At 41.7% G+C, this 1,042,971-nt stretch overlaps 3 protein-coding genes and 1 pseudogene across 4 annotated transcripts; all 4 read right to left on the bottom strand.

Moving 5' to 3' along the window:
• Positions 1-93,695: 93,695 nt before the first annotated feature.
• On the bottom strand, positions 93,696-187,136 carry LOC124802903 (beta-galactosidase-1-like protein 2). Its single transcript, XM_047263967.1, has 12 exons — positions 187,025-187,136; positions 160,954-161,155; positions 144,571-144,756; positions 140,762-140,903; positions 131,710-131,857; positions 114,125-114,277; positions 112,818-112,964; positions 109,983-110,170; positions 107,582-107,829; positions 106,588-106,800; positions 94,800-95,022; positions 93,696-93,832 (listed from the first exon to the last, which is right to left on the bottom strand). Exons 1-12 carry the CDS (start codon positions 187,083-187,085, stop codon positions 93,764-93,766), a joined length of 1,980 nt encoding a protein of 659 aa, XP_047119923.1. The 5' UTR covers positions 187,086-187,136; the 3' UTR covers positions 93,696-93,763.
• Positions 187,137-212,232: 25,096 nt separating this feature from the next.
• On the bottom strand, positions 212,233-212,350 carry LOC124803730 (annotated as a pseudogene).
• Positions 212,351-232,350: 20,000 nt separating this feature from the next.
• LOC124803280 (beta-galactosidase-1-like protein 2) lies at positions 232,351-490,252 on the bottom strand. Its single transcript, XM_047264463.1, has 13 exons — positions 490,085-490,252; positions 363,809-363,932; positions 344,403-344,604; positions 339,408-339,593; positions 325,709-325,850; positions 318,346-318,493; positions 303,994-304,146; positions 279,913-280,059; positions 263,585-263,772; positions 259,234-259,481; positions 254,141-254,353; positions 235,598-235,820; positions 232,351-232,470 (listed from the first exon to the last, which is right to left on the bottom strand). The coding sequence occupies exons 1-13, from the start codon at positions 490,250-490,252 to the stop codon at positions 232,402-232,404; spliced, it is 2,211 nt and encodes a 736-aa protein (XP_047120419.1). The 3' UTR covers positions 232,351-232,401.
• A 6,289-nt stretch (positions 490,253-496,541) lies between these two features.
• On the bottom strand, positions 496,542-1,042,556 carry LOC124802505 (protein phosphatase 1 regulatory subunit 14C). 2 transcript variants are annotated; one of them, XM_047263329.1, is made up of 7 exons: positions 1,042,372-1,042,556; positions 1,022,611-1,022,886; positions 930,278-930,316; positions 696,374-696,415; positions 537,805-537,891; positions 506,835-506,876; positions 496,542-501,578 (listed from the first exon to the last, which is right to left on the bottom strand). In XM_047263329.1, the coding sequence occupies exons 2-7, from the start codon at positions 1,022,866-1,022,868 to the stop codon at positions 501,537-501,539; spliced, it is 510 nt and encodes a 169-aa protein (XP_047119285.1). In that variant the 5' UTR covers positions 1,022,869-1,022,886; positions 1,042,372-1,042,556; the 3' UTR covers positions 496,542-501,536. The 2 variants fall into 2 exon arrangements, with proteins under 2 accessions (XP_047119285.1, XP_047119286.1); XM_047263330.1 differs by lacking the exons at positions 696,374-696,415; positions 930,278-930,316.
• Between the last annotated feature and the right edge of the window lie 415 nt (positions 1,042,557-1,042,971).

Genomic DNA, 1,042,971 nt, shown 5'->3' with positions numbered 1-1,042,971 from the left:
TCATGATAAAACGATTATTAAAATAAAATGTTCCAATAATCATACTGAGTCTTCGTATTATCTCTTAAAATGTTCAATTTGGCTTTCTTCCCTCTTTATTTTCTTTCTTTAGACATAACGAGAGGCCTACAGAGCATTTTGAATTTCACACACTGTTATATACTATGGCTTGTTTTGCTGATCAGCTTGTGACCTCCGACAATAGTACGTACGTTTTTTTATATGTGCCATTTCCTAATGACGTGATCTTTTATTTCTTCGCGAACTAATTTATCTTATTATCATTGTTACAATAATGGAATCTGTTCTGTTTCTCGTGTTTAAAGTGCCTCCCTGTTTATTCAACCAATAAAACTTATTCATCTGAAACTGTAATAACTTAACAGTTTGTCCAGCAGGTTACGGGTCCAATAAACGGTGTTGATTAACTTGCGTAACGTTATTTTCTTCGCGTCAATCAAGTCTCTGAAGAGAATTCAGTTATACAGAGTGTTTTCACTTGGAAAGTGAAAAGATAAAAGATGGATTTCATGAAGTTTTTCAGTATCTACAAAGAAGACGGAGGTTATTTTCAGTTGTGGAAACATCATATGGAAATTATCTTTCGTGCTGAGAAATTGATGTACGTTGTTAGTGGAAGTAAAGTAAGGCCAGTTGAAAGCAAGTAATTTATGGGATGAGCTTAATGTAAAAGTAATGCTTTATATTCGCCTGGTATGGAATTTGACCAGCTGCATAGTGTGTGGAATCATCTGAAGATAATTCATGAACAACGATCTTTAACAAATAAACTGACATTGAGACAACTGTTTTCAAGTACAAAATGTCATAATGTGATAATTTTGTGAACAACGATCTGCAACAAATAAACTAACATTGAAACAACAATTCTCAAGCATAAAATGCCACAATGTGATGCTATCGCGCAACGTATTACTGAAGTTGAATGATTAGTACAGTCTCTTGCAGATGTTCGTGAACCAGTGGGAGATACAGACAAGATTTCCGAAGTTTTAGGGGGACCTCCGGCATTTCAAAAGTGCCGTATATTTTGAGAGGTGGTAGTACCCACTAAAACAAGAAAACATGTACAATAAACACGGGCTCTAAAACGCATACTGGTACTGCAAGAGCTTTGAGCAGTTGTTCATCTTCGCTACTGTGAAGGACATCTCTTCTACTGAACAAGTGTTCATAGCTCTTAAGGTATGTGTTTTACAGCTTATGTTTACTGGACAGTTTTACTTAGTTTTGGTCTATATTACCTCCTCCCAAAATATGGAAATCAGAGAGCTTGTAGTAGAATAGGTATGTAGCACAGTAACTATGATGAAGAAGCGATCATAGCTCGTAGGGTAGGCGTTTAAGAGTCCATGTTTATCGCACTTTTTTCTTCCTTAGGAAGGTCTATCATCTCCCAAAATATTTGACATTGTTTTTAACACCCTGCATAGTTCGTTTGCTACTGCTTGGGACTCCTGTCTCGAAAGCAGGCAGTCTTTCGATCATTTAACAGCAAGATCATTGAAAGAAAAACAACTTTCGTCCCAGATTGTAGAAACTGCATTCGATGCTGTTAAAGTTAAGCAAAAAAGAATAAAAAACAATGTTCGCAAAGCAATTCCAGCAAAAAGTCTGTTAAAAGGAATAATTTTGGGTGCTAGTGTTGTAATAAGAAAGATTATTGTAAGGCCGAGTGCAAAAGAGAGAGTTTAAATCGTCAAGAGAAAGTCAAGAACCTGAATATCATGCTCCGAGTGCAGAAATTAGAAACATTTTGGCTGCTGATTGTGATAATGTTTAGCTTGCTGACACTGCAATATCAAAACACGTGGCTTCACACAAGGAATGGTGTTCAACATTGAAACACTAGAGAAGATCGACATTCCTGTCCATACAGGAGATAATTCTGTTGTTTACGCTGAAGATTAAGACTAGTCAATTTAAATGCTCTTGTAAATGGTGTATGGGGAACCCACATACTGAAATATTCATTATATGTAGTTAGTTTGAAGGAAAATCATTTTCCAGTGAGAGCAACAGCATGTAAAGGTTTAAAAATTGTGTTCAACAACAAGACCGAGGTTCGCATGGTGTTCCCATATTTAGCAGGGGCACCTTGAGATGGGGGTGTAGAAATGAAGTAAAACTTTTAATATAATTACTTTTTATTTAGAATACTTACATGGAACTTGTTGCTGCAGAGGTAGTTGGTACACCATGTTTTTCGGAAGATTTTGCCTTTTTCAGCAAATCTGTAAGATTGATTCCACAGTCCCTGGCAGCAGTCGATTTCTTTCATCAATCCACTGGACCGACATCAGAGAAAATACTCTTTCCACAGTGGCGTTGTGTGAGAGAATAGAAAATAAATACTCGCATAGTTTTAGCAGTTAACATTTGCTTTCAGGATTTTTGGTTTCCTTGTTCCACGGCGTGTTTAGACTTTCATTCTTCCGAGTCAAGCTTAGTTTCTAAAAAGCTGAAAACAATTGTCGCCTGAAATCTTCACGCTGGTTTTAGCCAGGTATATAACAGTGTTCTCAATCATCACTCAGTTCAGGGTTTCAGATAGCGTCATCCAGTCAAATACTTGATATTTATTAAAAGAAACAGCCGATTTCTCTAAGTAATCAATTGCTATGGTATAGTCTCTTCCTCAATTTATATGGTATAGTCTCTTCTTCAATTTCGAAATCAGATTAATTATTTCTTGGCTAGAGTTCTCATTCTGTAATTTGTTCAAAATCAACTTGCTTTGCATGCAAATGAAATTGGCAGTCTTCCTTTCTCTCAGACATCTTTGAGAGTCGATTAATACATTTCTTATTTCAGTTATCGAGACTTTATTCTTCTACACACTTTATTTCGTCATGAAAATGTTCTTTTTTATAAATGTAACTGAATATTTTAATGTCGGTTATGTCAATGTCGAGAGTTAAGGCTCCAGCAGCGCCGATATAGTATTGCAGAGAATACGGACAGGGCATCTAATTCCTTCTACATTTTTTCCTAGTTCTTTAATTTGGTGGAACGCATTCCGCTGACTGCGTCCATGAAGCCCTTCGAAGTTGGTATTGGTACTGTCTCCACAAAAAGCGATTAATTTATCTAATGGAATTTGCAGTTGTCTTAAAGTGTCAAGACAAAACTTTGCACTTGTCTCCGATGATCCGTCATCCAGCGAGTCAAATTTCAACAGCTTCTGTTGCATTCCGTTAGTTTCAGTGAAGTATTTGAAAAACTAAAGAAAACTTCTTTTCAGACTTGTGGTTCGATGCGTCGGTGCCTACGCCGTAAAATGGAAGTTCTTGCAATCGCATTTGGATACGGAGTATGATGCGAGAATATTTTTATCAATCGCTGTAGGTTTGGTCCTGGCTGTAGGCTGCGGCTTCGGAGTCAGGATACATTGCGGCATTCTGTTTTACGGTACAGTCAAGAGAACTGAAGGATTCGCCATGTATGACACCTTTATAAACTGTTGTTAGCTCTTTAATCATTTATGTAGAAATAGGTTTCGATGTCGATGATACCGCGAAACTATTTGTATGATTCTTCGTAGAAATGTGATTCCTCACATCTGCCGTACCTCCTTGAGTTACTGTAATAAAACAGCTACAAATCTCACACAGTGCTCCCGTATCCGTACGTCCTTTCTTGACAAAAGACCACGCTTTTGTGTAAAACAATGGAAATGATCGTATGGCATTGTTGGCCGGGAGGCCCCACCGGGGGAGTTCGGCGCTTTTGTGTAATCATTCGAGAAGTGACACTTTCTCTTTCCATCCGTAGGCATTTTCGTAAACTATGATAAGTTTATTAGAGGATGAAAAGTCAACAATAACACATTAGTCATAGAAGTACACGCCATTATACCACACCCTTTATATCCGCAGTGAACACTTCTAACACGACTAACTTTCATTCCTTTCTCGTCTTACGTTTCGACAGAATAGTCTCATCAGATCGCTATGAAAATGGGTACTTCCCGATTCTCTTGGGTGCCGCTGCTTAAATAGTTGCAGCCCTATACTACTGGATAAGTCTTGTATTTTCTCGAATGATGGCGCTAGATCTAGAAGATGCTTGCATCATCGATAAAAGACACGCATATGCAACGCCATCTGTGAGACGACATTGTCAACATAAACCTTTTGACATAAATAAAACTAACCGAGGCTCCATTTATATGTTGCGCTAGCAGATAGCATTACTTCAGTACCTGAGCCAAGTTCATAAGAGTATTTTGCAAAATCGGGACAAAACTGGGTCTTATCGGGATGTCGGGACAAGAAGGTCCAAAACTGTGACAGGCCAAATATATCGGGACAGATGGTAACCCTAGGTTCACAGGCCAGCTGAGAGGCTAGTGGCAATTGGTACAAACTCAGAAAATCAGTGTTGCAAAATGTTGTTTTCTATGGAGAGTATTGAACGAGGAATGTGTGCATCGTTTGACATAGCTCTGTTACGGCACGAGAACTTGGGTCATGAAAGCTTCGAGAATTTGAAGAAAATAGCTGAGTGTGGTTTAATTTCAAATTTAAAGCCAGAAAGTTCTTGTGACAAGAGTAAATTGTAGGACCAGCTTGGAGGTTCTTTAGTGTATTCGGTGCGACACTGACGCCGAACAGTTGTTGCAGAGTTCGTTTCATGAAACCAAAACACACAATGAGCGCTCTCCGCAGCATTGGAAGTAGCAGTTTTAATTGTGCACTACGCTGGCGCTGCTGGTGGGGTAATGGGGTACTGACGCACTATGTGAATCAAACTTGAGGTTGTTTGCTACAAAAATGACACACCTACTGACTCTGTAAGTTATCTCAACAAATTTCCATATCATTCCGAGTTTGTAAAGTCCTTATTGACTCAACCTGCATTCAATTTAGTTACGATTACTAGCTATGTTTGTAATTCAAAAGGCCATTGGTGGTGGTTAAAAAAGCGAGTATGTGACTAAATTTACTAAAAAATGTTTTCGTTAGATTACTTTCTGAAGAGGCGCATTTCCAGTAGATCTTTGAAGGAGAAAGTGGGATTTAAAGATTTAGGTAGATCACTCCAAACGTAAATCTAAGAACAAGAGGGCGTGGGATGACACTCATCAGTTTGGCTCAGACTATGTGAGTAGAAGCAGGCAGATGCTCCTTTCAAGTTACTAGAATAGTTCGCATGAATAGGCCTTAGGAAAAGGAAAAGCTCTCCCTAAAGATTTACAGGTAGATTATGAACGATTTTCGAGCAGCAGTTTATGTGTTGGGTCAGTAGCGTGGGCTTTAGGAAAAGGTAAGACACTCTCTGAAGATTTACAAATAGAGTATGAGGGATTTTCAAGCAGCAGTTTGTGTTGCCTCAGTAGCACCATGGTCAAATGCATCAACTTGCAATCTGTCGGCTTGGGTTTGATTTGCACTGCTACCATTTTTTTCAATTTCTTTTATTGCTCGCAACGTTTAACGATTGTTTATAATTTTTTAAAAACAGATCAATTCATATACATAAAATTAATATATTCAATTTAGTTATGATTACTACTCTTGTGAGTTAAAAGGCCGTAGGTCACCACTTTGTTGTGCAATGGTAAAATTTTGTATGAGCCATCGCAGCAGGCGTTTGTTTTCATGTGAGCAATCAGTTACAGCTGTAGAACTCATTAGACGCAGCTCCCGTCTAGGCAGCAGCACTTCAGATCAAAGTATTTCGCCTGTGAGTTGTAACGCGCTTCTAATAAAAAGAAGCGACTTATTTTTTATTTGTTAAGTGCATTATACGCAGAATTCTTAACTTTCTTGTGTATGTAACAGCTACAGTTCTGGGTTTTTATAGCTGTGTTGTGTATATTTCCGCAGTCTTTAGTATGTATACAGACTGTGATTGCTGCGTTCAGATGTGTGCCGAGTTGATCGTCCTTTGTTCACAGCTCCATGCGGTGCTGGTTTCGGTTACGCAGCTTGAGGTTATTGCCATTGGGCATTGCTGTGGCATTGGGTGGGGGGCTGAAAATAGTGTTGCAGGATGTGTCCAGCAGATCCCTCGTGTCCCCCGATCAGTCCACTACTGTGATCGCCCAAGTTACTGCCCGCATTGAGGAAAATCCCTCACCCATAGTCGAGTTGGAGCTCGTTTCAAGGAGTGGCAGGCAGCAAAGGACTTTCTAGGAGGTTGTTCGTAGGGCCTTCTCGTTTCGTCTAAAGAACGTGTTTTGAGCGCTATCTGTGGCTGACAAAGATCCAGAGCCAAACGAAGTCACGCAGCCTGTTCTATAGGAACCCTCTTGGCCCTTATGATGCAAGCATTCACTGAGGGTTGCATTATGGTACAGTAGAGTCTCGATTATCCGATCTTCGGTTATCCGACCTTCTGTGTTATGCGAGCCTTTCACCGCGCCGGCCGACGACAGCTCAGTGACTAACGTGTTGTTTGTTGATACTCAGTTGATCGGCGCCGTCTGCTACTCCTCAGTGCTAACTTAGATCTGTAGTAGAGTGGACGTGTCGCACTTTGTTTATTGTGAAAATTTGTGGTGATGGCTTCAAAAAGGAAAAAGGTGGTCGTTTCAACGGAAGAAAAACTTAAAGCTTTAAAAAAATAGACAATGGTGAAACTTTATTAAAAGTGGCGCAAGATTGTAACGTCGGAAAAACAACAGTTGGAGACTGGGAAAGGAACCGCAATGAAATTGAGAAGTGGTGTTTTCAGCGAGCAACCTCGGCTGTTTTGGAAGATCGGAAAACCATGAAAAAAATGTGATTATGAAAAGGTAAGTAAAGCTTTGTTCCTATGGTTTACTCAACATAGAGATAAAGGTGCACCCATGTCGGGACCTATTTTGCAGGAAAAAGCCTTAAAGTTTCGTAACGAACCAAACGAAGGTGAACCTGGTTTCACAGGTATTGTAGGCTGGCTCGATAGATGGAAGAAAAGATACGGAATTCGGCTACTTAATGTCTGTGGTGAAAAGCTTTCAGCAAATTTTGAAGCTGTTCAATCGTTTAGGAATAAACTTCACAAGGTATTGGACAAGGAAAACTTAACAGGCGATCACATTTTTAACTGCGACGAGACTGGTCTCAATTACAAACTGTTACCGGAAAAAACACTAGCGTCAAAGGCCGAAAAGGCAGCGCCAGGCTACAAACGTAGCAAGGAAAGAGTGACAATTTTTTCATGCAGTAATGCCATAGCAAATGTAAAAATGAAACTGTCTGTGATAGGTAAGCCAAAAAAACCGAAAGCATTTAAAAATGTATCTAAAAATGCTTTACCGGTGAAATATTACAACCAAAAAATTGCTTGGATAAGCTCAGACGTTTTTAAAGAATATTTTCTTAACGAGTTCGTGCCACAAACTGAAAATTGTTTGAAAGCCAACAACTTGCCCCGCAAAGTACTGTTGCTTCTAAACAATGCCACTTGTCATCCTAATGAAGATGAACTTCAAGATCAAGATATAAAGGCCATGTTTTTGCCTCCAAATGTCACATCCTTATGTCAGCCTATGGACCAAAGGACCTTAGAGACACTGAAGAGAAACTACCGCAGAAACTTGCTTTCCTCTTTAATTGATGCTGTGGACAAGGAAGAAGACATGTTAGAGCACTTGCGCCGTATTAATTTCAAAGACGGCGCTTATGACGTGGCCTAATCTTGGGAGAGTGTTGGAGCAAATATAATTGCAAAATCCTGGAAAATTTTGCTACAGGAAAATCAAGAAAATTCTCCAGATGATGAAAATCTACAGCAGCAGACAGAACCAGAAAATACTACCCTGCTTTCATTGTTACGAAAAGTTCCGGGATGTGCTGACGCCACAGCAGATGACATAAATGAATGGATTGTCCAATGCGAAGAATTTGAAGTTGTAAGTAGGCTGTTTAGGTTTTTTTATTGGTAACGCCACCTGTGTGCAGTCTGTGGCTAGTTTGCATTGTTGTCTGCCATTGTAGTGTTGGGCAGCGGCAGCTGGATGTGAACAGCGCGTAGCGTTGCGCAGTTGGAGGTGAGCCGCCAGCAGTGGTGGATGTGGGGAGAGAGATGGCGGAGTTTTGAAATTTGTCATGAACTGCTATATTTATATATGATGATATCAAGGTAAATACATTGTTTGTTCTCTATTAATATCTTTCATTTGCTAACTATCCCTATCAGTAGTTAGTGCCTTCCATAGTTTGAATCTTTTATTTAGCTGGGAGTAGTGGCGCTCGCTATATTGCAGTAGCTTGAGCAGCGAAGATTTTTGTGAGGTAAGTGATTTGTGAAAGGTATAGTTTACTGTTAGTCAGGGCCCATTCTTTTGTAGGGAATTTTGAAAGTCAGATTGCGTTGCGCTAACAAAATATTGTGTGTCAGTTTAAGCACAGTCATGTATAATTGTTCAAAGGGGACGTTTCATATGTCGACCCTTAGCCGAGGATACCCCACTGGTACTTCTGATTTTTTCTTGTAGTTTGTGTGATTAGTGTAGCTTTTGTTTATTGCTAGCGCGCAATTATAGAGAGAGTTTCCATTGTAGTTGTGGTTTTTCCTTGTTGTACAGTAAAACAGTTGTGGAATGCATGTAGATTTGCACCAAGTATTTCGCAGCTGCAATTAACTAGATATTATTTTCAGTGTTATGTTAATGTGTTCTCTTATTTTTGCTCTTCAAATTGTGCTTTTCTGTGTTGTCGTGTGAAATATTGTGACAATAATGGCGTGTGAAAAACGTAATACTAGGCTCCAAAGTAAACTGAGAAATGACAGTGAAAATGAAAGCAGTGTGTTAGCGCCACCGAGTAATGAATTAACAGACATTCAAAGTAGTAATTTGGTTACTGTGCATAGGGAAATGGAGCAGGCGGCAAACAATGGCGTGGACAGTGAAACAATTAGTGAAGAGGGACGCATTATCGATCGATCGGTCGGCAACAGCTTGCCTCAGGAATCGGGAATGACAGGACACAATTTTGCAAATACTGTAGACTCAGGTTTTGGGTTCTCACCGTTTTCTCAAATGAGTCAAGACACATTTTCTGCTTGTCAAAATGTGAATGTTGCCGGTGCAACTTCACTGCCGAAAAGCGCTGAGGAACATGTTTCAGACACCAGTGCATTCTTATTACAATTAATGCAACAAATGGGACAAAAGCTTGAAAAGTTAGACACAATGGAACAACACCAGAGACAAACACAGCAACAGTTAGACACAGTGGAACAAAATCTCGAAAAGTTAGACACAGTGGAACAAAATCTTCAAAAGTTAGACACCACACTTGAACAAACACGTGAAGATTTAACCACTGAGTTACATAACATCGAATCGAAATGTCAAAAGGTCTGTAATGACGTAAAAACACAAATTTGTGAGCATTTCCAACCTATTTTTTCGCGTCATGAAAATGTATTACAGAATCATGAAGCAGCCATAAAAGAACTGCAAACTATTGTTCATGAAAATCATGAGACCTTGCAAGCTAAAATTGACTCAGTTGCATCTACCAATTCGGTTACGCAACTTGCAAGAACTCAGGAAAACTTGAAGGACACAGTAGATACCCTGAAAATTGGTTCAGAAAGACACATGGAGGAAATAAGTACACTATCGGAGAAAGTAGCCGAACTTTCGGATCAGGTCACTAACTTATCTACAAAGGTAGATGATGATCTGAATGACACAAGACCCGTAGCCTTCACTGACACAGAAGAGTATGAACAAATAAGAAAATTCAAACAAAATCAAAATCAAATCAATACACAGTACAAAAGAGAAATCCGGGAAGTACAAGATCAGCTGACACAGGTAATACAAGAATTACGTATTTCAGAGGATACTCGCGCCCTAATACGGGAAGAGGGACACAGAAATACGGAACAGCCACAAAATAATAACACAGGGCATTTCGGAAGTTATGAAAGAAATTGGCAATGTGCACCGAATTTTGATATGGAACGGCCGACACGACCTAACAATGACCGATATGCGACTCGCCGACATGATGATTTTGACTATAAGCTGTTCATTACTACACGTAAATTCAAAACATTTAAGAATTCTGGCAACGACATTCATCCACAAGCATGGCTCCATCAATTCTCGCATTGTTTTCCTCCCAACTGGTCGTTAGAACACAGATTAGAATTTATGTGTGGCTACTTGGAGAATGAACCAGCTGTAAGAATGCGATCGGTAATTCACGATTGCCACAGTGAAGGAGAGTTTTACCATGCCTTCCTCTCAGCATATTGGTCTCAAGCCACACAAGACCGAGTAAAACATAGCATCATAATGATGAAATGTTTCAAACAATCTGAATTTTCCAGTCTTATGAAATATTTTGAAGACATGTTGCATAAGAATCAGTATCTTTCAAACCCATGCAGCCCCTCAGAACTCATCCGCATTTGCTTAATCAAACTGCCTGAACATTTACGACATATTATTTTGGCAGGACGTTGCAAAGACGACATTGAAGCATTTCAGGGACTCCTACAAGAATTAGAAATTGACACAGACAGTCGCCGGATGCGAAAACAGGAAAACAATCACTGCAGGTCACATACGTCACAATTCCGTGATGACAGAAACAATAACTGGACACGAAAAGGCTATTCTTACAACGCAAATCGTGACCAAAACAGACACCACCCATATGACAACCGTTGGCAGAGTTGTAATAACTACAGGGAAAGATCACCTCTCCGTGGTAATGACTATCACAGAGACAATAAGAGAAACAGACAATATGGGAACCAAAATAAATACTATCAAGGGAGGCAGAATAACTTCAGACGCAACAGTTCGACGCAGAGTTACGATTCAGGGAGAAATTCTCCACCACATGACCGACAAACAAGAAACTATGTAAAGTACCGACAAAACGACAGACGTGAATTTCATCAGAACTGGCGGGATTCTAACAGAGCTGGGCCCTCTCGGCAAGGTGAATTTGTAGAAGTTAGGTCTCCTAATCCCAATAACGACGCGCGCCAACAAAGGAACAGACAATGACTCGCACCGCAGGCATCCGCGTGCGCCGGCTGGCTCAGACAAAAATAACATAGACGCTAACTTTGAGAAAAATTCTAGTATTCTTTACCGACGTATACCACATGATAATTGCGTTGAAGTTGAAACTCTGCGTACTAGGAAGAGTAAAAGTTTACACCACATTTCACATGTAAAACCGTTTATTAAATGATAATCTGCTGTTTAACTTTGTCTTTGCCATATAACTTTTCACTTTACATTACTAGTATGCTTGTCAGACTTAGAATCTGTTAACATGCAACAATGTTTGAAGTTAAATATACAGTCAAGAACCAAGAGAAATATTGAAACAGAAATGACGAATGTATTGTTATAGTGAACAGACGTCACAGTGTTATTGTGTGTGTACATTCTTGCTTGTTAGTTGCACGATTATGGAACGACTATAAAGCTTACATACTTAGAACATTTACCACTACTGCTAATGAGATTTTAATGCAACATTTTGGTTTACTTGAAAATATATTCTGGATTTAAAGTACTTTCTGTGAGATACCAGACGACACAGTGGTTAGTTTATGTGACAACTACACGGTTATATTACGACACTACTAATGTGTGACATAATTTACATTGTTGTTTTTGCGGTGTATCTGTTTCATATCCGCACAGTTTTTCTGAATTCTTCTGGAAAGCAAAACATGTTTTAGTAGTAAGCTACAATGTGAGGGCCTTTTTCGTAGCACAACAATACTTTACAGTATAGTACTTTCTTGATCACAGTAATGTACGTAATAACTACGATATCTATACGCAAAGCATTTCACTTTTGTGTATTATGAGGTAAGTACATTGACTTCTGCAGAACTTAGCTTTCGGAGGACGATAACTACGACACTTCCACACAGATTATGTTGCAACAAGACGCACATTTAGCGCTACAGTACACGTATTTGAGTGATTAATTTTATACTTAAAACATTTATTTTTAAAGATTTTTGAATTACAAAGAAAGTTTTCCATGATATATTTCATTCCATTGGTGTAATCTGTAACACCTGAGAGTATAATTACATTAATCCTCAGGGGGGTACACGCTTACTTTGTGTACCATGTGTGTGGCAACCACAAGGAACCCTAGCTAATATGGTATTTGCTTATACAACTTTACACATCGGTACCATATTTCTCTGGAACATAAATTACACAGCTATCTGATCATTTAACTGAGAGATAAACTTTTTTTTACTACATCAGTGACACATGTTTACGCAATTACACAGTTGGATAACTTCACACTTATGAAACTGTATTTTGTCTGTACTGTGTGAACTGTTCATATTTTTTTGGACCCATTGTGATATTATGAGAGCTTTGAATGATGTATTTGGTATGAGATCATGATTTTTAAAGTACGTTTGAGGTAGGTGACACTATTTAAATGAGCAGAGAATTCTTTTTAGGCTTTGAAATTATTGGAGGAAGCTACGACGATTGTGAGAATTGACTGAGATGTTATGATATTATTACGACGACGATGTGTACTATGCTGTTGAGATATGTTTATGATCAATAAGATGAGGCTACCGTATATGAGGAATAAGAAGTATGTTGGAAACCAAGAATCGTGCTTTAAGAGTTATGAAATGTGCGTAAATGCGTGACTGTATCACAATGCTGACGAATATTTTATTTGGACACTTATATTTATAGAATTTTCTTTCTACAGATTTGCAACGCTAATTCTTGACCTGTGAAATATTTTTATGTGAGACTGTCACTGTAGCGGAAACTGCTGTCGTAAATATTTCCGTAAGAAAGTTAAGTGACTACCTGCACGTAATGCGTCGCGGGCACCCACCTGGGCGACAGCAGCCCGAAAAAAAGCCATTAGCCTTTCAGCTAACTTATGAAATGTCACATGACTATTGAATGATATTTTTATGCTTTGGTTTGCGTAATTGCTTATTTCATTTGATACCTGTTTTCCAGCTGTGTTACAGCATTAGTTTTATAAAATAAACTTAGATGCATTTGCTAATGTGAACACTTTCTGTCAACAGATCTATTAAATGATAATTTTGTAATCCACATTCTTTAAAAAAAAAGGAGCACTTGGAAAGGAAAGAACAATAAGAAGGGACTAGTAACAGTAACTGGACACATAATTTTCTTTTCAAGTACATGGTAATATTTTTTTACAATAAGTTGTTGTGGTGCACCACTTTAATTTACATAGACATTAAGATGTGAATATACACTTCCCTTATCTGCATTGTTGTTTTTACTGTAATATCTTTTCTGCTTGAGCTTTGTCATGTATAGATATAAGTTTTATATTTTTTATATTTGCTGCTGCTGTTTGCCAGGCATAGTGCTACTGAATTTTAAATTGTGTTACTCTGTTAAGCTAGTTTTATTACTGACTTATTTTTCTTGTTACTGTACATTGGCTCATATTAGTTGTAATGTTGCATTGCTTGGTAATTTATATTTACTGTAGCTTGCTTTGCAATTTTCCATTTTTTTTGCATTGCTGTTTGTGTTAATTTGTTATGTGCTGCTGCATTGCCTCGTCCCTTAGTTTAGTATCTGAGCTCAGTAGATTTAAGTTAGCTTAAGAGGAGACTATGTAAGAAACTAACTATTATAAATTTATAAGAAATGCATTGAGAAGCTATCAGAAAATGGTCTGGCAAAATAAAAAGGATACTGTACAGTGGAGAAAAACTATTATTGACAGAGGATGTGAACAGAATACAGAAAGCAGAGAGAAAAACTGTTTTTGACAGAGGATGTGAACAAAATACAGAAGGCAGGCTTAGATAGGACTTTTGGGAATAATGATGAATGAAGGGAGATCTCCAAGAAGCAAAGAAAGTTTTGTTCGCAAAATACTGCAATGAAACAAACCCTGTCCTTTCCTTTTGTGTTATCCCACTATGTGTTTGGGTACCCTTGTGTATATATGTTCTTCCTGTCTTTATATGTTTACCTCATCAGACTTATGTTGTAGAATTTTTCTCATACTCAGCTACATGAACTATGATGAGGAATACTGTTATCCTCAAATATAATTTGCATTAATAATATGTTATTTACTTTGTAAAGGTGTTAGACATTATTAATTCTGTTTTGTTTTAATGCTCATGTGTAAAGTTGATGTTTCAAAAGTTATTCTGATCTTTTATGTATTTGCTTATGTCATAATTCCTGTAACACTGATGTATATGTTTATTTCTATTCTTTTGTAAAGCCCCTATTACTACAAATGTTATCTGTATTATTATGTTTTTAATGATGTGTTTTGTACCTTTGTTATTGTATTCTTATGTTCTAAAATTGTATAGACACCAGTTCTTCAAATTAAGTTACATTTCACTGCACACGTTTCTGTTGGTCATAGTATATGGACAATATATGAGAAGTAGGGACTGATAGTGTTTGCACGTGTGTTAATGATTCAGCAAGGGACTGGATAACAGCATTGCTGGTTCTAAGGACATTTTCAAAAACTTTGTGAGTGCACAAGTGGTGGTTTATGGACTTGCTATATTATCCGCAAGACTCTTCAGTGGTGATTGTGCACCTGCACAGTCACAACAGATGGCTGCTGGCCATCTCTTCAAGGACTACAGTGGGTCTACATCTTTGATGATCCATCAATACCATTATTTCTACAAGGACTGCAGTGGGTCTGCACCTCTGGTGGCCCACCAATACCATACTCTCTACCAGGACTACAGTGGGTCTACTCTGTGATGACCTACCTACTAATATTCTTCAAAACGTCAAATGACTCTGCTGTGGGTTTGCTCTGTTGTGGCCCATTATCTGTCAGCATGTCAAGAGTCAGCACTGTCTTTCCGTTGGAAGGACAACGCTACTTCTTCAAGACTGCATGGAAATCCACTACTTCCGTGTGCATTTTCTTCTACTGCTCAGACTTTGAGAAAAACACTACTATTTTACCGTGATGAACGATCAGGACTGTCTTTCTGGACTGTGAGAAAATTTGAGCTTTTGACCAACACTGTATCAATAAGTGTGTCCATTTGATTTCTTTGTTATTGTAATTATGAAATATTTTTTCAAATCTGTATTCGCCACTGCCCAAACCAATTTGTAAAATTTTTTGTAGGGAGCATGAGGGCTATGTAAGTAGGCTGTTTAGGTTTTTTTATTGGTAACGCCACCTGTGTGCAGTCTGTGGCTAGTTTGCATTGTTGTCTGCCATTGTAGTGTTGGGCAGCGGCAGCTGGATGTGAACAGCGCGTAGCGTTGCGCAGTTGGAGGTGAGCCGCCAGCAGTGGTGGATGTGGGGAGAGAGATGGCGGAGTTTTGAAATTTGTCATGAACTGCTATATTTATATATGATGATATCAAGGTAAATACATTGTTTGTTCTCTATTAATATCTTTCATTTGCTAACTATCCCTATCAGTAGTTAGTGCCTTCCATAGTTTGAATCTTTTATTTAGCTGGGAGTAGTGGCGCTCGCTGTATTGCAGTAGCTTGAGCAGCGAAGATTTTTGTGAGGTAAGTGATTTGTGAAAGGTATAGTTTACTGTTAGTCAGGGCCCATTCTTTTGTAGGGAATTTTGAAAGTCAGATTGCGTTGCGCTAACAAAATATTGTGTGTCAGATTAAGCACAGTCATGTATAATTGTTCAAAGGGGACGTTTCAAAGTGACAGATGAAGAAATAATCAACATGGTGAACGAAAAAGAGGAAGACGAAGAAGCGGATGTAGTGGAGGTAAGTGCGCCCAAGAATTCTCACAACGAAGGACACAAGGCCTTATAAACTGGTTTAAAATATGTAGAGCAACTAAAGGAAACATCGTCTACCGAGGTTTTACTTCTTAAGAGACTACGCGATTTAGCGGCAAAAAGACGGTAAACAGCAGGCAAACAAAAGACAATTACAATCTTCTTCACACAGTAAATATCTATTCAGTTTAATTTGATTTCTATTGTATTAAATGTTTAACTCATTTGGCCTACTTTAGTTTAATTTTTGTGTTTTTTGTGTTATTTTCCGTGTTATCCGACCTTCCCGCTTATCCGACCTTGACGCGGCCGGTTTAGGTCGGATAATCGAGACTCTACTGTAGTTGGGAGCTCCAATGTCAGGAGTGAAAAGGGGCCTATTAGCGACATGGCTTCCAAGAAGGAAAGAAATCCATTGTGCACTCTGTGTTCTTACCAGTAGGAGCCATCCCAGATATGGGACGAGTGCTTCTAGATGACATGAAGAGCACAGGATGCAGCCAAGTGTATGTGGTGGGTCATGTCGGTACTAACAAATTGTGTGGCTTTGGATTGGAAGATATTTCTGTCTGGTTTCGGGTGGCTATCTGAAGTGTAAAGACCGCCATTCTTCCTTGCCGTCTGTAGTATTGTCGACAGGACCGACTGTAGATCTTTGGTGCGGAACCGAGTGGAAGGTCTGAATCAGGGGTTCAGTCAGTTCTGCGACTGTGTAGGTTGCGGATTTCTCGACATATGCCGTAGGATGGCGGTGTTTCGTTTTCAACATAAAAGGTCAGGGATCCACTATACACAGGGGGTGGCTAAATGGGTAGCAAGGGCTGCGTGGAATGGGCAAGGCAGTTTCTTAAGTTAGCGAATGTCAGGAAAGTACAGAGAGGGGTTCCGTCTCAAATCGGGAGGGACGAACACAGCAAGGCGGTAAACAGAGCAACGATCAGTATTTTGTTGTAATTTGTCATAGCTGTGTTGGTAAAGAATAAATGTTCCAAGCGCTAATGGAAAGCACTGATTCTCACATAGTTATGATACTGAATGGTATCTAAAGCCTGAGATAAGTTCAACCGACAGTTTTACAGAGGCTAGATTAAATACAGTTCATGGCTGTGTGTTTGTTGTTGTTAGAAGTAGTTTTTCTTGTAGCAAAATTGAACTAGATACTTCCTGTTAGATAGTATGGGTAGAGATTATATTCGACAACCGGAATAAATTAATAATTGGTTCCTTTTACCCACGCCCCGGCTCAAATGCTTCAGTTACTGAACAGTTCAAATAAAACTTGAGCATCAACTCAAATAGGTAGCTAACTCATGCAGTTGTAGTTGGTGGTGACTTAAATCTACCCTGGATATGTTGGGAAAAATACACATTCAAAGCCGGTGTTAGATATAAAACTAGGTCAAAAATTGTGCTAAATACTTTCTCCGAAAATGAAACTGCAGTTTGTTCAGGAGCCCACTCAAAATGTAAATCATTGCGATAACTTATTTGAGTTCTTAACAACAAATAAGCCTGAGCAAACAGGAGGCATTGAAACGTGACAAAATTAGTAAGGAAACGTGTGAATAAAACATATTTTAAGTTCCAACAGCCGGCGTAACTCGATCAAACGGAAGTGACGTCAGCCACCAGCCGGGAAACGTAAACATTCAACACCGTCACAGGGTCAGGAAGATATCCACCTCAATACTATTAAGAGAGACTGTGAGCAGCTCAGCGGAAAATGGTTAGAACAGAGCAAACCGAAAGGCTTTCTGTATTCCTGTAACATTAGATACGAAACACTAGGTAGGGCATAAGAGTGAACAGCTGGAATATGGCTAAGCAGTAAATACCCTATAACAAATTCGTTAAGCAGTAGCAGAACTGTACACCGCTGACGACTCGCGAAGAGTAGAATCAACTCAGTCATTACGAATTGCATCATAGCTTTTGGGACTCGATCAATAGGACCGATGACATTTGTATTGGACGCACTCGACTCTCTGGTAATGGTATGGTAACATCTTGTGTGTGAGAGTGTTCTAGTGTCAGTCTTGCACTTGCTGCCCTACGGGATGCTCAGTGAACCGAAAACATGGTTGATGGAGTCCTGCGTACGTGAGCACAGTAGCCAACGCTGATGAGTAGTCCGACATCGGTCCAGGGCAGATGCCGCTCTGAACTCCAGCGTCGCACGGATCTGAAGGCCTACCCTACCAGCGTGTCAGGTTCAGTATTCAGCACGACTACACGGCGACCGACATCGCGGTCCATCTGAGGCAACAACACGGACAGTGATCTGGGACGGACTGAATACTCTTGAAAATGGCATGTGAATCAAAACACATACGTCGTGGTGACCGCTATCTCCAAGCCGAGCTACCGACGGGCGCACCTACATCGACAGTGGGCGGCAAAACCGCCACATCAGGGTGTCATCGACTTCTGATCCGAGCTGTTGCAGTGACCTCAGCAGCTGTGGGTCCGCTACAGGAGTCACTGGATTCTTTTCCGGCTTACGTAGTCGCCAGTCGACGAAGAAGAAGCAGCAGCGACTTACATTTTCAGTAATAAAAGGAATAAGTTTGAATTTTTTTATTGCGTTTAAAAACGTTGACAGATCATCTCTCTGTATCCTCAAAAATTAGTAGGGGTTACCAGCCCGGCAGAGGGCGACCGCAACAAATTGGTGTACAGAAGTGCTCCTTCCCAGCGCCAGTTATATTTGTATGCCCTCCAACTATCCGGCACATCAGCATCAGCACAATCGCAGAGTGTAAGTCAAAGGGATGGCTTTGTTATTTGTTTGTAAAAAAAAAAAAAAAATGCCAGTAACATATACTACTTGTAGAAAATACGGTCACATGACAGACGATTGTTCAGAGTGTCGTTGGTTAGTGATTGGGTGTAGGAATTAAATGTTTAGGTTATATTAAATGGCTCTGAGCACTATGGGACTTAACTTCTGCGGTCATCAGTCCCTTAGAACTTAGAACTACTTAAACCTAAGTAGCCTGAAGACATCACACACAACCATGCCCGAGCCAGGATTCTGCCCGAGGCAGACTGTAGCGCCTAGAACCGCTCGGCCACCCCGGCTGGCTAGATTAGATTAGATTACACTATTTTTCGTTCCATAGATCCGTGCTGAGGAGATCCTCATGGATGTGGAACATGTCAATACTAATAGTATGAGTATATACAATACATCATTTTTTTAAAGCTGAAGTAACAATACTAATAGTATGAGTATATACAATCCATCATTTGCTTCTATTAAAAAAATCGTCAATGGAAGAGAAGGAGTTGGCCACTAGTAAGTCTTTCAGGCTCCTTTTAAACTGATCTTTATTTGTAACTAAATTTTTTTGTGTTTGCTGGCAAATTATTGAAGATGAGTGTTGCTGAGTAGTGGATCTCTTTTTGAAATAAAGTAAGTGCTTTAGAGTCCTTGTGCAGATCATTTTTGTTCCTGGTATTGTATGTATGAACTGAGCTGTTTGTTGGAAAAAGAGATATATTATTTAGGACAAATTTCATTAAGGAGTGAATATACTGAGAGGCAGTAGTTAGTATACACAGTTCTTTGAAGAGGTTTCTATACGACGTCCGTGAATTTACTCCACAAATAATACGTATTACACCCTTTTGGACTCTGAAAACTTTTGTTTGACTTGATGAGTTACCTCTAAATATTATACCATATGACATTATGGAATGAAAGTAGGCAAAGTATCCAAGCTTTTTCATTTTTATGTCGCCTATGTCTGCTAACACTCGAATTGCAAATACAGATTTGTTAAGGCGTTTCTGCAGTTCTGTGGTGTGCTCCTCCCAACTGAATTTATTATCAAGTCGTAATCCCAGGAATTTAAGACTGTCAGCCTCTTCTATCTGCTCTTCTTCGTACTTTATGCATATGCTGAGTGGAAGCCTCTTACAGGTTCTGAATTGCATATAGTGAGTCTTTTCGAAGTTTAATATCAGTGAGTTGACTTTAAACCATTTATTAATATCCATGAAAATATCATTAGCAGATCTTTTTAGAACTACACTTAACAAACTATTTATTGCAATACTTGTGTCATCTGCAAACAAAACGAACTCTGCTTCTGGCAGTGTAACTGATGAGAGATCATTAATGTACACACGAAAAAGCAATGGCCCTAAGATGGATCCTTGTGGGACACCACATATAATTTCTTCCTATTCTGATGATGACTGATGACTTAATTCACTAGTCCCTTGCACTGACACCCTTTGTTTCCTGTTAGCGATGTATGACTTGAACCATTTTGCAGCACTGCCTGTGACACCATAGAATTCTAATTTATTTAAACGGGTGTTGTGGTTCCCACAATCAAATGCCTTTGACAAATCACAGAAAATACGTGCTGCTTGTAATTTGTTATTTAATGAATTAAGTACATTTTCACTGTAGGTGTAAATAGCCTTCTCGATATCAGCACCCTTCAGAAATCCAGACTGTGTTCTTGATAATATGTTATTTGTGGTCAGATGGTAGAAAGCTGCCTGTACATTACTTTTTCTAAAATTTTTTGGGAATGCTGGCAAAAGTGAAATCGTTCTGTAGTTTGATGCTAATTCTTTTATTTTTGCAGCGGTGACTATTGAGTTATTGCTAGACGTAGTATCAGCTGATTCGTGTAAAAGAGGGAAAGGTAAACTGAACGGACATGGCACAAACACGGACAGCTTATACTAACAAGGCGACAGGCGCTCTTATAGAGTAAGCTAATGAATTTTTGGAAGATAATGAACAGCAGCAAACACTTAACGAACAGCTGACTCAAGAAGTACAGCATTATTGGCAAAGCAACAGCCTGAACCAGGTGTGTTTGTGACTAAAACAGTAGTAAGCGCTCCTCCATCATCCACTGATCCTTCAGCCGCAAATCCAATGACTCCCTTCACCTGGAAAACAACAAAGGACGTTACTGTGTTTATAGACGATGTATTAGCCACAGCCGCGTTAAGTAGCTTGTGGATGGCCAAGTTACCTATTACGGCGAACCACACAGAGTGAGTTACTGGAGGGAGTGTGTCAGAGTTAGAGAAAACAGAACAGTACATGGTTTTTTAGGGGGAAACTCAATAGTTTAGCACAGAAGGCGAATGAAAGAGTGGAATCATTTTCTCACAGAATACGCAAAATAAATACGTAGACCTTTGAGCTGACACACAAGCCAGACGCGGACATAATCATGCTCAAAGAAGAGGAAAACAAAGAGATGGATATGTTTCTCAGAGGGATCCGTCAAAATCTTTGACGACGGGTGCGAACGAAAATCCTGGATATCTAGCCACGGTGCTTCATGCTGCTATGCATTTACGAAAGTCGATAGCGCAACTAGGACGGAAAATGTTACGATCTAGTAAAGAGTGTTACCTCTGTGGTCAGCAGGGGCATTTAAAGACACAGTGTCGCCAACCACAATTTTAAAATTGCAAAAAGTACAGACATAAGGCTCTGGATTGTGAATCTAGGAAACAGGGCAAGTACAAAGCGGAAAAGAAATAGTTGAATACAAATGGGAGTGTTCCTTCCTTCGGGAAGTGTTCCTAGTAAATCGAAGTACTGTAAAAACTTAACGCAGAGACGGGATCTCGCTTGATATCTTGGGTAAATAAGATAGTATACACTGGGGCATACGTAACGGTTGTGAGTCTGGAACTCGTGGACAAGAAGAGACTGAAAACGCCAAGATAAAGATTGCGCACAACAGGAGATAACAAAACAGATTCAGTAGGGACAATTCAGCTCACGTTTGGAATAGGAAACATATGGTTTCAGGAGCAAATGTAACTGGAGCCAAATATGAGGCAGGGATTTTCGGCGATATTCGGATTAGACTTTCTGGCGAGGCATCATATTAAAATCGACCTTTCTCAACAAACAGTTGAACTCAACAGGGATTCATTTCCTATGGGTGCAACAGTGCAGATGCTTCTGTGTCAGAAGGTACACCCGTTGCTAAGGTGGTATCAATCAACTCGACGCAGAAAGGAATGCTTAATGTTTACCAATTTTTGTAAAATAAAGGATCACAATAAAATACTTCTTAAAGGTATAAAAACTCACCTTGTAGTATAACCTAACGTATCTTACTTAAAAATTGCTTCAATCTGTATGTTATCTATTTTTTACATTTTTTCAAAGAAATGTTTCATATTTCCCTTTCTGCCCTAGCACGGGACAAATTGGGATACGGCAATTTTTGTGCAATGATTGCATGAAAGGTGAAACTATTAGGAATATCAAATTTATATTTTTTTCAAAATGACATTGCAATATTTTCTTACTGCTAACGATTTTTTGAATACTCCATACTACTTACTCTAAATTTTTCATTAAACATATTTATGCCTTAGTTTTAACCTACTGAAAAATTTAGGCTAATAAATATAGAGTCTTCAAAAAATCGTTGGCAATATGAAAATATTGGAATGTCATTATGAAAAATATAAATTTATTTTAATGCTTAATACCAAGTTACTGTCAGTATTACTAAATTGAATTCCATTGTTTGTGCATCAAATGATTTTCTGGCTTGAGAATAGACAATGTAGGATGTCTAGTAATAAAACCTATAGCCCAATCTTGCCCAACCAGACAAGTTATTTGTCAAATCTCTGCTGTAGGCCATTTCCTGCTGCTAGGCAAATGATCTGACAAAGAGATGTTTCATCGTTGGACTTAGGGTCTGCTCTCAATTGACTTCAGATATACTACCAGCTCGTCTTCTTCTTGTGCGGTGAAAACTTTTTTTTTAATTTCCCGTTCGATTTGCCAACTCTGTAGCTGAGATTATTCTTAGCCTTACGAACGTATCTTTCCAATGTTGATTTGAGTACGTGAACCACCTTAGATCCTTTTGAAACGCCAACTCCAGGAGATAAAACAGCTGAAACTGATATTTCCGTTGATTCAATATCTAACTGAGTCTATAAGTTTTTCTAATGTAAGTTCATACCATCTGGAAAAGGAAGAGAAAGAAATAAATGTATAGTGTAAAATCTGCTTGCGTCAAAAAATGGTTGGGCGGAAGAGGACACTATCCCATTCTGCCCCGTCTCATTCCCTCCCAGGAGCACATTTCACGTTAACGACTTTTATGGGGAGTAATAACTGACGGATTCAGACGTACTACACCACTACCATATAGCGAATGGCATTCACTCTGAGTTTAGATACCATTTAAAAGTGAACAATTAACAATAATCGGCTTATTTTGCATTGAAATTCTTCAAAAGTTATAAAAACGCAACTGGAAACAAGAAAGACTACCTTCAAAGCGGCTCTCGCAGCTTTCCTTCCATTCATAGACATAGCTACAAGTCATTAACCTAGGCTGCAGTACTGTCCAGTCTAGAAAACAACACAATCCCGTTGTGCCCCGAATTCCCCTACAGTAAAAGTTGTTTCGCATGATAGGGTACCAGCAGGTTCAGGAAAGGTAATTTGGGTTCAACAGATATCGATGCTCCACGACAAGCTTTATGTTTAATAGAACCTCTGTCAAGTAATGACATCTTGCACGAACAGCATTGATTTATATGAAGAAGTTTGGCACATGCTAGGAAAATATGTGGCCAGGTTATGATGCCAGTAAGTCGGGATTGTTTCGGAATGAACTACTTAAATCTTCCGAAGGAACTGATTGTAGTTACACTACAGGTCCTCGATGAAGAAGACATGATGGGCCAGAAATAGAGTACAGTGTCAAACAAACCGTCGTCACATCAGCATTACCTAACTAGGTTAATCATTTAGAAGGTAATGATCTATCAGTCATGGAGTCATTGTTAATTCGGTACAGAGATTTGCTTAATCCAGGAACGCGTTTGCCAGTCACACCAATAACACAGCATCATACCCCAACAGGTATCCAGGCACCAGTGCACCGTTAGTAGTATGTTACAAAAACATCTCAAGCCGTTAATAGAACAGTTCATAGGGCAATGCTTAAAGGAGGCATGATAGAGCACGGCGATACTTTTTGTCAGCAACTATGTAATTATGCTGAAAAAGTCACATGACAGAACAAGAAAATATAGATACTGCTGTGATTATGATTTGCTAACTGAACATACAGTAAACATATTCGATTCCAAATGTAGCTGAAACTATGGATAACCTGGGAGAGTCTAAATTATTTTCTACGAAAGATATAATGAGTGGATATCACCAGATTGAAGCATGTAGAGAAGATAAACAAGAAACAGCCTTTACAACATTATCCATCGCAACACCTCCCCCATGAACCATGGACCTTGCCGTTGGTGGGGAGGCTTGCGTGCCTCAGCAATACAGATAGCCGTACCGTAGGTGCAAACACAACGGAGGGCTATCTGTTGAGAGGCCAGACAAACGTGTGGTTCCTGAAGAGGGGCAGCAGCCTTTTCAGTAGTTGCAAGGGCAACAGTCTGGATGATTGACTGATCTGGTCTTGTAACATTAACCAAAACGGTCTTGCTGTGCTGGTACTGCTAACGGCTGAAAGCAAGGGGAAACTACAGCCGTAATTTTTCCCGAGGGCATGCAGCTTTACTGTATGGTTAAATGATGATGGCGTCCTCTTGGGTAAAATATTCCGGAGGTAAAATAGTCCCCCATTCGGATCTCCAGGCGGGGACTACTCAAGAGAATGTCGTTATCAGGAGAAAGAAAACTGGCGTTCTACGGATCGGAGCGTGGAATGTCAGATCCCTTAATCGGGCAGGTAGGTTAGAAAATTTAAAACGGGAAATGGATAGGTTAAAGTTAGATATAGTGGGAATTAGTGAAGTTCGGTGGCAGGAGGAACAAGACTTCTGGTCAGTTGACTACAGGGTTATAAACAAAAAATCAAATAAGGGTAATGCAGGAGTAGGTTTAATAGTGAATAGGAAAATAGGAATGCGGGTTAGCTACTACAAACATCATAGTGAACGCATTATTGTGGCAAAGATAGATACGAAGCCCACGCCTACTACAGTAGTACAAGTTTATATGCCAACTAGCTCTGCAGATGACGAAGAAATTGAAGAAATGTATGATGAAATAAAAAAAATTATTCAGATAGTGAAGGGTGACGAAACTTTAATAGTCATGGGTGACTGGAATTCGGTAGTAGGAAAAGGGAGAGAAGGAAATGTAGTAGGTGAATATGGATTGGGGCTAAGAAATGAAAGAGGAAGCCGCCTGGTAGAATTTTGCACAGAGCATAACTTAATCATAGCTAACACTTGGTTCAAGAATCATAAAAGAAGCTTGTATTCATGGAAGAATCCTGGAGATACTAAAAGGTATCAGATAGATTATATAATGGTAAGACAGAGATTTAGGAACCAGGTTTTAAATTGTAAGACATTTCCAGGAGCAGATGTGGACTCTGACCACAATCTATTGGTTATGATCTGTAGATTAAAACTGAAGAAACTGCTAAAAGGTGAGAATTTAAGGAGATGGGACCTGGATAAACTGAAAGAACCAGAGGTTGTACAGAGTTTCAGGGAGAGCATAAGGGAAGAATTGACAGGAATGGAGGTAAGAAATACAGTAGAAGAAGAATGGGTAGCTCTGAGGCAGCAGAGGATCAAGTAGGTCAAAAGACGAGGGCTAGTAGAAATCCTTGGGTAACAGAAGAGATACTGAATTAACTGATGAAAGGAGAAAATATAAAAACGCAGTAAATGAAGCAGGCAAAAAGGAATACAAACGTCTCCAAAATGAGATCGACAGGAAGTGCAAAATTGCTAAGCAGGGATGGCTAGAGGACAAATGTAAGGATGTAAAAGCGAGTATCACTAGGTGTAAGATAGATACTGCCCACAGGAAAATTAAAGAGACCTTTGGAGATAAGAGAACCACTTGCATGAATATCAAGAGCTCAGATGGAAACCCAGTTCTAAACAAAGAAGGGAAAGCAGAAAGGTGGAAGGAGTATATAGAGGGTCTATACAAGGGCGATGTACTTGAGGACAATATTATGGAAATGGAAGAGGATGTAGATGAAGACGAAATGGGAGATACGATACTGCGGGAAGAGTTTGACAGAGCACTGAAAGACCTGAGTCGAAACAAAGCCCCCGGAGTAGACAACATTCCATTAGAACTACTGACGGCCTTGGGAGGGCCAGTTCTGACAAAACTCTACCATCTGGTGAGCAAGATGTATGAAACAGGCGAAATACCCTCAAACTTAAGGAAGAATATAATAATTCCAATCTCAAAGAAAGCAGGTGTTGACGGATGTGAAAATTACCGAACTATCAGTTTAATAAGTCACAGCTGCAAAATACTAACGCGAATTCTTTACAGACGAACTAGTAGAAGCCGACCTCGGGGAAAATCAGTTTGGATTTCGTAGAAATGTTGGAACACGTGAGGCAATACTGACCCTACGGCCTATCTTAGAAGCTAGATTAAGGAAGGGCAAACCTACGTTTCTAGCATTTGTAGGCTTAGAGAAAGCTTTTGACAATGTTGACTGGAATACTCTCTTTCAAATTCTGAAGGTGGCAGGGGTAAAATACAGGGAGCGAAAGGCTATTTACAATTTGTACAGAAACCAGATGGCAGTTATAAGAGTCAAGGGGCATGAAAGGGAAGCAGTGATGGGAAGGGAGTGAGACAGGGTTGTAGCCTCTCCCCGATGTTATTCAATCTGTATATTGAGCAAGCAGTGAAGAAAACAAAAGAAAAATTCGGAGTAGGTATTAAAATCCATGGAGAATAAATAAAAACTTTGAGGTTCGCCGATGACATTGTAATTCTGTCAGAGACAGCAAAGGACTTGGAAGAGCAGTTGAGCGGAATGGATAGCGTCTTGAAAGGAGGATATAAGATGAACATCAACAAAAGCAAAACGAGGATAATGGAATGTAGTCGAATTAAGTCGGGTGATGCTGAGGGAATTAGATTAGGAGACCAAGAGATGAATACACTAAGCAGATTCAGAAGGATGTAGGTTGCGGTAGGTACTGGGAGATGAAGAAGCTTGCATGTGATAGAGTAGCATGGAGAGCTACATCAAACCAGTCTCAGGACTGAAGACCACAACAACCAAACCATCGCAACAAGTATCGTAGAATACCCCCCCCTCCATTTTTCGTTTGAAGTTCTAGTAGTATTTTCATAGCTATTACAAATTCAGAAGCACAAATTTTCAGGACTATTTGTATGGGGTTATGTATCTGTTTGGGGATAGGAGAAATTATGTTTTGCTTTTTAGTCCGTTTTAAAAGTGTGTTACATATAAAAATTGTTAATTTAAATAATTATTTTTTACTTTGAGACTTGTGTGTGGCAAATTTTTCAATCGATTTAAAACATGTGGTAAATATCAGGGTTATTTCAGTTTCTCCTCACCTGAGTCAACAATAAAGTGCTTCCTCCTACAGTTATCTCACGAAAATACGTCGAAGATAAAAGCTAAAGAGAATCTGTCTCACTCGGAGAGTACAGCAACCATTCTTACAATGACAAATTCCCAAGTCAAACAGAAAAGGGTGGAAGTAGCAGTGGTACAGGAAGTACCCTCGATCGCACACCAGACACGAGGGCGGGTTACTACTGCACCAAGTTCTGAGCTATGTTGAAAGTTTAAAGTCACTATCTCATCTGGAGGACCCTCCGCCACACACCAGACATGAAAGCGATTTAATATTGCATTGTCGACCAGTTCTGGGCTATGCTGAAAGTCTCAAACCTGCAGCTCATCAGTTGCAAAGTATTTACCGAACAAACAGACAAGAAAGCAACCTAATAAAAACTTGTTAAAGGGATGTTGTTTTCTCTGTTGCAACATGTATCATAGCGATTCCACATTTTTCAGATGTAATTGTGAGCATGTTTGCGAATTTCTTTTTGAGGTTCGGGAACCTTTTTCATTAGCCAAGAGGCCAGTAGACTTCTTCCATGTAATCTTGAAATGTGATGATGCCACCGAGCCAAATATCTGGAATGGCAGTATGAACATACACGTGGCTGCTTATCTCTCTTTCCAAGCATTTATCCCGACTTGCGGGGTCTGCTGGTTAATCGGATGTGGCATGTTAATTTTTAAGGGGTGGCCGGATGCCCTTCCTGTTGTCACCCCGTACCTCGCGGGAAGCAATTAGTGTACCCCAACAGTCTGAGTCTAGTGTAATCCATGGAATAGTGCGAATGTGTTCAGATGTCTGCAAGCCGTGTAACTGAGGCGGAGCGTGAGGACCAGCCCAGTATTCGCCTAGCGGGATATGGAAAACCGCCTAAAAATCACACCCAGGCTGGTCGTCACACTGGGCCTCGTTAATCCGCCCGGCGGATTCGATCGGGGGCCGGCGCGCCTACCCGACTCCAGAAAGCAGTTCGTTTAGCGCTCTTGGATACACTGGCGTGTGTACATATGGCTGCTTATCTCATGGAAAAATAGCTCTTGCTGCTTTAGTTTGCCCTACACACTAGATTAGGTTACGTGAAACTACAGGAATTTTCAAGCCGTAGATGAGATGTCCACCGCAGCGCAAAAGCAGCACACGTTGCGTCTTGGACCGGACAGCAGTTCACGAACTGCGGCCGGCAGTGCAGTGGCTGGTAAATACCCATTTACATGACTCTACAGCGCGCTGAAGCCAACGAGGAATGTCGCCTATGGTTAGACACGGCACAAAGCGCACATCACTACACACGCACAGAGAACAAACCGTAATGGGGTCGAGTGCTTTCTTCAGCCATTACATTATATGTCGTTGGGTTTAACAATACAAAAGAAGAAACTGCTCAACAAGGGTGAAAAAATGATGCGCAGTCGGGAGGAGAGGGAAGCTTGACATTTCTTCGAATAGAACTACTGTTGAAGAACGAATTTCGTTTCGAAATCATTTGCAACCGTGAAAAAAAGAGGCCGAAAAATAAAGAAGACAACATGTATTATTACCGATTCCTACTGGACATTATGCAGTAGAAATTAATGAAGCAGGACACTGCGACGAAACAATTACAGCTTTCGAGAAGCTGCCGGTTACTCTAAGATATCTTGCCACTGGTGAATCCTACCAAATCTAATTGTGCAGGTCTATGCAGCTTTTTTCTTAGTAATGCTTTTTACTACGCTAAGTACAGAAATGCGAAGCGTTTTCCCTCTATCACATAAGGTTTTTTTTAAAAGAAGGAATGACGAAAAGCGAGAAAATTCATGGGAAAAGTCGCATGCCAAACGTGAGAGTCTCTTAGGACTGGGCGGCAGTGTTCGGGATGAAGGGAAATGGTCAGTTAGCCTAACTGAGAGAGTGTCTTGACCTGACTTTGTTGTTAAAATTCTCTCATTACATAAGTGAGGCTTGAAATGACAAACACTATGAGCTTTTTACAACTTCTGTCTTTATCCAGAAAACAGAATCACTTCTAATCTACTTGCTCCAAGCAATTGTACCCACGAAGAGACCAAGTCTTTAAACAGAGAGGGTGACTAAGTAGCACCGTTCCGTCGACTTAATGTTGTTTTGATGAAACCTTTCTCTCTATTCTTCACTCACAGTGCCCAGATTTTCTAGAAAATAGATGACACAGGAGAACTCTCTATTCTTCACTCACAATGCCCAGATTTTCTAGAAAATAGGTGACACAGGAGACTAGAAAGTTCACCTTCAAGCTCATTCAGGCATCCGACACTTCGAAGCTATCCAGCATGTTCCTTACTAATTCTCGTAATCATGGACTCTGCGGTTGTCAAGAAGCTTGTTCACAACTTATTTAAAGGATATCGAAGATGATCTTTAAATTTAGTTCATTTTGTCTCCAATTGTTTTGTATTTCAGTATTTTCCAAACGTCTGGGCCAACAAAACGCCTTCGCTCATCTTAGCTTCTGATGCTCATCATTGCCACATACTGTATTTGAAAATGTCACCGTCTTTCCGTAAGACTTTCATAAATTGTTTCATAATGCCATGTTTAAGATGAAGTGGAGGCAGAAGTTTGTTGTGGGCTCATCTATGAATTGAATGGTACGTTTTTCTCACTAATTTTTGGCGTTCTGATTGGCCAGAACTTTGAGACCAGTGTTTTTCCACAACTGTCCCAGGGGCCTATCCTCACAACTTGAAACACACTCATTGTGGTGCTCACGACTTGTTCGGATCTCCAACCTTTACGTCAAAAGATTGAGATTGACTGTTGCTACTTTTTCACCACAAATCTGCGACTGATGTACCAGAAGTGGCCGGGAGAGTCAGTATAACCTCCTGAGGTCGTGAAATTCGCTAAAGCATGCGCGAGATAATTTATCACGCGTTAGTGAAGTTTGCGTGAATAATGATGAGTAAAACTAATATATAGGCCTCAACATTACAAATTAAGCGAAATATATAAGTATTTTAGACTATAAAATTAAACAATTTTTGTACCAGTTTACATTTCAAACCTTCACAAAACAGTACTGGCCTTATGATAACGATCAAACAGGTATATGTTGATTGTTGATGTGGTCTTCACTCTGAAGACTGGTTTGATGCAGCTGTCCATACTACTCTATTCTGGGCAAGCCTCTTCATCTTCGAGTAACTACTGCAACCTACATCCTTCTGAATCTGCTTACTGTATCCATCTCTTGGTCTTCTTCTACGATTTTTATCCCTCCCCCCTCCTCATCCACGCACTTCTCTCCAAACTAAATTGGTGATCCCTTCATGTCTCGGAATTTGTCCTACCAATCGATCCCTTCTTCTAGTCAGATTGTGCCACGAATTTCTTTTCTCTCCAGTTCTATTCAGTACCTCCTCATTAGTTACGTGATCTACCCATCTAATCTTTGGCACTCTTCTGTAGCATCACATCTCATAAGCTTCTATTCTCTTCTTGTCTAAACCGTTTATCGTCCATGTTTCACTTTGATAGATGGCTACACTCCATACAAATATTTTCAGAAAAGACTTCCTGAAATTTAAATCTATACTCGATGTTAACAGATTTCTCTTGTTCAGAAGCGCTTTTCTTGCCATTGCCAGTCTACATTTTATATCCACTGTACTTCGACCATCAACAGTTATTTTGCTGCCCAAATAACAAAACTCATCTACTACTTATATCCTAATGTAATTCCCTCAGCGTCATCTGATTTAATTCGAGTACATTCCCTCGTTTTGGTTTTATTGATGTTCCTCTTATATCCTCCGTTCAAGACACTGTCCATTCCGTTCAACTGCTCTTCCAAGTCCTTTGCAGTCTCTGACAGAATTACAGTGTGATCGGCAAACCTCAATGTTTTTATTTCTTCTCACTGGACTGTAATTTCTGTTCCAAGTTTTTTTTCCTTTACTGCTTGCTCAGGACATATATTGAACAACACAACCCTGTCTCAATCCATTCTCAACCACTGCTTCTCTTTCATCCCCATCGACTCTTATAAATGCTATCTGGTCTCTGTACAAACTGGGAATAGTCTTTCGCTCCCTGTGTTTTACCTCTGCCACCTTTAGAATTTGAAAGAGTGTTCCAGTCAACATTTCCAAAGGCTCTCTCTAAGTCTACAAATGCTGTAAACGTATATGCTTTCCTTAATCTATGTTCTATGAGAAATCGCAGAGTTAGTATTGCCTTATGTATTCCCAAATTTCTTCAGAATCCAATCTGGTCCTCCCAGGGTTGGCTTGTACCAGTTTTTCCATTCTTCTGTAAACAATTCGTGTTAGTATTTTGTAACTGTGATTTATTAAACTGATTCTTCGGTAATTTTCATACCTATCAGGACCTGTTTTCTTTGGAATTGGAATTATTATATTCTTCTTGAAGTCTGAGGGTATTTCGCCTGTCTCATACATCTTGCTCACCACATGGAAGAGTTTTGTCATAGCTGGCTCTCCCAAGGCTAGCAGTAGTTCAGATGGAATGTTATCTGCTCCTGGAGCCTTGTGCCGACTTAGGTCTTCCAGTGCTCTGTCAAATACTCCACGCAGTACCATGTCTCCCATCTCATGTTCATCTAAGTCCTCTTCCATTTCCATAATATTGCCCTCAAGTACATTGCCCTTGTATAGACCCTCTATATACTGCTTCCACCATTCTGCTTTCCCTTCTTTGCTTAGGACTGGTTCTCCATCTGAGCTCTTGATACTCATACAGGTGGTTATCTTTTTTCCAAATGTCTCTTTACTTTTCCTGTAGGCGGAATCTATCTTTCCCCTAGTGATATGTACTTTTATATCCTTACATTTGTCCTCTAGCCATTGCTGCTTAGCCATTTTGCACTTTCTGTCAGTCTCATTTTTATATGTCTGTATTCCCTTTTGCCTGCTTCATTTACTGCCTTTTTATATTTTCTCCTTTTATCAATTAAATTCAATATTTCTTGTGTTACCCAAGGATTTCTACCAGCCATCGACTTTTTACCTACTTGATGCTCTGCTGCCTCCACTATTTTATCTCTCAAAGCTACGCATTCTTTTTCTACTGTATTATTTACCCATATTCTTGTCAATCGATCCCTAATCCTCCCTCTGTAACCCGCTACAACCTCTGTTTCATTCAGTTTATCCAGGTCCCATTTCCTTAAGTTCCTAACTTTTTGCAGTTTCTTTAGTTTTAATTTACAGTTCGTCACCAATAAATCGTGGTCGGTATCCACATCCGCCCCTGGAAATGTCTTACAATTTAAAATCTGGTCCTGAAATCTCTGTCTTATAATTATATAATCAATCTGAAACCTTCTGGAGTCTCCAGGTCTCTTCCATGTATACAACCTTCTTTCGTGATTCTTAAACCAAGTGTTAGCTATGATTAAATTATGCTCTGTGCAAAATTCTACCAGTCGGCTTTCTCTTTCATTCCGTACCCCCAGTCCATATTCACCTACTATTTTTCCTCTTCTTCCTTTTCCTACTATCGAATTTCAGTCCCCCGTTACTATTAAATTTTCGTCTCCCTTAACTACGTGTATAATTTCTTTTATCTGATCATACATTTCTTCATCATCTGTGGAGCTAGCTGACATATCAACTTGTACTACTGTGGTACTTGTGGGTTTCATGTTTCTCTTATGTATGATACGCATTCACTATGCTGTTCATTGTGACTTACCTGCATTCCTATTTTTATTCATTATTAAAGCTACACCTGCATTATTGCTATTTATTTTATATTTATAACTCTGGATTAACCTGATCAGAAGTCCTGTTCCTCCTACCACCCAACTTCATTAAGTCTCACTATATCTAACTTTAGCCTATCCGTTTCTGTTTTTAAATTTTCTAACCTACCTACCCCATAAAGGGATATGACATTTCAAGCTCCGATCCGTAGAACGCGAGTTTTGTTTCTCCTGATGACAAAATTCTTCTGAATAATCTCTGTCTGGAGATCCGGGTAGTGGACTATTTTGCCTCCAGAATATTTTACCCAAGAGGATGCCATTATCATTTGACCACACAGTAGAGCTGCATGGCCTCAGGAAAAATTATGGCTGTAGTTTCCCCTTGATTTCAGCTGCACATGTTTCATACCTCACAGAAATTCTAAATTTGTGCCAAAACTGCACGTGAACGAGCGCTCCAAGTACTTCACCGAAAACAGCACCCAAAAATACGCTGTGAAAACTCTTTACTTTGTATAATAGATTTCATTGTCAACCAGTGTTGTCAAAAGCAGCCTTATTCCATGTGATACCTGAAGTTTATGATACAATTACAGAAGTCCTTAGAACGCATTATTGGAATTTAAGTGAAATAAAACTACAGACATTTTAATAAAGTAATAATAATTTATGTTACATAACCGTTTCACCACAGAATTACAAAGTTTATTCCAATACATCGGAAAATGCCATGTATACAGTGTATTGTGATGATTCGGAGAAGTCAATTTCTTCTTTAGGTGTCATGGATACAGGCGAAACTTGAACTCTAGAAAGAGAATTGCCTGAGGAAAAAGTGGAGGGTGAAAGTTTGCTACTGGTTTGTGATGAGACTGTCCTGAAGCTCAGAGCTGACTGCTTCTTCATCCCCTCCATTATCACCATCATAATACTGGCCTTTGTTTCTCTACGTATTTCGCAGGACTTTGCTTCAATTTGGGCCCCACAAATTTGCCAAATATGTCTTCAGCAGTCTCACTGGCGCTATGTGCACTGCTCTTGGCATACTGTAATGCGTTTCGTGCTTCATCGAGCAGAGATTCGTAGTTCTGTTTCTCCTTTTTTTCGAGACTGTGGCTGTTAACAAAAGCGCAATACTTCTGAGCCTTAACTTCTATGCTTATTTTTACACTAATAAAATACCATTGTTTCACGTCCTAATGTCTAAGGACGAGTGAGTAAACATTTGCCGGCGGCTGTAACCGAGCGGTTCTAGGCACTTCAGTCCGGAACCGCGCTGCTGCTACAGTCGCAGGTTCGAATCCTGCCTCGGGTATGAATGTGTGTGATGTCCATAGGTTAGTTAGGTTTAAGAAGTTCTAATTGTAAGTCTAGGGGACTGATGACCTCATATTTTAAGTCCCATAGTGCTTAGAGCCATTTTTGATAAACATTTCAGAAAATTTTAATGCATTGCGGCAGTTTCCACTGTGTTTGGAGGCCGTGAATGGAAATCATGTTTCATTCAGAAGTTTATAGGTGGATGTATCAATTTATAATAACTACAAACGGACGAAAAGAATAGTTTTTTAGTCTTGGTTTATACAGGCTATAGAGTTCTGTATACTAACGTAGGCTGTTAGTTACGTGATCCATAGATCACATTCACGGTAATCGTTATGACATGGAGCGTGTCAATTGAAGAAACACAAGGGACAAACTTTTTAAAAATAAAAAAGGATAACTGTGTACACACACACAAGCGTTGTACAAAATATGGACATACCGCGAGAAATGCATACCTGTGCATAAATACAGATGCTGGCCAGGCCTACAGGCTGCACTGTTTTATTTGACCGCGAACAAGCACCTGTGCAAACTCCTCAATACGTTGGAAGTGTCAACCGTGGTCAGAACAGTATTCTGCGTAGTTGTGATTGAATGCATTATGTCGGAGCTAAGTGATTTCGAACGTGAACAAATCGTTGGCGTCCGTTTGATGGCTGCTTCCCTAACGAAGGTAGTCAAAGTGTTTTGTGTTTCAAGGTTTACACTGCACATGGAGAAAACGGAAAAAGTCAACCAGAAGTCACGACGCGGACGTAAGTGTACGTTCAGTGATCGTGTCAGACGGTCATTGATTAGGACTGTGACTAAAAATAAGAGGGCAACAGCTGCAGAAATCCTGCAGGATTGAATGGCGCACTTGTGAATCCTGTCAGCAACTAAACAACACAAAGAGAGCTCCATGATTTGGGAATTCCTGGGCGAGCTGCAATTCCGAAACTTGCTAATACCCGTAACAGGAAAACGTCATGCCGAAGCCATAAAACCTGGACTGTAGAGCAATGGAAGAAAGTCATTTGGTCGGATGAGTCTTGTTTCATATCGGTTACAATTTCTGGTGGAATTTACGTCCCAAGAGTAAAACATGATGATTTGGGCTGGACTATCATGGAATCCCATGGGCCGCATTACTGTCACTTTGGTAGATCAGGTGTGTGTGTGTGTGTGTGTGTGTGTGTAATCTTAAGAGACTTAACTGCTAAGGTCATCAGTCCCTAAGCTTACACACTACTTAACCTAAATTATCCTAAGGACAAACACACACACCCATGCCCGACGGAGGACTCGAACCTCCGCCGGGACCAGCAGCACAGTCCATGAGGCAGATCAGGTCAATCCCATGGTAAAATATTTGTTTCCACTTGGTGAGGATGTGTTTCAAGACGACAAGATCCCTCTTCACACAGCTCATATCGTCCAGGACTGGTTTTGTGAGTACGAGAATGAACTGTCGCATCTCCTCTGACCACCACAGTTACCAGATCTCAACATTATTGAGCCTTTGTGGTCTACTCTGTAAAGGAGAGTGCATGATCACTATCTAAATCCATCATAACAACCTGAACTTTTCATTATTATGAGGAATGATTGGCATAAGATTACTTTATAAACCATACATAATCTGTAATTGTGCATTCCGAGACGAGTAGAAGGTGTTCTGAATGCCAACAGTTTACCTACACCGTATTAGGCATTGTAATGTGTTGTGTTTTGGTGTTTCCTTCTGCTGTCTGTCAAATATTTTACTTCCATTGGTAAACTGACAAAGGAGTGTCCTTCTAGTGTTGTACCTGTACATATCTCTGTTACTCTCAAAACTCAGATAGACAGCTGATAACAAATTTTATAAGTGAAGCTAGTCTTAATATTCTCATGTAATGACAGGATTAGCGATACAGGTGTATTTAGGAGGAGCGATTGGACACGTATTGTGAATAATGCTAAACGGTACTTTCTGCCTTATAAAACGAATGGAACTGACAGAAAACTACCTCATGTCATAACTGGAGATGACGCCTTTCCAACGTGGTAAACTTGATTAAGCCATACCAATATCATTGCAAAGACATCAAGAAAGATATTTTAAATTACAGATTAAGCGTGGCGCGAAGATCTGTCTATCATGCATTTGGAATTTTGGCATTCAGATTTCGAGTTTTACTAACAACAATTTAAGAGTAAGAACTGTTGAAAGTTTAGTATTAGCAACGTGTGCACTACATTCACGTTTAAGTTTTCCTGTCAGCACTTCTGGAATGTGTTTATTTATTTATTTATTGTTCCGTGTGACCGAATTAAGGAGAAGTCTCCATGGTCATGGAACGAGTCAATACATGAGATTATAACACGATAGTAGAAACAGATGAAATGAAGTACAAGAAACGTATTCAGGCGACAATTCGTAAGTTTAAATAAAGAAAATCAACAATGTAACACTGGAATTTGCTTAATTTTTCAGCTCTTCCAGGAGCTTCCCATCCTGTAAAGACTGCCTCAAACAAGTGTTATAAAGCACAGGCATCTGGCACCATGTGATAATCCACAAGGCCCCCCCCCCCCCAGTCGAAAGGGTTGGAAAGATATCACCGATATGGGTTGATGTCCTGTAATCAACGTCATTGTCGATAATGCGACACGGAAAACGCGAGGATACGCTTAGGGGTGCTGATAAGGAGACGTTTTTTTACAGCCGTCTAGCCCGTACTGTTTGTACACTGCAGCAGGTCCACTTGAGCCCTTGCACTGCTATGTTGTGCAGCTGTAAATGAAATGAATCCATCACCTCTCATGTTCGGATATATTCCTCAATGCGTTGAAATCACAATTCACCACGTCAAATGTATCCTTACCTTATGAGTAGACATACGTAATTTTCTTTCTTACGTAAATACGTAAAACTGGTAGAAGCCGACCTCGGCGAAGATCAGTTTGGATTCCGTAGAAATGTTGGAACACGCGAGGCAATACTGACCCTACGACTTATCTTAGAAAATAGATTAAGGAAAGGCAAACCTATATTTCTAGCTTTTGACAATGATGACTGGAATACTCTCTTTCAAATTCTAAAGGTGACATGGGTAAAATACAGGGACCGAAAGGCTATTTACAATTTGCACAGAAACCAGATGGCAGTTATAAGAGTCAGGGGACATGAAAGGGAAGCAGTGGTTGGGAGGGGAGTGAGACAGGGTTGTAGCCTCTCCCCGATGTTATTCAATCTGTATATTGAGCAAGCAGTAAGGGAAACAAAAGAAAAATTCGGAGAGGGAATTAAAATCCATGGAGAAGAAATAAAAACTTTGAGGTTCGCCGATGACATTGTAATTCTGTCAGAGACAGCAAAGGACTTGGAAGAGCAGTTGAATGGAATGGACAGTGTCTTGAAAGGAGGATATAAGATGAACATCAACAAAAGCAAAACGAGGATAATGGAATGTAGTCGAATTAAGTCGGGTGATGCTGAGGAAATTAGTTTAGGAAATGAGACACTTAAAGTAGTAAAGGAGTTTTGCTATTTGGGGAGTAAAATAACTGATGATGCTCGAAGTAGAGAGGATATAAAATGTAGACTGGCAATGGCAAGGAAAGCATTTCTGAAGAAGAGAAATTTGTTAATATCGAGTATAGATTTAAGTGTCAGGAAGTCGTTTATGAAAGTATTTGTATGGAGTGTAGCCATGTATGGAAGTGAAACATGGACGATAAATAGTTTAGAGAAGAATAAAATAAAAGCTTTCGAAATGTGGTGCTACAGAAGAATGCTGAAGATTAGATGGGTAGATCACATAACTAATGAGGAGGTATTGAATAGAATTGGGGAGAAGAGGAGTTTGTGGCACAACTTGACAGCAAGAAGGGAGCGGTTGGTAGGACACTTTCTGAGGCATCAAGGGATCACAAATTTAGCATTGGAGGGCAGCGTGGAGGGTAAAAATCGTAGGGGGAGACCAAGAGATGATTACACTAAGTAGATTCAGAAGGATGTAGGTTGCAGTAAGTACTGGGAGATGAAGAAGCTTGCACAGGATAGAGTAGCATGGAGAGCTGCATCAAACCAGTCTCAGGACTGAAGACAACAACAACAACAACAACAACAACAACAACAACGTAAATAGTAGTTTGATTACGTCCGACAAACGTCCTGTCATATGTCAGAACGTAAGCCACAGTCCCTTTAAGTTCAAGCAGCAGCATAACGTTTCTGACTATCAGTTATAGGTGTATAAAAAATTATGATACATCCACACTTGCACCAGCTGGGTGTCGTTTTCGCATTGCAGAAAAGCCTCCCACCATCACATAGTTTTCAATGAATAAAGGCTGTAATTACAATTTTAAAAAGCCCTAGAGTCTTTTCGGTTTATCGAGTCCACCACTTCCACGAAACCTTTTGGTATTTTCGACTCTTGTAAATCCAGCCAACACGTAGTGGTGTCTTTTATATATTCAGACCATCAAGTCGGGATCTGTGTCAGTGCGTTCCATGAATAGCTTCCACCACCCAGATCACACATTTCCCCTGACTAAGGTATCATTGTGAGTGCAAAATATACTAGAGTACATTCATTCGGAGTTAATTTTGACAGGCGGAGCAGGTGGTTGGAGAAACTGCGAAACTGTTGTAGTGTAAGCGCATTTTTAAGTTCATGTTGTTAAGCACCGTACCTGTTTAACATTTGGGAGCAGGAGGAGGATAATCGCGAGACAGATCTGTTGTTTCAGCTGGCAAAACTGAGTTTGTTGGAAAAAACAAAAGATTTTGTTTGTTACATGTGCGAGAAATGGTAACTTGGTGCTACAGCCTTGTTTAGATCCTATAACGTGTGTACAGGAGCTGAATTTTCAAAAGGGAGTATCATATTGTTTAGAAACCTCGTATAGGTCTGAATGCAAGGAATGATTTATTACAAGTGTGCAATAGACTTTTGTTTGTCTCTGTCAGTGCACTAGCCTTATGTAACTGAATAATCACTATGAATCAATCATCATTTAGTTATTCAACTTCAAGTGTGTGCTGGGTGTCTGTGAATAAGGTAATGCCGTAGTTCTGAGGAGAAGTAGTGAGCGTAGTGTGCAAAGTATGTTCATGGTTTAGTTACCACTATTAAAGGGGGATAGTGACTGCGCAACTTTGCTTGTTCAACAACGGAGCTGTAGCCACACATTAGAAAAAAACATTCCATAGCTCTTACTTCCTCAATATGTTACGACAGTTAACCTTGAGGACTACGGATTCAAGGGAAAGGAGAATGTTACTGCTTACAGCATGTTTGAGAAGGTGAAACAAAGAAATGTGTGTACTGTGCTCTCGGATATTTATATGAACCTGATCAAGAGTCATCGCGACATGAACGCTTTTGATTACTACGTTTGCTACACAACTTGTACCATTACTATGAGATATATGTTTTATTTGCCTCCTGACGTTTTGAATCAAAAGTGTACTTGTAGCAGCGTTGGGGAGGGGTTTGGTTGGAGGTTTCCTGGGGGAGGGGAGTGGGGGGGGGGGGGGAACAATAGGTTAAGGACCTGTCAATCAAAAGGAAGGATTCTTTTAGCAGGACGATAGGTTAAGGACCTGTAAATCAAAGGAGAACAATAAGTTAATGACCTGTCAACCAAAGGAGAATAATAGGTTTGTCCCTGAGTGCATACCTGTCTCTGACTACGCAAACTGCACTAGCAAAATGCACCAAAACGAACTTTGGTCCACTACCAGTGGTTCCCAACCTTTGTGAGGTCATTACCCCTGAGTGCAATCAGTTATTAGCTACTATCCCGAACCTCCCACCACCAACATCGATATTAGTGAATAACTGAATTTTAGAATCAAAGAGAATTTCCTTTGAACACTCTCGTTTTTAAAATGACGAAACAGAAATTATGTTTCATTTTTGTAGGTCTTTTGTTGAACAAGGAATTAAAGAGTCAACGAAACAATTGTTACTGACTATTTATAATAACCTTTTTTATACAATGACGAAGCACTTCTCGGTGCATCGCAGTGCTACCTACGATTCTTTCTCAGGAAAGAAAGCTGACTATGCACATTGAGGGTTGACATCTTTTACAGTACGTGCTTCCTCTGCACCACTCCTTCCTAGCGCCTTGCTTCACCCTCCCCCTTCAACCCATTTAAGAACAACCAAATAAAAATGTGTGTACTATAATTAGGCCTACTGTATGTTACTAGACTCCTTACTTCTAAACTGAGATAGGCTGGAAAAATTCAGGCTGCATATGCTTATGCCTGAGCATTTTCATAATAATAACAATAATATTAAAAGAGTGTAGTTCCCACAGAAATGTGGTAGCCATTAATTAGTCACCGTTAGTGTTGTGCTGTCAGTTTAGCTCGTTTATTATTGCGAAGTGAATAATGAAGAAGTCTAGTCTACTGCGGGAACTACCTACAATTCGCAAAGGTGTTTTCACGAGATATTTAAGCAAACATGTCTCAATTTTGTGATCGTAGAAGCATGTTACAAAGAAAGCATTTGTGCTGTGGGTGGACTATATGAGGATGTAAGTAAGTTCTTCATACTCGTACATTTGTTTCGAAAGCTGTTACCTCGATCACTTCGTGTCATGAGTTAGTGCTAGTATCTTTTTAAAGTAATTATTTGCAATTTATGTAAGCATTATTACAGCCCTCCGAAATATTGCTAATAGTAATAGTCTTTTAAAAATAATTCAATTGAAACCTTTTATTTTTACCCCTCAGAAAATTACATTTTACCTCTGAGGGATTAATTACACGCGGGTTGGTACTCCATAATGGTTTTCTATATTTTTGTAATCTTCATCATGTGTGTTTCCATGTACATGGACAGCAACTACCGAACTGTCGTTTTTTTATTGCCGTACAGTCTTTGTATGCATTAATTTTCACGCCTCATAACGCTGATCATATATGTATTGCATTTGTGAAATTCATACTTAATGAGTTCCTTGAGACCTTCTGGCAAAGCGTTGTACACTTCTGTTACCATGAGACATATCGATGACAAATGCTCTTTAGCAGTAGGCCTACATCAAACTTCTGTACGAGGCCAGAGAACGAAGGGTGATCGCCAATCTAACTATAACGGTTACCAATTCTCGGACCAATTACTTTCACGATATATTCGAGATCGTGTTTCGAAGGTCTGCTGTAATAAAGTTTCAGAAGCAATTCTCTCATTAAAGTACATAAATAATAAAAAACTTTCGACAAAGCCTGGTTTCCTGTTCCCCCCCCCCCCCCCTCTAACGTTTTGCCTTGTGGTATGTACAGCCCGCACTAACTTCCATTAATTCGCTTTCGTCCATATTACCGCAAACATCTCCACGCAACTGTGTTGCCGAACACATGCCTGCAACCCGTGTGGCTCGCAATACTGCCGAGCTATGTCGTCGGAAATATGCAATTTGTATTGCTGCGTAAACGTACTATGACGATCTGTCCCTCCCGCAGGAAATGAAATTAATTCATGCATTTAGCGGACATGCTTATTCCTTATAAATAATGTAATCATTAAACTGCACAGAATCGCAGTTTGGGTGGGGGTGGGGAGAATGGTTCTTGGTACTCTGTTCCTATTTGAGCTAGGAACAAGGGGTAAAAAGTTTTTGATTTAGCCCAGACCATTGTATAAACATTCGAACGTATGTCTTACTGTAACTATGTTACATTATAGGAGGCAAGGTTTGGATGGAGAACCAGAACTAACGCCCAGGCGAATTGTGCCAATCGGTTACTTCCTGTTGCTAAAGATTTTAATTGAGTTGAAATTAATACTCAGCTATTGGTATCATTTGTATGTAAACCGTTCGGATTTTACGTGGAAAAATAGTAACCGTCGTTTGGGTTTTACGTGCAGGAACAGTCATTCTTAAACAATTCCGAACTGGAGCGAGACTAATGGTTCAAATTTGGTCCACCGTTGTATCGGACCTTGATATGTTTTAACCGTTCGAAAAATCTTGCTTCATTTGGATTTTACCAGCGAAAACACGTTTTTTGTGATGTTCTTGAAGCGTACCACTTCTATGCTTCAAATTAGTGCTATTCGATTCAGACATTGCACGAAGATAGACAAATGGATAAAGTCAAAACGAAACTTTTGTATCCAATAAACTACATCCGTTGTCGGCATACGACTGTTTAAAGCCGAGCTAAATGTAGTAGGTAAAATCTAACGTGAACTAAATACGTGGAAATGGTTTAAAGCGAATCAAATAAAAAATGACAATGCATTCTTACGATAAAATTGAAAACGCGCGCTCAAAAATCTACTTTCATTCGGATTTTACGCGCAAAAAACACGTTTGTTGTTCAGACTTGTGCGAAGATAGACAAATACGTGTAATTAATGGTCGTCCTGTTGTTTTATGAAAGCTTTGTCCTTTGTCACGGTATAAGCGGCATGGTTCGAAAGACAATAAAATAAACCTATAGCGGATCAGTCGTCGCCTGTGTCAACAAAAATCTGTATTGATGGTATAATGTCAAATTTATGGTAGAGTAAACGTGGGGAACCAGAGTTAAAAATGCTCCTACTATAGCACAAACAAGATGCTGGACAGAGCTAGGGATGTAAAAGTAAAGAACTAGTTTTTCGACTTATCTGGCAGTTTCAAAGATATTTAAATCAAAATATCTTGACATATTTGCGCTTTTTTACGAGTAACCCTACTTCCCCAACGCAGTGAGCTCTCCTAGACCCACCCCCTGTTACATGTATGGCAAGGGGTGTAACAACATTTAGGCACATGTGTTTCTAGCAAGTGGGATGCATCTACACACATAAAAAAAGTTTTGCATCATCCCGGCTCCCAGAACTCGTGAAGATAGACGTTGACTGCGTATATTGTATATATTGTATCACAGACAAAGTCCCTTTGACTGTTCAGAGATGTCACAAGCCCGCCCAAAGATGTAAACAACCATGTATGAACAGCGCCTTTTAGACAGAGGGGGTACGACAGCCGATCAGTTCGTCATTCCATCAGGAAGGAGGTACGCGGTTCGTGTTGTCTGTAGTTCAACCATGCCTAGACGGTCAATACCGGAGTTCGATCGCGTCCGCATTGTTACTTTGTGCCAGAAAGGGCTCTCAACAAGGGAAGTGTCCAGGCGTCTCGGAGTGAAGCAAAGCGTTGTTGTTCGGGCATGGAGGAGATACACAGAGACGGAACTGTTGATGACATGCCTCGCTCAGGTTGCCCAAGGGCTACTACTGCAGTGGATGGCGGCTACCTAGGGATTATGGCTCGGAGGAACCCTGACAGCAACGCCACCATGTTGAATAATGCTTTTGGTGCAGCCAGAGGACGTCGTGTTACGACTCAAACTGTGCGCAATAGGCTACATGATGTGCAACTCCACTCCCGACGTCCATGGCGAGGTCAATCTTTGCAACAACGACACCATGCAGCGCGGTACAGGGGGCCCAATAACATTCCGAATGGACCGCTCAGGATTGGCATCACGTTCTTTTCACCGATGAGCTTCACATATGTCTTCAACCGAACAATCGTCGGAAACGTGTTTGGAGGCAACCCGGTCAGACTGAACGCCTTAGACACACTGTCCAGCAAGTGTAGCAATGCTGTTTTGGGGTGGCATTATGTGGGGCCGACGTACGCCGCTGGTGGTCATGGAAGGCTCTGTAACGGCTGTACGACACGTGAATGCCATCCTCCGACCGATAGTGCAACCATATCGGCAGCATATTGGCGAGGCATTCGTCTTCCATGAACGACAATTTTCGCCCCCATAGTGCACATCTTGTGAATGACTTCCTTCAGGATAACGACATCGCTCGACTACAGTGGCCAGCAAGTTCTCCAGACATGAACCCTATCGAACATGCCTGGGATAGATTTAAAACGGCTCTTCATGGCCGACGTGACCCACCAACCACTCTGAGGGATCTACGCCAAATCGCCGTTGAGGAGTGGGGCAATCTGGACCAACAGTACCTAGATGAACATGTGGATAGCATGCTACGACGAATACAGGCATTCATCAATGCAAGAGGACATGCGATTGGGTATTAGAGGTACCGGAGCCGGACGCTGTGGCCGAGCGGTTCTAGGTGTTTCAGTCCGGAACCGCGCTGCTGCTACAGTCGCAGGTTCGAATCCTGCCTCGGGCATGGATGTGTGTGATGTCCTTAGGTTAGGTAGGCTTAAGTAGTTCTAAGTCTAGGGGACTGATGACCTCAGATGTTAAGTCCCATAATGGTTAGAGCCATTTGAACCATTTAGAGGTACCGGTGTGTACAGCATTCTGGGCCACCACCTCTGAAGGTCTCGCTGTATGGTAGTACAACATGCAATGAGTGGTTTTCATGAGCAGTAAAAAGGGCAAGAATGATGTTTATGTTGATCTCTATTCCAGTTTTCTGTACAGGTTCCGGAACTCTCGGAACTGAGATGCAAAACTTTTTTTGTGTGTATAATACAAAGTATCCCGGAGGGGAACTGCACGCATCCGAAACATGAGACACGAGATGACAAATGCCATGTTGAATAACATAATGGCTTGTGTCATGTTATACGACATGACAATATTATCACGTTACTTTGCTTGACACGATGTATTATATTACAGGACATGGGTGCTAATCCTAAAAAATAAAAAAGCGGGAAGTCCTCGTTTTATGTTGAAGTTACTAATGTGATTTTTGAATTTCAGTGGACCTCTGCGCACCTTATCATAATAATGATTGATTGGACCTTGATAAAACTACATTCTTAAGACTCTACACACATGAACAACACAAGAATCGCTGCTGCTACTTCATCTTCATCATTGTCGCCCAGACAACAGTTGCTTTTGTGTTCTTTAATCCAGATGTTGCTGCATCTTTTAGTCGTTCCTTTGTATACTTAACAGTTATGCAAGGAATTTTATATACTCCTGCCGTGGCAAGCCTTGGGTGTGGGTGCTTTGCAATATTCAAATGTTCACACACCTTCCTTGTTGGGTTAATTGTCAACTCTTCCGCAATGCAAGCTACTTAACACCTGACAGTGCTATTCCACAATCTGCGGAAATGGTCAGATGAAGTCACGAGCTGACCTTCGCGTGGTTACGTGTAGACAGTTCAGATTGCTGAGCTTGTTTGAGTTTGAAACTCAACTAATGATGTTTGTATAGTCTCTGAGAGTGACTCGATCATTAGAAGATGAAAGGTTAATCACAGAAACATAACCTTAGATCAGAACCAATTTTCCAGGCTATATGAGGCATCGAATGATTAATGCACAAAAAGGTGTCCCACAAAGACCAAGGGGGTAAAATTTAACACTTAGGAACAGTACGGACCAGAAACGTTACAAATAAACAACGAAGAATAGTTATTAAATTCATAAAAACAGAAAGATAGGCAAACGTGCATTTCTCTCTTCCCTGGCGTTTATGTCATCGTACAGAGTCATATGGCAAATTAATGTGTTGTGACTTTGTGGTCGACACAGTCGTCATGGAAGTCGTAACGCCATTTGTCTATGAATCGTGTAAACGGATTTTGATGTAGTGTGCTATCGTATTTTAACAGTTTGTGTATTGTATTTTCAGAATCGGAGATTGGATGGCCTGCCCAGCATTTGCTAAAACAAACGTGGAAAATCATATACATGCCAAAGTCTGACCTGTATACATCCAACGACATCAGGAACACGTAACAACCCAATAAAATAGTCTACCACATGAAGATCAGATTATCAGAGTGAACACATTGAAATTTGCAGTAGTTTGGATTCACTTAGGGACCCTGGAATCTCACAAGAGGGTAAGCGAGCGATGACTTCATCGAGGGGAGAAGAGTAGTCGAAACCACAGAAGTTTATGTAAATGCAGATTTTTTTCCTTCTCCCCTACGTATGTGAAAAATATCCACGAAATATGTTGCCAGCAGATTTTGTCGTTGGACAGCGTATTTTTAAAATATTTCATGAGAAGTAGCTGTTTTTAATATTTTAACTTTATCTTACATAAAATCACAAAATGTTAGTTTTTGACCCTTCTTCACATTTCCCCACACCTTCGGCAGGACACTCCTGTATAAAAATATTCGATCCCGACCTACCATAAAAGCTGAAGACTGGAAGTAAATTCTCTCCGTGAATCACATTCTAGTGCAATAAAATGGCGTTAACTGTGAACGATATGCTTCCGCTTGATTTTCCAAGATTAAGAATTTCAGCTCTCAGAGACAAAGCAGATATCATTGGCGTCCGCAAGATGGGGTTGAGGTGGGGATGGGGATTTGAGGCAAAGGGAGCCACTTGCTCCCTCCTGGAATCTACGATGCACTTTTTATTAATTCAAAATTCTCACTTATTTGTAGAATTGATTGTCTCAGATTTTACTGAATCGCATGCAAAGTATAACACAGTGGCCTCAGCACAAACAACAAACTATATCTTTGTCATGTCAAGGGTCGGTTTCGACATCAAAATAACATTTCTTCCACAACACCCGATGCGAAAATGAAACTCGAAAGCAGGTGACAAATTAAGAATTTGGTGACGCCATATTGGATTTTGTCCTATCACTGTATGCTGTCACAAACATGTCCGTCTTCATAAAATTTATTATAATTAATTGATGGTTAAGGACATACCGGTTTTAAAGCCTTTGGTAGTGGCTCTGAGCACTATGGGACTTAACATCTATGGTCATCAGTCCCCTAGAACTTAGAACTGCTTAAACCTAACTAACCTAAGGACAGCAAAAAACACCCAGTCATCACGAGCCGTTGGTAGTTCCTAAGATGAAAGCGTAAGATGAAAGCCTAAGGTAAAATCTCTGGTAATCTATCAAGGAAAGTGGGACCACAGCCGGACTTGAAGTACTTGAATAATGATAACAAAACCTACAGTGTATAGGAGTCCAGCGTCGTTTATTCTTTTCAACACTTGCTACTAGTTTCGACCCAACTGGTGCCAACCCAACTGGTGTCATCTTCAGGTCACTGCATATGGAAGTACACATAATATGACAGAAGAGTATGAGAACACAAACAACATAAATCATAGTTTATGATTAAAAAGGGGGATGAATCACATAAAATTACATGATAAAAATATATTATTCTTAAGCATACAACACAAAACTCAGCATCTAACTTCTATTCCCAATTTTGTTTTTCATCCAATGGAAACATACACCGATGACGTAATGGACCTGAGGGGAACCCACACGCACAATGAGTTATACATTCAAAATAATGGTTGTTCCCGGTTCATTAGTAACTGTGAGTGGCCTCAGTGTCGATTTTCTCTCCACGAAGCGTCCGTTGGGCACAAAGTTTGGTTTTACACTGGTGTACCGCTATCGTGGAGTAGTTCAGGCGTGCAGTTTTAAGAATATGAATTATGCGTTTCGTCTAGGACGTTTATGAATGCGCTCCACGTTTCCCAAGTATACGTGAGTTGTTACCTGGGTTCCCATTCTTACGGAATCGTCGGAGTTCATTGTCTTGTTATTGTGTGTCAATACGTTCGTGCTCTTGGTTTTATTTTGCTGGATTTCCATATGGACGTTTCGAAGCTCATTGTCCCGTATGTGTAGTTGCACATTTGTGGCCGCTGGTTTTACTGATTGGCTTTTACTAGGTGACTCTTTACAGCCTATTGTTACATGTAAATAGCGGACTTGTCACACGAGATGTTCTTCAGCAATAACTTGTCAACATGTATGCTACTTTTAAAATTGTGGAGACCTCTTGACGGTGGATGTTACTAATGTTTGCAACATTGTTTTACATCCAGTAGATTTATTGGAATTAGATGGAACTTTCGGTGGCATCCTTCCTTGCTTCTTCGAAGATATTGCATCCAGGGACTTTTGCATACGCAGGTTACACATTTGCTAAGCAAATGTCGTGGACCTGAGTGATATGACTGGGTTGCTGTAGAATAATATCAGTGGCGCTCGTTTGTATTTGTATACCAGGTTTCAGATCGTGTTTTACATTGTTTATTTCTGAGGTCATTAGAGTATATGTTATTATGTCGGAGGGGTACAATTTTTAAGTGAATGTTTGTTCATTAGGTTTATGTTACATTTGTCCACTCCAACCATTTGGTATTATGTTGTTAGTTTGTTTATTTTTTTACAGTTGTTATATCTCATATTTGGAGTGTTCCGGTGAGGGATATATGTGACTTTTACTGCTTTGCTGGTATAACTCATTGTACATGTGGGTTCCCCTCAAGTCTATTACGTCATTAGTGTATGTTTCCACTGGATTTAAAAAAATTGGCAATGTAAATTAGATGCTGAGTTTTGTTTTGTATGGTTAACAACAATATATTTCTATTACGTAATTTTATGACATGATTTATCCCCCTTTTTAGTCATAAACTATGATTTATGTTGTTTTTGCTCTCTTACTCCTCTGTCATATTACGTCTTTTTCAATAGGAGCAGGTTTGCGTCCTGGTACATTCAGATATTTATTTTATATATCTTAGAGTTTGTAACAGATTCTGTGACCTTCCTATTACTTTAATTGAATTATGTTCTGTAATATACGTTGTTATATGTAAGTGCTCTCTCTCTCAGGAGTGCGTTTGATGTGCTGGTATAAGTAGTTTCGTATATTCATTAGCAAATATATATAACGTACTAGAGTTGTATGACAACGATCGTTTTTTAAACTGATTGAAGCATATACTCGGCATCAAATTGCCTTTTTCTGCCTAAGCAGCTACACAAGTTTTCGGATTCTACATGCACAGTTTCTGTGGTAATTATACTAGCATTTCATTTGTCAGGTATGGCAGGCACTTAATATTTTGTAAGTATAGGATGTATTAAAAAGTACTTTACAGCTTTGAAAGTTCGTACAAACGTGTTCATGCAACTTACAGACTAAGTTTTGGTATCACCTTGAAGGAAAATAAACAAGTTTTTGATAAGACGTGCGAGGTTTCCTAAGTATCTGTTTCCCATGTAAGTGAAGGACCGAGGTGCGCCAGCCGGCCGGGTTGTCCGAGCGGTTCTAGGCACTACAGTCTGGAACCGCGCGACCGCTACGGTCGCAGGTTCGAATCCTGCCTCGGGTATGGCTGTGTGTGATGTCCTTAGGTTAGTTAGGTTTAAGTAGTTCTAAGTTCTAGGGGACTGATGACCTCAGAAGTTAAGTCCCATAGTGCTCAGAGCCATTTTGAGCTACGCCAATTGCATGGCCCCCAACTTCACCGGACATGACACTTTTTGACTGTTTCTTCTGGGGAATCATCAAGGGTACCTGGTTTGTTCCACCCTTACCAGCATCTCTCTCATAGCCCAGAGCTGAAATCTACTTCGCATCCGAAGAAGTCGCGCCTGAGGTACAGCAGCGAGTTGGGCAAGAAACGAACTTTAGGTAGGATGTGTGTCACATAACCAAAGAAAATCACTTTTAACCTGTTTAAGTGTATGGAAAAAAAACGTTACGTATTTTGCTAAAAAATTACATCAAAATTATGCCTGAAAGTTAAATGAATAAATCGGTATGACTTTTAAAAGGTGTAAAGCCCTTTTTGATAGACTGTAAACAACTGGAAGACATTTGTAGAATGAATTTTATACCAGGAATGAATCAACAGGCGCAGTAATGAATCAAGAGCCATAGATGTACGGAAGGTCTACCCAAGAATTTGACACTTGTTCTGGATGAATGCCGCAGTAGTCGTAGAATAATGAAATTTCGGGAATACATTGCTCTAGGTAATATATTTAATTGGTTAACATTGCAAGCGCAAAGGTTAATGTAACCATGAGGTAAGGCACTGCAAGTGTGAAATGCTGGTATATTAATAACCGGCGTAACTGTCATACTGTTGAATGCAAGCATGTGAACGAGCATGCACTGTTTTGTAGATGTGCCGGATGTCAGTTTATGGGATGGAGTTCCATGCATATTCCACTTGATCGATCAACACAGGGACGGTTAATGCTGTTTGTGGATGACGCTGGAGTTAAATTCCGATAATGTCCCCTTTGCGGTCGGCTGGAGACAGATGTGCTGATCTAGCAGGCCAAGGCGCCATGTCGACACTGTAGAGCATGTTGGGTTACGACAGCGGTGTGTGGGCGAGCGTTATCCTGTTGGAAAAGACACACAGAAATGATGTACAATTTTACGGCTAGGTTTCCGTGAGATAACCACAAGAGTGCTCCTGCTGTCAGAAGAAATCGCACCAGAGACCAAAACTCCAGGCGTATGTCCAGTGTGTCCAGCACGCCGACATGTTGTTTGCAGGCCCTCAACTGGCTTCCTTCTACCCAACACACGGCCATCACTGGCATCGAGGCAGAAACAGCTTTTGTCAGCAATAACAACAGACCTCCACCCTGCTTTCCAATGAGCTCTCGCTTGTCACCACTGAAGTCGCAAATAGCGCTGGTTTGGGGTCGGTGGAATGCACGCTACCTGGCGTCTGGCACGGAGCTGTCCTTGAAATAAACGATCTGTAACAGTTCGTTGTGTCACTGTGGTGCCAACGTCTGCTCAAACTGCTGCTGCAGTTCAGTATAAAATCGAAACCCCGAACACGATGGTCTACCCTCTCGGTAGTGTCACGTGACCATTTGGAGCTGATCTTCTTGCGACTGTACATTCTCGTGACCACCGCTGCCAGCAGTCACGTATAGTGGCTAGATTCCTGCGAAGTCCTTTCTACATCCAGCTTGTCGTAGCCCTGTTCCTGTTACACGACCTCGTTCAAACTCAATGAGATGCTGATAATGGTGTCTTTGTCGCCTTAAAGACATTCTTGACTAACATCAACTCACCACGTCCAATCTCAAAGCTAACTAACGCTCGCGACCGTTACAGTGTGTATTTAAAGAAACCTGATTTGCATCCTCAGAATGGCGCTACTAGCGCCACTCTTATGCGACTGATGCGAAATTTGAATAGACATAATCTTGTAGAAGTAGAAACACTTCTGCCAACTTTTGTTTAAGTCGCACAACTCCTGCATGGTGCTGCGATTGTTTTTCCGTCAGTGTGTATGGAGTAAATTTTATGATAACGATTTTTCATAGATACTGTATGTTGGAAAAATACTTTATAATTATTCGGACAGATAGGGATGCAGCTAATATTTTCCGCATTACGATGCAAAGTTTCTTGGAACATGCACGCAAGTCCGAAGGAACAGGCACTGCGGCGACTACAGCTGTTATAAAATACAAGAGATGTATTCACAATTGCAAATATCGACAAACATTGATGTACACATATACAATGACTACAATGAAAATCTGTGTCGGACCGGGACTCGAATTAGGATTTCCTGCTTATGACGAGCGGTTGCTCGAGCGTTTGGGATCCCTATCAGGTCGGATTGAGGGAGGTCATAGAAGCAATTCAAAAGCGGGCTGCTAGATTTGTTACTGGTAGGTTTGATCATCACGCGAGTGTTACAGAAATGCTTCAGGAACTCGTGTGGGAGTCTCTACAGAAAAGGAGGCGTTCTTTTCGTGAATCGCTACGCAGGAAATTTAGGGAACCAGCATTTGAGGCTGACTGCAGTACAATTTTACTGCCGCCAACTTACATTTCGCGGAAAGACCACAAAGATAAGACAAGAGAGATTAGGGCTCGTACAGAGGCATATAGGCAATCATTTTTCCCTCGTTCTGTTTGGGAGTGGAACAGGGAGAGAAGATGCTAGTTGTGGTACGAGGTACCCTCCGCCACGCACCGTATGGTGGATTGCGGAGTATGTATGTAGATGTAGATGTAGGCTATCTGAGCACAGTTCACGCCCAGACCCAAACCTCCATATGTCGTCAATAACCTATCATGTTTATCATGTATATTCTCGTTCAGGGAAGACATTTTGCTTGAAAGTCGCTTGCCTGGTGTTGGCGGATGAATACGATATTGCAGTACCTGTGTTGTTCATACATGTATGCATGTCCGAAGGAACATTCCATCGTAATTCGGAATAACACAGACACTCAAATATCGTACTTATCCGCAGACATGGGGCAAGCAACTGCGAATACATTTCTTGTATAAATGTGCTGACTCTCTTTGATATAGCAACTGCTGAACTGTAAAGTATCTCTGACATTGCAAATATATGAATTACTAAGGCTCTCTCTGCAGCATATGAGCTGTTAAGTCTCATAGTATGTGTGTATGAAGGAATAAAACAATTACTACTTGTAAAAGAAAAATATTATTTATTATTTTACATACTTTTTCTACATCTTCTATAAATTGTTAATATACATTTGGTACTTTGCAGACTTCGGTGTAGCACATATATACACTCCTATACACACATTTAACTGATCATCCTCATTGTGAACTTCATGTTCCATTAGATATTTGGCAGCATCACTGAAGAGTAATTTAATACATCTTCGCCAGAGACTGAGTCTTTTTGTGGCTATCCATACTGCATTGTACAGGCCACGCAGATTCCTGACACATAGATGCTTTAAATATACGCATTGCGTTGGGTATTGAGATGTTAACGTCATTGTATCATCCCCAAACATGTTGACAATGGGTGCGTTGTTGCTGCTACTGATTTTTGTAAGCCCCCGTCGCCAGTTATGTAAAGACGTCGTCGCTACTGCTATATAGGCCGAATTGCCACTGCTGTTACGGCAGGCTGAGTTTACGGGCTTGTCAAATGGCTTCTGGTGCAGTACACCGCTAAGAAAATTTCCCCCTGCCACTGTTACACAGCTATGCCCCACGGCCAGGTAACAGGATAGGAGAACAATGGTTCTACAACACTCCAACAAATTAGTAACAAAGTCACACAAATGAGTTCAAAATTGTTACTTATCTTCGTCACTTGTTGAATGATTAAGTCTGTGACACTGCATTGAATATAACACAAAAAAGCCCCTCAATGGCTAAGCGCAAATAATAGTAGGTAAACTTCACAGTTCATAGCAAACGAAATTACAAAACTGTCTCTTCAATTCTAAGAGTTTACTGAACGACATTCCCTGTTCAGCCAACCCTGGACGATGATTTATAACCAAGCGGGCGAGAGCTGCTCTCCTGTCTTCCGTGTGGGCTTCTCTCAGTTGTCGTCCGGTTATTGGCGGATTGTGCTTGGCCGCCAATTGGCCGAGACAACATCGACATCTTCATCCTCAGTGCCACCCATTGGGCTGGTGGGACTGGCGCAAGTGGCGAGTCTATGGCACTGACACCAGTTCGCATCTTGGTGCCTGTGGTGCTTTTGCCCTGGCTGCGTCTTGTTCGGACGACAGAGCACTGATGTCCTGACGGAATGGACTGTACACAGCTGTCATGCAATCCTCGATCTGTTTCAGCTTGCTGCACAGTTGATCCCACTCCATATCACTCAACTGCACCTTTGTTTTGTGCTGAACATTCTGTGTTTCCACTATACCTTCGGATTCTAAACCAACACTAACACACTCCGATCTAGAGGCAGGCAGTTGATAAGTAGTGTTGAACAACAGCACTGTAACAACTTAGCTGATGCTTGATGAGTGGTGCAGCTGTTGGACTCAGTCGGAGCTCAATGTGTGGAAACAATTTTGTGTCCTGCTCTGATATCTCAGGCACCGGATCAGAAGTCTTGTCTGCATGCTGACTTGGGGGTGGAATTGATGAATATAGTGCAAACTCGAAGTCTGTAAACAGTTCTCCATTCTGACTTGATTTCCAGTTCAGCGTGCCACGATCTGAATCAGGGAGCTTGTCTGGGTGCTGACTTGACTTTTACTTCTGCTGCTGCTCAAACGTTCTACATATAATACACATACACACATGACGAATAACAAACGAGAGGGAGGAATGGCTTAATATTTACAATCAAGTGTTATGCCTGGAGGTGGTAGGTCTCTGATGGTGCTTCACGATGACGATCAACCTTTCACTATACGCTTAATGGTGGGCTGCTTGATGGTAGTAAGCCTGAACGCTGAGGATGAGTGGCGTGGAGTGGACAACCTCAGCGTCATGGCGATTGGAACATCTGTGTGAACTCTGCTCATATCCTCCTGTCTGCCATTCTGGATTTTGCCATCATCAAAGACGTTGTAGATTCTAAACTTAGGACCATGCGGGTTAGTACCTGTAGGGAGATGACACGGGAATACTATTACTCTCCTCAGTGCTTTACTGTGTTGGAATGTCAAACATGAATAACGTACTAGAAATTCGTAGCAGAAATTTCTCTGAAGTGTTCTTTCCGATGGGTGAGCTCTATAAGATTTTTCCAGACAATTTCATAAAATCTGTACACATAAGGATATCACATGCTGATGGTTTTGCTGACATGCATCAGGTTTCTGAAAGTGGGTGCACTCTATGGTATTATCGTTGTTGATGTGTATCTTCGCTGTTCTTAAGTTGGTTTTGTCTACATCAATATCAAATTTCTACCACACCATTGCATACCTACAGCGAAAATTAGTGTTACTTAAATAATAATACTCTCACCCATCAAAAGAGCATGTGAGACGCTGCAGTACATCTGGCTCAGACTCCTTGGCAACTAGGTGGGAGCCTATTGCAATCTGAATTCGCCATAAGGTTTACTGTTTGAATCTATTGAATCAACCATTGCTTCTACTACTGCTACTACTACTACTACTTCTACAATTGGTAGCACTACACCAACCAATCCACAGTGACCCACAAACCTGTCCATACTTTAAGTCTTCTCTGTCGAGTATCTTTCAAGAGTTAAAATGTGGCGAACCTGTGCAACTTCTATGCTACAGTATGGATTGTTATGGAGAGAGTCAGTTATAGTGGACATTTATTAAAATGCGCTTCAGTTATGCTGACATAAAGCTGGCATTCCTGACTTCTGCTCAGTGTTAAATATAGTCCTGATATGTCACCACATGAGCAAAATTCAGAATATCAAGTCGGATCTATGATTGGATCAAAGACAACACCAGTATTTGTTAAAATTTGTGTGGATCTCCAACTTACTTTCTGTATCCGTCTCCCATACCCATCACCTCCGGGTGTCTCCTTTCCTCTCCACTCCCCCCTGCTACTGCGCCTTTACCGATGTGTCCCATTATCTCTCCAACTCCACATCCTCCATCTCCTCTCCAAAAGGAATTTCCAATGTCATCCCAGATGACATGTTTCATCTCAATATTTGTTCTTCCATCCAACTCTGACCGCCCTCTCCTCTCTTGGGCTCCCTCTCTTCCTTTCCACCATTGCTGTTTCCTCCATCCTACCCCCTTCCCCCCCGTACATCTCACTTCTCCTTTCCCAGTTCTTGTGCTCCCTCCAGGGCTGCTCCCTCTCCCTGTCTCCTGCCTCTTGGTGCACTACTGCTCCCCCCCCCCCCCCCTTCCGACCCATCCTGCTCCCTCTTCCAACTGACCGCCCTTAAATCTTCCCTCTCTCAATCTTCTCTGATCTCCCCTCCCTTGGCAGGTCCTTCCAATTTTAATCCCGTTACTTTCTCGCATTTTGGTGTTTGCCATGTATGCAACATAAGTGTAGCATGTGTTCAGTGTCGTCGTCTTGTGTGGCTCTCATTACTGTGAACGCCGTTTTTAATTGTGCTCTTCACACCACCAGCGTTTATGTGCCTTGTCTTCGTCGATTGTCATTTTAATTACATGTAGATTTTATGTAAACGTGCCTCATGAAACTACCCCCTTTTTTTAACTCTCGTTGTTTCCCCTTCTCATGTGTAAACTTCATCTTTTATTCCCCCGTATTTTCTGTGTGCACAGTTCACCTCTGTTGTTTTATGTAGTCTCTTGGCTGTAGAGTGGCGAACTGTGCCACTGCCAGCCCACTGGTGCCTACATGTGGCAGGGGTATGAAATAACAACAAAGGGAAACAAAAGATGGCTCTGTCGTGGTTAGTTACATTACTGCCAATGAAATAACCACTGTACACTCCACACACAAATTTTTGTGGCGGATTTTACACACATAGCAACAGCCTGGATATATCATTTTTAAGATAAAACCTCTTCTGCTGCAAGTACTTTACTTATAAGCATGACCTGTTTCACAGCATTATACTGCATCATCAGGTGCAATAAAATCAAGTCATGTTCTGATCTAAAAGGAGAATGGGATGACCCAGTGTTCAAAGTCAACAATTCTTTGCCATGCAGTGGGCGTCAATTATAAAACAGCTTAAAACAACACATATTGATCAGAACATGACTTGATTTTTTTGCACCTGATGATACAGCTATAATGCTGCGGAACTGGTTGTGCTTTATTTATAAAGTATGTACAATTGAAGTAGTTTAACCTGCCAACTTAATTTTTCTGTTTCCAAGTGGAATGTATGTGTGGTTGTAGATTATTTTACCGTGCCACTGCAGACTTCTCAAACGGTCTGGTGATCAAGAACTTTGCGACCACAGAAACGGAGCTAGCCCAGTGAGGCTGTGGCCCAGCCAGCATTGAGAAAGTGTCAGCGGACAAGTTCAACTATCGTTGGAAAAACAGGGGTGGCGGCGTGTCCAGAGAGATAAAAAAATGGTTCAAATGGCTCTGAGCACTATTGGACTTAACATCGGAGGTCATCAGTCCCCTAGAACTTAGAACTACTTAAACCTAACTAACCTAAGGATATCACACACATCCATGCCCGAGGCAGGATTCGAACCTGCGACCGTAGCGGTCGCGCGGTTCCAGACTGAAGCGCCTAGAACCGCTCGGCCACTTCGATATTACTCTTCCCTGGTGTGGTATTAAATAAAGAAATAATTGTTTCTACCACAGAGTGTACAGTTTAGACTTTAACTCATGATGGTGTATCATATTATGTGCTGACCAAACATAAACAACTGTTTAAGCAAGGGGAATTCGCTTAAATCGAATGGAATAACATAGTGACCTGTCTGCTATGTCTATAGGCAAGTTATTTCCTTTTGTCCCAGCATCTCAGTTTCTGACGTCACAGTAGAGCTGCACCTGTATTTCAACATTTGGATTCTGATGTCATACTAAGGCCGCACAATTATCACAGATCGATCACCTCGGTTTCTGATGTCATAGAGCTGTGCCAGTATGTTCAGGACGCAGTGTTGGATCGCCATATTGTATTCCAGGTTGGTCATCCTGGATTCTGACATCATACTAAGGCAATGCTAGTATCCCAGATCTCAGCTTCTGATGTCATAGATCTGTGCCGGATTTCCACGTCAGCCACCATGACAATGCGCAATCTTGGATTTTTGAATTTCTCGCCATTTTATGGTTAGGACAACAGCCCTACTTCCACAGGAACTGGTGTGGGGGAAACGCACTAACGAAATTTCCCATCATTTTTGAATTTGCTGCCATAATTTGAATTTACTGCCATAATTTGAATTTACTGCCATAATTTGAATTTACTGTCATAATTTGAATTTACCATTATTTTACACTTAGGGCAATTGGACTTTGTGAAGTGGGAAGTGGGAGAGGGGAGTATTCCCATGACTCATCGATGACGTCAGCACGCCAGAAAATCACTCCAGAGTGTCCATTGTCTACCTATTGCTTGTTGTTACCGTTGCAGTATTTCTTTCGGGGCAGTAAGTAATATGTGTACGAAGTTTGGTTGAAATCTATCCACGGGTTTAGGATAGGGTGTCCATTTCATTTTCATTGAAAAAGGGGACATTTAAAATAAACTAGAGAAAAACCTGGGACAATGAAGAAAAAAAACGGGACATAAATATTGCAGTGACTAAATTTAATACACACGCAAGTTTACCTTTACAGCGTGCACTCAGATGATCCCAAATCACTTTTTACAATTATTCTGCCACACTATCACCGTACTTTTCACTTTTACGTACTTTACCAAGAAGTGCATTTTCGTTTGAAATTGTCTCATAAAAGTCAGTACACGATACACCATTAAAGTGTGTTTTGACAATGAGCAAGGCCCTCACTGTTTCAACTTTCATTCTGTTCTTTTTTATCTGACCACAAAGAATGGCAGCTGCACTGACAAGAGTTATCAATGTCGGTCTGTGAGGCCTGGCACTTACAGTGGATCCTGATGCAATTTGGAATTCCTGTGTGGTGGTCTGTCTGCCTATTACACATTATGACCCTCTTCAACTGTCGGCGGTCTTTGTCCGTCAAGAGACGAGGTCGGCCTGTATGCTTTTGAGCTGTACGTGTCCCTTCACGCTTCCATTTCATTATCACAGCGGAAACAGTGGTCCTATGTTTAGGAGTGTGGAAATCCCGCGTATAGACGTATGACACAAGTGACACTGAATCACCTGACCAACTTCGAAGTTCGTGAGTTCCGCGGAGCGACCCATTCTGCTCCCTCACTATGTCTAATGACTACTGACGTCGCTGATATGGAGTACCTGGCAGTAGGTGGCAGCACAATGCAACTAATATGAAAAACGTATGTTTTGTGGGTGTCTGGATACTTTTGATCACATAGTGTATTTGTACACATAGTTGACCTGTATCTCTAGCGAATTTCGCCCTGCAGTTTCGTTTTCAAACAGCTCAACACCATGTCTCCTGTCTTAAAATGATATACTTTTGCAGGTACATTCAGTGGTATATGTGAATATCGTCTGCGAAATGAGTCGGGAATATAGTTAGTAGTAAAGAAGTAATAAGTTAAAACGTTATGTCTGATGCGGCAGTTCTTCTGCATTAAACGTGAAAATGTAATAAGCGATAAACTTTTTTTCCTTTAATCATTTTGTGGGAGTTGGCAGCGATAAAAAGTTTCATAAAGGTTTGAAATAATGTGTAATGCATGTTGCAAGACGCTAAGTACTCTCATTCTCAAATACTGGCTGAATAAAATCTAGGTAGGTTACATCGTGGGCTACAGTTCTTCCACCCCCACCCCTTTGATAGGTAGGTGGTTCTTACCCCCACATGAAGTCTTCCCAGGTACTAAGTGATATGTGTGCCAAGTTGGGTTTAAAATTGGCCCAGTGGTTTAGGAGGAAAGGCGGAGCGTACGTACATCCATTATTATAACATCTGTGGATTATTGTGGTGCTGGCCCCTTTTCAAATAGGTGTTTTGAAGAGCTGTGAACAAATTTTCCTTGCGCTATTTCAGTTATTTAGGAATGTTCTGATTATGCTTCATTCTCTTGAAAAATTAATCAGTTCTGTATGCAATACCGGCGCTCCATCAACAATGTGATGTGTTGGGGCATCGGTGTTAAACTGCATCATCAGTGTTGTTGTCTGTGTGTATTATGTCTTAAGTTACAGTTTAATTTATGAATGATTCCAGTACTGGATGAATTCAGTAATTGTCGATTCTAGCAGTCACACATATTTCGCATCCGTTCCTTTATTCGTTGTTTATCCAGATAACGGTATGATAGCTTTCCCTGTTACGTGCAGATAAATTATACAGTATTTTTCATAACTAATGGCTCAAACGCACACTAGAAGCAAAAAAAGTCTCAGTACACTAGACCCGCAAGCGATCCGTTTGCGAGATAACTGCGACTTTGTGGTTACCAGCCACTACCGAAGTCATTCTGAGCAAACACCACATGAGTCCGTGGTGTGGTTCTTGTTTACGTTTTCGAGACGTTGAGTTGCAAACAGAATGGATACGGCAGTACAGTACAGAATACATCTGTACTGTACAGAGTTAAGAGTGCCACTCTTGACAGTTATTTGTGGAGTGTCAGTCGTATTGTATGTGTGTTAGTGGTAACATGAAACATTACAGTAACGAGGAGTATGCAGATATGTATTTCGTGTGTGGTAGGGCTATTGGCAACGCACGGGAGGCGGCACGCTTGCACCAAGGAGCATAGCCTGCTTGAAGGCACCACGAGAGTCAAACGTTTACCCGGGTGCATCAACGCCTCCCAGAGACTGACAGCTTTGCACATCCTTTGTGCTGGGATAAGACTGCACAAATTACACCTGTGCTTGAAGATGTGGTACTGGAAACAGTCGAACACTCCCATGAATCTCGACATAGAGATTTATCACACAAGTTCCTGGAATGAGTCATAGTAGTGTTTGGAGAATAATTCATCGCAATGCAATGTGCCCATACCACCTTCAACGAGTTCTGCGGCTTGGTGAGGCGGACTTTGGTCCTAGACCAGGGATTCCCAAAGTTTTGCCCTGACAGAACATTCTAGAATACTGGTACTTTGGTGGAACACCTTGTTTATTTCGAAGGTAAATATATGTCTAAAAATGAGAAAACTTATTTTATTCGGTGATTACTTCAATTTCAAATCGTAACTAATAACGCAAGAATCATAATAAAATTTTCAAAACAATTAATATCGTCAAAATATCGAAAAGAACAGACGTCACATTGTTAGTAGTTTTTCGCAGAACATTTACTCACTTCCCGTGGAACACCAGTGTTTCGCAGAGCACAGTTAGGGAATCCCTGTCCTAGACTAACATTCTGTAAGCATACAAGTTATACGCATCCCTACGTTAGAGAAAAACATTTTATTTACAGGTGAAGCAGGGTTCATTCGTGACGGTGTGTTCCACTATCACGTTTGGAGTCATCTTCGCCCCAACCCACATGATGTACATGAGAGTCAACATCAGCGACATTTCTCATTGAACGTGTGGTTGGGTTACTAGATGATTGTCTCACTAGGCTGTACATTTTACCAAACAAACTCAGTGGACGGAATTGCCTTCGGTTTCTGTGGCATTATATTGCAGGATTGCTTGTAGATGTTCCCAGAGGATATTGTGCGTGGATGATGGAGCACCAGCATATTTTGCTGCTATGGTGAGACGGCATCTGACGAGCAAATATGGCCAGAAATGGATTGGGCGACAAAAACCTGTGCTGTAGCCTCCAAGATCACCTTACCTTAATCCCATGGATTTCTGCGTTTGGGGTCACCTTAAAGGTGTAGTGTACACCACTCGCATTAACGCGGTTGAAGTATTGGAGCAGAGACTTGTCAGTGATTGTCAATAATGTCGAAATGATCCAGTCCAGTCGTGTTTCAAAGGATTCATTATGGCGACGGGTACAGGCCTGCATCCGGGTACGAGAACAACACTTCGAACACCTTCTTTAGTTACGATTACAATCATGTAACTGTTGTCATGTACATCTAAAACACTTGCACTTTTACCAAAGTACGTCAAATAACGTTTCTTAATGTTGCACATTACTATTACCTTTTCCTACGGGGATGACGTTGACATAGAATCAAGTTTAGTGGTGGTTGGTAACCGCACAGTCGCAACTGCCTCGCAAACGGTTTGTTTGCAGACCTATGTTTACTGAGAAATTTATGCTTCCGGTATTGTGTACTTCTAACTGTATGCGTTTACACCATTACTTGTAATACACCCTATATACCTTATGTCTACTTAATTCAAACATCCTATATACCGTATGTCTACTTAATTGAATTAGGTCCTGATTTTTTCTCAGTGGTCCTTAGCTTTTTGTACAATATTTTCAAATTGGATTTGATTTTCGTTACAAATAATATGGAAACCTTCGACATGATGCACGGGCGCACTAACCGACCGACCGACAGACAAACTGGACATGAGTAGCAGACCGATGAGTTTTTCTCGTCAGGCGGTTGGTTGAGTATGAGCACTCGGCAGCCGATCCCTTCACCACATCACGCAAAAGTTGTGTCGTGTGTAGCGCTGTCGTGCCAACTTATCGACTGACGTTCGAGAGCTGTCTGTGCGCAGTGAGAAAGATGTAGCTAAAATTGTAAACATGATAGATTGCGAGACAGACAGAGTTTTGATGACGGAGTTTTCGGAGCAATTCAAAGATAGCAAATGCATATAGGACACGGTACTTGAAGAGAAGCAGAAATGAAGCATTGGCATTCTTTTGGAGCTATACAAAAAATTAACCCCAAAGCCACACTTTCTGATACACTCTTAAGACTCACCGCAAAGAAATTATCCATATGGGGCGGAAATCGGTGGATGTGATGTACATGTACAGACAAATAAATGATTACAATTTCAGAGAGAAAGAGCTTCACAAAATAAGCAAGTGAATAATACGTTGGTTCACATTTTGCCCTATCCGCCTCCGTAGCGTAGCGGTAGTGCTACCGCCTGCCATGCAAGGGGCTAGGGTTCGATTCCCGGCAGGGGACTGGGTGTTGTGTGTCCTTCATCGTCATTTCATCATCATTGACGCGCAAGTCGCCGAAGTGGCGTCAACTGAAAATGACTTGCAACACGGCGGCCGAACTTCCCCGAATGGGGCCTCCTGGCCAACAATGCCATACGATCATTTCATCACCTCTGGCCCTTATGCAAGCAGTTATTCGGCTTGTCATTGATTGACAGAGTTATTGGAAGTCGTTTTTTGTCAAGTTGGCGCGTCAGATCATCAAAATCCCGAGGGGGGGTGGAGGGCCTGCTCATGATGTTCCAGACGTTCTCAGTTGGGGAGAGGCCCGGCGACCTTGTTGGACAAGGTAGGATTTGCAAGCACGAAGAACAGCAGTAGAAACTCTCGCCATGTGCGAGCAGGGATTATATTGCTGAAATGTAGGTCCAAGATAGCGTGCCATTAATGGCAAGAAAACGACACGTACGGTACCATCGATTTGTCGCTGTGCTTTAAGTTTGCAGTGATTGAAAACCACGGGTGTCCTGCTATGAAAAGAATCGGCACCCCAGACCATCACTCCTGGTTGTCGGGCCTTATGGCAAGCGACAGACGTGTTGGTATCCCACCGCTATCTGCGGCGCCTTCAGACACGTATTCGTTGGTCATCGAGTTTCAGTTCGAAGTGAGAGTCATCATTGAAAACAATTCATTACAGTTAAATGGTTCAAATGGCTCTGAGCGCTATGGGACTTAACTTCTGAGGTCATCAGTCCCCTAGAACTTAGAACTACTTAAACTTAAATAACCTAAGGACATCACACACATCCATGCCCGAGGCAGGATTCGAACCTGCGACCGTAGCGGTCGCACGGTTCCAGAGTGTAGTGGCTAGAGCCGCTCGGCCACCCTGGCCGATCACTACAGTCAGTGAGAGTCCAGGCCGAAGACGTGTCTGAAGACACTCCGGACAGTGGTGGGGTACCAACTTGACTCGCCCGCCATATAGCTTAACAATCAGGAGCAATGATCTGGAGTGCCACTTCTTCTCATGGCAGGACCCCTTCGGTTGTCAGCCGCGGCATACTTAAAGCACAGCGGTAAGTCGACGATATTCTACGTCTCTTTTGTTGCCCTTCGTGAGGCCATCCTGAGCTTACGTTTCAGCAAGATGATGCCCGCTCGCACCCGGCGGGAGTTTCTACTGCTCGTCTTCGTGCTTGCCAAACCCTTCTTTCACCAGCAAGACCGCCGAATCTCTCCCCCGCTGAGAACGTTTGGGACATTATGAGCAGGGGCCTCGAATCATCTCGGGACTTTGACGATCTAACACGCCAACTGGACAAAATTTGGCACGATATCCCCCGGGAGGACGTCCAACAACTCTATCAATCACTGCAAATCCGAAATACTGCTTGCGTAAAAGCCAGGGCATTACTGATTTCTTCAATTTGTAAAGCTCTTTCCCTAGAATAAGTAATCTAATTTTTCTGAAATGGTAATCATTTATTTGCTTGTACATGTACACTAAATGTACCGATTTCCATCCCATTCGGATAATTTCCTTGTCATGTGTCTTTTTTTTTTTTGTCCTACAGAGTATGAGAAAAAAATAGAAAAATTATTAAGGCAAGTACTTACCTGCAGCTGAAACTTTATAAGGCAATCTGACTATAATGATTAGCAAAAAAAAAAAAAAAAAAAAAAATTGTAAACTGTTTGATACGGTTCATTATATGACTTCGTCCCGAGATTGTCCACTAATTTCACTACTGCATGGGAGTTTAGGTGAGGGAATCAATGTCTTCTGGAGCAGGAACAGAAAATATGTAAAATCCTAAGCTGCGGTGCTTTCCTTCCTAGATGAAGAAAAGACACACATGTGGGATGGTATAGATACAATACAAGGGAAGGAAGAAATTGGCAATAATATAAGAAAAATCATTTTTTTCATTTACAAGATCATTTACGTATTTATTTCACTCATTTATATCATTTCAAGATTTACTTCAGTTATTATTTTTTGACATTCATTAGCACTGCTTCTTGAAATTATAGGCCTACTTATCCCCCGTTGCTGTAATTCATAAAACTTCCCAGATTTTGCTCCCCTCTTCATTTTGTTCCTTTGTACTACTTTGTGCCAAACTTACAAGGGACTGTAACAAACACTAATCAGCTGGCAGAAATATGGAATCCGCAACATCCTCTCTTTCAAAAGTATAGCCTGCGAGGTGGGTGACAAAAGTAATGAGACTGATTTTTTATCTACGAAAAAGTTTTATTTTTTTCAACCAACAATATTGCGACTTCATAATAGTCCTCTTCGGCAGCTGTACATCGGTGGAATCGTTGTGGGGGCCTTTACCCTTGCGGTCATATTCTTTTGAATGTTCTCCAGAGTTCGAAAATGACTTCCTTCTATGACAGTTTTCAATTTCGGGAAAAGAAAAAAACTCACAAGGACTCAGATTAGGTGAGTACAGGGACTGTGGAACAAGAGGAATGCATTTTGAGATCAAATATTCCGTGATAGAATTGGCTGTGTTCATGGGGCGTTGTTATGATGCAACATCAAGTTTCCGCAATGTCTGGTCTCTCTCTATTCACCCTTTTCCTGGGCGTTTTAAGGACATCTTTGTGAAACACTTGGTTGGCAGTTTGTCCTGGAGGAACAAATTCGTTACGCACGATACACCTCCTGTCAAAAAAGCAAATCAGCATTGTTTTGATCTTTGATTTGCTCATTCGAGCTTTTTTCGGTCAAGGAGATGTCTCAGTGTGCCACTACTCATTTTGCCAGTTTATCTCAGGATCGTAGGCTACTCAAAATTCCATGATTCATCATCTGTGAACACACGGCTGAACCACTGGTGATCATTGGCAATCCTCTCAAGAGCACATTTCACAGGTGCATATCTTCAGTCAACATTTGATGTACGATGTGTTAAGGTTTAATAGGCCACCCGTCATCCTTATTGTTAAACATTGATCTGATCTCACAAAAACACACACACGTTTGACGTTTTCATTGGTTCTTGAACCTGAAGCGAAAAACTTGTTCTCTTGATAAGGAATGTTCCTCATAGGCCTGTTTCAACTTTTCAAAGGTCATACCCGCGGATTTCCAATGATTAATACAAAACTTGATTGCATAACGTTGCTCGAAATTTCGCTGTTTCATTTTCGTAACACACAACAAAACACAACTTGACTGGTGGCGCTCTCAAAAATCATGTGATGGCTGTGCGGAGCTGAAACTCGGACTGAGTAGCTGGAAGGGAGGAACCGGCCTACAAAAGTAGAAGAATACAGTGTTGCCAGATCGTTCACAGTGTTGTCAGTCTCATTCCTTTTCTCACACACAAGTCACATTAATGTGACAACATGTCAAAGATCAGAATAATCAACTTTTGCGGTGCAGACCACTGTGAGATTTGTATTAAGAGTCAGTGACGTTCTGGAAGGATGTGGAGCCATGCCAACGCTTCTACTGTGGCCAGTTGCACTAGATATCTCAGCTGAGGATCCATGGCATGAACAACCCGATCCAGATGGCCCCACAGACTGTCTATTGAGTTTATATCCAGAGAGTTTGGTAGTCAGGGGAGTACGGTAAACTCATCCTGGTGCTCTACGAACCACTCATATTCACTGTGAGCTGTGACAGGTTGTATTGTCCTGCTGCTAGATGCTACCTTGCTGTGGAAAAAAAAGCTGCATGTAGGGGTAGATATGGTCCCCAAGAACAGATGCATACTTGTGTTGACCTGTTGTGCCTTCCAGAATGATGAGGTAACCCATGAAAAAATTCCTCAGACCATGACGCTCCCTCCTCCAACCTTTACCATTCCAGCGATTGTTGTAAGGTGTTTGCTTTCAGACATTTACATTTTACACACCAATGGCCATGTGTCCAATGGAGTATAAAACGTGTTTCATCTGAAAAGGCCACCTGTCGCTGCTTAGTGGACGTCGAGTTCCCGTACTGAAGTGCAAATTCCAGTCTTTGTCGCCGATGAACAGCACTTAGTGTGGGTGCATGAACCATGTGCCTGCTGTTGAGGCCCATAGGCAGCAACGTTCACTAATTGGTCATTGAGGAGATACTGTTGGTAGTCTCTCATTTGATTTGGTCAGTCAGTTGCTCAACAGGTGCATGTCTATACGCCCATATAAATTTCCACAGCTGTCATTCACCATTGTCATCTATGGCCAGTGATATACCACAGTGGCCTAGGCGCTGGTTTAGGGCAGCACCATTTTGCCATCCACAGTGTACTTTAACCATGGCAGCATGTGAAGAGTTTAAAAACACACACACAGTGGTCACATTAATGTGACGGAACTGTGTATACGTTTTGGTTTTCCTTTAAATCATACTGCTTAAAATAGAACATGCAAGAAGAACGCCATGTACAGCTTCCAAATTCACAGTCATTGTTTGATCCAAGTGTGCTAAAAGCAACTCTAACAACTCTTTTCGCTCGAGATGGCCTGTAATTAAGAATTCGTTTGTCCTTTGTAATATTTTTCGGTGGAAATGGCTTCATGATACGTCTGTTTAGTGAAAATGCACTGTCCCCTAAAAACACATATAGAGCATTTTTATCTCTGTTTGGCAGTTGAGATGAAGTTGCTATGTTCAATGTTCCTAATACCGGTTTCTGATAGAAATTTGTCATGTGCAATTCAGAACCATGGGAAACACCACCATTTTTCCCAATATGTACATACACAAATTCATGATTAGCACTAAATATTACAAATAAAATACCACCGAAAAATTGTTTTTTTATTATAACATATGGATCAATTCCCAGGAAATCTTTTATAGCCATGTGCTTGCCATCCATGGCACCCACACAGTGGCTGAAATTTCATATTTCTTCAGAATTTGCTGCTATAACTTCCCAATTACTTACATTAAAATAATGCGTATAGTATATATTTCTTTATATTATTTATACCTTTTTAATATTTTCAGGAAAGTAATATGGAATCAAAGCAAATGAGGCATGTAAGTAAGTGGAAGAGAGGGGAGCAGAAAGAATGGCAAGAAGTTATTAGTTTGAGAACGAAACTAAAATGAAGAAAACGTGAACAAACTGTAGTAATAGCTATTGCATACAGTGAGCAGCTAAGGGACCTGCAGCCTCAACAACAGGTGATAGCTTAAAAACCGATATCAGAAATTATTTGTTATGGAAGATAGGCCTTCTTTCCTCACAGTCCACCATTAAATTTGCATCGGCAGTAAATTTGTTTCTTATTATAAACACGTAATGCATCAGTCCCTTATGCATTCCCTGTCACACACTCACACCTGTCCTTCCAATCCCAGAGGCGGCTCGTGCAAAATTGTACCAGTGTGCTACAATGTGGTGACCTACAGCCTTTCGACTTACAATCACAGTAATCGTATTTAAATTGAAAAATGTATATAAACTGAACTGTTGAAATATATTTAAATTTTATAGTTAATAGTTTAACATTGCAAGAAATAAAATAAAATGAAACAAATTTGTTTGGTTGCAGCAGGAATCGAAACCCATTTGACAACTTGCCAGTCAGTACACTTTACCACTTTTTTTCCCTGAACTTTTATGTAACAAAGTAACATTACACAAATACATCACTGTAACATATGAACAAAATAATCAATTTATGAGTTGTTGCACGCATTGGTACATATCTTGCTTGAGTCTTTAGTATGGATTGTTGTGGGAATACTCCTTTCCATTTATTTCATTGGTGTATGTGCATGTAAAATGTCATCAACTTTTAATGTGTATCTGTTAGTGATAAATTGTCAGATTTGTGGATATCCATTGAAACTTCCCAAATTAACTTTTATTTAGTTTTCTTTTTTCTAGTCGATTTCAGTGAGTTACTTTTTTTGTTGCTTGATCCCTTGGTTTAATCAATTTACGAACTTTTCATTATATATTTTGGTTTTGCTTAGGTTGTGACGCTGTGTAGTGAGGTGCAACCAGAAATCTTTCATGTCTTTATTTTCTGCTGTCAGAATGTAGTGTACTGTATGTCCTTTGATCCAGTTCATAGCAGTGCATTTTGTTATTGGGAACGGAACATTATCTGAGTTTAGAAAATCTGCTGGTGTAATATATTTGGGAGCCGTTCTTTAACACTCGCTAAGCTACTGCGTAATAGCCTGCCAAATTTTAGTAACTTTTTTATACACAGATATGGTTTCTTCGCTGTCAATTAAACTACAAAATGAACACGATGGTGAGTGTGGTAGGTAGACATCATAAAGTCTTGAGTTGGTCGCCACTTTTCTGTTATCTGATGGTAGATTCTGACATTTGATTTTTTTCCAGATCGCTTTCCAATCTTAGGTCGGAAATTTTAATTCGATAGCATTTTTACTTTTGTTTTCCATCATTAAGAGATATATTTTCCTTGCCTTCGTCATATTCTTCTCCAAAATATTCATTTGTATATACGTGAGTACGATTAAAAATTGTTCACATGTTGATATCCAGTTGGGACACGTTGCACCTTTTAGGCTGCTTCATGTTGACTTGACTGGAATAGTTTTGTTGAGCAAGTGCGATGTTAAGCTGTTGAATGCTCTTTCCCATAATTTATACATTGTACATACAAATAAGTCTCTAGACTTTATGCTAACATAGACGAGGTTTATTTCACTGCTTTCTGCAGGGAGAGGTAGAGTGTCAAATTTAACTTCGAATTGTTTCCACAGGCTACACACAAAACTGATTATACACATATACAAGACAATGCCATCTTATGATATATAAAAGTTAATTGTGGTTCTCTTCCTTAAATGGTGAATTCTATGCGCCTATTCTTGCTGGCGAATTGGTTAATTACATGATCAATAGGACAATCAATGTCAGGGTGAGTATTCAACAGAGCTCTTGACTAATCTTCACACTTGCATTTGCTACAACTAGGACTTTTTACCTATTCATTCTTCAGTCTTAATACTTCTGCTTCTGAATGTGAATTAGCTTCCTATTCGGCGATTCTCTGTACAAGAAAACAGTAGAATACTCACGACTTTTCTCGAACAAATCCCAGACAGAATAACGTATCGAGATCACTAGAAAGGCCGCGACTTTTCTCGCAGATACGTGTTAGGTGTCTATATGCCAAACAGAAACGTATAAAATACGACGACGTGGACGAGCGTGCTTCTACTCGATAATTCAATTCATTCGAGTCGAGTGACCAAAGAAAGAACGAATAGCGTGCGGGCTGACTGGCGGGGGCGGCATGGGTGGCAATGCCGGCTGCCCCGCAATGGAGGGGGGGGGGGCGGCGCAATGGTGGGGGGGGGGGCCGCGGCCCGCCCCCCCCCCCCCCCCTCCCTTATGTATCCGACACTGACCTAGGCCGATATAATTGTAGTAGCTGTGTCTCGAGAATTGAGTATCACTTGATTTTTGCAACAGATCAATACCACATTTTCTCATATGGGAGCGGACCTTCAACTGTCTTCAGCCACAACGCCATTACAATAACTTCTTGTCCAAAACCCATCATACTCAATGCTTGCGCAATACATTGCACATAATTTCAAAGAAAAATACTGACCTGGTGCTGTCAGCAACGTAGCACTCAGGGTGCCAGATGGACTGATGTCACATCTGAGCATACGCAGTCGAAGATGGCCGCGTCCCTTCTCTGAGCCGAGCGTTGTGCTGCTGACCGTCATCTCAGCACTCGATACTGGTTTCTAGTTATCACAGAGACAGTGCTACAAAACATGTTTTCTTCCCTTTTACTTGCACACCAGCAAAAATTCAAAGTAAAGCGGAGAAATTTTAGTGTGATTTCAGGCTCGCATGCAAAGAAAAAAGGCATAATTTTAGTGTGATATTTACAGTGTGTTGTAGCACGTTAGTATATTATAACTGGCCGTCACCGTGCCACTCCCATTCCTATCCCCTGTCACACACATCCTGTCCTCCTCCTCTTCCACCAATACACAGCCATTTCCTTCACCCTCCCCACTGCCTCCTCACTTGCTGAAGTCCATATGAAGATGGGAAAAGTAGTCTGGGAGAATTTGTATTTTTTTCATACGTGAGGGAGTGTTTGTTTAATTTCAGTAATAAAATATGTAAATTAAATGTAAAAATATGTGAGACAAAATGTTTTGTTCTATTTTAAGGCTACATACTTAACAAAGTTTTTTAAAATATAATTTGTTTTGCATTATATTGTAGTATTTCCTCAGGCCACTGTAGAAAGTAGTGAGGACGTGTTTAATGTCCCGTCGACAGTGAGATCATTAGAGACGGAGCAAGAGCTCGGATTAGAAAGAATGGGGAAGGAAATCGGCTGTATCCTTTCAAAGGAACCATCTTGGCATTTGCCTGAAGCGATTCTGGAAAATCACGGGAAACCTAAATCAGGATGGCTGGACGCAGGTCGGAATCGTCGTCCTCCCGAATGCGAGTCGACTGTGCTAATTACTGCACCACCTCGCTTGCAAGCAACTATGAAACTATAAAACACAGTGCAGGTTTCAGGAGTCATTTTTGATAATACTTGTGGAGATACAGCACTGAATCTGAAGTCGTTATAGCTTCTGCCAGTAGCTAGAAACCGTAATGTAACGAACAACTCTTCTCGCAGTTTACAGTGTCTCTCATGATAATCTTTCAGAATGGTTTAGTGATGCTCAGCAACTCCGGAAAGCATTTTATTTTTAAAAGTCCGTCTTCATCACACTGATTTCTTACACTTTATTACCGGTTTCGGCTACGGACATCTTCAGATCTGTTACAAAAATAAGTATTGTGTAAGCTTCTGTGTCATCAAGACGGACTTGTAAAAATAAAGTGCCAAAAAATGGTTGTGGACTCAATTACAGACTTTATGTCGTCAACGAAATCCGAAAAGCATGGTTCATCCAGTCGTAGATAATTACGAAAACATCGGCTCCTAGCCCCTTAAATAACAGACCGAGGGTGAATATCTTCCTTTGCATTAGCCAGTTCTTTACCAACAGCTTTCTCATGTCTTTTCTTGGCCTTGTTACCTCTAAAACAGCTAAGATAAATCCCACTTTTTGTTTCTGTGTAATATCACACGGCATCTCATCTCAGAACCTTCAATGAACTTACTATAAGCAATACACAACCAGCGATAGGAATAGTGTGGCGCTGTAATTGGTGAAGGAAGTCGGTTGGGACGTGTGTAGGCTGTACAGGAAGTTGGTTGGTCGGTTGGCTGATGAATTGGTACGGTGCGAGTGTACCGCCCTTTAATAACCTTGCATCTTGTGAGGAGGGTGGGCTCCGGCGTGGGGTGGAAAGAGATGTCAGGCGACTAACAGCACGCCTCCTGAGTGTGTTACAAACACGTTTGCGTATTTTGTTTGTTGCTAAAGAGAAAGGTGTACGAGATGAGCTTTGTGTGCTCGATATCTGTCATCGCGTATAATATCATCGTCAGCATAATGAGGTGCACGAGCATCGAAGATGCTATCTCTACACACCTGCGCACTCACATACGATAACACGTTCCAGGTTTTCACCGTATTGAAACTCTCGACTGTCAGTTTGCAATTTAAGAAGAGAACGTTTCTTCATTGTTCTGTAGTCAAGGGTAGGCCTACATGTGGCATCCCAACCTCTGTTGTTACGTTGCTTGTGATTTGGCAATTACAACATTTTTTGTCTAGTGTTGTAGCTGTGCACATGGCTATTTTTCTCAGGTTTCGTTGCTGGTGACCTGGCATTCATACCATTTGAGTTGTAGCTGTTTACATTGCCATTTTTCTCAAATTACGATAGATTTTTTATGACAAATATCTTACAATAGTATAATTGTGATAATAATTATATGTTCATTAGGCCATTACAGCAAGACAACGACACATACTGCAGGTGTTAAGGAGTGACAGCAACACTCTCTGGCGGGGAGCGATATACTATTTTAGACGAGTTTAATTGTTGACATCCCCTTTAAACGCATGCAAGCTCTCGATAGCACACGACAAAATTAAGACCTTTAGTGATTACCTTTTCAATTATATATTGTTTTCCCGTGGGCCCTGCAAGGAGCCGAGCGTTCACGAAGTGTGGCGGACACGCCGACTAGTGTGACATCACAAGTTCGTTGTGAGGGTTGTATTTTTCGCAGGCTCCGCACAGTACAACTGATACTTCATAAGTACAATATATGTGTGTGTGTGTGTGTGTGTGTGTGTGTGTGTGTGTGTGTGTGCGTGTGTGTGTGTGTGAATTCCTAAGGGACCAAACTGCTTAGGTCATTGGTTCATAAGTACAATAAATTAACTGTTAACAGTACCATTTATATCATAATTAATAATTTCCTTTAAATAACAGAGTGAGTGGGCAACTAGTCAATCATGCAGTGTTTGCAGGGGCAGAACTTTAGTCATGGGGGTCTCGAGGCGAATACCTAAAGTGAGACCACCCGTCTCTCCTGCATGCCTGCCGTCCCTTTCACCCCCTGCTTCCTCCTGCCACCAATGCATCCCGTTCCCAACTCAACAAAACGTCGCTCACCAAACGTTTCTCATGACTGCAGCGTGTTGAGAACAATAAAATTCATAGACATTCTCAACTGTTTCGAAATACAGCGATTCTTTTTAATTAGCCTTTTAAAACGAAATTCGAGTTGTGACTTTTTGATTACCATTGTGTACGCTACTCATGCAACATGTTTGGGCAAATCGCAGGTCGCAGCGGCCAATCGCTGATCGCTTGGAATTATGTTATTTGTTATTTATTGAGCATCCATTTTATCATATACAATGATATAGGAGTTGTCATATTACATTATATGAGTTTGTAATTGTACAGTAAATTAATCACATAGGCCTACGGTGGTGAAACATATGTAAATATATATCTCGTGCAGTGTATAGTAGAGAATAACAAAACAAACAATAATTAATTATTTATAGTGCATACTATTTTCATACTTTTGTTTTTCAGATAAGTCTTATCATTATCATTGACCACTATAATAAAGAATAACAGAACAAACAATAATTAATTAATTATAGTGTGTACAGGCAGACTATTTTCATACACTTGATCAAATATGAATTATCATTATCATTGACCACTATGAATAACAGAACAAACAATAATTAATTAATTATAGTGCTTACAGGCAGACTATTTTCATGCATTTGTTCAAATATAAATTATCATTATCATTGACCACTGTGTCACTATGCTCTGAAAATACTTGTACTCTGTAACACTGTAAAAACATTCTCTTAACAACATTTTTTTAAGCTCATTTTTAAATATGTAAAACTTTTCTTCTTTTTTTTGCTTAAGGGAAGAGCACTAAAAAGGTTTTGGGGTGATATATTGCACTTTGTGATATTGGGATGTTTTGTGTGTTTCTCTGTGGAAATCATTCCTGTGTCTTGATGGGTAGTCATGGCACTCACTATTTAAAGAATAAAATTGGGGGTGAGATTTGAAAAAGCAGATACTTTCGTAGATATATAAAGATGGAAGCGACATTATTTGAAATTCTTTGAAAATTTACCTGCAGGGCTCTCTTGGTGCAGCCCCTTTCGCTATTCGTAATGCTCGTTTTTTAATAATGAATGACCGGTTTCCCAGACTTGAATTACCCCAAAATAAGACACCATACCGCAATAGACTATGCATAAGAGCATAATAAGCACATATTACTGTTTTTTCACTGCAGCAGTTTTTCAGCATTCTCATGCAAGTTTATGAATCTTATGCGATGTGAGGTAACATAAGTGCTGCTTTCGTTTTCTTACTACTTTTCATGGTTTCCTAACACTTTATTGACTGGGGATAGAAACATACGTGTTACACGCCATACGATATATCTAGAACTTAGCTAGGCAACCGCGTGAGCCGATGCACGGACCCTGTACTGTAGAGAAATGCGTCACGTTTTCTGAAGGGCTCTCGTGACGTGATCCATTTCTCAATAGTAAAGGATTCCTGCGGTGGCTCACCTGGTTGCCTAGCATAAGTTCGAGATAAGTCGTATAGCGTGCAACACTACTGTTTCTATACCCAATTAGCGAAGTTTAAGGAAAACCATGAAATGCAGTAAGAGCACGATAGCAGTCAGTAGGTAAGCCATTGACAAGCTTTTCATTTGTGTGAATCCATACAACCAAAATACAGGTGTCAAATCGATTTCACCTTTCTGCAGAGGTATACCATAAAATTCTCACAAGCATGTATGGATAAAGATAATGGAGATCTTCGATACAGCAGTTATATTTAGGGAAAGTTGATTTTGGAAACCCGTCATCCAGACTGTTTATCACTGTTTGTCTTAGGTTCTTTGTGTTGGAGAAACATGAATTTTATAAATCCTGTAATTAAAAGTAAATCGGGATACTATAAATTATGTATACGCTTATAATTTGCCATGTCCCTTGCTTTCTTTATTCGCTTATATAGATAATGTTCGACAAATTGAGCAATATCGCCAGGGTGTCTTGAAACACACGCTTTCCATGTACATATCGTAAGAAGTAAATAATTTTTTACAAAAATTTAAAAAGCGTTATAGACATATTTCATGCATTAATCTACATTTCTGTCAGAAAATAATTTGCCTTTTATATCATAGGTGTCTTCTTAATGGAATGAACTGTGATTTGAAATTGTTATTCTGCTTACGTATAATTAAATAAGATGGGTCACTTTTATCGTCTTTATGAAAGTGTAGTTCACATCCTCAGTACCACTGCAATGTCCCCACATTTTCTTGTCTTCTCAACTCCCTAGTACTGAACCGGTAGAGGTCGCTGGAATTCGAGCTGCTAGCAGGTTGATTCATATTGCTGCCAATAAGGAGATTGTCACACTGTGCACGTAGGTCTACCACAATTAGGTTAATTCTGAATGTCATTTTAGTGCTAGCATCTGCATATTTTATGTTCAAGCACACATTTCTCGCGGTGGGTTAAACACTGTTAAATCCTGAATTTTACAACGAACGCTACCTTTGCAATATCCTCAACACATTGCTAGTGTAAGTCGTGTTGTGGACACTGTTTTGCATATTGTGTGTGCATTATGTCGGGCTAAGTTAATTCAAACGTGGGCGGGTTGTTGGTGCTCGTATGTTGGGAGTTTCCGTAACCAAGGTACCATCCGAAGTGTTTTGTGTTTCAAGAGACGCCGTATCTAATATTTATACTGCACACAGGGAGGAAATAGCATGTTCTAACATATACACTGCTCTGCAGGACTTAAGTATGAGATACATAAAGTAACGCAAAATATTAATCACTCGGCGGAAATGAATGAAAATGCTTCAGTACGTTGCTAGAGGCCTCCGAGTCACACACAGGAAGTTGGACATTATATGGCGTGAGGTCAGCTTGACTATAGTGCCAAATGAAATTGGCAAAACACGAGGCAGCTGAAGAAACGGGAAAAAGACACTGTTTGTCAACCAGCGAGAAGTTACTACTACATTTGCATGATTTCATCTACATCTACACCTATATCATACTCCGCAAGACACCTAATGGTGTGTGGTGGAGGGTGCTTTTTGTACCATTAAGTGAGCCTGCCAATCCTGTTCCACTCGCGAATAGCGCATGGCAAGAATGATTGTCGGTAAGCCTCTGTGTTGGCTCTAATTTCTCGAATTTTTCTCCTCGTGGTCATTACGCTAGACGTGCGTGTGTGTGTGTAGGGAGGGGGGGGGGGAGTAATATGTTGTCTGACTCTTCCCGGAAAGTGCTCTCTCGAAATTTCAATAGTAAAACTCTCCCTGATGCGCAACGGCTCTCTTGTAACGTCTGCCACTGGACTTTGTTAAGCATTTCCGCATCGCCTCGAGCCGACTAAACGATCCTGTGATGAAACGTGCCGCTCTTCGTTGGATCTACTCTCTCTCTTTTATCAGTCCTGTCAGGTAGGGATCTCAGATAGATGAAAAATGCTCAGGAATCGGTCGAATAAGTGCCTTATTAGTTACTTCTGTGTAAATTTATATTAAAAAAATATGTTGTTGTTGTTGTGGTCTTCAGTCCAGCTCTCCATGCTACTCTATCCTGTCCAAGCTTCTTCATCTCCCAATACCTACTGCAACCTATAGCCTTCTGAATCTGTTTAGTGTATTCATCTCATGGTCTCCCTCTACAATTTTTGCCCCCCACGCTGCCCTACAATACTAAATCGGTGACCCCTTGATGCCTCAGAATATGAGCTACCAAGCGATCCTTTCTCCTAGTCCAGTTGTGCTACAAATTTCTCTTCTCCCCAATTCTATTCAATACCTCCTCATTAGTTGTGGGATCAACCCATCTAATCTTCAGCATTCTTCTGTAGCACCGCATTTCGAATGCTTGTATTCTCTTTTTGTCTAAACTATTTATCGTCCACGTTTCACTTCCATACATGGCTACACTCCATACAAATACTTTCAGAAAAGACTTCCTGACACTTAAATCTACACTCGATGTTAACAAATTTCTCTTCTTCAGAAACGCTTTCCTTGCCATTGCCAGTCTACATTTTATATCATCTGTTATTTTGCTCCCCAAATATCAAAACTCATTTACTACTTTAAGCATCTCATTTCCTAATCTAATTCCCTCAGCATCACCCGATTTAATTCGACTACGTTCCATTATTCTCGTTTTGCTTTTGTTGATGTTCATCTTATATTCTCCTTTGAAGACACTGTCCATTCCGTTCAACTGCTCTTCCAGGTCCTTTGCTGTCTCTGACAGAGTTACAGTGTCATCGGCGAACCTCAAAGTTTTTATTTCTTCTCCATGGATTTTAATTCCTACTCCGAATATTTGCTTTGTTTCCTTTACTGCTTGCTCAATATACAGATTGAATAACATCGGAGATAGGCTACACCCTGTCTCACTCCTTTCCCAACCAGTGCTTCCCTTTCATGATCCTCGACTCTTACAACTGCCATCTGGTTTCTGTACAAATTGTAAATTTTTCGCACTTTTTATCGTTTTGATTCCTTATAGATATTTAAGCGAATACAATGTCCTTCACTTTCAACTTACATCGATTCCTGTATTCGATTTTCTGTTGAGATTTACACAAGTTGGTTAAATGGTTCTTCTTCCGCCATAATTAGTTCTCATTCTTGACCGTGTGGACAATATTGATTCTTAATCGGACTTCCTCTTCTGATACAGGCAGCTACAGTGACCTGACGTTGGGATAATGCGCGGAAGAAAAGAAAACTTCCGTGGTTTTGCACAAAAACGAATTCTCAGACTTCATATTTTCATAAAGTTATTATTCAGACAACATACTGTTACAAGAAATACGTCTTCTCGCCACGAGAACTAAAGACAGAGTCCCTCTAATAACTGCCAAAAGAAAAAAAAATGAAAAAGTTTCCATCATTTGTCTTTCGCCTTCCGGCGTAGCAAAATATCTCTTTGCCGACGCTTACAGTGGCCGCGCTAGTATGTATTGTCATTGGTAATAACTTTTATCGTAGCGTGTCGGGGCTTTTCCTTTATGTACCCTATACACTTCCTTTGAGAATGAGTTACATTTCCTTAAGATTCTTCTTATGAATCTGAGTCTGGCATCTGGTTTTCCCTCTATTTGTTTTATGTGGTCATTCCAATTGAGGTCGCTCTGGATAGTAACGCCTGGATATTTTACGGCAGGTACTGTTTCCAGCGGTTTGACGTCAATAGTGTAGCTATACAGTAGGGAATTTCTTTTCGTATGTATGCAATGTACATTATATTTACTTAAGTCCGAGTCAACTGCCAGACCCTGCACCATTCATCAATTCTCTGGAGGTCATTCTGCAAATCATTACTATCTTCGAGCATTGTTACTTTGTTATAGATAACGACATCATCAGCGAACAGCCTTAGAGAGCATCGACGGTTTCTATTAGATCATTTATATATATTGTAAACAGTAACGATCCTTTCACATTTCCTTGTGGTACTCCGATAATTACCTTTACAAGAGTCGATTTTGTACCGTTAGGAGCAACGTGTTTAGTTCTACCTGCAAGGAAATCTTGAATCTAGTTGCAAATCTGCTACGATTCCCGATAAGCCCGTATTTTGTTTCACTAAATGGCAGTGCGAGACGGTGTCAAATGCCTTCTTGAAGTCGAGGAACATGGCATCAAACTGAGCGCCATTGTCTACGGCACTGTGGATCTCATGGAGGAAAAGACCGAGCTGAGTTTCACAGGAGCTGTGCTTGCAGAATCCATGTTGAATATTGTAGATGAGATTTTCCTTCTTCAAGACATCATAAAACCTGTGCCATTATTCTACAACACATAATTCTTCACATGAGGAAGAATCATCATGTAACTGCAAGAAGGACAAAGTGTGATGAGAGTAGACCAAGAGTTTGGTATTGCTCACAGCATTGGTTCAGGTGAATGGGGAGCGTTCCAAACTATAGGCACTGCTGCCCAAAGGAAATGAGGTGGTTGACCATGGGTCAATTACAGCAGCAGATGACTGCTACATTGTGCGACAGGCAAGAAGCAATGCGTGTTATACAGCAGTTGCGATTGTAACCACATTTAACGGGACCACAATGCACGCAATTTCACTTCTCACAGTGGTATGGCAGCCGCATGTGGATGGTCTCTCTGCCTGAAGACCAGTACATTGTGTTCCAGTGACACCCTCACATCAGCAGCAGCATTTGCAATTGTGCCAAGACCATAGTGGTGGGGCAGGACCAATGAACAGTGGTGTCACGTGCTTTTCTTGGAGGAGAACAAATTCAGTCGGAGTAGTGATTCTGGGCATTTCCACATATGATAAGTGTGGGAACATCTAATGCACCCAGGAAAATTGTTGAACATCATTGTTTTTGTAATCCAGGTGTTACAGTGTGAGAAGACATGGTGTTTCATGGGTGTACCGATCTCCAGATCTTTGAATACAGTACTCTCATGGGTCAACATTATTGTGACACTGTACTTCTTCCCTACGTGTGTCTTTTCAGGGTTGGATTCAGCTCTGACTTCATATTGGTGAATGACAATGCACAACCACACTGAACAGTGCAAGTGGAGGAGGGGCTCATGAAATGAAAGTATATTCAGCAAATGGAGTGGCTGCCCTCTTCCCTAGCTTAAATCGTATTGAGCACATGTAGAATGTGATGGGGAGATGTACTGCCGCATGTCCACATGTATCAATGACCATTCAGCAGTTGTCAACCACTCTGGTGGAGGAATGGAACACCCTACCACAAGAACCCCTTACTAAACATGTGGGCAGCATGGGAGCATGTTGCAGAGAATGCATTGCCTTCTGTGGTGATCATACACGTTATTACATTGTAAATCATGGTGAATTGAATAAATTATTGTGTTTGAATAAAAGTGTCACTCCTGTTCATCTCATTCCTTATTCCTTTAAGTTGCCCTATATATTATAGTGTAGCAGTTCTTACTAGACATGGCCCAGGTTTAATTGAGATATGTTACTTGGCAGTGATACATCATTTGTAAGTTGTTTTCATTCTCAAGTTTTGCACACCAGTGTATTTCAGCTACACGGTCTACAAGTTACTTTAACAAATAAATTATCCTGTAGAGACAGACAAGTGTAAAATATTGCCTCTCATTTATTCTCTGAACAGTTTGAAATGTCAGAGAAAGAAAAATTAAGTTTCAATAGCTCATTGATGAGGTTTTAGGGATGAACAAGCAGTTATGGGTAAGCAGATCAGTTGTGGCCTTTTAAAGAAATTGTTCAGTTGATTGCTTCAAGTTATGTACAAAATTCATGGAAAACCTAAATCAGGATGGGCAAACAGGAATTTGAAATGCTGTCCCCTTGAGTGGAAGTCCAGTTTCTTATCACTGCACCACGTTGCTCAGTGGTTCTAGACATCAAAACTAGATTATTGACAAATGATGGTCCACAGGGGGCACATAATCTGTATTATTAGAGATTATGAAGTATTTTTTTAATTGGATTGCAAGACTTTTTCTGAGGGTATTCGAAAGCTCTTGAAAAGACGAATAAGTGGGCTAACACTTCTTAATGTTGGCATTGGAACTCTGTGCTAAAGTATCTGAGAAACATGCTACAACTGAAGCCAAGGTGGTCACTGATATGCCCATATCGATTTTGCTGCGTGTATATCATAGGTCAAAAGAATATACTCTTGGCTCAGGGGGGTACACAAGCAGCGAGCTTTTAAGCAGTGCGAATAGCTAAGTTGTGATCTCTCTCAGAGATCTTAGAGTGAAGGAGAGAGGGCAGTGCTTGAGAACAGTGTGAGTGGCCAACACCATGGCAGTTGTGAAGGAGACAACTGTACAGCATGAGGGGAGCAGAGTACACTCCAGTGATGGGGCCAACAGCTAAAAATGTTGCTCTCTGGCAGAGGTACAACATGAGCTGCTGTGACCAGGTTGGTGTCTGAATTTCCTTTTCGAGTGAGTGGATTTCAACTGTTAAACTGTGGACCATTTGATAGAATTATTTGGTACTCATGTGCATCTGGCAAGGAGGTGAAAGTTGTTCTTCAATATTTGTGGATTAAGTTAAGACAGTTGGGTTAATATGTGCTATGTCACTGGCTCGAGATTTCCAATTGACAAAAGATGTCAATATTTCACCCCTAAGTGATGTTGTGCAGGGTTTACTCACCTTAGAAAGTTTGCATGCCTAGAAGCTGGCCTACAGCGGTCAGAAGATCCTTACTTGGCATATTATTAACTGGATGTTTTTCTGTTGTAGAAGTTTATACATCAGGGTTGAAGTAACACTGGTCTTAATGGGAGACTGTGAAGGAGTGGTCTAGGTTTGGGTTCTGTGGTGGCGTGCAATGTACCAGCTGTGATGCAGTGGCTGTGAAGATTCAGCTCCAGGGCAGCTCGAGAACAGTTTTATGCTATTGGTAACGAGTATTCAGAATTGTCCTTCTATAGTTAAGCAATCAAATTAGATTACCATGAGAGTAAATGGTTGTGAAAACACACTTGACCTCTTAACAACAAATAATCCTGAGTTGATAACGAGCATCAGAACCGATTCAGGGATTAGTGAACACAGGGTTGTCGTAGCGAGACTGAATACTGTAATCCCCATATCCTCGAAAAAGAAGAGAAAAATATACCTATTCAACAAAGCAGATTAAAATTCACTTGACGCCTTCCTGAGAGACAATCTCCGCTCATTCCAAATTAATAATATAAATGTAGACCAGATGTGGCTTGCCCGCAGCTCGTGGTCGTGCGGTAGCGTTCTCGCTTCCCGCGCCCGGGTTCCCGGGTTCGATTCCCGGCGGGGTCAGGGATTTTCTCTGCCTCGTGATGGCTGGGTGTTGTGTGATGTCCTTAGGTTAGTTAGGTTTAAGTAGTTCTAAGTCCTAGGGGACTGATGACCATAGATGTTAAGTCCCATAGTGCTCAGAGCCATTTGAACCATTTTTGAACCAGATGTGGCTTAAACTCAAAGAAATAGTATCGGCAGCAATTGATAGATTTATACCAAATAAATTAACAAACGACGGAACGGATCCTCCTTGGTACAAAAAACGGGTTAGAACACTGTTGCAGAAACAACGAAACAAACATGCCAAATTTAAACAGACGCAAAATCCCCAAGATTGGCGATCTTTTACAAAAGCTCGAAATTTAGCGCGGACTATAACAGTTTCCACAACGAAACTTTGTCTCGAAACCTGGCACAAAATCCAAAGAGATTTTGGTCGCATATGAGGTATGTTAGCGGCAAGAAACAATCAATGCCTTCTCTGCGCGATAGCAATGGAGATACTGTCGAAGACAGTGCTGCCAAAGCAGAGTTACTAAACACAGCCTTCCGAAATGCCTTCACAAAAGAAGACGATTAAATATTCCAGAATTAGAATCAAGAACAGCTGCCAACATTGAGTAACGTAGAAGTAAATATCCTCACAGTAGTGAAACAACTTAAATCACTTAATAAAAGCAAGTCTTCTGGTCCAGACTGTATACCGATTAGGTTCCTTTCGGAGTGTGCCGATGCATTAGCTCCAGGCTTGCCAGTCATATACAAGCGTTCGCTCGACGAAAGATCCGTACCCAAAGACTGGAAAATTGCACAGGTCACACCAATGTTCAAGAAAGGTAGTAGGAGTCACAGTCTAACATAGGCTGTGGTAGGAGTAATCCACCAAATTACATGCCCATATCGTTGACGACGATACGCAGCAGGATTTTGGAACATATATTTTGTTCGAACATTATGAATTACCTCGAAGAAAACTATTGACACACAGTCAACATGGGTGTAGGAAACATCGTTCCTGTGAAACACAACTAGCTCTTTATTCGCGTGAAGTGTTGAGTGTTATTGACAAGGGATTTCAGATTGATTCCGTATTTAAGGATTTCCGGAAGGCTTTTGACACTGTGCCACACAAGCGGCTCGTAGTGAAATTGCGTGCTTATGGAATATCGTCTCAGTTATGTGACTGGATTTGTGATTTCCTGTCAGAGAGGTCACAGTTCGTAGTAATTGACCGAAAGTCATCCAATGAAGCAGAAGTGATTTCTGGCGTTCCCCATGGTAGTATTATAGGCCCATTGCTGTTCCCTATATATATAAACGATTTGGGAGACAATCTGAGCAGTCGTCTTCGGTTGTTTGTAGATGACGCTGTCGTTTATCGACTAATAAAGTAATCAGAAGATCAAAACAAACTACAAAACAATTTAGAAAAAATATCTGAATGGTGCGAAAATTGGCAGTTGACCCTAAATAACGAAAAGTGTGAGGTCATCCACATGAGTGCGAAAAGGAACTCGTTAATCTTCGGTTACACGATAAATCAGTCTAATCTAAAATTCGTAAATTCAGCTAAATACCTAGGTATTATAACTACGAACAACTTAAAGTGGAAGGAACACATAGAAAATGTTGTGGGGAAGGCTAACCAAAGACTGCGTTTTATTGGCAGGACACTAACAAAATGTAACAGACCTACTAAAGAGACTGCCTACATTACGCTTTTCCGTCCTCTTTCAGAATACTGCTGCGCAGAGTTGGATCCTTACCAGATAAGACTGACGGAGTACATCGGAAAAGTTCAAAGAAAGGCAGCACGTTTTGTATGATCGCGAAATACGGGAGAGAGCGTCACAGAAATAATACAGGATTTGGGCTGGAAATCGTTAAAAGAAAGGCATTTTTCGTTGCGTCGGAATCTTCTCACTAAATTCCAGCCACAAACTTTCTCCTCCGAATGCGAAAATATTTTGTTGACACCGACCTACATGGGGAGGAACGATCACCACGATAAAATCAGGGAAATCGCAGCTCGTACGGAAAGATATAGGTGTTCATTCTTTCCGCGTGCTGTACGAGATTGGAATAATAGAGAATTGCGAAGGTGGTTCGATGACCCTCTTCCAGGCACTTAAATGTGATTTGCAGAGTATCCATGTAGATGTAGATGTAGAGCTCATTTTTATTCCCCATTGAATTTGATTGGGAATTTGGTGACTAAAGATGGTATTGATTATTATAGTCTGTATCGTTAGCCCTTCTAGTTAAATTGATGTTTGGAACTTCTAGTTGCGGCGGAAATTACAGCGCTGTGTTTGTTTAATGTATTATTGAAATTTTTGAGCCTTATAATGCGAAATAAGTAAGGATATTTAAAATTTTAATTAATTTATCACTGATTTGCTGGATTGTAAAGCTTTATTTTGTGAAACAGGTGTGGGTTTGTTTTAAGTGTTCTTAAGATTTAAAGAAGATTCATGTTATTGATGAAAACTTTGAAAGATCAGTGTATGCCTGTGTAAGCATGTTGGTAAAGTAAGTGGTCTGTTACGTAATTAGCCGCTTTTCCACAGCAAAATCCTGCATTCAAGACGGATCTGCTCAAAGGGTCACCCTCCTATATCCCATTCTTGTCAAACTGGAGATTCAGTCAGATTCCTCTCTTGCATTTACTGCACATAATGATGAATAGTGACACTGAAAATCCATTTGGGAGTGTTTGCGTCTCAGTAACCAATACTGCATTGCGTCAATACCAACATTGTTAAGACGCATTACACAACTGCACTTTTTTTTTCACTGCACTGCTGTTAATGCCACATGAGTAAAAATGTACTTATTTCTTCTTCTTTCAAATAATCCATTTGAAGGGTACAATGAATCAATTTTGGCTACTCTTCATTGTATTAGACTTCCTTAGTTTCCAAATTTCCTTCATCCTTTTAGAGTGTTGTTCCCTTTCTTCTTCAGTCCACTTTCATCTAGTTGTTTTCTATATCTCCTAAAATTCTGCCTTTTGAACTGCATTTCTGGAATTTGTTCTGTTTTCTATTTTGTCTATTGTAATTCCAGCGTTTTCCATGTCCTTTCCAGTCTCTATGAACCATGCGAGCTTAGATTTGTAGCTATTGAGTAATGAGAATATCTGCTTGGTTAGTCTGTTATTATTCATTCTAAATATATGTAAAAAAAACTGTAGTCTTCTCTTCTTCATTACATCAGTTAGTTTTCCAGTTTTCAAGTATAGCTCTCTGTTTGGTCTTCACCTGTATTCAGCAGTATCGTTTCTTTTAGCTCCCAGTATTTTGCTTAAAATTCTTCTTTTGACCTTCTCTAAAGTCTGATTTAAAGTAGTTGTCACTTGACGTTTGCGCTGCGACGTTGCGGCGTTGTCACTTCAAGCTTTGGTTGGAGGCAACCGCCTCAGCGCATCGCTACCCCCGGCGATAGGAAATCGTTTTAAAGCCTGTATCTTCTACAAAAAGTAAGTAAAAAATTTCAAACCCACATATGATGTATATCTCTACAATGTCTCTCAATCTGTCAAACATCTATTCTTAATTTTAATTAGGACAAGAGTTACGTTAATTTGTTTGAAACCATTTAAATTCTCGATTTCGCAAACAGCTTCTAACGTCATTACTGAAAAACTATTGGTGTCACAGCAATATATTTTTTTCCATTCATTACCAAAATAATGCACTCGGCAAAGAATCCTTAAAAGTTTTCGTAGTGCAATACGTTTCCTGTATATAAATTTCTGAAAACAGCGTTTTTAAGCAACCCTATCAGTACTGGACTCGAAACAAGTATGACGTTTAAAATCTCTATCTCCTATAAATATTGTGTAAATATTTTGAAATTTACGTACAGTATCAGTCTCAGTGGTATCTATAAGCATATCAAATATCTTTCCTTAATTTTAATTAGGGCCGTTGTTACATTAACTACTGAAGTGTGAGAAATTTTCGCGTCCGGAAAAGTTTTCTTCTTTAGATTGCAAATCTCGAAAACTATTACACACATTGAATAACATCTTGTTGTATATACAAAATGAAATAGAATTGAAATTCAGTCTAACTTACCGTAAGGAGATGACGAGAGCTGGCCAAACAGTATTTCATAGTCTCACAACAAGAATAAGAATTAATTGAAATAAATTCACAAACACAATATTTAATGGCAGTAAGTACACTACACACTAATCAGACAATGCGAAAACACCGCTTAATTCAGAGTCAGAGTCGCTGCTCGTATTGACAGATTAAATCAAGTCTTCGACACTTTGTTTTAAGATATCTTCATTGTTCCATGCGTCCTGTATCACTCCTTTCACGTGATGCGCTACCTTCTGCCAGTCTTCCGATGTCACAATTTCAACGGCTTCTTTCAAAAGACGTTCCACTTCGGTTAATGTGAATTTCTTATTTTCTGCAGAAATATGGCGTTTAACCTGAGCCCAAATCAGCTCTATTGCGTTGAAATGGCAATGGTAAGGAGGCAATCTGAGCACATTAGGGCCGTATTTTTTTGTTACTCATCCACAATGTAAATCGGGTTCTTTGGCTTGTGTTGCGATACAAGTTCTAATAATTCTGCCGTTGTCAAATTACTGTCGAACTGTACCTTATCTTTCTGTAACCAGCTAACAATGTTGTTTTTCCTCGTTGCCTTTGTGGGTGCTTTATCTTGTATTACTGAATGATAAGGAGCGTTATCCATAAGAATGATAGAGTTTTTTGTTAAGTTCTGGAGCACACAGTCTTCAACCATTTCACAAAAGTATTGTGGTTCATCTCTTCGTGGTAGTCGGATGTCTTATTTGAACTGAATAGCAGCAGACAATTTGGAATGATACCTTTTGAATTTCCGGCATGTGCTACAATTATCCTTTTTCCTCTGCCATACCACCGCTGATGGTACCGTCTGTCCAGCCTTTTTTTTAAACTGTGTCCTGCATTCACCCACGTTTCATCAAGCCAAACGATATCATCAAAATTTGTCCCCACTAATTCTCTAAGAAAGCGGCATCGCCAGGCTGCGTTCCATTAGTAACTTTCTGCCAGAGATGATTTATAGCGGAATCCTAACATTTTCACGACTCGTAACAAAGACGATTTATTACCCTGAAACAGGTCAGCCGCTGTGAGGGTAGCATGTAGTTTTTTGTGTTGGATACTCCTTCCTCGAATAAAATGCGTATGTTTGACATCGAATGGCATCTTCCTGAAAAGAGTCAAGTTTTGTGACCCTGTTATCTAGTCGCCTCTTTTTCCCAGGTGTCTCCAATTTAGATGATTCACTTGAGCCTTCTTTCGTGAATTTCTCCTTGCCGATTCTTATTACTGATCGTTCACTAACTTGCAGAGCAGCTGCACTTCGCTCCACCACCTTTTCCAAAGGAACGAGAGGCCCTCCTGCATCCCTCTCTCTCTCAAAATACTCCGTTAAGGAACACACGTATTCACGCGCCTGACTGCGTATAACGACGCCATGTCCGCCACTTTTTGGAGGTTTCCGAGAGTGTGCAGTCTCGGCCTCTCTCTCTTGCGACTGCTTTCATCAGACATCGACGACAGCGCCGGTTGCCATTGGTTTATAGGTGGCGGGAGCCCTGCAGCCCGTTGCCTGTCAAGTGACAACTAGTTTAAATAATAGTATAGCTTCTCAAGATCTCCATTTCTTGTTAGTTTAAGTGTTTCTGCCGTATACAGAGCTTCAGGTCTGGCTACTGTTTGACAGTGTCTTCATTTCGTGTTCCAGGACAAGGATTTTTTGTTATAAACGTTTTTGGTCATATGAAACACCCTTTACGTTTTGTGCACTCTAGTTTCTATAGCTGTTTTTCTTCTGCATTGTATGTAATCCACTCCTCTAGGTATTTAAAGGAATCTGTTTGTGTAATGTTGTCAACTGCAGTATTTTGAGGAGCACCACAGATTTTTGTCATGAACTTTGTTTTTGCAAAGGATATTTGTAGTTCTACTTTGGCTGCTTGCTTGTGCAGTTCTCTTATTTGTTCTTGGGCATTAGCTAGAGAATCTGTAATTAATGTCATTTCATCTGCGAAGGCTAAACAGTCAACAGTGATCTTGTTTGGATTTCTTCCTAGTTGAATCCCTTAAGTATTGATGGCCTTCCTCTATTCTCGATCTCTTTCTCCATCACACAATTGAAAAGCAGAGGTGACAAGCAATCTCTCTGTCAAACACCTGACTTTATTTTAAACGATTTTGAGAGCTCTCCCCTAAATTTTACTTTCGATTTTGTATTTGTCAAAGTTGCTTTAATTATTTCAGTTGTTTTGGCATTGAGTCCCAATTCTTTTAAGAGATCAAGCAGCGTATTTCTGTCAATTTAATCATAGGCTTTTTTAAAATCCACAAAAGTAATTAAATATTATAAGTTCCTGATTTTCCTCATTTCTATTGTTATTTAAGTTGAATATTTGTTCTGCACATCACCTTCCCTTCCTAAATGCAGCCTAATACTCTCCTCATTGTTTGTCAAGTATTTCTTCTGCTCTTTTTAAAAGCACCTTGGACAAGATCTTATAGATCACTGGTAAGAGAGAGATTCCTCTATAATTGATAGGGCCTGTTTTCTTCCCTTTTTTATGCAGTGGATGTATTAGAGCAGATGTCCATTCTCGTGGTAAGCTGTGTATTGTCGAGATTTCTTTGAGTATTTCTGATAGACATTGTATCATGTTATCACTAGAGTACTTCCATAGTTAGGCACCTATATTATCCTCTACAGGTACTTTATTATTTTTAAGGTTTTCTATGATTTTTTTAATTTCTTCTGTGGTTGGTGGCTTTGAGTCCGGTGGTGTTGGATTTACAATATCGAAATTAAATTTTTCTTTCGGTGGATCACAGTTACGTAGTTCTTCAAAGTATTCGGGAAGTATTTTACAGTTCTCTGTGCTATTACATGCTGTTTTCTGCATTTTTGTGTCCATGAAAAATAGACTAGGTGAAGTGTATTAAGTGTATTTCTTTAAGCTACTTTTGAAAGTTTTGTAAAAGTCCCTAGCATTGTTCTGTTTGAAGTTGGAGTTTATTGTTGCTAGTTGGTCTTCTGTGTATTGCACTTTGATCTTTTTAAGGCCTTTTGATGCTTGCTTCTGGGCTTCTTTTAGGGAGTTCCTATTTTTATCATTTTTATTAACATCCCATATGTTCCAAGTTCACTGTCTTGTTAGGATTAGTTCGTCACACTCATCATTCCACCATGCATGTTTCCATTTTTTGGTAAGGAGAATGGTTTCTTCTTCTGTCTGTACTATGTCTTTTTGAAGTTGTTATCATGTTTTAGGTGTTCTCTTTTCCAAAAGTGTCCTGAAATTTTCTTACTTAGTTAATTTCTGAGTGTCAAACTTTTTAGGTTGATATTGGCTCTTTCTTTTATCTATTGGCCTAATTTTGAATTTAACAGTAGATAGATAGTTATCTGAATATAAACCTGCACGCTTAGCAACTTTTACATCGAGTATCTCTGATGTAGACTGCCTGCTTATAGCAACATGGTCAAGTTGTTTCTCCCCACGGACTGGATTCAGGGATGCCCACGTAGTTTGTTTCCTAGGGAGTTTTTTGAAAAATGTAGAGTTTAGGACTATGTCATGTTCTGTGCATAAATTAATAAGTCTTTCTCCGTTTGCATTGGTTCTTTTATGTGCAGGGAATTTGTCTACTATGGATTAGTGATGACATTCTTTGCCAATTTTAACATTAAAGTGTTCCAGTAATATTATTGTGTTTTTGAATGAAATCTAATCTAAGGTGTTTGACAGTTCCTGTTTTTTCATTTGTTGGTGCATGTGTATTTACAATGGTACACAGTTTGTTTAATGATTTGAAGGTTAATTTTGAAAGTATTTCATTCATAGATTTAAGTTCTACTATTGAGTTTAATATATTTTGGTTTACAATAAGTCCTGTTCCAAATTGGGGCACATTCTTCATAACTCTTTTTCCCAGCTTCCCTCTGAAGATTCTGAATCCCTCTGAATCAAATGAATGTTCATCAGTATACTTTGTTTCTTGGAGTGCTGTTATCATTGTTTCAATATATAAGTTGTTGCAAGTGTTAATAAGATGAATCCCTCACACAATTACATGCCACTCTGTGGAGTAACATGTGCATCAAATCAAACGTTGATATCTGGAACTGATTGGAGAGTAAAAGGGGTGACTTCCACTGCAGTTCTGCAGGTGCAGTCAGGATGTCTAAGACACTAACAAAACACCTGTATTTGCTCATTTTTGTATGACCAGGATTTTGATGAGTTACACAAGAAAAATATACCGTAAGTCATGAATGTGTCAAAACATGCAAAATATCTTAATACTATATACTGATTTGTTTGTTTCCCAAGCCAAGAGACAGATGTTTGACTTACCTGTTGGAGAAGCTGAAAAACATATGTCTTCCGGTTCAAATTTTTATCAACATGTGCATTCAAACCTTTAAATATCTACTCTATTCACTGATTGCTGTTTATGTGGGAGGCCTACATTGATCATTTGTTGGTGTATTTATTTCTTTATTCATTTTTTATGTTTTATTCGGAATACAAGCATACATATTTTTTTAATGAAGAAAGTGTAAAACCACAATGCTTTAATAGGTGCCATCCTACTGGAGATGGTGTGCTCTTCCCTTTACTAACCTTTGGACTGAATTATCCAGCCATTGATATCTGCTGTATAATGTGCACTCAAAATATTGAACAACTTAGAAGTTTTCACATTTAAAAAAATAAATAAATAAAAATTTGCAACATAGTGACAGAATGTTCTTTTATCATTCACACATATTATTGTGATGTATTCTGAATAATTTTATAAAAATGTTTCTTACTCCACTGTTAAATATGAAGTCATAGTGGCCATAAGGGACAAAGGGCACTGGCTTGTTTGTAGCATTACATTCTAAGTAGGTGTTTGGATCACAATTAGGAATAATAATGTACCATGTAACATTGTGCTTTTAAGCTGTGTGGTTGCACAGTGACCATGTCACTACATAGATCATGTGTAGTATATGTGCTGTAGAATATTGTGTTTCCGAGTCTGGGTGAATATGTACAGTTGTGGTTTTAGATTTTTCTTTTATTTCTTTTTTGCATAGGCCTACATATTATATTGAAAATTTGTCTAAAATTTGAGTTTGCAAGCGCGATATAATATCCAACTTGATCTAATATTAATTATAAGACTGTGCTTGTCATGTAATTTGATAGAATTTTTAAAATGTGAATGATCATGGTTGTACAAAGCAGTATTAATCAATTTATTACACAATCAATTTCAGTCATAAACAGAACAACTTCAAGTATTTTGTGACATTGTGAATAGATGTCCCAGTACACCTAAAGGTGCACTGTTGACTGTGTGAATACGTGTCCCAGTACACCTAAAGATGGAATGTTGACTAAAATTGTTTGTGTAATAAATTGATTAATACAGCTGTGTGCAACCATGATTTTTCAACAGTTTTTACAAACTGTAAACCATTGCCTGTTCAATGCAATGCGTATCAGTAAATGTTTGAACAAAGTATGACATTCAATTTTTCAATAGTTTCCTACATCATAGATACCAGTCACAAAAGGTTTACTTTAATGACAGTTGTAGATGTCTGTGTGCTCAAAACTTGCAGTCCAGTCTGGGAAGGAAGGCAAGATTCCAACAGTCGGCTATCAATAACAGGATAAAACTCTGAGAGAGTTCACAAGGTCATTGATACAAATATTAAAGACAGAAAATACCAGATTCTTAGCTTATGGAAGTGAATGGCTGAAGTTGCTACATTTGTCATGCTCTCACTGTAATTCAGAGAATAAAGTTCTCTTTTGTTTTGAAAGAATTTGTCAGCCTGTGATGATTTGCAATTGGGTACTGAATTCTGATGGTTTGTGATCAAATGCAACCAAACTGGTTGTAGCAGAAATGCGTATCTGGGATGCCTTGCCACATGCTGTTTAGAAGAGATCTCCACCCCATCATATTCTTACAGATTTATGGACAGCCCTGCAGGATTCATGGTGTCAGTTCCCTCCATCACTACTTCAGACATCAGTTGAGTCCATGCCATGTTGTGTTGCAGCACATCTGCATGTCCACAGGGGCTGTACGCAATATTAGGGAGGTGTACCAGTGTCCTTGGCTCTTCAGTGTAAAACTCCATTCGGAACCCTAGAGGAGGATTCATAGTCTACACGGAAATTATTTCTGCTTCTTGTGCTTTGACTGTGAATTACAGAGTTTGTAATGTAGCAAAATAGGACAACATTCTATGAAAACACAGAAGTTAAACTGAACAAAATGATGAACTGTGGGTATGGGAAATTGTCATCCCATATCTCTTCTGCCAGTCCTGTCAAAAGTATCTAAAAAGCTGCTGCCAGGCAGATTTAAAATTTTATTGAAAAAAAAGAGATAATTTTAAAAAATCAGTTTGGCTTCCAAGATGGAAAAAACACTATAGATGCAAATTAATATTTTTGTTTACAAAGTTGGAACATCATTAGACAATAACAATACAGCTGCAGCAATGTTTTGTCACCTCACAAAAGCCTTTGACTCAATAAATCATGCATTTTTTATCAATAAACATCATGCTTATGGGACTGAGCTAGCATTCTACATTGGCTTACTTCATACTTATGCAAATGAAAACAAAGAGTGATTAATTGTCTCTGCAAATGCAGCAGATTATTCTTGCGAATGGAGAACAGTAACACAAGGTGTCCTTCAAAATTCTATTTTAGGACTTACTTGTTTTTGTTTTGCCTTAAATGACTTATCCATTCATATAAATGCTCCATCAATTTCATTTGCAATAATACATCAGTATTTACTGAAGATCATGAGTCAGAAAATGTCCCTGTCTGTATCATCAGTACAATAAAACATCTAGAAATATGGTTTCAGCTGAACGGATTAACCTGAACATCCCAAAAATCCATTTGATTCAGTTCAGAACAAAAGAGTTTAAACCCCAGGAAATTAAATTATCATAAAATTAAGATTTGAAAGAAGTGGATAACGCTAAATATTTAGTATTAAACATAGATGGGAATTATATTGGAGCAAACATGTTGAGTATCTAGTAAACACATTATGTATCTTTGCATTTGCAATGCAAATACAATATTAGCTACTGCCGCTGACATGCTCACATGGAAAATCACATACCATCGCTACTTCCAATCAGTTATATGGTACATTATTATCTTTGGGGGTATTTGGACAAGACATTCTGCATACTGAAACTACAGATAATAATCTTTAGAAACAGGTGTCTTGTACATACAAGAAAATCATGTTACCCATTATTTAAAAGCCTGAAGTTGTTAACAGTACCCTCCCTATACATCTACGATATTATCATTTTTTTACAAAGCAATTTAGATTTATTCATGGAAAATTGTTTTGATCATTCATAAAGTATGAGAAATAAAGATCCTGCTTATTGTGTAAACTTACATTTCAGACTACCCCAGAAGCCCCTATATAAGAATGAAAATTTACACCAAATTAAAAGTCAAGTACATTTTGAGTATGAAACTAGATTCAGTGGAAAATGATACTCTACTTCAGCAAAGCTACTACTCAGCTGAAGATTTTGTAAAGGATGAACTGAATATTTGAGCAGAATTTAGCTTAACACTTGTCTTGTTGTGTAAATGTACCTGTTTTTCTGCAAAATCTTTCATTAACATTTAAATACTGCTCTGTCTTATTGACAATAAGTTTAAAAAAATGAAGTTGTATTAAATGTTGTAATACTGCTCTGTCTTATTAACTATAAGTTTATATCAATGGAGTTGTATTATTCATTTCTGGATGTGTCTCCTGTACTCTAATCAAATGTTATGGGACTAGTAAACCACAATTCATTCAATATATTTCCATTGATCTCTACTTCTGATATCTGTAAGACATGTTAATTTGTTTCATTGGTTTTTGTAACATACAGGACTAAGCTATTTGATGAGAACCAGTGGTAAGCTTGTTTCATCAGAAAACTTTCAAAGTTTTTGGACAGAACTGGATTTGTTAGTGCTCAGCATTTTAGACTCTTTAAAGGACATGCTCATTTTCCACTTTGGCTGTATTTTAGATAAATGCAAAGATGTAGTGCTCAAGTTCAGCTGTTATACATTAATCGCAGGAAAATCAATCCAGAGCTCATGTCAGACCTTAATTTAGAAACCATACTTACGTATGTTTATCTGATGAAAACACATCTTTTTCTTGCAGTAATAACTAAAAAAGCATTTACTGGCTATAAAGATTTATTTCATCAATTATATTTATAAATTATACAAATTGTAATTTATTCTATTTAGCCTAGAATTGGTGAGTCACTGAAGACCACTTTTGTAGCAGGTGTGTAGAGTTCAAATATGAGGATCTGCAAAGTAGAAAATTTACAGTGTAAGTATATTATTATGAGTAACAAACTCGTTTTTAAACTACTCTGCTGTAGAGTAAATAAAGCACTAAAAGATGACAAAGATGAATGACAATATTAAACAAAATTTTCTGTTGTATGTGTCAAAGTCTTCACTTCTGTCAAATTACTATTTGATAAAGGATATCATTTGAATCAGTAGGTAATGCTATCCTATTATTTTATGTAGATTATTGAGTAAATAAGAATTATTTTAATTTTAGTTCAGTTTTAGAAATTAGAGGAAGATTTATTCATCTAAAGCAATAATGTTACCCTAAGCTAAACTATATGATGAAAAGTACTTGGACACTTATTAGTGGACATTAATATGGGGTGTGTCCTCCCTTCACTTTTGCGATGGCTTGAACTCTGCTGGGGACACTTTAAATGAAGTCTCTGAATGTTTGTGGAGGAGTGGCAGCCCATTTTTCCTCAAGAGCTGAAACTGGAGGAGGTGGTGATGTTGAATGCTGGGATCTGGAGCAAAGTTGTTGTTCTAACTGATCCCAATGCTGTTCCATTTTGTTCAGGTTAGAACTCTGGGCATGCACGCCCATTTCAGGAATGTTACTGTCCACAAACCATTGTGTGTATGTATGTATGTATGTATGTATGTAGGCATGTATGTATTAAACCACGGACCTAGAAATGACGGAGAGACTTTGTCCTGCCATTGCCCTCAGTGGTTCACAACCCCACAACAGGCCACAGCAGTCAGCCCACTGCTGCCCCACATTGAACCCAGGGTTATTGTGTGGTTCGGGCCCCAGTGGTCTAGTCTGCATAGCCACTCAATGTTAGTGAACACTACAGTACCCATAAAGAATGTTCCAAATAAATTAAATCTCTTTGATAATAGAACATAATTTTAAGCATTACCAATTTACAATATTTTATTACATTTTACTGGTTCATTTGTACTTACCTCATTTGATCCTTGTACAAGCAATGGAGCAGGCACATATAATGTTCTCTGAGGGCCAAGATTGAAGTAGCGACCGAGGGGGAAACCATTAATGAAGACTGATCCTTTCCCCCAGTCACTCATATCAATGAAAGTGTCACGTGGTGCAGAATCCACATCAAAGGTAGCACGAATCAATACAGGACCATTGACTGAATCTCCAATTGGCTGCCACCCAGTCAAACTAGAACAAATTGTATGTGCTCCAATGTAGATGGAGTCCTTTCATATTTTGTGAATAACTGGTAGGTAATAACAAGAGTAATTCTATTTTATGGGATATTATCATGTATCTTTAGGGAGAAGATTTTCATAATAATATCTCCAACAGAAATTGAAATCATTCCAAGGGAAAAGAAAAGGCAAATTGTTTCATTAGCTATAATTTATTGTGAGTTCTGTGTTTGTTCTTAATACAGTAACACAGCATAATGAATAGAGACATTCATCCTCACACTACACACACCAGAAACAATTGTTGTATAATACTGAGTACTAAAAAGCTAGTGATCGCAGCCCACTTGCTGCTGGAAGACATTTCTTTAACAGTTTAATGAATGATAGGAAACAACATAAGAAAAAATTAAAACAGGTATTAATTAAAACATATCTGAGCTACAACATTTAATCTGTTTTTATATACAGTGTATTCCCTTATATCTGTGGTATGATTTTATTTATGTGAGTGTACAAAGAAATGACAACACCTAAGACGGTAAAGTCATTCTGGATAAATGAACATTATTAATTTATTATTGTTGTTGTTTACTGTTGTTCTCTAAGTCTGAAGATTTGTTTGATGCAGCTCAGCAAGAGATGCCTTTGAATCATTTAGCACTTGTCTATCTCCACATATAGTAATAATTACAGAACACCAGAAAACAGTGGACAACATTCCATATTGCAAATTAGAAGGCTACAACCTAGCTATGTTCTGCTGTAGAACACATAATAAAGGTGGTGGTGTTGCCTTTGATTTATTTATCACAGGTCTATCTCCACATACAGTAACAGTTACAGAACACCAGAAAACAGTGGACAACATTCAATATTGCAAATTAGAAGGCTACAACCTAGCTATATTCTACTGTAGAACACATAATAAATGTGGTGGTGTTGCCATCTACTCAATAAAATGTAAGTTCATAACTGGATTGACAAATATTTCAAAATTGCAGCTCTTAAACTCACATTTTGAAGTGTTCCTTTATATGTCATAGGTGTATATAGATCCCGCTTGGATATATTGATGCTTTCCTGAAATAACTTGCTGGAGTTTTAAGTAAATTAATGTCAGGTTGTAGAAGTGCAAATCTTGTCACACTGGGAGACGTGAACATCAACACTTTACATAATGGTCAGGAAAGCATATGTTTTACAGTCTGTATCCTGTCTTATGGGGCTAAAGAGCTTCTTGGACTAGTACCCACCAGAATAGCTAACCACATAGTAGTTCAATTGATCATGTAATCACAAATTATGACCACACCATCTCAACAGACATCATGAATGGCCACTTCTCAGCACTAGTGCTAAAATGTAATGTCAAATTCAAACCAAGAAAAGTATATGAGCACATGTGAATACTATCTGCAAACAACATTGCTACACTAAGACCTATTGATAGGTGGGACTACACTAGGCATGGCCTTCACCTCAATAGGAAAGGGAAGGGAAAACTGTCTGGGTTGATTGCAGAAAACTTAAGGGGGGGACACTGTCACAAGTGGTAAAATACCAGTGGTCCCAGGTGTCAGAGGGATGCCTTTTTTAGGATAGGGAAGGGGGATAGAAAACGAGTTTTAAGAGAGATTGGCAGACACACTCAGTTTGAGAAAACAGATGAACAGGAGTCAGATTTTAGCATACAGTCTCCATTTAAACAATGTTTAACAGAAAGTAATCAGAAACTGCCAGTTCATCTTCACCAAAGCAGTTATAATCCCATTAGTATGCAGTATCAGTTATCTTTATTACACCAGAACATTCCGGGACTCAGAAATAAAGTTGATGAACTACTCATTTGTATCGATGAAATGAATTCATCTAACCAAATTGACATAATCTGCCTCTCTGAACATCAAGTGACCACTGGTATAGATATGTTAGACATTTCAGGATTTAAGCTAGCTTCCGACTTTTGAAGAGTAGATATGGATGGAGGAGGAGTTGCCACATTTATTAAAAACTGCCAAAATTCAAGAACATTGACATTAAAAAATTCTGTTTAGAGCAGCATCTAGAAGCATGTGCAACAGAAGTAGAGTTCCATAACAGATCTTATATAATAGTAACTATTTACCGAGCACCTGCAGGAGATTATAATCTATTCATAAATCATCTAGAAGCTCTTTTGGGTTATTTAACAGGAAGAAACAAAGAAATTTTGATTGCTGGTGGCTTTAATACAGATTTTCTAATTCAGTCTTCCAGTAAACGTTTACTGCAGTTAGTAATGTTGTCTTTCAATCTAACTCACACTGTAAACTTTCCAACTAGGATCACTAAATCCTCAAGGACAGCTATTGATAACATTTTTATAGACAAATCAAAGGAACAAAATCATATCATAAAACCTGTAATAAATGGACTATCAGATCATGACATGCAGCTCCTTGTTTTAGATGTAAATTCTAAGCAGATTATCAAGACTGCCAAATCTGAGTACAGGACAGTATTCAATCAACAAAAAATTGAGTGTTTTAGAAAACTGCTCAAAATATGAACCGGAAAGATGTTTATAGTGCTCATGACATGAATGAAAAATATAATACATTCATGAACAATGTCAGTACCATGTTTGAAAACTGTTTTCCTCTAAACGTTACTCAAATTAAACAGAAGTATATAATAAAACCATGGATCACACAAGGAATAAAGATTTCCTGTAAGACAAAAAGGAAAATGTATCTGTCGACCAAGAATAGCTCCAATGCTGATGATTTAGCTAAATACAAGGAATACTGTAAAATATTAAAAAAGGTAATTCAGACATCTAAACAAATGCACTACGAGAAGAAGATAGCAATGTCAGGGAACAAGATAAAAACAATATGGGATATAGTGAAAGAGGAGACTGGTAGAACCAGAAAGGAACAGGAGCAAATAGCACTAAGGGTAGATGACACATTAGTAACCGATGGGCATAGTGTGGCAAATCTATTTAACAAGTACTTTATATCCATTACTGATAGAATGGGATTGTCAGGATCAGTAAATAATGCCCTTGAATATCTGAAACTAGCCTTTACAAATAGCTTCAGGTACATGAATATGTCACTCACTTCACCAAAAGAAATAACTTCCATAATAAAATCTTTAAAAACAAAGCATTCTAGTGGTTATAATGAAATCTTTAAAAACAAAGCATTCTAGTGGTTACGACGAAATACCAACAAAGTTAATTAAGGCATGTTCTTGTGAGTTTAGTACAATTCTAAGTTACTAAACCAGTCAATTATAACTGGGACATTTCCTGACTGGCTGAAATATGCAGATGTTAAGCCTCTATTCAAGAAAGGGGATAAAGAGATGCCATCAAACTACAGACCGATTTCACTTTTGCCAGCATTCTCAAAAATTTTAGAAAAAGTAATGTACAGACAGCTTCTCAACCATCTGACCACAAATAACATATCAAGAACACAGTTTGGATTTCTGAAGGGTTCTAACATCGAAAAGGCTATTTACACCTACAGTTAAAATGTACTTAATTCATTAAATAACAAGTTACAAGCAGCAGGTATTTTCTGTAGTTTGTCAAAGGCATTCAATTGTGTAAACCTCAACATCCTTTTAAATAAATTAGAATTCTATGGTGTCACGGGCAGTGCTGCAAAATGGTTCAAGTCATACCTCGCTAACAGGAAACAAAGGGTGTCAGTGTAAGGGACTAGTGAAGTAAGTCTTCAGTCATCATCAGAATGGGAAGAAATTACATGTGGTGTCCCACAAGGATCCACCTTAGGGCCATTGCTTTTTCTTGTGACATTATGAAATGAAAGTAGGCGAAGTATGCAAGCTTTTTCATTTTTATGTCGCCTATGTCTGCTAAAACTCGAATCGCAAATACAGATTTGTTAAGGCGTTTCTGCAGTTCTCACTGATATTAATCTTCGAAAAGACTCACTATATGCAATTCAGAACCTGTAAGAGGTTTCCACCCAGCATATGCATAAAGTATGAAGAAGAGCAGATAGAAGAGGCTGACGGTCTTAAATTCCTGGGATTACGACTTGATAATAAATTCAGTTGGGAGGAGCACACCACAGAACTGCAGAAACGCCTTAACAAATCTGTATTTGCAATTCGAGTGTTAGCAGACATAGGCGACATAAAAGTGAAAAAGCTTGCATACTTTGCCTACTTTCATTCCATAATGTCATATGGTATAATATTTTGGGGTAACTCTTCAAGTCAAACAAAAGTTTTCAGAATCCAAAAGGGTGTAATACGTATTATTTGTGGAGTAAATTCACGGACGTCTTGTAGAAACCTCTTCAAAGAACTGGGTATACTAACTACTGCCTCTCAGTATATTTACTCCTTAATCAAATTTGTCCTAAATAATATATCTCTTTTTCCAACAAACAGCTCAATTCATACATACAATACCAGGAACAAAAATGATCTGCACAAGGACTTAAAAGCACTTACATTAGTTCAAAAAGGGGTCCACTACTCAGGAGCACTCATCTTCAATAATTTGCCAGCAAACATAAAAAATTTAATTACAAATAAAGATCAGTTTAAAACGAGCCTGAAAGACTTACTCGTGGCCAACTCCTTCTACTCCATTGACGAATTTTTTTAATAGAAACAAATGATGTATTGTATATATTCATACTATTAGTATTGTTATATCAGTTTTTTTTTAATTTAAAAAGTGACATGTTCCACATCCATGAGGATCTCCTCAACACAGACCTATGGAACGAAAAACTAATCTAATCTGATCAAAGCCAGGAATCATGAGAATCAGTTATGACTGCCCATGGGGTCAACAATTAATGGAACATGTTCACAGAAATTATGACTGAGCACTTAAATAGAGCCATGTCATTAAAAAAAGTGAGTATCTAGAAAAATCTTCCTTCAAAATTAAAACATGTGCCATTAGATTTTAAAACAAAAGATCTGAAAGAAAAAATGGAAAACATATATAGCTTATGCAGACTGACTAACTCAAAGTTACATAAAGAACTCTACAAGCAGTACAAATATAAGTACCCCAAAAAGTCAGGAGGTTAAAATCAGAAAGAATCATCCAACAGATACAAGGTCCAGATAATTTTCAAATACTTGGTGGCCAATTGTAAATAAAATCAGAAACAATTAAACAGAAACTAAAATTAATAATTCACAATTAACTGTGAATAATGACGATATCTCTGAACTCCTTCTAGTCAGCATTACTTTTAATAATCACTTCATAGATACTGCCAAAAATGATGTCTCTACGAAACAGGATATTCAGCGTATATTTGAGTTCAATAACAAACAGAACCTGCAGTAAGCACATTTGACGTTCTGCAGCTTATTGATAGCCTCAGAATCAAAATATCAGCAGGATAAGATGAAATTTCTCCATAGCGATTGAAGAAATGCAACCACGAACTAATGAAACCACTAGTTGATCTAATAAACTGTATTCTCAAAGATGGTGTGTTCCCTGACAAGTTGAAACTGGCTGTAATTAAACCAATACACAAAACGGAGGAAATGAAAGCAGTGTTCAGAACTACAGACCCATTGTCCTAATCCCAACTTTCAACAGACTGATAGAGGAAATAATATTAAAAAAAATCCTGGAACATTACAACAATGCTAACATATTATGTGAATTCTATCATACTTTCAGAATCTGTCGAAGTACCATGTCAGCAACAGTACAATTCATCCATCATGTACTTGAAAAAAATGAATGAAAAATCCCAAGCAGCAAGAGTATTCCTAGGCCTCTTGGGGGCTTTTAATAGAGAACATGCATAAAATAAATAAATAAACATTATGATGTGTTCTTATCAAAAATTGCAAACAGTGGTGTCACTGGAAAACTCATGCAAGTGCTAGAAACATACTTAAAGGATAGACAGCAGTGCATGGAGATTGTATACTCTAATGGAGAGATACTGGAGAGGAGAAGGTCAAGTATAAGAAATATACATTTTGGTTTTCCTTTGGGCTCCATTTTAGGTCTAGTCCTATTCATATGCTATGTAAAAGATTTACCAAGTTCTCATGACAATATGCAATTTATCACAATGTATGCAGACAGTACATCTGGTGTCTGCTATGCAGACAGTGACCCCAGCCTAGTTGAAGAGATACATAACTTTATTGAAAAGACAAGAGCTCACTTTGAAAGAGATACCCAAAAAATAAATAGAAAATATAATATTATTCATTTTAAACCAAGTGAAACAGGCAAAATACTGTGATTGATGAAATTCTACCAAAAACATGTACAGATAGTAAATTCTTGGGTTTATGCATAGGTGATCAACTTTCATGGAAGCAGCAAGCTGATTATGTCTGTAAAAAAGCAACACCCATTCTATGTGTATTAAGAAGATTATCACCATATCTTAATTCCAAAACCCTAAGGATAATATATTATGGATTAGTGTACTCTTTCTTATCTCATGGAATAGTACTGTCGGGTGGGACATGCCAAACTAATATGAAAAGGGAAGTTGCTTCTCACAATGTAGTGTAGATGCTGAGTTACAGATAGGCACAACGAATTAATTGTGAAAGTCTTTTGTTGTGCCTACCTGCAATTCAGCATCTCCACTGTATGGTGAGTAAAGACTTTTATTCTCATAATATTGTAACATTCCATCCTGGATTTTCCATTGTTTGTTTTGTTAATGTGAAAAGGGTTTTCATACTGCAGAAGTGAGCCTTGAGGATCATAGCAAAAGTAAAACCAGGAACTTCTTGCAAACCCCTATTCATTTGGCACCATGTTCTCATAGTTTATGTCATGCATATACTAGAAACTATAATGCTAGTGAAAGAAGACACTAAGGCATAGAAAATACTTTAATATGGTTAACAGAAGATTAACTTTAACAGTGATAACCCCTTTGTCAAAGGAGTTGTTTTTAATAACTTGTTACCAAAAGAAGTTAAGGTATTGACAGGGGATTTTTTTTAAAAAGTGAGTGAAGCAGTAGCTTATCCAAAAAAGCCCTTATAACTTGAATTTTTCATGAATTATAATATAATAAGAAATAATGTAAACTAAAAAATTGTAATTGTAAAAACTTTATACTTGATTTAAATTGCACATGCATGTAAAATTATATGTTATTAGCATTAAATTGAAATTGAAATACAACATATATCCACTTGAACCTCCTCACTGCAATCAAGCTGTGATCTATATTCACAGTTTGTACCCCACACACTTCCCTTCATTACCCAATTGATGATTTCTTGATTTCTCAGGATGTGTCTTGTCAACTGATCCCTTCTTTTAGTCAAATTGTCTCTAAATTTATATCCTCCCTGGTTCAGTTCAGCACCTCTACAGTAATTATCTGATCTACGCATGTAATTGTCAGCATTTTGCTGTAGCAACACACATTTCATAAGTTGCTATTCTCTTCTTGTCTGAACTGTTTATTGCCGATGTTCCACCTCTGTATGACACTTCACTCCAGACAAATATCTTCAGAGAAGACTTGAAAACACTTAGATTTATTTTGATGTGACAAATTTGAATTTTTCGGAAACTCTTTTCTTGTTTTTATTGAACTGTATGTGATATCCTCTCTACTTTGATTGTCATCAGTGATATTGCTGCCCAAATAGTGAAACTCAACCACTACTTCTAATGTCTCATTTCCTAATCTAATTTTCTATGCATCACATTACTTAATTTGACTACATCCCATTACCATTGTTTTACATCTGGTGATGTTCATATTATGATCCCTCTTCAAGACACTATCCACTTTGTTCAGCTGTTCCTCCAAGGCTTTTTGCATTTATCACAGAATTACAATATCATTGAAAGAACTTGCTCCCATTTCCAAGTTCCCTCTAACCTTTCTTTACTTCTTGCTCTCTTGAAGAACACTGAGGATAGGCACTGTTCTTATTATTATTAATTTGCTGATTACAGAATGAAATAGGTTGTTTCTTGAAGGGACAGGTAAGATGATATAAGCCACAGTACAGGAATTAATGTTTCTTCTAATATTAAACCTACATGCTAGAATTTAGATTACAAAAAATTTGAGTGTTTGGTTTGGAAACTGTTGTTTAAAACAGGAAAAAATTAAAAAATTCTCATCACAGCAAAAACACTCATACTTTGTCACTGTTTTTTCCAAGACTTTACTGTCTTTTAAATTCAACTTTGACAACATGACAAAGTCAGAGAATATAATACATTACATTACATTAATACTTGTTCCATAGATCAAGAGTACAACATTTTGTAATGGTGCAGAATGTACTTTTTTATATTTATTTTTTATTTTATTTTATTTTTTGCAGTTACTAATTAATATCTAAAAATTCATCTATTGAGTAGAAGGAGTTGTCATTCAGAAATTCTTTTAATTTGTTTTTAAATATTGGTTCACTATCTGTCAGACTTTTAATGCTATTTTGCAAGTGACCAAAGGTTTTTGTGGGAACATAATTCATTTATGTATTACAAAGATACTGTGAATATCCTGAGTTCCTCAAATAAATGTCTGCAATGTGATCTTGGGTAGGCTCCAGTTATTATGCTGATTACACACTTTTGTGCAATGAATACTTTCTCTCTTAATGACGAATTGCCCTAAAATATGATGCCATGTGAAAGCGGTGAATGAAAATAGGCATAGTAAGCTACTTTACTGATATGTTTATCACCAAAAATTTGCAATAACCCCAACAGCATAAGTAGCTGAACCTAACCGTTTCAGCAGATCATCGATGCGTTTCTTCCAAATCAATTTCTCATCAGTGCACACACCCAGAAATTTTGAGTATTCTGCCTTAGCAACAGACTTCCATACATAGTCTATATTTATCAATGGTGTTTTGCCGTTTACTGTACAGAATTGTATAAACTGTATTTTCTCAAAATTTTGTGAGAGTCCATTTGCAGAGAACCACTTAATAATTTTCTGAAAGGCATTATTTGAAATTTTCTCCTCTGATTCCTGCTTCTTCAGTGTGATTACTGTACCTGTATCATCAGCAAAAAGAACTAGCTTTGCATCTTCATAAATACAGAGCAGTAAGTCATTAATATATTTTAAGAAGAATAAGACTGAATTGCAATAAGACTGAACCCTGTGGGACACCATTCTTGTTATCTGCCCAATTATGAAACTCTCCTGGTTTTTGCAGACTATCTGTACTGTTAATTTCAACCTTCTGCATTCTTCCAGTTAAGTATGAATTAAACCATTTGTGCACTGTCCCACTCATACCACAATACTTAAGATTATCTAGAAGAATTTCATGATTCACACAATCAAAAGCCTTTGACAGATCACAAAATATCCCAATGGGTGATGTTCAGTTATTCAATGCATTTAATATTTGATCAGTGAAAGCATATATAGCATTTTCTGTTGAAAAGCCTTTCTGAAAACCAAATTGACATTTTGTTAGTACTTCATTTTTACAAGTATGCGATGCTACTCTTGAACACATTACTTTTTCCAGAAGTGAGATTGGGTGGCAGTTGCTAGCATCAGACCTATTCCCTTTTTTATCCAATGGTTCAACAATATCATATTTCACTCTATCTGAAAAAATGCCCTGTTTTGGTGAGCTACTACATATGTGGCTGAGAATCCTACTTATCTGTTTGGAATGAGCTTTTAGTACTCTGTTCAAAATGCCAACAATTCCATGCAAGCTTTTACTTTTGAGTGAATTTATTATTTTCCTAATTTCAGTAGGAAAGGTGGGTTGAATTTCAGTTTTATCAAATTGCATAGGTATTGCCTCATCCATGTATAGCCTTGCATTTTCTAATGACTGGCTGGATGCTATTCTCTCTACAACACTTAAAAAATTATTATTAAAAATATTTTCTACTTCTGACTTTCTGTTAATAGACTTATCATTGAGTTTGAAAGAAATGCAGTCTTTCTGTCATCTCGGTTGCCCTGTTTCCCTTTTAACAATATCCCAACTTGTTTTAATTTTATTATCAGAGGTGCTAATCTCAGACATAATTTTATAATGTTTCACTGTTTCTCAGTCATACTCCTTCTAACTATAAGATACACTTCCATTTTCCGTTGACAAAATATTTTTATTCCTTTAGTAAGCCATGGCTTTTTAAATGGTTTCTTACAATTATATTTCACTGCTTTCTTAGGGAAACTGTTTTCAAATATACTCATACAGGTATCATGAAATAGGTTACATTTTAAATTACCATCAGGTTCCCTGTACACTTCATCCCAGTCTAACTGTTGTAAGATCTTCCTAAAATCTGCAATTGTTAAATCTTTAATTGAACACACTATATTTTGGTGGACTGTTTTGCATTACTGTAAGGAGCTATGTCATATACTGTAACTAGCTGTGCATCATGATCAGACAGACCATTCTTCACAGGAAAAGTTTTTACCTGATTAAATTTATTGTGGTCTATGAAAACATTTTCTATCAATTTGCTGCTTCCCTCTACCACCCTAGCAGAAAAATCAATAACTGATGGCAAATTGAAAGAACCAAGTAATGCTGCAAGGTAAAACTTTCTATCAGACGCTTTCAGAAAATCTACACTGGTATTCCCACAGACAATAATTTTCTCCCCTCTGTCTGACAGATAGCACAACAAAGAATCCAAGTTTTTCAAAAAAAGCTGAAATGTAATGCTATGCTGATGCTGATGCTAAAAGTAATGCTGCAAGGTAAAGCTTTCTATCAGACGCTTTCAGAAAATCTACACTGGTATCCCCACAGACAATAATTTTCTCCCCTCTGTCTGACAGATAGCACAACAAAGAATCCAAGTTTTTCAAAAAAAGCTGAAAATTTCCCAATGGGGACCTATACACATCTACAATTACAAAAGCATCATTATTTACTTTAAGCTCACAGGCACATGCTTCTATATGTTGCTCTACACAAAATTTTTTAATTACTAAATTTTTCTCACCATTATAGTATTAACATATATCACAACTTCTTCTCTCTCAATGATGTCTCTAGCTACATGTGCTGAAGGCTTATACCCACATACATTTACCTTTTGCATATCTGTGACTAAATGATGTTCAGGCAGGCATAGTACCTTACATTCATTCCACCCTCAGTTTCTAAATCTTCTAAACAAACAAGAAGCTCAAAAACATTTTTTTTAATCCTCTGGAATTCTGATGCAATATACTAATATTATTTTTCACTGTGCTTTTATGGGAATTTTGTGACATACTAACATTATTTTTCACTGGACTTTTACAAGAATCTTGTGGTATTTTAACATCTCTAGTATCTACCTGTCTGATATTCTCATTAAGCTTAATTTCATTCAGTGTTAATCACTGGACACAGATATTAGCCTAAAAAATATTTTATCTACTAAAAAGTTTATACAATTATTTAATTATTACTACTGAAAAGTTATAGAAACTCAATTTCACAATAATAACTTCACAACTTTTGGTTTTTTTTAAAACTCCATTTATATGGACATGTGATTATCTTCTGTGTCCAACAGCTGAGTTTTGTGATAGCATATATTCCATGAAAGTGCAGTCACTTTTAGACTCACCTCTGAAGCCATTTCTTCTTGAACTGAAGAGCAAATATTTGCCAGTCTGAGAGAGCTGTCCCATCAATCAGTACAGGTCCTGACACAATTCCTTTCTTCTGATCAAAAGCACCACTGTTAAGGCTTCCATAGTTATTGCGTCCCCAGTTCTCAACTAGGATGTCCAGTGTGTGTGATGCACTGGCATCTGCACTCAGCGTTGTGCTGGCGTTACTGTAAGGATTTCAGGTAGGAATATTATTTAAACAATGATGACAAAATCATGTGATTTTGTGATGATATTTTCATAATGAAAAAATAATTATTAGATAGATTAACCAGCCTTTGAAGAATGCCAGGCAGATTAACTTTCAGTACTTAAAAGACATGCAATGCTGATATGTATAGGAAACTCAGCGAAACTCTATTGAAATGTTAAAAAATGTGTGATCAAAGAAGAACTGAATGGATTTTACTTGGTCACAAAAGAATGACTGCACATAAAAATTAAGCCCTTATGTTAATAAATGTTGTCATATAGATGAAAATGTTTTCATTTTGAGAGTGACAAAGGTTTAAGTGTTAACTGTCCACTCTAAGAAGACTGATTGTGCATTGGCTTTGGGAGTCATTGCTTAGATAGAAGTCAGAAGATGGTGTATGACTTCAATCCAATATCTCTAGTTTCTGGTTGCTACCAACCTTAGCTGTCCATACTTTGTGCAGACAATATGTCCAACAAAGATATCAACAAAAGTTTACTATTTCAAACTGAATTCCATACATTGTGTCTGTGACATTTAACTCTGCACGTTATGTCTGCTCCTCTGGTATATGAGCATGTACATAGACAAAATGAACACAGCATCATATGGTAGCTAAGGGTGACAGACTGGCTACACTAAGAAAGCTTGCAGAACTGACCAAGACCACTTGAATTCTATTGAAAAAACTGCTCCCATTGGTCACTGGACTAGGAGTCTTCTTCTTAGAGTGAACAAATAGTATTCATTACCTTTGCTCCCAAAAACCAAAGTTGTTCAACTGATCAGTTGACGTCAGTGGTTCAGTTTTACTTTCTCCATCAACAAGAACTACTGCAAGATCTCGGACATTACCAATAATTTGTAACACTGAGCTCTCTCCAATTGTTACACCACTCTTTCGGTAAAGCACAAAACCATAACTTTGTCCACTGCCATTGTTGATGTCAAGAAGTTCCATAGGCATAACATCAGTTGCATCAACACGATCCCCAGAATCCTAAAAACATCAATATATCTGGTATCACTTGCAAAAGAATTCTGGTATATATTTGTAATAAAAAATCATAAATTATACAGTCATCCACTACCTCACACACAACCACACAGCCACCCAAGTGCAAACTTCCACAGTCATGTTCCTTCCAGAAATTTCCACTACAGTGTTTCCAGCTCACAATTGGAGGCAATGGGCTTCATTTCTGCACAAACTATATCAATGTATATTTATCTTGACATTATGATGAATAGTTTTACTATGTTCTTCCTGTTTTACTAAATAAATTGTATAATTTACCATTATTGTTGGCATATCTGCTACACAAAAGGAGAATCCACTTGAAAAAACCTTTAATGTGCTAATCAGCAGTACTAAATTTTTACTGCCTAAAGGTAAGAACAGGTCAATAGTTCTGTCACCACAAAAAAGCAGAAGTTATTGCTTTTATCAAGGAAAAAACATGGTTGATGGATTAAAAACTAGTTTCTTTCTTGTAAAATGAATTAATACAATGTGTAATCTTGATTTTCGGTTGTATTCCAGCGCTTAGTGCAAAAGCTTTCAGAAGACTGTGCTAAAGATATAACTATGCATGTACATGCTAAAGATCAAAATTAAAATTTCTATTCATTTGTTTTCCTGTACGTAGGTCTACTGAGTTGTATGGTTCACTTGGGGCATCAACAGACAGCTGGTGAGGATTATGTGTTTATTAACAGTGTTGTTTAGTTGTCACAGTTCATTACCTTTCCAGGTAAGTAATGCAGTCTCACAGAGATAAATTAATTTAATTTATATGCAGCATATCATTGTGCTTTTGCACATACATCTGTATCTGAAAAGAAACACTTGGGAAATAAACCTCTTGGCTTTGCATAAGGAAACCCATGGAACTTGCTTGGTGATTTAGGAAATTCATTTGTTCATTTACTCATTGTGTATTGTAAATCCTCTCACAAAGGAGATGCTTCAGAGATGTAGTACGAGTAAAATTATGCATTAACAGGTAGAAGCAGCCACTGTGAGAAACTTGTGTAAAGTATACCACCAACAAAATGAGAATACATCTAATCTACTCACATAGACAATATTATAAGAATTACTTCTAGATTATTTTATATATAATGTATACATATATTAGGAGAGATGCAACTGCTTTGAAAGACAGCATTCTTCAACTCCTACTTCCTACTAAGCCTTTATGTAACTTAAATGATTTCAGACATTATTATAGTTGTCTATATACTGGAAAAGTTAAAAAAAAGACCCATTGAATATAACATTAATGTCACCTGGAATTACACCCTTAAGTCTCTCAACACTGCATTCTTTCAAGTGTGTATTTTACAGAGACATTGAGAGGTGCTTATTGATGAACCTTCTTTGGCCTCAGTTCTTGCGATTGTTTTGATATGGGTCTAATGGCTCCTCCACCAGTAGTCTGACCACTGTTTTCTTCAAAATGTGCATTTACAGGGCAATTTGAGAGGTGCTTATTGATGAAACATCTCCCATATGAGCAACACAATCTTTGCAACTTCTATATGTATAAAATTCTTCCCCCACCCCCACTCAGTTTTGTAATTGTCACTTTCTTACTCTTTGTTTTACTGTGGTCCCCCAAATGTTCCTGTTTTCCTCTCAACTGCCTCCCATTGCCTCCAAATGTCCTCCTTACCCCTTCCCAGTTACCAGATGCCAATTGTAACTGATCAGTGTCATCATTGCCGTGGTGTGAGGTTATAAGTGGAAGACTGTGTATTTAAACTAGAGAAAAGTCCCTCTAAATTAGTTAAAGCAGTATAATAGTATATGTGTCTACACACCATGTAGCAGTGACTCATTGGCTACCTTTCATCATTTTTTCCTATCAAAGATATAATATTCTTAGTCCAAAAAGTTAGTTAATGATTGCATATTCTGCTGTACTATGAAAACTTAGGACTGAGTGGTAATGTGAGATATGATACATTTTATCTTTTTTTTCTTTCTTTTTATTTAATTTAACTATTGTGACAGTAATGCCTTAGCAAGATACTAAATCCAGCACACATATTTGATGGAGGGTTAATGATATTAAAATTGGTTGTTGTATTTCTTTCATCTGAGGCTACATTTAAGATAATGACAAAAGTAAAAGCAGATAAGATTACCACTTGTGCAGCTAATTCATCCAAACTCAACTGTCCAACAAGTGGAACATCAGCATATGCCAGTTTATCACTCTCTTTTGGAGCTTCTGCTTTGAGGAATTTCTGGGGTGCATATTGCTCCAAAAGCTCTTGCACTGCTGTGTATTTATCTGTGTAATCACCAGCCTCAGAAAGTGGTGCATCATAATCTGAAATCAAATAATAAATGCTGTAAAATTTCTTTGCACATGACTTCATAGGTAGTGCCATGTATTAGAAGCTACAATCACCAGGATGTATATTCAGATAACAGTTTCTAGTTTCTGACAGATTTATGACATTCGAACATTCTTGAATGAAACATTAACATGCTAGTAAAATCACCTGTTAGAAAATAAGCACACTACTTATACAGCTGAGAAGAAAATTCCATCTGATCACTAACACTGATCAACTGCTTAATATGTGCAGGTTCTTTTTCTACTTTCAGAAATCACTCAGCAAGGACTTTTGTAATGAGGTGTGCATAATAACTGTGTGCTATAGCCTACCACGTTGCATGAGATTGTTTTTTCTCTGCCTGTGGATGGTAACGTATTGAGCAATAAGATGTCCAAGTCTGTCAAGTGACTGATAGTATTCATACACAGTGGACACTCAAGGGAATGAAAGTCTGCATTGTGGTATTAACATTTCTCCAAAGGAGGTCAACAAATTTGAAATGTGTTTCATTATTGTAAAATGCCATCACCATTTGGTGAAAAATGAAATACTGTTGGATCTGCTTAGTCTGGAAATAGGTAGTGATACTCAAATTCAAAATTTTTCCCAAATTCTTTATGAGTGTCTAGCCATGTTACATATACTGGTTTGCTTTCACATGATATTTTGTCTGGCAGTATAAGCTCATCCACTATTTTACATAGAGAACCTGATGATGGCATAAAGGAATGTTAAAACTGGTTGCTTTGGGAATAAATCAGAGATGAAAAACAACTGTTCATTTATTACTGGCTGGTTATATCAAATTCATGATGTAATCCTCTATAGGGAACAGAGGCCTAAAGTCTTAGCATGGGAAGATACTATGCACTGGACAGTTAGTGCAATTGGCGTGCACTACGGACACTACTTCTTCTTTGGGAGTGGAGAGAGGTATGGGGGGAGGGGGAGGGAGGGAGCCCATATGCCTGAGTGTCAGTATGTTATTAGACTGACATAACTGTCCTCATGAGTATCAATCACAAGACCCACTAGTTGTTTTAACAGTCAAATTTTAATTGATCCTCGTGTTGATTTCAATTTTATGTCAATTCCTCTCTTGACACCAGTTCTGATACTAACCAGCTACAGTAGCACATAAAAAAACTACAAGTACAGCCATTACAGGATCAAGGTATTCTGAAGTCCATTATACTTAACATCAAGAAAATGGTTTACCCATAACTACCTCTGCTTACTGATTGAATGTGACTGAATGTTTCTTTCTTTGTAGGCTTTTGTGGATAGTGTTAACATCCTTGATGATTTTTGTTATATGGACATTAGCCGATGATCTAAGATATGTTTCTGTGTCTATTGTTTTGTCTTCTAATGCTGGAGATGTCATCATAGGTTATAGAGCTGCAGTTCTGTTATTATATACAAACTGTTCAGCATGCTCAGCTTGTTCAAGTTTGAATCTACTACCTGCATCTCTATAGCTTGTGAAGATATATCCTGCATCAGAAGACAAATTTTTTGACACAGAAACATGCACTATACCATAACCTAATGCTCTCATTACAAAAATCACATCTCATTATCAAACATCTCTAGATGACATTAATTTAGTTGTTTAATCCCCAAAATATGAAAAATGAAACTATAAAATTAATGAAAGTATGAAACATTTTTGTACTCTTTAGGAATTTCCACAGTCCTGATTTATTCAGAGAATTTGCACTACTACTGTTGTCACAGGAAACTGCTTACAAAATTTGGACACCAGTGGCTTATTTTCAGTTCAGCTCATATGACAAGGCAACTAACTAGCTAGATGGAAATAGAGTTAATGCAGATCAGATGCCAGAAAGTATCTGCAGTCAGAAGCTGCAAGGCAGAACAATGTTCATATAATTGCACTGTTATAATTAGGACTAACTAGTGTTAACTTTATATCTTTCAAAGCAATGAAATTGTAATTCACCTGTGTGTTTTGTGCGTTATGTTCTAATAAACAAACCAAAGAATGACTTATGTTTTCACAATGTAATTTCATAATGTCTACAGGGTTCCTTGGTGTAGATGTGAAGTGTAAACCATAACATCAGTTGATTCAACAGCTGTTTCAGAAACTCTGCAATTTGGATCCTCCTCTTAACACCAGTTCCTTCTGAACTAAATAGGTCAACACCACACATCTAACATATCCTCTGTTCTTGCAAGCCCACTCCCATAAGCTTCCATTAGTCCACTCTTCAGGAATGAGAACCGTTAGTCCACTTTTCAGGGATGAGAACCCCATCTGGTAAGTCTCTCCTGACCCAAGTTCCTGGGTGATTTCACCAAACTCTTCCCATTTTCTAAACCTCATCAGTCCTCTTCTTTCATCACTCTTCCTTCCCCTTCAACCCTTCTGCCAGAAGAGGAAGCACTGGCTCTGAAAGTTTGCACATTTTCTTAAACTTTATGTATGTTTTCTCCTGACACCACTTGGTAAGTAGATTTTTTATTTATCCAATTACATCATGTTTTCAGAAAATGATTATTTTTGTTAATATTAAATTTTGGATAATGAAAACATATTTATTTTCATTGTACTGTTATTTTATATAATAAAATATCTAAGTGTAAAAAAGAAAGATTCATACATACCATAGCTGCTAACATCTGGACTATAGGTAGGGAATGAAGAACCAATATTTGCTCCATTCATGAATCCAAAGCTTGTGCCTCCATGGAACATGTAGAGGTTGAAGGATGCAGGATATGTAATGATCCTCTCCAGGACATCACGGAAAGCTTTTTAATAAAAAAAAAACAATGTTTTAGATAGGTGCCACATAGAAAAGTAATTTTAATTATACTAGTTCATTGTACAGTGTGTTTGAAATATAATGGAATTAGTTGTTCTTCTAGGAATCAAAAAGTGATCCCTGGCACTGGCTACAACTCCAAACATGTGTTCTGGCATCCAAGCTGGTCAAGGCAATATGCACAGACATAAGACTTCCTATAAGTGTCTGATGGGGATGACTACATCAATTGTCAAAGTATTTTGCGTGAAAATGGGATTTCAATGCAGACTAAATTCCCAAAAGTAAGCTGTCTGCCAAAGATGCCAACCAAAACTCAGAAATAAAAAAGATATATTAATTTAATCATGTTCAAAACCTGCACTGACCAGTACTGCATGTATCAGGCAGTGTTCAAATGTATGACAACATTTGGCCATTGGCTTCAAAAGCATTATAGTGATTCCTGCTTATCCCAAGGATTATCCTTTGCAATTCTGCATGCTCTTTTTAGCTCTCTTCTCCACTGTTGCTTTGGTGCAAATTCAATGCTTTAGATTACAGCAACTACGTAACAACACTGACCATCAACCAGTGAATAACTGATACTATCACTACTGGCAATATTAGGGCCATCTATTTTCCATAATTTATTTTCAGTCAATCTCACATTTCCAACGCATTTAAATTAAATATGAATCATGAGCTTTCATGACCAATGGCTATATATTAATCTTATTTGTTATGCATTTTGTCACCTATTTATTATCACTGTTTTTATCACTCACTGAAGTCACTACTTTCATCTCTGACAATGTTGAATTGCACCATGGTTTGGAGTACATGTTAAAGTGAAACTGTAGGTGAACCCCCCCTCCCGCCGCCCTCCCCACCTCCACCATAACTGGCTGGGTCATGCCTACTAAAGCACTTTGGTGTTCAAACTAATCTTTGGATTGATAGTTTTACATTTCAATTATTCTACAGCTAAACTTGAAACTCTAAGAAATCGTTCAGCAAGTATGTTACAATTTTTCACCTGAGAATAGAAAATAATTTCATGTCACCTATTAACAAGTTGTTTAAGTGTTAGAACATGCAGCATTCTTATCAGAAACAAATGAGCAGTGAACTAACACATGTTATTGGTTTATTTTGAACACATACTTTCTACCGATGTAGTTGAGTGACTGCCTTGCATCCAGTGGTCATACCATCCTGACCAGTATTCCATGACCATTGATGGTTTATCTGGCTGTAACTCCTTCAGCCTGTCAAGCTGACCCTCTGGGTTGTCCTGGAAATTTGCTGTCTGCAACACTATTAGCACAAAGAATTAATAATCTGCTTTGCTTAAAAACACTGTATTTGCTTTTAGGGTTAATATGATGCTTGAAATCTGTGGGTGGAATACAAATAATGGAAGCAACAGAAGTAACCACTCACCATTTAGTGGAGGCTTGAGCAGTCAGCAGGCACATAAATGAGACTGAAAACATTACTGAACTTTCAGTCAATGTCCTTATGCTGAACTGATGAACAAAATCACATGTAAATGCATGACTGTGTTATCCGAGCCATATATGTTGCCTGGGCACCGCAGCCTAAAAGCTCAGCTACATTTTCAGTCTTGTTTATGTGTTTGTTGACAGATCGTCATATGATCACAGGATTAAAATGTCCGTGCTAGATGATGGAAAGTGCTAGTGATGAACGCAGTACATGGTGAATGTTCCTGTACCAGTATTACAAAAAATACAGCCATTTGAATTGTCAAACATTTATAGTTTTACTGAGTGGTATTGTTAAAACATATTAGTCTTGTTCATAAAACATTTATTCCAGTGATTCTTACACTACACTCTCCTTTTCAAGGACGCTTCTGTTGTCATCTCGTGAATAATCTTCACCCTTTACACTTTGTTTACAGTTGCCATGGACAGGATTGAAACACTTTCAGTTGATGAATTGTATATCAGTTTTCTGGCACTTGCACATATTGCCAGGTATTTATTCACAAATTATTCATGCTGTCATCCCCAGTTAATCTTCAAGTACTATTATGATTGTGTTTCAACTTCTTGACTGGAGGTGCTCTGCATACTAGGAATGCAGAACAGCTTTTATTTTATTTCACACCTCGGCAATGTTGCCATGTAGGCTGCTGTAAATAATTTTGGTACCAGAAGATAGTCTGAAGATTGAAACTAGTAGTAAATAAGGAATTATTTATCAGCAGATCTTGACAGCCGAAATATGAGATTTTTAAGATACTTTAACACCTCCAGTTTTCTACAAACTAATGTTCCTGAAGCATTTTGTGCTACTTGTTTTTTTTCCATCCATAGACAACAAATATTGTGTGGATGTTGCCCAGATGTACATGCAAATTCATAGGAAACTATAAATGTTTGACAATTTGTAGTAACACAGAATAATGCAAGATCATATGGTACATAGTAACACCAAATAATACAGATTCATAAAATACATAGTAAATCAACTTTATATACATCTATGCTTATGGTATTATAACTCCATAGTCTGTTTTCCATAGGGCTTTACTTTTGTCCTCCCTAGATAGCAATTCCTTCTATACATTACATTAATTAGGTGGAGATTTTTCATCACATAACAGCTGTCCCTTACTAATGCAAATAAAAAAAGGTTTAGGGGTGAGAGACAGTATTTTCAGTTTTGCCTTAATACAAACATTCCCAGAAATCTTTATTGGCCTAAATAGTCATTTACAAAGTAGAAACATTGTTTGAGTAGAAATTTTTAAAATTCTGCTGTAAATTTGTTTTCATCTTCTAGCTTTCTGATGTTGACTGGAAGTCTTGTGTAAATTTATGCCTTTGAGTGTTTATTCCTTTTGTTCGCCGAGTATATAGAGCTGTGCTTTTTCAGTTATTGTAGTTATGGAAGTCAGCATTTCCTTGAAGATCTACAAGGTGGGCTGTGACAAGTAAAACACATTTGTATATATATAGGCTGAAGAATATTTGAGCACCTGGACATCACAACACGATTCCTCACATACTAACAATACAAAAATGTTTGTCTAAAATTTCATCCTGTGCATATATCCAGCAGTAAATGGACATCAAAGCTTGGCAATCTGGCAACACTGTAAACACATGTATGGTAACCACCTCTGTCAGAAGGTATGAACATTGCTGTGCAGTTGATGCAGTGGGTAGTGTTTTGGGTTAGCATGCCAGAGATATAGGGTTTGATTCTGAATTGAGGCGAATTTGTTTTTATTTGCTAAATGTAGCCTGCATGGTATGGTATCTGGCATCTTAACTGTCATACAGCAATTACAGCAGATCTTTTATAAAACATTTGCACTTACATACTATGAACACAGCAATGGGATTACAATTGTTTTCATCATAGAAGCGAATATTTTCACACCACTGCAGCTAAAAGATTCCAAACATTTTTTTTATGCACCTTCCCCCAATAGCCCCATTGATGAGTACCAAATTTTAATTTTGCCATGTTCAGATCCACTAAATTTTGTTAGGGATGTACTATGTAAATGTTGGATGATGTTGCTTAAGAAAAGGTTTATGTGGCAGAATGAAACTGGCAAATAAAAGTAAATATGTCTCGACCCAGAAATGAACCCTTGATCTTTTGCGTGCTAACCCAAAACATTATCCACTGCACCACCTCACCACCTAGACAATGCTACCCCTGTCTGCTGGTAGGTAGTAGGGGTAGTGGGGGTATGGAGGAGGCTGGGGAGAGGAGGGTACAGGGAAAAGGTGGAGAGAGCGTAGTGCAGCTAGATGCAATCAGGAGGCTAGATGGGGAGGTGGGGGTATGGGGTGGGGAGCAGCAGGGTGGTAGCAGAAAAGGAGAGAAGTAAAAAGACTGAGTGTGTGTTAGTGGAATAGAGAGCTGTATAGTGATGGAACAGGAACAGAAGAGGGGTTAGATGAGTATGGACAATGATTAATGAAGGTTGAGGCCAGGAGGATTACGGCAACATAGGATATATTGCAGGGAGAGTTCCCATCTGCACAGTTCAGAAAAGCTGGTGTTTGTGGGAAGGATTCAGATACCACAGGCCGTAAAACAGTCATTGAAATGAAGAACATCATGTTGGGCAGCGTGCTGAGCAATAGGGTGGTCCAGCTATTTCTTGGCCACAGTGTTTCAGTGGCCAGTCATGCAAACAGACAACTTGTTAGTTGTCATGTCCCCGTAGAATGCAGCATGGTGGTTGCAGCTTAGCTTGTAGATTGTGTGACTGGTTTCACAGGTAGCCCTGTCTTTGAGGGATAGGTGATGTTTGTGACCAGACTGGAGTAATTAGTGGTGGAAGGATGTATGGGACAGGCCTTTTACAGGGATATGAGCCATCAGGCAACAGGTTGGGAGTAGGGGTTGTGTAGGGATGGACGAATATATTGTGTATGTTCAGTGGGCAGCAGTATATCTTGTGTGAGGGGTGGAATGATAGTGGGTAGGACATTTATCATTTCAGGGTACAGGAGAGGCAGTCGAAATCCTGGGTTGGGTTGTTTTGGGGGAGGAGACCAGACGACGAGGTCATCGGTCTCATCAGATTAGGAAAGGAGTCAGCCATGCCCTTTTGAAGGAACCATCCCGGCATTTGCCTGGAGCGATTTAGGGAAATCACGGAAAACCTAAATCAGGATGGCCGGACACGGGATTGAACCGTCGTCCTCCCGAATGCTCGAAATCCTGGCAAAGAATGTAATTCAGTTGTTACACTCATGGGTGGGAATGTTCCTCTGTGGCTGGATGGTGGGACTTTCGGAGCTGGTGGGTGACTGAAAACATAAGGCGCCACAGATCTGTTTTTGTACAAGGTTGGGAGTGTAATTATATTCTCTGAAGGCCTCAGTGAGAGCCTCAGTATAGTTCAAGAGGGACTGCTTGTCACTACAGATGAAATGGCCACTGGTGGCTAGGCTTTATGGAAGGGACTTATTGGTATGAATCGGTGGCAGCTGACAAAGTGGAGGTATTGCTGGTGGTTGGTAGGTTTTATATGGACAGATGTAGTGATCTACATCTTTGAGGTGGAGGTCAACTGCGAGAAGGTGGGCGGTTAGGATATAGCATATAATTGGTCACAGTGAGTGGGAAGGCAGTTGTTGGTCTGCAATCTGTCAGGTGCTGGGAAAGCTGTAAGGCCATGGGCATTAGTTATGTTAGTGTAAAGGGAGACATTAGCGGTAGTGATGAGCAGGGCACCATGTGGTAAAGGAACAGGAACTGTGGAGAGTCAGTAAAGGAAATGTTTGGTATCTTTTATAGAGGAGGGTAGGTTGTGTGTAATACAAGGTAGGTAGGTGTTGGTCTACAAGAGTAGAGATTCTCTCAGTGGGGCCACAGTAACCAGCCACAATGGGGCACCCTGGGTGGTTCGATAGAAGGCTGGAATGCAGTGAGTGAGGAGAGCAATGGATTCCAGGGAGGGGGGGGGGGGGGGGGAGGGAAATGGGTTCCGGGATGGGTCTAAAGATTTGAGGAGAGACTGGAGATCCTGCTGGACTTCTGGAATGGTGTCACTTAGATGGGTTTGTAGGTGGATGAATCTGACAGCTGACAGAGTCCTTCTGCCAGGTAATGCTTATGATAATCCTTCCTTTAGCTGGTGGATTGTTGTTTGTTCTGCGGAAATAATGTTAGTTTGCATGTTGAGGGATTTGGGGAAGGATGGTGTGGCAAGGTTTGAAGTTAAGAAATTCTGGAAAGTTAACAAGAGTGATTTTGGGGCATTATGGGTGGATCACAGTTGGAAAGAGGAGTGAACTGAGTCAGGCAGGGTTCATCATTGGTCTGGTTGAGTCTGATTGGTAGGGTTGGTGGCAAAAAAGTGTTTCCAGTGTAGGGGTCAGGAGAAGGAAAGAAGGTCTTGAACAAGTCTTGCATGATCTAATTTTAGAATGGGGCATAAGGTGAGATCTTTGTAAAGGACAAATTCTGTGGAGCTAAGGCTTTTGGAGGAAAGGTTCATGACTGTGTTTTAGCTCTGTTTAGGTTCTGGATTCTGTATGATGGTGGGAGTGAGTTTTTGGGGGTCAGGTAAATGTAGTAGGTCTGCGAGATATGGTTTGTCAGCTATGAGGGGACATGAGAGAAGTTGTTAGGTTGTGAGATGGTGAATAGTGGTAGTCCATGGCAGGAGTAGGAAGTGAAGAGGGTGGAGAGTTTTTTGAGGTGATATTGTGCATGTTGCTCTAGCTTCTGGAGGACAAGAGTTTCAATGTGTGTTATGGGATGCAGGAATTTGGGATACCATTGCAGGAGAATTTTGTGGATGGAGAGAAGTTATTGCAAGGAGGTTTGGGCTTGATTGATATGGTTTTGCAGGGCTATGTTGGTGAGGGTTAATGATTGAAAAAATCTGAACAGATGGTGGTAATTGTGGAACGAAGGGTGGCAACTGGAATTGGGTAATTTAATGGTTAGGCCATTTCTGTGGATTCCATGAGCCAAGAAACACTGCAGGAACAATATGTGGGACTGGGTTCTGGCTAGCAATAAGGAAACTTTTCTGTATTGATGCAGATGGAGGGAACAAGGATTCATGGTGGTGGATAAAAATGCATAAAAATATGTAATAATGTAGAGTTACATCCAAAAAATTCTCAAAAATACACTCAAACACATTGTAAAAATTATGAAAAGGATGAAACAGATGAATTAATGGAAAATACAATGAAAACTGATGGAGTAGACAAATAGGGAAAGACGAAAACCAACTGAAATTGGTGTGAAGACACAATGAGATGAAAGAAAACATAAATAAAAAGGACACAAAAATTCTGAGTGATGAAAACAGAAGACTCAAGCTTAAATTGGAAGAGAGTGGTCATCAGGTATGTCTTAATATCCCCAAACCTATGGAAGGATTGCCAGAAAGTGAAGCTATGACTAAAACGGCTCACAAAAGGCCTATCAGTAGATGGGTACCTGTAAAATCGAAGGGGAGCACTTACAAACATATTAACAATAAACATAGGCAGGACTTTGTGTTACCATTAAATAACAAATATAATTCGCTTCAAAACACAGATGACATGGAAACTGTATCAGCACACTCATCTGATAAGGTGGTACAGGACTCTCAAAACTTAATGAACAGCCAAGTAAGGTATAAGAAAAAACGTAAAATCAAGATTTATTCAGACAGTTACGCCAGAGGATTAGCAGCTATGTTAACGGAAAGCGGACCTCGTGTGATTAACAAGTTTGAAATAGAAGGTACCGTTAAATCAGGAGCTGGTTTACGAGATGTTTCAACAACAATCAAGAAAGAAAGCACAGTCCTCGCGGACAGAGACTTTGTAGTGGTAATGGCCGGAGCAAACGACGTCAGCAGAAACGAAAGGAAGATTGCTACTTCGACACTGAAGAAGACTCTCAGAATGTTAACCCACACCAACATGATTGTTGTTAATGTTCCACATCTACATGATTTGCCTCAGTGGTCATGTGTGAGTAAGGAAGTGGAGCAGACAAACAAGGAGTACAAAGCTATATGTAAGCACTTTAAGAATGTTTCCTTAATTAACACCAGTAGTTGTAGCAGAGAATGGCGTACCAAGCATGGTCAACATTTCAGTTATCTAGGTAAATGTGTTTTAAGTGATACAATTATTGGAACAGTATTGGATAAGCTAGAGAAGGAAAAAAGGCCAGTAATGTGTTTGGATTATGTTTCAACTGAGATGGCAAAAAACTTGTATGCATAGACCAGGTTGGGTGTTCTAGTAACATAAGGACACAACTTGGTCAACTTTCATGCAGTAACAGTAGGTCATGTCAACTAAGAGAATATGCAAAAAAAGAAATTCCTAAAGTAGAGTTTAAAATATGCTACCTCAATATTCAGGGCATGGCAGATAAAAACTTAATTGTCAACAAATTTTCAAATGAAAACATGATAGATATTCTATGTTTAAGTGAACATTGGTGTAAAGAGGATGAGCCTGGGTACAAAGTATTGGATGATTACACACTACTTAGTTGCTATTGCAGAAAACACCACTTACGTGGTGGGATGGCAATATATGCAAAAACACCTGTTGCACCAAACTGTGGCAGGATAGATCTCAATACCCTTTGTGATGAAATGCATTTTGAAATGTCAGGTCTAGTAATTGAGAGCCATAAGCTAATGGTAGTAGTAGTGTACAGGCCACCTAGTGGTGACCCCCATATCTTTCTGGAGAAACTTGAGGAACTCTTAATGTACATATGTATACCGAAATGGAAAAAATACAGTGTTGTCATTGGAGGGGATATCAATTCAAGTTTTTAAGTCCTGCAGGACAGAAAAACTGTGACAGAGCTCAAAAATGTGCTTCGACAATTTAACCTGTACTATGTTAACTGCAAACCTACCAGAGGCTCATCCTGTCTAGACAATATATTTACAAATATTAAGAGAACTTGTATGTCCACTGATGCAATTAGTTTCCCTTTCTCAGGCCATGATGCAGTATATCTTAGTCTTAATAATGCAACATCAGACTGCACCAAACCAGAATTTAAAACTGTGATTACTAGACCAGTGAGCAGAGAGAGGATGGATAGGTTTAGACATGCCCTCACTTATTTCAGTTGGGACACATGTTTTATTAGGCTTCAACACTGTTCAGCTGATATTGTATTCACAAAGTTTTTCTCCGTCTTTTTAAATGTATTTGAAAATAACATCCCTTTGAAAAAATGTACAGTAAATATTAGTAGTGATTACAAGAAAAGGAAAATGAAGGAATGGTATACTCCACAGTTAGGGCAACTGAAAAATACTGTTATGCTGTATTCTAGTCGGTACAAAACCAGTAAATCAGAACTGTATAAAGACCTGTATGCTAAAGCTAAATGCAAGTATAGGAAGGCAATAAATGAAGCAAAGAAACTGCATAACATAGTAAACATTGAAAAATCTAACAATAAATGCAAGAAGGGCTGGAGTGTAATAAACTCCATTGCACACACTAAACACAAAGAGGAAATTGCCATTACCCCAGAAGAATTTAATAAATATTGCATTCAGTCCATTGAAGAAATTAGTAGTTCAATAATCAAACCACCTGAAAATGCACTTAGTATTATGGACAGCTGCTTTGAAAAGCTTCCCCCAAGCACCTTCACTTTCACAGAAGTGAGCCCAAATAATATCCTAAAAATAGTGAAAAATTTCAAACCTTCAGTTAGTGTTGACTACTATGATATGTCATGTAATTTGTTGAAAGATGTTACTGATTGTGTGATTTATCCTTTAACCTTTTGTGTTAACAAATGCCTAGTTGAGTAAGTTCCCCGACATACTAAAAATTTCTAGAGTTGTGCCCATATACAAAAAAGGGGAGAAGAACTGTCCCGCTAGTTACAGACCTATATCCATAACCCCAATTTTTTCAAAAATTTTAGAAACGATTATGTATGAGCAAGTTAGTGCCTACATGGGTAAACTAAATATAATTAGTGATAAACAGTTTGGATTTAGGAAAGGTAAATCCACAACGGATGCAATGGACTCCCTTGTAAAATTAGTCCTAGATGTGTTCGAGGCTAGGGACTATGCCCAGGCTACATTTTGTGACCTGAACAGACAGAGCCTTTGACTGTGTAGAGCATGACACTGTGCTGAATAAGCTAGTTTACTATGGTTTTGATGACAACAGTATAAATATGTTCAGGTCTTTTCTAGAGAACCGTCAACAAGTTGTGTGCATTGGTAGGGAGAAATCAAATTTGGTTAATGTTAGGTACAGAGTACCTCAAGGGTCGGTGCTTGGACCTTTACTGTTTGTACTAATGATTAATGACCTGCCCTTATTCATAAATTCTCATACAATATTGTATGCTGATGACACAACTTTTCTACATAAAAGCTCTGATCTAGGTACACTGAAAACACTGACCAAAAATACCCTTGCTCAGTCCTCATTATGGTTCAAAGCTAATGGCTTCTTTCTAAATGAAAACAAAACCCAGACACTTTACTTTAGCCTCAAAGAGACTCCTAACTACCAGGAATTAGAAACTGTTAAATTTTTAGGTGTTAGTAATGACAATAAACTGATGTGGGAACCACACATTAAAAATATATTGGCTAGGCTTTCAAGAGTTATTTATCTAATTAGAAATTTAAAAAGACATGTTCCCAATGACTATGTGAGATCAGCTTATCTTGCCTTCTTCCAAAGCATCATCTCTTATGGAATTTTACTGTGGGGTAGTAGCTGTCATGTAAATGACATTTTACTTTTACAGAAGAAAGTAATAAGAATAATAACGGATTATGATAAAACAGAACATTGTAAACCTCTGTTTGTTAAATTGCAGTGTCTTACAGTAGTAAACTTATTCATCTACAATGTTTTAATGTACATTAGGAACAATGTGTCTAATTTTGTGTTGAGAAGTGATATTCATAGCCATAATACTAGAAACAGAACATCTGTAGATGTACCATATCATAGATTATCAAAATAGCATAACTCTTAGTGGTGGGGGATGGAAAAGTGCTTCTTGTGGGAGTGTGCTGGGATGAGATAGAGAGAGGGGAGGGCAGCTAGGTGCAGTTGGGAGGTTAGATGGAGGGGGGGGGGGGGGGAGAGGGTAGCAGAGGAGGAGAGAAGTAAAAAGACTGAGGATGCATTGGTGGAAGACAGGCTGTGTAGTGCTGGCATGGGAACACAAAGGGGGCAAGATGGGTAAGGACAATGATTAATGAAGGTTGAGGCCAGGAGGGTTACAGGAATGTAGGATATATTGCAGGGAGAATTCTCTCCTCTGCAATTCAGAAAAGGTGGTAAGGTGGTGTTGGTGGGAAGGGTCCAGATCACATAGGCTGTGAAGCAGTCATTGAAATGAAGAACCTCTTCTTGGTACATATAGAGGAATCCTTCCTAAACACTCACAATCCCAAACCCCTCACCTAGTTCACATTCATTGATGATATCTTCATGATCTAGATTGAGGGTGAGGACCCCTATGTGCATTTCTCCAGAACCTCAACACCTCTTCCTCTATTTGCCTCACCTGGTCCTACTCAACCCAACAAGCCACCTTCCTCGAAGTTGACCTCCACCTCAAAGATGGCTACATCAGTACATCTGTCCATATGAACCCTACCAACTATCAAAAATACCTCCACTTTGACAACTGCCATATCAAGAAGTCCCTTCCATACAGACTAGTCACCTATGGTCATCCGATCTGTAGTGATGCGCAGTCCCTCTTGAAATATACTGAGGGTCTCACTGAGGCCTTCACAGACCATAATTACCCTCCCAACCTTGTACAAAAACAGATCTCCCACACATTATTTCAAGTCACCCACCATCTTCCAAAGTCCCACAAAGTGGAGTATTCCCCTTGTGACTCAGCATCATCCAGGACTGGAACAACTGAATTATATTCTCTGCCAGGTTTTTAACTACATCTCATCATGCCATGAAATGATAAATGTCCCACCCATTATCATTCCCATCCCTCCCACTGTGGTATTCCACTGACCACTGAACCTACACAATATACTTGTCCATTCTTATACAACCCCTGCCCCCTACCCCTTGCCTCACAACTCATATCCCTATAATAGACCTAGATGCAAGACCTATCCTGTACATCCTCAAACCCCCGCCTACTCCAGACTGGTCACAAACATCACCTAACCCATCAAAGGCAGGGCTACCTGTGAAAACAGTCATGCAATCTACGAGGTAAGCTGCAACCACTGTACAGCATTCTATGTGGGCATCACAGTTAACTAGCTGTCTGTCCACATAAATGACCACCAAAAACTGTGACCAAGAAACAGCTGGACTACCCCATTGCTGAGCATGCTGCCCAACATGACATTCTTCATCTCAATGACTGTTTCACAGCCTGTGTCATCTGGATCCTTCCCACCAACACTAGCTTTTATGAACTGCATAGGTGGGATCTGTCCTTGCAATATATCCTACATTCTCCGAACACTCCTGGCCTCAACCTTTGGTAATCATTGTCCTTACAAATCTAACACCTTCCCTGTTCCTATTCCAGCACTACAAAGCCCTCTATACCACCAGTGCATCCTCGGTCTTTTTACTTCTCTCCTTTTCCACTACCCTGGCTCCTTCCCCTCCCCCTTCCATCTAACTTCAAGACTGCACCCTAACCTCTCTTCAACTCGTCCCCGTATGCTTCCACAAGCAGCACTTTACTGCTCCCCACCTGTACCCTGCTACCCCTCCCCCTCCTTGCCCCAGCCTCCTCCTTAGCCCCACCATCTGGTTGCCTTTCACATCATTTGCTGCTGTTCACAGTCCGGCTTCAGCTGCCAGAGACTGAGATCATGTGTTTGTGACTTGCATTTGTATGTGTGTGTGTTTTGTCTATTTTTGACACAACCTCAATGGCTGAAAGCTCACTTCCGACAGTCTTCTTGTTGTGACTATCTGTGATTCAGCATCTCTGGTATATGGTGAGTAGTAACTATTCTTTTCATAATATTGTTATATTCCAACCCGGATTTTGATATGAGATATAACAAAGGACTTTTTTTTGTTCATCATGAAGCGTTGGCAGGAAAAGGGAAGAACCACTGGCGTGGCTATAGACAGCTGGGATGGAGCAACTGCCATGTTGTCATCTGGCAATGGTGTTATCTGGATGCGTTATACTGCTCTCACTGCCACTACTTCTCAATCAATTATCTCCTCAGATTGCATCACAAGGCTGAGAGGACCCTTTCCCTCTAGCACCATGGAAGTTACTCCATGATGTCTTAACAGCTGTCCTATCATCCTGTCCTTTCTTCCTGTCAGTGTTTTTCATAGATTCCTTTCCTTGCCAATTCTGCGGAGAACCTCCTTATTCCTGATCAACTCTTTCCACCTAATTTTCTATATTCTTCTGTAGCACCACATCTCAACTGCTGTGATTCTCTTCTGTTCCAGTTTTGCCACTGTCCATGTTTCACTACCAAACAATGGTGTGTTCCAAACATAAATTCTCAGCATTTTTTCCCTCAAATTAAGGTCTATGTTTCACATTAGTAGACTTCTCTTGGCCAAGAATACCCTTTTTGTCAGTGCTAATCGACTTTAAATGTCCTCCTTGCTTCACCCACCATGGGTTACTTTGCTGCCTAAGTAGCAGAATTCCTTAACTTCATCTACTTCATGATCACAAATTCTGATGTTATGTTTTTCACTGTTCTCATTTCTGTTCTTTCTTCAATTAACTCTCAGTCCATATTCTATACTCATTAGACTGTTCATTCTTTCAACAGACCCTGTAATTCTTCTTCACTTTCAGTCTTGACAGCAATGTCATCCTCAAATCTAATCATTGGTATACTTTCACCGTGAATTTCAATCCCACTCTTTAACCTTTCTTTTAGTTCCATCATAGCTTCTTTGATGTATATATTGAACAATAGAGGCAAAAGGCTATATTCCAGCCTTACACCCTTTGTAATATGAGCACTTCATTGTTTGTCTTCTAGTCTTATTTGTTCCTCTTGGTTCTTGTACATATTGCATATTACCCATCTTTCCCCATAGCTTACTCCTATTTTCCTTAGAATTTCAAACACCTTGCACTGTTTTACATTCTTGAATGCTTTTTCCAGAATAACAGATCCTACAAACATGTCTTGATCTTTCTTCAGTGTTGCTCCCTTTATCAGGTGCAATCTTAGAACAGCCTCTCTGATGCCTTTACCTTCCCTAAAGCCAAAGTGATCATCTTCTAAAAGATCTTCAATTTTTTTCCATTCTTCTGTGCACTATTCTTGTCAGCAACTTGGATGGGAGAGCTGTTATGGTGATTGTGTGATATTTCTTGCACTTTTCAGCTCTTGCTGTCTTCTGAATTGTGTGGATGATGTTTTTTTTGGAAGTTGATGGTATATTGCCAGTCTCATACATTCTACACACCAACTGATTAATCATTTTGTGTCATTCCCCCAAATGATTTTAGAAATTTCAATGGAATATTATCCATCCCTCCTGCCTTACTTGATCTCAAGTCTTCCAAAGTTCTTATAAATTCTGATTGCAGTACTGGATCTCCTATCTCTTCCTTGTCAACTCTTGTTTCTTCTTCTATCACATCATCAGACAAATCTTGCCCCTCTTAGAGGCCTTTGACATACTCTTTCTGCCTGTCTGATCTATCCTCTGCATTTCACAGAGGAACTCCCATTGTACTCTTAATGTTACCATTCTTGCTTTTAATTTCATGGAAAGTTGTTTTGACTTTCCTGTACACTGAAAAAGTCTTTCCAATAATCATTTCTTTTTCAATTTCTGCACATTTTTCATGTATCCATAAATTACTAATCAGAAATAAAAGAGAAGGGCTATAATTAAGGGTTGAGAAATTATCTTTTTCCAGAAACTATATTTTTATTACAATTTTACTTTATATTTCCTTATTTTGAACAAAAAAACACAACGATTGTGTCATTGAAGACAAGATAGTGTAATTTTACAGACTGCTTTCATCCATACGTGACAGTGATTTTTTTTTTCCATCTTTAATTTGCTGAAACTTCATTCACTAGCTGGTGCAGTCACTGCATTGTCATCAGTGTCCTCATAGCTACTTCGAGCTTTGGATAAGCATCTTATAATGCATACTTTGGAAAGACCTTCAAAATATCCAAATGGCCAAATGGGAAGCCATGTTAATACCCTTCATGGGCTCTTCTACCTGGAACTTGAAAGCAGTTATTTTGTTGACTAGCCCTAGAGTATCAATGGCACTGCTACATTGATCACCAAAATTAGCTGCACATATTTCAATATAATGTACATAGTTTAAATTTAATGCATTATCTGACTTGAAATTTAAGTATGATGATGTAGTGTCATATTTGTAAAATTGGTTTGATACTGCAATTATTATTCTATCAAATACACTGCCTGACAAAAGAAGTGAAGCACCCAGCAGACCTGGTCAGATGGCAAGGTAACTTTGTACATGTACACACCACAGGCACATACGTAAATGAAGTACGAGTTCCAATAGTCTGTGACATACAGAACAGCCATCAAAGCAAATTAGTGTGCTTCATGTTTAGTATTGTTACCAGGTCTGGTAGGCTATATAATGGGTGTGAAGAGCTTCAGATGCTGAATGGTCACAGAGTTGTGGTGTACTGATGTGAGATAGTGTTATCAGCACATGACAGAGTTTTATAGGGGTCTCATCTCAGGGCTTTCTTTGTCCAACTGGTCAGATAGTGCAATATCCAGAGTTTGTGGGGTATTTGGATGTGACTGTGGCCTGATGTTGGACTGCATGGGAGCATGAGTCATGCCAAGCTCATCTTCAAGATTCCAGTCGATCATATCTGATCATCACAAGGGAGAATCGGCACTAAGAACATCTAAACTCCATATCTGCACCTGCCATACAAGAACAAGTAATAAACATCCTGAAGGATTCACCAGTGTTTGGTGTCTAGCAACAGCTGTGCTAGGTAATTTGAGTCCCATGTGCAGGCTGCTGTTAAAGCCACAACACAAACGGCTGGATTTGGAGTGGTGCCATGACTGGAAGCACGGACTGCTGCTTAGTAGCATCATTTTGTGTTCAGCAATGAACCACAGTTCTGCACTGCCCTGGATGACTATTGCTGATGAGTATGATGGTTTTGGAGAGGCACAGTGATGTTACTCCGGGCACAGTGATGTAAGGAGCCAGTAGGTATGGCTTTGTGTCATGCGTGGTAATAAATGAGGGAACTCTGATGGCTCAATGGAATGCCATGGACTGTCTGGGTTCATGTGTGTCAACTCTCATGTGACAGAATCATGGTGCCATTTTTCACCTGGACAGTTCTCATCCACACATGGCATGTCTCTCTATCAACTGTCTGCATGATGTTGAGATGTTCTGTTGGTGAGCAAGATCCCAAGATTTTTCTCTATAGAAAATGTATGGACCCACCTGGGATGTCATCTCTGTTCCATTGCCAGTACCTGGGATATCAATGACCAGTGACATCAGTTGTAGGCCAGCTTGCCTCAGGAGAGGGTACAACAGCTTTATGACACTCTTCCCAACTGAAGCAGTGCATGCATCCGGGCCAAAGAGGTGAAATAGCATATTGATAAGTGGGCTTATTCTATCAAATTCTTTGTAAATTTGATTCAGTTTTGTAATCACAGGAACAACATCACATACCTTCTCTGTCTGTGAAGTTCGTTTTCCTCCTCCACTTCTGTGTGCTTCACTTTTTTTGTCAATCAATGTCCTTTTAAGCACTATAGCTCAAATACTATTGCTTCAGTCCTCTGTCAGCAGACATTGAAAGCCTTTAGTCGAAGCACATATTTGTTTCAGCATCTGCTTGCCGACCTTTGAGATTCTACACTCATGCTCATAAGTTAAGGATGATGTTGATACATGGTGAAACAATGCTCTGTTGTGTGGTTTGCAGGTTTAAATCACCTCAGGGTATGACCATGTGGTTCATTTGACCTGCAGTCATTGCATGGTGGTGCTGGCAGCAGTCCACATACGCAGAGGTGTGTTGGTGCATGTCAGAGTACAGTGCAGCAAGTAAGTGTGCAGACGTTTTCAGATGTGATAATGGTGACTGTGTGTTGAAAATGGCTGAAAGAACACATATTGATGACGTTATGAGGGGTAGAATACTAGGGCAACTCGAGGCTGGTCAAACAAAACAGGTTATAGCATGTGCCCTCCATGTGCCACAAAGTGTGATCTCAAGATTATGGCAATGATTCCAGCAGACAGAAAACATGTCCAGGCACTACAGCACAGGACGTCCAAAGTGTACAACACCACAAGAAGATCGATATCTCACCATCAGTGCCCGCAGACGGCCATGGAGTACTGCAGGTAGCCTTGCTCGGGACCTTACTTCAGCCACTGGAACAGTTGTCTTAGACACACAGTCTACAGATGACTTAACAGGCATGGTTTATTAGCCCAGAGACTTGCAAGGTGCATTCCACTTTCCCCTGGTCACAGGAGAGCTCGTAAAGCCTGGTGTCAAGAACACAGTACATGGTCATTGGAACAGTGGTCCCAGGTTATGTTCACGAACGAGTCCAGGTATAGTCTGAACAGTGATTCTTGCTAGGTTTTCATCTGGCATGAACCAGGATCCAGATACCAACCTCGTAATGTCCTTGAAAGGGACCTGTATATAGGTCGCGATTTGATGGTGTGAGGTGGGATTATGATTGGTGAACATACATACCTGCATGTCTTTGACAGAGGAACTGTAACAGGTCAGGTGTATCAGGACATCATTTTGCACACCTTTTCAGGAGTGCAGTGGGTTCCACCTTCCTCCTGATGGATGATAACACAAGGTCCCACCAAGCTGCCAGGAGTACCTTGAAACAGGAGATATCAGGCAAATGCAGTGGCCTGCCTGTTCTCCAGACCTGAACCCCATTGAACACATCTGGGATGCTCTCGGTCGACATATTGCTGCATGTCTTCAAACCCCTAGGACACTTCAGGAGCTCCAATTGGCACTGGTGTAAGAATGGGAGGCTATACCCCAGCAGCTGCTCGACCACCTGATCCAGAGTATGCCAACCCATTGTGCAGCCTGTGTTCGTGTGCATGTTGATCACATCCCATATTGATGTCAGGGTACATGTGCAGGGAATAGTGGTGTTTTGTAGCACATGTGTTTCGGGATGGTTTTCTCAACTTATCACCAATGCCGTGGACTAACAGATCTGTGTCATGTGAATTTGCTATGTGCCTATGCTATTAGCACCAGTTTTGTGCAGTGCCACATTGTGTGGCATCACATTCTGCAATTATCCTTAATTTATGAGCATGAGTGTACAATACCTGTAGTGAAGTAACAACAAGAACTGCCATTGTTGAATAAGAGTGAGTTGTGAAGGCAGCAGCTGTGTGAACCAAGCACACAATTGCCATATAAACCATGTTAGTGACAAATGTCTATTGGGTAGTAGTCATTTCTTTATATGCCACTCAGACAAAATAAGACTGTAGAAATGATAGCGTGAAAGGAGCATGTGTTATCAGTCATGGATGGAGGGAAAGGGAGGGGAAGATAGTAACATGAGTAAAGGATAACTCACTTCTCTCTCCCAATTAATTTTTAAAGTGTCTTTCTTTATTGCTTTTTTTCTAGTTAGTTTCTACACCCCCATGTGGGCTCCATTGATGTGGGCCCATCTCACCGTGCCATTCACACAGCCCTGGGTTGTGATAGATCTGTGAGTTTTAATTTCTCCATTGGACATTAAGGGGCAGAATATGTCAATAGTAGAATGTCAACTGTCCCTCATAACAGAATTTGCAGAAACTTAAGCAACAGAACGTAGATAAGCTAACAGAGGAAAATGATCTCACTGACTGAATCCTGTAATTTTTTTGTGAGAGGATCCTTGAAGATAATTGTCCTAATACAAAGATACACAGTTAGTTTGAAATAAAAAGTGTATCAATTGGCAAATACATTCCTGATGGGATTAATCAATTTAAAAATTGCTTACACACCATATAGCACTTAATTGTGATGTGGGCATTTTAAATTTTTACTGTTTCAAGTGGGTTAAGTTAAATTAATGTCTTTATTAAATAGTATGGGCAAGAATTAATGTACTATATCAAATCTATATTCATTCATATTCTTTGGGTAAAAGTACCAACATAACACATATGACAAGGAGAACTTACAGTATCATTTACATTATTGTGAATGAGGAAAACTATATTGTTACCTCCTTCCAAGGCACCACTGTCACCACTACCAAGAGGGGAATCAGATGTGAAGAATAATCCCTCAATCCCATAACTGATGTACAGATCACGTAAGAATGCTAGGTATTCCTTATCATTGACACCTGTTGCGCCATATTCGTTTTCCAACTAAAAGAAAGAAACAAAAAAAGTCACTCATTAGAACATGTAATATGCTTCTTTCAGTGGGTTAAACATCCAGCCAACTTTCATTTCTCATTTCAATACAGTGAAAAAATGCCTTCCCTTTAGCTTCATAACGTCGTAAAAGCTCCCTGCAAATCTCCATGCCCCTTTATTTCATTTCTGATATCAAATTTTTGGAACCACCCTCACATACACTTTCTTGAACGTCAGTATATCATGAACTTAGCTGACAACCTTGAGAAGAGGCTGTCAGAAACCACATGGCAAGTATGGAGGGCCCACTCCCCCAGAAAATTTTAAAAATTTTAGAAGCCTGATTTAGGCCTTTAAACATTATATTTCAGACACTTTGCAACCCTAAACAAAGGAGGTATACAGGGTGTTACAAAAAGGTATGGCCAAACTTTCAGGAAACACTCCTCACACACGAATAAAGAAAAGATGTCATGTGGACATGTGTCCGGAAACGCTTAATTTCCATGTCAGAGCTCATTTTAGTTTCATCAGTATGTACTGTACTGCCTCCATTCACCACCAGTTGGCCCAATTGAAGGAAGGTAATGTTGACTTCCGTGCTTGTGTTGGCATGCGACTCATTGCTCTACAGTACTAGCATCAAGCACATCAGTACGCAGTATCAACAGGTTAGTGTTCATCACGAACATGGTTTTGCAGTCAATGCAATGTTTACAAATGCGGAGTTGGCAGATGCCTATGACTCGCGACTGGGGAAGACCTAGAATGACGAGGACACCTGCAATGGACGGGGCAATTCTTCCTGCAGTTGACGATAACCCTAATGTCAGCATCAGAGAAGTTGCTGCTGTACAAGGTAACGTTGACCACGTCACTGTATGGAGAGTGCTATGGGAGAACCAGTTGTTTCCATACAATGCACAGCGTGTGCAGGCACTATCAGCAGCTGATTGGCCTCCACGGGTACACTTCCACGAATGGTTCATCCAACAATGTGTCAATCCTCATTTCAGTGCAAATGTTCTCTTTACGGATGAGGCTTCATTCCAACATGATCAAATTGTAAATTTTCACAATCAGCATGTGTGGGTTGACGAGAATCCACACACAATTGTGCAATCACGTCATCAACACAGATTTTCTGTGAACGTTTGGGCAGGCATTGTTGGTGATGTCTTGATTGGGCCCCATGTTCTTCCACCTACGCTCAATGGAGCACATTATCATGATTTCATACAGGATGCTCTACCTGTGCTGCTAGAACATGTGCCTTTACAAGTACGACACATGTGGTTCATGCATGATGGAGCTCCTGCACATTTCAATCGAAGTGTTCATACGCTTCTCAACAGCAGATTCGGTGACCATGGATTGGTAGATGCGGACCAATTCCATGGCCTCCACGCTCTCCTGACCTCAACCCTCTTGACTTTCATTTATGGGGGCATTTGAAAGCTCTTGTCTACGCAACCCCGGTACCAAATGTAGAGACTCTTCGTGCTCGTATTGTGGATGGCTGTGATACAATATGCCATTCTCCAGGGCTGCATCAGCACATCAGGGATTCCATGTGACGGAGGGTGGATGCATGTATCCTTGTTAACGGAGGACATTTTGAACATTTCCTGTAACAAAGTGTTTGAAGTCACGCTGGTACGTTCTGTTGCTGTGTGTTTCCATTCCATAATTAATGTGATTTGAAGAGAAGTAATAAAATGAGCTCTAACATGGAAAGTAAGCATTTCCGGACACATGTCCACATAACATATTTTCTTTCTTTGTGTGTGAGGAATGTTTCCTGAAAGTTTGGCCGTACCTTTTTGTAACACCATGTATTTAATTGATCATACATTAATTTTTATTTTTCATATTAAAATTAATCCAAATCATTATCTTCAATAAAAAAGTTCTTCAGCATCACTGTTATTAACACTTTCAATGAATGTGACAGTGGACTCTGCAGTTGGTGATCCCTCTGCCACATCCACATTTACTGCTGACTGTTGCCTGCTGCATGTGTTCATTTCTGGCTCACAGAAGGTGTCATACTTTATTTTTGTTGTCACCACTCTTTCATATAACTTACTAACAACAATTTTTTCCTGAGTCAGATAACGTATCTGACTGTAGTTGTTTCTGGAGTATTGAGAAATGAGAGAAGTAATTTTGTTTTATCTACAACATTTTTCTGTAAGGAGTCATGCTTCTGGCTAATATTTTTATCACTATGATTTCAAATATTCCACAGGGACTCCTCTTTCTCATAGAATGTGATAAATTTGTAAATTTTGCATCTTGTTCACTTTTTTTCGTAAATGAACATGCTTAAAGATAATACACAAGACTACAGACAGAGCAAAAGCAAACACGAGTACTGTGTAGTGCAATTTAGTGATAGCAGGCCAGGAACAATGTTCCTTTATCTGTATTGACATGGCTGTGGAACACTGGGTTTTTTGTTGCCATGATACTGAAAACAAGTTGTGAACATTGGTAGCCCAGTAATAGCGATGATTGGTAAGCCAGGGCAACAAAATAATTTATGAGATGTGTACTGCATGTTTAGGAAGGAAATCATTACAACCTATAAAACATTTTAGGCATATCATTAGCGAAGGGCAAAAAGTGCCATTTTTTACTTTTTTTATATACATCAAATTGTAAAAGTCTATTTCCATAATTTTTAATAACTTCCCACTACTCTGTAATTAAGGTGATAAATGTGTAACAATTACAGAAACCCATAATAGTTGGCAGCCATGCATGAGCAATATAGTGGGCTGATGTTACACCAATGTTTCTCACTGCTGCATTATCATTCACAGTAATGTGACTGTTTTCCTGTATTAACTCATCAACTCTCGCAATGTGGTCTCCATGACTGCACAGACAGAGCATCCTGGGCATTACAAATCTTCAGCATGTGCTACATCTTGTTTGAAGTTATTTATCTACTCATACATTTGTGTTTGACATGTGGCGACTTTCGACCAGGTCACGTGTAACATCTTCGTTTGGCAAAACATGTGCACCAAGAATCAAGAAGGTGTATATCTGTATATGTGTGCTTCAAACCAATAAAATAGTGCTTATTACATTGATATAGTGTTCATCATTCAATCTGGCAATCCTACAACACTAAACCCATACTGGTGACCCCGAATTTATTCGCAAGTGCTACAATGAACTCTCGTACTGTCGATCAGTACACAATGGATTGCTTGCCACCCGATACACCACACATGTGCCAACCAGGATTTCTAACAGATGTTTTGCCATTATTTTCCAATTATCCACCTTGTGTTCACAACAGTTTGACGCAGTTTCTGAACACACTGGCTAGCTGTACTCAACAGGACAGTGCTTCTACATTCCCACAGCCATGTGTGCCAGCATCAGGTGCGAACAATAACTTTTCATTAACATGAGGTGGTTTTAACAATTTTAATGCATCTGTAGGGAAGGGGACTGGAAACTGTACTTTGTCATTTCCCACTCATCGGTCAACTACAGGTGACTATTCTGCACTGGTCCATTCTACACCTGTTGACATTACTCCATCAAATACCCAACTTATTGATTTCTTGACCATGGTCAAGCCAGCTGCACCTACCATGCCATGTGCCACTGACATTGTCAGGAACTGGTACACAGCTACTGCACCAGAGCAAGTTATGCTGCAGATCTATGGACAGGAAGTGACAGTTTCCTACAAACAGTTATGCCAAAACTCCCCTATCTATTGGCCTAAGCTACCATCCCTTCACAAGGACCATCCACACACATGGTTTGCCTTGGCCGACCATATCCTGCAGCTACATGGCATCTCTTTACCCATGCTTTTTCAACTAACCTACAATGAGGTACACTAATCTTTAACTCGGTAGATCATACTACTAGTTCCGATATTTCTTCCCTCTCATCCAAGAGTGCTACTCTATTGCGTGAGCTTGTAGAAGCTGCTGTTGCAGTGCTCTCTCTTAAATCACACAACGACAAACTTTCGGACAGCAATGAAGCCCTCTGCTTACGCATCGCCGGCATGCAAGCCAAGCTCATGGATGCTCATAAGCGGGTCTGCCAGATGTCACACACAGCCATGCCCCCATTCCCAGTCACTGCCCTGCCTCCTTGCACCTGCCGCCAATGCCACGTGGCTTTTCTTCTGCCGGACAGAAGTAGTGCCCATGACACTACCAAGTACCCCTCTGAGTTCCACAACAAGGATTACCTGTGGATCACCACCACTGCTGCTGATCTGCCGGCCTGGGACATACAAGTGTGTGCATTACAGGTTAGTCATACTGCATTGGGTGCTGGTCCATCATCCCCGTCAATGTTTGCGATCAACAACAGTGCTGTCCATAGAATCAACACAATGGGAGGTCCACCAGTATGTGCAAAGGCTAGATGTTTAGATGTGGAAAAACTTAAACATGCCAAAACTATTATTCAAGAACTTTTATATAGTAAGACTATTCATCCTTCTTCTAGTAGTTGGTCATCACTCATTCATTTGGTGCTTAAGAAAGATGACAGTTTCTGCCTCTGCAGTGACTATGGGGCGCTTAACACCAGAACAATTTTAGATAATTATCCCATCCCAAATATTCAAGATTTTGCTTCCCAACTGCACAGAGCACAAATTTTCAATGAAACTGACTGTCACAAGGCATACCACCAACTGCCAATGGCACCGGAGGATGTTGAGAAAACTGCCATCATCACCCTGTTTGAATTTTTCAAGTATCTGTTTATGCCGTTCGGCCCAAAAAGTGCTGCACATACATGGCAATGGTTCATTGACTCATTGGTTGGAAAACTGGACTTTGCGTATGCATACCTGGACGACTTGTTAATTTTTTCTTCCTCACTTGATGAACATGAACTCCACTTAAATGCAGTGTTACAATTATTAGAAGCAAGTGGTGTTGCAGTGAACAATGCTAAGTCACAACTCAGTCACACTAGTGTCACTTTTCTGGGCCACATGGTTTCTGCTGACGGCATCTGCCCCCTACTCAACTGGGTCAAGGCCATTAGTATGGTGCCTTTGCCCAAAAACATTCAGGGCCTCCGACACTTCCTAAGAACATTAAATTACTACCGCAAACACATCCTCGATGCCGTTGACATAGAAGCCCCACTGACAGATGCTTTTGCCGGAAAAACACTTCAGGGTCTTGGGTGGTCACGTGGACTCCAGATATGTGCCGTGCATGTGATAACCTCAAGTCAGCCTTTCAGATGACCGTTACACTTGCTCGTCCCATCCCTGATGCTCCCATCTCGCTTACTACAGACACGAGTGATACAGCAGTGGGGGCGGTACTTCAGCAATCCATGGCTCCTGTTGTACAGCTGCTCAGATTTTTCTTCCACAAATTGTCAGCTTCCCAACAAAAATGGTCAACTGTTGACTGGGAACTATTTGCTATTTACTTCACTATCAAATATTTCCAAGACAATATCGAAGGTCATCATCTCATAGCATTTACTGACCATGAACCACTGGTATACGCTTTCCGTAACCCAGGCAAGGACTCATCCCCAGACAATTTTGTCCTATGGACCTCATATGCCAGTTTATGTATGACATACGTTAAGTCAGAGGGGCAGACAATGTCGTTGTTGATTTTTTCATCTCATGTGTCAGTATTATTTTCACAACTGGATCTCAGTGAATTCCCTAAATTGCAAACAGATGATACTGACCTCATCGCATTGCACTCCGATGCTAAGACAGGACTCAAACTAGAGTTACGGGCACTTCTTGGATTCTTGTCACCGCATTTCAACAAGACGCATATGTCTGGTGATTCCTGCACCTCTCCGCCGGGACATTTTTAATAGTATTCATGATTTGGCACACCCTGGCATACGTGCCACTGGACATCTGGTATCTGAACCTTTTGTTTGGCCCAGGGTGATAAAACAATGTCACAATTCGGCGTGTGCATGTGTGGATTGTCAGCACACAAACGTAGGACATCATGCACAGCCCCCCCCCCCCCCTCCCCCTCCGCCATGGGTGCATTCAATTTGGCAAAATAAAGATTTTAGCACTTAGCACATACACATCGATATCTTCAAGCTCTTACCTCCCTACACCCCCCCCCCCCCCGCCCCTCCTTGGGCCCCTTTTGTTACATACTGTCCACCATTGACAGGTTTACCCACAGGGTAGAGATAATTCCCCTCACTACTATCACAGCCGACGCGGTGGCCTGAGCCCTTTAATTAATGTGGATCTCATGCTTTGGCTGCCCAGCTTCTATCACTACCGACCAGGGCCACCAGTTCGAGTTCACCCTCTTCTGGCAGCTTTGTGAACTGTGTGGGGTGAAACGGTTTGGGACAGCAGCATACCACACCCAGAGCAGTGGGCTAGTTGAATGCTGGCACCAAACGCTTAAAGCTTCACTAATGTGCCATGGAGGTGAGTGGGCCGATGCCTTACCACAGGTAATGTTAGGCATTTGGGACCTTGGTGCATCTCTGGCAGAAGTACTATACAGAGAACCCCTCACACTCCCAGCAGAGCTAGTCAAGCTTTCACTCCCTCCAGATCAAATCTGCAACTCAACATTCATCAGGCATGTTAAAAAGCTAATCACTAGCATTCGCTTGCCCTCTCCTCGACCGCACTCGCTCCCTCCCATATTCCTGCATAAGGATTTGGCATCATGCACTGACGTCATGGTGTACAATGACACCGTCTGACAGGCACTCAGCCCTACATAATCAGGCCCACACAGAGTCATATCATAGTATAACAACACTTTTGAAGTGCTTGTTAACGGCACGCTCAAACCATATCTGTCTGCCACCTCAAACCAGCGTGGTCTCTGGGAGAACTGCCCGATACCCCACCCAGTCAGCCCCCACCTACTGCTACACCCGCCTCACATGAGGCATCTACCAATGGTCCACTGGTGAGTGACAACCATTCCCGTACGTGTGATGTTACCTACTCCCAACTCGTGTGGCAGTGCTGCAGGTGCATGTAACATCCCCCTACAGAATAACGCATTTGATGACTCCCCTTCCTACAGGTAGCCCCCCACCTCTCCCCTGTCAGGATTTAGTGATGTATCAGTGGCCAGCCTCGGAATGTGTGACGTCGCCAACGATGACTCGTGTAGAGATTCGGTCAACCCCTATACGGAAGTGGTAGTTAGTGTGAAGACTGATTTCATTTGCAATTCTAAAGCATTTTTTGTTGTGCATCCGGATAATGTGTTTGTATTCTATGAATGGGCCAGCTTCCCCAATGACAACTTAACCCACATTCATCTTCTCTAATCTGTCCCCTTGCCTGTTGGTACTGACCCATCAACAGTAAAAGTCCTTTGTACCACAACAGGCATTCAGGTTCACTACCCCAGCTCCTCACAACCCACTTTCCCCTCCCCAGATCCTTCCACTGCATGAGGATTCGTCCAGTCGGGCAGGACCATCTACCCCCCTCGCTGGCTCGTGGACTTCATTTACAAATGTAATGTAATGTACTGTTTCTGTTTAAACACCCTCTCCCTCCCACCTGGGTGCTTCCTTTACATGTATGCCCTCATATTTGTGTTTGTGCTCCACACTCAAGTTGGGGGCGGGGGGGAGGGCAATGTGGCGACTATCGACTAAGTTGTGTGTAACATCTTTGCTTGGCAAATTCTTTGTGAGCAGCCTGTGGTTGCGGGCGATACAATAAACACATGTACCGAGAATCAAGAAGGTGTATATTTGAATATGTGTGCTTCTTACCAATAAAATAGTGCTTATTACATGTGGTATAGTGTACATCATTGCATCTGGCAGTCCTACAACACTAAACCCATAGGCTCAGACAGCTTTCACCATATTGCATTGCCATCCAATGGTGAATATATAATCACCTAACAGAAATCTGATGACACACTGCCACTCCACATTAGTGCAAACCTGCAAGGATACCACCATCTTGTTTCAGGTTCCCAGCATCCCATTTGTGAAGCAGACATGCCGGGCCCATCTGATTTTCGTTCTAGGACACTACCAAAACATAACAAAGAAGCATAAATATTACCAAAGTTTTTTATGCAGCTTTTCCAATTATTTATTGAATGAAACTTTTACTTCTAGCTACCATAGTACAAATGAGAAGACAGTGGAATTCTCTGAAAAGAATTCTTGGTACTATAAACTCACTTATTAGTAAGGAACTTCTTCAAAATGTTATCAAACAACTTTCTCCATGGTATAGAAAGTTTGATAACCATATAATAGCACCTGTCATAAACAGCCTAAGTGTTATTCCTTGCTTAACAATAGCATTCCTCATCATGTCATAACATGTACACATCTGTTTATATAACTGAGATGCTCCTATTTTAAGATTAATTGTACAATTTTATGATGATACAATGATTGAAAAATCAGTAATTTCTTGCTCTTAAAACACTTCTTTTTACAGAATCCTTACTGCTCTTTTTTGAAGGGCAAGTACTTGGCTATAGCACATCCCATACATCAACCCCATATGTAGAATATGAGCACCCTGGTGTGAAATATAGAATATACATTGATTGTAGTTCAAAATTTGGCACAGTCCTCATTACATAAATGGATTTATTTAACTTTCGGCATAAAATATCAATCTGATCTTCTCAAAAGCTAAAGCTGCAATATTTTCAAGCCAGACCAGTAGAATATAAAGCTCAAGAGTTAAGAGAACTACATAATTCATAAATTAATCAGGATTTAAACAAAAGTCATAGGAGAGAAAAATACGGAAGAAGTTACAGAATTATCACATGAATGATAAGACGCACAAGAGCACACACAAAAAAATGAGCTAATTATGGTGAAAGTCCCTGTTAAAATTCTTTTAAAGAGCTTCATTAACCATAAATTTAATTTCATTTCACCACCCACCTGAACTGCAATAATGGGTCCACCTTTTACAAATTGCCACTTTGCAATAATTGGTAGGAGCTTATCATAATAAGCTTTTACTTTTGAAGTATATTTCTCGTCAGATGTTCGGACTTTGATATCTGGTGTTCTCAACAACCAACTGCAATAGCAGAGGTGACATCAGGATCACATTTATATTACCTCATTAAAATAATAATTTGGTATGCTAAAAACTTGTGAAGAACAAACAGTGAATTGTATACTGCAATAATTTACAATATCACTTAACCTGCAAATAATATAAATACATAATTTTATACACTGTTGTTACAAAGGCTATTTACATGATGAGAATAATTTACTACAGTTGAAATTATAAAAAAATCCAACATAAAATAACAACAGTATGAACAGGACAGATTGCTGCTCACCCCACGGAGTAGGTGTTGAGTGGCAGACAGACACTGCTGCTCCCAATCCTGTGTCCCACAGCACATATCCCTGCGTTAGACCTAGATGCAAGACCTGCCTCATATGTCCTTCCACTACCATCTACTCCAGCCATGTTACCGGCATTTCTACCCTATAAAGGTCCCAACGGAGGTTCGAGTCCTCCATCAGGCATGGCTGTGTGTGTTTGTCCTTAGGATAATTTAGGTTAAATAGTGTGTAAGCTTAGGGACTGATGACCTCAGTAGTTAAGTCCCATAAGATTTCACACACATTTGAACATTGTTTTCTACCCTATAAAAGGCAGGGCCACCTATGAAAGCAGCTATGTGATCTAACAGTTTACTTGTAAAGACTGTGTGGCATTCTATGAGGGCATGTCTATTAACAAACTGTCTGTCTGCATTAATGGCCAGCACCAAAATGTGGCCAAGAGGCAGCTGGACCACACAGCTGCTGAGCATGTCACTCAACATAATGTGTTTAGCTTCAATGAACCTCACAGTCTGTGCCATCTGGATTCTTATCACCAACAGCAGTTTTTTTTATTTTCCCAGGTGAGAACTCTCCCTGCCACATTTACTTCATTCTTCTAACCCGTCTGACCTCTACCTTCTCTTGTCCTTGTCCTCCACCTGCCTATCCCCGCACCTGCTTCCATTTCAGTCATACATGCCTTCTATCCAGACAGTGCCTCTGCATAGTCCTTTCCTGTTCTTTACTTCTCCCCTCACACTCTCCATTGCAGCACAGCCTCCCCAGCCAACTGTCCTGTCCCCACCATGAGCCTGCATGCTCCCACAGGCAGTACTAGCATCTTTCCCCATCCTTGCTCTGCTAACCCTTCCCCTTCCCATCCCACCCCTCAGCCTCCTTCTGTACCTCATTACCCTCCCCAGTAACGATTTAGGGTTAACCCAGTCATAGCTGCATTAAGGCTTTAGCACCTTAAAAATAACAGTCGCCACATGTGTGTGAGTTATGCATGTTTGAATGTGTGTGTTCTGTCTACATCTGATCAAGGACAGTTTGATAGCTAATGATATCTAGCAGTCTTTTTCAATATGTCTGTCTCTCACTCAATTTCTCCTTTATGTTGTAGGTAGCAAACTGTCCTTTTCACATTTCCCACAGGTCATTATTTTTATATGTCACATCTATATCTATATTCTGCAAACCGATCTGAAGTTAATGGCAGAGGGTATATCCAATTGTACCAGTTATTAGTGTTATTTCTCATTCCATTCACATATGGAGCACAGGAAGAATGATTGTTAAAATGCCTCTGTGTATGCTGTAATTAAGCTAATCTTGTCCTCATGATCCCTATGTGGGTGGTACATAGGGAGTTGCAGTATATTCTAGAATCTAGAGCCATTAGTCAAACCGGTTCTTGATAGAGCCATTAGTCAAACCGGTTCTTGAAACTTCACAAGTATGCTTTCTCAGGACAATTTATATATAAAGCAGCGACACTTGCAAAGAAAAAAAAATGTGTATAATTTCACAGATAAAAGTAAGAGCAAAATTGAAAGGACAGATAAAAATAATTAATAAGAACAACTGATTTTGTGCAAAGATTAGCAGAATTATATGAAATACCTGCCTTAGTATAATATCTGTCAGTAGATCATCTTTAAAATAGAGAAACTGAATGGATGTGCTTCTGCTGTACTCAATTAGGTCTTAAGTAAATAAACTTTACATTTAAAATGGGATAGTTTACATAAACAGTAAATCTAGACATTAGAATATGTGGCATGTAACATCTTTCCACATACTGAGCATCAAAAGCAGAGACAAAAATACAATTGTTTATAGCCATAAAAATTTACAGATGAAAGGGGGTACAGTCTGCGAGACTGAAACTAACAGTTTGTGTCTGGACTTCCCAAATTAATTACAGAAGTTACAACAAATACTCTACCTAACTACAGTCTGTCAAATAAAAATCTCAAAACTTCTTAGGGAAAATTATTGTGTGTTTACCCAAAAGTAATCAACAAAGTAATCATCAATGACAACTATTTCAAAATATTTGCTGATTATTTAGATGTGAAAGCCACTAAAATAATGAAATGCTGTTCAGCTGAACTGTATAATATATTGAGTTACATATATTATAACATTTTTGTAGTGGTATTTTTCCAGACAGACTTAAACAAGCTGTTGTCAAGCCACTTCACAAAAAGAGAAGTAAAACATGGGGTCTTAGTTAAAGCTTTTAACTGTCACACAAGTTAAAATATTATGAACTAGTAGACGCTACAGGTTCTTATGTTTATTTTATCTGAATGTCAAAAATTAGAGTCACATGAGAATTGAAAATTTGTGCAAGCAGCAATTCAAACTTCATTCTTTTTTGTGACCTCTCACCAAAACCATTAGGTTACCTGAGCACACCTTCAGGCCTGACTCAGACTCTGATTGTCTCTGATGCGTCAATCTATGATTTCAGAACACCTCAACCATAGGTTCTCCTATGATGTCTGTGTGAATAGCATAACTAGGGGCATGGATATGATGGTAGACTGTGGCTTAGTCAGATACTAAATTCACTTAAGTGCCTTTAATCTCATTCATGTAAATATGTGTTACGCTGAAAATAAGTGATGTCCTTTATGTGTTTCTATTATATTTCTGTATATTGCATACAGAATCTGTATTTTTAATGGTAGTCATTAGTTCACAAATTTTACATTTTTGTAACTAACTGAGGAAATGTCATGCATGAAGGATGTTACTGAGGCATATTCTGCTTTACATAAGTTTAGCTCATGTACTCTGTACAGTTATACATGTTCTGTATTATGAATTAAATTCAGTTCTTTAGAAGATAGAGCACTACTCTGCTGACAGGAGATGCGCTAAACAGCAGAAAAGTACCCAAAGACAGGGAAGGAGGGGGAAATAAAAGGGAAAAATAAAGAGTGTTTGGCAAGTTATTTGGTGAGTTGTGATCTGTCCGCATGTAAGTAGTTATGTTGCTGTTGCACCCTGGATTTTTCATCAATAAAGATTTTTTTAAATTTATTTTCTGGTGATCCATTTGTTCAACTCAAAATTTAAGCTGGGTTAGTTCTGTGTCCAACCTCAATCTATGATGCCTATAAATGACATGCAGTTGTCTCTACTCCTCTTGCAACTAGTTGTTAATCTATAGGTCATGTCTGGCTGGTTGAGATGCAGATTCATACTCTTCAGGTCAATATTCAAATTAGAGTTGAGTTCTAGTCTTACTCAAAGTTTGACTTGACATGAGTCTTCACCATTAAGCTTTCACATTTTTACTTCAACAACATTATATAAATGTACCGTTTTCATTGTATACTGATAATCATAATTCAGTAACAATGTAATCATAAACTTTGTAGTACCTTGGTAATCCACCAAATTCCCACTCTGCACATATGTATGGTCCTGGTCGTATCAGCATCAGAAGATTGGCTTCATAAACTTTTTGAATAAATAAGTCCAGATCCAAAAATGGAGAGAATTCTCTGTCCCCATCTCCAAAGTCATAAACACCCTCTTCAGGTTCATGTAAGTTCCATGGTACATACCTAAAACATATTGGCATTTAGACCATCTATTTCTGATGTTACAGAAATTTGTGTTATAAACACAAATTAAATGAAGAATGAAAAGTTTGAAATGTAGGCGTAAAAATTTTTCAGTATTGCTGACATGTCACATGTAATGTTTTCCTTAAAAGGTATGCATTGATATGTGAGATCAGATAAAGCTGTGTTAGTTTTAGCAAGGGATTCATATAATATTTTATGTGTTTAATAAATGGTTCATTTTTTTAATTATAACCAGACTGAAGCTTCTTCTATTCCAGACAGCAAAGACAGATGGTACCATCACTTAAAGCATTATGCAGGAGACAACTATATCAGGCATGAAAATGTTACACAAATTAAATTTTGAACCTTTCTGGATACCTGTAAATATACTATTTATAAAGCACTCTATGTAAACCTCAGGATTCACATGTTCTTATCAGTCTTTCATAAATTCTTTGCATCAGTTGTGGTACAAGTGTTAAATACATTCCCTGACACAATAACATGAGAAAATTTTCTACTTAGCAAACAAGTACATTTATTCACAAAATTCAGTTTGTGGCTCTTGCATATGTTAGCTTATTTTGTGGGTTTCATTAATATCTCTAAACATTTGCAGGGGCAATCTATTTTACACAGCCCTTCTGTCTTTCTCTGATATCAATATTACAATTAAGACTATTAGAAGATGCAAAATGTGGCATTATCTGCATATCTACAATGTATAATGCACTGAGTTTTCTGATCTTATGTCTCTTTCATGATGTTTTTTCAGTAAACTCTGTCTTGTATACTACTCTGTCTTCCCACCTGAAAGGTCTCTAGCTTTCAAATATCATCTGGTGTAGACAACAACAACTGACCTTTCCTTCTTATCCAGTTCAATAAGCCTTCCCTAATCCACCATTCTGAGCAACTTTTCCATAACTCTTCCCATTCCTAAACCTCACCAGTTTTTTTTCTTCATCTGTCTTCTTTTCCCTTTAAACCTTCTGCCAGAAGTAGGAGGCACTGTTTCCATAAACTCATATGTTTGTGGATGTTATATGAATTTTTTCGCACCTCCATGAGTAGATTTTTATTTGTCCATATTATATTTTCTAACAATGACTATTTTAATTTATATGTGATATGTATGTGAGAAGTGCTACTTTAAAAAAGCTACAGATCCGCTTTCTCCTCCTGCACTACCGAGCTGCCAGTTTTATCTAATACTGCAAAGAAAGAATGCCTAATGAGGCATTCTTCTACTTTCTTTTTAAATTATTGTGATGTTTTATTTTCTGCCTAATGTCTGCTGGCAATCTCTTGTAGACTTTTACACCAAAATATAAAACTTCATTCTCTACCCCAGAGACTGATGTATAGTCGATATGGTAATTATTTCTATTTCTGGTACTGTGGTTGTGACTTGCAAGGTTCTTCCTAAATTTGCTCTTGTTTTTAACCACAAATACTTTTAGGATGTGTATGTATTGAAATGTATGTGCAAGATCCCCTAACTCCCTGAAGAGGCTTCTGCAAGATATTCAGTCATCATCTACACTCTATGCTTACTGCACCTTTCTGTTGAATAAATACTTCTTTCACCTTAGTTGCAACACCCCATTAAATTATTCCATAGGAGAGAATTTAGTGAAAGTGTACACAGCACTCAGGTGATCCTGTCTTCAGGTCAACACAATGAGAAATAAGACAGAACTGAGTTTTTGGTTAGCCTGTTCACGTCCTGGTTCCACCTCAGTTTATTTATCCATTTGGATACCCAAGAACTTCATACATGGAGCCTTCAGGTGGTCAAAGAGTAGTACCATCAATAGACACATATAAAACGCATGTATAATCACCTAGATAATGGTAATGTGAACTGCCCATAGAAGCAGTAATTTTCATTTTTTTTTGTTTTATTCCTTTTGGTACTTGTAAACAAGTAAGTAAGTAAGGGAGTTATCAAACTGAAGGTTGGTTTGCATGTCACAGTGCTTTACTAAGCATGGTGGTATTGAAGGTGGTATCCTGTTGCCTCCCTTTGACCTTCAAACTGACTTACCCAACCAGATATAAGAGGACGTACAATTTAAATTGACCTCTCAATCACAGTGCAACTAAGTATTTTTCACATTAATAAACATTGCCAGAGGTCAAAAAAGTGATAAGTGACAGCTAAAAAGTCTAGGACTGACTGCAGACTGAACCTGAGACCTTTGGATCTATTAGGTGGCACTTTAACATTGAGCCACTGACTGTATTTCAGGTATATGTAAATTATTTTTATTTCTTTAAAAATTACATAATATAATTTTTGTACTATAAAGTGTTAAAACTGTTGTCTGTGAACCATTTGTAAGCCTGTTCCACCATTCTCCTGGTTGTGTCTGGCACAGATGTGTTTGGGCCTTTTGTCAATTTGTTCATGTCATCATAAAACATTTCATTTTTGAAGAGTTCTTCAATGTCTCAAGTACATCATTTATGCAGACCAGTATCATGAGTGAGCCAAACACCAACACGTGCAGCATATCATGCTGAATGTTTTCCCTCTCTGAATTTAATCATTTACTAACTTGGCCTCTCATTCTCTATAGTTAAGATAACGTTTTATTCATTCAAGAAGAAGACATTTACTGCAACACCATTTTAGTTTCCTTAGCAGAATTTTATGATCTACACAACCAAAGGCCTTTGCATGATCATCGAAAATGTCAAAATGATATTTTTTCTTGTTTGGCATTCCTAGAATTGAGTTTGTGTGAGCACATGTTGTATTGTTGATAGAGAAGTTGGGGAACATATCAAATTTTCGAGAAAAGGTTTTTAAATATATTTTGTGGTACAGGAAAGCAGCACACTGTGAGATAATGTTTTCATAGACCAAGATAAATTTAATCAAATAAAAGCTTTTCCTGTTACGAATGGTCTGTCTGATCATGATGCACAGCTAGTTACAGTATATGATATAGCTCCATACAGTAATGCCAAAACAGTCCTCCAAAATAGTGCGTTCCATTAACGATTTAACAATTCAAAATTTTAGGGAAAGCTTGCAACAAACTGGGATGAGGTGTACAGGGAACATGATGCTAATTTAAAATTTAACCTATTTCATGATACCTTTGTGAGTATATTTGAAAACAGTTTCCCTAAGAAAACAGTGAAATATAATTGCAAGAAACCATGTAAAAAGCCTTGGCTTACTAAAGGGATAAAAATATCTTGTAAACACCTAGGAGGAGTAATGATCCCAAAACAGTGAAACATCATAAAAACTACTCCACTGCATTAAGAAAAGTTATTAAAAGTCCAGAAGTATGTGCATTATGTCTGAAATTAGCACATCTGATAATAAAATTAAAATTATTTGGAATATTTTGAAAAGGGAAACTGGGAAACCAAGAGCACAGGAAGACTGTATTTCTATCAAACAAAATGAAAAGTTTGTTAACAAGAAGTCAGAAATAGAAAACATTTTTAATAATCATTTTTTAAGTGTTGTAGAGAAAATAGGATCCAGTTATTCATTAGAAAATGCAAGGCACTATATGGAAGAGGCAATACCTATGCAATTTGATAAAACTGAAATTCAACCCACCTCTCCTACCGAAATTAGGAAAATAATAAATTCACTCAAAAGTAAAAGCTCGCATGGAATTGATGGCTTTTCTAACAGAATGCTAAAAACTTGTTCCCAACAAATAAGTAGGATTCTGAGCCACATATATAGTAGCTCACTGAAACAGGGCATTTTTCCAGATAGACTGAATTCCCTATTGTTAAACCATTGCATAAAAAAGGGGATAGATCTGATGGTAACAACTACAACCCAATCTCACTTTGACTGCTTTATCCAAAATTCTTGAAAAAGTTATGTATTCAAGAGTAGCATCACATATTTGTAAAAATGAAGTACTAACAAAATAGCAGTTTGGTTTTCAGAAAGGCTTTTCAACAGAAAATGCTGTATATGCTTTCACTCATCAAATATTAAATGCACTGAATAACTGAACATCACTTATTGGGATATTTTGTGAACTCTCAAAGGCTTTTGATTGTGTGAATCATGAAATTCTTCTGGATAAGCTAAGTATTGTGGTATGAGTGGAACAGGGCACAAATGGTTTAATTCATACTTAACTGGAAGGATGCAGAAGGTTGAAATTAACAGTACAGATAGTCTGCAAAAACCAGGAGAGTCCTCTAACTGGGGAAGTATCAAGAATGGTGTCCCACAGGGCTCAGTCTTTGCTCTCTTATTGTTCTTAATATATATTAACGACTTGCCACTCTATATTCATGAAGATGCAAAGCTAGTTCTTTTTGCTGATGATACAGGTATAGTAATCACACCCAAGAAGCAAGAATCAGCTTAGGAAATTGCAAATAATGACTTTCAGAAAATTATTAAGTGGTTCTCTGCAAATGGAGTCTCACTAAATTTTGAGAAAACATGGTTTATACAATTCTGTACAGTAAATGGCATAACACCATTGATACAAATACAGATGCTTTATTTCACTATTAAGCATATTTACATGCAATTGGTGTCATCAGAGTTTACATAATAATAATTGCAATAATAATAATAATGTAAATGTAAACACGACAAATGTTAACTACAATATAATAATCCACGATGGATACAATACGTATTTGTGCAAATGTCAATAACAATAAAAAGTTTCCTAACAGATCAAATACAAGATAAGTGAACTACATAGTTCAGTGAATGACAAATAGATAATCAAACAGATAATTATCAATAAGTACATGAAACAGTAATAAAATAGTTGCACAGTGTGGCAAATGTATAGTTTGCAGTTACTTTATAGTTCATTCTCATAAGGAAAGTGGGTCATTGTTACATACTCAAGGAACTCTTCAGCAGAGTAAATTACTTTACTTTCGATCCACCTTGAAAGACTAGTTTTAAATTTATTTACTGGTACTGTGTATGCATTTCCAGGTAATTTGTTGAAGTAGACAGGACCAAGATATTTGTAGCTGTTATATGTCTTTGCAAGCCTAGCATATGGCATATTACTTGTATGTCCACTTCTTATGTTATGGTCATGAACTCTTCTCCATAAGTTAAACTTACTCAGATTCTCTTTAACGAAGGCAGTTGTAAATATACAGGCCAGGCACTGTCATTATATTTAGTTTCTTGAAATAATCTCAATATTATTCATATGGGCTAAGCTCTGCTATGCACATTATGGCTTTCTTTTGTCATTTAAAGACTAATTTTGAGCCTACAGAATTGCATCATAACAGTATTCCATAACTCAGGTGCAAATGGAAGAATGCAAAGTATGCATACAACAGAAGCCCTTTACTGACACTGCAGATATATGGCCTGTACCTATTTGCCACGTATCTTTCCTGTGTGGGTATCCAAGCTGAGCTTTTGATCTATATGAGATTCTAATAATTTTACTGTTTTGGAGCGTTCAGATTGAATACAATAGCTTCAGTTTTACTATCATTCTTCTGCAGCACATTTGCCTCAAACCACGTAGTGCACATCTCCATTGCCACTGCCATGCTGTGTTGCACATTTTAAAGATTGGTACCACATGTGATGAGTGTTGTGTCATCAGCATATAGCACTGCATCACATGATGCAACTGCAGATAAATCTATGCATGCGGCATAGAGCATTCTCTCTCACTCCGTAGTGGTAGAGTTTTTTTTGTGAGAATATTGTGGGAGACCATATCAAAAGCTTTCCTGAGGTCTAATGGTGTTGCACAGATAATATCTTTATTTCCAAAACAATTACATATTTTTGCTACCATACTGCCTTGACTGTAGAAAGGCTAGATCTGAAACGATACTATGAGGAGGTGAGTATATCATTATGTTCAAAATATTGACTCATCTGTTTATGCATGCAGTATTCTATTATTTTTGATATTATGGGTATAAGTGATATTGGTCGATAGCTATCTGGTGATGCTATAGCTCCTTTCTTATGTACTGGTTTAACTGCAGATATTTTTAAACATTCTGGATAATTACCTTCAATTAAAATTTTGTTGATTATTTTAGTCAGTGGCATAACAGTTTGTTTTCTGGTGTATTTAATAACATAATTTGAGAGACCATAGTAATCCTCTGCTCTAGAATTACTGAGCTTAGCTATCGATTCATTGACAATCTTCTCAGTTACACAAGTCCAGTGAAAGCTGTCTGTCTGCTTACTGTTCATTTCTGGCAGCAGTGCCTCTGTCTTACTCACATTCTCCAGTACACTGTTATCTGATTGAGGACTGACAAAATGTGCATTTAGAATATCAGGTGGAATTGGTGTCTTGTATAATTTATCATCACAGTTAGTTTCTGTTTTAATAATTTCCCATACAACTTTGCATTTATTCACTGAGTTCAGTATATATATATATATATATGCAGATAACTGACGTTTGCTGTTTGGATCATTACTCTGCATGACATTAATAAAAAAAACTGCTTTGCCTGGATTGGTATTCCATGATTCTCACTTACAATGTCATCACTTACCTTATCTGTATTGTCAACATGATTCACAAATAACTGAAACTTCCTTAATCTCCACAAATACATGATACTCATCATCATACATACATACATAAATTAATCCTTGTTCTATAGGTTCAAATGGTTCGAATGGCTCTGAGCACTATGGGACTCAACTGCTGTGGTCATAAGTCCCCTAGAACTTAGAACTACTTAAACCTAACTAACCTAAGGACAGCACACAACACCCAGCCATCACGAGGCAGAGAAAATCCCTGACCCCGCCGGGAATCGAACCCGGGAACCCGGGCGTGGGAAGCGAGAATGCTACCGCACGACCACGAGATGCGGGCTGTTCTATAGGTCATTAATATGATATCTCATAATGGTGTGGAATGTGTCACTTTAGGATTAAGTTTCCTTTACACAAAATAATTAATTAATTAATTATTATTACTATTATTTACATTTAATACTTCATATCTAAGAATTGGATCTATTGAGTAGAAGGAGTTGTCATTCAGAAATTCTTTAAATTGCTTTTAAATGTTGGTTGGCTATCTGTCAGACTTTTAATGCTATTTGGCAAATGACCAAAGATTTTTCTGGCAGCATAATTCACACCTTTCATTGTCAAAGTGAGATTTGTTCCAGAATAGTGAATATCATACTTTCTTCTAGCATGGTAGCTATGCACTTCACTGTTATTTTTTAATTGGGATGGGTTATTAATGACAAATTTCATAAGTGAATATATGTATTGCAAAGGTACTGTGAATATCCTGAGTTCCTTAGATAAATGTCTGCAAGGTGATCTTGGGTGGGCTCCAGTTATTATTCTGATTACATGGTTTTGTGCAATGAATACGTTCTCTCTTAATAATGAATTGCCCAAAAATATGATGCCATATGAAAGCAGTGAATGAAAATAGGCATAGTAGGCTACTTTACTGATATGTTTATCACCAAAATTTGCAGTAACCCTAATAGCATAAGTAGCTGAACCTAACCGTTTCAGCAGATCATTGACGTGTTTCTTCCGATTCAATTTCTCATCAATGCAGATACCCAGAAATTTTGAGTATTGTGCCTTAGCAACAGACTTCCATCCATAGTCTATATTTATTGGCCACTCTTCCCCTTAACAAGACAAGAACTTCATCACCATTCCATCTGAAGAAGCAGTCAACATTGGAAAACTCATCAGATGGTCGTATACTGAGGAAGAGGAAAGCAGCAGTTCCATCCAATCTCAATGATTTTTTGCTGAAGGGCTACAGCAAAACCGCAGTATGATAAGTACAAGTGTAATGTTCTTACATATTTATGTGGAGTTTCATAAGAACAAACTTCATGAACTTCAGTATTGGCTGGAAAACTTAAACTGCACTGTTATTTCGATAAATAAACACTGGCTCAGCAATAAGGAACTAAAATGAAGTGCACCATTTGGATATGAATTGGCAGCCAGTTACTGTAGCACAAGTATTAAACATGGTGGTGTATCTGTATATGTTAAAAATAGACTGTACTAGACTAGTGTATTTTGCTTACTTTCAGTCCATCGTGTCTTATGGCATAGTGTTCTGGGGTAAAACTAAATCAAGCTTAACAGATATCTTCAAATTTCAGAAAAGAGCTGTATGAATCATAACACATAACTCTCCAAGAACTCATTGTAGGCCCCTTTTCAAAGAACTGCAAATACTCACAATACCATCACTGTATATTTTTAAAAGCATTCTGTGTACAAGAGTACATATGAAAAATCTACGTACAAATGAGGACTGCCATAATTATAATACTAGAACTCGTAAGAATTTGTATGTAGAAAGGGTAAGGACAACACAAACCCAAAAGCATGTAAGTTATTTTGGAATAAAACTCTACACTGCTCTGCCAGTGTACATGAAGGCAATAATAGATGAAGTAAAATTTAAGACTGAACTTAAAAATTACCTTTTAAGCAAAACTTTCTATGACGTAGATGAGTACTTTGATTGTGTGTAAATTTATTGCCAAAAATTTTAATTTGTATGTCTAAACTTGCACTTTTAAAAAATGTCTTGAAAGTGATATTCCATTATTGTGTCTGTAGTACTTGTACTAGTATGATACCTTTGTTGTGACAATTCCTACATCATGTAAATGATATACAGGAAGATAATAAAATGAAAAATGAAAAAATGAAATGAAAGTGTGAACCTAATCTATGAAGTTATAGATGTAAGTGGACTGTGCATAGAAGCAAAATTTGAAGCTGCAGTCATAATGTTACCAAACCAAGAAATTATAATAGCTTCAGTATACCGTCCCCCAAAACACAATGAAGACCTGTTTGTGGAGCTGCTGGAGAAACTGATACTCTTGCTACACAAATACAAAAACTACAGAGTACTAATATTTGGTGATATCAATATAGACATTAGGTTTAAGAATAGAAAGGTTGATCACTTGCTAAACACATTAAGATCTCTTAACTTCAGTTGTGTAAATGACAAACCCACAAGACAGGAAGCATGTCTAGATAACACAATTTGTAATTTTCGTCTAAACAAAACAGAATTCAACACAATCAAGCTAGGCATTTCAGATCATGAGTGACTATGGCTCAGACACTTCTTAACAGTAAATCAACTAAAACTTACACAGATTATAGAAAAAATATAAGACCAATTAACAAATCAAAGTTAAACAAGTTGATAAGTAAACTGAATTTAATAAAATGGGCCAAAATAATAACCACCATAGGTGCAAATGAATCTACTACCAAATTTCTAGAACAGTTAACTGAAAATTTTGAAGCATGTTGTCCTGAATGCTGCCAGAAAATATCAAAGCAAAATCGTTACACTGAACCACAAAATCTAGAATGCTGGTACACCCCACATCTAAGTAGAATAAGAATCAGAATGCTACTCTATCATGATAGGTCCAAGCACAATAATGCTGACAAGGAAATGTACATGAAAGTGAGAAAGATTTACAAGTCTGAAATCAAGGCAGCTAAGTGCAAAGTTTGTTTGGGGCCAGATTAATGACAACATAGATAAATGTGCATTCTGGAATAAGTTACCTGTGGTTAGTCAAAATTTGTATCCAAATTGGTGAAATGAAGTGAAAGAGGATCTATCCAGGAATTGTAATTTTGACAGTAATATAGTTTGTGTTCCTTCTGCAACAAGTGATGTTTGTTGTGTCATGGAATCCATTCATTACGTTCAATCTTTACCTGACAACATGACTACCCAAAGCAATGTTATGATACCAGTAATGTGTATAAATCCCTGTAAAGACAGTGTGGATGTAGTATTTGATGTCCAGACAACTTACAAGAGATCATAGGTGCTGAGTAATGTACTCAAGCATCTGTCAACTACATCAGTGTTGTTACTGAGATTTGTAAATCGGTAGCCAAGACTGCCAAAGACAATGTTATTCCACATAAATGTACATTTTTTTCAAGTAGAGGTATAAATTTCCCATTAGATTATCTAACTGTAAATCAGTATGTATTTTGGTTATCAATTGTAACCGATTCTTCTAAGCCCCTATGTACATAGGTTAGTTTGTATGAACAATTAACAAATAGTGTGGAAGACATTTACTAGTATAGACAGTATAACAAGATGTATACATGTCTGATTTCATATGCTGACTATGGTCCTCAAGTTACATGATTATGTCATAATTCAAAGCTAATTATGACTCTGTTTACCTGTATTTATCCTGAGTACTGCAATATTGCATCTCATTGGAACTTGAGTTGTGGGCAAACTCATGCTTAACTCTGGTTTGGGTACCCTGGTCATCGCTACTGTGTGTGTGTACTCAAGGAGAGTGTGCAACTATTGATTAAGGATAGGTGCTTATTATAACTACTCTTTACATATGATTGAACTTATTGATATGAATATGAACTTTATTGATTTTGTTATGTTGAATTTTTTTTTGCGGGTTTATACCTGGTGTGGTTTGGGTTTATGGGTTGTTACACATATTGTAAGCTTAGGTCCTAATATTTTCTTATTATTTTGTCCTTCCATGAGTCAACATACTCTTGCATATTCTGGTTTATGTGACTGATTGATTTTGTGCTATATTCCTACTCATGATTGAGTATTTTCTTCTGGTTTGTACCCATTGTTGTGAGTTTTTCAAGTTGGTGCACTCATCATACACTTAGGCTCTGAATTTTTTTTCTTCTCTTTTGAAGATTTTGAAGGTGTGACTTTATGGATTTAACCTTGCAATTTGTAATTCTAGTAATTTACCTTATCTCTGATTTCTTTCCATAGTTTATTATTATAATGTTGTAGTTTTGACTTTGTATCAATTGTCTTGTGACAGAATGTTCTACAGTTCTGAAAATCTGAGTGCCATGTTCTGATATATGTACACTCCTGGAAATTGAAATAAGAACACCGTGAATTCATTGTCCCAGGAAGGGGAAACTTTATTGACACATTCCTGGGGTCAGATACATCACATGATCACACTGACAGAACCACAGGTACATAGACACAGGCAACAGAGCATGCACAATGTCGGCACTAGTACAGTGTATATCCACCTTTCGCAGCAATGAAGGCTGCTATTCTCCCATTGAGACGATCGTAGAGATGCTGGATGTAGTCCTGTGGAACGGCTTGCCATGCCATTTCCACCTGGCGCCTCAGTTGGACCAGCGTTCGTGCTGGACGTGCAGACCGCGTGAGACGACGCTTCATCCAGTCCCAAACATGCTCAATGGGGGACAGATCCGGAGATCTTGCTGGCCAGGGTAGTTGACTTACACCTCCTAGAGCACGTTGGGTGGCACGGGATACATGCGGACGTGCATTGTCCTGTTGGAACAGCAAGTTCCCTTGCCGGTCTAGGAATGGTAGAACGATGGGTTCGATGATGGTTTGGATGTACCGTGCACTATTCAGTGTCCCCTCGACGATCACCAGTGGTGTACGGCCAGTGTAGGAGATCGCTCCCCACACCATGATGCCGGGTGTTGGCCCTGTGTGCCTCGGTCGTATGCAGTCCTGATTGTGGCGCTCACCTGCACGGCGCCAAACACGCATACGACCATCATTGGCACCAAGGCAGAAGCGACTCTCATCGCTGAAGACGACACATCTCCATTCGTCCCTCCATTCATGCCTGTCGCGACACCACTGGAGGCGGGCTGCACGATGTTGGGGCGTGAGCGGAAGACGGCCTAACGGTGTGCGGGACCGTAGCCCAGCTTCATGGAGACGGTTGCGAATGGTCCTCGCCGATACCCCAGGAGCAACAGTGTCCCTAATTTGCTGGGAAGTGGCGGTGCGGTCCCCTACAGCACTGTGTAGGATCCTACGGTCTTGGCGTGCATCCGTGCGTCGCTGCGGTCCGGTCCCAGGTCGACGGGCACATGCACCTTCCGCCGACCACTGGCGACAACATCGATGTACTGTGGAGACCTCACGCCCCACGTGTTGAGCAATTCGGCGGTACGTCCACCCGGCCTCCCGCATGCCCACTATACGCCCTCGCTCAAAGTCCGTCAACTGCACATACGGTTCACGTCCACGCTGTCGCGGCATGCTACCAGTGTTAAAGACTGCGATGGAGCTCCGTATGCCACGGCAAACTGGCTGACACTGACGGCGGTGGTGCACAAATGCTGCGCAGCTAGCGCCATTCGACAGCCAACACCCCGGTTCCTGGTGTGTCCGCTGTGCCGTGCGTGTGATCATTGCTTGTACAGCCTTCTCGCAGTGTCCGGAGCAAGTATGGTGGGTCTGACACATCGGTGTCAATGTGTTCTTTTTTCCATTTCCAGGAGTGTATAAATTATTACTTGTATGGTAGACACTTTTCTTACATTTTCTATAAATATGTATTAGGTACTTCTATTCATCTGTATTCCATCTTTTGGCATCATTTTATACACTGTTTGGCAAACCTGACAGCAAGTCACAAAATATTGTAAACACATTGTTTCCAAATTATATGAGGGGTGTATTGTAAAGGGACAGCTTCCTCTAGTGTTATCTTCCCTCAACACAAGTAATCAATACAAAAAATATTTTCTTGAATGTTGAATAGATTGATAATATCTCAGGTGCTTTTCTAAAAAGAATTTCATATGATTTTCTACCCGATGTATTATACCTCAGGCTAAAATCTGTAAAAAAGAAATTATTTTATTTTCTTTGTTACAATTGATATGTACTAGTTCTGAATGTACAGTTGATTTTTTTAAAAGAAACATTTGAAATTACGAAATATTTGGCACACTTGAAATTTCTATAATTGATTACGCAGTTTGGTGCTATTTGTTATGTTAATTTCTGGATTCACTTGTGGAATAATAATATGAATTAATAGAGGTTCATTTGTCAAGAGAATTTGTAAGCCCTTTGGAATATTGTTAGTACAGTGAGGTACAGTAGTGTAGTGAGGCAGTAATGGGCGTGCCTCTGATGTGATCAGACGTGTTTTATTTTTTGGAAGAAAAATGTAATTTTTGGCCTTGTTGACATGGAAATTGTAAAGACAGTGTGATATAGAAAAATGTATGAGAATAAAATTTTGAGTAAAACAAAAAATATAGTGCAGGCTCACTTCAAACTTAATACTTCAGTTGGAACCATGAGAACATATTTTGTCAAAAAATTTCAGTTTCAAAAATCAGCCACTAGACAAGAAGAACAGGAGTCAAAGTAAGATAAGATAAGTAAAAAGTTTATTGTAAATCTTATTCCTCTTGAAGCTTATTATAAGAGTCAACCATAAAGACAGGACATTCAACAAATGATGTGAGGGAGGGGCAGAGTACAGTAGTCATTAGTGTCCAGACATGTAAATTCAGCAAAAAAATTACATCATTAGCCTGCACCATGCATCTTGTTTTGCATACTAATATGACCTACACAGTTCTGTTTAAAATGCTTCATCATTGTATTTCACGAAAGTAATAATTAAAAAAAAATTAAGAATGTACTCTGTAAATTGCTGCAAAAATGCAGACAAACAGAAGTTCCACCTTTGATTCTGGAACATTGGAAAGAAGAAAGCCAAAGAAATATTTAGTACTTCTTATTTTCAGTCAAATTATACAAAGCAGAAACAATAAGTAAACAAAATATAGAAAATGACTGGTATGCGTTCTGCAGAAAATGTATCTCACTGTCAGTGCACGTGCAATTCATTTTTTTCTGAAGCATTTCTAAATCTTAGAGAAAAACCTCATCGTATTAAAAAGTCATATGAAAGATGGGAATTTCTTACAGCTCACATGAGAGGAAACATAGCATTATCAGAAGATAGTTATGACACAGCTCTGGCACATTTATCAACCAAAACTTCATACTACTCCAGCACAAACTAAAAGTGTTTCAAAAATCCATATCTTACAATGAAATAATTGTACACTTAATCCAGAAGTACAAAATGCACAGAATTCTGATGATGGAGTATTGTACTTATTACCCCAGATTCCGTAAGGAACTCAGCTCATATGCTATTACAAATACATGAAGTGATGTGTATGATTTTCATATTGAGTACCAAACTGACTTATGAAAAGATGACCAGTGTATGCAGATGTATAACTTACATTTGGAGAAATATAAAATATATAAACAACTGTAGGAATAGACATTGTCAGAATGTGGAGAAAATAGTTCAATGCTGGTATTATAGTATGACTGTGCTCAAAAAATGGCTTTATCCAACCTTTGTGCTACCATGCAGTTCTGCTAGAGACTGCTTCAGACATTTTTAGTGGTTACTCTCACAGTGACAGCCATATTTAGTCCTTAATATTCCATTTAGTGACTTGCAATTAATTTTGGCTGTGGCAGCTACTACAAACTGTCACTGATTTCAAATTACACAACAAGAATTTGTTGGTAAAATCATAACCAAAACATTTTGCTTCAGCTCAATATTAGTTTCCCTTTTTTATTGTGGAGGCTGGACTTCCAATTAATGTGCTTACATCAGCAAAGATCATTACAAATTTGTTATAAAGGAATCATTTAATACCCACATCAAAAACAGAAGTAGAATGTCCACTTACAAAGAACTTGCTGTGGATGGGAGGATAAACTCTGATCTTCATCCTTTTTTGATGGAGCAGAGCAGCACAATTTACCTTAAGATGGGATTGCCAACGTACTTTGCATACATTCACTTAGTACTTTGCTATCTTCAGGGTCACTGCAGCTATGCCCAGAAATGTATTTATTCTACAGATGCTTGCTGTAAGAATACTGTGCACAGCTGATAACTGACTCCCTTGCAGTAATGTCTTCCAATGACTAGGGCTTCCTTCACCTACATACCAACACATAGGCCCCATGAAAGTATTTGTAGTTAATAACACTGAATTCAGTGTGAACTGTACGATTCACAATACTAGTAGTAAAAATAATTCCATATAAGCTACGTGCCCTTACCAGTTTATGACAATATATGGACTCAGATATGTAAATTCCACTTGATACTAATGTTTTTGTTACACAGATCTTGAGTTTGCCAGTGTAGGTCCTGTATGTAGCTGATAGCAGCCTGTGTGTAATAAACACTTTGAGGTGTTAGATTAAAATGACAGCTGAGTAGTAGAAGTGGCCTATTTCAAAGTTTTCTGCTGTTACGTATAAACACATATAAAGTAATTTAGAAGCAATTGCTGTAATGTGAGTAGATAAGCACTAATTGGTTATTAATATCCTCCACAGAAGTAGTCTGCAAGAACTGCTTGCGTTTATTAATGTATAAATTGACTTAACCACATCACTGAAAAATCTCTTTCAAGATCAACAGAACTCAAAGTATGAATTAATTAATTAATTAATCACTCCATTCTGACTCTAGTTTTACTCCTGTGGTTCAAGCTATTGTAAACACAATCTCAGTGATGCAGAGGCATACCATTAGTGTCACAAAATATTAGTTTCTCAGTTTCGTTTCTATGGCCTACACAATCACAGGTATTCAGAAGGTAGCAAAAAGGAAAGGTGGAGTAGTGGGGGGGAATCAATATTCTACTTGTTCTACTTGTGAGCAACCTGCTGAAAAAAATTTTGAGAAGGGAAATTAGAGATTGTTTGTTTATTGCTGTGCTTGTACACAACTGTCATTACTTTATATTTAAGTTCGTCAAGAAATGTACCTTTAGTGAGTGATGGACTGCAAAAATACCCTGACAGAAATCTTGACAAGCAAGCTCAAAATTTTAATACTTTACGAGAAATATGGACATGGCATGAAGGATTATTGATTTTCAGAGGGTAATCATTTCTGTAATCTCATTATAAATTGGAATTTGGTTGTGATGTCTGATGGTGGCACAGTCATTGTCTAAATCTTACACAGTTGTATTTGATAGTTTGTTTCTGGCCCATATAATTGCTGTCATTATTAAGACTAGACTGCTGAACTAATTAGCCACCAAACTGTAGCTGTCACTATTTATATTACAGTCATTGCATCAAAACTAAACATAATTTGTTGTCATTTTTCTTCTTTAGTATTGATGTACAACAATTTTGCACTAGTTATTCACTTTTTCTTGTACCCAGTGTGCACTCTGTAATGAAACCAGTGCTACAAACACATTCCACAAAAAATTTAAATGTTGAAGCATCATACACAAACTTACATGTTCTCTGAGAGAGACAAGCTAGACACACAGAACATTAAATGTGAACTTACGTCTCAACAGCAACTAGTCCCATAGCACTAATTTTGGCTATGCGATCTTCCCAGTAGGAAGGATGAACTCTGAAATAATGGAGTGCACCACTGAATATAGTGAGACTCTTGTTGTTTAAGTGAAAACCATCAGCATCTGCTACAAGTCCAGATTCTATTGATGAGCCCTGGTAATATGTAAGAACTGGCTGTAGCTCTTCATCTGGAAGCAGCATAAATATTGATGGGTTAGTCCATCCATAAAATGTCAAATATAGGAAACTAATTAATGAAAGCATAAAAACATTATACATCCTAAAATTTGTATAATTAATTTATCCACTGTGTTAGGATTATCTTCAGTTTTCTGGATTGGAAAGTGAATTTTTTTTTGTATCCTTCTCACTATCTGAGTGTTCTACTGGTGCCCACAAAGCCACAGAAGTTTTTGATGAATTACTCTTAAAGAAGTTTGTTCTGAATCTTACATTACTTTACTCAAGTGCCTGGATGGCTGGCTCTTAGCTCCTTCTTACCCACATGAGCTGCTTCCCCCTCTTCAGTCTTTTTAAAATCTGATTCTTTGTTATTGTAGATGATCTTCTTAACATACATTCCAAGTCACATGGTTATGATCATATATTAGTATTTAAAGAGTAACTGCCATTTGTAGGAATGGAAAATTCAATCGAGCTAGTTCCTTCACATTCTCTACTGATAGCAATACCAGTTTCACCTCCTAAAGTATCACCGGTCAGCAGTTCTATCTCAATTTATTAAATGTATTTGAAAGCAATTCCTGACAGCTCTCAAGTGTTACTTTTACTACCAGTTTCAGTTTCACTACCAGTTAGTAACCATTGTTACATTGTTACATTCATATATTGTTTATTTATGATGTCATGTCATATCAATATGGCAGTATTATTAATATACCCACTTCAGAACTTCTGACCATCAAGAGAACAAACAGGTATCTGTACGTGAGGTTGTGTGTTGAGTGTGTGTTTGACATCTGACACATCACTTATTGATACAGATAACTGTTTGTTCTTTTCACATTCAGCAGATTTGAAGCAGGCAAATGTTGGGGAAGTTCCTTTAACATGACCACTGCTCATCAGCTGTTCTGTTCTCTCCTCAATAAACACATCTGCATATTCATAGATCTGTATATATGACTAATAAAAATAGTAATAACTTTGTGTGGCTATATGGCCTGGTGTACATCTTTCAATTGGATGCCACTTTGACAACTTGCATGTCCCTAACCTACCCCAGTTGTCCAAGCAGGTAAAGGGGTCATTCAGTTTATAGTTGATCTGAACAAGCAGGTAAAGGGGTCATTCAGTTTATAGTTGATCTGAACCATGTGTCATTGCTGGTGACTTCACAAGGCCTAACTTATATGACTAATCCCTTCCTTGTATTACGTTCACAAAACATGTATCATTGTAAAATGATGCTTGATATGATAATTTCTAATAATAATACAACAAGTGATTTTTGGCGGCAAGAACCAAATGTTTTTAAAATTGTGAAGAGAAATTTCATGGGCTAAACCACACACAATCTGTGCTACTTGTCAAGTTCCTCCACAAGCTGTTCTGAATGGCAGCATAACCAGAGAAATCTGAGAACAGGCCATGTGTACAGTATGTGTGAACTAGGCAGTTGCCTAGGATGCCAAAATGGGAGGCTGGAGTGGAGGTCCATAAAATTTCCACAAATTTGTTTATGTTTCGTTGTGATGTTGGCAGTTTGACCATATTGCCAGCACAAAATAAAAACATCAAGGCTGCTGCACATGTAATTCCAAGCATGACAGTTATACATGAACCAGTATTTTGTGCAAGAATATTTGAGTGTCCGTGTAGAAACATTGCACATGTTCTTGGACTCTATAAGGCTTGACTGATTTTGAATTAGCTACATACTCTTACACAAGGTTACCAGAACTCCAATATTTGAACATGTACCAACACTACTCAGGCTCGTGCAAGAAAATATCAGTTGTCAAACAACCTTCTTAATATTCATGTCAGATGATCTTAAGCATATCACTCATGAAATCCTGGAGTATTTTACTAATGCTTACAAAAGTCAGTCTTGTCACTGGAGCATCAAAAGGAAAGCCAGTCATGGTAAGGTGAAGAAGGATACTGCATTTGATATCTGACAAAACACAAAACAATTGACCCTGCCAAGAGACAAGTGTAAACACCCTGTAAAGGAACAGTCATAGAGTTCAACAGCATCCACTACAGATAAAATTCACTTAAGTTTAAACACATTTGTTTGTGAGTTGGGGTTGTATTAAGTCTGGTAGCTGGAATGTCAGTCTGCTGTTTATGGCAAGTGTTGTGTTGATGAACTGACTGTCAAAATTAGTAGTTCTGTTGGTTTTCCTTGTTGTGCGTTAAATGGTGCAGGACAGACAGGAACATAATGCTTGATGTTTTCAGGTTTCTGAAATGTGGCCTATAATGGTCTTTATGTTTGACTCCACAGATGCTTCTGATGGAATTGCCCTTTCTCCTCCTTTCTTTCCTCCAGAAGAATTGCCCCATAAAGAAGTCCACATGCAAGTGGTTTCAGAAGAAAAGGCACAGCAGGCTTTGAGCATAACTTGTCACTAACACAGGACCTAAATTTTCTTAATAAATAAGATTATGTAACAAGTGCAAACATTGTACAACGGTATTCAGTATGACTTTTACATGGTAATTTTGCGTCAAGATGAATCCCAAGAAGCACAATCCATGCCATCACATTTAACACATGAACTGAATAGAATATTTACAGTTTTCTCACAATTAAAATGCAACTCATTAATTCCAAACCAGACAGGCCTGCGGCCACTCTGAGATAATCATTACATTGATGCTTTAATGCTGCTAACTTTCTTTCAGCTGTAACAAACATAGTGTTATCTGCTTATAGTCTACACTTACACAATGTAATATTAGATGTATCATTGATGCAAATTATGAATAGTAAAGGCCAAACATAGAACCTTGTGCCACACCCTTTGTTACATCCAGGACATCTCCTATTGCTGACATGTAATATTTGTTTTCTACCAAGTAGGTATGATCTGCTAAGTTCTGAGCAGTCCATAGTTAGAGGTTTTCATTTTTATCAGAATTGTGCTGCTGATAAGAGTCAAATGCCTTGGTGAGATCCACATCCATGGCATTAATGGACAGCCATGATTCAAATGAAGACAGTACAACAGAAACAATATCTTTAACTGTTTGACCAGCAACAAACTGGATCTTAAATCACATTATGAGTCATATAGAATGTTCTTGGTAGATAAATGGTCACAGATTTAGAGTTGCACACAGTACTCTGTAACTTTTGCAAGGATGGGTACAAGAGAGATTGAACAGTCATTATCTGGATGTGACTTCTCACCTTTTTTCATAGAGCTGTAACAACTGTCATTTTTAAGAGTGAAGGGAGAAAACCATTACTAAATATCCAGTTAATCAGTGAACATAGTGGGTGTGCTACCATATCCACATTTTTTTACAACAGATGTTCTTCAAAAATATGAATGAAGGCTTCTTGTCTTGCTCAAGTTTGCCTTTGTTGTATCCATGCTGTTTTTATGTGAAGAACTGTCATTTTGTGTAACTCTGTCTTCATAATTTGTGGAATGAACCAGCCATAAACAACAAAATGCATGATAATACTCTTCAAATTCCATGTATTTCTCATTAGACCACATGACTAAGGTGCTAACTCTTAGGTAAATTTGAATGTGCATGAAAAACTCTGTCAACTTTCAGAAAAACAACAAACAGAGAGAACCATTCCATCTGGATAGATTCCTGTGCATGTGTACAGTGGCCCACATGCAGAAATCAGAGGCATGCACAATTTTGCACCAGTTCATGTTCTCCCTTGCCTCTTCAAGCAATGGTTGTTAACTTTGTAAGGTTCCTCTTGTTTTGGACACTATTTATTTTGCTCTCTTTAACATTGTCATATTTAGTGGAAAAACTACTAACATTTCTGTATTAAATATTAATTGTTAGAATCCAATTTTGACATAATAAACTACTGGGGCAGTCTAAGAGTAATTAAAGCCATTATTGACAAACACCATAAAATAATACACAACCACTCAGTTTGATACAATTAATTTCAAAAATTATGGAAAACTCAGAGCATGGACCCCACAGAGATCAGACATAGTGTACATCCTAGTGCCAGTTAGCTTGGAGAACTACAGGAATCACTAGCAAACTTCATACAACATCGGAAGGATTTGTATCTCATTACAGTCAGTTTAATGCATAATAGAATTGTGGAACTGATAACAAATTGGACTACAAGATCTGCTACCAGGAACTACATCAGCAAGAGATCTTTACAGAACAGGTAGGGGGAAGACATACGCATCAACTCACAAAGGTAATCCAAAAAATGCTTATCTTCAATTCTGCAGCCTCAAGTAAACAGTTTGACCAGTCTTACAGTATATGGCCTATGTCACCTCATACCTATGGACTTGTCACTATACTGAGAAAGGTTTCTGGAGAGCTAGTGCATGAGGGCACAAAAGGATCTTACAACTTCACTAATGTTGTTGTGTGTGCCCTCACAAAGATTACAATCAGCTGATGATTTTGTAAACAAATCTTCATGTCAGAATTGAACAGGAGCTTGCAGACATTTATTAATTTCATTCTTGTTCTGTATCATTCTTCTGCTGCACTTTGGTATAACTGAACCTCACATATTTTCATAGAAACTGTTTAAAGAACATAACATCACAATTTAATTTTTTTTATTTTGAAAGATGGGGCAAGAGTGAGTGACTGACAGTGGTAGTGGGAAGAAGGACAAATATATAACTTGCCTATAGCTATGCCTACATAAATACTTCACAAGCCTCATACAGTGAATGGTGGAAAGTACCTTGCTCCACTATTATATGTTTTCCTTCCTATTGCATACACATATTGAATGAGGGATTAATGACTGTCTTACTGCCATTGTGCATGCCCCAGTGTCTCTTTTTCTCATGATCCCTACACAAGATATAAAATGGTGGCATCATAATGGAAACATTCTTCTTTGAATACAGTTTCTCTAAATTTACTCAACAGGGTTTCATAAGAACTACACTGTCTTTCTTCCACAACTTTTCTATTTAGTTTCCCGAGCATCACTGTTACACTTTCCTACAGTTTATATGAATCAGTTACAATCCTAGTAGCACAATTCTGAATTTGTTCAATGTTTGTTGCCATGTCTGCTACAAGGTTATTATAATTTATTGAAATAATTGCATAAATTCATTGTAGCTACAATATCTGACATATTAACACAAAACTCAAGGCTCATATAGAAAAACTCAAACAGATTTGCAATTTTTGCATTTGCCACAAGAACAGAGCAGTGGGCAGTTAGGTACGGTGGTGACAGGTGCTGAGAAAGCTTATTCCTTGCTTGCAATGGAATCACAGCAGTCTGCTGTAATAGCACAGTGTTACTTCAGGACGAAGTTCAACAGAGATCCACCAAGTTCCAACTCCATTTGGTGATGGTATGCACAGTTTAAAGCTTCATGGTGACTCTGCCTGGGGAAATAAATGGGCCAGTCTGCTGTTACTGAAGAAACAGTTGACCACATGTGGGTGAATTTTGCACACAGACCACAGAAATTGAGAAACAAACAAGAAGAGAGCTGAATGCACCACAATCAACAATTTGGAAGATCTAAGGAAATGACTGAAGTAACAATCTTACCACTTACAATTACAACAAGTCAGACAGTTTGAATTTTCAGCACAGTTACAATAGATAATGAAAGAGGATGGTTTTTGTGAGAACATCATCTTCAATGATGAAGCAACATTTTTGTGAATGGCACAGTGAACAAGCACAGTGGGCAGTTCTGGGGCAAAAAATCCCCACGCTATTTTGAAGCATATTTGAGATTCACCAAGAGTTAATTTGTTTTTGGCAGCCTCATGGTTTAAAGTTTATGATCCCATTTTCCTTCTGCAAAAATACTGTTACAGGACATGTGTATCTGGATATGCTGCAAAACTGGCTCATGCTATAACTGGAGACTGACAGTGTGATTTCATCTACCAACAGAATGGTGCTCAATCCCATATCTGTTGTGATGTTCAAGAATTCTTAAAGAGGAAATTGAGAAACTGATGCATCAGTCATGATGGGGTTGGTGATTAGCAGTTCATGTCATTACCTCCACACTCTCCCGACCAAATCCCATCTAATTTTTTTGTGTGCAGTTCCTCTACCAAAACATATACCAGAACTGTGAGCTAATATCAGCAGTGCTTTTGAACAGATTTATAGGTACATGCTGTGCTGAACATGGAAAGAATTTGATTATTGACTTAATATCTTCAGAATTAGTACAGGCTCACATATCCAGCATGTGAAAAAAAATTTAAAAAAACCTTTTTGAGTTTTTCTATATGTGTGCAAAGCCCTGTGCCAATATGTAGAATAATATAGCTATAGCAAATCTGTGAAGTCACGTCAATCATTTATAATAACCCTTTGACTAAGAGGAACAATATTGTAGAATTCTTTAAAGTCTTCAATTAATTCTGTTTCCCATTTTCTCTCTCTAATACTGATTTTATTTGATCATCCCATTTCATATCGCTTTCTTAATATTACCCTAATATAGGCCCTAATTGATGAGACATGCTCAAGATGTTCACCACTAATCTTGTAAATGAAAACTATCTGGCTTTTTGTCTTTATCAAAGGTATTATCTTACCTTTACCAACATTTAAAGAGAGCTGACATTCATTACACCAAGTGAAAATTTCACACAAGTCTTTCTCCATTCCATTACAATAACCCAACAACAATACTTTCCTGTACACAACAACATCATGATTGAATCATCTTACAGACCTTCTGATCCTATGTGATAAATCTTTGATATAAAAGTGATTATAATTAAAGTTACAGTTTCAAAACACTGTTAAAAAAAGGACCACTGCTAAGAATGATGTCAAATTTGAATGTAATATTATGAAAGAAGGGGGGGAAAAAACAACAATTGAACAAAAATTTTACCACTAGATGGAGATTTAAGCAGTAGAATATGCAAAACAAAAGGATTGGAGTAAGGAGTTGTTCCTCAGTTTGCTTCTGATAAGTTTGGTATGACTTTCTCAAAGCAGGATCACAGGCTGCAGGTAAAGGCCTCTTACAAGAACTCTGACTGTGCAGCAGTAGCACTGCAGAAGTTCTGAACACTCAAGGCTATGAAAAAAGGTGTTGGTCCCACGTCTGTCTAGGGACTGGAGAAAAAGATTATGAAATTTGAAAAGACAAGTTCTTTTGAAGTGCAACGAGGCAGAGGGAGAGAAACAACCAATCTCACATCAGTAGACGATGTTGTCACAACATTGCAGGAGGGTTTACCAATGGTGTGCATATATGCAGTGCTCAGAGAATTTCCTGAACTTTGGACATGCCTGTGAGCATGGTACATGAACTTTTATGAAACATACTGCATTGCTATCAATACAAAATTACCCATGTTCAGGCACTGCCTCATTCTGAACTGCCAGTAAGACAAAAATTTGCTCCAGAATTTCTTTCTCATGATGAAGTGGAGAATGAATGTCCATGGAACATTTTGTGGACAGTCAAAGTACATTTCCATCTCAAAAGACATGCCAGAATAATGGCAATGGAAAACACTCTCGCACATCATCTTGTACCATTTCTTTCTGCAAAGGTAACTGTGTGGTGCAGGTTGATGGAATCGTTTAGCGAAGGGCACTATTTTCTCCAGCAGATGAATCCTGCATGCCCTGTTATCTGTACTATCACTGGTAAATGCAGCAGGAGTCTTTTGCACATCAAAGTTATTCCATCCCTTCAACACCATTGAGGTGGATCAGTTTGTGCAAGTGGTGCTCCTCCGCTAAATGAACACTCAGTGAAGCAGCTGCTGCAAAGGCATGTTGGAAATACTAGAATTATCAGCCCCCATTTCCCTACAGATCAACTGATCTTAATCAGTGTGACTTCTGGTTGAAAGATGCTGTGTTCACTGCTCTGATTACGTAGCTGTACTTAGGACATACACTGTGCAGTGCATCTGGAACATGACCCCTGAGACACTATGATCTGTTGTGGAACATGCTGTTTCTCAATTTCAACTTGCACTGGAAAATGGTAGACAACATACTGAGCAGGTCTTGCACCAGTCTCACTGTTTTTCATGCAGTTTTGTCCTCAGGACAACTAAAACCCAATTAAAAATCGACTTTTTGTGGTTTTATATGATCGGTTTGTTCTCAGCACAATTAAAAACTGATTTCATTGTTTGTTTTTATACAGTTTGTGGCCTCTGATGTATGACCTTGCTGTGGTAGATCGTGGATGGTCTTACCTAACTAACAGCGCCAAAACCGCTGAATGCCAATCTTGTGCAGTCATGCACTGTATGGAGTTTTGAAACTGGAACTTTAATTACAGTCATCTTGTATGTTGAGAATCTCAGAGCTCCTGTGATGCCTCCTTGATGCACACTCATTTCCATAAATTATTGTCCTCCCAGTATAACATACTATTAGTCAAATATTCCTCCAGCCAATCACATATTTGCAAAGACACTCTCCATGATGCTATGATTAACAGTCTATGTTTGGAACAGTGTGGAGCTGCCTGCCTAGGGCATGCTGAGAGCGGTTGCAGTACTGTATGACTCATTCATGCAAACATTGTGTTCCGTAAATCCTATCATCCTTCAGGGATATGGAATGTGGAACAGCATTGTTAGCTGCAACAGGCAGAAGACATGCTTTGTTGGTGTTGCACATTTTAGCAAATTTTCTGTGCGATAAACTGCAGTGTTCTTCTTCGGTAAGCCAGTGTGGAAGTGTGCACAGAATCAGCTAAGTGAAAAATCTGTTTATTTGTATATAAAAGCCGATTTCGAAATTTTCCTTTGCATGACCCAGCACGTACAAGAACTGTGTGCTGATTTAAAGCTCTACATTCACTTATTTTACTGATCACATCATTCTGCATATTCTTTCATTGATTGTATCAATACTTGTTTGTATTATGATATATTGTGAAATTTCGAACATTCTCATGTGTTGCAATAAACTCGTAATGGTATCATCAATTATAGGGTTAAACTTGTATTGTATTGTATTGTATTGTATGTTAACTGGGGACCTATAAATGATGGAGAGGCTCCACCCCCACCACAACCGCAGTGGTCCACAACCCCACGACGGCTGCTGCAGTCCACTTTACCCCTCCGCTGCCGAACACCGAACCCAGTGTTATGGTGCAGTTTGGCCCCCGGTGGACCCCTCCCAGGAAATGTCTCACACCAGAGGAGTGTAACACCTATGTTTGTGTGGTAGAGTAATGGTGTTGTACACATATGTGCAGAACTTGTTTGTGCAGAAATTGCCAACATAGTGTAGCTGAGGCGGAATTAGGGGAACCAGCCCGCATTTGCCTAAAAACCATTCACAGACTGGACAGCTCACCGGACCTCAACACAAGTCCACCAGGCAGATTCGTGTCGGGGACCAGGCCCTCCTTCCCACTCCAGAAAGCCATGTGTTGGACTGCTCGGGTAACTGGGTAGGCTAGGATTAAACTTAATTATGCTCTTTTAAAATTTTTGTGAGCCGTAAGCCTATCCTCGTTCAAAACAATCATTCTCTAATTTAACAGCACAGTTATGTGAGAAACAGGGTGTTTTTGAGGATTTTTGAACACATACCGTACATTTTTGTTAAGTTAGTGGTACAAGTGTTATGGGTATGTAATTTATATCGTAGTAAATCAGCATTTGTGGTTAGCAGTTCTGCCAAGAATACATCACCCGTAAATTTTGTTGTATACATCGCAAATAAACGTGCATTTTTGACAATTTTCAGAACTACCATTGTTCTTTGCATAATCTACGAGCAATTGGCTTTTTTGAAAAAGGAGTAGCCCTATTATATTAACTGCATCCATCGTAAATAACTCTGAATTATTGTTTGCAAACAACTATAATTAACCTCAAAACGTTTTAAGAATACTAATTTTTACCACAGGCTTTTCTGTTGCCTTAATAGAAACCTCATTTAGTGTATTTGCTTCAATTCTTATTGGGATCAGCAACTTCGCACCTCAACAAATTAAAAGATAATCAGCGAGCTTAATTAAAAATTTTTTTTCACTGCCTTATAATACATTGCACCAGCCAGAAAGGAGCCCCACTGTGAAAGCTGTTCTCGAACACTGTATGAATTGGTTAACATTTGTAAGCAGCTGAAATTGGCCATGACTACTGCCAAATGATTGGCAGCCACTGTGAATCGATGTGTTGGAAGGGCTCCTGAGAGTCATGTACCTATAACACCAGTACCAGAGGTACCTCAAATACTATCCTCTCCTGTGAATCCTACCTCCTCTGCAGAAAGTACAGGATCTGTCATTACTCATCCTCTTCACTGTGAGTGGCATGTCAATGGTTGATCTAGGCATCCTACATGGGGCAGATGAGGACCAGGGAGGACTCTGTGTTTTGTACTGATCCCTGTAACCAAAGTTTGAGATGCTATGTCTCACTGAAATTGAAACATAGCCAGTGGGAACAAGAGGAGGCAAATGCAAAAGAGTAGGGTCCTATTAATTGTAGGCAGGTCAAATGTATGGCGAATGATGGTACCCCTTAGGGAAATGGCAGCAGGGGACAGGAAAGGACACCAGGTGCACTCAGGGGGCTCATTCAACATATCGAAGACTTTATTCCAGCAGCCATTGAAGGAACAGGATGCAACCAACTACAGATTGTGGCATGCATTGCAACAAGTGATGCCTGTCAACTGAGATCTGAGATCATACTTGAGTCATTCCAGCAATTGGCAGTGAAGACTGACAAAAACCAGCCATGGTTAGGGAGTTTCAATGAAGCTCATAATTTTAGCATTGTCCCCAGAACTGATTGTGGCCCTTTGGTTCTGATTTGAGTGGAAGGACTGAACTAGAGACTTCAAAGGTTCTGTGACAAGCTAGGCTCTGACTTCCTGGACTTGAGCCATAAGGTTGAGGACTGTAGGGTCCCCCTAAACGGGTCAGGTGTGCTCAGCACATAAGAGGCTGCTATTCAGGCAGCTGACTGTGTGTAGGGTGCACACAAGGATTTTTTTAGATAAGGCATCTCTCCATCCAATTCCAATAATAATTGTTGTAGCAAACCCAGAAGTATCAGTGTAAGATCAAAAGAAATGCCTCCCACAGATGAGAGCATTAAAAGAGTAGTGGTAAAGTGCCGAAGCACTCGCAAAGTGCCAGAGTTTGAAGTGCTCATGAAAAGCAGTGAAGTTCACATAATACTAGGTATTGAAAGCTGATTGAAACTTGAAATTGATAGCAATGAGATTCTGGAGGAAAGTTTAAGTGTATATCTGAAGGACAGGCAAGTGGGAACTGGAAGTGGTATATTTGTCACAGTAGACAAGAAACTCAGATCCACTGAGATAGAAACTGAAGCTGCATGTCACACTGTTTGGGCAAGACTCAGTATCAAGGGCAGGCATAAAATGATAATTGGATCCTCCTCTCACCTGTCACACTTGTCTCCTGAGTAACCGAAAAATTTAAAGAAAACCTCAGTTCACTTGTATATAAGTTCCCCAATCATACTGTAGTCATTGGTGGAGGCTTTAGTCATCCAATAATTACTTGGGAAAATTACAGTTTTGTTAGTGGTGGGCGTGATGAGAAATCCTGTGGAACAGTACTAAATCCCTTCTCTGAAAACCACCTTGACATGGTAATTGGATGTCTCTATACGCCCCCTGGCTCAGCAGCTGTTGTGGCTGAGCACCTAAAGGATGATTTGGAAAATATTTCGATTAGATTTCCCCACCATATTATAGTTCTGGGTGGAGATTTTAATTTGCCGGATATAGACTGGGAGACTCAAACGTTCATAACGGGTGGCAGGGACAAAGAATCCAGTGAAATTTTTTTAAGTGCTGTGTCTGAAAACTACCTTTTGCAGTTAAACAGAGAACCGACTCGTGGTGATAACATATTAGACCTTCTGGTGACAAACAGAGCCAAACTATTTGAAACAGTTAACGCAGAACAGGGAATCAGAGATCATAAAGCGGTTACTGCATCGATGATTTCAGCCTTAAATAGAAGTATTAAAAAAGGTAGGAAGATTTTTCTGTTTAGCAAAAGTGACAAAAAGCAGATTTCGGTGTACCTGATGGCTCAACACAAAAGTTTTGTCTCAAGTACAGATAGTGTTGAGGATCAGTGGACAAAGTTCAAAACCATCATACAATATGTGTTAGATGAGTATGTGCCAAGCAAGATTGTAAGAGATGGAAAAGAGCCACTGTTGTACAACAACCGAGTTAGAAAACTGCTGTGGAAGCAAAGGGAACTTCACAGCAAACGTAAACATAGCCAAACCTTGCAGACAAACAAAAATTACGTGGAGCGAAATGTTGTGTGAGGAGGGCTATGCGACAGGTGTTCAATGAATTCGAAAGTAAAGTTCTATGTACTGACTTGGCAGAAAATCCTAAGAAATTTTGGTCTTATGTCAAAGTGGTAGGTGGATAAAAACAAAATGTTCAGACACTGTGTGACCAAAATGGTACTGAAACAGAGGATGACAGACTGAAGGCCGAAATACTAAATGTCTTTTTCCAAAGCTGTTTCACAGAGGAAGACTGCACTGTAGTTCCTTCTCTAGATTGTCGCACAGATGACAAAATGGTAGATATCGAAATAGACGACAGAGGGATAGAGAAAGAATTAAAATTGCTCAAAAGAGGAAAGGCCGCTGGACCTGATGGGATACCAGTTCGATTTTACACAGAGTACGCGAAGGAACTTCCCCCCTTCTTGCAGCGGTGAACCATAGGTCTCTACAAGAGTGTAGCGTTCCAAAGGATTGGAAAAGGGCACAGGTCAGCCCCGTTTTCAAGAAGGGATGTCGAAAAGATGTGCAGAACTATAGACCTATATCTCTAACATCTATTAGTTGTAGAATTTTGGAACACATATTATGTTCAAATATAATGACTTTTCTGGAGACTAGAAATCTACTCTGTAGGAATCAGCATGGGTTTCGAAAAAGACAATCGTGTGAAACCCAGCTCGCGCTATTCGTCCATGAGACTCAGAGGGCCATAGACACGGGTTCCCAGGTAGATGCCGTGTTTCTCGACTTCCGCAAGGCGTTCGATACAGTTCCCCACAGTCATTTAATGAACAAAGTAGGAGCATATGGACTATCAGACCAATTGTGTGATTGGATTGAAGAGTTCCTAGATAACAGAACTCAGCATGTGATTCTCAAAGGAGAGAAGTCTTCCCAAGTAAGAGTGATTTCAGGTGTGCCGCAGGGGGGTGTCGTAGGACTGTTGCTATTCACATTATACGTAAATGACTTTGTGGATGACATCAGAAGTTCACTGAGGCCATTTGCGGATGATGTTGTGGTATATCGAGAGGTTGTAACAATGGAAAATTGTACTGAAATGCAGGAAGATCTGCAGCGAATTGACGCATGGTGCAGGGAATGGCAATTGAATCTCAATGTTGACAAGTGTGATGTGCTGCAAATACATAGAAAGAAAGATCCCTTGTAATTTAGCTACAATATAGCAGGTCAGCAACTGGAAGCAGTTAATTCCATAAATTATCTGGGAGTACGCATTAGGAATGATTTAAAATGGAATGATCATATAAAGTTGATCGTCGGTAAAGCAGATGCCAGACTGAGATTCATTGGAAGAATCCTAAGGAAATGCAATCCAAAAATAAAGGAAGTAGGTTACAGTACGCTTGTTCACCCACTGCTTGAATACTGCTCAGCAGTGTGGGATCCATACCAGATAGGGTTGATAGAAGAGATAGAGAAGATCCAATGGAGAGCAGCGCGCTTCGTTACAGGATCATTTAGTAATCGCGAAAGCGTTATGGAGATGATAGATAAACTCCAGTGGAAGACTCTGCAGGAGAGATGCTCAGTAGCTTGGTACGGGCTTTTGTTGAAGTTTCGAGAACATACCTTCACCGAAGAGTCAAGCAGTATATTGCTCCCTCCTACATATATCTCGCGAAGAGACCATGAGGATAAAATCAGAGAGATTAGAGCCCACACAGAGGCATACCAACAATCCTTCTTTCCACGAACAATACGAGACTGGAATAGAAGGGAGAACCGATAAAGGTACTCAAGGTACCTGCCACACACCGTCAGGTGGCTTGCGGAGTATGGATGTAGATGTAGATGTAGAACAAGTGGTTAGGAACCCCACTCATGATGGAAATATATTGGATCTAATAGCAACACATAGATCTGACTCTTTGAGGATGTCCACATCGAAACTGGTATCAGTGACCACGACACAGTTGTGGTGACAATGATACCGAGGTACAAAGGACAACTGAAACAAGCAGAGATATATATATGTTCACTAAAGTAGATAAAAGTCAGTAGTGTCATATCTTAAAGAGGAACTTGAAACTTTCAACACAGGACAGGAGCATGTGGAGAAACTATGGTTCAAGTTTAAAAGAATAGTTGACCATGCACTGGTTAGATATATACGCAGCAGAACAGTCCACAACAGGAAGGAATCTCTATGGTATTCAGGCACTTTAAAGAAACGTCTAAAGAAATAGAGATTACTGCATAATAGGTGTAAATGAAGCGTCGGGCTATAGATAGAGAGATGTTGAATGAAACGCATTTGGCTGTCAAGGGGGCAATATGTGATGCCTTCAATGACTACTGTTGCACAATATTGTCAAATTACCATCAGATCACCCAAAGAAACTCTGGTCATATGTAAAGGCTGGTAGTGGCAACAACATTAGTGTCCAGTCCCTAGTAATGAGACAGAAACTGAAACTGAGGGTAGCAGAGCAAAAGCTGAAATTCTTAACTCTATTTTCAAATGTTCCTTCGGAAAGAAAAACCCAAAAGAACTGTGTAGCACCCATACCATATAGGACAAACCGAGGATATTGAACGCGTACAGAGAGGAGCAGTATGAATGGTCACACGTTTGTTTAATCTGGGGAATAGTGTCACAAAGACACTGAAGAAACTGAACTGAAAGACTATTGAAGACAGACGTAAACAATCCCGGGAAAGCCTGCTAACAAAGTTTCAAGAACCAACTTTAGATGGTGATGCAAGGAATATACTACAATCCCCTGCATATCACTCACATAGGTATTGTGAGATTAAGATTAGAATAATTACGGCACGGACAGAGGCATTCAAACCTTCTTCCCGTGCTTCGTATGTGAATGGAGGAGGAAGAAACCCTAATAACTGGTACAATGGGATGTACCCTCTGACGTGCACCTCTCGTGGTTTACAGAGCATGGATGTAGATGTAGAATGAGTAGACTTATATGTTGATTAGCAGAAGCAGCCATTAACTTTGCACTGACAACAGCCTTCAAAACTGAGTGTTCAGAAAGCAATTGAACAGTACTCGATTGTTTGAAAGGGTATCTTAAGGAGAATGAGCCTACATGACCTCAACTTCCTACAATTATGCTTTTCAGGGGCGTCCGTAGAAATTTTCCAAAAGGAGCAAGTTTCAAAACTTGCCAGTTTGTGTATAATTGATTCCGTGTGTTGGAAAACGTGACATTTGATGAGAAATACATAAACCTGTCGAACCATATGTCACTAGAGTGACAGTTATCTAATTCATTTTTTTGAAGGTATATTACTTTGGTACCTAAACAATATGCACTTTTCAATATCATACGCAAAGGACTTCCTTTTTATGTTATTAATATGCATGACAACTTTTCATTCAACGATCTGAAATTACGTCCTCATATGTTTAAATGCACGGTATCTAACGAGTTATGATATAAGGATAGAAAATATCCACAAAAATAATACACTCATATTTCCATAATTTTAAGTCAAATCTGAAAATTAAAAATCTGAAATAGAAATAAAGTCAGAATGACTGAGAAAATCTTGCAATATCAGCGAAAAGCCACATTAATACCCACTGAAGAGAGGAAACAGAGTGAAACTTTTAAACAATCTGATTCTACTTTGATACCATCCATAACACTTGGATTGCTCATAAAACGTCATATACGTGGCTTTATTGCAATGCCTCCGTGATTTCTGTTTTTAGTGTCGTCTGGTATAGCTGAAGTTGAGCAAAATGTGTTTCGAAAGCTACATTCATTTTGGCTGGTTATGTAAAATACAGCTCAGGGCCAGTATATGACGAGATGAATGTGGGAAACCTCTTAAAACCAACCTCATGTTCGTCTGTAGAATCAACTGTCAACAGCCTGGGACCTCACCAAGGCAACCCTTGCCTATTTTGAAAAGTTCCCAATACTGGAAATCATATTTTTGTATTTTCACAAGTTTTCCTTCCTCTTCTAGCACAGAAAAAGGTATTTTCTTCTTTGACTAATGTGTTGTGGGGTTAAATATAGATATATACACCTACAAGGTCCAGTCACGTTAATGTGACCACTGCCTGTGTTCGACGTCACAGGCGGCAGATGACAGCACTAGCAGAGGAGGGTATATAAAGCGACTCGGTGGAGGAGGGATGGTGGGCGAGGGGCCTGGAAAACAGTGCAGACACTGTCGTAATGTCGAAATGGAACCATTTATCTGATGTCCAAAAGGCCGTGATAATTAGCTTTCGGGCCAAAGGTGGTATCATTCCCGAAACAGCAAAGTGTGTAAACTGTTCGTGTGCTACTGTAGTTGAAGTACACTGTACATGGCAAAATTGTGGTATCCAAAACTGGTGCTGAGGCATCTGTGGTGCATCATAGACCATAGATGAGAGGGAAGAACAACACTGTAGTGATGGCGTGGATGAATAGATGTGCAACTTTTGAGCAACTGACTACCTAGATGAACCAAGGGGCTAACGACAATGTCTCCTCAACGAGCATTCAGCGAATGTTACTGCGTTTGGGCTCCACAGCAGGCGCCTGGTTCATGCACCCACACAACCCATCAGCGACGTAAGCTGGAGTTTGCACGCCAGTACCGCAACTGGACGTTCGCCAAGTGTTAACTGGTGAACTTTTCTGATGAATCACATTTTGTGCTCCATCAGATAGATGGCTGTTGGAGTGTACGGTTGAAACGTCTGAAAACAAACACCCTACTACAATCACCAAAAGGATCCAGGTCAGAGGAGGGGCATTATGGTCTGGGGAATGTTTTTGTGGAATTCCCTGATCTCATACTTCTGGAAGACACAATGAATCAATACAAGTATGTGTCTATCAGTAAGGAATCACGTCCATCACCACATGCAGTCTGTTTTTCCTCAGCTTGATGGCATTTACCATCAGGACAATGCAACATGTCACACAGCTCGCAATGTATGAGCATAGATCGAAGAACACCAAGATGAGAATATCGTAACCCCCTTGCCCCTAAATTCCCCGGATTCAAACGCAGTCAAGAATATGTGGGTCCACCTCAGTCGTACTGTATGCACCATGGACTGTCAACTGAGAAATCTAGAGCATCTGAGCACGGCATCTGAGTCAGTGTGGAGCCGCATCCCTGTCAGTACCTTCTATAACCTAACTGACTCTCTTCCTGCACATGTCACGGTGGTCCACACTGCAAAAACTGATTGTTCAAGCTTTTGACATATGGTAGTATTAATGTGACTGGACATTGTGCAATAGAGCATGACTGCGTTCTTCTGACTCTGCCGTGTAAAACTGAATGCAGAATCAGCAAGCTTTCATGGGTTTTCTTTTTCCCTAAACAAATGGTAGACTACTGTTGTGATACCATTGTGTATCAAGTAGGAGGGAACGTCCTTATGATAACTGGGGACAGGTGACTGGTGCATATACTGCTGCCATGCTAATGTGTTGGAGTGTCTGTAATGCGCTATGGTGTTAGACCACCACCTTTCTGCTTGGAAAGTTTTTAACAAAAAAACAATGAAGCAAAGATTGCCAGCATCGTTTCGGCATGGTTCTGAGAAGATTCATATCCATATTGACTGCTGATCAGCACCGAATCTGAAGCCACACCAAGGAATCTGTATCATTCCCTGTGAACAGAGTAACATTTAAGGAAACCAAAGATACGCTGATGGAAAAAATCCTAAAAGCAAGAAGGAGTTCTATGACATAAATGAAAGTTGGTAAACGTGTTTCTATACCTGAAAGATGGTGTCTGTTTAAATTTCGCACCAACCGCATAAGAGAGGTGCTAGTAGCACCACTATGAGGATGCAAATCAGATTTGTTGTAAATACTGGTTTTCAAGGTCGTGAGCGTTAGTTACCTATGAGACTGGATTGAGTGAGTTGATGTCAGTGAATAATGCCTTTAAGACAATGAAGGCGCCATTACCAACACCTCACCAAGTTCGAACGAGGTCGCGTAATAGGGCTATGAGAAGCTGGACATTCCTTCTGCGATATTGCAGAAAGACTTGACAGGAATGTAGGCACTGTACGTGATTGCTGGCTGCATTGGTCACAGCAAGATATGGTCACAAGAAGATCAGGCTCCAGACAGCCATGTGGCACTACCGAGAGGGAAGACCGTCATATCTCAGAGAGGAACTTGAAACATTTAGTAACGGACTTGAGAATGTTGAAGGACTGTGGCTGAAGTTAAAAAAAAAAAAAAATTGTTGATCATGCACTGGATAGATATATGTCGAGTGAAACAGTTCATGATGAGGTGTACCTTCCATGGTATACAGTCACTGTAAAGACTAAATGAAAAGTGTATGACTGTGAAGAGGACAATACACGAAACCTTGAAGAGCCACAGTAGCAGAATGTTGTCGAAAGATCTCTCATATAATCCAAAGAAATTTTGGTCATACGTGGGACTGTTAGTGGCAACGAAGTTCGTGTCTAGCCTCTGCTGGATAGCACAGGACCTGAAATTGAGGGTAGCGAAACAATAGCAGAAATGCTGATCTCCGTTATCAAATGTTCCTTTACAAAGGAAAATCCCAGAGTATTGGCCCAGTTTAATTTTAACACCATTGCAAAGGTAAGTTAAATACGTTCCCAGAAAAAAATTAGTACACCTGGAAAAACGACGACGATTTTGATCCGATGACGGCATATGCCATTTGGGGATAGTAGATGTACTGAAAATGGCTTTAACGTCGTTCGCCAACACACAGTGTAGTGGCTTAGCTATCAGAGCGCCATATTTGTCTACCCTTTGGTAAGGAATGTTCACACCAAGAAGGTTCAGTGTGGTACAAAGATGTGAAGCAAGCAGGCGACCATGCCGTGGAGACGCATTTCTGCATCCAACAGCCAACTGATCATGTTAGAAAGGGTTCAAATTGTGGCCTCCCGAGTGGCGGGATGGTCCTTTCATAGAATTGCCTCACACGGCAAACGTGTTACGTCAGTTGTGCAACGCTGCTGGCATCAGGGATCCTGTAAACACGCTCACACCCGTAGACGAGATTCTGGACGTTCACACCACATGGGTGCCCGCGAGGATCGTTTACTATAACGGCAGCAATGGCAGATCGTACAGCTACCACAGTATAGATAAGAGGGCTTTTGAGCCCATAAGTATCAACATGAACTAACGTGGACCAATTTTGGCAGTGGGACCACGGGCATGCAGATCTCTAGTCCGTTCTCTAGTCACGCCACAGCATTGACTGCACGGATCGACCGTTGCCGTCACCGGATCACTTGGAAGATGGAATGGCGCGCTGTGGCCTTCAGCGATGAAAGCAGATTCTGCCTGTATGGAAGTGATGGTCGTTTACACTTATGACATAGACTTAGTGAGCGCTGTCTTGTAGATTGAATTCGCCTGAGACACACTGGCCCCTCCTCAGGCCTTATGGTCTAGGGTGAGATAAGCTACTGCTCTCGTTCACCTTCGGTGTTCCGACAGGGACGCTAACGAGCCCTTGGTACATGCACAATGTTGTTAGAGCCGTTCTTTTGGCGTTCTTGCAGCAGAAAGGTGATGTTTTGTTTCAAGAGGATAACGCTCGCCTACACACTGTCCCGGAAACTCAACGTGCTCTGCAAGACGTGCTGTAAGTTCCCCGGCCAGCACGATTTTCCAATATTTTTTTTTTCCAGTAGAGCACCTGTGGGCTACGATGGTGGAGTTAGGTAGCCAGAGGAGTATGGTAAACTCATCTTAGTGCTCTTCTAACTACGCAAGTGCACTGCGAGCTGTGTGACATATTGCAATGTCCAGCTGGTAGATGCCATCATGCTGAGTAGAGACAAAGTGCATGTAATGGTGAACGTGATCCCCATGGATAAATACTTACTTGTCATGAAGCATGGTGCCTTCCATAATGACGAAACCATCCCGCAGACCATAACTCTCTCTCCATTGGCCTAGATACTTCTGACGATTACTGAATCGTGTGTAGCCGGCCGTTGTGGCCGAGCGGTTCTAGGCGCTACAGTCTGGAACCGCGCGACCGCTACGGTCGCAGGTTCGAATCCTGCCTCGAGCATTGATGTGTGTGATGTCCTTAGGTTAGTTAGGTTTAAGTAGTTCTAAGTTCTAGGGGACTGATGACCTCAGAAGTTAAGTCGCATAGTGCTCAGAGCCATTTGAACCATTTTTTTGAATAGTGTGTACTTTCAGACATTTGACGAAGTACATACCAATGGCCATTTGTCTGATGGAGCATAAAAAGTGTTTCATTTGTAAAGGACGTCTGTCGCTAAACAGTGTTGGTCCAGTTACAGTTCTGACGTGCAAATCCCAGCCATTTTCGCTGATGCCAGCATGGGTGTATGAACCAAGCACCTGCTGCGGTGGCCCACACGCAGCAGTGTTCACTGAACGGTAGTCAAGCAGACACTGTTCGTATCCCCTTAGTTCATCTGAGTGGTCGGCTGCTCAACAATTGCACGTCTATTCCCCTGTATACACCTCCACAGCCTCCTTTCACCCCTGTCATGTATGGCCCATAGTGTAGATCAGTTGCCTCAGCGCCGGATTTGGATAGCGCCATTTTTCCGTGCACGCAACATTTTAATCACGGCGGTATGGGAGCAGTTTACAAACTTTGCCGTTTCAGAAATGCTCATTTCAGGAATGCTCCCACGCTTGGCCTGAAAGCTTGTCGTCACTCCCCTCTTGACGTCAGATAAATCGCTCCGTTTCCGCATTACAACCTCGACTGCACTGTTGTTCACGTCCCACCGATATGCTTCACATACAATCCAATGCTAGTGGTGCCACTGACCGTCGGAGAGTGGTTATTGCACGTTGATGTCGGACATACCGTGTGATGACATTAATGTGTCTGGTGCATGTAGCGGGAGAACATGGACTGGGGGAAAAGGAATGAAGGCAAAGCTACTTCTTTCGCAGAGCGTAATTTAATCATGGCTAAGATTTGGTTTAAGAATAATAGAAACCCGTTATATACATGGAAGACACCTCGTTATACCAGAAAGTTTCGGATAGATTATGTGATGGCAAGATTTTAAACTGAAAGGTATATCCAGGGGTAGATTCTTACTCTGGCCATAATTTACACTCCTGGAAATTGAAATAAGAACACCGTGAATTCATTGTCCCAGGAAGGGGAAACTTTATTGACACATTCCTGGGGTCAGATACATCACATGATCACACTGACAGAACCACAGGCACATAGACACAGGCAACAGAGCATGCACAATGTCGGCACTAGTACAGTGTATATCCACCTTTCGCAGCAATGCAGGCTGCTATTCTCCCATGGAGACGATCGTAGAGATGCTGGATGTAGTCCTGTGGAACGGCTTGCCATGCCATTTCCACCTGGCGCCTCAGTTGGACCAGCGTTCGTGCTGGACGTGCAGACCGCGTGAGACGACGCTTCATCCAGTCCCAAACATGCTCAATGGGGGACAGATCCGGAGATCTTGCTGGCCAGGGTAGTTGACTTACACCTTCTAGAGCACGTTGGGTGGCACGGGATACATGCGGACGTGCATTGTCCTGTTGGAACAGCAAGTTCCTTTGCCGGTCTAGGAATGGTAGAACGATGGGTTCGATGACGGTTTGGATGTACCGTGCACTATTCAGTGTCCCCTCGACGATCACCAGTGGTGTACGGCCAGTGTAGGACATCGCTCCCCACACCATGATGCCGGGTGTTGGCCCTGTGTGCCTCGGTCGTATGCAGTCCTGATTGTGGCGCTCACCTGCACGGCGCCAAACACGCATACGACCATCATTGGCACCAAGGCAGAAGCGACTCTCATCGCTGAAGACGACACGTCTCCATTCGTCCCTCCATTCACGCCTGTCGCAACACCACTGGAGGCGGGCTGCACGATGTTGGGGCGTGAGCGGAAGACGGCCTAACGGTGTGCGGGACCGTAGCCCAGCTTCATGGAGACGGTTGCGAATGGTCCTCGCCGATACCCCAGGAGCAACAGTGTCCCTAATTTGCTGGGAAGTGGCGGTGCGGTCCCCTACGGCACTGCGTAGGATCCTACGGTCTTGGCGTGCATCCGTGCGTCGCTGCGGTCCAGTCCCAGGTCGACGGGCACGTGCACCTTCCGCCGACCACTGGCGACAACATCGATGTACTGTGGAGACCTCACGCCCCACGTGTTGAGCAATTCGGCGGTACGTCCACCCGGCCTATCGCATGCCCACTATACGCCATCGCGCGAAGTCCGTCAACTGCACATACGGTTCACGTCCACGCTGTCGCGGCATGCTACCAGTGTTAAAGACTGCGATGGAGCTCCGTATGCCACGGCAAACTGGCTGACACTGACGGCGGCGGTGCACAAATTCTGCGCAGCTAGCGCCATTCGACGGCCAACACCGCAGTTCCTGGTGTGTCCGCTGTGCCGTGCGTGTGATCATTGCTTGTACAGCCCTCTCGCAGTGTCCGGAGCAAGTATGGTGGGTCTGACACACCGGTGTCAATGTGTTCTTTTATCCATTTCCAGGAGTGTATTTTTTATGAACTGCAGATCAAAACTAATGAAACTGGAAAAGTAGGGAAGTAAGGAGACACTACCTGGATAAATTGAAATAATCAGTAACTGAGTTTCAAAGAGCATTAAGGCATCTGTTGACTGGAACAAGGGAAAGGCATACAACAGAAGACTAACGGGTAGCAGTGAAAGATTAAATAGTGAAGGCAGCAAAGGGCCAATTGAATTAAGTTGACGAAAGGGAATATAGACCTATAAAAATAAGATTCACAGAAAGTACAAAATGTCTAAGCAGGAATGGGTACAGAACAAGTACAAGCTGTAGAAGAGTGCATGCCTACGTGGAAGACAGATGTCACCTACAGAAAAAGTCCTTTGGGGAAAGGAAAAGCAGAGATATTCATATCAAGAGCTCAGATGGCAAGCCAGCACTAACGAACATGGGGAAGAAAGGTCTCTCTGTCCGAACACGCCTTGGAAGGCCCAACGGGACCGACCGGCCGCCGAGTCATCCTCAGCCCATAGGCGTCACTGGATGCGGATATGGAGGGGCATGTGGCCAGCACACCGCTCTCACGGCCGTACGTCAGTTTCCGAGACCGGAGCCACTACTTTTCAATCAAGTCGCTTCTGTTTGCCTCACAAGGTGTGAGTGCAGCCCACCTGCAACAGCGCTCGACAGACCGGATGATCACCCATCCGAGAAGTAGCCCAGCCCAACAGCGCTTAACTTTGGTGACCTGACGGGAACCGGTGTTAGCACTGCGGCAAGGCCGTTGGAAACAATGGGAAGGTAGAAGGAATATGTAGAAAGGCTCAACAGGGAAAATTATATTCAAGGCAACATTACAGAAAAGGAAAAGGATGTAGATGAAGACAAAAAGCTAGATGTGATGATACGAGAGCAATTTATCAGCGCACTGAAAGATCTACATCGCACGAAGTTCTTCGGAGTAGGTGACATTCCTTCAGAATTATGGAGATCCTTGGCAGAGCCAGCCGTGACAAAACTGTTCCACCTCGTGTTCATGGTACATGAGACTATCGAATACCTTCAGACATAAAGAAAAATACAATAATTCCAGTTCCAGAGAAAGAAGGTGCTGAAGATCTATTATGTGTCATGGATGCACAATACTGACGCGAATTATTTACAGAAGAATGGAAAAACTGGTACAAGCCGACCTACGGTAAGATAAGTTTGGGTAACAGAGAAATGTAGGAAGAAACTAAACAATTCTGGCTCTATGGTTTCTTTAAAAAGATAGTTTGAAGATAGACAAACCTACGATATACTGGGTTGATGCATAAATTCGTATGGTTTTTCTATAAGTTTAATAAGCACAACAGATACAAATAACAAAGACTTTATTCATCAATAATATATTCTTCTTCACTATTTCCAACAATCTGCCGACGCTGTGGTAACTTCTCGATTCCACGATAGTAGAAATCATATCCTTTTGAGGCGAAGAACTCGTCCAGCCATGGTTAGAGCGTTGCGGAATGACTTCCCAACCCAGCTCCTGTATGCTACTTTTTGCCAGTCTAGCAATATGCAGGCGGCTGTTAACGTGGAGTGGCATAACTACATGCAGTCTTCCTTTTGTTGCTCTTGGAACGTGTCTGCAAAGCGTCTCAGTTGTTGACAATGAATGTCAGCAGTGATGATTACGCTTGGGGTAAGCAATTCGTAGTACACAATAGTATCGCTGTTCCATCAGATGGATAACGTTACCTTTTGTGGATACTTTGTCTGGGCTCAACCATTCCTATCTTTTCCTTGAGGTAACATAAGGACACCATTTCTCGTCACCAGTAACGACACAAGATAAAAATGGTAGGCGTTGTTCACGAGATGACCATATGGGCACCCGGTGATTTTTGTGATTTTGGCTTAGAGCGTGCGGTATACATACAGCGCATTTTTGAACCTTCCCCATTGCATGCAAATGCCGCACGATAGTGGATCATCGCATTCGCCATTCTGCGGGTTCGCTGGCTTAGATTAATGCGTTTAAACGATCATCATCAAACCCCGAAAGTTTTGCTGAACGGGGAGTGTCATTAATGGCAAACCAGTCCTCCTCAAAACCATTTTATTGCCATGCTCTGTGGAATGATATTATCCCCAGACATGGTGCAAAAATTGCCGGCTGCCTCCGCTGCTGTCACCCTCTATTGAACTCAAACAAAAGGGTACGTTGGAAATGTTCCGATTTCTTCACTTGGCACTCCATTTTCTAACATCCACAGCTCCACTCACTATCTCCACATGACAAAAGGGCTATATTAATCTCAAACAACAATAGTGAACTACAAATAAGAAAATAAAATTCGATAAATATACCCATAGCAACTGGAATAACAACATGCAACAAAAAAACGCTACGAACTTATGAACCAACGTAATAGCACTTGTAGATTTTGAGAAATCTTTTGACAATGCTGACGGGAATACACTCTTTGAAATTCTGATGGTAGCAGTGATACAATACAGGAAGCAAAAGTTTAAAAATTATTTACAACTCATAGAGAAACCGCAGTGCAGTTCTAAGTATCTAAGGTCGTGAAAAGGATACAGTGATTGAGAAGGGTATGAGACAGGGTTGTAGCCAATCTCCAGTGTTATTCGACCTGTACTTTGAGGAACTGAATAACACACGATATTTTCCCGTTGGCATACTTTTATGTACCGGTATTCACTTTTATCTTGTCTACTTTGTTTCGACGGCGCTATCGAAACAAGTAAAGTACACAAGGTGAACGCAGATATATAAAAACAGGCAAACGAGAAAAAATTGTGTGTCAATGCGGTGTGTTACATACCGAGCGCCCGTGTACAGAAGAACGCAATGAAATAATATAGGAGCCAAATAAATAACCATTGTAGATCCTTTACATAAAGCGAAATGCGTTTGGTCCAAATAAGACATTATAAAGTCTTAAAAGATGGAATAGCTCCCATATTAAATGTGACCTGCGGCTGTGGAAGATAGGCCTCAGAAACAAGAATACATGTGAACTATAGTAGCTCCGTAGCGGAGGTCGCTACGCGCTAGTGGTACTTTGACATGAAGCAAGAGGTGAAAGTGGCCTTACGAACGCTTGCAAGTAAGCAATGCCTTACCTTGGCAGTGAACACTTCCTGTGGCCAGAAGGCCGAATATGCACGCTAGTAACCACAACATGTTGGCCCTGAACTGCACGTTTCTGTCTCGGAATCGCTTATATACCGATCGCTGCGCACCGACCTTAACAGATTAACGAATGTTACCTCACCTGCTATGTTATCGGCGCGTGCTGACTGTGGCAGACTAACACGGCGCCGAAGTTACCGTGACATAACCAGGAGCTCTCTGTTAGTGACATCCGAAACAAGTTCGGACGGGTAAGTCATTTGTCGGATGACCTGTCATTTACGATAACACATTTTTACTGGCCATAAAAATACTAAACAAAGAAACACCGATCTAAACATAAAACAGTTCAGATATATTTTGTATCACATGCCTTACAAATAACACGGATGACTACATGGCTTAATTTGAAGAGTTCAAAATAGCCATTAAAGTATGCCTACCATTTAGGAAAAGAAGTACAAATTATTATTATTATTTGAATCTCAGTCTTCTTCTTGTCCTAACCGATCCATAGTGGTCTCCACCTTTCCACCACGGCCATTGGCGCTAGGATCTTCCCCGTCGTCGTTAGGGGCTTGGTCGCCTATGAGACTGGTAAGTATTTCGACCTCAGTTAGCACTTGACATTCACTCTTGGTTTTTTTCGCATTCTTTCATCAGTCCAGCCGTTTCAGCTGTTTGGTGGTTCTTCCGGCGTAATGATAGACTCGCCTAAAGAAAGGAACTTATTCCAAGTTTTGAGCAGTGTCTAAATTCTTCTTTTCACTATTTCGCCGTTTTTATGTACAAATTTCCATCTTCAGTGACAAGTACACTCACAAATTTTGTAACTGCATCATTATTCTTTTTAATAATCAAACCGATATAGTTGCACTTGTAACTACACATTCCTGAGCATCTGTCTTCAGCTGGTCTATTACTTTAAGTTTACCAGTAACAACATTTAACTGAATCGTGCCTTGATGACATGCTTATGAGTCGAAAACGGTTACGATACCGTTTGTGTGAGCTGAGATTAAAAATAGAACTAAAAGATTCGTTTATTTATCGTCGGCTTACAACTAGTTTGGAGGGTTCACATCTTATTCTCAAATGTCACAAGGATCACTTAAAGTGAAGCCATTAAAAAAAAGAAACCATTGCCCTACAGATGCATCTAAGTAAGGAATACTTATTTATTTACATACAGCTAACGCACGTAATTGTCAACAGATCCAGCAGATATATATGGTGTTTCAGAATTCTTATTACACAGCTATAGGTGTTGTAGAGGGGACTCCGGACAGCAATATTTGGTAATAAACATACGTCCGAAAAAGCGCCGTTTGGAAGATATACGACTTTGAAAGAACGTCAAAAGATACGCTGCACGTGCATCAACCAACCCGTACCTTGAACTACAACATATGCTCGACCTCATTACCATGAGTTTCGTTGCACAAAGTGCACCTGAGAAAATTGTTCAGATACACACAGTGCAAAAGCCCTGGAGTCTCCTGATCCAGCTCTGCTGCAGCCATTTTACAAGGGCAAGGAGATCGTCTTGTGACTCCATTGGGTTATTACACTATTGGCCATTAAAATTGCTACACCAAGAAGAAATGCAGATGATAAACGGGTATTCATTGGACAAATATATTATACTACAACTGACATGTGATTACATTTTCACGCAATTTGGGTGCATAGATCCTGAGAAATTAGTACCCAGAACAACCGCCTCTGGCCGTAATAACGGCCTTGATACGCCTGAGCATTGAGTCAAACGGAGCTTGGATGGCGTGTACAGCTACAGCTGCACATGCAGCTTCAACACGATACCACAGTTCATCAAGAGTAGTAACTGGCGTATTGTGACGAACCAGTTGCTCGGCCCCCATTGACCAGACATTTTCAATTGGTGACAGACCTGGAGAATGTGCTGACCAGGGCAGAAGTCGAACATTTTCTGTATCGAGAAAGGCCCGTGCACGACCTGCAACATGCGGTCGTGCATCATCCTGCTGAAATGTAGGGTTTCACAAGGATCCAATGAAGGGTAGAGCCACGGGTCGTAACACATCTGAAATGTAACGTCCACTGTTCAATGTGCCGTCAATGCGAACAAGAGGTGACCAAGACGTGTAACCAATGGCACCCCATACCATCACGCCGGGTGATACGCCAGTATGTCGATGACCAATACACGCTTCCAATGTGCGTTCACCGCGATGTCGCCAAACACGGATGCGACCATCATGATGCTATAAACAGAACCTGGATTCATACGAAAAAATGACGTTTTGCAATTCGTGCACCCAGGTTCGTCGTTGAGTACACCAACACAGGCGCTCCTGTCTGTGATGCAGCGTCAAGGGTAACCGCAGCCATGGTCTCCGAGCTGATAGTCCATGCTGCTGCAAACGTCATCGAACTCTTCAAGCAGATGGTTGTTGTCTTGCAAACGTCCCCATCTGTGGACTCAGGAATCGAGACGTGGCTGCAAGATCCGTTACAGGCATGCAGATAAGATGCCTGTCATCTCGAGTGCTAGTGACAGCCCGGCGTTCCGTATTACGCTCCTGAACCCACCGATTCTATATTCTGCTAACAGTCATTGGATCTCGATCAACGCGAGCAGCAATGTCGTGATACGATAAACCACAATCGCGATAGGCTACAATCCGACCTTTATCAAAGTCGGAAACGTGATGGTACGCATTTATCCTCCTTACACGAGGCATCACAACAACGTTTCACCAGACAACGCCGGTCAACTGCTGTTTATGTATGAGAAATCGGTTGGAAACTTTCCTCATGTCAGCATTTTGTAGGTGTCGCCACCGGCGCCAACCTTGTGTGAATGCTCTGAAAAGCTAATCATTTGCATATCACAGCATCTTCTTCCTGTCGGTTAAATTTCGTGTCTGTAGCACGTCAGTTTCGTGGTGTAGCATTTTTAATGGCCAGTAGTGTAGATAATACTCTTTGTGTAGCCCTAGAGGAAAAAGATCCCAACGAATCAGTCAACAGTGACCTATCCATCTGTCCCCGAATGTTTGGTGAAGGTGCTGACAGACGTCAAATGAAAAGTGGGCTGCCGCGCCATTGTGCTGGAACTACATCATTGGGCGGATACGCAATGTCACATCCTACAAAAGCTGCACCAGTACGTCTTGCAGGAAAGTCAAATGGCTGGGACCCATAGACGGAGCGGTAGAATATATGGGCCAGTCATACGAGCACGGATAATACCAGCCCACACTTTAATATCGAAACGATGTTCAAATTCAAGGGGGTTTGTGGCATGAGGGTTTTGCCCAAACCAAATGTGGCCTGTTACGACGCTTGATCAGACCTTCGTTTATGAAATGCCCTTCATCGGTGAAAAGAGTGATCTGAGGAAAGGAAAGTCTGGAACGTCGACACAACAACATGGGAACCATGCAGAACAATCGACATGTGGCGCCAGCTGGACCCAATTCTTGCACCCTCTGGAGGTAGTATGGGTGAAGTTGCTGTTCATGGAGAAATCGCCAGAAGCTGCACTGGGATACATCGACAGAACCTGAGATGAATGAAATTTTCACTCTACAGCGGAGTGTGCGCTGGTATGAAAACTCCTGGCAGATTAAAACTGTGTGCCGAACCGAGACTCGAAATCGGGACCTTTGCTTTTCGCGGGCAAGAGCTCTACCAACTAAGGTGCCCAAGCACAACTCACGCCCCGTCCTCACAGCTTTAATTCCGCCAGCACCTCGTCTCCTACCTTCCAAACTTCACATAAGCTCTCCTGCGAAACCTGCAGAACTAGCACTCCTGGAAGAAGGCTGTGGCTAAGCCATGTCTCCGCATTATCCTTTCTTCCAGGAGTGCTGGTTCTGCAAGGTTCACAGGAGAGCTTCTGTAAAGCTTGGAAGGTAGGGGACGAGGTACTGGCGGAATTAAAGCTGTGAGGACGGGGCGTGAGTCGTGCTTGGGTAGTTCAGTTGGTAGAGCACTTTCCCGCAAAAGGCAAAGGTACTGAGTTCGAGTCTCGGTCCAGTACACAGTTTTAATCTGCCGGGAAGTTTCAGAACCTGAGATGTTTCAGGTACTCCCCAACGGGTTCAGGTCGACCAGTTGGAGGACTTCCTCTTCCACACACATCAACATAGCGCTGCGCCCAGCCACGACCACAGTCTTCTGCCCTATTAGCCTTGACGGCGACGGTTTCCTGAAGACATTGTTCCAATCTTGCAAAAATGGCAGGTGATAGACGGGCACGATTCGGAAGTCGTTTGTGAAACAGACGTTGTGCTAATCGACCATTTCGTCCGCTTTCACCATAGATGAGCAACGTGTTGGTGTACTCTGAAAACGAGTAGTCTGCCATTCTGTAATGCACCGTCTTTCTTGATTACTCCGTGGCAACATGCGCTTGAACTCATTGTGTTCTTCGCTGATGACGTGTGACATGACGTCACACAAGAAATCACGTGATACGAGAGACTGTCCTCTATCAATGAGTACTGTCTTCGATCGTTCACAGCCGTTTATGTTCCGAGCGGTGTATTGCTAGAGGTGGGTTTATTCCCGAATATCATTGTCCTGACTCTCTCTGCAACACATATAAAAACAACAGATCACGACGAAGCACCAAGCAGAAATTGGCATCCAAACAACATATGAACGATTTTTTATGGCCCATTCCACTGCAGAAGAAAACAACCAAGAAGTCCAGGACCCCCAGGAGGTGAAAATCAGGTCAGAAACGAAAAGACTAGAGCCTCCTCTTCAAAGAAGTAACCAAGCAAGAAACATACCTCTCATGGAACTGAATAATTCTGTAACTCTCCTATGTCATAATGTACAGGGCTTAACCAATAAGCTATATGAGCTAGAGGTCTGAAAATTTGGAAAATCTTCTGAACTATCTCAACAGTCAGTCAAAATACATAGTTGTCCATGGGGATTTCAATATTAATTTCAAGGACAACTGTAAAAAAGGGTAAAAACTTGTTAATCTACTAAAAACATACAATATGGACATGTGTGGAGAAGATGCCACCAGATACAGCAGCAAAAGTGAAAGTACTATAGACCAAATATTCATTGACAATCCAAAATGTGGCTTTAAATCTGAGGTATTGGATGCAGGTTTCTCTGATCATCAAGCAGTTTGATTGACTTTAGATAAATCTCATGAGAAAAGTGACAACAGCAGATATAGTGAGATAAGGTTAATTAATGATGACAGCATTAGGGTCTTTAATCTAACGTTAAAAACTGTAAACTGGGACATGGGAAGCAATAGTTCTGTATATATAAAATTCAACAAGTTTTTGTCAAATTATAAATACTGCTATGATATTTCATTCCCCCTGAAGAGAATGAAAATAAACAAAAAGTCAAATTCATGGACAACAAGTGAAATCAAAGAGTCATCAGAAAGCCTTGGAATGCTATATAAGTGTGCAAAGCACAATACTATCTTGAAACCATATGCCAAGTGTTATAGGAAAAAGCACAGGGAGGCTATAATTGCTGCATAAAAGGAAGCACAATGATTCATATATGTGAAAAGGTAGCAACAAAATGAAATCTTTGTGGAAAGTTATTAATAATCATACAGGCAAACTTCAAAGTGCAAGCAATAAAATCACCATAAAACACAATAATGAAATTATTGATGATCCACTTCTAATAGCCAATATATTTAATGATCATTATATTAATGTAGCAAAAAACCTGATCACCACTAAATATAATTCAAAGACAAAGGTAACAACTCCAATAAATGAAAGGACAATGTACCTGTATCCTGTAACACCCAAAGAAGTACAATTGGCTATCAGCAAACTAAAGAGTAAAATGAGCTGCGGATTTGATGGTATGCCTGACAAAATTTTAAATATAGTGCCGATAATGTTGTCTCTCAACTTGTGGACATAATCAATGACTCCTTTGAAACTGGTGTGTCTTCAAGTAAATTTAAGCAGTCAACAGTAATACCAGTCTTTAAAAGTGGTGACAAGTTTGACATTAAAAATTTCAGACCTCTATCATTATTATCTGTATTTTCGAAAATAATTGAAAGAATAATGTATGATATATTGCTAGACCTCCTAAACAAAAATAAAATTCTTGTAAATACACAGAATGGTTTCAGAAAAGGCAAATCTACACAAACAGCTCTCTTCAGTTTCCTAAAACATGTTCACAAAGCTATTGAGGCAAGGAAATGATCTGTGGGATGTTTTTGGACGTTTCCAAAGCGTTTGATCTTACAAATCATAATCTATTGCTGTTTAAACTGTATAATTATGGTGTTTGTGGTATTTCCTTTAAGGGGTACCCCAGGGCTTGGTATTGGGACCATTTCTATTCTTGATTTTTATTAATGACCTACATCAACAGTTTTCAACAGCTGATACCATATTATTTGCTGATGATACCAGCTTCATTATAAAAGGGAAGAATGATTATGAGATGCAGTAAAAAATCGACAAAACAGCAAAAGTGGCAGAAAAATGGTTTAAAGACAACTGTCTAGTTGTCAGTTACAAGAAAACTGTATGGATGAACTTCGACCATATAAGGAACAAAAATAGGACCAATATAAAATTCACATTATCGAATAGCCAAATTCAGCAAAAGAATCACAAAATTTTTTAGGGTTATGGGTGGATGAGCATCTAAGATGTGAAAAGCATGTAGAAATGCTTAACAAAAAATTAAGCAAGTACTGTTACTTATTAAGAGTGCTTAAAGATTGCTGCAATACCGAAACAGTGTTAAGTGCTGTTGCTAGAAGGAAATCTTCACCACTTTGATATTTTCGAATTCAGCAGTCGCTGACAATGTGATGAATAGTCCAGGGTGGAGCTCCACCGTCATAGTCTGCATTAGGCAGCTTGTTGCACATATGAAACAGGCACTATATATGTTTGCACCTACCATGGTCCGTTCGAATTAGATCCTGGGCAGTCCAAGTCTTTTTTTTGTTGTAGGCGAGATCCATTTGGGAGCTTAGAACGTGAGAAGATGTTATGTAGACACACATATGTTACCGCTGCAACGACATTTCCATTTTCCACGAGGTTTAAAGCCTCTGGCAACGATGTCAGAAGCATAATGCAGAGGAGGATATCGTGACTGAGGTGTATTACAATTGAAAAGTGGCAGGTCTCTATGCGTGGGAAGATTAGGGTTCCTGGAGATATACTTGAATACCATTATAAGTGCAGTAGACCTGCGCAAATCAGGTAACATAAATCCTGCTAACGGTAGAAGCCAATGAACTGGAGTAGATCTGATGGTGCCAAATATTATGCACGTAGTAATATTCAGTTGGCAATCAACTGGCTTTGTATAATGACTATTCGCAGAAAGGTGCACGATATTCAGCAGCTGAATACTCCAAACCCAAGGCTGAAGAATGCAGGGCGGATCCCCAGGTAGATATGCATAACTATGTTCAGGTTTTACTTAAAGGACAGTGTCCTGTCCAAGATGACGACTGCCGGCCGAAGTGGCCGTGCGGTTAAAGGCGCTGCAGTCTGGAACCGCAAGACCGCTACGGTCGCAGGTTCGAATCCTGCCTCGGGCATGGATATTTGTGATGTCCTTAGGTTAGTTAGGTTTAACTAGTTCTAAGTTCTAGGGGACTAATGACCTCAGCAGTTGAGTCCCATAGTGCTCAGAGCCATTTTTTTGAACCAAGATGACGACTATATATTTTGGGTTCCAATAATGATGAAGAACACAGTTTCTAAAATTTACGTTCAACGGACACCCACATGGCGGTACGTGAGAACCAACTCACTGTCAGTAATAATCGTGCACGTTGGTAACCAAGCAGTCGACAGAGTAAGTCCATCGAATTTTTGGCCACTGAAATGCACAAGTACCACTGCTAATGAGTTACCATCCAGATTTTTACATAAATTTGCATCAGGATGGGTCATTCTTATGCGATTCAGAACAGCAGTGACTTTTTAATAGTAAAGTAAAAATAAATAAATGAATACAGTCTCTTTTTAATTCATTAACCCATTAGTGCCAGCATGGTACACGTGACAGCACTAGACTTTATTGATTTTTAGGACACCAGTGAAGACCTAAAATCCTGTTAATCTTATTTAAGAATTGTTGGGCATCTTTCTTTCATTTCTTGTCTAGTATTTGCGAGAACAATTCGCTAGTGGGAACACTTAGCAATTGAATTTAAACATTTGTTCTGCGCACTGAATCTTTACAGGTCCACATGCTACATTTTCAGCGTTACATAAAAGTAACGCTAAGCTTACGAGCACAGACGGATGCAAGGGGGGTGGGGGCAAACGGTCGTTCCCCCGCATAGGAACACAGGGACAAGTACTGAAAAACGTCCGCGTTCTTACAATAAAGCCTAAAACTGACGTATCTTTTTTTCGATGTTTCCAACAGCCCTGAATGCCTTAAATGTGGTTAATGGCAACGAAAAGCACTACGAACAGTTTAATTGAGGGGTATAGTACACAAATTAAATATAATCTGTAAAATGAAAGAAATTATAGGGAAATTTCTTAATGAGGACATGGTCTGAACTGCGTTTTATTACACACATTAACATCTTACCACCCATTGAGGTGGCCCAGGGGTTAGCAAACTGGACTCGCATTCGGAAGAACGACAGTTCAAACCCGCGTCCAGCCATCCAGATTTAGGTTTTCCGTTATTTCCCTAAATCGCTCTCGACTATGATCTTTTTCTCTGCATCCTCTTCCAGAAGGTCAAAAGAAAAATATTTCTGCGACTCACTGGTAGAATTAACACGTTTAGTATCATACGCAATAACTGATCAACGCTTGTGTAAACTGACTTCTAGGTGCCATTATGGATAGTTCATATTTTGATAGGGTACGGCTGATTTTCTACCCACCCTTGACACAATGTGAGCTTGTGCTCCGCCTATAACGATCTCGATGTCGACGGCACGTTAAATAAACCTTCCTCCCTTTCAACGTCTTACATGCAGTTACTTGTGACTCCACAGTAAAAGGCAAAGTAGCTGATAACTGATTCTCTGAAGACATTTCAAAGAATTATTCGGGTGAGAATTGTGTGATGGGAGTACAGGGTAAGCCAGCTAACATAACGCTGACTTTCTCATATACATAGAGAACGACTAAATGTATCGCTGAGTCACAGCCGACAATAAGGCAAATTTTCTGACGTGCAGCACACAACTAAATTTTACCGTTAATAGCTGCCGAACTAAGGGAACGACCATGACTTTCTTCTGTGCGTCCTCTTCCAGAATGTCAAAGGAAAAATATTTCTACGACTCACTCGTGGAATTAACACGGTTAGTACCATGAGCAATTACTGATCAATGCTTGTGTAAAGCAACTTCAGATGTCTTTGTGGAAAGTCCGTATTTTAGTTTCCACCACTTTTTACACTAAAAGTGTACATGCAGAAACGAGAATTGAAGAAATCAAAATCTCACATCAAGCCGTGTTTGTGCTTCTGCGAATTTATTTGAAAAATTTCAATGATTGGAAGTGAGCTTTCTTTTACGTTGGACATTGAGTGTCGGTTTAAAGGAGGAATTGCTCTTTGACCCCCCATAATAATTTTCATGCTGGGAGATATCTCTCTTATGCAAACACACACTTGTAGAAGCGCTCTCAGCATCGTTTATCGAAGATTAATCTATCGTGTGGAGGTGATAGGAGAAGTAGATGACCGCTTGAACAACACTCTGAAATTATAGCCGTACAAAACACGATAATAAAGCTCTGTGGAGACACTTCAGGCTTATCTCATCTTATCTTCTATTAGGCAGACGATTACCAATCACATTATGACAGGTGAAAAACAGAATGAGAAATGTAATTCTATTGGTTGCAGGACTGCACGCCCATACCATACATCTTGTTTATTGCTTTGCGATCTATTATGGTGATGTTCAAACAGTATGACTTCTTTCAGTATGTGGATGAATGGAAAATGTCACTTCTAGGTTTTTTCTCTCGCTTAGTGCTTTTCTCATCTCTGACAATGGTAGGCCTGCGTAAAAGCACATTTTAAAAAAAATGCTGTATGATATCCCCGGATTGAATTATATGCTAAATTGTATCTCTCCCTGGAATTGCAGTTGTAAGTAAATTCCAGGCGGAGTTAAGATGAGGACAGCTATGAATTTGTGCTGCAGTTGGATTGGTGTAAGAGTACATACATACTTTGCAAGTTACTTTACTGCGCACATACATACAACATACATACCCACGAGAGGCGTTCAATCCTTCAAAATGGCGTCTGGAATGGAGGTGCATTCTGGGCAGAGAGCTGCCGTTGTGTTTCTTTTAGTGAAGACTGCCGATATTTATAGGAATTGCAGAATGTCAGCGGAGAGGTGGCAGTGAGAGAAAACACTGTTAATCGTGGGGCGAGGTGTTTGTCACCATTACAACACGGCCGCGCTGTGACACTCGTAGTGTGTTCGTCGCCACAAAAAATGCAAATCAACTTCTCCTTCTGCATGACAACGCAAAGCTTCACACAAGTCCGCGCACCGTAGAGGAGCTCACAAAGCTTCATCTACTCAGAACCTAGATCCCGCACCTTCCGACTTTTATATGTTTGGCCCAGTGATGGATGCACTCTGCAGGAAACAGTATGTGAACAGTTGGGAGGTTACTGCAGCAAGACGACGTTGGCTCCAACGTCGACCGGTAGAGTGGTACCATGAGGGCATTCCAACCAAACCAACCCCCCACCCCCGTCACCCGAGTAAGGTGGCGTCAGGCCGTCGCGTTGAATGGAGGTTATGTTGAAAAATTGGGTTTTGTAGCTTCGACCATAGATACTAATAGACTGGGCAAGCAGTGCAGCGGCTATACATCTGGCGTGGCTGCAACATAGAATCACGTGACTGTTGGCAGAACGTCGGCGGGAGTTCAAGGCAGTATTCTGATTCCTGATTTCACTTCCAGTATTTCTCAGTGGATTTCCTGCTAACTTCACCACATTAAATGTAGCTTCTGTAAACACAGCTAGAAGTGATAAATTATTGCGTAACCACTGTACAAATTTAGTTTTACAGCCATTACTTCAAAATGAACTTTGTGAACTGCTGAAACACTTTCGATGTTCGGCAATATATTCGCCGCGAATATTTCAGTGTTACCAATTATGAGATGCATTCTCTACTAACAATATGCGTTATGCACTGCATAAAATGTAAATATTGCGTGTGTGTGTGTTTTAGTGCCTTGGTTGTAGAAAGTGTTATAGACTTCATAAATCGGCATAATCAACGAAACCTGTAACGTAAACACACGTGTTCACATCGAATGTAACGAACTCAATTGTGTCGTTCACCCACAAAACGTAAAGCAGTTTCATTTGAAAGCTCTTTTTTGGTTTAAACAGTTTGTTTCGCAGATGTATCAAATAAGATATCTACAAAATCAGTACCTACTTGCATTAATACTTCTTGCACAGATCATGAATACGATACTTCGCAATGATGTGTCAGTTTAATGAAAGGTAGACCTATCATTACATGACAACTCTTCCAATCACTTATTTATACCTAAAAAATCGTCTACTGAGTAGGAGCTGTCATTCATAGATTCTTTTAGTTTGATTTTAAATGCTGGTTGGCTATCTGTCAGGCTTTTAATGCTTTTTGGTAAATGACCAAAGATTTTTGTAGCAGCATATTATTTATCTCATACATTACAGCTTATTATCTGGAAACTAACATAGGCCATACAACTACCTTTTTGCAAATGGTATTCAGTATTTGTTCCTGATATTCGTATGTTTTGTAACTGGGAAGTACAAAATAAAACTAAACCCTGAGAGAAATCAAACCCCTAACTTGTTTTTGCAAATTGTTCTTTAAAATAATACCAGCATAATTCACCCCTTTTTGTACCAAAGTTAGATTTAATCCAGAATAGTAAAAATCATCCTTTCTTCTTATGTAGTAGCAATGCACATTGCCATTGCTTTTGGAGTGGGAAGGGTTATTGGTAATAAATAAATAAATATATATATATATATATATATATATATATATATATCTCACACACACACACAATATATATATATATATATATATATATACGTGTGTCTGTGTATGTGCGGATGGATATGTGTGTGTGTGTGTGTGTGTGTGTGTGTGTGTGTGTGTGTGCGTGTGTGCGAGTGTATACCTGTCCTTTTTTCCCCCCTAAGGTAAGTCTTTCTGCTCCCGGGATTGGAATGACTCCTTACCCTCTCCCTTAAAACCCACATCCTTTCTTCTTTTCCTCTCTTTCCCTCTTTCGTGACGAAGCAACCGTTGGTTGCAAAAGCTTGAATTTTGTGTGTGTGTTTGTGTTTGTTTTTGTGTCTATCGACATGCCAGCACTTTCGTTTGGTAAGTCACATCATCTTTGTTTATATATATATATATATATATATATATATATATATATATATATATATATTCTTCAAAGTGCTTCTAACAGATGCGTGTGTGTGCAGTAGGCTTGAAATCTTTTCGTTTCACTGCCTGTATCCACATCTGCCTGCGCCCTTCATCCTTTGGAAACCTATACGAAAGAGAAAAAGCAGCTTTGTAGCTTACCATTTCAAGAAATATATACGATTGCAATGTGCGCCTGGAAACACACACAGCACTTCAAACCGCTAATTTACGTAACTGTTGCGTTCTGGGTAAGGATATGATTCACAAAATAGTTTATCAGTATTCAAGAAATGCCGCTAAATTATACTAACAATACTTACACGTGAAATTTAATGTTACTTCCGTTCACAAAACGCTCGGTACAACCATAAGCACAACAGGATACCACCATTGTTTTGCCAATAGTCACGTGGTATAGCAGTAGAGACGTTGGTGCCACGAAATATACGTCATGACCAGTCTACCAATATGTATGGTCGAAGTTTTGTAGCGAAAAGGGTGTGGATAATATGATGTGTTGGAATCCTGAATAAAGCCAACCTGCTTCCAGAAACAAAATGTGTTGCATTACTTACTGAACGTTGCTCGTAAATTCATAAACACAAACATAGCATAAAATTTATTTTTCGTCTGAGATAACGTGGTGCTTTGTTTCAGAAATAAATTAAAACACTTATAATCGCCCAGTCAGACCAAGGTTAAGGGCAGGTCTCCCTTTGTTATGAGGCGATCCTCTCTGGTCCACTTTCAGCCTGCTGCGACGTTTGACTGAAAACAGCAGATTTCTACAACAGCCTACCGTCCCCCCTCCCTCGGCCCCCTCACGAGTTGGGAATGAAGTATTCACTGGCTGACAAGGAAACTGAAGCTGTTAAATGACGTGGCTGTGTGTCAGAGTAACTTCGTACATGTAAACACCTTCAGCACTTATGTATATGATTAGAGTTGCAGTCCTTTGTGACAGACAGACTGGCTACTGGATCTGGTACCGTATACGAGGGGCGTTTGAAAAGTCCGTGCAAAGTCCGAGCGATGGCACCACTGGCGCGTATCGAGGTCATGTTTATTTAGTAGCATCTTTGGAAAGAACGCACATCACGTTTCAGCCATATTGGTCTATTTCTTTGTGTTTGGCATTCGTTTGAATCAAGGAAGTCGAGTGATTGTCAAAAAATGGACGAAAAAGAGTTTCGTGTGGTGATTAAACATTACTTTGTGAAAGGCAAAACGCCTCAGGAGACTAAAGAGAAGCTTGATGAACATTACAGTGACTCTGCACCTCCGATCAGAACAGATTATAAGTGGTTTCAAAATTTTCGGAGTGGCCATAATGGCACAAGTGATGCTGAACGTTCTGGACGCCCTGTGGGGGTTACGACTCCAGAAATCATAGATAAAATCCATGATATGGTGATGGATGACAGAAGAGTTAAGGTGCATGAGATTGGTAGTGGTGTGGGCATCTCGAATGAATGGGTACATAATATTTCGCACAAACATTTGGACATGAGAAAGCTGTCCGCAAGATGGGTTCCACCATTGTTCGCGCTTGACCAAAAACGGAATCGTGTGAAGTGTTGCAAGGATTGTTTGCAGCTGTTTAGGAAGAATCTGCAGGACTTTAAGCCTCTTTTCGTCACTGTGGATGAAACATGGATACATTACTATACTCCTGAGACTAAACAATAATGTAAACAATGGGTTACCAAGGGAGAATCAGCACCAAAAAAGGCGAAGACCATTCCTTCAGCCGGAAAGGTTATGGTGACTGTCTTTCGGGATTCGAAAGGGACAACCCTCATGGACAATCTGGAAAAGGGTAAAACTATTACAGGTGCATATTATTCATCGTTATTGGACCGTTTGACAACCGAGCGGCAAGAAAAACGCCTGCTATTGGACCGCAAAAAAGTTTTTTACACCACGACAATGCACCAGCACACTCCTCAGCATTTGTGGCCGCAGAATTAATGGAAATAAGATTCCACCTCGTTTCACATCCCCCCTATTATCCAGACTTGACTCCCTCGGACTACTATTTGTTCCCCAATTTGAAGAAATGGCCGGTGGGACAAAGATTTCATTCAAACGAGGAGGTGATTGCAGCAACTAATAGCTATTTTGCAGACTTGGACAATTCTTATTATTCAGAAGGGATCAACAAATTAGAACAGTGTTGGACGAGGTGTATAAGTATAAAAGGAGACTATGTCGAAAAATAAAAAAGGTGTACCCCAAACCCTTAAATAGTTTTTATTTTTGCACGGACTTTTCAAACACCCCTTGTATAAGGGCCGTGACACACCATCAGACGTCGAGTGATCACTGTGAATGGCACGGAGATGCCGTGTACTTGTGGGTGACAACGTTACTAACACCTAACAGAGTTTGAAAGGGTTTTCATTCTGCTTCCACAATTGGCCGGGTGGTTGATTAGTGCTTTATCCACATCTGTGGGTCATTCAGGTGTGACAGTGAACCGGTGTTGGACTGCATGGGAACGTGAGGACATCCATAGTCGTCGTCAAGTTCCGGTCGACCACCTCTGACCAACGTAAGGGACGATCACCATAGATCGTAACCCCTTCACATCCGCACCTGCCGTCAGAAAACAAGAAATGGATTCCCTGCAGCATTCTGTGTTATACTGTCAGAGACTAGCAGCACTGCAAGTGTCCCACGCATAGGCTGCCGTTAACACCAAACCACAAATGGCTGCGTTTAGAGTCATTCCGTGACGAGGGAGCATGGACTGCTGATGAATGGCGTCGCATGGTGTTCAGCGAAACGTTACAATTCTCTCCTGCCCCAGATGATCATCATCGGTGAATATGGCGGCGATCTGTGGAGAGATCTCATTCATCAGGTGTTTTGGAAACAATAAATACTGCCAGACCGCATTCGTCATCTTCATCTTGTTCCAGCACGTGGTGTGATGATATAGAATGTCATTGGGTACTCAAAAAGATGGTCTCTCGTGCACACAGCCGGTAATTTGGACAGAGGACGTCACACTATGACGCGTTAAGACTGACAGTAGTGCCCTAACTTCGACGTATCCGTAACATTAACTTACAACAAGATAACAAAAGACTGCATATTGCGTATACCGCGCAGCTCTGTATAGAGATGTTCAAATGATGCCCTATACTGAACACACACATTAAGGAAAATTTTGTTACTTCCTACCCTTCGTGGTGTAGCAATTATAAAAGCTAGCAATGTATTGCTCTTCTTCTCCACGGCAGGGACCTTATCATATCAACTCTTCCTAACGTAATAAGCTATTTGTCATAATATTTTTTTCAGTTTTTCTATTGTAAAAAATGCCTTTTTTGTGCAAAGACCAGACATCTATTAACATGCATTTTAAATGATGCATAACATAGCAAAAAAGTGGAATTTCTACCGCCATTTCAAGTAGTTTCTCTACCGACTGGATTGCTGCTTGTCTATAGTGGACAGGATTGCAACGTCATCAGTGATTGATAGGCAATGAAGATGAATTCTACACTATTGGCCATTAAAATTGGTACACCAAGAAGAAATGCAGATGATAAACAGGTATTCATTAGACAAATATATTATATTAGAACTGACATGTGATTACAATCTCACGCAATTTGGGTGCATAGATCTGAGAAATCAGTACCCAGAACCTCTGGCCGTAATAACGGCCTTGATACGCTTGGGCATTGAGTCAAACAGAGTTTGGATGGGGTGTACAGGTACAGCTGCCCATGCAGCTTCAACACGATACCACAGTTCATCAAGAGCAGTGACTGGCGTGTTGTGACGAACCAGTTGCTCGGCCACCATTGACGAGACGTTTTCAATTGGTGAGAGATCTGGAGATTGTGCTAGCCAGGGCAGCAGTCGAACATTTTCTGTATCCAGAAAGACCCGTACAGGACCTGCAACATGCGGTCGTGCATTATCCTGCTGAAATGTAGGGTTTCGCAGGGATCGAATGAAGGGTAGAGCCACAGGTCGTAACACATCTGAAATGTAACGTCCACTGTTCAAAGTGCCGTCAATGTGAACAAGAGGTGACCGAGACGTGTAACCGACGGCACCCCATACCATCACGCCGGGTGATACGCCAGTATGGCGATGACGAATACAGGCTTCCAATGTGCGTTCACCGCGATGTCGCCAAACACGGATGCGACCATCACGATGCTGTAAACAGAACCTGGATTCATCCGAAAAAATGACGTTTTGCTATTCGTGCACCCAGGTTCGTCGTTTAGTATGGCGATGACGAATACAGGCTTCCAATGTGCGTTCACCGCGATGTCGCCAAACACGGATGCGACCATCACGATGCTGTAAACAGAACCTGGATTCATCCGAAAAAATGACGTTTTGCTATTCGTGCACCCAGGTTCGTCGTTTAGTACACCATCACAGGCGCTCCTGTCTGTGATGCAGTGTCAAGGGTAACCACAGCAATAGTCTCCGAGCTGATAGTCCATGCTGCTGCAAACGTCGTCGAACAGTTCGTGCAGATGGTTGTTGTCTTGCAAACGTCCCCATCTGTAGACTCAGGGATCGAGACGTGGCTGCATGATCCGTTACAGCCATGCGGATAAGATGAATGTCATCTCGACTGCTAGTGATACGAGGCCGTTGGGATGCAGCACGGCGTTCCGAATTACACTCTGAACCCACCGATTCCATATTCAGCTAACAGTCATTGGATCTCGACCAATGTGAGCAGCAATGTCGCGAAACGATAAACTGGCAAACGTGGTGGTACTCAGTTCTCCTCCTTACACGAGGCGTCACAACAACGTTTCACCAGGCAACGCCGGTCAACTGCAGTTTGTGTATGAGAAATCGGTTTGGAAACTGTCCTCATGTCAGCACGTTGTAGGTGTCGCCATCGGCGCCAACCTTGTGTGAATGCTCTGAAAAGCTAATCATTTGCATATCACAGCATCTTCTTCCTGTCGGTTAAATTTCGCGTCTGTAGCACGACATCTTCGTGGTGTAGCAATTTTAATGGTCCGTAGTGTAGTTTCGAGACACCTGCTAATAATTATACACGGTGCAGTCACATTATTGTGACCATCGCCTATCTTCGACGGCAACGTCAATAACCACTCGCAGACGGCATGTGGCAGCACTAGCAGTCGAGGGTACATAAAGCGTGTCGAGAGGACGCGGAAAAGAGTGCAGTTATTGTCGTAATGCGGAAACGGAGCGACTTACCTGACGTTCAAAAGTGGATAGGTCATGGGTGGAACAATTTCCGAAACGGTTAAATTTCTAAATTGTTTGCATATACCGTGCATGGCAAAATGGCGGCGAGGCAACTGTGGTGTGGCCATAGATGACAGGGGTGAACGACAGTGGCGAAGATGTGTACAGACGGATAGATTTACAACTGTTGAGGAACTAGCAACCCAGATAAACCGAGGGACAACGAACAGTGTCTCCTCAACCACCGTTCAGTGAACTTTACTGCGAATGGGCATCTGCAGCAGGTGCATGGTTCATGTACCCATGCTGCCTGCTGTTCGTCGGCGACGAAGGCTGGAATTTGCAAGACAGTAACGCAACTGGACGTCCACTGAATGGCGACAGGTGGCCTTTTCCGATGAATCGTGATTTATGCTCCATCTCACAGATGGCTTTCGGCATCTACAGCGTAAAACTTCTGGAAAGCTGACACACTGCAACAATCCGCGGAAGGGTCCAGGTAGGTGGACGAAGCGTTTTGGTCTAGGAATTGTTTTCATGGCATTCCTCTGGTGATCTAGTCATTCTGTAAGGCACATTGACTCAACACAAGTATGCGTCTATCCTTGCGGACCATCTTCACCCCTATATGCAGTTAGTTTTTCCTAGACACGATGGCATCTACCAGGAAGATAATGCAACGCGCCACACAGTTCGAAGTGTGCGTGCGTGGTTCGAAGAGCACGAGGATGAGTTCGCTGCACTCGTCTGGCCACCATACCCCCCTGATTTAAACCCAGTCGAGAATCTGTGGGCCGCTACGATGGGGCTCTCAACCGAGAAATCTAGCGCTCCTGGCCGTGGCATGGAAACGGCGTGGTTCCACACCCCTGCCGGTACCTCCCAGAACCTCTTTGGCTTTCTTCCTGCACATGTGGCAGCTGTCTTCGCTGTAACAGGCGGTTATTCAGGCCTTTGTCACGTGGTCACACTAACGTGACTGGACAGTGTATCTCTGCTCGCATTTTACCTGTAATCACTATTTGCAGAAGTAAATTTTGAAGTAGGGGATATAAGCCATCCGTCTGTCAGAAGATTGTCTTCATTGAGAATCATTTATAAAGTTGTCCAAAAATTTAACTTTTGATGCTGTTTCATGGGTTTCGTTGTTTCTCTTTTTACCAACTCGGAATTCCTCTAGTGCTTTAAATAGTGTATGTTTGTCTAAGGGATCATATGGTTTTCATCTAATATGATTACTATTGGTTTTGTTTTGCGAGTTTGAAGGACGGTTTTAAAATTTAGGATATTTTTATAGCCGATATGCTTTTTCCTAACCTAGCCTGGTACTCTAATTAAGCTTTCTGATTATTTATCTAGCATATTGAGCAGGAATACAGATATGATGTTGTAGCGGGACGGGCCACTTGTGGCCTGAAGACGGAGAGTGAGATTAAGGAGATTCGTCTGTAGTTTACATCGTATTTGGCCGCTTTTTCGTAAATTGGGTAAATTGCATTCTTTCGGCATTCCGAAATTTTGTAATATTTCTTGAAGGATTTATGTCGGTTGGTCACGACCTATTTTCAACACTTATATAATTATTATGTCTCCTCCAGATAAAGTATTGTTTCACAAATACCGTGGATGACATTACGACCACCAGCTTAATAGCTATTTTGTCCCTCTTTGCAATGAAATACATCACAGATTCTGCGTATCAGGGATCCGACAGTTTGTTAGTAGGTTTGTGGAGGTATGTGGCATTAGACGCACAGGTCACATAATTAGTGTAAATAATGGGCCGCTGATATGCGGACGCGGTGATGCCGCCTGGTAGCGACCAATATGGGTTCCATAGGATTTACATCAGGCGAGTTTGGTCGCCGAGACGTCAACGAGAGTTCACTATGCTCATCAGATCACTGTAGCACGGTTCTGACCGAGCCGCAGACAGTTACACTGCCCAAAGAGCATACTGTCGCCGGGGAAGACATCAACCATGAACAGATTCAGGTGGTTCGCAGCTGTCAGCGTGCCTTCGATCACTACCACAGGTCCAGTGCAAGCGCAGGGAAATGTCTCCCATAGCAGCTTGCGTCCGTGGCGCGCTGCACGTTTCGAGCCGCTGTTCACCTCGATGACGGCGTTTTCGGAGGTAACCAGCGATCTAGTGTTGCAAAAATATGATTCACTCGAAGAGCTGGCACGTTTCCATTGATTGACGGTCGAATCCCAATGGTCTCGTACCCACTGCAATCGTAATCGACTACGTCGCTGGTCAACATGTGAACAGATAGTGATCGTCTACTGCGGAGTTCCATGTTCAACAATGTACAATGAACGTTGTGCTCCCAAACACTTGTAGGTGCACAAGCTTTGTGCTCTTTCGCAGGGATGCCACAGATCGCCTCCTACAGGGTGTTTCAAAAATGACCGGTATATTTGAAACAGCAATAAAAACTAAACGAGCAGCTATAGAAATACACCGTTTGTTGCAATATGCTTGGGACAACAGTACATTTTCAGGCGGACAAACTTTCGAAATTACAGTAGTTACAATTTTCAACAACAGATGGCGCTGCAAGTGATGTGAAAGATATAGAAGACAACACAGTCTGTGGGTGCGCCATTCTGTACGTCGTCTTTCTGCTGTAAGCGTGTGCTGTTCACAACGTGCAAGTGTGCTGTAGACAACATGGTTTATTCCTTAGAACAGAGGATTTTTCTGGTGTTGGAATTCCACCGCCTAGAACACAGTGTTGTTGCAACAAGACGAAGTTTTCAACGGAGGTTTAATGTAACCAAAGGACCGAAAAGCGATACAATAAAGGATCTGTTTGAAAAATTTCAACGGACTGGGAACGTGACGGATGAACGTGCTGGAAAGGTAGGGCGACCGCGTACGGCAACCACAGAGGGCAACGCGCAGCTAGTGCAGCAGGTGATCCAACAGCGGCCTCGGGTTTCCGTTCGCCGTGTTGCAGCTGCGGTCCAAATGACGCCAACGTCCACCTATCGTCTCATGCGCCAGAGTTTACACCTCTATCCATACAAAATTCAAACGCGGCAACCCCTCAGCGCCGCTACCATTGCTGCACGAGAGACATTCGCTAACGATATAGTGCACAGGATTGATGACGGCGATATGCATGTGGGCAGCATTTTGTTTACTGACGAAGCTTATTTTGACCTGGACGGCTTCGTCAATAAACAGAACTGGCGCATATGGGGAACCAAAAAGCCCCATGTTGCAGTCCCATCGTCCCTGCATCCTCAAAAAGTACTGGTCTGGGCCGCCATTTCTTCCAAAGGAATCATTGGCCCACCTTTCAGATGCGAAACGATTACTGCATCACACTATCTGGACATTCTTCGTGAATTTGTGGCGGTACAAACTGCCTTAGACGACACTGCGAACACCTCGTGGTTTATGCAAGATGGTGCCCGGCCACATCGCACGGCCGACGTCTTTAATTTCCTGAATGAATATTTCGATGATCGTGTGATTGCTTTGGGCTATCCGAAACATACAGGAGGCGGCGTGGATTGGCCTCCCTATTCGCCAGACATGAACCCCTGTGACTTCTTTCTGTGGGGACACTTGAAAGGCCAGGTGTACCGCCAGAATCCAGAAACAATTGAACAGCTGAAGCAGTACATCTCATCTGCATGTGAAGCCATTCCGCCAGACACGTTGTCAAAGGTTTCGGGTAATTTCATTCAGAGACTACGCCATATTATTGCTAAGCATGGTGGATATGTGGAAAATATCGTACTATAGTGTTTCCCAGACCGCAGCGCCATCTGTTGTTGAAAATTGTAACTACTGTAATTTCGAAAGTTTGTCTGCCTGAAAATGTATTGTTGTCCCAAGCATATTACAACAAACGGTGTATTTCTATCGCTGCTCGTTTAGTTTTTATTGCCGTTTCAAATATACCGGTCATTTTTGAAACACCCTGTACTTTGCAGAGCAGACAAGCCTCCGAACCCCACGTTCTGTGAAGTGTCGTGGACGTACAACCATTTAGCGCCTAGTTGCAGTTTGACTGTCCTTCTAGCTCTTTCCGTAGGTGCTCACATCAGCAACACGTGAACATTCGGTCAGGTTCACCGTTTTCAGATAGTCGTTCAGAGGCTGTGAGTAATAGTAATCTTCCCTTTGTCAGAGTCACTTATCTCAGTGGATTTCCCCATTTGTAGCCCATATCTTCGCTAAGGTGACCCTTCGTCCGTGTCTGCTCCGCTTACACACTTTTGTTACCGCGTCACGTGCCTTCAACGCCACCAGGTTGCACCCAATGTCGCGGTGGGCAGTAGTCATAATGTTTTGGCTGATCATGTAATTAATACGTTATAGAGATTACGTTTCTATGGTTTGCTTGTTTTTTTGTTAGTTTATACCTTGATTCATTCCACACCTTTTTTATGAATGAGTGAGTGAATAAACAACTAAAAGAAACATAAAGCAAGAATGAATGAATGAGATTAGCTTTAGCGGTGGATGTTTGAAATACGCCCAACTTGTAATGCTGCTCTAGCACTGGAACGACGTCTGGTTGAGAAGGTTATATACTTTAAGACAGTGTTTCGTTGTAGGAAACGATTTTGCTTACTTTGGTTTCGATGTGTAATTATTTGTAAGCAATCCGATAGGTGAAGTAGTGTATTTATCGTCTGGAGAGTGATAAGTTCTGTGATTATCTATTCCTTTATCAACAAAACACTTGACATTTCCCACGTAATCTAGGCACAGACCCACTTTGTTCCTTGTCTTTCTAGTTAGCACTGTCCAGTAAGAGTCATCTGATCTTCAGTTCAGTTGGTGTTCTATTCTGCGATCTTACTTTTATTGCTCCCAGACATTTGTTCCGTCTGTTCCAATTTGAAAAAAAAAATTAAAGAAGTTAGTATCTCCAAATCAAGAGATTTATTAGAATATTATATACCATAATTAGAACCTATAAAAAACAATGCAGGGAGTAATACAGTATCGGATTCTTACAAGACGCATTAACCGTAGGCAGTATGGTGAAAATATAACTGCAACTGTATTCCTAATTTCCTGTCAGAAAAATCACAGTTCGTAGTAACTGACGGAAAATCATCGAGTAAGACAGACGAAATCTCCAGCATCCCCCAAGGCAACGTTATAGCCTTATGCTGTTTCTTATCTATATAAACCATTTAGGAGACGGTCTGAGCAGCCCTCTTAAACTATTTGAAAGTAATGTTGTCATTTACTGTCTCGTAATACTGTCAGATGATAGAAACCAATTGGAAAATGATTTAGGCAAGATATCTGTATGGTGCGAAAAGTAGCAATTACCTCCAAATAATGAAAAGCATGAAATCAAACAAATGGGTATTAAAAGGAATCCGCTAAATATCTTTTACACGATAAATTACACAAATCTGAAGGCCGCACATTCTACTAAATTAGTAGGTATTACAGTTACGAATAACTTAAATTGGAACGACGACACAGATAATGCTGCGGAGTAAGCAAACAAAAGACAACGATTTCTTGGCAAAACACTTATAAAATGCAACTGGTCTATTAAAGGGACTGCTTACATGACACTCGTCCGTCCTCTTCTGGAGCATTCCTGTGCGATGTGGATTCGACGTCAGATGGTATTGCCAGAGGACATCGAAAAAGTCCAAAGGAGCTCGTTTTGTATAATCACGAAATAGGGGAGAGAGTGCCACAGATATAATATGCGAACTGGGGTGGCAATCATTAGAACAAAGATATTTTTTGTGGAGGCAGGGTCTTCTAATGAACTTTCAATCACCAAATTTCTCCTCAGAGAGTGAACATATTTTATTGGCGCCCACCTACATGAGGAGGAATGATCATCGCCAGATAAGAAGAGAAATCAGAGCTCGCACGGAAAGATTTAAGTGTTCGTTTTTCGCACGCGCTGTTCGAGAATGGAACGGTAGACAATTAGGTTCAGGGTGATCCTATGGACCCTCTGCCAGACACTTAATTGTGAAATGCAGAGCTGTCATATAGTTGTAGATGTACACGCATGTTTCAGAGTTAATGCTGCTGCCTCTTGACATCACGTCAACGAGTACAACACCCTCACAGACCCAAAACACAGTGATCATGACCTTACCGGCAGAAGCCGTTGCTTTGAAGCTTTTATTCACTGGAGAGCGAGGAAGAAGTCACTGCATCGACTGCCGTTTTGTTTCGGGCTCAATGTGGTGAACCCAGATTTCATCACCTTTCTCAGTCCGGGACAAGACCGCTTCTCCCTCAGCTTCAAAAGGTTGCAGGAGCTCAGAAGAAATGTTGTTTCTAAGAGATTTGTGTTCCAACGTAAGACGGTGCGGAACTCATCGTGCACGCAATTTTAAGTAATCAGGAGCACGGATGATGGCATCCACACGCCCTTCGCTGATCAACAGCTGCAGCAATAACTGCCGAGTCGTTAGGCATCGGGCTTCATGAATGAGCACATCAGCTCTCTGAAAATCACAGAACTCCCCCGAACCGCCTTCTGAGGGCCGCACCCTCTGGGTCCAGCGGCCAACCGAACTTCTGTTGACTGCAGATGCTCCATAAACTGCACACTAACGTTTGTGAACGTTCCCAAAAGTTTCTTTCTACGCAATAAGAAATTCCATGGCGACACACTGCTTGTAATGTACATCACTTACAGGCACCATTCTGTCGCGCGTACTCTGCAAACTTCAAATGTTGCATAAAGTTTCGCATTCGTACCATTGTTGCTGACTGAGAAAAAAAATGGTGCATCACTTTCCGGGCGACTAGATTCCTTACGTAACATTGTCTCTCCGAACTTTGTATGTAGGTTTTGAGGGGATTTTTGGTGTATTCAAACATCTTCAAGGATCTGCCAGTTCAGGTTTTTCAATATTCAAGTGAAGCCCTGCCGTAGGTCAAACAAACCTGTGACAATTTGTGTTGCCCATCTGTGTACACGTTCAGTATCCCCTGTTCTACCTGGTATGAGTCCTACACATTTGGGCAATATTTTAGAATGAATGACACGAATGTTTTGTAAGTAATCTCCTTGAATTCTCACGGTTGAGTCTATCATTTCATATTCCTACAAATTGCCTGGTTATTTTTATGAATTGACTGATTCCATTTGTGACTCATTGATGTTATCGTCATACGATACTACGTTTCGCACTGCATTAAGAATAAACATTTATATTTATAAACATTTAAAACAAGCTGCCTATAGTTGCGCCACTTTCAGATCAAATCGAGATCTGACTGAAAATTTGTTTAGCTTTATTCAGAAAGTGATTCCTTACAGATAACTGCATCATTAGCAAAAATGCCTAAGGTTACTATTGATATCAAAAACTTAACTCCTCCCGAACAGGCCATGAAGGCCCAATGGTACCGACCGGCCGCCGTGTCATCCTCAGACCATAGGCTTCACTGGATGCGGATATGGAGGGACATGTGGTCAGCACACCGCTCTCCCGACCGTATGTCAGTTTACGAGACCGGAGCCGCTACTTCTCAATCAATCAATCAAGTAGCTCCTCAGTTTGCCTCACAAGGGCTGAGTGCACCCCGCTTGCCAACAGCGCTCGGTAGACCGGATGGTCACCCACACAGATGCTAGCCCAGCCCGACAGCGCTTAACTTCGGTGATCTAATGGGAACCGGTGTTACCACTGCTGCAAGGCCGTTGTCTACTATTGATATTAATATAATACGAAATGAATGCATATACCAATTATTGAACATCAGAGTTACAGCCTAAATCATGGGCTACTGATGGATATGGACAGCTGTAAGAATGATGAGTGATGCAGCATTTGACAAAAAGAATGCACAAGTACAAGATATTCAAAAAGTAATGGAACCTTATGGGAAAATTACAAAAGTTAGTAAATGGGGGTGGGGGGGGGGGGGGAGGGGCGGCAGACCAATATCAGGATACGTGTTATTCCACATCTGGCTTTTGTAATGTAAGAAAGTGTATTGTGTTGAACTTCTTGTAGCAAGGTGTCACCTCATCTCATTATGGAATAATCTGCTGCCGGATACACGGCTAAAATGCACTCATGTTCAGAAAATACAGAACACCTTGAATGACTCGAAGTAGGCCGTTCATATTCACAGGAAATATACGTTAGTATTATCTGCAGAAATGATTAGCATTTAACCATGTGTGCCCGGGTGTTCAAGGACGACATCGATATCGCGGCGCAACGCCACCTACAGGTAAAATGTGCCTGCGGCTCTCGTCGCTATAAACCGAAGGTAATGGATCAGTGTGAGTTGAGCAGACGTGCAGGATGCCTCGCAGACATATGCGCCAATCGTATCGTCAAATCAGTGAGACTGAAAGAGGGCGCACTATTGGCATGAGAGAATGTAATGCATCCATCCGGGAAATTGCTACTGGTATGGGACCAAGTGTTTCGGCACTGCAACGGAAGTGTGCAGAATGGTCCACTGAGGGTCGTAGAACACGACGAGATGGGTCAGGTCGCACCACCCAGAGAACATCGACACCTGGTCTGGAAGGCATTGCAGGACAGATCTGCGTCCTCCTTGGCTCTGGCGCAACGGTGGAGTAATGTAATACATTGTACACTATCAGGGGTGACAGTTCATCGCCGTTTGTTACAGCATGGGTTACGTACGCGTCGTCCACTTTTCCACCTACGTTTGACGAATGCGCAGAAACATTCTAGACGGCAATGGTGCATGGAACGGCGTCACTGGGGACAGGAGTGTCATCAGATAGTGTTTTTGGACGAGTTCAGGTTCTATTTGTTCGAAAATGATGGCCGCGAGTTTGGGAAGCGGCATCACAGAGACTGAATTCACACAATACATACAGCGCCTACTCGAGGCCTTATGGCGTGGAGTGCTAATGGGTACAGTCACAAATTACATTTGGTGCCTGTGCAGGACACTGTGACCAGTATGAACTACGTGAATGATACCCTACGGCCCGTAGCCATAACCTTTCTGCACAAAATATGAGCGTATCGCATTGTTGGCCGGGAGGCCCCATTCGGGGAAGTTCGGCCGCCAAGTGCCAGTCTTATTTCATTCAATGCCACATTGGGCGACTTACGCGCCAATGATGAAGATGAACTGATGATGAGGACAACACAACACCCAGTCCACGTGCGGAGAAAATCTCCAACCTGGCTGGGAATCGAACCTGTGCCCGCTTGCACAGGCGATAAGACGTGACCACCCAATTAAGCAGGCAAACCTTTCTGCATAATAACCCAGACGTCATTTTTCATCAAGACAATGCACGACTACACGTGCCTTCTTGGTGTCACAGGACGTTAGCCTTTCGCACTGGCACGCCAGATCACGAGGCTTGTCACAAACCAAAAATGTGTGGGATCTGTTGAAACGATGGGTGCAGTGCAGTGACTCAATGCCGACCACCACAGTTGAAGTTTGAACCAGGTGAATGCAGAATGGATGGCTACACCATGGGACGCCATTTGCATCCTGTACGTATTGATGCCATCACACATGGAACAAGTTATCATGTCCGTGGCAGACCCTGTGAATGTGAATGTCCTGTCTCCAGTAGTTCAAGGTGTTCTGTTTTTTTTCTGAACAAAATGGCTCTGAGCACTATGGGACTTAACTTCTGAGGCCATCAGTCCCCTAGAACTTAGAACTACTTAAACCTAACTAACCTAAGGACGTCACACACATCCATGCCCAAGGCAGGATTCGAACCTGCGACAGTAGCAGTTGCGCGGTTCCACACTGCAGCGCCTAGAACCGCTCGGCCACCCTGGCCGACCTTTTTCTGAACATGTATTAAAAATGACTTTTCGTTAGTTATTTAATATGTTTTGTTAGTTGTCGTGTGTTAACTGTTGTAGAGAGAGGGGGGTGGGGGGGACAATGGTGTGGCAAGCATTTTCAGACAGTAGTCTACCGAGCGGCATAGCCGTATATCACGTCGCAGCTGGCCCCCAGACTGCATCCTGAGGGCCATGGAATACAATGGAACTATAATTGCAATGAATAAAGTAAGAGCATATGGACTATCAGACCAATTGTGTGATTGGATTGAAGAGTTCCTAGATAACAGAACGCAGCATGTCATTCTCAATGAAGAGAAGTCTTCCGAAGTAAGAGTGATTTCAGTTGCGCCGCAGGGGAGTGTCATAGGACCGTTGCTATTCACAATATACATAAATGACCTTGTGGATGACATCGGAAGTTCACTGACGCTTTTTGCAGATGATGCTGTGGTACATCGAGAGGTTGTAACAATGGAAAATTGTACTGAAATGCAGGAGGATCTGGAGCGAATTGACGCATGGTGCAGGGAATGGCAATTCAATCTCAATGTAGACAAGTGTAATGTGCTGCGAATACATAGAAAGATAGATCCCTTATCATTTAGCTACAAAATAGCAGGTCAGCAACTGGAAGCAGTTAACTCCATAAATTATCTGGGAGTACGCATTAGGAGTGATTTAAAATGGAATGATCATATAAACTTGATCGTCGGTAAAGCAGATGCCAGACTGAGATTCATTGGAAGAATCCTAAGGAAATGCAATCCGAAAACAAAGGAAGTAGGTTACAGTACGCTTGTTCGCCCACTGCTTGAATACTGCTCAGCAGTGTGGGATCCGTACCAGATAGGGTTGATAGAAGAGATAGAGAAGATCCAACAGAGAGCAGTGCGCTTCATTACAGGATCATTTAGTAATCGCTAAAGCGTTACGGAGATGATAGATAAACTCCAGTGGAAGACTCTGCAGGAGAGACGCTCAGTAGCTCGGTACAGGCTTTTGTTAAAGTTTCGAGAACATACCTTCACCGAAGAGTCAAACAGTATATTGCTCTCCCCTACGTATATCTCGTGAAGAGACCATGAGGATAAAATCAGAGATTAGAGCCCACACAGAAGCATACCAACAATCCTTCTTTCCACGAACAATACGAGACTGGAATAGAAGGGAGAACCGATACAGGTACTCAGGGTACCCTCCGCCACACACCGTCATGTGGCTTGCGGAGTATGGATGTAGATGTAGATGTAGATGTAATTGCAAGTGGTGGCATCGCAGTTCGTTTATTCACTCTAATGGTTCCGAAATATTTAAATATGGATTTTAGTAGAAGTACCATATCGGACAAAGCTGAGAACCTTTTTATGAGCTCGGATCTTTATCATTACAAACGCAGTCAGGCTTGATGGTAGGTGCATGGTTTTTACATGGGCATTAGGCAATCAATAACATTGACAGTATTGTCCAGAATCACAACAACATTGACTCTTTAGGAGTGAGATTGAAAGGTTGTGCAACATTGCACAATATTGTCCAGAAGCGCAATGCTGAAATCCTATTGCTTTTCAGTGCACCTAGAGTCAGTAACTACAATTCTTCTACATAGCTTAATTCTAGTTACCGATTACATTATTTGTTAGACAGCACATTTTGTGAATTTTCGTTACTCCTGTACTAGCTCCGTTAGATTTAATAATAATTATTAAAAATTAGCGCCATTTCACAATATTATGACTTCACCATGCGCTGTACTGTAATGGATTTAAAGGTTCTCTGTGCTTTTCTTACCCACATTAATTACGATAATAATTGATTTCAGACACTTCTCCTTTTCTGTTCTTATTTATTTTCGGTACCTTCAGTTCTCTTCGATATAATTTGTGTCTGGATAATTACTCACGTTAACTGTTATTGTAATTTTATCATATGCTACATTCGTTTGTTTACGAATATGATCAGTTACTTTCAAGATTGTCTCTGCCTTAGGTAGGACGTTACTGCTCAAAGCCGACGAGTGAAACCGAACACTAGAACCAACCCATTTCTGTATGCTATGTTTGTTAAAGTTGCAAATAAACATCTTCTTATAAGACCCAACATTTATTGGTGATCCTGGCGTGATCGCAAGATAGCCATGTCGGTTACAATGTGATAGTGAGAAACAACCGAACCGCGCGACGTGATCAAGACTCAACCAGCAACGAAGTGAGTGGCCGTCCCAGACGCGCCACGTATTTCCTACGTGATTTGTCGTTAATAACATACTAGACTACCAGTGGCAGCACTATACAAAAAAAGTTCAATTCTTTTATCTTGGCAGCTCGCGCATGCTCCCCCCCCCCCGCCCAGACGCGGGAGATTGCTACGTTGCCAGTTGCACGCACCGAGAGAAGCAGCGCCATAGTATAGTATAGTTCGCAAACTTACGTTCAGGGGGGAGCGCGCAGTTTATGAAGTAAAGCCACCATGGCCGCATTAACCCTTTCGCTGCTACAGAGACGTGCTCCCCACATTCCCTGCTGTGCGCGATTTTGTCATCACTGCACTGCTCGCCTGTGCAATTGTGTTCCGACTGCTTTGACATACTTATCATTCGATTTCACAAAAACTATTTGGCCCAAAAATTTGATTTTTACACGTCTTCTTGTCTGATACCTTCCCCCCCCCGTAAATGATTTAATTTTGTTTTGATGTTCAGCGCAGTTATTGTGCAGCATTAAATGTAGTAAACCATTGCACGAAATTTTGAAGAGTTTGTATAGGTAAAAGTCCATAGCGTATACTTTCCGTATGGTCGATTTTAGTTGCCACAAGAAATTTCAAAAAATTACATTCAAACGAATAAAATTCATGAAGTAAGACACTTTGATATTGTTTTTAAATAAAGAAAAATATTAAGCACCGAATAAGGTTTGAACTCGGAAATTTTCGTTTAGCAGCCAAACACTTTTTTTTTCCGTTGTTGATCTTTGTGTTTGGTCGTTGCGGACGCCACATGATATCCGTTCAAGTTCGTTTGTTGATCCTTCAACTCAGTTTTTTTTTTTTTTTTTTTTTTTTTTTTTTTTATTACAGAGGCCAACCAGCTCGCTGACTGAACACGCTGAGCTACCGTGCCAGCAAACACTTTAAGCATTACACTAAAGCAGCACGTCATTCAACAGAGTTCCTGGAGGGCTTTAAAACATCACGCAAAATACTGACAAACACTGTTCGTATGACAATGAATTACCCACGTTTCGTCGAAGTACAATAGGAAAGAAACAATTACCGCTGTTTCTTATTGCGAAAAAGCGATTAGTGAGAATGATACAAACACCTTTCATTGCTATCGCCTGAATTAGGAGGCTTATTGCTTGTTTGGTTTAATTAATTAATAGAATATTAAGTAACTGGTATAAAGAATGGTTTTTCCAAACTTTCTATGCAAGAAAGTCTGCTATCAAGACATTGCTTTTGTTCAATTACTTTATTTATGACTGAACGTTTCTGAAACTGAAGACACTCGTTCGTGCTCTGCACTGCAGTCGAGCTCTGGCAACGCTGTTCTCTGTTCATTGGCTGACTGTGTTTTGTGACGTCAGATGCGCAGAACGAACCTAAACTCGGCCGCCGTCGTAACTGACGCGCACTTTAACAACAACAGATGAAGGGGCAGCGAGCATGGTAGTTGGCTGCATTGCAGTGAAGCCACCTCCATTCTGGCAACGAAATCCAGTGCTTCGGTTCACGCAGTTGGAGTCATGTTTCTGCTGACGAGACCATATACAGTTACGTTGTCGCAGTGATAAACTAAGAGATGACCACCGAAGTGCAGGAAATTCTAGCCCACTGCAGAGCGGTATACAGCTCTTAAAAATGCATTGATGAGGGCATATCGCAATCTGAAACTAAGAGATTAAAGAAGTTGCTGTGATCAGGAGAAGTAGATGATCTCATGCCATCGTAGTTGCTACATACTCTGCGGACACTGGCAAACAGCGCAGTCAGCGATGATATTCTGAGAACATTTGGTTGTCGCGCCTACCACCAGATGCACAAAAAATACTAACAGTGCACGCGGGAGGATTGGATCCGCTTGCGCAGATGGCTGACCGAATTGTTGAAGTGTATCCATCTGCGAGTGTAGTGTCTGTCGACCCGCAACCACATAATACCACCACGGCGACGTTTGCATTGCTTGAAGCGCAACTGGTGGAACTTAACTACTCAAGTCGCAGTTCTGCAGGCGAGTTCCAGCTGACTATGAAACTATCACTCAACAAGAAGTTGCAGTCGCTCGCCATCAGCTACGAAATTTTGCTGGTACCATAGATGGTTTGGTACAGAAGCAAGGAAGACCAGCCTGCTGTGTCAAATAGGACTGGCAGCGGGAAGTCAGTAATGATGGCGACTGACTCTCCGGATAACAGCCATCCACTTTTTGTTACTGAACGATGCTCGAAACAACCATTCTTGGTGGACATAGGAGCGATCAAGTTGGCTTCGCAATAGTCATGACGATTACTGTCTGTTTGCTGCCAGTAGCTTGTAAAGGGACATCCTTCTCTAGCATTACCTTTCCTCAAGAGAAGCAATCGATACCAAAGATTTTTTTTTCTAAATTTTGAAAATGTTAATATTATCTCAGCTGTTTTTCTAAAAGAATTTCGTATGAATTACTACATGATGGATTAGATTTCAGTCTAAAATCTGTAAATAGAAATGACTTTTTTTCTTTGTTGTAATCGATATGTACTGAAATTATCTTTTTAGAAACATTTGAAATTACGAAATATTTGCCACGCTTAAAATTTCTATTATTATTTGCGCAATTTGGCACTATTTATTATGTTAATTTCTGGATTCATTTATAAAATGATAACATAAGTTAATAGCAATTCATTTGTCAAGAAAATCTGTAAAGCCTTTGGAATATTGTTAGTACCGCAGAGTGAAGTAGTAGTGGGCATGCCTCTGATGTAATCGGACGTGTTTTTATTTCTGTACTTTTCGGCTTTGTTGACGTGGAAATAGTAACGACAGTGTGGTACAGAAAAATGTGAGCTAATAACAAAAAATACACCGCAGGCTCACTTCAAATTTATTATGTCAATTGGAACCATGGGAACATATAATGCCAAAACCTTCAGCTTCAAGGATCAGCCCCTAGACGTGAAGAACTGGAGCCAACTACGAGAAAAGAAGATAAGTGAAAAGTTTATTGTGAATCTTACTCCTCTCGAAGCTTATTAAAAGTGTTAACCATAGGAACAGTGACAATCAATCCACAAATGATGTGAGGAACGAGTAGATTACAAGCGCCACAATTCAGTCATATAGATGGATAACATTAGCCCTCATTCCGGCCACCAGAATATATTCAAACAGTAGTTCATTGTCGCCGATGTGGCGCACCCGATATAAGGAGCGCACTTCTTGTCATTTTCCGGGATGCTCCCAGATCTTCGACACCGCCATCTTCTGGACTCGAGAACCAGCCTAAGCAGCCAGGGTTGATTTCGTCGGAGAGACTGTGCTGGAGTGTGAGCGGTAACAGCAGATTCTCCAGATAAGAAGGTGGTTTGATAAGACTGGTAAAAAAGCAGGAAAAAAAATTTGTTTCGTAAACAGCTCATCTAAATTCTCGACATAGTGTCTTTTGAGGAAGATACACTTGGTCCAGTGATCCTCCAGCGTTTTAATCCTATAGGATAAATAGCTTCTGTCAATTTCTGCAAAATACTCGTCGCTTGCAACTATCACTTCCTCATTTGATGACATTTTCTTTCCAGCAAACCAAAGTTTTAAGTTATGGAACATGAAGAATCACTTGAGGCTAAGTCTGATGAATAGGATAGATGATGAACCAATTCAAAGCCCAATTCACGCGCTTTCACAGTTGTTATCGTTAATGCGTGGGATGATGCATTATCCTGGTGAAAGAGCTCTTCTTTGCGTACTATCCTTTGTCATTTTCAGCCAGTGCAAGTATCAGACGATCCAGCAATGAAGTATAACATGGTCCAGTTATGGATCTACCTTTTTCCAAGTCTTCTGTGCTGGTGTAAGCTGTCGCCAGCACACCGGTCGGCAAATACACTCCTGGAAATGGAAAAAAGAACACATTGACACCGGTGTGTCAGACCCACCATACTTGCTCCGGACACTGCGAGAGGGCTGTACAAGCAATGATCACACGCACGGCACAGCGGACACACCAGGAACCGCGGTGTTGGCCGTCGAATGGCGCTAGCTGCGCAGCATTTGTGCACCGCCGCCGTCAGTGTTAGCCAGTTTGCCGTGGCATACGGAGCTCCATCGCAGTCTTTAACACTGGTAGCATGCCGCGACAGCGTGGACGTGAACCGTATGTGCAGATGACGGACTTTGAGCGAGGGCGTATAGTGGGCATGCGGGAGGCCGGGTGGACGTACCGCCGAATTGCTCAACACGTGGGGCGTGAGGTCTCCACAGTACATCGATGTTGTCGCCAGTGGTCGGCGGAAGGTGCACGTGCCCGTCGACCTGGGACCGGACCGCAGCGATGCACGGATGCACGCCAAGACCGTAGGATCCTACGCAGTGCCGTAGGGGACCGCACCGCCACTTCCCAGCAAATTAGGGACACTGTTGCTCCTGGGGTATCGGCGAGGACCATTCGCAACCGTCTCCATGAAGCTGGGCTACGGTCCCGCACACCATTAGGCCGTCTTCCGCTCACGCCCCAACAACGTGCAGCCCGCCTCCAGTGGTGTCGCGACAGGCGTGAATGGAGGGACGAATGGAGACGTGTCGTCTTCAGCGATGAGAGTCGCTTCTGCCTTGGTGCCAATGATGGTTGTATGCGTGTTTGGCGCCGTGCAGGTGAGCGCCACAATCAGGACTGCATACGACCGAGGCACACAGGGCCAACACCCGGCATCATGGTGTGGGGAGTGATCTCCTACACTGGCCGTACACCACTGGTGATCGTCGAGGGGACACTGAATAGTGCACGGTACATCCAAACCGTCATCGAACCCATCGTTCTACCATTCCTAGACCGGCAAGGGAACTTGGTGTTCCAACAGGACAATGCACGTCCGCATGTATCCCGTGCCACCCAACGTGCTCTAGAAGGTGTAAGTCAACTACCCTGGCCAGCAAGATCTCCGGATCTGTCCCCCATTGAGCATGTTTGGGACTGGATGAAGCGTCGTCTCACGCGGTCTGCACATCCAGCACGAACGCTGGTCCAACTGAGGCGCCAGGTGGAAATGGCATGGCAAGCCGTTCCACAGGACTACATCCAGCATCTCTACGATCGTCTCCATGGGAGAATAGCAGCCTGCATTGCTGCAAAAGGTGGATATACACTGTACTAGTGCCGACATTGTGCATGCTCTGTTGCCTGTGTCTATGTGCCTGTGGTTCTGTCAGTGTGATAATGTGATGTATCTGACCCCAGGAATGTGTCAATAAAGTTTCCCCTTCCTGGGACAATGAATTCACGGTATTCTTATTTCAATTTCCAGGAGTGTAGTAGGTGCTGGATCAAGTGCACCTACCACGAGAGAGGTCGCAGACACATTGACAAGCAACACGCCACCAACGCCCTCTCAACAGCAAGTATTTAATAAATTTCCTTTACTTTACGTCCATGGTCACAAACTTTTTGTCAACAGATTACTGGTCTCAGTCTATAATGACCATCTTCAGATCTGTATTATAAAAACAATATCCTAATGTTTTTATAAAAAAGATCTGAAGATGGTCATTATAGATCGATTACGGTAACCTGTCGACAAAATTTTGTGACCATAGACGTAAAGTAAAGGAAATTTTGTCTATATTTGGGTCACTGTTTTATTTGCGGCAATGTCGCAGCATGTGGAACAAGTACTTAGGCCACTGCCACTGACCAGAGGACCTTAGTCACTAACTCACTGACTCACTAACTTACACTCCAGTTCGGCGTCTGTCATTCATACACAGAGCAAGTCTCAGGATACGATAGTACTTAACGACCAGAATTGAGACAACAGCAAGATTACCGATATTGTCTGCAAGAGTACTTTTACTGATGAGCTTGTACCACAGAACATGGACTCTATCCACGTTAAGTATCCAGTACAAGCACATGTAGAACTGTATTAACACACAAGTGCATTTGTGTTGTAGGAACAGGATACCAACCACTCATAACAACATGCTCTTCCTCGCTTTCCTACGGTACGAGACACTACGTGATATATGAGAATTATTCTTGGAAATCCCTAAAAACAGGGGCCATTATGTTACCAGTTGACAAAATGGTCTTTGCATTCTTCAGCGCACTTTTTCCAGCTTTTACCCATTGGTTCGACTGCCGTTTTGACTCTAGTGTGTAATGATGGATCCAGGCTTCACGAACCGTCACATAACGGCACAAAAAGTCTTGCTGAATGTGATTAAACATCACCAGACATAGTGTTGAAATGTTGTGCAGGATGCGCTTTTAATCGACTATGATCAATTGCAGCATCCCTCTCGTACACAGCTTCTTCATAGCCAGTTCTCCATGCAGGATATTATGCACTCGCTCAGTTTGGATGCCTACAGTCTCAGCAGCCTTATGAATTTTTATCCGGTGACCTAAAAATAATATATCATAGAGTTCATAGTGGTTTCCTTTGTGCTGAACTCGATTGGACAGCAAGAGTGTGCTTAATCTTTGGTGCTTGTCTGATGAAGTTTAAATTCATTAATCCAAAAGTAAATGCTCTTCAGGTCTTCAATGATGGTGCATGATAGTGCAGAGCCCAAGTAAGCTCCATCCAATTCTTTTTTTCATTTGTGTGGCAGTCCAACCCTTCAAATTAAAATGTTTAATAACTGCACAAAACTCGATTTTCTCCATTTTCAATCACAGTCGACACACTGATTAGTTAAGATGGCTGTCAACAATGAACTGCATGAGGTACATTGTCGAAGTTCTTTATACGATCCTTGGAATAATCAAGCTTACCAACCATAAAGACGCAATAAAAATGATCCATTCTTTCACAGAACTTTACCAGACTTATCAAACCACTTCTTAGGCAGTTTCTGTTAATTACACGACAGGCACCCATACTTGTGAGCAGCTAGCCTTTGCCGCTCCACGTAGTGATGAAGAAAACTAATGTATGGCACCCCTGCTGCATCTATAATCAAGTTAACACTTGGACTATACCCGACCGATACTCGGTGCTGCACTTTGAGAACTCCTTCTCTGTGATCAATCTAGTTCGTGCATACTACCAAATACCAATTGCACCAAAAGACATCCCAAAAGCGGCCGTGTGTACAGAATTTGGTCTTTTCAAATTCACTGGGATGCCATTTGGTCTACGTAATGCTGCACAAACTTTTCAAAGATTTATGGAGGGAGTAAGTCACAATTTTGAATTCTGCTTTGTTTACATTGACGATGTGTTAATAATGTCCAGTTCAGTGGCAGAACATCTAGGACATTTACACTAGATTTTCAACCGGCTTCGTGTGCACGGTTTACTAATTAATCGGGCAAAGTGTGTCTTCAGAGCAACAGAGATCCAATTTCTGAACCACACCACTAATGCCTAAGGAATACAGCATCCACAGGAAAAGGTCGAGGCAATAGTCTGTTACTTTCAACCGGCAACAATGTGCGAGTTACCTCAGTTCCTGGGAGTCACGAATTATTATCGTCACTACGTTCAGAACCATGCCCTCTTAGCAGCGCCACTAAATGAGTTTCTATGACTGACACATAAATTCAGTGACAGTACAGAGTGGGCTGATGAAGCACTATTGCAGATGTCACCCTGTTAGCACATCCAGTTCTGCAAGCATCTCTTGCCCCCATAACTGATGCTTCCATGGTACAATGGGTGCAGTGCTACAACAACAGGCGAATCAATGTTGCCAGCCATTAGCATTCTTTAGCAAGAAGCATTCTCCAGCACAACAAAACTGGTCCATATACAATCTGGAACAATATACTATACGCTGCCATTAAAAACTTTCAGCACTTGCTGAAGGGGTTACTGTTCACGTTGGTTACCAACCACAAGACCCTCATGAATGTGTTTCAAAGACCTGAAAATGATTTAGCATTCTAGGTGCTTTAGTTAGATTACATTGGGCAATTCATGACCAACATCATACACACCGATGGAAAAAGGAATGTGCTGGTCAATACCCTATCTCACATCCAAGAGATCATGGTTGTCATGAATTATGAAGCAGTCACAATAGCACAATAGTTCTATCTCAAGTTACAGCAGATTTCAGCACAAGCTTTGTGTCTACAACTATAGTGTATCCAGCTACCAACAGCAAACACATGGATATACTACAATGTATCAATGCTAAGAGAATGCCGTTTTGTGACAACTGGTTACTGCCAAAAAGCCATCACTTTATTACATCAACTATCACATCCAGGGGTCTGTGGCCCTACCAAATTGGTCAAACGAGCTTTTGTGTGGCTGTATTTAGGCACAAGTTGCAAGACTTATGCGCACCAATTCACTGCCTGCCAGCACAACAAAATTTCTTGGCTTGTTCATGTGCCCCTTGGTGCATATTTGCCATTCATTCAAGGTTTTGACCATGTACATCTGAATATAATATAACCTCTACCATCTTCTGAGGGGTCTACCTATTGTATGACTACATTTGATCGACTTGCATGTTGGTTGAAGATTTTACCCATGGCAGGTATCCATGGATGGATCACCCGTTTCGGAGTCCCTTCATGTATCGCCACAGATTAGGGCAGACAATTTGACTTGCACCTGTTCAAGGCTTTCGCTGTACCATTGGGCACAAACAGGATTATAATCATAGTGTACCACCCAGTGGCAGATGGAATGGTAGATTGACTTCATCAGGAAGTGAAGGCATCACTACATTGTCACAGTTCACAGCACAGGACAGAAACTCATTAAAAATAGCATATGGTTTGATTGCTCTGCTGGTGCTAGACTGAAAGTTTCAACATTTTCTGGCTGTAATACATATTCTGTAATTTTCAGTTTTGTATGTAATATGGGCCTAGTTTAGATAATATAGTCACAAATTAAACAATTGCTTAGCAGTTTATTGTGTTCTTTTTTCACATTTCTTCTTGCTATGAATATTTTTTAGTGTTTTTTTATAAGTAATCACTAATAGGCTAAGTTAGGAAGGATACTTTACTAACAATTGTACAAAAGTCTTGTTATACTGCATTATTTCCTGATTTGTACCACAAACTTTTCTTAATTGTGCAATGCAAGATAATAAAAACAACCCCTAATGTCATAAGAATGATGTTCATGTTATTGGTTGGTGATTTTAGACAGACTATCCACAATAACTAAAGTCACTCAGGCAGACAAAGTAAATGCATGTTTGAAAGTGTCAACCTCATGACAGTATGTTATAAAATTAAGTTTAACAACTTTTATGTATATACAACAGCACAACACAATCATAACAATTTGTGTGTGCTCTTCTGAAAATCAGTGAAGATCATATTAATACAAATACCATGTTTTCCCACATATGAATTACTTATACACAAGCTATTGTTTCACACACCAAAGTTGGAAATACTGTTTACATGAATTTCAAGGTGGCAAAAAGTGAAGCATTTTGTAAGGAGAAACTAGTGTCCCCTGTAGCTTACCAGTAAGCTCAAGGTGGATGTATCTTCTCCCTGTATGGGAGTTAATACAGTTGTGCAACTTTTACTTCAAGAGCTTATTCTGACATTGATGGACCCATAAACGTTAGATACCAGGATAGGTAACTCACTGAAAGCATTTGGAGACATGCAATACATTAATAATAGAGCTATCTACTGAGGTCAAAAATCAGTTTCATCACTGCAGTACATGTAACACATTCAAAGCAGCACTATTTCTAAAATTTTATGTTAAGCACTTGGATGCTATCTACAGTACACCAGAGGTACGTGTGAAAGTATGAGTTTGTGTCAACAGTTTTGTTTATTTTTATTTTTAGAGTTAGTCAAGATTCTAATAGGGCACAGATGCTGTATATATGACGTTTCCTTTATCTGTATGGTATTTAAATTTGTAATTAAACTTTCTACTACTGTATGTACAGAACAGTCAATAATCACTGACTGCACTAATACAGATTATGTTGTTGTATTCACATAAGATTTTAATTAGTTTTTTTTTATTTGTGGCTATAATTTTCAGTAACTGCAATATTATTTTTTCAAGATAAATTTCAGTCATCAGCTGCAAATAAATTTTATTATGCTTTACTAGTTTTTCACAAATTAATTTGTCATCTTCAGAAGCCTACAAAATTAGGGATGTTATAAATCCTTAGATCTTGGCTAGACCAAGCAAGGTGGTGCAGTGGTTACACACTGGACTCACATTCGGGAGGACGATGGTTCAATCCCGTGTCCAGCGATCCTAATTTAGGTTTTCCGTGATTTCCCTAAATTGCTCCAGGTAAATGCCCAGATGGTTCCTTTGAAAGGGCATGGCCGACTGCTTTCCTCATCCTTCCCTAATCCGATGAGATCGATGACCTTGCTGTCTGTTCTCCTTCCCCAAACACCCCAACCCAACCTTGGCTAGACATTTATGTGAAGCATAAAAAGTATATTACAGAGACTGCCAAGCTCAGTACTCAGAAATTACTTTTTATACAACATGTAAATGTACAGCCAAGGTCTAAAAATTTATAATATCATTAATTTTGTAGGCTTCTGAAGATGACAAATTAATTTGTCAAAACCAGTGAAGCATAATTCCAACTGATGATTGAAAATTTTCCTGAAAAAAAAAAGAACAAAAAAGATTTTTATTAGGGTCAAGAGTAGCTTTAATGCATACCTTAAAAGCGAAAAACAGAGTTTATATTTCTGTTTCTCTGCAATATTTACACATAACAATTAAAGCAAAAAATTATCATTATACTGAAGTAAAAAGCACCTTTACAATATTGATTGTTCTGTAGTACTATGAACCTCAGAAAGCCGTCACTATCAATTACAATATTTTTTGCATCTGTAAGTCACTTCAAATAATGATTACAAGGAATCACTGAATGCTACTGTGAGACTCTTTATTCATAGTTTAAGGAAATTATACCACTTTAGAAAGTATTTATTTATTTGATTGAAGACTAAGCCTATTATTTTGTCATGACACTAAGTATATTAACAAGAGCAGAATGAGAGCAGGTTCACATAGAGCCAGTTGCTGCAGATCTTAAGCGATGGTGGGAGAAGTCACATCATGTAACAAAGGTAAACAGCCTTTCAGTTTCATAACTTATGCATAAGGTGGCACCGCAGTGTACAATTAGATTGTATCCAAATGGAAGTAGGCATACACGAATGGTGATGGGGATATGTGCATATAAGTAATTCATGACTACAGAAACTCATCTTAATGGCATGGTTATATTACATAATTAATTCTGTAGCATTTTTCGTAGTACAGAATAATTGATGAGCAAAATTTAACATGAACTGCATGTGAGTATGGGAAATTAAGATTGGTTTTGTGGAAAAGCAATTTTGACTCCCACTAATGAATTTGTGTTACCAACAATTAAAAACATGATGTCAGAACTAGAAAAAGATACTGTAGAATATCTATTTGTTGATAATACTATGGACACTGAACAAGTCATCTCATACCTTACAAAGTTTGTTACCTCTTTTGAATTGTCAGGAGTGATTTATCATAAACTGTGTTTGTAGGTTGGTGTTCTGGTTCTGGTCCTGTTAATTTGAAATTTTGATGTGACCAGATAGTGTAATGGAACATGTGTTCAAATTACACATCTGGGCTGAAATATTGTTTGGGCCATTACAATTTGTGGTAGAACTACAGGAGGAACTGCTTTGACTCCATGAATCCCAAGTATACCAACAGATTTGGCTTTTGAGTTTAAAATATTGCAAATGCCAATAAAATTTGCTTTTCTAATGGCATGAATAAAACCCTAGGACAAACATCCAAAGTTACTAGTCTGTATTTAGAAAAACTGTGTTTTTCTCATGGGTAGCTCTATATGGCATGCTCACGTGTATCCAACCCACAAAATCTTTACATTCTTGCAAAAGAAGGTAAAACATTGTTTACAGAACTATGTTAGGATCATACAATAAATAATTGATAAGAAAGAAAAAAATTATACAGTTTTTAATATTCTTTAACCAAGACTCAAAATAAGACAAAAAATAGAAACCAATTATATATCTATATACTGGCACCACACACATTTATGCACACATACACATATCTCCACCACTATATAGGCCTACCCAGATATTTATAAATTAATAGCTTACTAACCATCACTCACCATAACAAAACTACTCATATGTGAGTGCAGCTGCACGTAAGAGCCGTATTTCTTGTAAGCACCATGGCCATACTGTCTTGTGCTGCTTCCACCAATGGGTTCTCGACAGAAAAATTTTAACCCCATTTTATTCTAGGATATACAAGTGGTAGGCCTGTCAGTCTGTGGTGTCATTTTATAGGGGCTATCCAGAAATAAACAAATGTTTTGGTCTATTGCTGTGGTGGGTGGGGCTACGTGGGGAATCATTTTAGCAATAATACAACCTGCAAACAGGAAAATTCTACTGACATAAGTAACTAAGTGATGGAAAACACCTGGGATGTTGTTGAGCACCAGCTCCGTGCCTAAAAACCACCTCCCCATCATATACTTGATGTGTGCATATAATATACGAATCCACATACCTCCAGACACCTACCAAGAACTTGTTGGATATATGCTAAACAAATAGCTTCTGTATTGCATTTCAAAGGTGAACTAACATGCTGTTAATCAAGTGTTGTTATGTACAAGACCAAGGCACACCACAATGAATTCCTGATATTTTTGTTATGATACTATATGGTCCACACTTTGTTTTTCTCACAAATATGAAAGTTTATACTTCTGTCTTATTACATATGCTGATTACATGTAAGGGTATCACAACTGTTTGAAGTTCATGTAATGTTTCACCAAATACATCAAGGTGACAAGTCATAGGGTTGTGATATTCGCAGATACGAATGGCAGTAGTATTGCGTACAAAGGTACAAAAGAGCAGACCATTGGTGGACCTGTCATTTGCGCTCAGATGATTCATGTGGATAGGATTCTGATGAGATTATGGCTGCAAGACAGGACTTTTCAGACTTTGAACATGGAATGGTAATTGGAACAAGATACATCGGACATTTTGTTTCAGAATCATTAGGGAATACAATATTCTGAGATCCACACCATGAAGAGTGTGCCAAGAATACCAAATTTCAGGCATTACCTCTTACCACACACAACATAGTGGTGGGCAGCTTTCATTAAATGATCAAGCATTTGCATAGAGTTGTCTGTGCTAACAGAGAAGAAACACTGCATAAGCACCCACAGAAATCAATTTGGGACATACGTTGAACATATCCATTAGGATGGTGTGGAAAAATGTGCCATTAGTGGGCTGCAGCAGCTGATGACAGATGTGAGTGCCTTTGCTAACAGCACAACATTGCCTGCAGCACCTCTCCTGGGATTGTAACCATATCGGTTGGGCCCTAGATGACTGGAAAACCCTGATGTGCTCAGATAAGCCCCTATTTCAGTTGGTAAGTGCTGATGGTAGGGTATGAGTGTGACACAGATCCTACAAAGCCATGGACTCAACCTTACAACAAGCCATTGTGCAAGCTGGTGGTGGCTCCATAATGGTGTGGGCTGTATATATGTGGAATGGACCGTGTCCTCAGCTACAATTGAACCTATCATTGACTGGAAATTATTATGTTCTGCTATTTGGGGACCATTTTCAGCTACAACTGAACCTACCATTGACTGGATATTATTATGTTCTGCTATTTGGGGACCATTTTCAGCTCTCATTGGCTTCATGTTCACAAACAATGATATCATGTCACCAAACCACAACAGTTTGTGACCGATTTGAAGAACATTCTGGACAGTCCAGCAAATGATTTGGTCACCCACATCAGCCAAAATCCCATAGAACATTTATGGGATGTAAATGAGAGATGAAATCATGCACAACATCCTCCACCAGCACACTTCCTCAATTATGGATGGTGATAGAGGCAGCATGGCTCAGTATTTTCACAGTGAACTTCCAATGACTTGATGAGCCCACACCATATCAAGGCACCGCACTACACTGAGGAAAAGGAGGTGGACATAATATTAGGAGGTATCCTGTGACTTTTGTCACCCCAGTGCATATAAAAACTGAAGCTGAACTCAATGTAAACATACCAGTATTTTGTGTACAAAAATTATATATGATGATTACTTTTACATTAAACATAACTGCTTTATGACATAATGTAATATAAATATTAACAATATTAGTTAGCTTCTATTTGAACCAGTAATTAAGAAATAACATTTGAATGTTGTTACAGTCATGAATATTGTGATGTTTCAGGTGTAAACATCATGTACATTATTATTCTTTGCAATTAATTTATGTATTCTGATTTTTTTTTCATCAAAGTTTGCGAATATAACTCTTTAAAAATTGTAAATTCAGCAATAATTGAGAGAAACATATTGTTAACGTACATTAATAGCTGGGCACCTGAGCCCACATGTTTAGTCTTCCTCACAGTTTCAGTCAGTGTCAGTCAGTGTTACTTAGATTGTTTTTTTGGACAACTTTTGTAGACATTGTTTTTAAAATTTCCAAAAGCTCATTACCAATAGAAGTTATAACCCACAATTTGTGTTCAGCTTTCTATTTGAGTGTCAGATATCACTTCATACTATTGGATCCTAGGCTATTTTTTTATTAAAAGCAGTGTGCAATTTGTCCACATTATTGATAGACAAAAGAAAAATTTTAATACTATCATTTGTATATTTCTCTATTTAACCTTAATTCTCATGCTAAATATTTTATTCTGAATAAATAATTAAAGAGCAAGATGAAATCATAAATTTTCATTTTTAAAATTTACAGATTAGCTGGAATATTAAGTTGTCAATTGGTTTTGGCTCATTAGTAGCTGTATGAATGTGGTATTATGAAAACTACAGGCTGCAGCTCATCCCTTTATGTGCTTGTCTGTTGCTTGGCAGTTTTTATGTGTGTTGAGTGGTTGTCTTTCCTCATTGTATTGTTTGTATTCTGTCTAGCATCTTCTTGATGGAAGATTTCATTGAAATATTTCTGATAGGATGCTTCTTTTTAATAAATGAGTTTACCACATACAACTGGTTTTTGAAAATTTTAGACTTTCTCTTCATTTTCTACCTTGGCTTACTACTGGTTTAAGTTCCACTTGTAAATGGCTTAAAACTGGATATGGTCAGTCATGAATAAATAAATAATAAATTTTCAATAAATACAGTAAGGCAAAAAATAAGTTGCCTATGATCTTTATAAAATTTTGGCTGTTAGACCCAAAATCAAAGAGCTGCATTGCATGTTGTAAAATGAGAAAATTATACATTTCTCAGCTTTTCTCATGGTTATTCTTCCATTATTAACAAATAATTTGATGTATAAAGTCAAATGACCTGTCATGCTTCTTAATGTAAAATCAGTTTTTTACAAATGCTGTATTTCATAAATTTTTATGAGGAAAGGAGGGAGGCAGTAGGACTGCAAAAGGCCCTGGTGTGTTAGGAACTTAGAAACAACAAAAAGTATTTGATTAATAAAGCTTCAATTACAGATATACCCAGGTATGCAGGCAGAAGAATGGAAGATTAGGATTTAACATCTCATTGACAATGAGGTTATTAGAAGATATGAAAATAGACAAAAGATGGAAAATCAATCTGGCTCTGGTGCCAGAGATCAACTAAGAAACAATGTCTGTTTTACATCTCAGAACAAAATACATTTTTCTTGGCCAGTTACAGCTACAAAAACAGCAATGTAAAAATAGGTTAATGTATTTATAAATTGTAGTGTGCTATATTTTAGCCTAGAATTGGTGAGTCACTGAAGACAACTTTTGTGGAAGGTGTGTAGAGCTCGAATATGAGTACCTGAAAAACAAAAAAGAATGTCTTATTATGAGTAACAAAAATTATTTTCGACCTATTGCAAAGGCAAAAAAATTTCTACTATAAATGAAATTAAGCTTAAAAATGACATAGATCTATGACAGTATTTAAAAAAAATGCTCTTGGTTATGTCAGAGTCATCACTCCTATGGAATAACTACTTTGCAGTAGATTCTCATTCAAATAAGTGTGCAATACTATCATAGTTAGTGTAGATTATATGACAACTCTCTAGTCTACCTCTTCAGCAGGGGCTAAATGAAGCTGGTAACCATCCAGTGTGGCAATGCTTAGTACATGGGATCACAACACTCAGCAATGAGTGCAATCAGTTGTGTTGGTGATGATGATGATGTTGGTGATGATATGACAATTAATGAATTTAATTTCAAGTTCAGACATAGAAATGACAGGAAGTGTATTCTTTATGTCTACATCTATATTCTGTAAGACACTACACAGTACATGGTAGAGGGGACTTGGTAGCAACATTAACAATGTTCTGTCCTGTATCATTTGTGCACATAAGAAAGCACTCCGTCTTCAGGCCACAAGTGGCCCCTCGGGACCATCCGACTGCCGTGTCATCCTCAGGTGAGGGTGTGGATAGGAGGGGCATGTGGTCAGCAGACCGCTCTCCCAGTCGTTATGATGATTTTTTTTGACCGGAGCCACTACTGTTCGGTTGAGTAGCTCCTCAATTGGCATCATGAGGCTGAGTGCACCCCAAAAAATGGCAACAGCTCATGGTGACTGGATGGTCACCCATCCAAGTTCCGCCATGCCCGACAGCGCTTAATTTTGGTGATCTCATGGGAACTGGTGTTTCCACTGTAGTAAGGCAGTTGCCATTTGCGCACATAGTGAGAGGAAAATGACTGTGTATATTCCTTGGTACATTTCCTATTTTCTCTTACCATACATTATTCTCATAATCCTGATATGAGATATACAATGGAAGCAGTAGAACTGTTGAACATGCTTCCTTGAATGCCAGTTCTCTAAATTTACCCAAAGGTTTCTGGAGTACAATGCCACATTTCTTCCACATATTTCCATTTAAGTTCCCTGAGCATTTATAGTACACTTTCATATGGGCTTTACTGACCTGATATGATACCAACAGGATGTCTTCGAACTTAGATGCTTGCTGACATGCATATTTGACAAGGACTTCAACTGCTTGATCAGTACTCTCGAACTGGTAACTCCAATATCTTGTATGTTGCTTCCTGTACATATGCACTACATTTTCCTGGAACCCTTACAGTAAAAAATAATCCTTCTGTTTACCATCCGTACTAACAGTATTTCATATTTGTCTGATGATGCAAATGACCAAATGGTGCTGATGACCTGGTCTGATACACCATTTATGTATGTTGAGAACATCAGTGCTCCTTGGTGTATATCCAATTTTACTTTAATTTCTGTGGAACATTTGCCATCCAGTTGAGGAAAGTTTTGCCTTTATCTTTTAACTAATAGGGTATTACATTGCACTGGATTATTAATAACCCTTATGTTTATTGTTATTATTTTCTCTTTAACAAGTTATTTCTTTTATATTCAAAGGATAGAATACAAATTTTTCCAACTGCAACAATACTGTTGAAATCCCTTTGCCATCTCCATGAAAATCCAGGACACTATACACAAAATTCTATTTTGTTTCAGCTTTACCACATTCAGACATAGAATGATAGCTTGGATCCCACTTAATCAACCAAGTTTCAGCTTCTACCCATTCCACTTCATAAATGAGTTAATGAAGTTCCCCGTTAATGTGATCTCTTTTACTTTCTGACATGGGTGCAGCATTAGATTATTGTTCTTTTGTGCTCACATATGCCTCAGCATCATGTTATCAAGTAGACATTATACTTAAATTGTCCATATAGCTGACTTCTTTAGATGGGATGCTGTGCCATGTCTCACTAAACTGATGTCAAACTAGAAATGAATAACAGGTCTTATGGGCTGAAAAATGGCCACAGTATGCTGCTTCCTAACATCACACATACATTCAGTACTAGCGTGTGGTAAACACTGCCAAAATATGTAGGGCTATCAAAAACTGCGGCTAAAACCCTGTGCTGTGTGAAGCAGAGAGTGTCGTATCATTACATAACAAATTAGGCCACATTTCTTGCTTAAAGGAAAGGTCTTTTCTGTATAAAAAACATTATCTGCCAATCTAATTTCAATGGATTCTCTAACAAAGAGACATCCAATAATATAAGGTGGCAGCAATGAACTGTGTCTCACCATATTTCACTGTTTTCTGCAATTATGGATTTCACATATAGTTACAGCTGTGTGTGGTGGTAAGATCCCATGCACCACTTCTGGACTCTCTGAATTGGCTACCCGTATTATAAGCTCTTACTCAGTGACACAAAATTTATATACATTGAGCTTCAGATCATCTTTCACCGAACCAAGAGGAGATCTATTATGACAAGTAAAAGACACACTTAAAATGAAATCCTTTTAAAATCCTACCAACATTTAAAGACACTTTCCTAGCAAAATGGAATGAAACAACAATTTTCATTAGTCTTCATATGCATCAGAGCAATCCAATGATCATCTTCCTTAGGAGTTAATACAGATAACATCTTTCCTTTTAAAGGAGAGTCGTATTCTTGCTTAATTTAAGTAAGCGATTCGTATTCTTGTTTAATTTAAGTTACCGTTTATTGCACTGTTCATGTGGACCTTCAAGTGCTTTGTTTATCACACCATCTAACCATAAAAATATCTTTACCTGTGTAGCAAGATAATCCACACATCAATTTATTGGATCAGATTTGTTAAAATGACATGAAAGGGATAGATGATGCAGATAAAATCAGTGAAGGTACAATGACATTAATTAATATCAGCAAAAGCCTCACACATACCGAACTAGCAATGAAATATGCATAATCTATGTCATTGTATTCACCAGTCATGAGTCCTCTTCTGTCAGCTACTCAAATGATTGTGAAATCTGCCTATAATGACTGGTCCAAATGAATTAAATCCATTACATACTAGAATATATTTTCATGTATAACTAGTTTGCAATATTTGTATTGCATTTTCCTTGTTCACTTGCATTTACCTCATTGGATCCCTGTACAAGCAATGGTGCAGGCACATATAGTGTTCTCTGAGGGCCAAGATTGAAATAGCGACCAAGAGGGAAGCCATTAAGGAAGACTGATCCTTTCCCCCAGTCACTCATATCAATGAAAGTGTCATTTGGTGCAGAATCCACATCAAAGATGGCTCGAACCAATACAGGACCACGAACTGAATCATCAACTGGCTGCCACCCAGTCAAGCTAGAACAAATTTCAAGTGCACACTTGTAGATTTTTACAGTCCATATTTTGCCTAACTGACATCATGGCAAAAGTAATTCCATTTTATGGTCAATATTGATGCGCCTGTACACATAAAGAAATTGTAAAAACATACTTAAACATAAATTAAAATCTTGCTACAAATGTGAAAGAAAAAAAGTCAGACAATTTGCTTAATACAGGTTTTTTACTTCAAGTCTCTGTTTTATTTCCAAGGTAGTATTACAAACTTATCACATTAGGAATAAGCGAACATTTACTGTCAAGCTGTTACCGACACACAAAACACAGACTTCAGTGCTATTAATATCACTCTGTAGACTTTGTTGAGAATGAATGTAACATCAAGATGCTCTTAGAGATTTTGTTAGATAGCTGTCAAGCACAATACACATATGTTTTATTCTTCTGCTTGCAATATTCCTTATTTATAACCTACTAGTGAACCTAGCAATGTTTTGCAATAGGAAAATATGTATGGGAGTTAGAGATAAGGGAATGTCCTAATCTGGGATATCCCTGAAAATTGAGTCATGACACAAAAATCAGCTCCTCGTTGCAACTTCACATACTGTCAATGTATGGAGCTCAAAGTTATAATAAAGAATATAGACTATGGATAAAAAAGATTCCTTTGTTTTTGTTTGTGATCTTTATTGTTACATCAGGTTTTTTAAATTTTTTGAGCACACTACAACTACACCACCACAGCATATATGATATTTTTCATGTTTTTGATACTGTGAGGTAAGAGTACGAACTGGTTTTCTGAATTGATAGCTTGTAAGAGGGCAACATACAACTGCTGACGAGAAAATTTTTTCAAGTTTTTTAAATGCCCTTCTATTGTCATTAAAACTGACTGTGAGGAATTGTAATTTACTAAAATGTATAGCCTATGTTCTAAAAGTATAAAGTATAGTTTTTGTTTCTGGGATATTGTATGATAAGAATTAGTGAAGGGGCACATACAACTCACACAAGCAAGCAAACCTCACACACAAATGATCACTATCTCTGGCTGCTCAGGCCAGACTGAAACAAATATTTTGAATGGAAGCAAAAATATGTAGTGGAGTGGGGAAGTGGGAGGGATAGTGGGGTACAGGTGGGGAAAGAGAGTGCAAGGACTAGATGTGGCGGATAAGGCTACCTGTTGTGGCATTGGGAGACTGGGACGAATTGGGTTGGGGGGTTGGGGGAGTGGGGTGGGGGGGGGGGGGTTGGGGGCAGGGGAAAAGAGAGGAAGCAAAACGGAAAGGAGCAGAGAAGGGGGAAAGATTGGTGGGTTCAATGGTAGAGAGCAGTGCACAATGAGCCTCCCACGTACAGTGAAAAAAACTTACATCTGGGTTCTGGTTGAGTTAGTTGGTTTAGTTTAGTTTGGTATTGCATGGTGCTACTTCACTTGCATCCTTTACCAAGCATCACAATGTTCTGTTGAAGGACCCTTTTTTTATGAATCTGGCTTGTATGTAATTCTGGTCATCACATAGAATTTTGTGGACCAGCTATGCTACCATATGGACTTCTGTGAAGCACATTCTCTGCTGCAGGGAACTGCTAAAGTTTTCGGACTTACGACTTACACCAAATTAATGACGGCTGAAAATGTATTTTCACTTTCAACCATCCATTTCCAGATGTTTATTTCACAACTGCATTTACAATTCAGTCCATTAACATGACGCGAATACATCCTCTTTCTGTGAGAACTCAGACAAGAGTGTACCAAAAAGATCTAAACAGTAACACAGGAGCTTTCTTACATTATGTTAAAAACCATCATTTGTTTTTCTTTTAAGAGATTCCATAATAATATCATAATCCCATATAGTCTGTGCATGTCTTCTGCATCCACAGAGTGCAAACCAGACATCCCACAAGTGATCAGGATTCTGCTGGCTTTGGTGCACTGCGGCTACATCTTCCCTCGTATGCCCTCTATGTTGGAACAGATATGATACGTACAGTAGGCCAGTCAATATTTTACCCCCTACTTTACTTAAACATTGTGAACATCTTTAGCTGATGTGACAAGTCTTCATATAGTGGAACACCCACAGTGTCCTGTTACACTATACGCCGCTTCACCAGATAGCCTTGTCTCCACCTCTAGTCCCTGTATACTTGGTCAGGAAGCACAGTTTCCTCTTCCCCCACCCCTACCTTGCTAACCTTCCCCCTTCCCTGCTCCAGTATGGATTATTATTACTGTTCATTGTGTTCATTTCAGTCTGACCTGAGCAGGAAGACAACAGTCACGTGCATGTGAGGTGAGTTTGCTTGTGTGTTTTTCTTTTCTGAGGAAGACTTCAGTCAAAAGCTTAATGTAACATTTTTTTTGTGCCTCTCTGTAGCTCAGTGATTTATCATTATGGTGAGTACCAATCTATCCTTTTCATAATTATTGAAAGCTTTGGACAATTTAGACTGTGTTGTAGTATTCTAATCATAAGCCAACAAGCCACAAATAAAACTTTTCTAATACACAGATTTTCTGTTACAACTGACTGCCAGAAAGAATACAAAACAGCAAATTCCTGTGTATACAATTTTTGTTTAAAATTATATACACATAGAAACAGTATATATGAGAGAAATGATTTATCTGATGGTTTAAATGCCCTGCTATCATAGTTAAAAGTGGCTGCCAGAAAGCAAATGAAATTACACATTTTCAAAGCACAGCATTTTTCTTTACGGCTGAATACTTGTACATTGTTGTTAAAAAGACAGTGCTTACTCAGTGATGAAAAATGAAGTCCCTTTGTTGCTGTTTTCTTGTGGAGAATTTATCTATAACCCTCAGTGCTAGTTATTGACATCACAGTCTTCTCATTTCTTCTGTTTAATCACACCTTCAGAATTCACAACATATTCAGGTAAAACAGCCAAATATTTGTGACAAGGAAGAATTCAAATGTAACAGCTGTTCCTTGAATCTCTTATAAATGTGAAGAAGAAGAAAAAATAATTGCATACTATATGGTTGTTGTTGCAGTCTTCAGTGAAAAGACTGGTTTGATGCAGCTCTTCATACTACTCTATCCTATGCAAATCTCTTCATCTTTAAATAACTATTGCAGACTACATCCTTCTGAATCTGCTTACTGTATTCATCTCTTTGTCTCCCTCTTCAATTTTTACTCACCATGCTTCCCTCTGGTACTAAATTGGTGATCCCTTGATGTTTCAGGATGTGTCCCTTCTTGTAGTCAGGTTGTGTCAAAAATTTCTTTCCTCCCCAATTCTATTCAATACCACTCATTAGTTACATGATCTACCCATCTAATTTTCAGTATTCTTCTGTAGCACCACATTTCTAAAGCTTCTATTTTGTTATTGTCTGAAAAGTTTATCATTCATTTTTCACTTCCATATGTGGCTACACTCCATACAAATACCTCCAGGAAAGACTTCTTGACACTCTCTATATGCGATGTTATAAAATTTCTCTTCTTCACAAATGTTTCTCTTGCCATTGCCAGTCTACATTTATACATCGTCTCTAATTTGACCATCATCAATTATTTTGCTGTCCAAATAGCAAAACTCATCTACTACTTCAAGTGTCTAATTTCCTAATCTAATCCCCTCAGCATCACCTGATTTCATTTGGCTACATTCCATTATCCTTATTTTACTTTTGTTGACATTCATTTTATATCCTCTTTTCAAGACACTGTTAACAATGTTAAGTTGCTCTTCCAAGTGCTTTACTGTCTCTGAAAGAATTACAATGTCATCAGCTAACCTCAAAGTTTTATTTCTTCTCCCTGGACTTTAATTCCTACTCCAAATTTTCCTTTATTTCCTTTACTGTTTTCTCAATAAACAGGTTGAATAACATCAGGGACAGACTACAACCCTGTCTCATTCCTTTCTCAACCACTACTTCCCTTTCATGCCCCTCAACTCTTATGACTGCCGTCCGGTTTCTGTGCTAATTGTGAACAGCCTTTTGTTCCCTATGTTTTAACCCTTCCACCTTTGGAATTTGAAAGAGAATATTCCATTCAACATTGTTAAAAGCTTTCTCTAAGTCTACAAATGATAAAAACATAGGCTTGCCTTTCCTTAACTTATCTTCTATGAGAAGTCGTAGGGTCAGCATTGCTTCATGTGTTCGTGCATCTCTCTGGAATCCAACCTTATCTACCCTGATGTTGGCTTATACCAGTTTTTTCATTCATATTAATTCAAGTTAGTACTTTGCAACTGTGATTTATGAAACTGATCATTCAGTAATTTTCACACCAGTCAGCACCTGCTCTATCTGAAATTGGAATTATTATCTTCTTCTTGAAGTCGGAAGGTATTTCACTCTTGCTCACCAGATGGAAGAGTTTTGTCATGGCTGACTCTCCCAAGGCTATCAGTAGTTCTAATTGAATTTTGTCTACTCCTGGGCCTCGTTTTGACTTATGTCTTTCAGTGTTCCATCAAATTCTCTGTGCAATATCATGCCTCCTATCTCATCTTCATTTACGTTCTCTTCCATTCCCAAAATATTGCCCTCAAGTACATCTCTCTTGCATAGACCCTCTACACATTCCTTCCATCTTTCTGATTTACTCCTTTGCTTAGGACTGGTTTTCCATCTGAGCTTTTGATAATCATACAGGTGGTTCTCTTTTCTCCAAAGGTCTCTTTACTTTTCCTGTAGGAAGCATCTATCCTACCCCTCATGATAAATGCTTCTATACCCTTACATTTCTCCACCAGCCATTCCTGCTTAGCCATTCTGCACTTCCTATCAGTCTCATTTTTTTAGATGTTTGTGTTCCCTTTCACTTTCTTCATTTACTGCATTTTTCTATCTTCTGCTTTCATCAATTAAATTAAATATCTCCTGTGTTACTCAAGGATTTTTAATAGCCCTCATCTTTTTACCTACTTAATCCTCTGCTACCTTCACTATTTCATCTTAAAAAGCTAACCATTCTTCTTCTACTGTATTCCCTTCCCTTGCTCTTGTCAATCATTCCTTAATGCTGTTTCTGAAACTCTCTACAACCTCTGGTTATTTCAGTTTATCTGGGTCCATGCCCTTACATTCCTACCATTCTGCAGTTTCTTCAGTTTTAATCTACAGTTCATAACCAATAAATTGTAGTCAGAGACCATGTATGTCCCTGGAAATGCCTTACAATTTACAATCTGGTTCCAGAATCCCTGTCCTCCAATTATACAATCAACTGCAAAATTCTAAATTATACTCTGTGCAAAATTCTACCAGGCAGCTTCCTCTTTCATTCCTTCCCTCCAGTCCATATTCACCTACTATTTTTCTTCTCTTCCTTTTCCCATTATTGAATTCCAGTCTCTTATGACTATTAAATTTTTGTCTGCTGTAGCTATCTGAATGATGTCTTTTATTTCATCACATATTTCTTGAATCCCTTCATCATATACAAAGCTAGGTGATATATAAATTTGTACTACTATGGTGGGTGTAGGATTTGTGTCTATCTTGGCTACAGTAATGTATCCACGATGCTGTTTATCATAGCTTATCCATTTTCCTACTTTTTATTCATTATTAACCCTAGCATTACCAACGGGGGGGCCTCGTAGGCCCACTGACTCAGTTTTTCTATGTTGTATCCACACCCTTTGATATATGAACTTGAAAGCAAAGGTAATTGTTCGTTATTGAATGTACTATTGAGTCATTACAGAATTTCAGAATAAAAATGTAATTAAAATTCATTTACTTGATTTAATTCTCTGCGGGCCTTAGAAGCCCACCCGTTGGTAATAGCAAGGAAAGATTTACGAGGTTGAGTCTTTCGTTTCAAGTTCTTACCATGAAACGAATTTTGGCATTGTTGCCTTCAGACATATTATTATGAAGCGGACCATTGTTATTTTCAGTGTTTCTGCTGCTGTTGAACCAGCAACATGAGTAGACATCATTTACGTGATAGTTCCATTGAAAGAGTGCTAGAAGAAGTTTTGAACGAATCAGATTTAGAGGAAAGTGAAGTGGATGATGATGTGGAAGAAATTAGAACTGATTCATCGTCTGAGAATGAAGATGAGGTTGAAGCCAATCCACCAGATGATAATGATACGGAATGTGATAAATTCATTGCAAAAAGTGGACGAGAGTATATTATGAAGCCATCTCGACAATATCGGCGTTCTGTACAAAATATAGTGCGAGAAAGAATGGGGCTAGGACAACAAGGAAGAATTGCGTCTCCGAAAGAGGCTATAGAGCTCCTTTTTACACCTCAAATTATGAATCTAATAAAACTACACTCAAATGAAGAGGCTTCTCGACTAGGTATTCAGCACACAGATGAAGATGAGTTATTTTGTTATATAGGACTCTTGCTAATCATGGGTTCAAATCATGACAATAAGATACCTGTCCAAGATTTATGGTCTTTGCTTCAGTGCCGACAAGTGTACTATGGATCAATGAGTCGGACCCGATTTTTCGAATTGACTAAAATATTGAGGTTTGATGATAAGAACACAAGAGAAATTCGTCGCCAGACTGACAAGTTTGCTCCAATGAGGGAAATTTTTGAAAGCTTCAATTCTTCACTTCCATTGTATTTCATTCCTGGTCTACATACAACAGTGGATGAGATGTTGTCTTTGTTCCGTGGTCGCTGTCCATTCAAGGTGTTTCTAAAAGAAAAACCTGGAAAATACGGCATTCTAATTCGAATGCTGTCTGATTCTGAGACTAGATATGTGATCAGCATGGACATCTATACAGGCAAGTCAGGAAATACACAGCATTCAAATGGACCGATGGAAATTGTAAAGAGACTAATAAAACCTATTGAAAAATCAGGCCGTAATGTTACCACAGATCGGTACTATACTTCAGTGGAGCTTGCTGAGACTCTATGGAATGATTTTCACCTCACACTTGTTGGCACCCTACAGTCTAACAGACGACACATACCTGAAGAGCTGAAGACTACAACTGGCCGCAGTTTACACTCTTCCATCTTTGCTTATACTGACCCTCAGACACAGAGGCCACCAGTTACTCTTGCATCAACGCTAGTCTGCGAGAAGCCAAAACGACTGCTGTTGATGCTTTCAACTTATCACTCAGAAGGGGTGTTGAATGAGGACTCAAAAAAGACTAACATAAATCTTTTTTATAATTCTACAAAGGGAGGCGTGGACACCATAGACCAGATGGCAAGACACTACAGCACAAAGAGAGGAACAAGAAGATGGCCTTTGTCTCTCTTCTACACACTCATTGACATAGCAGCAATAAATGCATATTCACTCTTCCTCCTCAACTTTCCGAATTGGAAAAAGAATTTGCTAAACCGCAGAAGAGTTTTTATCACTAACTTAGGTCTCGAACTAATAAGATCTCAAGTAGATAAACGGGCACAAAATTTGTATGGACTTCAGAAGCCAGTAATAATGGCAATGGAAAGCATCACACAACGGAAGCTCAGCTGCTCTGTAGAACCATCATCCTCAACAGCAGAACCAGGAACACGTGGACGGTGCCACCTATGCTGCCAAGAAGCTGCATCTAAAAAGATCAAGTACAACAAGCTGGGAAAGTCAACTGTTACCTGCTCTCAGTGCCACAAACACGTCTGTGGGAAACACTGCAGGAAGACAGTGTTGTGTGAAAAATGCGTTGCAGAATGAGACAGTAAATTTTGTTTGCTTCATGTAGTGTATCGAATTAAAAAAGTCGTTTTTATAAGAAAACACTACTTTGAAACATTATTCCAAAAAATATATAAACTGAATCTCGTGATTTGTTCATTTTATTCCTATTATAATAACATCTTTTATTATCCAGTATACAAAAACAATGTCTAAGCATTTTGAATTGTTATTAGAGGTATCAGAAGTAAATAAACTTGATTTATGATAAAATAAATTGTGGTATTCTTTATGGGCCTTTGAGGCCCCCCCATTCGTATTACATGTAACAAAAAATACGTTGGTAATGCTAGGGTTAAACCTACATCTGCCTTATCTCTATTTGTTTTGTACTTATAACATTGTATTCACCGGACCAGGAGTCCTGTTCCTCTGCCCACTGGACTTCACTAACTTTCACTAGATCTAACTTTCACCTATCCTTTCCCTTTTTAAATTTTCTAACCTGCCTGCCCAATTAAGGGATCAGAAATTCTGTGCTTCGATTCACAGGATGTCAGTTTTGTTTCTCCTGATACCAACATCCTTCTGAGTACTCACTGCCAAAGATCCAAATGAGGGACTATTTTACCTCCAGAATATTTTACCCAAGAGGATGCCACATCACTTAATCATGTAGTAGAGATGCATGCCCTCAGGAAAGATTGGCTTTCCCTTGCTTTCAGCTGTTCACGGTACCAGAACAGCAAGGTCATTTTGGTTGATGTTACAAGGCCAGATCAGTCACTCATCCAGACTGTTGCCCTTGCAAATACTGAAAAGGCATCTGCCCCTCTTCAGAAACCACTTGTTTGTCTGGCCTCTCAACAGATACCCCTCCATTGTGGTTGCACCTATTGTATAGCTGTCTGTATCATTTGAGCAAGCTCAAGCCTCCCCACCAGTGGTAAGGTCCATAGCTGTCTGTATCATTTGAGCAAGCTCAAGCCTCCCCACCAGTGGTAAGGTCCATGGTTCATGAGGGTGCATACCATATGATGTGAACATGTTTTTGCTTCATTTCCATGACTTGATGTCTCTAATGACACAGCCATGCTGAAGATATGTAACATTTAACAATATTATTATTTATGTTAGAATCTTGTGAAGGCTTTTACTGCTGATGTATCATTAACTGACATTTAATTACAAGAAATCATAACAAAGGGTATATGTCCATGATAAATCTTCAGTGCATGAAACACAACATAAGTAATAGAAACCTGCATGCAGGTGAAACATAATGCTTTTCTATTGGCCTTCCAGTTCTGACATTTCATTGGTCACATGATTAGAGCTGAAATAGCGTGGTTGGGATACTGCTAGACCTCATGTTACTTTCATGGCACTGTGAGATTTGTAGCACATTTAGTTCTGGTGGGAATGATGGCATACCAGAGCACACACAGTCACATGAAGACAGCTGCATCTCTTCTCTGAGTGGATCATAGCATGACTGAAATTATTTCAGCATTAGGTACTTTGGTTTCTAGTTGGTATGTTTTTCTCCAGAGAAGAAAAATGGTGTAATTTTAGTGAGATTTCTGACTTGCATTAGAAGAGAAATGGGATAACTTTAGTGTGTTATTTACAGTGTGCTGTAGCACACTAGTACATAATCATTGGCCACCACTAGTGTTGTGTAAAAATCTTAAGTAAATCAGTCAAGTACTTTTCAAGATTTTTACTAACAACATTTTCCATTTTTAAATGAGTTCTGATTTTCATGTGAAACTATTTACTATTCTCAGAATCACAGATTCTAATATTACATGATCCGAAAAATAAAAGAATACAACCATCAAACTCATGTTCTATAAGATCATTAATATACAACATGAACAGCAAGGGTCCCAAAACACTTCCCTGGCACGCACCTGCAGTTACCTCTACATCTGGCAATATCTCTCCATCCAAGATAACATGCTGCATTTTATCTATCAAAAAGTCCTCAATCCAGTCAAAAAATTGCTCTTGATATCCCATATGCTAATACTTTTGACAGTAAGCATAGATGTGATACTGTGTCAAATGCTTTTCAGAAGTCAATAAATACTGCATCTACCTGGCTAACTTAATGCAAAACTGTCGGTATGTCATGTGAGAGAAGTGCAAATTGGTTTTCAAATGGCCAATGTTTGCAGAACCCATGCTGGTTGGCACTGAAGAGGTCATTCTGTTGAAGATACCTCACTGTGTTTGAGCTCAGAATATGTTATAAGATTCTACAACAAATCTATGTCAAAGATATTGGACCGTATTTTTGTGATTCATTTCTTTTATTCTTCTTGTAAACATGTGTGACTTGTGCTTTTTTCCAATAACTGGACAGTTTTTTGTTTGAGGGATCTACAATAGGTTATACTTAGAAGGGTGGCTAACTCAGCTGCAAATTCAGTATAGAACCTGACAGAGATTCCATTGGGCCCTGGAGCGTTGTTCACTTTTGATGGTTTTAACTATACTCAACACCACTTATACTAATACTTATTTCATTCATCTTTCCAGTAGTACAAGGATTACATTGGGGCAATTCTCCTTGGTTTTCATTTGAAAGGAACATTTGAAAATGGAATTAAGTATTTCAGCTTTTTCTGTGCTAACCTCAGTTTCAGTTCCTGTCTCGTTCACTATCGACTGCACACTAACTTTGGTACCATCAACAGCCTTTACATACAACCAGTATTTCTTTGGGTTTTGTGAAATAGCATTTGACAATATTCAGCTGCAGTAGTCATTGAAACCATCACACATTGCTCTCTTGAGAGCTAAATGCATTTCATTCACCATCTCTCTATCAATAGCCCTACACTTTGTTTTACACCTATTATGCAGTAATCTCTGTTTCTTTAGACTTTTCTTCAGAGCCATAGTTCCTCTAGATGCTTATGCCCTGTGCTGAAAATTTCAAGTTCCTCATTGAGATATGACAGAACTGGCTTTTTATTTAGTTTATTGAACATATATATCTTTCTCCTTGGTTTATTTGTCCTTTGTACTTAGGTAATCATTGTTACTACAACTATGTCATGGTCACTGATACCAGTTTCGATGTGAACATCCTCAAAGAAGTCAGGTCTATTTGTTGCCATTAGATCCAATATTTTCCTTCATGAGTGGGGTTCCTATCTATCTGTCCTAGATAGTTTTCAGAGAAGGCATTTAGTAATGTTTCACAGGATGTCTTACCATGCACACCATTAAAAAAACTGTAATTTTCATAATTAATTGTTGGATGATTTAAGTCTCCACCAATGGTTGTAGTATGATTGGGCAACTTACATACAAGTGAGCTAAGGTTTTCTCTGTAGTTTTCAGTTACATCAGGTGATAAGTGTGGTAGGTAATGTAAGGATCCAGTTATCATTTTATGCAACACTGCTGATACTGAATCTTGCCCAAACAATCTCACATGCAGGTTCAATTCCTGTCTCAGTACTCCTTGAATTCTTGAGAAGAAAAACAAGCCCCTCTATCAGTAATTATATGTAATGGTTTCCCAAACTTTATTTTTCTTTAATTCCATCTTACTGACTGCTTCAGCTGATTTTGTAGTTTTTACTGCACATAGCAAGGTGAACTTGGCAAATGAATCAATAAAACTTAGAGTGTGGTTGTACTCTTTGTGTATTGACTGAAGTGGTCCAATATGATCCCTGTGATTAGCACACAAGCGAATAAGGGACAAAGGAAACCTGCCTTCTTTGCTGATCTCCTATTCTCAGTTAAACAATTTACATAACTGGAGATCATTCTTTTCTCCTTGTTAATCAAATCTGGCACACGATACTCTTGTTTTACTTCCTCTTCAGTTCACTTAACTGCACAATGTCTGTTCTGATGCTCAAGCTTGAGGATTTCATGCTGTGTTGCATTTGAATTGACTTACCCAATTCCTTTGACCCCTATTGGGGCATAAGGTATCCAGGAGAACTCCCCAATCGCTTCTGTCTTCATCCATTTCCCTCAATTCTGCCCAGGTATTGCCAACTCTTCTTGCTTCCCCATCCACCATCCTCTTCCATGTACTTGTAGGCCTCCCTGTCTTCCTTGTTCCTTGGAGATCCCATTCCAGTGCCTTCTTTTTGATTGCTCCATTTGACTTTCTCAGTGTGTGCCCCAGCCATCTCCATTTTCTCTCGCATATCTGCTGTTCTTCTATAGGTGTCTGGTTTGTTTTTCTCCAGTGATCCTCATTACTTGTCTTTTATGGTCATCAGATATTCATTATGTGCCTGATACACCTATTTATGAATCTCTGTGAACTGTGATGTTTTACTATCTGCTTTCCAACTTTCACTGCCACACAGAAGGATAGCCTTGACATTTGTATCAAAAATACGAATTTCACTTTTGCATGTGATGTTTCTGTTTCTCCATACTGGATACAGTTGTAGGAAGGCAGCATTTGCCTTATTTATGTGGTTCTTCACATCTTCTCTGGCTCCACCATCTTCTGTCACCATACCATCCAGATACAGGAATGAATTGACAATCTCTGCTTGCCACTCCCCGACAAACAATTCCACTTCCATGTTCCCACAATTTATTATCATTTTCCTTGTTTTGCATATGTTTATCTTGAGCACAGCAATCTCTGCTTCTTTTTTCAGTGAGTTAAATTTAGCTTCCATATCTGTCAGCCTTTGACCTAATAAAACAATGTCTGTGAAAACCAAATCATCCAGATGTTCATGAAACCCCATTGGATTCCTTGTCTTCTACCCGCAGTAACTTCTCATAACTGAGTCAAGGACAAGTAGGAAGAGTGTTGGTGAGAAAATACAACCCTGCTGGATTGTAAATGTTACCTCTGTTGGATCTGTGAGATTTCCCTTGGAATCACACAGCATTTGTAACCACCATACAGATCTTTGATAATGTGAAGAGTCTTCTGTTATACACCACATTTCCATAACACATGCTGCAGCACTTGATGTTTCACAGAGTCAAAGGCCTTTTCAGAATCAGTGAATGTTAGTTACGTGGCTGCCTGGAAGTCTTTGCTTTGCTCTGATATGACCCCCAGAATATTTATAAGATCAACACAACTGGGTTGTGCCTGAAAACTGACCCGTTCTTTACGCTGTCAATTTTCAGTTGAATCTTTAATCCTTACAGGGGACTGACAGCAATGTAGTACCATGTCAGTAGTTGCAGCTGACAAATTTCTTTCTTTCTTTCTTTCTTTCTCTCTCTCTCTCTCTTTTTTTTTTTTTTTTTTTTAGCTTTACCACCAATCCACTTTTTGACTTTTTTGAGAATTTCTCTTCAAGCCAAATATGCATCAGCATGGGATAGAGCATTTGAATGATAGATTTGGTATTGTCTTTCAACAGCTCCAGTGCTATGCTGTCTAGCCCTGGAGCCTTTGATTTTTTAGGCTTCTTAAAAAATTCCTGATTTTACCCATGTGGGACATTGCAGAGTTATGTCTTGATTTGCTTTGACTTCCTATGGAACATCCCTCACCTGTTCCTCTCAGTTGTCTTTACAGTTTAACAACTCCTCGAAATGATCCTCCCGTATCTGAAGCTGTGCCTGTTGGTTTGTAATCATCACCCCATCCTGGCTCTTACCTAGTCCTTCATGTCCAAAGTTCTTCATTGAGAGTTGTTTGGTGGAATTGTACAGCTCTTTATTCTTGATGACAAGTCCTTCTTATCCAGAGTCTATTAGAATACAGCACAGTCTGTTACAATTTTAAAAGATATTCCTAGTAAACACACTCTAATTTCTTCAAGGCATTAACAATAACTATAGCTCCAAGCTCATAGCTACTGTATTTTTTCCTCTTGATATGTTGTTTTATTAATATACAAGACTGGATGGAACATGTCATTATCTGCTGATTTTTGTAATAACACAACTCCAAAACAATCTTTTCGTGTGTGTGTGTGGGTGGGTGGGTGTGGGTGTGGGTGGGTGGGCAGGTGGGTGGGGCTGGGTGGGTGCCATTTAGTTTCATATTTTGGCCTGTAATCAATTAAAGCTGGATTGCATGAAAGGATATCTTAGAGCATCTTGAATGTTTGTCTCTGGTCTTCTTCAAACCTGTATTCTCAATTATTCCTTAGTAAATCACTCAGAGCTCTGGCAATAATCAAACAGGAAAATCCAGAATGGAAAGTAACAATATTATGAAAAAGATAGTCGCTACTGACACACACATGACAGCAGTCTCTGGCAGTTGAAGCCATGTGAGTTGCATTTGCATGAGTGTGGGTGTGTGTGTCTGTCATCTATTTTTGACAAAGGCCTTGCTGCCCGAAAGCTTATTTTGTGACAGTCTTTTTATTGTGCCTGACTGCAACTCAGCCTCTCCACTATATGGTGAGTAGCAACTATCCTTTTCATAATATTTTAGAGATCTGGCAATTATAGAGTAGTCCGAGGAAACTGAAACAACTGCAGCTTGACAAGTGCACTGACAAATGCAGCTACTAGTGCAGACACTAGCAACCTCCATTTGTGTAGAAGGATTCATGTGAGACTACGCTCAGCGGATACACCATGACTTGGCAAGCACAAACTGTAAATTAATGTCGCTCCATGGTTCAATGGTGGTTGGAGTGAAATTGTCAGATCATTGCATGATACTATGGGGAACTGTATGTTGGCAATGTCAAGTGAACAGAAGAAGAAATTTGTTGATTTGTAACCCAATCAGATGATCTGGGTTTAGATGCTTCCCACACTTATCAATTTATCAAAATGTTCATTATCTGCTGGTGAGAGATCTGTCCTTGCCAAAGGCAGAAATTTTGTCATTATTCTGTGAGTTATGTCCATGGCACAAATTACAGTTATTGTGTTAGCAGGCATTCATGGTCTGGATGCAGTAATAGTTGAAGAAATATATATAGAAGTAGTAAGAGTATTAGCTGACATGAACGCTCCAAAAGGTAACGTGACTGTGGGTGAAATGAATGCTATAAAAAAATCAGATAGAGAACAATAATATTTTAATTCTCCCCACTGGCAATGGCTATGCAACAGTGGTTATGAATGTGACCAACTAAGATACTGTAATCTGACTAAGGACTCCACTGGCAAAGTTCTTAAAAGTTTACATGGTTAATAAATCAAGCCCTCAATTGAACATAGTGCTCAGAAACATCTATTCAGATCAGATACACTACCACCAAGATTTTATGGGTCGCTAAAACTTCAAAGGAAAACATCCCACTGAGACCTACAGTAAGTGCCAGTGGTTTGCTAATCGACTTGATTGCAAAGTTATTGACACTACTTTTACAACTGCATGTGGGTCAATCAGTCTCTTACATCAAGAATTTGGCATGTTATATGAAAAATTAAATGGCACAGTGATCCAGCTGGAGGATATTGTAGTCAGTTTTGATGTGGTATCACTTTTTACCATGGATCTGCTTAATGAAGTATTGGAACAGTTTAAATATTGTCTCATGACCATTTACTTCAAATGGAATGAAGAGTTTTATGAACAGATTGATAGTGTGACTATGGGGGAGCCCCTTACACCAGGTAATAGCAAATTTTTTATGGTAATTTGAAGAACAGGCATTAGAAACTGAAAAAACGATCTGCTATGTGGATGGTACATTTTTGTTGTGGAGACATGTCAGAAATAAAATAAGTCATTTTCTTGAATATCTCAATGAGATTATTTGAATATTCAGTTCACTATGGAGGAGAATGTAGGTGGCAGATTACATTTTCCTGATCTGCTAGTCATCAAGATAGAAGATGACAGCTTGGGCCACACTGAAAACCCATGCATACAGATCATTATCTATACCAGTATTCAAATCCTCAACCATAACAAAAGCCAATTTATACAATAATTTAGTGGATAGAGCAATGAACATCTGTGAATACATATCATTACCTACACCAGTATTCAAATCCCCAACCATAACAAAATCTGATTTATATAATAATTTAGTGGACAGATCAACAAACATCTGTGAACCAGATTTGCTCAATTCAGAATTGGAATATCTTACCAAGAGTGCACATTCATCCACTGAGATAAAAAGAGCTTCAAAATAGCCACAAAAAGATCATATCAATATAAAGGCATCTGCAAAATCCCATGTTTACCAGTCATTCATTAAAGATATTACTAAGCACATGGGAAAGATCTTGATGAAATGGAATATTTCTGTAATGTACAAACATAACCAGAAGATAAATTAAGAACTAAAGTTGGCCAATGATATGTGCATAGTGCTGGAAAAGCAGGAATTAACAGGATGCCATGTCACTGTTAATACATATAGGTGGGTAGTATGAAAAGAACAAACAAAAAACAACTAGAACAACCCAGAACCTTCCATTTTTAACCAGAGATTACCTCCAAAATTCAGTTATCTATTTTTGTAGCTCTTAGTTTTCTGATTACAAAAATTCCCACTTGTTCTAAGAAACGTGTTAGCTGGCTAATTATTCTACCCAGAAAATTATGTAAATTAGCCAAATTTGTTGCAAAATGGATATTCCTGCAACAGTCTACAAAGATTAACAAATTAGACCATATAACTTTGTCAGTTTCTAGTTATCTAACACACAGTTAAACTAGACTGATACTAAGCTCACCGTGATTCAACTGCCATTAATCTGGAACTTTTTCCTGGTACAAATTAAAAGTTAATAGTCAAATTCAGTGCTGTAATTATTCATATGCTTTTCTTTAAGTAGGAGAAGATGGCAGTGCATCTGGTAGTCTGTAAGTTTTCAACAATTATTCAGATGCCCTTCCATAATTTGGAGAAGAACACAATACTTCTGTCTACAGGTATACATTATTATGGTAACATAGTGTAATATTTGTATTGATAAAAGTGCAATCCACACTTAGTCACCAGCATGTAAATATTTGTGTGTCAAAGTTAGTCATGTAAACATCTTTATAAAATTCTTTCAGCAATCTTCACTTAGACACCAACTTGCAAACAACTCTGTGTAGAAAGATTTTTGTATCTCACTCTGCAAGTAATAAATTATCGACAAACATCATTTAAACTGTGGCTGATGGGCATCTAATATATGTAGAGATATGGGTGTTAAATTCATTACTGAAACTGTTCATGAAGTATGTTTCCACTGTTAAGAACTGTTAAGTGTAGCTGCTGGCCAGTGACATGTGAATTGCATACAAATTCAGGTGAAGAAGTGGATCATTGTAATATTTTTTGCTAGTAATGTTTCTCTACAGTGTTGAATCAATCATTTAACAATCATGGACAAAACATTGGGTTTCAGCAAAAAAATCATCTGAGATATTCATCTTTTGGATCTGCAGCTCTTGTCCTTTCTTTCTGCATTTGCAATTAAATTATAGGATTTAGGTTCTGCCTTTTTACAAACACACTGCTTTTTCTTTTAACCCAAACATGTTTCACCACCTCTGTGCCATCATCATTTCACTGAAAAAACTGTAAAAAGTGAAAATATTTTATGTTACAATTGATTAAACAAAGTGAGGCCTACAGAAAGTTTTTGTTAATTTTGCTTCTTACTGTGATTTTACATTATGTGGTTCTGCAGGACCAAAATAAAATATAAACAAGAATATATACACAAAACATTTTGACACACCACAAATCACATTTTTAAAAATCAAGGATTGTGTTAAATTGTCAATGAAATTTACATTTACATTATTTGGTTTGCAGATGACATGCTATCAGTGCTGGAAACTATAGAGTTGCCCTGAGAAACCACATAAAGTAAAATCACGGTAATAAGCAAAACGAACAAAAACTTAAAAAAAAAAAAAAAAAAAACAATGGGTGTTTGCAGAAAGATGGAACCCATACCCCATGTCTGTAATTCATGTCGTAATAGTCTGGAATATTTCTATAAGTGAAACACTTCCAGCCATGAAAGTTGCTAGTACTAGTCAATATTTTTAACAATCTTTGAGCTATAAGGCCTAATGGACTTTTTTGTATACGTTCCATAATATTTGTAGGATAATTTTATTAATGCACAATAAAATCATGGTGCCCAAGACTATAAAGACCTTATGTGCAAATAAATATTATTATCACTATTCACACCAATGAATAGGATACAAAAGTCTTTACTTGTATGGGCAGGAAAGAAGATACATACCACAAGACATGAATGGACACCAGAACAGTGTCCTAGCCAAGCTATCTCTAAAAGATTCAATCCTCTTTAAGGATGACATTTAATGATCTTTAATTATAAAACCTCCATGCCAGCAGTTAGATTAAAATTAATTTAAGTGATTATCTGCTAAAGAAACTTTTATTGAATGAAGGGGAAAACTGAACATTCCCCTATCTCAAAAACACTTGTACATTGAAAGCATTTTCCAGATTTTGAAGAGTTCAGGGTCAAATGTATTTTATAAAACATTTCAAGAAATAACACCTAAATACAGTTTTGACACCAGGACAAATCACAGAATATCAGCCAAGATTTTTATACAGTAACAATTATGCATCCAATTGAAACCACTATTGTCAAAATACAGAAATTAAAATTTGAGCATAATAACTATAATCACTTTTGGTCTGTTTTCTTTTTAACTCCATTCACATAGACATAGGATTATCTTATCCTCTGTATCAAACAGCTAAGCTTTACGGTAGCATAAGCTATATGAAAGTGCAATCACTGTCAGGTAGACTCACCTTTGAAGCCATTTCTTCTTGAACTGAAGAGCAAAGATTTGCCAGTCTGAGATAGCTGTCCCATCAATCAGGACAGGTCCTGACACAATTCCTTTCCTCTGATCAAAAACACCACTGTCGAGTCTTCCATAGTTAACACGTCCCCAGTTCTCAACTAGTATGTCTAGTGTGTGTGGAACACTGGCTTCTGCACTCAATGTTGTGCTGGCATTACTGTAAGCATTATTACATTATTTAAACAATGATGATGATTCCAGAACAAATTCTCACTCTGTAACAGAGTGTACACTGATTTGATTCTTTCTGAGAAATAAAAATGATGTGCTTGTCAAGGGTTCAAAATTGGAACCTCTGCATTTCACATGTAAGTGTACTATGAACTGAGCTATCCAAGCATGTCACATGGCACATTCTTACATCTTTTAAAATCACCATACACTCTCTGTAGAGTGAAAATACATTCTGGAAACAATCCCCTAGACTATATCTAAGCCATTTCTCTGTAGTATACTTGCTTCCATAAGTGCTAGTTCTGCAAGGAATGCAGGCAAATTTCTGTGAAGTATGGAAGATAGGAGAAGAGATACTGGAGGAAATGAAGCTGTGAGGGCTAATTGCTTGGATAGCTCAGTCAGTACAGAAATTGTCCATGAAATGCAATCATCCCAAGTTCCAGTTACAGCCCAGCACACAGCTGTAATCAGCCACAAAGTTGCAGTGATGATGGTATGATAGAAATTTGTGACAATATTCTAATAATGAAACAAATAACAAACAGATGATTAATAAGCTTTCTAAAGACAGAGGACTACTGTGTCACAGATCATCTGTCAATATTTAAGAGAAAAGGACGCCAAAAAGGATAGTGAACTCAATAGTAATTCTAGTGTAATGTTTAAAGCTTTTATTGGAACAAAAACTGAGCAAAGTCTGTTATGTAGATAGATGTAAAACAGCCTGACTGCACACTTCTATTAAACCTTCATGTTAATGAATGTTGTCAAAGAAATGAAAATTTTTAACCCTCACCCCTTAAAATAAGATGTTAACAAAGGTTTAATTAGAGTAAAACCCTCTTTATATATGCGTTCTCCCGCCACTGCTTGGTGAGTAGATTTTTTGTCTATCCGTATTGATATTAGCCTAAAAGGTCTGCCACTGCTGACAGATCATTGGAAAGCCTCTTTTGGTATGGTGTGCAGCTGCTCTATCAAATTATGCATAATGTCTTCCCTGTTCTGAAATATGGGTTCCTTTCAGAGTCCTTTTCACTTTAGGGAAAAGCCAGAAGTCACTCAGTGCTAGATCAGGGGAGTAGGGAGGCTGACAAATCACAGCCATGTTGTGTTTGGCCAAAAAACTCTGATTTATTCGGGAATGATGAATGGATGTGTTATTGTGCTGAAGCAACAAACTGTCTGATGTCCACAAGTCCAGCCATTTGCATCTCACTGCTTCAACAAAGTGATGCAGAACCACTTGGTAGTTACTCCTTGACATTAGTACCTTCTGAGATGTACTAATGATAACCATGTCCTTGGAGTCAAAAAGATGGTCAGCATGACTTTCACATTCCTGCACCTACCCCTATTTTTTGGGTCTTAGATATGGTGGATACTTCCACTGCAATGACTGGAACTTGTTACTGAGTCATACCCATAAACCCAGGACTCATCACCAGTGCTCATGGTGTTAAGGAAGTTGTGATTGCTGTTCACAGTATCTAGCACGTCCTGTGCAATGTGCAAACAAAATTTTTTCTGCTCTGTTGTTAGCACAAATTTTACTGAGTTCCACCTGAGGGCCAAATGTTCCATTAAAATGGAATTAACAGATCCAATACTAATTTTCACCTTGCCTACCAGTTTTATGAACATAGTTCATCTATTCTGGATCACAATGGCCCTTACGTGATCAATAACAATGTCATTTCCAGATGTTGAGGCCCTACAGGAACACACTTCACATTTCACTTCTTTCCCTGTGTAGTACCCATTGATTTGTCCTCAAACACTTGGATTCAGCTCCAGAATCACCAAGCTTAAAACAAAATTTGTTGCAGTAATAATGTTCCACCTTTTCTGTCATTTTGTCCACAACAAAAATTCACAGACTACCACACACATGTACACTTGCCAACAGCTAACTAGTGACTGGTAGTTTCCACAGGTGTGAAAAAGTCAGACACATGCACAGCACATGCCTACTACCATAGAGAGTGCAAGAGCCCGGATTCCGTTGTTGATTTCAACAATAAAAAGGAAGATTGGGTACTTTTTGAACAACATTCATATATACATGCTGTTTATCTGCTGCTATTAGTTTGCTCTGTTTTGATTAGAATGCAATTTTTCAAAGAAAATATTTTCTTACATCTATAAATACAGAGTTACATTTACAGCACATTATTAGTTGCCACATATATTTATAACAAACTAGCTGATTACCCAGTGTTGCATGGTACATATTTATTCCAATCTTCCATTAGTATAGTTCCCCCTTTCCCCTCTGACCATCTCCACCTCCACCCACATTCTGTCCACCTCCTCCTACCCTTCTCTCTGTCCATATGCACCTCCCCCCACTCTCTGTCTTTCTGCTCCTCCCCCCTCTCTCTGTCCATCTCATTCTCCCCATTTTCTCTCTCCATCATCAAGTTATCACCTCCTCATCAATAGCAGTATGGTGGTTCTTTGCCCCACAGTATTCCTTTCCAGGTAATAAATAATATGTGTACCATGTTTGGCTGAAATTGATCTAGGCATTAAAGAGGAACTTTCTTCCCATAGCTTTGCTGTAGTATTCACATGTCACATATATTTTATGTATATTTACCATTTTTCACACACATTTGTACACACATTTCACCTGTATCTGTAGCAAATTTACCCTGCCATTCCATTTTCATGACGCTCAATCCTTACATTTTCTGAAGAGTGTACTTATATATTTGAATACAGTCTCGGAAATGTGTTGTAAATAGGGTGAGTAGAATGGACATAATAAATCAAAATATTCTGCTTGATGCGGCAGTTATTCATGCAGCTCAGTATTTATAATGCCATATCTGCTAGACTATGTGTTGTACAACAATATAATTTTGCATGTACATTTGGTGTTGTACGTGAATACTGTATGCAAAATATGTCACAAATAAAGTTAGTAGTAAAGTAGTAATAAATTAAAACATCATGCTTCATGCCAAAATTTTACTGCACGAACAGCAAAAATGTAGTAAGTGCTAAACATTTTGTCCTTTCATCATTCTCTCAGGGTTGTCAGCAAGAAAAAGTTCCATAAAGGTTTGAAATTATCTGTAAAGTTTTCTGCAAGCCACTAAATGCTCTCATTCTAAAATACTACATGAAAAAAAGCCTAGGTATTAGCACGTTGTGGGCTATACTTCTTTTTCACCCCCACTACTATTCCTTTGATAAGTAGGTGGTACTTACCTACACACTGATTCTTTCCAGGCAATGAGTAATATGTGTACCAATTTTAATTCAAATAGGTCCAGTAGTTTAGGTAGAGATGTGGAATGTACATACACATATTTTTATAATACATACGGATGCTGTTATTTGCCCTGTAGCTGACAGAAGTTTTCAATCCCTGAATCTAGATACTTAGATAATTTGCAGATGGGTAACTAATCAGGCATGTTTTTATTCTCTTTTGAATTGCTATGGATCTCAGTTTCTTGCTTGATGTCAGATGGAAACTTATTGAATTTCATACCACCAGAGTACATAACTCTGTTCTGAATACTAGGCATGGAGGCAAAGTCTACATGAAAATAATTTTTGAGACTTGACTGAGTAAATTACAGTCAAGCTGAAATGGATTCTGTTATCAGCAACATCATCCATTACGGAGTAGATGTACTGGGAAGTGTGTGTAAGAGCTTCAAGATATTTAAATAGGCTTCTGCAAGATGTATAGTTATCTACTTCACACAATATTCTTGTTGCTCACTTGTCTACATCTACATCTGAATCTATATTTTGCAATCCACCATGAGTTGCATGATAGAGGGTATGTCCCATTGTACTAGTTACTAGGGTTTCTTCCTGTTCCATTCATGTATGGAGTGTAGGAAGAATGAACTAACACTTCAGCTACTTTAGGTGCATTGCACCGGAAGATAATTCCATAGCACATCAGGGACTGAAAACATGCAAAGTAAGTTAACACTCTTGTCTTTAGTTCAACACAATGAGAGATGTTTCTAAGGTGATAACATACTGAACTGTGTTCCTTGATTAGGTTATATGTGCAGTGGACTCCATTTTCACTTGATATAAAGCTGGACCCCAAAGAACATTACACATTGTGCTTTATTCAGTATGTGTCCATAGATATCTATTTCTGATGCTAAACAGTCGTCATTGCTTTTTTGAAACTATATGATATGATTCTGTGTGGGTTTGACTTAAAATACATGTAGACCAGTGTAGCTATCATTTGAGCTGTGTTTGGTAGAATTGAGTTTGTACCTTTCATTAGAATGTTTGTCTTGTCAGCAAATGTTACAGTTCCTGAACCACCCTATAAAAGTCATTGTAAGATCATTTGTATGTGCTAGAAACAGGAGTAGGCCCACTACTGAGCCTTGTGACACTCTGTGCATTTTTTTCTCATTCTAAGATTACTTTTATGCCTGAGATACAGTCCATTAATGAGAATCTCTGTTTTATATTGCAAAGGTAAGGTCCCACCTTGCAAGAGGGATGTCATGAATTGCATAACACTTTAGTTAGCTAAATAGAACTTTGAAATCCACACAATCAAAGTCTTTGGCAAGATCACAGAATATTCCAACAGGATACTTTTTCTTGTTTAGGTTTGCTAATACTTCACTTTAGATGTCTTGTATTCCCTTCTCTGTTGCAAATGCTTTGTGAATACCAAACTGAGACGCTATTAACAAGTTCTGCTCAGCTAAATGAGTCGATATTCTGTAATAGGCATTTTATCAAAACCTTTTTAAAAGAGAGAAAGGAGTGATATAGGTCTGTAATTAGGTGTGCTTTCCTTACCTGCAGTTTTGTAGATGGGTGTTAAGTATAACACATTTAAGTCCTACTCATTACCTTTGTTCCCAAAAACCAAAGTTTTTCAACTGTTCCTTTGAAGTTAGTGGTTCAGTTATGTTTTCTCCATCAATGAGAACTACTGCTAGATCTCGGACATGACCAATAATTTGTAATACTGAGTTTTCTCCAATTGTTGCAGCATTCTTTCGGTACAGCACAAAACCATAACTTTGCCCATTGCCATTGTTGATGTCAAGAAATTCCATTGTCAGAATATCAGTTGCATTAACACAATCTCCAGCATCCTAAAAAACATTAAATATGACAATGTAAATAGTATCATCTGCAGAAGAATTAAAGTATATCTTTGAAAAAACATAAAATAAAATAAAATAAAAATCAGGCATGAAATGTACGATCATACACTACAATATTTCCAGTTCATAGACTGAAAGCATGAGTCTCATTTATGCACCTAGTTTTTAACCCTTTGTGATCCACTGTCAGACTAAGTCTGACATTACAATTTTCTTCAAAAGCTCTGCTGCTGGATGATGTTGGATGCATTTCCATAATTGTGCTTTCCATCTGCTATGTTGTTGGAATTCACTAGGCACATGGTAGCACTTAGTATGGAGATCTGAAAATTCAAACCATGTTGCATTTGCACATTTCTAGTATGATGCTTGCTGGCAGGAAACTTGTAGGTGTTGATGACATTGCCAGGTGGCTTCTTGAAGACATTGAGGATGAAGAAGAATTTAGTGCCAAAAATGACTGGGAAGAAACATCCACGGTGTGTAGTAATGTAAGTTCTAGTGGATTAGAATCTACTGGTTGAGTGGAAAATGATGAAGACACAGCCTGTAGCAAATACCTGGAAAGTTTATCATAATGGTGGCAGTGATCTTCCTTTTCCTGTCACACAACAAGGTTTCACCATTCCTCACAGATCTTGAGCAAATTCCAAACTTGAAATATTTCCAGCTCTTTTTCACTGACAGTTATATTAGTGAAACTGTGAAGGCTACAAAAATGTATGCTAAAGGAAAGACACAGAAAGTCTCTCTACTTACAAAACACTCAATGCAGCACTTGTGGAGGGACATTTCATTAGAAGAATTTAAGGCTTTTCTTGATGTAACATTGAACACAGCCTTGAGTTTTTTTTATAGTGGCATGAACACACTAAATCTAAAATTTAGTATTATTATTCATTTGTTTTTCTATTATTTGACCTGCTGATGTGTGTAGTTTACTTCAAGCATCAACATAAATTTACCTTTGCATAAAGAAACATTCAGAAATTGTCTTGGGTGATTACATAAATATTAGGAAAGTTAAATGTTGATTTTCACTTCAAAATTTGAGCCCTGGATATCCTACACCTGTACTCAGTGTTCTAATATTGTGCTGTCTTGAATAGTGTCAAAATTAGAATTATGTTTAATGGAAATCCCATGCTTAATGTATTTCAAAATACATGCAATTGTAACAGAGATTAAATTAATGTAAAAATACGTAAACTTAAAAAAATATATCATTAATTTCCTGGGCTGAATAAACTTTTGGTAGCAGCCAACAGCCAGGCAGCAGAAGTAAAAATGATAAGGACAGGAACAATGTATTAATGAGATGGTGATGTGAAATGGAATGAAAACTGCAATACACAAATTCGAATGTCATCTCTAATGTCCAGATGTAGCCTAATCAGACACAAGAAAAAGTGTGGTTTGTTTGGTAATTGAAATTAGCTTTTGTTTGTTTATTATTGATTGTGTATTATTTACAAGGATTTACTAGGAGGGCGGGGAGTCTCAGTTCTCCATAATTGCAGCTTTGCTTCTTCATCAGTGATTATTAGTTTCTTTGATGTTCTAAGGAAACTTTTCCTTGATCTTAGTAATTATGGGTAGGGTTCTTTCCCATGCATAGGATGCACTTTTTCTGTTCCAATTTCATTCTTTCCCTGTCTGCTGCTGTTTCTCTTCAAACAGAAGGTGGTGCAATTTCTGCTAGGTGGTAGAGCTGTTCTACTGGAGTTGACTTCAAGCAGCCTATTATAATTCTGCAGTGTTTGTTTAGGGCAATATCCATCTGTTTGGCATGTGTTGACTTACACCAAACAGGACAGGTATACTCTGCAGCAGACTGGCATAATGCCATTGCAGAAGTTCAGATGGTTGCGGCTTGACTGCCCAACTGTAATCCAGACAGTTTTCTCAGTAGGTCATTCCTGGTGGAGAATTTTGATTTGAAATCCATGCAGTGTTTTTTGAACATTAGAAATCTATCAAATGTTTTGGAGTGTTACAGTGTTCCAGTTTCACCCACGAACATTCTATCATTAACTTGTGGTCTTTGATAGGTTTGGTTTAAGCTGGTTTGTTCTGTAGTATTTTTGTAGGGTGATTTCAATTCAATTTCTTTTGGATCAGTGTTTGTGCTTTTGGTTACCAGAGTGAGATTATCAGCATACAAGAAAATCCTGCAGTTGGGGCTGTGGGTTGGTCATAAGTCCAGACTTGGCGCCAATATGCTTCCCTGAGTAAGGCCATTTTACTGTAACCTCTATTGGCTATGCTCTTCTTGGAGGTCAACAAAGAATCTTCGGTACTGCAGAAGATTGGCAGTGAGCCTTGTGAGGGGAAATCCTTCATTAGTTTGTAGACCTTGTTTAATAGTAACTGGTGTTTGTCGATGTCATCTATGGAGGGCTAGGACGCCTCACCATTCTGGCTGGAAAAGATTTACAGAATCTTTGCCCCCTCTTTGTGATGAGAATTGGCCAATCTGCAAGTTCTTGAATAGGCTGAGGTCAGGAATGACAGATCCTGGGCTAACCTGACAAGATGGGGATACATTAAAAAAATAAAAAAATAAAAAAAATGTGACTGCGGGGAAGAACAGACTGTTCAGCATATGGTTCAGTGCCATCTGTGTTCAGCCACCTGCAGAGAAGATGACATTCAGCAGACAACAGAAAATGCACTGGAAGTGGCCAAATTTTAGTCAAATATTGTATAAACTGTGTTGATCCATCAATAATTTTTTTACTGTTTTTTATATATGTTTTCTGACATGAGAATAATAATAATTTATGAGTTTGCACTGAGAAGGGAAGGAGTTTGTCTTCTGGGTAGGTTTAAAATGTATGAGGCAATGAGGGATTTGGGAGTTGGGGAAGTGATGGAATGGCAGTAGAAGCGAAAACAGGTGGCACTCAGTAGCAGTAGTGAAAATTGGTCGAAAAGTGGAATGACAGTTACATGTTACATAATTGAAGGAGGGAGATGGGTGTGTGTGTGTGTGTGTGTGTGCGTGTGTGTGTGTTATTGAGAGAGATAGATATATACATACTCGTATATATCAAAAAATGTGGAAGGAGAGAATGGTTTGTTATGTATTGGCCTAAGAAACCACTTATGAGCAGTTGGTGTCACTATTGCCATGGATAGATTGCTGTGGACGTCTCTGTGTTTATGCGTATACTTAAACTAGAGGAAGAGTAGTACCTCTGAAGTTACAATGCCTGACAAAAACAAGGGAAGAACCCAGAAAACATGGTCAGATGCTGGGTGTGTACACTATCAGCGGGTATGTAAATGATTAAAGCTGCAATTCCATGTGGCAGGTAGAATGGCCACCAGAGTGTATTATTGTTGTTCATTTTTAGTATTGTTATCAATACGTATACGGTTGTGTACAGTGTAAAATGTTGAGTAATCACTGTGAAGAACAAGGAGATGTCACATGCTCATCCATGATACTGTTATCAGCACCTGACAGCATTTAAGGGAACCTCATTGTGGATTTTCATTTGGCCAACTAGTCAAATCATGCAATATCCAGATTTGTGAGACACTGAGCTGTGACAGTGACCCAGTGTCATTATCAAAGTCCAGTCTACCATGTTTCCCCAGCACAAGGAATTACCACTGTATTGTACACCACACACATCTGTGTCTCCCATATGAAAACAAGTAATGGACTCCCTCCAACATTCTGTGTCAGCCCACACAACTGGTCACAACACTTAAAACTGTATTTGGAGTGGTACCATGACCAGGAAGCATCGTCTGCTGATGAATGGTGTCACATTGCGTTCATCAATGAGTCATTTTTCTGTATTATACTGGATGGCCATCATCAGTGAGTATGACAGCAACCTGAGGATAGGTGCAGTATATGACTGCATACTTTGTGGTATTATGAAAACCTTGGACTGAACAGTCTCATGAGTTGTGCAATGTTTGCTGATATTTTTAATTTAAAGTTTACCATAGTACTACCTTAACCAAATAGTAAATCCAAAATTCTAAGTTCATGAAGTGTTAATGATATTAAAATTAGATTGTACATCTCTTTCAGCTAAGGCTGTAACAAAAGAGAATGTAGCTAAGGTTACCACTTGTGCAACTAAATCATCCAAATTCAGCTGTCCAAGAAGAGGGACATCAGGATAGGCCACTTTAGTAGTCTCTTTTGGAGCATCTGCTTTGAGGAATTTCTTGGGAGCATACTGATCCAAAAGCTCTTGCACTGCTGTGTACTTGTCTGTGTAGTCACCTGCCTCTGTCAGTGGTGCATCATAATCTGAAACCAAATAATAAAGGCTAAAATATTTCTGTAGTTGTTGCTAAAGAGGCAGAATGAGGAGGAGTCCATAGGAACCTGCACATTTATTCAGATAATAGTTTTTGATCTCCAAAACATTTTTGGCATGCAAAGACTTTAGAATGAAATCCTGAAAGTTTATAGCATCACCTGTAGGAAAAATATTCATTCCACTACTGAGTCATATGAATACTCAGGCTGAACATCTGCCTACTATGTGGAGGTCTGTCTTTTGCCTTGCTCACTGGCATCACCCAACATGACGAACTGTGTTAACCTAAAGACAAGAAACTTCCTGGCAGATTAAAACTGTGTGCCCGACCAAGACTCGAACTCGGGACCTTTGCCTTTCGCAGGCAAGTGCTCTACCATCTGAGCTACGGAAGCACGACTCATGCCCGGTCCTCACAGCTTTACTTCTGCCAGTATCTCATCTCCTACCTTCAAAGCTTCACAGAAGCTCTCCTGCGAACCTTGCAGAACTAGCTCTCCTGAAAGAAAGGATACTGTGGAGACATGGCTTAGCCACAGCCTGGGGGATGTTTCCAGAATGAGATTTTCACTCTGCAGCAGAGTGTGCGCTGATATGAAACTTCCTGGCAGATTGAAACTGTGTGCCCGACCGAGACTCGAACTCGGGACCTTTGCCTTTCGCGGGCAAGTGCTCTACATCTGAGCTACTGAAGCATGACTCACGCCTGGTCCTCACAGCTTTACTTCTGCCAGTATCTGCCAGGAAGTTTCATATCAGTGCACACTCCGCTGCAGAGTGAAAATCTCATTCTGTATGTAAAGACAAGAATGTTGGCTTACATTGAATACTCATATTTTCACTCCCTGTTGTCTTACACTATTATTTTCTGGGCCAGTGCACCAAAATTAAATAAATTATTTATTCAGCAGCAGTGAGCAGTAAGAATACTGTGTAAATTATGTAACCATAATTCTTCCAGAAGCCTTTTTAAGGGTCTTGGAACTCTTAGAGTTATTTTACTTTTTAATTGTTTTTGTTGCTGATAAGCAAGATCAATTTCAAATAAACTGTGGTATATACAGTCACAATAAAAGACACAAAAATAATTTTCATTCAGACTTTGATTCCTCTTCCAGAGTTCAGAGTGGAGTTATGTATGCTGATGGTAAGATATTCAATAAGCTCTTGTCTAACATAAAGCAAGAAACTGAATCCCTGCCAGTTCAAAGGCAAATTAAAAGTATCTCTCATTAACCACTCTTTCTACAACTTATGTGAATATCTAGAATCAGGAATTTAAGATTTCTGTTAGATACATGGCAAGTAATAGTTTTTGTTATAAAGCTGTGTAACAGTTTGCTAGATGAGGATTCAGCATGTATAGATGTAATACCATTGTAATCAAATAAATATTAAATTGTTAATAATAGATACACAGTTAATAAACAATAAAAGTAAGGTGGCAGCAGATTTTTTTTTTCCAAATAACAGCTATCTTACTAATTTACTACATTAAATTTGTATGATATAAACATGAATAGCACTAAGCATAATGGGGGTAGTTTCCTGTTACTACAGTATATGGCATAAGTCTCTTATGATGTCTTTGTCTCATGTTAATGTATATCTTGACTTGTTCCACATTCCTGATGATTCTCCTTCTTGGTGGTATTCCTGAAACCATAAGTGAGGAACAAGGAATTGGACATCCATATCACATCACAAAATGTGGAAGTCAGAGGCTCACCCACTCTGTAGAATAGGATAAGTGGCAATCTGTGACAGATTAATCATATACAGTTGATGTACCTGAGACATATTGAGTCTCATTTTTATCTGTGGTAATGAAGTAGTTTAATGCAATGAATTAAAACTTTTGCCAGCACCAGAAATCAAACCCAGGTCTCTTGCTTACTAATCAGGTGCACTAGTCATCACACCAAACTGACAAGCAGCAATGACAACTGCGTGATTATCTTTTATATGTCTCTATCTCCAATAAATATAGCAACCCATGCCTCAACCCCTTGCTATTCCCCATCTAAACTTGCATCAGTGTTGCCAAGGCTCTCCAATGTTGGAAGAGCACCGTAACAGTGAGCAAAATGGGGTTAATCCTACCTAAATCCCAGGTATAGGTGATACTTTAATCATACATAGTTTATGTTCCTGAGACATATTGAGTATCACTCCTTTATCTATGATAAAGTGCCAGTGTGATGTAATGACTAGCACATCTGCCTTAGCGAGCAGAAAACCTGGGTTCAATTTCCAGCACTGGTACAAATTTCAATTCACTGCTTGAGCCTACATCATTGTCATAATCTGTGGGAGTCTTATGAAACAGTACAATGTTCCGTTGATCACCCAGTGACTTTGTCAGTTATGATTGTAGTTGGAATATTCACCTGGGCTCCCATGGGACCTGTGATAGAAATCAGCGGCACCATGACAGCTGTGGACTATGTGAATGTTATTGTGGATCACCTGCATCCCTTCATGCTCAATGTCTTCTTCAAAGGTGATCACATCTTCTAGCAAGATAACTGTCCATGTCATAAGGCCAGAATTTTGCTACAGTAGTTTGAGGACCATTTCAGTGAACTTATGTTGTGTTTTCATCACCAAATTAGCCTGATCTAAATCTGATGGAACACATCTGGGATGCCATCTGGGACCACCTGCACACCCTCAACTACCAGCCTGCAGCTTACCTGACCTGTGCATAGATACCTATTGCCACATACAATCAGAAACTTACCAAGGACTTGCTAAATGCATGCCATCTAGGAACACTGCCATGATGTCTTCCAATGATGAACCAACATGGTACTGAACAGGTGGTAATGAATGTGTGTGCTTATCAGTGTATATCAAATGATTTAAGTGGTTTGGTTTCCATCCATTAATCATGCCAAGCATGCAGTTCCAGAGGCTACAGTTGAATAAATCTGTACTTCATCCCAGCAGATTTGTGGCGGAATAAATAAACTCTGTTAGTCAAAATGCCTGACTTTTTAAACAGATTTCTATCAGACGGTCATTAGTGTACACCAAATATTATTTCTACAGCACAGTTTTGAGAAATGAAGACTTTCTTTATGAAAGATGAGTTATCCCAGACCATTATTCCATATCACATTACTAAATGAAAATATGAATCATATTTCAACTTACTGATCTGTCTCTTCCAGAGATTTGCAATGATTCTAAATGCAAATGTTGCTGAGATAAGTTGTTTTAGGAGTTCAAAACCAGCTTTTCCCAGTTTAAACATTTATTGATATGATTTTGAAGTTTCTGCACTGTTTTATTATTTCTTTACCATGTGTTACACATATCACTGGTATAGTACCTCCAAATGTGCTGAACTGAATATGTTGTGTCTTTCTACTATTGAGAAGGGAGCATTCACAGAAAACCAGTCAATGATACTTCTGAGAACACTGTTTACTATTTCTACTTTTTCTGCATGTATGCTTGGATTGATTAAAATAAGCAAAAAGAACTAATTCTTCTTGTTGTATATTAGATGGAAGATTATTTATATACATGAGGAACTATAATGATCATAAGTTTGAGCCTTGTGTAACTACTTACATGATTTCTCCCCAGTCACAATAATGTCCCCTGATTACATTCGTTGAATAACTAAGTACAACTTTCTGCATTGTTTTGGTTGGAATGACATTATACATTGACTGGGTATACCATCAATCCTGTGAAACCTTGGTTTATCTTTCCATTAAGTTAAATGCCTTAGACAGGCATGGAAAAGACAACTGGCACTATTTTATTTTACACTTGTAAAATTTGGTGAGTGAGTGTGCAAACAGCATTCTCAGTAGAACAACAGTTTTGAAACCCAAACTGTGATTTACTGAGAATATTATTGTTGTTCAGGTGAGATACTATTCTAGAACACATCACCTTCTAAAATTTAGAAAATGACATCAGCACTGAAACCAGTTGATTATTATTGACATATCTCCTATCATCTTTTTTATAGAGGAGTTTAACAAAGACCTTATTTCAATCATTCTAGATGCCTTACATACTTTAAATAATACTGGTTAATTGGCTGATTTTTATTTGGTCCCATCTTATTGCATTATGTACAAAGGGTGTACCTGTAACAAGGGACAGGTCAACTTAACTTAGTATCTTCAAATATTTAGCCTACCTATTACAAAACATAACAACATACTACAAGTTATTTATGTACACCATACTGCATATTTTTGAGTGATTAAAGTGCATACATACAAATAATTTTAACATACAAATAATATTAACTTCCTCATTCTTTACACATATACCATACTCCTCTGCACTATAAAATTCTTTCTCAATTATGTAACACTTTAGAAGTTTTTGGTATGTCCCTTCAGATGCAAAGTCCTGTAGACACTTAAGAAGATGCTTCACCAGTTGTACACATAAGACTGAGGATCTTTTTCAGCAGCTCTCAGTCAGTGTGATATATTTCTCAACTGGCCTTTATTTCTTGTGTCATATGAATTTACAACAGACACTCTATCAATATGAAACTTCCTGGCAGATTAAAACTGTGTGCCCAACCGAGGCTCGAACTCGGGACCTTTGCCTTTCGCGGGCAAGTGATCTACCAACTGAGCTACCGAAGCACGACTCACCCCCGGTACTCACAGCTTTACTTCTGCCAGTAGCTCGTCTCCTACCTTCAAAGCTTCACAGAAGCTCTCCTGCGGAGTGGAAATCTCATTCTGGAAACACCCCCCAGGCTGTGGCTAAGCCATGTCTCCGCAGTATCCTTTCTTTCAGCTGCAGAGTGAAAATCTCATTCTGGAAACACCCCCCAGGCTGTGGCTAAGCCATGTCTCCGCAATATCCTTTCTTTCAGGAGTGCTAGTTCTGCAAGGTTTGCAGGAGAGCTTCTGTAAAGTTTGGAAGGTAGGAGACGAGATACTGGCAGAAGTAAAGCTGTGAGTACCGGGCGTGAGTCGTCCTTCGGTAGCTCAGTTGGTAGAGCACTTGCCCGCGAAAGGCAAAGGTCCCGAGTTCGATTCTCGGTCGGGCACACAGTTTTAATCTGCCAGAAAGTTTCATATCAGTGCACACTCCGCTTGCAGAGTGAAAATCTCATTCTGGAAACTATCAATATGTTCTCTCCATTGGAGCTTATTGTAAACTGTAATTCTCTAAAATTTTATACAGGTAATTTCTTTCAGTATTGTTTCACCTATGAATATATTTATGTGCTCTTCCTCCTCTCTATTTATGAACATCATGAACATTGTCTTTTTTAGATTTATAATTAACTCTTTCTGTATGAGCCACTGGTCTGTACTGTTTGTTGATATAAAGCATTTCCAGATTTTCTTCTCCATTGACTATTCCATATCATCAGCATACACTGTTTTATGAGCCTTTTCATTGAGTTCAATATTACTTATAAATAAGATGAACAGAAGTGGGCCAAGTACAGATCCTTGAGATATACTGTACTTAATATCACTGATTTCAGATATGCATCCAGCTTTCAATTGCTGACATATGATTTTATCCATTGCACGTGTGTTCACATAATGCCATAGCTTTAAAGTTTTTCTGTTAATGACGTATGGATAACTGTCAGAAGTATTAGACAGATGCAGAAACATAGCAGATACAGAATTTCTTTTGTCTAATGCATCTATAACAGATTATGTAAAGCTTGAGAGAGTGGTTTCTATAGATCTCCCATTTTGGAAACCGTATTGGCTGGAGTCAGAATACTATGTTTCCCTAGATATGCGGCCATTCTGCTATATATAAGCATCTCCAACATTTTTGGGAACCCAAGATTAATAATGCCCATCTGTAGTTATTTGGGTCACCTTTGTTACCTTTGTTACATATTGGTACTACTGTGCGTATTTGTAATTTTCATGGAAATACTCCTCTGAATGAGCAGCTTGCTATACCCAAAAGAGATTCAACTATTTCATCACTCACATGCTTTATTAGATAATTTGAGATTTCATTTTTTCCTGTAGACTTCTTGGATTTTAATTTCTGAATTATTTTTATGAATTCTGGTTTCATTACTGATTGCAGAGACATTGATTGGGATGGTTGCTGAAGTGTCTAGGACACATTGACACAACATGATTTCTTTTCCTCTTTAAATTTTGTACAAAATTTATAAAACTGTTGTTGAGTGTTCTAGCAATTTTTTGTTCCATCTGTAACTATACTGTTCTAAGGCCTCATTAAACTAATAAAATTTCTGTTGTTTACAGTCTTTTGACCACATCTTTCAGTGTTGCTTATAACCCATGCTGTTTTACCTTTATGATTTGAATTTTCAATGGCTCTGTTCATTAAACTGACTTTTACTTCTTTAATTTTTTTCCCTGTACTTCTTCTAATACTGTTTTGTGGTTCTACGTTCCTTGTTTGAGTTTTCATCATACTTCTCATTTGTGCTTTGTGCTTGGAATGTTTCAGTTCAGTCTTCTTTCTTCAGAGGTATTTTCAAAATGCTCATGTTTTGCAGGCTGATTTGTCTTATTTTGCTTTGCTGCTGTTTTTGAGCTCCTATTTGTGTGCATACAAAACTTTAATTTATGATGACCAGAAAGTGCTGTTTGCAGAACTTTTGCTTGACATTAATTATTTACAGTATTATTGGTATTGTTATATATGATGGTCTGAATCTGATCAGTCACTCTTGTAGGTACATTTATTATTATTTTCATATTACTCTGTAATAATGTTCCTTATTTCTGTTTGATTCTTTACCTATATGTATGTTGTACCTCTAAATACTGTAACATAATTTTAAATGTTTTTTCAGAAATGTTGCAATATTCACTCATGACACTAGTAATTTCAAAATCCTTTTCAAAGCAATCTGTAATATTTATACAATTACAGTATCCAGTGTCTTCTGTACCACTAATTTTCTTCTTGAATATAGTAACATCTCGAACTTTATGTTTTGATCTATGGAAATAATGAAACAGATAGTAGTGACCTATTTTTAGAGTGCAAAGTTTTCCTTCATTTAGTCCAAGCACACTAAGGCATAACACATCTGGCTGTGTTTCACTCAGGAGCATTGCTAGTTTTTTGTTCCTAAGTACTGAATATTTTGGTGCACAATTATAATGTTATTTTCCATTCAATGATGCCTGAGTTGTTGAAAATCTGTAGTAGTTGGAGACTCATGTCTTATCACATTCTATTCATTATTACCTATGTTCCTCTCCCTTTCTCTTATATTGGCTGTGGAATAAAAATTCTTTTGCTAAGTAGTGGGGAACTGTTCATGCTCTCTGTGAAGGCCATGTTAGTTTTGTTTTTATCTGTGCAACTTCTGAAGTTGGTTTCTCATATTTTGATGTATTCCATATTCTTTTGGTGGTGTTGTGTATGATTTTTCAATTACAATGTGATGGTTTCATTAATGCATTTAATGCTGCATCTTATGTTGTTGGATCAGCATGACCTTCTTCATTTTTGGAGTATGATGATCCAGTTCGCACATCTTCCTTTTTCTTTCTCTTGTCACTATCATTTTTTCTGTGTTATTTTTCATTACTGTCATCTGCATTTTGGTTGATATCACACACTTTAATTTTCTGAATAGTTTATTTCTTCCTCTTTTGTATACATCAAATTCTTGTCATACGAAATATGTCTTCTTAGGAATATGTTTACATCAACTACTTTGACATGATTGTATTTTTCACCTGCTTTTACAAAGTATTTGTTCAGCTGATTTATGTCATCATTTACCTGTACCCTCTCCTGCTGCTAAGGAACTGCACACAGTATCATCCTTGTGTGAACTATGTTTCTGATTACTTCATTTACAGCATTACTGAAAGTACAGTCTTCTCCCAGTTACAACTGCCATTTGCTCCAGCAAACACTATTAATGCATTTCTTTTCCCAGGTGTTTGATTTTGTTATGAATATTTCTGGTAACTTCATAAAATAGTGCACCTGGCTTAACAAAGGATATTACAAGAGTGGTGTCTTCACACACAGTTTCCATCATTTTTGTCAGTTAACATGAGAATCTTACATTATGGTGCAGCTGCATTACAGTAATCCCTGGTGTCATTCCTTGCTAATTCCATTTGTGTTTGTATTATACAAGATGGAGAAAAAATAAGTAATGAAATTTTAGCCCTGGATAGCTGATGCCAGTAGGAACCAAACTTACTAATGTTATGTAGGCTGACAATGCACCATTTTTAAACTCTGGAAACTTAGCACCACACACTCTGATTGGCCGTGGGATTGCCCTGTTGCCATTTGTTGGTTGACAGGCAGTGCTGTCGTTGTTGGTTCATGCACACAAATGTCCCTCACCCTGTCAATGCCCCAACATAATACGCAGATGTGTTGAATAGGTCTTGCTGTTTATCTCCACCTCACATCAGAGGCATTCACATTTAAGCTTCACTTCAGAGCACACACACATCACCTGTGATTTAGTCATACAGTAAGGATGGCGGCACAGTATTCATTTGAAGAACAATGAGATATGGTTTTTGTTTACGGATTAGCTGACAGTAATGCGCAGGTAGCTCAATGCTTGTATGAGGAACGGTACCCAGTAAGACACCACTCACACCCATAAATGTTTACAGTAGTTCACTGGTGACTTGGCAAAAAAGGCTCATTAGCAGGATATCATGGTGATGTTGGAAGATCTCCAACATGATGCGATGGGATGCTGCATTTGCAGAAACTGTTCTCAAGCTCTTCGGAGAAGCATCTATGACAAGTATTCAAGCAGCCGGACATGACATGGAGGTCACTCATAAGTTAGTCTGGGAGGTTTTGAGGGATGATGGCCAGCATCTATTTAGTTTCCACCCTGTCCAAGACCTAAAGCCTGTGGTGGACTATGAACACAGGATAGGGTTCTGCCGGTGGTTTCCATGATGTGTTGCACAAGATCCTGGCTTCCCCACTATTCTGTTGTTTACCAATGAGTGCACCTTCCATCAGGATGGCCTTTACAACACTCAGAACGTTCATTACTGGGCAAGGGGAAATCCTTACATCACGTACATCCGAGGACACAAGGAACAATTTTCGCTCAGCAATTGGGCAGGTGTTGTGGGTGACCATCTGATTGGGTCAGTCCATCTACCTCTTCAACTTACCGGGGCAAATTACCTCCACTTTTTGCAAGAAACTCTACTCGGCCTCCTGGAAGATGTTGCCCTGGACATATGGCTATACATGTGGTTGCAGCCTGTACATAACAGTTGTGCTGTGCATAGGTATTTAAATGAACTCTTCGACAGCCAGGTAATTGGTAGAGGTGCTTGTAGGACATGGCACCCGTGATTACCTAACCTCACACCCCAGACTTTTTCCTGTGGGGATTCTTCAAGGTTATAGTTCCTCCACCTGGATGCATACCACCTAGGAATGAAGAGGAATTAATTGATCACACTCAACATGCCACCAGGCACATCAAGGCAATGCCAGGAATCTTTGAAAGAGTTTGGCAAAACACCGTTCAACATTACCAAGCTTGTATCACATCAGAGAGTCACCAGTTTGAGCACCTGCCTTAAGCAAACAATCTTCTAGCTACAAAAAAGGCCCTTTTCAGGGCCGACACAATTTGTAAAAGACTTTCTGTATTCAAACTAACTGCTGTTGACAAGTTTGTTCCTGGTAAGTCTTATTATGAAATGTCAAATTTGTTTCACTTTTTTAGACTTGCATGAGAATTTTGACACTGTTCCTCGCAAGTGACTTCTAATTAAATAGTGTGCCTATGGAGTATCATATCAATTGTGTGACTGAATTTGTTATTTCCTGTCAGAAAGATCACTTTTCATAGTAACTGAAGGAAAGTATAAATGAAGGTAATATCTGGCGTTTCCCAAGGAAGTGTTATAGGTCCTCTGTTGTTCCTGATCTTCATAAACTATTTAGAAGACAATCTGAGCAGTCCTGTCAGACTGTTTGCAGATGATGCTGTCATTTAAAGTCATGTAATGTGTTCAGATGATCAAAACAAATAGCAAAATGATTTACACAAGATACCTGTATGGTGCAAAAAGTGGCAACTCCCTCTAAATCATGGAAAGTGTGAAGTCATCCACATGAGTACTAAAAATAATTCACTAAATTTCAGTTACATAATAAATCATACAAATCTAAAGGTTGTAAACTCAACTGAATACCAGCAGATTACAAGTACGAGTAACTTAAATTGGAACGATCACATAGATAATGTGGGAAGGCAAACCAAAGACTGCCAGACCACTTAGAAGCTGTAACAGCTTTACTATGGAGACTGCTTACACTATGCTTCTCTGGCCTCTTCTAGAGTACTGCTGTATTGTGTATGCCCATCAGATGGGATTGACGGAGGACATCAAAAAAGTTCAAAGAAGGGCAGCTCATTTTTTACTATCACAAAAGGTGTGAGAGAGTGCCATTGATATGATACACAAACTCGGGTAGCAGTCATTAAAGCAAATGCATTTTTTACTGTGGCAGGACCTTCTCATGAAATTTCTATCACCAACTTTCTCCTTGGAGTGTGCAAAGATTTTGTTGGTGCCCTCCTACATAGGGAGAAATGATCACCATAATAAAGTAATAGAAATCAGAGTTCACACAGAAATATGTAAGTGTTCATTTTTCCCGCAAGCTGTTTGAGAGTGGAAAAGTAGAGAGTAAGCTTAAAGGTGGTTCCTCTGGCAGGAACTTAATTGTGAACTGCAGAATAATCATATAGATGTAGATGCAGATGTTGATGTTTGTGCTTTGTGCTCTTGCAAATTTGGCATACTTTTTTGGATATAGGACAAATCAATGCAATGTTTGTTGCACTCGTATAATTTAACTGCTCTTTTAGAGCCTTCAAACTGTCATTATTATGTGCAATTAAAGCATGTACTCACAAAATTTCATCTTTTGACCAGGAAATGTTGTCCTCAGTAACTGCTTGCACAATTCTAATGTCCATTTGTTTAGTTGCAAGTCCAAGACTTTTGATTAATGCATGTGGTGCATGTAGGCAATTATAGTCTGAAACTGGCACTGACTGCTTACTACAGCAAGTATCCTGGTGATAATTATTTTATTTTTTGTGATGTACTTCACAGAAAGTTTGATTAGAATAGATGTATCCTGAATACCAGTACTTTTCTCTCTTCATTTCTATCGCATTTGTGTACTTCAGGATATTTCAGATTTGTAATGTGCACTTTTTGTTTGTTTGATTATTTGCAATATGCCCCATTACAATGTTTTGTAATAAATAGGATTTGAACCAGCTTCCTCTGGGTCAAGCACCACTTCACAAGCATGCTTTGGCAACCTTGGCCACAGAGGTGGGTTAATAAGCACTTATTTGAAAGTTTTCACTAGTACACAAACTCATTTAAATTTAGGATGCAACCATCTATTATATGGGCACAGATCTTTAGAACTCATGTGCATTTCTATAATAATTTTATTAGATAGATCCTCACTTAATGCATAGACAGTTGACAGCGAACTCTATAAAGCTACGTAAATGCTTTGTTTGAAGTATTAGATGGCAACAGAAACTGGGTAGTATAGGAGGAGAAGCAGTGGATTATTCCAAAGCAGTTATTTTTCCTAGCATATATTTATAGTGTAATATAGAAGTAAATACCACAAATATCAGTTTCAGTAGATTAGTGCTAGTCATAATTTGGTATTACATGAATGTGTGGTGTCTGTTCTTTCAGACACCATGTAGTATCCGCAACTGTGATACATATTACGTAAATAAAAGGGAGAAGAGGGAGAAAGGAAAGGAATTATTGATGTCAGCTGCATTGTGAATTTATTTGGAATCAGCAGTAACAACTGAAAATGTGTGCTGGGTCATGACTTGAACCCAGGATCTCCTGCTTACTAGACAGTTGTGTTAACCTCTCTACCATCTGGACACAGCGTATATTGCAGTTGTGCAGACTATCTCAGCATGCCTCCTGCATGATCCACACTCCCACTAAATGCCACCTATCTCCAGTCCCCGGCCACGTCCTTCATGCTTGCTGCTTTGCCATTTCCACAGTAGGCCAAAGGTAACTGCACATCTGCACTGAAGGTTGAGGATTTACTGCCCATGAAGGTGAATAAAATATATGAATGTGTGATGTCTCTTCATTCAGATGTGTCCAACTGAATGTCAAGGCAGTGAGTGTGGAAGACATGTACATTGACTGCATATAGATGGCACTCAGCGAGAGGGTGAGTCAACTGGGAGGCATGCTGAGATAGTCCATGCAGTTGTGATAAACACTGTGTCTGGATGGTGAACTGGTTAACACAACTGCCTAGTAAGCAGGAGAGCCTGGGTTCAATTCCTGGTCTGGCACACATTTTCACTCATCACTGCTGATTCCGCATAAAGTTCTGGATAGCTGATGTCATTAATTCCATCTCTTCTCCCCTTCAATTTATATAATTCAATGTTAGTATACACTTAGATGGCAAAAGTTATGGGATACTTCCTAATATCATATCAGACCTCATTTTTCCTGGGTTAGTGCCCCAACTGAACATGGCATGGACTCAAGTCATTGGAAGTTCCCTGCAGAAATACTGAGTCATGCTGCATCTATAGCTGTCCATAATTTTGAAAGTGTTGCTGGTGCAGGATTTTGTGCACAAACTGATCTCTCGATCATAGCTCACAAATGTTCAATGGGATTCATGTCAGGCAATCTGGATGGCCAGACCATTTGCTCAAATTGTCCAGAATCTTCTTCAAACCAATTGCAAACAATTGTTGCCTCATGACATGGCACACTGTTATCCATAAAAATTTCGTTGTTGTTTGGGAACATGAAGTCCATGAATGGTTGCAAATAGTCTCCAAGTAACTGAACATAACCATTTCCAGTCAATTATCATTTCAGTTCGACCAGAGGACCCAATTCCCATATATATGTAGCCAACACTATTATGGAGCCACCATCAGCTTGCACAGTGCCTTGTTGCCAACTTGGGCCCATGGCTTCTTGTGGCCTACACCACGCTCAAACTCTACCATCAGCTCTTACCAACTGAAATTAGGATTCATCTGACCAGACCACAGTTTTCCAGTCATTTAAGGTGCAACTGCTATGGCCAATATTGTCACAACCTAAGGAGAGGTGTTGCAGGTGACGTCATGTTGTTAACGAAGGCACTTGCATTGGTCGTCTGCTGCCGTAGTTCATTAACATCAAATTTCGCCACACTGTCATAATGGATACATTTTTAGTATGTCCCACATTGATTTTTGCTGTTATTTCACATAGTGTTGCTTGTCTGTTAGCACAGACAACTCTACACAAACACTGCTGCTCTCAGTCGTTAAGTGAATGTTGTCAGTCACTGCGTTGTTTGTGGTTAGAGGTAATGCCTAAAATATTGTGTTCTTGGCACTCTCTTGACACTGTGCCTCTTGGAGTATGGAATTCACTAATGATTTTCGAAATGGAATGTCCCATGCATCTAACTCTAACTACCATTCTGCATTCAAAGTCTGTTAATTCCTATTGTGCTGCCGTAATCACATCAGAAACCTTTTCACATGAAACACCTGAGTACTAATGACAGCTTTGCCAATGCAGTGTCCTTTTATACCTTGTGTATGCAATGCTACCACCATCTATATTTATGTGCATATTACTATCTCATGACTTTTGTCACCTCAGTGTATTTTACACAAGTGGCCAGCTGTGGTTTATTCTGTCTGTTAATGTATAACTTGACTCATTATGTATCACTGAAGTTTTTCCTTCATGATGAGAATTGCAGAACGTTATTTGTGATTGAATGAATGCTCATTCTACACCCTTTACCACTTTAAACATATGCTTCCAACCATTGGTTAGTTATCTTAAAGTACTCAGATAACAATTCCAAACCAATCACATAATTTGACATGACGAGTCTGGAACACACTGTATATGGGAACAAGTAGTTCTTGGAATTTCAGGAAGCTCATAATATTTTCAGTGTCACAATGACTTTCAGCAACTATACATAAAACACACTGAAGTCATCACAAGACTTCCACACATTTTATTAAATGAATTTTTATTTGCCAGACTCTGGCACTCCTTGTATAAATAACTAGGTAACAATGATTTTTATTTTTTACTGAGCAGCGTTCATGGTCATGGAAAACTTTTTGAGAGAACACTTTTTAATCTTTGACTTTCAGTCACTGAAATTGCAATTTTGAGCATGGGATCATGTTTAAGTGGAAAATTTTATTCCTATGCATAAATAAAATAAATAAATAAATAACTGGCATACATAAATGTTTCTTACCACAGACTGAAGCATTTCTAGCAGTGGAATGCAACGAAACTTTTGCATCATTTTTACAAATCAACAAATAACTACACTGCTGTGCATGCATTCACATGATAACACCAACTGTAAGAGTTGGCACAGACAGAGCATACATATGAGCTTGATGCATTCATAACAATTTTTCCCAGTATCTAGACAATATGATTACAATGTCAGAATATGTCAAGCATACGATGTTCATGCCTCCATTTTGAATTCTATTAAAGTTCTTGCTAAATGTTTTATCTTTCTGTATTTTGTAGTGTGGTGTTGAGCAACTGTGGCTAGGAATGATCTTTGTGTGCTTCATTAAACATTTTGAGTGTATCTTAAAACGAATTCTGTAAAGAGGAATCTTATGACAAGTAGTGTAGCCCCTTTGATACCATTCTTGAAAATATGGCACGATTGTTATTTTTCATCCTTCTGGAATTTCATCCACTCTCTTTACATTCTAGAAATAAGGGATGAATGTTAGGGCTTTAATGTCTCATCTGTGATGAACTAATTAGAGATGGGGAACATATGTGTTAGGAAAATGATGGATAACAAATTTGGGTGTCCAGATGTGGATTTGAACTACCATTCTCCTGAGTGTGTCCAGTGTCTCAATATATTTTCTTGATTAATAGATGAATGTATCCTGAAATTCATACTTGCCCTCTTGTATAGCTTTGGCCCAGATCTAATTCTCATGTGTGCTTTCATTTTTGTTCAGCTTTCTTGTGCCATTATGTTTTCAATTGTGGAGCTAGATTTACAGTGACTGTATATCAAAACTCAAACAGATTATAGGGTGTGAAAGAAGGTCATGAGTCATGCTTAGATAGCTCAGTTTGTAGAGCACTTGCACCCAGTAGGCAAAGGTCACAGGTTTGAGTCCTGGCACAGCACACAGTTTTAATCTGCCAGGAAGTCTAAGACTGCTGAGTTCTTCACAGATGAGAAGACTACTGTTTCCATCTGTAGTGATATTATTGTGCTTGGTCAGGATACTCCAAGTATAGCTGTTAACAAGTATTTACTTCTATAGATTGTGGAATACATTTTTGAAGAACTTAACCTTGTGGAACTCTTTGTAGTACTTTTACCTCTTAAAAATGCTTTTCTTGAGTAGTTCTTCATCTTTCCTCAAACTTTACTTTGCTTAGCCAAATCTATTCTTTGCTGACAGTTCTTCTTTATTTCTTTCCTCCTTGTCCACACCTCAATGCCGTCAGCAGAACAGATATATTTGTTCACATTCCATTTCTTGATGAAGGTATTGAGCTAAATGTATATCCTTATTGATCTCCAGTCATCCTCCTTTCCTGGCATCCACTGTCTAACTTCATCATTCTGAACACATTATAGGCAACAGTGCTGGAGGAAGCTCTATGGCTATCACACTGAAATTTATCACTGCAGCAGCCACTAGATATCTTCCTGTTTTTCTCTCTTTACCTATTCTCATGTGCTATGTATTGCTGTTTACTTCTAAATTTCCTCAGCAATATAAGTCCATGCATATATATTACAAAACAACAGTTATTGAGTATATATGACTATCATTATGGCGCAGTGTTAAATGTTTTCATCAGTTATCTACTCAATAACATGGCAAAGCAGCTCAAATTACATTACATCAAGACACTGGAATCTTATCTTTCACAACTGTTTACAAACCACAGTCACATGAACAAACATAGTTCAAAACAAATCACCTGCTTTATAATGAAAGCATAACAATATCAAGTGTGGTTATTCATGCTGCTGTTACTTTGTCTAATAAAACGTTTAAGTCTAAAAAAGAAAGACTTAAAACATACCATAGCTTGTAACTTGTGGTTTATAGGTTGGGAATGATGATGCAGCATTTGCTCCACTCATGAATCCAAAGCTTGTCCCTCCATGGAACATGTAGAGGTTGAAGGAGGCAGGATATGTTATGATTCTTTCCAATATGTTTCGGAAACCTTTAAATAAAAATTATTTAAATTTATTTATAGTATCACATGTCCATAAAAATACTAGTTCATTATATAGAGCATCTGAAAAAAAAGGTGTGGAAATTTCAATTCTGCTGAGAATCAAGGAATGATTTCCAGTATTGGTTGTGCTTCCCAAACAAGGACTCATCACAGATATAACAAATAACTATAAACAGAATTTTTTCCAGGTATCCAGGCCAGTCCAGGCTTGCAGCACATATCTAAGACTATGGCTCAAAGATTCCAATGAGAATAAGCAGGTCAGTTGTCAAAATATGCTCTCTTGAAACAAGACTGACCTCAATTACATAAAGTAACACTGATAAATGTGAAAGAAAAGTAAATTCAGTTACAACAAAAATCTGCATAAACCTTTAATGTGCTTGGAAAGCTAGGCTGTCACATTTGCCAAAATTCAGCCATTTGCAATGAAAGCATCTCAGTCATCTACTCATATCTGTGCTTCATTCCCTAGTTAAAGTCATGACAATTTCCTCATATCCAAAGCACTTCTTCCTGATCTTTTTAGCATTCTTCTACTCTATTATTCTGTTGCAGAGTCAGTGTATTACATCATGCTCCTATATAACATGAATCAATTAATGAGGGTGTCAAGCAAATAGTTCAGAAGCTGATGAATGATTGGAATTCTCTGTCATTAATAAGAATATTAAACATGTCCATTGTACATAACTTATTTCAGACAGACTGGATACTTGCAAAACTAGTTTTAACATCAGATAGAAAATACACACCCTCAAAGAAGTGACAATAATATCAATAGGTATATTAAGGGCATGGAATCATCAGATTAAGGAGAATGAAGTTATAGTTAACCTCTACACTGAAAATAAATATGAATCATGAGCTTCCAGGACCAATGACAACTCATAAAGAATATAAATGCAGACAGGAGAAATTGAAAATTTAGTTGGAAATCTGGGATGTAATTAGCATATTGGTTATTAGAAATGCTTTGGATATTGATCTATTCATTGGTAAAGGATAACAACATTGTGTAAACCAATATCTATTTTAAGAGCAATATACGAGGGCCGTTCAGAAAGTAACCTCCGGTTGATTTAAAAAAATACACCAAGTTAAATAAAAATATTTTAATATATACATCTTACAACTACATCTTTGCACTATTTTTCTACATAGTCTCCATAGCGATTGAGGCACTTATCGTATCTCTTCACAAGCTTTGAAATTCCTTCCGCATAAAAATCACCCGCTTGTGCCTGGAGCCAGCCTGTGACCGCATCTTTGAGCTCTTCGTCGTCATCAAACCGCTGTGACCCGAGCCATTTCTTCAAATGCATGAAGAGGTGATAATCACTTGGCGCCAGGTCTGGGCTGTAAGGTGGATGGTTGATAACGTCCCACTTGAAGGACTCAAGAAGGGCCGTTGTTCTGCGAGCAGAGTGAGGACGGGCGTTATCGAGCAAAAAACGATACCGGAAGTCAGCATACCACGGCGTTTGTTCTGTATAGCCCCTCGTAACTTTTTTATTGTTTCACAGTACACGTCTTGATTAATGGTCGTACCACGTTCCATGAATTCAACCAACAACACCCCTTTGGCATCCCAAAACACTGTTGCCATCAGTTTTCTGGCAGAAAAATCTTGCGAGGCTCTTCTTGGTTTGGTAGGCGAATTTGAATGTGCCCACATCTTTGATTGTTCTTTTGTCTCAGGGTTCACGTACTTAATCCAGTATTCATCACCGGTCACGATTCTGTTCAACAATGGTTCTCCTTCGTCCTCATAACGTGACAGAAAGTCTAATGCAGAGGCCATTCTTTGAGTTTTGTGGTGGTCGGTAAGAATTTTGGGCACCCATCGTGCACAGAACTTACGGTAACCCAATCTTGCTGTCACTATCTCGTACAAGAGAGTCTTAGAAATCTGTGGAAAACCAGTAGACAAATCCGACATTGAGAAACGTCGATTTTCACGAACTTTTGCATCAACTGTCTGAACGAGTTCGTCAGTCACCAATGATGGTCTACCACTCCTCTCTTCATCATGAACGTTTTCTCGTCCACTTTTAAATAAACGTACCCATTCACAGACAACTCCTTCACTCATAACTCTTGGTCCGTACACGGCACAAAGCTCATGATGAGTAGCTGCTGCAGAATATCCTTTGGCTGTAAAAAACCTTATGACAGCACGCACTTCACATTTGGCGGGGTTTTCTATTGCAGCACACATTTCAAACTGCCACAAAAACTAAACTAGCGCAGGTACGACGTTCACTCGACCGCGGCTTGATGCCGACTGACCTGTTGAGTGCGTGAACGCACAGATGGCGTCGCTACTCCCCCCACAACCCGCACTGTGACCAATCGGAGGTTACTTTCTGAACCGCCCTCGTACTTTGTAAACTACTGTTTTTCATGAACTAAATAATTTTATACTTGAAAATCTCATTCTGGAATTTTATACTTAATTAACAAAAAACATTTTCATTTTATATAATTATTTACAATAATGCTTTCACATTTTTTTATATTTATGCTAAAATTATGTAATGTGAATTTAAATACTTTCATTGGCAGCTAAGCAAATGCACTGTGCAGTTGCAGAGAGTTGTATTTCTCTGAAAGTTGATTTATCATTGTTTATTCTAAAGAATACAGAAGACAAAACGAGGGGAACTAACTTGATAATCCAAATTAAACTTTGTAGCTAATTTCTTCAAACTCATGAAGCCTGTGCCAATAGCAATATACTTAAGAAGACAACAAAGACAACTTAGAACCAGCAAGGTACCATATTTCATGATTTATCAATGAGGGCATAATTACTTTCACTTTTATGGAAAATGACAAATCTGTAAAGTTGATAACTTTTTGGAAACATAACCCCTACTTTAAAGATCATTTCAGATGTGGGTGTATCATCCTGGAATGTGAAACTGTACTAAGAAATTACTAATCACTGATGTGTATGTTGTGACTCGCCAATCTTTCAAAGTTTCAAAGTGCCACCATGCAGTTACGCGCGTCCTCTACATGCGGCGCTGTCTGGCAGCCATGCAGCAGCAGCGCCACCTAAGCGGCCAGCCAGCCAGCGGCCACTAGAGTCGGACTCAGTTATGATTTGACTGTTAAATTGTGCACATGTCTTACTCTGTTTACTTGATCTGTGACTTTCATGTATTGCATCTTCCTTGAAATATATTTGTTCAACTTGAAGTTATAACAATTGGCAATGAGGTAGTGCTTTTTCTTTTCCATCGTTGACCCACATGTTTCCATGGCTACTTTAGAGCAACTATTGCAAGGTCGCAAAGAACAGCAAATGCTTCTCACCGATGCAGTTCGTGATTTCGTCGCAGCATCAAATGTGGGGTGTCTCTCATTGTCTCTACCTCCTTTTCCTCCTTACGACAAGATGGCGGAAGACTGGTCTGATTACGAAAAACATCTTCGACAGCACTTCTTGGCATGTCATGTCACGGACAAACAAATGTGTAAGTCTCTGTTCCTTTCATGGATTTCACCTCAAATGTATCGGTTGTTGCTGCAGTTGGCTCTTTGAAAGATCCTGCATCTTTATCCTTTGCTGAAATGTTCTCACTTCTGTCCATCTATTTTCAAAAGCAAATGCATGTGGTAGCCTCTCGTGTTGACTTTTATTGTTGTCAAAAACAACGGAATCAATCCTATCATGCTTGGGCTGCTGAACTTCACGGCCTCAGTAGAAAGTGTCAATTTGTTACTGAAGTTCACAAAGAATCCTACGCTGATTCCACGGTACAGGATGCTATTATCCAATTGGCACCTGACGAAGAAGTTAGGCAACATGCCCTTCAGTTGGGAAATCTGACTCTAGATGAAGTCCTATCCATCGCTCAGTCTTTTGAAATTTCTCGCATCGCTGGAGCACAAATAGAGGCATGGGGCGACGTCAGGGAAATACAACCTCTGTGTGATGTTGACGAAGCGTGTGGCGTGTCCCCGCCAGCCGACGTGGCCGTAGTATGCTCCTAAGCACAGCCTAGGCCTAACCATAAACAAACCTCTAAGAAACTGCAGCAAATCCCACGGCAACTTCCTTCATGTCCGCGGTGTTTTACGAAACATTCATGATAAGATTGTCCACAACATTGGGCCGTGTGTCACAAATGCAAACAAAAAAAGGGTCATGTGTCATCTATTTGCAAATCCGAGCACATACATGATGTTCATGAACATGACACTGATTCTGATTCTGTGTTGTCTGTCAATTGTACTTCTTCCCTTTCAGGGAAGTTATTCCTCACTGTCCAAATGCTTGGTCGAGATGTTCGCAAGCAGGTGGATACTGGTTCTGCTGCCACTATCATCAATTCTCGGGCGTATCTTCAGTTGGGTTCTCCAATACTGTCACCTGTCACTACGCAATTACAGACGTACAATAAACAGAAGATTTCTCTCTTGGGACAATTTGATGCTGAAGCATCTTACAAATCTGTCATTCGCACTGTTCCCATGTTTGTGGTCGACCATAGTAACGCGGAGAATCTTTTTGGTTTCGATGCCTTTCGTGTTTTTGGGTTCTCCATATATGACTCTGTCAATATCGTTTCTGATGTTATTCCTTATGCTCAATTGGATTCCTTGTCGACGACATTTTCGTCCCTTTTTTCTCCTGGGTTAGGCTGTGCAAATGATGTTGAAGCTCATATCACCCTCAAACTCACTGCTCGGCCTAAGTTTTTCGGGCTCGGCCCATTCCTGTGGCCCTTTGTGATCAGGTCAAATGGGAGCTGGATCATCTCACTGCTTCAGGGCTCTTGCTTCCTGTCACTTCCAGTGAGTGGTCCTCTCCTGTCATTGTCGTTGCTAAACCAAATGGTGATATTCGTCTCTGTGGTGATTTCAAAGCCACTTTAAATGCTCAATGCCTTATTGACACTTACCCTACGCCTCAACCTGAAGAATTGTTCACTAAACTTGCTGGAGGCCAGTAGTTTTCTAAACTTGACCTGTCAGAAGCTTATCATCAACTTCCGCTCGACGCTGATTCCCGGCAGTTTCTGGCCCTTAACACGCCTTTTGGCCTCTATCAATACCAACAATTGCCATTCAGGGTTGCCAGCACCCCTGCTCTCTTTCAGAGATTCTTGGAACAATTATTGCTCACTGTCCCTGGGTGTATAAATTACCAGGACAACATTGTTGTCACTGGCTCCACCACTGACGAACATCTTCAAAATCTCCACACACGTTTTTATGTCTTATGGACCGACGGTCTTAAGTGTAATCTTCAGAAATCACAATTTTTTCAGGCATCTATCACGTACTTGGGGTTTCAACTGTCTCGGGATGGTATTCGTCTGCTTCAGCAAACTGTTGCTGCGATCGATGCCCTTCCTCGCCCTACATCTGTTAAGGAACTGCAGGCCTTCTTGGGGAAGATAGCATACTATCACAAGTTTTTACTGTCTGCTGCTTCAGTGGGTCAGCTGTTGCATCGCCTGATGCATAAAAACATGCCTTTTCACTGCTCTGTGTCATGCAATGCGGCTTTCCAGAAATTGAAGACTATGCTGAAACATGCCCCGTGCCTGGCTACTTATCGACCTAGCCAACATCTTGTTCTTGTCATGGACACCTCTCAATACGGGGTTGGTGCAGTTCTTGCACACTGTTTTTCTGATGGTTCTGAACAACCCATTGCTTATGCCTCCAAAACACTCACAGATGCCCAACAAAAGTATTCTCAAATAGAAAAAGAAGCTTTGGCCATTATTTATGTTCTTCATAAGTTTGGTGTTTTTCTTTATGAATCCAAACCACTTGTTTCCTTGTTTCATCCATCAACGTCACTTCCTGACAAGGCTGCACACTGCCTCCAGCGTTGGGCTCTTTACTTGTCTCATTTCAATTATGAGATTCATTTCTGGTCGACGGCTCAACATGCGAATGCTGATGCACTGTCTTGCCTTCCCATGGGTCCTGATCTGGCATTCGATAGGAATGAACGTTTGTGTTTCCACCTGGATGTTGCTGAGCAGCGGGTTGTGGATGGGTTCCCCATTACCGGGGACCGGCTGGCGGCTGCTACGGGTTCTGACCCTACCCTCTCCCGGGTTTTATGCTGTATTCAGAAGGGATGGCCAGATCGTCCATCCACTAAGACTTCTAATTTGTTACGGAACTACTACACTTTGCATTACCGCCTCACGGCTAGGGATGGTTTTATCCTCCTTTCCATCGAAAATGCTTCACTGCGTGTTGTGGTACCTGTGTCCTTGTGTGCTTCGGTCCTGCGCCTCCTTCACCAAGGGCACTGGGGTGTCTCTCGCACCAAATCTCTGGCACACCGTCATGTGTACTGGCCCAGCATCGACTCTGAAATCGCACATATGGTCGCTGCCTGCAGCCCTTGTGCGTCACAGGCCACCGACCCGAAGTCATCTTTGTCACTGTGGCCTTCGCCTGAGAAGCCCTGGGAGCATATTCATGCTGACTTCACGGGTCCTTTCTTAGGTACTTATTGGGTTCTCATTATTGACGCATACTCTAACTTTCCTTTCATTGTCCATTGCACGTCGCCTACCACCGCGGTAACCACCAATGCTCTAGCTCGCATTTTCTCTTTGGAAGGCCTTCCCTCTACTCTTGTTACTGATAATGGTCCGGAATTTGCCTCTTCCAATTTTGTGAATTTTTGTGCCCCTCATGGCATCATGCATGTCACGGCCCCTCTGTTCCATCCACAGTCAAACAGTAGGCTGAAAGACTGGTCTGCACATTTAAAGCTCAGATGAGGAAACTCCTGACTTCTTCTGCTGCTGCTGATGCGCTTCTCCAATTTCTCGCATTTTACCCTTTCACCCCCATGGGTGACCACAGCCTGGCTGAGCTCTTACATGGCCGACAGCCCAGCATGCTACTTCATCTTTTGTGGCCTTCCACCTCACGGCCGCGGGTGCCTTCACTTGGCCGGTTCACCGCCAACGACCTTGTATTGGTACGGATATATGGCAGGCAGCCAAAATGGAGTCCTGGCCACATCTTATGACACCGTGGCCAATGCCTGTATGAAATCCAGACAGACACGGGTGTTGCAGTGCATCAGTCGGACCAGCTTCGGCCTCGTGTGCTGGCAACGCCTGTTCCAGATGCCGTTACACCACCTTCGGCTCTACCTGATGCTCGGGATACTGGAATCTCTCATTACTTACAACACAGTCATCTCACCATCATATTGGTGCCAGCACAAGAATTGATGCCACCAGGAGACATGCCCACGCAGGCACCAGATGACCATCATCTGTCGGAGCAACTCTAGTCGCCTCCTTCTCCTACGGACGCGGACACATCGCCCATGTCTCCTGTTATAATAACCGGACTTGCAGCAATGGGCAGATTGGTGCATGGGGCCCCAACAGTTTCGACCCCAACGTCTCCTGTCATCTCGACCCGTTATCATCAGGGACACTTCCGTCTGTACGGGAAGCCTCCTCCTCGGGACTTTACGGCCAGTCAAACAACACATATGGACATTAGCAATCTACAGGCCACCTCTATCAAGACCTGTGCAAAAACTTCAAAGAGGGGAAAAGTGTTGTGACTCGGCAATCTTTCAAAGTGCCGCCACGCAGTTATGCGCATCCTCTACACGCAGCGCTGTCTGCCAGCCATGCAGCAGCAGCGCCACCTAAGCGACCAGCCAGCCATCGGCTGCTAGACTCGGACTCAGTTATGATTTGACTGTTAATGTGTGCACACGTCTTACTCTGTTTACTTGATCTGTGACTTTCATGTATTGTGTCTTCCTTGAAATATATTTGTTCTACTTGAAGTTATAACAGTGTATTTTTCAAATAGTCTAAAAAAAGAGAATTATAATAGATTTAAAATTTAACAAAGTGGGTATAGAATAGAAAACCAACTGAAATCTATGAATAACAGTACCTGACAGCAAAGTGGACATAGCTGGACCTGCAACAGTGTCTTATGTGAAAATTAAATATCAATTTTCACTTCCCTTCTTTAATTATTTCATCAGAGTAGAAAACAGTGACAAAATATTTTTATTGGTTGCGACTTTCCTTTTGCACATAAAACAATTTCCTGGTCTTCCTTTATTATTAAAACCTTGAAAATGCCTTTCAGGAAAGAGAAAAGTGGTTTGTAATTAATTAGAAAGATCCACTTAAATTGTACTAATCATTTGTTCAAACCATGGATGGTTTTGGGATTTTAAAATCTCACCTTGAGATGTATGAAACTGTAACATACAAAAGAGAGGAGAAAAGAAATATAGTGCAACATATGTGTAAAAACCAAAAGGAAAGACTGCTGAAACAAGGTGACTTACTTGTAGTATTTGGTAACACGTAACATGTAGTCGGGCCAGTCAGTGCAAGAGCTCAGTTACTGCATGTTGGCAGAAGTAGAAAAAAGGAAAAAGGCCTAATAATCAAACTGACCTAAAAATGTAACATCCAGCTTGGTGAGACAGCAAAAACCCAGAACAAACACTAGACTCACACTGTCCACCACCAACCAGCCACATAGTAGAAACATGGACTACGACTGAATGGAGGTCTGGATGCATGGTGCAATGTGGTCACCAGTGGTGTACAAGGAAGCAAGCTGACATGATGGGTGAAGGTATAGAAATTCTGGACCGACTGGTCCAAGCACTTGCAGTATTTCACTTAAGAATACAATATGAATGACCTGTGGTGTGTTGATAGGCTAAATAACTCTTGAGCATGTGACAATGTGAGTCATTTTTGGGCAACAAAGCAATGGTACATATGTAAAATGATGAAGTGATAAAAATAGTAACAACAATTTTAAAAATTAATGGTAATATAATCCATGCTCAGTAAGTTAAGGGCTGACCTATGTCATATATATATATATATATATATATATATATATATATATATATATATATATATATATATATTAAAAAACCTTAATCCTACTCCCAACATCACCACTGCTGAAGCCCAGGCTATCCGTGATCTGAAGGCTGACCGATTCATCATCATTCTTCCGGCGGACAAGGGTTCCACAACCGTGGTACTTGATCGTCGGGAGTATGTGGCTGAGAGACTGCGTCAGCTTTCAGACACCACCACACACAAAGTTTGCCAAGGTAACCCCATTCCCGATGTCCAGGCGGAGCTTCAAGGAATCCTCAGAACCTTAGGCCCCCTGCAAAACCTGTCACCTGACTCCATCAACCTCCTGACCCCACCGACACCCCACACGCCTACCTTCTACCTTCTTCCTAAAATCCACAAACCCAATCATCCCGGCCGCCCCATTGTAGCTGGTTACCAAGCCCCCACAGAATGCATCTCTGCCTACGTAGATCAACACCTTCAACCCATTACATGCAGTCTCCCATCCTTCATCAAAGACACCAACCACTTTCTTGAACGCCTGGAATCCTTACCCAATCTGTTACCCCCGGAAACCATCCTTGTAACCATTGATGCCACTTCCTTATACACAAATATTCCACACGTCCAGGGCCTCACTGCAATGGAGCACTTCCTTTCACACCGATCACCTGCCACCCTACCTAAAACCTCTTTCCTCATCACCTTAGCCAGCTTCATCCTGACCCACAACTTCTTCACTTTTGAAAGCCAGACATACCAACAATTAAAGGGAACAGCCATGGGTACCAGGATGGCCCCCTCGTACGCCAACCTATTCATGGGTCACTTAGAGGAAGCCTTCTTGGTTACCCAGGCCTGCCAACCCAAAGTTTGGTACAGATTTATTGATGACATCTTCATGATCTGGACTCACAGTGAAGAAGAACTTCAGAATTTCCTCTCCAACCTCAACTCCTTTGGTTCCATCAGATTCACCTGGTCCTACTCCAAATCCCATGCCACTTTCCTTGATGTTGACCTCCACCTGTCTAATGGCCAGCTTCACACGTCCGTCCACATCAAACCCACCAACAAGCAACAGTACCTCCATTATGACAGTTGCCACCCATTCCACATCAAACGGTCCCTTCCCTACAGCCTAGGTCTTCGTGGCAAACGAATCTGCTCCAGTCCGGAATCCCTGAACCATTACACCAACAACCTGACAACAGCTTTCGCATCTCGCAACTACCCTCCCGACCTAGTACAGAAGCAAATAACCAGAGCCACTTCCTCATCCCCTCGAACCCAGAATCCCCCACAGAAGAACCACAAAAGTGCCCCACTTGTGACAGGATACTTTCCGGGACTGGACCAGACTCTGAATGTGGTTCTCCAGCAGGGATACAACTTCCTCAAATCCTGCCCTGAAATGAGATCCATCCTTCATGAAATCCTCCCCACTCCACCAAGAGTGTCTTTCCGCCGTCCACCTAACCTTCGTAACCTGTTAGTTCATCCCTATGAAATCCTCAAACCACTCTCCCTACCCTCTGGCTCCTATCCTTGTAACCGCCCCCGGTGTAAAACCTGTCCCATGCACCCTCCCACCACCACCTACTCCAGTCCTGTAACCCGGAAGGTGTACACGATCAAAGGCAGAGCCACGTGTGAGAGCACCCACATGATCTACCAACTGACCTGCCTACACTGTGACACATTCTATGTGGGAATGACCAGTAACAAACTGTCCATTCGCATGAATGGACACAGGCAGACAGTGTTTGTTGGTAATGAGGATCACCCTGTGGCTAAACATGCCTTGATGCACGGCCAGCACATCTTGGTACAGTGTTACACCGTCCGGGTTATCTGGATACTTCCCACTAACACCAACCTATCCGAACTCTGGAGATGGGAACTTGCTCTTCAATATATCCTCTCTTCCCGTTATCCACCAGGCCTCAATCTCCGCTAATTTCAATTTGCTGCCACTCATACCTCACCTGTCATTCAACAACATCTTTGCCTCTGCACTTCTGCCTCGACTGACATCTCTGCCCAAACTCTTTGTCTTCAAATATGTCTGCTTGTGTCTGTATATGTGTGGATGGATTGTGTGTGTGTGCGAGTGTATACCCGTCCTTTTTTCCCCCTAAGGTAAGTCTTTCCGCTCCCGGGATTGGAATGACTCCTTACCCTCTCCCTTAAAACCCACATCCTTTCGTCTTTCCCTCTCCTTCCCTCTTTCCTGATGAGGCAACAGTTTGTTGCGAAAGCCTGAATTTTGTGTGTATGTTTGTGTTTGTTTGTGTGTCTGTCGACCTGCCAGCACTTTCATTTGGTAAGCCACATCATCTTTGTTTATATATATATATATATATATATATATAAAGTTATTACCTATGTCAGAGATAGACATACTGGATGGTATATATATCACTTGAGCACATAATGTATCCTACATAAATGATGACTCACTTGGTATAGTTTATCTTAACATTACTTTTTGTCACATCTTTTATTATATACTCCTCTCTTCACTCATTTGGCCTATCTACCATTGCCTTGTTGTCTATAATGGAATATAGTTTACTGTCTGTGAGGTTTATGCTTGTTTTTCTCTCATTTGTTTAGTTATCTTCCCTCTTAGTCATCTATCCATGACATTATTGCTTTGTATAATGTATGGTACCCAGTGGATCATTTCTGATTGTTATCTCTCAGCTAACATTACTACACCCACATTTTATGTTTGTGATGGTTTTTAAATATTTTATTTTTCATCACTTAAGCCCATAATGAATCATACATGTGGCAATTTACTTAGCTTGGTCTATATTACCATTAATTTTTATCGCTGTTGTTACTGTTTTTATCCACTGTTTATTCATTTTCACCTGTGTACCATTGTCTTGTTGCCTAAAATTATCACTTATTGTACACGCTTGAGAATTATTTAACCTATTGGCACACCACAGCTTGTGCATATTCTAACATGTTCTTAAATTAAGTATTGTAAGAACTCAGACCAGTTAGTCTTGATTTTCTATACCTTTACTCATAACATCAGGTCACTTGCTTGTACACTGTTGGTGCCTGCACTGCACCATGATCCCAGGCCTCCGACATTGCCCTCCATTCAGTTGTGGCTGGCATTCCTAACGTGCGGCTGCCTGGCAGTGGACAGTGGGAGTACAGTGTTTGGTATCAGTTTCTGTTTCCTTCATCCCACCCACCTGGATGTTACATTTTTAGATCAGTGTGATTCTGGACCCTTCCCTTTTTCTAGTTCTGCCAAAATGCAATAATTGGAACTCTTCCACTGAGTGGCCTCTACACACATTATGTGTTACCAATACTATAAGTCAGTCGCCTTGTTTCGGTAGTCTGTTCTTTTGGTTTTTACGCTGATGTTGCTTAATATTTCTTCCTTCCTCTCCTGTTTAAGTTACAGTTTCATACACACGACGATGGGATTTTAAAATCCTGAAACTGATTGTAGTTTGAATAAATAATTAGTACAATTGTAGTAGATCTCTCTAAATCAATTTTCATGGCTCTCAGTTGTGGATGACATACATAATAAATCTTGTGCAAAAGTCATTTAGTTCAGGACTTATTTGAAGGGGTTTGTGATGACTATCAATAGTCCACCAAGTCTCTATGATGACGAATGCCAGAATCTTTCGACTGTAGTCTGTGCTACGCTATTGTGATGTACACTTGTGATCTCATATATACATTTTATTTTGACAACAAAATTAATGTTGTTACTAATAGTTGGGTTACCTCTCTTACCTCCAATGAGTATAGGGAAAAATATCCACAGAATGATTCATGAATAGAACTAAATCAGAGTATTGAAATTTCGAGAGATTCAGTAAATATACTGTGATTAGAACAGTTTATCAGAGACATGTCAGAGTTGATAAAAAAAAACAGCAATACTGTAAGAAGTGGGTTAGGAAATCAAACTTGAAACAGTGATGTGATCAAAATTTAGATGAGGAAAACAAATTTCAAAAAACAGTAATGCTGAAAGAATTGACTTAGCAAATAAAATTTTCAAGAACAGAGATGTGATAAAAATGGGATAGGAAATCAAATTACTGAAACAAACAATCAAATTTACGAAACCTTCAATGCTGTTAAAATGAGTTACGAAATCAAACTTTTACATTCAATGAAGAATTGAGCACTCAAATTAATACTATAAAAAATGACTGGGAGATTGGGTTGCAAATGTAAATTTATAAATTGAACACTTAAATGAGAGTCACCAGCACAGAATCTACAGTTCAAATTATTGATCAAAGAGCAACTGATTCTAAGGTTGACTTTTGAGTTTCCAAATGTGGAATGTAATTTATATAGTAAAGTTGGTTATGTTAGCATTAGTTACAAGGCAAAATTCTTTAATTTAAATGAAACGGTGGTTGGAGTTAAAAAGCTAGTTTCTGAAAAGGCTAGTGAAAATGGGAAAAATGGGAAAATGGACTAGTGAAAATGGGAATGGATAATTTACTTAATGTTTAAAAACAATCAAATGATTAGCACAAAAGTGTTGTTGCAAAAACCTTTTGTTCCTGGAGATAGAATTTTGCATTCTTTCTATTTCAAACAAAACTAAGAAGTTAATTCCATTTCTGGTATGACTGATAATTCCAAAATTTAATTTTTGAAAAGATGTTTAGAAGGGGATGCATTATCTTAGGCAAATCAGATTTGTACACAAGATTTAGTATATTAAGATTCTGGTCAGAATCAGAGAGACTGCAATTAAAAGTGACTTCCTCAATGGTCCAAGTTGCAGGGGACACAGAGGGGCTATCAAAGAATTTTGTAAAAGCCAATTAAAGGAACTTGTCTATCTGAACTAACCATTTGATGAAATTACTCCAATTGATGGAATGCAGAGGTTACCTGAAAATGTTCAATGAGGATTAGCATATGAGCCAGATGAATTAGTTGAACAATTTCTAAAATATGTGGACAAATTGGATAAAATTTTAGAAAGAAACAATAGACAGATTTTGAACAAAGTCATTTCACACAGAAGAGCTGGCATTGAAATTGTGGTGACAACATCATTGTAGAAATGAGGCGAATAATTACAGAAATCAGGAGAGGGCACCACTAAGAGAATTTAGTAGTAATAGGAGAGACAGTGTAACAGGTAATGTGAAAGAGATAAGAGAATATGGAATCATACTCATCATCCACCTCAGAATTTCAGTCAGGCAACTACAGTTACTGAGCATGTAAAGCAAGGATAGCTCCATTGGAGTTCTAGAATGTGAGAGCAAGGATTAATAACTTTAACACATGGACCACTAATTCTGGGAAAATAATCACAATAAGAGCAGAAGGATAAGTACACTATAATATAAGGTTAATGAAATTGGAGTCAAACAAGAACTTTGGTGTAATTTCAGGCAAAATTGGGTTTAAGAGCAAAGTAACGTAGAAATTAAGAATCTTGATTATGAATTACAAGAAGGAGAACTAGAAAACTTTTACAGTATAGATTTGGAAGAAAATTTTAAAGAGACTATAGAGATGATAACTTAAATATTTTTCTTATTTTTAAGTGAGGAGTTAGTAGAGCATGAGCAAAGTGATAAAAACATAGTAAATGAAGAAGTAGTTTGTATTTGCAATGCAAGTGATGTTCTTGATGAAGGAGGGATTAATAGTAATGAAATAAATGGGAATGAAGATGTATATTATTTTTATAGTTTAAAGTGAAAGTTGTTGGACAAGTAAGAATGAGATTCTATGTATTTTGTGAAATTGTCAACTTTAAGGGAAAATGTGAATGAAGAAATGAATCAAATGGCTAAATGTATCACCTGTACAAGGTCAAAACATGCTCATAGCTTAGTTGATCAATGTCTACAGAACAAATCTATCACAAAGTTGTCTTATCAGTCTTTAATTCTAGTTTCTTCAGTTATTAATAAGAGATCTTTGTGCAAAGTTTGGATGAATATTGGGGTAGGGCTAGTTACTGACTCAATTTGGGTGAAAAAATTAGCAATTTTGTGCAAAGAACATTTTCCTGACTGGTGAATGGAAAACTGTAATGGAATTTATGAACTATGTAAGAGATAAATGGTGCTGGATTGAGATTTGACTGTGTTCTTTGGCAACTTGTGTAATGATAAAAACTTGGGGGGGGGGGGGGGGGGGGGGGGTGAGGTCATGAACACTATTGATGACATGTGTGGTGAGTAGAGGATCACAGCTGTGTAGCGCTTTTTCACATTTTCATTCTTGTGTGCTGCAACACTTTTCTGGCTTTTCTGGCAATATTTCAAGTTGTCTCCTATCAGTTTATTGTTTCTTCATTAAGTTGTAAGTATTTTGATATGTAATTAGCATTTAAAAGATGATGCAAACTTTTAAGTGTACTGTCAGATTACATGTAATATGGGAGGTTATTTTCATGTTTTACCTGAAAAGAGACAAGATTTTTTTTATGTTTTCTTTTCAAAATGAAATTTGTGTCTTATTGGTTTTATTTGCAAAACTACTATGCTGCTTTGAAATAGAACATGTAGTTTACACTTTTTGGTGGGAAATATTATTGAAGTGTTCTGTATCAAATATGGATTGTGATCTGCACTGTTTGGCTTGATATAAATAGACGAGAATGAATTAGGAATACAATTTGGAAAATATTGTGTTGTTTTGGAATGAAATTTTTATTTATTGACTTTTTTACTTGAAAATATTTTTGACAAATAATGAAATTCATAAGAGTCTATATTACAATAACTGAAGAAATCGGAAGATGTCTGACAGAACTGAAAGTGATACCAAGCATTGATCTCAACAGAGACCAAAGACTGTTGGTAGGGACACTGAGATAATTCAGAAAAGGTACATATTGGGGAAAAAGAGACAAATATAAACTGCTGGAAACTTGAAGATAGAGAAACCCAAGAGACGTACAGGGAGAAGATTAAGACATAACTTCCTAAAGATGAGAGGAAGCATATAGAGGAGGAATGGAGGAGTTTCAAATCAGCCCTAGTCAAGGTAGCAGAAGAACATCAACAAAAGTCAGACACAAAGAAATTCCATGGTGGAATGAGAGAATTGCAGAAGTTCTTAAGGATGATAAGGAGATACACCACATATTAGATAACAGAGGGAAGCAAAAAGAAAATACTTCAAAAGTCATCAACAGAGAAGGAAAACTCATGTGGGAGGAAGAAGAAGTTTTGAAAGTATGGAAAGATACTTCCAAAAACTATATGAAGGGCAAAATGAAACAAATACATGTGATGAGATACAGGGAGATGAGAGAAATACCACATTCACATAGAACACAGAAAGAGAAAATATGCTGATGTTGGTTGTAGAGAAAGCTGTATTAGAAAAGAAAAATGACAAAGCTCCTGGAGTAAATGACATCACATTGGAAATGAACAAAGCTGTAGGACCTATTGGAATTTAGTGGCTGTATAGAATGATGAGCATAGTATGGACATATGGAAAGATTCCTGATGATTGGACAAAGTTGATTATTGTACTTATCTTTAAGGAGGGTAACAAGACACACTGTGAGAATCACAGAGGAGCAGCACTACTGTGCCACTGCTTTGAGGTTTATGAAAAGGTAATTTTATAAAAAAATCAGGAATAAGGTAGAACAACATTTGAAGGATTTGCAGTGGCTACTCGAGGTACACTCCTGGAAATGGAAAAAAGAACACATTGACACCGGTGTGTCAACCCACCATACTTGCTCCGGACACTGCGAGAGGGCTGTACAAGCAATGATCACACGCACGGCACAGCGGACACACCAGGACCGCGGTGTTGGCCGTCGAATGGCGCTAGCTGCGCAGCGTTTCTGCACCGCCGCCGTCAGTGTCAGCCAGTTTGCCGTGGCATACGGAGCTCCATCGCAGTCTTTAACACTGGTAGCATGCCGCGACAGCATGGACGTGAACCGTATGTGCAGTTGACGGACTTTGAGCGAGGGCGTATAGTGGGCATGCGGGAGGCCGGGTGGATGTACCGCTGAATTGCTCAACACGTGGGGCGTGGGGTCTCCACAGTACATCGATGTTGTCGCCAGTGGTCGGCGGAAGGTGCACGTGCCCGTCAACCTGGGACCGGACCGCAGCGATGCATGGATGCAGGCCAAGACCGTAGGATCCTACACAGTGCCGTAGGGGACCGCACCGCCACTTCCCAGCAAATTAGGGACACTGTTGCTCATGGGGTATCGGCGAGGACCATTCGCAACCGTCTCCATGAAGCTGGGCTACGGTCCCGCACACCGTTAGGCCGTCTTCCGCTCACGCCCCAACATTGTGCAGCCCGCCTCCAGTGGTGTCGCGACAGGCGTGAATGGAGGGACGAATGGAGTCGTGTCGTCTTCAGTGATGAGAGTCGCTTCTGCCTTGGTGCCAATGATGGTCGTATGCGTGTTTGGCGCCGTGCAGGTGAGCGCCACAATCAGGACTGCATATGACCGAGGCACACAGGGCCAACACCCGGCATCATGGTGTGGGGAGCGATCTCCTACACTGGCCGTACACCATTGGTGATCGTCGAGGGGACACTGAATAGTGCACGGTACATCCAAACCGTCATCGAACCCATCGTTCTACCATTCCTAGACCGGCAAGGGAACTTGCTGTTCCAACAGGACAATGCACGTCCGCATGTATCCTGTGCCACTCAATGTGCTCTAGAAGGTGTAAGTCAACTGCCCTGGCCAGCAAGATCTCCGGATCTGTCCCCCATTGAGCATGTTTGGGAATGGATGAAGCGTCGTCTCACGCGGTCTGCACGTCCAGCACGAACGCTGGTCCAACTGAGGCGCCAGGTGGAAATGGCATGGCTAGCCGTTCCACAGGACTACATCCAGCACCTCTACGATCGTCTCCATGGGAGAATAGCAGCCTGCATTGCTGCGAAAGGTGGATATACACTGTACTAGTGCCGACATTGTGCATGCTCTGTTGCCTGTGTCTATGTGCCTGTGGTTCTGTCAGTGTGATCATGTGATGTATCTGACCCCAGGAATGTGTCAATAAAGTTTCCCCTTCCTGGGACAATGAATTCACGGTGTTCTTATTTCAATTTCCAGGAGTGTATGTTAAAAGCTGAGGAACCTAATGATCAGCAAGAATTTTTACATTTGCAAATAAAGCTAAAAGCATTTTAATCAGGTTTGTTAACAGAACAACAAAAAGAGGACTTATACCAAATACTGTTATGGTATGGAAAGGTGTTTTCAGAGAAACCAGGGGTACTTGGAGATTATATTTGTAGCTATAAAATCAAGGACAATATGACATTTTTTTGTAATCGCTATGAGTATGTGACGAGTGGTACAGGATGGGACAGACAGGATGCTTGAAAACAATATTATTGAATGCAGTCTTAGCATATGTAATAATCTCCTGCTAGTGGTATGTATGGTTACCAGAGGAGTCAAGTTACTCCTAGATATATATACATTGAATAAATTCATAGAAATGGAATGAGATAGACCAGCCTGTATTGACAAATTGCTATCAACATTCATATAAGCACAGTATTTTAGCTCCATGGATTTGATCTTGGGGTTTTGGCAGGTCAAGATTGATGAAAATTCGAGAAAATATACAGTTCTTTGTAGAAAGATAAGTCTTACCAATTTACGGTATTACTGTTTGGATTAAATATTTCAGTGTTCATATTAATTAGAGCTTTGGATGTGGCATTGGGTAAGGATCTACTAAAGGAGTTAATTATTCATGTAGATGATATATTACTGGTATTAAAGATTTGGAAAGAACATTGCAATCTATTATCAAGAAATTTGGCAAGATTTTACGTTAAACGTAACAATTAAGCTTTCTAAATCACATTTCAGCAGAGAAGAGTTAGAGTTTCTTGGACAGTTGGTAGGCATATATGGGATAAAACATTATGCAAAACAAATATGGTCTATCAAAGACTGTCCTGAACCAAGGGATGTGAAGCAATAATAGACTTAGCATGATTTTATAGGTGGTACATATGAGGGCAACATATTAATGATGCAAGGCTATTAATACCTCTCAAACAAAAGGCAAAATGGATTTGAAGTGAAGAGCAATCAAAAGCATTCAGTAATAACAAGTTAGCGTTGGTAGAGCCACCTATCTTAAGACATCCATATATGGAAAAGCCTTTTAAAGTTACTACTGATGTGTCGGAATATAGAATTGCTTGAAAATTGTACCAGGGAGAGTGGGATCTGACTTAAGGAGACCACAGTACATTTGTGTTTGAAGGCAGAGCTCTGAGCAAACATGAGTTAAATTATACTACAACAGAAAAAGAGATATTAGCCATAGTACAGATTATAAAGAAATTTCAGACTCTGATTTAGGGATCTAAAATTATAATTTATACCTGCCATCAAGCCCTGACCTTCTTAATGGAAAGTCATCCATTACATAGGAGGTACTTTTCTTACAAGAGAATAACATAGAGATAAAATACATAAAAGGTTCACAGAACATGGTTCCTGTTGCACTGTCATGCCTATCTCTAGGTATGAGTGACATCATGAGAACCAGTGTCTTGGAATAACATTCAATATAAATTTTTTGGCTGTAAGTTCTACCAATAATGATGTTTGGGACTTGGTGGTGAAAATAAGGCAGGATATAACTGAGGATTCAGATTTTAAAAATAAGCTGTTAATCATGAAACAAGGTGGGATTATTAAGGATAATGAAGGTGAATGGATAATATATGATGATGTTTTGTTTTGGAGAATAAGAACTATAAGACTTTTTGGGAGAGTATGTATATGAATGACCATGGGGACAGAACTTATTAAGTTTATCCACAAGGAATATGGACACTTTGGAGTGTGTAAGTGCATGAAGCACTTGATCAAATTCTATTACTTTAAGGTTTTAAGTAGAAAATTATTATAAGTCTTAAGGTTCTGTGAAGTATGACAGAAAATGAAAGACAATAACCAATCTGTAAGTTTTAAATTGTATGCTATAACACGAAAAGTATTACATGACCTTACTACAGCTGAATCTTTTGGCCAACTTCCAAGGACTAGAGGAGGAGTAACATATATTTTTGTATTGGTTGTGTGCTGGTTGAAATATGTAAAATTGTATCCCATAAAATATGCAAATACAGAAGCAGTGATTTGCTGTTTGAGAGAATATTTCAAAAGTGTAGGAAAACCCTGCAGATCACTAAAAGATAATGACCCACTGTTAGTCAGTCAGGTGATCAATGAGTTTTTGATGTGAGAAAGGAGTGCTAATCTTGCAAGTTTTGTAGGAGAGCATCTGTGAAGTTTGGAAAGTAGGAGAACAGGTAGTGGTGGAAGTAAAACTGTGAGGATGGGTCATGAGTCATGCTTTGATAGTTCAGTCAGTAGAGTATTTGCCCACAAAAGACAAAGGTACTGCATTCAAGTATTGGTCTCGCACACAGTTTTAATCCGCCAGGAATTTTCAATTTTTGTTATGACTAAAGACTATGTTCATGAATTTTGGATATATGTGGAGAAATGCAGTGCCATATTTGTGAGAATTTGTGTATATTGTGAAATATTTAATGAAAGGCATTTAATTGTTCAGTTGCTAATTAGACATTATATGAGCATAGTAAACCTGATTTTTGATTGATTCATATAGGTGCTTATGGACAGCGATTAACACTGATACTTGTATACTTACTGAACCGTAGTATACTACTGTTGTGAATCCTGTAGCGTGCTAAACAGTAAATTTATGTTTTCCATTAAATTTGTGGTTGTATCTATACTTCATATGGATGGTACTCAGGGTAGTTACTCTTTGACACACGAGAGAATGCCATAGACCTGGTAATGTCAAGATAACACAGATGACACAGGAATGATTAGATGGAATTTTAGTTGTGAACAGCATATCACATGAAATACTAATGTAATGAATCTCGTATGATATGCTGCACACAGTGAAATTATTGGTTGCATTAGATACAACTTAACAAAAGCATAGAACATTTTGATTGACCTATGCTTGTCCAGGACCATTTCTACCTTTGGGCGAGATTAGGCGGTAGCCTAGAACAGCAAAATTTTAGGGGCGTCAAAGGGCAAGAAACATTAATTTCAAATCAGACAGCAAAAAAGTTGAGCAAATAAAAAGAAAAAATGAAAAAGAGGAAAAATTAAAATGTTAACATACTTTCAAAAGTGTACAGAACAGTTACTTAATAAGTCTTTACTTACTTTGACAAAAATAAACACATTGTCTCTACCTACCTCAAAACTAAAGCAGCCACCACTGAGTACAAACTGGAAACAAACATGACCTTGATTCATCTATGTCAAACACTGGAGAAGGGCTCATGTATTGGCTTGCAGTCATGTTACAACTTGATACCATACATCTCTCAGTCCCTCTATTTGTTTTTGTCTCTGGAGATCAATGTCACGCATCGCTTGAATTGAGGTCTGCACCCAGAAAATGGGGATGTCTAGTCAGCTTAGTTTAATTATTAAAAGTATAATAGGAGCAGTGCGTTGTTGTGCTGTTGGGCGCTGGTGGTGGTGCATTTGGTGGTGGTGGTGGGGGGGGGGGGGGGGGGGGGCAGATAATGGGGAGACCAATGACCAATGACAGTAAAGAATAGGAGCTGTCATTTTTCAATTCTCGCCTAGGGCAGCAAAACCCCTAGCAATGGTCCTGTGCTCATTCTACTACTGAAAGGAGCTTTGATTTGATCAAATGACACATTTCAATTCTGTAAAGCCAGAATTAACAAGAGAATTAACTTGTAATGTATATAAACCTAACATTGCACTGTCAGGAAAGTTGATTATAATTCATACATGAAATTTGTTTTGTGTTATATTCATTGATTATGATGCTTATCTTTCTTTATATTAATTTCTTTATTGTTAAGAAATACCATCTCAAATTTTATGATTTTGTTTGACTGCCAATTTATTAAATTTAACACTTCCATTTCAGCTACTCATTTCATAATTTGGCTATTTTGTCATGTTATAGGGAAAACTGTTTCTATGTACTAATCCTAGGAATGTATTTTCTAGGACAATTTGATGGTGACTCAATAAGATGAAAGACTACCACTATTATCCTTGAACAGATGGGGAACATTAGGGAATTGTGATCAAGTAATGGACAGCTGAACACAGAATAAGAACCATGAATGTTGTAAAGGAGTAATAAGAAAGTAAAACTGTGTGTCAAGAAGGGAAAAATTACCTACTGTAAATATCTGCAATTTTTATTAATAGCAAAAGACTTATTTGCTTATTATTTTAAATTATTTTATTATTATTATTTTTGCAATACTTATATTTGAATGAATTTATTAAAATTTTATTGCAGTCTGCCTCATTGGAGCATATTGTTCATAGAGTCCCACCCATAAATATTTATGTCTGGAGTTGCTGACAGGTACTGTGATGCAATCAAGCCTAATGCACATTAGGAACCCTTAGTGGATACTGATCACTTCATTTATAAAATAATAATAATAATAATAGTAATAATAATAATTTGTGAAAATCAGTTCTGTGTAAACAATACAATTTGTGAACTACTGCTTTCATCTATTATGAATTGAACAATTTTATAGATACTGTAATTAAGAAAAAACATAAATATATTAAATGTATACAGTTACTTAAAACAATGTTCTCACTTATTTTTTATTATCTTTGTAAAAACTTATTTAAATTAAATGTTCCACTGCCAGCTTCTTAAATGCCTAAACTCTTTGGTTACAATCATATTATCCCTGTTTCGCTTCCTTGCACTTGACGGGTAGAGATGTAATGTTAGGGAGTCATTTGGAGTTGGTTGTAAGAGAGAGAGAGAGAGAGAGAGAGAGAGAGAGAGAGAGAGAGAGAGAGAGAGAGAGAGGCCCATTTGCGGAGTCACAGTGGGTCATATTTCTGTGAAATTTGGTTTACCCTTTGAAACAGTTTGCTCATTTACCATGAGAAATAAAGAAGACAAAACTTAGGGGAACACATTATTTATGATCAAGGGCTACATTGATAATTCAAATTTAACTGCAGATAGAATTTCTTCAAACAGATGAAGCCTGTGCCAACAATGATACATTGAAGGAGATAGTGATGCCAACATAAAAGAAGGTAAGTACTAGATGTTATAATTTAATGCTAAAAGACAAACATCTATAGAGTTGTTACATCACCGGAAATATAATCACTACCAAAAGATCATTTCAACTGGTTGAAAAAGGAAAAGGAAACTAATTTATTTTGAATATAAGTACAAAAGAATCATAGTAACTGTTCTGGAGTCTGGATAACTTTTCTCTCAGTTGTAACACTATCACAACTTTCTTGTTCTTTTTTACTTTAGAAACCTTGAAGCAATTCTCCCCTTCCCCCTCCACCTGGGATATTATAGTAGTAGCATTCCAACCCGAGATTCTGGAGCTGGTGGTCATTTGTTTGTGAAATGTGTGCTTGTTTTTTTTTTTTTTTTTTTTTTTTTTTTTTTTTTTTTTTTTTTTTTTTTTTTTTTTTTTTTCCATGTGTGTGTGTGTGTGTGTGTGTGTGTGTGTGTGTGTGTGTGTGTGTGTGTGTGTGTGTGTATGTGGATGGTGTGTGAGACTCTCTCTTTTACTTATAAAGGCTGTGGCCAAAAGCTTTATGTGAGTGTCTTTTAACTGCACCTGTCTGCAACCTGATGTGCTTTCTTTACAGTAAGTAGCAATCTGTCTTTTGTCCATTTTTAGTACTAGCTGAAAATTTCCATATATTTAGTGTCACTGGAATGACATTAAAGCTAAACTTGAATCCACATGAAATCTGTCAGTAACTATATTACCCATTTCACACCAGAAAACAGCAAAATAGTTTCATGCTGTTTGTTAATGAATTGTTTATATATTAGAACATATAGGATTTCCATGAAGGAAAATGTCCTTGCTAAATTCCTGTTAAATATTTCAGCACACATTCATCAGAATCCATTGTTTTCTCTATAATAACCTGAATTAAAATATTTTATTATATGTTACAGGTTGAAATTTGAATACATACGTGCTGCTGAAGTACTTGCATGTCTGCCGTTCATCCAGTGGTCATACCATCCTGCCCAGTATTCCATGACCATTGCTGGTTTATCTGGCTGTAATTCTCTCAGCACATTAAGCTGAACCTCTGGGAAGAACTTGAAGTTTGCTGTCTGTAACACTGCCAGCACAATGAATTAATACGCTACTTTGCTTAAATGTTTATTTACAGGATTCATATGACACTGGAAAGTACACAAATAAGCATACAAATAATGGAATAAGTAAAAGTAAACACTAATTATGTTGCTGGGACACTGGGCAGCCAATTGGCACTGAAACATTGCTGTGCTTTTGGACAGTTTACTTCTTCACAGATAACTTACATAATCATACACACATACACCGATGGCTATGTTGTCCTGACCATGCACATTGTTCTGAACACTATAGCTCAAGAGCTCAGTAAAGTTTTAAACCATGTTTATGGGCCTGTCTACTGCTCAACACCTCAGCTTACTCCTTTCATCATTTACAGTGTCATAACATCCCTATACAATGAACAATGCTGGTGACTAACACAAAACCTGTTTAGTGTTACTACAGAAAAAATGATATACTGTATCTGGAGATTAAGTGAATGACTCATAAAATTATTTAACTTTTTTTATATTTTTATGGTAGAATCAGATGAGCTTTTCATAATGCATTTTTGACTTGTTTTTATGAGCCAGTGATCATCTGTCAGTAGATAAAAAGAGGAAACGAAAAATCATTGTTGTATCTATAAAATCTACCAAGTAACTATCTATGTAATGATAAAAAAAAGAATAAAATCATAACTAAAAGCATATGCTGCAACAGTTCCCATTATGTTGTGTAACATGCATTGTGAAAGGCTCATATTGTTACCAGTATGTCATAAAATGTAAAAAGTAAGATAAATTATTGTTACTGTATCAGTATTGTCACCAGAAACAAGAATTTATTCATTTTATTTTGCCAGACTCCCACACAAATAAGAAATTTCTCAGAAAAAACATAATAGTTGTAATTTTCAAATATATTTAGCTTTATCAATCACAAGACTTCTGTCCATTGACTCCCAACCTCAACTCTTCTGTTGTCTCTCAGGCATTATGTAGTGCAGTTTTGTAGACTTCATTTTTTTAAGCCAAGTTAAGAACAGCCATGGACACGTTTGAGACACACTTTCTATGAAATGTTGGATACACTTTTTCTTGCATTTATGCACAGCCTTATATTTGTTCATAAATTAATATTCTCCCCTTTTTTGTACAAGATTAAAATAAATTTTAAGTAAATATGGATGTCCTTGCTTGCATTTGGCACTGAGATATTTGAGATAATGGAGAAAATTCCATTGAATAATCAGATTTCCTAACACTGTTCATGCTGCCTGATGAGACTTAATTGACAATATTATTGGTTTCCCATTCCTCCTTGGTGTACAGTGAACATTTCCTTTACCATTAATGAAAACTCAATATATAGCATTATGTACTAGATACTTAATGACAAGTACGTTTTGAACCAGTCAGATACTTGAGGAGACATTTTATATGAATGTTAATTTGATGCAAGCTGACAGTGTGATATGCCATCCCACCATTTTCAGAGATCAAAGAAGATAATAGTCCATCTGAATATTTTCTTCATGTAAAAATCTGAAGTAAACTGGTCAACAATTTCTCAAGAGTTTTGGTTATAACTTCAAATTACATCTTGCCTTATATGGTAGTATAGATATAGATTATTCAGTATGGACATCAGATTTCTTATAATCTTAGTTTTGCTGTTCTACCCTAGCAGTAGTGTTTTCTAAGAAAATGTTACATCATCACAGTTGCACAGGAAGAAATCTTAGATACAGTAGGAATGGCAGTGAGTCTGTCCAGAATCTTGCACTTCAGCAAATATAAGTACCACCAACTTCATTATAGTTGCTGTTAGTTCATCATAGTAAGAAAAATTTGAAAGAGATTATGTAATTCTTGATAACTTGGCATGAGGAGAAGATGAGTTTCATTCATTTATGTATGTATTTGATGATTTAACTCCATTATAGAAATTTTAACTAATTTCTAGCAGAAGACCTGTAAAAAAGTTGCAATGGATCATTTGTCCAAAGAAATTCTTTTAATCAATGCAGTTTCCAGCAAAATAATGTTTCAGTAGCTGTTACGATAGATTTTCAGAATGTTTCACTTCAGTGATAAATCTGCCAGTGTTGGAAGAATAAAGCTGTTAAAAATTAAGTGTCTTGTCAGAAAAGTTTTGTAAGTAATTGTACAGTGAGTTTTATCCATTTTCAAAGCTATTCACTGATGAAAACCTATTGTACTGACCCCAAAATTGTTCAATATTATAAAAACTATTGTTCGGTACTAAGAAAAGTTATTAAAAAGTCCAGAAGCATGAGTATCATGTCTGAGATCAGTAACTCTGATAATAAAATTAAAGCAATTTGGAATATTATTGAAAGGGAAACAGGGCAGCCAAGAGCACAGGAAGACTTTAGTGCCATAAAACTGAATGACAAGTGCACTAACAAACAATCAGAAATTGCAAATATTTTCAATAATCATTGTTTAAATGTTGTGGAGAAAATAGGATCTAGATCTTCACTAGAAGAGGCAAGGCTACTAATAGAAGAGGCCATACCTGTGCAGTTTGATACAACTGTAATTCCACCAACCTCTCCCTCTGAAATCAGTAAAATAATAAACTCACTGAAAAGTAAAAGCTCTTACAGAATTGATGGCATTTACAGCAAGGTACTTAAAGCTTGTTCCCCACAGATAAGTAGTATTCTCAGCCACGTATGTAATAGCTCTTTGGAGCAGGGTGTTTTCTCCGATAGACTGAAATATGCCATTGTAAAACCATTGCATAAAAAGGGGGATACATCAGATGTCAACAACTACCGCCCAATCTCTCTTCTGACAGCTCTATCAAAAATTTTTGAGAAAGTAATGTATTTGAATACATATTTGTAAAAATAAAGTACTAAAAAATTGTCAGTTTGGTTTTCAGAAAGGCTTTTCAACAGAAAATGCTATATACGCTTTCACTGATCAAATATTAAATGCTCTGAATAACCGGACATCACCCACTGGTATTTTTTGTGATCTCTCAAAGGCCTTTGATTGCATAAATCATGGAATTATTTTAGATAAGCTAAATCATTATGGTTTGAGTGGGGCAGTGCACAAATGGTTTAATTCATACTTAACTGGAAGAATGCAGAAAGTTGAAATAAGTGGTTCATGTAATGTTAAAACAACAGCTCATTCGTCAAACTGGGGGGGGGGGGGGGGCTATCAAGTGCGGGGTCCCACAGGGTTCGGTCTTAGGTCCTTTACTGTTCTTGATATACATTAATGACTTACCATTCCACATTGATGAAGATGTAAAGTTAGTTCCTTTTGCTGATGATACAAGTATAGTAATAACATCCAAAAACCAAGAACTAAGTGATGTAGTTGTAACTGATGTTTTTCACAAAATTATTAAGTGGTTCTCAGCAAACAGACTCTCTTTAAATTTTGATAAAACACAGTATATCCAGTTCCGTACAGTAAATGGCACAACTCCAGTAATAAATATAGACTTTGAACAGAAGTCTGTAGCTAAGGTATAATTTTCAAAATTTTTAGGTGTGTCCATTGATGAGAGGTTAAACTGGAAGCAACACATTGATGGTCTGCTGAAACGTCTGAGTTCAGCTACGTATGCTATTAGGGTTATTGCAAATTTTGGTGATAAGAATCTCAGTAAATTAGCTTACTACTTTCATTCACTGCTTTCGTATGGCATCATATTCTGTGGTAATTCATTGTTGAGTAGAAAAGTATTCATTGCTCAAAAACATGTAATCAGAATAATTGCTGGAGCCCACCCACGGTCATCCTGCAGACATCTATTTAAGGATCTATGGATCCTCACAGTAACCTCACAGTATATATATTCACTTATGAAATTTGTTGTTAATAATCCAACCCAGTTCAAAAGTAATAGCAGTGTGCATAGCTATAACACCAGGAAAAGGATTATCTTCACTATGCAGGGTTATATCTGACTTTGGCACAGAAAGGGGTAAATTATGCTGCCACAAAAGTCTTTGGTCACCTACCAAACAGCATCAAAAGCCTGACAGATAGCCAACTAACATTTAAAAATAAATTAAAAGAATTTCTAGATGAAAACTCCTTCTACTCATTGGCTGAATTTTTAGATATAAATTAAGGGGAAAAAAATTACTTGATCATTAGTGTCATGCAAGATTTTGTGTAATGTAATATCGTGTACAGACATCTTTTATTAACCTGACACATTCCACATCATTACGAAGTGTCATATTCATGATCTATGGAACAAGTGTTAATCTAATCTAATCTGTAGTGGAAAGGGCAATAACAAACAATTTTTTTAAATTGTTTGGCCTACTAAGGACCACATGAAAAAACTTGCAATTTTTTATTTTCTTAAATTTCTTTATTACTTCTTAATTTCCATTTCCCATTCTCATATTTTGGTCCCAAAATTTTCCTGATTATTATCCTTTCCTTCTTTCTTGTTTCACCTGATTATACTTAACAAAAGGCATTCTGGTTTAATGACGGTACTGTAGTGCCGAATTTTTGCACTTATGGAAATAGATTTCTTGTTGTACAGGTTTTTTGCTAGCTGAAAAACCATCTCCATTTTCCTTGGCCTTTATAATGAGTTGCCCTCCTCTAACATTACCTTTTTTATATAGAGATAACTGGTACCATATATCGATTCTTGCATAGGTTAAAATTATCTCTGCTGTTTCATTAAAAGAATTCATATGATTTTGTATATGATGTATTATATTTCAGGTTAAAATGTATAAAAAAGAAATTAATGTGTTACAACTGATATGTACTAAGAGTTAAAATTACTCTTGTTTCAAAAATATTTGAAATTATGAAATTTCTGGTATACTTAAAATTCATACTATTAATTCTACAATCTAACTCAAATTATTAAATTTATATCTGGATTTATTTATAAAATAATGATATAATTTGGCGAAGATTCTTTTTGGTAAAGAAAGTTTTTAAACTATTTTGCTTTGTAAACTCTTTGGAATAATGTGAGACAGGCAGAATGTAAGTAGTGGTGGGCATGCCTCAGATGGAAGTAGAGGTTTTCTAAGTTTGTCACCAACAATGTAATTATTGGTTTTTTTTTTAATGTGTAAAATGTAAAAATGGTGTGACATTGAAAGATATGACAAAGAATAAAATTCTAACATAATGCAGGAAAATCTTCATCAGTTATTTATTCATCAAGAACCTACAAAATAAAAATTTCAGCTGCAAGAATGTACCCCTAGACAAGACTTTGATCCATCAACAACAACAATAAGACAATGAAGATAAATAAAAAGTTATTCTTTTGTATATGTTACAGCTCTTTAAGCTTTCAAAATTTGTGCACGGAATAAGAATTTCAATGGTGATGTGTGGGAGGGTAAGATTACACCTTGCTAGGTTAGCTTCTTTGTGTAAAGCACTTGGTTGTATTACTTCACCTACATGTTTAAATTTTGTAGCCTTTTTTTATTCTATCATAACCATTTTCCATATATTTCGGTGCATCCTTCACATCTGTCATGTACTCTGTTTTTTCAAAAGATATATGTGGGCCTGCTTTTGAAGCTGTGTTTTGTAGGAGATTTATCTGCATTGTTGCATCTGCTACAGATTCATCAAAGATGGCAAGATCATCTGCAAAAGCCGGATAATCAAAATTCTGATTATCCCCTTTTGCCCCAACTGTGATTATTCAAATTCCTTCTTCTTCTGTTCTTTTCCTCCATCCCATGACTACGTTTTCTGACACACAATTAACCAGCAATGGTGACAGTCCATCTCCGTGCCTTAAGCCAGTTTTGATCTCAAAAGCCTTGGAGGTTTTGTCTAACAATTTGATTTTGCATTTTGTATTTGTTAGTCTATTTTCACAGTTGCCACTGATATGTTGTCAGCTTCAAACTCTCTTAAGGTGATGAATAATGTTTCCTGTCAGTTGAATCATATGATTTTTTGAAGTCTACAAATGTTATATAAAATATTGTAACAAATAAGCCCTCGGTCAGAAATATTAAGTCAAAATTGACCTGGTTTCGACGTTACTATGAGCGTCGTCTTCAGAATTAAACTAACTGTACTAAAACATTAGGTATATAGTATATTAATAAAATTAAAGTTTGTACTGACAAGTCTTGTTGCAACCCTTGTCCACAGTACAAGCAGCCCTTAGCGGCTCACCATCTGACAAGTGTTCATGACATCGCCTTTCCGGCTGAGATCTTTTTTAATATGTGACTTGTAAGTACTGCATTTTTTCAAGTCAGTACTAACTTTAATTTTATTAATCTACTATATACCTAATGTTTTAGTACAGTTAGTCTAATTCTGAAAACGACGCTCATAGTAGCGTCGAAACCAGGTCAATTTTGACTTTATATTTGTGACCAAGGGCTTATTTGTTACAATATAATTGTGACACGGTCACTGAACCTTAGCAGCTATGTTCAAAGTTTTATGTTATATAAAAGCTTTTAGGTCTCATTCTTCTGTACATTATTATGAATTTCAGATTTAATATTTGTTGCACACAGGTTTATCCTTTTTTAAAATCCTGCTTGGTACTCTCCTAACTGCTGATCTACCCCCTTTTGTAATGCTTTTGAAAGAATTTTATAAGTCACTGGAAGAAGTGATATCCCTCTATAGTTGTTGGGGTTAATTTTACCTCCTCTTTTGTGGACTGAGTGAATTAATTTTGTTTGCAAAAGTCCTATTTTAGTTTCTGTTTCCCAGACTTTTTGAAAGACTCTATGTAGCTGCTTGTCTGTTCCCACACCTGAACTTTCCACATATCAGCAGCAACTGAATCTTCCCCTGAGGCCTTGTCATTCTTCACATCTTTAATGATATTCTGGATTTCATCCATACTGGGTGGTTCTGAGTTTGTGTGAGTATATCTCAGATTTTGTTCTGAAAAGTTTTCCCTTGGTTTCTCACAATTTAACAACTTATTGAAATAGCTTGCTAATGGTTCACAGTTTTGTTTGTTGCTTAGGGCTAATTTTCTATCTTCATACTTGGAGCACAAGGTAGGCGGTTGGTATGTTTGGAGACCTTATTGGTAAGTTTTATGGAAGTTTGTAGTACTGTTCTTTTGAAAGTCTTCTTCAATTAGTTATAGCTGGTTTCTTTCTAACATCCTTTTGACTGCTCTTATCACTTTTCATATCTGAGACCTTTGTTGTTTAAAGCTGATAAAGACATCATTTCTATTACGGAGTACCATTTCTGCCAGTTTTATACACAGTTATGCTTTTTCAGACTGTCATTCCACCATCTGTGTCTTTTGAGTGGTGCTTCATTCAGGGCTGTTTTCACTAATTTTATTTTAATTTATCCTCAGTCTTCCAAGTCTACATTTAGCCCCTTCTGAAAGGCTTGTTTCTTCACTTTCAAAGTTTCTGTATATATTTTATGAATGCTGTGTCCTTGTCTGGGAATCCTTGTTGGGGGAATAAATTTAATTTTTATTGTAGCTACATAGTGATCTGTTTCAATGTTCACACCCTTTCTAACTTTTATTTCATGATTTCTTTTTATTGTTAAAAGATATAGCTGCATGGTCAAGGTAATATTCACCTAGGTTTGTATTAGGTGCTCTCTGAGTGTTCTGGGTTCCTTAAAATTTGTGGCCATTATCTTGAGGTTGATGCCTCTGCACAGATCTATTAATCTTTCCCCATATTATTATCATTATAATTATTATTATTATTATTATTAATTTTTTTCCGGTATAGCCTCCAACAGTTTTCCTGAACTTTCTTTCTTTTTCACCCTTCCTTACAAAATTTTAACATTCTTCAATGAAACCTTTGATAGTTTGTATCCCTGTAACTCCCAGAGGCTTTCAGCTTTATCTGATTCCTTTTATTGCCCACATTTATTGAAGCATGACAATTTATTAAGGTGTAAGCCTCATTTGTACATTGCAGAGTAAGAACTGAGAGCCTTTCACATGGGGAATAAAAATTACTATTGTTCTGTTCATGATAAACCTTGTTCCTAGATGTGGAATGCCTGTTACCATGAGATTCCTGCCTTTATTTCCTTTGAGAATCCTATATCCCTCTAATTCTATGACATTTTCATCAGTGTATCTAGTTTCCTGAAGAGCCAAGAATTGGTATTCATCTAATACTTCAATTTGGAGAAATTACCATCATTCATAATCAACTTGATATTCTTGTTGGGAAATTAGTGGGTGCCAGGTCACATAGTCACATACAAAACAGATTGTAGAGGTGGAGGTTTTTTGTTTTTACATCAGGTACAGATGCTGACTGAATGCCACCCATTCTCTCTTATTATGTTCAAAAAAATTAGTTTTTTGCTTTTGTCAGCTAACAGTCTAGGTCACAGAACAACTGCCTGTAAACCTGTCTGTAAGACTATTAATGCAATATTCACAAACCCTACATGGAATAGAAAGAGTGGAAGGACTAAATGTAACCTTTCAGCATATAGCTGAGACACTGAGTCATTGACAGGCTCAAAACCAAGACTGAACTTGTAGCTAAGCTTTTAGGTAATGTCCTTCCTCAGAGAAAAGGGCTACACACACACACACACACACACACACACACACACACACACACACACACACACACAGAGCCTCAATGAACTTCAAGCATGTCTCTTCATTCCTTAGTAATTCCATACTCCACTTCTTTGTACACTTCCTGACTCGTCTCTTAAACTTCAGTCTACATCTGCTCCTGGATATGCCTTAAAATCTAATACCTAATTTTAAAATCTTGGCCTGACCATGATGTAATCATATTGGAATCTTCACATAGCCTCAGCCTTTTCCGAGAATGTCTCCTCCTCTTGTGATTGTTGAACAGAGTATCCATTATCACTAAGTGAAATGTATTGCAGAACTCAATTAGTATTTCTCCTCTGTGCTGCAGCTCAGCTTAACCATGAGTTCATTTTTGTTTAACACTCTGATTGCCACAAGGCAGGCACAGTACATTCTTATAATTTATGCTGTGTTGTCAAAGATGGCCACAGCAGATCCTCACACCTAGTGCTTTGGCCTGGTGGTGAAACATCCTCATCACCCAGCATGCAACACAGTGAACATGTTAAGTGTCGGATGACCATTTGATAGCTCTACCAGACAGTGAATAGTTACTTTTATTTCTTCCACTGCTTGTTTGCAAGAGTATATGCAACACATCAAAATTACTTTTTTTTCTTTTTTGAGTCATTGGTCCCCTAACTAGTTTGATGTCACCCACTATGAATTCCTCTCCTCTTTCAACCTTTTCTGCAGTCTCTGTCCTCAATTATCTGCTGGATGTATTCCAGTCTCTGTCTACCTTATCAGTTCACCTACTTTTCAGCAGTCTTCCGTAGCACATCTCAAATGCTTCAGTTCTCTTCTGTTATGATTTTCCCACAGTCCTTACTTTGCTACGATGCAATGCTGTTCTCCAAACATACATTCTCAAGAATTTGTTCCTCAGATTAAGGCCTCTGTTTGATACTAGCAGACTTCCCTTAGCCGGTATGCCTTTTTTGCCAGTGCTAGTCTGCTTTGTATGTCCTCCTTGCTCCATTCATCATGAGTTATTTTGCTGCCTAGATAGCAGAATTCCTTAACCTCATTTACTTCATGTTCCCCATTTCTGGGGTTAAGTTTCTTGCTGTTCTCACTTCAGCTGCCATTATTATTTTTGTCTTTCTTCGATTTACTCTCAATCCTTATTCTGTACTCATTAGACTATTCATTCTATTCAACAATGTGATGAAGCAAGATGGGATATTTTTACTTCCCCATTTCATCCGCCCCCTTAAAACTCTTTTATTCAATTTTGAATTAAGTACCATTAACATACATGAGTATAATCTGCATCTTCATAAAAGAGAAGGTTTGGCCCTCAGTTTTAAAGAATATAACACCAGATCTAATTTTGTGGATAGTTTTATGTATGTAATTGGTTTTCTAATTTATTTTGGCTATTCCTAGTTCATATCTTTTGTTATAGGGTGAAATCAGTAATTGTTTCATAACTTAAATTCTATTGCTGACATATAAACAAATATAAATTCTGTACTAATTATAAACATTTGGAGGAAAAACTAACAGTATTCTTAAAGGACTTATTTGGCTATATTCAAAAACATGTTAGCAAAGTCAGCACTTAATAAATTCCAAATTAGGTAACAGTTTTGTCAAAAGTATTGTTTATGAAACTATATATGTTAATTTCATCATTTAAACAAATAATTCAGCTTAACCCTTGTAGTAGAAGTAACTGTTAAAAACACACAATTTTTTGATATATTCAGCTACTTTAATGAGTCATGTTTTAATTGTAATTTCTGTAAATTTAACTTTGAACAATGTGTAGTTTTGGCCCCTATTATTGTGAGGATATATAAGGGCCCAATGTTTGGTCATGAGGCAGTCAGTCCATGGCTGAGTTTCAGACATGAAACCTGTGTGCATTAGAACAACAACAATACTTCAACTTAACGATGGAATAAGTGTTAAACAATTAGGCCGTGTGTAAAAACAATGACAGTGTCTGCTCAATACATACCTTTCTGTTCTTCAAGAACTGTGAACTTTGTGGTTAGATTTTACTGCTCATAGATGTTCAACAGAAAACCATTGTAGCAGTATGTGGAGGTTTGCCTGCAAACTATTAATGAGGCTTATCGAAAGTTATGCAATAGAGCACAGGCCATATAACTGTGTATTATTAGGGGATTGTGAACAATGAAATTAAGTTACTGTGAAATACAACTGTGCACCTGTTGGCTATGTTATTTACAGTAGTCAGTGTTGGAATCCACAACTCATTTTTCAGCTAGTGTAGCAACAAAGTACGTCGACTCTTAGGACGACAAATGAAGAGATAAAGCAGCCAGAACCACTACAACAGATCCAGTAATTCTTCTTCACTTTCATTGAGGATAGCAATGTCATCAACAAATCTTGTCATTGATAAACTTTCACTTCAAATTTTAAACCTACTCTCCAACTTTTCTTTTATTTCTTTCATTGCTTCTTTGCTGTTTAGACTGAACAGAAGGGGCAGAAAACTGCGTCCCTGTGTTAAACTATTCTTAATCTGAGCACTTCATTTTTGGTCTTCCAGTCTTATTGTTCCCTCTTCATTCTTGTATGTATTGTGTTACCCATCTTTCCCTATAACTTACCTCTATTTTTCTCATAATTCTGAACATCTTGCACCATTTTATTATCATATGCCTTTTACCAGTCAACAGATCTCATGGATGTATTTTGATTTTTCTTCAGTCTTGCTTCCATTACCATGTGCAATGTCAGACCTGTCTCTCTAGTACCTTTACCTTTCCTAAGGCCAAGCTGATCAACATATAACAGATCTAAAGTTTCTTTTCCATTCTTCTGTACATTATTCTTGTCAGCAACTTTGGTGCATGAGGACTTGTTGGCTCTTGCAATCTTTGGAATTATGTGGCTGATATTTTGCCAAAAGTCTGATGGTATATTGCTAGTCTCATACCGTCTACACACCAACATGATCACGCAATGATTTTAGAAATTCTGGTGGAATGTTATCTATCCCTTCTGCCTTATTTAATCTTAATATGTCCAAAGCTCTTTTAAATTCTGATTCTAATATCAGATCCCCTATCATTTCCCTGTTAATTATTGTTTCTACTATGTCATCAGAAAGATCCTTCCCATCACAGAGGGATTAAATGTACTATTTCCACACATCCCCTCCCCCCTCTGCATTTAACAGGGGAATTCCCATTCTACTCTTAACACAACCACTTTTGCTTTTAATTCCACTGAAGGTTGTTTTGAGTTGTCTAAATACTCATTCACTCCTTCCAAACCATTTCAGCTTCCCTGAACATTTTTGTACTTCCTCCTCTTGTCAGTCAATTAAAGTATTTCTTCTGTCATTCAAGGTTTCTTCACAGCTACTTTCCTTGTATTTAAGTTTTTCTTTCCAGCTCCTGTGATTGCCCTTTTTAGACATTTCCACTTCTCTTCAACTGAATTGGCTACTGAGCTATTTGTTATCACAGTATCTATAGCTTCAGAGAACTTCAAGCATGTCTCTTCAATCCTTAGTACTTCAGTATCCAACTTCTTTGTGCACTGATTCTTCCTGACTAGTCTCTTAAACTTCAGCTTACTCTTCATCATTATTAAATCATGGGTGAGTTTACATCTCTTGTGATTCTTGAATGGAGTATTTGTTATTGTAACTGAAATTTATTGCAAAACTCAATTAGTATTTCTTCTCTCTCATTCCCTCTACAAAGGTGATATTCTCCTATAACTCTCCTTTTTCTCCTTCCCCTACAACTGCTTTCCAGTCCCCCATAACTTAGATTTTCATCTTCCTTTACATACTGAATTAACTGTTCAGTACTTACTCTGTCTCTTCATATTCTTCTCTTTTATTGGTATGTATACTTGAACTATTGTTGTTATTATTGATTTGTTGTTGATTCTGATGAGGACAAACCTATCATTGATCTGTTCACATCTATTCACTCTCTGCCCTACCTTCCTATTCATAACAAATGTTGTTGATGTTGTGGTCTTCAGTCTGAAGACTAGTTTGATACAGTTATCCATGCCTCTCAACCCTGTGCTAGCTTCTTCATCTCTGAATAACTACTGTAACCTACATCCTTCTGAATCTACTTACTGTATTCATCTCATGGTCTCCCTCTATGACTTTTACACCTTCCCCCCCCCCTCCCCCACATTTCCCTCCAGTACTAAATTGGTGATCCCTTGATGTCTCATAAAGTAACCTACCAACTACTGATCCCTTCTAGTCAGGTTGTGCCATAAATTTCTTTTCTCCCCAATTCTATTCAGTACCTCCCCATTAGTTTTGTGATCTACCCATCTAGTCATCAGCATTCTTTGCAACACCACACTTCCAAAGCTTCTATTCTATTCATAATGAATAATACTCTCATTATACCATTTTCTGTTGCTGTTGATATTAACCTATACTTGTCTGACCAGAAATCCTTGTCTTCTCTCCACTTTACTTCCCTGGCCTCCACTATATTCCGATTGAGGCCTTTTCAGACTTCTAGCTATCCTTCCATGTTCAAACTTCTGGGATTTCATGACACAACTCATAGAACATCACCCTTTTATTGGTTATTCTATATTTTCCTTAAGTTCACCTTCTCCTTGGCAGTTCCTTCTCGGAGATTCCAATGGAGAACTAATCTAGAATGTTTTGCCAATGGAGAGATCATCATGACACTTTTTCAATTAAAGGCTACATATCCTGTGGATACCCAGTATGTGTCCTTAATGCAGTGGTTTCCACTACCTTCTTCATCCTCATGTCACTGGTCATTGCTAATTCTTCCACATTTTAGGAGCACTTTCCCATCTCAAGGCTAGGAGAGTGCCCTGAACTGTCTGCTCCTTGCCCCCTTTTTATGACACCATTGACAGAATGAGTTTGGCTTCTTATGTCAAAAGTCTTCAGTCACCATTGCTAATGATTTTTATTCAAAATTTAAGGAAGAGTGAGGTTCAAACCCAGGACCCAGGACTTACTGATTAATGGTCAAATACATTATCCTTGTAAAACAGGGCATAAAATAAAATGGTACTGAGCACAAATGAATGTGTGTTAGACAGAGAAATGGTACAGACTACTCATTCTTCTGGATCTGTTTGTTTTCATTTCTCATTCTTTACAGAGGATACTAACAGGACAAAATATGCCAGTAGTAGAATTTCTGCTGCCTTTGGTAAGAGAATTTTTTGAAACTTAATAAGAAAAACACAAGCTATCATAGGAAGATGCTCTGATTAAGAGAATCTTCTGTTATAGCATGGTCTTCAGGGCTGATTGCATTCTTTTTTCCCTCCTATTAAAAACTGAGACCAGTCTTCCAATTCTTTGCCTAGGAACTCATAGGAGAAGTGTCTGCTAATACACAGATACTAAGTTCACTCAAAACAGGAAGTATAGCAAATGGCAAATACCATCCCAATGTGTTAAATCTGTTTAACTGCTGATTACATACCAGATGGGTCTTTATTGTGCAGAGATTAGTTAAAATTGTTACTGTTTCAAGTGAGTTAGGGAGTGTAATGCCTCTACCACTGTACTGTAGGCAGCAAATAATGTGCTACCACAAATACATGTTCATCCATATTCATGTGGATTTAAATATTAACTTACCACATATGACAAAGGAGAAGTTACGACTGAGGAAAATAATATTATAGTTACCTCCATCCAAGGCACCACGGTCACCACTACGACCTGGGGTATCAGATGTGAAGAATAATCCATGAATCCCATGACTGATGTACAGGTCACGTAAAAATTCTAGATATTCTTTATCATTGGCACCTGTTCCTCCATATTCGTTTTCCAGCTAAAATAGAAAAACAAAGTCATATCATCTGTTAGAATACATGAAATGTGGTTTGACCATACATGCTGCCATAGTTCTGCTATGCATCCCCACAGTCCCATGAGGAATATATGCTATGGTAGCCCTCCAATCCTCATCCATGAAGCAGGTTTCTATGTGGAAATGTAGGGGTTGGATTTGAAGAAGTGGGTGTCAAAAGAGGGCGTGCATTGTATTAATGGACATCTAATTGAAGTCAATGAAGCAGCTGGGAATCAAATGCCAAAGCAGCTGAGGCTGGCCAAATGCTCCTTCTAGGACATTGGAGAATATTCCACAATGTTATAGGATTTTCCTGAGAGTTCAAGAATTTTCCATAATTTTATAGAACTTTCCATAAGACTAGAATTTTCCAGAAACGTTCTTGAATGTTCTGTTATCCTGTTGTGATTTGAATACTTTCAAGCTCAGAATGGTATAGATATGTGATGATGAGACATATGCATCAGTATACTTTTTTAAATCAGTTAGAGCAGATCAAGAAATGTGAATGTTAAAAAAAGTTAAATAAAATTGAGAGTATTGTTTAAGGTAGCAAACAGTGAACTAATTCAATTGTTGTGTGTTAAATAATAGTAACATTTTACAGGATTCCAAAACATAAAAGAGGAGGAGATTTTGGCAGTGGTGAATTGGAAAGAAGTAAACAGAAAGAAACTAGAAGAAACGAAACAGATGAAAGGGGAGAAGCACTTTTAAATTCACAACAGAACAGAATGAATAGACTGAGAGGGATGACATTAGAGAAGAGGGTCATGGGAGACATTCAGCATGCAGACGCAGATAAACTGCTGAAGAAATGAGACTAAGTGATGAACTAAGTAGAGTTTGGAATAAAAATAACAGCAACCTCAACATTATAGAATTGAGAGAAGTTTGTGAAGAGCAAAACATTGGTATATGAAAAGTGTAAAGCAGAAGAAGTAGAGATTACAGTTTGGCATGTGAAGCATTCTGTTATGATCCCACTAAAAATTACAACAAACTCCAACACATTGTCATTGGCAAAACTGAACAAGTGTGTCAATTCTGCAATGCCAAAAAATTTATTAGAGGAACACGAGAAGTGTGTACTTGATGCTCTATAAGGAAATGAAGAATGACAGAGTACTTTATTTCAAGTTAGTGTATCACTGAATATCAAAGTGGAAATAAGAATACTTAGAGCATGTTTGGGCATCTAGAAGTATTTTTGGATATGAAAATTAACATTTTTATGGTTTTTTTACATGTTCATTTTTATGATCTTCTCAAGTGATCTTGAATGTTCTCATAAAATACAATGTCTGGTCAAAAATTCAGGAACATTCATAATTTCACACCAATGGTGTGCTGGAGTGAAATGTGGTGTGCATCCCTGCATATGCCTGTGTTTCATGTGTAACTACTGGGAGTTTCACTGTTGTATGTCTGTTAGTGATTGTTCAGTGCTGTATTGAGTAGAATGTTGTGTCACAAAGTTTGCAAACTCTGAGATGGCAGAGTTAGAGGAGCAATGTTTCTGCATTAAATTTTGCATGAAACTCAAGAAAACCTTCACAGAGACCTACCATGTCATCCAGGAACCCCACGGTGATGAGTGCTTAAGCTGTACTTGGTGTTACAAATTGTTCATGTGGTTTAAAAATGGCCAGATGGAAGTCAAAGACGGATGCCCTTCAATGTCTACTGATGAGGCTCATGTCAGAAATGTCAACAAAATTGTGTGTGTCAGTCAAAGAATGACTGTCCAAGAGATTGCAGAAGAATGTAATATTTCAATTGGATCATGTCATGAAATCCTGACTCTGCATCTTGGAATACATCATGTTGTCACCAAGTAATGGCTCTAGAGTCGAGACCAGAAAGGCCTTCACCTCACAATCTGTGAAGAGCTTTTGGATCAGGCAAATTAGAACAACATATTCCTTAAGATAATCATAACTGGTGATGAATCATGGGTCTATGGTTATGATATTGTGACCAAGGTTCAATCTTCGCAATGGGTGGGGAAAGGTTCTCCAAAACCAAAAAGATCATCAGATCAGGTCAAATGTCAGAGACATGTTGACACTTTTCTTTTATGTTGAAGGATTAGCTCATCATGAGTTCATGACACAGGAACAAACTGTTAATCAATGGTATTATCAGGATATGTTGTAATACCTGCTAGAAAATGTAAGAGGGGAACAGCCTGAAATGTGGTGAGACAATTCATGGCTCTTGAATCACAATAACACATCCACACATTCATCCCTGTTGGTGCATGACTGTTGTCCAAAAAACAAATAACTTTACTGCTTCATCCTCTGTACTCTCCATACCTGTCCTCTACCGACTTTTCTTTAGTTCCAAATGAAGATTTTCAACAATAGATGAGGTAAAAGAAAATTCGCAGATCTAGGAAGAGGTGTACTAAGATTACTTCCAGAAGTGAAAATGGCTTTGGGAGCAGTATGTCAATTGTGGATGAGAGTATTTCAAAGGAAATAATGCACAATAAGTAAAAAGTAAGTGTCAAAAAATTTTGTGCACAAAGTTCTGGCATTTTTTGAACAGATCTTGTAAATGAAAATAAAGACCAGGAGAATCAGGTCTTTTTCAGTTAGTGTGTCTACATCCATTCATTTATATTAGATGGGTAAACTGAATATTTAATGCGGATGTACCAAAGTGCATCGGGGGAGAAAATAAATTTTATGGTGCAATGTGACTAAAAGTGAAGAGGACATATTACGAGGCATCAACGAATTATCAATTTCCTGATGAAGGAGTGTATGAGGGGAAAAAATGTAGAGGGAGACTAAGGCGTGAGTTCAGTAAGCACACTGAAATTGATGTAAGTTGCAGTATTTATGCAAACATGAAGACAGACTAACAAGGAGAGCTGAACGAGACCTGCCTTTGGACTGAAGACAACAACATGATACAAATAAGAAGACAATTTATTACTTTAAAAAGAATTACTTGGTACTTTAAAAACACTTATTAGCAAGGAACTCACATTATTAGCCAATAGACAGATTGTAACAATACTTAAAAATGTATTTTTGTGCAAACATACACATTTTAATTGGAAGAATTCCTACTGACATTATCAAATTAAAAGTAGGATAAATCAGAATATCAATGGTATTTATGGTATTTGCTGCAAAATTATAGTGAAAGTCATTTATGAGGTGTCATATTTTGAAAAGTTTGTGCAGTGACACTCGTTTGTGCCATTCAATCTGAGCACTTGCTAGGTATGATGTTCTGTTTGCTTACAGTGTGCTTGTATGTTCCTTGAGCGCAATGCAGCTTGCTAGCCAGTTAGTGTCTGATAGTACAAGCAGTAGGTCATGAGTGGATGATGGGATTTACCAACCCAGAAAAAGCTGACATGCTCATTGTGTATGGAGAGTGTAGGAAGAATGGAATTCGTTGTTGTATGGTGTATGCAACAAGATATCCCAATAAATGCCAACCATCATGGCAATTACTTATGAATCTCTTCAACCAGTTACATGAAAGTGGTAATGTAACACCTAGACAATGTAACAGAAGAAAACAAGTGTTGGGAGAACTGGAGGAAATTAATGTTCTTGCTGCTGTAGCAGTTCTTTGCATTTTACCTCCCATGCATTCGCATGAGGAAAGGGCGCAAGTCAGGTAAGTGCCCTGCACATTGTCCATCAACTTAGGTTCCATCCCTATCACATTTCTGTCTATCAAGAACTGCATGGAAATGATTGTGAGAATCATGTTAATTTCTGTACATGGGCATTACGACAGGATATTCCAGATGTATCATGTGTCTTGTTTACTGATAAACCACATTTACCAATCATGACCAGGTACTATTGGTATGTTGACACTCCTCAATGGTTTTGTCAGGTGGAACATCAGCATCCATAGAGTGTAAAGATGTGGTGTGGGATAGTGAAGCATCAGCTCATAGGTCTGATTTTCATAGATGGAACAAAGAATGTGCACAAGTATCACTGCCTCATAACAGACCATCTTCCACAGATGCTAGAAGATGTTCCTCAGCAGACTAGGAAGAACCTGTGGTACCAACATGATGGCTGTCCAGCCCATAATGGAGGAAGTACTACAGCATGTCCTCATGAACTGGTACCTTGGTCAGGTCATTTCCAGAATTTGATGCCTGTAGACTTTTTCTGTAGAGAAAACTGAAAGACACTGTCTACAAGCACACACCAACTACACCCAATGTTATGCAACAGTGTATTACTGCAGCCTGCTTGGACATCTCCGTTGAAATGCTAGTGTGCTGCAGTTGTCCCATACCAGATGGGAAGCATATACCGGGGCTGCAGGTGTACATTTTGAACACAACCTGTGATGGTCAGTTATCTTGTTACTGATAATAATCCACATAACTATTGTATGCGCTTGTGTTGTTCTTCATTGTGTGCTATTACAGGTATTGTACAAGTGTTTGTGTGGGAATATTGCAAAATACAATATGTCATAAATGACACTCACTAGAATCGTGCAACAAACATCATTGATATTCTAATTTACCCTAATTTTAGTTTTTTGATGTCAATAGGAATTGTTACATTTAAAAAGGTGTATGTTTGCACAAAAAGTACACTTTCTAAGTATTATTACAATTTGTGTATTGGCTAAAAATACAAACCCCTGCATACCAATCAATTATGAGAAAACTGCACATCAACAGTATTTCTCATTTCCGCAATATCTGTGATTCAAGTTTCAGGTAATTCACACTGTACACACACACACACACACACACACACACACACACACACACTAATGAACCAAAACATTATGACCATCCACTTAATGGCTTGTTTGTCTGTCTTTGGAACAAAATACATAATTGATTCTGCATATTAGGGATCTGACAGTTTGTTGGTAGTTTTGTGGAGGTATGTGGCATTAGATATCTATCCACATGTCATGTAATTCACATAAATAATGGGCTGCTGATTTGCGTACATGGTGATGGCGCCCAATAGTGACTCAAATGGGTTCCGTAGGGTTTACATCAGGTGAATTTGGATGCCAAGACATCAACACACATTAAATATAATGCCCCTCAACCCACTGTACCCTGGTTCTGGACCTGAGGCATGGACAATTATACTGCTGAAAGGTGACATCCCCGTCGAGGAATATATCAAGCTTGAAGGAATGGTGGTTCATAGCTGTCAGTGTGTTTTCAATTACTACCACAGGTACAATGCAATCACAGGAGAATGTCTCACACAGCATAATACTGCTCCCTCCAGCCTGTGTCCATGGTGCCTTGCACGTCTCAAGCTGCCGTTCACCTCGATGATGGCATTTGTGGAGGTAAACATCAACCTAGTGTAGCAAAAATGTGATTCACCCTAAGAGCAAACATGTTTCCATTGATCAATAGTCAAATTCTGATAGTCCCATGTCCACTGCAATGGAAACTGATGACTTTGTTGGGTCAACAGTGAACACGTAGGGGTGGTCTACTGCAGAGCTCCATGTTTAACAATGTGTGATGAACCGTGTGCTCCAAAATACTTGTGCATGCACCAGCATTGTGCTCTTTTGGCAGAGATGCCACAGATCACTATCTATCCTACTATACAGAGCAGACAACTTTCTGAACCCCACATTCTATAAACAGTCATGGACGTTCCAATATGTAGCACCTAGTGGAAGTTTCATTGTCCATCTACCTCCTTTCGTAGATGCTCACAATAATAGCACATGGACATTTGACAAGATTAACTGTTTATGAGATATTTGTTTACAGTCTCTGCATAGTAATTATCTGCCCTTCATCAAAGCTGCTTATCTTGATGGATTTCACCACTTGCAGCCCCTATCTTTGCTAGCGTGACCCCCCCCCCCCCTTTCGTGTTTCCTCTGCCTACATATTTTTGTTAGCACATAATGTGCTCACAGTGTCACCAGGTGATAGCCAATGTTGTAGTGGTCAGTGATCATAATGTTTTGACTGAAAAAAAGAAAATCTCCTAAGAGTCATCAGGTGCATTTTCTCTGGTGTTTCAGCAGATACTGCAACTTCGTTTTTGCGACATGTAGCTGGAGTTGTCCCAGACAGATAATGCTTGTCACATATTTTATGTAATGCCCAATGTTGATAGAGAATGTAAATTTGCCTCCAGTTACAAACAAAATTATTTTTAAAGTGTCATTTTATGTGCTCATTTGACAGAGTGGTCCCAAATTAGTCTGGTGCAATATTTGTTTCATTGATGTGTATTAACAGGGAGAGTAAAACACAAAGAATAACTGGTACTTATCTGTGACAGCACTGCCATGACACTTGCTGACTGCTACTGCCATGCAGGAGCACTGTTTAGTCACTGGTGGACCACTGATTATTCTTCATGTTTTACTATTTTTGTTAATACATATCCATTAAACAAATAATGCACTAGATTAATCTGAGACCTTTTTATCAAATGGAAAAGGAAAATTATGATGTGGAAATCATTTTGTTTGGAATATGAAATATACCAGCACTTTTCATTGCTACTGGGTGTTGTATGAGAGCTATGATAGGCAGGTTTTGTTTGGGCTCTGACTCTAGCTACATGCTGCAAAAACAAAATTGTGCAAATATCTGCCAAAACACCAGATAAAATCCACCTGATGACCCATAGGAGAGACAGCCTGTATATATATTTTGACTGCATTCTAAGTAATTTTTTACTCTTAAACTCTCATTTGTATGACATACTATTTATGGGTTTGTACAGAATCCTTACTGCCATCTTTTGAAGGATGAGTATTTGGATGGAGCACATGACACACATCAGTTGTACATATGGGATATGGCTTCACCATGGTTAAACACAAGATATATATTTTTTCACAGTTCAGAATGTTGTAGCTCTCATTGCATAAAATGATTTCCTCAATTTTCAGCTTAATGATCAACTTAATGCTCCCGAAAAACTGAAGAAAAAATATGTCAAAGTCTGAGCAGTTCATATAGATACCAAGAGTTAAGAATAATGCTAGGAAATTAGAATATAGTTTAAAGTTATATCAGTTATAAAGATGGTAAAGTTACAGAAGTATCAAATGAATAAGATACAGAAGAGCCCAGGTGAAAAAAAAATTAAAAACAAAATGACAATGATGGCAAAGAGTACTGTTAACATCATTTCAAACAGCTTCATTAAACAGTTTTCATTTTGCTTCACTACTCACCTGGACTGCAATGATGGGTCCACCTTTTATGAATTGCCACTTTGCAATAATTGGTAGGAGTTTATCAAAGTATGCTTTTACTTTTGAAGTATATTTCTCATCAGATGTTCGGACTTTGATATCAGGTATTCTCAGGAGCCAACTGCAACAACAGAGGTGACGTCAGGGTCAGGTATATAGTATCTCATTATGTAAGAGGGCATGTTGGAAAGTAATGCCTTCAGACTTTTTATTCTGTTTTCAGTATCGGAATATATCCAGCGAAAGAGGTGGCTGTTGTTTGATTAAACAATGGTTTTACCCAGCAAGATCAAGCATTCCAAATAAATGCACTGTGAGCATTATCTTCTGTCAATTTCAGCTCACTAGGAGCACTTTAAGTGATACCAGTAACATGATGTCAAACAAAAAGTATGTGTCAGTAACATTTAATGAAAAGATTAAAGTAGTCCAGGAGTGTGAGAAAGAAACTCTCTGTGCACAAAATGATGGTGCATTTAAAATGCGATAAAACACAAATTTATGATACCTTAAGAAACAGGGATAAGGTAGGGCAAATGGAACTGGCAAATGAAAGGGAAGAACATGGGAAATGAAGAAATTAATGAAATAGTGTGGGAATGGTTTGTAAGCGTGCAAGCAAAAAACACTCACCTTTGTCTGGAACCACATTACAGAGTGACGTTCTGGAAGTCGCTAAAGAGCTTGGAAATAAGAGTTTGACATCCACAGGATGGCTTGGCAGTTTCATAGCTAATCACCACATCGTGTGACATGAAGTGTGTGGGGAAACTGAGAAAGTGCAAGAAAGAGTAGCAACACAATGCAAGACAATACTGTACAATCTAATAGCGAATTATTTAAAATACAAAACGTTCCATGTAGCACAGATTACGACATTCGAAGCAATGGCTTCCTGTCAATTCACTCTACTTTTACTTCAGGAACAAATTTAATAGAAATCTGCAACACAGAAGATGATCAGGAAGAAACAAAAGGAGAAGAAGCGGAGCAAAATGATAGTCCTAGAAAAATTAACATGCCTGCAGCACACACAAATCCTCCCAAGCTGTTGAAACCATTGTATAATGCAAGAAATTGCGTAGAATAAACATATTTGAACTGGAAAAAAGTGGCAAAAAAGCAAAATGTAAGGCAAATAAACGCAAGAATAATATGTATGTCCATACAACAATACAGAAATGCTGTTTTATTTATCAGTTTCTGTAAAGTCTAGTGTTTTGTTGTACAATATACAGTAAATGAACATCCACTGTGTGGGGGTGAAGGTTTGTAAATATGTGCCTAATTACATATTTATACTTTTGTGCATGATACCTGCCCAATTTTATGTAGCCTAATGAGTTGTGTGTAATCCAGAAACTTGTCCAATTCAGAAAATTGTTTCAGTCCCATGCATTTCCATTTTGAGCAAGTTTTACTGTATTACTTAAGCTATAATAAAAATTTAATAGAAATCTGACAAATGAGACAATTTATCGGATCACTCACAAATTTTTCACATCAGTCTCAAAAAGGTTGTGCTGTGATCATTTAAAAATTCTTGAACTGTGTGATAGGATTTCTGCATAAGGGTAGTGTGCAGATTTATGTTACCATTAATAATGTACCAGTAGTACTGTTCAGATTTCTTCCTTTCAATTTTTATTTGTATTTTATGGCTATACATGTGGAATCTGAATATAAAATTTTAATCTGCAGATGGAGTATGTACCATTCTTGATATTTCTGGTACTGCATATATGAACAAATAAATCATTATTTTTAAGATACACAAGTATGCATCACATGTGGTGACACCCACAAAGAAAGAATATCATTTCACAGAAAAACAGCAAATCCAAAGGGACAATTAAGTAAAGAATAAGAACTGCTGTTTAGCTACAAAGATAGGGTAGAATTTAATGAAATAATTGCCAGATTGCAATGGCTGTCAATACATGATAGAAACTGCATGGATGCACCTTTGCTGCTATCAATTTTATCTTAATACCATGTAAGTTATTTGCATGTAGAAGGTGTGGCAAACACTGCATCTAGACATTAGGATGTACTACACAGGACATCTTCTTGCACAGTGAGTAGCAGTGGTAGTGACAAAAATACTAATTTTTATAACCTTAGAAATTTAGAGGCAAACACCTATGAGACTGCTTCTGACAGTTTGTACCTGGACCTCACAAATTAAATATAGAGACTACACTAAATACTCTACCTAACCACAACTGCTAAGAGACAAACTTGAAACTTCTGGAATGAAGTACCTGCGTGATCACACACAAATCATCCACATAAAAATACATCCAATACCTGGAGCAATAAGATGAAGTTTATGATGCTAATACAGGATGTGAGAATGAAATTCAAATTTCAAAAGGGAGATAATATACTGTGAGATTGTTGTCTGTATGACCAATTGTTTAAAGAGCTTTATACAAGAGGTTATTAAACAGAAAACACATATTATCCTTATTATATTCTTCAGAACAACAAAAACTTTCTTCTTAAATAATGATTTAACCCTCAATATGTCCGCCCCAGTAGCTGAGTGGTCAGCGTGACGGATTGCCGTCCTCTGGGCCCGGGTTCGATTCCCGGCTGGGTTGGAGATTTTCTCCGCTCAGGGACTGGGTGTTGTGTTGTGTTCATCATCATTTCATCCCCATCCGGCGTGCAGGTCGCCCAATGTGGCGCCGAATGTAATAAGACCTGCGATATGGCGGCCGGACCTGCCCCGCGAGGGGCCTCCCGGCCAATGACGCCAAACGCTCATTTCCATTTTCCCTCAATATGGTGGCATAAGATACCAGAAAATGAAAATATTAAATGTAAGTAAACTTTCTGACACTTCGATCTCCAGCATCTGATATTGCCCAGAGCTTAAATGTTTAAGATCTGTAACTTGTGACTTACAGGTTAAGTTCTGAGCAACTGGATCAACGAAAACATACAAAACCTTAGAATATTCAGTTTCATTTGTTGGTTTGTACTCATGTATAGAAGAAGGAAAGGCTAAAATGTGGTAGAAAAATGTAGAAGGTTTATACAAGAAAAGCAAACTTGAAGACAATACTGTACAAACGGAGGAGAATGGAGATGAAAATGAGATCAGAGGTATGACACTAGAAGTACTGGAGTAGGTGAAATTGCCTCAGAATTACTGAGATACATGGGAGAGACAACATCGCAGCAAGGCTCTCCCTTGCCCCAAAATAGGGGTGCTCTTAATTCATAACGTAAGCAAACTTCAATGGACTGCTTTTAGTAGTGAAGGCCTCACACTTTTCATTAGAGTCAATTGCCACTTTTTGCACCATACAGATATCTTGTCAAAATGATTTTGCAGTTGGTTTGATCTTTTGATGACTTTATTAGATAGTAAATGGCAGTCATCTGCAAACAATATAAGAGAATTAAATTATTTACTTATATTATGAACAGCACAGGGCCTACAACACTTTCTTGGGAACACCAGATATCAATTCTGTTTTACTCAACAACTTTTCATCAGTTACTGTGAACTGTGAACTGTCTGACAGGAAATCACAAATCTAATCACACAACTGATATGATATTCTATAGACAAGCAATTTGATTAGAAGTTACTTGTAAGGAATGGAGACAAAAGCCTTCTGGAAATCTAGAAATATGGAATCAATTTGAGATCCCCTCTCTTTAGCACTGATTACTTCATGTAAATAAAGAGCTAGTCATGTTTCACAAGAACATTATTTTCTGAACCCATGCTGACTATGTGACAATAGATCATTTTCTTCAAGATAATTCACAATGTCTGAACAGAGTACATGTTCCAAAATCTTACTGCAAATTGATGTCAGTAATATGGGTCTGTTATTCAGCAGATTACTCCTGTTTCCATTCTTGTGTATTGGTGTGACCCATGAAACCTTCTAATCTTTTGGTACCAGTCTTTTGTCGAGTGGGTCATTGTAACTGATTGCTTAGTTTCAAGTTATTATATCAGCGTACTCTGAAATAAGTGTGACTTGTATACTATCTGGACTGGAAGACTTGTCTTCATTGACACATTAAAGCTCCTTTACAACACTGATGATATATACTTCTAAGTTACTCAGATGGCAAGTTCTAGAATATTTACTTCATCTTTCCTGGTGGAGGAATTTCATAAAACTGTGTTTAGTAACTCTGCTTTAGTGCCACCTGTCATTGGTAACACATTTAAATGAAAAAAGCTTGACATATACACACTTTTTTACTTGTTAGTATTAGTACCCATGTCATGTAATATAGCCTGTCATGTCAAGTCAAGTAATATGACACATCATGCTGTATAACATGACACATGTCATGTGATGAAGGCCTCCCATCAGGTAGACCATTCGCCTGGTGCAAGTCTTTCGATTTAATGCCGCTTCGGTGACTTGCACGTCAATGGGGAGGAAATGATGATGATTAGAACAACACAACACCCAGGCCCTGAGAGGAGAAAATCTCCATCCCAGCCGGGAATCAAACCCGGGCCCTTAGGATTGACAGTCTGTCGCGCCGACCTCTCAGCTACCAGGGGCGGACAACATGACACATGCCATTATGTCATCCAACATGACACTTGTCATATTGTGTAATGTGACACAATCTGTCATTAAGGTTTAGGATACATGCATCTTCACTCTGGGATACTTGCTGTTATAGATGAACCCCACTCTCAGATACTCACCTCTTGTAGATGGATCCCCCTCTCTAGAAGCTCATATATTTGTGCCTATTGTTCCTTCACTCCCCACCATACAAGTAACAGGTACTGGGTTGTGGGAGAAATGGTCCCCTTTGGGAAAAAATGGACCCCTCACCCTATCCAGAAAATAATAAAAACTGTTGTAGCATCCCTTCAGGAACAAAACCACCCCCACAAATTTTACCCCCTAAGAAAAACTTTTTTTAGCTGTTATATGTATGTTCTTCAGCTGTATGATATTATATTTTTATTTGCTACAGTTGGGAAATCTTCTGCATTTTAGGTACAGGGCCAGAGACTTTAGCCTGTAAATTGCAAGATGCATGTATGCCATCACTCTGCAGCTGAGACAGCTGACTGGGCTGTGTAGGTAATGTTAGCTCATAAAAAAAGTGCAGATGAGTCGATATATTTTGATTTAAATGTCTTTGAAGTTACCAGATAAGTAGAAATGTTAGTTCCCTTCTTTTACATTCTTAACTGTGCCCAGGACATATTCACCCTTTTTTGTGAATGATGGGAACGATTTTCATTCTGGTTCCCAACTTTTACTCTACCACAATTTTGACATTAGACTGCCATAGTTTGGCAACCAGTGTATATCTTTGTTGACTAGGGTGATGCCTGATCTGGCACAGGTTTTTTTATTGTCTTTCGAATGGTGTTGCTTACATTGTGGCAATGAATAAGTCTTTCACAAAACAACAGGATGACCATTAATTACATGAATTTTCTACCTTTTTATAAAATTTGAAAGGAGTCACATAAGTCTGAAACACAGAAATATCACACATAAAAAAACTCACATAAATTTGCTTTTTGCATGCAAAATCTGAATAAGACTGAATTTCTTTTACTTATGTGATTCACTTTAAGCCATTTCTGAACATTTATTTGACTTAAGTATGGATTTTAGGTGCTACATTTAGCTCAACTTTAAACCACTATATCTCCACAGCATATCAAGATTATCTGATAGAAAAATTTGGTTTTGACTTTATCCATATATCTATGTTCATGCAAAGCTTGAACTGAGTTGTGCAAGTTTAAAGTATAGAAGTGGAACACTGCAAAACCTATAGGAAAGTGTGTGTTTTGTACTTAAAATCCGGCACACATAAAACCCACAAAAAATATGTTCCACATAAAATCCAAATAAAACCAGTTTTTAAAGCGAGTTTTCAACTTTATTGGAAGAAAAAATTTTATGTATCTGATTCAGTTTAAACCATTTCTATGCATTCAATGACCACAAGAATGAATTTTACGTGCCACGTTTAGCTCAAATTTAAACTATTATATCTTGACAATGGATAAAGATTGTTGGATAAAAAATGTTTTGTTTTGACATTATCCATTTATTTTCCTTCGTGCAAAGTTTGAACTGACTTGTACAAGTCACTCTGCTTTAAACATGGTATCTTGACAACAGATAAAGATTATTGGATAAAAAAATTTGTTTTGACTTTATTCATTTATCTACCATTGTGCAAAGCTGATTCACACAAGTTTAAAGTACAGAAAAACCTACCCAAAAAAGTGTTGTTTACATGTTTACACACAACTGGACAGTGCACATACAAGTGGTGTCATTAGCTGAGTATCAATTTCAACATAATTAAATCCGTTTGCAAAAGGAATTAATCTGTTCACAGAACACAGGAGCCAGGTCCAGTTTGTCATTCAAACTTTGCTTAATTTACTGTAACATAGCTACGGTAAGACAGACGTTGGAATTTGTATACAAATGGCCACTGGTCTGGGCTAAACTAAAAACTTTTTAACCCATGTTCCTTGCTTAAATAGGAACAAAGCACTAAGACACAGTGCACATACAAGTGCATTATTCTGTGCATGACCTTTTCAGACATGTTTGTTACAGTGCTTGCACGCTGTAAAGATTACATTCACTACCACAAGCATAAGCTACAGCTAGTACATAACATTATAAAACATTAAGTAATTGCTATGGTGCAGAAAGAGAAGAAGAATATGTACAGTTTACACCTGTTTGTGAGTACAGCAATAAATGCAAGTTACATTAATGTAGTTTTAATCTATACGGGCTAACGACAATGGACCTGGGAGAAAGGATGGAGGAGACGGAGAAAGATGAATGGGATGAGGAAAGAGGGAAAAATGAGGTGACTGTTTGAAAAATAAGAAGAATGAGAAGCGTAAATTGGAGGAGATTAGAGCATTTCCTTTACTGTTGGATAGAGAGGAAATGTTATGACAATGACAGAACGACATCCTTCAGCTTTTTCTTAAAAGTAGCAATGGCATATAATAGTGCACAGAATGCAGGGTAGCTTATTCCAGAGGTCAATAGAAGGAACAGAGAAGAAATTTTCAATGTTTTTGTTTTGTGGATGGGCACAACAGCAGTACTATACATTGTAACCACGACAGGAATGCCGCTAACGAAAACATGGCAGGACTGAATGGGAGTGGCCCACGAACAAACAAGACAGATGAACGGGAATGGGAGGACAAGCACAATGAGACAACTGAACAAGACACCAAGATCAACAACAAAGTATCAAGCAATGGGATCACAATAGATAACCTAACAAAATCAAAACAATGTCCACTCGTAAATGGGAAGTAAGCACAGGCAACGTAAACACGATGTCTTTAAGCAAGATATCAACTGACTCAATGTGAATACCAGACTGCCTCACTGAGTGAGAGGCAGCTGCCTAAATACATGACAGGGTATGCTGCTATTGGCCACCGGGACCACGTGCTCCACAGTGGTGCCCTCACGTTAGACTCGGGGCCAGGAGTGTGCGCAGCCACGGTGTACAGTGTGACTGCTGCAGAAACCTCTAGTGGTCATCGAGTTCCATGCCGTCTGCCACGGATTCAAAACCTGTGATGTTCGGTACCAGATCGCTCCCCCCTGAAACTTTTGAACAGGGGTAAAAACGCCCTGGACAGTGCAGCAGTGGGTGGCAGATGGGAGAAGACCCAAGCTTGTCAACTGCCATTGTCAGGGAGAAAGGGATGTCTGAGGTGTACATGACAACCGACCACGAGACCAGCGTGTCAGAGGGAGCCACCAATCCACCTGGGGGCAGGGAGGGCCAGTGGCAGGCTTGCGGGGAGGCAGCAACTGGGGGGCAGTGGAGGCAACTCGAGGACTATGTCTGTACCCGAAGGAGGGAGTGTAGGCAGAGGTGGCGGCAGAAGTCCCATGGGGGTATGCAGGCAGAGTTGGTTATGATGGCAGTGCTCCAACCCTTTCAAAAACTGCACTGACGTCACATGCTGCCCATGGGCCGCGATGACCATTGCAGGCATCCAACCCACCTTGCTCCTGTACATGCAGGTCCACACAGTTGCGCTGGGGGCATAACACTGAGAGGGCCAGGAGTGGGGGTGGGAGGGTGACGGCATCAGCAAATGGAGCAGGGTTTGCAGCTGTTGCCCATGGAGGAGCTCCACTGGACTACGTCCCTCAATTGGTATGGTGCAATATGTGCTCAAGAACAGGGTGAGGGCAGACGTGGTTGGAGACGTTACGACCGCCTTTGTCAACTGTTGTTTAAATGGGTGGACAAGTCTCTCTGCTATGCCACTGGAGGAAGGGTGGAAAGGCAGGCTATGGATATGTTTGATACTGTTGGCCTGACAGAAGACATGGAAGGAGGATGCTGTGAATTGGGGGCCATTATCAGAGACCAATGTGTGAGGCAGGCCCTCAATGGTGAGAACGTGGGTCAGGGCCATGAGTGTGGCCTCTGTGGTGGTGGATGCCATGCAGACAACATATGGGTATTTGGAGTAGGCACCAATGATAAGTAACCACATGGACCCTAAAAACGGGCCAGCAAAATCGAAATGGATGTGATCCCAGGGCCGATGAGGCACAAGCCAGGGTGTGAATGTGTTGTGTACATAGTTCCGCATAGTCAGCGTGTACACAACTTCCCCTCTAGAGCACGCCCCGCTAAGCACAACAGCACAGGTGCAGTGCTCGTCTGTCTCCGCACTACGAGATAGCACTGCCATAGAGATGGATCAAATTCTACTTCCGCCAATCCGCGTATTAATATGTAACGCAGCCAATGAGATTGCTGCTAACATAGAACCTTTTCTCCTCGTGGATCACACTCGTGCAGTGATACTTGAACACGCGAGGTATTGTAACGAGTGTACAGACCTCCGATTAATCAGTCTGCATCAGTCTGTATCAGTCTGCATTAGTCTGTACCAGTCCGTACGAGTTCTACATTTGTCTGTACCAGTCTATAGTCAAGTTTCAGTCTGTGCCTAATAAGATTACCATATTCCTGTACATAGCCATGAAGATAAATGCATAGACACTTTTGTCAAGTATCAGAGATATATGTGAGAATAAGATTAATGTACCAATACCAAAGGAACTTCATATTGTCAATTGTAAATAGCATCCAGAACCAAGTTAAGTAATTTTTATACTTGTTTTTATTTTAATAAATATTTGTGAAAATTAATCAAGTTCTGTTTAAAGTTGGTCACCGTCAATCTGCTACTCTAAGTGTGCAGGTGGCATTTCTATCGTCTGACCTAACGGCAGAAGATAAACACACCACGATAAGACCACGAGACATATTGCTGACACTCACCTACTTTGTTAGAGCAACAAGTCAAATAATCTGATGGTGTGTGTACTGAAGGTCTTACAGTACACACACCACAGAATGACTGAGGGGGGCATGCCTCACCAGGCACACGCACACAGTGCACCCACGGGCCAGGCAGTCAACATCACCATCAATGCCAGGCCAATACATGTGCCAGTGAGCCAAAACTTTCATGCGGGACATACCCCATTGCTTTCGGTGTAACAAACTGACCACGTGATGTTGAAAATCCAGAGGGATGACCACCTGATGGGTATCTGACTCCGTGGCCAACAGAAGGACATCATCAACCATGGAGAGAGAGTCTGTGGACAGGTGGCACCAGAGGCTGAAGTGGATCCGCATCCAAGGAGTAATATAGGAGCACCAACTGTGGACCACATAGCAGAGAACCTGCCACAAGATAGGGTCTCAGTGTGTAGCTGTGGCAATGTAAGCAGCCATAAGAGGCAGACCGTCTAGCACATCCAGGCAGGTGGAATCAATGTGAAAGCAGAGGACCTCCTGTTGGTCAAATGCAGGATCGGGGACTGCTGGGAGACGTGACAAAGCGTCCGCATTAGCGTGGTGGGTGGGTGGTTTATACCAGGTGGTGTAAGTGTAATTCCGTAAAAATAACGTCCAGTGCTGGAGTCGTTGAGCCGTCCTCCCTGGAAGGTGAGAGTGGGGTCCAAAAAGGGTAACTAAGGGTTTATGGTCCATCAGGAGGGTGAACTTTGCCCCAAAGAGATAGATGTGAAATTTTTGGATGGTGATCACTATTGCCAGGGCCTCCTTTTCAATCTGGTAGTTCTGTTGTGGAGGGGTTAACATCTTAGATGCATAAGCAATGGGCTGTTCTGAGCCATTGGTATTCCAATGTGTGAGTACTGCCCCAGTGACATTTGCCGATGCATCAGCTGCCACAACCATGGAGCAGTCTGGAGGGAAGGGAGTAAGGCAAGGGCCAGACTTCAGCATTGTCTAAAGACAAGAAGCCTGGTCACAGGCAGTAGTCCAATCAAAAGTCACCCCTTTGTGACGCAAGTAATTGAGGGGTTGAGTAGCAGAGGCAGCTTGGGGTAAGAACTTTCAGTAATAAGTAACTTTGTCCAAAAACACCTGGAGTTCAGATAAGTCCTTGGGACGAGGAAGGGCCTCAATGGCAGTGACATTACAATCCGAAGGGCGAATGGCCATCTTTGATAAGCCAGTGGCCTAAGTATTCCACTTCTGGTTGAAAAAAACAACACTTGTCCAGTCAACAGTGTAAACCTGCACATTTCAGAACGTGATATAAGGCACTGAGGTTGTGCAAATGTTCCTGGTGGGAACACCCAGTACCAAGATGTCATGCAGATAATTCATGCAGGCGGGATAGACTGGTTAAGCTGCTCCAGAAGCTGCTGGAAAATTGTTGGCACTGAAGAGACACCAAATAGAAGGTGCTTGTACTTGTATAATCTGAAAGATGTGTTGATAACCATTATGTTCTGGGAATCGGCATCCAAGCTTAACTGGTGATATGCCTCAGCCAGATCAATCTTAGAAAAGTACTCGCTCCCAGAAGCTTGGAAAGAAGGTCTTCCTCTCAGGGAATGGGGTAAGTGTCTACTAAGGACTGAGCATTGACAGTAGTGTCGAAGACCCACACAGCTGAAGGGACCCATTGGGTTTCTTTATGGACACCAATCGTGTCACTCAAGCACTGTACGTCACAGGCTCTAGGACGCCAGCAGCCTGGAGCCAATCAAGTTCCTTCTTGACTACTGGCCTTAAGGCCACTGGAATGGGTCTGGCCTAGAAAAAGCGAGGCTGTGCATCCGACCAAAACATGATGTTTGCCTGAAAATGTGAGGCACACACGATATCCATTGCAAACAATGATGCAAAAGCCAAGGACAGATCGTCCAAGTTCTGAAAAGGAACAGCTCTTGAAATGACCTTAACTTCATCAGAAATGGAAAAGTCAAACAGTTGAAACACACCCAGGCAAAAAATATTCGAAGCTGATGGATGGTTGACAGCAAATAGGGTAAGGAGCCGGAGAATAAGTTTGTATGTCACCTGGAGGGTGAACTGCCCATGAAGGGGATTGGAACTGTCACCATAGGTGACCAAACGCCGAGAAGGAGGTGACAATGCAGGGGAGCCCAGGTGAGTACACGTCACAATATTAATCAGGGAGATGGTGGCCCCAGTGTCAACCTGAAAACTGACATCCTCAGTAAAAAGGCGGAGCGTGAGGAATAACTTCCATGCTGATGGGTCCTCCAGTGGGACGACCGACTGCAGAGCACATACTGTGTCCTGAGGCCCAGTAGGGGCAGGACAGGAGTGAGTTGAGTGACTACGACAAACAGATCAGATGTGGCCCTCCTTCTCACACAGTGTGCACGTTTTCCAGTGGTGGGGGCAATCAGCTCAAGAGCGTGTGGTAAAGCACTGTGTGCAAGATGGAAGTTGGCCGCGTAACTTTCGGCAAGGGGCAACCGGAGTCTCTGATACCATAGAGACATCAGACACAGAGGAGTCCCAATGGGCCTGGCCTTTGGTGGCCAGGCCATGTCTACATCGCGAAGGTGGAACCCACAGAGACACATCGATCACCTCTACTTGCGGCCATGCCGTGAGACGCTCGTTAGCTGCCTGGGCAATTTTAAATGAGTGGGAAATGCGGAGAATCTCTTCCAATGAGGGATTATGGAGTTTCAACGCTGCAGTGAGGCCCTCAGGATTGGGAGCCAGCTGAACCATCACATCCCAGATCAGGGAGTCTGCATATGAAGCATTACACTGCTGACTGGTGCATGTAAAATTGCATTGACCCCACCTGCAGCATTTCTGTGATGTAGCACAGCTCAGGAGTGACAAGAATTTCATACAGCTGCTGGAGGGGAGGAGATTGCAGAGTTAAGGTTTTCTGAGATTACAAAGGTATGTTACATATAGAAGAATGTTCATTGTGATGAGATATAGTTGAGATAATGATGAGTGTGAAACAATTAACCCTCTGTCTTGAAGGACGGAATGCAATTACTATGCTGTATAGATCAGAGTGGAAAGAAAAAGAGGGATGATTAGCGGGGCTGATGCTGCTAGATGAGAGAAGTAAAACTAGTAACTACAAGATTAAAATATGAAGCTACAACTCTATTATAATTTGCTATAATAACACTGGGTGTGATTTTTCCAATTAGGGGCTAACAGAGATAACCAAGAAGCTGATAGAGTGAAGAAAGATGAATCTATATTTATAGCATTTATTGGCTCAGAGAAAACTTTTAATAATGTGGACTAGAATAAACCATTTGAAATTCTGAAGTTGGCAGAGATAAAATACATGGAACAAAAACTTAAATCTAGCTGCTACTCATACAGACTCCAGTTCTGAGAGTCAAAGGACATGAAAGGGAAGCAGCAGTCAAGAATGGAGTGAGAGAGGGCAGCAGTATCTCCCCAATATTATTCAGTCTGTACAATGAGTAAGCAGTACAGAAAACCAAGGGGAGGTCTGGAAAGGGAGTTAAAATCCAGCAAGAAGAAATAAATGTTTTTTGGTTTGCTGATGAAGGTGTAATTCAGGAAGAGACAGCAGATGAATTGAAAGAGCAGTTGAAAAAAATTGACAGTTTCTTGGAAAGCAATTATAAGATGAACATCAACAAAAATAAAATGAGGTGGCACTATGTAACAGAATTAAAGCAGTTGATGCTGACAGAATTATACTAGAAAATGAGACATTAACAGTAGCAAAATAACTGGTGTTGACCTAGTGCAGAGAATTTATAAAATGCAAATTGGCATTAGCAAGAAAAGCACTTCTGAAGAAGAAAATTTTTTTTTAAATTGAATATAAATTGATTTTCCAGGTTAGTTGGCAAGTAGTGATCTGTCTTCATGTACATAAATATGTTGCATCCTGGATTTTTCATAAATAATTAATTTGTTTTATATTCAAGTGATCCATTTGGTCTCGTCATTCGAAATGGTTTAGTGGCATATTGAATATCAAGTAATGGTACCTGCAGATGGCAGATGAAATGCATAAAATCCTATTCCTTTAGTGGGTGAACATGCCTATAAATTAAATGTAGGAATATTTATTCCTCTAACAGGTTTGTGTTAACCTATGGGCTATGTTTTCTGCTTTCTGTGCAGGTACATTCCTGAAAATGTAATGAAATGCATTTGATTTATAGTCTTACTGCCAGTTTGACTTTTCGTAAATGTCCAACACAAAGTTTTCACAGTCTTGATACAGTTAAATCATAAAAGTGCACAATTTTCATTATCTACAGATAATCATAATGCAGAAATATTTTTGTCCTCTACTTTGTAATATTTGTACCTTGGCAATCCACCAAATTCCCATTCTGCACAAATGTATGGTCCAGGCCGTATCAGCAAAAGAAGATTAGCTTCATAAACCTTTTGAATAAATAAATCCAGATCCAAAAATGGAGAGAATTCTCTGTCTCCATCTCCAAAGTCGTAAACACCTTCTTCAGGCTCATGTAAGTTCCAGGGTACATATCTGAAAAGCATACTGATAATTAGATAATCTAAATCTCACAGTGAGAAAATGTGACATATGTATATAGCAAAAATAAAGTGAATAACAGAAAGGTTAAAATGCAAGCACATACAATTTAAAAGTGGTCCCATAAACTGTATAAATGAATATCTGAGATTTCAAAAAATTTGTCTGTTTTAATAAGGAGCTGCAAGATGTGTTATGAACTTAGCAAGTGGTATATTTTTCATTGTCCAACCAGGATGAGGCTGACTGAAATCCAGACAGTAAATACATGTAGGACCATCATTTTCAGTGCTTTGAGGAAACCATGAGGTCAGGTAACACAATACTGTCAATTGAATTTCAAACCCTGCTGGATACTTTTAGCAACTACTCCACTCTCAGAATTTATATGTATTTAACAGAATTTTACGTGAGTTATTGTACAAGAGATAAATTATTTCCTGAAGAGTTGGGAAAACATTCTGTCAGTTTTTGGCTCTTACCCACATAAGTTTACTTGTGAGCTGCAGCTCGTTGATAGTTATTAACATTTCTCAAAGCAATCTACCAACATAAACCTCTTGTCTTTTCTCAATCCTAACAATACAACTAGAACTGTGAGATTCTAGCAAACAGCAACAAAAATAACGGGCAGCATGTGGCATGTCAATGATGAAACCTTTTTAAATACTACCATCTTTCATTCAATTTGCTTACATTAAAACTAAAGGTCATTCATGTGTCACAGCCAAATATTCACCTAAAGGAGCTTGCAAACTAACTGAATGAATTACTCTCTCTTTATAAAACAAAATCTTTAATTTTTATGTTGTACAATATGTCACACCACAAATGTGCCATACAGTAATGCAGAAAGAATCAGAATGTAAATTAAAAAACAAAAATAACTGCCAAAATCTACTTCTCTATAATATACTAATAATTAAATCTAATGTATCTGCTATAATATATGGGTACTGGAAAAGGCTATAAATGAATAGATGATGTGTTACGTGCAGTTTTACCATCTGGTATGCTTAAAAATATCACTTTCCTTTATGCTTGTTGACCAGTAATAATAAGCGGTAAATATTGCAGGAGTTGAAACAGTTTTTGCTATATGTATCTGTTGAACAAAATAACTCCCTATGAAGCATCTATTCTTATGGTCCTCACAGACATTTAAAGGCAAAGAAAATATGTGGAAATAAGGCATCAAAAGAAATTTTTTTAGAGATATGCCAACAAGAGTGAAAAAAGATAAAATTTAACTCTGGAAAGTCATATATTAGTTCAGCTGGTGACAAAGTATGGGTAAAAGTGTGCTAAAATCATTAGAAGCAAGATGGGTATCGTCATGCATGAAATACAGTCATAGTTCATTAATTCAGTAAAATTTGTTCCATCATTTGCCTCCATATTGTGATATCTACTAATACAAACCATGAATTTTATTTACAATGTTTCATTATTGTATGTCAAATGAACAAGAAATTTGTTTTTCAAATTTCAGAATGCTGGTCCTGGAGCTGCTAAAACAATGTATCTCCTGAAGACCAACAGAACCTCGATCTTAGAATCTGGAATATTGGACGAATAAAGCCAAAGAAATATTTCTTCTTGGTTATTTCCAGAAAAAGTGGTAAAGTAAAAACAAGCAGTGACAAAGATAAAGAATCATGGTGCTCATAGTCTTACACTAAATCTACAGAAAACATGTCTCAGTCTGTATGCAGACTATTTATTTTGAAGTTTCTCCAAATTTTAGACAAGAAGTTCAGGGCAATACAAAATGGAATTTAAGATGGAAATTTGTCATGAGAGACATAAGAGGAAAACATGACAATATTCGAAGATAGTTATGAAATGACCCTGACACTTTTACCATGCATACCACACAAAACATGAAACTACTCCAATACAAGCAGAAAGTATTTTGAGAATTCAGATCTCATCAGAAACAACATAGGTAGATCAAAAAGGAAATAGGGCATTTTACCTTTCATGTGTAATTTCAAACAGGAGAAGCATCATTTTAAAGACAGAGTGTTTTTTTTGTGGGTTTGTATGTCCAACAGATATTTGTTAGCTCTTTCTTCAGTTCAAAAAATAAACAACCTGCCATTATGAAACATGGGGTTTATAAGTTCATCTGCGAAGAGTGTGAGCCCTGCTATGTAGGACAGACTGGGTGGTCACTCTCTACCATGCTCAGAGAAAACCATAGAAGTTGGTGATTAAAGAGGCCAGATTCATCCTTTGCTGAACTTTACTTAAATCAGAATCACAAATAGACGATATATGAAGAAGCTATATGAAGAAGTCCTGCACACAGAAGGAAAAGGTGCAAAGAAATATTAGAAATTAAAAAAAAAAAAAAACAGTGGTTTTTATCACCACATTTATGTTGAATGAGTAGACTCGCTTCAATTATTCATGTCTTTTAGATAATGTTACGACTTCAAAATAGGAGGGAAACCCTGGTGCCTCCATTCATAAACAGATAATAACACAAATACCTATTGTGTTTATCTTTGCTTGTTTGCCACTTTTGGGACCAGCTGTGTGCTGGAAAATGGGCTTGCAACCACAAACCTAGGTCATACAAAAATATAAAACTTTTGTGAGACATTGCAAAAAACTGCTTTGATTAGTTAATACATTCACCTACATCTACATGGATACTCTGCAAATCAAATTTATGTACCTGCCAGAGAATTCATTGAACCACATTCGCAATAATTCTCTATTATTTAATTCTCAAACAGTGCACACATAAAACAAATACCTTTATCTGTCTGTGTGAGCTCTGATTTGCCTTATTTTATTATGATGAACATTTTGTTTTGATCTTCTGATGACTTTACTAGACAATAATGGACAGAATCATCTGCCAACAACCTAAGACAGCAAATGCCAGAAATCACTTCTGTTTTACTCAATTACTTTCCTTCAGTTACTACAAACTGTGACCTCCTAACAGGAAATCATGAACCCAGTCACATAACTGAGATGATATTCCATAATCACGTAATTTGATTACAAGCTGCTTGTGAGGCACAATGTTAAAAACCTTCTGGAAATCTACAAATACAGAATCAACTTGAAGACACTTGTCAATAGCACTCAACAATTCATGTGAATAAAGAGCTACTTGTGTTTCATAAGAATGATGTTTTGTAAATTTGTGTTGATGGTATGTCAATAGATCATTCTCTTTGATGTAATTCACAATGTTTGAACTTAATACATGTTTCAAAATCCTGCTACATATCAATGTTAATTATATGGGCCTGTAACTTAGTGGATTGCTCCTATTACCTTTCTTGAATATTGATGCGACCAGTGCAACTTTATAGTCTTTGCATACAGATCTGTCATTGAGTGAGTGTTTGCGTATGATTGTCAAGTATTGACCTATTGCATCAGCATACTCTGAAAGGAACCAAATTAGTAAATAGTCTGGACTGGAAGACTTGCTTTAATTAAGTTATTTAAGTTGCTTCATTAATCCAAGGACATCTACTTCTAAGTTACTCATGTTGGTAGCTGTTCTTGATTTCAATTCTGGTATATTTACTTAATCTTCTTTAGTGAAGGAATTTTAGAAGGCTATGTTTAGTAACTCTTTTTTAGTAACACTGTCATTAACAGTATTTCCATTGCTATCGTGCAGAGAAGGCATCGATTGTGTCCTGCCACTAGCATACTTCAATATGGCCAGACTCTCTTTGGATTTTCTGTCAGGTTTCAAGACAAAGTTTCATTGTGGAAAATATTATAATCATCTCACATTGAAGTCTGCACTAAATTTGAGCTTCCATAATAGACCACCAATATTGGGGATTTTTAAGCAACAAATACCAGACAAACAGAAGCTATATATTAAAAATGAGGAAGCAGTCGCTTTTCTTAAAATAGAAGCTTTCTTACTAATTTACTTGAGTAAATTTAAGTGATGTTAGCATGAATATCACTAAGCAGTATAGCAATAGTTTATTATTAGTACAGTATACATTAAGTTTCTATGATGTCTTTGCCTTATATTAATGTTTATATTGACTCATTCCGTATCACTTCTTGTTTGGACCTATGTAACACACTGAATGAGTGAGTGAATGAATTATTTAGTTTGTGCCCATTAATTTCAATTCTGATATCTACTGCTAATTACTGCTGACTTTAACTTTCACAATATGAGTTTTCTGGTAAAAGTGCAGCTACACAGTTTAATACAAATAATTAGTAGTTTAGCAATTTTGTCTGCATGGTGTAGCTTCAGCATCAGATTAATGTAGTTATGTCAGCACTCAACATTACACATTTCTTTGTTGACAATCATTTGAAGCCTAAGAACAATCATATATGTACATAAAAAAACAACTGAATTGTTCATTTACTACCATCTTGCTCTAGATGAGATAATAAGCCCTAGTCTCCTTTCTTTTTTGGAGGAGTATACCAAGTACAGAACCAAGTTGAACATATTTCATGTTCCACCAGACTGAATCTGTCTGCAATTATGTTACATCTACTATACCAAAACTGAATGTTATTTGTGTGTTTGTTCCACTTTTTCTGGTTTAATATTGGTCCACAACAGGTTTGCTTTTTTTGGGGGGGGGGGGGGGGCCGCTTTTATTTTTTTTTTTGGTTGTACCTAGTAGGCACCTTATGGAGAAGCCAGTGTTACAACTATCTTCCATAATAATTTAAATGGTGGATCCTGATACACAAAATAACACATTCTACTCAAAAGATGAAAACCAGTATTCTCCTGACATATGCAAGTTAGACAGAGAAACCACTTAGAAATAAACTTACGTTTCAACAGCAACCAGTCCCATAGCACTAATTTTGGCTATTCTGTCTTCCCAGTAAGAAGGATGCACTCGGAAATAGTGTAGTGCACCACTGAATATAGTGAGGTTCTTGTTGTTCAGGTGGAAGCCATCAGCATCTGCCACAAGCCCAGAATCTATTGATGAGCCTTGGTAGTACTGGAGAACTGGCTGCAGCTCTTCATCTGACACAAGTGTAAATATTGCTCAGTTAGTATATCAATAAAATATCAAATAAAGGGTACTTGTTACTGCTACAATACTCACATCTGAAAATTTCTGTTATTAATTTTTACATTCTGTTAAAAAATATCATTATGAATTTTCTGGGATAGAATTTGATTATTTCTAACCTGCCAACCATCTCAGTGTTCCACTGAAGCTCATCAAGCCACATAATTATTGGGAGTGCCATAATCACATCACAGATATCAGTTCTTAATGTTTTATCTTTAGGTTTTATTTGCTTTCCCCTTTTGCAGGTCTTGGGGGGGATATACTTCCCACTAAATGTGATTTTTTACAGCATTTAAGCAAATATGTGTTACCACTTCTGTACACTCCTGGCATCTAGTGGCAGTATGCTGCATTAGCTGTAGTTTCTGTTTGCTGTAGAATATAGCCTTCCGGACTGTGGTAAGTATATATCCCACCAAACAATGGTGTTTTAATGGTTAGTAGAAAGTATGGAGACCACCAATGAAGTCTCTGGAAGAGACTTGGGAAATATACTTACCACAAAATTAATGTGTCATTTGTGGTCACTGGGAATCATATTTACCACCAACTTAGAGGTGTCCGAAAGCTTTGGGGATACATTTTACCGCATCTGTCTATGCCTGACAGCTTATGGTAGTTCTCTGCAACATGTGTGTGAAAACTGCTACAACAATCAGTTTCTATTTGTTGTGGGATTATTACTGTTATCTGAAAACATTTTTCACTTCTGCAATATACATTATTGTGACCTTTTAGCAGCTCATACCTTTATTGCATGATAAAGTTTCAAGGCTTATTTTCACATTGTGGTAAGTAAACTTCAATATCAGTAACAAATATTTTTTTTAAATAAAGTAAAAGAAAACATGAAAGAAAAACAGAAAACACTTCTTTTTTATATGTACTGGCAACACATAACAGCATACAAAAGGGAAGTGGGAAATCCATTTACCACCAGTTTTAATACCTTCCAAAGGTACCATGGTGATATACGCACCACCAAAATTTTTGGTCCTAAATCACAAAAACAAAATTATCAAAAATAAATAGAGTCAGTTGATCATATTTGTAATACGACAGCAAAAAATTATCTTCACAGAGATTCTACAAAAAATGCTCCCAGGAAAGAATAAAACTGTCAGTCAAATCAAAGTGTTTCAGTGATTCAAATTGGATGACAGTGTGTTTTGTAAGGCACTTACTATTTTAAGATAATGAAGTCAAAAAGTTAATCTGAAAGGTAAATGGCAATCTTGAAGCAACTATGACCACTGCTACCTGATATTTCTGTGCAAGAACCAAAGCAACACATGGGAGGCATGATGATAAATAAACAGATGTGTGTAATTTAATTAAATGTACTATGTGAAATATTAGACTTTATGTCCCAAATGTTACTCAGCCAAATTTCATTGAAATTGATACACTCTTTGTGTAAGTTCAGAGTAATATTTCCTATGTATGTAAACTAATCTCTATAAGAATCAAATCTTTCTTTTTTTGGTATGGTTTGTTTCCTAATGTTGAATTTTTAAATTCAGTATTTCAAAAGTACTGAGCTGAGACTGAATACTGTAAAAGTAGGAGTCATAATGATAATAACATTGGTAAAGTCAATGTCAACACTGGACAAAGGAGTGATATCATGTCATCTTTTCATATGAGTTGCCTGTTGTGCATTCAGTATCACAAATGACACATCTGTATGTGGAGGATCTGAGAAGAGTGAATGTTGCCAAGCTGCAATCATCGTCATCATCATATGGACACAGCGCCTACAATGAGAATATGGGATTCACTCAGTAAACAACAGTATCAGCTCTGGTTTGTGAAGCCAGTGATTTGAACAGCATGTTAAGGCCAGTGGTTGTGTTGTATTTCATGGCCTCCATAATGTTATCTTTCAATGAGATAACACAAGATCCATGTTGTCCTGACCTACTTCCATACTGGTGGTGTTTGCCTGTGGTCCTGCCATGCATGTTCTGCTGATCTGTTCCTCACTGAAAACATTTGGCCACATGTTGCTGAGAAACTTACATGTCACCACTCACCAACCATTGTAATTGATGTACTCTGGTGCAGAGGTGCATGAATGTGGAATGATGTAGTCATATCTGCCTCCCAAGCTTAGTTTGGCTCTGTATTCACCCAGGTTAGAGCCATTGTTGCTGCTGCCTGAAGTGTAATCTCTGTGTATTAAATTTTACCCACTATGTATCCTCACATCAGCTACAAAATTTATCAACTATTTTTCTACTGTAGTGTATACACACAATAAGTAAAATTTAGTTATTTTGAATCCCTTCATGCATTGCAAATTTAATGACTAGGAGTACATTTGTTCCTTTCTTGAGGAAGAGACGGACAGGCTGGGGAGAGTTAAGGAGATGAATACATCACTCAGATCCCAGGATGTGAGAGACACACCTGTTATTTTATTTCATGTCAGAGACTTACACATGGAGTGAATTTTTTTTAATGTTCTCAGTTTTCATTGGTTTTGAACTTTGGCTTTTTCCAACATGTCAATCACAGAAATAAATTTTAACTGATAAGACCAGAAGAAATAGGGGCTACAAGGTGGAGGAGGTTGGTTCGTATTTGAATTAGGGTGTTGGTGCTACATTTTTAGCAGAATAATTTTGTGCTGGAACAAATTTTGAGGGAAATGATAAATTTGATAACAGAAAAAAATGTTGAAAATCTAGATGTGACTAGTATGAATAAGGAAAGTGATGAGGCAGATAATTTATGTAATGAATATGTAGAAGCTGAAGATTCTATCATTCAAGTAAGGAAGGGAGAGGAAGATATATAATATTTTCTTGTTTTGAAAAAAAAAGGCTTCTATTTATTTAATTACTTATTTATTTATTTTGATCCATCATTGAGAATTTTTATGCAATCAGTGTCATCATAGGGAGTTTACATATGTTATATAATTACATTTTGTTGGCATAGTTACAGTATACACACTAATAATCATACAAGGTGCATAAAATATACATTGGAGAATAATTTCTTAATTTTACAGCAAGTAGAAAATAATTTATTTATTTATTTATTTATTTCTTACACCATGGATCCAACTGTGACAATTTCACATGGATGTAGTGTGTGTCAATTTTTACATTGTCAATGACAAGTACTTGTACACTATGTTTACAGGTAAAGAATATAAAGTTACTTAACCACTACAATGATCCATAACACAATATAATGGAATGAGAATCCTTAGACCTACAGATTACAGGTATAAAACAAAGTAAATTAAACCTGAAAAGGTCATATAACCCAGACTGTTAAATATAAGCAGTTAACACTAAAAGAGTTACATATGTGACAAGAATGTTCAGCTTAATGTTCAATTTATATGATAATACATCTTATTTTAAGGCCGTTTCTCACTGTGTTTCATAAACTCTTCCAAACTGTAAAATGACATGGCTAAAAGAAATTGCCTCAGAAGCTCTTTAAATGTAGATTTGTTGGCAATTTCACATTTGATTTCTGGAGGAAGAGCATTAAATATCTTTATACCAGAGGACTGTACACCCTTCTGCACAATCTTCAAATTTTTACCTTCAGTGTGGAAATCATGTTTCCTCCTTGTGTTATACTGATGGTATTCACTGTTACATTTGTATAAATCAGTGCTTTTACTTATGAAACACATAAGTGAGTATATATATTGAGAAGTAGTTGTAAGAATTCCCAGATTCCGGAATAGGCTTCTGCAGCTGCATCTAGGATCAACACCAGACATCACTCTTACAACACGCTTCTGAGCAACGAATATTTTCTTTGCAAGAGGTTGATTTCCCCAGAAAATAATTCCATATGCCATCAAAGAATGGAAGTAACCATAGTATGCAGGTTTTTTAATGCTTAAGTTTGCACTGACAGAGATGATTCGCATTACAAAAACTGAAGAGCTGAGTCTCTTGTAAAGATCTAAAATGTGATGGGACCAGTTTACTCTACAGTCAATCTTCACGCCTAGAAACTTTGTTACTTCCACTCTTTCTATGACCTGTGTGGCATATTTAACAGTCATTTCTTCCTCAGTTTTGGCAGTTGGGGTGAACTGAATATAATTAGTCTTACTCAGGTTAAGTGAAAGACCATTTGCAGTGAACCATTTCATTAAATCTATAAGAATAGTATTAACAGACTCTTGAACATTTTCACATTTAAGACCATTAACCATTATGTTAGTATCATCTGCAAAGATGGTAAAATTGCACTGAATCATTGAAGAATAAGGTAAATCATTTATAAATAACAGGAACAGTAACGGACCAAGAATAGAGCCCTGTGGAACTCCACAATTTATGTCTCTCCATTCCGATGATATCATTCCACCACACAAATTGTCTGACTTATCTAAGACTACTTTCTGTTTCCTCTCTGTCAGGTATGACTGAAGCCAGTTATTTGCTACACCACTTATTCCTACATGGTCTGCCTTCAGTAACAGTATTTGGTGGTTCACAGTGTCAAAGGCTTTACATAAATCACAAAATAACCCTGTTGTCACCATTTTCTCATTTAGAGATTCCAAAACCTTATCTATAAAAGCATATATTGCTTGTTCAGTTGACAGACCTTTCCGGAAACCAAACTGATGTTTGCTGAGAATATTGAATTTATGTAGGTGTTCTAAAATTCTAGAATACATGAGCTTTTCTAGTACCTTTGAAAACACAGTCAGGAGAGATATTGGTCTGAAATTTTTAACATCAGTTTTCTCCCCTTTCTTAAAGAGAGGCTTCACGATAGCATACTTTAGTCTATCAGGAACAATTCCTTGCTGCAAAGAGGCATTGAAAATATGACACAGTATATTGCTTACAGAAGTACAACACTGCTTTAACAATTTGCTAGAAATATTGTCTACTCCACAGGAGTTCTTGGTTTTCATGGAGGCAATTGTTCTTTCAATTTCTGATACTGTAACAGGTCTAATATGCATTTGGATGATTTTGTTAGGGAAAGCATTTCGCAAAAAGGTCAGGGCATCATTCACAGAACCCTTGCAGCCTATTTGCTCAGACACTGACAGGAAGTGTTTATTAAATATTTCAGCTATGATCTCAGGATTTTGCACAAGATTCCCTTCATGTTTGATTATGAAGTTTTCTACAGCTCTTTTTTTATTGTTCCCTGTCTCCTTGTTAACTATTTGCCAGACAGTCTTCATTTTATTATTGGAGTTATCAATTTCTTTTACATAATACAGTGCTTTTGATGTCTGAATAACTTTCTTTAGGATTTTACAATACATGTTATAATGGTTGATTAATTCTCTGTCCCTCGACCCTCTGGTTGCAACATAAAGTTCTCTCTAAATAAGCTAATGACATACTAAGGTAAATGCAACATAGTTTTCAGTTAGAAATAATTTAGTATCTCAGGTCATATTTATCACAGTTTTGAAGTTCTGAAATGTTGTAGAAAGCCTTTTCTTTCAATCATTTTTCAGTTTTGTTTTAAAGTTATTACATGGAACATGATGCACATGTAACAGTAAAATATTAAGTAATTTTGTGCCCAGGTTTTCGTAACTAGACTGTGTTTTCTTTAATCTGGTTGTGGGCATATGTGTCTGTTTTATTTTCCTAGTTTTATGTTGGTATACAGCATCCCTGTGCTTGTTTAAGTTTTCTTTAATCTTTAGAAGGCAACACTGTATGAAAATTATGTGACTGATAGCACTTTTTAAGTTTTTTCTGCAGGAGGTTTTACAGTTTGTAACTCCAGAAATAGACCTGATAGCCATTTCTTTGCTAGATGAAAATCTTCTGGCCCCTGCAGAATTACACCATAAAAGGATACCATATTGCGGATGACAGTGGAAGAAGGCATAATAGGAGTTAAGTAACAGAGATGTTGTTAAACACATGTAGTTTAGTCAACAAAAAGGTAACACATAAGAGTTTTATGCATATGTGGTCTGTGTGTTTCTCCCAAGTTTATTTAGAATCAAGGTATTACCAAGTAGCTTAACAGTTGAGCACTCAGTTTCACTGTTTGATGAATTGAAAAGGATGTTCACTGTCCTTTCATAGTTGATGCATAGTTCATTAGCTTTGAACCATGAATTAGACAGATTAAGGTACTCTTTATTTTCCAGTTTCAGTTTGTTTGTGTCTTTCCCAGAACTAACGAATGTTGTGTCATCAGCATAAAGTACAGATTTACAGGGCATGTTACTGGGAGGATCATTCATAAATATTATAAACTGTAAACTTTGCTATTGATTTAACCATCTCACATACTTGTATTTGTGTCTACTTGAAAATTGTCACAGTGTTTGCACATTTTTGAAGAAACTGATTGCCAGAAATGTGATCCAGATAAGGAGCATACATTGAACTGGAAATATTCTGATCAGAAGTTGGAGTGGTACTGGGGTTTGCTGCCTTGACTAAAAATTGATTAAATTCATCTGCGGTGATATTGACAATGCTTGTGCTTCTTTTTATCAAAGGAATGTTTACTTCTTTTGAAAAGAAATTCAATATTGATTTGTCAGTTAAATTACAGGAGAGAGTGACTGTAAGTATTAAATGTAGAATTATGTATGGTATGGTACTGTGAAAGAAAATGTACAACAGCATGTTTTAGCTAGGGTAACAAAACCACCAGATAAAGTAGTGAGCAACCATAAGACAACAAAAGTGATGGACAAACATTTACATCTCAGAGATTTGTTTTTATCTGTTAAATGATCTGTAGATCCCATGTTGTGTTTTGTAATATGATTTAATTTGTATTTTATTAATTTGATGATTCTGTGATTATGCAGTGTAGTATGTTATGTCAGGATATGAACTGAACCACGGTACGTTTTAAGTTGTTGTTGCATGTTATTTGAATTTACTCAAGGATTGGAATATATAAAACTGTATCATTAGTTGATGAATGTGTTGCCCCCAGGGAGACTAGCACTCTTTGTGAGTTGTGCACTTAGTGAGGGCATGGTTCAAATACATGTAGTGCCAACTTCCTTGTTTCATTCTTCTGTGCTATATTCTTGCATCCTTATATCTATCTGTAAAGCTATGTTCTGTCTACTTTTACCTGTCTCCTTGCATGTGGTCAATGATTTTAGATATATAGTAATATCACTCTATATTCCAGAAAGAAAATATCAGTGAATGAATGTTACACAAGTATGCTGCTGACACTACTTTTAGAGCTTGCAGTAGCATATCGGAAGATCTGGAGGGAAGTGCTAATTGGAACATTCAAAATGCTAACAGATACTTCAGTGTCAATAATCCGTTTACAAATGAAAGCAAAACAAATTCCATTTAGATAAATGTTTGTAGAACAATCCAGACAACATTTTAGACTCAGGCTTGGAAACTTGTTTCTGCTGAGATAAAGTTAGTGTCCAGGCACACCACATTTAAGTGCTCCTTTACAAAGGAGGATCTTGGAGCACTGCTCTAGTTCAATTCTTGCACCAATGTAAAGATGATGACATAGATAATAGTGACAGTGGCAATGACAAAGAGTTGAAATCTGTAAAATAGAAATACCTGATGTTTTCAGAATCCATGATGATTGGAATGGAAGAGGTCATTTTGTTTCAGATCCATCATTGATTTTCGGTTGTGGAAATCTGCATGTTCATCAACACATCATGTCCCATAAGTTCCACCATGACAGAGAACCTTTTAGGGATGTGGATCATGTCAAATTATTTGCTAGCAGATAGAACAACCACTGCTGACTACAGTACTTCCATAAAGTGTATTAACAACAAGTTATAACATAATCCAGAAGTGAATGACAGTGGGCCTATGCATAGTATGTTAGCAATCCTGAATACAGGTCAACACAGTGAGAGAGATTTTTGAGTGCAAAGTGGGCAGAAATGAGCTTTTTGGTAAACTTATCCACATGCATGTTCCACTTCAATTTATTATTCATCTGACTGGCCAGGAACTCCATATATGAAACTGTATAATATGAGTTTTCACAAGGTTAAGTCTGCTGCTGGCTGTGAACTAGTTGTAAACCCTGTCTATTATTCTGCTGACAGTCTTTGGAATCAATGTGTTTGGGCTGGTTATCAATATACTAGTGTCACCAGAAAATACTACAGCTTTTTAAGAGTCCAACAGTGTCCCTGGTAAATCATTTTTTTAGACCAAGAACAGTAGTACACCAATCAATGAACCTTATGGCATGTCCAATCTGAATTTAATCTTTTTTCTGTTGTTTCATTTGCTAATGTGGCCCTGTATCTCGTTGCATGCTACATTCTCAAACATCTCAGAGAACTATGAAAGGAGTAAGATTGATCTACAATTAGAGGTCAGTCACTTATCTCCACTTTTGTATATTGGTATATACAAGAGCCATTTAAGAAATTAAGCCATCAGCACACAGCTGGTTGAAAGTGCAAGCTTACATGAGAAAACATCAGTTCTCACACATCTTTCATAGCGATTATGTCAAGTAATGTTGGCTAGAGATGGGCAGAGTCATTCTATTTATAGAAACATTCCTTTAGAGACAGTTCTTCTTAATGAAGGTGGAGTAAAAGGGGTAGTGGGGCAGAACAGGATATAGCTCTTATCTCCACAGTAAGTGGTGCAATCTGTACGAATCTTTCAGTACATTGACATCACATGGCTGTCTCCTGCCACACAACAGTTTGTCACCATTCCTTTCATGTGTTTGTGTTATTTTTGGCACTGCCTGAAGTGTACCTTATGAGATTCTTATTCCCATACATTCCTTAAAATATTTGAATTACGTTTGCTGTCAAGACCTCATAACTGTAAAAATGATGCTTGTGGCGGAAAATGGGTGTGGTCTAATGGGTAGTACTGCATTCTGCCCTACTTCATATGTGATTACAATTTATTTATTCTGATGGATCCTTTTTGCAGTTCTGTGCTTCAGAATGATAAGAACATATGAAAGGAAGACCGAAGGCGACAGTTGTGCAGTGTATTCATGGAAGAAGCAGTTCAGGCTGCTGTGAATAGCTCTATGGGATGCAAAAGGGCAATGTCACATGACCCAAACAACACTGGAGTGTCACGTTAAGAAAAGAAGGGAGAACCCGGCGTACAAAATGGGATGTTGTATATGTATTGTTAATGAGGAGCAGGAAAGAGAACTTGTGCAGTGTCTGACGAAAATAAAAGCTCAGTTTCTTGGACTTATTCTTGAAGAGCTGTGTGAACTTGTATTCAAGTTAGCCAAGCATAATAATCTCCCTCATACATTTCACAACGGAATAGCAGGTAAGACTAATTTATGCCTAAGACCCAGTGGTGAACACATATGGTGGGCTTGCAGGGCACCCCCCTCCCGCACCCCTTGCGGGGTTGCCCACATTTCCACCTGCACTGCCCCCACCAGTCAGCCCGCATGCTATTCGTTTGTTTCTTTCATCAGTAGACTCGACTGAATTGAATTATTGAGTAGTTGTACTTTTCTATGTAGCACGCTCATCATCGAATTTTATACGTATCGGTCTGGCACATACATAGCTAACATATTTCGTGACATTATTCTGTCTGGCATTTTTTTGAGAAATGTCGATAATATTCTACTGTTTTCTTGCACAGAGAACCTTCGATATGTAGCATTATATATACGGACTATTCACCGAATAGGAAGCTAGTTTACATCCAGAAGCAGAAATTTTAAGATTGAAGAATGACTAAGTAAAAGTCCTTGTTGTCAAGTGCAAGTGTGAAGATTAGTCAAGAGTGAGAGTGATCAGTTGACTGTGAAGTATTAATAATAGCAATTCATAGTAATTTCTCAATGGTTTCCCATACCTAACTCAATGATGGCGTCCTCTTGGGTAAAGTATTCCGGAGGTAAAATAGTCCCCCATTCGGATCTCCGGGTGGGGACTACTCAGGAGGACGTCGTTATCAGGAGAAAGACAACTGGCGTTCTACGGATCAGAGTGTGGAATGTCAGAGCCCTTAATTGGGCAGGTAGGTCAGAAAATTTAAAAAGGGAAATGGATAGGTTAAAGTTAGATATAGTGGGAATTAGTGAAGTTCGGTGGCAGGAGGAACAAGACTTTTGGTCAGGTGAATGCAGGATTATAAATACAAAATCAAATAGGGGTAATGCAGGAGTAGGTTTAATAATGAATAAAAAAATAAGAGTGCGGGTAAGCTACTACAAACAGCATAGTGAACGCATTATTGTGGCCAAGATGGACACGAAGCCCATGCCTACTACAGTAGTACAAATTTATATGCCAACTAGCTCTGTAGATGATGAAGAAATTGATGAAATGTATGATGAGATAAAAGAAATTATTCAGGTAGTGGAGGGAGACGAAAATTTAATAGTCATGGGTGACTGGAATTCGAGAGTAGGAAAAGGGAGAGAAGGAAACATAGTAGGTGAATATGGATTGGGAGTAAGGAATGAAAGAGGAAGCCGTCTGGTAGAATTTTGCACAGAGCATAAATTAATCATAGCTAACACTTGGTTCAAGAATCATGAAAAAAGGTTGCATACATGGAAGAACCCTGGAGATACTAAAAGGTATCAGATAGATTATATAATGGTAAGACAGAGATTTAGGAACCAGGTTTTAAATTGTAAGAAATTTCCAGGGGAAGATGTGGACTCTGACCACAATCTATTGGTTATGAACTGTAGATTAAAACTGAAGAAACTGCAAAAAGGTGGTAATTTAAGGAGATGGGACCTTGATAAACTGACTAAACCAGAGGTTGTAGAGAGTTTCAGGGAGAGCATAAGGGAACAATGTACAGGAATGGGGGAAACAAATACAGTAGAAAAAGAATGGGTAGCTCTGAGGGATGAAGTAGTGCAGGCAGCAAACGATCAAGTAGGTAAAAAGATGAGGGCTGGTAGAAATCCTTGGGTAACAGAAGAAATATTGAATTTAATTGATGAAAGGAGAAAATATAAAAATGCAGGAACTGAAGCAGGCAAAAAGGAATACAAACGTCTCAAAAATGAGATCAACAGAAAGCGCAAAACTGCTAAGCAGGAATGGCTAGAGGAGAAATGTAAGGATGTAGAGGCTTATCTCACTAGGGGTAAGATAGATACTGCCTACAGGAAAATTAAAGAGACCTTTGGAGAAAAGAGAACCGCTTGTATGAATATCAAGAGCTCAGATGGAAACCCAGTTCTAAGCAAAGAAGGGAAAGCAGAAAGGTGGAAGGAGTATATGGAGGGTCTATACAAGGGCGATGTACTTGAGGACAGTATTATGGAAATGGAAGAGAGTGTAGATGAAGATGAAATGGGAGATACGATACTGCGCCAAAAGTTTGACAGAACACTGAAAGACCTGAGTCGAAACAAGGCCCCGGGAGTAGAAAACATTCCATTAGAACTACTGACGGCCTTGGGAGAGCCAGTCATGACAAAACTCTACCACCTTGCGAACAAGATGTATGAGACAGGGAAATACCCTCAGACTTCAAGAAGAATATAATAATTCCAATCCCAAAAAAAAAGGTGTTGACAGATGTGAAAATTACCGAACTATCAGTTTAATAAGTCACAGCTGCAAAATACTAACGCAAATTCTTTACAGATGAATAGAAAAACTGGTAGAAGTTGACCTCGGGAAAAATCAGTTTGGATTCCATAGAAATGTTGGAACACGTAAGGCAATACTGCCCTTATGCCTTTTCTTAGAAGAAAGATTAAGGAAAGGCAAACCTACGTTTCTAGCATTTATAGACTTAGAGAAAGCTTTTGACAATGTTGACTGAAATACTCTCTTTCAAATTCTGAAGGTGGCAGGGGTAAAATACAGGGAGCGAAAGGCTATTTACAATTTGTACAGAAAGCAGATGGCAGTTATAAGAGTCGAGGAAAAGGAAGCAGTGGCTGGGAAGGGAGTGAGACATGGTTGTAGCTTATCCCCGATGTTATTCAATCTGTATATTGAGCAAGCAGTAAAGGAAACAAAAGAAAAATTCGGAGTAGGTATTAAAATCCACGGAGAAGAAATAAAAACCTTGAGGTTCGCCGATGACATTGTAATACTATCAGAGACAGCAAAGGACTTGGAAGAGCAGTTGAACGGAATGGACAGTGTTTTGAAAGGAGGATATAAGATGAACATCAACAAAAGCAAAACGAGGATCATGGAATGTAGTCGAATTAAGTCTGGTGATGCTGAGGGAATTAGATTAGGAAATGAGACACTAAAGTAGTAAAGGAGTTTTGCTATTTGGCTAGCAAAATAATTGATGATGGTTGAAGTAGAGAGGATATAAAATGTAGACTGGCAATGGCAAGGAAAGCGTTGCTGAAGAAGAGGAATTTATTAACATCGAGTATAGATTTAAGTGTCAGGAAATCGTTTCTGAAAGTATTTGTATGGAATGTAGCCATGTATTGAAGTTAAACATGGACAATAAATAGTTTGGACAAGAAGAGAATAGAAGCTTTCGAAATGTGGTGCTACAGAAGAATGCTGAAGATTAGATGGGTAGATCACGTAACTAATGAGGAGGTATTGAGTAGAATTGAGGAGGAGAGGAGTTTGTGGCACAACTTGACCAGAAGAAGGGACCGGTTGGTAGGGCATGTTCTGAGGCATCGAGGGATCACAAGTTTAGCATTGGAGGGCAGCGTGGAGGGTAGAACTCGTAGAGGGAAACCAAGAGATGAATACACTAAGCAAATTCAGAAGGATGTAGGTTGCAGTAAATACTGGGAGATGAAGAAGCTTGCACAGTATAGAGTAGCATGGAGAGCTGCATCAAATCAGTCTCAGGACTGAAGACCACAACAACAACAATAACAACAACTCGTAATATGAGTTAGGTATGGGAAACTATTGATGCGTATATCTCCGATAACAGTGACTTTCGAGAAGATTCCTAAAAACGCAATGTTGCTCTATAGGCCCTCTATTGAATGCACTAGAAAGGAACGGAATCGCCAATAAAAGTTTCACACACATAAATTGCCAGATAATGTCAATGTCATCATTGGAAACTCGCTATTCGCACTCCATAAAAGTCTGGAAGCGAACATTCTGGCAGTGAATGATCTCAAAACAACCGAGCCACATATGTAAGGGAAGCAGAGTCGCTGCCAGTCGCTTCCAGGTAGTCAGTTTGAAAACTACAATCGTCGCGATAACCTGGAAGTGATAAAAAGTGAACAACTGCGATTATTGGCTATTACCACAGTCTAACATAACTGTGCCATTACCGCGGACTTCAGTCAGTGTTGTGCTTAATGATATTATAAATACGTGTAGTGTGACCATGTGTGTTTTAGTGCTAAGTGTACTAGTGTTGCATTTTACAGTGTGAATAAAGTGTTTATTCGAGAATAATTGGCATCTAATTTACCTGCCTCGCAACGATATAATAAAATGGATCGTTATGTAATAAGAAAAAGAAAAGTAGAAACATCTGAAGATTCCGGTAAGCCATTCATCTGCAAAAACATCACCAGATTATAAGCAGAGCTCAGCACTTTGTCGAAACTCCCACAACAAAGTTCATTGACTGATTCCTTTAATCCCATGGATATTGCGAATTATTTGGATATATTAGCGTCAAGAAATATTTTAGTGATGACAGAAAACACAAGCTTCCCACAGCTCCAAAGATACCTGAAAAAGGTTATATCTTTCCTACTTCCGAGCACAACAAGAGGGGGTAAGTTGAACCCAGACAAGTAGATGATAATCACTTTGAACAGTATCCATGGCTGGTGTTCTCACCGGTTAAAAAGGGACTTCTTTGCATTAACTGTTCAAATTTTGTGAATAATAAAATGGTTGGAGGGAAGAAATCCATTACCGCCAAGAAACTTGTGACTGAACCACTAACAAAGTTTGACAAACGTATTGGCAAAGAAGGTGACCTTGAGACCCACTCTCAACTCAAGTACCACGTTGGAGCGTCAACAGATTTTTGGCGACACGAGACAACCGCGAACTGTAGGTTATAAATCAATTGTTTAGGCAGAAAATGGAAAGCATTAGGGAAAACAGAGGTCATCTTGTACCTATAATAAAAACCATCATGTTTCATGGAATGCAAAATATTCCTCAGCAGAGGCATAGAGATGATGGGAGTCCATTAGAGAACGAAAATGGTCATTAAAGTATAGCGAGTAACGAGGGAAACTTTAGAACTCTTCTAAGATTTAGAATTGACACTGGAGACTTACAACTAAAACATCGCTGTGTGACGACTAAAGCAAACGCCCCTTACATAAATAAAACAACGTATAATGAAATTATTTCATGCTGTGAAACAGTGATTTTATCAAGAGTACTGGAGGAAATCAAAGATTCTCGTTATTACAGCATAATCTTTGGTAAGACTGCGGATATAGCGCACGTCGCTCAACTGAGTTTAGCTACAAGATATATTGATGGTGACGGCAAATCAGTCAAAAGATTTTTGGGTTTCGTTGACATCCATAAAGACAATGATTGTAGTGGAAACATTGACGATGAACCTCTTGAAGAGTCAAGACGAAGAGCATAGCGTTACTGGTGAAGTACGAGGGCAGTTCAATAAGTAATGCAACACTTTTTTTTTCTCGGCCAATTTTGGTTGAAAAAACCGGAAATTTCTTGTGGAATATTTTCAAACATTCCCGCTTCGTCTCGTATAGTTTCATTGACTTCCGACAGGTGGCAGCGCTGTACGGAGCTGTTAAAATGGCGTCTGTAACGGATGTGCGTTGCAAACAACGGGCAGTGATCGAGTTTCTTTTGGCGGAAAACCAGGGCATCTGAGATATTCATAGGCGCTTGCAGAATGTCTACGGTGATCTGGCAGTGGACAAAAGCACGGTGAGTCGTTGGGCAAAGCATGTGTCATCATCGCCGCAAGGTCAAGCAAGACTGTCTGATCTCCCGCGTGCGGGCCGGCCGTGCACAGCTGTGACTCCTGCAATGGCGGAGCGTGCGAACACACTCGTTCGAGATGATCGACAGATCACCATCAAACAACTCAGTGCTCAACTTGACATCTCTGTTGGTAGTGCTGTCACAATTGTTCACCGGTTGGGATATTCAAAGGTTTGTTCCCGCTGGGTCCCTCGTTGCCTAACCGAACACCATAAAGAGCAAAGGAGAACCATCTGTGCGGAATTGCTTGCTCGTCATGTGGCTGAGGGTGACAATTTCTTGTCAAAGATTGTTACAGGCGATGAAACATGGGTTCATCACTTCTAAACTGAAACAAAACGGCAATCAATGGAGTGGCGCCACACCTACTCCCCTACCAAGAAAAAGTTTAAAGCCATACCCTCAGCCGGTAAAGTCATGGTTACAGTCTTCTGGGACGCTGAAGGGATTATTCTGTTCGATGCCCTTCCCCATGGTCAAACGATCAACTCTGAAGTGTATTGTGCTACTCTTCAGAAATTGAAGAAACGACTTCAGTGTGTTCGTAGGCACAAAAATCTGAACGATCTTCTCCTTCTTCATGACAACGCAAGACCTCACACAAGTCTTCGCACCCAAGAGGAGCTCACAAAACTTCAGTGGACTGTTCTTCCTCATGCACCCTACAGCCCCGATCTCGCGCCGTCGGATTTCCATATGTTTGGCCCAATGAAGGACGCAATCCGTGGGAGGCACTACGCGGATGATGAAGAAGTTATTGATGCAGTACGACGTTGGCTCTGACATCGACCAGTGGAATGGTACCGTGCAGGCATACAGGCCCTCATTTCAAGGTGGCGTAAGGCCATAGCATTGAATGGAGATTACGTTGAAAAATAGTGTTGTGTAGCTAAAAGATTGGGGAATAACCTGGTGTATTTCAATGCTGAATAAAACAACCCCTGTTTCAGAAAAAAATGTGTTGCATTACTTATTGAACTGCCCTCGTATGACGTTCTACGATTCTAAGGAGAATGGAAAGCCTTTCTCTGTCACTGGAGAATTGTATGTGTATAGGATGTGATGGCTGCTCAGTTGGTTAGGAGACCGTTTGAGGGCCTGCAATCAGCCTGTCTGTGTGCTACATACATTGGACCAACATCGGAAGGTAAGGTCTGCAGTGTGATTTCATATAATACCAGGAGAAGTCTCGTGGTTATCCCACGCATCCTGATTATAAATCTGTACGTCAGTCTGGTGATTCGACCTGTTGTGCTGCCATTCAGGAACGGTATTCCAGGGGGTGTTTTCATCAGGATAACGCTCTCCCACACACCGCTATTGTAACTCAACAAGCTCTACAGAGCTTCGACGTGTTGCCTTGGCCTGCTCGATCGTGAGATCTGTCTCCAATCGAACGCATACGGGCCATCATCGGACGACAATGCAAGCATCATCCACAAAAAGGATTTACTGTTCCTGTATTGACCGACCAAGTGTAATAGGCATGGAATTCCATCCCAAAAACTGGCATCTGGCACCTGTACAACACAATTCATTCATGTTTACATGCTTGCATTCAACATTCTGGTGGTTACGCCAGCTATTAATGCACCAACATTTCCCATTTTCAATGGCTTATCACGCACTTACGGTATCCTGTGATCTTGCAATGATCTGTGATCTTAAATATGCTACCTAGTCACATGCATCTCTGAAATTTCATTACTCTACAATAATTATTTTTTGGTGTTGCGATTTTTTTCCGTTAGCTTATATGCACAATATAATGTGGCACTTTTCTGGGAGATGTACGATGACTGTGGGTCCGCACGGATCTTTCCCACCTTTATATACGTTAGCTACCAATCAAAACAGCGCGCCGTAGCAGCTTTGCATTGAAGTAGGCAAGCCGAATGCAGTGTTCGTTCCACTGCGTTGTCTGCTCCTTCCAACAGCAGGCCACATGCTAGGAAGCGATAACATACCTACATTCGTTACATCCCCCATGAAATTACGAAGTTATATTGTGTGTATAATACCATGTGGGCAACTACCGTCATGGGAGACCCGGGGTAACTTCCTAAAAGGGGCCTTCCCTCTCCTTCTAACACCCCCTCCCCTGACTCGCACATCTGCATCCAATCACCCTCAGATCGTCGTCTCTTACAGCACGTTCTTATGAGATGTAAAATGTCTTGCTCTGAGTTCTACTAGTTAAGATTTTTCAAAATTTCTGTTCAGCCCATTCTTCAGACAAACAATCCTATGACCATATGCACTGCTTTCACCTATTCAGGTAACCCGTATTTAACCAGTGTAGAAAGCAAGTATTTTGTAAGTTATTTGGAGTACATCATCTTTCTGCCATTAACAGTATCAAGAAAATAAATCATTATAGTCACTGGCAAAAAGGTGATTTCCTTCAAAAAACCAATTTTGTCTGTGAAGCCCAGGAACCAGAGGTTATTTTTTAAACATTTTTAGCTTGAAAATAGACGCTCAGTTTTTGCAAAAACTGTAAATTCTGTTACGTACATCATGACAGTTGTACATACATCAGGGTAGCTCAGTATCATCTCTGCCGACTGCTGTGACCGAGCGGTTCTAGGCGCTTCAGTGTGGAACTGCGCTGCTGCTACGGTCGCAGGTTCGAATCCTGCCTCGGGCATGGATGTGTGTGATGTCCTTATGTTAATTAGGTTTAAGTAGTTCTAAGTCTAGTGGACTGATGACTTCAGACGTCAAGTCCCATAGTGCTCAGAGTCATTTGAACCATTTGAGTATCATATCTGTTAAGTCTTGTTATTGCTAGATGGTATGCAGTGATTATCTTCCGCATGTCTTGCACTAAGAGGACCAGCATTAGCGAACTACCTAGAAGGATTGCTATTAGTCATTTGACAGGTAAAGTTTTTCTTCTTTGTTTTCAGTTGTACTTCTTAAGTTACTTCAGTACAGCGCCTTTACAGGTAAGTAGTGAATTATACTTATCGTACCAATGTGTTACGCTTAAAAATTTCTGTAGAAAGTATATTTAATTAAATAAAAAAGATCGAAGTAAAGAATATATGCCGCGCGGTATTAGCCGAGCGGTCTCAGGCGCTGCAGTCATGGACTGTGCGGCTGGTCCCGGCGGAGGTTCGAGTCCTCCCTCGGGCATGGGTGTGTGTGTTTGTCCTTAGGATAATTTAGGTTAAGTAGTGTGTAAGCTTAGGGACTGATGACCTTAGCAGTTAAGTCCCATAAGATTTCACACACAAAAAAACGAAAGAATATATTGTAAATACAAAATAAAATTAAACTTAACTTACAAATGCAAATAAACATATAATTATACAATAACATTTTTTATCTGTGTGACTTGTACTCGGACAAAGCTCCGAACAGGTCATCAACACATACTGAGTACGAAAAAATAAAGAAAAAATGACACAAATTGCTGTAGCGATAACGAGAAAATAACATTTTTTTTCTCTATGACAATTTTTCAGTCAAAGCCACCATCTTTGTCAAACAAATTTGCACAAACATACGGAACATTTCCAGCACATGGACGAATAATGAATTTCTTGCACTGCACACACACACTTTTAGTTTTGTTCGAACTTTTGCATCCTCCTATTTGGCAGGCCTTCTGTACTGGTACGGCACCTTACGTATTTCAGTGGTCACAATGAATGTATGAACCGGTCCTTTCCTTGATGGTACATACACAGAGGAGAGTTCCTATGCTAATTTGAAAAAGAAACAATCGCCAGCTAGCTTTTTCTCCTGTTGTCTTTCTGTAAAGGATCCAGGCGTTGATTCCAGCAAAGTAAATAAGGAACTCTACGATGATGAAAAACACATATATAGGCCATTTCGGCAGCCAAACTTGACAGTGTACAGACGAGACATCTGGTCCAGAATATCAACTCAGAATTTAATGGAATTATAGAAACTCACAGTTTCAAGGAGTTTCTTTTGTGCTTGTTGATCCATTGCAATTGACTGGTGCATTGTGCTCAATAGAAGAACATTTTTCTTGGTCTACCCCTGATAGAAAGTAATAGTTGTGTCAACAGATTTGTATAAAATAGTATCATACAAAGATACGGCAGTAGACTTTGTTGCTGGAGGAACTTCTCTTCGGGTTTCCTTTAGTGTACCCACCATGGTTGCGTTCTCCCGCTTCAGCTGCTCTGCAAGATGTTTGACTGTGAAGAACCTGTAACATGTTAGATTTCTTCCTTTCGAAGTTTAAGGTTGCACGAGACATGTAACAGTAGGCTCTGCAACAGGCATGTTAGTTGGTCTTTCACTTTGTTTACCCAAGTAAGGAAATCCATTCACCATATACTTGTTACTAGTATCTGCTGCAAGCCAGAACTTCAAATCAAATTTGTCTAGTATTGTATATAGCGGCCCGAGGTTTGCATGGACAGAGCTGCTCATCTATGGTTATAAATGCACCTGGTTTATAGTTCTGGATACAGTTGACTACAAATGAATTCGGGGCTGGGGTCGCTGTTGCGAAGGTCTTTAGTCTTTCGGCACGTGTGTGCTTGTCATCGAATCTTAAATATCGCATGACTTTTATGAACTTATTTCTTCCCATAGTGCGAGAAAAAATGCCGGTCCCACACTTGACACAACAGGAGTTTCAGGGTGAAATACTTTCATCCATAAAGTCCATGTGTATACATTTTAGCTATGGCAGCTTCAAATTCGGCATTATCAAGTACCCATGTGTCATCTTGGAGAAGTTCTCGCACTCTAGTTTCTGTGAAGTTTTTCATGTTCTGTAGAATATTATTGTCTACCAACATTCACCACGTACTCAAGTAACTGCCTGCGACTATAAGTTTCTTAGGGTTATGCGTTGGCCCAGGCAACGAAAAAACGTTGTGACGCCCCAATCTTGCAGGACCATGCTCTGGTGCAATTCGAGTCCACACAGTTCCGTAGGCGGCAGTCTATGCACTTCCGGATGCTGAGATGCTCGGCTGCGAGTACGAATTTGTGGTGTCACTGAATTCGAACGTGTAAGCACTGGGTTATTCGTATGTCGTTGAACAGGTTTTGAATATTCATCTTCTGATTCTGATGATTCGCCATATTTTGGGGCTGATATTCCACGTCATCTTTGTAACCTTTGTCAATTTTATCATCCAAATCATCACATTCTAAAATCCTTCTCCTTCAGAATCTTCTTCTGGTAAAGTGTTAATGTAATTCACTAATTCTTCATCCGAAAGAAAACACTGGCGCGCCATAATGATGAGGAAGTGCGCGAAACTTCCACAAAGCACAACGTATTGAGAGAGAACAGCAACTAAAGCATGCCCACTGTTCCACTAAATAAATTACAATGTGAAGAGGGTGACGGAACGAGATCACAGAAATGAAATAAAATAATCTAAGCAAATGAAAAAAATCCACTGTTGCACCTTTACAGACACGAAACGTAAAATATATCTCAACGGTCAGAGTGACCAGCTGCGATCCCTTAAGGTAAAAATGTTTATAATTCGCTCATTTTTTGTAATAGAAATTTGTCTTTTACAGAAATTGCAAACCACCAAGTCATGAAAAACAAAGTCCATAAATTAAAATGTACGCTATTTATTAAATGTTAAACAACGCTCATCGGTCAGACTGACGGGTACGGTCCTTCTGGTGTAAGAGTAAACAATAAATCGCGACGCGGCGCACTTCTCAACAATACAAGCCGTTGCTTAGCGTTAGTCTGAGACTAGACAGTTTAGCGAGCAGCATGAATGTGTTTCCTTCTGCAGTCAGGATGATCTGAAGAAAACCAGGAGACGCTGTAAGAGGGCGCCACGGCAATAGCTGTCGGAAGGTAAGCCACCAACAAACAGCAGAGTTGTGCCAATCAAAACACAGGCTCAAAATCGGCTGCACATTTCTGCGGATGCACAACATAAATTATCACAGGCGTAATAAATGAAAAGCACCAGTTTGCTTTTGTTTTACAATATTACTTTTATTGTAAACCGGTTTTCGGCTTAATGTCTGAAGATGGCCATGACTTGGTGGTTGTAGAACAAAAGCAAACTGGTGCTTTTCGTTTATTATAATGTTGTTCTACCAAGAACCGACAGCAGATTCTGTTAATATCACAGGCGTATTTGTGCAACGAATATGAAAATTTTCGATAAGATAATTATATTCAGGATGGATTGATTTTACAAACTAGCCATTACAATTGTTTATCCCGGCTTGTCTGAAGCAGTTTGTCTTGTCAAAGTATGGATTTTATGGCCGGCCGAAGTGGCCGCGCGGCTCTGGCGCTGCAGTCTGGAACCGCGAGACCGCTACGGTCGCAGGTTCGAATCCTGCCTCGGGCACGGATGCGTGTGATGTCCTTAAGTTAGTTAGGTTTAACTAGTTCTAAGTTCTAGGGGACTAATGACCTCAGCAGTTGAGTCCCATAGTGCTCAGAGCCATTTGAACCATTTTTTTATGGATTTTATAATTCTTGTAATTACAGGAAAATCGGACAGCTACAAATTATCCATTCTCGTACGAAGTATCTGAGCCAAGTGCACTTCTATATATGTTCGTATACACTGGCGGAAAAAAATCGCAACAAGAAAGGAGTTGTGCAACATAAACGAATGTTGGTCGGCGTGTTTCTACATTTGAAGGATAATGTCTATTCAGATTTCGCGCTAGCTGCACAAGGATAGCGCTAGTAGCGCCTATACGAGAATAAATTAGGTCATAATCCTTCTCATACCTGGTCCATAGAAGAGAACAAGATAGACGAAGTAGAAACAAAAAAGAATATCGTCGGAGAAGGTATGAGAAGAGACAAGTTGGGCCAGATGTGCAAGATTACCTTCCTATTCCATCCTAGAATAACCAAGAATTTTATGATCACTTTCAATAAAAATAAAATGCTCAATGTCCATTATCATGTCACTACTAAGAACACAATGACCGTCCACAGCAAGCAAGAAAGCACTTCATTTCTGATCAGCAGTTGACGTCAGCGTCACTGACGGGAACAAGCACCGAATCGAACCATTATATCGGCGACAACCAGTCGCGCATCAGAGCTAACCAATGCACACTCATTCACTCAGAGGCAGCGGAGTAAATACCCTCTCACACTCTCTGCACCTTACCATTGTGTGCCAATTTCTTCTCGAATACGTCTTCGATGAAACTGTACGACATCTTTGCAACACCACAGCAGGGTTGTGCAGAAAGACAATAACATGCGACTAGTCCACAAAAGAGTTGAGAACAATTCATTTAAATACAAACAAACTGAACCCCACTCGCGGGAAAACAGATATGCAAAAACGTTAAAAGGAGTTTATGTCATCTCGATAAACATAATTTAAATAATTTCTGCATATTTGTACCTTGTAAAGTGTTTTATTGATTTTGTTTATGTTATTATGTGTTTAAAGGTAAATTTGGTTCATTGAAATGTAATACGTAACAATTTTATGTCAAGTGTGTATAAATGTGTATATTCTTGTTATATTACTAGGTCACAGTACCAGTTCAACATGTAACAAATGTAGTTGAACTGTAATATTACGTCAGCGTATATAAATATGAATATTATTGATTATTAGTCGCAGAAATAGTCCAATAGGTACAAGATGTTAAAGAATTTGTGTTAATAATTTTAAGGTAACTATAACTTTTGCAGGTGTAGCGTAAAGCATCGAAAAGAAAGTAGAAATATGTATATGTATATGTTTATTTAAATGGAACTATGTTTAACAACAGTAAATGTTTAAGAAAGTTAAAAGGAAGTGGATTAATTTCTAATGCAATAAGTGTTATTGGTGGGAAGAATCACTAATGTCAAAACGATATCCTCAAAAAGAGAAAAACAATTTCTTCCCACGCTGTATCCAATGGCATTGGTATAAAGGGCACACATGTTTGTGTTTGCTTCTGCTCCTGTCATCCATCTATTGAACTGCAACAGAAGAATATGTCGGACATATTCCGATTTCTCCACTTGGGACTCCGTTTTCTGGTGTCCAGAGCTCCACACACTACCTCCAAATGACAACATGTAAACTTAAATGGCAATAGGGAACTTCAAATAAAAATGAGGATCGATAAATAAACCCATAGCAACCGGAATACCGACATGCAAAACAAAAACTGAATGAACTTATGACCAACCAATTCCTTGAGTGTAACGACAATGTCCATCTATCGGCTGAAGTTTCTTCAACTTGTGATGCACACAAACTTATGGTGTTGTTTTCTCATTAAAACATTTCTCAGAGACAACTTAGAAAATGGTATCCTCATGCACCGGCCGCGGTGGCCGAGCGTTTCTAGGCGCTTCAGTCCAGAACCGGGCGACTGCTACAGTCCCAGGTTCGAATCTTGCCTCGAGCATAGATGTGTGTGATGTCCTTAGGTCAGTTAGGTTTAAGTAGTTCTAAGTTCTAGGGAACTGATGACCTCACATGTTAAGTTCCATAGTGCTCAGAGACATTTGAAGCATTTTATCTTCATCCACCAACATTCAGTTTGAGAGAAAACTGCACAAACAGACTATACTGTATTTATCACTTTCTGAATTCTATATATGTTCTGATGTCATAGTTGCTTGAATTCTATGTGTCTCCAGCGTCCATTTCAAAGCTGGGCAAGTTATAGAACGTAGAAGTATCATTCTACCAATAGCAGAATAGCAATTAGTAGTAGGGAGATGGAGGTGCTGGTGAAATTTTGATATCAAATTGATACATAAATTAATTAAATCGATCAATTAATTACCCTCCAACCAAGCCCACCCCCACCCCCAGATAACGTCATCTGTTTCTCTCAGACTGCACGCGGGCCACCACACCCTCCCCCTACCCACCCCTCCGCCTCCTCCACCTACCCTATTGGTATGAATTTCGAATTTTGGTGGGAATTTCGAATTTTGGTGGGAATTTCTTTGTCCCAGGGCCGCGCTGACGTCCTACCCCGCCCCCAACCCTGGAATTGGAGGGAAATTAAAAATGGCAGTGCCCTTTCTGGGACTCGAACCCATGTCCTTCTGGACAGAAAGCCCAAGTACACTCCCCTACACATGGAAACTGCCCAGATACAGGAAAGGAAGGTTAGGTTGGTGTACCTTATTTATTTTGATTGGGAAACTGAAGTAAAACTCGGTCCTAATTGCGTAATTAGTCATAAAGAATGGGCCTAGTTACACAGCTATAAGCATAGCTCTACACAAGGACTGCCTAAATTCGCAATACAGCTCAAAAATTGACGACACCATACGACAGGTGCTATCCTTCTGAGAAAAAAATTCACAGTACCATGTGAAAGTAGGGGCGGACGCACTCAATCTCTACCCTTTACCTACAAGCTGGCGGGAAAAAGGCTGGAGTGTAAGGTATTATATTTACTTTTTTTTGTAGGAAATATATTCAATTCAACTGATAAGATGCTTTTGTCGTCGGAGTTCGCTACAGATGTCTGCTCGACAATCACCCTGCAGCCGAGGTAACTGAAGGCAATTTATGCTACCACAACTGATGGAAAAAATGCATCACTGTTCTAATTACACTTCGAAATTGTCGTGAAAAACCCAGCGCTGGTAATGATGGTTCAAATGGCTCTGAGCACTATGGGACTTAACATCTAACGTCATCAGTCCCCTAGAATTTGTAACTACTTAAACCTAACTAACCTAAGGACATCACACAGATCCATGCCCGAGGCAGGATTCGAACCTGCGACCGTAGCAGTCGCGCGGTTCCGGACTGAAGCGCCTAGAGCTGCTCGGCCACCACGGCCGGCTGATAGTAATGAATGCGCCGTAATGCAACACATGTACTGGAGATCAGGAAAAAATTATCATATAACACAACTACTGCAAAAACCGACCCCAAGATATTGCAGATGGCAGCAGTTGCAGCTGTGTCCTCCTCTACGAGCGCTTATGAACTAACCAAATTGGAGGTAATCGTACCCCCTTCCATCCCTCATCCCTACTTCCCTCCCTCCCTGTTCTCACCATAGGTAGAAATAGAGGCCTGTTCTATCATGCCGCTGGTGGTCCACAAAGAGATCCTTCTGGTGGCGTTGATATACAGTCCCGTCTGCAGAAAACTATCACACATAGACAAAAGACAAGAACAAGACACTTCATGAAATCTTTTAAACACATTCTCGGAAAGACTGGACCCGCCATGGAACAACAACGACTTGGAAAACAGGAAGCCCTCTGCCTAAAGTGACCGCACGCCCCATCGTAACTGGGAGCACAGTCTTCCTCAGCTGTGGCCAGAGCATCCTGCAGGGCATGAGCTCGCGGCCTCCTTGAGGCTATAACCATTCACCAACACAAAAGGGAAATGTAGCAGCACTACCCCGCCCCAAAGACCGCGCCCTGACCAGAGGACAGCTGCCTAGAACGGCCACACACACACTGGACCATCCCCCATACCACCCTACGCAAATACCCGCCATTCTGTGATGGAGAACAGTTTTACTTGATGTCAATGCGTCTCTTATAATCAAGCATCTTTTAAAAAGAGAAACACAATCGTGACGATAACGAATGTCGTCATTCCTCGAAAATAGGCGCAGTCCATTTTCTTTTATGCTTATGAGCAAAATCGGTATAGTTTTTACATTACAAGATACTATTCGCATCTCATTAGTTTGCAATGTCCAACGATGTGCACCGTCGCTGATTACATATGACGAAAATGCAGAAGCCTGTACACGTCTACCATTAATAAAACCGGGAAAAAACTTCACTGTTTTGCTGCAAAAACTACCGATCACTGCAGAATGTCCTCGTTATTTCGAAACCGTCATCAGAGTAACGAAAAAGCGAGAATGTAAACTCTGAAGAAGAAAACATTTATGTTACGCAGTTTCTTTGAGCTTGATGAACAAATTTCATGACCTGAGAGCGGCCCTCACGCTCAGCTCAGCGACTCTAAGTAAACTGTCATTCACGTGTGTATTACAAACATTTCAGACACATAATATAACATTAGAGAATACAATCTTTCACGCCATTGGCTCACACATGGGAAATACATAATCATTTTAGGTTCGACAACAAAAAGCTATAATTCAAGAGGACGTTGCTGTTTTGTACACTATGGCAAGTTCCGTTCTACCAATGTGACACTAATTCACATCTCTGTTTATGAAACAAATCCTGTGAGTCTCTCTGGTAATGAATCTCCTATAAGATTTTACCACGTCTCTCTCTCCCGATATATCGAAAAAACAAATACTGTCTGCATGTTGACATCGAACATATTACATAAACACATATTGCTCCACTGGAGCACGTGGCCAGAGCTCGAAGTTGCTTGCACAGATCTGCGTAAAGTTTTGTCGACTGCACTGCAGGAAGACCATATCCAACAGACTATCAATCACAAGGGAGGGTTCCTGTGTTGACTCTTCATACGCAGTTTAACACATTGTTTTTTTCGGCTGTAATCCATTCAAGCAGTGTAAAACTACAGCTATGTATGTCCCCCTACACTTCGTTTTTCTACCATGAATTCGAGATCTGTCTCAGTTGCTAAACCGATATTAACACGTTTCGATCCTTTAGCTCTCGCAGAAAGCTGAACGTCGCATGGTGTAAACTATGCGTCTCCCACAGCACACAGATTGGAAGAAATAAAACAGAGAGGCGATGTTTCTCATTGACAAAAATTTGGAACACACCGCAACATGTAGAAACTGGAAGAGTTTGTAGCATTGTAGAGCATTTCCACCAGCTATCTGAAGATGATTACGTATACAGTTAATCTCATCTTCCACGGCAACGGGGTAGCGGATGTCTCGGAGTTCTGTTTCAAGGAGCATTGTTTCCTCATTTTGTAATCATGTATATGATTACTGTTCTAGTGTTGGCAGTTGCCGGCCGAAGTGGCCGTGCGGTTAAGGGCGCTGCAGTCTGGAACCGCAAGACCGCTACGGTCGCAGGTTCGAATCCTGCCTCGGGCGTGGATGTTTGTGATGTCCTTAGGTTAGTTAGGTTTAACTAGTTCTAAGTTCTAGGGGACTAATGACCTCAGCAGTTGAGTCCCATAGTGCTCAGAGCCATTTGAACCATTTTGTTGGCAGTTCCTGGAAAGTGCCGTTCACAACACGTTCGAGGTAGCAGAAATAAAAAGAGGTACTGTTATCTTATCGGTAAAAAAAATTAAAAAAGTAAAACCATGTGGAAGGCATTAATGAATGTAGAAATGGGACAAGTCTGCTCCATTGAGGGACGCTTCCAAACAACTGTCTGAAGGTGATGACCTCTAAATTTAATCCCATGCTCCACAGTGACAGCCGGCCGGGGTGGCCGAGCGGTTCTAGGCGCTACAGTCTGAAACCGCGCGACCGCTACGGTCGCAGGTTCGAATCCTGCCTTGGGAATGGATGTGTGTGATGTCCTTAGGTTAGTTAGGTTTAAGTAGTTCTACGTTCTAGGGGACTGAGGACCTCCGAAGTTAATTCCCATAGTGCTCAGAGCCATTTGAACCATTTTGAACCACAGTGACAAGTTGCAGATATACAATGTTCCGTCAAGGCTCCCTCCATTTCAGCCAAGTGGTCTCAGTCAATCATTATGCGGAAATGAAGAGCGCACCAGTGGATGGATGGGATGATGGAATGGGAAAGACACTGTCGATATGGGGCGATGATCGGTAATACACACTGCAGTTGATAGCGCGATCAATTTTGCAATTTTATGAACTGCTCCGTAATTTCAGTGCCAGCGAATGACACAGCAGAAAGCTTCCCAATTTTTGAATTATCGCTAAATCACCCCTCCACTACTTTACAAGTACCATATACTAGTTTTTAAATGCAGACAGATGACTGTGCAGTACATCCATTCAGTCATAAGCATCAAAGTATGCCAGTTGTTCCGTAATTTCAATGCCAGCCAATGACACGGTAGAAAGCTTCCCAATTTCTGTATCATCGCTAAATCACCCCGCCAGTACTTTTCAGCTACTATATACTACACTGTGAATGCAGCTAGACGATTGTGCAGTACGCCCATTCGACCATATACACTAAAGTATGCCACTCAGCGTCCTATATTGATGCAGTTAGGTCATCTAAATACTTCCAGTGCATCGACCATAGTGCACAATTTACGATTCGACTGGCCATCTTTCCCTGTGTGGATGGGTGTCAAAGCGTATTCTTGTAGTCATAGAATAAAGTGGGAGATTAACAGATCCCTCCCACATTGTATTTGGCCAATCCTCCCCGCAACATCAATCTTACCCACAGTACCCATCCAAAAGCACAAGATCTCTCCAGATGCGTGCGTGTCGTAGTGGGTAGTACGTCTTACTGGTGGATAGTGGACATTAGAGTGTTGCAGTGATATAACACACGGCTAAGAAGAAACGTGTGGTTTATACAAGATGGGGTTCCAGACGGATGGAGTTTGAAACATTTCACGTAAATCAACTGTGCTATCAATTCTGAAGCATTATTCTACTGTCTGGATTCAGTACCAGGAAGGTACCGACATGAGAGAAATGATCGTAGAGCATAAACGCACACTCCAATGATTACACGGCTGTGCACCTAAAAATGCTGTATTGTTATTGCCATAGAGTTTCCAAAGCATTAGTCATGCAGAATGCGAAGCCCTTAATACTCTAATGCGTGATATATTTGTCCAACATCAGACATGCAACCACCCCGCAAGTTCCCTACACCAATCACTACGGTGACAAAATGATAAAACTACAGCCTTCTGTAGGACACTTAGAAGATGCAACAAGTCCACTAAAGAAACAGCTTACACTACACTCGTTCGACCTCTGTTAGAATATTGCTGCGCGGTGTGGGATTCTTACCAGGTGGGATTGGCGGAGGACATCGAAAGGGTGCAAAAAAGGGCAGCTCGTTTTGTATTATCACGTAATAGGGGAGAGAGTGTGGCAGATATGATACGCGAGTTGGGATGGAAGTCATTAAAGCAAAGACGTTTTTCGTCGCTGCGAGATCTATTTACGAAATTTCAGTCACCAACTTTCTCTTCTGAATGCGAACATATTTTGTTGAGCCCAACCTACATAGGTAGAAATGATCATCAAAATAAAATAAGAGAAATCAGAGCTCGAACAGAAAGGTTTAGGTGTTCGTTTTTCCCGCGCGCTTTTCGGGAGTGAAATGGTAGGGAGATAGTATGTTGTGGTTCGATGAACCCTCTTCCAAGCACTTAAATGTGAATTGCAGAGTAATCATGTAGATGTAGATTCTGGTGTCCTAGGATGGCATCGTCAGTGTATATCCACTGCTCGAGCTGCTTATAAGCTAACTAGAACAAAGTCCAGAGACTGCTGTTCTGTGTCTTAGGAAATTGATGGATTTTGTTCGTCTATTTAAGTCGGAAACGTATGTACCCTCAATCTCATTTCTCGCATATCATTAGTAGTTGTAGTATCAGTTTTTATGGATGTGACTATGTCTCACTAGGAAATAGAGCGAAAAAAAACCGACATGAATATTTTCGACAGCTGATACATTGAGATACCACCCACACCCTGCAGCATAAAAATGCACATGAAGAAGCAATACGGTCAGTAGCCAAAGGAAATGTAACAGTCTTACTGCTGTTTGCAGCAGCATCACCACGTCTCTGGTTATATTCCTCTTGCACAGAGAATTCCTGGGCTGATGTTAGGTGGTTTTGCTCATGTGCATGACAATACAGCAATTTTGTCCCAACACCACATCCCTCGAGTACGCCCACACACACTGTTTAAGGTGATTCATGTGATATCGGTCCACTCTCCTACAAACACTCTAGGGAACGGCTTAAGTCTGATAAACGCATTGATTATTCTTCTTAATACTTAAGTAATAACATTGTTAGTGAGAACCTGCCATAATTCGGTAATACTACTTTCGACTGCATGTGTGAGAACACAGTTATGGATTGGGATACATAAGTTTTGCTTGCTTTAATATGGCGCCTCTGTGTAACACTTACGTCGCCTTTGTCGTGTGACGAAAACTCACATAATTTACTGTAGGATGGGGAGGGTTAAAAGTGAATGCAGCCAGAGCATAATATTTAAGTTTTTCTCAGTCTTGAGTGTCCAGGTACCACTAACCCACCTCAGTTCCACGCATTTAGGGGTACTTTTTCTCTAATTTATTTTTGCTCAGTCGGTTTAAGTAATTTTGCAAGTTCTCTTCTCGATTTTACATGTTTCGTCATATTTTCCTCAACTTTACGTATTGCCCATCAATTTGTCGTAATTATACCATGTTTTTCCTCGATTTTTACCGATTTTATGTCTTTTTCATATTTTCTTGATTTTTTCTGTATGTATATGATCATATTGCCGGCGTACCCGTGCTTTGTTTGATTTTATAGAAGGATATTTGCATATCCTACACACCAGCGTACTAAGAATTCCTTTCTGTCCGAAGATCTACATATATGCATTTTGAAAAATACAGTAACTCTCGCCTCGTACCTAGATGAGATTCAACGAGTGGTGCAGACTGGAAACTTGCAGTCTGGAAACAAATCCTTGTCCTGCTCTGGCACATCAGAGTGCTTGTCTGCAGACTCATGTAGCGATTTGATGGAAACTCAAAATCTGAGACATTTCTACACGTTCATCTGACTTCCACTCTACCGCGTAGGGATATGCAGCAGGGAGTTGACATGCGCAAGAGTCGATTTCTGCTGCTGTTCTGATATTTTCTTCCCTTAAATATATGCTCTTATTGCTTACCAGATGAGCTTCGCTACTTTTGTTTACACCTTCCAACTCCGATACCTTCCCGCAGCCATGTCAAGACACCTACAAACTGTAGATTTCGAGTATTCTTTTATCCTAGTAATAAGTCATTCATTAGTTGCCAGTGTGTCGACTTCACTTAGCACCCTCGACTGTGAGAGTTTCCCCTCCCCGTACCTACAGGAGTGCGCATCCCTGGCAACGCAATTTATAGACGAACAATTAGGAAGTTATGTATTTGAACTGCAACCGTCCACCACTGACAGCTTGATTTCAGCTGCTTGTACGTTTGTGTTCAACTCTGCTACAGCCCCGCAAATAGCGAAGAACTCTTCGCAAAGCAATTCTGTAGCGGATATAAGCACATTTAAATTCATGTTGCTAAAGAAAATAAAATTTACAATGCAAGTTGTACTATCGATATTTCGTAACAATACTGTCTAGATTCTACAGTAATAACAACAAGCCATGGCGTCTCGCAGTGCCTATCACGCCTCATTTTGTACTCTTAAGGATCCACGATGACAGCACGTAATCAACCCAGTTCTGCGATTTTGTGTACCAGATGTGCGATGGAAAAAAATGGCTCTGAGCACTATGGGACTTAACTTCTGAGGTCATCAGTCTCCTAGAACTTAGAACTACTTAAACCTAACTAACCTAAGGACATCACACACATCCATGCCCGAGGCAGGATTCGAACGTGCGACCGCAGCGGTCGCGCGGTTCCAGACTGTAGCGCCTAGAACCGCTCGGCCACTCCGGCCGGCTGATGTGCGATGGAGGGAGACAGTCATCCATGAGTATTATTCTTATGTATGGTACAGAACAGCACATTAGTTGGACTGTATAGTACTGTATTCAAAGTGTCAAGTGACGCACAACCAAATATTCTACAGATGCAATGCATTCGCTCCAATTTTTCTATGTCTATGTTGATGTGTGTGTAGCGGATGCCTCCAACAGACACGACCCAGTCTTCCCGCTGGTGGATCCACTGCGGATTATATTGTGTCTAGAGGATGATCCACAATGCAGTACGTCTGTGATAGGGTTTGAAGGTGGATCCACCAGCGAGAGGACTGAGTGAGGTTTATAGCAGCCGTCCAAGACACTGACATAGGCACTGATATACAGAAAAGTAGAGCAAATGCACTGCATCTGTAGAATATTTGGTCGTGAGTGACTAGGTGCAACCGAGTGTAGTGCTGCACTATCCGACTAACGTGCTGTTCTGTACCGCACATAAGAATAATACAGAGGACTGTCTCCATCCTTCAGACGGACATCTAGCACACAAAATAGCGGAATTTGAATGATTATGTGTCGTTATCATGGATCTTTAAAAGTATAAAAGGATGCGTAATAGGCACAGCGAGAAGCCATGGTTTGTTGTTATTACCAGAGAATCTAGTCAATATTGTTACGAAATATCGGTAATATAAATTGCATTGTAAATTTTATGTTCGTTAGCAACATGAATTTAAATGTGCTTACATCCTACAGAATTGCTTCGCGAAGAGTTTCTCGCTTTTTGCGGGGCTGCACCACAGTTGAACATAAACGTACAAGCAGCTGAAATCAAGCTGTCAGTGGTGGACGGAATCGAGACTTCACGATTGGTAACATGCATCCGTAGTCTCTGTATGTATGTGTGTGTAGAGCTGTCAGTGGTGGACGGTTGGAGTTCGAATGCACAACTTGTTAACTGTTCGCCTATAAATTATGTTGCCGGGGATGCGCATTCTGTAGGTACGGGGAGAGGAAACTCTTATTGTCCAGGATGCTAAGTGCAGTCAACACACTGTCAGTTAACGAAAAACTTATTACTGGGATAAAAAAATTGGTGGAACGAGACTTAATATAATGTACAAAACAGCAACGTGCTCTTGAATTACAGCTTCTTGTTATCTACCTCGCTTCCCGCGCCCGGGTTTCCGGGTTCGATTCCCGGCGGGGTCAGGGATTTTCTCTGCCTCGTGATGACTGGGTGTTGTGTGATGTCCTCAGGTTAGTTAGGTTTAAGTAGTTCTAAGTTCTAGGGGACTGATGACCATAGATGTTAAGTCCCATAGTCCTCAGAGCCATTTGAACCATTTGTTATCTACATGTGAGCCAATGGCGTGAAAGATCATATTCTCTAATGTTATATCACGGTCTGAAATGTTTGTAATACACACGTGAATGATAGTTTATTTACTGGCACTAAGCTGAACGCGAGAGACGCTCTCAGGTCGTGAAATTTGTCCATGAAGCTCAAAGAAATTGTTTAACATAGATGTTTTTTCTTCTCGCATTTTCTTTACTCTGATGACGGTTTCGAAATAACGAGGACATTCTGCAGTCATCGGTAGTTTTCGCAGCAATGGCGTGAAAGATCATATTCTCTAATGTTATATCACGGTCTGAAATGTTTGTAATACACACGTGAATGATAGTTTATTTACTGGCACTAAGCTGAACGCGAGAGACGCTCTCAGGTCGTGAAATTTGTCCATGAAGCTCAAAGAAATTGTTTAACATAGATGTTTTTTCTTCTCGCATTTTCTTTACTCTGATGACGGTTTCGAAATAACGAGGACATTCTGCAGTCATCGGTAGTTTTCGCAGCAAAACAATGTAGTTTTTTCTCCAGTTTTATGCATGGTGGACGTGTATAGGCTTCTGAATTGTGGTCATATGTAATCGGCGGCGGTGCACTTCGTTGGATATTGCCAACTAATGAGATGTGAACTGTATCCTGCTACATAAAAAGTATACCGATTTTCCTCATGAACCTTAAAGGAACCGGACTGACCCTCTTTTCGTGGAATGACGGCATTCATTACCATCGCGACTGTTTTTCCTTTTTAAAAGACGCTTGATTATAAGAGATGTATTGGCGTTACATGAAAGTGTTCCCTTTGCAGAACTGAGGGCACTTGCGTAGGGTGGTGTGGGGAACGGTCAAGTGTGTGTGCGTGGGTGGGTTGGGGGTGAGGGGGAGGGAGGGCGGTCCTCGTGTAGCACTATGCATATAGTTGTGTAATTAGACCCAATGTTTATGACTAATTACGCAATTAGAACTGATCTTTACCTCAGTTTCCCAACCAAAATAAATAAAGTGCACCAACCTAACCTTCCTCTCCTGCATGTGGGAAGTTTGCATCTATTGAGGGTGTACTGCAACAGTGACACCGTTGCAGGACATCCATAGCCGATTGCTTCGACTAGTGCTGATCTATATCTATATCTAAATACATACTCTTCAAGCCACCGTACGCTGCGTGGAAGAGGGTACCTTGTACCAACACTAGTCATTTCCTTTCCTGTTACTCTCGCAGACTCGCAACACAGAGCAAGGGAAAAACGACTATCAGCATACTCCGTACGAGCTCTAATTTCTCTTCTCTTACCTTCTTAATCCTTACGCAAAATACACGTTGGCAGCAGCAAAATCGTTCTGTACTCAGCTTCAAATGCCATTTTTCTGAATTTTCTCAATAGTGTTCCTCGAAAAGAACATCGCCTTCCTTCCAGAGATTCCCGTTTGAGTTACCCTGTGTGTTGTTCGAAACTATCGGTAACAAACGCAGCCCGCATCTGAACTGCTTCAGTGTCTTCCTTTAAACCCAAACATTCGAGCAGTACTCCAGAATGGCTCTCACTAGTGTCGTATCTGGGTCTCCTTAGCAGATGAACCACACTTTCCCTAAATTCTCTCACTAAACCAAAGTCGACTTCCCTACTACAATCGTTACTTGCTCATTCCATTTCATATCGCTTTGAAACGTTGCGCCCAGGTATTTAAACGACGTGACTGTGTCAAGCAGCACACTGCTAATGCTGTTTTTCCTACTCATCCGCTGTTTTCCCCTCTCATCTGCATTAACTGACATTTTTCTACATTTAGAGCTAGCTGCAATTCATCAAACGATCAAGAAATTTGATCTAAGCCATCGTTTATTCTCCTACAGACAATCAATGACAGCACTTTGGCGTACACCACTGCATCATCTGCAAACAGCCGCAGATTGCTGTTCTCCCTGTCTGCCGTATAATTTATGTATACAGAAAATAATAGCGGTCGTGTCACACTTTCCTAAGGCACTCCTGACGATACCCACGTCTCTGACGAATACCGGCCGTCGAGGACATCGTACCGAGCGAGGTGACGCAGTGGTTAGCACACTGGACTCGCATTCGGGAGGACGACGGTTCAATCCCACGTCCAGCCATCCTGATTTAGGTTTTCCGTGATTTCCCTAAATCGCTCCAGATAAATGCCGGGATTGTTCCTTTGAAAGGGCACGGCCGACTTCCTTCCCTGTCCTTCCCTGATCCGATGAGACCGATGACCTCGCTGTTTGGTCTTTTCCCCCAAACAACAACCCAATCGAGGACATCGTACTAGGTTCTATTACTTAAAAAAGTCTTTTAGCCACTTACATACACTCTAAGAAAAGAAAACCAACGCACCACGGAGGAATTACCCGAATGGGACGGAAATCGGTAAATGTCCTGTACATGAAGACATAAACAAATGATTACAGTTTCAGAAAAACTGGATGATTTGTTCAAGAGAAAGAGCTACATCCGCGACACCCTTATATGGCAGAGCTCTAGGTCCTCTGGGCGGGTCATTAGAGTAATTACTGGTTCAAATGGCTCTGAGCACTATGGGACTTAATATCTATGGTCATCAGTCCCCTAGAACTTAGAACTACTGAAACCTAACTAACCTAAGGACATCACACAACACCCAGTCATTACTTAGAGTAATTACTACTACCAAATTATCTACATAAATAAATAACACGTTGGTCCACGCCTGGCCGTTATGCAAGGAGTAATTCGGGTTGGCAGTGATTGAGCTGTTGGATGTACGCCTGAGGGACACAGTGCCAACTTCTGTGCAACTGGCGCGTTAGATCGTAAAAATCCCCAGCTGGTTGGAGGGCCCTGTCCGTAACGTCCCCAGCGTTCTTAATTGGGGAGAGATCCGGTGACCTTCTTGGACAAGGTAGGATTTGGCAAGCACGAAGACAAGCAGTAGTAACACTCACCGTGTGCAGTCGGGCATTATCTTGCTGAAATGTAAGTCCAAGATGGCTTGTCATGAAGCGTACTAAAACGGGACGTAGAATATAGTCGACGTACCGCCGTATTGTAAGTCTGCTGTGGATGGAAACCAAAGGGATTCGGCTTCATCAAGAAATGGCAGCCCAGACCATCACTCCTGGTTGTTGGGAGTATGGTGGGCGAATCAGGTTGGTTTAAGCAGCAATGGTGGTCCGGAGTTCCCCTTTGGTTATCATCCGCGACACCCTTATATGACAGAGCTCTAGGTCATCTGGGCGGGTCATTAGAGTAATTACTACTACCAAATTATCTACATAAATAAAAATGTAAATTTGTGTTTGTTCATAATCGTAAATCTCCGAAAGTTCTTCACCGAATGCTTTGAAATTTTGATACAACGTTGCATTTGAATACGCGCGTTTTTTTATGTACCTACTAGAGAGCCACATACAATATATAAATACATACAGGGTGACAGTTATTGAACAATATGAAATAAAATCGTCATAACTTCTGAACCGTTTACGTTAGAACGTTCAAACTTCACGGTTGGCCTTGGGAGACGATGGGGATCAATATGCGCTGTATGGATTGGTTTAGCAACGAAGCACACTTTCATTTTGATGGGTTCGTCAATAAGCAAAATGGGCGCATTTTGAGGACTGAGAATCCGCATTTCCCGATCGAGAAGTCTCTCCACCCTTGACGGGTGACTGTGTGGTGTGCAGTGTCCAGTCACGGAATAATCGGTGCGATATTCCTTGATGGCTCGGTGACTATCCGACGTACGCGAAGGTTTTGGAAGATGATTTCATTCCCATTATACAAAATGACCCTGATATCGAAAAGATGTGGTTCTAGCAAGACGGTGCTCGACCCCATCGAAGCAGGAGAGTGTCTGATGTCCTGTAGGAGCGCTTTGGGGACCGCATTCTGTTTCTGGGGTACCCAGAGGCCATTGGCATGTGCTTCGATTGGCCGCCATATTCTCCGAATCTGAACACATGTGACTCTCTTTTCGTGGGTGCAAACAAGGTGTACAGCAGTAACCCCAAAACCATTGCTGAGCTGAAAACAGCCATTTAGGAGGTCATCGATAGCATCGATGTTCCGACAGTTCAGCGGGCCATGCAGAATTTCGCTATTCGTTTGCGTCACATGATCGCCAATGATGGCAGGCATATCGAGCATGTCAAAACCTAAATCCGTATATCTGTAGCGACATTCACATGTTGAATAAAGTGTGTGCAAGCAGTAGTTTGTAACTAATTTACGTTTTTTTCGTATAGTTCAATAATTGTCGCTCTGTACGTAATACTTACGGGAGACCTACATAAAAATGTAAATATTCGTTTCTTCAACAAATGAAATGATTAATAAGCGGAATTTTACGTGCTTGTACGATTGAAAGGAGGACTAAGATGAAAATCAACAAAAGCAAAAAAAATGATAATGGAATGTACTCGAATTAAATCAAGTGATGCTGAAGGAATTAGATTAGGACACAAGACACTTGAAGTAGTATAAGAGTTTCATTATCTGAGCAACAGAATAACGGATAATAGTCGAGGTAGAGAGAATAAAAATGGAGACTGGCAATGGTAAGAAAAGTGTTCCTGAAGAAAAGAAATTTGTTAGCATCGAATATAGATTTAAGTGTCAGGAAGTCTTTTCGAAAAGTATTTGGACGGAGTGTAGCCATGTATGGAAGTGAAACATCGATGATAAACAATTTACACAAGGAGAGAATAGAAACTTTAGAAATGTGGTGCTACAAAAGGATGCTGAAAATTAGATGTAAATGAGCATTTTTCAAGTATTGCAGAGAAGTTACTAAAAAAATTCCTCAAAACAAATATAACACCTGAAATAATGTTGCACTAAATACAATGATGTTACCTCCAATCACAGAGAATGAAGTCAATAAAACTGTTCAAAAACTAAAAAATAAAGTCAGTAGGCTTAGATGAAGTACCAATGTGTGTACTGAAACAATGCGTAGGAATTATACAAGGCCCCTTAACAAACGTAATAAATGAATCTTTCACATCAGGAACATTTCCATAGCAGTTAAAACAGACAATAGTTGTACCTTTGCTTAAGAAAGGTACTGCAGAAGACAGAAAATTAGTGGCCCATCTCCCTGCTGTCACCATTCTCAAAAATAATAGAAGCAATTATGAAAGACAGATTAATGAATTGCCTGAATAAATACAGTCTTTTAAGCGAATCACAGTTTGGTTTCCGAAGTGGCCAAAATACGGAGTCAGCCATACTAGAATTCACAAAATTTGTACTTGATGCTCTTGATAAAGATGAGTATGTCACAGGAATATTTTTGGATCTTTCTAGGGCGTTTGATACAGTCGACCACAAGATTCTATTAAATAAATTTGAAGCATTAGGAATAAGAGGGGTAGCTAATGACTGGTTTTAGTCATACCTAACAGATAGGGTACAAAGAGTAGAGATAACACATACTTCAAATAGATCCAAACATTTAGTAAAACACTTATCAGAAACAAAATACATTAATATGGGGGTTCTGCAAGGTAGCATATTAGGACCAATACATTACTGATGTACAAGAATGACTTTCCCAGCAGTGTTACTCATGGTGAAACAATTCTCTTTGTGATAACAGCAATATTATAGTCTTTGAGAAAACAACAGGATTCCTTGCAGAGAAAGCAAATGAAACTCTCAAGGAAGTTTATGATTGGTCAATAAATAATAAAATGACATTGAACATAAAGATAACTAATGCCATGAATTTCAGTTTGAAGAGAAAAAACGACAATGTTAAATTAAATATATATGGAATCCTGTATAGACTGTGTGACAAATGCAAAATTTGTAGGAATGAATATTGATTCTCAGTTGAAGTGGTGTGAACACACAAATGTACTTGCAAACAGAGTGTCAGTAGCATTATATGCTCTTAGAATCCTATCATCACTGTGTAGCATGGAGTGTCTTTTACTTACATACTATTCACATGTACACTCAGTTCTTACCTATGGCATTCTTTTTTGAGGGAACAAATGCACAAAATATGAACACAATTTGCAAACTCCAGAAAAGAGCCATAAGAATAATTACCAACAATAGTAGTCGAGCTCATTGTAAAGATCTGTTCAAAACACTGGGGATTTTAAGTGCTCCATGTGTATACATTTATCAATCAGTTGCACACATCAAAAATAACATTGGTATTTACTGCACAAACAGCTCTGTCCATGATCATGGAACAAGAGCTAGACTCAACTTACATTTACCAAGAAAAAAGTAAACATAAAAATCAAAACAGCGTTTTCTATCAAGGAATAAAACTGTACAGTACCTTACCAAAAGAGATTAAAGAAATTACAAAAATACTCTTATTTAAAAAGGCAGCTAAAAGATTCCTGTTATGCAACACATTTTATACATTGTAGTATTACTTAGATAAAACGGAGTAGGGATTTGGTAAAAAAATGTTATACAAATAAATAATAATAATGATTGTAAAACATCTAACATTCCACATAACACCTTCACACTACATTTTTTTCCTTCTTTTTTCCTTTTCTGGAAGTACTTATCCCAAGCTATGCATAGCACAATACTAAGACCTCTTCCTCTTCCAGAGCTCAACACCTCACTCATTATAGAGGGATGCTGGCTCAGTTTTTCACGATAGCAAATGGGAAGTTCAGAAAATGGCCCAGAAATCACCAGTGTGTGTGTGTTTGTGTGTGTAATGAGTGAAGTGTTATGAAACGATGTGTATATAGTGTGTGCAGTGACTGATAGTGTGATATGAGTGTACAGTGTGGCATTACATTATTTAATAAGTTATTTGGAAAAAAAATATTGTATACCAGGAGTAGACCTAATGATTGTGTCCAACTAGAAGTCTGTAAATGTATGTGAACACGAATTAGCTTATTTTAAATTGGTCTGAACTTTTAAATACTTTGACATATCCTATATCCATGTAAAAAAAAAGATCTACAGATGAATAAAGCCGCTACTACTACTACTAGATGGGTACTTCATGTGACTATTGAAGAGGTACTGAAAGAGAAATGGGGAGAAATTAAATTTAGGGCGTAACCCTTGACTAAAGGAGGTGTTGGTTGATAGGACACATTCTGAGACATCAAGGGATCGCCAATTTAATATTCGAAGGAATTGTGTGTGTGAGGTGTGTGAGGGGGGGGGAGGGGGATAAAAATGTATAGGGAGATCAAGAGATGGATAGAGCAAGCAAATTCAGAAGGACATAGGTTGCAGTAGTTATTTGGAGATAAAGAGACCTGCATAGAATAGGATTAGACTACTACAGAATCTGAATTTGCAATAACAATGAACAAGCCTCAAGGTCAGAGAGAGGGGGGGGGGGGAAGAGGAAATGGGCAGAGGGGTAGGAGGAAATGGACACAGAAAGCGGAAAGGGGAGATGGACAGAGAGATGATGCAGGGGGAGACAGAGAGGGATGGGAGGGGGGGGGAGAAGAGGATGATCATCGAAAGGGGGAGGAGGTGGTGGACAGAGAGAGAGAGGGAGAGAGTGGACAGGAGTGGATGGAAAGGGCGGGGAGGAGAAGATGGACAGAGAAAGGGAGGATGAGCTGATGGACAGACAGAGGGAGAAAAAAAGAGAGAGGTGGCAGGAGGAGATGGAGATAGAGGGGGAGGAGAAGATGGTCAGAGAGAGGGGGAGGAGGTGATGGACAGAGGGAGGCAGAAGAAGGAGGAAATGCACAAAGACAGGGGGAGGAGGAGACATAAAGAGATGGGGAAGAAACGTGTGCTTTTTCTTTTCTTTCTCTTCCATTTAACCCGACTGAGCTACAGCAATGCGTTGTCAGGAACAGCTAGCATTTTATTAAACACATTCGTAAACTTTTTAGACGCAATTGTTTGAGTATCGAAATTCCCACTTAAACGCTTGCGGTGGTCGAGTAACTTTGCACTGAGGTCAAGAATCAGCAAGCCATCTTTCAGACACTATGGACTAAGACTTCTAGTATATTTACCATAATATCTTGTTAACATGTCAAGTGAAACTTCCTGGCAGATTAAAACTATGTGCCGGACCGAGACTCGAACTCGGGACCTTTGCCTTTCGCGGGCAAGTGCTCTACCCAAGCACGACTCACGCCCCGGCCTCACAGCTTTAATTCTGCCAGTACCTCGTCTCCTACCTTCCAAACTTCACAGAAGCTCTTCTGCGAACCTTGCAGAACTAGCACTCCTGGAAGAAAGGATATTGCGGAGACATGGCTTAGCCACAGCCTGGGGGATGTTTCGAGAATGAGATTTTGCACTCTGCAGCGGAGTGTGCGCTGATATGAAACTTCCTGGCAGATTAAAACTGTGTGCCGGACAGAGACTCGAACTCGGTACCTTTGCCTTTTGCCTTTGCCTCCGCAATATCCTTTCTTCCAGGAGTGCTAGTTCTGCAAGGTTCGCAGAAGAGGTTCTGTGAAGTTTGGAAGGTAGGAGACGAGGTACTGGCAGAATTGAAGCTGTGAGAACGGGACGTGTTGAGATCTTACATCCTTGCACCAAACTGATAATATGCTTGTCTCAAGTTCCATTCAGAACACATAACACTGCAACACAGCCATTACAAAATCTTATAACTCCTGCCCTTGCACTCACTGTGCTATTAAATCAGAATCATTCTACAGTGAACAACTCCATCAACAGGCAGGCTGCATTAGCTTCCTCCAGCAACAATATACCAAGTAACTTTTGATAACTGTAGTTAACTTACGTATATTTTGTTTACCATAATTTCTTTTCATTGTAACATGTACACTGCAAAGCACTTGTTGACCATTTAATTAATTTCCTGGAGTTAAGGTGATTGTTTATGTATAAAAAACATTATTGCCTCTGATTAACATTGTCAGATAAAGTAGGTTTGCCCTATGTGCCAACAGATTTCCAATCAGCTTTACATCTGCCAGTGCCTCGTCTCCTACCTTCCAAACTTCACAGAAACTCTCCTGCGAACCTTGCAGAACTAGCACTCCTGGAAGAAAGGATAATGCAGAGGCATGGCTTAGCCACAGCCTGTGGGATGTTTCCAGAATGAAATTTTCATTTGGGAGCGGAGTGTGTGTAGTTATGAAACTTCCTCGCAGATTAAAACTGTGGGCCGGACCGAGACTGTAAAGCTGTGAGAAGGGTTGTGAGTCGTGCTTGGGTAGCTCAGTTGGTGGAGCACTTGCCCACGAAAGGCAAAGGTCCCGAGTACGAGTCTCGGTCCGGCACACAATTTTAATCTGCCAGGAAGTTTCATATCAGCGCACACTCAGCTGCAGAGTTAAAAATTCTCATTCTGGAAACATATTAAGTTATCCAAAAATAACAAATGACCAGTTGGTGTCTGTCTCAGGTTCTTCAGCCAACGTTTGTGTGATAATTTTTCTGTCGTTTCACCAGCACAAGTGGTTAGAATCATCAAAGCTACTCCCGCCATCGTTGGAGAGTAAAGCTTTGATAATTCCAGCCACTCGTGCTGGTGAAATGTCAAAAAATTGAAACTTCCTGGCAGATTAAAACTGTGTGCCGGGCCGAGACTCGAACGCGGGACCTTTGCCTTTCGCGGGCAAGTGCTCTACCAACTGAGCTACCCAAGCACGACTCACACCCGCTCCTCACAGCTTTAATTCTGCCAGTACCTCGTCTCCTACCTTCTCGGCCCGGCACGCAGTTTTAATCTGCCAGGAAGTTTCATATCAGCGCACACTCCGCTGCAGAGTGAAAATCTCATTCTGTCAAAAAATTGCCAGATAATCGTCGGCCGAAAAAAACCCGTTCACAAAACCTTAACAGTTTTATCCAAAAACGGTTTCCTCGATCATCAAGAGCTCTAAAAGTAAAAATAGTTATAGGTCTTGGTTTGGATGAAATGCAGCATGAAAAATCAGCTTCCTGCGAAATCAAACTCACTTCAAACTGTCGTTATTCCGTTCATCATTCTTTAAGAGAATTTGGTGCGAGGGAGCGCTTGTTTTGAGAGATGGATGTTGGCTTATCAACTTCACACTGAAAAATCAGCCGAAGAAACCCGTACAAAATGTGATGTATGTATGTAGAATGGAGGGGCGAATGAAATTTTATACCAAGACCAGAATTCCAACACGGGTCTGCTGCTCAGTAGGCGCCACCCCGGAACAGTGGCTTCGCCCTACTCTACGGACTGCCCTAGCGCGCCTCCCGCAGCGGTCCAAACTGACAGTCACGCCTCAGCCCACTTCGCATTCCCCCTAACTCGGAGGCTCTTCAACTGTAGTGGAATAGAACCTGCCAAGTGGGCACGACCTCCGGCCTCGAATAGCAGCCTTCGTACAAATTTTCATTCGTCACTTCAGTCTGCACATATAAATCATAAATGATTGAGACTCTAAAAGACCCCTAGAACTGTATAGTTTCATTCCACAGAAAATAATTACGTTTACGTCTTTCACCTTTACAAGAGGAGCCGCATCACAGTATTAATTCTTTAAAGGACTTCTGTGTCTGAGGAACATGTCTGTATTTTTGTTTGCCAGCCGGAGTGGCCGTGCGGTTCTAGGCGCTACAGTCTGGAACCGAGCGACCGTTTTGGTCGCAGGTTCGAATCCTGCCTCGTGCATGGATGTGTGTGATGTCCTTAGGTTAGTTAGGTTTAATTAGTTCTAAGTTCTAGGCGACTGATGACCTCAGAAGTTAAGTCGCATAGTGCTCAGAGCCATTTTGTATTTTTGTTTTGTTAGATTGACAATATTATTTGTGATTTTGGCAAGAATGCCTCTGTAGCCTCACACAATGTCTTTGTCAGTCTTGTGGTGTGAGTTTTTGTTGATGGTGACGGTTACACGTTAAGTAAGAGTTGTTTTCTCAAATATTACGGTGTGTGTGGAATACATACCCAGTAACGCAAGTTTTATTAGGTTTCTATTGTATTTCCAAAAGTGATACTTTTATTTCTGGTTAGTAGAACTAGATGCAGCTAACTGCCTTTTCTTTTAGACATTATTTTAAGTCAAAAGTCATAGCATTTTTTTAAATATGTTATACAGGTGGGGAAATGGAGCAAATTCCATCTACTTCACGAAAAAGGAAACGAAACGAAGTATTGAGAGTGGATGACCCAAATTTTGAAGAAAGAAACTTGCTAGGATGCAGGAAGATGTAGATGGAGAGATGTATTTTCTGATTATTACGATTGTTAATCAAAATATCCAAGGGTGTATTGCCGGTCTACAGTGTCCAACGGGCACAATATTTCGCCGAAATATTGTGCCCGTTGGGCACTGTAGACCGGCAGTACACTCGTGGATATTTTGACTATCAAATACGCCGGGAGAAACTCAAGAATCACATTACGACTGCTGATTCTTCGGCTTATCGTGAAAAAGCAACCTCTAAGTCTTCCTCTGATGAACAAGATTCTGTCTTAAGCGTTGACTTCTCCAGCACATGTGACCATACGAATAACAATATTTCAGTTCCTTTTATTTACGATGGGAAAAAATAGATTTTGTTGGCAACCAAAAGAATTAAATAAAACTACACGAGTACCTCGTGAGTACATAATCTGGGGAATACTGGAAGCAACAAGGTCTGTTAAAAATTCAGGTGATAATCCTGAGATACAAGATATTTGGTACGTTTTGTCTGATGATGAACCCATAGAACTATCTGTGAAACAGACAAATGTTGAAGTGGAACAGTACAGCAACAAGACTGAAGTACATTAGGAAAGTAATTGCAAATCTAATGATTTGTATGAAATTGTGGTATCGATAGCTACGTTGCCACAACGTAGGTGCGCTCTAGTAGGTTGGCACTACGAAAGTGGACGAACAACGCCGACCACAGCGCCCTCTAGCCGACGCTGTGAAGCTCGACGAGCGCCGCTCCAGATTCAGCCCATTTAATCAAGAGCAGACGACCTAGCAACTTAGCTTCTACTTCATAGGGGGCCAGCCATTCCAGACTTTGTTACTTCAATGATAGTTTGTCCAACTACTAGTAACTGCTAGCTTTGATACATGGACAAAGGCTTCGCATCTACGTGCTCATCTTTACCAAAAGTTACGTGTATGTCATTGACTAATATTCTCTATTAAATGTGCATTTAATTTACATGCAGTACCGAAGCATTTCACCTTTTCCTGCTCCTACTCGCGTCCTTCACACTCGGACTATTTTGCAGAAGCAGTTCACAGGAGCAGATCCACGCGCCGCCTATCCAGGCGAGATACAAAAGAAATAAAACAGGAAATGCCGTCTTTGTTCTTACCAGAATAATAGGAACACTACATGCAAGTGTATGAATTGTGATATAGCTGGATGCCTAGAATGTTCCACAAAAATGTGTGTTGAGTGATAAATGGATTAATTAACTAAAAATATTTGTGAATTTGAAGCTAATTCCTGACATTAACTTTTTTTTTACACAGTTTATCTATTTTTGTAGAGTTCCATTACACGAGTATTGATGAAAATGATACGTACTGGAATCCTTAATTGATGGGATTTTTAGTGAATTATTGTTGAGTTTCTTCATTGTACTAATATATTAATGTACCTCCTTGCCAAAAAGAAAAATGTATGTTACTTCCTGGCAGATTAAAACTGTGTGCCAGACCGAGACTCGAACTCGGGACCTTTGCCTTTCGCGGGCAAGTGCTCTACCAACTAAACTACCCAAGCACGACTCACGACCCGTCCTCTCAGTTTTAATTCCGCCAGTACCTCGGCTCCTACCTTCCAAACTTCACAGAAGCTCTCGTGCGAACCTTGCAGAAGTAGCACTCCTGGAAGAAAGGATATTGCGGAGACATGGCTTAGCCACAGCCTGAGGGTTGTTTCTAGAATGAAATTGTCACTCGACAGCGGAGTGTGCGCTGATATGAAACTTCCTGGCAGATTAAAACTGTGTGCCAGACCGAGACTCGAACTTGGGACCTTTGCACACTCCGCTGTACAGTGACAATTTCATTCCAGAAACAACCCCCAGGCTGTGGCTAAGCCATGTCTCCGCAATATCCTTTCTTCCAGGAGTGCTACTTCTGCAAGGTTCGCAGGAGAGCTTCTGTGAAGTTTGGAAGGTAGGAGACGAGGTACTGGTGGAATTAAAACTGTGAGGACGGGTCGTGAGTCGTGCTTGGGTAATTCAGTCGGTAGAGTACTTGCCCCCGAAGGCAAAGGTCCCGAGTTCGAGTCTCGGTCTGGCACACGGTTTTAATCTGCCAGGAAGTTTCATATCAGCGCACACTCCGCTCTAGAGTGACAATTTCATTATGAAAATAAATGTTGATTTATTTGGGTTTTTTGTTACTGTCAGGCACATATTTCCTGTTAAATAATAAAAATAATTCTTCTTATTAAGGATTAAAACGAAGATTTTTTCATATTTTAAATTTTTGTGGTGCGGGCCATTGGGGTACATCCCTTACTAATCTGCGTGTAAACACGGTATTGCTAGGGTCACCTGCGTCAGGCCGTACTTTACCTTGGCAGTGAACACTTCCTGTCGCCACAAGGCCGAATGTACACGCGAGTAACCACAGCATATTAGATCCCAACTGGGGGCGGGTTTATCTCGAACTCACTTATATATCGTGAGCGGCACGTCGGCCTTCCCAGATTAAGGAATAACTCACCTCACGCACGGATACCGTATCACAATCTGTGTGCGTGATATGAATTATCTCCAAACAGCAATCAACGTAACATTTAATTTGGACATAACAAGTTTGGAGGTCACCTCTCTTTTCCAAATATCACTTGTTGTGAAGGCAGTTAAGAACAACGATTAACGGAGACGTCCGAATAGATCACATGAGTTTCTTAGACACTTAAAAATAAAAATAAAAAATTGTAGATTTCGAGAAAGCTTGAGACACTGTACCATTCTGCAGAGCAGTGGTCCTCAAATCGTGCGCCCAGCCGCTCAGTATGGTTCTGTCTGGTTAAACGGAAAAGAAACAAAAGACAAAGCACGTGTTTCTAGCATATATGGGAATTGGATATATGCCCTACCCTACTTCTCCGCTCTGTCCATGTTCATCTCCTCCACCCCCTCCCTTTGCCCATCTCCTCTTCATATCCCCCTTTCAAAAATGGCTCTGAGCACTATGGGACTCAACATCTTAGGTCATAAGTCCCCTAGAACTCAGAACTACTTAAACCTAACTAACCTAAGGACATCACACACACCCATGCCCGAGGCAGGATTCGAACCTGCGACCGTAGCAGTCCTGCGGTCCCGGACCGCAGCGCCAGAACCGCACGGCCACCGCGGCCGGCCATATCCCCCCTATCTCTGTGCATCATCTCCTCCCCCCCCCTCTCTCTCCATGTTCTTCTCCCCCGTCTCTCTCCATCTCCTGCCTCTTTCTCCGTCCATCTCCTCCTTTCCGCTCTCTATGTCTATTTCCTCTCACCCCCTCTATTCAACTCCATCTCCTCTTCCATGCCCTTCTCAGACATTGAGCCTTGTTTATTGTTATTGCAAATTCAGATTCTATAGTAGTACTCCGATCATAAGTCGGCAAGCCAGAAATACAACTGTCCTGTTTCCTGTGGAAACCGTCTGTTAGGAAAAAAACAAAACAGCACATTGTTCTGCATTCAGTTTGTGATTAACTTTCGGTCAACAACGTGAAATGCCACGACATGTTCTACAATGTCAGGTCTTTTTACGTGCAACGTGTCGTTTGCAGCATTTTAAGAAACAATTAAGTAAAAATTTTTCCCCCTCCACCTGCCGCTGACGCAACTCGCTTTCCTCGCTCTCGTGTCATTTCGATCCGTATGTTGTAGGGAGAAGGTTAAAAGTATATATATATAATGAGAAAGATTATGTATGGGAGAAACAGTTTGCCTAACAGTTTAAATGCCTCACTATCGTAGTGAAAGCCGCCTGCGACAGAGATACAATACCGCACATTTTTACAGAACAGTATTTTTCTTTCTCGAAGTCAGTTTTAACACAAAATCTGTACAGTGTTGCGTCAGTCCGATAGTTAATAGAGTTTCGTTCGTACATATATATATTGTGGATTATGGAAATACGCACGTCCTATTGGCCCAAACGTTTATTAGAGCAAAAAGTAAAACATTGAAGTAATTTGATGAAGCATTTTCGAGATTTTTGGTAACTTTTCCGTTTGATATATATTTTTGAGATATTTGGTAACGACATTTCCCCTTCATATATGTTACATATCTATTTACATATTATACATGACTTTAAAAACATAGGTATATAAAAATACACGCGTATTCGAATGCAACCTTGTGTCAAAATTTCAAGTCAATCGAAAGACTACTTTTCGAGTTCTGCGAGCTCAATCATACGCAGGTAGAAAATTTATACGTAAAGATGCAACTAGCAAAACCAAAAACGCCCACTAACGTTAAGAACTTCTCGAGAGACTACTTTTCCTGCTCAGCAACAAGCAAAAATTCTTATACAGTAATATTTTAAGACGTGCTTCATTTTAATTGACATCGGCGAATTCGGCACTGAGCTAAATAAAGTTGGAGATTTACATCAGGGGAGGGTAAGTAACATAGCAGCTGCGGGGTTAGAGGATGCGACAGAGGGAATGTTTTATTGTCTCTTTTCCAGTGCTGATAACTCACGAGCGTGAGCGACTCGTACTGATCAGCTGGTGTGGTATAAATTTCAAACGATGGTAACATGGTTTTGTTAATGCTGATTATAGAATCGATCGCCTTCAGTTCGGCACATATTTGTAACAAGGAGTATAAAACTAAATGAATGGTCGTGTAATACAATGCAATGAGTAGAAGGAAAGTGATGTACAAAGCATTTGGCAACCGTTTGTGATCGCGTCTCATACTGCATAATCCATTTACATGTAAGTACCATTATTGTTATTAAATAATCAATTATGTACTCACACAGACAACGCAACACGTCATCAGGTAATACAGTGTCACAACTCTAGGGACGCTGAAGGTGGCAATAATCTGAAACAGAGAACAGTCGACACGAATGTTTCCCGAATGGTGCTGATCAGTACATAGAAATCTACCACGCGTTTAGTATTGTGTATTGAACCAGGGACCTAGAAACGACGGAGAGGCTTCGTCCCTGCTGTAGCCCTCAGTGGTTCACAACCCCACAACAGGCTACAGCAGTCCACTCTGTCCACCGCCGCTCCATACCGAACCCAGGGTTTTTGTGCGGTTCGGTACCCTCCTCGGTACCCAATGGATTCCCCCCCCCCCCCTCCCCCCTCCCCCCCCCCCCACCCCCCGGAACGTCTCATACCAGACGAGTGTAACTCCAAATGTTTGTGTGGTAGAGTAATTACGGTGTACGCATACATGGAGACAGTGTTGGCGCAGCAATCGCCGACATAGTGTAACTGAGGCGGAATAAGGGGAACCAGCCCGCATTCGCCGCGGCAGATAGAAAACCGCCTTAAAAACCATCCACAGGCTGGCCGGCACACCGGACCTCGACACTAATCCGCTGGGCGGATTAGTGCCTGGTACCGGCACGCCTTCCCGCTCGGGAAGCAACGCGTTAGACCGTGCGGGCCGGCCGATGTGACCGAGTGGTTCTAGGCGCTTCAGTCTGGAACCACTCGACCGCTACGGTCGCAGATTCCAATCCTGCCTCGGGCGTGGATGTGTGTGATGTCTTTAGGTTGGTTAGGTTTAAGTAGTTCTACGTTCTAGGGGACAGATGACCTCAGATGTTAAGTCCCATAGTGCTCACAGCCATTTGAACTATTTTTGAGACCGCGCGGCTAGCCGGGCGGGGGGCCTTAGTGTTACTAACAACACCTTATGAAAAAGGTAATGTGGTGGTGTTGCGTTACAATTTTCGAACACTTAAATTTACATATATTTGGTGTCTGTTCTGAGCGGACATATTCGAAGGTACAGATGCCAATTTTGATCCTACAGCCTTATGTGATTATGATCCAAAGAGAATAATGACATTAGCTGCTAGTGGAAATCGAAACACATCAGTGGGAAAGTTGAATATTTGCTGCGCGAGACAGGGACTCAAACCCTGATTTTTCAATTTCTCGCGAACAGTTGCCTTGACTGGCTCGGCCATCCGTACATACATATTATCCACATACTACTGACGTAGTTCGCTGTCCTTTATCCTCGTTACTCTCTTCGATTCGCTGAGTCCTGTAGGAATTCGAGCGAATTTGTGATCTGCACTGAAGGGATCATTGGGCCATCGCGCCGTATTTATATATACATTGGTGTCCAAAATTAAAGCAATAAACTGCTATTTCCCAGTCCTGTGTGCAGTTCACCGCGTAATCATACAAACTGTCAAGAAATGTCGTTATGATGGTATTTTGCACGGAAGATTCGATAGACGGCCAACCACGCCAGCAATGACGTCAGGGCACCTGTTAAGTGGTGTTGTTTGCAGGATAGTCCCACGTCCACAGTCGCTGTGTACAAAGTCACAGACGTTGCGTTATGGCACGGAGAAGATGCCTACAGACTCTCTGCTGTGGAGGGCCATAAGAGGAATGGAAACAGCAGATTCGCAAAGTGATGCAGCCCGATGGCTTAATGTGAACCGTTCTGTTGTTTCTAGGATGAGGTGACAGTTTATAAAGACCGAAACTGTATCCCGGAGACCAGGACAGGGCCGACCACGTGTAGTATTAGAAAGAGTAAATCGTTATTTGGCTGTAAGGGCACGACGGTGCTGCCTTACTACTCCACTGCAACTAGCATCTGACCTCGTAGCATCCCCTGGACGTGTTGTATCGAGGGGTTCAGCAGGGTGGCCTTTATGGATGGAGACCTAATGTCTGTTTACCTCTGGCATGACTTCACGGGATGGAACGTCTAGAGTAGAGCCGTCAACATGCCACCTGGGCGGTCAAACGGTGTAACCATTGATACTATGTTGTTGTGTATGTATTTTGTACTGAAAAATTTATTTTATTATAACTTTGTTCTATACATACTCATTTTCACTGACAAAAATTATAAATGTCTGTTCTCCTCCCGAGGAAAGAATATATTAGTAAAAGAAAGGATGAGGTCTTCAACCACCGACGGAGGGGAACTACAACGCCTTATCCCTTTCCGCCTCGTCTGTAACCAAGATGAGCCATGGGTAGATGGGTAGAGACGCAGTGTCGCAGTCGCTCCCATATCGTGTTTCAGTGCAGTTCATGTGAAGAGTGATCTACGTAAAGTTGATGTTTGCCAGAAATATGGTGAAGTTTGTGGAGGAAGGCAAGAATTTAACTCCTTTTATAGTAGTAAATTGTCTCATATCAATCGTACACTCATGCTCATAAGGATAATTGCAGAATGTGGTGCCACACAACGGTGGCACTAAACAAAACTAGGGCTAATAGCATAGGCACATAGGGAACACACACGACGCAGATCTGTAAGTCCACGATATTGGTGTTGAGTTGAAAAAACCGTCCCGAAACACATGTGCTACAAAACGCCACTGTTTCCTGCGCATGTACCTCAACATCAATATGGGATATGATCACCATGCAAACATACACCGGCTGTACAATGCATTGGCATACTCTGGATCCGGTGGTCGAGCAGCTGCTAGGGTATAGCCTCCCATTCTTGCACCAGTGTCTGTCGGAGCTCCTGAAGTGTCGTAGGGGTTTCAAGGACGTGCGTTATCATCCATCAGGAGGAACGTGGGACCCACTGCACCCGTGAAAAAGCGGACATACTGGTGCAAAATGACATCCCGATACACCTGACCTGTTACAGTTCCTCTGTCAAAGACATGTGGGGCTGTACGTGCACCAATCAAAATCCCACCACACACCATCAAACCACGACCTCCATAAAGGTCGCTTTCAGGGACATTAAGGGGTTGGTATCTGCTTCCTGGTTCACGCCACATGAAAACCCGGCGAGAATCACTGTTCAGACGATACCTGGATTGTCCGTGAACATAACCTGGAACCACTGTTCCAATGACCACGTACTATGTTCTTGACACCAGGCTTTACGGGCTCTCCTGTGACCAGGGGTCAGTGGAATACACCTTGCAGGTCTCCTGGGAATAAACTATGTCTGTTCAGTCGTCTGTAGACTGTGTGTCTGGAAACAACTGTTCCAGTGACTGTAATAAGATCCTGAGCAAGGCTACCTACAGTATTCCGTACCCGTCTGCGGGCACTGATGGTGAGATATCGGTGTTCTTGTGGTGTTGTACACTGTGGACGTGCCGTAATGTAGCGCCTGGACACGTTTCCTGTCTGCTGGAATCGTTGCCATAATCTTGAGATCACACTTTGTGGCACATGGAGGGTCCATGCTACGACCTGCTGTGTTTGACCCGCCTCCTGTCGCTCTAGTATTCTACCCCTCATAACGTCATCAATATGTGATCTTTGAGCCATTTTCAACACACAGTCACCATTAGCACGTCTGGAAACGTCTACACACTTGCTGCACCGTACTCTGACATGCACCAACACACCTCTGCGTATGTGGACTGCTGCCAGCGCCACCGTGTGACGACCGCAGGTCAAATGCACCGCGTGGTCATACCCCGAAGTGATTTAAACCAACAAACTGCCCACCGGAGGGTTGTTTCACAATGTATCAGCATTATCCTTAATTTATGAGCATGAGTGTAGTTCACGATGCAAGAATTTCCAGGTAAAATTTTGTATTTCAATGGGCTGTACCGCAGGTACATCAAGCATTGTCCTAAAAAGTAAGCAATATAGCCTGCCTTTTCCCTCCTTCTGCCTAATACGAAGTGTGAAGAGAATGTGTAAGCTAATCTGCATAATACTTACTACTGTGTTGTGGTTTAAAGCAAGAAATTTGACATTCAATTTATATATAAAATTATTACAGGACAGAGAGCCATGTTAGGAAAAGTCGTGATGCTTTTTTTCCAGTTACACTTACCTCATGTCCATTCACCTACAGGTTTTCTATAGTTTAGTTACTAAAAATTATCTGTGTCATTATACTGTTTTGAGTAGCAATTTTAATAAGAAAGTAGTGACACTAATTTTCAAACCATAAAGCTATGTTACATCTGTGATAGGTCGGTTTTCAATATTCAAAGTTTAATATGACTTGCTCAAATTCTCAAACTTACAATAAATCAACAAGTTTGGCAACAAATCCATTTCTATTTGAACAGAGTAATAAACTTAATTGCAAAAATAAATAACACCATTTTTTTGCTAGTTTCATTTGGGTCCTAAAAGCAAAGTTTCATCCTTTAAGTGAAAACTCCGATAACTATTCCAAGTGCAGTTAAAAGAACTAGCCTCAATATTAGTTCCGTCACAGCTGCCGACCGATTTCAGGAGACATATTATTAATTTTCAGAGGGAAAATTCCGGGGGTGAGTTTGTACCGATTCTTTACCAACAGTAAATTCGGGGACAGTGGTTTAGTAGAAAATATTGAGTTGTCTAAACGACAAATAGGGTAGATAATAACATAAGTCAGAAATTGATTCTTTCTTTGTAGAACAACCCACATCCACTAAATACCCTGCGCTATCTGCAATAGTCAAGCTGATTTTACGCCCAGCCAACTTTGATTTAAATTTCGGTAAGAGCAATTCTCAAAAATGTCGAACTATATTAGTCTTTTCGAATGTATAGCTTACGCTAAAATAACCATTAAGGTCACGCTAAATGGCAGACGCTACTAGCCACTTGTGAAGTAGCCGATAAAAGTCGCAGTATTTAGAGCATAAATATAGCGGTGTCGTTACAAAGTATTTTCCGCAGTTATCTGTCTGGAGTGTAGCCTTGTACAAAGCTGAAACGTGAACGGCCAATATTTCAGACAAGAACGGAACAGAAGCTTTTGAAGTACGATGCTTCAGAAGAATGCTGAGGATTAGATGGGCAGGTCGAATAACTAATGAGGAGATACTGAATCGCACTGCAAGAATATAAATTTCTGGAGCAACTTGACTACATGAAGGGATTAATTACTAGGAGACAGCCTGATGGATCAAGGGATTGTCAGTTTGGTAAAGGAAGGAAATCTGAGTGGGGGGGGGGGGGGGCAAAAATTGTAGAGGGAGACCAATAAGTAGTTTTAAATGCCTGTAGCTTTGGAGCTGTCAAATAAGGCAGAAGGGAAGGGTAACATTCCATCGGAATTTCTAAATTGATAGTGGCAAGTACCAACGAAGTGACTACTCAAGTTGGTATGCAGAATATATGAGACTGATGACATATCATCAGACTTGCGGAAAAATATCGTCCACACAAATCCGAAGATAGAAAGTGCGAGAATTATCACGCAGTCAACCTAACAGATTCTGCGTCCAAGTCTGCTGACAACAGTAATATACAAAAGAATGGAAAAGAAAAATGAGGATCTGTTAGACGGTAGTCAGTTTGGCTTAAGGAAAGGTAAAGGCAATAGCGAGGGTTTCTGACATTTAGTTTGATAGTGGAAGCAAGACTGAAGAAAAATCAACACATGCTCATAGGATTTGTAGACTTACAAGCAGTGACCGATAATGTAAAATGGCGCAGTATGTTCGAAATTCTGAGGAAATGAAAGTAATCTATAGGGAAAGACTGCTAATATACAGTATTTACAAGGACCAAGAAGGGACAATAAGATTGGAAGGCCAAGAATGAAATGCCCAGATTTAAAAGGGTGTAAGACAGGAACGCAACCTTTCAGCCTACTGTTCGATCTCTACATTTAAGAAGCAACGATGGATATAAAGGAAATGTTAAAGGGTGGGACTAAAATTCAGGGGGAATGGATAGTAGGGTAGCAAGGAGAGGTCTGGGAAAAATGGTGAATCAGCAGTTGTCAACACGTTTTTTAACTGCCGTGTCATTGCTAAGGCAATTGCGCATGTCATACTTTGCTCATAGCAGCATCAGCACTTTCTTATGCCCAAAGCCATCCGTCTCTGTAGCATAGCGGTATGGTTACCGCCTACCACGCAGAGGGCTCGGGTTCGATTCCCAGCAGGGGACTGGGTGTTGTTGTGTGTCCTACATCATCAGTTTCATCATCATTGACTTGCAAGTCGCCGATGTAGCGTCACCTAAAACGACTTGCAATATGGCGGCCGAACTCCCCCAAATGGGGGCCTCCTAGCCAACAATGCCATACGATCATATCCATTTATACCCAAAGCCATTCCTGGAATCAAGACATCCAGCCACCTGCTAAGACCAAAGAGGGGCAGGGCTCCGATAGCATTCCTGGAATAGTGACATCAGCATCATGTCATCCAGCCACATATCAACAGCATGGTGGGGGGGGAGGGGGGGGGGAGGGAGACGCCCCAACTCTCCACACCCCACGCCCCACACTCTATGCCGCACACCCCATACCCCACATCCCACACCCTATGTGTACAAATGCACCAAGCAGGGCCTTGGTGACCAAATATGATGAAATATGTGAATTGCCGAAAAATTTTTTGGATATGTTTGCATTACTGACTCCCAAAACTTGTTTACAGACTGGCTCTTCAGGCATATTGGTCAATTGCATTAAAAGCTATATCTCACTTGCCATGAGGTACTTGAATGAACAGATAGCACATTTCTCTACAAACGATTAAAAACCAACGTGTGTGTATGAAATCAAGATAACAGATTACGAAGTTCATATTTCTTTAAAATGAGTTTCATTAAATACTGTCCCACAAAACCCGAAAACGTTAAATAAAAGCAAGTCCCGCTTCACATCCCAATTGCTCCTGTCATGAGCAGATAGCTGCCCTGTAAAATCGAGCAACGTCTGATCTCTGTACTGCAACCTCTTACCGCCACTAACAGATGCCTGCTCAGTTAAAAAACGCAACAGAATCGTAAAATAATTATTTTCCACATCTAAGATGATGAAAAATTCTAAAATGTCTGAAAAATACGTAGGCCAGGCTAAAAGTTTGGTGTTTACATCAAGAATGAAAGACCTAACTTAATACATGAAAAAACTCTGTAAGACTGATATCAATTAATGTGATATCACAATATTACAAAAATGCATCTGCAACATAAAAGAAAGCCTCTGTTAATTTCCACACATATACATATTTGCCAAATTAGTGCCCAAAATACAAAAAATATGTACCTCAATACTAAATTTCCACGTCGAAAAATAGCTGAGGTGTTACAAGTTAGGCCTGATAATTCGATGTTGTAAAATAACCTGACTAGGTGTATAACTACAGAAAATATATGTCTGCTAAAATAAAACACAAAGCAGACAAATAGACAGACTGAACGTAACTAGTAGGCTCTCAGAGATCAGTGTGGCCTGAGCTCCCAGTTGGTGCACATCGACAGCGCAGAAAGATACGTATATAGCTTCTTTTCTGTGTTTACTTCGTAGATTCTTGCTTAAATTGCGTGTGAGTTTCGTATAGGAAGTGTAATTTCGAGTTTTAGTTACTGTAATCGTAAATTCAGGCAGATTGTAGCGCAGTCGTTAGGCATTTGTACAGGTGAGTTCATACATTCTTTGCGTGTTTCTCTTGCGTTATCTAGGCACGGACTCGTGTTTCAGTAACTGTTGTTCAACATCGATTAGAATGGACGGGGACTGTGATTGCTGTGTTCGAAAGGGGGCTGAGTTGGCATCCCTTCGCTCACAGCTGCAGGCGGCGCTGACTTCGGTCGCGCAGCTTGAGACTGTTGCCAATGGGCACCAGTGTGGGGAGCCGGACTTTGGTATCATGGGGATGTCAACCTCATCCCGTTTGTCCCCAGATCGGTCTGCCGCTGTGGTTGCCCCAGTTGCTGCCCACAGTGGGGCTGAGCCCTCGCCTGTGGGTGATTGGGAGGTCGTTCCAAGGCTTGGCAGGCAGCGAAAGACGTCCCCGGAGGCTGATCATAAAGCCTCCCCGGTGCGTCTGACAAACAGGTTTCAGGTATTGTCTCTGGCTGAGCCAGATGCAGCTGCCTGCCCTGTTTCAGAGGATGATTCTCAGCCTTCAAGGTCCGGACAATCGCAGAGGGTGGGCTTATTGGTAGTTGGGAGCTCCAATGTTAGGCGCATAATGGGGGCCCTTAGGGATACGGCGGGTAAGGAGGGGAAGAAATCCAGTGTGCACTCCGTGTGCATTCCGGGTGGAGTCATTCCTGATATGGAAAGCGTCCTTGCGGATGCCATTAAGAGCACAGGGTGCAGCCAGCTGCAGGTGGTGGCACATTTCTGCACTAATGACGTGTGTCGCTTTGGATCTGAGGAACTTCTCTCTGGATTCCAGCGGCTATCTGATTTGGTGAAGGCTGCCGGTCTTGCTTACGAGATGAAGGCAGAGTTCACCATCTGCAGCATCGTTGACAGAACCGACTGCGGATCTTTGGTGCAGAGCCGGGTGGAGGGTCTGAATCAGAGGCTCAGACGGTTTTGCGACCGTGTTGGCTGCAGATTCCTTGACTTGCGCCATAGGGTGGTGGGGTTTCGGGTTCCGCTGGATAGGTCAGGAGTTCACTACACTCAGCTGGCGGCTACACGGGTAGCGGAGGCTGTGTGGCGTGGACTGGGCGGTTTTTTAGGTTAGAAGGCTTCGGGAAAGTACGAGGTGGGCTGCAATCTCAAAGGGTGCATGGCAAATACAGGACGTGCTTGGATCAAGGAACAGTCGGAATTGTAGTTGTAAATTGTCGTAGTTGTGCTGGGAAAGTCCCTGAGCTTCAAGCGCTAATAAAAAGCACAGAAGCTGAAATCATTATAGGTACAGAAAGCTGGCTAAAGCCTGAAATAAGTTCTGCAGAAATTTTTACGAAGTCTCAGACGGTGTTCAGTAAAGATAGATTAGGCAGAATTGGTGGTGGAGTGTTTGTGTCTGTCAGTAGTGGTTTATCTTGTAGTGAAGTCGAAGTAGATACTCCGTGCGAATTGGTATGGGTGGAAGTTATACAGCCGAACTAAGTTAATAATTGGCTCCTTCTACCGACCCCCAGATTCCGATGATATAATTGCTGAACAGTTCAGAGAAAATTTGAGTCTCGTAACAAATATACGGTTATAGATGGTGGAGACTTCAACCTTCCCTCGATTTGTTGGCAAATACACTTGTTCAAAACCGGTGGTAGGCAGAAAACATCTTCCGAGATTGTCCTAAATGCTTTCTCCGAAAATTATTTCGAGCAGTTAGTCCACGAACCGTCGCGAATTGTAAGTGATTGCGAAAACACACTTGACCTCTTGGCCACAAACAATCCAGAGAGCATCATGACTGATACAAGGATTAGTGATCACAAGGTCGTTGTAGCTAGGCTCATACCGTTTCTTCCAAATCCACCAGAAACAAACGCAAAATAATTTTATTTAAAAAAACGGATAAAGTGTCACTAGAAGTCTTCCTAAGAGACAATCTCCATTCCTTCAGAATTGACTATGAAAATGTAGACGAGATGTGACTCAAATTCAAAGATATAGCAGCAACAGCAATTGAGAGACTCATACCTCATAAATTGATAAGAGATGGAGCTGATCCCCCATGGTACACAAAACAGGTCCGTAGGCTGTTGCAGAGACAACGGAAAAAGCATGCGAAGTTCAGAAGAACGCGAAATCCCGAAGATTGGCTAAAATTCACAGACGCGCGAAATTTGGCACGGACTTCAATGCGAGATACCTTTAATAGGTTCCACAACGAAACATTGTCTTGAAATTTGGTAGAAAATCCGAAGAAATTCTGGTCGTATGTAAAGTACACAAGCGGCAAGACGCAGTCAATACCTTCGCTGCGCAGTGCCGATGGTACTGTTACCGACGACTGTGCCGCTAAAACGGAGTTATTGAACGCAGTTTTCCGAAATTCCTTCACCAGGGAAGACGAATGGAATATTCCAGAATTTGAAACACGAACAGCTGCTAGCATGAGTTTCTTAGAAGTAGATACCTTACGGGTTGCGAAGCAACTCAAATCGCGTGATACGGGCAAGTCTTCAGGTCCAGATTGTATACCGATTAGGTTCATTTCAGATTACGCTGATACAATAGCTCCCTACTTAGCAATCATATACAACCGCTCGCTCACCGATAGATCTGTACCTACAGATTGGAAAATTGCGCAGGTCGCACCAGTGTTTAAGAAGGGTAGTAGGAGTAATCCATCGAACTACAGACCTATATCATTGACGTCGGTTTGCAGTAGGGTTTTGGAGCATATATTGTATTCAAACATTATGAATCACCTCGAAGGGAACGATCTATTGATACGTAATCAGCATGGTTTCAGAAAACATCGTTCTTGTGCAACGCAGCTAGCTCTTTATTCGCACGAAGTAATGGCCGCTATCGACAGGGGATCTCAAGTTGATTCCGTATTTCTAGATTTCCGGAAAGCTTTTGACACCGTTCCTCACAAGCGACTTCTAATCAAGCTGCGGGCCTATGGGTATCGTCTCAGTTGTGCGACTGGATTCGTGATTTCCTGTCAGGAAGGTCGCAGTTCGTAGTAATAGACGGCAAATCATCGAGTAAAATTAAAGTGATATCAGGTGTTCCCCAGGGAAGCGTCCTGGGACCTCTGCTGTTCCTGATCTGTATAATTGACCTGAGTGACAATCTGAGCAGTTCTCTTAGGTTGTTCGCAGATGATGCTGTAATTTACCGTCTAGTAAGGTCATCCGAAGACCAGTATCAGTTGCAAAGCGATTTAGAAAAGATTGCTGTATGGTGTTGCAGATGACAGTTGACGCTAAATAACGAAAAGTGTGAGGTGATCCACATGAGTTCCAAAAGAAATCCGTTGGGATTCGATTACTCGATAAATAGTTCAATTCTCAAGGCTGTCAATTCAACTAAGTACCTGGGTGTTAAAATTACGAACAACTTCAATTGGAAAGACCACATAGATAATATTGTGGGGAAGGCGAGCCAAAGGTTGCGTTTCATTGGCAGGACACTTAGAAGATGCAACAAGTCCACTAAAGAAACAGCTTACACTACACTCGTTCGACCTCTGTTAGAATATTGCTGCGCGGTGTGGGATCCTTACCAGGTGGGATTGACGGAGGACATCGAAAGGGTGCAAAAAAGGGCAGCTCGTTTTGTATTATCACGTGATAGGGGAGAGAGTGTTGCAGATATGATACGCGAGTTGGGATGGAAGTCATTAAAGCAAAGACGTTTTTCGTCGCGGCGAGATCTATTTACGAAATTTCACTCACCAACTTTCTCTTCCGAATGCGAAAATATTTTGTTGAGCCCATCCTACATAGGTAGGAATGATCATCAAAATAAAAGAAGAGAAATCAGAGCTCGAACAGAAAGGTTTAGGTGTTCGTTTTTCCCGCGCGCTGTTCGGGAGTGGAATGGTAGAGAGATAGTATGATTGTGGTTCGATGAGCCCTCTGCCAAACACTTAAATGTGAATTGCAGAGTAATCATGTAGATGTAGATGTAATTGGTCCTACTCTTGATGTAAGTCACGACACATCCTCAAACTAAATACTTCTGCATTTAAATTGTTCTCAAGCACCATGTTAGGAGGGACAGAGACAATGCATTGTGCTATAATGCTGATTTCAATTATTGCTATTATTTCAAGTGATACAGACCTACTGAATACAACGTAAAGAACAGCAGTTTGCAATCAAAAGGCCCCATAAAAGCTTTATAGACTGCATTTTTCCTATATTATTGCTCACAATATTGTACAAATACGTTAGTCGGACTCTCAGTTAGTAAAGCTTAACCGAAATGGTTGTAAATATCATCAGGAATGGTACCTCAACATTTCAGCGTTACAGCATGACTATGCCGGTTTACAGAGACAAAGATATCGACGTCGTAATATACGGACAACAGAGACGACCTAATGTGATAGCAGCAAAAATAGCGGCGAGGAATTACAAATAATTACCGAAGTGACGTACTTATATTCCATAACACAGCAGTTGAAAAGGAAGACACAGGTCATTGTGTACATACCAAAACAGTCTCGCACAGGGATCAAACCCACAATCCATTCTGTAGTGGTCTGTAGACTGGTTATACCACTTTCTTTCACCAAGGAAGGTAAAGAAGCTTCCTGTAGGCGCATGTCTGGACATAATCTATAAGTTGGTAACCAATAACATTGACCACTCCTGGGCTTATGGTTTGATGTATAAGTTTTACTCTATAACTGAAGGCCATCCACATTAAGCAGTCAACCCCAACTGTCTTATCGTGTAACATAAACCTAGAAGTCGCTGTATATGTGAGATGTCACATCCAATAGAACGTTACGTCCCGTCTAAGAAAACCTTTATAGAACTACTGCTGCAGGCTGGTTCAGTTAATGTAGATTTATAGTGTAGTTTCATGAGACCGAATAGTATGCGAATTTCACATGCGCTTTGTATAAATTAATGATGTCATAAAATATATTATAAAAAATTGACAGTGAATAATAACGTGATGGGATAATTTAATTAATATGGGATGATTTAATTAATAATAATTAAACGTAGCTCCCCAAGGACACAACCCAAACCATTCAGCATGGAAGAAATAAACGCCGCCATCAGTGGCACTAAATTAGGTAAAGCCCCTGGTGAGTACGGCCTACACCCAGAGTTCTTCGCGCTCTATCGGAAACAGGCTCGTGCCTAGCTAGCCAAATTCTACACTGATGTTCTTGAAAGAGATCAGATACCAAAGCTCTTCAAACAAAGATTATTGCTATATTGAAGAAAAATAAACCAAGTGAAAAGCCAAAAAGCTACCGCCCTATTGTCTTGCTCAGCATTGCATATAAACTCCTGGAAAGACTTTTACTGAACAGAATTGGTCCTGATACACTCAAGATAATTCCAGTGGAACAGGCGGGCTGTAGACCACACAGGACTACAACAGATCAAGTTACGTCTCTTACAACTTACATAGAAGCAGGCTATCAACGAAAACTCAAGACTTCAGTGGCATTCATAGATCTAGCAGCAGGCTATGATACAGTATGAAAAGACAGAGTACTCTACAAGCTCCTTAAAGTTATCCCATGTAAAAGAACTGCACGACTTTTGAACACCATGTTGAGCCAAAGACAGTTCCGTGTGTATAAGGGGAAAGATGTAAGCAATAAAAGATCGTTCAACAACGGGCTACCTCAAGAGTCGGTTCTTACTCTTAGTCTGTACATTTCAGACATGCCAGAGACGCTTTCAAGGAAATTCAGACATGCAGATGACTGGGCAATTGCTGTCGGAAAAACAAACCATTGAACAAACGGAAGAGATCCTGACAGAAGACCTCAAGAAGCTGACTCAGTACTTCACAAAGTGGGGACTCAAACCAAACACCAGTAAAACTGAAATTTGTTGCTTTCATCTAAACAACAAAATGGCTAATAGAGAGTTAAAGGTGTGCATGGACAACCAGCAATTGAGACACATCAGATACCCTAAATACCTAGGGGTCACACTGGATAGAACGCTGTCTTTCAAACATCATCTCCAAAATGTTGCTGCAAAAATAAGAACTCGCAGCAACATAATTCATAAACTACATGGAACAACTTGGGGATCTACAGCCGCAACTCTGCGATGCCCAGTTCTAGGGTTGGTGTACTCGACTGCTGAATACTGTGCTGCTGTCTGGCTCAATAGTGCCCATACAAATATCATAGATACTCAACTAAATACCATAATGCGTCTTATCACTGTCACAATCAAATCTACTTCCATACACTGGCGACCAGTACTAAGTCAACCCCCACCCCCCGCCAAATCTCAGATGTAAAAACGTTCTCTTAAGAGAATTCAACAAAATAATGGACAATCCAGAACTACCGATAGATTCTGACATCAGGAACGCAAATGCTAATCGCCTGCGTTCGAGAAAACCATCAACAAGAGGTGTCATGACCTTGAGGAACAGTAGCTGCCAAACTACCATTGAGTGGAAGAAGACGCTTAACGACAAATGCTGCCCAACAATGCCTCCTGTGAAGAAGACGCCGCCACCTGGTTTCAACCTCCCTCGCAAACAATGGTCCACACTAAAATGAATCCGAACCAACCATGGGAATTGTGCAGCGTCCCACTACATATGGAACATAACTTCAACGCCTGAGTGTGACTTTGATGCTACACAACAGACGATCCAGCACATCATCATCGAATTTAGGACAAGAAAGTATAATGGCAGTGCTAGTGACTTTGCTCTCGCGTTTCACAAACTATAGACTACATTCGTCATCTAGACATGCAAGTGTAAATTTCATTCATGATAGATGCTGCATCTCTAGCCATACGCTAAAAAAATAAAATGAATGGTATGTTCATTGATTTTCGTGTGTTACAGTAATAAATTGTGACAGACAGGCGGTACAGTACTGTGGAGAACAATGTTGCCCCCTGTTTTAAAGTAACACATCCGTCGGAGTCACAGTATCTTATTACACCCGTATGCAGTTACAATATCGTTAATGGTCCACCTGTATGCCAGTAGACAAATAGCAGAAACGTTGTTAAAAACCACACAGCGATTGTTCTGTAAGTCATTCTTTAGTCGACGCCACATGGAAGCAGTTGGCACTGAGTAGAGTGGAGCACATTTTAAATACTTTTAGATAGTGTTTAATACACTTAAGTGGATGCGGATGAATAGGAAGAACAAACCTGTAATGTTCGGCTACAATATTATTAGTGTCCCGCTTGACAAGTCAATTCGTTTAAATATCTGGGCGTAGCGTTGCAAAGCGATATGAAATGGAGTGAGCATGTGAGAACTGTGGTAGGGAAGGCCCAATAGCCAACTTCAGTTTATTGGCCGAAATGAGAAAAGAGTGGTTCACCTGTAAAGGAGACGGCATATAGGACGCTGGTGCGACCTATTCTTGAGTACTGCTTGAGTGTTTGGGATCCATAGACAGCGAAGCAATTCAGAAGTGGGCTGCTAGATTTGTTTCTGGTAGGTTCGAACAACACGCATTGGACCTCAAATGGGAATCGCTGGAAGGAAGGCGACGTTCGTTTTGAGAAGCGCTGTTGAGAACCGCATTTGAAGCTGACTGCCAAACGATTCTGTTGCCACCAACATACAGGGTGTCCGAACATCTTTCCCTGATTACATAAATTGATAACTCAAGCTAGAAGTAAGATACAAATATGAAACTTGTGTCGAATTGTTTACAGCTATCAATGTTTTTTTTTCTGTTTTAGGTTCGCAGTACGTAAGTAGTGGATGAGGTGCAGTGCCCAAGAAGCCATGTTAACCAATCAGGAGAAGGCACAGTGTGTCCTGTGGTACCATGAGACATGATCACCAACCACAGTGCAGAGACACTTCCAGACAACATCTGGAAGGAATCCACCTGATATCAAGAGCATTAAAGCCTGGTATGAGAGGTTCAAGAACACAGGATCGGTTGCTGACGTTCCGAGGTCTGGTCGACCAAGAACCTCAGCAGACAGGGTGGAGGCTGTAAGGCAGTCTTTTCTGCGAAGTCCAAAGAACTTGGTCCGCAAGGCCTCACGTGAATTATAGATGCCAAAAAGCTCTCTCCATGACATTTTACACAAACATTCATTGTTTCGTGCATACAAAGTGCAAATCGTTCAGGCCTTGTTGCCCAATGACAGTACATGTCGATATGACTTTGCAGTCGAAATGCTATCACGTATTGAGGACGATGATGGTTATCTCAGACGGATTGCCTTTTCGATGAAGCGACCTTTTTTGTCAGTGGAGTAGTGAATCGCCATAATGCGCGCATTTGGGGTTCACAACCGACTGGCGAGGTCATGGAGTGCACCAGAGGCAGTCTAAAGGTGAATGTTTGGTGCGCGCTATTGCAAGATCGAATGATCGGGCCATTCTTCTTCGCTGAGGCTACCATCACATCTGCAGTATATCTGGACATGTTGCAACTGTATGCTGTTCCTCAGCTGCTTCAGAATCACCCCGATGTCTTGTTTCAGCAGGATGGTGCATCACCTCGTTGGGGTTTGGACGTCCCTGCCTATCTCGATATGACCTTTCCTGGGCGATGGATTGGTCATGATGGACCAACGGTTTGGCCTCCACGCTCTCCTGACATAACCCCATTAGACTTCTTTTTATGGGATTATGTCAAGGACGAGGTCTACCGAACACGTGTACCAGATCTTGAAACCCTGCGGCAACGGATAACCATAGTCATTGAATCGATCCCTCCAGTGATGTTGGCTAATGTGTGGACGGAAATTGAATATCGCCTAGATGTGCTACGTGCTACCAAGGGTGCTCATGCGGAAGTTTACTGATGTGTGAAAAAAATTTTGATAGATTGTAAACAATTAGACACCAGTTTCATATTTGTATCTTACTTCTAGGCTGAGTTATCAATTTATGTAATCAGGGAAAGACTTTTCGTACACCCTGTATATTGCGCGTAAGGACGACGAAGATAACGTAGGAGAAATTAGGGTCAGTTCATCAACGATAGATTTCTTTTTTTTGGGGGGGGGGGGGGGGCGGGGGATTTTAGTATGTGGGACCGAGTCAACACAAAACCGTTTCTTCCAGAATTTACAGGATGTCCTGGCACCAAAACAACAAAAATGACAATAATAACACATATTCATCTTCTTGCATAAGTCTTGTTCTTCTTGGCATGTAACGACTATGGTATTCCGTAATTTAAACAACATTTTTAATAATGTATTAAATATGCCACCTTTTGTACAACTGTTAAATCATAAAAAATACTCTCAATATAAAGACACTCCTGCAGCTAGCAACATTCACTGGAATGTAAAATCTGTACTAGTAATATTTGTACCATAATACAATGCATCTCTTTCCAAAGGCTATTATGTAGTAAAGTGTAGTATCTGTCATATCTATATCTTTGTAAAAACATCGAATGTTTACATTCCGTGATGAGTGTAAAACCAAATGTAGCTATATACCGTGTTTATTTGTGTACATGGCTTAATAATGCACGTTATAAGAAGCAGTCTGATATGGATACCACAAAGTAGTGCACTGTAAGTACCTAAAACATAAAAAGCTTTCGGGTTTGTAAATATTTCTCACCGATTACTAAATTTCCGCCAGCAGCACCAGTACTTAATCTATCTACACTAGGTCCGCAACATAATATTCTTGTAATATCTCCATCTCGGCATATTTTTGCATTATGTCTAAATCCAAAAGATAATAGCTGTCCGCACAAAGTTTCTACCTTATTCCAGGCGGCTCTTCCATTAGAACATAGAGTTTAACGTCGGCTAATTCCACTCTATATGAAATAGCCATTTCCCCAAAATGGGTTCCAGTGCTTCATTGCCGATTTTGTCCTGTATTCCTCTTGCTATCAAACAGTCATTCCTGTGTGGGAGAAAATGTAGCTTTGCATGACGCAACGTCTCATAGTGATGAACAAGGAGAATTTACTATGCAGATATTAGTCAAACGACCCACACATTTCCGTCTTTAACGTTACAGACGGCCCCTTCTCTAACTGCTCCTAATAGTCCACTTGATCACAGATTTTAAAAACCATTATGCTGTCTCAAACAGTTCTATCATGTGTGCAAGCGCACTTAAATTCTTCCTCTTAATGAACATACCATTTTCGATGTAATTTATACTACTAACACCATTAACAAGATCATACAGATTGCCAAGTAATTACCACGAACCAAAGTGTCCGTTGGTTGTTCTTGTTTTCCTCTCTAACAGCTGAGAGATGTTCAGCACATTGGATGAAGGCATATTGATACTTTCCGCTACCAAAGAAGGCTGCTCGGTTACGACTTTTTTTTTTCTTTTATTGTATTTCAGTGCCCCATCTGGGGCGAGCTGGCAGCAGCATATGGGCTGCTTTCAGCCGAAAGACATTAATCATACAATAGAAGACATTTAAAATAAAATAAAGGAGAGAATATGGCGTACATCAATACAAAAAAGGGGGGAACATCATGGAAGAGAACAGACAAAAGGGGGCGACTGTAAAATGGAGATAAAACCCGCAAAAATTAGCGCACACAAAACAAAACCATACACTGGATCAGAAAAGTATCGACGGACGGCGTAGCACATAACAATCACTGACAATAACACTATGTAAAAGTTCAGCACACAATTAAAATCGCAGCTCTTGACACACAGGAGAACAACACTGACGTAGGACACTGATGACGATGAACAAGCAGAGGGGATCTGCTAGGGGCATACAGACGAGGGAGGAAGGAAGAAAGAGGGGAGGAGGGAAAAAGGGAGGGAGGGTGGAGAGAAGGAGAGAGGGGGGAGATGAGCAGGGGGCGCGCCGAAGAGGGCTGGGGGGGGGGGGGGGAAGGATGTGGGAGAGAAGCAGTTGAGGAGGGGGTGCAGGGACTCAGGGAGGGAAGGAGAAAAAATTCGCTCTGGGAGAAGGAGGGTAGAGAAAAAAAGGGGCCCTGTGGTGGGGGGCGGGGTGGGGACAAGGCCAGCTTACAGTTGGAAGGAAGGGTAGATTTCATGGCAAATTTCAACATCCGGGAGAGGGAGTTGCTGAAAATTGCCCTGATGAAGGAGATGGAGGGTGTGGAAGTGGAGAGAGGGAGGGATACAGTGATAGAGATGTGGCGATGGGCGAGGGGTGGAGAGGAAGGAGGAAACCAGGGGGTTGGGGGGATCAAGTCTGTGGACTGTGTAAAGGATGTGGAGATGATGGAGGAAAAGGAGGAGGTGGGGGAAGGGGATGACATCATACAGGAGCTATGTGGGGAAGGAAGACAGATACGGAAGGAAAGGTGGAGTGCATGGCATTCAAGGATTGGGAAGGCCTTGCAAATGAGGATGGGTGCGGAGATCCAGGCAATGCTGACATAACAGAGGATAGGACGGATGAGGGATTTGCAAGTGTGGAGGATGGTGGAAGGATGCAATCCCCAAGCCCGGCCAGTCAGGAGCTTAAGGAGGCGGAGGCTGGATGTTCAGGAGGTGATGGGGCAGGTGAGGTGATGGTCGAGAGTGAGGCCTAGGTATCTCACGGTGGGGACGAGCTGGATGGGACGACCATATCGGTTACGACTATCAAGCCTCGTTTGTACTCTAAAGATCCAAGATGGCGGTACTTCTTATCAGGTGATCTTCCGCACATACCTTCTAAATTTGTTTGTACTTGCAGTCTTATTGTATACTCCTAGCACAATTGCACTACTGTGTGTGCGCATGTGTCAGTTTCTTGTGAGGTTGTCATGCATCTATCCCTTCTGTCTTATTTGATCTCAAGCCTTCCAGAGCTACATCCATTTAAAACTGCTTAGTGTAGTAAAACCTTTGTCTCTCTCTACAGTTTTTGCCCCCACCCCCTCTGACTTCCTTCCATTACCAAATTGACAGTTCCTTGATGCCTCAGAAAGTGTCATATTAACCAATCCCTATTTGTAGTCGGTTTGTGCCATAAATTTATTTTCTCCCCAGTTCGATTCAGTATGTCTGCATTAATTATTCGATCTACCCATCTAATCCTCAGCACTCTTCTGAAGCTCATAATTCGAAGGCTTCCATTCCCTTCTTGTCTGAAATATTGGCCATCCACGTTTTCAGTTTTATACAAGGCTACACTCCAGACAGATATCTTCGGAAAATACTTTGTAACTAGACTTCTACATTTATTGTTTAAATGTCGTGAATTTTTATCGGCTACTTCACGAGTGGCTGGTAGCATCTGCTAAGTACCATGACCTTGCTACGGCTTTTAACGATCATCTTAGCGGAAGCTATACACTCGAAAAGACTAATAAAATTACACTTGTCAGTTATGACTATTTCCTTACCTGAGATTAAATTGTAATGAATTTTCGCCCGGATGTAAAATCTGCTTGACTACTGCGAAGACTATCATTATTATCCAGAGCGTTTAGTGGACTAGGGTCGTTCTACAAAGAAACATTATTCACTTTCTCACTTATTTCACAGTTTAACTTATTTGTCGCTAGATAACTCAGTATTTTCCACCGAACCACTGTGCCAGTATTTAAAATTGGGTCAGGCACTAGTACAAGCTCATCTTGAGTATTGTCACTCTGAAAATTAATAATAATGACTATAAAAATTGCTCGCCATTCCTGAAGAGACTACTTTGGAGACCAGTTAAAATGAAACTAGCAACACATGTGGCGTTTATTATTTGTGCTATCACATTTATGAAGCTGCTCAAACAGAAATGAAGTAGCTCGTTTAAGCTTGTTAATTCACTTTAAGTTTGAGGATCTGAGCAAGTCTTATCAAATCCTCAATATTGCAGATCGACATATCACAGCTATAACATAGCTTTCTGGTTGGAAAATTAATGTCGCCACTTTCTTATTAAAATTACTACGTAAAACAATACAATAACACAGACTCTTTTTAGTTAATAAGCTGTAGAAAATCTTTTAGAAACATGGGCAAAGGTACTTTTAAGTGATGGTAACGCTAGTTACTATTAAATAATCACTATGTTTTTCGAAAAGGGATCGCCACTTTTCCTAAGCCGGCCGCGGTGGTCGAGCGGTTCTAGGAGCTTCAGTCCGGAACCACGCGGCTGCTACAGTCGCAGGTTCGAATCCTGCCTCGGGCATGGCTGTATGTGATGTCCTTAGGTTAGTTAGTTTTAAGTAGTTCTAAGTCTAGGGGACAGATGTTAAGTCCCATAGTGCTTAGAGCCATTTTTTGAACTTTTCGTAAAATGACTCTGTTCTGTAATAATTTTAAATATAAAATTAAATGTCAAATGTTTTGCCTTTAAGCCACAGGGCAGTAGTAAGTATCATACAGATTAGCTTACGCAGTATCTTCGCGTGTCATACCAGATAGAATGAAAGACAGAAAGACAAGGCACGCCATATTATCTATGTTTTAGAACAATGCTTGGTGTACCTGTGGTGCAACCCACCGCAACACAAAATTTTACCTGGAAGTTTTTGCATCACGAACTACGATTGATATGAGACGACTTACTACTGTGAAAGGTTTTAAATCCTCGCTTTCTTCCATAAATTTCACCATATTTCTGTCAAACCTTAACTTTGCGTTTTTTAACTGCACTCAAACGCGGCTTGGGGAAGACTTCGAGATTGCGGCGCTACCTACCTGCCCGTGGCTCATCCTGGTCACTGAAGAGGCGGTAACGGAAAATGCATAGCAGTGCGCCCGCTTCGCTGGTTGAAGACCTCATCCTTTTTTTACAAATATACTCTTTCGTCACTAGGAGAGCAGACATTTATAATTTGTATTAATGAAAATAAGTGTATATGGAGCAAAGTTGCAGTTTCGTGTCATTGGTTTCATAGCAATGGTGTATCAATACAACTGACATTGAGTCGTTGTTACTAACAAACACATTATGAAAAAGATAATATAATGGTGTTCCATTACACTTTAATTTGTATGTGATGTTAACAAATTTCTCGTTTGCAGAAACACTTTTCCTGCAATTACCAGTCATCATATGATATCGTTTCTACTTGGGCTACCATCAGTTATTTTTCCTATCCAAACAGCAAAACTCAGTGATTGTTTTTGTGTGTCATTTTCCTAACGTAATTCCCTCGACGGCGCTTGATGTAATTCTACTACATTCAATTACCTTTGTTGATGTTCATTTTATAATCTGTTCTCAAGACACTACCCATTCCGTTCAGGTTCTCTTCCAATTCGTATGCAGTCTCTGACAGAACTGCAACGTCGTCGGTGAACCTTAAAGTTTTGATGTGTTTCCCTTGGTTTCGTTTACTTCTTGATAATGTGCCGGCGACTAACATTGGGGAGACGCTCCAACCCAGTCTCATTCTCTTGTCAACTGGCGCCTCCTTTTCATGTAGTTCGACTCTTACAACTGTAATCTCATTACTGTGCAAATTGTAAATAGCTTTTCGCTCCATGTATTCGATCGCTGCCGCCTTCAGAATATCGATATATTCCACTCAACACTGTCAAAAATTTTCTCTAAATTTACAAATTCTATATATGTATCTTTTCCCTTGTTTTACCTACCTTCTAAGGCCGTAGACTCAATATTATCTCGTGTGTTTCTACATTTCTCCGGAACCCAAACACATCTTCACCGAGACCAGCTTCTCCCAGTTTTACCGTTCTTCTGTAAGTAATTAATGTTAGTATCTTGCAGCCATGACTTATGAAGCTAATGGTTTGGTAATATTCACATCTGTCAACACATGCCTTCTTTCGAATAGTAATTACTATACTCTTCTTGAAGTCTGAGGGTATTCCTCCTACCTCATATACACTGACGAAAAAAAATCGCAACACCAAAAATGATTAATGTAGAGTAATGAAATTTCGGGGATACATTTGTCTAGGTGTCATATTTAAGTGGTCAACATAGCAAGATCACCGGTTAATGTACACTACTGGCCATTAAAATTGCTACACCAAGAAGAAATGCAGATGATAAACGGGTATTCATTGGACAAATATATTGTACTAGAACTGAAATGTGATTACAAATGGTTCAAATGGCTCTGAGCACTATGGGACTAATCATCTGTGGTCATCAGTCCCCTAGAACTTAGAACTAATTAAACCTAACTAACCCAATGACATCACACACATCCATGCCCGAGGCAGGATTCGAACCTGCGACCGTAGCAGTCGCGCGGTTCCGGACTGAGCGCCTGGAACCGCTAGACCACCGCGGCCGGCAAATGTGATTACATTTTCACGCAATTTGGGTGCATAGATCCTGAGAAATCGGTACCCAGAACAACCACCTCTGGCCGTAATAACGGCCCTGATACGCCTGGGCATTGAGTCAAACAGAGCTTGGATGGCGTGTACAGCTACAGCTGCACATGCTGCTTCAACACGATACCACATTTCATCAAGAGTAGTGACTGGCGTATTGTGACGAGTCAGTTGCTCGGCCACCATTGACCAGACGTTTTTAATTGGGGAGAGATCTGGAGAATATGCTGGCCAGGGCAGCAATCGAACATTTTCTGTATCCAGAAAGGCCCGTACAGGACCTGCAACATGCGGTCGTGCATTATCCTGCTGAAATGTAGGGTTTCGCAGGGATCGAATGAAGGGTAGAGCCACGGGTCGTAACACTTCTGAAATGTAACGTCCAGTGTTCAGAGTGCAGTCAAGGCGAACAAGAGGTGACCGAGACGTGTAAGCAATGGCACCCCATACCATCACGCCGGGTGATACGCCAGTATGGCGATGACGAATACTCGCTTCCAATGTGCGTTCACCGCGATGTCGCCAAACACAGATGCGACCATCATGATGCTATAAACAGAATGTGGATTCATCCGAAAAAATTACGTTTTGCCTTTCGTGCACCCAGGTTCGTCGCTGAGTACACCATCACAGGCGCTCCTGTCTGTGATGCAGCGTCAAGGGTAACCGCAGCCATGGTCTCCGAGCTGATAGTCGATGCTGCTGCAAACGTCGTCGAACTGTTCGTGCAGATGGTTATTGTCTTGGAAACGTCCCCATCCGTTGACTAAGGGATCGAGACGTGGCTGCACGATCCGTTACAGCCATGCGGCTAAGATGCCTGTCATCTCGACTGCTAGTGATACGAAGCCGTTGGGATCCAGCACGGCGTTCCGTATTACCCTCCTGAACCTACCGATCCCATATTCTGTCAACAGTCATTAGATCTCGACCAACGCGAGCAGCAATGTCGCGATACGATAAACCGCAATCGTGATAGGCTACATTCCGACCTTTATCAAAGTCGGAAACGTGATGGTACGCATTTCTCCTCCTCACACGAGACATCACAACAACGTTTCACCAGGCAACGCCGGTCAACTGCTGTTTGTGCATGAGAAATCGGCTGGAAACTTTCCTCGTGTCAGCACGTTGTAGGTGTCGCCAACTTTGTGTGAATGCTCTGAAAAGCTAGTCATTTGCATATCACAGCATCTTCTTCCTGTCGGATAAATTTCACGTCTGTAGCACGTCATCTTCGTGGTGTAGGAGTTTTAATGGCCAGTAGTGTAAGTGCGAGATAAGCTATTGCAAATGTGAAATACTGGTACATTAATACCAGTGTAACAGCCAGAATTTTGCAAGCAAGCGTGCAAACGTGCATGCATTGTGTTGCAAAGGTGCGGGATGTCAGTTTGTGGGATGGAGTGCCATGCCTGTTGCACACGGTCGGTGGGTACAGGAACGGTTAATGCTGTTTGTGGATGACGCTGGAGTTGTCGTCCACGATGTCCCATATGTACTCGATTGGGGACAGATCTGGCGATCGAGCAGGCCAAGGCAACACGTCGACGCTGAGTAGAACATGTTGGGTTACAACAACGGCATTTGGGTGGGCGTTATCCTTTTGAAAAATACCCTCTGGAATGCTGTTCGTGAATGGCAGCACAATAGGTCGAATCACTAGACTGACGTGCAAATTTGTAGTCAGGGCGCGTGTGAAAACTACGAGTGTACTCCTGCTGTCACACGAAATCACACCCCAGGTGTACGTCCAGTGTGCCTAGCACGCACACTAGTTGGGTCGAGGCCATCAACTGGCCTCCTAACCAACACATCACTGGCACTGAGGCAGAACCAGCTTTCGTCAGAAAACACCACAGACCTCCAACCTGCCATCCAATGAACTCACGCTTGACACCAATGAAGTAGCAAATGGCGGTGGTCTGGGGTCCGTGGAACGCACGCTACAGGGCGCCTGGCTCGGAGCTGTCCTGAAGTAATGATTTGTAACAGTCCGTAGCATCACTGTAGTGCGAACCGCTGCTCAGATTGCTGTTGCAAATGCAGTACGATGAGCCAGAGCCATACGTCGACCACGATTGTCTTCCCCATCGGTAATGCCACGTGGCCGTCCGAAGCCCGATCTTCTTGCGACCGTTCATCCTCGTTACCATCGCTGCCAGCTGTCGTGTACAGTGGCTACATACCTGCCAAGTCTTTCTGTAGTATCTCAGAAGGAATATCCAGCTTCTTCTAGCCCTATTACACGACCTCCTCAACTCAGTGAGGCATTGATTGTAGTGTCTTTGTCACCTTAAAGGCATTTTTGACTAACATCAACTCACTACGTCCAGTCTCAAAGATACCTAACGCTCACGACCGCCGTAGCTTGTATTTAAAGCAAACTCTGATTTGCATCCTCATAGAGGCGCTACTCTCTTATGCGATTGGTGCGAAATTGGAGTAAATATCAACTTTCAAATGTAGAAACACGCCTGCCAACTTCCGTTTATGTCCATATATGGCTCTGAGCACCATGGGACTTAACTTCTGAGGTCATCAGTCTCCTACACATAGAACTACTTAAACCTAACTAACCTAAGGACATCACACACATCCATGCCCGAGGCAGGATTCGAACCTGCGACCGTAGCGGTCGCGCGGTTCCAGTCTGTAGCGTGTAGAACCGCTCGGCCACCCCGGCCGGTCCGTTTATGTCCCAAAACTCCTTCTTCATACTGTGATTATTTTACCAGTCAGTGTATCTTGCATGCCAGGTGGAATGGTTTTGTTATGGCTGGATCTTCGAAGGGGCTCAGTAATTCTGAGGGAATGTCGTCTACTCCAGGGACTTAGGGTTTTCAATACCCTGTCAAAATCTTCTCGTAGTATTATATCTCCCATCTCGTCTTCATCTGCTACCTGTTCTGCAATTTTTTTTTTACTTTATTGGTATTTTGACACCTGAACAATCAGGTAGGCTGGCAGCAGCACAATACGCCGCTCTTCAGCCGAAGAGATTACAAGGAGATAAACAGAGAAGAGACATCACTTAGAAAAATGGCGGGAAAAAACAGGAGACACATGAACATAAAAACACAAGAAGCTGTTCACACTCGATGAGAATCCACACGACGAACTGTTGACACGACGCACAAACACTGAAGAAGACGATGGCACTGGTGAACAATGGAGTGTGTCAGCGAAACTGAACACTAAACATGAAGGCACACACGATACACTGATGGCGGTGATCTCCAGCGCGCGAATGTCCACTGAGCGTGTGCGAGTCCGGGGACCTGCCAAGAGGGGAACAGGGGTGAGGTGGGGGAGAGGGGAGGAAAAAAGGATGCCAATGGCTCAGGAGACGGGGGCAGGAGGAGAGGGACAGGGGAGGGGTGGCCCGGGGGATGAGGGGGGAGAAAAGGAGGAGGGAGGGAAAAGGGAGAGAAGGGAGGGAGGGTGCCCAGAGGAGTAAGTACAGGAGGAGGGCGGGAGGATCAAAGTTGGTAGGAGGGGTAGATGGAGGGGAGGAGGGCATCATCAGGGAGAGGGAGCTGGCGGAAGCCACCTTGGGAGAGGGTAAGGAGGGTGGAGAGATGGAGACCGGGCGGGACGTGGGAATATAGGCACGGCAGCGGGCGGGGATGGGAGAGGATCGGGGATACGAGCGGGTGAGGAGGTTCAAGTTTACGGGAGGTGTACAGGATCCGTATCCTTTCAAGGAAAAGGAGGAGATGGGGGAAGGGGATGAGATCATACAGGATCCGCATGGGGGAGGGGAGACGGATGCGATAGGCGAGGCGGAGAGCATGGCGTTCAAGGATTTGGAGGGATTTATAAAAGGTAGGGGGAGCGGAGATCCATGCTGGATGGGCATATCAAAGGATAGGGCGGATGAGGGATTTATAGGTGTGGAGGACGGTGGAGGGGTCCAGACCCCACGTACGGCCAGAAAGGAGCTTGAGGAGACGGAGTCGGGAACGTGCCTTGGCTTGGATTGTCTGGAGATGGGGAGTCCAGGAGAGGCGACGGTCGAGGGTGACGCCAAGGGACTTAAGGGTGGGAGTGAGGGCGATGGGACGGCCATAGACGGTGAGATAGAAATCAAGGAGGCGGAAGGAAGGGGTGGTTTTGCCTACAATGATCGCCTGGGTTTTGGAAGGATTGACCTTGAGCAACCACTGGTTGCACCAAGTGGTGAACCAGTCAAGATGGGATTGGAGAAGGCGTTGGGAGCGTTGCAGGGTGGGGGCAGGGGCAAGGAAGGCGGTGTCATCGCCTGTTCTGCAACATTGTCCGCAAGTATGTATTCCTTACACAGGGTGTTTCAAAATTACACCGACAGACTTCGAGAGAGTGAAGAAAGTCTCAGGAGGAACAAAATAAGGATAGGAACCCGCTACAGGGCGTCAAAGTCACATGTGTATATACAGGGTGGTCCATTGATAGTAACCAGGCCAAATATCTCACGGAATAAGCGTCAAACGAAAAATCTACAAAGAACGTAACTCGTCTAGCTTGAAGGGGGAAACCAGATGGCGCTATGGTTGTCCCGCTAGATGGCGCTGCCATTGTTCGTTTTATAATAGGAACGCCCATTTTTATTACGTATTCGTGTATTACGTAAAGAAATATGAATTTTGTGGTCGGACCAATTTTTTCACTTTGTGAAAGATGGCACTGTAATACTCACAACCAATATTTCGCATTCCCGCGCGCTAACCACTTGGCCACGCCAAACAACCAAGACCTTGTGCTCAAATCTCTTACTATTGCATTGAAGAACTTAGTCTGACTTCGTTGCCAAACGGTGCTGCGTAAGTCATAAATGCGTGACAGTTTGGAAGTTTTCCAATATCAGGCTTCACGTAATTGCTTTCCATTGTTACTTGAAAGTTGTAAACACGTTTCGATAGTTACTAACTAAACCATTTGTGCGAAAAAGTACACAAAGTCACTAGTTACGTCAATTCACACTCATGTAATATACGTAAGCAGAGCTGATGTCTTGATATTTAATGATCTTTGAATTCTTATTCGCATAAAAATAAAACTTATTTTGAGAGAATACGGACCGAAAACTTTTTTTGGCGTAATCATTCACAGTAACAACCTAACGTAACCATATTTCTAACAAAGGAAAATAGTCTATTATGAACTCACTTTCCAACCGGTTGCGTCCTCTGGTGATTCTTCAGTAACACAATCACTAAATCCAAAGCTAAAACCGCTAAACATGTTTAAAATGACAAATTATGGGTGTACATAAACCACAGCTCACCGATCGATAGGGCCACACTGAAATCCAAAACCTCTCGGTACAATTGTCGTAAAATCGGTGGGAGGACCGTTCAGTAACAGGTCTCAGAAGCTTACTGAATAGGATATTTCGATAAAGAACCGAAAATGACGTCACTACCGAAACTAACCTACTACACCGATCGATATGAACGATACAGAATAGGGCCCCAGGCTCGGTCCCATTCCCATCTCTGTCTCGGTCTCCGTCTCCCTCGGCCGGACTCGTCCTTCTTCACGTTGCCACTCGTCACAGTTCCACTGCCAACAGCTCCTAGTTAGTTCAGTATTGAGCTGCGTACGCCCATTCTAGATCTGTTTCAAACCTTTTTTGAACTCTGGACTTCTGGTTCTTTTCGTATTCTATTCAGCATCCAAGCCCGGTAATTAAAAACGTATTTTATAATAACGTAAGTTACATAAAAATTATGTGGTATGTAATACATACATCTTTTCAAGTAACAAAAGGGCATACCAGCTTACTTCACTATTTCGATAAACAGTTGAAGACATACTTACAAAAAGGTAAGTTATTTTGTTATTACACATGCAAAGGAAGTCTGAGTGGCCATGAGTGGCCATTTTCCGTCTTTTTGTGATCCAAGGTAAAACAGCAAGTTCATTGTTATGGAAGGCAGACCGACTTACAACCAAATGAAGCCCGCGCTCCATAATCGACTGTCTGGTGTCACATTTTGTAAAGAGAATATGATAACTCCTACAATATTATTTCAGAGGTACAGGGTGGCGCACGAAAAATCGGCCTTGAGTACTAGCTGTTCATTGTCGCCCACCAGTCGTCATCTATTGTTTCGAAGTTGTTATTTTCATTAGTTTATTTGTTAATTCTTTACTGCCTAATTATTACATGTTTTTCTATTCTGCTTGCAGTGGTCAACAAATCGTGCGTAATTGGCCAGCAGTGTGTACTCGGGGCCGGCTTTTCGTACGCCACCTTATATTACTAATGTTTCACTGTGATTAGCCACTTAACGCTACAGTTGGCTAAACGAGAGGTTTTGCATAATCACGCAAAATTATTTCTACAAGTGTATCAGAATTCTGTAATGAATAAAAACAGTACTCCAGGGGGAGGCAAGTACCCCCTCTTGGTGCCTTCCACCTTCAGTCACCTATGTTATTAATTTTCAGTCTTTCATACGAACCATATACCATGCACAAATGAACGGTGAATGAGTAAAAATGAACGGTTCTCAGAAAAGAGCGATCACCAGTGAACTAGTTCCCAAGAATGAACGAGAATAGAGGAGATGTGTTTCACAGTAGAAAAGATGAACAAATGCTCATAGCTCCTCAAATATGCATTTTAGAGCTCATGTTTACTGGACGTTCTTTTCTTGTTTCGGTCCGCACTACCACATTTGACAGTTGGCTACCCTGCAGCCTTAGTTACAACTATAACGACAGATGTACTCCGCCGTCAAAGGTATCAGAATGAATTTTGCATATACGAGGGTGCTCCCAAAAGAAAGGTCTCTTATTTTTTTTACAAGTACAGAACTCTGTGTGGCAGTTGGTCACACTGTTATGAAGAGTGCTTCACGCGCTGTGTGTAAACATGCGCACGCCGCGCTGGGGCGCTCAGTCTTGGCTTGGCAGCCGTAGAGAATGGAGCTCCTGTTGGATGTTACCGCGAAGTGCGCATTGCGCGCAGTTATTCGGTTTGTGAACGCAAAGGGCACTGCGCCGATTGAAATCCATCGCCAATTGACGGAAGTGTATGGTGAGTCGTGCATGGATGTCAAAAATGTTCGTAAGTGGTGTAGAGAGTTTGCAGCTGGTCGGTCCGAAATTCATGACGAACAGCATTGCGGCGCGCTGGTATGGCATGGGCATACAAAAACTGCCACAGCGTCTACAAAAATGCATCGACAGAAATGGTGCTTATATCGAAAAATAGCTAAATGTTCAAGCTGTAAACTGATGTAAACCATTGTAGAAATAAACAGGTCTATGTACTTATAAAAAAATAAGAGACCTTACTTTTGGGATTACCCTCGTAACTTTCTGCTCGTTTGTTTCCGGAGCAGAGTCCCTTTGCCTCAAATTGATACATCAAGAGCTCCCATACAGTAGTCTGTAGGTGTGTGTGTGGGAGGGGAGGGGGCAGGGGGAGGGGCTCAATTCTGGAAGTATATTTAATATTTTGGAAGACGAATACCGACTTTTCAGCGGCCATAAAAAAGTTTCATTTTCGACCCTGTTAAATACCTGCGTAATGCTGACTGTTAAATCATTTTCTTGAAAGAAAACCACCTCACTGCTCTGTAGTTTTCCTTCCGCTGACAGCTAGAGCAGGGCTCCCCACTACCGCCTGGTACGGGCACCCTCGGATACATTTGTCCTCCTCCGTAAAACTTTTTTATTTTTCGACATAGTCTCCTTTTAGACTTACACACTTCGTCCAACGCTGTTCTAATTTGTTGATCCCTTCCGAATAATAGGAATTGTCCATGTCTGCAAAATAGCTATTAGTTGCTGCAATCACCTCGTTTGAATAAAATCTTTGTCCCGCCAGGCATTTCTTCAAATTGGGGAACAAATAGTAGTCCAAGGAAGCCAAGTCTGGAGAATAGGGGGGGATGTGAAACGAGTTGGAATTCTATTTCCATTAATTTTGCGACCACAACTGCTGAGGTGTGTGCTGCTGCATTGTCGTGATGGAAAAGGAGTATTTTGCGGTCCAATCGCCGGAGTTTTTCTTGCAGCTCGGTTTTAAAACGATCCAATAACGATGAATACTATGCACCTGTAATAGTTTTACCCTTTTCCAGATAGTCGATGAGGATTATCCCTTGCGAATCCCAAAAGACAGTCGCCATAACCTTTCTGGCCGAAGGAACAGTCTTCGCATTTTTTGGTGCAGATTCTCCCTTGGTAACCCATTGTTTAGATTGTTCTTTGGTCTCATGAGTATAGTAATGTATTCATGTTTCATCCACAGTGATGAAACGCCACTTAAACTACTGCAGATTCTTCCTGAACCATCCTTGCAACACTTCACACGATTTCGTTTTTGGTCAAGCGTGAGCAATCGCAGAACCCATCTTGCGGATAGCTTTCTCATGTCCAAATGTTTATGCAAAATACAGGGTGATTCAAAAAGAATACCACAACTTTAAAAATGTGTATTTAATGAAAGAAACATAATATAACCTTCTGTTACACATCATTACAAAGAGTATTTAAAATGGTTTTATTTTCACTCACAAACAAGTTCAGAGATGTTCAATATGGCCCCCTCCAGACACACGAGCAATATCAACCCGATACTCCAACTCGTTCCACACTCTCTGTAGCATATCAGGCGTAACAGTTTGGATAGCTGCTGTTATTTCTCGTTTCAAATCATCAATGGTGGCTGGGAGAGGTGGCCGAAACACCATATCCTTAACATACCGCCATAAGAAAAAATCGCAGGGGGTAAGATCAGGGCTTCTTGGAGGCCAGTGATGAAGTGCTCTGTCACGGGCTGCCTGGCGGCCGATCCATCGCCTCGGGTAGTTGACGTTCAGGTAGCTACGGACAGATAAGTGCCAATGTGGTGGCGCTCCATCCTGCTGAAATATGAATTGTTGTGCTTCTTGTTCGAGCTGAGGGAACGATTTTCCTGGGCTGCGAACAAATGCTTGCTGGATGCGTGCTACATTTTCATCACTCGTTCTCGGCCGTCCAGAACTTTTTCCTTTGCAAAAACACCCATTCTCTGTAAACTGTTTATACCAACGTTTAATACACCACCTATCAGGAGGTTTAACACCATACTTCGTTCGAAATGCACGCTGAACAACTGTCGTCGATTCACTTCTGCCGTACTCAATAACACAAAAAGCTTTCTGTTGAGCGGTCGCCATCTTAGCATCAACTGACGCTGACGCCTAGTCAGCAGCGCCTCAAGCGAACAAATGTACAACTAAATGAAACTTTATAGCTCCCTTAATTCGCCGACAGATAGTGCTTAGCTCTGCCTTTTGTCGTTGCAGTTTTAAATTCCTAAAGTTGGGGTATTCTTTTTGAATCACCCTGTATTATGTACCCGTTTATTCGAGATGCCCACAGCAGTAGCAATCTCACGCACATTAACTCTTCTGTCATCCATCTCCATATCATGGATTTTATCAATGATTTCTGGAGTTGTAACCTCGACAGAGCGTCCAGAACGTTCAGCATCACTTGTGCCCATATGACCACTCCGAAAATTTTGAAATCGAAGGTGCAGAGTCACCATGTCTATCAAGCTTCTCTTTAGTCTCCTAAGGTGTCTTGCCTTTCATAAAGTAATGTTTAATCACCACACGAAATTCTTTTTGTCCGTTTTTTGACAATCACTCGACTTCCTTGATTCACACGAATGCCAAACACAAAGAAATATACCTATAAGGCTGAAACTTGGTGTGCGTTCTTTCCAAAGATGCTACTAACTAAACATGATCTCGATACGCGCCGGTGGTGCCATCTCTCGGACTTTCCACGGACTTTTGAAACGTCCTTCGAACATGCACCGGCGCCTATAACGTCGCGGGTTCCTATCCTCATTTTGTTCCTGAAGACACCTTCTACATCCCCTCGTAGTTTGTCGGTGTAATTTTGAGACACCCTGCACAGTCTCTCTCTGCAGGGTGTCCCAATTATCTCGTTCACCCAAAATAACTTTTTTTCTGATGTGTTAAATGAAAAATTGTTTCTGCCAATGTTTTTAAACATGATTGGGTAGTTCTTGCAGAGGCTATACTTTGTTTTGTAACCGCGCAGATGTAGGAGATACGGGGTAGAGATTAATTCTTTTAAGTGGAACCATATGCATTTTATTCAAGAATACACTCACCCTCTCCAAGAGCTATTTAAAACGTATCACACTGTACCATTTTATCCACAAAACTAGTAGCTATGGAAATAATAAATAATACATAACTTCTCTAATTTAAATATAACTTACGTGCATTTCATTAACTAAATCATTTAACTTCTTCAAGGTGCGTTTGAATATTTTACAAATTACCAATAAACATCGACTGCAACAGTACGGCACTGTACAGGAATTGGATATTGTTATTTTACAATACTGTATTGCAGTAATTGTGACAATGCAGAAATAGCGTTGTCCATTACAGTAACTTTTACTACGATACTACCTCTGCATGGAAATCAGAGCGTTACTACTTCCTCTGTAATGGCTGTGCAAGCATCAATAACGCGTTGCTGCATGTCCTCTGGTGTTTTTGGAACATTTTAGTACGCAGCATCCTTGACTTCTCCCCACAGAAAAAAAAAAAAAATCAACGGTGTAAGGTCCGGAGATCGGCCAGACCAACCAGCACGCCCACTACGTCCAATTCACCTACCAGGGTATTTACAGTCCAGAACTTGTCGTGGTCGTAAGGTGTTATGTCCAGGACATTCATCATGCTGATATCACATGACCATCCTCTGATTCAGAGGTACTGCGTCCAAGAGAACAGCCGGCTGGTGTGGCCGTGCGGTTCTAGGCGCTTCAGTCTGGAACCGCGTGACCGCTACGGTCGCAGGTTCGAATCCTGCCTCGGGCATGGATGTGTGTGATGTCCTTAGGTTAGTTAGGTTTAAGTATTTCTAAGTTCTAGAGGACTGGTGACCACAGATGTCAAGTCCTATAGTGCTCAGAACCATTTGAACCAATCCAAGAGAACAGGAAGAGTTTGTCTTAAAAATTGGGCATATTGTCTAACATTGTGGTTGTCGTTTGCAAAGAAATGTCCGATTATGGTATCCCCAACGATTCTGCACCAAGCATTAACGTTCCGTGGACGTTGATGCTCTATTTGTCGGAGCCATTGTGGATTATTGATGGACCAGTAATGCATATTTCTCATATTGACAATTCCTTCGTTGGAGCATGATGCATCGTCGGAAAAAAGAACACCTGAGAAGAAATTTGGAGTAGTCAAAAGTTGTTGTTGAGCCCAATGACAAAACTGAACCCTGTTGCTGAAGTTATTTCCATAAGTTCTTGGCGTAAATGAACATGGTAAGTATAGAATTTATGACGTTGCAAAATGCGATGTGCACTTGTTTTCGAGACTTTAACTTAATGTTGAATTCGTTGTGTGCTGACTTGGAGGATTCACGGCTACGGCAGCGAGCACAGCATCCTCTGCAACTTTGTCTGTTCCTGTTCTACGACCGTTTCGAGGTAATGCATTTGAAGTTCCCGTTTCAAGTAGACGAGAAATGAGACGATCAACATCCAGCAAGAAGGCGATGGCTTGTCGGGGAATTGTCTGCTGTACAGTAGTTGCGCCTGAACATAATTTCGCCCTCATAGAGCTATTTACAGTTCAGGTCTGTGGAGTACAAGATAGACATAATAATCATAATGTTCCGTAACAGTACCGAACATAAAAATTCAAGTTACTGAATTATTTCCTGTCAACGTACTTTCTCTGTAGATCAGCAGCATTTCTACCTTATCGTCATGCGTGCACATCATACACCTTTACACAACAAAAATTGCGTTTACAATGTGTACTACCACTGTGCAGTTACTAACTTATGCACGACTACAGTGGTATGCACTGTACTTTACGGTAAAGCAACAACAAATTAGGTGGGTGGGGGTTTGGGGGGGGGGGGGGGAATAGGAGTACCTGTGTTTACATGAGTCGGAAATCATAAACAAAATCCACACCTCTACTACAGCACTACATTGGGCACGTAATGAATATATCAAGGCAGTAAACAGCCTGGTTTCTTCAAAACTGGTGTACTCTTTATTGTTTGCACATCTACGTTTTATTGAAAAAAATGGTACAGCATGATACACTTCTGAATAGTTCTTGGAGAGGGTAAGTGTATTCTTGAGTAACAAGTACATGGTTCCATTTAAGAAATTTACCCCGTATCTCCTACATCCGTGGGGACACGTAAAACGTATGACCTCAATGACAACTATCCAGTGACGTGAAAAAACATTGATTGAAACAATTTTTCATTTAATGGATCAGAAGAATGTTAGTTTGGGTGAGCAAGATAAATGGTACAACAAGTATATTTCTTCAGTCCTTCAACCTTCCCTTCTTTGCTTAGTATGGGCTTGCCATCCGAGCTCTTCATATTTATACAGGCGCTTCTATTTTCTCCAATGGCCTTTTGACTTTTCTCCCAGGCACCATCTGTCTAGTCCCGTTGTCATGCATGTTGCTGCAGCCTTGCCTCCCTCGCCCAGACACTCCAGATGTCCCCCATTTTCCCCACCTATCAGTCTCATCTTTTATACCTATGTATTCCCTATCTATCTGCTTAATTTGCTGCATTTTATACACTCCTCTGCAAAACTAAAGAACAGATAGTTAAAGTAACATAACATATTAACTCAGCGGGGAAATGACGGAAAGTGCGTTGCCAGAGATCTCCCAGTCGTGCACAGTGAGTTGGACATCGCGCTGTCACACAGCTTGGGTTCAGCGTGATTATAGCGCCAAATGGGGCTGGCCCCATATCGCGAGATAGTTGAAGGAATGGTAAAACACTCTTTGTATCAATCAGAGAGCAGTTCTGCTGCGCTGTGGTGGTTTTCTTCATTATAACATGGGTCGGAGACAATGTTTGGATGGTCTCATACAGAGAAGAATCAACAGGACATAGGGAAAAGAACGAAGTGATGAAGAGTGTACCCCAACAGACTGGTATTGTTCACAACATTGTCTTACTTGAATGACAGACTCGCTGCCCGAAGGAAACGATGTGGTCACCATAGTCAACTACAGCAGTGAAGAACGCTATGTTGTGCAACAAGCAAAAGGGGAGCCACGTCAAACAGCGGGAGGAGTTACAACCACTACAGGGTGTTTCAAAACGGACCTTCACTGAACCCAGGCGTGCTAGCTGTGTGTTTTGGTTTGAAGAATCGAAGTCGGCGACAACAGTTCAGCGTAATTTCCGTACCAAGATCGCTAAAGATGTTTACTTCATGCAAGATGGTTCACGATCTCACTATTTGGCCTACAATTTATCAGTGGCATGAATGTTTTGTAGAAACAGAGTGCTCGGTAAGACATGGGAAATCATCAGGTCGTGCAAACACATCTGATGACGTCGTTGAGCGAGTAAGACAACGTTTTGTCAACAGCCCTACGAAATCGACCTGGCGTGCATCTCGCGAACTGCAAATCCCACATATGACTGTTTGGCATGTGTTGATAAACCGATTGCATTTGAAACTGCACAGACTGATAAAATTTCTCGCAAGAACTAGGTGCTGGTATGATATGTTAAATCGACTACATGAGGATGAACACTTCTTGGACAAAATTATCTTTTCTGATGAGTCGACGTTTCTCTTGAGTGACAAGGTTAACACACATAACTGTAGGATCTGGGGCAGTGAAAATCCACATCAAACATTATAACATCTTTGTGATAGCCTTAAACTGCACGTTTTTTGTGCATTGAGTAGGCCTCTGTTTTTCCTTGAGAGAGCCACCAGTGGGATAGTATACTTGGGTATGTGACATCAATGGGGATGACCAAGAGCAAAATGTTTACTTTACGCAAGATGGTTCACGACCCCCCTACATGGCTGACGTCCGGTATTTTCTCAGTGACCGCTTTCTAGGTCAATTGATTGGCTGTGATGCGCCAATTGCATGGCCCCCAAGTTCCCCAGGCGTGACATCACTTGATCTATTTTGTGATGGGGATTTATTAAGAATATCGTGTTTGTACCTTCTGTGCCAGCTTCTCTACCTGAATTTAGAGCAAGAATTTATGCCACCACTGAGCAAGTTACACCTGCAGTGCTGCAGCGAATTTGGGAAGAAACTGACTTCCGGTGGGATGTGTGCAGGACAACCAGCGGAAGCCACATACAACATCTTTAGTTTAAGGTAAAAAAAATTATATGTTTTCCTACAAAATAACACTAAACCCAGCTCTATATCTTCTTTCAAAAAATTTATATGAATTTTTAAAGTTGTAAAGACCTTTTTGAAACATCCTGTATTAACAGAAATGCAAGACGCACAGTCTCATGCTCAATTGTGATGTGGCGACTGCTTGGGGGGGGGGGGGTGATGTATTTCCCCAACTACTAGTAGGTCACATTGACACCCGCACTTCCACAGCACTGTTTGCGATGGTGCCAAGAAGTAGGGGGACAACCTTCGTGTCACCCCAAAGTACCGTTATCCAAGATGGAGGCCGTGACATCAGCTGAAGACTTCATCCGAGATGGCGGCAGGACGTCAGCTGATGACGTCATCCAGGATGGCGGTCATGGCGTCAGCTGATGACGTCATCAAAGATGGCAGCAGTGAGTTAGATGATGACACAAGTACCACTATCCAAGATGGCGGCTGTTATGTCAGCTGATGAAGCAAATGCTGTTATTCAAGATGGCGGCTTTTGGCGGGAAGCTTGAATTTTGGTGGGAAGATAGTTCTATTCGGCTACCTCCACTAACCTAACCCCTCCTCTCCCCCCAAAAATGGCGGGAAGTTCAAATTCCATCAGGACAATGCCACAAGGCCACCTCCACTAACCTAAGAAAATGGTGGGAAAGAAAGGGCACTTGGGCTACCTCCACAACCCAAGTCATCCGACTGCCACCTCTTCCTAGGAAATGGAAGGAAAAAGGACTCAGCCTGCACTGGACTGTTGGAGAGAGGAAGGAGTGTACTTTATTTATTTTGGAACAATTTATTTAGGGATGGAGTGGGGGGTTGCCCCAGGGCGAAGTAGGTGATGAAAGACTCCCCAGGCTGCTACACATAAGGCCTCCCCGGTTTGTTTGACAAACAGGTTCCAGGTGCTGTCTGTGGCTGACACTGTCGTTGAGCCAGATGCTGTCGTCTGTCCTGTTTCAGAGGAAACCACTCAGCCTGCAAGATCCGGGCAATCGCAGAGGGTGGGATTATTGGTAGTTGGGAGCTCCAACGTTAGGCACGTTATGGGGCCCCTTAGGGACTTGGCTGACAAGAAAGGTAAGAAAACCAATGTGCACTCCATGTCCATACCGGGTGGAATCATTCCAGATGTGGAAAGGGTCCTCCGGATGCCATGAAGAGCACAGGGCGCAGCCAACTGCAGGTGGTTGCTCACGTCGGTACCAATGATGTGTGTCACTTTGGATCAGAAGAGATTCTCTCTGGTTTAGAGCGGCTGAGAGATATGGTAAAGGCTGCCAGGCGTGCTTTCAAGATGAAAGCAGAGCTGACCATTTGCGGCATAGTCGACAGGACCGATTGTGGACCTCTGGTACAGAGCCGAGTGGAGGGTCTGAATCAGAGGCTCAAATGGTTCTGCGACCGTGTAGGCTGCAGATTTCTCGACTTGCACCAAAGGGTGGTTGGGTTTCGGGTTCTGCTGAATAGGTCAGGTGTCCACTATACGCAGGAGGCAGCTACACGTGTTGCAGGGGCTGTGTGGCGTGGACTGGGCGGTTTTTTAGGTTAGAGGGTCTCGGGAAAACACAAGAAGGGGCACTGAAAGCTGGCTAAAGCCAGACGTAAGCTCAGCTGAAATTTTTGCGGAGAACCTAACAGTGTTCCGAAAGGACAGGTCAAACACGGTTGGCGGTGGCGTGTTTCTTGCTGTCAGAAGTAGTTTAACTTGTAGCGAAATTGAAGTAGATACTTCCTGTGAGTTAGTATGGGCAGAGGTCATTGTTGGCAACCGGAATAAAATAATAATTGGATCCTTTTACCGACCTCCCAATTCAGATGATACAGTTGCTGAAAGGTTCAAAGAAAACTTGATAATAGTTGGTGGTGACTTTAATTTACCCTCGATATGTTGGCGGAAATACATGTTTAATTCCAGAGGTATGCATATAATATCATCCTAAATTGTGCTAAATGCATTCTCTGACAACTATTTCGAGCAGTTAGTTCATGAGCCCATGCGAATAGTAAACGGTTGTGAAAACACACTTGATCTCTCAGCAACAAATAATCCTGAGTTGATAACAAGCATCAAAACCGATTCAGGAATTAGTGAACACAGGTTTGTCGTAGCGAGACTGAATATTGTAATCCCCAAATCCCCGAAAAATAAGCGAAAAATATACTTATTCAAAAAAGCAGATAAAAATTCACTTGACGCCTTCCTGAGAGAAAATCTCCACTCATTAATAATATATAAGTGTATATATTAATAATATACGTGTAGACCAGATGTGCCTTAAATTCAAAGAAATAGTATCGGCAGCAGTTGAGAGATTTATACCAAATAAATTAACAAACGACGGAGCTGATCCTCCTTGGTACACAAAACGGGTTTGAACACTGTTGCAGAAACAACGAAACAAACATGCCAAATTTACACAGACGCAAAATCCCCAAGATTGGCGTTCTTTTACAGAAGCTCGAAATTTAACGCGGACTTCAGTGCTAGATGCCTATAACAGTTTCCGCAACGAAACGTTGTCTCGAAACCTGAAAGAAAATCCAAAGAGATTCTGGTCGTATGTGAAGTATGTTAGCGGCAAGAAAAAATCAATGCCGTCTCTGCGCGATAGCAATGGAGATATTATCGAAGACAGTGCTGCCAAAGCAGAGTTACTAAACATAGTATTCCATAATGCCTTCACAAAAGAAGACGACGTAAATATTCCAGAATTCGAATCAAGAACAGCTGCCAACATGAGTAACGTAGAAGTAAATATCCTCATAGAAGTGAAGCAACTTAAATCACTTAATAAAGCAAGTGTTCTGGTCCAGACTGTATAACAATTAGGTTCCTTTCGGAGTATGCTGATGCATTAGCTCCATACTTAACAATCATATACAACTGTTCTCTCGACGAAAGATCCGTACCCAAAGACTGGAAAGTTGCACAGATCACACCAATATTCAAGAAAGGTAGCAAGAGTAATCCACTAAATTACAGGCCCATATCATTAACGTCGATATGTAGCAGGATTTTAGAACATATATTGTGTTCGAACATTATGAATTACCTCGAAGAAAACTGTCTATTGACACACATTCAATATGGGTTCAGAAAACATCGTTCCTGTGAAACACAACTAGCTCTTTATTCACATGAAGTGTTGAGTGCTATTGACAAGGGATTTCAGATCGATTCCGTATTTCTGGATTTCCGGAAGGCGTTTGATACTGTACCACACAAGCGGCTCGTACTGAATTTGAGTGCTTTTGGAATATCGTCTCAGTTATGTGACTGGATTTGTGATTTCCTGTCAGAGAGGTCACAGTTCATAGTAACTGACGGAAAGTCGTCGAGTAAAATAGAAGTGATTTCAGGCGTTCCCCAACGTAGTGTTATAGGCCCTTTGCTGTTCCTCATCTATATAAACGATTTGGGAGACAATCTGAGCAGCTGTCTTCGGTTGTTTGCAGATGACGCTGTCGTTTATCGACTAGTAACGTCATCAGAAGATCAAAACAAACTGCAAAACGATTTAGAAAAAATATCTGAATGGTGCGAAAAGTCTCAGTTGACCCTGAATGACGAAAAGTGTGAGATCATCCACATGAGTGCTAAGAGGAACTCGTTAAACTTCAGTTACACGATAAATCAGTGTAATCTAAAAGACGTAAATTCAACTAAATACCTAGGTATTACAATTACAAACAACTTAAATTGGAAGGAACACATAGAAAATGTTGTGGGGAAGGCTAACCAAAGACTGCGTTTTATTGGGAGGACACTTAGAAAATGTAACAGACCTACTAAGGAGACTGCCTACACTGCACTTATCCGTCCTCTTTTAGAATATTGCTGCGCGGTGTGGGATCCTTACCAGATAGGACTGACGGAGTACATCGAAAAAGTTCAAGAAAGGCAGCACGTTTCATATTATCGCGAAATATGGGAGAGAGTGTCACAGAAATGATACAGGATTTGGGCTGGAAATCGTTAAAAGAAAGACGTTTTTAGTTACGATGGAATCTCCTCACGAAATTCCAATCACCAACTTTCTCCACCAAATGCGAAAATATTTTGTTGACACCGACCTACATAGGGAGGAACGATCACGACGATAAAATAAGGGAAATCAGAGCTCGTACTGAAATATATAGGTGTTCATTCATTCCGCGTGCTGTACGAGATTGGAATAATAGGGAGTTGTGAAGGTGGTTCGATGTACCCTTTGACAGGCACTTAAATGTGATTTATGGAGTATCCATGTAGATAGAGATGTAGAGTATATTTTTCACAGTGATACAGAACACAAGTTCTAACATGTCACACAGCATACAGACTTGCAAACTACTCCTAAATAACTCATGTATAATGCTCTACATATGCGCCTGCTAATTGTAAACTGTCAAAATGATGCATTACACAACCTACAGACATGCAAACCACTCGTAAATAATGCAAAATATTTGTGTTCAGAGAGCCAAACAACTCGTAAATTGTCAAAATAAAAATCCATATAAAATACTCTGCTAACATGCTTGCTAATTGTCAACTGTCATAATCATGCGCCAGTCTTTATTTAAACAATTAGAGGCAGCACCACCATCCAGTGTGTTCGCCATGAGGTCCGCACTCCAACTGACCTAGTACACAATACCACCACCAGAGGGTGCTGTTGACCATTCCGTGACGTAATCCAAGATGGCAACCATGACATCAGCTGATGACACAAGTACCGTTATCCAAGATGGCAGCACCGGCCGTGGTGGTCTAGCGGTTCTAGGCGCTCAGTCCAGAGCCGCGCGACTGCTACAGTCGCAGGTTCGAATCCTGCCTCGGGCGTGGATGTGAGTGATGTCCTTAGGTTAGTAAGGTTTAAGTAGTTCTAAGTTCTAGGGGACTGATGACCATAGATGGTAAGTCCCATAGTGCTCAGAGCCATTTGAACCAAGATGGCAGCAAACAGTGTGTTCATCACGAGGTCTGGACCTAGTACACAGTACCACCAGAGAGTGCTGTCGTTCATTTCATGACGTAATCCAAGATAGTGGGCAGGAAATGGCGGGGAAACGACTCTGCCTGTGCAGGATATAAGTTTTTATTTTGCAGGCAGTGTCTCCAACACGAAATCTAGACTCCAACTGACCTAGTACACAATACTGCCACCAGAGGGTGCTGTTATCCCTCCTGTGATGTAATCGAAGATGGTGGTCTACGAAAATGACTCAGCCTGCGCTGGAATGCTGGAGAGACTAAGGAAGGAGTGTACTTTATTTATTTTGGAACAATTTATTTAGGGATGGAGTTTTGTTATCACACTTGATACAAAACACATGCATGGTGTCACACCACACAGTCCGCAGACCTGTAAACTACTAATAAATAATGCTCTGCACACAAGCAAACAATTCCTAATTTACCGAAATAATTTCATTAGAGACATGCAGACTCCTCCTAAATAATGCAGTACACTGATGTGTAGACATGCTCAGTACTCGTAAACTGTCCAAATAGCGCATAGCACAGCCTACAGACCTGCTCGCAAAATAGTGCAACAGACAGGCAAACAACGTACAGAGACACCATCCACCACCCCCTGTCCAGTAGACTGCACAGGAGGCTACCTGCAGCCCCACAAAGTGACGTGGCCGTCAGCTGTCATACCACGCACAGATGCCCTCAAGCTTGAGATGGTGACATCCCTTTCACACTTAGTACCCGAGAAATTCCTCTCGAAATACGTGTTGACCTAGGCACCATTGCTGATGCGACTGAATGAGAGCACAGACACTCCAGGGGTGCACACGGTAACACCGCCGCAATCGACCGCCGGACACAAGCCAGCGCGACCCATCGTTCTCATGCTGCTGTAGGTGAAAGTTGTTTCTATTTTCGAGTATACAGCCAGTGTTATGCTGACGTCACATAACTCCAAGGCACGCTCACGTCGATCCCATATGTGAGACACCTCTGGACAGCACCTGTGTTTTACCATTGCTGATGCGATAATGGGGTACTGATGTCAGTGAATAGCACAAGGTGCATTGTTCCTAGCGCGATATGCGAGACGTTTCTAACCGTGCTTAACTGCCCAGGGTGCCTGATGCAATGCCGCAAAGTGTGCGCGCGTAGCTGCAAACCATCGCAAGTGCATCTAATAAGGTTCTGAATCTTATACTGACGTAACATCTCTATGTAAACAAGCGCCACGTCTTCACTGCTGCTGACGTGAACCCCCGCTCTACCTGTGCTCCAGCGCCGAAAAAGATGTCGCAGTGCTTTCCAGAATAGCACAGGCTGCTTTCACCCGAGCAGTCCTCAGGTGTTCCCTTCATGTGTTCAACATACACAAACGTTCTCACTGCATCATGTCTCTGACCGCTCACGGGAACACCGTTCTTGTTGTTTGGAAAGAGAGCATTGTCTAAGTGCAGACGAGTGTCAAATCAGAACAATTACACAAGTTTTCAGCGGCAAAAAACTATTTTACACCGATCGCGATAATGCACCAATAACTAAACCTTGCAAACTGCTCTGCACATCATCAATTACGCAAAAGCTCTTACTCAAGTACGCTGCACTCTGTCTGAGGACAGGACCTTGTATATTAGAGGGTGAATCCGAACTCCAATGCATCAATATATCACCGCGTACCGTGTCTATGTTGTAAAGATACAATTCGTGTCCTGCGCCACTCAAAATCACCCCTTTTACGTAAGAGAGCCATCAGTATATCGAAGTCACTTTCAGAACTGTTGTGCAAAGACTGGCTCGTTTCCTCCTTGGTACAAATGCGCTACTCTTCCTACTCCAGACCCGATTGCTTGCTTGCGTTTCTACACCCATCTCCGGACTCTGGGATTACACGAACACAAGTATTTCTGCATCGTTTGCCATAATATTATACTATTTTCGCTGTACTTCTAGATATCAAGCACACAGCCGTATTCTACCGATCGCTCGTGCAACATAATTCCAAGGATATAGGCAGGAAATTATTTCTCTAGAAACCCGAAACTTTGGCGTTTATCCCATCTGCGAAGACGTTTACGTGAGAACTCGAAACAAATAGAGGGAACTGATATTTTCACTCTCGAATACAGATGTCGGTGATATGACAGATTCCAAATCATCCCTATGATTTACAGGGTCAACTAAAGCGTTTCTCATGTTTAGAGAACCGGCAAACGTGTCTTCCACAGCCGGCCGCGGTGGCCGAGCGGTTCTAGGCGCTTCAGTCCGGAACCGCGCTGGTGCTACGGTCGCAGGTTCGAATCCTGCCTCGGGCATGGATGTGTGTGATGTCCTTAGGTTAGTTAGGTTTAGGTAGTTCCAAGTTCTAGGGGACTGATGACCTGAGATGTTAAGTCCCATAGTGCTCAGAGCCATTTGAACCATTTTTTTGTCTTCCACACGCTAGATGCACGCAGCACAATCGATCTTCTCTCAACTAAATGAAGGCGCGAAAGTGCGGAAGTAGTCAACTGAACAATATTCATGGGAGGGAATAACGATCCAGCACAAACACACCTCCATATTCAATCTTCTGAAATTTCCATGCAATGACGAAAGCTGTTCAAATGGTTCAAATGGCTCTGAGCACTATGGGACTCAACTGCTGAGGTCATTAGTCCCCTAGAACTTAGAACTAGTTAAACCTAACTAACCTAAGGACATCACAAACATCCATGCCCGAGGCAGGATTCGAACCTGCGACCGTAGCGGTCTTGCGGTTCCAGACTGCAGCGTCTTTAACCGCACGGCCACTTCGGCCGGCCACGAAAGCTGTCGAAAACATACTAAGTATTAGTTCGCTATTCGGTCGTCTAGAGGACAACACGGTCAATTCATCTACATTCCTACACTCCAACAGACCTCTCCAGTCTGACAGCTCCTACCGTTAATGGAAAAACATGAATCACCCCCGCACAGGTCACCAGCGCTGCAGGCCGACCAAGCACTTGGTAGAATGTTTATCCTAAGAAATCGGTCACATATATATTTTATCCTCCTACTTACAACTAAATGTTACGATTGCAATCTCAGTTTAACTACATTTGACAATGAGTGAAGTATCGGAAATACACTCTGTTGATGGCTGTGGCTCTGGAAATAGAAATATCAGTACCATTCTTATGACCTGACATACTCTTCCCATGTTATCACAGTGCTCTAGTAGTTGATCACTCGGTCATGCAGAACTAGAGCATATGCTGCAGTGTGTTCTGGGAAATTTGCTGAAGATTCAAATTCAGTTCGAACATCTATAGATCCAGACTTAATTATCTCGTTCTGTTTCGAGCAGTCTATTACTATGAATTAGTGAAAGCTCCTTGAATTTATCTGGACTGAATAGATACCCTCCTCCCTCTCCTTCGCCAATTTCATGGTAAGAAGCACGAAACCTTGCATACATGTCATAAGTTAGACTGCATACATTTTGATTCCACTGTAGATGTAAATTGTCAAATGGGTAGGGTTCTGAATTGAGGTAGACTTTGGCATTAGTTGATTTGCTGTTGTCGAATATGGTGGAATCATTTGCTACATTACCTCTTCTATCAGTCTGAAATCCAAGTATGATGAATGTAGGTCTCTCTAGCTGTGAAGAGGTTTTAATAGTCCATGTTTGTCTGCTCGCTGTCGGTAGCACTAGGTTCTCGAAAACCTCCCACGAACGAAATGTCAGTGACAGAAATGTACTGGAATTCAGAATTTTTAAAAGCTTCAAACGCTCCTTGTCAGATACACTGATGTGAGGCATTTTCCACATTATCTTGTTGGATTGTGATCATATTCTCCTCTTGAGCTCTGTGAATGTATGAGTTATTATCCATCACACTCCACACCAGAATGAGTTCTTATTTAGAGTTCATAATAATCTGTCTCATGTCCTCAAAATACCCCATAAGCATTTTTAGAGATAAGCATGCAGTAAATCGCTTGTACTCTGCAACTGTTCTATCCTCTGGATCGTCTATGAACCACCCTGCATTTTCTGAACTATGCAAATCTGTGGGTGATGCAGAGATGTATGTTTTAAGGGTTGACGTTATGCCGACATTGCGTGTACAGTCTATCTCAGAACCATTGAGTTCACAGCCACTCTTGGAACAGGAATGCTAAAACATTACGTGTAAGCTTGGATCCCACTGTATTGCTGCCATCGGTTTTCTTGAATGACCCCTCTAGATATATGAAACTCTTGAATGGAAGCGTGTGTGCATCTTGGTGCTGGATGACAATCCTAATTTCATTGTTCTTGTTAAATGTGGTTGAAGCGTAAGGTTTACGAGAGAAGTATTCCTGACATAATTTTCTCATCATACTATACCGGCTGGTTATATTGAGTGAGGACATCATTACACAGTTTCAAGCCAACTGACTTAAGAAACTCGTAGTTTGCACATGTTATCACTTTGCTGTTCGGTAGCAAAGTGACAGGCTGTGGATCGCGTGCACTTGTTTTATACCGTATGCTCATCCTGCCTTAGATGTAAACGTACAATGATTTCCTCACCACGAAAGTCATCAAGTTGGTTATTCTGGTCAATAATACGCAGCTCCAAATAATCCAATGTCTGAGCTGACACTGGAAGGTATATTGCATTGGCAGTATATTGCAATTGAGGGAAAGAATTCGTAAATAGTATGAATCAGACTATCGTTGAGGTAGGAGTTTCTTGCAATGTTACACTCACCTCGGATTGTCCTGATGGGAAGTATGTCCACAGTCTGGTCTGACTTGTAAAATTTACTTGGATCCTTCTTCAAAATCTGCCCTTTTGTGAAACCCAGCAGGTGACCTATTGAACCTTTCTGGTTAAAGTCAATCGTTGCACTTACAGTCCTTATTTCAGATTTAAGTGTATTGATGTTTGCACGTAGTTCAATACCTTTTCCAGACTGTTTTAAGACTTCATTTAAATCGCCGATATCGTATGCACCCGATTCTACTTCCACAATGTCTTTTTCACCATTAATATCCATATGCAGTTTGTTGTTAGTCTCACCAACGCTCAAATCAATTGGCGGGAAGTAATTTGCACGCAATACAGATGATCGTTCTTTCAAAAAATGGTTCAAATGGCTCTGAGCACTATGGGACTTAACTCTATGGTCATCAGTACCCTAGAACTTAGAACTACTTAACCCTAACTAATCTAAGGACATCACACAACACCCAGTCATCACGAGGCAGAGAAAATCCCTGGCCCCGCCGGGAATCGAACCCGGAAACCCGGGCGCGGGAAGCGAGAACGCTACCGCACGACCACGAGATGCGGGCGATCGTTCTTTTAATGTCAAAGTGTACGATATCGCATGTGAACCTCAACTGATGAAGGAATGTTTAAAGCTCCTCCTTATATAGCATGCTTCTTCTTCTTTGCAAACATCAAGAGAAACATGATGCATAGATGTCCACAGAGGTACGTATTAAAGTCCTGATGGCGCCAATAATTGTAGAACACACGTCTTCTCTGAGTGAAGTATCGTTGTAATTCTTCTGGCGGTTGCAGGTCACCAAATGAGTCGAAATAGTAGACGGTATCCGCATTTTTCATAACATATGATACCCAGTGGGTGCCAGGGACTCCAGCAAAATCTAAATTCACAATGGTACATTCACCAGTTTTCCACATAGTCTTCAGTAATGTATCCCACATAAACACATCACTGAATCTTGGTATCTTGAATTTATCTCTAACAACCTCAAGAAGATCTGTATTTGTGAGCGGTCCATCTGGTAGGACCGCTAATGGGCTTCTTTTTTTTAATTTATGAATAGACCGAGCTCTTTCCTGTACGGTTTCAAGTACAGTCCTTTTCCGATGGGTGAGGCTTCCATCATGCCGTTAAGTCTTCTTGCCTCTTCTAACTGTGCTTGGGAGTTTTGCGCGTCCTTGACCGTTCGAGCGATAGTTGCAGCACCACCAGCGAGGGACCCCAACGGCGAGAGTGCAGAGAGGGCCGGGATGAGAAATGGAAGAAAACCGCAAGATGTCTTTGGTATTGGTAGAACTCTAGAAGCTTTAACCCATCCTTTTTTCTTCTTCTTGCATCTTTATGCTTCAGTGTGTTTTTAGCTGCATACATCGCTGTCAGGATACAGTCCTTCAAACAGCTCTGTTTCCTGCTCTTTTCCTTCATCTTTTTTAGTGCACAATGAGCAGCATTCATAACTTGCTTGAAATTCATCACTCCTAATCCCCACCTTAATTTTTCCTCGCATGGTTTTATCAGCTTCAAATGCTGCAATGTGCTGACCTATACCAATATCCTTTCTTCTCCATATCGCCTTAGCGTTATCAGCTAAAATCCTATCTGCAATGTGACGACTTGATAGGTCTTTATTTGCAGCGTATGCAATGTCATGTTCCATACTCGCTTCGTCGAGCAGGTTAACCCCCTTATCACCTCGTGTCAAGCGTTTCTGAAGCTTTCTCTCAGGTCCACAGTAGTTATACCCAGGGATGTGTAATTCCACTGGCAGTTTGTCTAGAACACCTCCACCTCCTCTAATGCGTCTCCTAGCACGCATGTTATGCTACTGCAGTGGTTGTGAACTATGCGCGCCAATTACGTAGCAAATCGTCGGCATCAATCCAACTGTATTATGTAGCAGGAAAAGCACGCCATTTGACTAGTGCTTTATTTCCACGACGTCTTATGACTCTTTCCGCTAGAAAAACATCCGGTTCTGAGCTTTCATGCAACTCCCCGGTGTAGAAGCAGCCTCCAATTTCTTCACCTTTACTATCCTTCAATATATAAGTTCTACGATTCGTTCTTTGCACCTTTGAAACAGTAAATATTTCTGTTGACCAGTTCGGTAGGTATGATTTCTCAAATGCTGACTTGTGTTCTGAGATACATACCAAATCACCTAAATTAAATTTCTGTCTGCGTGGATCCAGCATTTTAATGCGATAGTACACCATATCTATGAGTCCATTATCACGAACATTGATTGGTCCCATTTTTATTGTGGTATGTTTGGTTTGATTATACTGAGCAATTATTTCTGGGAGGATATCTGTTCATTTGTATGAGCATCGAAGGTTAAAATGCATCCACATTCGGCCTTTTATTGTTCTGTTCAGACACTCGACGATACTTGCCTCCATGTGAGTGAATGTTGAGTAGTGATGTATTCCATACCGCTGCATCACGGTCTTGAAATACCTATAGTAAAACTCTCCGCCGCGATCGGTTTGAAGGTTGTCTGGGCATCGATTCGTCCCTGTCTGTAGCAAACGCTCAAAAAATCCGCGACATTTCTACCCATTTTTGATTTAACAGGTAATTCCCAAGCAAATTTGGACTATGTATCAATAACCGTTAAAATATATTTGAATCCATTATTCTCATGTGAATATTCCTTCATATCTACAAGATCAGCTTGCCACAAGTCATCCAAACCTTTAATCATAACATGCTCATTACTATGCGCTCATTCAAATGAGCTGCATTACCTGCAGCAGCTGATGCCATGAGTAGCTGTAGTCGATATATTAGCTCGTTGGGATCGACATAAGATATATACTGCGGGATTCGATTGTTCACTGCTTTATGCTCAATGTCAATACCATCACCGCTGCTGCTGTTGTTGTTGTTGCTGTTTTCACCATCAAGTATTGGTTTTATAATGGTTTTGTATTTTTGTTGCTCAGGCTTTTCGCGACCTTATGTACATCAGTCATGTTCAGTATTTCACGGTACGTTTCCCTACCATTAACTGAATAATTTATAAGGTTTTTTGGTAGGTCTCAGGAAAATAAGATTCATTAAGCCAGGTGTTCTCTCAAACCGCCATCATCAATATATATATATATATATATATATATATATATATATATATATATATATACTCCTGGAAATGGAAAAAAGAACACATTGACACTGGTGTGTCAGACCCACCATACTTGCTCCGGACACTGCGAGAGGGCTGTACAAGCAATGATCACACGCACGGCACAGCGGACACACCAGGAACCGCGGTGTTGGCCGTCAAATGGCGCTAGCTGCGCAGCATTTGTGCACCGCCGCCGTCAGTGTCAGCCAGTTTGCCGTGGCATACGGAGCTCCATCGCAGTCTTTAACACTGGTAGCATGCCGCGACAGCGTGGACGTGAACCGTATGTGCAGTTGACGGACTTTGAGCGAGGGCGTATAGTGGGCATGCGGGAGGCCGGGTGGACGTACCGCCGAATTGCTCAACACGTGGGGCGTGAGGTCTCCACAGTACATCGATGTTGTCGCCAGTGGTCGGCGGAAGGTGCACGTGCCCGTCGACCTGGGACCGGACCGCAGCGACGCACGGATGCACGCCAAGACCGTAGGATCCTACGCAGTGCCGTAGGGGACCGCACCACCACTTCCCAGCAAATTAGGGACACTGTTGCTCCTGGGGTATCGGCGAGGACCATTCGCAACCGTCTCCATGAAGCTGGGCTACGGTCCCGCACACCGTTAGGCCGTCTTCCGCTCACGCCCCAACATCGTGCAGCCCGCCTCCAGTGGTGTCGCGACAGGCGTGAATGGAGGGACGAATGGAGACGTGTCGTCTTCAGCGATGAGAGTCGCTTCTGCCTTGGTGCCAATGATGGTCGTATGCGTGTTTGGCGCCGTGCAGGTGAGCGCCACAATCAGGACTGCATACGACCGAGGCACATAGGGCCAACACCCGGCATCATGGTGTGGGGAGCGATCTCCTACACTGGCCGTACACCACTGGTGATCGTCGAGGGGACACCGAATAGTGCACGGTACATCCAAACCGTCATCGAACCCATCGTTCTACCATTCCTAGACCGGCAAGGGAACTTGCTGTTCCAACAGGACAATGCACGTCCGCATGTATCCCGTGCCACCCAACGTGCTCTAGAAGGTGTAAGTCAACTACCCTGGCCAGCAAGATCTCCGGATCTGTCCCCCATTGAGCATGTTTGGGACTGGATGAAGCGTCGTCTCACGCGGTCTGCACGTCCAGCACGAACGCTGGTCCAACTGAGGCGCCAGGTGGAAATGGCATGGCAAGCCGTTCCACAGGACTACATCCAGCATCTCTACGATCGTCTCCATGGGAGAATAGCAGCCCGCATTGCTGCGAAAGGTGGATATACGCTGTACTAGTGCCGACATTGTGCATGCTCTGTTGCCTGTGTCTATGTGCCTGTGGTTCTGTCAGTGTGATCATGTGATGTATCTGACCCCAGGAATGTGTCAATAAAGTTTCCCCTTCCTGGGACAATGAATTCACGGTGTTCTTATTTCAATTTCCAGGAGTATATATATATATATATATATATATATATATATATATATATATATATATATATATATATATAGTAAAACTTCGTTAACACGAATCCGAAGGGACCGAAAAATCAGGAGTTCGTGTTAAAAAAATTCGTGTTAAGTAAAAACACAGATTTTAATAAGTACATGTACAGCAGTACACTAATGTGTAACACCACACTATCAATCACGTTATTGTAGACTATAAAGTGATTGTAAAATCCAAGTACTCACAAATTATGTACGTTACTTTCTTGGCAAAAATTCGGTCATGGTTTGCTGACGTTCATGGGAACGATAATATTTTGTACTGTTATTTCAGCTTTAAAAAAATTGACATGTTCCACATCCACGAGGGTCTCCTCAGTACGGATCTACGGAACGAAAACTAATCTAACCTAATCTAAACGAGCAATTGTAATGATAGCGTCCGTAAACCCAGCAGTGACGTCGGATGTTGAAGCGAACCGTTCTAAACAGTCCAAGGCTGTAAACATCTCTTGACTGGTAGGTGGAAAGGTATCTGTATTCTCTTCCTCTTCAGTTTCTTCTGATGGCCCTTCTTGCACCTCGTTCACAGCTTTTGGCACATCCGATTCCACAGAAGCTCATACGGCGACATCCTCGTCTACACTATTGAATTCTTCGAAACTAATTCCAGGGTTCGCAACGTCCTGCAGAACTGTCCATTCATCAGGTGAAGTGGCATCTTCTAACTCGTGGACATCTCCGGTGCTGCTATGTCTCGAAGCTCTGTTAAAGCACTTCCCTATATGATGTGGCGATACTGAGTTCCAGGCTGCTACGATGACTTTATTGCGTCAAGCAGATTCCAATTTGGTGTTGCACTAAGGTTTTCAGGAGCACGAATTGCAGCTCTTACAAGTAGCTTACGATAAGCTCTCTTCATGAGAGAGATTATGCCTTGGTCCAAAGGCTGAAGGCGGCTTGTGGCTTTGGGTGGAAAAAACTGAACCTTTATGTTGGACAGGTTCAGATCATGAACTTTATGGGCAGTACATCTCTCCAATGTAAGAAGAACATGTCTATTTTGAGCAATCATTCGACTGTTGAAACGAAGAAGCCACTTGCAAAATGATGTGCCATCGATCCAAGCTTTCTTGTGGTGAGAGTAGATGCAAGATAAAGTGTCCATATTTATGTTTTTGAAACAACGTTGTTTCTCCTATTTACCGATAACCCAGGGACGAAACTTCTCACTGCCGTCAGCATTACAGCACAGTACAACAGTCACACGTTGTTTGCTTCGTGCTCCACCGTGACACTTATCACCTTTCATCCCCAGAGTGTGATTCGGAAAAAGATTGTAGAAAAATCCAGTTTCATCCATGTTAAACACATCACACGAGGCATACTTTTCCCTTACTCGGTTAAATTCATGCAACTAGCTGTTTGCACTTTCTTCATCAACTTTATTTGCTTCACCACAAATTTGCACAGATGAAATTGAATGTCTCTTTTGGAACCGATACAACCAACCAGCAGAACAATGGAAGTCTTCGCTGCCCATATCTTTAGCAGTATCATTTGCTTTTGACTGAATCACAGAGCCAGTTAAAGGTATGTTAGGTGCACGCATATGATTAACCATTCTAACAGTAACGTCTCGATGTCTTCGTACTTGGCGGTACGAAGACGTTTAGATTTGTTTCCAGAACCTGATGCAGTAGCATTAATAATTTTTTCTCGATTCTTAATAATCGTAGACAAAGTAGATTTAGGTATTCCAAACTGCTCTGCAATTTCTGTTTTCTTGGTACCATGGTCCACTTTATCTAGAATCTTATGCTTTAACTGTACATTTAGGGCTTTCTGTTTCCTTTTTGCCATTTTCGCGTGCTACGGTACCGGTTGTTACTGTAGTTTTTATTCAGTATTCCAACTCGACACGGCTACGAGTCAAATCTGGCACTGAGTACATTCCTAAATGCTGCTGCACACATTATTGAATGTCTTACAATGTACAGCATACGCTGATTATTGAGGTGATAATCGCGGCTACAGACCAACAACACGTTAAAAACGAGTCAACAATAAGTATAATTAGCTTTGTAGCTACATTTACTACATTCATTTCGGTAAAAAAATTACGCTTTAGAACACTCTAAGGTCGGAAGATTGTGTTACAGTGAAATTTAATTACGCTAGGATCTGAAACAGAGTTCGTAATTCGCCTTAACCGAAATTCGTGTTAACCGATAAAACATACCATAAGAACTAATGTATTCCTGGCGGGATTTTTTCGCGTTAACCGTGAGTTCGTCGTATGTGAGTTCGCGCTAACGAGGTTATACTGTGTGTATATACACAGTATAACCTCGTTAGCTGTATATATGTTACCCATGAACAGTAACTTGATGATTCATTTATGTGAATAACTGGTGTGGCATTGAAAAAATATTAATAAGCGAAATACTTTGACTATAATGAGAGAGGTATGAAATAAAACGCAAACACGGTTTGAGATTATATATACATACATTATTTATTTATTTAAATATCATACATAGGATGTTTTATTTCAAGAAAATCATCAGAGTCTTTCTGTATCTTCTTCTTCGCACCTCTACAGTATTTCCCGAACAGAGCTTTTTGACATGGAATAAATTCCGCTTATATCTCCCTCTAGCTGGCCGTGCGGTTCTAGGCGCTACAGTCTAGAGCCGAGCGACCGCTACGGTCGCAGGTTCGAATCCTGCCTCTGGCATGGATGTGTGTGATGTCCTTAGGTTAGTTAGGTTTAATTAGTTCTAAGTTCTAGGCGACTGATGACCTCAGAAGTTAAGTTGCATAGTGCTCAGAGCCATTTGCACCATTTTTCTCCCTCAAGTCAATGGATGTGTCACAGTAATCAGGTTTTTCACACGCATATTTCATCTGTTTCTCTTTCGGTTCAGCGTTCACGTGCAAACAAAGGTACTACTTCAAGTCATCAGGATGTACACTATGCGCACGTAGGAAGTTTACAACATCATTGTATGCAGAGTCTATGCTTGGCAACCAGCGGTTCAATCTCTCCAAAGCAAGACATAGGACAGTATCCAGATCGTATAGCTTCATAACCAAGGCATTCCTTAGGTAAACACTGTTGTCATCCGATTTCACGCACAGTGCACAGCCATCATACACTGTTGTAATACATAGTGTCACACCAGTAAGGCGAAAGTCTGGGGGAGATCGAGTTGGATAATACTCTGCTGATTGATGTAGCGCTCTGCACGATATATTTCCTCCCATTCAGACTCGGAAATTGGCACTTTACCACCCTTCGATGCATTTTCAATTTCTATTCTCGCATACAAGCCCCAGACATGATGAGCTTCTATACCAACATTTACACGTTTTGTTCCACTGGGAATTAAATTGTATGTAGAACTGAAAAGCGTGGGTGCACTCGATGTCTTCTTATCCACAGCATCTGCACTCGGTGGCTGCACTAGCTCGGGGATGTTCTGCTGGGATGGGTCATATGTTGGTGACCAGTACTTTCCTGCATCTTGTTGTTGTTTAGGAGCACCAGCAGCATTCGATGCGTTGGAAGCAGATCGTGCGTCTTCATCACAGCAGCTCCTTGTCCTGCTCCAGCAAGTGGACTACGTGCGCTACAGGATCCCATGTGGTCGCTACAGGTTCAGACGTGCTGGAGGTTGTTGCTGCTGTAGGTCCAGAGATCGCTGCAGGTCTCGACAAGATGGCAGCCGAGGTTGCCACAGGAATCGGACGCAGCAGAGATCAGCATGTTGGCGCTCGACCCTGTGGTCTTGCACGTATTGAAGGCTACTGCTGAACAAAGATGAGGAAGCATTACACACGGACCAAGATGCGAAAACAATCAATAATAGTTATAATAATAATGCTAGCCACAGAGAAAGATGTGATATGGGATACTTATTTGTCTGTTTCCTCCTGTTCTGCAGAGCCATGTTGGATTGCGACTGCTGTTGACGCTTCATGGTTCTTCTTCTGCTGCTGCTGCTGACTGACTAAGCGTGACTGAGGTCCCATGGCCGCTGAGCCAGCCCTATATCACCTCCAGTGACGTTACCAGATACTGCCATCCTACTGGCTGAAGTCTAACATATGACTGGATTAAGGATTCCTATTGGTTTGCACCATTTTCCCCCACCCCGGACTGCAATTGTGGATTGTGTCATGGAAGGGATGACAGTGCCCACTGGTGGCGCTACTGTGTACTAGGTCAGTTGGACTCCGGACCTCGTGGTGAACACACTTGATGGTGGTACTGCCAATAATTGTTTAAATAAAGAATGAATGCAAAATAAAGATTTATGTCCAGCACAGCATCTGGCTCAACGACAGTGTCAGCCACAGACAGCACCTGGAACCTGTTTGTCAAACAAACCGGGGAGGCCTTATGTGCAGCAGCCTGGGGAGTCTTTCATCACCTGCTTCGCCCTGGGGCAACCTCCCACTCCACCCCTAAATAAATTGTTCTAAAATAAATAAAGTACACTCCTTCCTCTCTCCAACAGTCCAGTGCAGGCTGAGTCCTTTTCCCACCAATCCCTAGGAAGAGGTGGCTGTCAGGTGTCCTAGGATAGTGGAGGTAAGATTTGTTTCCCGCAATTTTCTTAGGTTGGTAGAGAAACCCCAAGTGACCTTTCTTTACTGTCAAAATGCAAACGTGGTGCCAGTTCCTAGGACGAGGTGGCAGTTGGGTGACTTAGGTTAGTGGAGGTAGCCCAAGTGACCTATCTTCCCGCGATTTTCTTAGGTTAGTAGAGGTGTGATGCGTTATCCTGTTGGAATTTGAACTTCCGCCATTTTTCTGGGTGGTGGGGAGGGGAGGGGGTTAGGTTAGTGGAGGTTCCTTAATTGACCTATCTTACCGCCAAAATCCGCCATCTTGGATGACGTCATGGCCGCCATCTAGGATGACATCATGTTCTGTTGCCAAGTCTACAAGCCACCATCTAGGATGCTGTCATCGCCGCCATCTTGGATACATCTGGCAGCAATGCAGAGTGGACCAGAAGATAGGTTGCCTAAATACTTGCAACAATCTTCGCTGAACGTTCGTTGAGGAGACGCTGTTGGTAGGGGCTTGGTTCAACTGGGCAGTCAATTGCTCTATAGTTGCACGTCAATCCCCTGTAAACATCACTGCAGCCATCGTTCGTCCCTGTCACCTATGGCCCATGGTACACCGCAGCTACCTCGGTGCTAGCTTTGGATAGCGCTATTTTGTCATGCATAGTGTACTTTAACAAAGGTAGCACGCAAACAGCTTACAATCTTAGCCCTTTCGAAAATGCTTGCACCATTGGCCCGAAAGCCATGATCATGCCCTTGTGAACATCAAATAAATCACTCCATTCCGCATTAAAACAATGTCTGCACTGGTGCCCGCATCACATTAATGTGATGGACTGTCAATTTGCCCACAAACTTATCGATCAGAACGAACTCATTTAAAAATTGTAATGGTAATAAATATTACTCAGGCCGAAATGCAATTTGGTAGCTTTAAGTCCTGATAAATATAATTTCACCTTACACATACTGATTCAAATTTACTATTAATGTGCTGCTTACTGTATGACCTATTGTGTAGTTTCATTTCAGCATATTTGTCACATCACATAACAGACAAAATTTATAAATACAAATAATGAATTCGCAACTGCGTATGTGAACAAACATCAATTTTAGAATGGAATGACGACAATGAAAATTTGTGCCGGACCAGGACTCGAACCCAGATTTCCCACTTATCGTGATGGGTCACCTTACCGTTCGGCTATCTGTGCACGACTCGCAAGCGATCGGTGCCGTCATTCCCGAATACACTAGTCCACTGTCAACAACTGCCAAACACACGCCTTCAACCGAAACCACTGTCTCATTACACACGTTTCCTGTGAAATGAGTGGCTGGATTCCGCTTCGTAGCACACAAATGATGTATTTTGTATTTTTCCCAAAGCGTTTTGGTAATTTCGAAGATTGCTTGCGAAATATATATCGAACATGCATGCGGCATTCATAGTATCAGATATCGATTTTGTTTACACCATTGACAACAACAACAACAACAACAACAATCGATGAATGTCTTTGCACGAAGAAACCTGACAGTAATTTAACTTACCTGCAATCGCAAACAGTATTTATTTGTATATAATTCAGTTTCCGAAGGAGCGTTTTGTAACGTACATTCTTTAACGCAAGAGGAAACTAAATAACACTTTGCTGTATCGTCATATTACATCTATCGAACTACGTGTTTCTTCTCATCATACTCCTTTCCTGACATTTTTTACGACACAATTGGAATGAGAAATAAATATCAGTCCTTTTTTTTTACCAAGTTTCACATACGTCTCTCCATGACAATCCAGCCAGTTTCAGTTTCGTAATTCGCCACTAAAACAGAAGTCTAAGCCACTTTATGCGGTACACAATTAGAATTAACTCTCGCTAGATAAAACCAGTGCAAATCAACGCTGCACGGGGTTCACTCATCTCTAAAAAGTTGCTGACAAGGTTCACCATTAGAAGACGTTCCATTGTCAATGTTGTCACGGACGTATATAAGGGGGTCCGGACCCCCCCCCCCCTCCCCCTTCCTTAGTTTACATAAAAAACTCCAATATTAGAAGAATACCCGCTTTTGAAACCCTGTGCCACAAAATAGTCGCGCACTGCGCTTGGTTGACGTAGTGACAAGCCATGGAGGAATGAGCCTGCAAAAAATAGCTGTGCCCTGCGGCAGGGTGTCTACCCCCGCCCTCACTATGTGTGCAACGGAAGTGAGTGCAATCTTGCCAACCGTATCGGAATTCCGCTATGCGTATTGGAGTTTTTTGGCCTTCGTGGCGTAGCGGCGAAATTCTGAAATTGTTAAAAATGTAGCGGAATTGAACTTTTTTTGGCGAAATGTAAAACCCTCGTAAATTTTCACTGCCAAGTACGAAACATGTAATTTATGCACGGGAATGCAGATACCGAACAGTCTTTCTCCATGATGACAGACATTAAAACTAAAAAACTTATTAAGCTTTCAGAATGAACTCTGCGGCGGAGTGTGCGCTGATATTAAACTTCCTGACAGATTAAAACTGTGTGCCGTACCGAGACTCGAACTCGGGACCTTTGCTTTTCGTGGGTAAGTGCTCCACCAACTGAGCTACCCAAGCACAACTCACGACCCATCCTCACAGCTTCAATTCCGCCAGTACCTCGTCTCCTACCTCCCCTAGGCTGTGGCTAAACCATGTCTCCGTAATATCCTTGCTAATTCTGCAAGTTTCGCAGAAGAGCTTCTGTGAAGTTTGGAAGGTAGGAGACGAGGCACAGGCAGAATGAAAGCTGTGAGGACGGGTCGTGAGTCGTGCTTGGGTAGCTCAGTTGGTGGAGCACTTGTCCGCGAAAGGCAAAGGTCCCGAGTTCGAGTCTCAGTCCGGCACACAGTTTTAATCTGTCAGGAAGTTTCACTTATTAAGCTACTTTCAGAAACCTTAAGTGACTTGTTGAAAGTATGACTAGACATCCTAAACAAGAACCGTTATTGATCATTATTATATTTCGTACACAATTACGAAGGAACATTTCCGTAAGTTCGAAAGAGGTATCAGTTATTATCTGAGAACTGAAGGGGATCAAAATATTGCTGCATCAACAAATTCATACATTTCACTGTGACTTTAATAAACATTGAAACGTTTCACACACACTATGCTAAAAAATACTTTGTAAATTAATTCTTTACGCCTTAGCCAGTTCAGATTCCATATAAAGAGGAAAATTAACTGTCGCATCAAACTACAATTACTATATTAACAGCAACTATTTGAATGTAGCACGATATTCAGGCCCATCACTGGACACTGTCGTCCTAGATGTCGCTGATCGTTGACTGCCCCAGCTGGAAAGATATGGAATATATTTGTTTATAGCTTAAATGAACCATGGACCTTGCCGTTGGTGGGGAGGCTTGCATGCCTCAGCGATACAGATGGGCATACCGTAGGTGCAACCACAACGGAGGGGTATCTGTTGAGAGGCCAGACAAACATGTGGTTCCTGAAGAGGGGCAGCAGCCTTTCAGTAGTTGCAGGGGCAACAGTCTGGATGATTGACTGATCTGGCCTTGTAACACTAACCAAAACGGCCTTGCTGTGCTGGAACTGCGAACGGCTGAAAGCAGCCGAAATTTTTTCCCGAGGGCATGAAGCTTTACTGTATGCATGGAGAGCTGCATCAATCCATTCTCAGGACTGAAGACCACAACAACAAAAACATAGCTTAAATTATTTATTTAGCCTGTATATTGTCAGGAGTTATGTAGACTATATCATAAATTACATTTGAAACTGTAGTGGAATTTGGATGTGCTCATAGCGGAATTAACTTATTTTTGGCTGGCAACACGGAACGGAACCGATCCAGTGTGTTCTGTCGCTTCCCCTTGGGCAGTCACAATTAGAGTTACGAAGTTTCGGGCGTCATGTGTTAAGCCAGCTGAAACTGTTCGTGCGTGTGTTTAGTTGTTAAAAGAGTTGTGTTTGAAAAAAAAAACCTATGAAACGGACATTATTATTAGTAAGTTAGCAGCAAGACGTAAAAGGCTCAATATAATACTTTAAATTAAAGTAATTAATGTTTATTTTTAAATTAACTTACGACCTTAATTTACAGCAAAATGCCAAAGTGTCACAATTTGAATACAAAGACTAATATAATAATATTGTTACTTAATATTAATTACTAATAATTATATTCAAAAATATATAATTACCTCCAATGTTAGCTTACAATTAAATGCTTTTTCATAAATAAATACCTCAACAGCTACAATACATATGTTTTATTTAAAGACGCTTGGATCAATTAGTGTTTCTCTACAGCTTTACCCGCATGTAATACGGGTGCTAACGTATTTGTGGGTTATTTAATTTCTGCTTGATTGACTCTGTTGGCGTTAACAGCAAAACCTTTTTATGTGGTGGGCGAAGACTGTTTACCTTCCTAAATGATAGTGTTGGACCCCCACCATGCAAAAGCTGTAGGTACGTTGCTGAATGTTGTGAACGGAATCTATATCTGGCGCCATGACAGACAAAATATCTGAAAGTGACTGTAGACCAGTGGTAGTCAAACTGCGGCCTGAATTAAAGTGTTCGTGCGGCCCGCCGTTCTCAGATGTATTTTATAACAACATGCTTCTAACAACTAACAAGCGAATCCAAAACATCAACTAACGTTAAGAGCTTCTGAAGAGTGTATTTTTCTCGTTCAGTAACGAACAAAACACTTACAAAGATAGTAATATTTTCAGATGTGCTTAAATTTAATTGACGTTGGTGGATTCCGCCTAAGTAAAGTTTGCGGATTACGTCAGGGGCAGAGCTGTATGCACCACACCACTGCGGATTAACAGAAGTGAAAGGAAGAATATTTTATTGTTTGTCTTTCAATGCTGACAACTCACGAGTGCGCACAAGCATCGATCAACTGCTATGGTGTAAATGTCAAACGAAAGTAATATGGATTAGTGAGCGCTCACTATCGAGATGTTTATCTTCAAGTGGTGTGCTTGTGTGTAGCAAGTAACATTAAATCAAATTAAGGCTGTTGCATAAGAGGCGATAAAATGTTTCCGTTCAAAGATAAAAAAATGGCTCTGAGCACTATGCAACTTAACATCTGAGGTCATCAGTCCCCTGGAACTTAGAACTAATTAAACCTAACTAACCTAAGGACATCACACACATCCATGCCCGAGGCAGGATACGAACCTGCGAGTTCAAAGATCGCACTGTACTCCTGTCTACATGTCGGTGCTTATATGCTTGCACCGGAATCGCATTGGGTTGAAAATATCCTCCAGCAGCTCTCTTAAATGGAAATTTTTCGGTCGTCCCTTACAATACAATGAATAGAAGAAAATTATATTCAAACATTTACTAAACATTTGTGCTGATATCTCATATTGCCATTATTGTTGTTAATTTATAAAACATACTAATTCATGCAGGTTAGCAATTGGTAGTAAGATCGGTAGGGAAAGGTGTCGTAAAGACGTCAGGACTGGAAAAGTGACCATTGCATGTATTTTGCCCTCAACAGCCTGCCGCCTACCACAAAGTGGTCAGACTGGTTCTGATTTGGGTTTTTGATAAAATATTGATACGGCAATATCTCTTCCTGCAATATATCGTTACCGAAATGACAATATAGAGAGCTGATATTTTTTTGTGTTATATGTTTTTCCTATTTTGGGTAAATCATTTGAAATCGTTCTTTTGGAATTGTGGTAGAAGATAATTTTACTTTCACTATGTGAAGGAGTCTTACTAGTTTTTGAGCTTTCATCACATACAATCTTTCTTTTTGTGTGATGCAAGTACGGGTGACACGAAGTCCAATTGCACTGGAAGATGGCGGCTCCTACGAGTGGAACTGGAACAACAAGAATCCCGATGTGAAGAAATAACATAACCGTTGCGTTAAAAAAGCAGTTTTTAACGCAACTACTGTGCTATTTCTTCACATATGCATTCTTCAAAAACAGTTGCTGAAAATGATGAACAAAAATCTAAATGAGGAGACTGGTCTTTGCTGCAGTTGAAGAGGTGTGATGGGAAATGCTGATGTAATCGATGCTCGGCGCTTCCGACAGAAATTGCAACGTTTAACTTCGCCACGCAATTTTGACACTACAGTCAATGGCGTTGGCCGAAATGAGAAAACAGGGAAATCGACATGAAGTGTTCGGGACGAAACCGAACGACGGACACCTTTTATAGTGCCACTTACATGCAGTTACTATTGCTAGCGAAGTCGTTACCGCCAAGCGTGAACGTGCATCGTTTTCCTTTCAATTCTTTCTCTAAGGAGGATAAGCAGGCTGCTAGCTCGTTGATGTACAGACTGTGTAATAATAAATCAATATTTAAAAATACAGCTCTAAAACCGGCATTGTATTTGCAATGTGCAACCGATATTTTTATAGGCCGGTATTTTCTCCATCGATATATCGTATCTTTTACTCGATATATCGAAAGTCAAAAACGAGATGTTTTTAAATATCGATAAATCGGAATTCCAATATTTTTAATATATTAACAGTCCTAGTTCTTATATACATCACCATTCTTGTTGATGAGATTGATAGAGGAAGCTTGCTCCGTTATTTTTTTAGTAAACATTTTTTGTTTTTTCAGTCGTCTGATTTAAGGTACGAATATCATTTAAATTTTTCTTGTCGCCACACTTATATGGAGAATAATATTTTTTACAATATCAATGTTTAAACAACGTCTTTTAGCCTTTAGTTTTATCTTGAGAGTTTCTTTTGTCGATCACTAATGCCGGGGAAAGTGGCCACACTACTCGTCAGTAATAATGGCCAAAGTGTTCACCCCAGCAAGAGTTAGTCATTTCCAAAATATACGCAGAGTACAACAGATAAGTTTGACTTCTAAACCCTTCTATGTACAACGCTATCAACCGCCATTCTATCCTTTTGTAACAATTTTGAATTAACTAAATTATATTATTTAAAACCGTCGCTGTTCGGTTATATTTTGCGTAATACAGAAGTCCAATTGAAAACGGTCTGCCGCAGGCGCATGGTATTCTTTTCAGATACTAGGGCGTGATGATGCTTAGGAAGTGTGCCCGGAAATCAGAAAAACAAACATGGGAATCTGTTGCGATAGCACTGGCCTCAGTACCCACTTCGGTACAGAAAGTTTGTCACTATGTAAGCCTTCAGAAAAATGCATGTAGTTCCAGTAGGTTCTTTTTCATTTAAAAGTATTTGATGTGATACCCTACACTATGTAGTTCACAATCTGTAACTGGTGAGCTTGTATCAATAATCATGGTTCGGTGAAAACTGAATTTCTCTTTGAGTGGCCACTGTCTCTCCAAACCAGCCCCCCCCCCCCCCCCCGCCCCGCCCCCGCCTTCATGGCCCGAGATGTCACACTGCAATGTCCATATTGGCTCCTAAAGAAAGAAAATTTGACGACCATTGCTCTACAATGTACGCTTGTAAGTCCAGCCAAGCCAAAAACACAGATGCCACGCTCAATGAGACCTGTCGCATTATCACGGGTTGTTTGAGATCTACACACGTAGTCAGACTCCACTATCTTGCTGGCATAACTCCTACTGAAATCAGACGCGAGAAAGCTGCTAGATGAGGGAAAAGCAAGTCTCTAAGACTACGGAAGCCCACCCTTTATGTGGCTGTCAGCCAATACGTTCTCAACTGAAATCAAGAAAGAGCTTCTTGGCAGCTGCTGAAGCTCTTCCAGGAGCACCACAGCAATCAAGGATCTCAAGTATCGGGGTAAATGTGAACATTTGGAGATATGGCTGGTTCCAAAGGAAGAGCTCCCTCCTGGTCACTCAGAGATGTGGGTGACATGGAAGGCTCTGAGCCGACTATGCTCTAATACCACGAGATGCAAGACCAAACTGCAGAAGTGGGGCCTTTCTGTGGAGTCAGTTTTTTGCGAATGTGATGCTGTGGAACTAATAACCATCTACTACAATGTTCTTCATCTCTAGCCGCGTGCACCTACAGAAACGTGATGAGGCTGACACCGAATGCACTCGACGTGCCCAGTATCTGGTCAACCAATGTATGAACTGATATGAGCGATCGATTTCCTTTAGGTCATTTTGTAAATAACTGAAGCGCCAAAGAAACTGGTATAGGCATGCGTATTCAAATACAGAGATACGTAAACAAGCAGAATACGGCGCTGCGGTCGTCAAAGCCTGTATAAGACAATAAGTGTCTGGCGCAGTTGTTAGATCGGTTACTGCAGCTACTATGGCAGTTACCGAGATTTAAGTGAGTTTGGGCGTAGTGTTATAGTTGGCGCAAGAGCGATGAAGTGGTGTTATTTCCGTACGACCATTTTACGAGTGTACCGCGAATATCGGGAATCCGATAAAACATCAAATCTCCGACATCGCTGCAGCCGGAAAAGGACCCTGTAAGAATGGGACCAATGACCGCTGAACAGAATCTTTCAACGTGACAGAAGTAAAACCCTTCCGCAAATTGCTGCAGATTTCAATGCTGGGCCATCAACCAAGTGTCAGCGTGCAAACCATTCAACGAAACATCATCGATATGGGCTTTCGGGGCCTACAGCTCACCCGTGTACCCTTGATGACTGCACAACAGAAAGGTTTACGCCTCGCCTGGTCCCGTCAACACCGTCATTGGACTGTTGATGACTGGAAATATGTTGCCTGGTCGGACGAGTCCTGGTTCAAATTTTATCGAGCGGATGGACGTGAATTGGTGTGGAGACGACCTCATGAGCCCATGGACCCTGCATGTCAGCAGGGGTCTTTCAAGATCATGAAGGCTCTGTAATGGTTTGGGGCGTTTACAGTTGGAGTGATATGGGACCCCTGATACGTCTAGATACGACTCTGACAGGTGACACGTACGTAAGCATCCTGTCTGATCACCTGTATCCATTCATGTCCACTGTGCATTCCGACGGACTTTGGCAATTCCAGCAGGACAATGCGACACCTCACACGTCCAGCATTGCTACTGAATGGCTCCAGGAACACACTGAGTTTAAACCCTTTCGCTGGCCACCAAACTCTCCAGGCATTAACATTACTGAGCATATCTGGGATGCCTAGCAACGTGCTGTTCAGGACTGATCTCCAGCCCCTCATACTCTCACGGATTTATAGACAGCCCTGCAGGATTCATGACGTAAGTTACCTCCAGCACTACTTCAGACATTATTGGAGTCCACTCCACGTCGTGTTGCGGAACTTCTCTGTGCTCGGTGGGACCCTACGCGGTATTGGGGAGGTGTACCAATTTCTTTAGCTCTTCAATTTAGACAACCGGAACTTTTATATCGGGTGTGAAGCACGATGTCGATGTGATTGCAAGTAACTTGTGTATTTGAAGTGTTTGAATAGTATTTGATGTATCAACGAGTGAAGTGTCTGAATGTGCATCGTTTCCAAGAAGATTTAATTCTTGGCAAGTTTCACGATAAATGGCACGTAGCTGACCGTTTACCGTTCTTAATCGTGGAAGGATATTGGTCCACGTATGTAGATTAACAGTAATTTCAAGTAAAAGCATTCTGCATTGCTTGGGTGAATAGTGTACAGATTGCCTAACGTACAGTCGAATATAAATTGGAACGTCCTGCAAGTCCTTTATCTTGCTTGTGATGTTAAAACTTACTCGCTGAAGCATTCCGTCTGCAGTAAGCTGGCACTTCAGAATAAAGTAGCGTCTTAGCAAACATACCATCCCTTCACAATGGGAAAAATGCAGCTAAGGTTGTCGGCGGTGCTCTTACACGTATATTTTCTGTTGAGAAATACACGTGGTGTTCATTTTTACGGTACACTGCCGAATATAACTGCTGAATGTCGTTCAAGGATTGGAAATGACAAAATGCATGATATTGCTTCCTTGACACTAACGTAGCGTCCCCGTTGATACTGGTCAATAGGATTGATAATCGCTGCAGCATTTTCCGCTCCAAAAACTGCAATATCGCTCCTTTTGCTGATGTCTTTGGACATGAACTTCAGTGTTTCACCACATCGCAGTACTATCGGGAAGAGTGGAAAATATGGTACAACCCAACGATTATCGACTTCAAAATTATTTTTTTGTACTTTTAAAAATTGGTGGATTTGCCATCGTCTTCAGTTGATCCTCGACGATAGGGAGAATATCCATCATTGCCACTGACAGTCTCGGCAAGTAAGTCCCTTGTGTATCATTTCATGAACTTCCCCTCAGACGTAGCTGGCAAATTATTATTGAGTAAGCAACTTGGGCCATGACTGATGCTTTTGGCGAGGACTTCAAATAAGTCTGGATCATTGTCAACATTTGGTATTTCTGCTGTGACGACCTGTTCAGTCTGATGTGGAGTGAATTTTTCGATCAACGCAATCCTCTTTTTGGTCATTCAATGGAATACGCCCAACAAAGTGTGTCTACAAAAACATGTTGCTTGACAATGAAATTTATTAAACATTTCAATTTTGACTGAACATCCGCGAGGTAATATCATGAAGATCCGATAATGACCGTACACTTAACAAAAGTTCTTTAATTTCATAACACGTAAGATTGCAAGTGAATGTATTAAAAAAAAACTGGGCGGCCAAATATGTGTACATATATGCCAAATATGTGTACATATGTAATCTTGTTCTTATTCATGAACCTTCTGTGGGCTGTCTAATGTGGTAGGTAGTACGACATTTTTCCAAATTCGTTGGGATTTACATTGCCATCATTAACAACTGCATCAGGTAAATGAATGTACTCTTTGGAACGCGACTTGGTTTGATTTAATCGAATGTAGAGCAGTCGTTCGGTTTCAGATTTTGCTTACGTATCGATAATGTATTGGTCGAACAATTGTTGACATTTCAAGATATGATTTCCAGCATTTTCAAGAATCAGCAGTTGATAAGAACAGTAATTTATGAAACTGACTTTCTTCTACGTGTCCTCGTCTGTTTGTGTATTCGTCACTTTGACGTTAAAATGAAATCTGTGCAAAATAAAATCGTATGTTGCTGTCCGTCGTATGTGCGATTGGTTTCTGAGACTCGTTGAACATCACCACTCCTGCAATGAAGAACAGTTACATTCTTCGCCAGTTATAACGATCGACACTCCATCACTTGTTGATGCATTGTACTTACTTTCGTATTGGCCAGCACGTGTTTCGTTTTCTCTAACTAAAACTTCGTAGTCATCAGTTGTCATTTGTTCAAGGCAATTCAGAAGAACGAAATTAATTCTGTGTTGATCGAATAAAATTTGTAATGCAGCGACAGTTTCTCGACTAGTGCCGGTACTGGATCCGTATGAAATAAATGTGATGAAATTTGTGATTTGCATTCAGCAGTGGTGGTAGTAATCCTACACGATGAGAAATTTGCCCGTTCACTTTGAATATTGTCATATAATTCGGACGCCCAACACATGTTGCACCGAATGATGTTATTTGAAAACATGAATAGTACTTGTGTTTGTTTGTCAAGTAAAGTTGCGATTGGCTTGTGTCACCTAAAACCAACGTTGATAAGGGTGAGTGTAATTTTGGAAATTTCATTTCTCTTTCTGTGTAGCTAGTTACTGGTGTTTCACTGTTAAATGTCAGGACACTGCAGTACAGATGTAATTTATCCAATTTTTTCCCCAGTCACCACATGTGGACGAAGACTGTAATTATGATATAATTAGCATTGTAATGTAATGCACCAAGATGTAAGTCAACGTGGAATGTGGCGAGTTAATTCGCAGGGCAGTAGGTACGCGAAGCCAGGTAGATGTCTAACGATAATTCACAGATGAAGTAAAATCATTAGTTTATTTATTCCATGAGTAAAGCGCAACAGTCATTATGTTTCCTTGCTGCAGTCAGCATCCAGGTTCGCAAGCAGCCTCTGGAGTGTGGAGCGTGTGTTACGCTTAGCACGCAGCCATCGAAGTCACTGCCAGTTCACAGCATCGCGTCACCGAACAGATTAATGTGGATGAGTAGGAGATACAAACCGTAACGTCTTTTGGATACAGCATTAGTGTGCTTGACACAGTAACGTCACTTAAATACGACGGTTGGAACTTAAACAGTGGCAATTATTTATTCGCAACCGATACAAAAGAGTTAAATGTTTGCACCTGTTACTGTCCTTCAAAGTAGTCACCAGCGTTGTGTAGAACCCGTTGCCCACGATGTGGAAGGCGTAGTATACCGTTAGCAGAACCTGTTCTGTTGATGGTGCGAATGGAGCGGTCTACTGCCTGTCGAATCTCTGGAACAGTTCTGAAGCGAATGCCACGAAGTGGTTCCTTCATCTTCGGAATCAAATCAAAGTCACAGGTGCTTAAGCCCGGGGAGTATGGTGGATGGTACAGTACTTCCTAGTCCCATCGACCGAACAGAGCAGCCACAGCTTGTTAGCCTAACACATTACGTTCCTCCGCGCCAGACAGTCAATGAACAGTATTACAGTTCGTTTTTGGAGCATCACCTGCGATCAGCTTTACAAAAGAAGCGGCGACACTTTCTGCGCAACCCACCCATCATTTTGTACGACAATGCGCGGGGCGCATACAGCGCAAGTTTCTTTGGCTCTTCAGTGTATAACAGCCTAGTTAGCTACCTATAGCTGTTTAATATTAGCGCTGGAGTCTTCATTTGGAGATTGGTAGAACTCTGGGGTTACAATATTTTAGTATTTCACAAGGCAGCGGAGCGCTAAACAGCATTAGGAGTAACATTAAATTCAAATTAGTGCGGCAAAATAGATTTGGATTTGCCTGTGCCACCCAATAATCGAGTCGATCAACGCATCATCGCCCAAACGGCAATGGTTGCCTTTCTTTTTAAAAAAATTGCTCAAAATTCTATTACTAGTAGATCAAATAGCAAAATATCGCCCATTTTGGTCACTTGGGTGGTACTCTATTATGAGACCCAGTTCCGATACGGAACGATGGGGAGAGGTTTGTGCAGAGCGAAAGGGGTATGTGATGACAGCACATTGTATGTTTCCTTCGTGTCTAAAAGATTTTTTTCAGCAGGCTGCTTGCATTCGTTAGTCGACTGTGCCTTGTATCCCACCCCCCCCCCCCTTTCGTCCAAAATCTAATAACGACCTGGTAATACTTTGATAACTGAGCCTGGAATTCCATGCACTATTTAATCTTAAACTACGCATGCATTATGCGCAATAAAATGATTAAACATGCACAATGAAGGGAAAAACATAGAATTTTTATTAAAAACGTCTACAACAACCATTTTTTTTCAAATTTTCCACTCACCAGGGTAGCTCTGTGCATTGAGGCACTGAGCTGAGTTGAGACGAATCTGTGGATTCGAGAGGGGAGTTGGTTCTAATCCACCCACTGACAACCCTGACAACGGTTTTCTGTGACTTCTTCCCCATTTTCAATTTAGGCAAATGCTGGGATTGGTCGCTTACTATGGGCCACAACCAATTCCTTCTGAATTCCTTTCTTCCTCAACAGAATCCAATTCTCATGAAGATGAGACCTCTCTACTTTTAATGAACAGAGCTCTCCAAAAGGTGAGCTGAACATCTCTTCGGAGACTCCCGACACTACACGGAGACTCCCGACACTAAAAGCCTCATTTTCCTCGTTTAGTCTCATGAGTTTATCTACGGGAATATCCTGTAATGACGAAAATGATCTTTCTACATTGCAAGAAGTGACAGAGGGATACTTAAATGAGGAAATCTGGGATAGTATAACGCTGAATAATTCCAAATTCCTTATACTTTCGCAGTTAGAAACTGTTCTAGCTTCTCTGTCGAGCAGAACGTTATCAGATCTGTTTATTTCAACAGCCTTGTTGGTAAGAATGACGGTGTCCCAAACAATTCGCGCTCATTCATTCCTGATAACCTCCTCTCTCAAATCTAGGTTAAAAGAAGAAGAGTGAGTGGCCTTACAGAGTGAAGAGAGATTGGAGCATGACGGCTTGCTAGTGGTTTGTCAAAATATAGTACTCCTAAGTAACGAGATTATATCACTACTTGGTGAAAACTCGAAGATCATTGACGAATAAAATGGTTTATCTTTCTTTGATTACATATTTTATGGAGTCTCTAGGTACGTCTTCAGCCTGAAGTCTCATTACTGGAGTAGAACTGTCTTCAGCGATGAGTCCTGGTTCAAAGTTTGCTCCGATGACCAGCGAACACGTGTCTGGAGAAGTCCTGGACAGCAGTGGGATACCAACCTGACTGTCGCCTGTCATAACGCCTGACAACAAGGAGTAATGGTCCGTGGTGCCATTTCTTTTGGTAACTCCTTTCATTGTCTTTTGTGGCACTCTTACAGCACATCAGTTCGTCGACGACATTCTACGCCGCGTTTTGTTGCCCTTCATGGTGAGCCAATCTGTGCTTATGTTTCAGCAAGATAATGCCCGTCCGCACACGATGATAGTTTCTACTGCTAGTCTTCGTGCTTTCCAGTCCTACCTTGGCCAGAAAGGCCACCGAATCTCTCCCTAATTTGGAACGTTTGAAGCATTATGGGCAGGGCCCTACAGCCAGCTCTGGATTTTGACATTCTAACGTACCAACTGGACAGAATTTTGCATGATATCCCTCAGGAGGACGTCCACAACTCTGTCAGTTAATGCCAAGCCGAATAATTGGTTGCGCAAGGACTATAGGTGGACCAAAGCATTATTGACTTGCTTAATTTGTGAAGCTCTTTCTCTAGATAAATCATCCAATTTTTCTGATATTATAATGATCTGTTTGAATGTGCATGTACGTCACATCCACCGATTTCCGTCTCATTCGGATAACTCCAATTCAGCTAACAATACACTCTAAGAAGAAGAAAAAGAAGAAGAGTCACATAGCATTCCTCCCCAAGTTTCAATGCGCACTGATGTCCATACTGTTTCCTTGTCATGTCCACCATTGTATGCACATCAGAAGAAACAAAGAGCAGGTGAGGGTAAGCCACTAATCCTACAAGGGTCGACAGGGGGGGCCACCATGTTCCTACTCAACCCACAGACATGTGGCACGCTAGGGTCCTAACCACTGGAACACGTCGAATGCCGGTGATAAGCTATAGCAAACAGCAGAATTCTGTCTCGGCCAATTCACAGGTGACACGATTAAGAAATAAGTTGTCTGTTCTGTTACATCCCTGATGGTTAACGATGCAATAACTGAAAATTTGCTTGGGTTGGAAACCTTTGCTGCTTTTGGTTTTTCTATGGCGGATGCAGTGCATTTGGCGTCAAACCAAGTGCCTTATCACGAACTGGATTCCTCGTGCTAGGAGTTTTCGGGTCTGTTTGCCCCAGGTTTAGGTTATACAAAACATTTCATGGCACATATTACCCTCAAACTCTTCACCTACCCTTGGTTTCTTCCGATTCCGCCAGTGTTCAGGAGCTTTACGTGACTAGATTAAGACGGAATGTATCGCTTAACTTCATTGAGAGTGATTAGACCGATTTACTCTAGTGAATAGGCTATGCCCTAGTGATGGTAAAGAAGCTGTTCCTTCAGCTTTGGCTCTGTGGCGTCTTCAAGGTCACACTATTAATGCGCTGGCAGTCATAAACCCTTACCCTCTGCCTCGCCCAGAGGATTTACAAAGTTGACTAGGAGTCAGTTCTTTTCTAAAATCGACTTGGCTGAATCCTACCTTCAGATTGTGTTAGACAAAGCATCAAAACAGTTGCTTTTGGTTAATATGCCTTTTGGCCTCTATCAGAACCAACGGGTGCTGTTTGGGGCTGCAAGTGGGCCTACTATCTTTCAACAATTTCTGGGACAGAATATGATGGTTATCCCTCATTGCATCAACTGTCTTCGTAATATTGTCGAGACATGTGCTACCATGGAAGTTCGCCTATGTAATATCTGTTCTTTGTTTGCTGTTGTACAGGCTAGGGGCCTCAAATGTAATCTCGCAATGTCACTTTTTCCAGCCTTCCATTGTTTATTAAATTTCCTGGCAGGCGTGCACTTCATGGAACAACATGTTGCTTTGCCCTATCTGTCTAATCTACGAGAACCTTTTCAAAATGGTTTAAAATCACAAGTTTATTCCGAGAGCGGTTACTATCGCCCTACCCTTCCATCTGCTGCTTCAGACAAGTGTCTTCCGTTTGGCCTGCGGACTGTGAGTGTGCTTTCATGCAGCTTAAGGATAGTCTCAATCTACCCCGTGTCTTTTGCGGGCGGGAAGGAGCGCCTGGTCCCTGTCGAAAACCGCCCGGCGGATTTGTGTCGAGGTCCTGTGAACCGGCCAGTCTGTGGATGGTTTTTAGGCGGTTTTCCATCTGCCTCTGCGAATGCGGGCTGGTTCCCCTTATTCCGCCTCAGTTACTCTTTGTCAGCAATTGCTGCGCAAGCAAGTTCTCCATGTACACGTACACCACCATTACACTACCACGCAAACAAGGTTACATTCGTCTGGTGTGAGACATTCCCTGGGTGGTCCACCAGGAGCCGAACTGCACAATAACCCTGGGTTCGGTGTGGGGCAGCGGAGGGGTGGACTGCAGTAGTCGTTGTGGGGTTGTGGACCACTGTGGCTGCGGCAGGGATGGAGCCTCTCCGTCGTTTCTAGGTCCCCGGTTAACATACAATACAATACTTGAGGTTGCTCTGCAGAATAGAAGGAATGCTGCTACTGTGTCTTCTTCTGTTGGCTAGATGTGTTTGCAGCTATGTTTATCAGCAAATGCAGTTCTGATGGTTCCCATCTGTTTATTCTTAACATACCGTTACAATGTTTCTGTTCAGATCCTAGGTGATCATCATCTGCAGCTGCCTGCACTCAATGTACTAAAGCGCTCAGGACGGAATATGTTTTAGCTGCATGGTGGAAACAGCACTTATTTAAATAAAGATATGTGTTAGTTGGCTTTCTGAACACAGAGTGACTCAATCTTTGATCCAATTTATGTCCCTCCAACACTTCCAAGAACAGCAACTTGCCTCGAGTTTTTACTTCCATAGACAATTTTATGCTCAGCTGTATGGTGTTCATGTGGTTCCAGAACTGATGCAATACATCAGTTCTATGAGCCCTGATTAAAAATGTGTTGTCCCCATATTCATAAAAGTAAGATGGGTGGAGAGGAGCAAAGCATAAAGCCCATTCTTCAAGATATTCCACAAAAAAGTAAGCAAAAGCTGTTGACAGTGGAGAGCCCATAGCCATACCATCAATCATTTCATATGTCTTTCTGTACAGAAGGTAAGTGGTCATATGGCAACCAGTCTGCACCATACGTCAGGCACAGAAATCTTGAGAAATCAGCGGCAGTAGAACACAGCCTTACAGGAGGCCGATCAACTTTGAGAAAATGAAGGTCCTTTCCCACGCATCAACTGAAGAGGCTTCTGTAATAAACTAAGCTGTAGAAATTCATATATGCAGTAACAATTTTAACTGAGACGGAGGTTATAATCTGAATGGTGCATGGAGATAAGCACTTAGGATGAAGTACCTTGAAAGGAATACAACTAAAAATCATAATTGTTAAGGGGAGATGTGATGCAGTGAGCTGTCTCCACTCCCCTTCCACTCCTCAACAATGGCATGGTGAGGAACATGTTGAAAATCACCACGCTATGGATTTACTACATCTGCACATGTGAATCCTGCCCTCTATGTTACATTATTGCCAACAGCAGTTAGACTTCTAACAAGGAAACCTCCCCATCGCACCCCCCTCAGATTTAGTTATAAGTTGGCGCAGTGGAAAGGCCTTGAAAAACCGAACACAGATCAATCAAGTAAACAGGAAGACGTTGTGTGGAGCTATGAAAAAAATAACTAAAATATACAAACTGAGTACTCCATGCGAAGATATGCAACATCAAGGACAATGAGAGTTACGGAGTGCTGTGGTCCCATGGCTAACGAGAACAGCTATGGAAGGAGGGATCCTAGGTTCAAGTCTCCCCTCGAGTGAAAAGTTTAACTTTTTATTTTCAGTTTGTGTGACAAACTCTTATGTTTTCCATCACTTTTTCGGAGTGATTATCACATCCACAAGAAAACCTAAATCGGGCAAGGTAGAAGACTCTTTTTACCCATTCGCTAAGTGTACAAGTTAGGTGGGTCGACAACATATTCCTGTCATGTGGCGCACATGCCGTCACCAGTGTTGTATAGAATATATCAGACATGTTTTCCTGTGGAGGAATCGATTGACCTATGACCTTGCGATCAAATGTTTTCGGTTCCCATTGCAGAGGCACGTCCTTTCGTCTACTAATCGCACGGTTTTGCGGTGCGGTCGCAAAACACAGACACTAAACTTATTACAGTGAACAGAGACATGAATGAACGAACGGACAGATTATAACTTTGCGAAAATAAAGAAAGTAAAATTTTCGGTTGAGGGAATACTTGAACCACGGACCTCTCGTTCCGCAGCTCCTCACGCTAACCACGGGACCACGGCGGTCCTGAACTGAGATTTTCCTTGATGTTGCCTATCTTGCGCATGGACTACTCAGTTTGTATATTTTGCTTATTTTTTTCATAGTTCCACACAACTTCTTCCTGTTTTCTCGATTGATCTGTGTTCAGTTTTTCAGGGCCTATCCACTGTGCCAATTTATAACTAAATCTGAGGGGGGTGTGATGGGGAGGTTCCCTTGTAAGCAGTGTCATGTAACCAATGACAAGCATGAATGCCACTACAAAGGAAACAGACTTCGGTCCCAGCAGACAGTCATTTCCTAATGAAGATGATGCTATTAATCTTTGGAGGCTCAAGTTTTAATTCTAATTTGATATGGTGTGAAAACCAAGAAGATTTTAGACAAAGATGCTGATGTAAAAAACTCCATTGTCAATAATGTTCCTGAAAAGTACTGGTCTGTCCAGAGTTCTGACCTGATCCCAATGAAACAACCCAACATTCAGTATCAATAATTTCTTTGGTTTGGCTCCACAGTGATCTCCAGGTTTCATTTCATTTCATTTCATTATCTTCCTGTAAATCATTTACATGATGTAGGAATTGTCACAACAAAGTTATCATACTAGTACAAGTACTACAGACATAATAATGGAATAAGTACAAATTTAGACATATAAATTAAAATTTTTGGCAATAAATTTACACACAATCAAAGTACTCATCTACGTCATAGAAAGTTTTGCTTAAAAGGTAATTTTTAAGCTCAGTCTTAAATTTTACTTCATCTATTATTTCCTTCATGTACACTGGCAGAGCATTGTAAAGTTTTATTCCAAAATAACTTACATGCTTTTGGGTTTGTGTTGTCCTTACCCTTTCTACATACAAGTTCTTATGAGTTCTAGTATTATAATTATGGCAGTCCTCATTTGTACGTAGATTTTTCATCTGTGCTGTTGTACACAGAATGCTCTTAAAAATATACAGTGATGGCATTGTGAGTATTTGCAGTTCTCTGAAAAGGGGCCTACAATGAGTTCTTGGAGAGTTATGTGTTATGATTCGTATAGCTCTTTTCTGAAATTTGAAGATATCTGTTAAGCTTGATTTAGTTTTACCCCAGAACACTATGCCGTAAGACACGATGGACTGAAAGTAAGCAAAATACACTAGTCTAGTACAGCCTGTGCTGCATACTCTAGATAATATCCTCAATGCAAAACATGCCGAATTGAGCCTGTGGGATAAGTACTTGAGATGGTCTTTCCAGTTTAAGTTTTGATCAATGTGCATGCCCAAAAACTTTGTGGATTGTACACTCTCTATCTTCTTATCCATTAGTTTTAACTGGAGGTCTGTATCTTGAGTTGCTTTGCCATACTGTATATAATTTGTTTTACTTAGATTAAATGCTAACTCATTAGCATTAAACCAACGTTGAGTATATTTCAGGACTATATCAGTTGTGGTGGTTAATGATTTTTTATCATCACTTATAATTATGCTAGTGTCATCTGCGAACAACATTATTTTGGTAGAAATATTAGGATTTTTTATGTCATTTATATAAAGCAAGAATAATAAGGGACCAAGAACACTGCCCTGTGGGACACCTATTTCCAATTTCTTTGCATCTGAGACCCACTTGATTTTCTGATTTTTATGTTCTGCGATGATTTCTACCACCTGAGTTCTATCTTGAAGGTAAGATTCAAACTATTGCTTCACAACTCCCCTTACACCTATTGCCTCCATCTTGTTTAACAGAATTTTGTGATTTACTGTATCAAAAGCTTTAGATAAATCTAAGTTAATTCCCACTACACATTTTTTAGTGTCGAGACTCCTGACAATCTCTTTGGTATAGGTATGGATAGCTAATTCTGTGCTGTGGCCCGAGCGAAAGCCATGTTGATTGCAGTTTAGAAGTTTGTGAGCATCTAAGTAATTTATGAGTCTGGTTTTCATTAATTTCTCTAGAATTTTTGAAAATGATTGGTCCATAATTTTCTACCTTGTATGGATCTCCTTTTTTAAACAGAGGTCTAACCTTAGAGATTTTCAACATCTCAGGAAACACACCTTCACTGAAAGACAAATTGGCAATATGTACCAAGGGCTTTATAATTTGTTGGGCAACTTTTTTTATTATTGACACAGGCACTTCATCCACACATTTTTGATTTTAGACTCTTTATCACCTTTAATATTTCATTATCATTTGTGGGAGTTAACAACATACTACTGTCTGCTTTTGGGGCTGTTAATTTCTCATGTTTAGTAAAGTTTTTACTTAATGACACTGGTACACTTAAAAAGTAATTATTAATGTAATTTGCCAGTTTCATCTTTTAATTCAATATTTTCACTATTTTTGAGTACTATTTCCTGATCCTTGAGGCCCTTACCTGTTTCCCTTTTCACAATTTCCCAAGTAGTTTTTGATTTATTGCCTGATTTTCTTATTAATGTATCATTACTTAGTAATTTTGCTTTTGTAATTATTTTTCTATATATTTTTTTGTAATTTGTTACATGTTCTTTAAACTTGGGGTCAGTCCAACTTTTCAGTCTATAGTTAAGCATTTTCATGGACCTGGAGGAATTTCTAATACCTGTTGTGATCCAGGAATTAGCATGTGTATGCCCATATGTGTTTGAATATAATAGAAGGAAACATTCCACGTGGGAAAAAATATATCTAAAAACAAAGATGATGTGACTTACCAAACGAAAGCGCTGGCACGTCGATAGACACACAAACAAACACAAACATACACACAAAATTCTAGCTTTCGCAACCAACGGTTGCCTCGTCAGGAAAGAGGGAAGGAGAGGGAAAGACAAAGGATTTGGGTTTTAAGGGAGAGGGTAAGGAGTCATTCCAATCCCAGGAGCGGAAAGACTTACCTTAGGGGGAAAAAGGACGGGTATACACTCAGCCACACACACACATATCCATCCACACATATACAGACACAAGCAGACATATACATGTCGGAGTCAGCAATCAGAGTGTAATGGTGTGGACTGGAGAGCTCTTTCTTCAACAGCCTCCACGAAGATGCCCGCAGCAAGAGGCGTGGGAGGGAACCCATAACTACACCATCCGTTCAAACAATTTTATACTGTATATTGACAATGTGGTCATCAGCCCAGAAGAATTTCACACTGACAACGGCCACGGAAGACTAAGCTTACAATATGTCTGCTTGTGTCTGTATATGTGTGGATGGATATGTGTGTGTGTGCGAGTGTATACCCGTCCTTTTTCCCCCTAAGGTAAGTCTTTCCGCTCCCGGGATTGGAATGACTCCTTACCCTCTCCCTTAAAACCCACATCCTTTCGTCTTTCCCTCTCCTTCCCTCTTTCCTGATGAGGCAACTGTTGGTTGCGAAAGCTAGAATTTTGTGTGTATGTTTGTGTTTGTTTGTGTGTCTATCGATGTGCCAGCGCTTTCGTTTGGTAAGTTACATCATCTTTACCCATATGTGTTTGTTTTGACAAGTTTCTTAGGAAAACACATTTCAAAATTCAACATAAACAGGGAAGAAAAAACATTATATGCAGTGTTTGTGCTAGTTTGTAACAGTACTTCTGCCCATGATTGGTTAGTCAGTGTATTTATGAAGTGACTGCAACTATTTGTGGAGAAGATTCTTTTGTACATTTGGTATGAACTATTTTTGGTCACAGGGGCTATGGGAAATTTAAGGATGAGTGTATTGTCATCAGATATTCCTCGGTCAACATTTATTACATCTATATCTATGGCATCTATATTTGTGAAGATATTATCTATGAGACTTTTTGAAGAGTTTGTTATTCTTGTAGGGTTAGTTATATGTGGATACAAATTGAAGCTCTGTAAAACAGTCAGGAACTGATCTTTGGATGCACCTTCAATCAATAAGTTGACATTAAAATCTCCACTTATAATTATTGTTGATTTTTTATGATGTAATATTTTGAGCGATGCCTCTAACTTATTCCTAAAAATTTCAGGATCACCACATGGTGATCTGTACACTGACATTATTATTAATTTACCCTTTTTCATACTCAACTGTATTGCTGCAGCCTCAAAATGTTTTTCTTCACTCACGGATTCAGTTACAGTCATATTTTTAACCTTTACGCCAGGTTTTACATAAATGCAAACACCACCATGTCTTGTTTCCTTCCTGCAATAATGACTTACTAATTTGTATGGGGAAATGCAAATATTTTCTAGTTTATAACTCATGCACCAATGTTCTTGAATGCAAATACAATCTATACTAGCTTCACTGGCTGCAATCTCAAGTTCTAATACTTTATTTTTAATGCATTGTATGTTAAGGCTCATTATTTTTAAATTATTGAAATTAGATTGAGAGGAGTTTGTACTTATGTTTCCCAATGTTACCAGCTGTTCCTTGCTGAGGCTGGGTACCAAAAATCCTTAAGAATTACACGTTTCCTGCTCCTTGTATTTCTTATCCCTGGATGTGCCACCATCTTCCTAATATAATGTAAAGAGGTAGGTCACTAATCATTACTGCTGTATGCGAGAGAAACTCAGAGTCTCTCACACTTGCCCAAATGAAAGCGATAGAGTTGGTCAAAAAGAAGTTCCTTTTGTTTATAGTGGGTTATTTGCTCTTGGACTGCAGGAGGAGTGAAAACATACAACAGGAGATCTGACACCCAGCAGTGGGTAAACTGACTAATGATAATGACAGCAATAATGGCACCACAGTTACATTCTATAATGTAATAGAGTTTGTTTCATTATTTTTTGGCTCAATGTTCCCTGCACAGTTACAGTGAAATGTTCAAATCTGATAAATTTTATGAAGGTATCATGTGACTTATGATACATTATATTATGTGAAAGCACAAATGTAGAAACTTTCTCACTTCCTCAATGATTCTGTTGTCAAAGTGTTTAACAAGTTTCCATCTGACAGGAAGCAAAACATTCAGAATCCCCAAAAGTTACAAAGGACATTAAAAATATACCTCGTTATGCACTTCTTCAACAAATTACCCAATTATCCTTATTTGGAAACTGAAAGTATGTGTTAACTGCATGACATTTAGTAATTCTCATTGTAGAGAGATCTTTTTTATGACACATATGTAATTGTTGTGCTACGATCAACAGACATATGGTCATGCTGCATGCAATACTCATTGTGGACATAACTGCTCTGGATATTTAGCCATATAAATTGTATACAAGGTAAATGTAGATTTGTTCTCCTTTATCTTACTTTTACACATCTCTCTTGTCTCTGTGTAAACTGATTTTGAACCACAGATCTGATGATACAAGTATTCCAAAATGTTTTATAAGGTGCAAGTGTAATAGCGTAATAAAACTTTTGCTGAACAGAGAATGTCATTCATTTTGTGCTCCAAATAAAATGGTCACACTCTTATTCATTGAGTTTATGTAGCAATATCAAACAGTGTTGCATCAGTTGTAAGTGTAGCACATCAACAACATTCAATGGATAGGCCAAAATGTGTGACTTGGATGCACACAATGATAAAAATCTGAATTGAAAAAAGTGCATATTGAGCCTTTCAAAATTCAGCAGCTATTGCTCTTCAGGTTGTAACTAGTTTTGGAGATAAACAAATCCCTGTTTATCCTGAGTACTGTTGTATCACATATGTTGATGTTGTTGTTGTTGTTGTGGTCTTCAGTCCTGAGACTGGTTTGATGCAGCTCTCCATGCTACTCTATCCTGTGCAAGCTTCTTCATCTCCCAGTACCTACTGCAACCTACATCCTTCTGAATCTGCTTAGTGTATTCATCTCTTGGTCTCCCCCTATGATTTTTACCCTCCACGCTGCCCTCCAATACTAAATTGGTGATCCCTTGATGCCTCAGAACATGTCCTACCAACCGATCCCTTCTTCTGGTCAAGTTGTGCCACAAACTTCTCTTCTCCCCAATCCTATTCAATACTTCCTCATTAGTTATGTGATCTACCCATCTAATCTTCAGCATTCTTCTGTAGCACCACATTTCAAAAGCTTCTATTCTCTTCTTGTCCAAACTATTTACCGTCCATGTTTCACTTCCATACATGGCTACACTCCATACAAATACTTTCAGAAATAACTTCCTGACACTTAAATCTATACTCGATGTTAACAAATTTCTCTTCTTCAGAAACGCTTTCCTTGCCATTGCCAGTCTACATTTTATATCCTCTCTACTTCGTCCATCATCAGTTATTTTGCTCCCCAAATAGCAAAACTCCTTTACTACTTTAAGTGTCTCATTTCCTAATCTAATGCTCTCAGCATCACCCGACTTAACTCGACTACATTCCATTATCCTCGTTTTGCTTTTGTTGATGTTCATCTTATATCCTCCCTTCAAGACACCATCCATTCCGTTCAACTGCTCTTCCAAGTCCTTTGCTGTCTCTGCCAGAATTACAATGTCATCGGCGAACCTCAAAGTTTTTATTTCTTCTCCATGGATTTTAATACCTACTCCATATTTTTCTTTTGTTTCCTTTACTGCTTGCTCAATATACAGATTGAATAACATCGGGGAGAGGCTACAACCCTGTCTTACTCCCTTCCCAACCACTGCTTCCCTTTCATGTCCCTCAACTCTTATAACTGCCATCTGGTTTCTGTACAAGTTGTAAATAGCCTTTCGCTCCCTGTATTTTACCCCTGCCACCTTTAGAATTTGAAAGAGAGTGTGCCAGTCAACATTGTCAAAAGCTTTCTCTAAGTCTACAAATGCTAGAAACGTAGGTTTGCCTTTCCTTAATCTTTCTTCTAAGATAAGTCGTAAGGTCAGTATTGCCTCACGTGTTCCTGTATTTCTACGGAATCCAAACTGATCTTCCCCGAGGTCGGCTTCTACTAGTTTTTCCATTCGTCTGTAAAGAATTCACGTTAGTACTTTGCAGCTGTGGCTTATTAAACTGATTGTTCGGTAATTTTCACATCTGTCAACACCTGCTTTCTTTGGGATTGGAATTATTATATTCTTCTTGAAGTCTGAGGGTATTTCGCCTGTTTCATACATCTTGCTCACCAGATGGTAGAGTTTTGTCAGGACTGGCTCTCCCAAGGTCGTCAGTAGTTCCAATGGAATGTTGTCTACTCCGGGGGCCTTGTTTCGACTCAGGTCCTTCAGTGCTCTGCAAACTCTTCACGCAGTATCGTATCTCCCATTTCATCTTCATCTACATCCTCTTCCATTTCCATAATATTGTTCTCAAGTGCATCGCCCTTGTATAGACCCTCTATATACTCCTTCCACCTTTCTGCTTTCCCTTCTTTGCTTAGAACTGGGTTTCCATCTGAGCTCTTGATGTTCATACATGTGGTTCTCTTATCTCCAAAGGTCTCTTTAATTTTCCTGTAGGCAGTATCTATCTTACCCCTAGTGAGATAAGCCACTACATCCTTACATTTGTCCTCTAGCCATCCCTGCTTAGCCATTTTGCACTTCCTGTCGATCTCATTTTTGAGACGTTTGTATTCCTTTTTGCCTGCTTCATTTACTGCATTTTTATATTTTCTCCTTTCATCAATTAAATTCAATATTTCTTCTGTTACCCAAGGATTTCTACTAACCCTCTTCTTTTTACCTACTTGATCATCTGCTGCCTTCACTACTTCATCCCTCAGAGCTACCCATTCTTCTTCTACTGTATTTCTTTCCCCCATTCCTATCAATTGTTCCCTTATGCTCTCCCTGAAACTCTGTACAACCTCTGGTTCTTTCAGTTTATCCAGGTCCCATCTCCTTAAATTCCCACCTTTTTGCAGTTTCTTCAGTTTTAATCTACAGGTCATAACCAATAGATTGTGGTCAGAGTCCACATCTGCCCCTGGAAACGTCTTACAGTTTAAAACCTGGTTCCTAAATCTCTGTCTTACCATTATATAATCTATCTGATACCTTTTAGTATCTCCAGGGTTCTTCCATGTATACAACCTTCTATCATGATTCTTAAACCAAGTGTTAGCTATGATTAAGTTGTGCTCTGTGCAAAATTCTATCAGGCGGCTTCCTCTTTCATTTCTTAGCCCCAATCCATATTCACCTACTACGTTTCCTTCTCTCCCTTTTCCTACACTCGAATTCCAGTCACCCATGACTATTAAATTTTCGTCTCCCTTCACTATCTGAATAATTTATTTTATTTCATCATACATTTCTTCAATTTCTTCGTCATCTGCAGAGCTAGTTGGCATATAAACTTGTACTACTGTAGTAGGCGTGGGCTTCGTGTCTATCTTGGCCACAATAATGCGTTCACTATGCTGTTTGTAGTAGCTTACCCGCATTCCTATTTTCCTATTCATTATTAAACCTACTCCTGCATTACCCCTATTGGACTTTGTGTTTATAACCCTGTAGTCACCTGACCAGAAGTCTTGTTCCTCCTGCCACCGAACTTCACTAATTCCCACTATATCTAACTTTAACCTATCCATTTCCCTTTTTAAATTTTCTAACCTACCTGCCCGATTAAGGGATCTGATATTCCACGCTCCGATCCGTAGAACGCCAGTTTTCTTTCTCCTGATAACGACATCCTCTTGAGTAGTCCCCGCCCGGAGATCCGAATGGGGGACTATTTTACCTCCGGAATATTTTATCCAAGAGGACACCATCATCGTTTAATCATACAGTAAAGCTGCATGCCCTCGGGAAAAATTACGGCCGTAGTTTCCCCTTGCTTTCAGCCGTTCGCAGTACCAGCACAGCAAAGCCATTTTGGTTATTGTTACAAGGCCAGATCAGTCAATCATCCAGACTGTTGCCCTTGCAACTACTGAAAAGGCTGCTGCCCCTCTTCAGGAACCACACGTTTGTCTGGCCTCTCAACAAATACCCCTCCGTTGTGGTTGTACCTACGGTGCGGCTATCTGTATCGCTGAGGCACGCAAGCCTCCCCACCAACGGCAAGGTCCACGGTTCATGGGGGGGGGGGGGGGGGGGGGGATCACATATACTCTGGTATAATTCAACATTTTGAAAGAAAATACTTAAATAGAACTGAGCAGATAGAAAAATGTGTGGAGTTCACCCATATTGCAATCCTGTAGAATCTCTTCAAGGATTAAGGTGTTATAACCATGTCTTCATTAGAAGACAAAATGTCCATTGCTTATCACAAAAACTGTTAGTGGCTCAGAAAGGTGTTCTACAGGTAGGATAGAAATCTTTGTTCAATTCTAGACCTATATATGTACTCTGGAAACCATTGTCATGTCCATGGCAGAGGTACATCCAATTGTATCAGTTATTAGGGATTCTTCCCATTCTATTCTTGTGTAAAGTACCAATGAACACTTAAATGCCTCTGTGTCTGCTATAATTAGTCTAAGCTTGTCTTCATTATGCCTATGAAAGTATACATTTGAGTTTGATGTATATTTCTACATTCCTGTCTTAAAGCTCGTTCTTGATATTTGGTAAGTAACCATTCATTGACAATTTGCGTCTAGCTTCAAGTGTCTGTCAGTTCAGTTTTTCCAGCATCTCCACGACACTCTCCCATGAACCAAACAAACCTGTAAGCAATGTTGCTGCAGCTCTTTGTTCAATACCCTGTATTAGTCTTATTTTGTATGGATCCCACACACTTGAGAAGTATCCTAGGATGGATCACACAAGTGATCAGTGAGCAGCCTCTTTTGTACAATGATTGCATTTTCCTGGTATCCTATCGAAGAACTGAGGTCAGTCACCTGCTTTACCTAAGACTGGCAAAAGGAAGACCTCAGACTTAGCCAGCTGATTTGGCTCATATTTGACAGGTCACTTGAGTACAGCCCAAGATGAAACACTATATCTTGGCTCAATGCCTTTCCGTTTTTGATGAAACCACCCCTAAAGTTCATAACATGAAATCAATTAAGCATTGATGGAATTGATAGGTAATTTAAAACTGAGCATTTTTCATCAGCTATGGGGTCGCGATCAGGGGATACATACCGTATGGGATGAGAAGGAAAGACTAGTCTTTTCTTCTCATCCCATACATTAAGTCTCCCCTGACCTGTCGTTCTAGGTGACTTTCCCAAAATCCACCTCTTTCCCTAGACCTCTCCAATCCTTTCCCTTCACCCCTCTTCCTTCCCCTTCAACCCTTCTGCCTGAAGGAAGAGTCACTGGTTCTGAAAGCTTGCCAATTACAACCATCTTTTGTGTGCGTGTTCCGCCACTGCTTGGTGAATAAATTTTTTTCTATCGAATTAAATAATTTTATTAATAATTGATTGTTTTTATTATTAAATAAAATTATAGAGATCATATAAATTGCTGTGGATTTCTATCTTTTCTCTAAGAAGAATATTAATCAACAAAAATCTAAATATTGATACATCAAATAAACTGATCAAAAGTGTATTAAATATTCAAATTGTGAACCTTGAAAATATGTTGAAGAATATATTGAACCAGGCCAGTGACATGGGTATTTGGCTTCCAACAGTCACTAAAAATAAGTGAAAGTACGTAGTGCCACACAGTTTAATTCTTCAGTATCGCAGTGTGAAAAGAACTAGAAATTAATGCTATCATCTCACAACAAGGAATCAGGCAGGGAGGTTTCCTGTTACCTACACTATTTAACATCTGAATGGAAGAGATAATATGAGATTGCATGGGTGGAATGAGAGGAGTAAGTGTAAAAGGCAAAAGGATGAAGTGTATGGATCCTCCTGTCTGTGACTGCTCATTTCACAGTATCATCATCATCATTATCATTATTATAATTATAATAATAACAATTATTATTATTTATAAGAACAAGTTCATATTTATGTAAAAATGCTGCCTAAATGATACAAAGAGAACTGAAAGATCCTGCACTAAGTAAAAGGGCTGGCAAAGCCTGATATGCGAGTTTATTCACTGTATATGTAAGCCTCTTATCTGATGCTAGGTCTTGTTCTTTTCTGTAACATTTCTTGCTTCTTTTTGTTTCCACATTACATGCTCTCATATTATGGGTGTCATCCGTCTCTTACGTACAACTGAGTTCTTCTCCGTTGTCATTTCTGTTTGTTGTTTTCATCCTGGAAATCCCGCCCCCAGTAGCTGAGTGGTCAGCAGGCCCAGGTTCAATTCCCGGCTGGGTTGGAGGTTTTCTCTGCTCAGAGACTGGGTGTTGTGTTGTCCTCATCATCATCATTTCATCCCCCTTGGCACGCAAGTTGCCGAAGTGGCATCAAATTGAAAGACTTGCACCCGGCAAATGTTCTACCTGATGGGAGGCCCTAGTTACATGACATTTGCATTTTATCCTGGAAATTCTATAATTTTGAGGTCGTGTAACATAATTTTGAGGTAGAGAGCTTTTGGTTTTGTTTGAAGAGGTAAGAGAGGGTACACTGACAAATTGAGGGATTGAAAATCTCCAGAATGAAATTTTCACTCTGCAGCAGAGTGTGCGCTGTTGTGAAACTTCCTGGCAGATTAAAACTGTGTGCCAGACTGAGAATCAAACTCAGGACCTTTGCCTTTCATGGGCAAGTGCTCTATCAATTGAGCTACCCAAGCATGACTCACAACCTGTTCTCACAGCTTTACAGTCTCGGCCCGGCCCACAGTTTTAATCTGCCAGGAAGTTTCATAACTGCGCACACTCCACTGCCAAGTGAAAATTTCACTCTGGAAACATCCCCTAGGCTGTGACTAAGCCATGCCTCTGCAATATCGTTTATTCCAGGAGTGCTAGTTCTGCAAGGTTCACAGGAGAGCTTATGTGATGTTTGGAAGGTAGGAGACGAGGCAATGGCAAATGTAAAGCTGATTGGAAATCTGTTGGCACGTAGGCAAACCTACTTTATCTAACAATGTTAATCAGAGGCAATAATGTTTTTATAGATAAACAATCATCTTAACTCTAGGAAATTAATTAAATAGCCGACACGTGCTTTGCAGCGTATGTGCTACAATGAAAAGAAATTATGCTAAACAAAATATACATAAGTTAACTAAAGTTATCAAAAGTTACTTGGTATATTGCTGTTAGAGGAAGCTAATGCAGCCTGCCTGTTGATGGAGCTGTTCATTGGCTGTAGAATGATTCTGATTTAATGGCACAGTGAGTGCAAGGCCAGGAGTTATAAGATTTTGTAATGGCTGTGTTGCAGTGTTGTGTGTTCCGAATGGAACTTGAGTCAAGCATGTTATCAGTTTGGTGCAGGGATGTAAGATCTCAACAGATACCAACAACAGCAAGTCTGTGTGAGACAAAAACAGTCAACAGTTTGAGCTATTTGCTGACAATTCTGTAAACCTGGATCATATGTAAGGAATTGTTTGAAAATTGAATTTTATGGAATATTTATTTTCTTCCCAGTACATTTACTTCTTAGTGGTTTATATTTTTGATCATAAAATCAGTTTCAATTGAATACACAATATACACTACAAAAATGATTTTAATTTTATTTAGGCTCCTTGTCTAAGTTTCACGGTGCAGTTATGTACTCTGGTGCATATATATTCAACAAGCTCCCATCTAGATAACACCCCATCATTTCAAAAGCAAACTGAAACATGCCTCAGTAAACAATATTACAAATAGTTGATTATCTAGCTTCAAAATCTATGTTACTTACATGGCAAGTGGCAATGTTCACTGTAAAGTTGCATGATGTTTAACAGTATCTGTGAACTGATATCTGTTGTTAACAGATGTAGGTAGCTATTTTCTTCAAAAAATACCAATATCATCAAGGAAATAAGTGTTTATCAATAGAAGAAATGCAACCGGTGTGCACTACACATCAACGATGCTACCGAGGCCTCTGTGTGGAATGCACACAATTTAAAAAAAAAGAAAAAGAATGAAAGAGTAGCCAGCTCTGCATCCAGTCCAGATAATGACAGCTGTTGGAGATCCAGAAGTGTCAGTATAAGAACCACACCAATCCCTCGTACAGGCAAGGGTATTAAAATCCTAGTGGAAAACTGCCAAACCTTTCACAATGAAGTACCCGAGTTTCACAAACTCCTAAAAAGCTCTGGAGTTCACATTATACTACATACAGAAAGCTTATTAAAACTCAAAATTGATAGCAGTGAGATATTTGGGGAAAACTTAAGCATGTATCAAAAGGATAATTATAAACGGAAGTAGTGTATTGGTTGCAGTAAATGAGACATTCAAATCTACCAAGACAGAAAAGAAACTGCATGTGATACTGTTTGTGCAAGCTTCAGCATCTAGGGTAGGCATAAACTTATAAACAGATCCTTCCATCAGGCACCAAACTCATCTCCAGATGTAATCAAAAACCTTAGAAAAAACCAAAGTTCACTAACATGTAAGTTCCTCAATTATATTATCACCGTTGGAGGAGAGTTAAATCACCTAATAATGAGTTGGGAAAACTACTGTTTTGTAAGTGATGAGGATGATCAGATGTCCTATGAAACATTGTGAAATGTACACTCTTATGACCTGACTTCTTTGAGGATGTCAATATAGAAACTATCAGTTACCATGGGGCAGTTGTAGCAACACTGATTACCAATGTACAAAGGTCAAGTAAAATAAGCAGAAGGATTTATAATTTCAGCAGACTAGATGAAGAGGCAGTGCAGTCATATCTCAGTAAGGAACTCAAACATTCAGCTTTGGAGAGGAGCATGTAGAAGATCTGTTGCTCAGGTTTAGAAACTAAGTTGACCATCCACTCAATAGATATGTAGATAACAGAACAGTTTGTGAAGTGAGGGATCCTCCATGATATACAGTCACTTTAAAGAAACTTCTGAAGAAATGCAGACAGCTGCATAAAAGGTGTAAAATAAAGTGAAGGACTAGAGGTGCTGAATGAAATGTGTTTTGCTGTCAAGAGGGCAATGCATGAAGTCTTCAAAGACTCCCGTGGCACAATATTAGCAAAGAAGCTCTCACAAAACCCAAAGACATTCAGGTCATATGTAAAGGCTGTTAGTGGTACCAAAGCTAGTGTCCAGACATTCATGGATGAAACATGGACTGAAACTGAGTACAGCAAAACAAAATCAGAACTGGTGAACGTGGTTTTCAAATGTTCCCTTACAAAAGAAAATCCATGGGTATTGCTGCAATTTAATTCACAAACCTCTGCAAAAAAAGAGTGTTAGTGATGTTGAGAAACAGCTGAAATCATTAACAACTGAGAAAGATTCACAGCCAAAATGAATCCTTATCACATTCTGTACTGAATTTGTGGCTGATTTAACCCCTCTTTTGACTACAATGTACCATAGGTCTCTTGAATAAGAAGTCATGCCCTGTAGTTGGAATAAACCATAGGTCACAGCCATCTACGAGGAGGACAGCAGAAGTGGTCAACTAAACTACCATCCAGTATTCTTGACATCTATTTGTTGCAGACCCTTAGAATATACTTGAAGCTCAAACATAATGAGATATCCCAAACAGAATTACCTTATCCATGACAACCAACATGTATTCCAAAAACATTGATCATGTGAAACTCAACTCGCACTTTTCTCACATGACATCCAGGAAGCCATGGATCAAGGCAGTCAGGTAGACACAGTATTTCTCAATTTCCTAAAAGTGTTCGGCTAAGTACCACATCATTGCTTATTATAAACAGTTTAATCTAACAGGGTATCAAGCAAAAATTGTGATTAACTAAGGATATTTTGGTAAAGAGGAAGCAGCATGTTTTCTTGGGTGGGGAGGAACTGGCAGCTATAGAAGTAACTATATGCATGCCCCAGGGAAGTGTGTTGGCTCCCTTGGTGTTCATGCTGCATATTAATGTCACTGCAGACAATATCAATTGTAACTTCAGACTTTTTGCAGATGATGCTGTTATCTATAATGATGTGCTGCCTGAAAAATCTATACAAATACTCAAACAGATTGTGATAAGATGCATTAAATGACAAAAATGTAAAATTGTCACTTGACACTAAGAAAAAATGTAGTACCATATTACACATTGCACACAAGCTACCTTTGCTGGTACTGTTTCTACTCGTGCTAGCTTTCCCTCTGGCCATTGCTAGGTGACAAGAAGATGCTGGGCTGTGAGAGTGCATGTGTTAGCAGCTGTGGACAGGACATATTCCAGTGGTTAGCTTGTTATTGGGGAACTGGCTCGTAGCAATGGTTGTTGGCAATCTGTTTTGATGGAGGATGTGCATTCACCCTGAGTTGCCCGAGCATTGCTGGAAAGCAGCAGCCTTGCTTGTGACGAGTTAATGGCACCATGTTTGAGAATTTGGATTTCTTCTATCTGACAACTGAAGGAAGTGAGCCTGCTTGGGGAACTGTTTCCTGCACATATTGTGGACCAGGGCAAAATGCTTGCTTACTGGTTTTACATACATGCATTCTGATAGTTTTTTATAGCTAAACACGTGCTCACAGTTTGCGGTAAACATGTTCATCCAATGTGTAAAAATGTATCTACTGAGCAGTGTGATTGCTATGCGGCATGCATAAAGGCTTGCTTTCTGTTATATACTTTTGGCAGATTATCTGCACTATCCTTTGCCTCATGTTGACAGAGTTTTAAGGTGTTTATTATGTATTAAAACAGTGTTCCAGGTGCATACTATTATGGTTACCTAAAGTTTACTTACCTCACATTCTCCCGTATCCTGCATTTTATGGAGTTACTGTTTATTCAATTTGTTTTGCTGGTGCTTTAATTGCTTGTTAAGTTTACTTCAAACTTTGGCTTTGAATCTCTCACTGTTTAAATGTGTCTGTGTTTCAGGACCTGTAATTCATCACTTAAAGCAGTATTATGAGAGACCTCACTGTGTGCCTTAGTGCTGTGACAGATGTCAAACAGAGCTGACAATATGTCTGTTAATGCTGTTCTATTTCTGTATGACAGCTAGCCAGCTGAGTACTTTAGATCCATATTACTTGCCATCAATTGCTTATTTGATTGTGCTGCCTTGGCCTTCCCCAGTGTTCCCATAGATCTGAGCAGCTACTGCCATTGTTTACTAACCTGAAGTTAACGATTTATTTCAAATGGGGTGCCCTGTAATATAAACTTAACCTACTACTGTGCTTGGCCTCTGTGCCATGTATATTTCTGAGGTCCTTCTGTTTTCATCAAATTTCAGGACAAATTATAAGGTACCTCAGTCAATTGTAAAGCTTGCCTAAATGATCAATGGTCATTAACTCACTGTATATCTTTCTTTTAAAGAACGGTTAAATCCCTTATAAACCTTAAAATTTTGTTCTGGCTACAATTTTAGCTTTAGTACCTATGTTCTTAATATGTAACTGTTCTTGTTACTCTCACTGCAACAACCTATTTTACTTGAATTTTCAATTATCAAAATAGTATGTGATCACTTGACAACCTTTTTTTAAAAAAAAGATCAAATAAAGAAACACCACTAAGACCAATGTGCAATATAAGCTCTGCCACTGTTTTCTCTGCTACTGTACTGTGAATCTCACTGTAGTTACTAACAGAATTCTTGCATTTTAGGGAATTTCAGGCAAACCTTAAAGCACTTTTAATGATTGTAAACTTGTTTCCATGGCATTCTGCCATTAAATCAGTTAATTTGTGCTTGTTCCGACTTATATGTATACTGCTGAAGCTCAGTGTTTATAAAATTTGTAGTCCCCTCAAAATTTGGTGTTGCCTTCATTGCGGTTAGCAAGATTATTGTGCCACGTGCCAAACTTGCAAAGTGTACATCAATGTTTCAGCTTTCGTAATTTTAATCTGTAACTATTCCTTGCATTTGCATGTCTTATTACAATACACTTTTGTCATTGGGCTATAAACTACTGTAGAATCACAAGATTAGATTAATTACAGCAAACAAAGTCATTCTCCCTGCACTTTTCATGTAAAGTTGTTAAGAATAATTTTTCATTATCTTCTTAACTACAATTGCTTGTAACAACTTTTTGGGTGGTTTTCCAATGAAATATTCTGTTAACTGGGCCTTAAGTCAACTTTTCAGTTGATAATATTGTCATTTGGTTTCCTTTAGCTTCCTGTGAATGAAGCCACAAGACAATTGCTTCACAGCAATTTGATTTGTGATTCTTTGTTTGTCATTACAAAATTTAAGTTTTGTTTTGCGACACAATTGTTATTTACCCTTTATCTGATTGTTCTTGATTTAATTCACTGTTAACTACTTGTGACTGTGATCCCTATATTGGTGGTATGATTTTAATTCTTTTTTAATAAACCGTTATTTAGAGATACTTTGTTTGGTTATCTCAGTATGTTTCCACTTCACTATGACTTCAGCAGCAACACGTCACAGGTGGAATCAGTCAGCTCATACCAATACGTGGGTGTAAAACATGGTAGGGATTGTAGGGATATGATATGGAATGATCATACAGGCTCAATCATAGTTAACGTGGGTGGCAGACTTCAGTTCACTGCAAGAACGCTATGGAACTGCAACCAGTCTACGAAAGACACTGCTTACAAAACACTTGTGTGACCCATCCTAGAATATATCTCAACTGTGTGGGTTCCAAACTAAATAGGACTCAAAAGGGACATTGAACACCTACAACAAAGAGCAACATCATTGGTCACAGGTTCATCTGAAGCATGGAAGTGTGTCACGAAATGGCTGAACAAACTGAACTGGCACTATCCCAAGAAAGCCTAGTTACAATGTTTCAAGAACTAGCTTTAAGGGATGACTCCAAAAATATACTACCAACCCTATGTGCTGCTCCTGTAGGGATGTTAAGTACAAGATTAGATTAATTGCAATGTGCACAGCCATTCTTCCTGTGCTTCATGTCAATGGCATGAGAAGTAGTCCTAATAACTAGTACAATGAGAAATTCCCTCTGCCATGCTCTTCACAGTGGCTGTAGGTGTGGAACAGCTATTTAATATAACTAAGGAATACAAACAGTTTTCAAAGTAGTGGCTTGCATTCTGATTTACTATGTTTCACCTATGTGGGATACACACTAAGTAATATAGTGATGGTTATTCTTAATACAACATACAGATTTAATTTCTATCATTTTCTTGTGTTTTGTTAAATCACACCTTGCCTTGTTCCACACCTTGAGTATCCTCAAGCTTTATGGTCACAGTTGACTACCAAATTATCCCTATCCAAATATGTAAGTATGCAAAAATCTGTACATGTAATTTTTTAAGCTTTAGTACCATGACATGTTCAATAGCATTGTAAAAGTGATCTACAGATGAATAAAACTACTAGCACTACCCATAAGCATCCAGAGCTTGGGATACAGGCTTTTATTCATTACACAATTCTCACAAATTTCTAGTAATGATTGTCTGCGACACTATTAAACTACAAATTGAACATTGCTGAGCATGACGGGCAATACTGTGACTTCAGCAGTGATACACACCACTCATCAGAAATTGTGCAGATTCCTATGTTTGGTGGCACTTTCGGCGTATGAATCTTTACAAAACTGTGCCGATGTAGTGAACCTGATCTTCTCTTTGTCTTCTCCTTGTATGGGCCTTTTTGAGCAGCAGAAAGAGATTGGCCCAATACTGTGAAACGAGGATTTCAGTGCAATGTAGGTACAGCAGCAGTACTGGCCTGCCATCTGTCCCCACTTCATCAAGCATGCCCCGTACCTTTGTTGCACAACAGAATCTCTACAGTAGTTTACTGTTTGTCTGTGTACAAAGAAGAGCTCCAATGGGTTGCAACCTCAGCCTTCAGATTTATGCAGCAGAACTTCCAGTAGACTCAGGAAAACATAGCCACCTGTACTTAGTCTATGAGTCCATATGCAATGGTTGAAACAGAACATCCGATTTTATGCAGTAGAAGAGGGGGTGAGTGTGAAATTTCAAAAGTGAAAAGATTTCTTCTCCTGGAATTGAGACCTTCTCAACTTTTTGTTTGTTAACATAGTGCAATATGCAGCCACAGAAATACAAATTCAGCAGTCCCAGTTGGTAATTCAGCACAATTATGTGACAAGCTATAGACATGAAGATTGCCTTGGTGCTGTCCTATGCTATTAAAAGTCAATTCCACTCTGAGGGTGATTTTAGAAGATTTCTTATGTTACCTAGTGGCCTGCAGGCCCTAGGCTACAGTTTATGCAAATGAGCCTGAAATATAGTTGTCAAAGCACATTTTGTTCAGTTTTAGTTTTGTCAATTAACATTAATAAATAGAAAGCACAGAAGTGATGAAATAAATCCATTAATGTGATCACATGTATTTTGTACAGAAGTATTAAAGTGTTATAGATGACACAAAATTTAATAAGCTTTTTTCAAAGTTTACAGTCTGTTCCTTCACTTCAAGGAGTGTTAACAATGGTTATTTCTGTTCGTGTCCAACAGGATTTTCTCAACTTTTTTCTGTTTCAGATTTTTAATTTTCATTTCATATCATATTAAGGGGCTTCAAGTAAATTTTATTGATATTTTGTAGCTTTATTTCATAACTCTTTGGATATTCTGGATTTAATCACCTGCAGAGGAAATTTTAGGTCATTGAATCAAAAGTTGGAATCAATAATGACAAAAAAGATGTACTTTTCATATACAGTGGAACTATGCTTACCGTTCGGATATGAGAGCAATCTACCTTAAGAACACTAATTGTATAACTGTCAATTGTATAAGGTACAAAATTTTGTGTATTTCTTGTGACATTAAATGCCCAGGGCATGAAACATTTTGAAACTCACCCAGTCAGATACGGTACGTCAAAAATGTCAATTTCAAAATTTTGCCCCTCCCTCTTGAAAAAATTTCTCTGGATACCTGTGACACTGCTACTTCATAGACTGTAGAGAATCAATTAATTAATTACGTAATGAAGCTGCAATGAATTTCATCTTTTGTGTCACTAACAGTATACCTATCTGTGTAGAGTATTTTAATCACAGTTTCTTGGACAGATGCTTTTTCAGTCTAGCTTTCATAAATTCGTATTGTTTTGTGTGCTGTTGTTAGACTTTTGAGCAATTCATTCAGGTATTACCGAAACATTCTTTCCATGTAGGTATTTCATATCCAAACAGTAGCCACATGTCTGTGAGTTTGTTGTTGTAAGAATGCATGAGCATTCTACTTCTGAGGAAGGACTTTGTCCACAATCTGACATATTTATAGTATTCTTTTTCAAGTGAATGTTTGTAATTCAATGACCTCTATATGGTGAGTAGCAATTTATCCTTCTCATATTGTTGTTAGAGAACAAACAGTTGTTTGATCGTTCAGAGTTTTATGTTGTAAGAAATTGTCATTCATTTCCTCCACCCCTTCTCCTTCCACAAAAATAAATATCAGTTCCTTCCATCTAGTCCAAGGCTGCATAAGCCCTTGGGCTGGACTCTCAAATTAACAGTGACTGCTTTTCAAACATTTTTTTCCAAGTGGTGTGTTTATCTGTGGTGTAATGCAAGAACAACCAATGTCAAAAAATCTTGTTTGTGCGAATGAGCATTGAAATTAAGAGCAGTTTCAATGCCATTAATACTGTTAATACACTTGATTCTGCAGTTTCATACTTGCCACTAATAATTATGATTATAAATACTTTTATTTGTGCTATCAAAAATTTCTCTAGCACTTTTCTTAATTATAATGTTTCTGACATTGGTTGTTTTTCTATTGAATTAGTTTGCATAACTTTTTGACACTGGTTGTTTTTATGGCATTCATTAACTATGAAATTTGAGTATTACAATAAAAATCAGATTGCCTACTTGTATAACTACCCATAAAATTTGTGTATGTATTGCATTTCACAGTCATCCCTGTACATTGCTACACAGGGAAACAATATCTGAAGATATTCTCCATATGAAATCATTACTGTGTGTCATTAGTCCGCAGTGAAGGAAGATGAAACAATTCTTAAGAACTACAATAAAATGTAATTTTCACACTGTTATTTTATTCATCATCACTTTCATTTGCCTAGTAAGTGCTCTACACATCTCTTGGATGGCCTGGTAGCAGGTCCTGGTAAGTACAATGCCCTACTCTGTGGATGTACAACAGCCCTTATTGACTCTAGGTCTTGGGTCAAGTGAATGTGTTATAAATCATGATCTGCCAGATGTCTGCCTCTTCATGTTAGGTTTAATACCTTTAATCCTTCTTGTTGACTAAATGAAAATTCATAGTATAATATAAGTTGACAGGTGAATTACACTTGTGCTGCAACCATTTATCTTTCACAAAGGAACTGACTCTCCCAATCCCCCCTCCCCCTTATATGAACATAACAGCAGCGAAGAAGTTAACTGAAATTAAGAAAATCATTTTGCTCCAGTTTGACTACATTTATTGGTGGCTACCTAGAAACTAATATGATATAGATAGCCCACTCCCTAAATGTATCAACTTTGTATTCCCCTTTTCTTTTTTTTTTTCTTTTTTTTTCTTTTTTTTTTTTTTTTAGCTGCGTGAATGGTGTCAAGTCTTCAACTAAGAGTGACTGGGTTCAAGGAACTTGTGGTTAATAATCCCCAACTCACTACTATAGTGTATTTTCTCTTGAAATGTATTAATGAGTGTGAGCGAGGAATTAATAATCCTCTTGTGGACACTGCAGGTCTTACTACACATATTGACCTCAATAACTTCTTCAAGTAAGGAACTCATATGAATGAAAATACATACAAGAAGGTATGTTATTCGCTCCATGGCCAGCAATAGTCCCATTCCACATGTATCATTAAGCAGATTTGTGGTTGCTGGTTACGCAGTACACAGTTTATAGAAAGCTGAAGCTAGCAGGGATAAAATACAAGAACCAACAGATTATTTACAACTTGTACAGAAACCAGATGGCAGTTGTAGGAGTTGGAGGGCATGAAAGGGGAGCAGTGGTTGGGAAGGGAGTGAGACAGGGTTATTCTCAATGTTACTTAATTGATACACTGAGGAAACTTTGAAAGAAAGCAAAGGATGTGTTGGTTGATAGGACTCATTCTGAAACGCCAAGGAATAATCAATTTAGTATGGAGGAATTGAAGAGGGAGACCACGAAGCAAGTACAGTATGAAGATTCAGATGGATGTGTATTGCAGTAGTTGTTTGGAGATGAAGAGGCTAGCACAGGATAGAGTAGAATGGATAGATGCATCAACCCAGTCTTTGGACTGAAAACAACAACAACAACAACAACAACAATAACGACAACTGCCCACTTCATAATAGTGAGTTGGTAGGCATTTTTTCAAATTGAATCATAGGATACAAATTTGATTTTCCACGTCTCTCTTTGTTGATCTTCTGATCATAGCTAGATTCTGTTAAATTTGAAGTACCTTGGGCCAATGAAAGGATAAGTAAAATTTTCAATTAATATGTTACACTAAACAGCCCCAAATTCATAATGTAAAAACTTTTCTTCACAAAGTGTCTTTTTATATAAAAGTCATATCTGTTGCTAGTATGTTTGTTTTTAACAATTACTTGAACTTTCATTGAAGTCAATGCTAGTGTGTTTAGATACACTGCCTGGCATACCTGGACTGTTTTCACATTAGATTTTTCGAAGTATTTTCTTGAAAAACTGAGTCTGCTGTAGTCCCTTCACTTAAAGCAAACAGTTTTGTTAGAGAATTCCTGTAGTACAGAGAATGCTGTTTGCTAATTCTGTGTCTTTGCAAAACTCCATGAAAATATCTTTCTGCTGTTGCTCATTAAATTTCTCAAAGCATTTTCTTTGAGGTTCACACAGTTGTTTCAGGCTCTTACCTGGTTGTTGTACTCCTGCTGTCGAAATGTATTGCTTCCCTTGTATCCTGGCCATTTTTCAAATATTACAAGCCCATTTTTCTGGACCATCTGTTCATTTTCTTGTGCACCTGTTCCCTTCAAAATTTTGGCCTGCTGTTCCATCAACTGGAAAACAATCCTCTGCATTGCCAGTAGTTTCAATAACACATCATTTTCTTTTCTTCTGGTTATTGTTGCATGGTAAAATCACAAAATCGCAAGGATCAGAATTTGCTGGTGTGATATATTCAGATGAATGTGTGAAAACAATGAACCAGCAGAACTAGCAGTTTCAGGTGCAGTTATGTCATGCAAAAGTTTTGCATTTGACATAGGGTTTAATTCTCTTTCTTTGGTTATATTAGTAGCATTGGTTTTAGATGTATTCAGTGTAGAAATGTCAGCAGTGGTAGTTTTTCTGGTGGAGTGTTCATAGAAACCTTTGCCTGAAAAATTATCATCACTGTCTGACACAACTATTTTCAAACCTGATGTTTTTAATCTAGTAAAACTCAATTGAGCTAACTCGCAGTTTATGAGATTATATTAATGTAACTTACAAAACATACTCTTGTTCACACAAAACTGAAAATTCTGCACTTATCACATTGTTTGCTTAAAAGATGGTTGGTTGGTTGTTTGGGGAAGGAGACCAGACAGCGTGGTCATCGGTCTCATCGGATTAGGGAAGGATGGGGAAGGAAGTCGGCTGTGCCCTTTCAGAGGAACCATTCCGGCATTTGCCTGGAGTGATTTAGGGAAATCACGGAAAACCTAAATCAGGATGGCCGGACGCGGGATTGAACCGTTGTCCTCCCGAATGCGAGTCCAGTGTCTAACCACTGCGCCACCTCGCTCGGTCTTAAAAGATGTTTGCTAAGTCTCTGCAACAGGTCTTCCTCTCAAAAAACTAAACCCGTTTTCACAATATTCATCATTATTGTAATGTCAATCAGAGATGAAACAATGGCAAACTAAAGTACAAAACTGAACAAAGGCAAGTCAAAGTCATATAGTCAAGTGCCTTCCAGTGTTAAATTAACCAAAGTTAAAATTAGCTGTTCTAGCAGCGAAAAACATCAAAGACCTTTCACCTATGTATACACTAGTTATTGTTTATGACGTACTACCATGTTTATGATGTGATATTGCTCATCTGGAACCCATGTTCTGACATCCCAGTTAAAATTTGTCTTTGGTTATTTTCACATATAAAACTCGGTAACTTTCTTAGATGATTACATAACAAATCTCAAATTCATGAGAAACTGACATTGGTTGTTCTTGCATTAAGACACATACATATCTAAGTAATATACATCTAAGTAGACTTATATATATTTTTTTAATTGTTTATATTAACTACATTTCATGTTATACCATTGTTCAATTCCCTTTGTATATCTAAAATGGCATTTTAGGCCTTTAAACTATATTTATAATATCTTATGTAGACAAGTTGTTACATGTCTACTGCTGTCAGATAAAATTATTGCCTTTTACTTCATGTACTAAATAATGTTTATCATAACATTTGTCTGCCTATGTGTTGCAGTCTTTAGTCCTGAGACTGGTTTGATGCAGCTCTCCTGTGGAAGCTGCTTCATCTCTCAGTACCTACTGCAACCTACTTCCTTCTGAATCTGCTTAGTGTATTCGTCTCTTGGTCTCCCTCTACGATTTTTACCCTCCACGCTGCCCTCCAATACTAAATTGGTGATCCCTTGATGCCTCAGAACATGTCCTACCAACCGATCCCATCTCCTAGTCAAGTTGTGCCACAAACTCCTCTTCTCCCCAATCCTGTTCAATAACTTTTCATTAGTTATGTGATCTACCCATCTAATCTTCATCATTCTTCTGTAGCACCACATTTTGAAAGCTTCTATTCTCTTCTTGTCCAAACTATTTATCGTCCATGTTTCACTTCCATACATGGCTACACTCCATACAAATACTTTCAGAAACGACTTCCTGACGCTTAAATCTAGACTCGATGTTAACAAATTTCTCTTCTTCAGAAACGCTTTCCTTGTCATTGCCAGTCTACATTTTGTATCCTCTCTACTTTGACCATCATCAGTTATTTTGCTCCCCAAATAGCAAAACTCATCACTTTAAGCCTCTCATTTCCTAATCTAATTCCCTCAGCATCACTCGACTTAATTCGACTACATTCCATTATCCTCGTTTTGCTTTTGTTGATGTTCATCTTATATCCTTCTTTCAAGACACTGTCCATTCCGTTCAACTGCTCTTCCAGGTCCTTTGCTGTCTCTGACAGAATTACAATGTCATTGGCGATCCTCAAAGTTTTTATTTTTTCTCCATGGATTTTAATACCTACTCCATATTTTTCATTTCCTTTACTGCTTGCTCAATATACAGATTGAATAACATCGGGGAGAGGCTACAACCCTGTCTCACTCCCTTCCCAACCACTGCTTCCCTTTCATGCCCCTCGACTCTTATAACTGCCATCTGGTTTCTGTACAAATTGTAAATAGCCTTTCGCTCCCTGTATTTTACCCCTGCCACCTTCAGAATTTGAAAGAGAGTGTTCCAGTCAACATTGTCAAAAGCCTTCTCTAAGTCTACAAATGCTAGAAATGTAGGTTTGCCTTTCCTTAATCTATTTTCTAAGAGAAGTCGTAGGGTCAGTATTGCCTCACATGTTCCAACATTTCTCCGGAATCCAAACTGATCTTCCCCGAGGTCGGCTTCTACCAGTTTTTCCATTCATCCGTAAAGAATTCGCGTTAGTATTTTGCAGCTGTGGCTTATTAAACTGATAGTTCAGTAATTTTCACATCTGTCAACCCCTGCTTTCTTTGGGATTGGAATTATTATATTCTTCTTGAAGTCTGAGGGTATTTCGCCTGTCTCATACATCTTGCTCACCAGATGGTAGAGTTTTGTCAGGACTGGCTCTCCCAAGGCCGTCAGTAGTTCTAATGGAATGTTGTCTACTCCCGGGGCCTTGTTTCGCCTCAGGTCTTTCAGTGCTCTGTCAAACTCTTCACGCAGTATCATATCTCCCATTTCATCTTCATCTACATCCTCTTGCACTTCTATGACATTGTCCTCAAGTACATCGCCCTTGTATAGACCCTCTATATACTCCTTCCACCTTTCTGCTTTACCTTCTTTGCTTAGAACTGGGTTTCCATCTGAGCTCTTGATATTCATACAAGTGGTTCTCTTTTCTCCAATGGTCTCTTTAATTTTCCTGTAGGCCGTATCTATCTTACCCCCAGTGATATACGCCTCTACATCCTTACATTTGTCCTCTAGCCATCCCTGCTTAGCCATTTTGCACTTCCTGTCAATCTCATTGTTGAGATGTTTGTATTCCTTTTTGCCTGCTTCATTTACTGCATTTTTATATTTTCTCCTTTCATCAATTAAATGTCTGCCTTTATTTTGAAAGTTAAGTAGCCTGTTTGTATTTGCAGCTTCTAGATGACACTCTTGGTGTAATGTTCAACTGCCTGCAATTGCTAATGTGGGCACCTCAGTCTGATGCTCGACACGTGTGAGTAGCCCAAAGTGGCTTGCCTTCTATGTATTATTTTAAAAATTTTGTGACTAAAGCTTTATTACTTTATATTTAGTTTTATTTGTGACATGTATGTACTGTTTCTTTTTTGCACTACTAGTCAATACCTACACTACATAATTTTTTTCCTATAATTTCATAATTATGTTACAGGCCAGTTTGAGTGTTTTATTTCTGATGAAGGCACTCATAGCAGTGCTCAAACCTAGGTCAACAGACTACTTCTTCTTCTTCTTCTTCATTTGTGACCGAAGGCTGTTAGTGCTTTAATTTTACTTTGTAAACAGTCGTTGACTACGCAGCTATGTTCAAAACTTATTATATGTAAAACTTTTGTAAGCACATATTCCACTAAAGTGGGAAAGAGTTCTATTGCCTGATAGTGCTGTAACTGGTTGAGGCACTATGCTTGCACCATCGCTGCTGCAAGAACAACAGAGACATGATGCATCCGGTAAGTTCACAAATTTAACTGCTATGCATCAGGTACTAGAAAAACATTTTTTATAAAAACAATATAACAATACAAACACACATTACACCTCACGTGCGTTCGACCTACACTTTTTAGTGCCGCCTAAGGTGACAGAATTGTTAAGTTCTGAAGCTATAAATTTTAATAAATTCTATTTCTGTCATGAACAAAACAGCAAAATAAGTATTTGAAAGGAGAACTTATTCAAACTAAGAGATTATTCTGAATTAGTGTATGGCACTGAAACTAATATTTGTTGTGGGAAACATTATTACTAATGTTGGCACATATCATTTTTAATGTGTCCTCCGTACTGTGCTTTTAATTTTAAATTAACATGTTATGTTCTGATTTGATCCATGGCAGATCAAAATGTCTGGTGAATTTAACACTTGTTTTACCCTTCATTCTCTTAGTCAAAAAATCATTTCACAAACACATGGTAAAGATGGATAAAAGCACATTAACAGACAAATACAGGAAATTAATACGCAACAATGTGCAAGCCTTATAATTTCATCTTACCTGTCTGAACCAAGGACTTCTCAAACTGTTTTGTTCTAATCTTTGTCATAACACCACAAATTAAATAACAGTGCTGACAATGGCATATTTCTGTTTTCAGCTGCTGGTAACTTATTCTCACCATATACAGGGTGTTAAAAAACTGACAATTATTTTGATACGTGGTAGTATAAAAAGCATACTTCCTGCAACACATACACTTATCACAGGAAAGTTTCACCTGAGATCTAGTCAAGATACTTGTAGGAGGTGCTCAAAGTGATTCCGTCCATGGTAGCGTCTCTCTCTGCCCTTCAGCATAAGGAACCACACACTCCTTGAAATATACCTAGTTGTCGCTGCTGTTGTAAGTGGTCAGATGCATTGAAGACACAATCCTGTAGCGTCTGCACATCATGGACTGGGGTGGTGTACGCTAATGACCTGAAGTGTTTCCACATCCAAAGTTCTAGGTGATTGAAATCTGGAGAATGGGGAGGCCTCCCTGATCAATCCAGCAGTCCTAAAATATCAGTGTCAGCTGTTCACGAACATTGTGGAGCAAATTTGTTTGTATGCTATCACGCATAAACCACATCTGTAGACTTTGCTGATATGGCACATCTTCCAACAAGGAAGACAATACATTAACAAGAAACTGACAATAATGTGCCCTACTTATTCTTTGTAATAGGATGTATGGCTCCTGCCTAAACATTAATGGAGAAATGATGCTGACGCCCAATTTCTGCTCTGCAACTGCATAGGAATTTTCATCAGCTGATTATGAAAGTTCACAAAGCCATCTCTTGTGAACCTCACTACAATGGTAAACAAAATCTTTGACAAAAGCACTGTATCCGTAGCACACTTCTGCAAGAGGCACTGACAGAACTGCAATCTTCTATGGGGTTGTCCGGCCCTAGTACCAGGATGTGCTGAATATGGTATGGGTATAGCAATTATTCACATGGTACTGCCCAGACAACAGAATGACTCACACCTTCTGCTGCTGCTGCCAATTGCTGCTTACAGGTCTTTCATTCAGCAAATGTGGTGCATGCTCCTCAATTTGACGGGCTGACCAAGATTGACCACTGTTCATCTTTTGGGGTGCTGGAAAACCTGTGCTCTTAACATACTGAAAAGTCTGATGAACAGTGTATCAGATGGTACTTTGTGATGGGGATTTTTTTTTTTTTGTTTAGATGCCATGGGCTTGTAGACTACTTGCTTACCAACAGCAGAAAATCGTATCTTCCATATCACATGTGGAGTAGTATGCTTCCACTGTTAACATGTGGAAGAAACGTGAAAATATACAGAACCATTGGTGTACAGGACAGTACAAACACGAACTGATGGTAAATATAACAATTCAGCAATTTTTGGAAGTGGATGACACTAAGATAAATACCCAACATTGCATGTAATTTACTGCACAGCAACATGAACTAACAAGACTGAAACTACAGTACCCATAACACATACAACACAACTTACGTATAGTACCCAACGCTCATACTGATGTGCACACTAGAGTACGTCAATACAGAGAGACATGTACAGCAGCAGTCAACAGTGTTAGCGGATCACTGAGGCAATGACTGCCTGTACAGTACTTGTTTCCTTGATTTTTACCTTGTCTGACATGCAGGCAGACATATTGACAATCAAAGGTCTCCAACCACTATGGAAAATTGTACAGATCTCGGAAATTGTGTGTTTCCCAACCCATCTTTATGGAATTCTTTTTTTATTTTGATAATTAATATCACCTCTCAAAATATTAAACACTTTTTTTTTAACACTCCATATAAATGAATGTATATGTAACATGAATGAATTCTTTTCTGTGTTAAAATTAGGTAAATGACTGATTCTTCGGAGAACAACAATTTCAAAAAATCAGTTTAATGGTCTACAGTAATAAAACGTTACAATATGACAAAACATATGGTATTGAACTCCAAAACAAAATTCTAACACTACATTTAAAAAAACCACACTCATTCACACGTGGCACGTAAATGCTGCCAAACAAAATGTTTCACAGAATTGTAATTTGCTCTAGCCAGTTATCATGGAACAATTAACACACTTGTCTGTTACTCATCTGCTGCTGAGTGATGATCTGAATTTGGCAGTAAAATAAATATGGTGCACTAAAATTTATTATCACAATAAATTCTCATTGGAAGTAAAATGTGAGAGCACAAATACGTGAGAACTAGTCAGACATAAGTGACCATCATACACCCAGCTTTATAATGACAATACCTCATTTTTATTGTTGTATAGTGAACACAGTTTCTGTTGGAGAACAGTTGCACAAATACTTCAAGCTTCTAATCTGTACGTATGATGTGTACTTGAAATATGATGTGTTCTTAAAATCATGTAGGATTCCTTCCTCTTGTACATAAACATACAGTAACTTACACAAATGTTTTCTTATGATTGTCACTTACAAAAAACTAGGTTTACACTGTTTACTACATGTGACTATATGACACATGAAAGTGAGCAGAAAATTATTTTCAGTAACAAGCATCTAAAACACTTCAGTCAGACATGCATTACTGAACATCAAACATGAAATGACACATTGACATTGGTTCCAATACTGAGTTCTATTAGTTTCTTTATTCCATAGACAAATATTTTCTTGAAATCTAATTACAGTATTTGAAATTATACAACAGTTGCTACTTCAAATGAAGTTACATCTATGAGTATAACACATTACTTCTGATGTAATGTTTATCAGAACATTTCTCAACTTTTAAACAGCTGAATCTTATTACATTACATGGTAAACATTTATAAAAACTTACTAACATTGAACCACAGTCTGACAGCAACTTAAAGACATCTACAATAGCTAAATTTGGTGGCATTCATTATCTGTAGTACTTCACTTTTTAATGAACCTACATAGACTGAACAACATGCAGTCTGTGATCTGTGGATGGAACAGTAGCATATGGACAGTATCATATTTACTTTCTTTGAAAATGCTCTCAGCATTAAGTAAAATGGTATTAATGGATCAGAGTTTACTACAATAATACCCCTTGCCTGTTCAACAGCCTGAGTGTAGCAAGCACTTCAGCTGCACATATATAGACAAATAAGGCAACAGATAAGGAAAAAAGGGGATGACTCTTGCATGAACCAAGAAGTTTCACATAATGCCTGCTTTGAAGTTGTTTATGTATGCTCTTGATTACATGGTCCCATAAGATATTAAAAACACAGATTCAGCATGTGTAAACAGAATTTATCTTATAAGAGAGCAGCAATCTGTCCCAAAAACAATGAACAGCAACTACAACTTAAAATTACACGAAGAAGTACTCAAAATTCACAGAATATCACATTTCCTACGACAATGGGCCGATCCACATACTGTTTTCATTTAAAAATTTTCTTTAGTCTCATGACTGCTTTATGAAATTTAAGTTAGAGATGGTAAACATCATGAGTTTGTATTTAGAGAGCTCATCACTTCTTTTGCATAACTAAATATGTCTCACGAATAGAAATTTGCACTGTACCATCACATATATATCATTGGGATGTGAAATTGATACAAACAAAAATGTAAAATGACTCTGTGTTGAATGAAATTGTTTCAATGCTGTCATCCTTCCAATGATGCAGATTGCTGTAAGTGCAATGAATTATATTTCTTTTTCTTTTTTTTTTTTAATTAGGCCATTTTATCATGATTTATAAAGAGGAAATCTGACTTTGACTGAACCAGCAACAGTAACTTACTCTTTTAATGAAAGTCTGTATTCAGATTATTAGAATACAGCCTTAGTTGAAATCTTCAAATAATCTATCTACAAACTGCTGACATTTTTACTTAGTTTGTTTTTATAAACTATTATAACAATATAAAATGAGTTTTGAAACCACTGAAGGATACATAGATATTTATAAACATAATTTTGATATAGATTTTTGAAATCTGCTGTAAGAGCTTTTACTAATGTAACTGTTGACTTTCATCTTGCTGATCTCGACAGCCCCTTGCTACAGAATTTCAAAATTATTAATGTTCAAGTCAAGGCCAGAGCTACTCTTAAACAATGCCTGATAGTACTAGTATTAAAATAATGCCTTCCATCTGTGAGCAATGTATTATAATATACTGGCAGTATTTATTTGTGTGGAAGACAAGGTGAAATTCTACCTTTTTCCAGTAGAAAACTATAACTTATAACCAGAAAAATGATGTCGCAAAGAACTTGTTTTTCAGTGGGCTTAGGAATTCAAGACCTATCACTGTCTTTTAAGTTTTCTAGTTGCTTTATAAATATTTTTTTCCCAATGTGCATTTCACATCAGATTGTACACTGTAATGAATTGAAGTTGTGATGGTGATTGTAGGTACAATGAACTGAGATAAAGGAGTTATATAAATTGTATAGCAATATTATCACATTAACCATATCTTGTGTATTTTAAAGCCAAATTGTTCCCATCACATAATTGTGGGACACAAAATAACATTAACATGATAAATATCGTAAATATATGACTAAAGCCGCATTAAATTGGCAGCTAATGAAAAAACTTCAAGATGTGTTTCACAGTGGATACTCAATGAGCTACTAAAGTGTGTAATGTACTTTGAGATCACTTTATTTACAAAAACAGCAATCAATCCATCATATGAAGATTACAACAGAGTGAAATCAAGATGTTACTCATGTTACAGTTGCACATTAACTGCTGACATACCTTGGATCAGTTTAAATGATTGTGAATTTTCAGTACTGATTCAAAAGGTGCAACAAGATTAAGTCATATACAATCAGTTTACTGGAATCATTAATGACACATTGCAGTATTCTGATACTAAACTGATTTCTGTCCAGTGAAGTCAAATATGTTTAACATTATAAGTAGCCATTACATTGCTCAAAATACAATGCTTTAAAGAATAAAGTAAAATAAAAGTATGCTTCATTAAGGAACAGTGTGTTCTTCAGAAAATACATATTTGTGGCAAAAAATTTACACCTGTTTGAATATTCATTTTGGACTACATATGAGATCATTTTAATTTTGATGCAGAGTTGTTTTGGTCATTAATACAACACTTCTTCATACATTTGATGTTGATACTTTTGGCTAATTAATATAAGCCTGCTTCAAAGTGTTTGTATGCACTTGTAATAGAATAGTAAAATTCAACCCCTTCTTACAAGCTTGTTTATCAAAAGTTGGTTTTCTTTTTTTTCCAAAACTGTACATGTTTCATAAAAAACATTGTATAAACAGTAACCATGGTACAGCATTTTAGCATAAAATTGAATTACATGAGATAATTGATAACACAACAATGGTACAAAATTAAGTAAGAATGGGTGGTTTGTGAGACTAGCTATGTGTTTTCTACAATGAGAATCTCATTCTACTGACACCAAGTACTTAACTGCAAAAAAGTTGTTACATACAGGTATATTTACCATTCTGTGTCAAATGAGGTCTCAATACCACTACTATAAAACCTTTACTTTAGTTACATGACTTGTGTTCGGTTTCTAAATGCGCTAATAACTCAGTAACTCTAAACCTATTACACTTTTTTTTAATGTTAGTATTTTTATCATGATAGGGGCAGTGCTAACAAGTCAATTAAGATGTAGCACATGAAAAATCAATTTAAAAAAACTAAAAATCTGAGGGCTTCTTTGCATCGTACAATGTTCATAAAACACACAAGAAAACAGTCTTTCTGTGAGCCAGAAAACTTAAGATTTGTTTTTGTTATGACAATTTTGTCTTCCGCAGTAGATGTACATCTTCAGATTTAAAATAAAAGTTGTAATGCAAAACCAAACCTTCAAAATAACACAAGGGCACTAGCAGTGCAATAAACTTAACCTGAAACACATTTGAAGAGTTATCAGGGATGCAACATTCAGTTACATGAATAGATATGAGAAAAGAGGTGGCACTGATTTAATGACTGCACTTACTCAGAATGTCTTATTTACCAAACTTCATACATTGATGTGAACAGAATAATGAATGTAAATTTTTATATCAAATGTAAGGATAGTAAATAAAAATTTCATTTTTTCTTTCAATGCTCAACTAACTAACTCCTTATTTAATATTAGTCCTGCACACACTAACCATAAAAATCAATTTATCAACTTATAAGTCTAAAACTCAAGGCACAAACATAAAATATTTTTATATTCTAGAAATTTAGAGTTTCTCACAGTGTATACTAAACATCATCAATGACAACAATAATAATTTAAGTACCTGTGAATTTTTTTTAAGTGTTGCTGTGAATGATGAAATACGACACAAAATTTTTGCTCAGCTCTTACTATATAAGTAATCAAAATTTGAGATGAATAAAAATTTCACGACTCCTGTTTAAATGACTGACTCTGAAGTCTCTTGTTATGTATTTATTGTACACGAAAAAACAAGCACAGTAAACCAGATGCGAACAATGGAAACATTCAATTCAAATATGATAAAAGATGCACATCGCCAAATCGGAAACATTCCAGCTATATTTAATTACGAGCACCAGTTTACTAAATCACTGCAGTCTTCAAGCAATAATCTATCCACAAGTATCATTTAATACATGTGAGCTGGCCTACTAGTAAAATCAACTGATATTTTACAAAACAATTCTTTTAACTGGCATAAATAAAAGTGAAGCACAGAAGTGCACATACACACATGCACGCGTCACACACTCACACATACAAATGCTTGCAGGAGGAAAGTGGAATACAGGGAGCACAAACGTGTGAAAGGCTGTTATGTGTGCCTGGCAGCCAATATTCCTTGGTGTTTCAATCTCCTGCAAGATGGGCTTGTCTGGCCTCAGTTTACTGCTGGTTTCAAAGCGTCTTGGCCCTTTCCAGCAGATCTTCTACAAACTTCTGCAACAAAAAGACGTTTGCTTGCAGCATATTTCAGTATTACTTAAATTCTTACCACACACACACACACACACACACACACACACACACACACACACACACACACACACACACACACACACACACGTGTGTGTGGTGGAGGGGGGGGGGCTGACTTACTCCATATTTCCATATCACTATATTATCTTTGCGGGGGGGGGGGGGGGGGGGGGGGGGGAGATAACCCACAGTACTTGTAACTCCGCGCCTGTAAAGTTTTTTTCGTGCAAACACACACAATTTTTAAATGGAACAATGCCTATTAACATTAACAAATTAGAAGTAGGGTAAATTAAAATGTGAGTGGTATTTGTGGCAGGACTCTAGTGTGAGTCGTTTACAAGCTATCATATTTTGAAAAATTCTCACACCAACATTTGTACAATACCCGTGGCAGCACACACTAAACAACAATAGAAGTACATACACTAGTTATGTGGGTCCTGGCCAGTAAAAACAAGCCAATTGTCCATCACAACTTGTGTTCAAAATGACCACCAACAGCAACAATACGAGCTTCTAGTCTGGTGTAGAACGATTGCTGCACACATGCTAGCATTTCAATGGAGATTGCTAACAGGCTGCAGTGATACATCACTGTATATGATTGCATGTAGTTGGTATGTTCTTGTAGACAGTGACTTTCAACTTCCCCTGCAGAAAAAGTCTACAGGTGTCAAATCTGGGGAACAGGCCAGCCAAGGTACAGTCTTCTGCATCCAATCCAATGATTTGGAAACAATTTGTGAAGACATGTTGCAGTACTTCATGCACTATGAACAAACATAATGATGGTACCAAAGGCTCCTTCTTGTCTGCAGAGGTACGTCTTCTATGACTGGTAAATGTGGCTTCATCACTAAACAATAGAAGCGACACATCTAGAGTATCCTGTCTTAATGCCCATCTAAAGAAATTAACACAATGCTCATAATCGTTTCTGTGATGCTTTTGATGGAGAGAGATGTGAAAGGGTCAGAATCTGTGTTGATGGAGAAAGTGTAGGACACTTGCCCGAGTAATGCCACTTCCACGTGTGATTGCGCACACGTGTATACTCTGCAACAGCAGCAACAAAATTAATTTCCCCCACTTCTTTCATCACTTGTTTCCTTCTGCTACACTGTCTATGCATTATACTACCATTTCCACATACCTTGTTGAAGCGATTGATGAGTAATTGCCAAGATGGTTGACATCTATGGGGATATATCGCCTCAGACACTGTACAAGAACTGAATTCTTCCTACACTCTTCGTGCACCATGAGCACGTTGGCTTTTTCTGCATTGGTAAATCCCACTGTTCACTCACGACCTTACTGCTTGGACTATCACTCACTAACGTACTATCAAGTTGCAATGCACTCAAGGAACACACAAGCAGGTTGAATGGCACAAACAAGTGTTGATGTGTAATCTTTCCAAAATACGATATCTTGTCAGCAACTCGCTCTAGTATCCTGCAACAAACACCATTGACAGTCTAATTTACCCTACTTTTAGTTTGTTAATATCAACAGGCTTGGTTCCAATTTAAGAAAGTGTATTTTTACACAAAAATACACTTTCTAAGTATTATTACACTCTGGTGATTGCCTGACTGCAAATCCATTCCGTGAAAACCGGAGTTCAATAGTACTTTCCATTTCTGCAATATCTGCAATGCATGTTTGTTTGTATGTATGTACGAGGGGCGTTCAGAAAGTAAGCTCCGATCGGTCGCGAAATGGAAACGACTATGAAAATCCGATAAAGCTTTGCACAGATGTGTTGGGTAGTGTCTCTAGTATAACCCCAGTTAGCATCACGTCGCTCTTCTCATTTCTGAGCTTGCAGTGAGTGCCTAAAGATGTCCTGAAAATAGTGTCTGCCACCAAGTACGAGGCCCTGGCGAGAAATTTCGCCTGAAGCTATGCAGCTAACATTACATAACTGTCGTGCTGTTTCGTCTTCACGACAATTCTCAGCCGCATTCTGCAGGGGCAATGAAGATGCTCCTGCATCGTTTTCAAATGGAAATGTTAGATTACCCACAATACAGTCCGCAATTGTCTCCCCCTGAGTTTCATCTCTGGTCACATGAACCGCTGTCTTTGAAGACAACATTTTGACACAGACAACGAGGTGTAGGCCAGCGTGGAGAATTGGCGGAAAGCACTGGCGGCTGCCTTCTATGATGAGGCTATTGAAAAGTTGGTACAACGCTATGACAAAAGTCTAAGTCAGAACAGCGACTACGTAGAGAAGTAGCTGAAAGGTGTAGCTAATTGTTACAAGTAAAACATTTCTGATGTTCACTGTGGTTTCAATTTGGCAATCAATCGGCGCTTACTTTCTGAACAGGCCTCGTATGTATGTATGTATGATATATGTATTATGTTCCATATTTTTTTCTAAACTGCTGGACTGGCTTCAATCAAACTTCGTACATATATCATTTACTGTCTGGAAATCATTGCTGTGGAGGTAAGAGCAACCTATCTATCAAAGGGGTGGGGTTGGGGGGAGGGTGAAAAAGCAGTGCAGTCCACAACTTACAAATACCCATACTTTAGTCATTCAGTATTTGAGAATGAAACCACTTAGAGACTTAACATTTTAAACCTTTATGAATCTTTTGCTCATTGATTATCCTCACAAAATGATGAAAGGAAAACATTTATTGTTTACTACATTTTCACTGTTCATGCAGCAAAACTGCAACTTGAAACATGACCTATTAATATATTGCTTCTTTACCACTAACTGTATTCACAATACATTTTGCAGATAGTATTCGCAATTGTATCATTGTACAACACACACTACTTTTAGTAGGGCTGTTTACGAGAATGTGCTACACCATCCATGATGTTTTAATTTATTACTTACTTACTGCTAACTGTATTCTGCAGATAGTAGCTACAAACACAACTGCATGTATCTGGAAAATATATTATTGTGCAGGCCACAGCTCCAGAGAGACAATGCCATAAACATTGAGCTGCGCAAAAAGAAAACTGCAGGGCAAAATTTGGTAAAGATGCAGGTGAAATATGTGTGAAATACGTTAAATACATGTGAAATATATTTAAGAAATGCATATGCGGTCAAAGGTATGGGTAAAAAAGCTCAGCTTAAACCCCTGAACAAAGTCAACCAAATCTGACACACACATTTGTTACAATCTGGAAATAAATAATACTGGAAGGAGGGGGGGGGGGGTGGAGGTAAGAGAACCACCAACTCCATATTTGAGTGAGTGTGATAACATAGCAAGAGATGGTGGGAAGAAGAGATGGACAGAGAGGGAGGGTTATGAGGAGATGGGCAAGGCTAGGGGGAAGAAGAGATAGGCAGAGACGGGGGAGGGGCAAATGGACAGAGATGGAGGAGATGGACAGAAGATGGAAAGAGGAGGAGTTGGACAGAGAAAGGAAAGAGGAGATGATGGACAAAGAGGGGATGATGGACGAAGATGGGGATGAGGAGATGGGCAAATAGAAGGGGAGGAGGAGATGAAATTAGAAGGAGGGGGGGGGAGGAAGAGGTGAACTAATATGAGACTGGAATAAACACGTACCTGGGCAATGCCGAGTACTCAACTAGTATGATAATACATGCAGAAGAATAAAATATTAGCATAATAAAATTAAACATATATAAAAAAATTAATTACTAAAATCAATGGGCAGCTAACAGAAATATTTATATGCTCTCATTAAGCAATGGACAATCCAGAATAAGCAATGGAGAATCCAGAATGGAATAACTTTCAGACAACAGGCATTCTTCTAAATTAGAAAACATGCATATGTTCACACGTGCACAACTCACACACATATAACCACTGCCTCTGGCCACTGAGGCCAGACTGTACACAGCAACTACGACTAATGGGAGAAGCAATATTTGGGTTGTGTAGGTAAGGAAGAGTCTGTGGCAGAGAGGGGGGGGGGGGGGGGGATAGAAATGTAGGGGGGGGGGGGGGGAGGTGTAATGTTGCTTGTGGGAGAGGGCAGGAACTTTGTGGGGACAGGATAGGACTGATAGGTGCAGTTGGGAGGTTTGAAGAAGGGGGAGAGGAGGGAAATAAGAACAGTGGATGTGTTGGTGGTACAGAAGGCTTTATGGGTCTGGAGTGGTAGCAGGAAAGAGAATAGGTAGTTAAAGACAAGGAGTAGTGAGTGCTGCGGCCAGAGGGCTTATGGGAATGCAGGATACGTTGCTTGGAGAGAGTTCCCTCCTGCTGCTTTCTAATTGAACATTAGATCTAACAAGTGGTCTGTTCGTATGAATGGCCACAAAAAAACTGTGACCACAAGACAGCTGGAACACCCACTTTCCGAACATGCTGCCCAACACAATGTATTTCACTTCAATGACTGCTTCATTGCATGCACCATCTGGATCCACTGTACCAAAACCAGGTGTGCAGGTGGGAACCCTCTCTGCAATATACACTATGTTCCTGTAACCCCCTGGCTTCAACCTTCACTAATCCAAGGTCCTTTATCTACCTAACCCCTTCCCTGCTGCTCCCAATCCACCACTGAACAGCCTCCTAGTCCAACAATACACCTGCTGCTCTTCTTCCCCTCCTCCTCTCCTTTTCCTTTCATCCCCCCCCCCAAAAAAAATCCCCAATCCTCCCTAACCTCCTGACCACACCTGGTGGCCCAACCTGTCCCCCCCATATCCCTGCATACACACACAAGTAGCATTACACTCATCCCCACCCCTACGCTGCTATCCCCCCCCCCCCCCCATCCACATCCACAGTCTCTTTCTTACCCCCACCACTCAAATATTACTTTTCCCATCAGGCACAGCTGCTGTATGCCATCTGTCCTCAGTGGCCATACACAGTAGTTGTGTGTGTGTTTTCTGCTTTAGAAGAAGACATTTTGGCCGAAAGCTCAAATCTATAGCAACCTTTCTCTTGTGCTTGTCTGTGACTCAACGTCTCCTCCATAACAACAAATGGTCAAGAGAGACTACGGATCCTTGGAAAACCAAAATTAAGTAATCACAGTTTCAACAAATTTTTGTCAACATTTATCTGCTCCTTTTTCATTGATGAAAACAGAATAAATGTTGGGTTTGAAAATATATTTGATAGGTAATCCTCTAGGTCTGCCATAAGCCCCTCCCCTCCAACCAATGCTCTTCACTGCTGTCTGCAGATGAATAATCTAAAAAGACATACATAGTTGAATTTGTAACAAAGTACTCACTTTCACATCATGAGGTGACTTCTTTGCATCAGCGAGGAGCTCCTGCAATAAGAAAAATAACATTAATAGCCAACATGAGATAATAACAAAGTTAACCTAGGGTAATGTGGAAACAGTTTTCTATCCAAAGTACTGCTAAAATTTGTACTGTCATTAAGAAGATTGTGGAATAAGGTCTGCATTGCAGTTCAACTAATGCAATAAATCAACTAATGTTTTCTGAGTGTTTGTAAACATCTAATGCAATATCAAATGTTTAATAAATTTTCAGTTGGTTTTCATTTATTTCTTTTTTTCGGTTTCATTAAATTTGTATATTTTGGAGATGAAGGAAGACAGATATAAAAAATGTGACATATCTTGGGAATACATCTCTTGATTAACTGTCACTTGACCATGTGCCAAGTCAATTCTGTAGGTACCTAATGAAACTGTAACGTGTGTATTGACTAATTAGACAGGTCTGTGAACTAAAGCCAATACATTTACATCTCAATACACTTACTTTACTTCATTAGTAAAGCACAGTAAGTGACTGTAAAAACGTTATTTAAAGACAGTTTGCAGTTATAATTTTGGTTAACCCCCTTTTCTCTCTGCATTGTGATTGCATTTGTCCTTAAAATAAATGCTACTGAAGGTGCATTTTATGTACTTCAATGCTTTTGTAAACTTCCTTCTTTCTAGTATGCAATAATTTTTAAAGTAAAACAACATGATTTTTTTTTTATAAGCACCACTTTTCTTCTTTCTTTACATTCACATAGTTTATCCTACAAGTTCAAAGAATATACTAAATTTGAAATAATAAATTGGTTTATTTAAGCTCTGTTGAAATTTTTAGCTTTTCAGGAAGTTAAATCTACAAATGTTTGATGCATCTTCATCATGAATAATGCAATTTCTCTAAATAGTTTGATATCATAGATCACACTAAACTACTGCTTACACTTGACAGTGTGGGGATTAGGGGAACATCCAATGGCTGGATAAAATCATACCCAAGTGGATAAAAGTAAGTGGTTGAAATACAGCATAAAAGTTTTAACACATTAACTCACCATTCTTCAAATTATGAATCCGTTAAATAAGGAATGCCACAAGACTCAGTACTTGGACATCATCTATTCCTATTACACTGTCCAGCACATTAATGTCATGACCTGTCAAAAGTCTAAATAATCATCTTTTGTTGTGTGAACTGCTGAGAGATGTGCAGAAAGAGAGTCAATGAGGTTCTGGAAGGTACCAACAGGAATGTGGAGCTACGCCAACTTCAGTGTCATGGCCAGCTGTGACAGGTTTCTCATTTGAGGAATGACTCCTCTGCCAACAGCCCAATCAAGATGGTCTCCCATATTCTTAACTGGATTGCAATTCTGGGATTTTGGTGGTCAGAGGAGTACGGTAAACTAATCCTGATGCTCTTCAAACCATCCATGTATGCTGTAAGCTGTGTGACATGTTGTACTTTCCTGCTGGAGGATGCCATTGTGCCATGGAAAAACAAACTGAATGTAGGGGTGTACATGATCTCCAAGGGTAGATGAATACCAATGTTCATCCACTGTGCCATCCAGAAAGACAAGATCACTCAGGGACTGCAATAAAAGCATTCCCCAGACCATAACGCTCCTTCCTCTGGCCTGGATCCTTCCGATGATCATTGCTGGGTGTTTGCTTTTAGACATTTCATACTAACGATCATCTGTTCAATGGAGCATAAAATGTGGTTCATTTGTAAAGGTCACCCATCACCACTCAAAAGGTCACACAACACCACTCAGTGGACATCTAGTTGTGGTACTGATGTGCAAATTCCAGCCTTCATCACTGATGAGCAGCAGTCCAGCAAAGGTGCATGAATCAGACATCTGCACTGAAGACCATACACACTAATATTTGCTGAACAGATTTTGGGGAGACAATGTTGGTAGCCCCTTGGTTCCACTGGGAGGTCAGCTGCTCAGGAGTTGCATGTCTGTTCGCCCATACACATCTCCACAGCTGTTGTTCATCCCTGTCATCTATAGCCTGTGGTGAACCACAGTTGCCTCAGTCCCATTTTTCGATAGTGCCATTTTGTCATATATGGTATAACAGCAGCACATCAGCAGTTAACAAATGTAGTCATTTAAAAACGCTCCCACCCTTGCGAAAAAGCCAATGATCAAGTCCTTCTGGACATCAGATAGTTCACTTATAAAAAAGACTGCGTAGTTTTCAGAGTCTCCACATGCTTTATATACATGCTACTGCAACTGCTGCCACTTTCTATCTGTGACTGGTTATTGCATACTGATACCTAATGTAGGTGATGGTCACATTGAAGTGACTGGATTTCATATATATGAATTACATGCAGAAATTCTGTGAGAAATTATGCAGTTTGCTGTTGATGCTAGCGTGTTCATTATTGGAAAAGAAACGAAAATGCTTCATAAGTGTACAACAGAAACACTGAACAGTACTGACGACTGGTTCTATCACAATATGTCAGTAATAACTGTAGTAAGGCAGTGACACTGAATTTCTAAAAAGCGAAAAAATAAGTGAACTATTCAGATTCAGATATCTGATGCAGACTTTCAGAGTTATGGCTCCAAAATAATCTTAAATGAGGGACACATTCTCAAAAAAATCTATAAGAAAGTAAACACTGTTTGCTACTTATTGAGGATATTATAAGGATACTGCAACAAAGATTATTTGGAAACTGTAGACTTTTTCTACTCACAATATCGAAATATGAAATTATTTTCTGGGGTAATTCTTCTCTCAGTCAAACACTCTTTAGGTTACAAAAATGGATTACAAAGAGTAATGGAAGGTGAAAAATAGGACAAGACCTGTAGACCACTCTTTAAAAAACTGGAAATCCTCCCATTTCCATGTGTCTATGTGTATGAGATAACTGTTTTTGTGAAAACATATGCAATGGAAAATCCCATTCTCTTTCAATAAAATTAAAATTTTTATTTCCCTAACATGAGCCAAAAAGGAATCCTTTCATACAAAGCCAGTAAACACCAGCCCAAATAAAAAAGGAACCCTGCATTATAGGAAATTTATTTATGATAAGCTTCCTCCAGAAACTAAATCAAAAAATAGCCTGTGGAAGTTCAAGTGAGCATATTTTGAAGACTCATCACTGCTTCTATATCCTGCAGAAGTTCACTCACACAGTGCACTAAACATCATTTATGTCTGTACCCAGACCCAGTTTCAAGGGAGGGGGAGGGGGATGGGAGTTTGTTACCCTTGGCTCTCACAGAAAATAAAAATTTAGTGTAGTCAGCTGTTTTCCTTTCAAGAAAATGATTGTGATGTCTGTATTATGCAAGTTTTTAACAGGATCAGAGTTGAAACATTTTAGTGGCTACTTACAAATTGCTATTGTTCTTCCAAAATCTTAAAAATACTCCATACCCCAGGTCTAGACTGCCTACTCCAAACAAACAATCATAGGCTGCCCTTGCATCTTACTGATGTAGTATATAGATGTTACTGCCCTTTAAGTACCTGAATGATCTACCATGTAGATGTTGCTGTAATACAAACAGCAATATACCTATAAAGTTATGCTCTTTCTTCTCTTACAATATATTCTTTTTCTACTTGCACCATATATGCTCTGTGTATTGTAACTAACTGCACATTTAATGTAAGTATATTTTGAGCAGGCATAAAATGAACTCTTTTGACCTGAACATTAATAAATGGTCTATTCACTAATGCCTACCATCTCTTCTTGTTAAGAGGCAAATGTTTCTAACTATGTGTGTTTCCTAACCTATTGTGTATTTTTGGATTGGGCATCCTATTACCAGAGAAGACAAAGATATGCAAGGGAGTTGTGCACTTCTGCATGCTCTTTCATTTATGATTAGATTCAAGAACCCCTACATTATATTTTGACCCAAGATTCAGCATCTCATTGGTTGACCTTATCGCAGGAATCTCTATTCGTAATATGCCACATTGAATTCATTTTACCTAAACAAGCTGCAACTTTCTAAAATACACACACACACACACACACACACACACACACACACACACACACACACACACACACACACACACTTTTTCCTAAGCTATTTTAGTAGTTGTGGAGGAGTGCAGCTCATCTAAACCATAGTCCCCGAGTAATACTGCTGGAAACAGAGGAACAGTGCAAAAAAAAAAAATAATATGTAGTATTATAGTTTTATTTGAACAGTATAATTTATTAAACAAGTGGTTTTTGATCACAGACAGCAATTTCGAGAGTCAGGTGAGACTGTGTACACCATACTACATTCCAGTAACTTCTTTATCTCCATGCCACCATGGTAAATATCGCCAGTGCAGAGAAAGTTATCTCCAATAGTGTTTTGTATGAATTCCATTCCTCATCGATTCTGCAGTGAATCTCCTTACTTCTAAGCAGATCACCTGATTTTCAGTACAATTCTGTAATGTCAAATCTCTAACACAGTGATTCTCTAGTTCTTCAGTTTTCTGACAGCTCAGGATTCACTCCCACACAACGCTGTGCTCCAGACGTACGGTCTCCGGCATTTCACTTTCAAATTAAGGCCTGTGTTTCGGTTCTTTGTACGAGTTATCCTACTTCTTATGTGCTCCCTGCATTGTTCACAATGTGTTATTTTGCTATCAAGGAAGAAGAATTCCATCCCTTTGTTTACTGTATTGCTCCTTAATTTTGATGTTGATCCAATAGCGCCCAAATTATTTTTCATTTTTTTATATCTCTTACTTTTTTCGTGTTTGTTACAACGGAAAAAGTGCACTTAAAGTGAAAAAGCCACATTTACCTCTCTTGTTTCAATACAATATACTGCACCATGTATATAATGCTAAGCATTATGTAGAACAAAACATTCATTTATATTAGAAGATAACACATTTTTGTTCTAAAATAAACAAATTAAGCACAAGTACAAACTGCAAATCATAAATAACAAATGACTTGGTATTATAAGCAGAAAACATTCAACACACAGTCCCACAATACATTTCTTGCACTGTGTATGTGCTGATGTTCTTACAGCTTATTCCAAGACATCATCATCTTTTAAGATCCTGTATTTTCACAAACGGGTGCTTCTTTCCATCTGCAGCAGTGCTGGAGTATGGGACCATTGAGGCACTTTTGGTGGTGTTGTGTATCTCCTCAAGTAGCTGATACCTGCATGATTTCTCTTTGAAAATTTACATGAGATACTGTATTTCCATTTGTGTTGCAGAATATCCGGGCATGTATACACTGACAGTCAGTAACCAACTGAAAATAGCCCTGTACATTTCGAGATACAGATATTTATTCTGCACCGATTCACTTTCTGATCCAGTCCATCAGTTCCACCCATGTGCTTGTCATATTCCGTCAGCGACGAAGGTTCGGGGAACTACAATGTGTTTACTTGTGCACTGTGGTACCTTTTAACATCAGTTATCTAGTTCTCATCAGTTGAATTTGATTCTGCAGAAACAATGAAGCTGACATACCATTTACACAGGAACAAACCATTTTCCTTTCATAAGGCAGATTGAACAGTACTTCTTCAGTCTTTTGCTATTTTCTTCTTCTTTGAAAGGGGAGAGTTTTTAGGAATATGAGTTTCTCTCTCAGTCACAGTACCCCCAAATACAAAATTACAATAGCAATAGTCATAATAGAATAATGCGTAAAAATGTTTAAAGTGTTCTTATTTGTGCACAGCATTATTTTTATGTAACAGTAGCATGTGTCCTTATGATATAAATCATGTTGCATAAATTTAAATAAATGTCATGTGATTGTTGGTGTCTTAAGGAACTGAATCATGAAATATTGTAATTATTATACATATTTTAAATCCATTATGTGATGAGACTCAGAATGTACAGAAAGATTTGCATTCAATTGCCAACCCTTCCAAATAGCGGACACCTTCTCAAAACTACTAATACAGGTATGAAAGATGTTCGACAATCTTTAAGAGAGAGAGAGAGAGAGAGAGAGAGAGAGAGAGAGAGAGAGAGAGAGAGAGAGTCAGTGAAAGTCTAGTTGTGCCAAAAGTGCCATTAATGTAATGGTGTGCACAAATGGGTTAAGTTTGTCACTTGTATCATTTCTGCAGCTCTTTTATAATGCAGTATTTCATTGTTTCACTCTCATTCCATCGAATGCGATCAGCAGACTATTCATTCCATTCAACAAGTCCTGTAATTCTTCCTCACTTTCACAAAGCATGGTAATGTCATCATCTAATCTTATTAAATCATTGGTACCTGAAATATACTATGTACAAGAGTCTAGAGGGACCAGTAACAATGAGAGAATTGCCCAGAATAAAATGGGTGGCAGCCAGAGATGCATTCTTCCTTCTCTTTTGTTTTATGCACTTATTGAAGAAGCAAGTAAGGAAATAATAGATTGAGAAGTGGACTTAAAATTTACTACTCGTCATTCCCTAGAGCACATACCTTTTTTTTTAACATCTTGCACCACTTTATATTGTCAAAACCTTTCTCTAGGTCAACAAATATTATGAAAGTGTCTTTATTTTTCTTGAGCCTTGCTTCCATTCTCAAGCATGTATAATGCCAGAATAGCCTCTCTTGTAACTTCACCTTTTCTGAAGTCCAGCTAATCATCATTTAACAGGTCATCAGCTTTCTATTCTGGTATATTCTTCTGGTTAGCAACTAGAACGCATGGGGTATTGATTATACCATAGTTCTGCCATGTATCTGCCTTGTTACCTTCAGAATTAGTGGATGATGTTCTTTCGAAATCCATTTTCATGCCTCCAGATCTTACATGCTAATATGAATAATCTTTTCACTGCCGTGTACTGCACAGTAGGAAGTGGTTTGCAGTAGCACCAAGCACATGTGTTATCTCTTATAAAATATAGAGCAGCCGTTGCAATGTTGTAAGGCGAGTCAGCTTGGCGATGTATGGAAACAGATGACACAGCAGTAACTAAGCATGAGAGGGTCTTTCCACACCATCATTTGCCAAAATGTTTAGTATATGTGCCACAAGGCAAGGCCAAACCCAAGCAAGCGCACCTCAGAAGCATATAAGTACCTACCCATTTTATACTAAAGTCATTTCTGTTAGTACCACAGCTCTACCACCATGGGGCTGTGATGCTTAGGTGCCATCTGGAATGCTGTTCACGGACAACATTTCGACTCTACATCAGGTTGGTCTGACCTGAAACCACAGGCTCTCTATCCGTCAACTACATCGGGGCCAGCACTCATCCTGGGAAGCAGCTTGCCGGCCATCAGTGCGGGGCTGTGTATCACTACCATTTCATTACCTGCCTGCCACTGGCTGGGCAATGCAGAGTGTGGGGGCCATGCCACAACACACACAGCCACAGGTAGCCGAGACCACCCGGACCCGGAGTCACTGCCGAGAGAGCCTGTTGCGACACGAGCCACTGCCCGACCCGTGCTGTCAGCATTGCGAGGCGAAAATACACAGGAAGCTGCTGGATGCCTCAGCCACACTGCTGCTTCTTGTATTGAGCAGGTACCACAGAGTATCCCCCTGCACCCCAAATTTGGCTATTACCCATTCTTTTTAGAACTTTGAGAGAAATATTCTCTCTCCTTTCTGCCTAAGATGATCACTAGTCTTCCAAAATTCTGATAACAATGGACACTCTATGCCTGTCCAAATCAATAACTGTTCAATCTTTAATCACATTAAAAGATAGCTTCTCCCCCTCCTACAGCTCCTCAGTGTAATCTTGCTGTCTATCTGCTTTCTTCTCTATACTTAATTCTGCAATTGGTCTAACTTTGTTTTGGTGACCGCTGCAGAGGAAATACGTACATGGTTATTACATGATGTTAAAAAAAGTATTCCATGTTTTGAGAGCTATTAGTATGGACCCAAACAAGGAAAAAGTCCCGTAAACGTGGGCTCTAAAATGCATGTGTTTAATAGAAACGTGCTTCATAGTAGTAAAGATGAGCAATTGACCACATCTCTCAAGAAATGAATTTTTTGAGCCCACGTTCACTGGTCTGTTTTTTTTCCATTGTTGCGGTCCATACTACCTCCAGTCAAAATATAGCAATCTTTTTAACACACTGCACACCTAGTCATCCCACTTAAAGCTATCTATTGAATCTTTGTAAGCAGTCTTTTGCAAGTTAGTTGGCATTTATCCTCCCAGTCTTGGCGCCTGCTTTGCGTATGAGTGAGCTTGTCTAAGTACGTATTTTTGTATGAGTTGACTGATTCCAAATGCAACACATTAATATTGTAGGTTATTACTTTTTTGTGTTTTGTGGACTGCACAATTTCACATTTCTGGGCAGTTAAAGCAAGCTGCCAGTCTTGGCACCACTCTGAAATATTAACAAAATATCGACACTAGTGCTGCAGACTGATCATAATACTCATCTTTTTTTCGCCAACGACCTTTTACACATCAGTACAGGCTTCATCTCTCATACATATTATCGATGTGCTTAATTATATGCAAAATTATAGACATTCAGCACATGTCTGTCAAATTTTAACATATGTTCACCACCTGTACATAAAAAAATTCTTTTATATTATAAAATGGATTTTCAGCCAATCAGTTATACAATATTTTTTAAAACAGCTTACGTGGCACGGGCCATGCTGAGGATGGTAATTTCTTACGGATTTTCAGTGAGCTAACTCTGATGGATTGAGCTGCTGCCTGGAATATTCATTTTTATTTTGACCCTCGTGTTGTGCTGGCGTGTACCTCCCCTTATTTGAAATTCTTTTGTAGTTAGTTTAATGCGTTCTGACGAGATATATAGAAAATAAATGTACCATATTGCACAAAAAAGTGGGGAGACCCATTACGGTACGAGTGCACAAATGATGACAAACAATAACAGATGTGAAACATCTACTGGAGCAAGCCCAAATCGAGCGCCCACCATAAACTAGATCGCAAATTAGATGTCATACTGAGATACAATGGAAGAGTCTTAGGGTAATGTAATTACTTTATTCAAAAAAGGTAATACACTTGCTTGATCTATTGTTAAGTACTGCCCATCAGGTTGGGTTAACAGAAGAGATAAAGAAGGTCCAAGCAAGAGTGGTATGATTCGTTTACGAGATCGATTGTTAATCGTGATAATGTTGCAGAGATGTTCAACATCAACTCCAGTGGTATACGCTGCAGGAGAGTCTTTGTGCATCAAGGAGAAGTTTACTGTCGAAATTTCGAGAGCGTGCGTTCCAAAAAGAGTCGGGCAACATATTGCTTCCTCCCACATACGTCCCGCGAAATTATCACAATGGGAACCTCTGACATTATACATAATACGGATAATTATCGACAATGACTCTCCCCATCGACAATCACTCCGCTTATCGATCAGAAAGGGGGAAAGGATAGTAGTGCTTTTAAGTACTCTCCGCTACACACCGCAGAGTGACTTGCAGATTACAGGTTTAGATGTTGGTTAGAATCCTCTAGCCTAGATTATCCTCGACCTTGTTCCAACAGCAGGTTGAATCTATGTTCGTAGTCGAAGAAGCTAATGGGCTGAAGAAACCATTTCTTTCTATTAACCCTAGCACCACTAAGGGTGGGGGGGGGGGGGGGGGCAAAAACTGGCCGCAGTATTCGTTTATTTGTGTAATATATCTAGAGTATGTGCTCTCATGGTTTTGTAATTTTTGTGAATTATTTAAATCTGCCTATTATTTTTAATTTAAGTGCGGGCAGTGTTTGCCCCCCGTCCCCTTATTAGACATATCGGTCAGACAACTTTGCTCATAAAAATATTTCTCAATATGGCAGAAAGTAATGCAGTTTCTGACTAGGTACCGCTGTATTGTGTAGCCATTGTTGTTTTGAAATAAATCTTTATTGTTCGAGCAGTTGTACATTACTCGCAGTTCTAATAAAATGTCTCGTCAGTATGAGAGGTTCCTCACAGATGAAGAGGTGTCAGCTATAATAAATGAAGCAAGTGGAGGTGATGAAAGTGATCCAGAAGATGATGATACAGTTGTGACATACGACAGTGACACAGCAACTGAAAATGAGTCAAGTTCACGGAGTTAATCCCCTGATGAACAGCATGCAGCTGCTTCCAGCATCATTGTTACAGCAAAAAGCAAGGCAAGTATGCAGATCCGTACAAAATATAGTGAATTTTCGTAAAGGTTTGACTCACGAAGGCCTGACCTCTAGTGTGTCAGAATCTTTCAAAAAGTTTACAACTCCCAAAACAAGATTGCCATTGGACTATACAAACCAAGAAGCTCGTAATAAGAACTTAAAACGTACAACCATAGAAGAAATGTACGCCTTCATTGGTATTTTGATACTCATGGGCACAAATAATGACACTAGACTGCCTCTTGAGCACTTACGGGGGGAAATACTGGGAAACAATTTATCTACATAGCTACAATGAGTCGTATTCGATGTGGAGAACTTCGCTCCCTCATTGTATTTGTTGATAAAGAAATAAGAACCGAAAGACGAAACCAGGATAAGTTTTTCCCCTTCGTGAAATTACCGACAAAATTAACGAAATGTTTGTGAAATACTACATACCAAGTGCAGGTGTAACGATCGATGAAATGTTCTCCCTATTTCGAGGAAGGTATGTCCCTTTAACGTATTTATGAAAGACAAGCCTGGGAAGTATGGCATATTGATAAAGATGTTATCAAATGCACACACCCGGTATGTTCCAAAAATGGAGGTCTGTGCAAGGATGGATGAACGACCTGCCAAGGAACGGAGTGCAAAGGCTGTTGTTAGACGCCTAGTGAAGTGGAAGAAATATAACAACAGATCGTTATTGTATATCCATAGACTTAGCCAAGGAGCTTTACAATGATGACAAAAAATGAAATGAAATGTCGCGTGACGAGGGCCTCCCGTCGGGTAGACCGTTCGCCTGGTGCAAGTCTTTCGATTTGACGCCACTTCGACGACTTGCGCGTCGATGGGGATGAAATGATGATGATTAGGACAACACAACACCCAGTCCCTGAGCGGAGAAAATCTCCGACCCAGCCGGGAATCGAACCCGGGCCCTTTGGATTGACAGTCCGTCGCGCTGACCACTCAGCTACCGGGGGCGGACACAATGATGACAAGTTAACTTTGGTGGGAATATTGAAGAGTAACAGAAAACACATACCGGTACCAGAACAGCTAAAATAGACGCACGATCGAGAGCTATATTCCTCTAAGTTCTTATTCACAGATCCGAAAACAGGCAACACACAAGTTACCTTGGTTTCATGCGTCTCCAAACTGAAGCCTACTAAGAATCTCCTACTTCTTTCCACACAACACAATGATAACAAGGTGGATGAATCGACATAGGAAAAAATTGACAAACATCAATCTCTACTACAATGAAACCAAAGGGGGCATAGACAGCACTGATCAAATGATCGACAACATTTAGTAAAACGAGGGACGAGAAGGTGGCCATTATTTCTCTTTTTCACCTTGATAGATATTCCCTGTCTCAATGCTGGAACAATTTTCACGAAAAACAACCCAAAATGGAATAAGAATAAGCATAATATAAGAAGGCTGTTTCTGCTAGAATTAGATCAACAGCTCGTTAGGCCAGCTGTGGAAGAGAGAGCAAAGAATATCATGGGTTTACAAAAGCCTGTTATCTCTGCAATGGAAAGCGTTCTAGGGAAAACGATGTCCAGCATTACTGCAACTTTTCAATCTGTTGAATTTTATTCAAGAGGAAGGTATCACATCTGTTTGAAGAGTAAGAGACTCGATGACCAAAGTGTCTTCTAGTTTGTTGCAGGTGTTCCAAGTACGTGTGTTTCACTCATCCTGCAAAAACAATTATATGAAAAGGTTGTGAAATTGAAAGTGAGAGTGAGTAGGAAGGAAGAACTCAACTGTACTTTCTGACTTTCATGATTTCTTAATATAAGTCTGATGTATATGAAAGTGTTAGTTTCATGAGAAAAATATAATAATATTTCTCATATTCATTACTTTATTTATTGTATTTTTATATGTTATAATGTTCCTGATAACTATGGAAACCGTGTTGCAACCTAGTAAAGAAATTGCTAGGTCATTAAAAAATAAACAAAAAAAAGTTGAAAAGTGAAAAGTATGTGGGGGCTATTCCCCCCAGACATCCATGTGACAGATCCGAGCTTAGCGCTGCTAGGATTAAGAGGGGAAGTGCTGCTGTGACGGCATCGACTGCAGTTCGTCGTATTCTGTTGAGATTCTAGCAATGCTTGACCGTTATAGCAATATGTGACCCTTCACGAGGACCAAACAGACGTTTTCTGGCATGGACTCCGCCTTTCAATTTGGCAGAGTTCTTATCACTAATCAGCTATTGTTAGATAAACATTGAGATGAACTTCACCGCCAGCGGACATTATCGGCTACCTGCATTCAAATTAGAATGGAGATTTTGGAGCAGATCACCGCTGATGGATCTTGTTATTTTTATATCTTACGGAAGTCCCCAAACTTCCACAAAAAAGAAAACGGAAGAAAGGAAGATTACGCTTTAACGTGACGTCAACGACGGGGTCATTAGAGACCGAGCGATCACAAGCTCCTTCAGGAAATCATGGAAAACGTAAATCTCGATGGCCGACTTGAACCGTCGTCCTCCCGAATACGAGTCCAACGTGCTAACCAAAGAGCCATCTCTATCGGTAAGAATTCTACAGACAGCCACGCATTTCATTCCGCGATGACTCAAATTGATACGACAACGCCTAATAGTCATATTGGAGAAGGTCTTAATACCTATATCAAACAATTTGTACATACGTCATTGTTCAAAAGGGCGTAAGTTTCTTTTCTGCCTCCGCACACCGCCTATATATATATATATCATTGCTTTCCATGTCCGACGTGGTTAAAAACCGAATCAGTAATTTTGAAATAAATAAAGCTATTATCAAGACCTGAAGCCAAACTAAGATTACGTAGGCCACTGACAGTAACAGTAGTAGTAGTAGTAGTAGTAGTAGTAGTAAATAATAATAATAATAATAATAATAATTATTATTATTATTATTATTATTATTATTTCGTCTTTGGATTCCTTTTCCCCCCCACTTTCCGAATGAACAAAGATCGATAGTTGTAGAACGCCATTCAGACAGGTAAGATACATTAGCCTACTCTTCCAACATTAACAGTAATTTGAAGTACGAAAATTATAATCAATCATTATATTCAAGCTTTCGAAATAGGGTGGCAAATGTATTACTATTTAAAAGTAAGTTTTGTTAATATCTAGCGGTATACCCGCGAGGAAACAAATAATAAACCTGAGTGACCATTAAAATGTACTCATTGTCTTTAGTACATTATTAATCCGTATTGAGACTTTTGTTCCCAGAATACACTACTAGACGACGTAAATTTGTTCACAATATTTGTCGCCGCAAACCAAAGAAAGAGAGGTTCTCTGCTAATAAAAGATGAAGTTATTTTAAGTAACAGAGCTACAAGCACCATATAAGAATACGCAAAGCAAAGACAAGAAGTAATGTTATATCTTGCACTTTTGCATTTCCCGGACGGTTTCCCAAAAAAGTCTCTCTTTACATATTTCTGTTCCAAGATAATATCCGTATCCGGTCTGACTGCGCTCTTTAGATATGTACGTCATATCCTTAATCTAACTTACTATCTCTAAAAATTTATATCAGAGATAAAATCAGAAAAGAAAATCTCACTTGAGGCTCTCAGCTACCTTGCCTTATTTGTCACTATTTGCGCAGATCTTTGCAGCATGAGACATTATTGTATCGAAATAAAGCCATATCTGCTCATCATAGTTTTCTCTTCACATTATTATTTCGACAGATTCAATTTGTACGGCTTCCCGTTCTCGGTAGAGTCGATGTTAAGCAGGTCACTAAGTATGTGAACAGTAAATATTTTATTTCGCAGTAATTTGTGGACATATTTAATGACAAGCCGACCTGAAAAAAATATTTATTACGTCTCGATATTTTCGCCTAATAAACATCCTGTTCATTAAACACTTGTGACTTGACAATATAACTACACGGTAATCAAATTCTTGGTAATACTTTTGAGCGTAGCCTCGTCGTCTAAGGAGATCTTTTTTCGAGTTGTCTATTCAACATTTGTTGCATCACTTTGATAACGCAGTAAATACGCAAGATCTTTTTTCATGTAGCCACCGTGGAAAAAAATATAATTGCTCCGATCATGAGGGAAAACACGTATTATTTCGAGTAACAGTGATCTCTCCAATTTCCTGCTGGCATTTTTGTGATCGTCCTAAGGCCTTTAATTGTGTAGATCAGAAAATTTTGCTAGAGACACGACAATGCAATGGCGTTAACGACATTTCTTTCGTATGGATGAAGTCGTACCTTAACACAAGAAAACTGAGGTTACATCAATAAACTACAACAGAGAAATAAATCTAAATTCGTAATGATACATTAGACTAAATATGATATCGGCGATGTTCGGTACATGACGTGCTCCAGTTTTGACTAACATAAACAAATTACCTGGTACATCGGAGGGCTCGTCTAAAACTGCGATGTTTGCTGATGAGACAAGTATGCGGTTAAAGAGCCCAAACACATCTAGAAGGCTAACGGAACAGGCTTACAACGGTTTACATCAAACAGCTAGCCCTATAACCTTACAAAGACCAATGTATTATACTGCATTGCAAATGTCTACATTTTGCTAACAGACATAACGGAAATTGGAAATCCCAGATATTAGAAATGAAAGTAAAAAGTACCTTATCAGAGTCTTCTATAGTTTATCACAATATTTAAACTAGAATAGGCCTATGTAAATTCCTACTAGTACTATAACTTTTCCTATATCAAGATTGCAATTAATACGACCTGAAATCATCAGGTGATGGAGTTACAAAATCTTTTAATTGTTCTATCGCAAAAATTATATTACGTCTGCTTACTAGTTTCGGTTGCTAAACAACCGTCTTCAGGTCCAAAACAATCAGAAACAGTAAATTGCCTTGGGTTAAGCTGACTTTAACAAAATTCAAGAACATAACATATTAACGTTAAATATTGTTGAAATAGGCCTACCACTCATGGTAGACACTGTGTCTATGCACAATGTAGGCTAGAACACCATCGTCACCATTGTCTGATATAATATCTTGGTACTTTTGTATATATCTTCCATTTCTTTACATAGCACCAATCAGACAATGGTGTTCTAGTCGACACTGTCGTAGATGTAGTGTCTTTACCACGAGTGAAAAGTTTCCATTCGATGTTGTCCAGAATCTGTAAGCTAATCGTGCAAAATCGCCTTGAGCATTCAGGCAACCATCCCACCAGCGCACCAGCTTAAAGGTACCCCTTTGGTAAAACAATTAAGGGAAAGAAGGCGTGATAATCGCACAGGGAGATCAGGACTATAGGGCAGGTGGTCTAGTGTTTTTCGCCTGAGTTCGCGTAACCTCTGCATTATGACATTTGTGATACGGGGACGTGCCTTATCACGCAACAGCATCAACCCTACGCGCCCCATTCCACAAACAGTGGTTTTTGACAGGCAAGCTTCCCCATGCACGTTCTTCGTTCTCCGGGGAATGTCTACCGGTGTTTGTTCTTCAAAGTCAAGAGAAGAATAACAGCACTTTAGTCTTACTTGGATACATTTGGTAATAACGTCGCCATAGCTCACGTTTCCGAATTTCCTGCACCTATGTCGGAAAAACACTTAATGCCACACTAATCCCTTGCCTACATGTAGGTGCTTATATACGCTCATCAGAGTCGCGTCACGTTGCAAGTACGCTACAGCAACGCCATCCGACGGAAGCTTCTTGATCACCCCTTGTATTTAACGTTCACTGCCTTGAAATGCATTTACATCACATTAATATTTGTCCACAGATCATGAATACATTTCGTAATGATGTGGAACGTGTCAGTTTAATGAGGAGGATTTTTTTTTTTTAATAGTTCATATCTAAAAGTTCATCTACTGAGGAGAAGGAATGGTCATTCAGAAATTCTTTCAATTTGTTTTAAATGTTGGTTGGCTATATGTCAGACTTTTACTGCTATTTGGCAAATGTTTTTGAAGTTTGGTAAGGTCTATTTAACCAAAGGCAATTTTCTGTTTGTGATTTTGTTTCAGATCTGAAGATAGTCGTTTAGTAACAGAAACTAGTAACCAATTGTACAATAACGCATTTTTTGCGAGTAATACAATTAAAAGTTTATGTGTTTTAAAGAAGGCGGTAATGTTTAATAAACGCTTCGTATGAAGTATTAGATAAGAAGCTGAGTTCTGTTAACAGCTGGAGCAATGGCTTCTCTACTAATAAAGGGTGTTCCATTTAATTCTGGCATCCACAGTAACTATACAAAGATTGTTTGGCTGCAAAAGCCCTATCTGCTTTCGCTATCGAAAGTCACTTTGACAGCAAGTTTTAAAAGTTAACTTAAAAAAATGAGAGTACGACATTTTTTGCTCCAGAATGACTGAACTGGACGAGGCAGATTCAGTTATATAACTTGTATATCATGATATTTACTTTGGCAGGTAATTTCCAATTATGGCCGACACACAATAATAAAATTCTGAACAATTTTCTAACTTCTCCGAAATTTCATCTTTGATGTTTCCTTCCTTGGTTGACTTCCCTGATGTCTGAAAGCATACACTTTTTTAATAATTTTTCTATTACAGCTTACATCTCCCATTTTCCTGCTGATTACATACCTCACATTTTGTTAAGCGTATTTCCATGTCTGCTTCTTCGATTACACTCTGTCATATGTTTAGTAGTTGTTCCAGGTGTTTAGTAGTTCTAATTTCTGCTCATTTTCTTCCCAAATCATCACACCATCTGCGTATGCTATGATTTTCATATCACCTGCTATTGGCCCTTGGCGTAATTTCCTATGTTTTGTGCACGACTATATTGAAAGCACTAGAAAGAACACACTTCCCTGTCTAACTCCTCTGCCTGTTCTAAACCATTCTGAATTATCGCCGTCAGTTAAAACGCTCTTCAGGCATTTATTATACATGTTTCGGATTCTGATTTACATTGCTTTTGACAATCCTAGTCTATTCAGACCTTGCATATCTCTCTCCTTTTAACAGTGTCATAAGTCTCTTGTTTATAACTACGAATGTAGCTACAGCATCTTTCCCGAATTCCCATTTCTTTTCTGCTACCTGTTAGCGGTAAATATGGCATCCATAGCTGGTCTTCCAGGTCGAAATCCTCGTTGTTCTTGGTCCTGATTTCCCGTAAAATTATCGTTTGATAAATCTTCATGCAGTAGCACAGTAATGCTTTTTCTCTGTAGTTCTCACAGGGCGCCTTGTTACCCTTCTTAAAAATAGGTGCAATAATTCCCTATGTCCAACCATCAGGAAGCTTTCCTTATGCCCATACCATCCTCATTATTCTATACAGCCCCTGAATTCCAGTAAGTTCCCTGAATTCCAGTAAGTTCTGTAGCTTTGATCATTTCTACTGTGGTGTCATCTACTCCAAGAGCTTTGAAATTTTTCGTTTTTAATGCAGTTTTCTTTACATTCAACATATGCATAGCTTCTATTTCCTCTGCGATGGTATTATTTCTTTGTGTTCCTCTATTTCATTACGTGTGTTTGTTTCATCCTGTCCTTCATACGTGCTTTTGTAAGTATTCTTTCCATAGTTTCAAAGCTATAACCTCTTTGTCGTGAGGAACTGCCAACGGCATGAAGTAGGGGATTTTCTGTGAGGGTGAAGCAAGCGGCGACTGTACGTGCCCCGAGACCGGTACGGTTGCTATGAAAGACCTATAGGAAGCCTGAAAAATGGGTGGCGGCCAACAGGGCTCTGCTGAAGCTACGGCAGGCTCCGTAATCTGCTTTCAACAATCAAACGAGCCTCGGATCAAAATCAGTAATACGATATGGCTGTCCAAATCATCACATAATACGCGCCATGTTTACTCTTGGGACGCAAACTCCGGCGCAAGTCGGAAAAAGTGTGAAACGAGTCATCCGACCCATTGCATTCCTTCCCTTGCTCCATAGTAGACGTTTTGTGGCTTCGGCACCACGTTTTCCTTCTACGGGCATTTGCATCACGGATGAGTGTTTTTGGAATTCCAACTCGTCCTGGAAATTTTTGCTTATGGAATTCCCTTCGTGTTGTTTTCTTGTTGACAGGCGTCGCGAGAGCAACATTCAGTTCTGCAGTGACTTTTGCAGCTGCCGCCCCCTTATTTTTTGTCAAAATGCTCTTCGTTGGCCCTCCGTGGCAATCACTCAACACACACTTTCTTCCGCGTTGAGATTTAGCGGATTTTGTTTTTCCGTTTTCCTTGCAGGAGATACAAATCTTCGATCGGTGCCTCTTGAAACATCGAACACTTCTGCTATATTGGTTACGGAAGCACACACTATACGAGAGAGAACAATTTGCCCACGTTCGATGTCACTTACCAGACACTTGCAACGTATCGAGGACATCGCACATGTGTCGTACGTGGTCAAATACAACAGCTCACCTCTCAGACTTGACTAACATCTGCATTTATGTTCAAGAAAGCATTTCTCGCGGTGCTTCAATACTTTTGTCCATCCCTGTACTTCTCACACCATTCCACATTGCAATTGGGCAATTCAAGAGAAACTCGTGCTATCTATTGAAATAACTAGACAAAGAAATAGTACATGGGTCACTGATTTTATTAGCTGAAGTAGTCCGTGTGGCCGTTCAATACGTAACGCAACACTTTTTTTGTCAACCGGTTTCCCTTAAAAAAATGAGGAATTCATTGTGGGACATCATGTTGCCATCGAATTTCTTTCGGCGGAAAACCTGAACACTGCAGATATTCACAGACGCCTGAAGAACGTCTACGGAGGCCTGACAGTGAACAAAAGCACTCTGAGTCGTTGGGCGAGACGTCTGTCATCGCTGCAAGGTCGCGTTAACGTGTCCCTCCTGCGTGCCGACCGGCCGCGCACTGCTGTGACTCCCGCAGTGTTGGAATGTACGGACACTCTCATTCAACGGATCCCAATCAAAAACGTCGCTACAAAACTGGACGTCTCAGTTAGTAATTCTGACAAAGACGTCCACCAGCTGGGGTACTCAAAGACGTGTGCCTGCTGGGTTCTTTGCTGCCTAACAGAAGGCCATAAAGAGAAACGAAGGACCTGTGTCGCAATGCTTGCACGTTACGAGGTTAATCGTGACAACTTTTTGTCGAACATCGTAACAGACGATGAAACGCAAGTTCATCACTTCGAACAGGAAACAAAACGCCAATCCATGGAGTGGCGCCACACCACCTCCACCGAAGAAGAAATCCACGCTGGACCCTCAACCGGTAAAGTCATGACGACTCTCTTCTGGGACTCTGAAGGGTTATTCTGCTTGATGCCCTCCTTCATAGTGCTACCGTGAACAAATTGAAAAAACGACTTCAGCATGTTCGTCACCACAGCAATGCAAACGAACTTCTCCAACACGACGCAAGGCGGCCCTATCCGAGTCCGCGCAGCCGACAGGCACTCACAAAACTTCATTGGACCGTTTTCCCTCGCCCTACAGCCCGCATCTCGCACCTTCCGATTTCCATCTGTTTGGCCCAAAGACGGGAGCACTACGCGGGAAGCAGTACGTGGGTGATGGGGAGGTTATTGACGTAGTAAGACGTTGGCTCCGACGTCGACCAGTACAGTGCTACCATGCGGGCATACAGGATCTCCCAGTAAGTCCGTCGCATAGAACGGCGATTGAAAAATACAGTTTTGTAGCCAGAAGAGAGGGGAATAATATCGTGTAATGCAATCCTTAATAAAACCAACCTGAAACTTCCTGGCAGATTAAAATTGTGTGCTGGACCGAGACTCGAATTCCGAACCTTTGCCTTTCGCGGGCAAGTGCTCTACCATCTGAGCTACCCAAGCACGACTCACGCCCCGTCCTCACAGCTGTAGTTCTGCCAGTAACGTCGTCTCCTACCTTCCAAACTTTACAGAAGCTCTCCTGCGAACCTTGCAGAACTAGCACTCGTAAGGTAAAGCTGCAGAAGTAAAGCTGTGAGGACGGGGCGTGAGTCGTGCTTGGGTAGCTCAGATGGTAGAGCACTTGCCCGCGAAAGGCAAAGGTCCCGAGTTCGAGTCTCGGTCCGGCACACAATTTTAATCTGCCAGGAAGTTTCAATGTATGTGATGTCAGATCTGTTGTCATTAGGACGATCTACTATCATCTCTAAGGTCTTGGTATTGTTGATTTCAAGACCACACTCTCCGCTTCGTTCAGCTAACCTTAGCATGATGGTTTTCAGTTGATGCACATCTGTCTGTCTGACACTGTTAATTATTCTGCTATCTACAAAATCACCTACGAGATCTGAAATTATTTATTCTGAATAATATCTGAAAGCATCTCAAAAAATTTGTTCTTCGTTTCAGACAGGGTCAGAGTTAGGTTTTTTCGTTAAAATAAGTGAAATTTGTCGTGGCTTGAGAAGTTTCGTACTGGAGGACTGAGGAGCGGAATGCTCGTCGGGAACAGACAATGTCAGGTTCCGATTGGTGTATTGCTGGCACGAGCTGTCCAGCTTTCCAATACAAACCACTGAAACCTGTGAACAGAAAGTGCACTGAGCTGCCGTCGCCCCGCTCAATGTGCTGCGACGCCAGCGATGCGCCCCCGACCAGCGCACGACCCGAGTGGCATGCGCTGGCATCCCGGCGGCGGTCCTCGGCACGCCCGTGGCTCCTAATTAGTGCCCCCTCGGTCCCGCTATGGATTTCCTATCAGCCGCCAGAGACAACCGCGCTCGATATGCTGGGCCGCCCACAAGCTCGTCCGAGGTCACGACGCCCTCTACCCACACGACGTTTAAAGCGCCCGCGAAACATGGGCGGCAAAAGAAGAGAACAGAAGCCTTTGAAATGTGGTGCTACAGAAGAATGCTCAATATTAGATGGGTAGGTAGAGTAACTAATGAGGAGGTATTGCACTAAATTGGGGGGGGGGGGGGGCAGGAGGAGGGGAAGAAATTTATGGCACAAGCTGATTTAAAGAAAGGTTCGGTTGAAAAGCGCAAGTGATTCCAAGATACAAGAAAGGTAAAAGAACGGACCCGCAAAATTACTGACAAATATCTCTAACTTTTGTTCGCTGCATAATCCTTAAACATATTCTTGGTTCAAATATAATAAGCTTTCTTGAGGCTGAAAAGTTTATGTGCACGAATCAGCATGGTTTTAGAAAGCATCGCTCGTGCGAAACTGAGCTCGCCCTTTTCTCACATGATGCACTGTGAACTATGGATGAAGGGCAACAGGCAGACTCCATATTTCTACATTTCCGGAAAGCATTTGACACGGTGTCCCATTGTAGGCTGTTAACGAAGGTACGAGCATATGGAATAAAAAATTCACAGATATGTGAGTGGCTCCAAGACTTCTTAAGTAATAGAAGCCAGTACGTTGTCCTCGACGGCGAGTTTTCATCAGAGACAAGGGTATCGTCAGGAGTGCCCCAGGGAAGTGTGATAGGACTGCTGTTCTCTATATACATAAATGATTTGGCAATCAGGTGGGAAGCAGTCTGCGATTGTTTGCTGATGATGCTGCGGTCTACGGTAACGTGTGGAAACTGACTGCAGGAAGATACAAGACGACTTAGGCAAAATTTCCCGTTGGCGTGATGAATGGCTGCTAGCGCTACATGTGGAAAAATTTAAGTTAATGGGTATGAGTAGGAAGAACAAACCTGTAATGTTCGGATACAGTATTACTAGTGTCCAGCTTTACACAGCCAAGTCGTTTAAATATCTTGTCGTAACGTCACAAAGCGATACGAGGTGGAGCGAGCATGTGAAAACTGTGGTGAGGAAGGCACATGGTCGAATTCGGTTCATTGGGAGAATCCACCGTAGGACGTTGGTGCGAGTACTGCTCGAATGTTTGAGATCCGTACCAAGTCGCACTGAAAGACGACTTCGAAGCAATTCAGAGGCGGGCTGCTAGACTCGTTACAGGGAGGTTCGAACAAACACGTAAGTGTTACGGAGACGTTTCGGGAATTCTAATGGGAATCCCTGGTAGGAAGGCGACCTTCTTTTCGAGAAAATTTAGAGAACCGGCATTTGAAGCTGACTGCCGAACGGTTCTATTGCTGCCAACGTACATGGTGCGTAAGGACCACAAAGATACGATACGAGAAATTAGGGCTCATACGGAGGCGTATAGACAGGAGTTTTCGCTAGCTCTATTTGCGAGTGGAACAGGAGGGGAAATGACAAATAGTGGAACAGGGTAGCCTCCGCCACGCACTGTACAGTGACTTGTGGAGTATGTAGTAGACGTAGATGTAGATAGGGCACTTCCTGAGACATCAAGAGTTCGTGCCTTTTGTAACAGATGGAAATGTGGAGAGGAAAGGGTAAAAATCGTAGATGATCAATGCTTGAATACAGTAGCAAGTTCAAATACATGCCGTCTATAGTAGTTATGCAGAGATGAAGAGCTTCCACACGATAGACTAGCACGGACAGCTGCATCTAAACAGTCTTCGGACTGCAGACCACCACAACTATGTCAGTTCTACGCGTTGAAAATTTTATATAAATAATAATAATAATAATAATAATAATAATAATAATAATAATACCCTGGTAACACACTCATGTAGCCGCACGGCAATTTAAAAGTGTACCAGGACTTCAGACATGCACCTGCGTCAAATAAAAAATTAATTACGTAACTTTTATTTTTTTTTTTCGAGGTCATAATTAAAACTTTAAGAATACCCACTGTATTCCCAAGAACAAAAATGCGACGTATTACTAGACAGACCGAACCGCATACCAGGCTGAAGCGGCAGCTATCTTGGTAGTGTGGCTAGGTTGAAGTAGTGCGCGTTTGATACCTCACATGGAAAGTGAACGTGTACAATGTCTTCGCGGGCAAGAGCGACGGCTTGCTGTGAACGTCCCTTAATTTACTAGTGACGAGAATATTAAACGGATCGCAGTGCAGAAAGAGTGTGTTAAAACTGAGTAAGTCGATGAGATGCAAATTCTGGTAACATGAACACGATGCAGAGCATAGTGGAATCCAAGTATTCAGCGCAAAAAAGAGGAAGTAATGTGCTTACAAAAAGTATACCATTGGCGATACACAAACTTGCATTATTCGTCTGCAATTTCCGCGATGTTATTAACAATGTAAGAGCATACCTACTTAGAGAAACTTCACACCTTCTGTCACACAGAACTGGATTTAAGGATAACAGGGAAACAATGTCTATGGAATTTCGCTGTAAAAGATGCCACAATATGAGTCATCATGCACGTACAACAGTGCATAATTGCAAAAATAGAAGATTATATTTTTATGAAAAAATAAAGCATCAAAATTAATCCACTCAGTAGTTTATTTAGCTGAAACGTGAATACTCAATGAATAAACGTTAGTAAATTTCAGTGTGTAAGCATTATTGTCACACGAAAGTGATGGTCGACGTTTAATACTTGCGTACGCATGCGGCAATACGGATTTCTTCCGTTCTTGGTTTACTTCTCATATATGAAAAAAATGGTTCAAATGGCTCTGAGCACTATGTGACTTAACATCAGAGGTCATCAGTCCCGTACAACTTAGAACTACTTAAACCTAACTAACCTAAGGACGTCACACACATCCATGCCCGAGGCAAGATTCGAACCTGCGACCGTAGTGGTCGCGCGGTTCCAGACTGAAGCGCCTGGAACCGCTCGGCCACTCCGGCCGGCCCTCATATATGACTCAAACAGCAAAGTGTCTAAGTATTATTGAGAAACAGACATAAAAAATTTAAAAAATAAAAATTATAAAAGGAAAACCACACACCGTGACGTAACTTATTGTAAAATTACACCCATGAAGTTGAAATGCAGCAAATTGTCTAAGAGAAATACAAAGTTGTGTTTCCTTAACACCTTTTCTTTCGCTGTATTTCTGTCATGCAAAACACTGTGCAATAGGGTCGTTAGATCTTAAAATATTTTCAGATTTCATAGCTAACTAGTTTTTAATATTCACTGGATATTTGCATTCGTTGGATTCTGGTAAGGAACCTGTTTCGTTGCATTTTTATGGAAGCACAGATTGTTGTTAAGAATTGGCCATAAAAATATGGCCAATGATTTTTATAGTTACTGCTAAATGTTATTTGTCGGAGAAGTTACGTACCTTAATGTAGTCCTTAAATTACTCTTATTTCACTAAGGCTACTGTGATGACTAAAAAATGTTTATGTTAGTAATTGTAAGTAGATAAAAACTGATTATGATTGAGAAGCATTTTATATAATGTAGTTCCTATTAATTTTCATATTTTCAAAATACGGCTATTGGAGCACAACCCATATTTTCCTGAGTGTAATGATGTGTCGCATTTACTGCAAAATTTATTTATTGTCTAAATATAATAACTTACAGATTTCGCATGTACTAGAACTTCCGGTTTTAGAATCTCGTATTGTAATACGCGTATCCTGTACACAGAGTATTTGGGGTATACGTACAGATACTGTGACCACTGGTACCGTAATATGTACCCACTTCAGTGTGTTTGTTTTTTTTTCTTTTTTTTCCCCTCTGCGTCGAACGGTCTTCTCGGGAACACATCACATAATTTACAAACTGATGTTTACTGCACGGTGGTAACTTCGTCTCGAACTAGACTACACCTGCTAGTGCACACTATCCGTTTTGCGTCCAAGTTTCAATACCTGACCTATTGTTCATGGTAAAACAAACATTGATGGGGTGCTTGTGCGACGCGTACTTGGAGGTACTAGGTAAACTAAGAACATACTCGTCGTAGTAGCTATCATTGTTAGACTGCAAATGAAGTAATTACTGATGTAATGCCGTTCAGTACACTGTCATGAGTCATCAATAGAAATATATACACTTACAACCACTGACACACTATACAGATGCGTCTAGAGAGCTGTGTTATTTCAATCTGTGGTGGCCAGACAATTGTTCTACATGTGGTAATTTATGACAGTGTGCGTCTCTCAAGCCAAATGTTCAACTCGGAATAACACATTTGTTACATAGCTCAATTCACATAATTAATAACCGCGTTGATGTTAGTGCACAGTATCGCTATAAGTTGTATACTGTTGGACACTATTCAAAATACATAGTTTGTTGTTCAGAAAATAAAACTTTGTAATACAATCCTCTCGTGTTACTGAAATAATGCTTATTAGTGCCAAAAAGCATGACCACCGCAATCTGTGACAGCGTTTACTAATAAATGTTCATCTGCGTACAAGGAAAATACTGTTGAAAATATTTTTCCTGAAATCATCTAAAGGGCATGTCTAACGTTGCAACAATGACATTATTTGAAACACATCGAAGCATGTCGCTTTATCGAAGCATGTCGCTTTGACAGACCATTGTAGTTAGTCGTTTCTGATAAAGCTCCACATCCCAACACGTAGGTAGATAAAATCACCCTCCTCTAGTTCGCTAAAAAGGGCAATGTAGTAAGTAGTTCTCGCTGGTAGTAAGTAGTCCTGGCTGGCCATTGATCACATATCTTATGAGCCAGAACTGAAGAAAGCAGAGCTTTGGGCATTCGTTCAGAAGCACCAATCTTTTCCTGTTTATCTGCCGTATCCTTTTCAAAGGAACGAACTCGGACCCGCCTTACGCGATTTTCATTTCCCCCATCAGTCTTTTGACTGGTTTAATGCGGCCCGCCACGATTTCCTCTCTTGTGGCAATCTCATCTCCGAGTAAGCGCTTAGCATCCGACGCCCCTAATTACACTGGTGTGCAACACTTAAGGACTTTCGCATGACGTCTCACTGCCAAGTAACACAGCTCGATGAAACTGGAACCATACGCAGAAAGAACTGCTACAGCATAGTACAGAAGGTAACTGACAACTGACGTGTTGCAATACGTCTCGCTAACGTATCCCACACGTGTTAGATGGAATTTAAGTCGACAGAACGGCCAGTCCAGCCCATTCGCTGTACTTTGCAGCCAGCGTGGAAGCACGTTGCAGAACAAGTACCGTCCGTTGTGATCACATGGCCTATTAAGGAACATGCCCCGCCTTTTATCATATCCAAGGGACCGTAATAAACACGTGTGACTGAAGTGTAATTATTGCCTTTGAATGAAAATCTCATTTGCGTCCGTCTCACTGCATGTTTCTTTCACTTACCCTCTGTACTATACCGTACTGTACGTCTGTGTGGTCCAAGTTTCATCGCGCTATGTTACTTGCTAGTGACAGGTCATGCGAAAGTTACTTTCATCCTTAAGTTTTGCACATCAGTGTAGATCATTTCCTAACGAGAAACTGCTTACCGCCACGGGAGGACGTTGCTGAGTATGAATTGTCATCCGTGGTGATAACACACCCTATTAAGAATCATGTCCAGAAGACCACCATAAATCGCGGCAATTTCCCTGTAAGTATTGCCTTTGAACAAAAATGCTGTTTCTGTTTGTCTCATTGCGCATTTCTTCCAGTTATCTTCTGTGCCGTCTCACAGCACTTCTTTCTATGTATGGCTTTAAGTTTCTATATATCTATACCGTATGGCTCCCTCTATACACATTCTATCATCACGTTCCTTCTTCAAGTCAGTATTTTCCACATATTCCAGTTTTGTAGACTTCCTCATTTCTTAACTTATCCGTACGCCTAATTTTCAGCACCCACCTATAACCTTTTTTTCTTTCTTTTTCGAGGTATGCCCGCTTTGCCTATGATACTCTGCGTCGCCCGTCTTCGTCTGTTATGTGATGTCCAATTTAAATTTGTCTGTAGTCTCATTCCTGCAAATCTCAAATATACTTCAGTCAGTTTTTAGCTTAGGTGATTTAAGAAAACAGGATTCTAAATGTTTGGCTGTGGGTATGAACACCTCTCCTCCCGCAGTACGAGCCTTGTTCATAAATCACTGCGGCACAGCGCTTGTAACTATTATACAAATGTCCTCACAGATAAATGTTGGCAGCCGATAGTAGCTCGAAGCTGCCTGGTGCCACGACAAATGTAAGCTATTAATTGTGTGTCTGTTAAACATAAATTTATTGTGCTGCCGTTAACAGGTGTATACAGGTGTGAAAATTACCGGACCATTAGTTTAACAAATCACGGTTCCAAAATATTGACACAAATTATTTATCTCGGATAAAATCAGTTTGTGTTCCGGAGAAATGTACGAACTAGCGAGGCCATAATGACTCAACGACTCGTCCTAGATGATTTACTGGAGAAAGCAAACCCACATTGTATAGCATTTGTTGATAAAAACTGAGCACCAGCTGAAATCCCACTGGAACGCACCATCATTCATAAAGTTCCTGCAGTCACTAATTAGGAGAGCGCATTCCAGTAAATGAGAGTGAGAATTTGGCAACAGCTCCAAGATGTCCCAAGGTGGAGAGGGTTTAGCACTGCTGCAAGAGTATTTATATCTCCGAGTACATTTATAAGAACTTTAACGCATACATTACAACTCAGCCGTAAACCCATCCTTATTACTCGCCTCTCAATGCCTCTCGATGAATAGGAAGAATCCACTCAGGAAACTACAGTTCTAGCAACGGAAAATTCTACGGCCAATAAAAGAAGAGGATAACACCTACAAGAGCAGATACAACACAGAGCTGTTCAGTCTCCAAGAGGATAGTCATATCAATGAGGAAAAGGCGCCTGGCATTCTGAGAAGATTTGACCTGCTTGAATCTCTGCAGTCTCACGAACAATACCTTCACCAAGAAAGGTGGAGGGAAAGCCTCCAAGAACAAATGAATCACCACAGTGAAGTCAGACCTGGAGCGACATGTAATTCCATTTAAAATCACACAGGACCGGTCCAAATTCTGGCAGATCACTCTCTAAGGGGTATTCCCAGCGTCCCTTACAAGCAAAAATAACAGAGGAACCGAAGTGAAGTACAGAGGAGAAAAAGCAGGAAGCTTGCTCACAGCCAGAAAATGAAGGCTTTCTGGGCTAAACAGAAACAGAAGAGTTGCGTAAAGAGTCAAAACGAACCCCGCGGTTCAAATTAAGTCTAAACGAAAAGATTCTGAGAAAGCTTTTGACAACGTTCAATGGAATACGTTCTTTCAAATTCTGAAGGTACCAGGGGTAAAATACAGGGAGCGAAAGGTTATTTACAACCAGTGCAGAACACAGACTGCAGTTAAAGGAGTCGAAGGACAGGAAAAGCCAGATTTGATTTGAGTGAGACAAGGTTGTAACACATCGCAACGCTATTCTACCTGTACAAAAAGCAAGCAGTAAATTTCGAAATGGAATTTAGGTTCAGACAGAAGAAATTAAAACTTTATTGCTTGCCTATGCCACTGTACAAGCCAGAGATAGCGCGCGACGTGGAAGACCAATTGAATGGAATGAGTAATGTCTTGAAAAGACGTTAGAAGAAGAGTAACAAAAACAAAATAAGACTAATGGAATGTAGTCTAATTCAGATGACGCTTATAAAATTGGATTAGGAAATTAGGCACTAAAAAGCGATAGATGAGTTTTGCTATTTGGAAGAAAAATAGCTGACGACGGCGGAAGCAGGGCCTAGCACAAGGAAATCAATTCCGAAACTAGAAAAATTTGTTAACATCGAATAAAAATTTAAGTATTTTTTCTGAAAAATTTAAGTATTTTTTCTGAAAAATTTAAGTATTTTTCTGAACTTTTTTTGGACCTATTTTTCTGGAGTGCAGCCTTATACAGAAGGGCAACGAGGACGGTAAGCAGTTCAGACAAGAACAGAATAGAAGCTTTTGAAATGATGTGCTACAGAACAATGGTAAAGATAACATGGGTGGACCGAATAACTAATGATGTGGAAGTGAATCGATTTTGAAAAAAAAAAATTTGAGGGATAGCGCGACTAAACGTAGGAATCGGTTGAAAGGATACATCCTGGGACGATATGGTAATGGAAGAAAATATGTGGGGTAAAAGTTGTAGATGGAGGTCAAGGTTGAACAGAGGAAGCACGAATGCAGGTTGCAGTAGCTGAGCACAGATGAAGAGGTTTACACAGACGGACTACCGTGAAGAGCTATACCAAACAACTCTTCGGACTGAAGACCAAGACCGAGACGACCACCACCACCACCACCACCACCACAACAACAACAACAAGAACAATGCTATTACGTTCGTACTTTTGATGATAAGTATTTCACTTTTAGAATTACATTACACCGTACTCCTAATCGATGCTGATGGTACGATTCTTGAAATCCGATGGAAGAAAAGAAAGAACAGTTCGAAATACAGTAACGGAGAGAAAAACGGTAATACCGAAAACTAATTAATGTAGAGTAATGAAATTTAGGGAATACATCTGTATAGATAGTACATTTAAATAATTGACGCTACAACATCGTAGGTTAACGTAAGCGCAAGATAAGCCATTGCAAATGTGAAATATTGGTACGTCAACAACCAGTATAACCCCAAGAATGTTGAATTCAAGCACGCAAACGTGCATTCATCGTGCTGTAGGTCGGTCAATACAGGAACGATTATCGCTGTTTTTGGATGACGCTGGAGTTGTCGACCTATGGTGTCCCATATGTGCTCGACAGGAGACAACAGATCTGGTAATCGAGCAGGCCAAGGCAACATGTCGACACTTTTTAGAGCATGTTGGGTTACAACAGCGGTATGTGGGCGACAGTTATCCTGTTGGAAAACACTCCCTGGAATGAGATTTTCACTCTGCAGCCGAGTGTGCGCTGATATGAAACTTCCTGGCAGATTAAAACTGTGTGCCGGACCGAGACTCGAACTCGGGACCTTTGCCTTTCGCGGGCAAGTGCTCTACCAACTGAGCTACCCAAGCACGACTCACGCCCCGTCCTCACAGCCCCACTTCTGCCAGTATCTCGTCTCCTACCTTCCAAACTTTACAGAAGCTCTCCTGCGAACCTTGCAGAACTAGCACTCCTGAAAGAAAGCACTTGCCCGCGAAAGGCAAAGGTCCCAAGTTCGAGTCTCGGTCCGGCACACAATCTGCCAGGAAGTTTCACTCCCTGGAATGCTGGTCGTGAGTGGCAGTCAGCGTGCATGGGACAACTACGAGAGTGCTCCTGCTGTCATATAAAATCGTGCCCCGCACCATAATTCCAGGTGTAGGTCCAGTTGGTTGCAGGCCCTCAACTGGCTTCCTTCCAACCAACCCTCGATCGTCACTGGCACCGAGGCAGAACCAGCTTTCATCAGAAAATACAATACACCTCCATCCTGTCCTCCAGTGAGCTTTCGCTTGACACCACTGTAGTCGCAAATGGCGGTGGTGTGGGTCACTAGAACGCACGTTATAGGGCGTCTGTCTCGGAGCTGTCCTTGAAGTAACAGATTCGTAACAGTTCGTTGTGTCACTGTGGTGTCAACTGCTGCTCAAATTGCTGCTGCACATGCAGTACGATGCGCCAGAGCCATACGCCGGACATGATGGTCCTCCCTCTCGGTAGTGCCACATGGCCGTCCGGAGCCCGGTCTTCTTGCGACCGTACATTCCCGTGACCACCGCTGCCAGCAATCATGTACAGTGGCTACATTCCTGTCAAGTCTTTCTGCAATATCACAAAAGGAACAACCATCTTCTCTTGTTCAAACTCAGTTAGGTGTTGATAATGGCATCTTTTTCGCCTTAATGGCATTCTTGCCCACCGTTACAGCGCGGCGCTAGTAACGCCAGTCGCATAATAGTGGCACAGCTAGCAAAATTTGAACATACACATTTGAACATCATCTTTCATATGTAAAAACATGCCTACCAACTTTCGCTTACGTCGCACAACTCCTCCTTGGAGTTGCGATTTTTTTTTTTTTTTTTCGTCATTGTACTTCGCTACCGAAAGGTCATTCTACAAGCGGGAAGTCGCGCTGTTGGTACTTGCCTGCAGATGTCGCCGCCTCTGATCGTCGCTGTCCATGTCTAGAAGCTCGTCGATATCCACTTCCACTTCGCGCGTCTTCGAGTTCTCCTGCAACATAAAGATAATACCAGTCAGCAATGCATCGACGCCTCTAGAGAACAAGCGCGTTGCTGGTGGCAATTTTACTTCCCCCAAAACGCCACTGATACGTGGCCTTCTCGTGATCTATCCTGTGGTACCAAAAAAGTCGTCAGGTTATACCGAAGCTGAGCATAGTTTGTGAGTGAAGGCAACGTCAAACTTGTTTAACACTGCGTAACACACAAAAGAAGGCCGCCTGCAGCGCGGGCCGAAGTTCGGAAGCCACGGAGCCATTATGTGAAGCTTGGCACGCTAATTAGCAGGCCGAGCAAAGTCAGACGTGTAATAATATGCAGTACAACTATCTCTGATCTCAAGTTATTTATAACAATCAAAACCAATGTGCACTAGAAACTAAATGGAAGTCAAAAATAAAGCTTGATTTGACTTCACTAGCGAGATGTCAAATGTCGGTGTTAGCTGTCACTTTGTACTGTCTTTTCCACACTTCCATGTTAGCAGAAGAAATTTGTTGCAATTACACAGAACACAAACTATTTCATATTACTAATGACAACATAACATCGCATTAAAAGTATGGCATTATATTATAAACACTCTTCATCATTTTGGAATTTCTAATTTAACACAGTTAACGTTGGTGAAGAACTGCGAGTTCTTTAAAACTGTCATTTAATTTTTCGACTTTTGGCCACGGGTGAATACTTTCACCGCTTCTACGTCTATATTACAGCTCTTCTTTTAACTATGTACTATCTGAATATCGTTTTCTGTGTGTCCTGTTTCGCTTTTATACCTAGCTGCAACCAATGTGTTTCATCCTCTAACTCTGGAACAGCCCATGTGCTCTTGGAAACAGGATGTAGTTTAGTTGTAGAGAGAAGGTCGATCTTTTCGCTAAAAGCTATTTAGGAAGTTAAGAGGACAGGAATTTTGTAACAGGTTTCAGAACGATTCTACTGCCTCCTAAGCTCATCTCATCCACGGCAAAAATAACAGGGATTGGGGCGTGCTGGGACATAGGCAACCTTTCTTAACCTCACACGATTTGCGAATGGAGCTGGAGAACGAACAGAAATGTTATAAATCACCCTCTCCTATGCACTGTGCAGCGGCTTGCGGAGTATGTATGTAGTCTTAGAAGTGCACTTCGCATGATGCGTTAATGTTGAGGGACAGAGTGGAGCCACGGGTGCTCATAGTTGTTTCCCGACCCCCGCAAATATTACTTGCCGTCATACACTCTTTTAAATTCCGATTTTAATATTACTAACAGTTATACAGGGTGGTCCATTGATCATGACCGGGCCAAATATCTCACGAAATAAGCGTCAAACGAAAAAACTACAAAGAACGAAACTTGTCTAGCTTGAAGGGGGAAACCAGATGGCGCTATGGTTGGCCCGCTAGATGGCGCTGCCATAGGTCAGACGGATATCAACTGCGTTTTTTAAAAATAGAAACCCCATTTTTATTACATATTCGTGTAGTATGTACAGAAATAAGAATGTTTTAGTTGGACCACTTTTTTCGCTTTGTGATAGATGGTGATGTAACAGTCACGAACATATGGCTCACAATTTTAGACGAACAGTTGGTAACAGGTAGGTTTTTTAAATTAAAATACAGAACGTAGGTACGTTTGAACATTTTATTTCGATTGTTCCAATGTGATACATGTACCTTTGTCGACTTATTTCTGAGAACGCATGCTGTTACACCGTGATTACCAGTAAATACCAACGTACTTACACGTTTATGACTATTACAGCGCCATCTATCACCAAGCGCAAAAAGTGGTTCAACTAAAACATTCATATTTCTTTACGTACTACACAAATATGTAATAAAAAATGGGGGTTCCTATTTTTAAAAAAACGCAGTTTATATCCGTTTGATCTATGGCAGCGCCATCTAGCGGGCCAACCATAGCGTCATCTGGTTTCCCCATTCAAGCCAGACGAGTTTCGTTCTTTGTAGTTTTTGCGTTTGATGCTTATTTCGTGAGATATTAGGCCTGGTCACTATCAATGGACCACCCTGTGTATATGATTTTATATCATAATACTTCGTTTACATCAATACTTGAGTACGAGGGGGTGCTGGAAAGTAATGCCTCTGTTTCCTTCTCAATATTGGTAGTGGTATTACAAGTCATGCTTATTACTCGGATGACTTTCCTGCATCGCTGGCGCAAGCTGCAACCCTCTGCTGCTAGAGGGCTCCGAATGGTAGACTGTAACAACCCCGCGTGTAACGTAACTACAGTGTCTAGTCACATGAAAGTGACCACCTGTCAAAAGCCTGAATAACCACCTTAGGCAGCATGGACCGCAGCGAAACGTCAAGAAGAGTGTCAGTGAGGTTGTGGAAGGCACCTCAGGGATATGAAGCCATGCAGACTCCAGTGCCGTGGCCACCTGCGTTAAGTTTCTTGGTTGAATATCTGTGGTGCGAACAGCCCAACTGAGATGGTCCCACAGACTTGGGTTTAAATCCGGCGGGAGTACTGTAAACTCATCCTGGTGCTCTTCGAAACAGCACGTACACTGACAGCTGTGTGACACGTTGCATTGTCGTGGTAGCAGACGCCATCATGACGAGGATTGGTTGGTTGGTTGGTTGATTTGGGAGAGGGGACCACAGAGCGAGGTCATCCATTCCATTGGATTAGAGACGGATGGGGAGGGAAGTTGGCAGTAGGAGCCACCCCGGCATTTGCCTGAAGCTAATTAAGGATATCACGAAAAACCTGAATCAGGATTGCCGGACGCGGGTTTCAACCGTCGTCTTCCCGAATGCGAAAGCAGTATGCTAACACTGCGCCGCCTCACTCGGTCATGCCAAGAAAATACGAAGTTCGTAAAGGAGTGAACATGTCACCCAAGAACAGATGCGTACGAGTACTTGTGTTGATCTACTGTGGCTTCCAGAATGGCGAGATGAGCCAGGGAAGGCCGGCCGGTGTGGCCGTGCGGTTAAAGGCGCTTCAGTCTGAAACCGCGTGACCGCTACGGTCGCAGGTTCGAATCCTGCCTCGAGCATGTATGTGTCTGATGTCCTTAGGTTAGTTAGGTTTAAGTAGTTCTAAGTTCTAGGGGACTGATGACCACAGCAGTTGAGTCCCATAGTGCTCAGAGCCATTTTTTTGAGCCAGGGAAGGCTAAGAAAACATTCCCCAGGCCATAACGCCCCCTCCTTCCGCTTTGAATCTTTTGCTTTCAGTCGTTACACTGCGTACACGCCAACAGCAATCTGACCGCTGGAGCGTAAAATGTGACTGGCGTGCAAATCCCATTCTTCGTCGCCGATCAACAGCAGTCAGCATAGGTGCATGAACCAGGTGCTTGCTGCGGAGGCCCATATGCACCAACCTTCGCTGAGCGAAGTGTCTGCTGGCAGCCCCTTGGTTCATCTGGGCGGTCAGTTGGTCAACAGTTGCACGTCAGTTTCCGCGTACACACCACCGCACCCGTCGTTCACTCCTGTCGTCTGTGGTCGGTGGTACACCAAAGTTGCCTCGGCGCCGGCTTTGGATAGTGCCACGTACTGTGTACTTTTAACTACGGCGGCACGCGAACAGTTTGCAGTCTTACCCCTTTTGAAAATGCTTCCACAATTGAACCGAAAGCCATGGTCATGCCCCTTTGGACATCAAATAAATCACTCTATTCCGCATTACGACAATGACTGCACTGGTACCCCTCCCCCGACATCTTTATAAACCCTCCAATGCTAGTGCAATGCTAGTGGTGCCACCTGCAGCCGTCTGTGAGTAATTATTGTACGTTGACTAATGGGCGGTGGTCACATTAATGTGATGCCTACCAAATTATCGATCAGAACGAACTCATCTGAAAATTGTAACGAAAACAAATATTGCTCGGGCAGAAATGCAATTCGGTAACTTTAAGTCTTGATAAACGTACAGCTTTGCATGCTCCGTAATTTCGTTTTTCACACATTCACGCTCAAATTTACTATTAATATGCTACGCACTGACCTATTGTGAAGCTTCAGTTCAGCACTTTTATCACATTGTGTAACACATAAAACTTATAAATACATTAAATGTACTCGCAAATGCGAATGAGTGTGGCCTACCAACAGCTGTAGAATGGAATGACGACAATGAAAATTTGTGCCGGACCGGGACTCGAACCCGGATTTCCCGTTTACCGCAAGCGTCCGCCTTACCATTTGGTTACCCGTGCACAACTCACAGCCAGACCCAAACTTCCAAATGTCGACAACCATGCGTCTACAACCTGTACTCGTAGCTCCATTATGTCATTATGTACGTTCCCGCCTGGCGGAGTGGCCGCGCGGTCTGAGGCGGAATGTTACGGATTGCGCGGCCCCTCCCTCCGCAGGTTCGAGTCATCCCTCGTACGTGTGTGTGTGTGTGTGTGTGTGTGTGTGTGTGTGTGTGTGTGTGTGTGTGTGTGTGTGTGTGTGTGTGTGTGTGTTGTTCTTAGCATAAGTTAGGTTGTGTGTAAGTCTAGAGAACAATGACCTCAGCAGTTTCGTCCCTTAGGAATTCACACACATTTTATGTATATTCCCGTAGAGGTGAGACATTTTACTCGAAAGTCGCTTGCCCGGAGTCGGCGGATAGATATGATATTGCAGTGCCTGTCCGAATTTTGCATCGTAATTCAGAATAACACAGGCATTGCAATATCGTATAAAACTTATAAATGTTACATTCACTTGATAACCACATATTTCTCTTATTTACTTACTTATGTACTAAACCGGCGGTCAGACCTTGTAGATCACGCTCCGGACTTACAAACTGCTTCCACCATATCCTATCGTGCGTAGCTTAGATCTAGTCCTTGCGATTACCAGTTGTTGCAAATCTGTCCGTTTTCTAGTTGTTGCAGATCGTCCATAGTTCATCCTCTAATCTTGTTCGTGATCTTCCTTGGGGTACGCTTTCCTTCTGAGCTTCCTAACAAGGCTAATTCTGGAGTAGCATCATCTGTCATGCACACAACATGTGCAGCCCACTTTATTGCTTAACCTTTGCATTTTGTAGAATATTGGGACCGGTTCGTCATAATGTATATTTCTTCATTTTTCGGTCTCTTCCTTCGCTGTCCGAAAAATCTCTCACGATATTTTTCTCAAACACCATCAGTAATTCTCTATTGCTTGTGATGGTACTCAGCGTCGATCGAGTATCCTGGGGCAGTTATTGTATCAAAGGCCTTCATTTTAACTTTCGCTGAGGTTACCTTTGACTGGCTTTGGTTTTAGGCTATTGCATGATCTGGAAGCATTAAAAATTCGTTAGATTACTTCTAACTGGATATTTTCCCGCCTTTTAAGTACGATCCCAAATATTTATAGATTTCTCTGTTTCTCTGTGCGAAGTAATGCATTCTTATCTCCTGGGCAGCTAGCTCGGCAGTACCAACAAGAAGTCATCTGTTGATTTTAGCGACTTAATAAAACAGTGATATAAGATGTGCTGAGGGCTTAGCTTGTAATTTATACAGGGTGTTACAAAAAGGTACGGCCAAACTTTCAGGAAACATTCCTCACACACAAATAAAGAAAAGATGTTATGTGGACATGTGTCCGGAAACGCCTAATTTCCATGTTAGAGCTCATTTTAGTTTCTTCCACCTACGCTCAATGGAGCACATTATCATGATTTCATACGGGATACTCTACCTAGGCTGCTAGAACATGTGCCTTTACAAGTGCGACACAACATGTGGTTCATGCACGATTGAGCTCCTGCACATTTCAGTCGAAGTGTTCGTACGCTTCTCAACAGATTCGGTGACCGATGGATTGGTAGAGGCGGACCAATTCCATGGCCTCCACGCTCTCCTGACCTCAACCCTCTTGACTTTCATTTATGGGGGCATTTGAAAGCTCTTGTCTACGCAACCCCGGTACCAAATGTAGAGACTGTTCGTGCTCGTATTGTGGACGGCTGTGATACAATACGCCATTCTCCAGGGCTGCATCAGCGCATCAGGGATTCCATGCGACGGAAGGTGGATGCATGTATCCTCGCTAACGGAGGAAATTTTGAACACTTCCTGTAACAAAGCGTTTGAAGTCACGCTGGTACTTTCTGTTGCTGTGAGTTTCCATTCCATGATTAATGTGATTTGATGAGAAGTAATAAAATGGGCTCTAACATGGAAAGTAAGCATTTCCGGACCCATTTCCACATAACATATTTTCTTTCTTTGTGTGTGAGGAATGTTTCCTGAAAGTTTGGCCGTACCTTTTTGTAACACCTTTTAGAATCCCTTCCCATTTTCAAGACTATTAGTTTTCACGCTAATTTATCCTCCCAAAGATGGTAGCAAAAGTTAGAAAATGATATGTGTAAAAATACAAACGCGCTTACTGAAATGTGTATTTTTTTAGGTGTGTGTGTGTGTGGGGGGGGGGGGGGTTGGCCGTACTCTGTATGAGCGCCCCCCCCCCCCCTTTCTCCCATATCCGCACCCGCTGAGAGAATAACTCCGGTACTACCTGCGCCACAGTCGATTCTCCAGAAGAGGAAAGGTGTGGGAAGGCTGATGATAAGCCCTATAGAGCCGCCTTTCTGTCCGCTCACAGAGGTTCCTTTCCTAATTTCAATCCAAATATTTGCCCTCGGCGCTCTCCCCATTCTCCGCATTCAGCCTTTCCGCAGTCTTGATGAAGATAATCTCATTCACTCCCAAAGTTTGCTCAGAGTTTCATGCCCTGTTTGTATCTGTCAGCACTCTTCTCCAACCTACCTCTCCCACTCTGTTTGTGCTCCTCTGCCTGTGTGCGCTGCCCCCCCCCCCCCCACCCCATCCTTCCGCACGCTCCGCCGACTTTATAATCCGGACAGCAGTAGCTACACTTTTCATAACGAAGCCGTTAATGTAATTTAATTTGACGTATGGCTCGGAGCAGGCGGGAGAAGGTATACTGTTTAGCTTACGGCGCGGGGATTGGTCGGCAGTGAGCGAACGTAATGAGCGCTCGCGGAGTCCGTAGAAGAGCGGAACACCGAGAAGGCAGCTGGGCAGAGGGCGACGGCCATTAATTACGGCCCCGGTTAAAAATTATATCCGGCCGTCTGTGCGCCCGAAGGGCCGCTAATGGACCGAACGCGCCGAACTGCTTCCCAACTGGCGGGACAGTCTCACACGCGCAGCTGTTTGCTTTTGTGTGACCGACGCGCCCTGAAGCAATCCAACAGCAATGAGTGGCGACACACAATTCGGGGCAGATATCTCTCGAAAAAGCTTACTTCCCACTGCACCATATATTAGTGTTTCTTCCATTTTCATTTGAGAACTGAGTGCGGGAAGAAAGGCTGCCTGAACGCCTCTGGCAACGCTGTGATTTTAGCCCAGTGGTATCTGCGTGGTCTCCGCGGCAGCAGTATATTCCTTCAATTCCTCCCTTGATGATGGTTCTTGAAATTTTTCGAATAGGCTTTCGTGGACTTATTGGCGCCTATTTATAAGAAAGCATAATATTTCTACTGTTAAATAAGAGGGCTGTTCAATAAAGAATGATTATAAAATTTTTGCGGTCATAATTCCTCGTGCTGGAATTTAATCTTAAGATATTCTGCTAGCTTAATGTGTAACCGACAGGCCGCACTGGTTTCACTGTGAGAGGTGGGCGAACTGGAGACATGTTCAGTATCCCCTACCGAAGCACGCAGATCTGCGGGTAGTTTAAGTTAATGTTACAGCACCGATTCTCAACCTGTGGGCCGCTCCCTCCACCCCCCCCCCCCCAAATTAGGGAGGCGTCATAACATTAAACTAGGGCCGAGCTTATTGAAAAGAAAAAATATGAATTCGAAAACTGATACATTTACTGAAAGCTATGCGAAGGAAAATGCATTCAGAAATAATTAAAAATTAAAATTCACGTTTATAGTACAACGATATAATACGCTTACAGACAGGTTTCTAACAGTATTACAATGCATTTTACAATTAACTTTTCAGTACTAATTAAAAACAAGTTTAGTACGAGTAATTATCAGTGACTCCCTTGGAGCTGGCTTCCAGAGCGTACATCTTTCGAAGAAGAGTTTAATATTAGAAATAGACACTTCTGTGTTCAGCTAAGATCCAACATTTCCTGCACCGCTCATTCTCCTGAGGTACCCATCAACTTTTCGCGAGCCGCCTATAAAACACAGAAGAACAAAGCGCCATAGATTCCGGTTTTGTCGATGTAGCGGATCGTTGTTGTCAAACAGCAATAAGTTTTCTTATTCTTGGTAATTTGTAAGTTTTGTAGTTTTAGCGTCAAAATACGTTACTACATATTTATTGTTAACGTATGAGGAGGGGGGATTAAAATTTTAATTGAAAATTAAAGTCATTAATACTGAAACATTTATAAACACTGTGTTAGAGGAAGATCCAGACTTCTTTCACAGGTTCAAATGGCTCTGAGCACTATGGGACTCAACTGCTGAGGTTAGTAGTCCCCTAGAACTTAGAACTAGTTTAACCTAACTAACCTAAGGACATCACAAACATCCATGCCCGAGGCAGGATTCGAACCTGCGACCGTAGCGGTCTTGCGGTTCCAGACTGCAGCGCCTTTAACCGCACGGCCACTTCGGCCGGCCTTTCACAGGTCATTACTTCTGACGAACTGCATAATTTTGATCTTCTGAGTAAACAACAAAGCTCAGTGTGGAAACCTGTACCACCAACACCTATAAAAGCAGGAGAGTTTGCTTCTATTGGTCAAGTTATTGTCATCTCATTTGTTTATATTGATGGTGTGGGTTGTCGTATGTTGTACACCGACCTCCGCCCACCTCCCCGCGCGCTCGCACACACACACACACACACACACACTATATATATATATATATAAATAACTACAGTACAGGGATGTCCTGGAAACTTTGCAACCGACATTGGGCGTAAGAGACGACAAATCCGTGGAACAGCCTGGACGCCGCACTATGATAATGGACGGCCACATATGGAAAATGTTGTTACTGAACTTCTTGCAAAATTCGATGTGAAATACATCCCTCATTTTCTGTATAGTCAGGATTTAAAGGGATGTTCGGGTCGAGACCGATGAAAACACTGATTTTTTTTACATAATTTGCACCCGTTAAGGCATCCTTACGCTTGCAAATTGATTTTTTTTTTATGGTGTAAGTGTTTTAGAAGTTACATCGTGTTGACTGGAACCGTGCGCCGACCGAAATACAGGCAGCTATAGGCGCTCGATAAATTAGTTCAAGAAAAGATGCGACGAGTATACGGATTCCTGTCCAATGAAGATTTCCTTAAAAGATGCTCCGGTGACAATACGCAAAATGACAACGAGAGCTTCGACGCGAGTATTTGGAAACTGGTACCGAAACATCATCATCATTGTGGGGCAAAAAAATGTTGAAACACCATGTATATTCAGTGATAGTTATTCATCCACTCTGAAGACCACGCACGTGTTAGGAACCGCGGTAGGGACAAACAGCAAAAACTTCGCGGACTTACCTGACAGGGCACGCTTGGCCTCCGCGGAATATGGAATGTCTCAGTTTGTTAAAAGAGCCAGGATTGAAAAAAAAAATACAGCACCCATTTCAAGACCAGAGCATAGATGAGGAAGAAGAAGGCTGCCTCTATGGCTCAGGCATCGCAGATTAACCATACGTTTTGACATAACGTTATTTTTTGTTACTCCAAATTCCAGACGCGTTTTTCTTGAAAGAAAACTTTTTCACGGCGCGTAGCGCTCTAGAGTCTCTACAGGTTAACCGATTCATTGATTTTTTTTTTAAATGAAAGATAATTGCATTTAGGATGCAGTAACAAGACCTTTATTTTATTCCAATTTCAAATAATTGTTCAAACAGTTGAACTTAGAAAAACATGCCAAGAAATTAACATGTTTTTCAATAACTGCCATTTTTTAAGTATTTTCTGTATATCTTCTAACCTGAACACACACATTCGTGGGAGGTATTTTCAATCACGAGAAACCGCATAGTGGCCTGAGGTAGCCGAGCGGTTCTAGGCGCTACAGTCTGGAACCGAGTGACCGCTACGGTCGCAGGTTCGAATCCTGCCTCGGACATGGATGTGTGTGATGTCCTTAAGTTAGTTAGGTTTAAGTAGTTGTAAGTTCTAGGGGACTGATGACCTCAGAAGTTAAGTCGCATAGTGCTCAGAGCCATTTTTTGCATCGCATCCAAAGGAGAGTATTTTGAGAGGGACTATTTAAAGTAAGACGATGAGTACAGATATGTTGTAAAAAAATGATCATTCTTCACTGGACTGTCCTCATAGGTCACGCGTCGCTGTCAGCTGTGCTGCACTGGTGTAACTACTGTCTCTCTTTCAACAACGAGTATTAAGTCAAGCTGCCAGTGTATCAATTACGCAACCATTTTTATGGCCAGCTTCACGTAGAGTAATGGTTTCTTCACGGCACGCCGCGACTCGCGCAGGGTGTGTACGCCAGCGAGCAGGCGCCACGCCCGCGGCCCGCACAAAGCACAAAGGCCGGACGCTGCACTGTCAGCCGTGTAACGATCAATTTGCACGCTCGGCCGTCGCCGCTTAACGGCTGCCGGCTGCGTTATAAAGCCGCTCTCAATTACACCGCAGACCGCCGGTTCTCCGCTAAATAAAAACACCGCGGCTGCCGAGCGAGACAGACGCGCTGCCTGAAGCGTGGAGTGCGGCTGCTTCCTCAGCGGGCAATTTGCATGGCAGGCAGCCTTCTGAAGGGCTCTGTGGCAGCGAGTTTCGACCGCCACTACAGAACTCTACTTCGCTCACACGGAATCTTTCCCTGGCGGTACGTCGGCAATGTACGCCGTCCAGCGACATGAATGTGACCACATGTCAAAAGCCTGAATAGCCACCCTTTGCAGCGTTGACCGCTGCTAGACGTGCAGAAAGAGAGACATGAAGGTTCTGGAAGGTACCGAGTGGGATGCGGAGCCATGCTGACTCCGGCTGCCTTATTCTGTATCGTTCATACCGATCGGTGCACTAGGTTAGCCTCGGTAGTGACGTCATTTTCGGTTCTTTATCCGAAGTTATTATTCTGTAAGCTTCTGTTACCGATCGGTCCTCCTGCCGATTTTTCGAGAACTGTACCGAGAGGTTTTGGATTTCTCTGTGGCCCTCTCGTTCGGTTCGGTGTGATTTATTTACACCTAGAAATTGATAAATTAAACATACTGATCGGTCTTAGCGTCGGATTTAGTGACTGAGTTACTGAAGAATCACCAGGACGTGTCCGGATGGAAAGTCAGTTCGTAATAGACTTTTTCCTTTGCTAGACATATGGTTTATGAATATAACATAAAAAAATAGTTTGGGCCAATATTCTCACAAAATACCTGTTATTTTTACATAATTAAGAGTTTAAACAATCATTAAATTTCAAAAGGTTGGCTCTGCTTACGTATACCACAAGAATGTTAGCTGAAATTACTAGTGACTTTGCGTTCTTTTTTCTGCAAATGGTTTACTTATTAACTATCAAAACGCACTTAAAACTTTGAAGTAACAATGCAAAGGAATTTTGTGAAGCCTGATAGAGGAAACCTTCCAAAATTTCTCATGCATTTACGGCATAAGCCCGTATCCTTTGGCAACGAAGTCAGCCAGCGTCTCTGGAATGGAATTACGTGGATTCAAGCACTACACACAAGTGAGTTGAGGGAGCACAGTGGATAAAGCAACATAGTGCCGTGGCAAGGTTAGCAGGTTCGCATACTGCTGTGTACCAAAATATTTTTTCCCCTCTTCGAGTTTGTAACACATTCTGAGGCTTTGATAATCGTCAAAGTTAAGCATTTGCGTGGTATATTCGCTGTTATTTAACACGTAAGAGCGCGCTTTCTTAGTAATGAGTATCTTCTATTTCGTGACTTCCATTTGTTTAAGAAATGAAAGATGAAATTGCTGTGTGTGAAACAAGTGACAGTGACATACTTTTTCTTGTCACAAATAATTCACCACTTTTTTCTGAATGCGTACCGATTTGCGAGTGTGGTCAGACAGGACAACTTAAATTGCTGCGAATGAAACAAGCAACAATCGTCTTTATACTTTAGCTTGTCACAAGTATTTATCTGCGATCGAATCCTTAACAACAGCAGACAAAGATGAAAGATTCCTAAGACAATATTTTTGGACTGTAGTACCAGATATGAAACATTTTGATTTATCAGGTGCATGTTATAAACTGCAACGAACTTCTACAGCTGCACACGCCACACGCTCTCGAAAAGGCGCTTTTTTTTTAACCAAATCGTTGATATAGGGAAGTAAGCTACTTGATCAGTTTGATCTCTAGCAGTGAGTTACAACCACATTCTATGCATGTTCTTATTCTTTGACACTCTCTTAAACAATTTTTCGGTTTCATGGAGATGAGTCCCGTCTGTGCAACTAACTGTAGGCAGTTTAACTGCTTTCAATTAGTTGCATAGACGCAACTTACCTCCATGAATTTCGAAGCAACTAAGGAACGACGAAAAACAGAAAAAAATTACGAATTTTTTGGGTGTTTATGGTCATGAATTTGAACAATGTGGTACTACACTCCATTCGTAACTCATATTCCGAAACTTAAAATCCGAAACAAGAAGTCCATGTGAATGAGAATAAAATGACGTAATGTGACATTTATGGCAGTGCCCAAAACACAGTCAATATTCTACCGTTATCATGCATTCATGGAAGCACGTAGTCAGCGAAATATCAACAGTATTACGTACTCTAACCACAGTTTTCGGTACTGTAAAGAGCCTATGTCGGCTGCTAGCCGCTCCGGGTTCGTGCCGCTGTGGCGCTGCAGTGCGAATGCTCGAATCTGAGGCAGACTGCTTTTGATTGGTTGGCGCGAGGAGAACTAACAACAGCGTTTCAGTTCGCTAGGACCCTTCGGCATCGCTTCCGAAATGCTTACAGATTAATGTCGGAGCTCTACTTCGAAAAAAAGACCGTTCGGTGCGCCCGCGTACCGAACCGATCGGCAAAATGGCGGAAAGATGCAGAATAGGGCCCCAATCCCGTGCTCAGCTCCACTAGGTTTTTCGGCTGAGGATGCGTGGCGCAAACACCCCGATCGAGGTGGTCGCACAGATTCTCGATAGAGTTTTAATTCGGGGAGTTTGGTGGGCATGGGAGTATAGTACACTTATCCTGGTCCTCCCAGAACCACGCACGTACACTGCGAGCTATGAGAAACGCTGCATAGTCTTGCTGGAAGATGCCATCGTGATGAGGAAAAACAACTGCATATAGTGGTGGATTTGGTTCCCAATGATGATGCATAATTGTGTTGATCCATTGTGCGTTCCAGAATGACGAGATTCAAAAAATGATTCAAATGGCTCTGAGCACTATGGGACTTAAATTCTGAGGTCATCAGTCCCCTAGAACTTAGAACTACTTAAACCTAACTAACCTAAGGACGTCACACAGATCCATGCCCGAGGCAGGATTCGAACCTGCGACCGTAGCGGTCGCGCGGTTCCAGACTGTAGCGCCTAGAACCGCTCGGCCACCCCGGCCGGCTCGGTTGTAAGAGAAACATGTTTGTGCATTCGTAGGATGTAGTATTTCTGTGAATGTTAGTCGATTATTTCGAAACATTTTGCTTCTTTACTATGAAAATACAGGAGGAAAAACTTATTGGCACGTTTATTATTTACTAGCAGGACCTACCTTGATAATCCAAATTAAACGTTTACGGTAATTCTTCACACAGGGGAAATTCGAGACAATTATACCCCTAAGACGACAGCTAAACCATTATACACTGGGGTGGCAAAAGCCATGGGATAGTTCCTAATGTGGCGGACCCTCCCCATACACAGCCTAGTGCAGCAACTCGACATCGCATGAACTCAACAAGTCGTTGGAAGGTCCTTGCAGAAATACTGAGCCATGTCACCTATTTAACCGTTCATAATTGAGAAAGTGTTGCCGCAGCAGGATTTTGAACACGAACTGACCTCTCGATTATGCTCCATAAATGTTCGATTGGATTCATGTCGGGCGACCTGGGTTGCCAAATCATTCGCTCGAATTGTCCAGAATGTTCTACAAACCAATCGCGAACAATTGTAGCTCGGTGACATGACAGCATTGTTTGGCAATATGAAGTCCATAAATAGCTGCAAACGGTCTTCAAGTGTCCCAAAATAACCAGCACCCAGTTCATTATACGTAAACACAGCCCATCCCAGTATGGAACCACCACCAGCTTACACAGTGCCTTCTTGACAACTTGGGCCCATGGCTTCCTGGAGTCCACGCCACACTCAAACCCTACCATCAGCTCTTACTGACTGAAATCGGGACTCATCTGACCAGGCCACGGTTTTACTGTGTCTAGGGTCCGACCGACATGGTTACGATCCCAGGAGATGCGCTGCAAGCGATGTCGTGCTGTTGGCAAAGGGACTCGCATCGGTAGTCTGCTGCTATGGCGCATAAACGCCAGACTTCGCCGCACTCCCCTAATGGATACGTTTGTCGTACATCCCACATTGGTTTCCGCTGTTATTTCACGCATTGTTACTTGTCTGTTAACACTTGACAACTCTACGCAAATGCCGCTGTTCTCGGTCGTTAAGTGAATGCCGTCGGCCACTGCGTTGTACGTGGTGAGAAATGATGCCTGAAATTTGGTTTCTCGGCAGACTCTTGAGACTGTGAGCTCTCTAACGATATCCGAAAAGGAATGTCCCAAGCGGCCAGCACCAAATACTATTTCACATTCAAAGTCTGTTAATTCCCGTGGTGCGGTCGTAATCACGCCGGACACCTATCCACACGAATCACGCGAGCACAAATGACGAATCTGCCAATGCGTTTGCTCTTTTATACCCTGTGTACGTGATTCTGCCGCCATCTGTTTATGTGCATATCGCTATCCCATGAATTTTGTGACGTCAGCGTAAATTTATAGTCTATCAATGTGGACATGATTACTTTCAGTTTCAGGCAAAATGACAAATATCGGTACAAACTGATACGAGAGCGTGTCGCGGTGGGCAAGTGAAGGACAGCAGAGGGGAGGACCCTTTTACAGTTAAGAGTGGTCACTGCCTCACAGGAGGTAATTGTGTTTCCGCAGCGGGTTTGCCGCGCGGTCTACGTGCGGCAGGGGGCGTGTTCGGCAGAGGCCGCAAATCGATGGCTGCCGGTGCAGCGCGCCGGGGTGCCGTTGTCACACCGAGCACACGCCGCACCGCCTACGAGCTGAACTGATAAACTTCATCCGCTCATCATAAACCACTCACAGAACTTTTTGCACCACGCTTTTGACATCCTACTTCGTGATTTTATGTTCCGAAGCTTCTGTCTCAAACTCGTTTCACCATAAGAAATCGCTAAGTAAAAATAAACCTCCAGGAGAGCTGTTCACTACAGCTGCGCTGTGGGCCCAATCGTCAATACCACAACGTCGCTTGTGTACGACAGAAGCAGTGCGTGATATTGTTAATTTTACAGTAGTTTGCCACGTTTTCTTCAAATCGCTTAGTTTCAAATGGTTCAAATGGCTCTGAGCACTATGCGACTTAACTTCTGAGGTCATCAGTCGCCTAGAACTTAGAACTAAGTAAACCTAACTAACCTAAGGACATCACACACATACATGCCCGAGGCAGGATTGGAACCTGCGACCGTAGCGCTCACGCGGTTCCAGACTGAAGCGCCTAGAACCGCACGGGCACACCGGCCGGATCGTTTAGTTTAATAAACCGACTATATTGCAAAGGATTACCTGGCATCTGTTGGTTCCCATAACAGATTCAATAGACTTTCCCGATACACTAAACCACATTTGACCCGACTTTCGTGTCAATGAGTGTGACTCGTAATGTTTACGTTTTGTCCGCAAACTCTTTTGTCTTCCCTACGAGTCGGGCTCGTCAAAGTACGGCAAGGGCTTAATATAATTAAAACCATGCGAAACTGAAATCTGTTGTGGAACATCCAGCTTCAAGTACCACCAGGCGCATATTCTCAATCTCCAGAAGAAAGAGCTGTCCGCCGTCAACAGGCATACACCACATCATCATCATAATCATCATCATTCGATACTTCAAACGTTTTCGTGACAGACAAAATACTAAAGATCTGTCACAAAGTGTTGCCGCCTGTCAAATCCAGTAGCTCATTAACAGCACGTACAGTCTTGACGGGGTAAGTTGACCCATTTTACTGGTGGTGCTTGTAGTGGAGAAAATCGGCGCTAGTTGGAAGATATTCATTTACCAGCAAGCGCTGCCAATACCGCTCCCCAAATGTTGGTAGTATAATAATGGTTCACTAGCAATCAATCCACACTTTTTCCCACAACGCATGTGACCTAACATCGATAAATAAACCAGTTTACAAGCATTAATTGGCGTGGGTACAGTCTTTAAACGTACCTTCTTGCATGATTTCCTTCTTCCCCTCCTTTTTCTTCTTAAAGGTTCATTGACAATCAGGAGACAATCTTTCTCCGTTTATTGAAAATATTATGAGGGTAAAAATTTGAGGGTTTCGAGCCTACACAGAGGCTTAGCAGCAATAATTTTTCCCTCGCTATTCGCGACTGGAACACAAAAAGGGGAAGTGACTTTAAGTAACGTCTTGTCACACACCGTATCACATGTAGAGTACTGAAGTTCAGATGTCGCATTCGATATCGCCTTCAGAGGACGGCACAGTACTTCCATCTTCCGCTCCACCCTCCTACCCTTGTTATACACACACAAGCGCCCGCGCGTCATTCGACAACTCGTTTCAAAGGACAGCCACAAAGCGTAGTTTAGGTCGGATAGACGAATTTTCGGTTGAAATTTACATCCCAGTTTTCTGCAGTAAGTAATTCTATACGCATGCAAAAAAGGGTTCACATAGATTGGTATAAAGAGATTTGCAGCTATCGGAATGAAACTTCAAGGAAATTCTTTTCGCCGTGTAACAGAGCTCGAAAGATATATCGGATGATTTTTTTAAAGAATAATTCAGTACTCACGACATATCACTGGAAACAAACTGATAAGAAGAAAACTACATTAGCTGGATCTACAATGACGATTCCTAAATGTATGATGCTACTAGAGCTATTCATTACAGGACAAATGCGTTCCCCATTCTGTACCAAAACTTGATGTAGTCGCGATATAAAACATTACTCTTAATTTTGACTAAGCGAAACGTCCCCCCCCCCCCCCCCCCCTCCCGTCCCTTCGTGAAAGAAAGCAAAATGAAGGAGGTGCCTGTACCAGACTTTCTTAGCCTCAGTTTTTTCTTTAGCTTTTGTTTGTTTCCACAACAATAGTTCTGAAATATCATCACAGTAGTTTTTATTCCGGGACAGGCAAGCATTCTTGAGCCATTCGGGAGCTATTTAGCGCTAATGGAGCGGCGCATTCTCTCGTTGAGCGTACCGGTGTAACGCCCGTGTGTGATTTGTCAATATGATTCTGTAACATTCACCTGTACAAGTTCGTTGAAGACGTACCGTTTCAATCCAGGAAGACATTCTTCATACTTACTTAATACATTCGAGGCTCGGGCGCCCTCTCGAAAGGCGAACTTTATGAAAAACGAATTATTCACAAGAACAGAATCACCTTCATCGTTATCGTCGGAATCACTTGAAAACATTGGCATCTTACGCTTCTTTAGAGGTCTTACTATGTCACTGTCACTGGAATCGCCCTCAGAACCATAAAAACATTGATTCATACAGTCATCTGGATCTTCATTCTGACTAGGAATATCTCAATAATCATGGTATTTTATTTCCGTTCGTTTTCTCTAAAAGCAGGAGGAACTTCAAGACGAAAATAGTATCCATTTGAGTTGTCAAAATACAATCAAATTGCTAAATGTTCATAAGTTACATGAAGGCAATCAAGGTTGATAAACTGACTACGGGTGCAAACACCTAAGCTGACGAAGTAGGTAACATATATCATAGCAGATAGCATCTACAGAGGAGTGCAGAAAACAGGACGTACTTCGAGATCCGTCCGTAACGGATACCGCGAGAAACACGAGTAAAACCGGGATCCGTTCGCAGTGTGTAAACACGAGTTGCCGAAACCGTGCCGTGCAGGCATGACGAGTCCATTGCCACGTCCCGCTGCTATTACTACAAGAACAGCGATCGCAACTCAGCGGTACAAGCCATCTCTCCGGGCGCCGGGCGTCCATTGGTCCTGTTCCTGTACCGACGGCATTCCGTGACAGGTCATTAGCATATGTATTCACGTGGGATTAGTGCTTGTGTACTCCTGGCTGGTTCGATGAGACATAAGGTTGTCCTGAACAGAACTAGAATATGTGCACTTCTATCTGCTACATCCGAACTAGCTGACGTCACCTGTATCAAAAAATGTCCTAATGTGTGAAATCTTATGGGACTTAACCGCTAAGGTCGTCAGTCCCTAAGCTTACACACTACTTAGCCTAAATTATCCTAAGGACAAACACACACACCCATGCCCGAGGGAGGACTCGAACCTCCGCCGGCAGCAGCCGCACAGTCCATGACTGCAGCGCCTAAGACCGCTCGGCTAAACCCGCGCGGCTCACCTGTATCCACACATTATTTAAAACTCTGGAGACAACTGGACGTCGTCATGGTCTTCTATTGTGACATTTTGGTCGAAGAAAAGTCGATTACCGTTTAGGAATTCGGACTAGAATATTTAGATTCATTTCTCTGGTAGAAGCATATACATTGACACATTAATGCGACCACCGCCCGTGTTCGAAAATGGCATGCAGTAACCACTGACGCACGGCTGGTGGCAGCACTAGCAGTAGGGCTGTAAAAAGCTTGTCGGGGGGATGTCAAAAATACAGCAGTCGTTGTTGTAATGCATGAAGTGAGCGATTCACCTGACGTCCACAAGGGCACCATCAGTGGCTTTCGGAAGAAGTGTGTAAGCGTTCCTGAAGCACAAAGCTTGTTAACTATTCGCGTGACGTCGTGGTTACAGTACACTATGCAATGCAAAATGGCGCTATCCAAAACCGACGCCGAGGGAACTGTGAAGCACTGCGGGCCATTGATGACAGGGGTTAACGACGGCTGCGGAGATGTGTACAGGCGAGTAGGCGTATAACTGTCGAAGAACTGACGGAACGAATGAGCCAGTGGGCTACTAACAGTCTCTCCTCAATCACTTTTGTATGAACGTTGCTGCGTATGGGCCTCCGCCAACAGGCGCCTGGTTCACGCAGCCATGCCTACAGCTGTACATCGGCGAGGAAGGTTGGAATTTGCACGCCAGTAATGTAACTGGACGTTCAATAAATGGCGACAGGTGGTCTTGGCGAATCATGTTTTATGCTCCATCGAACATATGGCCGTTGGCAGTTACGGTGTAAAACGGTCTAAAAGCAAACACCCCGCAACGAGGAGGGAGCATGATGATCTAGGGGAATATTTTTGTGCCATTCCCTGGGTGATCTCGTCATTCTAGAAGGCACAATGAGTCAACACAAATATGCAGCTACCCTTAGTGACCGTGTCCACCCTGACATGCTGTTTGTTTTTCCTCAGCAGAATGGTGCCTACCAGAGGGACAATGCTACGACTCACAACTAGCAGTGCGTGCGTGGTTCGAAGAGCACCAGTATGAGTTTACCGTACTCTCCTGGAAACCAAACTCACTACATCTACATCTACATCCGTACACTGCAAGCCACCTGACGGTGTGTGGCGGAGGGTACCCTGACTACCTCTCTCTGTTCTCCCTTCTATTCCGGTCTCGTATTGTTCGTGGAAAGAAGGATTGTCGGTATGCCTCTGTGTAGGCTCTAATCTCTCTGATTTTATCCTCATGGTCTCCTCGCGAGATATACGTAGGAGGGAGCAATATACTGCTTGACTCCTCGGTGAAGGTATGTTCTCCAAACTTCAACAAAAGCCCGTACCGAGCTACTGAGCGTCTCTCCTGCAGAGTCTTCCACTGGAGTTTATCTATCATCTTCGTAACGCTTTCGCGATTACTAAATGATCCCGTAACGAAGCGCGCTGCTCTCCGTTGGATCTTCTCTATTTATTCTATCAACCCTATCTGGTACAGATCCCACACTGCTGAGCAGTATTCAAGCAGTGGGCGAACACGCGTACTGTTACCTACTTCCTTTGTTTTCGGATTGCATTTCCTTAGGATTCTTCCAATGAATCTCAGTCTGGCATCTGCTTTACCGACGATCAACTTTATATGATCATTCCATCCATCACTCCTAATGCGTACTCCCAGATAATTTATGGAATTAACTGCTTCCAGTTGCTGACCTGCTATTTTGTAGCTAAATGATAAGGGATCTTTCTTTCTATGTATTCGCAGCACATTACACTTGTCTACATTGAGATTCGATTGCCATTCCCTGCACCATGCGTCAATTCGCTGCAGATCCTCCTGCATTTCAGTACAATTTTCCATTGTTACAACCTCTCGATACACCACAGCATCATCTGCAAAAAGCCTCAGTGAACTTCCGATGTCATCCACAAGGTCATTTATGTATATTGTGAATAGCAGTGGTCCTATGACACTCCCCTGCGGCACACCTGAAATCACTCTTACTTCGGAAGACTTCTCTCCATTGAGAATGACATGCTGCGTTCTGTTATCTAGGAACTCTTCAATCCAAAAACCGGTTTAAAACCCAATCAAGAATCTGTGGGACCATCTCATCGCGTCATACATCCTCAACCGAGAAACCCAGGGCAGCCGTGCACTACACTGGAGTCGGCATGGTTCCACATTCCTGTCCATACCTTCCAGAATCTCATTCTCTCTCTTCCTGCACGTCCGTGCTGCAAAAGGTGATTATTCTGTCTTTTGACAGGGGGTCACATTAATGTGATTGCACGCTGCACAAAACTAAGTGTATATTACTAAAGTGATTTCAATTCACTGGCCGCTTATACTAAATTCTTTACCTGAAACACAGTCGATCGAGGTGGGTAAGTTATGAAGATAACGATCTCATCTTCGGGAGGGTGCTGTTCCAAATCCCCGTCCAGCCATTTACATAAGGGTTTGCTGTGATTTCCCTAAACGGCTTACCGCAACTTACGGAACGGTCCCTTTGACAGTGAACGACGGATCTCCATCCTGATCACCATCCCTAAAGACATCATAGTCGACGGGACCTTACTCCGTACTCTTCCTTTCTTCACTTGAAACATAAATCTAATGATGAGCGACATCATTTTTACTTAGTTTTTCTGTACCTATTAATCAACCACCATCAACTGACAACGGCCTCTATCGCCATTACCTAGTAACTCAATAAAAACATTTTTCCAAGTGTTAACCTACAAAGGAACGGAAAGCCCTTTCGAGGGATCATGCTATCGGGACAACCCTATGAGCACTATTTATACAACGTCTCACTTCTTTGGTAAAACAGCAGCAACGGCACTACGTATGGCAGTTCTTTTGCCAACTGGGTTAACTATCACCTGAAAAAACTTGTGCTCGATAGCACAGCTCTTCCTTGGGATGACATTTCCTTTCTGAACACATAACGATATTTTGCACACTTCGAAATCCATCGCATGGGATATTCGCTTCGACAGTGAGAAATGACGTCCTTCACGGAAGAGTTATCGTCAATGCACACGTGGCGTAAGCTTTTGGAGAGTTCCCCGACAGCCAGGGAGCACTAGCCTTTTGCACACTTTTTGCATGCTGGCTCAGTAGTTCAGTAGATAAGGGACCGACTACTAATCCACAGATACGAGGTTACATCGGCAGTTGATCCCAGGATTTTTTTCGCATTTCGCTATGATTTGTTAATGTAAAGATGGGTGATGTACCGAGGTTCAGTGACTTTACATTGTAAGCCCTTCTATACCTGGCTGAGCAAATCAAGGTCGGAGGAAGGAAGGGCATACCACCTCGAACAGGACAACGCCTCAATAAAGCACAGTGGCGTTCAAATCTACCTTCGGGTTGATGACGCCTTTTTTTTTATAATTATGACAGATACTCCATGAAATCTCAGAAATGTGGTATGTACTATACTCTTTTCTTTCCTCTGATTACCCAGGGCAGCGTAATGTGGCGCCAGGCACTAAGTTTGGTTGCATATTAGTTCTTAAGCCACTTTTACAATCGAAACAAGTGAGTCTACCGCAGTGCCGCTGGCGTTTTATTCCTGTACCGAGTCTCGCCAGTTTCGAATAGTCATCTCCGTTTACACATCTGCGCCAAATTTCTGTGTATTATGAGACCTGTCTGCTATGGCGTGTGGCACCTGAACAGCGCAAGTGAGGTTACGAGGAACTATCCTTTTCTCAAACAAATCTAAATGTAGAAACAAGCAATGGTAACAGAGTTTGTTAACGAATAAAGCAAAATTCATACCGATGTTCTTGTCAAAGGCCGTATGTTACATTCTCTATACTCCTGAGAGTTGCAAGAAAGAGGAAAGGTTCGCCAAAACGTTTCAGTACATACACATACTTGTGTTCGAGAAAGCATATACTTGCAAACAAATCAAACAATATCAAAAACACAGTAAACAATGCCTTTTTCTTTAACCTTTAGCCGCGCCGTCTGGGCGCTTTACCAAGGTTCGCGCGGCTCCCTCCGTCGGAAGTTCTAGTCCTCCCTCGGCCAAGTGTGTGTGTGTGTGTGTGTGTGTGTGTGTGTGTGTGTGTTGTACTTAGCGTAAGTTAAAGTTGGATTAAGTAGTGTGTAAGCCTAGGGACCGATGACCACAGCAGTCTGGCCCCATAGGAACATACCACAAATTTCCTTTAACCTTTGTATCTTATTTTGTTGCTAAGGGTCAATTAACATCGAAAATTATTTTTCTCATCAAACGACTGAATTTTTTTACTTTTTAAATATCTATCTATGTTATATGTAGTGTAGGATTTTTCTCTGTATAACGTTAACACATGTTTGCTTTCAAATATTTCGTCTCTCTTGTAAAACATCAGTAGCAAAACTACCAGGACCCTAGCAACCTTATCAGTGTGTCACGAAATCAGAGCAAGCAACACAATGAAGATTAAGAAGTCACGAAAGCACAAAATCCAATTCTATAATAGCGAGTGGACTCTGCCAGAATATGTTAACTTCTGATGTTAGCAAACGCCGTTATAGTCCTGAGCAGCGTACTCGGAAATTTAGATCTCAGCACTCGGCACGGTCTACAGATCACTGGCGTCAGAAACACAGGCCACATGGGTGGTACTGATTTAAGCGCAGACAAAAAATGCGCACAAACTTTGTTAGTCGATTTTGAACAGTTGCTCATGCAACCGACTTCATGGCGTCGTGGAGGCTTCTATTTGAGTGCCCCTACTTCTGAGGTCACCAGTCCCCTAGAACTTAGAACTAATTAAACCTAACTAACCTAAGGACATCACACACATCCATGCCCGAAGCAGGATTCGAACCGGCGGCCGTAGCGGTCACGCGGTTCCAGACTGAAGCGCCTCGAACCGCTCGGCCACAACGGCCGGCTTCAATTAAGTCTTGGCAGGCGTCCACACGTCGTTTTTGTTCTGAAGTCACTATGTACGGTACATACTCCGCACACAATATCCTCTTGTGTGAAACATACTCGACAACGTCTTGAACACTTGATTTATTTGTTGCTCCAATGATTCCTGACAACAACAGTGACACACTACGGCTGTATGTTCACTACTTGTTGCACACAACTAACTCGTCGAATGCAGATTTGTTGTTTACTGTTGTTAATTCAAGCTTCCGTGTCTTGTAAAACACTGTTGTGTTATACCAATCATTGGCTTCAGGACTGATTCACTATACTTTTAGAGTGTGCCTGACAAGTCACTGTAATCCATGCTCAAAACACTGTATTGTATATGTGTATTGGAGCACTTACAAAGAAAACCATAAATCCAGCGCATCCGTGCATTACTCACAGACCTGCATCTCTCTATGTCCTGCTTGCATGTTCCAAACATCTCAGGATTTAAGATTGTAAGGGATTTCTCAACAATTTTTTGCAATTCTTCATTAGTCATGCACCGACGTTGACGCATACAGGACTTGATTACACACCATACCGTCTTGTCTGGAGCGGTAAGGTCATGCTTCCTGGTGGTCATTTCAATGACGCTGCTGAACCGCACTCAATACAGTGGGATAGAAAGCGTCGAAAGCTCTTTAATACTGTTGTCTACAAGAAGATAGCAACACCAGAAGACAGTATCGATTTGCAGAATGACCTGTAGAGGATTGACGAATGGTGCACAGGCTCTGGCAGTTGACCCTGAACGCAAATAAACGTAACATATTGCGCATACGTAGGATAAGAAATCCAGTATCACACAACTACACTATTGATGACAAGTTGATAGAAACAGTAAGTATCGTAAAATATCTAGACGTAACTATCCAGAGCAACCTAAAGCGGAATGACCACGTAAAGCAAATAGTAGGAAAAAGAAGATTCCAGACTAAGATTCACAGGAACAATCTTGTAACTCGTCCACGACCATATTTAAGTGGCTTACAAGGTGCTTGTTAGACCGATTCGTGAGTACTCTTCATCAATCTGGGACCCTTAACAGGTAGAAGAGATAGCGAAGATCCAACGAGGAGCCGCATGTTTCGTCGCGGGATCGTTTAGTCGGAGCGAGAGCGTTACAGAGATGCTCAACAAATTCCAGTGGCAGACGCTACAAGAGAGGCGTTGTCCGTCACGGAGAGGTTCACTATTGAAATTTCGTGTGACTACTTTCGTTCCATATACATCTCACAAAAACGCCACAACGAGAAAATTCAGGAGACTGGAGCTAATACAGATGCTTACCGACTATCATTTTTCCCACGTGCATTGTAAATATAAATGAAGTTGTTCATTATGGAACTCGTGCGCCTATATAGCAAAGTGGCTGGAGCTCCATTCTGCTATAATCGCACATGATCCAAGATGTCCTTGTCTTCGAGCTGAGGTATTAGTCACGTTTGCAGCATGCCACAGTAACTTAGAGTATATAAAAAATGTGGTCTGAACAGGTTTCGTAACGATATCCCAGCCCACATCATAGCACGACACAGGTTTCTTTCCAACTACTGCACATAATGGCGACATTACTTAGGTTAGAAAACCACATTCTTCCCGTGTGAACTGCGGAATGTTGCACATTCATCATAAAACAAAAATCTCGTACAAGAAACGGCGAGCTGCAACTTGCTGCTTCAAGTCGTCGTCAGATAAATTACTGGCATAGGTCGGCCTAAAAATTTTTTAATATGGTCATGCTCTGTTCACCACGTTACTTCAGTTTCAGCTGCTCTATTGCGAAAGGATTCCATTAGAGACAATTCAACTGAGTAACGGTGACATTCATTCCCTCTCGCGTCCTCTTAATGGTATAGTAACGTCTTGGATATCCTGTACGAAATGATGATGATGTTTGGCTTGTGGGGCGCTCAACCGCGCGACCATCAGCACCCGTACAAAGTCCAGATTTTACTCAGTCCAATTTGTTACACAGACCAACCTAGCCACTGTCACGAATGATGATGGTGAAATGATGAGGACCACACAAACACCCAGCTCCCGGGCAGAGAAAATCCCCAACCCGGCCGGGAATCGAACCCGGGACCCTGTGATCCAGAGGTAGCAACGCTGACCATTAGACCACGAGCTGCTGGCATCCTGCAGGAAAGAATGCCCGAATGTTTTCACTGCCTGCGTTAGGATATCGTGGCGTTAAGATTTTCTACTTCCGTCAGAAATTAATTGAAACAGTCAGGGTGGGGGGAGCTCACAGCAGCAGGTTAGAGAGACAAATGCAACACTGTGCAATGAGCGATGACACCGTGATTCTTGCGTCGCTGCTTCCAGGCTGTCCGGGTCTATCAGCGGCGCCCTCACATCTTTGCCCCCTCCGCGAGGTCGGTGATTTGTGTAAACACAGTCGGCTCCTTCTATAGAAGACTGAAGAGTTAATTATCTGAAGCGATAAGATAGACGGCACTTGTGTGGGTCGGCAGTTATCAAAAACCGATCACGTCGGCAACCACAAACGATTAAACAGTCGTCAAGCACGAGAGGAATTAGCGCATTCCTTAAATCAGGAATCTCACAAAGCAACATGAGTTCATACCACGACGTGCACGTCCAGATTTGTTAACAATAGGTTGGAAGAGGATTAGAGTTCAATGTTTAGTCGACGTCGAGATTATGAGAAATGGTATTATTTGTTGGGTTCTGATCTAATTACGGAACAGCGCATGGATGAAAGTGTATCTGCTTTCACTTCATTTGCGCCCGTATTTGCAACTCACCCGATGTGAAATTATTTGACTCGACGAGATTGGAGCAGGAAAATGTCATCCAACAGCAAATAACACAAGAACAAAAATGCTGAATATTCGATTCAAGTGCCGCAATTCAAGATATATTCTAGGGAGAGACGAGTAACATATGTGAAGTAATATTTAACTTCACTTTTCACCCCAAAAATAAAGTTAGACATTTAATTTTTTTGTTTGCAGTCCTGGTACACAGCCCAATAATAAACTGGTGATGGGATTTATGTTTACCGAGACGGCATACGCGTGTCTGTAAACGAGCAAAGACTTAATTGCGGTAACTTTATTTTGTCGTGACGGTAAATAAATCTTTATGGTTACCTCTCGTACAATGTGGGTAACAACCAAGAGGGGAAAAAAAGACGGAAAGCGAAGCACTCAGATCCAAAAGCGCTTAAGGACGGAAGTCTGTCTTTATCTTCTCGTGTTCCGCTTGTATATCGATGATGCAGTGTAAGATACAAAATAAATTCCTAAGCGGAATTAAAATTCAGGGTACAAAGGAAGTCAGCGATAAGATTCACTTGATGATCTATCTATCCTAAATGAAAGTAACTAACAATTGCAGAACCTGTAGAACAGAATGAAGTCCACTAAGCACAAGATATGGATTGAAAGTAAACCAAAGAAGGTGGAAAATGTGGAATAGCAAGAATGAGATAAGCGACGAATTTATCAGAACTGCGGACCACGTAGAAGACGAAGTCAAGAAATTCTGCTACATTCTGGGAAGCAAAATAAGACAGAACATATGAAGTAAGAGGGATATCATAAGCAGTGTAATACAGGAAAAGAGGGCATCTGTATTACAAAGCGCCCATCAATATACTTGTTGCAGGTTGCCTATCCAACAGCTTCCAGGAGCAACAAAAATTTAATTTTCAATATTTCGCGTAAATATTGACCAACTTCAAACCTTCTCATTAAGAGGTATAATCTTACGCTAAAATTTTAACACACGAAGGCAAGTAGTACAATCATAAAATGTCTTCTTCAGGCAGCGTAACTGACGGCGAGCAAATACACTGATTCATTCATCCAGTATTTGAGGATGAGAGCATTTGGGAATTTCCAGATTTCCAACAAACTTTACTCACAAATTTAAACATTTTCGAAATTTTTCTCGCTCCCACCCCCGACAAAATAATGAAAGGAAAAAAGTTTATAGCTTATTACATTTTCGCTTCAGATGTGATGGTTTAGTTTATTACCTCTTTAAAAAAATGGTTCAAATGGCTCTGAGCACTATGGGACTTAACTTCTAAGGTCATCAGTCCCCTAGAACTTGGAACTACTTAAACCTAACTAACCTAAGGACATCACACACATCCATGCCCGAGGCAGGATTCGAACCTGCGACCGTAGCAGTCACGCTGTTCCAGACTGTAGCGCCTTTAACCTTTACCTCTTTACGCAGCACAGTTTGCAGACGGTATCCCCACATATACCACTGAATGTACCCGCCATAATTAAATCATTTTACGAGACATGGTTCAGGAAATATCACATCGTGAACATCGAGATACGTGAAAAACTTATTTTTCTCGGAACAGAGCGCAAATTATCCAGAATACACTGGTGCAGTATTGCATAATGAGAACGCTTAGTGACTTCTGACAAATTTTAGAAAAGGTCTGAAACTATGTTTAAGTTTATTCTCGTTTACTTGCGTAACGTCAAATACCTAACACAATAACTGAAGCTGTTTTATACACAGAAGTTCAATATTTTAAAGTGGATGGAATTGACTGGTTAGGTCCTAAAAAGAGTATAGTACTACCAAACATAGGCCTTAATTTGGGGAAAAAATTTATGAGAATGTACATCTGGAACGCAGCATTGCACTGGCGTGGATCATGGACTGTTGGAGAACCGAACGAGAGAATCCAAGCATTTGAGATACTGTATTAAGAGAAGGATACCTATAACTATGTGAACTGGTACAGTAGAAACGATGAGGTTTTACACAGAATAGGCGAGGAAAGGAATGTGCGAAAAACACTAAAATTAAGGACCGCGTGACTGAGCGTTAATACGTGAGTTCCATGTTACTTGACTAGAGGGAGCCGTGGAGGACAGAAATTGTGTGGCGCACATCAGTTCGAAGTATGGTGATGGAAAAAAAACCTAGTACGTTTTGAATAGAGAAGATTACACTGCAGCGAGTATACGTAGCCACAGTCTTTCGTACGTTGTCTCCTGATTGCATTTTTAACTGGGGTCTCAGTGAGTAACACAGTATACGAACCGTGCGCTTACGTTTCAATTCCTACATTTTTGTTTTCGATGTATCATAATGTGACGTAATACAGCAGTGTAATGCGTAGTTTCATTCTGGCGACTGTCCTTTTGAGAAGCAGTTTCGAATTACTACTATAGACATCCATAATTAAACTACTAATATTTTCACACAGCTGACTTTCGGGACGAATCCTTTTTAAACTGAAGACCAGTTGTCAGGTTAACTAATGCAATGCATTCCCCTCTTCGGTGATGAGTGTTGGTTCTGGGTCTTCTGACTCGCCTTTTAGTGGCTCTTAACTTCCGTTTCGTCAGACAGAAGTCTTCGTCTGAAACAGATGTTACACAAACACATGCATCGGGAAAACCACGCAAATTGTCCGTTAGGCAGCGTAGATATTGAGGGAGATAATCTTCGCGCATCAACAGGTGCCGATTGGGTAAGCCGGTTAATAGTTCAAAGGTTCGACGTAGTTTTCCTTCGCTGGTCGTGAGAATTTCCAGGTACACAGTGACTTTTGCAAGTGGCAGAAGGCACTTCTTGTAGTGATTAAACATGGTGTTTCAGAGAGATTCACCCAATTTCACAAGACTATCTTCTACATGTATGAAGATAGAAACGCTGCGTAAATACTCGTATTAATTTACGTGTAGGTCTACAGTGTCTATATTTTCAAAAGTAGTATTAGAATTTACAAGGGCACATCTACGTACAACTTCGGATTACTTTTTCCGTTCAGGACAAGGATTTCCACTTTCATTTCACAAATCTTAATTTGCTCTCCACAGGACGCACGACAAATACCCCGATTATACTCAACTTCGAGGCACACTTTCGCAAGCATCTCTGGAATTACTGCTCTCGCTAGGCACAGAGACGGGGTCTTTCGCGAACCCCCACCAAAAAAATCATATACCGTGGGATTGTAAGAGTTGGGTTGATTTGGGGAAAGAGACCGAACAGCGAGGTGATCGGTCTCATAGGATTAGGGAAGGAAGGGGAAGGAAGTCGATCGTGCCCTCTCAAAGGACGCATCCCGGCATTTGCCTGGAGCAATTTAGGGAAATCACGAAAAACCTAAATCAGAATGGCCGGACGAGGGATTGAACCGCAGTCCTCCCGAATGAGAGACATCGGGCCCCAATGGTGAAATGCAAGATCCGTACCCCCCTTACCCTGTAGGAGCTACACTGCCGTGCTCTCCACGAATATCTCGCCGCACGGTTGAAACTGTATTGCATTTTGTCTCATGACCACGTTCGTTCCCGCTTAGGCCTAGTTTACAGTTCGCTTTGTCGAATAATACTTAAAAAGCAAGCCCAGTACCTGATTTATGGTAGTTCGCATCTTACGTTTAGCGTCCAAAGTTGCGACGTCGTCGTGACAAGTTTTGTTTGCACGTAACCGTCACAACACTTCCATCTCTGCGACTACAGAAAACAACTTTAAAGTCTCTACCTCGTACAAAACTCATGTAAAGTATTTTAAATTCACGTATGACACTGATCTCTGCAGTAGTCTTCCGAACAGCCAACAGTAAGACACCTCGCAGCCGAACACAAAAAATACAGCAGCGGTTTTGTTTACTCACTATCCATGTCAAAAACTTGTTCTTAACTCCAGTTACTGTCATAATTACGATAACTTTTTAAAAAACGAGTGAAATCTTATGCACTACCTTCAAATATTTATCACGCTATCACGTAATATGCTGAGAACAAATGAATTTTTCTTTAGTTATTTAAATACCAGTCTCGGTACAAGATCTTTCCCAAGTTCCGTGTTGCACTGCGTTACTAAGCAGAAGATTTTTATTTATTTTATCAACAGTTAACCCATAACAAGTATGAACATAAATCTTGTAAAAATTCCAAATCTCACCAAACGTCATATATCTCTGTGTGTTTCTAAGCATGCCACAAACCTGTCCTACATTTTAATTAGGGCCAGAGTTACGTATTTTCTTTTAAAAAAATCGACGACATTGCGCCCACGGGTGTACTACTGGCGAGAACGTTTAGCTCGCTACGTGTCAAATGCCAAATTCTTCAAATCTGACGATAGCCTCTTGAAGTCAGAGAACGGTGACTGTAGTACAGTTAGTGAAAGAAAGTTCTTGACAGGTGCAATGGGCTTGGCGCGCCGGCATAAATTGCTATTTATTCTGTCTGCAGCTGTTTGCGCTACGGAGTTGTACCCTGGCAGCAGCGATGTGTCAGCTGCCGAAGATCATGTTTCACCAACTGTACCATTCGGGTCCAAGCTGACATTCGGCGCGGTGGCTGATGGGAGCAGTTGCAATGGCTTCTACCATTTACGATCGCTCCCATCAGCCACAGCGCCGAGCGTCGACTGTGTTTGAGCGTATAGTACTACTACCCAGAGTCGTCAAACAGTTTTAAATGAACGATCGACGTCCACCAGAACGAGTGGGTGATTCAGCGCCACAAAGCGCAATTTGCAGGCGATTGCGCCAAGTCGGTGGCGCAGCCGGAAATCTCTGGCGATATGGGCGGGCTCGGCGGCGGTCATAACGTGTCGTTAATTAGGCAAACACGCCGGCGACGCGGGCTCAGAGGCGGTAATGAACGCCTGCTGGCTCATCGCTTTAATATCAGCCGGGGCAATAAACCGCGGCTGTTAACACGCCATCTGCCACGCCAGATTCATTCGATAAAATTCCGCGGTTGCGTGCCGTACCAAAACGACTGACTCCAAACGACCCAGGAACCTATAGAGAATCACAGGGTTAAACTTTACATTCGACAGAAGGGTTCTTTCCTGATTCAGGCACCCCAGCACTCTTGTATACTGTACATTATATTATGCTTATAACACTTATATGCCAATATACACTGAGGTAACGAAAGTCATGGGATGCCTCCTATCATCGTTCGGACCTCCTTTTGCCAGGCGTAGTTGTCGATGCAGGATTTTGTGCACGAACTGTCTTCTCGATTATGTCCCGTTAATGTTCGATGGGGAAATGTTGAACAATGTGGGTGACAAAATCATTCGCTCAACTTGTCCAGAATGTTCTTCAAACCAATCGTGAACAACTGTGGACCGTTGACAATTTCATCGTTGTTCGGAAACATGAAGTCCACAAATGGTTGCAAATAGTCTTCAAGCATCCGAACATAAACAGCACTCATTCATTCCACGTAAACACAACCCACATCATTAAGGAGCCACCACCAGCTTCTTGACAACAGCTCCACAGCTTCCTGGGGTCCACGCCACACTCGAACCCTGCCATCAGCTATTATCAATTGAAATTTGGACTCGCCTGATCACTCTACAGTTTTCCAGTCGTCTAAGGTCCAACCGATATGGTCACGAGCCCAGGAAAGGCGCTATAGGTAGTGTTGAGTTAGCCAAGGCACTAGCGTCCATCGTCTGCTGCCGTCGTCCATTAACGCCAAATTTCGCCGCACCATCCTAACGGATACGTTCGTCGTACGTCCGACATTGATCTCTGCGGTTATTTCACGCATTGTCCCTTGTTTACGCAAACGCCGCTGCTCTCGCTCGTTTCCGTGCGTTTCCATGCTGAGAGACGATGCCTGAAATTTGGTATTCTCGGCACAGTCTTGGCGCTGTGAATTCCCAAACGATTGCCGAAATGGAATGTCGTATGCGGCCAGCTCCAAATACCAAGGCTGTTAATTCCCAGCTCGCGGCCATAATCACGTCAGAAACCTCACATGAATCACCCGAGTACAAATAACAGCTCCGCCAATGCAGTGCAATTTTATACATTGTGTGCGCGATACTACCGTCATCTGTACATCTGTATATGTGCACATCGCTATCCTATGACTTCTGATACTGAATGCCTCTTTGGGGCGTTGCGATTACTTGGTGCAATAAAAAAGTATACAAGCGGGGCAGAGACGAATTAGGAAACATTTTAGCGACGAAACGGGCTGCAAATGGGGAAGCCACTGATGCGAAGTGCATTCAGCTTATAACACCTCTGACTTCTTTTTTTCAAAACTGGAAACACACAGAAACTTATGGTTTGTTTTAAAATACGCGTGCTCTCGTTGTGAATGCGTTACAGAGTTGGCAGCACTGCACGGGACATAGAAGTCTTGTACAGCGTTGAGAGTGAGGGCTGTTTTTGATACTTGCGAGGAAAATGGCGATGTTTTGATTACAAGAACAGCTTTCAGAAAATCGTTTTCTTCACTTGCTCGGTGTGACATCGATGAAAAGTCATTGCCTGTTGAGTGAAACACGTCGTGATTGTGTTATAGATGTATCTAAAGTGCGTTCGTCGGTGCGATAATTCAAAGAATGCAGAATCTCCTGTGACAACAAACCTAGACGATACCGACCTCACACCACCTGGTCTGACAACATGATCGAGCGAAGGGAGAAACTTGATTTAGAGAATCGTCCAAAGTTGCCATTTTCGTGAGATGTGAGCACACAATCCTGCATCAAGTCCTGAAAATTAAAAACGTGCCCTCCAGTTGCGTGCCACCAATTGTGACGGAGACCAGAAGGCTGTGCGCAAGGCATGTTGCCGAGCAATGTTGACGCGTGATGACCGCATAAATGAGATTTTTTTATTGTAACAATGGATGAGGCATGGATGCCGTTTTTAATTGAAACGAAGGGGCCAGTTAGTTCAATGGAAGTACTACACTCATCGCCACAAAAAAAATTCGGCTAATTGCCAGTGCTCAAAAAATAATCATGACCATGTTCTGGGACTGCGATGGTGTAGTCCTTACTTATTGCGTTCCAAAGGGCACTACGGTGACAGGCACATCCTACCATGATGTTTTAAAGAACAAGGTCGCTGCAGCATTGCGTGAAAAACGCTCGGGAAGTGCGGCACTTGGGCTGTTTCACCAACAACGCAGGCGCGCAGCGGGCGAACGAGACGCTCAAGTTTCTTCATGACAACAATACAAGTTTGAAAGTGATTTCTCATGCTCCCTACTCAACCGACCTGGCTCCTAGTGACTTTTGGCCATTTCCAACGATGAAAAACACACTCCGTAGTCGCACATTCACTAGCCGTGCGGCTATTGCATTTTTCCGGAAGTTAAACCAGACTCCTGAATAAACGGTCACAGCGGCCACGAAATCGTGGCGTTGAAGTTGTGAAAAACGTGTACGGTTTAAGGGAAGATTACGTTGAGAAGTGACACAAATTTCACAGTTTGCATGTGATTAGCTTGTAAGGGGAAAAAATGGAGGTGTTAGAACATGTATGCGCCTGGTATATGCGACTTCGAGGAACGGTAAACTGTTATGCACCGACGCTTGGAAACGGCGTAGCTGGCCGGCTGTCTGGAGCTTCTATGGACAGTCTTGGCGCTGTGAATTCCCTAACGATTGCCGAAATGGATGTCGCATGCGGCCAGCTCCAAATACCAAGGCTGTTAATTCCCGGCTCGCGGCCATAATCACGTCAGAAACCTCACATGAAAAAACTACGAACAGGCGACAAAGTCACCACAGAACGTGGTCGAAGACATGTCCGCTGTGTCAAGTAGGAGAGGCGGCGATCTCTGGCCGATCTGGCGACGCAGAAGTATGCTGGTGCAGACTCAACTGTTTCACAACATACCACTCAGCGGACATTGTTGAACGCTGTACTCAGCAGGAGAGGACCCTTTCGTGTTCCCAAGCTGACCCAATAACATCGTCAATTACTATAGTGGAGACGTGTCGCCTCATCGGATGAATCACGTTTCTTGTTACACCAGGTAATGTCTGGCTAACTAAGCTTTCATCGAGGCGAAAGTCTGCTCGGAGAGTGCACCGCGCCATGGAGACCGGCTTATGAGGTCAGTATTATGCTATGCGAGACATCCACGTGGCGTCCATAGGACCTCTGGTAACAATCGTAGGCACGATGACAGCTGATTTTTGTTATTTATTTATGAGATTCCATTGGACCATGCGGGCGGAAACTACCTGGTCACTGAACGAGTCAGTATGCAGTTCACAAGACGCTCATTAGGAAGTTTATAAACAAGGAATTAAAGAATTAAAAAAGCACAAGAGCAAGAGTATACAGATACGTAACACATTACTGAGGACAGTTCTTAACTCCTACGAGGAAATCTTGTACTAAACAGAAAGAAAGTGCTTTGCTATAAGCGTATTGGAAATGAAACCTGCTAAAAAACGCACACCTTCCTGTGCAATTCTTAAGAAGTGTAATCCAAGTGCATATTGTCGGTGGACCGAATGAACATTATTGTGGACAACGTGCAAACAACTCTTCATGCATGATGTCTTCCCAGACAGCGATGGCATCTTCCATCAGGTTAACTGCCCGTGTCACAGGATTAGAATCGTGCTACTGTGGTACGAGAAGCACGGTGATGATCTCGCGCTGATGTCTCAGATCTCTGTGTCTGATCTGAATCCGATGAAACACATCTGTCATGTTATCGGGTGGAAGCTCTACGCTCACGAAGAACCAGATGGTAATATACGGGGATTGCGTGATCATTTCTCCTGCGCATCATTCGTGTATGAACAGGGGAACAGAGAAACGGGAGATGGGGAAGGGGGGGAGGGAAAGGGGGGGGGCATTCTCTCAGGTGTCATCTAAAGCATTCCGAACTCATGGTGGTGCGGACTCAGATTAGATACACCAAGAATCTGACCTCTATGAATCTATATGCAGAACTGTTAATGGTAACAGCGATGCCGCGCCGTTCCAATAAGTCCATCAGTAAATTAAACACTTCTGTACCCGTAGTTGAGGCAGTCCTTGTGAATAAGCGACTGTATCCACAGGTATGGAAGATCAGCTCTTGAGTGCTTGACCTTTGATTGCTTTGCAAGATAACTATAATCAAATCAAGATGTGCTCATTTATACCTTTTATCTTATCAGTTATTTACCTATCACATTAAAAATAGTTTCAACGACTTAATACACATCCTAAAAAATTTGAATCCTCATAAAACTACACAAAATTTCTTATTATTATTTGCACTGTGGACTCAACTGCATAAACTGTAAATATATTTAGTGATCTTATCGTGACAGTAGGTTGCTATTTTAACCAAGATCACGTGACAGCTACAGGAGCTGAAAATTCGTCAGGCAACGTGTCACCTTTCGAACACGTCTTCCGTAAATAGAGAAAACGGTTATAGTCGCCAGTATCGAAACTGTTATAAGCGACAAAGGCTGATTTGAATTTATGTCCCATCGACGTCGAGGTCATTACAGACACAGCAACGGCTCTGATAAGGGAAATACGGGGAAGGAACTGAGCCACAGCCTTATTTAAGGTAACATCCACGCATTTGCCTCCAGAGATTTAGGAAAAAGATGGGGTACACGGATACATAGACCAAGATAGTCAGTCGCATGGCATTGCAGTACCTCGCTTAGTGAAACTGCTAAACGTACACGAGGGCGTGCTGAAAAATAATGCCTCAGAATTCTTTATACGAAACTCTTAAAGCTTTTTTAAATAAAACAAATGTTATTAAAATTTTACATATCTATTCTTCACGTCTACATATGTGCACCCCTCTGCCGCTAGGTGCTCGGAATTGTAGAGAGTGACATAGCTGTATGTAACGTAACGATGTTGGTGCTTGAGAAAGAGCGTGCTGTAATCGAGTTTCGAACCAGAAGAGTTCGTCTACACATGGGGGACCATCTCCTTCAGCATGACAATGATGGACCACATACGAGCGCTGCGACATCTGCAACAATCCGACGCCTTGGGTTCACCGTCACCGACGATCCTTCATACAGTCCCGACTTGGCTCCATCCGATTTTCATCTATTTCCAGAGCTTAGAGAACACCTTCGAGAACTTTACTTTGGTGGTGATCAAGCTGTGCAAGTAGAAGACAAACACTGTACAATGACAATATTAACAAATTGTTGTCTAGCTGGGAGAAATGCGTTCGTCGTCACAGCGACGACATTGAGAAATAAATATGCAGACATGAAAAATAAAGATGTTTAAATGTCAATAACGTCTGGATTATTTAAAAAGCCTTAAGAGATTTCACACACAAAATTCGGAGGCATTACTTTCAGCATGTCCTTGTTTTCAAAGACTGAGAAAGAGAAGGTTACACCCATTTATTTCAGATAATGGGTATGAATAACAAATATTATACAAACACTTGAAAACTCGAAAGTTGCTTTGCACACATGTCAAAAATAGATTCTACTCAGCGAAGGGCACTGGCACCCAACGAGAATCAAGAGACGGAAACTATGGTTTCCGGAACTCCTCCAGATCAACTAAGAGCCGTGTACATAGGTGATTTGCGTCCCTGACAGAACTGCTAAAGAGGCAGTCCTTGTCTTCCCTACCTAAACAATCTTTTGCAACTTCTCTAGCATAGACTAAGAAAATCTTGTAATTCTGAAAGCAAGTTATCAAAAACGAAGCATTATTAACAAATAAACGTGCAGCGAAACGTAATACAAAAACTATATGGGTCAAAGGATTAGGATAGAGTTTTACAAATAAACCTGTGACTTTCGATGTTTTAACAACAAAATATGTAACACGTAAGTACATGTCTGCTTCCAGTGGACGTGCAAAAAATGACTGAGCAATGCAGAGCATATACTTGTTTACACGAGAGTTCAATAGATTATAGCACACTGTGAGCACAACGATTAATAACTCCCGTAATATCATAAATCAAAAGGTGTATTTCTAAATTCTCTGTTAATTACCCAGCAGATCGTACCAACTGAAATTTAGGCGCACCAGTTGTACTGGCTGGAAGGACAAATAAATTACGTAGTGCCTCTAGCATCGCGCCTCGCTCCATACCTCGCAATCGGTCGACAGAGAACGGCAATAATCAGATGCCTTTGGTCAAATACTGCATTTGCTTGGGTACCCGCTTGCCGGCCTTTGAGATTTTCCAATATCGTAATGAAGTATCAGCAAAAACTCCTCTGCTCAACAAGAGCGAGCTGTGTAGACCGTAGCTGCGGGAAGCTGCCGCAGACACCATGTCAGCGACGCATTTACCTTCAGCTCCCTTCTTAGAGATATTAATCGTGTACGAGTCCCAGAGTTTTCTTAAAAGTATTCACCACCGAAGGTGGAATAAAACAAGCAACCGTTATACAATGGTTGTGGTACACGAATATGTTCGCTGTAAACGGAGAGGGCAGACAATCATTCTGCTGTGGGTGCACTCCCACGCCGGCATCCGCTATGATGAGGAAGTTGATCTCTTAGCGAAGCAAGCTGCATCTACAGTAAATATTCTCGATCTGAAATTACCGTATAGAGACTACTTACGTGAAGTCAAGAGCCACGAAAAACAGCAATGGCAACAGATGTGGAATGTGTCCCAAGAAACAAAATATGGATATTATGCGGCATTACTATCTCAAATTCGTACACGACTGTGGTTTACGAGGTCGCATTTGGAATGATCTAGGATTTCCACCATCATTCGCTTCCGCTTTAATCATACCTCATTTCCTGTGCATCCGTACAGAATCAACATTTACGATTCTCCGGCACGTCAGTGTGGTTTTGAGTCAGAAGCGGATATCAATATCTTGTTCTCTTGTTCCAAATTTGCCAATGAACGATCGGAATTTTGAAGACTTTGATGAGTACTGGTTGCCTCCTCTCTCAATCAACGTCTTATCTTTTCGTTTCTAAGAACATTCACCTTTACGAAGTGATTTGTTTTCTCAAGAGTATAAGGAAAAATCCGTAGGTTTTAATACGATTCATATTTCCATTTATCTGTATCACTAAATTTAAGACGTAGTTTTAATTGATAACATAAATATGTCTAGATTACTAATCATTCTATTTGTTAAACATTTGTTGTGATCAAAATTTATGGCTTGAGCTTTCAATTCTGTAAAAAGGTATTTACGTATTTTTTCTGCACAATTATGTATTCAATGTAAACATGTATTTCGATGGCTAAGCAGAGTACTAACTCTGGAGATAACATAAAGACGAAGTCTCTTCAGTAACAGTGCTTTCCTTAAGATGATGTTTGGACAAAATGACACTCTAGAAATAGAATGTACAACATTGTGCGTTTAAAGTCAGGCGATGAAGAGGAATAGAAGAACTTCCGTACCTCTCCAGGTTGATTCTCGACCGTCTCTCTCTCTCTCTCTCTCTCTCTCTCTCTCTCTCTCTCTCTCTCTCTCTCTCTCATCCACTCACTTAAACAAACAAACACAATCACACACACACACACACACACACAAATACTTTATGCTTGCGCTCTTGGCAGGGGCCTATCTCGACACGCCCTTCTACAATAGTCGAGATCTGGCTGGAATGTGTTTAAAAAAAAAAAGAGTCCGCGGTGCAATACAAATACAGTGAGCATGTACAGATGACGGCATGATGCAGCTGCAGGATGTGGCTTCCCGACCGCGATAACATTCCCTCGGCGCGCCAGCCGTCCTTGAAGGTTTAAGGCTGCCCTAAAGCTGTTCTTGGGTATAATTGTAAGCCGTATCAGTTTCGCAATAAGTCTCTTTCTGTGCTAAAACACATTCTGGATGACTACCTCGGTGGTCGGCTCATGAATTAGTTGGGTATTGTGTCCATGCTGGCATACAATGAGAGCAGATTTTTCATTCCTCGATATAATTTCGTTAACTAAACAAGGTAGCCATTTTGTTTCAGAAGAAACATTTCCCTGATGTTTCCACATTTCTCTGAATCAGTTTTTGTTGTATGTGAGAACAAATTTTGCCTTACTCGTTATCATGAGTGCAAATTAAACTTTTTGAGTTGGCACGTAACTCATTAGTCATTATCTCCTGTTCACCAAGGGTTTACAGTTGAACCAACAACTCTGTAAGTTAAGTTATAGCTCTTGCTTCCCACGCAAATTCCATCACTGATGTCGTCCGTCACAATGCCCTGTCATTGGAAAATCCTCAAGTATATGAGAAATCGTCACGGGTACAAGTTTCCAATCGTTCCCAATAGAATGTAATATCTGTTGCGTTTGACGGGAGCGATGCATTATGTTTCAAGCTGGACGCTCGTATCTGACTTAAAGAACGATATTGCGATAAAGTCGACAAAGTAAAGCTTTGAAATGAAGTTCGCACAATTGATGAAGCTTGAATGATCAACGGTTATCTACTAAACATACGTGTTCCCATACGGAAAAACTGAATTTGCTTTTTTTTTTTAATGACGCGATAAATTCTCACGTAGGAAACGGATCAGGAGTCCGACAAGCCTCGGACAATAACCAATATTCCCGAAGCTGGCAACCACACTGGAGATAACCGCGGTGGAGCAACCATCGTCACAAGAATTCAACGAAAGCAGTTCTTTAACCTTATGTTACGCAACTCCATGAACCATTGCTTCCGAAGTAGAATCTCAGTAGACTTCTTCCCGTCAACGAACAGCTGAACTACTCCCAGTCTCTCAGATTTTTTTTTACTTTTACAGTAAATTCAATTTCTCTGCGGATTCCAGAAGGACAGTACCGAAGGATTGGCGAAACTGGTCCTGCTAAGGGGGCAGGCACAGATAAGGCGCAGAAACTTTACGGAACAAGTAAGAACGACTGTTCAAAAATTAACCGGGAAACAAACGTGAGTTCTCCCAGCCCTCGTGTTCCTATCTTCTGCCTAGGAGAAGAAGCATTTTTCTTGGCTCGTGACTGTAAACGAAGCTGTTGCCAGAGTGTCATTTCGTCCACGTGACGACACAAAGAAATGACTTCTACAGAGCAGACGTCTGGCTCGCTTCACACAAGTTCCACCTACACGGCTTGCGTATATTAAAAAATATACTTCTCGCTGTTATTTCAGTAAGATTCTGTTGGATTTCAAAAGTCGGCGAGCAGGTACTGAAGCAATATGTTAACTGCTCGAAAACTTCCAATTTTTGTTAACTTCTGCCGACAGAACTAGAGCGAGAAGCAACGGTGGAGGAAGCAAGCAGGAATGGTGGAGAGGGTACGTTATCTACTAGGTATGACCGAAGAGTAAGAGGAATTTTTGTGTTTCTCAAAGAATCTTTATTTATTCATCAACGACAACTTTGTCACCTTCAAACTAATCCCTCTTAGATAGTAAACACTCGTGCCAGCGTTTTTTCCAGGCTTGGAAGCACTTCTGGAACTCACTTTTCGTTATGGTGGTCAGCTCCTTCAGCGATTCTGTTCTTTTCTCATCAATGGTGACTAAACGTCGTCCTTTCATTGTTCTCTCCAGCCTCGTCAACAGAAAGAGGTCGCAGGGACCATGTCCGGCGAATACAGTGGCTGAGGCAACATTAATGTTCTGTTCTTTTTCCAAAAAAATCACGAACAGTATGCAATTTCCATGAGAGGGTTTGACACAGTTCTGGCCGTTTTCTTTGTATTGCTTCAGGCAAATGGCGCACAGCTTCCAGATATTGACCACACGACCAAAAGGCGGGAACTCATGATGCACTATCCCATTTTAATCGACGAAAACAGTGAGTAAGACCTTCACATGTTATCGAACATGTCGAAATTTTTTCGGTCTTGACTCTTCAGGCAGTTATCACTGGCACGATTGTATACACATGTTTCGTCGCCCGTTATGCCGTTCTTCATAAGTTCCGGATCGTTGTCGGCTTTATTCAGCAATTCCTGAGCGATGTCTACGTGAGGTCTTTTTTGGTCAAAATTAAACAATTTCGGAACAAACTTTGCTGCGACAAGTTTCATGCCAAAAAAAAATCGAAAAAATTGCTTGGCATAACCCAAGGGATACACCGATATCATGAGCAACTTCTCTGATGGTGATTCGTCGATTTTCCAGAACAATTTTCTTTACTTCTTCCACATTGTCATCATTAATTGATGTGCTAGGGCGTCCTGGGCGGTGATCGTCTTCACCGTCTTCTCAACCCTCTTTAAAACTCTTGTCTTATTCATAGCAGATACGCCAAAGGCCACAGTTAACATTTCGAATGCGGTGCTGCACTTTATTCTATTTTTCAAGCAAAATTTAATGCAAATGCCTTGACCCATCTTTTTCGAAAGCAAAAATTCGCCGAGCACTCGAACACACATACAATCTTTCCCTGTCAGCAATGAACTAAATATTGAAAACAGCTGAAAATGCAGACACGCCAGAGACATGTGGATCATCAAGATAAAATTTTGAAAATCGGATTATAAAACCCGAGAAATTAAGAAAATGTCCATTACTTTTTTATCTCAAGTCGTACTTGCCTCTACTGCTAGTACTTTCGACTGGTACTATTTCATGCGTAAATAACAAATACTTAAAGATAAGCCTTCTGTGACTGATTAATAATACTGCAGGATTAGTCAGTTGTTCCGCCTGTCGACGACTGTACTCTGATCGTTTAAGTCGAAGCCTCGTGTAAACGAATGTACGCTATGCACTGCTGAAGCATCTGCTGTCGTTAAGAGCACTGGAAGAAATATACTTATGTATTAGTCATTTTCAGTTGTTCTGGCGCGGATGAAATACTGATACACGCTACAGGACTAGAAATTTCAAGTTTGTCAATCCCTGTATAGTTCTTGCACAGGGTGTCGCAGGGAAACGGGAAATTTTAAACGTTAGCGTTGTCAACACTATAGTGCCGGCAGTTGTCCGGAACGGAAGTAAAGTAGTTGTTCAAATGGTTCAAATGGCTCTGAGCACTATGGGACTTAACTGCTGTGGTCATCAGTCCCCTAGAACTCAGAACTACTTAAACCTAACTAACCTAAGGACATCACAAACGCCCATGCCCGAGGCAGGATTCGAACCTGCGACCGCAGCGGTCGCGTGGTTCCAGACTGTAAAAGTAGTTGTGAACGCGTTGCCATTTTGTAATCGTGTAGCACTGGAGTGCTGCGGAACTTGCTATCGTTGTGAGACCGCTTTAAAAGCAGGATGATAATGTGACTGCTGCGCAAAGGGTATTTGGACAGAATTAGCAGCTAGGTCGTCATGGACGTGTCTCATCTCCTCAGAGGCATACTGTGAATGTCCACTTTCGTCAGTTAAAAATGTTTTCTCCTTTATTAAGTTTCACTGAACAGTCGGTTTCGCTGTATTTCATTTTTAGTAAACCTACTTGTAACATTATAAATATTTGCGAAATCTGCAAAGTGAAATCTGTAGACTACGCGACACGCGACACCGCATCGGTGTGCACAAACGTGAGTACGTGTAAGTGTCGCGCGCACCACTGAACCTCGTGACACCAGCGCGACGGGGGAGCTGCGCTATCTCTCCCGCACAGTAATGGGCGCGTCCAGGCGGGAAGGTGGAGCCAGCGAGACCCCGCCACGGGCAGCGCACGTGTGCGCCCGCAGGAGCGGAGGCTGTGCCCGCCGATCAATGCACGACACGTGCGCTTCCTGGCCTTGGACTACCCTTTAATAAACTGAGTGGCCAAAGCAGTGAGCAGAGTCGCCCCATTTGACGACGTCTATGAGGCCCGAATGCAGCGGTTAGATGCGGCGCCAGCGCTGACGGGATTTCTCCGCTGTTACACACATTACCACGGATAACGGCAGTAAAAACTGCTTCGCGGATAGAAGTCGGCCCTCATTCGGATGTCTGTGCGTACACTTACGGATAACTGCATTAAAATTACACCGTGGTTAAAAATTGTCAGAATCAATATTGCGATTTTAGTCTATAGCATTAACTGTGGTCCAATAATAATAATTATTATTATTATTAATGTCAATATCATTGTTGTTGCTAATATTATTATTGTTTCAAGTTACGATTTTTACCAGTTCAAAGGAGATTATAAAAAAAATGGTTCAAATGCCTCTGAGCACTATGGGACTTAACTTCCGAGGTCATCAGTTCCCTAGAACTTAGAACTACTTAAACCTTACTAACCTAAGGACATCACACACATCCATGCCCGAGGCAGAATTCGAACCTGCGATCGTAGCGGTCACGCGGTTCCAGACTGCAGCGCCTAGAACCGCACGGCCACACCGGCCGGCAAAGGAGATTATCACTATATCGGATTGAGTGCCGAGTCCCAGAGAGGGTATGTTCTAAAAATGGTGACATGTCCTTCTAGATTTCCGCACAATTACACGTCATACCAACTTAAATCGTCTTGTTTCGTTTGCTCATACAGAGGTCTCTTATAGAATTACCGAAAAGCTGCCATAAAGCGATATGCTGTTCTACGACATTTCACCCACTGGAATCTTTTCTCCATAGAGTGACTATTGTTTGTGTATCACTTATGACATGAATCATGTTCTCTAGAAAATAAAATCTCTCTAAAATCTGATTTTATTTCTTTCGTCGCATTTTCTCTGTTTATACACACACACACACAGAAAGAGAGAGAGAGAGAATGTAGAATATCAGTGCACTACCCGAGCACGATATTACTGCACTGGCTTCCGGTAGCCGTTATCGGAAGGATGTCGTGACGTTGCGGTGAACAAGTGCGTTACTTGTTAAGAAAAACGCGTCGCACTGCGAATAATTTCAGGACACTTGTGTGCATATGCTGTCAAGTGGTCCAATATGTCGTCATAAAATATCACAGATAGAAACTCACGATTAGCCTACCGAAGTGCCCTCACTCCCATGTGCGATAACATTGTGGTCGGCTAATATCAATCAATCAACGCTTCTTGTAAATATCACTATAGCGCTTATTATGTTGAAAATGTTACAGTTTAATGTGATTTACCGTTGTAGTGAACTAATTTACATTCAGTAAACCAACCACGCAAACAACGCTTAACGTTGAACCCGGCTTTATTTGATTTCCCAATGTTGTGAAATGTTCCGTACAAAATTTCGCAAAACTTTACAGTTGTTAGTCCGGTACTACAGTATCAAATTTCCTTTGACAACGTTTCTTTGTCAAAATTTCATTTTGTGACAAGAAACTTGGCCACAGTTAGGTTTTGGTCAAATTTTATTTAATGAAACCTAGCGCCTCGCCTTAGATTTTCTCAAAGAAAGCGTTCGGTTTCTGTTTAACACTTGGAAAAATATAACCGCTTGGAGCGCTAGCATCGCTGCAGCTGTTTGGTAGTTAACGTTTATCAATAGGGCTTCGAAGTTTATATGGTGCGTCGCATTTCCAACGAAAGTAATAGAAACATACAAGGCAGATTAAGCATTGTATAACTTGCTGCATCCCAAATACAAAAAAAAGTACAAAAGAGAGCTATAAGAAATTGCAGAGGCCATCAGATATGAAGTACGGCCAGGATGTACCCCAGAGGATATAAAAGAGAAAATCTACAACTTTCGTAGGGATGAAATTATTTCTTAATGGCTATAGTAGGAACTAAACAATTATTTGCTTCAGATATTTCTCCTTCCGTTCTTTAAAAATAGCTTCGCACGCTTCTGGTATTATTTTCATCAATATGCTTTGAGGTACTCCAGTACTATCGTATAACTAGAGTAGCTCTTTCCTGTTGCAAGAAATCGCGTAAGTCCATGAAGAGCCACTTAATAGAGCAAACACTGAAATGTAATCTCGTCCATTGGCAAGTAATTTTCGTATGACTTTACGTCGCCGACTTGCAGCTACCGCAACAAATGTTATTGGATGCTTTTGGCACCGCTTCACTCGAGAACGTTTCCTTTTTATCTTTTTCTGCTCCTCTTCCAAATATTAATACAATGCAGTAGTGGTCCACGTAACTGCAGAGGACAGTAATTAATTTTCGTCGGCCATTCTGAAGGAACTGTGACGCCAACGATTTTTGTCAAAGAAAATTTGATGACAGTGTGATATCCCTATTTACGCCACGTCAGATATCATTGTCAAACAAAATGTGATGAACACTTGATCACATTTCTTTGTCAAAGAAAATTGGTAATGTAATACCGGCCTTAGCAAGAGTACGAATGTGGATGTAGCACCCAACATTTCAATAGGTATGCAATGGAACGTGCAGTGAACCATAGCGGGTTGCCTCCTAGCAGGGGAAGCCGGTGTGGACAGACTAAATCCTGTAAGATGTCGCACTTCAGCTACCGCCCTAATTAGCCGACTAGTTTCAGACTCGGATTTCACTCTGCTTGCCTGCATAATGCACAGCCCCCTTTATGTGAACTAACGAAGAGGTTAATTATGAAATCGAGCTTCTCCCTCCATCTGGATACCATCAACTTTACTTAGTTGCGTTGAAGTTTGCACTGATATTTTATTAAAAGCTGATGAACTATCAAGGGCGAAGTCTCGTTGCGGTTGAAAAGAAATGGAATGAGAACAATTACCATTATTGAAGGACTACGACATAATTTGCAACCAAGTGCCAACTTGGAATGCTCATCGGCTGGCAAAGCGGCATCCCCTGCAGCCAGTGTGAGGATAGTTTCAGGTAACAAATGACAAAGAAAAAATAGTCTCCTTTTACCGCTACAACTGAAATTTTGCTGCATAAGATGACTATACAAACAAACATATTACGAAATTTTTCTGTCTTGAGTTTGTTCGTACAGCTTAGCCTTAAAGGCCGTGAATAAAGCGATTGTGATTTTAATGCTGCCGCGTATTGCTAACCGCCGTCTTCTCGGATACATTGCACATCACGATATTGTGGTTACGTTATGACACGAATTTAAATTCAGGACTACAAAACTAGTCGTCTGCCGCAGTTCAGTAATTGGTTACTTAAATCAGCAGCCGACAGATCATCTCCCATTTCCGTCTAGAATAGTATCTCGCCTTAGCAACAATAGTATCCTTAGCAAATCACAGTTTGGGTTTCAGAAGAGTTGCTCTACTGAGAATGCCATTTACATGTTCACCCATCAGATTTTACAAGCATTAAATATTAAAATAGCGCCGCTTTGTATTTTCTGCAACCTCTGAGGCCTTAGAGTGTGTGAATCATACTATTCTCCCATACCTATGGGATTGATGGTATGGCCAACCAACGGATAACGTCACATCCAACCAAAAGAGTGAAGAAAGTTTTACTTAGTAATTAAAGCAATGTAGCCCAGGGACATAATTCTGTCCGGCAGGAAATCAAGTATAGGGTCACCCAAGGTTCAACCTTAGGTCCACTACTGTTCCTCGTACACGTGAACTATCTCCCGTCTACTATACAACAAGCAGAATTAGTTGTTCTGCGGATGACACTAGCATTGCAGTCAGTCCGAGCATAAACATAGAAACAGAAGAAATGGTAAACACAATTCTTAAAAGTATCGATGACTTATTTTCTGCGAATACTCTCACCCTTAATTTTAAAAGACTCAACATATTCAGTTCTGCACATCTAGACGTACTACACCAGTGAGGAGATAATAAATCGGGTGGAAACTTCAAAATTCTTAGGGGTCCATATTGATGAGAATTTAAATTGGATAAAACACGTTTTGGAAATCCAAAAATAACTTAGTTCGGCCACATTTGCGCTTAGAATCACAGCAAACCTTGGGAAAGACAAATCAGTAAGCTGATATATTTGGCACATTTTTATTCAATAAAGTCATATAGAATAATGTTCTGCGGTAACTCATCTTTAAGAAAGTAAGTCTTCATTGCGCAAAAACGTTCTATAAGAATAGAATGTGGTGCTCACCCACGATCATCTTGTAAACATTTGTTCAAGGAGTTGGGCATTCTGACTGCTGCTTCACAGTATGTTTATTATCTCATGAAGTTTGTTGTGAATAATCCATTTCAAAAGGAACAACGAAGCACATAATTACAAGGAAAAATGACATTCATTACTCCAAGTTACGCTTGTTTTTAGCACAAAAAGGGATGCACAATGCTGCAACAAAAATTTTTTGATTACTTACCCAATGATACAAAATGTCTGACAGGCAGAAAAGTAAAATTTCATGACAAACTGAGGAAGTTTCTTCTTAACAATTACTCCTATTCCGCAGAAGAGTTCCTATTACTGTAATGTGTAAAAGGTGGTGCGTCTCTTTTTTTTTTAACTTAGAAATGTTCAGAATGTAACCACATGTAAAAATTAATTTGCGAGGTGAATGTAAAAAGACTTGTTCCACATCAATGACCTATCGAGCTTTTGATCCATGTAACATGTAACTAACTAACCAACCAACTAGCATCGGAGCGGCCACTTCCACCATTGCTCTATGTTACACCTTAATACGATTTGTGAAGTGATCCGCCGTATTTGAGTATCGCCTATAACCGAGCGGTAGTGGCCAGCGGATGTAGTAACATTGCAGCGGCTAGTGACAGATTTCAACTATCAAGTAATTTTAATCGGACTACAGGTCTATCTACGAGTAATTCGGACGACATGAACGATCCTACGCAAATATCCACTGAATTTAAATGGCAGTTGTTAGATGAGAGGCACTGTCGTTCTCGTGATTGTGATAGGTTCGATTTACTACATCAATGTTTCCTAATGGTTGTAAAGCTGTTATACTGCCTCCATAGAGTAATTCTTGGTTGGATAACGTTATTTTCTTTTCCCGTCCCTTGTTTGAATAAAAAAGGATAGTAAATAGACTAAGTAACCTGCATGTCACAGTCTGCAGGTACGTGTTCGTGTATTACGTAGACGTGGATAAATACTGAGCCACAGACACTGCCGGCTTTTTCCTTAAAAGCTAGAAATGAATTATTTGCTCCAGAATCACGGGAGTAGACGCACCTCGGGGGTTGTGACAGCCCGCGCGGCTGTGAGGTAGAGCCTGCTGGTGTAGCGAGCAGAGGTAAGTGTCATAAGGGACGTGGTGTGGTGTGGTGTGGTGTGGGCGCGACAAACAGGACGCAGGCGCAGGCAAACACGGGCCGCGCTGTTTGCACAGTAGCTGCCAGCCCGCTGTCCGCCCTAAGCTCGACACGCATCCCAGTTCCCTACTGCTGACAAACCACGCCCCCACTCCACCCGCAGTTTTCCCCACACAGTTCCGTTTGTGAAGAGGTTTCGCAACTGCGGAACAGAGCGTTAAAAGCGCGCCTACCGCCGGCGCTTTGAATGGAATGGGAGGAAATGGAATGTGAGAAACGTGGATGAGGAGGGGGGGGGGGGTGGGAGTAAGAATGAGTAGTGTGTGAGAGAGAGAGAAGGGTGCTCAGTCAATGGTTAATAATTCATCACCAGAAATTTAGAAATTTTAAGAAATATTCATAAATAAAAGGATTGGTGTCATTCACTCATTCGAGAATCTTAGAAAATCCTTTCGCCATAGTAAACATGTAATAGTAAAAATGAATCTTAGACGTATCTTGTGTTTTCGAGGCAAGGCCGTCCACGTTATTTTGTGCTCGGGGCCTGGCTACTGTCTCTTCATCTGGTTACAAGTTTCGCTCTCCCCCATTTCGCTCTCATTAGAGTCTACTACGTCTTCCACTCCAGTCAGTTACCTGATTGATTTGCTTGTAAAAATAAATATTATATAACTTGAATTAAAATTTATAGATGGTTTACGCCCTAAATCTAGGTGTGAACATAGGGATCCCAGAGACCGCACCTGTTTGTATACGCAAAAAAAGTATATACACACGACAAAAAAAGTTCTGCATCACCTCGGACCGAGAGTTTCGGAACATGTACAGAAAATTGGAAAAGACATCAACATAAACATCATTTCTGCCCCTTTTATTGCTCATGAAAACCACACATTGCATGTTGTACCACCACACAGCGAGACCTTCAGAGGTGGTGGTCCAGAATGCTGTACACATCAGTATCTATAATACCCAGTAGCACGTCCTCCTGCATTGATGCATGTCTGTATTCGTCGTGGCATACTATCCACAACTTCATTAAGGCACTGATGGTCCAGATCGTCCCACTCCTCAACGGCGATTCGGCGTCGATTCCTCAGAGTGGGTGGTGAGTCACGTCGTCCATAAAGAGCCCTTTTCAATCTATCCCAGGCATGTTCGATAGGGTTCATGTCTGCAGAAAATGCTGGCCACTCGAGTCGAGCGATGTCGTTATCGTGAAGGAAGTCATTCACAAGATGTGCATGATGGGGGCGCGAATTGTCGTCCATGAAGACGAATGCCTCGCCAGTATGCTGCCGGTACGGTTGCGCTATCGGTCGGAGGAAGGCATTCATGTATCCTACAGCCGTTACAGCGCCTTCCTCGACCACCAGCTGCGTACGTCGGCTCCACATAATGCCACCCCAAAACAGCAGGGAACCGCCATCTTCCTGCACTCGCTGGACAGTGTGTCTAAAGCGTTCAGCCTGACCGGGTTGCCTCCAAACACGTCTGCGAGACGATTGTCTAGTTGAAGGCATATGCGACACTCATCGGTGAAGAGGAAGTGATGCCAATCCTGAGCGGTCCATTCGGCATGTTGTTGGGCCCATCTGTACCGCGCTGCATTGTGTCGTGGTTGCAAAGATGGACTTATCTCCTCCATGTCTGAACAACATCGCTTTGGTTCACTCCGAGATTCCTGAACACTTACCTTGTTGAGAGCCCTTCCTCGCACAAAGTAACAATGCGGCAGTGGTCGACAGTCTAGGTATGGTTGAACTATAGACAACACGAGCAGTGTACCTCCTTCCTGGAGGAATGACTGGAACTGATTGGCTGTCAGACCCCCTCGGTCTAATAGGCGCTGCTCATGCTTGGTTGTTTACATATTTAGGCGGGTTTGGTGACATCTCTGAACAGTCAAAGGGACTGTGTCTGTGATACTGTATCAACAGTCTACGTCTATCTTCAGGAGTTCTGGGAACCGGGGTGATGCAAAACTTTTTTTGATGTGTGTATTACAGTATGCCCCAAAAATGGGTTTGCACTGTTTGAACTTCAGTAACACAACGAAAACTACGAAGTTTTAAGTCAGATCTCAAAATGTCCTCCACTGGCAGCAATACAGCGTCTGCAACGCTGCGAAACAGTTCAACACACAAACGTAATGGTTGCCACTGGAATGGATTCAAAATTAGTCACAATCACCTCTCTGATGTCATCCAGAATACGAGGCTTTGTGATGTCACAAGATCCACCTATCAACTAATGTTTCATCCAGTAACTGTCGCACGTCACGACTCTACTACTCGACGACGGTATTACTGCACGTGGCCTCCAGTGGCTGTTATCGCAAACATGCGGTGACGTTACAGTAATCAAGTTAGGTGGTGATTAAGGAAATTCAGCGTACCGTGAGTGCTCTCAGAAAACGTGTACGTACGCTATCAAGTGGTTCAGCTGTCCTCGTGAAATATGAAAACTCACGATAAACCGACCGAAGCGCCCTCACTCACAAGTGCAATAATACTGTGCTTGACTAGTAACGTAGCAGTGCATTGTCTTGTTGAATAAGAAATACTTTTATCTCGCTAGAGCTGGTGAACAGCTAGTGGAATTCGTTCCTGCTACATGGTAAGATACATTACACCTCTTACTGTTCCTTCAAAAAAGACTGGCTCAACAAGTCCTCTGACAGACACACTACACCACACTGACAACCGAGGAAGATTAACAGCTCGTTCTTCCGTAACAAGGGGATTACCTGTTGCCCACTATACACAGTTATGACGACTGGTGGTTCCATTCAATTTAAATGTCGTCTCATGAGAACAAACAATGACGTGTGTCAACTGTTCAAGATCGGAAAACCATTCACAGGATACGAGACGTCTATCCAGATCGTCCTCATTCACTGCGTGAGACAACCAGCGAATGTAGGGTTTCCACTTTTCTTGCTTTTAAATGCGGCGATCACTTGATTTGCTTGCACCTGATACACGCACAGCTTGCCGCACGGACTTCTTCCGGTATCTTGTGAAAGCCTGTATCACTGCGTCGACCCCTCCTTCGTCCGCTACTGATGTCTTCCTGTCACGCCGTTATTCAGGCAATTGTAATTACTCTCAAATCTGTCGCGTAATTTCGTTATTTTTACAAGCGACGGTGGCGCGGTATCGAACTCTAACCGCCATCGTCTCTGCACTTCTTTCATATTTTCATATTTCCAATAACACATTAAAATCCGCTTTCTCTGCTCCAAAGTTAGTTTTCCAGGAATCTTGTTATTTACGTATAGCTACTGGCAACTGAAAATAAGCAAAAGAAAAACAAACGAATAGCTGCACCCACCAGATATGAGGGCACCATATAATCACAGGTGGATCAGGTTATCAGTGCTACCGCCTCAATTAAAGTTGGACCATTGTAAATCCCTTTTTGGGACACACTTTATAAATTAAACTAAGACCACTGACGTCGCTATATCCAGTACTGTGTGAGAATAATTTTTCTTTACGCGTTACTTTAGGGGTAAAAGGCATATGCATGCGAAAGGATTAGGTCCAGTCAATAGCTCTCTGGTTGCCCACCAGATATCAAACTCTCAGGAATGAAACGACGAGCAAAAATATTGTGAGAACTGCCACAGAGCTAGTACCCAGTGCAGACTGTATGCCCAGCATCGCCCTCACTACGGCTCTGTATTCTTGTCTTATTATAACTGATTTATGGCGTACTTTCAAACTTGCTCCACATTTTTCTTCCAACTGTTAAGTTTACCTACACTAGAGGCAAACAGCACAACAACATCCATAAAAAGAAGGTACTTCAGATCCTATGGAGTATTTCATACTAATTTCCTCTTCGTTTTCCTAGTTTAAGGATCTGAAAATTTCCTCTACGGCTGGTGCGCATAGTTTTTGTATATAGAATCTCCTTGTCCGATTTTTCTTGCAATTTTGGATGTAAGTCCAATGGGCTCTGTAGAACTGACGCATATAATCTTCAATATATTAAAAAATGTTAAATAAAACCATGTTTCTCTAGGGCTGTTAGTAGGTATTCTGTTGAAAGTGAGTCAAAAGCATCCTCTAAAAATCTATGAATATCAGGAAAAGTCGATTATCAATTCGCTCATTGTACACTAAGCTATATCCCCTTCTATTGCCAGCTATTCTCTTTGCTTGATTCTAACCAACCGTAAAGGAGGACTTTTTAATTTATATTATGAGAGGCTGATGATACGTGAAATGATAATTAAATCGAAACCCTAGCTGCGAACAAGCGTTGATATACATCATTGGGGACATGTTGAAAATGTGTACCCCGACCGGGACTCGAACCCGGGATCTTCTGCTTATATGGCAGACGCTCTATCCATCTTTTTTTTTTTAATCTCATTTTGTTCTATATTGTTCGTTCAGTTTTTTCGTGGCGGACGTCCGATGCCACTTGTTCAGTTTGTTCGTTGATCCCGTCACTCAGTTTTTTTTTTGTTACAGAGGGTAGCTAAATCCTCTGACCGAACACGCTGAGCTACCGTGCCGGCTATACATCTGAGCCACCGAGGGACCAGAGGATAGTGCGCCTGCAGGGACTTACCCCTTGCACGCTCTCCGTGATGCCCACATTCCACACCACTACATTCGTAGTGCGCGTAATAGATGTTTGCACATCACACTCATTACTCGTGGCAAATTAATCTACCAAGTCCCGTACGAGTTGGGGCATACCGTATGCGTCCGCAGAAGAAGGTCATTGCCCGGGTAGCCATATTTTAACTACAGGGTGTTTCAAAAATGACCGGTATATTTGAAACGGCAATAAAAACTAAACGAGCAGCGATAGAAATACACCGTTTGTTGCAATATGCTTGGGACAACAGTACATTTTCAGGTGGACAAACTTTCGAAATTACAGTAGTTACAATTTTCAACAACAGATGGCGCTGCAAGTGATGTGAAAGATATAGAAGACAACGCAGTCTGTGGGTGCGCCATTCTGTACGTCGTCTTTCTGCTGTAAGCGTGTGCTGTTCACAACGTGCAAGTGTGCTGTAGACAACATGGTTTATTCCTTAGAACAGAGGATTTTTCTGGTGTTGGAATTCCACCGCCTAGAACACAGTGTTGTTGCAACAAGACGAAGTTTTCAACGGAGGTTTAATGTAACCAAAGGACCGAAAAGCGATACAATAAAGGATCTGTTTGAAAAATTTCAACGGACTGGGAACGTGACGGATGAACGTGCTGGAAAGGTAGGGCGACCGCGTACGGCAACCACAGAGGGCAACGCGCAGCTAGTGCAGCAGGTGATCCAACAGCGGCCTCGGGTTTCCGTTCGCCGTGTTGCAGCTGCGGTCCAAATGACGCCAACGTCCACGTATCGTCTCATGCGCCAGAGTTTACACCTTTATCCATACAAAATTCAAACGCAGCAACCCCTCAGCGCCGCTACCATTGCTGCACGAGAGACATTCGCAAACGATATAGTGCACAGGATTGATGACGGCGATATGCATGTGGGCAGCATTTGGTTTACTGACGAAGCTTATTTTTACCTGGACGGCTTCGTCAATAAACAGAACTGGCGCATATGGGGAACCGAAAAGCCCCATGTTGCAGTCCCATCGTCCCTGCATCCTCAAAAAGTACTGGTCTGGGCCGCCATTTCTTCCAAAGGAATCATTGGCCCATTTTTCAGATCCGAAACGATTACTGCATCACGCTATCTGGACATTCTTCGTGAATTTGTGGCGGTACCTCGTGGTTTATGCAAGATGGTGCCCGGCCACATCGCACGGCCGACGTCTTTAATTTCCTGAATGAATATTTCGATGATCGTGTGATTGCTTTGGGCTATCCGAAACATACAGGAGGCGGCGTGGATTGGCCTCCCTATTCGCCAGACATGAACCCCTGTGACTTCTTTCTGTGGGGACACTTGAAAGACCAGGTGTACCGCCAGAATCCAGAAACAATTGAACAGCTGAAGCAGTACATCTCATCTGCATGTGAAGCCTTTCCGCCAGACACGTTGTCAAAGGTTTCGGGTAATTTCATTCAGAGACTACGCCATATTATTGCTACGCATGGTGGATATGTGGAAAATATCGTACTATAGAGTTTCCCAGACCGCAGCGCCATCTGTTGTTGAAAATTGTAACTACTGTAATTTCGAAAGTTTGTCTGCCTGAAAATGTACTGTTGTCCCAAGCATATTGCAACAAACGGTGTATTTCTATCGCTGCTCGTTTAGTTTTTATTGCCGTTTCAAATATACCGGTCATTTTTGAAACACCCTGTATATATGAAGGCCGGCCGGTGTGGCCGTGCGGTTCTAAGCGCGTCAGTTTGGAACCGCGTGACCGCTACGGTCGCAGGTTTGAATCCTGCCTCGGGCATGGATGTGTGTGATGTTCTTAGGTTAGTTAGGTTTAAGTAGTTCTAAGTTCTAGGGGACTGATGACCTCAGTAGTTAAGTCCCATAGTGCTCAGAGCCATTTGGACCATATATGAAGGTAGTTTCTGCTCGCGAAAGAACAGATACCATCAATTGTATAGTAAGAGCTCGATGAAACTGCAAAAGAGAGGAGTTTCGGAACCTCAGTTCCATAAGACTACAAGAATATGAAGAAAATACCATTCCACGTAAACAAGTTTACTGGAGTTACGTTTCCTGTATTTTCAGGTAGGAATGTGTGTCCTACATGGCTCCCATTTTTCTCTCGTGCCAACTTCAACTTCAATGGAAATCTACATTAGTAAAATCATGCTCTGGAAACAAGGAAAAAAAGTTGAGTGATATTAGCTCTTGATCTCTCTCGTGCTACGAGTAATCGCTTAAGATATGGGGTTTACATAAACTCTAGCAGCAAATTTGTTCAGGGACGTTACCTCAGTGAAAACCACTTTCCCGGTGGCTTCTTACACAAATTCTTGATCTCCTCAACACTTCTCTAATCTGTAATTCCCTATTTCCTGGAATATGTGCCACTGATAATGATAAATCGTAGCCTTCTGTAATGTCAGTGACACTACACCAGCACACATTTCGCACTATGACAGATTGGTTGCGGTGATCCTACTATGTGGTCAATTCGTATACCGGGTAACTATGGACTACTAACTTTTTTACCTTCTTTTTGTTAGAATTGTCACAGTCGCTGGTACGCGGTAGGTTTCTTCGATGCCACGAAATGTGCGTCAGATCATTAAGTGACGCTATCCAGTCAGCAGTAATCACAGCGATGTTAATAGAAGCTGTGCTTTGCAGCAATTGGTAAAATTACTATGTGATCTTATTTCTTTTTTTCCTTTTTATTTACTTATTCTTTGGTGCGGAGTCCAGCAAGATACCGGTGGTTGGTACGCGATAGCCTGTGGAACAATATCGAGCCGTTGTAAGAATAGGGCCGTATAAGTGTACGTTTACACTGCCTGCGATGCGAAGCATAATGGCCAAAGCGATGCAATACGATGGAGCGTTCACATTGCACACGATACAGCGCGCGCGCGATCTGGCCAGCAATTGAGCCGTCTCGGCACGATGTCGTGTTTCCTCGACCCAGTAGATTCTTTTTTATTAGAAAACAGTGCTCTGAGAATTCAACGCAGTCGTGAATGGGTGCATGAAAACAACAAGGGGAGGAGGGCTTTAGGAGAATTTCATCATTTGTACAGTGACTTGAGAAAAGATGAGGATAAATTTTGGAGTTATCCAGAATGAGTACAGAGACATTTGATTATATAGTGCCGTCTGTTTCAAATAGATTACAGAAGCAAAACACAAATTTCAGAATGGATATTAACCCTGAAAAAGTTATGATCACCATTAGGTAAGTACAATATTAAGTTTACAGCAATCATTTTATTATGAAAAATTTACAAATTGTGATAGATTCAAACTTTCTTTTAATAAATTTTGACATAGTTGACAATGAGAAGTAAAATACATCACAGTTCACTCACTTAAGTATCAAAGTTTTCAGAATTTTGGTGGCTTGAAATAACAATGTCATCAGGTTCATTTTCAGGAATGACTATTTCATTCTGCGGATTTCCAGCAATTACGATTTCAACTGGATTTCAGGTGCATAGGGTGACATCAACGAATGTGCAGTGGAAGTGGTTGATTGTTCCAATTCTTCCAAAAGAACCTGCTGAATTTTTATCCTGGCTCTCAACTGAGCTGCTGGTGATAAGTTTTCGCATTGCTGGCAGCAAACTCACTACAAAATTATAGCTGTCATCTTGCGTTTCTGATTTCAACATTTGTTGCTCAATTAGCTTCAGCTTTTGCTTCTCTATATTTAGCAACTCAGAGTTTGTCGATTTCTTGGATCTCTTGTTTTGGTTTGTGTGTAGGGTGGGAGAGGGAGGAGGCATCGAAACGCTACCCTCTGAACTTACAGACAGTCGTGGTTGGTTTCATCAGGTGAAACACTCTCTCTGTCTGTAAAAGCTGGTGAGAATGGTACGTCGTCGTGTTGCGATTAGAGATGGGAAAAACTGTTCTTTTCAGAGATCGGATCAGAACTGTTCACTCCCTGAAATGAACTAGCTCTTTTTCATGACTCACCACTCATTCACAATAGAAAATAAATGGAAGGCACATTGCCCTTTAAACTTAGTTTATTCCAGTACTATACCTGTATTTTGATCTTATTTGATCCTATTTTGAAGTAACACAGATAATGAGTAAGAATTTTGTATTGTTTATTGAAATTTCCACGATATGACATAGTTTTTGATTATTGATTTATTTTGCACTATCGTGATTTTTTGGGTGATCGGAAAATGTTGTAACTTGAGATTTAAATTAACAATATATTTGGCTATAATGTATTAAAATTTCATCAACCTCGTACAATTACATCGCAAGCCATATATTTTTAAAGTGAACGTTTCCTTCTGAAGACGCCTAAAATCGTAAAATCCTTACCAGAATAAGAAAAAAATATATATAAATTTGACTGTAAGACTAAAGTGCTGCATATAGCCTTATGCAGAATAAAACAAGGAAAATATTGGTGTATCACATTTTGCGATACGTTTATCGGTTCGCTCGTAATTAAAGCGTAAATTCGAGTGTCCGTAATAAAAATCCTATAGTAAGAGGAGTCGTCAGGAACCTAATCTGATCAGTTTAAACAAATAAAAGTAAAATAAAAACAAATGATGTATACATAACATAATAACGTAATATACATAGCGGTATTACTACGAAGAACGATATGCAAGAGAACTCCGATGCAGAGGCGCTGAGTCAAGCAGGTCGAGCCGCGAGCTGTATTACTGCGTGAGCTAAGACCGCAGAGACCAGAGTGACACCTGAGTTGCTTTGCTCAACGGCTCTGGCTGGAGTCGAGAACGGTGGGGTGAGCGTTGAGCGGGTGAGTTCCGAGGGTGGGGGGAGCGGTGAACGGCCACCAGTCACCCGCTCCGAGACAAATCGTCTGTTCTCTTGCGAGCAGGTTGTTGCAATAGTTCTTATGTTATCCGCTAGGAGGCTCTCTGTCTTGTTGCTCGTATCAACAGCCCAGAGGGCAGGACGTGCGACTGAAACGATCGCCGACCGAGTGCGATGCTAAGTTAAGCTGCTCCAGACACTGCACGCGGCAGAGGAAGCACAGAGAGGGCATGGCATATGTGAAACACAAATTCCAATGGGGCACTGCACAATGCAGGCAGCCAAGGCAGAAGCAGGGCAGAGGCCGGCGCTGGCTGTGTTGTGTGGCGTGCAGTGTGCTCTGACCAGCAGAGGCCCCGCTGATATGCTCTCTCTCTCTCTCTCTCTCTCTCTCTCTCTCTCTCTCTCTCTCTCTCTCTCTCTGCTGTGGGAAACGTTTGGAGCTACCGTTCTTTTTTTCTGAATCACTGATTGTTCACTCCTTTGAAAGATTCAACTCTATGAATCAGTTCAGGAGCGGATCCCCCATCTCTAGTTGCGATGCTGTTCTTTTACTGTGATGAACATTAGTCTTGGTCTCCCGTGGTGTCATTATGTCAGTCAGGAATGTCATTAGCTCGTACCACGGCCAATTGGATTGGAAATGCGGCATGCCACCTTCGTCTCCTGAACGTTCAGCATGAGGTTTTTTGAGTTCAGAGCGGAAAGTGTCACGTAGGTGCTTCCATTTATTCTTCAGTACCTCGCCTGAAAATATAGACGTGAAATTCCAAAATGACAGAGCAAACAGTAGTGCTTCAAGAAGAGCGAGGAGTGTCAAAGAGGCCTTCAAAAACTATGTCAATAGTCATTAACGCAAATATATTTCATGTCGAAATTATCAAATACTGTAACTATTGTGAACGTCATTTCATTATCAAAATACTGTAATAGTATCTATACACAATTAAAATTAGAAAATAAACGAAGTTGTTTGTGTTACTTATTTCTTGGAGTCTTGTAGCTATTTATTTTACTTTTTTGTACTTACTGTCTGTTCCACAATTTTCAGCTATTTCATTCCATGCTTGACGAACAAAATCCCTATTGTGGCAATATTTATTTTTCTGCTCCCACAACACGGAGCGTTCACGCACACTGTTAATTAGTCTTTCGATGTCCATTGCAAGCAAGCAATTACTTCAGACGCAAGCGCAAACAAGCAATCGCTCCAAACACTCGCGCGAAACGCAAACTCGGATGCGACTACAGCGGAGTCATCGCATCGCACCGCATCACATCGCTCGGCCCAGCCTGCAGTCTAAACGGGCACCGCTCTGTTGCCACCGTTAAACCAAGCCTGCCCATTGTCACGCGATTTCAGCGCTGCATCGCTCCGCTCGGCTCGGCATCGCATCGCGGGCAGTGTAAATTTAGCCTAAAGCTGACTGCCAACAATGAGATACAGAGAAGCTGTGTTAGAGCCGCCCGCGTTCTTAGTACACCAGCGCATCAGTTATCCGAACACTGACAACGAAAACAGCGGTTAACCAAAAGAATACAAGATGGAAACTTTAAACCTGCCCAGACGCCATGCAGGAATTCAAAAATGGTTCAAATGGCTCTGAGCACTATGCAACTTAACTTCTGAGGTCATCAGTCGCCTAGAACTTAGAACTAATTAAATCTAACTAACCTAAGGAGAGTCACACACATCCATGCCCGAGGCAGGATTAGCGCCTAGAACCGCACGGCCACTCCGGCCGGCCATGCAGGAGTTCCAGTGGGCTGAGTTTTGCGAGATTTAGTGACAAAAACTGAGTTCAGCTCTTAAGCACAAACAAATTTTAGCCTTGTTTTCCTCAACTGTGGGCCTACTTTGATGGACACTTTCAAATTTTCAAACTAGGCTATGTAATCAGTCCTCTTTGTAATTTGTAACGTGTGAGATACAACATATGTATGTAGTGTTTCGTGTTTAATTCAGCGTTTCTTTGTTTCATATTCCTATGGACAAGGGTACAATATGTCTTCGTAAATGATGGCTTGTCTGGGAAAGTGAGCCTGCCGTCCTGGCAAAAGAGTCAGCCAGCTCTCCGAGCAAAGAGTCAGCCAGCTGATAAAAAAAAGAAAGAAAAAAAAGAATCAGCCAGCTGCCTGTCATCCACCCAGCAAAAAATTGAGCCAGCGGCCCCGGCAAAAAATTCAGCCGCCAGCACAAAAATCAGGCGACGAAAAAATCTGCTTTCTGCATAAAACGAGGTACCCGTGAAATTCAGCTATCCGAAGAAAATCAATCATCCGAACAACCCCCGTCCCCAATTATTTCGTGTAATCGATGTTCTACTGTATTTCGTAGCAATCATCTGTACTGCAGAGCAGCCATGGAGAGAAGCTGCGCAAGCGCAGAGATCTGATTACTCAATTAAAACCTGCACAGACAGTGAGAGAGCCAAATCAGAAATATGAAGTCGCGCATATGCACCTGGAACACACACACGATGTAGAATTTCAGAGTGAAACTTTTTTTCATACCCTGTGGTGCACGACATATTATGCTTTATGAGAAACTGTGGTGCGATGAATGACTAACTACTACATTAAACATCGAGATCGGAAATTTATCAAATTCGCTGCAAAGAAAGCAGTACGACGAGAGTAATAGTTTGAGGAGGGAATACACCTCACCACAAAGAACATCATAAACAGTGCAACACATACTGAACAAACTGTAGCAAATACGCACGTGTTTCTCGGAGGCTTGTTGCGTTACTCGTGTCATTTGTTACGAACTTTTTGACTGATGTTGTACAACTGATCTTATGGTCGTCAGGCTAAGAGACAAATGACCGAAGCACGCAGTGGAAATATTAATTCACTACCGCTGGAAATGTTAAAGAGCCAAAGATCATCGAACAAGGTGTTGCGCAGTTTCCGGCTTGCCATGGTGAACTGATAACACATTATGCCCGTACGACAAACTATGTCGGGAGCATCCTGTCGAAACCTCCTGACGAGGTTACAGGAGGCTTTCGAGACGAAGCGTAGAAGGAAGTTGTCTGTCTGTTCGACCTCCATGACAGCGCCCCTCGTCTTTCCACGCTGCACTGCTTCTTTGGACTACCAATTTTTTCGTCGTCATTCGTATTCTCCAGCTGACACCCAATGAATTCTCCCTGTTTCCTCGGCTAAAGAAACCATTGGCAGGTCGTCATTTCCAGAATAACGACGAGGCAATCTGTAGTGGCAACGTTTATTGAACAGTCACGATGTAGCCTTCTACAACCAAGATCTCTGCCTGACCATGTTTAGTCCATATAATAATTAAAATTAGCCCTTGCACTATAATTGACAGTCAATCCCTGATACTTAATACTTGCCACAAAGGTATCATTCCGAACGAACCACTACACGATTTAATCGAGGACCACGCATGTCTTTCGTCAGGTCGCCAAAGATGTGAAAATGACACGGTGAAAGGTCTGGGATGTACTGAGGATGTTGCAGTGTTTCACAACCAAATCGCTGAAGCGAAGCCTGCGTCCGTGTGCTAATGTGGGGGCGGCATTATCGTGCAACAGGATGATTCCGTGCGACAATATTCCTGGGCGTTTTGACTTTACGGCGCGTCGTAGTTTCTGTAAAATGTCTTGAAAGCGTTGCGCTCTGATTGTGGCTCCACGCTCTAGGAACTGGACGAGCAGAGGGCCCCTGCAGACGAAGGAGGTCATCATGACCTTACTGGAACTTGTGTGAACAGCTTTATCCAAAGCCGTTCCACTGCAGAAACAAAAACTGATCGTTCGTCTGCAGAGGGATAAATTTCTTAACGCGTATGATGATTACTTTTGACTGGAACCATTTCATGGTCCCGTTGTGGATGGTGCTCAGTTTTCACTTGACTTGAGGAATACGTTTTAATCAGCAAGTGCTCACGCCACCAATCAGGAAAAAACTCACGTCCAGTTCCTTCAACAATACCATTTCAAAGCAACTCGTAATTTGTCTGTGATGGCAAAGAGGACACGTAACTAACTTCATCACAATTCTTACTCATCATTCTGCAAGCCAGACGGAAAATGAAAACACCAAACAACGCAATATGCAACCTCGTTCCGCGGATTTGGAAATCACGTGATACAACAGCGCCGTCGACCGGCTTTTCTTTGTCCGAGGAGAAACTTTTTCGGGAGGAGAGCATCGACCCGACCGGGCGAGCGGCGTACCCCGCTGCGGGCATTTTCATTCCGTCTCCGGCCCGCCCCCAAACCCCCGGTCTTCCGCCGCCGGTAATAAGAACTGCGCCCTGTATTCCGGCCCTGCCAAAATATTTTGCCGCCATTCCTCATCTCGGGGTGCAGCGCCGGCAGCATCGCTAATGAGGAGCCGTAGGCTATCGACTAGCCAGGTGACGTCACGAGACGTGCTTCGACCTATCGGGCCGCGCCGACCGAGGTCGACGCGATAGTCTGAGGACAATCATAGTAGCTCCAAAGGAAACTGCAAGGATTTCCTGAGATCTGTTCACGTCTTACGCATCTGAAGAACAAAAAGTTTCAGAAGAATATACAATGGTACACCAAACTTAAGAACGAAAGTAACTTTCGCATCTTGTCTCCAGCCCAAGGAACATAGCTCGATAAAACTTGGACCATACTAGGGAGAACTGCTACAGTTTAGTACAGAAGGTAACTGAAACAAATACGGAATGAGACGAACAGAAATGACACTTTCATTCAAAGACAATAATTACACTGACGTCAACGCGATTCATGATGATCCCCTGCCCATTACCAAAGGCGCCACATGGTTCTCCGTAGGGTGTATGATTACCACGGACGACAGTACATGCTCAGCAGCGAGCCAGTACTCTGACTGCAAGGCTGGTAAGGCGTTCCTGTGGTGGGGCGTCCCATTCCTCGTCCAGCGCGGTTGAAACTTGCTGGACAGTCGCCTTTGAGTGCGGGCGTGCTGCAGTACCTCGCCACTCTGCACCCCACACGGGCTCGATGAATTCACGTTGCGGGAACGGGCAGGCCTGTCCATTTGCCGAGTATTCTCTTGTTAGTCTCATGTTTGACGGATCATTTGCACGATAAATAGTAATGCTGTGGAACGAGTCATTTTACATTCACATTGCAAATTACACGCTGAACATTTACAATGGCCTTTTTTGAATATACAAATTTGAGTTAGTAATTCAATCCCAACACCTTTTACAAATTATAGTAATAGAAATTATTCTACGGAATAGGAGTTGTCAAGGAGAAACTTCCTCAGTTTGTCATCAAATTTTACTTTGCTGTCTGTCAGAAGTTTCATATCACTGGATACCTTATCAAAATGTTGGTTGTAGCATTGTGCAGCCCTTTCTGTGATAAAAAAACCTTAATGTGGAGCAATGAATGTCATTTTTTCTTCTGGTATTTTAATGAACTGTTAGTTTTGAACTGCAATAGATTATTTATTACAAACTTCATTAGGTACTATGTATACTGTGAAGTAGTAGTCAGAATGCCCAGCTCTTAAACTATGTCTACAAGATGATGGAGGATGAGCACCGCTTGTTACTCTTATGGCACGTTTTTGAACAATGAAGACTTTTTTTTCTTAAAGATGAGTTTCTCCAGAACGTTATTCCATATGGCATTACCCAATTGAAATATGCAAAATATTTATTTGTCTTTCTCCAAGACTTCCAATGATTCCAAGTGCAAATGTGGGCCGGACGCTGTGGCCGAGCGGTTCTAGGTACTTCAGTCTGGAGCCGCGCTGCTGCTACGGTCGCAGGTTCGAATCCCGCCTCGGGCATGGATGTGTGTGATATCCTTAGGTTAGTTAGGTTTAAGTAGTTCTAAGTCTAGGGGACTGATGACCTCAGGTGTTAAGTCCCATAGTGGTTGGAGCCATTTTTTGCAAATGTGGCTGAATTGTTTTAGGAATTCCAAAATATGATTTCTACTGTCTGAACTCTCATCAATAAATAAACCCAAGAATTTTGAAGTTCCCAACCATGTGTTACACTTACCACTAGTGTACTATTCCTAAATGTGTAGAATTGAATACGTGGTGTCTTTTTTAAAATTGAGGGCGAGACCATTGTAAGAAAATGAGTCAACGATGTTTTCAAGAGTATTGCTTACGATTTCTTCTATTTCTGTATGTGCACCCCTAATATCTGACATGCCGATACGTGGAAATACGTAAAGCAGCCAGAAACACTGTCGATCATCAACGATTTGGTGGTCCAGGCGTTATGGTGAGGGAGGCATAATGCTGAAAGGGCCTACTGACCTCCATATCACTGAGCACGCTACACTCACCTGTCAACATTACTGTGGCACACTGTACTCCTTCCCCATATGGGTCTTTTCAGGGATGCATTCGGGTCAGATTTCATTGCCGTGGATGGTAATGTGCGGCGGCACCAAACAGCGCGCGTGGAAGCATTTTTGGAAAAAGAGAACATTCGGTGAATGGAGTGGCGTGCTCTTTGCCACCCCACTTAAATTCCATCGAGCACGTGTGAGATGCAATGGGGAGACATATTGCAGCAGGTCTACATGTACCAACGACCATCCAGCACTTGTGAAGAGCTCTGATGAAGAAACGGAATGCCCCAGCACAACTGCTACCTACCGACCTTACTGCCAGCATGGGACCACGTTGCAGAGCATGCAATGCTCTCCATGATGACGATGGACCCTATCAAGAACGAAGTCCAAGGGAACATCACGAATCGCAGTGACTTCACTTTTCAATAAAACCGTCATTTGTGTTGGTCTCATAGCGCATTTCTTTCAGTTACCTACTGTACTGTACTGGTCTGTCTGTACCAGTTCTTGCTATGTTTCGCTCCAGTTTCATCGAACTATGTTACTTGGTAGCGATACATCGCACTAAAGTGTTTTACACCAGTGTAGATCATTTTCTAGGAAAAGTCAAATGTTACAGGTTCGAGACCTGGTACGGCGCACAGTTTTAGACGGGCCTGGAGTTTCGAATCAGCCTCTACTCCGCTGCAGAGTGAAATATCAAAAAAATGTTCAAATGTGTGTGAAATCTTATGGGACTTAACTGCTAAGGTCATCAGTCCCTAAGCTTAGACACTACTTAACCTAAATTATCCTAACGAAAAACACACACACCCATGCCCGAGGAAGGACTCGAACCTCCGCCGGCATCAGCCGCACAGTCCATGAGTGAAATATCGTTCTGCACATTAACGAGAGGTAGGCTACATAAAAAATATCCATCTGGCAACGTAAAATTATATTAACTTGTAGGACAATTCACATGAAAACACGATAGTTTGCAAGTTGAATTTATAACAGCAGTGAGGTCTGACGCGCTGTTATTACTTCACGCATGGGGAAAGAACTGTGTGGCGTTGCTTTTGCTGGCCTTTAAAGCAGCCACAAAATCGACGCCTTCATTAATGCAAGGGCGCGCGAAGCTGTCATCAGCACGCAAGCAATTTGCTCGAAAATTGGTTGGGCTTTCCACACACACACACACACACACACATCCAAGCGAGCCTTCTGTGCGGCTTAGCATGTTGGTAAATTCGGTACAGCAGAGTAAATAAAGCCGGTCCTATTGTCTTTATTGGCGCAACAAGTTAGTGCTAGGTAAACGACCGAGCCGTCAGGTGCAGCAGTGCGGATTTTCATTTCAATGTCCTGCTACAATGTCACCTCCTGTGTTGGTTGTAGAGTGTCTATACGTATTTTAAAAGTAATTTTGACTTCCCAATAGATACAGCTGTGTGGAAATCTTGTCTGCTACGCTGTTCATGGATATACAAGGTGTCCTAGGACAAATGGTCATTATTCTCGGATATGTGACAGGAGCGATCGTTCAAAGCAAAAAAGTGGGCTCTAAACTGCATGCCGTAAGAGCAATGAGCACGTGTTCAGTAGAAGAGATGTGTCTCTCAACAGCGAAGGTGAAGTGACCATCGTTTTTTAAGGCACTGTACGCATTTTAGAGCCAATGTTTACTGGAAATTTTTGCTTCGAACGATCGTTCCTATAGTTTTCCTGAACGCTGAAGATTCCTGCTGGGATACTCTGTTTACTGACGCAGACTGCAGATCACGAAGAGTACTAGGTCGACTGAGTCAGTCTGCTGACGGTTACACGGAAGACAGAGCGAATTCGCCCAAAAAAAAAAAATTAATCACATAGCACGTTTTGCATTCCAGTTCACTGACATTATCTAGTATCACTGAATACTCACAGATCCCATACCCATTGCCTCCTCATTCGTTTCATCAGCGAATTTAATTCAGTTCACATTTATCCTTTGCGGCAGAATATGCTACAGACGTCGGTTCCCCAAGTGTTGCTAGTCCCACACAGAACGTACTAAAATCTCAAGAAAGAGATACCATAGGTGGAATCATCAGCGACAATGAAATTTTTAGCCAGTCCCGGAAGCGTGCTCGGATGCGTAATAATTAAGGAGACTGGTCGCAAAGAACGGGAAATCGCGATTGGAGTGCTAGTCGGGTACAAGTTTCCATTATTCACTAATCACGTTATGTTCTCTTTTCATGAACATACACGAGATAAATTTATGGAGAAGATACTAAAGCTTTGAGATTCGTGGGTGACATTGTAATTCTGTCAGAGTTGGCACAGGACTTAGAACCAGTTGAACGAAATGGATGATGTCTTGAAAAAGATAGATCAATCTCAACCAAAGTAAAACAAAGGTACTGGCAAGCGATACTGGGGGTACTTGATTAGGAAATGAGACACAGAAAGTATATCAGTCTTGTTATTTGCGCAGAGAAATAACTGATGGCTAAATTACAAAGAATAAAAAGTGTAGACTGCCAACAGAGAGAAAAGCATTTCTGTACAAGAGAAATTTATTAGCAAGTAGTTTACACTTATGTGTTGGGAACTCTTTTCTGAAGGTACCTGTCTGGGGTGTAGCCTCGTACAGAAGTGAAACTTGGGCCGTAAACAGTTCAGACAAGACGAGAATAGAAGCTTTTGAAATATGCTGCTGCAAACAGTGTTGAAGATTAGATGGGTTGGTCGAATGGCTAATCAAGCAGTGAATCGAAGGAGAGTGGGGGGAGGGAGGGGGGGGGGGATTTATGCCACAACATGTCTAAAAGAAGGTAGTGGGATAGGAGATGTCAGATCAAGGTTTGAATACAGTAAGTTGAAATTGATGCAAGTTGCAGCAGTTATGCAGAGATGAAGACGTTTGCATAGGGTAGACTAGCGTGGAGAGGTTTATCGAAGCAGTTTTCGAACTGACGACCACAACAACAAAGGACAGACATAAATAACAAATTACATTTTCGGAAAAAAAAAGAAAATTCCTAATGTCCTCATCCCCACACCCCACAGTATGAGTGATTTTTTCTGAGGCGTCCGCAATTAGTGTGCCATAGCCCACCGAGATCGGGTAGGTCGTCGTACTTAGCGTCCCTTGTCAGTGGTGGCAGGGGGGGGGGGGGGGACTCTATCACAGTCTGCCGGTCTTGAAAAGCGCCAGGCGTGCCCAGACGGCGCGCTGGCTGCGGCCTGTGAGTCATTGTCTGCGCACCAGGATGGCTCGACTCCAACCGCCTCGCGCACCACACAAAGCCGAGTGAATGCAATACCACTCACGTGCTCTGCCGCACGTGAGCTGCCCTACAACGCTATCGTGCTTCCCACCAGCAGTCGTGCGCGAGCTAAATGAAGCGCTCAGCCATCTCCATCTCATTTTCCGCAATATATAAGCAGAAAAAAGGACGCATAATGCTATGACGATAACTTCTATTGTTTCGGCAGCACAGTTCATATCTGCAACACTGGCAGTTACTACTCATTACTAAAACTGAGAAATGAGCTCAATATGCATCAGCAAAATTTTCTTACTATTTGCTCAACAACAAAACATGTTGTGACTAACAAAATATGCAGCCTATAGTGCGTTGCTACACCGGTGGTTACTGAATGCGTAAATCAACACCACTGTTTGTGGAAACACTTCCAACGCTATTCAAGATCCAAAGCATTATACAAAGAACGTGACTGGTCCCCTGCTTTGAGCAAAAGTACGAACGTATCAACCAGATGCAAGACGTGCGCATTACTCTGGACTGCTCTGACAACCCAGTAATCAAAAACAGCAATGTAGAAATCCTCTTCGAACACTGAATAAAGTGCCACGTGTACGTATATCGACGGGTCTAAATACGAGGGCTCCGTCGACTGTGCCTACGTAAATACTACAAATATAAAGAGTGAACTATTTCGCCTACGGAAAGAGGCGTCAACTTGCACGACCCCAATGAACAATACTAAGATACGGGAAAAGGGAACTACACACATCGAAATACTCACCGACTCTCTCTCCGCAGTGCAAATACTATCCTTAGTTGGTGAGGACTAAGGGAGTTATTTATCACACCAAACAGCTGCCGCTGTTATCAGAGATGCACAACGCCGGTACGGACGTGTCATTGGTGAGGATCACGGGCAGTGCTGCGATTGTGTGGAGTGAAAAAGCTGACCAGTAGGCTAATGAAGCAACGACAAATGCAATACAAGATCGACGAACCCCAACGGACGATCGCACTGCAGTAGAAAGTGTCATGGTCAAAAACGAATGCAGCAAGGAGTGGCAGACCGAAGATATGCAGAAGGCCACATGGTGCAAACAAATCCATCCCAACATACCGAAGGCCCGATAGTATATCGAAAAGTGGACTCTGAAATGCAAATCACCTGACATAGACAATGAAAGACATGAATCTTCCTGGCAGATTAAAACTGTGTGCCAGACCGAGACTCGATCTCGAGACCTTTGCCTTTCGCGGGCAAGTGCTCTAGTTCTGCAAGGTTTCGCAGGAGAGCTTCTGTAAAGTTTGGAAGGTAGGAGACGAGGCACTGGCAGAAGTAAAGCTCTAAGGACGGGTCGTGAGTCGTGCTTGGGTAGCTCAGTTGGTAGAGCACTTGCTCGCGCAAGGCAAAGGTCCCGAGTTCGAGTCTCTGTCTGGCACACAGTTTTAATCTGCCAAGAAGTTTCATATCAGCGTACATTCCGCTGCAGAGTGAAAATCTCATTCTGTAATGAAAGACACTTTAACACAACGACTGCCAGACTGAAATTCAACCGTGGCTGCCACCAACGAGAACACCTTTGCAGACTGCGCCTCCCACATTGCAAGTATGGTGAACTCCAGGGTATTAATCAGACCTTCGGATGTCCTCAATATAGAGGGGTACCGATTGGCTGATTACGGATATGATCCGTATGCATCAAGCGCTACGTTCTCATGTATAATCTGATAATCCTCTCGCTTACGAAGAATTTAGACATAAATTACTTGCTGAATTTGTTTTAAAATTAAGTTTGTGTGTGTGTGTGTGTGTGTGTGTGTGTTGTGTGTGTGTGTGTGTGTGTTTGGGGTGGGGAGGGGTGGGTAGGCGGAGGTGGCTCTGTGTGACTACCTGTTTGAAATATAACTGTATTATTTTGTTTTAACTGTGCATGACGTCGTTTGTTTAGATTTCTGTATTAGCGGGGTTGGGTTGTTTCAGGGAGAAGACCAGACAGCGAGGTCATCGGTCTCGTCGGATTATGGAAGGGCGGGGAAGGAAGTCGGCCGTGCCCTTTCAAAGGAACCATCCCGGCATTTGCTTAGAGCGATTTAGGGAAATCACGGAAAACCTAAATCAGGATGGCCGGACGCGGGATTGAACCATCGTCCTCCCGAATGCGAGTCCAGTGTGCTAGCCAGTGCGCCACCTCGCTCGGTCTGTATTAGCGACCAAGGAATTTTAGTTTTTTTAACTTTTTACGACAATTTGTATTTGGACAGGCTGCATGGATGCAACCGAAGGCTTAGAAATTAAATAAAAAAATAAAATAAAAAACTTAATATGTCTGTCAGATAGTAACAAATGCAAAAGAAGAGGGAGTGCAATGTTTACTTCCCTCTTGAATTTAACGACGGAAAATTCCTGGATAAGGACACCACACGTTTATATGACACACTGTGTATAAAGTGTGTTACCACAAATGTAACTGTACCCCAGAAGAAGCAGTAACAATTATAAGTGTTGTTGGAGTTACGGGAATGGCCGGCGCCTCCATTTACTGATGACGTGTCTATGAGGTGGCAGTGGCTTTCGTCACCCCGGCCGCTCCGCTGCCCCGACTTCAACTCATCACTTACAGCAGGCCTCGGGCCTCATGCGAGCCGTAAGTTCGCCGACATTCCTCCCCTCCTGGGTCGCGACTGAGCAAGAAGCAAGACTGCGCGGTGCCGGCCACAACCGCGAGCACTCTCGCAAATTAACGTATCACTCACTATGTGCGCAGAAAGGAGCTGCCAGCTCCTGCAAGCCAGGGGCCCTCGTCTCCTCCTGCAGCATTTCCGACTAGCGGCAACGTTTTTTTTTAAACGTAACCTATGAAACCTCTTGCCTCCTTGAGGCCAGCTCAAAAAGTCTTTCTCGCGATGCCAGGATGCGCACCCTTTCCTGCTAATGAAAAGCCAGCCTACGCAGTAATCAGCTGCTAGCGAGAATTCTCAACCATTAGCACTTGCCTGCCATTTCCAACACCCCCTCCCCCCTCCCCCAACTCCCTCTTCTACCACTTGTTTGCATCACAGTCAACCAGCAACCATATTGCTCAGTAGACTGTTTTCTACAGGGATGTCTGAAGCTCTTTTCCAATAATCTGACAATGCACATAGCTTTCGAATATCAGTTCAAAAGTGCAATCCGGTGAGAGACTTTCGTGACTCGTCGATATCGGACATTTGAGAGTAGTATGGAAATATTTCGTGGCCAATTGTATGGACTAGGGGACTCGACGATATATATTTGGGAGTCACAGTTGCAGGGTTGAAGGCGTAACACTGTAAATCCTTTCCGGATTCTTTTAGTACTCTATCTACTATATATTCTGACTCTGATTTTTAACATTTCACAGCTTCCAAGAACTCGTCGAGTGTTAAATCCGCACAGAACGGCATTTTATGCTTAGTCGGCCAAGACTGTATGTCAGCGTTACGAGAAGATGTGTTAGGCGCTTATTTTTGTGAACACGATACTAGGATGCATTGTCTAACACGACAATAATTCCACCTGGAATATTTGGTCTTCGGTGCTCTTGCGGCCATTTTATATAATTTTCACAGTTGATCTCGAATCACCGGTGAGCTCCGCACCCTCAATGAATCCCATTTCTCCTCTCGCACGAACCACTATCGCTCTTTGTCCAGAAGTTTCATTTTTCCGCACAACTGATATGTCACTATTCTACTATGTCTTCCCTCTCAACCAGAAATGCAGATCTATTTTTACATTTTTTTAACCAAAGCCCATATTCTTTGCTTACTCAAGGACATAAAGACAACAACAATGCAACATACCTTTACAACCTTGTGGACTGAGTTCCTAACCGAATCCAGAGGGTAATTAAGGCCACGGCCGAAACTGCACGGTATTAAATGATGCTTATGATGATTTCTCTATTGGGTGACTACTTTTTTGTCCTGTGAGCTGAATCGTGATAGAAAATCTTAGATGGAAATGTAACGTGGGCGATACAAGCTTTTGAAACGCGGTGGTACAGAAAAATTCGTAAGATTAGATGGTTATTGAAAAGGTACTGAATCTAAAGGAAGGAAGGAAGTGTTTTACGTCGACAGTGCGGTCATTACAACCTGAGCAAAAGTTCCGATTACGATAGGCTGGGCCCTTTCCAACGGAACGATCCAAACATCTGCCTGGAGCGATTTTCGGAAATCGCGGAAAACCTAAATCTGGATGGCTGGACCAGAATTCGAACCGTCGTCCTCCCTAATGAATCACTGCTTCACCTGGCTCGGTTACTGAACTGAATAGGGGAAAAAAGAAATTCACGGTACAATGTGACTAAAAGAACGGATCCGTTGATAGGGCGCATCCTGAGACATCAAGTAGTAGTTCATTCCGTGATGGGAGGATGATATTGGGGAAACGGAAGGGGGAACGAATTCAGTGGGAGCGAGGCCTTAACACAATCAGCAGGTTCGGTGGATGTTGGGTGTAGCAGGTATGGAGATGTGAAAAAGCATACACAAGGCAGACCAACGTTGCGAGCTCTATCATGCTAGTCTTTAAGGTACAACAACAACGAGCTAGTCTACTTCCCAGAACCAAGTAATAGAGATGCAGCCCCCGTGCCAGTGAAGTTTCCAATACCAGTTATATAGCCTGAAGAAGAGGAAGAGTGAGTCACGGCAAGGGAAGGATAGCCCGTAGATTGTCCAATGCGTGTGAGTCACAGAGAATGCGAGGTGTCGTCGTGCGCACGTATAGTATTTAAGACTGAAAGGGCTGCTGATTCACGGCGGAATGTTTGAGTTCCTCGGCCCGTGCGCTTCCCACACAGCCGGCCGGCTGCTTTTTCTTTTGCGCTGGCAAACGCTGGAGGTGACTGAGTCAGTGGTCGAGCACGCCGCGAGCCGGACGCTCGAGACCGGTTCCCAACTGGCGTCACCGGCTGTGACGCAGGAAACAGCTGTACGTCACAACGCCCACTCTGATCAGCGTCCTGATTCAACCGATCTCTCCTATTGTACGGTACAGGGTTATTCGTAAGTACAGGGGGTTGGACAAAAATATGTGAACACCAAAACAAACTGTGTAGGAAAACCGTTGGCATTGAAAATAGCTTCCAGTCGGAACGGACAACTACAGGCCTTCTATGGTTTTCGAGGGAATCTGACACCATTCCATCTGCAAAATGGTGTCAAGTTCAGGTAACTGCAATGGGGTCTCTAGCGATCACACACCCATCTCTCCAAAGTAGACCACAACGGCTCAATAACATTGAGGCGTGGTGACTGTTGTGACCAGCGAAAATTCATCTTTATGCTCACAAAACCAGTCGCGGACGATGCGAGCAGTGTGAACTGGGGCCCTGTCGTGTTGGAACCCAACATCACCATTGGCGAACACTGTACCATAGGATGGACCTGATCATGATTACATAAGCCTTGGCAGAAAGCAACTTAGCAGAGTACGCATGGAGTCCACGGAATTCCACGACACTGCTGCCCACATCACCACCGAACCCCGCCATGTTTCCCTCTTGGGACGTAAACTCAGCCAGAAGTTGGAAACAGAATGAAACATGACTCATCCGATCGAATAACTTTCTTCTATTGCTCCACAGTCCATGCTTTATGGCTTCGGCACCATGTTTTCTTGTTACAGGCAAGGAGCTTAAGGATTTTTTTTCACACTTATAAAATATAAAGCTCAGTGCCTGGACCTCAATCAGTACAACAGAATCACCTTTGAGGGTTGGACGCTGTTAAGTAAAAAATAATTCATGCTTAACTAACATAATCGCACGTTGTGTAGAACTCTTGTAATGGCTGTCGCTCGTTCGAAACTCGCCACCAGCAGCTTTTTTATTATTGTTGAAATCTAATATTTTTTAATTAACGAATGTAAATGTTCGTACACAAGCACTAGGAGCGTGGTCGAATGTCAGTGTAACTTCGTACATCGACGGCTATGCAAACGATTACAGCTGCAATTTTCTGTTTTACATGTAACGGACACCAGGTTGAATTAGTTTTGTTTGAGTTTAGTGTTTTTACCAGACGAGAAAAATGTGAGCTGTTGAAGCACACAAATGTGCCGCGTACTTGTGTGAGACAGAGTTATCAGCACCTAGCAGAAATTGAAAGGGGCCTCATTGTGTGTGTCCTTTTGGCCGGTTGGTCGAGTCGTGTAACTTCCACATTTGGGGGCATTCGGATGTGACAGTGGCCTGATGCGGAGATGCACTAGAACGCAGGGGCAGGTATACTCGTTGACAGGGTTTCGGTCGACCATGTCTGTCCATCTAAAGGGAGGCTCGCCGTGTTGTGCACCATACACATCTGCTCCTGCCATTTGATAACACCTAAGGGACTCCCTTCAACATTCTGTGTCGTTTCGCACCATTGATCGGAGATTAGTAGCAGCCGGTCGAGGGAATTACCGTCCGATGCGTCAGCTGCCGTTAACACAAGACGAACGTCTGTGTATGGAGTGGCGCTGTGGCCGGGAAATGCGAACTCCTCATGAATGTGGCCTTGTCTCCAGCGATGAATCGCGGTTCTGCATTAGGACTGTAGATATTTTTAAAAATATCGGGAATCCGATGTATCGCTACTTAAAAAATCTTTGCCGTGTCGATATATCGAAAATATATCGATATACCGGTACATCCGTCGAAAAAGTATCGACAGACTTGCCTATTTCAAAAGAATAACTTCAAATATTTTCCGAAAATTGTGACAGAATATTACACAAAATAAAAATCTCGACACTCGGTACTGCCGCACTACCGCATTTGTACTACCGCTGACATATACCTATGTATTCTGGAAGATATATGGATATATCGGTATTTTATCAACAGCCCGACTCTGCACTGCCACGGATGCCTGACGTCGGCGAGTACGGCGCCGACCTGAGCCAGAGACCGGTATCAACGATGGACTGGATAAACGATTTTCTTATTGAACTTGTTAAGAATAGTCGTATTCATGCTGAAAAAGTGACAGTCTTATCCAGCACCGGATATTTTGGTCATACAGGGATTTCGTGACGTTACGTGTGTGACTCCAACACGCATTGTCAAAATACCATTCCAAACGCATTGGTTTATCGTAAAATGGAAAGTCTCTTCTTTCTGTTCGTGCTTTCATGGTCTTATTGAGTGTTAGTGTCAAGTGTACTGCTGTGTGAGGAGAGGAGAGTAGCTCTGATGCCTCACTAAATCTAGATAAAAATTTGAGACTTTTTTGCAAATGTCCTTACACCAGACATTTATTTAACACGTAAATTAAATATGTGTCGATGTCGTTTCTTTGATGTATAGGAGGCATACATACTCTTGTAATGAACATGTGCAATCTGTCTATAAGGGCTTAAGAGACGCCATACAAATTTTTATTCAAAACGACCTACATACGAGCGCATCTTTGGTACAACTTCTTTAAGGTAATGTAAACTGCCACCATGAACCAAAGAACAAAATAACTCATCTAATTATGCAGCAACTTTTAGGGCATGTTTTAAACACAGATGTTTCAATCATATACAGTAGACGTTTCTGAGACACAGACTCTCACCTTTATCTACGATAATGATGCAGGCTGAAGCAACGAAGCATCTGCCCAGTAAGCAGGAGATTCGGCTTAGAATTCCAGCGCTGATACAAATTTTAATTCATTTCTTCAGCGTAGACCATTATCAGACAAACAGATTTTTCCGTGCAGCAACTGAACAAAACTTTCAGTTTTCACCATAACTCATTCCGTCTGTATTTTCGAAGAACTGCTACAACACGACCTGAAATTCCAGTCGGTAAAAAATTTCGATAACCCGTAAAAAAACAGTTATTTTGCACAGGGTGCACAGTAGAACAATACGTCTTCTGAAGCTTATGCCATTCTGCTATAGACATTGCAGTACAAAAATACACGTCGGTTATATTCGTGCAACCACGAGAGACAACGGGATTATTTTTCCTCTCAAAAGTGCTCGTCCATTCTTTCAGTACTTGTTTTGTCTCTTCCCTGTGCGTGTTTTGACTAGAGCTCTTTTGTTGTCTTTTCATCGGCTTGCTACCTGCTTCTCGTAAGCATTAGACACAGCAATCTCATAGCCAGCAGCTGTTAATATACAAGCACAACCGGTTGCTGAATGTACTGTGCAGTGACACAAAACACAAATTGTACACACAGATCACATGAAATATGTCTTGATTTAGCTTCTTGTTGCTAATGTCATCACTCAGCTTTACACTAACGCCTTTGTCCCACAGGTCATACTGCTGTTCCATTCTCTGCCTAAGGCATCATCGAATGGTTTCACAGGGGGACTATGTGGTCCGCACATCGTTATCATAATCATCAATTTCGATTTCGAAACTACAACTGTATATGTTTCTTCAAGTCGCCCTTCTTTATTCTCATGAATCTGATTAAATCACGTTTCACTACTCCCTTGAAAACAGAATCTCTGACATTATCGAACCTCGAACCAAGGCGATGTGCGTCTCAGACATGCTTACGCTGAGGTCTTCTATTCTGAGAGTAATTCGAAAACAGCGGATACACTGAAGTGGAAACTGGACCTGAAATCAGTGAATATTCTTGAACTGGAGGACTGATACCACAAAAATATTATCAAAAGAAGGCTAACACATTAGGTAGATGATTTGTCGGAAAGTTGTCTTTGAACCATATAAAGACAAATTTCATTCTGTGACACTAGAAACATCCGGACTGAAAGCATCCGAATTTTTTAGAATCTTCCGTTAGCGGGCAAAAAATAAAAAAATAAATAAATAAAAAAAACCGACTGGAGTCCAAAAGTCCTGTCAGCCACGCCTGTATTTTGCGAGTTTACCTCCACCTGCTAAGACGGAAGGAAGATAAAAGAAGTAAAGAATAAAGATTGTAATTAGATTCACCTACTCATTTATGGAAACGTTTCGCTCCACGAAGAATATTAGACTACTCATAAACGATGCTGATACTGATTACTGCAGTTTACCTCAGACTTATAGAGGAAGACGTGGACTGTCGTAATTTTGAAAAGTACATGCATAACGCGATCGGTCAGTCACGTCATGCTGTATGGTTAATTAAATGTCTGACTTCGTTTCTGAGAGACTACAGGTTCGGAGGTGCACAATAAAAGAAAATGATCTGATAAATTAGCATTTCGTATTACGCCAATGGCGGATTAGTCCCACGTCTGAAATTTTTCGTCTCCTTTCACGGAAGAGCTGTAAATGAAAAGCTTATAGCTATATAGCATTAATACAGGAGGATATAATCTGGCTTTGAAATAAACAGACCTAGATAAACGTTCAAAGAATTCAGTATATTATTTGTTAATGGACTGATCTATTGATGCTTATGCATGGCAGAAAGAAAGCGTGAAACAGCAAGGAAAAAGGTACGGCTGAGCCTTCCTTTATTTTTAAGCGAACTTATAACATTAAGTTAAATATGACTAGCGGAGTCTTTGGCCCTCTTTCTCACGACATATAATTTAAACTTCACAGACAGAAGACAGGAAAAGAAAACTAGGTATGGGGTCTTATAATGTACGGATAATAGTGGAAGAACAAAATCGCTAAGACCTGACTTTAAGATGAATAAAACAAACTCTTCCATATGAATCTCTGATTACACTGTTGAGACTACGCCTCTTTTTAAAAAAACTTATTATTTAACTAGCCCGCTGCTTCACTCACGTATACTGTGTGGTCTGCAAAGATTTGTTTTCCTTGAATCGAAGTTTTTTGTTGTTTACTAACTGCAACATCTTCTAAGCTTTGCACGCTAACTGACATCATAGAAGCATGATATTTGCCGAATATACTTTTCATCAAAAAGTGATGATGCCGCGCAGGATTAGCCGAGCGGTCTAAGGCTCTGCAGTCATGGACTGTGCGGCTGGTCCCGGCGGAAGTTCGAGTCCTCCCTCGGGCATGGGAGTGTGTGTTTGTCCTTAGGATAATTTAGGTTAAGTAGTGTGTAAGCTTAGGGATTGATGACCTTAGCATTTAAGTCCCATAAGATTTAACACACATTTGCACATCAAAAAGTGATTCTGGTTGGTCGATTCAGAGGTCTTTGTTAACCCTGCCTTTTGAGTTATTGTGGTGATATTTCCATAGAAATTTTCATCCCTATTTCTTCAGAAGTCAAATACAAATTTTCATAAATTTAGACTTAAAAATGTTTTAATATAACAAAATACTTTCATAAAAATTTTCATTCCTAACTTTACCTCATACAGGGTTGAATTTCCAAAAAACACTGAAACACGGACTTTTTATTTCTAATCCGGCAGTCAAATACAAATTTTCACAGACAATTTCAAAAATGCTTTCGTAATGAAATGGTTCCACAAAACTTTCATCTCCTATTTTACGCCCTTAGGAGCTGAATTTCCAAGAACACTGAAATATTTTTTTTATTTCTAACTTGGAAGCCGAATACAAATTTTCTTAGATTTAGTGTTGAAAGTTCTTTCATAATGAAATATTTTCATAAATACTTTCATTCCCTATTCCACCACCTTAGAGGTTGAGTTTCCAAAAACACTGAAATGTTTATTTTTTTATTTCCAACCGAGGAGGCAAATACCAATTTCCACAGATGTAGCTTCACAAATGTTTTATTAGTACTTTCATACTGATTTACTTTAAAAATATTCACCGCTACTCTACCTCCATAGTTGTTTATTTCAAAAAGTGTGTGATAACAGAGGCAGCTGTCCGGTTGTAGTTACCAGAGAAACGGTGCAGAAAATTCACGAAAGAATTGGTGAAAACTGGCCTCAGTTTTGCGTGAATTCGTGTCGTAACAATGACGGCAGAGCTCGAATCAAATAACGTGAACCCAGCGCAGAATCGAATTCTCGTTGTGAGCGCTAAGCTGGGCGAGTGCATCATTCATGTTCCGAAGTGGGAGGCTGCCTACAGACCTGCGCACTTCGAACATACTCGTTGCTATCCCTTTACTACACTGCGTGGCACCGTAGCTTCATGATAAAGTCTTCTTAATCAGGCACGTGATCCTATATGCAATCCCATTAAATTTATGTCGATAGAAGCAAACGTGGAAGAAGAAAAAACAACTCACTAAAAACAGTGCTTGAGACGATTGGAGGAACCGCTCGGTATTCCAAACACAAAATAAAGGCAATAAAGATTGAGGGAGAAAAAGCAGCTACAAGTACTCCCCACTTCTTCACTACTTCAGTAAACATGCGGAAAGAGGTAATACTGGTGAACACGTCGTCATTAAACGGTCACAGAAGTTCCACATAACACATGTTATTTGTTTTACGCTGAAAGTAATAAACTATGCTGTTTTGCGTCGGTTGATCCTCTGTATATGTGATCTTTTTTGTGTTCTCTAGTGAGAAGCTATTGACTCTGATGTCTGTACTGGTCGAACAGTTGGCCGTACTGGCATAACCTATTACTACGATCATTTGCTGACTCGGTAGCTGAAGCTATTCGAGTTTTCGTTTGTGCGTAGACTCCAGCTATCGAAATCCACCTACCCTATCTCGTCCGCCTGCTTAGCTGAGTGGACCGGCACGGTAGATCAGCGTGTTCGGTCAGAGGGTTGGCTGCCCTCTGTCATAAAAAAACTGAGTGAACGGATCAACGATGAACTTAAACAGGTGTCATGGGACATACACAACGAACAATTACGAACAAAATGATATCAGAAATAAAGTCGTAACGTGTTTGCCTACCATGCAGCGGATCCGAGTTCGACTCCCGGCCGGGTTGGAGATTTTCTCCGCTCGTAGAGTTGGTATTGTCTTTCCCTCATCATCACCGACAAACAAGTTCCCCAATATGGCGTCACCTGAAATGACATGCAACCCGCCGGCCGAACTTCCCCGAACCGGGCCACCTGTCCATCAATGCAACACGATCAGCCCATTTCATTTGATTTGATTTCCCCTACCCCGCGGTGGTCGATCACAGCGGATCCTCCAGCACTTCTACTGTTTCTCCCCAACTGCGCCGTCTGCGCTAGGGCTGGTGGGGTCAAGTTCTCTAACACTAGTTCTACACTCGGTGAGTCACAATATTTTATGCAGAAGATATTTACAGCTCGTTAGCAGTTGTGACAAATGGTTAACTTTTAAAGTTGATTGTGTAGTGGAGTAATATACTGTGTGTCCCAGGAGGAATGGCGAATATTCAAAGACATGAGAAGAACGATCATTCGAAGCAAAGACGTTTAGTAAACATCAGCTCAAAAACGCACACGTTCAGAGCCATGAGCACTTCTTTGATACTGTGAAACAAATCTCTTTTACTGCAAACTCTTTCCTTTACATATATTCGGATGCGGTATTGTGGAACAACACAAGAAAACAATATCTGGAAAGTATGGGCTGCAAAACTCATACCGTAATACCGGTGAGCACTTGTTCAATAGAAGAGATGGATTACACAATAGCGAAGATGACCACGTACTCACAGCTCTTAAGGAACTTACACTACTGGCCATTAAAATTGCTACACCACGAAGATGACGTGCTACAGACGGATATTTAACCGACAGGAAGAAGATGCTGTGATATGCAAATGATTAGCTTTTCAGGGCATTCACACAAGGTTAGCGCCGGTGGTGACACCTACAACGTGCTGACAGGAGGAAAGTTTCCAACAGATTTCTCATAGAGAAACAGCAGCTGACCGGCGTTGCCTGGTGTAACGTTGTTGTGATGCCTCGTGTAAGGAGGAGAAACGCGTACTATCACGTTTCTGAATTTGATAAAGGTCGGATTGTAGCCTATCGCGATTGCGGTTTATCGTATCGCGATTGCGGTTTATCGTATCGCGACATTGCTGCTCGCGTTGGTCGAGATCCAATGACTGTTAGCAGAATATGGAATCGGTGGGTTCAGGAGAGTGATACGGAACGCCGAGCTGGATGCCAGCGGCCTCGTGTCACTAGCAGTCGAGATGACAGGCATCTTATCCGCATGGCTGTAACGGATAGTGCAGCCACGTCTCGATCCCTGAGTCAACAGGTGGGGACGTTTGCAAGACAACCACCATCTGCACGAACAGTTCGACGACATTTGCAGCAGCATGGACTATCAGCTCGAAGACCATGGCTGCGGTTACCCTTGACGCTGCATCACAGTCAGGAGCGCCTGCGATGGTGTACTCAACGACGAACCTGGGTGCACGAATGGCAAACCGTCATTTTTTCGGATGAATCCAGGTTCTGTTTACAACATCATGATGGTCGCATCCGTGTTGGTGACATCGCAGTGAACGCACATTGGAAGCGTGTATTGGTCATCGCCATACTGGCGTATCACCCGGCGTGATGGTACAGGGTGCCATTGGTTACACGTATCGGTCACCTCTTGTTCGCATTGGCGGAACTTTGAACAGTGGACTTTACATTTCAGATGTGTTACGACCCGTGGCTCTGCCCTTCATTCCATCCCTGCGAAACCCTACATTTCAGCAAGATAATGCACGACCTCATGTTGCAGGTCCTGTACGGGCCTTTCTGGATACAGAAAATGTTCGACTGCTGCCCTGGCCAGCACATTTTCCGGATCTCTCACCAATTGAAAATGTCTGGTCAATGATGGCCAAGCAACTGGCTCGTCACAACACTCCAGTCACTACTCTTGATGAACTGTGATATCGTGTTGAAGCTGCATGGGCAGCTGTACCTGTACACGCCATCCAAGCTCTGTATGCAAGACAGCCAAGTCACTATGAGAAGGAGCCGAAAGGCACGCGTTTAAGCTCACGCAGGCTGGCGTGAGGTCTGGAACAGTTAAAGGATTTGAGTCTAGCAAATAAAGTACGTAGCTGCTGGAATACTTAACTTTAATCCATAATTGGTGAACATCGGTCTGACGGTACATGCATCACAAGATAAATAGCAAATGATAATGGCGCCTTGCTAGGTCGTAGCAAATGACGTAGCTGAAGGCTATGCTAACTATCGTCTCGGCAAATGAGAGCGTAATTTGTCAGTGAACCATCGCTAGCAAAGTCGGCTGTACAACTGGGGCGGGTGCTAGGAAGTCTTTCTAGACCTGCCGTGTGGCGGCGCTCCGTCTGCAATCACTGACAGTGGCGACATGCGGGTCCGACATATACAAACGGACCGCGGCCGATTTAAAGGCTACCACCTAGCAAGTGTGGTGTCTGGCGGTGACACCACAGTATGACTCAATGCCCAGGCGTATCAAGGCCGTTATTACGGCCAAGGGTGGTTGTTCTAGGTACTGATTTCTCAGGATCTATGCACCCAAATTGCGTGAAAATGTAATCATATGTCAGTTCTAGTATAATGTATCTGTCCAATCAATACTCGTTTATCATCTGCATTTCATCTTGGTGTAGCAATTTTAATGGCCAGTAGTGTATTTCAGAGCATATTCTTACTGGACATTTTCTTCTTTTGGTCCACAATGCCACCTCTAAAAATATCGTAAGCAAAGACGGCACAGGAGAACAAATTTGTTTCACACTATCGAAGATGAAGAAGTGCTCATAGCTCTTAATATAAGCATTTTAGAGCCGTTACTGTCTAAACTTTTTGTTTCTAATGATCCTTCCAGTCATATCCCAGAATATTCACCATTCCTCTTGGGACACGCTGTATAGGCGTAGCTTTAAGATCGTAAAAATTTACTTTTACTATTCCAGTACTTTTTGTAGCCTGAGCTTACTCTCCAGGTAACTCTCGCATCTGCTTATTTATGTTTAATGATACGTCGAAATTTTCGCGGTGTTTACTTTTGATTAAACTGTTGTCCCCAGCTGCATGAAATTAACTGACAGAACACCCTTTCGATTCCAAACGTTTGTAGGCTTGTTTTCGGAATTAAAGTGTCTCTGAACTATTTACTTTAGTTGTTAGGAGAGAGCGTACACCAATCCATCTCCTGACTCCAGCCGGGTTTTTTTTCCGGGAGTATTCACAGATATCCATTTTTGATGGTCTGTCACTGCATGGCTCAATACTCAGGGCACAGTTTTTCTGTACAAGCTCTTAAAAAGTTTTCCCACTGAAACAAAAGCTTTCCTTTCGCCATGGTGATTACGTTGAGAAGTAGGTCCTATACAATACATGTTATTTATTACTATAAATTACCTCTTTTTGTTATATATGGAGACTACAGTAAATGGGATCGCACGATGTGGTGAAACAGGTAAGATTTATCTAACCAATAACCAGTACAGCCCTTACTTGACAGTAGAAGTACAGTTTTCACGGATACAGGAGGAGACTTCTGTATTCATGCTTTTCATGAAAATATGGACAAAGCGAGATTAGTCCGCAGTGTAACTTATCATAGATGATTCACCGAATAAGGACAAAGCTACGTTTACTGCATTCGTAAACGTAATGAAAGCCTTTCACAATAATAATTGGACAATACTCTCCGAAATTTTGAAGAAAGCAGGGGTAAGATACACATAGCGAGAGGTTACTTACAACTTGTACAAATCCAGAGTACAATTACAAGACTCGGAAGACATGAACCGGAAGCACTAGTAGAGAAGGAGTGAGACAGTGTTGTACCGTATGGCCTATGTTATTCGGTCTGTACTCGAGCAAGCTGTAAAGGGAATTAAACTCGAGGGAGAAGGAATAAAAGCTTTGCCGATTACACTGAAATATTGTCAGAGAAGATAAAGGGAAGAGCAGCTGAAAGGAATGGACTGTGTTTTGAAAACAGATAATAAGAGGAACATCACCAAAAGTCAAATAAGGGTAATACACTGTAATCGAATTAAACCTGACAGTGCAGAGGGGTTTAGACTACGAAATGAGATACTGCAGCAGTATGTAAGGTTTGCTATCTGAGCAGCAAAGTAACTGATGATGGCCGAAATTGAGAGCGTATTAACTGAGACGTAGTAGCACGAAGCAGAGAAAAAACCTGCAGACTAGAGTGGAGAACTGCATTAAACCAGCCTTCGAACTGAAGATAACAACAGTAACATAAATCACTTGATGAAGACCACAGAGAAGATCGTGGTAGACGAGTAAATACAGCCATATTGAGAAAACTTATAAATTTTACAGCCTCTGCAGACCCCAGTTCTACGAAATTAACGACGAGGGTTATAAATATCAGAAACTGTCACAGAGGAGTGTTGCAGAAGGTGTTGGACACTGGATACCACTCGCGCGCGCAGGTGGCTGTTGGTAACCAGAGATCGGACGCACGCGTCGCCAGTGGCGACTGCCGATCTGTGGTCTAAATTATGGCTACAAGTAGCAACGCATTCTCCAGCGCAGGCCGTAATACGACCGCCGAGAATAAACGGCAACCCGATGAACACTGATGCGTGTGGTATCAAGTGTCGTTACGAAGTAACTCTAGCTGAGTGGTGTATCGGGCAGCTTTGCCGTAATCCGATACTATACGTACGCTACATGTAGCGGCTTGTGGGCGTCATTTGGCTTGTAACATATTATTTTCCGAGCCACCAGGAAACAGGCTTTCGAGAGGGTAGATTATTGGAAACAACTAAAGGTGGTGGGCCTTCAGATATCTGATTCCTCGAGCGACCGGTCATTTGCTATAACGTGTTCAACCAGGAACAAAAACAAAAATACTGAATTACACATAAAACTAGCCTTTTAATTTCGTGTCACATTGTAATATATCTCTATTTTCTGCCTCCAACGCAGCTAAGAACTGGAAAGATATGAAAGAGAATACCAATGAGTAACGTAAGCCTAAAATTACATAAACCATAGGTGATACCGTAAACTGGGAAAACTTTGCGAAGCAGGGAAACTTTACCAGTTTTTAAATAAGACTATATACAGCGCACTAGCAAGTTCCTTTATCATCCAACAAAGGCGCCAGTGCTTTCACTGAACAGGGCAAACACTGAACGACAGATCTAGCGCGTATTTTAAGTTTATTCATTGTTTGTCATTTGTTTGTGGATACAACATTACCGCAACCCCAAGTGTATAATGCTGACATACGTAAGTTCGCCTTTTAGTATATGTGTACTAACGGCCGCTCACACAGTTGCAGACGACATGATGTACGCTGAGGGAAGCGGCAACACAAAAAGCACAGAAAATATGCCCCAAACAGCAACAATAGTTCTTAAAAACATGCCATAACTTACAATAAATAAGGTAATATGAAAGTATCCACAGAAAAGTATCTTTCAAAAAACGAGCAGTAAAAATGTAACGATGTGTTACAGTGTTCGTATAACTATGCTATTTTATGCATGTTTCAGATTTAAAGAACCCACTGATGATGGCGATGTTTGTCGCTGAAACTAGTTTGGGGATTAAGTAACTAAAAAAAATAACAGTTTTGCATCAAGGTGGACTCGCAATTCCCACATCGTTGTCATTCGATGGTCCACCGTTCGAAAAATGCTGTGAACAATTGCAAAATAATATCCGTACATAGGTCCAGGCTGTCGCAGATGCTGATGGCCGTCACAGTGAGCAACGTTTGTAGCGTAGAACGTAAACATGGCACGTAATTAACAAAGGTTACCTTCTCATGTGAAAATTAAAATCTGTTTCTTTCAATCTCTTCCTCTGGTCCTTACAACTGTTTCAACGACATTTCATTGTCTCACAATCACTAGTTTATCATGGGGACACTCTTAGGCAGTGCAAGTTTAATTATAACAACAATGTACTGTAAAAAGAGTTAAGTCACAAGGTCTACTGCTGAGGAAGCTGATTCTCGGCCATTGGGAGCAGTATCTATAGAGCTTCGTGGAAACTTGAAAAACTCTGGGATTGAAAACACATCTATCCACTAACTAAGAAAAACCACTTTACTAAGGTATGCACCAAACATCTGCCAATAGAACGTGCAGTACTCGACGTTTGGTAAGTGCCCCACTAGTGATAAAATACGAAATCCACTATAACGATGACATCTCCTATGTTTCTTGTAACAATAATAATAATAATAATAATGTGAAGCGCAACTTGTAGTAGTTTTAGCAATATCAGTAACCAATAACTAAATTACATAAATATGTAGATCATAAATAGTGAAATGCGGTATACAAAACAGAGTTGCATATAATGGTTCGCATATGCCACTATGACGTAGAATTTGAAGTATGGTTAGTCGACAAATGGCTTAAAATAGGCGGCTGGTTTCTGGCCTGAACATAGGCAGCAGGGATTTCGACACTACTGTACTTCACTGTGTGCTTGCACAGAAGTGGAATACCCCACGCTATTTGAACAGGAGAGCTGAGGGAGCGTTACAAAAGCAGTTGAATCGATTAGACTGCAACAGCTCCCGTCAAACCGGCAGCATCTGAATAATTCCACAATTGGCTCGTTCCGCAGATAGCACAGCGCAGTGGGCCTCTGTTTGCCCGTGCAAAACGAATATATTAAAGGAAGAGGAGAGAGAGTCAAATTGGAATCCATTAAAGCACTTGACCCTGCCAGTTTATACAGAGCGGCCACAGAACAGAGGCGCACCGCTTTGCACAGAGGGTATTGGGCAAACAAAGAAGCCACGACCGCTTTGACGGAGGGGGCGGCAGGCGGCAGAGTCCAGCCCTGATTCAACAGATGTGTTTGCCCCGAGCTGTAATTAAATGCAAGGTCCGCGTCTCCAGCCGTCTTTAGACAGTTGTATCTCCAAAAGCTGCTGCCGGCGGAATAAGATGAAACTGCCCTGTGTCACTTAAAAACAAAAAAGAAGTTTCTAGGCAAATCTCTTTAATACAGGAAAATTCAGCCTGAAAAACTCGAGAGAAGTAGTCGAATGGCAAGAAATTTCGACACAAATTTACATTCGAATAAGTATATAAGGTGAGTGACTGACTTTTACCGCTAAGAATAGCTCCGAAGTATGGCAGGAGCTGAAAAGTTTGTGGGACAAAAGTTGCATGGGGCAATGGGGGCCATAATATGACGTTGGTTTTTTCTTACTAGGTGGGGTCGCTCCAGAGATATGAAGGTCAAAACTTTGTTTTTTAATTGGGATGCTATAGTTTGGTACTTATTTTCTGATACCGGTTATCAAGACGAATCCAATGATGTGTGACAGTAAGGTCTTTGAAGGTCAACGAAGGTCAGAAAGGTGGTATGAACGTCCTTTCACAGAAGCACATGCTCTGAAAATTCTCTCTCGCATATCTTCAGGTGTAGTTGGAACGTCTTTATAAACAATGTCTTTTACGAATCCCCACAAGAAAAAATCCAGAGGCGTCAAGTCTGGCGAACTAGCCGGCTATGACACGTCTCCTCTGCGTCCAATGCAACGATTTGGGAATTGTCTCTGCAACTCATTTCTAGCCATCAGTGAAAAATGTGCCGGAGACCCATCTTGTTGATACCACATTCTGTTCCTTGTTCCTAAAGGTATTTCTTCCAGTAACAGACCTAACGTTTCTTGCAGGAAAGTGGTGTATTTCCTACCATTAAGCTTTCCTTCGATGAAATGTGGGCCCATAATTCCGTCCTCCAGAATCCCCCACCATACATTCACCGACCACGTTTTTTGGTGCGCAACTTGCCGCAGCCAACATGGATTTTCAGTTGCCCAATAATGCATGTTACGCAAATGAACGTTTTCCATGGTTCGTGAATATAGCCTCGTCAGTAAATAAAATCAAATTAATAAATGTGTCATCCCTCTGACTGAAGTTGAGTCCATCGGCAGGATGCATACAATCCGTACCACGTGGGCGGGTACAGCTGATAATATAATTGTCAGAGGTAGACCTAATCTATTAACGCTCAATTTGTGTCGGTAAGTAGCGAGCGTTTTGTAGGTCATTAAACCATTTGCTACTTTTGGACGAAAGGGGTAGGCGATTAAAAGTGGACTGCAAACAGTGCCTCAAATTGGCAGCAGCATTCGACATTTTCGACGAGAAACAATGATCCTCTGCGATATCCAACCTTAAACTTTCAGATAACTTACGTGACAATATTAGAACTATGTTTATTAATTGAAATACGATCATACGGAGTATCAAACAAAATTTGTACTAGTTTCAGGATTTCTCGGCAGCGACAACACAGCGTATCGTCACGGATGGAGTCATCACAAGATGTACAGTTCTGATCATTACTTCGACTACACAAAGATGAGCAATCATTTATTTTTTCAATGGCAGTTAAGTGTGTACAGACCAGATGTACATCGAAATCTCCAAGCCACAGTACCGCAGCATGCCAACAGAAGTCAAAACAAAATGTCGCACAGTACTGATACAGTAATGAAGAACTGCTCCATTGCATTTCGGTCCCTATAGCGGCGTTCTACGGTACTATGGCTTGGAGATTTTAATGCGCATCATTCTGCAAACACACACACACACACACACACACACACACACACACACACACACACACAAAACCGCACCTTTATTTTTTTCAAGGTGATAACAGAAACTTTATCACTGCCGCTTCCTACACGTAACTTCAGGAGTACTGCTGGTAATTTGTTGTCGACCCTACAATACAAATAGTAACCAAAGACTTCCTGAAAATGATACAGCTGTCTATAATGAAGTAATGTCTCAAAAAAAGCTGTCAAAATACTGAGGCAACTCGTGATAAGATTTGAGAGTAGTTCAGGCACTAACAGATCGCTTTACACAGTCATAAATGTAAAACTATGCACGTCACGAAACGAAAAAATGAAGTACCTTACCAGTACAATATGAATGAGTCTCAAATGGAATAATCCAACCCATACAAATACCTGGGAATAAAAATTTGTAGGAATATGAAGTGGAACATAGACTCAGTTGTAGGTAAAGCAAGTGGCAGCCTTCCGTTTACTGATAGCATACTGGGAAAATCCAAGCAGTCTACAAATGAGGCTGCTTACTAAACATTCGTAGGACCCACCTAGGAACATAGAGAAGTATGTAACACCCATACTAAATAGGAGAAACGGGGGTACTCAACCAAGCCACACAAGTTTGACAATAAGGTGCGTATGACGCTAATCCCTGATATTCGATCTATATAATACCTGTAACTCAATATCTGTTGCTGATCGGTTTTAACACCGGAAATTTAAAAAGAAGCTCGCTTAGGAGATGTGATATTTATCTTACTAACCAGCTCACTAACAACGCTCCTCTCTACGACCCTTTACGTATGCAGATGGCACAGCTGTTCACAGCCCTCACCCATTTGGGTCTGCTATTGAAATCATTTCCAGTCTTCCTTCACGACGTGACTACTTAAGAAGCAGCAGTGTGGCGAACGACTCTTCCACGGGCCACAGCAGTGCATTAAGGCTACAGCGCCACGTGTTCTACACGCGTCACGGGGCAAAAACACCGGAAGGCGCAGCAGCACGTGATTGGTGGGCTGATGAGCCGCTCGGCGACACACGCTGCCTACCACAGGATCCCTCCCGGGACAAAGACGCTCTCGAATCTCTCTAAAACGAACCGCTCCACCGGCCTCAATGCGCAGAACCAACGGTGGCTCAGCCCCGTCATCAGGAAGTGCGTGCTGAGGAGCATTACGCAAACGGCGACAATTGTCTGCTCGCCAGGAACTCTTCTGTGGACAAAATGAGTGTATACAGAAACCACGGCACGTGTTCCGAACATCGCCGCGCTAGGGCACTGACGCTGACACTACAGCCTCAACTGCGAACATTGGTCCACTTACCACATTACTACTATGTAACGACTAGACTATTGATGTTTGCCTGAAGTACTCCGCTCAATGTGTTGCGCATGTGCACAGGATTATTTTGTCTCAGCGAGCCAGTGGATGTATTGTAGTGCGGCTACAGTCGTTACTCCTACAGCCATGGTTCAAATAGTGGCAACTGCTTTTTGAAACTGACGTAATTCTACAAAATTTTGAAAAACACAGCCCTCTGTCGCGAACACAATTAATTTGTAACCTAGGTTTCGGTGTCACAAGGGACACCTTCTTCGGACAAAATTAAAACTAAATGTTACAGCATAACGTACCAACAATACGAAAGCTGCCGTCATACCTGACAGCGTCAGATAGAATTAAAATAAAATGCAACAGAGGTGCAAGCCAATAGGAGCTGCCATGTGTCCTCTGCTAGAGTCAACACAAAACGTCACAAAACGTCATCCACATAATCGACGTAAGTTCACTCTCAGAGCTTTGTGCAGCTGCTAGCAAACGGAATCATACTGTAAGAAATAGAATTAAGGATTGGCCATGAGTTACACCATATTTTTGGACCTAAAGTATCTTACTTCTGACATAGTTATCGAAGTGTTTCCAATCTTTCTGGTAAAGTCTCCATAACTCATAATTAGCGATGTAGTCACACAGATTTTGGATGTCTCTGAAAGTTTATTTCATTTATAGTACCTAATCTTTCGTAAATTGTTCAGAAGTTATACACAGAAAAGTTGTTACTTCGACAATTCCCATTTTTATATCTCATGCTAATTTCGTTATTTCCATTGGTGAAAGATACTTTATAAAGAAACGCTCCCGAACCATTTGTGAAAGACTAAGTACTGTAAACGGTATAAACGAACGGAGACATCCAAAAGCTGTGTGATTATACTGCTGATTACACAAAGAAAGATTGGATAAATATGGTAGAAGTAACATATATCGTGCTTCAAAATACCGTGTAACTCATGGTCAATTCTCATTTCTATTTCTTACAGTATGATTCCGTTTGCCAACAGTTGCCCAAAGGTCTGAGAGTGAACTTACGTCGATTACGTAGACAACGTTCGTCTGGATACTGTTCCTGATACAGACATAGTGCGATTGCATAACACGAATCGGTAGGGGTAGCTGAATCATCTTGTGTATTGTCACTGCCACACCCAACAAATAAATGTCGTCACAATTCAAATGAATCGACAGTTTAGTTACACATTAATGTATATGTAACTGAAAGGCACAAAGTGATTGCTACATACAGCTAAAACGATTTGTGCCAATAGGTGTTAGTAAAAACTGACTTAGATTGAAAATTTTTGTTTTATAAATTTGATGATACAGTCGTTGAGCATATTTCATACAGCCAGGGTAACTTTTACATCTACATCTACGTGATTTCTCTGCTATTCACAATAAAGAGCCTAGCAGAGGGTTCAATGAACCACCTTCATGCTGTCTCTCTCCCGTTCCACTCTCGTACGGCACGCGGGAAAAAAATGGTTCAAATAGCTCTGAGCACTATGGGACTTAACATCTATGGTCATCAGTCCCCTAGAACTTAGAACTACTTAAACCTAACTAACCTAAGGACATCACACAACACCCAGCCATCACGAGGCAGAGAAAGTCCCTGACCCCGCCGGGAATCGAACCCGGGCGCGGGAAGCGAGAACGCTACCGCACGACCACGAGCTGCGGGCGGCACGCGGGAAAAACGAGCTATAAAATTTTTCTGTGCGAGCCCTGATTTCTCTTAGTTTATCGTGATGATCATTCCTTCCTAAGTAGGTGGGTGGCAACAGAATGTTTTCGCAATCGGAGGAGAAAACTGGTTGGTTGGTTTGTTTGGGGAAGGAGACCAGACAGCGAGGTCATCGGTCTCATCGGATTAGGGAAGGACGGGGAAGGAAGTCGGCCGTGCCCTTTGAAAGGAACCATCCCGGCATTTGCCTGGAGCGATTTAGGGAAATCACGGAAAACCTAAATCGGGATGGCCGGACGCGGGATTGAACCGTCGTCCTCCCGAATGCGAGTCCAGTGTCTAACCACTGCGCCACCTCGTTCGGTGAGAAAACTGGTGATTGAAATTGCATGAGAAGACCCCGTCACAAAGAAAACCGCCTTTGTTTTAATGATAGCCACTCAAATTCACGTATTACGTCTGTGGCACTATCTCCCCTATTTCGCGATAATACAAAACGAGCCGCTCTTCTTTGAACTTTTTCAATATCATTCGTCAGCACTTGATAGAGATCCCACACCGCACAGCAATACTCCACTATAGGGCGGACAAGCGTAGTGTAGGCATTCTCTTTGGTAGACCTGTTGCACCTTCTAAGTGTTCTGTCAATGAATCGCAGTGTTTGGTTTGCTCTACCCACATCATTATCTATGTGATCGTTACAATTTAGGTTATTTGTAGTTGTAATGCCTAAGTATTTAGTTGAATTTACAGCCCTCAGATTTGTCTGACTTATCGCGTAATCGAAATTTGTGTGAATAACTTCACACTTTTCTTTATTCAGTTTCAATTGCCACTTTTCGCACCATACAGATATCTTATCTAAATCATTTTGCAAGTCGTTTTGATCACCTGAAGACTTTAAGAGGCGGTAAATGACAGCATCATCTACAAACAGTATAAGACGGCTACTCAGATTGTTTCCTATGTCGTTAATATAGATCAGGAACAACAGAGGGCCTATAACACTTACTTGGGGAACGACGGATTTTACTTCCTTTTTACTCGATGACTTTCCGTCTATTACTACGAACTGTGACCTTTCTGACAGGACTTTACGTCAGCATTGTCTTGTTCAGGCTATCGTAAACAACTCCAATGTCTTCTTTATTTACCAAGCGCTCACTTTTCAGCTGCAGGTTTCTTCCTCCTCTGCTCGATAGTGGAAATGCAGTCAGCTAGCAACCACTTACCATACTGATACGCGAAGGATGTACGGCGAAGCACCTAGCTGTTTTTCGGTGTACTCGGAACAATAAGGGCGCAAAATTTAAATGTCGGTAAGTTTTGGATATCGCATGTACATTAGTTGCAGAAAATTAATGGATACGTCGTCTAGCTAACACGATAACGAAATCGTCGGGCTGTGTGCAGATACTCGCCAGTGCGGACCGTTGCTAGTGCGCAGATAGAGTACAGGAGAGAATCTAGAGGCTGACTGGCGCTAAGCAGGCGGTATTCCAGGTAGCCGCTGTGGAGTGCGGCGGCGGCGTGGGCGGAAGCGGTCGCCGGCCGCGGAATGCCGAGAGGGCGGCGGGCGGCGTTCCGCGAACGCGCCGTCCAGCGACGCGGCGGCGGCGGCGGCAGCTCAAACGTCCGCCGTCTGCTTCGCGCTACACTCGCCGTGTGTCACGCAGTTATCTCGCTTCCCCCCTGTCTTTGTGAGCCGCTGTGCCGAACGCGGGTGTGGTCTTCAAGAATTTCCTGCGCGAGCAACTGCCGCTCCGGCCGTTCCCGCCGTTCGTTTGCGTCCTTTTCCTCCTAATACGTCTGCAAAATTCATGCCCCTGACCTTGTGACATCTCCAATACAAACCTAACGTCTTCCCTTTTTCAATACTTCATAAGCCTCAAGTTGCGCTCTACCACAACTACAGTTCGGTAGTTGTGGTACAGTATGTAAATGACGTAGTTCAAATGGCTCTAAGCACTATGAGAATTAACATCTGAGGTCATCAGTCCCCTAGAACTTAGAACTACTTAAACCTAACTAACCTAAGGACATTACACACATCCATGCCCGAGGCAGGATTCGAACCTGCGACCGTTGCGGTCGCGCGGTTCCAGACTGAAGCGCCTAGAACCGCTCGGCCACAGCGGCCGGCAGACGTAGTAAATGGTAGGATTACCGGTAGTACTGGTAACACTAGTAGGGAAAGAAACGTAAATGAATGTGTAAGAGAGGAACTGGGAACCGACATCTTTCTGTTGGTATGTTTGCTTGTTTTCCACACAGTTAGAATCATACATCATTCATCATTCACTGTTACTCCATTGTGTATTTTACAACCAAACACAATATAAATTGCATTTTATAAGTGATAAATTTAGTTGACCGCGCACTTTCTGCACGTTTATGTAACGAAATCAATTAGTTTTGATGTAAGTACAGTTCACATGCACAAAACCATATAAAATTATTATTGTAATTTTGTACTCAACGGAAGGTTTTTCACCATGATCAAAGGCAGGAGTTTCCAGTTACTACTCATAAATGCGAAAGTTGTTTATGAATAACAGAAACATTTTTATGGAAGTTCAGTGACGTAGTGAAACGCCGTTTGTCATACTGTCGTTTTGTGGCTTTTTTAACGTCACTGTTGAGAAAATTGCATGTTATACGACCATCTGTGTTGTTTCCTTTATCTTTACTACAACATGCCTTAGTTTTATGTTGCAAATCAACAATTTTCGAATAAAACCTGAATTGAACATTTACACTTTCAATTTTGCTATAAATCCTTTTTATTTTAAAGTAACTGACAGTAGGATAACTATGTAGAACAAAAATGTTTCGTAGGTTATTCAGCTCTTTATATACCCTCAACTCAGTTTCTAGATGGTTCACCACCTCCAGTTTTTAGGGGAATCTAGTAAGACACTAATCGCATATGTAAAGAAAGAGATCGTTATCAGGTAATACCCGATAGGTATGCAACACACCTGACATGCAGGTGGCGTAGGTACAACCGTAACTGACCATAGCTACTAGGAAAAGTACCGCAGTCTACGTTTACTTATGACAGTCTACAGTAGCCTAAGGTAGTTTTACAACTCTACATAAGGTTCATTACATAAGAAATAATAATGTGCAGTATATACAGTGTTATTAGGGCGCGTTTCTCCAGTTACAGCTAGGACCTGCGACAGTGAGAGCTGACTGTGCAGCTCAGGTGTGTAATGCTGTGACGCGAGCTCCACTCCAGCGCAGCATGCCGTGTATCCTGGTGACGGGACCACTGTCTCTTCTGATACGGCTTGTTGTGAGAGACGGGATCTGTTTTACTAAACGATCATATCGTTTCATGAAACCACTTGCGGGTTGCCTCAATGACTTGTGGAGGTAGCAAAAATTCGATTTCCAATATTTCATACAATTACTGAACGAATTTAAAAATTTAAACTGCTGTCGCAAACTGCTCATTAGAAGGTATAATCTAACATTTGTAATAAAGTTCGAAACTGTGTGTGTATACTGATACAGCGTAACTCATGGCACGCGAATTACCCAAACTATATTAATCCAGTATTTGAGAATGAGAACACTTCCCGAATTCCAACAAACTCTACACATAACTTCAAATCTTATCGAAACTTTTTCTCGCCAACATCCCCCACAAAATAATGAAAGGTAAAAAGGGCTATCGCTTACTACATTTTTGCTGTTCGCGCAGTAAATCTGACACATTACGTGTGGCCTTTTTTTGGTACTGACAGTATGCATATACAGGGTGTTACAAAAAGGTACGGCCAAACTTTCAGGAAACATTCCTCACACACAAGTAAAGAAAAGATGTTTTGAGGACATGTGTCCGGAAGCGCTTAATTTCCATGTTAGAGCTCATTTTAGTTCTTCCACCTACGCTCAATGGAGCACGTTATCATGATTTCATACGGGATACTCTACTTGTGCTGCTAGGACACTTGCCTTTACAAGTACGACACAACATGTGGTTCATGCACGATGGAGCTCCTGCACATTTCAGTCGAAGTGTTCGTACGCTTCTCAACAACAGATTCGGTGACCGATGGATTGGTAGAGACGGACCAATTCCATGGCCTCCACGCTCTCCTGACCTCAACCCTCTTGACTTTCATTTATGGGGGCATCTGAAAGCTCCTGTCTACACAACCCCGGTACCAAATGTAGAGACTCTTCGTACTCGTATTGTGGACGGCTGTGATACAATACGCCATTCTCCAGGGCTGCATCAGCGCATCAGGGATTCCATGCGACGGAGGGTAGATGCATGTATCCTCGCTAACGGAGGTCATTTTGAACATTTTCTGTAATAAAGAGTTTGAAGTTACGCTGGTACGTTCTGTTGCTGTGTGTTTCCATTCCATGATTAATGTGATTTGAAGAGAAGTAATAAAATGAGCTCTAACATGGAAAGTAAGCGTTTCCGGACACATGTCCACATAACATATTTTCTTTCTTTGTGTGCGAGGAATGTTTCCTGAAAATTTGACCGTACCTTTTTGCAACACCCTGTATATATCAACAAAATTATATCATTCTGCAACACATATTTCACTAGATGTGATGTCACAAATAATCAGATGCGTGAAAAATTAACTATTCCCAAAATGGAACGTAAATTACCCGCACTATGTTCATCCAGTGTTTGATAATGAGTGCACGAAGCGAAGTGTAACAGTTTTTAAACATGCTGCTTAATAAAAGAAAGTTCGCTTTTTTTCTTTCGAACAATTGGCGGCCGGGATTAGTGGTTTACTTCTGATAGCTTTATGCATCTTATAAGAAGAAAGTGACGATACCGTAATGTTATTACGGCTCTCCAATAGGAGGGAAAAAAGAAAGCATCGTACTATTTTTGCGGCATGTGACGGTGAACGTTGCTACATTTCATTTAACAGATACTACTTAAAAGACGACAGAAAGTTCAGACTTTATTTTAGGTTATATGGTAACTGAAGCCTGCTCCGTTACAAAACACATTTGTTCAACGCAAAGAACACCGTGAAACGATCTGAAAAGGGCTGTTTATTTATACACTGAAACGTATATTATTGCATTTCAGGACAGCCTCTTATGCAAATAACTGTTTCTTTATATAAACCCAGACATATTTTAGCACTTTTGTGCCATCGCCATTGGATACTCTTTCTTCACTTCCGCAAAATGTAAACATATTTTAAGTAATAATCATTTCGTAATCATTCTAACGAAGTCAGGCTCAAAAACAGTTATAGTCTGTTACTGTCATTGCCTTTATCTTTCCTACACTATTGAGTTATACAGATCCCTCTGTACATTACCGTCATCTGCAATTAAATGATGTTACTGTGAGTTTGGCTGGAGAGTTAAAAAATCGTCTCTTTTATAAGCGTGATTTTGTTCCGCGTAAATAGATTGTGAATGAATACATTACACTACACTATACAATCGCACACTGTTTTACATATTAAAAGATCCGTCTGAAAAAGCAAGCACCCGTCCACATTTGAACGACATGTTGAGCTCAGAAAAATATAAGTACGAGTATTACCTAGGGCACAAGAGTTTTCAGCAACAGACATACTATATTTTGACAACATAGTGCATGCGTTCATCATTTCAGGACTGAAGACCCCAACAACAACAAGTGCCTGATTACAGAAATATTTATTGATAAATCGTGACAGTTTTTTATCAATCTGTAATTTTGTACCGTCTGAATAATCTTTGACTATGTAGAACTTATTATTTCAGATGTTTAAGTATCGGACTTTATAAATACCTTAATTTTAGTTGTCTCTTTAATATTCTTGGGTCATTTATTACACAATTTATTCTTTGGAAAAATGTATTGTCGATTGAGGTTTGTGATTGTGTTTTTTAATTTGCTTATGAAAACAACCGCAATAGTACATCGCAATGCAGTAACCAGTTCCCACACGCCAGTGGTTTGATGGTGAATGACTGTTGTCATAAATAAGTACGAGAAGAGTATTTCCTTTCCTGGTATGAACCGTTTTTCTTTTTGTTTCATTTTCTCTCGACAAATTAAAGTCAAGTGTGATCCATTATTACAAATGCGGCAGTCAACTTTATAACTACTAAAGTTGATCTTACTGAGCGCAACAGTTTGGTAGATGCACTTTGACGGTGCAGTTAGAATCGCCAGCTGCTAGAGCTTTACAGTGTGGCCAATTATTACGAGCCGTAGCATCAATATCCAGCTTCCTCAATGAATTCTCTCTCGAACAGTGCCGCATATTGAAACACGTATGTAACATAGCAGCGATGGCGAGGCATTGTAGCATCTGTGACCAGAGAGTATGCGCTTGACCGCGCGAGTGTTGCGAGCGGTTCTCAGTCTGTCAGTCAGTCGTTGCGAGTCTGTAGCTCTGTCTAGTTGCGAGCAGTCGCCAGTAGTAGTCGTGCAGTGCAGTACGCTAATAGTCGTCATGCAGAGCGGTCGGTCAGGAGTAGCAGCCCAGTGCGGTTGTGTGATGTAGGCGGTCGGCAACACTGGTCAAGATGCTGAATGAGGTATACTGTTAATTAATATAATCATTAGATAATGTAAAATTTATTTATTGTAATTAATCTCCAACAAATCCCCCAATAATAATTTTGATTTGAAAAGCATTTTTTCAAAAATTTTATTTTTTATTGAACTAAAGATTTAATTGCACTTCCCATTTCATTCCACTTCTTTTAAAGAAAATTTTCAGTAAAATCACAGAAAAAAGGAATATTATTATTTGCAATGCAGTTCCTCCAAGCCGTGCGCAAAGATAAGAGCAGAAATTTGACATCCAGTTATACTGAGGTAAGAATTTAATTCTGATTGTTTTACACAGGGCCAAAGACCGATATTTCGGTTTAATTGAATAATCATTATCACTGAATGGACCTTAATTTTTTTTATGAAGAACTTATACTTGAGTCAGATTGCGATTCTCACTTTTATTGTCATTAAATTTAATTGCAGGGAGGTTACGTTTGGCTCCCATTACTATTAAATATTGTCATTTAAATTTCGGTGGAAAGGTTACACTTAGCGCAATGTCCATTAGCATTCATAAATAATATTGTCAATTTTTAAGTTTTTGTGGGGAGGTTACAATATTTGCTACACCACTTGGTCACATAACACATATAAGGAGAGAAAAGAGCAGCTCATTGCAGCGGCAGCCAAGGGGAACAAGTCGAGAGGTCGTCGCCTTGTGGGCTTCCGGCCCTCGAGTAAGCAGCGGTGGGCGTCGCCATGACGTCACGCAGCGCTGCAGCTGCACGTGGTCCCAGTCACAGCACAAAGGAGGCATTCACACGCGTCGCAACTGTCCGTGGCGCACATTCCTTACTGTATCTACTCTGTGCATCATAACTTGAACACCTGTGTAAATAAACGCACGCACACCGGGTGATGTGGAGGCGCTGAAAGTAAGTCCTACTAAATATGGATGAAGTTTCAATATCCATATTGCAAGGCGATCGAAAGATCAAGCAAAACCCGAGAAATTCCCTATACAGCTCATCCACTGTTGATGGATTGCCGTAGTGTTGTACCTGAGCACGACTCCAACTGCTCCAGCAGTTTTCGTCGCAGCTCTAGAAGTCTCGGGTTCTGGTAGACCTTCCGAACGACCCGCGATGAAGTGACTTCCATAGGTTTCATCTTCCAAGATGTGCTTCGGAGTTTTAATATACTTCGAATTTTAACAATAAAAATAACAACGAAACAGGGATTGCAGTATCTTGCTGGGGGCAAGTCGTATTTAACACAGTACCGAATAAATAAATAAATGATAGCAATCTCGATTCAGCCTAGTTCTCAAGCTTCCGTTCGTCCCGCGATCGAGTAACGTTTGTTGGTACTATCTCCACTACGGGTCACACCGCTGTAATTTATTCTCGAGAGAGCAAATATAGGCAGTTAAATAGGAGTTATATAAGGATTTAACACTTCATTTACTTTGTTTAATCTGAATGTTATCTTTTTTTCGAGATGATTAAAAGCTCGTAACGTTTTCGCGAGTTAGTCTAAAATGTAAACAGGGATAGAAGCGCTCATTTGCAAACTTCGTGCTAAATCATTGACAGTTACTCCCAAACATATAAAATATGATACGGGTTTCAGAGTCAAGTAATATGTTTCGAAGGACAACATATGCGCCTTTAACTGTTAGCTTTACATAAAAATCAGCATAAATTTCTGTATATCCATACATGCAGGTACCGCACGAGAACTCTTATTGGAAATTTGTTCATATACAAAAAGAGCTTGTACCATGGTGGGACTTCATACTACACTGTCCAGACACATTAATGTGACCACCAGTCAACAGCCTTACTAAACATCTTTTGCAGCGCAGACCGCTGCGAGACGGGCAGGGGCCTGTTGTGGAGTCCCATACGCAGCAACGTCGTTGAGGAGATATATTTGGAAGCCCCTCGGTTTATCTGGACGGTCAGTTGCTCAACAGTTGCACGTCTATTCGCCCGTACACGTCTCTGCACCAGTAGATCACTCCTGTCACCTATGGTCCCTGTTGTGCATGATAGTTGCCTCGGCGCAGGTTTTGGATAGCGACTTTTTGCCATGCACGGTATATTTTAACGACAGCGAAATGCGAACAGCTTTACAAACTAAGCCGTTTCCGAACTGCTTGCAACCTTGCCTCAAAAGCCAATTATCATGCCCTTCTGGACGTCAGAAAAACTGCTCCGTTTGCACATCATGACAACTTCACTGTTGCCCGCGTCCTCCCGACATGCTTTATACACTCTCCCCTGCTAGTGTTGCCGCTGGCCGTCTGTGGGTAGTTACCGCACGTTAGCTTCTAACAGAGACAGTGGTCACATTAATGTGCTGGAGCATGTATGTCCTCATGTATTTCATAAATTGTGAAACTGTGAGCACTGTTAAAACTTGCTGTTGGTAGTCTTATGGAGCCGGCCGGTGTGGCCGTGCCGTTCTAAGCGCGTCAGTTTGGAACCGCGTGACCGCTACGGTCGCAGGTTCGAATCCTGCCTCGGGCATGGATGTGTGTGATGTCCTTAGGTTAGTTAGGTTTAAGTAGTTCTAAGTTCTAGGGGACTGATGACCTCAGATGGTAAGTCCCATAGTGCTCAGAGCCATTTTTTTAGTCTCATGGATTCTTGGGTATCCCTTGCAAACTAGCCGCACGACTCAAATGCCATGGTGGTGTTCACACAGTGAGTATTGTTTGCCGAGCCCTTTGTCGTGGGACTGACATGCCGCCAGGCATAGTCCTGAAGCAGCATGGAATGACATATCCGTATCTGCCCTCCAACCTCAATTCGACTCTGATGCCCAGCATGTTAGGACCACTGTTGTTTTCAGAGATGGCCACCCTGTGTCGTAAATTTCGCATGATGTGTACCTCAAATCATCTAGAAACTAATGAACACGCAAAGCAAGTTGAATGTCGTTTCTTGCTATGGTCCGTGGTGTCGCAGTGCATTCCGGGGCCGTCGCCGCTGCAGCGCGCAGCCCCTGTCGCCGCCCACGGCCGACACAGTCGCAGGGCGACGCTGGTGGTGCACGGCCGTTATCAGTTATTTAAAACGTTCGACGCGGGACAGCAGCCGCCCTTTCCGTGCCACATTTGCGGAATGGATTCGCGCTGAATAATCCAGCGGCGGCAACGCCCGCCACTCCACGTGCTGCATGCTCTACCGCAGAGGGGCGGTCGCCCCGGCCATTATCCGGCAACGGTAGGGGGGCGGACGAGTGCCCGTCCGCGTCACCGGGGAGCAAAAGTTGCCAGTCCTGGATGCTCGCCTTGAAGCAGACGCGTACCGTGGACGTCGGACGTATGTTTTTACCAAATAGCAAGTAGGGGTCGAAGGATCAAGGTAGTACATGTCATTCACGCCACCTGTCAGGTCACAGGATGTAGGTCTTCAATCTCAGTCATGGCAATTTTTCAGAAGGTGAAACCCGTTCCTAGCCGCGTGGCTTGGACATGAGCACCCTATGTTACTCACAGCTCTGACCGTGCTTACAGCAACGAATTCATCTCCTGCTGCAGGCGTGGTTGGACTCAGATTCACCATTACAGTACAGTAGATCAGACTTGATGGTAGATTAAAGACAAATGGGGTGCTACAATTCTACTTAAATAAGAATCGACAAAAGACTGAAGCAAGAATGCATAAATTGAAATAAGATCCCAAACACAATAATAACGAAGCTCGACTATTGAAGAGGATAAGAAGACACTGAACTAGGTGGTAAACGTGCCTGGATACGAGATAGTTATTGCTCCACCGCGGAACAATGTTCGGTCAATCGAGAGAAACCACAAACCTAAGTATGAAGACGACACGTACAAAGTGAAGAAATACGCCACGCGTCTTGACGGCAGAACAGCTCTCGCTGTATGAATCCTTGGCTTTGGAAGAAAACACGTGACTGCGCCAAGGGCTCTGCTGTTCATAGCCAACCTACGTAACTCTGCTCATTCGCACAGTTTTGGGCAGGCGTTCGGTTAAGTTAGGTTGCCACATAATGGCTTCTCCTAACGGCCAGAACTGCTTCTCTGGCATCTCTCTGTCCTATTTATACGCGATGGACCGTTCAAACTTGGCACAAAGGGCTTCTTTTCAACGGTAATCGCCATCATGACGAAAATTACTAACTTCTGAATTAACTGCAGTTACGATCAGCAAAAATGTTTGACAATATCTCTATAACGAAGTATCATTATTGTCTATTTGACATCTCTGATCCCACTTCGCATCACAAAATTAACAATCAATTTTTTGTAAAATTTAACTCATTTAGGAGTATGTAATTGGTAGCCTCAAAGTCTTGTTAATTTCCAGTTATCCCAATTGTGATGTGGCGATAATAATTTGCCATCCCAAGAGATTGTGGCATCATAAGTTCACCGTAGCATGTATTCATCCTATCGTTTTCAGCTGCTGTAAGAGCAGCCGTATTTGCAGCACAAACAGTAGAAATGAATTCCGTCTCTTTTAGCTAAACTCAATCTCGTTTGTTACTTTTCTCACGCAAACATGTTTCGGTATGTACGTGCCATCATCAGGAGTTTCTTATTGAACTTAAATATTCTAGCAGGTGTTGTAGCGTGATGGGTAGCTGACTTCATTCGCCGGATTCGCTAGCAGTTCATAGGAGCAGTTAAATTGCACACTGGTAAAAAGAAAAAGAGAGAGAGAGAGAGAGAGAGAGAGAGAGAGAGAGAGAGAGAGAGAGGGAGAGAAAGAAAAAAGAAAATGGTTCAAATGGCTCTGCGCACTATGGGACTTAACATCTGAGGTCATAAGTGCCCTAGAACTTAGAACTACTTGAATCTAACTAACCTAAGGACAACACACACATCCATGCCCGAGGCAGGATTCGAACCTGCGACCGTAGCAGTCGCGCGGTTCCGGACTGAAGCACCAAGAACCGCTCGGCCACAACGGCTGGCACACTGGTCAAACAACGGAGGTCTATAGAAGAATCCATAAACTGTCATTCCAACTTGCTTCAGATCGCAGCTATTCTCGAGTAAAGCTCTTATTGGAGTACGCTAGTATCAAGTGCATAAAAATGCGTAGACAATCTTGTACATATTGATTTTCAGTTCCGGTGGTCCAGCATTTAATTTGCGTCTTATGTTACTTCACTTGGTCTTAAGCGGGATGTAGTAAAAAAGTACGATTCCTGTTACGAGGGAACTAGCCGGTATACTTTGACGTTATTTGGGTGTCTAAAGCTGAGAACTGCATATTCTAAAAACTCATGATTTTAATCAAGGTGCCTGTTTAGACATATATCAAAAGATGTAACATGTTATCATATACTAATACCTGACTCAAGATACAAGTTCTTGCTAGGTGCCAGAGTTAAACTACACCTTGCCATTTGTACTGTAGTTACATTCACGGTTATATGACTCCACCTCCAAAAATGCTTCTTTGCTTTTCAAACATTTAACGAACCTTCTTGGTGCATGGTTGAGTACACTGTTCATGAAGGACAGGGTCGTGAAATTTGACTTTTATTTAGGACCTGATTCAGAAGTTAAACAATGGTCAGAATGGAAATTCTTTTCACAGAGTATGATAAAAGTACTAGCGTTGAGGAGGAAGCGTCCATATATCCTTGCACGCACCAAGAATGAAATAATTTTTTGGAGGGTTAGACAAACGCCAATTTTACTACAATACACATGTCAATAAATTGTTTAACTCTGGCAGCTCACAAAAAGATATGAGGGGCGTTGTACACTGATTTGTACTTCACTTTTTCCCATCATTCATGGCGCGCCATTTGACTCACGATTTATAGTTGTAAGTATTAAGTACTTGGGTGTAACCGTAGGTGGCTATACAATCCCTACAAACGTGTCCCTGCACAGTACAGCCCATTTCACTAACTGCTGTCAATACATGAGAGGACAACCAGGAGTTTGAGTAGCAAAGACAACCTTGAATGACGTGGTTTCTGTGGAAGGGGGGTGTAAACACTTCGAATATTCACAGATGATTGGTGGCTGTGTATGAAAATTACGCACCGTCGCAAAATGTGATCTTGCAATGCGACAATGTTCGCTCTCATAAGTTTCCGAAAACCACGGCTGCCATCGCTTAAAATTGGGTTCCAGGTACTACCACACCCACCGCATTCTACCGACTTGGTCGCTTCAGCTTGTGTGGGCCCTTCTAGAACCAGTTTTCCGTTGACTGTCGCACCCACCGCAGGAGAGTTGTTCGCAGTTCCTGGAAGTCTGCGAAATTATGTTCGCACAGAGGTTCTTTCAAAGCCCCGAATAGGTGGTGATAATCAGAAGGGGCCTAGTCAGGAGTATGCGATGGGTGCGGCAGTATTTGGAACGCCATTTCAGCCATGGCAGCCGTGGTTTGCCGACTTTATGAGAACGAGCGTTGTTTTCTAACATCACTTTTCGTGGCGGTGCGCACGCTTCACAAACTGCAACCAATCCACATAAACCACGTCGTCCTGCGCTGCCCTTCATGATCCTACTCCATGCTGTCCGATCACGTAATGACAGCAGTTGGGAACATGGGCTGTACGGAGCAGGGATTACACTCCTAATGGCTGTCCTGCTGCCTAACGTTAGACCAAAGTAGTACATACCCGCAAATGTAATGATGAGCCAAATGATGCACCATGAATTACAGGAAAAAATAAACTGTAAATTAATATGGAAAGTTCCCTGTATATAATTGGCAACGCATTAGTACGTTATTTATGACTTATTTTGATCTGTACATACACATGGGTGCTTTGGGTGAAATAAGGAATTCTTGTGATAAAAGTCCTCTACAGTAAACACACAAATAATAAAGAATTTTGCTTCCAGCTTATCTCGCATGTCTCTCACACTTTTCACCTTTCATTTTTCCCTTTTGTCTGCAAAGCTGGGAGAGAACATTTGCATAAAACCAACTAGCAGATATGCAGATTATTGCCAGAGATACGGCAGCGTCGTAGATTCTAGAAGATTGCATAACATACGCTCTGCTTATAATATAACCATTTTTCCGTAACGTAGGAAACGCAGCGTTCAAAATCCACTTGACTTCCTTATAGATGTAGCTGAATCAACTTGTATGAGTAATTGGGCTGGGTGAGTTGAGATGGAGGATCACTACAATGATGTGATCACTTTTCACGAGTTATCGTATTTCAGTATTACGTACTGAAATACTGCCTTATGGCCTCTATTCTTCCCGTCTCAGACAACCACAGTCTCGAATAAAATGAAGGGATGTGTCAATATATACGTCCGTATGGGACGGAAAGTTCACAATCAACAGTGTCGCACGGCTGGTCCTGGCAGAGGTTAGAGTCCTCCCTCGGGCGTGGGTGTTTGTGTTTCTCCTTAGGATAATTTAGGTAAAGTAGTGTGTAAGCTTAGAGACTGATGACCTTAGCAGTTAAGTCCCATAAGATTTCACACACATTTGAGCATTTGAACAGTGTCGCATGTCTCATTCCAAGAAAAAGTATGAATAAGGTTTAACTCAGTTCAACGGCACGAGCATTCCTCCGAGGCATACCGGCAAATAGCTGTGCAATTTTAAAGATTGCAGGATCTACCGAATGGAATGAATAGTTTACTTAGCACAGAAAATTAACTGACAGTACGAAAAAGAAAGAGGTAAATATTAAGGAGGAGCAGATATGATATCTGCGACAAACGTCAAAGTAAACTTCAGATCCACGAAGGAATTCTGCTACATCGGAAGAGAAAAACATATCGCATGACGGATTAAGCAAGAAGTGCGTAAAAGACCGATCAGTACAGGCATATGAAGCCTTTCTCGGCGAAATAAATCTCGTAGCACAAGAGAATGTTCGTCTGGAGCACAGGCTGAATGGAAGCGAATTATGAACTCTAGGAAAATCGGAAAAGAAGAGAATACAAGAGTTTGGGATTTGGCTTTACAGGAGGACGGCGAAAATTACGTTGACTGATAAGACGATGAAATCTCTGTAGAGTCGTCGAAGAAAGAAGTACGTGGAAAGCAATGACTAGAAGAATGGACAAATCAATGACTAGAAGAATGGAGGGGAATATAGGAAGCGTTAAGACACCTAAGATTAACTTGTGTGATAGAGCCATAAAGAGGAAAATATAAAGAAAGATAGATACTGAAATACGAAGGTTTGCTGAAAACTAATGCCTCAGAATTTTTTATGCGGAAGCTCTTGAACCTTTTTAAATAAAGCAAACGTTATTAACATTGTACACCTTTATTATTAATGTCTACATATTTGCAGCCCTCTTCCGCTAGAGGGTTCGAAACAGTAGCGTGTGACATGTCGTGCGTGAGAAACAACGTACTGTAATAGAGTATAAAATTCGAAGAATTTGTCCACACGTGGAGCACCCTCTCCTTCAGCGTGACAGTGCTGCACCACACACGAGTGCTGCTACAATCCGACACCTTCCTTTCGCTGTCGTCGATGAACTTGACCCCATCAGATTTTCATCTGTTTCCAAAACTTAAAGGAAATTTTCGAAGAGTTTTCTCTAGAAGAGTATTTGAACGGAATGTACAGTTTCTTGGAAGAAGAATATCAGATGAACGTCAACAAAAGCAAAAGAAGAATAACGGGGTGTCGAATTAAATCACGTGATGCTGAGGCGATTAGGTTAGGAAAAAAGTTAAAGCAGAAGAATAGTTTTGCTATCTGGGCAGCAATATAACTGATGATGGCCGACGTAGAGAGGATATAAAATGTAGATTGGCAATGGCAGGAAAAGCGTTTCTGGAGTGTAGCCATGTATGGAAGTGAAACACGGACGATAAACAGTTTAGACAAGAAGAGAACAGAAGCTGTAAGTGTGGTGTTAAAGAAGAATTTTGAAGATTAAATTTGTAGATCGCATAACTAATGAGGTGGTAATGAATAGAACTGGGGAGATAAGAAACTTTACGCACAACTTGACTAAAAGAATCGATCAGTTGATAGGACACATTCTGAGACATCAAGGTATCGCCAATTTAGTATTGGAAGGAAGGGTTGGGGGAGGGGTTAAAATCGTAGCGAGTGTGAGATGATGAGGATGGTGAAGGTGAGAACACAGAAAGATATAGCCACCTTCCCTCCCCCCCCCCCCTCGATCCCCGCCGAAAAAACAGGAGAAAAAATTCAACGACTGGGCTCGAACCGGCTACCTCTGGGTCAAGCGCCACACTAGCGAACTGGGCTGCGGAGGCGTATGCAGATAGATGTAATAAGGTGTTCATATCTGCGAGCTCGCATGGGCGGCAGTAACTCCAGCAGAGTTCCGTCAGTTTTCAGAGCGTTTCGCGCAAGCTGGCCTTAAGGCACGCTCTGGTTGGCGGCCGGTGTGCTGCCAGAACACCACGAGAAGCAGCAAGCGGCCGCCTGTGGCCCAGCTGTCTGCCCCATCGTCGCTGCGCAGCTATTAGATCCGTGTGACGTAACTCTCTACATCTACATTCTGCCAGCAGCATATCACGGTCTAACATTTATTGTACTATGTATCTGGCATTCTTCCCGTTCTATCCACGAACAGTATTTGTTGTTTCCACAAAGTCCAAACTTGGAATTTCTTAACCAAGTTTTCGCGAGATATCTACATCTACATACATACTCCGGAAGCCACTGTGCAATGGATGGTGGCTGTAGAGGAGTAGGAGGAGGAGGAGGAGGAGGAGGTGGTGGTGATAAGTGTTTAATGTCACATCGACGACGAGGTCATTTGATACAGAGCGCGAACTCGGATTAGGGATGGACATCAGCCGTGCGCTGTCAAAGGAACCATTTGCCTGAAGTGATTTAGGGAAACCACGGAAAATCTGAATATGGATGGCCGGAAGCGGGTTTGAATCTTCGTCCTCCCGAATGCGAGCCCTGTGTGCGAGCCACTGCACCACCTCGCTCGGTAGATGGTGGAAGGTACTTCATATTTATATTATAGATTTTCTATATGATCCCATTCCCGTATTCAATGACGGAAAAACAGCTGTTTCCGTATCATTGTACGTGTCCTTATCTTATTCCCACGATTCATATGCGATTTATACGATGATGGCACCACAACGGTCGGACACCCTTTCTCTTACACTGGTTTTGTTGAAAGCTTTTCTTTCCAAAGAGATCCAGTTCGCCGAGCAAGTCTACTACAATTCAGTATGGGCTATACCGACCTGTTACGAACCTAGCAGCACGTATATGAATTCGGTTGGATGTCTGTACTTGATACGGCCTCCAAACACCGCAGCAATACTTCAGAAATTGGTCATACTAATAGTGGACCACATCTGAAATAGTAGTTATGGTGACGGACTGACCTGAAGCGCAGCCCTAGGTTTAGGAGTTTTGGGCAGGTTTCAATTGCGATTTCACGAAGCCAACGAATATGTATGCGGAATAAAGTTTGTGGTAACAGGTCTGTTGCCTAGCCTCAGGATCTAAAGTCGTTCCTAAAGCAGTATGATACGGCTATGAATACGGTGCTCTAACAAGATACATTCTTCAAGCCCATGCAACGAAACTGTCAAACACCAACAAAAGTTGTGGACGAGTGTGCGCTTTTAATGAACGCAAGACAGATACTTATACTGTACACCAGATGGGGTGTAGGACCCATACCGCTGCTTTTGGCAAGCACTGCACTAAAAATTGCGTTATGTTGCTTAGGTAGCACACTATCCGCGAAAACCAGCTAGCAGTTTCGGCAACCGATCAGGCAGGCAGTTTGATACTGCCGCACGCGTCCAAAAGACCCTAGCTCTTTTGCTCCGCGACGTGCAACGTATCATCTTTCGTGTCTGGTAAAATATCAAAGTAAACTCCGCATCTCGTTAGCAACGCAATGTGGTACCAATAGGTATGGAAGAGAGAGACCTACCGCTGATTTATGCGAGTTTAATCGGGTTTGTGAGAGCTGTACTATGCCATGACTAGCGCGCGGTATCTAAGGTGTGATCGAGCAGTACCCGTGCCATTGTCGCAAGAGCATACTGTAGACTGGAGCACTCACAAATAAAAACCATATATCTAGTGGATTTGCACGTGCATTATCGTCCCTATTCACAGATTGTGTCACCATGTCTTCCTTGACATCCTGCGGATCATCTTGCGACTTGGGCTTCGCAACGGTTCGTCAACACTTCTCTGCAATTCTTCAAAAGCCCTGCAGTGATATTCACAGCTTCTAAGCATTTCCATACCGTCATTACTTTACCAAAATGTGTTACAAGGTTATACGTGCGAAGCGACAATCCAATCCGTACAGAAACATCGCAGCCAAAAAGTACAGGTAACTCGCAGATGAAACTTTCTTTATGAGTTTTATTTTGTGTTTCACTAAAGATTTAGCCTGTAATTAGCCTCAAAGGTTTTTATGTTTACACTTGGATCAAGACGGTATGTTTCGCTGAACAACTGTGTGCAGAATTTAAAAGAGAAAATAGTAAAAATGAAATAAATTAAATTGGATATGTGTGTATTGAGTCACAAAGGGAAAAAAAGTTCTCTGCGAACGAAGGGCAAAAAGGATCATCGAGATGTTTCACTTGTTCATTACTGGTTTACCGCATAAAAATATTATCCACGTGGCGAATTTCTATTCGGTACTTCCTGAAGTATTACTCGCGCATACGAAGTTGACACTCGGCGCGCTGGCTGATAGCAGCGACTGTAAATGGGGAATGCCTTTACAGTCGCTCCCATTAGCCACTGCGCCGAGTGTCAACTTTGTTTGCGCGAGTAACACTGTAATTCAATGCACTTCATTCTTGTGCAAGTTCAAAAGTTCAATTGAGGCTATAAACTCGGTACTGTCTCGAATGGATAACAGCATGCGAGGTGCAGGGGCTACCAGTGTATTTAACACTAAATTCTTCTAGGATCTTCATATATAAATGATGCTCTAAGCCGCGCCCCCCCCCCCCCCCCATTCTAACTCCGACTTTTGCTGTTGCACATGGATTAAAAAGAAACCTGCAAATGGAGTAGAAAAGAGTTTGGCACCTGCAATAATTTAATTTGATAAATAAGTTAAATAAAGGAAAGTTTCATTAACGTAGTGAGAAATGAAAGGGTTGCTCTACCGATTAACAGAATGACAGTTTTGTCCAAAATAACAATATGATTTATTATGACTAAACTCAAAATAATAAACAAAACACATGAAACATTTACAATACATCAAATTGGCTCAAATTGGATACTCAAATAAATGCTGTGAAGGCAAAGTTGTCCGTAAACTAGATTGTGACATTGATGACGAAGTGGTATGTGGAGCCAATTCCTTGCAACTCAAATCTTAAGAGAAACACACAGCCAACCCAACATTAATTGCTGCTACAGTAGTGAGAACTCAGACAATGAACACCCAAGACAGAACCACATAAGTAAAGACGGGAACAGGCGCGCTCTGCTGAGCTCTGATTATCACAGAGCAAAATTCCCTAATCTTCCGGTGCTGCGGACATACATTACCAAGCTGTCTTCTTAACTGAAAGAACACGATCTGGCGTACCGGAGGCGATGGCTGGTTGCTTCGACGTCCCGTTATGGTGATGATAATGTCGCGAGTATAGCCCGAAACAAATTATCCTGGTCTGGTTGTTCCAGACTAAAGACTTCCTAGCAATATAAATGCGCCTCTGAGGGAGACGAAGAAGGCTCGCCACACAATCACTGACGGTACAGTGATTGATTTTAACACACTAAGTCACACAGTAACTCCGATACAGTCAACTTTAGCCAAAACTGCTCAAGACAGACAACATAGGCCGCTTGTACGCAGAACGCTTAATTGCCAACTGTACACGGAAAGTTACGTTGAAGTCGGAACTTCAGTAACTTTGCCAAACAGTTACAATTAAATAAAAGTATATTAGACAGCCAACGGAAGGCAGGCTGTCCACAGCAGCGAGAGCTCAGTCTTGTAACCTACTCCGACCGAAAGGCGAGAGCCGACTCTCTCAAGAGCACCCGTACAAGCCGAACACAGAACATTCCCGCCCCCACGACAGTGGCCGTGGTTAAACGTTCCAATCAGCAACTCGAAAAACCGGCGGAGAATTCCACTCTATTGCCGAAGCACTACCATTCCACCAATGGAGATTCTTGGCGCCAATTTCTGCGCCGGTTTTGCTACGTCACGGAGCTATGCCCTGAGCAAGCCCATCATAGTTACGATTTTGCAGTAAACGCGGGAATTTGCCCGCCCAGACTGCCTGGGAACACAAGTCATTCCCACGCCTCGCTGGTAGCCCGCCAGAAAATGTTTTCGCTAAGTTTCTGCGAAGTAACGGAACGTCTAGCCCAGCCGCTCCGTCAGACCCCTGTGGGCGTGTCGCTCCCGCTCTTATGACAATGTCGGCGTCTGTAAAGCATCCACTCTACTCCCTCACACCCGACGGCTTAACCCTTTCAAGATCAGCAGAGCCCGCCTGTCACCAGACCACCCGGGTGACGAGAGACGCTGCGTGGGAAGTCCGCGTGCGAAGGAATAGCAACTTTTCACCGCATGCAATTAGAGAGGAAAATCGAATTACTCAGAGTAAGATAGAAATATGAGAGGGGGCTTCTGCCACCTCTCAAGCACAGAAATTGCTCTTAACTGGAAAATTACGCATGACATGTAATCGACAGCGTCTTGCAGAAATGAGATTTCGTAAGGCGATTGCGGATTCCATTTATGGAGCAGCGACGAACGGTTGCAGTAAGTATCACGGGAACTGTGGTGGTGATGTAGTGGAGGGGGGGGGGGGGGGGGGCGGGAGGGAGAGCGGAGAGTTAAACTCAAAGACTTCTTATCTTTCGAAGTTATGTTGTCTGCATTCGAAGAGGAAACCTTCAATAAGCTACAAAACAAATATATATTTTTTGTGCACAGTTCAGTCACATTTCTTGTCAACGTTCTCGTGTTAAGAGTGTCCGTCTTCTTTCCTGTCACCACGATTGCGTTTTGATCGTAGGATCACTTTCAACTGGAAAATTTATTGCGAAATAACACGTCAAACAACTGAAACATATTTGAGCTTGTGTACATGTTTCATGCCTTATTCGACACATTTTTTCGCCAACATTTTAGTGGCACATTTCGCAGTTGTAGATTTTGATTAATTCTCATATTTATACACTTTGCAGTCCAACGAATGTGACCACCTGTCAAAAACTTGAACAACCACCTTTTGCAGCGCAGACCGGTGCGAAAAGTGCAGGGTGAGTGCCAGTGATGTTCTCGAAGGTACCGACACGGATGTGGAGCCATGCCGACTCCAGCGTCGTGCGCAGCTGCGCTAGGTTTCTTGGTTCAGGACCCATGGCACCAACAGCCCAATCGATGAGGTCCCAGAGGTTCTTGCTTGGGTTGAAATACAGGGAGTTTGGTGGGCAGGGCAGTACGGTAAACTCCTCCTGGTGTTCTTCGAGCCACGCACGTACACTGTGAGCTGTGTGACCTGTTGCATTGTCATGCTGATAAGTGGCATCGTGCCGAGGAAAAACAAACTGCATGAAGGGGTGGACATGTTCCTCAAGGACAGATGCATACTTATGTTGATCCAGAATGACGAGATCAGCCAGGAGATGCCACGAAAACACTCCCCAGACCGGTAACGCTCCCTCCTACAGCCTGGACCCTTCCGACAACTGTAGCAGGGTGTTTGCTTTTAGACGTTTCCCGTCGAACACACCAACGTCCATCTGTTCGATGGAGCATTCATCTGGAAAGGCCACCTGTCACTACTCAGTGGACACCCAGTTGCGACACTGGCGTGCAAAATCCAGCCATTGTCGGCGATGAACAGCAATCAGCATGTGTGCCTGAAATAAGTGCCTGTTGCGGAGGTCCATACGCAGCGACGTTCGCTGAAGGGTCGTTGAGGAGAGGCTGTTGGCAGCCCCTTGATTCATCTGGGCTGTCGGTTGCTCAGCAGCTTTACTTCGACTCGTCGGTGCACATCTCCGCAGGCGTCGTTCACCCCTGTTATCTGTGTCCCGTAGTGCACCACAGTTGCCTCGGCACCGGTTTTGAATAACGCGTCTTTGCCATGCACAGGATACTTTAACCACGGTGGCACGCGAACAGTATACAGACGTAGCCGTTACGGTAATATTTCCACCCCTGGCACGGAAGAAAATTGTTTGGCCTTTTTGGACGTCATATAAATCACTCCGTTTCCGCGTTACGACAATGTCTGCAGCGTTTTCCGCGTCCCCCGGGCACGCTTCATACATCCAATACTGCTAGTGCTGCGATCTGCTTTCTGTAAGTGGTTATCTTACGCTGACGTCTAACCTAGGCGATGGTCATATTAATGTGAGTGGACCGTATAATTTCTGAACTCTTATGTTACAGGGTACACACATCCTATTAGACCCAATAGGTACTGCTGCTTTAAAAAGGTACACTGGTACCGCAACATTTTCCCACCCATCTGACTTGGCGAGAGGCCGAACATCTTTTCTTCGGCACGGACAAGAGTAGCGCTCTCTTCTACCGTTTGCCCGCTGTTTCCCATGAACTAGTAAATTTCTACATCTACATAAATACTCCGCGATCCACCATACGGTGCGTTTCGGAGGGTACCTCGTACCACAACTAGCATCTTCTCTCCCTGTTCCACTCCCAAACAGAACGAGGGAAAAATGACTGCCTATATGCCTCTGTACGAGCCCTAATCTCTCTTATCTTTGCGGTCTTCCCGCGAAATATAAGTTGGCGGCAGTAAAATTGTACTGCAGTCAGCCTCAAATGCTGATTCTCTAAATTTCCTCAGTAGCGATTCACGAAAAGAACGCCTCCTTTTCCCTAGAGACTCCCACCCGAGTTCCTGAAGCATACTCGCGTGATGATCAAACCTACCAGTAACAAATCGCAACCCGTCTCTGAACTGCTTCTATGTCCTCCCTCAATCCGACCTGATAGGGATCCCAAACGCTCGAGCAGTACTCACGAATAGGTCGTATCAGTATTTTACAAGAGGTTTCCTTTACAGATGAACCACATCTTCCCAAAATTCTATCAATGAACCGAAGACCACTATCCGCCTTCCCCACAACTGCCACTACATGCTTGTCCCACTTCATATCGCTTTGCAATGTTACGCCCAAATATTTAATCGACGTGACTGTGTCAAGCGCTACACTACTAATGGAGTATTCAAACATTACAGGATTCTTTTTTCTATTCATATGCATTAATTTACATTTATCTATATTTAGAGTTAGCTGCCATTCTTTACACCAACCACAAATCCTGTACAAGGCATCTTGTATCCTCCTACAGTCACTCAGCGACGACACCTTCCCATGCACCACAGCATCAGCAGCGAACAGCCGCACATTGCTTTCCACCTTGTCCAAAAGATCATTTATGTAGATACAGTAGAAAACAACAGCGGACCTACCACACTTCCATAGGGCACTCCAGGTGATACCCTCAGCTCAGATTTCTTTAACTTAGAGGGCGGGCGTCCCTCTTTTCACCACAGTCGTAAGTTAAGTTCAAGAAATGAAGTCGTGTGCGCCATCTGTCTATGAATCGTGTAAACTTTGATCTGTATCATCTCGAATTTTAACTGCTTGTCCGTCGTATTTTTCTGCAGCAGCGGGGACCGGCGCAAACGAGCGTGGAAAACTGCCTAAAAACCATTCTCAGGCTGGCAAGTGTACCACAGTAATGTCAAACCGCCGTGCGAGTTCGACCTGGTTCAGACTCGCCTAGCGAGCGCACTGCGCGTTAAGCTGTACAGGCACTCGGTTTAGGGTCGGAAGACGAGTAGCGTATCGGAGGGCAGTGCCTTCTTTCACATCAAGAGATGGACACAGCCTACAAGCGCTTCCAATGTTCCAGAATACAAGTTGGAAACGGCATTAATTCGCATTCCGCCTAAATCTTCTTAACCAACGATTTGTGCAACGCTCTAAACACAGAGGAAACACTCATCCAAAAAGTCTGTCCACTTATAGCGAGCGTCAAACTACGAAAACAAACAATGTTTGTGTGAGCGAACTATTTCAGCAACAAAAAATAACGTAGTTCAACGAACAAAACAGGGAAAACAGAATACTAAACCAGGAAAAGAAAACATATTAGAATCCATAGATATAATGAAGAACCAAGACGAAAGCGTTAACTTCGTAACAAAATTCCTGAAGTCTCTCCATACTCCTGGGATGCCCTCGCAGAAAAGTTTCTAAACAACACCATGGAAACAGAAACCTGAAAGGCAGTCACTCTCGATACAACGAATTACACTTATTCCAAGTGACTTACCATTCACCTTTAAAAGGCCCTAATTTCCGGTAAGATTAGCGTGAAGTATTACTATGAGCAAAGCACAAGGGGAAACATTCCAATGTTGCACAGTGACTTAAGAGAATCGTGTTTCTCGCACGTATCGTATTCGCGAGTTGGAGAAACACGAAACATATGCGTCATTACACCCAAAAGCAAAACACCGAATGTAGTTCATATTAATAGCCGTTACACCAACCCCGATCTCCTGTGTATACAACAGCTTCAAATGTCATGCTTCATGCTGAAGTTTTGCTGCATTAACGACGAGAATGTACTAAGCGATAACCATTTTTTCCTGTCATTATTTCGTGAAGAGTAAGTTCTGAAAAGGTGTGAAATTTCGTGTTATGTTTTTTAAATATCACTAATTGCTTTCATTTTCAAATACTGGAAGAATCTTATCTGGGCAATTTGTACAGAGTCACTACCTCAAGATACATACGTAGTTTCTAACTTTAATAATCACCTATTGTGTTAAACTCTTACCGTACGATTATATAACGATGAAAAAGTTTCTGTTCGAAGCTCGTACGGTCCAGAATCCGTATGCCAGTTAGGCGAAATCGACGTGAGCACTAAGCTATTAGTTGTCAAAACAACATGTCCTGCTACGTGAGGAAGTCCGTAATTGCTTGCTGCGCAGTCTCGTTCGCCGTGAGTCGTCGACCCGTCACCACATTTATCGCACGCACGTCGAAAAGACACGAATGCCACGTGTCGGTGCTTATATACTCGCAGCGGAGTCATGCTACATTGCTTAGCCGCTGCAGCAACGTCCCCCAAACGGAACTTCTTGATCTCCACTTGCATTTCTTTACGAGTAGAGAAGCATTTCAAATTTTCGAAGACAGGCAGTAATTACAGGAAGTACTAAAACCCTAATTTAATTTTCCCGAGGAAGACGTTAGATAGGAAACCTGCTACCGGGAACAGTTGACCGTTTTAGCCGTTTAATAATATAGGCTATGTTATGTTAACCGGGGATCTAGAAACGACGGAGAGGCTCCTCCCCTGCCGCCGCCGCAGTGGTCCGCAACCCCATGACGACTACCGCAGTCCACTTAACCCCTCCGCCGCCCCACACCGAACCCAGGGTTATTGTGCGGTTCGGCCCCCGGTGGACCCCCACACAAAAATGGTTCAAATGGCTCTGAACAATATGGGACTCTTGAGGTCTTTAGTCCCCTAGAACTTAGAACTAGTTAAACATAACTAAGGACGTCACACACATCGATGCCCGAGGCAGGATTCGAACCTGCGACCGTAGCGGTCTCGCTGTTCCAGACTGCAGCGCCTAGAACAGCACGGCCACTTCGGCCGGCGGACCCCCGCACCAGACGAGTGCAACCCCTATGTTTGCGTGGCAGAGTAATGGTGGTGTACGCGTACGTGGAGAACTTGTTTGCGCAGCAATCGCCCACATAGTGTAGCTGAGGCGGAATAAGGGCAACCAGCCCGCATTTACCGAGGCAAATGGAAAACCGCCTAAAAACCATCCAGAGGCTGGCCGGCTCACCGGACCTCGACACAAATCCGCCGGGCAGATTCGTGCCGGGGACCGGCGCTCCTTCCCGCCCGGAAATAATATAGGTACTTTAAATGCGTTAAATGCTGTACAAATAAGATTAATATTTCATCATTTTTTCCAGTTCACGAAACAAATGGAAAAGGGGTCAAGCGATGTGGATCCTTTTCAGCTGGTATTGAAATATTTTCACAGTGTCTCGGAGCCCTATGTAGGGGTCACTGGGATAACCTAGGCAGATAACATGAAAACATCGAAGCACGGGATCTCGCAGTGGGAGTGGAATCGTTTGGCGTAGACTAAGCGGACGTGGCAAGTGACTTGTACAAGGCACGGGCACGGCAAGTGCTGGGGAGGCGGCGAAAGACAAGAGAGGAGAGGAGAGGCCGGCGGCAGCCATGTTTTATTCATGCGTTCAGCCGAGAGCTGGGAGAGTAGCGGCGCCCTGCCGTGGCGCCGGTGCGCCGTCCTTGACGTTGGCCGCCTCACATCTGCAAGCAGACGAGCCGCCGCGCCGGGGACGCCGCTCGTTCCGTCTTGGGAGGTATCATCCCCTACGTGTGTCCGGCTTGGTGGCCTAATGGTGAAGTGCGAGCTTGCAGACACGAAGGTTGCGGGGTCGAATCCCGGTCAGACATCGGAGTTTTTCAGTAGGCCTTTGCTCTAGCCTTCTTCTCTCTCAATCCAGGAACGACACGTGGTTAGGTTCCATGTTAAACTATAGCTTTCCTTTTCCCAATAGGATGACTAGGACAGTCGCCGAAGTGGAGTCCAATTGTGGGGGGGGGGGGGGGGGGGGGGGAACTTGCGAGTAGATGTCTGAGCATACCTCTTGAGGGGCTCCCAGCCATATTCACGCCATACCAATTTACTGTACTTCATCCCCCATGGGTATATCACCTTTGTTCTTCCAGATACCACAATTCGGACCAGCAAATTTACTTTTCGAGGCGCATTCGATCTAGAAAACCTAATTTTTTTAAAATTCGGGCTGGGGATAGATGGAAACAATCAGTTTGTTTTAAAATATGCGTGCCCTCGTTATGAATGCGTGACAGAGACGGCAGCACTGTGCGGCACAAATAACTCTAGTGATCGCGTCGGGAATATAGATTGATTTTGATATTTAAAATGGCAACGTTTTCATTACAAGAACAGCGTGTACTCATTCGTTTTCTCCACATGCGTGGTGTGATACCGACTGAAATCCATCGCCAGTTGAGTGATACGTGTGGTGGTGGTGTCATGCATGTGTGTAATGTGCGCTGGTGGGTGTAACAACTCAAAGAAAGCAGAATGTCGTGTGACAACGAACCAGGACAACCTCCGCTCTGACGATACGATCGAACGACTCGAGGAAGTTATTTCGGAGGCTCACCGAGTGAGAATGGAATGGAATACATCGCTCGCATTTCCATGGGATCTGTGTACACAATTCTGTATGTAGTCTTGAAAATACGAAAATTATCTTCCATGTGGGCGCATAGAATGCTAACGGACGACCACAACGCTGCGCGCGTGGAATGTTGCCAGGTAATGTTGACGCGTGATGACAGCATGAATATGGACTTTTTTATCGACTGTGACTATGGATGAGACATGGGTGCCGTTTCTAGGTTCTGAAACGAAGCGTCACTCAACTTAATGATGGCACACACACTCATCGCCACCAAAACAAATTCGGGTACGCGCCAGGGCTCAAAAAATGGTGGTGGCCATGTTCCGGGACGGCGATGGCGTAATCGTTTCGCATTGCGTTCCAGTGGGCACTACGACGATAGGTACAGCCTACCAAGACCTTTTGAAGAACAATGTCGCTCCAGCATAGCGGGTAAAACGGCCAGAAAAGGTTGCATGGTGTGCTCTTTCACCATGACAATGCACCAGCGCATGTAGCGAACGCCATATTAAGTTGCATCGGGCGAACGCGACGCTTAAGTTTCTTTGTGTCAACAACTGTGAAGTGATTTCTCACGTCCCTATTTACCCCACTTGGGTCCTAACGGCTTTTTGGTTGTTTCCAACCATGAAAGAGACACAGTGTGGTCGTTCATTGACTAGCTGTGCCGTTATTGCATCAACGATTTTCGAATGATCAAACCAGCGATCGCAGTGGGCATGGAAGCATGGCGTTGACGTTGTGAAGAGTGTGTACGGCTTCAGAAAATTACGTTGAGAACTGACACAAGTTTCACAGTTTCCTTGTGATTAATTTGTGAGAAAAAAAAAGTAACTTCAATGGATCTCCCACTCGTAGACACAATTTCACTGCGAATTACGGACACATTACTTCTGAATTCTAATATGAGCGAGTATTTAATGTCCTTTACAACTTCTGGTTGCGTTTTAAGGGTACACGGATATACGCGTAGGGTTCAACGTACAAGCAGTTTTCATCTACATCTGTTCTCCTAATGGTGCGTGGCGGAGGTTGTTCTAGTACCACTACCATTTCTCCCTCATCCCAGTTCGATTCGCGAATGGCGCTTGGGAAAAATTATTAACAGTAAGTATCTGCATGGTGTCTAATTTTGTCTTTGCTGTCACTTCGAGAGACGTATGTGAGTTGAAGTTGTTCGTTGACCGACTCTTCCCGGAAAGTATTCTCGGTGAATGAGATTTTCACTCTGTGCGCTGATATGAAACTTCCTGGCAGATTAAAACTGTGTGCCGGACCGAGACTCGAACTCGGGACCTTACTCTCGGGGAATTCCAACAACAAACATCTCTGCGTCATTCAATGCCCCTTTCGTAGCGTCTGCCGCTGGAGTTCGTAGAGGAACGCTTCGTGAAGAACGCTCTCGCCGATTAAATGATCCATGATGACACGCGCCGCTCTTCGTCGAATCTTTTCTATTCCTCCTCTTAACATAACGTGGTAAGCGTCTCAGCCTGATGAGTCATACTGAAGAACAGATCGCAAATGTCTTGTAAGTCACTTCTTCCACGGATCAATTACATTCCCTTAAGATTCTCCCATACAATCTTAGCCTGTCATCTGCTTTTATGTCGGACGGCTGCTCCTTGGTATTTTACGGTAGTTAATGTATCCAGTGGTTAGTTACCCACGGCGTAGTGGAACAAGAGTATATCTCTTCTCCTATTCAGAGGCGATACGTTAAACGTATTTTCATTCTAGGTCAACTGCTAGTTCCTGCCGTTGCTATTTTTCAATAAATAAATGAATCGTCTGTGAACAGCCTCCTTTATCTTCCAATATTACTCTCTAGATCACTTATGCATATTTTAATATGTAGCGGTCCTATCAACTTCCCTGGATTCTCCGAAAATTGTGTTTGCAGATGCCGATTTTTTCCGATAGGAACGGCGTTTTGCGTTGTACTTGTGAGAAAGTCCCTACCACTTCTCAAATCATGTCTCATATACGGTAAGCGCGTAGTGTGTTGACTAAACGAAAGTTTAGAACGGAATCAAATGCGTTCCGGAAGCAAGGGAAACGGAATATGCACTATGTGATCAAAAGTATCCGGACACTTGGCTGAAAATATCTTACACGTTCGTGGCAACCTCCATCGGTAATGCTGGAATTCAATATGGTGTTGGCCCAACCTTAGCCTCGATGACAGCTTCCACTCTCGCAAGCATACGTTCAATCAGGTGCTGGAAGGTTGCTTGGAGAATGGCAGCCCATTCTTCACAGAGTGCTGCACTGAGGAGAGGTATCGATGTCGGTCGGTGAAGCCTGGCACGAAGTCGGCGTTGCAAAACATCCCAAATATGGTCTACAGCCCTTAGGCCAGTATTCTGTGCAGGCCAGTCGATTACAGGGATGCTACTGTCGTGTAACCACACCGCCACAGGCCGTGTACTTTGAACAAGTGCTCGATCGTGTTGAAAGATGCAATCGCCTTTTCTGAATTGCTCTTCAACAGTGGGTATCAAGAAGGTGCTTAAAACATCAATGTAGGCCTGTACTGTGATAGTGCCACGCAAAACAACAAGGGATGCAAGCCCCCTCCATGAAAAACATGACCACACCATTAACACCACCGCCTCCGAATTTTACTGTTGGCGCTACACACGGTGGCAGATGACGTTCACCGGGCATTCGCCATACCCACATCCTGCCATCGGATCGTCACATTGTGTACCGTGATTTGTCACCCCACACAACGTTTTTCCACTGTTAAATCGTCCAATCTTTACGCTCCTTACACCAAGCGAGGCGTCGTTTGGCATTTACCGGCGTGATGTGTGGCTTATGAGCAGCGGCTCGACCACCTCCCTGTCATAGTACTTGCAGTGGATCATGATGCAGTTTGGAATTCCTGTGTAATGGTCTGGATAGATGTCTGCCTATTACACATTACGACCCGGTTCAACTGTCGGCGGTCTCTGTCAGTCAACAGACGAGGTCGGGCTGTACGTTTTTGTGCTGTACGTATCTCTTCACGTTTCCACTTTACTATCACATCGGAAGCAGTGGACCTAGGGATGTTTAGGAATGTGGAAATCTCGCATACAGACGTATGACACAAGCGACACCCAGTCACCTGACCATGTTCGAAGTCCATCAGTTCCGCGGAGCGCCCCATTCTGCTCTGTCACGATGTCTAATGACTACTGAGGTCGCTGATGTGGAGTGCCTGGCAATAGGTAGAAGCACAATGCACCTAAGATGAAAAACGTATGTTTTCAGGGGTGTCTGGATAATTTTGATCACACAGTGTAGTATTGTCTACGGCGGTCTGAATCTCATGGACGAAAAGAGCGACCCGAGTTTCGGAATCCATGTTGATTTCAGCAGAAGATTATTGTTCTTCAAGAGCGTCATAATCCTGCAGCAAACTGACGTCAGCTATATACGTAGACCTATAATTACGTACACTAGTCCTAAGACCCTAGTCAAAAAGGAAATCACTCCCCGGTTTTTTCCGTTGGTAGGTACCTCAAGTGGAAACGGTATGTGTTAGTGAGCAGAAAGAACCCAGAAGTTGGCAAAATCAACTTATTTATTATACTTACAGAGTTTTAAGTTATATTCCTTTGAAAGTAGCCCTATCAAGTGCTCCAGTTTACAAACATTTCAATATGTTCATGGAACGACTTGTCAGTACGTATCTTCAGTTCTCGTGTTGTGTTTCCTCGTAATTTATGAAATGCTGTCCCTTTAGTTTTCATGTAACAAGCGGTAACAGGTGAAAACTGGAATGTAAAAAGTCGAGCAAGTCTGGCGAAGGCAGCTGAAAGCAGTTCTGCATTACAAACAGTACTGGCATTACTTGCAAAAAAATTTCTTTCGCTCCGGAAAGACGATGTTAGACGATGAAAAATGAAATAGATATTCCGCTTTCTGTTTTACAACCCGACGTCCCAGTCAATCCAGTTTCTAGTCTCTTCCCTGTTGAAATGCCATATAGTGTTTCGTAATGTTCCGTACTTGTCAGCTGTATTGTTTTCATATTTCAGGTTCACATTAACGTGGCGTGAAGCCTCACGCGAACGTTGGCTCAGCTCTTGACGAGCGGCGTCGAGGCAGTTTCCGTAACTTGATTCGAAACCTCCAAGGTACGTTACCAATCGCCGTCCTCCTTCAATGCGAGAGGCGTTGATGTGAGAATACGGGAGAATAAACCGCCCATCACTGACAGTCAGGCGGGAACACTACTGAACAGAGTATAACCACAAATATTCCGTTCGAAAATTTCTTTTGCAGTTTTTTTCTTCTTGTAGGCAGACTTTTATGACTCTGACTGCCTGCCTTTTTTCCATTCGCCGTAATTCCAATTTCGAGCACAGGGTAATTTTCAAGAAGAAAATTTTGTGTGTAAGCACATTAAACAAATAATTATTCGAATAAAAAGCTTTTAAATGTAACGTTCTTAAAACGGTCTAAGAAGTATGAAATCATTTCTCCTAGCCCCATACAGATTCCTAACGTTATACATACAGTCCTGAAAATCTATGCTTGTGAATTTTTAATAGCTATGACAATACTTCCAAAATTTGAAACGAAAAACAAGGGGCGCTTGCAATGATTAGTTCTGCTAAGAAATAAACATTTTTACTGCATTGCAAATAATATGAACCGTCGTCTGGTTTTTCTCAACGACGGCTAGTCTCTACCCTCCTTACTTATTACCTATTGAAAACGCCCCACTTTTTAGTTTTAAATTTTAGAAGTATTGTCATAACCGTAAAAAATTCACCCACAAAGTTTTTCACGTCTATCCGTATGGAGTTAAGAATATGTATGAGACTAGGAGAAATTACTTTATACTTTAAGTCCGTTTTAAAAACGTATTATATTAAAAAGATTTTTATTCCAATAACTATTTCCTAATTTTCAGTCTTTAATATGTGAAAGTTTTCAGTCGATTTCAAACATTTGGTTAGATTATACAACAGAGAAATGTGGTAAGTTTCTGGTTTATCCCAGTTTCTCTTCACCCGAGTTCTTCCTATGCATGTCTCGCGAAAAGACCGTTAGGCAAAAATTACAGAAATACGAGCTCACACAGAGGCTTAATAGCAATCTTTCTTACCGTGAAACATTCGCAACTGGATCAGGAAAAGTGGTAAATGGTAGTCTTATTGAAAGCACCGTCCCCCATACATAAGTCAACAGTGAGTTCTTATTGCGCTGTCACCCAGGTCTGACCTATGTTTAAGTTTCAGCGCTCTAGCTTGTCGAGAAGTTAGATCAAAATCAATTAAAAAGTTTGTACCGAACAGAAAGCAAACAAGAAAAGGGCCTAATAGGAACATGTTAAACAGGTGAGTAGTGCTTGGTTTATTTCCAAGCAGAAGAAAAGTTTATGGTCTCTGCATACTTCGAAGCCTAAGAGGTGATGACTTGAGAAGTCTGCCACATACCACGCAGCAGTCGGTATGCGTCGAGTATTTTCATTAAATAAGACACTCGGTCTGAGTGAGATATAAGGTTACCATTTTCTTGTCATTGCTGCGATTGCGTTTAAACTTTGACGTTTTTTCTCGCGCGCGTGAAACTGCAGATTGTAGTTTAGTTTGGGATTAGGAATGGTTCTAAACTGTGAGTTACCTACGGAATTTTTTTTTTCTATCTTCAAACTACACCAGTCCACTTTGAAGCTCACACAACATACAGAAAGCCTCCTCAGCCGAGGTCGCTAAAGAACGGTGGGGCAGTGGATCTCGACTGGAAGGCTGGTTGCGGATCACGGCAGAGAAAACATTTCTGTCGCCATACTCTGACAGGTAAGACCTTCAGAGGTGCTGCGGTGCACCGTTTCTGGTCATCAGATTCTACACTGAACTCCCCTGTTAGATGCGAGTCGTCTTCGCGACGTTTCACTTTGTGAGAGTATTCAAAGTGTTGACAGTAATCAGCCTGTCGTTTGGGGACGTTAAGCTCGCCATCGTCTTGATGTTACTCGAGACGAGTGCCTAAAGAAGTTAGCAAACAATATTGCTTGTCGTAGCATTGTAAAGTAGAATGAACACTGTAGCAACACAAAACACGTTGTCACAGAAACGCACACGAAATTAACGATTTTTCCTTCGTCGGGGACCACAGCCATAACGTACCGGTAGCACTCAGATGTCATAATGCGACGAATCGTGTACATGACTACGCATATGTTGTAATATTCTGACAATGACCTCACATTCAGATATGTAGGATACCTGGTGACTAACCTTTGCAGTTGATAATGGCTATAGACGCCGAGATCGCGATGTGTAGTAGTGATGATTAATAATACACTTTCAGTCAAATGGCGGCAATTTCACTAAAAAAAAGGCTTCACGTGATTGGTTATGACAGACGCGAAGCAGCCGCACCAAGCCCTTTTTTTTTTAAATTTACTAATTTGTCATTCAGTTGGTGAACTAATACTACCATCAAGAAATACACACTCTATTTCTGGGCCAACGTTTAAACTAACGATTAGAATATGTTAAGGGCAAAAAAAACTGTTCTACTCTTTACAGTCATTCACGTACATCAGATGACGGCTAACACGGGCGTTAAAATACTAGTAGTAGTTTGACTATGTCTGTTCTACACAGGGTAGTCTCGGGTTGTCGTGTTAAGGAAAAGACTGCTGCAATCGCTGTATCCTACAGGATATTCCGTAAAACTGTACTCCACAGACGGTTTCTTATAGAGCTGGTCTGGCGGGCGTGATATCGAGGCACCCATACCACTACGAAAATGTAAGCTTGGTTTGAAAATTCTTAAATGTTCCTTTTCCAAATGGATGAAGACTCGTAACTGACAGATCTCTTGTCTTGCCGTATGGTCTATGGGCAATGATCGTTCCCACTTGCAATCAGTATCCCCGGCGCCAATATATGACAGGAGGGACACTTTATTGTACGATTACACGATTGCAGAACAATACTGGAAGCAGTTAATTCCACAAAATATCTAGGAGTATGCGTACGGAGAGATTCAAAGTGGAACGACCACATGAAATTCATCACAGGAAAGGCAAATGCCTAACAGATTAAACGGAAGAATTTTCAGGAAATGCAGTCAATTAACAACTTAAAAAACCCAGGTCGTGAGGCTGTGTGTGCATAGCTCAGTTGGTAGGGCTCTTGCCCGCCAAAGGCGAAGGTCCTGGGTTCGAGTCCTAGTCCGGTGCACAGTTCTAATGTCCCAGGAAGTTTCAGCTCTACACGTCTTCTATGGTATTAAGAAAGGGTGATTTAGCTGGCCAGTGAATGTACGATAGGATACTTGAGTACTGGCCAATCCTGCAACACCCAAGAACGTTCTTGTGAACACGACAGCCGTCGTCCTGGAGAGAGGAAATATCCACAGCGCACTCATCACGATGACGGAGAAGCGACGGCAACGGTCGGTCAACTAAAATGTTTATTTAAACATCCTGGTTCATGTTAACGGCCGGCCGGATTGGCCGAGCGGTTCTAGGCGCTACAGTCTGGAACCGCGCGACAGTTACGATCGCAGGTTCGACTCCAGGCTCGGGCATGGATGTGTGTGATGTCCTTAGGTTAGTTAGGTTTAAGTAGTTCTAAGTTCTAGGGGACTGATGACCTCAGCAGTTAAGTCCCATAGTGCTCAGCGCCATTTGAGCCATTTTTTGTTAACGGGAACGAGAATGAATGAGCCCAAGTCGCTGAACGAAAAATAACCCCCCACCCCCTAAGAACATCAAAGAACCATCTTAGGCGGCTTGAAGGTCACAACGGGCGGTCGGTGCACTGGACGGCTAGCATCTCAGCTCGTCACATTACGCAACACGCCTCCAGTCAGCTAATGTTTAGTTTGTGTGTTGTTTGCCCCACTGAAGACGCGTAGCTTTACCTTCCACTCTGAGCAACTGTTTGTTGCGAGGTACCCTTCTCAAGAAGTACGAGAGCGTGGTGAAAAGTAACGCCTCCGAATTTTTTATGTGAAAGCTCTTAAAGCTTTTTAAACAACCATTCTACATCTGTGTTCTTCATGCCTACTTATTTATTTCTCTCGCTCTGGGGGAAACACATTTGTCACTAGATACCAGTTTGTTGATACCGCCATTGTAGAGTCTCCCTTGTCTGACGGACCCACAATCTCTCCTCTACTTGCACGGTTTGATAACTATCAAAGTCGAAGTCCTCGAAGGTATTCTTTGAATTTTGTAAACAGATGAAAATCGGATGGGACCAAGTCGGTACTGTATGGAGGATGACTCTTGGGTTCACGTCAAGACGTCGCATTGTTGCAGATATCGCAGCGTTAGTGTGTCGTCTAGCATTATCAAGCTGAAGGGTAGGGTGCTCCACGTGTAGACATATTCTTCGAATTTTGAGCTCCATTACGGCACGCTGTTTCTCATGCACCGACATAGTTACGTTACACCCCGCCATGTTGCATGATACAGCTCGGTGTTCTCTAGCGGCAGAAGGCTGCAAATATGTTCACATAAAGAATAAAGGTATAGAATATTATTCACCGTTATTTTATTTAAAAAGCTTTAAGAGCTTTCACATAAAAAATTGGGAGGCATTACTTTTCAGCACGCCCTCGTTACTCCACGCAGCTGCCTTAGCACTGTTAGCTCGCAAACTACGAGATGGATCCACGTTCACGCGTAGCAGAAATTGCAGTCACGAAACCGATTCTCACTGACAAGCGTGACATCCTTCTCCCGTCCCCAAGAATTAGGGTCTTTTTACGACTATTGTTCTTGGGCCTTATTACATGGCTAGGAGTAATACAAAGATCGACGCGTGAAGTATTCAAAATCCTCCACCGTCGTACCTTAGCAAAGGATCTTGCCACGAGGAAATTTCTGGTCCAATGTAAAATTGTCAAACGGGTCGGAAGTTTCTATCCAGTCACTCGTTGACCAGACTGATGTGGCAATAGAGGACAGAAAATGAAAGCTGAAGCTTTAAATAGCGCCTTTAAGAAACTGTTCACGCAGGAGTATAGCACAAACATACCATTCTTTGTCCGACGCACAGACTCCCGTATGGAGGACATCGTAGTAGGTGTCCCTGGCCCACAGAAGCAACTGGAAGAGTCCGGATGGAATCACACTTCGGTTTTGCAGCATTGTCCCCTACCTACCTTGTATTTATCGCCAGTCTTGCCCAGCATAAAGTCCCAAGCGACTGGGAAACAACATAGGTGACACCCGTATATAGGGGCGAAAGAAAGAACATGCAATATTACAGACCGATATCCTTAACATCGGTTTGCTGAAAAATTCTTGAACATTTTCCCACCTCGAATACAATAAATTTCCTTGAGACTGAAGACATTCTTTCCAAAAACAAGCACGGTCATACAAAGCATCGCTCGTGCGACACTCAGCTAGCCCCTTTCTCACATGATACCCTGCAACTATGGGTGAAGGGCAACAGGCGGATTCCATATTCCTACATTCCACTGGACACCGTCTCCCTCGACAGAGTGTTAACAGAGGTACGAGCATACGGAATAGGCTCCCAGACATGAGACTGGCCCGAAGCCTTCTTAAGTAATAGAACCTAGTGAGTCGTTCTCGGCAGCTAGTGTTGATCAGTGGCAAGGGAGTACCTCGGGGAAGTGTGATGGGACAGCTATTACTCTTTATATACATAAATGATCTGCAAACAGAGTGGACAGCAATCTGCGTCTGTTTGTTGATGATACTGTGGTGTACAGGAAGATACCGTTGTTGAGTAACTATGGGAGACATAAGACGACTTAGACAAAATTTCTAGTTGGCGTGATCAAACTCTAAATGTAGAAATATGCAAGTTTTGCAGAAGAATACGAAAACCAATCCCGTAATGTTCGAACACAGCATTAGTAGTTTGCTGCTTGACACGGTTGCGTTGATTAAATATCTAGGCGTAGCGTTGCAAAGCTATGTGAAGTGGAACGAATACGTATGGACGGTATTAGGGCTCTAATGGTTCAAATGGCTCTGAGCACTATGGGACTTGACATCTGGGGTCATCAGTCCCCAAGAACTTAGAACTACTTAAACCTAACTAACCTAAGGACATCACACACACCCATACCCGACGCAAGATTCGAACCTGCGACCGTAGCAGTCGCGCGGTTCCGGGCTGAAGCGCCTAGAACCGCGGAGCCACCGCGGCCGGCCGGTATTAGGGAAGCCGAATAGCCCACCTCGGTTTACTGGAAGAATTTTACGTAAATGTGGTTCATCTGTAAAGGAGACTGCGTATAGAATTCCCGTGTGATCCATTCTTTAACAATGCTCGAGTGTTAGGGATCCCCACCAGATCGCATTAAAGGAAGACATTGGAGCAATTCAAAGGTTGGCTGCTACAGATGTTACCGGTAGTTTTGAACACCACGCAAATATAATGCAGATGCTTTGGGGACTGAAATGGGAGTCCCCGAAGAAAACACGACGTTCATTTCGCGAAACACTATTGAGAAAATTTAGAGGACTGGCATTTGAAGCTGACTGCAAAACGATTCGACTGCCACCAACATTCCGCGTCAGGACCACGACGATAGAGAAATTTGGGCTCGTACGGAGGCACAAGACAGTCGTTTTTCCCTCGCTCCAGGTGGAACAGGAAAGGAAATGACTAGTGATCGTACAAGGTACCCTCTGCCGTGCATCTTACGGTGACTTGCAGAGCATGTCTGCAGATGTGGATCCGTTGTAGACAATACGTTGGGCAGTGCACACTGATTCACCAATAAACCTGGGAACTTGTTTCACTGAGTGGTCACGGGCACGTACGAACACGCTAGCTTTCCTCTCCCATACTGTTACGTCAATTTACTTTACTCCGTTGGGCCTAATATTACATCGGACTTCTTTCTGCCCAGCGCAGTGCAGGAACACGACGTTGTGAGGACTGAACAAGTCGTTGGAGGTCCCCTGCAGAAATATTGAGCCATGCTGCCTCCATAGCCGCCCATAATTGCGAAAGTGTTGCCGGTGCAGGATTCTGTACACGGACTGACCTCTCGATTATGTCCGATAGTGTTCGACAGGATTCATGTAGCGCGTTGTGAGTGGCCAAATATTTCGCTCGAACTGCCCGCAAGGTTCTTCAAACGATTCGCCAACTATTGTGGCCCAGTGACATGTCATCCAAAAAATTCCTTCGCTGTTTGGAAACATCAAATCTATGCATGGCTGCATAAGGTCTCCAGGTAGCCGAGCATAACCACTTCCGGTCAATGATCGGTTGGAACAGACGACCCATTCCATTCCATGCAAACACAACCCACACCATTATGGCGCCATCACCAGTTTGAACATTGCCTTGTTGACGACTTGGGTCCATGGCATTTGTGGCGTCTGCGCCACACTCGAACCATACCAACAGCTCTTGTCAACTCAAATCGGGAATCACCTGAACAGGCTATTGTTTTCCGGTCGTCCCGTGTCCAACCGATATGGCCATGAGCCCAAGAGAGGCGCTGCAGGCGAAGTCTTGCTGTTAGCAAAGGTAGTCGCATCTGTCGTCTGCTGCCAAGGCCATTAACGCCAAACTTCATCGCACTTTGATATGTGCAATTATTTCACACAGAGTTGCTTGTCTGTTATCAACGGACAACTCTACGCAAAAGCCGTTGCTCTCGGTCGTTAAGTGGAGGCCGTCGGCCACTGCGTTATTCGTGGTGAGAGGTAATGCCTGAAATTTCGTATTCTCGGCACACTCTTGAAACTGTGGATCTCGGAACATCGAATTCCCTAAAGATTTTCTAAATGGAATATCCCAGGTGTCTAGTTCCAACTACCACTCCGCTTTCAATGTCTGTGAATTCCCGTCGTGCGGCCATAATCACGTCAGAAATCTGTTTGCGTGAATCACCTGAAGACAAATGACATGCCCGCCAATGCACTGTTCGTTTATACCTTGCGTAAGCGATACTACCGCCATTTGCATATAGCTATTCCATGTCTTTCGTCACCTCAGCAGAGTATACCAACGATCCTTTCTTTCTGTGCGGATGCTCATCATATCCCATGTCTAACGGGAATCAGGCACTGGGAGGAAGTGGTCCATGCGTGGGTGTAGCCACGTCAGTAGTAACATGCTGGAAATTTGGGTAGGAAGGGAAGCATACTCGCCTCGGTCAGAGCAACCACTAGAGTCAAGCGGAAAATACGGGGTCGAGACCCGGTCTGGCAAAAATTATCACATGTTACCTGTGACACATTTCATTGCTCATGTGCGGTTAACGTCATTAAAACCTTTGTACTAACATCAGTAGTAGATCACATTATCGTGTGGTACCTGTCGCAAACCATGTACAGGACTCCAAAGTGACCACAACGCTCTTTCAAGTGGATCGTAATATTTTTTTCCCGGTGAACTTTCTCGGTGGGACGAATCTGATCACTGATTCAATTTTGGATAGCCATGTAAATTCTGGCGGCACGCTCACACCGCTGAGAACATGTGGCCACCATACGGCGCGCCGGTGACCGCCCCCATCCCAGATCGGGCCGCCTCTATCAGACGCCATTATCGCTGTTTGCGTTTGCGGGCCCGCCGATAAAAGCACGCCCTTTTACGTACGCGGCCTGTGTTGGCGCACATGTTTCATACGGGTGCGTCCGCGCTCCTCCCGTGATTAATGTGGAATATGCGGAAGCTGTCGCGCGGATTTGCGTTTCGTGCCGACTGTATGTAGCAACGGCGACTGTCGAAATGCGACTGGCAGAATATTTTATCACCATAGTGCGGTGTGGCGCTAGACGTCAGTCTGTAGGCTACGGTACATCATCATTATTTCGAAAATCTATATACTACTGTGGAAAAACTATATGTAGGGGATTATATTTCACAAACATGATTTTGTTAAAATTGTCACAATCGCACTAAATATAAATGCAATAACTGCTGTTAAGTAGAAGTCGAAAAGTGCATAAACATGAAAAATTTACTATACTGGCTTATTACAAGGTAATATGTGTCACAGCCATGGTGTGCACATCTCAATCACATAATTCCTATCTCTAAGTCACGCTTATAGGAATAACTCTGAACAGAGCCCAAAGAAGCAAGCCTTGGCTTACGCATTTGATTATGAACGCGTGTATACTAATTAGAATATTAAAAATAAGGATACAAAATCATTATCTGTGAGCTTTGATTTACCTTTTTTGCGTACAGGTTGTATGAACAATTGAAACAGTCACAGAACAGATTAACAAAATTGTGGAAATTCTTGGCGCCACAGTCATGCACGTGGTGATGGACTTCAAAATACCGGGTGATCAAAAAGTCAGTATAAATTTGAAAACTGAATAAATCACGGAATAATGTAGATAGAGAGGTACAAATTGACACATTACATTACATTATTTCGTGGTTTATTAAGTTTTCAAATTTATACTGACTTTTTGATCACCCGATATAATTTGAAGACCCAAGTGATTACAACTTTTTATAAAACTGAAAGAATTTTTTGGGTGGAAATCATTGTCGAAATAACAACGAACCTGAAGAGCACGTCAGTGACTGGTTCAACAATTCGGCGGCAACCATGCAGAATGTATACGAAATCTCGTAAAGCACTACGACAAACGTTCAAATTTGAACGCCAACTACGTAGAAAATAACTAGCATATCAAAACACATTGTAAAATAAGTTTTCTTTTATTATTTTGAATAAAAATACCTGGAGTAACAAAGGTTCTTTACGTTTAGAATAACCCTCGCGTTTAACCAATACTACTTAAATAAGTGCGTATCATCACATTTCGGCGTGCTCACTTCTGAGCGTCGTGATCCTACGAACCAAGGGTCTCCGTCCAAGACGGTTACCAGCTTCTCTTACAACCTGCTGAAGAGGTAGACCCAAGATCATCTCGATTTGATCACCACCTGTTCACTGCTCTTCCTCACGGTCTCTTTTGCCCTCGATCTTTCTTTCAATGGTTATTTTCTATTGAGTTCCTCAATAATGGACAGATTCGTCGTTGTTCAGTTCATTTTATGCGCAACATCTTGAGCCAGCAGCAAAGCTCAAATAGTTCGATGCGCTATTTGTCTCTGGCTTTAACGGTCCATGTCTCGCAACCATAAAAGAAGACGGAAAACACGAGTGTTTCAACATGCCTAACCCTTTTGGTGTTCGTTACTGCTCTGTTCTGCCAGATCTTGGTAAGCTGCTTCATAGCCATTGGCCCTAGCGTCTTCATATCTCATTTTTATTGCTTCCCATGTCACATATGGTTGACCAAAGATAGATGAAAGAATGCACGACTTTCCGTTTCTTTAATCAATTTGTGAGCTGAACCTGTACTCGTGGATCAGTTATCATGTGTTTGGACTTGCTGACATTCAGGTCCAATCCATATGATAGAGTAATGTCCTTTACTTTTGCTATAGCTCGGGAATTTCGTCTTTTCTGCCGGCTAAAAGCATATTGTCATCAGCAAATCGGAGGTTGTTAATAGTACTACCACTAACTGAGATGCCTGTAGTCCAGTCATCAAGAGGCTGACTAATGACATGTTCTGCAGAGATGTTGTACAGTTGGAGGGATAGAACGCAACGCTGTGTGACACCTTTTGATACACGAAGAAATCAGACGTGCCCGCACTTGTCTTCACAGCTGCGAGGTGGTTACTGCACAGACTTTTCAACAGCACTGTGAAGTGTGGTAGGACACCGAACTCTGTAAGCACCTGCCACAACTTTTCCCAGAAAACGCAGTCAAAGGCCTTCGTACAGTCAAAGAAACAGATGAAGACAGAAACACAGAACTATCGTGATTTCTCGGTTATATGTCTATGTTGAGAAACTGTGCACGAGTTCCTTTCGCTTCAACAAAACCTGCTGAAGATATGTGAGGCTCAATGTATGGTTTCAAACGCTGGTTCAGGATATAGAGCAAGATTCTACTAGCGTGGGATAAGAGAGCAAAGTTTCTGTAGATGGAGGAGGTTCTGATTGATCCTTTCTTATGTAGTGGGATAAAAAGAGACTTCGACCAGTCTTCTGTCAATTCCCCAGTTTCCCATATTCTTGCACACGTTTAATGCAGCACATAATCACCTGCCTGTCCCATTTCTTTGATCACCTCAATAGATATATTGTCTAGGCCAGAGGATTTATGTTTCTTCTGATGTACTGCATTTCTATTTCGCTGCGTAAGGTTGTAGGTTCCAAGGTAAGTTTGGTAAACTGCTCGACTTTCCCTACTATTGTTTGTTTCAGAATAGAGCCTTTCACAGTACTGTTTCCAACTCGCAACAGCTTCTTCCTTGTCTCCAATAGGGTGCCATTCTCATCGTCTACAACCCCTGTACGAGGATAGAATTTACCGGTGATGCTTTTGAGTTTCTTGAAGACATGACGTACTTGATTGTGATTATAATGTTCTGTCTCATCACAGATACCGCTAATGAAGTGAATAAGTACATGTATGGTGCAGAAAATCGGTAGAATGCAGTAGTAATCGCCATTTTTATTATCCAAAAAGTTTCAACCTGTTAAACAAATAATAATGATAGAGTTGTAAAATACATTTCCCTCTTCTAGACTGATAGGCCTAGCTGCATTATTGGCTAAAATTTATGTTTTAGTGTTTTTCGTCCTCTCATACACGACAACTTACGCTTAATGCTCGACAGCCGAACTACCACTGAGACGCACACCAAATCCTAGAGTGAGACCTTACCGCTATGCCACACTTTTATGAGCACGTGTCAGGTAGGTCATAGCCGCGCAGGCTTTCGAGGTCACGATACTGACTCGGCGACCGCCACAAGTTTCAGCCATATTCGGTAAACACCGCCTATAAATCAACGACAACGGACACCACCTTAAAAGCAAATAGACTTCTAAGGAAGAACGCGCGTATGTCGGTCCGAATACATGTGTATGGGCATATTGGGAAAGCCACTTCCTTCCGTCTGAACCACCTGCTACGTATATTCGAGAATATTTTTCCACGCATGTGCCATATCAATTTGTGCTCTTGCCGTCAGTTACGCTGTTCATTTATTTTATTTTGTATTCACTTTATGACAACCACATAACATTTCCTCATGAATAGTTTCACTTCAATTCCATCTCTCCTTCTAGGTACCTTCTCCACCTCCTCATTCCTTAGCGCACCAGACAAAGCAAAGCAGTCTCTGCAGTTCACTTCGATAAAAACGGCTGAGATGCACAGTAAACACCACCTCTCGAAATAATTACTAGAGCAGCGGTTAAGCTTATTAAAAAATTCTACAAGGGCGAAGTAAAATGCACAAAAACACAACACGTGCCAACTTTTTAGATGTTGCCTCTTGCAGACAAGGTAATTACGGTTGAGAGCCAATTAAAATGAGTTATACACTTTGCTGGGCAGAGATTTGTAAAATTAAATAAAAACTGGACTACGGCAAGGCTTAAGTAATCCAAAGTTTTTTTTGCTCTCTCTCTCTCTCTCTCTCTCTCTCTCTCTCTCTCTCTCTCTCTCTCTCTCTCACACACACACACACACACACACACACACACACACACACACACAAAACCAAGCAACGTACACGTATCAGCAGGAAGTACGAAAGACAGAATTTTAGTGTATCCACGGGTAAACGACTAGAATTGCGTTCTGTTAAAAGCAAATAAACAAAAGCAGATGTCCGAAGAGTGCTCTCTCGTTGTTGAAAATAAACAAAATGGAGTTTCAAATGTTTTTACTGCTAATCAGATCGGTGCTACGTGTTCCTGTAATTTCAGGGAATACGTGGCTTCAGTGTTGCGAAGTACTGACACATCCTAAAAAATGATTTTAATAACCAAGACATGGTTTCGTCGGGGTGCCTGGATTTTGTTTCTACATTTCCGATAAACACGAATGTTCCATAACCTATTATAATGCGTTCTCACAATTTTAGAGGTCAGAGTCGTGGTGCTCAATTGCACACCTAAAATTAATGGATGTTGTTACTAATGAAAATTCAGCAATTTTGATTGTCACTAATTTCAATGGAATCAAAACCATTGCATTGCCAGCGTAGGACTGTCTTCTAAGTAGGCAGTAACGTAATCGCCTGCAGGCCGTTGTGCTACATCCACATACACACTCTACAAACTAATGTACAATGCATTGTCCTACTGCCAGCCATTCACTTTCAGTTGGCAAACGGAGCGAGAGAATCCTATATGCTACAATACTAGAACTGATTTCTCTTATGTTCTGTTCGTGGTTGTTATGTGATTTCTTGCAGTTTGTAGTAAATGATAGTTCGCAAAAATTCTTACATAAGTTTTAGCGAAAAAAATCGTCGTCATCAGAGCAAGGATTCTTATCTAAGCTCACGGAGAATTTGCGTGCTCAACACTATTGTACTGATCGAACTGACCGAAAACGCATCTGGCAGTACGCCTCTGAATTGCTTCAATGTTTTCCTTTGATTGGATCTGTTGGGGGTTCCTAACACGCTGGCTAGTACTGAATAAAGAGTCACATAAGCGTCCTGTGCACAGTCTTGTAGTCTTCTTTACACGTGCGTTACACTTTCCCTGAAGTCTCGCAATAAAATGTAGTAAGCCATTCGCCTTCCCTACAATTGATCTTACGTGCTCGTTCCATTTCACATCATTTAGCAACATAAGTACTAGATGTTTAATTCACATAACTGAAAATGGCTCTGAACACTATGGGACTTACCATCGGAGGTCATCAGTCCCCTAGAACTTAGAACTACTTAAACCTAACTAACCTAAGGACATCACACACATTCATGTCCTTGGCAGGATTCGAACCTGCGACCGTAGCGGTCGCGCGGTCCCAGACTGAAGCGCCTAGAACCGCTCGGCCACACCGGCCGGCGACATAACTGAATCAAGTAGCTGATCATGTATATTCAGTATATTTAAACATTACTGGACAGTACACTCTAACACATGCGGGTCTCAATGGTGTTTCACTAAGAGCCCTTCAAGCAAAACGGGACGTTATACAGACGAAAGAGATGCATATCAAAATCTACAGCCATGACCATGGCAGGATAAGAACTCGCTATTATTTGGCTACCGATAATTCGCTCTACCGCATTTATCTCGTTTCAGAAAACAAAAATAAGTACAATACCTATGTAAGTAGGCTGTTTAGGTTTTTTTTATTGGTAACGCCACCTCTGTATGAAAATCACTGGCTGTGCTGTGTGCAGTCTGTGGCTGCTTTGCATTGTTGTAATACTCGCCATTGTAGTGTTGGGCAGCGGCAGCTGGATGTGAACAGCGCGTAGCGTTGCGCAGTTGGAGGTGAGCCGCCAGCAGTGGTGGATGTGGGGAGAGAGATGGCGGAGATTTGTAATTTGTCATGAACTGCTATATTTATATATGATGATATCAAGGTAAATACATTGTTTGTTCTCTACTAATATCTTTCATTTGCTAACTATCCCCATCAGTAGTTAGTGCCTTCCATAGTTTGAATCTTTTATTTAGCTGGCAGTAGTGGCGCTCGCTGTATTGCAGTAGCTTCAGCAGCGAAGATTTTTGTGAGGTAAGTAATTTGTGAAAGGTATAGTTTAATGTTAGTCAGGGCCATTGTTTTGTAGGGATTTTTGAAAGTCAGATTGCGTTGCGCTAACAAAATATTGTGTGTCAGGTTAAGCACAGTCCTGTATAAATTTTTCTAAGGGGACGTTACACCTATACTAACATAATTAGACAAATAAGGTATAAAAATACAAAACACACGGCTAACACAACACTGAAACAATAAAAATGTTTCCGGGTATGTCACCAGTATTCTCACTTGAAGTGTCTTAACTGGACTCTCCAGGAGCTATGGGTGCTTTCTGTCTGTACGCCGGCCGCGGTAGCCGAGCGGTTCTAGGCGGTTCAGTCCGGAACCGCGCGACTGCTACGGTCGCAGGTTGTAATCCTGCCTCGGGCATGGATGTGTGTGATGTCCTTAGGTTAGTCAAGTTTAAGTAGTTCTCAGGGACTGATGACCTCCGTTGTTAAGTCCCTTAGTGCTCAGAGCCATTTGAACCATCTGTCTGTACGATCATATTCGTCCGTCTTCTCTGTATAATGTCTGAGATGTGCAGTCTGCAACAATATTTAGTGTAATCCATTTTCTAACGTCTCAGTAGTATTTGTCAAGACGTATTCGTGTTTCAGTGCAGCTTGCGTGGTAGAGACTGACACGATTGGAGTGAGTGTTCTCGAGACCCACAATCACCGCACATACACTCAAGGCCCCTGGGCTTCCTGACCGACGTTCGTGCGATGTACACGAAACAGTCGCTGAAACGAAGTTCGCTCTCAACTTTGTCCGTCCAGCGCGCATTGTACAAGTATTCTGTGTTCATATAGGGCGCATGCCAGTGAACGAATGCGTAAAGGTCATTTCCGGCCGGCCGGGACAGCAATCGGTCGGGCTGATTCGATTTAGTAGTATCAGGGGATGGGAATGGGGGTTAGGGGGAGACTGACAGAAGCAAAGAGGAGAGGGAGAAAAGGGAGGCCTGTTATGTGGAAGGCGTGGGAAGAGAGGACGTGTATGTCCCTCAACTGCTCCCTGCCGACACGTCTCGAATTCACAGAACGGCATCAGGGACAGACACCCGCGAACAAGTTTCCAAACTTTCGTGGCAGGCGACCCCAATATCGGAAATCTCTTGTAATAGCACCGACTTTTTTTTTTATTCAAGGAGTTCTGGACTAGAACATGGCAACAAAATTAGTTAAAACTGGATAGTCCGTAACACTACTTCTCACACTTTATGTGGCTGCCTGTTCAGTTAATTGTACCCCTGTGATTGCAGTTGGATGTTTCCTTCTTTAATGGAAGCAGCATGTAGTCGAAATTGTGATTTAATATTGAAATATGCGATGAAAGAACTGTTATTTTAAAATCGTACAGCTTGAAATGGCTTTATTTCAGACTGCCAGAATATGGCAACATAGCCCCTCAGACTCTACTTAGAAAGCGTCACGAGGTACCGCGTGTATAAGAACAAACATTCGCAGTGAATCACAGCAAAAGCTTTATTTACAACAAATTGATGGTGCAAAGGAACTTCCAAAAAAGTTACAAGCATCTCTCTCTCCCTCTCTCTCTGAACAGGCACATTATACAACTACCTTGTTATAACGCCTTAGATGAGAGAGAAGACTTGAATAGTATTTGCAAGGTGGTTTAGTTTTAAAACTGCAAGGTGAACCTAGCAGGTATCGCCATAATATTAGGGTGTCCTTCAAAATAATGTCTGGGTACATTTATGATTACTAAATCAGACATGAACCACAATTATTTTGATTTACTCCAATATAATTAGGGGCAAAACAAATGACAAACAGTGACAACGTTGTAATAAGGCCTTGGCATATCTGACATAGATGTCAGGGGGCAGGGAGGGGTATGGGGGAAGGATGATGATAATTCCACAAGGGGATTAATTGTAAAACTTCCTGGCAGATTAAAACTGTATGCCGGACCGAGACTCGAACTCGAGGCCTTTGCCTTTCGCGGGCAAGTGCTCTACCGAGTTCGAGTCTCGATCCGCCACACCGTTTTAATCTGCCAGGAAGTTTCATATCAGAGCACACTCCGCTGCAGAGTGGAAATCTCATTCTGAATTAATTGTAATCGCAAAGTGCTCAGTGAGTGTCTTGATGGTAATTGAAGGAAAATAGTAAAACAGAAGGGAATGTGTAACACCTGTGTCAGAGCTGAAAGCACACTGTCGATTGCCGTTAACATGTAAGTCTTCAGAGCGAAGCTTGACGTAATTGAATTACTATAAAATGACTTTAATGTCCCTAAACATCGTCTCGCAGTTGCGGATCAGCCTAACTACAGTGAAGCCGATAGAGGCTAATATGGCTGCAGAATCAATCACCCTCGCCAACATCTGAAGAGCAGATCAGCCCGAAATTTTTCTGTCCTCACCCTCGGAACTTCCAAGCACAGAACGATAAAAATGTTCTGCCGAGAAACACTAATCCCATTCCTCTAGCTGATTAACAAATAACGTTCATCCTACCATCTTGCACAGAAAAATTCGCTTCACTCACTCTGTATCTCTCTCTGTGATCAACGAGGCAGTTCGCCATCACCACCATCCCATTTCCCTCTCTAAATTGCAGTTTATTTAAACTAGCCAATGGTGGCAGTTCTTACATTGCGTAAACATTTTCTTTTTGCAGAGTCAATACATGCAATGGCGTCTCATATTTTCAAAGGGCCAAAACTAATGGATCCCAATCAGTCTTCGAGACGTTTATCTCTCACATCTGGCGCTTTGTGGAGAAACTTAACTTTCTACATTTGGGGAGATAGTGCGTTCTGTTAAGAAGCGAACCTTTTCACTCGACTCCCAGGTTGTAAAATGTTTTCGCCAGGAGTTCGTGCCACAGGAGATACTATCTCTGTTTGTTCAGAACTAAGCCGGACGCCATGGCGCAGCACTACAAAAGCATGGCGCACGGCCAGTCGGCTACTGACGCTCGACTCTCTATGACCAGTGGCTCCTGCGCACTGGCTCTCGCGATGGGAGCTGACTCTACTGTCCTTGTGACTGCGCTTTTTCCACTAATCTACAAGGCGTGCAAATCCGAACCAAGAGCAGAAGATGAGTAAGGTTGCATTAATCAGTTACAATCACTACTACTGTTTATAATATTCCTCGGCATCAATTAAATATTCTGGCAAATGGGTCCTTTATTACGAATTCGCATACATTATTTGGCTGTTTGTGGACGAATGGTCGTGTAACGCATTCACTTCTGGCAAAATATGAAAGCGTCAGGATACCTGAAAACATGTACATTTTTCTCAGTCCAAAGAGTCATATTTACCAGAATTTGAATAAAATGACGCAAAAGAGCGAGGATGACAAATGATGGTGGTGGTGGTGGTGGTGGTGGTGGTGGTTGTGGCGGCGGCGACGGCGGCGGTAGTGGTACACTAGTGAAACCTCTAACTTGATTACGATATTTTGCTTATTAGGCGCGAGTTGCTGTTTACAGCTCTACGTATTTCATGATGTCCATATATACGAACTTCCACTGCACAAAAATGTAAATAAATTGTTGGTTTTAGTAGCGCGCAAGGAAAACTTCATTCCCGTTTCTTTAAGACGTTATGTGAAATGGAGAAAGCTAATCTACATCGTTTCAAAAATATCTGCCATCCATCCTGTCACCTACTGCACTTCCGTGTGTATGTGGACACAGTGCTTCACGCTGGAACACATCGTGCCATGAACAGGTATTAAAGAGCAGTGCAGAGTTTCGCTGCAAAATATTTGCTACGTTGGGGTACGCAAACCTATGTAAATGTCACGCTTTTTCAGTAAATTTATTTCAGTCACAAGTGAATTGACCCATTGTTGAAACTTTTCAACGCTCCTCCATGCTGTGAAGTTGTTAAAGGTGCACAATGCTGAATGTTGAAACAACAAAATGCAGGGCTGTAACTTCAAACTTGTTCTCCGTGTATTTTATTACTTGCTGCATTCGTAGCAATTCCCGCTCATTACCATTGCGCCAGTCGTCCCTCCACGTATACGTGCTTGTTTCGTAAATAATGTTTATGAAATTTCAGTGATATTTACAGTGAATTTAAAGGAACAGGCGCAATGGTTTCTACGTAAGAGGGGCTTCCCAAACATCCCGCAGCAACAAAATCATTTGTGAGATATAGTGTGTAGTACACGGTCACATTTACAGAGTACAATTTATTAAATATTCGGTTTCGCATTTCGAGCTCACGTTTCCAAGCCCAAGTAAGCAGCTACAGAGGAGCTGTCAGTGTCTTCTCGCGCACCCCAGGACGAAAACATGCCCACCAGCAGCCAAGTGCAGACAGGCGCCAATCACCGAAAAGCAGGCAGCTCCTCAACAGCCGCGTTCCTACCCTCTCCCTCTCGTCATGGTTAGCCGTTTGCATCCTAGGGCCAATTCTAGAAGAAATGACGTATTGACACCGATCGTTTATAATAAATAGGGCGCCTTTCCACTACCAAAACCAGTCTTTCCCCCGAGTAAGGCCGCTGTACTACGACTTAAACGTCGGTTTCAACAGTTTGTAAATTTTTTGCATTTTTTTATTTTATACAATGACCAGTACAACATCCAGAAGAATTTTATTCGTCTTGACACCGGCTGCGCAAGTTTGCGAAGTTATGTATGTATTTACAAAAAGACTGTAGTGCAAATATGTATCTTAAATTATAAAAGTCGTAATATGTATCTTAAATTATAAAAGTTGTAATATGAAAAATTAGCTATTAAACATCACGGTTGTAAAAAAAAATATTTTATTTTTATATTGTGCGATTGCCGTTTCGTGTACAACGTATGTTCGGGCAGCTAGAAGCAAACCATGTATCAGTTTCAGATAGTGGTTCACAAAAATATGGGAAATACCAGAAAGAAGATTGGGTGATCGGATACTGACAAATCTCAAACAAGCATAAATATAGCTGCTAGACCATAGTCGAAGCGGCTGTAAATGAGACAATGTATTTCTCTTAACAGGATATCAAATATCTAGTTATCGCTACTGATAAGAACTAATTGTGGCCTATTTTGACAATAAAGATACTAGAACAAGGCGATAGCCAGCACTAAATATTCTGTTACCATTTGCAATAACGAAACCACTTGCGAGATTGTAAAATTGGTAGCTAATGTGTGACAGATGGGTTTCCTTTTGTTATATGGGCGTCTTGTAATAATATACCGAAATCTCGTACTGATCTGGCAGTTTCTTGCTTCAGACTCTGCTACAGGCATTCAGATAGGTTCATAAGCAGAAATAAATAAATAAAACATGATTACGTACGTACAGCTTGAAACCTTTTAACTAACTACAAGATGTGGAAGATGCAGAGTAAAGGAGTCTGCGCAGAGCCCTATGCGCAGAGACCAGAGTTAGACATGCAGGCTGTGTAAAGGTCACTGATAACAGGCGCAAGACACTGGTTGACAACAATGGTAATGGTATCGATATGTTGTCGAAAACAGAAAATATACATCAGTTCTATTTCACTGTGATGTGGGGCAGGAATTCTTCGTTCTGTCTGCCGCCAGTTGTGTTAGTTCATTTAGGATTTCCTAATGGCGACCCAAGAGGCAATCGACTATTTATTATCTAAGCTGGACGTCTGCTTGTGATTGCTCTTCTGTGAGTGTAAATTTACAATTGGCGGTGTCCTTATATACAAACTGTTATTTATTGCTCTGTTTATACATATGTGATTTCCTTTTAAATAGTGTTGTTTCCGTAATTTTTACTGTGATGTTATGAGCCATACGCTAAATAGATACAACAGTTGTAATAAGCAACAAACTAATTTACGTCAAAATGTGCGAGCCTCCGTAACTGAGTAGTGAGTGTATACAGATCTACATCTACATCTACATCCATTCTCCGCAAGCCACCTGACGGTGTGTGGCGGAGGGTACCTTGAGTACCTCTATCGGTTCTCCCTTCTATTCCAGTCTCGTATTGTTCGTGGAAAGAAGGATTGTCGGTATGCCTCTGTGTGGGCTCTAATCTCTCTGATTTTATCCTCATGGTCTCTTCGCGAGATATACGTAGGAGGGAGCAATATACTGCTTGACTCCTCGGTGAAGGTATGTTCTCGAAACTTCAACAAAAGCCCGTACCGAGCTACTGAGCGTCTTCCACTGGAGTTTATCTATCATCTCCGTAACGTTTTCGCGATTACTAAATGATCCTGTAACGAAGCGCGCTGCTCTCCGTTGGATCTTCTCTATCTCTTCTATCAACCCTATCTGGTACGAATCCCACACTGCTGAGCAGTATTCAAGCAGTGGGCGAACAAGCGTACTGTAACCTACTTCCTTCGTTTTCGGATTGCATTTCCTTAGGATTCTTCCAATTAATCTCAGTCTGGCATCTGCTTTACCGACGACCAACTTTATATGGTCATTCCATTCTAAATCACTCCTAATGCGTACGCCCAGATAATTTATGGAATTAACTGCTTCCAGTTGCTGACCTGCTATACTGTAGCTAAATGATAAGGGATCTTTCTTTCAGATGGCTGCCATGAGAAAGACCCTGGTGCGATTCCCGGTACTGTCAATGATTTTTCCTCGGTGGGAGTACGGGTACGGAGTGCACTCAGCCTCTTGATGCCAACTGAGCAGTTACTTGATTGAGAAGCAGTCAATCAGCGGTTCCACGGTCGGGGAAGTCTGCAAAACGGACGGGAGAGCGGTGTGATGGCCACATCCCCCTCCGTTCCGCATGCGTATGACGCAGCAAAGCACAGGACAACACGGCGGCCGGTGGGTCTTCAAGGCCTGAACCCAGAGCTCGTTACAAGGGCAACATTTCTGAAATAAGTTTCATCAGTATCTGTTGGTCACTGCATTATACATTTGCTGTTGTTGACAATATGTCACATCTATATGTACATACTCGGCAAACCACTGCGAAGTGCACGGCAGAGGGTTACACACGCACAGCTACGTCAGCGTTTCTTCGCGTTCCAGCCGAGCATACAGTGCGGGAATGGTCACTGTCCAACTGCGGCTGTACGCGCAGTGAATTAATCTTGTTTTCACCATCCCGACGGAAGCGCCATGTAGCAAAAGGTTATAATTGAAGCGCAACTATTCACACAGATCCAGTGTGGGCTGTAATTATCGTATGGCAGCTAAATGCGTTAATGCCGAACCGATCTACACTGGAAAAAGTTCCAATTTTGGCCGCCAGGTGCAAATATGGCGCTGTGAATGCAAGAAAGACGTACAGAAAAGTTTCCATAAGTTGTGGATTAGTGTTGGGACGTGGATAGACAAGGTCCAACAAACGAGGAACGCATAATGTTGATGTTTTTATTAACCGCTGCTTACAAATCTTTTTCCAATATGAGCACAAGAGACGTCATCAAAATGCTGTACAGAGCTCTATTTGCACGTGATGGCCAAAACTGGAACTAATTTTCTTCCAGAGTAAATCGGTTCCGCATTAACGCATCTAACAAGTTTCACTGCCATACTTTAATTACATCCGACACTGGACCTCCGTGAGTAGCTGCATCTGAATGGTATAATGCCTGATTCTTGACTTAATAGTGGTTCTTGAAAGTTTGTGAATAGGTTTTCTGGTATAACTACTGTCTATCTTCTACCCACCTACCGGTTGAAATTTTCTACATTTCTGTGCCGCATATATACGTTCCAACATCCCCAGATGTTTCGTAAACCGTATCTTTTCTAAAGTGATTGCATTTTCCCAGTGCCACTCCAATTAACCTAAGTTTACCACCCGCTTCTATCAGATAAATACTTCCAGAATAAGATTTTCACTCTGAAGCGGAGTGTGCGCTGATATTAAACTTCCTGGAAGATTAGAACTGCCCGCGAAAGGCAAAGGTCCCGAGTTCGAGTCTCGGTCCGGCACACAGTTTTAATCCGCCAGGAAGTTTCATATCGGCGCACACTCCACTGCAGAGTGAAAATCTCATTCTGGAAACATCCCAAGGCTGTGGCTAAGCCATGTCTCCGCAATATTCTTTCAGGAGTGCTAGTTCTGCAAGTTTCGCAGAAGAGCTTCTGCAAAGTTTGAAAGGTAGGAGACGACGTACTGGCAGAAGTAAAGCTGTGAGGACGGGTCGTGAGTCGTGCTTGGGTAGCTTATTTGGTAGAGCACTTGCCCGCGAAAGGCAAAGGTCCCGAGTTCGAGCCTCTGTCCGGCACACAGTTTTAATCTGCCAAGAAGTTTCAGATAAATACTTCGTTATACAGGAGGTCGGCGAAAATATGGAAAGACTAAAAACGTAACACTTTACCATGCCTAATACTGCGTAGGAAAATCGTTGGGATTCAAAACAGGTTCCAGTCGTATCGAAGTGGATATGTACAGGTCCAGTAGAGTTTTCAAGAAAATCTTATACCATTCTTCCTGCAAAATAATAGCAAGTTCGGGTAACGATGATGGAGGTAGATAGCGATCACGCACCCTTCTCTCCAAAGCACACCACAAAGGCTCAATAATACTGATATCTGCTGATTATGGTGGCCACCACGGGAGATACGACAATTCATCCTGGTGCTCACAAAACCGGTCCAAGCTGTGTGAGCAGGGGTCCTGTCGTGTTGGAACACAGCATCAACATTAGGGAACAAACGCTACACCATGGGATAGGTCCGATCAGTCAAAATGGTCACATAATCGTTGGCAGTAATGCCATCTTCCAGAGTAACCATTCACTGAACGGCCGCCATGTTTCACTCTTGGGATGTTAACTCCGCCAGAAGTTGGAAACAGTGCGATACCGTACTCATCCAACCAAATGACTTCCTTCCATTGCTCTACAGTCCACGTTTTATAGCTTTGGCACCCCTTTTCCCCGTTACAGCAGAACTGATGAGTGGATTTGGAATTCCAGCTCGCGCTGCATTTCCCTGCTTATGGAATTCCCTTTGTGTTGTTTTCGTGTTGACAGAGTTCACGAGTGAAACGTTCAATTCCGCAGTGACTTTTTGCAGCTGTCGTCGCCCCATTTTTAGTCACAATCATCTTCAATGAGCGTGTGTCACGATCACTGAACACACACACACACACACACACACACACACACACACACTTTCGCCCACGTTATGAGTTAGCGGATAACGCTTTTCCGCTCTCCCTTTCTGCAGTATAAATCTTCGATCGGTGCCTCCTGAAACACCAAACACTTCGGCTACCTCAGTTACTGAAGCATCCACCTCATGTGCACACGTCCGACCGACACGGAACACCGTTTTGGTCATTTTACGTATTGAGGACATTTCACAAGTACCGTCTGTGGTCATATACAACAGCGCAATCTGCGGGCTTAGCTAGCACCTGTATTTATTTTCAAGCATGCATTTTTCACGGTGTTGGCTATCGTAGCTGCATCAACTGTGAAAAGTCTGAGGTTACTACTTAAATTCTCAGCAATGTCATTAATACGTAACATAAACAACAGTTTCCTGAGACTCGTCTGTAGTTGCTTCCGCATCTGTCGATGGATCTCCATCGAGACAAACATGTCATGTCATGTCATGTCATGTCATGTCATGTCATGCCATGCCATGTCCTGCCTACATAGAAATAATCAACCTAGTCAAAATTTTTCTTTGATATCATACATGACCGTACTTCTGTTAATGAGCGTTGGTGTTATACCAGCTGAAATGCTTTTCGAATGTCAATAAATACAGCATCAATCCGATTGCCTTGATCTATGGCTGTCAGGACGTCATGCGTGAAAAGCGCAAGTTGGGTCCGTATGAGTGATGTTTTCGAAATCAATTGTGACTGGCATGGAGGTCATTCCGTTCCAGATACCTTGCCACGTTAGAGTTCAGGATACCTTCTAGGACTGTGCAACAAGATGGTCATCAATGAGATCAGACCTAAGTTTTGCGTATCACGATTTCTACCCTTCTTGAACACGGATATAAACTATGTTTTCTTCCAACCAGTGGCCACAGTTTTTTGTTCGACTGTTCTTATTGTTAATTTCATACTCTCTGTCAATATGTATGTAAAGCCTAATGGTTTGTAGCTCCTCTTTGTGGTATGGCTTCATGTTAAAACACATGGCGTTCCTGTGAGATGAGGCTGACTGAGTATAGCCCACTGTGGAGTGAAGATAGCGCCATAGGTGGGTGTGGGCAGGCGTTGAGTTTCCACTCTTGGTGGAGCCTCTGGAAGCTTTGTCTGCATCTGCAGCTGCCAGACGCCACCTGGAACACCGGCAGCTGTTCGCTGAGCACAAAGAAGCCGCGGACTGCCCAGACTCCTCGTTTCTTCCTTCACGCACCCAAGCAGCTGCTCCTCGCGATACGACTAGCTCCAGTAATCCAGTGAAAGATACCTGTCCTCGTACACAAAGAAACATACCGGACATGGCAGGCTACTGGCCTAAGGTACCGTCCAATAGATTTCATTTCATTTCTAAAGAATATCTGACATATAATAGTCTGGAACGGAAGAAAACCTTTTATAATTGATTGTGGAAAAAGTGCGACAGTAGAATATAAGAAGATAGTGTATTTCGTCATCGTCGTCTCTCTCTCTCTCTCTCTCTCTCTCTCTCTCTCTCTCTCTCTCTCTCTCTCGCACGCACAATATCAATATTTTATATTTATCCCTCCACTTTATCCTTATTTGGCAGAGGCGAGGGCTGATCCAATAAGAAGCACTCCTCTGAAAAGCTCTGTGGATTTGTATCACTATATTGGAAGAAGAAACACCGCTGATGATAATGTGACGTTCCACATTCTAAAATCGAAATTTCGATTAGCGGAATAATGCAAAATTATGATGATGATGATGAGAGACAGGAAAATGGAGGGGAGGGGAGGCAGTCGGAGTATGATCTTTCGAATATCGGTACCGGCTGTCAATCAACACTATTCGGTTAGTCCGTGCAGCTGTTACTTACACTGCTTCGGTAGTGCAATGGCTAGCACAACTGCCTAGTAAGCTATTCATAAATGTTTAGGTTAGCAAAATTACACCATTGAATGCCGTCAGTTACGAAGTAATCGCATGTTATAATCATTTAAGTCGCAGACGTGAAACTAGGCGCCAGTTTCGGCTGCTTTCGCTTCGTCCATCACTGCTTCGCTGGTCACGTAACACAATTCGTGAGCAGCATGTAGCTGATTGTCGATTTTTTGCGTGAAAACCTCTACTTTATACACGCGAAGTACGTTCGTTCTTTAAGATTATATTTTGTCCTCCTGTGATTTCCAAGATACAGCACATTCGCTAACATTTCAGCACGTAGGATGATTGGTACAAAGGCACGGAGTCTAGAAGAGCCATAAATATAATATTTTGGGAAGTTTTCACTTAAGGCAAAATCCGGTAACAAATATTCGTGGCCGCCGCTGCTCCTCTGCGTTCTCCCGGGCACGAGGTCTCCCTTAAGGAAATCGCGATTCTCGGCGGCACAGTACGATAATGATATCATATTTTACTGGTCATCATTTCATAATTTTCTCAGCTATTTGCTCCCTGGAAGTTCTACCAGGTCCGAGGTAGCAAATGTTCATCAGCGATGACTGTTTTCTATAGTAGAAAAAATAATTTCAATCCACTTGCATTGTTAATTTTAATCTTCAGAGGTTTTCCTTCACTTTTTCACGATAAAATATGCATTGGATTCGTTCAAGAGAATGTTCCAAGAACTATTTCTCTCAACACCAGTTATTAAGTGCTTCTAAATTTTTCCACACATGGAAGTTTTTATGGTGGATATTTTCAGTGTCAGGTCCATCTAGTTACAAGTGAATAGAACGAATGTTTTGCTTCTTCTTGTTTCTTTCAAGACATCCCTAGTGGTTTAAAATATATACATATTTGTGCTTATGCTATTTGTTTTACGTAAGACATTATGCATTGAGATTAGAAACAGTTCTGGCACACTCTGGTTTCCTACAGGTGAAGTAATAGTTTAAATTTCGATTTACAATGTTTGCAGATGCTGCTCTAAATGTTTTCTTCTTCCGGTTTTAGAGCTGTTGGCATTAACATTGAACAGAATGAGATTTTCACTCTGCAGCGGAGTGTGCGCTGATATGAAACTTCCTGGCAGATTAAAACTATGTGTCGGACCAAGACTCGAACTCGGGACCTTTGCTTTTCGAGGACAAGTGCTCTACCAACTGTGCCACCTAAGCACGACTCACGACCTGTCCTCACAGCCCCAGGCTTGGCAAAGCCGTCTCCGCAATATTCTTTGTTCCGGGAGTGCTAGTTCTGCAAGGCTCGCAGAAGAGCTTCTGTGAAGTTTGGAAGGTAGGCTTGGCAGCTCAGTTGGTAGAGCACTTGCCCGCGGAAGTCAAAGGTCCCGAGTTCGAGTCTCGGTCACGCGCACAGTTTTAACCTGCCTGTAGTCAATATTGAACAGTTCACAATAACAGCGAAACCATAATTTGTCAGTCTCCTTTTTCCCCCTCTCTGTCTGTCCATCTCTTACTCTCCCCTTCTCTCTTCGCGTCGTTATCCACACCCAAATAGGAGGCTGCTGATTCACACTCCCACAGTATTTCTTTCCAGATAGTAAGTAAACTACGTGCAAGTTTGGTCAATTTCGATCCAGGGGATTTTTTTTATCTATATTGGTTTGCCAGCAAAAGCACAAGTAAAAAATATTTCACATGTATTTTACATATTTCACACTTTTTTCTATACATATTTCACCAGTATATCTAGCGAATTTCGGCCGACAGTTTCGGTTTCGATTTCGTGCAGCTCACTGTTTATGACGTCATATCTCCCGAACTATGTGTCGTACAACGATAGAATTTTGCAGGTATATTCGGTCGCACATGTGGATACTGTCTGCAAAATGTGTTGCGAATAGAGCTACTAATAATGAAGAAGTACATTTAAACATATGTTTATGATGTCGTAACTTCTCAACTATGTGTCACACAACGATCTAATTTTGCATGTGCATTCAGTGGTGCATTTGAATACCGTCTGCAAAGTGTGCCGCCAATATATTTTTCGTAAAGGATTAAAAAATTAAAATGTTATGAGCGAAGCGACAGTTTTAATACACGAGCAGCGAAAATACAGTAAGCGATATTTTATCTTTTCATCATTTCGTCGGTGTGTCACCAAGGAAAAGTTTCGTAATGGTTTGAAATTATCTGGAATGTCTGTTACACGTCACTAAGTGCTCTCATTCTCAAATACCGGATGAGCAGAGTCTGGTTACTCGTGCGTCATGGGCTACACTTTTTCTTTCACTCTCACTTCCACGCATTTGATAGGAAGATGGTTCTTACCTCCACAGTGATTCTTTCCAAGCAGTAAGTGATATGTACAGCACGTTTGGTTGAAGTCGCTCCAGTGGTTTAGGAGGAGATGTGGAACATTCATTTTTATAAAATGTGTGGATTTCAGGTCACTGATGATTCCTGGTCAGTCCGTCTGCCTTTGCCTTCCACGTAAGCTGGCACCATGTAACTGCGGTTATGGTGGCGCCATCTATTGGTCGAAAGACTGACGCGTGCGCACCGTTTGATGTTGCATAGCGCCACTGTGGTTCCACGCCGAAGAGAAGGTGGTCACGCATGTTATCGTCCACTACCGAACATGCAGTCGAGTAATCAGGAACAACGAGGAGTGATTCGGTTTTGCCGGAGGAGGTAAGTTGGAGGCCGTGAAATGTATCGGCGGATGACAGGGCTGTTTACGTTGAGTACAGTCTGAGAAGCTCCAGTGTTGTGGAATGGCGCAAGCAATTCCTCGAGGGACGCCAGTCACTGGAAGACGATGCTCGTCCTGGAGAGGCTCAGCTTCTCATCACACCGGAAATGGTTGCGGAAGTGAATGCTCGGACAACCGCAGAATCACCGTGGACGAGATCCATCGCTTACTGGGTATTAGCGCGGGCACCGCCTACACCATAATGCATCATCAACAGTTGAACTTTCGAAACATCTGTGCGCAGTGGATTCCCCACCAACTGATCGCCGAACAGCGCAATACTCGAAAGCGCCGTCTTTGAGTGATGTGCAACGTTATCATGCGGAGGAATACGGCTTTCTGTCACATATTGTCATAGGTGACGAAACATGGTGTCACCATTCTGAACCGGAAAGCAAGCGACAGAGCAAGCAGTGGAAACATACTTCACCACCTCCAAAGAAGTCAAAGATCGTGCACACCAATTCTGGTAAGATCATGATGTCCTCCTTTTTTGACTACGAGGGTTCACTGCTTGTCGAGTTCCTGGAACGGGGAACTACTATCAATGCCCAGCGTTATTAAGCTACTTTACACAACCTTAGACAAGCCATCAAGTCGAAACGCCGAGGTATGTTGTCGAATGGCTTTATCCTTCTGCATGATAATGTCCGTCCACACATGGGCAATGTGGCGAAGACGACATTGCAGCAGTTTCGGTGGGAACCAATGGAACAATCACCGTACAGTCCCAACCTTTCACAGTGTGACTTTGATGTGTCTGGACCTCTAAAACAAGCTATTCGCGGACATCGATTCGCAACGGACGACGAAGTGTGTGACTGGGTCCAGGCCTGGATCCGACAGCAGCCTACTACTAGCTTCTTCAATTATGGAATCGACCGGCTAATGTCGCCATGGGATAAATGTGGCAACAGTTTTGGCGACTATTTTTTAGTATGTGTACAACTACATTTTTGAGTTAATAAGATCTTTGCCGTTACTTTTCACTGGTGATCGGGTTTCATTTGAATTCCCCTTATAATAAGGCAGACTTAACATGGAAACCATCAACATAATATTGCACACAACTGAGACTGCAAAATTTAAACAGTCTTTTTCTTTCCTGGATTGCTTGCGCAACATTCTTATTTTTATTTTTCGTAGCAGCTACCAAAGAATTTCTATTTGGATACATATTCCACACAACAAATTGTGACGTCAGATTATTTTCGGGATCGCATATTTGCAACGCTGAAAGGAGGCGATGTGACCTCAATTTGACAACTCTTGTGACACGCACACGAGAACATGCAGAACGGGAAATGACTCAGCTGAGGATATGCAGGACTGTAAAAGGAACGTTACTTGAAAGCGTCTCCTTCCATTCTGTGGTCGACGGAAGCAGCGCAAGGACGCGTGTGAGTCACCCATCAGACCAGTACTGAACGCCCAATTACACGCACCAGGCTCCACACAACCCAGCAATGTCATTTTCTTCTCAACGGGAGTCGCCTTTATCTCTGAATCACCCATGAGTAACTGGTGGACGTGCACACGATTACTAAGTTAACGGCTAAATGCCGCTTGCTACAAAAGGAAACAGTGAGTAGTTCACCACGACGAAAACGACTTATTGTGCTCAGGCATCAGTAAACTGATGTCTTTAGTGCAGCATTTATGTCACTCAACTGTTTATGACTGCTTGCAACACAGTTATCACAAAACCACAATTCCGATCCGTGACCAACACTATATGACTGTCGAAGTATTTGTGAGTGAATAAATCATACTTCCTCACGGAGTACGCACCGAGAACACTCAACCAACAAACTGCACAAACCACCCTGACATTCGCCTCTGGTAACAGCCACCTAAATGGCAATTGCAAATTTAAATCCTGACACTACTTTCACAGTAAACAAATAGACAATGGCGAGTGCGAAAAGCAAATATGTGTAAAACGTCACTCGCCAGGGTTAAGTCCTCCGACGCAGCGGAGAGATGATTCAGTTTCGTAACACGGATACGATTTCTAAGCGTTGCACCACAGAACGTAAACACATTACACTGGCTTGTAGTATGTACCTTCGCCAATTCCAAGCTAGTCACAATGATTTATTTCAAAAAGTCAACCCTAAAACGCGACAACTGCGCTTTTTTTCCTTTCCTTCTCTTTTAAAGAAACATATGACATGTCTATAGCAAAACTATGAACGAAATTTTGTTCTCTTTCATAAAATATCGCAGTTTATTTTGCGCCTACATGGATCACATTTTTCGCCAGGGAATTTGCGTAGGTCTCGAGCTTCGGATATTTCTTTTTCTGCACATCACCGCCTTGCTGGCGCAGGTAGTTTCCTGTTTGAAATAAATTCACATTGTGGAGGTAAGTCCGGCAATAATTACTAGTATTCGTACATTTTCACGAATTTATTGTCTCATTTTAAAGAGTTTTATTGTGTTTTTAATTCCCTGGTTCGCCACACGTGAATTCCTGCTACTGGCCTATACTGTTTTAATATCAAATTTTTGTTTATGTCGTTTTCGAAGGCAACTTCTTCAGTAAATTGTCGAGGTGAGTATTTTTCGGTCACGTATAACAAACAAACTACAAACGTCACCGCGTTTTATCGAAGATTGTAATTTCACTTATTTACTTTCAATCTGTTTGTCCATGTTTTTACTGACGGAAGACTTTTGGGTCTGCTTAAAACGTATTGTTTGCCTGTAAGATCATGTACTCTAGTATGACAGCAGCAGCAAAATTGCGTTGAACGGAAGAAGATATTTGCTTTTGTGACTTCATTAATGTTTTTTTTTTTGTGGTTTTAGGGCACTTCATTAATGTGAGAGCTAAATATTGCTTTCCTGACATTTACGTCTTTCATCGCATGTCCTGTTTCAGGATTTAGGAAAACCTCTTCGTCACTTAACGACAGCATTATAAATTGAATACGGAACCAAAGACATCTATAACTGATGTGTAGGACATTGCACGAAAAAAAAAAAAAAAAAAAAAAAAAAAAAGAAAGAAAGAAAGAAAGAAAGAAATCTGGCTATGAAACAGAAGTACACTGTGCATCAGCAGTATACGGTGTACCCGAAGACGACCTCGCTTTTCGTCAGCAGTTTATGTACATAGGTATCCTCAATTAACAGATTCCTGCTGTGGAAAACTGGAGAAGCTGACATCACCACAGATGCACTGGAGACATTATATATTTAGCGGTGTTTAAATTTTTGTTGATTAATGTTCTGCCTCACTCCCGGAACATGAAGCTGAACCTCTCATGAACCTCACTGCATCTCTAAGATGAAATACGGTCTCCAACAAAATCTACGAAATCTCCACAGTAGAGTTCCCACTCTGCAATGCGTAACAGTTGTAATGCCCAACCAGTTGGTATCACAACTATCACAGCTTATAACGATCTAGTATGCCTAAAGCTACATGTACTCACCATATGATAACTTCAGCAGCGTTAATTTACTTTTCGTACAATGAAACGGGGACTTCTTCGAAGATTTTTATTTCTGCCAATATGATTCGTTCGTAGCTGTAGCACACTAAATTAACACGGAAGAGCCAAAACCCATCGATTTCGAACAGCTTCGGTGGACTCGCCTTAGGATACTGAAAAATGGTATGAAAGGTATGAAAGAGCGTAGGTTTCTATACGCCAGTGTTGGAGGGAGAGGGGGGGGAGAGAGAGAGAGAGAGAGAGAGAGAATCGGTTGCAGATATTCTTGAGGAGGAAATTCCTTGTTAACTGGGCAGTGACCAGTGACCAAGTATTATACACTGAGGTAACAAAAATCATGAAATCGCGATATGCACATATGCGGACAATGGTAGTATCACGTACACTAAGTGTAAGGGCAGTGCATTGGCGGAGCTGTCGTTTCCACTCAGCTGAGTCATGTGCAAAGGTTTCCGAAGTGATTACGGCCGGTCGACGGGTATTAACAGACACTGAACGCGGAATGGTAGTTGATACTAGACGCATGGGACATTCCATTTAGGAAATCGTTAGGGAATTTAATATGCCGAGGACGAAAGAGTCAAGAGTGTGCCTATCAAATTTCAGGCGTTACCTCTCATCACGGACAATGCAGTGGCTGACGGGTTTCACTGAACGATCGAGAGCAGTGCCATAATGTCTGTAGCAGTATCAAAAGAAATAAAATTTGTGTGTTTTATCAGAACATCAGAGGACTGAAAAATTAGATGAGCTTCTTGTGTGCCTAGAAAATGGGGTAAACTTTGAAGGTATAGATGTTTTGTGTGTCTCTGAACACCATGCAACCGCAGGGATGGAGAACAAATAGTTTTTGTGTAGATCAGATCCTTGAAGCATGTGCTTGTGAGCTGCTACTGCAATGTACTTCCATAGTAATTGTAACAATCTACAGATCCCCTCAAGGTAACTTTCAGCTACTCATGAAAAATCTTGAGGCATTACTGAGCTACCTGTGAGACAAAAAGAAGCAGTTAGTGGTTTGCAGTGATATTAATGTGGATTTCTTAAAAGATGGTGTTGATGGAGTCTCTAACAGAATTTTGAAGTGTTGTTCTAATTTAATAAATGGAGTCCTTAGCGATATATGTTATTCTTCGCTCGCACAGAGAATTTTTCCAGACGGATTGAAATACCCAATTGTCAAACCTCTTCATAAGAAAGGGGATAAGATGACTTAAATAATTATAGACCAATCTCGTTGCTGACTTCATTTTCTAAAACATTCGAAAAAGTTATGTACTCAAGAGTGGTGTCACATTTAAGTGAAAATAATGTGCTCAGCATGTCACAGTTCGGATTCCGGAAGGGTTACTCGACTGAAAATGCTATCTACATATTTACCCATCAAATACTACAAGCCCTAAATAACAAATTACCGCCAGTTGGTATTTTTTGTGATCTATCCAAGGCATTTGGCTGTGTGGATCATGTCACACTCTTAGAAAAACTCAGGTTTTATGGAACTGAAGGCTATACACACAGCTGGTTTGAATCATAACTAAAGAACAGAAAGCAAAAACGTTTTGCTGGTTAGCACAAATAATGTTGGGAGGGTGGTAAATTCTAGTGACTGGGGAGTTATCACAAAGGGAGTCCCACAGGGTTCAATTTTAGGTCCTCTGCTGTTCCTTATTCGTGTGAATGACCTCCCACTTAACATTCAGCAAGCGGAACTAGTACTCTTGTGGGTGACACGAGTGTTATAATAAATCCCATTCCGGAAAAAGCAGCTGAAGATACTGTTAAGAATGTCTTTCAAAGAATTATTAAGTGATTCTCAAAAAATGGACTCTCCCTTAATTTTGAAATAACTCACTATATCCAGTTCTGTACACCGAATAGAGTCATATCGACAATTGATGTAGCACATGAACAGGGCTCAGTTAACAGGGTAGATGTACCCAAATTTTTGGATGTTCACATTGACGACAACTTGAACTGGAAGAAGCGTATTACTAAGCTTCTCAAACAACTAATTGCTAATCTTCGCAATAAACAGATCAGCCTCCTAAAGTACTTTGCATATTTCCACTCAATAATGTCTTACGGAATAGTTTTCTGGGGTAACTCACCACTTAGACATAAAGTATTGAATGCACAAAAGAGAGCAATGTGAATAATTTGTGGTGTTCACCCAAGGACATCAGGTAGGCACCTTTTCAAGGAGTTAGGTATTTTAACTGCACCATCAGAGTACATATATTCTCTAATGAGATTAGTTACAAATAATCCATCTCAATCCGCGAAGAAGAGTGATGTTCATACGTACAACATTAGAGGGAAAAATGACCTTTCATATCCGTTATTGAAGCTGTCAGTTGCTCAAAAAAGGTGTACACTATTCAGCAACAAAAATCTTTTATCATTTGCCTAACAACATAAAAGTCTGGCAGGTAGCAGATCAAGTTTTAAATCTAACTTAAAATCATATCTTTTGGACAACTCCTTCTAGTACGTGGACGAGTTTCTGTTTCAGAAATGGTAAAAAAAATGTACTTCTAAATGTAGTTGCATGCGTAGAACTAAAAATTTCGGTAATATTAGTATTAGCACTATTCATGTGTGTGTATATATACCTTGTAATCTGACTTGTTCCACGTCATATCGATAAAATAATTGGGAAAATGATCTACGGAACATGACATAACTAAAACTAAGCTAAACGTAGTGCCTTTGCTATCATCATCATCTGCTTCGTCTCTCCTGGGCTCGTGACCATATCGGTTGAACCCTAAATGACTGGAAAATCGTGGCCTGGTCAGATGAGTCTCGATTTCAGTTGGTAAGAGCTGATGGTGGGGTTCAAGTGTGGAGCAGGCCCCACGAAGCGATGGACCCAACTTGTCAACAAGGCACTGTACAAATTGGTGGTGGCTCCGTAATGGTGTGGGCTGTATTTACATGGAATGGCCTGGATCCTCTGGTTCAACTGAAACGATCACTGACTGGAAATGGTTATGTTCGGCTACTTGGGAGACCATATGCAGCCATTCATTCATGGACTTCATGTTCCCAAATAACGATGGAATTTTTATGGATGACAGTGCGCCATGTCATCGGGCCCAATTGTGAGAGATTGGTCCGAAGGATATCTGGACGAGCCAATGATCTGGCCACACAGATCGCCCGACATGACTTCCATCGAGCATTTATGGGACATAATCCAGAGGCCAGTTCGAGCACCAAAACATGCACCGGCAACACTTTCTAAATTATGGACGGCTACAGAGACAGCTTGACTCAGTATTTCTGTATGGACTTCCAACGACTTCAAGAGTCCATGCCACGTCGAGCTGCTGCACTAAGGCGGGCAAAAGGAAGTCCGACACGATATTAAAAACTATTCCCTACTTTCGTCATCTCTGTGTAAACTGGGTTCAAATTCTTCCACTATTATTTAGTTTTAAATAGACAATGAAAGCTGCCGCAGAAATTGTATATTGGTATCTTTAATACAATAAATTTAATTGCGAACTAGTGGAATAAATGGTTGAACGTACGTGTCTACGATTTTTGACGGCATAATCTGCGTAGATAGTAGGTTATTTCTGTTTTCTTTTTCCCTTTGAAAATTATTAACCTTTTTTAGAGAATGGGAAATGTAAAATCGAGTGTAGTATTACGTAATTATCGCTGACATCTTTAACCATAGGACTTGTTCGCAGATCGTGTGAGGCATTATCACGAAAGAACACGACAACTCACAATTTTAGCAGAGTTCAATTATCGACCTATAACATAGATCCACTGTCAAAGTAAATTGAAACACAAAATAACACACATTCTCCACCGAGGCCCAAACATGTTTTGTCGAAGATTGTTTTTTATTGTCACAATTCAGAACGGAAGTTATTTAGTATTTGGGGTATTTTATGAAATATATTTACAATTTGCCTCGTTTTCTAGATCCGAAAACAGTTCGTTACAAAAGGTATTATGTGATTTTACTTTCGCTATTTTACGTCTGATTTTCGAATACATCAGGAACTGTCGCCTTTTCGCTTATTCGTGAGATATTTCCTCAATTGACACTGCTGTATTTTGTCTACTTTTACATTGGTTTGCAGCACTACGTCTCTCTTGACGTAAAATACGACGCAATAAAGAACCATTCTTTTTTCTTTGTATACCTTTGGCCAAACGTGTCTTTAGTTTAATACTTTTGTGAACTCCACCGCTAGTTTTGGTTTTCGTTGATCTATATTAGATCTTATTTCACGTCAAGAAATGTGTAGTGCTGCAAATAAATGCGAGATCAGGCAAGAAATAGTAGTGCCAAACGAGGGAATACCTCAAAAGTATGCAACCAGAAGATACTTCATGGTGTGAGCGAAAATCGGATATATGATACGTAAGTGATGTCACACTTCATTATCTTTTGAAACGACGTGTTTTTAGATCTAGAAAGCAAGCCAAATTTGAAATACTTCTCAGTAAAAACCACTATGGACGTTTCATACCAACAAAAATACGCACTTTCCTGTAGTCGTACAGAGGGATTTAAATATCTTCAATAAACTGTAAAGCCATTACGGACGCTGTGAATACGTAGTTGAAGAATTTTAAATTAATTTATTTTAAAATAACAGTACACAGATTTCGGGTCAGCTTTCATTCTTTTGCCAAAGGGTAAAAAATACTGTCGAAAGTGAAATCCGGGTCCACACGCACCGAAGTTGACTACAATATCTCGTCAGATAACGAATGCCTTCCTCAATAAGTACATCTGCGAACGATAGCCTCTGTGGCCGAAAGGCTGCTGCAACGATAGCTCAACGTCGGTCGGATGACTGAGACACTCTTAGTAAAAAGAAAGAAAAAAAAGGAAAAAGTTATCATCGAAGCAATTTTGGAGATGTAATGGGAAACGCGCACACAACTGCAGGAGAGAAACGACGAAGAAATAGAAAGAAAGGAAAAGAAAATTAGCATCGTTGCCTTCGCTTCGAAAAGACTCATGTTCCATTCCCGGCACCTCCTCAGGTTTTTTCTGCGATAGGCATTTCTCGAACGGTATCCGCTTAGCCTTGTGAGGGCAAATGAGTAGCTGCTAGAATAAAGAAGCAGCGGCATCTCCAGCACGTATCTACTGGCGGCAACGGCAGGGAGAATTGCTGAAAAGCAGATAACACGCCCCAGTCATAGACAGCTTCTCATAATTTTTTGTACCAGCAGTCGGCCAGTCGGAACAAGCCCAGGCCTATTCCTTGAATGCCGTATATCTACAATTTTACAGTTCGAAATGGTTAATCCTCCATTAGGTTAATCGCCTGAGATGTACAAAGCAAATTTCCTTAGTGACGAGTGTTCTAACTATTATATCTACACAGAAACAGATAATTCGTCATCACTTCTGCCCTTTTTTCCGCTGCTGAGAACGTAATGATCTAAACCGTTTCACAAGAGTTACTATGGAATGACTCCCGATCAGTATGTCGAAGCTGGTGTAAATCGGTGGTCGCAGGGTCTGGCCTACCTTAGCAAGACATGTGAAGAATTTCTGAAAATTACGTAGGCAGCAAGCAAGCGCACCAAGAGCTACTACTTACGATGTTGGCGGCGCATTCCTGAGCTTCGACTGCTGTACTCACCTGCAAAACGAGGAAAACAGAACATTAGAGACGTTATACATGTCAATAAGAGATAAAAGACAGAACATCACTGTTCTTCAGCGCAAGCAGAAACACGTACGCACGATAAACTATATGTTAATATGTCCCATCAGACTGAAGCGTAGCTAAGTGGAGCTTTCCACTTGCCCTCATATCACTCCTAACGTAAATAAACGCTTTCTTTCCTTTTTGCAATTTATTTACGGACAACAATTACCTAGTAAACATAAAAATTGTTTCACAGTATGAGTTAGTCAAAATATTATTAAATAATTAATTTAATGCTGACTACTACGGTGCAGTTAGTTCTGTCGATGAACATTCATTTTACAGAATAGCTCGAATTTAGAATTCCATAGTAGTACGTACCTAAAATAAATTGGTGAAAGACTGATCAACACTGACTAATAGTGCAAAGTTTACTGGTTATAGAAACGTGTGTAATTTTTACAGACTAATCCACAGTTTTGAAGTTATTTCAATTTAAGGACGTAAAAGATATAAACGACGTAACAACGTATTTTGTTGAAGTTATGCTCCAAAAACTAAGGCTGTGTAATTAATAAATAAAGTGGAATCCGAATTACTGAGAAGTACAAGGAAATGTTTTAATCATATAATACACTAAAATTACGTTAGTATACAATGTATGAAATAAGCCTATCTATTAATTTTTAATCACTAGTATAATGAGGCTTCAACTTGAGCTATTTGTTAGAGTTGCAAGGAGTGATTACGCCGTAGTAGCGAGTAATGATCGGCATGTAATTGGTGCACCGTTGTGAACTGTGAATACCAATTACAACTCAGTCAACAGCAGTTTGTTACGGCTAGATAAAACCCTTCGCGAAGTTTCATACAGAATTTCGTGGAAGAACAACGTGACAGACAAATAACAACTTTGTAAGAGCAATAACTGTTTCAGTGTTTTTTAGGGTTCGAAAAAAACATTCAAACAAGTGCTCTTTATTGAAAAAATAACAAATGTTATTGCAAATTGATTTTATTGTTTGCGAAAATCGTTAACATGAATACTGAAGATGCATCTTTCGTTAATGATGTGATTGCTGTAGGAAATTGTGTTCCACTGAAGTACTGCAAACTGTGAAATGGATTTGAAATCACAATGTTTCTTCTACCAACAACTTTTGTTTGCGTTCACTGAAAATTGTATGTTCTTGCTTTTGCGGGGGAAACTACAACAAATTTTCTTCGCAGTCAAGTAATACTGCAGTACATTCACTTAATAGTTCTTATACAGTACTTTTAAAATATCTCAATATGAATACTCTCATTTTACGCTAAGGTCATGTTTGATTCGATTACATCAACATTGTACACTGCTGGATTGGGTCATAGTGTCAGATTGATGCGGGAAGAAACGAGAAAAACAAATATACACTTTCTTGTTGGGAGAATGAACTGAACATCAAAATTTAATGGCAAAAAGTTCAGACAAAAGAACCTATGCGCACGTCCTAACACTGAATGATATCAATCATTATCCTAAATTTTGGAACCATTACTAAATGAGGCCGAAGGAGGATGTCGGAGGAAGAAATAACGTGCTTCTATGGTTCCAACCAGCTAGTGTAGTTCGTATCAGAGTGTTCCCAATATTTCTATGGAATTTAAACAGTATCGTTAAAGTTGTTGCGTAAACTTGGAACACCAGTATTCTGGATAGACAGTCGAAATCTTCTATTGTTATTACACTATATTTCGTATAAAAACTGCGGAGTTTGCGTCTTCTAGTCTGTAATGACCTATAGTAAAAAAAATAGTAAATCTGTCTTCAATCGGAACGTTGGCCGTAACATCACAGTGCCTTCCTAGGCATGGCCCTATACACGCAGTTCAAAATACTTACTCAGTCTACCAAAAACTTACCAAAGTTGAAAAATGAAACAGACGTGATTCGACACAGACTGACAGAACTAACCCAGCTATCACGTTGTTTTACTGGCCTTCACATTATCACAACCTGTATGAGATCATGTTCAGTCACAAATGAGCCAATTAAAATTTCAGGTTCGTTGCACTAAAGTTTAACTTTTGTCTCCGACGTTACGCCACGTTGAAGGAGACGCCTTTCACATTGTTTCAGTAACATTTCACTTGCTTAACTCCAAGTGTTAGTGTATCTCAACAGGTCAACCCAGCAAACTGGCCACATAATTAGAAGGGGGAGAGAAAACGAATTACGTTCCATTTCAGTGCGATCTTATGCAAGGCAGTCACCCACATGGAAATGACGCTAATACCTTGTCCACCTACAGCCTTGGTAAAGGCCACAATTCGACGAGATCCGGTAGATCTACCAAATTGCGGGAATGCCGACTGCTACGTTTTACACACTGTTCCAAGTAATGGTTCAAATGGCTCTGAGCACTATGGGACTTAACTTCTGAGGTCATCAGTCCCCTAGAACTTAGAACTACTTCAACCTAACTAACCTATGGACATCACACACACTCATGCCCGAGGCAGGATTCGAACCTACGACCGTAGCGGTCGCGCGGTTCCAGACTGTAGCGCCTAGAATCGCTCGGCCACCCCGGCTGGCTGTTCCAAGTAGCCCCAGACGTTTACTATGAGGTTTCGATCGGATGATTTAGCGAGACGGGCGAGGTATGACATTATATGTGAGTGCTGGTCAAAGCAAGAACGTATGCGCACAGTTCTGCGAACATTTATGCTGCCATCTTGAAAGACGGGAGTATCCACAGCCCACATACCACGAAGATATAGAAGAAAGGTCAACATGTGGTCACCAGTCTGTCATATACGAGTTATTCAGTTGCCCTTCTCACTGCCGTTTTATGCGACCTGCAATGCTATGAGTGGTCTTTATAAACTCGCGCGAGATTTCCATATTCACTCGATCGCTACGTTGGTCCCACAGAACGTTAAGAAGACCTTTCTGTAGGAAATTTAATGCAGTTAAATTTTGTGCTTGGATATATTTTCACTGGAGGCAACGGTTTTCAAGTTACTCAAGATTTCGTACAAAAGTGACCTCCAAAACGCACCTCTACCCCACAACCAGCCCTCACCAGTCAGGATTTCTAGCATGTTGTTCGTGGCACTCCGTCCTACCAATGTACAAAAATATCCGACCACACGAACTATTCCCAACATTCGACTTCTTTTATATCCACTGATTGGGCTATTACGCCACCAGAACCAACAGTCATTTAGTTATTATTAATTTAAACATGGCTGTGAGGTTAAGAAAAGAAAAATGACTTTTGCAAAAACTATGTAAAAACTAATTATGTGTACAATTCTATCCAAACTTCAAATTCTTACAAGCACATTAGTTTCGTAGTCACGCAGCCTGACAAACGCAAAGATGCAATTGTTTATTTTATGCTGTTTAAATTCACGAAATGCTTATGTAAAATTTACACAAACATAAATTTTACAATATGTAAATGCTCAAATAAGTTTGTGGCGTCATAAGACCAGTCAATGAAGATCAAAATAGGTCAAATGTGGAAAATAATTAATACAGTTGATAATGTTTGTACAGTGGTAGGAGGGAGTGCCATTAAGAATGTATCAGAAATCCTGACCAGTTGGCTCTTAGTGTGTGTGTGCATTTGAAGGGCATTCAAAAATTAAAGTTGCTACCAAAAATGTATCCCAGTACAAAATTTAAGGCCATTAAATTTCCTGCTAAAAGGTCCTGTTCATTTTTTTCTGTAGGAATAACAGCTTGTGCACAGGGACAACAGACAATGGAAATCGCATGTGTGGTTTGTGAAGGCCAGCTGTAGCACTATGGTCTGCATGGAACAACAGCAATAGGGGCAGCTGAATCACCCTGTATACAAAGTAGTGTGTGTAATGTGTATGTCCACAATCTCCACCCAAACACCTTGATCAATTTTAACCATACTGGGCACATACACAGCCAGCCTCATGCGAACCAGCACTGTGGGATTTACAACCCCCTAGCTACAATAAGAGTGGAGATACAGGCAAAAAGAGTATTTTCTGGCCCCTGGTGCATATGCTGCCCTGCACAACAGGTATGTTCAGTGGGAACATTGTCAGCCTTCCAAATCAATCTGCTTTGTGGGGCAGCCAGCATGTCAGGGGCAAGAAGAGGTTTTCTGGCCCCTGACATTTAGGTTGCCCCTGATGTGTAAACTGCCCTGTATGACAGGTTCGTTGTAGGTGTAGCATCAGCATGCTTTACTGAACGTTTTTCAGGGGCTACAAGTGCCACTGATAATGGCTGGGGACAGACCGAGATGGATGGAGGTGGTCATGGTCAGAGAGTGGGGTGGAAGAAATGGACAATGAGAGAGGGAGCGAGAGATGAGAGAGAGAGAGAGAGAGAGAGAGAGAGAGAGAGAGAGAATGGGGATTGAGGTAGGAGGGTGATGTGGACAGACAGAGGGAGGAAGAGATGGACACAGAGAAGGGAAGGAGGATGTGTGCTTAACATATCTGTTGAAAACATACATGGGAGAAGCTGTGGGGAATACGCTATTGTTGAAATAAACATCCTCGTTTATGTTCACAGTAATCTGAACGAGTGGGCCCAAGTCATGGTATGAAAAACACTTCCAAAACATCACATAATCACTTAAGGCTTGCGCTGCACCTTCTATACACTGCCAATTAAATTTCTTATTGGGTTGTGAATGGAACTGATGCCTTCCAGTGTTTGAACACATCATAACCAACCATTTGCGTGTCCTCTGTCAGGTACTGTCTAGTTTCTCTGCTGTTTGGTTCACTGAAGCCAAGCTTTATTCATGGTGTGCTAATGGGCAAGTCGTCACATACCTCCTTTCTGCAATTTTTCCAAGTGTCCAGGTCGCCCATATTACAGTGCTTATCCCTCACAACCGCCTCACACATACATACTACGCCACTGCGTTGAATTTCGTCAGCAGTGGAGGACCACATGATCACCTAATACCAGTTCTACACTATTACAGGGCTTCATAACGACCAGTGTGCTTTCTTAAAGGGGGGCGAAAATATTTTGTCTGGTGAGATTATCCACATTGAGGTCATAATTATGTATTTCCAAGAAACTCTACCAACTGAGCTATCTAAGCACCACTCAACCTGGCCACACAGCAGTACATCTCCTACATTCCAAACTTCATAGAAGTTTCCAGAATGAGATTTTCACCTGCAGCGGAGTGTGCGCTGATATGAAACTTCCTGGCAGATTAAAAGTGTGTGCCCGACCGAGACTCGAACTCGGGACCTTTGCCTTTCGCGGGCAAGTGCTCTACCATCTGAGCTACCGAAGCACGACTCACGCCCGGTACTCATAGCTTCTGCCAGTATCTCGTCTCCTACCTTCCAAACTTTACAGAAGCTCTCCTGCGAACCTTGCAGAACTAGCACTCCTGAAAGAAAGGATACTGCGGAGACATGGCTTAGCCACAGCCTGGGGGGTGTTTCCAGAATGAGATTTTCATATCAGTGCACACTCCGCTGCAGAGTGAAAATCTCATTCTGGAAACTTCCCCCATGCTGTGGCTAAACCATGTCTCCGCAGTATCCTTTCTTTCAGGAGTGCTAGTTCTGCAAGGTTCGCAGGAGAGCTTCTGTAAAGTTTGGAAGGTAGGAGACGAGATACTGGCAGAAGTCAAGCTGTGAGTACCGGCCGTGATTCGTGCTTCGGTAGCTCAGATGGTAGAGCACTTGCCCGCGAAAGGCAAAGATCCCGAGTTCGAGTCTCGGTCGGGCACACAGTTTTAATCTGCCAGGAAGTTTCATGGAAGTTCTCCTGCATATTGTGGGATTAGCGCTCATGGAAGAAAGGACACGGCAGAGACATGGCTTAGCCATAGCCTGAGGGATTGTTTCCAGAATGGAAAAACTGGAGTGGAGTGTGGGCTGATTTGAAACTTGCTGGTAAGAGTAAAGCTGTGATGGTGAGTCGTGCTTGGACAGCATAGTCGACAGAGCACTTAACGTGAAAGGCAAATGTCCGAGGTTCGAGTCTTGGTCTGGCACACAGTTTTAATCTACCAAGTTACTTCAAATCAGCACACACTACACTGCAGAGTGAACAGTCATTAAGTCTTTCCTTATTTCTTGCAATCCGATAAAGAGCTTCGACTGGCCATATATCTATCTTCCCCCCACCTTTATTTTATTTTTATTACAGTCACAATTACGCCTTCCACTATAGCCTATTCCCTAATCCATATATTTGTATTTCTATCATTCCCATCAGTTCTTAACATGCCTGTCATCGTTGCTTCCTACTTATCCTCCGCTTTAGAGCGTGAGGTTTTTTGTAGCAGTAAATCAAAATATAGAAATTTTGTCTGGTGAGCATTTTCGATCTGTATTTATTTGTGTCATAAGAGGCTTAAGAGCCCCGGTAGAACTTGTCGATATACCATGATGGGCTTACTGGGGGCTAATGGCCTCGCCTTTAAAGAAAAGAAAAGTGATGTGCTTACACATGACAGCGGCGGTAGGCAGACGTTGGGGTTGTCGGTAGCGTCATAATATGTACGAAAAGACGAGGGCACTCGGAACAAGCAGCGCTCTGGCACTACATGCGAATACTCGTATGTGTTACGAGAGGCCCGACGGAGTCGCAGCTCCGCCTTTCAGCTGAGAGAGCCAACGCAATTTATCGTGGTTACGTGAGCCCCCTGTGTATTCATCGCGTCCCCTTGCTCTAAGAAACGAGATCGAAGGCGGAACGAAGTCCACGAGAAAACGAGCGGGGCGCCAGTAAAGCACATCCGATACGTCTGCATCTCACTCTTGAACTGAAAGCACCGACACCTAAAGCTAGCATTGTCAGCTTTCTGAAAGGAAACTGTCTTGAGCGGCAAATGCATAATGTAGACGATAGACCTTATTCTGATTCACCAGACAGCGGACGCCACGAATGTAGCTGGCGTTGCCCAGACAGAAAAGATACACTGAAAGAATTTTGTTGTCATACCCAAAGTAGATTGTGAGATTACAATATGAATATCAACAAAAATAAAAAAGGGGGTAATGGAATATAGTCCAATAAAATTAGGCTGTGCTGAGAGAATTACAGGAGGAAAAGAGACACAGATTAGTAATGAATTTTGCTAGTTGAGCAGTTATATAACTGATGACGGCCGAACAAGAGAGGGTATATAATGCAGACCTGGAAGAGCGAGGAAAGGATTTCAGAGAGAGAGAGAGAGAGAGAGAGAGAGAGAGAGAGAGAGAGAGATCATCGAATTTAAACTTTACTGTTAAGGAGTCTTTTCTATCTGTTCGTGGCATGGACTTGTACGGAAGTGTAACGTGAAGAATGAGCGTTTCAGACAAGGAGAAAAGAGAAGCATTTGAAATGTGATGCTACAGAATAATGCTGATGTTACGTGGACGGATAGCAAAACTAGTTGAGATGGTACCGAATCTAACGCGGTAGAAAATAAATTTGTGACATAACTGGACTAGAAGAAAGGATCGGTTTTTGGACACTTCCTGATGCATCAAGTTATCGTCAATTTTGAAATGGAGGGAAGTGAATATGTGTGTGTGTGTGTGTGTGTGTGTGTGTGTGTGTGTGTGTGTGTGTAAGTGGGGGGGGGGGGGGGGGCGTGGCGGAAGGGTCTAAACAATGTACACGGATACGTTGGCATGAATAAAGTAAGCAGGTTTAAATAGATGTATGTTGCAGCGATTGCGTAGAAATTAAGAGGCTGAAGGACAGAATAGCCTGGAGAGCTGCATAAAACTAGTCTTCGGACTCAAGCCCACCAAAACAACAACATCAATAGCAGCAACCAAAACTTCGAGATATTATGTGGCGAGTGCATCCTTTAACTGTGTGTACACGCAGCGTTTTTAATACACATCATGTTTTCTCTGCGGCGGATACGATATATTAGCTTGAGAATGAGAGTGCCTTAGCTCTACAAATATTTGACAAAAGCGCAGTTGAACGTGGAAGATGCTCTTGTAATAAGGTGGTGTCCACTACGAAGACAGTTCAATAAATACCAGTGTTAGAAATATAGACGACATATTTTTAATAACAATTACATATTTTTCAACATAGCCCATTTTAGGGACATACGTGTTCCCCGACGTCCCACCCACTTCTTAGCTTAAAAAATGAATCTGTCTAAAATAAACATACGTCGACGAAGACCACCTCAACTGATAATTATTTACCTGTGAGCCAATTCCTCATGTCTGAAAGTAAAATATAATCGCAGGGCTGCAGGTCGGGTGAATACAGGAGAAGCGGTAGCAATTTGTAACTTAATCCATGCAAACCTGCGATGAACGTCTTCGGTCTAGAATCTCACTGACCGGAGTAGAACTGAAAAATGGCTCTGAGCACTATGCGACATCAGTCGCCTAGAACTTAGAACTAATTAAATCTAACTAATCTAAGGACATCACACACGTCCATGCTCGAGGCAGGATTGGAACCCGCGACCGTAGCGGTCGCTCGGTTCCAGACTGTAGCGCCTAGAACCGCACGGCCACTCCGGCCGGCAGTAGTACTGATTTCAGTGACGCGTCCGGCTACGAACTGAGCTCCAAAAACCACTGAAGACGTGTGTGGAGACGCCCCGGACAGAAGTAGGATAATGCCAGCCCGAACATGCCGAGAGACTGATTGCCTTCGTACTTGCCAAAGCCCACCTTGACCATGAAGATCGCCGGATCTCTCCCAATTGAGAACGTCTGGAGCGTTTTGGGCGCGGCCCTCCGACCAGCTTGGGATTTTGACGACCAAACGCTTCAATTGGACAGAAATTGGTACGATATTCTCCAGGAGGGACTCCAACAACTATATCAATTAATACCAAGCCGAAAAACTGATTGTATAAAGGGCAGGGATGGACAAACGCGTTCTTTTTTTGTTGTAATAGCAATATTTTGTACGTCTATACATGTACAACACATACATCGATTCCCGTCCCCTTCGGGTAACCTTTTCGTGACAGAACCCCAGACTATTTTTTCGTCGCCTATTTCTTTACCTATCTACCTCTGTAACTTGTTTGGGAGTTCATGTTTCTTATAATGCTGCATGTGTGCTCGGAGAAGGGTTCATTAGCCTAACGTCTCGTCGACATCAAGGTCATTAGCGGCGGAGTACATGCTTCCATTTCACGAGACTGAGAAAAGGAAAAAAAGTCGATAATGTTTTTAAACGCACAGCCTTGCCTACGCCATGAAAGTATTTATGGACGCCACGGAAATCAGCAGAAATTCCATCCCTCAGGAGTACCAAAGTGGCGCTTTAAGAGACATGCTTTACGAGATATGCTACCGTCGCTCAGTTATTTCACTGGAAGTTTAAATGAAATTAGATTTGCACTGGAAGCAAGGCTTTATTTTTTATGTTTGAAGAAAATTGTTCTTCAACGAGTTCTGCTCCACATTTTAGAAGAGCTACGCGCGCGGCCAACATCCCTGCTGATGCGGAGGTAGTCAGGAGCAAGTATAACAGCACGGCACCGAGAAGGCCCACGATGAAATGGGCCTCTGAAGAATTGAGTAACTCGCCGTAACTGCCTACTCGGCAGCGAAATAGTAGAAGCACGGCATTCGGTGAGTGGGAAGAGAGGGAGGATGAGAGAGATTCGAGGGAAGGGGGAAAAGAGAGAGAAAAGAAAGAAGAAAAAGAGGGTGAGAGATGGTCGGCCAGGTTCATTCTACGGGCAGTATCTCGTCTCTGGAGGGATGCCTTTATTTCTTGCGAGATATTTCTCCGTATCTGCTCGCCGGTGAATAGGAGAAAGGCAGACCCCGCTGCCGGCGTGTTTCCGGCCGGAATGGGGCAGCCCCTCCCTCCCGTCCCAACGTATGGAAAGCTCTTGCTCTGCACAGAGACTCAAGTACCGCACAGTGGAGCCGGAGGGCGCTGAGCCGCAGATATTGCAAGCCGCATCACTACTGGTGCACCAGTCGGTCCAGCGCAGGCTGCGTTATTTACTACTGTCTCACCCAACACTACTACAAGCGGTCCATTTCTCGTTACTGCAGTGACGTGCAATTAAAAAGCTGGGCTGTGGGGGCGATGTGCAGAGGCAAGAGGCAGTGTGCCAAGTGACTTTTCAACCAATGGCGTCATTCTGCTACGTATGTCGGTTGCGGGCTCTTAGGAGGGCGTGTAGAAATTTAAGCGTTGATTTTCAAATTAGTACGACGTTCTCACACGGAACGAGAATGCGATCGAGGACGAAAAGTTGGTCGAGTTTTATGATTTCGCGACGGCGTATTTCACGTTCCATCGCAGTCCGAAGCGTGACCGACGGAGTAAGAAAAGTCACGTTTTTGCTTCGTGGAGAGGAACGTGGAAAACGAGATGCAAGACAGCGTTATAGCTCACAAACACAACTTGAGAGACACCGTACTGCATTTCGTCGTATTCACCTGAAGCTCCTATTTAGTGGGTTTCATATTATAACTTACGTGATACGGATATATGCTCCTTCAAAACAACAGCACAATAACCATAGCAAAACGAACAGGAGGGGAATTTAATGCCCGCCTTTTTTAAATTCTGTACTCTAGCTGAGCTGTGTACTTTATATTTCAAAATTTTGGATAAATTACTTATTGTTTTTAATGAATTGCTCTACCGGAGTCTACGGCTATTTTAACATTTTCAGTTAATCTAAATATTTAAGCTTAATTAAACATTTCACAACGAACATCTTACTGAAAAAGCAGCAACAACTAACTAAATTACTATTATTTATTTTTTATGGTGGTTATAAAGTACACCTGCCTCCATATTGGCAGTATACGTTACAGGAATTTTTTTCGAAAATGCGTCAGTATTGGTACAATTTGTACGAATACAATGACCAAAAGTGTAATATTGGTATGGAGTAACTTCACACAGCGTATGGCCACGGGCGCGGCTAAACACGATTGCCCCCTTTTTGCCAGTCTGCGACGTTCTTATGTTCTATGTTTACATATATTGTCCGCTCATTTCAGAGGAAGTGAGTGTGCGGTTAAGCATGAGACTCGATCGCTGCGCCATCTATAAGGCTTAACCATGCACCTGTGCGTCTACCTCGGGAAGGACTAATTTTCGTACAGTGAACTTACGCATGTAACTCACTGTGCTTTGTAAATATTGTAAATTACGTAACTTATAATTATGAATTTTTCTGTATGTGCAATGTTTGTTTATGTTTGTTAAACAAAAACGTTTTCTTGTGTATGTGATACTAGCCATGTTATCTTGAGTCCGAAGAGTGGTTTGATGCGGCACTACCACTTACCCTATTCTGTGCAAGCCTCTTCGTCTCCAAATAACTACTGCAATTTACATTCTTTTGAATCTCCTTACGGTATTCATATCATGGTCTCCCCTACACTTCCCTCCAGTACTGAATCGGTGATCCCTTGATGTCTCAGAATAAGACCTATCAACCGATCCCTTCCTTTAGGCAAGTTACGTTGCGAACTTCTTTTCTGCCCAATTCTATTAGTACCATCTCATTAGTTACGCAATCTACCCATCCAATCTTCAACATTCTTCGGTAACACCGCATTTAATAAGCTTCTAGTCTTTATGTCTTCTCCACTTGTGCCATCATCAGTTATTTTACTGCCCAAACAGCACAATCCATGTAATGCTGTCAGTTTTTCCTTTCGTAATCTAATTCCCTCAGCGTTGTCTGATTTAATTGAACTACATTTCATCACCTTTTTTTTGCTTTTGTTGATGTTCATCTAATGTCCTCCTTTCAAGGCACTATCCATTCTGCTCAACTGGTCTTCAAAGACCTTCGCTGTATGACAGATACAAAGTCAATAGCAAACCACAGAGTTTTAATTTCTTCTCCCTGAACTTTAATTCCTACTCCAAATTGTTATTTGATTTCCTTTACCGCTTGTTCAATCTACAGATGAATAACAACGGGGATAGGCTACAACCCTGTCTCACTCCCTTCTCAACCACTGCTTCCCTTTCATGTCCCTCGACTCTTATAACTGCCCTCTGGTTTCTGTACAAACTGTAAATAGCCTTCGGCTTCCTTTATTTTACCCCTGCTACATTCAGAATTTTAGAGAGTGTATTCCAGTCAACACAGTCAAAAGCTAGAAATGCTATGAACGTAGATTTGCCTTTCCTTAACCTACCTCCTAAAAGAATTCGTAGGGGCAGTTTGCCTAGTCATACGTTGAATAAATAAATACGTACAACAATGGTAAATATCCCTTGCCATGCACTTCAGTGGTCTTCAGAGTACGGAAGAGGTTTAGATATAGAAATAGGCCATAAAGTAACTTTGGGAAAATAGTGTACTATGGTACTTGACAATGGCCGAAAATTATTTCCATGTGGTTTTGCTATCGCTAAAGTGCCCCAGTGTGAAGAAGTATTTTTACGTTACATTAGTCTGCAGAGTGTCTACGAGGCTTGGTGTCGTCGAATGGTACATATACAATAAATAATGAAACTTTCGCTACTCGAGAGCGCCCCACGATAAACGAATGAAAGCAGGACAATGAAACTTCCTAGAAATGTACGGACGGACTTGCAGAAGAGAAATAACGAATAAAGCATCAAAGCAGCTCTTTTTAATTCCCATGGTTACGCTGCAGACTACAAATGTTGCTCAGTGTGACGACAATTCGCACCCACGACAGCCTGGAACCGCACTAGAGATAGCATTTCACAGCTGTTGGCAGCCCTTCTCGCACGGTGTGCCTTGGGACGTTCAGGTGTCGTGACACAGCTCGTACACTGCTTGAAGATAGTACATTACGTTCAGTGCTCTAATCCACGGCAACAGTCAACTACTTCAACAATTTGAGACGCAATTGGCCCTCAGTCTCTACAAGGAGCAATTCGCAAATCGCCAGTTAATTCGAACTTTCGAAGTTCTTCAAACCCTGTGCGGAAAGAGGACAGCTCCACATTCCTTTCATGCGCTTACAATTGCGAAGAGTAGCAACACTGTAGCTGTCGTTCTGATAAAACTGTTTTAACGAATAACACCCCGCTCACGTTGTCCAGACCCATACTGATTCTGCAGCTGTACGCATGCTGACGATTGCGTTCAACCCTACGTCGCCATTGCGGTACCTACGTGTAATGGAAAGTCATGACACGGACACTACTGACAATGCTAAATCTTGCAGTGCATGGAGTGACAATCACTCCCTATAATGTTGCGTACCCATACGATAAATAGTTTTCCGTCTACACTAGGGATGAGGAAAACCTACCAGTTAAAACTGATACCTGTATTTTAGTTCCAAATAACCGGTATTTTTCGGTATTAGTTTGGTCTCTGACTTTTTTTCAATTTTTACTAATAACCGAATAAAAAACTGGCCTATCAGTTTCCCATAGCAGTAGTGTTAAAATTTTTCCTTTACAATGATTTTTTCAACGAGCGAGATTTATCCGTAAAAGTTTGGTTGCTTTGAAATATTGGGTTATTGTAGGTAGCTGCTACCTTGTGACGTGGCCTATTAAACGGTACGCGTGTACGTGCAGCGTGAAAGACTTCCCACCACCTGGTCTCTACGGCAGTTTCTTGGTGTCGTCCTCTGACATCGGTTTTACTGCAGAATGCCACAATTCCTAGTTTGAAAGTAAGTGCGGTATCCACTTGGTTTAGCACATTAAAAACCGGAATGGGCACAACGAACTTGCGACATCATCGACATCATGTAAGGAGAGAAAACAACCATTACGCTCGTATGTTCCTTGGTGATTGCCATACCGGTACCTATGATTTTAGTGACGTCCGATAAATTTGAGATACCTATACTTTTAGTGAAGCCCGATAAATTTGGAATAATGTCACTGTGAAAAACTAATACCATTCAAAGGTGTCGAAGCAGGAAAGTCGTCAACTTGTGACCTTACGCCGCCGCCGCACCCGTTTCCTTAAATTTCACCATCTTTGCTGGAGAAATTGAGGCCGATTTGAGCCATAGCCTCAATCTCATACCGATGGAGCTCTCATACTCCTTCATTTTCACTAGAAGTTTTGATCTTTGTTCGAAGTTTGCACTTACTACTGGAATTAACAACAATAAAACACCGAAAATTGGTTATTCAGGGAACCAGTTAATTTAAGACGTTCCAACAGTTAGGTTAAAATGGAGCCGTAAAAAGCCGGTATAACCAAAAACTGGTTATTTCAGCGATAACCATCATCCCTCGCCTACACCGACTCAAGCAGGGAAAGTTAAATTATAACCACCCAGTACTTCGGCGGAACTGGCGCCGGCGCTGCTGCGGACATTCAGAGAGCACAGCCCGGTTCGTTTTCCGCTCGGCTGCAGCAGTAGACGCACGTCAGACAGAGCACGGAGGTGTCCCTTCGGCTGGTTCCCTTCTTTTTCCTGCTGCTCTCCTTTCGTTTCGCTGCCCCAGGGCTCGACTATCGAGCGGAAAGAGGCAGCCAGGCAGCCGGAGTCAATTGGGCGTGCGCGCTGTTTTAAGTGAGGAGGCGTGTAGCAGCTCCCAGGTTAATGGAAAACACCACTCCCGCACAACACCCCCACACCATCCCCCAACCAAACCACCCCCTCCCACCCCACCTAACGGCCCTTTCCATCATTCCACCTCAGCTAGAGAGAGTTTTGCAGCGCGCATGTTCAAAAGAAATTGTCGGATCAGACAATTTCGCACAGACCGTTGCAGTTCAATTTCTTCATGGTGACGTACCGCACCAAATGCCTGTTGAAGTCCACTATACCATTTCCACGTTCCCAATCATCTAGAGAGTGTAGATGACAAACTGCCCGCCTTTTTCATTTATTTATTTATTTATTGGTTGCAGGCAAAGTCCATTTCACCAGATACTATTGTTTCTCATAGTGAAAGAAACAGGACAATTGCTTTGACTTCATCTGAAAATGACAGGTGCAGCAGTTAAAGGGGTGGCATGGCAACCTTGGAAGTAGCACATTACGTCAGAAATCAGAAGACGGAAGTGGTGTGTGTCATCTAAGCAATAAACTTTTGCCTGATATCATTGTTTCGTCGAAATAGCGTCGTAGACCAGTGCACGACAAGCTGTGCCGTGAAGCCATATTACAAAAACAACAAGCGCTATGGAGCCGCGCAGCTTGTATTTGGTGCTCATTACAATCTCGCGCGACATGCCCCAGTCTCATCGGCTCACGTTATCGAAGTGTGGGTACAAATTTTGAGGGATCGACTGATACGGTGAGAAACAGATGTATACGCACCAAAGAATGTTGCGAGAGTGGAAGAAGCCTTCAGACAAAGTCGCAGGCATTCTGCACGGAACCAAGAGCTGCAACTTGACATATGGAAACGCAGTGCACGGCGAATGTTGCACAAGAATCTTCAATATCACCTATCCAAAATTCAGACAAAGGTAAAACTGAATGCGGACGACCTCTCAAAGACTTTACGCTTTTGCCGGGTATTCTTGGAGCTCATAAACGACAACCCAAGCCTGTGCCATAATCTGATCACGAGCGATTAGACGAATTTTTGGGGGTCTGGTTGTTTTATCAAGCGGAACTTCCCTAGACACTGGTCACGTGAAAATTCTGAAGTACTTGATGGAAATGGAAATGTCGGCTTGATGAAACGTCACTTCATAGTCAGAAAGTGGTAGTGTGGTGTGGTGTATCATCGTTGGAATCATAGGGTCTTATTTTTTGGAAGACAATGGGGACAATGTTGTTTGTTACTCAAAGTAAGAACGTGATGTTCATATGTTGAACCACTTCCTAACGCAATACCTCGTTGATCATCCTGTAACTGCAAACACATTTTTCCAACAAGACGGGGCAACAAGCCATATCTCGCGACATTCCATCAACGGGCAATAAAACATCTTTCTTGGTCATCTCCACGAATGGGCACATTTCCTGGACACCAGGACCCCCTATCCTTCCAGCGTGTTATTTCTTCGTTCGGGATAATTTGAAATCTCAGATCTTTCTGTGTGACCCATCACACATTATTCAGGAACTGAAGGACCCCATTCGGTACGAAGTTAATCGAATTCCAGTGCCAGTCCTGCAGGAAGTGATGTCTTAACTTTCATAAAAAAAAAATTACGTGATCCCATTTTTAAATAATGGGAATTTTAAATTGCAAGCATTGTAAATTCATGTTGTGTTTCTTTTATATCGTCGTGAATAAATTTCTAAATTTGTATAGAGTATGAAGGTTTCAGAACAGCCCTTCCACTGCTACACCTGCTTTTATAATCTGCTGTCCAGAATTTTCTCATACTTATTTCCATAAGTGCTATTAAGTACGGATGGTTCGTATTTGGAACACGTATTATGTTCGAGTATTATGACTTTTCTGGAGACTAGAAATCTACTCTGTAGGAATCAGCATGGGTTTCGAAAAAGACGATCGTGTGAAAACCAGCTCGCGCTATTTGTCCACGAGACTCGGAGGGCCATAGATACGGGTTCCCAGGTAGATGCTGTGTTTCTTGACTTCCGCAAGGCATTTGATACAGTTCCCCACAGACGTTTAATGAACAAAGTAGAAGCATATGGACTATCAGACCAACTGTGTGATTGGCTTGAAGAGTCCTAGATAACAGAACGCAGCATGTCATTCTCAATGGAGAGAAGTCTTCCGAAGAAAGAGTGATTTCAGGTGTACCGCAGGGGAGTGTCGTAGGACCGTTGCTATTCACAATATATATAAATGACCTTGTGGATAAGATCAGAAGTTCACTGAGGCTTTTTGCGGATGATGCTGTAGTATATCGAGAGGTTGTTAAAATGGAAAACTGTACTGAAATGCAGGAGGATCCGCAACGAATTGACGAATGATGCAGGGAATGGCAATTGAACCGCAATGTAGACAAGTGTAATGTGCTGCGAATACACAGAAAGAAAGATCCCTTATCATTTAGCTACAATATAGCAGGTCAGCAACTGGGAGTAGGCATTAGGAGTGATTTAAAATGGAATGACCATATAAAATTAATCGTCGGTAAAGAAGATGCCAGACAGATTCATTGGAAGAATCCTAAGGAAATGCAGTCCGAAAACAAAGGAAGTAGGTTACAGTACGCTTGTTCGCCCACTGCTTGAATACTGCTCACCGGTGTGGGGTCCGTACCAGATAGGGTTGATGGAAACGATAGAGAAGATCCAACGGAGAGCAGCGCGCTTCGTTATAGGGTCATTTAGTAATCGCGAAAGTGTTACGGAGATGATAGATAAACTCCAGTGGAAGACTCTGCAAGAGAGACGCTCAGTAGCTCGGTACGGGCTTTTGTTGAAGTTACGAGAACATACCTTCACCGAGGAGTCAAGCAGTATATTGCTCCCTCCTACGTATATCTCGCGAAGAAACCATGAGAATAAAATCAGAGAGATTAGAGCCCACACAGAGGCATGCCGACAATCTTTCTTTCCACGGACAATACGAGACTGGAACAGAAGGGAAAACCGATAGAGGTACTCAAGGTACCCTCCGCCACACACCGCAGGTGCTTGCAGAGTGTAGATGTAGAAAGCACAATGTACTAGGTGGAATCGAAGTCTTTAGCTCTTATTTCTTTTAGCCAAATTACGGTTGTAAATGAGAAGTTAACATTTCCAATCGCTGCGGTGTAGCTTTCTTGGACCGGTCTGGTCTTATTTGCCGATAACTCCATGATATGTCGCTGCTGTCGGTTGTTGGAGATGGCCTTACAAGCCCTAAGGCGTACCAGCAACAAACTGCGATTCGTTTGCTATGGAGCAATGGACGAACGCCCTTTGAAATCCACAGGAAAATGCAGTCCAAGTATTTGGAAAAGTGTCTCGCTTTTAGAAGTGTGGAGTGGTGGTGTTATGAGTTGTCAAAAGGCCGTGATGACTTGCATGACACAGGGTTCGAGGAGGCAGCGTTCGTCACCGACTCCCAACATTTTCCTTGTGGATGCAATGGTGAAACGGGATCGGCGCGTGCACCTCAAGGACATTTTCAAGGAGCTTGGCGTTTTTATGGCCGTTTTTACATCGTTCACGGGTCCTTAGGTTTCACATCGGTGGATGCCTAAGCAGTTGATCACATGATTAAAGGCAAGCGAATGACAGCTCCACTGAATCATCTGCAACGCTATGCCGAGGAGGGTGGAAGTTCCCTGGACCACATTGCTCCTGGCGACGAAACGTGCATACTGCCTGTGGTGTCACCGCCAGACACCACACTTGCTAGGTGGTAGCCTTTAAATCGGCCGCGTTCCGTTAGTATACGTCGGACCCGCGTGTCGCCACTATCAGTGATTGCAGACCGAGCGCCGCCACACGGCAGGTCTAGAGAGTCTTCCTAGTAGAGTGCCGCAACGCTCAGTGTTTGACCGGTCACTGCTCGCCTGTTGACGGGGGGACCGAGCCGCTCGTGTCCGGCCCCACACGACTCGGCTCGGTCACGTACTCGCCCCATGTCTGTTGTCCGGATTCCGGACACGCGGATAACCGAGCATGACCGGTCACCACTGACGTCTCATCTCGCCTCGCTCCGGCTCGCTGCACTGTACAAATCCAACGCCTCTCTCTCTCTCTCTCTCTCTCTCTCTCTCTCTCTCTCTCTCTCTCTCTCTCAATAGAAAAGTAACATTTCCAAGAACGGGTACGTGACACAGCTAAATTCATAAAGCACCTGGAAAGTAAAATGATATTTCAATACAATCGTGGATAGAAGGCGAGTCTCATTTCCAAACAAAAGAGATATTTTTCCTTTCATTTATAGGAAACATTAAATAAGTGCTTTCCCTGTAATCTAGAAGACAACCATCTTCATAAAGAAAGCATACAAAGAACATTAAACATTTACAGACGTAACTTGTCATACGTTTCAATTGTTTGCAACATAAACAAAATTATAGTTGTTGTTGATCAGCAGGAAATCACTAACGCGTTCCGGATTTAATTGGCTGCGGCAATTTGTTAGTAACATGCCGGCTTTACTAAAGCACCTTCCACTAGGTGCGCTTGTTGCTGGGATACATAAAATACGTCTTGCAACTGCAGCCAAACATGGCAGATCTGTTTCATGTCTGCTCCACCACTTTAAAATGTCATCATCATCTCCGGGGTGCATTAAAATGTACAGATCTACTTCATCTGCTGCGGATGATCTGTTGTTCCTCCATTCCTTGAAACGAGTTCTCTTTCTGGGTGGTGATGAAACAGTACTTGAAGGATCTATGATGATAAACAAAAGAGACAAGTAACACAGAACTGATATCGAAATCATCGAAACATTCCCGTAAGAGACCGATGGTCTCTCCCCCCAAACAACCCGACCCCCGTTCCCATAAAAACGAGATGTTTTACGTTAATGAAATATTATACGAGTCACAACATTCACGTTTCTCTACAATACACTTTCCACTAACTATGCAAAAACGATTATGTTAAGATTGAATGTTGTACCTGCGTACGTAGCACACATTTGTCGCACATTGTTAAGAATTTCCTGCTTTTCACTTATTTCAAGCATATTAAGATAACGGAAGGACGGCCAAAGAAACGATCTTTGTAGGGTTTCTAGCAACTGTGTTTCTTTAAGTGAGTGGTTCCCGACTGGAAAAACAATAAAGTGGAGCAGTTTATGCACGATACGTACCCAGTAGACGCAATGTTTTCATCTACAACCAACAGAAATGTACTCCATACTTGGCTTTTTAGACCTTCCCGTTTCTTTAACGTGTAAACATTGGGTTTCAATCTTACGTCTTACAACACTGGCTTCCTCGCGCTGCATGATTACAGAGAGAGACACACCACAAATAAGAAGCCCGTACTGGCTGCAGTGTCACACGGATAGTAACACGTGTAATGTGTTTGAAGTTACGAGCTACGTATTGGGTCACGGTTTCTATGCTCGGTCACAAGAACTAGTGCGGGCAGCCTATCCAGTTAGGGTGTGCTCGCCCCACCTCGTATTTTGTGCTCGCTTACTCGGTCATGCAAGACTCTACTTCCTAGCACACGCCCCAGTTGTACTGCCGACTTTGCTAGCGATGGTTCACTGACAAATTACGCTCTCATTTGCCGAGACGATAACCTCACGCCAGCCTGCGTGAGCTTAAACGCGTGCCTTTCGGCTACCTCATAGTGGCTTGGATGTCTTGCCAAGTCACAACACTGCCTTTCACGCCGGAATCAAAGAAGCAGAATGTGGTGTGTTAACATTCTGGTTCGCCTGTGACAAACATATTCCGTTCAGTGCTATACGTTGGGAAAGCTACACTACTGGCCATTAAAATTGCTACACCAAGAAGAAATGCATATGATAGACGGGTATTCATTGGACAGATATATTATTCTAGAACTGACGTGTGATTACATTTTCACACAATTTGGGTGCATAGATCCTGAGAAATCAGTACACAGAACAACCACCTCTGGACGTAATAACGGCCTTGATACGCCTGGCCATTGAGGCAAACAGAGCTTGGATGGCGTGTACAGGTAAAGCCGCCCATGTAGCTTCAACACGATACCGTAGTTCATGAAGAGTAGTGACTGGCGTATTGTGACGAGCCACTTGCTCGGCCACCATTGACCAGACGTTTTCAGTTGGTGAGACATCTGGAAAATGTGCTGGCCAGGGCAGCAGTCGAACATTTTCTGTATCCAGAAAGGCCCGTATAGGAGCTTCAAAATGCGGTCGTGCATTATCTTGCTGAAATGTAGGGTTTCGCAGGGATCGAATGAAGGGTACAGCCACGGGTCGTAACACATCTGAAATGTAATGTCCACTGTTCGAAGTGCCGTCAATGCGAACAAGAGGTGACCGAGACGTGTAACCAATGGCACCCCATACCATCACGCCGGGTGATACGCCAGTATGGCGATGACGAATACACGCTTCCAATGTGCGTTCACCCCGATGTCGCCAAACACGGATGCGACCATCATGATGCAGTAAACAGAACCTGGATTCATCCGAAAAAATGACGTTTTGTTATTCGTGGACCCAGGTTCGTCGTTCAGTACACCATCGCAGGCGCTCCTGTCTGTGATGCAGCGTCAAGGGTAACCGCAGGCATGGTCTCCGAGCTGATAGTCCATGCTGCTGCAAACGTCGTCGAACTGTTCGTGCAGATGGTTGTCGTCTTGCAAACGTCCCCATCTGTTGACTCAGGGATCGAGACGTGGCTGCACGATCCGTTACAGCCATGCGGATAAGATGCCTGTCATTTCGACTGCTAGCGATACGAGGCCGTTAGGATCGAGCACGGCGTTCCCTATTACGCTCCTGAACCCACCGATTCCATATTCTGCTAACAGTCATTGGATCTCGACCAACGCGAGCAACAATGTCGCGATACGATAAACCGCAATCGCGATAGGCTACAATCCGACCTTTATCAAAGTCGGAAACGTGATGGTACGCATTTCTGCTCCTTACACGAGGCATCACAACAACGTTTCACCAGGCAACGCCGGTCAACTGCTGTTCGTGTATGAGAAATCGGTTGGAAACTTTCCTCATGTCAGCACGTTGTAGGTGTCGCCACCGGTGCCATCCTTGTGTGAATGCTCTGAAAAGCTAATCATTTGCATATCACAGCAGCTTCTTTCTGTCGGTTAAATTTCGCGTCTGTAGCACGTCATCTTCGTGGTGTAGCAATTTTAATGGCCAGTAGTGTATGTTAAAGATCTCGTTACATAGCCGCGGACCGCTTCTGCTGTATTTCATACCACTACGAGTGATCATCAATGGCGACAGTAGTTGTTCCACACTGCCACCTCTGCGGCGAGCCGCCATCGGTAGGCAGCGCCGAGTGATTATGTGTGGACAACGTGGTTATCCCCCACGACAATGCGAGGCTCCACGTGGCAATCAGAATCACCGACACGCTCCGGTCACTTCACGGGGAGAGTATGGACCACCCACCGTACAGTCCGGATCTCGTCCTTGGCGATTTCCACGTTTTCGTCCACTGAAGAAGTTCCTGAAAGGACGGAGATTCACGGGCAACGACGAAGCAGACAGCAGGCCGACGGTAGTTCCGCAGTCAGGCGGACAAATTCTGCCACAGATGCACCTCAAATTTAGTGCTGCGATAGCACACATGTCTCAAACAGTGTGAGGCCTATATGGAAAGATAGTGTAAGGTACGTAGAATAGCACGTATATTTGTGTTTACCTATATGTACCTTATTTCTGCTAAAAAAGAAAAAGAGAAAAAGATAGGAGCACAGACTTTCTGATCCATCCTCGTATTGCATAATCAAACCGTATAAAGGTAAGTGAACAACTGTAGATAATTAGGTCTGTGTATGTGACTACTATAAAAGCCATAATTTTTTTAATTTGATTATTGGTATAGTGCAACTCAATTACAGAAGGTGAAAAGAACGACCTATTATATTTCTTAAGATTCCCGACTTGGGCAGCAGATATTGCACAGAGTGAGGTAACTGTCTCCAACGATGAAATATCGGAGGTTGTTCATTGATACTTGCTGAGCGTTTTGGAATAAGGGAATCGCAATCTCTAGTAATGTCATTATTCTTCTGTTTATTGATCTGATGTATGACGCATGTACTGACATGCTGACTGCTGGGGCTGTAAACAAAATGTCAATAAAAAAGGGAAAAAAGATCTGCCTGTTGCCATGTATCATGTTATGAAATCATTAGAATGCTTTTTATTTGCACATAAATGGGCATGTACGTTTAATGCCACAACGGGGATACATATTTACATATAATCTTACAAGGGGACCTTGCGGACTACTTTCGTCGATTTTCTTTAAATGTGCAGGTCCCAAAGGTCAGGGTTCAGATATTTTCCCGAAGCGCGACGGTGCAACTCTCAAAAAGACTCGAAAATGGACTTAGAAATCTGCAGAGGGCTGTTATGTACAAAGTGTTTCACCCCATTTAAATGAATCGTCCATAACTGAACGCATAGCTCTCTAGCCTTTGGATCACGAGATTGCCGGTTCAATTCTCGACAGTGGCAAATTTGTTTAAACTTTTACTTGAAATCAATATTTATTATTAAATTTCAATGTTAGTCAATAAATATTGATGGAAATAATTTTTTAAATCTCAATGACAATATCATTTTAGTTCCTTGACGAATGAGAAAACGAATACTGATGAATTAAAATTAGGTTCGGAAGTGTGGAACCCTATATGAAAACAATCCTGTTTTATTGGTAAATAATACAAATAAAAATATTAAAAGTCACACATATGATACTACTGAAAAGATTTATTTATTATGAATATTCGTTTTTCATGTGACTGGTGATTAAAAATGAAAAACGTTACATCCATTAGAAATTGCGAGTCACGTCAATATTTGTGACAAGTATTTGAGTCGTAAACCTGCCCCACTGTTCTCTGCATCTGCTAGGTGGCCTCTGTTGCGAAATGCCACGGGAGCGTTGCTCCGTGTGTGACAAGAGCTGGTGCGCGGTTTATTTCTGCAACATTCCACGGCCGCTCGCGTGCGTCCCGGCCGTTCATCATTCCCTTCTGAATAGCTCTTGTCGCTGGCTCCTTAAATCTCTTTCCGGACGCAAGCCGGCGGTTCCCCGCCATTTGGGCCTCTTCTAGCGTCCAGCTCTCAATCGCAGCCATCAGCAGGCGTTACTAATGACGCCATCCTGGGCTCATTAGTCGCGCACTTAAAATTCAAGACGGCGAGCCTGGCTGTCACGTCTCATCCAAAACAACTAGAAGCGTGCTCCGTTGGAATAATATTCCAAAATTAACCGCGCATTCCTAACCTACTGTTTCTCCTCTGTCTTCAAGCAGCTGGACCCCAAAATCATCTCCATTACGGAGTACTGTTCACCTCTACAGTTTGCACAAATATTTTCCGCGGTTGTTACTTGTGATACAATTTCATAATCGATTATCGAAGCAAAGTCTAGCGCGACACCTATTAACAAACACTTCGAACGAAACTAAAATTTATAGCAAGTGTATTCCATATTTATGACAGCAGCAAATCATTTGCTGACTGCTTGCTGAGCCCATTGATATACTCTGGAATTGTATCTCTTTACGAAATCGATATTTCGAATGTTGAAACCACTTCAATATTTTGCTACGATAAACTAAGAATGATTAACAAGTGAAGACTTAAAAGGGCAATAGGTTTCGTAAGGACCTACACATTTGTCTGATTCCAAAACTGTATCACATATTAATGTGAATTAATATTTATTCACCACATGTTGGAGCAGAAAAGATCATGTTTTACGCACACAACTGTAATCCAAACGCATCAGCTGAATTAATATTACTGAAATACAGAAAATACGAAATTCTGCACAACTTGGGAAATATCAGAGCGGACTAAATGTAAGAGGAGTTTCAGAACCGGCACGAAAAATTCTTAAAAGGCTCAAATTGGTTCAAATGGCTCTGAGCACTATGGGGTTAACATCTGAGGTCATCAGTCCCCTAGAACTTAGAACTACTTAAACCTAACTAACCTAAGGACATCACACACATCCTTTCCCGAGGCAGGATTCGAACCTGCGACCGTAGCGGTCGCGCGGTTCCAGAGTGAAACGCCTAGAACCGCTCGGCCACGACGGTCGGCAAAAATTCTTAAATATGAAACATTTTATACATAAACACTCAATCTTTAAGTTTTGTTAAAATTTTACTTATTTTATTATGCTATGACAGCAGATAGGTTTGTAGGAGTACTACGGGGCTCAAGTGTGGTTGCTATTTCATTAAAACACATACAAACAAATTTTATCTGCAACAAAAACTACTAAACTGACAGCTTAACATTATTATTAAATACAAACTGGGAAATTTAGTTCACAAAGTATTAAATGTAAGGTATTAAAATAAATTATTTATATTAACTACAAAACTAAGAACGGAATTTATTATAAAATCAATCAAAATTAATTGCAAAATAAAAAAAAATGATGTGAAGATACTACTTTAGTCCGATATACGAGTGGTGTGGAAAGTCTGATGATAAAAAGAAAGTGAAAAAATGTTTGCTTTATAACACTTCACCTTACATCATCACATTCTCACAGCCTCAACAAATTTGAATAACGACATTTTTCCAGCAGTCTCGTGGAAAAATGTCGTTCTTCAAACTCACCTTATCTCTTGACATAGTCTCCTTTCAGGGATATACACTTGATCCAGCGATCCTCCAGCTTTTTCGTTGCATCGGACAAACAGGTTCTGTCAAACTTTGCAAAATAAATCTTGAGTGCAACTATCATTTCCTTTTCCCAACAAGCCAAGGTTTCAAGTTGGGGAACACGAAGAAGTCACTTGGGGCTAAGTCTGGTGAATAGCAAGGATGAACCAATTCGAAGCCCAATTCACGCACTTTCGCCACTATTATCACTGATGTGTGGGATTGTGCATTATCCTATTAAAAGAGCACTTTTTTGCATACCAGCATTCGTCTTTTTCACCCAATGCAAGTTTCAAGCGAGCCAACAATGAGCACAATGGGGTTCAGTCATGGTTCTGCCTTTTTCCAACTAATCGACGAAGATTATTTCTTGGGAAACACAAAAAGCAGGGGCTACCACCTTATCAGCTGCCAAATGGTCTTTGCCTTTCCGGAGCTTTCGTCCATTGTTTTGATTGCCGTTTTGACTCTGGTCAGCAATGACGGATCCAGGTTTCACTGTCTGTCACAAAAGTCTTACGGGTTACGATTAAACATCACTAGGCATTGTGTTGAAACTGTGCCGGACGCGCAATTGGTCTATAGTAAGTAATCGCGGCATCACCTTGCACACAGCCTCTTTATAATTCTCTGTGCAGGACACTGTACACTCGCTCAGTTGAAATGCCTACAGTCTCAGCTCTCTCACGAATTCTTATTTGGCGGTATTGCTTTGCCATACCAAGGATTCTGTCAACGGTTTCCTTTGTGGTGACGTCAACTGAACGGCTTGGGCGAGCTTCGTCTTCGGTGCTTGTCCGACGACATTTAAATTCATTGTTCCAAAAATAATTGGTCGGTGCAGAGTCCGCGTGAATTTCATCCAGTTCTGTTTTGACTTGTGTTACAGTCCAGCACTTCAAATGAAAAAGTTCAGCACGAAACTGTGTTTTCTCCATTTTCAATGGCTGTCGAAACAGACAGCTTCCAACAATGAAATGTATGCTGTATAGTGTTGAAATTCTTCATGAGGTCCTTGGAATAATCATGCACACCGACCAAGAAGATGCAACAAAAATGTTCCGTTCTTTCATGGAAATATACCAGGCTTATCAAAGCACCCTCGTATTCTGTTTATTTTTCTTCCTTTAATTTTTTTAGATCAAAGAGAACTGTAATAGCGTAGGTTTTGTGTTTTTTTCTGTATACATTCCATGACTGCCAACTAAGCAATTGTTATTTCTCATTTTCTGCAGTTGTATGCTTATGATATATCTAAGTTCTTAAAACTATAATTTCGCTTCTAAGTTTAAAATATTGCAATTTATGTACTGTTCCGTGAGAGAGGAACTTTGAAATGTACCGTGAGGTCGCTACGTGCGACGGTAACAAAGGAGTCTCAGGAGAACAGCAGAGAGTGATTATTGTCGTTTTTCAGTGAGAGAATGGCGTATTTGTAGCAGCAGCCTACGCAGCCTGTTTTCGATGCGTATCGGGGACTATGAAGTTAAAAGATAAACCTATTAAAGTGCTCCCTGTCGTGGACTATTATCTCGCAAAGTAAACTTTAAAATTTACAACGTTCCGAAAGTGCAGCTACGTGTTCGCTGAAAGGACTGTTCTCGGTAGCGCGGACTGTGAATTTAATGGATGTATAGATCAAAGTCATCCTCGTTGTTAACAATATACTCCGAAAATAAAAGCTGAAAGCTATAAAATCGGAACTGTGAAGACAGAGTTTTATCAAGTGGACTGTCTCCATTGCACAGCGCAGACTCGAAGTTAATGTACACACACACTTTATGGACTAATATTTCACAAAACAATAACCTGAAAGCTACCAAGTTTGGAGGGTGGAGTAATGTGTTTACCAAGTGAGCTATTTGGGATGCATCCCGCGGTGTGAAATATAAAATTGTACTATGGAATATAAAAATTTACGTAAGTGCTTCTCGCCATACATTGCCATCTAAGAAAGGAATATGAAACTACCACGATCGAACAGTTGTGAAAAACTGAAGTGCAGTGACGTCAGTCGGTAAACATCACGTTTGTCTTGGTGAAGAACGTTTGGTCTATATGATCGACTGCAGAAACAATAAAAGAGCACACTGTAAATAACGCGAGCTTTTCAAAGAGAAGAATTACAGTAGCAAGTCTTAATAAGGATTACACTAATATGGTTTATAGGTCGCCATCATGGGACGAAGAAACGTCGTTTCCGACAGATAAGTGTTTCTTCATGAGACATTATAATAGAAAGCTCCTCTTTTTATCAACAATACTTAGTAATAAACATACAATTTTTCGCTGTGATACTTTTACGACTTCTCATTGTTATTACCTTTCTCACTTTGCTTAAATAACCACGCTCTTTTAACATACTTCCAGTGTTTTAAAAAGGTGGACTGAAATTAATTTCCTTTATTAAATACTCTTTTATAGCAAAATATCTCCTGACAACACCCTCATTCTTGTATCATTTACGTCTGCTATACGTTCGTCTGCTGTGATGCAAACTCCAACTTTTCTTCAACTTTTACTACTTGTAAATGGGTATTTGCAGTATGTTTCAAGTTTAGGCATGATGCTAGTCAAATTACGCACTTTGATTACAAAATACGTTTACGAACGACTCCCGTACTGATTTTATACTTTATAATGTAGGAAATGATACTGTCAATTGAGCTTACCGTCGTTTATATCAGAAGATATGAGAGGAGTAAATTCAGTAGTGAGAAACGGTTGCTCAATACAAAACCAACTATGAAGACAAGTGCCTCAAAGATCATCTCTAAATATTCATACCATATCACTTGCTCGCGGTATCCCAAGCCTTCCAACATCTAAGCTTACAACTGGTACTCTCACGTATCAGAGGAATTATTGTGAATACATTAATAACAATAAAATCGCCTGTTTGTATTGGGTTGGTGTATAAGTCCGTAGGGTTTTTCGTAAGTTTAATAAACACAACAGATAAACCTAACAGAGACTTTAGTCATCAAATAATAAACTCTCCCTCACTATTTACAACACTCTGCCAACGCTGGGGGTAGCTTTTCGATTCCGCGACTGTAGAAATCACGTGATTTTCTGGCGAAGAGATCGTCGAGCCATGTTTGGAGGGCGTTTTCATCCGGAAAGGAAGTTCCTTGAAGGTTTCTCGATGTATAGCGGAAAATAAAATGATGGCGCAAGATCAAGTGAATAAGGTGAGTGCGAAATGACTTCCCAATCCAACTCCTGCACAGATTTGTCAGTCTAGCAAAATGCGGGCGGTTGTTATCGAGTAGTAGCATCACTTCACGCAGTCTTCCTGGTCATTGTTCTTGGATTTCGTCTGCAAGACGTCTCAGTTATTGACAATACATGTCAGTGGTGATGGTTATGCCTGGTGGAAGCAATTCATAGTACAGCACACAGTCGTTGTTCCATCAGATAAGTAAAATTATCTTTTGTTCAAAAATGGCTGTGAGCACTATGGGACTTAACATCTGAGGTCATCAGTCCCCTAGAACTTAGAACTACTTAAACCTAACTAACCTAAGGACATCACACACATCCATGGCCGAGGCAGGATTCGAACCTGCGACCGTAGCAGTCCCGAGGTTCCGGACTGAAGCGCCTAGAACCGCTCGGTTATCTTTTGTGTATGCGCGCAGGTCTTAGTACGGGGAATTGTTGCTTGCTTTGGGCTCAACCATTCCTTTCTCTTCCTTATATTAGGATAAAGACAGCATTTCTCGTCACCAGTAACGATACAGGATAGGCATGGTCGGTGTTGTTCACGAGCCAGTTGATGTCGACCAAGCGCAGGAGATTTTAATGTGGCCACCCGTTGAATTTTGTCATTTTGGCTTACGGCGTGCGATACGTATACACCCCATTTTTAAACATTCCCCATTGCATACAAATATCGCATGATGGTGGAATGATCACAGTCCAACACGTTTGCCAGTTCTCGAGTACAATGATGTGGATTAATGCGTTTAAACTATCTTTATCAAGCAGGTCTTCCTGAACGTGGAGACACACCAATGTCAAGACGATCTTTCTTGAAACGAGCAAACCATTTTCTTGCCAAATGGTATTATCTCCACACACAGCGCAAATGTTTCTGCCTGCCACCCCTCTACTGAATTCAAACAGAACAACACGCGTAAGTTCCGATTTCTCCACTTGGCACTCCATATGCTAGCGTCTAATGCTCCACTCAGTATCTCCAAATGACAGTACGTAAACTCAAACAGCAACAGTGACGGGTAAGGCGAACTCTAGATTGCAGTTTATTGGTAGAATCCTGAAGCGATGCAGTCCTTCAACAAAGGAAATAGCTTACAATACGTTAGTTCGTCCAGTCTTGGAGTATTGTTCGTCTGTATGGGACCCTTACCAGTGGGTCTGATTCAAGAGATGAGAAGGTCCAAAGAACAGCGACAAGAGTCGTGACTGGTACATTTAGCCATCGCGAGAGCGTTACAAATCTCATAGAAAGTTTGAAGTGGGACACACTTGCAGATAAACGGCGTGCTAAACGCAAGGGGCTGCTCACTAAATTCCGAAATCCGATCTTCACCGAGGATGTAGAGCATTTTTATTACCACCAACTTTCAAATCGCGCAATGATCACCATTCAAAGGTAAGGGAAATAAGAGCTCGTACTGAGGCGTTCAGACAGTCGTTTTTTCCTCGTGAGATCCGCGAGTGGAACAGGGGGGGGGGGGGGGGGGGGGATATGATTTTGGCGCGAATTGTGCACTCCGCCACGCACCGCTTGGTGGCTAGCGGAGTATATATATGTAGATCTACAAATAAAAAAAGAGAATAGATATAATAATAATAATGGCGTGTGGCGAGGGCGTCCCGTCGGGTAGACCGCTTCGCCTGGTGCAAGTCTTTCGATTTGACGCCACTTCGGCGACTTGCGCGTCGATGGAGATGAAATGATGATGATGATGATGATGAGGACAACACAACACCCAGTCCCTGGGCGGAGAAAATCTCCGACCCAGCCGGGAATCGAACCCAGGCCCTTCGGAGTGACAGTCTGTTGCGCTGAACACTTTTTTTTTTTAATTTCATTTTATTCGATGTTGTTCGTTGCGTTTAGTCTGGGCGGACGTCACAAGACATCCGTTCAAGTTCATCGTTGATTCTTTGACTCAGTTTTTTTATTACACAGAGCACGCAGCCCTCTGACCGAACACGCTGAGCTACCGTGCCGGCAACCACTCAGCTACCGGGGGCGGACACAATAGATATAAACCCATAGGAACCAGAATACCAACATTAAAAACAAAAACGCTGCGAACTTATGAACTAACCTAATAGTAAATAGAGTAAGAAACAGAATTTAAGCCCAGTGAAGTATATATTTACCAGTGTCCGTTAAAGGGTTAAATAGGTGGTCGCATTAAATTAGTTAATTAATTACAACAAAAGTGAAAAATGTCCTTGTCTTTCGAATACAATCGAATACAATGGTGTCGTTGCTGTATTTCTTCAAGCAGTTTATTCCACAGCCGCGGAGCTCAACTGCCAAATTACCATAAAGAAATTAATGATTTACAAAAGTAACAAAGACCGTAGCTCTGCCTGAAAAGCCGAGTGGGAGAGAGGGAGCATTTTTAGCGCCCATTCAGTAACAGGAGAACAGAGAGACGTTGTTGCCTGTGCCGGCGCGGCGTCGCAGGGTAGAAAGAGCTGGCAGCAAGCGCTGACGCCGCGCCGGGAGAGCCACACAATACTGCGGCCGCGCTTTGACGAATCTGTTTGTCCCCACCGGCCGACCTACTTCAGACAGAACTTCGCTCGCACAGCATTTTGCTCCTGCGCCGTCTCCGTGAGTTCAAAGTTCTTGCTCCCAACTCCAAGTCTCTCTCGACCAAACAAGAAACCTGGAAGGCACCAGCGATTTCTCTTTACCTGTCTACTCCTGCAGTGGTGAAGGAAATGAATAGATGTTTCAAGTTACGACCAGTGATATAATGGATGGATACGAGCACACAAAAGAAAAATAGCCACATAGCGTCTAAAAGGAGGCTGAGAAGGCTTGCGAATTGACGAAGGAGTACTTACAAAACAAAACAATCATGAACTTTTTTCCTTGAAGAATTAATAAACAGATAATCAGTTACAAAATGGAAGTGCATTTAAACCCCTTGACAATGGTTGCACCATTTATAAAAAGTCTTCTTCAGAAAAAGATACTGACTACCTAAACACGTTAACAGGTACAGTTTCAAATATATTGTATTCGTGAGTTATATCATCTTCCTCCCCCGCCCCCAATCTCTCTCCACCCCAGTTTTGTCCCCTCCCTCTACCACCGTTTCCCCCCTTGTCTCCCCGGTCTTTTTGCTACTGATTTCTATTTACACAACCTCACAGTTTACGTAATGTGTTTTGATCACAACGAACTTTTACCATTTTGTTAATTTTAAATATGTACACAGCTAAATTATGTCCGGGTTTTTAATGGCGTAATTTTAATGTTTTAAGCAAGCTTAGTACAATGTTCACTGAGTATCGCGCACACTCTTTCCGCATGCTACTAGTTCCCTCTCTTGCCAGCACCTTTCTAGCTCAAGCATTGCGTAAGCGATGCTAGTCTAGGGTATATTGGTGACGTAATACTAAATGGCAACCAGAATGTTGTATAGCCTTTCGGCTATATTTTAACGTACCTCCGCTACAACAATCAACCCAACAACTTCTAACAATTTTTTTGTATTCATAACTAGGTATAATTTTATCTGTAGATACATAGGGTGCCCCAAAAAACACAGACAAATTTTATCGATAGGTTCTTTACACCAAAAAAAGAAAAAAGTCTAGTAAAAGAGGGCTCTAATGCCCACACCGCAAAATATATGAGCATTTGTTCGTCTTCGATACTATAAAATACGTCTCTTCGAGTGCAAGCTCTATGCTTTTCGTAGGTTGGGAGGAGGTAGTATGGAAAAAAACAAGGCAAAAATGGACATTAAACATGGGCTCAAAAATGCATACCTTAAGAACTATGAGCACTTGTTGGGTAGAAGGAAGGTGTTTCACACTACCAAAAATAAACATGTGCTCATAGCTCTTAAAGTAAGCATTTTAGACCCCATGTTTGGTAGACAATTTTTCCTATTTGGTCAGTTCATTCGTCCAACATATGGAAAACGAAGATCTTGCAGAAGAAGAGATCTGTATCATAGTATCGAACTTGAACAAGCGCTCATACCTCTGACGGTATAAATTTTAGAGCCAATGTTCACTAGATACTTTTTACTTATTTCTGTACAAGGAACCTGTCACTAAAGATCTTCGGGCTTTTTTTTGGGGAGGGGAGGTGGGGGATACCCTTCATATCTTAAATGTGTTTTCGCCCTTGTCCTGTTCAGGTAGACAATATTTCCTTCTGAAGACGATGTTGTTATACACGATAAAGCCATGGTCAAAGGTTTTAAATAAACCTTCCATTATTAAACTGATTGGCTGTTTAGTAATTCCCAAAGATTTCACCCTGCGGTTGCTGCTCCAGCCAAGTACATGATTTTAAAACCATCGTAAACGTAACTAACGTTAGAGAGTAGGAAAACTTCCAGGAAAAGGCTTTTGACAACTAGACTTAAAATACGTTCATCGAAATTCTGAAGTTATCAGAGAGCAAAAGGTTATCTACGAGTATAACTTGTGCAGAAATCAGGCTAAGGCGAATGCCATGAAAGGTAGGCCTGTACAGAGAAGATGGAGTGAGGTACGGTTGTAGCCTACCCCTCATGTAACTCGGTATGTATACAGAGCAGTCAGTATGTATGTAGAGCAAACTAGTACAGAAAACTCTACAATACTTTAGAAAAGGAATTATAGTTCAGAAAAAAATCAACGTTTTACTGGTAACGAGATAATGAGAGAGGGAATATACAAGTTCGAATTGGGGAAGTGGGGGAGGGGGGAGGGAAGAATTTAATTATCATAGTACTTTTTGGGGATATTTGGAGACAGGAACAAATAACAATAGCACAGAAGAAGTATATGACTTACGCGACGTAGGAAAACCACAGGAAACCTTAATCTGGATGTCCGGTTGGGGATCTAAACCGCCGTTCTCCCAATGAGAAAGAAGGGAGATAAGAGTTTAACGTTCCGTCGACAAAACGGTCATTAGAGACGGCGTACAAGCTCAGATTGGTTACGAGAAGGAAATAAAGGAATCACGTTTGTTGATTTCTCTCTCTCTCTCTCTCTCTCTCTCTCTCTCTCTCTCTCTCTCACACACACACACACACACACACACACACACACACACACACACACACACACACACACACACAACGAGTACTTTATGCTCCAGACCTAATAGCGGCTACAATCTAGAACGAGAATATTAAATTTAAATTTAGCCAATTGCCACAGCAGATACTGGAAACGTGTCAGTTACCAAATTAACATTGAACTGTACAGCCCATGTGGTTTTTATTGTAAAATGTCGTCAAAGAGAAAGATGATGGTATAGTGCCCACTGACAGGAAGTTTGACGCACTACATAGATAGGAACGACTTCGACCGAAGTAATTCTGGAGAAACCAGTACTGATCGTACTGCACAGTAACGACATACATGATTTGTGTTTATAGTCTGCATATCACGGTCTAATGTTGAGCTTCGCTACCGGTATAATGGCGGGATCCCGCGTTCGATCCCGAGACAGGGTCTAAGAATTCTCTTAGCTCGGGAACTGGGTGTTCGGGCTGTTCTCATCAAGTAATAAGACATGCACCAGGTGGCCGAACAACGCAGAGGGGGTCTCCAGGCCAATAGTGGTATGTGATCATTCAATGTGATGGAGTATGATGTAATAAGACAGGAAAAGGAGCTTATGAACACTGGAGACAGTGCCTCAGATTACTCTATAATCGAAACACAACACACGTATGTCGCATTAATCCACATAAATCCATCTGACGATAGAGATTTAAACCTGCGAAAAGCGTCGTGTAAATAAATAAATAAGTAGTGACTAGTAATAATAGACTTGTTTCTTCCGATATCAGTAACAAAAAAAATTTCGGATCTCTTTTTCTCCGAGCACTTCTTCGTTATTCTAATTGTTCGCTCTTGGTTCTTGCACTTATCGTACACTAACGAATCTGGCCATGCTTCGTACGTCCGAATCTTCTTCTCCCCCATTCTGTCCTTTTTCTTCTCCCCCTTATTCTGCTTCTGCTCCACTTCTCCCACTCTCTATGTCCACCTTCTTTTTCCCACTCTCTTATGTCGATTTCATCTCAGCCTCTCTGTCCGCCATCTCTTCCCCCTTTCTCTGACCTGGAGTTTTGATTATTGGTATCGCAAACGAAATCGCGACTGTGAAGTTGCTTAAAACGAATGCGCAAATCGGTTGGTGCTATGATGCACGTACGGATTATGAGAGAGACCTCTCCAGCTGCTAGAACAGAAGATAGTAGGTTCAGTAACAATGAAAGTATTTCGCACAATTTTAATCTGGGAACGGGTAGATTTACAAAGTTCCGGAAGATTAAGTTTCCATAATATTAGTCTAATCAGAAACACAACTTCCCTGTTTCATGTTAAACAGACTGCTAGCAAAAAAAAACAGCACATTATTGTGCATACAGTTTAATTATACATAAGGAGAACAAATATAGATGGAGAAACAATTTGTCTAGCGGTTTAAATGCACTGATATCGTATTTAAAATTGACTGCAAGAAACTAAACCAACCCGCCTATTTTCAAAGCAGAGCATTTTTTCGTCCCAGTTGGTTTTAAGTGAAAACCTATACATTTCTGTTTAAAAAATCGATGGCCTGTGTGCGTCTGAACGTTTATTAGGGTGTAGTGTAAAAATTTGAAATAAATCGGTGAAGAACTTTTCAGGATTTTTGGTAAAAACGTTAAACAGCTACTTGTCTTTACACAGTTTCTAGCTTAGGCAGAGATTTCCCGTCTTTCCCTATAGAATACCCATTTTTGTGAGCTTTGCCGAACGCACTTTCTAGGTCGACAAATCATGTGAAGGTGTCTTTATTTTTAGGTCTTGTCTCCTTTGTCAATCACAAAGTCAGAACTGCGTCTCTGGTGTCTTACCTTTCCTAAAATTGAACTGATCATCATCTGCAACATTTTGAATTTTCTTCTACGTGCTTCAGTATATTATTCTCCCCACCAAATTGGTTGCGTGATCCGTTGAAGTGATAGTGCATTAGTTTTCACATTTATGTTTTCGCTATCATTGAGATAATATATTACAATGGATACTTGTATCGTCAATGTTTACTGGAAGTGCGACAGGGGACCGAAACTCGTAACAAGTCTCAAAAGTTTCGCAAATTAAGTGCGGAAAGAAGCTGTAAGCACAACAGAAGCGTTATTGCAGCTCCGCAAATACACATCTGTGGATGGAGATGCTTCGCCAAAGCTGATTTCGCACCAATAAAAACTTTCCAAGTGAACAGCTCGTAAAGAAGCGAAGTCCGCCTCGAGGACAGCTAAACTCCAGTGAAGAGAGATGAGCGGAACACCAGCGGACAAAGCGCGGAGAGCAGCATTCAGGCAAACAATACGAGCTGTCTGCGTGGAGCCAACTCCGGTAATCTGAGCTTATCGCGCAGCTGTTGTTTGCACTCCGGCTTAGAAAGAACCCGCAAACACGCCGAGGCGAGCTCAGCACAGAGGGCACAGTGGCGCGTGGTTATCCACAACAACTTCCCGTACCGCACGACTTTGGAAAACACTATTCACAGCTAGTAAGAAATGAGCAACGAGAAGAATAAAAACATCCTTTTCGTCGCAACAAAGAGGACAATCGTTTTTTAACAGTGTAAGGGGGTTTATTGTTTTTAGTTCAAATTTCCTTTACTTCAGGTCTATGGACACTTTTTTTTTTATCGTCAGACTACCGGTTTCGGTCCATAATGACGATCTTCAGATCTGTTTTATAAAAACATGTACACATATTACTGGAGCCATAGTGGCATTGTCAAATGCTAGACACAAATTAGCGCCAGCGTCTTCAAATGCATATAAATTATAGTATATACAAGAGTCATTTTGTCAGCCGGACTGACTGAGAACAAAAGTTGTCAAGCGTACCATTAGAACAAATTGCGTCACTTGTTTTTCTCTTTTGTTTACGTGCACATGATATCTTGCGGATAAGAAACAAACGAAAATGTGACTACTTTAATGTCGCTAATACTGAGAACCAACAAGGAGCACAAATAAGGTCAAGAGTGACGCTGAGATAATGAAAGTAGGGACGGTCAACGAGGATGGGGAGGAAAATCAGATATGACCTTGTTGAAGGAAATATCCAGCATTCGTCTCAAGTTATTTACAAAAAAAGATGAAAAAATTCTAAAAATTGGGAAGTCATGTGCGGATTTGAACGGCTCCTACCGGTTTAAGTCAAATCCTGAGCAGAGAGCAACTTCGCACGATCCAGAAACGCAATTCAGTAACACAAAGTGTAAAGGAGGGTGGAAATGTGATATTTTATTGTGTTGTCAGTATTCCACCCGTCTAATTTACACACAGTAATTCCATGCATACTATATTTGGCAATTCGATGGTGTACACATTTCGTCGGATTAAGTAATGAGCGTTATTTCAGGGTACTAGCCGTTTTAAGAGCCGTGGAATGTTATTTTAAAAAAAGAGGCAATCATAAACCAAAATACTGTTTCCCCCCCATCCAAAGCGCACTAGAGACTTTTCTTCGAAAGCGACAGTTTTGATATCTATGAAATGGCGAAGGTATCCTCATTACACAGACATGTAAACCTAAAAGTATGATTTAGGAGAAATACAGATCTCATTGCAGTTGGGCACTGAACACTAAATTATACTCCCGCTTTTCGCGAGCGGTCGCCTTAATCCCTTCGGCTATCCGAACACGCTTTCCGCCCAACCCAAATTAAAAACTTGCGGCACACTACATGTAGCGCCCACCGTCCACTATCATCATTGCATGTCCGACGGAACAGACACCAAACATGTGCTAAAACACAAAACATTCTCGCGACACCATGAAAATTCATAGTTTTATTCACGAATATACATCAGAATTAATTATTTTTTGTTTCAGGAAGTATTAATTGAATATTAGTTGTCTTACACACAGCTGGAAACAAGAGGATCCAATTACCATCGCTAAAGCGCTGATAATTGCGTGAACGACTGTTACGCGAACAAGACAGCCAGTTCGAGTCTGTCCTTGAGTGAAGCGCTGTAATTAGGCATTGATTCACCATTCATGTAAACCACAATCGAATCACAGCTGTAGTAAACTTACTAATGTAAGAGCTGGTTCTTCGCGTGTGGGATGCGTTCGGCTACCTGTAGGAGTTCTGCCTTGCAGCAGGAGGAGGCCAGATTGAATATTTATTAGCTGCGTTTGTAAGCTGTAAAACATACTGTCTCCATCTCTTTATAGATTATTATCCATATCTAATTTATATTTCATGAATTAAAAGTTAATTAAACTGATCATTTTTTAAATATCCGTGACCGTCGACGGATTATGAGCCGACTACTTTCGGAGACAACAACAGCACAAATGACAGTCAGGTGGGCCTGCATTGTGGATGCTGCAGTTCCAATGAAATCATGACGCGACAAAGCACCGATAACATGTTGCAATGGCTTGGGTAGTTGTATCTCGATACGACACCGGACACGGCACGATACCATTTTTGTCGTTGATCTTGTGCCAGGGCTTCCAAACGTCGCTTCCGATCGCGTGGTCCACTCTTAAAATAACACGTGCGCGCGCGCCGAGTGGACTTAAATAGGCATGCGCGTCGCCGCATTTCGCGAGTCGTTGCCCCTCTGCCTGCGACAGTTGCCGCAACGCGACACCCCTGTGGCCAAAATGAGCTGTGGCTGACAAAGGCCGAATGCTGCAGTAAAGAGTGCCCCCATTAAACTGGTCAACATGGTCACAACTGGCAAGCCTCCAGCTGCACAGACACCACTTGACCTGAGAAAAAGTCTCCTGCTCTGTTGGGGTATAAGCTGCTGCACTGTTATAGGTAGCAAATGAAAACTTTGTGCCGAACCAGTTGAGATCCATCTATGTTTTAATGGTCGGCATGAAATCGACGCCCGTAAGTAGATTCTCAAAATCACAACTCCTGTTGATATATTTATCCTTTTCTTGTTTTATTTTTTCCAGCGTTGCAAGCGTGGGGCTTCGTTTGATTTCTGAAGTAATATTGAGAAGTGGAAAGAACAATAAAAACTTCGCTTTATGTTTGCTTCTTATCACTCATCGCAAAAAAAAAAAAAAAAAAAAACATACTGGTGAAGTTCAATATGGCCTCATCAGTGTTAACACCAAACACTGCTTATCAGAATCGAAGATGGACAGCCGGTCGGTGTGGCCGTGCGGTTCTAGGCGCTTCAGTCTGGAACCGCGTGACCGCTACGGTCGCAGGTTCGAATCCTCCCTCGGGCATGGATGTGTGTGATGTCTTTAGGTTAGTTAGGTTTAAGTAGTTCTAAGTTCTAGGGGACTGATGATCTCAGAAGTTAAGTCCCATAGTGCTCAGAGCCATTTTGAAGATGGACAGTACCATCTGCTCCCGTCGCTCTCATTTTCTGGAACTCACTGAAAAACTAATGCTAAAACTGTCCTACGTCATCTGAGGCAGCTTCTGTCATTGGGCTTTTTTCTGACGTCGCTCTTATGGTGTCAATCAAGCCTTATTACGATGTGAATAAAAGCATCTAGATCGCTAAACATATGTCATTATTTATAACGTTGTTTCGGCTACTGTCATCATCAAATGAAAACTTAAAGAGTATGAACATAAACTATGCCTACTCTGGGTGAGAACCGTCAAGTTGTTAAGTGTGAGGATAAGCCTTCGACCTCTACATTCTAACATGACTCGTGAACGTCCAACTCCTCTATTTAAAGTGTGATTTCGCGTTGGTGTTATGAACTTTCAGGGATGATGAGCAAGGGTAAATCTGTCAATTTCAGGTAATGGATCTTGGTCCGGAAACGTCAGAGCCGAAAGTTATATTGATAATCTGTCTGATACCGTACCTCTGACAGTGGACCTCTTCTTCAGCAAGATCATTGCTTTCCATACTTTGGAAGGAGGTATTATACACTAAGACAAGAAAAAACTGTTCACTAAACATTGGCTTTTAAGTGCATACATTAGCATCTATGAGCACTAGTTCATTTTTGCTACTGTGAAACACGTGTCCTCTACTGAACAAGTACTCTTAGCTCTTCACTTACGCACTTTAGAGCCCATGTTTACTGGGCATTTCGTTCTTCTTTTGGTCCTTATTATCTCCTCCGAAAACATGGAAAGCAAAGAGCTTGCAGTAAAAGAGGTCGACTTTCAGAATGATTATCGCTCATAAATTTCTACTCGCTTGTTTCCTAGCTAGGATGTAGGAGCCTTTATCTGAAATTGATATCTTAACTCTTCTCGATCATCCCTGAAAGTTTCTATCATCATCATCATCACGGAATCACCTTGTGTATCTGTTATATTTCTCCACCTATGTAGCTTATTATATACTGTTAATGAATATTCCTGGCAGAGTAAAACTGTATGCAAGACCGCGACTCGAATCCGGTACCTTTGCATTTGGTGGGAAACTGCTCAACCGACTGAGCTACCAAAGCGCGACTCACGACTCGCCCTCATAGCTTTGCTTCCGCCAGAACATAATCTCCTGCATATCTCGCGGGACTATCACTCTTGGAAATAAAAAAAACGGATACTGCGGAACATTGGCTTAACCAGAACTTTGTAGATCGTTTCCACAACTTTTCACTCTGCAGCGGAGTACGCGCCAACTTGAAACTTGCTGGCAGTTTACTATTTATGCCAAACGCATACTGTAATGTTAACTACAAAGGATGTCTGGCCCTAATCAGGGAAGGTCAATAAATCCACAAGTAAATACACTGACGGAGAAAACTCTGCAACACAAAGGAGGAGTTGTGCGACTTAAACGAAAGGTGGTAGACGTCTCTTCAAATTTCTCGCCAGTCGCATAACAGTGCCGCTACTAGCCTCACAATGACGACACAAATCAGGTTTGCTTTCAATAACGCTGTGACGGTCGTGAGCATTGGTTACCTTTGAGACGTGGCGAGCTGATGTTAGTCAAGAACGCCTTTAAGACGACAGAGAAGCCAATATCAACACTTCACTGAATTTAAACGATGTCCTCTAATAGGGATATGAGAAGATGGATGTTTCTTCTGCGATATTGCGGAAAGACTTGGTAGGGATGTAGCCGATGCAGATGATAGCTGGCAGCGGTGGTCACGAGAATGTACGGCTGAAAGAAGACTGGGCTCCAGACAGCCACATGGTACTACTGAGAGGAAAAGACCACCGTGTTCAGCGTATGGCTCTGGCGCATAATGTATCTCCCGCAGCAATCTGATTAGCAGTTGGCACCACAGTGATACAACTACCTGTTATAAATGGGTTTCTTCAAAGAAAGTTCCACGCCAGACACCCTATAGCGTGCGCTCCGCTGACCCCCAACTACCGTCATTTGCGACTTCAGTGGTGTCAAGCGAGAGCTCATTGGAGGACAGGGTGGAGATCTGTTGTGTTTTCTGATGAAAGCTGCTTGTGCCCCGGTGACAGTGATGGCTGTGTGTTGGTTCCAAGGAGGGCAATTGAGGGCCTGCAACCAATCTGTCTTTGTGCTAAACCGACTGGAGCTACACCTCGTGTTATGGAGTGGGGTGCGATTTCGTATGACAGCAGGAGCACTCCCGTGGTTATCCGACGCACCCTAACTAGAAATTTATACGTTCGTCTGGTGATTCGACCTGTTGTGCGGCCACTCATATACGGCACTCCAGGGGTGTTTTCCAACAGGATAACGCTCGCCCAAATATGGCTGCTGTAACCCAGCATGCTCTACAGTGTCGACCGACGTTGCCTTGGCCTGATTGCAGTGTAGCACGTATGGGACATAACCGGACGACAGTACCAGTGTCACCCACAAACAGCCTTATCCGTTCCTGTATTGACCAAGTGCAACAGACATAGGACACCTTCCCACAAACTGACATCCGACATCTGTACAACGCCGGCAGTGGTGACCTAGCGGTTCTAGGCGCTTCAGTCCGGAACCGCGCGACTGCTACGGTCGCAGGTTCGAATCCTGCCTTGGGCATGGATGTGTGTGATGTCCTTGGGCTAGTTAGGTTTAAGTAGTTCTAAGTTCTAGGGGACTGATGACCTCGCTGTTAAGTCCCATTGTGCTCACAGCCATTTGACCCATCTGTGCAACACAAGACATGCACGTTTGCATATTTGTATTCAACATTCAGGCGTTACACCGGTTAGTAATGTACCAGTATTTCACATTTATAGTGGGTTATCTCGCGCTTACTTTATACTGTGATCTTGCGATGCTAATCACTTTTCAGTGTTACTAGACAAATGTATTCCCGAAATTTTATTACTATACGTCAATCATTTTGTGGTAATACGACTATTTTCCATCAATGTATTTATGTTGTACAATAGCAGCTGAACTAACCTGCAGAATACAAACTAAGTTAAATGACCTTTTTACTTAAATCAAATATGGACTCGCATCCACGAGGAATATTGTTCCAGTGAAGGCGGTTTCGAAAGGCGCTAACAGCACAAAATCAGTGTGGGGTGGCTTTGTTCTACGACACTGGAGCACGCAGGGGTGAAGCGAGGGCGACCGCCTACAGGCCCGTAACAAAGGTCCCCTCCTCCGTGTCGCAGTTGGCAGGGCGCCGACCCGTACCGCGTGGCCACATGTGCGTGCCGTGACGTCAGACCACCACTGAGCTCAACGCGTGCCCCCCCCCCCCCCCCCCCCCACCCCTTCCTCATCGGCGCTTATTCGCTCGTACTCTGGCAAGCTCCCTGTGTTTCATATCCGGCACTAGCAATCGGAGATCTGGCGTGTTGATACGCGCTTTCCGCTTGTGTATTTCGGTGTCCAAGGTCGTTCACGTTTTGCTGATGTGAGGGCGTTCAGGGCACTGTGTGACTATCCACATGTCGTTGGATTTCTCACAGGTATTACTGCAAATGGAGCGATAATATGTACTGACATCTATGGGCTGGATTGTTTGTTCGAACTGTTCGTTGAGGGAGTGCCACAGCCCTAGCACAAGGAATGGCGTACGATAAAATGACGAATTCAAGTGTTCCTTACGTCTTTCGTACTACAGTACTGATGACGTGTTCGTTACAAATCACGCCGTTTTGCCATATTATATCAAAGTGTTTGGACGAGAGTAAAGCTCCAGACATTTAGTACTGAGACTGTAATCAAATACTTCCCAGTTCATTCTTTTATATCAACATCTCGCATTAATGAACCTTTACAGAGAGCTGTCGTTCATTACAGCGACGTACGCACACTTAAATGTTGCTCAAGTCATCAGTTTTGCTCAGTTACACACACACACACACACACACACACACACACACACACACAGAAAGAGAGAGAGAAGTACAGTGCATTTGGTCATTATATATTTGGATACCAGATGTTTATAATTACTCCCGGAAGTCCAACGCGGGCTCTAATTATCGTATGGCAGCGAAACTGGGCAGATATACTAATGCGTACAGCATTTCGTCGACGTCTCCGAAGCGCATATTGAACAAAATGTGTATGCGGCGGCTAACAATAAAATCGACATTATGTCTTTCTCACTTGCTTGACCTGCTCTGCCCACGTCCCGTTACTAATCCATCAAATATAGAAACATGTCTGTGGTGTCACCGCCAGACACCACACTTGCTAGGTGGTAGCCTTTAAATCGGCCGCGGTCCGTTAGTATACGTCGGACCCGCGTGTCGCCACTGTCAGTGATTGCAGACCGAGCGCCGCCACACGGCAGGTCTAGAGAGACTTCCTAGCACTCGCCCCAGTTGTACAGCCAACTTTGCTAGCGATGGTTCACTGACAAAGAACGCTCTCATTTGCCGAGAAGATAGTTAGCATAGCCTTCAGCTACGTCATTTGCTACGACCTAGCAAGGCGCCATTATCATTTGCTATTTATCTTGTGATGCATGTACCGTCAGACCGATTTTCACCAATTATGGATTAAAGTTAAGTATTCCAGCAGCTATGTACCTTTTTTGCTAAACTCAATTCCTTTAACTGTTCCAGACCTCACGCCAGCCTGCGTGAGCTTAAACGCGTGCCTTTCGGCTACCCGTCACAGTGGATTGGCTGTCTTGCCAGTCCACAACAATGTCTATACGTCTTTCTTGCATTCACTGCGCCAGATTCGCACCTGGCGACCAAAATTCTTCCAGTGTCAATCGGTTTCGCATTAACGCATCAGAATACCCACCAAGTTTTGCTGCCATACGATGATTACAACTCACACTAGAGCTCTGGGAGTAGCTGCTCTTTAATTACGAGTATATCCATCCCATATATTTTTGGGGCGTATTTGATTTTGTGAACATGATTCATGGCTTATTTTTTAAAGAGAGAGCCCCAACGAGACTAGGGCGCACTGCGTATTCCTTTAGTGAGGTTTCTGCCTACATGACGTGCTGTGAAAGTTATTTCTGTAACCTGATTAGTACGTGCAAGACCGTACCTGTACCATTCGACATAAACGTGGTCAAACATCACCAATATCAAACATTTGATAACGGCCTAAGGCGGAAATTGGCCAGTAATATAATTTACATGCATGGTGCGTTGAAGGGATAAAACTGACAGCCTACGGCGGTTAAAATGGTTCCATCATTTAGACAGTTCTCCGGTTCAGACCAAAGTTTCCTTCTAAGGCAAAAGTCCGAACTGGAACTCGCTTCCCACAATTTCCCAATTCAGAACCCCCGCTCTGCCCCACTACCGCCTTGTCTGCCTTAGAATGGTTCGGATCTGGAACAGCCCGCTCTTCCTTTCGGAATACACAATAATTCCCCCCCTCCCCCCTCCTTCCCCCGCCGATCCGAACTAAGGACCACACCCCAATTTCAAATCTGTATTCGTTCTTTTCTTTCCGTCCAGTATTTTTTGTTCATGTGTTCACCATGTTTTTTTCTTTCCGTCTTCTGACCATGACGTCAGACCAGTTTTTTTTCACTTTCCTACCTTGGAGCCCTTCCATATTAAATACTTTATCCCTAAACACTTCTGTGTCACTTGCGTCTTCTGCTTTTGTATTACTTTTTTTCTAAATCCTTTTGTTCTTTGTGGATCCAATTTCTTGTTGTCTTTTTATATCCAAAACATCTAATGATCTCTTTGATTAACCTATTGTCTTACATTCGATTTAAATGTCCGAAAATGAGATGGCAACAAGGGTGCTCAAAGTGCTCAAGTCGGCAGGCGACGGTCGACTGATTCGGTCGCCTCTTTGGAACAACAGGGCGGGGTCAACTAGCGCTCACTGCCACGTCATTTCGTGCGAGGTGTACCACACAAATGCTCTCGCGCATCTTACACTCCAAGCGCAATGATGAAGATTCCTGACGTCGGCGAAAGCGCCACAGGCAGCAGCGATCGAGCAAAAAACATTACAATAATTCAATGCGCTTCTTACCTTTCCTTATGCGACTCCGGATTTACAACTAGATGACTCAGAATATTTATTTCGAACTCACTTCAATTCTCCCTACAGTCTGTCCACGTTCCATGACTCTCTCGGAATTCCCTGACTTTTCCAGAAATTTTAGTTTCCCTGAGAATTTCCGATTTTCCAGGTTTCCCAGACCAGTCGCCAACCTGCGACTGATGTTATTTCAGTTTCGGTCGAGCACTAATTTAATTCCGCGCTTTCCTAGGAATATTCCAATAGAGGAAAATTCTTTTCGTATTACTCGGTGGTGTAGAGAGATGAACACAGCTGAGATGCGTACACGCTAGCAGAGTTGTGGTGTAGAGAAGAAAGCATACAATGGACACACCCACTGGCACACCAAAGCTCCGCGACAGACTCAATTAGTTCCCTGTACTCGTATTTGACGTTGAGAGCGGGTCTCTACCCCGTACACTCTCCAGTAAGGACTGCGCTTTATGTACCTGTATATAAAACGTATGAGTGATAATAGCATACGAAACAATGCGAGTAAGTTATACTGAGTAATCAACAAATATTTGAAAATACATGTCTGAAACTTATGAGATTTAAGTTTTACAACACTTTTCCTCCGTCAATACTATATAAATGTAAGTTAAGTAATGGATACTAAGGAAGAAATGCATATCTCGAGCACGGGGTTGAGATTTCTATGGAATGTCAATGGATGTAAAAGAACCGGCAGAATCAGAAATGTTGATATAAAAAAAACACAGCGTAAAAGAAAATTATGAGATGCACTGAATGTTCGCGAAAACCATATCCTTGTCACATGCGGCTGTATTTAACACATACAAGATGCCAGCTGTCTCGAACGTTTAGAGTTTCACATTTCTGTGCAGGAATTCATCAGCACACTGAACACTGAAAATTAACGTGCAATTTCAGTGGGGCAGTTACGGAATGCCACGCGTTATCATGAATACTACATACGAAGTCCAATGAAATATTCTCTTTTGTTGATTTATTTACAAACCAGCCACATCAGATCAAATAGTTGTCGCACGCCATCTGTTGAAACTGTGGATACATACAGCACTTTGTTACACTGTTGTGTGCATCAATGGGATAGTGAACTGAACTTAGCAACGTTCTCATTCCCTAGTTTCGCTTCCCCTGGTATCGTGTGTGTGTGTGTGTGTGTGTGTGTGTGTGTGTGTGTGAAAGAGAGAGAGAGCCGAAAGTTACTTATATTTCAAAAACCCTGAAAAAAAGGCTGGTGAACTATTTTCATATTAGTCTCATGGAGGATGCAGTTCGCGGGAAGCACAACGTGGATGATCGGAAAGTTATTGATGGAAATTACGTTGGAAAAAAAAAATGATTTCCGGCCTTTGCTTGAAGTAATTTAGGGAAACCACGGAAACGTGAATCAGGATGGCCAGATGGAGACTGGAGGTTCCACCATCCCAAAAATAAGGTCGGTCTGTTTGAAACAGTGCTACCTCATTCGGTTTATCAGCTCAAACTGTAAATACGCAATAAAAGCGTGGGAAGGAGGGGGGGGGGGGCAATTTCCGAATGGCAGATCTTTCCAGATAAACGTTTACCACGAGAAACAATTTTCAGTATCACATCACTGTGCGCAATTCGAGGGCAAGAGGGCAAAGTAAAATAAAACAGAGTAACAGGATTAATTTCGCGGAATGTGTATGAACTGAGATCACAAGAAGAGAGACACCGTTTCTTTGGAAAAAAACTAATTGACATCAGCTCTCTCTCTCTCTCTCTCTCTCTCTCTCTCTCTCTCTCTCTCCCCATCATCATCCGCCCCTACAGGTCCCCCTACCTCTGTATAAGACCGCGTCCGCAACGTGCCATGCATAAATAAAGCATTCATTAAACAGCGCCACGCCAATCAGAATCCCCCTAACACTGATTCGACCGCGCCACTGGGGAGCCTGCAAGCAGACATCAGCAGTTTTTCAATCCGGCTGTTGGTTGCTCAGCCGAGAAAAAAAGGTCACCAGAAGCTCTGTCAGGCACTAGACTGCCTCGTACAATATTAGGCAACGCCCACGTTGGTAGCGCAGTTCTCGAAATACTTTCATGCAAGTAGTAGTGATCGTCAAAATACTGCTTCTGCTATGAATTATGTTTATTTTATTTGCGTGTACAAAAAACAGTACAATATATGGGAATATAAAGTATGAAATGGTGTTGAGGAACATGACAGCCATTCGGTGCTAGTTCAATTATGTACTATCTGTTTAGTAGGGGAACTCTGTGAAGAGCGAGATAGCGGATCACAATGATATTGAGCTGTTTTGTAGACTGGAGAGTACTACAACCTATTACAGTGACACGTAGCTATGTCTCTGAATGGAAGGGAGGGTGCGGCAGCCATGAAAACTTGGTTTGGTGTGCGACTTGTAAATGAACGGTTGTCATCCAAGTTCCGAGTTGTGTTTTTTTTATCTTCTGGTAAGTTTCAATGCGACATAACCCTTAATTACTTATTGTACGCCCTAAAATGACATGCAATCTTAGAGTGTATACCATTCCCTATACGTCTGTTATATAATACGTTCAAATTCGTCAGTTATTACGCCACATGCTCTGAAATGGACTCTTTGGAGGCAGAATCATATCGAGCTTCGTTCCTCCCAGCTATTTTTTGATGCAAGTAGATTTCAAACTATATATTTCTTTTCATCCCTAACTTCTCCAGCTGGTATTAAATTCCATTAGAAAGAGCGATAGACAGCAATGGGATATTATGTCAAGGGATATGGTAGTTTCAGCCATTTCATCCTCTTAAATGGGACTTTTAAATGCATCTAAGGGCTTTAGCGCACCGAAACCAACGCTGGAAAGATACAGTACGTGCGTAAAGCTACGAATAATCGAACTACTGGGGTGATAAATCAGACGGGAAAATTAAAAATATGTTCACTGCAGAACAAGACGACGAGCTGGTAGCATACCTGAGGACTCTTTGGTCCGAAGATGAAACATTTCATTGCCGGACAATTAGCAACTAAAAGAAAGAAGTGTCTTACCAGACGGTTTTTACAAAGAAATTTGCTGGATGGGCAGGAGTGCGTAATAGGATTTACTGTTAGGCATTGCAGCTTATCTATTCGCAAGCCAGAAAATATATCTGCTGCATGAGCGATGGGATTCAATAAAAATAACAGTAGCTTGGTGTTTAGCATAAAATGTAATTTTTCAAAATGACATTAAAACACTGTCTTGTTGTTAGCGATTATTTTGAATATAACATATTTCTTAGCCTAAGCTCTTTATTAAACAATTTTATTCGTGGAAGTATGTTCCGTCTTTGCAACTAAATGAAAGGCAGTTTGTTTTTCCCCGTACGCGTTTCGCTGATTTTGTTAGGAAGATCTTCAGTGGCCTGTATAAGTACGTTAGTATGTTACGTTTATCATATCACTCTCTAGTTTTTTAGGTTAGGAACAACTTCTGCATCACAAGCTTCGTGAGGTTAAATTATCGTTCGACGTTACTTACGATTTCTGATGTTAGTCGTTCATGTGATGGAAATCCCAACACCAGATGATAAGTTAACCTCACGAGACTTGTGCTGTAGAGGTTGTTTCTAGGCTGATAGTGACATGAGGAACGAAACATATTAACATATTTGTAGCTACTGCATAATGCTTTTATTATATCTATTACAGGCCACTTAAGATTCTTCGTACATAAAAGAAGCGAATGCGTAGGGCAAGAAACAAACTGATTTTTATTTAGTTTCAAAGACGGAACATAACTCCATAAATTCTGAAGCAACTAAGGAACGGCGGAAAACGGCAAAAATGACGAAACAACTTTATGCCTTGTTTTAAGACGATGTTCCCAACTATTTCAACGTTTATGCAATAATTTAACAAAAAATTGTCTTATCCCGTTTTGCCCTGTGGGTGGGGGCAAAACGGGAAATATGCAGGCATTCCTGTGAAAAATAAATAAATAAAAATAAATCAGTTGCAGTTGTAAGTGATTTGGAAATGAGGTACGTTAGGTTGTACTACAAGTCGACTTTTTTTACACCTTTAACAAGTGATTTCTTGTGTTCCTTTATTTTACAAAAACAGGGAACATTAGGTGTCCGTTCTACCCCGAGTTTACCTATACAGGAAGCATAAATCCAGTAACAAAAATCTGGTACCTTGCACACACTGTGACATATGTAGGAGGTGCAGTCATGAAGTTTGAACTATCACCCAGGAATTAATCTCAAACCATGAGACTTAATGACGGTGTTGGTGTTTCTCTACACATTCACTTTTCATTGCGACACATTCTTCCAAATGATGGACGACTTGGCAGAGACCTTGGTTTCATAAGTCTGCATTTCCGGTGTTCAAGAAACGCTCCACCTGGAAAAACACCTCGTATTTAACCTGAAAATGTCGGCCAGGCAATGTGTTCTATATGTGAGGAATGAGCAAGGAGTAACTGGGTGCCATGTCAGGAAAATAAGGGAGTGAAGCACACTGATAGCCCGAAGAAGCAACTTGTCCGACAGTGGCCAGTGCACAATGAGAGGAGTTGTCGTGGACCAGAAACGCCTCACTGGACAGCTTACCGCAACGCATTGGCAGCCTCTCGAAACCTCACCAGGACATTTCGGTAGTATGCTCCTGTGAGGTTTTACCCATTACGATCATAATCTGTTAGCACCACACCACGGCAATCCCAAATCACAATCAGTTTCACCTTAGCTGCTGCTGATTTGATCTTCGCCTTTTTCGGCGGCGGTGAGTCCACGTTTCCGCTGCTTGCTTCGATCGACTGAAACGAACGTCGTAGTGATAGACCCAGCATTCATCCGTGGTGATTAGGTCGCTAAGGAAGGTATCTCCATTGGCCTTGCGCAGTTGCAACATTCCCGATGCTTTCTCGGTTCGATGAGCTTTTTGAATGGACAAGAGCAATCGCGAAATTCAACGGACGGAGATCTGTCTTATGCACAAAATGTGCACGATCAACAGGTTTCTTTTTACCCTCCCAATTAAATGCCGTCACCCGCGCACACACACACACACACACACACACACACACACACACACACACACACACACACACACACACACACACACACACACACACACATATATATATATATATATATATATATCATGCTTGAAATCGCAGAAAAAATGGATCTTAAAATTACCTACGAAAAGACGTAGTATGTGGAGTACAGGCCTCGAACTCAGAGATGCATGAAAGTAAATCATGGGAAAATCAAGAGGACAGAGAGGTTCAAATACCTGGGGAAACGGATCCAACCCAATGGACTGGATATGGAGACAAATACTGGAAGAACCAAAAAAAAACAAGGCCAAATCAGATACTACAAGTCGGTAGTAGAATCTGAAAAGTAGTACACTTGGGAGTATCTCATTTCAAATGAAAATGGGGAGTTTTAAGAACTCGAAAAGAAGAACGGAAGATTCCGAGGAAAATACTCGGACCATCGAAGAATACTAATCGGACTTGGAAGAAGAGGAAAACCGAAGAACTCTGCAAGTGCACTTAAAATCACGGACACAATGAGGGAGCGGTGGTTGAAGTTCTACGGACACTTACTATGGATGGATGATTCCAGATGGCCACGAGAATCTTCAATTGCATCGTGGGGTTGAAGGCCACATTTAAATGGATATATGAGATAAAGACGAATGCAGTGAAGTTGGATTTACGCCACTGATGATCAACAATATAAGAGTTAGCAGCATAACATCATTTAAAGAGAAAGCATCCAATAGAAGGCCCAAACGGATTTCCACGGAGCAGACTGAAAAAAAGCGAAGGAATTAATAGTTTCTGGCAGGAGAAGAAACGAGAAGCCAAGATGTTTTAAGTTCTTTGCTGTCCGACTTCAGAAATTAAAAAAGAATTTAAAACATTACGACTTTCTACAACATTTTAGCATAATTTATGACAGCAATAACAATTCCCAGGAGAAAACGGCAACGAGGACTCACCATTACCAGTATTTCACTTGGCACTACGATTGTGAACACAAGTCTTCAAACTTAGTGTTTATTTTCTTAGTGCAGGGTCTTTCCCTTTGTGTCTTTCATTATTCAGCTTTCTGTGGTTTGCTGGTCCTGGCAATAATCTCATCGAACCGTGTTGCATTTTTTGGTTGATATCAGATATGGCTACACTGTGAACGCTCGGGCGCGTTTTCCCTGGCTGGAATAATCGCTGCAGCCTGACAGTCTGCAAATGTCTTTAACTGGACTGACCCTAAGGCGAACAACTGCAAAAAGGTCTTGTGTTAAACACCGCGTTTTCTTCTAGAATTTCTTACCATTCTTACTTTTTTTCGTGCTACTTTGTATATCATTGTACTGATAGAATTTTATATATTGTCATCCGCATCAAATATCGTATCGAATCTGATACTGGAATACCCGAATCACACGATGGAGGTTTTTATACGTCTGGAAAAAAAGCAAGAAAAAATAACTGTTTCGTAAACAACTCACCTTACTTCTGGACATAGTCTCCTTTGAGGATATAATTTGGTCCAACGATTATCCAGCTTTTTTTATCCCATCGGAAAAATAGGTTCTGTCAACCTCTGCAAAATACTCGGTGACTGCAACTATCACTTCCTCATTTGATGAAAATTCATCCCAGCAAGACAAAGTTTCAAGTTAGGCAACAGGGAGAAGTCACTTGGGACTAAGTCTGGTGAGTAGGGCGAATTAGGAAACCAGTTCAAAGTCCAATTCATGCTCTTTAGCCATTGTTGTTGCTGATGTGTGGGAGGGTGCACTATCCTCCCGTTGAAAGAGCACTTCTTGCGTGCCAACCACCGTCGTTTTTCATCCAACGCATGTTTCAAACGATCCAACTATGAAGCATAATAGGGTCCAGTTATAGTTCTGCCTTCTTCCTAGCAATCTATGAGGGTCATCCTTCGGGAATCCCAAAAAACCATTGGCGATCACTTTAGCGGCTGACAAAATGGTCTTTGCCTTCTTTGGTGCACTTTCGCCAGCCATTGTTCATTATTTTGACTGCTGTTTTGACTCTGATGTGAAATGATGGACCCGGTTTCATCAACAGTCACAAATCGGCACAGAACAGCTTGCGCAATGCGATGAAACATCGCCAATTGTGTTGAAATGTTGTGCAGGATGTGCTTTTGATCGACTATGAGCAATGGCCCACCCATCGTGTTCATAGGCAATTCTCCGCGCAAAATATTATGCTCTTGTTCAGCTGAGATGTCTACAGTATAAACAATCTTACGAATTTTTATTCGGCGGTCTTGCATTACCATATCAGAATCTGCACTACTGGCCATTAAAATTGCTACACCAAGAAGAAATGCAGATGATAAACGGGTATTCATTCGACAAATATATTATACTAGAACTGACATGTGATTATATTTTCACGCAATTTGGGTGCATAGATCCTGAGAATTCAGTACACAGAACAACCACCTCTGGCCGTAATAACGGCCTTGATACGCCTGGGCATTGAGTCAAACAGAGCTTGGATGGCGTGTACAGGTACATCTGCCCATGCAGCTTCAACACGATACCACAATTCATCAAGAGTAGTGACTGACGTATTGTGACGAGCCACTTGCTCGGCCACCATTGACCAGACGTTTTCAATTGGTGAGAGATCTGAAAAATGTGCTGGCCAGGGCAGCAATCGAACATTTTCTGTATCCAGAAAGGCCCGTACAGGGCCTGCAACATGCGGTTGTGCATTATCCTGCTGAAACGTAGGGTTTCGCAGGGATCGAATGAAGGGTAGAGACACGGGTCGTGACACATCAGAAATGTAACGTCCACTGTTGAAAGTACCGTCAATGCGAACAAGAGGTGACCGAGACGTGTAACCAATGGCATCCCATACCATCACGCCGGGTGATACGCTAGTATGGCGATGACGAATACACGCTTCCAATGTGCGTTCACCGCGATGTCGCCAAACACGGATGCGACCATCATGATGCTGTAAACAGAACCTGGATTCATCCGAAAAAATGACGTTTTGCCATTCGTGCACCCAGGTTCGTCGTTGAGTACACCATCGCAGGCGCTCCTGTCTGTGATGCAGCGTCAAAGGTAACCGCAGCCATGGCCTCCGAGCTGATAGTCCATGCGGCCGCAAACGTCGTCGAACTGTTCATGCAGATGGTTGTTGTCCTGCAAACGTCCCCATCTGTTGACTCAGGGATCGAGACGTGGCTGCACGATCCGTTACAGCCATGCGGATAAGATGCCTGTCATCTCGACTGCTAGTGATACGTGGCCGTTGGGATCCAGCACGGCGTTCCGTATTACCCTCCTGAACCCACCGATTCCATATTCTGCTAACAGTCATTGGATCTCGACCAACGCGAGCAACAATGTCGCGATACGATAAACCGCAATCGCGATAGGCTACACTCCGACCTTTATCAAAGTCGGAAACGTGATGGTACGCATTTCTCCTCCTAACACGAGGCATCATAACAACGTTTCACCAGGAAACGCCAGTCAACTGCTGTTTGTGTATGAGAAATCGGTTGGAAACTTTCCTCATGTCAGCACGTCGTAGGTGTCGCCACCGGCGCCAACCATGTGTGAATGCTCTGAAAAGCTAATCATTTGCATATCATAGCATCGTCTTCCTGTCGGTTAAATTTCGCGTCTGTAGCACGTCACTTCGTGGTGTAGCAATTTTAATGGCCAGTAGTGTGTGAATGTTTTCCTTTGTGGTGACCTTAATTGGACGGCTGGAGCGTACTTCACCTTCGGTGCTAGTCCGACCACGTTTAAATTCATTAATCCAGAAACAAATGGTTTTGAACGCTGCTGCAGCGTCTGCATGAACTTCATCCAATTCCGTCTTGATTTGTCCGGCAGTCCAGCCCTTCGAATGGAAATGTTTAGTAACAGCATGAAACTCGGTTTTCTCCATTTTCAATTGCAGCCGACACAATGACGGCTGTCACAGTGAACTGTACGCTTTTCTTTTTGAAATTCTTTATACGATCCTTGGAATAATGAAGCTTATCAACCATGCAGGTACAACAAAAATGTTCAATTCTTTCATGAAATTTATCAGGGTTTATCAAACCACCCCCGTATGCCTGCAGCGTATCACTTATAGATCGTGCATGGGTGCCGTGTGATCTCTCCCACGAGAGTTTCCAACAGCTGCCGTTGCTGCTGTGTGGCCGCGCTTTCCGCAGCTGCGGTGTAATCCGATGCTCGCTGCGCCCCTCCAAGGCAATTAGTTCCGTGGGCCATGCGCACACGCCGCGGTGGAAATCCATTCCGAGCCCGCCAGGTCACCCGTTTGGGTGCACAACCCCGCTACCCGGCGCTCGGCCAGCGCAAACTTTTTACAGCAGTGCACTCCATGGGAGAATGAACACACGATGTCTATAAGCTCACTGTGTATCTCTGGTGCAAACAAGCGTATGAAGCGGCAGCCAGCGCAAATTGAAACAAAAGCTCCTGGGTTAGACCAATGGCAGAGGCAACTGTTTCCGCGAATCTCTGAATCCGATTTCCGTTTTCTCCCACCATTTCCCCCCTGCGCCGCGATTCAATACACAATGATGTAACTGCCGTGAAGCGAGGCAGGATCCGAAATGGAACGAGTCAGAACTCTCATAGAAGCCATGCGCAGAATCATTGCGCCCCCCCCCCCCCCCCCCCCCACACACAAAAACGTCAAGCACGAGTAAGACTCTCACGCTGACGGATCCGTACAAAGTTGATTATATACATAGACAGTTCATCCTTTCCGTGAATCGAGGATCTCGACGATTTTTGCATGTAATCGACACTGATGATACGGGAAAAATATCGGTTCCAGGAATTCCAAGACCTTCGGGGTATTTTTTAATTTGAAGTTTGAAGTCGCATAACAAATGACAAAAGACGTATTTTTCGTGTGATATGGTTACAAATTAACAACTCTCCGACTTTTTCATTTATTTGTACTGAGAAGCCTTTCTTCTTGTGAAATTTCTACAGGAAGTATCCTGTATGTACTGGTGAGTGAATTTTGCGAATATAAAAATAAGTGACATAAATGGCCGTGTGTTCTCATTGCATAGACTTCGAAGCTTCACTTGTTTACAGCGCCAATGGACCAGAGACCTTAGTTTGTTTAGCATGTGCCACGTAAATTTCAACTTGGTACGTCAGCCTGTTTCTCAGAAAAAGGGTTTTGAACAGTCGTACCGACGGACAGACAGACGAACGGACAGACAATGAAGCGACCCTATAAGGGCTCAGACTGTGATAGGGAACTCTAAAAACAACACGTTTCAGCAGAACCGTTTATATTTTTTGTAGTGCTCTGGGATCGCTCACTATGATGAAATACTCAAACACGGCTCTGAGAACTGTGGGACTTAACATCTGAGGTCATCAGTCCCCTAGAACGTAGAACTACTCAAACCTAACTAACCTAAGGACAGCACACACATCCATGCCCGAGGCAGGATTCAAACCTCCGACCGTAGCGGTCGCGCGCTTCCAGACTGAAGCGCCTAGAACCGCTCAGCCACAACGGCCGGCATGAAAACCTCTTTGCCGCTTGAAAAGACTAATAAAGGTTCTGTTCTGGTACGATGGATGCCTGGGTTTTAGAGTAGCACACACATATTGTAAGTAACACGGAACAGTGAATAGTTAAATATATTACTCACTTTTGGTAACGCTGGTTACGGCAGTTGTAGAATGCAGGTTTAGCCTGTCTGTCCTGCGTTGCCTACAGTTCCATGAACACAAACTAAATAATGTTCTCTGAACTGATGTCGGAAATAAACTATTCTTATGTTTTGTTGTACTATTCGAAGAACAATGCCATGCTAACAGTACTTAGTTAAATCCCTAGGCAGACGGTCTCTGTCCATGCGCGATAACTCTATTCACTGTTCTGTTTCTATTGAAGATTAACCACTTGGCTATGCATCGGCCACTGTTTCTATCACACCCGACGACTTGGAGACACGACGAACGTTCTGCAGGAGCTCCCTCGCCAGACTCTTCCTGACTGATCATTTGCGAATGACAACTTCTGCTCGTGCACGATTGCTTATTAAGCGCGCGTCTCTGTTCCTGGTGTCGCTGCCGTTCCAGGGGGTGACTGGTTTCCGCACAGCTTCCTCCCGCGGACGGACATCCACGGCACTTCTGAAACCAAGTGTCAAAAACTTCTCTTCTGCGCTATCTCACTACACACCACAGTTTTACATACCATATATCGATTTCTTAACTTCACAGTTAACGTTCGGAGAATAAAGTAACGTGAAAAATAAGAACTTAGAAAAAGCAAGAGAGTTCTTTTTAACCACAATTTATATCTACGGCACGATACTTGTCGGTCGCTTGTGTGGTGGCACTACTGACGCGAATGGGCTTACGATCTGACCTGTAATACTGTAGCCAGGTCAAGGCACACACTTCCCGATTGGCCGTACCTACTGTCAACAACAAATACGACACGGTTCGAAGTCCACGGGTGGAAAGGCAAACGACAGGAAACTGAGTCACCTTTGACAGAAAGGGAAAGACCCTCCACTAAGAAAAAAGAAATAACCATAAGACTGACATCCCGAACACAGCCGGAAACAACTCACTGAAACCGCTTTCGCCTCATTTCCACACTCACGTAGTCCGTCGCAGACCGGTGCTCACAGTGTTAGTGTTAATCCTTTACGTGATGCAAACATGCATACCAATGGAACTGCTATGCACATATTCTTTCTTCTGACTGATGTAAATATTTACCACCTCGTACCTCATAGTAGATTTAGAAATACATTGAATTTCCTCATTAAAAGAAGACCAAAGGAGCGATCTCTTTCACTTGCTAAAAACATTCAACAGCCTAAATCGCATAAATATTTCCTTATTTAAGACAACCCGTTTCGATATGTTTTGCTGTCATCTTCAGGTCTTAAAAAATCTTTTGTTGTGAAACATGTTCATTTTACGTTGTACCTCACACAAAGTTGTCATCTGCATAAAAATCAGCAAAGGTTTGTAATAATTAAAATATTTAAAAACTTAAAGCATCATGTGCCATTTGAACAAGGTGTTTTATGTTTTGAAATATTTTCATTATGACAAATCTTTTATAACATGTTAATTCTTATCCAAATGACAACTTGGCGTGAGGTTCAACGTAAAGTGAACACGGTTCATAACAAAATGATTTTTTAACACCTGAAGATGTCAGCAAATCCTGTCAAAACCGGTTGTCTTAAATAAAGAAATATTTACGCGATCTAGGCTGTTGAACGTTTTTAATTAGAAACAAATAATGAATTGAACACTTTTATTCATTAGTATTTTCACAGAATACATGCTGAAATATATTTCACTATTAACGTGAAAAAAACTGTTTTTTACGCCCAAAGGATTAAGCTGACAGTAACCTGGTTGAAGGTACTGGTTTGGTGGAACACCGAGTCTTGCTGCGGGGAAAAATCTGTAACTGCCCGCTGCACATACTCGTCCGACAGGAATCGTTGACCCTCAGAGACCTTTTTTTAAGGGAACGAAGGCGTGATAATCGCCTGGCGAGAGATCAAAATGGCAATAAGCACTATAACTTCTGAGGTCATCAGTCGCCTAGAACTTAGAACTAATTAAACCTAACTAACCTAAGGACATCACACACATCCATGCCCGAGGCAGGATTCGAACCTGTGATCGTAGCGGTCGCTCGGCTCCAGACTGTAGCGCCCAGAACCGCGAGGGATCAAAACCACAGTGCGAGTGCTGGTGTGTCCGCCAATTGAGTTGGCGTTACTTCTGCGCTACGACATGTGCGACTGAAAACTTGCGTTATCATGAAGCACCTACTGTCGCAGTTGTTACACACGTTTCGCCTGCCTCATACACATTCCTTTTTCTCCGCTGGGTGTCTAACAGTGCTCGGTAGCCAAGAAAAAAATAATGGCACGTTGGTCCTGTTTGGACGCATTTGGTAATAACGTTGTCGTAATTCGCGTTTCTGCATTTATCGCATGCGCGTCGGGAAGACACGAATGTCACTCTAACCCCTTGACTACATGTCGTTGCTTATATACCCGCATCGGAGTCGTACTCTAACGGAAACCCTTTTATCGTCGCTTGTATTGTATTAAAACATTTCATGTATTTTATTGCTATTATTATTACAATCGTAGGCACCTGTATCACGTTGAAAGTCACCGTTACCGCAACCAGGAGTGGGACGCAAAAGGGGGGGAGGGGACGGGAGAGGGGACGATGGCTGTTCTGGTTGGGGGAATGATCCTTGACGTTAGATGCCCATTTCCTCCAAGTCGCCTTTTAAACGACACGAGGACGAGGTGTAGAGTTGCCGATGTCATAGCGCCTGGATACGTTGCTTAGACTGTAGAATGTATCCTTGCAATGCCATACCACAATGCAGGTCGGAGTATACTAACAAAGTAGGGTCGGTCTACAACTGATACTGACTTGAAATACACATACAACCAATACGCAGGCATTTCGCTCACGCTAGGCGAATGCCCACAATTGGCCAATGATGCAACCATGGCTTATGGCCGCAAGATGTCCTAATAGAAGCCGCACTCAGTAGTGCTTCACTTCACTGAACATTCTGTCACCACGACATCTAATCGAACACACCCAATTATATATAGCATGAGCATCCACCCCACTAAAGCTTTCCAGCTCCGTAATTGAAACTGACAGAATTTGATTTAAACTGACTTTTACACAACTGGTTTAAATACATCAAGTACACAGTCGATAAAGCAATATACCCTTAAAAATTTATAACTAGTTGCTGTAACTCTCTGGAGAGTAACAAAATAAATTATGTTCGCAACACAGCAGAAAGAGTAAAGTTTGCAACGTTTACCTACCTATGTAGGTAACTATTCCTTTCACGTATTATTTTGTAGGTTACAGAAACGTCCTGTATATCTGGCACTGTCTATGTGTACCACTTGAAGCCATTATGGATTAGTTGAAGTCCTACGTCTTTACGCTACGTATCGACGGAAATTTACGTCCCTGAGGTCCGGTAGCTCACGCATGGGGACTTCCACGGACGGAGAATTATAGCGCGGAGAGAGCCAAGTTTTCCGGGTTTACCAGACTGTCATAGAAGCTAGACGGATATAGCTTTCCTTATAATGATTTTTATGTTATGTCTGTGTGCAACTGTATAAATATAATTTACGTTGTGACCGGCATGTTTCGCATTAATTTATTACAACATCTGCAGTTTCTTGCTGTACATACAGTTTTTCATTTAAATGCAGCACGTTATTGACTGCGTGTATTTGTGTACTTCTACGACTATATGTTTTCTCGCTATTCTACTGATGAAGCTGTTCTGTCTCCCACACTAAATATATTTGTCAGCACAAAAATCAAGCTGCGCACAGCCACACACACACATCTTTGCACTTTGTTTAGTTTTTTTCAGTAATGTTGCATTAGGTAGAATGTATGCATTTGATTCCCATTGCAAATTGCGTGTCTGGAGAGGCTTAGTACTGGTGTGTGTGTGTGTGTGTGTGTGTGTGTGTGTGTGTGTGTGTGTGTGTGTGTGTGTGTGCGCGCGCGCGCGCGCGAGTTTGTTCCTTTTGTAAGCTGCTTGCTCTCTGTTGTGGTAGTTATATTCATGTACTGAATCTATATCATCTCATTATCTAATCGCGATAATACGATTATGGTTGGTACAGAAGTACAGTATTACGTATTCATTTACATGAATGCGGTAAGCGGCTAGTATTCTCTCGCATTTCGAATGAATACGCTTTCACTGAGTATTTGTCTAAATCAAAACTGAACTAAACATTTTCCTATCTCCAGAGACATTTGAACAGAACTAGCTTTCATAGAAAATGAGACGATATAAATTCAATACAGTAATATGTCCACCAAACGAGATTACTAAAGGTCGAAACCAATTTCTTTTTGTTAGGTCTTTTTTCCTTCTGCATCAAATAATGACATACGTTTTATGGCACGTGAAAATACTTTCATAAAACTGAATATTTCATATAAATATTATTTTCTTTTATACCATGTCATTCTATGCTGTTCCACATTATATTTAAACTGTTGCTAGATTTACTGTATGCATTTTGGTATATCGTAGGACTATGGACGAAGGAATTATGTATAGTCACGAAATGAATTATGAAATGGTAGAAACCCCTCCTCCCCACGACACCCCCCACCCCCAATCTTCTAAAGTAGCGAACTCTCATGTGTAAAACAGCTTCAAACGTCTGATTACTTTACACATGGCTTAATGTGTTAAATGAAAATACGGCTTGTGATCGTCTGGTTTTGCTTGTGGTTCTGGCGAATGGTACAGCATGTGGTGTTCTGTTCTGCTATCAAGGTGGTACTGTTGTAAACACTTGTGTTATAATGGGGGATACAAGTAGTTTCATAATTGCAGAACGTCGTCTTTTTTGCGTTTGGGTGCATGAAAAGGAACGAATGAGTGAGACATGACGAAATTTGGTAAACAAATTTCAAGCACTTCAAAAAGAACCCCCAACGGGGGCTAACCTTCGGAAACTTGAAAGAAAGTCGTTTGCAAATGGGTCCGTGACAGATGCACCACCAGCGAAAGACCCAAGAAATATGACAACGAACGCTTTAATGGAGCATTGCATCGTTCACCACAAAATCGGCAAGGAAGCGGTCGGCGGAGATGGACGTTCCCAGAACTTCCATACGTCATTACATAAACATAGGAGGCTACCGTTCATTTCGACCCAGCAGCATTAATGATTTAAGTGATCACTATATGAATGTGCGATGTGATTGTCAGTATACAGAAAGAATTTGAAATATAAATATTTAAGACGTATTTAAGAGAGTTCGTTTCGGTCTTATTTCATTCTTGCATGTATCTTATCCCATTAAATACAGTTTATTTTAGAGGTAAGGAGTCGTTTCACGTTCTTGTTTGCTTTTGATGTTGATTTCTGTTTCAACAAAATAACACTAAACATTTCTGACTGCGATTTCTGGTCCACACTTTACAATAAATTTCAGAGGGCTTAGCGCAGCTGTTTCCTGCCAGAGGGCGGTACTGTTCACTATACTCTGTTTATACTAAGTTTCTATGTATTCCCCCTTATCGGAGTCTGCTTCACGCGGAACGTAAATCACGACCTGTCGCTTTACAGACGATTATTACTGTAGGTTTACGCTGTAGCCTCGCAGCTCGAATATCCTCTTACTGGCGCAGTTAGACAGCAGTTGCAGTAAGCTGCAGTCCTCGACGCTGGGATCCGTGCCTGGCGAAGATTAGGTTACAGGTGCAGCATTAACGTAGCAGGCAAACATCCCAACAAACAAAACTTCAAATTTCCTCAGTGTGTGATTCGTAAACACAATGAACAGAAGGCAAGAAGCATCATTTCAAATTCCATTTCATTGGACTTGTAAGAACAGTGAAATAACATAATTGGTTACGAAATTTCCACAGTTTTTCTGTATCTTCGCTACAGCAGCGCCGCCAAGAAGCCCGCACATATAAACATACTGCTAAACGATTATGTATATGGAGTGGAGAAACACATTCAAAATGCAAATGTCGTATTTCGGTGTTTATAGTGGCGCTAGAAATTGTAGCATTGTAGTTGGGTTTGACATACATGAAGGAGTGTTATTGTTAATCAGGGACAGAAATTAGCACAATACGATTAACTGATGTTACGGCAGTGGTAGCCGAATAGGCAACAGGAATTGCGTTTTGCGGTAAATGTAATGAAACATGTGCTAGATGCAGTGTAAGATAAGCACATAAATAAGAAGAAAGCGTCACAGGTAGACGTGCCGCAGGACTAAACGTTACAACTGGGAAAGACAACCACACAAATATACATTCAGATACCTGGGAAGCAAAATAGATAAACATGACGGGCACACGAAAGGCTCAGAAGCGAGTACATGGGCAAAATGGTGTTTATAAGAAATAGCAGCTAATCCCCAGGAATGTAAAAATTATGCGTAGCTTTGAATGTATTAAAATGAGTCTGAAATCCGCAAAGGAAGCCGTGAAACGAACTACAATCGACGCAAAAAGATCAGCACGCGGATATACTCTTAGTCAGTTCCTTTTGAACCTAAGCACATCTCGTCTTGAAGGAGTTTCGATGATACGATTACGACTCTGCTACTGTGAAGCGTGCACATTACACTGCACTGAGGTTTAATTATTACAGGATGACGTTAGCAGGAGACAGGTTTATTAGTTCGATAACATTTTCCTGTTCATAATAGAAAAATTACAGGCACGTTCAGTGACTGGGAAATACGGAAGCAACAGCACTGAAACAGTAAGTTCTCAGTTTATAAACTGCCATACTTCTGTTGTTACATGCGAGCCGCTGCAGCTGTCAAAACTTGCATGTTTTAGTACTATAGAGTTTCGCGACTGTTTGTCATGGGCTGTTCCATAACACGCTTCACAAAGAGTCAGCCAGAAAGCTAAAGCTACGACAAAGAACGAGCAGCAGATAAATCTGTCGTAAAGACAGGATATTTTACCTGCATGAGGCACATGCAAAGTAAAATTTGAACTGTCGAGATTGCAACGAATATCGAAATGTTGAAGCAATACTTAACAGTCAGTCGTCCGGTAATCTCTCAATTCCTTCCATGTAAGTCTGGAGGAATCCAATTCACAACAGAACCTGCTATCCGCTACATGTTAAGCATATTTCACACGTGCGACTTTCTGCTCAAAATCGGGTAGTCGAAGTGAGTGCACCTTGCGTGATTGAGTGTAAATCAGCAGCAAATCACGCCCCTGGTGTGTCTGTGACGTCAATGACCTACAGAGTGTGCTGGATGTGAAGTTCTAAATTTCCAAGTATGCTGCTCACTCCGCATGCGCAGAAATTAATCTCTTCTGGCCGAGTTCATTGCTTTCATACAATTTTTTGTGTGTTTTCGTGTAGTCTTACCCTTTATCGTGTTGTTTGCTTGAGGTCTTGGTGTATTTCCTGCTACTATTCTCCTGCAAGAGAAATGAAATATGTGAAAGCAAAAATGTGCTTACTTTTTACTGGAATAAACCCTCCACTACGTATAAATGCGTTTCAATGAAAATTACTTCAAAAGCGAGAAAGGCAGAATAATTTAAAAATAATTGTCGATGTTATTTGGCACTTAGTAAGAAAACAAATTACAGAGGACAAAGTAAAAAAATCACTATTTATTGGGTTCTAGTTATTGTTTGATGTGTATCAAGCATACATTTTCTCGAGCAAATAAATGTACATGTTAGGAAAAATTCAGACGATGGTTTTCATATTCTTTCAGTTCCCAGCAGAGTAGAGAATTTACCACACGATCTTTGAGAGAACAATTACAATGGACTTCACTACAGTCATTCATAAACCCTGTTGTTATTGCTTGTTCCTACATTCTGTCGCCATATTTCGATTTTTTCATAGAAAGGTAGCCCTCATAACTTTACTTTTGCCGTTCAGATGCCAGAGAGTACAGCGGTAACCTCCCGTAAGACACTATTTTGGCGCTTATGCATAAACGAAAGTGACTCCGTTCAGGAACAGAACGTCAGAAGTGCTCCAGTAGACTCATTTGTGTCAAGTACTCAGCTGAGACAAGAAAGACGACCGCGTAAACGAGGCTTTTTCCCACGTGAAAGTAGGCGCCTATCCTGTAACCTAGGCGGAGTGTGGGTAACAGCCTAGTATTTACCTAGTTGGCTGTGGGAAACCGGCTAAAGGTCACATCCAGTCTTGCCGGCACACCGGTCTCGTCGTTAATCCGCCGGGCAGATTCGATCCGGGAGAAGGTCGACAATAGCGTACATGAAACCATCCAATCCCCAAGTACGAACCTTCGTTCGCATTTTTCACAAACGCATTTCCCCACATTTCCCTAACGAACTCTGGTCACGACAGTTTATTTTTGTTCTGCTATTCTGTCTGAAAGCTCCGATAAAGTTAGATGTTATTTCTGAAAACTGGCAAACCAGTAACGACGGCTTTTTTACTAAAAACTCCTGTGAGACATTACCGCACAATTGTTTCTCACTGCCTTCTTACTGTTTTTCTTGGCTATATTTCGCTACAGAACACGAAGCAGCTCCATCAAAAGCTTTCCCGAAAAACGATGAAATAAACAAACAGGTGAGAAGGCCAAGAATACAATGATGCGAAGTGTATAACATTTCATCCCAATATCCCACCACCCCGAACTCCGTCGGGAGAGGCCTACGAGAGTGACGGCGAATGAGACAGTCTCTAAATCATAGGCAGAAAATGGACAAATCAAGTAAATAGAATAGAACGACGCTACTTTAAAGACATACGAATTACAACCAACTACAAGCATTCACCAACAACAGTCAACCTGAAAGGAAGAGAGAGAATTTCAAACAGTCAACAGAAACTCTATCAGGACAACAGGCAACAGAAAGTCCAAAGCAGCCGAACTTCATCCCGACTGAGGTTTTCATTGGTAGTTTCCTGTGTTCGTAAGGTGAATAACGGGACGTAGAACTCCACCATGTACAGATAAGTAACAAAGCCAAAGATAGTTTGAAAGCACGCAGCGACCCCGCCCCCTTTCCAACGGAAAAATAAATCGTGCTCCAACAGAACATCATTACCCTGGGCTGATAAGGACAAGAGTCCTAAACAGCCGCCATAACCTGTGAGAGTGTGGTGTCTCTAAATAAATAAAAAAACAATTTTCACACCGTACACGAACAAGACCGTATGAGCACCACAAGCAGGACAGAGAAATCGACTGTAAGAACTACATTGGATACACATTTAACTCTGTGAATCGAAAAAAAAAAAATGAAGATTTTCAAGACTTCCAATGATTTAGCCTGTGTCGCTGTGCCGCACACGCTAGAATACCAAGAGTGTAACTGATATTTAAACAGGGCCACTGCAAGTGGTGTCCCAATACATGTTGTAGAGACACTGCGACCGTGAAACGACTGTCGAGCGGACGTTTGTTTACTTTGGTTTGAACTTGCGATGAACAAGGTTTAGATGCCATTTTTTTCGGTCTTTTTTAGTAATCATCTCTTGTAATTTGTCCCCCTTCTTTCAAAACCACGTTTAGAACGTACAGTTGCGCTGAAAGCGCTAGAGACGAGGGCTTTAGTGAGGGGTTCCGCAGAAGTGAAGGCGCCAGAAGCAAGTGAAGGAGCTCGAGCCATCGCGAGTGCAGAGAATACCGCAGCCGCGTCAGGGGCAGTCCGGGTGGCATCGGCGATTCAGGCGCCGTACGGCCACCCACAGCACTCGCAATTTCCAGCGAGCTGTGTCCGTGCGCGTGCGTGACACCAGCAGTTCCGGCCTCCCCTCTCCAAAGCTCCGGGGCATGCGACACCCGTAATACCACGCCATAATACCGCCAGATACGGGCCCCAGTCACGCACTGACACGTCCTACCGAAAGGCAGAACCACTGTCCCACCCTGCAATGATTTTCCACAAGCTAGAAAGCTTCTTATAATGTTGACTGGAACACATTCTTCGAAATTCGGACGGTAGTAGGGATAAAATACTGAGAAGAAGCCAGACTGCAGTTATAAGAGTCGAAGGCCTTGAAAGGGAAGCAGTGATTGAGAAGTGAGTGAGACAGGATTGCAGCCTATCCCCGATATTACTACTGCACATTTAGCAATGTGTGTGTGTGTGTGGGGAGGGGGAGAGGGAGGAGGAGGGGGAGCGGAGAGGGGTGAGGGAAGGGGGACGGGAGGGCGGCAAGGAGTAGGGGTGTTAGCAGCGCACAGTTACATCTTTCGGTTTCTTTTTTCTGCACTTTCAGCTTCCAGAATTCTACGGAGATTTGTTGGACATCATATTAGATTTGAAGTGAGGTGGAATTTCCCGCACTTTTGGAGGGACTTTGGAGAAAAGCAGCCATACAACAGCAACAAATGAAAGTGAAGTTGCGCGTTGTGTCCCTGACGGGCCACACGGTCACGACCGACCGCCGTGTTGTCCTCTGCCTACGACGACATCGGATGCTGCGAAAGTGACATGTGGTCAAAGCACCGCATCCCGGTCGTTGTAGAGTTTCTGGACCTTGGAACCGTTACCAATCGGTCGAGTAGCCTCACGAGGATGGATGCACCCTATGCCAATCCTCCCACCAATCAAAAATCCCTGGCACTACCGGGAATCGAGCCCAGATCCTTCGCATGGTAGCCAGCTGTGCTGACCACCCAGGCAACGGATGCGGCCACCGACCTATTTCAGCACGATTTCAGTGAATTCTTATTTGCTCTCGTCGATGCAAGGTATTTATGAATCAGAGCGGCTCGTAAAGGAATCAGGACGGCTTCGGCTCCCAAGAGTCCCAAAATCTTTTCTTAGTCTTCGTCGGAAGTACGAACTAAGGCTTTTTACTTTGTTTAGGTTTGCGTTATTGTTTCCAAGCTATTATTCTGATTTGTGTGGAATCGCAGACAACAGTCATTTGATATCGCTGTCTTTACAATTCGTGGAATTAACGAGCCAGAAAAAAAGGAAACGCACGATAATACTCTACAGATAAATCGCATGTGTTCCTCGTTAGACTATACGCCCCCCAACACTTTCCACTATATCAAGTTAATCGTCTTTCCAATACATGCAGCCAATTCGCGGCTCATTCGGCGTGGACACACACACACACACACACACACACACACACACACACACACACACACATATATATATATATATATATATATATATATATATATATATATATATATATATGAGAGAGAGAGAGAGGTGGTGGACGGTGGGACCTGACCCCTAATATTTTTTGAAAAGCAATTTAAAATTTTGAGCCTTAATTAACGAATAATGACACCGTTGAACGAACATACCCAAGCTTAACTAATCGACCATATTAAAAGCTCTTGTGCAGTTAGTATTAATTGTTTGCAGGATTTACGAACGTTACAGTAGATCAAAACCCACATACGTTAGTCATTAAAAAGACAGTACAGTTTTAGTGGATTGTGCTGGGACGACTAGGAGTGACGAACGATCTTGGTAGATTAACACGCATCTGCCTGCTTTTTAGCAGGGGTGGACAGGAGGCAGACGGTTAAGAACGGCAGGCAACAATCAGAGTTCAGGCTTAAAATGGCATGTTTACAAATTTTACGTGCCACTGAAATATATTGTCTGAGGGACCCGAATGCTCCAAAAAGTGGTTTTAGGCTATAATTTTTTCAACATTTTTGAAGATGATCCCCCATTTAAAGCCTCTTGTGATCTGTACCTTACATGTTGTCACTCCCATTAATTGAATGATGGTGATGACCGCACGCTCCCCCCCCCCCCCCCCAATCAATCACACACACACACACACACACACACACGGTCGTAAAATGCCCCGCATCCTGTGCAGGATGTGTGCGCAAAAAAAAAAACGACCAACTACATTCCACTCATTTTCCATACAGGGTGGCCGTAATTGCAAAACATTCCAACAGGTTCTACGCGCAGTTGTTTGTTGGCATCTACAGTACGTGATTGGTCTCCCACGTTTTCTGGAAACGGAGAGAGTCGAACATTTCGCTATGCTGAGACTCGCTTCTTTAAGTAGTGGACTGCAACTCAAGACGTAAACTGGTATCAGTAAAATTCATAAAAACTTTGCAACAGCCATTTGTAATTCATTGCTGGATGAAATTATGCTGCTGACTTCCCTTGTATTACGAACATCAGTGATATCATCTACGTTACTACTGGAACTTTTCCATTGGAGCATCCTCTGTGTTTTTACCTCTTGGTATCCAGGTGCACCTACCACTCACTCGCCCAGTTAAACGTCTGCCCACCTAATTTTAATTTTCGCTATCTGATTACCCAGGGTTGCGTAGTTACTTATTAATCCCCACTTTATATCAAATAGCAGAGGAATGAAATCTGTAACCGTCATGTTGCCTTTCTTCTCCCTCCGTTCGTTCGTTCCGAAGATAGAAAAAGCAGTGTCTCTTCTGTAAATAGGAATCTTTATTTTTTTATTCGGCAATATAATTACTTTTCAGTGATTGTAACATAATATTGGGTTCGACTGTACAGGGTGTCCGAAAAGTCTTTCCCTGATTACATAAATTGATAACTCAGGCTAGAAGTAAGATACAAATATGAAACTGGTGTGTAATTGTTTACAAACTATCAAACTTTTTTTCCCACATCAGTAAACTTCCACATGAGCACCCTTGGTAGCACGTAGCACATCTAGGCCATATTCAATTTCCGTCCACACACTAGCCAACATCACTGGAGGGATCGATTCAACGACTGTGGTTATCTGTTGCCGCAGGGTTTCAAGATCTGGTACAAGTGTTCGGTAGACCTCGTCCTTGACATAACCCCATAAAAAGAAGTCTAATGGGGTTATGTCAGGAGAGCGTGGAGGGCGAACCGTTGGCCCATCACGACCTATCCATCGACCAGGAAGGGTCATATCGAGATGGACGTCCAAACCCCAATGAGGCGGTGCACCGTCTTGCTGAAACAAGACTTCGGAGTGATACTGAAGCAGCTGAGGAACAGCATACAGTTGCAACATGTCCAGATACACTGCAGATGTGATGGTAGCCTCAGCGAAGAAGAATGGCCCGATAATTCGATCGTGCAATAGCGAGCACCAAACATTCACCTTTCGACTGCCTCTGGTGCACTCCATGACCTTGCCAGAGGGTTGTGAACCCCAAATGCGCACATTATGGCAATTCACTACTCCACTGACAAAAAAGGTCGCTTCGTCGGGAAAGACAATTCGTCTGAGATAACCATCATCGTCCTCAATACGTGACAGCATTTCGACCGCAAAGTCATATCGACGTGGGCAACAATGGAAGTGGAAGTTTACTGATGTGTAAAAAAAACTTTGATAGTTTGCAAACAATTAGACACCAGTTTCATATTTGTATCTTACTTCTAGCCTGAGTTATCAGTTTATGTAATCAGGGAAAGACTTTTCGGACACCCTGTACTGTGCTAGCACATTGCATTGGTACCCGGTGTAACGTTAACTTGACCACTTGCTGAGTCGCCAGTAAACAAATAAGCACACCTGTCATTTAGTCAACTGTCTTCGGTTGAAGGTTTGTATGAGTGCAGAAATGCTACATGTAGTTTAAAAGCAGTACTGTACCACATGCACTGTATTGTAAATTCAGAACGTTACTGCAATTACTGCTTTGTTAACTTAATCTATCTACTGTGACTGTGAAGGCAAGATCGAATCATGCGCGCAGTAGGAGATGAATCCGATGCTCTAAGCGCGCTCAGGGCGGGGATCAGGTGTTCATTTACAAGCCACAAAGCTGGGAACGCGACATCGTTTAGGGGGGGGGGGGGGGGGGGGGGGGGGGGGAAGAGACATGGCAACCCTAGTGCCTATCCATCATAGCGGAATCAGCTCTCATTAAAGCTGCAGCAGATAAATAGTTCCCCAACCTCAGGAACCTCGTGCACAGTATCACGGCGCTGCATCGCAACAGCTGTCCAGTGAGAGCGCGGTCGCGAGCCAGCAGGCAGAAAACCGCGCGTGCCGCTGACTGACGGTATCGCGGCTGGCGCCCCAGCCCCAGCGTCGCCTCACGCGCTCGTCGGCTCCCCCTGGTGTCCCGCGGCAGTTCACCTCCTTGACGGCCCCACTCCGCCGTCATCACGCCTCGACGAGCGTAACGCGCTGCGACTGCTTCCTGCAGTTCCGCACAAGCCACACAACACATCAGTCCAGCGCGTTCCCAGGGTCATCATCTTGACTCAGATCTACCAGACACTGGAGGACTCCTAAAAATTTTTTATGTTCGCACATGATTCGTTTGTTTTTTTATTGGTTCAAATGGTTCTGAGCACTATGGGACTTAACATCTGTGGTCACCAGTCCCCTAGAACTTAGAACTACTTAAACCTAACTAACCTAAGGACATCACACACATCCATGCCAGAGGCAGGATTCGAACCTGCGACCGTAGCGGTCACGAGGTTCCAGACTGAAGCGCCTAGAACCGCACGGCCACACCGGCCGGCTCTATGTTTTATTTTCAGTTGCCATTAACAACCTGTCCTTGGAGCAAAGGAAGGGGATGGGAATGTAAAAACATGAAAGAAGTCCAGAGACGTTGGAAGGCAGTCTGATATGTCACCGTCACGTGTAACAATAATGAAATTACGTAACAAATTTGAGAGGAAACACCTCTGATTTGGCAGGAAGAAATCAGTAGAGGACGCAAGAGGAGGTGGACGCTGTGGTGGACTTTCATAGTATCCCCACAGAAGTCCATACGGCAAGCTGCGCGTGAATCAGGTGTAAGCAAATCAAGTGTTCAATGCGCCTTAAAGTGAGCAAAGTGGAAACCCTACATTCCCAGGTTGCTTCACGCGATAAATGAGGCCGATCCGCTTAGGGGCCTCGAATTTTGGGAATCTACACTACTAGCCATTAAAATTGCTACACCACGAACTTGACGTCCTACACACGCGAAATTTAACCGACAGGAAGAAGACGCTGTGATATACAAATGATTAGCTTTTCAGAGCATTCACACAAGGTTGGCGCCGGTGGCGACATCTACAACGTGCTCACATGAGGAAAGTTTCCAACCGATTTCTCATACATAAACAGCAGTTGACCGGCTTTGCCTGGTGAAACGTTGTGATGTCTCGTGTAAGGAGGAGAAATGCGTACCATCACTTTTTCTACTTTGATAAAGGTCGGATTGTAGCCTATTGCGATTGCGGTTTATCTTACCGCGACATTGCTCCTCGCGTTGGTCAAGATCCAATGACTGTTAGCAGAATATGAAATCGGTGGCTTCAGGAGGATAATACGGAACGCCGTGCTGGATCCCAACGACCTCGTATCACTAGCAGTCGAGATGACAGGCATCTTCTCCGCATGGCTGTAACGGATCGTGCAGCCACGTCTCGATCCCTGAGTCAACAGATGGGGACGCTTGCAAGACAACAACCATCTGCACGAACAGTTCGACAACGTTTGCAGCAGCATGGACTATCAGCTCGGAGACCACGGCTGCAGTTACCCTTGACACTGCATCACAGACAGGAGCACCTGCGATGGTGTACTCAACGACGAACCTGGGTGCACGAATGGCAAAACGTCATTTTTTCGGCTGAATCCAGGCTCTGTTTACAGCATCATGATGGTCGCATCCGTGTTTGGCGACATCGCGGTGAACGCACATTGGAAGCGTGTATTCGTCATCGCCATACTGGCGTATCACCCGGCGTGATGGTATGGGGTGCCGTTGGTTACACGTCTCGGTCACCTATTGTTCCCACTGACGGTACTTTCAACAGTGGACGTTACATTTCAGATGTGTTACGACCCGTATCTCTACCCTTCATTCGATCCCTGCGAAACCCTACATGCCAGAGGGATAATGCACGACCGCATGTTGCAGGTCCTGTACGGGCCTTTCTGGATACAGGAAATGTTCGACTGCTGCCCTGGCCAGCACATTCTCCAGATCTCTCACCAATTGAAAACGTCTGGTCAATGGTGGCCGAGCAACTGGCTCGTCACAATACGCCAGTCACTACTCTTGATGAACTGTGGTATCGTGTTGAAGCTGCATGGGCAGCTGTACCTGTACACGCCATCTAAGCTCTGTGTGACTCAATGGCCAGGCGTATCAAGGCCGTTATTACGGCCAGAGGTGGTTGTACTGGGTACTGATTTCTCAAGATCTATGCACACAAACTGCGTGAAAATGTGATCACATGTCAGTTCTAGTATAATATATTTGTCCAATGAATACCAGTTTATCATCTGCATTTCTTCTTGGTGTAGCAATTTTAATGGCCAGTAGTGTATTTGCTTAGTGAACAGCTGACTGATGTCATTGTTTCGTATGATGAGGCGACGTTTAAACTGAATGGAACCAGCAATCGTCGTGACAGTCTGTACTGGGCAAGAGGTAATATCTTCCTAACTTCCTGGGTACGTCTATCAGAGGACTTGTAGGGTCATTCTTTTTTGAAGGAACAGTAATAGCTGTAAAGTATCTTAACATGTACCCGGAATGAATTGTACCAGATGTTCACCAACTGTGCCAAGATGAAAATTGTTTTTTTCAACAAGAGGTGCACTGTCACGCTACCGTCGTGACGTCAGCAATACCTGAATGAAACATTTGTTAAGAGGTGGATACACCGATGAAGAAGGATCGAAGCTCCATCCAGATCTCCCGATCTAACGTCGTTATACTTGTTTCTGCGGGGACTCTTAAGGACACTGTCTGCGGCACAAAACCATGTACGCTGGATGACATGAGAGAGGCGATTGGAGCCGCCTGTGAATCCATTATAATGGTAACCACATTTGTGTCTATCTGTTCCGTAGCGTTGCAGACGCTGTATTGTTGCCGGTGGAGGGCACTTGGACGTGTTCAACAATAAAACTATTTTTTATTTCTGTTGCATATTGACTGTCATTTTTCTTGTTATCTGGAGTTAAAATAGGGAACTGGCATCCATTTAGGAACAGAGCGTGGAAAACCGCGTGAGACCACAACCGTGGTGACCCGCCCGGTAGCAGTCTTTAATAGGGCGTACAAATTGACTGGCTGTTGATTGATCCAGATTCACAAACCTGTACCTTCTACATGAGTGAACATAGGAACTTCGGATGAATTATAACTTTAGCATGGAACCTAAACGTTGACATCACCTGTAATTGTTCCCGATTGATGTGATTGCTGATAGGGGCATGTCTGGCGCAGAAAGCTCCCTCGGTCTTTCATTACCCAATGTGTGCAGAGTCTAGACGACGATAACACAGCAGCAAAAGGAGAGCCCAGTCAACAGTTTTGCTTGTAGTCCACATACGTCTGCTCGTTCTGATAGCCAAAAGTTAGTCATTCCTTATGTGTCTTTCTGGCCTGTTCCTTGTTACTAGTGAAGAAGTACTGAATTAAGAGCGAGAATGTAGTAAGCGATGAATTTTTTCCTTTCATTGTTTTTTTAGATGGTGTCAGTGAGAAAAAGTTTCGCAAAGGTTTGAAATTTTGTGTAAAGTTTGTTGGAGGCAGCTAATTATTACCATTTTCAAATAGTTGATGAATATAGTGTGCGTAATACCTCATCCAAGTAACCTTTATCCTATTAACAGGTAGATTATGACAAGATTTTATATTTTTAAATTAATATTGTATGTGCGTTCATGTAAAAACTTTAAAGCCCTATGCAATAGGTCAAAAATCATCACAAGAATCTATATTCATTTAGAAGAGTGTTCCCAACCTACAGCAATTACCCCCCTGAGGGGTAGAACGTAATTATCTGAGGGGTAAAAACAAAGGGGTTCAGTTGTGTTTAGGTAACAAAATTAACTTATTTTTAACATATCATGACTATTGTTGCAATTTCGTAGGATTGTAATACTCATTTCACAAGTTACCAAAAATTCCTTTTTAAATACTAACATTAATGCGCGATACAATGTCGTGGACGTAACAACTTGTGAAACAAATGTATGAAGAACATTTTCCTCACATATTCCATACACACGTTGTTTGTTCCACGCCTTTTTGGTACCAAAATCAAGACGTACACATCACAAAGTTTAAATATGCAATGCAAATGCCTTCTCTCAGTTGGAGGTACTTCCCGAAAAGACGGAAAATTGCTTCATTATTCACTTCGCAGCAGTAAATGAAGACATTGGCAGCATCACACAACAGCTGACTATCTAATGGCTACTGTACTGCTGTAGGGGTTACACTCTATTATTATTATTATTTTCGGTTATTCCCATTTAAAGAGAGCATTTGAACTTGAATTCCTTTATAATGATTGTTTATGTTTCTTCTGAGCCCAAATTTTCTTCATTTGTTCACTGTGTTGTTTCTTTCGCCCCGCTGTTTATTTGCATCCTGTTCTCTTCTGTGTTGTGGTGTCAAATTTACGTTTTTTGATTATGTTCCTGAATTCAGTTCTATTTTCTGCATCGTTTACTGTTATGTGTGCTTGTCTGGGGTCCTCTTCAACTCCTTTTATCCATTTTGTTTTTCCGATGCCTGAGTTGATGACTTTAAGAATTCGCTTTGAAATTCTGTTTTCATTCATCCTGTGGATATGTCCGTAGAACTGCATTCTTCTTTTCCTTATTGTATCCGTAATCATGTCTGTGTATTTATATAATTCTGATGTTGGTCTCTTCTTCCAGATTCCTTGCTCTTGTATTGGGCCAAAAATTTTCCTGAGAATTATCCTTTCTTGTTTCTCTATTTCTTTGATTTTACTTTGCCCACTTATTTGCGTTGTTTCAGATGCATACAGTGCCTCCGGAAGTACGGCAGTGTTGTAGTGCCTCAATTTTGCGTTAATGGGTATGGACTTTTTGTTATAATAGTTCCACGTGAGTTTATTTGCTTTCTGTAGTTTTTTTAGTTTTTCCTCATTGACCTTTAGGTTGATACCTGATGGCTGGATGATTTCTCCCAGGTACTTAAAATGTGGTACTTGTACGATTTTCCCATGGGTTGTCACAATAGGCAATTTGTTTTGTGACACTCTTTCTATGTACTGGGTTTTCTCATATGAAATTTGCAGGCCAGTTCTTTGTGCAATTTCATGTAACTTCTCTATGGCGTTAGTGGCTTCTTTTCTATTATTTGTGAGGACTGCAAGGTCATCTGCAAAAGCTAAACACTTCACATTGAATCTCTTATCTTTTCTAATGCCAATTTGGATTCCTTTGACTTCTTTTTCCCATGTCCTGATAATTTTTTCAAGAATGATATTAAAGAGTAATGGTGAAAGTCCGTCACCCTGTCGCACTCCAGTTTGGATTTCAAATGGTTCAGAGATATCCCCCCATAAATTTGACCTTGGAGACTGTGTCAGTTAATGATGTGTCAGTTAATGTTTGCCGAATGATTGCTCTTGTCTTTCTGTCAATGATGAATTCTTCCAGCGTGTTGTAGAGCGCTACTCTGTCTATTGAGTCGTAGGCCTTTTTAAAATCTACAAAAGTGACCACTGTGTTTCGGGTGTTTCTCATCTGGAGAATCATTTTCAGATTTCAGATGTATTCTATGCAGGATCGTCCCTTGCGAAAACCAGCCTGGTATTCTCCTATTTGTGGGTCAGCTTGTTCTTCTAATCTATTCACTGTATTATTATTATTATTATTATTATTATTATTATTATTATTATTATTATTATTATTATACTGGCAGTAGCGAGACACAAAGGATTGGCAGCCTGAATTGTTCTAATCTCTGCCAGTTCATAAGTAAAGAGTCCACCAATCGAGTGATTTATGAGCAACAGACCAATGTATAGGGCGCACAAATTAATTTGGTTGATAGCAAATGGTGGTGCAAGGTGTGGGTGAAGCGTCAGTATGGAGAGGAGCGGCGCAGAGAAGCACGTTTTGTAACTAATGTCTACCCTCGGTGTGGATACTTGGCTTTCTTTTCAGAGCAGGAGTTGTGGCTAGAACTCGTGATGCCATGAGAATTGCTTCATCAGTTATAATCAAAAGCAGTTAGAAATAAGCAGTGACAACTGTTTTGTAGACTCGTCACCTGCAAAAAATAAATACAATTTATCTTTCGTTATTTTAAAAATCGATGATTTCGAAGAAAATTTGTTTTCATTCTAAAGTTTAGTTAGGCGCTAATGTTAATGATGGTGGGGGGTCTACTAGCAGTCAGGGGTGATGGTTTCAGGAGGGTTGGGAACCACTGCTGTAGAAGATGTGGCTTTGTGCAATGTGACAAATCTTTCTGAAACCCCCGGTACTTCGGTCTCGCAGGCTAGCGATGTTCGTGATGCGCACTTCGAGGCAGCTGCCAGAACATTAGCTGTTTTTGTAGCACTATCGCAGCCTTTGGCCTTGCTTTGGGTCTGAGTAACCGCGTCGGACTGATCATTTGCAAACGGACGCGGACCGTTTGATGTGTGCACGCTATTAACAAATGAAATTCTCGCTTTGTTGGCGATGTTAAATTCGACAGAACGCGCCGTGTTTTTGCTACTGAGAACTGCGGCGGGTGAATATCGAGCAATTAGTGTGCGTTTAATTTACTTAGAGAGCGACGGCGCTTCGTTAGCGGCTAGCCGCGCGTTCCAGACACTCGCTCCACCGACAAAGCTTCAGAGGGCGCTCCAGCCGCAATACCGCACACAAGTTTGGCATAGCGCAATATTCCCGTATTATTTCCAACTACCAACGGCACTACGACATTGTTTCAGTGGAAGCTGGTCTCCGCGCGGTTGGATCTGCTAATCTCCAGAACTGGAAATGGAAACTGCCCTGACGCAGCAATTTCCTAACTCTGCTCAGAACCGCCGCAGTTTTTTTCTTTTTTTAAATGTATGGTTTCACCCGTTTCCGGCAACCGTACAGGAAAAGGGGGGCAGCTCTTTCAATACTTCAACCTGTTATTATTGTCTTCTGGCCTCTGAGCCCGCCGAAATTATTATTCGCAATAATGACAATAATAATAATAATAATAATAATAATAATAACAATATAGAAAACATCAGAAACAATGGCGAATATCAAACTTCTTTGGACTACTCTACTAAATGAATCAGAACTTACTAACGTGACTCTTTTTTTTTGTCATCAGTCTACTGACTGGTTTGATGCGGCCCGCCACGAATTCCTTTCCTGTGCTGACCTCTTTATCTCAGAGTAGCACTTGCAACCTACGTCCTCAATTATTTGCTTGACGTATTCCAATCTCTGTTTTCCTCTACAGTTTTTGCCCTCTACAGCTCCCTCTAGTACCATGGAAGTCATTCCCTCATGTCGTAGCATATGTCCTATCATCCTGTCCCTTCTCCTTATCAGTGTTTTCCACATATTCCTTTCCTCTCCGATTCTGCGTAGAACCTCCTCATTCCTTACCTTATCAGTCCACCTAATTTTCAACATTCGTCTATAGCACCACATCTCAAATGCTTCGATTCTCTTCTGTTCCCGTTTTCCCACAGTCCATGTTTCACTACCATACAATGCTGTCCAGACGTACATCCTCAAATTTCTTCCTGAAATTAAGGCCGGTATTTGATATTAGTAGACTTCTCTTGGCCAGAAATGCCTTTTTTTTGCCATAGCGAGTCTGCTTTTGATGTCCTCCTTGCTCCGTCCGTCATTGGTTATTTTACTGCCTAGGTAGCAGAATCCCTTAACTTCATTGACTTCGTGACCATCAATCCTGATGTTAAGTTCTCGCTGTTCTCATTTCTACTACTTCTCATTACCTTCGTCTTTCTCCGATTTACTCTCAAACCATACTGTGTACTCATTAGACTGTTCATTCCGTTCAGCAGATCATTTAATTCTTCTTCACTTTCACTCAGGATAGCAATGTCATCAGCGAATCGCATCATTGATATCCTTTCACCTTGTCACTCGTGAACCTTTCTTTTATTTCCATCATTGCTTCCTCGATGTACAGATTGAAGAGTAGGGGCGAAAGGCTACAGCCTTGTCTTACACCCTTCTTAATACGAGCACTTCGTTCTCGATCGTCCACTCTTATTATTCCCTCTTGGTTGTTGTACGTATTGTATATGACCCGTCTCTCCCTATAGCTTACCCATACTTTTTTCAGAATCTCGAACAGCTTGAACCATTTTATATTGTCGAACGCTTTTTCCAGGTCGACAAATCCTATGAAAGTGTCTTGATTTTTCTTTAGCCTTGCTTCCATTATTAGCCGTAACGTCAGAATTGCCTCTCTCGTCCCTTTACTTTTCCTAAAGCCAAAGTGATCGTCACCTAGCGCATTCTCAACTTTCTTTTCCATTCTTCTGTATATTATTCTTGTAAGCAGCTTCGATGCATGAGCTGTTAAGCTGATTGTGCGATAATTCTCGCACTTGTCAGCTCTTGCCGTCTTCGGAATTGTGTGGATGATGCTTTTCCGAAAGTCAGATGGTATATCGCCAGACTCATATATTCTACACACCAACGTGAATAGTCGTTTTGTTGCCACTTCCCCCAACGATTTTAGAAATTATGATGGATTGTTATTTATCCCTTCTGCCTTATTTGACCGTAAGTTCTCCAAAGCTCTTTTAAATTCCGATTCTAATACTGGATCCCCTATCTCTTCTAAATCGACTCCTGTTTCTTCTTCTATCACATCAGACAAATCTTCACCCTCACAGAGACTTTCAATGTATTCTTTCCACCTATCTGCTCTCTCCTCTGCATTTAACAGTGGAATTTGCGTTGCACTCTTAACGTTACCACCGTTGCTTTTAATGTCACCAAAGGTTGTTTTGACTTTCCAGTATGCTGAGTCTGTCCTTCCGACAATCATATCTTTTTCGGTGTCTTCACCTTTTTCCTGCAGCCATTTCGTCTTAGCTTCCCTGCACTTCCTATTTATTTCATTCCTCAGCGACTTGTATTTCTGTATTCCTGACTTTCCCGGAACGTGTTTGTACTTCCCCCTTTCATCAATCAACTGAAGTATGTCTTCTGTTACCCATGGCTTCTTCGCAGGTACCTTCTTTGTACCTATGTCTTCCTTCCCAACTTCTGTGATGGCCCTTTTTAGAGATGTCCATTCCTCTTCAACTGTACTGCCTACTGCGCTATTCCTTACTGCTGTATCTATAGCGTTAGAGAACTTCAAACGTATCTCGTCATTCCTTAGTACTTCCGTATCCCACTTCTTTGCGTATTGATTCTTCCTGACTAATGTCAGGAACTTCAGTCTACTCTTCATCACTACTACATTGTGATCTGAGTCTATATCTGCTCATGGGTACGCCTTACAATCCAGTATCTGATTTCGGAATCTCTGTCTGACCATGATGTAATCTAATTGAAATCTTCCCGTATCTCCCGGCCTTTTCCAAGTTACCTCCTCCTCTTGTGATTCTTGAACAGGGTATTCGCTATTACTAGCTGAAACTTGTTACAGAACTCAATTAGTCTTTCTCCTCTTTCATTCCTTGTCCCAAGCCCATATTCTCCTGTAACCTTTTCTTCTACTCCTTCCCCTACAACTGCATTCCAGTCGCCCATGACTATTAGATTTTCGTGCCCCTTTACATACTGCATTACCCTTTCAATATCCTCATACGCTTTCTCTACCTGTTCATCTTCAGCTTGCGACGTCGGCATGTATACCTGAACTATCGTTGTCGGTGTTGGTCTGCTGCCGATTCTGATTAGAACAACCCGGTCACTGAACTGATCACAGTAACACACCCTCTGCCCTATCTTCCTATTCATAACGAATCCTACACCTGTTATACCATTTTCTGCTGCTGTTGATATTACCCGATACTCATCTGACCAGAAATCCTTGTATTCCTTCCACTTCACTTCACTGACCCCTACTATATCTAGATTGAGCCTTTGCATTTCCCTTTTCAGATATTCTAGTTTCCCTACCACGTTCAAGCTTCTGACATTCCACGCCCCGACTCGTAGAACGTTATCCTTTCGTTGACTGTTCAATCTTTTTCTCATGGTAACCTCCCCCTTGGCAGTCCCGTCCCGGAGATCCGAATGGGGGACTATTCCGGAATCCTTTGCCAATGGAGAGATATCATCATGACACTTCTTCAATTACAGGCCGCATGTCCTGTGGATACACGTTACGTGTCTTTAATGCAGTGGTTTCCATTGCCTTCTGCATCCTCATGTCGTTGATCATTGCTGACTCTTCCGCCTTTAGGGACAATTTCCCACCCCTAGGAAAAGAGAGTACCCTGAACCTCTATCCGCTCCTCCGCCCTCTTTGACAAGGCCGTTGGCAGAATGAGGCTCACTTCTTATGCCGGAAGTCTTCGGCCGCCAATGCTGATTATTTATCAAAATTTAGGCAGTGTCGGTGATCGAACCCGGGACCGAAGACGTTTTGATTATGAATCAAAGACGCTACCCCTACACCACGGGCTCGCCACGTGACATACATTCCTGTATTTCTGGAAAAAGGAAACAACAGTAGCGTGAATAAGAAAAGAACCAGAAAGAAACATCATCAAACCATCAGAACTCAGAAACAAACCTTTTTAAGAATAAAACATTAAACATAGGAGCCAGAAGAAATAAGAACTCGAGAACATCGAAGAAAGAAAAAAAGGCAACATGGAAACAAGATGAAGGAGTACTGTAAAAATAGGAAACAACAATAAAAGAGAACGAATTTAAAATGCTACGTGACCCTAGTTGGTCAATACGAAAATAAATAAATAATAATAATAATAATAACAGCGGAGGATCCACGAAGATATAGCAGGGAAAAGGAGACATATGAGTAGAGGGAGTTGAAGGATGGGACGTAGAGGCGGAGGAGATAAACGAAAGGACAAAAGGTTAATGAGTGCTTAAACGTCCCATCGACGATGGCGTTATTAGAGGCAGATAAGAAGCCCAGTTTGGGGAACAACCTCGGACACGCTCTGTGAAAGGGACGGGAGGTGCCTCTCATTTCAGGTCCATTTATTTTTCATTTTTCGCATTATATTTGAAGACTAAGTGTAAAGCTGGCTAAGACGCCACCGCAATGCGAAGGGAGGTGATTCCTCAGGTCGCCAAGCAGCCAGCGAGGAGTAGGCAGTCGCAGTAAGTGAACTGGTGGTGGGAGTAACCCACAGATGCGTCACAGCGTATCTACCGTGGAACCTGTAGACACCGGAGATAACCAGACATTGTAAGACTTACTTTTTCTGCATCAAATAGATTACTAGAGTCCCCTTTTATCATAATAACTGCTAGGGACAGTCTAAGAGTCACTGAAACTAACTTACTTACTGTTATTACACTATACAATGAACCAACTGGAATACGAAACATATGACAGAGACACTACCCACAAAGTGGAATGCTTCCAATTCTGTACGAAGTTTGCTAGTGAATTTTGTTGGACGCCAAGTCAGTCGGCGTTAGGACGTGCTCTTGGCCTGAATTCCGTGTCAGCCACGCTCCCGATTTTAGTAGTATAATGGACTGTATAATCCAAGAATGGGTTATCGTTTTCTTGCAGTCTCAGGTGAAAAGGAGGGCTCAGTTTTATGTGCAGCTCCTATCTCACTTCTATGGGCTTTTGGTTACTGCGAGAAAAACAAATGTTCAAATGTGTGTGAATTCCTAGGGAACCAACCTGCTGAGGTCATCGGTCCCTAGACTTACACACTACTTAAACTTATTCTAAGAACAACACACACACCCACGCCCGAGGGAGGACTCGAACCTCCGGCGGAAGAGGCCGCGCAGTCCGTTACATGGCGCCTCAAACCGCGCGGCCACTACGCAGGGCGCGGGGGAAAAACACGAAGTTTAATTCACGAGGGGATCGTGCACAATTATCCCGGGGTTTACCTTTGGTGACTCAACCTGGATAGTCGGTCGGAGATTTGAACCGTCGTAGTCTCGAATATGAGTCCTGTGTCTTATCTCTCCGCAATTCGCCCTGCATAGAAAGACGAAGGGAGGCTGAAAGGTACAGAAGATGAAGGACAAAGAGGATATGGAGCAGCAAAGGAATTAGTGGTAATACCTGAAAAAGAACATGGCGACGCAGTTATCTGTGGTCAGGAAAGAGGGAAAAAATAAATACTTAAGCAGCCTTAAAAACAATGACAGGCTAGAGAGACTCAACCAGTTGAAGTATACGAGAGCGAAAATATTTTTTGCGTCGAGGACACACTTTAAACAGAGCGGAGAATAATTAAGAAGCCCGAAATGTTTAGTAAAGATACTGCACACTAGATAGTGATGGAGTCTTCCACTGGGTATCCTCCAATTAATAGATAAGACTGTTTGATAGCAGGTTGATTAAAATACCGACGTGCGATTACAAAGTGCACAGCTTCCGAATGATAGGAGAGCAATGATACACGCACGATAAGACAGCAACAATATACGCATTCATTTGTCAGGGGGCGAAAGAACTTGCTGACAACTTCTCTGCGCCGCATTGCGACATCCAGATTTCATCTGGACGGCAGACAAGTAAATCTCTCTCTCTCTCTCTCTCTCTCTCTCTCTCTCTCTCTCTCTCTCTCTCTCTCTCACACACACACACACACACACACACACACACACACACACACACAAACCACGAAGTTTCGGCGACCATGACTCTTTTCCGGCAACAGCACGTTTGTATCTTCACATTAATTGACTTACGTGAAGCTGTATTTCTCGATTTCAAACTTGCGCGCAAAATAGGCTGTTTTCCTGCTAGGATGTTGAGTTTAGTGAGCTTACAGAGTGGATGAAAATCTAATTTTCGGAAGTGATTAGGCACATTACCGTAACCCAATACTTTGTCATATTCATCTGTAGTTTAATAGTATTTTTTTTTCTCAGAGTGCTAAAATCTTTAAAATTTTGTGCGCCCAAGCGCTAACGAGAAAATTGCTGAAATTATCAATAAACTTATCGTAGTAACAGTGTTAATCATTCTCAACTAGACTTCGTTTGATAATATTTTAGTTGGTGTGCTGATAACAGCGCTTTCCAGAACATTCAGTATCAACACCCTCCACCGAAGGCGAACGTTGGTAACAAGCTGCGACGCATTCGCGAATAAAGACGGTGATCAACGGAGAAAAGAATTTTATCTCAGTCAATAATCACAAATCGTCGTCCAACTACCGATTTCGTTTCATAACGACCATCTTCAGGTCTTTCAGGACACGGGAAACCAAAGAACAACTACTGGACAATGTAAACAATAAATTACAAACTAATGAAAAAGTACTAATGTTTTATATATATATATATATATATATATATATATATATATATATATGGTGTAATTGGTATATGCGCAGATACCTGTACTCCTATTGCTATTGCTACTGAGGGCAGAGTACTGAACATCACATCAGTATTTACGGCATTTGCAGACTAATAATTGTATTATATTCTATTGTATGGAACTGTGGACCTAGAAACGACGGAGAGGCTTCGTCCCCGCCGGAGCCCGCAGTGGTTCACTACTCACAGGCTGCAGCAGTCCACTCACCCCACCGCCGCCCCACACCGAACCCAGGGTTATTGTGCGGTTCGGCTCCCAGTGGAAACACCCCCCCCCCTCCCCCCCACCATACGAGTGGAACACCATTGTATGAGTGGTAGAGTAATGGTGGTGTACGCGTAGGAGAGTGTTTGCGCATCAACCGCCGACATAGTGTAATTGAGGCGGAATAAGGGGAACCATCCCGCATTCGCCAAGGCAGATGGAAAATCGCCTTAAAAACCATCCACAGACTGACCGGACCTCGACACTAATCTGCCGGGCGGATTCGCGCCGGGGACAGGCACGCCTTCCCCCCGTAAAGAAGTGTGTTAGACTGCAGGGGCTAGCCGGGCGGTCAGACTAATAATTACAGCTATTTCAAATCGTATGTTTTTAGTTTGCGTAGTACATCCAAGAATGTGTGGCAAGAGCAAGCCATTAATGCTAATTTTCCGCAGGGCAGCGGCTGAAGTGTTGTAGTGTGCACGTATGGTAGCAAAATGGTTAGTCTTTACTGACAGGCGTAGTCCACTTAATGTTACTTGAAATCCGTCTTGATTGCAAATTTTTTATTCATATGGCCGGTTTCGGTTCATTCAGAACCATCTTCAGATCTGATGCATGTGAAAGTTGCTGGATTTGGACGGGTTACTCCTGTAACTGAAATATCAGATCTGAAGATGGTTCTGAATGAACCGAAACCGGTCATATGAATAAAAAATTTGCAATCAAGACGGATTTTAAGTAACATTATAAAATCACTGATTGCTGTTATCCCATAAGACATTATGTCTGTTTTTGCAACGTAGTAGTAGTGCAGTTACCGCCATGCAGAAACCATCAGGTCGTATAGTTTGTAACTTGCTTGTGGGAAGACTACTCGACGCAGAGGTAAAACAACCACAGGGAGTAACGGGTATGAGTACGGCTGTGAGTGCAGATATTTTTATATGTGGTACCTTAATATGTACACACATCAGTGTGTTGGTTGGTTTTTCCCTGCGTCGAGCAGTCTTCTCACAAACACATCACAAACTTTACGATCTGAGGTTTTATGCATGGCCGTAACTGCACCATTAAGTAGACTACGCCTATCAGTATAGACTAACTGTTGTGCGTCTATATATACAGGGCGTAAAAAAAGCCAACAACAACAGCGACAAATTTTAGGGACAGATTCCTTAAACAAAAACAAGTAAAAACTGCCTAGTAAACATCTGGTCTAAAATGCATATTTTGAGAGCTGTGAGCACTTGCTCATCTTCGCTAGTGGGAAACACACCTCTTGTGCTAAGGCACGCATTTTAGCGCCCATGTGTAGTAGACATTTGTTTCTTGTTTTGGTCCATACCACCACCTCTAAAAATATACAAAGCAAACGGCTTGCAGTAGTATCGACGATAATCAAGTGCTCTTATCTCTGAAGGTATGCACTTTGGGGCTCTTATTTACTATACATTTTTTCTTGTTTTGGTGTAAAGGAGCTGTCCCTAGAGTTCGTCAGTGTTTGCTTGGTGCTTGGGATTAAAATAGAAGAAGCCTTATATTGTCCAAATATGATCAAGCTAAAGTGGCATCGTCAAAAGATATAAACAAAATCAGCTTGATATTGCCGAATAGCTATAATAATATACGCGTGCTCTGTGGACTTGAGTTGGGACCCTCTTGGTTCATGTTGCACATTAATTAACCGGCAAACAATACTAACATCACCCACGGAATCTTTACTTATATGAGGTTATCTACGAATACATTACCCGAAAACAGCTGCACAAACATTCAGTCACATCGTGATCGGATTTCAGAGTTGTGCAACGGCTGGTAACTTGCTTTCAAAGTTCATGAATGTAAAACCGTGCAGTTGACTAAACGTAATTTCGTACGATTACAGTTCCAACGAGTCACTTTTGGAAAGAGCCAACTCATATGGATACCTGGGCGCAATTACTTGTGGGTATAAGAAGTGAAATAATCACTTATTGAGGGTAATTGTATAGCAGCTACGGAGAAGACGACCACATAAATGAAGAAATAATCACGTACAATTAATATACAAACAACACGTGACATACTTCCGTTAACTGATAGGATCGTGGGGAAAATACTATCAGTCTATAAAGGAGACTGCTTAAAAACGACACACTCTGTGCTCTCCATCGTATAATATCGTTGAAATGTGTTAGAACCGTATCAAACAGGTCTAAACAAAAAATATTCAACGCATATAAAGGAAGCACCACGAATTGTCACAGATTTGTTTCTACTTACGGTAGATCGACAAGGAATACTAAAAAACCTGAACAGGACAGGACTTGAATACTGACGGAAACTATTGCGCGAAAAACCGTAAGCACAAAGTTCTGAGAGACAGTATTAAGGGAGGAATCTAACAACGTATTTCAGCCTCGTACGAATCGCTTACGTAGGGGCCGTGCTGTTAAGGTTAATTACAGCACGCACAAAGGCATTTAAGCGGTCACTTTACTGCGCTCCATACACGAATGGAAGGGAAACGAACTCCAATAATGGTGCAATGGGGCGCGCCCTGTGATCTCTCCGCTAGAAGCGACACATTCCATTCAGATTATTTTCATGAAAAGTTATTGCACTGGGTCAAGACGCCTTCAGCGCAAGCAAGCGATCACTTAAAAAGTCGTGCATAGCATGAGCTACTGATGCTTATATTTTGGTCTACCGGTAAGCAGCAGTTACTGGGGTTATAGATAGCCGTCGTGAGAATTTACGTTTAGAGAAGAATGCGCCGATCGTAACTTAGGCAGTAGGCTCAGTCTGCAAACAGCTAACAACATGACTACCATAATACTTAACCCTTCGTTATTTTGCTAGGGTTTCAGACATCCCAGCCAGTGTATTTCTCGATGCTGTCATTAGATGGCGCGTAATTCGTACTTTAACACTGCGGTAGCTTACTTTCACAATCTTTAGATGGCGTTATTGTAGTTAACGCCAGTTTTAGCTTCGCTATTGGAGAAAAGACTCGTCTCTGGGATTTAATACCCCTCCCCCCTTCCTCAGTAGTGGCGTGTCTCTTTCAACAAATACGGTATGTTCAAATATTAATATTAACTGTGTTGTACGTAGTCTATAAGATGATTATTTAAAGCTCAGTTTTTCTGTAAATAGTTTTCAACTGCTAATTCTCAGGAAACTTGGGAAATAGGGAACTTCCCTGGTGTAGGGAATTTTCTTTTAAATTTTAGTCGCCTGATTCTTCAAACCCGTATGTTAATTTTTTGTGTACTGTGAAACTACCCTTAAAGAACATTGTCACAAACCAGGTGCATGATATGTCCTAGATAGGAAAACTAAACATCAGTAAATAAAGATCAGTGCCGTATACGCAGTAAATTTTGGTGTTAATAGAACATTGTTCCAACGTATGACATGTGTTTCAATAATGAAGAAGATATCGAACGAAGAATGTTTGCTCCGGATATTACATGTAAGCAATACATTACAACTACAATCAGAACAATAGAAGTGTACTGTTTATTTATTTATCGTATGGCTTTACCAGTGCAAGTGCGGTATTGACATCGTAAATTTACATAATATATAAATACAAATATGAATATACACACATACATAATAATATAAACAGAACAAACACCAGTCATTATTAAATCTGAGCAAAGTTGAAATATAATCACAGCTACAATTCGTCAAAAAGTTATACGTGACAGCCATTTAATGGCAGCAGGGCTGGCCTCCACGAAGTTTCTCCAGTCACCACAGAATCTTCGCAGTGGGCAATCTTGCACTACATGTTGTAATGTTTGTTCATCAGTTTCACAGTCACACATTGGGTTATCATTGGCGCCCCATTTGTACAGCATGGATTTAGTTCTCGGGTGTCCAGTTCTCACACGGTTAAGCTGGCACCAGATTTTACGAGGAAGCTGCATTCCTGGGAGTTGTTGACTAGGGTCCTCTATATTGTGTCGGTTAATATCACTATTGTTCCACTTGGTTTTTCAGGATTTGTGGCAGTCGTAGGTATTTCCTTGGGCAAGTGTTCTGTCTTCCTATATTGGCGCTCTTGATTTAAGGCGATATCGACAGCGGTCATCTAGTACTTGGTGTATCGGTAGTACTCTTGCCTTATCTGCATGATTTATTTTTTGCCATTCCTGAATTGTTGCCTGCTGTCTACGGATTTCAGGCGGAGTGATGCTTGAGAGGACATGAAGCCATTCTAAAGGAGTGTACTGTAATTACTATTGTGACTGTTGCTGTTTGTGTACTGATCTTCTATTCTTAATTTTCGTGTGTGTATGTATTGTAATGTGAGCGTTCTTTCAACTGAATGATGCTTGTACTATGATTATGTAAACGCTATCTGATGAAAATAGCTGCCAAACCCACCCGAAACTGTGCAACTGTATTTGAATTAACTCATACTAAAAATTATTATCAAATATAACAAAGTGTAGTAAAGACGTTATTATGTGGAACTCTGTACTGTAAAGTGAACAGTGTTACTACGTGTGACGTCACAGTATGTGTTTTGCAGTTCCAACATACAAAACTAACGGAGCAAAAATTTTGCATAAAATTACAACTTTGAAAGAATAAATGTCCAAAATGCTTCTCTTAAAATGCCTTCCAAATTTACGCACCAAAATTTACCACGTAAAATTCCGAACACTGAACGACATGTGAAGTTAAACTGGGTCTAACAAACTTCCGTACCTTACCTTGTGGCTACGAAAACTCGGTACTGCTCGAAAGCGGTGAATGTTAGAATACAGCGCAGTAGTAAAACAGCTACAGAAAAAAACCTTGCCTAAGTGCAATGCAAGCAAAAGCAGCTATGCTAAGTACATCATACTTTGATGATTTCAGCAACCGTTTTCCTCCAAGTGCAGTGCGGAGACAGACGACTACAAAATAGAACTTCAGTATGGGGACGGTTGAAGAAGCTGAACTTATTGCATGATATCGGCATTTCACCATTAAAAACTGTATTACTAAACTGACTTTTATCTATTGCAACAGTCTTCACAAAATTCCCTCCTTACATAAAAATTTTACTCTGCTGTGCAATATGAAATGGTACATGAGTGGAGAATCTATGGCTCTCAGTCCAAGCTATGAAGCAGATAATTTTGTTTAATCTCGCCTCGATAACCCAACTAAGCGACCTGAAATAATTAAATCACACCAAAAATGTACCTTTCTCAAATTCATCATAAATCACGCGCGAGAAACAAATGCAGCGTCAACATTACCTGATAATCTTCACACTCCTAAAATCATTCTTTACAGAATCATATTTCCAAAAACCAAAATCCTCTGCCTTTGCATGTAAGTGGCCTACTAGTTACTCCAAGACTGCTCATGAGTGTGACTAACACCAATTCTGTCACTTAATACTTCCGAATGCTACACAGGCAACGACAATACTACTGAAAACCAAAATTCACACTGCTCGTACTCTGAACATCTACGGCGTGAAACATCGACTATTGATGACTCCTGTCCGAAATATATACACATGGTGACAATTACTGAACTATATGACATAATATCGTCGTAACTTCTTAATGGTTAATTTCTGAACGGTTTGCGTCAGGAAGTTCTGCATGGTTGGCTGCAGAGCATGATGGGAATTAGTAAGCACTATGTACGCCCCGATAGCTGTCAGCGTGACGGATTGCCGTCCTACGGACCCGGGTTCGATTCCAGGCTGGGAATCCCCCTCCGGCGCGCAGGTCGTCCAATGTGGCGTCGAATGTAATAAGACCCGTACCACATGCGACTCCTTTTTGTAGGGCTACATTAAAGACAAAATTTCATGGATATCACTAAACCCACCCAAAGATGTAAACAACCATGCATGAGCAGCGCCTATTAGACGGAGCGGGCCCGCAGCCTATCACTTTCAGTCATTCCAGCAGGAAGGAGGTACATGGCTCATGTTGTCTGTAGTTCAACGATGCCTAGATGTTCAATACCGCGGTTCCATCGCGCCCGCATTATTACGTGGGACCAGGAAGGGCTCTCAACAAGGGAAGTGTCCAGGCGTCTCTGAGTGCACCAAAGCGACGTTGTTCGGACATGGAGGAGATACAGAAAGGCAGGAAATGTCGATGACACGCCTCGCTCAGGCCGCCCAAGGGCTGCTACTGCAGTGAATGACCGCTACCTACGGATTATGGCTCGGAGGTCTGACAGCAACACCACCATGTTGAATAATGTTTTTCGCCTTACGACTCAATCTGTGCGCAATAGGATGCGTGATGCGCAACTTCACTGCCGACGTCCATGGCGAGGTCCATCTTTGCAACCACGACACCTTGCGGCGCAGTAGAGATGGGCCCAACAACATGACGAATGGACCGTTCAGGATTGGCATCACATTCTCTTCACCGATGAGTGTCGCATATGCTTCAACCAATCGTCGGAGACGTGTTTGGAGGCAACCTGGTCAGGCTGAACGCCTTAGACACACTGTCCAGCGAGTGCAGCTGGGTGGAGGTTCCCTACTGTTTTGGGGTGGCATTATGTGGGGCCGACGTACGCCGCTGATGGTCATGGAAGGCGCCGTAACGGCTGTAGGATACGTGAATGCCATTCTCCAGCTGATAGTGCAACCATATCGGCAGCATATTGGCGGGGCATTCGTCTTCATGGACGACAGTTCGCGTCCACATCGTGCACATCTTGTGAATGACTTCCTTCAAGATAACGACATCGCTCGACTAGAGCGGCCAGCATGTTCTCCATACATGAACCCTATCGAACTTGGCTGGGACGTATTGAAAAGCGCTGTTTATGGACGATGTGACCCACCAACCAGTCTGAGGGATCTACGTCAAATCGCCGTTGAGCAGTGGGACAATCTGGGCCAACAGTGCCTTGATGAACTTGAGGATAGTATGCCACGACGAATACAGGCATGCATCAATGCAAGAGGATGTACTACTGGGTATTAGAGGTACCGGTGTGTGTGGTGGCACAACATGCGATGTGTGGTTTTGATGAGCAATAAAAAGGGCGGAAATGGTGTTTATGTTTATCTCTATTCCAGTTTTCTGTACAGGTTCCGGAACTCTCAGAACTGAGGTGATGCAAACCTGTTTTTGGTTTGTGTAGTTGACCACAGTAACGAAAGGTTCACAATTTAGTGACCCTAAACTCAAGTTAAGTCTCAGTAATCGTAAAAAAAGATGCCACAATGATACATAAATTAATAATAAATACAACTGGTTAATGATAAGTACGGATTGTACTGGTAACCGATCACCCAGGAGTGTTTACGAAAATATACGATGTTGAGTTCAAAGTTATAACGATATCAATCCTAGCGTAGCGGAGTGGCGGCGTTCAGAGGTATCAGATCTTTACTTAGTGGAGACTGCATCGTTTTATTGGACTTCATGTAGTCGAACTGGGGCCTCCACTACTAGCATAAGTATTAGTTAAATTGTTCTACTTTAGACTGTTCGGTCTGTAATAGAGATGGAAGTAAAGTCAAGCGAAGGATATTGTACGTTATTTTTGTGATGAAATGACGGCAATTCCATCAAATCTGTGTACCTTTTGCTTGTTCACTAGACGAACAGCTAACTAAAAGTGTGATTCTCGTACATAGTTTGAAAGTAGCAACACGTTTCAGCCGAAACTGTCACTTGGGACACGAAATGATGTAGATCGCTCTATTGTTGCATACGTCTGTCGGAGGGCAATAAGTAAATCCGTGTCATCGATGGTCTGTGTATGTGGCATAGAAGCAGCGTGCAACTGTGCGAGGCACTAGCAACTTTAGACATGGCATCAGATAACCAGGCACCGGATAGTGACGCTGACGCTAGAGCAGCAATTCACAGTGGCTTTCAAGGTATAGATCTAGATATGTCTGTGCAGTAGCATCTGTCAAAGGACTGTAGTTTCCACTGTGCAGCACAGTAGCCGTGAAACGAACCGGGTCGGGGATGGCATAGTTGCTTTACTGAAGCTTTTGTCGGCAACGTGCGCGAGCAGCGCCGGAGTTTGCCGTGTGTGCGTGTGTGTGTGTGTGTGTGTGTGTGTGTGTGTGAGAGAGAGAGAGAGAGAGAGAGAGAGAGAGAGAGCCTGGCAGGCAAGTCTACTGTTGTCTGGCCCGCTCTGGCACACTCCACGTGCCGCCAACGCCAGCTGGTTGCTCGCCTGGCTTCGCGGACAGAGTGTCGGACACTGCATCGTGTGTACGTGACTTATCACAGTGCCGTCCGATAACGTGTCCACTGCGCTGTTCTGATAGCGCCGGGCGCCTGTCAGCTACTGCCACTGGACGCCATAAACTGCAGCAACACAAAAAGTGCTGGAAAAACGATTGAGCAGTCTAGTTACACATTTTCATTGAGGACTTCGCTTCTGTATGAGGTTTTCACGCACAAGGGACGTACCACAGATCAAACGACTGAAATCGATTAAAAACGATTTCACAACACGGACATACGTCTGTTCTACCACCCAGTGAGTTATCTGTAACACATTGCCTGAAAAAAAGAAAAAAAAGTGCACCAGTAAGTCATAATCGGATGTCAGAGTAACTTCGTACACGCACACACTGTCGGCGGGCATGCTAATGGTTAGAGATGCAATTCTGTGTGACAGGTAGAATGGTCACCAGAATGCATGATTGTTGTTGCCTGGCCTGTTAGGGTGTAAATGTTGAGTCGTCTCTAAGAAGAACAAAGAGGTGCCGCCTTTATGTGGTTCAGTGTTATAAGCACCAGAGTGAGTTTGAAAGTGGTCGCACTGTGGATCTCCATTTGGTTGGCTGGTCGAAGCGTATCCAGATTTGTGGGGCATCCGGATGTGACAGTGCCCCGATGTTGGATTGCACCAGATCGTGAGGACAGGGATACTAGTCGTCTAGGTTCCGGTTGGCCACGTCTGACCACCGTAAGGGCGGATCGCTGTATTGTGCACCAAGCACATCGTAACCCCTTCAGATCTTCGCCTCCCACCCGAGAACAAGTAAAGAACTTCCTGGAAAATTCTGTGTCCTCCACAAACAACCTCGCAAAAATTCTTGCTCTTCCTCAATAGGATTAGCTAACCACTTACGTCACAGATAACTCTTACTGACACCCAATAAACAGATTTTTACCAGAAATTATTCCATATACTTTCTTCCAATAAAACCAATATATGACCTATAAATGGCCACACTATAATAAGTGGAGAGGGTTGTTCAAGTAACTCCTCGTGTGCCCTCACGAGGCTGAGTGGATCACGTTAAGACCTCACATCTCAGAAGACCGAGTTACCCGGAACCGAACCCGGGTCCTTCCGCAAAGACGCTGACGATTCGGCTACGGGGCCGGTCAAAATAAGTTATCTTTCTTTATGTTTTTTCTTGGCTTTCATCCCATACCTTCAAGGGGTTGACATGTTAATCTGGATTTGGCAATGTTAGTGATATAGGCCAGATACCTTTCCCGTCACCCTCTGTGTGTAGTGTTATGAGAGTTGCGCTCTACCAAAACTACAGTCCGGTAGTTTCTTACAGCCTTACAGAATATAAATTGCGTTTTATTAGTAATAAAAATTAGTTGATCGCCTAACTTCTGCGCTTTTATGTAACCAAAGCAGTTGCTTTTGCTCCAAGTACAGTTTACATGCACATACATTTAAAAATTTATATATAAATTATCGTTACTTTGTACTCTACAAAATGTTTTTCACCATGATGAAAGGCAAGAGGTAACTGTTATTGTTGATAAATGTGAAAGTTGTTTGTGAATAAGAGAAACATGCATTATATAAGTTCAATGAAGTACCGAAGCAAGCTTTTTTCTCTTGCATCTTTTTAAACTTTGCCTTTTTTCAGGAAATTGTGCTTTCTAGTGTTATACGACAAATATATAGTTTTTTATTTTTCCTTCATCTCTCTGTTCCACATTACAAGTCTAGAACTTTCGAACAAAATCCGAACCAAGCATTTAAAATTTCAATTTTGCTATAAATGCTGTTTACTTGCAGGTAACAAAATGTTCAAATGTGTGTGAAATCTTACGGGACTGAACAGCTACGGCCATTAGTCCCTAAGCTTACACACTACTTAACCTAAATTATCGTAAGGACAAACACACACACACACACACCCATGCCCGAGGGAGGACTCGAAACTCCGCCGGGACCAGCCGCACAGTCCATGGCCGCAGCGCCCTAGACCGCTCGGCTAATCCCGCGCGGCTGCATGTAACAGATAGGCAGAATAATAAAGTAGGACAAAAATGTTCCGCAGGTTACGTGGTCCTTCAGATACCTTCACTCAGTTTCTCGATGGTTCATCGCTTCCAATTTCTAGCGCAATCTAGTACGGCACTGATCACACACACACACACACACACACACACACACACACACACACACACGAAAAAAAAAGCGATCGAAACGAGGTAATGCCCAATAGGTACGCTACGCACTTAACGTACAGGTAACAAGCTTATGATCTTAACTGACCAATGCTACTAGGAATCCTATCGTAGGCTATACTTACTTAAGGTAGCCTACGGTAGTTTCACAAGAAGTGTTACCCGTGATGAAGTGTGAGAACTTTCCGAAATATTTGTGAATCTTGTAACAAAGGGCAGGTGTTATGGCCCAGTGCATGGGAACGGGTATTTCGGAAACGGCGAAACTGGTCAGCTGTTCGCGTGTTAGTGTCATGAGAATGTATGTGACCGGCTGAAGCTCGGTGACACCACGAGGACCCGGTAAGACGTCTAAACGTCCCCGCCTCGCCAAAGAACGTGAAGGCTGGAGGATAGCCAGCTCTGCAAAGCAAGATGGACAGTGATCTATAGCAAATGTGACGACACAGTACAATCCTTGTACACGCACAACTGTTTCGAAGCACTGCGCTCAGCGTTTATTGTTGAACACTAGGGTCCGCAAGTTGGTGGTCATGATTGGATACGCCGTTATTCAGGCGAACGGTTGCTCCATACACGCATCGTGCCAACGACAAAAGCTGGTGGGCGCTGTAGTATGCTATGGAGGACATTTACTTGGGGTCTCACAGAACCTGTTACTATAATCGAAGGTACCTTGACAGCTATCGGGTAACCATTCCTGCGATCACCTGGGTGCCTTCATGCTTGTCGTTCCCTGACGGCGATGGTATCTTCCAGCAGGATAACTGTCCACGTCGCACGGTCAGATTCGTGATACAGTGGTTTGAGGACCCTGATAGTGAACTCACGTTGATATTTCGCTTGATTTGAACCCGACGGAACACATCTGGGAGGGTATCGGGCGCCATGTCCGTGTCCGCAAACCACCGGCCCTAATTTACGGGAATTGCATGATGTGCATGGGAATCTGGTGCCAACACCTCCAGAAACCTACCCAGAACTTGTAGAGTTCATGCCACGCAGAATAGCTGCTCTACTGGGATTAAAGCTGGAGCATCACTATTAATCAGGCGATCAAAACGCTTTGGCTCATCCATGTACGTTACGAATGTTCGCCGATTCCTGTATCCTCGTTTCTGAAGACGGAGCCTTTTACTTGAAGTGGATAGCAAGAAATCCAGAACATAACAAATGCAACTGAGTGAATAAACTAAAACAAATATAAAGAAGGAAGCAAAGTAAAAATATTTTCCTCCGTCCAGTTCAGGTTCCCATCATCTGCCATCACAACGGCAGTTAAAAGACCTCACAGAACGATTGTAAGTGGCCCCCAGAACACAACAGCCGCCGTAATGGCGCGCTGGACGGATACCACCCACGCCCTCCTCAATGAGTAAATTGGCCGAGGTCGTTGAGACGCCTCTCCCTCCTTTATACACCACAAGCTACAAGCTTCGCCCTCATAGCTTAACCTATGTAAGTGGCAAAACAACTTACTTCAAGAACACTATTCTCCTGTTGTCACCAAAGGACTACACAGTGAGCTGTAACAGAGATAATTGTTTTCTTCATAACTGGATCCACAGCCATAAATTACTGGTCAAATTGGACCACGTTTACGCTTAGACTGTAACTCTATCGAATTCTTTTTATTTGGCATGTGTCGATTTCGACCTCATGATCATTATCAAGCATTTGTCTATTAAAACGTATCTAATACGTAACTTCAGATACAAAGATAAATGCTAATTGTAAAGGCTCAGGTAATTCACAGATGATAATTTTAAAAACGTGTTACTTTCATGTATGTGGTCATACATATACGGATTGTAGACCATATTAGTTTGTAGAATATATGAAATCACGACATTTACAGCAAGATCATGTTTACACTCGGAGGTGACAAAAGTCAATGGACACTTCCAAATATCGTGTCGGACCTGCTTTTCCCGGCATAGTACAGCAACTCGACGTGGCATGGACTCAGCAATTCGCTGGAAGTCCTCTGCAGAAATACTGAGCCATGCTGCGTCTACAGCCGTCCATAATTGGGAATTTTATGCACGAACTGACCTCTCGAGAATGTCCCATAAATGTTCGATGGGGTTCATGTCGTTCGACATAGGTGTCCAAATCATTTGATCGAACTGTTCAGAATGTTCGTCAAACAAATCGCGAACAACAGTGACCACGTGATATGGAGCATTGTGATCCATAGAAGTCCCATCTTCTTTCGGGGCCTTTAAGCCTATGAATGGCTGCAAATGGTTTCAAGTAGCCGAAAATAACCAGCACCCTGTCCGTTCCATGTAAATGCAGCCTACATCATTATGGAGCTACCCTCAGCTTGCACAATGCCTTGTCGACAACTTCTGTCCATGGCTTCGTGGGGTCTGCACCACACTCGAACCCTGAACTGAAATCGGGACTCATCTGACCAGGCCACGGTTTTCCAGTCATGTAGAGTCCAACCGACATGGTCATGAGCCTAGGAGACGCCCTGCGGTCGATGTCATGCTGTCAGGAAAGGCACTTGCATTGGTCGTCTGGTGCCATAGGCATTCACCACACTGTCCTAACGGATACGTTTGTCGTATTTCCCCACACTGATATCTAAGGTTATTATACGGAGTGTTGCTTGCCTGTTAGCACTGACAACCCTACGCAAATGCCGCTGCTCTCGGTCGTTAAATGAAGGCCGTAGGTCACTGGGTTGTCCGTTGTGAGAGGTAATGCCTGAAATTTCGCATTCTCGGCACACTCTTGACACTCTGAATCTCGGAATGTTGAATAGCCTACAGATTTCCGAAGTGGAATGTACCGTTGGTCGAGCTCCAACTACCATTCTGTAATTCCCGTCGTGCGGTCATAATCACGTCGTACACCTTTCATATGAATCACCTGAGTACAAATGACAGCTCCGCCAACGCACTGCCTTTTCATACACTGTGTACGCGATACTACCGCCATCTATACATGTGTGTATCGCTAGCTCATGACTTTTGTCGCCTCAGTCGATAACTGCAGTCCGGTTCCTGTATATGCTGTATGTAACATTTCGCTACCTGTATTATATGGGTGCTACCTTCAGAAATTCAACTAGTGTATTCCAGTCGCCATCACCTCTACGTGGCTGAATCACTCTTTCTAGACTGTGCATGTTAACTTTTTACGCGCGTATCAGCCTGCCGATGAATTGGAAAACCGTCGCATATAATACAAGATGTTCATCGTAACTACAAGAAACTTTAACGATCAATCATCTTTGCGAAGTATTGTTAACGGAAGTCTAGGGAAAACTCAGCCGGAATAGTTGGAGGTTGACAGTACGTTATAGGAGGATGCGACAGCTTTTTGCTGCTCTAAGAAGGCAGTCGGCAGTGTTTGGGGAGAGGATTTGTGCTGCGACGGTTGGCAGCCCTTGCGCTGTGTCGCAGTGGAGTGGTTGCAGGCTGTGGTAGTGTCAGTAATTACGGGCCAGGCTCAGATGGCGCTATCTTCCCGCTCACCGTAACGTAACAGAGGAGAGAAGCAGAGATTAAGACTGCAGCCTCAATGCCGAGAATTCTGCAGGCGCTGGTGGTAGGCTGAAAAAGTTTTATCTGAGTTATCCTTCTACAAGCGGACAAATAAACGAAAGTAAATAATTTTGAAGTCGCTAATGAGCAGTTCACAGGACGGAAAAAAACTGATTTTCACGAGAGAGAGTTTTACAGACTAAGCAAACAGTTCATTTCAGTTTCTTACCGTTAATGTCGGCGAGGAACAGCATCAGATCTGAAGAATTAACTAACGTGAAGAATTAACGGACACCACGATCTGAAGAGTCAGATGGAAGCCAACCATGCGGAACAAACGTGGAACTTCTACAAGAAGTTATTTAAAATCAGCAGCACGACAGTCTAAATTCCAACTGCCGATTAAATTATCCGCGTGGCTTTTTTCTGAGTGTAGTCAGTCGATGACAGCAAGAGAGTGTAACTGCACGTGCAGTTTCTTTAAATTATACCCTACCTTTTAGCTGGCCATTGTTTCTCAGGAATTTTCTGTGAGCTCATAGAAGTTGCACTTACATATAAGAGAGAGTCAGTTTGTTTGTTTGTTTATAATTCATACAAATCTACAGCTTTATTCCGGTCTTGATGAAATTTTTGCATACTTTACCTTCAATGCAAGAGAAAGATCACTTTCTACGCAAGATTTCGTAGTCCGACTAAGAAACTGGTATAGACGTGCGTATTCAAATACAGAGATATATGAACAAGCAAAAGAAGGCACTGTGTTCGGCAACGCCTGTATAAGACAAGTGTCTGGCGCACTTGTTTGAGCGGTTACTGCTGCTACACTAGCACTTTATCAAGGTTTGAGTTTGAACGTGGTGTTATAGTCGGAGCAGGAGCAATGGGACACAGTATCTCCGACTTAGCGATGAAGTGGGGATTTTCCCATGCGTCCATTTCGTGAGTGTGCTGTGAATCCCATGAATCCGGTAAAACACCAAATCTCCGACATCACTGCGGTCGGAAAAAGATTTTGTAGGAACGTGCCCAACGACGACTGAAGAGAAACGTTCAGCGTGGCAGTAGTGCAACCCTTCCAAAAATTTCAGCAGATTTCAATGCTGGCCCATTAAAAAGTGTCATCGTGTGAACCATTCAACGAAACATCATCGATATGAGCTTCCGAAGCCGAAGGCCAACTCGTGTACCCTTGATAACTGCACGACACAAAGCTTTACGCCTCGCCTGGGCCCGTCAACACCGACACTGTACTGTGGATGGCTGGAAACATGTTGCCTGGTTGGACGAGTCTCGTTTCAAATTGTATCGAGCGGGTATGGGGACAACCTCATGAATCGTGGACCCTGCATGTCAGCAGGGGACTGTTCTAGCTGGTGGTGGCTCTGCAATGGCGTAGAGCGTGTGCAGTTGGAGTGATATAGGATCCCTGATACGTCTAGATAGGTGACACGTACGTAAGCATCCTGTGTGATCACCTGCATCCATTCATGTCGATTGTGCGTTCGACGGAGTTGGGTAGTTCCAGCAGGACAATGCGACATGCCACACGTCCAAAATTGATATAGATGCCTTGCAATGTGCTGTTCAGAAGAGATCTCCACCCCTTGGTACTCTTAGGGATTTATAGGCAGACCTGCAGGATTCATGTATCAATTCCCTTCAGCACTACTTCAGACATTAGTCGAATCCATGCCACTTCGTGTTGCGGCACTTCTGCGTGCTCGTGGGGGCCCTACATTTAGGCAAGTGTACTAGTTTCTTTGGCGCTTCAGTGTATAAAGGGGCAGGATTGTTACTAAAAAACTGTGACAGGTCTTGGGCGATTTACTTCAAAATTCTACATTCAGATGAAACAACGAAGAAAATTAATGAAAAATTAAATGTCTAACAAACTGAATATATCGTGGTAAACTGACTGTAATTCCTATCGCGTTAATACATTACAGCGGCAATACCCATTTTGGAGATAGTACCATTAGACGTCACTAGATCGTGGGACGAGCGAAAGTTCAATAATTTGACAGAAACATGATCGCAAACTCTTATTTATTACGAATTTATTTATTCATTAATTATCTTCGTTCTTATGCAATGGTACAAGGAAGGCCGTGACGAACGGTAATAGAGGCCACCATCATACCGTGGTATGCCGCAGGCGAAGACGTTTTCATTCCTTGCATTCCCTTGATATTAGGTGATTTAAATATGCTCTTCGATTTAAAGCGATTGCAGTTTCTCATGCGGCTTGCATTCGCTATGAGTGTCAACAAGGCACAGGGCCAATCAAAAAATGTGTGACATATTGAACATCCCGGGCAACGCTGGGCACTGTAAGTAGTCAGCATACACAGCACGCCGTAATTGTAGATCGAGTAAATCAAGTCAGTAATTTTCTCCGCAGTGAGAGCCACAGAAATGTTTGCGGATTTCCCTTCTCATTTCTACCCATGTCTTGCTTCCTTTTTTGTCAGATGCTATGGTCTTCTGCATCTTAATCTTCTACGAAGTGAATCATTTTTTCACAACCTGCAGCTCCTTACAGTTTCCTCTAATAACGTTAAGCGGGAGATATTTTCATCTCGAGATGTTTACGATCCACTTCAGCTTCCCTCTGCTATTATCGTGATGCCTCTCACCACTCACCGTTTAAGACCTTATCTACAGACTTTACACAGTTTTCGACAAGCATCATATTTAAAGTGTAGCCGAACGAGGTCGCGCATTGATTACATTTACTTGTTTGCTGAGATTCTGCACCGTTCAAAGAGTCTTTTCACACATTATTATTTGGATTACCACGCGCCGCTCTGTTCCGTGTCAAAACGCATCTTTGCACTGCCTTTTCTCGAAGTGCGTTCTCACCATCATCAGTAACAAGGAAATTGTGATATATTCCCTCAAAGAATGAATGTGTAATAAAATGACTGAACTTCAATCTTCCTAAAGTTCGGTGGTAGGTCACATCAGAGTAACCACAGCAGGAGCACGTTATAAGACGTGGATAATATATTCGTATTAAGACTCCTATTCGGCCACAGACGGCTCCATTATCTGCTGTTTTTTTACTTCTTTTAGTGCCAGGTGGAGAGTCGTCATTGCGGAGCGGGAAAGCTTGGTGAACGCCGACCTCGATAATATGAAGCGTAATGCAACAAATGATGTGTGTTACACAGAAACAGTAAACGAACTTCGTAATAAGAAATTTAGATTGCAGGCTTCGACTTACGAAACGCAAACATGTGTTTCATGGAGTGTAATCGTCACGTCCCCAAACTAAACGCTTGCCAACGTAGCTAAATAGCTGAAAGGCAAACTTTGTATACATCATTATAAGAAGGAATATACGCCATTTTCCACTAAACAAAGACATTAATGAACCTAGATATTATTATTATAATCAAAATTGCAGAGAACAAGGAAATGCATTTTTACACGAAGCCAGTCGCGAGACTAAAGGAGACTTTACGTGCCTCAGTTATTTTGAAATATATGGAACACAAAATTACATAAGTGGTGCCAATCATTTGCGACGATATAGATTACAATTTGATCTCAAACATAACGGGAGATATTAATCTGTTACAAAAATTTACTAACTGACCTTGTATTTTAAGAAGAAAAAAATCATACGCTAGTAAGAAACCAGCCCCAGCAATCGACTCCACGCGAAAATTTTGGCCGTAATTCTGACAGTACGCAGCTATGACCTCTTAAATGTAGAGCTTTTAAACTTTCACGTGTACCGATTGTTTGTCACTCGCTCCACCACACTGCACCCGGCTAATCCCCGAACTCCAAGTGACAAACAGAGCCCTCCTATTCGCGAGATGTTGAAGGTGAGGTGACAGGAGTAGGGAGGTGGGCACATTTGCCCAACGTGTTCTGAAATCTTGTTCCATAACACATGTTACTCACCGAGAAAAATAGTGTATTTAAAATGACAGCCTCCGCACATATACGTTCAATATTATTTTAAAAATATTCTCGTACTGATATTCTGCAGCTAAAACACGCCTCAAAATCAAAATGAATAGCAATGGCTAGCACACTGGATTCGCATTCGGGAGGACGACGGTTCAATCCCGCGTCCAGCCATCCTGATTTAGGTTTCCCGTGACTTCCCTACATCGCTCCAGGCAAATTCCGGAATGGTTCCTCTGAAAGGGCACGGCCGACTTCCTTCCCCGCCATTCCCTAATCCGATGAGACCGATGACCTCGATATCTGGTCTGCTCCCCCAAAAAACAACAAACAACAAAATGAATAAAACTAAGTGCCTGCAGAGTTATTATGAAATGAAGTTAATGATTTTCAATTTACCATGTAACCATGCCAATCACATTGAAGAATAGCGCATCTCCTGCAAATGTACTCCACTTTAACAGTCCCAGCTTTAAAATCCAAACAAAGTAACTCACAACAGCGATGCTAATAAGTAAAAGCGCTACGCTACTTCTTCAATGGCATACTAGTCGTTTCATTTATTTCCACTGCATTTCTGAATCGCAACGTATACACGTTCAAAAGCAAAGAGATCTCTGGCACCAGCTGCATGCTTGAAAGCGCAAACTGTCACCCAATAAACAAAGCATTTTATATAGGCCAAAACAGTATTTCACAAGTTTCTTACGTACTCTGTTGTTCTGTTCTTCGCACTCGGACATTGGGCGGGGCGAGTGAAAAATGGTTCAGAAGGCCGTAATTGTGTCCTATCAGAACTGTGGCAAAAATTTTGCCGCGGGATAGACTGCTGCGGCTGGTATCTTGCAAGTGTGCTTTCTTCTCCCGAAAAGTTGGCGATGTTTCCTTGTTTATGAATGTAAACACAGTTTAGGGTAGAGTCGCCCTTTCCGTTATTTTTTCTCTTAGTGGAGCACCTTCAGTCCTGTTCAAGTCCGCTGTATACTATAGAAGTGCGCATGTACATAGTCTAGACAGGCAGTGCTTCCGGTGAGAGAGAGAGAGAGATACGGAGGAAGCCCAGACTGCAGCCCCTGCTATTCCTGGCAGCCTTGCTTGCCCTTCGGGGCTTCCCCGAACCCTAGCTGCGTGCCTCAACTCGTCGGGGTACGGCCGGCGAGGCGTGTGGCTCGCGTATTTTTACTGCTTTTAGGTCGAATTAGCGGCTAGTTCCAGTTCACTCACATTGCTCAACGGTGTCTAAGAGGTGTATGCAATGGCCGAACTACAGCGGCACAGAATGAAACAATAAGTTCACTGTTACCAGTCACTGTTTGTTTCTATCCACAGAGCGTTTCAAAGATTTAAACCCTGTAACACCTCCGTTTATTGTCCTGACCTCGTCAGATCGAATAGCAGCCCAATATTTATTATTAATATGACCGTGTACCTAAGGGGCTGGTAATCGGAATTGACTGCTACGGAAGTTGTTACCTTCCAGTTCGTCCTGTTCAATACTGTAATAATGAAATGTCTGGTAACAAGAAAAACACCAACACAGTTTCACTAATTACCAACCTATATTCTTCTCAAAAACAGAAAAAAGAGGAGACAGCCACTGCCTTCGTCATACATATCTAATTACGGCTAATCTCAGCACAGGCTTCTTCATTTTCCATTATCGTCACACGCTAATCCATCACAGCAATCCAACACTGCAATCCAAGGTGATGCCGGCGCGGTAGACGCGAAACCAAATATCGGCCCTAGAAATGTCACTGATCACTTTCGTAATAATACTTCTTCACCTTCCCGGTATTATTCTAGTACAAAGGGGTCTAGCCACGGCGATGGCGACTCCCTTCTCCGTTAAAGCCTTACATTTCAATAACCACCTCCACACATCTCTACCCGCAACATGGCACTGGCTCAACTCCACACTCGCTCTCGCAACACGACACAATCGATTGTTCGCCCTATCGACCTGTGCCGAGTGCAAAATTTATAGTAAGGGCCTACGGACCCCTTACAACCCCCAGCAGCAGGTGGAGTTATATGCGTTAATACGACGTATGTTGTGTAACGACTTTGGGGTAACCTGTGGCACTGTCGAGTGAACATGGAAAACACTAAGTTCAGAGCATGGCTTGCTCCTGGAGATACGTAGATGCAAGTGTGGATGTAAATATGAAACAACTAAAATACCTCCAGTCCTCACAGGCTTCTTACTTTGCCGTAATACTTCGCATATAAGCTGCCACGCTTTGTAAACAAAGGTTCTGTCTGGAAACTACAGGGTGCAAAGAATATAAAGCAAAACAGAAAGCCTATTTCAAATTAAAAAGAGCATACGGCAGAACACCATTATTTCAGAGTAAGCCTTAAAATAATGTGGATATATTTCGTTAAGATGATGAATAGTTCCGTTAAAGTAAACATTTCAAGTGGTATAGAAATCATTTGCTGTCAGTGTATGTAGTTTAAATTTGTGCTCTTACATAGTCACGTGACAAGCTGAAAACCTGAAGTGCAATAATGATGTTGCCAACAGTAGCAAAATTATACGTAAATAAGAGTTCTGGCTGGGATTCAGTGTGCCGGCCGGAGTGGCCGTGCGGTTCTAGGCGCTACAGTCTGGAGCCGAGCGACCGCTACGGTCGCAGGTTCGAATCCTGCCTCGGGCATGGATGTGTGTGATGTCCTTAGGTTAGTTAGGTTTAATTAGTTCTAAGTTCTAGGCGACTGATGACCTCAGAAGTTAAGTCGCATAGTGCTCAGAGACATTTTGATTCAGTGCGAGAGGATAAAGCGAGTGCGAGAAGGGGAAGAAATTTTTGGATATTGTAGAGCTGTGGGTTTGTTAAATTGTTATGAGTTATAACTAGGTAAATGCTGAAGTAATAGTGTGATACCAAATTGAAGATGTGCAGGTAGGTATACTCATAATAATATAAACAGATAAATGCAATATCAGGCTGGCATGGGGTACAACTGATGATTCTGTTTCAGAGGATCTATTGAGTTTTGTAACATAGCCAAGTCAATTGTTAATTTGGAAAATATAAGACAAATATGCAAGATTATATGTGTTACATGTTATGACTAAGTAAAGTTTGGAGTAACACATTCATTATGCTTTAAAATATGCAGATAGACAGATATGCTATTTATAACATTAACTGATATATATATATATATATATATATATATATATATTAATTGATGTAGATAGTCTCAAGCTGAGAAGAGGTACAAGCTGATGGTGTGTTGCGTATTTGTGAATGAGGCCATGTCGCATTCATTTGCGAAATGTCATGGTAACGAATGGTTCAAATGGCTCTAAGCACTATGGGACTTAACTTCTGAGGTCATCAGTCCCCTAGACTTAGACCTACTTAAACCTAACTCACCTACGTACATCACACACATCCATGCCCGAGGCAGGATTCCAACCTGCGACGGTAGCAGCAGCGCGGTTCCGGACTGAAGCGCCTAGAACTGCTCGACCACAGCGGCCGGCTTCATGGTAACGTAACTAATTATCTACAGTAAATATGAAGAGGATGATGGTGTGGTGTGTGTGTGTGTGTGTGTGTGTGTGTGTGTGTGTGTGTGTGTGTGTGTGAGCGCGTGCGTGGGTGGGTGTCCAGGGATACTGTGGGACATGTAGTAGTCTATTCCTTTTCTAGAAGACCGTCTATTGACAAATTTAAAGTAGTTCGTATTTGACAGCTAACGGACTGGACAGCTCCCAGCAGCAATACACCATCGAGACCTGAACTTCCAACTACTACAGAAAAATATCTTGAAATTATAGAATTTACACTGATTTTTGTGAACGATACCCATGTAACTGAGAGACTGCTATGGTTTGTTTACGTATTTCCAAATTCGTATCTCGCTCAAAAGTGTTACTTTCTGAACAGTGTGCGACACACCGCAGTTTGAAGTGCAGGGGGGGTGGTTTTCTATTATGAACAGAGGCACCGAACTCCACCGTACTTTGTTATTCTGGGATGGAAGTTTCTTCATAAACAATTTCGAGGCTACTGCATTGGGCCTTGTTCAGCAGTAAGTCCAGTCCCACTGAAGCGACTAGTGCGCAGTTCCTCTATGGGGAAAACGAGTCTCCTGTAATTCACAGAAATGCGGAAAAGTGTTGTGTCTTTCGAAGAATAATCCCTGAGATGCCCCGCAAAACTCAAGGACGACAAGTAATAGACACGATTGCGGTCATGCAGATCCTCTGCATTTGTAGATTTTATATGCAAGTACTTTAACATACAGCATACTGTTTTGAGCCAGGGGAACAGCGACATCTACGAGACACACGAGTGTTTCACAAAGATATTGAAAGATTGTGGGAAATGCATGGTGGCCGCTTCCGTCACAAAGGTTTTTCTAATCTTATGGGACTTAACTGCTAAGGTCATCAGGCCCTAAGCTTACACACTACTTAACCTAAATTATCCTAAAAACAAACACACACACACCCATGCCCGAGGGAGGACTCGAAACTCCACCGGGACCAGCCGCACAGCCCATGACTGCAGCGCCCAGACCGCTCGACTAATCCCGCGCGGCACAAAGGGATGAAAAGTGTTTGGTGTTTCTAGAGGTGCCGTATCAAAGACTTACACCGCATACACGGAAAGCAGAAAACATCATCCGGTAAGTCAAGACGCGGACAAAAATGTGTGTGTCGAGCGGTCGTGACACGAGCACTGAAGAGGATTGTGACGAATAAGAAGACGATAACTGACACAATCACTACAAAACTGAATGCAGCACTCGCGATCTCTGTCAGCGTCAAGACAACACGAAGGGAGCTCCAGCAACAGGGAATTGCAGGGTGAGCTGGAAATTCCCGTAAGAGAAAACCGTGGTGGCGAAGGCAAAAAGCTGGACTATGGAGCAATGGAAGAAACTAATTTGGTGGGATGAGTCTTATTTGACACTGTTTTCAACTTCTTGTCGAGTTCACGTCCCAAAAGTGGAACTTGAAGTGGTATTAGATGATTATTTGGGTAGCCATAACGTGTTACTTCATGGGCGCCACGGTTATTCTGCAAGGTCGCATTACTGCGAAGCATTAAGTGACCATGTTAGCTGATCAGAACCATGCCGTAGTACAGTATTTGTTCCCACTGGTGTTGCTGTGTTCCAAGATGACAGGGCCACTGTTTACACAACTCGCAGCCTCGGAATCGGTTTCTTGAGCGAGAGAGTAAATTGTCGGGTTTCCTCTGGCCACTGCAGTCACCAGATCTAGATGTTACTGAACCTATGTGGTCTACTTTGGAGAGAAATACGCGTGATGGCTATCCAATTCTATCATCGTCAGTTGAATTTGCAGCATGAGTAATATAGGATTACCTTGAAAACCATACAAGGCTCCTCTTTATTCATTCCGAGTGACAATAAATTGATTTGAATGCCAACAGCTTAGGCATGGTAATAGGTTGTGGTTTTGGTTTCCATATTTCTGTCAAAACGCTTTATATAAAACTGTGAATATCAGCATTTTTGGCTAGATTTTGCTGTGACTGTTATTGATACCACGGAGAACAGTAAGTTTACTGTTACGGGTCACTACTTATTTCCACAACGCGTTTTGGACGTTTGAACCACAGTTACCAGGTGGATTTATGTGGCTTAATATTGCACGTATGTGTTGTATTACGACTCTCGGGTAACTTGCGGCATAGGACTGCCTACAAGACGTACCAGGCTACTTGAAAGCCGTAACACAACTGATATGTGGCATACTAATCTACATAAGCCCACCTGATGTTGGAGATATAAACCTTCGAAACACATTGTGGAAATTGTAGAAATTGTGCGAGTGGTAACAGTAAACTTGTTCGATTCTCAATGGTTCAAATGACTCTGAGCACTATGGGACTTGACTTCTGAGGTCATCAGTCCCCTAGAACTTAGATCTACTTAAACCTAACTAACCTAAGGACATCACACACATCCATGCCCGAGGCAGGATTCGAACCTGCGACCGTAGCGGTCGCGCGGTCCCAGATGTAGCGCCTTCAACCGCTCGGCCATTCCGGCCGGCTCATTCTCAATCTCATATATATTGCAGACTCAGATCTTTCAATTTGACACTAATTTTTAAAATAATTAACCAAAATATCATGATCTTATGATTGAATCCAAATGTACTGTAATAGTAATGGCAATAAAGATATAAATAAATGTTATTTAATGTGCGTTATTATATTTACTACAGTCAACATATCATACTACATTGACTGCGCATGAAATTAGAACTGCTTGATATTTCCTGCGACCTTTTTCAAGTAAACACTTGTGTATTTTGTCCGCGTGTTCTGCAGACAAAACCTACGGCCGTCCCAGATTCTGTTGCAGACTACACAGAAGCCAGTTTTCTCCGCTCGCATAATTTACTGAGTCTGCGTCAGACAGTTATAGCTGCACGATGAAGTCATCGGGACATTAAAAGTGCGTAGAGCATTTGGCACAGACGCGTTCAGTTCTTTCTAGAAACCAACGCCAAGTCACTTCCTGCTAACGTGAGCTCACTACTGTTCATGTCGACCAAAACACCTAGAATGCCAACGTTGCTTTATGGCACCGCACTTTCTCGTCGTGAAAAGAAAAAGAAGACTGGGGTTTAAAGTGATATTGTCGATGAATTCGCAGAGATTGCACTACTACTCAAATACTGGATGAATAAAGCATCAGTAATCGTAAGTCATGAGCTACACTGCTTTTCCACCCCTAACCCTTTGGTAGGTTGGGTCGTCCTTACCACATAACGATTTTTTCCAGACAGTAACCGATATGTCTACCAACTTCGATTGACATCGGTCTAGCGATTTGCGAGGTGGTGTGGAACATACATAAATACATTTTTATAACATGTATGGATTAGATGGGCGTGTATTGTCGGACGGAGGTGAGATTAGTTACAGAGTCAAAGAAACAACAAAGGAACGTTCCACACGACTTAGGTCCCATTGTTCACGCATAAACGACAGCTCAGCAGCGATACGGTACGGTACGGAGTTGTGAACACCAGTCGTGCGCGGAAGATAAACAGGAGTTGGTGTCGGTGTTGCAAGCAGGGGGGAGTTGCTCAGCCGGCGAGGCGGCTGAGGTCCGCTTCGCGCGCGGCCCCGTACTGTCGCCAAGTGTGTCGCCCGGGCCCGCTAACGAGCGGAAAGCGAAAGCGGCACGCCCCCGCGCGGCTGCGACGGCCAGCGCACGCACAGACACGCACTGTCCGCGTCAAGGACGGCGCGCCTCGCGTCGCGGCACAGGATGTGGTGTCAGCCTCGCGGCTCCTCGGGTTACGCCAGCCGCGCAGTGGAAACACGCCGCCTGACTCACCACTACACAGTTTATCGGCGCTCCTCCACTATCTATCGCTGCATATCCGTGTTGGCCGTATGGAGCCTTCGCTGTTGTTCGAGGGACGTCCGAGTGTGGCTTATAACATTTCTGGTTCTTGCAGTCATCATTACTTTATTATCAATGAAAGCAACTTCTGTGCAGTAGCAGGCAGCTGACGTCATTACAAAGTATTGGTTAATGTATAGGACCAGGAATGCTGCAAGTGTCGTCTGTACACGGCACCAATAGTTTGGTGTGCGCCATTATGCTGATTCGGCTGGCCCCGTCGATGTCTTCAAAAAACACGCGCATGATTTTCATACTGTCTCGCTCGCTACGCGCTAACGACACTGAAGAGCCAAATAAACTGGTACACCTGCCTAATATCGTGTAGGGCTCCCGTGAGGACGCAGATAAATCTGTAAGAGTAAGAGGGGTGAAGATCTCTTCTGAACACAACGTTGCAATGCATCCCAGATATGCTCAATAAGTTCATATCTGTGGAGTTTGATGCCTAGCGGAAGTGTTTAAACTCACAGAAGTGTTCCTGGAGCCACTCTGTGGCAATTCTGAAGGTGTGGAGTGTAGCACTGTCCTGTTAGAATTGCCGAAGTCCATCGGAATGCACAATGGACAAGAATGGATGCAGGTGATCACACAGGATGCTTACGTATGTGTCACCCGTCTGAGTATCTAAAGGTATCAGGGGTTCAATATCACTCAAACCGCTCACGCCCCACTCCGTTACAAGACTTATCCGACCAAGCAACATGTTTCCAGTCATCAACAGTCCAATGTCGGTGTTAACGGGCCCAGGTGCGGCGTAAAGCTTTGTGTCGTGCAGTGCCGAAGTGTACACGAGTGGGCCTTCGGCTCCGAAAGCCCATATCGATGATGTTTCGTTGAATGGTTCGCACGCTGACACTTTTTGTTTCGTTGAATGGTTCGCACGCTGACACTTTTTGTTTCGTTGAATGGTTCGCACGCTGACACTTGTTCATGGCCCAGCACCGAAATCTGCAGCAGTTTGCGGAAGGGTTGCAATTCTGTCACGTTGAACGATTCTCTTCAGTCGTCGTTCGTCCCGTTCTTACAGGATCTTTTTCCGGCCGCAGCGATGTCGAAGATTTGATGTTTTACCAGATTCCTGATATTCACGGTGCACTGGTGAAAAGGTCGTACGGGAAAATCCCTACTTCATCGCTACCACAGAGATGGTATGTTCGATCGCTCGTGCGCCGACTGTAACACCACGTTCAAACTCACTTAAATCTTGATAACCTGCCATTATAGCAAGCATTAATCCATCTAACACCTGCACCAGACACTTGCCGTCTTATATAGAGGTTGCCGATCGCAGCCCCGCTTTCTGCCTGTTTACATATATCTGTACTTGAATACGCATGCCTATACCAGTTTCTTTGGCGCTTCAGTGTATTAGTCCTACAGAAAATAATGAACAGGATCTTGTTGAAGGAAATGTAATGTAGTTAAATTTTGTAATGGTATATGTTTTCGATAGAGGCTGTTGTTTTCAAGTTATTCAAGGAAAAGGTACAAAAGTGGCCTTCAATTGCACCTCATTCCTACACTTAGCACCTCCCCCGGCTCAGGATTCTTAGTATGTTGTTCTTGGCATTTCCTCCTAGCTCTGTACAAAAATCTGCCACTGTACGAATTATTTCTCGCATAGGACTGTTTTTGGCCTTATTATGCCACCGGCTTAGTCGAACACTTACAAATTGTAAAACTGATGTTTGTGTAAATTTTACCAACCAATTTTGTGAATTTTAACAGCATACAATAAACAATTATATCGTTGTATTCGTCAGGCCTTCTGGTTAGGAAACAAATGTGCTTGTAAGGGTTAAGTTAGCATCGAATTGTCAACATAATTACTTTCAGCGAACATTTACAAAAGTCGTTTTCTGTTCGTTACCCTCACGGACACGTTTAAATTAACAATGGTAATGAAATAGTCAACTGTGTTGATGGTGCAATAGCGCAATCATTAGAGAGCAAAAAAGGTCGAATGTCGGGAACAATTCGTGTAGTAGTCTGTAAACATGCATTATAGTATATCACGAGTCAGTGAGCAATGCAGGCCAGTTACTTACTGGGGAAGTTATCATATACTGTTCATCAGTAAGTGAAAAACATGTTTATTATGTGTGTGGAATTTCAGATCGTCTATCAATGTGAAAACTCGACTTCGAAATGACAGTGGTTATTTTAATCAATGTGAACTTCATGAATTAAGTAGCTGGCATCCCTTTTGAAATCTATGCTACGTCACTCAATACTCTGCCTGAGCATAAATATCCGACTCACACAGCAGCAATCCATTCAGCCAACAGCACCTAATACAGATTGATGCCACGCCTTTCGCTGCACTGAGGCACCTTCTTTCAGTGGACACAGAAGGAAGGAGCAATTTACAGAACTTTGATGTGAACTGGAGTGAAGTTCCAGTGCTAATGATACCAGTGCTGTGAACACAGTGTTAATATCTGTAAGGGGAAGATGGTCACATATATAAGAATAACAATGGTGTAAGTACCCAGAATCTAGGGGAAGCTCCTCTCCCACGTACCCGTCGAATACGTTTGGCTTGTGAGCAGTGGTCAAAGTGTTAACTACTGTCTCGAAAAAGTAACTATTCTTTTGTAGATCTGCAGCTCTGGTACACATTGAAGTTCCTGCAGCACAGTGCTGAAGCAAACCGCTCTAGGAGCTAAAACAAAATGGTGCAGCTGATCGATAAAGTGGTGTATAAAGGAGTATTTCAATTTAATTATTTGAAGGTGAACAACGCTGCAACAATTGACCCATGGCAGTTTTGGTGGAACTGAACGGCAACAATGCACCATCACATAAAACAGTGGTTAGGTCCCACAAGGACGCCTCGTGGAAGAATTAGAACACAAACGAATAGGGTTCAGAAGGAATGGGTACTCAGATCGAACACGTATCGATAAACATGAGCGGGTTTTTCAGCCATGATCAAGAACATCTGAGGGAGGAGATGAGACACAGAAAGAAAAACAAAAAGTCAAGAACCTCCATCTGCCTTATGCTGACTCAATATTCATTTAGATCAATAAACTCCCACGAAACATGGCACTGCACCGAGGCTTAACGCCTGCACTGTCAGCAACCATCATCATGTCGGCGTTTTGAACATGCCCAACACACACGGAACAATTTTCCGGAAGATTGACGGCCCCGCTCCGACCCTACATAAGGAGGCAATAGTAGCGCCGACAGAGGCCGCGGTACACGTGACCGAAAATAAATCTGGCTGTTTCCTAAACCCGACTGGTATTCAGGACAGTGTTCGTGCCAGACCAGACCAGTTCTCTCTAAGTGAGTTTTTCCGGGGCCAGGCTCTGATTCAGCAAGGGGTCCAGCAATCAGGCTTTTCACTTGAGAGCCGCCTCCACGACGTCACTACCGTTCACTTCTAACTTCACGACCCAAGGAGCTGCCAGCTGTGCACTTCAAGAGTTTTTTTGGTCTCCTTGCCGAAGAAAGCAGACTTGTGGGCTTGTAACTTTATTACCGATTAACTTTCAGTGGCTACAAGCCGCATTTTGAGTTTTATAAAGTATGTGTTTAATGCACTTAGACTCAGTGATAATCTATTATACTTCGAGAAGTGACTTATTTTATGGTTTGTTTCAATCCACTTTGGAATAACAGTGCTATTTATCTTTGATAAATACACTTGATCAGTCATTGTTACTTAAGTATTTACTGTGCCGCCGTCGCCGGACATATCACATGGCATCTAACTTACTTCTCACCTTTCAACATTCAGAAATAAAAAGTGTTTTCAGTAATGTTACAGATGATCTAGGATTCTAGGTCTGGGACAGGTGGGGGTGTGCCGCTTTCCGTGCCGTGACAATGTGCATGCCTTACGTGGTGGCAGACTAGTAGAACAGCCGAGGAGGGGTCCAAGGAATATCAGCGGCTCACCAGACTAAACAACCAAACAAATCAGCTGTCACCGATCAACGCTTCCAGTAGAATCACGAAACGAAACAGGCTACGACGGGATCATTACGGTGGTTTTGCAAACGCCAAGTTTCGGGCATACCGCAATTAAGAAATCTACCTAAATAAAGGTGTTGGAAAAGATAATAAACCAGGACAGAGGTTTCACTTTAAGCAACGACTGGCATCCGGTATTCAATTTATCAAAATCTCGCCGGCCATTACTTCCACCAGATCTGAGAAACATCGATAAAGCATGCGTTTCGTGAAATAATAATAGAATGATTCAAAAAACAAATGTGCGTCAAAGGGCATAGAGGGCGCCGGGAATCCGAACTAGCTTATTAACTGCGGTGCGACACCAACAATGCTTCATAGTCTGGTTGCAGTCCAACCACCGAGTATGTATAACCGCGGAGTTCTTACCACCTGAAGAAGGCGACTGAGTCAGTTGTAACTAAGCTGAACACCCCGAAAGACACCACTAACTGATCAAGCCGAGAAAACATACATCACATAACGATTTACTCACAATCGACCACGTATTCGTCAAAGGTTCGTAAGCTCATGAATATCTGTCACAAATGCGTATTTACAGAAACACTAGTAACACCCACCGCTGATTCGTTAAATAATCCAACTCTCATATATATTATTCACGGCTGTAAACGACAAAAAGTTTTGAAACTGTTTGAATTTAGTTTCACTGTCTGTTGGGCTCCACTAAGCGCTTTGGTTCTCAAATACTGGATGAATATAGTCTGGGTAATTTATGGGCCGTGAGTTGTCTTATTCTGTTACAGCTTTCACGTAATATTATACTTATTAACGAGCAGATCATGACAGCGTTTCACACTCGGCCAGTAATTATGTGTATACTGAAAGTCAATTTTTTTGTCCCTGGAAACCGTTAGATAGGCAACCTGGATGTGGAACTGTGTAACAGTTTTATACATTTAGTGACATGCAATGCCGAAAGGAAAAATTAGCACACCTGGAAAGAGGATGTCGATTTTGATTCGATGACTGCATAGGCCACCTCGGGGATAGCAGATGTACTGATAATCGTTTCAGTCTCGTCAGCCAACAGAAGACTTAGCGGCATACCTACCAGAGTGCCATCTGTGACTTACCCTTCAATAGGGAATGCTCACAACCAGAAGGCTCAGTGAGGTGCGAACATGTGAAGCAAGCAGACAAACATTTGAGCTTCCTAGAGCCAACTGAGCGAGTTTGAGAGAGGTCAAATTGTGGCCTTCTGTGTGGCAGGATGGTCCTTTCGGAGAACTGCGACACAGGTTAGTAGTGCTGAGTGTTGTACGGCCGGCCAGGGTGGCCGTGCGGTTCTAGGCGCTTCAGTCTGGAACCGCGCGACCGCTACGGTCGCAGGTTCGAATCCTGCCTCGGGCATGGCTGTGTGTGATGTCCTTAGGTTAGTTAGGTTTAAGTAGTTCTAAGTTCTAGGGGACTAATGACCTCTGAAGTTAAGTCCCATAGTGCTCAGAGCCATTTGAGTCATTTCAGTTGTACGACGATGTTGGTATCGGTGGTCACGTGGACATTCTCACACGCGTAGACGAGTTTCTGGACGTGCACGCATTACAGGCGCCCGGCAGAATCATCGTATCGTAAGGACTGAAGTGGCAGATCGTACAGCTACCACAGCGCAGATAAGAGGGTTTGTGAGCCCAGACGTGTCAACACGAACTGTTGCGAAGAGCTCATCTTCCACTCTCACGCCACAGCATCGAAGTGCACGACTCGACTGGTGCCGTCAGATGATCAGTTGGTAGATCGAATGGCAAGCCGAATCATCAGCTAGGAAAGCAGATTCTGCCTGCACGCAAGAGATAGTCGTTTGCGCGTACGATGTAGAGCTGGTGAGTGCTGTAGTCTCGTAGAGTGGATACGTCCAAGAGACACTAGCCCCTTCCTAGGCCTTATGGTCTGCAGTGCGATAGGCTACAACTCTTGCTCACTTTGGTGTTTCTGGATGGGAGGCTACCCAGTGTTCAATACGTGCAGAATGTTGTTAGTCCCGTTCTTTTGCTTTTCCTGCAATTTCTAAATGTTTCACCATGGGTCGAACCTGGTACCTCAGAGCCGATCGTCCTATTGATCAGTAACTTTTCTCATTTCATGTACTCCACATATACTGTTGTAATACACTACAGGCCATTAAAATTGCTACCCCACGAAGACAACGTGCTACAGACGCGAAATTTAACCGACTGGAAGAAGATGCTGTGACATGCAAATGGTTAGCTTTTTAAAGCATTCACTCAAGGTTGGCACCGGTGGCGACACCTACAACGTGCTGACATGAGGAAAGTTTCCAACCGATTTCTCATACATAAACAGCACTTGACCGGCGTTGCCTGGTGAAACGTTGTTGTGATGCCTCGTGTAAGGTCAGATTGTAGCCTCCCGCGATTGCGGTTTATCGTATCACGACACTGCTGCTCGCGTTGGTCGAGATCCAATTACTGATAGCAGAATATGGAATAGGTGGGTTCAGGAGGGTAATACGGAACGCTGCGCTGGATCCCAACGGCCTCGTTATTACTAGCAGTCGAGATGACAGGCATCTTATCCGCATGGCTGTAACGGATCGTGCAGCCATGTCCCGATCCCTGAGTCAACAGATGGGGACGCTTGCAAGACAACCACCATCTGCACGAACAGTTCGACGACGTTTGCAGCAGCATGGGCTATCAGCTCGGAGACCATGGCTGCGGTTACTCTTGACGCTGCATCACAGTCAGGAGCGCCTGCGATGGTGTACTCGACGACGAACCTGGGTGCAAGAATGGCAAAACGTCATTTTTTCGGACGAATCCAGCTTCTGTTTACAGCATCATGATGGTTGCATCCGTGTTTGGCGACATCGCTGTGAACGCACATTGCAAGCGTGTATTCGTCATCGCCATACTGGCGTATCACCCGGCGTGATGGTATCGGGTGCCATTGGTTACACGTCTTGGTCACCTCTTGTTCGAACTGACGGCACTTGAACAGTGGACGTTACATTTCAGATGTGTTACGACACGTGGCTGTACCCTGCATTCGATCCCTGCGAAACCCTACATTTCAGCAGGATAATGCACGACCGCATGTTGCAGGTCCTGTACCGGCCTTTCTGGATACAGGAAATGTTCGACTGCTGCCCTGGACAGCACATTCTCCAGATCTCTCACCAATTGCCTGGTCAATGGTGGCCGACCAACCGGCTCGTCACAATAGGCCAGTCACTACTCTTGATGAACTGTGGTATCGTGTTGAAGCTGCATGGGCAGCTGTACCTTTACACGCCATCCAAGCTCTGTCTGACGCAATTCCCAGGTGTATCATGGCCGTTATTACAGCCAGAGGTGGTTGTTCTGGGTACTGATTTCTCAGGATCTATGCACCCAAATTGCGTGAAAATGTGCTCACACGTCAGGTCTAGTATAATATATTTGTACAATGAATACTCGTTTATCATCTGCATTTCTTCTTAGTGTAGGAATTTTAATGGCCAGTAGTGTAATCAATCTTGAATGAATTGGAAACCTCTAAAAGGCTGTACTTTTTTTTTTTTTTTCGGCAGAGTAGATTGCTATGGCCAGCTTCTCAACGTCGTGAAACAGCCACTAGTACCTTTGTGAAAGTACGAAATAATTTGGAGCAAGGGTGGCGCGCACGCGGATTTTGCGAATATCGCGCTAAGTGGAAGACACCGCAATGCGACAGAGCTTTAGCTTCAGGTCGCGAGCGCCTGCATTATTCATGGAGTAACGACACGGAGTGTCTCGCACCGGCTTTATGGCGTCGCTGTTCTTGTGCAAACAACTTGACGGACGCGCCGGCGCCGTATGTGGGCGGCTGCCGGAAGATCCCTGAGCTGCAGTTCGGCCCGTTTATCCCTGACTCAGAATACAGCCAGGGTTACTGTAGAAAGCTTCTGGAGTTTCTGAATCTTTCATAAATACCTGACGTGCGAGAACACTGTTACCCTGTTCATGAAGGGCACTTGTAAATTGGCAGACTTCTATATAAGACCGTTTTTTTTCAAACAACACTGAAACCCGTCTCCGGAGCACAAGTAGCTGGAAGTAAATTTCACGGGCAATATTTGGTCGGCCAGGAGGGGAAAGGTAGAGACAAAGCACCTGATCATCTGACTTAGCGCCAGTATTCTAGATTAAATTCCAAATCTCTCTCCACAGTTTCTCATGAAATATGGACATATGACACTGTTCATGGTGCTCCTTCCGTCGGATGGAGAGAGTAAGACAGTCGGCTCCCTTTGGCACTACTCGATAGGTGTAGGCTATGTTCACTACATCCATTCTGATGATGATATGATGATTGCTTTGTGGGGCGCTCAACTGCGCGGTTATCAGCGCCCGTACAAATTCCCAACCTTTGCTCAGTCCAATCTCGCCACTTTCATGAATGACGATGAAATGACGAGGACAACACAAACACCCAGTCATCTCGAGGCCGGTGAAAATCCCTGACCCCGCCGGGAATCGAAGCCGGGACCTCGTGCTTAGGAAGCGAGAACGCGACCGCGAGAGCACGAGCTGCGGACTACATCCATTGCCGATAACGAACTTCCGCTGTAGTTTAAACTGATAGTTTTTTATTGGTAGCAGCTTGTAATGTTCGCTTGCGTTCATTATTTGTGCATGTAAATATTTTATTCTGTAAATTAACGCATCTTACATCTGAGATCACAATGTCGCAAAGAGCAACACTCTTTGTACTTACACTCACTCTTTGTTTACTATAAAAGTGCGCGCGCGTGTGTGTGTGTGTGTGTGTGTGTGTGTGTGTGTCAACTGGTTAAAATGTACATTATCGACATGAATTTGTCGTGGATACCAAGACGCAATGTAATGTTAGAATCCTAAAACACACGACCATCTTTTAGTTTAGTACACTTTTCCTTAACGTACGCCGAAATTTGAATTATTTTGTCCAGCATCATGTTCAGCGCGTCTAGCTGTACATAGCCCATAACGATGTTGTTTTAACACCCTGATGATGTGCCTGCAGTGGCTCAAAAACTAGTTAATGGTACAATAATTCGAACAAAATTCTAAAAGCAACTGGTTGCATATCTTGCCTAGAAAAACAGCCAGCACTCTCCTAAATCCGTATGTAACATCAGCTACACCCAAATGTTATTTTTTTTCTACCTACGAGAATATTCTAAACTCACTGTGCCTGATTGTAGCATACATAGCGGCTGGTCAAAGAGTTTTCGTTCGAATGCTATACGGTCCAGAATCGGTATGCCAATCAGGCGAATCTCATCGACACATCAGGTTGAAGATAACATGTCCTGCTGCGTGAAGAAGTCCGTAGCTGCCTGCTGCACATCAACGTCCGACAATAATCTTTTACCCTTCAACTCCTTTGTTAAGGGACCGAAAGCGTGGTGTTCCATGGGCAGAGGTCAAGACCCGGGTGTTCCAGTGTCGCAAACTTGAGTTGGGGGAACGTCTGTGTTGAGACATTCGTGATATGGAGATGTGGTTATCATAAACCAGCAGCACCCCTTGATAAAATTGTGGTTTTCCACAGGCATGCTGCCAAATACACATTCTTCATTCTCGGATGGATGTCTTCCGGTGTTTGTCCTGTGGCAGCCAAGAAAAGAATAATGGTACGTTCGTCCTGTTTGGTCACTTTTGGTAATAAAACGTCGCCATAGTTCACGTTTCCGCACGTACCGCACACACGTCGGGAAACACAAATGCCACGCTAATCCGTTGGTTATATGTCGGTGCGTAACGACGTACAGATGTAGCAACATACCCTGCCTACAAGTATCCTTTCGAAGATTTCCCTATAGTGACAAGTGGTGTGATGAACTACATAAAAGATTCGCCTATACCTCTTGTCATTTGTGTTGTATTGTGCTGGAGAGTTATGTTGAAATTTTGGTATGTAGTACTTCTGTAATATTTGTATACATATTGCTGTTATTGTGATTCGGAAACTCATTGTATGCCATACGATAAATAATAATAAGGGGTGATTTAAAAGTTTCCTACTGAGGTCGTTGCTGCAGCGTATATGCAACGTAGAGCTATTCCAATGCGGGTATATGGGTTGTTAAGAAACAGTCTGAAAAACTTGTAACAGCGTTGCAGAGGAGGTTGTGCTCTGAAATAATTGTTGTGGAAAAAAATTCGATATGTGGCACCGTTTCCGAGTTATTCAGCATTGAAGCTATCCAATCACGTCGTCGCGCAGGCGAATTCAAGCAGCCTGCCAGAGGCGGTGTGTGAAACATGTTCTTTGTTTGGTTTCTTCAGGCCGAACAAACGTAGCTTTTGCTCAGCTAGCTTAAATTTATCACTTCCGAAAACGGCACATTTTAACTGGTAATGTGCATTTCAGCACGTGGTAGCTCAAAAACCCACAGACGTGAGTGCATTATCTTATTTTAGCGCGTGCAAGTGTTTAAATTTCCGCGCGCATCGACGAGACTGGCAAATTTCAACGCTAAATAACTTGGAACCGGCGTAACGTATCCAATTTTTTCTTAATAATTATTTCTCATCACAACCTCTCCTGCAATAGCCTTGGAAGCTTGTCAGACTGTTTCTGACCAATCCGTATAAGCAGTGACATGAAGGTGACTTATTAGTGTGGCCTTGGTATCTTTTCGACGTTCATGCGGCAAACGCGGAAACGTGAACTATGGCGACGTTTTACCAAAAGCGACCAAACAGGACAAACGTGCTGTTATGTTTTCCTGGCTGCCGAAGGGCAAACACAGTTCGACATCCATCGGAGTGTGAAGGATGTATAAGGGGAAATCTGTCGAAAACCGCTGCTGTGGAATTGGTGCGCCAAGTTCCAGAAGTTACGCCAACTCAAGTGGGAAACAGTCAACCACTCAACCCGTAGTCCTGATCCCTCCCCACGCGACATCACGCTTCCGGTCCCTTAAAAAAGTCCTTGAAGGGTTGACGATTCCTGTTGAACGAGGATGCGTAGAAAACAGTTATGGACTTCTTGACGCACCAGGATACGGTATTTTACCAAACGAGTGTCTTCAACCAGGAGCGTCGGTGGTATGATTGCCCGAAAGCTCATGGCGATTTTGTCCAATTGGGATATCGATTCTGGATTGTACGGACTTCAAATCGTAACTTTTTGATCGCGCCTTGTAAACTACTTACGGGACTAACGTGACTACTACTCGAAGTTATTGTGGCTATAAATGGTACACATTCCGAAAGGACAGATCTCATGATAAAGAAAAAGTATCAGGGTATCCCTAAAAATGTTTGAATAGTCTGCGACAAGAGCCATGAAACGTATTAAATTTGTAATTATCCTCACTACAATCAAGGTAAGTGCTACGAATGGACCTCGGCCTTGCGACATTTTCAGGTACAGAAGAAGCAAGGTGAGAGGAAAGGACAATTGCAGACTGCCGAACTTGGAAAGTGACGCCCGCTGTGCGGATACAAGACGGACCGGCCCATCGCTGGCGGCATGGCACCTCCTTTGTGCGGAGCGCTCCAGGTCCCACGCAAACAAGCGGCAGCTGGCAACAAGGGCCGCCTTTGTCCGGCCCGACATGCGGGCGCCTCGTCTGCGTGGGCGTCTCCCCGGAGGTCATCCTCACCAAACCCAGGAGCGGGGATTAACTGCTCGCTATCCGACGGACTCACGTTCATTCTCAAACACGACACCACCCGCCTTAAAGACTCTTCTATTTCTCTGTGTGCAAATTTTTGCGATAACAAGTCAGATGAAACTTCCTGGCAGATTAAAACGGTGTGCCGGACCGAGACATTCTAGAAACAAGTCAGATGTTGAAATACTTGACACACAGTCAGAAGTAATAAGAAGACAGGCATTAAAAACAATGGCGTGTGACTGGGTGGCTAAATGGGGAATTGCGGAACTTGGTACCCATAGATGTGGGGACCGATTTAGAGACAGTCCCCGCATCTCAAGAGTGTCACTCTGTTCTTCTTTCAGATCCGGCAACGTTTTTAATGCGAAAAATTTTGAATTAAGCCAAGACTCGGAGTCCATACCAAACTGCAGCCCCGCTGTAACTGAATCGGTAAGATATTCAGAGATCGGAAGAAGGAAAGAAGATTAGAGTTCAATGTCCGTCGACAAGGTCGTTAGAGACGTAGCACAGCTCGGATCAGGCAAGTGGGAGAAGAAAATCGGCCCTGTTCTATCAAAGGAACCACAGGCATGTGCCTAGAGCGATTTAGCGGAATCTTGCAAACCTAAATCTGCATGGCCGGACGCGTATTTGAACCGAATGCGAATCCAGTGTGCCATCTACTGCACCATCTCACTGGGCACAAATGTCGGTAAAGACAACGACCATGCATAGAAAAGCACTGCGATGTTCAAACTAACATTCAGGTTCAACAGCTTTCCCTTTTTTTATAGATGAAAATACATATTGTCCTTCATGTCCACGTTCAAAAAATGGTTCAAATGGCTCTGAGCACTATGGGACTCAACTGCTGAGGTCATTAGTCCCCTAGAACTTAGAACTAGTTAAACCTAACTAACCTAAGGACATCACAAACATCCATGCCCGAGGCAGGATTCGAACCTGCGACCGTAGCGGTCTCGCGGTTCCAGACTGCAGCGCCTTTAACCGCACGGCCACTTCGGCCGGCCGGCTATCCACGTTCATCTCAACAGTTCTTTAAGGAGTGTGTCCATGTATAATTCATGTATTAGAAGTAAGGAGATTTACGTCTTATTATACGGGGCGAAACAGAACTACGCCGACAAACGTTCAGAGGTGGTGGTATGAATCGAAACAAATAAAACGTCTAGTAAATATGGGTTCTGAAAAGCATACCTTAAGGACTATGAGCACTTGTTCATCTTCGCTACTGTGAAACTCACCTTTCCTGTTGAATAAGTGCTTATAGTTCTTCACATATGCATTTTAGAGTCCACGTTTAGTGGACTTATTTTTCTTGTTTTGGTCCTGTGGGAGTTTATCGATGGAGTTCTGATTCAACCTACATACCTGTTATACGAAAGACACAGTTCAACGGCCTTCTGTTAGATCGCAAATACAGAATCGATTTGGTACATTCATTGTTATTGATGACAAACTTATTGGATCATGCTGTGCTGAAAATTACAAGTTTTGCTATTTTGGAAAAAAACGTTCTGCAATTTTATGGAAAAACATCTTTTGAAAGAAACTGCTTTCAGACCAACATGGAAACCAAAATTGTAAAATGATGTTCAACGATGTTTTAAGTTAATAAAACGAAAAGCTCATGCGAAAATAAATATAATTTTTTCGAGTACTTGCTAAAACGGATTTGGTAGAAGCCAATTAATTATATAACAACTACAGACACTGTACAATACGAATGAGAAATTAAAGACGCGCACACTCGCTCACTTTACACACCTCAACGACTGGTAAAAAGCCATTCGTATTTATTCAATTCTTGCAGCTGCTTAGGGGCAGGGGCTATTCCGATGATACACACAGAGAATGGCGCTTTCGTAAAGTGTGTTGCTTCGCTCAAGCCTATGTTTTATTATTAACACAATTGCTATTAATTCAGCAACAACTTTCCAAAGCCACTTTTGTAACTGACGGTGTAAACAATGGATGAAATTTCTGTATTCGTGAAACAGTGACTCATTCCCACAATAACGATTCATACTGACCAGAGTAGAGATCCAAGAACTGAGATAAGAATTTAATTCGACACTGTACAGTTGCACATTGCTGCAGTTGTGGGGTCTTACAGAGTTTGTCTTACCGTGTACATAAGATTTCGTGTCAAAATTGGCCAACAACGCTACACACACTTCCTAGTGGCACCTCAGCCAATGAGGACATCGAGTCACCCGTTACCTGATAAAATCATCAGCTTAATAAATTACCACAGCCAAACGATAAAATTCTGTCAAGGTTGCAAAACGCCGGGTGTATTTGAAGTGGTTACCCTCAACCATAAAATTAATTGAGAGCCAGAAACATCTTTAAACTCAAGCTGAAATTACTGTGCGCAGTCGAATGACTAATATGAAGAATTTGTGGCCCTAGCTATGGTTCCTAAAGTGAAGAACTGCATAATATTAAACACGATATTAAGTGGAGGTTTTAATAAAACATATTAATTTATTCAATTAAAATACTATCACAGAATGCACGTGACTACGAAACAATCTCAACTGGTATTACAAATCTGCCCTACATAAGTTACATCAAGTCAACTTGCCGGTTTTCAGAATTGCCTGAAGGGCAATGAAAATGTGCCCTTTAAACGCAACTGACATTTAAAAACGATTCTCGATCTTCTGACTAAACGAATACGGTGATTGTTGGCTTAACAACTGGATTGAGAAACACATGCATCTACTGAAGCAATGCTGGACTTCAGACAGATAACTAAAATGATCTACAAATGCGAACATTTTAGGTTAGGCTTTACCGTAACTGTTGTTGATATTAAATGAAACAACAGGTTTATTGTTACCAGTCACTGTTTGCGTGCGCGCGGGTATTTACGATTTTTTGGAGGCACTTGTGACACTATCTCCAGTGGTCACAGGTTCCTTTCACTGTCGTAACACATCACATGTACACTGTCATATTTTGTCAACAAATATTGACGCCATATTTGTTTACAAAATATGACCATGAGAACTTTCACATAAGCCTGAAAGAGGATACCATCGTTATGTCGCTAATCACTGCACCACTTTCTGACTTTCGCTTGCAATACGAAGGCGCACAAACGAAACCTACCCCGCGCTGCACAGCTGCACCATATAGTAACTCCGTACTGATGGAAAGTCGAGTCTACGAGGCGTTTAATTTACTTTTCGCACTAAGTGAGTGAGGTGTACTGTGAAAGACTTTTCTTCTCAAGAGGTGCTCCGTGCGTAAATATAGCAGCAATAACTAAGTCGTGTGCAGAACCTATGAAAATGTTTCACATAAAGAAGGAAGCCAGCAAGCCAAGAGCTACTTACGATGTTCGCGCCACATTCTTTAGCATCTATAGTTGTACTCACCTGCAACAAAGGAAAAAAGCACATTTTAGAATCTGTTACAGATGTCAATTAAAGGCAAATGACTGAAAGATCATTTTGTTTAACAGTGGCGCCAAAAAAAACTGGTATGGGCATGGATATTCAAATACAGAGATATGACAACAAGAAGAATACGGCGCTGCAGTCGGCAACGCCTATTTAAGATAACAAGTGCCTGGCGCAGTTGTTAGATCGGTCACTGCTGCTACAGTGGCAGCTTACCAAAATTTAAGTGAGTTTGAACGTGGTGTTATAGTCGGCGTTAAGAGCGGTGCGACACAGCATCTCCGAGGTAGCGATGAATTGGGGATTTCCCCGTACGACTATTTCACGGGTGTACCGTGAATATCAGGAATCTGGTAAAACACCAAATCTCCGACATCACTGCGGGCGGGAAAAGATCCTGCAAGAACGGGACCAACGAAGACTGAGGAGAATCGTTCAGCGTGATGTTGTGCAACCCTTCCGCAAACTGCTGCTGGGCCATCAGCAAGTGTCAGCGTGCGTACCATTCAACGAAACATAATCGATACAGGATTTCGGAGCCGAAGGCCCACTCGTGTACCCTTGATGACTGCACGACACAAAGCTTTACGCCTTGCCTGGGCCCGTCAACACCGACACTGTACTGTTGACGACTGGAAACATGTTGCCTGGTCGAACGAGTCTCGTTTCAAATTGTGTCGAGCGGATGAGCTTGTACGGGTATGGAGACAACCTCATGAGTCCATGGACGCTGCATGTCCACAGGTGACTGTCCAAGCTCGTGGAGCTTCAGTAATGGTGTGGGACGTGTGCAGTTGGAGTGATATGGAACCCCTGATACGTCTAGATACGACTCTGACAGGCGACAGGTACGTAAGCATCCTGTCTGATCACCTGCACCCATTCATGTCCGTGGTGCATTTCGACGGACTTGGGCAATTCCATCAGGACAATGAGATACCTCACACGTCCAGAATTGCTACACAGTGGCTCCAGGAACACCCTTCTGAGCTTAAACACTTCCGCTGACCACCAAACACCACCGACATGAATATTATTGCGCATATCTAGGATGCCTTGCAACGTGCTGCTCAGAAAAATCTCCTCCTCCTTATATTCTAACTGATTTATGGACAACCCGGTAGGATTCATGCTGTCAGTTCCCTCTAGCACCACTTCAATGCCACGTTCTTGCGGGACTTCTGCGTGCTCGCGGGGGCTCTACACGATATTAGGCACGTGTACCAGTTTCTTCGGCTCTTCAGTGTATGTACGAATGGTAAACCACTCGGCTAACATTGTTGAACATGACAACTGCTACAGGTTTCAATGCTGACCCAGCGACATGGTCAGTTGTGACGGCAGGAGGGACTGTATCATCGAGATTGGACCACGGATCCATGGAAACGTGTCGCCTGGTCGTATGAATCTTGTTTCTTGTTACACTAGGTCGATGGTCACGTCCGGATCAACCGTCACCCAAGCGGGCAGTTGCTCGGAACAAACTCAAAGCCACGGACGCAAGCTGCAAGCTATTGATTTACGTGCGTAAGACATCCGGTATCTAATACCTCGAGAAATGTATCGAAGACTTCTCAAATCCATGTCACGCAGGATCGCTGCTATATTGCCTTAGAAGCAAGTGATGGCGTTTCCCGAATCCCCCAGTAAGAAGCAGCAGAAACCAAAGCAGAATGAATAAATAAAGTAAAATTAGTAATATTCCGAAATGTCAGAGAACCGTGAACTTGAGCAACATGGAATCTGAAGTCTTATTTCCCAATGTGGTATTCGAATACCCAACAGCGCTTCTCAAGAACATGTTGGGATCGAAACCTTTTCGATTCTCAGATTACTCCTCGCTGCCTTCAGCAGTGATCCAGTTGTAAGTATTCCTCTGTGAGCGACAAATGATTATTCGGTCGCAACACTAGCAGCCCTGTTGCATGTGCGGCTCAGGACCTCGGACGTCCATTCCGTCACTCTGTGAACACAATACTACTCCAAAGCCCACAGCTTTGGACGGTGCACTGCTGCGAGCCAGTGTCCAGAGCTTAAGCTAGGGCCGGGGATACGCTAGCGTGCGTCGATATTAATGTGAGCAAGCCTGTCAGTGTCAAATTGCACATTTATGTCGGGATTACTATACAGGCCGAATTCCGCAGTCACTCGCATAAACTACAAATACTCTACACAGAAGCAAATGGAAGTTTAGTTACTCTCTGAACTACGCTGAACTCAGCTTCTTTCTAGGTGACAGCCGATTCGAAATGCTCTAATTTTATCCGTAATTCGTAGATGCGGACATGATGAATTCAACACTCCTACGCCTTCAGTCATTAAAGCCCGTATTTTGTTATGGTAAGTGATGCACAGGATCCAAGTTTAAGTATTACACACTTCCTACAGACCAGGCAAATATAACAAATCGCTTCGTTCTTTTGATTTGTGTGTGGTCTGGGGTGGACCTTCGGCGGCTTGTAAAAACACCATTTGTTCGTGGGCGGTTCCAGCCAAAACAAAAAAAAACTGTGATTTTTGGTTACCAAAAACACTAATTGTGGGGATGGCCACTTCTACAATTTCCATTCACGGCAGATCGTCGAAATTTTTCCCGTATGTTGTTAAGATGATATTCTACGGGAACCTTTAAATTTTTGTCGGTATCATTATTCGTCATCGAGATCCACAGGTTCAAAATTACCATGCTTAAGCAAGTAAAATGTGCACGTAAATATGGTCTTAGGCGTAAACGTAGTTAACACACGACAAGGATTGTACGGTCATCTCAGGCGTTCTGATGTCCCCAAACTATGCGTTTAATCAGCATTTTTTCAGGAATAAAACTTGATGAAGTGCTTTCTCTGTATTATCGGCAATTCACGCCTATATAAATGGGTCCGACGTGGCAGTACAGTGCCAAAAAAGGGACTAAAAAGAGTCTTAATATGCCTGAAAAGATATTAAAATGATTGCCAAAAATTATGGAAAACTGTAAACACTGCAAAATCAGTAGAATCTTTCTAATAACATTTTTACTCATTTAAGAAACAAATCATGAACAGACCGCTTTCGATGAATTGCGATCGATGATCAAAGTATCTAGAAAAAATGTAAAGCAAGCGATTTTGTGTACAAATGTGTCGAAGGATATAAATAGACAGTCAAAACTTTACTGACCAATAGAATTAGTTTTATATGTGCTGTAGCAGGGAAAACTTTTGTTACAGAAGGCGGAATGACGACTGAGGCAGCTGGTTTTCCACTTCCCTGTCAGAATCTTTTAAAAAGGGATTATTCGTCTCTCTTGTGCTCCGATAGGAGCATTTTTCCGTAGTTAGACTCTTACATCGGTTCGGCTGCTCTTCAGCGATGTGAATTTGAAGGAAAGTGCGTTCCAAAAAAAGCTGGCCGAAACAATCATTGATGCCACGTTGAGTTCAAGTCAGTGTCTTCTTGAATCTTTTCCAACACTTCCTAAAGTTGCACCAGGCGAATGCCTTTCACAAGGTGTGCTATGATTTCACGGCGAACCAACACTCCCAGTTGGATATTCCACGACATGTAGTTAGTTCACCGACTACTTCTGACGAGACCAAAAAAGATGCCGCATTAAGAAATGGACTAGTATTCAAGATGGCAATGGTTCATCTCTGAACTCGGCTATCAAAATTTAGTTTTCCGTGATATTTCTAAATTGGTTAAGAGAAATACCCGGATGATTTCTTCGAAATGGCAGTGCCGAATTTCTTCCCCAGTCTGCGTTTGCGCTCCATCCCTAATGAGCACTTCGGTGACGGGATCCTAAACCCTAAATTTCCTGCCTATTTTTTTCCTGTGATGGGGAGGACGATCATTGCAAGAGACAGGAAACACCGTAATAGAGTCAGTAGTTCTATCGCGGTGTCCTCGCAAACGAGCAGCTGATGAAGGCATTTCACAGCTTTGTTTATATATTTACTTGTGCAAGCGTTTACATTGTTACAAAAATGGTGCAAATGGCTCTGAGCACTATGGGACTTAACTTCTGAGGTATTCAGTCCCCTAGAACTTAGAACTACTTAAACCTAACTAACCTAAGGACATCACACACATCCATGTCCGAGGCAGGATTCGAACCTGCGACCGTAGCGGTCACGCGGTTCCAGACTGAAGCGCCTAGAGCCGCACGGCCACACCGGCCGGCTACATTGTTCCACATTGCAACGACGAAAATGCACTGAAAACGAAGTGAAAACTTCATTTAAGACATGTTGAACTTAAGGAACAAATAGACGCTCTTAAAAATCGATGAAAAGCCTGGAGGATCTGAACTGATGGCAATAAATTTATAGATATTATGTAAGCCTAGGCTTCAGAGGCCGTTGTCACTGTCAATAAAAATTCTTTTGGGCTTTTAACCTCATTGTCAATATAAACTGTCCGACGTTTCGGCCATTCTCACAAGTGACTGAAACGTCGGACTATTTTATATATACTGAAAATGCGGTCAACAGTTCAGAAGAATTTTAATGACAGTTACTGATATGTTCACTTGCAAAGTAATATTCTCCTGTCAAATCTGAACATCGCACTCACAACTTGGAATCGGATTATTGTGAAGTCTATTACATAAAAAACCAAATAGGCTTTCTCTGTTAGTCACATGACAGCACACCAAGATCTGAAAACGTTGCAATCGAAGCAAATCAGTACCCTGTGCATCGTACTCCGCACCAGCGAATCGACGGTCAAGGAAGTCGTTAAAAAGAGGTCAAAATATGTTTATGAAAACAACGTCACGCCGCTACACGAACTCTTACAACCATTAATGTGACATTAACCATCGCTTCATTTACAACAGCAATCTTCTTCATACAAGCCAGAATCTACGCTTTAATTATTTTTTATAGAAACTTTTCATTACTGCTACATTCTGTAATTCGGTGAAATTCTAAGCGACCTACGCGCGCGGAACTTAATTAATATAGGTGGATTAGGTCGTAGCAGAGTCGCTGGGAATGTGGTATTAAATTTGTTGAGCAGTGGATGTTGTTGCTAGACTGCAAGCACTATCTAAACGATGCCGTTTGCTCTACTACACATTCGATTATGGTGTATCGCTCCAGACGCTCGTACAGGACGACAATGATTGAACCATATGAAAAAAAACGTTAATTAGTTACAAACTACGGCGTGCACATGCTTTATTCAACATATAAACGTCAGTGCAGATATTTGGATTTAGGTTATTACATGTTCGAGATGCCTGCCATCACTGGCGACGATGTGGCGGAGGCGAATAGCGAAATTCTACATGACCCGCTGAAGTATCGGAACGTCGATGGTGTTGATGACCTGCTAAATGGCTGCTTTCAGCTCAGCACTGGTTTAGGGGTTACTGCTGTGCACCTTGTCTGCCCCCACAAAAAGAGAGTCGCATGTGTTCAGATCCGGAGAATATGGCGACCAATCGAGGCCCATGCTAGCGGCCTCTGGGTACCCCACAGCCAGCATTTAGTCCCTAAAGTGCTTCTCCAGGACATCAAACACTCTCCTGCTTCGATGGAGTCGAGTTCCGCCTTGAATGAACCACATCTTGTCGAAGTCAGGGTATAATGGGGATGAAATCATCTTCCAAACCCTTCCTTCATGAACCGTTCCGTATTACGCTGCCATCAAGGAATATAGGTCAGATTATTCCGTGACTGGACACTGCACGCACATAGTAAACCGTTGAGGGTGAACATACTTCTCGATTGCGCCGACTTTGCTTATTGACGAACCCATCCAAATGAAAGTGGGCTTCGTTGTTTAACCAAACCATACATCGCATACTAATTCCCATCATGCCCCACGGCCAACCGTTCAGTTTGAACGTCCTAACGCAAACCGTTCGGAAGTTACGACGACTTTATTTCATATAGGTCAATAACTATCACCCTGTATCTCCCCTACAGATGTTTCAACATAATACGATATTCATGCTGGAGTACCCCAGGGAAGAGTATTGGGGCCCTTCTTTTTCAACATCTACATTAATGATCTACCAGCAACACCAGACACGATGTTGTCCATCTACGCGGATAACACAGCCATCCTTGCGCAAGATTGGAAACCAACGAACATAAATTCACGATTACAAAATGTTTAAATTTGTGTGAATTCCTAAGGAACCAAACTGCTTTGGTCATCGGTCCCTAAACTTACACACTACTTAAACTAACTTACGCTAAGAACAACACACACACACCCATGCCAGAGGGAGGACTCTAAACTCCGGCGGGAGAGGCCGCGCAGTCCGTGACATGACGTCTCAAACCGCGCGGCTCACGATTACAGACAGTACTCAGAACTGCCTTGGTTAGAATGATGGTATATTAAAGTAAACGTCGGGAAGTGCGAAGCAGTTCTGTTTATACGCAGACCGAAACTACTGCGCAAACATGAACACTGTAGACAGGTCCAATACGCCCGTTTCTGAGAAAAAGTTACATACGGTTCTCAATATACGAAGGGTAACCATACAGATTTAATTTGGATCATCTAGAGGACGCGGATATTTAAGTATTAGATATACCATTTGATCGAAAGCATCCGGGCACTCCTACGTAAAATGGAGAAGCGGACCCAATAGTGTAAAAGAAGGGGGGAATAGACTACTGCGTTGTCAATAGAATGGGTCGCTCAGAACGGCCCACTAACTTCGAACGTGGACTGATCATTGGGCGTCACCTGAGTAGCCAATGCATCAGCTACAATTCAACCCTTGTAAAGCTGCCCAAATCGACTGCTGTTGACGTGATTGTGAAGTACAAACGCGAAGGAACAACCAAAGCTGAATCAAGACCAGGCAGACCTCATGTGCTGACAGATAGGAACCGTCGACCATTACGGAGCGTCGTTGTAAAAATCGCGTGAAATCAGTGGAAGGAATGACTCATCAGTTCCAAAGTACTACCAGCAGTCCAGCTAGATCTACAGTTGTGCATAGGGAGTTGAAAAGAATGGGATAAAATAGTCGAGTTGCTTCTTATTTCTGTAGTCGTTGCTAAGCGACGCTTGCTGTGGTTGACGTGCAACGCCACTGGACTGTGGATTACTGGAAACGAGTGATTTGAAGTGATGAATTACGCTGTAACTTGTGGCAATTGTATGCAACTAGTGTGCCAACAGTAAAGTATGGAGAACATGGTATTACGGTTCGGGGTTGTTTTTCATGGTTAGGCTGCGGCCCCCATATCGCGCTTAAGAAACTGCTAAATGGCATTTTACACCATTGTGCACTGCGTACAGCAGAGGAAAGTTCGAAGACGATGATTATTTATATCGGCATGACAACCCACCCTTTCATAATGCATCTGTGAGGCAATGGTTTGTGTAAATTAACGTTCATGACACGGATTGGCCTGTCTAGGATCCCGATCCGAACCCATGTCGATTTCGCTCCAGAGTTCGGCGCCCAACTTCGCTACCTTCCCTGGTTTCAACTCTTGAGGAAGGATGTACTGTAATTCCTCCACGAACATCAGAGACCTCAGTGAAAGTGTCCCCAACAGAGATCAAGACGCCTTAAAGGCGAAGAGTGGACACACCCTACATTAATGTCCACTAACAGATGTCCGGATAGGTTTGATCACAAAGCGTCAAAAGGAATATACAAAAAAAAACCCTAACTTCAGTTTCTCGGCTTGATAATTAAAACTTTTTGACTATCCCTTGTCATAAGTCAGGTTTGTACTTGGGGATAAAGAGACTAACACCCTCATATAAAAATTTCATTTCGCGAACTAACTTTCTGGTCTCTCTGTAAAGCACTGTGGTCATTTGATCTATCTCTTGTGTAATAACGCACCTCTGTGTGCTGTGACCAGCAGAATGTCTGTCTCCGTTGAGGTGATGTGTTGATACGTGCAACGTTGAACTTAACAGTTTCCCATGTGTCGCTATCTGCTACACACACACACACACACACACACACACACACACACACACACACACACACACACACACACACAGAGAGAGAGAGAGAGAGAGAGAGAGAGAGAGAGAGAGGTGTGCTGTGTTTCAAGTAAGGTATTTTTCTCTGTAACTTAAAAGAGAACTCCATTTACAGAGTTATAAATATGATTTACTCAATGCGTAACTGAAAGCTGGCAATAGCAGCCAGTGCTGGTAGTTAAAAATAGACACTGAGTTCATCATTAATACAATCTAAAGTTAGTGGTGTATTTTAAACTTAGCGTGTCATGGAAACATCTAAACATGTAGTACTAACGCTTAACCCGGTTCATAGTTCTCAGGTTGCCTCTCTAACTGCTATCATTTACGATGTTTCGTAAAATTATGACCGAATTAAAAAAATGGTTCAAATGGCTCTGAGCACTATGGGACTTAACATCTGAGGTCATCAGTCCCCTAGAACTTAGAACTACTTAAACCTAACTAACCTAAGGACATCATACACATCCATGACCGAGGCAGGATTCGAACCTGTCTGCAGCTCGTGGTCGTGCGGTAGCGTTCTCGCTTCCCACGACCGGGTTTCCGGGTTCGAATCCCGGCGGGGTCAAGGATTTTCTCTGCCTCGTGATGACTGGGTGTTGTGTGATGTCTTTAGGTTAGTTAGGTTTAAGTAGTTCTAAGTTCTAGGGGACTGATGACCATAGATGTTAAGCCCCATAGTGCTCAGAGCCATTTGAACCATTTGATTCGAACCTGCGACCGAATTTAAAACTGTTAAATTATGTCATACCCTACCCATTAAGAGGTATAATTATATGTTGAAGGTTTGATAGAGTAACGTATTTTAAGATTGATACTGTTTCCAGTAGTTTGTTATCAACAGTGTAGTTATAAAATAGTGGATTTCTTTTCCTCTGTATGCACAGTACGTTACACTTACTTACGTTCGGGCTCAACTACCAGGGTCTTTACCGTTCATCAATGCTCCGCAAGTCATTCTTCAAATCGATACTGTCTTCTGGTTTGCAACGTTCTTACAGGCAACAGTCTTAAAGAGCTTCCGACCCATTTTACTAGACCATTTATACACATTGTAAACAGTATCGATCCTATCCCATACGTTTGGGCTACTCAGTAACTTACCTTCACATCGCTTATTTTGTTCCGGTTAAGAGTGAAGTCTCGAGTTGTACCTGCAAGGAAGTCTCGAATCTAGCAGCAAGTTGATCCAATACTCTTTTACTAAACGGCAATGCGGGGCGGTGTCAAATGTCAGAGTTTGATAATTAGAGCACTTAGCGGAAAACTTTAAACAGAATTTAAAACCTTTCCTCAAAATTTTTCCTCCCTCACATGCTTGACGCCAAATATTCCACGGATTAACTCATTTGTACACTAATCAGACATCTGAAGCTGCTTTATACATGGGAGTAACTCTAACTTTGTAAATGGTGCCGGCCGCGGTGGTCTCGCGGTTCTAGGCGCGCAGTCCGGAACCGCATGACTGCTACGGTCGCAGGTTCGAATCCTGCCTCGGGCATGGATGTGTGTGATGTCCTTAGGTTAGTTAGGTTTAAGTAGTTCTAAGTTCTAGGGGACTGATGACCACAGCTGTTAAGTCCCATAGTGCTCAGAGCCATTTTGTAAATGGTAATTAAAATAAATTTAGCGGTGAAGCTAAATAATGTTTTGTGGAAAGCAATGCAATTATTACCTGCTTTCATTTCATTCAGAATTACTAGAGAAGAATGAATTGCAAAAATAATGCAACTGCATAAGAACTGTTCAATGAAACATGCAACAAACAAATCAGAATGAGCCGGAGTTACGTAAATAGTGGACATTATTCTGGCAAACGTCGGAGAGCTCGAGTAGTGAGTTAATCAACTTGTCGCATGCATTCACAGGCTGAAAATTAGACAGTTCCGATAATTATGACTGAGAGCTACAGAGCGAGTTATCTGTTCTGATTTACAGCAGAGTTGTGAAACGGCGGAGAGCTGCCGAGAATAGAGAGAGAAAGGGAGGGGAGGGGAGGGGGGTGGGGGAAGAGGAGAAAAAAGGAGAAAGGTATGAGAAGAGCAGCACAACGAGAAGCCCCTCCCCCTCCTGTGAAATCTGCCAACTTTTCTTTCTCCAACTTCCCGGGCGAAACGCTTCGGAACAGGCGCCTCTGCTGTGTGGCGCGACGCAGTAATTTGGAAAGCTCATTAGCGTCTGCGCCGAGCAGCCCGCACAAGACTGGCGGGAGGAAGTGGTAATCTCTGGCAGACACCTGCTCTTCCGCGAAACCGAGTCCGCGTCCCAATCCTCTTATCTGCCCCCGGCGAGACTGATAAGCCAGTGTCCGCGCGCTGCGCCTCTGTTAGTAGCTTCCGTAGCTACCTTTACTGGCTCGCCTTCCAACTCGCCTGCAAGTATCGCGCTGGATAAACAGTTCAGTTCAACTTCTGCTAAAGGACGAGAATTCTGGTGAACTACGGTTGCGATGTACAAAAGAAAACGACTGTGTGATACCGTTACAGCGCTCTGGGGACGTAACTCAGCTAACGCAAGTTCGTCGTAAGATAGTGTACGATTCCTGGCCTAGCTTCAATTTTGTCAAAACGCTTAGATCAATCGCTGAAATTCATGCAGTACAGTCTCATGCCAGAGAAGAGAAACTTATTTAACTTACCACGTGTTTTCCGAAAGACCAAGGCCATTTCAGTTGTTTAATTGGAGGTGTATAGACATAAATTTAAAGAATGCTCCAACTGCAACTGATACCTCTAAAATGTATCTTCTAAAAACCCTTTTTGTGCGAAGAGCTTTCAACTTATTAAAAACTACAATATAACGAATAGTACATAATGTCAAGGCTTGAATAACAAGTTAAAATTCAGAGACCTTGTACATGGGAGGTAAAACAGATTTTAAAACCAGATTCATTTTTCTTAAAGAAACAAATGATTTAAAAAGGAAGCGCAGAATTCCTACTCATATAACTTACTTGTTTCTTGCCATATTATGTACTTTTTTGAAATAATAATACTTTCATTCTTAAGTATCAAATGTTTTTTGCCAGTTACTGTATGTATATAATTTGATTGGTTCATATGGCTCTGAGCACTATGGGACTTCACATCTGTGGTCATCAGTCCCCTAGAACTTAGAACTACTTAAACCTAACCAACCTAAGGACATCACATACATCCATGCCCGAGGCAGGGTTCGAACCTGCGACCGTAGCGGTCACGCGGTTCCAGACTGAAGCGCCTAGAACCGCACGGCCACACTGGCCGGCACTGTACATGATGTCACAACATAGAATTTATTAATGAATTTATATTTTACAGATGGATGTGTCGGGAAATTCCGCTCACAATGTTTGACTGCAAAGCGACCCATTACTCATCGCGTCGTCTCGTTTAAGTACACTCTAAAAGGAATGAAACGACGCACCACGAAGGAATTATTCGAAGGGTTAATTGTACACACAAACAAATGATTACTGTTTCAGAAAAACTGGATGATTTATTCAAGAGAAAAAGCTTCACTAATTGAGCAAGTCAATAACGCGCTGGTCCACGACTGGCTCTTAAGCAAGCAGCTATTCGCCTCTGAACTGATTGACAGAGTTGCTCGAAGTCCTCCTGAGGTATATCGTGCCAAATTTTGTCCAACTGGGGCGTTGTTAAAATCTCGACCTCGTTGGAGGGCCCTGCCCATAATGCTCCAAACGTACTCATATGGAGAGAGATCCGGCGACCTTAGTGGTCTAAACAGTATGTGGCAAGCATCAAGTCAAGCAGTAGGAACTCTCGCTGTGTGCGAGGAGCATTATCTTGCTGCAATGTAAGCCCAGGATGGCTTGCCAGGATGGGCAACAGAATGGAGCGTAGCACATTGTCGGACTTAGTGCTGTGCTGTAGGGCGCCGTGGTCGACAACCAAAGGGGTCCTACTGTGAAACTCGGGCCGTATAGCGGCCGGCAATCAGATTGGTATCCTACAGCTATACCGCGCTCCTCCAGAAACATCTTCGCTAATCACCAGGGCGCAATTCGAAGCGGGATTCATCAATGAAGACAATTCTACTACAGTCAATGAGATTCCAATCGGATGTGCCCGCCACCACTGCAAACGGGCTTGTTGGCATTCGGAGATCAGTGGTAGCCGGCTTAAGAGGGCGGACTCAGCCTCTTTCTGTGAGCCGCCTTTTAATGCTCCCTGTGGTCACTAAAGCACCACCTGCACATCGGAACGAAGATAATGATGAACCCGAGACTCTCAGAGCCTCTATGACGATTGCTCGATCCTTACAGTCTGTCGTGTCTCTAGGTCGACCGCTTTCGTCTTGACGCTGTGTTCAACCAATGGTTCACCAGTTACCTGCAACATCTTCGAATGGTGACACCGCTGCTATTCAAATGTTGAGCGATTCACCCGTTACTTCAACTGCCTTTTTTGAGCCCAGATACACGTTCTCTCAAATGCTGATACCCGTGACAATATTTACGCGCCTGTCTGCGAAGCATAGTTACCACCAAACTGAATACATGGAATGGAATTTGCGAAGACTTTATGCCGTGGTATCGACATGTCCCCTGTTTACTATTTGTGCCAGCTGCGTGGTAAAATTGCGCTGCAGCAGCACACATTCATCCACTGGTCGCCGAAGTTTACAATTTTGCATTTTCCGTCGATACCAGTATGAATATTAGTTTGTGACCAATTTGCGTAACTCCTTCGTGGTGTGTCGTTTTGTCTTGTATTTTATTGTCCTCAAGTGGAACTTCCAATTTAACTTAACGAAGTCCGATCGCATATTCGTTAACACTTCTTTACGTAGAGGTCACAATGATATTTTGTGATCAAGCCTTCGAAAATGATGATGCTCAGTATCCACCAGGACCTCGTACATCGATGGCATAGAAATCTAGAACAACAGTAACTGAGTATTCTAGAAACATTGAACCTATTATGATGTGTGTTAAATTACTAACCACATAGTGCTATCGCATTGTTAATGTGTCTTTCCGGAAGAAAACTCGTATTCATGCTGATTATATTTTATTGAACTGTATGTTTTTCTCCCTTTTACCTGCCACTACGGAAAGATAGGTTACGACTCAAACTATTCTTAACATCGACAGTCGATAAAAAAGTGATGCAAACAGTCAAATGGCTTGCGGAGTACTGATGTAGATATAGATTTAAATTAATCTTGAATAAAGCAGACTTGTTGAGTCCGATTCTACGAGGGGTCTCCAATATCCTGATGTAGAAGTGACTTGTGGTTGAAGACGTATTTGTAGCGCTCCCAGTAAATAAGGCAGGAAAAGGAGATGTGACAGCTGTAGCTATGAAAATAAGAACATGAATGAGAGTCAGTTATTGAGAAGGTAGTGAGATTCGATTGCAGTCAATCCCCGTTGTTTCGTTATTGAATTTGTGCACTGAGAAAGTATCTGCGCAGCGAGAAAAAAGTAAACGAAGAAGAAATTTGCAAAGGAAATTAAAGTTCAAGGCCACGAAGGTTTTCGATGACACCGAAATTCTGTCAGAGACAGCAAGGGACGTGGAACATAAGTTTAACGAAACGACTAGTGTTCAGCGACGGCTCGTGTAAAATTTTACCAATCTGTTAAATGTGGTGCCCTATGGCTATTTGACTTAGAAGGAGAGTAATCGCAACTAAAGTGAATACGTCAATTTTACTTATGTTAATTGAAGTGTTTAAATATATTTAAATTTCATAAGTGATCATTTAATAAAGCGAGAAATGAAATGAGAAAAAAATGGCAGCAGTGGGAATCGAACACAAGGCAACGAACTCTCAGTCACTGGGCTTGACGCCATGGCGCCATTACGTCAATTGCTCCTCATAAACCTCTCATACACAATGCTTGCACAATACGTTACATATCATTTTAAAGAAAAATACTGACCTGGTGCGGTCAGCAATGTAGCACTCACTATGCCAGATGGGCTGATGTCACATCCGAGCATGCGGTGTCGAAAACAGACAGCTGCGTCCCTTCTCTGAGCTCATAGTACCACAGCTGACCATCACTTCAGCACGTGACTCTGGTTTCTAATTGTCGTGGAGAGAACGCTACAGAACATGGTTTCGTCCGCTTTATTTGCATACCAGCATATATTCGAAGAGAAATGGCGTTAATGTTTGTGTGATTTCTGCCTCACATTCGAAGTATGCTGCAGACTTCTGCTGATGGTGACTGCAGCCCCAAATCAAGAGACACTAGATGCGTGGTGAAAAGCGTAGTCCAAACTTGACAATTTTTTAAGGAGTAGAGATAATAACAAGGATTCGCATAGTAAGGGCTTTGGTCTTTCTATCTGTGATGCACGAACGTGAAAACCGGACCATATGAAAGGCTGAACGGCACAGAATAGATTCCTTTGATCTGTGGTGCAGGACGAAGCTCCTTAAGAGTTCCATGGAAGGCAAAGAGAACGAACAGGTCAGTTACAGCAAATCAAAACAGATGCTCCTTGAAAGGTCTGATACTGAAACAAAAACTGACCTACCTTGGGCACATTATGAGAAGACATTAACTAGCTGGGAAAGACAGAAGGCACATGACGGCAAAGGAAGAGATGGATCGAGTGTATCATACAAGTCATGGATTCCAACTTCGGAAATATGCAGGACAGAAGAAATTGGCGTGTTTTTCTTCATGGGGACACGGAGAGTCGAAATCGACTAAACGAAGTGTGTGTGTGTGTGTGTGTGTGTGTGTGTGTGTGTGTGTGAGAGAGAGAGAGAGAGAGAGAGACTAAAGGGAAGTGCAGAGAAAGACAGACTGGAATATATCTAACAAATAACTGAGTACGCAGTGTCAAAGTTCAACTCTGGGAGGAGGAGGGTGCCATAGGAGAGGAAGTTGTGACGGATTGCATCAAACCAGTCAGAAGATCGACGACACGAAAAAAAAGTCGATGATACGAGAAACAGGAGTTCCGTTAAAGTGAAACATGGCTGTCAAGCAACGTCACTTCAGAGCTGCCTTGAACAGTGGGACAGGAGACCGAAACTAGCAGAAGACACGAGAGGGCTACCCGCAGGACAACGTAAGGTGCCTGTGGGAAGACCCTCGTTGAAAGCAGTGGGCTCCTGCTGCCGCTAATTAGCAGTGTGGGAGCGGTAGTTATAAAACCGTCCGTCAGCTGTCGCGTCGCGTCTCGCGCCCTCTAATTGGCTGTTACCGCCGCTGTTCACGAGACTTGCGCGCTGCCTGCCATTACCCCGGCCGAGCACCGACTCCGACACAGTCCCCGGACGTCGTGCAAATTAACCCGCACCCTCACTGAAGTTACCCGCGTTTCCCAATTCGGCATCCTCTTCATGTGGACCAAACTGGCTGGCCAATGGATAGAGTTTTATTGTTACCCCACTCTGGCAGGTGCCGCTCCAAAGGGGTGGAGAGGATGGGTAGGAGGGAGGTGTCATAAACCCCCTGCCTCAACCAAAGTTTTAGTACGGCCATTTATATTTTTACGGACATCAACTTCAAAATTTACAGAGAGATAAAATAGCAGAAAAACTATAACGTCCCAACAATTGAGAGGGATTTTAGAAATTACAAGCTTCGTTAAACACAGGATATTTTTCAGATGTTTATGTTAATGTTTACGCATGTGAATTCCTAAGGGACCACATCGCTGAGGTCATCGGTTCCTCGACTTACACACTACTCAAACTAACTTATGCTAAGAACAATACACACAACGGCCGAGAGTGGACTCGAACATTCGGCGGAAGGTGCCGCGCAATCCGTGACATGGCGCCTCTAATCGCGCGGCCACTCCGCTCGGCTGCCAGGGTCTGTATACATTCAGGTGCTTAAGACCTGACTGGGAAGTCAGGTAAAAGCGCACTTCTCCAGGCTGATAGCACGTACTGACAATAACAAATCCACATGTAGAACTGGCAAACCACATGAAGTTGAGTAGGGGAAGACTGACACAAAAGAGCTTCCACCAAAGGGGGGGGGGGGAAGTATGACTCCGCAGGACAAAAATTACTGAAGAAGCACGGATTGGTGATCATAATTCTAGTGCTGAGTGAAATACTGAAAACAATGACCTCAACTATGATTTTATATCGTGTAGATTACGACACTGTCAATGTTGAGAGAGTTTGCTGCTGTTCTTCTCCTTACTGCTCGCCTCGTCCCGTGTCTCCACGAGATCGCCACTTCATCACCCATTTGGCAATGTCAGTGGTAGTGGTAGTGGCACTGTCAGTGGTGGTGGATGGCCGGATGCCCTTCCTGGCGCCACCCCTTTCCCAGCTGGGACGGACTCTGTGTATCCCAGTATCCCATATGTCTGCTTCTAGTGTTATTGCATGTGAAAGGGTAGGAACTTTTCCGACATGTCTGTGAATCGTCTAGCCCAGCCGGCACGCCGGCCCTCCTCGTTAATGTGCCGGGTGGATTTGATACGCGGCCAGGACGCCCCCTAGTGTCCCGGAAGCGAGCGTTTTAACGGGTTCAGATATCCCGACATGTCTTTTCTTGCTACTACAGGTCTTAAAACAATTGCATGACACTTACTTATCAAATTTTCTGCGGAATACTTTTCTCTGAATTACAGGGACTATAGGGTCACTGATGTAAATAAATAATAAATAATAATAATAATAATAATAATAATAGTAATCATTATTATAATACTGTCTTTCAAATTCTGAGGGTGGCAGGGGTAAAATACAGGGAGCGAAAGGCTATTTACAATTTGTACAGAAAGCAGATGGCAGTTAATAACAGTCGAGGGACATGAAAGAGAAGCTGTGGTTGGGAAGGGAGTGAGACAGGGTTGTAGCCTGTCCCCGATGCTATTCAATCTGTATATTGAGCAAGCAGTAAAGGAAACAAAAGAAAAATTCGGAGTAGGTATTAAAATCCATGGAGAAGAAATAAAAACTTTAAGGTTCGCCTATGGCATTGTAATTCTGTCAGAGACAGCAAAGGACTTGGAAGAGTAGTTGAACGGAATGGACAGTGTCTCGAAAGGAGGGTATAAGATGAACATCAACAAAAGCAAAACGAGGATAATGGAATGTAGTCGAATTAAGTCGCGTGATGCTGAGGGAATTTGATTAGGAAATGAGCCATTTAAAGTAGTAAAGGAGATTTGCTATTTGGGGAGCAAAATAACTGATGATGGTCGAAGTAGAGAGGATATAAAATGTAGAATGGCAATTGCAAGGAAAGCGTTTCTGGAGAAGAGAAATTTGTTAACATCGAGTATAGATTTAAGTGTCAGGAAGTCGTTTCTGAAAGTATTTGTATGGAGTGTAGCCATGTATGGGAAGTGAAACATGGACGATAAATAAATTAGACAAGAAGAGAATAGAAGCTTTCGAAATATGGTGCTACAGAAGAATGCTGAAGATTAGATGGGTAGATCACGTAACTAATGAGGAGGTATTGAATAGAATTGGTGAGAAGAGAAATTTGTGGCACAACTTGACTAGAAGAAGGGATCGGTTGGTAGGACATGTTCTGAGGCATAAAGGGATCACCAATTTAGTACTGGAGGGCAGCGTGGAGGGTAAAAATCATAGAGGGAGATCAAGAGATGAATACACTAAGCAGATTCAGAAGGATGTAGACTGCAGTAGGTACTGGGAGATGAAGAAGCTTGCAGAGGATACAGTAGCATGGAGAGCTGCATCAAAGCAGTCTCAGGACTGAAGACCACAACAACAACAACAACAATATAGCAAAACATTTACCTACTGTTGGTATTAAAATCACAGGTACTCATTGTACTCTAAAAAGGAGCGTAAGGAAAGTAGATTCGAACACTGGATATATAGAGCAATACGAACTCCTGGACGAACAATAACTGTCGGTTATTTGCTTGTAGCCTATAAAAGTTTCATAACGAGCAACTGTCTAGCGCATATACACTGGTGGCAGTGGCTTGATGAAGAATTAAAGAATTAACTAAAACCGCTTCGCCAACTCACAATCAAACTGTGAACTTCCAAGCCTCGGTGGGAGTCAACAATACACACCATTCTCACCACAACTTACCTTACAACAAATACGCAAAAGAAGTGTTTTCAGTGTTTTGATCTCTTCCTGTTTGCGATGCATGACGTCACATTCCACAAAATCATAATTATTGAAATGATGCCGACATCTGGTGTCCGTAGGATCAATACACTGTACACGATTGTCTCTGAGATGTTCGTTGTGGAGTTAAGCACTGTTTACAATTCGTGACTGATTATTAAAAATGCAGCATTATTCGTTACACGAACATACAGACACTAATTTATTGTACAGCGGTACTGGATGTATGCTGAGAAAGTTAAAAGAATGCACAGGCGTCATGGTAGCTGTAAGAAAGTTACTGAGATAGGTAGAAATATATGAGGAACGGAGTCGTTCAAATCACGAAGAACTGCCCAAGATTTTCGAAAAACGATTGTTCGACGTTAGAGGATATAGCGTAGTACGATGTGGGTTAAGATTCATCAGTACGGTCCCATCAATGGTGTCGCTATTAAGAAACACTTCTGCTAAACCGTACGTTCCATTTACGATGTCAATACCACCAAAAATTATCTAGTACAGCTCTCACATTATATAAGCATTTCAGTATCTTTTCCGTCTAAATATGACTAAATTTACCTCCTGGGTGACAGCACAATGCAGAATAAAGGGAAATGAAGAAGTAGACTTGTACTGTGTACACTGGTTTAGTGCGACACGATAAAGAGTCACCTGACGATCTCCTAAATACCTTTAGTACTAGAATCGGGGTATGACTGAACTAAAGCCTGCACTGGTCTTGCAAAATTAATGGGAGGCAGTATGAAACAGTAGACCCTTATCTCCCATAACGTTCTCGGTACCAAAATCGCAAATACGGTAGAAATTTTGCAGTGACATGACAATGCCACGTTTTAGTTCAGTCACGGGAGATTCAGGCACGATCCTTGCCGGCTAAACATGATACCGTCTTCTTCGGTTGCGATAGAAGATATCAAGGAACCACCACAGTACTGCAGCATGTTACGTTCTCTGACTAGGCATTACTAACGAACATCGAAACTGTTTTAGCGGTAGAAGACTTATATGTGTGTAGGATTACAGGACTTTACAGCTGAAGGTCAAATATGAATATAGGAAAAGCATTTTTTTCTTTTACGTTCCGCTGTATCCGCCACGAGGCACGGGGAACGACCATACACCCATAGGACACTGCGCTACAAGGCAACCCTCCAGAGGGGCAACACAGTTTTGGTCGACTCCACAGAGGGCGCACACAACACGGATTATGTAATGCTTCCGCCTTACGTCACCCAAATACGCCCAAGTGCACATCCGTCCCCCAAACACGAATGGAAGTGGACGCTTGGACCAGATGGAGTGCATGAACAGTCAGTTCGACAGTATCATATTTATCGACAGTCGCCGGCCAGAAGAAATCATATTCTAGAAGCTACATGCAGTCATCATTTAACAAATTAGGAACAGACCAGTGTACAAGGATTGACGGCTGCAAGTTTCTGCTAACTTGCATTACCTTCTGTTTTGCCGTATTTCGCATTAACCTATTTTGCCCTGTGAGGAGGCTGTATAGCCATCTGAATAACGCAACTACTTTCAGTGGTAAGGGGTTCTCTTCCCGCTACGTTTACATACACAAATTTCCATCAACCCCGTATGTCGTGCAAGTATGTTGCTATTATGACCGTTATTGGCCGATCGGAAGGTCACCCTCCTGACTTTGCTTGCACACATACACACAGTTACCATGAGCGCTACTTAGAACGCAGCACTCGAAAGCATTGTAGCATTTCAGATGAAAGTAAAGAACCAGTAGGGACGCTTTAAAGACATCTGTGGAACAGTAGCGTGAACGTCCAATATGCCACGAAGGATAATCACCACCAATGATGCTGCGCGCAACATCAAGTTAAGTGTAGAAAGGTTGTCAAATGGAGTAGTTCCTCGATGCGTGGACAGGAGCTAAAATGATGTCGCGCGGACCTGGAATCGGTTCCAGTTGACACGTATTGTTGAGGACTTACACAGCACAGGCTGTCTACATTCGACAGATGGACAGGATGATTGGTATCTATGACTTCTGAGTCAAAGGAACCGTGTTCTGAGTGCCCCACAACTGAATTCGGCATCCGAAGAGGCTACATGGCGTCAAACTACTAGGAGACGATTGCATGATACGAATCTGCATTCTTGACGACCATGGAGAACGCCAAATAGTACACCACCACCTTGGACACCGTTACAGATGGGCAAGAATTCACGCAGAATGGACGTCCCAGGACTGGCGTCCGGTTTTGTTTACGGACGAAACTGTGATCTGTTTGTACGTCGATAATCGCAGACAACGCATCTGGAGACAATCCGGTAATGTTGAACGCTTACAACACTCAGTCCCACATCTGCAACAAGGCGGCGGTGGTAGAGTGATGTTACATGGGGTCACAGTACACCTCTCGTGCTTGTTGAGCGCAATCTCACTTCTCTACGGCACAGGGATGAGGTTTTGCAACTATTAGTGGGACTTTACCACCAATATTTTGGTAAAAATTGCACTATTATGAATGATAATTCGCGTGCTCGTAGTGTTGTTCCCATGAACGCGTTCCTCCAGCATGCTAGGATCAACGAAAAGGGGCAGCGACTTGGACCTAATCGCACATGTGTGGGATCGGCAGAAACGAGCTGTTTTTGGACGTCGACAGCAGACACGTAGTCTGCGCGACTTACGCAGAATCGCCATTGAAGAGTGGGATAATTTGGACCATTGCTGGTTTCATTATCTCATCGACGGTACGCCATGACGGATTCACGCCTGCATCCGAGCAAGGGGACGTTCCTCCACGTATTGACGTCCGGGGTGTTGTGAAAGATCCCCAAGGGAAACAGGTGATTTTTTCGTTACACATATGATTTTTTTTTTATTTGGTGATCTCTACACACTGCAATTAAATATATACACATGCCTCAGAGCCAGTTTCTGCTTTCTATGAGACGAATTTATAAATAAAGGAGTGATGTAAAATTTTTGTTGATGTGTGTATGTTGAAAGCCAAGAGTATAGAACACATTATAATACAATAATCGAAGAAGAATGTTTCATTTATCGACCCCAATTTTATATTAATGACTAACTTTATTATAACATGGACTCTCAGTTTCTGATAAAATGACTGTAATTGTTAATTACTGTTATAATGGTAATTATATGTTTCGACGGCTGCATGCCGTTACGCACTTAAATGTTGAAAATTGTTCTGAGGCTGGCTGTATGACTAACGACCAAAAGCCATTAATAATAACTGCATATTACTGTAAGAGGCTGAAAACATACATTCTGATTGACTTACTCCTTCGATATTAAGCTGACAAATGCGCAAAGGTGACCCAACTCTACAAGACATAACTCTAACTTACCGGCAGCATCTTTGAAACGTAGCTACTAAAGTCAAAACGGGAAAAATTTTTTTTCAGAAACTTGCTTGTACCTCATGGGGAGCTAATGCTCATGTTTTAAGATTCACAGACTTTGTCCTATCATACTCTATTGCTGAATACTGCTGTTCGATCTGGATCAAATGGCTTTGAGCACTATGGTACTTAACGTCTGAGGTGATCAGTTCCCTAGAACTTATAACTACTTAAACCTAACTAACCTAAGGACTAGCAGTCGCGTGGTTCGAGACTGAAGCGCCTAGAACCGCTCGGCCACAACGGCCGGCGACGACCTGGATCGACAGTGCTCGCACAAAGAACACAGACGCGACGCGCAACTCTATCAGGCAATGCGAATAATTACGAGATGTATTAGGAGTGCAAACACCCTGTGGGTTTCCTGTTCTGAGCCATGTCCCGCCTCTTGTTCTCCTGAACGTTTGGAACAACTTTCAACAGAATCCTCAGCTATCAATCCATCAAGATAGGCCAAAAGCAGAAAACCAATGCCTGAAATGAAGGAAAACGTTGTGACGCGTTGCAAACGACCTTGTTCGGTTCTCTTTCAGCGTCAGACATTCGTAGAAAATCCAGTGGGAATAGTCATCTGTAGTCAACAAACATCTAGTCGAGAAACCTTACATGCGAATACAAGAATTCCATCTCCGCAGACGTCAAGGAACGATCATGAACCATATTTGAACCGGACAAGGCAGAAGTGATTATCGAATGCACAAGTGGGGATGGGCTAGTTCTGCCAATTCTGACTATGATAACTCCTTGCAGTCAATCCACCATAACGTTGCCGACTGTTCTGTTCGGACGTACAAAGAAACGATAATGAACATTAACCAAGATCGTACGATTAGATTAGATTAGATTTACTTTCATTCCAATTGATCCGTAGTGAGGAGGTCCTCCAGGATATGGAACATGTCAGAAAAACAACAATACATGACAAATATTTACAACTAAAAAAAATAAGCTAATGTACCATTCCACAGGTCCCAAGTTGAATGATGATCATTTTTTAATGAACACTATATGAAAGAGTCATTTTACAAATACTAATGCACTGAATTTAAAATAAAAAAGTTTTTTATTTATTTGTAAGGTAATAAACATGTAATACAACTACTATAATACTTATTTACAATGAACACATTACTGCACTGAAATTGTGCAGAAGTTATATTGTACTTATATACAAATCAGTTCGTTTTCCTGAGAAATTCATCAATGGAGTAGAAGGAGTTGGCCACCAATCAATCTTTTAGGCTTCTCTTAAACTGAATTTCATTGGTTGTTAAGCTTTTTATGGCTGCTGGCAGGTTATTGAAAATGTGTGTTCCTGAATAATGCACACCTTTTTGTACAAGACTAAGTGACTTTAAATCCTTGTGAAGATTACTCTTATTTATAGTATTGATTCCATGAATTGAGCTGTTGGTTTGAAAAAGTGATATATTTTTAATCACAAATTGCATTAAGGAATAAATATATTGGGAAGCAGTAGTTAGTATCCCTAGTTCCCTAAACAGGCTTCTGCAGGATGTTCTTGAGTTCACACCACATATAACTCTTACTGCACGTTTTTGTGCCCGGAAAACTTTAGCTTGGCTTGATGAGTTACCCCAAAAAATAATCCCATATGACATTATGGAATGAAAGTAAGCATAGTATGCCAGCTTTTTCATTTTTATATCCCCTATGTCTGACAAAATTCGCATTGCAGACAGAGATTTGTTAAGACGCTTCAGCAGTTCTGTGGTGTGCTCCTCCCAGTTGAATTTATTATCAAGCTGTAGTCCCAATAATTTAACACTGTCCACTTCTTCTATCGTGTGATTGTCACATTTGTCCAGGTATGTTGTACATATGTATTTGTTTTCATCATGTAGGATGTGTGAAACAGCCCCCCCCCCCGGCCCCCCGCCTCCTTCTCGTTACGACGCATTATGAAGTGTCTGAGACGAGCTTTAGCCGGAGTTGCTGTTCCCGGATTTCGACGTAAAAGAAAGACGTGGCGGCCGTGATCGGCTTAACCGGAGAAAGCGGGCTTGTCGGCGCGCTTTGTGCGGGTCGTGAGAAGGAAGAGCAGCAGTCGCTGTGGCTCTAGTTAGCGGGCGTTCAAGCCCGGGGATTTTGTCGTAAGAAGTTCCGCCCCAGTGTGCTTAAGACTGTAATTTCCCAGCCACGGTCTCCGCTCGCTTCAGCCCTCAGTCACGACGCTACAGCCTGCGTCGTTAATACCTGTGAGGTCGACACATCCCTCTATTCGTATCCGCTTAACTTTACGTTTTTCTTCAAAAGGTGTATGAAAAGTTTTGGAAGTAAATTGTTTTACTAAGCTCGTATTTTATTCTGTGCGCTACCAGGTGACACCTAACGTTCCCACCTAAAATACATCTTAATGTGTTAAAGATATTGATAATCAACCATAGCTGGGGCAACAATAAAAAGGTCGCATAAAATAAAGACCGTAGTTTTTCTGCGATGTATTTAACTTTCGAGATACTGCAACTGTTCCACGATTGCGGAAGGAGTCACTGACGTTTAATAGCACAGGCTTTCTTCAGTATGCCGTATAATGACTGTGTGGTCTGCTGGAATCCGATTTATCAATCACTTTGTATACCATACTTCTTTTCATGATTAAGTATAAAAGGATGAACCTCTGTTGCAATGCCTGCCGTGCCTGGTGAGAAAAAAAAAAAAAAAAAAAAAAAAAAAAAAAAAAAAAAAAACACCTTTATTCTCGCTACACTCGTCATAATGTTGTAGCACAAAGTTTATACTAAGACGCGTTTACACGCGTACGCACTGAGCCTAGCCGCGTTTACACGTGTATGCACTGCGCCTAGTCGCCGTACGCCTGTGCATGCCTCTTCCTCAACATCTGCCCATGAGCGATGCCATTCCCACCGAGGACGACGACGTATGCTGCTCCAGTGGTGGCTCCTTTTTTTCTTTTTCTTTCTCTACCGGAACCAGCCAGGCGGGCTGGCGATGTGGAACCGGCGAGGCATAAACGTTAAAAGCAGGCTGAGAACCACCTAATAATAGTTAATGTGAGGAGCAAAACACTTGTCTGATTCTCAGTACTTACAATGAGCAGGTCAGGAACATTCATTCAAGTACGTGTATTTTGATTATCTCGCAAAACATATAATCATACTGATGAATTCTGAACACGAGGGAACTTTACATTAAAAAAAAAATATTCCGTCACCAAATCAACATGTTTGTCCTTCAGTTTATACCATGCCTCAGTTTGGGAGCTCGTAGACTGAAGCATCACAAAGTGCCTGAAATGTTCGGATGTGTCGCAGTTACTTTGATACATGTGATTCGCTCACTAAAAGCCGAATGCGTTTGGATTTAAAATTTGTAAAGAATAGAGGGTAGCAATTCCTGCATTAATGGATTTGCAGCATACATGAACCGGCTGGTGGCAATTGAAGAAATACCAGACAACAGATGCCGGATTACTTTATGGATGCGTGTCTCTGCTGGAGGTTTGAGTGGTCTTCTGTTCGCTCTCATCGACGCAAACAATATGGACGATCAAACAGTCTCCGTTCGAAGGGCGTACAGTTCAGAATCGGTATACAAAACAGACCAAATCTGCGTGAGCACTGAGGCAATAATCCCGCCGACACACCGGATTGAATATAACCCCTTTAGGAAAACACGGTGTCCTGTTGCACGAGGAAGTCCGTAACTGCCTGCTGCACTTCGTCCTACAGGAATCGTCGACCCTTCAAGGCTTTTATTTTTTCTTTTCAGAGAGACTGAAGGTGTGATAATAGCATGGGTAGAGATCTACGATAAAGGGCGTGCGTTCGAATGCCTCCCACTTGAGTTGGAGTAACGTCTGTGTTACAACATATGTGGTATGGGGACGTGCGTTAAAATGAAGCAGCAGCACCTCTTGGCACAGTCGTGGTTTTCGACACACGTGCTGCACCGTACACATTATTTATTTGCCGAGACATGTCTACCGTTGTTTGTTCTTCAGCAGCCAAGAAAAAAATAACAGTACGTTGGTCCTGTTTGATCGCATTTCCGCATTTACCGCACGCATGTGACCAAACTGCCTATTTCTCTTTTAAACTGCAGCCGTCAGTTTTTTTTTAAATTATTTTCAAGAATGGATGGATTTTCCCCCACCAGTTCAAGAAGTATATCTCGTACTTAGAGAAAGTAGGCGTTCTTCTTTTATTTTCCATTAATCGCCGAACAAACGAACGGGTTAGTAGGTTGCAGCGGGGTACGTAAGCACACTTCTGCTTGTTGACGGAAAACACGAAGTTGTGCATGCTGCAGAGCACCCTGAAAGGCGACAAATGCAAGTTGTTTCACAATTCCTATTACAAGGCTTCTATGGCTTGAAGAGGGGGCTTAATTGATAAAGTTTTACTTCTCCGGGCATGGGTTTCTCGTTAAACCTTTATCTAATCAGTATTCTCTACAATCTCTAGAAGCATTTAATAAGAATTGTGAAATACCCTGTACAGAGCACTCGAGAAGCCGTTCTATACGAGCGACTTTCTGCTCTCGACTACTACTTGTGGGTGGCGTCTCGTACTCCCGTGCAGCCGGCCGTGGTGGCCGAGCGGTTCTAGGCGCTACAGTCTGGAATCGCGCGGCCGCTACGGTCGCAGGTTCGAATCCTGCCTCGGGCATGGATGTGTGTGATGTCCTTAGGTTAGTTAGGTTTAAGTAGTTCTAAGTTCTGGGGGACTGATGACCTCAGATGTTAAGTCCCATAGTGCTCAGAGCCATTTGAACTCCCGTGTAAATCGTGTCACGAGTGGGTCAGTGACGACAATGGTTGTGCCAAGTGCGGAAGTATGCTCCAGACTGTGTGTCGTGTCGTCCAAAGAGCGAGGTCCCAAGGCAAGGTTGGTAACTCGCGACGGAACCACAAAGAAATACAGTCGTTCCCGGAACAACGGCAAATGAGGATAAGTCGCGCAGATTCACTGGGAAGAATTTCCAGCCGCCAGCTCACCAGCTCGTTTCCTTACGTCTGAGCTCATTGCTGCTCGACCCCAGTCAGCAATCATCGCCGATGATGATAGCATCGTGTCTCTACCGAACCAGCAGTGCGACGATTAGATCAGACAGAACTCTGCACGAAAGTATCTAGTCAATTGTACTTTGTGAGCGGAGACTAGTATCTTGTTCTGTATTACGTGAGACATAAATGTTCAGTGACACTAATACATACTCATGACATTCCTGTGGACATGGATTGTAACGAGTATTTCATCTTGTTCAAGTAATAAAGGGATCTAATATTTTATATGTTGCAATACCATCTCGACCCCTCCTGCAGTAAGGCTAAGAACGCATCGTTGTACCGACGAGTGTTATTTCGACCGGTAGAACTTAGTGCTGTTGTTGCAAACACTGGAAGTGAACCTATTCTGGCTGAGACCTCTCGTAATATAGTAAAGTTATTTTGTTACTTGCTTTGTTTTCGTGACATACTGCAAAGGTCGTACGAAGGCACAGTACTTTTCCTACTATTGTTGTCCCACAAGAGACACGAGGTAACCGAAAACAAGAAGGTAATTATGTTTTACAATACCTGGAGAAAGAAAAAGCCTACACTATGGATAAATAACAACGTAAATAGAAGCGGCTATTGATGCTCGTAAGGCAGATCTATTTAACGAGAAAAATTATTTTCATTGCTATTTGGTACTTGAAAAAGAGATATACAGTATGGAGTAAAGAGGCATTGTTTACTGCTTTACGATTAATGTTCGCTGTGTTTAGGAGCAAATTTTTGTCTACCAAATAAATTTAGATGTTTTGTTTTGCTTGTGCGACATGTATCCTATTCTTCCAATTTCCAGCAGTTACCAAAAACAGACACCATGAATTTTACTTCGGTCAGTTGTCAGTGCTGTTACTATGTTTAGATTTTTTCGTTAAAGGATGGTCCCTCATATTCTCACAGTCCAGATGCCAAAGTGAGCAGCAGACTGCTCTCACAACACACGCAATCTGGCGCTGACTTTTGAACGAAAACGACCAGTATGACAGCAAATACTCAATACCGAAATAAGACGCCACGGGAAGTAAGGTCACTTGCCACGAGGTGTGGAGAGAGAGCGAGAGCGAGGGGGAGGGGGAGGAGGAGGGGGAGAGGCGGAGGGGGGGGGAGGGAGGTAGAGGGAGAGGCAGGGAGGGAGGGAGGGAGGGAGGGAGAGAGAGAGAGAGAGGGGGGGGGGAAGAGGGAGAACTGTTGAAAATGGAATATTGCTATCGAGAAATCAAAGATCGTCGATGGCTCTATCTAATAAAAGCGGCAGGTATCCTAAAAAGAGTATTGCGGTCAGTATGTCCCTATTACTCGACGGCGTAATATACGGCTGTCATAAATCGTACGAGATTGCGCGAGCGCGCCGTGTGAATATTAACAGGTGCGACGCAGGCGGCCGGGTGTTGACGCGTAGGCGGCATTCTGGCTGGAGGAAGCTGCTGCTCCTGTAGCAATATCGGATCGAGCGTCGCAGTTCTGGGAAGGCGTTAATAACGGAAGGTATTGGATGGCCTCTTACTGCGGCAAACAATCACCGCCCCCGTTGTAATGGAGACGGCTGGCCTCCTTTGTCCGCGCAGGAGTGCCAGATAGGGACACAGTCTTCTGGAGGCGTCTCCTCTCAGCAGAGAGTGCAGGCGAGTGCTCGCCGGCGGCCACAGCTTAATTGCTTCGAGAGACACTGGCTGCTTCTAAAGCCATTCCACACTCTAACATAGCAGCCGAAATAACGGCTCTGTTGCAGCGCTCACACGAGCACGCGATGTGACCTAATGTTTAAACTTGCTTACTGATATATAACTTGGGTTACTCTTATTCGCATACAGGGCGTAATAAAAACGTGTGGCGAAACTTCACTGTAACGCATCCCATGAAAAAAGAATGGACGAAATGAAATGCTTGTAATTAATTCTTCCCAAATAATTTTATTTATTAGTGTAATTACTGTTATCTCCTTCAAAGTGGTCTCCATTAGATGTTATACGTTAAAGCCAGCGCTTCTTCCAACCCCCAAACACTTCCGGAACTCTATCTTTGGGATAGCACGTACCTATTTCAGCGATGCACTTTCAATCTCAGCTAAACTTGTAAAGCAACAGTCCATGTCTTTATTTTTCGAAACAGAAAAAAGTTAAAAATTCATGAACAAGCAATGATGTGTGAGTAGGTGCATTATCGTGATACTAAGGCCACGAATTGTTTCGCCACGAATCCAGGCTTATCCTTTAAGCATCGCTTCCCGCAAACGGCGTTGAACTTCTAGGTAGTACTCCTAACTGATCGTGTGACGTTTGGCAAGAACTCGTGATGCAGTGTGCGATTAAAGTTCAAGAAAACAATGAGCAGAAATTCACATCCGACTGTACTTGCTGAGCCGGCCGGGTGGCCGAGCGGTTCTAGGCGCTACAGTCTGGAACCGCGCGACCGCTACGGTCGCAGGTTCGAATCCTGCCTCGGGCATGGATGTGTGTGACGACCTTAGGTTAGTTAGGTTTAAGTAGTTCTAAGTTCTAGGGGATTGATGACCTCAGAAGTTAAGTCCCATAGTACTCAGAGCCATCTGAACCATTTTTGTACTTGCTGAACTTTTTTCGCTCTTGGCGATCGAGAATGCTTCCAGTGCGACGACTGGGCCTCAGTTTTGACGCCATACCCGTACACCCATGTTCCATTGCCTGTTACGATATGTTTCAATAGTTCTGCATTGTTGTTGACTTCATTTAGAGACTCCCGACCAACTTCCACTCACCGCTGTTTTTGGTCGAAATTCAACACCCTCGGCACAAATTTTTCTGTCACACTTTCGTAAGCAAAACACACGAGACACTTTTGCAAAAAGAAAAAAAGTGACGTGTAACTCTTAAAGTGCCATTAATTTTATATAATATAACTATGTTTTGAAACTGCAGCTCATAAAATGCAACTTTTGAAACACAAATATGTTTTGTTATTGTATCCACGGTTCACATCCCTTACCTTTTTGGAGCGAAAAGTATACTTGCACTAACGATGGTGCACTGTCCCTGATGGATGTGTATTGTTTGGCAAGACTAGCAGCCAAAACTGAAAAGGATGAAGATGTACGAGAGAAAATGATGATACAAAGGAGTTATCAGGGTTAGACGCCAATAACGTGAATAAAACTACCCCATTTGTTGGTGTACCAAGGCAGAGTATGCAATTTGTTTACAGGTGCATACTCGCAGTCAGAACGGCGTTAATAACGGTCGTCCTAAATGATCCTAACCGACAAAGACCGGAAACTAGTGTCACACCTTATCTATGAAAAACGGTTTCAGACCCGACAGGAACTGCTGCTGACAGAGAATGAATGGGCACCTCAATCAGTTTCCGAGCCAACACTGCGATCCGAACTGCACAGGAATTGTGGGAGGTAGTGAGAGGATCGTTCTCCCCGAACAAGAGCTCTGCGTCGACACGAGAGGAGAGGATATCATAAAATGTATTATGGTGATAAGGACAAGTAACACAGATAGATTTCAAGTACAGGATGCGCAGGTCATTCCCAATTTCGAGGAGGGTTGTAGCACGGATGCATATAATCATAGACCTGTATCGTTGATGTCAATCTGTTGAAAACTGTGGAACATCTTTTGTGCTCACGTACTATGACACTTCTAGAGAACGGAACTCTCCTCTATAAAAAACAAAATGGATTCCCCCAACAGAGGTGATGCGAGCCTCAGCTCGTTCTGTTCCTCCACGAGATACGCTGTAGACGAAGGCGCTCAGGTATATGCCATGTTCCTTGACTTCAAGAAGGGGTTTGACACCGACCAGCACTGCCGTTCAGGAAAAAAAAAGTCGCGCTTACCGAGTATCGGAGCAGATTTGCGACTGGATTCAAGACTTTCTTGCACATACAACTAACATGTCACTCTTAACGGAACAAAATCGACAGATGTAAAAGTAACTTCCGGAGTATCCCAAGGAAGCGTGACAGGACCATTACTGTTCACAATGTATATAAATGGTCCAGTATAAAGGGTCGAAAGCTAAGACTGTTCGCAGATGATAGGACTATCTACATGAATGTACCAGCATGAGAAGACTATACAGATTTGCAGAATGAGCTGCAGAGGACTGATGAATGGTGCAAGCTCTGGCAGCTGACCCTGAATGTAAATAAAAGTAACATGTTACGCATACACATGAAGAGAAATCCACTACTGTGTAACTACACTGCTGATGACAAATTGCTGGAAACAGTATATACCGTAAAAAATCCACGAGTAACTATACAGAGCGACCTTAAGTGGAATGAAATAGTATGGAAAGGAGATGCCAGACAGATTCGTAGGGAGTATCTATAGAATACGTAATTAATCCACGAAGTAAGTGGCTTACAACGGGGTTGTTTGACCGATTCTTGAGTGCTTTTCATCAATCTGGGACCCTTAACACGTAGAACTGATAGAAAAGAGAGAGAAGATCCATCGCAGAGCGGCGCATTTCGTCACGAGTTTGTTTAGGCGGTACCAGAGCTTTACAGAGATGCTCAACAAATTCTAATGGCAGACATTACCGGAGAGACGTTGAGCACCATTCACTAGCGGTAAAGGGAAAGGGGGGAGGGAGGGGAAGGATAATCAGTTAGCAGTACTAGAAGTAACCCCCGCCCTGTCGGCCCACGGGGGGAGGGAGGGGGCAAACCAGTCGGCAGCAGCTGTCCCCTCCCTACGGGTCAATTGCTAAACTGAAGAGGTAATATTCACTTTCCCGTGGGGAAGTTAAGCCGCGAGCTGCTTGCGTTGCATTATCGGTTATGATCAATGGCAACAATCCGTTAATACATAATCTATGCTGTAGATCGAGTAAGTCTGGGTATGCTTCAACGATGTGGCGGCCAATGAAGGTCGTTCAGCTTATGCACAATGAGGAGTGTTTCCCTACCACACCCTGAAACCGTCTGTGAGTTATGTATGGCCAACGTGCATGCGACGAAAGACTACAGCTTCCTCCAAGAGGGGCGAAGTGACGTTCTCCACTTCTCGGTGAATGCGAGTTTGTTGGGCAGGATGTTGCCCACCCACCCTACACCTCATCTTTATAAAATACTGTGCCTGAGGTGTAATGTTAAGCCAGCTTCGGGGTTTATCCGGTACGTGTGACAAAATGAACTAGGTCGCGCGTAGAAGCGTCCGGGTGCACTCCTGCTGCCTGCCAATGTCAGATTCTGCCTCACCCCCATGGCGAATCTGGCCCCCACCCCCACACGCTAACGAGCTGTGCCGGTAACTGGTTTAGCGCCTGCACTCATCACCCGCGCTGATTACAAACGGCACAGCACAGCGCGGTCCTAGCGACAGCAGGACAAATAGCATCGGGCTGATGATGTCACTCGCTATGTTAGTTACGCCTGTCTCTACACTGTTTGACAAGTGCTACGGAATAACCCCATATCAACGTTTGTTAACATAGGGGAAATGAACATCAAAACATTAGCTATGAACTCTGCCGATACGGAAAGGGTTCCGCAGCACGCATGAACTAATGACAACAGAAAAGATGCAGAAATAACTTCAGGTGTGACCCAGGAAAGTGTGTTGGGGCTCTTTCTGTTAATGTTATACAGGGATACTATATATGATTCAAACTTTTTCAAGCTTTATTTTTTTACGAAGTATTACATGTACAAATATGATTACGCTTCCTTCTTTCCTAATCCTGACACTGTGTGACGATAAGAATATGATCCATTAGACTTCTTGTGTGCAGCCATATAACCCCCGGGGAACATTCAAGAGAGGAGTCAGGATGACAGAATATGAAGACAACAGGAATGAACGTCCACGGTAGCTTATTTGAGGAAGCTGCAGAGAGTAAAAACTGTAGGAAAAGATAGAGATCGTAATATATATATATATATATATATATATATATAAAAATGTTCAAATGTGTGTGAAATCTTATGGGACTTAACTGCTAAGGTCATCAGTCCCTAAGCTTACACACTTCTTAACCTAAATTATCCTACGGACAAACACACACACACACACACACACAAACACACACACACACACACACACACACACACACACACACACACACACACACACACATGCCCGAGGGAAGACTCGAACCTCCGCCGGGACCAGCCGCACAGTCCATGACTGCAGCGCCTGAGCCGCTCGGCTAATCCCGCGCAGCGTAATATATCCAGCAAATGATTGAGGACGTTGGGTTGCAAGTATTACCCACAGATGATGAAGTTGGCGTGCCTCATCAAATCAGTCATTCCAACGATAAAAACTGTCTTGCCACCTTCCGAGTGGACTGAGAGGCTAAAGCTACAGTTTGCAGTTACGCACATTTAGAGCTGAGGACCTTGCCACGCATACACGCCTGGAAACCACGGCGCACAGCGAACCAGTGTATAGGAACTACTTGACCCTCATTAGGAGACTGGATTGGAATCAGACGCTCGGAACATCTGCGATATTGTTGCGTGGGTGGAAACTGTGCTGTCTCTAAGAGTTAAACAAAACAAGGGCAGGATTCCACGGATTAAACCACTATCACGAATATTTCAAATCTATCGTCACGGTACTTTCTACTATTTCCTTCAAATCGAGTCCCAAAATGATGCGATCGACAGCAGAATTTTGACTCTGCCACACGCCACAGAAGGGCCGGTGACAAAATAACACACCATACGCAATTAATTGAGCTGTAGCAGTGGCGTGCATTGTCCATGTTACGTGAAACACTATTATTCCGCGTCGTCTGCTCGCTGTACGGCAGGGCACACGCGCACGGGATGTTGTAAACCACACCACTGTCGAGCATCGTGCCATTTTTCATGGAAGAAAGAAGCGCCGCCAGTCACATTAATGTGACCACCTGACAAAAGCCTGAATAACAATCCTATGCAGGGCGGACTGCCGTCGGACGTGCAGGAAGAGAGACAGTGACACTCTGGGAGGTACGGACAGGTATGAGGATACATGACGACTCCAGTGCCGTGGACAGCTGCGATAGGTTTCTCGGTTGAGGATCCATGGCGCGAACAGACGAGTCTAGATGGTCTCGCAGATTCTCGTCTGGGTTTTAATCCGGAGAGTCTGGTAGCCAGTGGAGTACGCTACTGTGTGTGTAAAATTTTATGGGACTTAACTGCAAAGGTCATCAGTCCCTAAGCTTACACACTACTTAACCTAAATTATCCTAAGGACAAACACTTATGCCAGAGGGAGGACTCGAACCTCCAGTGGAGTACGGTAAACTCATTCTGGTGCTCTTCAAACATGCACACTGCGAACTGTGTGACACGTTGCATTGTTGTACTGGTAGATGCCATCGTTCCGAGGACAAACAAACTACATTTAAGAGTGGATATGGTTCCAAGGACAGATACATACATGTTTTGATCCACTGTAGCTTCCAGAATGACGAGATCATTCACGGAATATCCTCCGATTGTGTTGATCCGTTGTGCCTTCCAGATCGAGATCATACAGGGAGTACAATCCGTCCAGGACACTGCAGATGATTGTTGCAGGGTGTCTGCTTTCAGATGTTTCACGTCATACACGCAACGATGTACCATAAAACGCGATTCATTTTGAAACTCCTTGGGCGTCTAGCTGCGGTATTGACACACAAATTCCAGTCATTGTCTCCGATGTACAGCAGTCGGCATGGGTGCGTAAACAAGCCGCCCAAAGCGGAGGCCCAAACGCATCAATGTTCCCTGAACGGTTGTTGAGGAGACACTGGTGGTGGGGCCTTGGTTCATCTGGGTGGTCAGTTGCATGTCTATTCGCCCATACATACCTCTGCAGCCATAGTTCAAACCTGTTCTCTACAGCCCGTGGTTCACCAAAACTGCGTCGCCGTCGGCTTTGCTATGCACGGCGTACTTTAACCATAGCTGCACGCCAACAGTTTACAAACTTAGTTGTTTCGGAAGATTCCTCAACCCTCAGCCCGAAAGCCAGTGTTCGTGCCCGTTTGGACGTCAGATAAATCGCTCCGTTCTGAGTCCATTTGCAGGCACGCGTCTCCACTTCTGTCACACAATGTAGTATTGTGCAGCAATTCGTTTTCTGCACAGTAAGGAAAAAAGTAGCAACAATCCGTGCCGAGTCATTCGAGGCATACAGCAGGAACAAACAATCATAAGACGTAGTGGTTATGTGGCACCACGCTTCCACTGTGGGCCGACAAATCTGAATCACGGACAGAGTGGTGGACCATCTGAAAATGAACCAGGCATCGCAAGAGAAATGGAGGAGCTGGAGCTCAAAGACCGGCCATCACAATCGAGGCGATAATAGAGAAGGTGAGAAACAGCCGTGGATCAGTTTTTAACACGTTGCACGACATTTTAAACGTGATAAAGTAGCTGCGTCAGGCCAATCCGTGTGACTTCTTTATTTGCCACATCACTACAGTAAAATGCTGACTCGAGTCCAAGGAACAAGGCAAGCAGTGGAGGCCTGTGGATTCGTCACCGCCGAAGAAGGCTGAAGCCAATCCATTATCGGGTCATTTAATATGATGTGTGCTTTTCGGACTGCCATAGTGCAGTGCTAACTAAATATACTCGTACGGGGCAAATCTTCACACGAGCATATTACGTAAGTCTCTTGTCGAGGTTTGGGGTGGCTGTGAAGAGGGAGCAGCGTCGCGGGAAGTTGCCTAATGGGACAGTTACACATGCTGATCCTATGGTCTATCAAATTTTCGCTCAACCCCCCCCCCCCTCCCCCTCTTCTCAATCGTATTTTGCTGACATGGCACCCAGTGAGTTGTTCCTCTCTCCTCGGATGACGAAACTACTACGTAGCAGGCGTTTAAAGAATGGTCACAACGTGATTTTCGAGGAGAAAAGTTTTCGTAAACAGCCAAAATACAGATTTCTACAAACGAGCTATCGTTCAGAAAAACGTGTCGCACTGAAGGCTGAATATGAAGAGAGGAACTAACACCATAACCACGTTTCATGCGCGCAGCTTGATTTGCTTAGAGGTAATATTTAAACTTTTTCACTATCATTATTTATTTATCGTCGTATGGCTACACTTACGCCACTCGTGGCAATATTAACACAATGAAGTATGAAAGGAATACGTTAGAACTCTGGTTTCGGCTGACCTTACCGAGCGATATCACAGCAGTCCATCCATTCCAGTGTTGTTGGAGCAGCATTGATGATATCCTTCCCGTCTCCACTGAAACATCTCTTGAGACATTCCTCTATAATGTGGTCAATGGCCTGCTCTGAAGTTTCACAGTCACACAAGGGGGTGTCCACCACCGTTTACACATCAAGGACTTAGTTCTTCCGTGTCCATGTAGGATTCTGCTCAGCTGATGCCAGGTTCTTCCAGCCAGTTGCAACACAAATATATGACGGCTGTTAGGAAAGTAAGGTCCCATCGTGCGCGAAATGGTAACCGTGGTGAAAAATCCTATGAAGCTTTGCACATATGTGTTGGGCAGTGTGTCTAGTACCACTGTCGATCGCGTGAGGTCGCTCTTCTCAGTTCTGAACGCACAGTGAGCACCTAAAGACGCCTGGAAAATAGTGTCCACCGCCAAGCAGGAAGGCATGGTGAGAGATTTCGCCTGATGTCATGCAGCCTTCGTAACACAGCTGTCACGCGGTTCCTTCTTCTTGGCAATGCACGACCGCGCTCTGCACGGGCAGTAAACATGTTCCTGTAGCATTTTGAATGAGAAGTGTTTTATCAAACACCATTATAGCCCGGAGTTGGCTCCCTCTGATTTTCATCACTGCTGGCAATGAAGACAACATTTTGGTACAGACAACTAACTGTAGACCAGCCTAGAGAATTGGCGGAAAGCACAAGCGACTGCCTTATATGACGAAGGTACTGGAAAGTTGGTACAACGCAACGGCAGATGTTTAAGACGAGCGGCGACTATGTAGAGAATCAGCTAGGAGGTGTAGCAAACTGTTGCAAATAAAACGTTTTTGATTTTAACGGTGGTTTCCATTTCGCAACCGATCAGCCCTTACTTTCTGAACAGTCCTCGTACGTGTTGGGTCCTTGAGACCATGAAGATGTAGCTAGTGTTGTTTTTCCGTGTCTCCTTCCACACATCTTCAATCTTGAATGGCTAGATCTCTATCTAGAATGATTTCCCTGACTTGAGACGCATGCTGGCTGGACTGAGCACAGCCGGCCGCGGTGGCCGAGCGGTTCTAGGGGCTTCATTGTGAGACCGCGCGACTGCTACACTCGCAGGTTCGAATCCTGCCCCAGGCATGGACGTGTGTAATGTCCTTAAGTTAGTTAGGTTTAAGTAGTTCTAAGTTCTAGGGGACTGATGACCTCAGATGTTAAGTCCCATAGTGCTCAGAGCCGTTTGATTTTTTTGGACTGAGCACAATTTCCTGGACAGGTGGCCGTTGGGAAGGCTTTTTCCTGTCCACCTGTCACTGCTTCTTGTCGTCTTGTGTGTGGTGGAGCAGTGTAACTGAAAGCAGATACCCAAGGTAGAGGAGTTTTCCTAAAGGCGCTCGTTTTTTTTTCTCATGGTATCTTTCAAACGAACGTGCATATTATTGTGCCTATTTAGTGTTATAATTTTATCAGTAACCTTCGTATTTGTGTACCTTCAGACGCTCGGCTCACTTGGAAGATAGCCGAAGTATCGGTGGAAGAAATGAAACTTCTACGGCTGTATGCCCGCAATGTAATCAATCTGACATTGCGGTAGGAAAACGTGAAGTTGCACACAGTAAAGGTATTGAGAGAGAATGTTCAAAAATGGTTCAAATGGCTCTGAGCACTATGGGACGTAACATCTGTGGTCATCAGTTCCCTAGAACTTAGAACTACTTAAACCTAACTAACCTAAGGACATCACACACATCCATGCCCGAGGCAGGATTCGAACCTGTGACCGTAGCAGTCGCGCGGTCCCGGACTGAGCGCCTAGAACCGCTAGTCCACCGCGGCCGGCCAGAGAGAGAATGTCATCAAATAAGTGAAACCTGCATCCGTCATTGGAAAAGTGCAGTAATTAAAATGTTTACCGTCAGACGAAATTTATCTTCTAATACAGTGTACATGCGACAGGGAAGCTGACGAAGTGAGCGCTTCCCTGTGATAACGGACGCTCGATCCTCGTTACCAGCCGTCCGTCGCCCGCCGCCCGCGTTATTATGCGATATCACGTTATGCATCAACGTCGTGATGCACGCTATCGCCCACGTCGCATTTTAAAGTGATAATTGGGGCAAATCAGCTTTCCCGGGAGCATATATTCGATGCCAGTAATTAGACAGCAATTTCCTTGTAATTGCAAAGCGTGAGAGCGCCAGCACGGCGTGCAGCTGTGTCAGTGCGCACAGCCAGACTCGGTTGTTTCAATTTGCGAACCGGCAAAAACATACTGCAACACTGCGTATCGTATCTGCGTTCCCATACGCTCGCGCTTCACTGTCCTTGAGGGTCGGTATTACTGCTCCATGAAACCAATAACAGCATCAAAATACACTGAAACGCCAAATAAACTCGTATAAGTATGCGTGTTCAAATACAGAGATATGTAAACAGGCAGAATACGGTGCTGCAGTCGGCAACGCCTGTATAAGACAACTAGTGTTCAGTGCAGTCGTTAGATCGGTTACTGCTGCTACATTGGCACGTTGTCAAGATCTGAGTCTGGCGTGGTGTTACAGTCGGCGCCCGAGCGACGAGACACCACATCTTCGAGGGAGCGAAGAAGTGGGGATTTTCCCTTCGACCATTTCACCGGTCTACCTTGAATATCAAGAATCCGGTAAAACATCATATCTCCGACATCGCTGAGGCCGGAAAAAGATCCTGCGAGAAGGGGACCAACGACGATAGAAGAGAATCGTTCAGCGTGATAAAAGTGCAACCCTTCCGCAAACTGCTGCAGATTTCAATGCTGGGCCATCAACAAGTGTCAGCGTGCGAACCATTCAACGAAACATCATCGATATGGGCTTTCAGAGCCGAAGACCTAATCGTGTACCATTGATGACTGCACGGCACAAAGCTTTACGTCTCGCGTGGACCCGTCAACACCGACAAATTCTACTGTTGATGACTGGGAACATGTTGCCTGGTCGGATGAGCCTCGTTTCAAATTGTATTGAGTGGATGGGCATGTACAGGTATGGGGACAACCTCATAAATCCATGCACTTGGAATGATACGGGGCCCCTGATACGTCTAGATACGACTCTGACAAGTGACACGTAAGTAAGCATCCTGTCTGATCACCTGCATCCATTCACGTCCATTGTGCATTCCGAAGGACTTGGGCAATTACAGCAGGACAATGCGGGACCCCACGCGTCCAGAATTGCTACAGATTGGCTCCAGGAACACTCTTTTGATTTTTAAACACTTCCGCTGGCCACCAAACTCCCCAGATATGAACATTATTGAGCATATCTGGGATGCCTTGCAACGTGCCCTTCAGAAGAGATCCACACCCACTCTTACTCTTACGGATTTATGGACAGCCCTGCAGGATTCATGACGTTAATTCCTTCCAGCACTATTTCAGGCGTTAGTAGAGTCCTTGCCACGTCGTGTTGCGGCAATTCTGCGTACTCGCGGGGGACCTACACGATATGAGACAGGTGTACCAGTTTCTTTGGCTCTTCGGTGTATTATTCAGTAACGTCGACTCGAACATATTCTCACCCATGTCTTACGATGTGCACATTCTCATCCTTACGGAATCACTACAAAAGAAAAATACAGATCATTGGTCAGTATCTACCACTAATCCTCACCCCTACTGATCCTGTAAAGGAAAGAAGTGACCACGTAAAAACCAGCTTCGAACGTATAATCACTTTACAGAAGAGTTAATGTGTTGAATGTCTGACACTGGATGACTGTAGTCTGACTAATCTGCACTCCAATTTTCAGAAAAGCTAGTTTTCCATACATCTCAATGTTTACGACATCGTATCTCCTGAGCTGTGTGTCGTACACTGATATAATTTTGCAGGTATATTCAGCGGCATAAGAATACGTCGATACCGTCACGAAAAGGGTTGCAAACACATCTAGCAGTAAAGAAGTCATATTAGGTTGCTGCATATGTTCTTAGCGTTTCTGTTTTGCGTGTTCGTATTCCGGTTGCTGTGGCTTTACCTATCGACTGTCATTTTTTATTTGTACTTCACTGTTGCCATTTGAATTTACATATTGTCATTTGGAGATAACGAGAGGAGCTGTGGACGCTAGAAAATGGAGTGCCATGTGGAGAAATCGGATGATTTCCGACGTATTCTTCTGTTCGAGTTCATTACAGGGGTGACAGCAGCAGAGGCAACCAGAAGCATTTGCGTCGTGTACGGAGATAATTCTACTGGACAGAACATGGCAAGAAAATGCTTTTCTCGTTTTAAAGTGGATCGTTTTGACATTAGTTATTACCCACATTTGGGGGGTTGATCAATATCGTTGAAACGCTTTAATCCACAATGATCCAGGTTAGTGTATCGAGAACTGTCAAATGTGATCAACTGTAATCATTCCACACTTGCATGCAATGAGAAAGGTCCAAAACCCACGTGTGTGGATACGGTATGGTCTAAGTCAAAATAAAAAAATCAGCGGTTGGCCACATGTGCATCTCTGATTGTTCGTCATCAATTAGCTCGTGAACGACACCGAACATTTCTATACCGCATTGTTACTGGGGAAGTGAAATGGTGTCTTTATGCTAACATAATGAAAAGAAGGGAGTTGTTGAGTCCGAACAAAGCAGTAACTCCCTGTGGAAAAACCTGCGCGCATCCACGAAAGATAACGTTATGCAGCTGGTGGAATAGGGACGGTGTGGCGTGCAACTAACACAAAAGTTTCGATTCTTTGCATCAGGCGTATATATGTGTATGTCTTTAATTACCGAAATTCTAGCTGTTTCAGCCTGCATATAAGACGACACTTACTAATTATATCGAATTTCCTGATAATTAGAGTACGCCAAGTCCACGGGAAACGCTGCCAAGTCGAAGAAATCTTGTGTGTATTGGTGCACTCGATAAACCGAAGAGGTTATCGAGAGAGACAGCACCGCAAACACAATATAACTCCAAGTCAGTGGCAATCTAACACTGGCTAATTTTAATAGTTTATTAAAGTGTTCATGTAATTGTTTCGTCATTCAACTCTTTAACGGCAGTCCATTGTTTTCTCCACAATGCGTAACTTCAATCAGTTGCCAAAAAATAGAACAAGCTATCGGCTTTCGCAGAAAACAGCCAGAGGAATCTAGAATGAAACAAAACAAAACCCGATCTAAGAAAAGGTTTCGGTTCCGTCGGCTACGTTGTCGAAATAATAAAGCAAAAAGAGACTGTTGAAAACGTATCGTAGGGAGAAATAAAGCGCAACCGGTGAGATGAACCCACGCGTCGTGAAGAACGCTTATTGAAATGGCTTTGTCAATATACGAGATAAAAACATATCTAATGAAGGTTATCTGCTTTAAAAAAAGGATTATGTAAAAAAGGCTTATGTAGCGCTACTCTGTTAGGCTGGGAATTGAAGATAGTTATGGGTAAACAGTGGTATTATTAATAAATAACTTTCCAGTCGATTGTTTACTGGTTCAGTCAGTTTTTCAAGTAGAATGAAATAACAGCCAAACGAAACTTCGATTAATTACCGCCTTCTTCAAATGGCTCTGAGCACTATGGGACTTAACATATGTGGTCATCAGTCCCCTAGAGCTTAGAACTACTTAAACCTAACTAACCTAAGGACATCACACACATACATGCCCGAGGCAGGATTCGAACCTGCGACCGTAGAGGTCGCGCGGTTCCAGACTGTAGCGCCTAGAACCGCTCGGCCACCCGGCCGGCCCGCCTTCTTCAACCGTAATAAAAAGTCTTATTAAGACCAAAAGTGTTTCTCTTTATTTTGAATAGTAAGACTTTAATTGCAGTTGTAAAAACTGGCAATTAACCTACACCATCTGTATATCTGCAACTACGCAAAACAGAGGCCGAAAAGCAAAGAAGACAATATGCTAACAAACTAGCCTCTGCGGTCACGTCAGGTACATGAATCCTTTTTCCCTAACTCCGGGTTTGTGAGGAGGCTTCATTTACTTCACAGTCTTTCTCAGTTAGGTGTGTCGCGGAAATGCTTGACACTCAGTCTCTGGGTTAGAGTGATTTCACTTTTTTTGTCAGTCTCTCTCCGTCCGGTGATTTAGAAAACTCCTGTAGGAGCGGCGACGTCATAGCGACTGCGAGCGTGGTGCCACCACCAGTAGACTTCGGCAGCCAGGTGTACATCCGTCGCAAGGAGGTGGCGCGGCCGCGGGTGAAGTGCTGAGACACGCGGCCCAAGCTAGCTGGCCACCTCCTCGCGACGGATGCGACCCTGGTACACTGCGAGAGGCTGCGGACGTGGAGCGAGCGCCGCCGCCCAGTCTGCTGAGTCTTCTTCTAATGGACACCATCATACCTTTTCAGTAAAACGGAATACAACACGTAGCAGTATTACTTTCTTCTTCAGGCACCCCGAAGGAAACTTTTACGCTCAGCTCTATACCCCCAACGAAAACGATGAGATGACTAAAGTCATCGAGATGGCGGCGATATGCACACATACACAGATGGCGATAGTATTACGTATGTACACTTGACTGGCGGAGTTGTCATATATAACTTAGGTGATTCATGGGAAAAGATTTCTGATGTCATTACCGCCGCACGAAGGGAATTAAACAGACTCGGAACACGTCATAGTAGTTGGAGCTAGACGCATGGGACATTCCATTTCCGAAATCGTTAGGGAATTTAACATTCCGAGCTCCACAATGTCAAGAGTGTGCCGCGAATATCGAGTTTCAGGCATTACCTCTCACCACTTACAAAGCAGCGCTCGTCGACCGGACAGACCAGCGACAATGCGTGAAATAAAAGCGGAAATCAATGTGGGCAGTACGACAAACGTATCAGTTACGACACTGCGACGAAATCTGCCGTTACTGGGTTATGACAGCAGACGAGTCACACGAGTGCCTTTATATACAACACGACATCGCCTACAGCACCTCTCCTCGGCTCGTGACCATGTTGTTTGAACCCTAGACGACTGGGATACCGTGACCTGGACAGCTGACACCTGATTTCAGTTCGTAAGAGCTAATGGTAGGGTTCGAGTGTGCTGTAGACTCCATGAAGTCATGGACCCCGATTGTCAACAAGGCACTATTACTATGTAAGCTGGTGGTGGCTCCCTGAAGGAGTGGGCTGTGTTTACATGGGGTGGATTTGGTCCTCTGATTCAGCTGAACCGATCTTTGACTGGAAATGCTTACATTCGGCTACTTGCAGACCATTTGCAGCTATTCGTGGACTTCATGTTTCCACACTTGGATGATAATACGCCGTATCACCGGGCCCCAATTGCTCGTGATCGGTCTGAATAACGTTCTGGACCATTCGAGCGAATGATCTGGCCATCCCGATCGCGCGACATGAATTCCATCTAACATTAGTGGGAGGTAATCGAGAAGTAGGCTAGTGCACAAAAACCTGCACCGATAACACTTTCGCTATTACGGACGGCTATAGAGACTGCACGGGTCAATATTTCTGCAGGAGACTTCCGAAGACTTGTGGAGTCCATACCACGTGTCGCTGCTGCACTACACCAGGAAAAAGGAGGTCCGAGACAATATTAGGAGGCATCCCGTGACTTTAGTCACCTCAGTGTAGTTTACGCATCTAGAGCCCCTTAATATACATCAATTTTAAATAATCAAATGAAGAATTTATCTATTGAGTATATAATTAAATGCATAGGTACAAAGCTTGTAGCTTTCGTGTAATCCCCAAGCTCTCTTCACATATTATCAGGGCAGGGCTACGTAGCAATTCAGGAGAATGAATGGGTACCTCAGACAGCTAAAATAATGACAAGTGGTTTCAGGTGAAAGAACGAATAAAATACTTGGTTCAAACGACAGGAAAACTATCGACTTGTTTCTGTTGGGAAAAAAAGAGGGAGTAACTCGGTCAATACGCTGAACTGTAGCGGCTGTTTTTTTTTTTCGTTTGCTAACAAAAACTGGTTTCACACGAAATCCAACCGATAAGTAAACTAAAACCAAATGAGTCGACTGTTTTCCAACGACCGATTGCATTTACTGTATTGTTTTAATTGGGGTGCTCCCATGACTAATTGAAGAGTTCGCCGCAAGTGGGGACTGACTCAAAAACTTTAAAAATGACGCATCTTCGTTTTCTAGAGGATTTGTGGAAAAAACTGCGAATGTTAATGCCATAGTTTGTTATGTATGGAAAAATGAGTGAACAGAAGTTTTCTTATGGAAGAAGTCAATGCCAATAGCTGCAATGTAATCTATATTCACTTGCATTTAGATTTCTGCACAAGAAGCTTCCTGTTTCGGCATACGATGCAATTTTCAAATGTTCCTGTAGATGCTGTAGGCAGTCAGTCTTATTTACGTCTCACGAACGTCATTTTTATAAATTAGATTTTTACTTAAATATAGGTGGAGTTGACAATGTTGGAATCCTTAGATTCTGTACGTTTACAGATTGTTCTTCTTTGGGAATGAGGGATATTGTGTTTTTTTTGCATAGATATTAAATGGTCTAAATTTTTTCTGTGTGTGTCATCTGAGATTTTCGTATGTTCGTTCATTCAATAAAATTTTCCAAGTAGCGCATTTATTTCAGGTCAGTTTGTTAACTGAATGAGTCATTCGGGAAACTTCTCGTATGCTCTAATTCTTCCAAAATATTCGTAGTACGTCCTTCAGTTGTTTTGCATAAAATTTCTACAGTGGCTCTACGGTTTCTGCTTTGTATTTTTCGTTTTTAAGATGGAAGGAGAAAGTAGATTGATTAGTTTCACATGCCCTCGTATGATCTCTGAATCTAATGTTAATGTTTCTTCCCATTTGTCCGTTGGAGAATTTCGTACAGTTTTCACAAGTAATTTTGTAGATCCCTTGGTTCGAAAATTCTGACATTTTGGCTCTTCCTGATCGAATTCATGTTTTCAGATTACTGGTCGTGCTAAATGCTAACTTTACTTTTATCTGATGTAGAAATTCGTTCATTTTATTCGTTATGTGGTGCAGATAATTTGTTGGCACATACGTTACCTTTGTTTTAGTTGTATGTTCTTTTTTCAGTATTTTATTCTTACGTGAGGTTTGTATTTTAGGTTTTATTTGTTGGTTGTACCTTCTGTGGGTGAAAATTAATTTCTGTATTATTCTCGGAGATCTTCAAAAAGACTTAAAAAATTAATAGAAAGGGGTAATTTTGTTTTTATTTTAGTCGTCACGTTCCGCTTCCCTTTGTAAGGAAATATGTATGATATAGAAACTACAGTACCATCCTCTTATTTCAACTTTTTTCTGATTCCACCTTTACCAGTCAAAACTGTGTTGAACTGATCTCTTCATATTCGAACTTTTTGTTAGATCTCTTCAACTTGCAATTGTCAGTAGTCGACTGCATTAGATCGGAATAACGTCGTCCGAAGAGGTACGCGAGGCAAGCTAACACTTGAGGTACTTGTTGCCCGCCTGCAGACAGTGAGGTCATGCGGCGCGCCGTTTATTTCGGATCCTCGCACACAGAGGCGTGCGCCGCTGGGGTGTTGCGCTGACGCAAGCGACCGTCTCGAGTCTCGACGAGACAGGCGCGCGCGCGGGGTCATGACAACCCCAGTCCATAAAAAAATTATACTAAAATGTGTTCTTTATGAATTTTCTCTTTTCTTAAATAATTTTCGGAAAATAAAGTGGCCACATAACAGTTTAAATATGGCAAGGATTTCTTGAAAATTACGAGGAAGTTTTAAGTGCGAGTGCTAGGAGGACTCCCGCTCTAAGGGTTCCCTACAAACTTAATTATAGTTCATACATAGATAGAAGGTTCTGAAGAGTGAGTTTACGAGTATTAATACAGTATATGAGACAGAAATGTCCGTTCTTTTGATTACGTTCACTTAGAAGTTTTTTTTACACCGCCAGGAAACCGCAGACCACAGTATTTCACATAAATTTCAACTTGTTATCTGTACCGAGAGTTGCGCTTAGCCAAAGGTACGGGCCGGTCGTATTGCTACATTACAAAAAAGAAGTAGTAAATAGTAGGCTCACAGGTAATATTGGTAGCACGAATGTTTGAGAGAGAAATTCTGAGCCAACGGCTTCTTAATTTTCCTTTGTCTCTCTGTTTTGCACGTAATTAAAGCCGCACATCGTTCACTGTTAGTCTGTGTATTCCATATTGCATTTTATAACTAATAAAAATTTGTTGCTCGAACAGTCATAGTCTACACACTTGTGTTCAGAAACGCAGTGTTAAGTGAAATACTGATAATTGTGAGTGCATACTTCGACTCCATAGCGCGTTTTTTTAATTATGCTAAACCGATGTATTAAGCATTAATGTAGACAAGTTATTATTATTATCTGAAATTTTATGTACGTTATTATTAAATCCTGGGTAACCGTCAAACACTGAAAATGGGAGTGATGGCAAATTATCTTGTGATGGTGGTGGTGGTGGTGGTGGTGGTGGTGGTGGTGAACTGAAAGTAAGAAATTAAGGACCCCCCTCCCCCCAATCTAGAAACCAAATACTCATTTGCGCACGTGTCAAGGAGCCAAACACCAATACTCTGAATTTCCTTCTTCACTTGACAGCGCTCAAGAGTGTCAGCGATAGCGAAATTAGGTAGTCAACGTCACTCCTCTGAGGCGAATCGCATCTTCTGATAGCTTTGCTTGACAGTAAACGACATCGTTTGAATAGATTAAGAGCAGCAGAGGGCCTATAAAACTTCCTTTGAGAACTGCAAGTATCACTTCCGTTTCACTAGATGATTGCCCGTCAAATAACGCGAACTGTGCAATGCTGACAGGAAATCATGAATCCAGTTGCACAACAGACTCTATACTCCACAGGGACGCAGGATGATTAGAAGCCGATTGTGACGAACGGTGCCACATGCAATCTGGAAATCCAGAAACGTGGAATCAACTTGTTACACGCTTTCGGTAGCTATCATTACTTCGTGGGTATAGAGAAAATTATAGAGACGAATCTGGATGGCCTAATCGACGTTAATTTCTTTTTGTACGATCTATTGGATAGGATTCGTACTGTGGATAACATTCGTAAGGAAGCCCAGCGTCATGACGTGCCTGAATCGGAGCAACGCGGAGGTGGTCGACACTCGAAGCTCTAATCTGATAACGGCTTAAGTGCGTAGGTGGACGGGCCGGCAGCGATAAAACGGCTTTACTGCCGGCAACCCGAACTCTGGCCATGAGCCTTGGATTTACGACATTCACGCCTCCTGGATACTGCACGCTCTCTGGCCCCGAGATGAATTTTCGATGGAGTCGATTCTTTGCTATAAACAGCTGACTACGTATTGTCTACAGGTATTGCACAAAATTGTCGGTAACCAACCAACATGGCGTGAATCCGCCTTTGATATCCAAATCAGCCTGAGGAACGATACATTTAAAATTTAAGGCTGGCTAATAGGATTTACACCTATCTAACATAGCCATCAAGTATCTCCATATTCTTTTATTTAGATTACTAAATGGTTAAATGGCCACCCTATTCCAGGTGCCGGCACCTAATCCGATGGCTTCCAGGGGCAACGAAAGTTAGATTTTTTCAGCGTTTTATACAATTATCAATCGAATTTAAAAATGAAAAATGCTGTGGTAGTCTATCCACTAATAGATATAATGTTACGTTAAAGGTTTTAACATCGTAAGTCAAGTATTAAAGTTAGAAACTATTTAAATGTCTTGAGATAGCGTACCTCTTTCGCACAAATTATCCAGACTGATCTCATCCAGTCTTTCATAATGAGAGCGCTTAGAAACTTATAGTCAATTTTACACATAAATTTCAAATCTTTTTGAAACTTTTTCTCGCTGGCACATCCACATAATAATGAAAAGAAAAATGTTTCCGTTTTAGAACAATAGTTTTGGAGGGGTGTGTGCGTCTTTTGTGAATACGCATCAGTTAGCTACTGTTCCATCGTATTACTTATTGATTATCATTGGAAAATAACGTTATCTTGGTGTCATTCTAAATTGTGAAGTAGGGAGGCAAGCGATCTCTTATGTTAAAATGTGTGGATTAAAATCCTAGTTCAAGATCGCAAAATATCTTTATTGATAGCTAATTTCAGGACATTGACGAATCATCTTCAGATCAATGTTAGATTGTTATTTTGCTCGGTGTGTATCACTCACCAGACATTACACTCGTCATAATCTGTAGACCTGAATAGCTCTTATTTAATTGAAGAATTATATGGGCATGATGTAGTAAAGTAAAAGGTCGTCATTTTTACGACATTGGCCATTTATTATGTACACATCCGGTGTTCATGTTGGCACACTTGTGTATTAATAACGAAGTGACTGACAGAGGTAACGTTAATGGTCCATTCATAGATGTGAATACCACGTATCACTCACAAGGATAGCTACCGGAAAAAGGAAGTACCTGTACTACGCCTGTAGAAGGTCACAAGTGTTTCGTCTCATTCACATCCACTTACGGACTACTATCTGTTACTGCTGTCAATCACTTTGTTATTATAACACGGTGAGGCAATATGAACACTGGATGTGTATATGATAAATGACCAATGTCGTAAAAATGACAAACTTTTACTTTACTTACCCATCTTCTTTTAGTGTTCAACCCTGAGGTTGGTTTGTAGCAGAGCGCCATTCCTCTCTTCTGTCTGCATTCCTCTTCATTTCCATGTACGTATTACGTCCGTCATTCACGATCAGTTGCATGTATGATATCCTTGGTCGCCCACGCCGATTCCTTCCCTCAATAGCTCCTTCTGCCATTGTTCCAATGATGATGTGTCGTAGGATGTTCCCTACAAGTTTGTCTCTTCTTGTTTGGATGTGCCTCCACAGAGATCTGGTTTCCTCTGCTCTTCTAAGCACCTCTTCATTTATATTAGAACAAATAACCCCTAGGTCACAATTATTAAGTCAAAATTGACCAGATTTCGACGCTACTATGAGCGTCGTCTTCAGAATTAGACTAACTGTTCTAAAACATATTAAGTATATAATACATTAATAAAATTAAAGTTTTTACTGACTGGAAAAAGATGCAGTACTTACAAGTCACATATTAAAAAAGATCTAAGCCGGAAAGGCGACGTCATGAATAGTTGTAAATGAGATGGCGAGCCAGCCCTGCTGCTTTGTATATACCATATTTAATTTGATCCCAGTCTTCACTTACTCCACCATGTTCAAAATTTTTAGCTAGGTTGTCTGTTTCATGAGCATAGCGTTTTGCCAGTCCCTCAGTTTTTCTAGTTCCCATTTAAGTTATACTGGCTTCTTCTTCAAACGTTTGAATCTCAGTGAACTTTTCATGAGGACCAGGTTATGATCACTGCGTATGTCTGCAGATGGATAGCTCCTGCGCCTTTTATCTGGTTCCTAAAACCTGCTTTCACTAGAATGTAATCAATCTGCTGTCTCATCAGGTCTCCAGTGAACTTCCATGTGTATCTTCTTCGTTTGTGAGGTTGGAAAAGTGTGTTTGCAACAACTAATTGGTGCCTCGAACAGAACTCGATTAGTCAATCTCCTCTTTCATTTCTTCTTCCAAGTCCATATTTGCCAACAATTGCTTCCTCTGGTTCTTCACCCACAATCGCGTTCCAGTCCCTCACAGCAAATCAGGTTTTCATCTCCCTTAACATTTCTCATCGCATTACTTATTTCTTCGCATATTTCGTCAATGACTGTATCTTCTTCTTTGGATGTTGGAAGGCATATTTGTATTATCACAGTATCCTTTGGTTTAGCTTCAAGTTTGACTAGTATTATTCGAGAGCTATATTGCACATATCCCTTTCATGGGAACCATAGTTTTTCCTCAAAATTATTCCAACTCCTCCCATTCCTGGTCTACCTTGGTCAGTTCCTGTGTGAATGACTCTGTATTCTCCAGGCCAGAAATCACCTGGTTGGGGCCATCTCATCTCCGATATGCCTAGAATATCGATTTCCAGTCGTTCCATTTCAAGTTTTACATTTTCTGGCTTGCTGCACTGAAATAGCGTTCTCACATTCAAAGTGGCTATGTTAAAATTGGGATTCTTTTCCTTCAGGTTATCTGTATCTTTTGCAGTCCGCACCCGTGGTTTACGTGGCAAGTCGCAGGCTTTATGGGGCAGAGTTTCAATTTTTATGTGGTTAGCATTCAGGAAGCCTGAAGCAAGTGGCCATTCGTCATCAACGACGTTCCTTTACCACTTCGGACTGACTATAAGGCATTCGAAAGTGCGTTCCTGTGCGCGGACGTCTAATTCTGCTAGGCACTTGCCTCTTATTCCCTGCGAGTGCTGCGGATTAGTGTGGCTGGACTTGTTCGGCGAAATGAGGCCTCAGAACAGTGCGTGGAGCCGTTAGCTAGTTGGAGCTGGTGTTGGATAAAAGTGGCTGACTTGGCTACGGTTAATTCTTGCCAGTATATGTCATTTGTTAGCGTGCAAACTTGAGAGCGATGCTTTTTATGTGACTCTTGCCCTATAAAGTAAAACATATTCCTGTTTAGTGGTTGCAGTGATTATCGGTGACAGCTGCTAGAGGTGAGTTGGTTACAGTGTGTGATATGTTAACGACGAACATATTACAGTCCAGTAGTTGGATCTCGGAATGTTTCTTAAAGTACGAGGGACATTCAGTAACTAAAGAGAGAAGTTGATGAAGTGAAACAGTTTGTAGGAGTAGTTTTGTTCTTACACGGCTTTAGGTCGGCATCACTCAGATGAGCTCAGAACAGCTGACGGATAAAAATTCTTTTGTTTATAACCTCAATATTGCATTACCTTTTGGCATGTCTGCTTGAACTTTCCACATAACCTGAACAACGTTCACTGATCCGTTTTCTGCCTTCTGAAGGTGAAAAACTAGCTACAATCTTTTCTCGAATTCTGCTGAATCGGTTACACTATGTATTTCGCATGAGAAAGTCCCACGATGTGCTTCACTCGTCATGTAAATGTTAACATTGGCATAAATGTGCACTTTTCCAATATATTATGGATTTCAACAACCGACAAGCTTCACAGGAGTGCTACATACGTAGACACGTCAAGTTCCACACGATACATTTTAGCCGGCCGGTGTGGCAGAGCGGTTCTAGGCGCTACAGTCTGGAACCGCGCGACCGCTACAGTTGCAGGTTCGAATCCTGCCTCGGGCATGGATGTGTGTGATGTCCTTAGGTTAGTTAGGTTTAAGTAGTTCTAAGTTCTAGGGGACTGATGACCTCAGCTGTTAAGTCCCATAGTGCTCAGAGCCATTTCAACCATTTTGATACATTTTAGCTGTGTATATTTTTATATGCGACAAACCTGTTTGTAACGTCACATTTGACAAACCTGGTGCAATGTGCAATATACTCTCCACTAAGATGTTAACATGGCGTTAGTAACAAACTCACAATGTAACATGACGTACAACCAAAAAGATTCAAAGATTGGAAAATGACAGTCTTACGTTTCTAAACCGGTCAATAAAAATCAGCCTGGATCGTTATCGCGGCTGTAAAAAATTTTTGAAGTACAATCATCTTTCACTCCAACACTCGCACACAACACACGTCATTTGGTGGACATGAAATTCTGACTAGTTCAACTGGCACAAATTGCAGAACAAAACCGCATGCTTCTAAGTTGATCACATTTCCAGCACTTCAGCGTTGTAATGCGCACAGAATTCATCTCGCATGTAACATTTGTCACTCGTATACTTCTAATGACTCCTCTTCAAATTGAATATCCATGGCCATAATCGTTAACAGATACATTGATGACCAAAAATTCGCTTTTTTCTCATTGTTACTTTGCTTGCAAATTTTCAATAGCTTTTCACAAAACGATCACAAATTAGATCATTGAAATTCGGTGAGCTAGTTACTGATAACTGAGCGAATCTAGGTTTCGCAACCGTTGCCATCGTTAGTAAAACTTATTTGGACATAAGAGTGTTGCCGTCGTAATTTACTGCTGGGTAAACGCCCTGTTCAGATCTTATCTTAATGTTACTTCATCCTGTTACTAATGTCTGGTTGATTGGATAGCAAAAGTGTGGACTAGGGTTGTTGGCAACTAGACGAACATTGCGACCTGAGTTTCACAATATTTTTGTTCGCGGAATCCATGTTGAAATCTATGGAGGAGATTTTCGTTCATCAATTTAGGCTGCTTAGCTCACCAACGAAACGCATTGTCATTTAGATTCTGTGAGAAAGAAATGTTTCGCGGAAGCCAGAGGCCGCTGACACGATATCTGGAAGATCGTGTCTGCAGCAGGTTCAAGGTCGGAGACCTTCCCACAGCCTACACGCTACGTGCCTCTGTGTCTCGTGGGAAGCCGCCTGCCTCCGTGGTGAAGAGACGTTGGAGCGTATGGCACGCCGACCATGAACTGGAGCCGTAAACTTGCCGCGCGTGTTGTTCGCTAGCCGCTTGCCCACCGTGTGGGCGGAACCCGCGAGGTATATTTCGATGTTGAAGAAATAATACTATGTAACTGATGGGTAGATCACATAACTAATGAGGAAGTATTGAATAGGATTGGGGAGAAGAGAAGTTTGTGGCCCAACTTGACCAGAAGAAGGGATCGGTTGGTAGGACATGTTCTGAGGCATCAAGGGATCACCAATTTAGTATTGGAGGGCAGCGTGGAGGGTAAAAATCGTAGAGGGAGACCAAGAGATGAATACACTAAGCAGATTCAGAAGGATGTAGGTTGCAGTAGGTACTGGGAGATGAAAAAGCTTGCACAGGATAGAGTAGCATGGAGAGCTGCATCAAACCAGTCTCAGGACTGAAGACCACAACAACAACAACAACAACTGAATTCTTCCCATTTTCCTGATTTCGGTCAGGTAACATACTTCACTCAGTGCACCTTATTTTACCACAACAAATGCGGATCCAGTGTGCGATTCTGAAATTGGGAGGGAGGGAGGGAGGGAGGGGAGAGAGATAAATAGATAGAGAGAGAGAGAGAGAGAGAGAGAGAGAGAGAGAGAGAGAGAGAGATAATGTCCACAGTTTGTCAGTATCTCTCCATACCCCCTTCCCGTCAACCGCTTTTTCAATGTGCTACAGGCGCCTAACATTTTAATAGCAACAATAAAACAACAAAAAGCTTTAATATAACAATTAATTGTCATATTTTCCGAAAGACTGGCAGATGCAGCAATGAAAGTCGATCTTCTGGAAGAGAGAGTCAGTATGACAGGCTTCAGAATCTCTAAAGAGCAAATATAACACACATAAAAAGTGCTGCAAGATATATAATTAACAGATATTGCACAAATAGTAACGGTAAGCAAATTCGAATATTTGGGGGACACTATTCAAGAAAACAGATCTAGAAAAATCTGTCTTAGAGAAAAGGAGACTAGAGATGACAAACGCGTATGTTGTAATTAAGAATACAACAAAAAGTCGCTTACATAAGAAACTTACAACCACAGAGTAATGATACCAAAATACATGTATGCTAGCGAATGTCTAGTATTAAACTGAAGGCTTGATAAATTTCCTCTGACCATTTCCTACTCTTAACTTTTGTACGGTATTGTTACGAAGGGTTTGATTTAAGTAGCTAATTGCTAGTCGTCTTCCCTAATATGAAGTTCTGCGAGGTCTTTCTCTATTTGATTGATCCACAGGCGTCCAGCGGCTTTACCCTTCTTCGCTGCTACGAGTATCTTACAGGACAGCCTGTGGGGGTCCAGACCGTATAAAGACCACAGAAAGCAGGTCGTCGTCTTCGGAGGGCATCGGTTTTTTAATTTTCCTTTGTTCGAGATCTACAGTTTCACTGACATCATCTTAAATCCATTCTCCATGATATATTACAGTTTTGACACTCATGATATGCTTGGTAGCACGGACTCTCGGCGTTCTAGGGGCGTCTTTAATAACAGTATGAATTCGATCTTTCCGAGACTGCTCAGCAGATCTGTTTTTTCTGCTATTAAATGTAATGACCGGAGTTGCATAGACGCCTATTGTATATCGTTTGCTAGCAAAATAATATCAGCAAAGGCCAGGCATGGAATCCTTAGGCTTTGTGCTAAGTAAAGATGTAAATTCCGCTTAACTGAAAAAGAATGGATTAACGTGTAACTGGATAGTCAGGAGCTCTGTGAAAATGTTCGCGGACAACGCTGTTAAAAGTGGTGTTGGAACATCAGAGAAATGCAGCGAATCTGCAGAGAATCGACGATCGGTGTAGAGACTGGCACCTGTCAATCACTCTAAAAAACAAATCTGCACTTTTAGACGCAAATGTAACGTAGGTGACGATTTCTTTTTCTGTGGAACGCTTCCCATTTCTATCAATTGAAGCCTTGGCTCGAACTGCGTAACAGCGCAGAGCGAGAGAGATACGTAATAGGCAATGACGAAGTGCTGTTCCTGTCAGGTACATGGTATTGTTTCTTCAACGTCAGTTTCTGTAAGATATACCTCCAGTGTCCTCAGAAAAATGGGCGACGAAAATAGCCACGGTGCCGGTCCCGCGGAGGAAACCTTGTGACGTAACTCCAATTATCTGCTGACGTCCATACATAATAGATCGATTACATGTACTAGGTCGATAACTGGCCGACTCCTGCAGACTGGAACGTCTTTGTTTCGTTGTGTTACAGTTATGCATGAACTGCACACAATATTCTGACTACATCTTTATTCTGTGCGTAGTCTCCTGATTCGTTCCGTACTGAATACATTAAAACACTAACCCTTACTGTTAGCGACATGTATATGCGACAGGAGCCGTGTGTGCCGGAAGTGCTTAAGTCGAAAGTATACATTTCGAGTTTTTCTTAGTAAATTCGCGTTATCAAGCACTCGCTGTATCTGGTTATCAAGCACTCGCTATATCTGGACAACTGGCACACAGGTTCATCTCACTTCCGTTACTTGCATGAAAGAAGAGAAAATGCAGGAGATATAGTTCGCATGTATAGAGACGCTACGCCAGAACTGGAAACTAAACTGCAAAGAGGTGAGATGGAATTTAGACCAACGGACACTATGATGGCTTTGAAGTGGTGTGACAGTAACAGACTTATCTATGGTGACGATATGCCATACACATGAAATGGGATCAGCTATCAAAATAGACCGCGAAACGAATACTGAAAAATCTGAGCCAAAATTTGTCCTGGATTACAACGAGTCTATGGGTCCAATGGACAAATACGACACGTTACTTAGCTCACTGGGACGTGTTCTCAAAACCGCAATGGTAAAAAAGGCTCTTTCTACATCATTCTTTTCTTAGCACTGTTCTGTCATTGTCAACTACGTTCCGCCGTCACTATGTCCCTCTCTTTCTTTACACTGCCATTGTTTCCTTCCCTCTTTCTATACCATAATCACTGTCTACTACCTTCCAGAATTTATTACTTTACCATCGCTTTCCCGATGCCACTGTCTCCTTCTCTCTCAGCATAAAACAGCGAGAATATGTTCCTACGCCAAAATTTTTGGGAAATTTTTAAAGGTGTTGAGGAAGGTACTCCACTTTTCACTCACGGCATTTTAAACAGGAGCATATTCGTCTTTTTGCACTCCGACGGGAGGATTTTTCCTCTTTTCTTTCACTTCTGCTGCCTGCCTCAACAAGGCACGTCGCTCATACGAAAAGAACTTTACCAGTAAAATTTTGTTAGTTTACTTAGTATGTGAAATTGAAACAAGTAAAAACTAATTTTACACCCAGACCGGATTTTAAGTGCGCAAAAATTTTGTATGTGCTTCAGTACAGCAACATGGGGTTCCCTGAACCCTTATGATGATAACGGAGACACTTTACAGCAGATTTCTCCCGTGCTACGTCACTTTAGCAACTATGTTTTCGCCTCACGTCGGATTTTACGTTTGCGTTTTACGTGTACAGGTAGGATAACTTTGAACCCGTGTATCTCGGAAACAGATAAAGATATCAAGAAAATTTTCAGTGTTGCTCGAGATCGGGATCTTAGGATACATCGTTAGCCTTTTGCTGTGCATTGCTGTCTTGAAAATAGTGGGTTCAGTTTTAGTATCCAAAAAACAATGCTTTTAGTGTTGGTGTGGCACTAATTCTGCCTCCATAAGCCCCTTACGGCCCACCGCAGACAAAAAGAACGGAAGGACTTGCTCCATTTCACTAAGTAGGAGGAAGTGTGCAGTATTCATACTTGTCCCGCACTGTAGGATAGTGACAACGAAGGAGCGTTTGCACCTGCGCGCCTTTTCGCCGCGCGACTGTGCTTGTAGAGGCACGCGTCTAGGTGCATGCCTCTTCCCCAACAGGTGCGTGCGAGTGGATGCCATTCAGACCTTGTCCATATTGGGAATCCTTATTTCCGTGTGGAGCTGCAGCCGCACGGCGACTAGACATAAGGAGCACAGGCGTATCCGCACTTTTAGACGCCCGTTCAGCTGGGTATACAAATGGTTCAAACACTTGACTCTATCTTTCCATCACAACAGAACCCGAGGTGCGTGTCCCGGAAAAATCGCGTTTTTATACGCGGCGTTTTGGAACATATGAGGTGGCGCATGCTGTCGCATGCGTACCGTCTCCCTTGGCTGAGACTAAGCCATGTCTCCGCAATATCCTTTCATCTAGAAGTACTTGTACCGCAAACTATGCTACAGAACTTCTGTGAAGTTTGCATGCTATAAGGTGAGGTACTGGCGGAAGTGAATCTGTGAGGACGTGTCGTGAGTGTTGCCTGCATAGCTCGGTCGGTAGAGCACTTGCCAACGAAAGGTAAAGGTGGCAGAATCGAGTTCCGGTCCGACGCGCGGTTTTCATTTCGCAAAACGTTACGTTGCTCATGTTTTACAGGTAGAGCCCTGCCTGTTCAGACCCCTCCCCAATATTTCTGTCCCATTTCCTGAGCAATAGACCAACTAAGTGGCCATTCGCATAATCCCTCCCTCTATACGCTCGATGTCCGATGTTAGTCCGACCTGGCACACTTTTAGCAATGTTCAAATGTGGGCCGGATAAGTATTTCGCTTGCCATCTTTTTTGTCGCCAAACCGTCGTTTGCCAGTATTCCTCCAATGAATCGCAGCCCGCCATCTATCTTGCGCACAAATAAGCCTACGTGGGCTTTCATATCTCCACGCACTGTTTAACCTACATTATGAATTACTCTCGTTGATACGTCAATACTGTAGTTCAACTTCGTGCGTAACTCTGCAGTCCTCTACATTAAGAGCTTGCTCCGTGTCAAGTGGAATGCACTCTCTGAAATTCTGAAGTTATCAGGGATAAATTACGCAAGCCTACAGCTCCTACAGCATATCTCGCTCAGTCAAATCCTTGAAAGCTCGTACTGTCATGCTTTGTATTGTGTGTCTCTCATTAGTACCACCCTGGAATGAATCCGAAGAATACTCTAAAAGTATTCCATTGCAAGGGTTCTGTAAGCAATCTTACTTAGACAAAGTTGCATTTTATTGGTATCTTTCTAATTAACCGTAGCATCATTTCCTTTAGCTCTCAGAACTTTTACTACATGACTGACTACAGGTTTTTCATCGTTAAGAACAATTGTGATGTGAACATTACGTTGTTTAATCTTACCTCATTGGGGTTTATTTCCCGAACCCATGTCCGGAAATATAACGTTTCGACATAAAATAAGTTTGAAAGTCAAGTCAGTTTCATATCTCCCACTCTGAACGCACTTCAGCTGAGAAATTCAACTGTACACAGTCGGGTACAATAATAACCTTACGCTTTATGCGGCAGCCTAGCTCGAACGCACTCCTTGCGGAGCTGGGGTTCACAGTCACGTAAAATTTTGTAAATGACGTCGTGGCCGCCTTTAGACTGTAAAATTATTTATTTGTAAAATCCAATTTCGCTATTTTGACCTTGTGACCATTATCAAGGGAAAAATAGGGATTTAGCACTTGTTAAAACCTGGAACGCACAACTTATCTTTTCTTATCTTACCTGGAGCTGAGGATTCATCGTACTTATAAATTGTGGAAAAATCGAAATTTTTTAATGACTTTTTAAAATTCTATAGTCTTTCGTGATTACATTGATATAGACATTATAGGGTTTCAAATGAAAAATGACCTATATATACCAAATTTTAAAGCTACCGTCATGTATGCCGCCAAGCCCCCTTCATTTCTGTAACAGAAACCACTATTATTTCGAAAAGAACTGTGAACTTTCTGTTTCCAGCGATTATACGTATGTTACATTGTATATATTGGTAACAGTGCAGGTCTCTAGTGTCTGTAAATGATTATCTTTGCTAGTATTTACTTTTGTTTCGATGAAGCAGTTTGTTCACGTTTTACTGAATATTTGTTGCCCAAGTGCTACATATATTTGTGGAAGTAAATATCCTGTAGTGTGCGATAAATACGAAGTATACCACGCATCAAGAAATTCAATAGAAGGAAATTACGTGGTAACCAGTTCACAAACAAAGCAAGCCACACTGTTGAAAGTAACCTATCTATCAGTTCTTCAGGGAAGAAACTCCCAAATGGCACGCCGCCTGGTGATTCAAATTTTTGTGGTAACAATGACGCTGCTTGTAGTGGATTTATTGTTGATGATGATCTGGGCATCTTACGTTCTTTGACAAAGGAAGTGGCAAAATGTAAACAATGTGATGGTGTAGCCTGTCTGAAAATAACTGAACAACAAAGTAGCAGGAAGGGTTTAGCGTAAAAATTAGTTGTTCTGCGTAGATCCTGCAATAAATCTATCTCGAAAATGACTTGGAACATTGTGCATAATTCATATGCTGTGAACTGGAAGTTCGTGTGTGCAATGTGTGCAATAGGAAAAGGAAAAAAGGCTGCTCAAACGTTTTGTGGTTTGATGGACCTTCCTCCTCCTCCTCCCAGTAGGTTCAGCAAGTATGTAAAAATACTTCTAGGTGCCTTGACGTTTGTGTCTAAAGCATCTATGAAACGTGCAGTAGAAGAAACTGTAAATGCTAGTGGAACCAGGGATATTGCTGTTGCACTTGATGGGACATGGCAACGTCGAGGACATCGTTCCTTGAATGGTGTTGTAAGTGCTACTTCTCTGGAGAATGGAAAAGTTGTTGATGTTGAGTGCTTATCTAAGTACTGCCACTGCCATGGTAACACTGAAGGACATATTGAACATCAGTGTTCTAATAATTATGATGGTTACAGTGGAGGTATGGAGTGTGATGGAGCTCTAAAAATATTTCAGAGGTAGGTGCTCGTTTATAACGTTAGACATACGGAGTACCTAGGCGATGGGGACTCTAAAGCTTTCAATAAAATTAATGAGTTCAATGTTTATGGTGATGCCTTGGGAACAAAACTGGAGTGTTGTGGACATGTGCAAAAGAGGATGGGTACTAGATTGAGGAAGCTACGAAGAGAAATGAAAGGAAAGTTGCTATCTGATGAAAAATATCTATCTGGCCGAGGCAGATTGACAGAAACTGAAATAGACCTCCTTCAGAGCTATTATGGACTGGCCATTAGACGAACTGCACCTCTGAATGATGTTACAGCAACGAGAAAAGCTGTATGGGCCACCTACTTTCACAAGTTGTCAACAGATGACCACCCTGTTCATAGACTTTGCCCTAAAGGAGCAGTATGGTTACCAAAAAGCAAAAGAAAGTGGTCAAATATGCCATCATAAGCATTCTCTTCCTGAGCCTGTTGTGAATGAAATGAAACCAATTTTTGGAGACCTGAGTAACCCCGTTTTGGTTAGTAAATGTCTTCATGGGGGCACTTAGAAAACAAAAGAAAGTTTCAGCCATTACATTTGGGAAAAATCGCCCAAGAATGTTTTTGTGGGAGTAAATATATTAAAAGCTGGTGCACTAGATACAGTGATATGTTTCAATGATGGAGTGTTAGGAAGGTGGAAGTCTTGAGAAATTTAGGCATAAAATGTGGCTCTCATATGGAAGATCAACTGCTCGTGTGTGACAGACAACGGGTGCATGAAGCTGAAAGATTGACTCTTCAAGTTACCAGAGAAGCAATAAGCGCTAAAAGGAATGCCAAGAGGAAGTCTGAATATCAAGAAATGCTGCAGGATGAAGACTATGTTTCATGAATGTTCTAAGGGACAGTTTAATTGGACTCACATCTTCATTCGCAATTTCCCACAAGTTGTACTTTTCAGAATTCAGGAACAAATATTTCCTAAAGTTTATAAAGTATTGCTCTAATTTTTTCTGTAACTTCCAATAGTCAATAGTAGACCTAAGCTTTACTGGCGAATCAAGTACATTATAGAAAAAATAATATTTTTATTAGGAAAGAAATTATAAAAATTAAAATGTAAGATGTGATATTTTTATCCTTGTAATATACATAACAGGTGGAATTAAATAGGTCTAGTACTTCAGCCATCATGTCATTATCTAGTAAAAATTTGGTCTCCTTCAAATGTAAAACATTGGATTAAATGGTACCTCAATCTGAAGAAGCATTTTGGAAAAAATGCATCAATTTCTTTGTAATTTTTCGACAACACTCAACAGGTTCAAAAATATTCAGAATACTTCTAATTTGTTTAGAAAGTGTGCTGCATTACCTAATATCAACAAAAAATCTGTAAAACATATACATCATAAACAGTGCCTGAAAGAAGTTGATTTTTACATAATATTGAGCCGCAAAAGTACCTTGTATCCTTAACAGCTTAACCCGTATTGTGCCTTTCTTTACGTGCATATATTATACTGGTCACAGAAACGCCGATAAACTCGCTGCAACATTCTTTAACGGTAGCGACGCATGTTTTCCTGGGAATTTCTCAAAAATAATAAGAACTATCAGTTTTTCACCGCACCCTCCTACCCACCGTATGTTTCCTCAGAAAGACATTAGCGGTAGTTGGCCGAAAAACTTTGGATTTCTTTGGCGAGAGAAATGAAATGACTGTGTGGCATTGTTGGCCGCGAGGCCCCATCCAGGAAAGTTCGACCGCTGGGTGAAAGTCTTACTTCACGTGACGCCTCATTGGGCGACTTGCAAATCCGTGACGATGAAATGATGATGAATACAACACAACTCCCAGTCCGCGAGGGCAGAAAATCTCCAATCTGGCCGGGAATCGAACCCGGGCACGTTGTATGGGAGGCAAGCAAGTAACTTTTTTGTTGTTGACCTCATTTTGTTCGTTAGTGTTTGTTCTGTTTATTCGGGGCGGACATCCCATGATGCTTGAAGTTCTTCATGAACCCATTAACTCAGTTTTTTTCATTATTATTATTATTACTGAGGGCAGCTAACCCTCTGACCGAACACGCTGATCTACCTTGCCGGCTTCCACCGCTGACTTTGCCGTTTACCCTCGGGTTGTCGGACGGACTCATCCTGTTGCACGATAACGCTCGCCCCCACACTGCCAATCGGATCAAAGCTACAACTCAGTGAATGATTTGGCTGGGAAGCACTGCAACATCCTCCGTACAGGCCGGATGTTTCATCGCGCGATTTTCACGTCTTTGGCGACCTGAAGAAAGACATGCTTGGACATCGGTTTGAGTGGGACGAGGAATTGCAAGAATGGGTGTAGTTGTGGAGCCGTCAGCGGCCGACCGCGTTCTACGAAACAGGAATTCATCGTCTCGTCTCCTACAGCGTTTAATGTGTTAATGCGTGTAGTGATTACTTTTGGATGGAACTACTCCATGGTCCTGTTTTGGTGGGTGTTCGGTTTTCATTTGACTACCCCTTGTATATGAATCAGGACTTGTGACGCCCATTTCTACGTTAATGTAATTTTCCTTGCAATGTTGTGTTTCGGAAGAAGGCACTCGTCTTCTACAATCCGTGTAATGTTACTTCATTTATTTAAAAATAAACGCTGCCCGGACGTATCTGCACAACCTACAACCTATTTCAAAGCGCGCGCCGCGGCAGGGTCGGTTTGACGTTGTGGCACAGCCTGTAGAAGCGGCTTGTGACGTAGATGGGTAGGCAGAGTGGGGGGACTCGTCGGAATATACCGGCAGACTATATTTATGCTGTAACACACATGCACGGCGCAGGGTCCTGCTCCTATCTTATGGAAACAGAAGGTCGTGTTCTTAGACGGACGCGGTGTACGAGATGAGTATGTCCTTCCAGGCGCGGCGCCACCGTAAGGGAACGCTCGCCTTTGAGAGGCAATATACATTCAGGGCCGAGCTTCCGCCGCCCGTGTTAACAGCGCGTTAGCGGCAGCTATCCGCCGGCCCATCTCATTGTTCCGGGGCGTATGGGCAAGGCGAGGAACCACGGCAGCTGTTATAAACCCCCGGCCGGCGTGACGCCGTTGAAGGGGACCTCCTCTTCGCCAAGACAGGTCTTCTCTTGTTCACGCTTTCTCCTTCACATCTGGTCAATGACACTTTCAGTACGATTATGAAAGATCACAAGAGCAGACAATGTTTAAACTATACGTCAACATGACGGTTGAGCTGAACCAGTACTAGGCCGAAATGGCCAACTCCTGAGGTACGGAATCCGCCCTGCACATTTTCGATTTCACAAGTTACGCTCCTTAACTACAGTGTTGTAGGCAGGCCCGCTACACATTGAGAATAGTAGCCCTATCTGCGCCAACATTACAAAAATGAGACGTTCCTGCAAAAACTCATGTTTTTCCGTCATTTCACTTGAGTCTCTGTACGCAGTCGCAGGGGAAAGTTCTTCGTTCTAATCAGATGTGCAAACAGAAAGTAGAGAAACCAATTACAAGGTTAGCGGTTTAAGCAGGCGTAGTTTGCAACTAGTCGCTGTTTAAATCTGATACGTAATTACTGTGCCATGAATTAGATATGGAGCCACAGCAGGCTCATCATTAAATGCAGGTGTTATGGGAACATTATATCGTGGACCAGTGTGTGTGTGTGTGTGTGTGTGTGTGTGTGTGTGAGAGAGAGAGAGAGAGAGAGAGAGAGAGAGAGAGAATTGTCAGAATGGATCTATCATGGATGCCTCAATGCAATATAATGTAAATATTGATAATAGAACCATCTTATAACTTCGTAACTACTGCATTACCGTACCTAAATTTCCATTATTTTCGCTAATACGATGTCCGTATCATGTAGCTGCAGTTGGTTCAGGATATAATACTCCTGTAACAAGTCCGTTTGATGATGAGCCTGCAGTGGCTCAAAACTAGTTAATGGTACAATAAATACGCAGCAAATTCTAAAATCGACTGGCTGTATCTCACAGCCACATGAACCGCCAATTTCTATCACAGCAGCAGAATTTATGATCACGTGCTGCAAGTCGTATTTTTACGTAATACAATTTATTTTACTGTCTTACACATAGTAGCTATTGTCTCGTGCCGATAATATCACAAGAGATGCAGTATATAAGGTTTTATTGACGCAAAAATAAACCGAAATGTGTGTAGTTACTGTTTGAAGAACAGGGATCAAGGGCTACATTACCTGTAAGACAATTACCGCGTATACGAAATCGTGGTAATCAGCGAGTTTTTTGTGCATTTTCTCAGCGTGTTTCTATCCTCTTAGTAAGAATTGTTGACTGTTTGTTGTTAGAAATTTGTTCGCGATTGCCATTGGAGTAGGAAGCCGGACGCACCCCTTTCCAATCTTACACACTAAACAAAAGACAGTCCCAACGGTGTTACGCGTCCCATGTTGAGCAGCATCCGGAAAGTCACCATGAAACAAGGATAATATTTACAACCTTGTTAATACGACTCTTTTCCTTTTCGAATGGAAAAACATAGAAAATTCAAGAAAAGGATTTTACTTGCGACAATATTAAAAAAGAGTGTTTTGGCGCAACCAGCGAACTGCGATATTTCAATTTCTTTACTTAAGTATTCGGGCTGTTGCAACTGACTGTTTATTAACACTTTGATATTAATTTTGTACATTTTCGCATGTTGATTATGGAGTTGATCTTGTTTCTTCCAGTTTCTAGCAAATCCAGAGCATGTGAGACTGGCTGTTCAATTAATCCCTAATTGTTTCTGTAAAACGCGCATCACACGATTAAGTTAACAAGTTTCGTTTTCAAAAAAAGGGTCTCGTACGATAGGTCCATGGCGCCCTGTACTTTCATGGGATTATTGCGATATTCTTCTCTGTCGTTCAAGAAGGGTGCTACATTTTATACAGAGAACGGCCATAAAGTTTTTATTTCCCCAAGAAAAATTATGTTAAGTAATATTTTTTTTCTCGTACGTGTTTGCATTCCTCATGCACATGCAATCCCTCGCGCCGAAGTACTGCAGCAGGCCACTAAGGAATCAAAAACAAAATATTGGAGCCCACTGAAAATGTGGGGATGCGTCAGATCAATCCAGACAGCTAAAGAGGTCATGTGGATTGGTCTGATACATCTCCACATTTTAAACAGACTGAATCACCAGTTTTGGTTCGTCTAGCGCGCTACTATGGTCGGCCTGCTGAGTCAAGATTTATTTCAATATGTTCCACAGCGTTGAGTAGCCATATACGACGGGCGTTCAATAAGTAACGTAATGTATTGTTTCCTCGGTCAATTTCATTTGAAAATAAGTGGAATTTGTTGTACAACATCGTTGAATATTTCCACTTCAGTCCCTATAGTTTCATGAAGTTAAGGTAGGCGGCAGCGCTACACGTAGCCTTTAAAGTGGCGTCTGTAACAAACGTGCGTTCCAAGCAGAGAGTTGTCACTGAATTTCATTTGGCGGAAAACCAGAGCGTCGAAGATAAATGGTTCAAATGGCTCTGAGCACTATGGGACTTAACTTCTAAGATCACCAGTCCCCTAGAACTTAGAACTGTTCGACACTGGACTCGCATTCGGGAGGACGACGGTTCAATCCCGCGTCCGGCCATCCTGATTTAGGTTTTCCGTGATTTCCCTACATCGCTCCAGGCAAATGCCGGGATGGTTCCTTTCAAAGGGCACGGCCGACTTCCCTACCTGTCCTTCCCTAATCCGATGAGACCGATGACCTCGCTGTCTGGTCTTCCCCAAAAACAACCAACCAACTTAGAACTACTTAAACCTAACTAACCTAAGGACATCACACACATCCATGCCCGAGGCAGGATTCGAACCTGCGACCGTAGCAGTCGCGCGGTTCCAGACTGTAGCGCCTAGAATCGCTCGGCCACGTGTCGTAGATAATCATAAGCGCTTGCAGAATGTTTACGGAGACCTGGTAGTCAACAAAAGCACGGCGAGTTGTTGGGAGAAGCGTCTGTTATCATCGCAACAAGGTCGCGCAAACCTGTCCAATCTCCCGCGTGCCGGCTGACCGCACACAGCGATGACTCCTGCAATGCTGGAACGTGCGGACACTCTCACTCAATGAAGGATGCATTTCGCGGAAAGCGGTACGTGGATGATGGGGAGGTTATTAATGCGGGGAGACGTTGGCTCCGACGTCGACGAGTAGAGTGCTACCATGCGGGCGTACAGGCTCTCCCAGTAAGTCGACGTAGGGCTGTCGCTTTGACCGGCGATTATGTTGAAAAACACTGTTTCTTAGCCAAAACAGCGGGGAGTAACATGTTGTATTGGAATCCTCAATAAAACCAACCTGCTTTCAGAAAAAAAAATACGTTGCATTACTTACTGAACGCCCCTCGTAAAATAAATTGATCCGTTTTTTGCTTCAGTGGGCCAAACCGCTACAGCTGGCCACAGAGTAACGGCGTGCTCATTACGCTGAGTGTATCCAGACCCAGCCTGACCCCTACAGGCGATAGCTGGCCGCACAGGGCAGGGTAGGCCAAGTGGCCGGCCCTTAAGGGCACACACGCACGCTCGCCTCGTCCTACTTGTCGGACTTCACAGCCGAGGCTTACGACCTGCCTGCGGCACGCGATGCCGATTCTCTTTTTATACGCGGCTCAGCCATCCAGCTGACATCGCTATGTGTAAGGTTGGTAAGTAAGTACGTTGCGCTTTTGTTTTGCGCAGTCACTATGGGTTTATTTATCGACTGTCATTTTTTATTTTTAGTTCACTGTCGCTAACTGATTTTACATGTTGTCTTTTTGTTACTTAGAGGTAATGGGTGGAGCTGTGGGCGCTAGGAAATGAAGTGCTAACTGGAGAACTAGGAACATTCTGTTTGAGTTCAGTAGCGAGGTGGCAGCAGCGGAGGCAGCCAGACACACTTGCACTGTGTATGGGAATAATGGCATTGCACACAGCACGGCAAGAAAATAGTTTTCTTGTTTTGGGGAGGGTTGTTTTGACATTAGCGACTCTCCACGTTCGGGAAGAACTTTGGTTTTTGACGAAGATCTACGTGTTAATACTCAATGATTCACGTCATTGTACTCAAGAACTGGCAAATGTGATGAACTGTCATCATTCCACAATTGTGCGACATTTGCTTGCAATGGGGAAGGTTCAAAACGGGATGTATGGGTATCGCATGCTCTAAATCAAAATCACAAAAACCAGCAGGTTCATGTCCGCCTGCTCGTCATCAGATTCCCATTACCCACCATTCCTATCCTGTATCGTTACTGGCAACGTGAAATGGTGTCTTTATGCTAACGTAAGGAAAAGAGAGGAGTTTTAGAGTCCGAACAGAGCAGAAACTCTCCGTACGAAGACCTGTGCGCATGTACGAAAGATAATGTTACGCATCTGGTGGAACAGCGGCCGTGTGGTATACTACGAACCGCTTCCCCGAGGTGTAACCATCGCTGCTGACATTCATTGTCAACAGCAAGAACAACGGCCAGGAAGACTGCATGAAATGATGCTGCGCCACGATAATGCCCGCCCGCATTCGGTTAGGCTGACAAAAAAAGCCCTACAAAATGGTTAGGAAGTCATTCCTTACCCAACTTACTCACCTGATCTTCCGTCCTCAGAAATCAGCGTTTCTGCTCTCTACCCAACAGCCTTCAAGGAACTTACTTTCCAGATGAACATGTGCTCCGAACAAGGCTCGACGAGTTCTCGTCAAAATGACGCGATTTCTGCCGTCGCGGAGACTAAACGTTACCCCAGCATTGCCAGGTTGTTGTAAATAGCGAAGGACGATATGTTTTGTATGACTTCAGTCCCTTGTTATGTGTACCTGTTGTGTTTATTAAACTAATGGAAAAACGCAACGAACTTACGAACCAACTCAGTACCTTTAGCCGCGTCGCACCGGCATCAACGTTCGGTAATGGCATCTCAATCCTCGGCCCCTGATATCTTGCCTGATCTAATCCGCGGGCCGGATCAGTGACCTTCTCCTTGGTTCGACGGTAAGCGAGGGTGTGGTTTTTGGACAGCTTTCCACACTTTCTGCGTTAACTGCCATTCATAAGCAGGGAGCGCACATCACTAAAAAAGCATTTAGCCGTTTCTATTCAAGAAACGAGTCCAACAACCTCACGTACTGCTAAAGCAGAACACTGGCTTCTCACTGATCATCTGGAATCCACAGCAACAAAACTGTAACTAAAACTTGTGTAAACATATCTTTTGTAGCGGTGCATTGATAAACCCGTTTTCGTGCTGCTGTCATTAATTGACAGCAAAAGTAAAATCATTTTTAATCTTCAGCAACAGTAAAATAAAGAGCTAACCAACATTTGTCTCGAACATTGTTTTAACAAGGAAATATGAAAGCTGTAAGACAAACAGAACAATTGCGCAGCGAAATTAAAAAAATGACATTTTAAACAAACCATTTATTAGTATAGAAATCCAGCTCCTCCGTTTGCAAGGTTTATTTAAGAGTTCAGACGAAAGTTTTTCACCTGCAAGATTTCTTATTACAATGCTTTCGGAAGCTGTCATACATTACTAAGACGGAGTCACAGTATGTATCACACTATATGCGTAGTAATACGGTTACTTTTTTCAAGGAAGCGAAGTACAATGCAAAATATACATGCATCAGCAATAATTCGCGTGCAATGAATAGTATCGTCCATACAGATTTATCAGTCAAACACGAAGCATTCACAACCGCCTTACTTGATAACCACCAGCTAACTGATGCGTATCTTGACTACAGGGTAATTCTCTCAATGTTAGTAGTTTCTGAACTTCCTGCAAAAATTTATAACAAATGATGTTTGATGGTGATATTGGACCTAGTACTTGAGTTTGAAAGTGACTAGTCGAGCATAGATACAGCTGTAAAATATCGAGGGAAGGAAAGCAGACTGAACTGAACTAATTATAGTTTGCACGTGTTTCGTGCTTTTTGTTATTTTCTTTTATGTCTTAATATGCTGTAACGATACGCTATGTGCAACAAAATTATAAGTCATCTTCACTTCAGTGTTTCTAATCATTTCAGTCAAATAAAAAGCAATGACACGTCAAGACTTTAACCTCTGATCACGGCGCAAAAAGTTCGATGTCAAATTTGTTAAGTTAAAACACTGCGAATCTTTCATCTTACGATGATTACGTTATCGCAAAGAAAAATCTTTTCTCTCTTTAAAAGAAGTTTTGCAAAAATTTCCCTTAAATCTGGTCTCGAAAACTGCTGCCACAAGCACAGTACTGTGGCGTTATTGCAGTGGAGACTTGCAAAGATACATATGTAAAACTGCGGCCCAAGATGGCCGGAAGAGTCACGTGACGCAACCTCAGCCAATCACGATTTACAGACCGCAACAAGCGGACGGGACAAGGATGGTCATACTTACTACGACAGACGGGAAAAGCACAGCAGGAACAGAATGTGGAGTACAAGCGACTCGTCGGGTCTTTCGTAAGAATAGCTCATTCACCATGATTGTAATATGTTTCACGGGTAAAAAAAAATAAAGAAATGGTTGTGGAGGAACTGTGTGTGGCAAAATTTCTAGCGTGGAAAGAGGTGAAACTGGCTGAATTTCGTAAACGTTTGCGAAGCATATTTTGCTAACATCTCTGATCCCGGCCATTAAGATGCCAGACTAGCTGCTAACTTTCAACGGCGAATGACGTACGAATGATCTGATTTCCTTTCTTTCATGGGGTAAGTAAATAATAGCATCTAACGCGAGAACAACTTCGAATTACTAGCGGCCAGTATGTAATCAGATCGTGTTGGCAGTAACAATTACGTAGTTTGCTGGGGCAAACAGACTTAACACACACAAGAGCAGTAGATGCGAACACGTGTAGTCACGTATTAGGCGACAGGCTGCGATCTATTTTAAATGATTGTGGGGAGAACTGTTTCATTAAAGACAATCTGCCGACACACAAACGAGCGATCCGATCCCGATATCACTTCGTTTCCCCAAACAAAAAGATGAACATTCACTGGAGAAAACCGGCTAAGAAATTAAACGGGGTACATGCAATTTGTTGAATTTTTCCCCCTCTGGTATTTTGTAATGGTAAAACGTCAGAAATCAAATCCACATATTTCAACACGTCATGCTTGTAGTTTTCCTGAATACATAAACAGCAGTTTCTATCTTTTTCTCGATGGAATTCCTACTTTCTTTACATGTTTCCATCTCTGACATCACCACCCTACTTATGAGCGCAGAACTGCCACCGGAACTAATCTGACAGACATTCAAAACTTTTAGCTCTGAACCAAAACTGAGCGAAATTTCCTATTTCGGAAAAGCTGGGTTTACAAGTACTACTGTCTGGAGATTTATTGTGATCAGTCTTTTCACTCAGGACATAGTGGAATTCTCATCTTAGTTTTCCCGACATCTGGGTGTCTACTCATTGGATACAGCGAAATTTTTCGGCGAAAATTACTGCAGACAACATTAACATTGCCCGTAAACCTATCCCAACAATTTCATAGCCAAGCTGGTGACTAGCGCTGCTGTATTTAAATTGATGGCCGACCTTTCTTAATGTCTTCTTAATCTGATTGACGACGTGGAAATTCCCATTAAGAGTTGACGAGAGGAATTTCTACTTCGATTCTACATCAATGACCCGGTGCAATGAAGCTGAAAAAAGCAATTACATTCGGAAAATTATCTGCCATTTGAAGAGATTAGTTTTCTTGCGTAGAAACGCAGAATTATAGAGGATATACAAGATGGAAATACAATGGCCAATCTGGAACAAAGTTCACTCTATTTCAAAATCTATTGCCATTAATTGTCGGTATTTCCAGTACCAAACAAGCAAAACAAAATTTTTCGAAAGTGAAATTTTAAAAGCCATGGACAGGGGTAAAGAGGTGGGTATTGAGCTTCTGGACTTCCGTAAATTTTTCTCTCATCGTCGCTTACATGCCAGATAGAGAAAAATAATTTTATATGGGATACCCGGCAGAGTTTGCCCCAAGACACAGTACTTTCTGATACGAAGACACTGCATTTTATCCAGGACGCCATCCATGGATACTGATACTATTTCCACACAAACGTGAGGTAGAACCATTTCTATTCATGATAACTATTTCGTGTTTGGTGCTTTTTGTACTATAACTTCTGTGCTAAGGATTTATGCCGTTGCAAGACACCAGCACACGTAAGTTTTATCGAAACTGCGTCGTTTTTGGTACGATCTGTACCAATTCAGTGCCAGCTAAAGCCATATCTGAAGTTAGAGTCTTCGGGATATTGTAAGATAGACATCGACTGATCTGAAAGGGTGCCAGTTCGCGTCTTGCTGTGTGAACATTAGTTCACCTATGTTTTCTAAAATATTCTAGGACTTTGCTATTAATTTAATAGAAGTACTGTAATGCTCGATGACATGTGCTTTCTGTTTAGAGGTGGGTTTGTTCAGTTTTGTGAACGTGCAGAAACATGCACTAATGAATTGTCAGTCTACCCACGGGATGATTATTACCTCGCAATTCAGTATAGTGTGTACTACAGAGAGAATAACATGGCTAGCACAAGGAAGCAAATGTGTATCTCAATACAACTAACGTAGCTATTTCATGCGGATCCATTTTGGTAATAAAAGAAGTTGTCCATCAGGTACAGCCGACGTTTGCCACTGGAGAGCGCCGCGGTCGCATTCCAAGATCAGGAACACGTTCCGTGTGGTATACTAGCTTGTTTCTGAGGGTGCAGCAACCACGATGGAAACCACGTTTGGCGTGCTTCTAGATGAGAATCATGTCCCGTCTGAGGACAGTGTATGGTGTACGATAAAGGGAAAGAAGAATCCAATGGCGTTAACAATGCAAATGATCAATTTGCTCGACGATCCTCTATAACCTAAATAATGGCCATTTTCAACCACTCTCTGAACACCAGAGTTATCCCGACACCCTGGAAGAAGGAACTCACAAAACCCTTACCCAAGAAGCCATCCGCCGAACAATCTTCCGACTACAGACGCATTTGTATTCTACCACATTACCCAAAGCTTTAGAATCCATGGTCCACGAACAGCTTACTAATTACTTAACATGACTGACATTCTACTTGTAAACTCAGTAAGTCAAAATGTTTCATTGAGTGCTGTGCAACGGTTCTACCCATACCTTACCTACTAGCCGCCAACACTGTGTAATGACTAGAACTATAAGGTCGCGAAGGAGGGATATAGGGGTCCTGCAAACATCAGTATTGGGTCTGTTACATATATGTCAATGACGCGTCAATTATTCTCTCCTCCTGCGGATATCACCTACAAGTTGACGACCTTCAGGTGTATCTAAGTCGAAGTCGAACAAACTTGTGCATAGCCATCCGGCATAAAAATGCTCATTTACTTGTGTTATCTGATTGGGGACAGAGAATAGGTTTGAAAATTATCCCATCTAAAACAAAGCAGTCTTAGTCGCTGACAAAATACTTATTACCATGCAGTTCAGAGAATCTTTTCCACCCTTAATATAAACGGCCAAGAAATAACCGTTTTCTCTTCTGGAAACAACCTGAGGTTAATTGTGGACCATCACTTAGACTGGACTGAAAACACAACCGCAGTTTTTAAGGTGTCAGCGTCACTTCACTCACTGCAAAAACACAAAAAAGTTTTTCCTTTCCAGCTTAAAAATAAGATCGTAGAGTCACCTCATACTTGCCTCTGGTGATGCATCTCTCCAAGAACCTTCGTACGAAAGCTCACGCAGGCTAGAACAGACCATGAATGCTTCTATGAGATACATCTGTGACGACGTACGCATTTCGAACATATCACTTCTGCCTACGAACAATCATGATGGCTGCGTGCCGATAAGCGTAGAGACTATCACAATTTATGTCTGCTCTATCCTCTTCTCAGTCACTCCACTCCCTCTTAGTGATCTTCAACTCTTATACTACTACCTGAAAAGCACAGCGGAAACACTCGTTCTCAAAGAAGTAAAAATCCTTTCTGTTCAGTTACATAAAACTGACATGTTCTTTGAATCATTTTCTGAACGAGATACCCGACTTTGGAACAATGTTGCTCAAAAACTCCTAAATTCCTTTGAAACTTCAATAGACAGTTAATGGCCCACTTTCTGCCACAACAGCCATCCTCCAATATACTAGTCTGCAGCTCGCTCTCGTCAATACCCTTTAACCCCAAACTTTTACTTGCCCCACGTTGGCAGCGTTCTTTACTTAAATTCCTAGAACCCACTGCCACTGTCATTTCAATTCTCTCTTCTTTCTTTATTCCTTCCGCTTCTACAATACAAACATATATTCAAATGTGCTCCGTTCTTAATGCATTTCACTATTGTTATTGCTATTAGTGTCAAAAATAATTATTATTATACTAGCGGATGTTTTTGCAATATTTTTGTTGTGTGTTGTTCCTGGTCATATGTAAGAGAGGTCCTTAAGTCCCTAATCTGGTCAGGCTAATTAGCTATAAGTAAATAATAAAACAAATGCGGAGGAATACACAGTGCAGGCTGTTAAACCTACGATGAAACAAAGTATGGTGTCAAGGAGGGGACAGTTTATGGCAGGCTGCTATTTTAAGTGAGTGCTTTATTCAATGCAGTACTCATGTAAAGTAGTTTTCTATATTGTTACGTCGTTCTTCAGAATCTATCATTACTGCAGACGTAGATCGGGACCAAAGTTCTCTGACGCTGGTGATTTTTGTGGGTCGCGCGTATCTTTCCCTTACTGCCTTCCACTTCGGAAATTACTAGCATCCTCGGGTCGTTCCCGAATAGTGCGCCCGTGCAAACTTTTAATGCCTGTCTGGATTTTGTCGCCGTGAGAGCTTGAACAGCCTACACACTGTTTTACGACCAGTAACACCGTCGGAAATTATGTGTGGGAAGAGGGGGGAGGGCTTCGTTAGAATTTTACGCCCATTTAATCATTAAAGGTCGGAAACCGTAGTTAAAAGTGTTGGGGGTGGGGGAGAACGAGAGGGGTTTCTCACGGGGCACGGGGCCTCATTCCGCGCTCTCCACTCCTTATGACACAAAAGAACAAAAAGTTTATTGCCCCTGTTCCAAAACCTGTCCAATAATGTGTAGTTTCACAGCAGACAGGCAAACAAAGGTAAGCGTAGAGAGACGTAGGCGAACTAAATTCGGACTGCTGCTCTTATTGATTTCTTCAGGTGTTCGTCAGAAGCTGAAAATCTAATATTCCGTTGGCGTAATGTCGACAAGAGGTTGCTCACTTGTAGCACGGCGGTGCTTCCAGGCAGGAGTGGCGATGCGGCATTGGTTGGCTATGCGGCAGCAAGAGGGAAAGCGCGCAATATTGCTAATGCCAGGGGCACAGACAGAGACTCGCCGCTACGGAACGATGCGCGCCGCTGACCAAGCAGCAGTCCAGCCGGCGAGCCCCGTTCTGCTCTACAGCGGTCGCTGCACCTGGCAAAGCAAACTCACTGCCGGCATTTAAAAACGCCCATCCGCACCAGAATTCGCTTTATTCCGGAAAGGGGGTTAAAATGAGCTCCAGCTGCTGCAGTATTCGACAGCGAATTTTATAGAAGATAACTTGAATGGAGTGCGCAGCAACTGCACCTGCTGTTGAACTAAATGTTGAACCTTGAAGAAGAAAGTGCTGTTTCAGGTCGACGAATCTGCAAATGAAAATACACTGTGCAACAAAAACTGAAGGATCACTTTTCCGCAGCCCCGTAATTCTGTCCCATTCGGACGAATAAGGTTAAAATTTGGCTCGAAGATGCCTGCAGCCGTCCTTCTATAATGGTGCAAAAGCGAGGCTCCCTGCGACGCTTCGCTTCAAACAGAAACGTGTCGACAAATATGGGAGAAAAAAGGCCCACAGCTCAGAAGTTGATGTGAGCTGTAAGGTGGTTAATGATGGTCACATTGGCACCAAATTTCATCACAAGTCTGCCCAACGTCACCTTGCACGTGTCACACTGTGGGACGGTCACCACACCCCCTCTAACCCACATTTCACCCCTTCTCTTGACGCTTCACCGATGGAGATCAAAATCTCGACGATCAGCGCTGAAATCACGCAGTTTTCTTATGGGTGGCAGAGGAAAACGTTTCAGACACAGCGCAGCTCAGAATCGACAAGGAAACGTCGCAGGGGTCTGGAGGGGGGGGGGGGCATAAAGAGCATCAATGCAACCACCCTTTCGCTTGTGGGGCGACGATTAACACACATTTCGTGGTCGCAGAAAACGACTTTTGTAAAGCTGACGCTAAAACTAATTTCGTTGACACTTCGACCCAAACTTAACGCTTACAAGCGTAACAGTTTCCTAGACACGAGCTCTAACACAACGGTGCGATTGTTTATTTACAGAATTGTCAAATAAGAAATTCGCTACAATGTCCGGTAAACTTTACACAGACTTCAGCTGTACAATTTTTAAGTGCTCGACTAAGCCAGTAGCATAGTAACACCAGTCAAAGACGACCAGAAGAGATAGGATGAAGGAAATAATTCATGCAGACACAAATTTTTGTACAGTGATAGGAGAGAGTGCCATGAACAACGCACATAAAATCCAGACTGGTGGGGGCCGAGTGTGCGGGTACGGGTACGTTTTAAAGGCCACTTTTGTAAGTTTCCCTTGAATAACTCGAAAACTATTGTCTCTAGCAAAAACTTATCCCGGTACAAACTTTAATTACATTACCTACAACAAATCCTGTTCGTTTTTTTCTGTAGCACAAATAGTTCGCGCGTAGAGAGCGAGAGAAAATGAAATTCTCGCTCGTAGTTGTGGGTTGCATAAAACGACATCAACAGCGGCAGCTAAATCACCCTGTATACAGAAAAATAGCCAAGTTAGAAAATTGTAGTGAAATAACTGAAGATACAAAGGGGATGGCGCAATGAGCGACAATCGACACAGCATGAACAAGTGGATAAATAGCCAGAAAGACCGATCACTGTATGTGTTGTATCCCACGCCACTACTCCTGCGTGTAGTTCACCATTCCGTTACGGAATGTCACGCATGTCGGCGTAGCATACGTATAAGCGAGGTAAGAGCGGTAAGCATTACGGCGGTCGTCGACAGAGGCGCCAGCGGCGGCCGTGCGATTTCGCCGCGCTTCGTCACGCGCACCAATCGGAGGAAGCGATGACACACCCCGCTTGGGCAGCCAAGAAGCGAGACGTCCTTTATCGCCAGCAACAACAGTCAATCGGACGGATTCAGCGTACTGTTTAAGTTGCGCGCAGCGAGTCACCAAGAGAGTTCTTCGGGAGCATAGGGAGTTCCTCGTCAGCTACGCTGTGTTAAGAGCCACCTGAAGCAAACTGCCCACCACGATAGGAACTGCGGCAGCCCTTTGCGCAGCGACGATGGTAACTGACTCAGTCTCTGGACGGCTGTTTACTTCATAAAGTGGCGGTTGTATGTTGGGAAATCTCAGCATGGACAGATTCATATATGTACCTAACCTGAAATGGATATTACGGTTTACATGCGTGTTGCAATAAACAATGTTCAGTTTCATTAGACTAATTGGTGTAGCGGTATTCTAATACCCGATCACGAGAGAGGTATCTACCCACACAGAGTGGTGCGGTCGGTTGGATGACAAACAATTGTACATCAGTATGATTACACGATTCCAGTGATTACTGAAAAAAGTCGCATTCTTTTAATTTCTGGCTTTATGTGTAGGGAGCAATTTAAAGTGGAACTACCACATGAAACTAACCGCAAATAAGGTAGATGGCACTGCATTTCATGGGAATAGCCACCAAGAAATGTAGTCGTTCAACAAAGGAGGTAGCTTACTAAACATCCGTGAGATAAATACTTGAATAATGCTCGTCAGTCTGGGATTAGTACCAGATAGGACTGAGAGACGTAATAGAGAAGGCCAAACAAGAGCACTGGGTTTCCTGACGTGCTTGTACAGTGAGGGCGAAAGCGCCAGGTAGACACTCAGCGGCAGGTGCTACAACAGGTGTTCTGCATCTGTTGAAATACCGAAAGCGTACATTCTTAGAAGAGTCAACCATTCTTGAGGACGTAACCAAATTCCCTTTACCGACGTTGAGGACTTGAAATGGAGACCAAGGGGGCAAGTTTCACATAGAAACTTATGTCCGGAAACGTACCATGTTCGTGCTATACGCAAAGTACCACAACACACGTTCAAATCTCCCGCATTTTCGGCGCCACTGACTAGGGCATTACCTATGTCATTCACCGATCACGTAATGTCCCACACCCGCCAAGGTTTGTTTTCACGCCGTTCAGGACTTTATGATCTGCCTACAGAGGATTGTATCTGCTGTTTTGTTTTTGGTCTTTGTTCATGTGCACTACTGAACAATAATTATCATTCACTACATCACAGAACGCAAGCTGTATGTATGTTTTATTTTTACTACGTCACTGTTGACCACGGTGGACCGGAAGGTCTACTCGTAAGTTCTATGCTGAGCGTTTTCCATACAGCCAGACACCTTCGCATTCCCTCTTTGCTACGGAGTAGCAGCAAGCCTCGGATACGGGTACCTTCACCACGATCGCTGCCAACCGTGATTTTCAGCAGCGGCGCCGCAAACCCGAGTTTGCGGCGCTGTGCTCCAAGACGCTGTACTCTATGCAGTGGAAAAGGAGGCTTTGACGAGTACCAGAAGAATAGCAGTTAGACCGAATGGGGATCACCAAATTGTCTCGCGTGTTCCGCATGAGCAGCAGCTACACCCGTACCATGCCTAGAAGCCACAGGCAATGCTGCCACAGGATTTTGCATAATGAGCCCACTTCTGTAGGTGGTTCTTGCACCGATGTGCGGACGAACCCGACTTCCCACGGCGGATCCTTTTCTCGGATGAAGCCAAGTTCACCGGGGAACGTGTTCCCAATTACCACAATATTCATGTGTCGGCTGATGTAAACCGCATGCCCCCCCTCGGGTTTAAGGAATAAACTACATTTGGACAAGGTGCCCGGATGGACGTATGATTGGGCTCCTTCTTCCACTACATCTCACTGGTGCTGTGCACCTGCGATTCCTTGACGGCGTTCTGCAGGGGCTCTTGGAAGATGTACCACTGCATGTGAGTCAAAACGTGTGGCTCCAGCACGATGGCACACCACCTCATTTTCCACGTGGTCTCGGAGCTCATCTGGACCAACGATTTGCGCAACAGTGGATAGGTCGTGGTGGCCCGACTGTATGGCCTGCGCCTTCTTTCCACTTGAACCCGACAGGTCTGTGGGGCCACATGAAACCCACGATTTATGAGATCCCTTTCACAGCCGAGGTGAACTTACTAGCGCGGGATATACTTGTGGTAGATGCTGGACGACCAGGGATTGGTGATCGTGTGTACTGCAGCATGGTACGGAGATACCGTATCTGTGTTGACGTCGGTGCTGGTCATAGAGCCCTACGTCCATTAACTACGTGAGCTCAAAATGGGGGTGGGGTGGGGTGGGGGGCAGGGGGGACGAAGAATCTCACGAAATACCATTTAAAGGAGGAGAGACAATGAAAGTATCGCGCAAGTTTTGCATTCAGAAAATATGTATTATTATAAAGGATAAGATTTTGTTCTATATAATTAATGCCGAGCACAGACGATATTAAAGTACCCACCAATTCTTCTGACTTCTCTGAACTAAACGCTTTCCACGTGTGCATGCTCGAGATTCCCGGATTTGAACCAAGTACCGCACAAGTATTAGGTTTCACTTGGGGAGTCGAAATCACTGCGTGTCAGTCGCGATATTCTGCAACACATATAAAACTGAAATTATTGTGCTGAAGATGAATTTGTATCAAAACTACTACAACGCGTCTTTTAAGTAGAATGCCCACAAGCCGATACACACGTGCGACAAAGAAGTTAATCGTATGTGGAAGGAATCTAAGCTGAAGTTCACCGACAATTGGCTTAGTGATCACATAAATCAAGAAACTGGACAGCTACACAAGCACACTAATCGAAGAAAGGTAGAAACAGTGTTGTCTTTCATCTGCAAAATAAGAAAAGTTCAAAGACAATTTATGTATATAATATGTATAAATAAAAGGTCATTTTTCTCGGACCCATCGAAACGTTTAACATTATTTTCTTGGAGCCTTTTTATCCATCTGTCTCTCCATCCGAATACTACTCAGCATTGGCATGTTTAAAATAAAGTGTTTTCAGCCATGCTAAAACACTGTTTAATACACTTTATAAATAAAACATGGTTTTGTTGAAGTGTTTTAACCAAGGTTTAAAACAAATTTAAAAAATTACCTTTTCCGTATACTTAGCCGAGCACAGGGGGCCCTCATCAAATGTTACCAGGTGGACAGGTGGCCAAATTTTAAACTAAACCCTACACGTTATTAACAAAAATCCCCCAACTGGACCCAGACAAACAGCAGGAGACGGAGAGCAACGTGTGTTTTGGCATTTTCTGTGTAGCTGAAAATCGATACGGTTCCAGACATGGGTTTCTTCGCTAAACTCTACTATCTTGGTCCCAACTACAAGTCCTCAGAACCTGAATATAGTTACGCCCTATACTGCTTGCTCGTGCGTATACCTCGAGAAAAGATCATGAACGTAACATTAGAGAGATTCGCCCCCACACAGAAGCTTACCAACTAATGTTCAACCTGCGATGCATTCGCGGCTGGAACATTTAAATGAACACACATACTACGCAGTGTACCGTACGGTGCGAGGCGAAAGTTACCTTATACTATTGCTCCATTCACAAGTAGATCGAGGGAAAAACGACTGTGTGTATGTCTGCGTACGAGAGCTAACTTCTGTGATCTTATGTTGGTGGTCCTTACGCGAAATGTACGTTGGTGGCAGTACAATCGTTCTGCAGTCAGCTGCAAATGCCCGTCACTATATTTTCTCAATTGTCCTCGCCCAAAAGGGCGTCAACTTCACTCCAGGGATTTCCAATTTCAGTTCCCAAAGCATCTCCGTATCACTTGCGTTTTGTTCGAACCTACGGGTAACAAATCTAGGAGACCGCTTCTGAACCGCTTCGTTGTATTCCTTTAATCCGACCTCGTGCGAAACCCAAATACTCGAGCAGCACTCTACAACGGGTCGCTCTACCATCCTATACGTCGTCTCCTTTACAGATGAACCACACTTCCCCAAAATTCTTCCAATAAACTAAAACCGATCATTCGCCTTCCTTATAATAATCCTGCCGTGCTTGAAACTACTTGGCAGATTAAAACTGTGTGCCGGACCGAGACTCGAACACTGGATCTTTGCCTTTAGCGAGCAAGTGCTCTACCAACTGAGCTAGCCAAGCACGATCCACGACCCGTTCTCACAGCTTTACTTCCGCCAGTAGCTCGTCTCCTACCTTCCAAACTTTACACAAGCTCTCCTGTGAACCATGCTTGTTCCGCATCATATCGTTCTGCAACGTTAGGCCCAGCTACTTAATCGATGTCACTTCGTCAGTAACACTGTATCCGAATATTACAGGTTTGATCTTCCTACTCATCCATATTAACTGGCATTTTTTATAATTAGGGCTAGCTGCCATTTGTCACACCAACTAGAAAAAAATTTGTCTAAGTTATCTTGCATCATCCTAGAGTCATTCATCTTCGACTCCTTCCCGTGCACCACAGCATCATCAGCAAACTGCTGCCCACCAGATCATTTGTGTATACAGACAATAATATCGGTCCTATCATACTTCCTTGGGGCACTCTTGACGATACCCTTGTCTCTGATGGGCACTCGCCATCGAGGATAACATACTGAGTTTTACCACTGACGAATTTTTGGCGCCACTGACATATCTTTGAACCTATTCCATACGCCAGTACCTTGGTGAACAGTCTGCAGTGGGGCTCCGCATCAAATGAACAGGAATTTTGGGACGATGGGGAGGGGGGGGGGGGTGACAGTAGTACACTCAGCACCTCCGCCAGAGATGTAGAGGCAGAAGGAGACACAGCCGCTTTAATGATCTATGTTTCTCCGAACTGAGATTATGCCTTTTCTGCAGTGACGTCGTGGACTAGATGTTCAACCAGAGAGCAGAAAACCGAGTCCCGGTGGGTCCCAACTTTTGGCGAGTCACGACACATTGAGAACACGGCTGCTGACCGGTTCCCGCTGGCACGGTTTCCCCTGTGGAGGAGCCGTGCCTGCCACGTCCTTGAGCGCTGCCGGATGCTGCGCTCGGCTCCTCGGCCGCTGCCCCCGGCCGCAGCGCACCGCGGCCTCGGCCTTGGCGGCCAATAGCCCTGCTGGCTGGCTGGATACACGCCGCACCGCACGCGCCACGGCTGCGTTCCTCTATTGCCGCCGCTAAACAACTCGATGCCGTTGCGCCCTCACAGCTGTTCACTCACAGGGGTGAAACTCGAACAGCGACTTCCTGTTTCACCACCGAACTTGAACAGGATGTCTTGCGACGTCCGCAACGACCAAACACAACGATCAATAATGGGAAAAAAAAGAGGAGCGCCGTGGTCCCGTGGTTAGCGTGAGCAGCTGCCGGTTCAAGTCTTCCCTCGAGTGAAAAATTTATTTTCTTTATTTTCGCAAAGTTATGATCTGTCCGTTCGCTAATTTACGTCTCTGTTCACTGTAATAAGTTTAGTGTTTGGGTTTTGCGAGCGTACCGCAAAACCGTGCGATTAGTAGACGAAAGGACGGGCCTCTCCAATGGGAACCGAAAAAATTTGATCGCAAGGTCATAGGTCAACCGATTCATCCACAGGAAAACACGTCTGATATATTCTATGCGACACTGGTGACGGCATGTGCGTCACTTGACAGGAATATGTCGTCGACCCACCTAACGTGTACACTTGGCGAATGGGTAAAAAGATTCTTCTACCTTGCCCGATTTAGGTTTTCTTGTGGATGTGATAATCACTCCCAGAAAAGTGATGAAAACATAAGACTTTGTCAAATAAACTGAAAATAAAAAATTAAACTTTTCACTTGAGGGAAGACTTGAACCAAGGACCGACCACTAGTTCGGCAGCTGCTCACGCTAACCACAGGACCACGGCACTGCTGAGCTCACATTGTCCTTGATGTTGCCTGTCTTCCGCATGGACTACTCACTTTGTATATTTTGCTTATTTTTTCATAGTTCCACACAACTTCTTCCTGTTTTCTCGATTGATCTGTGTTCAGTTTTTCAAGGCCTATCCACTGTGCCAACTTATAACTAAATCTGAGGGGGGTGCGATGGGGAGGTTCACTTGTTAGTAAACAGAAGCTAGATTCATCGTACTGTGTTTCTGATTACAATTAATTGCGTGTATCACATTCTGAACCGCAGTGTATATACACTACTGGCCATTAAAATTGCTACACCACGAAGATGACGTGCTACAGACGCGAAATTTAACGGACAGGAAGAAGATGCTGTGATATGCAAATGAGTAGCTTTTCAGAGAATTCACACAAGGTTGGCGCCGGTGGCGACACCTACAACGTGCTGACATGAGGAATGTTCCCAACCGATTTCTCATATGCAAACAGCAGTTGACCGGCGTTGTCTGGTGAAACGTTGTTGTGGTGCCTCGTGTAAGGAGGAGAAATGCGTACCATCACGTTTCCGACTTTGATAAAGGTCGGATTGTAGCCTAACGCGATTGCAGTTTATCGTATCGCGACATTGCTGCTCGAGTTGCTCGAGATCCAATGACTGCTAGCAGAATATGGAATCGGTGGATTCAGGAGGGTAATACGGAACGCCGTGCTGGATCCCAACGGCCTCGTATCACTAGCAGTCGAGATGACAGGCATCTTATCCGCATGGCTGTAACGGATCGTGCAGCCACGTCTAGATCCCTGAGTCAACAGACGGGGACGTTTGCAAGACAACAACCATCTGCGGCCGCATGGACTATCAGCTCGGACACCATGGCTGCGGTTACCCTTGACGCTGCATCACAGACAGGAGCGCCTGCGATGGTGTACTGAACGACGAACCTGGGTGCACGAATGGCAAAACGTCATTTTCCCAGATGAATCTAGGTTCTGTTTACAGCATCATGACGGTCGCATCCGTGTTCAGCGACATCGCGAAGAACGCACATAGGAAGCGTGTATTCATCATCGCCATACTGGCGTATCACCCGGCGTGATGGTATGGGGTGCCGTTGGTTACACGTCTCGGTCACCTCTTGTTCGCATTGTCGGCACTTTGAACGGCGGACATTACATTTCAGATGTGTTACGACCCATGGCTCTACCCTTCATTCAATCCCTGCGAAAGCTTACATTTCAGCAGGATAATTCACGACCGCATGTTGCAGGTCCTGTACGGGCCTTTCTGGATACAGAAAATGTTCGACTGCTGCCCTGGCCAGCACATTCTCCAGATCTCTCACCAACTGAAAACGTCTGGTCAATGGTGGCCGAGCAACTGGCTCGTCACAATACGCCAGTCTCTACTCTTGATGAACTGTGGCATCGTGTTGAAGCTGCATGGGCAGCTGTACCTGTACACGCCATCCAAGCTCTGTTTGACTCAATGCCCAGGCGTATCGAGGCCGTTATTACGGCTAGAGGTGGTTGTTCTGGGTACTGATTTCTATGGATCTATGCACCCAAATTGCGTGAAAATGTAATCACATGTCAGTTCTAGTGTAATGTATTTGTCCAATGAATACCCGTTTATCATCTGCATTTCTTCTTGGTGTAGCAATTTTAATGTCCAGTAGTGTACACGATCGAGTCACAATGTGACCACCGCCTATGTTCGACGTCAGCACTAGCAGTGGAGGGTGTAAAAAGTGTGTTCGGGGGGATGGGGGAGGGGGGACGAAAAAACAGAGCAGCCGTTGTCGTCATGCGGAAACGGAGCAATTTATCTGACGGCCAAATATCATGATCATTGGATTGGCATTCGGGCCAAGGAGGGAAGCCTTTCCGAAACGGCTAAGTTTTCAAATGTTCCTCGTGTCGCCTTGGTTAAAGTATATATGGCAAACCTGCGCTATCCAAAACGTGCACCGAGGCAACTGTTGTGTACCACGGGTCATAGATGACAGGGGTGAACGGCGGCCGCGGAAATGCGCACGGGAAAACAGACGCGCAACGTTCGAGCAACAGACAGCTCAGATGAACCTAGGGGCGACCAACAGTATCTCCTCAAAGACAGTTCAGCGATCGTTGCTGCGTATAGGGCTCCGCAGCAGGCGCCTGCTTCATTCTCCCACGCTCCTGCATTAATAACAGGTACTACAAACAATTTGTTTTAGAAGAAATCATCCTTCTACTAAAATGAAAACATCCGAAACCTCTATTAAATGCGAGAAATAACGAAAAACGGATACGAGTAAAAATAAAACAGAATAAGAGAAATACAAGCTTCGAGTCACATTAATGTGACCACCACCTGTGCTTACCAACTGACAGATAAACCATGGATCGCATTTTGGAGGACGACGGTACAAAATCGCGTCCGGCCATCCTGATTTTGGTTTTCCGAGCATCCCGATTTAGGTTTCCGTGCATTTCCCTAAATCGCTTCTGGCAAACTCCCGTCTATCCTTGCGGACCGTGTTCACCACCTCATGCAGTTTGTTTCTTCACAGCACGATGGCATCTACGAGCGCAACAATGCAACCTATCGTACGAGTCGCGCTGTACGCGCGTGTTTCGAAGAGCACCAAGATGAGTTTATTGTGCTCCCCCGACTACCAAACTTCCCGGATTTAAACCCAATCGAGAATCTGTGGGTCCACCTCGACTTGGCTGTTCGTGAACGGATCCTCAACCGAAAACTCTACAGCGGTTGATCATGGCACTGGAGTCGTCATGGCTGAACATCCCTGTCGGTACCTCCCAGAACCTCACTGCCTCTTTCCTTCTCGACTCGCAACGGTCTGCGCTGCGGAAGGTAGTTGTTCAGGCTTTTGACAGGTGACACATTAATATGACCGCAAAGTGTACTTAAATGGATTTAAATCGAGCGTTTCACACACCTATTTGTGAGTAGTAACAAAGAGTCACGAGTCTTCAGAAGATCATTCAACGAAACCAGCTCCTGTTTTATACGAAACAAAAATAAATAAATATCGAATCATATACTCCTGCCAGTACTACGAATGCCTGCAAAAAATAAATCAGAGTACAAGCAACATAGACACACGGTCGAAATTACAACACTAAGTTTTACAAATAAATAATTTTAAAGACAAAAGGCGACCACGTCGTCACTTACAACCTTTTGCCTGACTGTGAACCCCAGCTGCGAGAAGTTAATCTTAGGTTTCGGTTGACATTTCTCGAATATATACTCCGAAAAGTCACAAAAACCTTTCAGTTTCCAGGCGCACACTACACTACGAGGTCCACCTATAAGGTATAAATGAAAAATATTATCATCTAAAACTTGTACTTGACAAAACAAGAATACTGATTTTCGCACCACATTTTCCGGTATTCGAAGTTCACTGCCAGGCCACTATGAGCGCTACTGTCTTCTTCTGTTCCCGTATCGTAACACGGGCTTTGCACTTTCATTAGCCGTTCTGTGTGTTCAGTGAAGGCGGATGGACATGCTAACTGCTTGTCTCCTGCTTGATCACGACTAACTGCTTGAGCAATTTACGTCACAGCTTGTAGAACTTCCGGGTTCTGCTCGTATTACATTCAGTCACAAATTGTGATTATTTTTTGCAATATCGAGCTCTGACGACTCGTTCATGGGCTTCATCAACATACATTTTTTTCTAATTTAAGTTACTACTGGTCGTGTCAAGATTTCATAGGTACAAAACAAAGGTGACATGTCGCGATTACAATTTTTACAAAACTAATTAGACATAACCGAAAAATTACTTATTGTTCCCAGTATTGGCTAAGATAATTTTTTAACACGCTACGAGTACACGTACTAATATTGGATGTCCCAGGAGAAACCGTCAACACTCAGGGATATGACAGGAATAATCATTAGACACAAAAGAGCCTATTAAACATGGTATCTACAATGCATACTTTAAGAGCAATCAACACTTCTCGAACCTCTACACTGTGAAACAAATCTCTTCCATTGCGAGCTCTTTGCTTTCCATATGTTCAGAGATGGAAGTATGGACAAAAACAAGGAAAAATTTTCCAGTAAATATGCCCTCTAAAGTGCATACCTTAAGAGCTATGAGCACTTGGTCATCTTCGCTGCTGATTTATCACACAATTTTTTCTTGTTTTGGTCCATAATACCTCCTCATAAATCTTTCAGTGGTTCAAATGGCTCTGAGCACTATGGGACTTAACTTCTGAGGTCATCAGTCCCCTAAAACGACTTAAACCTAACTTACCTAAGGACATCACACACATCCATGCCCAAGGCAGGATTCGAACCTGCGACCGTAGCGGTCCCGCGGTTCCAGACTGAAGCGCCTAGAACCGCTCGGCCACACCGGCCGGCCAAAAATCTTTGAAAGCAAAGATTTTGCAGTACAAGAGATTTGTTTCACACTATCGAAGAAGAAGAAGAATTCATAGCTCTTAAGGTAAGCATTTTAGAGCCCAAGTTTCGTTGACTTTCTTGCTTCGAATAATCGTTCCTGTCGTGTCCTTGAATATTGACCGTTCCTCCTGGGACACCCTGCATGTATATGCACACACTTTTTGCCACACAGGACACTTTTAAACAAAATTCAAACTAGTCAAAGAATATTCAAATGTGAAGATGTTAATTTCACAGATACATAGGCGTTGCTATTTTTTATGACCATACAGAGATGTTACATTATTATTTATAAATATGCGCCATTTGCAGAATAATTATTTGTCCAGATAAGATCACACTTGCCTGATTTTCGGTTTCGGTTTTTATTACTTTTCTAAGAAATGTAATCTAAATGTATCACATTTAAACGTATATATTAACTGTTAAAAGAGCCTGTAGTAACCTAAATTTTATATATATATATATATGTGTGTGTGTGTGTGTGTGTGTGTGTGTGTGTGTGTGTGTGTGTGTGTGTGTGTGCCGGTCGGAGTGGCCCTGCGGTTCTATGCGCTACAGTCTGGAACCGCGAGACAGCTACGGTCGCAGGTTCGAATCCTGCCTCGGGCATGGATGTGTGTGATGTCCTTAGGTTAGTTAGGTTTAAGTAGTTCTAAGTTCTAGGGGTCTGATGACCTCAGAAGTTGAGTCCCATAGTTCTCGGAGCCATTTGAACCTGATCAAGCACCTGAAGATGAGCCCCAGAGCTCGAAATGCATTGTATATTGTAATAAAAATCACGATGTTACTAGAGGCGGTTTGTTTTCATTTCCTAGCGACTTCTTTTGGGACAGCGCGACGTGTTTTAGAGTTCTTAATGGACTGTGGAACACGGAGAGGTATCTTCTGAGGAATAGGTCATATGTAACAACGGAAGCTAATAAATAAAGGACTGCAATCACTATTCTGTCCAATCCTCGAGATTTCGCTCGTCCCGCGACCTAATGACACACATACCACGTCCAAGCCGAGTCTTTGTCACAGTTAGTTTAAGACAATATATTTCTTTTCTTAGATTTTTATTGTTAACTTCATTGCTTGTTTCGTGTGAATGCCTCCATCTTGTTTTGAAGTTAACTAAAACCTGGTAACGTTTTTACCTCTTATTTCAATATGTGTCCTGAGAGAGAATCCTCATTTGCAACCCACTTGGTAAAATATTAAAGTCGCTCATAAATAAATAAAATATAGTACTGGGTTCAGTCAAGCAACATTTTTTGAAGAATAGCAAGTGCGCCTTTGCGTGTTAGCTTTACTGAAAATTATAATACATGTTTATATCCATACATACCGGTAATACACTGAAGCGCCAAACAATCTGGTGTAGGCATGCGTATTCAAATACAGAGATAAGTGAACAGGCAGAATACGGCGCTTCGGTCGGCAACGCCTATATAAGGCAACAAGTGTCTGGCACAGTTGATAGATAGGTTACTGCTACTACAATGGCAGGTTATCAAGATTTAAGTAAGTTCAAACGTGGTGTTACAGCCGGCGCACAACCAATCGGACACATCTCTGATGTAGCGATGTAGTGTGGATTTTCACGTACGACGACCATTTAACGAATGTACCGTGAATATCACGACTCCGGTAAAACATCAAAACTTCGACATCGCTGCGGCCGGAAAAAGATCCTGCATGAACGGGACCAACGACGACTGGAGTGGATCGTTCAACGTGATAGAAGTGCAACTCTTCCGCAAATTGTTGCACATTTAAATCTTGGCCATCAAAGAAGTGTAAGCGTCCGAACCATTCAACGAAACTTCATCGATATGGGCTCTCGGAGCCGAAGGCTCATTCGTGTACCCTTGATGACTGCACGACGAAAAGCTTTACGCCTCGCCTGGACCCAACACCGACGTTGGTCTTTTGGTGACTGGCAACATGTTGTCTGGTGGGACGTGTCCAGTTTCAAATTTTATCGAACGGATGGACGTGTACGTGTCCAGAGACAACTTCATGAATCTATGGACCCTGCATGTCAGCAGGGGACTGTTCAAGATGGTGGAGGCTCTGTAATGGTGTGAGGCGTGTACAGTTGCAGTGTTATGGGGCCCCTGATACTTCTAGATACCACTCTGAAAAGGTGACACGTACGTAAGCACCCTGTCTGATCACCTGATCCATTCATGTCCATTGTGCATTCCGACAGAGCTGCGCAATTCCAGCAGGACAATGCGACACCCCAGACCTCCAGAATTGCTACAGTGTGGCTCCAGGAGCACACCTCTGGGTTTAAACACTCCCGCTGGCCACCAAACACTTCAGACATGAACATTATTGAGAATATCTGGGATGCCTTGCAACGTACTGTTCAGAAGAGATGTCACCTCCAAGTACTCCTACGGATTTACGGATAGCCCTGCAGGATTAATGGTGTCAGTTCCCTCCAGCACTACTTCAGACATTAGTCGAGTCCATGCCACGTCGTGTTGCGTCACGTGTGCGTGCTGGCGGGGGCCCAACACGATATTTGGCAGATGTACCACTTTCTCTGGCTCGTCAGTGTATAAGGGAATTCTTATTACAAATCTGTTGAAATACAACAGAAGTTTGTTCAGAGTTAAGATTTAATGCAATATCCTCCTATGTTTCATAAATCTGTCAAATTTTAAGCAGAGCTATACGTTGTTGTTATGTCTAGTTGGTAGTTTCTTGCACATCGCTTGCACTCGCATGCCGAATGTCACATGACTGATCGAGCAGTCTCGATAGTATACCGAGCATTGTGGTGTATTGGAAAATTTCGAGTGTGTTCGAATAAGAGTATCGTTTGCCTAACCCACTTGCACGCCTCAGAAGTATGATCAAGCAGACTCTGCATGGTTACACAACCCTTCCTTTTTGTTACGAATGTAGAAGGAATCGCAGAGAATTCTGGAACGGGAAAAATTTCAAGTAGAAGAAATAAAAAGTTGATAGCCTTTTTATTTCTGTGTTGATGACATGTAGAGTCATTGGTTTTCCCTCATTTTGAGTGCGCGTAGTTAGTAATGTTCCCTTACTATACTGTGTGATGAAATCTAATAAAATATGGACTGGCGTGGAGCATAAATGTCACAGTGTGCATTCTTCATTCCAGGCCCGATCAGCGCCAAAATTTGATTTAACGAGTTTCTTACCAAGCTTCCATGACAGGCTGCTGGATTTCACTTTCTGTGGTTCACTGGGACATTAGTCCTACAATTTCGAATCGAGCAGTCCGCCGAGCTTTTTTAGCTCTAGCGACCGCGGCGGTGGCGCCGGGCCCCCTGATTTGGTATTCCCTGGCCGGTGGCTGGCGCGCGCGCGACCTCGTCCTTGACACGAGAAGCCCCAGCACAGGCCGATCGATTGCGCCGTCTGCATCCCGCTTGTTGGCCCACGTGGAGCGCTCTCTCTCTCTCTCTCTCTCTCTCTCTCTCTCTCTAATGCCTTTGCTAGTGAACCGTTTAACCAATTGCAAACGCTCCACCGCTCACAGAGGGACTGCTGTCCGCCCAATAAGCATTTCGCCACTTCTCCCATGTCCAGACCGCGCTTCACTCCAAACGCAATGTACATATTAAAGCGTGCCCGTGCAGGTGGCGTCGCTAGCTATCACAGGGTTGCGTGTGTTCCGTGAAGCACTGCCGGCGAGATAGGATAATGTAGCAATCAGCGTGTAGCGTGGAGAATTGCCTAACTGTCTAGCGTCGATAACAGGTACGCATCTCACGGATGACAACACCTGCACGTACAGGAAGCTGAACATGCTGTAGTCCGATTTACTAACGACGACGGTCCGCGCTGGTCGAGACAAGGACGGAGATTGCATTGTTGCCAAGTGGCAGTTGCTGTGTGCGCTCGCACACGTGCTTCGCGCTTGAAGAAAATGTGTATGTGCAAATTACGTCTCCCGTGCCTGTGTCGAATTTCCTGCTTACCGCCACTCTAAGCGAAGACAATTCGCAAAAAAATGGAATAAAATTCCTCTAAATAACTCTCTACGATCACTTTTAATGCTCGCGTGGGCTACTACACTCCTGGAAATGGAAAAAAGAACACATTGACACCGGTGTGTCAGACCCACCATACTTGCTCCGGACACTGCGAGAGGGCTGTACAAGCAATGATCACACGCACGGCACAGCGGACACACCAGGAACTGCGGTGTTGGCCGTCGAATGGCGCTAGCTGTGCAGCATTTGTGCACCGCCGCCGTCAACGGACTTTGAGCGAGGGCGTATAGTGGGCATGCGGGAGGCCGGGTGGACGTACCGCCGAATTGCTCAACACGTGGGGCGTGAGGTCTCCACAGTACATCGATGTTGTCGCCAGTGGTCGGCGGAAGGTGCACGTGCCCGTCGACCTGGGACCGGACCGCAGCGACGCACGGATGCACGCCAAGACCGTAGGATCCTACGCAGTGCCGTAGGGGACCGCACCGCCACTTCCCAGCAAATTAGGGACACTGTTGCTCCTGGGGTATCGGCGAGCACCATTCGCAACCGTCTCCATGAAGCTGGGCTACGGTCCCGCACACCGTTAGGCCGTCTTCCGCTCACGCCCCAACATCGTGCAGCCCGCCTCCAGTGGTGTCGCGACAGGCGTGAATGGAGGGACGGATGCAGACGTGACGTGTCGTCTTCAGCGATGAGAGTCGCTTCTGCCTTGGTGCCAATGATGGTCGTATGCGTGTTTGGCGCCGTGCAGGTGAGCGCCACAATCAGGACTGCATACGACCGAGGCACACAGGGCCAACATCCGGCATCATGGTGTGGGGAGCGATCTCCTACACTGGCCGTACACCACTGGTGATCGTCGAGGGGACACTGAATAGCGCACGGTACATCCAAACCGTCATCGAACCCATCCTAGACCGGCAAGGGAACTTGCTGTTCCAACAGGACAATGCACGTCCGCATGTATCCCGTGCCACCCAACGTGCTCTAGAAGGTGTAAGTCAACTACCCTGGCCAGCAAGATCTCCGGATCTGTCCCCCATTGAGCATGTTTGGGACTGGATGAAGCGTCGTCTCACGCGGTCTGCACGTCCAGCACGAACGCTGGTCCAACTGAGGCGCCAGGTGGAAATGGCATGGCAAGCAGTTCCACAGGACTACATCCAGCATCTCTACGATCGTCTCCATGGGAGAATAGCAGCCTGCATTGCTGCGAAAGGTGGATATACACTGTACTAGTGCCGACATTGTGCATGCTCTGTTGCCTGTGTCTATGTGCCTGTGGTTCTGTCAGTGTGATCATGTGATGTATCTGACCCCAGGAATGTGTCAATAAAGTTTCCCCTTCCTGGGACAATGAATTCACGGTGTTCTTATTTCAATTTCCAGGAGTGTACATTCACAGCACAACGCTCACAACACAACTGAACTCTCATTGGCTGTCGGAGGACGTGTGACGTAGGGGCGCAGCACGCGCCTGAACGCGACCGCCATGCTCTATGACTCCAACTATAGTGCGTTCGAGCTGAACGCGCAACAATCTGACTGTCCTTAAAACAGAGGTTCCCAGTCATTCCCAGGTACCAGTTAATATCATCAACAAAGTTTAGTACGTAACTAAAACTTAGATTAAAAAAACAACACACACACACACACACACACACACACACACACACACACACGCTCTTAAACTCTTACAATAGGAAGGGTAAATAATACTCATTTATCGTATAAACTCATTGAACTCACATGATTTTGTAGTTTTATTATAATTATTTTATTTCTAATCGCTTGGGTTAGGGTCCATACAAGAAAATACAGAATTCAGGAAAATGATACAAAATTCAATCGTAGTTCCTTTACACACAGTATATGAACGTAGTGAAATTTTGGTAGTTAATATCTCCACACTTTCGTTACCGTGACTACAAAAGATCTGAACATTCTTTCGCTCAAATTTATATTTTTCCATCACCTAATCAAACTAAAAATCAATGAAGTGATGACCCAAAATTAAATTATCATTAATTTTCTATTTATCAACTGACTGGTTCTTTAATTTACTTGGGTTATAAAAATACTTGACTGAATCACAGAACATTCAAACCTCTATGTTCTTGATAGCAAAGTGTACACGTATCAACTTTCAAAAATTCACTATGGTCGTTCGATGTATAAAGTCGCTAACTATATTTCATTTTGGGATGCCTAAACATGATTCACAACAAAATATAGTGTAGGAAAAACTTGCAAAAATGCGGATTCCATTACCAACAACATGGAACTCAACTGATTAACAGCATGTTACAAATTCGAATCGGATAAAAATCTGTGACGTCTCAAACGCTGACATTTGTGAATTTATATATGAATAAAATAGATGCATACTTAAGATTTGACTACCTTTAACAACATAATTGTCATGTCTGTATTTTTTCAGCGAAAACTCAATAATATTAAGTATTTTAAAAAATTAATTTTGACTCATGTTTGTGAATTTTGTACTTGTTGTATAATCCCTTGTCCAAAGGCACCTGAAATAAAATCATAACAAAAATCTATAGACTGTTGGCATAGCTTGCCTCTATACATTTATATTTGGTTTGATGTCGGACAATGATTACCGTAAGTGGTGCTGCAAAGCAATTCGGTTCCTCACTTTTGATTTTTCTCATATCATTGTCGGACACTCACACCCAACCTGTTGCCAAAATATTACCATTCCTGTTTTATGAAAACGTGTTTCTGGTCTTTTGCCGTAATGGAGGACCAAAACATTTGCTCGTCTACTTCCCAACTCAAGAAAATAGTTGCTAATAATGTCACGTAGAAGAAGGTGTAATTAGATAAATGACGAACACTAACTTCACTTAACGAAGTTTATTTAGCACATGCACATACAAGAGCGCGGAGCGAACTGCCTCCGGGCAGAACACATGCAGTATATATACAGCTCCAGAACATTCCAGTACAATGGTTCTTGACACTTGTGGATACTTCTAGAATGTACTCGAACCGAATATAGAAATTAAAACTGTACACTCCAGGTGAGTTTTGAACTCACAACCCTCCACGCAACAGTTCAGTATCATAACCACTACACCACGGTGCTATTCAGCTTCTTCTGCGACAATATAGTTTACAAATGGCGACAAATATAGATCGCTAATGGATAAACTACTATACAAACTTTTGGTACACTAAATAGGAGTTTCAAAACAAAACTTCTGATACATGCTAATGAATTTGACCAATCCCTTTTGTTGCTAGTTTTGTGAATTATCGCAGTGAGATCGGGACTTGGAATGCGGAAACTATTACGATTCCTTGAATGAAGGTGGGCGGGACATGCCGACATGTGAATGGATGGTAGATGGACCAACGTAGGAAAAATCAAAAAGATCGAGAAGGCAACCTCGTGAGAAGCACTGAGAAAATGTCATGGAGAATCTCGTATCCGCTTAAGTCACCAATGCATGGAAAAGACTATAGGAGTTTTCTACCAGATGACAAAGAGTACTGGGAATTTCGAAATTTCATATATCGTATCAGTCCGATTCGCGCACATTTTTCGTTGTTGGGTGACTAAACATGTCTCAAAAATATCCGCACAGTCTGAGACATACCTGGTATTTAGCCTGTTGTCACCCTTGATAAGATTACGTGTGTTTTGGTAGTATCTGCTATTATTTATTTTGTATTTAACTGGATTACAAAATTTTTATCCTATTTTGCTATAAGAATGGAATAAAGCGCAGAAAAGTTTTAGAACTATGAAATGTTACTTTTGATTGGTCTCGTTAGAGTAAAACAAGTGTTTATGAGTGGTATCGGCGTTTCGCGGAAGACCACGAAGAAGCTCATGATGGCGAGCGGCCAGGACACCCCAGCACATGATGAAATCGTGGAAAAGGAAAAGAAATTATCATCAATAGAAAAGTCGTTGATCACATTGGCGTATGACGTGGCTTATGCGATCAATGTTTTTCGAGTGTTTAAGGTGTCAAAGATGGACAGCAAAATAAGTTACAAAATTTATGAACTACGGAAAAAAAAAGCGACGAATGCAAGTTTGCTCATGGACTTCAAATGAAGCCAACAACGACGCAGTCCAAACACAATATTCGCCAGAAATGGTTCCGTGTGACTTTCTGTTACAAAAAAAACCTTAAAGTGCCTTCGTTTTACAAGCGTAGCTGAGATTAAAAACATCGCCGAAAGAGCTAATGCTATCCCAAAGATCGAGTTCCAGAAATGTTTCGGGGACTGGAAAAATGTGTCGGCATAAGTGATATGTAATGGGGACTATTTTCCTGTACACAAATAAATAAAATTCCTTCTTAAAGGTTGGTTGATTGGTTGGTTTGTTTGTAGAGGTGAAGGGACCAAACTACAAAGGCCATCAGTTCGTAATTCCACGACCATGAAACACCAACAAAGAAGAAAAACAAGCAACGGAGACGACAAGGAACGACACAGGACAAGAAAGACATAGACAAAGACCAGAAAAGAGGAATTAAAAAACACACAGTGTTACAGTGGTTGGCTGAGCACGGAAACAAATAAGGAAACGCCAACCGCCAAGAGACACACTAAAAACCCCAATCTAAAACCGTAGACCAAAGGCCAGACTCAACACAAAAAAAGAGACAAACCCTGAGATCGAGTGATAAAAGCCCCCTGCACGAATAACAAAAACTGACTCGGTCAATGTGGGAAGGCTTACATTGGCCGTTCGATTCGCACAGTTCATGACAGGTACGTGAAACATCGGCGTCATACGAGGCTACAACAGCCGGAAAAATCGGCAGTAGCAGACCACTGCTTAAATGAGGGACACGATATGAAATTGAACGAAACTGTGGCAATTGCCAACATTTCCGGTTTTTGGAACAGTGTCTATAAAGAGGCGATTGAAATTAGGTTGGCCAACAGAGACAATGGGTTTCCTTTTAGCAGGACGTGGAATCCTGTAATATCCCGCATCAAAATCGAATGTTCTTCGGTGCGGTCCTGAGTGCGATATATAGTTGCCGCCAGTGCTCTACTGGACGACGCCACCGCCCAGTCTTGGAGACAGCAACCGTCATGGGCGGCGCATGTGCCGTGTACTGACGGTGGCCTATATATGACGTCGATTTGCAGCCTAGCGTCAGTTCTCAGCGGGACTCACCAGCGAAGCAGCATTCTCCTGAAGATGGTGACCAGTTGGATTGCCGAAATATAGAGTCAAGTTGATTTTAGGATCCGGCAGCAAACCCGAAGAGACTTTCATGATATATATGCCAAATTTTATCATTCTTAATGCTTATCACGCTCTGTAACATTCCCACTAGCCCTTTGGCATTACATGAAGCTATCAATTAGGCGAAGAAAAACCAGCCACAGAGAAGCAGTCCGACACACTGACGGTCCTATCAGTCATCCAGTTCGAACAAGAGACCAGCACTACATAATATCCTTATGATCTCAAAGTTATTGACAGAGAGCGGGTATGTATTTGGACACCCCGTCTCATCCGAGTAAAGATCTTCTGCATGTATATTCTCAAATACACCATATGGTGTGTGGCAGAGTATGCTTTCGGTGCTGTCATTTCCTTTCATCCTCTGATTAGAAAGAAGGACTATCGGTAAGCCTATCAACGAGCTACAATTTCCCATTCGGAAATTTTGCTAGGGAAGAACGGCTTCGGTGAGCCTACCAATGAGCTGCAATTTCACAGTCGGGAATGGTGCTACGGAGGAACGACTACGACCGAGCCTACTTATGAGATGAATTCTCTGATTTTTCTCGTCGTAGTGATTTTACGGATGGGTGTAGGAGGAAGCAATTCTTGTCTGTCACTTCACTTCATAGAACGTAAGCCCGATGAACTTTAACTACCAGCCTCTCTCGTAATGTCTGCCACTGAAATTTGACATATGTATCAAACGCTCTCTCGCATATTGAACGAACCCTTGACGACACACGCATCTCTTCTTTGGTTCTTCTCCATATCTTCTATTAATAATCCCCGTTACGGGCACAGGGTACCTAGGAAATAATGAAAATGTAGCATTTCTTTTTAAGTCTGATTATTATGGTTTGAAGTATGCTTTGTCCGAAAATAAAATTATTTTGGACCACACCCTTATTTAAAGGTACCAGCTTGCAGAGTCGCTTGTTGCTTTGCAACTTTTCCTCTTTTTTTCTGTTGTTTTCAGTTTTCAACTATTAACGACAGTTGTCTTGCATTCATTTGTTTCCTATAGTAATTACGCAACGCGTATTTTTTTTATTTCTGAGCAAAGAGAAGCCAAGATCGAACTCCAAAATTGTCAAGAAAGGATCTGGAGGATCTGGAAGAAACAAAACAGTGAACATAGTGGAAACAATACTATTTCTGCGTATGGCATGGATACTATTGGGAAGGGGTTGATAGCAAGGAAAATCTTATCTCCCATTATGTACTTACCAAGTTCTCGTACAATAATTCAGAAATACAGGGTATACATAAAGTCCGGGAACACTTTCAATTATTTATTGCACTAGAACCAAACATTGTATAGATATCATACATATGCCATTTTTAACAGAAACCCTGCATTTTTTTTTTCAAGTATACCGCCACAGCGTAGTCTGTAATTTGCCGATAGGCAGCGCTAGTCGCAAACATGGCGAGTGCAGGTGCGGAGCGAGCCTTCAGTGTGTTGGAGTTCGGCAAAAACAAGTGTGCTGCAGCTGCTCAATGGATGTTTAGTACCAAGTACGGTTAGAAGCTACCAACAAGGACGACCATTTACCACTGGCACAACAAATTCATTACGACGGGCTGCTTGTGCCCGGCAAAGAGAAGCGGACGTCCCGGTGTGAGTGAAGTGAATGTGGATCGCGTACGAGACACATTCATGAGGAGTCTACCGGGTCACTAATGGTTTGCATATCGAAATTTTTTTTAAAAAAACTTTCTGAGTTTCTCTTCAATATGCAATATGTATGACATCTCAACAATGTTTAGTTGGCTCTGAGCACTATGGGACTTAACATCTATGGTCATCAGTCCCCTAGGACTTAGAACTACTTAAACCTAACTAACCTAAGGACATCACACAACACCCAGCCATCACGAGGCAGAGAAAATCCCTGACCCCGCCGGGAATCGAACCCGGGAACCCGGGCGTGGGAAGCGAGAACGCTACCGCACGACCACGAGATGCGGGCAATGTTTAGTTCTTGCGCAATAAATAATTGAAAGTGTTCCCGGACTTGTATGTTAAAATGTGTGTGAAATCTTATGGGACTTAACTGCTAAGGTCATCAGTCCCTAAACTTACACACTACTTAACCTAAATTATCCTAAGGACAAACACACACACCCATGCCCGAGAGAGGACTCGAACCTCCGCCGGGATCAGCCGCACTGTCCATGACTGCAGCTCCCGAGACCGCTGGGCTAATCCCGCGCGGCCCGGACTTTATGTACACCCTGTATAATTCTATACTTCATGCTGCTTGCTATTCAATTCCAGAGTTATCTATGACAAATGCAGTGAAAGAAGTTGTGAATTTACATGAAGAGTGCATAGTAGGAACGCATTAAAATCAATTATCCGTAACTTGTTTTTTATAGCCTAATGTACCTTTTCTATGAAACGATCTAACTCAGAGAAATGAAATACCAATACAGTTAATTGTCTTTGTACTCGAGCACGAAGTGACTTTTTTGCTTCTAGCTGTATTACAAAGGAACCTTCGACCTTTTTTGTTCACAAATTTGCCCGAGAACATTTTACATTATTGAAACATTTTTAAAAATTACAACTAGCCTTAAAATGAGAGATTCGTAGTAAATAGTGTAGATGTACGTTGAGAAATTCCAGTGTTGTACTTCCTAGAAAAAAGGTATATTGAAAACGGTCATTTTAACATGGCGGAGATACAAGGTACCCTGTCCGCTTAAGAGTGCTAGACTGACGAATGGTAACCAACAGTCGGTGGAGCGAGTGCTTCTGAATAAATGAATATATTGCAATAATTCACCGTGTTTAACTTTTCGCCTATTGTGCAGTTATAAACAGTAAACGAAAATGCAGCTTGTGCTGAATCGCGAAGATTCTGGCAAGGCTAACCGCTTTGCGCCTAGTGAAACAGTTTGGAAACGAGTCGCCCATCATCGGACACGAGGAGACAAATACTGGTGAACCAGAACGCAGGTATTAAACAAATTAGGAAGCGAGGACAGCTTCCCCTCGCCAATTCCGCACGACAGCTTCTAACAGGGCGTGAGTACCCTCGGGCGAGTGGCTGGGCTCGGATTAAAACGGCCGGCGCAGGCAGCGGGGTGCGACGGGGCCAAACTGCGCCTGACAGTTTCGCGCTTGGCCGCGCAGGATTATTACTCGGCGTCAATTTGGAGCCGCTGCGTAGTCCCGGGCCACGTAACCAGCCTGCGTGTCCGCAAGGTCTCCCGCCCACCTCAGCCCCCACACCAAATGACCCTCCGTTCCTCATCGACGATTATGACCTTTAGTGCCGTGTTGACATTAAGGGGCAGTCTTCGGACCTCGTAACTGTAAGGTCAGCACGCAATAAACAGCCTTCCACACCTGCTCTAGATGCTAGCTGATATTTAACAGTCGCCCACATCTCCCGTGACCAGCATCATAAAAGAATATACAAAACACGTTTATTCGGCTTCATATGGTCTTTATTGTGAGATCTTCAGTCCGAAAACTGGTTTGGTGTTACTCTGCACGTTAGACTCACCAGTGTGAGGTTCTTCATCTCTAGGTAACTATTGCAACCTGTACACATCTGAATACGCAAATTATATTCATCCCTTGGTCTCCCTCGACAGCCCCCACCCCTTTTTTTTCACGCTTCCCACCATTACCAAATTACGATTCCTTGATACCTCCGGATGCGTCCTATCGACTGATCCCTTCTTTTGGTCAGATGTACCATAAATTTCTATCTTTCCCCAATTCGATTCAATACCACCTTATTAGTTACATGTTCTACCTATTATCTTCAGCATTCTTCTATAGATGCCCATTGCAACACCTGCTTCTCGCCCACGTTTCATTTCCGTGCAAGGATAACTTTCAAATACCAACAGAAAAAGAATTTCGAACAGCTAATTTCATATTCGATATCACTTATTTCTGTTTTTCAGAAATTTTTTTCTTGCTAACAAGGAGACGGCACGACCGTGGGGTCGGGGATTTGTCCCAAATTTTGTGTGGTGAAAGAGGACCCTTAACACCTCACCTGGTTCAAATATTAGGACGCACTACCGGGAAAATCCCGGGAAAAATCGATCCAAAGTTACTTAGGTACCTTACAAATGTAGAATGTTAGTCTACTGCCGGGTCGCCGTCTGCCCTAGGTGTTCTGCCATTTTGCCGGCACGGTAGCTCAGTGTGCTCGGTCAGAGGGTTACATGCCCTCTGTAATAAAAAACCTGAGTTAATCGATCAACAATGAACTTCAATGGATGTCTTACGACGTCCGCCCCGAGCAGATGCAACAAACAAAATGAGATAAAAAAAAGGTGTTTAGGGCTCGGACTATTACGCCAGAGGTCTTGGGTTCGATTTCTCCTCCTGCTCCTTTTTTTTCCTGTTTCATTTTCTTTGGGTATTCCACCAATTATTCAGAAAGTTTCCCAAACCTACATTATATTTAACAAATTAGTTAAGTATTGAATACAAATTATTTTCTTTTGTCTAACAACACAGTTCATTGCGGTGGGTTTTCCATTTTTCATTGTAAAGTATATGAGGAGAAACATTGCCTTTTTAATCAGAATAAAAAAGTCGACTGGGAAACATTCAATTTTTATACATATAATAATTATAAACAAGAACCGCAGTGTAACTATCGTAAAAACAAACGAAGCAATAATTTTTGCGACTACTTGAGCAACATATAAAAGCGGATTTTTTATAATCACAGGGCATTTGCAATAAATCTGTACAAAAACATGCTCTATTAACATTTACGAAAATGTTTCGAGTTTCTGATAATTTTGAGGCAAACCAGGCATATTGAATCATGTCTCGGAATATTGATGGTGATTTATAGAATGAATTTTTTTAAAAATCTTCCCGGGAATTAATTTCACGATTCTCCTATAACAATGCGCTGCAATTTTGCAAGCAACAGAAGATTTAAAAAAGTGCCGGAGGAGGAATCGAACGCGAGACCTCTGGCGTAAAGGTGCGAGCGCTAACCATGTAGGTCAGACGGCGGTTCGGCAATGGACTAACATTTTATACTCGTAAGGCACATAAGAAACTTTGGATCGATTTTTCTCGGGATTTTCCGAGTAGTGCGTCCTAATATTTTAACCACGTGAGGTGTTAGGGGTCCTCTTTCACCACACAAAATTGCGGACAGATCCCCGACCCAACAGTAGTGCCGTCTCCTTGTAAGCCAGACTGCAGTTTAAGTGCTTTCTACTTCTACCGTCATGAGTTATTTTGTATCCAGAAATAAAAACTGATCTATTGCTTTTAGTGTCTGCCTTCCCGATGTAATTTTCTTTATATCCCATTATTTTAATTGGATCACATTCCAATACTCTTTTTTTAATGCTCCTTACAAGACACTACCAATTCTGTTCAATTGATTTCCCGACTCCTATACTTTATCTGACAGAATTACAATATAGGGTGAATCACCTAAAACTTGCACCGCAAATATTGCACGAACGGAAAGTGCTATTGGTGTGCGGTTTTCACGGACGGGATTGGTAGTCAGGGGTTCGTATTGTTAGCCAATCAATAGATTGTAATAATACTTAGAAAGCGTATTTTTGTGCAAACCTACACTTTAAAATGGAATAATGCCTATTGACATGAAAAACTAAAAGTAGGGTAAATTAGAATGTCAGTGATGTTTGTTGCAGGATTCTTTAAGTCCTTTCCAAATTTCTCCTCGGTTTCCTTTATTTTTTGCTGAATGTACAGATTACAAAAGCTTTATTCGGCTTCGGATTACTCTCCATTGGTCACAACACAGTTTTGGCAACGCTTATAAAACTTTTCTAAACTGTCAGCGAAGGTGCTTGTCGTATCAATGGAAGCGCTGCTGTCACGCGTCTTTGGACGTCCGGCTAAAAGTCGTCCTGCAGCATTCGCGAGGTACGCTCTTCAACTCTCGCATTATACGCAGTCAATAGTATTAGAGCGAATACTGGAATAATTAGACTAATTATTGTAAGAATGTCCGTCTCCATAGCTGAGCGGTCATAGCGGCTGACTGCCATGCAGGGAACCCGCGGTTGATTCCCGGTAGGGCTAGCGATTTTTTTTTTCTTTGGTAGGAAAACGGAGGAGCTATTCAACCGATTAGTAGCGTTTTTAATGTCAAGATATCCGACAGCAAGCGGGAGAGTTGTGTGCTGATCACATGCCTTCCATACAGCGTCCGACAATGTCATTGGCAGAGGATGACACGGCTGTCGGCGGGCTCAATTAGCCCGTGTAGGCCCAGAAAGCGGGGCTTTACCTTTTCTATACCTATGGTAAGCACAGTTGGCTAGGAGACCCAGCCTAATTGGAAAGTTTTTTCATTCCTTTTCGAGCTGTGTGGATTGTATGCTAAGAGTAACTGTCGAGTGTAGGTGACCATAGTGGTGTGGTGTCGTGTTTTGAGTTGGATGATGATGATGATGATGATGATGATAAGGGAGAGGGTGAAACCCAGTGCTGGCACACAGCCTATTCCTCTCGGATAGCACCAAGAAGGCCGCCAAGCTCAACATTGACGGACGGATCACTATCGTCAGTGTCACGTACCCTCACTTCCTGAGACAACGGGGTGAGGTCTGGAATTTAATCTGGGGAATTCGCGCGCAGTCTGGTGATCTGGAACTTCAGGCCACCAACTCTCCTCCTCATGTCAACCAAATACCGGCGGTGGAAAATTCTTCGACCATCAGGATTCATTCGAACTGGCTTACGTCAGAGCCGAGCGCTATAGCAAAAGGCGTGCGTTAGCGGGCGACGGGGGCGGGTGCAATAACTAGATGTTCCTGCTCATATGAAAACTGTCGGGCTGTCGTTCCCGTACACTTCCCCAATTACTTTAGATTCTGTATGTATATGTACGTCTGATTATGGAGAGAAGGCCGAAATACCGCCTTCAGTATTCCGAAATCGTTTTACCGCTGAAGATCGTAATGACAGATACTGAGATAACAGGTCGCGGAATAGAAAAGCAACTACAATCGCTTATAAGTGGAACGACACCGGAACCAGATGGAGTACCTGTAACATTCTACAAAGATTACGCGAAAGAATTGCTCCCCTTCTAGCAGCAATTTATCGTAGATCGCTCGAACAACGAAGGTTACCTTGCGACTGGAAAAAAAGCGCAGGTCACCCCCATTTACAAGAAGGGGCATAGCACAGATGCACACAATTATAGACCTATATCGTTGACGTCAATCTGTTGACGAACTATGGAATATGTTTTATGCTCAACAATTACACGTTTTCGGTGAATGAAAATCTCCTCTACAGAAATCAATATTGATTCTACAGACAGATATTTATTGCTTTAAGTGATTTCCTTCTACTAGACTATATAATTGCTTTACATTTTTTAAGTCGAACTTAATCCACATATTAAAGTCTCACAGAGGTGGCCATAAAGTTTATACAATTTTGAAGCATACATCTATCCAATTTATTATGAAAGTAGAAGATACACATAAGAAATAAACAATCATAGTTTCCTTCACAACACTAACAACAAATGAATGGAAATTGGTATACAGGTACTCACCGTCCTGTTGTGTTATTGTATTGTTAATATTTTGTCCAATCTCCATTCTTCCTAATAACCTCAAAAATCCTCTTCGGCGTTGATCTCGTTACGGTTTGTAGTTCTTGCAGTGAAATTATCGCCCACTCTTACTGTATAAGTTTTTTAGCCCACACACGGCCTTAAATTGCGTTAAACATGCCTTGCAAGCATAAACGAAAGGTTTTCCACGGAGTTCAAATCCAGACTACGTACAGGTCAGGTCGAGACACCGATATCTTTATCTACAAACCATTTTTTGTTATACAGAAACCTGCACAGATGAATTATTTTGTTGAAACATTACACTTTCGTCTCCTCGGTCCTCACACATTTTTATCAATTCTGTCTCTAGCATATCAGTGTACATGTTAAGAGATCACTCCGATGTACACCCAAGCAATGAGTGACGTATTTTTTGCGCAGAATGCTGCCCAAATCATAATAATTCCACCACCAAAATTTCTGCTCGTTCTTACCTGCTGCTCTGTTCTCGTATCACGGCAATCATATTGAAAGTCATCCGGCCGATCCAAATTTAACTTCTTCTCATCACTGCAGATCACTTTATCCCATTCTGAAGTCCATGACATACGTTGTTCAGCAAACTCCAATCTTACCCACCCAGGTTTAGATTATGGAGCAGGTTTCTGTTGTCGTTTCTTGAATGCAGGATGCTTTCATTTGACAAAATTTGTCATACACGTCTGGCAGTGTAAATCAGCAACAAGTTGAGAAGAATAACTGTTTTTGGGCCTTGCTTTACACAAAAGTAACCGCTCCGAAGCCTCAGATAATTTTGTAAAATGGTTCAAATGGCTCTGAGCACTATGGACTTAACTTCTGAGGTCATCAGTCCCCTAGAACTTAGAACTACTTAAACCTAATTAACCTAAGGATACAACACACATCCATACCCGAGGCAGGATTCGAACCTGCGACCGTAGCAGTCGCGCGTTCCGGACTGAAGCGCCTAGAAACGCTCGGCCACCGCGGCCGGCTGTTAATTTTCTACTTTGCCAATATTTTCCGTTTGGTCCATAACGATATTATAAATCACTGCACTTGAATGGTTCAACGTCTTGAAGATTTGACGGTTAGAAAGGTCCAGTTCCTTCTACGCATAGATTTTTGCTTCTTCATCACAAGATAACAGTTTTCCAACTGGCTATGTCACAATCATAGGGTATATAGGCCTGCAAGATACGCACTATTACTAATGATGAACGTTGCATCTGCAGTAAAGACACGTACGTACACACTAACACCGCACAGAGTCGACTGCCTTTTTTGTCGAGTTGCACCGTCTACCACCTGAGTCGTTGATGTCTTGCTATGTACAGTACTACTGACATCAAATTCTTTACCATTTGACTGCATTTGTCTGTATACTAGATTTCATAATATTGGATTATCACTGTGCGCAACTATTTCAACCGACTACGTTAATTTTCCTGCCTTATTATTGGTTTGCACTACTGCACCACGAGAAGTTTGTTAGTACAACTAGCACGAAGGCAATTCTGGTTACTACATAAAAGCGGACAACAGTGTCCTCATTTTTCGTACCAGCTTCCTGAACCCACAACGCGGTATCACAAACGTGGACAGATCCTCCGGAGAGAGCGCTCGACACACCACCAGACGGACATGCAAACTCTGCACCGATTGTGCCCGAGCTCTAGTCCCAATGCGGCGCGTCAAGTCTTGCTGCAGGTGGGAAGCTGCCACTGAAAGCGCGCGAGTGTCCGGTAGAGTTTCCGCGAGGGGGCTTCTACGAGAAATAGGCGGTATCCGGACGGGTCAGATACGAAATTGCGTAACAACGGCGCAACAGAGTCAATACTGTAAGCCGGCTCCATAGAAAGGCAGCAGTGGACGCAGCAGCCGGAACCGTGCCGACAGGGCGCGAAATGCGAGATAATGCCGGAGGAAACATCTGCCCGTCCCCTCTGCCTCTTACATTCCCCCCCCCCTCCTCCTCCTCCTCCTCCTCCTCCACTCACCCCCCCCCGCCCCCCCCCCCCCGGCCCATTTAAGCGCACGGCGGGTATTAACTGCGTTCTTTCGTTTCCTGCGGCCTTATCCTTTTCCCCCTTTCTCCGGCTTTCATTCTGTCCACTCTGCATCTATCTCATCAGAGGAGTCTACAGATAACGCAATGCGTATAGCTGGACGCACGAAATAAATCCTTTTACTATGTAACGTCGTTTGCTCCGACGAGTCGACATTTTATGAGATTAAAGCAGCCTTTTTTGGTGGGGAGGGGATGATGGGAGGGACGAACAAGGGTGTTACTTGGGGAATTAGGATTTTCCGCTACGCTCTAATATCTGTATGGGAATTACCGAATTCAGATTTTTCTGGAAAAACTACAACCATAACCTCGTCTGGTATCGGTTATCAGAAAAATTGAACGCCTAATGGCGCAAGACGACAGCAACCAATAACACATTCACGGTTGAATTTCATTAAATCCGACTGGGTAAGATATTCGTCGCTGGGTTCAAAGCTTCCATGAATCTACACGTCTTTCTCCGCTGGGCAAAATCGACAAATGCAAAAGTAACTTCGGTAGTACTACAGGGGAGTGATAAACGCCCGGTTCTGTTAATAATCTACACTGACGGAAAAAATCGCAACATCAAAAAATAATTAATATGGAGTGATTAAATTTCGGGAATACATTTGTCTAGGTAACATATTCAAGAGACTAACATTGCAAGATCACAGATTAATGTAAGCGCGAGATAAGGCATTGCAAATGTGAAATGGTGGTACATTAATAACCGGTGTAACCGTCACACTGTTAAATGCAAACATGCAATCGTGCATGCACTGTGCTGTACAGATGTCTGATCTCAGTTTGTGGGATAGAGTTCCATGACCGTTGCACTTGGTCAGTACACAGACAATTAAGCTGCTTGTGGATGACGCCGGAGTTGTCGTTTGGTGAAGCCTCGTATGTGCTCGACTGGCGACAGGTCCGGCGATGGTGATCGAGCCGGCCAGCGCAACATGAAGGCATTCGGAAGAGCATGTTGGGTTACAAAAGCGGCACGTCGGCGACCGTTATCTTGCTGCAAAACACCCCCTGGAGCGCTGTTCATGAATAGCCAGACTGATGAACAGTTTTGCAGTTACGGTGCGTGGGATAAACACGCGGGTGCTCCTGCTGTCATTCGAAATCGCAACCCAGACCATAATTCCAGGTGTAGGTCCAGTATGTATAGAACACAGTTTAATTGCAGGCCCTCAAACAAGCTCCTCCTAATAGTGGCGCAACCAGAGCTACTCTTGTGCGATTGGCGTTAAATTTCAACTGACATTACCTTTTAGATGTAGAAATATGTCTACCAACTTTCGTTTATGTCACACAACTCATTCTTGGTGATGTGATTTTTTTCCCCTTCAGTGTATTTTACTGAACGGTTGAAGTGGTGTACAGACGCAGCTGCAGGTTGCCTATCTAATGGCTCACTGGGACAACAAAAATTTGATTTTCAATCTTTCATTGAATTATTGGCCGAATTTAAAGATTTTGAATGCTGTCATAATCTACTCATTAAGGGATAACACCGTAAGTTAAAGGTTTAACACAATACATCAATGATTCAAGTTACAAACTATGTACAGGGATATGCCGTGAGGCTGCTTAACTCACGGGGCGTAAATTACCCAGACTGTGTTCCCGCAGTTCTTGAGAATGAAAGCACTTAGCAGCTTCCAGCCAACTATGCGTGTAATTTCAAACTTACAAGAAACTTTTTCTCGTTGACACCCACCACAAGATAATGTAAGGAAAAAAAAGTTAATCGCTTACTACATTCTCGCCGTTCAAGCAGTTCGGGTTCAGCATCAGGCATAACATTTTCTTCATTACTTCTTTACTATCCACTCCATTCGCAACACACTTTGCAGACAGTATCCACATTTATCACTTATGTATCAGCAAAATTATATCACTATATGATAAACGATGAGATGCGTGAGAAGCGAGCTGCTCGTAAAACGGAGCGCAAATTACAGACTACATTCATCCAGTGTTTGATAATGAAGATATTAGGGACTTTCAACAAACTTTAAACATAATTTCAAACCTTCTATAAACTTTTTCATTCGTCTGTGAGTGAATAATCACCAACTACGAAAAACAACAGAATTAGGGTGTTGCGTCTCCAGTCTCAAAGGTTTTTCATAGCTAATGCCAAATATTTAACACATTAACTCATCTGCAAAGTAATAAGACTTTCGAAGCTCTTTTTTATATGGGAGTTCGATTCTTTAAAGGATGGAGGATGGGGTTGGTGGTTTATAACTGGTCTAGCGATTATCGTCGGAAGCTCCGTGGGGCTACTAGCAGATAATTCTGCTGTCTATATGAATGTGCGACAACAGAAGACTGCATCAGAGAGTATAGGCAAATACCTTCAATTAGCTCAATTAAACTAATGATGAGAAGTGACTGGAAACAGTTACAACCGTAAAATACATAGCAGTAACCATCCGGGGTCACCTAGAGTTCATTCAATGGCCATACAAAACTAGCAGTTACACTGCATTATTAGGAACAAAACGAAGTCAAAGAATTTGGAAAAGAGGGTATACAAAACTGTAATTGAGAACATTGCTCTGTATGGTGCTCAACTGTGTGAAGTCTACAGGACCAATGAGAAGAAATTAAAGTCAATGGAAATTGAGTTTCGGAGACGAAGCTGTGAAGTAACAAGAAGTGAAAAAATAAGAAATGAAGTGCTACGACGGGAGCTACAAAAGATATTGTAGATACCATTGAAAATAAACGGTTAACATGTTACGGACATCTTAGAAGTACGCCAGAGGAAAGATGGTCCTCTGAAATGTGTAAAATGTGGCACTGAAGACCACAACAAAGAAAAAGACGAAGATCGCAGCTGCATTACAACGATGGTGTGAGGCGTGCGAAGCACGACAGGGTCATGGAAGAACGGACTGGAAGGATGGAAACTTGGATGCAAGACGTGCTGTATGGTGAAGAGCAGAAGAAGATAAAACTATCAGTACGAGAAGCACATGCCATACTGAAATTAACTGGAAAACTCCTGTGGAAGTGTAGTTCATCCACGAAGCAAGCGGCTTACAATGCGAGGAAGGGAGGGAGGGAGGGAGGGAAGATCCAACGAAGAGTGTCATGACATCGAGAGCGCTACGGAGGTGCACAACGAACTCCAGTAGCATATGCTGTAAGAAGCGCTTCGTGCATCACGGAGGTATTCACTGGTACTACTCTGAGAGCGGAAGTTCTCGGGAAAGACGTGCAAAGTATTACTTCCTTCCATATACGTCTCGAGAAATGACTTAAATGAGAAATTCCGAGAAATAAGAGCTTGTCGACACTTGTTCTTCCCAAGTAACATTCGCGAATGGATCACAAACTGTGCCAAAGCACTCTCCGGAACACACAGAAGTTACCTGCGGGACACTGGTGTACACCGTTTCCTTTACACTTATGAGCAGCGATTATCTAAAGTGCGTTGTGCGAAGTATTTAGAAACTTTCATTCACGGGGAACTACAAACAACTGCTTAGTTCTGCAATGTTCGCAGTAGAACTTCTGTGAAGTTTGGAAGGTAAGAGATGAGGTACTGGCGGAAGTAAAGCTGTTAGGACGGGCCGTGAATCGCGCTTGAGTAGCTCAGTTGGAAGAGCACTTACCCGCTAAATGCAAAGGTCCAGAGTTTGAGTCTCGATCCAGCAAACAGTTTTAATCTGGCAGGAAGTTACAAACAACATTACCAACCAACCCACATGGTTTAGAGGAGAAAGTAATATCCCACAGGGAACTGCTATGGTTAAGAGCAGAAAAGAACATTAATAGAGGAACCGTCAAGCACTTGTCATTTTGCCTCAGCTTTCAGACATTTAGTGCGATTTTAATTGCTTAATACATATAGAATATATATTTAAAAGTAGTCTCGACGATCTTTTATTATTGTTGAAAGTACAGCATAGGAGCTCACAAGGGTTACGCCTATGCGTATTGTAAAGAGTCCCACAATTTGTATGAAAATAATAATAGCACACGGGAGTATAGAGGGCGCTGTGGTTAGAATTTTACCAAGGCCAGGACACCAATAGGTTAAAGACTCAAATGTAATTTATAACTGTGATATAATTGTATAGTTTGATCTTCCTGTATTTAATTTGTAATCAATTTCGAATTTTCTTTTCATTTTTCCCTAAAAATTTGCTCTATTGTTTATTTACGCTTCATTACATTTATTGGTCAACCTCATTAATCAGCGAAAATGAAACTGAAAGTGACCTTCGATTAAGAAATTATTTCCGGAGTTCAGTCTTGTCAGTTATACTGCACCTACAAAACAATACAGACATATGCAATAGGATCATGCCGCAAAACAAAAACAATAATAAAATTTTCCAAATCGCAGGAGGGAACTTTCAGTTTAGAAATACGCCTTGACAATGCTGAAAGACTCATTTCGCCATTCGCGCGAAGTGGATTATAGAAATCAAGAAAAAACCTGAATCAGAGATTGTACACACAACATTTTTATAGATGTCCTTTTAATGTTCACAAATGAATCAAAGTTTAATCTGGTGACACTGACTCCCCCCCTCATTGCCTCCCCGTGCACGACATGGTAGGCTCGTGGCTTTGCTCAATGTTTCTCAGTGCCCTCTATTTGCAGCAGTTTCCACTTATCGTCTGACCTCACTGCGGTCATATACCCACGGAGATCCCAGATTGGCTTCTAATACCGCATTATCTCTGCTTGTCCTCGGCCTTCGACTACCTGGCAGAGAAATACCTCTGTTAGCAGTTCAGCTGCCGCGATAACATCAGATTATCCTACGCTTCGTAGCAAAGTGCTCTGTCACAGCTTCCTGGTTCTTCATTCCTTCGAATATTTATATCCGACACTGGATACTGCCGTCGATGAGTTTAAAACGAGCGTTGGCAGAACAGACACTTCACTCAAAGGAGGGAAGATGAACATTAGGGTTTCAGGTCCAGTCTGCGACAAGGAACACACACAGCAAGCCACATTATGGTGTTTGGCGGTGGGAACTTTCTGTAGCACAGTCAGTTCCTTTCCATTTTCAGTCACAAATGGTTCGCAGGAAGAAAGATTGCTGGCAAGCCTCCGAGTCAGCTCGAAGCCCTCTAGTTTTACCTTCATGGCTTTTTCGCGATACACACGCAAGAGGAAGCAATATAATGGTTGACATGTGCGCTCTGATATTTCTACAGTATGGTACACCTTGTTGCACAGTTTGCTACTGGAGCTGGCTGGGTATCTCCGTGACACTTTCGCGCTTTGAACTTTAACGAAATGCGCTGCTCTTCGTCGAATCTTTTCTGTTAATCATATCTGGTAAAACTCCCAGTGGGACGAACAATACTCAAGCACCTGTCAAATGAGACTTTTGCACCTTCGTGTATTTGCTATGCTTCCTGAGAATCTCCCAACGAATCTCCGTATGGGATCTGCGTTTCCTAACAATTTTGTGTATTCGTTCCACTTTGAATCCCCCGTACACATACTCCCAGATATTTAATGGACGTGTCTGGTTCCAGTGATTGTTTGGCGATCATGTAATCATAGAATTATACGTCTTTCTGTCTATTTATCCGGGAATAGTTACATTTGTGTATGTTGAGGGTCAACTGCGAATTCCCTCACCAATGTGGATCCTCTGCAGATACTCCTCCACTTCGGTATCATTTTCTAGCTTTTCAACTTCTCTGTATTCAACAGCATTGTCCACGTTAAATTTTATCGAACTTCCTACGTTATTATCTAGGTCGTTTGGGGTAGTCCAAAGTTACTTTCACATCTGATGTAATCCCGAGATTGGCCCAGAATGGGAAAGGGTATCTCCTGTGCACGTTTAAAGGGAACCGTATCAACATTTGCCTGAAGGCAGTGGACACCTAAGTATGGGGATTTGATCGCGACACAACCAGAACGATGTGACACTGATGCATAGTGAGAAGCACATGTGATTTTCGGGTTCGGAATGCTGCCAACATCTTTGTCCTCAAGCAGTTGCAAGTTACAACGTAACAGAGCCACTTTAGTTGCTACCGTAACGTATCACTGATGCTTGCCACTAAAATCAACTAAGTAAAAGGTGCCTTCCAGCTGCTGCTGCTGCTGCTGTGGTAATGATTTTTTTATTCGTCGAAACAAATAGTGGAGTAAGTAAAACCTTTCTGACTGATGCAAAATTAGATGGATTTTTCTTATTAAATAAAATTGGGTTTTTCTTTCTTCAACCGCATTTTGTGGAATTCAATGCGCACTTTTTTTTCCCTCGCAGCGTCCTCGCGGGAAACCATTTTCATCAGTTATATGCAGCTTCAAAAATCACCAAACGACTTTGCATTCAGTCCAGTAAATTACACCATCTTTCCAGTTAAATTGCTTACCGATAAGGTAATCTTTCTTGATGTCACTGTAGAAAATTACCGATTACTGATAATTTCTGTTCTGCCACGCACCAACGTTTCCGCACATTAGCCTTTCCACAGAGGCCAAATTTTGCCTGTATCTATTGCATTATGACGCCATACGCAGCAGTTATGTGCTATTAAAAGCTCATCCAATATCACACTAGGAACAAGCAGCTGTTTCCAGCTAACCATAAGGAGCCAGCCAGGAACTGAAGTTAGTAAACGATATTTTTTCATATTTATGTATTTACTTCTTGAATTGGTTCGATAGCGTCCTCACGAGTCACACTCTTAACAGTCGTAAGGCACATACCTGCGAGGAAAAAAATAATAGCAATAAAAACATTGCACATATACGAGGAGACATCAACCACAAACCAGAAGCAGGAGACCCAGTAACCATAACGTTTTACCAACATAAGCTTGGGACATTCACTGTACGATTCACGTACGTTTGACACATTGAGACGTTTAGTGCCCAAGTTACTTACAACAGCGCTCTCCGATGAACTGCCTGCACTCTCGTCTTCCTGAAATCAAAACTTCTAGTGAAAATTCGAAACTCAAGTAAGATTATTTCTTTTAGCAGTACTATAAATATTTTTGATCAGACATTATTGTAATTAGAGAAAAAGCCTCATTTTTCCTCATAAAATTCGTAGTTGACCAATGGCCAACGCCCGCATTGTAAACTGAAGGTCCTTTATCGGAAAAAAATGAGCTGTCGAATTTCTAACGATGTTGCTGCTTGAACAAAAATGGCTATTATGTGTGCTATAAGACTTTTCATACACTGTAAGCTGGAGTAACAGAGAAAAGCATTGCGAAGTTGCTGTGTTAGCGTTCTGTTACTAGACAGTGATAAATATGCTTACAAACTAACGAGATACCGAAAAAAAAGTTTGAGCTAGTTCCTGGTCGATGTTGCGTTACTAATTGACATGCGTCACTGCAGCATGAGTTTGACCGAGCTATATAACTTATCAAATACAGTTGCCACGTTGCTAGCTTGTGTTTTTAATTAATGTAGGTCACCTAACAGTTTGAAGTAACGAACTGCGTTCTTTTCAATTTTAAACGTGCTACTCCTGGGGCACAAAAATTTATCAGCGAAACCACACTCACTACGGATGTGTCGATTTGAAACTAATGAAGGGCACCAAAAGATAAGCTGCAACGGGAATGGATAAACACACGCGCAGAACTGGATTACGATCACTGTGTGTCCGGAAACGAGTACTTTCTAAGGAAAAACAGCGAAATTTCCATCAACGTTAGTTTTCATTTAGCCAAATAAAATAATAAAAAAGGAAATAGGTATGTATTGCTAAATGATTACTCAAACAGCCACAAGTTACGGTGATTACTGAGAACTGCGACAAAGTGGTGAATAAAGCAAACTAATTTTCCCTCGAATTTCGTTGAAATTAGAACGAATCAGCTTCTGCGAACAGCAACGCCTGGAAACGGGTTAATTCTACTTTAATTAGATTCTGATATGAAACAGAGTACATATCTCAATCTGCAGACAAATTATTAATTCCCAGAAACACAGCTCAGAATAGAATTAATCTCTCTCTAACGAAGCATTATATCCGGCGACAACTACCGAAGCCAGCGGTGCTGACAAATCGTTCATTAGCGCGACAGACGAAGAGAGATCGAAACTAAAACAATAATTAGCACGATGAAAGGCTGCGGCGGTTTCTGTTTGTAGGCAGCCTTTTATTCTGCTAAATAAAAGTCCAATTGCCCGTGAGTGGAAGAATATCAAAAGGCCTCTCATACCCAATGTTTAACGTTCCGCGATCACAGCAAATCACACAGTTTATAAATAGATACTGCTGATATTGTCGTGTTACGTATCGGCTAACTACCGCTTTCTCTAACAACTGGCATCCAATGAAGGTGATGTCTTACCGCATTTAAATCAAGTTAGGAAGGTGCCTTAAAATTAACCTGCGCGGAAGGCATTCCCTACAAATGTTAAGTAATTTCGGCCTCTTTCTTGTTTCTGGAACACAAAAAAATCGGAAACAGGTTTTTCTGTTGGTTTTAATTCATAGCTTAATTGTCTAATATAATAAATCTAGTATCACAATACACAAAACAGATTCTTCGTTGGCGGCCCGCTGGAATTTGATACAATACACGAACAACGGCTCTAAAGCGAATTGGCGGCGAACACTGTTTCCATATGAAATACACGCTTAAAAGAAGTACGCAGCACGAAGGAATTATTCGAATGGGGCGGAAATTGGTAGAACTGGATGTCCCCCGAGCGATATCGTGCCTCCTTGTGTCCAACTGGCGCCTTAGATCGTCAAAATAAGGAGCTGGTGCGAGGACCCCGGCCATAATGCTCCAAACATTCTCAACTGGGGAAAGATCCGGCCACCTTGATGCCCAAGGCAGGATCTGGTAGTTACGAAGACGAGCGGCAGGAACCCTCGCCACTATGAGAGGACATTATCTTGCTGAAATATAAGCCCAGCATGGTTTGCCATGAAGAGCGACAAAACGAAGTGTAGAATGTCACTGACGTGGCGATGTGCTGTAAAGGTGCCGCGGATGAGAATCAAAGGGATCCTGCTGTGAAATGGAATGGTACCCAATCATTCCTGGTTGACGGGGCGTATGGTGGGTGACAATCAGGCTGGCGCCCCACTCCTCTCTCAGGCGTATCCTGAGACGGCTTCGCTGGTCAACGGTGTTCAGTTCGGGGTGGGACTCATCACAGAAGACAATTGCAGACCGGAGACTTGTCTGGATACGCCCCCTGACTGTCGCCCTTCATACGGCCCGATATCTAGTAGTGATGGTCTGTGGCGCTAGTTCAATCCACAGCCCTTTGGTTGTCATCCACGGCACCTTTACAGTGATGTAGTACGTCGACGATATACTACGCCCTGTTTTGTTGCACTTTATGGCAAGCCATCCTGGGTTTAAATTTGGGCCAGGTAGTGTCTGCCCACACACGGCGAGAATTTCCAGTGCTTGGACGCAGTGGTTAACACAGTGGACTCGCATTCGGGAGGACGACGGTTCAAACCCGAATCCGGCCATCCTGATTTGGATTTTCCTAAATCTCTTCAGGCAAATGCCGGGATGGTTCCTTTGAAAGGGAACGGCCAACGTCCTTCCCCATCCTCCTCTACTCCTGTGGGACAGATGACCTCGCTGTTTGGTCCCCTCCCCCATATCAACCAACCAACCAGTCTACTGTTCATCTTCGTGCTTGCCAAACCTTATCTTGATCAGCAAGGCCACCGGATGTCTCTCTAATTGAGAACGTTTGGAGCATTATGAGCAGGGCCCTCCAATCAGCTCGGGATTTTGATGATCCAACGTGCCAGTTGGACAGAATCTGACATAGTAACCCTCAGAAGGGCATACAATAACTCTGTCATCAATGCCGAAGCCATATAACTGCTTGCATCAGGGCCAGTGGTGGACCAATGAGTTACTGACTTGCACAATTTGTAAAGCTCTTTCTCTTGAATAAATAATACATGGTGAACATAAAGTCCGGGAACACTTTCAATTATTTATTGCACAGGAACTAAACATTGTACAGGTATCATACGTATGTCATTTTTAAGAGAAACTCTGGAAGTTTTTTTTCATGTATACCGCTACAGCGTAGTTTGGTAATTTGCCGATGGTCAGCGCTGGTCGCAAACATGGGGCCCGTGCTATAGAAGGGGACAGCTGTTCCAAGAAATGGCCTCCCCGGTCACCAGATCTCACTCCGTGTGACTTTTTTCTGTGGGGACACATTAAAGATCTGGTGTATGTACCGCCTCTATCACGTGATGTAGCAGAGCTCCGGGAGAGAACACGGAAAGCGACTGCCACAGTCGACAATGCCATGCTGGGACGGGTAGGGCAAGTATTCGATTACAATTTCGACGTCTGTCGGGTCACTCATGGTTCCAATATCTAATGTTTGTAAAAAAAACACACCTTTCAGAGTTTCTCTTCAAAATGCAATATGTATGACATCTGTACAATGTTCAGTTCTTGTGCAATAAATAATTGAAAGTTTCCCGGGCTTTATGTACGCCCTCTAAAATTTTTCTCAAATTAATCATTTGTTTGGCTACCGATTTCCGTCTCATTCGGATAATTCCTTTGTGGTGCGTCGCTTTTTCTGAGTATATATGTATTACATACAAATTTACAGTTTAGAATTTTTTCCCAACTCCATCACTTATTTCACGTCTGTCAGAAAGTTGCGCACATGAAAAGCGCTAAGGTTCGCAGCCTCCTAATGGCCGAGCAGGACAATTCGAATGTTCGAGGAGGGCAACGGCATATGTCCTCCAACAGGATAATTTTTACTACGGCACTGTGATGTTTAAACCAGTCTTCTTGTTGAGGACAGTTTTATCCTACTAATTAACATGTGGTAGGCTGCCAACCATCGGTTTTTTGCACGTTATAGGGTGCTCAAAAAGAAACTGATTCAGAAAATGTTCATACGGCTGACGCGAAACTGATCCTTGTTAATGAACAGGACAATACTGGAAATCGTGATTTCAACGCACCAGTCGGTTGCTATCACGTGTCTGCGCATGCGCTTCCGCCGCATGCTGTGTTGATATGTCTGAGTGACAGAAGAGCAGACATGTATAGTGACCAGTTTAATGCAACACAAACTGGTGTTCACGTTATAACTGAATGTTTTGCCAACCGATACGGTGTAAGATGGGTTAATGATGCCACATTGGCATCAAATTTCGTCACAATTCTGCGCTAGAGTCGTCTCATTACCCACATTTCACCTCTACTTTTGACGCTTCTGCGATGGAAGTCAGAAATGCGACGCCCAGCGTTGAAGTCACGCTGATTTCTTATTGGTGACGATTGGCTGAACATTTCAGGTTCGCCGCCGCTCAGAATCTACATCCAGGGGATGGCATACACGGCGTCAATGGAACCCCTCCTTTCCTTGGGGCGCGGATTCCCGTACATTTCGCCGTGGCAAGAGTCAGTTTGCTGTGCGATAAGCAAAGACACGACATTCTCGACAAAGTTCAACTCTGCTGCCATCTCCGGGGTATTTCAACCCTACGGTAAGGACACGTGGGAGTGCAATCCCACTGAATGAGTGTCGCGCGACCGAAATTTTTGCTGTGGTGTACCGGGTGCAACCGCCAGGGACCGATCAATCCAATTCGACGAAGTTTTAACGTCTTCCGAAGCAGCAAAGGATGTTTCTGCTTTTTTCAGGCCTCCTGCCTCGCGCTCTCCTGCAGCGTAATCACGAGGTGAGGATGCAACATTGTCACGTGCATGAATAAAACGGCAAAGGTCCCTCTAAGACCTCCAGTTCGACAACAGCCCCAGTGCCACCCACGCACCTTTGTTCAGCACTTTAAAAACGCGCCTGTACAGACACTTCGACACCTATTCAGCTGAGTGCCGCCCCGTTGCTCTTCTAACGCCTACTTGCAGACATTGATAAGGGGCTCCATATAATTTCATGGGCATTTCCCTACTATTTGGATATCATGAGCGCGTAAATCATTTGCGCGCAATATCATCAGAGACGCTGTGTCGCCTGGAGGCTTGCTTGGACCATCTCTGCTTGTAAGATTCGAGGGAGATGACGCGCACTTTCAATCCTGAGATGAGGAGAGACGGTAGTCGGCAGTGGTGTGTCAAGGGTAGTAGTAAGGAATAGGCCGAGTGGTACGGTTGCAATTATATTTTGAGGAAGTGGAACATGTTGATTTACTGATTAATTAAATGAGATGGAGGAAGAGAGTGAAGCATTTTGAGAAGAATATTTTACTATGATTATTTTGATGAATAGCAGAAGAGGATTTAGTTTAAGGTAATTGATTTCAGATTTATTACTTTATTGCGGCAGCTTGTCGTTGCGCATTCTTGGTTCAGACATCCAGAGACTTGAGTATTGCCAAAGATAAATAGTCAAGTATAATTTTCAATTGGAATTTTGGACAGGAGTAACTGTTGAATATTTAATGCCATTTTTACGAGTTGTATTATTTTTCAAAAGATCTCATTTGATGTTAAAAACAACTAACGTTTGTCCACTCAAGAAATGTATTTTTTGTGTATTAATGTGTGTGCAATATTTTTTGTGTGTATTTATGTTTGTGAGGCAAAGAAAGAAATAATTTTTCAACACACAACTTTTCTAATCAGAAAACTAATTACATTTGATGTTATAATTTATCCCATGTCACTGTAAACATCCAAAGTCTCTTTCAAAACAAGAGCTGTGTCACGGTGTTTTCATTGTGCAACAAGTAAGCCAAAATTAAATAATAATAAAAGGGAACATTGAGTTTTTCCAGGATCACTTTATCAGTGTAAAAGTTTAATGATTGACAGTGTTGAATTAAAAGAGTGTTCTTGCTATTACGAAAGTTTAAACAAACAGGGAACCAGCGAGGCACTTTCAAGTTACTTTCTCGCACTCAAATTTTGCAACGCGATCTCGCAGTCGAATTCTTATGATCAAAGTTTACGTTATCCTCTGTCGAAAGTTTGCGAGAGCTTAAAGGGCAAAAGTTGTAATAAATAACCACAATCATATTACCTTTATTAAGGTATCAAAGGGGTTGTCTGCGTGAAGCGAATTAAGGAAAGAAATTAGGACAGTCCTGAGCCATAAGGGAATAGTTAATTTGGTAATGGAAGGAACTGTGGTGGATAAAAAAGTGTAGATGAATTTTCAAATGGATGTAGGCTGCAGTAGTCAGGCATCATACACACAGAGGTTAAACCAATGAAGAGCACGCTGACATGCACTTCATGTGTGGCAAAGCGAATGGCAGTGACCTTGAGGCTGTATGTTTGTACGAAGAATCTTTTCTCCGCAGCCAGCCCGACAGGCGCACATTTAGTCAGTCAGTCAGTTACTTCAGCGCCTTAGAGAAACCGGGAGTTTCGCACACCATGTACGAGAAGATCGACCTAGATCCATAACACCTCATGCTCAGGAAAGGGTGTTACGCATTGTACACGAACGTCCGAGTACTTCAACAAGCAGAGCCGCTACCCAAGGTCACAGCAGTGTGTGGCGGATTTAACATAGGCAAATACTCTATCCGTATCATCCCCAGCGAGTGCAAGCCTTCAATGCAGACTTCCCTCCTAGAGAGAATTTCTGCCTGTGGGTGCAACAACAGTGTACCCTGAATCTCCTGTTTGTAATCATGAGGCTGGATTTTCCCGTGATGGTGTTTTTAACTAACATAACTGTCACATTTGGGCCGATGTCAATCCTAATGCAATACACGTATCATGATATCAGCAGTGTTATTCACTGAATGTCTGTGCAGGACTGCTCAGAGATCGCATAACTGGACCACACTTCCTACCACAGAGATTAACTGCACACCACTACATGCGATTTCTGCGGACTGTACTTCCAAATGTACATGATGATGTCCCACTGAACTAACGCCTGAACATGTGGTTCATGCACGACAATGCTCCACCACATTTCCATTAAAGAGTGAGCTAGCTAACTCGGAGGTATGGTCAACAAAGTATATGTATCCAGATTTAAATCCCATAAATTTCCGCGTGTGGGGACACGTAAGAAGCTTGGTCTACACTAGTGAGGTCAACTCTCTTGAGGAATTATGCTTGAGTATTGAAGCAGTCTTCCAGCATTTAAGAAATCCCCAGGATTGCCTAAGAGGATACACAACTCATTTCAGAGACGAATTCAAGGTTGCATTCAGATGCGTGGACATTTTGAACACCTACGTTAACATTTAGAGATGCCATGTGTTCCTAGACACTGCGAAATGCAACAGAAAATGAGTTGTATCTCGATAACAGATGATTTGTGGACCCATGTTTACTGGAGATTTTTAGCTACTTTTGGCCTGTACTTTCCTTGTATGAATTATTGACCATCACTTCTGAATCACCCTATATATATAAGCAGACTATCTCTACCCAAATTCTTGGATCGATTTCTGTTAAACAGAAACAGCAGGACAACAGGCCTCACGAGTTATCAGCACTGTGGGATTTATAGCCTCGTAGCTTCAATAGGAGTGGAGATACGTGTTTTTGCCAGCCCCTGGATTATAGGCTGCCCTGCATCACAGGCATTATGTGTGGGAATAGCAGCCTACATGTTAGGGGCAAGAAACAGTGCTCCAGTCCTCAGCATTTAGGCTGTCCTGCATTCATTCACACATGTCGGAGTAGTTTTGGTCTGCTTTCCGGAACTGTATTGCATTGGCTAGCTGTGCTGATAATGTCGGGGGGGGGGGGGGGGGGACGGCGGCTGGTTGAGACGGACAGAGGAGGGTTTGGACAAAGCAAGGGGCAGAATGGGTTGCACAGAGGAAGGGGGCAGGAGGAGATGAACAGAGAGAGTGGAGGAAGTGGAGACACATGAGATAGGTGGGAGGTGTTTAAGGGTGGTGGGCAGGTGGAAAAGAAAGGAGAGAAGCAGAGATGGGGAGAGAGAGGTGAAGAAAAATATGGTAAGTGGAAGGAGGGGAGGAAGATATGGTGAGAGAGAGGAGGTGGAGGAAATGGGCAAAGAGAGGGAAATGAGGAGACAGAGAGGGGGGGGGGAGGAAGAGGCAGATACATACAGGTGGGAGGATGAGTTGGACACACATAGGAAGAGGTGAACACCGTGAAGGGGAAGAGGAAATGTGTTCAATACGTAAGTTGAGCATATGTGTGGGCGAAGCCACAAGAAAAGGGCTACTCGATCAATAATGGATGAACTAAGTGGATAATCTGAGAACCAAATCAAATGAACAAATTAAAACTTAGTGTTGGAGCGAGACTTGAAATCGATCAGTTCAATATTTCGGACTAACTCAAGCATTCGATATCGCTTCGCGATATCACAGACTTTTTTCTGCATAACCTAGACCTCAGGCTACGCTACGATTTACTGTCACCACTACCTACATTCCGAAAGTTAGCAGAGATGCAACAGAAGTAGTGTTGGTGTTACATGATCTTTCTGTTTGCCATGTGTGACGTCACACCATCATCACGTTATATAACGAATGTGACATCCGGTATTGGTATGTTAAGTTGGCACAGTTTATCTATTTGAGCCATTCGTCCATAGCTGCCTCGTGGCTCCGTTTCCTGGGAGGTCTGAACAACAACTAGGAGCTAGTCGAATATCGACACGCCACTTGCTGCAGACAGGAGTTAGCTGAAGCACGGCTTGAGAGTGAGGTTATACGTCTGTGGGTGAGGCAGAAGAGCGGTGTACGGGACAAGCTTCGGCAGGGCAGCTCAGGCTTCCGGTCGCGATGGAGCCGTTCCGTGTGCGCGCACGCGAGACTCGTCCAGGCGACAAAGAACGGGTCCCCTCCAGCCACCAGCCGACGGTAGCGGCTTCCGCCCGTATGACTCAGGAGCCAGCGACCTAGAAAAATAAACGCAACAGCTCTTCCTGCGTCCTTTGTCGCCGTCGTCAAGTCCCGTTGCGTCCTCTGCTTTGGTGGGAATCTGTCTCACGACGCGGCATATCAGTTAGGCGGTCCGCTACGCTCATTGTAGGTACCTTAGGCCCAGTCTCTGTCACAATGACTTCCAAGAAGTCTTGTATACACTTCCACCTATCGAACAATAATTATTTAAATAAAAAATACAACACCTTTTTAAAACGGACTTCCAGTTCGCACAGATGTGTTGGAGTGTACCTCTAGTACGCCCGTCGATCGCGTCACGTCGCTCTTTTCAGTTCTGAGCGCACAGTGAACACGTATACATATCTAGAACAACAGTATGCCGCGCCACGTATGAGAGCCTGATGAGCAATTTCGCCTGATTACATGCAGTCCGCATAATGTAACTGTCATGCATTTCCTTTTTTCATGACAATTCTCGTCTGCACATTACAGGGGCAATGAAGACGCCCCTGAAGCGTTTTCGACGCTAAGTGTTTCATTACCCATACAGCCCGGACTTGGGTTTCATCTCTGCTCAAATGAACCACTGGCTCTGAAGACAACATTTTGCCACATACAACGAGCTGCAGATCAACATAGAGAATTCTAGGAAAGCACAAGCGACTCCCTTCTATGACGATGCTACTGGAAACTTGGTACAACTCTACGACAAATGTCGGATCGGCGACTATGCTGAGAAGTAGCAAACTGGTGCACATAAAACATTTTTGACTTGCACTGTAGTTTCCATTTCTTAAGTGATAGGACTTTAAAAAACCAATAACTCTCGTATTTTGTGTCGGAAATGGTTCTGTGAAGTTTTCGTGTGTTTTCCGTACCTAGCGTTGGACCCACTCATTCAGATTACCGACAAAATGAGCCAGGATGTTGATGAACACTCAAGTACCCCGTTGAAACCTAGAATGGCCCGACCAACCGCGCAATCTTAATCTCAGAGAAAATGTGTTACACAATACACAATATTAAGGTGATGTCACCTGGGGATGACAAATTTCTCCTGTCAGCTTAACATACAGGATGTAACAAAAGTATATGAACAAACTTCGTCAAGGTTGGCGAAAGAGTTTGAAGAGAATGCCAGTGTAGTTCCTTTCGAAACACACGCCCGAATGCTTTGTCGAAACAGGTGTCATCGCACGACGCTACAGAACGTACCGGGGCCATCCTGAAAGTTATGAGCAACCCAATCAAGAAACTTTACCCCACATGATGCCATGTTGTGATGTCATTAGCATGTACCCTGTGACCACAGGCAGTACTTCCAAAATGGCCAACGTCCTTCTTCCGTTTCGACAGTGTACTGTTATTGAATTCCATGTGAAAGAGGGTCAATATGCTGTTGCAATTCACCTCAGATTTAAACGTACCTAGGGGGATGTGTAATGCATACGGGCATTCCCTTCACGTGTTTAGGCCAAGTATTACGCACATTTATGCGATCGGGAATACTAAGTAGCAGCCAGGCTAGATGTACATCCGACAATTATGCGTCAGCAAGGAGCATTAATGATAAAATCATACGATGTATATATATATATATATATATATATATATATATATATATATATATATATATATATGTGTGTGTGTGTGTGTGTGTGTGTGTGTGTGTGTGTGTGTGTGTGTGTGTGTGTAGGAAACAAGTGAAGTGTCCTTACTTTCTGAGGGACAAAGGTGGGGCGGTTTATCTTGTTCGTCGGGAAGACAGGACGAATTAGTAGCGAGGCGCCACTCAATACGCACGGTCGAATAACCGGAGCGACTCTAAAAGAACGGTCGCGAGTAAATATTTCAGCTGTTAAACAAGATATAAAGTGAAGGCATTAGTTATCAGAACGCCACGTGTCGTGGGCAGCGTCTATCAAGAGTATGGAAAGGGAGAACTTTGTTAATGTGTTGTAAAGGGTTGAATCTAACGGCGTAGCCCAGAGCCGCCATATTGCAAATTCTGTGACGTGTGTGCGAAAGTATTTTCTTTATTAAAACGAATATAGTACAAACGTTGTTAACAATTAACAACTGGCATCCCTGAACACTCCACTTCTGCAGGATCACAATCAACATGGAACCTGGCGCCTGAGCGCTACTACTGTGCGACGAGGGACTACCGAAGCAGCAAGATACCAGGTTAGTGATACCGCGACCAGAGAAGTACTTCCTTCTCGCTACAATGCCACTGAGGGCATTGTAATGTCGGCATCAGCGCCAGCAGTATTAGGAGGTAGGAAACATTTCAAAGGTGGAAACAGGAATATCCATGATAAGCCTAGTACCAGGCCCTCGAAGTGTCTCCACGGAACGCAAGAAGGAAAGGTTCTGACTGATTTTCTTGAACCTGCACAAACCATAAACGCCACATCGCTACATATTACAAAACACACACAACTCCTTGACAGATTAAAACTGTGCGCCAGACCGGGACTCAAACCCGGGGACATGCACCTTTTGCGGGCAAATGCTCTACCAACTGAGCTCATCTCCTAGCTTTCTAACTTCATATTAGCGCCTACGTCGCTGCAAAGAGAAGAATTCACTCTGGAAACACCCGTCAGGCTGCGGCTAACAAGAGGATCCAGCCAACTCGTCTCACCGATTTCGTACAAATTTATGGTATATGTACGGCTTGGTGAGAAACGAAAGCGACAGTAGTGCGAACTCCAGATGACCAAACGTTTAGGAAAACTAGCATTTTCGGCGGGATCTGCCGAGGCGTTAGCCATTTGTGTTAGCGCAACCTCCGGGCAGCGGGTGGCGCAGCGGAAAGACTACAGAAATGCAGTCCGTGGTGCTTCCTATCTTATCCTTAAGCGGAATCTTTTTTTATTTATTTATTTTCAAGTAGCTGTTCCCGGCAGCGCGTTGCTGTGACTCAATCTGGTTAAATGGAAAAGAAAGAAAAGAAAAACCACACCCGTCTGGTATGTATGGGAATAGGATAGACTTCCTAATCTCCTTCCCCTCTCTCCCCAGTCTGTCAATTTCTTCACAGCCGTCTGTCTATGTTCATTAGAGTATTGTGTGTAAACATCTGAAGAAGATCGGCCAAGAAGTTTTCATGATTATATATATATACGCGCATATTCGAATACAACGTTGTGCTGAAAATTCAAAGGAATTGGTGAATTTTCGGAGGTGTACGATTTTGAACAAATGAACATTTACTTTTTCATTTATACCCATTTGTATGTTGTAACTTACACTGCAAATAAACCGCGGTAATTAGCAATATTGATGTGACAAAACCCTATGTGCAAGAGAACACGTATCACCTGTTAGTTGTCTCGTGCGGACGACAAACAAATTCACAGTTATACTACGAGATTTTTCACAATGATGAAGGGTTGCCATAGTGCAGTATTAAAGTGTTTCGACCGCACCTCCCCCCGTCCCCCCACACAAAAGAAGCACTCCGTTAATGTAACTCTGCGATCTCCAATTTTATCGTCAGCTAAAGATTTTGATCAACAGGATCTTATCTCTTCGAGACAGAATAATAAATCAAATCCCAAGATTACTGCATCAAAATGCATTCCATTGTACACCAGCTATCCTCGCCAATATTTAGCGAAATGATGCGTTACTCGTGGTTTGCTACAAAATGTGACATATGAATGTATGAATGTAAATCAAGCTTGTTTTTGTACAGAAATTTTAAAACAGCCATGCAATTGTAAAAATGAGCGGTTACTTCTTCCCCTATTTTAAGACAAATACACTCCTGGAAATTGAAATAAGAACACCGTGAATTCATTGTCCCAGGAAGGGGAAACTTTATTGACACATTCCTGGGGTCAGATACATCACATGATCACACTGACAGAACCACAGGCACATAGACACAGGCAACAGAGCATGCACAATGTCGGCACTAGTACAGTGTATATCCACCTTTCGCAGCAATGCAGGCTGCTATTCTCCCATGGAGACGATCGTAGAGATGCTGGATGTAGTCCTGTGGAACGGCTTGCCATGCCATTTCCACCTGGCGCCTCAGTTTGTAACGCCGGAAATGCATATCCTCCTATTTCCATCTATTGTACTATTATTTTTTTCCTTGTTTTGTTACCTCAAGATATGACATTTCTGTCTCTTTATATATTGTAATTGCTTTACTGTTTGTATATATATTTATGCATTTATGTCGATGTATAATTGGTTTGTTTCGTAAATATTATTTGTATTTTTACGCTGGGTCTTGCCTAGGGAAAACTGCTATCGAACGATTACATCGATAGGTCGTGTGAAGACTCAAAGTGTGTAGGATCTTTGGTAGTGTTAACTCTGCCGCGTGAAGCGCGGGCAGAACAGAAGGAGAGTCTGGCGGGAGTAGCGAGTGGAGCAGGTGTTGTGTGACGCTCCCGCGAGTTGCCGCGCTTTCGGGGTTTGGCAGCATGTAATTGCGCTCGACTCGCGATGATAGTTTCTGACATGGTGTCGCGGACGGGAAGCATTAGCTGGCGCACATCAAGAGCCCGTTTCGCCTGGTGACCGTGTCGAGAAGAAGGCGCGCCAACATCCAGCTTCTGCAACAGCGACGACCGACAATGAGTGACTGTCGCCACCTCCTCGATCGACGGCTTCAAACCTTCAATCAACCAACAAGGAAGACTAAAAGCACGTAAAGTTTCAGAACTGTATGGCAGACCTCAGCTTTTCAAATTGTTCCATTTGCCTCGCAAAATTACAGCAACTTAGCATGAACCTTTGTTGCTCATTGTCCCAATTGCATTGCCAAGCAGGGTCCCTTCCTTTTCCGAAATGAACCCGAGTGTCGTTGAAATTCAAACGCCAGCATTAAAATAATATAATTAGATTTCACTGCTTTAATTTCAAAGTTCAGTAGCTGGCTCCAATATTTAGATTGCACAAGCACAAATTAAGAGTGCGAGTTTTGTTACCGTATTTTAGTTACCTGTGACTGCAGCTCAGCTTGGTACGTACTAAATTTTACTATTGTTAATTGTTCAGAATCATTTAATTCAAGTTCAAAGTTAATTCTCTTATTTCTAAATTGCGTAGATTCAAGTAGCTTTTGAAATGATTGTTGAGGTAGTCCAAGACTAACCTTATTTTACTGAATGTCGATGTGCTTCAGAAAGAAAGCTCACTATTAACTTCAGCCACTAAATTAACTTTCGATTTTCCGGTTTTATTAATTCTTTTGCTAAATTAAGTCAGAGTGTAGCGAAATTTATTACTTCTGACAAACTTTCAGTTTTCACACTACACGTGTCAACCTTCAGTTGCCACGCTTCTAGTGTTAATTATATGTGTAATAACCTTTCTTTTTCAGTTACTATAGTAATTGTCCTTAGGACTGGCGACCGTGATTTCCCCCAAATCTCAAATATCTAATTACCGCTAGTTAATTGTTAACGTAACGGCCGCACATTTACTTTCTTTATTAACTTTACCCCTTTTCAAAATTAATTTCCACCAGTTTCATTTGCATTTTTCCTTTCATTTAGATGTAACCCTTTCCTCCCTCTTTACCGATAGATTAACTTCGGTGACGATTGCTTTTCCCAAATTTCCATTAGGTACACGCGGTTTAATTTTTCACTGTCATTAAGGTCGGTAAGTGAGGGGGAGGTTACAAGTTGGACCAGCGTTCGTGCTGGACGTGCAGACCGCGTGAGACGACGCTTCATCCAGTCCCAAACATGCTCAATGGGGGACAGATCCGGAGATCTTGCTGGCCAGGGTAGTTGACTTACACCTTCTAGAGCACGTTGGGTGGCACGGGATACATGCGGACGTGCATTGTCCTGTTGGAACAGCAAGTTCCCTTGCCGGTCTAGGAATGGTAGAACGATGGGTTCGATGACGGTTTGAATGTACCGTGCACTATTCAGTGTCCCCTCGACGATCACCAGTGGTGTACGGCCAGTGTAGGAGATCGCTCCCCACACCATGATGCCGGGTGTTGGCCCTGTGTGCCTCGGTCGTATGCAGTCCTGATTGTGGCGCTCACCTGCACGGCGCCAAACACGCATACGACCATCATTGGCACCAAGGCAGAAGCGACTCTCATCGCTGAAGACGACACGTCTCCATTCGTCCCTCCATTCACGCCTGTCGCGACACCACTGGAGGCGGGCTGCACGATGTTGGGGCGTGAGCGGAAGACAGCCTAACGGTGTGCGGGACCGTAGCCCAGCTTCATGGAGACGGTTGCGAATGGTCCTCGCCGATACCCCAGGAGCAACAGTGTCCCTAATTTGCTGGGAAGTGGCGGTGCGGTCCCCTACGGCACTGCGTAGGATCCTACGGTCTTGGCGTGCATCCGTGCGTCGCTGCGGTCCGGTCCCAGGTCGACGGGCACGTGCACCTTCCGCCGACCACTGGCGACAACATCGATGTACTGTGGAGACCTCACGCCCCACGTGTTGAGCAATTCGGCGGTACGTCCACCCGGCCTCCCGCATGCCCACAATACGCCCTCGCTCAAAGTCCGTCAACTGCACATACGGTTCACGTCCACGCTGTCGCGGCATGCTACCAGTGTTAAAGACTGCGATGGAGCTCCGTATGCCACGGCAAACTGGCTGACACTGACGGCGGCGGTGCACAAATGCTGCGCAGCTAGCGCCATTCGACGGCCAACACCGCGGTTCCTGGTTTGTCCGCTGTGCCGTGCGTGTGATCATTGCTTGTACAGCCCTCTCGCAGTGTCCGGAGCAAGTATGGTGGGTCTGACACACCGGTGTCAATGTGTTCTTTTTTCCATTTCCAGGAGTGTATTATCCCTCATGTATAAATCACCAACTGTAAAGTAACTGAAGTGTGTCATTTTATTTGCAACCCCAAATTTTCCTTTGCTTGTACTTTTACGAAAATATTAATGGACACAATATAGTTATCATTATTTCGGTTTACCAGCATTGTACATAACGTAATAATTCAAGAAAAAGTCGTTCCCGAACAAGAGCTCGACCCACAACCCCCTGTTTAACGTCATCTACTCTTCACGCTGCGCCAGTCGCTGTCTGGAGACGACGCGAACATAAATGGCTGATGCCTCGCCCATCCTACGTTAAAAATGCTGCTTATACTAAACGCTAGGCCACCTGGAGCTCCGAATTCTGTCACTTTCATTTCTGATCATGTCTTGCACATACCACAAATTTGAACGACATCGGATATGACGTGTAGGCGTGGTCCTCTTGTAAGCCATGTCTCCGAAATATCCTTTCTTCCGCGAGTGCTAGTCTTGCAAGTTTTGCACGCGAACTTCTGTAATGTCTGGAAGCTAGGAGATGAGGTACTGGCAGCAGTAAAGCTGTGAGGACGGATCGTGAGCTCAACTGAGAGAGCACTTTCCGCGAAAGGCAAATGTCCCAGGTTCGAGTCTCAGTCCAGCACAATGTTTCACATAATGAACGCAGCCGGCAAGCAAACTGCTACTTACGACGCTAGCGGTGCAGTCTTGAATATCGACAGCTGTACTCACCTGCAAAAAAGAAAAACGAACAAAATTAGAGACGTTGCAGAGGTCAATAACAGATAAAAGACACAAAGAAAATCAGTGTGACCGTTAAGAAACTGCGATGTAGCAACTTGCAATAAGTGTGACTAACACAAAGCAACGCATATACAGGGTGAGTCGGGAGGGTAAGGTACATGCTCTGGCGAATGATATTATTGTTGATTCTGAACAAAAAAACTTCAAATGAACACATGCCTTTTTCTTAATCATATCAGACATACAGCTGTTTGAAAATCACAGGCGTCAGTCTCATATCTCCTTCAACAGCACCCACATGTGAATACAACCAAAGCGACATTGAGATAATGGTAAGGATTGTAAAGAGTAAATGTGGTTCAGAAAAATCACACAAAAGTTACTATCATTTGCGGGGCAATAAAATTGTTAGTGACTTTGGTGAACCATTCATACATCAATGAACTTTTGCATGACCCCCATGTTTTTCGTGTTAAATTTTACAATTATTTTCACGGCTGTAAAAAATTCAGAAGCACAGATTTTCAGGACCATCCGTATTGGATTAGAAATCTGCATGGGGCTAGGAGAAATTATTTTATATTTTGTAGCACGTCTTAAAATGTGTTACACTGAAAATCTTTTTATTTAAATAGTTATTTTTACTATATTTCGGTGTCCAGGATTGGACTGCCGCGGCTTGCTCAATTTCTCTTCATATTAGCTTTTCTAAGTTCAAGCTCCGCAGAAGATGACGCAATGAAAGCAGTCATCCTGATGGAAAGAGGCAACCGCCATCGTCGTGCGGAAGATATTGTCGCCGAAAATACAGGAAACTGTAGCAGAGAGTTATTCTCGGCACGGAACGACGGATCCGAGAGCTGCACGCTGAGTAGTAGCGTCATCTCACGTTTACGACCGGAGCGTCCCGCCTCCACGGAGACTTGGAGGGACTCCTGACTTGATGGTGGGCTCGCCATGCCCGCTGTAACTTGGAATGTCGCAGCCGTTAAGGGCCGACATCAGCCGATGTAAGGGTGTTCTGCCGGTATCGCACAGTAAAAGGTTATTTGACGCGCAGCCGCACTAACGAAATGCTGCCATGGGCAAGGCCTTAAAAAGAGGAATTTTACACCAGAATGGCAATAAAAGGCTACCTCTTCTGCACAGGAGGGGGTGATCAGGAACACACAAGCATACGGCTTCCTCTCTACTTGCATATATCTCGGTGGTTGGTTGAATTCACTTCTGGCGAAATTTTGCTGGTAGTAACTCGCCGTACTGACATGGTCGTTATATTTTCTGTCTGAGGCGCTTTTCGGAGCAAGCTTCTACATCCAGAGATACGCTCTACATGCCACTAAATAATTCATGCCGGGGAGGAGGAGGGGGGGGGAGGGGGATAGCACTTCGTGCTGATATAACTGATTTTCTGTCTTACTGCATTCGCGTATTGAGTGAGGGAAGAATGACTGTCTACATGCTTCTGTAAGTCATTCGAACTATTTCGTATTATTCTGACAGTCCTTCCGCAAGATATAGGACATTGTTGCCAGCTCCCGGAACATCGGAACTTATGTGGCGTTGGTTTAAAAAAACGGCAGGCCTATAACTCAAAACACGGGATGTAAAAAAAAATAATTTTTTCAGTCATTATAAAAAACATATCCCTAGAAATGAAATACATTACCAACAACGTTGGTACACCTGCAGGCACCGGCCGGTGTGGCCGGGCGGTTCTAGGCGCTTCAGTCTGGAACTGCGCGACCGCTACAGTCGCAAGTTCGAATCCTGCCTCGGGCATGGATGTGTGTGATGTCCTTAGGTTAGTTTGGTTTCAGTAGTTCTAAGTTGTAGGGGACTGATGACCTCAGATGTTAAGTCCCATTGTGCTCAGAGCCATTTCAACCTACAGGCCAAATATAGGCTCTCCTTAACGTTTCAATTGTCATCAAGCTACCTGGACCCTTCAAACGTGCCACAAGCCTATTTGCAAGCTTTTTGGTACGTGTGAATTGTGTTTATCTAGACTAACGTTGGGTGAATATAAATGCTGCACGTCTTTCAACTGGTCACTGGGGCAAATGAAATTCGCGCCCGCGTTCAGCGCTCTCAACTACTATGCTTCTGTCGCAGCAGACATAGTCATCTCAACATTACGCCTAATTAGCGGAATTCGTGCATTTCCCCCCTTTTTTTCGGCCTGACACTAATTCCTTTTCTATGCCAACCTCTTTATCTGAGAGCAACACTTCCAACCTAAGCCTCAGTTATTTGCTGACTGTGTTCCAATCTTCCTCTACAGCTTTTGCCTCCACAGTCAATCTAGTACCACGGAATTCATTCCCCGATGTCTTAACAGATGTCATATCATCCTGTCCCTTTCCTTGTGTTTTCACATATTCCTTTCCTCTCCGATTCTGCACAGAACCACCTCATTTCTTACATTATCAGTCCACCTAATTTCCAAAATTTGTCTGTAGCACCACATTTATAACGCTTCGATTTTCTTCTTTTCCGGTTTTCCCATAGTCCATGTTTCACTACCATACAATGCTGAGCTACAAACGTACAGTCTCAGAAATGTATTCCTCAAATTAAGGCCTATGTCTGATACTAGTAGACTTCTCTTGGCCAGGAATGCCCTTTTTGCCAGTGCTAGTCTGTTTTCCATGTCCTCCTTGCTCCGTCCGTCATTGGTAATTTTGCTGCCTAGGTAGCAGAGTTCCTTAACTTGATCTGCTTCGTGACCATCAATCCTGACGTTAAGACTCTCGCTGTTGTCATTTCTGTTACTTCTCATTATTTTCGCCTTTCTTCGATTTACTCTCAATCAGTATTCCTGTACTCATTAGATTGTTCATTCCATTTAGCAGATCATGTAATTCTTCTTCACTTTCACTCAGGATAGTAATGTTATCAGCGAATCGTATCACTGATTTCCTTTCACCTGGAATTTTAATTCCACTCCTGAACCTTTCTTTTATTTCCATCATTGCTTCCTCGTTGTAATGATTGAACAGTAGAGGCGAAAGCCTACTTCTCTGTCTTACAACCTTTTTAACACGAGCACTTCGTTCTTGGTCGTCCACTCTTACTATGTGGAATATGTGGAAGCATAGATTGGGAATACGATAACATCTGTAATGTGCAAGCTGCTCATCTTTCTCACTTGTAACAGAGCAACGAAATTCACTATCATGTGTATCTCTTCACGTGTGTGTGTAAACAAAGGCGGGAATATTTTTCAAAAGAATAAAAATTATTTTTTATTAGTCTGATTAGTCTTCCTGAAATCATGATCCATAAACTCATCTCCAACATATCCTGAGCTAAAAGCAAAAACTTAACGTATGAAAACAATAAAAACAATGCGCAGTAAAGGGTCATATATGAAGAAATATAGGCACTATTATGAATGGTACACATTGCGTTTTCAGAGAACTTTATTGAGATTTTAAAGATTAAGACGACCCGATGCCTTGCCTTGTTAATGTAGTTACAATTTCTGCGTAACTATCGTTAACCTTAATTCCCTGTTTATATTTACTGTGATTAGAAATAAATACATACATACATAGCAATAAACCCTCGATTCTTGAAGGTATCTAACTCTCACGTATAGATCAGCTTCAAACGTCTCATAATGTACAGATGAGTTAATCTATTAAATAAATACCTTGAAGCATGCAAGCGAGAAAAAATTTAGGGCCAATTTGAAATTATCCTCTAAGTTTATTGGAAGTTGCTTAGTGCTTTTATTATGAAAAACTGAATGAAAATGAAGAGGGTAATTTGCACTCCACTGTAAGCAAATGCTAGTTTTCATGCATCTCAATGTATACGATGTCATATCTCCTGAACTATGTGTCGTTCAATGACAATTTTGCAGGTACATTTAGTGATATACCGGGTGGTTGTAATTAAAGTTCAGCTGCTCACAGAGGTGGTGTGTGAACTGTGATAATCACCGTATGGCATCTAAACTCGTAGATATGCTAACACGTTAATGGAGAATCAATTTACGGTGGGAAGAACTAGTTTCAACTGTGGCCGCCAGGTGCAAATCTGATGTACAGCATCTCGACGACATTTCCGACGCGCATATTGAACAAGCTGTGTAAGCGGTGGTTAATAGTAAAATCACTATCACGCTTTTCTCACTTTCCTGATCATTCCTAGTCCACTATATATGGAAACATTTCTTTCCGAGCGCCAGATTTGCACCTGGTGGCCAAAATTGGAACTCATTTCTCCCAGCCTGGTGCTGCAGTTTTACTCAATGAACAGCGAAAATGTAGTAAGCGATAAACTTTTTTCCCTTTCATAATTTTTTTTTTGGGGGGGGGGGGGGGGGTTCAGTGAGAAAAAGTTTCGTAAATGTTTGAAAGTATGTGTAATCTTTGTTAGGCGACAACTGCTCTCATTCTCAGTCACTGTATAAATGAAGTCCGTGTACTTGCGTGTCATCAGTTACTTTATCTCATGACAAACACATCGTTTCTAATTGTTATACTTGTCTTATTTTGTCAAACCTCCGAGTAAGAGTATGACAGCAATTTAATTTTTTTAATTCAGTCAATAACTACGCGAAATATTGAAATCAAATTGCCCCTGGAAGCCGTTAGGGATAGGCAAACTGCAACTGGTACAGCATTCCGGAATAGCCAGTTAGTAATATGAAACAGACATCGTCCCAACAGGCTATAAAGATAAGACGGTGTCGACCGTCGGCCGTGTCATCTCAGCCCTTAGGTGCCACGGGATGCGGATATGGAGGGGCATGTGTTCAGCACACCGCTCTCCCGTCGGTTGTCAGTTTCCGTGACCGGTGGCGCTACTTCTCAATCAAGTAGCTCCTCAATCGGCCTCACAAGGGCTGACAGCAGCCCGTTTGCCAACAGCACTCGGTAGACTCGGACGGTGACCCATCCACGTGCTAACCAAGCCCGACAGCGCTTAACTTCAGTACTCTGACGGCAACCGGTGTTACCACTGCAGCAAGACGTTGACCGGACTGTAATGTGGAGTCTGTAAATTAGTTACCAGTCATATTCCCCTAACTGGATGAACTGGACGTCGATTGCCGTTGAGCTCACACCTAGAAATCTCGTGTTTTGTTCTTCACTGCAACTGAAGGGACGAAAGGGGTTTGTGTGGACGCGCGAGTAAGGGTCACCACAATGGAATAAAACTGAAGTGTTAATTGGGACCGCCAAGGGAAGTCGCGGCCAGTCAGTGGGTGACAGGAGGTGCGGTAACGAAGTTGAAACACTGTCCAGAAAAGAGAGGCGTGGTGGTAATAATACAACAGTGGACGCCACGCTGCTGAGTGTTCTCGAAACATACAGTTCGGACACGCGCTCAGGCGTCCCTGTAATTCAGGCATGGGCAACTTTTGGTGACCCGCGGACCGCCTCGTTACGTAACACGACAGCAGCGTCCCTTGCGCTTAAACTGCAAATTATAGCATCCGTGATTTTAATGCTGATATGAATGATACCCCTTTTCCGACACGCCATGCCACGCCAACAAATTAAACATTTGCTGTCGCTTGTCTAAATTGGAAATTAATACTTCAATTTTGTTTTTCCGCTACCGCCCTGTAAGCGGCTGTTGAGTAATTGTTTCGTGCAGAAGAGTCTTTTCACATTGTATTCCCTCATAACAGAAAGTGATTTACTACAGAACAAGCGAACAGTTTAGTCTTTGTAAATCGGAAAGAAATAATCCTCCGACCATTTCTTCTGGAATTGTCGATATTCAATATCCACTCATTCTTCTTAACTCTAAAACACTAAAGGAGAGAAAATGTTACGGTGTTACCAAACCGTCGTTAATTTTACTACTACGCATTTTATTCAAAGGAAGTCATATTTAAAAGTTACGCATTAGTTAACTACAGTTAGATCTGCAATGGTACGAGGGGTGTCCAATAAGTAATGCAAAATTTTTTTCCTGAAAGCAAGTTGGTTTTATTCAAGATTCCAATACACTATATTATTCTCCACTGATTTGGTACAAAACGCAATTTTTCAATATAATCTCCGTTCAATACGACGAGCTTACCCCATCATACTGCAACGGTCTGTATGCCGCATGGTACCACTCTACTGGTCGACATCGGAACCAACGTCTTGCCGCGTAAATAACCTCTTCCCGTAGAGTACATCCTTCATGGGCCAAACAGATGGAAGGTGAAAGATCCGGGCTGTAGGGTGGATGAGAGGAACAGTCCAACGAAGTTTTGTGAGCTCCTTTCACGTGCGCAGACTTGCTTGAGGCCTTGTGTTATCACGGAGGAGAAGAGGTTCGTTTGCATTTTTGTGGTGACGAACAAGCTGAAGTCATTTCTTCATTTCTAGAGGGTAGCACAACACACTTCAGAGTTGATCGTTGCACCATGAAGGAGAACATTAAACAGAATTACCCGTTCAGAATGGCGGAAGAGCGTCGCCTTGACTTTACCGGCTGGGGGTGCAGCTTTGAGCTTTTTCTTGGGAAGAGAGGTGTTGTGGCACCACTCCATGGATTACCGTACTGTTTCCGGTTCAAATTGATGAAGCCATGTTTCATCGCCTCCGAAGATGTTCGACAGAAAACGGTCACGATCAGCCTCGTAACGCGCAAACAATTCCGCACAGATCGTCCTCGTTGCTCTTAACGGTTTGCTGTTAGGCGGCGAGGAAGCCAGCAGGAACACACCTTTGAGTAATCCAGTCGGTGGACGAGTGTGTCAGCACTTTCAGCAGAGATGTCCAGTTGCGCAGAGAGGGATTTGACTGTCGTCCGTCGATCACCTCGAACGAGAGTGTCCGCACGTTCCAACAGTGCAGGAGGCACAGCAGTGTGCAGCCGACCAGCAATCAGATCGGACAGGCTTGCGCGATCTTTTCGCAATGATGATACTCGCCTCGCCAAACGACTCACCGTGTTTTTGTTCCGTAAAATTTTCTGAAAGCACCTATGAATTTCTGCTTTACTCTGGTCGTCCACCAAAAGAAACTCAACAGCTCTCTGCTTGGAACGCACCTCCGTTACAGACTCCATGTTGAAGGGCATGTACAGCACCGCCACCTATCGGACCTTCATGAAACTACAGGGGTTAAAGCGGGATGTCTCTCAAGATACTACGCATTTTTTCAATCGAAATTGGTCGATGAAAAAATGTCTTGCGTTACTTACTGAACGCCATACGTATTTTACACATTAATCACAAAACGTTCAACCCTACTGCTATCGTATATATTACGAGTAGTCAGTAATCGAGGTATTAATTTTGCCAATAAAGACGTACGGAAACACTTCCACAAAATCAACAAACAGAACTTTACATAATTTCCAGCCACTCTCACCAACTACCAACGTTTGCTATCTATCAGCGTGTAGCACAGGCGCAAGGCAGTAAGTAGCGCGCGCTTGTGTGTGTGTGTGTGTGTGTGTGTGTTCATATCCAGCGGCGGCGAAATGTCTTTGCTCGAGCGCGGAGTAAGCAAAACTTTCACAGGTTTGCGACATGAGTTGCAAACCCGAGGTGAGCCGAGCTTCGACGGAAACATCCGAAAATCGGTCGCGGACGGAGTACAATGCGAGCGCCTTGCTCTCAGTCTCCGAATGTCGTCCGCGAACCAAATTAAAACCAATCACTACACAGATCCGGCCCAAAGGCCGCAGTTTGCCCGTCCTTGCTTCAGTTCGTCGGCAGATCGTGACCTCTGGAGCACCGCATTCTAATTTTCCTAGGTACCGTCATGGAGGCATTCAGTTACGTATTCTACCAGTTTTGAAGTGAATGCGAATTATATTTCCATTTGTTATCAATGGTCAAATGTTGGACATTTACATCCGTTGTAAGACTTTCGCGGCAGGGTGTGTGACATCCCTAAAATCGAGCAATCCAGCGAGAATCGGGTCATCTGACAAGACTAATATTGGAAGATGGCTTCGAATACAGGTTCTCAATATTTACCCGACAGAGTTGCATGAGAATTAGGCCATTTTTCCTCCAAGGATTCCCATTAAGTAGCTCTAGTATCTTTGGCACAACCTCGTGTGGATACCGACATTTTACGATTCTAGTGGCGGATCTCTAAATTCGTTCGATATTCATTGTCACGTGTACATGATAAGAATTGGAAGAATACTTTAGAACTGGCCACACTAGTGTTTTGAATGCAATTTTTATAAATCTATTGCACCTTCCAATTCCAACAAATCAAGGTTTTCCATTCGCCTTTCTTATACTGATTTTTAAGTCATCGTCCCATTTCAAAATGGTTCAAATGGCTCTGAGCACTATGGAACTTAACATCTTAGGTCATCAGTCCCCTAGAACTTAGAACTACTTAAACCTAACTAACCTAAGGGCATCACACACATCCATGCCCGAGGCAGGATTCGAACCTGCGACCGTGGCAGTCCCGCGGTTCCGGACTGCAGCGCTAGAACCGCACGACCACCGCGGCCGGCCGTCCTATTTCATATCGGTTATTAGTGTTACATTAAATACCTATGTGAGGTGTTATCATGACAGTAGAAAATATTAATAATTTTAATTAACAGATTAGAAAATTTTAATACTTTTAATTACATGTTACACTATAACTAGAAACGGACACAGTCTTCCGCTTTCAGGCGCATGGAACAAACGGAGTGAGATGATGAGTCCCAAGACAATCGAAAGCTGTTTGCTTCTCAGTAGCTGACCAAATTATTCTTGATGGTTTGCCAAGACCACGAGAGTCGAGGTAACAGGTGTCAGTGGTAAGCTTCCGATGCACGTAATGGAGGAATTTCTAATGGAAGTTAGAATGACAGTCAAACATTAAGACAATCGCATGTCGAGGAAAGCTTCCAAGGGGATACTCCAGGCAGATATTACTGAGGGCTGTGTGCACCCAGAATCAATGCAGAACAGAATAAAAGCTTTGAGAGGAGCAAAGTAGAGGTTCGGCGAGTAACACGAGCAGCTGGAACTCAGTGACACCCCTCAGCAGCACCTGATAGACCAACAGACACTTCAACCACGAGAAGACAGTGACAGAATCTGGTGGACACATGGCAGCTGCAAGCAAGTTATGCAAGTAGCAATTTCCAGTATTCATTGGAATAGCACTGAACAGAGATTGCCTGTCTCTATCTCAACTGAGTTAGACGAAATTCAGTGAACAGCAGGAACAAGTTACTAATTGGTTCTTTTCTCTTGTACTACACGGAAAGTGGACCTTGACCGACAATGACACTTATTTCAAAGCGTTGACGATTTATGATTCAGACCAAGTAGCCAGTAGTTAGCAGATCGAGTAGCAGTGAAAGCACTCGTCTCTGATAAAGGTCCTTCTTAGTGATTATAGTGATTATTGGATGCATCTGACATTCTGTTACAGGGTTTTGGTCTGACACGTTAATAAAAAAAATGTGTTGGTTAGAACCATAAGCGAATTGACTAAAAGCAATAACTTGCTACTTCAACAGATCAATCCTGTCAACTCCACGAGGATTACCAAGCCGTTGTAACTGAACATCCATCCCAACCAAGATCTCCTCCTACTCATCTCTGCTACAAAGGCTGACAAAAAAGCTAACTAAACCCATATTACCTTAACGTCCTGACCGCGCTACAGACGCCAAAAGAAAAAACAAAATTGGTGTAGGGAAACTGTGCGGATGCGGCAGTGTTCAAGATGGTCAATACTAATCTTGTAATCATACACTCCTTGTTATGGGCACTGTCTAAACTCTATGCAAATCCTAAGAAATCTATTCATTAATCAACTTTCACAACTATTTTTGTATGTAAAGCTGATATATATAAAGTATGTGCTCGAATCAAATTCTCATTAAAATGTTTTTAATTTTCTCGATATGAAAGTGAGCCAAATATTCTTCAAAATAAAACTTCCTGGCAGGTTAAAACTGTGTGCCCGACCGAGACTCGAACTCGGGACCTTTGCCTTTCGCGGGCAAGTGCTCTATTATCTGAGCTACCAAAGCACGACTCACGGCCGGTACTCACAGCTTTACTTCTGCCAGTATCTCGTCTCCTACCTTCCATACTTTACAGAAGTTCTCCCGCGAACCTTGCAGAACTAGCACTCCTGAAAGAAAGGATACAGCGGAGACATGGCTTAGCCACAGCCTGGGGGATGTTTCCAGAATGAGATTTTTACTTGTAGCGGAGTGTGCGCTGATATGAAACTTCTTGTGAGTACCGGCCGTGAGTCGTGCTTCGGGGAGCTTTGATTGAAAACTGTCAACGTAGCATAGACCAGTTCCAGAGAATATTGTTTATCAACACGTATATTTTATCCAAGGCCTACTACATAGCACAGGTTCTCCCCATTCCATCAATGGTGGCGAAGACGATCATGTCCACCTTAGCAAAGTTCTTGTGGAAAGGGGAATTGTTTCGAGTGCCGGTGAAGACAGCAGTTTTGGATCCAAGCAATGGAGGAATGGGTCTAACCGACATCAAGTCTAAAGCGATGGCATTGTATGTCAAACGAACATGGAGCATAATGTGTAATGATCCAGGGTGCATTACAGCAAAACTATACGATATTGTTAGGCCAGAAAGTGTAGAGCCGCCGATAAATATACAAAAAATAAGTTTTAAGCTGAAACACATTAGGGAGTATTATCTTGAACTAAGTTATCTCAGCAAAAAGATTTTAAACTCCAAAAACGTTACAGCAAAGGCGATTTTAGCTGAAAGGCGGAAACATGAAAGGAAAAATAACATAGAAACCAAATATGTTGGAATAGCATGGAATGTGGTCTGGAAAAACATCAGTAGTGATGTTCTTTCGTCTGACGTGAGAACAGCGTGGTACAAGGTAGTCAATAACATCATCAGCACTAATGAGCGCCTCTTTGCCGTCGGTTTAAGTGACACAAACCTCTGCAGCAAATGCAATCTCGTTGATAGTGTCCCTCATCGTTACACTTGTGGAGATCGGATTATCAACTGGAGGTGGACCAGGGAGAAAATTGCTCAAATAACAAGAACTTCAGCAAACAATATACCGACTAACATTTTCTTCAGACCAGAGGAAAGTTACCCCCCTCAGGCAAAAAATAACGCAGTGATTTGGTTAATGGGCAAATATACAAGTTATGTTTTTAACAATATTGGGAGCGATGAACATATTGAATACAAGATGTATATGGAAAATGAATTCGAGAAAATACTCAAATATCAGAATCACAATAAGAAATATGGTAACATGCTCCGAATTGTCTTCAACCGAATGGGTATAGGTTAGGAACTGGATTCCTAGTAGAGAGGGAATGGATTGGGTCACGTTCCCGACCCTAACCTCACCTGCAAGTCACACATGAAAAATAAATCAGCAGTACAGCAGATACAAGAATATGGCGAGAAACATCTGGTGTCTGATATAAAGGAAGATCTTGAACTCCCTATAGATGCGTTTAGAAGGCTGGAATTGACAAAAATAACAAGGCAGTGAAATATTTTGCGATGTCGCTGTTCGCGACTTCTCTTCTGTCTATGTAATTTACCCTGGAAAGAACACATATCAAGGATTTACTGAATGATTAATTTGGGTCTGGGAAATGATGATGAGGAACCGGCTGCAGAAGAAGAAAATGTGCGTGCTGAACTGCCACCAGTTGAAGGTGACAGTGAAGGTGCTAAATTGTGCTACTACTAAAGACTCATTTTTCGAATGCTGTAATTCATGACTGCAATTATCTGTCATCTTATTTATGTCATTTCATTGTAGCCATTTTTGTTACTGTTTCTAGTGGGGAAAAAAAAATCTTCCATCAAGTGAAAAAAAAAGATGGTAGAGCACTTGCCCGCGAAAGGCAAAGGTCCCGAGTTCGAGTCTCGGTCGGGCACACAGTTTTAATCTGCCAGGAAGTTTCATATCAGCGCACACTCCGCTGCAGAGTGAAAATCTCATTCTGGATTCTTCAAAATAGTTTACCCGAATTCTGAAGCGTTACAAAAAAGCAAATGGGTACAAAAATGAATATCTAAAAAGGTTCAATAAAATATACTCATTTTCTCTGACAAATATACAGAGCACTTCGGTACAAGACTTTCTTGGGGGTGCCAGATCTTAAAATCTGCAAAACATGGCACGTGTACATACCAACATCAAAAGATACATAACGATTAAAAAGTAGTACTGAGAGGTCTTATTATACACAAGCCTGAAAAAATATGTTGCCTCTTATTTGATGTGTTATTTGCCTCATGGGCACATATCATAAAAAACTTAATTTCAGGGATCTGAGCAGAGAGATCGGACAAAAGTGGCAGATCTATACTGCAAAAGCTGAAGACCTATACCTCAACTCCTCGAATGCCGCAACACATTTCGAACCGCGCATGTGCAATGAAAATCACTATAATTGCCGTTAAGGAATACAGAAGAAACTTGCAGCGGACGTCAAATGACACAAATTAAAGCGTGCTCTATGCAAAGTGATTTTACTTTTCTTCTTCAGTTTCAACATTTTTTTGACACGGCACCAGCACTTTATTAAATTCCTTAAACCCGATATTAACGGGTCTGTCGACGCTTGCAATAGGCACAGTAGGCTAGACTTGAAAATAAACCTGTAAGGTTCGGAACTAATTACCTAATATAATTATGTATTGATTGTCTCGCCAAATTTACAGATCACCGGAAATCTCTTTCCGTCAGAATGAATTATCTTTCCTCCTCGGCCTGCCTGAGTGATTCAAACATACGTAACTCACCCGAGACGATAACTGGCAGGTATGATGGATGAGAAAAACACGCACACGCACGTCATCAGTACTTGCAGCTATTGCACTCATATTATGGCGCCGTTCGACGGCATGTTATCTTCAGACAATCCATCTCACTTTGATTTGATTGCAAGTCGAAGTTGATTTATGAGATCTGGTTTTAAGTTATTGGATGTAATGATCCCTCTAGATAGTATATTATAACCTTGAGCGTCTTTGAAGCCAACCAATGTATCGTGTTTATCTGGTTGTTTCGTTTTGCATATTTTACTATTATCGCGATTTTGTGGGTATCACCCCAAATTTCCTGGGGTTGTTCCGTTAACCTCCATATTTGCTATTAAGAATTTGTACGATTTTGAAGTTGATGTTTACATTTTCTAGCCGTTGGAACGGATAATGTAAAGGTCTCCATTTTGAAATAATGTTTGTGTTGCATTTTGGGCCTTGGTATGAGAACATTGTTCAAAGTCGACGGATGGTATAGAAGATTCCGGTTTATTTGCTTGTTTCATGGTCAAACAGTTCTGAGACAGATTCTCCAGCGGAAACAGGGAAGCAATAAAGAACATCAGCCGCTGTCGTAGTTGACGCTGTCGTGGTACGACATTACTCACCAGCAGCTCTGCTACGGAATGTCAGAAACCGGATGTGACGCGATATAATGGCGCAGCATGCATTTGGGGAAACCCCGTTCATTGACCGAGGACACGGAACATTAATGGCGCTACTACCGTCGCGTGACTTTTGCAGTACTGTTGATAGTGTTAACATAGTTTCAGCTGTCTTTTTCCGCACCACAGATGATTCGAGTAAGCAAATGAAATAGATACATTACGCAGCTGTGATAATGCAAACATGTTTCATTATGTAGTGATACGAGCATTCTGATCCGTCTCCACGAAGTTGGACGTGTGATATTAATGCAATGGAAGGTATTCGCAGATTATGTACTTCCAAGGAAGTGGCAAAGGAGATGTCCGACGAACGGCACAACGTATATTTGGTGGCACAAGGTTCTTGCTCGCGTGTAGGGGGGGGATTGGAGGAGGTACTTTGTTCAATGGCCGCTTCTTGGTACAGGAAGTGAGAGTCAGACCGTTTAGGTTCAATCTCGGCAAAGAAGACAAAGATAGTGTAGGTACCAGGCCTGGTGCAAATTCGACCTTACCAGAACACTAGAGAGACAATAATTCTTATGTCATTCCTGTGAGAGGCGCGTGTCTACAAGACGAATCGGGCGGGTAACACGGGAGAAGACAGTGCGGCAGCTTCTCTTACGCCAACCGAAGCAGAAAGGTCAACGGTTTTCGTGATCGAACAAGAAATCGCATCTAGACGGGCAGTTTAGAGACGCCTTCTTTGCTTTCGACATCTGGTCCGTGCGCCACTGATGTCATTGTCGCCGCAACAACCCACAATGCCGTATGAACCTAAAAGTCTCCGTGTATACTAAACCCTGTCACAATCTTTGCTCTGATTTGTCCCAAACTCACTGGAACCAACTTTAGGATCTAGAATTGATCCACGGTCACAATTAAGCTGTCCATCCCAGCAAGCAGGACCAAACTGATGCCCTTTGATCCACAGAATTCCTATTTCGATTAATTTGCGCTATTAGTCTTCCGGAGAAAACGTTGGGCGACTTTAGTTTGGTGACCTTATTTTATTCAATTACTTCAGCTGGTCACAAACCCCGTAACTAGGAAACAACAGTAGCACAAACTCAGAAGAAACATCCAAAGTGGCAGCCAGACTAAGACACGCACACGCATGCCACAACGAACCTGTAAAAAAATACTCACGAAAGTACCTATCCCTGGCTGTCCGTTAATACGTGATTTTGAGTAACTAATTAATGTCAGGTGGACATCTACACCACAATCATCGACCATATTTGTTAGCTTATCGAGACTTAATGAAATGTGCTGGAGCTCACTGAGTGCGTAGCAAGTGTCGAAACTAAAGTCGTGTGGAGCATCTCGTTACTGCATACAGTGCCTGGGATGTAATTGGCTAATCAGGCACAATCGTCTACACTTGTGTACACATGGGGTATATCAAGTAACAGGTGTGGTACACACTAACGAGATTTGTTTCCTCGTCCAATCATGGTACCTTCCAGAGCGCCGTTTAGTTTCAGGCCAAGTCCTAAGAACTTCGGAACGCGAGCCCATTGGCAAGATGCCGTTGGTAAATGGTTGTGCAAAGTAGAGTAACAGTGCTAACCAGACAGTCCGTTTCGCACAGTGAATGCACTTGTGATCGCGTATTAGTGGCTACTGCAGAGCCTCTAGCAAACTGATGAATCACACATTTGTAAGCTACTTACGAATAAAGTAAGACACTGCATCACGCAATACGCAGCTGCACTTTTTAACTTGATTATTTACAAAACCTGAGAATTTACGTGCACTGTGTCTTATCCTGAAGAAATTTTCATGCTGATTCCAAAATGGGTCTTAGATTTTGTGAGCCTGTAGAACACTGAAGAGCCAAAGAAATTTGTCCACCTGCCTAATATAGTGTAGGGCCACCGAGACCACGCAGAAGTGCCGCAATACGACGTAGCATGGAATTTTCTAATGTCTGAAGTAGTGATGTAGGGAACTGACACCATGAATCCTGCTGGGCTGTCCATACATTCGTAAGATTACGAGGGGGTGGAGATCTCTTCTGAACAGCAAGTTTCAAGCCGTCCCAGATATCCTCAATAATGTTCATGTCTTGGGAGTTTGGTGGCCAGTGAAAGTGTGTTAACTCATAAGAAGGTTCCTGTAGCAATTCTGCACGTGTGGGGTATCACAAGTCCGTAGGAATGCGCTATAGACGTGAATGGGTGCAGGTGATCGGACAGGATGCTTATGTACGTGTCACCTGTCGGAGTCGTATCTAGACTGATCAGAGGCCCCATTATCACTCCAACAGCTTGAACAGTCCCCTGCTGACATGCAGGGAACATGGATTCATGAGGTAGTCTCCATACCCGCAAACGTCCATCCGCTCGATACGATTTGAAACAAGACTCCTCCGATCAGGCAACATGTTTCCAGTGATCGACAGTCCAATGTTGGTGTTGACGGTCCCAGGAGAGGCGTTAAGCTTTATGTCGTGCTGTCATCAACGATACACGAGTGGGCTTTCAGCTCCGAAAGTCCATATCGATGATGTTTTGCTGAATGGTTTGCACGCTGACACTTGGGTGGGCCAGCATTGAAATCTGCAGCAATTTGCGGCAGGGTTAGACTTCTGTCACGAACGATTCTCTTCAGCCGTCGTTGGTTCCGTTCTCGCAGGATCTTTTTCCAGATGCAGCAATGTCGGAGATTTGGCGTTCTACCGGACTCCTGATATTCACGGCGCACTCGTGAAATGGTCGTACCTGAAAATCCCCGCTTCATCGCTGCCTCGGAGATGCTGTGCCCCATCGCTCGTGCGCCGACTATAACACCACGTTAAAAAGCATTTAAATCTTGATAACATGCCATTGTAATGGTAGTAACCGATCTAACAACTGCGACAGACACTTGCCTTACATAGGCGTTCCCGACCGCAGCGCCATATTCTGTCTGTTACGTATCTCTGTATTTGAATATGCATGCCGATGCTAGTTTCTTTGGTGCTTCACTGTATTTCCCATGTTACGAAGAATTTACTATTACGATTTATATTTTAGTAATATTCAATCAGTTGATGAGTTTAGATTGCAGTTGTATGCGTAAAACAAGCCTTTCGTACCCGCCAAGTAAATTTCACTTTCCGAAATAGTCATGTAACTGAATTTTAATATTGCACAACAGTTTCCTTTACAAATACGTGATACAATTTTTGAAATGATATATATGAGTGGTTTCTGCACAAAACTTATTATCCTTTTATATAGTCTTTTGTTACTACAAATCCTCATTTCTTTATAGCAAAGTATGGAATAACGTATTAAAATGGTTTCAATATACGAAACATGGATTTCTTACAGGAATCTTAAAATAAAATTTCGTATGGATTGCACGATATCAATAAAATCAGGAAGCAATCAGCAATGTCGTGCTGTTGTCACAAATACATCTCGTGTATCAAAAACGGAATTCGCTTGATGTAAATTTTGGTTAGGGCCAATGAGTTTTTTTGCTGTGAGTCGCGAATGATTTTGCTTCGATAATCGATTATGAAATTACATCGTACAACGCTTCACTCTATGTTGTAGATATTATACTCAAATACTGCTTCCTGGACGGTTCCTGTGTGGAGGGATTCTTATCGTCTTGAGGACAGTTTAGCAGTGTTGCGTCCTATTTCCCGGACGCCGTTGCTGCGCAGCTGGCAATATTCCGAGAGCGATACAGCTTCCGAACCTAAGCACAGCTGTCTGAAGCACGCCCGAACGCACTTTTCTCCGACACGCTATGTGAAACAAGCCTCGTTATTAGCCACGAGTAGTGGTTGACAGATTTTTACACCTAATGTCTTTCACTCTGCAATCACTGACTGCGAATGAAGACGTCGTATCTGTAAGGGCTACGATTTTATGGATCCTCCACACAATATACTTTCTTTTCAGTATCAAGTCCTTCTACATGTCAACAGCAACCAAATCCGCTACGATGAAGGGCTCTTCTAGCTGGATAACCTCCCTTATAACATGGAATGAATCGTGCTAAAATTGCTTGACTAGCATCGTAGAGCTGCTATTTTATTATGTGTATGGCCCTTACCGCACGCATCAATTAGATTATTTTAGGCAGTAGTAGACTTGAAGGTGGCCTTAAACAAAGACTCGTGCCATGTTTAGAGAGAAGTGTTGTTGATATACGAGTAAGTTGTTTACCTTTTTCACATTCACCTTCAATCTCTATCTGCGCTTGCCTATCGTCACTGGTTGTTGATATACGAGTAAGTTGTTTACCTTTTTCACATTCACCTTCAATCTCTATCTGCGCTTGCCTATCGTCACTGTTCTTGTTCTCTCTCTCTCTCTCTCTCTCTCTCTCTCTCTCTCTCTCTCTCTCTCTCTGTGTGTGTGTGTGTGTGTGTGTGTGTGTGTGTGTGTGTGTGCGCGCGCGCGCGCGCGCGCGCGCGCCTTACCTAAACTTTATTTTTTTACGGATTGACTGTGATTGTTTGAGTATTACACTAATCTCATGTAACTTAGCAGCGAAATGTACGAACGGCGGAGTGACTGATACAAGCAATGTATGGAAAATGAAAAGGATATGTGAATTAGGGATGTGTTATGTGAATAAATCATTGATGTTTATTTCGATTTCATCATCGACACCTAAACATATTGTACAATATAATATTCGACTCCAAAGCATCGATGCTGTTAACATTATATACATCAGTTACTAATATTATATCTCTCACAATGTTTTCTCTACAGACTGTACCACGTAATATTTCATTATTATTATCTGTCCGTACTTTCAGTAATGATCCACGATTTAATAATTCATACTGCTCACTCAACATTTGACGTAAAACGAAGTTTACCTCTGTTTGGTAGTGCTTTTCGTAACAATGTGTGTTAAAAAATAAAATATCGACATACGCTACGTTCCTACAGTGCCTTATCTTTAATGTTAATACAGGTTGCGTGGAAATGAAAGAGTGAAAAATGTTTATTATTCATAATAATTATCTTTCCAAGTAACAAGCGAAAAGATTAGAATTACTCAAGAACTGACATAAAACAAACATCTGAAGAATCTTTAACTGCGGAGGAGTTGTTTTCTTTTAAATGAGTAGTAACAATTAGACTATGTGGTGCAAATTTAATCTTACGTATCATGAACGGAAAACGTACTTACATAATTATATGTTTTAGCAATTAAAATAGACTCGCAAACAATACGGAGTCACGCTACTTTAGGCCACGAAAGAATGAACTGAAGGAACAAGGAATACATTAGTCCATGCTTAGCTACAACAAAAGCAAATGTTAGGAGTTTAATCAGCCCCCTCACACCAGCATGCTCACGATTCACAAGTGTCGATATGAGGTTCGTTGACAAAAATATTCAATTAAACGACGAAATAAATATTCACATTGCTAAAAAGTAGCCTGGTTATTTTATCAACACTGAATGTCGATATATACTGCCTTTACAATGCTCCAACACTGCATTATAGATGATCGTTGTACATCCACCATTTGAATTAAAGCAAAGTTTCACAGGATTACAGCTTGGCAAAATTAACGCATATAAATATAATGTTGTGCACTTAACCAAATATTGTGTTAGGCTCTGACCTCAAGATTAATAGTTGACAACTTAGCAGAACAATAGGTTCAAAATGGCTCTGAGCACTATGGGACTTAACATCTGCGGTCATCAGTCCCCTAGAACTTAAACCTAACTAACCTAAGGACATCACATACGTCCATGCCCGAGGCAGGATTCGAACCTGCGACCGTAACGGTCACGCGGTTCCACACTGAAGCGCCTAGAACAAGAGGTAAACTTTGTCCCTTTCGTCGTATAGTACTGTAGTGTCTATATTGGTGTGCTGCACTAGCGTTAGGGAACCTGATCAGTTTTGCTGTAACACGTGACATCGAACGTAAAACACGAAAGGGAAGACAGGGAGGTACGGAGATGTAAACTTTGTGGTTATGGTGGGTCAGGTTTCTTAACCCACTGTTGTGTGTCACAGAAATGTTGGCATTTCAACTGGCAGTTTCGAAGGACGGCGCAGAACATATAATGAGCACAGCATACAGAAAGTTGAACTCCTCTTCTGTGGTCCGAAGTGAGCTACTGCTACGGAAAAAAGTAGATAAACGTCTGTAAAGATGAACGCATCATGTTACGCCAAAGCATATGCAGGTATTTTTTAATGAAATGTATTAATTAGGAACTGCGATGTTCTTTAAGGACTGTTTAGACTGTGGTATTAACGGTAGGCTGTCAGCAGAACCGCAAACACAAATTAATATTCTTATGTAGCAGCGATGGACTATTTTATTAGATTAAATTTATCTTCTATCTTGACGATATTGCATCTGATTAGTAAAAGAGATACACAGTCTCCCGCAGTCATTAACTGTCGTGGCCGATAAGAGATCCTGCACTGATATACCTTATGGACCGGACTTTCCGTTACCGTATTCACTTTGAATATATGGAGAGCTTTTTTGTCATGCGTAACAACAGGTCTAGTTGAATCGTTTCACTTCTAAAAACCTACAGAACAGCTAGATGTCTCTCCCTATAACGTTACGAATCTTTACATGAGCTAATCTATTACTATGTTGCGTGATTTGTAGTTAATTGAATCAGGATCTGAACAAGTTATCCATTATTCACAAGAGGAACTATCATTCCCTTTCCATCAACAACGGTGCTTATAACAACATTGCAACTAGTCGCGAAGGTCCGTTGTGAGCTGTAATCGTAGTATGACAGCGAAATTTGTCGAATATTCTAATGCATTGAGAAACCGATTTACGCTGGAAAAAAATTAGTTCCAATTTTGGCCACCAGGCGCATATCTAGCGCCGTGAACGCGAGGAAGACCTACATGCTTCCCTATGTAATTGATTAGGAATGGTACGTGGACATAAAATAGCAAACAAGTCAGAAGGTACAATGTTGATTTTATTATTAACGGCCGCATACACAGCTTGTGCAATATAAGCACCGGAGATGTCGGCGAGATGCCGTATCCGTGTAACGACGTAATCAGTAGTTGTTCGCAGCAGTTCCGGTAGAATCTGAGCAAAGTGTTCCTGCCCTTCAGATCAGGCAGAGACAAAATGTCTCCCGGGTGAACGTATTCTTGTACATACCCCCAGAACCAAAAGTCACATGGATTCAGAAAAGGTGATCTTGTGCGCCATGCATCTGGAAAACCTCTGGGGATAACACGTTCCTGGAAGGAAGCATTAAGCAGATCTTTCACTGGGCGAGCGACATGAGGCGTTGCAGCATCTTGCATGGAAACAGTGGTTTCCACACAGTTGCGCTTTTCCAAAAACAGGAATCACATGCTGTACAAGGAGGTCTCGATAACATGCAAACGTCACGGTACACCTGACACGCCCTCTAGGTGTATTCGTTTAAAGAAGAACGGACCGAGAATATAAGGGTTCTTGTTGATCCACATCACACAGTCACATACGGCGAGTGCAATGGCTCTTCGTGCGCAACATGCGGTTTAAAAGTACCCCAAATTTGCAAGTTGTTTGTATTCACTGCACCATGTAGTGTAAAATGTGCCCTACCACTCCACAGAATATTGTCCGGCCACATGTCATCAACTTCGACCGTGCCAGAAACCAAGAGCAAATTCAGAACGTGGCCGCATGTCATGAGGTTTCCGTTGCTGCACCGTCTAGATCTTCTACGGGTACCAGTGTAAAATATTCCACAAAACTTTATGTAGTGTTAACAATGGGATGGGCATTTATCGTGACACTCCTCGAGAGCTAGCACTACCCGGGGCAAATGCTGCATGGTCAGTTAAGCAATAGCAACCACGTCAACGACTTCCACCGACATAGAACGCCTTCCTCTTCCAGGTGCCACAGCCAGCTCACTCGTGTTCCCGAACTTCATTATTACCTTCTTTAAACCATTTGATGACATCAGGCCTCTTCTCACACCTTTCAGTCGGCGATACTCTCACAGTGCAACACTGTAACTGTTGCCGTTCATACGGCACAGTTTCACTAAAGTGCACGGTCTTTCTTCTCGATATCCATACTGTTCATTCACGTTATGGCTTGTCAAATGACAGCGTCGATGTGATATCGTCATAGAAACAGTGTACTGCGCCAGATTTGTACCTTGTGGCCAAAATTGGAACTAAATTTTTCCCAGCATAAATAAGTTCCGCATTAACGCATTAGCATACCTACAAGTTTCGCTGCCACATGATAATGGCAGCCTTGTGTACTTCCACTTTCATTATAACCACCAGTTATTACAAGCAAAACATCTGAGATCGGTCACTTCCAATGCACACACTGTGTTGACATTTTACAAAGGTTGGGAGACTTTAGCAATTATCTCTAGCCACGAACGATCTTTTGAATTATCCAGATGTTCAAAAATCAATAGAAGAAAGGCAGAAATAGCACAGTTATGACAAATCCATTTTATTACAACCAGTGTCCCTCCCAAAATAGCACACACTGACAACAGAAATGATGAAGCCCCTTATGAAATTCTTACTTACATTTCGCCGTAAATTTCGTTTAATTCATTCCCAACAAATAATTCCTTTCACCATACGGCCTCTCCCCGCCCCCCACCCATTCCCCCCTTCTCTCTCTCTCTCTCTCTCTCTCTCTCTCTCTCTCTCTCTCTCTCTCACGACACTGATGATAATTTCGTATTTATTCTTGATTTATTTTATATCTTTCTTGCCAATTCACTGGCATGTCATCTTGGAAATTAATTTCTCCAGCTTATTTATAGTATTATCTTATATGTCGCTATATCAACAGACTTGCGTGTAATGGCATATTAAAGCTTCTATACATCAGATTATAACTAATGGCTGACAAGTATCTAATGCGTCCAGAGAGAAAAAAAGATGTTCTCTTTAATGTTTATTGAAAATTACGGGTCTAATTGCTAGTTACGATGGAGATGGAAAAGTATTAGACTCTGCTCACGTCCACGCAATACGTTCTAATTTAAATTGACAGAGCGGTAACATCGGTGGCGATCATGCAGGATAATTATCTGAATTTTGATTACAAACAATTCATGCAAATCGATGAGATAATTTTCGTAGTTAATTTGGCATTTGTGCACTGATCTAGTTTCGGAAAACAACTTATCCACTGAAAGTAATCTGACTTTATCTTATTATTAAGTAAATACATAATACATCCATTCAGCTGTAAGTGAACACGTGCGCCAACACGGGGTGTGCAATGTGTCTACAATTTCCAACTGGGTTACTTTACGACCGGTAGTATATTTTCCATTCACCACAGTCGCAAGCCCGTCCGGGTACATGTCATTCTTTTTTAAAGGAAGAGACGGCTTGACTTTTTTCACGCACAAGCAGGTCGTTCGCAACGTGCTGATGTTTAATGCATCCAAATATACATTTAGATACAGCTGTTACTTGTTGCATTTTCTTTTATTCACCTACTTTTATGCGTTGGAATTTTCTACACTAGAAAAATTCAAAAATATTATGCAAGATATAAAACAGAATGACAGCTTATTAGTACTCAGAGTAAATCAGTATGATCAACCTGTCTAACGGAAAGCTAACAAACTTTTCTACTCGCCACCTGTCCACGGCAATTATGAAATGTGAATATAGTTTACCTCTGGTACATTTTACTTTATTAAAGGCTACCGATTTCGGAAGACTGGCCTTATATCTTCAGGGGTTTGACCTTGGACAACTATAGGATGAGTTACCGGGTTCCAAATATAAGGGCGGCGATAATACGAAGAGCGTTACTGTATACCAACAGCAGGCATGGGGCATAATAGACAAAAAGCAGTTAACTCCCAAATTGTTATTATTTAAGACCCATAGTTTAGTAAGATTACGAAGTCTTGGCATTCTTCGTATTTTGATTTACACTTTAGAAACAAAAAATTGTGAAATTCACAAAATGCAGGGAAGTGGAATCCTCTGAACAGCACATCAGTGAGTTACAATTGAAATCAGTCAATTCTAAGAAATAGCTCAACGGAAACATTTGTGTGATTACTAAATGGAATGATTAGATAGATCATTCGTAGGTAAAGCAGATGATAGATTTCGTTCCACTGGCAGGATACTGGGCATACGCAATGTGGACACAAATCAAAGACTAACAGGATATATGGAACGTATACACACAAGGGCAGCACAAATGGTCAGAAATTTGTATGCGTAAGGGGTGAGCCAGACAGAAATGCTGAAAAACCTGACTTCGAATGGGCTTGAAAATAGATGATGTCAAATATCCCGCGAAAGCTTTAAAGTTTCAAGAACCAGTGCTAAAAGAAGAATCCAGAGCTATCCTCCATTCCCTTACGTATCGCTCCCATGGGGCCCTTGAGAACAGACTAATTACAGCACGCACAGAGACTTTAAAGCATTCATCTTTCCCGCGCTTAATTCGCGGTTGGAACCGGAAGAAAACCTAGCATGCGGTACCATGCTAGGTACCTCTACAAGCATTTCATAGCGGTCTGTAGAGTACAGATGTAGATGGCCATACAGAATGTTGCACTACAAGCCTGATGTCTTCTCTTCATGACATAACGACGGAGATATACTCTCCAGTCGCACAACAGTCTGAATAACCACCTTTTGCAGGGAGGATAGCTGCGAGACGCGCAGGAAGAGTGTCGACGAGATTCTGCAAGGTACCGATAGGGATGTGAAGCCATGCTCACTCCATATATTGCTCACCTGCGATAGGTTCATCGGTTGAGAATCCATGGCGCGAACAGTCCGAGGCGAGATGGTCCCACAGATTTTCGATTGGGTTTAAATCTGGAGAGTCCGATAGCCTCGTGCTCTTCAAACCACGCACGTACACTGCGAGTTGTGTGAGACGTAACATTGTCCTGCTGGTAGGTGCTATCGTGCCGTTGTAAAACAAACAGTATATAGCGGTGGACATGGTCCCCAACGAATAGAGACATACTTGTGTTTAGTCCGCCTGCTTAGCTGGGTGGTAACGTGCTCGCCTCCCATGCAAGCGGGCCCGAGTTCCATTCCCGGTCGGGTTGGAGATTTTCTCCGGGGACTGGGTGTTGTGTTGTCCTCATTATCACTTCATCATCATCCACCGGCGCGCACGTCGCCCAATGTGGCGTCGACTGAAATAAGACATGCACTTGGCGACCGAACTTCAGCCGATTGGGCCTCCCGACCAACGATGACATACTGTCATTTCATTTTCATACTTGGGTTGACCCATTGCGCTTTCCAGAACGACGAAATCGCCTAGGGAATGCCACGAAAATATTCCCCAGATCATAACGCTGCCTGCTCCGGCATGGATCCTTCCTATAATTCTTGCAGGGCCGTAAACGCCAACAGAAACCAGTCTGATGGATCGTAAAACGTGATTCATCTGAAAAGGCCACCTGTCGCCACTCAGTGGACATCCAGACGGGGTACTGGCGTGGAAATTCTATGCTTCGTCGCCGACGAGCAGCAGTCAGCCTGAGCGCATGAACCAGACGCCTGTTGAGGATGCCCGCCCCATACGCAACAACGTTCGCTGAACGGTCGTTAAAGAGACACTGTTGGTAGCGCCCTGGTTCACATGGGCTTTCAGTTACCCAACAGCTGCACGTCTATTCGCCCGTACACATCTCCGTAGCCATCGTTCACCTCTGTCGTCGACAGCCCGTGATGCATCACAGTTGCCTCAGCACCGGTTTTGATTAGCGCCATTTTGCCATGCGCGCTAGCCTATACTTTAACCACTGCGGGACGCGAACAGTTTGCAGACTTAGTCATTTTGCAAATGCTTCCACCCTTGTCCAGGAAGTCAATGATCATGCCCTTTTAGACGCCAGATAAATCGCTCAGTTTCCACATTAGAACGACTGCACTGTTTCCGCGTCCTCCAGGCACATTTTATATACTCGCCACTGCTAGTGCTGCCACATGCCTCTGTGAGGGGTTATTGCACATTAATGTGACTGGAACTGTGTATAACAACTTGTCGACAGAGTTATGCTTCAGTAGGTTACCATATGTTTTAATTTTAATTTTTCTGGCCTATTTCATGCCCGCAAACATGATAAAAGACTGCTGTACACCCACGCATTATGAAAGCTTCACACGCTTTTGATATTACTATTTTCGCTTACGAGACTTCCTATAAAACTTTTACGTTATGTATGCAGACTTAAGTTTTTTGAACAAGTTTGTTTTATATACGAGGGCTTCAGAACTTAAGAAACAATCTGAAAAGTTTGTAAGGGTGTTAAAGCGAAGGTTATGCCGCGAAATAAATGCTAAGAAAAAAAATCGTTATGATGCGCCGTTTCCGAGTTAGTTAGCATTGAACTTAGCCAGTCAGTTCGCTGCGCGCGCAAATTCAAGCACTCGCACGCGATAAAACGCGGTAATACACAGATATCTTTTTCACTTGAAACTTCCCGGCAGATTAAAACTATGTGCCGGACCAAGACTCGAACTCGGGACCTTTGCCTATCGTGGGCAAATGCTCTACCATCTGAGCTACCCAAGCACGACTCACACCACATCCTCACAGCTTTACTTCTGCCAGTATCTCGTCTCCTACCTTCCAAACTTCACAGAAGCACTCCTGTGAGTCGTGCTTGGGTACCTCAAATGGTAGAGCACTTGCCCGCGAAAGGCAAAGGTCCCTAGTTCGAGTCTCGGTCCAGTACACAGTTTTAATCTGCCAGGAAGTTTCATATCAGGGCACACTCCGCTGCAGAGTGAAAACCTAATTCTGGATCTTTTTCACTTGTTCAAATGCTAAGTACCAGTTAAAATGTGCCTTTTTCAGAAGCGATAAATTTAAGCGAGGTGAGCGTAAGCTACTTTTGTGCGACGACACCAAAAGGAGAACAAGTTTGGCGACACTATCTCCGGCAGCCTGCTTCAATTTGCGTGCGCGACGACCTCACTGGCTAATTTCAATGCTTAATAACTCGGAAACGGAGCAACGTATAAGTTTTTTCCTGAACCTTTATTTCTCAGCACACTCTCTACTGCAACACACTTACAAGCTGTTCAGACCGTTTGTGACCACCCTGTACATGAACCTGACGGCGAATACTGATACCTTCAGCGCGGATGCATGCGGCGGCCGAACGCTACATGTGTCGTGTGCGGCAAGTAGAGACTTTGGGCTGGACGGGAAGCGTGCTCGGACAGCCGCAACGCTTACAGCGATCACTCGCTTAAAGCAAGAAATCCGGGTTCGAGTCCCGGTCCGGCACAAGTTTTCACTTGTATCAGTGCAGCAGATGGAGCACCGGCAATGTTTGAGATTTACAAACCATTTAAAACGAAATGTACGTGGGATGTTTGCAATAAAATGCGTCACTCATCTGTAACATTCAGTTCCTGAAATTTTGAGTGGTAAATTGTGTCTCTTCAATATTTGTTTTTACCCCGGAACCAAAATTCGAAGCAACGCATTCAATTCTAGGTTGTTAGACGAAAACAACGAGAACTTTGATAGAGTGCGCTCTCACATTGAACTACGCTGGCTGTCAGAACAGCTTACGTTTTTACAAATTGTTCTCACTGTTTGAGTCTGCTTTCGTTTGTGGATGCAGATCATTAAATTTTAAAATTAAGTTTAACTGGTGACCAGAATTTCCTATTTAACAAATCTGTTTACTAAATTTAATGCGGTTAACTTGGAGTTACAATGCGACAGTCTACATTCAATAAAAACGAAATCCATCATTTTAGTTCTTCTTGTCAGAATAAAACTAATGAAGCAAAACACTGCACGGCGCGATTTTTTAGTTTCCGAATCTGTCGCAGACGAACTGCCACCTGGATGGTAACGTCTCAAGCTACGTTTAACATTTGAATGTATTTCACACTGACTTTGAAACTGGGTTTGAGGGTGTTTTGACTACGAGGGTAGCACGGGGGATTATTACTGACTGTCGCGAGGAAGTTTTTGATAACTTTTCCAGCTTCATATTTCGTGGAAAGGTGTTTCAAAGCGCTTGACAATCTAGTTACAACAGAAATACGAACAGAATGTAAATAACTGACCTCGGAGGTATAAAACTAAACAAAACTAAACTGAAGCCAAATATTGAAATTTTTCTAATAAAAAATCAGGCTCACCTCTCCCATTAAAAGCATTTACGTATTAATTTTATTAGATTTGCATTTTGTTTCGTTTAACGTAACCCCAGAATGGGCGTACGTCTAAACGGGGGCAGGTAAAACACAGTAAGGTCGTTGTAGAAACTATCGTTATTGTAGTAGCAGCTGTGTTGGGAAAGAACCAGAGCGCCAAGGCCTAATAGAAAGCACTGAAGCTCAAATAGTTATAAGTACAGAAAGCTGGTTAAAACCGGAAATAAGTTCAACCGAAATTTTTTCAAACGATCTAACAGTGTTCAGAAAGGATAGATTGAATACAGTTGGTGGTGGAGTATTTATTGCTGTCGAAAGTAGTTTGTCTTGTAGTGAAATTGAAGTAGATAGTTCCTGCTAAACAGCATGGGTAGAGGTTATATTTAACAATCGGACAAAACTATTAATTGGATCGTTTTACCGACCCCTGACTCAGAAGATATAGTTGCTGAAGAGTTTAAAAAAACTTGAGACTCGTTTCAAATAGGTAACTCACTCATACAATTATAGTCGGTGGCGACATCAATCCACATCGATATGCTGAAAAATTATACGTTAAAAGCCAGCGGGAGGCATAAACGTCATCCGAAATTGTACTGAATGGTTTCTCAGAAAATTATTTTCAACAATTAGTTCATGAGCCTATTCGAAGCGTAAATGGTTGCGAAAGCATATTTGACCTCTTACCAACAAATAATCCTGGACAATATTATGACGAATACAGGGATTAGCGACCACAAGGCAGTTGCTGCTAGGTTGAATACCGTAACACCCACAACCATCATAAAGAAACGCAAAGTTCATAAAAATGCTCTTAACGCCTTTCTAAGAGACGGTCTCCACTCCTTCCGATCTGATCACGTAAGCGTAGAAAAGATGTGGAATGATTTCAAAGAGATAGTATCGACGGCAATTGATATATACCACATAAATAAAAGTGATGGTACTGATCCCCAATGGTCCACAAAACGAGTCAGATCGCTGTTGCAGAAGCAACGAAAAAAGGATGCCAAATTTAAAAGAACGCAAAATCCTGAAGATTGGCAAAGTTTTGCAGATGTTCGAAATATAGCGCGTGCTTCATTGTGAGATGAATTTCTACAACGAAACTCTGTCTCGGTCATATATAAAGCAGACCGGTGGCAAGACGCAATCAATAGCTTCATTGTGCGATAACAGCGGTGAAGTCACTGATGACAGTGCCACTAAAGCAGAGTTATTAAACACGGTTTTCCGAAACTCCTTCACCTAAGAAGACCAAGTAAACATTCCCGAATTCCAACCAAGAACAATTGCGAAGATGAGAAACATAGAAGTAGATATCCTCAGTGTAGCAAAGTAGCTTAAATCACTTAAATAAAGTCAAGGCTTCAGGTACAGATGGTATACCAGTCTCGTTCCTTTCAGAGAATGCAGATGCAATAGCTCCATATTTAGCAATTATATAAAACCGCTCGCTCACAGAAAGTTCCGTACCTAATGATTGGAAAGTTGCTCAAGTCACACCAATACCCAAAAAAGGAAATAGGAGTAATTCGCTGAATTGCAGGCCCATATCACTAAGTCAATTTGCAGTAGGGTTTTGGAGTATATACTGTATTCGAACATTATGAAATATCTCGAAGAGAACCATTTACTGACACACAGCCAGCACGGATTCAGAAAATATCGTTCTTGCGGAACGCAACTAGCTCTTTATACTCATGAAGTAATGAGTATTATCGATAGGGGATGTCAAATTGACTCCATATTTTTAGATTTTCTCACAAGATTCTTCTAACCAAACTGTGTGCCTATGGACTATCGCCTCAGTTGTGTGACTGGATTCGTGATTTCCAGTCAGAAAGGTCTAGTTCGTAGTAATTGACGGAAAGTCATCGAGTAAAACAGAAGTAATATCCGGCGTTCCCCAAGGAAGTGTTACAGGCCCTCTATTGTTCCTGATCTATATTAACGACATAGGAGACAATCTGAGTAGCCGTCTTAGATAGATTGCAGATGATGCTGTCATTTACCGTCTTGTAAAACCATCAGATGACCAAAACGAATTCCAGAATGATTTAGGTAAGATATCTGTGTGGTGCGAAAAGTGGCAATTGACCCTGCACACAGAAAAGTGTGAAGTTATCCACATGGGTACTAAAAGAAATCCGCTTAATTTCGATTACGCGATAAGTCACACAAATCCGAAGGCTGTAAATTCAATTAAATACTTAGGGATTACAATTACAAATAACCTAAGTTGGAATGATCACACAGATAATGTTGTGGGTAGAGCAAACCAGAGACTGCGATTCATTGGCAGAACACTTAGAAGGTGCTACAGGTCTACTAAAGAGACTGTTTACACTTGTCTGCCCTATTCTGGAGTATTGCTGTGCGGTGTGGGATCCGTATGAAGTGGGACTGACGGATGATATTGAAAAAGTTCAAAGAAGGGCGGCTCGTTTTGTATTATCGCGAAATAGGGGAGATAGTGTCACAAACATGATACGTGAATTGGAGTGCCTATCATTAAAACAAAGGCGGTTTTCGTTGCGATGGGGTCTTTTCATGAAATTTCAATCACCAGTTTTTTCCTCCGATTGCGAAAATATTCTGTTGGCACCCTCCTACATAAGGAGAAATGATCATCACGATAAAATAAGAGAAATCAGGGCTCGCTCAGAAAAATTTAAGTTCTTGTTTTTTCCCGCGAGCCGTTCGAGAGAAGAACGGTGGAAAGACAGCTTGAAGGTGGTTCACTGAACCCTTTACCAGGCACTTAATTGTAAATAGCGGAGTAATCACGTAGACGTAGATGTAGAAAACTCGTGTTTTTTAAATATTTCGTTTTACATTCCTACAGCTAAACCTATCCAAGCCATTAGCACTGTATGAGCTCACGAAACACATTTGAAGTTGATTAATTTGTAAAAAATCGGTATCTGAAGGCAAGGGGTCTACCCAAGACAGAAAAAATTGTCACGTGGTCTATGAGACAAAAAAGTTTGATGACTTCTGATTTAGTGTGAAAACAACACGTTTAGGGAATACATGACTGCATTATCAATTTCTATGTACCTACAAGGAAAACACAAACCATTTCACATACTAACATCCAGTACGTGTACTTAAAAACTAGTCTACACTGTCAGTGTAGTATTACATATTTTACTGCTGACTGCACCTAATGACTTATTACTACATGGACAACATTGAGAGATTTCCATTACATGTACCTTAGTATGCGAAATAATGATTCATATTTTCCTTGTTTATGGGACTCGATATTGATGTTACGTCTGCCCGAAATGTTTGTTTTAAAACTAACTAAATCACACATTTGGCCAACTTGTGCGTCCTAATCTCCGTAGTGGTACCACTAAGCATTTAACAATGGCCGGTCACAAGATACGCCTGATTACAATGGCACGAGTAGTATGGACGGTTACAACGCTGCCAGACATGGCGAACACGAGCCAAGCACAGCCCATTGTGCGGCGGCGAGCAGTCATTGATGAAAGCGATCTGGTTGGCTTGCCAGTCACGCTTCCCTACGCGTCCGCTGAATCTGCAAGTGGTGCTCGCTGAACCGCGCAACTCAATGGAGCAGGTGCGCTCCTTCTGCCCTGCCGGGGCATGGAAAGCGGAGAAAACCACAGTTGGGCTCGCTGTAGTAGCTACTGCCACGCCGACAATTAAAAATGAACCAGCACAAGTATGTCATGTAACACGTCCAGGTAAAATAGAATAAATTAAAATCATTGTCATATTTCGAGATTCTTCCGCTACATACTGGTAAAACTACAGATTTAACGTTGAAAAATACACAAACTGCCTTCTGTTAACGTTCATTTCGAACCGGTTTTCGGGTTATAGGGCGATCATCAGTAAACAAGTGACTAGTGCCCCCAGAACAGCAGCCTAATATGTAGGAAACCAACCCAGGAGAAGAACTCAGGGTGAAAATAAAATAGAGGTGGAGAGAGAGAGAGAGATTCTTTGCACTACTGCAACACAGCTTTCACGCTTCACCGTTTCGAAAACTTTCTCGCTATTGTAGTTAGTCTGATTGATAGAGTAAGGAAACACCTTCGTTTGCTCTAGACAATTTGCAGGCGGCACTGTGATACAAAATTTCTCTGAGTTCCCTCCCCCCCTCCAGACAAAAATCTTTGATTCGACTCTGCGATGAGGTACAATAAAAGGAGCTTTCATGTCGTCACGGACTTGAAGCCAACGTCCGTCATGTTAGTCGTTCCAGGGATTAGCTTCTGCTGTAAGTGTCTTGATGGCACCTAACGTCATTTGTGAGTGTGCTAATCCTTTACATGCACAAATTTTGGTTGCGTTGTTTACTTTATAGTAGCGTTTTTATCTCTGAAATTTGACATTACATTCCCTATTAATCCAATTCGAGAAGTTATCTGGGTGAATGCTGTGAAAAGGAAAGATTGGAAACCGACCAAATATAGAAAAATATATTCTCAGCATTTTGGGGAGGAGCAAATAGACCGAACATCCGTTTTGTCTGTCTGTCTTGAGCAAAATGATCGATTATGATAGCAGACTTTTTGGGTCACTCATTTGTCTTCTTGGTTATTCGGAATTGATAACAAAAATAAAGCTAAAATGGAAAGGCGAAATGCGTCGTATTATGGCATCACATATGCATTTAAGGCCAAAAAAGTCTGAACATGCCTTCCTGTCGCTGTATTATTGTCGAAAGCACTGTAACACTGTCTATTTAAAACAACCTGGGGCATCTAATATGGTAGCGTCAGCTTCAAAGCAATGTAAAACGTAAATCTCTAGCGCCATATTCCCTTATTATATCTTCAAGAATCAAACAGGAAAAATAAAGATAATCTCAACAAACATATACTCTATCTTTCTACTGTTTGGTATGCTGCACAATGTTGTGTCTTGTAGATACTAGTCAGTTCTTTCCTGACATGGCCCAACAAACCGAAAACAAATGTTAGCAGCAAAAAACCGCAGTTAATTTGTTTTTTGAACTTAAAATGTTTTATTACGAATATCTTTCTTATTGTGTACATGGAAAAGACAAAGTGTTAATTACTATCTCGAAATAATAACGTTGTGGAATTAATGTTTTGTTTGTTTGCAGGTAAATTAGAGTCCTATTACACAACAAAATCCCCGCGGTACAGTGCCGTATAAGGCTGCTAGAGCAACCTTAAGAAAACGGCGGTGAGTGTACCATAATGTATCACAATGGTCAGGCGGCGCTGACGCAACCCATAACAAGTGAAGTGGCGGACTCACTCTCTGTGAACAACGCGGTAACGGCAAGAGCAGCGAAGGCCCCTATGCTCGAACACCGGTACACCACAATCGATGTGACAGTAGAATAACTGGCCACGTGCGAGGACACGCGCACTCAGGAGTCCGTACAAACTTAATTATGTATACAGTTAGGTCATTAAACGCAGGAATCGAGAACCTTGACGAGTTTTGCCTGTTATCGGCATCGATTGCGGCTAGATATCGGTCCCGGAAATCCCAAGCTCGTATCAAAATCTCAACTGTAGTTCCTGAGACTGGCCCGGACATTCAAAAAACAAGCGAGCTAGGGACTTTAGTATCTACACCTATGTGCAGAGAGAAGATTTAATAAAATAATTTTACTTGTTTACTAAAACATTACTACAACTTACATCTTATGTTTGCATGCAGTAATATTTTTCTATTACGCTTCTGACGGATGATGAATGCGATGTTAAAGTTCTAACGGCAAAAACAATTTTTACGTGATATAATTACAATTTAAACTATTTTCTGATTTTTTCCCCGTACCTGTAACGAAACACCTTGCTTCTTGCCAAATATCATGATCACAGTTCAACGAGGTATACAGGTATTGACGAGTTAGGTTGCGAGTATCAACTTGTGACAAATGACCATATCGTTTCATTGGAGCGACTTAAAAGCTTAAATTTTTACACTGCCAAGAAACCGTAGACTTTAGTACGTGACGCAAATTTCAACTTGACACGTCTACCCGTTCCTAAGAAAATAGTTCTTAACAGTCAGACGGACAGACAGACAACAAAGCGATCGTACAAGGGTTCCGTTCTTACCTATTGAGATATAGACCCAAAAAAGCGCCTAGGCAGACACTTTACACTGATTTTCTATTCCCGCGCTGATGGGAGCACTTTGATTAACTGCGTGCAGACACTACTCGTCGCGACAAGGCGTGAGTCCCGAAAGAAAATTTTACTAAGTGTGTCTCCTGTTATCGTCGGAATGTGATCAGCGTGTCGCCAATTCCTCCGCCTGTTTTTGCCAGTAGGTAAGATCCTGGCGATACTGCTGTTTCTTTATTCAAGCAGCTTCTCCATCTGGACACACGAGGCCGAGTGGTCCCCGTTCGAGACCTTCTCGCCACAGAAAAAAATCTGAGGAAACATCGGGAATCGAACCCAGGTCCTTCCGCAACGCAGGTGAGCCGTGGCTGGCTCATGCTATGCGCTGGATTAAACCTTCGTTGCGATTCTGTGTTTAGTCTCCCGCGGTTATCGCGATTTCGTTATTATCCTCTCCTTCCGCGGGTGGCAGCAGCGGTGTGTATCGATATTCGCATCTTGGACTATCTTTGACCTGGCGCTTATAGTTTCCGGCTGGGCGGTGTGCGACCAGTCGATCGGTTGGCGTGGAGCAGCGAGGAATTCTCCGCGGGACGTAGTTCGGCCGGTGCAGCTGGCGGTCTCTACGCGGTGTCGGAGTGTGTGGAGCTGTTCACATTGCTGCGAGGTCCGTGTCTCACCGACCCTGGACACGACAGTTGAGTTTTGATTTAATCTACCAGCAAGTCAAGACAGTTCACATTGTGTCGATTGGAGTTCGTTGTCGGCTGGTGGGATATTCACGCGAGCATCAACGTGGTTTTCAAGTTGGAAAATTCAAGCCATCATCCGGTGGGGTTTAACTGTATTTGGTTATTTGAATTGTAGTGCACCAGAGGAATCTTCTGCCTTGTGGCCGTTAACGTTCCGGTTACCTGCCCTGGCCATTGACATAAATTTCAAGCAGTGTAGTTTCCTCATCGTATTGTTGCTGTCCAGCATGGTGTGTAGTTGACAGCTCCATGTATGATTGGTTGTGGGCGCCAATATCTTCTACGTTGTTCCGTTGAACTCCCTGTTGTGCCCTGGTCGTGTGAAGTGGAAGTTATCTCGTCGGTGGATCCGTTGACTGTCGGTCGGTTGGATTGTCGTCGGATAGTGAATGGTTGGCCCGACTGCCTGTCTCACCTAAGCGAGCGTTACGCCGCTTTCACACTATACGGTTTTGACCGTACGGCAAAAAGCCGTACGAGTTTTAGCCGTGCCTGTGTTGCTTTCACATTACACGGCTTTTTGACGTGACCAGTTGTTGGTGTCTATTCAGTTTGCTTAATGTGTGTATCAAGATGAACCGTAAACGAGTTGTTGCTTTGTGGTTGCTTCATCGTCGCCGCAAAAGAAAAGGTCGTCTTTTGTGGGTACACCCCATTAACCAGAGAAGAGACGAAGTGGGTTTATTTTATACACTCTTTGAAGATTTGAGGAACGACGGAAATAAATTCTTTAACTATTTCCGAATGTCTATTACCTCGTTTGACGAATTACATAGAAAACTAAAGGATGTGTTACAACGACAAAACACACAATTCCGCAATTGCATCCAACCTGTTCAAATGCTGGCTATCACGTTAAGGTAATTTAATACATAAAAACTAGTTCTGTTTATTTACTTATTTATTTGTGTTTTACATTTTTATTACGCTCAGATTATGAAGTAGAAAAGTCAATATCAATATCAGCAGTTGAAACCAAAGAGTTTGTAGCAGGACTGACTGTACTGTCACTTTGTGGCGACAGGCTCTCTGCAAAAACGTTGTAGAACTGCGTTGTTGATGGTGGGCCTTCATGGCTACTTGTGGAAGGCGAAGGGTATGGTGGTGGCACTTTATTAATTCGTTGATAAGAACTGCGACCTTGAGAAGTCTGTAATGGTTGTTCGAGAAAAGTAGTTGGGTTTGGTGCAGCTGGAGGAGGACGAATCTGATGCGTATGGTAAGAGGATATTGGAGCAGCATTTTCCATAGGTGAATAAGAATAAGCTTGAAATCTATTATTATAGGGCATGGGAGGTGTGTAATGGGTAAATGGAGGAGGTTGAGCTGTCAATATATTTCTCCTTTCATATATATTTTCTATAACTTTGAGGACTCCCATCTGAAACTGAAGATAATCCTGTTCATCAAATTTTTCCAGATGAGGCTTCAGACTAAGTAAAAATGACATTTTGCTGCAAGGTTTGTCTTCTTCCAGAGCTCGTAATATTTTCATTTCGATTGCATCAGGTTTTCTATGTTTTCTGTTTGTATGGCACTCGCTTTTGGATGTTTGTTGTGTGGGTGCTGTATCAAATGGCCCAGAAACATTCTCAGTATTTTCGACGGAGCCCTGCGTTTCTATATCTTCTTCCAGTCTGGCGGTGCGTTCCGATTGAAAACTGTCCTCCGTCTCTCGAGCATCATACAGCTTTTTTAGAAACTGCAGCTGATCAGAATATACATACTTTTTCATTTTCTTTGCTGCTGAGCCACTTTTTTTCGCAGCTTGAATTTTTATGTTTGACTTCACAAAGGAGTCTCGTAGATTGGTCCACCTCCGTATTACTTCTATACCTACATCAAAAGAAAACAAAACTGTATGAAAACATTTTAATTTTGTATAGAAAAAAGCAAAACTGTAACAAAAAATGTCCACTGCAAACTAAATGTCACTGATTTTTTTTCGTTTTGTTCAGGTATCTGGCAAGCGGTTGTTCCTTCACTGACTTACATTTCCAGTACAGAATTGGGATTTCTACAGCAAGTAAAGTGGTTAATGATGTATGCACAGCAATTTGGTCATCACTGCGGGAAGAATGTATACAAAGACCGACCAAAGAGGTATGGGAATCAATAGCGGCTGGATTTGAACGTACTGCTAATTTCCCCCACTGCTTAGGAGCGGTGGATGGAAAACATATCCGTCTTACTGCCCCATTTAATAGCGGATCAATGTACTTCAATTACAAAGAATACTTTTCTGTGGTTCTGATGGCTGTAGCGGATTCCAACTACAGGTTCATTTATGTCGACGTAGGAAGTTATGGCAAAGACTGTGACTCTTCAGTGTTCAGACGGTCCAGTTTATGGAAGTCAATAGAAAGTAATTCCCTGGAATTTCCAGACGTCCAATGTCTGCCTGGTACGGAAGGTCCAAAAGTACCCTACTTCTTCGTGGGAGACGCAGCATTTGGCCTACACACGCATTTGCTCCGGCCTTTTGGGGGAACAAACTTGACAGTTGAGAAACGTGTATTTAATTACCGTTTGTGCAGAGCAAGGAGGTATGTGGAATGTGCTTTTGGCATCCTCACCAATAAGTGGCGGTTGTTTCACCGACCTTTAAATGTTCATCCAGATTTTGCAGTAAAAATGGTTAAAGCTTGCATTGTTTTACACAATTTTGTACGTCAGAGAGATGGATTTATAATTGAAGACACCACATCCTTCACTGGTTTGGAAGACTTAGCCCAAGATGCCAACATAAGAGGAGGACTGACAGCCAACGCCATAAGGAACACTCTTTGTAAATATTTTATGACAAATGCTGGAAGCGTGTCATGGCAGATGTCAAAGATATAAATTAACAAGCCTTTTCCTTTTTGTAGATTGTTTGTGAAAGCCTGCGACTGTATAGTAAATAGTTTTCTTTATAAATAAATTACTGCTACCACTCACGTTTTTAATCGTTTTGTTTATATTTTGTACGACGCGTTTCGGGAAATAATTCCGATCTTCAAGTGCGTTTTTTTCTCTAAGTTTTCATTATGTGTAGTGTTTTTTTATTTGTGAGGTCTTGTGCGTGTTTCTCTTATAAATTACAGTAAAGAAAACAGAATGCAAGACCTGACACATAAAAAGACACCACACATGATGAAAACTTAGAGAAAAACGCACTTAAGGATGGGAATTATTTCCCGAAACGCGTCGTGCAAAATATAAACAAAACAAAAAAAACGTGACTGGTAGCAGTAATTTACTTATAAACAAACGATTTACTTTTAGAATAAAATTTATAACGTTAAATAAAAACTGTTTAAAACGTATTAAATGTAATATTAATATATTAAATAAATACTTACCAAACGCATTTTTATCTTTGTCTTCCATCTCATCAAAATCTTGCTTCAGTGCTACGCAAACTTCCCGCCAAGCATTCTTTGTAGCAATACGATCTCTATACGCATCTAGAGTTTTGTCCCACAGAACAGGTCTTACTTCCACCAAGGTTATCAAAAGTTCAGTATCAATTTCATCCATTCTTCTACACTTTTCAGTAAACAAGAATAAACACAAATGAATAAAACGACACTACAACGAACTAGTCGACGCCGTACGGCTCAAAACCGTCCAGTGTGAAAGCATGCACTTAGTCACGTAGGCCACTGTTGTCGAACTTGCCGTACGGCGACCGTCTGTTGTAGTGGCAAGACACGGCTGCAGCACGGCACGGCAGCGGCATTTTGCCGTCGCCGTATAATGTGAAAGGCGCCATACATTTCTTCACACCTACAGCCGTACGGCTTTTTGCCGTACGGTCAAAACCGTATAGTGTGAAAGCGGCGTTAGTGTTGAATTCCAGGCCGACCCTCGAACATCTGAGCGCCCTCGGGAGTACTGCCTTTTTGTATTTGTTCTTGTTGTTTGTACTTCTATGGCTTCTACTCGATTTAAAAAAAATTAAGGTTGTTTTGCCCTTAAGGCGTAAGATTCTTTATGCCCTCAGCCTAATTTAAAAAATTGTTTCACTTAAGACCTTTGGCATTTTAAAGGTTTTAATGTTGTTGAATATTAAGTGTTGGACCTTCAGCCGATTTTGAGTTTGAGTTGTTTTGCTCTCAAGGCCTTCAGCCTAGTTCAAAGAACTGTTTCACGTAAGGCCTTTGGTATTTAAAAAAATAATGTTATGGAGTTTTAAGTGTTAGGCCTTCAGCCGATTTGAATTTAACTTGTTTGCTCTTGAAGTGTCTGATTCTTTGGGCCTTCAGCCTAACTAAAGAACTGTTGTAAGATAAGGTTTGCCTTTTAAATTTCTGATTATGCTTGCGTTTTAAGTTATTGGCCTCAGCTGCTTTTAAATTAAAGTGGCTTTCAGCCAGTAATTAACTTCCAAAGATGAAAGCTGTGTGTTTAAAAAAATTTTTTTTGGGCTCTTGTAATGTTTGATCAAATAATAAAGTTGTATGTTCGAGTGTAACTGACAGCCCCTTATTTTGGCCCCTTTCCACAATTTAAACTACCTGTCCTGTCCTGTCCTGTCCTGTCCTGCGGGTTAAGCAGGGCGTCTCAGGAGGCAGCGACACTAACCCTATTTTCTCAGAAAGCAAAGCTCATTTTATAAACTGTTACACACTCTACACCACGTTCCCTATGCTACGGAGGTGATCGTTTCCTAGATAATTTTCCGAAAATAAAGTAATATGAAAACAGGATGAGATATTAACTCTGCAGCAGAGTCTGAGCTGATGTGAAACTTTATGGCACGTTAAACTGTGTGCAGGACCGAGACTCGAACTCGGGACCTTTGCCTTCTGCGGACAACTGCTCTGTCGACTGATGTACCAAGTACGGTAATTTTCGGAAAATAAAGTAATATGAATACGTAAGGCGATTTTCACTGTGCAGCACAGTACGCACTGATATGAAACTTCTTGCCAGACTAAAACTGTGTGCCGGTCAGAGACTCGAACTCGGGACCTTTGCCTTCCTCAGGCAAGTGTTCTGCCGACTCTAACTACCCAAACAGGACTCACAGGCCCACCTCACAGCTTAACTTCCGGAAGTGCCTTATCTCCTACCTTCTCTGTCATTCTGGTAACATTCCCCACGCTCTGGCTAAACCAAGTCTCGGCAATATCGTTTCTTCGAGGAGTGCTAGTCCTGCAAGTTTCGCAGGAGAACTTCTGTGAAGTCTGGAAGGTAACACATGAGATACTGGCGGAAATAAAGCTGTGATGACGGGTCTTGAGCGGTGCTTGGGTAGCTTAATCGGTAGAGCACTTGCCTGCGAAAGGCATAATACGAATACAGTCTTAAAATGGCAAGAAGTTGAAAAAATTCCGATATATGTTTAACACAGACCACTTCTCAATTGCTCTCTTGTGGGCCAGGCCACTTGGATGCGTTTACGAAGTGAACTGCTGCAGAGAGCAATCCAGCTCGATAAAGATGCCCATCCACAGGCTGATCGCTCTAAGCAACAAATCCGGTAAGCAGAGGAGTCTGGCCAAGGCAGAAAGGGAAAGACTCTCCACTAAGAAACGACTAAAAGCAACAGCATTCCTCTCACTTACACAACTCATATCCATGGCCTGCATAATTTTCACAATAGAGTGGTACGAGAAATACAGTGCGTTCAAGAAGTCCAGCTACATTTCAATAAATCGTAACTTTGAAACTATTAAGAGAATCGAGGTTCGTTGCGAAAGTTTAGCAGCTCTCCATGTTTTTTTCCTTCCTCATTTGTAGCTGATTTGACCTCGACAGCATCAAAATGGTGACAGACTAAAAGACGTGGAAATGGTGTGCTGTATCCAATGCTGTGAGAATGGTACTGCCGCGTTATTGACGCTAATACGGTAGGGCACCACTGATATAAAAAAAATAAAAAAAACCGCAACGACGATGTTTAAAAACGTAACGAGAAATGTTTACGTGGACGCGCTCGAACAGTTCCTGCTAGCGCTGGTCAACCAGCTGCAGGCGTCCATTGTCTTCCAGCGTGATGGTACCAAACCCCAGGCCACGTGTTCTCCAGATGTCACGCCATTAGATTTATTTTGTGGGGTTACATAGAGGATCGCGAGTACACTACACCAGTCAATGACATTGTTAGCGTCGGCGCAGTATACAGTGGCCAATGCGCAGTGACCAATTTTCGTCCAAAGCGCTGGGAGAGTTCATTCGTTTGCTCGGAAGTGGAGGGCGACAATGTTAGCCACCTTTCGGGCGGCCGGCGATGACAAAATCAAGGCACACGCCCTACAATCTTTCTTACGCGATTTTAGAGAGGGTTGAAACTTTAATGGTGGTAACTACTTATTTACAGCTCGTACAAAATAGATACGTGTTTAAAAGTTTTACTGACCCTCAAATTAGTCACCAGCATTGTGTATAACCCGTTGCCAGCAACGTGGAGTCGTAGGATACTCTTAGCAGTGACAGTTGTGTTGACAGTTCGAGCGGCGCGGTCTATTGCCCGACGAAATTGTTGCTGTTCTGAAGCGAATGCCGTGAAGTGTTTCCTTGAGTTTAGAAATCGAGTTGAACTTACGAGGGCCCTGAAAGATTTAAAAATTAATTTCCGACGAGTCCTGGACCGTACAAGCTATTAATATTGATACGAGATGAAACACAGAAACAAAATTAGTTAATGAGAGAGGCAATCACAGTCGATGAGAGATTAGGAATAAATAAGATGTCTGATGACAGTCAGGTCATTCGAATGCTCGAAGTTTAGTTTTGTAAATTCAGCAAACACAACTAGTAAAATTCTATATAAATCTGTGAAATCATTATATCTGCCTGGAAGGACATGTTTATGCAATTAGCGTGAAACTTTTTTCTACTTTTTGCGATAAATTTGTGAGATTGACATGATCTCGCAGACCTCTTATTAGTCACTGCAGATATATGACGTATATTTTGAAGTGGAAGCGTTTTGCCAAACTGCTATGTAATTCATCATCCTATACTAAATTTTCAAATTAATAAAGTAAGCAATGTCATAGTGAATCTTCCGATGAACATCCTAAAGTGCTACACACAGTGTTTACCCTCGCACAGGTTTATTAAAATAGTTTTCTGTTAAAGCACTTGAAAAAAAACTGAATCTGAGGCATGATATGCACAAAGCGCAACTGAAAGCATAAACAGCGCACATCAGTGCCGTGTGGCTGGTCCGTAAATCTCTGTCTACATCTCACCGAAGAATATTGTCAAATAGTCAATACTTGACCTCACACGTTCATTGTAACAGACAATACCGAGAATATCTTGAGGGTCATCAATACTGTTCGTTAATATTTTTAATATTGGCAATAGATTAATAAGTCCCCCGTCATGGTCAATATATGGACAGTTTGACAATATTATTGAACTTTTGATGGACCCTTCGGCTACGTTGTTATTAGAGACGGAAAACTAGCTCGGATTACGAAAGGATAAAGAAAGAAATCGTTCCTGACCTTTTCAGAGGAACTTCCCGCCACTTGTGTGAAGCGATATACAGAAATCATTGAAAATCTAAATCTGGATGACCGGACGCGGATCTGAAAAGTCGTCCTCCCGTATGCGAGTCCAGTGTGCTAACCACTGTGCCAACTCACTCGGTGTCTCAACTTTGGACGTTAATCGTCAGCTGCACAACTAATTTACACAAGACAGGGGGTAATGCCATTCCTCGACTCTCAATCAGACAGGTGACTGCACGGGGAATTAAATACCGCTCATTCAGCTTTGAGCTTTTAGGCCTAAAGCAGTACCGCCTCTCTTGAAACGCAGGCGCGACTGAGGGAGCAATCTCGCAGTGAGGTGAGGAACCAGGGAGATGAGTCCCTGGCTTTATTGCCGAGTACGGAGAAAGGGCAGCGACGGGGCAGAGGTCGTCGTCCGGTAGGCGGCAGTTTACAGCGAGAGGCGTTTATCAGGCGCCTGTGCCCTGGCAGACAATGGCCAGGAGGAACGACCTCCGCCAGTGCCCGTAGCTGCGCGCACGTAGGCCGCCTACTGTGCAACAGGTACACTTTCTCACGCCGCTGCTGCTGCTGCTGCTGCTGGCGTCACAGGCTGCTGCTTGGAGCGCCTGCCTGTAAGCCGCTATGCTAAGCACAACTGCCTACATCTCCTGTAGCGCTGCTCCGCCACTGGGAAGTCTTCCGAGTACGGCACTTTCGAATTACGCTACTAGCCATTCATACTGCAACACCACCGAAGCGGCAACCGACAGACTTTTACTGGCAAAGGACTCTACAACGAGGGGACTTCAAAAAGTAAGTCAATTCACTTTCTTTTGAGTGCAGCACTACACTTCAAACTGACACACATTTTCAACAGTCACCAATTTTCTGTTAACAATAGTGGGAACATTCTACCAATCGTTTAATTCCTGGACGAAGAAAATCAGTATTCTGGTTACGGAGTCATTCCAGAACCACGATGTGAACATCCTCACCGTTGAAAAACTTTGCTCCCAAGATGCTCTTTCAGCACGTCGAAATTTGCATGGTGCAAGATCTGAATTTCCCGGCTGGCATCAGCAACGACTGTGTGGCGCTAGTGGCCGGCCGAGGTGGCCGAGAGGTTCTAGGCGCTACAGTCCGGAACCGCGTGACTGCTACGTCGCAGGTTCGAATCCTGCCTCGGGCATGGATGTTTGTGATGTCTTTAGGTTAGTTAGGTTTAAGTAGCTCTAAGTTCTAGGGGACTGATGACCTCAGAAGTTAAGTCCCATAGTGCTCAGAGCCATTTGAACCATTTTTTTTTGTGGCGCTAGTGAAACAGTTGAGACACCAAAACGGCTGGAAGCGACATTGCGTTTGATTCATACATCTCCCAGAACTTCACGGTGAATCTGCGTACAGTTTAGATGTTTTGCCCACAACAATCGTACTGTCCCGTCACTCCTGTTGTGCACTGGCCTCAGCGTAGGACGACACGTGTAACTTATTTTCAGAAGTCTCTACAAACATCCTTGCAAATCCATTTCAGCCCAACCACAAAAAAGACTGGACTTGTTTTTGAATGGGATCCGTCTTGAACAAAACAATTTTTTTCCCTTTTTTAATCAAACATATTTCTCTGAAGTGTATTTTGCTCAAGGCAGATCCCATCTATAAAACATATTTGTAAACAAGGCGAATCCAGTGCAGAAATAAAATTGACGTAAGAGCTTCAGCATCAAGATGAAAACCAGGTAGCATTCTTTGTTTGGGGTGGGGGTCGGTGAGGGGGGGGGGGGGGGGGGGAAGGGATTAAGAGACCGAACAGCAGGATTATCAGTTCCTCGTTCATGGGATAGTCCATCTTGCGTTACATCTTTATGGAGGAGTGGTGAAATCGAGGCAGCAAAACCAACATTGATACCAGAGATAAGAAACTGCTATCAGACATAAGTAAGAGAATGAGAGGTAAAACGCTAAAAAAGTAATGAAGATCGGCACGGCCGGCTGTAATAGTAAGAACAGTGTGGGAAATAATCAGGTTAATAGCTGGGTGGGTGGGACCATTCGATTGTCTCCTAAGGTTCAGCATGCGGAGGGGTTCGTCCATCCCACAACCGTCCCGCCACTGATCCGACATAGCCAAAAGTGTTGAAGATGGGAACAGGGGAAGCATAAAAGAACTATTCAACTAATCTTTCGTTGTCCGCAATTATCAAAATAAGAGATCCGCAAGATCTTGTTTTCACTGGTGAGCGTTATATGAAGAAGCACTCCTAAAAATATAAAAGAATGTTTGTAACAATACAGGGCTACCTGCATCTAACTATAATTACACTAAAATCAAAGTACAAGAGACATGACCACGGCGGCTGGTGAAGGAGATAGGGCCGAATATATATGTAATGATGCAGGGAGCTTATCATTCACATTTTAATGTTGTTTGTGTGTGGGTAGAACGTGTTTTGCCTTGCATAAAAACGAGAAACATCTACACACACATGGCAGGAATCGACAATGGCAGCACAACGGCCTGTCGAGACGGAGAGTTATCATAAAAATAAACAGCCGACATCGTATAAAATGGTTCAAATGGCTCTGAGCACTATGGGACTTAACTGCTGAGGTCATCAGTCCCCTAGAACTTAGAACTACTTAAACCTAACTAACCTGAGGACATCACCCACATACATGCCCGAGGTAGGTTCCAGACTGTAGCGCCTAGAACCGGCCGGCTCGTATAAAATATTTCTTTTTTAAAGACAACCGGTTTTTGAGACAGAAGTTTTAGTTTGGCATTACAAAAACCGTAAGTTTAATTATACATTTACATACCTTAAAACCTTTTTGTTGTGAAACGTTTTCACTTTACGTTTAACCTCACGCCAAGTTGTCAAGTGGATAAAAATCCAGCACATTATAAAAGATCTGTCATAACTAAAATTGAGTTCATATTATTTATGTCAGGTAGACAGCAACAGGGCTGCTTTTTAAGGAAAGCCTATACAGTAGCAAAAGTATTTTTCAGAATAAAGTTCTCAGCAAAGTGACAATCTGGGATGCAAAATATTTTTGCAGTGGGTAACTGTAGGTACGCAACTAAAGGTAACAACACAGAAATGCCATCATTAATGAGCAAAAATATCTTACCGCAGTAAAACATAAAAGTTAGATCATTTAAGATAATAAGTCTCAGCAGTACTTCACACTGGGTGAAGTGTGGGGTACTAATAATACACTGATGAGCCAAAACGTTAGGACCACTACCCACCGCGAGATGGATGCCGCCTGCTGGCGTTGCGGCCACGTGACGCTGTAACAGAAGCATGTCAGCGGAGCGGACACGGACGGGAGATCACCCTAGCGAATGTACGGGCTGCAAAAGGGGGAAATGCATTGAGATAAGCGACTTTCACAATGAGAAGATTATTATTATGCAGAGCCTGTGAACGAGTGTCTCGAAAACGGCGAAGCTGGTCAAATGTTCACATTCTACAGTCGTGAGCATCTACGAAAAGCTGCGCGATATTAGCCGAGCGGTCTAGGGCGCTGCAGTCATGGACTGAGCGGCTAGTCCCGGCGGAGGTTCGAGTCCTCCCTCGGACATGAGTGTGTGTGTTTGTCCTTAGGATAATTTAGGTTAAGAAGTGTGTAAGCTTAGCGACTGATGACCTTAGCAGTTAAGTCCCATAAGATTTCACAAACATTTGAACATCTACGAAAAGAAGTAAGACAGTGGAACTACTACTATGCGCTAAATGGTTGGACGTCCACGACTCTTCACAGAACGTGGGGTTCGGAAGCTTGTCTGCTGTATACAGTAAGATAGATGGTGATCTGTCGCGTCTCTGCCGGAAGAGTACAACGCTGGTGCACGCACAAGTGTTTCAGCTCATACCGTTCATAGTACGAGTACGTTGTTGAACATGGAGCTCCGCACCAGACCGCCCCTCCGTGTTCACATTTTGACCCAACGAAATCGTCAATTACGATTGTAGTGGGCACAGGACTACAGGGATTCGACCTTCGATCAATGAAAACGTGTCGGCTCTTTGAGTGAATCACGTTTTTTGCTACACTAGGTCGGTTGTCGTCTCCACAAATGCCGTCATCGAGGTGAAGGTCGGCTCGAAACGTGTAGCGCGCCACGGATGCAGACTGGAAGAAGCAGTGTTATGCTATAGGAGACATTCTCCTGCCCTTGCATGGGACCAGTGGCACTAATCTAAGACACGTTGACAGCTGCGAACCACTTGCACCCATTCATGCTTGATGCCTTCCCCGACAGCGATGCCATCTTTCAGCACTATAATTGTCCGTGTTTCGGTGGCAGAACCGTGCTACAGTGGTTTGAAGAGCATTATAGTGAACTCATGCTGATGTCTCAGCGACCCAATTCGCCTGATGTAAATCCTATGGAACCCATCTGGGTCGTTATCTGGCGCCATAACCGCTTATGCATATCAGAGACCAGTTATTTACGCGAATGGCATGACCTGTGCTGGACTCGCATTCGGGAGGACGACGGTTCAATCCCGCGTCCGGCCGTCCTGATTTAGGTTTTCCGTGATTTCCCTAAATCGCTTTATGCAAATGCCGGGATGGTTCCTTTGAAAGGGCACGGCCGACTTCCTTCCCCATCCTTCCCTAATCCGATGAGACCGATGACCTCGCTGTCTGGTCTCCTTCCCCAAACAACCCGACCCCCCCATGACCTGTGCGCAGACATCTAATGCTACATACCTCCACAAACCTACTAACAAAATGTTGGATCTCTGATACGCAGGCCGGCCGCTGTGGGTGAGCGGTTCTAGGCGCTTCAGTCCGGATCCGTGCTGCTGCTACGTGGTAGGTAGAGATGTGTGAGATGTCCTTAGGTTAGTTAGGTTTAAGTAATTCTAAGACTAGGGGACTGATGAACTCAGATGTTAAGTCACGTAGTGCTCAGAGCCATTTGAACCTGATACGCAGATGTATTTAGTTCCAAAGACGACAAACAAGCTATTAGGCCGGTGGTCATAATGGTTTGGCTCATCAATGTATAATAATACATATGGCAAATTATAGATCCCAAGGGGGTAGTGCATGGGTCGCCCAGAGTCTGGCACGCCACCAGACACTGCGACTGATCTACTCTGCCAAAGGGGTGACGCAGCAAGGACTAACGTAACTGTATCTAACATACAAGTGCAGTTGGTTTGGATGCCCGTCTGGGTCAGACCGCTTGTTGCTACCAGAGGTGGCAGCTCTGCATACTAGTTGTCTTGCCCTACGTAACTCCAAATGACGAACAAATGTAATCAATTTTGTTCCTACTGTACCTTATACGTTCAAGAAGTAAAATTTCGGCATTTATAATTCTTCCCGGGGTTGAAATCTAAAGCCCAGTAGTAGTATACTGCTAGTCTCCAGTTCCAGATCTCACTGAAATGCTTAAAACGGAAATGAATTTGAAATTCCAAACAACTGTAACCAGTCGTGTATCCAGTCAAACTCGAAACGTTTTCTTTCTTCTAGCTGAAATGCAACTTTGTTTCGCAAAGAGTCGAAGGTGAGTCACAAAGTGAATGTCTTGAGTGAACGTAGGTGGCTGTGATTACTGCGTCTGTGGAATTAGTATCATGTTTGCGTTGTAGATGACGACCAGGACGCAAAAGAGTGGAACCCGTTGACGGCACGTTACCTACGGTTCTTCCCATTGCTTAAAAATTCGTTGCCGAGCGAGGTTTTTGGTAATCAATGAAAACAAGTCTATCAGTGCGTCCAGTAATTTTCGAGATATGATGTGGTAAGTTTGAATTTTTTCCCCTGGACGGAAAATTATATACGGTTAAAAAAATTAATCGAATGCTGGCCCTAATGACGATTAAAAAGAGATTTTAGATATTTAAGATTTTATGAGTGGTTTTTGCAGGAGAGCGCAGCACTGGGTACACGAGACATGCAAGGCTTTAGAGATATGCACGAACAGGGGAAAGATAGACGGCGTCTATACAAAAACTGAAGATGCCTTTGGAGAAACGAGAAGCACCTTCTTTATTTTTGAGAGCTAGGCTGGGAAGCCTATACTAAGCAAAGAAGCGAAGGCAGGAAGGTTGAAGGGATATACAGAGGCTCTACATAAGGGAAACAAAGTTGAAGGCAGTATTACAGTAAGAGAAGAGCAAGTAGATGATCATATGGGCGGTATCATACAGCTAGAAGTATTTCACATAGCAATGGAAAACCGCCTTCCGAATTACTGCGGTCTGGAGGGGAGGGGTGGGGGTCGGGGGGGGGCAACAATGACTGGTATGCAGGATATATGAGAGGGGCGAAAAAACCTGAGGTTCCGAGAGGAGTGTAATAATTTGTTTTGAGAAAGAACATATCTGACAGAAATAATCTCAGACTACGCGAGGAATGTAATAAATTCTGTTTCAACAACGAACATATCTGACAGGTGGGAATATCACGGAACCATTAGTTTAATACGTCATGCTTGCAAAATGCTGATACAAATTATTTACAGAAGAATGGAAAAACTGGTTGGAGCCGACCACAGGGAATATCACTCAGTTCCCTAGGAACGTTGGAACACTGGAGGCAGTAACGACCCTTAACCTAGTCTTAGAAGATGGACTGAAGACAGGTAAACCGTCGTTTATATTATATTTTTTAAAATGTTACGTTAAATACACTCTTTGAAAGTCTGAAGGTAGCAAGGATAAAATACAGGGAGTAGCTAACTCATGAAGAGGTTCTGAACCGAATAGAGAAACAATCTATGGCATAAATTGAGTAAAAGAAGGATTGTTTATTACAACATATCCTGAGGCATCAAGCAATCGTCAGTTTCGTAAACAAAGAAGAAATGTGGCTTGCATAGAATAGAATAGCATGCAGAGCTACGGCAATGGCAATCTTCTGAATGAAATCTTTAACGAAGACAACAACAGGAATATTAAAAAAGATTTCTATCGCCGCGGAGAAGGGAGCGCTGGGGCCTTCGCTTGCAGACAGCATTTGCCCCTAAACTCCCGGCGGCAACTAACGTGAATCAGACTACAACCGCTCTACTAGACGGCAGCGTCCCCGGAAGCCGAGTTCAGGGAGGTCAAGAACGGAACGATGGGGGCAGCGTTTCCAATCTGGTTCCCACAAATTGCTCCCCTCTCCGCTTTCCCACTTCAGTAGCAAGGTTTAATGAGGTTTGACAATGGACTTTAGCCGGCTCGGTTAAGTGGAAGACAAAAAGTCAAAGGCACGAGGGTGGGTGGGTGGGTCCGTGTGAGCGGCCGGTGGAAACAATGAGCAGCCAGCCGAGCGGCAGCTATCGATAACCCGGTCGACCACCGGCGCCGCGACCGGAAGCCATTAGCGGCCGGAAAAGGCCTCCCGAGCTCACCCCAAGTCAACACTCCACAGTGCGCGCGCGCCAGCCCCTCTGACTCTGGGTCCGTAAGCAATGCAGTACGGGTAACCGCCGGCCGTAGCAGTCACCGCTCGGTTTCGTGCCGACCCCACAACAGCTGTCCGGCGCAATTCTTAAATTACTTTCCACGAGTACACTTATTTACAGAAGCATGGAAAGGCGGGCGAATATCACTTTCGGCTCCCGACAATGGGAATACTGTGGGACGAGGGGTGATAACACCCCCTTAAATCATTTTAGTAGCAGTGTTAGCGTGTGGTCCGTGTTTCTGCTACTTTGCTTCTCGTGACGTGTTAAAATGTGCGCTGTAACTGAAAATTCCGTTACTTGCGAGGTGTGTCCTGTTATTGATTTTTTTTCTGGCAAAATACTGCAAACCAATTAAAATTTCTAGCGACCTTTGTGATGTGAACAGGAAAGGAATAGTGAGTGAAAGTCGTGTGAGGCAACGCTGATTTTTTTAAAAAAAAATTGCCGCGCCAGTGTTCACGATAAGGACCGCAGTATTAGGCCTAGTCTTGTGACGGACGCGCTCGCTGATGGTGAAAACAGACGACACACTTCGCAAAAATCGTCTTTTCATGACCACGGAACTTTCGCAACATTTTCCCCAAATTTCACGGAGTCTGATACGTGAAATCGTGGCAGAGAAGCTTCGTTGCCACAAATTTTGCGCTATGTGGGTTCCCAAAATCCTAACAGAAGTCAACAAAAAACACGAGATCGGCTGCAGGACTGACCTTCCTCGAAGATTACGGGAAAAATGGTAACAAAGTTATCGATAGTACCGTAACTGGGGGGGAGGCTTGGGTGAAGCACGTCAATTGTGAAACAAAATGGCAGCCGATGGAACGGAGACCTACAAGTTCTCCCAAGAAACAAAGAAATTATTTGCAAACGCTGTCAGCAAGAAAGATCACGGCTACTGTGTTCTGGGACTCTAAAGGACTGATTTTCGTTGATTTCCTTGAACGTGGCACAACCATTAACACAGAGAGGTATTGTCAAACACTGACAGAGTAAAAACGGGCTTTTTTTTCGTACCCGAGAGCTCCTACGGGGTTTTGGATGGGACGTGTTTGATCACCCACCATACAGCTCAGATTTGGTGCCCAGCTACACAACGCTTTGAAACTGACTCGAACTGCATGCTGGTCACAACCAGTGAGCCAAATGCAGGAGTCAAGATTTTTACAGAGACGGTAGTGACAAATTTGTGCCGCGGTACGATAAGTGCCTCAATTTGAATGGCGATTATGCAGAAAAATAGCTGAAGAGTGTTCCTTGGAAACGTATATAATAAAATTTGGTTTTTCCACATTGTTAATTTTTTATTTCAAAACGTCCGTTACTTTCTGGATAGCCCTTGTACATTCATCAATTTCCAAATTTCACGCCTATCTTTCAGACAATAAAGTAGCAAGAAAACCAGGGAGTCAACAAACTTCCCATTGGGTTCTTCGGCCGACGTTCATCTAATGATTTAACTGACGTTTCGCCACCACGAGTGGCTCCCATTGTCAAAGCTTCACCCACCATTGCCGTTGGTGAACTGGAGCCGAGCCCGCGGCCGCAGACTATATGTACCTGGCGCGCCAACGTCCGAGGGCTTAACAATTTTGTAAACTAAAGAGTCTTGATAAAATCTAGGATTTCTAGAAACCACAAGCTATGTTTAACACAGTTGCCTGCTTGGGAGACTGTCGCCGTGCACGGGCTTGCAGCCTGAACTGTATCATTCCAGCCCCGTAAATGTCGGCAGTATCTGCTGTGCTGTGGTATGTTCATGTTTGGGCCGGAAGGCCTCATCTGGTATTGCTGGGTAACTTCCTTCCTATCTGACGCTATTTCGGCGACTTGCGCATCGATGAACATGAGATGAAATGATTAAGACAACAGTTTACACCCAGTCCCCGAGCGAAACAAACCTCTACCCATCTGGGAATCGAACCCTGGAGCCCACGATCTAGATACAGCGACGGCAACAGTAGATCACGAGCTACGGACTGGTGAAAGCGAAGCACCCACTCACTGTCTGAAAATCCCAATTATCAGAGCTGTGTTACGATGGATGGCTTTATTTTTCCTACTAATAAATATAATTTCATGGAGGACTGTGCACCCTATTACTGGGGTAGTTCGTCATTACTTAGAGAAACATTTTTGAGTGTCGAAGAATACTTTCCCCACTTAAAAGGGCTAGAGTAAATACTCGCCGAAGAGAATGAACATATCGCCGGTGTCCTAAGTGTCTCTCTAGCAAGAAACGCGCCATTTTGGGTAATCCTCGGTTCTGCATCTTCCTGGAAGCTTGAAGGATTACTGGTAGCCATACCACCTCTGGGTAAATAAGTACGATACAATTTGAAGTGGAACGACCACAAGAAACGAACTGCATGTACCGGAGATGTCAAACTGAGTTTCACTGGGAGAATCCTCATGAAGTGAAGTCACCCACAAATTCAGTAGCTTACGAAACTATTATTCGACCAGTGTTTGAATGTTGCTCATCAGCCTGAGACCCGAACTAGACAGAAGTAACAGAGGGAATAGGAAAGGCCCAAAGAAGAACAGCAAATTTCTTTACGGGTTCATTTCGTAAGCCCTACAACTTAGGAAGATGTTCGGCCAACTCCAGTGGCACATACTACAAGAGAGACTGTGCATCACAGACTGGTTCACTATTAAAATTCCGAGAGCACACGTTCCTAGGAGAGTGAATCAATATATTGCTCCCTCTTGGTATATCTCGCGGAAAGACCTCGAAGCTAAAAGAAGAGAGATTCGAACTCGCACGTAGGCTAAGCAAAATAAATGGTTCAAATGGCTCTGAGCACTATGGGACTTAACATCTGAGGTCATCAGTCCCTTACAACTTAGAACTACTTATACCTAATTAACCTAAGGACATCACACACATCCATGCCCAAGGCAGGATTCGAACCTGCCACCGTAGCGGTAACGCGGCTCCAAACTAAAGCGCCTAGAACCGCACGGCCACACCGGCCGGCTAGGCTAAGCAACCATCATTCTTCCCTCGAACCATTCGGGGCTGGAACAAGAAATTGGAGAAGTGAAAGTGGTACGGAGCTTCTACTACATACCATAAGTTCGTCGGCAGAATAGATGAAGATGTTAAAGACATACGACTTCGAGAAAGTAACTATTACGGAGGTAACTCGTGTTCACAGGCACTTTGGAGAGAGAGTTGTCTCACGTCGAACCGCTTTGCGTACTTTCTGCATTACACAGGGGTACACCGGTTATCAGCTGTGTGCGTAAGGCGTGCTGTAGTTCACAGTGGGTGGGCAGTTGGTCTGCTTAGTTTTCGGCCGGAACCGGTCTCACCCATGACAGCACGCCAGCATCCGCATTTGGGAAGCGCTTCCGGCCTACGAAGAGATAACGTAACAAAGGGGGACCATTTCAGCGTCTGTCAAACTCGGTCAAATTGGTTAAGGTCAATGCGTGCCTGAAGCGTAACATGCAGAGTAATTTTCGTTTCACGCTGAGAGAGTCATGTCCTACTCATCGTAATGACATTTCAGGAAGAAGAGTGATTTTTGAGAGACGCGTAAAAACAAGTCGTTAACACAACTTGGGGGTCCGAAGAATCAATTAAGGGTGTAAATTACAATGACGTCACATGTAGGAAGGCTTCCGCTTGTATCTATGCCTTCAAACGGTTTCGTAGTTCCGAAACATATCTCCACAAGTTGTGAAACGTAAACCTGTGCAATCATTAGTTCGGCTGAACCTCTACCATTGCCATGCAATCCAGCATGGCACGATTAGGGGGAACTCTACGCGGTCAGAATTAATGATGAGTGCTTGGACTGTAATGTCTGTAACATTCGTCTATATGAATAGGTAAGTTTTTCATACGCTCACTTACGTTGGTTGCGGCCACACAAACCTATGTGACTACCAGGCGCCATGTCTACTTCATCGGCTGATTAGTTCGCATAAACGCCAGTATTTCAACCTTGTAACGTTTCCCCAAAAATTACAGTATCTGGTCTGTATCGTTCTGTTAAACAGCAAAGAAAAAGCCCCATTTTCTCATACACTTCTTCCTATTTCTAATTGTCAACCAGTCTCACCACTTTCTTTTCCTTCGTCCTCATTATCTTTTTTTCGCCACCCCTTCTCCCTTGTCCATTGGTCCGAGCATCTGTTCAGGGAATGTACAAAAATATGAATACATCGCGAGAAATGCATGCTTGAACATAAGTTTAGATACTAGCAAAACCTGCAGGTTGCGCTGTTGAATTTGATCATGAACGACATCTGTTCAATGAACTCAGTACGTTGCAATTGTCAGTCATACATAGAACGGTATTGTGTGTAGTTGTGAGAACTTTGTATCGGAGGTAGGTGAATTCGAATGTGTCAGTTGTTGCTGGTGGTATGGTGGGTGCTTCCGTCAACAAGGTAGATGAAGTATTTAGTGTTTCAAGAGACACCGTATCGATGATTTATACAGCATACTGGGAAAGCGAAAAAAGAATCATCCGGTAAGTCACAACGTGTAACGCGGACGAAAGTGTGCGTCGGGTGATCCTGACAGGCCGTCCCGGAAAAGGACTGCTAAGAGGCCGGCCGCGGTGACCGAGCGGTTCTAGGCTCTCCAGTACGGAACTGCAAGACTGCTACGGACGCAGGTTCGAATCCTGCCTCGGGCATGGATGTGTGTGATGTCCTTAGGTTAGTTAGGTTTACGTAGCTCTAAGTTCTAGGGGACTGGTGACCTCAGCCGTTGAGTCTCACAGTGCTCAGAGCCATATGAACCATTTTTTGACTGCTAAGAAATATAAGAAGGCGACAGCTGCAAAAGACACTGCAGAACTAAATGTCAAAGATGGGACAACCCGAAGCGAGGTGCATCATCGGGAAATAGCAGAGAGAGATGGAATTCCAAAACCACTTATCAGTGACGCAAAAGCCCATATACGTGTGTCGATGCTATAAATCCTGGACTACGGAGAAATAAAAGAAAATAATTTGGTCGGTTAAGTTGTTTCACACTGTTTCTAACTTCTGGCCGTATTTACATCCGAAGAGTGTGAAGTCGGCTGGGGGTCGGTGGTCATCTGGGTAGCCATAACGTTGTATTCCATAGACCCCTTGGGTACTCTGCAAAGTTGCATTACTGCAAAGGATTAAGCCACCGTTTTAGCTGATTGGGTCCATCCCATGGTTCAATGTTTGTTAGTTCCCAGTGATGATGCTGTGATCTAAGACGACGTAAATTCGGCCAAAACTTGGAAACAGTGTAAGGTGAGACTCATCCCACCAAATAACTTTCTTCCATTACTGCATAGTCCAAGTTTTATAGCTTCGGTACCACGTTTACCTGATACAAGCTTTTACATTACTGATGAGTGGATTAGAATCCCAGCTCGCCCTGAAATTTCCTGCTTCTGGAACTCCCTTCGTGTGGTTTTTGTGCTGACACGGTTCGCGAGAGCGATATTCAGTTCTGCGGTGACTTTTTTCGTCACTACCACTAAACACACACTGGTCCTTGTGTTATGACTTACCGGACAGATGTTTTTTCCGCTTTTTCAGCATACTGTATAAAGCTTCAAAAAATTTATACAAAACCCATAAACTGTCTCGTTACACATCATTTCGACAAAAGAATAGTTAAAATAAGCTACAAAACATGTATGTATCCCTCTAATCAACTAACTAAACGGTGCTCCTGGAAACATCACACACTTCGAGTACGTTTACGGTTGAAACCCACGACACGAGCAGCACGAATTAGCGCACATTCAACTTCACTTATCTACGACATAAGGCACTCTAAACTACAGAGAACACTATTCTGACCATCGCTGGCGCTTGAAACATACTTAGGACATTGCACAGGTGCCGTTCGTGCTCAGATACAATGACGCAACCTGCAGGCTTGGCTAGCATCTACGTGTATGATCAAGCGTGGCTTCCTTGCGGTGTTACCACATTTTTGTAAAACCCCGTCATTCCTCTGTTCGGTAATCACAGTGCGTTATAGCTGCTACCTTCACGTCTTCTTTTGCTGCACCGATACACTTTACTGTTTCGATTTTAGCTTTACTGCGGCTTTCTACTTAATCTGGTTGGTTCCACTCTTTAATATTTCGTCGGGGTAACATTTTGCCCTGTGCTTTATAAAATTCGAATAAATATTCTTTTATATTTGAGATCCTATATTTGTTCTTAGTCTGCATGGTCCTCTTAAGTATAATATGAATTTAATACTTCCCTGATTACTTTTCGTTGTCTCTTTTGGATTTCTTCTGTGTCTCATTTCCGGTTTAAAATTATAGTGTCAAGCCGATAAAGGCACGCTAGTACGAAAACCGCGTTTTCGTGTCTCAGTTTTGCGTATATTGACAAGCATTTTTTGTTATAATTATCTACTGTAGATCCGTGGTCTGTTTCAGTTTTATGGCAACGAATTTCTTATATAATACTTTCCTGAACAGTGTCCCTAATGGCTTATCCTACACTACTGACCATTAAAATGGCTACACCACGAAGATGACATGCTACAGACGCGAAATTTAATCGACAGCATTCACACAAGGTTGGCGCCGGTGGCGACACCTACAACGTACTGACATGAGGAAAGTTTCCAACCGATTTCTCATACACAAACAGCAGTTGACCGGCCTTGCCTGGTGAAACGTTGTTGTGATGCCTCGCGTAAGGAGGAGACTTTGAAAAAGGTCGGATTGTAGCCTATCGTGATTGCGGTTTATCGTATCGCGACATTGCTGCTCGCGTTGGTCGAGATCCAATGACTGTTGGCAGAATACGGAATCGGTGGGTTCAGGGGGGCAATACGGAACGCCGTGCTGGATCCCAACGGCCTCGTATCACTAGCAGTCGAGATGACAGGCATCTTATCCGCATGGCTCTAACGGATCGTGCAGCCACGTCTCGATCCCTGAGTCCACTGATGGGGACGTTTGCAAGACAACAACCATCTGCACGAACAGTTCGACGACGTTTGCAGCAGCATGGACTATCAGCTCGGAGATCATGGCTGCGGTTACCCTTGACGCTGCATCACAAACAGGAGCGCCTGCGATGGTGTACTCAACGACGAACCTGGGTGCACGAATGGCAAAACGTCATTTTTTCGGATGAATCCAGGTTCTGTTTACAGCATCATGATGGTCGCATGCGTGTTTGGCGACATCGCGGTGAACGCACATTGGAAGCGTGTATTCGTCATCGCCATACTGGCGTATCACCCGGCGTGATGGTACGGGGTGCCATTGGTTACACGTATCGGTCACCTCTTGTTCGCATTGGCGGAACTTTGAACAGTGGACGTTACATTTCAGATGTGTTACGACTCGTGGCTGTACCCTGCATTCGATCCCTGCGAAACCCTACATTTCAGTAGGATAAGGCACGACCGCTTGTTGCAGGTCCTGTACGGGCCTTTCTGGATACAGAAAATGTTCGACTGCTGCCCTGGCCAGCACATTCTCCAGATCTCTCACCAATTGAATGTGGTATCGTGTTGAAGCTGCATGGGCAGATGTACCTCTACACGCCATCCAAGCTCTGTTTGACTCAATGCCCAGGCGTATCAAGGCCGTTATTACGGCCAGAGGTGGTTGTTCTGTGTACTGAATTCTCAGGATCTATGCACCCAAATTGCGTGAAAATGTAATCACATGTCAGTTCTAGTATAATATATTTGTCCAATGAATGCCCGTTTATCATTTACATTTCTTCTTGGTGTAGCAATTTTAATGGTCGGGAGTGTAAATATGTCAACTGTGGAATTCCTTCCACTTTCCTGCATTTCCTATTTAGAATTATGAATGTCACATTGCTCCAGACATGTATATTTTTTAAAACGATATTTGGAGATGTACTCTTTATTAAAAAAATTCAGTTTTTTTGTGCTGTTTGAATGCCTTGACAAAGAATCGTCAGGTCGTTGGCAAAAGCTAAGCAGCTTATCCGATACCCCTAATCAAATTGGTTTATAAAAGTGATTATTGTTTTTCGCCATTTATGTACATTCCTTTTTTCTTTAGTTCTTCTATACAAGAATCGACGTTGTGTTTCAGGTTTTGTTAACTGGAGGTTACTATCAGGTGGTCTGCAAAAACCACGCTGGTCAATTGAACGGGTTTAATTTGGTTATTTCCAATGATCAGCTCTTCATTATCCAGCAAAAGTACATAATAAAATGCATGGGGATTAGCCCGCAGCCTTGCCGGACTCCTCGGCTCATAATGAATTCCGTAGATCTCGGATTTCCTACTCTCATGTAGCACCTGCAGTTTGCATACAGGTTCCTGGCGGATCCAGAGCAATTCACGTCGGTAATTTACAAGTAAGGACGCTTATAGGGTTTTGTCAAACCAAAACTAAAAGGACTTACTAGAAGAGAGAGGTGAATTTGCGGCTGTACGGCGGACAGCGCTAGACGGGACCTAAATTAGGGGAAATCGGGGGAAATGGAGCGTGACAGAGATAAGAGAAAACGAGTGGGAAGTCTGGCGATGCATTTACCTGCGCACACGTGAGGGAAAAACGTGTGGGGGAAAATGCTGTCACTGAATGCCTCTGTGATATCACAAGGAGGAGAGAGAACGGTAGTTGTAACAAACACATCGAACAAGATAGTATGTGATAACAAGATTAGTGGTGAACATCTTCAGCACGTCACATCGCCTATGTACTTGAGGTTTAAATATGTTGGATGGGTCTTCCGCCGCAGTCGAATGGCTACCAGCCTATTGTTGAAGGCCCTTGTACCACTCACTCTCAGCATCCATCTAGCGTTCGGACGTCCCGCTGTCCTCCTTTTACTTCCGCTACTTTTTCCTCGAACTGAGCTACGTCCGTACTGCGATACTGTAAACGCGCTTGACATCCACGAAAGCGTTTTAGGCGTTCTTCAGCAACACAGGTCACCCAATTTGGTTGAGGATAAGCATACCCACGCGACTGGCTCGCCTTTTGGCGATTAGTGTGCGCTTCTTATTGACACTGATGTCAGATCTGCATGGTACCTTATTTTCAATTGGAAGCAACTATGCCGGTCTCGCACTCACGAGATTCACCTCGCAGACAGCCCGTTGTGTGTCACCTGTGATGTTTTGGACACGGACAAGCATCGCCTGGTGTGCAGAGCAGCGAGAGGTGTCTGGTTATTGGTGGAACAGATACTGGCCCTAATTACCTCTATGACTCCTCATCTACTACTCGCCTGCTCTTCTTTCGAACGCTGGATACTTCCCGCAAGCGAAAACGAGCTTTGTGAAGTGGGTTTGTGGACACGCAGTTCACTACTTGTTTGCAGATAGCGAGAAAAATATCCCTGATTTTTGGCACTACCTTAATAAATGCCATTGTGCAGCTATCCGCAATCCCAAATGCAGACAATTTTTCTCTAATTTCCTCCGTAGTGCATTTATAACCCACCCCAGAGTTGGACATGGGAACTTGAGCCACGAAATGTTCTTCTCCGCAAAACTACGCGTCAATAGTCTTACCGAATCTGAAAGAAAAAAGGTGGTCACAACGCGATAGACCGTCACTCTGGGAACCCTGGTTCGATTCCCGGAACTGCCAGGGATATTTCATTGATGGGAGGACTACACAGGGGTCCACTCATCCTCGTGGTGCCACTTGAGGAGCTGCTTGACTGAGTAGTAGCGGCTCGAAGCTCGGAACGTCGACAGCGGCCGAGAGTGCGATGTGCTAACCCATGCCCCTCCATACCGCATCCGATGACACCAATGGCTGACGATAACACGATGGTCAGTATACAACCGCGTGTTCTTCACGGCCTGTCATGGGGTTTCCTCTGCATTTTTCTTTTATATGTTGGATGCGTTGTACGAAAGTCCATCTGTAAAGGAAGTCGCACGCAAGACGCCAGTGCGATCAAGTCTAGAACGCTGTTCCAATGTTTGCTTTCCTTATCCAGTAGACGTGACCACAGACATTGAAAGAATTGGGAGACGCATTGCTGGGTTTGTAAAGGTTCGATATAGAGCAGAGGGAGGTGTAACAGAAATGCTCGGAGAACTTAAATGGGAACCACTGTGAGAAAGGCCACGTAGTTCTTTCCGAAATCCTGTTGGCTAAATTTAAAGAATATGGTTCAAATGGCTCTGAGCACTATGGGACTTAACATCTATGGTCATCAGTCCCCTAGAACTTAGAACTACTTAAACCTAACTAACCTAAGGACAGCACACAACACCCAGCCATCACGAGGCAGAGAAAATCCCTGACCCCGCCGGGAATCGAACCCGGGAACCCGGGCGTGGGAAGCGAGAACGCTACCGCACGACCACGAGATGCGGGCTAAAGAATATGTATTCGAAGAAAACTGTGCAATCTCCACACTGCTACCAACACACAGTGTGTCACGCGTAGTGATCATGAGAAAAAATGAAAGTTATTGGGGCGGGTGCAGAGGCATTTAGACGGTCACGATTACCCCCGCTCCCCCCCAATATAGGTCTCTTGTACATAAAACACCTTCAAACGCTTCACAATGTTTACGTTACAACAGTACATATCCTGAACTATGTCTCGTACAACTGATATAATTTTGTAGGTAATTTCAGTGGTGTATGTGGCCGCTATCTGCCAAATTTGCTGCGAACAGAGTTAGTAGTAAAGAAGTACGTTGCATGAACAGCGAAAATGCAGTAAGCAATAAACGATATTGCTTCCACTATTTTCTGGTGCGGAGGGTGGAAGTGGAGAGAAGGCGGAGGCGGCGGGGGCGGCGGGGGCGGCGGGGGCGGAGGAGGAGGAGGAGGAGGAGGACGGGGCAGGTAGGGAAAGTTTCCAAAACGTTTGAAGTTATGTATAATGTTTATTGGAAGTATGTACGTTCTATTATTGTGAAATACTGGATGAATACAGTCTGGGTAATTTGCGCGCCGTGAGTTACGCTGTCTTAAGACAATATACACAGTAATCTAACTTTAATACTTGATCTATTGTGTTAAACCTTTAACGTAGTATCATACTTCTTGAGGCGTAGATTGTTATAGCATTTAAAACTTTTAAATACGGTCAATAATTATATGAAGTACTGAAAATCAAATTTTTGTTGCACTCACCAGCCGTTATACAGGCAAACTGCAACTGATAGCGGATGACCATTTTAGCTGTTTAATAATGTAGATCCCCCCTCCCCATGGCGCATTATTCTTGTACTGAGACTCGCTTGTCACGAGTCGAGTCGTCACTTGTGCTAAAATATGGCAGCTCCAAAATATAGACCTGTAGAGGTTTAGCACCTGTATTTTTAATGACGGACGTTTAAAAATTTCCTCAGCGATCGTCTATCTTACAAGAGTCAGACCATAGTAACAGCAACAACTAGCAATGATGATAAGAGTTTATACGTCACCAAAGCAGAACTCATTCTACAGATGGCTTACACCACAGAAATCCTAGCTGGCCTTCCCTACAACTGTTCTCATGTGCTCCTTACATTTCACCGATTGTGACAACTAGCCATCGAGTCTAATTTTTGAATACCACGTAGACACTGGCGGAATAGAAATGCAACATTCTCGAGGACTCTGTTCAGTGGCACTAGGGTATAATACGTCCATACTGATGAGTTGTAGTATCAATGATTTATTTGTCACGGTCATCGGCGATCAGGTGGTGCGCAGGATGCCTATCTGTGTACCTTCTGCTTTCACTCCGCTGGCAGTAACTGTGCTGAGTTAGAAGCACAGTGTTTCCAAAATTTGTTCTATGATATAAACATGCCTCGCCGACAAATACGTACACCTGTTGAACAGCTTCAGTCGTCTGAACTGGGTAGCGTTGTTGGCTTGTGGGAAGCTGGATGGACACATGGACTGATTATTGAACACGTTGGAAACGCTGTATCTGTGGTATGTCGCTGCTAGACTGATTACTTAACATGTTTGAAACACTGTATCTGTGAAATATTATCACACCCGTAGACTAGTTTCACACCGCTTAGTACAGGCGCACGTCAAACTCGGTGCAGCGTGCGATCAGTGGTGGACGACCGAATATCATCGAGGGAGGAAAAACAGGAACATGTTCCACCTGCTGTCATCTGGGACCACTGGAAACCGTCTGTTTGCAGCACGTCTAAGATTACCTATGTTTCTGCCTACACTACCACTAACACCACGATACCGCCACGCATAGCTACTATGGCGTCGTGAAAGAGCTGTCTGGAGAGTGAAATGGTGTTGTGCTATCTTCAGTGATGACAGCTGGTTCTGACTGTATATGAGTGATGGACGTACGATGTCTTGGGTGGACCTGTTGAGCTGCCTATTCCAGAGTGCAATGGCCCAAGGCATACACGTCCCGTCCCATCCCATCTAGGCTTCATAATGTATGTATGTATGTGTGTGTGTGTGTGTGTGTGTGTGTGGTGGGAGGAGGGAGGGGGAGGTCGCAATGTACAACTCGCGATCACATTTGGTGTTCCTGAAGGGTAAAGTAGCCAGAGCTCACTACATTGCATAGGCTGTCATCCACGTGCAACTGCCAATTCTTCGACAGGAAGATGATGAGTTGTTTCAGCAGGCAATGAATACACGTCGTCATACGGCTGCAGCGGCGCAACGTGTTCTTCGTGGTGTACAACTGCGCTGGTCAGAAAGATCACCAATCTCTCGCCAAATGAACACATATGGGACATGGTTAAACGGGATCTCCAGAGCCTGCAAGTACCATTGCCGAGTTGCAATATAAGGCGCAAGACACTTGAGACAATCGTTCGGAGGCTGCCATTCGGCACCTTTATGATCGTCTGCATGCGACAATAAACACCTGCGTTGCTGCCAAGAGGTGTGCAATGTGTATTAATGCCACTGTTCGGGCGCTCTTTACTGTGACGTGCTTCATTTGGTCTGAATTCGTTAGCATATACTCCTGCTTCTAGCAAGATAGCACACACATTTGAGTACCTTGTGGACGACTCTGTCAGCAGCTTTGTGCAGCCCGCAAGCATGCAGGAGATAGGACAGATTTGCGTGACATTGTTGCGATGACAGACGACTCGCCCAACTACTCAACGTGCTTTTGTTAACTGCGACGTATCCGTAGCCATTCTGCAAGCTCCTACGAATGTCTGCAATGCTCTTGTTTTCCGCGAAAAGACGAACAATGACAGCGCTCTGCCTGGAGAGCATCTCAATTACAGACGCCATTTTGAAGTCTACATATAGCGCCGCCGCCTATCGGAACTTCATGAAACTGTAAGGGCTGAAGAAGGAATATTGCACGATGTCCGACAAAGAAATTTCGCATTTTTTTCAACCGAAACTGCACGAAGAAAAAAATATGGGGCTGTAGTTGGTAGAGAGGGCTGTTCAGTTAGAAGGGAGGTGTGGAAGGGCAACCTGGAAGTGGCAAGGCTCTTACAGTGATTGCCGACACTTGCACCTAACAGAGCGACCCCGCTGGCGCTGACAGTGACAAACGGCACCTGCAGGGCGCGGAACATCGACCAGGCTGTCTGTGCATGCAGTTCCAACTTCTCTAGCAGCCTGTCAATAGTAATGCCGGCTGAATTTAGCATTCGATCCTAGTTACGTAATCATAACGGAGAACTAATGGCAGACACCGGGCTTCAGGTCAGTTCGTCACACTGCACACAATTTTCGTAACAATTCATGCGCCGCAGCTGCCGCAGGTTCCGCAAACCGCAGTACGCCCCTTTTCATTATAAAAGGTGCGGTAACATAACTTCCTGTTTTTAAAACGCAATGAATCCCATTTCATGGATCAGAATTCTTTTTATTTTTTAATATTGTAGGTACATACCTAAAGTTTTGTTTTACACAGTTTTGAAAATCCTATGAGGCACCAACGCCCCCCATTGACCATAGACTGAAGAAGCCGATTTCTGGAGTTTCTCGTGACTCTTACCAGCATAGCAGCGGGTATGTTGGCAATTTCTGTCCACATTTTGGCCTTCAGGTCATGTAGGGTGCTTGGACTGTTCACATAGACGTGGGATTAAAAAAAAGTAAAATAAAATAAAAAAGAATAAAAAAAGAGTCGCAAGGAGTCAAATCGGGGGCAGCGGGCTGGCCACTACAAACTGCTCTTTACTGAGATGAAGCTCTGTGGGAAGTGTTCCCTCAGAACAGCCACTGATGCCCTAGAAGTGTGAGCCGTTTCTATGTCCTTTTGGAACCAAATGTCACCTAAGTCCAGCTCATCAAGTCATGGAAAAAAAAAAATCCTCCATGTTCATATAACGATCTGAATTCACTGTCACTGTGTCCCCAATTTCCTATAAAACACGAGATATCAACAATAACACACATTTTGTCTTTAGGTGCTTGCAGAGGACACTGCTGCAATTCTCGGGGATTGGTGCCGGCCCAGTACCGCAAGTTCTGTTTGTTGACGCATTCAGTCACGTGGAAATTGGCTTCATCACTAAAAACAACAATTGCGTCCTTAGCAACGTTTTCGAGAAGTGCCTCACATGCACTTCCCCCGAGAACTGAAGTCGCGTTTGGAGAGTTCCTGCACAACCGCCTACTTGTGCGGATGGTAATGAAGGCCACCGGAAGAATTTGCCTCACTGATCGATCCGAAAGTCCAATGGCAGACGCAGCCTGTGTGCAGAACGCCATGGGGATTACAACTTGAAACTCTCACTGCCTCCATGTTCTCACGTGATCTGATGGGCCGAGGGGCTCCAGGTCTTTGTCTTGTCGTACTCGCGGTTTGTCTGAATGTAGTGACCCATGTAACAATTGATTTCCAGTCCGGAACATTGTCTAACGGTGCTTCATTGAACCGATTTCGGAAGGCGCGCTGGAGTACGATCTCAGAGAATAGGCTTCGACGGCAAACGCACGCTCCTCACTGCTTCAACGTGTGATGGTAACTGCCCAGAAAGAGAAGAGCACTTGAGAGCTACGCCTATCCAATGCGACCACACCACTCCTGCCCCGCTACGAACGCATGTCAAACAAGGACGTTACGTTGCCACACCACCATGAAGGGCGCAACCTTCCTGATATTTTCAGAACTGTGCAAAACTAAATTTTACCTCCTATCCACATCACTAAAGAAATAAGAGCAATTCGGAGTCATAAAATGGGTTTTACTGCGTTTTGAAATCAGAAAGTTACGTTGCCGCACCACGTGAGGCTTTTTAAGTTTTCACAAAAACAATGATAGTATATTTTTTGTATAAATAACTTTCCTTTTATTTCTCAAAACACTCGTGTTGGAAATTTATTTACTTCTGCAAACGTTCGAAGTAATTCTGGATGTTGATGTTCCAGTAACAGTGAAGAAATCAAAACCTTTTCGAGCTCAGGTCGAAGAGACTCGCGGCGACGTCACTGTATAAAAAAGCCTCAGTTTACCTGTCGCGTCAAATCTGTGTAAGATCTCGAGCTTTCGATGAAATCCTCCACCGACCTTATGTCGTGGCTAGTTTTGTGATGATAATTTATAGCCCATACACGGCTTGTGATTCTTCGGCTTCAGTCACATTACACTCGCAGAGATTGTGTCTGTTGGATCCTGCTTTGACGCCAGATATGTGGGATTTAGGAAGCCTGCCTTCTCGGATGGTTAGACAACATTCAAACAAATTGTACTAATGAGTTTTATCACTGACAATAACACCGAAGTGTCGCAAACACAGGGCGACACGCAAATAAGAAATCTCTTCAGTATATACAGGGTGTACATAATATCCGGGAACACTTTCAATTATTTATTGCACAAGATCTAAAAATTGTACAGATGTCATACATATTGCATTTTGAAGAGACACTCTGAAAATTTTTTTTACAAACATTAGATATGCGGTAATCGAATTCTTGCCATACCCGTCGCAGCATGGGATCGTCGACTGTGACTATCGCTTCCCGTATTCTTTCCCGGAGCTCTGCTACATCACGTGGTAGAGCCGGTACATACACCAGATCTTTAATGAATCCCCACAGAAAAAAAGTCACATGGAGTGAGATCTGGTGATCGGGGAGGCCATTTCGAACTCCAACACACAGAAAGCTCGCTCCGCACCTGAACTCGCCATGTTTGCGACTAGCGCTGACTATCGGCAAATTACCAAACTACGCTGTGGCGGTACACATGAAAAAAACTAAGTTCCTGGATTCTCTTCAAAATGATATATGTATGACATCTGAACAATGTTTGGTTCTTGTGCAATAAATAATTGAAAGTGTTCCCGGACTTTATGTACACCCTGTACAATTCCTAAGTCGCTGGTCTTGAAGTTCCTAATCTTGATTCTGCTGTAGAAGTGGACCGCGACCAGTCGGCGCGGTACTTATACCCACTCCGCGTAGAGGTCGCTGCCGTCGCGTTGTCATCCTGGAAAGGTGTCGGTCAGCGTGCAATTGGTTGACGTCTTCTTAACAGCTCTCTCAGCACTCTCGTTTCTGACTGGTGTTCTGGCACTTGCCTTTACGCCGCAACAGTGTCCATAACTGCACAGGCGACGCCAACTCTCCTGTGGTACATGAAGAATCAGGCGCTTATCTCTGTCTTCTCCGCGTAAACCTTCGCTACCGCGCAGTACCAATATGCAGCCCACACGGCAATCCAATTTTTATAGTTATGGTACGTGGAGTTCAGAATTCAAACACCAATATCTCAAAGCAGTTAGATGCAACTCTCAAAAACTCTCGATGAAATGGACTTTAAAATTTTGAAGTTTTCTGAAAGTCTTTAATAAGCTAATTTTTCGAAGCACTGTATAGCTCTGTTGTAGAGTGCTCGTCTGCGAAGTAAGCGGTTCTGTGTTCGATTCCCGGCCGATGAAATTTTTAAACAAAGGTACATGTTCTATGAGCATTAGCGTGAAGCGTAAAACGCGTAAAGATGCAAGAAAGCGGTAGCGTTAGAGACTTGTGGTGCGTGGTTGGAGTCCCTTATCGGTCTTTATTTTTCTCTTTTTTTATCGTTTATATTCATTTAAATACAAAATTCGTCAAATATGCTAATTAACACATACCGGATTGTCGTTTTGTGGGAATAATGTACGTCATTTATAATTACACATGACACACAAAAATACAATTTTCATTACAAAGAAATTCTTGATTACCGGTCTTTAATAAGAGATTATTAATGACGTTTGTTTCAGTTAAAGAAAAACTTCACAGATCTTTTTTCATCTTTATGTATTTTACTCTCCACGGCTTTGCATGTAGACCATCCGTTTGTGTTAAAAAAATTTAGCATGGCCCACACTCGAATCCGGTCCATGTACGTGGCAGGCAAGTATTGGATCACACCCCTATACTGGCTGTTGAGAAGTTGAGAAACAGATCTTACTTAAGAGTATTAACAACTTTCTAAAATACTTCAAAATCGATTTTTGAGAGTTTCAGCGAACTACTTTCTGTGACTGATATCTGACTTCACATATCATAAAAAAAACCCTACAATAATCCGATTTTTGTTTGGTCTCCTTGTTGTAAGATTATAGCTGGTGTCCCAGTTTCATTTGCTCTAACGAACTACAATTTCTACTACAACAATTATTTGTATTTAATTTCTTTTTTTGATCCCATTATGTCGAAGCGTCCGACAAGATTTATTTTCATCAAATATCATTATATGTGCTGCTTCCTTTCTGCGGTGCCACATATAGCAAAATATATAGTGTCCTCGGGAGAAGAGGCATACAGCCTATTTTCCAATCATCTGAAAAGATAAAGGACAGGCTCGGTCTCCGGCTCCCTGGAATTAAACAAGATTACTTGTGAGCGAGAAAGCAACTACGTTGATCAATCTACCTGCACCGTTACCGACTGCTGGGTAAATTACCAAACGCACATTAAAAATCGAGTACTTGAGGGGTCAGCTGTTGGTGAGCTCATTTTCCACGTAAATAGTTTGTCATGGAGGCCTACGAGGTGAGCTATGTTGGATCAGTAATTCCCCCCTCCCCGAAATTCTTTAAAATATCGAAGTATCATGTAAAAAACAGCGTCAAAAGTCTGATTATTTTACAAATAGTTAATGTGTTAAATATTTGAGGTTAAGCACGTAGACCCCTTATATCGAAGATGCAAAAACCTAATTACGTAGATTTTATTAGTTTGAGATTACTCACCCATAGACTAATAAAAGAGGCAAACCCAAATTGGTAAACCAAAATAGTAGTAACCCTTTATTTCTTAATATAAGATCTTTCGGCAAATAGTGCTTTGCGTCAAATTTGTGGCCCGTTTTGCGAAAAACTAATTTTTCTTGCATGTCAAAGTTCATGACATATCTTGTAAACTATCTGTCGTACAATGATATAATGTTGCAAGTATATTTAGTGGTATGCAGGGTGCGCAAGCCAAGGCTACTTGTGGGTTCAATGCAAACACGCAACGCCTTCAAATACCAGGCGCGAAATTTTCAAATTCTCACGCCTGCTCCTCGGAAACTTTGAATCCTACAGAAAAAAATGAACAAAATCTTTTTGCAGGAAATTTAATTTAATTACATTTTGTACTGGGATGCGATTGTGCTGGAGGCCATATTTTCGACTCACTCAAGAAAAAACTGTTGGAAGATAATTTTTGTATGTTTTCTTGAATAATTCGGAAACTACGGCCTCTAGCGAAAGCTTATAGCAATATAAAATTTAAATACATTCTATTTCCTACAAAAGGTCTTGCTCATAATTTCTGTAGGATTGATAGTTTGCGTGTAGTGAGTGTGAGAATATGAAAAGCTTCGGTGTGGTATTTGAAGGTGTAAAACCCACAGGTAGGGGCAGCTGACTTAACCTGTTTGTGGACACTGTCTGCAAAATGTGTTGCAAATACAGTTAGTAGCAAAGAAATAATACATCAAAACGTAATTTTGATGCTGAAATTCCAGCGTATGAACAGCGACAATGTAGTTTGCGATAAAGATTTATCTTTTCATTATTTTTTTTTGGGGGGGGGGGGGAGGGTTCAACGAGTAAGAGATTCGAGAACGTTTGAAATTATGTGTAAAGTTTGTTAGAGTTCGCGAAGTAGCTTGCAGGGTTCTCTGCAATGTATTGCATAATTTGGTAATATTGTCTGGGTAATTTTTGTGTCATGAATTACGCTTCCTGGAGACGGATACACCGTTTCTAGCTTGAATACTTGATTTACTGCGTACAAAGTTTAACGATTATACCTTTAATGATTAGAATAAGACAGCAATTTTAATTTTTAAATTCGGTCAATACTTATATCAAACAGTGAAAATCAATTTTTGTTGCCACTGGACGCTGCAACCGAAACAGGGCACTGTTTTAGTCATTTAGTAATATAGATATTGCAGAACGCAACAAAAAATTCCCGAGGACAGCCTGGAACTGAAACATAGCAAGACTTGTAGTGATGGGGGCGAACGGAATTACAAGTGGTCGCTGCGTGAGCCTCACATCACTACTTCGGTCGTAGCTATCATTCCTATAGTAATTTTGAGCATAGTTACCCATAGGAAGTAAACAGTACCGAAACACAAGACACTGGCTGCAGTAATTGCGCTAATATCCGGAACAAAAAATAGTTTAATTAATAGCATGTTTTTGTTTCTGTGCCACACAACTACGACCACGCGCGTGCCATATCAGCTTTAGGACGGCAATTAATTTTTCATCAGAACAGGATATGCTCCTCAGACAGCTGTTCTGTTCGCGGTGACCGTTCGTAATTAGCGAGGGACTTTTCTTTTCGGCCGGTGGCGAAAGTCGTGGAGAATTAGGCGCCGGGTGTCGACGTTTGAGCCTTTGGCGACCTCCGCAGCCGGCTGCGGCCTTTGTTCGGTGGGCGCAATTAGCGGCACAATGGCCGACCTCAGCCCTCAGACTGGCGCCTGCTTCCAAAGGCGCCGGGCAAGGTGGACGCGCAGCCCCGGCTCCTATAACGCAGGCTCCAGGAAGCTACATCACTCACCGCGCCAAGGCGGTCTACGTCTAGCACTAACTCAAAACGTATCTGCGTCAAGTAATAACCAGACGCAAATAATGTTTATTGCGTATCCAGATTTCTGTCACTGTGTGGCGATCTTCAGTGCTAAAGAACATAAACTACTGGTCATTAAAATTGCTACCCCAAGAAGAAATGCAGATGACAAATGGGTATTCATTGGACAAATATATTAAACTGGAACTGACATGTGATTTCATTTTCACGCAATTTGTGTGCATAGATCCTGAGAAATCAGTACCCAGAACAACCACCTCTGGCCGTAATAATGACCTTGGTACGCCTGGGCATTGAGTCAAACAGAGCTTGGATGGCGTATACAGGTACAGCTGCCCATGCAGCTTCAACACATACCACAGTTCATCAAGAGTGGTGACTGGCGTATTGTGACGAGCCAGTTGCTCGGCCACCATTGACCAGACGTTTTCAATTGGTGAGAGATTTGGAGAATGTGCTGGCCAGGGCAGCAGTCGGACATTTTCTGTATGCAGAAAGGCCCGTACAAGACCTGCAACATGTGGTCGTGCATTATCCTGCTGAAATTTAGGGTTTCGCAGGGATCGAATGAAGGGTAGAGCCACGGGTCGTAACACATCTGAAATGTAACGTCCACTGTTCAAAGTGCCGTCAATGCAAACAAGAGGTGACCGAGACGTGTAACCAATGGCACCCCATACCATCACGCCGGGTGATAAGCCAGTATAGCGATGACGAATACACGCTTCCAAAGTGCGTTCACCGCGATGTCGCCAAACACGCATGCGACCGTCATGATGCTGTAAACAGAACCTAGATTCATCCGGAAAAATGACGTTTTGCCATTCGTGCGCCCAGGTTCGTCGTTGAGTACACCATCGAAGGTGCTCCTGTCTGTGATGCAGTGTCAAGGGTAACTGCAGCCGTGGTCTCCGAGCTGGTAGTCCATGCTGTGCAAACGTCGTCGAACTGTTCGAGCAGATGGTCGTTGTGTTGCAAACGTCCCCATCTGTTGACTCAGGGATCGAGACGTGGCTGCACGATCCGTTACAGCCATGCGGATAAGAAGCCTGTCATCTCGACTGCTAGTGATACGAGGCCGTTGGGATCCAGCACGGCGTTCCGTATTACCCTCCTGAACCCACTGACTCCATATTCTGCTGACAGTCATTGGATCTCGACCAACGTGAGCTGCAATGTCGCGATACGATAAACCGCAATGGCGATAGGTTACAATCCGACCTTTATCAAAGTCGGAAACGTGATGGTACGCATTTCTCCTCCTTACACGAGGCATCACAACAACGTTTCACCAGGCAAGGTCGGTCAACTGCTGTTTGTGTATGAGAAATCGGTTGGAAACGTTCCTCATGTCAGCACGTTGTAGGTGTCGCCACCGGCGCCAACCTTATGTGAACGCTCTGAAAAGCTAATCATTTGCATATCACAGCATCTTCTTCCTGTCGGTTAAATTTCGCGTCTGTAGCACGTCATCTTCGTGGTGTAGTAATTGTAATGGCCAGTAGTGCATAAAGAATCAGTCACAATAAGGTAACACGCATGTGTTATTAAGTGTTCAGTTGCGTAAGCTTCAAATGTGAATCAATAACATTATGATGACATTTGTGATACAGATAATTAAAAAAAAAAAACAAAAAAACAGCACTGTAAAATCCTTTCCAGAGGGCAGATGTGTAGAGAACTGAATGTTCCCACTGCAAAGCTTGCTATGGCAATCAGGTATCGCGAACATGTAACTACGCGACAGAAATATCTAACTTCGCTCTCCACCTGCTTGAGAGTGGGTAAAGTGCACCGATTTTGTCCAGTTCTTCGTCCATGCGAGAGGGGAAGACGTATGGACCTGTTGGAGGAGAATGAAATCTTTTGCCATCAGACGTCGACTCGTAGGGCAGACACTGCTTTCATAATGCATTTCCCACATTACTACATGACGCAGTTGAAAGTTATTTTGTTTTAACACCGAATTTGTAAATTATTTTTTTATGTGAAACTTATGAGAGATGACATTTTAAAATGGAAGTATTTCTGGTTCTTTTAGTATGCCGCTGCTGGTACGATAACTTGTAACACAACTCTCGTCTGTTCCAATTCCTTCAACTGTGCTCGGTAACAAAGATTTTATAAACTTAGTTATTATGAACAATATGGTTTGTATTTCTTAAACGATGATGAACTATGAGGAGTGCACCAATAACCGATATCATTGGTTAGTTCACACAGCTACTATCATGCATAACTGTAAGGTATTAGTGACTGTCTTTAATTAATTTGTAATAACTACATAGGTTTTTAAAAAGCGTAAAATAATAATTAAAATGACAAAGCACACTAATTATCAAATTTCATACTTGTTGTTAATGTGTCACCCATGTGAAGAGTGCGCTGTAGAGTGGTATGACTCACACTGACGCCAGCTGTGTTGTCTTTGACATAAACGGTCCACTTGGAACTATATGCATATGTAAGAGGTTCTGATGTTTTAAATTACAATTACTGGTTTGCGTTTTATGACTGACTCACAATTAAAGGTTTCACCACTGTATATTTAATAACACATGCATATTACCTTAGTGTGACAGGTTCTTTGTGTTCTGGCGTATCGACAAGCGCCGGCAAGACAAGCGAGGGCTGTGAGACGACGTCAGGCAATAGTCCGCTGACTCGGATCGCACCACCACAGAAGCGGCCTCTCGCCGAAGAGATAGCACTGGCGACGGCCACACAGTAACCGAAATATGCATATGCGATAGACATGCGACCTATTGCTGTGCCGTTTAATACTTGAAATAAATGCGGTCGCTGGGCACAACTGCTTCCCAAGGGAATAAAACCAGGTATGTGCGTGGGGTCACTTTTTTTTTCATTAAGCCTAACAAAACTGGAAAGTTGCGAAAGTCACACCAATACATCATGAGAAACTAAACGCAATGCCTTTTTGATGTAGCCACCATTATCTGTTCCTCGCCATCTTAATCGCTTGATTGTAGTTCCTGCAGTTCGTTCCACTGATAACACACTGTAAATATTGATGTTCTGGACCTGTCATTTTTTTCATTCTAAGATATCAAGGAGGAGTGTCAAAGGAAGTTATGTGACTGGATTCGTGATTTCCTGTCAGAACGGTCACAGTACGTAGTAATCGACGTTCCCCTACAAACTTTTATACGTCCTTTGCTGCTCCTTTCAACATAAGCGTTTTAGAAGTCAATTTGAGCAGCCCTCTTAGATTGTTTGCAGATGACGCTGTCATTTACCGTCTCGTAAAGTCATCGTAAGATAAAAACCAATTGCAAAATAACTTAGACAAGGTATCTGTATGGTGCAAAAAGTGGCCATTCACCATACATAATGGGAAATGTGATGTCATCCACATGAGTACTAGGGAATCCGTTAAATTTCGGTTACACGATAAATCACACAAATCTGAAGGCTGTAAATTCAACTAAATACCGATGGATTACAGTTAAGACGAACTTAAATTGAAACTATCACATAGGTAACGTGACAAGACTTTGTTTTATTGGCAGATCACTTAGAACATGCAAAAGATCTACTGAAGAGACTGTCTACACTGCGCTTGCCGTCCTCTCCCGTATTGTAGCGAAATAGGGGAGAGAGAGTCACTGACATGACACACGAGTTGAGGTGGCAGTTATTAAAACAAAGTGATTTTTCGTTATGGTGACCACTTTTCTCCATGTTTGAAACTCGAACGTTCTCCTCCGAATGGGAAAATATTTTGCTGAAGCCCCTCTACATAAGGTGAAGTGATAATTGTAATAAAATAACAGAAACGTCAAGAGGTCACACTGGAAGTTTTAAGTGTTCCGCTTTTTCCCGTGCCCTGTTTAAGAGAGGAACGGCACACCAAAAGACTCAGAAAAACGTCAGTGTAACCGTAGACGAAACGTTGGTTTCTCCAGTACAGTTTTTTTTACATTATGACGCGATATCATACTCAATAAACTTTTATGTCAACTCACTGGTTTCGGAAGCCTACGCAATTACAGCATGGATTCGATAAAAAGCGAAGGAAGTGCTTCATTTCTACCATCTCTATCGTTATATTACGCGCACCATGAGTTCAAATGGCTCTGAGCACTATGGGACTCAACTGCTGAGGTCATTAGCCCCCTAGAACTTAGAACTAGTTAAACCTAATTAACCTAAGGACATCACAAACATCCATGCCCGAGGCAGGATTCGAACCTGCGACCGTAGCGGTCTTGCGGTTCCAGACTGCAGCGCCTTTAACCGCACGGCCACTTCGGCCGGCTCGCACCATGAGTCCCACAAACATTTGTATTCTTCAAACTTCTCCAGAAACAGTGTCATCGAAGTTTTGTTCGCCTCTCACACTGTCATGTTAGCCATATTTGAACAACGTTTAATGCCGCACAGTGACAAAAGGCTAACTTTTGAAGGGTAGTTGGCACAACAGCGTTACACACGGCACAATTACTGGAGTGAAGTGGTGTTGAGGGTCGGGTAAAGTGTGAGTCTGGATGTCGGGTGCTTATACCCAACCCACAGCAAGACGAGGAAAGTTGATCGGCCGGCTGGCCAAAGCGCCTACACACTACCAATTTGTCAGCAGGTTGTTGCGTGTGTAGGGTAGAACTGTTGATATTTTTTAAAATATCGGGAATCTGATACACCGATATTTCAAAAAACACCTCAATGTACCGTAAAAATGTGCCGCTATATCGACAAAAAACATCGACGTACCAACCAATAAAAATACGGGCTACACATTGTAAATATACTACCGGTTTTAGAGCTGTATAATGAAGTACTGATTTATTATTAGATATTCTGCTCATGAACAAGCTAGCAACGTACTTATCCCCCTTAGAGTAAGAATAGAAAGGAAAACGATATACGTTAACGCTTGGTGATAGCCACTTTGCTAACGATAGTAACTGCGTGCAAGTGGCACAATAAAAGGTGGTCGTTCGGTTTCATCACAGCATTTGTCCGGAACACTCCATGTCGATTTCCCGAATTTTCTTTTTTTTTCTGTAAACGCCAGCGACCTAACTGGTGTAGTGTCAAAATTGAGTGATGAAGTTAAATGTTGCAGTTTCTATTACTAGGGCCGAGCACCGATTAAGTCAGCATTTCCTTTCACATTTCTCCGCACCCGCAAAGGCCAATCTTGTCAACTCGATTTTTGTCCATGATTGTCAGCAACTGTTTTTGAACAATGCCGATATGAAGAAACAGCACACTTGTTGCGTTAAAAATTATTTTTAACGCTACTGGAGTGTTATTTCTTCACATCCGTTGCATTCACACCGCCACCTCCCAGCGCAATCGGACTACTATTTTGTGCCACCTGTTCTTAGTTCACACAGTCAAAGAGAAAGGCTGGGCGTGATGGAACCACAAAAAGTAGTAGGACTCTTTCAGACTAGGAAACTAAAATTATGTACTATTACAATTTCAAAAGGACAATTCTAAATATTTATCAAATATTGCGAAAAAAATATAATATAAAATAACAATATCGGGATTCGATACTGCCATTTAGATATCGATATATCGTATGTAGGGAAAGGATGTATCGATTTCTTTTATAGATACTTTTTAACAAATCGATACATCGACATTTTACAGACAGCAATATTGTAGGATAGTTTAGCTCAGGGTTTCCCAACCTTTTCAGCTGATGGACCCCTTCTTCAGTCGAAAATCCATGGCGGACCCCTAGTCAGTCAAGAGCACAGTAACTTTAAATTTCAGAGCGGAACCCATGGGAACTGAAAGCTTCTTAATGCAAGTTCCATGTTCCTAATGCCCCCCCCCCCCCCCCCCCCCCCAAGTATCAATAGTCTTTGGTTTAGAGATGAATGAAAACAACTCGAAATTAATGATCCACTGTATCCAGACACTTACTAGTTGATTCAATCCCTTTGTTCAACACACTATAGCCTGATTAAAATTACCTGGTAATTGACATTTCACACGTTGGAGGTGCCTTCCTCCGGAGCATGCATATTTCGTGATTGTTCTTCCTTTGATCGTCCTCCCTCGCCATTCATTTTAACTGGAAATTCCCTTGTTGTGAAGGCGATGGAGAAACTGCACCCTTCTTCAATGATCCTGACTTCAGCCACCGATCCATATTAGAAGTAATAAACTGCTCAAAAATCGACTTATGAAATAGGTAGTGCACTGACAAAGCAAGTTTAACATTTAATGATGCCTGCGGCTCATACGTGCCAGCGGGCGCTGTGATTGGTCGACAAAGCTCGCTCCGCGCATGCGTAAAAGGTTTAAGCGCATCTACCGCCGTGAGCCGGCGCACAAACGAATCCCGAAACAGTCGATCAGAGAAGCCGCATTCTCCGGCACTAAACTGTGTATGCGTTCTCACTTAGTAACCGTAAAGGCTGCTTGGGAATACGACCTTAAGTAAAAGTACACGTTTTTCACACGAAAAAAAGTGATGAATTTGATTTTCACATTTTTATTCAATAATTTTACTCATTATTTTACAAGATTTGATGAAGGGTGGCCGTGGACCCCCTAGAAAGAGCCGGCGGACCCCTAAGGGGTCCGCGGACCACACGTTGGGAGGCCCTGGTTTAGCTGACTGGTTGAGGTTGGCGCGCGAAACAGCCGCGCCACGCCCGTTTGAACAGTCAGGAATGTTTTTTCACCCACTCGTTCCCGATGCTGTTACAACAGGCAGTATGTGCGAGTTATGAGGGAATAAGAAGCGTGCAGTGGGGAAGTGAAGTGGTGGTTGGTACTCACCGCTGGCTCGTAGAGCTTCTGCAGCTCGTCGTACAGCCACATCTCGACGGCGAGGCGCTTGCGGATGAGGCTCATCTGGTGCGTGCCGTACTTGGCGGTGAGGAACTTCTCGCGGCGCTCCTTGACCTCGCCCTTCTCGGGGAAGTGCACGTGCAGGCCCGACTTGGCCGGGCTGCGTTCACCGCGCACGTCTGCCATGATGCCGTTCGGTGAGCTGCCGTTGGCCGCCGAGTACGCCGCGGACACTCCGCACTCCATCTGGAAGGCCGGCTGCTTCTGCAACACCACCGTCACACGCCCACTCACTTCATACGCTCCACAGACAGGGTCCTTATTTTACCAATCCTAATCCCAAACGATCGCGGTTCGCGCAGGTCGAGAAAAAGACGGGGACTGCATTGTTGCCGGTTCAGAGCGACAGCTGCGGTACGCGGTTACAATTGATTCGCGTTTGATGTTACCAAGTACCCTGCAAACTATGCCTGTTGGGTTTGTCGCGTGCCGTCACCATCAACCGAGACAACTAGCAACAAACGACATAAAAATTCACTAAATGAGTCACTACGATCACGTTTCAGTGGTCGCACTGGGTACGAACGCTGACTGGCTGTCGGAGAACGGTGTAGATGCAGATGCGCAGAACTAGCCTACACTCCACTGCCATCATTCGTGACTCCAACAATAGCACACAATCAAGTGGTGAGAAACGAACAAAGCTAGCGGTAGATCGCCGATGGGGCTTGATGAGATACACAGGGGATTGTACACACAGGGCTACTACGAATTATTCATTCGTTTTCAGAGTTCTATATTTTCCAACGTACTACATGTACGAATAGGACTGACGCATGACTAGAACCGTAAACTCTCCAAGTTTGCATTGTGCCCTTCAGTTGACGTTACGAGTCCAGTAGCTTGAAAAAAAATGCGACAAACCAAGAAAATAGTTTGTGTGTGTTCGAAATTACGAGTTGATTATAACAGTGAAGCGTGCAGTGACAAACAATGATGGAAAAGAACCTCCATGTAAAGTGAACATTGTGCTATGGTATCGACGATGTTGGGACTCTGGTCTTCAGTTCTGCATCGCAATGTTGGAAGCACTTGACGACGAAGATTTCGCCTCCAAGTTAATATTCAACTACGAAGCAACCTTACACTTATCTTGCAAGGCTAATCCCCGCAATGTGAGAGTGTGGGGAACAAAATCCTCATGATATTGTGGCGCATGAAAGAGATTCGCCGAAAATTAATGGTTTTGTGCGAAGTCCCAGACATAGCAGCGTGGGACCTTTTCTTCTGTGAGTACCTCGATATGGTGTAGTTGCGGTTGTTTCCACAACTGACAGCTGATTCCGGGAATATCATCTTCCAAAAAGAGGGAGACTTCCTCATTGGCGCACTGATGTTCGTTGCTACCTGAACAATGAACTTCCGAATCTCTGGATGGGACATAATGGTGATAATGATGTGTCCCACCCCCCACCCCCCCCCACGCCAGTTAGCCTAACCTAACGCCTTCTGTCCTTTTACTTTGAGGATACCTTTTAGACTGTGCTTACGTACCCCCACTCCCAGGAACACTGGAACAGCTGAGAGACGACATCAATACTGCTGTGGTGACCCTTGACAGGAAGTTCCTACATAAAGTATGGAACGAACATTTGAGTACCGCTTGGACGTGTGTCGTATGATCAGAGGGGACACCCACATGATGCAAATGCAAAGTTGGCGAGTTTACGGTTTTATTCATACTTCATACATCACTCATACCTGAACATGTAATACTTTTGAAAATACAGAGCTCTGTAAACGAATGAATCATTTACAGTAGCCCGCGAATAGGACGTCATGAAATTTCGATCAGGCATGTTTTTTTTGGGTGAAAAGTCCTCGATTAATGGAGCTCGAAATTCGGATGAAATCTCCAGCTTTCGATGTCTGCCTGTGTCATCGACGTCAGGAGCTTAGTCTGAATGTTGTGACTCTGGTGATGTTCCCGCTTTTAGGCCCACAGGACGGCATCTAATTCGCTGATCACAACACAGGAATGAAGTGGCGCCCTCTACGTCGCCAGATTGTAACTGCGATCTCGCTTGCAGTCCTAGCACTCGCGTCAGGCGGTAAACTACGATGAGACTACCTTTGCGCTCCTTCTTTATTAGGTGCATACTTTCATGCATTGCTAAGTGCATAGCCGGTGTCTCTATTCAAGTAAAATCACAGGGTCTGATATCCACTACGCCTCTAATCAATGGGGCCCGGGTTTTAATTGTAAGTCATGTGTTTTCCTGAACTTTATGGTGAATTTTACAACAATTTATGCACGAATCCAGGTGTTTCAGAATAGAAAAATGCATTTTATTGTGCATATAAGGTCACATTTACATCTTCCTAGTAACAGGTCATACTTTGGTCAATCATACTTCGGCCAATTTTTGTAAAAAATGTATATATTTGTCGTATATGTAAGGTCAAAAGAATAAAAACCGGAAAATTTTACTCTCCTGACAATGTTTCAGGTGATATTGTCACAAATAAACACAATTATTACAAAGCTTCGTCTAGCAGAACTGAAGTAGGCAACTAGCGTAACGCAATGGTCGGTTTGCTGACAGTGTTGCGCAGGGCCGACAAAACGCGCTCTAAGCCAACAAAGGCGGCTCCCGACGCAATAACTATCGCACATGCGGACACACTATTCACTTTGAATACAAAGCCAGTCTGGTTCAACACGCTGAAAGTAAAGTACTCTAACGGCATGAAGTTGCGACGTTTGTTCGTGATTTTCGAAAGAAGTTCATAGGCACTGACGGGGAAATATTATTTTGTAAACTATTTGAAGTTAGTGTAGAAAAACGCTTTAATGTGCAACAACACTGTAATATCGCCAAACACGGCACCTGTTTGAAAAAAAGTGCTGAAAATGACAGCAGGCAAACGCTGTTATTCGAGTAGATAGGTCCATCTTCAACTATCCAATAATTCTTCAACGATTTGTTTGAGATGATGGTGACTTGCAACATCCCACTGGAGAAGCTCAAAAATCCACGCTTCGGACAGTTCTGGGAGAAGTACACAATACATCCCGTTACAGGTGAATCTACAATGAGAAAGGAACGAGGAGATGCTCAACAAAATACGAGTGCAAATTAGTGTTGTGACCGTAAGGTCTAGGAGTCTATACATGAAACCTCCGATGTGGGCGGGCGTTATGTTGCAAATTTTGTTGTTAAGTGTTCTAAAAGCTGACGGGTCTGGAGAAGTGTTCCTCCAAACGTGAGACACTCTCGAGAGCGTACACAACTCGAAAACTGCTGTTTTCTTTGTCGACTCTACGAAGCTACTGTGGCCCGATGATGTAAACAGAGACACAGTTTTGCTTCAGTAACAGATCGTGCTTTATACATAGCTTAAGTATTCAAGGGGCTTAAGCGTTTCTACACCAGTAAAGCGTACGTCACTTGCCTCGCACATGCGTCAACGGAGTTGGAGAAGAGATGCGATCAAATTACCCTGATGCGACAATTTCATTTCCTGTGGCAAGAAAATGTATGTGAAAGATCCGCTACGAGTGCAGAAATTCAAGGAACAAGCACCTTATCCATCCCTTCCCCCCCCCCCCCCCATCAGCTTCTTCTTAAACGATGGGGCTCTTAGCTTGATGGTGTTGAGTATTTGTGCATCAAATACACCAAAATAAAGATTATTTTTTTAGCTTGATAACAATGAATGAAGTACTATAAAAACTGTGAAAGAGGTCTTTACAGACACCCTGTCTGGAAATTTAACATACATCAAAGTCAACTTTGCAGTGGTATCAAAAGACATCACACGACTGGAACCTGCTGGTATTCAACTGTGTGACGCCATGGATTTTGTGCAACATTTGTAGAGTGAGATGGGTCGAGATTGTGGTCATGTGGCTGACGAAATGAACAATTGCCAAGTGTTCTCCAGCGGAATCCTGGATATTCTACATTGCGAAAAATTAGTGACAGTCTTTCTGAGAATCCCACAACATTTGCAGACACCGAATTATTCTGTGACGTAGTGAGGAGCTTTTCCAGGTGCAAAACTATTCTCAGCGACAACCGTAGATCTTTGAAAATGGAAAATCTGGAAACGCACTTTGTGATCCAGCGCTGAAGAGTGCCAGGACTAGTTAACTAATTCAGAATACTGCAAACAAGTGGAGTGCAGTAGTAAAAACAGGGTTTTGCTGTCTGGATAGATGTTATTGTTTTCGCTGACTTCATATTTTTTTCAGACACATACAGATATTTTAAAAGTGGCAGATGGTTTCAAACACTACAAAAAGTAACTACTATACTCACACTTTGTTCAAAATGGTTCAAACTTCTCTGAGCACTATGGGACTTAACTTTTAAGGTCATCAGTCCCCTAGAACTTAGAACTAGTTAAACCTAACTAACCTAAGGACATCACACACATCCATGTCCGAGGCAGGATTCGAACTTGCGTCCGTAGCAGTCGCGCGGCTCCAGACTGTAGCACCTAGAACCGCTCGGCCACTCCGGCCGGCACACTTTGTTCACAGCGGATTTTTTATTACAGACTATATACAAAAATCAACATGAATGTTTTAAAAGAAACTAATATAAAGTCATATTTTATTTATACACGTTTTAGGTCATAATGCTTGCGTATTTCGCTGTTTTCCGGTTATTCAAATCTGGGCCTACTAATACAGTGTGTCAATAGTTCGAAACGTGGGTCAGAATTCTCGTATGTTCAGACACATTTAACAAGATGTGCTTGATCACCGCAGATTTTTCATATTTTCTGTTCTTAAGCCGAACACAGCAATCGGTAGTAGTCCGTATAGACTGCCACAAGTTAACTGCTACCACTCTCCTTGGCACTCTCAGGGCGAGATATTCTTTAACAGGTCGCAACATTTCCTTAATTTTCCTGTGTCGTCAAATTATTTATCTCGGAGTCGAGGTGCTCCAAGTCCTGGCTCTTGTGTATTAGTGTGTTCAGCCTAGCTCACTTCTGAGCTGGATGCTGAAAGGTAAGCCCGTTGAGATATGGGTCAGTATGCGTTGGTTTTCCATACATCTGCTTTCCCGGCCGACATATTGACGAAAGGCAACTTTTCGGCCTTCTCCATCTCTGTTGTAAAACTTGTTGGATGGAAAACCTTATAAATCATCGCCGGTTTCATTACTCAGTTTCGGCTTCGCTAGTCATTTAGTACTATCTCCTCCGCCAGTTGGCATTACTTTCAAAAAGGCTTAGCTTCTTCATATCACTTTGGATATTCGTCAACCAGCCGGTTTGATATGTTTCTCTCCTTTTTCTCTTTGTATCCATGGAAAGACACTTTTTCACATCATCATCTGGTCTTCATGTTATGTGAGCACACCACCTCACCCTGGATACTCTCAGCCCGGATACTGAGAGTTTTTATTTATTTATTGGTACGACTTCCAAACTGCCTATTACGTAATCACTGTACACTTTCTCTTTCAATGCTACTATCGTAATATGCGCATTTATATTGTATGAAACTTCTGTTTATATGTCGATTTTGATGCCCAGACTTCACTGACATACAATAGCGCTGGTCTTACAGCCATTTTATAAATTTTCTCTTGCTTTTTAAGGACAATTTTGCGTAGCATACGCCTGAAAGCATACGCCCCTTGCTTCAAACAGATGTTATTCTACATGTCTGCATTATCTGATCCGTCATTTAGTATTACTAATCGCAGAAACTTAAAAAAGCAGTTAATTTTAAGTGTCTTCCTCTATTCCTCGAAATTCTGTCAGTTTCCTGGAAGGTATCGGATATAATGGCCACTACGTCAGCATACAAAAGATTCAACTATCTTGATTTCTATATTTTTGCAGATAAGTAATTCATTACAACACTACACAATAAGGGACTTACAGCGCTGGACACCTGTGTCAACACCATACCTCTTAGATAAGCTTCCAGGATGTTGCACGCGAGTCCGGACATTGTGGTGTATGGCCATGAAACGTTGTGGACATAACGCGTACGTCGAGCTTGCCATGCCATTATAACGTAACAGCATCGCTGCGTGAGAAATAGCGTGCTGGAATCGAGTTCCGAATACGAAGAGTCAACCTGCTCTCTCCTTCAGCATGACATGCCACACCTCACACGAGCGCTGTGGTATCTGCAGGGAACCGACGCCTTAGGATCACTGTCACTGATCATCCTCCATACAGTCTCGACTTGGCCCTATCCGATTTTCAACCATTCCAAAATCTAAAGCACGTCTCCGAGGGCTCCACTTTGATAGTGATGAAGCTGTGCAAGCAGAGATGAGGTTGTGGTTCCATCTACAAAGTCAAACATTCTACAATGACGGTATCAACAAGCTAGTCTCGCGTTAGGAGAAGTGTGTTCGTTGCCAGGGTGACTATGTTAGGAAATAAATATGCAGACACGAAGAATAAAGATGTAAAATTTTAATAAACTTTGTTTTATTTAAAAAGCTTTAAGAGTTTTCACACAAAAATTTGGAGACATTACTTTACAGCACGCCATCGTGGCCCCTTATCTGCTTACACTGCTTCTACACACCAGAGCCTGTATTACTATTTCCTATAGCAGTTCGTCTGTCTAACGGCTTCCTGGGGCAACAAAACTTTGATTTCCCGTTTGTCATATAATAATGAGCGAATTTAAAAATTTAAAATGTTGACATAATCTACTCATTAAGAGGTATAATCTTACGTTAAAGTTTTAACACAGTAAGTCAAATTTAACAGTTAGAACTGTGTATGTCTTAAGGTAGCGTAACTAACAGTGCACAAAAGACCCAGACTATATTCATCTAGTATTTGAGAATGAGGGCACCTAGCGACTTCAAACAAACTATGCATATAATAATAAACTTTTTCTCGCTGACATCCACTGCAAAATAATGAATGTCTCTCTTTGACAAACAGTTTATGTGGTATCGTCCAGAGATCGTAGTGCCACACCGAAGTCGGCAGCGCAAATCGATACCACAGACATTGGCGAGGGCTCGGTGCAATCCGCAACGACGTATGAGAGGCGCTCCTAAAGACCACGGCTCCCTCTAAGCATACCAGCGCTCTCACACCGAGGTCAACATTGTGCACAGCTCATTCCCATTTCAAACCCTCAGCTACAGCAATCATCAGCTACAGCAATCATCAGCTACAGCAATCATCAGCTACAGCAATCATCAGCTACAGCAATCATCAGCTACAGCAATCATCAGCTACAGCAATCATCATCACCATCTAGGACCAAAGAGTAGTTAAAAGTTTTGTATGAACTTGGGTGTGATTAAAGTTGAACGTCATGCATCAACAGGTCAGTTTGTTAATTCGTGCATCAAGTGATGCTTTGCTAGTCCATGGCAGTTGTAAATTATCCTGTACCCATGTGGCAAATACGTGTGAGGAAGTTTAGTAAATCTTTTATTCATTAATGTAACAAAGAGAACTAATATTTAATGTGTTCTAGTCTGACGAGCCTTCTCCCAGATATCCCGGACAATAGTAGTTTCGTCTCGTCACAACAGTTTAGGTAGAAATCGACCTTTTCAGAAACATGTAAATCGTCGTTTGAAGCTATTTTATACATGGAAGTTCGATCCCTCAAGGAATTCAGGTGGCGGAGTGGGGTGGAGGTGGGCAGGAGGACAGATGCGATTCTAAACCTTACTGTATTCTTGCACCTCACACACAAAAAGAGCTGACAAAACTCATTTGCATTACATGACATTTACTTGCATTTCGTGACACATTATTTACAAGAATGACGACATAAAAAGTTACTGCTTTGAATCAAATGTAAATTACAGAAGAGAAACTTCACTCGAACGTCGCCATGTAAACTAGGAGATGAGCACTGTATTGCTTGAAACACCCAGCAGTTAGAATTATTTGTCGTGAATAAACAAATTAATGCGATTATTTGTCACCAGTAAACAAATAAATTTGTGAATAAGCAGCATTCATTTGCAAAAGCTCACAGCTTAGCTGTTTCACAGGAAAGTACGAGCGAAATTTAGCAGATGACGACAACTTTTTACAATAGGTAAAAGCAGAATTTTTACGACCAGACACATGAAGTTTCCTGACACTAACATCTACATCTCGTCTCGTGTATTTATCCTCCATGTACTGTCGTACTGTCATTATCCCCAAAGGGCACGTAATACTTTTGCTGGAATCGCAGACTAGCGGTACATTCACTAGCCGGCACGAAAATCACATTTTAATGTAATAAAAATTATTTTAAAAGCTTGTCACTTACATGATCCTAATCTATTATTTTATGGCAAAATATTATGGTACTGGCGGCTCCATCCAGGTGTCTAATAATTAGAAAAAGGGGCGATTATAAACAATGTAAGCCTGTGATGCGGTAGTAAACCGTATGGACTGACACGTCAAAAAAATTCTCAGGGAGCTCCTGAGGGTAATGCACCTACATTTCAGTTTTCAACACTTCACAGACCTCTCCTTCGCATTTTCAAAAATATGTAATACATCCTCTTGCATCAACCACAGACATGCTCCTGTTTAATGCTGCAATGTCCTCTTAAGGTCTCCAATTCTTTCAGCAGGGCTTTCCGTAGGTCCTATAGGGTATCTGAAAAGCGCTGGTCGGCTCTTCTCTCCAGCTAGTCCTGTAATTGCTCAAAAGGGTTCAAATCGGGGCTTGACCAGACCAAGCCACGGCCTGAATCTCCACTTCATCTAAGAACCCTTGCACAATTCTCACATGTGGGAAAGGCACTGGTGTAAAACCATCACCAGTAAATGGAAGGAAATGCACAAAGTGCTTCAAAAGGATTTGCTCGACATACTGATTTGCTCTAAGGCTCCCGTGCTGCACGAAGGCCACATCTGTTCTTGAAGTCCCACTGATTCTCCCCCCCCCCCCCCCTTCTATCCGAGAACAACTCTGAAAAGGCGTCCCGGACGAGAATGTGCGTGGGAAATACCTTTCCCCAGGCCTTCTCCAGACCTCGCTACCGTCATGTGATCTTGGGTCCAATCACGAAGAACACTCCCTCCCACTGTAGTAATCTCCAGCCGTGATATTTCCTTGCGACACGTATTCGAGCTAAGCGAGTCTCTCTGCTGAGCTCTGGGCTTGCAAAAGAACTCCTGAATTGAAGATCAGCGTCTTCCAGTCTTCTTCTGAAGGTTGGCTCACTAAAAATGATCGCTTGAACTTGGTGACGTCGACTTCGTGCTTCAACGGCGGTGCAGTGACTGTTGCGGACAATTTGTTGTGCGGTCATCTCTGTCAGTGTTGCTCTTCGCGGGACTGATTTAGGTTTCCTGTACGTTCTAACGGTTCTGGAAATTGTGAAAGATGTTATCAACACGTCTACAAAGCAAAGCATGCTGCTGCTGCAACCACCATCTTCCGCCAAAAGCAATCGCCTTTGCAGCATCTTCACGACTTAACGGCGTGTTTACTCCAGAAAGCTCTTTACGATAATCACAGAAAGGTACTACAAGCACATGTGATTGAAAGGCAAACAACACGAGGTACAACAATCTGTGGTACAAGAGCGGGTAAAACATTTTTGCCTCACGGCCATTTACGTATTCTCCAAGTTGCGCGGAAACGAACAATTCAGACTAGTGCATTAGACAATCGACGCTTCATTATTTGCACTCACAGCAACGCCAACATACCCCGTAGGGAAATATACCACTAAGTATTATACTTTGATTAACTAGATAATTACACGTCACTTATTACGTGTTGCGTTTTCGAGCCGGTCGGTGTACATTGTACATGTCAGCAATTATTGTGAAACAGGCACCTCAGCCAGTCTCTGTCTTCCTCTACAGTTTTTACCCTCTACACCTCCTTCTACCAATATGGAAGTTATTCCCTGGTGTCTTAACATACTGTCCTTTCTTCTTGTCAGTTTTTTCCGTATATTCTTTCCTCACCGTTTCTGCGGAGAGGCTCCTCGTTCCTTTCCTTCTCAGTCCATCTAATTTTCAACATTTTTCTGGAGCACCACATCTCAAATGCTTCGATTATCTTCTGTTCCGGTTTTTTCACAGTTCATGTTTCAATACTGTATGTTCATGTTTCACTACTATATCTGCTACTAGGAGAGTTCTCTTGCCCAGGCGCCCTTTTTGGCAGTACTATACAGCATTTAAAGTCCTCCTTGTCCCGTACGCCAAAGGTTATCTTGCTGCCTAGGTAGTAAAATTCCTTCATCTACTTAGTGATCACCACTTTAGTATTAAGATCCTCGTTGTTCTCATTTCTGCTAATTCTCATTACTTTCGTCTTCCTTCGATTTACTCTCCGTTCACATTATGTACTCATTAGAATGTTCATTCCATACAACAGATCCTGAAGATACAAATGTCATCCGCTGAAGATTGCAATGTCATCAGTGTACGTATCACTGATATCATTCCAACTTGAATTTTAATCCCATTCTTGACTCTTTTTGTTTTCGCCATTGCTTCTTCGATGAGAACAGTAAACAATACGGACGAGAGGCTACGTTCGCCTCGTACATCCTTTTTAATCAGAGCACTTCGTTCTTGATCTTCCATTCTTACTCTTTCCTCTTGGTACTTGTTCATCATCCGTTTTGCCCTATAGCTTAACCATATTTTTCTCAGAATTTCGAACGTCTTGCACCACTTTACATTGTTGAACGCTTTTTCCAGGTCGACAGATTCTACGAATGAGTTTTGATTTTTCTTCAGCCATGTTTCCATTACCGACCGTAAAGTCAGAAGTGCCTCTCTGGTGCCGTAACCTTTTCTAAGGCCAAACTGAAAGTCATCTAACAGATCCTCAGTTGTCTTTTCCATTCTTCCGGATATTATTCCGTTCAAAAACTTGGCTACATGAGTTGTTGTGCGACGATTCTCGCACTTGTCGGTTCTTGCAGTATCCGGAATTGTGTGAATGTTTTTTTCCCAAAAGTCTGATGGTATATTGCCAGTCTCATACATTCTACACACCAACGTGAATAGTTGTTTTGTTGCTACTTCCACCAGTGATTTCAGAAACTTCCATGGAATGTTGTCTGTACCTTCTGGCTTATTTGGCCCTAAGTCGTCCATAGATATTTCAAATTCTGATCCAAAAATGGGATCGCCTATCTCTTCTGACTACTACTTTTCTCCTTCTACCACGTCATCAGACAAGACCTTGCCCTCAAAGGGGCCTTCAACGTACTCTTTCCACCTATTCGCTCTCTCCTTTGCATTTCACAGTGAAATTTTCTTTGCACTCTTAATGCCACCACCGTTGCTTTTAATTTCACCCAGGGTTGTTTTGACTTTCCTATATGCTGACTCAATCCTTCCTACAATCGTTTCTTTTTAGTTTTTTTCACATTTTTTTGGTAGTCATTTCGTCTTATCTTACCCGCACTTCTTATTCCATTCTTAAGTGACTTGTACTTCTGTATTCCTGAATTACCTTGAAAATTTTTACTTCCTTCTTTCGTCGATCAAGTGAAACTATTGTGTCAAACCATTAAGCGCCCCACTGGAATTTAAACAAGATTGCGCCGAATATGAAATCACCGGATAAGATCCGAATTATCTTATCGTGCCACCTGAAGTGCTGCTATCGTCCAAAGGAGAGCACCTTATCGACATTACAAGAGTCAACGCTCCTGATAAATTAAACGCCTCGGAGCAGTCGCGCACTTTTCAGCCACACAGAAGCACGCTTTGGCAACACACAGCTGCTTTTGGGTCCTAATACAAACACGCTATTTTGTACAGTTAAGCATATTCTGTTGAAAAAAGCAAATGTGAACTGTGTTGCCATCACAGTGCGTGAAACGCTGCACGAGATCGTCACCAACTGGCTCAAGAAGCAGATGGGGAGCACTGCACGTACTATGTTAAGGAACCGTGTTCAAAAGCTGTGGAAAGGTCAGACTAACAAACATTTTCTGAAGAGCGGCGGAAGCCTTTTCCAATAGTTGCAGCGGCTACAATCTGGGTGAATAACTAGTATGACCTGGTAACATAATGCAGTGGCTAGAGGAGAACACGCATAGTAGAAGTTTACACACAGCAAAATTTAACCATTGCATATACATTCTCATTTCATTACCAATGCACCAGATTTCTTCCCCCTTTTAGCGCTCTACTACCAGATTGTGCTTAAATTTAAAAGATAACTTATTACTGCATTTTTTAAATTGTACACGGTCATTTCTGGTAGAAGTAATATCAAGGAGGGCCCTGTTGCGTTACGCCAGATATTCAGAGTTCTGTACAAGTTGAAAACTGAAATCTGCTGCTGGTAAATTATTCACGATTTTATTTTCCTTCCTGGTGAACAAAATGTACTTGGTCTACTTAAAAGCAAAGCACTCACAGGCAGGGAAATAATCTGAGACCTACAGGGAGTTATGGTCCTACTAGAAATGACGTGACCTCGTCTTCGTCCAGCTAGGGAAGAAACAGTTTATCGTGGAATCCCAACCATTAACCTTTTCACAAAAACCACGCCCCGTCGGGTCTTTTTCGTGTTTAGCCATAGCGGATTCGATGGATATACTCGACCACGTAACACGCTCTAGTTGGCAAAAACATATTAGACTGGCCTCCTATTTTGCCAATTCACTTATTGTAGTCACCTCGATGTCACCGCTTCTCGACCGATTTTACAAGAGCTTCTAGACGGGAGTCTTCGATTCTGTTTCTCTGACTACTCTTCGTAATGTCACAAATTAAATCTCGCAAGCCTGCGATGGTAATGCTTTCTGCAGTGGCGATCCTAACAATCCAATGACGCTCAGTGTGCGAGTTTTTAATCTCTGTCAGCCTTCTTTCTCCGTTCGCTCCATTAAGAATACATAAAATTAAAACGATTTATGGAGAAACCACCGCTGTTAGAGAGACTGAATATACGGAGTGAGCGCAAAACAATTTTATTTTTTCAAAATTTCATTGAAACAAAACGGATTCAAACCTTAACTGTTAACTGAGTATCTCTGAAAGTTTGTTTAACGCATGGACGCAATTGCTGAAGTCCTGGTCGGCCTGCCGTGTAGGCGCAAAATTTTTCTCACATTCGAGCATTATTCCGATGAAACCCATACACACGTCGAGAAAATCGTGAGTTTCAAATCTCACAAAACAACTGTTTCCAAGATCCTGCGTAATCGTTCGCGCACGAAACCAACAGACTCCAGTTGGTCTACGCGCTCACTCCTGCATATGCTGTCGATCCGGTTTCTGTACCGAGATACTGTCATGGATGGGTAACGACAAACACACGTCAGATGGATTGTTACTGACGAAACAGTTTTATCACGTTATTAGGAAAGGTAACCGGTACAAATTCGCTTTTTGAGAACAGAAAACACCAAGTTCTCCGCCAAAATGAACGAGATTCGCCAAGCGTCATTCAGGTCTGCGTACTGTCGAGGGAGATCTACAGCCCCCCCCGCCCCAGCGTCTTTTTTTTTTTTTTTTTAAAGCCTTAGCAGCCATCTGCACCTTGGCATGCTTCCTTTGTGGCTTGTGCCTCAATTGCGAGACGACTCCATCAGCATCTTGCAACCAGGTGGTGCACCACCTCATTGTATGGGAACACGTAAACACACATCTTCCTGGAGGATGGGTATGCCGTGCGGGTGCTAATGAAGGCGCGTCGTGCAGATGGCCGTCGAGATCACCAGACTTAATTAAACCCTTGCGATTTTTTTGAAGGGGTCGTATGAAAGACTAAATGTGTCTCGCTGTCCTGCCACAATCTTTTCCACAGCGGTGGCAGCAAATTGCAGCTGCGGTAGTGTGCGTAACCGGCACCATTTGGCACAATGTCTACGTAAATCTTGCCACTGGGAACACTGATGACAAATTTATACAAAGTCTCCAATGGGTCCATAATGCATGGCAGGCCGGGGTGGCCGAGCGGTTCTAGGCGCTACAGTCTGGAACCGCGCGACCGCTACGGCCGCAGGTTCGAATCCTGCCTCGGGCATGGGTGTGTGTGATGTCCTTAGGTTAGGTGTAAGTAGTTCTGAGTTCTAGGGGACTGATGACCTCTGAAGTTAAGTCCCATAGTGCTCAGAGCCATTTGAACCATAATGCATGTCCATTAGAACATTCTCGGTCGACTTGTTATTAACTACTATTCGATGAACTAGGGCTGTTTGCAAGTTGGATTAACGAGAGAGAGAGCGAAAGGGAGATCGTCGAACGGCTACTGTTTGCAAGCTGGATTAACGATTGTACGAAAATACAGAATGCCGTGGACGAAAGTTCCACTTGTTATAAAACACAGATCTGTCCTTAAATGTGGAAAAATGCCAGATAATGCGTATGTTAAAGAGAAAGAAGCCAAAGTATGCGTAAAAGTTTTTCGTTGGTACCCACCCACACACGAAGAAATGAACATAATAAAATAAGAGAAATCACAGCTCACACGAAAAGATTTTGGCGTTCGTTTTTCCCGCACGCTGTTCGAGAGTGGAACGGTAGAGAAATAGCTTGCAGGTGATTTGATGAACCCTCTGCCAGGCAACTAACTGTGAATTTCAACGCAGTTACAGTTGAAGATGGCAAAGTGAAACCTCGATTCGCTATATAGGGCATCATTAGCGCCAAGCTCATTTATTGCAGAATATTGACTGCATCCTGTATTTATTTAATTATTAAGCTTATGGTTGCACACAAACAAATAATATTACAACTATCTCAAATTACAAACTAACATCCCGGCCACGAATCTAGTCTACTGATCGTTCCGCCATCATCAGGAAGTCTGTCGGAATGCCGCGACGAACAGTTTACTTTTCAGAGGCACCCTGGTGAATTTATGTTCTTCCACATGTACAAAGAGTCGTAACACTTTCCAGTGCTGATTCTTATACGGTTAAGAACGGATCAGATTTTGCGTGGCAGTTCAAAGCCAGGTGGCGTGGTCGATAGGCGTGGCATTCTAAGCTGTTCTGTCGTAGCATTTATCTGCCGTGTGTGTCTCCAGCAGTCACCTGTAGTAAAGCGGTTTCAAACTAACATTTTTGCGGTTTTCAAGGAGTGGGTAACGAGAGCTACGTCTAGATTTGCTGATGCTTGAAATGTCTGCGTGAACAGTAAGGTTGGGAGTTTCCTGTAGAATTTTGTACTCCCGTACAAGTGCACTTTCCCGCCGCGGGGCAGGCAGAAAGTAGGTTGTGTGTGTGTGTGTGTGTGTGTGTGTGTGTGTGTGTGTGTGTGTGTTACCGCTTGTAAGACGTGTGGTGTGGTTGAGCTATGCATAAACATGTTTTGAGTGAGCACTATTCATCCATACTGATAAGTGATATATCGCAACAGGATAAACCAATTGCAGAGCTGAAGTACGTAATCTTGCTGCGATTAATGCCACAGAGTTTCTGGACGATATTATTCCGAGTTTAAATTTTGGCAGCAGTTCTTATTAGATGTCATATGTAACTGAGCGCTCTATTAAGCGTGACCATCTAGATATTTTGGGTTCCTCGTACGCCTAAGTGTTCCTTCAAGGTGGCCAGTGAGTTCTTTGGTGGATGTCTCGTTGGTCACAAGCACGCAACAAAGTCAATGCCTGCTCATTTCGCTCGCTGACTGGGGACAAAGTACTGAACAGGCATAAGGAGTTTCCAGTGACGAAGAGGAAAGCAATAAAATAAGTGAAAGTGCAGGCAGTAGACCAATGTTTAAACAGCCCGCCCGGTTGGCCGTGCGGTCTAACGCATTGCCGGCACGGTAGCTCAGCGTGTTCGATCAGAGAGCCGGTTGGCCTCTGTAATAAAAAACTGAGTGGAAGGATCATCCACCGAACTTGAACAGGATGTCTTGCCCGGCGGATTTGTGTCGAGGTCCGGTGAACCGGACAGTCTGTGGGTGTTTTTAGGCGGTTTTTCAGCTGCCTCGGCGAATGAGGGCTGGTTCCCCTCATTCCGCCTCAGTTGCACTATGCCGGCGATTGCTGCGCAAACAAGTTCTCCATGTACGCGTACACCACCATTACTCTACCGCGCAAACATACGGGTTACACTCGTCTGGTGTCAGACGTTCCCTGGGGGTTCCACCAGGGGCTGAACCGCACAATAACCCTGGGTTTGGTGTGGGGCGGCGGAGGGGTGAAGTGTACTGCGGTAGTCGTCGTGGGGTTGTGGACCACTACTGCTACGGCGGGGACGAATCCTCTCCGTCGTTTCGAGGTCCCCGGTTAACATACAACACAATACAATGTTTAAACCAAGGGTAGTCAAACTTTTTTACCTACCACCTACTTTCGAATCTGTTGGTAGCGAAATTTTCTAACTGCTCACCAGTCCCACAGTAAGGCTGATTTCTAAAGTAGTGAGGTAAACTTTACTTTATAAAAATTTATAAAGCAGAATTACAGCAAGTTAAAGCACATAATAATAATAATAATAATAATAATAATTAGTTGCCAAATATTTTATGTCAAAATTTTATGAAAAAAGTTATGAACATATATTTGAAAGCTCTACCGCCCACCACCCACAAGCAAAGCTGGAACCCCCACAAGTGGACCGTACGGATCCACTTGGCAACCGCTGGTTTGCACCGCCAAACTTTGGGGGAGGGGGGAGGGGGACAGGGCATTCTTTTCAATTTTACTGACGTACACTAAATGAGATGAGACTGCGAACAGAAAACGAAAGTTCCTTCGATTTAGTAGATAATGGGAATGAAAACGATGGCATGGAACGAACATCAGGTAAGTAGTAAGTAGCATCTCCTTGGTTGCTTGGCAGGTGACAGCAGCAAATAATTGATGAAGTACGTACCATTCTACAGTAAATGTGGTACTACAATTTCCATTTTTGAATACACACAGTAGTGTTATCTGCAGTAGTGGGTTGGGTTGTTTGTGGGAAGAGACCAAACCGCCAGGTCATCGGTCTCATCGGATTAGGGAATGGAGAGGAAGGAAGTCAGCCGTCCCTTTCAAAGGAACCATCCCGGCATTTGACTGGATTTAGTGAAATCACGGAAAACCTAAATCAGGATGGCCGGAGGCGGGTTTGAACCGTCGTCCTCCCGCATGCGTGTCCAGTGTGCTAACCACTGCGCCACTTCGCTCGGTATATGTGCAGTAGTGTATAAGTTATATCAAGATTGCTTAATGTGACCCTTGAATATGTATTGTCACTTACAATTAATTTAACCCTATTTTTCATTGCTGTGGTAACATTACATCGGTCGCTTTTAAATTAAATGTACAACACGGTGTTTCGTATAATACTGCATTCGGCTAATTTTTATTGATCACTACATACACTTCGGCTAAATTCCTAATTATAGCTTTAGATAACTAATTTAAAAAAGAAATCTATAATTCGAACACTAGCTCGAATTAGTGAGGTTCACCGTATACCGAAAATAAAGCGTCAATCGAGGCTTCTCGGAATCTACCTAACCTGAGCGTGGACCCTGCCGTGGCTACAAAACAGCATCACACAGTTTTATTTGGTTCAGGAGCTAATATCCTATGATATATGTCCGGTGCATGCAGTTTAATAAATTTGTTTGATAATCTGTTGCACAAATAGCAAAATGTAAAATGCGTGCCTGTTCTGCACACGATCTCGCGTGCTCCCTTCGACACGCAAGCGCCGCTAGGACTTGATTTGCAACTCTTTGCGCGTACATTAGAGAGCAAAAAAGAGGAAGCTATATTTGCTTACGGATTACTGTTAAGCACGGCACTACCACTACAGTTCCTGAGTCCGCTACTATTAGTTCGCAGGGACGAAGCCACAAATTTGCGGTAAGATACTTCCAGTGTATCTCCCACGGCAGCAGTCGAAAAAGACCAGGCCACAAATTTGTGGTACGGTATTTCAAGTGTATCTCATACTCTGTAGGTCAAAGCAGACTATATTGCAATGGTTTTTCGTTTGATGTTTGTGATGTGTGAACTGCAAGATATCGGTACCTTTAATATAATGTGAACACGACCAATATTGTTATTATCTATATTTCTTTTACATACGGATGTCTTCATAAGTGGACAATTAAAAATCCCCAAAATTAATTTTTGATTCGCCACTAACTATGACAAAATTACGCGTGTTTATGTTACAGTAAAGGAAACATAATAATCCATCAGCTCACTTGTCACGTCCCACAATTGCATATCATAATACATGAAAAACACAGTTGATAGTCGGATTTTTTTTCCGAAACGTGTCGCGCAGAAATTTAGAGAAAATCATGGATGACAGCACAAATGTTATTTTATAACAAACAAAATCAATGTTTTCACAGCCACTGATCATTTCTGATGGATAAAATAAAAAATGACAGGTTAAGGTCTTCTGCTCATGAAATCACTTGTAAAATTTGAGGTCAATTTCCAATGTCAATAATCCCGGGTCGAATCACGATTTTCAAGCTTCCGCTCCCCAAATTGTAAGTGCGTTTTCAGGAATTCTACACGAAAAAAATAGCTTTGTTTTAACAAGTTTGTTTGCGTTGCAGTTTTTCGTTTTGAATTAATCTGAATTCGTTACAAACAATTCGTTCCTAGCTAGAATATCTTTAACTAAAATTATTTGAATAATCAATATAAGTGAAAACAGCTTAAAAAGAAATCGGTGTTTGAAAGTCTCTCAACAAGTTTTATACAACACTTCACATTCCCTTCTTATAAATAGTTTTGCACGTTATGTTCTGTACACGTTTATTCGGTCAAGCGCCATCTCTCATCATGTTCATCGATCTGCCGGTTAAGACGTTCGTTGTACAGGTAATGATCTGATTCTACCGTTTGCTGCTGCTTTATATCTATTATGCTTGTCTTCACTCTCCTCCTGATGATGGAGTCGTGGTTACTCTGTTACGCGCGTTTTGCCATTTTTGAATAATAGGAGAACTGTACAATACAGTTGTCAAACATTTGTTTATTTAACACGTAACTTCGATCTATTTGGAGAGAATTATCATTGGGGGCTTTCTATCAAAACTAGATACAACATTTTAACAGCTATTGAATACTGAGCACACTATAAATGATGCCTGCATACTTTTAGTGAAAGTACGTTTACACTCAGAACGGCCAGCACAGAACTTTTACATACAATCTCTCTAAAAAAAGAAAAAAACTTATTAGAGGCTCAAATACCTTGTCCGCAGCCGTCAGCACTACGACATGCAGTGCAATATTTTGCGGGTAACTGCAACAAAATTATTTATATCTACATCCCGTAACACTTTGGATTCTCCTTATTTCCGAATACCCATTCTCATTGCGAACGACATTCTGTGTTCACCGGATGATTTTAAATCAACGAAATAAGGAAGATGAGGCTGGTTTATAGTTATTGTTTCCTTAACATTTTTTAAGTACCGTTTACACGTTTTGTTGATAGCCTAAACAACTCCCAGGCGCACCAAAAATTTGTTTTGTTTTTCTTGGTAAACCTCTTAGAACACAAAAAAATCATGTAACAGAAACGGTATCGCAAACGTAAGCTTGATGTACACAGTCTTCAGCCGATAAAAACAGCGTATGATTAAGGATAAACAGGATTTTCACACAAGAAAATAAACATCTAGTTACATCAAAAATATTTCATACTTCCGATTTCCCTATTCATTATTATTTCCTATCAATGAAACAGACAATTGTGTACTATTAGAATTTTGTCTGAAAAAAGGCAGCCAGATTACGAAGCTCTACTGTTAGCGAAGAGTTTCTAAACAGTGTTGTTTGCAGCAAAAGATTGAGTAAGTATATCACAAACTTACCGGTTCGGATGAAAAGTGGTATATCACTGAGCTACGGATGCTCTGGTGCGACTTTGACTATCGAGAGAAGAGAAACGTATCACTTGCACATCACTATTCAATCCGAATTTCAATTATTTAACGCGTACCGGTTACCAGAGAACCACACACCACCTACACAGCTCCACAGCCTAACACACACTGAGTTAAGGTAACAGACCAGTTCTGAAATTCGCCGTCAGATGTCGGCCTGCTAAAGATTAGTTCCAACAAACGTTTCATGAGTGCGCTGCGATCGGCGGCTCTGTCATCTAGCGGGAGTACGACGAACTACTAGCGCATTTGCAGAGAGGTTCCTTTGGAGTACCGCGCAAGCTCGCCGAATCCAGATATGCCGTATCTCAGACAATTTATCGATCGCCGTTGCCATTTTATTTTCACAGCTGATGGGTAGTTGAATAAGATTTCTTCGTAGCTGAAGTAAACGTCCGCCGCTAATCTTAAAATTTAAACAGGTCATGTATATCGAAATGTGGAGTCTGTTGAGAACTGTTCTGTGTTTGCTTTTTATAGTTAGCGATTTAGGCATTCTAGGAAGCGTTAGTGAAAACGTCAGGGAAA

Source organism: Schistocerca piceifrons, chromosome 6 (assembly GCF_021461385.2).
Source record: "Schistocerca piceifrons isolate TAMUIC-IGC-003096 chromosome 6, iqSchPice1.1, whole genome shotgun sequence".
In the NCBI taxonomy this organism is placed as follows: domain Eukaryota; kingdom Metazoa; phylum Arthropoda; class Insecta; order Orthoptera; family Acrididae; genus Schistocerca; species Schistocerca piceifrons.
The sequence above is the reverse complement of the archived record's forward strand: the minus strand, read 5'-3'. Positions and strand labels throughout refer to the sequence as shown.

Coding starts and splice junctions, on each gene's coding strand:
- LOC124802903 (XM_047263967.1), bottom strand. CDS start 187,085: ATGTTGTGGTTACTAGCGTGCATATTCGGCCTTCTGGCCACAGGAAGT. Junction 140,904..144,570: donor GAATTTGGTGGATTACCAAG/GTACTACAAAGT, acceptor CTGCTATTGCAG/TTGGTTGTTGAGAACACCAG. Junction 131,858..140,761: donor GACCCATTATTGCAGTTCAG/GTGGGTGGTGAA, acceptor TCTTTCTTTTAG/TTGGAAAACGAATATGGCGC.
- LOC124803280 (XM_047264463.1), bottom strand. CDS start 490,252: ATGCAGAGGATTGTTTTCCAGTTGATGGAACAGCAGGCCAAAATTTTG. Junction 318,494..325,708: donor GACCCATCATTGCAGTCCAG/GTGAGTAGTGAA, acceptor TTTCTATTTTAG/CTGGAAAACGAATATGGAGG. Junction 280,060..303,993: donor TGCAAGTACTTCAGCAGCAC/GTATGTATTCAA, acceptor TTTTATTTAAAG/GTTTCCGAAACATATTGGAA.
- LOC124802505 (XM_047263329.1), bottom strand. CDS start 1,022,868: ATGGAGTGCGGAGTGTCCGCGGCGTACTCGGCGGCCAACGGCAGCTCA. Junction 930,317..1,022,610: donor AGAAGCTCTACGAGCCAGCG/GTGAGTACCAAC, acceptor TTTTGATTTCAG/GAAGACGAGAGTGCAGGCAG. Junction 537,892..696,373: donor AGGAATGCGCCGCCAACATC/GTAAGTAGTAGC, acceptor TTTATGTTGCAG/GAGAACTCGAAGACGCGCGA.